This window comes from Equus caballus, chromosome 16 (genome assembly GCF_041296265.1).
Source record: "Equus caballus isolate H_3958 breed thoroughbred chromosome 16, TB-T2T, whole genome shotgun sequence".
Lineage (NCBI taxonomy): Eukaryota > Metazoa > Chordata > Mammalia > Perissodactyla > Equidae > Equus > Equus caballus.
The window spans coordinates 19,979,309-21,132,741 of record NC_091699.1 but is presented as its reverse complement, the minus strand read 5'-3'; the positions used below and the strand labels follow the sequence as shown (position 1 = coordinate 21,132,741).

At 38.5% G+C, this 1,153,433-nt stretch overlaps 1 protein-coding gene and 2 long non-coding RNA genes across 15 annotated transcripts; 2 read left to right on the top strand and 1 right to left on the bottom strand.

Annotated features, from left to right (window-relative positions):
- Window positions 1-186,966: 186,966 nt before the first annotated feature.
- LOC138918196 (uncharacterized) lies at window positions 186,967-190,517 on the bottom strand. The gene is made up of 2 exons (XR_011427217.1): window positions 190,377-190,517; window positions 186,967-190,231 (listed from the first exon to the last, which is right to left on the bottom strand). It is a non-coding gene; the product is annotated as an uncharacterized lncRNA (long non-coding RNA).
- Window positions 189,698-1,018,378, top strand: GRM7 (glutamate metabotropic receptor 7). 13 transcript variants are annotated; one of them, XR_011427208.1, is made up of 15 exons: window positions 190,035-190,553; window positions 454,146-454,362; window positions 601,867-602,008; window positions 609,090-609,244; window positions 709,165-709,305; window positions 743,936-744,136; window positions 753,002-753,141; window positions 845,541-846,476; window positions 959,883-960,129; window positions 965,952-966,043; window positions 970,361-970,408; window positions 970,507-970,592; window positions 970,701-970,821; window positions 972,809-972,868; window positions 973,532-973,631. XR_011427208.1 is itself a non-coding variant. In XM_023620046.2 (11 exons), exons 1-10 carry the CDS (start codon window positions 190,035-190,037, stop codon window positions 966,020-966,022), a joined length of 2,769 nt encoding a protein of 922 aa, XP_023475814.1. In that variant the 5' UTR covers window positions 189,729-190,034; the 3' UTR covers window positions 966,023-966,043; window positions 1,017,194-1,018,378. The 13 variants fall into 13 exon arrangements, 3 of the variants coding, with proteins under 3 accessions (XP_014586933.2, XP_023475814.1, XP_070094656.1); XR_011427210.1 differs by having other exon boundaries at window positions 959,859-960,129; XR_011427209.1 differs by lacking the exons at window positions 972,809-972,868; window positions 973,532-973,631 and adding an exon at window positions 1,017,194-1,018,378.
- LOC111768297 (uncharacterized) lies at window positions 638,375-642,926 on the top strand. Its single transcript, XR_011427216.1, has 3 exons — window positions 638,375-638,438; window positions 639,660-639,752; window positions 642,792-642,926. It is a non-coding gene; the product is annotated as an uncharacterized lncRNA (long non-coding RNA).
- Window positions 1,018,379-1,153,433: the final 135,055 nt, after the last annotated feature.

The following is a 1,153,433-nucleotide window of genomic DNA, read 5'->3' as shown; positions in this document are numbered from 1 at the left end:
CTATTGTAGGATTTTTGGCTTTTTTCTAGTCTTCTTACTCTGCCCTCTGCAATGCTGCAAAGATGAATTTACCCATATTTAATATTTTGTGCTCATTTTCAATTTTTCCTTAGAATAATATTCCTAGAGGCAGAATTTCTGGGTCAAAAGCCATATGCAGTTTTAAAAATAAACTCTTTTTAGAATAGTTATAAGTTTTTTAAAAAAATTGCTAAAGTACTACAGACAGTTCCTATATATCCCACACTAAGGGTCCCATATTATTAACATCTCACCATACTTTAGTACATTTGTCACAATTAATGGACAAATATCGAGACATTATTATTAACTAAGGTCCATACTTTGACCAGATTTCTTCAGTTTTTACCTAATGTCCTTTTCCTGTACCAGGATTCCATTCAGGGGACCACATTACACTTAGTTATCATGTTCCCTTGAGCTCTTCATAACTGTGATAGCTTCTCAGACTTTCCTTGTCTTTGATGACCTTGACAATTGTGAGGAATACTGGTCAGGCTTTCTGTGGACTACCTCTCAATTGGGGCAGTTCCTTTGTCTAATTTTTTTCTTTTTTTAATTGAGACATTATTGACTTAAACAGTGTATTGATTTTAGGTGTACAGCATAATGATTTGATATATGTATATATACTGACAGGGTTACCACAATAAGTTTAGTTAACATCCATCACCACACATAGTTACAAAGTTTTTTCTCTTGAGATGAGAGCTTTTAAGATCTACTTTCTTTTAGCAACTTTCAAATATACAATACAGTAATGTTAACTATAGCCACTATGCTGCGAATTACAGCCCCAGGACTTATTTATCTCATAACTGCAAGTTTGTACCTTTTGACTTCCTTCACTCATTTCCCTTCCCCACCCCCCAACTTCTGGAAACCATCAGTCTTTTCTCTGTATCTGTGAGTTCAGCATTTTTTTTTCTTTTAGATTCTACATATAAGTGAGATCATATAGTATTTATCTTTGTCTGACTTATTTAGCAATATGCCCTCAAGATACATCCATGTTGTTGTAAATGACAGGATTTCCTTCTTGTTTATGGCTGAATAATATTCATATGGATATATAGATATATAGATATATATCTCACATCTTCTTTATCCATCCATCTGTTGATGAGCCCTTAGGTTATTTCCATATCTTAACTATTGTGAATAATGCTACAATGAACATGGGAGTGCAGATACCTTTTCCACATCCTAGTTTCATTTCCTTTGGGTATATACCCAGAAGTGGAAGTGCTGGATCATACGGTAGTTCTATTTTTAATTTCTTGAGAATCCTCCATACTGTTTTCTATAGTGGCTGTGTAAATTTACAACTCCAAAAAGTGCACAAGGGGTCCTTTTTCTTCACATCCTCATCTATATTGCTTCTTGTCTTTCTTTGAATTCTATAACTTTTCTATTTAAGAATATAAGGTTTGGTTAACATGGCTTTGAAGATAATTTCCAAATCTTATATCATAAAATGTATTAATAGATATATTATGTGATGTGGGAAACAATTGTATTTCATAGGATTGACACCTATGATTCAAATTTTGAAATACCTGTGTCCACTAACTCAGATACATAAGTGCTCCATAGCAAGTCCTCAATTAGCGAGGTATTAAAGATACACTACTGAATAGACGGCCTCATCCAAATTCATTTAGCTTTTTCATGTTTTTTTTTTTTTTTTTTTTTTAAGATTGGCACCTGAGCTAACAACTGTGGCCAATCTTATTTTTTTTTTTCTGCTTTATCTCCCCAAATCCCCCCTGGTACATAGTTGTATATCTTAGTTGCAGGTCTTTCTAGTTGTGGCATGTGGGACACGGCCTCAACGTGGCCTGACAAGCGGTGCCATGTCCACGCCCAGGATCCGAAACAGCGAAGCCCTGAGTCACTGCAGTGGAGCGTGCGAACTTAACAACTCGGCCATGGGGCCGACTCCTCATATATTGTTTTCTGTTTTCTCTTGTATCTTAGGAATGACAAGATTCTATGTACCTTGTGAGGATGAGGTAATGAATATCTTTCCTTTTTTGAAAGCAGTATACTTTTGTTTCTAAGAAACTATATTTAAAATAAAATTTCACTGAGTAGGCCAGTTTTAATTATCAGGTGCTTAAGAGCAATGCTAGTTTAATAATTTCAAGTAAAAATTGATTGCAACTAATTTCTACAGATATTCATCATAGTTTAACTTATTGTAGACAATGGATCCTTAACTGAGTATTCATAGAATCTTAGGATGAGCTTTAAAATACTTAAACTCTAAAATGGTATACAAAACCTTGTGGTTGAGTATATATTGGGATGGTCCATATATTTGATCATGTGGATTAATCTAATTATTTTTTGAATTTGTCCTTTTTGCTAGATCCCTGCTACCACTGCCCTAATTAAAGACCTCAGCATCTCTTACTCAAACTGGTCTTTTGGATCATTGCTTGTCCTGCTAAGCCCATCTCTTATGTGTCCATTAGAGAGCTCTAGCAGCTATTGAAAATACAAGGTGGAGATGAATAGAAGCATTTGACTTGGTTATCTTGTCAATTCCTTGTAGTGGCTCACATCTGAACTCTTTAGCAGGTAAACAAGGTTCACTGTTGTCTGATCCAGCTGGCAAAAGTCATCTCTTGCCTCTCTTCACTTTGAACCCAGAGTGTCCATACTTGTTGGAATGTTCTTTCTTTTCATTTCCACTTAGAGAACTCTATTTGTATTATATAATTTGTTTAGTTATTCCCTTCACAGGATGGATATGTTACTTTCATTTATGCTTCTCTATTACCTGGGCATATCACTGCCGTTATAATTACCACAACGTACGTGTCTAACTTTAGGGGGTGTGTGTGTGTGTGCAAGATACATTTCACTTGACAGTGATCTTGAAAGTAGAGTATATGATATTAATTTTTTTATCCTTAGCATCAAACACAGGGTCTGGGATGCCAAAGCTACTCAATAAATATATGGCAAGTGAGTAAATGAATGAATGAAAAAAGAAAGATTTTCAGGTCTGGTGTTTAATTAAAAATAATTCATTTCAACTAGAACTTGTTTTCATATTTACGCACATTAAACACCTGATAATTTTAAGTAGGTTAATATAACTTCTGAAATTATAATAACTTTATTAACTTGCTTGGCAAACATTTTTATGTTAAGAACATGAAAACCATACAATTGTATCAGGCTGGACCACCGTCACCAATGTATTGACCACTCTTTCACCAGCAACTCTCTAACAATTTATTATATTTTAGACTAGCCATCTTGAAAGAGAGTGAAAACAGCCTCATCACCCTTCATACACTAGGTGGACCTTCTTCTTGCACTTCTGGGAAGTTTTTGAGAACTTGACTAGCTATTGATTCCCTCCTGAAGGGGATCCACCCAACTGTGTTGATATTTCTGATATCAGAGAGGGAAACAGCTGTTTTTGAAATGATGAAGCTAGTGGCTGAGACGGTTGCTCTTCGGGTATGACTCGTCTTCTTTGAGAACTCGAACAATGACAGTCAAATACAGTAGACAAGCTTATGTCTATGTGTAAACTGATATGTGATTATCTTTTTCGTACACTCAAAACCTTGTTTATTTTGACTGTATTTTACGGATGCTGCTATCCACAGGGTTCAGAGAAGATGCTATATAATGTATCAACCTTGCCACCTCGGTAAAAAGAACTCATTTGCTCATCATATTGTACATATTGGGCCACATTTTCCCAGAGTGTGAATTTCTCCCTTCCAGGAAATTTCCACCTTGGGAGAATCATTAACTCTTTCAGGGTACCAGCAAACCAGTTAGCAAGTCACCCCTTTAGTGAACTAAAATTCTAAATCCAGAAGGGAAAATGAGAATTCTGTATTCTATCTCCCTATCTTTGTATGGGGTCATCTCAATAAGGAACGACTAATGGTTTGATTTCTAGGGAGGAAATCCTGGATTCAAATCCTTTTTCCACAAGGTATAAATCTCCTCTGTGCCTCAGTTTCTTCATAGGTAAATAATATCTACCACATAGGTTTATTGTGAGTATTAAACGCATTTATACATATTAAGTGATTAGAACTTAAATACTAATAAGCCCTCAATAAGTCCTAGCTATTAGATTACTGGTGTTATTATTATTGTCATTATTAATTTCATGAGCTTCAGAAAAAATTACACATTTGTCTTCCATGCTGTTGAGACCTGAGTGTCCCTCTAAAACCTGGTATTCTCTGAAACAGTAACTAACCCTGGGAAAATCCTGTTAGTGGAGAACAATTATGGCCATTGTCTTTTTTTAAAGTTTAAAAAAAAAGAAGAGCAGTATAGATAATTCCACTTACACAGTTTTTTTCTTGTGTCATTCCATTCCACTTCTAAAACTTTATGTGTAAAGTTTTGTGTCTTTAGTCTCCTAGAGTAGTAAATTGTTTAAGCAAGAAAATAGCTGCATTGATAGGGTCCTGAATAGCTTATTGACATTTAGCTTTCTGGATGCAAATGCTGAGCTAAGACTTAGGGAAACTGTGTTCAAGATCAGCTCTGCCCCTTAGCAGGGCAACTCTGGACTACTCAGTGCCTCTACTTTTCAGATTCTTATCCATATCACTGGGTTTAGTAGTCTGTGAGATGCCCACAAGAGATCTAATATCCTGCTATCTATTCTGAAAGGAATAATGCTTTCAAGAATGGGGAATGGGTTCTGCTCTCAGTTCCTCAGGTAAACAAATTATTATGGTGTAATAAATTGTCAGTTTTACTTGCCACTGCAGAGATAAGCCATTGCAGCATTTCAGGCGGGGTATGGATTGTTTGGACAATACCACAGACCCACTGCTGGACTAGATCAAGTAGCCTATATAACAAACTAATAATACAAAATTTTATCAGAAGTGAGTTAGCCACATAGAGAATTGGCAGATGCAGCCAATATCAGCAAAGCTTAGCTTGGTAAACAGCGTTCCTAAAGGGATCACCTACTTGGCAATGCCATTGTCTCTACAAGGTTGGTCTCTAGCTTTGAGAAACTCATTTCAGTACAACCAAGCTCTTTTATATTCAATATGTCTACCATCATTTGAGAAGAGCTTACACTATAACCTGTCATGTTCATCTCTGTGACTTTATAATATTTGGCACTTTCTGGTTCTTAAAACAAACACAATGTCAACAAGGTCATTTCTTCATACAGGAGGAAAAGGTCAGACTGTTGCCCAGATGTTGTTGGTGAATAGTGCCTCTGCTTCTAGCTTTTTAGTTTCCTGATATGCCTGTGTTTACCTTGAGAACCAAGACATGCTGGTTTAACCTCAAAGATTACTCTTATCCCTGCATCTCTTGGTTTGTTGTTACTTATGAGTAGAGACAGTAGAGTTATCTGAACCTCTTTTTTAAAATGGAACAGTATTTTGATTGTCCATGGACAAATTGATTATAGTGGAGCCGTGTCTGACTCAGCAATTAGGGTTTAAAGTCAGCGTTTAGGGTGAAAACCATGTCGAGTGAAAATTGCCTTTAGAAATCCATTAAGTTGGACATAAAGTGCAGTATAAATAGATTTGTGTACAACTTTATGCAGTAAAATATATATATGAAAAATGCATACCTTTCAACTAGAATTGCACTCTGCATATACTGCAAGATAATCACAGTGAGAGAGGTTCCCGGGAACTGATACCCATTGTAGGCACAGATAATTCTTGTCTTCCTGTTCATGACCCTTGTGATAATATCAGTATATGGAAGGGCAGGCAGTGTTATTCAGACTACTTAAATTCTTATTTCTCTCCTCTCTGTCGCCCCAAATGCGTACACTTTGAATATTGTGCATTCATTGCACAAATGATGTTGTTCCTCTGTAATTAAGGTTAGCTCTGTATTCATAGAGGGACGAGATAAGTGGAAAGATGTTTCAGTGATAGGCTGCTGCAGAAAATCAGTTTAAATTACTTTTTGAGACATCAAGGATCATTTACTAAGTCCCTATGTTATGGACTGAATGTTTGTGCGTCCCTCCAAATTCACGCTTTGAAACTCTAGCCTCTAGCCTCTAATGTGACGGTATTTGGAAATAGAGCCTTAGGGAAGAAATTAGGTTTAAATGAAGTCATGAGGGTGGGGCCCTTATGATGAGATTAGTGCCCTGATAAGAAGAAGAAGAGAGAGGAAAGTTCTCTCTCCTCATAAGCACATACCAAGGAAAAGTCAATTGAACACACAGCTAGAACATGGCCATCTGCAAATCAGGGAACCACTCTCAACAAGCACTGAATCTGCTGGCACCTTGATCTTGGACTTCCCAGCCTTCAGAACTGTGAGAAATAAATGTCTATTGTTTAAGCCACACAGTCAATGACACTTTGTTAGGGCAGCCTGCGCTGACTAAAACAACATATCATCTGCTTGATGCCGACTTTTTTAAACCAGGAAAAGAGTGTTGTTGACTGCATGTGAATGTAAACATGATGCATTGTAGAGATGGCATTACAAATCAGTGAAGAAAAAAATAGACTGGTAAATAAATAATCTGGAGACACTCTGTTATCCATATAGACAAAAATTAAATCCATACCTTTCAGATATACAAAAATCAATTGCATGTAGGTTAAATACTTAATTATGTAAAGCAAACATTAAAATTTTAGAAATCAAATGTAGGATAATTTTTTATAAACTCAAAATAGTGAAGGATTTCTTTAATGAGATATGAAATTACAAACTTTGAGTAAAAAGAGTTGATATATTGGTCTACATTAAAATAAAAAAATGTCCCTTTCAACATAAAACAATACAGTCAAGTCATAAACTGGGAGTAGATATTTGCTACATATATAAACGACATAGGATCAGTATTTCAAATTTGTAAAGAATTCCTACAAATTAGCACAATAAAGGACAATGACTAACAAGAAAATGGACAAAGGATTCAAGCAGGCTGTTTTCAGAAGAGACCAGACTAGCCTGATGGATAAATAATTGACAAAATGCTCAACTTCACTAAAAATTGGTGAAATGTATATGAAATAATGAGATAACATTTCACACCTATGAGATTGGTAAACATTTTAAATTCTTACAATACTAAGTGTTGATAAAGATGTCTAGAATGGGAAATTGTTAGAATATATTGTCATCTGTGTAGCTTGTTAAACTCAATTTGCAGAACAATTGGATAGTATCTATTCAGTAAAATTGTAGACATTTTCAAACTAGTGGTTCTGCTACTAGTATGACCATGGGCACTCTGGGACCAGTTCAGCTGATCCCATCTCTTATCAACAGAGTGATTAGGAATTGCCTTTCAGAAAATGTGCAAAGTCACAAAGCCAGAGCATGCTCAGAAGAAGAAATCTTGACCTGATAGGACTGCAGAACCAAAAATCCTCCCCTCCAGCACAGAACCAAAGGACAAGGACACAACTGGAACTTGAAAGTCAGGCTCTTATCTGAAGTGAGCAGTCCCTCATTCAGGAAGATCTGGTGTTAAAATTCCTTCTCCACCTCATCATAAATGTTTAGAACCCTATCATGAAAGTTGAGAACCTCATCATAAATGCTTGAAGGCCATCAGTAAAAACCTATCCTGCCAGTATTTCCACGTGCCAACCTGTTCTCCCTAACTTCTTAAATTTTGCCCCAAATCCCGAATAAGGGAGACAGATCTGAGGGCACATGCCTCCTGTCTCCCAGTGGATCAATCTCACAGAATAAAGCTGATCTCTTTTCCCAAAGGCTGATGCCATAATTAATTGGCCATTTATGTGCATCAGGCAAGAGAACCCGAATTTTATGCAGTAACACTAGATGTGACTCAAGAAAAACTTCCTAATATATGAACAAAGAAACATATACAGACTTAATTATGGAGTTATTTATATTAAAAAAATTAAATATAGCACACATGTTTATTAGAAGGTCTTTCTCTTACTTGTTTTTTCATTTATTTACTTATTTATTTGGTTTACATAGTGTGCACATTTAATCACTTTAGGATCGCTAACATTATCTCATATCCGTTAAATAAAAACAACAATGTTGGTCCTATTTAAATTACAAGGAAAAAAACCACTCTACACCAAGCTAGTATTTTACAAAACCAATAAACAGGTCGCAAGAGGTGGTAGTGGGGAGTGCACCCCTGAGCTAGTGGCTGGATAACAGGAGGAGCTGGGAGAGAGAAAGAAAAAGCTCTATCAGACAGGAGTGGCTTGCGTGTGGCATCCTCATCCAATAGAGCCCAATAATAGAGCTAAAGTGAATTAATCAGAACTACATGTATCAACATGCTAAATCTCAGATGCTATGTCAAGAGAAAAGAACACATGTGATATGGTAAAAAAATAATGTTTATTGGGTGCTTATTCTGTGCTGGGAATATTGTAAATGTGATTTATATAATGTTTAAAGAAACAGGGAAAATTTTGCTACATGTTGTTTAGGGCAAAATATTTTTGTAAATAAACAAAATATACATGATAATGGTAAGCACAAAATTTAGGAGAGGGAGCACCCGGAAGAGGGATGGTGGGGGCTGGAGGAGAGGAAAGAGATTTAGCAGCAGTTCACAGGAAGCTTCAGCTGTATCTGTAAAGATCTAGTCCTTAAAAGAAAAAGCTTTTCAAGAAAATATGGCAAAGTGAAGCTATGATGTGGTGAGTATATGAATATACATTACTTCTTTCCCTAGATAACTTTTGGTATATTTGGAATCTTCCAAATGTGTAGAAATTTGAAAATTTCCATTGCAGTTATTTTTGTAACGTATTAACTCAGCAGCTCTATGAAATGTATGACAACAACAGGGTAAATTACCCTATACTTAATAACTCCAGTGATAACAATGTGTAATATAAAAATTTGAACCCAAATTCGCCTTCATAAACTCTGCAGTAGCCACATGGTTAAGTTCAGGACTTTTATATTGATCAACATGGCTTTGAATATAAGTCAAAGATTAATGCTAGAGGAAAACACATCTGTGGGAAGGCTTAGTAAATTAAAAGGACTCAGATCATTTATAGATTCATTGCATATTTACGTTTTTATTTGTTTATAGCAAAAAGAAATTAAGCTGCACAATAGAAGCATTAAGAAATATGCTTAGAACTTCCTTTTCAACAAAAAGAGCTATAAGCAAGCTAAGTCAAGTTGCATAGTGATTTTAAAATCAATAAAACTGAAACCATTCTCTCCATTTTCTTGAGTTTAGTTAGGACAGTTTGAGCTGCTTGATATGAATTTTCAGACTTAAACTGGAATACAGAGAATCAGTGGAGAATACATACAAAAAAATTAAGAGGTATCTTTTTAAAATTTTTCTGTTTTCTGTGGTTACATTTAGGTACCATCTTATGCAAAGAAAAAAGCAAATGCTTAGAATGGAAAACAAAGATTTTTCAAATGTGAGAACTCACAATTTTATTAATTAAATAAGTGTTAATTCAAGCAATAGTTCATGTATTGAGTACCTGCCCTATGCCACGTGTAGTTGGAAGTGCTGAGGAAAGAGCAGTGAAAAAAAGAGACCAGAAACCTTTGCCCTCATAGAGTTTATGTTCTGTGGGGGCAAGTGAGGAGTTTACTTTCTCATCGTCTAGTGCCCATGTCCTCAGGCAGCCTACTAAAAGGTAATTGGGAATATTTGTGGCTTTAAAAAGAAAACAGAGGTCCATTGAATAGACTGTCTTTGGTACCTTAATGTAAGTTAAGAATTACAGAAAGAAAACACAAATTGGCTTTTCATGTTATATAAATAAAAATGTTTATAGTAATTTTACTGAGAATGATAGCCTCAAATGTTTTAAAGCAGAAGAAAAATAAATGGTCAAGTCTGCTTTTCAACTGTGCTAAGACTGCTTGTTGAACTATTTTTCTTTGCCAAGTCAATTTAGCTTATTACATGATTGATAGATTTCCTTATTCTTTCTTTTTTTTTCTGAAAGAGAAAATTATTGTCTTCATTCAGTAAGGAATCCAAAAAAAATTTAAAGCACTGTTTTATTCAACTGACTTTACTTTTTTATTAAGACCTTCTACAGGTGTCAGGCATGGATGCAGGATCTGTGTGTTCAGAGATGCACAGCCCCTCCTCTGAAGAGTCTGTGGTCTAACAGAGCCAACTGCCAATTGTCATGTAATGGGATAGGTGGTCTTACAGAGGTATAGACACAGCTCTGAGTAAGCAATTCCTTTCTACCTGAGGTTAGAGAAGCTTTTTAGTCGGATGTTATATTTTGTTGGACCTTCAAAAATGAGTAATGAAGTGTAAGAGGGGCATGCCAAGCAGCTGTTAACAATCCATGATTCATATTAATCATCCAATGCACTCACTGCTTCCATGTTTCATAACTTTTGCATGCCATTCATTCATTTGGGCATTCATTTATTCATTAATTTATGCCATCAAAGTTAGCATATTTATTACATGCCCCTTGTGAGCCATTTGCTAAGCAATGGTGAAAAGTATAAGAAAGATAGATGCTATGCTTACCTTCATTTTAGATGTCAGCACCAGTGGCTAGAGTTACATTCACATAAGCATTCCAATCCAAAGGTTTTTGAATTGTAAAGTATTTGAGTTATTATAGTTGGATGGGTAACTGTAATAGTTACCCATATATGTAGTTGGATGAGTTGGTTTTAAACGAAGTTACTTTTCTAAAGTAAACAAGAGCATTTGGAGGTTATATAATGTTTTGGATCATGGTATAGATCCTGATCAGAAAAGCAAATAAATAAAACAAAATTCTTCTGGAGCTTGATTTATATACTTGTCTCCACACCATCCAAATAATTTCCATACTACAAGTTTGGGGAGAACACGACACTATACAAAGCACTTTTAGATACGGCGTCTCATTTAGTCCTGACAGCATCCCTATGAATCACCAATATAGATTCCATGACTCTTTCAAAAACATAGGAATGTATGTAGCAGAATTCTAACTAGAATCCAGCATTCATTCCACATGCTCTAGTGCAGTTTGAGAAAGCTCTGGAATTCCTGGATGCCTCCCAGACTTCTTTTTTTCCTCTCTGATATATCTTTTTATTATTGTAAGACAACTTCTTATTCAGCTTTCCTTTAACTAGAGGGCAAGGGTTTTCTTTTTCTCTTGTAAAATAAGTAAAACAGTAGGGTAATATAGCTACAAATATAAAGTTTATACTTCCAAAATGTGGTAGATTTGGGCAACTATGAATGTAGCCATTTGTTTGTGTGGAAATATAGTTTCAATAAATTAGATTTAGTCACAAATGCAAAATTATATTTTTAAATATATTGATATTTCACTTCATCATATGATATAACCAAGTGCTGGAAAGGAAAACAAATTTGGGATTTCAAAAACCCACAAAAATTAGAATCTATCAGTGGTCCTAATTCTTCCTTCTTGGTGAATGCCACCCCTTTAGGATATTTACTTTTTTAAAATGACTAGACTTAAGGTGTATCAATGCAAAACATAAGTGAAGATTTCAGACAAACTTATTTTCCCCAGTGGAACATATGGGGAGTGGAGATCAAGGAAGCAGGGAGCCATTGATAAACGTTAGGTGGAGTTAGAGAGGGCCTTAATGTAACTTAAGGGAGATGGGCTTTTAAGAAAGCTCTGAACTCTGGTGAGTGGAAACAAAGTAATAGAGAACTGTGAGGAAGAGTCAGCAATCATTTATTAAACTGTGTCTCTGTGAGAGCCAGGGCTTGGTGTTGTGTATCCAGTGCAGTTCTCAAGATTCTTGAGGTCTGGAAAAACATGATTTCATTGGATGAGGAGATAAGAAGAGCTAAAGAAGAGGTGGGAAAGAGAGCCTAAAAGGTGAAGTAGAAATTTGAAATTTAGAATATTATTGTTAATGCTAGACTATGGGCAACTTTTTGGAGAATGATTAGGACAAGAAAACACTTTTTGTTTCTTTAAGAAAAACTACTGTAAAGAAAAACATAACTGATAACAAACTCAGAGCTAAGCGTAACTCTTGGCATGCTATCCTCTTACCAGAAAAACCATAAATTGCAGGTAAGGGAGAGCAAAGATGCTAATCTTGTCAACTTCAAAATGCCACAGCCGCTGGCAAACACCAATAGTACCGTGTATCATTGCAAGCAAACCCATCTTGACTGTCTGACCAGAGTATTCAATTTACGTCAGTGTTAGTTCTTTGCCCTAAGGGAACACCACACAAAGTGTTTTGTTTCCTTGTGACTGAAGAACAGATTTATTTCAACTTGCTTTTGTTGAGCATCTACTGTATGAAGAAAACAATATCTAGTCCATAAATCCTAGAGTTCTCCACAACCACAGCCAAAACCACTAGAGACTGCTGATGTTTCAATTTGGGGGAGTTATGGGGAATCAAGGAACCCACTTACAACACACCAATTGAAACAATGAATCTTTAGAAGAAAAATAACCCAGGCAGTAAAGGATTTCTGGAGCTAAGTTACTTGTTTTATTGATATATAATTTATATCTAGTGAAACGTATAGTTGAGTACTCTCTTCTTTGTGATTTTTTTTTCTTGAATTCCACAAAACCAAATTGCCCTGATCTTTCTCCTATATCTCTATTCTTCCTCTGTCTTCATTGTGGATACCAATCACTTTACTAAATGTTGATATCCCTATGTCATCTGCAAAAATTTCTTTTTTCAGGTTACATATTCACCTTTTGCTATATTGCTTTCAGTAACCCTTTGTATGCTCATTAGCATCACATCTGCATATTTAGACTGCATCTCCCACTTGCCCCATTCTTACATGTCCAATAAGCAATGGGACTTAGTGTGCCAATAAGAACTTTAAATTTGTCTCGTGCAAACTGAACTCATTGCCTCGCTCTGTCTACAAATATGCTTTTAATTATGTTTTTTTTTAAAGATTTTATTTTTTTCCTTTTTCTCCCCAAAGCCCCCTGGTACATAGTTGTATATTCTTCGTTGTGGGTCCTTCTAGTTGTGGCATGTGGGACGCTGCCTCAGCGTGGTTTGATGAGCAGTGCCATGTCCGTGCCCAGGATTCAAACCAACGAAACACTGGGCCGCCTGCAGCGGAGCGCGCGAACTTAACCACTTGGCTACAGGGCCAGCCCCCTTTTAATTATGTTTTTATTGTTGGCAGTAGTACACGCTATTTAAAACAGTTCAAACAACTGAGCACCTTTGTGTGACAAAGGATGTGCCAAATATGACAGATTATGCTGTCCTGTTTTGGGGAAACTAATAGTTTAGCCATTTATAGAAGCCAAATGTGGCCATCCTTCTGTAGTTTTCCTTCTTCCTCAATGCACCCATGCAAAATCCCCCCAAATTCCATCTCCCCCTAAGCCATCATGGCCCCTCGATTCTTCCTCTGGAATCTCTCAAATCTGTCCTTTTCTTAAACCAGTATTGTCTGAACCCTCACTTTCCTTCCAGGATTCCCACACAGAAAGAAGAGTTGTAACAGATTCAAACTCTGTACCTTGGGCACAGAGGTAAGGGAGAGATGAATTCTGATTGGAGACTTTACTCATCAACCGTGTAACGAGTTTCTGTTAGGCATAAAACAAATCTATTAAAGTATCAGGGCATAAGTGTAATTGAACAATAAAGTGGATAATTCATTATGGGAAAATCTAAATAATATCTATTAAATTCATAAATTTTCCTTTTGTGAGTTAATTCTATACTAATCTTCTAAATAGACTGTTATTTGAATACTCATTTCTGATTCTCCTTGAATCCTGTCTTAGGCTTAGACTCCCCTGAGACTATTATTTTCCCGGTTTTAGGCTATTTTGGCAGAGACATTTTCCAGGCTGCGTTTTCCAGCTGCTGTTGTCTTATCTGTGTTTTTCTCTTGTTGATGCCCGCCTGCCCACAGGCCCAAATTGCAGTACTTGAAAATCTGTTCACCCTAGTTAGTATAAATTAAAGAGTTTGCTTTATTTGGCTTTTCAAGCCCACTGCATCACAAAAATCTGAGTTAACAGGAAGTTTGGAGGACATCTAGTTACATTTCCCAACTAACTCTGGGATTGCTCTGAGCCCTATCTTTCTGTTAGCTCACATGACAAAAGAGGCAAAAATAGCCGAATGATGCAGCTGGAAATGTGTTTAAATCACCTAACTCCTCAAGGGCACTTGAAATAAGCCTCTACTTTCTCTGATGTTCTATTTCCCTGTTTGTTCATTTCCAGAGTTTCTTGTCTCATACCATTGTGGAGAGTGGTAAACTTAGTACCTCCTTCTGCATGTTCTCATGGAAGGGACAGGATTTTCACTCTTTCCTATTGGATAGAAGGCATCTGATCCCTGCCTTCTACCCCTCACATGTTTTCACTATTAGAAGAGGAATAATACTGGTGAGAATCATTCAGTGGTCCCTCTAAAGTTACTTTCATTGGTGTCCTCAGTCTCTTCTTGTCTTTACTCTTCATGATATCAACATACCTATAGATAGGCTTGATTCAATCTCATGCCCTTTCCTTTCCTGCTGATAGAGTCAGGCCAAAGTCTTCCAGGAAACTTCACGTCCACTCCTCCAGAAAGAAATCCCAGGATTCTGGATTTGAGGGTAAAGAAAAAGCAGCAAGCCCAATTTTGGCCATGTTCCTAGGTGCATTCTCAAATACAGCTTTATAGGTAGTGAAGTTCCCATTTTGAAATAGGACACTATCTCCCTGTTACTCATTGTTTCATTTGAAGTGGGATTCCAGGGGAGTCTAAGCATCACTCCTCCCCTCCAGGTTCTGAACCAATGTGGCCTGTGGGAAGATAGGCAATGGGAGAAAGAGTGAGAGAGAGAAAGAGAAAGGGACAGAGAGAGAGAGAGAGAGGAGGCAATCAACCAAGGTAAAGATCCCTACATGCAACATTACATCAAACACATTAACCCATTTCAGGTTGGGACCCATGGATGCCATGTCCTCAATGGTTTATATTTATTTAATTGCACTTATCTGAACAATAACTCCATGACAAGCCTTGTGCCAGGCACCAGAGATTCAACAATGAACACAAGAATACATTTCCTATTTTCATGGGGCTTGTATATCTATAACCTAAAAGGAAAAATAAATAAGTAATGTAGAAAGAGCTTTACAGTCAGCCAGATCTGAAACCAAATTCTGATTCCATAAATTATTAACTATGGTAAAATATGTTTGGTTGGTTATTTTCTTAATTATTTAACGTGATAGGTAGCCATGGACATTTTATGAGTACCATCTCCTGCTATAGAGTCAGAGCAGAATAGTAGGAAGAGCACTGGATTAGAAGTCAAAAGACTTGAGTGCTAAGTGAGGACCATGAACTATTTATCTTTTGCCTCTGTGAAAGTAATTACTTTTTCTGAAGCTTTCTTTCCTTGTCTACATTTTGGAGAAATTCACAGTACTCTGGTAAAGATCACAGGAGATCGTGAGAATAAAAAACCAAGTCTTGGTGTACCCAGCTGTGTAGTAAACATCACTACCATCTTCCTTCTCTCCACCAGCCCATTGTAATATTTAGTCCTCACCCCTCTTACCACAACTGCCATTGGAATCCTCTGGACTTTTCAGGAAAAGGGATAGAGCAGAGAGATGTGATGCATAGAAGCCTCTAAGTGATTTTATATGGGTTGCTAATAGGGGGGCAAATAGAACCATTTTCCATAGGGAAAAGGTCTCGTGATGTCTTCTACTTCCATTCACATGCCTGATAATGTTTGTCTGTCCACAGCTTCTAAGATCAGAAAATATAAGCTTTGCTGAGATTGTTAAGATACTTTTCAAACAGTAACTCATATTTAAACTAAATTTACCCAGTCTTTGCAGAATGCAGGGAGTGTAATTTCATTACCAAACTATTTGATATTCTAAATAAAAGAAGATATTTCTAACACGTGAATTGCTGACATTTGCCAATATATTTGCAAAATGCCAGTGCACCCAGAGGGAATTTGTCTAAAAAGTTTCCACACAGTGTTCAAATAATGAATTCCTTGTGTGAGCAATTCTAAAACAGTTACTTTCAACTTGTAGGATCCCAAGGTTTTGCCTATCTGTTTTAACAAAAACTTCTTGATCCCCAATGTGGAGAGAGAAATATGTCTATTTCAACTGGAATTATTCATGATGCTCACCCAATTCATAATTCAAAAAGCCTATTGAGAAGCCTATACTTTCAGATATAATAGAACTTTATCTTAGGTATTTCATAATTAAGTTATAAAGATATATCCTTGTTCAGATCTTCCCTAGCACTCTTAAAATGATAGTTGTTGAGAATTTTTTATATTCCAGACCTTGTTCTAGGGTCTGTGACATAATTTACTCCTCCCAATAATCCTCATTTTGAAGCTGAGGGAATGCTCACGCAATGAGTTAAGTTGGGTGACCCAAGGTCGCATGCGTGTAAAATAGCAGAAAGAAGGTAAAAATCCTAAATGCTAAGCTTTTTTTGCCCACCGTATCATGTTGCTAAGTATAACAACGGACCCCTAAGGCAAGTCAGACCTAGAGGTCAGTTTAATTGTAAAAAATTCAATTCAACAAAACTATGTACAGCTTACAATAATCTCTTTCCTCCACTCTCTGGATGCTCATTGATTCATTCTAAGAATTCTATCAGTACCCGTAATGTGCCAGGGAGATAAAGGATGCACCTGAGACACAGGTAAACAAAACTATGTTTGATCTTCAGCATTCACCATTCTTGCCCCAATCACTGGATAAACAGATATGTTCCAAAATATGAATCACGTAGTATTAGTGAAAATAAGGAGGCTACCTCTTGCTCTTTTAAATCACATTTTTATTAACTTTAGAGGGGTACTTTAAGGAAGTTTATTTCTTGTGGTGAAGAATATTTACAGCTCAGCAATTGCTTCATCCTCTCTTCAATATCTTCTTTATCTGTCAAATTCAAGCAAAAGTAAATTTACTCTGAAACTCTGTGGAATGACCCCATTTTTATCTGTTTGACTCTCTTTGTGTCTCTATTTATTCACTACCAATTAATCCATTCACCACCTGCCCATCTAGAAATACATGCAATATATAAGTAGATATATTTATTTTCATATTTACATAAGCAAGATTTGAAATGTTGTAAACAATATTAATAATTTTTAAGTGGAGGGACTATTGTTTTTCTTACTTTTTCATATTTTTATGATTATGATTATTCTTTACTCAAGTATTTTTACAAAAAAGCTAGTTTTTCAAAAAATACATAAAAGCTATTTCTAAAAAATTCCTATAATATTTATTTTTAAAAAGTGTCATGGGTCCACACTACATGGATAAATACTTTAAAGATTAAAAAAATCAATTCAAAATTATTTTGAAATCTTTCTGAATTAATGACACATGTATAATGTACATTTCAGGTATAATACAAAAAATTCTTAAGATCTGAATGGACTATAAACTAGGTTAGATGTAGGTAGCATGTGCAAAACAAGACAAGTAAATAGAAAAAGTACAATCTAACACACCCCAAGTAGTACTATAGTTTTAAAATTTTTGTGTTGAGATATTTTTTGTTATAATGAGCAAATATGTTCCACCAGTGGATTGAAATGATGTTCTACTAAATTAAAAACTAGGCTAGTACTCTAGCCTCTACTGAGGCTTTTGCTTAAGAGAGAAATCTTAAATAATTTCAGAAACCTTTTTCTCCCACTCAGAGTAATGCTGATTGTATAGATGTCAAAATAGTTCTTGTCAAGTTGAAAGGAATATCTACATATTTGGTCTTAATAATCCCTCCTATTTATTCGAGCATTTGCTAAGTGCTAGGCACAATGCTTCACATTTTATTGTATTGTATTGTATTTATTTATTTATTTATTTATTTATTTATTTATTTATTGAGGAAGATTAGCCCTGAGCTAACATCTGCCGCCAATCCTCCTCTTTTTGCTGAGGAAGACTGGCCCTGAGCTAACATTTGTCATCCGTGCCCATATTCCTCTACTTTATATGTGGGACACCCACCACGGCATGGCTGACAAGGGGTGCCATGTCCACACCTGGGATCCATACAGGCGAACCCAGGCCACAGAAGAGGAACGGGCGAACTTAATGGCTGCGCCACTGGGCCAGCCCCCACAAGGCTTCACATTTTATAAGAACTCTCTCAATGTAATCTGGTCATCTACTCTACCATAGTGCATTCCCATTTTCAGATGAGAAAACAGATTTTAAGAGTTGTAAACTATTGATTTCGAATTATACAAACGTGAAAACTGAAGAGCAGTCTGAAGCCAGTGTTTGCCCTAGCTCTAATCTAATCTCCTTTCAAAACAATGATAACACTCTCCTAAGAGTCTATGATGGTTAAGTTTTGCGTCAACTTGGCTAGCCTATGGAACCCAGTTGTCTGGCCAAACAAGATTCTAGATGTTGCTGTCAAGGTTTTTGTAGATGTGATTAACATCTCTAATCAGTTGTTTTTAAGTAAAGCAGATTACCCTTTTTTAGTGTGGGTCGGCCTCATCCAATTAGTTGAAGCCTCTACAAACAAAAATTGAGGTTTCCCAGGGAAGAAGGAATTCTGCTTTAAGATTGAAGCAGAAATCTTCACCGAGTTTGCAGTCTGCTAACCGGCCCTACAAACTTTAAACTCAAGACTATGGTGTCAACTTCTGTCTGAGTTCCCTGCCTGCTGGCCCATCCTATGACCTTCAGACTTGCCATCTTCCACAACTGCATGAGCCAATTCCTTAAATTTCTTAGAATACACACACACACACACACATCCCTATTGGTTCTGTTTTTCTGGAGAACTTTAACTGTTACAGAGTTTATACTGTATATTTTATTAAGGTAGCTTTTTTAACTTCCTCAAGGTATCATTTTACTAATTGGTCAAAAATGGTTAATCCGATTTTATTTATAGATGTCATATTTGTACAAAGTGTTGTCTCATTTATTTCTGTAATAATCACATGTAGTCACTTTTAATGAATGGTTACGAATGGGAAAAGGTATAGGAAATATCACTCTCCCCCATTGAAAACATATATTTCGTGCAATTTGGTTATACACTTCAAGCTAGCCTCTGAACAATTTTCCCAACTATTTTATTACTAATTGAATTGTTACATATGTATTTAAGTTGTAATTTTTTTGAGCTTTGTAGTAATTTGTGCCAAATTATTGTAACAATAATTGATTGATACACTCTAAAATTTGGTTTTAAAATATGTGTGGGATATGTGATGACAAAAAAAGTGTTCACATTATCTTTCACTGTTTAAAAAAATGTTTGGAGGGGATATTGGCTTTTAACATTGTGTATTTTTCAAGCGTACATTATTATATTTCAGTTTCTGTATAGATTGCGCCTTGTTCACCAGCAATAGTCTGGTTTTTGTGTCACCATAGACATGTGACCCTTTACCCTTTTCTCCCTCCCTCCACCCCCTCTTCCTCTGGTAATCAGTAATCTATTCTCCTTACCCAAGTGATTTGTATCTTCCATATATGAATGAAATCATATGGTATCTTTTGTTCTCTATCTGACTTATTTCACTTGGCATAATACTTTCCAGGCCGATTCATGTCATCACAAATGGCACGGTTTTGTCTTTTTTATGGCTGAGTAGTATTCCTTTGTATATATATATAGCACATATTCTTTATCCATTCACACATTGATGGGCACTTGGGTTGCTTCCATGTCTTGGCTATTTTGACTAATGCTCAATGAACATAGGGTTCATAAATCTTTTTGAACTGTTGATTTCATATTCTATGTATAAATACCCAGAAGTGGAATAGCTTGATCATATGGTATTTCTATCTTTAGTTTATTAAGAAATCTCCATTCTGTTTTCTATAGTGGCTGTGCCAATTTGCATTCATATCAGCAGCTTATGAGGGTTCTTTTTTCTCCACGTCCACTCCAACACTTGTTATTTCTTGTGGTATTAATTATAGCCATTCTGATGGGTGTGAACTACTAATTGTAGTTTTGGTTTCCATTTTCCTAATAATTAGTGATGTTGAACATTTTTCCATGTGCCTGTTGCCTATCTGTATATCTTCTTTTGAAAAAATGTCTTTTTGCATCCTCTGCCCGTTTTTTGATCAGGTTGTTCATCTTTTTGAGTTTAGTTGTATGAGTTCTATATATATTTTTGAAATTAACTCTTTGTCGGATATATGATTTGCAAATATTTTCACCCAGTTGGTGGACTGTCTTTTTTCATTTTGTTGATGGTTTCCTTTGCTTTGAAGAAGCTCTTTAGTCTGATGGAGTCCCATTTCTTTATTTTTTCTTTTGTTTCCCTTGCCTGAGTATACATGGTATTTGAAAAGATACTGCTAAGCCCTATGTCAAAGAGCATACTGCCTATGTTTTGTTCTAGGAGTTTAATGGTTTCAGATCTTACATTCAAGTCTTTAATCCATTTTGAGTTAATTTTTGTGTATAGTGTAAGCTATTGGTATACTTTCATTCTTTTGCATGTGGCTGTCCAGTTTCCCCAACATCATTTATTGAATAGACTTTCCTTTCTCTATTATATGTTCTTGGCTCCTTTGTTAAAGATTAGCTGTCCATAGGTGTATGATTTTATTTCTTGCCTCTCAATTCTATTCCACTGATCTGTGTATCTGTTTTTGTGCCAGTACCATGCTGTTTTGATTACTATAGCTTTGTAGTATATTTTGAAATCAGGGAGTGTGATACTTCCAGCTTTGTTCTTTTTTCTCAGAATTGTTTTGGCTATTTGGAGTCTTTTGTTGTTTCATATAGATTTTAGGATTCTTTGTTCTATTTCCATGAAGAATGTCATTGGGATTCTGCTTGGGATTGCCTTGAATCTGTAGATTGCTTTAGGTAATATGGATATTTTAACTATGTTTATTCTTCTAATCCATGAGCATGGAATGCCTCTCCATTTCCTTATGTCTTCTTCTATTTCTTTCTATAATGTCTTATAGCTTTCAGTGTATATTAGTATATATTATATACTATACTATATAGTGTATATAGTGTATATTACTTGATTCCATTTATTCCTAAGTATTTCATTATTTTTGTTGCGATTATAAATGGGATTGGATTCCTGACTTCTCTTTCTGCTAGTTCATTATTAGTGTATAAAAATGCAACTGGTTTTCGTATGTTGATTTTGTATCCTGCAAACTTTACTGTAGAAAACTATTTCCAATATTTTTTTTTGGTGGATTCTTTATGGTTTTCTATCTATAGAATCACGTCATCCACAAATGGTTTCACTTCTTCCTTTCCAGTCTGGATTCCTTTTATTTCTTTTTCTTGTTTAATTTCTCTAGCTAAAACTTCCAGTACTATGTTGAATAAGAGTGGTGAGAGTGGACAGCCTTGTCTCGTTCCTGTTCTCAGAGGGATGGCTTTCAGTTTTTCCTCGTGAGTGTGATGTTGGCTGTGGGTTTGCCATATATGGCCTTTATTATGTTGAGGTACTTTGATTCTATACCCATTTTGTTTAGAGATTTTATCATAAATGGGTGTTGGATCTCATCAAATTCTTTCTCTGCATTTATTTAGATGATGATGTGATTTTTATTCTTCATTTTGTTAATGTGGTATATCACATTGATTGATTTGTGGTTGTTGAAACATCCCTGCATCCTTGAAATAAATCCCACTTGATCGTGGTGTATGATCCTTTTAGTGTATTGTTGTTTTCGATTTGCTAATATTTTGTTGAGGATTTTTGCATCTTTGTCCATCAGCAATATTGGCCTGTAATTTTCCTTTTTTGTGTGTTGTCCTTGTCTGGTCTTGGTATCAGGATATGTTGGTCTCATAAAATGAGTTGGGAAGCATCCTATCCTCTTCAATTTTTCAAAATAGTTTGAGAAGGATAGGAATTAAATCTTATTTGAATGTTGGGTAGAATTCACCAAGCTGTCTGGTCCTGGACTTTTGTTTTTTGGGAGGTTTTTGATTATTGTTTAAATCTCTTTACTTGTGATTTGTCTATTCAGATTCTCTATTTCTTATTGACTTAGTTTTGGAAGGTTGTATGAGTCTAAGAACTTATCCACTTCTTCTAGGTTATCATCCAGTTTGTTGGCTATATCTTTTCATAGTATTCTCTTATAATCCTTGGTATTTCTGTGGTGTCCATTGTAATTTCTCCTTTTTTATTTCTGATTTTATTTATTTGAATCTTCTCTTCTTTTTTCTTAGTGAGTCTGGTGAAGAGTTTGTCAGTTTTGTTTATCTTTTCAAAGAACCACCTCTTAGTTTCATTGATCCTTTCTATTGTTTTTTTAGTCTCTATTTTGTTTATTTCTTCTCTGATTTTTATTATTTCCTTCCTTCTACTGACTTTGGGCTTTGTTTTTCTTTTTCTAGTTCTTTTAGGTGTAGGGTGAGCTTGTTTATTTGAGATTTTTCTTTTTTGTTGAGGTAGACCTGTATTGCTATAGTTTCCCTCTTAGTACTGCTTTTGCTGCATCCTGTAAGTTTTGCTATGTTGTGTTTTTATTTTCATTTGTCTCTAGGTGCTTTTTGATTTTGTCTTGATTTCTTCATTGATACAACACTTGTTCAGTAATATGTTTCTTAATCTCCCCCTATTTGTCACTTTCTCTGCTTTTTGCTTATAGTTGATTTCTAGTTTCATAGCATTACAGTCAGAAAAGATGCTTAATATGATTTCAGTTTTCTTAAATTTATTTAGGCTTGCTTTGTTTCCCAACAGATGGTCTATTTTTGAGGATGTTCCATATGCACTTGAGAAGAACGTATATTCTGCTGTTTTTGGATGGAATGTTCTATATGTATCTATTAAGTCTAAGTCTGGTGTTTCACTTAAAGTTACTGTTTCTTGTTGACTTTCTCTCTGGATGATCTATCCCATGATGTAAATGGAGTGTTAAGGTCCCCTACTACTATTGTGTTGCTGTCAATTTCTCCCTTTAGGTCTGTTAGTAGTTGCTTTATATACTTTGGTGCTCCTGTGCTAGGTGCATATATATTAATAAGTGTTATGTCTTCTGGATGGAATATCCTTTTTTTCATTATGTAATGACCATCTTTGTCTCTCATTATCTTTTTTATCTTGAAGTCTGCTTTGTCTGATATAAGTATGACTACACTCATTTTCTTTCGCTTGTCATTTGCCAGAAGTATCATCTTCCATCCCTTCAGCCTGAGCCTGTCTTTGTCTTTAGAGCTGAGATATGTTTCCTGGAGGCAGCATATTGTTGGCTCTTGTTTTTTAATCCATCTAGCCACTCTGTATCTCTTGATTGGTGAATTCAATCCATCTATATTTAGAGTGATTATTGATATATGAGGGCTTAATACTGCCATTTTGTCTTTTGTTTTCTGGTTTTTCTGTATTTTCATTGTTTCTTTTCCCTTGTATTTCTGTCTTTAATTTCAGTTTGGTGTTTTTCTGTGCTGGTTTTCTAAGTTTTCTCTTTAACTTGTGAATTTTTAAAGGCTGGGAGTAATAGAAATATCGATCACTGCCTCCCCATACCTATAGCATAATTTACTTCACTTTGAGCTGTACAATTTCAAAAATAAGCTAATTCATTTATAATCTAGTTCAGCATTTCCCAAACTTCATTATATGAATACCGCTTTACATGTTTGGCCATAAATATTGCCACCTATACTCTCATTTACTTAATATTTTAAAATCATGTCACATTTTATGCAAATAAACTTATATAAAGAATAAACTTTATCTCACTCTCATAAACGAAAATTCATAAAGATTTGCTGTAAATAAAAGGTAAGGATGAAAAATGAATATGAATGTAACAAATCAATGTAATTATGTTCTCGTAAATTACAGTTATCCATTAAGCACTCATAAAAGAGCTTGTTTGTTCTTTAACACGTCCATCTTTTCTACCTTACACTTTCTCACATGCCATGGCACCCCTCTGTTTGTTGGATTCTTATGCACATGTACTGCAGCCTTCATAATGAATAGCCAAGAAGCTAAGAAGAGCAACTTCCTCAGCAAAGAGAAATTACTTTAGGAGATAAAAGTTAAAGTTAAAGAAGTTTTTTTTTGTTTTTCCCCTAGAAGAGACTCAATTTTTATTGCTTTGGTAGTGAGATTTTTAAGACTATTATTTTAAGAAGAAGCAAAATAATAAACACAAAAAGGTAAAAAAGTACTTATGATAGGAGGAGAAGTAACATGGGCTAGCAGGGGATATGATAATATTTGTTTCTCTGGAGTAGATACATCTTTGCTGTGGTGAGTGAATTTAGCAAGATTTAGTGCTCAGCTCTTGCCACATAGCCTAGTAAAGAAATGTGCAATAAACTGTTGTTGAGTGAACACATAAAGCCTAAAAGACTCATCAGATGAGTTCTATTTTTACTTAATGAAGAATTTTATAATTTCCTTGTGTGAAATACTCCTAAACAAAATTATCCTGTTGAACACAAACAGACAGCCTAAAGAAAACCAAATTTGGTACTAAATTGTTTGTATATATGTGTAGTATATATAAAATTTATATAAAATTTTAAAGACAGGATTTCTCATGGATGAAATAAAAAAAATTTAAGTTGGGGGTCATCATTAATTAAAAGTTCTTGTAGTCTTACAGGAAAGGAGGAAGAGAGGCAAGGAGCAAGGGAAGAAGCAAGGAAAGAGGAACAGAAGGAAGGATAGAAGAAAGGAAAAGATGGGAGTAAGAGAAGAGAAAAACTATTCTTGTTTGTTAGACAGGCACATCTATATATAAATTAGATTAAGAACACTAATTATAATTAAGGACATTCTTTCTCAAAACATGAAATATAAAGCTTGATATAGTGGATGCTGGGAAGTTGATACAGGTGAAGTTGCATGGCTATAAGAAGATAATTTCTGAGGTAAATCTCTAAGGAATGATTTGTTTATGGTTTTAAATACCCTCATTAATGTATGTAATTAAAAACATTGAGTTAGGGGCTGGCCTGGTGTCTCAGCGGTTAAGTTCACACGTTCCACTTGGTGGCCTGGGGTTCGCCCAGGATCCTGGGTGCAGACATGGTATCACTTGGCAAAAAGCCATGCTGTGGTAGTCATCCCATGTATAAAGTAGAGGAAGATAGGCGTGGATGTTAGCTCAGGGCCAGTCTTCCTCAGCAAAAAAGAGGAGGATATGCAGTAGTTAGCTCAGGGCTAATCTTCCTCAAAAAAAAAAAATTGAGTTCTGGTGATGACTTTTAGATACAACATCAATAGCACAATCCATGAAAGAAATTATTAATAAGCTGGACCTCATTAAAATTAAAAATTTATGCTCTGCAGAAGACAATGTCAAGAACATAAGAAGAAAACCAAAGATTGGGAGAAAATATTTGAAAAAGATATATCTGATAAAGCACTATTACCCAAAATATACAAAGAACACTTAAAACTCAACAATAAGAATACAAAAAAAACAATTAAAAATGGGCCAAAAACCTTAACAAACACCTCACCAAAGAAGATATACAGATGGCAAATAAGTATATGGAAAGATGGCCCACATCACATGTCATCAGGAAAATCCAAATTAAAACAACAAGATACTAATATACAGCTATTACAATAATCAAAATCCAGAACACTGACAATGCCAAATGCTGGTGAGGCTGTGGAGCATCAGGAACTTTCATTCATTGCTGATAGGAATGCAACATGGTAGTGGCCCTTTGGAAGACAGTTTGGCAGTTTCTTACAAAAGTAAACATAGTCTTACCATATGATATAACAGTCGGGCTTATTAGTATTTACCCAAAGAAGCTGAAAACTTATGTCCACACAAAACCTGCACACGGATGTTTACAGTGTCTTTATTCACAATTGCCAACACTTGGAAGTAATCAAGATGTCCTTCAGTAGTTGAATAGGTAAATAAACTGTAGTACACCCAGACGGAGGAATATTAGTCATCACTAAAGAGATGAGCTATCTATTAAGCCATGAAAAGATATGGAGGAGTCCTAAATAGATATTACTAAGTGAAAGAAGCCAATCTGAAAAGGCTAAATACTGTATGATTCTAACTTTATGATATTTCAGAAAAGACAAAACTATAGAGACAGTAAAAATATCAGTGGATGCCAGGGGTGGGAGTGGGGAGGAATGAATAGTTGGAGCACAGAGGATTCTTAAGGCAATGAAAATACTCTGTATAATACAGTAACGATATGCGTCATTATATATTTTTCCAAACCCACAAAATGTACAACACCCAGAGGGAATTGTAATGTAAACTATAAACTTTGGGTGATATAATGTGTCAGTGTGGGTTCATCAGTTGTAACAAGTGTACCACTGGTAGGGAATGTTGATAGTCGGGGAGGCTTTGCCTGTGTGGGGGTGAGGCAATATGGGCAATCTTTGTATCTTCCTCTCAATTTTGCTGTGAACCTAAAATTTCTCTAAGAAAATGCGGTCTAAAAAAAAATGAGAGCCTTATAATTTGAACCACAACCTAATTTTTCGGTCGTGTTTTTATTCTAATTATTTGGGCCAAACGAAAACTAGGTTTGTTGACCTATTTACTACTTGGTAAGTACATAAATACTGACTTGATGTGTAGCATTTTGTCACGGGATAGAGGATGATAATCACTCTGCCTTCCCTTTGGGTCCTAAGCAATTGTGATATCAACGTAAGGAGTCATGAAAAATGCAGCTGGTACCTGTGGCTCAAACAAGATTTCCTATACACGCCTTCTGTGTTGCAAATATCCAGAATTCTCCATAGGAACCTATACATTTGCAGGTAGAGAGACTACACAGGCTTTAGACACTCTCTAACACAGACCACTCTACTTCCCATAAGGCAGAGGGCTCTTCCATTTGGGGATGAGATCTGTTCTCTCGGTTTCAGTTAGTCACATTTTATATGTCATGACAGCCCTCTTGTTAAATTTCTATGCATGTGCACTATAGCCCTGGCTTAGGAGGGAAATGCAAATCCTGATCATAATCATTTTCTTAGTATTCGTCTGTGTTGCAGACATACTGAGGAAAAGTAGCATTCTTATTAAGCAAGGCTGGTTTCTACCAAGGATACAGATTTTCAAATCTGATTAAAGTCAAATATTTCTTCTCTTTGGATACCTTGAAAGAATCTTAGTAGGCCTTCAAAATGGGGAGATCAGTAGGGGATTTAGAGGGTTTTGCTGTCTAGGTTCAAGTAGCTTAAGGCAGTTGTTTCAAGGTGCGGAACTAATTAGAACAGGATAGAGTTCATAATATAGTAGATTACTGTTGGTGATCACAGCAAGATGAGAGTTTTGAAGTGAATTTGACAAATGAGCTGTTTGTCCACATGAACAATCTTATGTCCCAATAGGAGAACTATTTGCCCAGAAGAACAAAGTATTTGTTTAGTTATATTGGTTTGTAGCAATTTACCCTAGAAAATAGAGAAGATATCTATTGGTTTACAATCGTGTGTTTCTGGGCAACATTACCCTGGAAAAAATGGTTAAGTTAGGTCGACAGAAGTGTCCTCAGTTCTCAGTCCTGTTAGTTAAGCTTTGTGGATACAGGTGGCTCCAATTCTCATACCTCTGAAATTTCTTCTCTAACCCTTACTGCTCCCAATCCGACAAAACATTTCTTTTTCTGTTGAGAGATGACTCTTTCCTTTGTAACAAGTTTCTTATCTTCTTCTTTGTGGTTATACTCACTTTACTCATTTGTCAAGTATAATTAAACTTAGATCGTGTCTTCTTACAGGATGGGGATAATGATGAATTTTTCTTTTTATCTCTACCTTTTAGACCAAAGCTCAACCGACTTTCCTCAAAGTTTTTCTATTGCATTTAAGCTTGGTTACTTGTTTTGCTTCTCTGTGAGTCCCTTGTTTTGTAGTTATTTCATATTCCTAATCTGATCTTCCCTTAATACAACAAATGCTTCCTGAGCATCTATTTTATACCAAATATTATGTGAAGTCAGATGCTCTAAACTTGAATTCCGTTTGACTCACTTTGAGAGCTTTAAAAATAAAATACTAAGGAGCTTTAAAAAAGATACTGATAGCGAGGTCAGCACCCAGGGTTTCTGATTTAAGTGATCTGGGGGCATGGCCTCGTCGTCAGGTTTTTTACATCTCCCCAATTTATTTTACGTTTCATCCAAGATTGAGACCAGGTGCTAGCAGAGGAATCAGTGATGAAAAAGACACGTGGTTTCAGGGAGCTTAGTGGAGGAAGAAACACGTTAACAAATGCAATAATAATTGAATAAAGTTGTGATAAGTGCTATGAAGGAAAACTTCAGGGTGTGATGAGAGCTTCTAGCATAGTTACCTAAATTTCTTGTTAGGGATGTCAGAAGAAGATGCCCTGGGAAAGACACATTTAGGGTGAAACATGAAGGATGAATCAAAATTAACCAGATGATAAAGGAAAGAAAGAAGGAACATGCCTTGAGACTGAAAAGATCTTGATGATTTAAAGGATCAGAGAGAAGGCTAGTATGGGTGGAGTCTAGTGAATAAAGAACTGGTTGCAGTATAATGATCCTGGGTAAGTAAACAGGGGCTAAATCAGTCAGGGACTTGCAAGGCAGTGAATGATTTTTTACTTCATCCTAAGGTAATGGGAAGGCATTGAAGGTAGATACTTGATCTAAAAGTACTTTGGAAAGCTCCTACTAGCAGTAAAATCATAGAAAGGATCAGTTTGAGGTAGGGGAGGTGCGCAGGAGGGCCTGTGGGAGCTAGGATAAGAGGCTATTGCAGGCCAGGTGGCAAATCCCAAATTTAAACAAGAGCAGTAGAAATGGTGATGGAGACAAATGGAAAGATGTGAGATATTCTTTGGTGATGTAATCAACAGGACTTTTCAATGGCATGAATATGGCTATCTGTTAATAATTGAACAGATAGTGTCAACACCATTAATTCTATTAGCATTCCCATTCCATAATTATATCACTTTAGTTTTGTCTGTTCGTGATGGGATTAGTATCCTCTTAAGAAGAGACCAGAGAGCTAGCACTCTCTCCTCCAGGAGAAGACTCAACAAAAAGTGGCCATCTGCAAAGAGGAAGAGGGTTCTTACCAGGAATGAAATCCACCATCATATTGATCTTGGGCTTGTAGTCTTCAGAACTGTGAGAAATAAATGTCTGTTGTTTAAGCATCCCAGTTATGATGTTTTGTTATAATAAAAAAATGCTATGAGGATGAATTTTTTCAAACCTACATAAAATCACACCACTTTGCTGCTTAATATCCTTCAATCTTTGCTTGTCTTCTTCTAAACTCATTGCTGTGCCATAAAGGTTGTAAATGGTTATGGGAGAACAAGAATTTTCAGAGATTTACAAGGTAGACTCTGAAATGGCCAGTTTTTATCTAGGACCTGCCAATTCCTGCCTGTGGTATCTGTAATAAGCTTTCTCTGCCTCAGTTTCCTCATTTTTTAAATGAAAATAATAATACTCCCTAACATAGATGCCTGTTATGGTGGTTGAATGGATGAAATATATTGGTAGATTGAAAATTCTGAACACAGAGTTTGGCACAGGGTAAAGTCTCAAGAAATATTAGCTGCAGTGTCATTTTCATAATGTAGTAATGTAGTGTAATGTTATTTTCATAATGACCTTGCCCCTGCCTCCCCTCCCATCACATGACTGTTCTCCAAGTTCATATATCATCTTATCTCTCCATTCCTGGAAGAAGTACACTTCTGTTATGCCTCTCATCCTTTGCAAATGTTCTTCTCTCTGCCTGGCATGCCCTTTCTCCTAGAATGTACTTTTCCAAGCAGTTTAAATATAATTTCTTTGGAAAATCTGTCCTTAACCTTCCATGATTATGAGTCCCTGTCTAGAGCTGCACTGCCCAAAATGTCTTATTAACTGCTAAACTTATATATGAGAGAAATAATTTGTTAAATCCTTCCTCTAAAATGTTCATTCTGGCAAATTATCCACAGAGTATAGAGTCTTTCTTCATCTGAGTTCCTTAGAGGCAGAGCCTAAGGCAGAGATTTGGGTGCATTATGATTGCAGTCATGAGTCACTAACAACAGGGATATGTTCTGAGAAATGCGTCATTAGGCAATTTTATTGTTGTACAAACATCGTAGAGTGTACTTACGCACTAGATGGTATAGCCTACTATACATGTAGGCTCTATGGAATAGCCTATTACACCTGGGCTACAAACATGTACAACATGTTACTTTACAGAATAGTGTAGGCAATTGTAACACAATGGTATTTGTGTATCTAAACATATCTAAACATAAAAAAGTACAGTAAAAATATGGTATAAAAGATTAAAAATAGTATGCCTGTATAGGGCACTTACCATGAATGGAGCTTGCAGGATTGGGAAGTTGCTCTGGGTGAGTCAGTGAGTGAGTGGTGAGTGAATGTGAAGGCCTGGGACAGTACTGTCCACTATTGTGGACTATGAACACTGTCCACTTAGGCTGCACTAAATTTGTAAAAACGTTTTTCTTTATTCAATAATAAATTAACCTTAACTTACCATAGCTTTTCTACTTTATAAACTTTTAACCTTTTTTTAACATTTTGATTCTTGTAATAGCACTTAGCTTAAAACAAATATTGTACAGCTCTACAAAACCATTTTCTTTCTTTATATCCTTATTCTATAAGCTTTTTTCCTTTTAATATTTAAAAATTTTTACTTTTTAAACTTTTTTATTAAAAACTAAGACAGAAACACACACGTTAGCCTAGACCTACACAGAGTCAGGATCATCAATATCACTCTTTTTCCTCCCCATCTTGTCCCATTAGAAGGTCTTCAGGGGAAAAAACATTTATGGAACTGTCATCTCCTGTGATATAAGTGCCTTCTTCTAGAATACTTCCTGAAGGACCTGCCTGAGGCTCTTCTTGAGATGTCCCTCTTTTCAGAACTATGTCCATAGAGGTTTGTTGATTTATTTCTTTTTTTAATCATAAATTTGCTTGTAAGCAGATAATGCACCACGAATAGTTCTCTCTGTTAATGAAAATCTTTTGGTGTTGGGGTCCATGTTTTCAAACTTTTTAAGAAGCTTGTGGCGGTCTGAAAAGGCTTGTGCTAAACTTTCATTGTGAATTTCTTGGAGGTTTTTTTTTCTCCTGCAGTTTCCGTTTCTCTTGCCTCTTCTTCAGCTATGTGCTCCTGTTGCAGTTCCGACAACTCTTCATCAGTCAGTTCCTCAGGAACCATCTCTAATGGTCAATATCAGCCTCATCCACACCCAGGCTCAAGTTGTTTGCCACAGCCTTGCTGATGGGTACAACCTCCTCATCCTTGGAAAATCCTTTGAAGTCATGGATGAACCTCTTGAGTGTCTTCTTCAAAGGCCATTCTTACTTTCCTTGGTGACATCACCCTAAGCCCAAGCAATGTTCTCGATGCAGTCATAGATGTTGTAATCTTTCCAGAATTGCACCAGTGTCTTCCTCAATTGCAGCAATAGCCTGGGCAAAGCTCCTCCTCAGGTAGTAGGCCTTAAAAGCTGCTATAACTCCTTGATCCATTGGTTGGACCAAAGAGGTGATGTTTGGAGGGAGAAACACTGCTTTAATAAAAGATTAAGAGCACCCATAAAAAAAGGATGTTCAGGAGCATTATCAACAATAAGCACAATCTTGAAAGGTATGCTATTCTCTAAACAGTACTTCTCCATTTTGCTGGCATAGCAATTCAGGAGAGTGTCTTGGAAGAGAAACTGGGTCATCCATGACTGCTTATTGCTCCTATAATATATGGGCAGTGTGTGCTTATTGATATGCTTGAAGGCCCTGGATTCTCACTGTGCCAGATCACAAAGGGTTTCAAATTATAGCTGCAACATTGCCCACAAGCAAGACTGTTCTCCAATCCTTAAAAGCTGTAAAACCTGGCATTAACTTGGCCTGCTTATGGATGAAAGTCTTTTCAGGCAACCGTTTCCAGAATAGGGAGTTTTCATCCATATTGAATATTTGCTCTGGCAAGTAATTTTCATCTACAATCAGATTATCTAGAATTTCCAAAAATGCTTCAGCTGCCTTCACATCAGCACTTGTAGACTCACCACTCACTTTCACGTTATATAATGAATAACGTTCTTGAATTGTTTAAACCACCCAGGGCTAGCAGTAAATTCAACATTATAGTTAGCTCCAGCCTTTTCTTTCAACTTCAGAAGTAAACGTTTTGCTTTGGCTGTGATCATCATGGTGTCGAGAGGGATACACTTCTGTTTCTGGTCTTCAATCCAGGTCATCAGAAGTTTCTCCATATCTGATATAGGCTATTCTCAAACTTTTGTAAATCTTGTTGCTTTCAGTGAAGCTGATCCTTTAACAGCTTTCATCACTTTGTTCTTGTTCTTCAAAATTTTAGCTATTGTGGAATGGGAGGTGCCTGACCAGCGAGAAATAACTATCACTGATTTTCCATCTTCAGAGTCCTTAATCACTTTAATTTCATTTCCTGATCAGTCACCTGATGTGGCTTCTTGCTGGCAACATTAACAGTGGATTTTGTATGCTTAACTGCCATGATGAACAAAACAACACAAGATTAAATCAAGCACAAGAGAAAATGATGCAATCAAGAGACACAGTAAACACAAGATGTATGAGGCTGCTGGTAGCATAACCCAGCATACTGTTTTACAATAAACATTTTTTTTATAAGTAGATAGTACACTCTAAAATAATGATAAAAAGTATAGTATAGTAAATATGTAAGCCAGTAACATTCATTTTTACATTCTGAGTATTACTTGCAGGTCATCTGGAGAATGAATGCACTTGTCTGAAAAGAGCATCTGGACAGAGCGCCAGACATCTATTAGAGTCTTTTAACTGGGGAGCATCTAAGACCCTCCAATTTAATACCTTTATTTTACTGGCAAAGAAATGAACATCTAGAATGATTGAGTGATTTGTCCAGATCCAACTGTAAATTTATATCTGAGCTGGGACTAGAACCTAGTTCTTCTATTTTCTAAGCAGGAGCTCTTTCCGTTATGGAAAAGAGCATCTACGTCTATTGAATTCCTATCAATGGATGAGACTGCATATCCATTTATTGATTGCCATGACTTTGCCCAGACTCTGCATCCCTGAGGCATGCTGGCTGACCTAGTTGGAAGATACAGACTCTTATCATGACAAGGAAATGAACGACTTGATTTAAATGAGAGTTAAGCTCACAATGTGCTTGAAGGATAGTTTTAACTTTTTATTCCAAGGTTAACACTAACCAGGTTAATGAGGTCAAAACTGCATTTGTTGGGTCAGAGAATCAAGTGGTGTTTAGATGAAAAGAAAATTGTTTAAATTGACAAAAAGAGCTAATGATAATGAGGTGCTTAATGGTGTGATGGAGGAGAGAGACAGCAGTAACACTCTCTTAATGGAAGTTCAAATCATTTTTGCTGAACTTTCTCCTAACTCTTTTGCTCTTGTGTTATGTGTGATTTATCGCAGCTAAAAACTCTGAGCACAGTGGATAAACCTGGATTTTGAGATATACCTTCAGGCACTTTTTAATCAGTTTTGAGGTTTTGTTATGCACAAGATCCTTTTCCTTTTGGAAGTAAACATAAGTAGTGCTAATTAGGAAGTACAGAGGGAAATGATATTAGTGGAAGAAAATAGTGGAAATGACAAATCCTAATTGTTGAGCAAATTATTAGATCCATTGAAATAAAAATAATCACTTTCATAAATCATTGCATTGGTGGGAGAAAATATTCAAAACCAAACAATATAATATTTTTTAGAAGAGTCTTATTGTGTCTTTCTTCTTCATAAAATGGAACAACCTATTGCTCATTCTCATCACCACCACCCCACCCACATGAATTTTTTCTTCTGACGGTGTTTCTTTTAAGAAACCAGCATCCCGTGGTATTTAAGTACTCCAGAATCAGGGGTGGGTTGAACTCCTGTCTGTGCCACATGCTACATGTTAGCTGTATGACTCTGAAGAAGTCGCTTAATTTCTCTGACCCTCAATTTACCCTTTTATACATACATAGATCAAATCTGCATCTCAGTATTGTAATGAGGACTAAGTGGGTTAGTTCATGACAGTTCTTAGTACATAGAAAATTTCAACGGTTTTGAAAGAAAATAATTATTAATACTGATTTAAGTGTAAAGTGTAAAATAATACTGGTATTAGGAAAAATGGGTAAATTCTGCTTTAATCTTAGAGGGGGAAAAACTGTCTAATTATGAGTCAAAATCAAAAACAATAAAAGACTTAAGTTACACTTTAAAATAAAAGAAATAAACTTTGCTTGGCAAAAATCAACATAATCAAAATTAAAACAAACCAACAAATGAAAAACTGACAAACTAGAAAAAATAATTCTTGTCAGGGAATATGTCTAGCCACACTCTTCATTCCCCTTTACTCAGTGCTTCCTCCCACATGCTTCCCTCTTCCCTCTTCTGTTTCCCAGGAACAGTCCTGTGCATTGTATTTTTCTCTTTCTTGAAAAAGGTTTTTAAAAAACTACATTGGGAGCTATTTTATAAATAGGATACCTTTTTCCCTTGGCTCAATAAGTTTCCAGGAGTATGACCAATCTATGTCAGAACTCCTAGTCATCAGGGATTGTATATCTTTCCTCTGATCCTGACCCATCCTTGCATAGAAATAAGACCTTTTTAGAGATTTGACAAGCTTATATTGGTTAAGTTTTAAAAACTAAATTCTTCATCTTCTGCCGTCTTTGGTATTTGAGCAACCAAAATCTGACATGATGAGGTGAAGAGCAGGTGTTCGATTTTGGGGGCAAAGTCAGCATATGATTATTTCAAAGGACAGCCTTGCATTGCATAAAAATGGTTGGAGGAAAAGGGAGATAAATCTTAAATACTTTTCCTGGAAGCCACAAGAATCCATATCTCTCCAGAAATGGAATTTCCTCCAATGAGAACCTAGACCAAATAGCCCCCAGGTTGGGTTCTAACAACTGTTTCCTTGATCTTGGTTGCTCATCTGTCATCTTCCTGCCTCATGGGATAACATTAATTGGGGGGCTCAGCTTAAACACCAGTCAAATAACACTCGTATCCATCTCATTTTAACTTTCTTTTTTCAGTTTATCTTCCCATTTCAGACGTTCATTTACATTCATATTCCAGCATGACTGTCCCTTGAAATAATCATATGCTGCCTTTGACCCCAAGATCTAATGCTGCTCTTCACCTCATTATGTTGGATTTTGGTTGCCCAAATACCAAAGATGGTAAAAAATGAAGAATTTAGTTTTTGAAACATAACTAATATAAGCCTGTCAAATCTCTAAAAAGAACTTTGAGGGAGAATAGAGAGGAAAATAACATTTATTAACCATTTATTTGGTTAGGCAAATAAAAATATTATTTTAATGTGTAGAAAACCTTGTGAGAACATATTTTTCTATCCAATTTCCAGATTAAAAAACTCACAGGGGCCGACTCCATGGCCGATTGGTTAAGTTCGCACGCTCTGCTGTGGCGGCCCAGGGTTCGGATCCTGGGTGCGGACATGGCACTGCTCGTCAGGCCGCATTGAGGTGGCATCCCACATCCCACAACTAGAAGGACACGCAACTAAGATATACAACTGTGTGCAGGGGGGTTGGGGGAAATAAAGCAGAAAAAAAAAAAAGATTGACAACCGTTGTTAGCTCAGGTGCCAATCTTTGAAAAAAAAACTCACAGAGATTAATTTGCTTGATTATGTAAATCAAATATTTATTGAGTTCCTATGATGTGCTAGGCATTCGTCTAGTTGATAGGAAAATATCAGAGAACCAAGCAAATAAAACTATCCTACTTCTGTAGAGTTGTAACATAGTGGAGAGAGGCACAATAAACATAATATTTACATATTAATATTGTGTAGGGTGTAAATGTGGTATATGCTAAGAAAAAAAAAAGGAAAACTTAGAATAGAATAAGGGAGTGGGGTGGGACCAGGTTGCAGTATTTAAAATGGCGGTCAGGAGAGAACTCAATGAAAGGTGAGACTTAAGCTAACACTTGAAGAAGGTGAGGGAGTAAGTCCTGTGACTGTGGGGAAGATAATTACAGGCAGAATCCATTAGGAAAGAACAGGGTAGCACATTTGGGCATGGCTGGAGAGGCATGGGCAAGGAGGAGGATTTTGAGAATAGACTATGGAGTGAGGGCGAGAATAAAAGCATGAACAGAGGTTAGAAATCAATTAGGTAAATTCTCCATGGCACATGGCAAGAAGGTAGCAAAATTGGAATTCAAATCAAGGTTTTCCTGACTCTCAAACTCCAACTCTTTCGACAAGTTTGGATCATAAATTCCTTATTGCTCTTCTGTGCCAAGGATTTTTCAGACTCAAGGTTTGTAGTGTTTGAGGTTGGGAAAGGATGGAAATACTTTCCCACCAGACTGAACCTGCCTCCTGATTCCTTTTCTCTTATCTTCCTGCACTCTTCTCCTTGTCTGGTTTGATTTGAAGGCCGGACTATAGAAGTCTCTGAAGTTGCTTCTAAATGTATAAAAGATTATGCCACAAATAAGATCTTGAGTTCAATTATCTTAGTCCTTCCACTTCAATCTGTGCTTCAGATACCCGTCAAAAATGTCCCCACCTTGGAGCTGGCTTGTTTGCATAGCGATTAAGTTCATGCTCCACTTTGGTGGCACAGGGTTTGTGGGTTCAGACCCTGGGCACAGACCTACACACTGCTCATCAAGCCATGCTGTGGTGGTGTCCCACATACAAAATAGAGGAAGATTGGCACAGATGTTAGCTCAGCGACAATCTTCCTCAAGCAGAAAGAGGAAGATTGGCAACAGATGTTAGCTCAGGGCCAATCTTCCTCACCTCTCCCCCAAAAACAACCTCACTTGGCTCTATATAATTATGTTTTTATATTAAAGTGTTGAACTTTATTATCAATCCAATTGATTTTGTGAAGCCAAATCCAAAGATTTTTCCCAGTGAGAGAAAAATAATCTGACTGGTATCTGGATCACCTCTTTTATTTTCCTTTGTGTTATGAATTAATTTAAAGAGAGATATAGATGATGTTCAGAAAGAAAGCATGAAACAATTAACTTCAGCAGAACATCTTTAATTATGGCATTAATTGTAATGGAGTTATGACTGAATTCTAATATAGCTTAGATGTGAGAGTTTCCTAATAGGATATATTCAACAGAGGAATTCTTAGAGCTCATTCGTACTTATGATAGTAGGTGGTTCTTAACCTTTTTTGTATTTCATGGACCCATGGGCCACAGATGAAGAATCAACCCTAGGAGATAAGTTCTGGAGAGGCCACAAACGTCCTGTGCAGTTTGATGTGAGCTCCCTGAAATTATGTGAAAATTTCAAGTATGTATATACTCAGCATTTTGAGGGACAAAGTCCACAGATTTCATTAGTTTCTTGACCCCAAATAAGGAAAGAATCACAGACCAAATAGTTTCCTTCTGAGACTGGTTTGTGAAAAATAGTATTTTAGATTTTTGTAGTAGTTCATGGTTTACAAAAGATCAATAGGTATTTTTCCTCAGTGTTCAAAGAATCCTGTTCAGATATTACATGCTAAGTCTTTTGGAGTGGGGCAAATTATAAGTAATATAAGAAAAATTTGGCTACTTAGAAGTTTTTTTGACACCGAAACGTTTATGTCAGTATGATTGGATTTCCTGAAATAGAAAACTAGACTCAAACAAGTTTAAAAACTGAAGATAATTGGCTCATATAACTGAAAACTGCAGAGATAAGGTTGCATTTAGCTGTGGTTTGATTAGAACTTTATTATGTCATTAGGGCTGCAGCTCAGCAATTATTTTGGCTTTGCCACCTCTGTGGGTCAACTTTGTCCCCAAGCTGGCTGCTTTTATGGAAGCAAATGGCCATAGCAGTTCCGTACATCATGTTGTCTCAGCACAGTGAAGAGTAAGAGAACTTCTTGATTGAAGCATTGCAATCAAGGCTGACCTAGTCAGCCCTGAGATTCATTCTGTTGAGTTAGAATATTAGTTCACATGCCAACTAGTAAACTCAGTCATCTTGGCCAGAGGGCACGATGTGTGCTGATTGGGTTGGCTTAGTCACATATTCTTCTGGAGGAGCTGAGAGTAGAGTCATCTTCCCTGAGGCCCCACGGACACCAATATGGAGAACTAGTGGTCCTGGAAAGGGGAGAAAAGGTGTGAATGCTGGGAAAGCGGGAAGGTGATCACTACCCTGAGACTGAGGGCACATGGAAAAGACAGAGTGTCAACAGCAAGGACATGGGACAAAATCCAGTGACATAAGTAGTAGGTAATTTAAAATGAGGAAACAGAAACCAGAGAGTTGGAATAGCAGCCTAAATGCATACAACTAGTAAGTGGGAGAACTGGAGCTCAAACCCAGAACTTCTAAAGCCAAATCTATTGCTCTCTCTAGTATATCCTATTACTTTTACAGAGAACCAAGTGCTTAGTGGATAATCGGGTTTAGCATAGCAACTTTGGCTGTATCCCTGAGAGTAAACTTCAGGGTAATGTATGGCACAGACCAAAGACAGCTGCTAATTTTTGTTTGAGTTCCACATAGAAAGAGAGTTCAGTGAATGGTATAGCTTTCACTTGCAGGGTATAGTAATGCTTCGGACTGCTCAGATGCGTTTCAGCCAAGACTGTCAAAGGTCTCTGGAGAGATGAATCATCTCCTACTCAATAATTGAGGAGCCAAAGGCAAAGGGTGGCAAATTATCCAAGCCACCCCTTAAGCTACCCAGATGGCCTTGGATGCCAGTGAGTGGTTTATGGTTCTTTTCTACTATAAATAAGTATACATACAGGAGCCTGAGAGTCCAAAGACCAAGGGTGACCTAGAGAACCTGTGATTAACTTTTCTGTGGCCAGAGAGAGAAAATGGAAAATTTCAGCAGCAAAGTAAATTTTTACTAACATAATATTGTTGAAAAGTACCCATGACTCATACCAGCAGATTGAGTTCTGCACTAGTTCAGGAAGAATATGACCTTGGGCATATTACTATTCCTCTCACTTTAAGATGAGGTGTCTGGACTAGACCACCAGAGAGACCCGTTTCAGCTTTAACAGCTTGTGTTCTTTGTTTTGGATCTCTGCTCCTATCTTCGCAAGTGGGGTATGGAACAAATGATGATTCAAAGCCCAGTGAGCAGTTCAAGGGCATTAGATCCGTGCTTCTCATAGCTAATGTGCAAACAGATCACTCAGGAATCTTGTCAAAATGCAAGATTCATCGTCTGATTCATTGGGTTTGGGGGTGGGCTCAAGAGTCTGCATTCCTAACAAACTCCCTGTTGATACAGTGCTGTCCATTCCTAACTCATACTTTCACAATAGAAGTAGAAAGGATTTAGAGTTCAGTATGTTTCCAGCAAAATCCAACCGGAGAAGAGAACAGAAGATGAGGAAGGGGATGGAAAAAGTCATGACTCTGTCAATACAAAATCATAGCAGTTACAAGTCAAGTAAGAGTTGGGACCTATGGATTAAAAAACAAAACAAAACTGTACTTTGATTAAAGCATAAATCCAAACAAAAACATCTATAGGATTCAGTTACATGAATTATGAATGTCTTCATAGCTGCTGTAATTATAGTTTATGAGGAGAAACACATCTGGTTCTCCTTTAATTGGCACAAATGTTTGAGAAATAAGAGGCAGGTTTTAAAGGCTCCCGCCACTGGGCAGATGAGGGCACTGAGGGTCAGAGGTTTTCTTTCATGAGTGACTTAGGGTTGTACTGCCAGTTAGAGATGTATTGGAACTTCCACCAGGATCCCTAATTCCTGATGCAGGACTGTTTCTATTACATGACACTGCTCCTCAAACTAAGTCAATTCTTCCATGATCTACGTTTTTTCTTTTCTTTTTTTTTCTTTTTTGCTTTAATGGAATCGTTATATCCCTGCAATGAACTGCAAATCGTCTTCCTGTGAGTAATACCATGGTGATCTTGAAGCTCTTTGTGTTGGCACCCTTCATTTATCTTTCACCATAATTTCAGTAATGAGCATGAAAGGATCTGACAAAAAATCTTTGTGGAAATACCAACAGAAGATCTAGCAGTGACTCATTTCACAAGCCATATTTTATTTCCCCTATTCTTGTTCCCTAGGTCACTGGTTCACAATGAACCAAGCCACAACCCTTGCTTCCTATGTTCCCTCTTGTATGGGTCTTGATAATAATAATTAGAGCTTAAAATAAATGCATATCCTAGAAGAATGGTCTATCCTTTATTCACCAGACTGCAGTATGATTCAAGATTCTCAATTTCTTCATCACCATTTTTATTCTGCACATCCTCTTTGTTCTCTGCAATGCTTTATTGAACCCTGTCAGGGTGAAAAGAAGCAGATAAGACAGGCAGCCAGTCAGGAACTAGGAAGTATGTACTATGTGATGCCACCTGGCTCTGGAGGAGAAGTGGGCTGCAAGCCTGGGCATTGCTCTATCTCTTCTTTCAGTAGATTGCAAAAGTACATTTGGTTACTTGTTGACTTATAATAAAATCACCCTTACCCCTTTCGGAAATAGGAAAGTCATGCTAGTGGCCATCTTCAGGTATCCTGGTTACCTATTCCAAGTCTATTTGATTCCAGGGGAATAATTTTTTGGTCCTTAAAAGCCATTATCATTATAAGTCATAGGAAGATGGTTGGTGGTTCTCAAACAGCTAAACTCCTTAAGTACATGTGTATTATTTAGCCCAATCCCTAACAATAACAGTAATAATAATGGTAATGATAAAAGCTAACATTTATTGAGATTTTACAATACCAATTATGTAGTTAAAAGTATTGTCTCAGTCTTCTCAGTGAAACTATAAAGCAGTTATTATAATTCTTCTTCTTCATCATCATCATATTATTATTATCCCTTGTCTGTAGTTGAAAAATATCTCAGGGAGATTAAGTAACTTACCAAAAGTCAGATATTTATTAGATATGAAGCCAACATTGAAACACAGCTCCAGAAATCATGCTCTTAACTCCTATATTTTGGCTTCTTTGGTTTGAGCTTAGTATTGCTCATTGTATTAAATATCTTTCCTCATTCCAGGGACTCCCTGAGAACAAAGACCCTGACTGTCCTGTTCCCTGTAGTGGCACCAGCACTTAAAACAGTGCCTACCACATAGCAAAGAGTTAACATCTAACTGGAGACAGAGGGAGAGGTTCTAAGACAAAGGGAAAGGAAAGAACAGAGCAAGAAAGGAACCAAGAAAACATGTGAAGTCTTGAATGGCAGGTTAAATTGTTTTTTGCTAGATCTGAACATTCCAGGAAGCTACTGAAGGGAGGGAAGAAAGAGAATATGATAATGATAATATCTGAGGAAAATTAAAATCAATCTGGCAATACTGTGGGCAAAACTTAATGCAATAATAGATTTAATGCAAAATGACATTCAATGAATATTTATTTAAAATCTGTCACCTTAATTGGGAGGATATCTCAGAATGCTTTATGTGTGATTATTAAGTTATATATATTAATAACATCAAGACATTTTGATTGATTTATTTTTTAAGAGAGTAGACAAATGTATGTCTTCTGTAGTTGCAATTTTTGTTTTAAAATATAATTAGGATGAGAACTAAATAAAGCTATTTTATGCAACATAAAAGAAGTTTTATCATTTGATCAGAATAGTCTCTACAAATACTTTATCTTTTATTTTTCATTTCTCTTTTCCTTCTTTCTTTCTCTCTCTTTTTGTTTTTTTGGTAAATGCTTCTAGTGTCAATGTAAAAGATGCTGACAAAAATATTACTGAATATAGTATTTAACAATACACATTATATATCATTAAATTATAATTGCTTCTTACCTCTCTGTTTCTCTTCCTCCTCAACTCTGAAATTCTAAGAACTGTTCTAGGGAAAAAAGAATTGGATTTACCATGACCCAAAGCAAAGGACAGTGAGCCTGTCTATAATGATCCAGGAGCTTGGAGAGGGGAATGGGGATAAAGGATACACACTTAAGTATAAAACCGTTCTCTTTCTTATACCATTTAAATGTAATCTTTTATGTTAAATTCATCAGAGGGGGTAATATTAGCTTAGCTTCTCTCCATCTGGGAATGTGATTTCCAGCTGTGTTTTCATGACAAACTTTTATCACAGCCAACACTCCAGATGCCCTAAACGTTTAAATGTAATGGGATTTGATCTGTATCAATTTTTCATAGTGTATTCCATATTGAATATTTAATTCCCCCCTCCTAAAAAACATTGGAATGTACTTCACCTTATCTGACTTTTTTTCTAAGCCACTGTTTTGACACACTGATAGAGGAAATTACTCATCATGCTTTCATTAACATGGATCTATACTCTGTTTTGATTACCACAACCAAGTGAAAGTTTTCATCAGTAAGCCTTGCTAAATGAAAATTTTTAAAGGCCTCCAAAAACCGTATGCATTCGATTGTAATTCTGAGCTACAAGCCACATACAAAGTCAGACTAAGATAATGCAAAATAAAAAATGAAGAACTCGAGTTAGCTGGTGAGTTTGAGCTCGGAAGATACCTAGTTCTGCTAACTCAGGACAAATAGGACTTAATAGTTTGTATTTTGATTCAACTTAATCTTTCATAGTTCAACAAATTTTCATTGTTCTGAGTGCCAGGAACCCAGTAGTGAACGGAAATGAAAACCCTGCCTGCTTAGAGCTTATGTTAATAGTATATCTTATCTAAGTATAATAGTGTATATCCTATAGGTACTTATAATTATATATATGTACTTACATACTTAAATATATTTATAAACTTATATATGCTTGTAAGTATAATAATATAATTACATATACTTAATACATTCCTGTGTGTGTATGATCAGTAGAGAAAATTTGTACACACACGCACACAAATTCCTTTGATCTAAAAATCTTCTTTGTGTCTTCCGAGGATTTTTGAAATGCAATTCTTAGTAGAAATATGATTTCCAAAACTAACTGTTGGAAAACAGATATTTTTCCCTCTCATTTGTCAGTTAGACATAAGAGCTGTAGGGTTATGGGAAAGGGAAGGAAAGGAAGATTTGATGAAACTCTACAAGTGAACATAATTCGAGGAAACTCACTTGGAGGCTTTATTAGATTTTTATTGCTGCTGCAACAAATTACCACAAATTTATTGCTTGGCAACAAGAGGAATCTATTCTCTTACAGTTCTGTAGGTCAGAAGTTCTAAAATCAAGATGCTGCAAGGCTGTGTCCCCCCTAGAAACTCTAGGGGAGAATATATTTCCTTGCCTTTCCAGCTTCTGGAAGCCACCTGCTGTCCTTGGCTTGTGGCCCTTTCCTTATATTATACCAACCTGTGCTTCTGTGGTCAAATCTCCTGTGACGCTGACCTTCCTGCCTCCTTCTTATAAAGACCCTTGTGATTACATTGGGCCCACCCAGAGTATCCAGGATAATCTCTCAATCTCAAAATCCTTAACATAAGCACAAGTGCAAAGTCCCTGTTGTCATGTAAGGTGACATATTCACAGGTTTCGGGGTTAAGACATGAACATCTTCGGAGGCCCATTATTCAACTTAGCACAGTCTGATGCATTCTATGAAATATTGAGTTTCTGACTTGAATATTTGCTTGTTTGTGTGGTGCAAGTTTGTAGGGATCAGGGATGCCATCTCTGAAGTTTCAGGCTCCCTAGGGCCTATAAAAACCTTTTTCAAACTACCCTTTGCTTGCATTGTTGCAGATGGCATTATGATCAGGGAAGAACTTCCTTGTTTTAGCATGAGCAGGGAGGCCATACCATTCATCAGTTAAAATCAACAGATGGTGTAACTTCTTTACTTTTGCCATTAGGAGTCATATCTCTATTTATAAACACACACACACACACACATATATATTTTTTTTCTTAAAAATGTTTTCTATGTAGCCCTTACAGGTAGTGCTCCCAAATGAAATTTGTTAGGTTGCTTACATGTGGCCATCTTTTAGAATCAATTAGAATTGCCAGCATTATAGGAATTAATTGTAGTGTATTTTATATGGCACATTAACTTGTTACACAAGTTCTTGTGCTTTCTTCTTCTTATGTCAGAATTTATCGCCTTACTCGTCTGGGAGAATAAAATACATACAGAGTTATATTGTAACAAAGTTAGCTGATTTTTAAAAGAATTTTAAAGAATTTTAAGATTCTTCATTATGGATTTAATTACATGAATGCCTCTTTGTCTTGACAACCCTAAAATATGATGAAAGTGAGTGGGAAAAGCTGATGCTATATGGTTTCCCCTACCCCTACTTACATATCACGTTTACTGACATTCAATTTTAAATATTCAGAAAAAATTTAAGACTGTTTTCCAGTGTTTTCTTTTTCCTGAGGAAGATTCTCCCTGAGCTAACATCTATGCCAATCTTCCTACTTTTTAGTGTGTGGGCCACCAGCACAGCATGGCTGCTAACAGAGCAGCATAGCTCTGCACCTGGGAACCGAACCTGGGCCACCGAAGCAGAGCATACTGAACTTAACCATTAAGCCTCCAAGGCTGGCCCCAGAGTGTTTTTGAAGAACATATTATGGACTTGTTAAAGTCAGGGCAGGGTGGTATAGACCCATTTCTTCCTAAATTAAAATTGTAAGTATAAGTAAATACAATTATAACCCTGGAAATAGCACATGAGGCAACCAAAGGAGATCTCTGAAAAGAGGTAAGAAGGTGAACTGATTAGGGACCCCAGGACTGGAGGATAAACACAGCCACAGAGTATCTTACAACTCCCATCTGACAGAATAGAGGGACCTAGATTCAGCATTTTCTGACCCCCAACCTAGGAAGAGATGGCAGCCCAGGTAGGCCCATTCCCCATGCAGACTGAACCAGAGCTCCATGGAAAACACAGAACTGGCAGGACTAGCAAGAGGATCTATTTGGAGGTCCACTAACAATAAACAACAAGGAAAATACTCTCCTTCTTATCATACCTGAGACTCCTTCCTCTACAGAGAGATGCTAAAGCTGTTGATGGCATTTTCAAGAGAGACCACAATAAGCAGACCAGTTTGAGAAGCCTCCTTGTCACCATGGGCCTGAAATACCCTCTCCCAGTGACACCAGGGCAAGTGGGGGCACATCCCACCACCTGGTCCAGGAAGTACTCTCTATGTCTCCCAAGGTAGGGGTATCCTAATACAGCAAACTCCCAACAGGGATGCCTCCGGCAGGCCTGAGACTTCCTGTCTGCACTGGGAGATGCCAGTGCAGGGAGACAGAACTGGCAGGAGGGACCCAGCCATGGAAGGAATCCTGTCCCACAAGTCTCTTTTTCACTGTGGGCCTGAGATTTTCCTCTTCAACCCAGAGCAGAGACACTGGGGCACCTGGACGTGGAGGAGCACCAACAGAGGGATCTGAGCACAAAGGGGCATCTGGCCACGAACATCTTCTCTTCGTTGGACCTGGGAATCCTTTCCTTCCCCAGGAGATAACCAGTGGCCCCACCTGAGTAAGCCTCTTAGATTCCTCCTCAGGCACAAGCAAGAGCCAGTGGGTGCCCCAGGGGCAGCAGACCAAAATAACACTGCAACTGCTCTGAAAATTAAACTATTAAGGAACTCAGCCCATCAAGTAGACATGGACCAGTGTGTTACATCCAAACAGGGGAACTACTTGCTCAGATGAAAGATTTAAATAGGGTCTAGAGTCTGCTAACACAATAGACAGTATGTCCAGGATACAACTGAAAAGTACCCATCATACTGGGAACTAAGAAAATGACAACTTGAATGAGAAAAGACAATCAATTGACAGACATGAACACTGAGTTGAATCAGATGTTGGAATTATCTGATGAGGATTTTAAAGCAGCAGTCATAAAAATCCTCAACAATGAATTACAAAATCTCTGGAAACAAATGAAAAAAAATAGAAAATCTCACCATAAACATAGAATTTACTTTTTTAAAGAACCAAACGTAGATTATAAAAAGGAAAAATACAGTACTAGAAATAAAAAGCTCACTGGGTAGACTCGCTAGTGGAGAGGAGATGACAGAGGAAAGAATCAGTAAACATGAGGACAAATCAATAGAAATCACCTAATTTGAAAAACAAAGAGGATAGACATAAGGAAGCAGAAGCAGAGGAAGAGGAAGAAGAAGAAAAGAAGAAGGAGGAGAAGAATCAATCACTATAGTCCCTCATATCAATAAACTGAAAAGAAAAAAATCATATAATCCTATTAGTTGACAGAGAATAAGTATTTGACAAAATTCAACATCTACTCATATTAAAGACTCTCAGCAAGTTAGGAAAAGAGGGGAATTACCTCAACTTGATTAAGAGCAGCTAGCACCATACTTTTTTTTTTAAGTTAATTTTTACTGAGTTTATGATAGTTTACAATCTTGTGAAATTTCAGTTGTACATTATTGTTTGTCAGTCATGTGTAGGTGCACCCCTTCACCTTTTGTGCCCACCCTCCACCCCCTTTTCCCCGGGTAGCCACTAATCTGTTCTCTTTGTCTACATGTTGAAATTCCTCATATGAGTGGAGTCATACAGAGATTGTCCTTCTCTATCTGGCTTATTTCACTTAACATAATTCCCTCAAGGTCTTTCCATGTTGTTTTGAATGGGATGATTTTATTCTTTTTATGGCTGAGTAGTATTCTGTTGTACATATATACCATATCTTCTTTATCCAATCATCAGTTGATGGGCACGTAGGTTGCTTCTGCGTCTTGGCTATCTTAAATAATGCTGCAATGAACATTGGGGTGCATGGGACTTTTGGAATTGCTGACTTCAAGCTTTTTGGATAGATACCCAAACAAAAAGTAACAAATGTTGGAGGGGTTGTGGAGAAAAAGGATCCCTCATACACTGCTGGTGGGAATGCAAATTGGTGCAGCCACTACGGAAAACAGTATGGAGGTTTCTTAAAAAATTAAAAATAGAAATACCATATGACCCAGCCAGCTAACACCATACTTAATGGTGAAAGACTGAATACTTTTCCCCTAAGATTGAGAACAAGCCAAGGATGTCCATTCTTACCACTCTTTTTCTTTTTCTTGGTTAGAAAGAGGGTCCTGAGTTAACTTCTGTGGCCAATCTTTTTGCTTGGGAAAGACTGTCCCTGAGCTAAAACCTTGCCAGTTTTCCTCTATTTTGTATGTGGGGCGCCACCACAGCTTGACTTGATGAGCAGTGTGTAGGTCTGCACCCAGGATCCAAACCTGTGAACCCTGGGCCACTGAAGTAGAGCATGTGAACTTAACCACTACACTACCAGGCTGGCCCCCATTCTCACCACTCTTATTTAATATATTGCTGGAGGTTCTAGTCACTACAATAGGGCTTAGACATCAGAAAGGGAGATATAAAAATATCCCTGTTGGCAGATGATGTGATTTTCTATGTAGAAAATCCCAAATGAATTAATAAGGGAGTTCAGCATAAAAGATCAACACACCTAAATTAATGGAGAGACATTCTCTGTTCAAGGATTAGAAGACTCAACATAGTAAAGATGTCAGTTATCCCCAAGTTTTTCTATAAGCTTAATGCAATCATAACATGTTTTTTTATAGGCATAGTTAAGGTTATTCTAAAATGTATGTGGAAAGGTACAGGTCCTAGAATAGCTAAGACAATCTTAACAAAGAAGACGATAATGGAAGGAGTCACTCTCCCTGATATTTAGGACTATTATATAACTACAGTATTTAAGACAGTGTGGTGTTGGCAGAGGGACTGACACATAGATCAATAGAACAGAATACAGAATTTAAAAGTAGACCCACACAAATATGCCCAGCTGACTTTTGACATACATTCAAGAACAAATCATTGGAGATTGGATAGTCTTTTAAACAAATCTGGTTAGTGTAATTGGACAACCACAGAAAAAATAAACCCCAACCTAACTGTCACAACTTACACAGAAGTTAACAAAGAATGGATGGTGTACTTCAATGTAAAACACAAAATATAAATCTTTTTAGAAAAAAATAGGAGAAAATATTTATGACTAAGCAAAGAATTCATAGACTTGGCAAAAATCACAGTCAATCAAAGGAAAAATTCATAAATTGCACCTCACTAAAATAAAAAGCTTTTGCTCTGTCAAATTTCATATGATACACATGAAAAGACAAGCTATAGACAGGGCGAAAATATTTGCAAACCACATATCTAACACAGGACTAACATCTATAACATAAAAAAGAACCTTCAAAAGCTCAAAATTGAACCACAATGAAACAATCAAGTAGAAAAGAAGACATCAAGAGATGTTTCACTGAAGAGAACATGCAGATGGCAAGGAAGAAATGAAAAGATGGTCAACATCATTAGCCATCAGGGAAATGCAAATTAATACCACAATGAAATATCACTACACACCTAATGGAATGGTTAAAATAAAAAAGTGACAACAACAAATGTTGGCAAGAATGCAGAGAAACTTGATCATTCATATATTGCTGATGGGAATGCAAAATGATACAGCCATTTTGGAAAATAGTTTGTCAGTTTCTTATAAAACTAGACATGTAATTATACAATCCAACAATTACACTCTTGGTGTTTATCCTAGAAAAATGAAAATTTATGTTCACAAAAAAAGCCTGTACACAAATATTCATAGCAGCTTCATTTGTAATAGCCTCCAAACTGAAAATAGTCTAAAAGTCCTTCAGCAGGTGAGTGGTTCAAAAAAATCTGTGGTACGTACATTCCATAGAAAACTGCTTAGAATATGAAGGAAAGAGATCTTGCTCCAAATAACCAAATAACTTAGATGATTCTCTAGGGAATTATGCTGAATGAAAAAGGCCAATCCCAAAAGGTTATAAGATTACATACTATATGATTCTATTTATATAACATTTTTGAAATGACAGTAATTTTTAAATGGAAAAATATTAGTAGTTCCCAGGAGTTAGAAATGGAATGAGGAGAGGGACAGGAGGGAGAGAGGTGTAGTTATAAATGAGCAACACTAGGAATCCTTGTGGTAATGGAACCATTCTGTGTCTTGACTTTGGTGGTAGATACACAGATCTACATAAGTGATAAAATTATATAGAATTAAATATAAACATGAGTGGGGAAATCTGAACAGGATTGGTGAATTGCATTGCTGTCAATAACCTGTGATATTCTACTATAGTTTTACTAAATGTTATTGTTGAGGGAAACCAGGTGTATAGGCAGAAAAATGGCCCTTTAAAATTTCTATGTCCTAAATCCTGGAACCTCTGAATATGTTCCCTTACATGACAAAAGGGACTTTGCTTATGTGATTAAGTTAAGGATCTTGAGATGGGAAGGTTATGCTGGATTACTTGGGTGTGTCCAATGTAATCACAAGGGTCCTTATAAGGGAAAGAAGGAGCCCAAAGAGTCAGAGATCAGGATGGGATGATGGAAGCAGGGGTTGGAGAGATGCAATTACTGGCTTGGGCCATGAGCCAAGGAACGAGGGCAACCTCTAGAAGCTGGAAAAAAGAAGGAAGCAGATTCTTCCCTAGAGCCTCCAGAAGGAACACAATCATGCCATCACTTTGATTTTAGCTCAGTGAAATGCGTTTTGGACTTCTGCCCTCCAGAATGATCAGGTAATAAATTTATGTTTCTTTAGGTCACCAAGTATGTGGTGTTACAGAAGCAATAGAAAATTAATATACTGGGTAAAGTACATATGTTCCTGTATCAGTCCTCTGTATTATTCCTTAAAACTTCATGTCAATCTACAGTTATCTGAATAAAATTTTCAACTGAAAATATTATTGGGGCCCGCCCAGTGGTGCAGCAGTTAAGAGTGCATGTTCCGCTTCAGCAGCCCGGGGTTGGCCAGTTGGGATCCCCGGTGCGGACTTGGCACCCGCTTGGCACACCGTGCTGTGGTAGGCATCCCATGTATAAAGTAGAGGAAAAAGGGCACGTATGTTAGCTCAGGGCCAGTCTTCCTCAGCAAAAAGAGGAGGATTGGCAGTAGTTAGCTCAGGGCTAATCTTCCTCAAAAAAAAAAAAAAAAAAAAATTATGAAACTGATCCCTGATATGAGCAATGCTAATCTGAGTTGTCTCAAAGCACGAAATCAAGATGGAAAGATAATGAAGGGGAAGAAAAGAAATTTCTTCTCTTGTTTGATGACTTGATAATATCTAAGCTTTTTTTTTGGAAAAAATACTTATTAATGGCACTTTAACTTCCTTTCTATGGCACTTCCTATCTTCCTCCTTCTAGTACAGAACAGTGATAAAATGTGGGTTCTGGGGTTCCAATGCTTCAGTTAATATCTCAGGATCAGACAAGGGCTGTGAAATCTTGGTCAAATTCCAGGTTTTTCCATTGTAAATTGGAAATAATAAGAGTATCTTCTTCAGAGGGCAGTCGTAAAAAATTATTTCTGGAAATGTAATTGTGGTATATTGGTACGTAGTTTTGTGTATTTTCCTAAATTCTCCACCAAGATCCCCTCAACCATTCTTTTTTGTCTAGCCCGTGAGCCTCCAAAATTTATCTATCCCTGTAATAGAGGGCCTTTGAAACGGCTCTCAATGATCCTGCTTTCTGATATTCATGTCGTTTTGTAAACCCCACCCTAGGGTGTGTGCCAGAGTTAGTGACTTGCATTTATTGAATAGAATACGGCAAAATAATGAGATGCCACTTCAAGTATTAGGTCCCAAAAAACTAGTGGCTTAAATCTTGAGTGCCCTCTCTCTGGATCTGTTCACCTGCTTGCTCTGCTAAATCAAGCTGCCATGACATGAGCTGCCCTGTGGAGAGGCCATGAGGCATGGAACTGAGAGCAGTCTCCAGCCAGAAGCCAGAGACCACGTGAAGTCCTCAGTCGATAAGGCATAGGGAACTGAATCCTGCCAAAAATCCTGTAAGCGAGCTTGGAAGGAGATCCTTCGCCCCTGGAGCCTTAGGATGAGGCAAGAGCCATGGCCTACCCCTTGATTGCAGCCTTGTGAGAAATCCTGAGCCAAAAGACTCAGCTGAACCACAGTGAGACTGCCGACCTACACAAACTGTAAGATATTACATGTTGTAAAGAAACAATCTGAATGAGTCACCTTTTTTCCTGTCTAGAAGCTGGAAGTGTCAAAAGCCTAATGAAGTGGCATGAGTAGGTGAATAAACACCTGGTAAAACTGCCAGAGTATTTTTTTTAAGAAACTATTTATTAACCCAGATTGATCTATTTTTGGTGGAATTTTATTCAGAGTAACAAAATAAAATAAAATATTTTAGGCAAGGTCGATGATTCGGAGAGATGTGAGGAGTAAATAGAAAGATTGCTGTATATTTACAGGTCTGCCCAGGACAAGCCCCTTTAAGCCAGCTTTCTTCCCATTTTCTCCTTTTTTTTTTAGCTTCTGAAATAGATTTTTCAAGAGGATAAAGTACTTTTCCTTGTGTGTGGCAATAGTGTCTGTATTGGGCATGGGGTGTGGGATGTTCCTGAAGCAAGAGCGATGGCTGCTGTAATTTTACAATGCATACTGGAGTTACATTATTTTCTCAGTGATGTAAAAATGTGCATTCTTTCATGTCATTTGCTATATAACAAGACTTGCCATTGAAATACCCATTGGCATTTGCTATAGTTATGTCCTTCCTCAGCATCTTTGGGTACAGAATAAGGAGACATTTTTAGTTGTCTAAATTACTGTGATTCTGAATCCTGATAGACCACTCCTGCCTCTCCAGCAACCCAAAGACTTAAGTTTGAGAGCCACGCAGGGACCACTCCATTCAGTGGAGTTCATTTTGATATCTACTTCCTTCCTAAAAAATTTTACAAAAAATAAAATGATATTATTCCATCAAAGATCCTTCTTTCTTTTCTGGTGTGGTTGCTGTAGCACTGATACCACTCAGCAAGGTCTCCCTTGAAAATAATAATACCCACCAGTGCAGCAGAAGCCCCTGACTGCAAATACAGAGATGGAGATTCTGAAGAAGGCTAAAGCTAATCATAATTTGAGTTGCCATGTAAATGTGGCTCTGTGCCAGTGGTAAGAAATATGCAAGCAATCAAAGACAGCCAGTCATTGGTTGGTCCTGTTCCCTCGTCTATTCTCAGTGTTTCTCTACAGCCCAGGCAAGTCCCTAGCCTCTCACCTCTTCCCTTCTTGGAATAATGCATTTGTTGGCTTAAGTCACTGGATGCCATCATGAAATTTTGTGGGTGAAAGAAAAGAGTGTCTAAGGGGAAACAATCATTTCTTAGCATTTATACAATTATCCTAAGAAGATATATACAAACATCATAAACAGCAAAGTGGGTAATTGCTAAGGGAATTTAGTAATAAAACATCTCCATAAAATATCTCCTATGGCATAGGCTTGGAACTGACACACTATCTTTTATGCCCATGTACCATTGGCCAAAGCAGATCACAGGGAGAGAGCAATCTGAAAACTGAATCTGGAGAACACAAGCTAAAACTCACTTTTCCTCCATATTTGATGGTTGGATTTATGGGAGTCTGAAATATTTGTACCATTGTATCAACTATTCACTGCCTACTTGCAGGAACCATAGAGAAAGAAGAAAAAAATTGACAGTAGTGGCCAAAATGACATTTGAAATTATATACTAATTTTATTTATACCTTGTCACAGGTAAATGGGACTGCTTCCTCAAACTCCCAAATTTGATAGCAGCCTAAATGGGTAGAGAAAATTTTCTAAATTGCCTAATTTATTTTCGGTGCATAGTCCATAAACAAGAGGATCTGTGGTCTTGTTTGAACAGCATTTTCATTAAAGGTATTACATCACAAAAATAAAATGGTGTATCAATGATATTATGAAATTAACTGCAATTTAAAGCCAGTTAACTCTGTGAAGGCATTTTGTCAATGAAATTAATGAAAATGAAAACAGATCCAATGTAAGTTAATTAAAAATTATTCATAAAAACAGTAGTGCTATCTTCCTCTAATTTAATGTTATCATTACCATCATATTTACCTTAAAGATATAATCATACATAAATTGTTTGGAGAATCCTGTGCGCTCTTAGCAATGTGTATTATGAGGCAGTGGAAGATATTTATCCATTCAGACCAATGGACTGGTGAATCATATCCAACTTTATAGTCTCTACAAAATATTTTACAAATTGAATTTTGTCACCATCTTAATACCACATGAATGTGAAATGATTACCATTAATATAATAACAGCACATTAATATACAATGGATTAGAGACTGACTTACTGTTACAAATCTACAATTAATCTTAGAACCATTCATTTCTCCCCTTCTAGTCAGCCAGGGTATAATACAGATCCCATTGAAATGACACTGAATTTGAAAATCAATGTGGGAACTTAACTGCTCTGCCACCGGGCTGGCCCCTGCACTGATTATTTTATTTGCATGGTGCCTTCCATATGTTAGGCTCTCAGTACTTCAGAGGTATACAGGGGCCGGCCCAGTGGCGCAGCAAAGTTCGCACCTACCACTTCAGCAGCCCGGGGTTCGCCAGTTTTGATCCTGGGTGCAGAGCTATGCACTGCTTGTCAAACCACGCTGTGGTAGGCGTCCCATATATAAAGTAGAGGAAGATGGGCATGAATGTTAGTTCAGGGCCAGTCTTCCTCAGCAAAAAAAAAGAGGAGGATTGGCAGCAGAGGATTGGCTCAGGGCTAATCTTCCTTAAAAAAAAATTAAAAGTAGAAAACAAAGAGGTATACAGATCCACTGACTTTATTCCCTCCACACATTGCTAATTACACGTAAGCTATATGACCTGTTCTTTCTACAAAGGCAATAATGGAAGAAACTGAATTTTTGCATAGTGTTGTGTTGGTCTTCAACCTTACTTCACTACTGGGAATCATTGTCAGGGATTCAGCAGAATTAAAATGTGTGTCCCATAGTAATTATTTACTGTCTGAATTAATGAATTCACAGCACAGGGCCTGTGAATTTCTTTTTTTATTTAGTTATTATTAATGTCTACCTATGGTGTACAGTTTAACCCGTTTACTGTATGATTATGAATTTTGATGATGGAGAGTAGCAGGAAGATGCCAAAATAGAACTCATTTACAGTAACTGCCTCATGACTATACTCATGACTTTATTCTCATTAACACTAACCAATCTGACTTACAAAGCTAAAAGTAACTGTTTCCATTTGCATACACTTGACTTTTAGCTCTCTTTCCCCCTTGATTTGTTGGTTGTGGTTCCATGTCCACAATAATTTATAGTTAATTTACAGGTCTTGTAGAGAAGTACCCGGGTGAAATCTCCACTCACAGAGACTTCAACTAGTCTCCTATGTACTCATCCAACAAAAGAAGAAGAAGAGAAAGTACTTAGAGATGTTGAGGTCAGGATTCTCTTATTTGATTTTTTCCAAAAGTACTCCACGTTATCTTTCACTCATCCAATATCTTATTGTTGGCCCACTTATAAAGGTTGACAAATTTGAGTGACTATGCTGATGCATTGGAAAGCTTTAAAATGAAACAAAAAAGTAGATAGAACATTAAATTTTGAGGAGAAAATGGACAGTTCATTCTGTGTACTGGATGTTTTGAGGTAATTGGATAAATTTTTAAATTAGTAGGAGATTAACAATTAATTTTTGTCATTAAAGTGTTAGTCTAGTGGCCAAACAATTAGGATTTTTGGAGGCTCAATAAAACATCAACAACACAGAATATCCCAAAAATATCAATGACTTTTGATTCTTTTTTCAATTTTTCATAGTTGTCCGTACTTGTCAATTCAGACACGGATGTACAAGTGCTTGAGAAACTTTGTGTCCTACATGGTTCAAATTCTTTCCTTTCCCTCTCCTATAAACCTAATTCCAGAAAACGTATTACTTACCCTGGCTTAGCATGAGATTAGACCCAATATCATTAAGACAGCTGTTTGTTGAACTAAAATAAACTTTGTAGAAATTACAGGTATAGATCCTCCAATTAAATTCCACTGTCTACAAATACTATACCTAGCAAGTAATATGATCAAAGAGAGATTTCCACCTGGTTTTGCTTTCTTCCAAATCAAAAGTATATAATTTATACCCTAAATATTTTAGGACCAGAAAGATGGGTACAGTATGTAAAAGGTTGGCTTGCTGGGTAAGATAATCTTCTCAAATAGAGTTTTGTACTATTTGAGCAAATTCATTTCTGCGGAAAGTTGCTGTGGCATAATAATCTTGATAAATAAGCAGGTTGTGCTTGTACGACTTGATCTTCAGTCCCATCATTTTATTGCACGCTTCTCGTTCTAAACCGTGACAGGGACCGTGCCTTACTTATCTTTGTATCCTATGCATTCAACAGTTCCTGGTATATAAAAGGAATCTAAATAACTTCTGTCTAAGAGTAAGTCTAATAGTCTTGTGTTACTTTCTAACTTATTTGACTGCTTTGTACCTAAAACGTTTCCTTGCTCCCAACTTACCTTTTGGCAGAATCCTAATTTGGTTCATTTCTGCTAGATCATGTGACTGGGAAAGATGGTGGATCTTTATCAACTTTAAGTGAATCATAAGTGAAATTGATTCTCTTTACTGTTGATTGGTTTGGGAATAAGCGTTTGACTATGTCATGGCCAATGAGCAAGGAAACAAATTGAACATGAGCAGTGGGGGGAGTGTGTCTGCGGAAGAGTTTCTGTAAATAAAGGGAGACAGAAATGAACCAGGCCTCTTTTTCCACCGGCATGGTTATGTATACATGCTATGTCTGGAACCAAGTCGTCTGATGGCTACTCTCACATGTTGACGATGGCAGAGTAGAAATTTTGCAGAACTTGAATGTGTGCCATTTTTAAGCTATTTAAATAAACAATTACAGAACTGACCTATCTGCAATTTCTATAAAATTCCTTATGATTAAATTAAAGTTCTTCATTCTTCAATTTTCTATGACATTGAGTGTGCCCAGTCATTCTAATTCGTTAGTTTCTGCTTTCCTCTGTGTCTAATGGTTTGTTTGTAGACATTTCTCAAAGTTTTCCTCTTGGTCCCTTCTTTTCTGCAGGGGGTTCTTGGTGATTATATTTAGCTCACAGCTTTACTTACTAACTCTATTTTGATAACTACTAAATCTTTGCTAACGTTTTGACTTCTCAACTTAGCTTCAGGCTCAAATTTCTACTTCTTATAAGACACTTTTGCTTGGGGTTTTTATAGATTTCTTCATATAAGAACTCATGATCTTTCCAGCTTCATCTTCTTGTCTTGGAGAGCAGCCTCCTGAGGATGTTGGCTCAAAATTTTACAGTTGTCTTTGGTTCCTTCTTCTTTTTCTCTTCACTTTCTCCAGGTAAGGAGCCACCAAATTCCGTAATTTTACCTCAACTGTTTCCTGAATCTATTTCAATTTCATAACTGCTGGTGCCAGCAAATGGGAGTTGCAGATTTGCACAGTATCTGGGGTAGAGCTATGATATAGTCTGAGATGAGTTTAGTTTTCTCGCTTTTGAAATTCAACTCTATTTTCTCAGATGTTTTTGAGGTCCATGAGGTATTTGGAAGTTTCTCTATAATGCACCTAGATTTGAATTACTTTTTGTTGTTTATGCTTGGAATGTGTTTTACATCCGGAATCATAAAATACAGTAGTCCTCTCTTATCCACAGGGAATATATTCCAAGATTCCCAGTGGATGACTGAAACCGTGGATAGTATCAAACCCTGTATAGACTATGTTTTTTCCTATACACACATAATTGTGATCAATTTTAATTTATAAATTAGGCAGAGTAAGAGATTAACAACGATAACTAATAATAAAATAGAACAATTACAACAATATACTGAAATAAAAGTTACCATAGATCTTAGCATACAATTTTTTTTCTTTCCTCATTAAGTCAAGAATTTTCACCTTTTCACTTAAAGGAAGCACTTTATGGTTTCTCTTTGGCATATCACAATTGCCAGCATCACTACTCTTGTGCTTTGGGGCCATTATTAAGTATAATAAGGACTACTTGAACACACGCACTACAACACTGTGACAATCGATCTGATAACCAAGACAACTATAAAGTGACTTAGGGCGTAGATGGCATGGATTCGCTGGACAAAGGGATGATTCACTTCCCGGGTGGCAGGGAGTGGGACCTTATGAGATTTCATCATGCTACTCAGAATGGTGCACAATTTAAAACTTATGAATTGTTAATTTCTGGAATTTTCTTTTAATATTTTCAGACCTAAGTTGATTGGGGGTAACAAACTGTGGAGAGCGAAACCGCGGATAAGGGGGGACGACTGTACATATCTTTCATCGATTCCATAGCATTCTTGTAATATTTGCTCTTCAGATTCTTCTTCCCTTTCATTTTTTCTATTATTTTCTTTTTGAACAAGATGACATTTGACATTTTTTCCTTTCTACATACCACTGTTCGAGTATCAACTTAACATTTTTCTCACAGTAATTGCATTTTACTTAACTGAAGGAAATTTATAAAAACCTACCACAAATGGAAATGTGGTATCAGGAGCCAAAATAGCAATAGCTCTGCCAGGCACTGCTCTAAGTATTTACATATGTTGACGCATTTTATCCTCACAACAGCCCTGTGTGCCACTGTTGTTATTATCCCTGTTTTATAAATAAAGGAAATGCGGCACAGAGGGGTGAAATAACCTGTCTTTGGTCATCCAGCTCATAAATGGTAGAATCAGCATTTGATTCTGAAGCATAGGCTTCAGAATTTATTATTTTTAAATAGTACATTCAGTGGTTACACATCACACCATCCCAGTGTGTTCCTCCTTCAGGGTTCTCAGATATTTCTTTGTGAACTAAAAGAGATAATTTAGTACCAGAATTCAATCTTATTTAATTCAAAAAGTACAATTGAATGCGTAGCAGTGAGCTAATGAAGAGGTCTGAAGAGAAATTGGCTCAATAAAAATAATTAAAAATACTACTCAACCATAAAAAGGAATAAAATTGTCCCTTTCACAACAACATGGATGGACCTTGAGGGAATTATGTAAGTGAAATAAGCCAGATAGAAAAGGGCAATCTCTGTATGACTCCACTCATGTGAGGAATTTCAACATGTGGACATAGAGAACAGATTAGTGGCTACCAGGGGAAAGAGGGGGTGGGGGGTGGGCACAAAAGGTGAAGCCGTGCACCTACAACATGACTGACAGACAATAATGTACAACTGAAATTTCACAAGATTGTAACCTATCATTAACTCAATAAAAATTAACTTAAAAAATAAAAATTAATTAATTAAATAAATAAAATAAAAATCTACATCTAAAGTGAGGAAAAGAGATAACTCCAGTTAATATATAGTTGTTTCTTTTTATCAGTGTTTTAGGATGTTTTCTGCTTTGGTGTCATTAGCACCCAAGCACACAGAAAGAGCAGCATCTCCTGCCCCCCCAGTTGGATTGTCCAACTCAATCGAGTAAGGAATACATTTTAGCACCTTTATATCTAAAATGTAAACATCATTGTGAAGTACAATTGAAGTGTACTTTAAAGCTTATTAAAAGTCCTGCGGATTGCTGAATCTGATAAGCGATGTTAACATGATGCTATGTCCTTCTTTGAAAATGCAAAATCATTTTCCTCCTTGGAGAAGGTGGAATGGGAGCCCCGGTTCACCTTTATATAATTTTTAGAAGATCAGGCACTTCTGCTTCTTCTATTCATAAGAGAGGTGGTAAGCTGACAGAAACAATTGCTTTTTATTTACTGGCCATTACAGTTGTAAAATACTGCAGACATGAGCCTAAATAAATCAGCTCCCCTCAGATGAATGTGCCTGAAAAGAAGCTTTCTGACAAGGTTTCTTCACCTCGGTACTATCTCTCTGGAGTACTCTTGCTTTGTCTTTGGCAGCTCTTCTGAATTTCTTTTGCTTTTAATTCTGAGTAATCCTCAATGAGAAGACAAACGGAGGCTCAGAAATTTAGAGTGGAAAGCGAATTTGGCAGTTTTATCAGTTAGGTCATCTGTATCAGGATTCTTTCTGCTGCAAGTAACAGAAAACATGATTCAAACTCACTTAAGTGGAAAGGGAATTAATGCTCTCTATAAATTAGTAGGCAAGCTTCAGGAAGGGCTTGATCTAGTGGTTCAACTTCTCATTAAGGACTGCACCACTTTCCATTGCTCCACTCTTTGTTTACAATATGTGTTTCATTCTCAGGTTCTTTATGGTTCCCCTCACAAGGAGTTGGAATGCATTGATTTACTTTAGTCAACCAAAATGTATTCCTTCATTTCGCAGTACAGCCAACACCACCCAAACTACATGGCTTCTCTTCAAATGGAGAGTCACAATGCTGAAAGATGTGGGGAAAATAGATGCTGGGAAAGAAGCCAAAGAATATTTATATTATCAACCCCATTATTTTACAGATGAGAAAGAGACAACTCTGAACTACAAGATGGAGGAAAACCATCTATTCCACAAATAAATTTATGTGACCAGAAATAAATGTTAAATTTATTAAGCCAATGAGATGTCAAGGTTTATCCCTAACAGTAGGGAAATGCAGATTTTGTCCATTCAATCATCTTTTCAATATGCATTTTGAGTTTCAGTCATTGAGCTAGGTACTGGGGATGAACATACTCTCCAGCTCTCTCTCTTAGAGAATGCATGCTTTGACTCTTAATCTCTTTGATTTTTAGATTTCTGAGTGACTGACTGAGGTTTCTACTCAGCAAAATGGGAGCAATGAGGAATGTATGTGATGATGAAAGAAATCATTCACTGATTAGTTAGCTAGCCCATGCAGACATGGAGCTACAGCTCCATTTTCTCCTGGGCTGGGAACATTGCCACATTGCTTCTTACCCACTCCTTGAGGTAGTATAAAGAAGGCTTTTTTTTTTTTTTTTTATAAAGATCAAAGTAGAATGGCGTCTTTTCAGACTGCGGACTCACCCTCAGGAAGATGTTAACTAGTATCTAAAGCTGTCAGCCCTTTTGCATGGAGCTCATTTACTCTATAATCTTTATTGAGGGTCTGTTGCACGTCAGGTGGTCTTCTGGGTAACTGAAGATGTAGTTAACAAAACAGACATATATGCCTGCCCTCATTGTATTTACATTAGAATGGTACAGAAAGAAAATCAGCAAATAAATAAAATATATAGTAGATCAAATGGTACGAGTGCTATGGAGAAAAATAAAGCAGGAGGGGGGAGAAGGAGGGTGGTATATGATAGATTTGTGTTATGGTTAAGAAGCTAAGTGACATAAATTTTCAGATTAATGTCTGGTTCAGTTGTATGATTCTAATTCTGGGACATAGTCTTCCTTAGTATGGGAACATAGCCCAACGAAATGAGAGCTTAAGTGTTGGAATGTCTCTAGGTAACCTTGCTTCTTAAGAAGATACCTTCATGACTTCCTCCCTCTTCCTCTTCAAGTCTTTGTTAAGATGTCACTATTTCAAGCTGTGTGTGCTGACCAATTTATTTACAACAGTATTACCTGCTCACATACTCCTCAGTCCCCTTCCCTCCTCCAGTTTTATTCCATACTGCTTATTACCTCCCCACATACTACATGATGTATACGTTTATTATGTTTCATGGGTATTTTCTCTTTCTTCATATAAGTGTTAAAGTTTCACAAGACAGGGACTATTTGCCCCTTTTTATCATTGTATCCCCAGCATCTAGAACAAAGTAGGCACTCAATAAATATTTGTGGAAGAAAGAGAAGGGAGAGACAGAGAGGCAGTAGAGTAGAACGGTCAGAGCACACATTTTGGAGATTGACAGTCTTGGTTCAAGTATGACCGTAGTCAGTTGATACAAGCTCTTTGTGCTTTGGTTTATTAACACTATAAAATGAAACTCAGTAATAATGTTTTCCTGAAAAAAATCATTGTAGGAATGACACATAATAAGTATGTAAAGCTCCTACCCTATTTCGTAACCTAAAGAAATAATAGATGCAGCTGTTGCTGTTGATGGCATTCTGCTAATGCTGTTTCATTATTTGACAGATATTCATTGGATCCCTAATAATGTACTAGGCACAGTGCTAGGCTAATGCTGACATCGGCAAATTGCCAGACCCTTTCCTCTGGCCCTATAGTACTGGAGCTCCATTCCCTGTTCCAGAGTTTTATTTCCAGTGTGGAATCTTCTAAAGCAGCGAATCTCAAATCTGGTTTTGAATTGCACGATCTTAGAGGATTTGTTAAATACGAAGACCCAGTGGGCTGGAGAGGCCCACCAGCAATTCTTACGGATCAGGTCTGGAAGGGAGAAGTGTGAGGTGTACTTTCAACATTCAACAGTTTAGGGAAGATCTGTTTGTAAAAGTAGGTGCTTTTAAAGACAGAGTTTTAGGGAACGCTATCCTAAAATATATCTAACGATTGTCTTAAAATGGTCCCAGAAAGATACATTTTCACTCTGGCCTTGAATTTCTGAGATTCAACGCTTATCAGAAACAAGGAATCAATCTTTAAGCAGACAAGAAGTGGTAACAGGGGGAGGTTTTTAAGGAGGTTATAGAGCAGGGAGAAGCAAGATATAGCCAACTTTCTAAACCCCTCAAATAGTATTTGATAAAAGATCACCTTCTTCTGACATTTATCGTAGGTCTAGTCTATTAGTGGACACAATTACACAACTGATCGCATTATTCTGGCCATATGTGTAACCTATTAGTGGTGACTACATCAACTTAGGCAACACAAATGATAGTGGGGTTCTAGTCATTCTGTTCAGAGGTATGGTCAATATAATTTTTCTTAACTTCCAAAAAAAAAAAAAAGATCACCATCTTCTGTCTACCTGGGAGTTAACTATTGATGCTTTTCCCAATTTTTAGGGTTTTTTTTTCCCTCTCAATTAAAGGAAGGAATCTCTAGTCCCTGTGACATTGTGAAAAGAGTTTGGAAAATGCAAACCTTCCTGTTATCCCAAGTGGGAATGTTTCATGCTTAGGCAATTTGGCTCCAGGGCTGCAAAATACTTCCGGAAAGCCCTTCTGGAAAGCTCTTGAGTGCAATGGACCTGAAGGGTGTTGTCTTTACTTTTGATTTACTGGTCTTTGCACAAATCAGCCTTGGGGCAAAATGCATCATAGCCAACTTGGAGGTTTTGGCCTTAACTTTGGTCTCTGCTGAAATTCCACGTCAGAAGAGACTCAACAGGATATTTCTACTCAGTTAAGACTTTTATCTAGGAAAACTACCTTGTAGGAAATATTAGCTGAGAATTCTTTTTTTAATTTTTATTTTAAGAAGAAATTATTTATGTAGCTAGCTAGTTAGCTATCTGCCTACCTACCTATAGATATTGATATTAAAGTTGGTTATTACCTGATGGGGGAATGTGGTAGTTGTGCATTCAGCTTCCTCAGAGGCAGGAAAGAGGTAATTTATGGATGGGACAAGTACCCATGAGTAGAAAAAAATAAATGAATATGAGGATTCTCTCTCCACAAAAGAAAATGAGAACTTTAAAAAGAAAGATGAAGATGACCCAGGTGATGAGGAAGTTAGGGAAAGTGCCTTGTAACGAGATTACAGAACCAAGAGAAATCCCATAATTGAGAGAAAAAAGAATCTATGAAACAGAAATCTGGCTAACATTTAGAAGATAAAAGCAAAATGCCAGAAAGATAAAGAAAAATCTAATCATCGTCATCGTGTGTGAAGGATTTGCTGATGATAAACGTAATGCCAGTTTGGAAAATGGTACATACGCTGGGAGATTATTACACTGTGGAGCTCCAATAATAAAGTTGTGCTGTATATCCAGAGATGAAATTACAGACCTACCATCTGTTTTACTGGTGATCGGGATTCATTTGGACATTCCAGTTTATATTAATACTGCACATTTGCAAGACAAGAGCCAGTGGCTCCTGTCTGTTTCCACGGCCCACGCCAAGTTATACATGAGTACAGCTCAGTGCCCAGACAGAAAACTAGAAATGCTAACTTTGACATTTTATTTGTTGTGTAGGTTTAGACCAATGGTTCTCAACTAATGGGCATTTTTGTGCCACACAGGACATTTGGCAATGTACGGAGACATTTTGGTTTACACTACTTGGGGCGAGGGAGGTGCTACTGGCATATAGTATGTATGTGGCCAGGGGTGCTGCTAAACATCCTACAATGTTCAGGTCAGCTCCTCACAACAAAATATTATCTGGCCTAAAATATCAATAATGTCAAGGTTGAGAACCCTGATTCAGACTAGTGGTTTAATTTTTCTGAGTCTTTTTCTCCCATCCTTATATGAAAATAATTTCTTACAGGGTTAATGTAAAGAATTAATGAGATGACATATATACATTGCCTGAAAAGTGGTAGATGTTTACTGAATTTTGAATATGAACATTTAAAACTGTTTGTCTAGTTATAAAGTGATTCTAAAACCTGTGAAGTAGGATGGAATAGTTTTGAGTGTGACAAATTGACTTCATATTATAAGTGACACTGAACGGCACCATTTGGGGGAGGAGAACTGTATATTTATTTTATGTATTTTATATTATTATATATTTATTTCCTACTCTGTACCATGGGCCAGAGCTTTATATAAGAAGGGTACATCAGGGGCTGGCCCCGTGGCTGAGTGGTTAAGTTTGCACACTCCGCTTTGGTGGCCCGGAGTTTCGCTGGTTCAGACCCTGGGCGCGAACCTGGCACTGCTCATCAGGTCATGCTGAGGCGGCGTCCCACTTAGCACAACCAGAAGGACCCACAACTACAATACACAACACATGTACTGGTGGGCTCTGGGGAGAGGAAGAAGAAGAAGAAGAAGAAAAGAAAAAGATTGGCAACAGATGTTAAGTCAGGTGCCAATCTTTAAAAAAAAAGAGAAGTGTACATCCATCTCCCATCATCCCTCAAATTATCAAATATGTATCAGCAGTTTAACATAAGTAGATTTATATCATTGGAGAACATCACATTGTTTTTAATAAGCTAACATGTTCTACATATGTTGGAGAGAAGATGTATTTTCTAAAAGCTCTTTGGCCAAGGCAGCACTGTTTTTCAAAATCTGTTAAGATTCCATATTAAAGTAAGTTATTTGAAAATAGTTTGGGAAATGCTGAGGTGAAGGAAGGAAAGAAGGAGGACAGGAGAGAAAGTGAGAGAGAGAGAGAGAAAAAAATCTATATACCAATATATATATATTTGTATCTCCCCTAGGTGAAATGATCAGGATCAAATGAAACCTTGTAACAGTAATTGTTGAGGCATAAGTACCTGTCATCAAGAGGGTGGAGAGCCACGATCTGGAATAGGAAACAATGACAAGGTAGTGAGCAGATATTTGATCCAGAAGACCTAATGCAGACAGGTGCTTAAATTGCCCTCACCTTAACTATGTTGGCCTAATTGAATGAAACACTGAGAATTGGACTTGAAAATGCATTTATAGTCTGGAAAAGTTACTCATCACAGCTATAATATTCTTTTTTGTGACTCATATGCACATTCAGCCAAGCTGCTCTTTCTGGTCATATTCTGCAGTCTTGAAGTCTTTTCTCAAACTTGAGTCAGAGAAATCTGAAGGGATTGGAGTAGAGGAGGAAGTCTCCCACTCTGCTTAGTGCTTCTCAAACTTAGCTGCACATTGAAATCACTTGGGGATCAATAAACAGTACTGAAGCCAGTTTCTCTGCCCACTACCACCATCAGAGATTTTAATTTAATGACTCTGGGGGCAGACTCGGTACCAGAAGTTTTATATCACCCCAAGTAATTCTATGGGGCAACAACCTAGTTAATGCCTCGTCAAGAATGCATAAAAATTAAAAAGCAAAGAGAGAAGACTCATCTGTCTCTCTCCTTTTGTAAGGCATGCTAAGAAGCCATGGGGACATCATGAACAAACTGGATGGGAGTAACTCCTGAATAAAAGTAGTCATAACGAAAACAAGAGCTAACATTTACTAAATACCTACGCCTTTCCAACTTTGTCAGTGTGCTTTACCTTCGGTAATCTATTGAAGTCCTCCAGCAACTCTGAGGCAGGTTTTGCGACGCTCATTATGGAGATCTGTCACCTGAACAGACAGGTTAACTAACTTGGCAAAGTCACTCAGTAAGAAGCACACCAGTTTCTGAGCTCGAAAAAACTAAAACCAAGCTCTTGGGTACACCAGAATCCGGTCTTGTTAGAAAAGTCTAGTGGTTCTTTATTCTGGATGAACACTAGAATTTCCTAGTGAACTTTAAAAAAAACATGCTGTTTTTTAGGGTAGTGAAAACATTGTGTGATATTTTAGTGGTAGATACTTGACAATATGCATTTGCCAAAACCCACATAAGTTTACAACTCAAACACTGAACCTTAATGTATGCCAACTTAAAAAATCAATTAGGAGATCAGGGAATCCCTAGATGGAAGGTAGACTGAAGAAAGAATCTTTTATGAATGAGTACTTTCACTGAAGGAGGTGGAGGGAAAAGGGCTGCACTAAGTAACTTTGGGATTGAGTAGAGACTAAAGACTACAGGCAACAGGAACTGCACATAAGAACTGCGCTCTAGTTGAAGTTATTTTCTACAGAGGCACAGGGTAACAATTCTGAAACCACTATACGTGTAAACTGAAGTTGAACAATGAAGTAAGTAGGTGGTGAGTGGTTATAGCCAAAGTTCTCACTGCTGGAGGAGGAGGTTGTAGATAAGCAAGGGAAGAAGTCTAGAATGATCCATGGGGTAATGGATTAGAGTTGGAGACATCAGTGTAACTCGTGTTTAGTTTAATATAGATACATGTGTATTTATCGGTTAGTAATATACAGGTATATTTTCTAGCTCTGTCCTCTGAGAGGGCCTAGAACCAACAACACCTTGGAAGCAATGGGCACACTAAGTTCCCAGATATTGCCTTCTAATCCCATTCTCCAACAAAGGGAACAAGGGTGTCTTGGAGAAGTGGTTGATTCTAAGACTGGGGCAGGGAATACGCAAGATGAAGCTAGATCTCCAAAAACGAAATGATAGGGGTATGTAAAGAGAACACAGAAGCCAAATAAAAGAGCTCTCAATAGCCAATCTTGCAACAATTTGAACAGCAAAATAAATAATATTGGAGTATAACACAGAGTATAAAGTAAATATCCAAGAGTTCAGACTGATATAAATAAACAATTGAATAAATAAATACATAGTAGAAAATAAACAAATCTCTTGATAGAAGAATTTCAAATAATTTATGGAGTTATTCCTCCCTCGAGGAAATGGAATATAAGCACCTTCCCCATAAGTGTGGGCTGCACATAGTGACTTCCTTCTAAAATGTGTGGTAGCAAAGGAGGAAGAAATTGTACTTTTACAGTGGAGAGATCTGATAAACATTACCTTAGCCAAATGACCAAGGCCAATATCAACAGTAATGTCATGTTGATGGCATGTCCTCTTGATATGATATGATGACAATGGCACTTTACCCCTGCAGTTTTTCTCCCAAAAACCCATAACATCAGTTCAATCATGAAAAAAAATCAGACAAATCTCATTTGAGGGACATTCTACAAAACACCTGACCAGTCCTCCTCAAAACCGTCAAAGTCATCAAAAACAAGAAAGTTTGAGAAACTGTCACAGCCAAGAGGATCCTAAGGAGACATGATCTGTAAATGTAATGTGGTATCCTAGATGGGATCCTGGGACAGAAAAAGGAGATCAGATACAAACTAAGAAAATCTGAATCAGGTATGGGCTTTAGTTAATAATCATGTATCAATTTTGATACGCTAATTATAACAAATTATCATATTAACGTTAGACAATATTAGAGGAAATTGGGTCTGGGGCAGATGGACAGTCTCTAAATTACCTTTGATACTTCTTGTAAATGCATAGCTATTCTAAATTTAAAAGTTACGGAGACAAACAAACAAAACAAAACACCTATGTCTTGGGAATACCTTTAGCGCCTCTGATTTAATTTGTCTAAGGTGGATCTTGAGTGCATGTATGTTTCAAAAAAGCCCAGGTGATTCTAATAAGAATCAAATGAGGATTGAAATCCATTGAATTAGACACTTCCATGGTACAACTTTTTCTTTCCAACGGGTCCTAAAATTTGCCTCTTCAGACCAGAGATCTACACTCTTCCCCATAGGTTCTTTCCACAAGTGATCAGTAAAAGCATCTCTTTTTTGGATCAAAGTTTTTGAAAATACAAGCCTGAGTGCTTTGATAAAACTCAGACAATATTTCTAAATTTAGTAGTATGACCTGATGTCAATTAACAAAGAAATCATGTAATCTCTTAAATTAAAAAAAAATAAAATTTATTAACTGAGATTACAGTCTAGAAGGTTCATTCAATTCAAAGATTATGGTGCCTGAAAAGTGACAATTGAAATGACTGCCTGTTTAGTAACTTTAGCAAACTTCTTTTTTTCTGTGCACAAGTTTGGTTTTGAAATCACAGCAGATCAATATAAAAGACGGCAATTAAAAGGACAGAATCATAAACCTTTGAGATTATCCAGTCTAGTGATTTTCCTCTGTGCCACATATTTCTTGGGAGCCTTTCTTGGTTGTTTAGATGAGTTCTATAACTCCACTCTTCTTCAATCAGAGTAACTCCGATATAACCAATTTTATTTTTTCTGATGTTTCCACATAGTATTCTATTTAAGAAAAGACTTCTGTTGCTAAGAAAGAATTTAAAGCCACCAAACTAGTCCAGGTCCCTCAATTTGCAGATGAGGTATCTGAGGCCCAAAAGAGTCAAAGACGCTTGGTTCTGATGTCCAGTTCTGTCTATAGTATACATGCAATGATGTCTAACCTTGTCTCAACATGAACATCAATGATGGCAGCAAATCCAAACCTTGTAAGGTCTTGTGTCTGGGGCTGTTTGATAACCAGATGAGCTCAGTTTATAAGCTCAAAAATATTCAAATGTGAACACTAAATTCTGTTATTTATGTCCATCTCTCTTCCTTCTCAGTATCATATATGTTGGCATTCCTTTTATTTTTTTTTTTAATTTTATTGTTTTTGAGGAAGATTGGCCCTGAGCTAAAACCTGTTGCCAATCCTCCTCTTTTTGCTTGAGGAAGATTGTTGCTGAGCTGACATCTTTGCCAATCTTCCTCTATTTTATGTGGAACGCCACCACAACATGGCTTGACAAGTGGTGTTATGTCCATGCCTGGGATCAGAACCTGTGAACTCTGGGCCGCCAAAGCAGAGTGTGTGAACTTAATCACTATGCCTCTGGGCTGGCCCAGGCACTCCTTTTAAAGGGCAGGTTCCATTATGTTTCTTTGGCTTGACTTTCTGTTTCAATTGGATGTTGACCCTAATTGAAATAAGACACACCTATAAATATATGAATCCTGTATATCTGACTGTGCAGGTTCCCCCAGTAAAACACGGCCTAAAGTCTTTCTAGCATTGCCTGAGAATTGATAGGGAGTGCTGAGCTCAGCTTATATTCTTCTTCAATAAAGGAAAGTCTTTTTACTACCACTTTTTAAGATCTCTGACTAGACCTAAGCCATTTGGTTTCAAAGTTGCCAAAATATATTGCTGAAAACTCTGGGTAAATGGCTTCTTAGAAATATTACCTATTCAACACAATAAAGTTTGAAGCTAATCAACTCCAATGAAATGATTCAACTCCTTACACTCAAGAACCCCCTTAGCTTTTTTATTTTTTTAAGGAAGATTAGCCCTGAGCTAACAGCTGTGCCCATCTTTCTCTACTTTATATGTGGGACACCTGCCTAACAAGCAGCGTGTAGATCCACACCCAGGATCCGAACCAGCAAACCCTAGGCCTCCAGAACGGATTGCATGAACTTAGTCACTATGCCACTGGGCTGGCCCTGCCCTGAACTTAACTTTCAACAAACATACCAATGTACAAAGAGCTTTGGCCCGTCTGGTAGGTACACTTCTAAAAGCATTAGTGCTTGAAAAACGCTCAGCTACAAACACAGCCATGCTTTCGTTATTACCAGTTTCTGAATATGGCTGAGGAGAGGAAAACACCACTGTGTTTTTTTAAAAAGCCTATAATAAGACAGAAGTATCAAATAGGATATGGCCCTGAGGTGACTTAACTGTATAACTCTTTCAAAAGTTCTCAAGACTGAATTACCGTTAGTCTTTGACTCAGCATTTTACAAGCTAATGCTAGAACATCTACTTTGGCTTTATTAAAAACCCTTGAGAGAACTGTAATTCTATTTATGGAAGTTTTTTAAGGAATTTAAAATTTCTGGAAAGAAAAATACTGGGTACTGTAAGTACATTTTGCTGAAAATGTCATTTAATTGACTCAACTGAGTTGAATTTAACTTAGAGGTAAAAATTAGTGGGAGAGTGGAGAGAAACAGCAATGCTTCATTGATTAGAAAATGTATACCCACATGTGTGGGTTTCCTAGATAACTGAATCTTGCTCCGTTATGCATTTTTTAACGCCAATTATTTTGTAAGGACGTCTGCACACTTTCCTGCACAGAGGGCATTAATCATAATTATACCATTAATATGTTGAAGGCAGGCTCTCATCTCAGAATGTCTGGGTTCGAATTCTAGCTCTGTAACTTGCTAACTCTGTGACCGTGGGCATATTACCTTCTCTGAGCCTTAGAATTCTCATATATAAAATGGAAATAATAATAGTATACCTCTCTCACAGATTTGTTGTCAGGATTGGAATAAAATAATCCATGCAAATCACTTAGTGCCTGGTATATAGTATAAAAGAAATATGTAGTATTAGATGTTATTGCTCTTGCTATTTTTATGGTGATAATTTAATACACAGCCCAATTCTATCTTTACCTGCCTGTCAAACTGTCAGCTACTGCTTTTCTAGCATTTTCCACCACCCCCCTGCCACATATCCCTTCCCCAAACCCTTCTATTCTCTGCTCCTTATTTGCCATGGGTTGGAAAACTAGAGAAGTTCAATGATTATAATAAACTACTGAAGATTTAATAGACTCTAAGTAAGAGAGTTAAACCTTTAGCTTTAACATAGGAGTTTGGAGAAGGTCTTTTGGCTCTGCGTCACTTTTTATTTCAGATTTTGGGAATTGGTTATATGGAAGTTGCTGGAAATCTGATTTGTTGTTAAATGTGCATAAATTATACATATACAACTTAATTCTACATGCTTTCTCATTACATCATAGTCTGTACATTTTGTTTTAGCAATGTAAAACCAAGCCCCTCATTTTCTTTTAATATATAATAATTACTTATAGATTTATGACAACTGTCTTATACAGAATTAGCATATTTAGATTTTTGAGTAATATGACAAATAGAGGTAATTTTTCACATAAAATCAATATTCCAAAAACTCTTAAAATGACTTGACAAAAGAGAGGAATGACCTCGCACTAATTTCGCCGTTCTAATACATGGATTATTGCTAGCTTTGTACATTCTCTTCTAGTTCTTATGCATAAGCACACAAACTCATATAATTTTGATAAAAGAACATAAATTTATAAAAGCTAAAAATATCATGTTTTTCTCACCATATTTTTGTCTGAAAAACTTTCACGTGGACATTATAGATCTGAAAATAAAGGATTCTTCTCAATAATGAACTCAATACTTAGCCAACAAGGAAACCAAGATGTTCCCTTTCCAATGGATTTGTTAGTCAATTCCAGACAAAGAACAAAGCATAAGAAATATATATGTTAATTTATAGATGATAGTGGTAAATATTTCAAGTGAAAGCATTTTCAGAACCTTTTCTCTCCAATTATTCTCCTCTCTACTTATGTATATTTTAACCACATATTGACCCAAATTATTCGATGAAAGACCAGAAAATCATTTTTCTTGAAGGTTGTAAGCATCATACAGTATTTAATCAAACAGTGAAACAAGATTCTAGAAAGTGATTATAGTCGGTTAGCACATATACATATGTGGATTGGAACACTAGAAATTTAAATTGGGTCAAGAATTTTTTTTAATCTCATAGACTTCTTCCCTGGCCTGCTGAAAACTTTTTTTTCCCCAATGGTCATAGTTTATTGTCCCTGATTTGGGAATTGGTTTGGCTTGGGTAATTGTGTTCAATAACGTTCTCTCTGAAATACTGGATGTTCTAGACTGAGCTAGAAATTCTCATATGTGTATAAAATGGAAAGAAAATGGGCCATACTGGTATTTTAGTGTTAGAGGTATATGTTTTTAAGAACAGGAGAGGGAGGAAGTCTCATTTCTTTTCAAGTCTAGGGGCTTTCTTAAATAATTCATAGTTATTAAATGAAAATAATTTATATGAAAAATTATGAATGATTCAGAAGAGCTATTAGCCAAGGTTGCATCATATTATAATTAGCCATGTTTAAAATAAATAAATAAATAAGCAAGCTCTAAACATTTTTTAGACATGATATCAATTATATTTGGAATATCATTTGTTCTTGATTTAAATATGTTTGTGCCTTAACATTCAGTATAACAATAGGTGGGTAATACACATCATCAATATGATCTGTAATTCCACAAATTGCCAATGTCTCTGCCATGAGTGTTCAAGAGTTTAGTGCAAGCACGTTGAACAGTCATCACTATTCAAAGAGAAAAGCTGCAGCCCCTCCCTTTAGCGAATTTCTTCTTTAAATGGGCCATAAATCTGCTTTCTTCTTTCGATAATAAATGACATAAAGCCCACTTGTATCCCTGAAGCTCACATCAGTGATTCTCTAGTCCAGCTGAAAATGACTCTCTGGTTCACCATGATAAATCCATTAAGCAGGCATATTTCAGGTCACAACTTTCTGATAAAGTGAGTCCATGATGAAAATATAATTAGACTTGAATTGTTCGGACTCCTGAGCCATCCATAAATATAAAATAGCTCCTTTTCATAGCTCCCAGTCCCGTACCTTTCCATATTGGAATTAACAGCTGCCATACAACCTACAAATGAAATATCCAATTTTTGATAACACCTATTCTTTTGGGCTCTGACCAAAGAAAGACTCCATTAAGCATCACCATTGGCTTGGCACTTACAAAGGCTAATTTGATCCTTTCTTCCAGGTCACTCTGCATCATCTCATCTCAGTCTTGACTTGGAGGTTACCAGAGGAATTAAAGGAATCAAACTAAAGTTTCTCTCCTTCACATTTTATTGTAGAAATAGTGGTTGCCAGCAGTGATATCACACATCTATCTCATGATTTCTTTCCATCCCAGGGACTTAATGATGCAGATTTTAATGAACTTTACTCTGTTGTAGCATTTTGGCCATTGCTTTTATTTCCCGTCTAACTTCTCTGCCTACCACTTCTTGGCATTCTTTATGTCAAGACCATTTTACATTCATTTATTATACATACAGTTTAGCTAGTGCCAGGATAGGGGCTCATCCAGAGATGGCAATACAAGCCATGACTGAAGCCCAGAGAATAAATGAAGTTACTGTGTTGGAGAAGATCACTGACTCTGGTTCTCAGTCTTTGAGACCAGCTAGGTACATGGAGCACAGTTAGGGGAAAATGCAGCCGGGGGAAATAATCAGGTGAAAACCTGGCATCAGGTGTGGCATGAGTGGTAACAAGCAAATCACGGAGACTGGGTTTGGAGGACAGACTTTTTAATTTAGATTCAGCCATGACAACTTTGTAGGAGACTCTAGTCTCTCAGAACATAGTGTCAAGATAGGATGTTAGGCATGAAGTAAAATAAAAAAAAGAGTGCCATGTGGGAGACTGGTTATAAAAATGATCACAATTATTTCTGCCTCCATGCTGTCTGCAGTGTGACTCTTCTTCACTTTTCCTTTAAAGAAGTAGAGTCCAGGGGCCTGTCCGGTGGCGCAGGGGTTAAGTTCCCACATTCTGCTTCGGCTGTCAGGAGTTTGCTGGTTTGGATCCTGGGTGTGGACCTCGGTACCTCTTGTCAAGCCATGCTATGGCAGGCATCCCACATAAAATGTAGAGGAAGATGGGCACAGATGTTAGCTCAGGGCCAGTCCTCCTCAGCAAAAAGAGGAGGATTGGTGGCAGATGTTAGCTCAGGGCTAATCTTTCTCAAAAAGAGAAAAAAAAAAAAAAGAAGTAGAGTCCATTTCCCCATCTCTTGAATCTGGGCTGGCTTTGTGGCTTGGGACTTGATTTTGGAAACAGAATATGGCTGAAGTGACAGTGGGCCTGTTGTAAGCCTAAACATCAAAAGATCGTGCATCTTCCTGTTGCTTTCTTGGATCCCTGCGTGTTATGAGGTGAACAAGTCCAGCATATCTTGCTGGAGAGTGAGGGACGATGTGGAGAAAGGGAAGCTGTGCCTAGACCAAGGGGTCCTCAGCTGACCTGTAAGCTTATCCCGTAACCATCAGTAAATCTAACCAAAACTAGAAGAACCACCTATTCAAATTTCCACCTTGCACAATCATACGCTTAATAAATTACGCCTTTTCTTATGTTTAATTAGTGGTCACTAAATTCTCTAGATATGAAGATGGTATTATAAATCAGTAGCTAATTGTTACAACTCTATTTACTGAAACAGAGATTGTACAGAGTTTAGATTCCATGTTAGAAGGCAAGATCCATTCAATATCACTAGGAAATCAAATTAATATTGACCAACCAAGATATTAGTGCAGAAGTTCATTTCTTTTTCCAGAGTATGAGACTTGTTCTAATTTTAGAATGGGAGCCACAGTTTAAAAGACACAATTCTTGACTCTAGAGCATGGAATAAATCATAGAGATTGTTACTGGAAGAAGTATTTTGAGAAAACCAAGTCAGTTAAACTACCTGCACTTATTAAACACTATATGACAGATCTCATCAAGATGACGGTGTAGGGAGACTCTGAACTCATCTCCTCCCACGAACACAACCAGGATACAACTATTTTTGGAAAAACTATTAAACACTATGTTTAGGAGTTAAATGGTTGAAACTTTTTCTCTGAGATTTTAAATACGAGTTAAGGATTTTGCTCATCAAAAATTTTTATAGAACAAAAGATAGCAAGTGTTGGCAAGGATGTGGAGAAATTGGAATGCTTGTACACCATCCTCGGGAATGTAAAATAGTGCAGCCACTATGGAAAATAGAATGGGTATTTAAATTTTAAATTTTTGTTGTTGTTGTTGAGGAAGACAGGCCCCGAGCTAATCTTCCTCTTTTTGCTTTAGGAAGATTGTCGCTGAGCTAACATCTATGCCAATTTTCCTTTATTTTGTATATGGAATCCTGCCATAACATGGCTTGGTGAAAGGTTTGTACGTCCACACCCAGGATCCGAACCCACAAAACCTGGGCCACTGAAGCAGAATGTGCAAACTTAACCACTATGCCATGGGGCCAGCCCCTAGAATGGGGATTTTTTTTTTAATTAAAAATATAACTACTATATGATCCATCAATCCCACTTCTGGGTATATGCAAAAGAATTGATATCAAGATCTCGAAGAGATATCTGAACTCCTGTGTTCATTGCAGTATTATTCACAATAGCCAAGATATAGAAACAACCTAAATGTTGATTGACAGATGAATGGATAAACAAAATATGATATATGCATAAGGTATATACAAACCATGTGGAATATTATTCAGTCTTAAAAAAGAAGGAAAGGCTGCTGTATGCCCGGCATTGATGAACCTGGAGGACATTATGCTAAGTGAAATAAGCCAGTCAAAAAAAGACAAATATAGCATGATTTTACATATATTGGGCATCTAAAATCGTCAACCTCATACAAAGAGAGAGTAGAATGGTGTTTGTCAGCAGAAGGGGAGAGAGGAAAATGGGGAGCTGCTGTTCAATTGGTATAAAGTTTCAATTATGCAAGATAAGTTCTAGAGTTCTGCTCTACAATATTTTGCTTGTAGTTAACAATAGCGCATTGTGCACTTAGAAATTTGTCAAGAGGGTAGATCTTATGTTAAATGTTCTTACCATAATAAAAAAATTGCAAAAGAAGATCAATATGAACTAATATGATTTTCCGTTGACTTCTTTCCACATTAACTTAGATATATGAGATTTAACAATTTGAAATACTTTGCCATTAAATTTCAGAAGATAAAAGAATCATAGAGATTATGTAGTACTGTTCTGTCATTTTGTAAATGTGACAAAACATCCTGATTATGTCTTATAAATAGTAAATGGTAAAACTTACTGTAACATTCACTCATTTCTCCTCATCTGGTCCTTTGCCTATAAGTCTAATGAGTTCTTTCAAAAGTTAAATTAGTAGAGAATATTTATCTCCAGGCCAAAGTAAAAACAGATATGGATTTAATTTTACACAAATTGTCTACCTTGAAATTTCTTCCCATCTTTCTTAGCCACTGTTATTATTGCTATTCCAATAGCATACACTATTGCTAAGACATTTTTCCCCTACAATATTTTTAAGAGCCTCGAGATCTATTGTCTACTAATTGGTAAGAAAGCCACAACTTAGATTAGTCTTGGGAAGAAAGAACTGAGTGAAATGCTGTTACAATTTTCATTTTCAACATAAAGAAGAGAAGGCTGATGGAGTAATTTAATAATGTTTCTCCAGGTCATGAAGAGTTTATACATTAGAACTGGTGACCACAGTTTGCTCATTTAGCACAGTCTTAGGCACAAAGAGGGTAAGAAAGGAAGTATGAGACTTGCTTAATGCTCCCTGATAACTTGTAAGTCAGTTAGTTGTGGCATGAAGACATAAACACAGGAAATAAGTATGCTATTGTCTTAGTTTGGGCTTCCATTAAAAAAAATACCATAGACCTGGTGGCTTAAACAACAAACATTTATTTATCACTGTTCTGGAGGCTGGGAAGTCCAAGATCAAAGTGCCGGCAGATCGGTGTCTGGTGAAGTCTGCTTCCTGGTTGCAGACAGCCATTTTCTCCTTGTATCTTCACATGGCGGAGAACAGTGAGAGAGGAAGTCAGCTCTCATGTCTCTTTTTTTTAGGTCATTAATCCCACTCATGAGGGCTCCACTGTCAAGACCTAATTTACTTTCCAAAGGCCCCACCTCCTAACTGAGGGGGTAAGGGGGTGGGTAGGATTTCAACATGAATTTTGAGGAGGACAAAAGCATTCCATCAGTTACAGCTACTGCATATAGCTTTATATGTAGAAAATCTAAAATGCTTTATACGAACAAAAAATGCAATAAGACAACATAAGATTGATATGACCTAAAATGGCTTGGGAAATACTTTTTTAAAAAATGGGAGCTGAGCTTGAAGGAAAGTTGGAGAGGAATTGTAATTAAGGAATAAGTATCAGAATACAATTCCATTAGAAGGGAAAAGTAAATGCAAAAGTTTAGTTTGTCACTGCTGAATTTTCAGTGACATAATAGGGAGATCCACTTGATTAGAGCAGTATAAGGAGAAATAAAGTCAAATTAGCCAGAATGGATAAGGTTAACAGGACTATTTCTATGCCAGCATGACGAGTTAGAATATTATTCTATAAGCAAACATAATCTGACCAAATGGACACTGTAAACAAAATTAATGTAGTCATTGGCAGACTAACAGTTTCTCACCACCTCTAACATAGCCCCAACTTTACTGATATTTCAGTCATTAACTGTGGAAGACTGTGGCAGTTGTTTTTGCCACCTACCCTCATCAAACCAAATCAATCAAAGTATGTTAACCCAATAGAGAGTTATGGCTCCAAGGGTAACTGGCATATAGACTAGTCATACCATTTCCCACTGTGGACCATGATGCTTGCCATGACAGAAAAAATTCCCTCTTCTAAAAGGCCCCTGGTGAAATTCCCTTAATTTGGACAAGCTCTGGTCTTTGTCAGCCTAGGGAAGCAGCCATCTCATTTTAGACTCTCCAGATATTTCATTGGCACTTCCATATATTTCACTGACCTGTCAGTTCTTTTTTATTTTAAATGAGAGTTTTGCTTTTAACTCTAGCATTGCTTGTGATACAAAGGAGATACTCAAAGTGCTGAATAAATAAATAAGTGAATGAACTCTGTTGATGATGCTTTCATAAGAGGAGCTGCAAGTAGTAACAATGGGCTTAATGTAAGCTGCTTGAGGCTATTACTACTTCTGCATTTTCCTGGGCACTTAGGATATTGCTGCATAGATGGTAAGAGCTTATCTGATACTGGTTGAACTGAATAGGTTCAGTGACCATGGAATGTTAAAATGGAAGAAAATAAAATTCTGACCTTCTCCTTAAAGAGTTTTAAAAATAGTATTATGCTGAGGAGCATCATTATGTATTTGTCTGAACGAATTCCTATTATTAGGTAAGTGCTGAATAAATTATCTGAAGTATGTGAAGAAATATCATGGATATTTCTCTCCTGACTATCTTTGTCTTAACTCTTTGAAACTCTCTGCATTAATTCATAAAACTACAGGAACAACTTAGTGGAAAAATGCGGTTTTTGTTGAGATAAAGCCAAGCAAGCCCAGAGATTTGTTGATAGTTGGCCTTCCTTGAATAGTCTCTCCACTCTGTGCCCTGCACATCTTATTGCTCTCTCTAGACTCATGAGTCAAATGTTCTAGGTGATTTGGGGTAGCAAATGACTCTCAGTTTCTGAGACTACTCAGGCGCAGCTGAGCCACCTTCTCACATTATGTCTTCACATTATGTCCCACAAGCCATAAGCCCCAGCCTACAAGTAACAATACCAAGCTAGGTTCACTATGCACCTGGCAGTTAATATTCACTCTTGATCGGAGAAGAGCGGTCAAATGATGTAAACAAAGAACAAAGACTTCCCTGATAGCCCTGCGTGGCTTCTGCAATGATATATAATGATCACAACTGCCTGGTTTGTGTCAGACTTTTTGGAGGCCACGTTACAAGCATTATCTTATAGTTGGGAGTATTAGTGTCACAGTTAAAAATGGCAGCTCAAGAGTTAGACTGTCATTAAAACTGGATTCCAACATAGACCAGTTTTATGACCTTGGGCAAGTTATTTAAATCCTCAGTTTCTTTATCTCTATAATGAGTATAATAATAATACCAAGCAAATAGCATTGTTGTAGAGAAAGTGTCTGGCATATATTAAGCACACCATAAATACCAGCCAATCCTGTTTTTATAATTTAATCCCTAATTAAAATTAATAGGGCTTTAAAGGCAAAGAGGCTCAGGTTGCTGCTATTTTTGAAATTTGTGACCACTTTTTACAGTGATAAGCACAGGCAATGGTCAGTGCTAGTTGTTTTGCATACTGTTACCAGCTCTGAATTAGACATGTACATGTTGCATGGTGTTATTAGAGTGAATATTTTAGCCAGGCCACTGGATGTGCAAGTAGCGGATATTTACATTCAGCATGCATTCAAGTTGGTCATTGCCCATGTTGTACTGATTATTTTGTAGTTCGAATAAGACATTAGTATCAAAGTACTTTTTGTTGTTACTGTTGTCATATGAGTAGAAACAGAAAAATTCAACAAACTTCAAAGGAATAAAAAATTAGCGTGAAGGTAGTCATAGATAGGAAGCTTCAGAAACTGGCAATGCTAGGAATCAACTATTCTCTTCATTTGCTTCTCAGGACACACATAGATCCTTTCCATGGAGTTCTTTTATCTTCTTGACACTCTACCTGCTTAGCAGCGCTTCAGAATTTTTCTTTTTTTTTCTTTTCTGGCCAGGAGTATTTTGTGTTGTCTCTTCTTCCTTCATGGCTTTCTCTTATTATTAATTGTTCTGATTTCTTTGTGTTTTTTAGTTCAGTCCTGAGGAGGTGATCATATCAGCCCACCTCGTTTCTTTTAGATGATGGCTAATCTGTAGGTGGCTCATCTTTTGTTACCTGCTCACCTCAGCTCTGTAGCTGAGGCCAAGGAATGGGCTACATCACAAGGTGCAAAACATGGCTCCCAAATATGAGGAGGAAGGGCGGGGCAGTTTCACCTAAAGTCTGTCTGGCTGGAGCAAGCGTGATGACATCTGTAGGTCAGTGATGATGCCCAGGGATGCCATGACTTAATTTTTTAGTTGTTTGACATTTTAGTAGTTTACTTATTGTGGCAGTTCTATTGAAGAGAATGATTGCTGACTCTTCTTGAGGCTTGGATATTAGAATCTAGAAAACAAATTGAATCAAGCTCTGTATAAATGGTCCAGTCAGAGGAAACATCAAAAGAGAATTTGAGCCATTTTTTAAAAAACACTGTTACATTCAGTGGAAAGAAAATATTGCTCCAAGAAAGTGACTTTTAAGTCATAGTGGTACAGTGTCATTGCTATTTATGGTATGGTAAACAAAACAAAATAGACTGAACGCACAAAGAATTATTAGGATATGCCCTTAAATGCCACAATTTTCACCTGCATGTATATATTTCCTGATCATTAAAGAACGTTTTCAATTGTCCAGAAAGATTTAGCTGCAATCTTGTAGGGTGTCTAGAAGATGATTTTTCTTTGACCGTAGAAAAGAAATGCTGCTATAGTCATATGCTAAACACCATGCAATAATCAGTGGTTTGAAACATTAATAATGAACGCTAACGAAAGAAATATTGTTTAAACCATGGAAGAATGGGAACTGATTATTCCATTCCTGTATAGTTCCTTGGGCTATGCATAGCAATTTGTTAACAAATTTACTTCTTTATCTTTTTTTTAGCTTTAAATAAACTATAGTCATCAAAGTGAATGTTTGGAATTCATCAGAATACTAAACTCCCCTCTTCCACTTGCCAGAATTCAGCAAGGCACCAAGACAGCCTCATGTTGTGAAGTTAATAAATGAATAAATAGCTCTATATTTTTCAAATATGCGTAGTTAGAAACATGTAGATTCCTTGCATATTTAAATACTATAGCTAAGGCCTAATGCCCCTGAAGCAGATGGAAGAAAATTATATGTTCTATTCACTGTGTCAAATTCTATAGCTCTTGGCCATCACTGACCCTATAGTGATGATTTTTTTTTACCCTTTTAGAATTTAATTTTCAATTATTCTAATGATAGTACTTTATAACATCAATATTTAAGATGAGCTTCCTTAGCGTCAAGGACTGACTTGAGTTGTGTCAGACTCAACACACACCCTTGGAAACCAGCACAGTGAGTAGAATCATTTACCTATTCAGATCACAGCTGATTATAGGTAATACTCAGTTGTTTAGTAGTTTTTGTGCTCCACACAGATATACAAAAATATGAGTTTACTTACACATATTAATTTTGAGAAAAATTAAAATTAACAACAAAGAGGCTTCAAACTAGTCTGTTTTTATATCTTAACAACAAAGCTTTATGTACGTTTCACCTTTCATCATAAATACTACCTTATTTAACATACACTTAGCATTTTGTCTGTTTTATTTGACTTTTTGGAAATGTTATTTTAATTTTTTGTTACCTAAACAAAAAATATATTAAATTATTCTTAGTCTTTATACATCTGCTGGTTGAAATATGAAATATTTAAGGACTTCGAAATGTTTTAAGTAAAGAAAACATCTGGCCTGTGCCATAAGGATCACATGAGATCACTGTGTGGTTATAGTGCTGGAGCAGCAAGGGCAGGGTTAGTGGGGTTAGCAAAGGCTGGAAGCATGAAGTACAGTCAAGAGGCTTTTTTCAGACATGATGTAGTTGAGGTTCGTTAGGGTTTGAAATAGAGTGAAGACTCATGAATAGGGAAGAAGTGAGGATTCTAAGTGTGTGTACAGAAAATTTAGCATAATTTGCTGATAGTTTGCATAGCATGACTGAAGGGCAGATAAAGATTGCAGACATCTCCAAGATTTCGGTTTAGGGGAATCTCATGCATCTCCCAGTAGGCATTAACCCTTAAACATGCGATGTGTGTGTGTGTGTGTGCGTGTGTGTGTGTGTGTGTGTATTTTACAGTACATGACAAATGATGAAAAATATTACCATAGATAAATGCTTAGTTCTGTTAGTTGTTATGTTTAGACTCTGGTGCTTGGGGATCAAAGGAGAAGTGTGTGACTTGAGCTTGACTGAATTCAACAGGATATGCATAGTGTGGCCAATGCTCCATAAGGTGACCATTAATGAGTCACACTCTTGTGTGATCCTTTCTTTTGAGAGTGAGCAGAACCTGTGACATACTTGCTTCCAACTCTTAGGATATAGAGAAGGTGATGAGATGTCATTCCCATAGTAGTCACATATATAGGACCCTGAGCAGTGCAGACTAGAGTGAGATGTGAGATTACTGCCCTCCTTTGCTGGCTCTGAAAAAGGGAGCTGCCATGTTGTGAGAGGACCTGAGAGGGGGGTCACATGGCGAGGATCTGTGAGTGGCCTCTGGGAGCTGAGAACAGCACCCAGCTGACAGCCAGCAAGAAAAGGGAGATGTCAGTTCCACAACTGAAAGGAAATGAATTCTGCCAACAACCACATGAGCTTGGAAAAGGACCCTAAGCTCCAATAAGGAATGCAGTCTAGCTAACACCTTGATTATAACCTTGTGAGACACTGAGCAGAGGATTAGTCTAAGCCATCGTTGGACTTCTGACCCATGGAAACTGTGAGATAACGTGTGTTGCTGTGAGCGACTAAATATGTGGTAGTTTGTTAGGTAGCAATAGGAAACCAATATAGATGGATAGGAAAAAAGATGAGCATATTCTAGATGTGTGCAGCCACATGCACTAAGGTGCAGAGGTCAAAATAAAGTTGATTTATTCTCCATCTATTCCTATATTGAATAAGTATTTCCTGAGTGCCTACTGTAGGCTAGAGTCCTACCAGGAAACCAGTAGGGGAACTGAAGTTAAGACAGCTTAAGTAACTTGCCCAAGGTTACAAAGGAGAATTGTGTAAGAATACAAGAATTCTATGCAGCAAATGAAGCCATGCTTGTGTGACACCATGACCAGTAGGGTCTCTGAGTACTTGATCTGCCTCTGTGGGTACGTCTTGTTTTGAGTTGTTTCCTTCGCCTTATAGTTAGAATTTTGTATGAGGTTAGCCTGAAAGCACTTATTTTTCTCTAGTGTTCAGGGATGCACTAGAATAATTCAGGAATAAATAACTGGGATTATCTCTGGAAATATTTAGAGTTTTCTAAAGCAAAGTTATACCATTTCTCTGCTAAGTTTCCCAAAGTTTAGAAAAGAATGCTGAAAGTTGAAAAGAGAAATAGATCCTGAAGAAAAGTAGAAAGGGGAACTGAATCACCGTATTCACCTTACAACTGGAAAGTCTAAGTCCATAAAATATTAAGAACTTTGAACTTTGGTCTCACTAAATTTGAAGCTGTTAAATTATTACATCTTTCTGGGAATTCCTAGAAACATTTCTGAACTAGAACTGCTGCTCCTGCAGCTTTGTTCGTTTATAATTTTTATTTTATTTTATTTTTTTGCATATAGTGCAAGAATAGGAAAGGACATTTGTTCAACTCAATATTTTGAACAAATGAAGAAGTATTTGTAAATAAAATAAAACCCCTTTAAAGAGGATACTGCTGGTGCTCTGCCCAGATCTCCTGAGATCCCTTTTTCTCTTAGGGTGCTTCCCTTGCCTGCCTTGTGTTTGCTTTGCTTCTAGGTTGCACCTGCACTTCTCTTAAGAAGCCTGCCCAGGGGTGGCTGGACTCCCTTTCCCCACGTGCTGCAGAGTTCCTGGGAGTTTTCAGCCTGCCTTCGCTACCCCCTTCCTCCAGCAGTGACTCTTAGTCAATGAACAACTGAAAACCCAACCACCTTGCCTGGAGTTCGACAACTCTGAGTTTAGTTTATGCACCTGAGAGCACCTGCAGGAATAGACAGGGGAGCTCTGAAGAGGCATTCCCTGAAATCCTATCCTTGTTAGGCTTCCTTCCTTTTCCTGCTCTGCTTTCCTCCCATGGTTCCCTACGGGTCTCCATTGGGAGCACTTCTGTAATCAATCACTTTCACCTGAATCCTAATCTCAAGGTCTGCTTCTAGAGTACTTGACCTAAGACAACGTCTTTCCTGCTTCCTTAAACATAAACTTGGTTATCAATTCAGAATTACCAAAGTAATAGGTACAAAGAGAGATATTTAAAAATAGGTAGCTGACTTGTGTTTTTGTCACATTAATAATGTTTTTTCTAGATAACAAAAGTAGTGATATTAATTGTTGTTACAAATAAAATGAAGTAAATTAAATTATCCATAGCTGCTATTCATGTCTTTGTAAATTTGCCCCAAAACTTCCCCCACCCCCATCTCCAGCCAAGACTAAATCTTTGAGTTTTTCTTAAAATTGTGATTCTAATCAACATACAGAATTACATCCTGCTTTGTTGTACAAAGATGGTTTAGTTAGTTAATATATTTTAAAATAAAAGCAACAACTTTCATGTTTTAAATTTTAAAAAAAGAAAGAAAAACCAATCAAAGGAATGAACAAGGTCAAGAGGTTAAAATAGAAGTTTCTCCTTTCCATTTTCACCTCCCAAATGTAATTACTGTTAAAAGCTTGGTAAAGATCATTCTAGATTTTATATGCACATGCACATGTGTGTGTGTGTGTGTACAAATATAATGAGTTTTTACATTCTCATTTTTTAGGAAATTTGTTTATACTACATGTACATTTCCACAACTTGCTTCCTTTAATCTAGGAACACATTACTGAACTATTCACATTAAAGCATGGAGCTCTACTTCAATTTTTGTACAGAATAGGTGAATGCTATTTTTCCCGTTAAATAGTACTTCACTTCATAGCCTGGTGCATCTCTCTATGAGTATGTAGGAATATTTCTTCCTTATGATAAAATCCTAGTAATGAACCTACTGATTAGTGAGAAATATTTAAGTCAGTATGTAACCAATTGCATTTAGAAAAATTTAGCCTCTCTTGAATGCACATTCCTGGTTTCTCGCAAATATCTCTCTTAACATTTCTGCTTCTTTCTCAAAGTATTGTCTCTGTGTAATCGGATCGGGGTAGCTTATGCATCCTCAATTAAAATGCTGATTATTATAAACAAATTGCCCTATAACAAGTTGCACTAATATATATTCCAACTAACAGTTTATATCACTGGGTACATCAGCTTTTATATGTGTAAATAATACACCAGTTTGCCTTCAATTTTAAAGTTGTTTATCGTGTTATTTGCCATATAGGAGTTTAACTTGGTTCCTAAAAAATTCTGGATTTTAACTGAATTGAATTTTAATATTATTTAATTTTATTTAATTCCTTTATCACCTGGTTTTCATTTCATTCTTGAAGAAGTACGCTTTCTCCAAATATATTTTGGATGTTTTCTTCCAGTATTTTAATTTTTATTTTTGTTAAGTATCTTTTCTTGTAGTATTTTAAGTTTTATTTTCTACCTTTCGATCCTGAATTCATCTGGAATTTGTATACATCGGGGAGAGGGTTACAAGGTGGGCATCTAACATTTTTTCCCCACAAAATGGTAACCTATTGCAGACATTCATTGTATTGAATGGTCCATTCTCTACCTATTGATTTTGAATTATGTATTTTTCACATAAGAATATATATGTGTGTGGAAAGTACATATATAATTGTGGAAATTCATATGTATGTGTGTGTGCGTGCATGTGTGTGTGCGTGTGTCTATTCTGGGACTCTATTCTGTTTCCCTGATGTCTCATTTCCGCTTCAGTGCTATACTGATGTAATTGCTGCAGCTTCATGACGTGTTTCTCTATGTTGTTGAGCAAGATTTCAGTCATTATTCTGCCATTTCAAACTTTTTATAAGCAATCTCACACATTTATCTTTCCTTCCTGCTTCACTGGCTTTATGAAGTCCCAGTCCTTTTGGCAAAATCCTCATGATTTCTAGCTTGATAATCTGATTCTAAAATAAAAATATATTTGGAGATGTTTTGCAAACTCTAGGAGACATGCAAATGTAAACAGTGCATACCTTACAGGTAGTTGCATTTCTCATATAATTCTTACTCATCTTAGGTACAGGAGGGAAAAATGCGATTTTTGTATATTGTCTGTAACTATTTGTATTTGCCTCCTCCAATCCAATCTGCAAGTTAATAATAAAAAATTATCCAATACATATGTAATCTAAGACATTTTAAAATTGTTTATATTGCTTGAATATAAATCCCTACTCTCTCTCAAAGACTACTCTACCTCAAGCATCCCGGCTTTTTTCCTATAGGTAGTATCTGGCTACAAGAGGAGCAGGTGTTCATGCTTCCTCTTGCCATCCTTCTCTTACCTTGGCCTCTACAACAATGCCCTTTGTTCATCTTGGAGCTGTCAGCCCTGCTGGCATTAGGGACTATCTTTTGATAGTCAGCATCTTTTCTCTCAGTAGACAGGGTCATGTGATGCTTTCTGGCTACCTCAGCATCACTTGAGCTCTTGTGTTATCCACCCCCTTGATGGTCTGACTGTGAATCCCATTTAGCCTGCAGCCCTGAGAGCAGATCCTCTAAAGCCAACTCTTCTGCCCAACATCCCAGCCAAATGTTGAGCCTCTCTGGATATGCCTTTGCCACATCAGACCCAAAGGCAACCCAGGAAATCAGCTGTCTGCAGCCTTCTGCTTTCATATCCCTGCCCTCCACTTGGATGTAGGAGCAACCTACAAGGCAGCCTCCTCTCAGATTAATAAATTGGTGACAAGGCAAGAATCCCCTCCCTCTGTGATTTCCCGAACTATGGAATGTGCTTTCTCAACTGGGACACCAACAACTGTTCAGGCACTCCATGCACTCTTCTTTCCTGGCCTTCTCTCCTTTGCACCACCTTAGTGGCAGTGAAAACTGTTTTCCTTGTACTTCCCTTCCATCTTTTGTTTCTTCTTCTGCAACTGACTTTAATGGGCTAGAAAAATATCTCCTTGACCGTTATTCAGATTGTATTCTGTGTAATGACATCCTTGGAGAAAACTATTGAATGCAGTGAGGATGGTGCTTCCTGGACTTGTGCTGCTTGGAGGCCTTGATCTCTACACAGTCAGGGAATTTGGCTATGAGTCCAGCTAGGTCAGTTGCATGAAGTTAAAAGAAGAGAGAAAATAATTTAGCAATCTCTTATGAGGACAATAGCCTGGTTTTCAAGGCTATTGTCCTATTGAATTTTAAAGTCAGTAGCATTGTTTTCCTTTTGGCATTTCTTCTGGAGTAACTTCCATTGGGCAGACAAATACCTAGAAAATATTGGAAATAAGAGGAAAGCCAGGTGCTGTAAAAAGCGTAAGAGTAAAAATTAAACAATTTTTAAGTGTTACCCTCGTTATTCATATAGAACATGTATGATGCAGTATTAGTATGAGAAGGAGAACATCTTTGTCAAAGTCATTGTCACCAGAGCCTCAGGTTTGGTATATAGAAAAGGGTATAATAATGCCTCTTCTGACTCTTCACAGGATTTCAAAATGAGCCTGAAAATCACTGTTTAAACTCTAAAGGGCCTGTACCATTAATCATATCTATAGTCACTTCCTCTTCCTTTTTGCATTTCATCTCAGAGACTGATTTTTAAACACAAATAAAGACAGCAATGGTGCAATTAAGATCAATTCATATTTCTGCAGCCAGTAGAGGTTAGAGAGTGGCAGGAAAAAAAGGAAATTTAACAGTTTTTGGAAAGTTGAATAACAGACATGGTACTTATAACTTTCCTCATATTACCTTGGTTAATATTCACAACACCCATCTCCATTTCACGGATGGGGAAACTGAGTCACAGAGGAGTCTGGAAATTGTTCCAGCTCACAAACTATCAAGCAGCAAAGATAGAATTGAAATGCAGCCATGACGAGCTGCAAAACTATTCCTATTTCTGAGGCACTTTGTTCTACCAAGAGAACAAGTTTCAAAAAATTTAAAAAGGCACCTCCTTGCTTGTAAAGGGTTATGTGAATAAGTCAGAGATGTGTGGGGATGAATGTCATGCTGCTCTGTGGTTCAGTGTCAGTGGTTTTTTTGCCATTTAAGTTCCTGTGGGTTTTGCCATAATAATTTCAAGGTGTTAGGTGTAAGAGTAACACAGTATGTTAGACTGTGTTTTACAAGAGTAAGATCTGCTGGTCTCTTAACTGTGTCTTACCGCTGCCAAACACCACATCTTCTAATCTTCCTGCCCTCATATATACACCAGACCACAGTTTAAATTTCATGATGCCCATGTTCTCACTTTATTTTTTATTTAACCTTGGCTTAGATCTTAGTTATTTCCAGGAAAAAAAGTGACACGCATTTTAGGAATACCTAGATAGATTTAGGAATGATTTATTGCACGCTCAGCCTCATTTAACATTCAATTTTACTTCCGATTTAATTCCGCTGTCACTTCCAAACACTTTGGGGTGACTAAGACTATGCAATTTGTGTGTTCATTTCACATTTTATATTGATCCTTCTGACCTTATGTATCATGCTTCATGTTTTTATTACATCTTATCAGACCCAATCTTATCATAGGATGTTTCATTTTCTTCTATAACTAAGATTTACTGTGCCCAAGGGTTCTCAAATTTTAGAGGCTATTTCATTTTAATTTTGTGTCATTTTTTGAAATGAGCTCCATAATATATACGTAGCTTTGCCTTGCCTCAAATTGAAGTTTGTCATTAATTTCCTTTCAAAACTGGGCCCAGCTTATCTGCCACCAGGTAAATGGTTACTTAAACAGTAAATTGGAATGTCTTATTTGTGTGCTAAAAGCAACACCTTTGTTGTCAAAAAAAAAAAAAAATTCTAAGTACCAAAGGAAATAATGCTTTGATGTTAGCTGGGGTCATGTTCTTTAAATGAAATAGAGATTTCATTTTTATTTTGAATTAATTATTATCAGGTTTTTTGGAGGACAAGCTTTTTCATTGGCTTCTGAACTCCTCTGAGCCAGAACATGGTTCTTCCAAAGTTTAGGAGTTGCTGAAATGAGGCTATTTATAGATTTAATAGATATATTTGTGGGTCTATTTTTAAGACCGTTGTGGAAATAATTTCCAGTGAAGGTGCTACTTTTGAGCTAGCATAAGGAGCCATAAGAGTCATCTGCTTTAAAAACAATGGAAGATTTTAAAAATAGATAAACCAGAAGGAGAAATAGTCTCGTTAACAACAAGCCTTTCCCCATTTGACCTCGAAATCCCATTCCTAGGAATTTGACCTAAAGAAATAATCAGAGACACAATGATGTATTAAGAAGAATGTTCATTGTGGACTTTTTTTATAATAGCAAAATCTTGAGAAAAAAATCAAAGTATCCAACAACAGGAAACTGAAAAAATATGGATTTTTCCATAATAAGCTCCACAGTCCTGAAAAATTATGAGTTTGATGATAAGAAATGACATAGGAAAACGTGCACAAAGTCAAGTTAAAAAATACAACATAAAACAACAAAAGTAAAATCTGAAAAAACAATTAAAACTATATTTAAGATGCCGATTAAAAAAACCTATTTATTCTTATACAGAGAACAAAAAGAGACAAAAACATCACCTCAAAATGATAGTAGTGGTGTAGAAAGGTTGGTAGAATTAGGGATTGTACTTTTTTGAATTTTTATAAAATTTTGGAAGAAATAATTTCTAATTTTTTAACAATGAGAAGTGTATAGTAGGCACGTCCAAAAATCAAGATGACTCCGTTCTCCAGAATAGGGTTAATTCTTGGTTTAAAGTAAAAAGGACAGAAAACAAAAGGCTAAGAGGACACCAAAAGGTTGTAATATCACACCTCTATTCTTTACTCAAAATAATACTTATTTCATCCGTTTATGAGATTTCCCTCCACCCCACCACACGCACACATTCGAACAGATCTGAATCTCTCTTTCCCTAAAGAGAATCAGATTGTGCCCACCATGGCACAGTCATTTGTGTCAGAGAGGGTAGGAATTTGGGAGTGTTAAACACTCATTCCATGGGTTAATAGATAAATAGTGGTGACATTCAATTGTTAGCTCATTTAAGGCTGCTCCAACAGGCAGGTCCTTCCCTGTACCTTGGCATCATTCATTGAACAGTGAAGTGGCATTGTTTGTGAACCCAGAGTTCTTACAAACCGTGAAAGTATTATTAATTGTATTTGCTGCATAAAGTGAAATTTAAGTATTTAAGAAAAGTATACACAACTCCTGATGCAAGTTCCTTGAGAAACTTTGTGAGTTCTAAGCCATTAACATTATTTTTCGGATCCAATCTTCCACCCCTCTCGGACCTCCCAGTCTCTTCCACTGCGCCTACTGGGACTCACTGTCCATCATCGGCAAACTTGCCTGTTGTGTCAACCACACTCACTCTAACTGCAATCTGCTGGCCCCTGAGCCTCTCTGCTTCCTCTGTAGCCCACTTCAGTGGTGGCTATTTTTCCTCCTACTTCTTTCAACTTCTGAAACTGGGATGAATATGCTCCTTGCCTCTAATTGACGCTAGACCATGTCGCCCTCTCTCAAAACTCCTGCTCCTCTTGTTTTTTTGTTTGTTTGGTGAAGGGAATGCAATCTGTCTACAACACCTGCTCCATTTCCACAATGTTTCATTGAAGACTTCAACAGTTGCTCTTCATGCTTTTTCTCTCTCCTTTTCCAGTGTAGATTTCATGGCCCATCAGAATAAGCATTTCTTTGCACACATCTGCAATTCTCTTGCACCTTTCTTTCTCTGTTGTGCTCTCCCAGCAAGATCCCAACCTTCATTACAGCTAAATTTATACTTACTTCATGTCTACATCTGAGCAGTGAACAACTTGGCTGACTGATGCCATTTAAATTTCTACCCACAGATCTCAAATGGGTCCTTAGCTGTCTTATCACATTTTTCTGATGATTTCCTGCTGTCTCAGAGGACAAATTTATATCTTCTCTCTCCTCCTTCTCTGACTCACTTTGAAAGAGAAGTAGTCATTTTATCCCAGATTCTATGTCACTTCCTCCACTTCTACCTCACTGTCTCTTTACCAAATCTGCCGATGCAGCTGCCTCCTCTTCTGTTATAATGGATGGCTTTCTCCTTGCCCCCAAGCAAAGCCAACATTAATACATTTCTCCTACCCCATTGTGCTTATTCACAGAAAGCCGTGGATTATCACTCTTGACAACTTTTCTACTCCCATCAACGTACAAACATAAAAAACTTGCTCTCATATTTAAAAATAGATACCATTTTAAGCCACACAACCCCTTCCAAATACTATCCCATTTCCCTGTGTTGTTTTATGATAAAGATCCTTAAAAATGTTGTCTTTACCTGCTATCTCTACCCAACTCTCCACTTCTTTGTTTCTCAGTCCCCTCCAGACAAGTTTTGGCCTTTCCCACTCTACTGAAACCACTTTTGATCAGGTTAACAAATGAGGGTTTGGTTGGTTTTTTAAAAAGAGAATAGGAAAAAGTGTGACATGGAAACTTTGTTTTTTAAATGGAGTCTGTCCAAAGGTCTCCTGAAACAATCCTTTCTTTTCCTTTTCCTATCATTGTGAAGAGAGAGTCAACATATTACAAAATTAATATTTTACTTGACCTTCTCAAGGCAAAGTAAATATGGGTGGCTGGTGCTCACTCATTTTACGCCTTCAGTTTGGTGGTAACAATCCAGAGAGGACCATAGTGTACAATGTAAAAATTACTAAAATTTAAAATTTCCTATCACATTGACAATTTTTAGGCAGGGATTTCTGAATTTCAATTTTATTAGTAATTTATCCAGATTAAGAGATTCTATCTGCTGAGAGATGTTTCTTCCATCAGAAAATGATTAGCATATACAGTCTTCAGACTTAGTATTATGATTTCTTAGTCTTTTCATTTTTCTCTAAATCCTACGACTATGATCTTAACATTTGATGGTTATTAGTGTATAATTTACTGTGTCAGTTGTTTTGACATGTTTTTTTTGTTAGGCAGCTAGGCTCAGTGAAACAACTAGATTTGGGCAGCTTGATTGTTTTCACTGGTTGATATGGTCGAATATGGCCTTTATCCAAACTTTAAATAACTGTACTATGAAAAGGCTTTAGGAACTAGCAGTACTGAGGCAATATCCTGAAGCGACGTGTATATTTATATTAATAACTTATTTCCCTATTGATTTGACATTTTTTCTTTATTCTTCGTATTGATGGTTGCCCACTAATTTTTAATCTTAGTTTTAAGATGGCTCCATTTGTAAATGTATAACAGACATATATACATTTTTATTTAAAATATCAAAGACTATGATATTTCAACAACACTTTTATATCACCATTCATAGTTTCTTTTTTGTTTTTAGGATTATTTCGTTTTTGGTTTAAACATCTGTAGTTGCCAACTTAAGTTTTGACAAAAAACCTGGGCATAGAACTCATTTAATTTTGTTGCAGTTTAAATGTGTGTGAATATTATTGGAAACTCATTTATGAGTTATATTTAACACCATTTTCTCCTCTTGTGTATTATCATGAAAGTTTTTTTACAGCTTTGAATTATTTCACTTGATTGTAATTATTATTTACTTATTTTTTTCATTGCTCATATTTGGAGAGTGAAAGCCCTTTTGAAATTAATTCCTTCATTCTTTTACCACTATTTCCATATATATTTTAAGTCACCTTTATTTAATTAATGACCACAAATTGTACCAGGTCCATTTTGAATTTTCATGCATCCTCAAAATTTCTCAGAGCTCTAGTTCTCACATTGGTTATTAGTATACAAATTTTGAACTGAATGATAAGTATGTACATTACATTGTTTCCTATGAGCATTGGGAGCAGACCGGGTGACACAGAGGCTTCTAACAAATTTAGTGACAGAACAGGACAGAAAAATCACCTTTTTGTTGTTTTTGACAGCATGAGCCACATACGCTTTTAATTTATCTAAACTTTACCAAGTCCTTTTATCTTTTTTCTCCTTTTTCTGAGCAAATTCTCTCTTTTCTCTTTTCTGTTATGTATGATCTGTATGTCTAGGCTGTACATTGTCACATGTATTATGCCACAAAAAGTCATATTGCAACAAAGTACATGCTACAAGATAAGCAATGAAGTCTTATAATTTTAGAAAAAATAATTTCCACGACACAATTGAATCTTACTTAAGCCAGATAAAATAATGTCATTAATAAATAACTCATATACTAGAACATTTTAAAGTTTAGAAAAAAGAATCATGTGTGTAAAACTCCACAAGCAGGATATACGTGGGAATTACCTAATAACTATGTAGTCTTTTAAACATTTTGTCTACCCTAATGACTAGGAATTATTTTTATGGTATATATATACCCAGATGATTGACTTTAAGCTATTAAAAGAAAAAAGTGAATAATGGCAGGGGTATGGTAAAACAGGACCTTCAAACTGGGTTTGTAGCAGTGTGAATTGGTAAAATACTTTTCATAAACAACTAAGAAAAATATATCAAATCTTTAAAATTTACAAACTCTTTCGTTACTTTTGACAAAAATACATATATTTTTATGTGGAAAAATTAAGCAATAATTTGTCCTCAAGTTTTGTGTTCATGGAGGATTGCAATTATAAAATTGTATCTCCCGGCCTCAAGAATAGCCAGGGGTCCAAGTTGTGTGAATTATACAACTTTACCTTGACTGGCTATGCTAATTTGTCCAGGGGATGGGAACATGACCCAAGACAAAGGCTGAAAGGTTTTTCATGCCGAAATAAGCACAGAACATTTATTTCTGTTCTGTGTAATGAGTTCTTAAAATGGGATCCTATAGTTCTTGCCACATGGAAATCATGAGAACAGGCAGCCTGAGGCAAAATCCAAAAGACAGCAAGAAACAGTGAGAAAAGAGAGCAGTCTGAGGGCAGGGAGACAATGAAATGGAGACAGAAAAGTCTGATGGTGTTTTGTTTCTGAATCCAGTTTCACTCTGTTCTTTCTGCAGTGCAGTACGTTAACCAATAAATTCTCATTTGCATAGAAGCCAGCTCAGGTTGGCTTCGTGTTCTCTTGAAACTGGAGTGTCCTGACTAATGCAGACTTATAAGGACTTACATGGTAATATTAAAACTACCCATAATAGAGAATTAAATATAAAAATCATGATGCAACATCTTAATAGAACATTATTACAGACAGCCTAAGAATACAATAAGAAAAATGTATACATATACTTGAAAAAGAAGGGAACATATTAAAAGATGAAAAATAGCTATCTTTGGGTGGTGAGATTAAAGGGAATTCATTTTTTGAAATTTTTCAGGTTTTCTATTTTGTTTCATATTTTAGAGAGCATATTAAATTTGTTTGAAAAATAAACTTAGTAGAAACAATATAAAACTTTTTAAATTATAATTTTTATTTTAATAAAGAGATTTCCTAAAGTAGTGACACAAAGGAGAATTCTCTGGAGGGAATAAATTCCTGGGCTCCACCCCCAGTCTACTGTGTCAGAAGCCCTGGAAATGGGGTCCACGGATTCGCATTCCTTCCAGGGCTCCAGAATGAGAATTTCTGGAACTAGACACAGAGGTGGTATAATATGATGGCTGAGAGTGTTGGGTTAGGTATTTGACAGGCATGGATTTTGAATTTCGGTTCTGCCTTTGGGAATTGTAACTGGATATTTGAAGAAGTTATTTGTTCCCTCTAAGCCTTGATTTTTTTGCCTCTAAAATGAGGCTAATCATTTCAATTGTGAGGCTGGATGAACCAGTGCTTGTGTGGTGCGTAGCACAGCAATTAGGCATACTGTACATGCTCAAAAATAATAAATTATTTAAAACAAAAAGAAAAAATAGAAGGTAAATAACAAGAACTAAAATAAAAAAATAATAAATGTCATCATTAGTATTATTAACCTTGCATGATGCTAATACAAATCAATAGAAAAAAGATTTAAAGCGCTCTAAGTCAATTTGTACACAATTTTAAGTTTCCTGCCATTGATGGGGAAAAATTCTCTATCATCTTCTACTCTTTAGGGCATACTTCCAAATGGCATGATTTTCTGTCAGAAATCACTTCCACTTTTTGTTTTTAATTTCGGTAGAAAGGGGATTGAATTTCAGAAGTCACCACGGCTGTACTGCTCTAGAAAACAAAAACAAATAAACAAGAATTACCTTGAGTGTTGTTTGAAGGGAAGAAGACAGACAGAGATGATTAAGGTTGAATTATCAGGAACATGTACTGTCAGCCCAGGTGCCTAGGTCAGGCTTGACCTCCATGAGAGGACAACAGCAAAACTTAGCACAGGGAACTACAAGGAAATTTCTAGAGGTAGACAGGTAGCTTAACAGACAATCTAAATTCCAGCCAGCCTTTTAACTGGCAGGAAAATAAAAACAATAACAGGCAAACAAACCCTTGTTAAACCATCATAGGGATTTCTAAACTAGGTTTTGTATTTATATCTGGTATGAAAAATTTAGAAGATACATATTGTAACTATTTAAAAACAGGATGATTGAATATATTTCTTCTTTTTCTAAAAGCATTATTTATTTGCTGCTCATCTCTTATTTTATGATTTTCCTCTCAGGAAGAAATAACACAATTTTCAAAATTCTTTGAAATTTACTTTTAAGTGGAGAATTGAGTCATGAGATTATATATTTATGGTTTTTATTTCAAAGATGGATTTTGAGGAGATGAAATTGGAGTCAGGGATATTAATTTGGAGGCTAGTATGGTGTTTTGGGCAGACTAGTCTTGGTATGGGTGTGTTTGTAAATTTTTCTTTATTGAAATTATATTTTATGCAGGCCAAGTCAAACATGTAGAGTGCAGAGGGCATAATGCATTTAAACTATTTTCTTATCAATGTTAATTAGTCATTCTCAGTTCATGGGGAGAGGGATATTGTTCAGTTTTTTTTTTATTTTTCTTTTTCCTACTGCTCTGCTAGCAGCAGCTAAAGTAGTGCCTGGCTTAGAGTAAGCTCTCAATAAATATGTCGGGCATTGGACCTAGGACTGCAATAAGATAATGTATACAATGGCAGAGCGAAGACACCTCCACCGTTTTCTTTCGGAAACAACTCAGACAACAAAAGATACTGAAAAGCAAACTAACAGACACCTGAACACCTCAAATCAAAATAATCACAAATTATTACTAGAGTGCCATGGGAAGAAAGCATCTGATGGGGTGCAAGAAGGCACTAAAAAGAATCATTGTTGCAGCAGAATGTAGCAAAAGCCAGCAAGGTACCAAGCTTCCAAATGCCAGCGCGTACCCAGAGGCCAAAGCACCAATATAGTGTTTGTAACAGATCAAGCTGACAGCTTGATACACAGCTCACTGCAAAGCTTCCTGGTTTGGCACCTTGATACCATAGAAGTGCAGAGATTGGAGGGTGGCTTGAGTTGAATTATGTTGCACAAGTCACTTTTTGCTATGAGTGGTCCCTGAGGTAAGGTCTAGAAGAAAGATTCAGAATTGTTAGGAGATGTGAAGCTGCAAATCTCTGAAAATTAGGGATAAACAAAGACTAACGTTCCTCTCTATATCTCTCTCTTTGTCTGTCTGTTTCTCTCTCTCACACACAGACACGTGTCATAAGGACATCCACTCTGAACCAGAGAGACATATTGCAGCTTAGGCTTCTCTCCACTATAAAGTCCAGAAAATAGCTGGCCCAGGAAGGACTCATCTAATTCAAAATAAACATTATTCCAAAAGGAACCAGCATATCTATGTAAAGATAAGGGGTGGGGTGGGGAAGAGGAGGAGGAATGGATCTAGAAAAGCAAAGAGCAAACAGAGGACACACATCAGAAAATTGTTGCCATGGACTGGATGAATATTGTGACCCAACTCATTGCCAAGGATCCAAATAATTTAAAGAAATAATGGTAAGTTAAAAAAAAATTGATGCAGAGATATGATTTCAAGTAAGAAATTATATTTATGCTCCAACAGAAACAGATGAAAACTGAGTTGACAGAGCTCAGTAAGGAAGCGGAAGAGAGAAACAAAACCATCATATAAACAAAGACCCTACCCATAAAAGCAAAACAAAACCAAGCAAACAGAAACCTCAGGGACTTTTTAAAACACAATAAAAATATGGAAGGCAAGACAGATTAAAGAAAGCGAGCACATAGACTGGAAATTGATAATGAATTAATTAGAGTCATGTATATGGATACTGAAAACAGATAAAGGAGTGTCAATATATGTTTAGCATCCTTGAATAAAAAAACTTCCCACCAAGATGGAAACTGAAAACATATTCTAAAGTTCCACTAAAGAATACATTCTAGAAATAAAAGATTTGAAACCACATCATGCCTCAAGAAAATTCAGTAAGGTATGGTTAAAAGTGAAACACAGTCTAGTAAAGTTATGAATTTTAAAGATAAGAATATAATTCTTTGGGCCTTCCAGCAAAAAGATCAAATAATTTGTAAGGGAGAAATATCAGGCTGGCCTTACAGTTTCCAACAATACACTCATTAGAAAACAGTGGAAGGATAAATGCACAATCCTCCAGGAAATAAAGTGTGAAAAAAATGTTATAACTAGACAAATTAAAATAGAAAGGCAACAGCAGATACTTTTGATCATGCAAGCAGTAGGAGAATATATTTCCTATAAATCCACCTTGAAGAAACCCTTAAAAGATAAACCGCAGTTGAACACTGGTTGAATAGAGGCACTGTAACGAAAGGACAGAGGTGAGCCTAAAATCCAATTGCCTTTAAGAAAGAAATAACTCTTAGACTTACAGTTTCAGTATGTAATGTGAATAGAATGACAACAAAGACAAGATATAACTAGCAAAAGTTCTGAGAAGAATTAGTTGTGTAAGAATATCAATTCATCTTTTATAATTAGAAGTCTAAATGTCTTGTTAATGGCTGATAATGAAAATGGTTGGGGTTTGAGTATAGTTGAAGGTGTAGCATAAGCATTAGAAGCACTAATAATTATAGCAGTACCTACTAAACTGGTGTTGGAGAAAAGGAATTGGAGATCTATCCATACATCATTGTTCCTAGCATTCACAAAATAGAAGATTAAGTATACGAAATAATGTTTCAAGTATAGAATAAATCATGAAAATGACACAAAACAGGAGAGTTTCCAAAGCATAGTAAGGTACTCAACCCACACACAACAAAGCCAAGAAATATACAGAACATAGAAAAAATAAAGCAATAAAAGAGAGAACATAGCATAAAATATGATGCAGAAATAAATATAAATCATATGTTTTTAATATAAATGAAATACACTTATTGAAAGAAAAGAGCCTCAGACTGTGTTACAAAGCAAAAGCCAAGCAGTGCTGTATATACGTGATAAATCTAGAGCAGAAAGATTAAAAATAAAAGGACTGTAACAACATACTGAGCCCACACATGTAAAAAACAAGGTTTATGCTCCTTATATAGACAAGGATAAATCAGGGCAAAAAACATTGAATATGATAGAGAAGGTGTTGTGGGTTGAATTGTGTCTCCCTAGTAGACATATTCAAGTCCGAACCCCTGGTACCTGTGAATGGGACCTTATCTGTAAATAGGGTCTTGCAGATGTAATCAAGTTAAGATGACATCATACTGAATTAGGGTGGGCTCTAATCCAATGACTGGTGTTGTTATGAGAGAGAAATTTGGGCAAAGACACAACAGAGGGAAAACTGATATGAAGATGGGGGCGGAGATTGGAGTTACGCTGTCACAAGCCGAGGAACACCAGAGATTGCCAGCAACTGCCCGAAGTTAGAAAGAGGCCAGAAGCATCCTCCACAGAGTCTTTAGAGAAAGCAGAGCCTCGTTGACACCTTGATTTTGGACTTCTAGACTCTCAAATCAAAAGACAATAAATTAATTTTGTTCTAAATGACAAAGTTTGAGGTACTTTGTTACAGAAGCTCTAAGCAACTAATACACTATGGAAACAAAATTCCAGTTAATGTACTTCATAAACAAAAAAGTACAGTGAATCAGTGGAAAATTAGACAAAACGCATTGGTCACAGGAGATAGTCATCTGCTTATCTCAGGCCATGAAAGATCAAGTATACCTTTTGTACACAGAAAACTGAATGGCAAATTGGTGAAGTAGATGTAATTTAAATACATCAACACCTATACCTTGAAAGAGAATGTACGTAATTTTCCCGTGCCAATTAAATATTTATTAAAAGAATAAATTTCAAATATAGTAATATTTTGGACAACCATATCTAATCCCAATGCAATGAAACTAGAAATTAAGATCAAAATTAGAAATCATGCCTGACCACTTGGTAAAATAAACTAGAGAGAGTAAGGGGGAGAGAGAATAGATAGCATAGATAGATATAGATGGGTGGAGAGAAAGAGAGAGATCAGGTAAGCACATTATCTTAAATTTGGATCAGCAAAGAAATCAAAGTAAAAATTTCAAGTTATATAAAAAATAATGATAAAGAAATGTTACATAATGGAACTTATGACACACAACTAAAAGAGTGCTCAGAGAAAAATATATAGGCTTAAACATTTACATTGAAAACAAGTGGAATGAAAATCAATGGTTTGAATATGCAATTCAAAAGATAGAAAATTAATATATCCATGTGAATATTCCACTAAAGTCTATCTTTGGCCTAATGGACAAATATTATAACTTTCCATCGAAGTTGGGAAGAAAACAAGGATGTTCCCTCTCACAAATATAAATGTGGCATTAATAATTGGAAAGAAGAGGATAATATTATCACTATTTGGAAAATATATGTCATAACAGAAAAATGCAAGAAAATCAGGTGGGAACTTACTGTACCAAATAAGAGAACTCAGTATGATGACTGGGAACAAAATTAATATACAAAAATCAATAGCCTTGCTGCATACAAACGACTATATTTTAAGTGACAGAAGATATTCCATTTTAATGGAAATGGAAAGACACAATGCCTGTGAATAAACTAAAAATATTGGAGACATATTTATTGAAAAAGCTGTAAAAAGTTTTAGAGGACAATTGAGTAGAGAGAAAGGCACATTGATTCTGGATAGATAGTCTCTATACAATGAAGATTTTAATTTGCCCTACATTAGTCTATAAGTTTAATGCAATTCCAATAAAAATGCCAACAGGATATTTTTCTCTCTGGAATTAGAGAATCAGACTCAAAATCACGTGGAAGACTATTCATGTGATAATAGGTATAGAAATTCTAAAAAGAAGAGTAGAAAGATATGGGAATCAGTTCTCCCAATCATACTACAGATATTATCAAATTAACTAAATGTCAAATGCATTATTGGAACATAATAGAGTTCAGTTATAGACCAAAATACATAGGGTACTTTTTTATATTTCAAAAATGGAGTGTCTATCAAGGAGGAAAGGATAGATTATTTGATAAATGCCATGGAGAAAACTGAGTGAAATATAAAAAAGATATGAGTGAAAACATGAATGTACATGATGAAAACATGGAAGCATTACAATTATTTTGGAGTGAGGTAGACTTTTCTTAGCATGCCTCAAGTCATAAAAACAATACCAAAAATTGGTAAAGTCAACTATGTAAACATCTTGCCTGGGGGGGAAAACATCATAAGCAGTATCATAAGACAAGAGAACAAACTAGGAAAAGATTTCCAATAAGTACCGTAATATAGCTAATAATCATTTTTAGTATATGAAGGGCTTTTTATGTATCAGAAAACAAACCAATAGGAAAAACTGGGCATAGGATAAAGAAAGTTTACAGAAAAATATAATAAAATAAAATATGGCTTTTAAATACTTGCAAAGATGCTAAGCTCTACTTATCACATAGAAATTTATATAAAAACTACATCAAGACACCATTTTTCACTTATCAATGGAGAGCATAGAGAAAGAAACATTCTATTTTATTGTTGTGAGAGTCAAATTGCGAAACTGCGGAGGTCAGCTTGACAATAAATTGGATAATATGTGTCAAAACTTAAGATGTAGCTAGGTTTTGATTTAGAAAATTTACTTCTAGCCATTTTTTTCTTCACGTATCCTAAAATTTAATAGGTATACACAAAGGCATACGTATGAGAATAGTCATTGAAACATTAGCTGCAATAGTCAGAAATACTCCAAATACTCAACGATAGAAAACGGAATTCAGTATTATGATGTAGCTTGATTATGTCACCATGTGTTTGCTGGTGCAGGTTTAGGCTCTATCTGGAAGAATTCACACGAAATGGGTAATAGTGCTTACCTATATGGAAGGAAATAGAAAAACAAACAAGTGGGGAAGAGAGTCTTACTTTCCCTATATGTGCATGTATAACTTTTGATGATATACCGGGTACGTGTACTACCCATTCAAAAAATAAGTAGAAAAAATGGTAATGTAGGTGAAAGGGTTGTAGGAGGCCCTTCATAAATATTGTTTATACTAACTTATCCTTAGTATGAAGTTTTTCTTCAAAACTTTAATGTTGCATTATTTTGCATATTAGAATAGTTCCATTTAATTTTTAGAGGTCAATATATATATTGAATTGTTTGATTACATGTGAGCTTCCAAACTATTTAGACTAAGTCAGAGCATAATCAGTTATTCCACCATTGACTCAGTGACCTCTTTATGCTTACTAAGATACGATGAATTCAAGATGAAATTTTTTCTAAACTGCAGTTATCAATCACATGTCCTGCAGGCTTCCCTATTTATATTTGAAACAGAACCGTTGAACTCTCTCCATTTGCATAAGTCAGTTAATAAATCCTCCAGATATTTAATTTGTATGCAAGATATATCTATCTCAGAGGTTCTGATCTATGTTGATTTAATTTGATACTCTATTTCTTTATTTTAGGACAGTCTGAATATTTACTACAAAGTTTGTAGTTTCCATTAAAATTCCATCATAGGCCTTTTTGTTCACTCAACAAATATTTACTTAAGCTTGGGTGTTTGTGATATGGGTGATATTTGCATAGAAGATAGTGGAAGAGAGAATTACATGTAAATGTCATGTTCTGAAGTGCCTTATAAGCTTCTGATATTTTGATGTAATGTAACCGTTATGTTCAACTTACACTTACTGAATGGCACACATTGGAATATAAAAATAAGTGAGCCGTGGTCACCAGTAATATAGTAGAGAGATATATGAATGATTATCTATAAAATAATGTGGCAAATGAATTTATAGAAAGATTTACAGGAGCAAAAATGAAGAACATATACCCCAAAGTGGAGAGTGGAAAAGAGGGAATCTTGCTGGAGATGGTGACTCTGACTCTGAAGAGATGAATCGAACTTAATTAGGGCAAATACAGAGAATATGGCCTAGCAGCGGGGCACAAGTTTTGAATCTCAGAATCTAAAACTTACTAGCTGCATGACCTTGGGCGAGTTATTTAGCCTCTTTGTTTAAAATGGTAGTTATAACAGTCCATGCCTGTCATCGTTGATTGAGGATTAAATGAAATGATTAGAACCGTACCTGGAGTGTACTAAGTGCAGTATAAATATAAGCTATTATTATTTTTATTATTAATTGGGGAAGAGGGGGAGGATAGGGAAAAGCCTCACAGACTAACAAGTAATATGAAGGAGGACACAGAGGCAGGAAAAGAAACATAGCTCTGTTACAAGGTAAAGTTCAAAGGATGAATGACAAGAGATGATGCCGGAGATGTAAGCAGGCACCAAATCACGTGGCCTGGAATGTCATCTTTAGGCACTTGGAAATCACGCGTATGTGGGGACATTCTTTGCAGGGGGAATGTTGTGGAGAGGTGGGGGAGCCACGGGTACATGGATTCCACTTGAAACTAGGTTTTTATGGTTATCAGCAAAGAAGAGAACATCCGTGGTAGGGAGAAGATGATAAGTGAGAGAGCAAGAGCTAAGTGACATTATTCACTACCCCATTCTCCATTTTTTGAAATCCAGAGTCTCTCTTTAAACAGCTAAGTCTTTCAACTTGCTAAAATGTCAGCCCAGTTGCGCATTATGGAGAATAAGGAAGTCTAAGAGTCTCCCCTGACACATTGTGCCTTCTCTCTGTTGATGTAAATGCTCCTTTAAATCACCCTTAAATTTCTCCTCCATTCCTGAGGAACTGGTTGGGAGCTGAAGCAGGCTATAATAATTTAATCTCTGCATAAATTCATAAAATGGAAGTGACAGGACAAAGTTTCACCCTACTATACTCTGAATGTTCACATCTCGTTTCTGGATACCACTGAATCTTTATCCTTTAAAAGAACATCAGATTCCTAAAAATCTAGTAATTTTCTTCTTATTTGATTGGTTGTGGCATTCTGAAGAGATTCAGGACATTTTCCATCTCTACTTTTACACATTTGAATTCTATATAGATGCTTTCAAGGTCTTAGTTGCTGAATCTGCATTGTTGAGATGAAATCATGAGCCTTTTGATTTAATGTGAGAGCTTCATTACTCTCAGCTGTGTCGTTTGGTGCCTGTATCCCTGCTGCCTGAAAATGCCATCAGGATTCATCAAAACAAACAAAATTCTCTTAAAATTTACTTTGTGTCTGAGAACAATAGGAAAAGTAACTGGAAGGGTACAAAGAACTCTTAAGAAGATACACAATGTAAGTGGGGATTAAATGAGAATAAACTATGTACATATGTTTCCTTTCAAAACTTTGTCTCATGCCAACATTTTGAACATTTTTGGTAAATTCAGAGAACAAACCCCCATTTCCTTCCCATAGAAGAAGAATTCAGATTAAAGATGCTTGCGTAGTTTTTTTTTTCTTTTAGTTTGTGTTTACTTTGTATTTCACAAAGTTGAAAGAGATACTTATTCCTATGACATTCATATCTTTATTCTTATGTGCTCTCTACAGACAGATCAAATTTCGTATATCAGAGAAGATGGAACAAGCATCACTGTACTTCCGAAATCAGGCTTTGAAATACAAAAATACTGTCTTACCCATAGCAAGATCTTACTGTTAAAGTACCTCAATGTAAAAAAAATACGTATTTTTTGAGAGAGCCTGAGAGATCACTTAAGTCTTATATTTTCCAAAGTGGGGATATATACCACTGGTGCTAGAGTAATACGATTAAATTATGTGGAAGCATAAGATAAGTTTCCTGTTTCAATTCCCTTTTGGTATGGATTACTTCATGGCAGTGGCATGTTGAAGCCGACTTGTAGGTGTCACAAGAGTTGATAGTGTGCATCTCCCTCATTCATGTTCATAACACCATCTTGGGAGCTTGGGGCCTTGTAGGAGTATCTACACCTCAGAAATGATGAAAGGAGTCACTCTTCTCCCTTGGGCCATTGTGAAGCATCAACCCAGCCCTCACCAGTGAAAAGGTAGGACTAAGTCCTCTTTGAGGACTGGGAGCTGAGGTGCTGAGCCTTCTGTACATGGGCAGACTCTCTGAACAGCATTTCCCTTTCATTGTCTTTAATTTTAGAGTTGTCTTTATCTTACGCCAGGTGATACTGGTTTTGTCTTTACAGTAATGATATGAAGTGTCTTTCTGTAAATATGTTTATTTAAATCAATTCAATAAGAAGAATGAGCCCAGCTAAAACAATGGTAATAATATAGATGGTATATAAATAAAGCAAAATCAGGAAAGTGGTACTGGTAACTCTAAACTTGGGGGCACACTGCTGTGGATAATTTTCTAGTATTTATTACTGTGCAGTCAATGGGTCTTAATTCCCAGTCACAATTTCTACCTGACAAACTGGCCTGGAAGAGTCAGGTCAGGGTATTAAAGAAATTTGCCTGCTTTCTCTCTCTCTCTCTCTTTCATTTTCTCTCTTTCTTTGCTCTGGTGCAAGTTTCTCTGAAAACTAAAGTGGAGATTTCTCTTTTGTTGAGGCTGGCCCTCTCTTGAACGGTTCCGTTTCATCATTTGTGTTGATTCTGTAGTTGTCTACTTAGACATAAAACTCTTTCCTTCTGGTTCCTTGGTTAGATTCTGGATGTCTTCCCAGTGCTCGTGCTGTGAGGGCTGCGGGAAGGATTGATGGATGGGGAAGGGAGATATGTAAGAAACTTTGTAGCTTGAGAGGCTTTATCTGTGGCTTGTTTTCCTATTTGTTTGTGTGGAAAGGCAAGCAGATGGCACGGGGGTTGGAGACTAGACTGTGGCAAGTATACTGTCTCTATAATGTTGACTGTGATTGCCTCCTTTTGGCCATTTTATCGATCTCCAAGATATATAAACAAGACTAACTTCTTTCCATAACTCAAATCAACAGCTGATTTATATTGCACTATATAGTCTCTTACTGACATGAGCATCAGCAGCCTGAAGGAAATGTGCTATTTAATCCCTTTTCTGACTGTCGTTCTCTTCAAAGACAGTATTTCTGGGACGATATAGAGGTGAAATATAAGAAGATGTGGAAAATAGCTTTAAAGTTTGTCAATGTTCAATATTTAGAACTCAGGAATTAGTTCTTTCTCCTTTCTGAAGACTTTTCTTCTTTGGTGTTTAGTCTCCTAGACAAGCCCAGAATGGAGACAAAATAATTTTAGAAGGACTGAAATAGAGGATAAGATCAAACCATTGTTGGACAGATTTTTAGAAAGCAGTAAATTGTGCTCAAACATTTCACCTTGATTTCCGTTTTCTCTTTATATAAAAATAAATCTAGGTAGATAGGAGCTGAGTCACCATGCAGACATAAGACATTTTACATTATCTTTCAAAACCAGTCTCTATTGTACTGACAATTATGCATGTAGAAAATGCTCATGTTGCCTTTTGTCCTTGTTTAGCAGACAGCTGTTGTGTGTGTGTATGTGCATGTGTGTGTATATGTGACTGTGTGTGTATTACAGATACCATTTGCTTTTCCATTGTTCCATTCCCTACAATCCTCTGTCTTTAACAAGAAAAACTTCTATTTCAAAATAAATATTTTATGATCAAAGTTTTTTAAAAATATGAATGTGGAGAAATCATAAGTAGTCATAATTTTCAGAGACCCAATATTTTTTCTGAAGCATTATACAAAATTCATATGCTTGGATAAGATTTTTATTTAGGAAAGAAGGAATGGAGACAAAGCAAGAGGGAAAGAAAAAGGAAGGAATTAATACTTTATTGCTAGGATCATTAGATGTTACAACTTATTTCTGATCTTGTCCTGCATAACAACATATTGCTGAAAGGATATTAGGAAGTCATAGATTCCTCCTTTTACCGAAGAGGATACTGGCATCCAGAGCAGGAAGTGACTTGCCCAAGGCCACACAGCTCTGTATGGGCCTTGGACTGGAATCCAGTTTTCTCATGTTCTTTCCCTTTGGGCATTTTGCAACTCCTACATGTAAAACAAAAATTTAATGTGACCATAACAAACATCAGGTTGTGTTTGTTACTTAGTCATCAACAAAATGTATTCACTGTGAATATTTATCTACTAAGGCAGAAATTCTTTTTTACTTTACAAACTTTTGCATAAATGAATGCCAGTCAGAACATATTTGTTAAAAGCTGCTTGCACTGACTCAGACACATATTAGATGTTTAAAGGAATTCATGCACTAGGGTTGCCTGTTGGCCCTTTAATTTACGGAGGAGTCATAGCAAGTGTGGACTTGAAGGGGCATTTCCAAACTGTGCTGGTGTGAGCCCATGTTCTCCATCTGTACATCTTTGAGAAGTGGACAAAAAGGAACTGAAGATGAGGTAGGTCTGAACAACATCTTTTCCCAGCCACTCACCACTTCTTCATGTAGCTACTTCTTTCCCAAGCGCAATTGTAATTCCCTTGGGACACCTTTTCTGACCAAACTAACACTTTCCTGTGCCTAAATCTGATGTATTGCAGTGAACTAGACTATAAATTCCTTGAGAATGCCCCATACCCACTACAGTTCCTGACACAAGGTGAAGCTCAGGTAAGTGTTGACAAAATGATTATATCCAGACAACTCTCCCCAATATAAAACATTCCCATTTTCTGCCATCTTTTTGTCATTGCCAAAGAGAGAGTGACATGCACTTCCAAGCTTGATTGCTCAGTATCCATTGTTTAATTAAATGATATAATTTTAAGGTACCTAAGATTCAAATCTTTGTTTGAATTATTATGCTGAATTTTTGCTTGTGCCTGACTGCATCGAGTAGAATTCAAAGCCCCAAGCTAACAGAAACACAGGTTCTAGTGCCACAAAAGCCTGTTTTGTTATTTAGGATCAGCTGCTTGTTCTCCCTGAGCTTCAGTTCCTTTACACGTATAACAGGAAAATTTGTTCTTTGCCTCATAACATTGGAGTGAAATACAACATGAGAATTTTATTAATAGCAACTAGTATGCATCAAGCTGTTACTCTCTACCAGTCACTGTTAGTTTCTTTACACATATCATCTCATTAATCCTCAAAACAAAACATATTCCCAGGTTAAACAGAGCCAGGACTAAAACTGGAGCATTTTGAATCTAGATCTCACACTTCTAAACTACTGTCCAATACTGTTTGCCCTCAAATGGGATAAAATATGTAAGCATTTTGAAATATAGCAAAATGACACAAATATGAGGCCATGATGGTGCAGATACTTCATGTTGCTGAAACAGATGCATAGCCTGAATCTTTAATTAAGCAAGAAAAGAGCTGAAATGGGGAAATCCAAAGAAATTCAGGAAATATATTCTCCCCACGGAAGGAGGAAGAAAAGTGATCCAGAGACATATGTGAAGCAAGTGGCGTTGGGAGGTGCGATCGGCTCACAGAATTACATCCTCTGTTACTTACCTTGCTTTACTTAAGCTGGTTTCCTCAACCTAGAATTCCAGTCTCAAGCCCCCATTCTTCTGCTCTCCCGACATCCACCTTTCACTGCCTTCTCTAATCTGTTAGAAATCTTCTTGTCCTGGAAGGTTCAGTCCAAGAACCACCTCCCCCTGATTTCTCCTTAGGTTTCTGAATTACTGCCTTACAAACTAATAATTTCTTCTTCTCTGTTCCCACAACCCCCTTGCCTGTACCTCTATTTCAAGGTTTACTAGCTTTGGCATTCTTGACAATTTGGACTAGACAATTCTTTGTAGTTGGGGACTGTTCTGCATTATAAGATGTTTAGCAGCATCTCTGGCTTCTAATCCTCGGATGCAATAGCACTCCCTTCCCTGGTAGTGACAATCAAAAATGTCTCCAGACATTGTTAAATATCCACTGGGGAGCGAAATTTCCTCTAGTTCAAAGATACTGGTCTTTTAGCTATCTAACTCAGTTTTTAAGGGGAGCCCCATACCTGAGCAAATTGTGCCAGTTTTTACTTTGGAAAATATTCTTAACTATAACAGTGTTTCTCAAATTTTATGAGCATTAGAGTCACCTCCGGGGTGGGGGGGAGGTTGTTAAAACACAAATCGCTGGCCCCTTCCCCATTCTTCCCCAAATTTCTGATTCAGTAAGTTTGGATTGGGTCCCAAGATATTGCCTTTCTAACACGTTTCAAATGATGTTCATGCTGTTGGTCTGGGGACCACATTTTGAGAATCACTGTCAATACCACTACTCAGCATTTCTGCCTCAGCTTTTGCTGCTTAGATGCCCATTAGGCGGGACCATACTTTCTTTGTTCTTTCTCCTCACCCCTACTCTGTGCTTTGCACGTAGTAAGCCTTCATTGATTTGAACAAATAAATCAATGAATCAGAAAGTGCTTTGCAAAAGTTAAAGGGATTCACAGACATAGAGTGTCATTAGTAAGGTAATGGGATATGTGGGGTTTTGGGGTCAGGTGGAGAGGGTTCTGTTTCCAGAAGCATTTTGACAAGAGCACTAAATGGAATGCCTCCAGTGAATTTGAATTCTTTGTAAGTCAGACAAAGGGTTGCTGTAAATTATTCTGTTGTCATGGCATATCAAGGAAGTTGATGGATAAAAGGACATACTAATGAGACTCTAAGTGACAATATGAAATGGAATCAACGGTCTCTAAGAGACGTCTCTTGAATGCTGGGAAGGCATCTATTCTCATCATTGCCGATTATCAGGATCACTAAGCTTTTTAGGAGGTGCATTAACTTGAAAAAATCTTGTCCTTCTAGACCATAGCTGCCTGGATATTGGGAAGAAGAGCGGTGAGAGACCATTTGGGGAGTGTAAAAACTGAGAAGAATTATTATTTTTCATGTTAGATTTTACTGTTATGCATTCTCTAGCCAGGTTTATATTTTCTAAGCACTTTCATACCTCTTACCTTCTACAATCCCCATATAACTCCTTGAGGGTAAGTATGACAATGATTTTCCCCATGTTTTAAGTGAAAAAGAGAAACTGAGGCACAGTCTTTAATTAAGGGTAAAAGCAAACATAAATGAAACATAGCTATTTAAAAATAGATCTAAGGTGAGAAAATACATGTCTTGATTCTTAAAGAGGCATCTTTCTAAAAAGGCCACAGCATGAACATCGAGTGCATCTTCATTTCTCAGTGAAATCACCCCTTCTTCGTTTGTTCCTCCTGTCTATTCATCAGGAACGTCCCTTCTAAAGAGGCTGGGCTCCTCTCGCCTGACTTCTACAGGACTGCTTCCTTCCTCTTCAGGTCTTTGCTCAGATGTCATCTCTCCCAAAGGGCCATTTCCGAGGCCTCTCTTTTAAGTTACACCCAATCCTCTCAGATATATCACCCTGTTTATTTCATTCATAGAGTTAAACACATTTGATATTGGCTTCTGAATTTTTCTCTTTATTGTTGGTCTTCTTTCACTGGAATGGAAGCTCCTCAAGGGCAGGGGCATCCTTCGGCTTATCTACCCTACTGACGGCATCTTAGTGCAATGCTTCAACGTAACAGGCACTTAGTACACATTTGTTAAATGAATGGATTCATCCTCCTTTAATTAAGTTCCTGCCATAGGTCAGGCACCAATAATAATATTAAACACATTTGTTGTCTCTAAGAAGCTAATCCTTGATGCCTTGAGATCGTTTTCCAAGCGGGCCAATCTCTATTTTCCCCTTTCTGCACATTAGTCTTTTATTGGTCCTGCATTAATAATCTCGCAGCAGCTAAGAGATACCAATGACCAATAAGATCAGTTAATTTAATAAGAAGCAATAGAGCAAAATGATTAAGAGAATGGATGATGGAGCCAGAGTGCCTGGGTCATTTCCTGGTTTTGCCATTTAATAACTGTGTGGCTTTGGATAAGTTACTTAACCTCTCTGATCCTCAGCTTCCTGATCTGAAATGGAGATAATATCATCCATGTTTGTTCTAAGGACTTACTAACTTGATATATGTAAAGTGCTTAAATAGTGTCTCCTCTATACTAAGGATAATATGAATGTAAGTTATAATTTTTATATATGGCCACAGATGAGAGTTCCACTCAAAATCAGATTCCATATAAATCAGATTACTGAAATTCAGGAGATAACCCAAAAAAATTGTGACTGCCATTGAGAAATATAAGGGATACAGGATGAGGATGTCTTAGACATATAAATGTTAAGCTAATATATTTTGCCTTTACTTTACCCTCAGACCCATTTAGATTACCTATTAAGAACATATTTCAATTCAAGGTAAACAGAATGAACTTAGGGAAATTAATAGCTTTTATAAGATGTCGTGTAATAAAGCATAAAGCCACTTTAATAAGTCTGTGCTGAAAAGGGTGATGTATGGTCCCATACATGCCAAGCATACCTTCATTTAAAGATAATGTTTCAGCACAGCTCCAACAGCCGAGGGAGGAATAAACAAAGAGAATATCAAAAGCACTGCCTTAGCCGCAATAGCATTTGGCTCAAAGGATTACACTGGAATCACTCAGTCACAACTGAACAGAGATGAAATCGAGTTAGAAATTCAGCATCTGAGGAGAAAGCAATTGAAAAGTTTAGGGAAAATGCACAGCAAGAAGACTGGTCAGTGTAAACCCTAATAATCCATACAAGCAAGAAATGATTCCATGTGAACAACCCCGTTTAAAAAAATAGCAAAAATTGTTTTGTATTTCCTTATTTTGTTAATGCATCACTTCTGTCATGTCAAAATGTTTGACATCTCTAACTAAAAATTAAGGATCCTGGAAAAAGATGATAATGCAATAATAATTTAGGTTACACAATACAATAAACATTGCATTTGAAATATATATCTTCACATTAACCAGAAAATAAGTTTTCTAACCTTAATTTTACACACAAAGTATCTGTCTTTGGTTAAATGTTCCTCAAAACCTTTTCCAGCTTGTTAAAGAAGCCATCACACAATAACTTGAGCTATTTAATCTCGTTTATTTTCTCTTTATATAGCAGCCACTAACTGTTCCCACTATCTAATTTCCAGACCTTTCACAATTATTGCCACGAAGCATATCCATTCCACTACTCTGTTGTAATTTCGCCGCTTCTTCTTTCATTATACCGCTTGATCTCATTCCAAATCCTGTGCAATCCAGACTGTTAATCTGCATCTTTCAGGTGCTCTATTAACCTACAGATGACATTTTTCTCTCAGCTTCTTCTAGACTTCACCATCTACCCATTCAGGCTCTCAAATGTCATCTTCTCTTGCTCACTAAAAATCCCATACTTGCCACTTCTCCAGTAATTTAATCTAAAAGTATCCTAATTAATGGCTCTTCTGTATTTCCTTGTTTATTTTTTAATGGCAAAAATCTCTAATTATAAGTTCTTTGCATGGAAAGATATCAAAGACCTAGTGTTAAAAAAAAAAAAGGCAAGGCCAGCCCAGTGGCACAGCAGTTAAGCTCACATGTTCCACTTCAGTGACCCCGGGGTTTGCAGGTTTGGATCCTGGGTGCAGACTATGCACTGCTTGTCAAGCCATGCTGTGGCAGGCGTCCCATATGTAAAGTAGAGGAAGATGGGCATGGATGTTAGCTCAGGGCCAGGCTTCCTCAGCAAAAATGAGGAGGATTGGCAGCAGATGTTAGCTCAGGGCTAATCGTCCTCAAAAAAACAAAAAAGGCAAAGTGTTAAGACATTATGGAGAGTGTGATCCCATTTTCTTTAAAATAAAAAAGATATACTTTGTGCATAGAAAAACACTAAAGACTATATCAACCTACTCATTGATTATCTCTTAGGACTAAGATTTTAGGGAATTCTCAGTTTCTATATACTTTATTCCTATACTTTTTCTTTAATTATCAATATACACTGGTTTTATTATCAGAAGAAAAAAATACGTTTTTCTATTGCCAAAAAAATGTATCTATTTTACTGAAAGAAAGGAGATAACTGTGAGATATGTTATATGGGTTTAATGGTGATAACCATTTACCAATTATGTGTAAGATATAAGAGTAACAGAGTAGAAGGAAATGAGATAAGACTCAAACTTTAAGGTGCTTGACATTAACCTAGACAATGCAATAAAAAGTCATAAAACCCTATTTATTTATTTACTCAAAAAATACTGGCGCTCTTTCTAGTCCATGTCAGGAACACTTCTTTGCATGGAGATGTCCTCTGAACTATCAAATCCTCATAATTTTGCAGTAACATTCTAGAGACAGCCTACCAACAAATGAATATACTATCTGGCAAAAATAAATGTTATGGAGAAATATAATTCAGGGTAAGAGGAGAGAGGGTAATAGAGTAGTGATGTTCAGATAGGGCATTAGAGAGGGCCTTCTCTGAGGAGGAGACATTTTAGCACAGATGTATGTGACATGTCTCTCTCAGAGAACAGCAAGGAAAGCACCAGTGCAAAGGCCCTGAGGCAGAACACATGAAGAGCCTTTGAAGTGCCCCGAGAACTAGTGTGGCTGCAGAGTGAAACTCAAGAGGCAGATGATGGGGAATGAAATCAGAGACATGGGGCAAGGTGGGAGATGAGTCATATAGGATCTTACAGATCAAGGTAAAAATTTTGAATTTTATAACAATTGTTACAGGAAGCTATGGAAAAGTTGAGGGAAATGGAGTGAAATAATCTTATTTACATTATAAAAGAATTACCTGGCTCTCATGAGGAGAACAGAGTTGGAGGTCAAGAAGGATGAAAAATGACCTGTTTGTTGAGAGATGATGGTTTAGGCCAGCAGTGGGCAAACTATGGCCTACAACCAAATCTAGCCCACTGACTGCTTTTGTTGTTTAGCTGAGAGCTAAGAATGGCTTTTACATTTTTAAATGGTTGCATTTTAAATGGCTAAATAGGTGTCTCCATAATATCCTCGATTTTGCCTCTTGACCTACAAAGCTTAAGATATTTACCATCTAGCCCTTTGAGGAACAGTTTGCCAACTTCTGGATTAGACAACAATGCTAAGCCTTAGGTTCATGCAATTTAATAATTTATTATTTCTCTATATGAGTTTTATTCTGGAAAGGAGACGGAGAGAAATTATAATTGACAGATGGAATGAAGGGCAGAATGTGGGGAAGAGAGAAGTAGTTGGATTCAGGATGTATTTTAAAAGCCAAGTGACAAGACTCACTTATAGATGGAATGTGATGTGTGAGAGGAGTCAAAGATGGCTCCAGGAGTTTCGATTTGAGTAAACTGGGTGGGTAATGGTGCCAATTTCTGAGCTAGTAATGACGGGGAAGAACGAAGTTGGGCCAGGGTAGGGCGAATTGAGAGTATGTTGTTTTGGACATGTTAATTTTGGGATTCCTACTAGATATCCTTATGGAGATGTCTTCTGAATGCCAAGAATGTGATGCAAACAATATGTGCTATGGAATTTCAGAAGAGGGCTTGGGAAATGAGGGCTGCTGCATAGTGTAGTTGGTATATGAGTAAGACTGGTAATTATAAAGAAGATGGTAATAATAATGAATAATAATAAAACTTTAATCTATTTGAAGCATTATGCAAAGTACATGGCAGCCATGAGCGTGCACCTGACAGACCTCCAATTACAAGGAGCATAACTGATCAAGGGCCCCAGCTGAAATCCATTGCTGTGGTTCCACTGAAGCCACACTCCCATGGATGACCCCCGGTGAAGCATGGAGCATGGCAGGGATTCTAAAGCAGATGGGACTTCTTTAATGGCTGACTGTGGCTCCAGGACACTCCCTCAGTCTTGCTGAAACTTTGTTAGACTGTTAAGGGCACTTGCACCCAACCTTCCTTCCAGAGTCAGACATGCATCAGGGTCCAATGATTCCACTTTCCCAGGTCCCATCCCTTTATCTCTTACACAAGCATTTCCCCTAATTAAATCCTTGCAAGTTTAATCCCATCTGATTTCTGCTTCTGACACCCAAACTAAATCCAGTAACTGAAATCTATTATCTCATTTTAATCCATTAAAGACATTCAAACAACTCTTTAAAATGATTTCTTTGTTATTCTCATAGTAGAGATCAGGAAGCTAAGGATTGAAGAGGTGAAAAGACTTTTATAGTTTTCAGCCTTTATTTTCACAAGTTATTATTGAATGCCTGCTATTGTCAAAAACGAGATAGAGCTGAATTTCTAACTCTGAAGCATATGGTTGACCATTATGTTACAGTCGTGATTCTCAGTTGGGGGCAATTTTCCCAGGAGATATTTAAAAATGCCTGGAGACATTGAAAATTGTCACAAGCGGGTGGGGGTGCTGCTGGCATCTGGTGGGTAGAGGCCAAGGATGCTACTAACCATCCTACAATGCACAAGACGGTCTCGTCAACAAAGGATTATTCAGCATCAAACAGCAACAGTACTGAGGCTGAAACACCATGCATGACACCAGTAGAATCTTATAGAGATAGAAAAGGAGGTAGATTCCCAATATTTATATGAGTAATAGGAGAAAGAGGACAGTGCCAATAGGAAAGTAAAAATAAATAAGTAAATAAGTTCTGTGTCTAAATAAGGAAGGAGTAGAAAAAATAATTTTAGTAAATTAAACGTTAAATGTCTGAAAAATCACACACTCTGCATGGACAAGGAGAGTTGAAGCCAGAAAAAATAATTGGTTTGGCCTAATTTTTAAATCGGTAGACTTTTGCTGAGCAAATACCATTTGAACACTGCCTGGAAAAACAAAAATAGTTTACATATGTACATATTTGTATGCTTAGTTATGCGCCAGGAATTTATGCTAAGCATTTTACAAGATATATGCTATTATTGACCTCACTTTAAAGATTAGAAAACTGAGACTTTGATCTACAAAGTAGTTGAACCAGAGTGGAACCTAGAGGCTTGTGCTCTAAAACTTTATTCTAAAAAGCCTGTAAGAGATGGAAATAAGTCACTTGTTAGTAAGAACATTCTTCAGATTTTAAGAGAGTTGTTGTTAATAATCCACAAGCAGATATTTAGCTGATAACTATGCATTACTTTGATTTGTCTTTATACCACCATTTTCTTTCACTTATTTTTGTACACAATCACAGATACCTCTTGTCCTTGAATGTAGAGTTATATTAAAAACAAAAAAGCGATAAGAAACAAATCCCAGTAGTTTTCTTTATTTTGGCATTCATGTGTGTTGTATTTATTACATATGAATAATAATATACTACGGGTTAAGATGGTACTAAGTGTGGTAAAACCACACTATGCTCATTAAATTTACTTTTTTGTGAAAAGATTTTGTACCACATGGACAATATGGATTGACAATTATTCTCATTTTCATTTGCAGATATCAATTTGTTAATAACAACCTCACATTTAATTTATTACTTTTGTAGAGATATGCGTGTTATTGATTGAATCTGTGCTTAAGAGTTTCATGAAACCATCATTTTCTGCAGGAAACAGTTTTCCTAAAGGGTTCTAAAATTCTACTTTTCAGAAAAATAAACAGTGGTTTTGTCATTTCTTGTTATAGTGTTTATATAGTATTTCCATTGTATAGGGAACTTAATGATCATTAATAGAGATATTTGCCAGGACTTTCCTGGAGAACTCAGGAGCCATTTGATAAAAATCAATATCAAGCAGTGAGGGAAATATTTTGGTCATTTTCTTTCTGGATACATTTACCCCATTATGTTGGTGCTTAATTCTCTTTCATGAGTTTTATTGGATGTTGTGCAATTAAATCCTCATGCACATTTCTTGGAAAATACACACTGTTTATGTCTTTATATGTTTAGGCCCATGCAATTTATACATGTAATGTTTTTTTCAGACTATTTTTTTTCATTTTGGAGAAGAAATGGAAAGAAATGAAGACTGGCAAATTATACAAAGGGCAGAAAATGTTTTTTGGAAATTTCTACTATAGGCTATTTATTTATTTAGAAGTAGGCTAGATTGAAAATGAATATACGAATAACAATGGCTAAAATTTATTGAGCACTCTCTATGCTAAGCGTTTTGTCTTTACTGAGTCCTCACATTACATACCATAAGAAGTTGGTTCTAAATTTCCCATTTTGCAGATAAGGAAAAAGATACATAATTAGGTTAAGTAACTTGTCCAGCTAGTAAGTGGCAGAGCTATGTTACAAATTCAGGTGATTCAATTCCAGATGAGAAGATCTTGACCAAAAGAACTGCAAACAAGTTCATCCTTTGTGTACTGCATCTCTCATTGAACCTCATACAGTGACCTTCAGTTAGTAAACAAGTGGGCAGAATGACACACACCACATTAACTATGTGTAGCAAAGGATTCAGTTGACTGGGTTCTAGCCTAGAGGATTAGAAATTTTGGAGGACAATTAAGTCTGCCTCTTTGGGTCTAAGGAACTTCAACTGTAAAACTGAATGGGCTATATTATGTAATCTCTGAAGTCCTTCCTCACAAACCTAAAGATACTCCAAAGGAAAATGTCATAGGGTTCAGTCATTCTTCATGTCTCTTTTAGGTACATTCTGAATGCATAGATCTAAAGTTGGCCTTTGAAACAAAAGTGAAAAAAACGTGATGTATGAAGAGCTTCTCTTATAGATGGGGTGCTCTTCTGTGCCATCTTTTTAGAAGCACAGGAATAAAATTAGATATCTGCTCTGTTTGGGTCTCACATGGTTGACCTGATGCCAAAAGGATAAATTAAATGTCAGTTAACAGAGGCAAGGCCAATAAATTTAATTTATTCTCAAATAAACTATTTCTATTTCTTCATGATGTGTGTAAGGAGATTAGTGTCACAGAACATGAATTAGGATGGCTACGGCAAAAAGTCAGATTTGTCACGTGAGAGAATCTTCATGTGCTGGATACATCGATCTGTATTATGGTGCAGCCACATTTTTACATAATCTTACTTTATGTATACATTTGAATAAGCAAAATTCCCCCAAATGAAAAGTAATTAGAATCTTGTCATTCAAAAATTGGTGATTCAAGTACACTGGAAAGTGACCATACCTTCCACATGGTGAAGCTAGTTTAGCTGGTAAAAACAAATACCCTTACTGCCTCACAATTAGCCTTGATTTATTTGCCATCATCTGGACCACATCCCTCTCTCATAAGGTGATAGTCTTGTCTCTCCTTCACTCACAACATGAGCCCCTGATTCTATGTCTAGGGCTCTTTTATGAATATAACATGTTATTTTTTTTCATCTAACAAAGTACTAGTGTCCATCTATAAAGGAAATGCCTTTGGATTCATGTATGTGAGCATGAAGCTTATGTGTGTAGGATTTAAATCAAACACCTGGCATAGTCCAAACTGACAACTTGCAATTTCTTTCGAGGCTGGTACAAGACATTACTTAAACTTGCAAATGATTATCTTAAAAGCCAAAATCTTACAGGTGAAAACTGAACTACAATGTGGATTCCTTTTTAGGCGTAATGGTGGATAAGCATGTTTCAAAATCACATAAAATTGTTTAGTAAGAAAGGAATCCCACAGGAAAATTCTTAGACAGTTCAACCTATCAGAAACTTTTATTTGAGGGATGTGCATTTATCAAAGTATAGATGCTTCTATAGAAACTACATTTGCCTTCAAATGTAACTAATTAAAAAGAAAGTAGAGATTTAACTTGCTATTTTTTTCCATCTTCGATATTATTGGCATCAAAAAAATCATTCAGAATGCTCATGAAAGTCGCTTTCCATGTTTCTTATGACTAAAAATAGTTTTTCAGCAATTGGATTAATCTCCGTTCTCTGAAACATTTGCCAGAACTCTGAGATGAAAAGAGAAACATTCTTATTATGCGCCCATCCTGAGAGAGCAGCAGAGGCAAGATCTGAATCCAAAATTATTCATTTCAGCTTCAAACCTTTCTTGAAACCTTTTCCATGGCTGTGATGTGCAAGAAATAGCTAGAGAATTTTTATCTCCACCCCCTCAAGTAACAGAAATCATCTGTTGTCCCCCTTTTTTTTTTACAAACATGAAAAAGGGAAACTGTCCATGATGATTTGTGGAGAGTAGGTGTGTGTGAGATCTGCTATTTCCGTGCTTAGTTCAGAAGCTGATGTCACGATTGCTTCCTACACAACAATATGGGAAACCACATTAGCAGGAGGAATCCCAGTTGGCAAAATTGTTGGTTGTACCTGTTAAATAGACAGTGATTTGGAGGAGGAATTCTCAGGACACCTTAGAGAAATCAGTCAATGTTTTATTTAGAAATTAGAAGCTCCTAAAATGGGATTATATATTTCAAAAAGTCTTTAGGAAGTACAGTGTGTCACAACAGTGCGTTGTTATGCTATACTATTTTTTGTTATTACAGTCTTTTAACTGTATATAAGTGTTTGAACAGATACAAATACATTTATCAGGAAGTAAGAGCTTTATTGAATAGGAATGAATCTCAATTTAAAAATTAAATTCAACATTTCAGAAGTTGCCTTGAAAAAAATTTGGGGTAGAAAATGGTGACTTTGAAGCTAGATTAGAAAATGATCACCTGAGATTCTGAGGGGATCCAAGATGACTGTGAGCATTACTTAGGTAGGAGGTTGTTTTATCATTATTGTATCAAGACTGAAATACCCACCTCCAACACCTGGTAATATACAGACTGAACTATTTGTATTAGTATGAAAGCATCAGTGTCACTAGTTTGAACAACTCCAGGAGCACTATTCATCTATTCATTTATTCCATAAAGTACCATGGAATAAAGATGCTAGAAAGAAACAGCAATTTGGAAAGACCATCTTGAGAGATTCTTCATTGATCAAAGATGTTGTCTACAAGGTGTGCATTGAGATCAGTGTCATTTTGTCCTTGCTCTCATAACGCTTCTGTGTAGATGTCTTTTCTCCTTTTTTCTACTGTATTAAGACATCAAAATGGACCTTCCAAGGTGTCACACTCCCCATCACTGTTCTTGATTGTCTCTTCTGAGAAAATTGGCATGTTGTTCTGACCCAGCCAGTTTACCTGTTGTAACAATAAGTTATCACTAAATTCAACTTCCAGGTTATTAGTCAGGTATTTCAAGTGTTGCCCAGTGGTTCCCTTGGAGGCCTTCCCTAGAAATGAACTTGGCCTGAATGTGGGAACTATTCACATTCCAAATATAGTGGTTTTCAAACTTTTTCTTGACTGAACAATCCTTTGTGCAAAGAAATATTTACAAAGATGCCCAGTAAATAAAATAAAGAAGAGCTGTTATTGCTGAGTTTGGGAGCCTGTCTTTTCCTTGCCTACATCCACTTGTTGCCTTTGCTTGTTCCATAGTAGTCACTGAGGGAATTTCATTGATCATCTAGGGGTCTGCCATATCCGGTGGTAAAAACACTACTCAGACAAAATTTATTTCATTGTCTTTAACTGAGTTTCTGGAGGTCTATTTTCAGTGTTGTTTGAAAATATTCCCTTCCCCACTCTAAAAATAATCTTTGATTCTAACTCATAATCTAAAACTAGCCCTATAATATTGATTTATACCTGTAGAACTGTATTATTCAAGAGTCTTTGGGTTGCAAGTGGTAGGAAACCCAACTCAATCTTACCTAATGGGGTTCTATTAGCTGACATAATTGAAAGGCTTAGGGGTAGCACCAAATTCAAGCACAACCGGCCTCCAAAATGCTAAGAAGATAGGCAATTCTATCTCTCTTTTCCTGTCATTATTTCACTTTACTGATACTGGCTTTATTTACAGGCATGCTTTCTTCATGTGATAGCCCCAAAATAGTCTTTAATATGCTTTTCTTTTCCAGTAATTCTAACACAGTTTTTGGAATTGTGATTCATTGAACCAGTTGTTTTTAATTGATTGACTTTATTTTTTTTTAGAGCAGTTTTAGGTTTACAGATAAATTGAGCAGAAAGTACAAAGTGTTCTCATATACTCTCCCTCCACACTGTTTCCCCCTATTAACATCTTGCATTAATGTGGTACATGTATTCTAATTGATGAACTAGTATTGATGTATCATTATTAGCTATTGTCCCTAGTTTACATTAGGGTTCACTCTTTCTGTTATACAGTTGTATGGGTTTTCACAAAAGCACAGTGTCATGTATCCATCATTACAGTATCATACAGAATAGTTTAACCACCCCAAAATAGCCCTATGCTCCACTTATTCATCCTCCCCTCCCTCCTGCTGAAAGTGGTAACAGGTGATTGCTTTGCTTTTCTCAGAATGGCGTATAGTTGGAATCATAGAGTATTTAATCTTTTCAGACGGCTTGCTTTTACTTAGCAGTATGTATTTAAGCTTCCTCCATGTCTTTTTGTGGCTTGATAGCTCATTTCTTTTTCTTTTTTAATTTTTTTTGCTGAATAATATTCTGCTGTATGAATATACCACAGTTTGTTTACATTCAACTAGTGAAGGACATCTTGAATGATTCCAAGGTTTTAATAAGGTTACTATAAATGTTTCTGTTCAGGTTCTGTGTAGACACAAGTTTTCAAACTGGATAAATACCAAGGAGCATAATTGCTGGATCATATTATAAAGCTATTTTTAACTTTGTAAGGATCTGCAAGATTGTTTTTCAAAGTGGCCATACCATTTTGCATTCCCACCAACAATGAATGAGATTTCCTATTGATCCACATCCTGGCCAGCATTTGTTGTTTTAGTGTTTGAGATTTTAGCCATTCTAAATGCATGTAGTGGTGTCTCATTGTTGTTTTAATTTGCAATGCCCTAATGAGATTGGGCTAGTTTTCATTAGAGTGCATCCTTGAACCAATCTCTGTAGTTAAAGGGATGGAATATGTTGGCTAGTCAGGTCTGCGCCTCAGGCCTATCACTCAAGCAGGGACCACAAAGAAAGGTAGTGATTTGCCATTACCAAATTCACAGAGGAGAAATGATTTGCAGTTATCGAAGAAAGAGAATTGGATGTATACTGATAAACACATCAGATATCCACAAAAAATTTATAAAACTTCCTGACAAAAATATCATAATTTTAGAAAGAGTGTTCATATTTAAATCATTCTCAGATGAAAAACATGTGGTATATTTCAAAGGTCAGAAAAAGGGTGGTATACATATGAATTAGAGATTGGAATAAGTGGCAGTGGGAATAGTGAGCTCAATTTCTACAATTTAAAGAAAAGTAGAATAAAATAAATTTACTTTCAATATTAATTCTTTGTTGTGCATATTGATTCATGAGTATGTAAAGATCCTTCCTGTGTGAAACATATCACATAGTGGAGATGAAATAAACAATCCACTAGAGGTCTTTTACAATTTAAATTAAGCTATTATTCAATGTAATTACTAGTCTGAATGTTTTAAAGTTTCTCTAAATAAGAACTATGGAGGTTGTTTACTCTACAAGATGGTTTATTGCACAATTATGAATAATCAGCAATGACTGTACGTTGATGATTATAGCATATGTTTTAGTTGAGAACATATTTTTGGCAATGAATATACAATGCCTATTAATTCAATCAAAGAGCTTTTTATATATCTTGATTCAATGAGTGTTGTTTGAAAATGAATGTATTGGTCAAGTAATAGGTCACCACTCTAAATCTAATTGATGAGTTTGAAGCTTGCAGTAGGAAGGAGTGAGCATGCATTAAATGTAAATAAATATTGGCACAAGTTAGTGATGTGACTTCTGGAGAAAATAAGGGAGTTAGTGTAAACATTTCACAGTTTTATAATGATATTTGCCCATGATTGATTCAATCTTGGGATTGATCATTAGCAAAAGTATAAGCCATATGGCAATTGACATTTACAAATGTGCTTTTATCAGTCAGTTTTATCCATTGAGGACAACAATTTAAAAATTCAACATTCTGCAAGTTTTTTAATGCAGTGTTTGGAAGAATTCATTTGGTAATAAACATAGTATTGAAAGATTCTACTGTGTAGAATCTTTGTAGTATGGAATAATAGTGTTGGAAAAGAATTTAAGTTGATGATAGACCATTTATTCCAAAGACCTGTGTTTATTTCATCCAGAGTTCTGATAATATCAGCAGTTGGTGTTTTCTGGAAATGCACTGGGAAAAAATAGAAAATAAGAATATATTTACATGGAAGATACAGATTTTTATACACCATGTCACACTGTTTTTACAACCTAAGTCAAATGGCCAAGGAATGATGGAGTTTGCTAAAAAGAGAAAATCCTATATATTTATACAAATTTAATCGATATCAGTCTTTTTAAAAAATATATTGAGATGATAGTATTTGAGAAGGAAAGTGACCAATTTAGCTACCCATTCCACTAAAACCTGTCACGGTAGCTATAGGCCTAGTCAGCCTGCCTTTGTATTTGACAGGAGACAAGCTATTTTTGCTTCTATAACCCAGATATAAGACAAAGGATCATATTTCTTGACTATGAATTGAAGAACTAAGTTTATTCATTCATTCAAGTGATTTAAGATTTAATCTAACTATGATTTAAGATACTTAACTATCAACTTCCAATAACGTTAGAATTTATCATAACATTCATTTCATTATCATTTTCATTATCATAACTATTGCTGTTGTCATCGTTATCATCATTTCATTTCCATAGCACTTTATAACAGTAAAGTGGCACACTGACCGAGATAATCAAATCAAACATGGTGCCATATTTTGGTCAAAAAATGTTTTTGGTTCTGAACTTACAGGAGGAGAGATTGAAATGAATGGATTGAAATAAATGGATTCAAAGATGGAATCTATCAGAGATATATAAAACTGCCAGAATAGTTCATTTGGATCACTGCGTTTTACTGTAGGTAGAACACTGGACTGAAGGTAGAAAAGTATGGCTTGATTACTAAATTATTTTCCAAAACGCACTTAGTCATTCTGAGTTTTTATTTCCTCAGCTTCAAACTCAGACAGCAAAGTAGAACTTTAAGTCAATACAAATACTTCGCTTATGTAGCCACTGTCTTTCAAAAAATAATTGAACCGTCTCAGTGGAATGTCACTTCACTTCTTCCTAATATCTTTATCACCTCTTCAGTTTCTGAAAGAGTTGCTAAGTCTCTACCCAGCTCTTTTCACTTTACTCTGGGTTATGCTTCTCTGTCCAGAGCAAGATCAAAGTTTCTTCTTGGGTATTTTATTTTATAAGATTCCAGCTATGGAAAAAGAAAAACAAATATAAAAAGACTAATGAGATATTATCAGAATATTTTGTTAAAAATGTCTTCAATCAGAAATGTTTCTAGAAAAGAGTGCTCTTAAAACTTGCTGCTGGTATTTGCCCAAATTCATTTATTCAGCTTGGTCCAGAAAGGAGGGAGGTTGTTATTTTAAGAGCAAATATAGGGCTCAATATTTCATTTATTCAGAAGGGGGCACACTTGTGCTTTTAATAGCAGATGTATTCAGATTTGCTAGTACATGAAATTCATACATAACTTTTAGGAAATGACAGAACTATTCCTTTTTATCAGGGATTCTTAGAATATGTAAATATATACACCAATTTGATACTTCTTAATAGAGAATGACAGAACTCAACATGCAGATTTCTTTTGGCGGAGGGGCTTCTTTTTCTTTAGTTCAGTGTCTTATTAAGTTGAAACCTTTCTAATTTGGTCGCATTATTTTAAATGATCAGCTTTGCTGTTCATGAAGACTTCTATGACCATGAAAATAGCACACTTTTGACAACCTCTGATAAATTTTAGTTCAGTTTCTGAATTTTGGCAACCTTATGGCCTTAAAAAATGTTTTCCCCACTAATCTTCATTAATAGTCTGTCAACTTTTGTATGCCAAGATGACACTGGCCCACATGGAGGAAGAAGACTTATGCAGTGAGGAATCTTTCCACTAGTTGGCTTAATTGTCCTGATTCATAGTTGTCTTTTTCTGGGAACACAAGGTGGACTTTGGTATGGTGTTTGCCTAAGATTAGGAGTTCACGCCGAAGCTTTTACAAGTCATGCCTAACCCCCACAACTTTGACCTCAGTATTGGTATGCTCTATGTAATTTAAGTATTTGGTCAATAATGATAAAGCCCAAACAGTTTAAATCGTACAGGGATATCTGAAATAAATACAGAAAACATGAGACAATAGAATATAATTAACTTTTGCTTTCAAGTTTTCTTAAAAATTACCTTTGTTGTAAGCTATAAGACAAAGGGGAATGTCTTTTATATATAAAGAGCTTTTAAAAATGATGAAGAATATTTAAAATAATTCAGTGGAAAAATGGAGAAAAGTAAAAGATGGTCATTTGGCAATTTACAGTAAGAAGGATGATGGAAAATTATTATTATATATTTAATGTCTATAGGAGAATACACTTATTTTATATTGTCATCTGAAAAACTGCATGTTATACAACGAGATTGAGTTTTGGATCTGTGTGAATCACTAGGATTATTTTACTACTAATAAGTAATGTTGATTTACATGTGAATAAAAGAGTATATGTGTAAATGTCTATATACATATACATAAACACATATTATAAAGTAAAAACATATATCTTTCATTTTTGTTGCGATCAAGACTTTTTAATTAAATATATCAAAAAAAAGAGAGAGTGAGATTTCTTAGCTTTGGGTTCCTCACTGAATATGAGCCATACTTAAGTAATCTCTCCCTCCTTTTCATTTCCCTGGGCTGGTATTTATCACCTCTCTCCTTCCTTCAACATATTCTCAATCTTCTGCCTTCACAAACTTTTCTGTCTAAGATGGATTATGTTGATGCAGGTACAAATTAGAACTATCTCTCTAGATGATAATCTGGCAGTATATATCACCAATTTCAATGACTATAAACACTTAACTAGTCACTCAACATCTCTCTTAAGGAAGTAATTGGAGATTTTAAAGAGATAACTGTACAAAGATGTTTATTTTCACTAAAAGTAGTGAGCAGTTGGTAACCACATAAGTGCCCATCAAAGCAAATTAGTTAAGCAAATTGTGGTGAAATCCTTCAAACAAATATTTTGTAACCATTAATACTGTAAGAAGGATCTATACATGTTGATTAAAAAATTGTCCAAATCTTTTGGTAAATTGAAAAAGTAGATTAAAACAGAGATTATGGAGTGAATCTAATTATATAAGGGAGAAACATGTGATTATGCACATATAAAATAAATACCTGAACTACATACTTCAAAATTCTATTAGTAGTGATTTTCTTGACATGGCAGGATTACGTATGCTCTTTATAATCTATTTTATAACATCTGATATTTAAAAAAATATGTCCCTAACTTATATTCAGAAAATATAACAAAATTATTGCTAAAAAACAACTAATCTTAAACTGAAATTGCTTAAAGTTTAATGTTGAGAAAAACAGACTAAAAAATTTAACTTTGTGGTGACAGGAGAGATGAAGAGAATAGCAGCAAGAGAGATGAGAGCAAACAAGGAGGTAAGAATTTAAAGACACAGACTCTGGACAGTTTTCCACCATATGGTCCCAAATTTCCTCTAAACTCCTATAAAATGAGAATGTTGGATTACATGATGTCTAGGTTCCTTTCCAGTTTTGACTTTTGATAATTCGATGTATAGACATTAGTTTAGATCATGCATCTTGATCATCTGGATGTTGTCTTTTATCTTTGAGAGAAGGAACTAAAGATTCCCTGTAGATGAGAACTGACATGTTTGATAGCCATAAAATATAAGGCATTCATCTAAATCTTTTAAGTTACCTTATTAATGCATTAGAGGTTTCAAATATTTTCTCTTTTCCTATATGAAGGCATGAGGAGCAACCTCAGCTGAGGTTAAGGGAAAAGAGAAAAATTGTTGATAGGGGACATCATAGACTGAATCTTCCAGGATGCTTTCTGAAGGAGTTTGTCCATTAATGGGAAAAATTTGAAAGTCTTAGGGCACAAGCAAGGTGGTACATATGATCTAGATCAGTAACATTCCAGCTATTGGCTTATTTTGTCTTTTCCAACCAGGCTACAAGGTCCTTAAGGGAATGACAGTGTCATATGCATCATTGTCTCTCTCACCCTCAGCCTCCAGTACTTAGCACACTGTGGACTAAGTAAGTATTCAGTGACTGCTTATTGAAATAATAAATAAGTGAAAGATTGAATGCACAAGTTAGTGAATGATTCATTGGATGGGTGGTTAGATGGATAAGAAGATGTATGAGGTTGTTGTATACTAAATGTATCTAGTCACTAGTTAAGGCATTATCTTCATGTGTGTTGCAAAGTCACTTTCTGCTCCAGAACTTCAGCTTCTTCACATGCAATATAAAAATACATAAATTCTAAGCTGTCTTTCAGTTTTATGATGAGAAGATTCTATAAATATATGTGTATAAGGCACTTTTTCTTATATATTTTCTTTCCTCTCATCACCCACAGCCAGCCCACTAGCCATTTCTTATGTATATATTGGATCAGAATACTTCCCACCACTGCCACCATCCCAGTCTACACCACCATCACCTTTCACCCGAACCCCAGCAGTGCACCTAATTGGTTTCTCTGCAGTGTTACATTTGCTCCTACAGAGTCCATTCTTTACATACATATTCCACAGAGTAGCATGTTTTTGAAAACAGCTTAGAGCATGTTACTCCCATGTTCAAAACCTTCCAAATTACTGATCATGACAATTTGAATAAAATGTGAATTTCTTAACCTGGGCTGTAAAGTCCTATATGATCCGGCTATTGTCTAACTCTCTCTTCTCATATTGTTAACCTCATTGTTTACAGTAGATCTTCCTGATAACTGGATATAGTAAACTAACTCCCACCTTGGGGTTTTGTGGTTGCTCTTTCCTCTGTCTGGAAGTCTCCTGTCTTAGGACTGTGCATCCCTCCTACTTCCAATCATTCAGGATAAAGAGTAAATATTACCTAAGAAAATCTTTTCCTTTTCATCTTAGCTGTAGTATCTACAAGACACCCCCATTCCTTTATGTCCCATGACCCTGTTTTATTATCTTTATGGTGCCATTGCCATCTCTGAACCACCTTGTTTATCTGGTTTCCTAGTTTGTGGTCTTTGTCCACTGTCACTCACATATAAGCTTGCAAGAGCAGGGGCGTGTTTTATCGTGTTAATTGCTCTATCCTTATTGGGTAGAGAACAGTGATAGACACATGGTACGTACTCAGGAAATATTTGTTGCATGTTAACAAGTAATTTTCCCTTCAGACATAACCAGTCTTAAATGAGAGTTTTTGACTGGGGCAATAATTCATATTTACCTCTGTGGATTTGTGTAATATCATTATGAAATGCTGCCAGATGTGTTATCTGCCTCACAGGGATATAAGAATGTTATAAGGATTAAATGAAATAATGTGTGTGAAATTTACTTTGTTAGAGAAAAAAAACTATAGTAGTATTTATTATCACTATCTTGATTTCACAGATGAGGAACCTGGAGCCCCACTGGGGACATAACCACCCAGGTCACACATGTGAGCTCTTCTGTCTTCTGGAGAACATCACAAAGGTGCTTCTACATAATTGTTTTTTTTTTTCTTTTTCTTTTGGGCTGAACATCCTTTGCTAAGAGGTCATAAGAATCACAAGGATGTCTCCTGAAAATTAGGAAGGAGGAAATAATGCCACTCTTTAATGAGAAAGGGCATAGAGATCAGTAAACACAGCCAAAGGGAATATAAGAATGAAAAATTCAGGGCAGAATTTGGCCTACTGGCCCACATGATAAGGGAATAAACTACTTGTGATGTTTATTGTGAAGCTATAGAAAAGTTAATAGGTTTGTGAACAAATGTCCCAAACTCTCAGCTCAGCGTATGATTTCCCAATTCAAGAAACTTTTCTTCCCTGAGGGTAACAATTTTTACTCAGCTTTTGTGCAAAGAAACTGCCACTGTTTCATATTTTCTTTTCTTTTCCTGTTTCCTTAATAAAAACATTCAGTATTACTTGGCAGAATCAAACCCTATTGTTTGATATCACGACACTTTCTTCCAGGCAGTGCAATATCTTGTCATTGGGAGTCATTGGTGCTAACCAGAGCAGTGTACGATACCAGGGAGTACGCTAGTCTATTGAGTTGTATCTCATATTCTTGTATAATTCACAAACCAGCTATTTAAAAGAATTCACTTTCAGAGCGATGTGATTTCATTTGCAGTAGACTTAAGTCATATTTCATTTTTAATTTGATATGTGCTCATTAAAAGCATAGATTCTCTTACTTGCTTTAAGGTCGTACAACGAGTAAGTGGAGGAACTAATTTCCCAGACTTCATCATTTGAATTTTTAAATCCTTCAGCATTTATAAGAGGACAAACATTATTTTTGCAGCTACATCATCAATTTTTGCCCAAATGAATATACCAATGTATTCTGAAGTTGTGTAGTTTTGATTTGCCATGATGTAGCAATGTAGCAACACCTTGAATTGGATTTAGGATTGGTTATTATGAATCCCCACAACTTGATCAAGTTCTAAGAGAGCTGTCCGGAGGTGAACTTCCACATGGATGGTCACTGAGAGGGGAGGCATGAGAACAGACTCCTAGGCTCTGGATATTTGATTTTATGCATATGCAGTCCAAGCTTCTAATTGAAGAGTCCTAATTGTAGTTTCCTGGGAGAATTTGCTTTCCAGATTCCAAATACAAAGGTTCAAAGGGATCTGGCTCCATTTAAAAAGCCTGCATGAAAAAATAAGTAAAGTGCCTTGAAATTGCCAGTGAAGAGGTCACCCCAAAGTCTATACAGTAAAAAGGATAAGCTTTAGAGGAAGAAAATGTGTTTTCTAATAAGGAAATATCCATTGTAGCTTCTTAAATACCGTTCATTCAGAGAAGGTAAATCAATAGGAATGAAAGACCTTGAACAAGACTCTGTTTCATGTCCAGTTAAATAAGAATTTTATTCAATTTGTGGTAATATTAAATAAATTAAAATTTGTAGTGGTATTTCTTGTACCCAAATATGTGAAAATAAATTTTTATGTAATTTGTTATGGTTCATACTGAGGTGGCTCTGAAATTGTGAATACTCTCTAATACTTTTCTCTAAAATATTAGTATATTTATACTTATTTATTCTTAAACATTCAAATATTGTATTAAAATAATGTCCATATTATCATCTAGAAATTTAGAATATAATTTTCCAAGCTTGATTTTAATTCCAATTATATGAAAACTAAGAATATAAGATTATAATGCTTCTTTTAGATTTTGGGTTATTTTAAAAAAAAGCCATTCACCTGTTGAATCATTCAATAGATAAATATTGACACATTCTAAGTTTTGGTCACTTGGTTCCAGCCTCCATTAAATCTATAGTGTAGTGGAGGTAAAGTTAAGTAAACTGAGACTTAAAGTGCAGTCTAATAAGTGCTATGATCGGGTCAATGCAGCGTATAATAATCACACATTGCAGGATCCTCTTATTTGAACTCAGGGGGGTCAGAGAGTTTCCAGGGAAAGTGACTTGGAAGTTGATACCTGATGTATTAGTAGAAGTCAGTCAAGCAAAAAGATGGAGAAAAATCCCTCAGTCACATCATATGTGATGGCATAGAGGCAAAAGAGGATTTCATGTTCTTGAAGAAGAAAGAGAAGTACGATGTGACTAAAAGTTGGAAATCTTGAAAGATGAAATAGTGATTGGGAATAATAAATAAGACTGAGGTGGTAAGACAGGATTGCATCATAGAAGTCCTTTTCATCATATTAAGCAATTTGACCTTCTTTCTAAGATCATTGGGATTCTTTGTCAGGTTTCAAATAAGGAAGCAGTCTGATCAGGTTCACATTTTAGAAAAGTCATTTCAGTGTGAAAAAAAGATCATGGACATATGAGTGCAGCAAAACTAGAAGCTGAGGGACTCATCTGGAGTCTCCTATAGTGGTTCCCAGCCAAAGATGCTGGTGGCCTCCACTAGGATAGCACTAAGTGGGGATGGAGAGAAGTAACTGGAATCATCAGATTTTTAGAAGATTAAATGGACAGGGCTTCAGAGATGTTTGGAAGTAGAGGAGAGTGAGGGTGAGGGGTGAAGGAAGCTAACTAGATTTCTGGGATCTCAAACAGTGTTGACTGCTTCCACTCCCAAAGGTAGAAAACACAGAATTTTGCAAGTGAAGGTAATGCGATCATATGGGGACATAGAACATTTTATGTTTCTGTAGGACTCCCGATGAGACGACTAGCAGAAATTTGGACCTATGAATTTTCAAACTCAGGAATGTGATCTGAGCTAGAGATGTAAATTTTGGAGTTTTCAGCAGGTAGATGATAATTGAACATATGGGAGTGGATAATAATGCCCAGAGAAGATATCTAAGAGAGCAATTCTCAAACTTGGGAGTCAGATGAATTGCCCAGGAGACCTATAAAACTCAGAATCTTGGGTCCTAACTCCAGACTGTCTTATTGAGTAGGTGTAGGGTGTAGCTCAAATCTACATTTTTGACAAGTAGAGTCCCATCCTGTGGTTTTGGTATTGATGATCCTCTGATCACACTTTGAAGTAAAAGGAGAAGATCTTGCATAGAAGGCTCAGTAGTGTCAGCACATAAGAGATGGGCCAAGGAAAAGGAACCCAGAAAGAAGGCTGTGAAGAAGTAACCAGAGATATTGAAGGAAAACCAGGAGAATCAAGTATCACAGATTCTATGGGAAGAGAGCGGGTACAAGAGAAGGAATGGTTGACAGGTCAAAAGTGTTGAGAGAGAAAGTAAAGAGGAAGGCTGAAATACACCCACTAGATGTAACAAAAAGGAGGTCATAACAAAGTTGGCAAGAACAGTTTCAGTAGAAAAATGTGGGCTGAAGCCAGATTGCAGTGGGCTGAGGGTTGAATATGAGATGAGGATGAAGAGACATGAAGCAGAGAGGAAAATTTTTTAAAATAAGTGAGGCTTAGAAGGGAAGGAGGTTGCTCCAGCAGAATGTAGGGCGGAGTGTGAATGTTTCAGGAAGGAAACAACTTGAGTAAAAGTCTAATTCCCACACCTGACATGCTCCACTTCTAATATTTTTGAAGTTTTTTTTAAACAGATTCATTGAAGTATAACTTACATATAAAATTCATCCATTTAAAGTATGCATTTCAATGGCTTTTAATGAAATTACAAAGTTGTGCAAACATCCACACCACAACCCAGTATTAAATAATTCCATTGCCCCAAAGATATCCCTCACACCAATTTACGGTTAACCCCCAGTCTCCCAGGCAAACACTAATGTACTTTCTGTCTCTATAGGTTTGCCTATTCTATATAACTCACATAATACATGGCTTTTTGTGTCTGGCTTGTTTGACTTATATTGTTGCTGAGGTTCACCCATGTTGTAGCATGCATTAGTATTTCATTCCTTTTTGTTGTTGAATTGTATTCCATTTATGGATATACCACCTATTGTATATCAATTCATAAGTTGACGGATATCTGGATCATTTCTACTTTTTGACTATCATTCATGAATGGTATTGCTGCAAACATTCACATACAAATATTTATGTTAATGTATGTTTTCGGTTCTCTAGCATACTTATCTAGGAGTAGGATTGCTGGATTATGTGTTGTTTATGTTGAAATTTCTAAGAAACTACCAAACACTTTTCCAAAGTGGCTGCACTGTTTTATATTCCCACTCTCCCACCCCAGTCCTAATAAAGCTGATACTTTATTTACATTTATAACCGCATTCATTAGTTATCCTAGAAGGAAAAATAAGCTGTGCTCCCTTCGGGTAGTGGGGAGCAAAGTAAGGTGCTGCCTTGTGTTTTGTGCCTTACGGTTACACCACAAACTATTGAAATATGTCTGAGTATCAGCCTGCCCCCTAGTGGTGGTCTAGATCCATGGGGCCACACTTGGAAATGAGTTTTTTCTAACCTTCCCATCACATGCTCTGCCACTCCACCTCTATCCTTTTTTTTTTTTGAAGCATAATTGACATGCAATATCCTATTAGTTCCAGGTGTACATCATAGCGATTTGATATTTATATAGATTATGAAATGATCACCACAAGTCTAGCTACCATCTGTAACCATACAAAGTTATTACAATATTATTGACTATATTCCCTCTGCTGTACGTTTCATCCTCATGACTTATTTGTCTTATAACTGGAAGTTTGTGCCTCTTAATGCCCTTCACCTAATTTCATCCACCCCTCAACTTCCCTCCTTTGCAGCAACCACCAGTTTTTATTCTGTATCTATGAGTCTGTTTGTGTTTCGTTTTCTTTGTTCATTTGTTTTGTTTATTAGATTCCACATATAAGTGAAGATATACAGTAATTGTCTTTCCCTGACTTATTTCACTTAGCATAATACCCTCTAGGTCCATCCATATTGTTGAAAATGGCAAGATTTCATTCTTTTTTATGATGCAAAGCAATGAAGCTTCTCCTTTATCCTTTCATTTTCTTTTTTTAAAGATTGACACCTGAGCTAACAACAGTTGCCAGTCTTTTTTTTTTTTTTCTGCTTTATCTCCCCAAATCCCCTGGTACATAGTTATATATCTTAGTTGCCGGTCCTTCTAGTTGTGGGAGGTGGGATACCACCTCAACCTGGCCTGACGAGCGGTGCCATGTCCACGTCCAGGATCCAAACGAGCAAAACTCTGGGCCACTACAGCGGAATGCGCGAACTTAACCACTCAGCCACGGGGCCGGCCTCTATCCTTTCTTGCAAATACGTAAGAGTAGACAACTGGTTTAAATGCGCCCGAACACATTTAGATGGTGCACTGTGGGTCCCAGTGGGGCAGGAGGATGGAAGTCTCCACATGCTGCTATTTGAGATTTCAACGTCTGCTTTCTTATCTCAAGAATCACCAGCTGGAGGATTTGGGAAAAATATTGAACTTCATTTAAGCTCAGATTCCTCATCTTTACAATGAAGATTATAAAGACCTACTTTAGAGGGATGGTGTGATGATTAAATGAGATCGTATATGTAAAGCAGCTAACAGTTCAGCTCAGAGTTAGCATTCAAGAAACAGCAGGTGTTCATATTTTATAATGATAAAATGATCAAGAGTGCGGTCAAATACTACGATGCAGTTTTACTCATGAAATTTGTTTCATCTGGTTCTTCCCATTTGCTCATATCCCATGTTAATGTTCTCTATTTCAGATCGAAACCTCTTTAAATTTAGAACTAGATGGTTTTTATTTGATGTGGATAAAAATCACAAATAGTAACAACAATAATGTCCTCCATCATTTTAGAGTAACAATATATCAGGACATTTTCTAAAATCTTCCTTATGAAAAATTTAACAGTGATAAAGTTTTCTGAGGTAGGCAAAGATCTCAGATGGTCTGTGTTGGAGAAAAGATTTTCAGCTGTCTCTTTCCCACTCCGGCCCCACATCTTGACTGTTGTGCTAGCCCTGCTGATGGGAATGACAATGTCAGTTACAGCTGGTTGATATTGAGAAGTACAAAAACTAGAAGAGTTCATGAAATGTGGCTCAGACTCGGTATCTCATGAACTTTTGTCGCTCTGGCAAAGAGAAGAGACAAGACCAGGAATGCCCTATATCTGATGATTATTACAATCAGCTATTCGGCAATTCTGGACAGTTGCAGTCTCCTCCCACCTCACCCCAACACACACATACTACCCTTTTCACTTTAATAGCTAAATTTTGCCCTGAAATAGCCAAAGATTACTTTCAACATTTTGTCCATGTGGATTAAATGCATAGGCTTTCTCCATTTGTCTCTTAAAAATACTACAAACTATATTTGTTTGGGATTTATTCTCTGATGGCAGTTAAGTTGCTCATTTTACTGGGGTATTTTGTAATTTGAAAGAGAAGGTTCTGCCCTAAGCAGAAAGCAAGTCTCTAATATGGAAATTAGGTGCTGAGAGAGAACTGTTCACAAAACACATTGGACAGCGCATCATAGTGTTCAGACACACAATTCCTGCATGGAAAATAAGAAAGCATCTTCTTGACCAAATGTGATTAGCACTATCCAGGCTTACACCTCACATGCCTCACGAGGCCTGAATTCTCTTCAGTATTCAGTTATTTTGTGAGGGAAATGTGTAAATTAAAGTGGCAACAATCATGTTAACATATATGTTAGGCAACGAAATAGATGGCACTGATGCACGCAGTGTTACAAGTTGTATTTTCAACTTGGGTCCACATTTAGAAAATATTTCTACTATTTCCTTCAATGTCATCAATTTTAATGGCTTCCATTCCATCTAACTTTCAAGCTGTAAATATATTCTAGTATTTGAAAAGAAAATCAAAGTGATCCTTAAGGCCGGAGGCTGAAACTAGTTTGGTATGACAGCAAAATTAGTCTTCAGCTTATATGGTTCTAAATGCTCGATTCTAGGTCCCCAAATCCACACATAATTTAGCCGGAATTCTTTAATTAATAGAAACCAATGTGAGAATGTTGATGTGTCTCATACGAGACAATTTTTTTAAAAAGAATCTGTAAGCAAGCATTTAAATATCAGGAGATGTCATATAAAAATCTTCATTTGGGCTTCTGATAAGTCAAGGATTTTGAAATGCTTTCTTAGACCCGAGTGGGACTGTGAACGGGCGATACACACTTATACTCTCCTATTTGTCTGAGTGCCTCTGGACACTTCTGGCTTTTGCTTGATGTCAATGGTTATTTAATCTACTGAAACATTTTAATCCATCCTTCCCTGTAGAAAATTAAACCTAAATTTAGAGGGGCTTTTCTAATGCAATCCAAGGCAAAAGGTATAATTCATTTTAAAGGTAATTTTGGGACTAGCTTAGAAGTGTGTAGACAGTATGACAAACATTTATGTAATTTCCTATGCTACTGTAGAAATGATAATACATAAGAAATATTAATTACTCTATGTCAGATGCTGTGGTTTACATATATTATCTCATTTAATTCTCACAAAACACCATAAAGTAGGTGCTAAATGCTATTATAGTTTAACAACCTGAACCTTAGCGAACTATGTAGATTGCCCAAGGTCACAAAGCTTTCAAGGGGTTGATCTGAGAAAATTCTTTTTCTAAAACCCACATTATTAACCACTTACTCTCTTACTCTGACACATGTATTTTAAACTACTTTTTAATGTATCTTTAAATGTTTTAACATTGTAAATATAGACACTTAAAATGTATAACTATTGGGGCTGGCCCCGTGGCCGAGTGGTTAAGTTCGCGCGCTCTGCTGCAGGCGGCCCAGTGTTTCGTTGGTTCGAATCCTGGGCGCGGACATGGCACTGCTCATCAGACCACGCTTAGGCAGCGTCCCACATGCCACAACTAGAAGGACCCACAACGAAATATACAACTATGTACCGGGGGGCTTTGGGGAGAAAAAGGAGAAAAATAAAATCTTAAAAAAAATAAATAAATAAATAAATAAAATGTATAACTATATACATATGTATATTTATATAAATAAGTATTTGTCCTCATACTGAATAAAGCGCTCCAGATAATCTCTGTCCCCCATGTCCCCTTTTAGGTCACAGAGGATCCTCTTTTTATGAATTGCCCATCAAAGGGGTCAGGGGTTGGGTAGCATTCTTCCCAGTATTTCTTCTTCCCTATTGTAAATGAATTATGTATACACCCTGAAGTAATTAGCAAAGACGCTGTTGTTCAGCTGAATTTTAAACTAATTAATCTGACCTAATTCCTGTCAAAAATAATTAGGATAAAATATGTCCTCCCTAAGCAACTCTTTCAAGCTAAGATGCTAAAGTGCGGTATCTCCTGTGTGTGCACTGTTCTAAAATTCAGAGGGCTATTTATTTAAGGATTTTAGAGGAATTGCTAAAACGCTGCCTCATGAATTGCCACCTAGACATCACCTCTTCAGTTTTTACATCTGAATAAAAACGAGAAGCTGAACTAACCACAGAGATTCTGACAAGAGCAATATCAGTGACCCCTTAACCTATTGTGGTTTGCAATTAAAACTTAAAAACTAGTCTCGGCCTCTTTCAAAAGCCTTTCAAATGAAGATATGTGTCCCATTTCTCAGCCCATTCAATTTTCTTTTCTTTTTCTTTTTTTTTTCTTTTTAAAGATTGGCACCTGAACTAACAACTGTTGCCAATCTTCCTTTTTCTTTTTCCTTCTTCTCCCTGAAGACCCCAGTACACAGTTGTATATTCTAGTTGTAGAGCGCCGCCTCCACACGGCCTGACGAGCGGTGCCATGTCCATGCTCAGGATCCGAACCAGCGAAACCCTGGGCCACCGAAGCGGAAGGCATGAACTCAACCACTCAACCACAGGGTCGGCCCCTCAATTTTCTTAATATAAAAGCTATTCAACTATCTTCTAACTTTCTCCCTCACTCCCTACCTGTCCCTTTCTAAGTTTTACATTTTAACGTCCTGAGGGACCTAATGAATTGGGGAAATATCTCATGTAATAACCAAATCCTAAGCTGTATGTTTCTAGGAAGATAATTTAGGAAAAGTAAATGAGCAAGCTTTACCCACAGATGCAGTTTGTCAACAAGTTGAGAAGATCTCTGCTTACAATGACTGTGGGTTGGAACACAATGGTGTTTGCTATCAGTGGTTGCCTGGAGCCTTAACCCTGCCCTGTCATTCTACAACAGCCAATTCTGCATGTCCTCTAACCTTGCTCTCTGGTATATTAAGGAGTTCTGGGGAGAGGAGAGCCCTGTAGCACATATAGATCACAGCGCCAAGCAGTTCAGAGTGAATAATTTCCTTATTAAACCTATGAACCCTTCATGTTTCATAGTCCCCTCCCTCCCCAACCCCTTTCCAAGTTAGTTTCTAGGCAACCAATAAGCACTGAATCACATTAAGCTCTTTATTTCAAGGCTGCAGTTCAGGATTTTGCTGCATATTTGTTGGCTCATTTATGGAGACTGCAGCATAAAATTCATTAATTCTGTTTAATCTTCAGTACTTCAGTGATTTGGTTCTAAACCACATTACCTGTATCTGTTTTTTGTGTTTAAATGTCCCCGGTGCTGTGGTGCTATTTTATATGTTGATTATGCCAAAGGTTCTGTGAGCTCTAATTGGGAATCACAGAAGGAGAATTTCCACAATTAAGTTCTTGGTGATCATTCAGCACTTTGAGGTAGCCTATTAGGAAATTAAAAATTTCAAAATCTCCCCTCTTGAATGGCTAACATGTCTATGGCTGACTTTTAATAAGAAAGAACGTCCAGTTTAGGAATAGTCTGAAAATGTAACAAGCATTTGCCAAAGGTAGGATACTGTTTGCTTTAACAAATTAAGGTTTTGATGTGAAAGAGAGGCTTTTATTCCTTTATTGGTGTGAATTAAGGAATAGAGTTTGTAATTTCAAATTTTACCCAACACTATGTGAGAAGGAAGATTAATCTTTCAGCAGAACTATTCTCCGTTTTGAGTGTTGAATGTTTTGAGACATTCTCTCAAAAACTCTGAGCAACCCCTCGTGCTCTCTCTTTCTTCTCTTTCTCTCTCTCTCCCTCTCTCTCTTCTCTCTGTGTGTGCACATACATTTAGGTCCTCACAACAGAGCAAAACATAAATCAAATAATTTGTTCACTCTCTAGTTTCTTAAAACAACGTAGTCATCGACATCATCTGACATGACGTCCGTGTGGTCTCCCACGTGTCTTTCTTCCCCCTCTGCCAATTGGATGTCAGTAACCACCAAACCTGGGGCCAAATTAGATGTCTCTGCAGAGCCTCCATCACCAGTGACCGCATGAGAGCACTACCTCTTCAGACCTTGCAAGTGAAACTGCTATTAGTCTCTGAGAATTTGGGTGTTTGTGTTCCAACAGCTGATATTACTTTAACTTATAAAAAGTTAAATCCCTTAGAAAGCCGCAATCCCTGTGATAGCATGACTTCAGTCAGTAGAACCACAAACACTCTCGAGTGCTGGCTACGCATCGTACACAGCAGTTTCCAAGGATTCAATGGTAATCAGGACAAGAGTGGGCGCTAACCCGATTCAGTTGTTAGTTGCAGGAAAAGTAGACATAATTCAAACTATTGCAATGAATCCATTAATTATATGAATGTAAAGAAATGCAAAATAGAAATGGAGTGGCTATGGAGCACATAATACAGTAAGATCGAAACTACTCTAGTATTGACAAATATTATTTGTTTATTAATTATTATTTCCAAATGTTAGTTTGGACACAAATGAGCCTGGATTTCATCTTACACTCAGGGAACTGAGTCCAGAGCAGACTGGTAGACTCAGTAGGTTAAACTGTTTCTTGAAATAGTTTGGTGTTTTTTTCCTATGAGCTATAAGGACACTTCGAAAACATTTCACTTAATCCTTCCTTCCCCACATGAGGGGAAATGTCTTTTCCAAGCTAATAATACCATCTGCTTTAATAAATGGGATATTTAGTGTGTGCCAGGAACCATGCTATTCTCTATTTTGGACCAATATTTTTATTGTGAAATTTAGCATCCATAGAGATAAGTCTGCCATAGAAGATATATGGGTCAGTGAGTTATCACAAAAAGAACATCCATGTAATGCCTCTCAGGTCAAGAAATTAATAATTGCCTGCTCCCTACAGTTGCTAAACAGCTCACTCTAGTTCCTGCTGTTTTCCTCACTACCTCCTTACCCCTTAGAATCACGACTATTACCTCACTTTTCTTTTTTTTTTTCTGCTTTATCTCCCCAAATCCCCCTATACACAGTTGCATAGCTTAGGTGCAGGTCCTTCTAGTTGTGGGATGCGGGACGCCGCCTCAACGTGGCCTGAAGTGCACGAACCCTGGGCCTCCGCAGCGGAGCGCACAAACTTAACCACCAGCCATGGGGCCGACCCCTCTCACTTTTCTTTATAGTTTTAGTATATTCACATGCATCCAAAGATGATGTTTTTTAAGTCTATTTTTAAGTTCAAATAAACGAAATCATAATAGTATGTATGCTTTTGTGTCTATCTTCTTTCACTCACCTCTGTATTTGTGATATTCATTCATGTTCTTGTTTGTAGCATTACTTGGGTCATTTTTGTTCTATTCTAGAAATATGTTACACTTTACTCTACTGTATAAATATCCTAAATTGTACCCATTTTAGAATGAATGCATTTTGTTGTTTGACTGTTGTGGATAGTGCAGCTCTAAATTGTCTTGTACCTGTTTCTTGGCACAAGAGCATATGTTTCTATCTCCTAATTCTAAACTTTGTTTGGTGTTATGTTATATCAGGTACTCATGCTTCTGTAGAATTAAAGATATTTTCTTTTGAAGAAAAAAGTTGGGGAGGACGGGCCAAGACAATGTAATAGAACCAGATATACTGAATTGGTTACGTGAATGCAGTCTCACAGATTTTTAGCTCAATATTTAATGGATTAAGCTGAGTTCCATCATGCATCATTGAAACAAATGAATAGAGAAAATAGATTATTACTGTCTTCTTTTAGGAATGTCATTATTCATTCTTTGCTTAACCTTTGGTAACATGGGTGAGATGCAGTGCCGCCTTCTTGCTCTAAAGTTTGGTTTTACCATTTTTATTGCATTATTTCTGTCCTTTTGTCGAGACAAGTTTTTCCCACATCATGGCATATGCTTTCCCTTTGACTGCAATGTTCTTATTGCAAAGCTTTGTGTGGCTGGCTCCTTTTCTTGTCATGATAGTTTCAACTCAAATCAGAAGTCTTCTCTGACCATCCTACCTGCCTCCAGTCACTCTCCATTACATTACCCTTTATAATTGCTTTTAGGGAATTCATCACTATCAATGGTTATCCTGTTTATGCTTTATTCTTATTTTTCTTTTCTGGTCCTTTCTTTCCCTGCCTTCCTGAAATATAAACACGAGAAATCTCATCTATTTTGTTGAGCAAGCTATCTTCAGTGTCTGGAACAATACCCGGTTCATAATAGCTGTTCAATAAACATCTAATGAATAAATGAAAGGAAGGATGGAGGGAGGAAGGACAAGGAATAAAGAGGCTATCCACATGATGCAAAAATTCTGTTATTCTGCATGACAGGGGTAAATGAGAGGAGGTTTGTGGACTCCGATCTCATAAGGAGTCTGCAAGCAATCCAAAATGTACCAAACCATTAAAGGTTGGAAAGAATCTGGGAGCCCAACATTTCCACACAGTGAGGCAGACTGAAAGCAACAAGAGAAACCAAAAGCTCAGGACAATGTGTGACCGTCATTCCAATTTTCTATATATATCTGTGCCAAGCTGTACTTGGGTTCCTAACTCTCTGACTAATGTTCATCTCAAAGCAAGAATCTGAATCAAAAGTGACCTCAGGGTTACCGGCCATGGAAACAGAGGAGGGAGAGTGTGGTCATTAGATGCTGTTGTCAAAGAACAAATGAGGGACAAAAAGAAGAAACCCAATAAGCAACAGTTTGGTATTCTCCCACATTCATTTGGAGGAAATTGGCTGACAGCCAAAGTTTAATGTGAGCAAAGCAATTGGGTAACCCTGGGAGAATGAATCGTCTCGGCAGGCTCTGCAAACTTGCTTGTGTCTATCACTATTGTAGTAACAGACACAAAGGGTCAATATTTACAAGGGTCCATAAGGAAGTGTGGTAAGGAGTGGTCCTCAGGAAATTACAGGGCAGTAAGGCTCACAGTAGAGGTATAAATTCCAGGAGTTGACCAAACTGTTAGCAAAAAAATAAATGTATATTTGACACATAAAGAGAAGAGAGGCAAGTACTACTGTAGGTAGAGTCAATAGCAATAGCGTGTAATACTTGTGGTTATAGACAGGGAAAATGTTTAAATATCTGTAATGTCAAACTGCCATATGTTAACACTTAATAAAAAATGGTTTCTACTCATTTAAGCTGTTTCCCTTCCCCTCTAAGATGGCAACTTCAATTTTACCGTGTTAGTGAGCATGGGGAATGACTCATTTTGCAGACAAGTTGGCAAGAATATAAAGTAAGAAAAGGAGGGCATGAACTGTGTCCTATAGATAACAAATTCCTTTCCTAAAGTCATTGCTAAGGAAATAGTAAAATAGAACAACCCAGGAAGCCCAGGAAAATTATATGGGGGACTAGTCAATAGATTGCAGAGGGGAAAAAATGTGAGCATTTCTGAGCCAAAAAAAAAAAAATGACTTTGATGTGATGACTATGACACCTAAATAGAGCAGAGAATCTGGGACAGCAATGCACGCCTCTCGTTTGTGAGAGCTCAAAGAGGGAGAGTTGCGCTGAGTAATTTTGCTTGGCAATGAACTTAATACTGTCCTCCTCTTCCCCCAAGTAAAACAAAATGCAAAATTAGTCTAGGTAACAGAGCTAGATTGTCTCCCTCCTAAAGCCGACTCAGCATTCCACAGCATTTCTATATCAAATTCCAAGAACTCTGATATAAAAAATGGAGTTCATTTTTCTTTCTTTTTTTTTTTTTTTTAAGAAGATTAGCCTTGAGCTAACTACTGCCAGTCCTCCTCTTTTTGCTGAGGAACCCTGAGGTAACATCCAAGCCCATCTTCCTCTACTTTCTATGTGGGATGCCTACCACAGCATGGCGTGCCAAGCAGTGCCATGTCCGCACCCGGCATCCGAACCAGCGAACCCCGGGCCAGTGAGAAGCAGAACGTTCGAACTTTGCTGAGCCACTGGGCCAGCCCCCTGGAGTTCATTTTTCTACCTTGCCAGAAGAGCTGCAGCTTCCCATTTCTCTTACCTTGTGGTTCACTTGGTGAGGAGGTCCTGGATAGGTTGTCCCTGAGGCCCTAAACAACCCAAAAGAGTGATAATGGCATCCCAACCTCTGTCTGTCCTAAAAACTGCCAAGCCCAGTGGGCCTTGAGGACTTTTCTATTTCCCCATCAATTGCTAGGAACAAACGTGTGATTCTTTCACCTGAGTGTCTCTCAAGGATCCCAAGTGTATGGTTTATTTCACTAAAGTAGCACAGGAAATCCTCAACGCTAAGAGAAGGAGAAGCCAGTCTTAGCACAACCCTATGAAACATTTATTATTTTCTAGTCTGGGGATAGGCAACATTGAATGAAAATTCAGAGTTCCGGCTTCACTTAGAGGTAGTTCAGGTCAGAGAATGATAGAATTTCAGAGTCAAAAGGAATATTCCTGACTCTCTACCGTAACCTCCTCATCTTCCCACTGAAGATATTATGGCCCAGGGAGGAGAAGTAACTTATGTAATTTATTCCTTCATGCATTTGTGTAACATCTATTTACTGAGCGCCAACCACACATGTGCCAGGCACTTCATTGGTGGGTATACAGAAAAAGTAGTGACTAAGACTTGATTCTGGCCCTCAGGAACTTGCCGTCAGTTGAGTAGTTAAGATGAGTAAACTGAGAACGGTAAGTATTGCCATAGCACAAAAGAGAACCGTACACAGTGGTTAAAAGTGCAGATTTTAGATTGAGGCTAATTCAAACACAACACCACTACTCACATATTGTATGGCCTTAGGCAATGAGTTCACTTCACTATACTTCAGCTTTGTTTTCTAGGAAATGTTGATAACGTTAGCATTTATCCTATAGAGTTGCTTGATGATTAAATGAGAAAATATGCATACAGTGTTTAGCAAAATATTTAGTAATTAGTAACTGATCAATACATGTATTAGTAGTAGTAGTTGTAGTAGAGTAGTAGTATCATTGTCATTATTGTTTGTATTATTGTATTATTATTGGAATCCAGACCTAGAAGTTTAAAAGAAAGCTTCCCAGCAGTGGGATGGATGAGTAGGTCATGACTGTATTAAAGTTTAGGAAGAGTGTTCTGGCAAAAGGAATTAAATTATTTTCTGGGATTCTGGTTCTGGTTTCCTGGACTTTATCTCTGACTTTTTTGGGGCTTTCTGAATGCCAGCTTTTGGCCTGGGCCATAACTGCACTACACACACAACTCTAGGGGTACCTCTCATGCTCATGATGATCCTAGAGTTCTCTCTCACGTGTTCCAGTAAATGGCAGTGAAGTTCATGAGGAAGGTGCAGCTCTTTCTAATTCACACAAAGGTGTTGTTTCAATTGATAGTGTGGCTTTCTGGGGTATTTGTTCTTACCAACTAACCCAAACATGATGACTGTGTGAAAACATTGTGTATATCACAATATGTAATATAAATGTAAGTGGAAAATTTTGTATCTTCCACTATAGGCTGTAAGTGCTATGAAGTCTGGGATGTCTGAGTTATCTATTGCTGAACAACAAATCACTCCAAAACTTAGCGATTAGAACAATGGTAATTATTGAATCTGCAGTTTGTGCAGGGCTCAGTGGGGATGACTTGCTCTGCTCCATATAGCACCAGCCGGGGAGTCTTGACTTGATGTTGGGGATCCACTTTCAAGATGGCTCACTCACATGGCTGGCAAGTTGGTGACAGCTGTTGATAGTGAACTCAGCCAAAACTGAGGGCCTCATTTCCTGCTGACTGCTTATTTGGGCTTCCTTACAGCATGGCTGCCTCAGGGCAGTCAGACTCTTTACACAGTAGCTTAGGGCTCCTATGTGAGTGTCACAACAGAACCAGGTAGAAACTGTGTGGCTTTTTTGATCTAGCTTCATAAGTAAAATAACATTAGTTCTGGTATAGTTGCAAGCCCATGTAGATTCATGGAGACAGAAAATAGACCCTTACCTCTCTGTTGGGGAAATGTCAAAGTTACCTGATGAGAAGAGCTTGTGGGTGTGACCATAGTGAAACATACAATTTGCCAAAAATGCCATTCCTGTTTTGCCCACCACAGTGTCCAGCATAGTATCTGAAACAACATTGGCACTTAATAAATATTTGCTCATTGAATGAATAAATTCAGTGAATGAAAATAAATGAATAAATCGATATTATTGCCCTAGCTCCTGCCCCTTTCCAAATTACACTCATTTTTAGTATAAAACTTGGCTCCTAGCTTGAAATTTACTCTTTAATCTGGGCATTTACATTTGTATGTCTACACTTGATATTGGAGCCTTCAACTCCTTTGGGAAATAAGGAAATGATTACAAAGAAAGATCAGTAGGGCCTTTGAAGAGTAGTAATTTGAATAAATGAGGTGGAATTTGATGGTAAAGATTTATCAAGTCATCAAAGAATATTATAAGAGAGGAAAATAGTTCTGAAGGAGGAAAATAATTGATGATGAACCAGTGTGGTTGCGATGAAGGACACCATGTGATGACAAGGGATCCGGCAGCTTCTGGAGGAACAGCAGCCAAAAGAAGCATCAGTGGAACTATGTTTAATTAATGAACAGTAGCAGAAGAGGGTGCTCTAAAAAGATTAGAGATAGCAATTGAGGCTGCGCCTCCTGGGAATTATAGGATGACTGAAGTACTTCTGTGTGTGATGTGATTAAAATAATCAACGAGAATGTTGAACATCGAATCATGAATTTAAAAGATTTACTGTTCCTATCTAAAGCTGTAGCAAGCATCAAACAGTAATTTCTGATTAATCTTGGAGTATGGGGAAGAGCACCAATCTAATGTCTGTTTTCAGAAGTCATAGTGGAAATGTCTTATCCTTTGTCCCTAGCAATCTGATATATTATTGTCCATCAAGATTTTAGCTCTGTGCCCTTCTTGTAAAACTTATTCAGAGCTGAAAATTGCAACTTGAATTGCGTAACTTAGCATAAATTACAGATTGTAAATTTCTCCTCAGTACCGTCTATAGTTATCATTTTTAATGAAAATAAAGAAAAGACTTTGTCCAATCCTGTTAGTAAATGGAAAACCTTCAAAATTCAGAATAGAAAAAAATAGAATGCTGCTGATTATGTCACTCTTGATCATTTCACCAATTTCAAGTGTTTCTTGGATTCTTCCAGAATGGCTGACATTTTCCCAACTTTGAGTGAAGTTAAGGGAAAAGGAATTTGCTTTCTTTATTTCCTTCTGACCATCCTTTTCTAAATTTTTGTTATAGGAGAAGAGTCACACAGAGATTTAGCTATTAGGCTTCTAAGTGTCACGAATTTAAGAGAAAAGTATCATCTCCATATCTTTGGACTGGACCAATCTGCCTACTGTCATGGTGGAAATAACTGATAATTATATTATTGATTTTTTGTCCTTAGTTCACTTACTACAATAAATACATGATGTAGCTGAATGAGTTTGATGGAAAACATGCTTAAGTATGTGATGAAATTTCTATTTAGTTATGTATTAATTGTATAGGATTTGGACGTTGTAATGATATCACTGGCTTTAAATAATACTTACAGGGGCCAGCCTGTGGTATAGCAGTTGAGTCACACGCTCACCTTCAGTGGCCCGGGGTCCACTGGTTAGGCTCCCGGGCTTTCCCTATGCAGTGCTTGTCAAGCCATGCTGTGGTAGGCATCCCACATATAAAATAGAGGAAGATGGGCACAGATGTTAGATCAGGGCCAATCTTCCTCAGCAAAAAGAGGAGGATTGGTGGCAGATGTTACTTCAGAGCTAATCTTCCTCAAAAAAAAAAAAAGATACTTAGAATATTCTTCATTAGCTTCAGATTTGCTATGAGAGATTTAAAATATAATATGTTCTAAATTCAAGGGCTGAGTAGTCAAAGAATTATTTAAAAGTTTTCTCATATACTTTAAATCATGCTTGAATTGATGTTCTTGCTAAGTAGAAAGTTAATTCGTGTTTGTTGTGTATAAAGAAATTGGAATTCAAAAGTAAATGTATGTTTTCATTGGCATAATTCAGACTCTTGCATTAAGGTATTTGAAGCTGGCTGGGTCATGAGTTTAGTGGCGGAGATTCCAGATATGGTAAATATGGTAGACCCTTACAACATATCGAAACACTGCATACAAATACCCCTACTATCTCTTCAGAATGACACCAAACATTACCACATAGTTTGTGAAGGTGATCATATAAGAGGGACACAAAAATTCAGATGCAGCTGTGGCTACACAGTGAGACACTGACCCACCAATGTAAAGTTTCTCTTCTTTAGTCTCACTAGCTCCTCACTTCCCACCACCACCATTGATTATAATCCTAATCATCACCTGTAACTAGATGTTTACTTGTGCATTAATGTGCTTACCATCTTTCTCCCTCACACGTATGGGAGTTCACTGATGGAAGACTGTGGGTAATTTGTGTCTCTCTCTCAATTCCCTGTGCTTAGTCCAGGACATTGCATATAGTAGGCACTTCAGTTAATTTTTATTAAAGGACTAAAGCTGCCATTTTGGGAAAAGGATTTCTCATTTAACCATAATCAGAGAAGCACCAGGATCAGTCCCAAGCATAGATTTCAAGGCCTCAATTTGTACTCAAATGTATGTGAAGTCACCAGCCCTGCCTTCTCTCTGGCGACAGTCATATGAGTTTAATTTAGGATCTGTTCTCTTCATACCTGTCCCACAGAGATGTTGCTTCTTTAGGTAGGCTTCATATCTCAAGGTGACGCCCATGCTGAAAAGTCCTTGATAGAGTCTTGAGGCATCTGGTGGAAAAGTATGACTAAAATCTAGCAAGAAAATAAAACCTAGCAAACCATCTCATCTTTCAGGTAGTGGCACATAAAGAGTAAAGAAAGAACATTTGGTTCTACCAGGCTGTCAGTCAAAAAGAAGGAAAATCGCTTTCTCTGTTCACTATTTTTCTTTCTTTAGAGACTTCTGACTAAGGTAAGACTAGCTGCACCATTGCTTGATTGTGAGTTACTTTTCATGCCCCTGTGCATGTCCCACAGCATCTGGTGTGGCACGTTGTCCATTGAAGGCCTTCAGTAATGTCTGTTGACTTGATTCAGCAACTCTTTTTAGTCATTTGATGGCAGGTGGTGGTGGAGATGGAGGAAAACAGGAGTAATGGAGTTAGAGTTTCCGCTGTGCAACCTTGAGGATTTCGTGCTGACAGTAGCACTTTTGAGCTCTGTAATCTTGGTTGAGTTGCTTGAACTCTCAAAATCTTAGTTTCTTCATTTACAATACAAGATTGTTGTGTTCGACAACATGATGGAATCTTTGCAAAACTCTTAGAACAGTGCCAGCATAGTGTATGAGCATGTATACTCACCCTCCCACAAATAATAAATGCATATTTATTAGCAAATGCAAAATAAAATTTAACCCTCCAAAATAATCTCCTAAAACTTCACAAACTGTCAAAACCAATATGATCATAGTACACTAAACTGCCCCATGACTTTAACATAAAAAGGCCAAATATCAGATCTGGTTTGATCCGAGTCACAAGAAGGTTTACCAATGACATTAAGAGAAAGATCCAAATCCTTGTTTCCTGTGATGCAGTCTTACTTATCCTGAATAGCACTGTGGAAAGACACTAGCCTATTTGGCAGCGCTCAGGACTTTGTCTTAAAAGGGTGCTTTAAAAATGTCTTTTTAGCAATACCCATAACACGAGAGAAGGTGAGACTTTCACAAGCTTAGCAGGAGAAATAGATCAGAAAGTTTTTTTTCTAAATAAAGATCTTATTTTCATGGCGCCTGGTCTCTCTGACCTAAATTGCAGTAATTCAGTGTGTGTGAAATTACCTTTTCTAGGACGGGAAGATCATAGCAAAAAAAGAGGGAAAAAAAATGATGAGAGAAAGAGAAAAGAATATACACTACAGGCAAAAGAACAGGCTGCCTGACAAAGAGGTTGGGACTAATAAGAAATGAAATAGTTATAACAAGGAGAACTTAGACAGGTAGCTACTAATAAGAAGGATGAGCAGTTATCTCCACTGGCAGCCACGTTTAGGGGGTCAGGAGGTCTTCTAAGAACCAAAATAAAATGATGTTGAGGCCAAAGAATGGCATCTAATTGAGTCCTCTATTTCTGGGGTTTGTTTTATTAAACATTTTTATCACTCTCAAGTTCATGGTGATGGCAAAGCAGATTTATTTCTGTAATTAAATGGATTGTTATTTACCAGCAGAAATAAAGCTGGCATAAAAAACACGCAATCAGTAACATGTTTCAGACTTTATGAATTATTACTTAGGGTTGATGAATGGGATCATTATTTCTTTCAGTACAGGTTGGCGAATTGTGTCTCAGGTCTGAATGCTGGAGGCAGATCAGTAAAGGCCAGTTACCAGTAATTCATGACCATTCATAGTTCTTGTTTTTCTCCCCCACCCCTTGGCTTTAGAATAAGTCATAAAAATATCACAAAATATAATCTTTTCATAGTGCTGTGGTCAGCACTTGAACAATGTGAGCTACAGTCATAATATTATCACTGGCAGGTGTTATATTGTGGGTTGGATTTTGTAAACCAGGATTTGATGTGTGGGAGCTTCCAGCTTGGTGTTAGAGCTCCACATGTTAAGGGTGGGTGGTATATGAACAGACAGGTTCTAGATGAGTCAGCCTGATACAAGCCTGGCATTTGTGTATGGTTGAGGAAACTTGTCGAAGAAAATAATGACTTGAAAACTCTAGTGCTCAAGGATATCAGGATTACTACATCTAGAAGGATCTCTAATTGAGCTGAAAAGTATTATGAAAGGGACTGCGGTCTTCATGGCAGGAAAGGGTGATCAAACAGAAGTGCTGGGTCCAGCAGCCACAATAAATCCCTGCTGAGGTTTTACAGTTCATGTACATCTTTGGAGGATATGTTTAAATGATACTGCTCATGAAATCTACCCAGATTGACCAAATTCAGCTTAAGGATGAAGGATGAAAAAACATTCAGTTTTCAGTTGGAAAAGTTTACTAAGCCTCTAGCAAATTGTGGGTAGAATAAGATCAAATATCTCTCTTCCTTTTTTGTAAGAGCTGTAAACCAGTGGGAGTAAACCTTTTGAGCTTTATATACAAAGAAGAGTGAAGATAAGAACAGACTTGTTGCTAATACAGTAAATTTGCCAATATAATCTCCATATCAGTCAAGGTGGGTATGTATGATTGTGCTGTGTTAAAAAACATCCTCCAAATCTCAGAGGCACAAAACAACAAATGTCTTTCTCAGGTTATATATCTGTCTTGGGTCAGTGGGAGTGTCTCCTTCTCATTGTCTTCACTAAGGGACAAAAGTTGATGGACCCTCCGCTATTTGCAATATCATTTGTCACCTTCTCAGGTGCAAGGAAAGGTGAAGAATTGTGTGCCACCTCAAAAAAACTCCTGCTCATCTGTTTTAAGTGCAAGCAAGTCACCTGCAGGCCCAACTTCAAGTACAATATGACGGTAAATCCAGAGTGAAGAAAAGTGGAAATACTTGGCAAACAGCCATAGTGACTACCACAGCTTGAGATTCATCTTTCCTTGACTAACAATGTTCCTCTGGAAATATATTTTACTATTGCCCATTCTTCCCCTTTTTCTCCCTTACTATTTGAAGTTATCCCAGAAAGCATCCCTCGATTGGATGAAAGCTATGGTTTCAGAAGCATTGAGTTTTGGTGTTAGAGAGATCTTAGAGAATATGAATATTTGATCCATCCTCTCATTATATAGATAAAATCAATGAAGACAATGTTACCTAGCTATGTTAAATTACTAACCTAACTGCACAAACTGAGTTAATGTCAAAGGCGAGTTCTGATTCTCAGTTGGCCTCTTTTTACCAATAACTGAGTAACTGAAGTTTTTGAAGAATTTCAACAGGGATTTCAATATTTTACATAAAAAGTAATGCATTTTCATTTTTTGTTTTTGCTAATGCGTCCCATATGTCTATATTCTAGCACTTACAAACCCTCTTTGGCATAAGATCATGAGAGCGGGACATTTGTATTTCATTAGCTATTACATTCCCAGTACGTAGAATAGTGTCTGGCACATAGAAGGTTGAATTAATATTTGTCAATTTTTCATTTGTTTGTTCTTTGCATATCCATTTACCCTGCTATCTAGTGAGGTTAAGAGGTGAAAATTGTTTTATTCGTTCGTGTAGGACTGGTGCTTAGCAAAATGCCTGAGGAACAGCATGTAGTTAAATTTTGTGATGAATGAATAAATGAAAGGAATAGTAAGATATTAGTTTGAGCTAATTATGAAGACTAGAGGACAAATCTCAATTACTGGAAAGGCTGAACTAAAATATATTTTTCAAAGAAATTTGATTTTATTTAAGTTCACATAAATGATAACAAAGCTAACAGTATCACCCAAAGTATTTCATTTCCTGAAATTTATAGCTTACATGCAGAAATTTACTGCCTATCTGTGAAATGGAGTGACGTTCTTTTAGATTATCTAATAAATCTGCATTTAAAAAGTTTTTATCCTTAGCTCAGTTCTGAATTAGTTACCATAAGCGTCATTTTAGATGTTTTTAAAGAATTTGTAATGTTTAACCAGATTGACCATCAGCTTGCAAATGTGCAGGTGGACGTGATTTGAATTTATTGGAGTTATCATATCAACACTTGTCTTTAAGCTGCTGATTCATACCTGCGTTGTATTCTTAAATATTTACTACAATTCCCTTTTCAGTATTCATTTTAGTTTCCAAGCATATTAACTGCTCATCCCTTCTTCAGCAAAACATTCAGACTCTTAAGTCAAACAGCTCAAGTATTGGGTTGACATGTACACAAAAGATTAAAATATAAGTGCAAATCTCAAAGCAAAAACTCCCTTTGGATGAGTCTTCCCCACCCCTACCTCATTTTATTTACAATTTCTTTGATATCCAGCGGATTTTATGTGAAAACTCTGATTGTGTTCCCTGACCAGCCTGGTCCCTCTAGGGACATGTTGGTTTAGTGTTATGGTGTACTGAGATTTGTGTGTGTGTGGTAGGATGGAGGGGGTGTGAGGAGGCAGGGTGATTTAGTACTTTTTATTTCCCAGTTGAGGAACATTAAAAATCAAAAGAGCTGATATAAAAGGCGCATGAGCTTGGCTTCCACGGGACTGCCTGGAGCAAATAGTGCTGTTAGCATCTATAACTAGAATGTGACAAGCTCCTCTCTCACCACCTTCGGAGAAGCAAACCTCAGCACTTTGACATATCCTAGGAGCAACCAACTCAACATTATATTATAGAGGCATGGATTTTTTTTTTTTTTACTGATGGTTTCATGAAGACCACGAAAGACCATCTATATCAGACACTCATAGTCAAACTTCATAAAAGCATCCAAATTTCCTTCCGATTTCCTCACTCTCTTACCTCACCTCTACACAAACAGTCCTTTTTTTCCCTTTCTCTGCAGCCTTTGTAGTCAGCCAAACTTGTTTCAGATTTCTTTACCCTCCCTTCTCTCTCCTCCTCCAACACACACACACACACACACACACACACACACACACACACACTGCCTGTTCTTATCTCAAACAAATTATTTCTGTCTTCTTCAGTAAGGATTCTTATCCTCACTCAACTCAGAAATATGAAAGATAGGTTCTTTCAGGAAGCAAGAGACACAGTCTATAACAAAGAAGGATTTTTTTTTCCCTCTCACTCATATGGGAATTGGTAATCTGTTCTGTGTCCAACTTTGTCCCGCACTTGAATTAACATATTCATTCATTTAGTCAACAAATATTTATTGAGTGGCTACAAGGGCCAGACATGTTTCAAAAGATGAGCTCAATATTTAACAACGATTTTCAAATTCATGATTTGTTTGACCAAAAATCATTCATGTCTTTCTCGGTAAATATTTACTGTGTGGTGATGGTCTCGGAGCGTTATCATAGGTGGTATCGGGAGGAGGAAAGAATGTTTATGATGCTAAGGAAAGGCAGCCAGTTGTCTTGGACCTATGCAATTGATAGGAGGAACTTTAGCGTAATAAAAAATAAAGCCTAAATGGCCACTTTTGCCATTGGATACTTATTTCTGGCCTGAAAGCAAAATTTTACAGTTTCAAGGGTGTCAAAGAGTAAATGAATGAAAGCATCAGACTAAATAGGAATAACAGGAGGTCAGAGTTGGAATGGACCTAGAAGTTATATACTGTCCAAAGTGTTTATTTGAAGTTTGAGAAAACTAAAGAGCACACAGAAAGAAGGCAATATTCCAAATCTTGATAAGACTTTCCACTTTTGGAACATGCAATCATGGCTTCTCTTTGGTTATTTAAAAATCTATTAGCAATATTATCAATCACTTTTCCAGGTTGAGCACAAATGTCAACTTTTTTTTTCAATAAAGCCTTCGCTCATCTTTCCCCACTGTCACAAAGCATTTTGAATATGATGGTACTTCAATTGTTATATTATATTATATATTATATATTTTGTCAGCCTAGAACAAAAATATATGTTGCTGTTTGGCTTTATTCTTTTAAGCTGCCAAACGTTGAACACTTTATGTACTAGGTATTGGAACATTGTAATTTTATCCTTATAACTATCTTTTGATGTATGCATTTACATCTCCATTTTGGAGATGAGGAAACTGAGTCTTGAGTAATCTGGTAATTTGAACAAGATCATACAGCAAGTGGAGGCATCAGTAGTTAAACCTAACTTTTTCTAATGCCAAAATTTGTATGCTTTGTCATAATCTATACTTGTTTATACAATGACTGAGAAATGACTTGGAATTAGTATTTCATATATATGTCTATATACATACATACACAGAAATAATCATATGCATACATATAAGTAACTATATATAATTGACATTAAATATTTATATGTAGAACGATAGTTTATTAATATAAATACCTTGTATTAATTTGTTTAATCTTCACATATACTCTTCAGTTTCAAACGGGATGTTTGGTGGTCTTATCATTCTTTTTGGACATCCAGTAAATCTTCTTCCTAGACTTAGGGACACCACCTACCCTCTGAGGTGGAGCCTGCCTTCCACTCTTGCAGCCAGAACGTCCAAACACAAGCTTTCCCGGCTTACTTTTCAGCCAGGGGTTGGGCAGCTTGACTTTAGGTGTCATTCCTAGTGTTACAGTCACTGGCCTGGATTGCCAACATCCTAGAAGTTATGGAAGGCTCCTAACATTCTCTTAATAAGTCATGTTCTACTTAAATTAACCAGAAAAGTTTTCTGTGGTATGGACTTCGGAACCCCAAGCACATGGTATAGTGGAAGGAGCATAGACTTTGGTGTCAGAAAATCCTCTTACTTTCCTAAATCTCAGCGTTTAAAATTATGGAAATTGAGATAATAATAATTACCTCATAAGGCAAGAGTCAGAATTAAATGGTGTGACAACTGTAAAGTTTGAAGTGCTATATCCGGCAACAGAAATAGAGCTACATACAACCCCTACAACCCAAGGAATTCGTGAAAAAAAATTAAAATAAGAGATTCTTTACAAATTTCCAGAGAAAATAAAAATTAAACACTGACTTTATTTGGAAAGCAATGGATTACAAATCTCTTTCTTTCTGACAAAATCTGCTTTCAGGAGAAGGTCTACCTTAGAACGCTATCCAGCACCTCCCAAGTAATTTTCTGTACTTCTAAAAGGTCATTTCTTAGTCAATAGAATCATAGGGTAGAAATCAAGAATTAGGAGCATTTATTGAACATGAGGGCTGTACCGTAAGTTTTACATATGTTATTTCAATCAATCCCTAAATCTGGTATAAACTCGCTTAAAACCCCCATTTATGAGACTCCAAGAAGTAAAATTGTCTTGCTGAAGTTTGTAAATCTGGAAAACAAGGCTGTTCAAGGCACTATCTTCTGATTTAGGTCCAGAATCCTTTCTACCTTTGCCTATGATAATGAAATAGATATTTTGCTCCCACGTCTTTCCGTTGTTTGGTGAAGATATCAGCCTTGTCAAATTCCTGATAAGTCGAAAACAAGAAGCGGGTGCTATTTCACTGTGAAATACTGTACAGGTTCATCAGACTATTTACTAGTGCAGTAAACTCAATATAAGCCAAAGAGGAAAGGATCTTTCCTGTACATTTCAATTAAAAGTGAACCTTAAGTAGAAATGTTTTTGATACATGGAGTTTCCCTCTTTCACTATAGCTTCTTGTATTTTACTGACACTTTATTAGGCCCATATAAACACCATTTTACTCCTAACAGATAAGCAGATTAGCTTAAATCTCAACTCCTCCAATGTCTAGCTGTGTAACCCTGGGCAACTCATTTAAACTTTTTGTGCGTTGGTGTCCTCATCTGTAAAATGGGGATAATGTCAGCAGAGACCTCATACGGCCGTTGTAAGAATTAAATACTACAAACACTTCTATATAGTACAAAATATCCACAAAGCACATAGTACTCAGATCATGTTAACTTGTATTCCTAGAAAGACAGTATTACCTGCTTTCACAAATCATAATATAAATGTTAAATACGTTTAATATATTTAATCATATTTATTTACATAAATTTATATTTTTATATATTTGATATATTTAATCATATTCATTATATATAATACATAGATCTTACAAAAGGAAAAAAAAACCCTGTGGTATAAACCATATAGGGCATCCATGGCATCCTTCTAGGGTCCACAATAAATTTGCTTCTCTGATTCATAAACTACGACTCTGATGGTAGGATCATTTGTCTCTCAGAGTACATGCGGTCTGTAGTCCGTCACCATCCAAAACAAATGGATCTTGTTAAAAAGCAGATTCCTAGGCCCCAACAAGACCTATCAAATTGGAATCCCTGGGATAAGGCTTAGCAATTTGCATTTTTCACCAGAACTCAGTGATTATTACGTACACAAGTCTGAAATCTAAAGATTTTTTCCTTGTTCTTGCTCTACCAATTGCCTTGGGCAAGTCATATAGCCTTTCTGAGTCTTATGATTTGTTGAAAAAAAACTTTGGTCTTGGAGATGGAGACCCATAGTCTCTGCACATGGACAAATTTAGCCTCATTTTTATCATATGTAAAATGGAAATATTAACACCTGGTCAGCCTAACATACTGGTGTTATCAAGATAAAATTAGATAATAGAAGTGAGCAAAATTTGCAAACTCTAAGGCCTACAGAGATGAGAATATTTTTCTTTTCTGTAAAACAGAAGATAAAGATTTCACAAGTGTAACGTGAGGACAAATAAGATTATTTAGAAAGTGTTTTGAATGTTTTTCAAAGTTGGGTGTTTCCAAAAGGAGCATGTAACTTGGGTGAATTACTTCTAATCCTTTTAGGTTGTATTATTTTACGTGGGACGATGGCAATAATTCACTAAGTGGTTCAGAATTCTCAAATGAAGAATATTATAAATATCCTTATGTTTCCCTTATAATTATATCCATAATTACTAAATGCATAATAAACGGTATTTTTTGGTATAATTGCCTGTTAATGGCACTGCAATTTTTATGCAGACTGAATAAAGGACAACCTAAATGTTATTATAATTAATAATAGCTTGAGCTGATGAAATGATAAATTCTATTTGCACATTATTCTGCCCTCTTCCTGCCTGAGCTTGGCACAGGGCTGGAAGATTGTGGGTTCATTTATCAAAATGAGATCCAACTCAGCAACTAATTCTAAAGTTCTCTAGAGCTAAAAACTATTTTCTCTTCTATTGTTCTGGAGATTTATCCAGATTACATAAATAATCCTCTAATTCTATTATTTATACCAGGAACTTGACTCTTGATTCACAGAAGTCTTTTCTCTCAAAGTTACTGTTTGTGCGATGGAATCACAAAAAGGCACTGAGATGCTCAGAAAATAGGAGCTGATGTCCTTACTACCTTGATATTATCAGCTTGGCCTCTAATTCCATACCCTTTGCTAATGCAAATGGTGAAGGATCCCAGGGCAACAAGGAAATTTAGGGTAAGAAAATCTCAGTTCACCCACCAGAATTCATCTGAGATACTAACTGTTGTTGGGGAACTAAATAGCACTAGGACATGAGAGTTAATAGCACCACACTTGTCACTAAAATTCATGCTCACAAAAAATTATTTTATTTTTCTTTCCTTGAATTCGCTTTTCCCTCCCCTCCTCACCCTATTCCTTCTTTCTTTCCACTTCCTTTTTACATTCCACTCCTTCTTTTCCTCATTAGCAAGACAAATTCTAAATTGCATTCTCAGTACAAGTATGTATTCCCTTGGCTGAAAAGACATAATGACTTCAATTCACTACATGGTATAAATGATTGCTAGCAAATTCTTTTCAGAGGGAAGAATTTTTCAGGATATTTAGCAGGTGAAGGGGAAGTACAACTTGATTAGAAAGGCAACTTTAGAAGAAACACAAATAAATTCTTCCAGACACTTTTCTTGCAAGAAGAGAATATTTTTTAAGTTGATGAGTGATTATAAGGTCTGTAACTCAAATACACCTGGATTTATACTTTTTGATCCAAATTGTCATTACCTTTGGATCACCCTGGGAAGAAGTTCCAATGATATTTTCCAAATTAATTTATCGTATAAAAAAATTTAGGATGGCTGCCCATTTCTGGTGAATAGTGAGTTTTCCAGTTCTTAGTGGAAAACTACGCACAAAGACCTGGCTATGCCTTTCAATAAATGAAGGGAACACACTAATTTCTTAGCTCATCTCAGGATACTTGTCAGAACCATGAATGAAAGATCAGAGTTTTGCTCCATTCAGACACCAAATGTCACTTTATCCTCAGTGTCATATAGCCATGACACCTCGATATCCACCTGCCTATCTTGACTTCAGCCAACAGATAATTGCTTATATTCAAGCCTAGGCATACAGTACACACTGGCATCCTGTTGGGAACCATACTCAGAGAGAGAGTGTTAACAACTGCAACCTCTGGTTCCAATGTCGCTTTTTGTGTTTGTGTAATTCTTGACACCCATAATTGTAATTTTCGGAGTTAAGAATCCACAGCATAATTTATTAGGAGCCTTCTGTAGAGACACCTATAGATTGTGGGACAGACAAAAATAATGCATGTAAAGGAGAAGCATACTTGCAGGGCTCAACGTGCTGTTTGCTCTGTTTGTATTTAATTTATTGCTACTGGAAATTTCAAGAATATATTCTTCATGGCATATTTGAAATAAAATTATCTTAGCTGAATTCACCTTAACTAAAGCTTTGAAAATAGTTTAAACAAAACACTTGAAGGAAAAGTGGGGATGGGGCGCAGAATGTCTTCAAAAACTAAATGTCTCCATTAGAAGTTATAGCTACCTCACTCATCTTTTAGTATGCTGTAATCTGACCTAACAAAATGAAAAATAAATAATCTAATGAAATATTACTAAACTTCTGTGGTTGTTAAATATAAATATGATTAATGAATACAAAGGACTTTCAAAGCACATTACATTTCACAATTATTTATAATGGTAATAAAATAAAGATAATGAAAACATTGGATGATTGAATTTTTATTAATTGTAAGATTTTATAGTGTTTGCAGTTACTGTGTTTTGTTTTGTTTTTCTCAGAAACAGGTTCAAACCTCTAATTTATTTCATTAAATGCCAAATTTTGCAAAAGAATCTATGAACTCATCAGGATTTGCCTTCCATTAGAATTTTGTATATTTCTCAGAAATGAATTCCACTTAAAACTTTCTGATTAACACAATTATTTCTGAGTGTTCTTGGAAATAGTCTAATTTAATAATCTCTGCTTTAGAAAAGTGCGATTTGGAAAAATGAAAAAACGTAAAAAATGATTAACAGAGTTTAAAATAGGTTTGTTAGTTTATCTCAAAAGGGGTGGGAGATTGGACCATAGACTCAGAGTATGTAATAGAGGAAGAAGAGAAATATGGGAGTAGGCATTATAACTATAAGAGTAAAACAGTTGTTAAAACCCATGGCCTGTGACTATTTTGGACCATAAGAAGGAGAATGGCAAAGTAGATCCGGGAGATGGGCCAGTTATATGTCCCAAATAAATCTGTTAAGCTGTATGTGCCCAGACTCTTACACCTCAGAACATTCTCATTCTTATTGGAGAAAATTATATTATTGGTTGGAAAAAAAATACATTTTACAGTGCTTGTACTATGGGCATCTTTGCATTATTAGGAGTTGATGGTAGGGGTGGCATCAAAGCTAGACAGAGCAGAGAAGTGTTTGTGATAGGAAGGATGCTACCAGTTTAAAAGGCAATTGCCATGATAGAATTCTTAAATCATAACAAAGAACTCATTACTTTTTCCCTGTTGGACATTTGGTATTTCAAAAATGAACAGTTCTTACGTTTTTGCAATTACAGCAAGGTCTTCTCACGACTATCATGTCCTGGCTACTGACCAGTGCTCCAATGTCATCTGTTGTCTCTTTCTGCCTTGCTTACTGCACTGCAGCTACAGTGTTCTTATATTAGTTTTTCTATGCTCCAATCTCTTTCCCAACACCTAGTTTCACATTTTACCTCAGATAGAAGCATCATTCTTCCTTCCTTCCTTCCTTCCTTTCTTCCTTCCTTCCTTCCTCCCTCACTGTCTCCTTCCTTTCTTTTCCCTTCCTTCCTTTCTCCTTCCTTCTTTTCTTTTTTTCCTCTTTCCCTTTGGTAATTAGTCCCCTTCTCACTTTCAGGTCCCTCCTGACATGTCACTTACTTAGAGATGCCTTCCTCATCTAAAATAGGTTTCCCACCTCATCTAAAATAGATTTCTCCATCTCACCCTCAGGTATTATCTCCCTAAATATCTCATTTTCATCTGAGATCTATTAAAATGAGAAATTATTTCTATTTATTGTGTACTTCTTTTTTCTCTCTCCTCTATTATAATGCAATTTCTGTGAGAACCAGAAAAGTTTCCATTTAATTCAAAGAGGAATTACCACTACATAGTAGACATTGAATATATAACTACTTGAAAAAAGAAAGTCACTGGATTAACAGCTAACATGGGAACCAAATCAATACAACATGCCATAGTTCTGTACTACTATAGTGACATCATGAGAGATCACAAGAAAATGTAGTATTAGTGAAAGAGTAAACCTTTATTTCCACATTAGTTCAGGGAATAAAATGTCTCTGGAAAGAAAATCAAACTTAACAAGAGAATGCTGTATCTATTGTTGTCTAGAAAGATTGATGAGAATGTAAAAGAGAAAAAACAATTACTTCTAGCAAAATTAACTTTGTTGGAAGAACTTTACTCCTTTTGGATTTTTCTGGAATTTCCACTTATGCCTAATGCGTATAACTGACTCAAGGTTACGTATCTTCTAGAAAATAGCCAAGCACTATTAAAATGAAAGATTTGAGGAGAAAGTGATCATAGCCAACATATTCTTCTTAAAGAAGAGCATATCTCTATAGTTTCTGAATTTGTTTCAAATTCACTGCTACATTTCTCTTACAGTATTATATGGGGACTTTTTTTGGAAAACAATGGGTAATTTAAGAAAAAAAGAAAGGAAAGTTGGGAACTTGAACATGGAAGATTCTACTCTTCTGACACTAAAATAAAATTTGCCACTTTCACTTTCAGATAATAAAGGAAAAAACGGGAGGAATAAAAAATCGGATAGGTTATTTTGTACCATGATGATAAAGTTGTTATTTGCTAAATATTTGGTTCTTTAAAATGTATGTTAGTGCTCTCATGAACACAGTCTGATTCGTTAGGAACATGTTATACGTTTCATCAAAAACAGAACTTTTCAATAAAATGCCTCCCTATAACATAGTATTATTCTTTTATTCTTATTAAATGTATTGACCTGATTCATCAGCTATGAGCTTTAAAAAATGATAATATGAGACCAAAATTAATCTCATACATAAAATAATTCTCCACAGCTCTAGTATTGCCATATGTTTTTAGGCTATTGATATTTACATATATCAGAATAATTAACTCAGAGACATGAATTCTTATGACTGTCTAAAAACTTTTTGAGGGTGTATACTAAAGAGTTTCTATTTTTTTGAACTGCTCATGAAATCATTTTAGTAAGTAAAACAAAAACGTAAACTACACATTTTCATTTGTTGCAATTTCCATAGAATCAATGGAACAAATACAGCTTTCTCTGTGAAGAGATCAACATGGTTTTCCTCCCAGATACTTCATTTTCTATTCTTAGATTTATATGTTTATATGTTTGAGTGTGTGTATGTGTATATGTAAATAAAAAGCATATACTCCCACTCAAATGTGGAAAGAATAAAATAGAGCTTCCTTATTTCTCCATAAATGAACGTCAGAAAAACTTCAACTTCCTAAGGGAAAGTAAATCATTATGAGGTGAATATTCAGTCAAGTTACTATCAAGATTGTTGATCCCTTCTCAAAGGGTGTTCTATCAATCCCCTTCCCAATGTGTGTCTACTCTAGGTGCACAGAGATACCTGTCTATATTCATAGATCTGGGAAAGTGGCCACTGGTCCGCATACTTTTTTCTTTCTGGCTTCAAATAAATTCTAGATGACCCATAACGCATCTTAACTCTAGACTCTGAGTCTTGGCTTCACACTTTGCTTGACATGCTGTTGAAGCGTCTTGAGGGTGGTATAACTCATGATATGTTCAGAACACAGTGGTTCCCTTTCCCAGTAACTTGACTCCATCTTAGTTCTCAATGTTCTCAGCTTCAGATCTTCTGAGTCTCAGAAATGCCTGCCATCTAGCCTCTAGCTTAGACTACTCATGTCAAGGCATCTATCCCAGAGAGGTGTCAAGATGGCAGTGTAGGCAGACTCTGAACTCATCTCCTCCCACCACCACAACCAAGTTACAGCTATTTTTGCAAAAATTACTCCTAAGAGAGAACTGAAAACTGGATAAAAAGAACCCCTCCTACAAGGGATAGTCGTTACTGAGGTGGAAGAGGCAGAAATTCTTTTCTGGAGAGAAAAAAGCTACCTTCACAAGCCCTGGTGCTTCATGGCTGGCCAGGAGCAATCCTAAGGTGCACAGCCTTTCCTGGAGGAGTGGGTCACCTGAACAGGAGAGTGTTACCACTATAAGTATCCTTTGGACTCATGACAACCTAGATGAGTCTCACAATGTCTGCCTTTGCTGGCTACTAACAACAAAGGGGAACAACACCAGAAAAGCTATTGGATGTAAGGGAAAAACAGCCAGCTTTTAAAGGGCCCACGCACAAATTCACCTGATTCAGAAAGCAACCTAAAATCACCAGAAAGAAAGGTGCAGAGTTCTTTGGTGAAAAGGGACTCACCTGATAGGCTCTGGGTGCATCTCAGTGAGAGGTGAGACCTCTCCAGGGACTGAGACATTTGCAGTAGTCATTATCGTGACATAGTACAGGCATGCTCACACAGACACTAGCATACACTATTGGAGTTCTTCCCCTGGCCTGTTAGCTCAAGGTCTACCCCACCCACTAGAGCACTAATTTAATTCAGCTCAGCCAGGACAGGCAGCCTGCACTAGAGACTGCCCCCACACAACAGCAAACCCTTGGGCAACTCGTAGTCCTGCATAGGCTGAGTGCCTGGATCCTCTGCGTTCCGGCAAGTGAGTCCACCTCTGCAAGGCAGGGAATATGAGAGTAGTAGGTGGAGTGTGGGGGGCCTCTGCAGGGGGACGACTCAGTCCACTTCAGTGGGTCAGGATTGCATGTGGGGATACATGATGGTGCATGTGGCCCTGTGAGCAGTAGGACTTGTCAGCTGCAAAGACTTGTGCTTCTCAAACAGTGAAATAGGGGATCAGCCCCACCTTCCAAAGCCTGAAACAATTGGATGCTCCCATGCCTGGGACCAGCCTTTCTCAGCTACAGTCCTGAGAGAGATGACAACAGCCTTGCAGGCCTGAGGCCTACAACAATTGTAAGCCCCTGAGCCTAGCGACCAGTCATGCTGGGGGCCAACTCACTTAACAGAAAAACTGAAATGGGAATGTGCTATTAGACCTTGCAGCTAACTGTGCTGTGGATCGCCATACCTGATAAAGTGGCTGAAGGCTCCATAGCAGTCACTCACAGCTCAGAATTACAAGCAGCTGGCCAAGAGGACACCCTAGACTCCCTGGGCACCTGCAGCAAGAGCAACCCTGCCTCAACAGAAGGACACACATAGTCCACACAGGGATCACTCCTGGAAAATTTGGAACTGATGATGAGAGAGAAGCACACTGCTGGGCCTCATAAGTCATCTCTTACATAAGGCCTCTCTCCAAGATCAGAAAGTGTAGCTGATCCACCTCATACATAGATACAAGCACAGAGAAAGAAGCAAAATGAGGAGGCAAAGGAATATGTTCCAAATAAGGGAACAGGACAAAACCCCAGTAAAAGAGCTACATGAAACAGAAATAAACAATCTACTTGACAAAGACTTCAAACCAAAGGTCATAAGGATGCTCACTGATCTTGGGAGAAGAATGGATGAACTCAGTGAGAACATCAACAAAGAATTGGAAAATATAAAAAAGAATCAATCAGAAATGAAGAACACAGGGACAGCCCCATGGCCAAATGGTTAAGTTCATGCACTCCACTTTAGCGGCCCAGGGTTTCACTGGTTTGGGTCCTGGGTGTGGGCATGGCACTGCACATCAAGCCATGCTGAAGTGGCATTCTGCATAGTACAACCAGAAGGATATATAACTAGAATATACAACTATGTACTGGGTGGCTCTGGGGAGAAGAAGAAGAAGAAGAAAAGATTGGCAGATGTTATCTCAGGTGCCAATCTTAATAAAAAAAAGAAATGAAGGATACAATACTGGAAATGAAAAATTCACTAGAGAGATTCAATAACAGAGTAGATGATGCAGAAGAATGGATCAGTGAGCTGGATGAAAGACTAGAGGAAATCACCCAAGCTGAACGGATAAAAAAAATAAAAAGAATGAGAACAGTCTAAGGTACCTCTGGGACAACATCAAGCACACTAACGTTCATATTATAGGTGTCCCAGATGGAGAAGAGAGAGACAAAGGGGCAGAAAATCTATTTGAAGAAATAATAGCTGAAAACTTTCCTAACCTAAGGAAGGAAACAGGTCAAAGTACAGGAAGCACAGAGAGCACCAAATATGATAAACCTAAAGAGGCCCAAACCAAAACACATTATAATTAAAATATCAAAAAGTAAAAATAAAGAGAGAATCCTAAAAGCTGCAAGAGAAAGGTAACAAGTGACAAACAAAGGAAACCCCATCAGTCTATCAGCTGAGTTCTCCACAGAAACCTTACAAGCTAGAAGGGAGTGGAATGACATTCTTAAAGTGCCAAAAGAAAAAAACCTACAGCCAAGAATATTCTACCCAGCAAGGTAATCATTCAGAATGGAACGAGAGAGAAATAGTTTACCAGATAAGCAAAAATTAAAAGAGTTTATCAGCAAGAAACCAGTTTTATAGGAATTCTAAAGGGATATATTTAAGTGGGAAAGAGAAGACCACAAATAGGAATAGGAAAATTATCAAAAAAAGAAAAAGCAATAACATCACTGGTAAATGAAAAAATACAGTAAAGATAGCAGATCAACTACCTACAAAGATAATATGAAGGTCAAAATACAAAAATACTAAAATTACTTGTTTCAATGATAAGAGGGTAATGGATACTCACACACACAAATAGGTTATATATGATATAAAAAACCATAAAATATGGGAGGAGTAGAGCTTTTAGAAAGAGGTCAAACAATCAGATAATCAACTTAATATAGATTGCTATATATATAGGTTATTATATATGAACTTCATGGTAATCACCAACAGAAACCCATAATAAATACAAAAAAATTAAGCAAAAGGAAGCCAAACATAATATTAAAGAAAGACATCAAACTACAAGGGAAGAGAGCAAGAGAAGAAGAAAGAAACAGAGAAAAATTACTAAAACACTCAGAAAAAAGTAACAAAGTGGCAATAAGCACATACTTATCAATAGCAATTTCAAAAGTCAATGAACTAAATGCTCCAATCAAAATGCATAGGGTGGCCAATTGGATAAAAATCCAAGACCCATATATATGCTACATACAACAGATTTCAGACCTAAAGAAACAGAAACTGAAAGTGAGGGGATGGAAAAAGATACTCCATGGAAATGGCAATAAAAAGAAAGCTGGGGTAGCAATACTTATATAAGACAAAATGGACTTTAAAACAAAAACTGTAACAAGAGACAAAGAAGGGCACTACATAATGATAAAAGGAACAATCCAATAAGAGGATGTAACACTTGTAAATATCTATGCACTCAACATAGGAGCACCTAAATATATAAAGCAATTATTAGCAGACATCAAAGGAGAAATAGACAGTAACATAATAATAGGAGGGGACTTTAACACTCCACTTACACCAATGCATAGATTATCCAAACGGAAGATCAATAAGGAAACATGGGCCTTAAATGACACATTAGACTAGATGGACTTAGTAGATATATACCAAACATTCTATCTCAAAACTGCAGAATACACATTCTTTTCAAGTGCACATGGAACATTCTCCAGAACTGATTACATATTAGGCTACAAAATAAACCCAATGAATTTAAGAAGATAGAAATCATACCAAGCATCTTTTCTGACCACAAATGTATGAAACTAGAAATCAACTACAGGAAGAAAATCAGAAAACCAGAAATATGTGGAGATTAAACAAAATACTACTGAACAATGATTGGGTCAATGAAGAAATCAAAGGAGAAATAAAAAAGTACACAGAGACAAATGAAAATGAAAATATGCCATGCCAAAATTTATGGGATACAACAAAAGTGGTTCTAATGGAGAATTTTATAGCAATACAGGCCTACCTCAACAAACAAGAAAAATCCCAAACAATCTAACAGTGTACCTAAAGGAACTGGAAAAAGAAGAACAAACAAAGCCCAAAATCAGTCTGAAGGTAGGAAATAATAAATATCAGAGTAGAAATAAATGAAATACAGACTTAAAAAACAATAGAAAAAGTCAACGAAACCAAGAGCTGGTTCTTTGACAAAATAAACAAAATTGACAAACCTTTAGCTACACTTACCAAGTAAAAAAGAGAGAAGCCTCAAATAAATAAAATCAGAAATGAAAGAAGAGAAATTATAACAGACATCTCAAAAATATAAAAGATTATGAAAGAATACTATGAAAAAAGCTATATACTAACAAATTGGATAATCTAGAAGAAATGGATAAAGTTTTGGAATCATACAACCTTCCAAAACTGAATCAAGAAGAAATAGAGCATTTGAATAGATCAATCACCAGTAAAGAGATTGAAACAGTAATCAAAAACCTCCCAAAAAATGAAAGTCCAGGACTAGACAGTTTCCCTGGTGAATTCCACCAAACATTCAAAGAAGACAATACCTGTCCTTCTTAAACTCTTCCAAAAAGTGGAAGAGGAAGGGAAGCTCCCTAACTCATTCTATGAAGCCAAAATTACCCTTATAAGAAAAATTAGACAAAGACAACACAAAAAAAGAAAATTACAGGCCAATATCATTGATGAAACTTCATGCAAAAATCCTCAACAATCATACACCATGATCAAGTGGGATTTATTCCAGGAATGCAGGGATGGTTCAACATCTGGAAATCAGTCAACATGATACACCACATTAACAAAATGAAGAATAAAAATCACATGATCATCTCAATAGATGCAGAGAAATCACTTGACAAGATAGAGCATCTATTTATGATAAATGCTCTGAATAAAATGGGTATAGAAGGAAAGTAACTCAACATAATAAATGCCATATTTGACCAACCCACAGCTCATATCATTCTCAAGGGAGAAAAACTGAAAGCTATCCCTCTATTAACAGGAACAAGACAAGGAGGCCCACTTTCACCACTCTTATTTAACATAGGATTAGAGTCTTAGCCAGAGAAATCAGTCAAGGAAAAGAAATAAAAGGGATCCAAATTGGAAAAGAAGAAATGAAACTGTCACTACTTGCAGATGACATGATTTTATATGTAGAAAACTCTAAAGAATCCACCAAAAAACTTTATAAATAATAAATGAATACTAAAGTTGCAGGATACAAAATCAACATACAAAAATCCTTGCATTTCTATACACTAACAATGAAGAAACAGAAAGAGAAGTTAAGAATACGATCCTATTTACAATTGCAGTAAAAAGAATAGAATACCTAGGAATAAACTTAACCAAACAAGTGAAAGATCTGTACACTGAAAACTATAAAACATTATATAGAAAGAAACTGAAGAAGACACAAAGAAATACAAAAATATTCTGTGCTCTAGGATCGGAAGAATTAACATAGTTAAAATGTCCATACTTCCTAAAGCAATCTACAGATTCAATACAATTGCTATCAAAGTTCCTACAACATTGTTCACAGAAATAGAAAAACAATCCTAAAATTTACATGGAACAACAAAAGACCTCAAATAGCCAAAGGAATACTGAGAAAAAAGAGCAAAGCTGGAGGTTACACACCCTGATTTCAAAATATACTACAAAGTTATAGTAAACAAAACAGCATGGTACTAGCACAAAAACAGATACACAGAACAATGGAACAGAATTGAGAGCCCAGAAATAAACCCACTCATCTTTGGACAGCTAATTTTCCACAAGGGAGCCAAAAACGTATAATGGAGAAAGGAAATTCTCTTCAATAAATGGTGTTGGGAAAGCGTACAGCCACATGCAAAAGAATGAAAGTAGACCATTATCTTACACCATACACAAAAATTAGCTTAAAAGAGATTAAAGACCTAAATATAAGGCCTGAAACCATGAAACTTCAAGAAGAAAACATAGGCAGTATGCTCTTCGACTTTGGTCTTAGCAGCATATTTTCAAGTACCACATCTGACCAGGCAAGACAAACAACAGAAAAAAATAAACAAATGGGACTACATAAAACTTAAAACCTTCTGCACAGCAAAGGAAACCATCAACAAAACAAAAAGACAACCTAATAATTGGGAGACGATGTTTGAAAATCATACAACTCATAAGGGGTTAATAGCCAAAATACATAAAGAACACATACATTTCAACAATGAAAAAACTAACAACCCAATTAAAAAATGGGCAAAAGATCTGAACAGACATTTCTCCAAAGAAGATAAAAGATGGCGAACAGGCTCATGAAAGGATGTTCAACATCATTTATTATCAGGGAAATGCAAATCAAAAGTACAATGAGATATCCACCTCACTCCCAACAGAAAGGCTATAATTACCAAGACAAAAAATAACAAACGTTGGAGAGGAACTCTCCTACGCTGCTGATAGGTGTGCAAACTGGTACCACCACCATGTAAAGCAGCATGGAAACCAGAACTACCATGCCATCCAGCTATTCCACTGCTGGGTATTTATCCAAAGAACATGAACACATGAATGTGTAAAGAAACATGCACCTCTATATTCATTACAGCATTATTCACAATAGCCAAGACTTGGAATCAACCTAGGTGCCCATCAGAGGACAAATGGATAAAGATGTGGTGTATATACACAATGGAATACTACTTAGCCATAAGAAATGATGAAACCCGGCCATTTATGACATTGATTCACCTTAAGGGTATTATGCTAAGTGAAATAAATCAGAAGGAGAAAGTCAAATACTGTATGATCTCACTCATAAGTAGAAGATAACAATTACAGAGACAGAGATTGGATTGGTGGTTACCAAAGGGAATGAGGGGAGAGAGGGAGGAGGGCAAAAGGGGTGATTAGGCACATGTGTGTAGTGATGAGTTGTAATTAGTCTTTGGGTGGTGAATATGATGTAATCTACACAGGAATCAAAATATAATGATGCACACCTGAAATTTATATAATGTTATAATCCAATATTACTGCAATAAACAAGAAATATGTAGCATATTTTACCTATGTGATTTTTTATGATTATTTTTCCTGTCAGAAATTAACATTTTTCTTCAATAAATATTTTTTTTCCTTTTTTTTTTTAATGGCATCCATCCAAAGGCTACCTCTTCCCTTACCGCAGTGGTCCCAGCCTCATGGCAAGCTTAGCTTTCAGTTCTCAGCTCTTCCACTGGAGGCATACCAGAACTTCCAGATCCTTCTCCCATCCTGTGCAGACCTGACACTATTTTACGGCTACTGCCTTCTTAGACATAGCAAGCCACTCTCTCTCCTTGGCTACAAATGACTGCTAGCAAATCTTTTTTAGAGGGAGGAACTTTCAGTGTGTTTAGCAAGTGAAGGGGCATCATTACATGATTGAAAAATCAGGCCTCCAAAGCAAGAGAATTTTGTGCGCACCTCTCTTCAAGAGAGAATTTTTTAAAGGTTATCTATAAGTGACTACGAGGCTGCTAACTAAAATACACCTAGTTCTTATATTTTTTAGTCTAACGCTGGCTTCTACCTTGTTGGTTACAAGATCCATTGGAATTTTGAAATTCTGATGTTGCTGACATAGTCAGGGCGTAAAGATAATTTTCCCTATGGGAAAAAAGTAAGTCAACATTGAGACTTGAAGCCAAACAGTGACTGTGTTATTCCGGGCAGAACTTGACCTATTTTTACTTGAGATAATAAACTCCATGGCCAAACGTTTATGATAGAATGGATACAAAGAAAGAATTTGGCTTACCAGTAAGAAGAGGCACTGGGGAAGTGTTTTAAAAATAGACATATGGTATCACGTATTGTGCTCGGTTTGGATAGAACAGGGGTCTTCTATTTACCATGGTTGGTCTGATTGGTCAATCAATGATAAAAATAATTTAAAGAGGGGAGTCATTTGAAAATGTTTAATATAGATGCACTATTTTAATTGTCATTCATTTTCCATTATTTTGAAGTAGGGCAATATTTTGTTGTCGTTGTTTATTGTTTTTGTTTTATTTTCAGCATGAGTTTGCTGACGAAAGGGCTATGTTCCTTATCTTGTATAAACTATATCCATAATGAATTGTCTTTTAAACCCAAGTTGTTTGTCTTTTTTAAGTGAGATGAGAATTCAATCACAGTTGCGAAACAATCCAAGAGTAGAAAGAATCCTCATAGATTTTACATTCCCCTGCCCAATCTTTTTTATTTCTGTTTTTCTATCCATAATTCAAAAACTTTTTTGCAACTTGCTTAAGTATTTTGAAACCACTAGGCATAGTTTTCAAAAGGACTGCTCTCTTTCCATGCTCATATTCCATTAGGTTGTATAAATAACGAAAGAAGTAATAAAAAGTACACCTGGAAAAAAAGGCAGATTTGGGAAAAAACACAAATTTTTCTTGGTAAGCATGCAACTTATTTGGTGGTAGCAGAAATGAGAAAATATGAGACCATAATTTAGTAGCCTTTAGTAGTCCTTGGGTGATGAATATAAGTTATAAGTTTTGCAAAGGAAATTGGGATTCTTAATTAATCCAATAGGTTAGTTAAGTGGAGACTAGTTAAAAGGGCTTCTACCATATTTACACACTTTTTCTTGGTATAGTAGTATCAATCATGCTTATATTATGTGTTTCTTTCCTCTTTTCTTTCAGCTTAGTCAAATTCAACAGCCTTCTGGAGCACCTGCTCATGGACACATACTCAACTGTGTATTGGGAATACCAAGGTGAATGAAGACTTGACTGCATGCAATGAGGGTCTAAACGGGGGATAACAAACACTCATGCATATTTTATGTGTTAAATCCCACCGAGCACAAAAATTAGAAGTACACGGCTTCACCTGCTAGAAATAGGCTCCCATCTCATTTATTTTTATGTCAGTTGTTCTTCCAATACTTTATGTAATTTATTACTGCATAATTTAGATCAAGATTTGAAGACATAAAAAAAGCTGGATAAAAGTGTGTGTCCTCATCGCTAGTTAGTTACTGGTTTTTAAAATGTTCTTCCTCCAGTGTGAGGAGGGTTAAATTGAAATCCTTCTCAATCTCCTGAGATATGATTCATATATGTATCTCTGAAGTACCGTGAGAAGGATGGTGTCCAGTGCTTTTGCAGGTGGTTTTTGACTCATGAACTGCTATATAACATATGCCCCGTTCATAACTTCTCAACTCTGGTAATGAGTAGATGTCATTATTTGACCTTCCAGAACTTCTGATCAATATTAGGCCAATATTATTTTCTCTCTGGTTTCCCTTTATCTTTTTTTAATTTAATTTTATTTATTTGGGGCTTTTTTGAGGACAATTAGCCCTAAGCTAACATCTGCCGCCAATCCTCCTCTTTTTTTGCTGAGGAGGATTGGCCCTGAGCAAACATCTGTGCCCATCTTCCTGTATTTTATGTGTAGGATGCCTGCCACAGCATGGCTTGATAAGCAGTGCGAAGATCCGTGTCCAGATCCGAACCCGCCAACCCTGGGCTGCCAAACCTGAGCATGCGAGCTTAACCACTATACCACCAGGCTGGCGCTCCCTTAATTTTTAAAAAATGTATAGCAAACACAAAATAAATAATTACTTACTTGTTAACACAGTACAAATTATTTTTAAGGAAGACTACCTTCTAAGTCTTTGCAAGTAGGATCAATTTTATTATAAGTTTCAAAATTATGAAAATATTGCAGCATAAAACATTTCTTTCTACTGGTTCCTTTAATGATGAATTTATGTGGTTTTCAGGTCACTTTCCAAGCTCTTTCTGGTTTCAATTAAGATCTCATGGAATATATACATTTTAAAAACATATATAAATGAATAGAAGACTTTAAATGGAAATTCAAATAACATTTTTTAGAATTATTTTTCTGCTTATACCCAGTATTTTTTATTCATCTTAATAAAATTGCTAGCCTGGTGCCTGCCACATGTTTAGCACTCAGAAAAGTTTATTGAGTGAATGCATTTGAACTGAAATAACATAACTGCTTAGTTATGACTTCTCTTGTTTTGTGTTTTTTTTACAAGATGTTTTCCATTTTTAAAGAGAGATTATAGAGAATTTTAGAAAGAGAAAGGTAACGCTAATAGGAGCCACAGCAATTATCTAGTCCACCTTCTCCAGTTTTCACATGAAACTGACACCCAAAGAAATTAAGTGATTTGACCAATGGCAAGTTAACTGACTTGAAACTTTTAGATGTATTACTGAGTCACGTAGTTTATTTGGTTCAAAGATTTGATTTAACAACACGTATTAAGTATGTGTAATGATGAAGGAATTCTAATAAGTGCTGAGCTTTAAAACAAATGAGAAGTGAAACACAAAATTCCTACCCACCAAAAGTTTGTAAACTGGTATTTTGGAACTATTGAAATTTGATTCTCAGGGTCAGGATTGCAGTCTGAGCTGGAGATTGATTTGAGAGTCATTAGCATCCAATTGTTATAACTGAAGGCATGTAGTGAATGAGATCACACAAGAAAAAGAAATAAAAGAAAAGAAAGAATAGAACTAAGGCCAGAGTCCTGGTGGAGACATTTATAAGATGATACAAAGAAAGACAATGGGGAAAAAAAGACATAGGAGGAGAATCAGAAGATAATATTCTTAGAAATCAGGAGACACAGAGAATCTTGTAGTGAGGGATGGGTGTATTCACATACATTGCAGAAAACCCAATTAGGATGAATACTTAAAAGGCTCCATTGAAATCAGAAATTCGGAATCACTGGAGATTCTTGCAAAAGTGCTTTTGCTACTAAGGGAGTAGCACATTAAGGGCCACAATGCAGATGGCAAAGGATTTTGAAAGGAAGAAAAGAGAAGGGAGGGAAGATATAAATCAAAGACCAACATTTTCCAGGATATGTTCTGCTAGCTTCATGGATTTTAATAGCTATTACTTGAAAAATATAAAGGAGAAGGTTGGGGCAGAGGTCAGTTTTGAAATATCTTGGGGAAACAATTTGAAAAGTTAATTTTGCTACAGGACTTCTCAGAAAATTTATTTGGCAAATGAGAATCGAGAATATCCACAAGAGAGTATGTTTGGTCATCTACTTTCTAAGAAAGAAAAAACACTTTTGGGGACTAATATTATACATTAGTCACTTGGGAGATTTTGTATTGGAATAAAAAGAAAAAGCCAAGATATTTAACACTAACAGAAAAAGGGAGAAGGAAAGGAAAGAGCAGGAAATTTAAAAAAATTTTCCCCACCTTTATTGAGATATAATTGACATACAACGTTGATAAGTTTAAGATGCCCAATGTGGTGATTTGATCCATTTATAGGTTGTAAGTGGCTGCCACTATAGTATTAGCTAATGCCTCCATCACTTAACTATCATTTCTTTTTTGTGGTGAGAACATTAATATACTTTCTTAGCAATTTTAAAATATATTAAACAGTTTTATTAACTATAATCACCATGCTGTACATTAGATCCCCTGAACTTATTCATCTTGAAACTACAAGTTTGTATTCTTTGAACAACATCTCCCATTGCCACCACTCCACTGCCCCTGGTTATCACCATTCTAGTCTCTGTTTCTATGAATTTGGCTTATTTAGATTTCACGTATAAGTGATATCATACCGTATTTGTCTTTCTCTGACTTATTTCACTTAACGTAATGCCCTCAATGTCCATCCATGTGATAGACTGAAAGAAACCTTGTTTGAGTTGAGGCCTGAACCCCTTCTACTCCAGGATAAGTTTGATCAAATTTGAAAGCCAAAGTATTGAAACTTCAACACATTTAAAAGTTCAGTGTGAATAAAGCAATTCTGAAGTCAAGCACACACTCAAATACTGACAGAGCCAGGCAATAGAATTTCTATTCACTTTCATTTTCTTCACAAAGACATCAAGAAAAGATGCAACAGAAAATCTTAAACCAAGTATAACTGCTAAGGTTGATTACAAGAAGAGAAAGCATGAAGAAAAGAAACATAGTAAGTAGTTTTTATCCAGCTTCATCGAGATATAACTGACATATAACATTGCATAAATTTAAGGTGTATAACATGTTGATACATGTATATATTGTGAAATGATTACCACCACAGCATTAGCTGACTCCTGAATCATGTCACATAATTTCCATTATTTTGTGTGTGTGGTGAGAACATAAAGATACACTCTCTTAGCAACTTTCAAGGATATAATATAGTATTATTAACTATAATCCCTATGCTGTACGTTAGATCCTCAGAACTCATTCATCTTAGAACTGGAAGTTTGTACTTTTTGACTTACATCTCTCTTCCCCCTACCCCCTAAGCACTGGTAACCACCATTTGACTTTCTGTTTCTACAAGTTTGATTTTTTTATATTCAACATACAAATGAGATCATACAGTATTTGTCTTTCTGTGTCTGACTTATTTCATTTAGCATAATGCTCTCAAGGTCCATCCATGTTGTCACAAATAGCAGGCTGTTCTTCTTTCTCACGGGTAAATAATACATATACACCCCCATCTTCTTTATCCATTCACCTACTGGGGACACTTAGGTTTTTTTCCATATTTTGGCTATTGTGAATAATACTGGAATGAACATGAGAGTGCAGATATTTCTTCAAGATCCTGTTTTCATTTCCTTTGGAAATATACCCAGAAGTAGGGTCGCTGGACCATATGGTAGTTCTGTTTTTAATTTTTCAAGGAACTTCCATACAATTTTCGTTAGTGGCTGCACCAATTTACATTCCCACCAACAGTGCACAAGGGTTCCCTTTTCTCTACATCTTTGCCAACACTTGTTATCTCTTGTCTTTTTGATGATAGCCATTCTGACAGGTGTGAGGTTATATCTTGCTGTGTTCATTTGCATTTCCTTGATGATCAGTGATGTTGAGCACGTTTTCATGTACCTGTTGGTCATGTGTATGTCTTCTTTGGAAAAATTTAAGAAGATTGAAATTACATCAAGCATCTTTTCTGACCACAGTGGTATAAAATTAAATTAATTACAAGGAGAAAATTGGAAAATTCACAAATATGTGGAAATTAAACAACATACTACCGAACAACCAATAACTCAAAGAAGAAATCAAAAGAGAAATCAAAAAATATTTTAAAACAAATGAAAATGAAAATACGACATACCCAAACTTACAGAATGCAGCAAAAGTAGTTTTAAGAGGGAAGTTTACAGTGATGAACGCCTACACTAAGAAAAATGATATCAAATAAACAACTTAACTTTACACCTCAAGGAATTAGAAAAAGAAGAACAAACTATGCCCAAAGTTAGTAGAAGGAAAGAAATAAAGATTAGAGCAGAAAAAAATGAAGTAGAGACTAAAAAGACAAAAGATGAAACTAAGAGCTAGTTTTTTGAAAAGATAAATAAAACAGACAAACACTTAGCTAGAATTATCAGGAAAAAAGAGAGAAGATTCAAATAAATAAAATTGTAAATGAAAGAGTTGACATTACAACTGATATCATACAAATGTAAAGGAACATAAGAAACTACTATGAAAGAATTATACACTAACAAATTGGACAAATTAGAAGAGATGAATAAATTCTCAGTAAGTACTTTTGCTAGTCTTATATTTCTGCTCATTTTCTGGCATTCTAAAATCTTATTTGCAAATTTTAATGTAAACTTTGTTAGAAAAATCTACTGCTTAACAAAGAAAATTTTGTTTTGTAGGTTTTTTTTTTTTAATTCAGAAGGATTTTTCTGTTCGTGAGGCTATTTTTACTTATATCAATTGAACGCTGAAGGGAGTGATCTTCCATCACTTGTCCCCGTCTCTGGAACATGGTTTGCTCTGTGGCTTGGCATTTTAGAGCTGTCCTTTTTAGGCAAGTCTTGAATAAGCCATCTTCTCACATAATTTGACAGAAGCAAAATGGTACCCTCACCTAAAATGTCACCTGCACTAAATTGACGTTATGCTTGAAATTATAAGTATTACAATAATTCCCAAAGATCGCTCTCTATGTTTATGTCAGAAATGTTACTACATGATGGTATCTAATAGGATAAATTTATTTTATTAGGTTGGAATTTAATCCTTGATAGAGAACAGCAAAGTATTATGAAAATTGGGCATAGGAAAGATAAATTTTGCTACAGTCCTTAAACATTAGAGCTAGAAAGGAAAATAGAGCTCATTGAATTCAGTGGTCAGTACAATGAATTTAGAAGAATCTCCATTCCAGTACCATTGTGAAGGAAGGTAGTGAGCTAAATTAGTAGGATTCCTCGTTCTTCTATTTTCTTTCCCTCTATAATTTTTTCAGATTTCTTTTTACATTGTGGTCTTCCTTATTAGATGAAAAATTTATTTTAAAACTGATTTAATCTAAATATTTCATATTGAAAAGGTGGAAATTTAGTTTCTAAGGGATTAAATGATTTTTCCAAGGCCTAACTTTAGTAAAAGTTGTAATTGGAACTAGGACCATGGTTTTTTGAGTTTTAGTGCATTGTGATTTTTATTTCACTTTTCTATCCTATTAAAGATCTAAGAACCCAATTGGAATACTATAATAGGACATAATGGCTTGAAAAAAAAATAGAAAGAATGAAAGAAACATGTCATAAAGAGGCTTGAAATCATCAATAATTATCCTTGCCTACTGACTTTTGCCTTCACATAATTCTTTCCCCAAATGTATGAGTATATTATGGATATTGGAAGTGATAAAGAATATAAATAATAAAATAAAATTTTTTCCACAATCCATGGGGTTATTAATTGATCAAAGTTTCTCAACCTTAGCACTATTGACATTTTGGGCTGAAATTCTTTGTTGTTTGCTTTCCTGGCCGTTGTAGTATGTTTAGCAGCATCCCTGGTCTCAACCCACTAGATATCAAGAGAGAGCTCTGAGTCAGGACAATCAAAAATGTCTCCAGATAATCCCAAGTATACACTGCGGTGCAATATCACCCCTGGTTGAGAACCACTGATCTAGATAATGTAGAATCCATACCAAAATTGAGACATCTAACTGAAGATATCTTACCATATGTTAGTTATTGTGTGTGGACATTTGTTCCAAAATTTTAAGCAGTACAATGAGATATTTTAGAAATTCTAGGGAAAATAATTGGTACCGTAGGAAGTGAGGCAGGAGTGGGAGTCAAGGCTTAATGTAAAGTGGGCCACATGTGAGTTGACTATATGCTTGGTGGGTGTGGTGAGTCAACAAAAATATTTAATATTATAATCTAATAGAACTCAGTTCTTGCTAACTCCTTTATGTGGCTCCACAAGTAATGGACAGTAAAGAGTTAAATTTTTGTCTTTAATGTCTGGGCAAGAGGTCAAACTCTAGAGTTAAGCATGGTGATGGTGATGGGGTTCCTTAAACTTGCCACTTTCAGGACCAATGTCTTGACTGCCAATGCAAAGAGCCTGGTAACAACAGGAGAGAAGAAAGCCAACAAGCAAAGAGATAAAGGACAAATGCACTCTAAAAGACAAAAAGCCCCAAGACTTCTTTAAGCACCTAGTTCCAGCTATATCTGAAGCTCTTCTTTCCCCTTGGACATCCAGCAACATAAGTCAACAAAATTATTATATTTTGCTTCATCTAGTTTGCGTTAGGTTTCCATCACTTACAATTGAAAGAGGTCTGCTGAGTACAGTGAATGTTTCCATTGAGAAAACACGGGCTAGGAATTGTAAATGCAAAGAGATAGCAAAGTGACAGCTAAAGATATGAAAGACCAGCAGTGTAACAACAAAAAGCCCCTTGAACTTTAATGCAGCAATAATGAACAAATTATGAGTGAGTGTGTGAATTATCTTGCAAGCCTGTTCCTCAAGGACAAACAAGGCATCAGAGAAAAATGACCTCATAACAGATTGAAATAGAGACGATAATGGAGGAGGAAAATGTCCAGAATCAAACCAGAGTCTTTGTCCTTCTATTCACTTACTGTTTGCAACTTACAATAATGGAAGACCAATAATTCCACTCAGCTGTTTAAGAACTGTATAATACATTTATTCAACCAACATTTACAAATCATCATCCTAGAGGAAGGGGTTCTAACTAGATAAAGACCAAATCTCTGGACTTCAGTCTTTATCAGAAATTTCAGTCTAGGGAAGAAAGAAGCAGTTCAAGAAATCAAGCACAGTATAATAGCTATTGCAGTGTAGGCAAGCACAAAATGAAATGAGAAATTCATTATATTACTTGTGGCTTCTTCAACTGTAACTGACAGAAAAAAACAATTCAACTAGCTTAAGTAGGGAAAAAAAACCTGCATGGGGGACACATTCAGGAACAGCTGGACCCAGGAGTCCAAACCATGCTACCAGAACTCTATCTCCTTCTTTACCTCTTAGTTTTGTTTGCTTGTTAGTTTGCTTATTCTCAGAGAATGTCTTCCCACATTGTGGCAAAGAAGTCTCTTGAGAGCTCTGGGTTAACGTTTTTAGAGGTCATGAGTACAAAGGTAAAAGTTACCTCTTTCCCAAATGACACTGATTGACTCTGCTTTAGTCTTCGGTCCATTTCTGGACCAATCTCTGTATCTAAGAGGATGTGCTTCAGCCTTGTCCATGTTCCACTTCTGCAGCTGGGTTCTGGGGCCATGAGACTGACAGGGGGTTGTATGACCACCACCGGGTTAGGATGAAAAACAAGACGATGCATTAGTGTAGAGGATTCGGTGTAATGACATAGGCGTGTTGAGGCAGAATTCACTAATGTTTATATATGCACAAATACTATCTACCACTTATTGAGTATTGATTATGTACCAGGCATTTACTAAGCAAGCTCTTGAATTTGATCTTCTCGTTTAATTTTCTCAAATTTTATGAGGTAAATATTACTCTCTGAAATTGCAAACAATGCTCAGTGAGGTTAAATAATTTACCCAACTAGCAAGTGGCAGAGATTGGACTGAAACACAGGAAGAGTGCAACAAGAACTTGAATATTTAATATGACTTTGTACTTAGGATGACCATACATCTCATTTTATGCCCCTTGTCCTGATATAATCATTAGTAGCATACCTGTCTACTTTAAAATATGTCCAGATTTAGACAATAAATTATATAATCACCATAACACTGCCTCCCTTGTGGATGTGTATGAACTCCCATATATTTTGTATACATGTCTTTCATTCAAAATGATTTTAATAAACTTTTTATTTTAGGAGAAGACTTTCATATTTAAAGAGAAGTTGCAAATATATTACAGAGAGTTCTGATATACTGCACACCCAGTTTCTCTTATTATTAGCATCATAAATTAATTTGTCACAGGTAATGACCAATATTGATACCTTATTAACTAAAGTCCATACTTTATTCATATTTCTTTAGTTTTTGCCTAATGTCATTTTTGTGTCCCAGGACCCCACCCAGGATGCCACATTCTGTTTAATCATCATGTCTCCTTAGTCTTCTCTTGGCTCTGACAGTTTCTCAGGTTTTCCTTGTTTTTGATGACATTGTGACAGCTTTGAGACATACCGGTCAGATGTTTTGTAGAATGTCTCTCAATTGGGATTTCTCTGATGTTTTTCTCACAATTAGAATGGGGTTATGGTTTTTTTGGGAGGAAGACCACAGAGGTAACGTGCCAAATTTATCACATCATATCAAGGGTATACACTGTCAACATGGTTTATCACTACTGATGTTAAACTTGATCACCTGGTTGCGGTAGTGTTTGACATGTTCCTCCACTGTAAAGTTACTCTTTCAAAACGGTTATTAACCTCTTCAAGGTATGTTAATGTAGAGAAAATGCACACTTTTTAAGTGTATGAGCCCATTACTTTTGATAGATATATTAACCCATCTAATCACTATCCCAATCAAAATGTAGAACATTTCCATTGTTTTTTAACTTCTCTGAATTCAATCTTTTGATTTCATAGAATCCCTAAAGAATCCTTTCAGTTATCATTGGGTTGAAAGTGCCTCAGTTCTAACAGATATATCACATAATTTTTAAATTGCTCTGGAAATAAATAGCCAGGTTGTTCACTATACCTCTCCCCATACATCTTTCCTGAATGGAGTAACTAGGAAATGCAGCCTTACTCTCCCATGGACTTGAAACTTTCTCCCATAAGTAGAAACACGACAATGAACTTTGTCCCATAAGCAGAAACATGAGGGTAAACAAATTTCCTAAGAAAGGAAGATTTACCAAAAAAATCACAAGGAACCAGCAGCTTCCTTTGTACTACTGAGTCTGTAACAAGATGTGAAGAAGCCTGACATGACTTTGACAAATCTGGCATAGAGAAGACTATTTTGGATAAAATCATTTGGATAAAACCATCTTCTAAAGAGCAACGAGGTAAAGGAAGAGAATCAAATGGTACTTTATATTCAAAGATTTCTAAGAAAATAGTGGACCTGAAGTAGGAGTGAGACAGGAGTGATCTTAACATCTTAAGTAAGACTTCATCAACGTTGGAAAGAGACATTTCTAAAGTGCTTTTATCAATATCTTTTTGAAAGTGTTAGTTATAACATTAACCATAGTTAGATTTATGGGAAAATAGTGTTTTACAATAAGCAACACAAATATAAATGTAAAAGTTCATGAAGAGACATTATGCAAGTTTATATTTTATCAAAATTATAAAAATCATGGCATGTAATTAGAGCTGAAAGAAATGTCAAGACTCAGAGAGTCTTGAGCTTATAGATTATAAAAATGGATAAGAGAAGTGTTGAATAATTTGCCCAGATCATGGGATTTTTTTAATCTTTTATATCAACTTTATCAAGGAATAATTTAGATTAACAAAAATGCACACATATTAAATATATAGATTGATGAATTTATAAATATATAAACTAGGCATAAAACTTTACATAATAAAAACCACCACAATCAAGATGTAGAACATTTCCATCGCCCCAAAAAGTTCCCTTACATCCCAGACCCAGGCTGATCCGCTGTCACTATACATTAGTTTTGGCTTTTCCAGAAGTTCATATAAAAGGTGTCACATGGCACACATTCTTTTTTGTCTTTCTTTTACTTAGTATACTTAGTATAACATTTATGAGATTTATCAGTGTTACATTTATCAGTAGTTTGTTCTTTTTTATAGCTGAGTAGTCTTGCATTGTATGGATATACCACCATGTATTTGTCCTTTTGATGAGCATTTGGGTTGTTTTCATTTTACAGTTATTTTGCATAACACCACTATAAACATTTATACAGAAATCTCTGTGGACATACATTTTTATTTTCTTGGGTAGAAGTGGAAATGTTGTATGGCAAGCTTATGTTTAATTTCATAAGAAACTGAGAAAGAGCTTTGTCAAGTGGTTACAACATTTCACGTTCTGCTAGCAGTGTATGAAAGTTCTAGTTCCTTTGCATCCTTGCTAACACTCGAAATGGTCAGTCTTTTTTATTTTAACCATTCTAATAGGTAGCGGGATCTCACTGTGGTTTTAATTTGCTTCTCTCTGATAACTAGTGGTGTTGAGCATCTTTTCATGTGCTTACTGCCTTCTGTATATCTTCTTTGCTAAACATATATATTCTTTATTCTCTGCGTGTGTATATTATATAATCTTATATACAATTTTTTATCAAATATGTTTTGTGCAATTTTTTCCACTTCTGCTCCCTTCTCTTCTATTTTTTGAAAGAATCTGTTAAGATTGATATTTTTCCTTAAATTATTGATCAAATTCACCAGAGAAGCCATCTGGACACAGAATTTTCTTTGTAGGAAGGATTTTTAATATATTATTTTATTTATCTTATTACAACAGCTTAATTCAGATATATTTTACTTATAAATTCCACCACTTTCAAGTGTACAATTTAATCATTTTTAGTAACTTTACCAAGTTGTGCTACCATTAACATAAATCAGTTTTAGAACATTGTCATTCCCCTAATGAGATTTCTCATGCCCATTTCCAGGTAATCCCCACTTCCACCACCAGCCCCAGGAAATCATGGGAAGGTTTTTAATCACAAAGGATATTTAACAGACATAAACCTTTTCAGATTTTCTCTTTCTTTTTGAGTCAGTCTTGATAAGTTGTGTCTTTCAATGAATTTATTTTTATTTAGTTGTCAATTTTTTTGATGTAATGTTTTTCATGACATTTCCTTACTATCCTTTTCATGAGTCTAGGATCTAGAGTGATGTTTTTTTTTTTTTTGTATTCATCATTTCTCTCTCGTTTCTTTTTCCTTAATCTGTCCAGCTAGACAGTTTCACTTTTACTGATCTTGACAAAGAACAGCTTTTGGTATTATTGATTTTTCTCTCTTTTTGCTCTGTTCTATTTCATTGATTTATGTGCTTTATTCTTTCTTTCTGCTTACTGTGCATTTAATTTATTTTATTTTTCCAGTTTCCAATGCAAAGTTTAGATGATTGAATTAAATTTTTTTTCTAATATAAGAATTGAAGCTATAAATATCTCCCTAAGATCTGCTTTAGCTAGACGCCACAAATTTTGACAGGCTGTTTTTCTTATCAGTCATTCAAAAATATTTTCTAATTTATCTGGATTTTTATTTTTTTATTGCAGTAACAATAGTTTATAACATTATATAAATTTCAGATGTACATCTTTATATTTCAACTTCTGTGCAGACTACATTGTGTTCACTACCCAAATTCTAGTTGCCATCTGTCACCCTACATATGTGCCCCTTTACCCTTTTCACCCTACCCCCATCCTCCTTCCCCTCTGGTAACCACCACTCTATTCTCTGTATCTATTTGTTTGTTTATCTTCCACATATGAGAGAAATCATAAAGTATTTGTCTTGCTCCATCTGATTTATTTTGCTTAGCATAATACCCTCAAGGTCCATCCACGTTGTTGCAAATGGCAAGATGTCCTCTTTTTTATGGCTGAGTAGTATTCCATGATATATATATACACCACATCTTTATCCATTCATCTGTTGGTGGGTATTTAGGTTGTTTCCAAGTCTTGCCTATAGTGAATAATGCTTCAATGAACACAGAGGTGCATATATCTTTTTAGATTAGTGTTTTCATGTTCCTTGGATAAATACCCAGAAATGGAATAGCTGGATCCTATGGTAGTTCTATTTTTAACTTTTTGAGGAATCTCCATACTGTTTTCCATAGTGGCTGCACCAATTTACATTCCCATCAGCAGTGTTTGAGGGTTCTCTTTTCTCTACATCCTCACCAATGCTTGTTACTTCTTGTCCTTTTAACAATAGCCATTCTGAAGGGCATGAGGCAAAACCACAATCTCATTGTGATTGTTTTATTTGAATTGTGAGTTATTTGGAAGTGTGTTGCTTAATTTTCAAATATTAGGGGATTTTCCACATAGAATTTTGTTATTGATCTTTAATGCCATTGTTAACAGAATGAGTTCAATACTTTTGAATAGTATTGAGACTTGTTTATGGAACAATAGATGGTCTGTCTCGATCAATGTTTCATATTTCTTCAAGTTCATTGAACTTTTCTTTTGCAGTGTACAACTGCTGTTACACACATGCCACGAATTTCAGATAATGTATTTTTCAGCTCTAGACACTCCATTTGGTTCTTTTTATATTTGCCACTTCTCTCTTCATTGTGTTCGTGTTTCACTCAAATTCTTGAACATATTTACGCTAGCTGTTTATATTCATTTTCCATTGCTGTGTCACGAACTACCACAGATTTAGTGGCTTAAAACAACATTTTTATCTCACAGTTCTGTAAATACTCAGAAGTGTGGGCGGGCTTGGCTGGATTCTCTCCTGAGGCTCTCACAATGCTGAAGTCAAAGTATCAGCTAGGCTGGGCTGTTATCTGGAGTCTCTGGGCAAGAATCCACCTCCAGATTTATTCAGGTTATTAGTAAAATTCAGTTCCTTGCAACTGTATGGCCGATGTCCCTGTTCTCTTTCTGCCTGTCATCCAGGGGCAAGCCAGCTGCTAGGGGCCACTCGTAGACCATTCCATATGTCTTCCTCCCTCAGCAACAGAGAATGTCCTTCACGTAGAATCTCCCTCACACTTCGAAACTCTCTGACTTACTCTTTTTTTGCAAAGAAAAGTCACTGCATTTCAAGGACTTACGTGATTAGGTTATGCTCACCAGAACAACCTCTCTCAAAGCCAACTGATTAATAACCCTAATTACATCTGCAAAATCCCTTTCACCACGTAATGTAATATGATCATGGGGTTATTTTAGAATTCTATCACACTGTTTTTTTGTGTTTGTCTGCTGATTCCAAAATCTGTCATTTCTGTATCTGTTTTTGTTGACTAGTTTTTCTCCTGCCTTTTCACATGTCTTATAATTTTTATTGGATTCTGTACAGCATAAATGTGACATGATTAAGTGTCTGCATTTCACTATCTTCCTCTAAAAAGTGTGGAATTTTGTGATGGCAGACATTAAGTTACTTGAAGGTCAGCTTGATCCTTTCAAGGTTTGTTTTTAAGACTTTTTAGGGTGAATGTTTACCCCTGCTATTAAAGTGTAACCTTTCTGGGTTTCTGCTAAATCCTCTGATGTTTCAACAAGATCTCTCCCCTCTGGAAAGTCAGAACTCCAAAGTCTCCCCACCCTGTGAGCTCTGTTACAGTTCCCCAATAGCTGTTATTTTCCTGCAGTCCCAGCTCCTCATCCTATGTTTTCACAGTTTGGTATTGAGCCAAAACTCAAGGGACCACCTTAATGATTTCTGGTCCTCTTTCTTTGTGTAGCTTCCTTCTTTCTTGTACTCTTCTTTGAAAATTACAGCCTCCTTAGCCTCCCTAAATTCTCATCTCTGTCTCCTCAAATTAGCCAATTTGCCACACTCAGCTTGGGTCTGAAAAGTGGCACCAGTGGGAGAAAGTCAGGACATTCATTGGGCTCTCCTCATTTGTTCTCTTTCATTGGGGATCACAGTCCAGAGCTGATAGTTGCCCAATGTCTTAAAAGAGTTGTTTAATATATTCTGTCTAATTTTCTAATGGTTGGCAGTGAGAGGGAAAGCCTGGGGCCAATTATTCTATCATGGCTAGAAGCAGAAGTCCTCAATCAAGGTAGATTGGCTGAATGAATGTCTACAAGAGCCTACCTCCTAACTTCTTCCTACAGAAAAGAAACTTGATCCAAGTTCTTATGCTGTTGCTTTTTTATTGGTGGCGGAGAGTTTCTGAGGGACTGAAGAATCAAAATCTTTATAGGATAAACAACTTGTATGGCTAAGATACTAGCATCAACTTGTGTTACATAATTTCAAAGCAGATATGACCATGAGAAATGGACCCACATCACGAAGAATCAAGGCCTGAAAAGAACATGAGCAATTACCCTAAGGAATATTGTTTGAATATTAAATGAAGTGTGGATGTCAAACAACATGGTAGATAGTCTCAGAAGACATACTTAGACATTCCCAAAGGAGAACCATCCAATATTTTGAACTCTTTAAAAATAAATCTATAATATCTCTGTTGACTGTGTTGAAAGACACAAAAGATCATTTGAATGGCCATGTTCAGGTACTGTGAAAATAGAGGAATTATAAAATAATCAAATCATACCTGAGTAGTTGGGCTAAAGGATATACTAAGTCATGCGCTCTTTAACGATGGGGATGTGGTCTGAGAAATGTGTTGTTAGGTGATTTCATCGTTGTGTGAACATCATAGAGCATAGTTACACAAACCTAGATGGTATAGCCTACTACACACCTAGGCTATATGGTACTTATCTTATGGGACCACTGTCGTATATGTGATCTGTCATTGACCAACATGTCATTATGCAGCATGTGACTGTACCATAGCGAAAGGGATACTTGGGAACCAGGAAGGAAAATATACCCTTGGCTCACTCCAAATGAGGTGTTGAACTTGAACTAGATTTGAGCAGCTGGTATACTTGGAAGTTTTAGGGTTTAAGGGTAGGGATCCATCTGGTTGCGAGTAGCAGCTCAGTAAACTATAACATGACAGGACACAGAGAAAGAGTCCTGACAAAGACAAGACAGCTTGTCCAGGGCTGTTAGGTATAGTAGATTTGTCCATAGCCACATGTAGCCCCAGATGGCTGATTGAGAACAGACACATCCTACCTCTTGTATGGAGTGTACACACGAGTGTGGGAAGGGACAGAAAGCAGGTCTTAGACAAATGAGTCCCTGTGATTCACTGGACCTGCCCTGAACATGCTTCATCCAGGAGGAATAATTCTGGAAACACTCTGATGACAGTGATCAGTGTCTAATAAATGGACAGGCAATAGAGTGTAGTAGTTAAAAGCATGGTTACTGAACTTAGACATGGGTATGAGCTCTGCTTCTGTATCAGCTAGATGGCAGAGTGGTTGAAACATAAACCTTGGAGATAGATTTCCTGGCTTCACATCTGAGCTCTGTTGCTGCCTAGCTTTATGTCCTTGGCAAGTCTTCTAAAAACTCTGTGCCTCAATTTCTTCATGTGAAAAATAGGGGTGATAATAATAACACGTACCTTATATGTGTTGTGGATTAAATGGATCCTCAGTTTATGATGAGGATTAAATAAATCAACATGTGTAAACCATTAGAGCAGTACCTGGGATATAGTGTCAGATAAGCGTAGCTATTATGATTATTTCTTGTGTAAAATTAGGGTAATAACAATAATAGGAACTCTTTTATAGGGTTGACACAGAGAATAAATGAGTCACTGCATATAAACAGCCCATTCTAGTGCCTAATAGACAGTAGGCACTCAATAAAACAGAATAAACCTCACACATTTGTCATGGTTGATTCAAGAAATCCATGAGGCTCAACTGGCAGGTTCAAATGCCTCTATTGCCCAGAGATAAGCAGGTCTGTAGAATACAAGGATATGATTCTTCCAAATAATAAAGCAAACTCTACTGCTTTGGAATTACTACTAGCTTTAAATAGATACACACTCTATATATCTAACACACATATACAAAAACCTATACTATTGCTACATTTCTTATCATTAGATGAACATATAAATTTTTTTTTAAAGATTTTATTTTTTTCCTTTTTCTCCCCAAAGCCCCCCAGTACATAGTTGTATATTCTTTACTGTGGGTCATTCTAGTTGTGGCATGTGGGACACTGTCTCAGTGTGGTTTGATGATCCATGCCATGTCCACACCTAGGATTTGAACCAACGAAACACTGGGCCGCCTGCAGCGGAGCGTGCGAACTTAACCACTTGGCCATGGGGCCAACCCCTGAACATATAAGTTTTTAAAAACAATTTAAAAATCTATCATTCATACTTAAGCCTTCTTAAGTTTTAATTTTAATTCCCACACAACTGGTCATTTGAAGTCACTGTCATTTGGAGTTTGATATCACGCGCTCAAGGTGTGGATTCCTGTCAAGAGCTAACTCTAAGACTACTGCATTCTATGCCGTAGAGTTCTAAACTTTCTATAGTACATTCTCACGGGAATCTAAGAATCTTTAGCTATTTTGCTTTTAATTATCTGCTTATCTTTAAGCAGGAACAATCTAAATTAGCATTCTCAATTTTGAGAGCCCCTACTCAAATGAATTACTTGCTTAAGCAAAGGATGAAATATGTTGGGAGACAAAATGGAATGTTCAGAAACAAATGCTTCAGGCCTTGCTGGATCCAGGGTCTCAGATGACCTCACCAGGGCTCTAATTTTCTCTCTATGTCTTTGTTCTGCTTCCCTGTGTGGGTTGCTTTTATTCTCAGACAGGCTTTATTCATGTGGTGGAAAGACAGCTACCAGAAGCCCCTGTTTCTATCTTTATAGATAAGAAGTCAAGAAGAATAGATTTGTCTTTTTTAGGTATCAATATATCAAACCTAAGGCCCTTTACCTACCGTTGAACTCTTTAGCCTCAGCAGGGGAAGGGAGAGCTCAGTTCTGCCAACCCTGATGCATGCCCACACCTGAGTTTGGATGTGTGAGACATCAAGATTGACAGCTCTGTCTCAACTCATGGAGATTGAGAGGGGTTCTTTACCAAAGGAAAGGCTTATGATGTTACCGAAGGAACAGCAGGAACATTCCATCCCTTACCAGCTTAGGATGTGTACAAAATCAGAGTTTCTTAACGATGAGATCAGGAAATAGATGCTGAATAAGTGACACAAGATGTCTGCTACAAATAAATATGACAGGAAAGTATAACAGATAGAATAAAATATCTTTTTACTTTCCCTCTCTCTCCAAGAAAAAGTTGACCTCCTCCACTCAGTAGTGCAATACAAATGTAAAATTGCGTAAAAAAGAAAAGCTATGGAGGAGGACCTCCATGAAGGATGGAAGAACAGCCAGAGTATGTTAGCAGCAGTAGCAGGAGTAGCAGCAGGTAGCTGGACAACTTTGTAAGTTACAAATTGGATTTAAACAGAGAGGGAGTTGGAAGAGGAGACATTATTTTCTGCAGAAGATGATGGGCGGAGGAAAACAACAAAGAAAATAAATAAAATTGAGATGATTAACAAAACACAATGCTAAGAATGTAAATTAGGACTGAGCCCTTAACTTAAGTTACGCATTTTTTATTAATCTCTGGGTGAGAAAAGATTAATGACTACACAGAACCAAGCCTGTGAACACATTTTATAATGTATGATCTTTGTGCCTAAAACTAGATTCTTCTTTAATTAAATATGACACTAGAACAATAACTGGCCTAGTTTTAGATTAACCATTCTCAACACAAAGATTTTCCATTCAAATAATCTCAAAAAAGCAAATACTCTGTCATCTATTAAGTTGCAGATCCTATGCACTGTGGCTAAAGATTTAAAGATAAATTAAGTACTATTTGTACTGGGTGTCTGTAGATTTTGCAAGCTCAGCATCACTTTCCTGTTTCTCTAATAACAGATCATGCATTTCATTCGGTTTAGGTGGTGTTAATGCCTAGCTTCTGACTTTCCTCAACCAGACTATGGCAGTAGCCCCAGTTATTGATCCAGGAATGAACACTTGACTCAGGAAGAACCAATTAAAGCCTTCCTTTAGAGTTGATCAAGACCTTTGAGGTTCGAGTATTTCAATCTGATGCAATTTTTGTAAAACAAAATTATTTCAAAATCTACTAATTATCCTTTAAGTTCTAGAAACCGCATACTATTACTAAGAGGACAGCAATTTATCTGCCATTGTTTCTGCTCTGCCCACTTTATGTTTCAGTCACTGTCAAATAAACGCAGTGGGGAATGGCAAAACCACTTCTGATTCATTCAACACATGAGTGCTTCTTGGGTACAAAACACCATTCTAAACATTGTCCAGCAGAAAAAGATAAATAATACCCAGCCCTTACCCTCAAGGATCTTACAACTTGGCATGGGAATTAAGACACACACACAGATGACTGCAGTAAAAAGAAGATAATGATTGCTGCCAGATGTTTGGGGAGAATGAGCAGAGCAAAGAGAGAACACAGAATAACGCAACAATCAATAGTGAGCCAAGAAATATTTATTGAGCAATCACAAGTTGTGAAATGGAAATGGGAGAGTAGAAAATGGAGTGAGACATGGGCAGGCAAAAATCAAGTGACATTACTTGTTACCCAACTCTCCAAATAGTCTTTTTGTCATCAAGTTGCTAATAAATAGCCTTAAATTAAAAACTAAATAAGGATATAGCCTCTGTCCAATAGAGCCCAAGATCCTGATGCTTAAATGCTAGGATCATAGTACTTATGTGAAGGATGCCTTCCTATTGCTTTGTCTCTTTTTCCCTTTCCAAATGAACTGATGCATCTTTAACAAGATATCTATTTCAGCTGCCCCACCCTTTTTGCACCAGTGTATTAGAACAGGTGAATTAGAAGAGGATCCTTTTGCCTTCAAACAACAGATAGAAAATACTATGTAATTGAAAAACTCCAGAGGCAATCTTTCAGGCATGACTGGATCCAGGAGTTCAAATGTTTTAATCAGGCCCTTATCTAGCTCTTCCCCCACCCTTCTGTCTCTTTTCCTTTTCCCCTCTCTTGTATCTCTTGTTCTGAGATTTAAATAGTTCCCTGTTCATGTGGAAGCTCCTGGTGCAGCTATAGGCTTATATCCTCATAGTTCCAGGATTGGCAGGAAGGATCGGGGTCCACCACAGTATAAGGTTATTCAAGGTGTGCACTTACGTAGCAGGGCATCACATCTAAGAGAGATTGATAATCACACTGTATACAAGGTAGATTAGTATATTAATTACAGCACTGTTTTCTTGAAGATGGCAGCAAAATGTTCTGTTCTTACAAAATCAGAACAGTATAATGTTTTCCAAAAGATATACATAAAGCATTTTGAGGAAGGGGACCCTCTTTTTTGTTTCCAATTCACGCACAGATTGTCTATTGAATAGCGTTGACTCTGTGTTACTACCCTAGTTACCGCTGTGAAAGTCTAGGGTTAGCCCTGGATGCCTCTGCTAAGTTCCATCTTTGAACTTATCACTATAGGCAGAAGGATCCCATGCTCTGACTATCCGGGCCTGAATTATAGAAAGTGTGATCTGTTCTCCCTAAGCCATAGTATTGAAACATGGAGCAGGGATACATCCAAAAAGAAATTGATGGACTAGGCTGTCCCTAGAAGGAAGAGGAACAGACGGTGAGCAAGGAAAAAAAAAAACTCCTCTCTACTAAGAAGTGTTTGTAATGCTCTTTGCATATCAAGAAACTGGTCTCCTACATACAAAGCAACAGAGGATATTGGCCTAAAAAGAGCGCCATGGCCAAAGGGATGTGGCCTATTTTTACAGAGGATTTGAGAGTTAATAGATAACTTGGCGAGCATCCAATTCCATCTCATCATTTTACAGATGGGGAAACTAAAACACAGACAGGGGAACAGAGGTGCCAAGCACACAGAGGAAGTTGGTAGCAGAGACAACCAATTGCCTGTCTTCTGACTTTTTGGGTTTTGTGTGTTTTGTTTGTTTGTTTGTTTTTTGTACAAAGACTTGTTTAGTACATTAACAACAACAACAAAAATTACAGTCTTGTTTCAGATTTCTCTCCACCCTCAAATCCGTATAATAGAGTTTGCTGCACTCCAAGAGAAAGCCTCAGCAAGAGTTGAGTTCGCCCTCTGAGTCCACTGTGGTGCCAAGGACAGTGACATTACCCTTTCTAATACAGAAATTAGGGCCACTTGTTGCTTTAATGGGCCAAATTTGGGCTGGGCCTGCAACAGGGGACACCTTTGAAAACCACCTTCTTGATTGCACTGAAACCTGCTCTGGCATCCTGATTTTGCCCCCAAATATCCAGCCACAAAAAGAGAGAAAGGCGTCCTGGATCAATGCGGAGACTTCTACCTGCCCCTCTTCCTCCTACTATCACCTCTTTCCTGCTGTTTCCTCCCTGCGAAAACCTGTCACCAGCCCAGAAGCCTCTCTGAAAACGGGTAGGAGGGAGCCTTACACCTGTCAGCACCAGAGAAGAAAGTGCGCTCTGCAGAGTTCTCAGTTGTTCCATCTCTTGAGAGGAAAGGAAGAAAAGGGTGTAGTCTGAGGTTTCCGCCACAGACTTGCTGGAGAACCCAGTTAGTTCATCCGGCTCTGGCCCCGGTAACCCCTGAAGACCAAGGAAGCTCCTCCATGCCTAACGTTTCTTTTTGGGCGTGTTTCCCTACAGGCTAGCCCAGCGCCTGGCCCAGGAGAAGTCTCTGGGTAAAGATATTGTAAGTCATAAATCAGGCTCCTGTGTGTATGTGTGTTTTTCTTAGGAAAAACTGGCTCAGATGGATCAGCAGTGGAGACTGAGGTCTCCCTGCTCCCGTTCATCACTGGCTCCTTCACCTTGCTACTCCCTCGCATTCTCCCGAGGTGACAGTCGGGGCTCCGGACCTCAGGGTCGGGAGTAGTCGGCACCAGACATCCCCGCCCCATCCCGGGGCTGATGGCACCCTTGCCTAGACTGTGTGTGTGGATGCAGGCGGGAGAGCAAGAGGCTGCTACGGTGAGGAGCAAGAGCTCAGCCTTCGCCTGCGTCCTGCAATCCCTAGATCCCTGGGGACCGCGAAATTCCCAGTCAGAGGCACTCCCCCCAAGCAGCCCACCCACGCCCCCCCCCCCCCTTTACCTCAGCACGCAGCCCCTCCCTGCGTGATGATGCAAACCGGTGGGGAGGGCGGGCGCTGGGAAGGGTGGGGAGAGACAAGAGCTAGCGAGGGAGGGAGGGAGTGGGAGGAGGAGGAGAGGGAGCCGAACGACCATTTAAAGCGATAGCAATCCGTGCCCTCTCCCCAGTGCTGGGCTGTTGGAGAGCTCGAGCGGCAAGCCAGGGAGAGCGAGCGTGGCACGCCGGCTAGCGAACCCGAGAGCGCACGGCTCCCCAAGCTGGCAGGCGCCGCGGGACCCCCCACCCTCTCTGGCCGCCCCTCCCCGGGCTCCCCCACGCTCCGTGCCTGCAGGAGCCCCAGGACTTCCCCGGAGGAGCTCACCCCAAGGGGCCCGGACCCCGGCGAGCCCGCCACCGTCCCCTCCAGCGCCTCCGCCACCACCGCAGCAGCCGGAGCAGCATGGTCCAGCTGGGGAAGCTGCTCCGCGTCCTGACTTTGATGAAGTTCCCCTGCTGCGTGCTGGAGGTGCTCCTGTGTGCGCTGGCGGCGGCGGCGCGCGGCCAGGAGATGTACGCCCCGCACTCTATCCGGATCGAGGGGGACGTCACCCTCGGGGGGCTGTTCCCCGTGCACGCCAAGGGTCCCAGCGGAGTGCCCTGCGGCGACATCAAGAGGGAGAACGGGATCCACAGGCTGGAAGCGATGCTCTACGCCCTGGACCAGATCAACAGCGATCCCAACCTGCTGCCCAACGTGACGCTGGGCGCGCGGATCCTAGATACTTGTTCCAGGGACACTTACGCGCTCGAACAGTCGCTCACTTTCGTTCAGGCGCTTATCCAGAAGGACACCTCCGACGTGCGCTGCACCAACGGCGAGCCTCCGGTTTTCGTCAAGCCGGAGAAAGTAGTTGGAGTGATTGGGGCTTCCGGGAGTTCGGTCTCCATCATGGTAGCCAACATCCTGAGGCTTTTCCAGGTAGGGGGTCGCTCCCTCCGGGGCAGAGCGCGCCTTAGCTCCCCGCGCTCTTAATCCTAATGCTGGCTTGGCCTCTAGGGGTGCGGGGTCAGGTCAGCCTTAGCACATTTCCACCCTGGAGATCCTACCGAATCCCCCCTCCACCCGACCCGAGGAGGTATCTTCCCTGCTTGGTTCATTTCCCTTCCATCTCTCCCCTGTCCGCGCTCCACTCCATCCGGCTTGACATCCTGGATTTATGGCCCCATTTACAAGAAGCAATCTGCGAAAAACAAGGCGATGATTTAAATGAGTTTGCATTAGAGTGAAATATGGTCCGAAAACAGGCTTATAAAAGTGCCGGGGCTCCTGTGAAAGCCAGTTAGGCTCATGGAATACGAAAGATGAGAAGACTCCTCGAAACTCGGCATTTCCCAACTCCCCAGCTTCCCAGCCCCAAGGCACCCGGCAAGCCGCAGCTCCCTTGGAAAATTTCGGGAAGAGTTTAGGGAGGCACTTCTTAAACCGAAGGCTAGGTCTTCACCTGCATGTGGATGTTAATTGCCCATCTCTCTTGGGTTGGATTTCCCGACCTGTAGCCTGTCTCCGAGAGGGCATGGGTCGGAAAGGCACGGGGACGCTCCCCAAGTGGGGAGATGCCATCCGCAGACGTGCCCCCCAGGCGATTTGCTCTAGGCAATTGTTTGCACCATTTAAATCGCATTTGCAGTCCGGCCACTGGCAGGAGCTGGGCGATCAGTTTTCTACTCCTGCCACTTCAGAGCCCAGAGATGAGCTCATGCTAACTGCGAAACAAAATCGCTTTCGCTGCCTTCTCCTTTCGCCTGTTCTTTCCCACGACCTCCCTAACGCAGCCCGCCAACCCCGGTCCTCGGCTCCGAGGACGATTCCCGAAGCCAGGCAAGAAGAAGCCTGGAAGGAGGCAGTGGGGTGCGCTGAGCAAGGCCGGGCGATCCTCCTGCTCCAGGCGCCGAAGGGCGATGAGGGAAATGGGAGGAAGGCGGGTCCGGGGCAGTTGAGCGGTGGGTTCTACCGCAGTGCTCTCTTGCCGCCTGCCCCCGCAGCCTCTGCCCGGTGGCTCTTGTGCTGCATTGGGTATAAATGGGTGGCTTTTGGGTCAAGAAATTGAGTTTCAGGGTCTGTGTGACTGTGGGTGGTTCCCTTCTCCTGGATTCTCCGTGTTTCTCTCTGTATGGCTCTTTCTCTCCTTCTGTCTTTCTCCCTACTCTCCTTTTTTTTTTTTTTTTTCTATTTTTTTCTCCCCTTTTAATTTCTGCCTCTCTTCTCCCTCTCCACGTCCACCCCCAAGTTTTTTGTTCGTCTCTATCTTGAGATGATCCTTTCCTCATGCACAGCTCTCTCCCTGCCTGGTGGTGCCCAAACCCAACCAATCCTTCCTCCAGATGTTAGGGCTGACTCTGGTGCCGTTATGCTCCCCATCTAAAGAATCGGCTCTGCGCAGGGGCTTTCCCTAAAGGTGTTGGGTTTCTGGAGGGGACTCCTTGTGGAATTCAAGCTGTCACCACATCAGCTAGCAGGAGTGTGAAGTTTGTGTTTGCACCAGAAGGAGGGGTGCCTGTTCAAGGCTGCAGTTTGGTATGGCCTCTCTGATCATCTGAGGATCCCTGACACCTCCTGAGAATGCCATCATGGAGATCCCTAGATGTTTGCAAACCCAAAAATGCTTTGGGGGCAGCCTTCACTCTGAGCTGATGCTTTCAGGAAGAGCCTGGGTTATCCTAAGCAAAGCCCAGAAGTGCTTCTTTCATCTCTGAGCTTAAAGGTAGACAACCTGAGGGGGCAGTGCTGCAGGAGAGGGTGAGGTCAGAGATCACCTGAGAACCACTGGAGCGACTCTTAGCATTTTCCGGGAGCCCTGGGGGTTGAAGGCACATTTGGTGTTTCACATTTTTAAATTATTTTGCTGCCTGTTTCTCTCTTCACTCAAAGCATGGGTCGTGCTGCAGTTGGGCCTGTCTATCTGCAAAAGAGCGAAATGTTAAAGTCAAGAGAGGGATTGCAGACTAGGCTGAAGGACTTGTGTTTGCTGAAAAAGATACCAAAGGGAGCTGATTCTTCCTCTGATGTGTGAAACCAAGCACTCGGGGAGGGAAGAAAACGGCTTGCCTTAAGCTTAGTTCCCCCCATTCCCTGGCTGGGAAGGAAGGGAACCGAATGCCAGTGATAGCAGTGTGGGCTGAGACCAAAACCATTCAGAGAAAACACTGTCATTTTCCTCTAATTTGCAAATTGAAGCTATTCATGTTGGTTTGAACAGCTGAGGGAAGAAGAGCCCCCAGTTTTCACCTGCATTTATTGAGAAGAGGCTGGTAGTAGAAGGAGTGCACCAACTTGTAGCTTGTGCTGCAAGCTGGATATAACCATTGGTATGGGCATCCTGGGTAACCATTGCCCTTGTGGGAATATATGGATATAGAGAGAGAGAGAAAGAAAGAGAGAGAGAGAGAGAGGGATCTGTATATTCCAACAATCTCTTCCAGAAGGCTTTTTTTTTTGCATGTGAATTTAGATGCTCCTGGCAGGCAAGTCCAGTCCCTCATCTCCCAGCCTCTGTAAGCCTGCAGAATGAATAGAGAGAATAGTGGTACACAGACTCATTGTTCAAAAGCACAAGCAATTTAGGGAGAAAGGAAAAGAACGGTAGGTGCATCTTCTCTGGGATTGCAGTATTCAGCTCAATTAAGATTGTCCTATATAAAAAGAAACTCCTCTAGATGATCGAATTCTTAGCTCTCCAGAGATCTGAGTTTTCTTTTCCCTGGTCCCTGTGGGTTGCTGTGGGGACCCTGCCAAACCTATCATTTGAGATAAAAATTTATGGTGAGATAAGCTTCTAAGCTGGGGGAAAGAATACTCCCGGACTTAAGTAGGGGGTGCCAAGCACTGGGGGGCAGGAAAGAGTAATGAGATAGTACTAGATGTAAGAAATGCTGCTGCCGCCAGCAAAGCCTAGAATGAAGTTCCTTCCTGAAAATTAGGACTTAGGCAAGAAGGAGTACTCAGATGTAAATTGTGTCTATGACTTTGAATTTTCATTTGCCTGCTGGTGTACCAGAACAAAGATATGAGCTGAGCAAGTCCCTTCTCTCTCTCCTGTACATGCACGCTGAACTGGTTAGTAAGTAACATGTCAGAGGACAGGAATCGTATCCAGTGGGTCTTTCAAATCCAGGAATTTGAGGCTAATGAAATTAGCATGTGGCCAGGGCTCTGCCAACTGGAATTAAGTCATTGCAACTGCCCTGCATTGCATTTTCAGCCTCAAAGAAGCATCAGGGAGGAATTTCTGGAGATTTGTTTCTGAGCCTATACGAAATAATACTCTCCTAATGCTAAGAAAGATTAAATGTAAATTAATATTGACTATGAGTAACATATTTAAAAAATAATCACCGAGTGGGGATGGCTTAAAGTAGAGAGCTTATATAATATGGTATCCAAGGGATAAATCTCCCCTCATCACTGTTTTATGGGCTATAAGTAAGATATATTATAGTGGGAAGTAATGGGAATGTTTTTATTCAAGGATTCTCTGTTATTGACTTGAGAGCAAACACTCAGAGTATAAATTACTCTTGCTACGTCCTGACATTGAATGAACAATATTTCATGTGCAGTGACATGATCTAAGCTGTAGACTTGGAATGGAATGGCATCTTTTCCAGTTGTTTTGTTCCCTCAAAAGCAGCTAGATGGAAAAAGTGGTCAACCTGACCCATGTTGGAGCATATTGCAAATCTAAACCTGTGGATTTTGTACCATAAGGGAAATACATTGGTAAACTTGTGAGTGTTTTCCTTCTGTTATTGAAGCTTGAATATAATCTCCAACTTTGGGGGCAACATTTTATATACAAGTACTTAGTTTTCCTCCTTCTCTTTCTCTCTCCCCACCCCGCCATCTTACATTATTGCATAGAACTGGGCACCTAGGATGGTATGGTTTTACTATCATGGGAAGTTTTTTAAAAAAACAACTCTAACCTACTCTTCTTAAAATTTCATAGTATAGGTGTTAGTGCCATTGGAATAGTCTCTATAACAATCTCTGCCTCCACATTTACTGTGTTTCGGGAAATTTACCTAACAGATGGTGAGTGGGCATTATTTAAAGGGGCAGTTTTTAACAGAGCAGAGAGGGAGGAATTGAGCCAGGCACATTCTCTATTTGAAGATGCCTCCACGTGTATTTTTTGTAGACATACCCATACAATTAGGATGTCTTTGGGCATCTTTCTCTTCAAGGATAATTGAAACAATGAGTGCCTTTTCTTCAGTTTCACAAACATTTAACAAATCATAAATGCTCCATTTCTTATGCATCTAAGTTGTGTCATAGATTTAAAAGACCAAAGCTGGATTACATAAAGTGCACTCTAGTCTCAATCCTACCATTAATTAGCTGTTACCCTAAATAAATAAGTCACTTAATTTTTCTAGGCCTCATTTTCCTCATCTGATTTTTTCATTTTAAAAAATGTAGTTTCCAGAATTCTCTAATCTCTTTGTGTCAGTTTAGCTCGGAGAAAACCTGCTCTTATCAAAACTCTGTGACATTTTATTTCCAGCTCCCACTTTGAACTTTGAATGAGTTTGGGGAACTTTTTAAGGACATTCTCACAGAGCTATCTTAGTCAATCCAGCTGATTTCCCATATTCAGACTTTTTTCCTCATTCTTTACCAGTGTGCTCCATAGTCATATATATCACGGCTGGTGGTAAGGAAAGTGACCTCCTTGGTCAGCTTACCACGTGGTCATCGGACGCAAGGCAAGGAGTGAGAACTGTGGAGTTCACCGTAGCAGATATAACTTTCATTATCCAGTGTCTTGTTCCCTTTCATCTTGCAAAAACACCAGGCTTTTCTTTTGAAAAACTGCCAGAGAATGACATCCTGTCTCCTCCCAGGCCCCATGGGTGAGTCACCTAACTGAGCTCAGGCAAAGCAGGTGATTGGCTCAGGTAGAGGCATCTGACAAGGGCTGGTCCTATCAGAATCCTCCCCAAGACTTTTCTGGGGGCGAAAATTATCTCTTCCTTCTGAAATTTCTACAATGGAGAGATATCTCTCTCTGGGACTCCCAGTGGCCATCCAACACAAGAAGAGACTTTCCATAGAATTCAGTCATGCAGAAATAAGCAGGGCTGAGTGAAGGAGAGAGAGCCAGAGCCCTGTTGATATTCTGGAGCTTCCAAATGAACTATATCTGAATCTAGCTGCATTCCTGAATTTCCAGCACTTGTTATTTTTGTAAAAAAAAATTCCTTTCACTCTTTTGAGCTTGTTTTCAGCCACGTGCAATTGAAAGCATCATGGCTAAAACAGCTGATTTCCAACATTAATGTAAGGTTTGCAGCATTCAATAAGTGGAAAATAATATATGATATCTTCTTTGCTATACTTATTTTATATGTGTGTATATATATATATACTTACTATTATATTTAAATATAATCCTTCCAGCCTAGGTTTAGGATATGCAAAACTTAACATCCTTCCCCACCGTTCCCAACATTTACTGTATTAGCTTTAAGCATTTGTGACCACATCTTTCTCATCTTGATGCAGTTGAGAGAGGGCAAAACAGCCTATAGGCCTCCTGTCTGGAAGCTTTAGAACCATGCTTGGTTCCTTTCATTAAAGCAAATCTTTTGTTGATGTCCCCAGGGCAAAGATGCATTTTCATGGCATAATGGAGTACAAAGTACATTAAACTCCCGGGTCACTCTACAGTGAGCATGAAGCCCAGCTCTACTTCTCACCCCTCTTTACTTTCAGTTGACAAAAAAGAACAGTCACAAACACGTTTCCCCAACAACTGAAAAGCATACATGATTACTATTTAGAGGATGTTTGTGCAACACATAGTCAGACTGATTAATTAATGGACCTTTTGCCAGTTGGTACAGTAAGTATATATGTTTTATGCACTTAATAAGAAACGAACAGTAAAATCTTTTTTACAGATAAATGTTTAGCTGAGAAGAGTATTTTGCCAGCACACTTAATATTATTGTATTTCCACGTTTGTCAAGTAACCTCCTTTCAATTATATTTACTGGTAAATATTTCTGGAATCAAGTTATAATGTCAAAAATAAAATAAAGTTACAATGATATAGGACACATGTCTCATTTTATGAGAACAGAAATTCTAATTTATTTTCAATAACAGTAGTGACCACAATAATAATTTGAGTCCTTACTCTGAGGCACTCTATTATGTACTATAAATATTTCATATCATTTAGTTCTTACAATACAATACAAAGGGCATATTATCACCCCCACTGTACAGCTGAAGGAAGTGATTCTCATAGCCCAAAGTCACATATTTGGTAAGTGACAAAGTCTAGATTAAACTTAGATTTGTCTGGCAATAACCAGGTTGTTAACTACTATGCATATTGCCCAATTCTTGCACAAATGCAGAAATGCTTAAAATAATTATGTTTTCCTACCCTAAAATTGTAGTGGTTTAAAGATGTCAAAGTTGCTGATTGCTTTTACAGAAAAAAAAAATATTTTATTTTAGTTCTAAAACAAGATTAATTCTGTAGGTCCATAGAAATTTAAGCAGATAAATCCTTATCTCCAAATGAAGATGCTTGTTCCCCAGTATTCAACAGGTAGCCCTGTACACAGGCAATAAATATACAGTAGACTTTTCATTCAAATAAATGAGAAAAGATGTTTCTTCTTGTGCTCATTCAGTGCCCATCATTATGGATTATGGCTCTTCCTAAATTTTATTTGACTCACTCCACTCTTTCTACAAACCTCAAGTGGGGAAATCCATCACTCAGCTATATGTGCAAGGTGAGAGGACTCTATTAATACAATTGCTGAAAGTCAAGTTGACAGAGCACAGGAAATACATCCTAATAAATGCAACTTTAATGTTTGTGTGGACTGTGGAGTGAGGGGTAGGAGAATTTTCAGTTTAATGGATTATTTTGCCTCTTGCTATAAAAGTGCTGCAGCTTAATAGTTTTATAATTGGTCATTTACAGAATTCTCTCTCTGGGTGTTTTGCTTTCTCCATTCTGCGGCTGCTGATTCTATCTCTTGTTCTTGATGGAAGGTAGCAACAAAGTCACTTCAAAGGAGTCAGCCTGCTTTTCTGCATTATTGTTTAGATGAAAATATTTCCATTTGTTAAAGTACCATTTAAACATTTTTGTCATGTTTTAGTTTTTCTGTTTTGCTGAGGAAAATTAGCCCTGAGCTAACATCTGTGCCCATCTTCCTCTACCTTATATGTGGGACGCCTGCCACAGCATGGCTTGATAGGTGGTGTGTAGGGTTGCACCTGGGATCCAAACCGATGAACCCTGAGCTGCCAAAGAAGAGCACACGAACTTAACCACTATGCTACCAGGCCGGCCCCATAATCATGTTTTAGATTTGACTATGTTCTGAACATATTAGCACAGGCAGACATAACGGTCAATGTTTTCTGAGAGAAAACATACTTTTATCAAAAGACCTATCAGAATTTTCATGTAGGGGTTAAGAATCAAATTCTGGAGTTAGACAGACCTGAATTTAATTCATACTCACCACTTACTATGTCTCGCCTTGATCAAACAGGTACCACACTTCACATCAATTTCCTTATCTTTGAAATGGAAATAATAACAGTATACCTGTCTGATAGAGTAATTCTAAGTATTGCATAAAATATGCATGAAAATATTTTAGCATCACGTTTAGCATGTGATGAGTGTTCAATACACTTAAAAGCTATTTTATTATTATTATGCTATCGTTAAATATGACTATTGCTTAAATGTCACTATTACTAAATTTGCTGTAAAATGACCATGATAATCCATGTTGGATTCCACTCTTCTTTGTTTCTTTTGTTTAAATGGAAAATACATATACAGAGAAAGAGAACAAACACTTTAGTGTTACTCTTCAGTGGGATGAGATTTTCCATGGCACCAATTAAAGTGAATCATGAATTCCGTGCACTTAAGATAACAGAGAGGCTAAGAGCAGAGGGCTTTGAAGCTAACCAGCTCCAAGTTTGAATTCCATTGTACCTTTCTCTAGCTGCAGAAACTTTCAGAAGTTACTTAAACTTTCTGAGCTTTACTACTAGTTTATTCATCCATATGTTTTTCCAGAAATATTTATTATGCATCCACCTTGTGTACTGTTCTATGTGCTTGGACATACCATGAATAAAATAGGCAAGAGCTTTCCCTTTCTCTCTCTGTCTCTCCTGTGTCTTTCTTCCTTTCTCCTCTCTCCACTCTCTCTCTCTCTTTAGCTAACATTCTCTTGTGGAAACAGATGGATGTTTTAAATAAATCCTGCGGCATGTTGAAGTTGATGAGTGCTATGGGATAGAGAAGAATGTGAAGCACGTTGAAGGGTGTTGGATAGGGAGCAGTGGAGGGGTGTACAGGTGGGTTCTATTTTTAAATAGGATAGTCAAGGTGGATTTCATAAGGTGACATTTGAACAAAAACTTGAAGTGGGGGAGTTGTCAGAATGGATTAGGGGGAGACCACTCCTTGGGAGCAGGAATGACCAGTGCCGAAGGCAGAAACATGACTGGCAGGTTGGAGGAATATCGAGGAGGGCACTATGGCTGAGTAAGTCAGTGGGGAGGAAGGCGCAGCAGGAAGGCTTGAGGTCAGAGATATGATGGGATAGATTGGGCAAGCCCTTGGAGGCCGTCACACACATGTTGTCTTTTGCTCTGAATATAGGCAGCCAGTGGTAGGATTTTAGCAGAGATGTGACATGATCGGTCTCTTGTTTTAAAAGAATATCTCTGTGGTACTGAGGATAGAGAGAAAGCGTGGAGTCGGGGAGGATCTCAGGAGGCCAGCACAGGTGTCTACAAGATGGATGTTGTGGCCTGTGCCAGGATGTTAGCTGCAGATGTTCCGAGAAGTGAGTCGTCTGGAAGATTGTGACAGTGTTTCCCGGGGGGACTGAAGGTGAAATGTGGAAGAAAGAAAGGGGACAAGAGTGAATCTGGGATTTGGGGCCTGGGCAAGTGGAAAGGTGAGGTTACTATCACCTGAGATGCAAAAGGCTTGGGGTGGAGCATGTTTGGGGGATTAAAGATCAGTTTTGGAGATACAAGGTTTGAGATGTTTTCTTGACATCCTAGTAGAGATGTTGAATACACAATTGGATATACAGCAGTTCTGAAGAAAGGTCTAGACTAGAGATATATTTTAATAAAATGGGGGTATTAAAAATAATTACATGGTAGTGCTATTTTAAAGATTAAATGATGTAATGTGATTAACATTGTGTGTTATCAAAATGTGTAATAACTATTAGCTAAAAATAATTATCTGAAATAAAAAAGAATCCTATAGTTTGTTTTTGCAGTAGAGGTGAACAAAATGATTTCACCACTTTTTTTTTGCTGAGGAAGGTTTGCCCTGAGCTAACATCCATGCCAATCTTCTACTTTTTAGTATGTGGGCTGCCAGCACAGCATAGCCTCTGAAAAGCAGTTTAGGTCTGCTTTGCACCCGGGGACCGAACCCGGGCCGCTGAAGCAGAGGGCACTGAATTTAACCACCAGGCCATGAGGGCTGGGCCATACAATTATTTTAATAGCACTTGTGACACCGTTATTTTAGTCAAGACACCATAACTACAAATATTTAAAATAAACATTTCAATCTCCTGCCTTTCAGTCTATTGTAGTTGTAACCGTATTTTGTAAGGTTTAAGTTAGTTGTGATAGGGTACTTCTTTAATTAGAAGTAATTCTGAACTATCTAGTTCAGTTCAATTTTATATATGTATATGTATATATATGCAAGTATTATTTTGTGGCTCATCAAACTCATTTGGGAATTTGCATCATTGATAGACATGAGAGTTTAAGCAGTTACCCCGGTAACAATGCACTTGTCTTATCATATCCTTATAGATACCTACTTTGAATGGTTTCACCAGACATTTCACATCTTCCGTTCGCTTTCCAATTGAAAACATGGCTGGGGAAATTTGATCTTACTGATTTTGAGCTCCCTTTAGGTATTTGCAAATCCTTAAACAGCCTGTGCAGCTTAACTAAAATTCTGTTCCTTATTCATTCAGCTACCAGATATTGGTCTAAGCGTGTACTTACACTAAAAATGCATGACGACGTTGTCTCTACACATCTATAATTTTATTTTAACACTATCATCATGTAAGCTATATTTTAATTGTAATTATAACAAATTTTATATCAACACATATCCATTTCTAGTGTTCAGGGGGAAAGCAGCATGTAGTAAATTTTATCAAAATATAGCATCTGAAGAACAGAACAGAGGGTAATTGTGTAATTCTGTATTTACTATAATTAAGTTCAGTGGAGTTGGAATAATAGAATTAAGATAAAAAAAAAAACATTGAGGTACCATGGCTTCTCTCATAACACGCCCTTCTCACATCAGAGAGACCAGACTTAAGAGCTTTCTGTACAGAAATGGAGGAAAGAAGAGGCCAGAAGATGAATGACAGGCATGAGAAGGGTGGAACTCTGAGAAGTGACTTGAAAATGAAATATTGCTTTGGGTTTGATAGGTGGGAAAAATCTACTAGTGTATATTCCTAGTAAGACCACATATTCAGGAGCAGTTAAGCCTAATGTCAAAAATGCTGTCCACCTTCCTTATAAATAGGGACATACTTCTACTCAAGTCTTTGCTTTCTGTTTCTTGATAATTGATTGAGATTATCACAAGAACTGTATCTATGAGCAAAGTACATTATTTTGAAATGATGGCCATTCTTCAACCTTACTCTCTCTTTCTCTCAGACTTATTTAAGTTTGGAGTGCAGGAGTGGGTCATGGGGAACAATTGTTGGAAATTTTTATTTTCAAGAGGCAGTATAGCATAATGGTTAAGAATGTAGGCCCTGGACATAGTTCAAATCCCTGCTTTTCACTTGCTAACCATATGAGCTTGGGCAATTTACCCGATTACCTGGGCCTCAGCATTCCTGTCTAAAAAAATGATGATAATAATATTCCATCCTCATAGAACTGTTTTCAAGGTTAAATGAGGTTTACCAATACCAAGTGCTTAATACAGTATCTAGAGCACAGTAAGGTCTATTTATTATTATTATTATTATTATTACTACCACCATCCAGGTGCTCTCTTTCCTATGCTTTGTTGTATTGTCCCATGCCCCCCATTCCCATATGTTTCTGTACAAGGATAGTGTTGTCAGGGAGCATTTGCTTCTGCTGGTATCTGACCCCTAGTCAGCAAGGTGGCTGGGCCAGGACACAGCATTCATTGCTGCTCATTGAAACAATCTCTGCTTTAAGAAGGAAAATTAGATGTTGAGGACAAGCAGGGTCAAGGAGAGGGAATTTTCTCTCTTCTTCACTCAGTGGAGTAAGTGAAACATTCAAGCCTCAGAAGGAAAATCAGATAGAGCAAAATGCTTAATTTCATACTTTAGTTATTAAGAACAACTCAGAAAGACTAAATTTGAACTCACTTCGATCACATACTGAAAATGGGATCTTAGGTGCTTATTGTAACTGTAAGCTTGAGTCTATACCTGAAAGAAAAGAATAATAATATTAGGACTTACCGCATAATATTGTTGTGAGTAGTAAATGGATAAATCCTTTTAAAACATTCAGCATGTTGTTTGACATATAGTAAGCACTTAATAAATTTCAGTTTCCATGACTACTATCACTACTAATATTATTAAGTAGTTGAGCAAATCTGAGACCCTTCCCTTTCTTAAATTGCACATAATCATTTGGGCAACCAGCTTACATTTATCAAGCATCACTTGTACGTAAAGCCTCATGAACCCAGAGATCCTTCAACTCTACGCCCCATCAGAGCCACTTCTGGGGGGTGGAATCAATACCATCACCACCACTGTCATCATTGCTGTCACTGTCACTCAACTAACCATACTGAGCACTTTCTCTGTGCCAGACACCAAACTTAGCTCTGGATATGCATCATATCGTTTTGTTTGCACACTCAGGAAGGAGACATTATTAGCATCCCCAATATACACATAAAGATACTGAGGTGTTACAAAGATAAACAACTTGACCTACAGCAAGAGATGGAACCAGAAGAGTCAAACCCATGTCTCTCTGACCTCAAAAGCCCTTAAATATTATATACTACATCCTAGTGAGAATGTCTGCTTCCAGCCACTCTGGTAAGAGTGGAGAAGATTCTCAGGCCCCATATCCCTTTATTCCCTGTGTGTCCCTAGCATTAATACTAGAGGAAGAGAAGGGCCTTCTTCAAAGACCAGTCAAAGGGAACCTACTCTCTTCAGCCTTTCCTGAATCAATCAACCAATATTTTCTTTCTTTCTTAAGAATGCCCACATGTTCCTTCTGTTACTCACCTTGACCTTTTAGTATGCTTACATTCTGTACATGACTCATCCACTCTGTTTAATGTTAATTTATTTGAGGTCAAGTATAGGGTCTTACTCATCCTGAAGCATAATTATCCCCTGTGGCATCTAACTCTACACTTTTCTTTTTGTAGGACTTGCAGATATTTATTTGTGTTTTATTCAGTTGTGCTCATAAATTGTACATTAAGAGTTACACAGAAAATTCTTTCTTACAAGGAAAACCTTCTAAATAAATTTTTAGCTGGTTATTTTTTATAGAATTATTGTGGAGGTTATGGATCTTCAGGCAATTTTTTAAAATTAAGTACTTCATATTATTGTACTTTAACATATAATGATAAACCTGAATTTTCTCTATCAAAGCTATGAGGCTTCACTGGCTTTTAATTTAGCTCGTTGATTGTGTGTTGTTGAATTTTCCATTTATACTGATATTATTTGATCATGGCGGGGGTGAGGCTGTGTGGGAAGTTGCATCTTAGAGCCATAAATTGGTTTTCTAGAAAGCTAACATAAATAACTAGAGTCCTTTCATATTTCTGCAGAACTCAACAATTGTTTTATTTTTATAATTCCATTCATTTAGGAAGTATAAACTATTTTTCAAAGTATTTATCCTAATTTGTTCATCTTCTTCCCCTTGGCCTTAATGGGAAGAGGGTAAGCTGTAAGAAAGAAAGTCATCCCTGAGTTTTGATTTTGTCTCTTCCCTATTAATATTAGCTAATGTCTTGAGTGCTTACTAGGTGTAAGGCACTTTGCTGATGATTGCAAATGGATTGTGCCATTCAACCCTCTGATAATCATACAGTAAAAATATGTATTATTATGATCCCCCATAATACACACTTGGAACAGAGCCTCAGAAATAGTTATTTGCTTGTTACAATACGGTAGAGGTAGGGCTCGAACTCAGGTCTGTTTGACTCCCAAATCAGTGATTTTTACCACTAAATGAAAGTTGTATAACCCTGTGAGAGTGGACTAGATAGTTTCTATAATTTCCTCTGCCCTAACTTTTATAATTGTTTATCTGATCGCAAGCTTAGAGGGGGTGAGGAAGGGTAGGGAGGAATTCAAGTCTATTGAATGGTAATTTCCTCAGATAAGTATGAGGTCTGTTTTACAATACCAATTCATTCATTCACTCAACATATATCGAATATCTACTATGTGCAAGGCATTTTAGGGCACATACATCATAGTAGAGTGAACACTCCATTCATACTCTCCCACAGCAGTCAGAGAGGCCTTGGACTGGCTTGCCTAGTATAGGGAGGGGTTTGGTGCTGAGAGCCTAGCTTGTCCCACACTGACAAAACCAAGACATACTCGTATTAGTTTACAGGTATCTTCATGCTTGGTATAGTGGCACACGTGGGTCTTATTGTTTTTGTCTGGGGTTAATGATATAAAGGCTTTGGGTTTAGATTTGGAAAGTAGGCGCAATCATGGGCTTGCTGGTCCTACATATATGTGGACATCATGTATCATCAGCCTGTAGCTACTTGCCATCCCCCACTACTCCTGGCTTTTACCAATGAAACAAGTACCTTCTTATCTCTCCTATAAATAAGCTCTTGACAAAGGCACCAGGACCTAGCATCCCCAGTAAGGATGTTATTGGCTAAACCAATGGTTTTACAAATATGCTCACTAAATGACCCTTGAGGTAGATTGACATTCCACTGCCAAGAGTAGAAAATGGTGTTCCTTTGCAATTCAAGGGAAAAAAGATCTTCACAGACCTTCTTTGAAAGGAAGGAAAGTCCACTGGGAAAACAGACAAGCGAACCACACACTAAAAATGTCAATGATTCTCAAACATTAATGTGCTGAAGAATCATACGGCAGGCATGCTACCCAGGCCAATCCCTGGACCCCTTTTCCAGTTGGACAGATGTAAGGTCCTGGAAACTCTATTTTTGGTGAACACCTCCAGGAGAGTCTGAGATGGATGTTCTTGGTCGTCATCAACCTTTAGTGTGCGTCAGATTTGCCTGGGAGTCTTATTACAACACAAATTGCTGGGCTCCACCCCCAGAGTTTCTGGATTGATAGGTTTACAGTCGTAACCAGTCTCCAGGTGTTGCTGACATTGCTGGCCCAGGGACCAGACTTTGAGAACCACTTGTTTACAGAAGACACCTTCTGAAACTCTGCAGTGTGAGACAGTATGTGTCATGAACATGACATGAACAGAGAACTGTAGGAGAGCAAAGGGGCTCTACCCTAAACTGGCCAAAAGTAACAATAGTAGCTAGAATTGATTGACCCAAGCAAGATTATAAGAACTTGTCCTGCCTTCACTGATTTGATCCTTTCAATAAGTTATATAGGTGTTATTTAGTGTCCCCATTTTAGAGGGGAGTCCAGACAAGTTAATTAATTAGCCCAAGCCCTAAACCGGTAAGCAGAGTTAAGAATTCATATCTAGGTAGTCTGGTCCAGAACCCACACTCTATTCTGCTTGTAGAGAGGAGTAAAATGTTTTCAGTGAAGGCTTCCCAGAAGGACTGGCTTCTGAGTATAGACAGAAGGATGAGTGGACATCAATATATTATCCATTTTTTAATTTTTGGGAAGAGTAACAGGGCTTCCAGAGGGACCAGCCCTCCCCACACATCTACCCTAAGCAAGTCTGATTATCAGGGGTCTAGAACAGGAGTGTGGCTATGGGATACTGGGAAGGGCTCTAGAAACCTGAGGTTAGAATTCCGTATCTCTTAATAATGAGTTTGGCTGAACTAATTGAAGGTTAATAAGGGTGCCTCACCTTACTTTTCATATGTAACAAGAAGTTTGGAGATAGTTTCGTCGAGTTAATTCAGCTGCTGAAGATGTCAATGAGGGCCTAGGTTCCTTCTGTCTTCCAGCTCCCACATCTCTAGCATTTTGCTGTGATTCCCATAGTTGCAAGCTGACTGCTAAATCTCTAACAGTGTTCTAACTATTCAGGCAGGAAGGAAGAAAAGAAAAGGAAAAAAAGTAATAAAAAACAAAAACAGTGTCTAAATCAGGGAGCAAATTATTTTCCACAAAATGTCAGCAGACTTCCACTTAGATCTCAACAGCTGGGGCCATCTACCTGCCGCCTTAGCCTCAGGATGTTGGAGTCTCCTAAACCAGGGCTCTCTGGTCATAAGGAGTAAGGAGAGAGTGGTTATGGATTAAGCAACTAGCAGTGCCTGCACAGATTTCCTCCCCTCTGTCCCAAACAAATACTCCCAAACTCCATTTCATTTCATATGTTTTACTTTAAAGAATGGTAGGGAAACATTACTTATCTGTAAATAGTCTCTCAGAAAGGGTACAATTATATAATTATACAACCCTCTAGAGAGCTTCTTTCTTCTAAAAACTCTTTGAAAACTGTTCAAGGTTGAGGACATTTTGATCTTAATTTAGTAACTTGCAGTTGATTATCCTGGAATGACATCCTCTCTCTGCAGGCTTTAGAAAATTCTGGAAGAAGTGGGCAGGGAAGTTGTACGGTACATATCTAAGCAATATGAATCTCTTTGAAATAAAATCCATTTAGGGACCAAAAGGCATTTCAAGTCATTGCTATGTTTTCCTTCTCTCTACATTTTCACAAAATTTCCTTTCCAAAATACCTTTGAACAAATCTGTTAGATATCAGCCATCCACTTCTCCTGTCTGAATTCTTTATTACTAAACATCCTTCAGCATACTGTCTCTTACTCCTCTTTGTCAAAAGCGTTTCTCTGGGTCCTCACCCCCCTATTCTCACCTCATATTTGGAAACATCTCAAACTGAAGGAACAGTCTGCTATGACTTCTCCATAACTTGAAGAACCTACCTTTGTGCAAAAAAAGTAGAGTTACTGATTCACTTAAAAGGCAAGCAATACATGGAATGTTTCTGAGAATTAGAAAATAAGATAAAAAAAAATAGAAGCACTGGAAGAAACTTGAGAGTTGATGCCATTCAAATATGTCATTTAAAATACAAGGCAACTGAGACCTAAAGAAAACATGAGTTAGTTAAAGAAATACTGGGCGATAAAACTTAAGCGTCAATAGTGTGACACATTGGAAGTTCATTTCTCACTCACAGTAGTTCAGTGTGGACTGGTGGTTTAGAGGTCGGTTTTCTGCTCAGTGGTTCAGGAACCCATCACGTTCATCATGTGGCTCTATATTTGTCTCAAAAGGGAAAGGAGGGAGGAAGTTGCAAACTCAATTATCAACTCATTATGCTTCAAAGAGAAACTCTTCATGTCACTTCTGGTCACATTCTTTGGGAAAGAGCCAACCGGTAATGGGGCCACACCCAGATGCAAGTGGAGATGGAGAATGTTGTCCCTGGCTGGGTTCTAGTTATGCCTCTACAACCCGGAGGAGCTAGCTAAAAAGTCTTTAGTCAATACTGGTCCTTTCTGCCAAAATGAGTGATTAGCTTAAGGACATGAAACGTGTGTGTGTGTGTGTGTATGTGTATATATAGAGAGAGAGAGAATATATGTGTATCTTTCAAGACTTTTAAATGTGAGAGAGGTGCACACAAACACGGTGCAAGCATAAAATATCTTTAATTGTTAGATCAAACTGTAAAATGATTTTGTAACATTCTACTCAGCAATATAATAGCAGGATTCCTTATCACCTGATAAAAATCTGTCATAACTTTTAGTGGTTGAACAGCATTCCATTATTTATTTAACCAGTCCCCTACTGGTCAATATTTAGATTATCCTTTTCCTCTGTTTTGCTACTCTAAACAATAAGAGAAACATCCTTTTTCCCACGTCTTTGACCATTTATTCATTTATTTCCTTAGGATGGAGTTCTACAACTCAAATAGCTGCTTGTCAATTTGGATACATACTGACGTATTGTCTTCCAGAAAGGTTTTACTGCTCTGCTTTTCTACCCCCAATTTAGCATCCTGTGTTGTTCCTTACACTCTCGCCAATGCCAGTATTATCTTTTGTTTTAGTCTTTATCATTCTGATAAGTAAAATATGAAAAATTCTTTTAATTGTATTTCTTTGATTAGTATTAAGGATGTTGAACATGTTTTCATATATTTATTGGCCATTGACAGTTCTTCTTCTTCTTGTTTTTTTTTTAAAGATTTTTTTATCCCTTTTTCTCCCCAAAGCCCTCCGGTACATAGTTGTATATTCTTCGTTGTGGGTCCTTCTAGTTGTGGCATCTGGGACACTGCCTCAGCGTGGTTTGATGAGCAGTGCCATGTCCGTGCCTAGGATTCGAACCAACGAAACCCTGGGCCGCCTGCAGCGGAGCGCGCGAACTTAATCACTCGGCCGTGGGGCCGGCCCTGACAGTTCTTCTTTTTGACTTTAAGACCCTTACTCATTTTTCCTCATTGATTTATAACAACTTTTTAGGTATTAATGTGTTTATTTTGTCATATTGTTACAAGTGCAGTTTCTTTTAATTTACTAATTTTTATTTTATGTGTGTAGAACTTCTTTAACATTGTCAAGTCTATTCAAAAACCCTTAATGAACCCAGACATGAGGAAAGTCATCAGTCACTGTCTTAGATTTTATAATCAATTTATTCTCTTTTGGGCAGTCTGGAAATGTAAATCCTTATTTCATGTTATGGTTGGAAAGAATCTATCCTCTCTGAAAGGGATCATAGCCTCCATGATGCAGGAAAGGGAGAGTTTATAGGGTAGATGGGGTGTACAGAAGAAAAAGCCATAAGTCACATTCCATTGATGGTTGCCTTATTCATAAAAATGACATTTGAGGTTGTATGCTTGCCATCAGATAAGCAAAAGTAATTTTAGTACAAAATGCTTATATTAGCAAGAACAGCCCAGGATAGCCTAGCAGCAAGAAGTGAGGTGTTATGGGCACGGGAGATAACCTCTGTTCCCTCCAAAACAGCTAGGACTTTAAACTCTGGGACTTCTACTTGGGATGGCTTGATCCAATCAGCCTAGCTAGTATGTGTTGTCAGGTACAGTGAGTAGACTGGGAAGTCCAAGAGTTCATCCTTGGTGCCCTCTGGAAATGAGCAGAGAGTACTGTGTCAAGCAAAGGTGAGCAATCCATGGTCTGGAGACTTAGAGCTCCCCCTATAGTCCTTAAAGTCAGTGTGAGACAAAATGCCAATACAAATTGTATAGATGGCAGTTATCAATGAGCTGACATTTAGTCCTTTAAATTACCCAACATGTTTTTGCAGTGCTCCATCCATTGGTAAATGGGCAAAGTCATTTGACAGATCTGTCTGGTACAATGAATGAACCTGACACTCACTTTTTGAAAAACTGAAATTGTATCCATTTGTCAAGAACAGTGGCTACTTGTTCTGCTTTATTCCCCCAGGTAGAACTAGATGACATTGCAGGCAGTAAGATGTTACCGCATTTCACCCCTGGAGCTGTCTGAAAATTGAAGAGGCTGCCTCATCAGGTAGTGAGCTCCTTGTCACCGAGAATATTAAAGTAGATTTGTGTGATCAGCAAATTAGACTATTTATAATTTCTACAACTATTATCTTCACTAGGGTGTCCAAGTTATTCCGAAGAAATCCTAACAATATATTAGGATATTTTTCAATATTTTTGTTTGATTAGCCATCATCTTCTAGTTATAGCATCCATCACCATTTTGACCATTAAGATGTGTCCTTATTCTCTCTTGTAGCCTAGGTGGGTGGTCTTGGGCAAGTCTCTAACCTGCTTGGATACAATTTTCGTTTATATAAAATGGGAACAATGTTATATGCTTTGAAGGACTGCAGAAAGATAAGTGGTAATGTTTATAAAGTGTCTAGTGTATGGCCCTGCCTGTCATAGCTACTTGGATAATTGTAGATGTTGTTGATTTTATTTCTAATTTTATTTCCAAACATTATTCTTTATATCTGGAACTCTAAAATTTGTTCTGACAGTGGAGCACTTTCGTAACTCAGAAAGCTATTTGGAATCCTCCAATACTGTACATATATACACCATTTCTATTCCTAGGTCATTTATATTAATGGAATAAATGATGCTTGATATGATGATTCCCAATTGATGAGAAACTATGAAGGTTGACTATACACCAGGAAATATGGGTGGATTTCCATGCCCAGTGCACATGTGGGAAAGGCATTATTTGCACATCATAAAGGAGATGATATGAAGCCCTAGTATCTTGAGGAGACTGGGTTGGGAGATGAGAGCACTCATCTCCTGTCATGTTTACCCCAGAACCCCCACAGGGGCTTTTAAGTTATGTAGCAGGAATTCCCACCTTATACCCTTGTAGTTAGGAGTAAATTATGCCATATAACTAATATCTAGTGATAGTTAAAAAAAATATCATTTATTTAATGTTTCCTTTGTGTTAAGCATTTTACTATCATAGCATATTGAGGGGTACTATATTGGAATGGTTAAGAGTATGTTTTCTTGAGCTAGGTAATCCTGGGTTGGAATCTTCAGGTAATCCTGGGTTGGGATCTTGCCTCCATTACCTCTTTTTAAATATTTTTCAGTTATATTGAGGTATAATTGACAAACAAAACTGTAAGATATTTAAAGTGTACATTGTGATTATTTGATACATATACATTGTGAAAGGATTCCCCACATCGAGTTAATTAACACTTCACGTTTCCCTTTTTTCTTTTTGGTGAGAACAGTTAAGTTCTACTCTCTTAGTGAATTTCAGTTATACGATACAGTGTCATCAACTACAGTCACCATGGTATACATGAGATTCTCAGACCTTGTTCATCTTACAGCTGAAAGTTTGTACCCTTTTACTAACCTCTCCCTATTTCCCCCACCTCTCACCTCCTAGCAACCACTTTTCTACTCTCTGTTTCTATGAGTTCAACTTGTTTTTTCTTCCAGATTCTACTTATAAATGATACCATGCAGTTTTTATCTTTATCCATCTGACCTGTTTACTTAGCGTAATGCCGCACAGGTTCATCTATGTTGCAAATGACAGAATTTCCTTCTATTTTTCTTTTGTTGAGGAAGATTAGCCCTAAGCTAACATCTGTCCTCAATCTTCCTCTTTGTACTGAGGAAGACTGTCCCTGAGCTAACATCAGTGCCCGTCTTCCTCTACTTTATATGTGGGACACCTGCCACAGCATGTTTTGACAAGCAATGCATCAGTCTGCACCCGGGATCCAAACCAGTGAATCCCGGGCCACTGAAGTGGAACCTGTGAACTTAACTGCTGTACCACCCAGCTGGCCCCGAGAATTTCCTTCTTTTTGAAGGCTGAATAATGCTCCATTACCTCTTAACTGAGTGACTTTTGGTATGTTGTTTGCACTTTCTACGCCACAGAAGGCTTTTTCCTTCTCTAAAAAAAATATACTAACAGATTATTTTCTGATATGTGGGGTATTTGTTGAATCAACAAATGCTTAGTTGTGATAATAAATGTGACACTTTGCACTGTATTAACATTTACAGCATACCTCATTTTATTGCACTTTGCTTAAATGTACTTCACAGATACTGTGTTTTTCACAAGACCCTCCACCAGCAAAAAGATTACAACTCACTGAAGACACAGATGATGGTTAGCATTTTTTAGCAATAAAGTATTTTTTACTTAAGGTATGCACATTGTGTTTTTAGACATAATGCTATTGCACACCTAATGGACTTCAGTATAGTGTAAAACAGAACCTTTATATACACTGAGAAACCAAAAAATTTGTGCGACTCACTTTGTTGTGATATTTGCTTTGTTGCAGTGATCCAGAACTGAACCTGCAGTGTCTTCAAGGTGTGCATGTATTTTTACATTCCCTGTTAATTTTTACAATAAATTATGCAACCAGTAATAATAATACTAATAGTAATTTTGTAAAATGCTTAGTATGTGCCAGGCACTTTTCGTGTATTGTGTCGCTTGATCTGTAACACAAATGTTGACAGATGTCATCTTCCACATTTTTTTCCTTTAGAGGAAATTGAAGCTCAGCAAGATTGAGTAGTTTGCTCATGATATGAAGTCAGGTCTCCATCACTCCAAATATATCTTCTTAACCACTCCCTGCTTATAATTCCACATCTGAATTTGGTTGTTGTTGTTTTTACTTCCAAGCATCTGATCTGAAATTCCTTTCTTTATTTGGGGAATTTTCCACTTTGGGAATCTTGGTGAGAAACAGAGACTTCCTCCCACTATACAAGCTGAAAATACCGGATATGTTGTTTACACCCTTTCTCAGTCTCCATTACAGCTGGAAGACAATCAGGCGACCTAGGGTTGGCCAATTACGCCCATGTCCTAGATTTTGAATTAGAAATAAATAACGTAAGAAGCAAGGACAGCACTGCCTGGATCAGCCTCCTGTATCCTGTTCCTGCTGGGTCGGCAAGGCAAGCTGGGACATATAACATCACTTTGGCACAGTTCTATAATTTCAATAGCATACCCTTGGTTTCTGGTTGTTTAGTATGCTTGTAGTTACTGAGACCTAAGCAATAACCTCTCAAAAATTTTATTTTCTGCTCAAATCAGCCATATCTGGTTTGTGTTGCTTGCAAATAAGAACTTTTGTGATATACAATGGTAACCTACTTATCTAGGCAGAGATAACATATTCTTGTCAGGAGCAGAGGTCAAGAAAGTTCCCCAAACATCTGAACGTGGAGAAAAAGATCTAAGAAGGAAGCATTGAAGCCAATTCTGTTTGTGTTATAATTTTATCTACAGCTGCCTCTGTTTCACAGATCACATGCAAGTCCCTTCACCTATTACAGACAGGCGAGGTAAACCCAGGGCTGCCAACTCAGAGGCCCACTGAGATATACCATGGACAGTCTAGGATATGAAAGACTTCACTCAGTGTTTTGTCACTTGACGGTACATTGCTTCTCTCTTTGGGGAGCAGCTTCTTCTGTATGTGACAAGAGTATGCTTAAGTAAGACATAAAAGGACACAGGTGAAAAATGCCAAAATTAACTACAGAAAAAAAGCACAAGGATTTATATTTTCTCTTGTTTGACAGTGTAAGGACCCCATCATATAATATGAGTCATGGAAAGGAAAAGTGTGTATGACCCAGGGAATATTGAATTTCCATGTGGCAATATGTCCTTAATCTGTCATAATGGTGGTGAGGATGAAGATGATGATCATAGTATGAGTAATGTTTATTGATAGTTCCTAGGTGAAACACGATCATCCTAATTAACTGCTATCCCCACTACAACCCTGTGAGGTAGGCAATATTATTATTCCAGTATCTTCAAGGTTCAAAAAATTAAGAAACTTACCCTCGATAACAACTGGGTGGTAAAACCGGGACTAGATACCAGCCAGCTCTGCCTGAGTTCCTAGCCTGTGATCTTAGCAATTGTATTGCATGATGCAGAGTCATTTAAGTGTTGCCAAAGCAATGAAATATGTACCTACTTCTGACAGATTCTACCTCAGAAGCACTGGGGTTATGTGCAGAGCCATTGAGTGGTGGAACTAAGATGTCTTTATAGACAATAGATAACATAAAGGAAGTTGTTTTAAACTATATTGGCATATGGCACTACATTGTCATATCCATGGTTGGTTACCTACCAGTAACTCACTAGAATCCTAATCTGATCTCTAATCTCACTCATCTCTTATATAATATTTGACATAAGTGAGGCAATTATCTTTGTTCTTTCCCACACACACAAACTGAATATCCAGAACATGCTGACTATCTTGTGAATATGTTCCCTTAGTTATTCAAGTGCTGAGTAAGAGTGAGAGAGAAAAAAGACACAGGAATAAATATGTCAGCATATGAAATACAGTCATCATCTTTGATACTCTTTATATTGTTAATCTCTCTTAGCATTTACTCGCATCACTAATTTGTTTTTTTTTTTTTGTATAGCAATTTCATTCACAAAGCATTTTTACATATGGCTTATTATTTATATTCTGTTATTATAATAACACTAATAATTATGGACCATTGACAAACATTTCACTTTCATTCACTTTCATTCTTAAATCACAAAAATAAGGTGAAAAGTGGAAAATCTACATATATCTTTTCATTGGTGGAATGAGGAGCTAACCTTAATATCATTCTTTTAGCATTTCCTATTAAATTGTGCACTCTTTTCTTGGTGCATATGAGTGACTTCTGTTAGGGGAAGTAACAGTTTTGAAGGCAAACCTAGAAGAGAAAAAATTGAAAACTTTTTGGTAATGGTAAAAAATTGACTTTACTTGACTGAAAAAAATTTTTCAAAAACTTCAACCACCATTTCCATGGTGAAAATCTTTCCACATATAGATATAACTTCCCACAACATTCTGGGAAATTTTATTAATAGAGAGTGCCGAATACACCTATTTCATTTTTCTCTGCATTTCCCACCCCCTTGCTACATTGACATTAAAGTCTGTAGTGGAATCACATAGTAAGCAGTCTAGGAAATTGATATGACATTTGATCTACATCTCCAAAGTAAATTTTAGATGAGGATGGCATGAAAGTCACATGAGGGAAAAAAGAAAATCTAGAAATGTTCTTATGCTATCAAGCTACTAAAATAACAAAAGCAAATTTTATTTCTAGCTAATGAAATATCATTCCTTAGGTGATGTTATATTATGGCAGGAAAGAAATTTTTGCATCTACTCTCTCTATCCTAAAAATACTCATGAGTGAGGACAAATGAACTGAATTAATTATTTTGGATACAAGTTGTAGTTTTTAGTAGCCATCCCTCTTAGTGAGTTTTCTGAAGTAAATGTAGGTTGCTTATCACCACTAAATATGCTATTGTATAGATTTACAATGAATACAGTCTAATATATGTATTTAAAATGATTTTTATAAATGTATCTATTCATCTAACTATTCTGCCTGAATAAATCAAAATGTATTATACACTATGTTCATCCTCTATGGCTTAAAAAGGAAATAGATGTTCAAATTCATTCAAATATTTATTAAGTGTATATATAAGTGCCAAGTATTGTACCAGGTAGTAGAGATTTTTGTATCAGAGAAGGAAAATGCCCTTTCCTCCAGAACTGATATTACTGTAAGAGAAATACTGGGTCAAACTAAGTCAAATTATTTCCTTGCTACAGAGCTTCTTAAAGAGTCTTGTGAATTATGAGTCTCTGAGAAGGAGATGTGGTGGACAGCAGGTCCCAAATTTGTCTGAAATGGATTCTTTCCTTCATGGACTTTTTCATAAGATTTCTGATCCATTGAACATGCTTTGAGAGATGCTAGTATTCTGTAATGGCTAGTTAATTATACTCTGTTAAGCAACTATGTACTGAATCAATGATATTATTACGGATTTTTTGGAGGATACAATGATGTATAAAAGCACTGCAATTATAAGGGAGTCCAGTTTAGTTAGGAAGAGAAAACACAGAGTTATAATTTGATGTACAAAGAAATACTCACACATATACCTATGTTTATACATAAAATACAATTTGTATGGTACACAATGTCTTCTAAAGAAAGTAAAGTTGTTTTCAGCTTGGGTGCTTCCAGTATGTCTCACAGAGAAGGTAGGATGTGAGTGGGTGAGATTTCAGTAAGTTTATTTGGCTTTGATTGTAGGATGAGATCAGTCATTTCAACCGGTCAGTTTGACCTTGATGGAACAACATTCTCTCTGGAGGGAATAGTATGATCAAACATACTGTGGTGGAGATTGCCAGATTGTAATATTCCAGTAGCTGGAAGGCTTTGAAACATCTGCTTTCTTCATGGTCTGGAAAGGCCAATCTCAAGAGAAATGCAAGTATAACAAACAGAGCCAATGCTCTTTGCTTTGCACACTGCTTTGATTCTGTAACATGCAAAAACATAGTCATCTGTTTAAGATTGTCTTTATCCAAGAGGGTTCTTAATAACAGGAGTGGAAAAGAAAGGCCTGTCTTTCTGTGTTTCTGCCCTCTGCTCATGAGTCAGACAAGATGCCGACATCACCCACCTTGTCACAGGTACCTAGAGGGGGATGTCAACACTCATTCTAGCGAAAGGTAATTAAAAGTCCAAAGAAGGACCCCAAAGATATGCTACAAGTTCTGTGTACTTTTATACCCGGTACAATAAAGATGTCACTTCAGTGGGCCCTTTCCCTAGAAATGCCAGTCTGGTTTTTCAGTGTGTGGCGGAACTTTAGAAATAAAACTGGGATAAGGGTGGAGAACAGTCTTAAAATTCTAGCTCCTCGAACAGGACCTAAGAAACAACAAATTTTCAATAATATTAACAACCATACTCTTAATAACAACCATCAGAATATCTGCTCTTTTGTGCCAAAATACATTGCCACATTTATTTCTTCAGCTTCACAACTTGGACTCTATTATTATTTCCGTTTACATATTAGGAAAGTGAGGCTCAGAGATGGTAAGTCACTTGGCCAAGGTCACACAGCTAGTAAGAGATAAATCTGCATTCTTTCTGTCAGATCCTACAGACCACAATTCAATTCTTTCAAAATATACTTCAGAACATTTGAATGAGTTTAAATAAATCCTCATAGTCAGACTGACCAGATCATTACATTAGGTTCAGCAAAGTGGAGAAATGGCATAATGATAGTTGGATAGTTAATACATGGATTTACTTCCATTGAATTATCTAAGTGATGTTTAGCTGATGGCTTCATGATTACAACCATTAACTAGAAATGGGCATATTTTGGTATTTGGAATAAAATCTCACATTGAGTAAAATATGTATTTATTCCCAGACCAATATGATATGAGGAACAGATGACATTGAGATGCCATCTAAAAGTGCTCCTGTGTAGTTCATCATGTCAGTCCAGCTAATAATTTTTAAATGTTCAGAGTTGATAATATATGCAGCCATAAAGAATATTTCTAATCAATGCAAATAATATTTTTCCTATGCTAAACCCGGAGTTAAATTATAACACACAGCATAAGATTAATGGGCCATTTTTTCATTGTCACTTTGTTAAATTACTTAGTTTGGAAACCACTCAGAAGGATGTGAATTGGAGCTGTGCTGAGCAGTTGGAATGAGATTTTGCCTTTGATGAAAGTAGTCCCCCCCTGACCCCTACTTCTAGCTTCCTAGGAAAGAAGGATAAATTTCTTCTTTAAAAAGTCAAATATTTTTAAGCTGGCTCATGTAATATGTATGTAGGAATATTATGTCTTCTAAGCAAAGCCTATCTTGGCATATAAAATAACTTTACCTACTATTTAATAAAATGAACACCTATTCAGAGGTGAGGTCTTTTGCTGTTTGACTCCTGGATGACTTTTGTGCATATATTTTGCTTGAGACTAAGTTTGAACCCAATATATTATCCGTAATGCCATGTATCTAGCTGATATGCATATTCTAAAATGCAAGCTCCTTGAGGGTAGCACTGTATCTACATCATTGGTGTAACCTGATGCTGAGCTAAGTGTCTAGTGTTTAGGAGATGTTCAATATGCTCATATGGTGAGCAAAGGTTGGCTTCCCCCTTTAAAGAGGCAGAGTATGCACACTTGTGTTCTGTGAACTGGGATTCTGGAATCTTGCTACCTCTCCTCTTGTTTTCCTGGAGAATAACTCTTCTTCTTTAAATACTTAATACCACTGTTGACTCCTTGAGATGGAATTTATTACCTCCCCACAAAGAGAACTTATGTGTCCCTCTGCTGTGCTCCACTGTTATATATATGTGTGTATAGACTCTATTCCAACTGCTATCATATTGCATCATACTTATTTGTTTACTTAAGGTTTGCTTGATCAGAATGAACTCTTACTCTACACAAATTACTCTAACACCTACTAAGTGCTTACAAAATGCTTGCTGAATTGGATCACATTGTATTGATGATACATAGACAATAATATCCCTTTGTTCTTCTGACTTCTAGCTAAGAATTCAGCAGGAAACCAGCCCTAAAATTTTTGTACTTCACTCTGTTGAACAACTTCTTAAGTCATTGTGTATAAGAAGCAGTATTGCCTGGCCTAGTGGCTCCCAAAGGGTGGTACCCAGACCAACACATCAGCATCATCTGGGAATTTGTCAGGAATGCAAATCCTTGGGCCCTACTCCAGACATACAGAATCAGACACTCTAGGGGTGGAGCCCAGTATCCGTGTTTTAACAAGCCCTTCGTGCAATACTGATACATGGCTCAAGTTTGAGAACCACTGGCTTAGACCTACAGCTTAAGTTTTAGGCTTTGGAGTCTAAAGCTCAACTAAACCACTAGAGTGACCATGAGCAAGCTACTTCTGGTACCTACTTACCAGCTTTGTGCCTTGCTTAGCTCATTGTGATAATTAAGTTAGATTAATGTATACAATGCATTCAGGAGAGTGACCAAAACATAGTATGTGTTCAATAAATTCTAGCCATTACCATTATCACCATTCAGAGATTATGGACTTATCCTGAAGACACTCTTCTAATAAACGCAATAATGTGGATTGTAACATCAGTGGCTTAGAAGAAGCATATCAAGAAGTTCATCAGACAGTGTCTCAGCAGGAAATCAGGGGTACACCAAAAAGGATAATTTGAGCAGAACATAGGGAAATAAAACACAGTGCAGCACCCTGGGTTTATGAAAAGCTTGGCTACCTTATCACTCTAGGCCTAGGATGGGAAGGAGAAGGGGGACATTGCTGGAGAGAGAAGGCCTCCCCATAGAAACTGTGACCCCCCTCATAGAAGCTGTACATTAGTTGAGCAGTCCAGCCAATCCTCAGCAACTTGGCAGAGAGGGAGCCAGAGGAATAAACATGCTGACTTCACTCTCCTCCTTCATTCCCTAACATCTCCTATTGGTCCTCTCCATTGGTGAAGCCAAAGAGAAGCCAGAGTAAGGAATCCTTAAGGCAGGCCATGCAAGCCATTCATAGCACAGAGTTGCATGGATAAAGGACCTGCAAGGGCAAATAGGATATATTTGCTACATGTAGTGAGCAAGCTGTAAAGTCACTCATCATTCTAACATAATTACCACTGTCGAAGCGTGGAGGAACAAGTGGTTAGTTCTGACTTGGCAGATCCAAGAGGCTTCAGGGCAGAACTGGTATTTGAGTTGGACTTTAAAAGAAGACTTGAATTTTAATGGAGAGTATGGAGTAAGAACTGGTGAAGAATCAAGAAAAAGGGAGAGATTCATTCCAAAAGAAGAAAAAACAATGGCATAAAGACAAGAAAAGCCAAGACGTGGTAGAAACAGCAAATATTCTGTGTGCGAATAGAGCAGAGAATAAGTAAGTGAAGGCTGGAAGTTAAGAGGTCAATATTTGAATAATATTAGAGTTCCCTCCTTTAACTTCAATTTGCACTTTCTACTCCAATCACCAAGGCTGGGAGAGTAAAAGGGAACTTGACAGGAGTGAGGGCAATGGCAGTATGAAGAAAACAGAGGAGAATAAGATTAGAAAAATTAGTAATACTTTCGGGAAGCTTTGGTGTGATCACAGAAAAGAGTGGGCAAGTGGTTGTGACAGGCATACAGGCTCAGCTCTTGACCATATGGCTTGTATTGACTGCATGACTCAAGGTATTTAAACTCTCCAGTCTTCAGTCTACCAATCTGTGAAATGGGGATAAAATGTAGCTCCTCAAGGGTTGCTGTGAGTATCCAATGAGAAATGGAAGTAAAAGTTGAGTCCAGTAATGAGTTCTTAAAACACAAATAAGTAAAATAAAATAAACAAATGTGATGACAATGATGGTAAGAATAACAGCTAACATCTACTGAACACTTGTAATGTTCCCAATTCTGTGCTAGTTCTTTTGCTTATCTTTTCTCACTTAGCTTTATCTCTGTCTATAGGCAAGAAACAATTGATGACGCAGTCATGAGGAAATTATCAGAGGGAACATGTACCAGAAAGTTAATTCTTAATGAACCTGTCAGCCTCATAACACAGGGCATCTAAAATGTGTGACAAAGACATTGGGCATAAAATACTCAATCAGACAACTTTTGATAAAGTGTTAACTTATGAAGAGGCAAAAACAGGTTGGGGATATGGGCAGGGTACCTGGTAATATTAGTATTGGTGTGGCGTGATGTCTCTTGAAAGTTCTATGGTCTCTGGAGGTCAAAAAAAAAAAAAAAAAAAAACAGGAAAGGGTGCAAAGCTCTCTCTGAAAGCTCTTGGGGAAGCCAAGTTGCTAAGACCCCAAAAGGCGAAATCAGTGAGAGGCAAAGTTACTCATAGGCCTTTTAGAATGAGTTCATGAGAAATATTTACAATAATTCGATGCCAGAAAAAAGGAAAACACTGGCTTCATAAATGGTCATTTATTCTAGACAAACTGACTGATGATAGAAATAATGACAGTATGATGGACTTTTGAGAGTTTCATTGACTAAACTGAGACTAAGGAGCATAAAGAGCAAGATGCTCATGCTTTCAATCAACTCACTTGGAATTGAGCAAAGAGAGCACCTTAAATGTTACAGGACTTTAATGCAAGATCACACAGTTGTTTAGTGATGTATTCGGGACATAAACCCATTCCTAAGATTCTCAGGCCAGTATTCTCTTAGAAGTCAAAGATTTGCTTGTTGAAAATAGCATGAACTTACTTCCAGGAAAGATGGCTGAGAACAAAACAATATGAGCAATAAGGGATACTGACGTAACAGCTAATTTAAGGATCCAAAAATAGAGGTAAGAAGTAAAGCAATTATTGGTTAAAAGAAGGTGCGAATTCAGCTGGAAGCGGGGGGATATGGTCAAACATGGCAATTTGAAAACAGTGAGTCATCAAAAGTAAAAGTTAAGGTTACCAACAGTTTGAGGGCCTGCAAGGGGGATTGTTTAGATTGAACAACAGCACCAGTTAAGAAGAAAATATGAGGCTGACGTGTGGACAGCAGCCTAGAAAGACAGGATCACAGAGAAGCCACATTAGTCTAAACTTATATTTCTGTACGTTTGAACTTACTGGAGAGCACTAAAGCGGTTGTTTTAAAAGCAAGTGACTTAATTTAACCAGCTGGTGAAAGAATACGAGGTAATTTTGCGTTTACCTTAATTTATGTCCATAAATCCTACTGCAAGGATGAACAAAGTCCGTAATCCTGATACTACTGTAAAGAATAGAGGGGCCGGCTCTGTGGCCGAGTGGTTAAGTCCGCACGCTCTGCTTCGGTGGTCCAGGGTTCGGATCCTGGGCGCGGACATGGAACTGCTCATTAGGCCATGTTGAGGCGGCGTCCCACGTGCCACAACTAGAAGGACCCACAACTAAAATATACAACTATGTACTGGGGGAATTTGGGGAGAAAAAAGCAGGGAAAAAGAAAAAAGAAGATTGGCAACAGTTGTTAGCTCAGGTGCCAATCTTTAAAAAAAAAAGAATAGAAAGATAACCTTTGCCTTGTGAAGGCAAGATAAAGATGAGGACACAGAAATTCACGGAGATAACAGTTTTGGAAATGTTATATTAACATTTATTAGCTGCTACAGTTTTGAAATATGATTATTTAAAGAAGGAGAAGTAGACCATTGATTTTTAAAAGGTAATGTGTTGGCTGAAAGAGAAGAGAATCTTGTAGAGACGTAAAGTGTTCTTTTAAGGGTATATTTCAATGTCATTTCAAAAAATAAACACATTTCCCATAACAATGCAGTGAGGTTAATGGAATAATGCAGGTGAAAGCTTTTTGGTCCAAAAGAGTTCCATCAGGGCAAGGTATTCTTGTTTAACACACCATGACCCAGACCTGTGAGTGCCAGAACGGTGGCTATTTTTATACAGTACAGTGCAACGTTCACAGCATTTCTGGCCTTAGCACCAAGCAAAGCTGGTTCTGCTCGCATCCTCATGATCGCCTCCTCTGCTGGAACTGGATAACTTCCTCAGCTCCTAAACGGGGAAGTCATTTTCTCCATTCAATACAACTAACATTTATTCTCCAGACTGAGCCTTTCCAACTCTTAAAGCTCTAAAATAAATTATATGGAACATACTATATTTGTGTTTACTTTTGTTTAGGAGTTAGGTAAGGTGATTGATGTAATTAAACTTGAGTTGCATGAGAGATGCCAAAATAACTAAATAATCAGCAAACAATTTTTCTTTTAAAATCATACATATTATTAAGAAGATCCACCTAAGAGTCAAAAATATAAATAGGTATAAAATTCAATTGTTTGAGGAGAATTTTTCTTCCTACTACTTCAGCAATAAGCAGTTAGTAGGACAATTTGGCGGGGGAGGGTTTCAGCTTTTAACAAAACTTTTGTTTTAATTTGTCATTTTATGACACCTTTTGTGAAGCCTTTGGTAATGCGGCAAAATTAATGGATTTTTAACTTTGCATTGACTTGTACTTTCATTGTTTTTAATTTTTTTCTTCCAGCCTTAATCTTTAAAATATCCATTTACTTTTTCATTTAGAAATAATTTGATTTTTCAGGATTACAATCTCGCTGAAATCCTCTTAAGTTTCTATTTGTTGGGCTTTTCCTTAGACTACCTCTACATTTTTGTCTAGTTAGTACATTTCTAATTTTCTATACATTTGATAAGAACTTTTCCGTCTAAAGGACTCTTTATATTTTCCCCTTGGAGACAAGATTTATGGGGATTTCCTTGAGCTTAACTAGAAATAAAAACTAATTCTTTTTTTTAATTTCAGTAACATTGGGTTATAACATTATATAGCTTTTGGATGTACATCATAATGTATTTCGAATTCTGTGTAGATTACATCATGTTCACCACCCAAAAACTAATTATAGCCCATCCCCTCACATGTGAACCTAATCACCCCTTTTTCCCTCCCCACCACTTCCCCCATGGTAACCACCAATCCATTCTCTGTTGCTATGTGTTTCTTTGTCGTTTTTATCTTCTACTTATGAGTGAAATCATATGGTATTTGACTTTCTCCCTCTGACTTATTTCACTCAGCATAATACCCTCAAGGTCCATCCATGTTATCACAAATGGCCAGATTTCATCATTTCTTATGACTGAGTAGTAGTCCATCGTGTATAAATACCACATCTTCTTTATCCATTCATCCCTTGATGGGCACCTAGGTTGCTTCCACGTCTTGGCTATTGTATATAATGCCACAGTGAACATAGGGGTGCAGGTATCTTTATGTTTTCAAGTTCTTTGGATAAATACCCAGCAGTGAAATAGCTGGATCATATGGTAGATCTATCCTTAATTTTCTGAGGATACTCCAAACTGCTTTCCATAGTGACTGTACCGGTTTGCACTGCCACCAGCAGTGAACAAGGGTTCCCTTCTCTCCACACCCTCTCCAACATTTGTTGTTTCCTGTCTTGTTAATTATAGCCATTCTGACCGGAGTGAGGTGATAGCTCATTGTAGTTTTGATTTGCATTTCCCCGATAGCTAATGATGTTGAGCATCTTTTCATATGCCTCTAGGCCATCCGTATATCTTCTTTGGAGAAATCTCTGTTCAGATCTTTTTATATGAAAAGGTAAAGGCTTGATTACAAAGTGAGTTAACATTATATGTAGGTTTGAAATAACTTATGCACTTCAGCCAGACCACCCAGCTCTTAACCTCCAGAGTAGCATCTACCACAAGGCACATACTTTCAGTATATAGCATTGCCTTGCATTACTGCATACCCAAGGGAAATTGTTTTGTCTTCTAGCAAAAGGAATTAGCTTTTGCACATTTTCTTTTTAATGGCAGCTATCAAAAATGCAAGCTGAACGCTTGTATATAAGGACAGAAAAGGAAAATTTTTAGGCAGGTACAACGTCTGGTTATACGTTTTGGTCACTTAGAGAGAAAGCTTTGACTCCAAAGGCCAAACTCGTAGTTTTTTGGGCTATTGTAGTATGTCCTTCTAGTTTATAGATAAAAAGTTGAGTTTTAGAAATCCCAAGTTAAATTAGCTCAAAATCTAGAACTGAAATTTCACGGCCCCAAAGTCTTGGGCAATCTTGTTTTGTAAACTCTTGGTTACAGCTGTGATATGCATTCTACTAGTTGCAAAATGCTCCAGTTAGTCTTTCAATGCTACTAAGAAAATATAAATTTATTGTGTCTAAAAGCATAACATGATTGACAACAAGATCTGCAAATTACCTAAGAGTTTGGAAAGCCACCGAAGAGGCATCTACCTGTTTCCTTCTGACCTTCTCGTTGACTTCCTCAAGAATTATTATAATATAATAAGGTACACAGAATGTACTCTTGAGTTTATTGAACATAGACACACACACACACACACAAACACAGACACCAGTACACAGCTACTCTAGAGCCTAGAATTTTAAGTTAGAACTTTTTATGTGCTTCTGGACTAAGATGGACATGTATTTACTCGGCATGCTAATTAGAAACTCTATAAACAATTTAAAACCAGTTTCTTAAAATTCTGTTTTAAAGAAATGCTGTTAAATATTATCCTGAAGGGGTTCTACTCTGACTTTTCAAATTGATTTTTCTCCCTTTGCAGGTATAAACAGTTGGGGTCTTCTGTTTGTTTTTTATCTCTCACTGTAAAAATTTCTATCTTAAAAGCTGATTGCTTGCTGTGTCCTTAGCATGGATGACATGGTGACAATGATGATATTTCATCAATCTTGTTTTTGTTTAAGTTGAAAGGTTATACGATTCTACTATGTCTTGCAAGAGTGCTAGATATTTTTATAATGCTTATAAATCTTCTGATTTTTTTTAGGTTTTTTAAGGCACTTAGACAAAATGGACTATATGCCTCAATTCATGTCACTTTATCATCAGTGTGTATAGTCCCTTTACTTTCTAATATTTTATGATTTTTTTAGTCCTGACAGTCCTCTGCCAGATTTCCTTTCTTCCTCTCTATGTAGCACCGCTTGAGTCATTTAATATGCAGTCTCCTAATTCATCTTTCATTCTTATTTTAAACATATATTTTTGAAAGACTGATTGGATTGTTTTGTGTTTACTAATTTTTGCAAAGATAGTATTGACTACAAATCACATCCTATGTCCTAACTTTTCCCCTACAGAATTATAGTTTTAAAATTTATCTATGTTGCTCCATGTAAATTTATTTATTGCTTCTAGCCACTGTCTAATATTTCACCACATGTTAATACCATGTTTTGTTATCCACTGGTGATGAGTTCTTAGGTTGTTGTCAACACTTTACATCCATGATAAAGCATCGATAAATTCATCCAATGTGACCCCTTGAGGAACAGGGCAGAGTTTCTTTAAGGTTTACACTCAGAAATGGAACGGTTTAGGTAGAACTTGTATACATACATTATTTTGCAGATTACTCCACAGAATAGCTGAACCATTTACTTCTCATCAGCAGGACTTGAAATTTTTCTCTCACCATATCCTAAGCCACTGCATGATATTAATTTGCGTTTTAACTTTTGGAAATCTGACATGTGTGGATTCATACGTAATATTTGTTTCAATTCTTCACTTTCCTGATTCTAGTAGGATTGAGTCTTCATATACTTTTTTGCTCTTCATGTTTCCCATTCTGTGACTTGCCTACTCATGACCTTGACGCATTTTTCTATTTTGCCCTATGTCTTTATTTAGATTTTTATGAGTTCTTTTGTATTCAGATATGACTCCATTATTGATTTTTACATATTTTATATGTCTTCTGTCCATCATTTGTTTTTAACTCTGGTGTCCTGTATTGTACATAAATCTCTCATTTTAATGTATTCAAATTCATCAGTTTTGTTTTATACAATACATGCTTCTGGTTTTTCTCCAAAGATCTATTTCATTCCTACCCTGAAATCACAAAGATATTCTCTTGTAGTTTTTTCTCATTCTCTCTAGATTTTACCCTTCAACTTTAGTCCTTAAACTATTGAATTTTAGTTTTGTATATAGGGGATTACATAATATACTGGTTAGCAGAATGAGCTCTGAGGACAGGTTGTATGGGTTTAAGTTCCAGCTCTGCCACGTACTTTCTAGGCTACTCACTTTATTGTTTGTGCCTCGGTTTCTCACCTGTAATGTGAGGATGATAGTTTACGCCTCATAGGATTTTTTGTGAGGATTAAGTGAGCTATATAGAACTGAGCACAACATAAGTGATATCATTAGGTCAGTATCCAATCTTTTATCTCTTTATGTAATGAGGCTGTTTCCCCAAAAGTTATAATTCAACTTTCTCCCCAGGACTATGATGCCAGTTTTTTGATGTGCCAACTTCCCACCTGTATATGGCTCTATTTCTGTGCTGCCTGTTTGGTTGTATTTTCTTATTTGCCATTTCTTCTAACAGCATTACACTGTATTTATCCATCATGACTTCTCAATATATCTTAATGTCTCATAGGGTAACTTCTCTATCTTGGTCTTATTTTCCAAAACTGCCTTGGCTGTGTGGAGAACTTTATTCTTCCAGATAAAGTTTAGAATCACTTTTTAATGCTTTTCCTCAAAAAAAAGGCTTAGATTTTTGTTGGAAGTGTATTTAATTTACAGGTGAATATAAGGGTATTGATACTATTAGAATATTAAGTCATCTAGTCAGTAGCTGTGGTGTGTATTTCTTTTACTCATGGGTCCTCTACTAGAGAGCTGAAGTTTTCACTGTGACGATTTTCTGCATTATTTATTAGGTGAAGCAGTATATTCTCTATATGTTTTGTTGCTATTGCAAGTGTATCTTATATTCTATCTGGTTATCGATGCTATTGGGGAATACAATTGATTTTGGTGTATTAGTTTTTTTATAGACACTTTGTTGAGTTCTTTTCTTAAATTTAATAGCTCATTGGTTTTCCTGGATTTCCAAATAAATAAATAATCAAAACAATCTATAAGTATGACATTTTGTCTATATTCTTCTAAACCTTCTCTCTCTCCATCTCTCTCAATACACATTGTTTTATTTTGGCCAGTTCCAATAGATCGTGTTAAGTGGAAGCAATAATATTGGAAATCTTGAACTTGCTTCTCTCCTTAAAGGAAAATGCTAATGTTTTTTAAAAAATTACTGATACGATCATTTTCATTAGTGTATACGTGTGCCATGTATTTTTGGTATATAGTTTTTCAAGGAAAGATAGTTCTTTTTAATTTTTATTTATTTATTTATTTATTATTTATTTATTTATTTATTTATTGAGGAAGATTAGCCCTGAGCTAACATCTACTGCCAATCCTCCTCTTTTTTCTGAGGAAAGCTTGCCCTGAGCTAACATCTGTGCCCATCTTCCTCTACTTTGTATGTGGGACGCCTACCACAGCATGGCTTGCCAAGCGGTGCCATGTCCGCCCCCGGGATCTGAGCTGGCATACCCCGGGCCACCGAAGCGAAACGTGCTAACTTAACCACTGCGCCAGCAGGCTGGCCTGCAAAGATAATTCTTATCTGGGCCAATTTCATAAAATTTACTTCACCCATTCGGTTTTGAACTTCATCAGGTCCTTTTTATACCCTACATTTAATAAAATGATCATACAATTTTCTTTATTTAATATAGTGAATCACATTGATTGATTTTCTGATATTTAACTAATCTTGTATTCTCTGGGATAAACCCACTTGACCACATTATATTATTATGTAAGTTAGCTTTTACTGCATTACAAACCACTTTGAAACTGAGTGACTTAAAATAGCAATCACTTGGCAATTTGGGACTAAATTCATCTAGGCAACTTTTTCCTTCTGGTTTCAACTGGGCTCATTCATACAGTTTCAGTCAGCTGGTTTATCAGCTGAGTGAGAGCTGGTCAAAAAAGGCCTCACTCACATGTTTAATGGTTGGCTTGGGCAATGGGAATGGCTCTTCCACTAGTCTTCGGAACCTAGTAGCCTAGTCCATGGCAACTGAGAGATTAAACTCTTTTGCAGTTGTCTCATTATCTAGAGCAAATTGTGTGCCAAAGTTCAGAGTCAGTGATGAAGTGGGTGACCTAGGAACAAGGATGCAAGAAGGGAATTATGCCATCATTTTTATAACATCCTATCACAATATTTTTAATACAGTTTAAAATTCTATAGAATAATATATTCAGTTTTTGGCTTCTATTTTATAAGGGAGACTTGACTGTAATTTTTTTATATTGCTCCTATTTAGTATGATGCTTTTCTTCCACTCCAACCCTATCATTCTAGCTTGGGGTACTTACATGGATTGAGAGGAATAGAAATGAATGCTGAGTCTAAAAGCTCATATTCTTGGACAAGTGGTTCTCACCATGCCCTGAGGATGTTCTGAAGGCTCTGCTCTCACAGTGGACTCTTGAACCCATACATACACCAAGCCTTTTCAAGGGATGTAATACACAGTACATCTGATTTATTTCTTGCTAGCATTTTTCCCTCTGTTTTCAGGTACTGTACAAGAAACTGAAATTCACTGAACAGTATCGTTAGGGTTAAAAAAAAGGTTTCTCCTAATGTGTATTAGGTTTTTACTTTGATTTATTTTTTATAATCAATAGCTACTAAAAGTGGACTAAAGATGTGCATACTTCTTGTATTGTGTACTTTTTTGTTTAATTAAAAAGTAGTATGTGCTTGAAAAAATAAAAATGCAGACAAAATAAGAAGAGAAAACTCCATCACCTCAGTCTCCCACCCCCACAAAGAAAACTACTATAAAGTTAAGAGATCAATTTTAAAATATTTACAAGATGAAAATGATTCTAAAAGTCCTTGGGGACATTTGACCGTTGAAGGGTTATCTTGAAGAAGGTGAGTAAGTTTGATCTCCAATCCAAAAGTTATTGGCAAGAAGTAGAAGTGGTGCTCTAACAATATGGTCTCAAATCAAAAGCTATAGTTAGAACTAAAGAAAAAGTTAGAATCATTGAGTTCAATTTCACATTTTTCGTCTGAGAAACCTGAAAATCATGAATCATTGAAGGATCTCTAATTACTTCTAGGTAATTCCAGAATCTATTTTCCCCTTGTTTGATGATGATGAGGAATGGAGTTAGAGAGAGGAGTGAGAAAGAATAAGGCCATTTTCTAATAAGGAATCGTGGAGAGATGAAGGTTATTCCTTTTATAATTTCCTGGAAGATAGAGTTCTTCTGGAATGGGTGTCTCAGAGGGAAATAGAGGGCATTATATAGAAAGTAACATCAATCCACTTCCAGTTAATCTCTTCTGGGCAAACCGATCTTTAACTTCATTTGCATTAAAGAGTATTTGAAATTATGAAATGATTTTGTCTTCTCAGGTCAGTTTCTTTTAGCTGTGTGGGTTTGTTCTCTTTCTATCCCTCCCTCCTCCTGCATCTTCCTCTCTCCTTCCTCTCTCCTTTGACCCCTTTCTATTAGTGAATTGGAAAGAGAATTACTTTACATATGCTAAACTGTGCCACATATTCCTTATAGATGCTAAACTATGCAACAGCAAATCCCCAAAATATGAATAATATTTTCTAAAGAATACAATAACTAAGAACATTACAGCCGCAGAATCTTGGGAAAGTGGAAGGAACTTTTGGGTACTTTCTGTCTTAAAAGTAAATTCTAAGCTCTCTTTTCTAATTCAGGGATGCTAGTGGAGCATTTATTTTGTTTCCAAAAGAACGTCAGCTTACACGGTTCTTTTACAAGGTTATCTTCATCTTTGGAAATTAGTGATGATGAACAGAATATGATATACTTAGGTGGTGTCTTCTTTTTTACTCACAGGTTCAATGCACTTCAGTTTACAGCCTTGACCTGTTTAATTCTTCAACAATCCTGAGAGGGAACAAAGGGGCAGATGTTCTTTCTCTCATTTCACAGATGAGGAAACTGAGGTTCAAAGAGGTTAAATGATTCAGCCAAGGTCATTGTTTAAGGTGATGCTAAAGCCAGGAATAGCACCCCTATCCTCTTGTCCTCTCTCATGTGATTCTCTACCCACTGGTCTGCTCTGACTTCAAAAATGCACTGCACCTGTCCTCACACAGTCCCTGAAATATCCTTTTATTAGGACACTAAGACAATGACAAGACTGACCAGACACAAAGAATGCTGTAAAAAAGGACCAGTTTTGGGGCTGGCCCCGTGGCCGAGCAGTTAAGTTTGCGTGCTCCGCTGCAGGCGGCCCAGTGTTTCGTTGGTTCGAATCCTGGGCGCGGACATGACACTGCTCATCAAACCACGCTGAGGCGGCGTCCCAGATGCCACAACTAGAAGGACCCACAACAAAGAATATACAACTGTGTACCAGGGGGCTTTGGGGAGAAAAAGGAAAAAATAAAATCTTTAGAAAAAAGGACCAGTTTTTTTTGTTGACTCTGTCCCATAAAATTCCATAGTCATACTGCATGAGAAACATGAGACATCCATTAAGATCATGTTCCCATTAGTTCTAGCTAGAACTAGATTTTGCAGAAATTAAAGATACATCTTGTGCCCTGACGGCTAAAATGAGTGCCTCGGGAGTCAGAGATGCATTGCTGCTCAGGTAAGTCAAGAATGCCCTTTGCTAATTGTTTCTCCTCCATTTCTTAGAGAATTTAAATGCATGATCGGCACCATATATTATACTTTCATACTATTCATCATCCATCTTGCACATATTTGCAGGAAAGGAAGTTGCCCAAGTCATTAAATCCTCCTATGATTCAAAATCTTATGACCTTCGGTGGCAGCCTAGCAAGTAGCTTACTAGATGCATTAAATCATCCTTGTTACAGACATCCAAGAACATGACCTCTGACTTACCAAGCTGGCTCTTCATGAAATGAAAATGGAACTGAGAGATTAGGGAAAATTTTTGAAAGCATCTGGCTCTTATAGTCATCTAATGAGGGTCCTCATTTCTAGTTGCTAAACCTGCCCTTTGATTGGTGGTTACTCCCAAATCAGTGATAATAAAACTGTCCAACTCTTTGGAGATATTTTTCTCTCTGTTTCCTATCCCTCAAGTACTGGGTAAAGCAAACCACCCATTTGGCCTATTATTTTATGTCAGTTACTATTCAGGGATAAGTTAAATCTTCTTCTATGAGCTCCTTCAGGAAAAAACTGAGGTCTTGTTTTCACTGACTTTCAGGCAGATAGCACAGCCCTTGGCACACATTAAGTACTCAAGAATGTGAGTTAGATGGGTGGATGGATTGTGTCTTGCAACACGTGAACAACTAAACTAATATGGTGATTTTTTTCCATATACAAAGAGGAAATGACCTCGGTCAAGGAAATAAATGCCTAGCACATATGCCACCACTTTTCCCTTCTATGTGCATTTCAGTACTTGCTAATCCATCATGACATTCTTTTCCTTTGGGTCTATTCATGACCTCAGGATCCTTGTGTACAGGATAAACCATCCTTTGCTTTTTATTTGAGTTGGGACACAGGAAGAATCCTATTTTCCACTCATGAAAACAGCTTATTTTTATCTAAAAGTATAAATTTGTAGAATAGGAAAAATAGTTTTCAAGAAGTGACCTGGTATAGACTTCAGGAAGAAAATATATGTCTAATTTATTATAGAAATTTGGTTTAGTCACTCTGCTTCCTCCCTCAAAAGTCATTATTAATTTTAAATAGCATATGGGGCCAAGATATAGCTAAACAAACTATAAAACTTGCAGAACAGAGTGCTTCTAGTTATGATCTCTTCATGGCCTGATCCTCCAGGATTGTATGTACATAGAGAGATAATATCACCTTCCTTATAGGGAAATTGGGCTGGAGGAAGAGATAGACAGAGAGGTACAATGGATAATTCTAGGCTGGCATACTCATCAAGAAGCAGTACATGAAAAAAAAATAATTTCTGGTAAGTAGGGTAAATGGACAATGAGAAGTGGAGAGGGTTGGTATTGAGTAGACTTATCACTGGTCCATGGTTATTCCAATGTACCAATTTAGCAATAAATTAGTCAGAGTGATCAATGCTAGATGCTATAACAAACACTCCTTAGATCCAAGTGTCTTAACTCATTAAATGTTTATTTCTGATGTCAGAGACTAATGTGGATCAAGTAGTTCTTTCTTAGCAGACTGCCTTGAAGTAGTGAATCGTGAACCCAAGCCCCTTCCATCTTGTGATGTTGTCTTAAATAAATGACCTCCTAAATTACAGAAGAAGGGAACATGGGCAATAATGTATAAGGTCTCCTGGCTAGGCCTGGAAGTGGTGGACCCATATCCTTTTGGTCAGAATGAAAAAATATGACCTCTACCTAGCCACACGGAAGCCTGGAAAAGGTTAACTGGTCTGTGTGTCTAGCAAGAGAAAAATAAAATGCATCTCACTGTCTCAGGCACAGTTGAAGATTGGTGATCTGTGACAGAGGACAACGTTTGCAGGTGGTGATGTGGGGAAGATTGAGGAAGACTGATTTCTTAATCATTGAGGAGCACTGTCCCATCTAACTGAGTTCTGAATGGTGATAAAATACATCATCCACTGAAAACTAACAATCTAGTTTGCATGCTAGATAGCAGGAATTATAGTCTTATCATTTATTTAATAAACCAACAAATATTTACATCTACCAAGCACTGTGCTGGCAACTGTACCCTACCATGCTTCCTTCCTGGGCCCTGGATGATTTCCAGTATTTGGTATCAGGATCTGAGCAATTTCCTTGATGTGACCTTAGCCATCTTGTAGCCCTCTTGCAGGAGCCGCTAATCATCCTTGACCAAAAGCAAAGGAAAGGGGGAAGATTTACTGCCAAGCTTATCAGAAAGCGCCTCCTAAAATCTGGCATTTTTCTGGCTACTTTCTAATAATTCCTTCTTTCTTCACATTTCTTAGCCTACTGAACACTATAATCAAATTCTCCTTCTGCTTTCTTTTTGCCAAAATATACAACTACATTTTCTTCAGCCTTTTCCTTAAATAATAATTCTTTTATCTATAATAAGGCCACATATTCAAAAATCACATAATCTAAAAAGATAAATGATGCATATTCCTTCTGGGATTTTTGTCCCCTCATCCAACTAATTTTAGAATGTTACACTCTTTCTTAACAACTTTTATTAATCTCTTATGTGTCCATCAGAAGTTTTTTTGTGGACATAGGCAAATGCACATATGTATGTTTCAAAGGTTATTGTATCATGAATTCAAAGAAGCAAGAAACTGGAAAAAGTTATTAGGGGGTCCTGAACACCCTAATTCCAATGGGAGTGTGTGGGGGTTTCCTCATACTGTCGCTGACTAGTTACCCAGAGGAACACGAGTATGGGTTTGGATATTTTTAATTGTTTTTCCAAATTGTTCTTTTTCCTTTTGTTCTGTTAAGGAGAGGTAATCACCAACTACCCTAAACCAGACCAAGCCTTACCATGAGAGCTACACCTATGCCTTTTGCCTGATTTTTAATGCTAAGATGTCTCCAGGAGGAGCTTAGGCCTTATGACCGTAACCTACAGTGTATGTGAAAGCATGATTTCCAACTGAGCCTGCACAAGCGAATACCCACCTCTCCCTTTTGAATGTTCATTCCCCATCCAAAATAAATGTCTCTGCTTCCCTTTGTTTGGCTGTGCTATGACTCTGGGAATGATTCCTCATGGCCTTCTATTTGCTGCAAGTATACCTTAGTGTGAGACAACTTCCTTTCGGTGGACAGTCTGATTTAACTCGCCAGGAGGGAACCCACTTTGGTTTCAGTAACACCACCACCAAGCAATTCACCAATACCACCTGCATGTTCTACAATTCAACTCAGTTCTGACACTGTCTACCTGGAGGCAGCATCAGATTCTATGTTGAAGGCTTAGTCCCACAAGACTGCACTCCCGCCTACTTTGGAGGTCAGTCACCAAATCCAGATTGTCACTGTGCTTCTGACCCACAGGCTATAAATCAAAAGTTCCAAGATCCCCTATATGGGTTTGATTAATTTGCTAAAGAAGATTGCAGAACTCACAGAGACATTTTACTTGCTAGATTAACTGGTTTATTGTAAAAGGATGTAACTCAGGAGTAAGCAGATGGAAGAGATGTATAGGGCAAGGTATGAAGAAAAGGCATAGAGCATCCATGCCCTCTCCAGGTGCCAGCTCTCCCTGGATCTCCAGATGTTCACCAACCTGAATGCTCTCTGAACCTTGTCCTTTTGAGGTTTTATGGAAGCTTCATTACAAAGACACGATTGATTAAATCATTCACCATCGGTGATGGAATTCAACCTTCAGGCCCTCTCGTCTCCCCTGAGGTCAGGGGGTAGAACTGAAAATTCTAACCCTCTAATCACATGGTTCTCTCCACTGGCAACCAGCCCCCATTCTTAGGTTCAGTCCAAAGGTCACCTTGTTACTGTAACAAAAGACACCATTATTGCTGTCCTCACTTAGGAAATCTCAAATTGTTTTTTTACAGTGAGGTAACATGGGTTTATAGGGTTTTAGAAGCTGTGTGCCATAAATGGGGATGAAGGCCAAATATGTATTTCCTATTATAAATTACAATATCTCAGTTATCTTAGCAAATGTTTGTACCACCCTAAACAGGTGGTAGTCACCAGGGAAAATAACCTAATAACCAATCTTTGCTATTTACTTTTTAAGTCAGATTTAAGAAGGGATTTTTTTTTATGGCTAATGAAAACTTCTGCTTTAGCTCTTGCCTATTTCTACTCCTTATTTCTTTTTTAAATTTAAGTTAGTTTTGAAAATTGTTTTTAAGTTTTTTAAGGTTAGAACAAAACCTTCCAAGGTTTAGAAAAAAAAATACCTTTCCTAAAAGCAAGATTATTTCAGACTTAGTGAAATGGGTATGATGCTAGGGAACATGTGACAGTCATGCATACAAATTTTTTGAAATGGTTTACATTATGTCAGCTATGTTTAAGTCCAGCAATGAGCAAAAAACCAAAATCTAATAATGAAGGCAACTTTGTAGATTGATGGCACTAGATTATTAAATAGGATGCCAGTTTAAACCAATTTTTGCCCTAAATAATCCGAAGAATACTGGTTTCTTGGTCATTCTAATTAGTCAGACAGCCATCTGAGTATTTAGTGCCTTCACCCTACCATGTTACAATTTTTGAATATCACTTATGCTTCCATGGGGCATTAGTTGATGCTAAGTGAAAGAAAAACAAAAGGTTTTTGGAATAAAATAAATTTGAGAAATGCTTGATTTGATAAAATTAAGCATGTTTCTTGACCAGAGGACTTCTAGGATGTGGAGTAAGCTATACTGTGCCCTGTGAATCTCCATGTTAAGTAGAGTTTGGTGTGAAGTGTTTTTAAACTTCATTTGGCTATACAAACCTTTGTTGGTGGGACATTTTGAAGGACTTTAGTTTCCTACAACTTTGGAAAATGCTATTCTAGTCTCAGTTATGCTGTTGAAATCTGAGCATTTGGAAGGAGGCCCATAGACAACCTCATCCAATTTCCAACACACAAATCTACACTCTAGCTGTGCTATAAGCTTACTTGGCTGTGGATGAATATTTTGATAACAAAATGCTCACTACCCATAAATCAGCTGATTCTATAGTTGGAATGCCCTTCTGTTAGGAAGTTTTAACTTTTTAAGTGCCTTTTACTATTAGAAAATGTTAACTTGTAAAATTTTGTCTATCAGACCTAGATCTGACCTCTGCATTAAGATAAATCCTACTCAAGTAAAAGAATCTTTACTTTTCAAGGGCAAGTTGTACCTAAAATCAAAACCAAAAACACTTAAACTAACCTATAAATAGTAACCAATTATATATCAATTAAGTCTCAATAAAACTGGAAAATAGCTAATGACCAAAGATTAGTTGGAAATAATTTAAATACTAGTTTCGATTTGAAAATTACATTGAAATGTTGTCCTTAAATAAATATAACTAGTAAATTTTCTCTTGTGTCTAATAAAATTTAAGCTAAATTTTAATTATGCTTAATTGCTAGAATGAAAAACAGAATTATCTGTGGTTTTGAGTGATTATTCCAACAAAACTGGATTATAGCACAGTACCGTACCATGCCCTTCATTGCACATTCAATATTAGCAGCTCAATCAACAGGATAATTCTGGTAAAACTTCCTCCAAGGAGTTCATCAATTTTCCTGAGACCTTATTTTAATTATTTGATAGCCAAATAAATATCTTTCAAAGCCCTTAGTGTCCCTTTCTCTCCTCAGTTAGCTATAAATTATTGCCAGATCTCTGATATTATTTGTAATGGCTTTATGATATTCTATCTGCAAGATTTAGGATCTTACTTTGCAGTTTATTTGAATTTTATTTCTATTATATATATGGTTTACATGGCATTATGTTTATATCATGCATCCATCAGTGAGTAATTGAAGGAAACAAGACAGGTAGGTTATCAACTTAGAGGGGATGGCGTCTATGGGCAACTTAAAATCATGAGGATGAAGATAATGTATACTTGGATGACAAGAAACCCGTGTTATATGAAAATAGGTATAATAAACTCTCCAAATCTTATCTTCTCTATTCCTACCTTCCTCCAGTCCTTAAGTCTTGAGTCTTTAGTTCTTGAGTCGTTAGTTCTCTAGTCAATACTGAATTCTTAACTATTTGCAGGCCACCTCACCACCTCCCTATTTCTAGGTCCAAGTTTGATGAACCTTTATTTGTGAAGTGGTGATTCTAGTCAAGTAGGAAGGTGGTTCCATTCAAGGGTTAAAGTTTCAGTGGTTTCAGTAGTCAGGGTAGGGATGGGGTGTTCTCAATCAGTACAATCTTCTGCCTAACACTTCTTCTTATCGACTTCTTGCAATAGAAAGATAGATAACCAGACTGAATGAGTGAGTCCACAACTATGACTAACAATTGACTTCTCAATCTGGGCTTCCTGGGCATGCCACCCTGCTTCTCAAAAGTAGTCTCAATTACTTAGCTTGGCATTCAAGATACTGCATATTCTAAACCCCCCAAATCTATGTCTAGTCCTACTCCTCACTTCTTTCTTTCACACACTGAATATCCATTCACCTGAACTACATTCAGTTATCTGGAGCACAACTTCTGTTTCTTCTTTTATGTTCCAATGTATCATTGTTTCCTCTGCCTAGAAAGTGCCTTCAAGTTCTTCATGGTCCTAAATCCCACCTGGCCTTTACTTTACTACCTTTACTACATGGCCTTAAGAAAATGTTATCCCTTCCAGGATTAATAAGTCAATCAATCAAGAAACCATTAATAGGTTCATAGGTTGCTTCAGTGAAGTTCTCCCTCTCAATCCAAACAAAGTCAACTTTATTAATAGGAGCTATAGTGCTCTCTTAGAAATGTATTTTAACTCACTTATTTGACTTAGTGCTATCTAAAATGATAGTATAATATTCTTCATTGTGTTGTTTTTTTTTCATGTTTTAATGTCCCTATGACAGTATCAGCTCCTTAAAGCCTTAAAGTATATGTTATCCACTTTTTCAACCCCCTAGTATCCTGCCTCATTTTACACTTAGTGGGTTTTCGATAAATTTGACTTTGACATTTCAGAGAATGAAGGAAACTTCCCCTACTTCTACCCATCTTTATTCAAGACAAGTGTGGGCACGTTTTCTTTGTACAACATTATTCCTTTGTAGCAGCTCAGCAGATGTATTTGACAGAAATGCAAGAAAAAATTCTACATGTTTCAAGACCTAAGCCAGTATGCACAGTGATATGCAGTACTTATTCAGCATCGTGAATATATTCTTAAACATATACAAGGGAGAACTGCAATTTTATGATTTTGTGATGAATCACATGCAAAATAGTTATCAATATTTTTAAATAACTTTTCAGAGCGCAATTCTTTTCAAAGTTTTATTTTTTATTCCCCTGAATATAACAATTATTTCACAATTAAGAGGAACCAAATTTTAAAGTTTTTGTTTGTTTGTTTATTTGTTTTATTCCATATTGTATCTTAATCATGTCGGCGCTGCTTTTACTTATATTCTGTAGCAGTCTATATGCACGTTTTAAAAATCTCATATATAAAAACTGAATTTTACTGTCACCTGGATGGAAGATATGAAGAAATGTGATTCATGAAAATGTTTCTAATTTCCTGATTTTAAAATAGGAAGCACTTTCTCAATGTTCATCTCCTCACACAGTCATCAAGTTTCCTACTTTAACAAAAGTCACTTGGTTCTTTGCATGCCAATGAACTTGAATGTTAAATTTACAAGTTCATGCTAATGTATTCTCTGCTAAATTTGGGAAATTTCTTTCTGTGTATCCATTGATATTTCATCATTCATCAAGGTGGTATAAGTGCTTGGGTGAGCTTGACCTAAAGGCATCCAAATTCATGGAAATGAATGTGAAAATGGGACAATAGAATTAAATATCACAACTAATGGGCTTGATGTTCCTATTTCATTCTTCACCCAAACGTATTAAAAGTAGATTTTTTACCTAAGTTTCAGTTCTATAAATAGTTCAGCCAGCAGCAGAATTATTCCTGAAACAGCCTGTCTTTCAACCCAGCCCATCAGCTTCAGCCTATATGTATAAAGGCAAAGTCAGACCTTGATTTAGTTTTTCTCTGTTCCAGTCAGCAGTGTAGACAGCAAACAGGAACCCAGTTTCAGAAGAGTTCTGGGTATAGACCCAGAGTAAATTTTTAGTGTGGCAATGTTGTTTATGTTAGGATCAACAAAATTTATTGATCCAGTCATTCATTTATTCGTTCATACAAAGTCCTGTTTTCATTCGCTCAGCACATTTCCTGAATACTTACCATGTACCAAATACTGAAGCTACAATGTTGAGCAAAACAGACATAGCCAATGCAGTCATGGATCTTGGATTTTAGAACGCACAACAGGACCTGAAGTGCCCATTGGAAGAAGAGATTCATGCATTAATTAAATAATCACACAAATATATGTGAAATGAATAATAAACATATGATGTATGAGAGTGGGTAAAAAAAGACCAATATTTTCAGGAGTTCCAAGAAAGACTTCCCTGTGGCAGTGCCATTTGAACTGAGGTCCGAGGGATGCATTAACCAAACAATGGCAGTGATGAGGGGGTCAGAGAAATGAGCAATGCAGGGAGATGAAACTTTGTTAATTAATTAATTTATTCATTCAGAACTTACTATGTGTCTATACTATTCCGAGCCCTAAGATGTAAGAGGAAAAGAATGATTCCAAAAAGCTGGGGTGGTGGCTGGGTAGAGATAGGGAATTTTGCAACGTGAGGCTGATTCAAGGTAACCGCTGTAAGTAACCCTTAGAATTTTTCCCAATTCAGACATAGTTGTCTCCTTTTGACTGAGCAGGTGGCATTGCGGATACTCTTAATGACTCTATTCAGGAGAATCCCAGCTATGCCAATGATTAGTTATGTCACCTCAGGCAGATTACTTAACAATTTATGCCTCAGTTTTCACATCTGTTAAATGGTAAGGTTAAGTACCTACCATTTGGGGTTTGGTAAGGAATTGATACGCGTTTAGGACTATGTCCAGCCCACGGTCTCTACATAAATATTATCTATTGTAGTTATAGGGTATTTTTGCCCATAGTTTGCAAAATTAGAAGTAAATTGAAGACAGTAAATGTAAGTAAATAATGGTGAATGTTGACATCGGACTTATTCAATGTAAATTGCAAGTGATAAATAAAAATTTCCATACAAGGTTAAAATTCAGATAGGGATACAAGGAAAATGTTGAAAGATGCAAAACTGACAATACAAATGGATTAAAATAGATACATTATAAAGTGACACCTAGGAAAACTGGAAATCAATGAAGTTTTGTTAATTGCTATATTTTGGAAAGGGGTGATGGATGTTTGCAATAAACTTAAATGAAAAGATTTTTAAAAATGATTCCCTGGCAACACACAGGCACAAACAAATGCTCATGGTTTCGTGGCTTGGGCTGAAGCATTTCTCAAACGTCCTTGAAAGTTCCCAAGGACAGTCTTTCCTCAGGAAAGTATTTCTTCTGTGAGTAAATAATGTTCTTGCCTAGAAATGAAATGCAGTAATATATTACATTGCAACGGAACTGATAGCTAGACTGGCAGCAGAAGTTCAGGGAAAAAATGTCACATTGCAACCTAGAGTTTGAGGCTCTGTATCCAAACTTCCATAACTTCTTAAGGGATGCCCTTCATATTAAGTCAAAATAGTCCAGAAAAGAATTTTGACTATTCTTTGCTTAGCCATTAGAGGGATTTATTCGGAATTATTATTGTATCCTGAAAGTCCTGCCTTAAATGTTTTATGGTTTAGCTGCACAATTGATAAGCTATGGTTTCTCTTCACTATAAAAAGACTACTGTTAAGGAGTCCTATAGCAATGACATTTAAAACATATGCTTGCTTTTGAAGAAAGCTTCACACCTTCCAAGGTGCTTTATATATGGATCCCTATGAGGCAGATAGAACAAGTCCTGTCAACGGTATTTTACAGAGGAGGAAATGGAGGCTGTAATGGAAAGCTGCTGGCTCAAGGTCATTCAGTGAGTTACAGCAGGACTGCATCACAGGTATACTCCAAGTTCAGCAGGGAAGCCAGCAGGGAAAGTGTAAGCCTTCAGTTCATCTTTACACAACTATCTTTTTGTGTAAATTTGTCATTTATGCAAAATGAAGTGCATTGGGTACCTAGTACCGCCCTCATATTACTTGGAGTATAGTGAGGGATTTAGGCTGGACGTATACGACCCCGATGAAAATAACTCAAACTGTTCTCAGGGCTGATCACATTGGCTTTAGAATCTGAATTCCTGCTCCATCCCTTACTTGAAACAAGTTACTTAACTTCTTGGAGCCTGTTTCTTCTTTCATCAAATGGCATTTTTAATAGCTTATATGTTTATTCATTCATTCATTCACTCAACAAAGCACCTACTACATGTCAAGCACTCTGCTAAGAGTGGTTAAACTTCTCTAGAAAGCCAGAAGGCATCTTTCAGTGGACAGCCGAGGTCAGGACAGGTTAGAGTTGAGACTTCAGTTGACCTTAGGAGAAGATGAAAGACTCAGATGACAGGAAAAAGAGAAAGCACTATTCCACAGGTCATTGAGGTAGGCCTGGAGACATTTGAAGTGACGATATGTTGTGACTTTTGACGCACCACACTTCCAGTCTCAGTTTTCACATCTTGAAAATGGGAATAATTATCAAACATGCCTCACAGAGTTCGCTTGGTGAGGATTCAATGAGGATTAAATAAGCGTGGAAAGTGGCATAGAAATTTAACTTATTATATATGAGTGTGTGTATAAATAAAATCAATCTCCATAACCTCTCTCTATACCATGATTACAGCACTTTAATTTTTTAACTGAGTCTGGACATGGTCTCGGAACTTTATTCAGCCAATGTGTCAGGCATCCCTTACCCTTTCAATTTGTTGGAAATTCTTGCTCCTCTGCTATAATATAATCTAATTTTAATTTTGGTTCTTTAGGTATGTGGGCATAAACAGAGAGAAGCTTAAAGAAATCTATTTCCAACTTTTAATTCAAAAATATAGAAAACCATTCTTTTATTGTCATTTTACCTTTGAATACATTGATGAACTACTTTTTCCTCTGCGCTCAGGCAAAAGAGATTCTGAAGAAAACATTTTAAAAATTTAATTTCATATATAATATAATAAGAGTCTCTCCCTCCTGGATTTAAATGTATGCTAACTCTCATCTTTGGGGGAATATTATAGATAAAGGTAATTTTTAGAAGATTCCAAATTATTTAATTCCTGATATTATATTTCGCCATAATAAGAAATAAAGCTTTTACTAAAACGTCCATCTTTTCTCTTCTTGTACCTTAACTTATTCATAGAGGACTTGTGGCTGTTCCACTTTGAGTTTCTCAACCAGTTGAGTTGCTAAAATCAGAAGTGAATCTTAGTTTCTGCAGATCTCGTCTAGCCAAATGAAATTGTGATTATTCATCAAATGTTTACCATGCCTTTTTAAAAAAATATTTTTAAAAATATATGATCTTATTTGCTCACGTTGCTGGGAATTTTTACATAAATATGTGTTTATTTACTTAAAACAGTTTTAGGTCCACAGTAAAATTGAGCAGAAGGTACAGAGATTTCCCATACACCTGCTGCCCCCACACACACATAGCCTCATCCATCATCAACATGCCCCACCAGAGCAGTACATTTGTTACAATCGATAAACTTACACTGTTACATCATTATCACCCAGAATCCCTAGTTTACGTTAGGGTTCACTCTTGCTGTTGTGCATTCTATGGGTTTGGACAAACTTATAATGACATGTATCCAACATTCTAGTATCATACAGACTAGTTTCACTGCCCTAAGAATCCTTTATGTTCTGCCTATTCTTCCCTCCGCCCCCACTAACCCCTGTTACCACTGATCTTTTTACTATCTCCATGATTTTGCCTTTTCCATGATGTTATATAGTAGGAATTATACAGTATGTAGCTTTTTCAGATTGGCTGCTTTCACTTACTAATATGCATTTAAGTTCCCTCCATGCCTTTTCATATCACACACTTTTCTTGTTTGTTTTATTTTAAATGTATTCATACTCTTCATTATTTACAGAAGATATTTGAAATTGCTAAACTATACTTAGTGAAATAGCAATAATAAATTTTTATCAATCCTCAAATCAAGAAAAATAGAGAGGATGACTTTCCTCATTAATTTGTAGGATAACGTCTCTACAGATCAAATCAAAGTAGTTTACTACAGCCTTTCATGAGTTGCCAAGTTTAATGGCCAATTTATTTCATTCACTCTAGTACTCACGATTCCCATCACTTGAGGCTGGGCCTACTTCTCCCTTTGGGTTCCCAGTCTTTCCCACGCTGCTGATATGCATTGCCCTATTTCTGAGAAGTGGCTTCTGTAAAAGCTTGTTACATTTCATTTTTCATTTCATTTTGCCTGATTGGATCCAGACATGGTCTCAGAATCATACATTCTCAAGAATATCATCAGCATGTTTCTAGCCAATAGGAAGAGCATAATCTAAAGATACTTCTTAGCTGATGGAAGCTTTAGAAAAGTCTGAAGAGGCAGATAATTTTAAAATAGCAGCATATAACTTCAGGAGAGTGGCTGACATTTCCATGTGAACCAGCATGAAAATTACTTCCAAAGGCATCCATCACCTTAGCGTGGAGGAGTCTGTTCCTTCAGCAAGTGTGTTAGCCCATGCTGCACCCTTACTTGGGCTTATCTGTGTGGTTCAGTTCTAGCTCCCAGCAGGAACAAGCTGCTGAGAGGCAACTTGTTGGCTTGGGATCCTGCCCAATGTGAAAAGTTTGCAGGTGGAATCAGAAAGAGCAGCTGCAGGAGGAAAGATGGGGGTAGATGACAGCTAATGATTCAGAAAGCAATTTGCATGAGAGCCTTCTGCTTAACAGGAGGCAGCCTGTGCCTGGGCAATGGTTTACCATCCACTGCCAAGCTGGTTTATACGCCCTGAGTCCTCATTCAGTCAATACCTGTGTCCTGAGGGAATGCCCAACCAACAGCTTCTCCTTACCTGAATTAGCATGACCTGCCCTCTAGAATTTCAAATAGCTTTGCATTTATTAGAACACATGTATTTATTTTATTCTGAGGCTCAGGATGCCCAGTCCCTCACAAACTGGTGTAACAACAAATGTTTAAGTACAAATCCAATGCCATCTAATATTTGTTGACAGCTTACTGTGTACCAGGCTTTGCACTGTGTGCTTTGCATACTGTATCTTATTTAATAACAGACCTCCGAAGTGTGTGTTTAAGTTTCCTGCCAAAGACTCTGTATGCAAGGAACGACAGCCAGAGAAGACCAAAGTCTTATTTATTAATAGTGAGCCAGACCTTGTTACCTCCTTTTAGAATTCTAAATGAGGCCCTTTGCCTTCTCTCCCTCCCTTGCCCCCAAATCGCAGATGCCTAGATCACAGGACAAGCCTAAGCTAACATGCTTTATTCTCTAAATCAAAGGCTGAGATACTGGAACACACTGAGTGACATATTTGTCACTTTCCAATGCAATAACTCTACTCACTGCTCAACAGATGTTTTGATTATTGACCAAGAACATTAGTAATTCTTCTTCCAGGAATAGGAGGGAGGGGTAAGGCATCACATCTCCTGTTCCCTCCCAAACAAGAGAAGGTGAAGCATATTGGGAGAGAAGTGTATCTCTTTATACCATGTTTTATTCCCTGTTTTATAGATGTGCAAACAGAAGATTGGAGAGGCTGAGTAACTTGTCCATGTCACCTAGCTTCTGCTTTTAACTTTTCTATTATTTGCTTCTCCTTCCTCACCTGCCAATTTGCCTTTTATACTGATGTCCTGAGAAACGGACCACAGTTCAAGATAGAAACTAACCACCGTAAATAAGATTGAAATGAACTTAGATTTCCATTAGCTAAGATAGTCACTTGTGTCTTTTAAGAGAAGTCTTCCACATTTTTAGCAGCCATGAGTAACCAATGATGTCCTTCAATTGATAAAATAGATAAGAATTCTCCAAGTGTACTACTCCATAGAAGAATCATATATTTCTTTAAGCCCTGTGTATGCTTCTGAAGTCTAGATTCTGAATTAAATAGGTTTCTGTTTTTCATAAAGGAAATGAATATGGGATTTCACTTTGTAAATTTATCAACCTTTTTTTTTTTCCCTAGCTACAAACAGTGACTATTGTTTAGTTGTCGGACATGGTAGAAACATCCGTATCCTGCAGAAAATGATAAATTTTAGGACCTCTAGCATGCATGTAGCTCAGAACTATAACAAGAGACTGAGGAAGACTAACATTCTAGAAAGTAAGTTACAAATCAATACTGAAATAGAGCTTAACTCATAATTCATTTGGAAAGAAGCTCAGAACATGATTGCCACTTATTTAATATTCTGCTCAAAGATGATGGAAACACTGTTGAAGCATGGTATTCTGACTGCCATTGGAATGGTCGAATTTCAAACAGCAGTGCATTAGATGTGCTCAAATGGGTAAAGAATGCTGAATAATTAAGTGAAGAGGAAATAGGAGACATGCATTCTAATCTTCTCTTGGCAACTGACAGGAATAATGTTGATTTTAAGCCCATCACACAATCATTTACTGCCTTGGTTTTCTCACCTACAAAATGAGGGAATGACTGTAGTTCTCTAACAATCCTTGCTGATCTTTAGTTCTATGATTCTAGAAGTATCTTGATTTAATACAATCTGAGGATTTATGCCTAAACTCTAGCAAGAAGAAAAATGTTCTTTTATTTCTAAAATGGACTTGACATTGCATTAATATAGCAAATGAAATCTTTTGAGAATTGTTCAAAGAATCACCAATTTAGAATTCATCTCCACTGTTGGTTTTTATTGTCTTTTTAAGTTTTACTGGATCTATAATAGGTTTTCCCCCCTGCACCTGGACTGGCAGACTGGGTGTTTGGAGAAATACATCAACATTTATTTTAGATACTGTGTTATCAGAGCCAACTCTGTGATCTTTGCTCTGTCTATAAATTATTTATTTAATTTGATGTGTTTTTCCTGGATTCATAGAATTTCCTTTTGTCATGATGTTTCTTCCCATTTATAGGTCTGTAAATACAGCTGATTAAACTGCTCTAATGACTGAACACATTGTCAGCTCTTTTGTGAGAAGGACGCTAGCCGTCTTCCTGTTCGTAGGCCTACTATATTTTCATTCATTTGCTTTTTTTCTGTTCACCCATCACAGTAGTGACTGTGGAGTAAATGATGATACTTAATGCTTATTTAAATTGGAGTCAGAAAACTTGAACTTTTCCTGACTTTTTAAATTTACTCGCTTCAAGGCAATGTACAACTCTCTTCCTTTCTCTGAATCTGGTTTCACCTTCTATATGGGAGTAATTATGCATACCACACAACATGGTAAACATGGAATAAATTCTTCCCATCTGCTACCATGATGGGGAAAATACTTGGACTGATTTTTACCTGATTTGGAGGTGCATGTTTGTAGTGGTCTATTTGCAAATATTGACTACATGCTATACAGTGGGACACTCTGAAGGCATCTCAAAGAAGTAGACAAGTATCTCCCAGAGCATTGACAAATAAAATAAAGTGAGAAGCATTTTGACTTTTCATCAGGAGAGAAATGATCTATGATATTAGTGTTTCTCAACTTCGACTATACATTAAAATCTCCTGGGGAGCTTTTAAAAATCTTGAAGTCTAGGCTGTAATTTATGCCACTTAAACATAAATTTCTGGGAGTTGGACTGAGGCATTGGTATATTTTAAGGTTTGCAGAATCTGATGGTCAATTTTATGTGTCAACTTGACTGCATCATGGGGTTCCCAGATGTTTGGCTAAACATTATTTCTGGGTGGGTCTGTGAGGGTGTTTCTGGGTAAGATTCCCATTTGAATCTGTAGATGGAATAAAGCAGATTGCCCTCCCCAAAATAGGTGGGCCTCATTTAATCTGTTAAGGGCCTGAATAGAAGAAAAAGGCAGAGGAAGGGAGAGTTCGCTCTCTGTGCCTGAGTGCTTGAGCTGGGACATCGGTGTTCTCCCGCTCTTAGACTGTGACTCACACCATCCGTCCTCTCCTTCTCAGAGCTACGCCACCAGCCTTCCTGGGTCGGCAGCTTATATTTTATATATATATTTACTTTATAATATATATTTAATATTAATTGCATATATTAAAGTAATTGCATATATTACCTGTTATACATATATATATATATATATAAAATTATACATATCTCCTATTGGTTCTGTTTCTCTGGACACTCCTGACTAATATTCAGGATGATTCCAATACTCAGTAAAGATTAAGAACTGCTGTCTATGTTAAAATACTGTGCCTGAAGTATCACAAAAGTGGATGCTCTGACAGGGTAGGTCTGCCGCTTACATGGGCAACTCTATGAGAATGAGTAGCAATGTGGATCTTTTTCTTTTTAAATAGTGGCCAATCATATATATGAAAACACTCTGGGAGGCTACAAGACACTAATTAAAGGACCTTCTAGTATGTTAGCATTAAAACTCACTTCCAACACATTACTCAGTAGAAGGGATTCTGAGCCTGTAATATGGAAACCTCCACACCTGGATCATCTAGGGGTATGTAGGGAAGACCCCAAAACTGTTGAGATTTTCAGAGAACCCTTGTAACCCTTTTGGGGGTCGTGATATCAGGACTCATTGGTCCTTGGGTCTAGTTTTGTAATCTTAGGAGGGACTCACAGTTATACAGGAAGTTTGACATCTGAGACTTCTTTTCAGCTAGAAGTGGAAAAGACAAATGTCTTTCACTGAAGCAAGAAATAGAGGTGTAAATGGGAAAGACTGAGTCAGGAAAGAGAAAAGCAAAAGTAATCCATTTATAGCAGACTTGCTCTTGGGGCAAGCCCTAGACATATAATCATCTATATTTCCTATTTCAGGTTACATTGTATGCTTTGCTATATGGAAATATTTAACAATTTGCCTTCCACACATTTTAAATTCCATTAAAGAGATTCACGTCTGCTCATCTTTTGTTCCGTGAGAGCCCAGTCACTTAACACAGTCCCAACCCCGGTATTTGTTGAATGAATGAATGAGTCAATGAATACCATGACCTCCAACTCATTACCCTTCTCAAATCAATTACCTGCTTTATACCATAAGTGAGAAGATTATGCTGTCATCTTGTTAGGTCTCAAAGCGAAATATGATCTTGATTTTAGAATTTGATGTCATCTCTTCTTTCAACTCACCCAATGTAAGAATTTGCTCTATAAACCCAGGTTCTGGTCATCTAGGCTCAGTCTGATCACTTCCAATGACATGAATGCTCTACTGGTGAGTGAAGTCATCCTGTATGTGAACAGCTGTTATCTCTATAAGGGGCTTCCTTGTGTCTGCCTCCCTGAAGTATCCCACCCATTAGTCTTAGCTTGACCTGATGGAACTACAGAGAAAAATATTTCAATTTTAAATATGCATCTTAGCACTTTAGGTAGTTGTAGCCATTATCACACCACTGAAGTCTTCTTTCCTTCGGGACAAACATCCAATATTTTTTCCTATTAATCCTTGAAAGTGTATCTAGGCCCTTCACCATCTTAAACTGCCAGTGTTTGCACTTGCTTTTGTTTTAAAACATTGCTCCAAAAATGGTAGTGCTCAGAAGTGGATCTAGTGCTCCTGACCTGGATCACAATAGGACAACACACACACACAAAAGGGAAACTATATTTCTATTAGGTGTAATTCTTATATCATAAAATCTACACATGCTCATTTCAAATACATATGGAATAGTATAAAAATATAAATATTTTATGTTAGAATATAGATGTAGAGTAGTATAAAAAAAGAACACCAAAATCATTTAAAATAACCCTTTACCCAAAGAAAAGCCCTTTCAGATTCTTTCAGATCCGTTCATCTGTTTGCTTTTTTCTCTCCCTATATTGTGTCTGTGTTCATTTGTGTAAACATCACACAAACACATATGCATACGTGGTTTTACCTAAATAAAGATAGAGTATTTTAAACCTGTGTTTTAAAATATAAGTACTGCACATTATTATATGGCTATAAATTTAGTTCTACATTAAAGTTTGCAAACTTTTGGCTAATGGGTAAATTCAGCCCATACACATTTTACTTCCCCCCTGGGCCTGCACAACATTTGGAAAGCCTGCATCTTTTGCAGCTTCTCTGGGACAATCTTGTAACATGGGTGCACAGCCATACATTGATGTGGTGGAAGCTGAATGGCATGGGTTTCCTTTACACTGGGCCTTTGCTCCTCAATGGGCTTAGTCATCAGTGTTGCCTGTTTTTTACGAAAAACCTATAAGAACAGCCCCTCTAGGGTTGAGTTTGCATTTCCTGAACATCATCATTTTAACAGCTATAGAACTATATGGAATGGATGTACTATAATTCATTTCATAAATCCCCTTTTGGTGAACTTAATGTTGGTTCTATGTTTCTCCTGTTGTAAATAGTGTAGCAAAAATCTTTGTGGAGTGTGATCACCCTCTTGCTTGATGATCTTATGACAAACTTCTGTTCTAGATGTGGAATCACTGGGCCAAAATAGACTTAGAGCTTTTATAACCTGGGGTAATCTTTGAAACATCATCAGGCCCACAAAAACAGCCAGTGTTTTTCATTTGCACTGTGTTAAGCAATAACTTGACCAGTTCATTTGTAAAAACAAATTAAAAAGATAGAATTGTTCAAAAAATATAGTAATTAAATCAATATTTTATTGTAGAAAAATGGTAAATACAGAAAAATGTGAAGGAAAAAATAAACATACATGTATTTCCAGAACTTTGAGATATTATCTTTTCAATTTTTGCATTTTTCCCATTTATATATGCATATATATTTATATACACATATATATTTATACGCACTGATATTTTATGCACACGTGTAATAACGTTAAGATAGACTATTCATCTAATTTGTATTACATTATCACCTAACATTATGTCATGATATTTCTTGTATGATTTAATATTTTTCACTTGGATAATTTACATGTTCCTTAATATTCCAACATATGGGATCACTTATTTAAATAAACCCCTATTGTTGGACACACAAATTGTTTCTAAGTTTTTCTTTTTACAAATAATGTTCCACTTAATGCCATTGAACATAGATTTCTGTGATTTCTTCTAGTTACATCCTTAGAACAAATTTCTAATATGTAATCACTAGGTCAAAAATCCAGCTTGTACTCATTCAGACAATTTTTTAAAAAGTCTAAATTCGGACTTTCACATTGACAATTGTATCAATTATGTTTGTTTTACTTGTTTTGCTCTTTTATTTTTACCCTGTTGATAGATAGATATTTATTTTAATTTCATACATCCCTCATTGATCTTGTTGTCTCCCGTCTCTGCCTCTGCTAAACGCTTTTGCACAGTTTTGGCATTAACTGGGAATTTTGCCAAAGAGTCAATTCCAATTTCCTCAGATTGTTGCTCAGCACTGCCCCCTCCTCAGGTACTGAAAGATGCAATTCTAATGATTTGTTAACATTTGTTAGTATAGGTAAGATTAAGCCCCACAATTTTCCTGTGAGAACTTACTATTTGGGGTTGATTTCACTGGAATATCACAACACTACTTGCACAGTGAAGCTGTATCGCTATTCCATATGTGCATCACAGCATATGAAGAAGCAAAATCTGTGAAAGGATTTAAATATGAAAATAATTATGTAAATGATAAATATTATTTATTATTAAGTATAATTAATAGTTGTCAAGCAGATCCTTTTCTGCCAAATTGCCACATACCTTTCAGAGTGAATGCTTGTAATTAGTGATATTTCGATGGGGAAAAATGAGATTTTCTGAACTTTTCCATCATAGCCCAGATATTGGCAGGCAAACAACTTGATAGAATCAATGAAAGCTTGGTTAAGCAGGTGACAATCTCTTTTTGCCCTCCAATCTTTCACTAAATGGCTTTTCCATGGATTGCAATCATTGAAAGGTTGTAATTGTAGCCTTCTGGTATATTTACCATTAGAAAATTTCCTTTAAAATGGAGCATGCTGCGCTAATAAGTAGGGGGTTTGTTGGCACTTGTTTGTCATTCACAATGATTAGTTTCCCCCATATTAGAACTGGTGCATAAAATGCCAGTTATAGTATTTTAAAGTAATTTTTCTATCTGCCTTTCCTGTTAGAAGCCTTGTTTAGGTGTTTGGTTAATGTCTTGCACCACCTAGCCTCTGCTAGAAACTGAAAGAGCTGCATAGGACACCCACAGCCCACTGAGAAAGCTAGGAAAACATTGGAAAGAGATACTGTTATTGGCAGCACTATCAATCTGTTCTATTCAGTGTGATATTGTTATTATAGCACATGCTGAGTTGTCAATAAAAATCAGAGTCAAAGCATTCAGTGTAGTTTAAGGAGGTGTGGTAAAGGGGTCATTTCAGTTATATGAAGATGGCGCATCTGGTTGGCAAGACGGCCCATCGTCATCTTTAATAAAGCACAGAGCTTCCGTTCTCCTTCCTTGTCCCCATTACTAATCTGTTTAGGTCTCCATGCCTTCCTGACCACCTCCCCCATCTTACCAGCTGCTCGTCTCTGTACTTGTTTTGGAATATCTGCTGGAGATGGCAGTGAGAGCACAGGGCCTGATCTCTGAAAAAGTGAATCAGTCTCTTAGGACCTACACAGAATAAAATGAGAATCAGGAAACTAGTGAAAGGGAATATGAGCTAAAATTGAATAATTATACCATGGTATCCTGTTTATAAAGATGATACATCAGACTTCCTGCCACATTATCACCAGCAGGTGTGCCGTTTTTTTTCCAGGGAAGAGAGAATAGATTTATGTCAATCTATTCATGCTTGGGATTCACAATGCACATTGTCCATAATTGTGAGCTAGAACCAGGGGAGGATACCAGTGGAGTATTTGGCATCAGCAAGGTGGATTGGAACAGAAAATGCACTCCATACCTGGCTGTGTTTACAAAGAGAGACTTGTTAAAATGAGCATCTACAAGAAGATAAATATTGATTCGAATCGTAAGTGACCATAGGGAAGGTGGAAGGTGCTGTTAGGGTGACTGGGGGGCTGTTGGAGGGTATTTGAGTCCTAGATCATTCTAGCTTCAGCTGGGAACAATTCTCTCCCCTAAAGATAATCCACTCTTACTCAACCTTTTTAAAAGGCAGGCCCCTACAAATATGGTGTCTGGAGTAATCTCATTTTCTCCAACCCCTGTGTGGCTGTGGAATGAAATAAAGCTAATGTGCAGGCAAACAAAGGGTAGTGAAAATGACGAGCTCTGGAGTGAGACAGAACTGCATTAAAATCCCAACCCTACCATTTACTTAGTTATGTAAATTGAACAAGTTCCTTAAATTCTCTGAACTGCAGTTGTCTTGTCTGTAAGGTAGAAATACAGTCACTCCTTGCTGAGTTATTCTATGCATTATAAATAATATATGCCAAAGCCCTAGCATAGCACTGACATAAAACAGATACTCAAAGTGATGACTATTACTATAACTAAGGAAAAATACTCTATCCAATGTAGGCAGTCCTAAAGTAAAACAATATATAATAAAAACTTATTCAAAAGAACTTATAAGTAGGCAAGGGTTCCACTGATTACATGACTATATCCTGTGGCTAGGTCTCAGTACATCAGTTCATGTCCGAGGAGATTCTCAAAGCGTAGTATAGACAACTCATCTCCAATTAATGTCATCATAAGAACTAAACCTTTGTAATTCTTTGGTTTCGAAGTGTTTTATTTTTCAACCTTAATGATGCGTTAGAGTACTTCTTAGTTTAGCTTTTACTGAATTATGAATGCTATCGTTTTATGTCTAAGATACATAGTCACTCAATGCAGGTGGGGAAAAAATAAACACTTTAGACTGGCTGACTCTGGCTTGCTGGGGTTTTGGTCTCAGTACACAGATTAAGTGGTGGAGTCAGTAAAGCTGATGGGTTGGTCATTTCTAAATATACTAGGATTAGATCAAGGTGCTAATGTCCAACTGCATATACCCCTTCAGACGGTCTTTTTGGCTTGAATGTAAGGACATTTCTTCATCTGTATTCTAGAGAATATATTAGCTTGGCTGTCACAAGTGAAAACTGTGAAGTTGTTAAAGGGCACTCAGCATTTCCCTCTTGGTCACTTCTCTCACCCTCAGGAGTAGCCTCAAATGCTAACTCCCATCAGTTATCGGGATGCTCCCTATTTTCCCACCATCATTATCTTCATCACCATCATCAGTATAATCCCTCCTATCAGTTCAGCACCTATAATGATCCAGGCTTCATATCCACGTACAATGCTCACTGCTTTATATATATATATATAAACTCAATTTTCTAGCTCTTCTCTCCTTCAAACAGCTATCAGATCCTTTCTGCATTAGGTAAAAACGATATTAACCACTTCAATCAGGAAGGGCAAAACAGCATCATCTTGAGTGTCCGTTTTGAATGATTGGTAGTGGCTGCCCAAGTACTGAGTTAAGAAAAATTTCAAGGCTCTGTCTAGCCTTGGTGGGGAAGAATGCCATGATTGATTAGCAATGTCTGCCTTGGGTGAAAGAAGAAAGAAGAGAAATAGGATGAGTGACATGGGACTGAAAGGATGGTGATTCTAAGGCTCACTTAATTTCCTTGCTCTTTATAACTTTCTTGGAGACAAGGATAATGTTTCCACCTTCCATCATGTTGCTGCCCTGTTCATTTCCAAATCATTCATTTATTCCTTCAATCCTCCATTTGTTCCTTCTGAGTGCTCCCTGACTCAGAAACTTCACACCCTCTGTTTCCTCAGCCTGGATGCTCTGCTGAGCTTCTCATACTCCAAAGTGGCCTCTGCAGGGTGGCCTCCTGTTTATTCTAATTCCCCCAGATTATGGCATGTTGCAACATCCTTCTCTTTTATGCTATCGAATCTATATGAATTTGTAATTATTCATTGGAATGTTTACTTGTGTGTTTATCATTTCCCTCACTGAACTCTGAACTCTGTGTACTCAAGAATCATCTCTCTCTTTTGACCAGCCATCCTGTACCCAGCACATACATCTTGGAGAGAGTAGACATTTAATACATATTTGTTGAAACAATGAATGCACTAAACTTTGGAGATTCAAAGTTAATAAAACAAGGATCCTGCCTTCAAAGAACTCATATTCTAGTGAAGTGGAAAGTTGATTAAGTAAATGATTATCACGCAGTTGATAAAAGAAATACAGGTATAAGGGATTATCACTGCTGAGTGAGGGAACAGGTGTTGGGGAAGCATCCCACAGGTGATGTTAAGATTGGGTTTTGAAGAATAAGAGCAAAAGTGGACCTCAATAAAATTACTAATTAAGAAAAATCAAATCATGTAACTGTGCCATCTTTTTTAATGATATATTCCACCGTTAAAGTTTTTTTTAAATCAAATCCCAGATATATTGACATATACCTGTAGTATTGCCCTAAAACATTTTAAAAGAAATATAATGGATATCTTGCCTACAGAGGGCACAATTAGGCTTTTCTCTCAAGGATATTCTTGGCCTTAACCCTTTATCCTGCTTTCTACTTGATATATCTGCTAATTGTTCTGACTCAGTGGCCTTGATGGAAGCTCTCTGTCCATTTGCAAAAGAGTCAGTGGGGATTATGTGAGCAGGAGTTTTCTGGAATTTTAATCATAAAATGGCTCAAGCATCTCCAACAGTTAGGGGACGTGTGGTAATAGTGGAATAATTTTGAGGAGTGAGATTGCATTTGTCTTTTTAGATTTTAATATACGACTTGGGGATAATAAAGGAAAAATCGTTACTAGTACAGCAAGGGATATTTAAAATAAAAGATGGTTTTAGATACACCACTAACTTTCTTACAGCTTCAGTGATAAATTGTTAGGTATTATACAGATGGTAGCAGGAGCTAACATGCCCCTTTGCAATTGAAGAGTTTCTAGAAATAAGCTGGAGTTTTTTGGCTTGGTCTTTTTTTTAATAAGTGAAGAGGAAAGAAGGAAGCAACGGATAAATTCAGTTCATGAGTTGAGGTGAATTAAACTCCGCCTCAACTTATAAGGTGGAGTTTAATAAAATATAGGAAAGAAGGCTGAAAGGCAGCAGTCATTAAAGGAAAAAAGAATGGCTTTTATAATTATATTATAGCACCTTAGAGAGCTGTAGTGCCTTGCGTAGGGCTCAGAAATTTCTCCAAAACATGTTCCTTCACCTTGACTCAACCATGTGCAGAGAAGAGCTTCCTTGCTGTGTTGGTAAAGCAGGATCATATCTGGGCTTTAATTAGATCCAAACACCATTGCAGTTCTGTGTGAACTAGTATGTCATATATAGATAGAAGCAGAAACAGTGTTTAAATCAAATCAGTGCTGCTTAATTTAAGATGAAAGCTATCCAATAAATCTTAAATTAAAGTGGAAGAATTTATGCAAATCAATGCCATCTTCAGCCCCTATTTTCTTTGGAGTACAGGAGGCTGCTGGTGTAAAATGTGGCTTGCAACTTGCTTAAGTTCAAACTAAAATAGGAGCAAGGGGAAACAAAGTAACTGCAAGATCAAACCGGAAGTGTTAGTTCTCTTCTCAAAAGAATGAAGATCAAGTCTGTGTCTGAAACCTGTTTTGTAATCAAACAGGCCTCATTTTACCAACTTTGTCTTTTTAGGAAAAAATGGCAATAAACAAAAGTTTTGTCAGTCATTCTCAAACTCAGGTATCAAATTGTGCCAAAGTCATACTCAAGAAAGATTAAGCCAGAATAGTCACTATTTTATTAGTCAATATAAATGGCAAGAAACATTGACTTACAAACTTTTTTAACTAAGTGATTATATAGAGAAAGAGCTGATAGGATTAGGGTGAAAAGTTAAATAAGCCCAAGATCAGGGCTAAATGGGGCAAGCTAAGGAGTTTTCAGAGCTAAGGCAGGACAAATGAGTGGCTGGCAAACTCACTCTCTGTGTATGGGAAGGAACATTCTTCTTCTTCTTCTTTTTTTTAAAGATTAGCACCTGAGCTAACAACTGTGGCCAGTCTTTTTTTTTATTCTTAAAGATTGGCACCTGAGCTAACAACTGTTGCCAAACTTTTTTTTTGTTTTTTCTGCTTTATCTCGCCAAATCCCTCCTGGTACATAGTTGTATATCTTAGTTGCAGGTCCTTCTAGTTGTGGCATGTGGGATGCTTCCTCAACGTGACCTGATGAGCGGTGCCATGTCCACGTCCAGGATCTGAACCAGCGAAACCGTGGGCCGCCGCAGCAGAGCACACAAACTTAACCACTAGGCCACAGGGCCGGCCCCGGAACATTCTTCTTGTCTGTCATTAGGCACGATGGGCCATTCTATCAAAGCCAGGATGGGCTTGACCACTGATACGTCCTAGCTTGACTTTAATGTATTACTCTTTCATTCACTAGGATGCAAGATCTTAAAGCTTCTAGAATGGTGTCTAGGACATAAGAAACACTCAAATATCTGTTGAATGAATGAATGAATGGACCATAAGAAGGTTTATTTGCTAAGAGACATGCAGTGATATTTGTTCATTCCTTTCTTTTTCATTTATCATTCAACAAGTATTTTTTGACTATCTGTTCCATGTCAGGACTGTGCTGGGCAGGGATACAATAGTAAGCTACAACAGCAACTGCCCCCTGCCCTCTTGGAATTTAATTGAATTGGGAGAAACCAATACTGAAAAAGAAAACTAACCAGTGATTATGTGATTACAGTCTGAGTTTGGTCCATATTAAAGATTGTGGTACTTATCTTAAAATTAATATGAAGATGTGGAAGGATTTTAAGTATATATGAGTACTTGTAGGTCTCTGCAGGGAGGCCTGACTGGATATGTCTTTGGAAGAGATTTGACTGACTGTAGTTGTGAAGAACAGATTTGGAGGAGGAAAGAGTAGATGTAGACATCACTAGGTTGTTGCAATGCAGGTGAGACATAATGTAGTCTAGATGAGGGTGGTGAAAACAAAAGTGAGAGATACACAGATTAGAGATAAATTTAGAAGGGAGAGATCAATAGTACTCAGTGAAGTTTGGATTTAGTGGCAGGTTTTCAAAGGCTCCTGGATTTCTGCCTCACACGATGTTTACATCATGATCTGAGAAAAAGGAATATTGAAAGATGACCAACTTTTTTAGGGTAGAAGGGTTGATATCATTGGTTTTATCTTACATGTGTTGAGTTTGGTGATTGTTTGAGATGCCTCAAACTTTGAAGATATTGAGTAGGTAATTGGATATATTATGGGTATAGATCTGAGATTGCTCTGAAGATAAAAATTGAGTCTTTGATATAGAGATGAAACTAAAGTTGTGGTCATGGATAAGATTACTAAGGAAAAAGCAAAAGGGCCAAGGGCTGTAATTTGATGGGCTCCAACAATTAATAGCTGAACTACAGAAGTTAAGCTTGCAAATGAATCTTAGAGAGAGTAATTGAGAAATAGGAAAAAAAATAGAAAACTGGAAGAATGTGGTGTGAAAGATACCAAGAGGAAAGTGTGTTTCTTGAAAGAGGGAGATGTCAGCAATATCATAAACATATAAGAGGTCAAGAAGATGAAGTAAAATTCCTATTGGATTTGGGGTGTCATTTAAGACCTTAGTGATAGCTATTTGGTTCAGTAATAAGTCTAGAAACCAGATAGAGTGAATGGGAAGTAAGTAAAGGGAGTCAGTAAACAGAGAGGAGGAAGGTTCTTTATATTAGTCAGGATTCTCATTATTTTACCTTGGATCAAAAGAGAAATTAAAATATAAGGATACAGAAGGTATCTCAAAAACCCAAGGGCAAGGCTGCAACCACATCTCAGGAACTTACAGGATCCAGGGAGAGGGGCATACTTAGAGACCAGGAAATCCTGTCTCCATTTCCTTAATACTCTCTCTGCATATCTGCCTCACTCCTACACTGAATTTCGTTGCCTCTTTGTGCACAAGTTAGAAAGTAGAAACTACTGTCACTTACGAGTTTACTCCTCCTTTCAGAATAACAACCAGACTGACACTGGAAACTCTCAGCCCTACTCCCAAGTTCCCCAGGGCTCATTATCATTGGCTCAGCTGGGTCACACCCGATTATCTGCAGCTAGAGGGCATGGCACAAGTACTGCTGTGCACACCGTAACCATGCAGATAGAGGACAGGGAGAGTCAGGTCCAATGAAAGGTTATCAGGAAGACATGTCTATATTTGCCTGCTGTGGTGAAGAACTTTTCAGAATTTGTTCCAAAGGCCCCTTGCATCAGAATTGCTGGGTGTGCTTTCTAAAAATGACAGCTATCAGAATCTTATTCCAGATCTACTCCAACAGAACCTCTCCAAGTGAAGCCCTGGCATCTTCACTTCTAACAGGTCCCTTGGATGGCTGTTAATTCACACTAAAGTTTAGGAATCAGTGCTCTGGAAGAAAAATCTTGGTTTTAGTGATTATCCACCACCTTCAGATATCACACTTTCTTAAAACCTCCACTTGTGTCACATCTGTTTCAAACCTGTGGCACTAATCTGGAATTGGAACTCTGAATTACCTTTTTCCCATGTGTGGAAAAGCTCCAAGCTGAATCTATTAGGAATGTGGAAGACGTATCTATAGTCAAACTTTCTGAAAATAGTTTGAACTGTTCATACCTGAATGTGATATTGAGCATAGAGGCTTTATATCCCTTGTATAATTTTTTCTATGCCATATGTAATATTAATAGACAGACTTCCCTTCACAAAGTTGGCAATACTGTAAGCAAGTTTCTTTTCTATGTTCTTGTCCATCTACTAGGCCTTAAAAGTTTGCCCACTTCCATCTCTTTCATATGTCCTTACTCAGCCTCTTTGAATATGTCGTACCAAAGAATCCATACCCACCCTTTCTGCATACTTTCTATTTGAAATATAGCTAAAAGAATAGTTTCAACTAATTTAGGCCAATTACACTGCTTTGTGGCAGTTTCCTTTATGTTTCCTCCACTGATTTAGAGTGTCATTCCTTAAAAAACACTTAACCTTGACGTTCTTGCCCCTGAGTAGAATTAATTGAATATGTCAATAGACTAATCACCCTTCTTCAAGGTTCTCAGCGCACATTAGCATTTTAAAAATTCTGAGAATCTCAGTAATATGCAAACCTGTCCCCCTTTGGTTCACTGATCATCCCATAAACTTATTTAACCTTGCATCAAATCCCCCCCGTCAAAGCACTAACTAACACTCCTAGAAAATACATTAAACATAGCTGATTTGGAGAAGTAGAACTTGATCCACATCATTCTTCCAGTTAGAGGGAATGTTTTTGGTAGTAGAATGAAAGAGAAATTGGTAGAGACAATTGAATGATCCCTTTTTCTTGATTCCACAAAATGAGTAAGACCGATTATGTCCTTAAACGTGCAGCATCCACATCGCACGGTGCTTACACTTTATGCTGTAATTAAATATAAAGTAAAAGTTATAGAGTGAATATTAAGTTTATTGAGTAGCTGAGTGATAGTTTTATCTGTTTTTTACAAAGAGAATCTATTTATTTACATTTACATTGCAGAAATATGGCAATGATCCAAGAAAAATGTGAAATTAAACTTGTAATCTCCCACCTGAAGAGATCCATTATTAACATTTTAATATATATTCTCTGTGCCAGGTTTTTATTTATTGCCTCTCAGCTCTGGATTCATCCCTTTTACCTGCTTTGTGAAAATAGATATGAGTCCTTGGCCCGCTGATGCTAGTGTGATATTGGGCTTTACTAATAGATGGCGCTGGATGGACATTACAGAAGGAAAGGTTTTTCTTCCTGGTTCAGGTGTGCCTGCTTGAAAGGCTCCTGCAGCACCTGTGACATTCCTAGTACCCAGACTGGCAATGCATGCAATTTCTCTAGCAGTTAGGGTTTCTCCAGCACCCAGCTCCTGCAGCCCTGAGGGCTTCCTCAATGTCCTCCTGCTCCCACAGTGCACATGACTTCTCGCCTAGCTGGGTTCCACGGTACAAGGCAGCCAACAGCTTCCCCTACCATCTCCTACCAAGAACTTTTTGTAGTGAAGTGCCTCCAGTAAGAAACCTCCCATGAATAGCTTTCCCTGGAACCCTAAAAAGTGGATTTCCAGCAAGTTGCAGAGGGCATATTTCCAAAAAGTTCTACCATGAGGCACCCCAGCAACTTCTCTACCAACCAGTGAGCCATGGTCCTGCTCTCTCCAACTAGGTTTGGACCTCAGCCCTGTGGGAGGGGACGGGGGCTTCTTTCTCAGCTGGATGGTTGGTGGCTATTCCTTAGTTCTTCTATTTCTATATATTTTAGGGTTCCCTTTACTTGTCACTAACCACTCCCTCACTTTTCCAATGCCCTGTCATAGATAATAGTTTTTTCCTTAAACTTTTCATACTCAAATTACTATGTGGTTTTTTCCTCCTGGTTGGGCACACAATAATAACTAATAAGTTCCCTAATTTAGTATTGGTTCATGCATTATTGCTTTAATTTTAAAAAGAATCATGAACCACTTTGTTTTACAACATTCTATGAGTTTCTACGTCATTATTTTAGTGTTGCATAGTAGTCCATATGGTAGCAGATACTTCATTTCTTTCTACTATCCCCTATTGTTAGATGTATATACTGTTTTCACTTTTCAAAATTGTACACAATGCTCTGATGAACATCTTTCTTCGCATCCTCTACTCACATCCATGATTATTTCCTAGCAATTAACTCTTAGTCACTTAGACATTTTACTCAGCGGCAACTGATGAATACAACACATAAAGTGCTTTATATATTTCCAGGGGGGGTATTGAACAGATCATTTAGTGGTATAATGAAACATCAGAAAAAAAGTGAGTCTCTGCAAAACTTTCATAGCAGGATTCTGAGAAATCCTTCATGTAACATAAGAACTAAAACTAGATATGAGATTGAGCCATTAAATATCAATTATCATAAATCATTTCTAGCTGCTTCTCTGATTAAATGTTTTCCTTGTGTTTTACAATTGGGGAATGCACCTCATCCAATGAGTGGTAAGTGGGAAAGGAGTAAATTATTCAGAACATCTTGGTTGTTCTCAGAAGGGAGAGCTTTGAGAAAGCAAGGTGTTAACCTAAATATCTTAAACAGGTTAGGCTTGGCTGATTTCTTGCACTTACAGAAAAGAATCTCTGTAGCTTCAGCTGGAAACCCTGGCTCAGTGGTTGTTTTCCTGACCTGACTGCATCCCTGGTATAAACAGTCTCAGATATTGAGCTAAATGTACTTGAACTGCTGAGGATCTTTCAGGTTTTTTGAACCAACAAGGGAATGATCATTGAAAATTCTCTCCCACCGGGAAGTACACGGGGACAGTCCCTTCGAGAACCAGGCATGCTTCAGAGACCATTCCTGAAAGTGGTCGTCGTAATTCAGTGTTTGCTCTGATTTGCTCAGATATTTTCTGAATGAACTGGTGGAAATACTAGTATTTGGTGAGCCATTTGGTGGTTTGCAAGTGAAGCTGTGCAAATTTCAGAATGAGGAGATAATCACAGTATAATTATAAAAATAGACATACACATGGCATCGTTGTCATGGTCATTATCATCAACAAAGCAATCACTATCACTTATTGAACACCTACTGTGTAGACAACAAGCCTCTTATTCAGGGATTAGTTTAGTTAATCTTCACAAAGCTCTTAAGAAGTAAGTACCAGCAATATCCCCATTTTACAGAAAAGGACACTGAGGAAGAGAAAAGTTAAGAATTTGCCTGTGATTACACAGTTATCCATCTGTTCAGCCAGTGCACAAATTGGGCCATCTGACTCCAAGATCAGGTGAGTACAGTGGCCTGAGTATTATGCTTTACTGTTCCCCCATATTTAGGAGCTAGAAGAAATTGAATAGCGGAACTTAAAGAGACTCTTCCTCCACCTCATTCAACTTGTTTCATCTTTCATTTCAGTGAAGTCTCTGAGAGACTTAATGTATCATGTAGTATTATCAAGTAACTGCATTTTCCCTTAATTGACCATTTTGAACTGAATTGCTTGGATTTATCAGATGTTTTATAGTGCAATGTGGTCTATAGAGGCTAGCTAATATCAACCACTTTTCCACCATCACCACACCTGACAAGTAAAGTTCATATGTATGACATTCTATCACGTGCTTATCCAGAATTAATATGTGAAGCTGCCTAAGTAAAAATCTGTAGTTTTTGCACAGTTTCTTCCAGGCCAGCTGTAACTCCATTCCTTTGTGTCCCACTTACCCCACGGTCTGCAGTTAAGGACCTACAGTCTAGAGAAATTGAGAAAGATGCATTGGTTTGACAGATCTATCTTGAGCACCAGTTAAGTGCAAAGAGCTGGATCACTGTGGTAGGCTTGTAGGGGATTTAAAAATAATAAGACAGCCTAGGAGAGACAGGCATCAGCACCATTGACAAAAATCACTTCAATCACAAGGGAGTGAAGAAAGGAGGGAGGCGGGCAGAGGAACATGTCAGCAGGGAGGGCTGAGTGTGGCCCATCTCAAGTTTCTTAGTTGGAATTCTGCTGTTTGAATTTAGGCCACTACTGGGAAATTCTGTACTGTGGAAGTTTTGCTTAGTGTTAAAAAATCTGACAAAAAATGAAGGGAGCTCTAAGCGATAGGAGATAGAACAAGTAGCAAATCATAAAGTTGCGTCTAATCAATAGGGGAGGCCAATGCAACCTCCCAATCCCCAAATCTATTGGTATCCCATAATATTATAGAATCCCAATCAGGCCACTTGCTGTTTACTTATTAATAGGCAGCTTGGCATAAAATCACAATAACTCAGTGTGTAAACTAAACTTTCCCACCTCGTGTTTGAATTTATAACTAAAATAATTACTGCTAGGATTCTATACATTTTGTTATTTTTTTGCTGAAATGTTATACAGGATCACAAAATCACATGATGCTCAAGGGAACTCAATAAATATTTAACGCACCACTTGATTCTAGAGATGAGGAAACTCTAGCTCAAATAAGAAGTGACTTGATCCGTACTCAGCCAAAAAATCTATAAAGGAGTTATAATCAAAATAATGCACTTGTCCTACCTCCTAATTTGCGATCCGTCCACCTCACCATCAATAAATAAATCTTATTCTTCAAACACAGAATATTTTGGTTTGACTTCATAGGGTAATATTTAAAAAAAAAAACTGAGTGATGGAACAAATAGTAGTAAAAATTAAGTAAATCTGGGATTTTTTTTTAACCATAGTTATTCAATTGTTATTTTGGGCTTGGAGCAATAAATTGATAGCACATTTAAATGGAAAGGATATCTTTTCCTTTACAAATCTTTAGATTCTGCATGTGTCATGAAAAATGTAAGTAAGTCTTACAATAGTGAGCTGTATGCAATTAATTTCTATTATGTGTCAAAAAGTTCCATGATAGGCAATTAATGCATAAAACACCAGCAATTGCTCCCCAAAGGGCTGCATTGCCAGATGAAATTACAGATCTCAAATTCCATCATTATCCTAGTATTTATTTTTCGTTTATGTGGTCTAGAGAATATATAATCTTAAATTGAATATTTACCTAACAGGCTAAGAATGTCTTCTGGTTTCTGCCCCTTTCAAATCTATAACAAAATATTTAGTTGTGAACATTAATGTGTTACTCATGTCCTGGGGGTACTCCTGCTTACTATTTTGGCAACATGGGACACTTACAAAATGATATTTATATGCCACACGGGGTAAACTGGAGGGGATCTAAATGGAGCTTGGTAAAAATTGTATATCCTTTTTTGTATTGTTAATAAAAATAAAACAACTATGATATAAATAAAAATAAACATAAACAACTATAATAAAAATATAAAGTATTTGGGAAGATATTAAATACTTAACTTACATAAAATTTTCAAACAACTTTTTCATATTTTTTAATGAGAAATTTGTGCTTGCTTCCACAAATGTAAGTTTTTCTATCAGATCTTATACTCTAAGTGGTAACTACAATTCTAATTAAGATGTTTTAATAGTATTATCTTCCAATTTTTGATAATCACATTCGACAAGAAAGTTTTAATCATTTCCCAACCATTCAAAAATTTATGAGTTGATCTTTTTCAAAGAATCCAGTTTCTCTTTTCTTTTCTTCTCATGCAAAAAAGTCATTAAAATACCTTCTGACAATATGAATGAGACTGAATTCAATCCAAGTTTGTTGCTGCTTTTACAAGGATGTCACAATAGTGATGGTAGAAGGCACTAGCTGTTAGAGCCCCCACATCCTCTCACATTCATCTCATCTCTACATGAAGACAGAAACATGGAGCAACTACCTAAAACCATGCTGACCCATTCTTCCTGAACTTCCACTCCTGACCTGCTGTACCTATGCCCTGGAACATGAGTTCTTCCAGTAATCCTAGCAATCTCTGTTCGCTCTGAGAATTGGCATACTCTGTAGCTGGCTGTTGCAGAAATCGATGCCCACTTGGTTAAGTGGTGAGCAAACTGTCATGGACCTATTGGTGCAGCGTTTTTCATTGTGCCAGCCACCCGTGACCACTTTTGACCCTCTATCAAACTCTGTCTCTCTTGAGTCACCTTCCTGAAAGACCCCAAAGAGGCTCCTCATGGCTGAATGTGAATGGCTCCAGGGTTATTGTAACCCAGGCTTCACCTGGCAGCCCCAAAGTTTGAGTGGATCATTATCTCATGTCCCACTTATAAACATTAGATTCACAACTCTGTATCTAAGCAGACTGGTTGGAACCCTCTGCTTTAGGTATATGACTTAAAATAGCCTGGAAGAACTTTGAAAGTAATACCAAAAATGATAAACTTCTCTATTTCATCTTTTCTTTATCTAGACTAAACCTGCAGCCTCACAGGAGCTGAAAACATAGACTTTTCATACTGAAAACATGCATTTATTCTTTGTCTTTCATTTAAGACAGTCAGCATGAAGGTAACACACTTTGAACAAAATAGAGCAATACGAGTTAGCTTGGTGCTTGCCTCAGTCAGAATTGTTTATGGAGAGATATTGATGTTGATAAGCAAAATAGACAAACTTTTTTTTAACCTCTAATTTCTTGACTTAATTCTATTATTTGAATGATTTTGAGTTGATTTAGACACACCAACATTTAAATAAGTTCCAAAATGCAATCTAAAGTCAAATAGAGAGTTTTTCAAGTGGTCCTGATGTGGAAATAATGGTTTCATTCCCGGTAGACTGCGGTCTCTCCAGTCATTCATTCATACCTATATTCATGTATTCACTCATTTACACATATATCATTATTCATGAAGTATTTGTTAATGTGGGCTCTATACCTGGTATCAATCTAGGTGCTTGGTGCTCATGAGGGATACTAATCTGTATTTATCTTTTTATGGAGTCCCTTTTTTTCCCCTGATTTTGATATCAGCATAATACTGGTTTCATAGAATGAGTTAGGAGGTATTTCCTCCTCTTCCATTTTCTGGACTTTGTGTAGAATTGGTATTAATTCTGTCTTAAATAGTTAGTAGAATTTACCAATGAAGTCTTCTGGCTTAGAGTTTTTATTGTGAAAAGATTTTCACCACAAACTTGATTTCTTTAATAGATATAGGTCCATTCAGGTTTCCTATTTCTTTAGTGAGCTTGGCAACTTGTGTCTTTCATCTAAGGTGTCAATTTATTGGTGAAAATGTATTCATAATATTCCTTTATTATCCTTTTAATATCTGTAGAATCTGTGGTTGTATACCTCTCTCATTTCTATTATTGTTAATTTGTGTCTTTTTTTCCTGATCAGTGTGACTAGAAGTTTATCAATTTTATTGATGTTTTCAAAAAATCAATATTTAATCTGATGGATTTTATGTATTTTTGTTTTCTTTATTATCGATTTCAGTCTGATCTTTATTATTCTCTTTCTTCAGCTGATTTTGGGTATAATTTTCTCTTTTTGTTTTCTATCCTCTTAATGTGGAAACTGAGGTCATTGATTTGAGATCTTTCTTCTTTTTCCAATATAGGCATTTACTGCTAGAAATTTCTTCTTAAGCACTGCATTAATGGCATTCCACAAATACTGATGGGTTGTGTTTCCTTGACATTTAGTTCAAAATAGATTTTAATTTCCCTTTTGATTTCTTCTTTGAGCCATAGATTATTTAGAAGTATGTTAAAGTTTACAAATATTTGGAGATTTTTTTTTGCAGAGAACTTTCTGTTATTGATATCTAATTTGTGCAACCTGAATGCTTTTAAATATCTTTAGGCTTGTTTTATGGCCCAGAATATGACCTCTATTGATAAATGTTCCAAGTGCACTTCATTATGTGTACATGTGTGTGCATGTGTAATTCCACTACTGTCGGATAGAGAGCTCTATAAATGTCAACTAAGTCAAGTTAGTTAATAGTGTTGTAACAATCTAATATATCCTTACTGATTTTTCTATCTACTTATTCTTTCAGTTATTTTCCTTCATGGTTTTTGTAGCTCTTTGTTGTTGTTGTTTTGCGTAGACATTTAGGCCTTTATGTCCTCTTGATAAATTGATTGCTTTATCACTATACAATGATCTTTTTTATCCCTGGTAATACTGTGTGCTCTGAAGTCCATTTTGGCTGGTCTTAATACAACACCTCAGCTCTCTTTTACCCGTGATTATTGATATCATTAGGTTTACAACTATCATCTCGCTATGTGTTTTCTATTGCTTAACTCTATTCTTTATCTTAGATTTCCAATACTCTTGAATTTTGTTCTGAGATGAAGTTATGTTACATGAAATAGTTTCATTCTTTCTGGTCTCACTTTTAGGTGTTGTTAGGAAGGACCTGAGTCGTATTTAGTGTAGGGCTAATTATTCCACTCAACCACGACAAGACCCTTCTGAGCCCTCTACCCCATGTCCTGTGAATTATGAGGTTTTCTTGTCGGGGTTGTGGGCATTGGCACTATTCGAGGCCCTGTGTGCACCAGGCTCTGGTACCTCTAATCTTTTTGAACTGTTCTCTTCTTGCTTTCTGGTGGTTTCTTCACATGCATGCACTAATCATTACTCTGCTAAATGCTTGAGGAGGCCCCTTGCAGATCTCTGGAGTTCTTTCTGGATGCAGCTCTCTCCTTTCTGATTTTCTGTCCTAACACCTCTAGCAGCCTGGATCTCTCCCCCAGGCTCCGTCTCCTCAACTCAAGGAGGCTGCCAGGCTCTGCCTTCTTTCCCTCCCTGCATTGTGGCCAGCACTCTATCAATGCTGTAAGTGTGGGCAATCGTAGGGCCCACCTCATTTGTTTCCTATCTCTTAGGATCACTGACCTTCATTGCCTCATACCCAGTTTCTTGAAAATTTGCTTCATACGTTTTGTCTTTTTGGTTCTTTTTAGTGTTTCAGGTAGGAGGGTAAATCTAGTTCTCATTATTCTATTTTAGCTCGAATCACGAGTATGTGAGCATACAAAATTGGATTAATGGTACCATATGACTTTCCTTCCTACATTACTCTATTACCAACATCCTCATGGTTAAAATGAAGTTTCACAGTCCCTGTGGATTTCCTCAATGTAGTCATGATGCGAAATTCCAATGGCAATGGATAGTTGACTGCACAATACAACATCTGTTTTAATGAAATAAAGAAGATTCCATTTCTGCATTGTATTAGTGAGAGTAACGTGAGCTGCTATAACAACAAATCTCTATTTGTTAGTGACTTAACATATGTTAGTGACTTACCATAAAAAACAAAGGTTTCTTTCTTGTTCACATAATAATCTAACATGGTGTTTCTGATTTCCTGAGGGCTTTTCTTCATGAAATGAACCAGGGATCCGGCTTCTTCTATGTCCCAACTCTACCATTTCCTAAGGCCTCAAAGCCTTTGGTCTATAGCTGGAAGACAGAGAAGAGGCTATGGAAGGCGCTGTTCTTAATCACCTCAACCCGGAAGTGACATTCATTACCTCCATTGGCAAGATCTGGATGCAGGAGGTGTTGGGACACACAGCCCTGGCAAGCTGACATCTGACAACTTTACTCAAAGGAAGGCAAGCAAACTCCTTGGTGAATTCCTCGCCATCTCTTGACAAACATAAGGATATTTGCGGCCTTTGCCCTCCTTCTAAAATGTATGTTTCATTATTTTCCCCATCCCTCCATCTCTGATCATGGACAGCAGTGTAAACATTTCTTTAGTGTTGCATCCACTCAGGCTGTCAAGGGAGACCTCTTCTTTTGCACAACAAGAGCAGCCCACTAGCTGTCTTTTTATAGCACATTTCTCACATTTGGATCAAAACCGTACGTTGCATCTTGCCAGGTGACTGCTGAATAATCTCAAAACTGTGGTGTTCCTTTGAAAGGAACAGATGATTAGCTTCCGAGGCATTTGTGGGACAGGATTGCTCTGCTCCCTTTAACCAGGTGGGTTATAGTACCTACTGGAGTTTTTCAGGCTTTGTAGACTGCTCCCTCGATTCGCATGAAGAAACCATAGACTGAATAGGTTGGTTGTGAGGATTAAATGAGATATTTTATGTAAAGCACTAAGCATGGTCTCAGGCACATATAAAAAGCAATTCATAATTGAGGCTTTTGTAATTATTAATTAAAGATAGGATATTAAGCAAAAATTTAAGTATCCTTTTTGTGGAGGGAAATAATATATTGAAAAATTAAAACGTATTATTTTCTGCAACTAACTTCCAATAAAGTTTCAATGGGTGCTTGCTGTCTGATTAATTAAGAGAATAGATTTTCCCCTCACTTGACCGCGTAGATAACATCTGAATAAGGTCTGAATACCTGTACGTGAATCCACTCTTAGGATTTTACCACACCATAAGAGACAGGAAAGTATATTAATAAAGAGCTTTCATTCTAAACTCAGAGCTCAAAGCCCAGCTCCATTACTTACCAACTGAGTGAACGTGAGCAGCCTCTTTTTTTGAATCTGTGCAATTGAGCTTGTAATATTCCTTCACAGTGACATTATGGTGGGAATGAGATACTATATATAAAGCACCTAGCAGAAGACAAGGCATATAGTAAGTGCCTAATAAATGTTATCATAATCAATGAAATCATAAAGAAGAGGCAGTATAAATTAGTAGACAGAATATTGGGATTAGAGTTAGATGACATTTACATGCATGTTTTGTTACTTTTAATCTTGCTGAGTTTCAGTCTCCTCATCTATTCAATGGGGCTAATAATAATCTCTTCACAGAGTTGACATAGTGATTATAAGGTCTGTGAAAGTATATCGAACCTTACCTAGAATCTTTAAAATGCTAAATACATGTTAAAATTCTATCCTCTCATTTGCGGTATCTGTGGCCCTAGGCAAGTTGATCTTCCTGCCACATCCATATGCCTTCTACTTGGCTTGTTATAGTTAATATTAAAAAGAATAGCTTCAAGGGGCCAGCCCAGTGGCACAGCGGTTAAGTGCGCCCGTTCCACTTCTCAGCGGCCCGGGGTTCGCTGGTTCAGATCCCGGGTGCGGACATGGCACTGCTTGGCACACCATGCTGTGGTGGGCAGCCCACATATAAAGTAGAGGAAGATGGGCACGGATGTTAGCTCAGGGCCAGGCTTTCTCAGCAAAAAAGAGGAGGACTGGCAGTAGTTCGCTCAGGGCTAATCTTCCTCAAAATAAATAAATAAATAACTTCAAGCAACTGTAAAGAATAGTACTATATATAACATTATTATTTAAGAGCAGAATGACATCTTTTTCATGAAAGATTTGACCACTGGAATTATGAAGGAAGACCATCACTGGATTTGTGTGGCGACATTTCAGAAACACATGGTATGGCATGGATTGCTTTCATCACAAAGTAGGAACATATTAATATCTATGATTTTATAAGCCCTACCCCAGGTTAATTTTAAGATCATTTGTAAAGACTAATTCCATTTGGAAATGTAGTACCCTGCTAGAAGATCTTTTATGACAAAAATTTTAAAAAGCATAAAAATAAATTCAGAAACAGTTAAAACTAGCCTATGCCATTGAGGACCTTATTCCCAGGCAGGCCAGGTCTGAGGTCCACAGTCAAAAGGATTTTAGTTGGTAAATAATGCTGCGGTGAGTATTGGTGGGAGTACTCCCTGTTTACCCTCTTCTGGGAAAGTGCTGATGGGCACTCTGCCCTGACGTGGTTTCTAATTCACATTAGACAATTATATCATTATAGAGAAGCACTGCTACTCTCAGATGCTTCTCTCTGAGGCCTTGGATAAACTCAGGCACTGTAAGGTTTTATTTTTTTACACAAGGAGGAAAATCTGAGAGCTTTCTATGGCATCTTGTGCTCTTTCTCATGTTCTCCTATGTGGATGCCCTTCCTCTGTCTTATGTCACTTCCTTAATTCTAAGAATTCTTCAAAGGTAACCTCCAAGTCCATCTCTTCTGTGGAAAATGCCCTGCTCAGTACTGCTTACACAGATCTCTCTTCTTTCTGAACCCCTTGAAATATGATTCATATCTTTCAGTTGACCATTAAATTGCAGAATTTCTTTCATGCTATTTAGATATGTTATTATGTCTTATTCAAGCAGCCCAGGAGCCAAGGAACCCTATTTGAAGGGAAAGGCTAATACTGGAAGGCAGGCATTGATTATATCTTAAATTACAATTTACAACCCTGTGGTACTGAACACATTGGCTAAGCGAGTATAAATTCAATTAAAATGACATGCAATGATGGCTTTACAAAGATACTGTTAAGAATAACATCAAACTGAATATCTAAAAATAGCCAGATGACTATTTATACACATAGATATAGTGCAAGGGTTTGCCCGCTAGGATTGCATTTTCCGTGGGAGGTCATTTCAGATTCCTTAAGTGACCCTACGAGCATCTTTTTAAGATTTCCTTTGGACCCTAGTGTTATATCTTGGAACTGCCACCATGTGAAATCCTAAAATTTTCCATAAAGGTTCATTCTTGCTTTTATTTCACAAGCTGTTTCCATTTAGTTAAAATTAATCTCTTGGCTACAGGAATATCTCTCAGGACTCAGAGCTTTCCATTCTCGATTAAGGTGTCTAACCTGCCAGCTTGCTGAGGGCATTGAGCTCAGAACATAGCTGGATGTGAGCGGAAGCCCAATGTGATGCGTGACATTGCTTCATTTCAAAATGGGTGTTCCCTGAGGGCTGCATCTAACATATGCACAAAAGTCTCCCTTTGTACTTGCATTTCCAACTGTAAGCGCTGTTCTTTGGTGTCCCATAGGCAGCTCATCCTCCAGAGGATATTTTTAAATTGCAATGCACCTCCGCGTAGATTATTTTTACTGGTTTCTGTGTGTGTCTCAAGTTAAAGCATTGTTTCTGGCCTATCTCTTGTCCACTCCTGTTTACTTGCGTACCAGAGCACAGTAGGCAGACATATTTCCTTGTACCCTATTGCCCTGTCCTCAGAGGACCCGATTTAACAGAAAAGAAGATTCATTTCCAGATATTTACCACACAAGTGAGGCCATCAGTGTTTCATCCACTCATTCAATGTACTAGGCATTGAGGAAAGACAATGAACTAGAGGGGTGTAATCTCTGTCTGCATGCAGCTTACCATCCAGAGAGGAAGAATTAAGCAAATAGGTATGCCACTAATTATAGAAGACAACTGGATGCGTTTTACAAAGGCCAAGGGTAGGTTGTTATGATAAGACATAGAACGGAGAATGAGAGCTCACTTTGTTTAGAAGCAGGTTGTCAGGGGGCAACGGGCAGACTTTTTCTTATAACTTTATTGATATAGAATTTATATACAATGCATTATACATATTTAAAGTATACAAAATAGTATGAATTTTGCCATACGTATACACCCACAAAGCTGTTATCACAATCAAAACACTGAATATGTTATCACCCCCGATGTTTTCTCTTGCCCCTTTGCAATCCTTCCTTCTCTCTCTGTCTCACTCACTACCTATTAGTTTACATTTTCCAGAATTTTATAAAAATGGCATCACTCTCTTTTTGTTGGTCTGACTTATTTTACTCGGCATGATGATTTTGAAATCCACCCATGTTGTTTCATCTATCAATTGTTTCCTCCATTTATTTACTTATTTATTTATTGCTGAATAGTATTCCACTGTAAGAACATACCATAATTTATTTATTTGTTTACGTACTGATGGGAATTTGGGTTGTTTCCAGTCTTGTCTATTAGAAATAAAGCTGCTATGGGGGCCGGCTCTGTGGCCAAGTGGTTAAGTTCGCACGCTCCGCTGCGGCGGCCCAGGGTTCGGATCCTGGGTGCGGACATGGCACTGCTCATCAGGCTATGTTGAGGCGGCGTCCCGCATCCCACAACTAGAAGGACCTGCAACTAAGATATACAGCTGTGTACAGGGCGGGTTTGGGGAGAAAAAGCAGAAAAAAAAAAAAGATTGGCAACAGTTGTTAGCCCAGGTGCCAATCTAAAAAAAAAAAAAAAAAAAAAAAAAGCTGCTATGAATACTTATCTACAGGTCTGTGTGGACATTATACTTCCATTTTTCCTCAGTAAGTATCTAGGAGTGGAATTGCAAGGACATCATATCAGGACTTTTGATTGATGCGCGAAGTTGAAGCATGCATAGAAATGGATCTTTGAAGAAGGAAAGTTGGGACATCTGGTGGTCCCTTCCCAACTGGATAGCTATATAGAGCTCAACAAGATACCTCAACTTTAGCAAGCTTTGAGTCTCAGTTCTTGATCTTCTCTTTCAAATGTAGTCCCTAGTCAGTATTCTTTAGTTCAGTGAACAGTACCACCATCTGCATGGTTGGGCAACACCTAAAGCTGGCCTTGACACCTGCCCCTTTTTCACTCCCTTTATTTTATTTGTCTTTGTGTCCTACAGTTTTCCCTCATGCAAATCTCTACCTTTGCACTGCCAGTGCCCTAGTATAGGCTACTGTGATCTGCCCCTTGGACCACTGGGTCAGATCCTCACTGGGTCCCCTGTCCCTTAATCTGCACTTGTCATCCATTATCTGCCGTTAAGACAAAATGACCTTCAAAACTGTAAATCTGAGTATATCACTCCACAGATTATACCTTTTCATGCCCCCCCCCCATAATATTTGAATAAAGCCCAAAATCTTTACCATGGTGTACACAATCTGCACATCCATGTGCCTGTTTAATGTGCACTCTAGCACTGTGACTCAATTTTATTTTATTCTCCTGTTCCATTTTAAGTTTCACCTGTAATGAGCTTTATTCAGGTCATCAAGTTTTCCAAGTTCTTTCTTAGCTCTGGAACTTTGCACTGTCAATGTCCTTGTCTTTCTTCCCATTTATTTGTCTAACTCTAACTTTCTTGCTTAGTTGTTAGTGCTGTCAAGTCAATTCGAACTCCTGGAGACCCTGGTGTGGCAGAGTGGAACCCTGCCCAGTCTTTTTGGGCCATCCTCTCACCTTCCAGCTACAGACAATGCTCCACTGCTTTTCAGAGGGTTTTCATGGCCAATTTTTTTGAAAGTGGGTAGCCACTTCTTTCTTTGTCTGTCTTAGTCTGGAAGCTCTGTTGAAACCTGTTCACCATGGGTGACCCTGCCGGATTTGACATACGGGTGGCATAGCTTTCAGCATCACAGCAGCACGTTGCTGCCACAGTATGACAACTGAAAGACAGGAGGTGTGGTTCCTTGACAGGGAAACGTACCTGGGCCATGGTAGTGAGAGCACGGAATCTTAACCACTAAACCACCAAGGCTGGCTAACTCTTACTTAACCAACATAAATATCATTTTCCCTGGTAAGCTCACATCTAGGTAAAATAACTTTTTCAGCCCAGTACTCTATACCAGTCTTAAGCTATTACGATGGCCAAGATTCTGGTTGGCCTCCCTAATTAAAGCAGTGCCTAACTCATTACTGTTGCATCCCTAATACTTAGCACAGCAGCACATCTTGAACGTATTAAGTCCTCTAACACATTTGATCACTGAATAAATGGCTATGACAGGGATCTAGACCTTATATGACAGATGCTTTACAAATATTTCGCAAGGGAACCTGAGATAAATTAAATTCGAGAAAGGTTTCCCAATAACCAATATGGATGTCACCAATTTCATACACTAAGATTCATAATTTTGCTTATAAGAGAGGCCCTCCAGCTCTCATTCAAGATCTATTTTATACTTACTTTATACAGCTCTAGTAAATTCAGTTGCCAGGTTTCTTATACAAGAGTCTATTAGAAACAGAAAATCCAAGGGTAGAAGAAAATTAATGTAGATGAGTGTAGGCACACACAGAGCAACAAAGAGTGCAGATATTGAAAATATGAAATTATAATTCAAAACCTCAGTAGTCTAGGGCAATTTTGTCCAGGGTCATATGTACTAATGGCATCATTTGTTTAAAGTAGAGGCAAATTTTGATGTTACTAATTAAAATGCTGATCTGATCAGGCCACTGATAATGATAGGAGCTTGATTGTGTTCTGTGTGCCAAAATCAAAGCTAAGCTCTTTCTATGCATTATCTCATTAATTCTTCTAATGACTCTACAAAATAGGTGTTGATATATTATAGAGAGGAGGAAAGGAAAGCTAGGAGAGGTTAAATATCTTGGCCTTGGTTACATAACTTTTAGTCATGACTCTAGGTGGCTTAGTCTAAGTAATCAAGAAAAGATTAAACTATGTCCTTTTTACTTTGTTTAAAGAAACAGTAAATTTTAAAAGAATTTAATCAAAAATAGAGTTTTTTCTTTAAATTTTGGATTCTCTATCGGGGTGTGTGACTTGTCTAAAATAGTACTTAAGGTAAAAGCATTTATTTTTCAATCATGTCAAATAAATGAAGTTTTTCTGTAAATGCTTTCCAATGTTCACATTACATTTCATGATTATCTGTGAGACTATGAAAAGACTAGCAAACAATGTTTCCTAAAAGTGGCAAGAGCATGATGCTAATACTAGACAATGTATTACCCCATATGGGCTCATTAAGGGGCCCAGTTATCATCTTTTGTGGCAAAGAACATATATCCTTCAAATGAATCCGTAGTCTTTTTTAATAAGAAGTATCAGAAGTGTAAATAGAATCTATCACCAGATCCATTTAGACTCAATTTATCTTTATGACTATATGTGTTATGGATCATCAGCGCATGATTGTACAGACCCCATCAACGCTCATTTTCCTTATGGCAAGTTTAAAATGTGATGTCTCTGCTAGGAGATTAATTATTTTTCACACTTGAGAGTGATTGACTCTTACATTCCTAAACACGTTTTGCTCAAAGTAATTAACTCTAGTACTACATTAGGCAAACATCTACTCCCAAGATCTCTCTTTTAAGGAGTGCTTAGCTCCAGGCAGTGACTCAAGGTCAGCCTACCCCTAATCCATTCCTCTGCTCTCTCCAGCCTCTTCATGCTGGCTAACTCTCAACCTCCCCTCTTTTTGATATCTTTCATTCTCCTGGATTTAAGAAAGGCTCAAAGAATTCTCTATGGTCCAGATATAGGCTTACCCTCTGAAGCCATGACCTCCCCTTGAGCTCTTTGGAAGCCCACTGAGCATGGTGTGTAACCAACACTCCTCACCAGTGCAAAGCAGCATCTCTCAACATTTCCTGTGTTCTCACTGTTGATTCATCTTCCCCCAGAAAACCAGCAGGATTAATATCCTCATGCTTTTATTCCCATTTTAATTTGTAATTACCAAAAGTACTAGCATCCAGGATCTTTAAATATTCAGGTTTTATCCCCCAAACCTCTTACATCTCTTACTCTGACATTCTCTATCATCTCTTTCCAATCCCTCACTCCTCAAATAGTTTCTGTGTATCCTTTGGAGTATATAGTTTGGCATTACCAAAATTCCCAATCTTCAATATTTTCTCTTAACGTTTCCTTCATCTTCTGGCTTGAATAATAAACTGACTTCTCCTGATGACGCAGCTTCCCTTATAGTCCCCTAAGTAAAGGACACCTTTTCCTCCTCCCTGCTACTGATTGCAGAGCTTAGAGACTAGATTGACATTCTCATTCTCCCTCATTGCTGATTCCAAGACATTTATCCTAATTAAAAAAAAAAAAAAAAAAACTCGTCTTGTTTGAAGTAAATGTCAACAAACTGTACTTTCCTGGTTGTCATAATCATCTATTAAATCTCATTCATGTCTCCTCATTTCCTGAATATTTTGCTTGCAGCCTTCTGTCTTTCTGTCACTATTCTTCTCATTATTTCTGGAGATTTCAAAAGTCATTGGATCATCTGCCCCAAATCCCCTTCTCTCAGTTCCTCAGCCTCTGCACACTTGGTGATCTTCTCTTCCACCCTACTTCAGCCACTCATTCCTTTGGACATATCCTAGAACTTGTCATTATCAATAAGAATGCTATTTTCAAAATCTTAGTTGCTAGCATTTCATATTCTCACAGCTACCTCCCATCTTTCCATATCACACAAATAATCTCACTCTTACAATTTTCTCAATCCCTTTCAGATCTCCAATAAACCCCATTCAAGTCAATTCCCCCTTACCCAGTTTAATTACTACAATCCTTGTCATAATCACTTCTTTCCTCATACTTTCAACTCCTTTGCCCCTTTCCCATCTGGTCCACTCACCTGGCAACCCCATTCTAACTCTCCTCCTATTAAACTCCTGAACCTCAACACTAGAATATGGCTTGAGAAAAATGCACACGTGTTCTGACTGGTCTCACACTAGTGTCTCAATGGACCTCCACATTGAACGGAAGTCCTTCTCCATATTGTACATCAATCCTACCTTCTCCTTTCAACTTAAATGTCCAGCCCACCCATCCTTTTTTTTTTTTTTTTTAACTCTCAGTGACTCTACTTCATTCTTCACTGAAAAATAATGTGGACACAACCAGAAAAGAACTGCCTTATCTTCCCACTGCTAAATCTCCTAACCCACTTGCATCTTGCCATAGCTGGTGTCTCCTTGTTTCTAAATAGGGCCAACCATCCACTGTGTTCTGTGTTCTTCCCCTCTGTCCCACTTCAGCACTTTGCTTGTGCAGTTATTTCCCATTTCTCACTGTCAGTCTACTGCTAAATGAGTCATCCCAGCTCAACCTTCATTCTCTACTGGATTGTCCCCATTGGAATACAAACATGCTGTATGATATATCCCATCCATAAAAAAAGAAACAGAAACCTAACTACAAACTTCATATAGGTATGGTCCCATATCTCTTTGTCTCTTTATAGCAAAACTCCTCAAAAAATGTGTCCAAACTCCTTCAACTCCCAGTCTTTCCTCACTTCATTCCAAACGAGCATTCACCTCCACATCTTCAACTTGCCAACATTTCGTAGTCAATTGTCATTCACCATCTGATGCATCTTCTTAAAATTCTCTGAGCTAAATCTCCCTTAGCACTTATTTTGCTGTATTATTATTATTTGTCAACTCCCACAGAACTTTGGGGACATTAAGACTGCATCATATTTGTTTCTGTGTCTGCATAGTCTTGCACAATCTCAGTATGTAGTAAATGCTGAACAAATTTTCACTGCATAAATGCATGACAATATAAAATAAGTTCTCCTGTTGTTAGTGATATCTGTAAAAATGATGTTTATAAACACCTGATCCAAGAATTAAGGAATAAGAGTACATGAGAAAGTGAAGAGAGCAGTATGTTAGAAGTGGTCAAAAAGATGGAAAAATAGGCTCAAATAGATGATGAAAGGGAAAAAATATCTAGAACTATAAAGATAAAACCTGAAGAATGTGAATATATTAAAACATCCCTCACTAGTCACTGAGGACAAAAATAATACTAAAATGACTAGTAATAATAACATATATTTATACCCATCCTGTTGGCACATTTATTGCAGATGAGAAGAGGTTAAACATGATAAGGTTCAATTAGTACAAGTAATTTGAGTAGGGTCACATGACTAGTAATGTCAAGTCTGGGATTCAAACCCAGAACTGACTAGAATTTTTGCTCTTAACCACAGTCCCATACTGCAGCATGAATTATATTCCCAAAGCAGTGCAGGGGGATAGTTCCAGGTTTCATCAAAAAGACTAACAACCCCATAAAAGGACAAACTGGAGAGGATTTCTTCCTTGGGGGGAAAAAAAAGAACGAATGCTGTAATCATTTTACTTTTTAAATTTTAGCTGCTTACTTGTCTCCAGCTATTATCAATCATGAAGCAATTGTCTGGAAGTATACTTCAAGGTTAAATGCAGGGGGAAAACAGGCTTCCTCTCTGGAAAACTGCCAAAGGACTCACGTTCATTTCGTTCCCCTGCAGTATGTAATTGCAGCTTTTATAAATAAGATTTAAAAGAGCCTTCATAGTCTATGGGAGCCCTTATTTTCTTTGGGGATGGTTTTCAGGTGGCCAGTGTTCTGCAAAGTGGGTATAGCTGCTGCTTCAGCATAAACATAAAGCCTTGCAATTTTGCCAGGAGAGAAGTAAGTTATTTGCCAAAATAGGGCCATGTAGAAAACTCCGAAGTTGAAAGCTGTTAAGAACTTTTATTGACTTATATTCCCACTTTCTTGAGCTCAGCAATACCTAATACCTACTTTATGATTTAAAACAACATCTGTGTAATAGTACTGATGGAATCCAGATGTTTCTGGAGCTATATTGTGCACAAATGAAATATATCCCTCCTAATGATTTACAACAACATAAAGTGGAGAATAAGAGTGGTACTCCTAATATTAAATTTCATCCACATACACATTGTAGCATTTCTGAAATCAGGGTATAGCTTTACAACTGATGTGGTTCATGTTTAATTGGTAGCATTTTTTCCTTTCCGATGTAAAAGAATGGGTGGGGTCCTAATTTCAATAAAATAAACAGTAATATTAGGAATATTCTTGGTATGAATAACAAAACATAAGCTTATTTTTTAAAATCCATTGTGCACATCAGATTTGTCAAATTGAATTTCTACTGAAGTTTTCTCTCCTTTACAAATGTTTGTTTTTGACATGTCAGTGCCTTCAAGCATCCACCTTCATTCTACCACTTAATTTCTGTACAAGCCCATCTACGTTTGCCGCCTCCATGTTCTCACCGCTGACTCCCCAGCCCCACCTGCACTTCCTCATATAGTACTTAAGTGAAGCTGCTCTTTTTAAGGGCAGTAGTAGCTTTTTAGTCACCAAATGTAAAAGCCTCTTGGTAGCTTTTGACACTACTGAGTATCCTCTCCTCTTCAAACTTTCTCTTGCCTCTCATGGTGATTTGCCGAACTTTCCCAACATATCTGGTCCATTCTTCGCTGACTCTACATCCTCCAAGCGCCTCCATAGTATAGACGTGTCGTAAGATTCAGTCTTCAACTCTCTGCTCTTCACCCGAAAATCAACAAACATCCCATGTTCATATGTATTGTCTATGCAAACAATCCTGAAAGATTTGTTTCTATCACTTGTCTCTCTTGAGCCCTGGTCTCTAATGACCATTTTCACATGCTTTTTTTTGCTTTATATGAGCTAAAAATCAAACTCGTTATGCCTTTTTTACACCAGCTGCTCTTCCAGACTTCTTGGTATCAAACAGTAACACTATCATCAATCTTCTTGTCTCGTAGCTATGTTCAATAACTCATTGTCAATTTTGATTGTCTTTTTTCCCTTTCTTTTGATCTTATGTCAGACTATCCATTTGGTGTCATGGATGCTTTCTTCCAAATGTCTATTTTATCTGCCTTTCATTTTCTGTTTTCATTGGTAACACTCTGGCCCAAATCCATGCTTCTGACCAATTCATCATTGAGGGATATTTGAGTAACAGAGAAGCAACATGGAGCTCCCCATGCTTGACCATTACTAGCCAGCCTGTGCACTCCTTGAGGTCAGAGCCGAAGCTCCATGTTTAGCATGAGTCACTTGATACCATTTGTCTAATTGAATTGAATTGTGTCCTGAAAACCCACAAAGAGTGAGGATAACTGGGAGACAGGGAGAATGATGTTGGTATTGCAGTCAGATACCAAGAAGTCTGGAGGGTGAGGTGATGTGAAAGAATCAGAATGAGTTTGACTTTAGGTTCAGATGAAAGCAGGAAAAACGTTGTCATCAGACAATGGTCTTGAGTCAGAGAAGAATTGGACCCTAAACTCTGCAAGAAATTCACCCCTTGCTCTTGTTTTCTCAGCCCTGCTAAAACCATTTCCTTTTTAATTTCTAGGTGCCAAATGTGATTGTTTAAAATATCAGTGTGTTTCTGCTCCAAGCCCTTTCAGGCTTTCAGACAACTTTAAAGATATTTTGAGACAAGTTTATGAAAAAAGCTCTATATTTGTAGTAAAAGACGTGAGGTTTCACTGTCAGTCACAAGCTAAATATTTAATGTTATTTCAGCTGAGCCTCTTTTAATGTTTTTCCAGCTTTATTGAGATATAATTGACAAATAAAAATTGTATATATTTAAGGGGTACAACATGATGTTTTGATATACATAAATATTGTGAAATGATTACTACAATCAAGCTAATTAACACATCCATCACCTCACATACTGATCTTTTTTTAATGGTGAGTATGCTTAAGATCTACTCTCAGCAAATTTCAAGTATACAATAGCATTATTATTAGCTATAGTCACCATGCTGTACATTAAGTACATCCTAACTGAAACTTATTCATCTTATAACTGAAAGTTTGTACCCTTTGACCAATGTCTTCCCAATTCTCCCATCCCTCAGCATCTGGTAACCACCATTCTGTCCTATGTTGTTATGAATTTGACTAATTTAGATTCCAAAAATAAGTGAGATCACACAGTATTTGTCTTTCTGTGCTTTCCTTATTTCACTTAGTATGACGTCCTCCACATTCATCCATGTTGTTGCAAGTGGCAGGATTTTATTCTTTTTTAAGGCTAAATAATATTCCATTGTATGTATGTATATATATATATATATATATACACCACATTTTGTCAACTTCATTTAATTTATCTTTAAAATGGAGATGATAAAGCACACCATATCTACTTTGTAAGGTTGCTGTAAAGATCTCAGTTAATATATGTAAAAATATTAATTTGATTTCTAATTTCACTTTTTCTACTTCAGAACCCTATCCCATGAGAACTGTCAAGCAGAGAAATTATTTATTGTTTATTGAACAATTTGTTCTTCATTTTTTTACCTCTTCTTCAAGACCCACATGAAAACACACAATGCTGACATGTTTTCTTTAAATTAGCATCCAAGCCAATGATTATTAACCTCTCCCCTCCTTTCTTCCACAGATATTTCCGATGTCCCTCTACCCTTGGCTTCATAAATACCCCAATTCAGTTATGAACGAACTCTTATCTAGGTGGCATTGGGTGAAGTGAGCTGATAAATTAGTTCATATTAAACATCAGTGGATGACTGCCAAAATGATCCCCCAAGAGATATATTCGCACGAACATTTCTTTTTGTTTAAAGGCAATATATTAAAGAGAATGACTGATAAATTTACGAATCTAAATGTCAAAAATTGGGCCATTTCAAAAAAATTTTAAAAATGACATTTCTAATTGTAGCATAATATTCCATTATATGGAATTAATTCCATTTTATAAAACCTAATAGTCAGAAAGATGGGGACATTTCTGACTTTTACATAGTATTTCATTGTATGAAGTTATTTCCAATTTATAAAACTTGAGTTCAGAAAGGGGGATTGGTTAAATGAATTCCTTATAATGGAATACTATTTAGTCAGTAGAAATTATGATGCATATCTACGTTGACTTGGAAAGATGTTTGTGAATATTATTAAATCCATAAATTGTTTATATAATATGATCTTTGTGTTGTCTATGTATATGTGCTTGTGTTTATCTAAAAATATATGCATAAACATTTTAATAATTGTTATATAAAGTGATCAAATTAGTTTTAATTATTGTTTTTTCTCTGAATTTTCAGATTTTCACGTAATACTCAAAGTCATAATATTTAAATTAAGTTAAACATCATGTAAATGCCATAGGAATGTTTTGCTAATGAGGGAAGAGATTTCATACATGATGACAGGAGGGCATAGGAAATATTTAGAGGGAGTGATTTTACCTATTTTAACATATCCCAATGATTTATTTATTCAGTCATCTGGTATTTTTTGAGCATCTGCTATATACTGGGAACTGTGCTAGGAAATGGAGAAATAAATGAGCAAACAGTTGCTTTTCCTACTTTTGTGCATCCCATTGTTTAATCGAGGAGACCAATATAAATCAAATTATTATACAATGTACAAGCACAGATAGTAAGAGTTATAAGAGAAACGTAAGAGAGCTTCTATCTCCTATTTATAGCTCTCAAAAACAAGGATGGGATGTGTGTTTAAAGAAGGCCTCATTAACAAAGGGGTATTTTGGCTGAGATCAGAGGGATATGAGTAGGCATTGACTGATGGAGAGAAAGAAGAAGACTCTTCCCAATGGTGAGAGCCCCCTGTAAAAGACCCTGGGTTGGGAAGGAGCATGCCACTTGTCACTTGAGAGGAACTGATTGAAAGCCGATGTGGTTGAAGCACAGAGAGGACAGGAGAAAGCTGCTGGAGAACGACCCTGGTTGTCTTTGTCGTGATGCCTTTGGCTTATAGACAGCATCTTCTTGCCTTTAATTTCTTTAGCAGCACCTTTTACTTTCACTTCCTACCTGCACCTGATAGCTCACATACGTGCTCTAAGGAGATTCCTTTTAAACTTAAAATCCTAGGCTCTTCTTAATTTTCCTCAATCCAATTTCTCCGTGTGAACAAGCACTTTTCAGTGCTTTCTGGGGAAGAAGTGAGCACTGTTCTACTTGCATCAGTCAAAGTGTCTACTCATAATGGACAGGTGGGGGAAGGAAGTTAAGCAACTCTTCAGCATATCCACAAATAGGTCACCCTCAAGTTGAGAAACACTGTCCATACTGAATAGAAATAGTGTTTTGATTATCCACGTCACTGCACCCTACCATTTGCACCAAGGTGATCTGAAAGATTTTCAAACCCGAGAGGAGAATTATTTTGTGGGAATGTTTTAGACAGAATGCAAATATCATTGGTGGATATATTAAATATTCTTTAGGTTCTCCTCCAGCCCAGGTTCTTGTGATAGTAAGAAGAATCTACTGCGATTCTACCAGTACATACCAGATTCAGGGAATTGTTTATATTTCTAGAATTTATTTCATATATTTTGATGGCATCATTTTAATCTCCTCCCCTTTCAGACCACATAATTAGAGGAGGTAGGAGGTGAAAGAGTTGTGACAATATAATCCTCTTTCATAATTGGTTGTCCTCTTTAGCAGATCAAAATAGGATAAGCTTAAATAGGAAGAGAAAGGTGTAAGGATGCAAGGTTGGACCAGTAACATGGAGACCTCCTAAGCTGGGGCTTTTCTGGGGGCTCCAGCTATAAGGCGTCATAGTTTTTGCAGTTTGCCTTTTGTGCAATGAATACATATTCTTAGAGAGCAGAGATGGATTTTACTAACTGGTAAACTTTCCAAAGATCGATCATTAGCTTTGATTCAATCAAGAGTTCATACAACTCTTTCCCTATCTTCTTATCCTCACCCTGCAGAGACACTTCTAATATCGAAACCCCGTTTAAGTTCAATATATGTGAGAAATCAGTGCATCTATTAGAAAGTTCCAAACTTTGGCATAATGAAAAATGGATCAAAGAGAAGGGTGACATTCTTAAAGTCAGATACAGAAACTGTGGCAGTAACAGATCAATGAGGCACGACAGTTTCTGTAATTGCTAATAAACAAAATAGATGGAGCCCAGATATTGTGGTGAGAGTAGGAGTTTTGGAGTAGAGGTGGGGGGTGTAAATTTTGGCCTTGCCATTTATAATTTATGTCACTCTTGGCCATGAGGCTTAATCTCTTTCATCTTCAGGTGTCTCACCCATAAGGAGGAATAATAATAACTTACAAAATTATGAGGAGGATTAGAGATGATTAAATGATATCGAGTATGTGGTTTCTTGTAGCAAAGCGGCTGAGGGAATTTACTTGCTCTCAACCAGTATTAGTAACCACGATAGGCATTGCTTTCACTTGCTAAACTTTAATAAGACCTTGATAAGCTCTCCCTGATTTCCTGTAATTAAGCGACTCTATTGTTACACACAAATGTTATCTCACTTCATTTACAGAAGTCGAAATGAGTTTGTGTAACTATACATTATAAATTATCATTTTTATCAGTCTTCATTGAAAGGAATATAGTTTTTTGGAGTATCTTCATAATCAATTAAGACGGACAGTGTTAGATACTGAAGTAGAACAAACGTAAAAGAAAAACTCTTATGTCCTATGTAAAGTGTGGGATGTCAGTGCGTTACCTCAGTGCCAGGCTTGGGGCCAGGCAGACATGGGTTGGGATCCCCATTCTGCCACTTCACACAGTGGTTCTCCAACCTGGCTGCACATCAGAAGCCCCCACGAGTGTCCCACCCCAGGCCAGTTAAATCAGTACCTGAGCAGGGAAGTGGGGAGGGTAAGGAGATTTGGGCATTGATGCTTGTTAAAAAACAAAAACAAAAACAAACTCATAGCAGCCAAGTTGAGAATTTAATAACTATTTGAGTTAGAGCATTTATTTACCCTCTCTGAGACCTAGTGTAATAAAGCTCTACAGACTGGGTAGATCAAATACCAGAAATTGATTGTCTCCCATTCTGGAAGCTAGAACTCTGAACCCAAGGTGTTGGCAGGCAGGACCAGACTCCTTTGAAGAGGGAAGAATCCATTCCATGCTTTTCTCGTGACTTCTGGTAGCCTTAGGCATTCCTTAGCTTTTAGAAGGCCATTGTCTTTTCCCTGTATCTCTTCAATCTTCCTCCTTCTGCGCGTGTCTGTCTCTGTGTCCAAATTTCCCTGTCTTATAAGCATGCCAGTCGTATTGGATTAGCCCACCTTAATGACCTCATTTTATCTTGGTTACCTCTGTATAAACCCTGTTTCTAAATAAGGTCACATTCTGGTGTATTGGGAGTCAGGACTTCAAATATCTTTTTGAGGGTATACAATTCAAGTCATAACACTTAACACTTAGTATATATGTTTGGAAAATGGAGATAATAACCACATCTCTTTCATTTGCGTTGTTCAGAGAATGAAGTGGTATCATTAGAATGCTTGATGCAATATCCAGCTAAAAATAAGCAATTTGTATGTATGATCCTGTATATCAAGATCATTTATTGTGATATTTTGTTCTCATTGCTATTTATTTTGTCCTCCTTTATTTTTCTCTTCTCTATTTAAAGAAATAGGCAAGAATTTGGGATTTCTCTGGCTCAGGGGAGGTTTTTATTGCAAGGACAGAAATAGAAACTGACTGAAGACAATTCTCCTCCCTATCTTTTGAGGCATCGAGAAAAGTGTCCCAGAGCAGAAAGCCCAATCCTGCTACACAGTCTGCACATTCACCAAGAAACAACTGCTGTTAGGTGGGATAAGGGCCCACGTTGCCAAATTTTCTCCAGTACACCAGAAATCCACTTTGCAGTGAAATCTACCAAAAATTAAATATTGGCAACTAATCCTGTCTCTTTTCAACTCAAATGTCAATGACGTCATGTTGGTAGCTTGAAATTGGCCTGGGTGGAGGTATTTATACCAGTGAAATCAGCAAAAACTACAAATCAGAGGTTTTGGTTTTTGTTTTGCTTTTGGTTTCTGGTGAGCCAATAGTTAAAGCTTCAAGCATACTCCTTTTTTGGTGTTATTGTTTTTGTTGTTTAATTTCTGAAATTTGTAGTTTTAAAAGTTGACCCCATCAGCACAGGCTACATAGTATGTCATAAGAATTCTATACCTCCTCCTGACTAAAGTAGATCATTTTATATAAGTGTGGCCCCTTGGCAGTTCAGAGAAATATTTGTACTATACAATCTGTTTTTGTCCTCAAAATAGCCATGGGTGGTAGTCACTTATCTTCATTGTATAGATGAAGACACTAACTACTCAGAGAGGTTTTTAAACTTCCTGAGGTCAAACATTTAGTGAATGGTGAGTGAATTTGTGAATATAGACTTGAATCCAAGACTTCTAAAAACTCTCCGTCCAGTGTTCTGCCCGCTGTGGCTCATTTCACATTTAGGAGATTTTAAAGAGCAATGGGAATGTCATAGATTGTGAGACCTGTATTTCTGACCTGGCACAGTAGGTCATGAAAGAATGAATGAATGGGTTGGGGAAAGGCACGTTCATCCATTCTTGAGAGCTCGTGGAAGTCTCCGCAGCATCATCATGGTTTCATCCTGACCACTCCATCTCAGAAAGCTGACAATTTCAACCCATACCCAGGGCTGAGCCCTACAAAGACAGAGGGTAGCGGTGGTTGGTTGGGGACACAGCAGGTCTCCATCACCAAACAGACTTGACACATTGTGTTTTTCTAGAGCGTAAAGGACTTACCAGGAAATAGCTAAGGATTTGGGGTTCTTTTGACTCAGAGGAGGTTTTTATTGCAGGGACAAGAAGTAGAAGCTGACTGAAGACAGTTCTCCTCTCTGCCTTTTGAGGCATCATGAAACGTGTCCCAGAACAGAAAGCCTAATCCTGCTACACATCCTGCACACTCACTAGGAAACAACTGCTGTTACTTTGAGTACTGGATGTGACTGGAATTGTCAACTCTTGTTTCCTCAGTGCCACCTTCAGAACTCGTGAAGGAGAAATCCTTGTGTCCTTTCCTAAGAAGTGGAAGCAAGTTTCTCCTGCCTGAGGTGTGAAGGAGCACAACAGACACAACAGACGCCCCCCTTGCATCCCCCGAGCCTCAGAAGAGAACTAGGCTAGAAGTACCTTCTTTTGTAAAGTTACAACTCTAGATAGATCTTCCAAAGAGAAATTTCCTCTGTTCCACCTAGTTCCTGGCCAAAATGACTCACGACGTCTCCAAGCTCAGAAAGCCAGCCTCCTCCTCTGAAACCAGCTCCAAGACTTTCCCTTCTGATCTACGGTTGGAACTAATGTCTCAATGACCATAGTAACCCATCAAACCAGAGTTCGCTAGTCCTCCTAGCTACATCACTGTGTTCAAACTCACTATTTTGTCTTCAGAGTTAATTGCTTGGAACTAAAAAAAAACAAACATCAAAAATAGCAATAAAATGCTTTGCTAATTGGTCCTATTAAATTGTATATATAAAACACATTAGCTTAAAAACTATAAGTATCAACAAAAGCAAAGTCAAAAATTTGGTTGACTTTTTAGCTTTTTCATTATTTTGAAACAATTATGAACTTACAGAAGTTTAGAAGAACTTTTCCTGAACCATTTGAGAACGAATTTGCCTACCTAATGCCCATCATCCCTGAATAGTTTAGCGTGCATTTCTTACAGCTAAGACATTCCCCCTAAAAACCTCAATACAACCATCAAAACCAACAGATTGACATCGCTGCATTACTGCTGTCTAATCCTCAGACCCAATTCAAATTTTACCATTGTTCCAAAGGGGTCCTTTATAGGAAAAATCTCTATGTCAGGATCACGCATTACAAAATGTTTAACTTTGGTACACTTTAGCCAGCAGCTATTGTACATGTTTACATGAGTGTATGTTTAGCCCCAAATTCTACGTTTTTTCTTGGTACACATTTCAATTTATCCATTCATTCCTTCACTTCATTGATATAAAGTAGGTTAAGAAACCCTGTAAAGCAATGAAAGGAAAATGTTACATTGAATAAAATAAAAGTAGCAGCACATACATCAAATTCTACAGCATTCGTCACAGGTATTTTACTAAAACTAAAAGTAAAACATAGAAGTATGGATAATTTTTAAAGGATAGTTTTTTATTGTATTTATTTTAATGTACAAATAATAATACCAACTAATATTTATTGAGCATTGTTCTAAGCTCTTTGCAATGTATTACCTCATTTAATCCTCACACAACCTAACTGGTAGGCGTTATTGTTATTATCTCTGTTTTACAGCTGAGATATCTGAGTGTCTATCTGTCATCATCTCCAGCTAAATTTGTAAAAGGGAGATCTGTCGCATCAGCACAAACTTCAGAGAGATGTGCGACTTCTAATAAATGGTGTTTTTTCACCTCACTGATGTCAGAACACGCAGTGTCATCTCTTTTGAAGTGTCTGGCATCCCGGGGCAGAAAGACACTCCATTTATAAAAAGCCTTCTTTGACTTTTCTCTGAACTAGACTTTGAATACACAGACCCTTCCTCAAATTTCTGCAGTCCTGGCATTTTCCATATTGAGAGACTTCTGATTTTCCATGTCCTTAAGTCTGATAGAAAGCAGAAGATGCAGGTGAGGAAGGGAAAAAAAGTGTCCTTCTTGCAGGGTCGACCAGAAATATATTATAAAGCATACCTTGTGAGGTCCCTCACCTCCACTTGCTTTCGGTCCAGCGCCATCCCTAGCATGCCCTAGGTATCATCGGTTGGTATGTGCTGGTTTGAATTTTCTGGGAGGTGGATGCTGAGATGACGATAGTAGTGCAAAAGGTTTAGTGTAGAGGAATGTGTAGGAGGAAAAGTGAGGAAGCAAGACTGGGCAGAGGGAGACGTTAAACCATAGTTTAGATCTAAGGAACCCCCTGCTAGCCCAACAGGCAGCTCTGGAGTGCAGGCGGTCCCCTAGAAGCATCTTGTGTCCCGCAGAAATGGTTAGGCCCTTGTACCACAACCTTGCTCAGTGATTGGCCTCAAAATAGCTTGACCTCAACTCAAAAGCTGACGGGGATCCTGAGGAAGCTAACAGCAAGGCTATTAGCAAATCATACTCCTTGCAGCTAGGCAGCAAGTCACTTCTTGAGGGGAAATCTCAGTGTCAGGTTTCTGTATCTGCAACAGGGTGATGTATTTATGGGACATTTCAGGGGGAACTAGAACTGGAAGTATAGCCAAGTAATACGGGAGTTAGTTTGATTTCTCTGTATAGTGGCTATGGCACTTTCAGCCTTATTTTCTGCTGTAAAATGGGAACATAATGTGTATCAACTCTAAAGAGGACTGGTAAGAAAAAAATGAGGTAATTAATCTGCAGGTGCTATTCTGGGATATACAAATGCTTTGAATTTTTATGATCATTGTTTTATTATTATTTCAAAACTGCATTCATTCATTCATTAAACAACTCTTAATTGTGGACCTACTATACAATATGTTCCTTTTTAGTGCAGAAATTATGGAAGTGAAATAATAGGGCAAAGTCCTATTCACAAGGAGTAAGCTTCCCAATGGGAAAAAAATAGTCCATAAAAATTATAAATATATAACATATCAGGTGATGGTAAGTGCCAGGGCAGAAATAAAGCAAGGTAAGGGGGAAAGAATAAGAGTTTCATATTATATATGATAGTCAAGGCAGAGCTTACAGATTCAGTGATATTTGAGCCCCATAGGAAGAAAGTGAACGTGGGTCATGAGACTATTTGGGAAAGGAACTGTTATACAGAGAGAATAGCAGATGCAAAGACCCTGAGGTGGGAATGTGCCTAGAATATTCAAGGAACAGCAAGGATTCAAATGTGGTTGGAATGAACGAGCAGAGGGAGTGTGGAGGAGATGAAGTCAGAGAGGTGGTGAAGGTGCAGATAAGATGGAGCCTTAGCAACCAGAGTAAGGACTTGGGTTTTGATTGACAAGAAGGGGAGCCAGTGTAGGAATCTGACCGGAGTTGGGCATGATTCAAAAGGCTGATGTGCTAAGAATAGATTGTATGAGAGGAGGAACTAAAGAGCGAGACCAATTACGTGACCCCTACAATTCAGGAGAGATGATGGTAGCTCAGACCAGAGCACAAACTTTAAATTTTAAAAGAAGTGATTGGATTCTGGCCATGTGTTTAATGTAAAGTCAACAATGTTTACTGATGGAGAAGATGTAAACCATGAATGTAAAAGAGGGGCAAGGACAACTCCATAAAGTTTTAACCCTGCACAACAGAAAGAATAGCCATTTGCAGAGATAGAAAAGATGATATGAATAGCATATTTGAAGGACCATTGAGGAAGGATCAAGAGCTCAGTTTGGGACAAAATTGGAGATGCTCTATTAGTCATTCTAGTAGAAATGTTGAATAAGCAATTGAGTGAAAGGGCTCTGCAGATCAATTTGGGAGCTGCCAGGCTAAAGATAGTATTTAATGCCTGGAGAATGCAACTGTTGAGGTTATCAAGGGAGTGAGCCTGGGTTGAAAATAGAAGTAATCCAACGACTGAGCCTTGGACCTCAGCATTTAGCAGTCTGTAAGATAAGGAGGAATCTGGCATATTGAAGGATGCTGAAAAAGAGCCTCCTCTGAAGTAGGAATAGAACAAGAGAAAGTGGTGTCCTGGAAATCAACTAAAAGTGGTATTTGAAGGAAGAGGGAGTAATCAACTGTGTTAAGAGCTGCTGCTGCACCAAGTAAGACTGGGACTGAGAATGGCTCATCAGCTGTATCATAGTGAGGTTATTTTGTGACCATCACAGAACTCACAAAAGTGGAAGATAGGGGGAGAAACCTGATTGAAAGGTGTTTTTTTAGAAAAGAAGAATTAGGAATCATGTAGAGAAGTTATTCAAGGAGTTATACTGGAAAGGGGAAAGGGAAAAGAGGAGTTTTACATTCATTGAAATGTGAATGCTTGGAGATGAGTAGGCGCAATGAGAAAATATGTGGTGAATCTCTGATTTCTTCTGTTTTTCTCAAGCAAAAAATCATGAGCAGAGAATGGGGGGTGGATGAGGTACTTGAGATTTGAGAAGAAAAGAGAAATGGTCCAAATAAAATCTCACAGAAGATCTGAAATCCTAGCCTGAAAGATCTCAAGGCAACAGCTTTAATTATAGTTCCTCTTTGAAAGAAGATTCTACCAAGAGAATTTCAAGGAGTAGAACGTCAATTTCAACTTGATTTCCAATTCTCTCACTTTCTAGCTGTGTCAGATTTGGAAAATGACCTCACCTCTTTAGGCCTCTGTTTCCTTGTGTATAACATGTAGGAATTAGACAAAATCAGGGCTTTCACATTTCTTTGACCACAACTCTCCATAAGACATTTTTTATCATGACCCACTAAAGACACACGCTGATGTACACACCTGTATTTGCAAAACCAAAGTTTAAAAAGCAGTGTTTAGCTTTCCTATATATGATGCTTTCTTATATTTTCTATTCTGTGCTAATCTATTTTGTCCTATGTGTTTTAGTTTAGTTTTTTGTTTGTTCGTTTGTTTATTCTTAAGCCTGGCTAATCTGACAGTGAAATAGGTTTCACAACCCACTAATGGGTCATAATCCACAGTTTGAAAAGTACGGTTTTTAAAGATACTCCCTTGGGTGCCTCCTAATCTGTAATTATGACATTGTGTGAGCTTTTAGAGAGAATATGAGGGATAAAGTAATCTGGATCACAGCAAGCATATTAAGACTATGTGGTCAGAAACTGGAACTGGACTATAGGCTGATTTTGTTTAAAAAAAATTAGTTACCAAGATTTTAAAATGGAGTAATTCTACAATTTAGATTTATAACTCTAAATTAGAAACACCAGAAGAATTGGCATGCCTTTCCTTAGTCCCTCCTTGAGTTCTCTCCCTAAGCTTGACTTACTTACCCTTCATTCAGGGCACTACCCTTAACACACAGGCATGTGAGTTTGCAACCCCTGCCGTAGTTTAAGAACAATATTGGAGCTGGTCCAGTGGCGTAGTTGTTAAGTTCGCCCAATCCACTTCAGAATCCCAGGGTTCGTGGGTTCAGGTATCAGGTGGGGACCTATGCATCGCTCATCAAGCCATGCTGTGGTGGCATCCCACATACAAAATAGAGGAAAATTGGCACAGATATTAGCTCAGTGACAATCCTCCTCAAGCAGAAACAGGACTATTGGCAACAGATGGTATGTCAGGGCCAGTCTTCCTCACCAAAAAAAGAAAGAACAATACCAATTCAGGCATCTCCTTAACTAAATTTCAGTAAGTACACACTAAGCACTAAAATATGCCCAGGAAATTATGCTAGAAGTTGTATAGGAAAGAGGAACTTTTAAGTGAATTCCTTCAGAGAGATTACAGCCATGCTATGACAAGCATCCCACATATAAAGTAGAAGAGGATGGGCACAGATGTTAGCTAAAGGCCAGTCTTCCTCAGCAAAAAGAGGAGGATTGGCAGCAGATGTTAGTTCAGGGCTGATCTTTCTCAAAAAAAAAAAAAATTTTCAATAAAAGCATAGACTTCCTATAGATAAACTAGAAATAAGGCACCTACCTGAAAGTTAGATGCCAGAAAAATAAAACTGACTCTAAGTAGGGAGGCCACACATCTCACTTTTCCGAGGACCTTCTCAGTTTGTACCTACTGTTCAAGTGTAATTGCTAGTAATAACACCCTTTTCCCTCTTAAAAGTCCTGGTTTAGGCAACAATTTATATGGTCATTGTAACTACAGATTAATATTTTTATTTATTTTTGTTTTCTTTTGGGGGCACTAACTCTGAAATCAGTAGTTGCGGATTTGGTCTCTCTTTTGAGCAGTTGGCCAAAGGAACTTTCCTTATGATCACCATCAGTTCTCCATTTATGTCCCATCTTCTAAAAATTTGAGGTCCTAAGTTTATTAATTTACCGACATTCTCATCCTCATGTCCCTTGGGTTAACTCTTCCTCTTATAAGTGTGTTGAAACAAAATCTACTATCCCCACCACCATAGACATAGTGAGCTGAGTTATAATACTATTTAAAAGGATACTGGTAACAGCAGGAGTCAGTTCGAGCATGAGATCGCCTTAGCCTTTCAGGGATCAGTCCTTTTACCTTATGCGTCCTCTTTGTCCCTTTCAAAGGTAGATAATCTAGCCCCTAGAATGCTGTGCAGAAGCTGGGGCTATGATGTGGAGGGACTATGACCGAATTTACAGTGCCTGGCTGGGCAATGGCTACTCAGAATGACTCCTGGCCATTTATTCATTGATCTATCCAAGCAGCAGGATACATTTCCTCCTCCCATTGTTGACAAGCCAGGAAGCAGTAGTGAAACCAACTGTTGGCTGAACAGGAGGCTACAGGGAAGGTCGGAAGTTAGTTTCTGTTGTTTGCTGCTTTAGCTAGCATCATAGCAAGCAAGGGAGATTAGAGTTAAGTTTACCAAAAACAAGTGTGCTTTTAGTCTACAATTTACCCTTCTTCCTTACCTTGTGTTGAGATACTTCTCCCATACCTATAGCATCAGAGGCTAAGCAGGTGTGTGTGTGTGTGTGTGTGTGTGTGTGTGTGCATGTGTGTGTGCGCATGCGTATGTTTTCTTATGGGATGAATGATTGAAATAGATCTTTAAGATAATTCTATTCTATGATGCATTACTATACCCTCCTAATATGTTCTCCTCTCCAATGTCAGGGGTCGCAGAAAGATGAGGCATCTGAATTTAAATTCAGCAATACCAACCCACCATTAAGTGGAGAGAAGCAACCAACCCACAAACAAAAGCAAAGTCAAGCAAAGGAAGCAACAAACCAATCCATAAATATGATTAAAAGAAAATTCAATGTTTATTTTCTATATTGTGGGTGAGTACCTTGGTAGATTTTACTAGAATGAACCAAGGTAATAGACTGACAGAGGAGATATTAACTTCACTGAAATATGTGGACATTGCCAAATTCTGGGCTCAAGTACAATTTCGGTGAGTCAAAGAGTTATTATGAATTCTTGGAAAAGTGTCTTTTAATGTAGTCCTACCTGATAGCATTTTGGCCAATGATTGAGTGATTCCAGGAAGATAAAATACTTTTGTCTAAAAATAAACTGAGAAAATAAAGTTCTTCTCTCATCCTATGTTACTAAACTTATTAGGTTTTAGTTTAAATGCCCCAGGGGAGCAAGAATTGAAGTGGGTTGATGGTGGCTTCCCAAGGTATGTCCATGTCCTAACCCCCAGAACCTGTGAATGTGACGTTATTTGGAGAAAGGATCTTTACAGACATAATTAAGCTCTCAAGATGAAATCATCTTAGGTTACCTAGATGGGCCCTAAATCCAATGACAACTATATTTATAAGAGAAAGGCAGAGGGAGGTTTGACATCACCAGCAGAAGAGACACACAGAGAATAGGAGGCCAGGTAAAGATGGAGGCAGAGATGGAGTGATGTAGCCACAAGCCAAGGAACTCCTGGAACCACGAGAAGTGGGAGGAGTCAAGGAAGTATTCTGCCTCAGAGGCACTTGAAAAAATGTGGCCCTGTCAACACCTTGATTTTGGACTTCTGGTCTTCAGAACTGTGAGAGAATAAATCTCTATTGTCTTAAGGCACCAAGTTTTCGGTATTTTTTTATGGCTGCAAGAGTCGGAAACTACTACAGCAAGGGCAATGAGAATTATTGTTTTGGTCCTTTTCTCCCCTATTTGATCCAACAATTAAATTGCTATTGGGTACTGATCTCCATTGTTTTCCAGAATAATTTTCTGCAAGCAGAGACATTATTTAGTCAGATGAATGCTGAGTTAGGTAAAACTGCAACAAAAGGCTGTTTTATCTACCTCTTTCCCTGATAGGAGTGATTTGGGGAGAGGATGACTTATCTGCTTGGTTTCCATTAGAGAACAACAGAGTAGGATGGCAGGAAATGAAAAGACCTCTTAGAACATTTTTCCTTATTAAAAATAATGGGAAAGACACTGTTAACAAGTGGAAACTTATTAACCTAGAGTTCATGCGTCTGTAATGCATTCATTTAGTGTTGTTCTTGCAAGTTGGGAAGGTAGGCTTCCAAATACTTCCAGAATAATTATTCATCCTTTATAGTGGCTTAAAATAAAGGAGGCCCTAGAGAGAAGACGTACGGATGTTCACACAGCTCTTTTTTCTTCTACCCAGGTTCTCATAGGAAGAGGTTGCTGGGAGAGTGTGTTCATGCTTCAGAGTAGCCTCTCAGCCAAGTAGTAAGTGAGGAGATAAAAACGGATTATTTCAACATACCTACTACATTCTTGAAAAACATTTTCAATTGATTAGTAAGTATCTGCACTAAAATATCTCCCAGTAAAATCAACCAAAAAGATTCGCCGTATGACATAAAATTTCCTAACAGCAAATTTCCTAATGTTTCCTATTAATGATAATAAGGAAAGGAATCTAAACATTAGCAAGGGAGTACTTTCTACAGTGGTACATGTCAGTAGTCATGATCTCAAGTCACACTATGTTCAATAGACATTCAAGGCAAGAAGAACTGCCTGGACCGTCCAGAGAGCTAAGGTTTTCCTGCCAATGAGTGGAGGAGGACACCTGATGTCTCTGATGTTCACCAGGTGCCTCAGAAACTTAGCAGCAAATGTATCAACAGCCATATTCTTTGCAAACTTTCTGATCCAACAAAAACATTTCCCAGACTAATGGTTATCATGGTGATGAATGCAGATTTGTCTACAAGGATGTTCATATCAGTGATATTTATTAATAGCTAAAAAGTCAAATAATTTAATGTCCCAATATAGAAATTAAATAATTGCCCACCAAGATCACAGAATACTCAACAGCAATTGTAAAGGATTACAAGGATCTATACTTATTGAGATATTGAAAGGGAAAATTGCAAAGCATTATTTACTGCATCATCTCATTAATGTTTAAAAATATGCAAGTGCAGAAAGTAGACTAGAAAGTTAGATTCTAGATTATGTATGATTATGAGTCTGGCCAATTTTGAGTGATTGCCACCTTTTTCTTTTTGTCCAGTATATATTGATGTGCATGTGGCTCTGGGAGTGGTAGCATGTTCCACTTCAAAAAGACATGAGAATGAAACACACAATTATTCATTCTTGTTGAAACAACCCTGAATCTCAGCAAGGCTTCTTTTGTTTGGCATTCAGCTTCTAGCATTTCAGAATTAATGCTTTGTCAGGCCAAATGTTGAAAAGGAATATATTTTGCTAACTTCAACTCATAATAGGTTATTTATTTCTCTGAGTTCTAATGAAGAAGAAGCCTTGGGAAGGAAAAGCAAATACAACTCTTACCTGAATAATCAGATCACAGTATTAATGGTTTATTCAATTATACTTAATACTTTTGCGGTCACAGACCCTTAGAGAATCTGATGAAATCTAACGATCTTTTCTCTAGCAAAATGCACATACACAAAATTTTGTATACAATTTTGAGGAGAAGGTGATGTTCATGAACTGTTTGAAGCCCACCACAAATGATCTCCTGAGTTCAGGTCAGGAACTCCTAAACTAAATAATCTTTAAGATCCTTTCTAGTTTTGTTCTTCCAAACCAAGAAAAGTCTCAGTCTTGTATCTCTACCTGTCTATGGCACTAATCACTTCTTCTTTGTCTTCCCACCAAATCCTTATAGTATAAGAAAAAACTGAATGGAAGTTCTTCTTACTTATTTCACACTCAGGAAACTTGGATCTGTAGCTCCACCTGAGTGGGATCCAGCTAACTAACTTACGAACGAGACCGATTCTCCACATGTGAGAGCTTCTATGTTTGTTTATAAGTATGTATTATATGTGTGGCATATATATATATATATATATATATATGTATGGCATATGTATATATATATAAACATGCATATGTGACTAAATACTTTAAATACCATGCAGGGCAAGCAAACACATACCCAACATTTAATAACATGTTCAAAATTTTCTTAGGCACTCATATACAAGTTTCTATTAGAGAGACAAGTTAGGAAAACTCACCCACCAGGCCCTCAGTGAGCTTCCCTGCTGGAGAAAGAAAAGAGAACTTGTTTATTACTCCAAGGAAATAAGAGAACAGGGAAAGAAAAGTGTGAAGCTGGAGAGATAGGGAAGGTCTGTAGATTGGGGGAGATGACCCCTCTCCAGTGTAAACTGGTGAAATTATTGAAGTTACAAAATGCTAAATTAGGAGGGGATTTTTCCCTGATGCAAAGCCTTGAAGGAGTTAGTCTTTATCTTTAGCCTACCTTGGGGCAGAACTAAGTTAGAGAGAATGGATACAGAGGTGAAAAGAGGGAGTCCTAGCAAGAATTTTCAGAAATGTGTGGAGGCTGTGGAATGGAATTCATTTAAAGTTTCACCAAAACTCTGAAGGATCTTGAGAGCTGACTGACTTCTGTATTGTATATTTTTAATATTTAAATTATAAATGTTTGATTCATTTATAATTCAGATGTGTTCTTTAAGAGAAAAATATCTTGGCTTTAAGAACTCAAATATAGTTATATGCACAGTCTAAATTTAGGCATATTATGTAATTCACCACAACTTCTGGGCTTTCTTTGCTGTGGGTGTTTTTCTCCAGGAGTTGAAGGTGAAGAAGGGACTTGAAAGAAAACAATGGAATCTCCCCACCCCTGCTCAAAATTATTTAAACGAAGCTGCAGAAGTGTCCTTGGTTCTTCTTGTAAATAATTGTCAATATCTAGAGGCTGGTGTTGGCTCAGGCCTGTCCACATTAAGTGTAAAAATTGCCCTGCAGGGTAATTGAGTAGTATCCTACCATATCCCTTCACTGGGGGACGTCATCTCCCTCACAGGGGATTCTCTGGCCGCTCAGTCACTCTCAAATTGATAGCCCCTGATTCTGGTTGTTCTAGCTTGCAGGAGAGGACCGCTCAGTTTCTATTGAAATCACATTTTGGTCTGTCAGCATGGATGGCACAAGAAAGTCAGTGGGGAGAAAATAGGATATAGAATACCAAAAATAACTGTAAGACATGTAGAACTTTTTTCTCTAATTTTACTTTTTTTTTTGAGGAAGATTATCCCTGAGTTAACATCTGCTGCCAATTCTCCCCTTTTTGCTGAGGAAGATTGGTCCTGAGCTAACATCTGTACCTGTCTTCCTCCATTTTATATGTGGGACATCTCCACAGAATGGCTTGATAAGCAGTGTGCAGGTCTGTGCCCAGGATCCAAACTGGAGAACCCCAGGCCGCTGAAGCGGAGTGCGTGAACCCAACTGCTGTGACACTGGGCTGGCCCCTTTAATTGTACTTTTTAAATTATCACGTAATAAAACTGACTTTGTTGTATGATTCTATGAATTTTAACACAAGTGTAGATTCATGGAAACATCACCACAATCAGGATACAGAACAGTTCTGTTCTATCCCCGCCCAAAAGAACTCCCTCGTGTTATTCCTGTTATAGTCAGATTTTCACCCAGCTGAGAACCTCTGGCAACCATTGATCTATTCTCCATCACTATAGTCTTGTCCTTTGGAGAATGTTATATACATGGAACCATACAGTAAGAAACTGGCATGTTTCCCTCAGCATGCTCTTGACATTGATCCACATTGTTGTGTGTATTTATAGCTCATTCTCTAGTATTGCTGAGTAGTATTCTACTGTAAGGATATACCACAGTTTGTTTCTTCATTCACTGAATAAAGGACATTTGGGTGGCTTCCAATTTTGGAATGTTACAGGTGAAACTATTAGGAACATTCACATACAGGATTCTGTGTGAATGTACATTTTCATTTTTCTAGAGTAAATACCCAGCAATGGAATTGTTCGCCTTGACTTTTTTGGGGAAAAAAATGTAATGGGTAAAGATATTGTCTGAGTATCTCGAAGTATTCAATCCTCTCCACTTTCCCTTTAGAAATCCTATTTTTATTAACTTTTACCTTTGTACTCAATATGCAAAAAATGAAGGATTGCAACAAGATAGACCATAAAATTCAGGCACAATCACAAAACAATAAAAAGTCACACATATCTCTGACTATCCAAGAATGTTTGGGGAGAAAATGTGCCAAGCTAATTATTGCAGGGGGGATCAGTAAAAAAGGAATAATTTTAATGAATAGTAAATAGTTCAGTTTCAAAAAAATGGTAAATAGTTTTATTTTCAAGAAAAAATTAGGCCTGATATTTTCAACCTGGAGGAGAGAAGGAACTCTCATAAACCCACTGAGGAGAATTTCTAGGGTTTCTGGATTAGGAATCCTTATGCTGGGCAGCAGGAAGGCTTACTTTACTTAGGAAGTTGATTTTTTTAAGAGTAATAAAGGGAAGCATCAATGACACTTGTGAATTAGATGTTTACTGAGGGTCTCTTTATTATTTATCATAGATTTCATACATAAAATGAACTCAAGCTTTATTAAGAAGACAAATTTCATGTTTTGCTAGAGCATGACAAACTTGTCAATTATTGTGGGATATTTCTGTTTTCTGGCTTGACATTGAACAATGCAGTTCACCTACAAGCTAAACATTGAAGAGCCCTACTTTTACAAAATTCCTACTTATAGACTTAAGGGCATTACACGTTTTTATACAATCCTACCCTCAAGTGACATCTTATTTCCTTTTTTATTTACTTTTTAGTTTTCTGAGTGCCAAAAAGTTGATAGATTTCACTAAAGAGGTCATCCCATTTCGTTCATAAAACAACTAAAATAACCCTTGCTTGGTTTGTTTTCTTCTGTCTTCCTCAGACAAAGAGCTTAGACCAGGCATAGGACACTGACAGGTGGCCACTTCCGTGGAATAACCTGAAGGCAAAATCAAAGCTCACCTGCTGAAGAGTATTTCTCCCACTGCTCTACCACATTTGGTAGTTGGGGACTTTTAGGCATTCTTTGAATTAAGACACTGTGTCCTGTTAGCCCCTGTTAAAATATACGTAGATTCCTTGGCACATCATCGTGGAGACAGTAGAGCCTCATGGTTAAGAAGGTGAACTGTAAAGTCAAGAGCTAAATGGATGTAACTATATTATTATTATTATTACCCTTATCATTTCACCAATTAACATCTATCTCATGACAAAAAGCAGAGCACAAAAGAGTTGGGGAGAAAAAATAATTCATCAGTGAAGCTGAAGCGTCTTTCATTGATAATCCTGCTGTCTAATATGTATCCCCCAACACTTTTGAAAGCTGATGCATTATAATGATAGTCCTTACTCAGGATTACATAGATTTCATTCCATCAACATTTGTTAGACTCATTAGCAATCTAGTTTTTCATTAGTTATTGATTGCCAGGTATTTCATAGTAATCCCAGCAAAAGGTGCCATATCTATACTGCAGAAATTAATTTGCTTTTTCTTCATGAATCTTTTATTCCCCTCCCCCGCCCCACCACACACACACCTGCTGTGAACAATGTAGAAGAATTTGTCTTAACATGATTTATATCTGCTTCTGTCTTTTGGTGAAACAAATCTTCTGGATATCACAGTCACCCTGAATGGATTTTTTCAGCCTTTCTGAAGGGAAATTGTCAGGCCACCCTTCAGGCACATTGTCACATCTTAATGATGGTTATGAGGTCAGAGCTAGCCCGAAAAGGAAGTCCAGCAAAAGTGAGGTCTTAGACTGTTGAGAAGCTGTTACTGGAGTAGAATTAAAACTTTTCCCATTGGGACATAGTAAGTAGGCTGCTGACTTAATGTATATCATTACGATGGGTATGCATGTGCCAAAATAGTTTGTGTATATGGTTAGAGTGGAAAAGCAGTCCATTTCAGTTCCTCACCTTTTTTCCTCAGCTATAGACAGCTCACGGAGGTTGAAGCCACTGCTGTAGGAAAGGCTCACACCTCTCTGTATTTCTGTCATTCGTCATATTTTCAATGTATCATTTCCAACCATTTTCACAAGCATTATGTTATTTAATCTCCACAACACACTTGTAGGCATGCTTTATAGATCCCGTGTTATGGATAAAGAAGCTGAGGCTCCAAGGGGTTGAATGACTTTCCCGATGTCACATGGCTAATATGAGGGAGACCCTGGATGTGAATCTGTTTTCTGACTGAACTCCATTTCTCTTTTCACTATTGCATAGCTGCTGGTGCTGAAGTGGTGAGAAAGGGATGCAGGCAGAAGTAATTTGGTCTATAGGTACCAAGGGCATGTTGCTAACTCTGGGAATGGGCTTGACTACAAAGGAGATAAATTATGAAGATATGTATGGTACCTTAATATTTTCCTAGAATAATGTGTAAGAAGACCTTGCCCAACAACGTTAGTGAGACTCCAATTCACCGTTTGAAGGCTGTCAAAGCTCCAAGCAACTCCGCCATATGCATTAACTTAGTTCTGAAATGTATTCGTTTTTTCCCTAACTTATTATGATCACCCTCTTGAGGTTCATACCTGGCTTCTGCCTCGTATCCTGACTTGTTATTTCATGATCTTGGAATTAAACCATGGTGATTTTCTAAACTCTCTCTGCCTCTTCCCCTCTGAGCCCTCTCTCTGGAATAGACTCTTGCTGTTTTTCACTTGGCTAATTTCTGCTTGTTCATTAAAATGCCATTTTTCCTGGAAATCTTCCCTGGCTTCACCTACGTTTGAGAGTACTGGCTCCTCTTCTGAGTTCCACAGCCATTCCTTGCATATTTCCATCTTAGCATTCATCAGCCCTCTGTCATTCACTCTTTCTTCTCTCCCATGAGTGAATGAGTTGCCGGATGGGAAGTACTATGCCCTTCTATCTCCATACCTTCAATTCTCAGCATAGTTCCTGTTACTTAGTAAGCACTTAATGTTAAATGAATGAACGAATAAATTACGTGTTTTTCCAAAATTTGATCCTGGCCTCTGTTATTCAATTCAATCTTCACCCATTCAACAATTGTTCTGAATCCTGCCCTTCTCTCTTAAACTTTTTCTCTTCTAGTTCATTTTCCCATCTGTTTCTTCTCTTCCTTTCCTTTCAATTCTCTTCCCTTTTATCTCTCTCCCCATTTTCCCTCCTCCCTTCTAGACTTTTATTTTGCTTTACAGACAAGTGTTTCCTGGGCACTCACTATGAGGCAGGAACAGATATGACTTCCAAGAGAAAAATGATGAAAACTGCAGACAATTTCCACACATTCAGGATGCTAACATTCTAGTGGTGGGGGAGGCAGACAACAAACAAGCAGTAAATAAATATAGTTTTAGAACTTGTTTGTGCTGCAAAAAAAAAAGTGATACATTCATGGAAAGTAGCTGACACTACTTTAAACAAGGTAGTCAAAGAAGACTCCTCTAAGACAGGGCCATTTGAGTTGAGACATGAATGAGTTGAGTCAGGAGTGAGATTGAGGTGTTCAAGGAGCCGACAGGAAGGGAGCAGAAGTCTATTGAGGTGAAGTTTGAGAGCTCTTCTAGGCTAGATCATTCTAGATACTTGTAGCCACTATGTTCTAAATGCAATGGGAAGCCTGTAGAGAGATTTGACAAAAAAGTAGCACAATCAGATTATCATATTTAAAAGATCACAGTGGCTGCTCTAGGAAGAATGGAGTATTAAGACCCAATGCTGGAAGATTCTGGAGGCAAGGAAACGGAGGGTGGCTATGGACATGGTCCAGGGGAGACCTGACAGTGGTTTGGGCCAGGTTGGTAGCGACGTAGGTGGAGATCATCTCTTTGACACCGTTGCTCCTTTCCAAAAGAACAATGTATCCTTACAGGAGAAACTCAGGCCCACAGACCTAGACTCTTTTCCTGCATGAATTGTCCCTCAGAACCAGTCTGGCACTTAGGGAAGCTGCAACTCCAGCTTTCTCAGGTCATCATGGACCACTCAAGAATTAACAACTGGAGTTGTCGGGTGGCCATCAGGAGTTCCAGCAGGCACCAGATGGACCCAATGTTCTCCAAGAATGCTGTTCAATCACTAAGGGAATTATTTTTCTTAAAGCACTACATTTATTTTCCTACTGACTGAGTCTCATAATGACAGGTCTTAATGTTATCTTTGTAATTATTAACTCTAAAAGCTTAGAAAATCAACACTTCTCAACTCCAGCTTAGGCATACACTGGAAAATGTGCTTACCAGTTTTTCCATACCAGAACTTCATGATATTTCATATCTTTTTTTTTTTCCAATTTCACATGACAGCACTAGAGATTAAGGTCTTGAAATTTAATTTTTATTTGTAAATCTTCCAAACAGCATGTACTCATCCTGTGCCAAATTTTCATTTGGACTGTAAGTTCCAAATCATTTATATTTTCTGTCTTTGAATTGCAAACCACCGTGAAAGTTGGAATTTATTCACTCCATATACACCAAAGATAAGATTATTCTTAGGACATGTAAATAAATGTTCCTAAAGCAATGTTTCCCAAAGGCTCAAGTGGATTCTTGAGATATGAATAGGTATTGTCAAATAAAGCTCCTGATTTCCTACCACATTTTAATAGTAGTTTAAACAAAATATTTTCTGTAGGATGGAATTTTTTAAATCTTTCAGAATGCAAATGTGTTCCCTAAGTGGACAGGGGTGGGTAGAATGTACCACATTTCTCAGAGTAAATTGACAAGAGATTTTTCTTTTACACAAAGCTTCTAGAAGTAGTGGTCTGTAGAATACACATCAAGAGATCCCATTTGAGGGCATTTCTATGTTCAAAAAATAGTGTGAAAGGTTATTCTTTGATCCAAAAGAAATAATATTCCTTTATTCTTTCATATACTGCACGTATTTTAACACATTGGCTAATGCTGTTAGCACTACTTAGATCAACATAGGACAGTAAATCTATGAAATCTGGAATTTTTAAAGGCTACTCGCAGCTTGCAAGTGAGAAAACTCAGAGCCAATTAGAGTTAGGTGAATGGCCTACGGTGACATTGCTGGTTAGGGGAGGGACCCAGTATTCTATTTCTGATTCTGTACTTTTAATTGCTATGTTCATGGCTACCATAGATGAATGGAAAATCTACTCCTATCCCAGACTTCTTTCCTCTTCTCAGAACCCCTCTTCCTTTTTCCAAATTCTCATTATGGACCATAGAACTATGAACAGCCATGATGACAAGTACATAAGATATCTGAATCTAGGACCAAGAAGTGTTGACAGAGAAATTGACCAAGCCTAAGAAGCCAAGAATGAATGTGGGTAAAGGAAAGTTCCAACTTTTTGGTTTGAACAGTCGATAGCTCATATGACGTGAAGAGTGTTATTGGTTAGAAGGATGTAGGAGTCTTAATTGATCACTCACTCAACATGAATCATCAGTGTAACAGAGCTGTGAAAAGAGCTAATGTCTTCTTGGAATCCATGAACAGAAATATTGTTTCCAGAGTAAAAGAGGAAGACTCATACATGCTAACAAGTCTTCTCCTGGAACATTGGCTAAACATTCAGAAATGTCAAGAGTAATTGCTTCCATTTGTCTTCAGAACTCCTCTTCCCTAAGTTGCTCTGATTCTGTGAGTTCCAAGAGCACACCATGCCAGCTGACTCTATTTCCTCTCAGAATTGCCTATACCCCTCCATTTGTAAAAGGCTATTTCTAACAGAGCTGTTTGTACCAATTATTTATGCAAATAGGGGCTTCCTGTGGACTTTCCTGGATGCTAGATATAAGAAGTCTTCCCAGCTTCCCCTTTTACCTTGAATTCCATGAAAACTGAAGGTGGGTGGTAGGATTCTAGATATGATAGTTATTTTGCCAAAATCTCTGAATGATGCTGGTCCTCTAGTCAAATATTTTAGTCCATTGCTTCATTAATACTTAAAAGTTCCATGAAAAGAAAATAAAAAATTAAAAGCAAACAAGCAAACAAACAAATCTAATGGTACAACTTCATGGACTCTTTCAGGGGGCCCAGAAGATGAGTATCATTTTACTTTTCAAGGACCATAAATTCTGGATTGGAAAACTGTAATTAAGAATTATATATAAATAAAAAAGAAACCTTTTTGTTCATTTTTTTCCTTAGTGAAACACCAGCATCCAAGGCATTTAAAAGATACTACTATTATCTCTGTTTTCAAAGTTACTAGTGGGGAACATAGACATGTTAATAAACATTTGGTTTCCATTATTTTGCCACTTATGGGGAAACTGGAAGAGGGTTCCAAGATAAGGGAACAGAAAGATAGAAAGGAGGTATCGTTGCAGAACCAGAAGTTGTGGGAGAAGAGGAGTGTAGCCACAGACTGAGAGGTACGATGGTTTTGAAAATGGGCGTTTGTCAAGAAAAATTGCTCTTAGTGTTCCTCCTCTGCCTGTCTGTTGTGCTGTGTACTCTTTGACAGGATTTACTACTATTAGATAACTCAATTCAACAAGTATTTATTGAGTCTCTACATACGCCAGACCATGCATTGATTATCTGGAGTCTGCAAAGATAAATATTTAAACTGGAACCACTTACAGTCAAGTGGAAGAGATGCAATATATATACAAATAACTGAAATGCCTTGTAGAAATGGACATGGTTCACAAAAATAGGAACAAATTGCCTTTGGGGGCTCATAAGTAATGTCACCTTTCATATCAATAAAGCTGCCAACAGGGAACAGAATCCAATTTGGATGATTAAAAAAACTTTAATGAAGGAACTATTTATAGAGGTGTGGATAGGTTCAAAGGAACTAACAAGGGATGCTGAGGTTGCAGAGGCTAGCTCACGGGAAGCTGTTAGCCCTAGATGGGCCAGGAGAGAAAATAGTTTACTGAAGCCCAGTAAGGGACTGAAGCATGGAGGAGAGCTGCCCCACAGGAGCTGTAATCATCAAGAAAAGCAACCACTGCCAGAAAACACGGCATCCAACAAGGAGAAAGTGAGGAAGAAATACCTCCAACTCGCTCTCTTCCCACCCTCTTATTTCTTGCTGCTACATCCCATTGGCCAATCCAAACTCAAGGTCAGCTGATGTGGGAGGCAGGATAATGCAGTCAATGGGGTCAGCCTCCCGGAATACAGATCAGGGCAGGTAAAGATAGAAGAGAGATCTAAGAATGAGGGAGCAAATAAAATCTCCTTGTCAGAGGTATCAAAAAGGAGCAGGGCACATAACGATACAAGCCTTGGAGCATAGATGACATGGTTAATATCAGGGGGTGCATTCTGAGGGGTCTGAACAGACTGAGAAGAAGCAAGGAAGTGGAAAATCAAAGACGAAAACTCAGATTTGACTAATACATGGCTAATGCATGCCATAAAATATATGGCATGTGTTAAGAAAGCGGTCTTGAGGGGGACATGGAAGAAAACCTTAGATGCCTAGCTGGGTGGTTTGTACTGTGGTTGGTAGTCAAATGGTTTTGACTCAAAAAGAATAGCATGTAGGAACAAGTAATCTAATGTCAGAAAGGACTTTGGAGGTGTAGAGACTCTAAGCAAAGTAACCAGTCAGGAGCACATTGCAGTGTTCAAAGTAAGCAATTATTTGTTCCTAAAAGAATGTTGGCAGTGGGGAGGAAGCAGGAAATTATGGTTCTAGACGCTATAGGGTTTAGCAATGGATTAGACATGGAAGGAAATATAAAAATAAAGACTTTGAACCTGGGTAATCTGTGTTATACTGTAGCACAAGAAAGGAAGTCAGCAATAAGGAGAACTGAAAGAGGAAGTGATGAATTCATTTTCAGCTGCTTGTGCTGGGAGGAGAAGATTTGGGAGTGGATTATGGACGAAAGTTGTAGATTTGAGAGTCAACTGCATGGAGATGATGGCTGCCTGCTTGGGAACAGGGCTGCCAAGAATAGAAAATAATAATAGGTTTATTAGCGGAAATTCAATGAATAACACCTTAGATGTGATTATATAAAGAGTTTAGTACAAGATGTAGAAAGGGATATTTTGAGGTAAGGGAAGAAACGGAGAACATACTGCACCATTAGAATCATGGAAAGAAGCATTTTTGAGGTAAAATATTTCAAAAGAGAATTAGGACTGAGAAAAGACTGTTGGATTCTAATTACATAAATTAGTCTTCCGCAGACTTTGATGGCCAAGGAGCAGCATGAATGGAGACCATATGCAGAGAGGCAGCAGGGGAAGAATGTGCGCTTTTTTTTTCTCTGATAGAGGAAATCTGAGCATGTTTGCGGGGAAAGGGGAATTAATTCTCTTATTCTCGTATGTTCTGTCTGGTTTTCTATAAATGAAACAGTATTTGTTGTCCTTAAAAAACTTTAGTAAAAATATGCTAAGAGTCCACGGGATGGAGACGCTACTTTCTAAAGTGACCCAATGAGTAATTTAGGCAGAAAGATATAGCACTTTTTTTCTGTTAAAATTTTTCAAAGGAACATTTCAAAGAATATTAGTAGGACATTCATCCTGGACATGTTAATTTTTTCCTTTAATCTAAAATATCACAGTTTTTTGGTTCTTTTTTAAGATAATTTTCTCTTGCTATTACGATTTCTAGTTTTGTGGACCTTAGCCAGTGATAGTAACATAAAATAGTTTTGCTATCTTTTAAATAGTCATATCCCCTAGTCATATGATGGGTGCTTAAAAATAATTTTTAGTGTTTTTTTCTGAAGTCATCTATGGTGAAATTGTATATTCAGATAGCTGGGTTAAGTTGGGTTTTGTATTTCTGTGTTTAAAAGGAGATTTTATTTAAGGATGTGCCACTGCTATTTCTGATTCTCCTCACCCAGAGCACACAGGTTACACGCCCCCTCATCGTGACATTAAAGACGGTCACAGCAGTTGCTTTGGCTAATAAAAAGTAAGTAGAAGTAATATACTTAACAGTTAGTAGACAGTTCACCATGCTGTCTTCTCCTCCTTTGGTAAATCCTGGTTGGCATTACAAAAGGACAGAGATTCGCTTATCCTGGAATCCTGCATGGTCCCAAAGAGCACAGTCTCTCTCAGCCAACCTCATGTTCTTCATGAGATATATGTGCAAATAAAATTTGTTGGTATAAGCAGACATCATCAACCTTTTTCTGAAAAGGACAGGATAATAAATATTTTTGGCCTTCCGAGTCATATGGTCTCTGTCACAACTACTCAACTCTGCCATTGTAGTGCAAAAGCAGTCATAGACAATAAGTAAATAAACAAGAATGACCCCTATGTTCATCGCAGCACTATTCACAATAGCCAAGACTTGGAAGCAACCTAGGTGCTCATCAAGGGATGAATGGATAAAGAAGATGTGGTGTATATACACAATGGAATACTACTTAGCCGTAAGAAATGATAAATCCAACTATATGTGACAACATGGATGGACATTGAGGGTATCATGCTAAGTGAAATAAGTCAGAGGGAGAATGTCAAATACTATATGCTCTCACTCATAAGTAGAAGATAAAAACAACAACAAACAAACACAAAGCAACAAAGATTGGATTGGTGGTTACCAGAGGGCCCCTGGGGGAAAAGGGAGATTAGGCATATGTGTGTGGGGATGGATTGTAATTAGTCTTTGGGTGGTGAACATGATATAATCTACACAGAAATTGAAATATAAACGAATGTTATTGCAAGAAAAATAAAATAAAATAAATGAGCATGGTTGTGTTCCAATAGAATTTTACTTATAAAAGCAAGTAGCAGCCAGTTTCAGCCCATGGGCCATGCGTTATTGCTTTAAGCCACTGAGTGGTTGGGGTTGTTATGGGAGCATAACCTAGCCTACACTGTCTGATATAACCACTACTACACTTTGCAAAGGGAGTTGGTTTGAGAGCTGAAGAGATGTAATGGCAATTTGTGCTCCTCTATGAGAATGTTTGTGAAAATTGGACCATGTAAAATTGATTTGGGTTCAAATCTTTATCTAATCTCATGGAATCATATCAGGAATCAAAGGAATAAGGACATAAAATCTACTTAGGACAGCTATTTAAGAAAAAGTGGGCCAAACATTTAGAGATTTTCCTCAAAATTGAGGATGAAGGGAAAATCACTGAAAGAAAGCCTCTTTGAGAGAGAAATAGTACCCAGAGAGGAGGTTATGTCTAAGCAAAAATCCGTGGGAAGAGGTTTCTGACTTCTTCCATATCACTTAAACCCTAATACAAATGAAAATTGAGTTGAATTATAATTATTGAGGTTTAGAAATTGGCAAAAGTAGGCTTCTGGGACATTAGTAACTTTCTATTTCTTTAGTTCAGTGCCACTGGCATAGATGTGCTCACTTTGTAAAAATGCATCCAGCTGTGTATCTGCAACATGTGTCCTTTCCTGTGTGTGTTTTGTATTTCAACAAATTTTTTTGTAACTAATTATTTAAAGAATTGTCAGAGAGGAGAAAATTTCCCCCTACCCTTCTTGGTTCTTTTGGGTGGCCTAATAATTAAATTGACACAAGACAGATTATCAAGAGAAAAAAACAAATTTAATTTGTGGATACGGAGGTCCCATTAGATATGAGACCCAAAGTAGGCAGCTTTTATACTTTTTAAACAAATAAAACATAAATCTGTAAGGAATTGATAAGACAAAGAAACTTAGACTTAGGTACTAACTGGTGAAGACACTAAGCAGAGTTTGGAGATCAGGATGTCTCTGTACCTCTGGGTTCAGGGAGGGTACCTTTCATATGAAGGATTTATTTCCTACTTTCAGGGAACCAAAGGATGGTTAGAGTGTCCTTTTGTACCAGCTGTTTCTTAGGTAACTTTAATGCAAAATAACCAGTGTGCCAAAGTGGCATATTTTGGGGTGGCCTGCCCTGAGCCCCAACAGAACTAGAGTGAGGGAAACCATTTCTGAAATGTTACATAATCAATGCACAATCTGGTTTTAAGGGTGATTTGTAAAGCGTGATTGTCACGTCAGTTAACTTCAGCTTTCCATAAAACAGTCAACGGCTCTCTGGGCAAGGCTGTATTTGTGAGTAGGCTCCTGAACTCCCTCATTGTCTAAGAAAGTGCTTCTCTTAGTAAACTTCACAACTATGAGAAATCTCTTTGGTGAGAAAAGGCACTAAATTTTCTTCTCCCATTAGCGGTGAGGGCCATCTCAGCCAAATTTATTACATCCCTCACATTTTCTGTCTCAAAGGCAGAGGGTATCTTCCTTCCTCCAGCCTTTATGTCTTATCTCCTGTCTGTCATTCATGTGGCTGATTTCCTGTGCAAATAGAAGCTTGAGCCAAGGATTCCTTGTGGGAGCTGAGAGGGTCTTATTCACCAGAATCAAATCTCTGGCAAACAAATCCAGGGAAGAGGAGAGCACAGAGGCAGTCTGGAAGGAAAACTCTCCACCCAGTTCCCTGACCTAAGATCTAAATCCAGATGAAACGCTTCAGAATGAAAAATCATCATGTGCCTGCAACATAATAAGAACTTGTGGTTAAAAAACAAAAACAAATTTGTTAATAATTTTAGAATCTTGTTTTTAATTATTATTCTTTTTAGCTCATTATGTGACAGTAAAAATTGAATAGGCGTATGCTTAATTCATTATTCTACGGATCTTTTGTTCTCCTGCTTCATTTTTTTTTCACTTTAAGCTGATTTTATTAGCTATATTGGACAATTAATATTTTCTTGGTTAGGTGCTATGACTGAGGTTGCCTTTCTATAGGGATAATTTATTTTATGTTCTTTTAATAGAAACTTAGGCTTAATATTTTCATATTTTAAGTGAATATGATTACTATATTTAAAATAAAAGGTATATTAATTTTGTTTTCAAATTAAACTTCAGAACACAATATGGCTTGTTCTACACTGGTTTCATTACATGCCACATGAACATAGTAGAGTGGCTTACATGATGCTTTTCAAGGTTTGTTCTCTCTTATGTTAAAGTTTTTATAAGAATTTTTTCATCAACATGAATGCAGCTGCAACAATAATGATATAGGGTTTAACATTTTGTAAAGCATATTCTGAGCTTCCCAAGTGTATTAGGAAAAGCATGGACAAGAAATGGAGTCCATTAGAATTACATGTAATTTCCATCTCTACCACTTGTTTGCTCTGTGATTTGGAATAACTTAATTTCTATGAACCTCAGTTTCCTTATCTGTATAATGGGTACAAATTCCTACCTCACATAGTATTGTCTGAATTAAATGGGATAATAGACAATCAATAAATGGTCATGTTTCTTGTGTTTCAAAAATTTTATCTCATTTGGGTTGCACAACAGCTCCATCGGGAGGTGATTGTTTCAGTCCAAATCTTTAACAGCAATCCTCAAATCTTAGTGGATTACAACTACAGACATATGCCAAATATATCAGCAGATGTGGACTGAATGATGCATTTCCATATCTTTTCTCTTTCTGGCACTTAGGCTCAAGAGTTGACCACTGTTTGGGACAGCATTCTCACAGAGTGGGAAAAGCAAGAGACAGACCAAACTTCTACTTGAACATGGCCTATGGCACCCCTAGTCACATTCTGTTGGCCAGAGTGGGACACATGGTAGAGCCTAACAGTGGTGCAGGAAGGTGTACCCTGACTACACAGTCCTTCAACACAGGCTTCAATATGTCAATGGAGAGGAAAAGGGGAAACGATGATTGGAGATAATGTAATATACCTCAATGGTATTGCCGATCAGAGGACACTCAGTGAAGTAACGGCTTTTTTCAGAAAGTTCTAGTCAGGTGATGGGGGTAACTGACACCCTAGCCTTCCAACATCACCCAAAATGAAGTAAAAAGTTAAAGTAATAAAAGTTTTTTTAAAAAACTATTAGGGAATTTATATTCATGCAAAAGCTTTCTAAAGGCTGTTTCTGTATGTTGGTGAATATGGTATAGTTTGGGGGGCATACATATATTAATTTTATGTATGTCTAATTTATAAATGAGCTAGTTAATTATGAACTTATTTGTATATCAAGACCAAATGAAAAACATATCTATTCGTAAACTGGAAAATAGGTTCTTCCTACATATAAAAAACAACGTTTTTCAGAGTTTAAAATATATTAAGGTTAACTTTTAAATTGAGTTGAAAAAAGAGTAAGTTACAGATAAATTGAGTTACTAGAATGGTTTCACTTTTTAAAACTGAATTAAGGGCTTTGAAATTAATTTATTTTTGAACAAAATGCGCTCTGTGTAAGTTTTGTTTATTAATTTGTCTTTGGACTGACTCTTTTGAATGAAAAACAAAGTTATTTTAAAACCTTACTTTCACATGTATAGCCCTGCATCAAACTTTTTTCTCTGTAATAAACATGAATTATACACCACCTGCAGCTGGAAGCTCCACCTGCCCATTGATTCACATTGCATGGAATTAAGATATTTAGTTTATTTTAATCTTTAATTACATACTTTTGATTAATGGTAGACATAATCTTAAGTTATAGCCTCGATATTCCACTTTAATTAATGGGAAACCTTCTGGACAATTTGAGAGACTTCCTTACATGTCTATTGTTTTATGTAAAAAGAAATCAGAACTATGAAGACAAACAATTCTATTTGAAGACTGAATCATTAAGAATTATGAAAGAAGGCTAATACCTTGAGATTGTAGTGGTTAGGAACACAGGCCCTGAATCAGACAGACCTGCCTCATTTCTAACCTCACCCCACAAATTTCTGTATTTTTATTTGAGGAAGTTCGCATAGGATTTATTAGACTCACGTTCCTCATCTGAAAAATAAGATAATGATAGGGTTGCTCTGATAATTAAATTAGGACTAATGTGCCTAGCAGATAGTGTTACTCATTAAAGCATAGCTTATATGTTATGCACCATTTAACAGATTACATGATATTCAAACATACAGATTACTGACAAAGAATCACTAATATACACATGTAAGATAGTTAAATATATTTTGAATGCATAAATGAAAGCATTATTGAATACCTACTTTATCCCAAGCACTCTGCTAGCCACTGGGAATATAGAGATGTGCAAAAACTGGAACAGTCCCTAGCCTAATGGTAGAGTTATCAAGAATTACAGTGCTCTGCAATGAACGTATGCCATAGACCACTGCAGCACAATGATTTAACATTTTTGGGTGGTCCTCAGAGGATCATACTACATAAAACTCTGAGAGATTGCTAGGAAACTACTATGAATTTTACTCACTCTAAGACTCATACGTGGCAATGAGTCACTGAGCTAGTGAGTGAGTCTAGGTCTATGTCAAGCACATGTTTCAGTTTTGCTTTATTTTGCAATTTTAGCTAAGTGCTGAGTGATTGTTACTACAGTAGTAATTAATGCAATGTAGTACTGTAATAGTGATATAATGCAATGATACATCTATCCCTGTTAATAATTTTCCCCTTAAATGTAGCACCTTAAAGCAACAATAAACCTTTATTATTAATATTATTTCATCCAGTTTCTATGAGTCAGGACTAATGAGAGCTGTTTAACTGACTCAAGGTCTCTCATGAGGTTTTGTCAACATGACAACCTGGGCTGAAGGCTCAGCTGGAACTGGAAGATCCACTTCTTAGATGGCGCGTTCACATGTCTAGCAAGTTAGCACCGGTGATAGGAGACAGGCCTGAATTCCTTGTTATGTGGACCACCCCGTGGGGAAGCTTGACTGTCTTTACATCACGGCATTCCCCCAGGATGAATGATCCCAAAGGGTTCAATGCAGAAGCCACATACACTTTTATGACCTAACCTTAAAAGTCACTCTCCATCATTTATGCAATACCTCATGGTTATAAAGGTCAAGCCGTATGCAGTGAAGGAAGTGACTAAATAGGAGAATTGATAACAGAAGGTGAGAATAATTGGGCCCATTTTACAGACTCGCTATGATAGTAAAAATAAAAATAAGAATTACATGTATATAGTGCACTGAGATGAACTGGAAGGATGTGAAACTATACAGATGAGGTTTGGTGAAAATATTTATTTTTTTATATTTTATATAACTTCGGCTAGAATTATAAAAGTAACAAGACAAATATGAAACATTGAATTAGATAAAACTTTTAAATAAAATCTGTTTAAGTCATTATTAATGAGAAACTTGAACTTTCCTTTGAGAACAAAACTATTTGTAGGAACTAGTTCTATACTTTGAAATGGTCATATGAAATTTCTGATCAAGACTTTTTTATTTTGATACCTTTAAATTCTTGATAAGCATCTTTAACAAGAAATTTCCTTTACCTAAGTAGATAATGAAAGAACTAAAATAATTTTATACCCATTTAAAAATTATATCGTTATGTTTAAAGATTTTAACAGCTTTCTTTTCAACTTATTGTGATAATGTGAATGGACTTAAAATCCAATCAAATATTTTCCATGTCAAGTGCTTCCAAATAACGATGAAATTCTAATTCACAAAATGCACTGCGTTGTTGGATTAGGGATCCTACAGCAACCTCAAATGCCCATAAAAAACAATCAGATAAATGCCTCTAAAAAACACATCAGACAGTGGACAGATGAATCAATATGTAAGGGGACTTAGAGTTCAGGCTTCTGGCTGGGGTTGTGGACACCAAGAGCCCCTGATTACAATCCCCATGCACAGTGCCCTCTACAGATTGCACTTTGGCTGTGTGCCAGGCTCTGTGAGACGCTTGATAGTGCACCATGCCCATATGATGAAGCCCACATTCTGCAGCCAGCCTGCTGTTGAGATAGAGGTCTGGATGGTAGCTCATGTCAAGTCAACACATGATGGAACAGCAGATGCTAGATATTTTTCACCATTTTCACTGCCAGTAAGGACTGTGGGCTTTACAGTTTCACTCAGTAGTTTCTCTCAGGACTACCTTCTGCAGAAGCCTGAAGACCTCTACATACAAATGGAGGTGACTATCCCAGTGGCTCTGTCCAACTAGACGTTGGTTGACTCCACTTCCACCCTCAAGCACACGAGATCTCTATTTCTTGCCAAACCTACAACTCATTCATAGCACGTGAGTAACATATTTTAAGAATCTGATAAATGAATTTCATCCTGTAATCTAACCCCGGCATCTTCAAAGTTCAGAAAGCATCTCAAAGTTTTCAGCAATACTTATTGCATTTTATGACTGAACTTATGTTTAATAGTAATGTATGCAAATTTGGATATTTGCTGATGTATTAAGATGTGCTTCTTGAGAACATTTTATGCAGTGTTGTTCTAACTTGGCTGATCGTGAAACTCATCTAGGAAGATTTGTTTGTATGATTTAAAAATACTGATGATTAAATAGGCATTGTTAGTTATGACTCTTAATAGCAAGTATCAATAATTCAATTTAAGTTAAAATTCCAGGATTACTTCAGATATAGAAAATCCAGGGGCACCAAAAATGACATCAGCATATTCACTGGCACTCCGCGTTTCTCTCTGCTGGCTCTATTTGTTGGCAGCAGCAGGCTTATTTCCTGTCTTCATACTAGGCTTAGCATATAGAGAGTGCCTCTTTCCTAACAGCTTCATCAAAAGGCTCAGTATCGAATCTCATTGCCCTGTTGCTGAGCCAAGCAAGGTGATCAGTGGAGAGGAATGCTTTGACTGGCCAGAACTGCACCACGTGCCTACTCATGTAGCAAAGGGTATAGAGCCAATTCCATTCAAACAATGTCACTGAGATACTGGAGAGGCATGACTCCTCAAAGGAAAAATGGGATGCTATAATCAGAAGGGGAAATTGGCAACCCTCCTACCCTCCCCACCCCCAAATCCGTTATAATTGTTAACCTGAATTTCAAAGGAGTGGGGCTTTGAAATGTATTTATTTATTTATTTTTGTGTGAGAAAGATTGGCCCTGAGCTAACATCTGTGCCAATGTTCCTCTATTTTTTTATGTGGGATGCTGCCACAGTGTGGCTTGACGAGCAGTAGTAGGTCTGCCCCCAGGATCTGAACCTGTGAACCCTTCACCACCGAAGCAGAGTGTGCAAACTTAATCACTACACCACTGGCTGGCCCCCTTAAATCCTTATTTTGAAAGAGTTCCCCAGGAGTTTAGGAATCCTGGTCTACTGTATGTCATAGTCTTTATCATTGCTACATAGATAGGATAACAGATAGAAAACTAATTGGATTGTTAATCCTTAATGAAACAGTATATATCCTGAGCTTCAAATTCACACCAATTAGATCACCAGAAAGTGTGTGAAGAACATGTCTCCGTTTGCCATGAACTGTAGTCTAAGAAATCCAAAGTGTCATTCAGCGTGAATGTCCACTGGAAAAATTCCTGTTAATATCATTGCTTGATGACTTGATGTGCTTCTTTCCATGAGATCATGGAGATTGTTTATCCGATTATCTTTGCCTTTTTACTCTGGATGCAAGGAGGTGCAAAGGAAAAGCTATTGTTTTGCCATGGTAATAATAGTAGTCTTTGTGGCTATTATATCTTTTCTCTCCTTCATGACTTTGTTATTCAGTGTCTAATTTTACAATAATAATGTGAGCCACACTAGATCGTATTGGGAGGAGAAATTAGAAAATTTTTATTAAATTAATTTTCATAATTAGAAACAATTCATAAAAATGTAACATTACATATACTCATCCATGTGTGTATGAGTAAATAAGTAAATATATATATATACTTGTTGTTAGTGCCTTGGGCTCAATTCCAACTCCTGAAACCCTGTGTACAGAAGAAGGGAAGCCTGACTGGTCTTCTTGGGCCATCCTTTCACTTTCTGGTGCTATATCAGACAACACTCCGCTGCTAATCATAGTGTTTTCATGGCCAATCTTTTCAGCAGTGGGTGCTCACGTCCTTCTTCCTAGTCTGTGTTAGTCTGGAAGCTACACTGAAACCTATCCACCATGAGTGACCCTGCTCATATTTGGAATACTGGTGGCATAGCTTTCAGTACCACAGCAACACACACCTGCCACAGTATGACAATTCACAGAAGGACAGACAGGTGGTGTGGTTCGCTCACCGGAAAATGAAACCGGGCCACGGTAGTAAGAGTGCTGAATCTTAACCACTAGACCACCAGGGCTGGGATATATATATAAATATAAGAGGTGGCTGTCTTTCAAAATAGTTGACGAATAATACTTATAATAAGATAAATGTAAATAACTTGGAACAATACAGAATATTTCAAGGAGTATAAAAGTGTCTGTTTATTAAGAATAATAGCAAAACGTGACAGGCAACTTAGAATTAATTTGGCTATTATTTTTGGATAGATTGAATATACTGATCAGAGGTATTTCTACTTGGGTCTCTAGCTTAAACCATATGTTTTTTTTTTTTTTTTATTAATGTTATGATAGATTACAACCTTGTGAGATTTCAGTTGTACATTTTTGTTAGTCATGTTGTGGGTACACCACTTCCCCCTCCGTACCCTCCCCCCACCCCCCCTTTTCCCTGGTAACCACCAATCAGATCTCCTTCTCAATATACTAATTTCCACCTATGAGTGGAGTCATATAGAGTTCGTCTTTCTCTGACTGACTTATTTCGCTTAACATAATACCCTCGAGGTCCATCCACATTGTTGTGAATGGGCCAATTTCGTCTTTTTTTTATGGCTGAGTAGTATTCCATTGTGTATATATACCACATCTTCTTTATCCAATCATTAGTTTCTGGGCATGTAGGCTGGTTCCACGTCTTGGCTATTGTAAATAATGCTGCAATGAACATAGGGGTGCAACGGACTCTTGAGATATCTGATATCAGGTTCTTAGGATAGATACCCAGTAATGGGATGGCTGGGTCATAGGGTATTTCTATTTTTAACTTTTTGAGAAATCTCCATACTGTTTTCCATAGTGGCTGTACCAGTTTGCATTCCCACCAACAGTGTATGAGGGTTCCTCTTTCTCCACAACCTCTCCAACATTTGTCGTTCTTGGTTTTGGATGTTTTTGCCAATCTAACGGGGGTAAGGTGATATCTTAGTGTAGTTTTGATTTGCATTTCCCTGATGATTAGCGATGATGAACATCTTTTCATGTGTCTATTGGCCATATTCATATCTTCTTTTGAGAAATGTCTGTTCATGTCCTCTGCCCATTTTTTGATCGGGTTGTTTGTTTTTTTGTTGTTAAGTAGTGTGAGTTCTTTGTATATTATGGAGATTAACCCTTTGTCGGATAAGTGGCTTGTAAATATTTTTTCCCAATTAGTGAGCTGTTTTTTTGTTTCAATCCTGTTTTCCCTTGCCTTGAAGAAGCTCTTTAGTCTGATGAAGTCCCATTTGTTTATTCTTTCTATTGTTTCCCTCAACTGAGGAGTTACAGTGTCCGAAAAGATTCTTTTGAAACTGATGTCAAAGAGTGTACTGCCTATATTCTCTTCCAAAAGACTTATTGTCTCAGGCCTAATCTTTAGGTCTTTGATCCATTTTGAGTTTATTTTGGTGTGTGGTGAAAAAGAATGGTCAATTTTCAATCTTTTGCATGTGGCTGTCCAGTTTTCCCAGCACGATTTGTTGAAGAGACTTTCTTTTCTCCATTGTAGGCCCTCTGCTCCTTTGTGGAAGACTAGCTGTCCATAGATGTGTGGTTTTATCTCTGGGCTTTCAATTCTGTTCCATTGATCTGTGGACCTGTTTTTGTACCAGTACCATGCTGTTTTGATCACTGTAGCTTTGTAGTATGTTTTGAAATCGGGGATTGTGATTCCGCCGGCTTTGTTTTTCTTGCTCAGGATTGCTTTAGCAATTCGCGGTCTTTTGTTGCCCCATATGAATTTTAGGATTGTTTGTTCAATTTCTGTGAAGAATGTTCTTGGGATTCTGATTGGGATAGCATTGAATCTGTATATTGCTTTAGGTAGTATGGACATTTTAACTATGTTTATTCTTCCAATCCATGTGCAAGGGATGTCTTTCCATCTCTTTATGTCATCGCCTATTTCTTTCAAGAGAGTCTTGTAGTTTTCATTGTATAGATCCTTCACTTCCTTGGTTAAGTTTATCCCAAGGTATTTTATTCTTTTCGTTGCGATTGTGAATGGGATAGAGTGCTTGAGTTCTTTTTCTGTTAGTTTATTGTTAGTGTATAGAAATGCTACTGATTTATGCACGTTAATTTTATACCCTGCTACTTTGCTGTAGTTGTTGATTATTTCTAATAGTTTTTCTGTGGATTCTTTGGGGTTTTCTATGTATAAGATCATGTCGTCTGCAAACAACGAGAGTTTTACTTCTTCGTTACCTATTTGGATTCCTTTTATTTCTTTTTCCTGCCGAATTGCTCTGGCCAGCACCTCCAGAACTATGTTGAATAGGAGTGGTGAAAGTGGGCACCCTTGTCTTGTTCCTGTCCTCAGAGGGATGGCTTTCAGCTTTTGTCCATTGAGTATGATGTTGGCTGTGGGTCTATCATATATGGCCTTTATTATGTTGAGGTACTTTCCATCTATACCCATTTTACTGAGGGTTTTTATCATAAATGGGTGTTGGATCTTGTCGAATGCTTTCTCTGCATCTATTGAGATGATCATGTGGTTTTTGGTTTTCATTTTGTTAATGTAGTGTATCACGTTGATTGACTTGCGGATGTTGAACCATCCCTGTGTCCCTGGTATAAATCCCACTTGATCATGGTGTATAATCTTTTTGATGTATTGCTGTAATCGGTTTGCCAAAATTTTGTTGAGGATTTTTGCATCTATGTTCATCAGTGATATCGGCCTGTAGTTCTCCTTCTTTGTGTTGTCCTTGTCAGGTTTGGGGATCAGAGTGATGTTGGCTTCATAGAATGTGTTAGGGAGTTCTCCATCTTTCTCAATTTTCTGGAACAGTTTGAGGAGAATAGGTATTAAGTCTTCTTTGAATGTTTGGTAGAATTCTCCAGAGAAGCCGTCTGGTCCTGGACTCTTGTTTTTGGGGAGGTTTTTGATTACCGTTTCTATTTCCTTACTTGTGATTGGTCTATTCAGATTCTCCATTTCTTCCTGATTCAGTTTGGGGAGATTGTAGGAGTCTAGGAATTTGTCCATTTCTTCCAGGTTGTTCAATTTGTTGGCATATAGTTTTTCATAGTATTCTCTTATGATCTCTTGTATTTCATTGGTATCTGTTGTGATTTCTCCTCTGTCATTCCTGATTTTATTAATTTGCGATTTCTCTCTTCTTTTCTTGGTGAGTCTGGCTAGGGGTTTGTCAATTTTGTTAATTCTTTCGAAGAACCAACTCTTTGTTTCATTGATCCTTTCTATTGTCTTTTTTGTTTCAATATCGTTTATTTCTGCTCTTATTTTTATTATTTCCCTCCTTCTACTGACTCTGGGCCTTGTTTGTTCTTCTTTTTCTAGTTCTGTTAGGTGTCGTTTGAGGTTGCTTACGTGAGCTTTTTCTTGTTTAGTGAGGTGAGCCTGTATTGCGATGAATTTCCCTCTTAGGACTGCTTTTGCTGCATCCCAAATGATTTGGTATGTCGTGTTCTCATTTTCATTTGTCTCCAGATAATATTTGATTTCTTCTTTAATTTCTTCAATGATCCATTGTTTGTTGAGAAGCGTGTTGTTTAGTCTCCACATTTTTGCACCTTTCTCTGCTTTTTTCTTGTAGTTGATTTCTAGTTTAATAGCGTTATGATCAGAAAAGATGCTTGATATTATTTCAACTCTCTTGTATTTATTGATGTTTGCTTTGGTTCCCAAAATATGGTCAATCCTTGAGAATGTTCCATGTGCACTTGAGAAGAATGTGTAACCTGCTGTTTTTGGATGAAGTGTTCTATATATATCTATTAAGTCCATCTGGTCTAATTTTTCATTTAATTCTATTATTTCCTTGTTGATTTTCTGTCTGGATGTTCTGTCCATTGGTGTTAATGGTGTGTTGAGGTCCCCTACTATTATTGTATTGTTGTTGATGTCTTCTTTTAGTTCTATTAAGAGTTGCTTTACAAATTTTGGTGCTCCTGTGTTGGGTGCGTATATATTTATAAGTGTTATGTCTTCTTGGTGGAGAGTCCCTTTTATCATTATATACTGTCCCTCTTTGTCTTTCTTTATCTGTTTTGCTTTGAAATCTACCTTGTCTGATATTAGTATAGCGACACCTGCTTTCTTTTGTTCATTATTAGCTTGGAGTATTGTTCTCCATCCCTTCACTCTGAGTCTGTGTTTGTCTTTGGGGCTGAGGTGTGTTTCCTGGAGGCAGCATATTGTTGGATCTTGTTCTTTGATCCATCCTGCCACTCTGTGTCTTTTGATTGGGGAGTTCAATCCGTTTACATTTAGAGTGATTATTGAGACGTGGGGGCCTACCACTACCATTTTGTGTCTTGTTTTCCGGTTTTCTTCAGTTTCCTTTGTTTCTCGTCCCATGGTTTAATCTGTTCTGATGTAGAGCTGCTACTCTCTGTTGTTGTCCTTCTACTTATCTCCTCTGCTCTTGGTTTTGTAGCCCCTTTCCTTTTTTGGATTTTTCAGGAATGAGGGTTTTCCTGAGGATTTCCTGAAGAGGAGGTTTTGTGGCAATGAACTCCCTTAATTTTTGTTTATCTGGGAAAGTTTTTATTTCTCCATCGTATTTGAAGGATATTTTCGCTGGGTAGAGAATTCTCGGCTGTAGGTTTTTGTCCTTCAGATTTTTGAATATATCATTCCACTCTCTTCTAGCCTGTAAAGTTTCTGCTGAGAAATCTGCTGATAGCCTGATGGGGGTTCCTTTGTAGGTTAGTTTCTTTTGCCTGGCTGTCCTTAATATTTTCTCCTTGTCGTTGACTTTTGCTAGCTTCACTACTATATGCCGTGGAGTTGGTCTTCTTGCATTGATAAAGTTTGGAGATCTATTGGCTTCTGTCACCTGAAGATCCATCTCCCTCACCAGATTTGGGAAGTTCTCAGCCATTATTTCTTTGAATAGGTTTTCTGCCCCTTTCTCCTTCTCTTCTCCCTCTGGTATACCTATAATCCTTACGTTGCATCTCCTAATTGTGTCTGATAATTCTCGGAGAGTTTCTTCATTTCTTTTAAGTCTTGCTTCTCTCTCCTCCTCTGCCTGCAACAATTCTATATTGCCATCTTCCAAATTGCTAATTCTTTCCTCCATATTATCGGCCCTACTGTTCAGAGCATCTAGATTTTTCTTAATCTCCTCTATTGTGTTCTTCATTTCCAGTATTTCTGTTTGGTTCTTCTTTATCGTATCAAACTCTTTTGTGACATAGCTCCTGAACTCGTTGAGTTGTCGGTCAGAATTCTCTCTTAACTCAGTGAGTATTTTAATGATGGCTGTTTTGAAGTCATCATCATTTAGGTTATATATCTCATTTTCTTTGGGATTGTTTTCTGTGTATTTGTTACTTTCTTTCTGTTCTGGAGATTTAATGTATTTTTTCATATTGCTTGATGATGTTGATTTGTGCCTCCGCATGGAGATAGAGTTTAGTTGCTCCTTTCACTTGTTTCAGCTGCTGCGGTGGGGGGAGCAGCTGTTTATACTTCACCAACCAGGAACCCTGTCCGTAGTTGCTAACTGGGCCTGGGCCCCTCTTCGTAGCCACAGTGGCCCTTTGGATTCCCTCCTCTGCCGTGGGGGCCGTCACGGGGGGCTTCAGGCTGCAGGTGCCTACTGTTGTTGCCCACCTAGATGCGCTCTCTCCTTGGGGTCTGCAACGGTGTTATGGGCTTTTCCAGCGGCCAGGGGTGGGATCACTTTTATTTGTCGCTCGGTTGCTGTCGGCACCCACCAAATCTCACTTGTCCTCTATGGGTCGCAGGAGAGCTATTGGCATCTTCTACAGTCTGTGGTTAGTACACCTAGCTATGCTGCTTTTGCCCTGGGGTCTTCCAGCCTTGTGGCTGGCGGCTGGGTGCCTTCTACTGGTGCTGTGCAGAGGCTTTCCCTAAGGCTTCTGTGAGCCTGTAGGGTTTCCCCCTAGGCTACTAAGCTGGGTCTCTGGAACTCTCTCCAGCCCCAGTCCTCTCCGAGATCTCCGGCAATCCCTAGCCTCACCGGGTGGGCAACGGCAGCTGGGGGTCGCCCCGCCCTCTGGGCTTCTCTCCGGGCCTCTGCTGGGAGCTCTGAATGCTCAGTGTGGCCCCTCTGCCACCGGCAGACAGAGAGTTTTGTCTGCTGCCTGGCGGAGCTCCGGCGCTTCCCCTCCGGGTCGCCGGACCCGCCTTTGAAAGTTCCCCCGCCCCGGTCCTCTCCGAGATCTCCGGCAATCCCTAGTCCCACGGGGCGGGCAACGGCAGCTGGGGGACGCCCCGCCCTCTGGGCTTCTGTCCGAGCCTCTGCCGGGAGCCCTGAATGCTGGGCGTGGCCCCTCTGCTAATGGCAGACAGAGAGTTTTGTCTGCTGCCCGGGCGGAGCTCTGGCGCTTCTCCACCGGGTCGCCGGACCCGCCTTTGAAAGTTCCCCCGCCCCGGTCCTCTCCGAGATCTCCGGCAATCCCTAGTCCCACGGGGCAGGCAACGGCAGCTGGGGGTCGCCCCGCCCTCTGGGCTTCTCTCCGGGCCTCTGCCGGGAGCCCTGAGTGCTCAGCGTGGCCCCTCTGCTACCGGCAGACAGAGAGTTTTGTCTGCTGCCTGGGGGAGCTCCGGCACTTCCCCTCCGGGTCGCCGATCCGGCCTTTGAAAGTTCCCCCGCCCCGGTCCTCTCCGAGATCTCCGGCAATCCCTAGTCCCACGGGGCGGGCAACGGCAGCTGGGGGTCGCCCCGCCCTCTGGGCTTCTGTCCGGGCCTCTGCCGGGAGCCCTGAGTGCTCAGCGTGGCCCCTCTGCTACCGGCAGACAGAGAGTTTTGTCTGCTGCCTGGCGGAGCTCCGGCGCTTCCCCACCGGGTCGCCGGACCCGCCTTTGAAAGTTCCCCCGCCCCGGTCCTCTCCGAGATCTCCGGCAATCCCTAGTCCCACGGGGCGGGCAATGGCAGCTGGGAGACCTCCGTGCCCTCCGTGTCTCTCTCTGGGACCCTCCGGGCGCCCCGAGCACCAGGCCGGGTCTCCCTGCCAATGGCGGGGAGAGACTCTCCCCGCGGGCTCAGGTGTGCAACTCCAAAGTTTCCCTCTGCGTTTAGGAGTAATTGCGGGGGGTTTAAGTAGGGTTCTGGTCACCTGTTTCCACCGTCGCTCCTCTGTTGTGTTCTCGCTCCTGCCCTAGATGTGTGTGGATCCTCTGGGGGCGTCCGTTGGAAGAAAGCCGCTTGCGGGTACTAGGCTGCCCGTCGGGGTCGGAGAGTTTTCACCTATTTCCACATCCTCCCGGAGGAAAGTCCGTCCGCCTTCCGATGTATAGTCGCGTGGGTGTCTCAGACGTCCTGAGATGCTGTCTGGATATCCTTTGTCAAGCGATAAGTGTCCAAATAATTGTAGACTCGAAGGGCGAGAGACAAAGAGGACTACTCACGGCGCCATCTTGGAATTCCTCCCTTAAACCATATTTTTTAAATGATTAGCGACAGTGCGGCTAATGAAGAGAAAGCTAAGAACTGGGGTTGGTGACCTTCTCTTGACTTTTGACCCTGCCATTTAATAGTTCCTGTGTGTCCCTCAGCAAGTTCCTTTGGCCCTTTGAGCTTCTGTTTCCCCATCAATCAAATGGAAATGATAGCTACACCTAATCTGTAGGGTGGTTGTAAAGATTAAGTAGAAGAATTTATCTAAAACGATGGAAGTATCAATGCAAATATTAGTTATTGATATTATTGGCCTTGGAGGTCCTCCTTGTACCACTAACTCTTCCACAGTACATATTATATCCCCAAAATAGAGATAATACTTGTTATCTTGCTAACTCCCAGAGATTCAGAGAAGGCTACTGGCAAAAATCTCTCAATATTTGGAACTGTTCAAAGTCTCTAAGCACAAATTATCTCACACTCTCTTTATTTTCCCAATTCCCGGCTGCTGCACCTGGGCCTGGAAGCAGCCTCATGGCCTAAAATGAAAAGTTCTGAATTACAAACTCCTGTTTGAGTTTGCTGTGCCCTGGAAAATATGGCTTGTATTTTCCTTTTATTATTATATGTTATTTACGAAAGAATTTTATGTTATCTGATGCCACAGGAAAAGTTCAAGTTCACCCGTAGATGTTACTTTCTTGAGGCAGAAAACACTAAGTATGCGACTTACAGTAGTTAGCAGCAGCTTCAAATTAAATCCAACCTGAAACTGCACACAGGTTTGACAGACTTCAGTGTTGAAAAATAGGCCATTCACCCATTAACTGACTGTTGTCACCAAGGACATTCGGTCCTTGGCCCAACTGTCCCTGCAGAACTAGGAACACAAGAAATGTTCAAAATACTCCCTCTTTTCCTGTCCTGCATTGAAATTAATGTAAATAATAATCTTTTCAAAGCCAAAAGTCCCAACATCTGACAAAGAAATGAAAGATCGTACAGACGTGCCTTCTGTTGTAGCAAGATGGAACATTGTTCATTTGGATGGTATCTATAAACAACAATGAGAATGCAAGTGTTTTAAAATAAGCTATACTTCTGCCTTTTTATCAGGGTCACTTACAATGGATGGATTCTCTTCTTGTGACAAGGTATCTCTTTGATCCAGGAGTTATAGAGCTAATTGGCTCTGAAGCATCTAGGAAATATCTTGGTGCACCAGTGGAAGCTGTCTTTCCAATAGTCTATTGTTTTTGTCGAGAATGGCCTTCTTAAACTGTTGTTGATTCAAGTTCATCTTTTGTTTAGGGCCTGGTCCTTAAGGAATCACTTGGTATTCAAAGCAAACACTCTTAACTGATGGGGACTCTGACAACAACTTGCATCATCATGGGAGGCCTTTAGACACTTACTACAATGGCTTGCCAAATGTGTTTACATTTAATTAAGCAAATTCTCCTCCACCAGGAGAAAGTTGCTGAATAAGAAACTCAATTGTTTGGAAATCTGCATCCCTTCCAACAGACAAACAAAAAGAAACAAAAATGAAATACCGTTTTGTTAGAGGGAAATGGTTTGCAAAGAAAGAAAAAACCTTCTGGATGATGATTTGTGTTTCCCTCAAATGCAAGTTTATGTCTACAATTTTAAATGAAGTACTCAGTTGTTTTCCCCTCATTTTAGGGCTAGTAGTGGCCTTCAGAGCTTGAGTAGATGTACCCTCTGGTCGCCTCGATGATCCTAGTCTGCTCTTCCTCTCCTCTTCCTCCCACCCTTACTTCCCCCTTTCCTTACCCCCTTTCTTCCTTCCTTCTTTCCTTTCTTGGAATGAGCTTAGAACAAATGAATAGGATTCAAATTCTGTCTGTGCCACTTATTAATAGCTTGAATTTAAACAAAACACCTGACTTCTTTCAAACTCAAGTTTTCTTATCTGAAATGTGCAGGTGACAATAACAACTAACTCAAAAAACTTACGTGCAAATTGGGTGAAATAATGAATATGAAAAGACCTTCTCCAAGACTGTGTCTTTGTTATTAGAGTCTAGTGACTTCTTTAAAGAAATAATTTCAATATTCACTTATTCTTGCTGTCATGAAGACCTTTATTTATCCCAAGGCAAATAGATTCTGCTTTATTCAGTTAAGCCAGTTTCCTACCATTCTATCCTCAGAAATAAAGCAACTGGTGCCTAAACTCCTCCTCATCCTTTTCCCTCAGTTTTATTAGGGTTTGTCATGTCATAGTGATAATAATATCTGTGTCGCCGTATCTTTGCCATTTTGATAACCGATATTGAGCATTTACTGTGTAGTAAGCATTGAACTACATAATATAATTAATTCCTCCAACAACTGTGACACAGGAACAATAGATAAAACCACTTTAGAAATGAGGGAATTGGAGTTTGAGGAAGAACTTGCCCAAGGTCATACAGCTGGTAAGTGGTAGAGCCAGGTTCAAACCCAGTTTTGTTTGCCTGATGCTGTGCACACTGCCTGCCTGCACTTGTTAGAAATGGTTGTCCTCTTTTGGACACTGTACACAGGTTACTCATAAGAGAAAGAGTTCTTAACTGAGGGTCCATGGGTTTCTAGGACATCCTTTGCATGGGCTTTGGGAATCTGAGAAATCTCTGGAATTGAATACAACATGTTGTAGTAGGTGAGAAGCTTACAGATTCTCAAATTGGACTCCAAAATGCTAGGACTCAAGAAGATACTCTAAATGACATCTGGCAACTGTGATTTTTATCAAAGGGAATCCTTTCCCTAGACTCAGCTTTGAAAACAGCTGTCTTTCCAACTACACCTGCAAACCCAGACCTGCAGCGTGGGGTGGAGAGCGGGAAAGCAGCAATAAGGCTCATTCTCCTTTGCAAGGGACTTACTGGGCAAGATTATGGATATTTGAGAACATGGAACTGCCAGAAAAAGAAAAAAAATTTCCCTGTGACATTGAACAGTCAGGAAAATGATTGCAGATTGCAGAAGTAGAGCCAGGGGAGCAGGGTCTTCCAGACCCCTCAAATCACATGGTTGATACCAGATTAAAGAAAAAAAAGTGGAGTGGATACAGGTCAGGACTTTAGAGGCATAATGCTTCAGTTGGTGTCCTGTTTCCCCTTCTAGTTAACTCTACAATTGATGAAAGTGGTAACCTATCGCCTTGGTTCTCCAAGCTGACACAATGTTGAACAAGAGAGGGTAATAACCATAACTAATTTGTAGGATTGTTTTGTGAATTAAATGAGATGATTTATACATATGCCTAGAACGCTACCTGGTACATATATTAATGTTAGCAATAATAATTATTATTATTAATGTGGACATAATTGAAACCCTGTATATAAAAGAACTATCCATAAATACAGAAAAAAAACTTTATTACCATTAGTTATTTGTAAATCTCTACTCTGACATTCTTAGTGCCATGTTTTCTTGTTAAAAGCATTTGTAAGTTGTTCCATTAAATATATTAATTTTTATTTTTATTTGCTTATTTTTTGGTGAAAAAGGTTGGTCCTCAGCTAACACCTGCGCCAATCTTCCTCTACTTTGTATGTGGGATGCCGCCACAGCATGGCTTGAGGAGCAGTGTGTAGGACCACTCGTGGGATCCAAACCCATGAACCCCAGGCCACCAAAGCAGAGCATGCAAACCTAACCACTACACCACTGGGCTGACCCTAAATACCTTGATTTTTAAATGAGTGTTTTATATTTCTTCGGTGGCATATCTCCACCGTGAGGTGGGTTTTTTGGCCATTTTTAGTCTTTGTTTGCATTTTCCCCCAGTTTAATGCAGAGAATAGAGCCAGGGTAATCTCTTGTTTTTCATTTACATAGCTATCACTCAATGCTAGTGGTTTTAGCAGTGCAAAATCTGTTTTATCTAAAATGGAATCCATTTAATAACACCGTGAACTTATTCCCATAATTGACTAACAATTGAAAGCAAACCTAGAAACAGAGAAGACAGAGTTCCCTATACTGAGAGCCAGGTGTATGATAATGGGAGTCTCTTTTCTTAAGTCTTGAAGGATTAAAAAGAGATTTTAATGTAAAGTGAATTTGTAATAGAAACAGTAGGAAAGGTATCATTTTATATTTGAGCTTCTACAAAAGCTTTAGGAAAGAGCAGATCAGCCATTTGGGTGTACCTGGCTCATTTTTATTGTGTCTTTTGTCTGGCAAAGGAGAGTTCCTAGAAGAGAGCTTTCTTCCAAACTAAAGCTTTTGAATTAATCGCACAAAGAGGTTAAATGGCTGAAGCAGATTAACCCTGCCTCTGAGTTTTTTCGTGGACTGCATTTTCTTTCCCTGCCACTAGAGTACTTTAGCACCCTCTTCGTTTCCAAATGGGGCTGCAGAAAACTCTACTTTCCCTAGAGGTCAAATGCATTGAGTGCCCAGGAAAATAAATGTACATGATTGAAGCTGGTCAAGCAACTACAATAGGAAGCAGTGAGAGCCATGGTCAACTTGAGACAGCATGGTCTATCTAAAGGGGAGGTCTCAGCTCTCAGCTCCAATTCTTTGTTGTCTGATGCTTGGATTTTTTTTTTTTTTTTTTTTTTAGGAAGGTTGGCCCTGAGCTAACATCTGATGCCAATCCTCCTCTGTTATTTTTTTGCTGAGGAAGATTGGCCCTGAGCTAACATCTGTGCCCATCTTCCTATACTTCATATGTGGGATGCCTGCCACAGCATGGCTTGCTAAGCTGTGTGTAGGTCCGGACCCATGATCCAAACCGGCGGGCTGCTGAAGCAGAACGTGCAAGCTTAACCACTGCGCAACTGGGCTGGCCCCCTGATGCTTGGATTTTAAGAGGATGTGAGAACCAGGAGTTTTATCTGAAATCTCATCATTAGAAAAAACAGTCCTTTATTATTCCAAACACATATAAAAGGAGAAGATAGTATTTAATGAAATTACATATACATATCACTGAGCTTCAGAATTTATCAGTTTGAGGCCTTTCTTCTCTCTCTCCCCCTTGCCTTGACTGTTTGGATGCAAGCTCTAGATATCGTATTACTTCATCTGTAATAATTTCAGTAGATTTCTCTAAATGCCGGGGACTTTTTTTAAAAAACATAATCAAAACATCATAATCCCTAACATCATCAAGCATGTAGTCAGTGTTCAAATTTTCCCAGTATTTTCATAATTTTCTCTAATGTTTTAAATACGTATCTATTTTTATTTTTTCCCTCTCTTTTAAGAGTTTGTTTTAGCTGAGAGCTAAATAAAAGCAATACGTTGCAATTGGTTGCTATCACTTTTAAGTAAGTCTTTTATTTTTTAACCTATTAATACACGCTTCCTTTTCTTATTTATTATTTTACTTGCAATGAATTTGTAGAAGAAACTGCATTGTTTTTCCTGAGTATTTTCTCACTCTTTGGGTTTTGCTCCTTGTGGTGTTAATGTATTTGTCTCTTCTTTGAATTTTCAGTATATTGATAATTATATATAAAAGTTTAATCAAATTCTGGTAGTTTCCCCCGCCCCCCAAGAATATGTGTTCAACCATCGTGATTTTGTATACTTCTGTTTGGATCCATATGAGGTCTGGATGCCTGTCCTTCAGTGATATTACATCCCTGATAATCACTGCCTAAATCTATTAATTTCCTAGGGGATTAAAACAAGCAAACAAAAAATACCTCGGGGTGCGATCATCCCAAGCTAATGGCTCTGCTGTAGACTTTCTTGCTTGCCTTGAACTTGGAGAGGGAGTAGACACAGTTTGCCTCCGTGTGATTAAACTGGAGAAATTAGCATATCTTTGAAACACTTAATATTAGCTAAGATTTTACTTTATTTACTGTGTTCTACCTCAAGTCACTTATCAGATATTTACTGAATACTTATCTTTATCCTCGCCTTTACTGTAAGCTCCTTAAGGAGAGGATCTGTATCACTTTCAACCATTGTATCCCCAACATCTAGAAGTAACATCTGAAACGTTAGAGTAGATTCTCAATAAATATTTGATAGGTAGGTGGATGGATTTGAGAGTGAATGTGTGATTCAATGAATAAATGGATTAATGCATGCTATTCCAATCTATGATAGTCCAATACTATGCTTTCAGTCTATTAGAGAACGCAGATAAGTAAACAATGTATCAGTTATCTCTTTCTGCACAACAAATTAACAGAAAAATTTAGCAGCTTAAAGCAACAAAAAATTATCTTATAGTTTCTATGGGCAAGGAATTCAGGAGAAGCTTAACTCGGTGGTTCTGGCTTAGGGTCTCTCCGGATGTGGTAATTAAGGTGGTGGCTGGGGCTGTAGTCATCTAAAGGCTTGACTGGAGCTGGAGGATACACTTCCAACATGGCTCCGTCCTGTAGCTGTTGGCAGAAAGCCTCATTTCCCCACCAGCTATGGGGAGAAGCCGTCGATTCCTTGATGTATGGACAGCTCCATACAGCTGCTTGAGTATCCTTCCAACATGGCTACTGACTTCTCCCAGAGCGATCTAAGAGCAAGAAGGAGGCCACAGTACCTTTTCTGATTTAGTCTCAGATGTCACACACTGTCACTTCTGCCTTAATCTATTCATTAGCAATGAGTCACTAATTCCAGCCCACACATGATGATTAGGCTATACCTTTTAAAGAAAGTGTGATAGGATTTTTGGACATATTTTAAACTACCACAAGTAGTAATCACCATGAAGTGATTATAATCATTGCAACAGGAATTGAGGATAATGTCATAGCCTTAGAGGCCCAAAAGTAACTATATGGGAGGTAACGACACACCCAAGGTCTGTCTTTAATAGTCATATTTCCCCTAATTGACGTGGATAAGATGTGCTATTTAGACAGGCTTTGCTAGTGATTTTCTACCTGTTGTGCATTACAATCACATGGGAAATTCCTAAAAATACTGATGCCTGGGCCTGTCCTCCAGAGATCCCGACTTATTTGGTTTTCAGTGAGGCTCCATTACGAGAATTTTTTAAAAAGCTGCCCATTTGGTCTAGTTTGCAACCCGAGTTGAGAACCATTGACCTAGAGAAGTACTATGAGCTATGATTTGTCTTTGTTCTTCCTGACTGCTTAGTTAATGCTGGTTGAACAAGCATGAGTGGAGATAAAATGAAAAGTTACACGGTCACCTCTTATCTATTATCCTAGTAGATTTGCTCATTAGGTCCCTTGGTTCCAAGCACCCAAGCCGCAGGAAAGTTAAACAAAAGGAGGGACGATTTTCTGGAAGGATGAGGGATAGCCCACAAAGTTGACGACGTGCTATCCAACCTACATGCGAACCACCTAATTTTAAATTTCTAGTAGCCATGTTTTAAAAAAAGGGAAAACAAACAGGTAAGATTTTAATAATATATGTTGTTTAACTGATGAAAGTAAATAGTCTTCTTTTTCTGTATTCTCCTCAATATTTCTGATATTTGATGTGTGCGGGTCTTTCCCACACCAAGCAATTCTCCAACACATTAACCGTTTGGAATTAGCATAGACCCCACAGTTTAAGGGGTCAGTCCCACAAGACTGCTGTATCCCCCTCTCCCCGACTTTAGACATCAATTTCAAGTCTACTTGTCACCTGTGCTTCTAACTAAAAGTCTAAATCAGAGATTTCCAGAACCCTCTCCTCAGATTTGATAATTTGCTAAAGTGGCTCACCGAACTCAGGAAAACAGTTTGCTAAATTACCATACCAGTTTTTTATAAAGGCATACAACTCAGCAACAGCCAGATGGAAGAGATGTGTAGGCATGGGTGGGTAAGAGGTATGGAACTTCCATGCACTCACCAGATTTGCCACCTTCCCAGCACCATCCTGTGTTCAGCAATCCAGAAGTTCTCCAAACCCTGTGGTTCAGGGATTTCCATGAAGGCTTCATCTCATAGGCATGATTGACTAAACCATTGGGTGTTAGTGATTGAACTCACTCTGTAGTCCCTCTCCCCTGCCAGGGGATGAAGACAGTGGGACACTGAAAGTTCCAACCCTCTAATTACATGGTTGGTTCCTCTGGCAACCAGCCCCCATGGGAAGTTATCCAGGAGTCCCCTCCTTAACTTAAATGAGGTGTGGTTGAAAGGGGCTTATTGTAAATAACAAATGACTGGCTTTTCACCTTTATCACTCTTATCACTTAGGAAATTCCAAGGGTTTTAGGAGTTCTCTCCCAGGAATGGAGATGAAAACCAAATATATATTTCTTTTTATAAATCATAATATCAAAATCAAATATTTCCAAAGTATTATTTCAACATGTAATCAATATAATAAATTGTTAAGAAGATATTTACTTTTTTTTGTATACAAAGTCCTTTAAATCAAGAGTATATTTTATATTTACAGAACAACTAAATTCATACCAGCCACATTTCATGCCAGTTTATTTGGGAAGTGATTCCAGAAAGTCGGAATAAGTGAAAGGGTAGAATTACAGAGAAAGTGGCAAAGACGCATTACCAAGTTGGCCATCCCTACAGGTCTCTGGTGTTTGACCTTCTGAGGAAACATTTAAATATGTCTGAGAACTGTGTACCTGGGGATGAAAGGAGAAAAGTTTTATCATCACTGTTAGGACAAGGGTGGCCTGGTTGCATTCTGGGTTGCTCATGCCTGCCAGCCAAGCAGGTTCCACTGGGGTCCGTTACAGCAATATCTTGAGCCTGCACCACATGCTTTGGGCAGGAAGTGAGTGGGGATGTGGTGCAGGCCCAAGGCTAGGTGAGGGCAGCTAGTCAGAGCCGAGAGGAAGTAGTTGCTGCAGCAGTGGTGGAGTAGGGGTAGGACTGAGATGCTCTGAGTGGCACAGGAGATGTCCCGTAGTAGGTAATGCCAATTCTATGAGAGGTTAATGTGTTGTTTAAAAAATAAATTTTGTGGGGGCCAGCCCAGTGGTACAGGGATTAAGTTTACACATTCCACTTCGGCGGCCCAGTGTTCTCCAGTTCAGATCCCAGATGCAGACCTACGCACTGCTTGTCAAGCCATGCTGTGGCAGGTGTCCCACATATAAAGAAGAGGAAGATGGACACAGATGTTAGCTCAGGGCCAGTCTTCCTCAGCAAAAAAGAGGAGGATTAGTGACAGATGTTAGCTCAGGGCTAATCTTCTTCAATAAATAAGTAAATAAATAAATAAATTTTGTGAATTTAAAATTGTGGCAATGTGTTTCTTGACTTGCCACAACTTCTAATATAGCATACTACAGTGTATTGTGAGATTTTCAACAGTGAACTATAGCATGCAGCATTGAAAATGTTTACTTGTCCAAGAAACACTTTTGGTGAGGTGTATCTTGTAAGACTAGAGTATCATGTATCACATTTTAGGAAGAAATGCTATACATCTTTGCTACTCAAAGTGTGTTCCATGGAGCAGCAGGTGCAGCAGGCATTTATATAGTTTCCTAAATGCCACTGGGAACATACAATGGAGATAGAGAATTCATCAATGTAAGGGTCATACCTGGAGCTTTTTAGAAAGCAGAATCTCAGGCCCACCTGAGACCCACTAAGTGAGAATGTGTATTTTAACAAGATCCCCAGTGATTTATCTGCACGCTAAAGTTGCAAAAGCACTGCACTGCACCATGATTTACTCCATTAAATGGTTTGTTTAAGATGCTGTCGTGATCATTAGTTCACTGTATAAAATAGATATATTTCTAAAAAGTGAATCATAACCAAGATGTTCAATCAAATGCACCATGGGAGATCTCACTACTTGGAACACTATTTCTCAAATTATGTATCAGACATTGGACTTTAATTTTCAAATGCACACTCCTGGGTCCCACCTCATACTTACCAAAATCTTAATTTCTGAGGCTAGATTCCAGAAGCCTAAATTTTAAAAAACTACCTACATAATTATTATACTCATTGAAGTTTGAGAACCACAATTCAAAAGGAATTGTGAAATCTATTGTATAAAGCTTCCTTTTATAGGCTGAATACAACACAATAAATATCGTCCTGATGATCTTGTATGTAAATGTGGAATTTTAGTTTTTTTTACAAACAAATGTGTGACCCTTAAGTTGATGAATTTTGTTTCCCTTATATATTCTCAGTGGCATTTACACAATGTATATAAATGCAGGTGTTGTCCAACTGACTCAAGAATATGTTCCTATAATATGCAGTTGAGCACTTCTGTCTTAATGGAGGAGAAGCCATTGATTTGACCTGATTCTTTCTTTTTTTTCCCTGGGGTGGGAATAGGTGTAGCCTGCTCATAATTGTTCACTTAGTGCGTCAAAAAAGAAATTTAAATGAATGAACTTTAAGTTACGCTAGACTTTGAGTGATGGAAGTGCCTTTTTTACCAAGAAAAGGTCAGTGATGTGGTAATTGCTAGAGAATCGAGAAGCTCAACATCCAGAAACACTGTGGGGCATCATTTTCACATCTCGGTTCTGCACGGTGTCAGTCAGGAGGAAGAATATGTCTGATGAATGAATTAACAGGGTAAACCTTGTCTAGGAAGTCTTAGAGCAAACCTTGGCTTAAAAGATGTTAAGACAAAGTATGTTTCAATGTCTTAACTTTTCTTTTCCTTTTTACATGTTAATGTGATCAGTGAACATGTGTGGAATGTCTACCATTCACCATATATTGTATTGGTAGCATTTAGCACTGCTTGGCACTAGGTATGACCTCACGACTGCCAAAGGTATTGCCACACAAGGGACTTTCATATAGAAATAAATTACACACCATACTGATTACATAGTCAATCAAATGTACTAAGATCTAAAAGAAAACTATAAAAAGGATATACGAAATATATGTATTATATGGAGATGTCATTGACCACTGTCCCAGCTCAAATAGCTTCAGTCTTGTTGGGCTCTGCAGCAGCCAGGACGGACTTATTCAACAGATAGGATAGACACTATGCCTCAGGTCCACAGTATTTCTAGGGACCCAAGAGCTTGTTTTAATTTCTTTTAAAAACAGAAGGAAAAACTGAACTTTTAGGTTGAAGAAAGTGTTTGAATATATAATATTAATACATTAATCTTTATTCCAATGCAGTTATAATTTTTAATATTTTGTATGGAAGAAGAGGCCCATGAAAGCAAAAATGCCTTGAGCCCATGAAGGTCATCATGCAGCCTTGGCAGCAGAAACAGGAGGCTTCCCCACCGCTACCCAACTAGGTGTCCAAGGCTCTCTTCTTCTTTTCTTGGCTTAAGACTGCCTCTGAAGGATTGTGTGTTAGGGTCCTAGGGCTGCTGGAACAAAGTACCACAAACTAAGTGGCTCAAAGCAACAGAAACTTGTTCTCTCACAGCTCTGCAGGGTAGAAGTCTGACATCAAGGTGTCGGGAGAGCTGGTTCCTTCTGAGAGCCAATCTGTTCACTGACTCTCTCCTAGCTTCTGGTGATGACCCACAATCCTTGGTGTTCCTCGGCTTGCAGCTGCATCACTTCAATCTCTGTCTCTGTTATCACATGGCATTCTCCTTCTGCGTCTCTGCCCAAATTTCCTCCTTATATAAGGGAACCAGTCATATTGGATTAGAGCCCACCTTAATGACCTCATCCTAACTTGATTAAATCTGCAAAGATCCCATTTCCAAATAAGGTCATGTTCGCAGCTACTGGGAGTTAAGACTTCAGTGTATTTTTTGGAGGGACACACACATCATTTACATGGGGTAATTAGCAGGGGACCAAACAAAATGGGTGGTATCACTCCTGAGGGCAGACAGGCCAGAGGCTGATTATAGAGTCTTCATGGGGTTGTTGATGACAGAGGCCTAGCATGTTCTCTTCTGGAAGGTTCTGTGATCTTCCAGCAATGGAGGCTCCAGACTAGGACTTTTTCCCAGGGCAGCTGGCCCGCTCCCTGCTGAACAATTTGTTCAAATAACCCTGATAACCTCTCTCCTCCAGTCTCTGTTTAGTTCTGGGGAAATTTTACTGCCTCCTCTTATTTTTTTCAGGGGTGATCTCTCCTCGAATCTCTCTTTTGTCCCCCTTACAACAGATCTATTTAACTCAAAGGCTGCAACTTTAGTAATGGAAAAAATGGTTCCCTCTTATCTAGGTCAGGGAAGGCTTACTGTTTAAACCTTCCCCAGGAGGGAGGGTTAATATACACCATCCTACTATGCAGCAAAGGTAAAGAAACTGACCCAAACCAACCAAACCGAATGCAATCACTGTGTTTCCAAAGCAAAGCAAACCAATCACATACCCCCTGACATCAGCATCATGCCACATAGGAGGGAAAAGTTAATTTTTCCTAAGAGGGAAGATGGTGAACATAGATGGCCTCATAGATGAGGTGGTGTTTGAAATGAGCCTTCATGGACAAATAAGAGATTACTGGACACAGAGAGAGAACTGTTGGGGAAAGTGGGTGGGGAGAGCATTCCAGGCAGGGACTACAGCATGAATAAAGACCCAGAATGTGACGTGTTCACAAATAGCAGTTCAATGTGGCTACAGGTCTAGAGTGTGTGTGTGGGGAGAACAAGAGTTGAGCCTGGAAAAGGCTAACTATTTTTTAGGAGTAATTTTATTGTGAATCTAAATGGAGGATTATCGAAAGTCTCTCCTTAGAACTACATCTGCCACAGGAAACTCACAATATGAGATTGACATTATAATGCAGAAGCTCATAAGTAAAAGTAGGAGTGTGTTAGTTTTCCATGACTGCTGTAACTAATTACCACAAACTTATTGGCTTCGAACAGCATAAATTTCATTTTATGGTTCTGGAGGTCAGAAGTCGAATTAATCCCATTTAGCTAAATCAGGATGTTGGCAGAGCTGTGTTCCTTTCTGGAGCCTCAAGAGAAGAATCAGTTTTCTTGCCTTTTCCAACTTCTAGAGACTGCCCCCATTCCTTGGATCATGCTCCCCCTTCTGTCTTCAAAGCAATCAATAGCCACTCCAGACATCCTCACGTTGCATCACTCTTTTTTTTTTTTTTTAAGAGCTCAAGGGGCTTTTATTGACCTATCCAACCAAATATTAGCATAATTAGATATTTCTTGCATTGCCCCCAGCCTTCCCTTTGGAGGAATTGCCTTTTTTCTTTTTTAATTGCGGTAACATTGGTTTATAACATTAAATAATTTTCAGATGTACATCATTATGTTTTTTATTTCTGCGTAGATTACATCATGTTCATCACCCAAAGACTAATTACAGTCCATCACCACACACATGTGCCCAGTCACTCCTTCCACCCTCCTCCCTCTCCCTTTCCTCTCTGGTAACCACCAATTCAATCTTTGCCTCTATGTGTTTATTTGTTGTTGTTTCTATTTTCTATTTATTAATGAGATCCTAGGCATTTGACTTTCTCCCTCTGACTTATGTCACTTAACATAATACCCACAAGGTCCATTCATGCTGTGGCAAAGGGCAAGATTTCATCCTATTTTATGGCTGAGTAGTATTCCATTGTTTATATATACCACATCTTCTTTATCCATTCATCCCTTGATAGGCAGCTAGGTTGCTTCCAAGTCTTGGCTATTGTGAATAATGCTGCAATGAACATAGGAGTACATATATATATATACATATGAATAAATTTAACCAAAGAGGTGAAAGACCTGTACACTGAAATGTACAAAACATCATTGAGAGAAACTGAAGAAGACACAAAGAAATGGAAAGATATTCTGTGCTCTTGGATTGGAAGAATTAACATAGTTAAAATGTTCATACTTCATAAAGCAATCTACAGATTCAATGTAATCCCTATCAAAGTTCCAATGATGTTTTTCACAGAAATAGGACAAAGAATCCTAAAATTTATGTGGAACAGCAAAAGACCCTGAATAGCCAAAGGAATCCTGTGGAAAAAGAACAAAGCTGGAGGTATCACACTCCCTGATTTCAAAATATACTACAAAGCTATAGTAACCAAAACAGCATGGTACTGGCACAAAAACAGACACACAGATCGGTGGAACAGAATCGAGAGCCCAGAAACAAACCTATATATCTATGGACAGCTAATTTTTGACAAGGGAGCCAAGAACATGCAATGGAGAAAGGAAAGTCTCTTCAATAAATGGTGTTGGGAAAATTGGATATCCACGTGTGAAAGAATGAAAGTAGGCCATTATCTTACACCATACACAAAAATTAACTCAAAATGTATTAAAGACGTGAATTTAAGACCTGATACCATGAAACTTCAAGAAGAAAAAATAGGCAATAGGCTCTTCAACATCGGTCTTAGCAGCAGATTTTCAAGTACCATGTCTGACCGGGTAATGGAAACAATAGAAAAAATAAACATATGGGACTACACCAAACTAAAAAGCTTCTGCACAGCAAAGGAAACCATCAACAAAACAAAAAGACAACCTAACCATTGGGAGAAGATAGTTGCTAACCACGTATGTGAGAAGGGGCTAATATCCAAAATATATAAAGAACTCATTCGTCTCAATGACAAAATAACTAACAACCCAACTAAAAATTGGGCAAAAGATCTGAACAGATTTTTCTCCAAAGAAGATATACAGATGGCCAACAGGCACATGAAAAGATGTTCAACGTCACTAATTATTAGGGAAATGCAAATCAAAGCTACAAAGAGATATACCTCATGCTCATCAGAATGACTGTAATTAACAAGACAGAAACAATAAGTGTTGGAGAGTATGTAGAGAGAAGGGAACTCTCATACATTTCTAGTGGGAGTGCAAACTAGTGCAGCCTCTATGGAAAAAAGCATGGCAATTCCTCAAAAAATTAAGAATAGAACTACCATATGATCCAGCTGTTCCACTCCTGGGTATTTATCCAAAGAATGTGAAAACACGAATGTGTAAAGATATATGTATTACTCTCAACACTCTCTCTCTTCTGCCTCCTTTTCCACTTAGGAGGGCCCTTGTGATTACATTGGGCCCACCAGAACCATTTAGGATAATCTCCTCATTTCAAAGTCATCTGATTAGCAACCTTAATCCCATATTAATTCCCCCTTGCCATGTAATAGACATAGCCACAGTTTCCAGATATTAGGGCCTGAACACCTGTGGGAGAGGGGCATTACTGTGCCTACCACAAGGAGGTAGTAAAATAGAGACTTAAGGCCAACACATCTCTTCCATGCGAAGAAGTTAAAGGATAGTTCATTTTAGGATTTAATATATAGCAGGAGTGGGTGACAATAGAAGTTCCCTATTTATACAGAGCTGGAGGTAGATGTTGAGAAGTGTCTTAAAATATGACATCCCCAGGACTCCTCTCAATCATCTCTGTAAAGGCTGGGACACCTACTCCCTGAGTCCTGCATTTGAGCACATGCGTACATTTTAAGAATTGGATTACTGGTACACTCCTCTGCCCTCCCTTTCTCTCTCTTGTATCTTCCCTGGTTTTTCCACTTGTGGCCTTCTTACATGTGTGGTTTGCTCAGCCTACATCTTATTTTAACATCAGCCTCTTGTGCTCCTTTAGAAGCCTCATTACCCAAACATCTAGTTAGAAAAGATTAGCAAGTGACCATGACTGAGAGGATGGCATTTGCAACATCTTCATTTAAAAAGCAAATCCCACTCTGCACCAGGGACCTACCATTTAGTTACAAGTAGTAGGAGTCTCCAGAATCAGAATTAATGCACTGATTTATTTATATCCCTTATATCTCATGACACCTACCTTGCAAAGCCTTACATGGCTAAGAGAATGCAGCTAGGTGACTACCTGTGACTATTTATCATCCCCCAACCCCCTGCTAATGACTAAATGTCAGCTTCTCGGGGCAGATCACCTACTTTATACCATAAGCAAAAGGAGGTGGAAGCAGATGAAATGGATATGGCACTGTCATATCAGTCATATCAGAGAGCATGATGGGACTTGACATAACCCGGTAATTTGGGGAACATGACTCATGCAGCCTCACTGAGACAAGCTGAGTTCTACGATAGGCAGCAGCTGAGGTTGTTACCTATCAGGACCACCTCCAAGTTTTCCAGCACCTTCTGGCCAGTAGTAGGACCAGGAGTGATGACTCAGTACTTGACAGATCTATACTGTTTAGAAGAAATACCATCACATAGATGGCTTTAGTCTTCACAGTCAAAGGAGGATGACTGAATCCTGAATAACATGCCTATATATTAGGTCCCTATCCCTTACTCCTGCTTATAAATTCTACTGAGACAAGAGGATTCATGACATTGAAAGTTCAGGGCTTTTCTAACCCTGGGACTTTTCTTTGCTTTTGAAAAGGAAGTTTTTGAAAAGGAGATTAAATTTGCCTTTAATAAAGCACTTTGGAATATTTATCACCATGGCACCTATGTAAAAAAGAAACATCCTCTTGGCACTCAGGAGAGGGGAGAAAAAAAATGCTCCTTTGTGAAAATGCATGCCCAGAAATTATGCTTACACAAGAATAATCGCTGATGATACCAACTTGCCCTTCATTCAGCGAAACAACTAATGCAATGGCTGCTAATAAGGCACAATTGTTGAGTCACTACTCCTTGACTGTATCTCACCAGAAAATATGGGATTTGATTGCAACGTTTCTGGATTGAATTCCAAAGCTGCCCAAGTTAATGTATTTGACCCCAATTTACCTTTCCAGCTTGATTTACTTCTGCTCCATTACCAAACTCCTGGTATTTGCAAGTTGACTCATCTTCCCCCAGCACGTCTTGGGCTTTCAAAACTCCCTGCCTTGGCTCATACTGTGCCTTCTCTCTAAATGCCCTCCCCATTTTGTTCTGACCCCTTAGAACACATAGCCTTCCAGGATCAGCACAAATCCCACCTCTTCTGTGAAGCCATTCCTGATCCCCATCATCTATCTCGTGGGAGAGCTTTTAATCTGTGGGAATCACAGCACTTAACATTCACTCTTTTCCCAGGTACGCACATCCCGCCTTTATCAGTTGATGTCAGGGACTACAAACTGTTGGTCCACAGTATTAACCTATCCCTCAGACATTTCGTGACATCCATACAGTATTTTAGAATTAGGATATCTTAAAAATCTAGATGTCTGGACCCTCAAAAAATTATAACACCTGGCAACTTGAGCCTGTCTTTAAAGTGGCAGCAGTTGGCTCAACTGACTGGCAGCCATTGTCTATACATAGGAATATATTCTTCAATTTGCTGAAGATCACACTATTCCCTCTTAATGATATCAAGGCAGCTTTACTTATTTATGTTCTGTTGTTATTATCTCTCTGAAGACTTTACAGTAGCCCACACACTTGCCTTTAACCTTTTTGCATTTCTTTTATTTATTGTTTTGTCTCCCTACCATTCGCTCTCCACATAGAAGCTGAAATGATATTTTAAAAAGGAAAAAACAGAATGACAAAAAGCACATAAGAGGTTATCATCACTCCATTAATTAGCCCCCCGCCCCCGATGACTTTCCACTGAATTTAGAGAAATTGCATATTCCTCTGATAGCCCTCCCCACCTGAGACCCCGTTCTCCGTTGCTCATTACATGTCACCCACGTTGTCCTTCCTCCTTGTCCTTGAACATGCCGAGTTGTTCACTCCATACACATTTGCTTTTCTTCCAAATCTTTTTCTTTCAATTTTATTGAGATACAATTGACATACAGCACTGTATAAGTTTAAGATGTACAGCATAGTGACTTGACTTACATATATTGTGAAATGATTACCACAAGTTTAGTTGACCTCCATCATCTCATATAAACACAAAAAATAGATATATTTTTCCCTTGTGATGAGAACCTTTAGGATCTACTCTCTTAGTAACTTTCAAATACACCATATGGCAGTGTTAACTATAGTCATCGTGTTGTACATGACATCCCAAGTCCTTATATATCTTATAACTGGAAGTGTGTACCCTTTGATCACCTTCATCCAATTCCCTCAGCCCATTCCCCACCTCTGCTCCGGTAACCACAAATCCGATCTCTTTTTCTATTTTGTTTGTTTGCTTGCTTGTTTGTTTGTTTTTAGATTCCACAAATCAGTGAGATCACACAGTATTTTATTTTCTAGGTCTGACTTATTTCACTTAACATAAGGCCCTCTGGGTCCATCCATATTGTTGCAAATGGCAGGATTTTCTTCTTCTTTATGGCTGAATTCCATTTTCTTTATGCTGCATTTTCTTTATCCACTCATTTGTCTGTTGATGGACACTTAGGTTGTTTCCATGTCTTGGCTATTGTAAACAATGCTGCAATGAAGATGGGGGTGCATATATCTTTTTGAATAGTTATTTCATTTCCTTTAGATATATACCCAAAAGTGGTTGCTGGATCATATGGTAATTCAATTTTTAATCTTTTGAGGAATCTCCACATTGTTTTCCATAGTGGCTGCGTCAATTTACATTCCCAGCAGTGCATGAGGGTTCACTTTTCTCCACAACCTTGACAGCATTTGTTATCACTTGTCATTTTGATGTTGGCCATTCTAACAGGCATGAGATAATATCTCATTATGGTTTTGATTTGCTTTTTCTTAATGATTAGTGATGTTGAAGCTTTTCTTCCAAATCTTTGCATGGCTCATTCCTTCCCATTGTTTAGGTCTTAGGACTTATTTGACTACCTCATTATAAAGTCACTCTCATTCTTGCTCCCAGATCATATTTGCCCCATTATCCTATCTTATTTTCTTCTACTGTTTATCTAACACAATCCTATTTATGTATTTGAATACTTGCTTTCCCTATTCCTTCTACTAAAACGTAAACGCCAGGAGGGCAGAAACTGCATTTGTCTCATTCACTGCTGTTTTCCTGGTGTCTAGCATAGAGCAGAGCAAACATGGGTGGACGACAATTACAAAGTCAGCTTACTAAACGTTTGTGCCTGCCTAACTCCTGGCTTATAATGTCACATAATAGATATTTGTGCTTCTTCTGCCCAATGAGTTTGTGAGTATCTGCTAAGTGGACAACCGTATTTACTAGTTTTTTGAAAACACTAAAAGTACAAAGCAGTTAGCTCTTCATGGACATTTAGTAGATATTTGACATAATGTTTATAGATTGATTCAAGAGTGGATTTAAAAGGCCAGGATGAGGAAATGCGTCAATTATGTTAGTTTTAAAACTTTCAGATAATAACCGCTTTAGCTCAAAAATAGTAAATTCAGACTTCCACCTCTGGCCAAGATAAAATAATAGGTCCCAGATTTAACCTCTTGCCTGAAACAACCATTTTTTTAAAAACAGACAAAATATATGAAATAATGCTTTTTAAGACACTGAAAATCAGGTGACTAAGGACAGAGATTCCTGAGGGATGTTAACCAAGCAAGGTGTGATTGTGTCAGCTTACTGCACAAATAAATGAGTGGAAAGATGCTCAAAGAATTAGTCATTAGGGAAATGCAAATTGAAACCACCATGAAATACCACTACACACCAATTACAGTTGTTAAAATGAATAAGACTGACTATACCAAGTGTTTGCTTTGATACAGAGAAACAGGAAGTGCTAGGCAGAGGTATAATAATACAGTCATTTCAGAAAACTGTTTGGTAGTTTCTCAAAAAGTAGTCACTCAGGAAAAAATGAAATTCTTATACACTGCTGGTGGGAATGTAAAATTACAACCTCTATGGAGAACAGTATGGTGGTTCCTCCAAACATTGAAGACAGAATTACTACATGATTCATCAGTTCCACTTCTGGGTATAAATGCCAAAGAATTGAAAGCCATAACTCACGTATTTGTACACCAATGTCGATAGAAGCACTATTCACAATAGCCGAAAGTGGAAACAATTCAAATATCCATTGACAGATGAGTGAATAAACAAAATGTGGTGGGTGAAATTCTGACGTGTGCTGCAGCATGGATGAACTTTGAAGCATTATGTTAAGTGAAATAAACCAGACACAAAAGAACAAATATTGTATGATTCTAGTTATATAAGGTCCCTGGAGTAGTCAAATTTATAGAGAAAGCAAGCAGAATGGTGGTTTCCAGGGCCTGGGGTGAAGGAATGGGAGGTATTTTTAATGGGTGCAGAGTTTCAGTTTGAGAAGATGAAAAAGTTCTCGAGATAGATGGTGGTGGGTTGCAAAACAACAGTGTACTTAATACCCCTGAACGATACACTTAAAAATGGTTAAAATGGTAAATTTTATGTTATGTATATTTCATCACAGTAAAAATAGGTTAGATATTCACTTACAATATGATCCAGCCATTCCATTCCTACATTTTTACTCAAGAGAAAAGACAGCAGACATCTACACAAAGACTTGTACATGAATGTTCATAGCAGTTTTACTTGTAATAGGCAAATACTAGGGATAATCCAAATATCCATCAACAGGTAAATGGATCAGCCAATTGTGGTATGTTTATACAACAAAATAATGGTTAGCAATAAAAATGAACAAACTATGAAGGCACACACCAACACTAATGAATATTAAAGTAATTATGGTGAGTGAAAGAAGTCAGGTGTACACTATGATGCCTTTTATATAAAACTTTAGAAAATGCAATCTAATCTAAAGTGACAGAAAGCAGATCAATGATGGTCTACAGAGTTTTGTGTGTGGTGTGTGTGTGTTGCTGGGAGGTGAGAGCGACAGCAAGATAAGGTGGGGTAGAGGGATTCCAAAGAGCCATTAGGAAACTTTTGGAGGTGATGGATATGTTCATTATCTTGATTCTTCTGGTGATTTTTTAATAGATATAGACATGTCAAAGTTCATCAAATTGAATACTTTAAATATGTGAAGTTTATTGTATGTCAATTACACCTAAATAAAGAGTGTTAAAAATAGTAAGTCTGAAGCCGGCCCTGTGGCCAAGTGGTTAAGTTTGCAAGCTCCACTTTGGCGGCCCAAGGTTCTCCAATTTGGATCCTGAGCGCAGACCTACACACCACTCATCAAGCCAGACTGTGGCAGCATCCCACATAGAAGAACTGGTATGACTTACAACTAGGATATACAGCTACATACTGGGGCTTGGGGAGAAAAAAAAAGAGAAAGATTGGCAACAGATGTTAGCTCAGGACCAATCTTCCTCACCAAAAAACGAAACAAAACAAAACAAAAAAACACCACACAAAACAATAAGTCTAACACAATAGTAATTTAACAATATCGGCATGTATAGGCTGGCCTTCTGATCCAAAAGCCATTGTTATTTACCAAGGGCACAAGCCAAGACATGGCTCATATTCACAGTAATTTGATCAAATGGATCCTGGAAATCATTGACTTTAAGAGATGTAATGTATTTGGTGTCCATGCATCTTAATGAAAATTAATGGTAATGATTTGGAATTTAACAGATTCCTTGCAGTCTTATTGAAATTTAATAGAAAATGATATAGTGTAATTTGAAATCAATTTAAATTATCCAAATGAATAATTAATATGTCTGACATAAAATTGTCTAGCATCTATTATTTAAAAGCAAATGATTCAGAATCAGACTTACCAAAATCTCTAGCTCTCTTGAAGAGTAATATTAAAGCATCCTCTGCCTCTCTTGGCCCTCCTGACAATTCTTGAAATAGTAGAAAGCATAGACTTTGTTATACTTATTGAAAACATATGCGTGTAGTAAGAAAGCCCTTATGTTGTATGACACTTGTATAAGGCATATTCATAAACACTATCACATTATTCCCTAGGTAGAAAATATATATAGTTTATTTATGAAATATATACCAATGTCCTCATTTTAAAGATTCAAAAATTTCAGTATTTGACCATTAAACTCAGGATAAAAAAATCAATCCCTGCATCCATCGCGTCTCTTCTCATTTTTTGCACTCTGGCATGCTCGCCTTCTTTAGCTTCCTTCAAAATGCTACATTTCCTCCCACCTAAGACTCCCTGGATACTTTTCCCTGGACTTAGTTTGCATGTACTTTCATGTCCTTAGAGTGAACTTCCTCAAATTCCCCTGAAATCTGGACCCTCATTTAGAATGTTACTCCAAACCCTTTTTCTTGATAGATCGCTAATACTGTGTTAACCATGCATTAATGTGTTAATATTAACATGTTAATATATGACTTTATTTAATTTCTGTCTTCCCAGTAGACCGTATGCTCTGTTTCCATTTTGCTCACTAATTTATCCCTACTGTATAGCAAATGGCCTAGCACACATAGGCATTTAGTAAATTTATAATGAAAATAAACAAATCAATCAACAGAGAAGTCAGTGACATGGCCAAGGAAGCACAGCTGACAACACTAACACAATCTTCTGACCTGTGCCCTCTCCATTAACCCACCTAGCCTCTAGCATTGACCAGGCATTGAGGGAAATGATAATCAATGCTTCTATGTCTCAGGGAAGGATTTGCAAATGAATATTACATTTGAAGCATCTGATCTCCTAAAATATGTAAAAGACATCTCACATAGATGTCAGCCGATATGGGAGTTAATTTGGTAAGCCAGCTTGCGGAACAATATGTTCTTATAATTTAAATGATGATTTTGCTTTCTAAAATGTTATGTAGGCCTTCTGCTAGAGAGGAATGTGGAATGTATACTTCATTCTCAAATGCATGACTGATTAAGTAGCTGTGGAAAAATGTGGCTTTCAGCCCAAACTGTGCTTATGTGCTCTGGAATTTATCCTGTGAGTTTCCAGTTAGATATGAGTAGTACAGGTAGGCAACTGTATAATAATTCCTTTCAATTTCATAAGGTTGTATGAGGAAAGGAGACAACAGACACAAAGCACTTAAGAGAGTAAAACCTAGTAAGTGCTCAATTAATGGTCATTATTATTATTACTCTCATGCGTAGGAGAAAGCTAGAAATAAACTGTGGCCATGCCTAGGCACCATTCAAAGGGCTTGTGGTTTGAACCTTTCATATAATAGTCATGTTCAATTTGACTGTTCACATCTTGTTCTCCCTTAAACTGAAGAACCGTACAACAAGATATAGGAACTGGCCCAGAGTAGGCTAAGGGGAAGATTTTCTCCTGGGTAAGATTCTACCAGGTTCCTTGAATGATCCCATTCTATCATTGCCCATTTGTTCCTAAATTAGGCTCATTATCCAATCACTTGCGGAACATTTTGGAAAAAAAAGATTTTCTGACCCCATCTCCAGAAGTTTGATAGGTCTCTGATGGGGATTAGAAATCTGTGTTTATCAAAAGCTACCCCAGGTGATTCTGATAATCAACCAATTTGGGGGAGAACAATTAAGCCACTGAAATATTTGGCTTATATTTGAATGATCAGAAAAGAACCATCCCCAAAGCATCGACTGGGCAAATAACTCTCACCAGTAGAAGCATCACTATGGATTTACAGGTCTTCTAGAATAAAGCATAATAATAATAACAAAACTTGAATATTATGGCTTCCTTTCAGACTTTAGTAGACATGTAATTTGAGGACTGTGAGTCCATTACAAATTATGCTCTTTCCTTAGCTGCAGCAAGTATAAACTCAGGGACCGGGAACAGATGTTTGCGATGAAGGGCAGTAGGGAGTCAAATGATGTGTGCACAGTGACCAAAGCAGTTACAGGTTGACCGGCTAAACCCATTTCAGCTGGACACAGTTGGGGTCTGTATGGATTCCCTATTCTCTCCTAGCTCAGGAGGGAAAGTGTTGTGATGGTGGCTGGGGGACAGTGTGGCAGTGCGGAGGGAGATCTCAGACTTCCAGAAAAGATAAGCCCCTGGAGAAAAGGAAAGGAGCCAGAGGATACAGGCCTGGACGAGTTCAGCTTGTACAGAGAACATGACTTCGCCGGGGTTGATCTTTGCTGGGTTCTTGGTGAGGCCTGTGGGTATGGGGTTGGCCAGGACTGGAAGAGCAGGCAGAGGTGTGGGTCTTAGCAGGGACTCCCTCTTTGAGACTGAGCAGCTGCACCCTCTGTGGGACCGTGGGTATGCCATGTGGCAGGAGGGCAAGGGCTTCTTGTGGATAGAAGATTCCTTTTTGATAACAGAAATGGGTAGTTCCTGAGACCCCAGAGCTGGGAACTACTGAAATGGCTGAGGAAAGAAATGGAGGCGGAAAAGCCACATTAGGGTTTCTTACTCAGTTAGGAAAGAGGGCATTTCAGGTACTTTAGCCAGTAACATAGAAATAATCCCAGTTGAAATAAAATGTAGTCACATTAAGGTAGGGAAAGTGTGAAAGGCACAGAGGGAAATAGAGAACAGAAAATGTTATTTCCAGGCCTGTACGAAGAGCTGCGTAAGGAGGCTGCTGCCTGCAGGAAACAACCTGAATGGCGTTTTCCCTTTTAGATATAATTTAAAAGGAGATATCAGACCGTAACAAGGATCCACCTTCCTCTGAGCCCATAGAATGCGAAAGTGAGGAGGTCTCAAGGATGCGGGGACATTCGAGAGACCAGTCCCACAGCCACCTTCTCAGCCCCTTTGTCCTGGAAATATTCACAAATTCTTTCAGCCCACCTAAGACACAGATGTAGCTTAAGTGTGCATTTGTATTTTCTTTTCTTAATTATTTATTTATTTACTTATTTTTTTCTTGAGGACGATTGTCCCTGAGCTAACATCTGTGCCCATCTTCCTCTATTTTGTATGTGGGGATGCCACCACGGTGTGGCTTGATGAGTGGTCTGTAGGTCCATGCTGGGATCCAAACCCACAAACCCTGGGCCACCAAAGCGGGGTGTCTGAACTTAAACACTACGCTACCAGGCCGGCTTCTGCATTAGTCTTTTCTGTTTGCTAACATTTTATTGAGCATATACTATGTGTTGGGCTCTGTTGCTAAAGTTACGACTTTCCAGGGGAGGAAAAATAATTTTTCCCTCTACCCTTCTGAGTTATTAGCTGAGACCTCTGTAATAAAAAACAGATTAACAAGAAAAAAAAACCAGAAGTTTGTTAACATGCACACTTCATGTAGATGTGTGAAATACCCAAGAAAGGTGAGTAACTCTCAAAGAAGTGGCTTTAGAATTCAGGATTAAACGCCATCATAATAGGGAAAGGGGAGAAGGGATGTATCTCTCTTGGGGACAGTAAATGATCCTTAGGGAAGATGAAAGAGTGCTTAGAAGAAGAGATGGGAGGTGTGACAGTTTGTGACAAAGTTTGTGTGTGATCTTCACTTCTAGTCTCTTCTTCTGTGATAAGAGTCAATCCTCCCTGGTTGATGAAACCCCTGGAGAGAGGATTTATGACGACTGAGCTCCTTTTGGAGGATTTATCTTTAGGTGGTTAAGGGGAATTCAAAGAAAGCTTTCCCTGCTTTTGCTGTTTTTCAAGTGCCTACAGGTCAAAATAATCTATACACCAAAGTGACATATTTTGGGGTGGTGTGTCCTGAACTCCTACAGTCGTATTTTGGGGTAGCATGTTCTTCTACTCTTCAACTTGCATCGTTTTGCTTATTCTTACAACTAATGATAGTGTTTTTATTCTTCCCATTTTACAAATGAGGAGACTGAGACTAAGAGATGAATGAAGGTCAGGGAGCCAGAGAAGAACAGAACCAGGACGTCAGTCTAGATCTATCAAACTCCAAACCAGTTGATTGGATAGCCTATGCAATAGAGGGTATTGTACTATGATTTATGAGACGTGTAATAAATATCCCTGAAAAGGGGAGATAAAGAAGAGGCTGAAAACTGAGTTGTGGCCATTGACTTGGAGTAGGGTTGAGAAGAAAAGGAAAGAGTAAGAAACACACTACAGCACAATTACATTAAACTGTAATTTCCATGGCTAATTTTATATGTGGGTCTGAATTTACTTTACTTGTTTTGTGGGGTGAGAATGTGTCTCATGTTACTTGACCATGGCCTGAATGATAATTTTGAAAATGAGAAGAGCTCTGGAGGTCATAATCTTCAGAATAGCATCCAGACAACCAAGCTCAGAGAGGTTTATGGAATCTCTAACTTGTACATCTAATTCATTAAAAATGTCTTTTGGGAGAGGGGAGAAGATGGAGTATAATCCAATTAGAGTACAATGAAAAGCTAATTGAACTCTAAAATAGACATTTTATTTGGGTGATTTTTTTTTGCTTTAAAATCTTATATACTTTAATTTCACTGAATGACTAAAAAGGGTTTCTTATTTAATACAGAAATTACACTAAACTTCATTTTCTTTGTTAGTGCCCCATAATTTTGCAGTTTAAATCACTGTTCTTCTAAAGACTTGGGAAAATCTTTATGGCTTTATGGCTTTTTAGCACACTAAATAGCAGTTATACACTCAGTCACAAATTGTGAATAAGATTCAGGCAAATCATGAACTATTCTGTGTTTCAAATTGCTCCATCTACAAATGGATCTGGCCACAGTGGTTCCTGGAATTTATGAAATGGATAGGGCATGACAGAAGAGTAGTCTGCCTTGAGTCTCAGATTTCTCCATCTATGACTACTCTAAGCACCATGACCCCTGAATTATCTGAAATAAAAGATGGCAGGGCAGCATGGATAATCAGTAGAAGAATGGCTTAGGGTGTTGGAATGTTTATTAGTGTTTCTAATGATGCTTCACCAAGTACCTAGGAGTACAATTGGCCTTGGGTGAATTCCTAGAAATACTTCAATGGCTGTATGAGTTTGTCCCAAACCAGAAGGAAAGATATCAATGTTTTCCTTGTCGTTTACTAGCTGACTCAGTTGATGGGCTGCTCATGGGCTTTCCATTGCCTTCATTTAGAACATTCTGCTTATCAGGTTGGAAGAAACATATCCTATACATTGTAAAGTTATGAAGGAGTCAGGGTACCAGATTGCATGGGTTTAGAACCTGGTTTCGTCACTCACTGGCAGCGTATCTTTGGCCAAATTACTTAAACTGCTTGTGTCTCAGTTTCCTCATCTTAAAAACAGGAATAATGACACTACATCCTGGGCTTGTTTTAAGAATTAAGAAAATTTAATGTACATAAAAGTTTTAGAATAGTACCTGGCACACAGGAAGTACTAGATAATCATTAGCTGTTTTACTTTTCACAGCTTAATTGGAATTGAGATGCCTTTCTATAGAGATAAAATATTTTTCCACACCTCTTGAAGAACTGAAAAGAACTTTAAACATACCATGTCTGATTGAATGAAGGAACCAACAAGCATGCGATGTATTTGATATTGTGCTAAATGCCTGTAGGAACAGGGAAAATATATTTGGTACAGATATTTTAATTTCCTCAAGAAATAGAACCTGTTACTGCAACAACAGCTGCACATCTGACTACAATGAGTCATAAAATAAAGGGAGAATCGTCATAGAAACCACAAAGGGGAACTTATACAGTAAGCAGATTTCCAAGTTTCTAGTTATTAAATAATAAACTGAGACCTCATAAACATGGAAATATATTCTAAACATAAAGTACTCAAACTCTACTATACTAATTTAACTAGTTTAATTGCTTTCCATATTAAAGGGATAGCCACTTTTTTTCAGCTTGCCACTCCTTTCTTCTATGATGAATTATAGTAAATAGTATCATTTCAGTCAATAAAAAAGGCATTCAAACTAATAAAAGTTTTCTTTTCATGTATGGAAATGCCTCTGTTGATTAAATCTGGGTTAATCCCCTGCAGCTTCACCATAGTTGATGCCTAGTGCCCCTACAACATTGTTGAGAATATATTATTTGTTTTAAATCTTAAACTCTCTGGAATCATATTTAGGAAAGATCTTTGCTTAAACCGCTTCCACTCTATAACCAGCCAAGAAATGAGACTGCAAGGTACTCATTAGCACACAGCCTTACTGGTCAGTCTTTTTAAGAATCTGGACCCTGGGGCCGGCCCCATGGCCTATTAAAGTTCAGTTTGTTCCACTTCAGCTGCCCAGGTTCAGTTCCTAGGCACAGACCTACACCACTCCTCAGTGGCCATGCTGTGGCAGTGACTCACATACAAAACAGAGGATGATTGGCACAGATGTTAGCTCAGAGCAAATCTTCCTCAGTCAAAAAAAGAAAAAAAATGCAATCTGGATCCTCCCTGTACCCCCAAATCCTTGTTATCCTGCAAACTATTGACAGATTTGCCCAATTCTCCTTTCCTTTTCTTTTGGCACTGAACTCAAAACAGATTTTATCAACAGATGAGCGAAAACAGAAGCAAAGCTTGTGGACTGAGCTGCTGCCCAAGAAAATCCTAAGCTTTGAGGGCCAGAGCCCACATACGGAGGGGAGAAGCTTTATAGAGTGAGGAGCTAGGAAAATACTCACCTGGTTACAGGACCTAGGATACCCTTCCCAAAAGGCTACCTAAGTCTATAATTAACTACTATTAATGATAATGACTTGGCTAATGTTTGTTTAAGCCTAGAGCCTACCATGCAATGATAAATTTGTTACAAGCACAATATTCTACACAATTTTCTCATCAGTAAAAAAACATTGATACAGTTATTATTTCTTACTGATGAGGAAGCTGAGGCTTAGGGAATTTTAATAACTGGCTCAAGGGGGTTGTTGACAGATCATAAGGTGATTAATAAAGATGCAAACCCTTTTTTTTCTCATACCAACACCCATGTTCTTAACCTTTATGCCAGTGGTTCTCAAAATGGGGTCCCCAGTGGGCTGCAACAGCATTTCCTGGGAATTAGAAATGCAAATTCTCAGGCTCCATTCCCAGCCTGCTGAATTAGAAACTCTGGGGCTGGGCCCCAGCCTTCTGTGTCTCAACAAGTTCTCCAGGTGATTCTGATGCATGCTAAAGTTTGAGAACCACTACTTTATGCCACACTGCCTCGTGCTAAAAGGTTTTCTTTTCCCTTAGTTCAAGTATTAGAAAAATGACCTCATAAAACCAGCTAAGTTTTGCTGGGTTTCTTATAAGCCTGTGATTGTGGAATTTGCATGGTTACTTTGAAGAAAGAACAAGTTGTCAAGAAAAACTTGTGGAAAACCCAGGACTTTTGAATTTTACAAGTTCCTGTCATGCTGTAGCATGATACTTAGATCTTAACCACACAGGAAGGCAGATGATGTGGAGAAAATTGGCTTAGTCTTAAACAAGAAAGTGTTTTTTATGTTTTGTGACAAGTATTATTTGGATTAGGAAATTCCATTTATGTCTTTATTTCTCTAATGAAGTGCACTGAAGTAAAAAGTAACCTTCTTTATCCTGAGCATTTGTGACAGTTTCTTCCCTTTCAAGGGATTAGAGCAATGCATATGGTAATAAATCTATAGCAGCATCATTTCGCCTGCAAAGATGACAATACAGAAAATGCAGGTTGCATGTATAATATTGGATGTGCCATGATAGGAGAAAGCAAGACACACAGTTTCCACCCAGGAACTGTCAATCAATACAAAGTTGAAATTCAGTTCAGGGGAAATGTCATTCTTGAATTATTCTGGCAGAGTAACAGAAAAAACACTTTGAGAATTCCTGGATAAACTAGAGTCTGTTCTACTGACCATGGATTCGATCTGTTGTTGCTAATCTATCTTTCATGGCTAAAAATGGCTGTCGTGAATAAGTAAACTGGTTATTTCTTATGTTATTCAATGTTTTGGAATGTTTATGAGAAGAAAAGCATATTCGTCTTGTCTGGTCCTGTTTGTGACATTTTTAAAACAATGATTTTACCAAGTTCAGGAATGCCAGTCTTGTTTGTTTACTGCATCTCCTGTACCAGGCACATAGCAATTGCTTAATAAATGTCTGTTGGATGAGGGGATGATGCTTCTCTCACTAGCGCAGCTTTTCTCTAGCTCACTGCCCTTGTGTTCTCATGAGACCAGTATACCCTTTCCATGGCCACATTCCAAGACTGTTAGTTTATAAAGCTTATTTATTTGAACTTCAAGTTTAGAGAATCATCTAATTTTAGCATTGGGAGAAAGCTCAGAAATATTCTAGTTCCAGCCTCTCTACATCATGGCTGAATACTGATGACTCTTTCAACGCTTCTTCTAATAGAAACCTCACTGTTCCTGCGTGAAGTGTGTTTCATGATTTGACTTTCTTTTCTGCCTCCCTAAAATCTTAACCTTATTGCTTAGTGATATTGTCTGGGTCCCAAGTATCACTGTGGTCCCTTGCTACTTAAAGGATTGTCCTGGGACCAGCAGCATGGTTCTCACCTGGCGGTATGTTAGAAATCCAGACAATCAGGAACATTCCAAACCACTAACTCAGAATCATCATATCAAAAATCATCAATTTCATGAAATAATCTCTTCTGCACTCTTTAATATACTCTTAATTCTATCCAGAGTATTTTTCATCTTGGATATTATGGTTTTCCTTTCTAGAATTTCTATTTACATCTTTTTTTTTCAATCTTCCAAGTCTCTAATTAACATGTACAATCTTTCTTCCAGGTTCTTAAACGTATGAAATACAGTTTATTGTAATTATATAATTATACACCTCTCTTCATTAGAGAAATAAAGACATAAATGGCATTTCTTAATCCAAATAATACCTGTGACAAAACAAATAATACTTGTCACAAATTAAAATAACTGTTTAATGTTCTGCTGTATTAATTCTGTTATTTATGTCATTCCTTGTTTGATTTCAATTGATTGATTTTCCTCCTCAATCACTATAGGTCATATTTTCCTTATTTTTGCATGCATGGTAATTTTTGTCCCACTTGTTTATTTGTGATTTTGTTGCCTTTGCTTTGGTGTCAAATCCAAAAGATCACCCCCAAGACTGATGTCAAGGAGCTTACCCCCGTGTTTTCTTCTAGGAGTTTTGTGGTTTCAGGTCTTATGTTCAAGTCTTTAATCCATTTTGAGTGGATTTTTCTGTGTATTGTAAGAGAGTGGTCCAGTTTCACTCTTTTGCACGTGGCTGTCATTTCCCCAACACCATTTATGGAAGAGACTATTCTTTCCCCGTTGTATATTCTTGGCTCCTTTGTCCTAAATTAATTGACCAGATATGTGTGGGTTTGTTTCTGGGCTCTCTACTCTGTTCCATTAATCTGTGCATCTATGTTTATGTCAATATCATACTATTTTAATTACTATAGCTTTGTAATACAGGTTGAAATCAGGAAATCTGATGCCTCCATGCATGTTCTTCTTTCTCAAGATTGCTTTGGCTGTTTGGGGTCTTTTGTGGTTCCATGCAAATTTTAGAAGTGTTTGTTCTATTCTGTGAAAAATGCCATCAGCATTTTGATAGAGACTGCATTGGATCTTTAGATAGCTTTGGTAGTATGGACATTTTAACAATATTAATTTTCCAATCTACGGGCATGGAATATCTTTCAATTTATTTATGTCTTCTTCAATTTCTGTCTTCAATGTCTTGTAGTTTTCAGTGTATAGGTCTTCCACCTCCTGGTTAACTTTATTCCTAGGGTTTTTTTTGTTTTTTGATGCAATTGTAAATGGGACTGTTTTCTTAATTTCTCTTTCTGATAGTTCATTTTTAGTGTATAAAAACTCAATTGATTTTTGTATACTGACTTTGTATCCAGCAACTTTACTGAAATTATTTATTAGTTCTAACAATTTTTTGGTAGAGTCTAGAGTTTTCTATATATAATATAATGTCATCTACAAATAGAGACAGTTTTACTCCTGCTTTCCAATTTGGATGCCTTTTATTTCTTTCTCTTGCCTAATTGCTCTGCTTAGGGCTTCCAGAACTATGTTAAATAAAAGAGGTGAGAACGGACATCTTTATCTTCTTCCTGATCTTAGAGGAAAGACTTTCAGCTTTTCAATGTTGAGTTTAATGTTAGCTTTGGGATTGTCATGTATACCCTTTACCTGGTAATTTTTGATTGACTATCAAAAATTGTGAATTCATCTTGTTAGGTGCTGGATATTTTTATATTTTTCAAAATATTCTTGTGCTTTGTTCTAGGATGTACTTAAGTTACTCGAAGCCAGTTTGATCCTTTCTCATCTTTCTTTTAAGTTTTGACAGGTGTCACCAGATTGGTGTTAAGGAAAGAGTTAATTTTTGCTCCACTGCTGAGGAAACCCTCTTCTGAATACTCTGTCTGATGCCCACGAATTGTGAGCTTTTCCAATTTGGCTAGTGGGGACAGGAACTAGCTGTGAGAGCTGCTATTATCCTCTCAAATACTTTCAAGTGGTTCTTTTTTTGGCTTCAGGGAGTGATCTCACACTGGGGAACGCTGAGAAGATCTTCAGACTTCTCTTTCTTCAATGGTACTCTGTCCCAGGAACACTAGAAGCCTTTGTCCCCCTGACTATCAGCCCCATCTCCTCACTTCATTTAGTCTTGTGGGCTCTGTTTACATTTGCCCTCTGTGTCACAGCTTAGAAGCTCTTTCCATCCAGTAATCTGGGACAATCACAGGACTCCCCTCATTTACTTCCTATCTCTCCAAGTTCACTGTCTTTCATTGCCTGATGTCCAAAGTCCTAGAAAAAAGTCCTTTTCAGATATTTTTTTCTAGCTTTCAATTGCTTCAGGTGAAAGTGTAACTGGCACAATCCAGTGTCTGTTACTCTATCTTGACCAGAAGCAGAAATTCTGCATTTTAAAATTAGAAGCACTGCTCTTCCAGGTGACATCTCTCCTGCCTTCCCCGGACCTTTTCTTCTTTAGCCTGAACATCCCCAGATGATGCATTGGTGTTCTTCTGGCATGATCCCTAGGCCTTTGTGCATCTTTTCTTTCAAATTAAAGAATGCTCAGCCACATCACCTCTTTCAGTGTCCTACAGTTGTTTTTCAGAATCCAAGTGTAAACTTTTGCATTTATGTATTGATTAGTTGTCATCTCATTTGCTTTAGTTCATTATTCAAAGCAGTCAATACCTTTTGAATAAATATGCCATTATCTTATTTTAGAAATTATTTCCAATTCCATTATGTCTGAAAATACAATAGGTAGCTGACTCCTATCATCATCCAAGTCACTGATAAAAATATTGAGCAGAGTCATGCAGGGGACATTCCTCTGAGTTCTTCTTCCATACTGACATTGACCCATTAATCAATATTTTGCATATAGTCATTTAACCAAATCACCAATCCACCATTTCTGTTTGTTTATAGAGATTTCTTGAATCTTTACCAAAAACCTTAACTGTATTCAGAAATACTTTGTGGTTCAGTGCATAAATATGTGGATTGAATGAAATTGCTGATGGTAATTGTCTCCTGAAAGTGGGATGAGAGATGATCTGTATTTTTTAATATTTATTGTCATTGAGTATTTTTTCCATGAGAATATATTTTTATAATATGAGAAAAAATATATATATAATACTTCAGTTTCACTAACTGAGACTGGCCAATTTCTATTGTAAGATCTCAAAAATTCCCAGAGTGGATATCACCTGGTAAAGGTCATTCATGCTCATGAAAATCCTGATTTCTTCCCTGAACATGCATTGATATTTATTTTGCTCAGTCCACTTTTTAGGTTGTTAATTATTATTATCATTATTATTACTATTATTTTTTGACAAAAGTTTTTGAGATGAAATCCGTTGAAGCATTTTATTTCCATTCTGTTGATATTTATTATTGAGTCGCTGTCACAAAGGCCTATTTTTCTTTCTCTTTCTTGTTTTTAGTGTAGAAGCTCACCTTCATACAAAGAGGGGAAATTTCTTAAAAGCTATTCGCAAGTGTGATTGTGATCACTAATGCTATGTGTTAGTGTGGGAAAAGGTGGTGTGCTTTTGATGTGTAGCCTGCCCTTATTCATGACTGTGAAATGTTGTTAGGGTGAGTTTTATAAGTTGTTATGACTGTTAATACCAGCTGTAATAAATTGCATAAAATCTCCATTATATAATATCAAAACATATACAGTCTCATCAGACATTTGACAGACAGCCTTCCATGTGAAGTTCCTTCTACCTTGTGGTCTTGGCATCTTATAGGACTTCTTGCTGAATCCTCTGCATTTGCGTGAGCAATAAGCAAAGACAGAATACAAGGAGTGTCAAATTTCCATCTTACATGGAAGAGAGACTGGAACTCCCTTCTTTAAGGCCATGAGGAAGAAAGAAGAACCAATATAATATCTGGCCAGATTTGATGACAGGAGAGCAGCCTTTTGTGGTTGGCCTTACTGTTTTGAACATGTTCAAGCACACTGCTAAGAGTTTCTAACAAGTTTATATTCATTGGTTATACTTGCCTGCCTCCATCCATTACTGTTTCTAGAAGTTGATAAAGAAGGCTTACATTATGAATGTATAAGTGGTCCCTTTTGTTTGGTATTTGACATGAATCCCTTACAGTTGGAGAGCTGTTGCATGGTGGAGTGCTGTGTTCACAGCTCTGGAATTCTACTCAAAGGTGGTTTAATCCTTAGTAATAACAGACCTCACTATATGGCAGACCCATTGTTTAAAGAACATCCTTGCAGGGACTTTTGGGTCAGCATTATCACAAACTTGAGTGATCTTTCAGAGTATCTTTATTGATTCCAGGGATGATTTTGCTCTCAAAAGTCTCTATCTTTATTCTGGAAATTTCTATGAGACCTCAAATTCCCAATTCTACTAATATAATTCAGATCCTTGGTGCTTAATTATATTTCTTTTAACTGCGCTTTCTTGATGATAAGTATTGGCAGTGTGAAGATCTGATGTTAAATAACTTCCTCGGATGTGAACATAATTAATGCTCCTTATTCTGAGTTCAACACCACCATGAAGTGGAACACAGTGAAATTTGTGCATCGAGTTCTTGGAATATTAAAGTTCTCTAAAAAGTTTGATTTCCTATATTTTTAATTATCGCTGACTTACATTGTCAAGCATAAGAGATAAGTAAAGTAACAAAATATAGTGAGAGTTTTCCCCTCCAGGTCCAAGCATAACTGAGTGATTGCCTTTTTATATGTCAGCACACATAACTCAGAGTGAGGGTAGCATCTGACATGAGAGAACTGAATAGATTTTTCACTCTTGTTAGTTGTGATTTTGTCTATACTGAGGTGTACACACAAAATCAATACTTTGTCATTAAAATCAATGTCTGAAATGTTCACATTAAATAATAGTTAATTGAAATTTATGATAAATTGATGTTTATATTTTTATTTTCATGACAAAAGGAGGTACAGGGTATCATGTTTTTTTTAAAAAAAAAGAAGCATTGGGGTATATTAGCTTAATTGTAAGCAAGTGAGTTTTACAGGTTTAGAAAAACAACCTTTACTTCCCCTCCATGCTTTGTGTACAATTTTTTTCCCTTAAGAATTCTATTCCTCAGATAGATAAAGGAATGTGCATTTCTGGAAGTGAAAGAAGTGAAATGTCATAGTGTTATTACTCAGGGATTAAATAAACATTAAAATCTTGAAATGAAGAATCACACTCATCCATCTCGATTCGTTCTTCCCACACTTATTCATTAAACAGGGATTTGTTGGGAGTTCGCTATGTTCCTGGCCTCTTGAATAAGGCCACCACTTGAAATAAATGGTGAGCCAAACCACACAATATCATTGTTCTCTTGTAGCATGTAATAAAAACAATGAGAGAGGCAGCTATTAATAAAATAATACCCCAAAAGAAATGTAGAATTGCATCCTGAAAAATGTATTATGGAGGAAACGATCATGGTTCTATAGTTCTGTGAAAAATCATGCAAAAGAAATCTGACATAGGCTGGGGATTTAAGGTCTCTTCCCGTTTTCAGAGTTTATTTGAGCTGAGAGCCAAGTAATAAGTAAAGAGTTAAATAAGGGTATGTGGAAGACAGGTTGAGGGAGTGCCCCATGAGATGCCTGTACAGAAATTCTGTCAGGGAGGGACCATGGCTTCTTCAACAAATGAACATGAACCTAGTTCAGTATATGAGGAAGTAGACACAGAAAATAGAGATCACACCATACAGAAGAGTTTGGTCTTTACCCTGGAGCACAGCCATTGAAGAGTGTAATTAGCGAAATAGCATAGCTCTATTTGAGATTTGATAATACATCTCCTGTTGCTGGGTGGTAATGAATTGGAGCAGGAGTAAGATTGGAAGGATTCAAGGCTATGAGGAGATCCATGTTAAGTGATATGTACAATGGGAAGTCTCTTCACGCTCCACACTTTCATAACTAGGAAGTTTTCCACGGACTTTACCTCTGTGACCTTTTGTGAAATGTAAGACTCCTCTGTTTTAATGAAGGAGAAAGAAAACTAATACGAAAATCTGCTCTAAACCAAAAGTCTTTTGTGCATCAAACTGTTCAATGTCAACCTTGCAAATGTATCATGAGGGAATCCCATTCTACTCATGAAGAAATCAAGCTGTACAAAGCTTCAGTGACTCTCAAAGTCACACAGCTTCTCAGCATGGGAACAAAATTTCAATCCATGATAGTTTACCTTTCCTCCCTTGTTTTATCCAAATAGTCATCTCAGAATCCTCTGTTCATGTAAATATTTCAATAGAGATCAATGACCTAGTAGATTATTTAATAAAATCTAATGAGGTTCTGGAAAATAAATCCATGTATTTCTTTTCAGAGGTACAGTTAAGAACCTCAGAGGCAAATTAAATGATGAGCTATACAACTGCAGGGGGGAAAAGCAACAAAAGTTCATTCCAGTTTATTATCCAGGTGATTTGTACAGCAATGTTTTGTATTAAATATTGCTTGTGTAATGCGGTCATCTGCCAGAATTGGGAATTGCATATATAGTCACGCACTGCATAATAATGTTTCAGTCAATGATGGACTGCATATACAATGGAGGTCCCATAAGATTAGTACCATCTAGCTAGATGTGTAGTAGGCTATACCATCCAAGTTTGTATAAGTCTATGATGTTCTGACAATGACAAAATTGCCTAATGATGCATTTCTCAGAATGTATCCCTGTCATTAAGTGACGCTGTATTGAGAAGCACCCATAGTGTCTTGTTGTGACAGTAGGATTCAACTTATAAATGCCTCCTCCTTTCCCCATAGTATTTGATTCATCACCAATTAGATGCCAGTTAAAAGAAACTTTCAGTTGCTTTGAAATTAGAATTTTATTTGTCTTATATATGGCTAAATGTGCTCACATGTGAAAGCTCCCTGGGAAAGTGTGGGTAAAAGTATTAGAACTTTATTTTGCCTTATTTTTAAAAGTTCATATAAATGTATAAAATACATACATTCATACATACATACACCCACACACACGATTTCTTAGAGTTTGGAGATCACTGCATTAATTTAAGGTAAAAATCTGATGGGTATTTGGAATTGAGGAAACATGCGGTTTACAATACAAGGTGTGCAGAATCAAAGAATTCATCTTGTAGAGGAAAGTTGGTTATAAAACATCCTTTAAACTTTACAAAAATACTCAAACTCTTTACTCATTCGATCTTCACCCCAGCCCTGTGAGATTGATCAGTTAATAGAAATTAATAGTTGGCTTGAATTTGCAGGTGGTTCATCTCCAATAAGTAGAAGAATATCAATTCCTGCTCAACTGGACAGGATAGTGGACTTCCCAATGAATTGTAAGGGCAAATAATTATGATCCTGAATCCAAATGGAAACCTATGAGAACCTCACTCCCTTTTCTGTCCCTCTGGTAGCATTTCTCCAGTCTGAAGAGAATTTAGCTGCTGAATATATAAGCAATTGAGTTTTGGATGAGTTTTTCCTTTTAACTGAAACTACTGCTGAAGGAAATCCTTTGAAAAATTGGTCCAACCCCACTTGACTGTAAAGTGTCCAAAGGAATTAGGCAACCATGAAGCTTTCTCCTTTTCTCCCACCTCCCACGCCCGTAATTTAAAAGATTGGTTTCAGTCTTTTTAGAGATTCAAATGAAGTCAGCAACTCAAAATGCCTTTTAAGGTGCAAGAGCATTTCTTGTATTCTGCAATAGTTCCTATCGATTTCAACCAGAACAACAGTTTTAGAAGGATTCAGCACAGGAAGGCTGATCCTGAAAACAGGAGGAGAGGCTTATCTGCCAGATCAACCTGTAATCTCTACATCAGTGGGAAACTTTATCTAATAGTTTAGAAACTAAACAAATCTAATCTAATGAACTTGTTTAGCTGTAAAAGATATTTATGCGAATTAATTTTTAATTCTTTGTGCTGGAAGGCGAGATGATGCTTCCCTCTCTTTCACAGAAGCGCAGTCAGAGTCTTAACCTAGTAAATTAATAAATCATGTTAGGGAAAAGTCATCTCATTGCTTTAGAAATTCTCTTCTTTTCTTATACTTTGCTCCAGGGGTCTAATTTTGGAGTTTCCAAGTTACAGAGAAATTACATATTTGGACTAAGAACGTATTTATGAATGAAGGCTTATTTGCCTTTGAGTTTGATTGCCTTGATTTTTAATCTGGGAAATTCATTACCTAAGGGATATCACGTGGTCAAAACTATTTATCCATCCTGTTCAGTCCTCTGCTTAACCCCACCTCCCCACAAAAGTTTCATGTAATAGTTTATTCATTTGAATCTTTGAGAATTGTCCAATCATAGGCATTTAAAAACAATTAATTTTATATATTGATTTTTTCTTCTATTTTTATTAGTTTAATTGATGTATAATTTGCATAAAAAATCACCAACTTAAGTGTACAATTCTGTAAAGTTTGAAAATCTAAATTACCACTAGAATCAAAATATAGAAATTTGACATCATTCCCCAAAATTTCTTTGTGTTGTTCTCCCTTTAAATTCAGTCCGCTCTCCCACCCACAGATCCTAGCAACCACTGGTCGCTTTCTATTGCTACAGTTTCGCCTTCTCCATAAATGAAATCAAATAGTATACAATCTTTGTGTCTGGTTTCTTTCATTCGTTTTAATGCTTTGGATATCCATCCATGTTACTGCAAGTATCAGAAGATTGTTTCTCTGTATCACTGAGTAATGTTACATTGTTTAGATATACCATGGTTTGTGTATTCCCTAGTTGATGGGCATTTGGATTCTTTCCAGTTTGGGGCTATTAAGAATAAAGCCGTTACAAACACTTTTGGACAAGTCTTTCAGTGGACATATGTCATATTTTCTCTTGGGTAAATACCCACTAGTGTATTGCTGGATTTTATGAGAAGTGTATGTTTTAGTTTATAAGAAACTGCTAAACTGTTTTCCAAAGGGGCTGTATCATTTTGTATTCCAACCAGCATTATGTAAGTATACCGATTTGCTCCATATGCTCAACAATGCTTGCTTTTTTTCTTTCTAATTTTAGTCATTCTAGTCGGTGTCTAGTGGTATTTCATTGTGTTTTTAACTCATATTTTCCTAAGGTTTAATTATGTTGAGAATGTTTTCATGTGCTTATTTGCCATTCAGATACAGTAGTCCCCTCTTACTAGTGGGGGACACATTCTGAGACTTCCAGTGAATGTGTGAAACTGTGGATAGTACCAAACCCTGTATACTATGTTTTTTTGTATACATATATATTTGAGGTGCAACAGCAAAACTCAGATGGATTTCTTTTTCCTTCTTCACTATTTCATGGATATAAGATTCGTTCTCACTGTAGATCTTAGCACCTCAGCATATGATTATTTTTTCTTTATTAAGTTGAGAACCTTCACCTTTCACTTAAAAGGAAGCACTTTATGGCTTCTCTTTGGCATATCCAAATTGCAGCGTCACTTCTCTTGTGCTTTGGGGCCATTACTAACTAAAATAAGGGTCATTTGAACACAAGCACTGTGATATTCTGACAGTCAATCTGATAACTGAGATGGCTACTAAGTGCCAAAAAGGTGGGTAGCATATACAGCATGGACACGCTGGACAAAGGGGTGATTCATATCCTGGACGGGATGAAGCAGGATGGCACAAGATTTCATCGTGCTACTTAGAATGACCTGCAATTTAATATTTATGAATTGCTTATTTCTAGAATTTTCCGTAATATTTTCAGACCATGGTTGACTGCACATAACTGAAACCACGGAAAGTGAAACCACTGGTAAGGGGAGACGACGTATCTTTTTACTGTCTCCGTTGTTTAACCTTCTCCAGAATCATTTAGTTGGAATTATACAGTATGTAGCCTTTTCAGATTGGCTTATTTCATCTAGTAATATTCAATTAAGTTTCCCCCATATCTTATCATGACTTGATCGCTCATTTCTTTCTGGCCTTGAATAATATTCTATTGTCTGGGTGTACCATAATTTATTTATCCATTCACCTACTGAAGGACATCTTGGTTGTTTCCGAGTTTTGGCAGTTATGGATAAAGCTGCTATAAACATTCCTGTGCTGGTTTTATGTGTGCATAAATTTTCAACTTTTTTGGGTAAATAGCAAGGAGTGTAACTGCTGGATCATATGGTAAGAGTATGTTTAGTTTTGTAAGAAACTGCCAAACTCCTTCTGAAGTGCCCCTAGCATTTTGTATTCCCATTAGCAATGAATGAGTGTTTCCATTGCTCCACCTCTTGCCAGCATTGGGTGTTGTCAGTTTCCCAGATTTTGGTCACACACCAGTAGATGTGTAGTGATATCTCATTCACATCTTCTTTATCCATTCATCTATTGATGAACATAAATTGTTTCCATATCTTGGTTATTGTGAATAATGCTGCAATGAACATAGGAGTGCAGATATCTCTTCAATATCCTGTTTTAATTTCCTTTGGATATACACCCAGAAGTGGCTGATTATATGGTAGTTCTAATGGTAGTTCTATTTTTAATTTTTTGAGGAACCTTTGTACTATTATCCATGGTAGCTGCACCAATTTACCTTCCCACCAAAAGTTCACAAGCATTCCCTTTTCTCCACTTCCTCAACACTTATCTCTTGTCTTTTTGATGATAGTGGTTCTAACAATTGTGAGTGATATCACATTGTGGTTTCGATTTGCATTTCCCTGATGATTAGTGATGCTGGAACCTTTACATGTAGCTGATGGCCATTTAGACATCTTTGGAAATATGTCTATTCAGTTCCTCTGTCCATTTTTTATTTGGATTGTTTGGGGTTTTTTTGTTATTGAGCTGTATGAGTTCTTTACATATTTTTCATATTAACCCCTAATCAGATATATGATCTACAAATATTTTCTCCCATTCTCTAGGTTATCTTTTTATTTTGTGGATGGTTTCCTTTGCTGTGCTGAAGCTTTTTAGTTTGATGTAGTCCCACTAGTTTATTTTTGGTTTTGTTGCCTTTGCTTTTGGTGTCAAGTCCAAAAATATTTGCAAAGACTGATGTCAGGGAGTTTACCACTCATGCTTTCCTCTAGGAGTTTTAGGTTTTCAAGTCTTACATTTAAGACTTTAATCTGTTTTGAGTTGATTTTTGTGTTTAGGGTAAGATAGTGGTCCAGTTTCATTCTTTTGCATGTGACTATCCAATTTTCCCAACACCATTTATTGAAGAGACCATCCTTTACCCATAACAATTGACCATAGATGTGTGGGTTTATTTCTGGGCTCTCTATTCTGTTCCATTGATCAATGTCTGTTTTTATGCTAATTTTATACAGTTTTGATTACTCTAGCCTTGTAACACTGTTTGGAATCAGGAAAAGTGATGTCTTCAGGTTTGTTCTTCTTTCTCAAGATTGCTTTGGCTGTTAGCGATTTTTTTGTGGATCATACAAATTTTAGGATTGTTCTATTTCTGTGAAAAGTACATTGGAATTTTGATAGGGATTGCAATGCATCTTCAGATTGCTTTGGGTAGTATGGCCATTTTAATTATATTATTTCTTCCAATCTATGAGCATGGAATATCTTCCCATTTATTTGTGTCTTCTTCGATCTCTTTCATCAATGTCTTACAGTTTTCAGTGTACAGATCACTCTCATCCTTGACTAAATTTATTCCTAGGTATTTTCTTCTTCTTCTTCTTTTTTTTTTTTTTTGAGGAAGATTAGCCCTGAATTAACATCTGCTGCCAATCCTCCTCTTTTTGCTGAGGAAGACTGGCCCTGAGCTAACATCCGTGCCCATCTTCCTCTACTTTATATGTGGGATGCCTACCACAGCATGGCTTGCCAAGCCGTGCTGTGTCTGCACCCAGGTTCTGAACCGGCAAACCCCAGGCCACCGAAGCAGAATGTGCACACTTAACCACTGTGCCACTGGGCTGGCCCCTTTTATTCTTTTTGATCTAATTGTAAATGAGATTATTTTCTTAGTATCTCTTTCTAGTTCATTATTATTGCATAGAAACACAACTGATTTTTTGTACTGATACTGTATACTGCAAATTTTCTGAATTTCCGTATTAGTTCTATCAGTTTTTTAGTGGAGTCATTAGGGCTTTCTATATATAGTATCATGTCATCTGCAAAGAGAGAGAGTTTTATTTCTTCCTTTATGATTTGAATGCCTTTTATTTCTTTTTCTTGCCTAATTGCTCTGGCTAGGACATTCAGTACTATGTTGAATAAAAGTGGCAAAAGTGGGCATCCTTGTCTTGTTCCTGATCTGAGAGGAAAAGCTTTCAGCTTTTCACCATTGAGTATGACGTTAGCTGTGGGGTTGTCATATATGGCCTTTATTATGTTGAGGTTTGTTTGGAGTTTTTAATCATGAACAGATGTTGAATTTTGTCAAATGCTTTTTCTGTATCTATTGAGAGAGTCATGTGATTTTTATCCTTCTTTTTGGTACTGTGGTATATGGCATTGATTGATTTGTGGATGTTAAACCATTCTTCCATTCCTGGAATAAATCCTACTTGGTCATGGTATGTAATCCTTTTAATATAATGTTGAATTCAATTTGCTAATATTTTGCTGGGGATTTTTCCATCCGTGTTCATCAGGGATATGGGCCTGTAATTTTTTTTTTTCTTGTGGCATCCTTGTCTGGTTTTGGTATCAGGGTAATGTTGGCCCAGTTTGTTTGTTTTCTTACTTTCGAGTTTTAACAGTTCATTCTATAGTTTGGATAACAGTCCTTTATCAGATTTTTTTTTTTTTTTTGCGAGTATTTTTTTCCCTGCCTATGGCTTATTGTCTCATTCTCTTGACATAATCTTTCACAAAGCAGAAGTTTTTTTAACTTTAATGAAGTCCAGCTGGTCAATTATTTCTTTCATAGATCATGCCTTTGGTACTGAATCTAAAAAATGATCACCATACTCATTCATCTAGTTTTTCTCCTATGTTGCCTTCTAAGAATTTTATAGTTTTGCACTTTACATTTAGGTCTGTGATCAACTTTGATTAAATTTTTGTGACATTGTAAAGACTTTGTCTAGATTCCTTTTTTTTTTCTTTTTCTTTTTTGCATTTGGATGCCTAGTTGTTCCAGTACCATTTCTTGAAAAGACTATCTTTGCCTCATTGTGTTGCCTATGCTCCTTTGTTAACGATAGGTTTACTATACTTAAGTGGTCTATTTCTGGGCCTTCTTGGCCCTCTGTTCTGTTCCATTTATCTGTTTCTCCTTTCACCATTCCATGCTGTGTTGATTGCTGTCACTTTATAGTGTGTCTTCAACTCAAGTAGCATTAGTCCTCCAACTTTGTTCTTCTCCTTCAATATAGTGTTGGCTCTGCTGGGTCTTTTGCCTCTCCACAGAAACGTCAGAATCAGTTTGTCAATATCCCAAAATAACTTGCTGAGATTTTGATTAGAATTGCATTGAATCTATAGATCAATGTGGAAAGAACTGACATCTTGACAATATTGAGTCTTCCTATCTATGAACATGGATTATCTCTCCATTTATTTAGTTCTTCGATTTCCTTCAACAGAGTTTCATGGTTTTCCTCATATAGATTTTGTACATATTTTATTAGATTAATACCTATTTTATTTTTTGGGGTGCTAGTATAAACGATATTGTGTTTTTAATTTCAAATTCCACTTGTTCATTGCTAGCATATGGGAAAGCGATTGACTTTTGTATATTAACCTTGGATCCTACAAACATTCTATAATTGCTTATTCGTTTCATGAGGGTTTTTTTTTTATCATTTCTCTTGGATTTCTACCCAGATACTATGGCATCTGTGAACAGAGACCATTTTATTTCTTCCTTCCCAATCTGTATAATTTTTACTTCCTTTTCTTCTCTTATCGCATTACCCAGAAATTCCAGCATGATGTTAAAAAGGAGTGGTGATAGGGGACATCCTTGCCTTGTACCTGATCTTAATAAGAATGCTTCAAATTTCTCGTGATTAAGTGTAATATTAGTTATAGGGTTTTTGTGGGTATTCCTCATCAAGTCGAAGAAGTTCTCCTCTATTCCTAGTTTACTGAAAGTTTTTATAATGAATGGGTGTTGGATTTTGTTGAATGCTTTTTCTGCGTCTATTGACATGTTCATGTGATTTTTCTTTTTTAGCGTATTTACTTGGTGGATTATGTTAATTGACTTTTAAATGTTCAACCAGCCTTGCATACCTGAGGTAAATTCCACTTGTCATGATGTATAATTGTTGAATTTGATTTGCTAATGTTTTGTCGAGGATTTTGCATCTGTATTCATGACAGCCCTTAGTGTATTAATTATGGTTGTTTTAAATTCCTTGTCTGATCATTCCAATATCACTGCCATGTCTGGTTCTGATGCTTGCTCTCTCTCTTCAAATTGTGTTTTCTGCGTTTTGGTATGACCTGTAGTTTTTTTCTTGATTGTTGGACATGATGTAGTGGGTAGGAACTACCGTAAATAAGTTGTTAGTAATGTGGCAGTGAGGTGAGGGGGGAGAGGAAGCATTCTATAGTCCTATGACTAGATCTCATTATTTTAGGTTTATTTATTTTATTTTTTTTTTAGTTGTAGGGATCTTCAGGGTGTCTATTCTTGAGTGAGTTTGGTAGTTTGTCCATTTAATCTGTTTTCTGAGCTGTTGGCATAAAGGTGTTCATATTTCCTTCTTATACTTATTTTATTGAGATATAATTCATAAAGCATGAAATTCACTCTTTTAAAGTTTGTAATTCAGTGGATTTTTTGTATGTCTCATTACTCTTGTAATGTCTGTAGAAGCTATACTGACCATTTATTAAGGTAAAATATTGGCTATTTCTGTCTTCTTTATTTTTTCCCTGTTCAGTCTGGCTTGAGGTATATCAATTTTATTGATCTTCTCAAAGAACAAGCTTTACTTTCATTAATTTTCTCTATTTAAATTCATTGATTTCTGATCTTTTTTACTATTTTCTTCCTACTTTTTTTGAGGGGGAAGGGTGACTGTTTCTTTTTTTTTCTTTCTAATTTCCTCAGGTGGAAACTTAGATCTGTATTTAATACTTTTTTTCTTTTCTAATATAAGTGTTTAATGCTATAACAATTTTCCCTCTAAGCATTCATTTATCTGCACGTATCCCACAAATTTGCAAATACTGTGTTTTTATTTTCATTTAATTTAAGGGATTTTTTAATTCCTCTTGCGAGATCTTGGTTGACCTTAATATCTTTTTAGAAGTGCGCTGTTTAATTTCCAAATAGTTGAGTGTTTTCTAATTATCTCTTTCTTTTTTGTTCTAATTTAATTCTTATGTTTTCAGAGTACATACTTTGTTTGACTTCAATCTTTTCAAATATACTGAGATCATTTTGTGTTAAACATTCAGTTACCTTTTGAAGAAGTTTAAACAACAAAAAACAAATCTTTTAAATTTCCTCTCACATTTACCATTTCTAACACTCTTTATTCCTTAGTGTATATCCAAATTTCCATATGGTATCTTTTTATTCTGTCTGGAGGACTGACTGTAATGTTTTTTGAAGTTCAGCCCTGGAGAATGAAATCTCTCAAATTTAATATGTCTAAAAAAGTCTTTGTTTTGCCATTAGTTTAGAAAGATATTTTTACTGGGTGTAAAATCTGCCTTGTCTCTCCAATTTATGCGTTTTAAAGATTTCACTCAGTAACCACCTCGTTTGCATTGTTTCTGAAGAGAAATCTACTGTCAGTATTATTTTTGTTTTTCTGCACATAATGTACTTTTTTCTTATTGCTGCTTTAACAATTTTCTTTTTATCAACAGTTTTCAGCAATTTCCTGATGATATACCCTTTTTTCCTCTTTGTTTATTCTGCTTTGCATTCATTCAGTTTCTTGGATCTCTATTTTATAGTTTAGATCAAACAAAAAATATTTGATTTTTTTCAATTTTTTTTCTTGCCCCCACTTCCATCTCCACTTATGAACCTCCAATTACCAACATCTAGGCTGCTTGATATTTTCCCACCGCTCACTAATACTCTGTTTACTTTTTTCAAACCCTTTTTTCTCTTGCCATTTAATTTTGGATAGTTTCTATTACTATGTGTTCATTTTCATTAATCTCCTCGTGTGCTTTTAATTCCATCCAGCATATTTTTCATTTTAGATATTGTAATTTTTACGTGTAGAAGTTTCAGCTGGATGTTTTTCTTATTACTTCATTTCTTTCAAGGCATGGGCGTGCTTTCCTCTACCATCTTGAATATATGGAGAATACTTATAATAGGTCTTTCCTTGTATTTATAACAGGTCCTTACCTGTCTTCTAGATCCGTCATTTCTGAATTTGTTTCAGTTGATGTTTTCCTCCTAGTTTTGGGTCAAGGCTTTCCTTGTTTTTTTATTTTTATTTTTTAAAATTTTCGTTCGATGTTGGACACTGTGTATTTTATGTTGTTGGTTGCTGAATTTGTTGTCGTTTTCATTTGTGGAGGATTTTGTTCTGCTGCACAATAAAGTTACTTGAAAGCAGTTTGACTCTTCTGAGGTTTGCTTTTAAGCTTTATTAGATCAAGTCCCATGTAGCCTTAGTTTAGAGCTCATCTGGCTTCTCTGCTAAAGCAATACCTTTCTGAGGATGCTACTTGATGCCCTGTGCAGGCGGGAACACAAGTTGTCCTCGGTTCTATTATAGGCTTTGAATATTTTCCCGTCTACTCCTTCCCTGTACTTTCCACAGCCTTGCTAACTTCCCCACATACATAGACAGATCACTATGTGGCGAAAGACTCTAAGAGACTCCTTTGTGGTTTTCAAATCTTTCTCTCTGTGTAGCTCTCTCCTCTTCATGCCAACTTCTCTCTTTTCTTTCCTTAAATTGCTAGCCATCTCGGGTTCCTTAAAGCCCAAATTCTGATTCTTCAACTCAGAAAGCCCACTGGCCTCTGGTTAGGTTTCTCCTCCCTGTGCTATGTCCTAGAATCTCTCTCTAGGCAATGACATGGGGTGATTACAGCACTCATCTAATTTCTTTTTTATCTCTCAGGGATCACTGTTCTCTTCCTGCCTGTTATCCAATGTAGCTATATGAATACAGATGTACATATGTGTTATATATATGCATGTGCATATTCAGGTACAGTAATGTGCTGCATAATAACATTTGGGTCAATGATGGACTGCTTATAGGACAGTGGTCCCATAAGATTAGTATCATATATGATAGGTGTGCAGTAGGCTATCCCATCTAGATTTGTGTAAGTACACTCTGTGATGTTTGCACAATGACAAAATCGCCTAATAATGCATTTCTATGAATGTGTATCTGTCGCTAAGCAACGCATGGCCATATATTCACACATATTTATGCAAATTATATAAATATATACTAGTTTTCCTGTTGTTTAAGGTGGGCATATAAAGTATAAATCTGGTCTCTTTTATCTCATCACAATCCAAAAGTAGAAGTTCAGTTATTGGTTTTGTATTAATCATTTGTTTTTGCCTTTTGTGGTTTTTTATTTGTTTGTTTTTTGCTTAGACCAAATACAAATCTTCTATAGTCTTTGAGTGATGTTTTAATTCATTCTCTAGGGTTCTAGTTAATGTACCAAGCAATATATTGGGATTTCCTTCCTTCCCTCCTTCCTTCCATCTTCCCTTTCTGCCTTCCCTCCCTCTCCTCCTTCCTTCCTTCCTTCTAGGGAGGGTCATTGCTTGTCATTAGCTATTTCTCAAAACTGTTTTTAATACCAATAACTACTCTTAGGTTGCCAACCAAGCTGGGTGCATCCTTATTCAAATCATTTCTTTTATAGGTGAAGCGCCATTTTTTTGAATTTGTGCTAATGATCTCTTTTATGCGTTAAAATCAAGAACTTATATGTATTCTGCATTTGCACACACTCCACACCCATGGTCCTCTCATTATTGATCAGGAGAATCATTAGACTTTGTTAAATAAAGCCCCACTGCTACTCATCTTGGAGTAAATATGTCCAGTTGTTCAAGTGAGAAGCAGCTCAGGAGTAGATCTGCTTTTGAAGGGAAATAGGAAGATGACTGCTTGTTTCTTTGAGGTCTATTTACCACTTCAACTCAATAATTATGGAGTCTCCAAAGAAAACTTTGTGTGTACAACATTACCTATATTTATTAGGTATACCATCCTCATTTACTTAAAATCCTGCACTTCTTTTCAAATAGTGGGATAACAGAGAAAAGTTTTAATTATTTTCCTATGCAAATTAGTATAATATTTTATCACATCATTAATTTGATATATTACATTCATTGTTATATTACATTAATATTATAATTTAGTCCTTGATTTTCCTATAGCCCTCATAGATGTTCTTATTAGTTATAAGATTCTGAAAATGTCATTTCATTTTTCTTATCTGATTTAATTTTCTAAATCATTCTGAAGTACAATTAAACATACCAATTTGGACTTTGTAGGGGAAGTCTGTATAAATGTGGTGTGAATTAATGAAAATATTAAAGGAAATTCAATTAGGTTAATTTTAAGAGCATTTGGTGTGAAAAGCTAGGCTGACTATGTAAGTGTTGTCTGTGATAGATCCCTAGGAACTTGTTTGAATTAGTAGATTGGAATGATTTTCAATTAACATATGGGTTGTTTCTATGCAAATAAAGGTTTCTCAAGTGCTTAAGGGGATGTTTGAAAAGATCATTTAATTATAAGAGTTGTGAGATTACCTCTGAAATGTGCTTACCCCTGTATTTATACATATCTTTGGTTTTATAGATGACCCTTCATTTCAAGTAACCTATTCTAAATTAGTATAGTACGAAGTAATGCAGAAGTTATCTCTAGGTGGTAGGAATATGGATGATCTAAATTTTCTTCTTTAGATGCTACTTTACTCTTATTTTTATATGTTTAATAACCTTTTCCCCAAAGAATTAATCTCATCCACATTGCAGATAAAAATGCCCAAGAGCTTCCTTCCTTCCTTTCTTTCTTATTCTATTTTTTTTTGGTAAGGAAGATTGGCCCTGAGCTAACATCTGTTGCCAATCTTCTTCTTTTTTTTTTTCTCCCCAAAGCCCCAGTGCACAGTTGTATATCCTAGTTGTAGATCATTCTAGTTCTTCTATGTGAGATGCTGCCATGGCATGACGTGATGAGTGGTGTGTAGGTCCGCGCCTAGGATCTGAACTGGAGAACCCCAGGCCGCCAAAGCGGAGCATGCAAACTTAATCACTCAGCCACAGGGCCAGCCCCAAGAGCTTCCTTTCTAACAAACCAAATATTTTCTTTTTCATAATTGAATTGTGGTAAGTGATAGCATTTGCAAAGAAAAAAAATATTGTGATATTTCTAGAGAATGTATGACCTGCAACATACGTGGTTTAGATTACTAGAATGTTTGAGTTAGATGAAGTGACCTCTAAAATCTTTTCCAATGTGAATTTTCCAGTTGGAGAAATTGAGGTTCAAGATTTTAGGATGAGCAATGTAGTTTAATGCTTCACTGTGCCATGATTTAGCACCTCCTCATATGTTAGGATGACCTCCATCTCTACTGCACACTCTCTCTCTATTGCTTAATTCCTTATTATTTGATTGACCTGCTCATGCAAGTGAATAATACATAGTAAGGCCATGGATTCATCAAGTATCTAGATATGATGTGTTTTGTATAATATGTACCTTTCAGTTCCTAGATATTCTATTAGTATTTGGCCAGTTCCCCCTCTGTGACTTAAATTTCCTGAGGATATTTTCATAGCCTCATTTGAATCAGTGTGAATCACTCAGACTTTAACTTTTATGAGCATAAACATGAAGCATTCTACATTTTGTAAATTCAGATGCCCTTTTATTGAAATCTAAAAGCCAAGTTTTATGGCCTTTGTGAGGTGATTGACCAGATCAAATTTTCTTTCTTTAGGCTACCTATAGTTGTGGGTAGCTGGCTATACAAAAATATATAAACTAATTCTAGAAAGTGTCAACTAAACAATTTTCTATTTACATATTTATATACTATGCATTTTACAACTGAAAATGTTCAACACAAACATTGTATTAAAGCTTTCTCTTCCATATTAACTAGTTAATTTGGAAGATCACATTGATTAATATTAAATTTTTAGGTTTGGGAACAGTTAGTTTAATTTTCTTCCACTGAGTTTTTTATTTTTTGTGTCTTTATGCTTCTGGGTGGTGAGGGCACTGAAGTTTTGATTGTTGGCAATGTCACCATTTATTGGTTGGAGTTTATCTTAATTTATTAGTATTTCAGTAATAAATATATTTAAGTAGAAAAATGTGAATCCATACAGGACTAAGAGACTGAGATTTTGATTTTGAACATTCCAAAGCACAAGTTTCCGTAGCAATGAGCCAGATCTAAAAAGCACTATAGTCTACCTCTTTTTACACTATCCCTCCTTCTCCTTCATTCCCCACCGTTGTTTAATTCACAGATTAGTATAACTGGGAAGATCTTTAGAAAGCTTTCTGTTCAATCTTTTCACTACAAGATAAGAAAAAGGACATCTCTAAAGATTCAGAGATTTGCCTATATTAGCTCTGTTGATCATTACTACTACTGTATCTTCCACAGAAGATGGTAAGAGTTCTTGAAAGGTAACTTAAAACTTCCTAAAATGGTTATGTTTCCATTCTTACAAAGGGCTAGAGGGGACACGCGCTTGGAGAAATCCAACCACAATTCCTTCCCTGTGTGCTGTAATTGTCTGAGGGGAAAAGAAGGAGGAAAGGCAGCTTCGAAGAAGATGGATCAAAGCTGCTTAGGGGGTCCTTCCCACTTGGACTTTATTTCTGTCCTTTAGAGTTAATACCTTTAAATGATTGGCCGGACCTTTAGGTTCATAGTTACAAGTGTATCTCCTTTAGCGTATTTAGCTGATGTACCTGTGGCAGAAAGAAATCAGTGTCTAGCAAAATTCAGGCTCCCTCTGCTGTAGTTTGCTATAAAGCCATTGGAAAAGGCTGTGCAGCAGGGTCCTGTCTTTACAGGTGCCACCACTGCCATCATCCTTGCATTTGGGTGGAGTTATATGACTAGTTTTCACCAACTGAGTAAGAAGAGAAAGGATATATCATTGTGGGGGAAAAATGGTGAGAAACACATATACCTTCTCTATCTTTCTCTACCTTCACTTTCTCTCTTTATTGACTGGGATGCAGAGGAATCTGTGGCCACAGGAGTCACCAATCTACACAACTGAAGGCATTTTGGAGAATAGAGCTGCCCATGAATCAGGAACATCCTTGATGAATTATTACAAGAATGATAAATAAACCTTTGTTATGTTAAGCTACTCCAGTTTTGGTGTTTATTTAATATAGCCACCAACATTACAGTGACTCAAATGACTTTTCATATTAATCATGTCAAATAAAAATAATATGCTTATTCGTTTTACGGCGTGGATATGTTTCCCTATGTCTATAAATGAAGAAATAGCCTTATTTTGGTTGTGAAGAGTAAGAAAGAAAAAAATGTTACGGGGAAAGATAAAGGTGGTGTCTTTGAAGCATATGTTTATCTTTATAAGGTATATCATTGTTTATCTCTCACGCAATTTTCCCATCCCACATGAAATGTATCATCCCTTTTCACAGTGCCTACTGTCACACTGGGTGACTGATTTATAGAACACATTGCCATTGAATCCATAAGTCTTCTCCCAAGCTATTTCCATGACTGTAATATAATGCCCTTTAAGCTTTATTTGGAATTCACTGTCGTGTTAGTACAGATATTTTGTGATATGCTTTCATCAAAATAATAAGATTTATATGTGAGGCAGACTCCTGAAAATAGTGTCCCTCATGTTAGGACTTGGGGTGTGTAAGATAAATCTCATAAGGCTGTGTATGAAAATTCAACATAATATGGATGCATTCCTTTTATACTGGTTGAATTGTTCTTAGGTACTTGCAGGGTGGCTGTTGGTTAGAAAAAATGGCAAAAATAATATTCCTAACTAACAATAATAATAGCCAGCATTTTATGAGCCTTTCCTATGTGTCAGATACATTCAAAGTTTGTCACATATATTAACTCCTTTAATCCTTATAGAAAATATATGAGATAGGTTACTAACATTACCCTCATTTGCAGATGAATACAGAAAGGACAGAGATTTTAGGTAGCTTGTCTAAGTTTCCACAGAAAGCAAGCTGGTGTTCAAACTTGGAGTTGATCGTTGTCATCCACTGCACTACTATACCTCCCAATTAAGACCTGGGAATTGTGTAGGAAAGAGTGAAAGTTTTAGATCTCATTCTTTACTGGAATAACTAGGTGTACACATGAACTAGACACTTCAATATGGAAAATGATAAAGCATATATTTAATGGGAAATAGTGACATTTGATCTGGGTGGTAGATGGGCTAAACAAGATTTGACAGAGAAACAGAGGAACAGGAATTAACATATGCAATCTCAATACTCTCTCCTCCCCAAAAAGCATTCAGCAAAATTGTTTTTCTCGTTGAGTTTTAAAGCAAGGCAGCTGAAACTCAAGGAAGTTAAGTAACTTTCTCGTCAAACTAAGAGTAAATGTAAGAGCTGGGATTTGAACTTGGCTCTTTGAATACAAAATAGCAGCCTCCCCCCATTATTGTCTATTAAGCATGCTCAAAGGATCTTCCAGGAAGGAGAATGGTAAGGAAACTCTTATGGAAATTAACATGGTGAGAATCAAGTATCTTGGATTGTTCAGAGTACAAGAATCTTAGAAGATGAGGGAGAAACGGCATGGAAATCAGGAGGTGGGTAGTTAATGGACAGGAGAAAGTATTATATTAATAGCAGTTAACATATTGTTTATGTTCAGTGGACATGAAGGAAACATTGTACTGCTCTAGGCCGAGAGTAGAGCTGCAATTGAATTTGAAAGCCCTCATCTACAAATGAAGGAAGAAATGAAGAGCCAAGAAAAAAGAGGAATTTCATTCTAAAAAAAGAGAGTCAGAATAAAATAACCAAGAAATATAGTACCTACAATATGTGCAACATTAAGCTAAGGTTTAGAATAAGTACAAAGAAATATAAATTGTAGTTTCTGCAATTCAGTACCTTTAATTGTGCCAATGAAATCTAGAGTGTTTGCCATTTTGAAGAAATGTGGCCCAGATAATGGGTCAACCCAAGGCATAATTTGATAATGACAACGAGCAATAGAGAATTTCACGTAAAATGTTGACTTTTAACATACTTGCCTAATCCTGTCTTCTCACATCTAAATTCAATTAAATTACTAATCTATGCAAAAATGGAGATAATCTATATCAATATTAGATGGTTGTCATCAACGAACTTAAAAATTTGGGTAATTTCTTTCAGACATAGTGCATAAAAGGTTGAATTTCACCAAGTGTTTATTTCATCTATGCCTCTTCATAGAAGAATAGCTTTATCAGAGGAATAGCTTATGCTTGGCAATGTCCCTAGAAGAACTATACCAAAACTTCTAATTGAAAGAAGTAATGATTGTCCGAGGGACCATCTGATTCCTACTGGTGTTTTGGGGAGCCAGGATAAACACCAGAAAGCCACACTGAGCAAAGAACACTTAGAAGCATTTGTTTCCTGTCTCCCCTTCACAAAGTAGCACAAACAGCCCAGCTGGCTGCCATTTTGTTCTAAACATACCCACTATTGCCTGTCTTAAACATACTCCCTGACGCATGAGTATGTATGTGGCCCAGCCCTCTCCAGCCAAGACTCATTGGTCTAGAGAGTAACACATCACTAATCCAAGGGCAATGAAGACCTAATTAAAGCTTAGTATACAAGGTTTACTGAATCAAGGATTACTTTAATTTATCAGATCCATTCATATCCATTCATTTTTCTTCTGTCAAGAAATTGATCTCAGAGATTGTTGTTCCATCTTGGTGAACGTTGGGTTGGTGGCCATGCTGGACCATAAGCCTAATGAGCAAGCAGGTGAAGCTGGTGGTTAGAGAAAGGATGGGATCGACATGCAGGAACAGCAAGAATAAAACACCAGCTGCACCTCAGAGGCAGTAGATTCTTCAGTTCCTGACATATCCTAATTCCTTCCCACAAAGTTCATTCTCCAAGAATTCTGTAAGATTCCATATACCTTAAAATAATTCCTTTTCTGTGTGAGATAGTTTGGGTAGCCTTATGATCCTTGCAACCAAAAGTGCGTTGGTTAAAACACGTCAACTGAGCAAAGAAACTGGTTGGCATGTAGGTGAACCTTCCTGCTTCGACAGCCCCCAGATTGTTCTTATTCACTTAAGTGCTGGATTACTTGCAAAAAAACACAAGAATTTTAAAAATTACCTTTTATTCCTCATCTGGGTCTGCAGTTTTTGAATAAGAACCTAGATGACATCTATCAGAAGCTCTACCTATTAGGTAAGACAACAAAAGCTGCTATAATAGGTGAATCTGGAAGACTCTGTGACTTGACACAATGGAAGTTTGTTTCTTATTCTTGTAGAGTAAAAAGCGGTGGATGTGTAGAGTGGGAGCCTCCGACCCACCCAGTCATTCAGGGGCCTAAGTTGGCAGAGGACCTGCCATTTTAATGCATGACTCCCGAAAATACTCTGATCGTTGGCAGGCAGCCAAGAGACAAGGGGAAGAGAGAAGTGGGAGACTAGAAAGAAGCCTCCATGGTTCAAGTCTGGAAAGGTCATATATTACTTGAGTCCAGAGCTCATTGGCCAGAATTTAATTGTAAGGTCATACCTGATTGGAAATAAGCCTGAGGAATATAGTCCAGTTGTGTGCCTGGAAGGAAAGGAAAAAAGTTTGGTGAACAACCAACCAGTTTGTGCCATGATATCTCAACTCCTAGTATTAGATTACCTTAAAATACCCCCTCTGTTAAATGGAAATATAATACTGATCATATAAATATATTATGAATATACTATCTTTCAGTTAAAATAAAGGTGCAACTTAACCCACACCCCAGCATATTCAGAACAGCTGCCACCCTATGGTGTAGTTATTACAAGAAATAGGAGAACATTTTAGATATCTTTTAATGCGTGGTGTATAAAGATACTGCATCTATGATGCTGAAGCAAGAAGTCTTTATGACAAACCTTCTGAGACTAGGAGATTCCATGGAAATGAAAAACAGATTCAGACGTGTTTTTAAAATACTTAGAGGTAATTACTGATAAAATAAATGCAAAACGTGCATCTTTCTAAATCACGGTGGAATAACTGAGCAAAGAAAAAAGATAGCTGTATAGGCCTGCGGTCTATTCTGGTACAACACATGCTTCTACAGTGTGAATTAACCCATATGTTATTTGTAAACAGGATAATGATGTCAGCATAATATGGAAGTCTCATTGACTTATACACTTTTTTCCCCAACCCATTAAGTTTTTTTGCCACGAAGTAATAGGAGTTAAACACAAAGTACACTAACCCAGCTTACTGCAGTGAATTATGGAGGAGTATTCTAATGTCCAAGATACCCATACACTCCACCATCTTCTATGAGGACCAGTTTTGACTATTTGCTCTACCAATAGTGTTTTGTGCCGTATTGCTCACTGTGGTTTATTTATATTGGAAATGTGTCTTTTTTTAAAAAAAAATGAGGTGGTATTTTTATGAAGATTATCTTTGTGAGTGAGATACAGAGTTGTAGTTGTACAGGTTTTGAATGCTCTGCCCTCAAACCTATTTTTCTCATAAACCCTATTATTTTTATTGATGTTGCAGAATGCGAAATTCTCAGAACTGCATATATTACATTACAGAAGATATACCTCTCTATTCAGTTCTAGGTGTCAAAAACCCAATCGAAACTACCTCAAAGAAAATGAAAATGTATTAAATCATATAACATTTAACGCTCAGGGGTTTTGCTGGCTTCAAGCACACCTGAAGCCATGACGAAGAAATAGTTTTTAGATATTCATCTTTTTCTTCATCTCTTAGTTCGCCTTTTCTCAATGGGTTTTCGTTTGAATGCAGGCTTTCTCTACAGGGCAATTAAGAGGGTATTTTCAGACTAAGGCTCATTCTCACGGTGTCATGATATTTATCAGTCTGGAATACTTTGCAGGAAAGAAATGGTATAGTCAAATGGGTTGATTAAAGAGACTTTGAAAAGGAAGCTATTTGAGAGTTTCAGGCAGGTTAAGAGACAGTTAGAAGGGATAATGAGGCACTCCGTGCTGGCATGGAGAATGGCTGCACTCCTAGGCTGAAGGAATAGGTGGAAGGACAGGTTACTAAGCCAGAGACTACCGCAGCTATAAGAGAGGGACACTGCACTGGAACTGAGGCCTTCAGTAGAAAAACACAGCCACTGGCAAACTGCAGCCCAGAAGGAGAGAACTGGGAGAACAGATGCTCCAACCTCTCTTCCTTCTTTCTCTTTCATCTACTAGTGCCCCCACTGGCCAAACCCAACTGAGTGTAAAAGAATCCAGTTAATGCATGCCCTGGCGGTCAGCTCCCAAGGGTACGGAGCGAGCTGGGAGTTAAGTATTAAGGGAAAAATGGAGAATATCCAACATGCCCAATTTAACTACTTGAGTAAAAAGGTAGTTTTTCTTCCTGCTATTACATGTGATTTTTAGGGAAATTTCTCATTGGCCCTACGTGGACCATTCATCCACACACGGTGGCCAGGGACATTTGGTGTTCTGCTTGTATAATTCCGTCAGTGTGGGTGTCTGGATAGAGTGATTAACAACCCAGCCAAGAGTGCATAAATGGGGGAGAAGTTTTAAAAAAAACGCTTTCATGGATTCAAGAAGCTGCAAAAGTATGAGAACAACATGGTGGACCCTGTGTCTGGTTTTGAGACACAAACTTTCCCCTACTGGTGACTTAGCCCAGTAGATTCCAAGTACTTTGCACTCACACCAATCAGATGATTCCCTTTTCCACATAGAAGGAGGAGGAATAAGTACCGACGCTGAAACAGCACATATTAAACACAGTATTTTCCTTTGGGAAGATGAGCTAAGTTTCCTTTCGGGAAATGCATGAAACCATGATCAAGGAAGAGAATACCTCCTCACACTTCAGAACATATTTATAACCTCAAAGTTATTATTATATCCACAAAATACATGACCATTTTATAAATGTTTTATAACCATTTCCACTTTGGACTAGAGTATTTCAGTCTTATAAAGAGCCAAAAAAGAGTTGATGGAAATGAAATAGGTGGCATTTTTCTGGCACTGTTGGGATAACTTTTAACACCTCTCAAAGGAACATTTAAGACTAAGAGATCCAACTGGTTTCATCCAGACAAAACTTCCAGGTTCTGCCTCTCTCATTAAGGAGGAAAAATACTCTAGCCATTCCAGAGGTGAGGAAACACTTTGTTCTACTTTCTAAACATTCTTACTGAGCTTTCTTTGTGTTTTCTCATCAACTAGTGGGATAGTCTAATGACTTACTATCTTTGCATTAGAGTGAACAATGCCTAAGAGAGAAATTAAAAACTGTTGTTCCTCACACTGAGAGTAGAGAGAAGTGTCACAAAAGGAACCATAAAACAGGAAAGAATCTTCTAGTAATGCTAGGTCCTTTGTAATAAGTATGTAAAATATTTACTGAGTCAGAGTCACATCAAATTTACTTTCTTGACAATTATTGCATTATCTTTTACATCAATCAGTGACTGAAGAAAATGCTACTACAAATAAGCTGATTTGTGAAGCTATTGTCGAATTCCTGTGGGAGTAAATTCTATTTGGTTATGTTAAACCTATAGTAGCATTACTAATGATTTATGATAATACTTAATATTTATTCAATATCCTTAATCTCAGAGAACTGTCTACCCAAAAAAAAGATACTTGAGTAAAGTGTTAAATTCAGTCCCATTGTTACCATGACAGCTACAAGGCATGGAAGAAGTCTGTCTTCCCCTTTCATGGATAAATTCACATTTTGTCTCAGTATTTCCTTCTCCTGGTAGTCCTAGATCACTCTAAATGACAGTAAGATGCTCAGTTCCTATATCACGGAGAGATTTTTCCATGGGAATAACCTGCCGCATCTCTTGCATGTGGGTAGGGTGTACACGTATGATCCCTTCCCCTCATACTCCATTAACGATCCCAAGCTCTCACAGTAGAACTGGAAAGGACAGCTGTCATAGACAGGGTTCTGTGAGCCCAAGAACCCTTCACAATTTTTGGTAAGTTATTGTCTGTATGTTCATTTAGCTGCTGATTTATGTCATATCTAAACTCTTCCCCTCAAGTTACTGAAGTTGTAAGATGTCCCCAGCACTCTGTGTCTAGAAGCTCTGTGAAAGGATATTGATGCTCTTAAGATTCTAAAATCTGTTTCTTTATTTGAGGGATTGCTATTTTCCTGAATCATTCCTCCCTGGCTAAAGTCTAAATTTAGATCATGATACTGCACACTCCTCAATGTTCATGCTGTCCTATTGCTTTTGTAGAGGACCTGTAAGAAGGATTTAAGGGTCAGAAGTGGGGATCGATGCCCCTCTATTAAGTAAACTTTCAGGTAGTTTATTTAGTGAGAATGAGATATATTTTCATCTGATACTAGGGACTACAGAAAATCTTTTCATTTTATATTTTTTTTGTTTCCATGTTAACAGATGGTCAAGTGCAACTATTTTTATATTAATGACAAATATTCAAAATACATGACAATGAGATAAGGATCCTGGCAGATTGATACGGTGATAACATGGTTAAATGAATCCAAGGTATGAAGAATACACTTTGAAAACTTTACCTCTTATATCTCAGAATGATTCCTCTTTGTGGCACCCCGTTTCCTTATCAAAATGGGTGGTAATTAGCTAATGGTAATACAGTTTGAAAACAATGGTTCATGTACTCGATTAAATCCTTGGAGATGGAAGGAATTCATAAAGAGAGTCTGATTAATCCCCTTGTTTCAAGGCAGCACTGTGCTTTAGTATTACAGTCAAGTAGGATGTCTTCTTTTTTATTTGAAGGAAAAAAACAGTTGTAATCTTCCTTTAATAGTTGATTTCAAGAAATCTTTGATTCCCGAATGACGTTTGGGTAGACTAAGCATTTATTGGAGTAAAAGAAACAACGCTATGTTTATCCAACATAAAACACTTATTTCTGTTGATGAGTTCTGTCAACTTATGTTAGTCCATTATAAACAGTTCATGTGGAGATGTCCAGGTTTGACAGGTTATTGGGACTTTCCTTTTGTAAGCATTATTGAGCTTTTACTAGGTTTAGGATGTATTAGGTAATTCTAATTAAGGCGAAGAAGATGCGCTCATGGTTTCCTGGCCCTCAGGTACAAAGGACTGGAGAATTAGATGTGTCCTGCCTTAGACAAGTGCTATGGGAGTGTCTTGAGGGGGGTGGAAAGGAAATGTCATTGAGATTAAACACTTCATAAATGTTCGTTCCCTTTTTTGAAATTGTTTTTTATCACAAAGATGTAAATAAGAATACAAATTGTGGATGTTTAAAGATCACTAGACAGTGTTGACATGTAAAAGCACTGAAAGACTTTCAGGCAGCACATATGGTAAGAGCAGAATGATAAGGATAAAGATATTTTTGGTGTCGTATTTATTATTAAGAGTAGCAACAGGGCTGGCCCCATGGCCAAATGGTTAAGTTCAGTGTGCTCTGCTTCGGTGGCCCAAATTCATGGGTTCAGATCCCAGGCACAGACTTACACCACTCATCAGCCATGCTGTGGTGGCAACCCACAGTAAAAAATAGAAGAAGATTGGCACAGATGTTAGCTCAGGGCTAATCATCTTCAGCCAAAAAAACTGATTTATTAAAAAAAAGGAGTAGCAGCAACACAAATCTGAGAGTTTCCAATGTACTAAAATGAATTCTAAGCATTTTACATGCATTGACTCATTCAGTCCTCAATATAACACCGTGGAGTTGGTTCTGTCATTATCCCAATTTTGTAGCCAAAGGAAAATGAGGCTTAGAAGTTGAAACACTTGCCTAAAGTTGCACTAGTGGTGAGTGGTAGAGCTCACATTCAGATCCAGTAAATCCTGTAAACATTAGCATAGAGTTAAATTAATTTTGCTACAATCATAAGAAAGGGAGAGGTTACCAATAGGAGCTGAGTGGAAATATTCTTCGTGGGCTGTGGTGTGTAAAACACTGCTCTCAGATCTGTGTGATGTAGAGAGCACTAGTCAAAGTGTGATCCATAGACTTCTGCCAATTGTGTTTGTTACTATTATGTGGCAATATAAATACAAAATTTAAGAATCAGCACTTCAAAACTTTCATGACAATGTGACAGTGATTTTATGTCTGTTGAATCTAATAACTGAAAAAATCAGGCTTGTATTTTACTCTTTTTTTCTTTTCATATTTCTAGGACTTTATTTTTAGTGTGTTCTATAATTAATGATCAATAACAGATTGGAAAATTTAAAACGAAGACAAAAGACCCTGATATTTTACTGTAGATAGTTTGAGAACCACCAATGTTGAAGAAAGAACATCCGGTTTCTATTTATTTCAATTATCTCTTCAATGGGTTTAGTATCTATTTCGTAAGATTGTTGCCAAATTTAAAAGCAGGAGCACATTAGCTGGCATCTAGCACTGTGGTTAGCACGTGGTCGATTTTCAAAGCCAGCTAAACGTGTGACCCTAAGAATAAAAACCCAGCGTTGCTTAACAGCGTTTACATTGCCTCTCTCTCCAGTGAGCATTTTGATCTGAGGAAGGGGACTGAAGCAGAACCTCTTTTTCTGGCAGGTCCTCCTTCAGCTAGTCTGCTTTTGTAGTTTGATCCTAGGGGAAAGAGGCAAATGAGATGAAAAAGGCTCACATCAAGGGATTTATGCAAAAAAGAATTTGCAAAGAATTTGGAGTCTGGGTGGACTCAGATCAATCCTCTGCAGTAGTTTACAGTGGAAACTGATGCTTTAGAATGATGACTTGGGCACTCAGAGAGTTACAACTGTTCAAGGTAAGGCCCTGGTGCTCAGTGCCCAGAACCTCCCCACCAAAGGCAGTCAGGGAAGGACGTTGAGCAACAAGGAGGCAGCGTTAGCTGCTCCCTTCAGGGATTTCCACCTGCTGTGCTGTTTTGCCATGTTCATCTTTGAAGCCTTCTTCTCCATAACTTCTGTGCCTCTGAGGCCCCTTCTCTATCCTCCTTCAACTCCACTTGGATAGTTTCCTCTTGTTCGCTTTTCCCTCTACAAAACTTCCTGCTTCTAAGACCTGAATTTCCACATTTTTCATAGAATATTCTAGAAAGGGTCATAGAGTATTCTGGGCCAAATGCCAACGTATTTCAACAATCCTCTGTGCCACATGCAGGGAAGGTAAAATTTTCCCTTCCCTGTTTCAATGACTTTTTATTTTCTGGCCATATCCGTCCATCCCAGAGTCTGAAACCTTGATGAAAGTAATCACATCTAGGCTTTTAAAGTAAAAACAAACGAACAAACAAAAAAAAACTTTACTAAATGAGTGAGTGCTTTGCAAAGATTTACTGTGTACATGCTATATACAAGCCACTCTGCTGGCTACAGGGAGAGTACAAATATGTGTCACTTAGTTAATATTTATTGGGAATGTCACTGTAATACACATTAGGAATAATCCTAAAGCATATACAAATATACAAATTTACACAGAGTAAGACAAAACACAAATAGAAGTTCTGTTGTTTTCTTCTTGCACTCCAGTGGGCCATCTGGAACCCTCTTTAGGTAATTGTATGCCACTCTAACGACTAATGGTCAAAGGTGAGATCATGCAGGTATTAGGTAAATACATCACAAAGCAGAAAATTATGCATCATAAAACTTTCAGATGAAATGACATGGAGTGATAGACGGGAGCTGTTATTTCAAACTGAATGGATTCTAAGCATTTGTTTCACAGCACTCTCTATACATCCAGCTCTGGGCATTAAAAAAACAAGTTAACATGACAATATAGTGCAACAATTAACAGCACAGGTCAGCAAACTTTTTCTAGAAAGGACCTGATAGTAAATATTTTAGGCTTTGCAGGCCATATTGTCTTGGTCACAACCATCTCAACTCTGCTATCAGAAGCGAGAAAGAATGCAGCCACAGGCAATACTTACACAACTGGGCCTGGCTGTGTACCAGGACTGCCAGTGGGCTGTAGCTTGCTAAGCCCTGATTAAGAGTCTAGGCCTTGGAATCACACTGGGTGATGAATTCTGGTATCTATGCCAGGTGTGTGGTAATGTGCCAGTGATGTAAACTCTGAGCGTTGGTTTCCTCAGTGAAATCCCAGTGGGCATCACCAAGGAACTAGTTAGAAATGCAGAATGCCAGGCCCTCCCCATGATCTGTAGATTTAGAATCTGCATTTTAACAAGCCCCTCAAGGTATTTGTTTCCACATTCTAGCTGGAGAAGCACTGGGGTGGATAATGGTGATGGCGACAGTGCCTATTACATAGGCTTGTTCTGTTGTGTGGTTAATTGAGATGATATTCTTAAAGTACTGACTGTAAGGCTAGGACTAAGATAATCACTCTCTCAATTTTTTCTCACCCATGCCTGTGTTAGGATTTCTCAGAGAGCTCAGAGTCTGGTGAGATTTAGGTAGACTAATTTGATGAAATTGACCTTGAATGATGAGTAGGATTTTGTCATGGAGTGAGAAGGGCTGTAGCGTACTAGGCTCACTGCAGATGGTTTAAGCAGTAAGTCATAGCTGTACTCTCAATCATGAATTAGTCAATGGTTTTGTGAAATCAAGTAGTAGGAGAAATAGAGACTTACCTCCTGTTGGCGTTTTCTTAATCCTTTTGGAATCCTGAGGATTTTCTTCATTGTTCGGCTGTGGTAATTAGAGTTAGTAGACATTATCAGAATGGGATAACGGCCATCTCTGAAGTGAAAAAGTTATAGAGATGTATTATCCTGTTTGAGAAACTTTTGCTTTAAAGACTTAAACCAACAAAAGTATTCTTAGTTAATCAGAATTTAAGTAAAGGTAAATGTTGCATTCTTTTAATATTTGTTATATGATTTCTAATAGTAGTAATAAAGTGAATTATGTTTTCTATATTAATTTAACCTTCTGATTTATGTTAAAGTAACAGTGCAAACCATCACTTAAATAACTCTTTTTCCTAGAGGTACACATTTTATAAAGACTTTTACATTCTTAGTTTACTGCTACGCAAGTGTGTGAGGGAACGTAATGTGAGAGAGTCACTTTACCTTCTGTGCCTGTTTTGTCAGCTGTTAAATGAGAATAATGCCTGTTCTACAGATTTGCGAGGACAGATGATAAAGGTCACCAGGCTCTTTGAGAGAATGGCACTGTATAAATCCAATATAGCATTAAAATTGAAATATCTTATTTCAACCTTCTAAGCAGGCAGCAGTGACTATTAGAAGCAAAAATGGAGAAGTGTCTAAATGACTGGTGAGTTTGAAACAGTTCACATTTTTTCTTTAAAAAGTTAATCCAAGTTGACTCGCGATGTCTGGGTAGATGATTAAACATTACACCTAGTAGGCATTTAGTCAATGTTTGAGTGAAAGTACCAAGGAAATTGCTGTGAGTGGGCAGGAGGAGAATTTAACTGGCCTAGAGAGCTGGATTAGGATAAATCAGCATGTGACTGTGGGGTAGTTTAGCGGGATGCTAGAACAGGAGTTTGGAAATACATGTTGAATAGAGACTCTGGAAAGTTTAACTTACAAAAAAGTCATGACAATTATGTTATTGTTACTTAATGGTTTTGATGACTCTACCCATGTTGGGACGTTGTCAGAATTTCAGGTGGTCATATACATGAGAGAACATTGCATAATTCCTGATACCGAGCAAGTGCTCAAAACATGTTTATTCATTTGTTCTTACGGCTGGCAAGTCTGATGCCAGAGTTCATTTAATGAATGGCGTGTATGTGAAACAGAGTTACAAATCTCCTTAATATGGCCACCCTCATTCCTTCTACCCATTACAGGCAAGCTTGTAAAAACAATAGCTCAGCCACATCTCTAAACAGTCCTGTTATCATCTGTTTTATGTTGTCTCTATTTCTTCCCCTCCCTCTCATTCCACAAATTTCTTCAAACTGCGTTTTTCTCCATAAAACTTCAAAAAATGTGGTCACCAATGACTCTTGTGTTTTTAAGGTCAAAAGACACTTTTTTGGGAGCCTAATTGTATTGTCACTCAGCGTTTTTGACACTGCTAAATATTTTTCTCTTCACAAAATACTTTTGCTTTGGACTCTGTTAAACCTCTGTCACATTTGGTCCTCTGTCTCTTCACTATGTACACTTTGCCTTGGAAATATTCACAGTCATAAAGTTATTGACCAACTATCCTATGACAAGTCCAAAATGTAGACCTTTCAGTCAGGTTTTCATTCTGAGCTTCACACTGATAGGCAATACTACTTACTTGGCATCTTTTCTTAGCTATTTCATAGGCAACTGAAATTAACAAGTACAATCTAAATTCCTGAATATAGCACGATACTCTTTGTTATATTCCACACTCTCCTAGGACTATAATATTCCATTTTAGCTGATAAGGTATCATTTGAGCATGCTGAGGGAATGTATCATGCCAAAATCTGGAGGGTGAGTATTGCAGGCAGAACCATCAGCAAACCAAGCAGTATTGAGTTGGGAATGTGTTTGGATGTTCGTGGAGCATCCTCCAGTACAACTGGAGAAGAATTAGTGATTTTAGAGAGGGAGGAGGTGATGTCAATGCCATAAGTTTTTTCAGATCATCATAGGGAATCCAGATTCTTCTCTGGGTGAGATGGGAGCCGTGGGTGGGTTTTAAGCAGAGGAGTGACATAATTTTGCTGAGATTTAAAGCAGATCCTTTGGCCTACCTGGAGTAAAACCCCAGGGGAACAAGGGCTGAAAAAGGGAAACCAGAAAGGAGTATATGAAACAGTCTAGGCAAGATGTAATGGCAACTTAGTATAGGATGGTCATTCTCAAGGTTGGATCCTGGAGCAACACCGACATGACCTGGGTCCCACCCCAGACTTTCTGAATTAGAGACTCTAGAGGTAGGTGGGGCCCAAAAATCTGTATTGTATCACGCCTTCCAGGTAGGCTGCTGATGCTCACCACGTTTCAGAACCACTACTCTTAGAGGCTAATAGCTTTGCAAGCTGTGAAGAGTGGTCAGATTCCTGTATGTCGAAGCTAAAGCTAATTGGGTTGACTGATGGTTTTACAGGAGGTATGCATGAGAAAAGGGTAATAGTGAGGGTTTTGAATTAAGAGACTGGTGGAATCAAGTCACTACATGCTGAGAGAAGATCCTGGGAGGAGCAGTTGGAACGGGGATCACTTTAGTGCTCGATATATTCGTTTCCATGTGTTTATTAGGCTTGCAAGTGGAGACGTTGAGCAGGCAATTGGATATTCAGGTCCGGAGTGCTGTTCCTCTTCAACAAATCTAAGTTGTTATGTGGAGACTGATAGATTGCTATTCTGAATTTTTTTTATTCAGTAAGTGAAACTAGAGGAGGACCCATAGAGATTAAAGATCTATCTAAGGCAGCGTTTTTAAAATTAGCTCAAAAAGAAAAGTGACTTCTCAAATTTTTCCCAAGACTCATTTCTTCAACTTGTCATATGCTGTGGATCACCTAATAGAATCTCTTAAATGACTAAGTACATTTTAATGAGCCCAGAAATTAAAATTATTCCCTTATTACTTTGAAAGACAAAGGTGTCATGAGCATTTCATATCCTCAGGTAGTACTCTATATATGATTTAACAGCTTGCTGAGGGGCTGGGTTGCTTTAGAAGTTCATAGAGTGGCACTTTTATGGAGGCACTACCAAGGATCCTAATAGCCTGTGAAATCTGTTTTACATAGGACCTTTTCAGAATCTGCTAAGCCTAATTTGCACCAATCAATTTAATTTTGAACTGCCCAGGCTCAAAGTTATATTCGCTGCTGATACATCATTTCTTCTTTTATAAAATTCAGATACCTGGGGCTGGCCCCACGGCCAAGTGGTTAAGTTTGTGCGCTTCACTTTGGCGGTCCAGGGTTTCGCTGGTACAGGTCCTGGTTGCGGACATGGCACTGCTCATCAGACCATGCTGAGGCAGCGTCCCACATAGCAGAACCAGAGGGATCTACAACTAGAGTATATGACTATGTACTTGGGGGCTTTGGGGAGAAGAAGAAGAAGCAAAAAAAAAAAAAAAAGATTGGTAACAGATGTTAGCTTAGGTGCCAATCTTTAAAAAAAAAAATTCAGATGCCTGAATTGTATATTATGTTATCCAATTTCGCTTTGTTTGAAGTATAATACATTTTCCTTCTATTTAAAGAATCAAATGTTTATTATTTTTCAACTAACAACGTGCCTGCATTTATAATGGCATAATTAGGTTTATCTAGACCTGTTATAGAATTAAGAATCTAAAGTAATGGCATTATTCTCCACCTAGTTGCAAGCAAGAGTAGTGGCATAGTTCTGTCCTGAATTATGGTTTTGCAATATTTTGACGCTCCAGAGTTCAGTAGGGGCAAACTTAGGGGAAAGTGTTGGACACTAGAATAAACTATAGGGCTCCTTGTTCTAGGAGTCTTGGAAAGTGAACAAAGATTTGTTCAGTTCAACTAACTTTTTTGCCGAGTACCTAAGTAGGAGTTGAGTGGTTGGCATCGTAGGTGGTAACCATTAAGTTAAAATCCTTGGAGGGCTTCAGCAGCTCCTTACTGAGGACATATGTACTAGCCGAAACATCTACCTCCTCATCTGAATGTGGAACCTACTGAATACCCTGAAACATGGATCTTGTTCAGCTGTTTGAAGTCATTAAAGACTATTCAAACCCAACAGAAATGTAGCATACTTTAAAAATGGAAATGTTTAAATCAGCTATAAAAACAATATGTGATATGCATAATTAATAAAATAAAGCACATGCTAAAAATTGTTAGGACAAACTCTGAGCTATAATGACTTGACTTTGCATGGGTAAGGATAAATTTCCTTCCTGGTTGAAGATTTGTTAAAATTGTTGCTTTGACAAAAGACCTGCTGATCCTAACGTGTTTAATAATTGTCAGTGGCGTGTGCTGATGGATGTTCATGGTACCTGGTTATCCTCATGTGTTCTGAAACTGTGTTTCAATGTGTCCTATAATATTTTCATTCACATTCAGCTTAGCTCAGAGCTGCTTCAACTTGACATTAGCTGCTTGGACATGCAGGTGGCATTCTGGTTCATGTGTTGCAGAGAAGATCGCTTCCATGCTGCTGGGCTGGCTCTGTTCGCTGACTCTGTCCTGTCACTCAGTGTGCTGTGAGACTCAGAAGTGGCGTTTGTGAAAACGCGTCAGGTGATGGATGTGTTTTCCACGCCTCCTCCAGTCTCCTCTGCTTCTCGGGACATGCAAAGGCTCAGTTTCAAGTTTAGGTGGAAATGTGAACAAGGGCTATAGAAGGAGTGTTTTGTTTCAAAGTGAGATATCAAGATGCTAATCTCTGCTGCTTTAGGTGGAAGGTGTGGTTGAGCACCGACAATGGGCTGTGGAAATTTTCTGCTGTTTGATAAACATCAAAATACCCAAATGTCAGATGAGTTTTAAAATAGTGATATACTATTAATAATAAATCTTCAAAAACAGAGAGTGGTATCTTATATTGGATTCCTTACAAACTCTCCCACAATGCAAGACTCTCTCTTGATTTATTTATTTAAAGAAACAAAGCACTGTTTAGAGAATACACTGCAGCCTGAAATTACTTGAGTCAATGTTCATTTTGGATGCTTATGGAGATTATATACCAAAAACAAAAGTTAGAAAGAAAAATTAAAATAGATTTGGTATATACTCATGAAAATATTACCCCCAATTACAGGTATTTGGTATCATTCTAAGCATATCTTCAAATTCACTTTACAAAGTAGTAAATTGTTATCCTGTAGAAATCATGATTATACATTTATGGGGCAAATATAAAAAATGATGCATTCTAACATTATGGAGTTTTGGGTTTCAGTGTGAGATAAAATTTTCAGGAATAGTATTATACTCAAATTGAATAAAGATCATATTTCAATAAAATGGAGGAAAGATAATTTACTTCAGAAAAATGTATTACAGCACATGCTGTAGTGAAGATAAAGTGGCTAATGTTGAAAGCATAAATAAATATTTAATGTAAAGTAAAATTGTTTCATGAATCTTGGGCAGGGAAGTAGTAAGTGTATAAATAAATCTATAGATAGACATACAATAAAAAATATATATTTACGTATATTTTTGTATGATATATATTTCAAAACACAACTTTAGCTAAATAAATATTATAAATAAGAATCTGACTACTTCATATATAGTGTACATGTGCATGCATGTGTGTCCGTAGTGTATATAGTTGACGTGGCTAAACATATTTTGTTTTATTTTATTAAATTTGAGCTCAAAAGGAAAAGAGAATACCAGTTTAAAGTTTGGGTGATTTCTTTTTTGGCACAGATGGTGTTTCCTTATGCTCTCCACATTTCATCTATCAGTATATGTAGTTTACACTGCTGTGTTCCTTTTTGAAAATACACGTGTCCCTTGGGAGGACAAACATAGACCAGGTTATCCTTAAAAGCAGTGTGTTTTCTTCACTGTTCAACATTCAATTGAACAGTGAATATGTTAGTTTTGGCTGGTCTAGTTAGTAAGGGGATACATGATATTTTTGGAGAAAAATAAGGAATTGAAACTAAGTATTAGCTTGGCCACTGTAGAGTTTGGGTCCATCAATATTGCTGTTATACTCTCTTCAAGTGTTAAATGAGAATGAAAATCCAAGCTCTAATTACCACTGTTATTAGGAAAATTCAAATAGATATACAATTATAGAATCTTAGAAATGTAAGAAACCCTACCAGACCATCTAGACCAATCCTGTCCAAACATCTTCAACATTCCTGACATGTAGTTGGCAAGACATCTTCCTTACTATTTTCAGTGTTGAGGAACCTACCTCCTGAGCATCCTGTTTATTAGACAAACCTTTATATTGAGTGAATGCATCCTTCTTTTTAACTTCAAGTAATTGGTTCTAATTATGCTCACTAGAGCCATGCTAAGTCTGCAGAATCAATGTCTCACATTTTGCAGCTGCTTGCATTTTGAATTTACCTCAAATGACCATCCCAAGTGGCTCTATATCAGGATAAATAAATAAATATGTGTGTGTATAAATCTACATGTGTTTATAAATGTATATCTTTAAAACACAAGTTAATATTCTTCTTTTTAACCACAAGTCAGTCACACTAGGTTGGATTTTAGCATTCAGGAGTTTTGTTAAAGTAGAGGAATACAGGAGAACATTGCATTTCAAGAAGGCAAAGCGAGGGCCATATAAAAGGAAGGAAAATATTTCCTGAGGAATATTTCACACACTTTGTCTTGGTTTTCTAATACCCTGGTGACTTCTGTGCAGATAGCTGTTGATATGAAGGTCTAGCGGTTGGGGCCTGGATGTTATTCTGCTCTTCAGCACTTTGTTCATTTTCCAAAAGAAGAAGCTCCCAAGAATTCTAGCCAGCCAGAACAGAAAGTGCAAGTCTTTACCACATAAAGTAAAAGTATATGTAATGGGTACATATGTACTTATATGATACATATTTTAAATATACAACTTTAGTTAAATGAATATTATAAACAGAAATCTAACTGTTTCACATATACGTATATATATATACACACAGTGTACATGTGCATGTGTGTGTGCATAGTGTATATAGTTGAGGCGGCTAAACACGTTTTGTTTTATTTTTTGTTTGTTTGTTCATTTCTGTCAGTGAACCGAAGGAAATAGAAGGTTTGTCTTGTTTTCGTCCTTTCTTATCATACTTGTGTAAGAAAAAGATAAAATAATAGGAACAGCAAAGGTCCGGGCTCAAGAACTCAAAAGTGTAGCTTTGCTTCACGCAGAAGCCACTCTCTGGCTGTTGACTGCGGTCAAACGAAGGAGCCCATGCTACTATTTCTGCAGCTAAGCAGGATTTCAGGCAGTGTAGCTGCCGTTTTGGCGCGTCCTTCTGAAAGTAAATAAGGACATGAAACAGACACATTTCCTGGAAAAGGCGATGAGTGCTAAATAAAGGAAGACATTACAGGAGACCAAAATGAAAGTACATAGAAAAAAGTGGAAAACTCTCACTTTTAAGTTTAGGAACCATTAAAAAATATAACTCCAAAATATCTGATTGATAGTCATGCCTTTTCTTATGATTAAGAGATCTGTTTAATGATTAAGTGATTTAGTTTATCAAGAGAGCTATTCTAAGTTTGCTAGATGAAATAACCTTCCTGAGAGATTAACCTCTGTGGAACATATCCTTCCCCTCCTCCAAGTAAACAGTTCTCTTAATTTCATTAAGCTTTTGGATACAACTAATGATTATATCTGATGTATGCCAAGCTCTCTGCTAAGTGATTGTATATTTCTATTCTGGAATAGACTCAATTTTCTCACCCTAACTAAAAAATGATTTATAGCTATCATGACCTTGATAAGTTGATTTACAGAATCAAAATTTTAAACACTATTATAAGGCAATACTCTATTCCAAAGCCCTGAGTATGGAGATGGAAAAGATTAAAAGAGTGAATGAATGATCTCAGAGCTAAAAGCTCCCGAGGGAAGATGTTTTATAGAGGCAATACAAGGACTCTGTAGCATTAGGGTTTCTAAATTAATCTCTTTTTCTTTAACATACAAATGATACTTTGCCTACCTATTTCAAAGGTTGTGGAAATTAAATGATTATATAAATGTGAAATGACTATTAGTATTGGTATGAAAACACTCTACTATTTGGCCAACATTGGCTAATACTTATAAGAGAGACAACATGGGTTAGTGGGCAAAACACTGGAATAAACTGTTAGTTTTGCAGTCAGTCAAGTCTGGGTTCTCTACTGCTTAATAGCTATACATCCTTGAGCAAAGTAATTAGCATCTCTGACCCTCACTTTTCATATCTATTAAAAGAATGGCAACCCCTAGTTAACAGTCATACTAGGAAAATTACCGTGGAGCATCTAGCAATAAACCTGCGGGTGATCCATAAAGCTTAACTGTTATTGCCATTGCTCAGTCCCGTCGCCAAGGGTTCAGCACCCTTTCCCTGTTGCTGGGGCATAGACTGGGCTACCCTACCAAGGGGACTGCTGCTGGAGGAAACAGTCAGTCTTTCCTTTCTTCATGATCGCCAAAATCTATAAAGTGTGTGGCACTGATTGCCAAGAGGGATCTTGACTCAAATATACCTTGAAGGAGAAGCTAAGAAAATTTTCAAAACATCTGTAACTAGGAATCTAACGTGGATTATGACATCAAGAATTTGAGATTTATATGGAATTAAAAATTGGCAAAAATGGTGCATTGATTGTAAATGGATATTTACCTAGAATAAGTTTCTTGTGCTTTGTGTAAATGACTACAGTTGTGCCAGTGATAATAGAGACAGCGATCCTCTAGAAGTGTCGCCTCAGAAAATTCATGGCTACAGTCTGCATATTTAAAAATTAAATGTAGGTTATTGAATGAATCCCTTTGTTCATTTTTTCCACCTCTGAAAATCACCAAATCCACGGTGGATCCCACAGGTTTACTGATTTCTCATTCCATAGGAACACCACTGGTGCCAGTAGGCATGCTAAAAACAGGTGGTTCATGTGACAAACCCCTCCATTGCCCCATTCTTCTGATCCAAAGATTGAAGGATTGGAAATTACTTCTTAAAGCAACGTGTAGAGCATGGAGCAGTGGTTTTAAAAAGAACTTAAGACTTTTCTAAAAGCTCTAAACTTATTATTTGGTGAAGAGGACATCCTGAGAAGATATATTTCAGTGTGCACATATACCTGCCCTTTCTCTTAAAAGCAACAACCTATACAGTGGCTAATTTCTTATTGCTCTAGCTCAGAAAGAAAAGGCCAGCTTTCCCCTAACCAAAAGCAAATGTCAATTACAAAAATTGTGTGTGCTCTTTTCATTACTTTTGGTTTAACCTCCCAGTTTTCTAATGGTTTTAGTAAAAAGTGTATCTTTTGGGAAATTCTAACTTCCCTTGCTAGAGTTACTTTATTTCAAAGTATTCACCCAGTGCCTCACAGAATTCAATAGAGCTAGGGATAGCATAAAATCTATAGGAGAGAAAATAGGATAAAGAAATATTATAAATAAAACGTCAAATCCTAAAATCAATGAGAAAGGTATATAAAAGTATAGACTTACGATATTATGTAATTTTCTTTCAGTATGTACAAATTAATTGATGCAAATTCTTTAGCTCTGCAGAAGGGTAGAGGAATTTTACAGGTTTATAGGTATCCAAAGGATTTATTTGTGGGTCCAGCAGTGACCTGAACAAAAGACCTATGATGAAGCAACCAATGAATTTGTTAAATGTTGACAACTAAAGGCACTTTCTTGGGACTTAAATATCCTGTAAGTTTTTCCAGTGACATAAAGAGATACCACAGCAGGTAGCGGGAGCACAAGACATCATTTCTACCATTTCATAAAAGAGGTTTATTATTTTCATCAAACACAACAAATAAAATACCTTATGAATGACTACAGAGCACATTATGAAGTGCCTCCTGGTGCGATTACACTCGTCCATTTTGAACATTTCCCTTTGCTACAGGCATCAAGAAATGACCTTTTTGGCAGCATCTGCTCCCTTTTGGATTTGCGCTCTCATCCAGAATCCCATTATCTCATTAAATCATTTATGTGCAAGAGGGAATATGTGGTAGTGAACAGCAAAATCTCACAGTTTGTTTTTTATATGTTCTGCCTTTTTAACAAACACGTTTGGAGTAAAACTTGTATAAAGAACAATTAAAGTCAAGCATTTAATGTCAGGAATGAGTCTTTTTGACAGAATTGTACAGACTGAGTTTAAAAATGCAGAATAGTTTTGGAAACTCTGAATGGTGTAGTAGCTGCTTAGTACTTTATGTGAATCTTTTGCTTTAGCACATTGTTAGCAAACACTTTCCTTGATAAAACTGATAATATTGCAATTATCAAACTCTAAGGAGTCACACCGTGTCACTTTGCTACCTGGAACTGCATTTTTCTCATTTGTAAAATGGAAGAATGTGTTGAATAAAAAAAGTTTCTTTTAAGCTATAAAATAAAGGAATTGATAATATGTTAGATCAGATCAGAATATAGCTCCAAGTTCCTGAATCAACTTTTTCCATGGCTAATTAGCCACCTTTAGGGCCGACCTTCTGAGTAAATATAGTTACTTATTTGATCTTAAATTAGACACATTTGTTGTTCTACTCACAATGTTAAGAGCAAAGGTTTTAGTTATAATACCTTGGTTTAATCTGGGATCCACTACTACCTGGTTTCGTGTTTTTGGACAATTGACAATTACTTTGTACCTCTGTTTGTTTTTCCATAAAATGGTTCATTGGAAGATTTACGTAAGATAATCTATGTTATCTGACCTTTAGTGAGCATTCAAACACTAGGTCCTATTGTTTACTCTTTGTGTTGATGTCTTTGGTTGCAACAATCTTCTTCAAATATGGGCTCATAAATCACTTGGGATCCCAAAGTATCTTCAAGGGATCTGATAACTACTGTGCCTGAGTCAAAGGGCTGTTAACATTTGTAACAAAGGTGGCAGTCATGGTTACAAAAGCCCTACTAGAATATTTGGAGCTGACCAAAAGGTGGGCCCTCTCCTACTGTCTCCCAATATTAAGCTTCAAAGAAATTACTTAAATTTTAAACTCTGGTTTAGGAGGGATGCATAGAATATGGCCAGTCACTCTCCTTCCCTTGGAGACTTCATGCAATTAAAATATTTTAAATTTTCTAGTGAGGCAACTAAAGCCCTGTTTGGTTAATTGACTTTCCAAAGTTACACAGACAGACAATAACAGAGAAGGTAAATATTACTGGGTTGATGGCATGGGCCTATGTGCGCCTAATTGTTTCTGTGTGTGTGTGTGTGTTGGGAAAAAAGAGGAAACTCTTACACTCTTTGTTAAAGTTTTGCTTTTTAAAATTTAAGATATTAGAACTAGGTAGAGAATTTTATGTGAAGTTTCAAGGAACCCCTATGGAGTACCTACTGTTGTTGTAGATGTTATCACCTATGTTATCCCATTTAAAGCAATTAGTGACTAGCAACCAGAGAACAAGCTGTTAGCCAAAATGTAAGAGTTAGAAAACTATATTTGCGGGATAAAATTGTGCTGTATACTAATTAGACAGTTTATTTTACCACCTTTCTGTCTTGTTATTGAATTCTTTAACCATTATTTTTCATTCATTTATTCATTCAACAATTTATTGAATGTGCACTGAGCACTATTCTAGATGCCAGAGATACAGCAGGAAATAGTTTAAATAAGTTTGTTGCCCTCAAAGAACTTTCATTCCAGTGGAAGAGACAGCTTAAATAAATACTAGATGACTAATTTAATGTCAGATAGTAAAAGATAGCTCTGAAGACAAGTAAAACAGGCTAAGAAAAGCACAATTCTTAAAACAAAGAACAAGAGTGGCAGGTTATCCTGTTCAATTCTCTACATCCAACCTAGATAATTGACCATACAAACTATTTCATGCATGCCAGGATTATGTCAGATTGTGGCATAATATATTTTCACATAGGAAATGGCTTTTGCTCAAGAAGGATGACCCCAGAACAAGGAGACACTTAGGAAATCTTCCAGGCCATTCTTTTTTCTTTTTGTTTTTTTTGGTGAGGAAGATTAGCCCTGAGCTAACATCTGCCACCAATCCTCCTCTTTTTGCTGAGAAAGATCGTCCCTGAGGTAACATCTGTGCCCATCTTCCTCTATTTTATATGTGGGACGCCTGCCACACCGTGGCTTGACAAGCAGTGCATAGATCCACACCTGGGATCCAAACCTGCGAACCCTGGGCCACCAAAGAGGAGCACACAAACTTTAACCGCTACGCCACCAGGTCAGCCACTTCCAGGCTATTCTTAATTTAGGGATAGAAAGCTAATAATTAATTTGATCAAGACCAAAGAGGTAGGTAATGGCAGAACTGGGCTTAAAATATGTCACCTATCTCCCAGATATAATATTCTTTTCCCCACACCAGATGGACTCCCATCTGGGCTATACTTTTGCCTAAGCTTAATTATCACATGGAAATACTTTAAATAGATTTTGTAGGCAATATAATTAAAAATTTAGGCTACAGAGTTTACATTTTGGCTCTGCTACTTCTTAGCTGTGTAAATTGGGGCAAAACAATTAACCTTGCTGAGCTTCCATTTCCTAATTTGCAAAATGGGAATAATAAAATATATTAGACATACTATAAATTTTGGAAATTAAATGAGTTCGTACATGTAAATCACTTTGTGCAAAACCTAGTATAGAATAAATGTTAAAAAATTATTAGACCTTTATTTAATCAAGGGCCTCTAATTAATAAATACATTAGAGTATTTAGCATATAGGGGACATTTGTTTATGTTTGATGAATAAAATAGAAAAGTGGTACTTCAGTGGGGACCTGAAAAAAATATATATTTATGTTTTAAATCTGGAGAGTCTGCCCCATCTCTGTTGCTTTGATTTCTTGTCCATCCCCTGTGATATGTTCTTGAGTTGCTGTAGCAGAATCTTTTTCTCTAGCGTTCATTTACAGTAATGCTTAACCTAGTAAATGTAAGGGAGTGATTTGCTGAAAGTACACGGGGTTTTCCCTCTCAATGTACTTCAAGAAATTAATTGATTGTCCCTAAACCTCTCCAAAGAAGGTACATAACTTTAATTATCTGACAGATGGAGAAATGGAAGAAATGAGTCCCCAGATTCTGTTCTTTTGCTCAGATTACTAAGTGGAATCACTTCATCTATAAACTCATTAATTTGATACATCCTACTTTCTCTTTCAATGCACCCATCAGTGAGGAATTTATCATCAAGTTGATGACCTTCCTTTAATAAACTTTCAAGTTTAATGTCTATCCTTTTGCTCTTTCTCTCATTGCTTTGAATATGTTTTTTTGTTTGTTTTTTTTTTGCACAATAAGAACTCATTCACACCGAGTGCACACATCCTGGGGAGCCTGGGACTTTGGGAGATGCAAGACAACACTCTTTTCTGCTGATTGCTGGAAAATTAGTTAATATTTTCTACTTTATCTGTGATAAACATTTTTCACATTTTATATAGAATATATTCTATATTATATACATGAAATACAGAGATGAGATAAAAATGCAAAATGTCGTAAAGAATGGGACCAACATTTTGATTTCAAAAGGACTCTTTTGTATCCAGTTAGCTATATTTCTTTTTGGCTGTTGGTGAAATTTCTTGACCAACTTTTCTTTTGATCCTCTAAGTTGCTCAATTTCTCAAGGAAAAGTAGCAGACATTAAAAATTCAAATTACTAGTAAAAGAAGGCTTACCTAAAAGAATAAATAGTGTATAATTCCTTTTATACAAAGCTCTGGAATAAGCAAAACTGGAAAAAAATCAGAATAATGACATTCTGGGGCTTTAGGTGGAGGATTATTAATGTTGGTGTGATTGTAATGTTATATATCTCTTGGATCACATGAGTGTATGCATTTGTCAAAACTCAATGTCACTTAAGATTTGTGCTTTCCAATGTATATGAATTTTACTTAAATTTTTAAAATATTGAACACTAATTATATACAGTTTGAAATATTTAAAAGAAAATGTACTGATGTTTATAGGTTGCTCTGACATGCATTAAAGTAACTTAGATTGATATATGGATAGACGGATCAGTTTGTGATAAGCAATCTAATAAAATGCTAATAGTAGAATCTAGATAGTGGATATACAGGTGTTTACTGTGAAATTTTTTAAACTTTGCTGTATGTTTGAAAATGTCCATCATAAAATGTTGGGGATGTGTGGAATAAAACTGGAGAATAAGGGACTTACAAGGGGTTGGATTTCAAGAGGACTTTGGATTCATAAGCTATCTATTCCAATTGTTCATTGAACTTAAAAAATTGCTTGATAACGGAAATGGAGATTTTTAGATTTTTGACTGCTTGGCAAAAAACCCACTCATTTATGTTTAGGGACTTCTAAGCCATGTGAGTCTTCCTTGAAGGCAAAGCCAAACTTCTGTTAACGAAGCCCAAAGAGCTTCCCTTGCAGTTTGGTTGAAGACCCTTGCAGTTTGACGACATGAGCTCAAGGCTCAGCCAATCAGACTCATTCAATTCTAGGCTTTGAATTGCGAGTTCACGACTCAAAAACACAGTGCTGAGAACTCATTTTTAGCAGCAACAACCAGTTTCCAAGGATAGTTGTGGCCATAGTGATAGGCAGCTGTGTCCTACCTATGCTGGTGTAAGATGTTGTTTACAGGTATCGTTAGCATTCCTCATGGGATAGATCTATGCAATAATTTTGACATAGTTCTGACTGTTCATTTTCTAAACTCTGCTTACTGGCTTTCCTGGCATTCCTGAAACTGCTTAATATCCTATGCCCTTTGAGAACATATGTGTGTGCTACATGTAGGGGTGTGTGAATGTATGGGTGTATATATGTGTGTGCATATATATAATACACATTTTATACACATGTATATACATATGTAATATATATAGTAAAAATATAGATATACTATATGTACTTTATAGATATAAAGTCTTTGTGTGTATATACATGCAAACACACAAATATATGCTGTATTGCTTCTATTACTTGAAACTAAGAATCTTGAAAATAATATATTAAATGTACAGTTACATAATCAGTTGTCTTTTTGGATCTATTACAAGTATCTTCTCTATAAACTTCTTCTATCATAACTACAAAAATATTCTGGTCTTTCCTGTCCTAAGGGTCCTTCAAGCCAGCTGGCTCCTTAAGGTTCTATTGTGTACCAACCCCACTGGCCAACGTCAATTGGATGTACTATAGTGCAACTCTGATGCTAACCACCTGGAGATAGGACAGATGCCATAAGTTAAAAGCTCAGTTTTCCACAAGACTGCCTTTGCTTCACATGTCAACAGCACCTGAAGGGCCTCAAGATCACTCATGCTTCTGATGTACTTGCTATAAATTTGAGGGTTCCCATACACCCTTTAGGTATGATAATTTTCTAGGATGCTTACAGAAATCCAAACAGTGCTATATTAAAATTACAGTTTTATTATAAAGGATACAGATAGGGTGAGGTCTTAGAAGGGAACCCAGAACTTCTATGCTCTCTTCCATAGAGTCAGGGTGCATCACCCTCCAGGCACATCTACATGTTCACCAACTAGGAAGCTCCGCTGAGGCTTGATGTCCAGAATTTTTATTGGGATTTCATTGCATACGCAGGATTAACTAAATCATTGGCCACGTGACTAACTCAATCTTAGTCTCCACCAGGAGATTGGAATGGTCCAGAGTTCCAATGCTCTCATCACATGCTTGGGACTTTCTGTTGTCCAACCTCCATTAGGAAGCTGTCTAGGGCCTGCCATGAGTGATTTCATTAGCATAACAAATATACTCTTATCATTTAAGGAATGTCAACGATTTTAATGCTTTTGCTAGGGACCAGGGACAAAGATGAGATATATTCTTTACTATACTACAGATACCTTCTAGCATGTAGTTGGGAAATGAAGGTAAAAATAAGTGAATATTAATAGTGGAATTATCGTGTACCCTCCTTTCACCTCTCCTTCCCTCTGAATTGTAACTGGTGAATAAGAAACACAGAAGGCCTAAATGTGGAGCAAGTGAGGATACAATATGAATCTGGGGCTGAATTTAGTATTCTCACACCTTCTCCCTTGTTTTGAAGCTACCCATGCTTGCAGGGCAAAACCAACTCTATCATTTACCCAGTAACAGGTAAAGAAGATGGAAAATGGTAGACAGATATGCCCTAGATGTTCAGAACCCTATCCCCCTCACCACTTAGTTTGGTAATGGTGGTAAACATTATGCCTACACCTACACATGCCTAAGAGGATGTGAAACAACCAGAAGTAGGCTACTGCTGTGTTTTTCAATGTAATAACAAACTACCCTGGCAAAAAGTATGAATCTTTGGATGCTAGTCTCTTTTTGCAATCAGATTCACTGCTCCTATAACCTCGGCCTGAAAGAAGTATTATATGGAGGACTATAAATAGTCCCTAAAACATCTCTTTATTCTATGAAGTGGTGTCCAAGTGTCCTCCACTCAATGAAACCTTGAGAACAGCAATGAACTCATCCACTAATAATTAAGTGTCAGTAGAGTGGTTGGTATGAAATATAAAAGAATTAGGATTGTTAAAAATGGATAATGGACTAAAGAATCTCCCATCCACATTATTAGATATTACGAATAAATAGAATACTCTCCCCTGCTTCCCTTCTTTCAACATGGAGCTTGATCTCTATATTCTTGACACTGCTAAAAATTTCTTTGAGAGGTCATCAGAACTTCCCAACTGGAAAATTCCATAGCCTGATCTCACACGTCAAAATCCTTGACTCCTCTGCCACATTTAACATTCACAACCACCCCTTCCTTATTGGAACTTTTTCTCTTTTAATTATTACTCGGCATTGTTTGAATTTGCCATACCTATGACTTGTAGAAGTTGATAGGGAGCCATTGAATCTCTTTGAGGGATAGATAACTGATGAAAACTCCATATATTCTATATTCTCAGCTATTATACACCAAAGACAAACATTAAAATGGCAAAGGGACAAAAAGCGAAATAAAGACTGAAGCGTATGGATTCTTTGTTTTCAAAGCAGTTGTTAATTTACAAAATTGAAACTGATTACCCAGAATGGTTTTTAAATTCTTTACAGAATTCCCTTATTTCCCCAGTAGCAGCTGTTTCTGTCTTCTAGTGATTCAACTTTGTGTGTCATGAATGTTGAAATGATATGCCAGGGAATGTACTCCATAGCACTTTGAATGACTTGACAAATGAATTAACTATTTCAAATCTAGTATACAGTTATTTGTTGGGTCCTTTTCATGTTATAATAATAACAGGAAAACCTACATCTGTAAATCCAGAAGGATAGGTTAGACTACCTTGAAAATCTATCTCACTGTTCATAACACATAACACAATTTCTTGGATTAGCTAGTAGTTTCCAGGGTCACTTTTAAGCTACCAAACAAATGAAGATGACGTCATTAAGAAATGTCTACCAACCCTAAAATTTAGAATCATATATGAAGTTTTTTCTCATCTATGAATTAATTTCCAACATGATATGTCCCATATATCTATGTAAACAGAAAGGAAGACATTAGCTAAAGGAGAACTTCAAGGTGAAATGATATGTCCTTAAGTTTTGGTTTTACTCTTCAGTAAGACTATAATTATACCTCTGGTGGAGAAAGCTGTTAGGAAATGTTTTTAGGAGTCATTAAAAAAAAATCTAAGATGAGTAACAACCATAAGATGGATTTCATTTGTTTGTACTCCAAGAAGGTGCCACAATCTGTTTGGGCTCCTTAGGGTGATGAGCTATGCATATGACGCATTTTCCATTTAAGGAAGAGATGAGACTTGGTATGCATACATGTTAGATGAACAATGCTTTATTTCTCCCATTGATAAATAGTATACAGGCACAAGCATACTTAAATAGCTGTGAAATATACTTCTTGATGCTCATGGGCCTTTTTTTATTCCAGTTCTTATTACCAAGTCTAGTATTATCTTTTTAATTATCCTTAACTGCTATTAGACTATGAATTTCTTAAGGCCAGCACCTGATCTTATTTGTGCTTGAACTTGTTTTATACCTAATGTTCTTTTATAGTAATAGTTCAGTAACTCTTATGGTTGAATGAATGAATGAATGCATGCACATGGAGTGAAGAAACACATTGGGTGCAGGGAAGTTTACAGATTTCAAGTTTACAATTGCAAAAGAAAAAATATTCTTACTTTCTCTGCAGAAGGTCATAGCCACTGACTCAAATCTTCAGTGTAGAATAAAAATGCAACAGAAAAATGAGACAGAGTTAAAGAACCTAAACTTTTATAACATGCTGACTTCATGAACTTTCATATTTTTGTGTACTTCTTGTTTCTTTTAGATGACTGTTGAAATATCAGCAACATCGTGTATCGGCGACAATGTACTTGGTAATATGGGAATGTCTCTCTGGGATTTAAGTTCAGGCACTTCCTGAAACTGTGTTAATTGGTACTCCTGAAGTTTTAAAGAGCTTGATGCAGCTTCCCAAGGGGATCACTGCTTTTTTCTCCCATGGAAAGAAAACTGTACGAAGGGAAGATGTTGCTATTCAAAATAAACAAAAATAAGATAGTTTTTCATAAGCAGAAACCACCAACCTAAACCATAGTCTAACATCCCTGGCACAGTTTAATGTTAATGAGTGCAGTGTGGAATAGTGAAAAAAGCATGAGACTTGAATTTAGATGAGCTTTAAAATTCCAGCTTTATCATTATTTGGAAATGTGATTTCTCTCATTGAAGAAAAATTTACATACAGAGAAATTCTCAGATCTTAAAAGTACAATTGCATGAGTTTTGATAAATGTCTATAGCCACATAACCATTTTTCCTATCAAAGTAGAGAACCACTACTCCCATCAAGATAGGAACATCTCCATCAACTCAAAAAACTTCTTTGTGTCCTCTTCTGACCAATCCCTACCCCAAATGCAAATCATGTTTGGTTTTCTTTTTTACAATAATTTTGTTTTGCCTGTTCTTGAAATATATATAAAGGTAATAATATACTAGGTACCCTTTTGTATCTGGCTTATTTTGCTTAACATATGTTTTGGAGACTTATCTGTATTGTTATGTGCATTAGTAGTTTGTTCCTTTCCATTACTGAGTCATAACCCATCTCACATATATACCACTACTTGTTTACCCATTCTGCGGTTGATGGACGTTTATGCTATTTCTAGCTTTGGGTTATTGTGAAAAAAGCCATTGTGAACATTCCTGGACAAGTCTTTTTGTGGACAATGTTTTCATTTCTTTTGGGTAGATACAAGTGGAATTACTAGACCATAGGGTTAGCTTTATATTTAACTTTATAAAAAAAATCATCCATCACTCTTGTCCAAAGTAGTTGTACTATTTTTTATTGTGATAAACAATGAATGAGAGTCCCAATTGCTCCATAGCTTCTGCAACATTTGATGTTACCAGTCTTTTTAATTTTAGCTTTGTTAGTGGGTATGTATTTGTATTTCTTTCGGTTTTAATTTGCATTTCTCTGTTTGAAGACTTCTGGATATTAATGTAGCCTACCAGCTTTCTTATGTTTACTATTTGCATGATTTATCTGTTTCTATTTCTTACTGTACCTTTAGATTTAAAGTTCATGTCTTGTAGACAGCATATACTTGCCTTATTATTTTGTACTTAGTTCAGTTGAGCATTAAGTAGAGTTATATGTAATATAATCATGGATATGGCTGACTCTACCATCTTCTTATTAGTCTATTTATTCTATATATTTTTTTAATTTCCACTTTCCTCCACCTTCTTGTGAGTCAATTAAACATTTGTTGGATTGTTTTCATGGCATTTGGCTACAACTTTTTGTGGGTGTTATATGTAATATAATCACGGATATGGCTGACTCTACCATCTTCTTATTAGTCTATTTATTCTATATATTTTTTTAATTTCCACTTTCCTCCACCTTCTTGTGGGTCAATTAAACATTTGTTGGATTGTTTTCATGGCATTTGACTACAACTTTTTGTGGGTGTTTTTTCGTGATTTTTCTATGAACAGCAATCTGCATCCTTAATTTATCACAGTCCATTCAGAGACAGTATTGTATGAACTCACATAAAATGTAAGAGACTTATAAAATTATAAATTCATTTAACTTGTCCCATCCTTTGTGATATTTTTTGTCAACTATTTTACATCTACATATATTACATATCCCATACACCAATGATAACAGTTTTGCATTAAACATTCAGTTATCTTTACAAACAACTAAGTAAAAATAAACTTTATTTACTCACATATTTACCATTCCTGTTTCTGTCCACTCCTTGTTGCTTTCAGTCTGAAAAAACTTGTTTTGGCATTTCTCGTATGCAGTTCTGCTGCCAACCAACTGTCTTAGCTTTCATTTGATAATGTTTTGTTTTGGTTGTTGTTGCTGTTGTTTGTGTGTTTGTTTTGTCTTCCTGTGGAGTTCTTTTTTCTGAATGTGGAATTTCAGATAAAAGCTTTTGTTCAGCACTTTAACAATGTTGTTCCATTGTCCTCTGGCTGCCATTGTTTCAGATGAAAAGTCAATGTGCCTTCAACTCTGTTCATTTGTATATAATGTGCTATTTTTCTCTAGCTGCTTTCAAGATTTTCTTTTTATTTTTTATTTTCAGAATTTTAAATATGATGTGCCCAGGTGCGATTTCCTTTATATTTATCTTGCTTGTCATTTGTTGAGCTTCCTGGATCTGTAAGTTAAAGTGTTTTCCTTAAATTGGAGAATATTTAGCTAGTATTTCTTCCAATATATTTTTCTATGCCATTCTCTCTCTCCTTTCTTTCTGAAACTCTAATTTTGTACGTGCTTGACTGTTTTTCGTCTGGTTGCTATAGGCTTTTGAGTTACAACATTGGGTTCTTGTGTTTGCTAACTTCTCCTTCTCTTCTCTTCTCTTCACTTCCATAGTCTAGTGTCTTTCCCCTTTTCTTATGTTTATAATATTATGCAGACTGGTGGCTTCTTCAACTGTTATTTATTCCCTTCCTTCCAAGAGTCCTCCCTCTCTATTTTCTAGGCATTCTGGTAGCCTTAACTTCCATTTTCCGACATCTCTAGCTGTTCTTCAGTGTAAATTGGGTAGTATCATTAGATGATAAAATGTATCAACAAATGGTCTCAACCAGTGTAGTTCTTTTCTTTCAGTGGTGTAACATTCTCCAGTTTCTATCTGGTTTGGGTCATTCTCTAGTATAGTCAAATAGTTTTTTCCTTAATATTGTGACCAGATGTTATAATTGTTATCTATGGAGGCTTTAGTCCAACACAAGCTACTCTGCCACTGCTGGAATAGTATTTTTGAAAAATCAAAATCTCTGTGCCTCAGCTTTGTTGTCTGACAAATCCTTAACAACGCTCAATGGTTAAATTATATAATTCTGTTGCAATTAATGTTATTATGCATGTCTTTCCTGAGATGACTTGTTAACCTAGAGACTGAACTTTTCAATTGCTGTACCTCCTTAACTAACCTCACTTTAATTCAGCCTTTTGAGATCTCCTAGGGCTTTTTCTCTTCATGTCCTTGCCATTATCATGGATACTTTAAACCTTGTAGGCATATCCCTTTTAATGAAAGGAAATGGATTCTTGAACATCCCATTGCAGCTGAACCAACCTTATAAGAGTCATTATGACTTAGTCCTTCTGGAGATTAGTTGCTGACTACTCTAATTACTAACATGTGCTGTGCAATTAGCCTATTAGCCCATATCTTTATTCTCTTAACTTTCTGAAAGTGCTTTTGTGGGGGAAATGGTTAAACTCAGAGCATAATTCTCCTATACTTGATGCCTGCCAGCTCAAGCTTCATTCAGCTTTACACTTTCACAAGTAAAATAATCCCATGTTTACTTATCCTTTGAAAGAAAATCAAATCACTTGTTGAGAATGAAAAGACCTTCAGCCAGGAAAAAAAAAAAGACATTAATAAATCAAAGAGAAGTCAAGACCAAGTTTAGGAATTTTTTTTAAAAAAACCAAAAACCAAAAAACAGATTAGAGAGACAAAGTTTTAAATAGCGGCAAGTCCATTATTGCTTGTAAGCATTCAGGGCCTTGGAGCACCAATGGCCTATCTCTCTTGAGTCCGTGATGAGCAGTCCTATAACAAACCATTTCTCTAGGGGGCAAGCATAAACTAGGTAAGCCTTTCTCTTCACATTCAGCTTTCTATTCTGTGCCTCCTTAACCAAATATGTACGAACATTTAATTGTCTAGCTTTTTCACACCATGCCTATGTGATGATCCTTAGTTTTGGATTTTTTTTTTATTTTCTTTTTTTCTGAGAGGTGGCTATCATTATAATTAGGTCTGAGAATCCAGAGCTCACCAAATCCAAATTGTTTGTGGCTGGTGTTTTCAATATGTCCAATCATTGAACCCTTGTGATTTCTGAATTCCAACATTGGTTCTTATCTTTGTCTAACTCACAGATTCTTCTGTCTCCATGCTATGGACTGAATTGTGTCCCCTCAGAATTCATATGTTGAAGCTCCAACCCCAAGGTGATAGCATTTGGAGATGGGGCCTTTGGAAGGTAATTCATGTTAGATGAGGACATGTGTGTAGGGCCTTCATGATGGGATTAGTGTTCTCATAAGAAGAGACACCAGAGAGCTTGTTCTCTCTCTCTCTCTGCCAAGGAAGGACATAGTGAGGTTACTGTCTGCAAGCCAGATAGAGAACTCTCACCAGAACTAAAATATGTTGGCATCTGATCTGGGACTTCTAGCCTCCAGAACTGTGAGAAAATAAATTTCTGTTGCTTAAGCCACCCAGTCTATGGTGTTTTGTTATGGTAGCCTGAGCTGACTAATACACTCCATTTTCATAATCTGGTTGCTTATCAAATTTATTCCTTTTATAAAATGTTATTCTGTCAATCAGGTTCCATTGATCAGTACTATAGAAACAACTTCCAAATCTTGGTGACTTAACATCACGATGCTACAGGATTTATTTCTTGCCCATCCAATGCATGTAAACTGGAATGAAAGGCATTTAGAAGGGATTAATATAGACAGAATATTTTACCATCGTTTAGGTTCTAAGAAGGTTGGTTGCCGATTACCAAGTAATTGGTCATTTTTCTGATGACTGGTTATGCCAGCATTATTTTCTAGATAATGTAAAATATAATAACAGGGAGATACACAGACACAGGGCAAAGACAAACTCAGGCTGTATTTCTGCAAAACCTACTCCCTAAATCATTATATTGACTCATTTAACACTTGCTTGCATGTAGTTGCTTATTGTTAGCAAAATATTTTGTGTTTTATTTTTATAATAAATAATAATTGCTAGACTTTTTTTTTTGCTAAACATTTTTGGATTATGTCTTGTTTCATCCCTGACATTCAGCAACCAACCATATTGTTGTTATCTGCCATGAGCATCAATATATTCATTATGAGTCATCATGCCCAGTGAAAAACATTAATTCATTTAAGCCTTACAACAACCCTATGAAATAGGAACTGTTGTATTCACTACTTTACAGATGGAGCATCTGGACTCACAAAATGAAGCAATTTTTACAAAGTTAAACAGGTGAAAATTGGTATATCTAAGATTCAAAGCTATGTCTGGTCCAGAGTCCAGAACTTTAATCAATGTAATATAATATATGATACGATTGATATAATGTAATATAATATAATATAAATTTATATGACATTATTCATGTTCAATACATTCTTGTAAGTGCGTAACATGTTTTCATTTAATAATGTATGGTTTCACAGTCTGTTCCCTGAACATGAGGACATTACCTTATTCTCCTCGAATAATAGACACAAAAAAGTCCAGTAAATACATATATATTTCATTTTACTCAGGGCCAAATTTCTGAAATATCCAGATGTGAGATCCTAACATATTGTTTGTCACCTTAATATTCTTCATCATAACGTAGCAATGAAAATAAAATGCCTAACATGTATAAAAAGTGAAGACTCTTCTTAGTTTAGGATACTCAAGAAATGAACTGTTGGCCTAGAATAAGTTACCAAATTTGTCCTAGGGCTTTGGTTTTCTAGAATGAATGGAAATCACTGACATCCTACATCTGTAACCATCTATCCAGCTGCAAAGTTTAAAGACTTGGTGGCAGCCTTGCCTACTCTGAAGTCTGACTACTGGCTCTTAACCCTCTTCCACATCTTGCAGCACAATTGGTTGCAACGTGACCAAGTCATATTTTAGCAAGTTTCCTATGTCCCTTTCATAGAAGTTTTGTTGATTTGTTTTAGAAGTGCTAGATCTTTCTCCATGGTTTTCAGTGGTTTTCCTGCCTAGTTTAAGAGACTAAGTTAATCAGACATCTACAGTGGTAGGGACCAATAATCTCTGTCTTAAATTTTTCCAAGATTTCTATTGTGAAAATTAGTTTCTTCCTTATTTATTTAAATTTTTTGTGAGATCTTGGAAATGTTGATAATTCTCATTCATTGATTCTCTCAGCTACCACATCTACTTTACCTTCACTTTCTTTGTTGGCTTTGAATTCCTTCAAGTATTTTGTGCAATGAGTGGAATTGTAAAGTTAGGATAAAAATTTAGAATGGAGTGTGGGGAATAAACTTAAATGATTTTCTTTATACAGTATTTGAAACGTTTTTAAATAGAAGATTTGGTTAATATTAAGTGTGCTTAGTAATATTTAAAAACCATTATTATAAATATTATTCTATTCAATAATAATATTGGAATAACTTGAATTTGCTTTCAATTGTCCCCAATTGCAATTTATATTGGTATTTATTGGTATTTTTTTCTCATAATTCAAATTATATAGTACAATTCTGCCTGGAAAATCATTAACTTCTCAAAAAGTCTATTTGGAAAATGTGCATAGGCTTTCTGTTGCCCACTCAGCTAATTCCTACTTAATTCAGTTCATTTGCTTCTTTGTTTATTCATTCATTCTACTAATGTTCACCAAGTGACATGCCTTTATATGAAAAATGGCAATTTATATCTAAAATAAAAGTATTAGGTGTTTTCTTGAAAATTCCAATTTCCGAGAAAATTAAATTAGAAGAGAAATTGGAGAAGGTCAGTAACAACTTTAATAAAGTAATTAAGACTTTTTTCTTCTTTTTGTTCTTTATTGGAACCATTCTGCTTCCTTATTGACCCCACTCATGGTCCAATTCTTTTTTCATCAAATGCCTGAGTTTTCAAACTTCTTGGACATTGCTATGTTAGGCAGCTACCAAAAAAAATCCGAATGTGGGTGATAATTTTCAAGAAAACAAAGCTCTAAATGAATGGGATGCCTGTGCATTTCCAAGAATGGGGCAGCAATCAACAAATGAATAATGGCAACAGCTGAGTTGGAACAAACACGGGATGCTCCAGCTGAAGCAAAGGCTACAATTGGATTAATTTGGCACTAGGTCCATTTTAGTTCTGGCATTTGGACCACATTTGATTTCTGCTAGTGACCTAGTTCCACCTGCATTTGTCACTGTTGTTTTCAGATGCTTGACAAACTATTTGTGGGGTGAAGTTGGAATGGTGATCTGGACTAAAGCAAACACATATTGTGTTTTCTATTTACCCGTGTACTAAATGGCTTTGAGGAGACAGATTGTGTATGCCTGACAGGTGAGTAAGTTGCCCAGTATTGCCTGCCCAAGACAACATCCAACAAATGACAAGAGAAAATCACTCCATTCACTGAACAAATGATTTGATGTCTGGTGCAATGTCAGGTGGTATGCTAGGGATATAATGCTGACCAAAACAAACCATCAGTAAGGCACCGAGCTAGAAAAGAGGTACCCTTTGAAACTCACGTAGGGCCCGTGGGGCTATGACATACAGAGTAAGGGACAGGATAGCATGAGTTGAGACTGGTGGGATAGGACAGGCTTAGATCATGCAGCATTTGTTTTCTTTTGTTAAACAAATTATTACTGGGCACCCGTTAGAATAGAGATACTCTCCCAGGCACTGAGCAGACAGTGGAGAATATAACATACATACGTGGTTCCTATTCATTCTGGAGTATATAATCTAGTTCTTGTACCAGTTAGATAGATGCCTGGTGCCTAACAGGAGTTTGATAAATATTTGCTGAGTGAATATTTATGTAATGGATTCTATAGAAAAGTCTCTACCAGTTTTCTCAAGTGGTCCTGTCCCATAAATCTATTATATGGTTGAACATTCTTTATTTTTTTATTTCTTATTTTTTTGAGGAAGATTAGCCCTGAGCTAACTACTGCCAATCCTCCTCTTTTTGCTGAGGAAGACTGGCCCTGAGCTTACAACCATGCCCATCTTCCTGTACTTTATATGTGGGATGCCTACCACAGCATGGCTTTTGCCAAGCGGTGCCATGTCTGTACCCAAGATCCGAACCTGTGAACCCCAGACCACCAAGAAGCAGAACATGTGAACTTAACCGCCTCACCACCGGGCCAGCCCTGGATGAACATTCTTTAAAGAAGCTTGAGAAGGGAGCTTCTCAAGGATAACAAGCATGACAATTACCATGTACTTTATCATGAGTGATGTAACAAAGATGTGTACCGGACAGGACATTTGCCACAGCAGAGTCCAACCCTGGAAAAACATCCTGTGAAATAACACTGATCATACATAAATATGATGAAACAGATGCTGAGTTCAAAGTTCCAGTAGAGCCAGTGGCTTTGAGGTTTTACGTTTTAAGAAGAGATTCCTGTGAAATCAGTTGTCAGTGAAGTTTAGTTCGTAATACACTTAATTGCAAATAGATTGGCAAGAATTGTTTGCAAAAAGTTAACAGTTCTTTGGAGGGTTTCAAATGAGAAAGGGTAGTCATTTTTACTATGCTACATAAAGGTCAGCAAAGATGGGAACTAAAGACATAAAAACTAGATTTGGTAAATTAGGAATGACTTGGCCTTTTACTATGCTAGTTGAAGTGGTGAGATATCGCCAAAGACTCAATTTCAGAGAATTGCGATAAAAGACAAAGAAGGAAACAGGACAGGTGTATAAGTCACTGTCACAAGATGTTTGACAGTGAAAGCAAGGTGGGCAGAGAGAACAACAGTTTGAGTACAGGTAGAAAAGGGATACATGTGGGCCTTTAGGGGAAAGCAAATTTTCCAATTGTTATTCATGGTACTAAACAGTAGGGTTGTGCCATTTTCAGTGGAGGTGGTATTTGTGCTATGATTGGAGCTGGTTTAACTTTATAAGTGCTGCTTGAGATGGTGTTCAGCAAACCATGCAACCTAGAGTCTTCTACAATCCGTGTTTCAGAGTAAAAATAGACTGTCAGCAGCCATGTAAGGGAAATGTATTAAGCTCTGTCTGATTGCAGGAAGCGATATGGTCAGGTGGCCTTAGGTAATGGGGGTTACAAAGGAGTCAGGCTCATGTATGGTCAGGCTCTGCAGAGAACTGGAATGTTACTGATTCGTTATGGAGTAGAGACCCACTACTGTGGCTCTGAGGAACCAATGATTTTGTATTCCATTGGAAGCAGGTGTTTGCTTGTACTGTGACTTTCCTGCCCCTTGGACACAGCCATCCTTTTTTCTTTTTGCAAGGAAAGATTGGCCCTGATCTAATGTCTGTTGCCAATCTTCTTGTTTTTTTCCTCCCCAAAACCCCAGTGGGTGGTTGTATATCCTAGTTGTAAGTCCTTCTAGTTCTCCTATGTGAGCTGCTGCCACAGCATGGCAACTGACAGACAGTTGATGTGGTTCTGCAACCGGGAAGTTAATCCTGGCTAATGAAGTGGTGAAAGAGCCCAACTTTAACCATGAGGCCATCAGACGAACACAATCACTCTTATTTTCTGCTTTTTTCTTCGCCTCTTGTCCCTTTGAGATCTCTGCTTATCATTGTACTCTTTTACTCTGTGTCTAGAGTTCAACATAATACGTGAGGAAAGGTTGGTGCTGTCAGTCCCTATCCATTATGAACTAGCCCCATTTAATTTATTATGTCAGGCAGATTAGAGGCGACTGCACTCTTATAGCTACTTTGGACAAGGAGGTGGCTTCCTGGTCCCATCCAGTATGACCAAAAAACTAGAATCACATGCCACCAAAAAAGGCCACTTCTGTGGAGGGAACATCCAGGATTGTTTTTCTCAGAAGAAGGTCTCAAACATGTCCGGTACTTTGTTTCAATGCAGATAGTTTCCCAAGTTTCTACAATGTGATAAGATTCAACATAGCAGCAGAATTCATAAGCAGATTTGTCTCAGAGGTTGCATGCTATTGGAGATTTCATAATGTATTTTTGTCCCAAGAGTAAAGTTAAGTTTTTTTTTTAATTTAGAAAATTCTCTCAGGGACTAAGTGATGAAGGTCTGGGTAGAAGGAGCCCTCAGGCAAATGTCAATGGCCAAGCACTGGACACAAGAGAGGCTAATACGGAATGAGAAGGAAGCTACGCTCTTCTTTTCCTTTCCCATCTTACCTTTTCCTTTTGCCGAGACACAGATGCGTTCACCTTTGCTTGACCATAATGTCTAATTTGAACCAGAACTCAGCAGAAAGGTTGAATTCAAGGAAGTGGTGACTCTGAAATTTCATCAGCAAGAAAAGCTCTGGGGAAAAATAAATGTAAGAAACATCAGAGGCCAAATATTATTCTTTCTTTTAACTTTGTACTATTTATGTGGTGTTAATGTTGTTATAAAGCTATTGATTTCACCAAATCCTCTGCCATCTCTGATGCATGTCTTGTGTTTCTCCCTCCACTCTACCAAACTGTGGTCCACAATGTGAGTTTAAATTAAATCTCAAAAGTTTTTGGTTATTTTGTTAGCTAATTTCTTGATTTTCCATAGGAAAAAGAATCATTGCTAATAAACCTTCTGACCAGGAATGGGCAAACAATGGCCCAAATATGGTGCTGCTTAGCAGGAAGATTCTCTAACATTCTCATCTGCTGTTCCAGTTCAGCATGCAGGAGTTGAACTCTTTTCCATTTCATCTGCTGTATTCAATTTTACATGCTAAAAATAAAGGCTTGATATACAAATGAGTCAATTCACTTGCCAGTAAAAGGAAACTTCCATCTGTATATTTCTTTGATTTTTTTTGAAATAGTAAGCAGGTAATACGAATTTAGAGAAAAGCAATACCATTGAAGGCAATTATTACATTTTCCCCATTCTACCCACCGTTGTGAAGAGCATGTCTGTGATTCCATTATAAACGCAATCTTCTCATCTAGAATTGATTCTTGTTTTTTTATGTTTTTATCTCCCACTTTTAAATTAAATCTGTTTAGCTTTCCTTAAATTAGATGAGCAAAAATCAAAGCCAAATTGTTCTATCTACAAATATACTTCAATGCTTCTCTGACTGTAAATAGCAATATTTTAGAAAAAAATTGCATGGGACATGAGGTTTTTCCACCCTGGAGACTAAATCTGATTATTTATTTTAAACATTAAAGCTATAAAACTTCAATTCATTCACTGTGGAAAATCATTTAGTGGCCAAGTACTTTAACATATTACTTAAATCTCCAACAGGTTTTGATTATGGTGAAAACTTTTTAAAGACTTTAACGCCAGATGTTCAACCAGTTCATATTATATGAGTATTGATTATGTATTATTCCTTAGAGGAAACTATAATGTAAAATATAACACTGATTTGCATAAATGAATAAGAAACATGCCAAAAATCTCACAAATGCGTAAAGTGAAGTTAATTATATTAGCTTACGTGGCTTCAGGTTAACCACTGCAATTAGATTCTTGCTAAAGGCACCCTCCCATTTCACTGAGTCCTTTGGCATTCATTTCAGTTCATAAAATATTAACAGATCACCTACTAAGTGCCAGATGCTAGGTTGAAAGTGCTAGAATGAATAAGATATATAGAAATATTTGTTGAATAGTCTGGAGGAGACAAGGACATGTAAATAAGCAGCAACATGGTATGACAAAATCTACAGGAGAAGTGTTTACACGGTGAAAGTGAACACAGATGAGGTACATTCAACACAGCATGAGTCGGGGGAGTCCTGGAAAGACTCTTCCAGAAGACGACATCTGAGATCCATGTTGCAGTACAAATAGTGAGCCTGGAGAAGAAAGGATGGGAGGATGAGTGGGGGTTGGGATGAGGAGAAGAACTTATTTCAAGTCGGTGCAGTAGCTTGAGTAGAGGCATGGGATGGAGAAACGGCCTGGTATAGAGGGAACCACATGCATCAGAGGTTAAAGTAAAGGCAGGGAGTGACATGGAGATAGACTGCAGTGGTTGATCATAGCCCCCTCATGGAGGGCCTTGTTCCTCCTGCTTACGTGCTGAGCCTACCCAGGGATGGGTCACAAAAATATGGTTTTAAAGTAGAGAAGATACATAGTCTGACATGCATTTCAGTTGGTTACTTCAGGATATGAGGTGATGAAATGGATAGAAAGTAGGCAAGACTGGAAGCTGGAGTTGCTCTAAACGTTATGTTGCAGAAATCCAGGCAGGAAGTTATGAGGGCGTGGTGATACCAGGAATAGATCAAAGGGGACCACATCAAGATGATTTACAAAGTAAGATCAGCAAGACTTAGTATTTGATTCAAGATAGGGAGGGGAGGGAGAACGGAAGAAAGTATCAGGCGCTCATTTCTAACATGAGCGGTTCAGAGATGGCTTTGTCTCTAACTGATAGATTTGGAGGAGCAGAGGTTCAGTTTAAAGAATCAGTTAGTTATGACTGTATCTGTGATTAATGTTGGATAATAAGGTAAACTCAGTATTGAATTATTGCCATATATTTTCACCTGTATTTTTCTTCAGAGTATTTCCAGGCCTTTTTGCTTATTTTTGATTTATTTTTAACTTTTGATTACAATACGCATGCAGAAAAGGGCACATGTCATAGCAACATCATTGTTTTTACTTTGTGAAAAACTTACAGGGCTGTAAACTTAAGATTGGTACACAGCTCCAATTTTTTCTTCTCAAGTGAACACACGTATGTAAACAGCACCTTGGATCAGGAAGCAGAATATATTACCAGCCATCCAGAAAGCCCCATTTGAGGATCTTTTAAAGTTAAGCCTAAGATTGAACTTTGGTAAAAATTATATTTCTCAGCCTACTCAGCATTTTTGGCAAGGGGCGAAACTGATGAAGTTGAAATTTAAGTTGACAGGAGCGCAAAAGGCAGGAGATTTATCAATGCTGTGAGTACTGTGTGTGACAAAGATCAGATCTCAAAGAAAGCAAGAGTTACGCAATTAGTCCACGAAGTGACAATAGTAAGGACCTGGTTAGCCATTTCTGTGAAGAGGATGTGCTACTCCTTAATAGTTTTCCAGTTGAGATTTCATATTTTATCATTTTTAAAATGCACTTTTTTCATATTTTTATGTCTCTGACATTGAGATGTAGCGTAAACTGATGCTGAATTATAGCCACCATCAGCCTGCTGTGTGGCAGCTCTCACTCAGTCGTCTTTGCTCCCAAGATCTTGTACCTGGTCTCAGCTATGGCTCTCATCACCTCGGCTGAGTTATGTGCGTTGCTGGTGCTGCACATGTTGCCTTATACTAAGCAGTGCCACCAAAGGCAGAGGAAATTGTCCCATCCCTCAGAATAAAAGAAAGAGATGTCAAAGTCTCAAGTGACTGTGTGACTGATTCAGCAGGACTGCTGGTCACACATCAAACAATAGGAATACAACTTCCTGCTGACTTTGAACAGACGCTCCTTCACTTCCAGTGGCCTGCGACTCAGTAGAGGAGGAGACAAACCCCAGCTTGGTCAGGAAGACAGTGCTCGCATCAAAACTTACAAATGAGCTTGGATGAAAATTCTGTAGAAAATAATGGAGCACAGACATTGATGGTTCCCAGGGGGAAAAGTGATCGAGAGAAGCTGGATCCTGAAGGTGAAGTTTTAGGAATACTGTAACCACTTCATTTTTTTTAATACTATAGAGCACACATAAAAAATTACATGATTAAAATGTTTGTCTCAATAAATATAAAAGAATTCTTTATATGAATGCAAGAGAATTCTAAATAAGAACACCATGTGGGATAGTTTAAATTGTAGTGTTTTAAGTTGTTTTATTGTTTTTATTTTGGTGGTATGTTCAATAATTGTACATCTTACAATGGACAGTGTCAGTATCTTCACCTCCAACTCATGAGGCATCACCAGAATCCTACGCAAGCCATCAATAGTATGTTGGTCCACGATGATGGCAAAAGGCAAAATAGCAATTGACATTTGAGGACTTACTATTCATCTGGTATTCTAATAAATGATTTGCATGTATCTTTTAATGCTAACATCTCTATAAATTATCTTATTATCCTCATTTTACACGTCAAGTAACTTGCCAAATATTTGACAAATCTTCAGTGTCACACTTGGATTTCGAACCCTCATCTGTCTTGTTCCAAATGCCCTGAATTTAGTTACTATGCATGTTGCCACTTAGACAGTAAATACCAGAATCTTTTCTAATCAGCTGTGTCGTAGCAAATGTGAGAGTCCAACCTAGTGGAAAGAAAAGCTTAAAACTTCGGGGAAAAATTCAGAAATTCAAAGAATTTTATAGCACTTGGGCTGCTCTAGCTCAGATGTGAACGTCTCACTGGAGGGGGAACTCACCTCCGGCTGCCTAACATTCTGATGGTTTAATGAGCAACGAGGTCATCACACAAAAGCTGCTCATTCTGAAGATGCCCAGTTCCTTCACATACTTCACTCCAAAGCCTACTTTGTTGATAATAATAGTTAATAATAATAAAGACAACATTCTACTAAAACCTATTCCCCAGTGTGCGGCTAGGGTTTCTATGCTCTGGTTTATACGTTCACATTTAGTGGTCCCAGGTAAACTTCGGAGCTTTGTTCTAAAACTCAGCATAATAAAGTTTTTATATAAAATATTATATAAATAAAATTTATCAATTTATTTTATATAAATAAAATAAAATCTAATGTGCATACCTAGAAAATGCAGTCTCCTTCTGCAAAGGAGCAGAAAGATTTCTCCTCTTTCCTCTAAGAAGTCCAAAAAGAGGATCAGTTAAGCTAATTAATCTGTTGTTTTGGTATCAGCAAAAAAGGTCAATTGATAAAACTCCCCAACCTCCACCGCAAATTACCTAGTTCTGTGGTTGGAATCATCACAGAACTGGTGTCCTTGGCAATGTTTAAACTCTGCAGTTTTGGGAATCACAGAGTGTATTGCTAATTGAAACCAGTTGTGAGTATAAGACCAAGGGTCTGGGGAAAAAGTCAGAATCAGGCTTGGAGGAAGTCCTATCAGTTTCCAAGGACTGTCTCCGGATGGTGTCTTTTCCTGGCTAATCTCAGGTCCAGTTGGAAACAATGCCTCCCTCAAGCCCGTGTTTCGCCCTCTCCCGGTGGTGGCACGCTGTCTCCTCTTGCTTCTCTGTAAGTGGCTGTTCGTGAGGAGGTTGGATGAGGTGTGAAAGCCAGCATTTTGTGAGCACTTGCTGTGTACCAAGCACTGAAAGAAGGTGATTTGAGCGCATCATCTTTGTTATTCTGTGATTTAGTATCATCATCCCAATCTACAAGTGTGGATTCTAAGTCACAGAGACGCTATGTCATTTATCCCAAGTCATAGAGCAAGGACATGGCCCAAGGGTGCCTTGAACCTAACTCTTTCAGGCTCCCAAGCACTTAATTTTAACCACTATATTGTATTTGATGAAGTGTGGACTTCAGGACAGTCCTGGTTCATAGCCTGCTTCAGCTTCTCACTATGCTTCTTTGTGCAAAGTTCTTAACTGTTCTATGCTACAATTTCCATGTCTGTAAAACTAGCAACAACAGCCTTACAGAAGTTTTATAAGGAATGTTCAAGACCACACACGCCAGGCAACTGAACCAGTGTCTGAAACATCCTAGGTGTGCAGGACATGTTAACTTCTCTCCCAAGGCCCATTTCTCCTGTGTAGTTCCCCAAAGAAACTTATCATCTTCAGAGCTAAGACATTTTGGCACCTCATGCCAACAACGAGTTTATAGATGGTTGATAAGAATATTTCCAAGTCTTTTTCTCATGTTAGGGTCTCTGAAAGGCTAATGGACGATAAGCCTATGTCTGTTTTCCAACCCTAGGGAAGGGCTAATCTGTGACAAATGTCATTCTTTCCTGGAGATTGCTATGGAATATTGTTCAAGACAGGTAGCCAAAACATTGTCATTCAGGTCACCTAATTAAATGATGTCTGCCCTGACTATTCCTGGGGACAGCTCAGAAGGGAATGCAAAATGCCTATCCCATCCCAGATAAATTCCTGATTATTCTGAATGAATGGAAGGTTGGTAAGAGAGAACTTTAATCAATAAATGTACGTGTGTCAGAGGGTTGAAATGAACCTTTCAACTTCCTAGAACCATCTAGCTCTTGCAAATTAATAACCTGGTGTTACTTCATTTAGGTACAAAACAGGGACCAAGAAATTATCTCATTTGTACATTGTCTTTCCATTGTCTCATCATAGCCACTGTGAATACTTAGGTTCTTCCAGAGAACTGTTATGCAATGCTTCTGGCAACAAAACTGCAGACTTTACAAGTAAGGATTAAAAGATGTTATAAGTCGTGAGGTTTGTTCTTCTAGATTTATCAGCATATTCTAAGGGTACATGCTTCTTTGTTTGATAGGGATGCTCAAAGACTGTACTGAGAGAGTGTGGTGATGGTGGCAAAAACCATTCCTCCCTTTCAGAACTGGTAGCTGTTCTCTTGGTGACCACTGGAACAATTGTCTAATTGGTCACTTTACTCTAGGGGCTGCCAGTTTTGCCATAAGCTGAAAATCTAAATCACAACAACATCTGAGGTGCGACTAACATTGATGCAAGACTTTATGATGTGCCTGGCACCATTCTAGATGCTTGACTTTTATATCTGCTCACTGAATACATACAACATGTCATCATGCCCTCATGTAGATGAGGAAACTGAGGCACAGAGAGACTCAGCTGATAAGTGGAAAAGCCATAACTCGGCATCCAGGTGGTCTGGCTCAGCAGCTAAAATCCTTAACGACTGTCTCTTATTATCCTGTTTATACCCTTATTTAAAAAGTGGTCTGCCATTGTATTTGTAAAGCAGTGATATGGTTACTTTGCCACTAAAAGAAGACAACAGCTTTTGAAGCAAATAGTAAAGGGTTGACTTGGAATAATTCAACTACAGTTATTGTCCTTTGCAGACTTTGGTCATTGGGAGCAAAATCTAAACCTTCTCTTTTAAGATGAGCCTCTATTTTATTTCTTCCCTTTAAAAAATGTCAAGGTTTATTTTGCTGTAAAATAACTTCATCAATACAACATAATACTCATAGTTTGAGTAACTTTTGAAAAAGAAATTGGGCAATAAATGAGTGTTCAAAATTCCATTGCTTGTCATTGTGGAAATAGATAATTCGCTTATCCAGCAATATTTGACCACTTGCTATATAACTTTAGGCCTTGAACCCAAGTTGGAGAATAAAGCTTTGGCTCAGGCATTTTATTTTTTGCATGTGAGGGAGTAAGAAGGAATTAGGAGTAGATGGGATAGCAGTGAAGATGACCACTGCCTTTATCACATACCAGGCAACCTGATCAACTCTGGAGATACAGAGAGAAGCAAATCCCTGGCCTGAAAGAGCTTGCAGTCCGGTTGAGGAGGTGGAAGAACACCACAACAGGCCTGTAAGGAAAAGAATCATAGTGTTCAATTTGGTGCTGTGTTGAGCATTTCCACTGGGATCTCCACCATCATCTGGAATCTTCCACACTCAGATGTGGAAGAAACAAGTTTAAGTCAACATGCCTGATCTTTTCCCTTTCCCTTTCGTTTCTAACAGTATCTGAAAAGAGGAAATAACGACACAGTTCTCGTTCCAAGAGGCCCTTGGAATCAGCAAAATTCTAAACCAAGTCTTTTACCTTCTGTTCTTTTCTTTAAAATCATGTAATAACCCACTTGTATCTATGACTCTAGGGACCACTTAAGAAAACGCCATTTCCCTGTGTAACTGGCTCTAGGTGAAGGTGACATTTGATTTCTTCTTCAGTGGCTTAAGCTATACCCTAAAGATATAGTCCTTCCAGTTATTAGAAGACCTTAAATTGAGTCCAATGCCCACCACCAATTGTCCTCATTTTCCCCCAATCAGTTCTTCAATCATTTCAGATCACAAAGAAGAAAAGATACAGTATTTCAAACAAGAAATCCTAGTTTAAAAACCCAAATTACACCCTTCCAACTGTGTGAAGTTGGGCAAATACTTGGTCTCTCTAAGCCTCAGGGATGTCATTGTAAACTAGAACATCAGAAACCACTTACATGTTTGCACTAAAGAGTACATGAGTTTTCTTGAAAAACCAGGCTCATAGAACTTACCCAGGAAATAGTCCTTTCCTTCTGTTCCTCCTAAAGTTAAAACCCTGTTTCCTGCCATCTGCTAACCTGTAGGACCATGCTGATGCATCTTCAGTCAGATCCCAGAAGGACTTGGGCCTCATAAAAAACATTAATATGTATAGGAAAGACACTTAACTATCACCATGGATGACAAAAATAGAAGAAAAATTTCTGTCAAAGTGAAAAATATTTTCTTCCTGCTTAATTATCTATAAAAACTCAGAGAGGACTTCATCACCATTAAACCTTTTTGAAATAAAGAATACACTTTAATCTAGTCCATCTTTTTGCCCTCTCCCACAAAAAATAAATTACAGGAAACAAGAGGGTTTTTTTTGTTTTGTTTTGTTTTTTTAGGCAAAGTATCCCTGAGCTAACATCAGCTGCCAATCCTCCTCTTTTTGCTGAGGAAGACTGGCCCTGAGATAACATCTGTGCCCATCTTCCTCTACTTTATACGTGGGACGCCTACCACAGCATGGCGTGCCAAGCAGTGCCATGTCCGCACCTGGGATCTGGACAAGCAAACCATGGGCCACCGAAGCAGAACGTGGGCACTTAACTGCTGTGCCACCGGGAAGCCCCACAAGAGGGTTTTTGTGAGATAGCATCAAATGATATTGTAGTGGTTAATTTGGGTATTGGACCAAGTCAATCCTTCCAATTTTTGTAAAAAAATAAACAAGAGGATGAAGAAAAACTGATTCCTCCTTTCTAACAGTGAGGTAAAAAAATCCCATCTTTCCAAGTGGTTTCTGTGATGCACTACTTGATGATAACAAGCCAGTGCCTTTGGAAACTTCCGAGAGATAGTTTCCGGCTTTTTAAATCCTAAAACACTGAAAATAAAACAGTAAATGAGTTTTTTTTTTAAATCACAAGAACGTCAATATACCCGCCTCCCCAAATCTTTGCACATCTACACTGCATCCTACCTAGGAGATTACACTTACGTCTTGGAAGTTTAACATTTATAATCATATTTTGGCTTGCCTTAAAACAATAATTAATCTCTCTTTTCTCCTCTTTTAAATAACTAGGAGCATTCCAATTTCTCTGCTTTAATACCTAGCAACAACTTTCCTACAGAATCTCATTTAAAAAATTTAGTTGAATTTCCCAGCTCTTCTCTGTCATTTATCCCTTATTAGAAATTCTGTGTGTGTGTGTGTGTGTGTGTGTGTGTGTGTAAAATGTTTGGCCAATTGGATCATTCTGGCATTCCAATGCTATATATCCTTTTGTTTAACATCCTCCCAGATTTTCTGTAAAATTCCCTAGTATTGTTTTCCCATATGATACGTTCACATTTTAAGGGATGGGTTTTGTCCATAATTTCTTTTTACTTCCCCAGAACCTTTCAAAACTAGTCTCTTTAGAAGCATCACATGATGACTTTACTGAACACGTTCTACTTGAAATCGTATACCTGCTAGGTATCAATAAGCTATTCTTGCCTGGCAACAGCAGTCTATGGTGCCTTCCTGAGATTTCACACACATGATTAGACTAGTGGTGCATGTGCCTTGGAAACCTCTCAAAGGGTTGGCTAAAAGGAAACAGTTAACTCTCAAATATACACTTTGCAGTTTTTACCATTATTAGATATTTGAGGTACAAAGTGAATGTTTTGGATGGATCATTTGAAATGTGCTTTAACAAAATCTGGGACTGAATATTTCCTTGTAGTCTCTCATGTTACGCCAAATCCTGTATATTAAGGGATTAGCCTAATTGCTTCCCTGAGCTTCTCTTCTGTTCCTGTTAGAATCAGGAATTAGGTGTCTAAACACAAACACAGTTTCATTATTTTATAGATGAATTCAGATTAGATTTATTCCAAGTAGAACAAAATCAGGTCAATATCTTAGAAGATGACTTCAGCTCACATTTCAAAATTATGGATGCTTCTGATTTACATAGCTCATTTCCTCCCATTGTAAAATGTGTTTACATGACATTTGTCTTGCTTTGATTTAATACGTTTTTTCCTTGTAAGGCTTTCTGGAAAGGACAATCTTTCATTAAGGTAGCAAATGGAAAGATTTTTTCCCCCCAGTCCTGCAAATAAATCCCAGGAGATTGAGAGGTAAAATAAGCAAGCACAAAAAGTCTCTGATAATATTGAAGAACACTGAAGACTGAGATATTTGGCTCTGGAGGAAAATCGGAAGAAAAGGGTAACCAAATCACTCGGGCTGCAAAAAGCTGATATACACAGTGACTGAAAGAAATATTCATATACCAGAAAGCCTAAAACAAAAACAAAACCCCTGAGTCAAGAATGGAAAAGTCGAGATTTTGTATAGGTGACTAAATTCTGCATATCTAAGATCTCAAGCTCCCAAATCCACACTTGAATGTAGTTGTCAAACTCCACCTTAATTTACATTACATGATTAGGAAGTAAAAAGCTGGAACGATTTGTGGTGTTCATAAATATAATCATATATTTAAATATATAAATATAAATATATCATAAATATAGTCAATATTAATTTTAATCTTTCCCAGAGTATTGCACAACTTACTTCTCTTGCTATAGAAGTGGCTAATACCCTTAGGTACCAAACATTTTCTATCAGGCATTTAAAGTTTTGTGGGAACCTGGTAAGATCTGTGCAATAATCAACCCCATGAGCAAATTATACAAGTTTATACTAGCATTCTACCGCACGTATTTAGATGTATTGCAAAAAAAGTTATACTTCACATTAAATACACAAACATTTTCAACAACACGCTTGGACTAAAGGTCATTTCTCATGTCTAACACCAACCAAAATCTCAAATCCATAAACTACTTGGATCAAAAGTATTTGGTCCATAACATTAAAAACTCTCATAACATTGAACATGACTGCAGCCAGTTTTACACTTAGGCCACAATATGGTTACATTTATACATTTCTAGAGTAATAGTTTTTATTTGTTAGGACGGTTGGAATTATAAAAGTCAAGTAAAATAGAATCTTAAATTGTCACCAAGCTCTGTCATAGCTTATGTGCCATCTACCACGCCCCCATTAACAGTCTGCAATTACTGAATCGTAACACTCATCACACTTTGTTACTGTGACTTTTTTCCTTCTCTGTCCATATCCAGAGATTAAGCCCCTTAGCCATCCCATGTTCCAAGCCCTAGCAAGGTTCCTGACACATACCGATCTCAATAAATATTTATTGAGTTAAACTATAGGTAAAAAAATTTTATCATAATGCCCTTCTTCTACTAACGGTAACATTCATTTGAACGTTTGAATGTGGCTCAAGAGCTCAATATAACCTATAGCTGTTTTCATTAAAAGGAAGTGACTAAATGACCACGAATCCCAGCCACACTTATAGAAAGCAGGACTATTTGACTTTTGCTATAATTTTAGATTTTCTGCGTGGTTTTTCCATCCATTCATCCATTCATCCATCCTCCCATCCATTTTAAACAATTATTTTTATGGTATTTTGCCTGTCAGAGAGTATATTTCTTCATGAATGTGTGAATACCTTCTTAAAGCCATTATGATTTACTCTTTCTCAAACCTATGCCCCATTCTAGTGTACTTAAGTGCTGTCTTAGTCCATTCAAGCTGCTATAACAAAAATGCCATAGACTAGATTGTTTCTTTATTTATATTTTTTCATCTTTTTTATTTCTCAGTTTTGGGAGCTGAGAATTCTAAGATCGCAGTGCTGGCAGATTTGGTGTGTGGTGAGGGCTGCTTGCTTGTTCATGGACAGCCGTCTTCTCGCTGTGTCCTCACGTGGTGGAAGGGTCAAGCGAGCTCTGTACGGTCTCTTTTATAAGAGCACTAATAACATTCATCATGGCTCTGCCTTCATGGCCTAATCATCTCCCAAAGGCCTGAACTCCTAATACTATCACATTGGGGTTTTGATTTCAACATATGACTTTTGGTAAGGGACACAAACATTCATTCTACAGAAAGTATCGAATTCAGGCATGGATTCAACTTCCCAGAGATTCTTACAACAAAGACTCCAAAGTGATCCACTCTTCTTCCTGCTTCTGATTCTTTTCTATCTCCCACCTGGTCTCAATGAAAGAATAATTCATCCCAAATAGCGACTGAGCATGCACTGAATATCTAAGGGCACCTACAGCTACCATTATGTGAAGACTCATGAGGGAGCAGAGGTGGAATTTATGGCTAATGCTGAAGACAAGACCGATACGTAGTAACCAAACCTAAGCTTGTGTCATGAGTGTCGTGAGTGGCTGTGGGTGTACATGGCTGGGAGGTGAGGTTTGGCATCCCATTTGCAAACATCTTGGCAGATGTTTCTGCAGTATGATCTTATATTTACTAAATTTTGCCCAAACATATAGTTCCTTATTGTGACTAAAGTAGTAAAAATCTATAAAGAACAAATTACAGAAATTTTGAAGACTAACTAATGATTTAAAATGCACTGCATACTTTATGTAATAAATACATAAGTTGTCAAAACAGATTTAAAAAAAGAAACTCTTATTCTGAAAGATAAAAATGACTAGTAAGACATATATAAGAATTAATCAAAATATTAGTATCTGTGTTTTAATATGATTAGCTCTTCAACCTGTAGAAACTTATTTTATAAAACTACATTTTTCACCTCGATGACTTTTACAGAAATTGGTGATAAAATGCTTTGAAAACTGTGGCTAACTGACCTATATAGTAATTATCTAATTTATATTCTAGTTTGAAAATACTTGTGAGCAAAAGCTATTTCAGTGCTAAAACTTTAATTAGTGAAAATAGTGAGAACATTTCCTGCATCTAACACATGACACTCAGCAAACATCTGTCAGGGTAGATACCTGCCATTAGGTATAAATTACTTTTCAATAATACTAGTTAGCTTTTAATTCTAAGATAAATCAAATAGCGAAATCAACTAATAAGCTCTCAGCAAGGATTTTATCGTGGGAAAGGGCATCTGCTTAACCTCGAATATCAGCAGTGGAAACAACTTGGTAGCTATAAACAAAACATTCCTGGGAATTTTGGAAAAGTTTCCATTGTCGCTGTTGACACACAAATGGAAATTACACACCCATGCTCAAAGTGAAATTGGTAAATCAGAATCACTATAATCAGAAACATCTCATCCAGGGCCCGCCCGGTGGCGCAGCGGTTAAGTGCGCATGTTTCCCTTTGGCAGCCTGGGGTTCTCTGGTTCAGATCCTGGGTGCGGACATGGCACCACTTGGCACGCCACGCTGTGGTAGGCATCCAACATATGAAGTGGAGGAAGATGGGTATGGATGTTAGCTCAGGGTCAGCCTTCCTCAGCAAAAAGAGGCAGATTGGCAGCAGTTAGCTCAGGGATAATCTTCCTCAAAGAAAAAAAAAAAAGAAAGAAAGAAAGAGCTCATCCTTGAATATGTCAGTAATGAGAGCACGATTCCCACAAATGATTTGCCCGTCATTGTGTTCATCTCCTTCTTCTTCCTCTTCTATTAAAAATTTACTTCATTTATCATTACAATAATTTTTAAACATGTTCTTCTGTTCTCTTTTCTGACTGTTCAGATGAGGATGACCAACGACTTAGGGAAGCTGGCATATTTGAATGGTGGTGCCAATCAATTACTCTAACTGAATGGCTGTCTTGTGCTCTTCTTAAGGAAGTGGGATGCTTTGTTGTTCTGGAATATACAACATTAGGGATAATCTTTCTGATTAACTCACTACCCACTCCAATGGGGGCTTCTCAATAATTCTATCATCAACTTTGGGGGTCAATGATTCCTTAGTATTGACTGACGTCTCCCTTTGCTTCATCAATAAAACCTTTCTTGGCCACTCAAATCTTGTCTGGTGGTTGGTCCTTTGGTCTAGTCATCAGTTCCTTCAGATCAGTTTGCTATCTTGCCCCACTGCCCCTGAGTTTGAGGTCTCTATTTTACTCAATTCTATTTTGAGTATATTCCTGGTCCATTTGTTATGGAAAGTTTGGTCTCTGAACACAGTGCCAATCTGAATAACAAGAAGAGAGTCTTGGATGATAAGGAAAAAACAGCATTACTTGCTTTGCCAGGAAGAGGGAGTGAGCAAGGGCTAGTGTCTTAAGAATTGCTGGCTCCCCATTAAGAGGTGGGTAAAGGATTTTAAAGGTTTGCTGCTTGTAGTGACAGGGGGAGCCTGTTAGCTTGCTCGTCAGCATTTTCCCCCAGGCTGCATTTGGCCTTGTGAGGCTGTTAGCAGGGAGGAGGGTGACAAGATAAGGAATTCCACAGGTGGATGTCTCTGGTCGTCTGTCTCCATGGTAGATTCTAGCACCAGGAAGGTGAGGAGTTGGGGCCTGGGAAGCTTTACTTTCTTCGTATTCTCTGTACATCAGTTTTCCTGTAATAAACTTCAAGGACCTATGATTAACCAAAACTTGAGTGTAAGCCCAGCGTGAGACCACCTGGGCTTTAACAATTTGTAACTTTTATTTGATTGTAAAGCTCAGGGAGTCAAAGGTTAAAGGAATAGATATTTACATATGAGCCTAACTAAAGAAGCAGGGGAAGGGGATGAGTGCTTTTGCTGTTAACCCCATATATGCTAAGTTTAATGTAGGTGAACCAACATCAGGGCCAGTATTAAGTAAAAGCCTATAACACATTCAAAATGGATTGTATCCTGGACCCAATCCTATTCTCGAATGTCTTGCCCTTATCTTGACCTGTCGCCTATTCTTATCTAGCAATTTTGCGTCTGTTTTTCCCCTTTCTCCACCCCCTCAATCTGGTACTGCTTATCCCCTGGTGGAATACGTAAACACTTCTGATGGAGCTGCCATGGATATGATTGTTTTTATGGTGTTTGAAGGGGGTAATTGAAACAAAAGATATTATTAAATCAGACGTTATAAACTCTGATCAGTAACAGTACTCACTAATTCTGGCAATATTGTGATTGAAGAAGCATCCTAATTTCAGGAAAGTTAAAATGTGAAGTATAGAATGCTTAGATTTGAAGAAATATGCTAGTGCAGGGCCTTTTACTTCTAAGGACACAGTAGATAACCTAGAAATATATGGAAAAATCAAGACTTGGGGTGGGGTTGGAAACAAGATTTGGAACCTGTTTAATCCAGAATAATTTTGATTAAAATTATCTAATAATTGATAATATATTCATTACTTTGCCAAGGTAGATACAAACAAAATTTAGCTCTTTTTCAGTTTCTCGGATCGCCAACTACTCTTTTCCTTAAAAACAGAGAGGTGATTCAGTTATTTATTAATAGACCCACTTCTTTCCAGGGTTCTTCCCCCAAAATGAACAACTTTTGTGAAGAGAAAGAAAATAGGTCCAAAAGAAAGATAACATTTTAAGATAATAATTAAATATACCCAGATTACAGCCCCACAGACTAATCTAATGATGCCTTTTGTATCTGAAACATACTGTGCTAGCCTAAAATTAATATTCTTTCTTACTTCTAACATGTCCTTTACTTTTGGTTTCATCTCACTCCTTGCAAATGTGTTTTGTTCCCTCGGGTTTTCATAGAGCATGTGTAGAATAAAGATTGCCCATTGTGGGAAAAATTAATCTGAGATTTGAAAAAAAAAATCTCTTCGGTTAACAGATTTTTAGAGCTTGCATACAAATGACTAAAGATAAGAAGGTTATAACATCTCCATAATCTATTATGAGCTAAAGTCCCCTACTGAGTCTGGGCTGTATAAATATTCCCACCACCAGCTACACATTTGCTTATTTTCTGCCTTTTGAACACTGGCACTCATTTATCTCTGAGTGCCCTGTTGGGCTGCATTCAACGTGCTGACATGACAGCTTTTAGTTAGCCTTATAAAGAGTGTTCTGCAAAACGGCTGTTTCGCATCTCTCCATACCATATTAGAGACACGTTGGCAGTGAAAATATTTTTTCAGTGAGAGGGCTCTCTTCTTTTTTTTTTTTGTTCACATTTTCTGTTGCTGTTTTAGTTGCCCTCATCTTCGTGATTGCTTCCTTCTCAGGGCAGTGGAGCAGCTAACAACGGAATCCCTTACACATCTGTTTTGAGGGTGAGAGGCTTGCCTTGCTTATGTTGATAGAAATGGGATTTATCCATGAAAATTGACAACTGAATTGTCACCTTACCCTCAGGTGGTTTCCTAACTATAATTTGTTCTGTGCAGTGTCAGGAAATAGAATAATAGAAAAACGGAATCACTTTTACTGCTCCAAAGCAAACAGGATCAGGACAGCCTGGGAGCCAAGGAAAGTCACACTGGAAATAGCTGAAAGGTGCCGGCCGGTTGTGAAGATGCGCTGTTTGGGAAGGTTACTCAGGTGGTTCAAATTGCTTCTAGCCTTAAGTGAACTTGACTAATGATGGATTCAGTGATTTCTATCCCCAAATAGGCTGCTGCTCTGGTACTTTGTTAAGATTTGAAATTACCTTTCTGAAAGTGTCATCTATTATCGTAACTGTACTCAAACTCCCATTTTTAAGTAGTCAATGGAGGTCAAATATTCAACATTCAGACAGAGGGCAATGAATTGAAAATCACCCCGAATGTTTTAATTGCCATGCTCTAACCAGCATAGTTTATTTTAAATGGCTGTGGTTAACCACTGGTCACATATGAAACCCTGATAGTTTGTTGACTTTGACAGGGGTATGGTTTGGTGGTTGAAACAATGATTAGGCTTGGAAATGCCTGGGCATCTTGCTTGTCAGTGTTCTGTTTCAGATGTAATCTTTTACTGTTTCTGGGACCATGTGGAATTTGGAGGGGAACTGAGCTAATTAAAAGAATCTTTAATTCACAAAAAGTTAAGCATCCCAAGATAAAAGGCATTGTCTTTTAAAAGATCATTTGGGCTACCCCCGCCACCATTGTCTCTCTTTCTCCCTCTTCTGTCTTTCTTTCCCTCTGTCCTTCTTTCACTTTATCCTCTGTTCATCTTTTCATTTTCCACTGTCAGCATATCTCTGTCTCTTTCTCACCTCTATGACCTTCCTCCGTGTTTTCATAGGGCCAGGAAACTTGTAGTTTGTTTAAAAAAATGCACTTGGACATCATCTCTATGAGATATTGGGAGCAAGACGCACAAAGATGCCTTTAAACAGGTTGAGTAAAGTTCATCTTAAAAGGAGTTCCTCACTTCACTAAAAAGTGATGTCAGTTGTGAAATTATCCAACAATCTGGCATTCTACTGGGAAGGTGTAAGGAGGTATTTGGAGAGATAGTGTTCTATTTGCATTTCTAGAGAGCAGTCACGTTTACTACGTATTTACAAGGTCACATCCTTCTGTCCCTTAAATGCCTGAAGAGCCATCACATCTCTTTGTGTCCCTGACATCTTCAGCAGGATGGCTCCAGCAAAATGCTCAGTGAACGGAACTGATCAAAAGAGGATCAGACCAGTCAATGTGGGTAGATACACCATCGCTACAAGGAAAATAGATCAGTGCATCTAAGTCCAATGACAGTGCCGTATCTTCTCTTACAAAGTAGACAATGTTTCAGCATCCCTCTTCCCTATCACCAGTAACTGTTACATTCAAGGAAGCTGTCATCTACTCCAATGTTAGCAATCTTGAGAAAAGCTTCCAGTTAGATTATTCCTTAGGATGTATAAAGGTTTTTAGTTTTATTTTTCTTAATACTAACTAGGAAGATATATCCTTTAGTTATATATGCTATATATAGTATTTATGATTAGTAATATATACAGTATAGTAATAGTAAATGTTACTGATACTACACATACATGCACACATACATAAATGGGATATGTATAAATAGTATATTTCAAAACCTAAGAGAAACTAGCTTGGAATTTTCTCACATTTTTGTTACTTCCAATATTGTTTACCTAACCCAAATGACTAGTTTTCAAATTTGGAAAGATTTAGGTGAATTCTCTATTAGCAGTGGAGAAGTCAAAGCTCCTTAATATGCTTATTGATTTTACTGTGGTAATAGATTAAGATCAGAATGAGAAGTGAACTCTTTTCTCTGAGACATCATAGCGCCAGGCTGGGTAAATAGGATTCTTTTAAGTAGGAAGCACACACAATATAATTTTAGAGAGATAAAGGTGAAAAATGGCTAAGAGAAGACTAGAAGAGTTCAAAAGTAAATATATGTGTGGAGTCCTTTGCTTTAAAAACATCTGGTGGATGTAAAATGAAATGACAGCTATTAGATAGAAATTAGAAGAAGTTCTTTACCTGGCATAATAGTTCTTCCACTTTCCAGAAAATAATTAAACTATTGATCTCCTTGAGTCCATTTAAAATCCGATTGTGACTTTTTTTTCAGAGTATATTCTTTCAATGTAAGAAATGAAATGCATCTTTATAGCTTTACTTGACATTTTAGCTGGGAAAGTATCTTTCATTCTTTCTACTTTATTTTCTATGTATGAATATAAACATGACTTATGTCTGACTGATGGAAACCAGACACCTAACACCCATAGCTCGCTGCTCCAGGATGCATGGACTGATCATCGTCACATCTGGAACTCTCATGGGTTCTTCATCTGGGATGACGGTCTGTAACTATAGGTGTTTTCTTGTCCTTGGCAGCAGAGAAATCAAGAATTGTAACTTAATTGATCAAAGTGGAGTAGGTTAAGGGAGCTATCTTTCCAACCCGTGGAGGAACATTATTGCTAAAAAGAACCCAGGAACCTGAATAAACTATCACAAAGTTACCTTTATGCTGAGGTTGTGAGAACAACTTTTTCGAATGAATATTAAACTTGCCCACATTAAAAACATTTAAAAAGAGTCTTAGATGACAGAAAGTTGAATAGTTTTAATGAAATTTCATTGATGATCATAGCAGAAGAATTGGAAAGTTATAAAGGTCGTGCAGTTAGAAGCACATCAATTTAGTGCCAGGAATGTTTTCATGTAAATAGGAGTACTGTTTGGGGGTCATTATAGATAATCCTAATGGAAGCGTACTCCCAACATCATTTATCACCTGTGGTTAATATATTGGCTAATATCCTTTTAGCAAATTCTAGGCCATTGACTTTGTCTTCTTTGGCTTGCACACAATTGTTTTAAAGGTTGATTTAATCAGATCTAACTTATCAGTTGTATCCGCTTACTGGTTCCCTGGCCTAGAGATGTACATGGCCAACTCTCGTCCATCCTTCAAGATTGTGGCAGTGATGGCTGCTCTTTCTCTATTCCTTCTTCTTTAGTAGCAGACTTCAGTTTTATTGGGGCAACAATGTACATGGCTAAAAGACTACATTTTTCAAAAATCTTTTCTTGCAACTAGGTGTGACCATGTGACTATTTTGGATAATTATATTTAGGTGGATATGATGTGTGCAAAGCTTGGAAGGTACTTTGGAAGGACTTCACTCACTTGAAAATGTGTCCCTTTCTTGTTTCTACATCTTCCATCTTGCTGCTTGGAATGAATCCATTATTGCTGGACCTCCAGCAGCATCTGGCACTCTAAGTGACATTGAGGATGGACTTGACATGGTAGGATGGTAAAGCAGAGAAATACAAAGAACCTGAGTCCCTGGGGACCATGAGACTGCTCTGCCAGCTCTGGAATGTTTACCTATTATTTTAAGCAAAGGAGAAGTAAACATATTTAAGCAACTGCTATTTTGAGTTGTCTATTTTTACAACCAAACCAATTCATGATTGGTATTGCTTAAAAATCAAAATGAGTATTTCTTATTTTGAAATGTAATATACAGATGAACTGAACACTTTGAACAGTATAGAATTTTGGAAAGATCACCATAGGACCTAGTCAAAATATGTGACTCTAGTCATTTCTCATAACGCTATGGCAACGAGACTTTTGGTAAATTGTTTTTCCTAAGTATTGTTTTCCTTCTGTAAAAGTAGAATATGACTCCATAGCACCAATATCCCATCCTTGACCATTTGAGATACCTTGTCCTTGCAATCTGGCATCTAAAGCATAAGATCAGGAAGAGGACAAAATTCCCAAATCCAGCCAATACTTGCCGCCAATAGGAATCCATGCATTATGGAGGGGATTAGCAACTCCATCTCAAAATCTTTCCTGAGGCAACCTTGTTAAAATACAGCTAGTGGTGCTGCCACTGATGACATTCTCTCTCCTCCTCAATCTCCACAGGAAGCAGACAACCTAAAATGTAATTACATTTGAAAAAATATGCAATCATGGTAATTGGAAGATGATATGGTGGCAGGTGATGTGATAGCAGAAGTTGCAAGATATAGGGAAGGAATATTAAAAATGGTAAATTCTAAAACAAATCAATATTTCCAACAATGTTCAATAAAGAGAACCCACCAGGCTACTTCAGTCTAAAAAGCATCTTGGAAACTTTGCAGGAGGTAATTTCTCACACGCATATGTAACCAAGGAACGATCTCCTGAGTCCAGGTCCCAAACTCTGCAACTAAAATAGAGATGGATGTGTCCTGGCCGTTGAAAGACATGAGTGCAGAAACCAGTACAACCTCTACTGGCTTACAGTTTACAGTTCTGTTTAACATAAATTCAAATATTTCACAACAATCATATCAAGACCTATTAACCCTGGAACTTACCCAACATTTTGGACATCTGGCTAAGACTTTATTCTTACAAAAGCTTTCCCATTTGTTTTTCCTTTTCTATTCTTCTATGTCCCCCCAGGAACTCGGATGAAAGACTGAGAGAGAAAAATAGACAAATGTTCAGCTTTGCTTCCTCCAGCAATCCCTGTGATCTGCAGGCAGGGAGATCCTCATTAACAAAGTGAGGACATTCCTTATTCCCCCTGCCAATAGGGAATAGCCTCCTTCAGACACCAAATGAAACTATGAAAACCTTTTGCCGCGGAGATCTTATTGAAGAATCAATGACACTTTCTCTAATTGAATCATTGTTGAGTGATGTTGGTATTCCGGTAAAGGAGCCTCTTCACTAGTTATTACATTGGAGATTTTTGAGACTTAGTAACTCTTACGATTTCTGTTTCTGTTTATGTATCACCTAACTATTCCTCCAAGAGTGCAATAACGGGTGTTAGAATGATTTTGTATTTTTTATTAGTCTCTAAGAGTAATCATTATAATAGGAGAAGAAACAAAATAAATTTAGATAGGTATTAATTCTACTTTATCATCTTGCCCTATCCTTTTCTCTAGCTGTAAATCAAGTGGAATTGTAGATTCTACCCACAAGCCATACAAGTTTCTCTATTTTCTTCTAAATAACCCCATGTCTTAGCTACTCTACACATTTGTTTTTACCATTCTCTTCCCTGGGAAAGGCTTTCTTTTGCTCCTTTACTGAGGATATCTGCCTCCTGTCTTCTGATGAGCTTAAACAACAACTCTTGGTCATATCTTCTCCAAACTTCCAGTTTTAAATAGTTGTTTTATCCTCAATGACCTTTCAGTATTTGATTGAGACCAGTTTCCCCCACCAAAGTGGTTTCTGGGGAACAATAATCATATAAAACTAAAATAAATATACTGGGGGCAAAAGGATTGTGAACCAAATACACTTTGTAAAAGCCGCATATTATGTCCCTACTTTTGGTGATAACAATGCATGAATGCACCCATGGAGTTATTTATGCATTTTTTAAATAATTATTCGATGCCCACAAGCATATCAAACTCATATTAATTGGAAATGGTGACTACATAGTTGCCATGGAACGGACATATTTACTTGTCTGCCAAATAATCATTTACTTACCTGTCTTCTTCCCTGCCAAGAGAATCCAGATTTTTTTTCTGGTAATAAGAAACCCATCCTCAAAGGTTGAAGCATAAGCCAATCATGGCAATCTTGTTTATTCTTGCTAGTGTTTAGAGTAGGGTGATAATGTGACGCAGTTCCGGCCAACGAGATGTAAGGAAAATATGGTGAGGAATGGAACATTTCACAAAGAAAAAAAATTTCCTCTTTGATCAAAAGCCATGTGGATAATAAGAGAAAGCCTTTGTCTACCAGACCCCTTCCTTCCTCTTTTTAATGATGTCATGTGAAGCATGATGCATAGAGCACCAGTACCCACTTTATGAAGCCAAGCCAAAGGCTAAGAGCACTTCAGAGAAACAAACTACATCCACACTTATTTTGTGATTTTATTCTCTCAGTCACTATTAACTGAATAACATGTTACTTACAGCCAAAAGTATCCTCAATATGATTTTTCAAGTACTAATAAAACTCCAACATTTGTATAAGCTTACAAGATACATGGTGTGATCTGATAAGATACATAACAGAAAACTTAGACATAGTTTCTTTTCTCAAGGAGTCTGGTAGCATACAAACAATAGAAATATAAGAAGGAGAAGAAAGCTGAATAACAAGCAGCAGAGTGATGAGGAGCAAGAAGCGATGACCCGTTGCTTAGCTGGAGAGAATCAGGGCAAAATTCCCAAAGCAGTTTGCATATAATCAATCTGGATAGTGAAGAAGTCCTAGGATTTAAATAAGCAAAGATATGAAGCAGGTACTTGAGGCCTATAGAAAAACAAGACAAGGCCACAGAGAGGTAAATATGTTTGTCCTATAGAATGAAGGCTGGTGACAGCTTGGTGGCACAGTGGTTAATTTGGCACGTTGTGCTTCGGTGGCCCAGGGTTCGCCAGTTCAGATCCCAGGTGTGGACATGGCACTGCTTGTCAAGCCATGCTGTGGTAGGCGTCCCAAATATAAAGTAGAGGAAGATGGGCACGGATGGTAGATCAGGGCCAGTCTTCCTCAGCAAAACGAGGAGGATTGGCTTCAGATCCTAGTTCAGGGCTAATCTTCAACCAAAAAAATTAAATAAATAAAAGAATGAAGGCTGGTCTTATAAATTTGGTTACAGATATACTTTGGAGTAACGGAAATGGTTTTTGTGTGTGCCTTAGGGATTTTTGAAGACTTTAAAATGCTAATTTATACTTAGTTCAAATTTTACCTTCTGCCTTATCTATAGTACCACCCTAAGTCATTCTCTCATTAAACTATTTTGTTTTCTTCATGGTATCTGTCTATCAGTATTTATGTGTGTGTATGCATGTGCATGTATGTATATATTTATATATTAGATGGTCATGTGCTCTAAAACTGGTCTATCTCATTAATTACTATATCTGCATTTCCTGAATTTTACAGATTAAAAATTGCTAGACGTACATTACTGGTATAGTATTAAATTATCTGAATTAAATAATAAATAATTATTTACTGTGCAGAAATTTTAGGAATCATTCTTTTTGTATTAATAAATAGCCTCTAAATGCTTATTTACTTAGAATATAAAATAAACAGCAGAGCTTTCCTTTTTGTTATAAGGGAGAAAAAGTAAATAAGGAGTTTTCGTTAAGTAAGCCTCTTTCAGGGAATCAAAGGATCAGCACAGATTTCACTTCACCTTCTGGAACATCTACATCTGTAGTCTTATACAATGAGAATTAACATGCCTGCAGCCCTGCCAGACCCCAAAAGTGGATTCTGAATCATGAAATGAGGATTGCATCATGTTCAGTAACATTCCTGTTAAGTGCACTTTACTGTGCTCTTTTTGAAAACTGGAATTCACATAGAGCATAATGCGTAGTTTGCTACCCTATTCAATTAACTATAACACTCCATTTTCAACCATCCTGAATAATCAAGATTTTTTGACTGTAGCACACTTACAAAGGTGGCAATGGTCCTCAGAGGGAAAATAAGTTTGGATTTAATTTCGTCCTCTCCTGAAAAAGTCTTTCTTCACTGTAAAAATTTCCTGGCTGTGTCCCTGTAAAGCACTGAGCATGTCAGCAGCATTGTCATTGCACAGTCTACTGGGAGACCAGCTGACTGAAGGGCTCTGCGAAACACATCAAGCTTTGATAACTGGGAAAGACAGGCAAGTGGAAAGGAAAATACATAAAGTGTTGCAAATATGTAAAATATGTAAAGTATAAAGAGAGTCTACAAGATATTAAAAAATCTCCTTTCATTTTCACTTTGTGACCATGGTGTTATGACTGCAATTGTCCTTTTGCACAGACAAACCTCTAGCCCAGTGGTTCTCAACAGCGGCAATTTTGCACAGCCTCCCCACTCTCTGGCACACACATACAAGGGGATAAGAGGATACTTTGCATTGTCTGCAGTCATTTTTGACTGTGATAACTGTGGAATTGCTACTGGCATCTAGTGACAGAGGTCAGGAATGCCATTAAACATCCTACACTGCACAGGATGGCCCGTCTCCCCAACACCACAAAGAATTTTCTGACCCCAGATGTCAACAGTACCAAGGTAGAGAAAACCTGCTCTACAGAGATTTGACATTAATATTACTAATGGAACACCTCAGAATGTCAGCCTTTAGTGTTTGGCAAACCAAACCTCTAGGCATGAGACTCTGGCCATTGGGGCCTGAAAGAGACCTAAGATCATTTCTAACAAATACGAGAAATGTTAAAAGAAATACTAGGGCCAGCCCCATGGCCCAGTGATTAAGTTCCCTCACTCCGCTTTGGTGGCCTAGGTTTTCGCTGCTTCAGATCCTGGGTGTAGACCTAGCACCTCTCATCATGCCATGCTGAGGTGGCATCCTGCATAGCATAACTGAAAAAAAGAGCCTACAACTAAAATATACAACTTTGTACTGGGGGGCTTTGGGGAGAAGAAGAGAAAAAAAGAAGTACTTTGGTTACTTTTTATTTCTTAATATGTGATTAGAGAGATACTAGGCAGAGATAATTCACAGACATGTAGGATTAAGCAGGACTGTGAAAGGTCATAAAAGTCATTTGCTCCTTTTTCTTCTCCCTATTCCTCTAGTAAAGTGTATGCCAATGATTTTGGTGGTGCCATGTTGGGAGGGAAATTGTACTTTGTATTTAGTCATTTTCTTCCGTGGAGACATGGTGGAAGCATTTCTCCAATCTACAGAAAGCCTCACAGAGACTATTTACAAGCTACACACACATGACAACCCCTCTCACACTTTTAACTAGGATGTCTGTCTAAGCAAATAGCTCTGGACAGCACAGCACTGCACGTGAGCGTGGCACGTAAGATTTTCATTTTGTAGATGTCCCACCTTTGCCCTGTGATGTAGCTTGGGCTCACATGACTAACCTCATTTTGTGGATAGAGAAGTAATCCTGGAGAGTTTGTCTAGCTTGATGGGAGCTACGTGTATTGTTGCTGTTTTGGCTGCTATTAACCACCTAAAAGTCTCAGCTTTCTCCTGATTTTCTGTTTCATAAGAAATGAGGCGAGACAAGTTCTGTGTGACATTTTATCTCCAGCTCTGCTCCTAACATTTGCCAACTATGAGATGGGTGAGATATTTAGGTTGCCCCACCTTCGCCTGGAAAAATCATTGCCGTCATCTTCATCATCATCAGTAACCACAGACTTATATTGTTTCCTCTCAGACATTTCAGTAAGAAAAATATTTCTTTTGTCTATGAATTTGGACATTACCTTCATCTTGCATCTCCCTTGTTCATGTTGGTCTAGATCAGGTCACGTGATTCCCTTTAAGTCAATCCTGTGGCAAAAGGAATCTTGTGTTTGTTCTGAAAGGAATCTTGTGTTTGTTCTGACTGGCCAACTCACAATACATGTGCCAACATTTAGATCCTTAAGTACAATCATCTCTACCTAGACCATAGGAACTCAGAGATGAGGAAGGCAAAACAGTGAATATTTATGACAATAATTTTTGTACCTATTACAGGTTGTCAGAAAAATTCATGTGATTATATGTAAACTACTGCATATCCCTAAACCCAGTATATAGAGATTGAATAAAACAATAATAAGAAAAATAACAAATAGCATTCTTTGAACTAGGTATTATACGAATTTGAATTGCAATTCATGCACAAAACTACTTGGTTCTGAAGAAAATGGTTATTACCACTCACGGAATATTGAAGGTATTTTGTATTATGCAATTCAAGAAATGAAAGGCAAAGAGAAAAAGAGTTGCAATACTTGATGATAATCTCTGTTATGAGTAATTTAAAGTTGAGTGAAACTCCAGGTTTTAAACTAATTCAAAATTATTAGTCATTCCTCAGTACTTTGAAACAAATAAATACCAGCAAAAATCAGAATTGAAGCCCAACAATCCTAATATGAGCAGAGATGTTATCTGAGCAAGAGATAAGTACAAATCGAAGTGAGTGATGCTTCAAAGAGTGAGCCTGAAAGTGTTATTCAATCATTTTCCCTTTTTTGGGATTCATATCAATAAAACTTAATAAGAACTATGAGTGAAACTACTGCTAACTGTGAACTTAATAATGCCCCACTGGGAGTTCATTAATATCTCAACAGGTACACCGACGCATTATCTTAATTGCATGTGATACTTCCAAAAATTGCCTTTTACAAGTTTTGTGGAAATTGCCCTCTGGAACAAGTGTTAGTACATTTTGTATTGCCTTTCCTAGCTGTGAAAATTCCCCAGGAACATGGGACTTTGCAACTCATTCACCTTTTCAAAAATAAGAAGATCCCAGGTGACTGATTTTGTCATAGGCGCAAAGGGGAAGAAGCTCAAAATGCAGGAAACCAATTTCAGATCTTTCATTTTTTCCTGAATAAGTGTTCCTGAATTTTATAAATTTTTAGGAATTTACTTTGATGAAAACCAAGTGTGTGTTGGAGTAGTGGTGGCAATTTGGATTTTTTAAATATTTACATTAATGTGGCCCACATCTGGACTTTGATCTTCATTGTGTCTGATGTTGACACTAAGATGATGCCTAAAGAAATGTGTTTCCAAGCCCATGGAATCCCTTTGCCTAGTAGCATTCGACTTTGTAGTGATTATGGGATAAAGTTAAATCTAGAATTCAATCTTGTCAACACTTGGAAAGTGAAAATGCATCACACTTTCATAATATTTTATTTTTTTGGTATTAGAAATAGAATTATTTTCTCTAGATTTTAAAAATATATTCCTTCTTTTCCTTTATTTTTTTCCTATTTTTATTTGATAATGGCAATGTTAACATGAAATAAAGGAATTTAATGAGAACTAAAGGCCCAGGACCCTAAGCACTGTATCCTCCTTGCATCTAACTGCCAAGCCTGGTTCCGGAGGGCAGAAAAGCTGAGGAGACAGCAGGGCAGAATCACTCTGTTTAAAATGATAAATCCAAGTGTGTCCTGCAGGGTTAGACTGAACTCTGGGCGCTGTGGTATATGTTGCCTGGAGTTGTTGGGTCTAAGAAAAAACAGAGTGGGCAGTCTCCCTAATGATTCCCTGGGTCCCTTTACCTTTGAACTGCCATCCAGTGTCAGCTTGTCCAACATTCCAATGGTGAGGAAGAAACTCCCAGGGAAAAATGTGCCAAGGAAAAGAAAGGGAGAAGAAAAAGTGTTTGTTCCCCTGCCTAAACCTACCCATCACAGCCCCACGCGGGACAGGGATAACGTGCAAGTTCTGTGGGGCTCTCTGGCATCACCAACCATGCGATGGGGAACTTTGTTCTCTTAGGATTACTCCATTCGTTCATTTACTGGCTTATCATTCCTTCAAAAAATACTTTCCGGTTCTTAACCTATTCCCAGTGCAGGCTATCCAATGGAGATGAAATGATGAGCAAAGTCCTTGCCCTCCATGAGGGTAAGTACTCTCCAGAAAAGGAGAGAACGATAAACAGACAATTATACAGATAATGTTCAATGAGAGTTGTGACATTTGTTACCAAAGAAAACTACCATGTTCCAGAAGAACTCATCAATTGACCTTTGTATAAACTAGTGCTTGTAGGGCAAACGTTGGAGAGGTTAGGAGAGGGCCTTGTGCGCCTCCTACTGATTAGTGTGTGCCACTAATTAGATATAATTTAATTTTTGATTACTTTTTCAGTCCACCGGAAGAATTGTCTCCACAATCACTTGTATTAGTGAGGTATGAATATTGATGACTTGAATGTTTTTACAAGGTGTAGAGAACGTTATTTAAATGTCCATTTTAATTACTCTTGAAATTAATTTCCCCCCAGCTTTGTTTCTCTTAGATTTATGGGAATTCTTAGAACCTTAAATGTGCATAAATATTTTAAAGGTTAAATTAGGGACTAAATGAATTGGGCTTATTTTTATATTTTAAGAATAAGATATGGGTTTGGGAAATATTACATCTGATGACCTGAAGAATGATGGTTTTTATTCTGTTTGCTTTTCAATATTTAAAAAGGGTCAGGAAAGTTGACTTCTACATAAATTTTAAATGATGACTTTGAGATGTGGAAACTGCTCTGTCACAAAGACTTAATTACATATACTTAAAATTCATTTTCCATCTTGTGATCATTGTCACCTGATTCATACCTGGGGAGAAATAATTGGAAAAACTGAGGACATATTTTTTAAAATTTTATTGAGGTCGTAATAGTTTATAACATTGTGAAATTTCAGTTGTACATGATTATTTGCGAGTCACCATGTATATGTGCCCCTTTACCTCTTATGCCCACCCTCTAACCTGCTTCCCCTCTGGTGATCACTGACCTGTTCTCTTTGTCCATATGTTTATCTTCCACGTATGAGTGAAATCATATGGTGTTTATCTTTCTCTGCCTGGCTTGTCTCACTTAACATAATACCCTCAAGTTCCATCCATGTTGTTGCAAATGGGACGATTTTGTCTTTTTTATGGCTGAGTAGAGTTCAAATATATATATACACACCATATCTTCTTTATCCATTCATCAGTTGATGAGCACTGGGGTTGCTTCCACATCTTGGCTCTTGTGGATAATGCTGCAATGAACATAGGGGTGCATAAGTCTCTTAGAATTTTTGATTTCAAGTTCTTTGGAAAATACCCAGTAGTGGAATAGCTGGGTCATATGGTATTTCTATTTTTAATTTTTTGAGAGATCTTCATACTGTTTTCTGTAGTGGCTACAACAGTTTGCATTCCCACCAGCAGTGTATGAGGGTTCCCTTTTCTCCACATCCTCTCCAACATTTTTTGGGTTTTTTTTTTTTGGTAATTATAGGCAATATAACAGGTGTATGGTGATATCTCATTGTAGCTTTTTTTTTTTTGCTTTTTTCTCCCCAAATCCCCCCAGTACATAGTTGTATGTTTGTAGTTGTGGGTCCTTCTAGTTGTGGCATGTGGGATGCCGCCTCAACATGGCCTGATGAGTGGTGCCATGTCCATGCCCAGGAGCCAAACTGGTGAAACCCCGGGCCACTGAAACAGAGCTCCCAAATGTAACCGCTCAGCCACGGGGCCGGCCTCTCTTTGTAGCTTTGATTTGCATTTCCCTGATGAGTGGTAATGTTATGCATCTTTTCATGTGCTATTGGCCATCTATATATCTTCTTTGAAAACAGTGTCTTCATATCCTCTGACCATTTTTTGATCAAATTGTTTTGTTGTTGTTGTTGAGTTGTACGAGTTCTTCATATATTTTGGAGATTAATTCCTTCTTGGTTACATGGTTTGTAAATATTTTCTCCCAGTTGCTGGGTTGTCTTTTCATTTTGTTCACGGTTTCCTTTGCCTTGCAGAAGTTCTTCAGTCTAATGAAGTCACATTTGTTTATCTTTTCTTTTGTTTCCCTTGCCTGAGTAGACGTAGTGTTCTACAAGATCCTTCTAAGACTGATGTCAAAGAGTGTACTGTCTATATTTTCTTCTAGGAGATTTATGGTTTCACGCCTTACCTTCAAGTCTTTAATCCATTTTGAGTGTAAGCTACTGGTATATTTTCATTCATTTGCATGTGGCTGTCCAATTTCCCCAACATCATTTATTGAAAAGACTTTCCTTTCTTCATTGTATGTTCTTGGCTCCTTTGTTAAAGATTAGCTGTCCATAGGTGTGTGATTTTATTTCTGAGCTCTCAATTCTGTTCCATTGATCTGTGTGTCTGTTTTTGTTCCAGCACCATGCTGTTTTGATTACTATAGCTTTGTGGAATACTTTTAAGTCACGGATTATGAGGCCTCCAGCTTTGTCCTTTTTTCTCAGGATTGCTTTAGCTATTTGGGGTCTTTCGTTGCCCCACATGAATTTTATGATTCTTTGTTCTGTTTCCGTGAAGAATGTCATTGGGATTCTGATTGGAATTGTATTGAATCTGTAGATTACTTTAGGTAGTATGGACATTTTAACTATGTTTATTCTTCCAATCCATGAGCATAGAATACCTTTTCTTTACTTTATGTCGTCAAAAATTTCTCTCAATAGTGTCTTATAGTTTTCATTGTATAGGTCTTTCACCTCCTTGGTTAAATTTTCTCCTAGATGTTTTGTTCTTTTTGCCCATTGTAAATGGGATTGTATTCTTGAGTTCTCTTTTTGTTACTATGTTATTACAGTATAGAAGTGCAACTTACTTTTGTAAGTTGATTTTGTACCCTGCAACTTTGCTGTAGTTGTTACTTATTTCTAATAGTTTCCCAATGGATTCTTTATGGCTTTCTATATATAAAATCATGCTGTCTGCAAATAATGAGTGTTTCACTTCTTCATTGTCCATTTGGGTATGTTTTATTTCTTTTTCTTGCCTGATTGCTCTGGTCAAAACCTCCAGTATTATGTTGAATAGGAGCAGTGAGAGTGGACACCCTCGTCTTGTTTTTGTCCCCAGAGGTATGGCTGTCCGTTTTTCCCCATGAGTATGACGTTGGCTGTGTGTTTGTCATATATGGCCTTTATTATGTTGAGGTACTTTCCTTCTGTACTCATTTTATTGAGAGTTTTTATCATAAATTGATGTTGGATCTTGTAAAATGCTTTCTCTGCATCTATTGAGATGATAGTTTGGTTTTTATTCCCCATTTTGTTAATGTGGTGTATCACCTTTATTGATTTACAGATGTTGAACCCTCCTTGCATTTCTGGTGTAAATCCCACTTGATCATGGAGTATGAGCCTTTTGACGTATTGCTGTATTTGATTTGATTTGCCAATATTTTGTTGAGGATTTTTGCATCTGTGTTTATCAGTGATGTTGGCCTGTAATTTTCCTACTTTGTGTTGTACTTGTCTGGCTTTGGTATTAGGGTGATGTTGGCCTTGTAAAATGTGTTAGGAAGTGTTCCATCTTCTTCAATTTTTTGGAATAGTTTGAGAAGGATAGGTATTAAATCTTTGAATATTTGTTAGAATTCTCCAGAGAAGCCATCTGGTCCTTGACTTCTATTTCGGGGGAGGTTTTTGATTACTGTTTCAGTTTCTTTACTTGTGATTGGTCTATTCAGATTCTCTCTTTCTTCCTGCTTTAGTTTTGGGAGGTTGTATGAGTCTAAGAATTTATCCATTTCTTCTAGATTGTCCAATTTGTTGGCATATAGTTTTTCATAGTATTCTCTTATAATCCTTTGTATTTCTGCGATATCCACTGTAATTTCTGCTCTCTCATTTCTAATTTTATTTATTTGAGACTTCTCTCTTTTTTTCTTAGTGAGTCTGGCTAAGAGTTTGTCAGTTTTGTTTATCTTCTCAAAGAACTGGCTCTTAGTTTCATTGATCCTTTCTGCTGTTTTCTCGGTTTCAGTTTTATTTATTTCTGCTCTTATTTTCATTATCTCCCTCCTCTTGCTGACTTTGGGCTTTGTTTATTCTTCTCTTTCTAGTTATGTTAGGTGTAGCTTAAGGTTGCTTATTTGAGATTTTTCTTGTTTGTTAAAGTAGGCCTGAATTGCTATGAATTTCCCTATTATGACCACTTTTGCTACATCTCATATGGGTTGGTATGATATATTTTCATTTTTATTCATCTCCAGATATTTTTTGATTTCTGCTTTAATTTCTTCAATGATCCATTGGTTGTTCAGTAGCGTGTTGCTTAGGCTCCACATTTGTCCCTTTCCCAGCTTTTTTCTTGTAGTTGATTTCTAGTTTCACAGCATTATGGTCAGAAAAGATGCTTAGTATGATTTTAATCTTCTTAAATTTGTGGAGGCTTGCCTTGTTTCCCAACATATTGTCTATCTTTGAGAATTTTCCATGTGCACTTAGGAAGAATGTGTATTCTCCTGATTTTGGATGGAGTGTTCTATATATATCTATTAAGTCCATCTGGTCTAGTTTTTCATTTAGTTCCGCTATTTCTTTGTTGACTTTCTGTCTGGTTGATCTATCCATTGATGACAGTGTGGTGTTACGATCCCCTGCTATTATTGTATTGCTGTTATTATCTCCTTTATGTCAATTAATATTTGCTTTATGTACTTGGGTGCTCCTGTGTTGGGTACATATATATTTATAAGTGTTACGTCCTCTTGGTGGAGTTTCCCTTTTATCATTACATACTGCCCCTCTTTGTCTCTTATTGTCTTGTTTATCTTGAAGTCTACTTTGTCTGATATAAATATGTCAACATCTGCTTTCTTTTGTTTGTCATTACCTTGGAGTATTGTCTTCCATCCCTTCAGTCTGAGCCTGTGTTTATCTTTAGAGCTGAGATGTGTTTCCTGGAGGCAGCATATCATTGGTTCTTGTTTTTTAATCCATCCAGCCACTCTGTCTCGTTTGAATGGGGAATTCAATACATTTCCGTTTAGAGTGACTATTGATATATAAGGGCTTAATGCTACTATTTTATCATTTATTTTCTGGTTGTTCTGTATTTCCCTTGTTTCTCATCCCATGTATTTTAGACTGCCAGTTCAGGTTGATGGCTCTTTATGCTGGTTTGCTCAGCTTTCTATTTATTTATCATTTGTGTCTCTGTTCTGATTTCTTGTTTAGTGTTTAGTGTCTCATAGATGAGATATCCCATTTTCTTATAGCTTCTTATTCCCTTAGTTTAAGGTTCCATCCTTCTCCTCTTCCCCTTCTAAGTTATTATCATCACAACTTGTTCTGTTTTGTGTTGTGAATTTGTGGTTAAAATGAAGTTATTACATTTATTCTTGGTGTTTTCCTTCCCTTTATCGTTAATATTATAATTGTTTGCTAATCTGTTCTGATAGAGAGTTGCAATTTTCTGATTTTGTCTGCCTATTTATCTCCTTCCTCAAGGCTTTGTAAATCTTTTTTTTTTTTTTCAGGTATGAAGAACTTCTTGGTCATATCTTGTAGGGGCATTCTTCTAGTGATGAACTCCCTCAACTTTTGTTTATTTGGGAATGTTTTTACTTCTCCATTGTATCTGAAAGATATTTTCACTGGATAGAGTATTCCTGGCTGAAAGTTTTTGTCTTTCAGAATTTTGAGCACATCATTTCATTCTCTCCTGGCCTGTAAGGTTTCTGCTGAGAAATCCCCTGAAAGCCTGATAGAGATTCCTTTATAGGTTATTTTCTTCTGCCTCGCTGCCCTTAATATTTTGTCTTTGTCATTGACGTTTGCTAGTTTTACTAATATGTGCCTTGTAGAAGGTCTTACATTGATGTAGTTAGGAGTTCTATTAGCTTCTTTTACTTGTAATTCCAGCTCCTTCCACAGGTTTGTGAAGTTCTCAGCCATTATTTCTTTGAAGAACTGCCCTGTTCCTTTCTCTCTCCCTTCTCCCTCTGAAATACCTATAATCCTTATGTTGCATTTCCTAATTGAGTCAGCTACTTCTCTCAGAATTTCTTCTTCATTTCTTTTTTGTCTTAGTTCTCTCTCCTCCACCTGAAACATTTCTATATTCCTGTCTTCTAAATTGCTAATTCTATCCTCCATAATATCAGCTCTGTTATGTAAGGACTCCAGATTTTTCTTTGTCTTTATCTCATTCGTTGTTTTCCACCTCCAACATTTCTGATTTGTTTTTCTTTATAGTTTCAATCTCTTTCATGAAGAATTCTCTCTGTTCATTAATTTCATTCTTGATTTCATTGAACTGTCTTTCTGAGTTCTCTTGTAACTCTTTGAGTTTTTTATGGTAGCTATTTTGAATTCTGTTATTTAGATTATAGATTTCTGTGCCTTCCAGATTGATTTCTGGGTGTTTGTCTTTTCCCTTCTGGTATAGAGTATTAATAGACTTCTTCATACTATTTGACGGGATGGATTTGTGCCTTAACATAGTAATAGTTCCAGTTGCAGATTCTACCTCCCACTACTGGGTGGGGGGGGAGGGACAGGAGCTGTGTATTCTGAACTGGCCACAATCCCTGTCAGCTGTGCCTGTCTGAGCCTTGGCCACTCCTTTGGACTACAGTGGCAGTGTGGGCTCTCCCACTGAATGGGAAAGCAATCACATGGGGGTTCAGGGCTGCCACTGTCTGTTCTCACAGTCCCACCAGGATATATTTCTCCGTTTGGGGCTGCAGCAATTCTCTCAGCATTACTGGCAGCCAGGGACTCATTTGCCCAGGTGTGCAGATTGACCACCATCTTCTCCTAGGTTGCACCAGCTGTTGTGCTTGGTGGGTGGAAACTTGAGGAGACTTTGCGAGAAAGAAACTTGGTGGAAGGAGATGCTCTTCCAACTACTTGAAGACATTCATAATATTATGAATTCTAGCTAAGACTGTATTTTGGCAAAATTAAATTTTAACTGATAATCTTAAATCTTCATTTGATTATATATTTCTCAAGATAAGACATTAGAATAAATAGTAATGCATTTTAAATGCTGACTGTTGAGAAATAGGAAAAAGGAAAACTATTTTCACCACTATCTTTCTTGTTTCCCTGGAAATTCTAGCTGATGTTAATTAGAAAAGAAAACTAAATAAATCCTTATATTATGACTTGCTTACCTGCATATTCCAAGAAAATAAACTGAAAGTTATTAGAACTAATAAGAATTTTTAGAAGGATGTAAGCCCAAAGTAAATATACAAAAATTAATAGATTCCTATATACTAGCAATAAATAGAAAATAAAATGAAAAATTTATATCATTCATAATGCAATAAAAGTAATAATTATCCAGAAATAAGGTTAATAACAGGTATCTAGAAATAAAGTTAATAATGTGCAAGTCCTATATGGAGACAATTGTAAAATTTTACTAAGAGAAAAGAAAGAACAACAAAATGGATGAAAATAGATATTTTCTCCTAGAGAAAAAGAAAATATTGTAAATAGATCAATTATTCGCAAATTAATTTACAAATATAATGTAATCCTCATCAAATCATAATGGAACTTTATTGTGAACTTGAAATTATGCTAAAGTTAAGCTGGAAAATTAAACACATGTGATTACACAAGGTCATTTTTAAAGTAATAGTTATGAAGAGAGAATATGTTCCAACTAATATAACCCTAAAATACTCTAAGTTTATAAGGACTAAAATAGTAAAACAGTGGCCCAAGACTTGGAAGACAGAGAAGTGGAATAGTAGAAAATACACCCCAAAGACCCAAGGGTATTTAAGAATTTAGTATATTACAAAGAATGGTCTTCCTATCAGCAAAGAATGAGTATTTAATATACGGTGCTGGGGCAAGTAGTTAACCATTTGGAAGAAAAAAAAATATTGATTGTTGGTCCACCTTATATAACAACCCCAAGTAATTTCTGCATATGGAAATATTTAGATGTAAACCTCATATATTTCTGTCAATTTGGTGGGAAGAGGTGCTTGAACAGTATTCTAAGAAAATACTCCTGGATGTCTACAAAGGGTTGAATTAGCTCTGAGAAATTTTGTTTAACTTTTAATGATAGTGAAAACTTGAAAAATCTGTAAGCATTTAACAACGAAGATTAGATTTAGGTTAGATATAGCTCAGCAGAGTATTATGCAACCAGAGAAAGAGAGAAAGAGAAATGAAAGGGGAAGAAGGGGAGGGGAGGGAGGGTGAGATTAAGACTCATATTTTCATAATTAATAATAGATATGTGCATATCCACATGCACACACAAATATGATAGAGATATAACAAAATCTTAACAGGGATCAAGGCATTAAAGTTGTTTTCTTGTTTTTGTTTCTCTATTTTTCATAAAAACTATAAAAGTACAAACTCATTATCAACAAATAGAGTAGGGTATAGATATTTTTAATCTTATTTGATTATCATCAACAAAACCATGTTTGTGTGATAGGCAAATTTTTTGTGAGTAAAATTTACTAAAATATAATTTTTACAGTAAAATATAATTTAAAAATTAAGATGAAATGTATTCCTATGATAAAGATTAAAAGTGTTTTAGTTTCTTAAATTGGAGACAGGACGGCTCAAAGAGAGATGGAATATCTATTTTTATATAGCTGAAGTGTTATTACACTAAATCATCTTCATCAAAGGATCAGTTCTGGGGCCAGCCTGGTGGTGCAGCAGTTAAGTTCACATGTTCCACTTCAGCAGCCCAGAGTTTGTCAGTTCAGGTCCTGGGTGCAGACCTATGCACCACTTGTCAAGCCATGCTGTGGTAGGCGTCCCATATATAAAGTAGAGGAAGATGGGCACAGATGTTACCTCAGGGCCAGTCTTCCTCAGCAAAAAGAGGAGGATTAGTGGCAGATGTTAGCTGAGGGCTAAACCTCCTCAAACAAACAAACAAAAAAGATCAGTTCTGTATTTCCATAGAAGACTGGCAAGAGGGGAGGATTTCAAAAGCAGAAAGAGAAAGTATAGCTAGATATCAAGGAGAGTGTGGAAGGTAATCAGCAAAAATGACCAATAATAATTTAGTCAGTTATAGGTACCAGTCATAACACACACTTCAAAATAATTACTATGAAGACTTACACATCAGTTTAAAAACAAGTAACTAAATATACAGCATAATAGCTAAATAAGTATGTGGCATCATAATTCATAGGTTACATAAATTCTTGCAGTTGTTCATCTCCCATTGCTAGGAAGGATATCCTTATGTAGCCATATCTTTATCTCAGAAATAATATCCGTTTGGTCTTTCATTCCTTATGCTAGAATCATTATATGCATAGTGTAGAAATAAGTACCATTGAACATAGGTTGTGTGCATGATCCTAAAGGGACATATGAGTCTTAAGCCAGAAGATATTTCTTATTTATGATGGAAGGGATAGACCACAGATAGCAACCATTTTTAAAGGGTGCATAGTAGCTAGGAAAGAAATCTGCTTCAACTGGATTTTCATTATTCAAGTTTAGGACACAGTTTAAAACATGCATTTGCATTGGGGGCACTTCACAATTCTCATGTTCTACAGCAACTGTGTAAATGCGAATTCAACTGGAGGGCTGGATGTATCTTTATTAGCACTATTCAAAAGTAGAAAGGGATTTTGGCAGTGAAGATATCTGTGCAACAGCACAAGGCTTTTACATTTCCACAAGTTGCAATTGATGGAAATGTATTGACGTGGTTGGCTTCTTTCCTTTATATTTCTTTTAAGAAAATTCTCTCTCTCTCTCTTTCCCCTCCCTATCCCCCCCACTTTATTTTTCTGCCCAAAGCTTTTATTCAGTTGCTGTTTTCTTTACCTAAAATTTATAACCTCAGAACTATAAATGAAACATAGGGAGCTCATTGTTTTAAGATATTTGTATGAGCTTTAACAAGGCATTTAAATAAAAATGTTTGAATAACAGTCTGAGAGTGATCAAAAAATAACTGGCTCTACAGTCAGTGCTGTGGACAGAAATTGGCCTGGACTCCAATAATCTGCCCTTCCTTGTTTTATGCTTATTATTAAAATATCTTAGCAACAATTCAGCAAAGTATCACAGTTAGGACTTCAGAAGTTCACACTCGGCAGCTTCAGGTTTGAGTACTGCTATCTTGCAACTTTGTGAATTGAAGCAAGGTCTTATTCTACTTCCAAGCCTCAATTTTCTCTTTTGTAAAATGAATTAATAATGGTATGGTATAGTATAGTGAAGAATGTTTACTAATGGTTAGATAAGGTAATGTATATGAAACTTTTAGAACATGACTGGCACGTAATAAGGAGTTGGATAAATAGTAGGTATTATTTCTAAAGCAATAATGATAAGAATATGCAAAAATATTTTCATGCCTTAGGACAAGAGGAGAATGTCTGTGATAATGTATCACAGAGAACTTGGGAAGTCAAACGTAGAGAATAGGTAAGCTTAGTAAGGAAACATGTGGTGTTCTCTATTTGGATTATCATTACTCCCATGTATTAAGAAACCACTCTGTCACAGGTATCATGCTAAGTAATGCACATTTGTTATTCTTACCCCTCAAAACCACCTTTTAATAATGATGCAACCAACTCATTGAGATGAAATAACTTCACCAAAGTAAACACTAGTGAAAAGAAACATTAGGCTTTGATTCCATATCTTGTCAATACCAAATCCCATTTTATTTCCACTACACCTCACTCCCCCTGTAATGGAGGAGTTGCTCAAGTAAAGACCCATGAGGAGACTGAGGCTTTCTCACAATGGCTTTGGGCTTTGAGTCAGGGACAGAAATCCCACCCCCAGTGTTCACAGAGCAGAACTGTGTCAGGGATGGGCTGCATGGAAGATGGGGGGCCATCGACTGTCAGGGCTACATGACTTGATTCTAATGCTCACCTGGAAAGGTTGGTGGAGAAATGAGCTTTACAGAGGTGGTAACCAGCTTCAAAAGATGGTAAATGGGTATACTTTAGGCAAACTGCACTGGAAGGAGAGAAATAGGTTAATATCAAATAGAATTTTCAGGGCTCAAAGAGTCAACTCGCTGTTAGGCTTGGTCTGAGCAAAGATCAAAACTGGCCTTGAGATACTTGAGAAATCCTTATGATAAAGGAGGAGTAAGTCCTGGGAGAGTGTGCAAGCATAATTTTGTAGGAATTAATCATTCTTGTAGGTAGACTAATTGCACCAATCACAGCCTACTGCATGCTAGTGTTAGGAGAAAGAACTAGGGGGTAGTACGTTGTAAAAGCGACTAGCATAGAGGTCCTGAAGTTACGCCATAAGCCAGATCCTCATTTATGGCTATTTCAGGACTTCCCTAGGGTATTTAGGACCCTAGGCAAACATTGTTTGCAGGGCCTCTTTCTGTATACATAATTTGATTTAGCTAAAATATGTATCTCAGGACTACTCTGGCAGCCTAAACTCATATGATCCTAAGAAATGAATACTGTGCCAGCCAAGGGGTACAACCTTCTTGTTAGGCTGCCCTCCCGGAACCAGGGTCCCGCTATGGGGCCCTAGGATGATTCCTTTAGGCAGAAGTTCTAGGGCTCCTTGGGACATCTGATTGATCCCATGTGAAGTAGAGGGTCGGAGAGTTCTCTAAAGGGGAAAAATGGGAATCAGAGGCGGAGAGCTCCACCCAGACAGGACTGCCAGCCCTCTCCCACCTCCCAAAGGGGAACTGAGAAAAGTTTGAAGAAGGCCCTCCAAAGTGCAAGGACTTTGGGGTGAGGTGAAAACACAAACAAAACATAAACCCCTTTGCCTGGGTCTAAAGGTGTTACTGAGCTACCTCCTAACATTCTCGTGAAGAATAAGTGAAACAATGTATGAAGCTTGCTTAGATATTCCCCAAATCACAGATGATCATCTCTCAATAAATTTTAGATGGCTAATGACATCCACCAACATTCACGAGCTGCATCAACTAAACCAATCTCTATATACACTCCAGTTAGGCTGTTGTGTTTTCGTTTCTATTAGTTTGTGAGAAGTAAAGCCTGTTTCAAAAAGTTAGCCAGAATGGTTATGAATTCTTTTCTCCTAATCATGATGACCCATGTAATTTCCATGCCATCCTCATTCCCTCTCCCAAGAGGAGAACATAAAAAGGCCGAAGCACAAAAGTGGGTGCTTCTGTGCTGTCAAGAAGTGGTTGGTTGCCTTTAGGATCTATAGTTACGTAGTGGTGTTTGGCAAAACATGTATCCTCTTTGGAGCTCAAGCCCTGTATCTTGAGTAAACTGTCGTAAGTGTAAATGAGTCTCTCACATCTTGATGGTGTGCTCTCATGTGGTACTTTCTTGTCTTTTCAGATCCCCCAGATTAGTTATGCATCAACGGCACCTGAGTTAAGTGACGACCGGCGCTATGACTTCTTCTCTCGAGTGGTCCCACCCGATTCCTTCCAAGCCCAGGCTATGGTAGACATTGTAAAGGCCCTAGGCTGGAATTATGTGTCTACTCTCGCATCTGAAGGAAGTTATGGAGAGAAAGGTGTGGAATCCTTCACGCAGATTTCCAAAGAGGCAGGTAGGAAGAGACTGCACTGGTCAAGATGACTCTCTTCAAACGTCGGTGGCTTGTAGGGTTCTTTTCAATCTTTATTAAACCAACGCTATAGATAATCACTGTTACTCTACTCTCACATTCCGCATTGCCTGTGAAGTAAATCTGGAAAGTCTTCATTTATAACACTTTGTTATTTTTGAAGAGAATATTTTCAAAAGTGTGAAACTGAAGTCCCTAAAAGGACTAGTGGAAGAAACGGAGAGAAGAAAATATGTACTCAAATTTATATCTTACTTCTGTGTAATGGATGATAGTGTAGATTACAGCCTGTGTGTGAAAATCTGAGAAAATGTGGCTAAATGTGCATGCAGGCTCTTCCTCTCTGCCCCTCTCCAAAATGGAGAGAATTGTTTAAAATTATGAGAACCCAATCACAGTGGCACTTTGCTTTCAAGAGGAATGGCAGTGGTAGTTCTGAATAACTTGGCCAAAACAAATAAATTATCCAGGCAGTAGAATGTGTATAGACAAATATTCTTTGAAATTTTAGATTATTTTTAGAAAGACAGTTCTATTAAGTAGCACGTGGAGAACATTCTTTTATGTTTGTTTGTTTAGCTCAAAATGGAAGTAATGGGTTCAAATATTCAGCCAGCTGGCTTTCGTTGGGCAGATTTTGAAAAATGAGACAAAATCTTCACACTTAGAAATCCTGACAATAATATTCAGTCTTCTCCATGTGGAAATGCTGGATATAGTAAACTTATGTTTAAAAAAATTCATGCTTGGATATTCCTGTAAAGTTCTTATGCTGAAGTCATGTCCTCAGTTTTCGTTGTAAGAATTTCATCTAATCCAAATTGTTATTGACCAGAAAAGCTAACCATCTGTAAAGGCAAATACACAAGCAGAGCAGTAGAAACAGAGGTCCATTTCATAAGGAGAGATGTCATAAATCCTGAAGACATGGCTTTAAGTATTTGGCTGTCAGACTATGGATATACTCAGACATATAATGCTTCATTATATAGATGGTATGTCTGCACCTGGCCACTGAAAGAAGGGAGACAAGACTTGCTTGTCAATCCCACGATTTTAACTCGGTGCCTCATCATTAGCTCTAATTTCAAAAACTCACTGGAGAGCTATGTCCTTTTTATACTCTTCCTTCTGACTGAAATACTCTTACTCTTAACACCTTTGACTAGATAGCTCCTAATCACTGACAGATCTTATCCTATGTTCAACCAAATATAAACACAATACTTTCTTGGCTCTGTTGACTTGGCTTGTGTTTCTAGTATCTTCTCCCACAGCACTTATCACATGTTTGTATGATTTGTTGCTGTTTTCTCTCTTGTCCCCTAGACTCTAAGAGCAGATCATGTGTCTCATTCACTACTGTAGTCCCAGCTGCTATGTTTCTAAGCGAAACTTTTCTAGTATAATTCAGTTAGCAACTTGCCGTTTAGGAAAGAAATCTTAACTTTGGGCTTGTGTCATGCATGCTGTGATTTATAGGACTCATTAACAATTGACTTCATGAATCTCCAAAGAAATACCTAACATTTTTGATAACTGTGTTTTTATTTCTTTCTTTGTTTCTTTGTCGCCTTCTTTGACCAAAATAATGCTAGAGGCTGACTTAGAGAGATATCTAAAATATGACCATGGAAACCAATGCATAAGGCAAGACGAAGAGAAAATATGGGTAAAATAGTAAGCTAAATCTCAGAGATACAGTTCAGATACCAGCTTGCTCTACATAGTGGCTCCAAGCAGGTCTCAAATTTAATGCTGGACTTTGTACTGGACAAAGCAAAGGACACTACCCATTTTGATACAAAATTTGCAGTGCTCATAGGTCAAAATCATAGTGATTGTTTAGTAAAAGACAGGATCAAGGCAAATGTTTTCTTTAGGTCTTTTGTACAAGACTATATTCTATAGACAGATTGGTAGTTTTATATGGTTGTGTATTCCTGGTATCACTTGATGAAAAATTAAAATATATTATCAGAGTTGGGGCCAGCCTCGTGGCACAGCAGTTAAGTTCACACGATCCACTTCTTGGCAGCCTGGGTTCGCCCGTTCGGATCCCGGGTGCAGACATGGCACCACTTGGCAAAAGCCATGCTGTGGTAGGCGTCCCATGTATAAAGTAGAGGAAGATGGGCATGGATGTTAGCTCAGGGCCAGTTTTTCTCAGCACAAAGAGAAAGATTGGCAGTAGTTAGCTCAGGGCTAATCTTACTCAAAAAAAAAAAAAAAATATATATATATATATTATCAGAGTCTACTATATAATGAATCTGCAAAAAGGAAACATCCTTGTAATATGGTCTGAACTCCCCAGCTCATAATTTTAGCTAATCATACATTGAAATAACTTTGCTCAAAAGTAAAGATTGTATCATTGACAGCCATTTTGGATGAAATCTTTTGATCTAAGACCCTTTGAATTTGGGGATGACAATAATTAAAAAGCCAGCTGCAGAAATGCCAGAAAACATTGAGGGTTCAAGTAATGTCTCATCGATCAGTTCTTCTTCTTCTATAAATATTGTGATATTTGACATGCATTTATAATAAGTTTCATTGGATCCATAGCATATGTGCAACTAATTTAAGTGAATTCACTTATGTGCTTAGCAAACACCCATATCCCCAACCCTCTAAAAAAAAAGGAAACAAAAGGAAGCAGGTAAAATTACAATTTAAATGGTAGGTAGTATGTCTACTCGCTCAGTGTGTATATTACTTATAGAAAACCTGAGATGGGAAACATGATTCTGTTGTTTCTTCAATCCGTTTCACTTTTGTGAGCCTCTCATAATGTGAGCATCCTGCTCCCCCAAAGGTAAGTCCAGTACATAGAGATACATATTCATATGCTACCACCTCTAAGAAGAAGTCAACTGCTTTCTCTGATGTTCAATCAAAGAAACAGCAATGTGTTCTAATTCAGAAACATAGAAAAGAAAACAAAAATTTGCTTTATTTGAATTTCCCGGAAGTACATATCTTAGGGAATTTTTAAGGGTAATTTTAAATGTTCACTTGTTTCCCTTGCCTGATCACTCTAGAACCTGATCCTCAAGAAAGAGACAAGTCCATGTGTATGTGTAGTAGAGGGGGTGTGACACAGAGATAAGTAAGCACTATGGTGTCAGAAAGATGTGGATTTGATAACAGACTCTATTACTTCCATGCTGTAACACTTTTAACACATGATTTAACTTTTCAAGCCTCAGATTCCTCACGTAGAGAATGAGATTAATGATGCCTGCTTCCTCAGGTTGGTAAAACAAATAAGATCATGTATAGGCAAGTGCTTAAAACCCAACAGTACCCGGCTATTAGTGCATCACACCAGTTCCCTATAAATCAGCAGAGTTATTGTTTGAGTTTGAAAATAACCCGAGTGATAGATGACATTTACTTTTAGTTATAACTACAAGGTTATTTAAATATAAATATAAATATAATTATATAAAGTATATAATATAATCATGTGCCACATGACAATGTTTTGGTCAATGATGAACCGCATATATGATGGTGCGCCCATGAGATCATAATGGAGCTGAAAATTCCTACCACCTAGTAGCAGTAGCCATCATAATGTCATAGCACAATGCATCAGTCACGTGTTTGCAGTAAGGCTGGTGTAAACAAACCTACTATGCTATCAGACATATAAAACTATAGCACATACAATTACGTACAGCACATAATACTTGATGATAGACAGCTATGTTTTTACTATGAATTTACGATACTATAAGGCTAGACCATCTAGGATTGTGTAACTACACTCTATGATGTTCACACAACAATGAAATCTCCTAACAACAACTTTACCAGAACGTAACCCCACTGTTAAATGACACATGACTGTGTATATAATTATATATTATATACATATATATAACAGCTAAGTTGCTATTCTTGCTAATATGCTTTCACCATATAAAAAGAACAGGAAGTGAGCTATTCATGTTGTCCTATGTATGTGGTGTGTGTGAGTGAGAGAGAGAGGCTGAGAGAGTTTTAGAGAGAGCACAAGCTCAATGATGTTATTTCCATGCACTGCTGGCAGGCTTGAAAGAGTTATTTCCATTCTTGCTGACCAGTTTGACTTGGAAGATTATGATTCCTCTCCTTTTTAAATGTCTATAAGAGTTTCACCCTTTTAGAATACTTTAGTCCCCAAATTTACGTTAGACTCAAGTCCTCAGGCAGAGGCTACTTGTAAAAACAGAGCCTTAAGTATCTCTACCAGGCACATAGTCATAGAACATGCATGAGCTCTCCTTTATCGTACTCTGATAGAACAAATCAAGGCAGCGATGTCAGAGGAAAGAAGCCACCCTTCAACAGGGGGCCATGTCATTTGTCTGCAACATGGAAGCCTAGACACAGTCTCTCTAAGCTCTCAAAGAAAACCTCAGTAATTCTTCTCATGTAAAGTCATGGGACATTGAAATATGCATGGATGCTGCTCCTTGTTGAACTTGCAGAGAGGACTGTAACATGATTTTCTCAGATGATTAGATTTTTGTGAAATAGTTATATTTGCATAAATTTCCCTGTTTATTTGAATGGATGCACACGCAATATCAACAAAAGCAATTTATTGCTTAATATCGCAGAGTATGAGAGAATATTCACTCCCAACATGCTTTAAAATTCAGGTCAACATAATAAGCTAAATAGCCTAAATGAGACATACAGACTCGTCTTTCTAAGTGAGGGTAAAAGTAAATACTTATGATAGCATCTGGCGCTAGTATATTCCAGATCTTTTGAACCAAATTTGATTCAAAAACTGTAAAAGTAAGGACATCATATATGACTCATAGTTTGCAGGACAATTTTCGGGAGAATCCCATGAGTATGGCTTCACAATATGACACAGATAAGGAATGATTTGTTGCTGCCATGGTATCCTGATACATGTCAACTTTTTAAAATCTAAAAGAACATTTCAGTTATCATTTTTGTATTTCATGTGAATCACTTAATACAGTTATTTCAATTGGTCTTATAAAGTAATTATCATTAATATTCAGATAAACTCTAGAATTTCTGTGTATTTAATACTTTATCTTGGCCTAGATATTCTTTCTTAGAGTAATTCGGTGAAGAATTAATTGACTATTATTAACTATCATTCAGCCTTTAGTTTTTTAGACCTTGGGAACTAGTTGGATTTGCTCATTATGGGATTCTATAGCACCGTGCCCCTCTCTCCTTCAAAGATGCAATGTTCCCTTTCATTGTATGCGTTGATCGTCAATCTTCTTCACCTTATTGTAAGCTTTAAGAGGTTAAGGACTTTGTCTTGTGGCTCTATAATCAAGCATAATTTTTGGCATGTAGCAGGCATTCAATGAATATTAAGGGGAGAGAATATTAAGGGAAGGAGAGAAAGAAGGGAGAACTGTATTTTCTTTTCCTTTTAGAAAAAAGAAAATATGTAAAAGAAGCATATGTGATATTTAATTTTGCTTGTGGGCCACAAAAAATTATATCCTAGATCTGTTTGGTGTGGTTTATTACAGTTGTCCTCTCTCTGAATCTACCCCATTCTTCCCTCTTACCATCCCCGCACAAACTTACAGCAGTATGATGCAACAAGGCTGTAATTTCCAACACAGTCGTCTATGTTGAATTTGAGGATTTTCCCATTTTTTTGTCTCTGTCTCTCTCATGGTGAAAATGGAAAACTCTGAGACATTTTAATAATTAGCTAAAGTGTTTCCTTTATGAAATATTCAGTGGTCCCAATTTACATACAGATATTAAACATTCAAGGATGTGACGTCAAAACAGAGTCACAAGAATGCTCATGATATCATTTATCTATAATTGTGCTTAAAACTAAATTGTAAGTTCCTCAAGAAGAGGCTTTATATTTTATTTTGTTTTTTGAAACCTCAGTGGTCAGTGCAAAATTTTAGGTTTTAACCCATACTCGATTTGTTAGCAATTCTTGAGTACATCCCTTATCCTCATCATCATTATAGTTACTTTAGTTCTGTGACCCATTTTATTCACCTTGATTCATAGCTACAGTCATCTATGCCTCCAGATTAGCCTCTTCAATATAGTATCCATTCAGCTATGATGATAGTCTTTCTAAAATACAAATAAAACTATTTTATTTGTTGTCCCTGGCTTCGCTTTCTCCAGAGGATTAAGTAAAAGATGTCTAGCATAGAAGAAAATGTCCCTTCTGATCTGGTGTCTGCTTTAATCATGAGTCTCACTCCCATGCTATCCCTATCCTCTAATTCCCACCTCAGGCCCTCATATACACACTCTTTGCGCCATCACATTCAATCTTCTGTGGGTATCAGAATGTCCTGTGTTTTTGCAAATGCTTTGCTTTCTGCCTGGACTGACAGCTAACTCCAATTTATTTTTTCAAAACTTAACACCTTGGAAAAACCTATCCCTCACTTTGTGTTCCTTCGTGGTCCTATTTTGGATTCCAGTTTGTCTGTGTGTTTGTCCTTTTTACCAGCACAACATTTTTAAGTCCATCTCCACGAATCAATTCGTAGATAATGACCAATTGCACAAGTCTGGATGAGAGAACAAGCCTGCATATCACTGTAGAGCTGAAAAAGTGATGTGTTCACTTCCCAACCTCCATTAAGGCTAGGACACAGTCATATAACCCAATATCTTGGCTAATCAGATGTACCCACCAAAGACAAATCAAGAGCTAGAGACACAAAGAAGCAGGAGCAATTGAAATCCATCTTGTTGACAGAGCAACAGTAATATCCATTTTCCAGGGGGAGGTGTGGTATCCTGCAGGTGTTGGCTCACTGGTACAATCTCCTAGTTCCTGTTTCCAGGAGTAACAGCAGCAGGACCTCAGCTAGCTTGGGTCTGTGGCTTTTTTGGGCATGGGCTTTAATTCTGACAGCCTAGTCACTCGTTGTTTCAGCTCATTTTCTGATTTTGGTTCCCTGGCCTCCCAGTGATTCTGTGAATTATTCAGCATAATTTAAATAAATTATTTTCCTGATTAATCTCGATAGACTTTAGTTAGATTGTTTGGCTTCAGCCTCCATTAGTGTAATTGAGAATGTTCTTCTATGATTCCATAAACCCTTGTGTATAACTCTATCATAGAATTTGTTGCATATCATTGTAATCTGTCTAATTATCTTCTCCACTAGAATGTAAGTTTATTGAGGACAGGCACTGTGTTGTATTTAACCTTCAACATTCTATTCCCAAGATAATCTCCAACTAGATTAGGCTCATTAAATGCATGTTAACTTTTAAAATGGTTTATTAATGATATAAGTGATGATGACCCCAAGGTGTAGTTGATACAGTGAAACTGTTGGAGGTTTTTCCGCTTCTGACTTTCTAAAGTAATCATTGATCTGTTGTAATAAACAGACTTTTTAGAAGAAAAAAATGAGATAAGAAATCTGGTGATATGCCTTACACTCATGTGATGTATGTCTAAGTACTTTTTTTGTGTCAGATACTGTTCCAGATATGATAAATAATAATTATAGTAGTAACAACAACAAGACAAAAATAATCTCTGCTTTCTAAGAGTAGAAATACGTAAGTAGAGCAGTGAGCACAGCCTCATTGGGGCATGCTGCAAGGGAGGACTCTGGAAGAAAGTAGATACCTAACTAAGCCCCAAAGGTAAGTAGGAGTTAGCTAGACAAGGCTGATCTAAATGGGGTGGTGAATAATATTTTAGGGAGAGAAAATCACGTTAAAAACCCAAAATAAGGGGCCAGCCAAGTGGCACAGCAGCTAAGTTCGCATGTTCTGCTTCGGTGGCCTGGGGTTCCCTGGTTCGGATCCCAGGTGTAGACCTACACACCACTTGTCAAGCCATGCCATGGTAGGCATCCCACATACAAAGTTGAGGAAGATGGACATGGATGTTAACTCAGGGCCAGTCTTCCTCAGCAAAAAGAGGAGGATTGGCAGTATTCGTTACCTCTGGGGTAATCTCCCTAAAAAACAAATTAAAAAAACAAACAAATAAAATTGGTTAATGGTAATTTTTTTTTTTTTAGATTGGCCCAAAGTTAACACCTCTTGCCAATCTTCCTCTTTTTTTCCCCCAAAGCTCCAGTAGATATTTGCATATCCTTGTTATAAGTTCTTCTAGTTCTTCTATGTGAGATGCTGCCATAGCATGGCTTGATGAGCTATGCGTAGGTCCACGCCCAGGATCCAAACTGCAGAACCCTGTGCCACCGAAGCAGAGTGTGCGAACTTAACCACGCAGTCATGGGGCTGGCCCCAGTTATCTGAATTTTTAAATGGCATAAAAGAAATAGCATTGCTTTGAGAAATTTTATGACTCTTGAATTACTGTGGTGTAAAGTGCTCTTCCACACAACATGAGAGCTATTGCAGAAAATGCTCTGGTTTTTGAGCCAAGAGCTTCTGGTTCTGGGCTTAACTCCTGCAGTAACTTGGGAGCCAGCATAATGCTTCTTTGGGTTGCAAAGTCATCACATATTTATTGAGAAAATTAGTCTCTCTTGGTTCAGACAATTCTCAGATGCATATCATCCTGATTGCAAAGGATGGGATTCTCCCAGGCAATAGACTGTCGTTGTTGATATGGGACTAGAAATAGATGATGACAGAGTGTTTTTGCTGCATGAAGAAATAGAAGTGGTAAAGGATATCTCAGCAATTCCTTCTCATCTCTTCCACTTGCCTTCATTTCAGCTAAGCAACATGGAAGAATCTGAAAAGATCTAAAGATAAAGTGAATTACTCCCTTACTCTCCTACTTGGGTGTGACTACCAAACGTCTCATGTGCTAAGGAGAGAAAGGACATGTGATTCTAGCATTGAGGTTTAAGATGTAGTAAAAAGGAACATAGATCATTTTTAAATATAGGGATAGAGACTCAAATATAGAGAATTCTATTGAATAATAGAATTTCTTGGTGAGTTTGGAGGGAGGAAGAACATCGTTGTTCTGAGATAGCTTACTTTGGAAAGTAACCATGCTTTTGTAATAATATCACTACAACTACTAAACTTTAGAGGTAGAAGTTTTGATTTACTTTCTCTATTTAATGACACTGCATTCAGGCTTCAAGTGAAGCTATCTTTTCCAAGTCTTTACAAAAATGTTCACTGAAAGATACTCCTAGTTTTGAATCTCATAGGTTTTCATGGATGTCAGCAAGAGAGAGAAAATTTCAGTAGAAAAAAATTGGAAAGAATATTAATTAGCTTATAAAACTGGAGGGAAGTATAGAGAACTAAGTTCAAGTGTTATGGGGCATGCCTATGTTTTGGTTGTGGGACAGTGGGACGCTTTGATTTTGAGTCCTGCTAAGGCTGGCCCAGTGAGGAAGAGGTATTTCCCAATGTAATTTTGGTGCCCTAACCAAAAATTGGGGTAGTCACAGTTTGAAACTTGCCATCTTTTTGATTGCCATTGTCAGATGCTTCCCAGTGTTCCACTCCACTGGAATGGGCAAGTAAAGGGAAGGGGGTCTGAACTATGCCCACACAGGAAAATGCAATATTCATCAAAACAGAGGCAAGGAGGTAGGCATTGGAATCAGTCAAAGGGACAATTCTGAAAAAAAGGCAAATACTCCAATCCAAGAAACATTAATATTTAGTTGCTTGCAAAATATCTATTTACTGAACTTCAAATGCTTTCTAAATTGTTTTGTAGTTTGAACAACTTGATGAGTCTAAGTGTAGCCTCTTTGTGAGACTTGTACAAAGAGATCTGTTTTCCTTTTATCTGGCAAATGGATCCCTGCTGTTAAATCTTTCAAGAGATTATAGGAAATTCTACAAAGCCCCACATCAATTGCATTATCACTTTCAGGCAAACTGAAGGACAGATGATCAAGATCTCTGACAGTAAGGTAGTAATAGTAGCCATCCTAAACACATACAGCATTGACTGACTTTGCAAGACTTTGACCTTGTGTATCGCCAAATTTGCCTAGTTCCAATTTTCACATTTCTTCTTACTCTTTTAGCTGTATGTCTTAAATAGCAAGCCCTTAATACATATTTCCAATAGTCATTAGATATTATTCCATTGCATTAATATTTTAGAGTTGACATTTGGCTTTTTAGGTGGGTATTACTGGAATGTCACTATATTCTATAAGACATAGTATATGGATGTCCCTTCAGAAACTAGTATATAGGTTACAACATAGGCTTTTACATACAAGGAAAAATATTAAATTTGAAGTCGTCATAAGAATGCTAAAGGTCTTAAGAGAAAAATTAGAGGCATATTAGAAGGGTTTAAAAATCAAAGAATACTTACTAAAAATGTCTGTGTACAAAAAAGCTTTATTTTTCCTAGGGTGTTAGTGACACTTTGGATTTAACTAAATTTTAAAAATCAACAATACAGCCACATACCTTGTATATTTCTTATCAAAGATGATAAAGTCTCCTGGGAAAGATGAAGTTGTCAGAACTACAACTACAGAAATTTTGATGAACAATTATTAGTTATATACAAGTATGCTGTTTTCAAAGTCTTAATGCCAGGGGGTACAAAATCTGTAGGGTACGGAAATTATAGACTCTTCTGCTCAAATATTTTTTGGCATAAAGGTGCTTAATACTTGGTTCTATATCAGGATCATGAGTGTTATTTTCTAAAAACCTGCGTATAGTGATGCACTTAGTACCTATTCCACTCTTCATACTTTTGATTAACTAATGTAAATTTTATTTTCAGTTTCTTCTTATCAGTGCTTTGTTCAACAGTAACCAGAGAGTAATTGACATAGGAAGTATAAGTTAGAATAGTTTACATTAGACTCTCAGATTGCATCCTGCCCTAGGGTTTATATCACTTGTCTGTTAGGATCCTACTAAATTTTTTCCCAGCTTTATTGAGATATAACTGGCATATAATATTATGTAAGTTTAAGGTGTACAATGTGATAATTTGATATACATATATTTAAAAATAATTACCATGGTAGGATTAGTTATCATGTACCTGACATAATTACCATTTCTTTCTTGTGATGAGAACATTTAAGATCTACTCTATTAGCAACTTTCAAGTATGCAATACAGTATTGTTAACTAGAATCACCATGCTGTATCTTAGAGCCCCAGAATTTATTCATGTTATAACTGAAAGTTTGTACCTTTGACAAGCATCTCCTCTTTACCCAAAACCCCCAGCCCCTGGCAAATACCATTCTACTCTGTTTATTTGAATTTGGCTTTTTTAGATTCTACATATAAGTGAGATCATACAGTATTTGTCTTTGTCTGACATTTCACTTAGCATAATTCCCTCAACATTCATTCATGTTGTTGCAAATGGCAGGATTTTCTTCTTTCTCATGGTTGAATAATAGTCCATTGTGTGTGTGTGTATATATATATTTATCACACATGATAACACCTATATATCTCATTTTCTTTATCTGTCCATCCGTAGATGGACAGTTAGGGTGTTTTCTTATTTTAGCTATTGTGAATGAACCTGGAAATCTCTTCAAGATTTTATTTTCTTTGAATATATACCCAGAAGTGTAATTGCTGGATCCTATGGTAGTTCTACTTTTAATTTTTAATAACCTCCATAGTATTTTCCATAGTGGTTGTACCAATTTACTTTCCCACCAACAGTGCACAAGGGTTCCTTTTTCACATCCTTGCCAACATTTGTTATCTCTGTCTTCTTGATAATAGCCATTCTAACAAGTGTGACATATCTCACTATAGTTTTGATGTGCACTTCCCTGATGGTTATTAGTGATATTGAGCACCTTTTCATGTACCCGTTGTCCATTTGTATGTCTTCTTTGGAAAAAATCTCCTATCAGTTCCTCTGCCTATTTTTCAATCAGACTATTTGTTTTTTTGCTATTGAGTTGTATGAGTTGCTTATATATTTTGGATATTAACCTCTTATTGATATATGATTTACAAATATTTTCTCCCATTCTTTAGGTTGCATTTTCATTTTGTTGATTGTTTCTTTGCTGTGCTGAAATTTTTTACTTGATGTTGCCCCACATTTATTTTTGCTTTTGTGGCTTGTGTTTTTGATGTCATATCCAAAAAAATCATTGCCAAGACCAATGTCAAGGAGTATTTTTCCTATGTTTTCTTCTGGGAATTTTCAGTTCAGGTCTTATGTTTCATCTATTAGTCTTTAATCTATTTTGAGTTAATTTTTGTGAGTAGTGTAAGACAGGGGTCCAATGTCATTAATCTGCACTGATTATTCAATTTCCCCAACAGCATTTATTGAAGAGATTTTCCCTTCTGCATTGAGTATTCTTGGCTCACTTGTCAAATATTAGTTGACTGTTTAGGTAAGGGTTTATTTCTGGGCTCTCAATTCTGTTCCATAGGTCTATTTTATGCCAGTACCGTATTGTTTTAGTAACTACACTTCATAATATAGTTTGAAATCAGAAAGTGTGAAGTCTCCAGCTTTATGCTTTTTTCTCGGGATTGCTTAGGCTACTCAGGGTCTCTGTGATTCCAGAGGAATTTTAGAATTTTTTTTACATTTCTGTGAAAAATGCCATTGGAATTTTATTAGGGATTGCATTGACTCTATACACGTGTTTGGGTAGTATGGACATTTTAACAATATTAATTCTTTTGGTCCATGAACATGGGGTATGTTTCATTTTTGTGTGTTTTCTTCAGTTTCTTTCATCAATGTCTTATAGTTTTCAGTATATAGACTTTCACCTTGATTAAATTTATCCCTAAATATTTTATCATTTTGGATTCTATTATGAACGGGATTGTGTTCTTTCTTTCTTTTTCAGATATTTTGTTTGTGTAGAAAAACACAGCCAATTTCTGTATATTCATTTTGTACCTTACAACCTGACTGAATTTGTTTATTAGTTCTCTCGGTTTTTCTGGTAGAGTCTTGAGGATTTTCTATATATAATATCATAACATCTATACACATAGACATTTTACTTTTCCTGTCCTGACTTGGACATCTTTTGTTTCTTTTTATTACCTGATTGCTCTGGCCAGGATTTCCAATACTATGTTGAATAGGAGTGGTGAGAATGGGCACACTTGTCTTGTTCCTGATCTTAGAGGAAAGGCTTTCAATCTTTCACCATTGAGTATGATGTTAGCTGTGGGTTTGTCATATGTGGCCTTTGTCATGTTGAGGTTATGTTCCTTCTATACCCAATTTTTTTAGAGGTTTTTTTTTTTTTTTCATTGTGAAAGGGTACTATAATTTTTTCAGATGGTTTCTTTACATTTGTTGAGGTGATTACGTGATTTTTTTTATTGCAGTAACATTGGATTATAAAAATATATAGCTTTCAGATGTACATCGTAATATATTTCGAATTCTGTGTAGTTACATCATGTTCACCACCCGGGAACTAATTATAGTCCATCATCACACACGTGAGCCAAATTACCCCTTCCCTACTTCCCCTTCCCCTTGGTAACCACCAATCCAATCTTTGTTGCTATATGTTTGTTTCTCATTGTTATCTTCTACTTATGAGTGAGATCATATGGTATTTGACTTTCTCCCTCTGACATTTCATTTAGCATAATACCCTCTAGGTCCATCCATGTTGTCGCAAATGGCCAGATTTCATAATTGCTTTTGGCTGAGTACTATTCCATTGTGTATATATACCACATCTTCTTTACCATTCATCCCTTGATGGGCACCTAGGTTTCTTCCAAGTCTTGGCTATCATGTATAATGCTGCAATGAACATAGGGATGCATGTATCTTTGAGCATTTGTGTTTTCAAGTTCTTTGGACAAATATCTAGCAGTGGAATAGCTGGATCATATGGTAGATCTATTCTTAATTTTCTGAGGATACTCCACACTGCTTTCCATAGAGGCTGCACAAGTTTGCACTCCCACCAGCAGTGTATGAGGGTCCCTTCTCTCTACATCCTCTCCAACACTTGTTGTTTGCTGTCTTGTTAATTATAGCCATTCTGACCGGAGTGAGGTGATATCTCATTGTAGTTTTGATTTGCATTTCCCTGATAGCTAATGATGTTGAGCATCTTTTCATGTGCCTGTTGGCCATTGGTATATCATCTTCGGAGAAATCTCTGTTCAGATCTTTTGCTAGTTTTTAACTGGGTTGTTGGTTTTTTTGGTGTTGAGATATATGAGGTATTTGTATATTTTGGATATTAACCCTTTATCCAATATACGGTTTGAAAATATCTTCTCTCAATTGTTAGGTTGTCTTTTCGTTTTGTTGATGGTTTCCTTTGCTATGCAGAAGCTTTTTAGTTTGATGTAGTCCCATGTGTTCATTTTTTCTTTTGTTTCCCTTGCCCAGTCAGACATGGTACTTGAAAACATGCTGCTCAGACCGATGTCAAAGAGGGTACTGCCTATGTTTTCTTCTAGAGGTTTCAGGGTTTCGGGTCTTACATTTAAGTCTTTAATCCATTTTGAGTTGATTTTTGTGCATGGTGTAAGGGAATGGTCTACTTTCACTCTTTTGCATGTGGCTGTCCAGTTTTCCCAACAGCATTTACTGAAGAGATTCTGCTCTCTCCATTGTATGCTTTTGGCTCCTTCGTCGAATATTAGCTCTCCATAAATGTGTGGGTTTATTTCTGGGCTCTCGACTCTGTTTCATTGATCTATGTGTCTGTTTTTGTGGCAGTACCATGCTGTTTTGGTTACTATGGTTTTGTAGTATACTTTGAAATCAGGGCGTCTGATACCTCCAGCTTTTTTCTTTTTACTCAGGAATCCTTTGGCTATTCGGGGTAATTTGTTGTTCCATGTAAATTTTAGGATTCTTTGTTCTATTTCCGTGAAAAATGTTGTTAGAAATTTGATAAGGATTGTGTTCAGTCTGTAGAAACACAACCGATTTTTGTATGTTGATTTTTTATCCTGCGATTTGACTGTATTCATTTATTATTTCTAAAAGATTTTTTACTGGATTCTTTAGGGTTTTCTGTATATAAAATCATGTCATCTGCAAAGAGTGGCAGTTTCCCTTCTTCTTTTCTAATACGGATCCATTTTATTTTTTTTCTTGCCTGATTGCTCTGGCTAGGATTCCAATACTATGTTAAATAAGAGTAGTGTCAGTGGGCATCCTTTTCTGGTTCCTGTTCTTAGAGGGATAGCTTTCAGGTTTTCTCCATTGAGAATGATATTTGATGTGGGTTTGTCATATATGGCCTTTATTATGTTGAGGTATTTTCCTTTGATACCCATTTTATTTAGAGTTTTTATCATAAATGGATGCGGTATCTTGTCAAATGCTTTCTCTGCATCTATTGAGATGATCATGTGATTTTTATTCTTCATTTTGTTAATGTGGTGTATCACGTTGATAGATTTGTGGATGTTGAATCATCCCTGAATTCGTGGAATGAAACCCACTTGATCATGATGCATGATCTTTTTAATGTATTGTTGTATTCGATTTGCTAGTATTTTGTTGAGGATTTTTGCATTGATGTTCATCAATGATATTGGCCTGTAATTTTCTTTTTTTGTGTTGTCCTTGTCTGGTTTTGGTATCAGGATAATGTTGGCTTCATAGAATGAGTTAGGAAGCCTCCCCTCCTCTTCAATTTTTTGGAAGAGTTTGAGTAGGATAGGTAGTAAGTCTTCTTTGAATGTTTGGTAGAATTCACCAGGGAAGCCATCTGATCCTGGACTTTTATTTTTTGGGAGGTTTTTGATTGCTGTTTTGATCTCCTTACTGATGATTGATCTATTCAAATTCTCTGCTTCTTCTTGGCCCAGTTTTGGAAGGTTGTATGTTTCTAAGAATTTATCCAGTTCTTCTAGATTATCCAATTTGTTGGCGTATAGCTTTTCATAGTATTCTCTTATTATCTTTTGTATTTCTGACGTTTCTCTTATAATCTCTCCTCTTCCATTTCTGATTTTATTTATTTGAGCCTTCTCTCTTTTTTTCTTGGTGAGTCTAGCTAAGGGTTTGTCAATTTTGTTTATCTCTTCAAAGAACCCGCTCTTGGTTTCATTAATTTTTTGTATTTTTTTTTCAGTCTCTATTTCTGCTCTGATTTTTATTATTTCCTTCCTTCTGCTGATTTTGGGCTTTGTTTGTTGTTCTTTTTACAGTACCTTTAGATGCACTTTTAGATTGTCTATTTAGGATTTTTCTTCTTTGTTGAGGTAGGCCTGAATTGCTATAAACTTCCCTCTTAGAACCACTTTTGCTGTATCCCACAGATTTTGGCATGTCGCATTTTCATTTTCATTTGTCTCTAGGAATTTTTTTATTTCTTCTTTGATTTCTTCACTGACCCAATCGTTGTTCAGTAGCATTTTATTTAATCTCCACATTTTTGTGGCTTTTCTGGTTTTCTTCCTGTAGTTGATTTCTAGTTTCATACCTTTGTGGTCAGAAAAGATGCATGGTATTATTCATTCTTCTTAAATTTATTAAGACTTGTTTTGTGGCTTAATATGTGACCAATCCTGGAGAATGTTCCATGTGCATTTCAAAAGAATGTGTATTCTGTGGTTTTTGGATGGAATGTTCTATATATATCTACTAAGTCCATCTGATCTAATGTGTCCTTTAAGGCCAGTGTTTCCTTATTGATCTTCTGTTTGAATGATCTATCCATTGGTGTAAGTGGAATGTTAAAGTCTCCTACTATTATTATGTTACTGTCTATTTCTCCTTTTATGTCTGTTAATAATTGCTTCGTATATTTATGTGCTTCTTTGTTAGGTGTATAGATATTTACAAGTCTTATATTTTCTTGTTGGCTTGTTTCCTTTATCATTATGTAGTGCCCGTCTTTGTCTCTTGTTACAGTTTTGGTTTTAAACTCTATTTTGTCTGATATAAGTATTGCTACCTCCACTTTCTTTTCTTTGCCATTTACATGGAATATCTTTTTCCATCCTTTCACTTTCAGTTTGTGAGTGTCTTTAGGTCCGAAGTGTGGCTCTTGTATGCAGCATATACATGGGTCTTGTTTTTTTATCCAATTGGCCACTCTATGGCATTTGATTGGAGCATTCAGTCCATTGACGTTTAAAGTAGCTATTGATAAATATGTATTTATTGCCATTTTGTTACTTTTTTTTTCTGAGTGTTTTAGTAGTTCTTCTCTGTTCCTGTCTTTTTCTCTTGCTCTCTTCCCTTGTGGTTTGATGGCTGTCTTTAGTAATATGTTTGATTTCTTTTGTCTTACATTTTTGCTTACTTATTATAGGTTTCTGATTTGTGATTAACATTAGGATCCTATTTAATATTCTATGTATATTACAGTCTATATCGAGTTGATAGACTCTTTAGCTTGACCTCTTTCTGAAAGCTCTACTTTTTCACTCCCTCCCTCCCACATTTTATGTTTTTCAAATCATAGTCTCTTATTTAGTGTGTGTCTGTCCATTACCCTCTTATCATTGAGAGGTGATTTTAGTACATTTGTCTTTTACCCTTCATATTATCTTCACAGGTGGTTGATCTGCTCCCTTTATTATATTTTTACCTTTACAAGTGATTTTATTGCCTGTTTTTTTTTTTGATAATTTTTTTATCTCTATTTGTGGTCAGCGCTTTCCTAATTAAATAAGTCCCTTCAGCATTTCTTGTAGAATTGGTTTCTTGGTGATAAACTCCTTTAATTTTTGCTTATCTGGGAAGCTGATTATCTCTCCTTATATTCTAAATGACAACCTTGATGGATAGCGTATCCTTAGCTCTAGGTTTTTTCCTTTTAGCACTTTAAATATGTCATGCCATTCTCTGCTTGCCTGTAGGGTCTCAGCTGAGAAGTCTGCTGATAGCCTTATGGGGCTTTCCTTTGTATGTCACTTGTGGCCTTTCTCTTGCTGCTTTTACGATTCTCTGTTTATCTTTAATTTTTGACATTTTAATTAATATGTCTTGGCATTCACTGTATTCTTAAGCTCCATAATTTCTGTTTGATTATTTCTTGATTTATATCTTTTTGTTAAACTTTTCGTTTGGATAATGTATTGTTTTCTTGATTTCCTGCATTGTCTTTTTGAGGTTCCTCAAAACAGCCATTTTGAATTCTTTATTGGGTAAATGTCAGATCTCCATGTCTTTGGGATTGCTGGTAGTCTCCCTTGTGCTTTCCCAAGAGTGGAGTTAAGCTCAAGTTTGTGGTTTCTCCCTGGCCCATAGACTCATGTTGACTTTCTGTGCATGTTCACTAGATGCGTGCCAAAGCTCATGCTCGCCACTGTCAGGAGTTTGCATACAAAGCCAGCTTTGGAGCAGTGTATGGGTGAGGTACATGGAGCACTGGGGGAGTCTGTGAGCCATTTAAGGTGATCTGTGGACAAAGTGTCCCCAGGGTCTCTTGAGTGGGCTTCTAGATGGAGTCTGTGACACAATTGGGATCTATATCCCTCTAATGCCCTCTGAGAGTCCTGTCTACCTCTCTCCCAGCCTCTTCCTACCCCCCATCAGGAACCTCATGACTTAGTACTCTGGATGAGATGAGATAGAAATTGGTCTCTTTGGCAATGTCCCACACAGATGGGGAAGATGAGTACACATTCTCATGCTCTCATTTTCCCCCTGTAAGAAATCTCGGGTAGAGAAGGTCTTACTTGGTACTGAATTGTGCCTACCCTCTTCGATGCATCAAAACTAATATTTTTTTTTGCTTCACTGGTGTACTGGAACTTTTGTACTGAAAACCCAAACTTCCACAAGGGCATCTTGTCTATGGGTGATTGTCTAAGACAGTGTTCTCCAGGGTCTTGTGGACCATAGCCAAGAGGGGTGGGAGCCAATTCATGTGCCACTGCAGGGTCCATGTCTGAGTGCTGTATACCTATTACCCAATATATTGTGTGGGTGACACACAACCTGGGTCCCTTGACCTATATTGCTAGATGTCACACCTCCCACAAAGACACTTTTATCTGTGGATGGATGACAAATTATTGTTATTAATGAGGGCTACAATGAGGGAGGTTTTATTCAGCCATGTCGCTGAGGTCACTCTTCCCACTATATATATATATTTTTAAAGATTTTATTTTTTCCTTTTTCTTCCCAAAGCCCCCTGGTGCATAGTTGTATATTCTTCGTTGTGGGTCCTTCTAGTTGTGGCATGTGGGATGCTGCCTCAGTGTAGTTTGATGAGCAGTGCCATGTCCGCGCCCAGGGTTGGAACCAACAAAACACCGGGCCGCCTGCAGTGGAGTGCGCGAACTTAACCACTCAGCCACTGGGCCAGCCCCTTCCCACTATATTTTTAAAGAATAGAATATGAGTTATACTTGGGAATACTAAATCTAAATTAGAAGGGAAAATATAGAACAACCACATTTGGTAATGAAAATAAATATGTTAACCAAGTAATTGCCTTTTTAAAGAATTGGACTGGTTCAACTTCAACATATTTCACTGATGTTCTATATATTTCGCTAAATCAATATAAGGCACTCACCCAAATGGTAATAGTCTATCCCAAACATTTCTAAACTACTAAATAAAATCTCTTTCTGAGAAGTCAGACAGAAGAGCAGATGGAATATGCTTGTTGGAGACTAAGCATTAATGGTGAAGATTACTGAGTCAAGATCACAGGATGGTAAGAATGAGGAGGAAGGCCCAGGGGCATAGCATAATCAGGAGATGATGGTCCCTTGTTAGAGACTTTTCTCTACAAGTTTTTTTTGGATTACAGTATTTTCCAAGGTGCTCCCTTAATACTATTGAGCAAATATAGTTTCCATTTTCCTATACAGGGTGGACTAAGGTTTGACTGTAGCTTATTTTCTCTGAACAAATTCACTCAAACTTAGATTACTGCATTCATATTAGAGTAATGGCTTTGGCTGGCAATCTGGATCAATAGCATAAGACACTTCTACCCAGCTGTCTGATTCACTGTTGGACTGGCTTTTGGCTGCTAATTATTATTTGCTACTTGGCTTGTGTCCACTCCTTATACAGAGGGATCTCATTTTCATATCTATTATGTGAAAACATAAAAACTTCTTTACAGTTGTGTGTACAGAAAACAATTTGAGAATTGAAGTCAGTCTCTTAAGTATAAAATGCATGACTTAGTTCATAGTGAAATAATGAGTACATACATTTTTTTTATCATGATCTTGTCTTATGCCCTAGAAGGGCAAAACTGGTATCAGGAGTTGGGATAGTGGAATTTATAATTATTTTGGAAGATATTCTTAGTCAATGTGGTTTTATTGTTGTTTTATTCAATTGTTTAACCTTTATTAGACGTTTAAATCATTTGATCAAAAAATTTTGAGAATTACCAGAAAAGAAAAGAAAAAAAAGAGTTTAAGGAATATAAACCAACTCTGGGTACTTAAGGAAAAAAAAAAAGGAATTCTTTAGAAGATTATGAGGCAGCTAAAGGAATTAGAAGACAGACCAAATAATTAAGCTTGGAATAGACAAGAAAAAACGCTACTCTAATAACCCAAGCAGCAGGAAATGAAAAACTGTCTCTTCAGGGACACAAATAAGATGAATCATCTCCAACTCCATTTAGACTTTTAACTCTGTCCTCCAACTCAGAATCCAGAGAGAAAGCATGCCATTGCTCTGCCATTGATCATGTGCCCATCCCTTGACAGTTGATTAACAATTCTACCAAACTGCTTTTTGGAACTATTATAGACATCTAAGATAAACATCAGATCCTAACATCCAAACAGTAAGGGGTAAGTGGCGCTGGTGACAAATGTATACTGCCAAATGTGATACAGTAGATTTTCTTCTCAATCCGTGTCCTGTCTTTCCATGCATATTTGAAGGAAAAGGAAGAATTAATAGCAATGTAAACTGTTCCAGCTGAACATTTAACAGAACAGTTGCAGTTCTGTTAAATTTCTGAAATAAAAGTATTTTTCTTTTTATTCTTTTTTCTCTTTAAACAAGTCCTCAAAAGAAAGCATCATGACTCTCAACACTTGTAGAAGTTTCTCCAAACTACGAGCTTTCTAAAGAGAAAGGGAATGCAATTTTTGAAGATTTATTTCTACGACCGGATTTAGTAAGGGCTAGATTTCACTCATCGAGTGATCCAATTAGGTCTATTTTACCTCATAAATTAAGATATAAAAATGAGAGTAGAGGGGAAATTTATCACCACTTACTGGAAAATTCTATGGTATCTGAGTACTCATTCTAACGACAGAGGGTCAAGAGGAGCAATTTTACATGATGAGAATGGCTTTTGCTCCTTTGTTCTGAGCAGTTTAGAAAAAGAAATGCTATTTCATTTTTTAACAATCCCAGAATTTCTCTAAGCCAACATCTGTGGCTATGAGTTTTTGATTATAGGAGTAAACAGGCCTTCCTTGAAATGTGGAAGTGGCAGTACACAGGCCTTGTTCCTGCAATCTTCCCTGCAGGGGCACGAGTTTAATAAGGTGGCTGAACAGTCTGTGTTGAAGCCCAGGAGAAATGAGACTTCTTGAGAAAGGAAATGACAGGAACCCATTGCCTGCTGAACAGGGATGAGGAGCTTCTGGTTGTGTTTGTCATGGCACCTAATGAAACACTTCACAAACTGTGCAGGAGACAATTGTGACAGAAAAGTTTTTAGTAGAACTAGCTTTATAGAGCCTGCCATTAGTTGTTCAGTTGGGAAAATGTTAACTCTGTGAAAGAGGAGTATTTAACACATCTATCCACTTTTCCAAGATATGAATAATCACAAGGATGTTAAGTATAGAACTGAAAGGCAATTACTTAGGTGTAGGTTGTTATTCTAAACAATGTTATTATTCGAAACAAAGTTCAATGAATAGGCTAAAACAGAGAAAGAGGATTGAAGACACTTCATTCTGCTTTAAATCCATTTTCCCTTCTCTCAGCTTATGTTTGACCATTTGGTTAGTTTCCCTTGTCCTTTATTTTCCTTGAACAAGCCAGTCACCAAACACCAAACATTGTCTCCTTCTAGGTTTTTATTCAACTAGTTTCCTCTGCCTGGAAATCCCAAGTTAAGTTGCCTGGTAGACCCCTCCCTTAGCGAAGTTTCTTCAATATGTTCTTTTCTCCTGATCTCCACTGCTGTGTATTGTTCCTAGAACTTAGACATATATATCTGTGGCAATACTTATTTTATTTTGTCACTCTTATGACATGAAAGATTATGAACTCAAGGGCAGCTACGGATATTAAAATGGTAAAGGGGAGCTGACAATTCTTGGACAGTTCCCCCAGTCCAGGTGCTAGCCAGAGCTTATAACACAGTCCTATGGAAATATTAAATATTGAATATTAAATAAACACTTGTTTATGTAGTAAAATTCTGGTATCTAAAATCCATAAATCTACTTGCCCTTTTCATTCAAGTCTTTCTATGAATCTCACCTCTCCAGACAGCCTTCCATGCCACTATGTATACTACTAGTGACAAGCTGCTATGGGAATCTGGTGGAGAAACACATATTCTTTAATTTCGTAAGATTGATTTAGCTGTGAGTTTATGATGGATTAGAAAACTAATACAATGTTAACACTAGATTTAAGATTGTAACATTAGTGATTTTCTTTTTCTCAGTAATGTTGAGTTTTTTAAATAAGACAATCTAATTATGTTTTAAAAATGAAGCTTAAGCTACTTCTACCCATAGATTAAAAGATTTGTTTTATGCATTTAATTCATGAAGGAGATTGTCATAGATTTGTGTGTGTGTGTGAGAGAGAAAGATTAGTTTTAAAATAGAGAGACAACTAATATATGGTTAGAACCAGAAAATAGTTGGTTCTATTGAGTTGGGAGATCAAAAATGAGTATTTTTCCTAAATTAAGAAGAGCTATGTTAACGTGAGAAACAATAAACCACTAAGTTTCAGGTGAAATACATATTCCATAGGGCAGAACTACTACCTGGTTCAAAATAAATTTGCTTTAGCTTTTGCAGGATTTGAGGTCCGTGTAGATTCATCAGAGAAGGGAACGAGAGTGCTAATACTAACTTTCTTTTTCTTATATTCTTTCAAATTGGATGGGATCAATCTCGGAGAAAGACCAAACTTCATTCTAGGTTTTTGGAGGAAGACAAAGATTACCACCAGAAGATGGGCGAATACTCAGTACTGGCATTCATTCTTGCCTCCTTCCCCCTCTTCCTTCTTCTTTCCATTTTTTCATCCTCTTCCCAAACATCGATAGAACACCTGAATATTCCTGTTTCACAATGGTGAAGAGCATAATTGGAAGTCAGACATATCTACGTTTAAAAGTTCCCTCTACCCTTTATAGAACTGTGTGAGTCACTTATCCTCATAAAGCTTCCATTTCCTTGTTTATAAAACAGAAATAAATTTCCTTAATGCCTTTTGTGTGAAACAAATGAGATAATCCAATGCATAAAATTGTTTACCACGGTACCCATTGTAAATACTCTATAAACATTAGCTGCTGTAATGATTATTACTCTAATGATAATCATCATCATCATCCTTCTTTTCTTACTATTTCTATTTTTGATTTATTCAACAAATGTTTATTGAGTGTCACTGGTTGTCAAGCACAATTCTTGATGCCAGAGGTGAACAAGATAGATCTAGACCTTTCCTGTATGTTCTAGAGAGACAAGTGGATAGTAAACAAATAGCCATATAATATTGGGTATATGTCAGTGAAAAGCCAAGACAAAGTCCTTTCATTTTTTTTTCTCATGCATAATTATTTTTATGAATCTCAAATTGAAATTCACGACTTCATTATTGCAAATGTGGAAAATGAACCACAGTAGTAAGAGCAGTTCTGGTGACTTTGTAACCGATAAAAGTCACAGATACTTTCATTTCACAGTACAGCTATTGCAGATACTGCAAAATATCATTTACATGGACATCACTACTTTTAAATGATGAGAGTTATTTGATACAAAAATTAACGTTGTTAAAGTCCTTTCATTTTTTATACTGACATTATGGTAGGGAACTAGATGGTTTGAAACAGGATGGATGGCGATGAAATGGTGACAAATGCTTGGTTGTGTTTTCAAGGGGGAGCCAGGAGAATTTGTGAATTACTTAGCTATGGCATGTGAGTGACATTCAGTATGACTCAGAGGTTTTTGTTGCGAACAACTAATTGGATGGTGATTATTTTTACTGAAGTGTGGGGAGCAGGTTTGGGGAGTGGAGTGGAAATTAAGAACCTTATTTTGTTCACACAAAATTTGAAATACCTACAATATACCCAAGTGGAAAGGCTGAGTGGGCATGTAGATGTAAAAATCTAGAACTAAGAGGAGAGGTCCATGATGGAGATTAATTTTGAGGATTCGCAAGTGTATAAATGGTACATAATGCGATGAGATGGGATGTAATCACTTTAACAGAGAAGATGTCAGAGGATTGAGCCAACAGAATATTTAGAAGTCTAGATTCAGAGACGGATCCAGCAAAATGAACTAAGAAGTGCCTGAATAGGTGGCAAGAAAACCAGGAAGCATTGTGTCCCAGAGATGAAGTTTAAAAAGTGTTTCAAGAATCAGGGATGATGAACTGAAGATCAAGTAAGATGAGGTCTAAGAATAGATCATTAGATTGAGCAACACGGAGGCATCAATGGCTTTGAAAGAGACATTTTGGTGGGATGGTGAGGCCAAAACCTGAGTAGAGTGAGTTCAAGAAAGAATTGGAGGAGAGGAATTGGACCAAATGAGTAGAAAACTGAATGGGGGGATCCTAACAGAGATGAGAGGGGCAGCTGTCAGAGCTGTGAGGGGTCTGGGAAGGCATTCTCAGGAAATTTTTTCTTACATTAACCCACCATTCTCTTACTCCCATTTTTCTTCTTCCCCCTCTTCTAATTCTTCCCTCTCTTTTCACCCCTATTCTTCTTCTTTTTTCTCATCTTCCTCTTCCTCCAATTTGCTGCTGCTCTGCACTATATTGGATTAAGGATACAAATATGAAACTACCCAGGCCTGTCTCTCAAAAAGCTCATTATCTAGGTCCAGATTATGTGAATGGTGTAACAGAGTTTATTGCTCTGGGACAGGCTCACAGAGGTGTCAGCAGAGGTGGCTAGACAGGGTCCCCAAATGTTGCAGCCAGGGCATTTGTTTCAATATTGAGGAATGCTTGCTTCCTGAGTTCTAGTTAAATGGGAATGTAAAAGAATCTTGCTCAGAGAGTGTAACCAGCAGCTCTTCCTTTCTCTTGAAGAAAGCAAGTACAGAACTCAAAAAAGAGAGACAGATTTTCATTTCATTTACTCATTCACCAAATATTTTTGAGTAATCAGTGGTAAATAGTCGTTGTCCTCATGGAGTTTACACTAGTAAGCGAAGACAATAAACAATAATCAAATAAAGCAAAGGAAGGGGAGATAGTGAAGGAAGTGTCTGTTGGATGTTATTTTACATAGGATGATTGAGAAGGAGATATTTTCACAGAGAGATGAATGAACTGAGGGACTGAGCAGGTGAAGATTTGGGAAAAATTGTTCTGGGCAGAAGGAACAGCGATGTCCAAAAAGCTTGAGGTAGGAATGTCTTATTACCTTCAAAGGAAGACTCTCATAGTGTGGAATGATTTCGTTGAAATCATGCCTATGTCATTGTTTAAAAAGTTCTTTTTATCCCTTTTTAAGATGTTTATAGAATCTTTGAAACAAGAGTCTAATTCTTGGGGCTCTCATATAACATTCCTTCCAATGCACAAGTCATCTTGACAGATATCAAATGGCTTCCTTATAGCTGCTGTGGTAAGAATTCAACCGGCCACCTCTCAGATCATCCACTTTCTTGTTTATCAGAAATTAAAATCCCAACCTAGACTCAAAATTAGCCTCCTTATAGCTCTGGATGCTGGTAGTGATGATGAAACAAAAAATGCCAAAGTTTTCCTCAAAGCTGTACTTCTACAGTCAAAGACAGCACCTACATCCCAAGCCATCTCATGCGACATCCCTAATTCTGTCTCCAGTCACCAATGGAGTCACATTTTCATCTCCCCCTTCCAAGTCCCATTAGTTGCTAGACCACATCCTCTTCCGTTGATGTTGCCACAAGAATCAGATAGAATTTTTTCATTGCAAGCAACAAAAAACAACTATCACTAATTTGAATATAAAGAAAAGTATTAGACTCAACAGGAGTGAAGTAGCTGATAAGAACCTGAAAGTGTTAGTAAAAGTCTTCCACTTTTTACTGGCCCTGCTATCAGAATGAACAAATTCAAACCTATCTTCAGTCCTTGTAACACTTGACTCTGAGGCAAAATCTAGGAGAGAGTGTCCAGTTGGGCCCACTGGGTCCCATGCCCGTCACCAGGAGATAGCAATGTAATATGAGACCAAACTGAAAAAAGAAAAGAAAAGCAAAGAAAGAAAAAGGAATTTTTAGGAGTTGTATCATTCCCATAGAGGGAAGATAGACATCTGTATTTATTGCCCCACCAACACTATACATTGTCCCATAGAGATATCAAGATGCTTTTAGAGATGGGGAGTGAATCAAGCAGACAAACATTACTTACGTCCACTTTAGATTTTCTTTATTCCCCACTGGCGATACTGAGGTAGCATTTCCAGGTTTCTGTTTCCATTCTTCCCACCTTCCTCACCATCCCCAACTCTGTTGTCTGATGAACCACCCACCCCATGGCACGTCCCAGCAACTGCATTTCTTGCTTAGATATCTTCAATGTTTCCAGAATTAAGTGTACTATGCAGGGCAATCGTAAGCTGGATTTGTTTCTAGAGGGTCAATCTCTGGTTCCCTAGTGGTACTATGTATGACCAGGGAAGAAAAATTAGAGAGAAAACAACTGAAACTATCAGAGTAATTTAGAATCAAGTGTTTTATTTCCTACGGTCCATTCACTTTACTGTTTGAGAATACAAATATATTTTAATGTATATTTTTAATTGGACCATGCTTGGTTTACATTTTTGATTCAAAATTCTACAATATTTTCCATAATGGATTTATGATACACCAGAGGGGAAGAAAATCTTCCACTAACATAGGTAACATTGAAATTGCAGTGTATACTGAATAATTTCAATATAGTTTGCTTAGTAAATTCAATGCCCACAAAGCTTTTCAAAATACAAGGACTTAAATACTTGCTATCATGACATCAGGGAAAAAATTATTGGTTACCACAATTCTCCTTAGGAAATTTTACTTAACATATATTAGTGATAAACTCTTTTAAAGTTCTATTTAAATGTTTAAAACTTCAGTTGAGCTACCTGGCTTTCCATATTTACATTCTAATACCAACGCTTGTATTATTTATTTGGCATTGCCAATTAATTTTTCATTCTCGATGAACTTTCTCAGTAATTACAAATTGTATTTTCTTTTAAAGTAGTTTTAAATTCTCAAATATTTGGAAATATATTCTTACTATGTCAAAGAGGAAAACTTGACAATCAATATGAATGTTAACTTTTCTTTATGTTACTATTATTTATAATATGTTATCTGGAAAGTTCATTGATTTGGCTAAGGGTTATCATTATCCATTCCAGAATTAGAGACACCGGGGCAGAGACATTTTGTATAATTTTATACCTAGCATTCTCTCCACACTCAGAGCAAAGTACCAGAGTTGTTATTTAAACTGTGAACTTATTTCCTGTAAGAAAAGGAGCTATCCTTGTGTTTAAATAGGGAAATATTTTTCTTGTATTTCTAATAGTGGCATAGGTGAATTCTTGTCCCTATTTTTATGCCGGTAACATTGTAATATTTTTCAGGACAGGGGAATTATGTACCTAATAGCCTAAACAAGCATTTTGGATAATAACCATTGATGCACGTCAGTTGCTAGAATTGTCCTCCACATTAGCTGATGAATGAATAATCCAGTAGTTAACAGGAGATGTCTTCTCTAGGATGAAAAATTGGTGTGACCCCTCCCTTGCCCCACCCCAGCCTCTGCCTCCACCCAAATTAGGAAATTGTTTTAGTGTCATGTGCCCTGAGTTTCATTCCAAGGCAGCCTGAAGCCACAGTAAGAGACCTGGGACTCTAGCCCAGAAACACAGACTCTTAGCCTTCTATTCTAACCACTAAACCATGCACACTGAATCCCTGCATTTTCTAAACCAATTCCAGGGCAGCTGCTTATTAACAAACAGATGTCACTCGATGGCACTGACATCCATCAGAGAAAATGATTCTGCTTGAGTCAGTCCCTGGGCAGTGCAAAAGTCACTACTGTAATCATTGTCCCAGGATTCCTGCTTACTGCTTTATTAATAATAAATGCCCATGTTGCCTTGGCATTTATCTGGCTTTAGGAAGTGAATAAAATTGTACTATTTGTGTTTAAATGAAATGTCTTGTAAATCATGACAACCTTTGTATTTTATTATATTTCAGTTATTATGAAATAAGGTAAGCTTTGCCCAGCTGGATGGGATGGAAGCTCATTATACCTTGAATAAAATGATAAAAGGTAGAATAGTATTTTAATAACACAGACAACATGGCTTTTTGCATTTAAATATTCACTAATCTATTGGTAATGGAGCCTTACGAATGTGATTATGTTTTCAATCAATCAAATATTTCCTTATCAGCACTCTAAGCAAAAATACTGTAGCAGCTGCTCTTTTATTAGTCCCCAAATAAGAAACACCATCCCTAATAAGTGTAATTTGCATTAGCCAAGCACAGTAAGCATTCAGTTTTGAAACTGTTTGGTTTCTTATGCAGCCTGTGACATGCTATTTCTAATCAGTATACCATGACGATAGCTTCCCTTTTCCTAGCCCAATGTAGATTGAAGATCAACATAGTTTTGTGCACATCCCTACATGTGCCTTTGCAGAGTGCCATTTTGTGGTGAGTTGAGTCTTTTGGTTGCATGGAACAGGTTGATTCTTACTAGCTTAAGGGAAATGTTGAATGTATTGAAAGGATATCTGCCTATGTCACAGCATTCAGGGCAGACTAGAATAAGCAGCATCTGAAAAGATAAGATCGAAATATATCAGACCCATTAGTAATGGGTTCTCAAGAATCTTCTTTCTAGACTCCTACCATTTTATTCCATTGACACTAACAGTGTCTCTATCTCATTTTTTTTTTTTTTTTTTTAAAGCAAGCTCCTGAGAGAATCTGGCCCAATTAAAGTCTGATACTCACTCTTAGCTCAGGCTCCTGGTGGCAGTTCTGAGGGAAGGGGAGATCATTGTGAGCTAAGCAGTCAAACCAAGGATGCCTCTTGTAATCTGCCCCTTTAGTTTCTCGGCATATATGCACACTTCCTTTTCATATAAAAACACTTAGCACAGTGCCTGGTACTTTGTAAATGTGCCATTGTTTCCATTAATATTTTAGTAATTTTTATATAATTTTCATTGTTGTCATTATTCACTCCATTCAAATATATTCCTGTTAATGTGATCCAAATATCCCAAACAACACTAAACATTTATTTGCCTTTTTTCCAGTGTGAGAAAATATATGGTTATTTGCAGACATTGCATTCAGAAGTGATGACATGGAATAACTACCTGGGGGTAATGGCCAACTTCTTCATGGTAGGATTTCACCTTGTCCTGATATTCAGCATACAGTGAAAAATCTCCAATCTAATCACCTCTACATTACCCATATAAAATAAAAGATGAAAAGAGTGAGAATAGAAAAGGGAAAGTGTCTGCGTTCTTATATGTGCATGGGAATGCACACGTACTTTTTTTTTTTGCCTAGAGATGTACATGTATTCAGAGGCTTTATAAACCACCCATACAGCCATGTCTTGTATTCAGGACTTCACCCTCATCCCACCTCTGCCAGGACACATTCTACTTTCCCTTTGATTGACGTTTCACCTAGTTCTATTTCTTTGCCTAGAGTTTAATTCAATCAAAGCTTTCCTTCTTTAGAGAGTCTTACCTATATAGGGATGGGATTATTTTCTGGAGGCCTTTCTCTCTGGGAATGGAAGTACACAAGCACCATAGAGTTTTCCCTGGTTTCCATCCTATACCACAGGGCATCCATTTTGTAGAAGTACCTTTGTCTCTGTTAATAAAGATTGCTCATTTCAATAAACACTATGACTAGCTCTTTGCCCACCTAATCACCTGGTGTTATGAAGACCCAAGGCAGCCAGTTGGCATTCTCAGCTTCAATTCAGTGGTTCTATCCTGGGGCTCCTTAGTGGAAGCATTATTCACATGAATCCTTAAACTTTCAGACCAATAAAAAAAAAAAGCACAGAAACTTGGATGTGGGATAGTGTCGAGTACTGTGAAAGTTATATCATCACATGAGCTATAGAGCAACGTTATCTGAACTTTGACAGTTGAATAAGGCAGTAGCAGATAGCAATGAAGGTCGGTAGAATCTCAGCTGCAGGTTAGCTTCATCTTACATAACAGTTTTGATTCCTGCACTATTGTTACGTGTGTATTGTCCTTCGGAAGAGAGTCCACTGTTGTTCATCCCCTTATGACACAAATGTGGTAGACAGCGTTCTTGGGGCAGTGATTAGCCCATTTTGACAACTAAATAGGAGAATAGAGATGTTTCTTCTCCAATCATTAAACTATTGTGCCAGTCCAATCTAAATACTAAGGATCTAAATACGAATGGGATGGTGGTTCCCCCAAGGAGCTCAGAGTCTGATAGGAACGAATACACTTTTAACACCTGGTAAAATATTAAAAATAGAGGGATATAACAGACAATGGTTTTCAACCTGTAGTCTGCATCAGAATCACCTAAATGACTTGTTAAAACGCATATTACTAGGCCCCATCCCTAAAGTTTCTGATTCAGTAGGTTTGGGGTAGAGCCTGAGAATCTGTATTTCTACTGAGGACTAAACTTTGGGAACCAGTGACACAAGACCCTGTGAAGGAATGATGGAGATCTGTTCTCTCAAACCCTGGCAGTGATTAGAGAAGCAAATCAGTTGTTAGGTTTCTTAAATATAAAAGGCGGATTTTAGCTATTTAAGTAGAAACAGGATATTAAGTGGATATTGAGTGGTTCATGGGGAATCACCTTGGAGGTCAATTTTCCAGGAACGGGGACCAAACCACACCATGCAAGTAGCCTGGTGACTAACTAGCTAACAAGACCTGAACAAGGGATACTTGTACAGGTTCAGAACTGCCAGGGACATCACTTTGCTGCAGTGGTGACTGTGCCAACATCAATGCTGCTTCTTAAAACTGCTCTCATCCCTGAAGGCCAGATTGTTTTCCCCACTCTCGGATTCCGCATGGAGGCTTCTTCCTCAACTTGTTTAATTTTGAAGCAAATTGTCACAGAATTGAATCTGATGGGTGGATCCTTGTCACATACTTAAACATTAAATGCTAAGGAAGCTGGGGAAGTGACACTGACATTGACATATCTTCATACATAGTAAGGTTATTCAAAAGAGACTGAGAATACAGGAAACATGTCCACTGCAGGGAGTTTTTACAGACATTTGGCTGCTTCCACTCAGAAGAAAAGGATAAGTGTAGTCTGTCTTATGGACTGGGAGAAGATGTGAGAAAAAGATTGAGCTACAAAGAAGAGCCTTAATGAGACCTACACGGCCCTTTATGATTTGGCTTCAACGTGCATTTCTAGCCTCCTCTTGCCTTTCCTTTTCTCCTGGTTGTTAAGCTCCAGACGTGCTAGCTGTCCTTCAGAGTTTCGTATATTCTGAAGCATGTCTTGTATAATGTTGTGCCCTGCTCCTGGAGCATTTGTCCTCTATTTTTGCCTGGTTAATGCTCAGCTCTCAGCTCAATTTTCACATCCTTTTGGAGACCCTCCCTGACCTGCCTCATGCCATAACAAAGTCCCACAGACTGGGTGCTTAAACAACAGAAATATATTGCCTCACCATTCTGGAGGCTGGAAGTCTGAAATCAAGGTGTTGGCAGGGGTGGTTCCTTCTAAGGGCTGTGAGGGAAGGCTTTGTTCCAGGCCTCTCTCTGTGGGTTTTCCCTGCTTCTCTTCACACTGTCTTCCCTCTGTGGGTGTCTGTCTCTGTGTCCAGATTTCTCTTTGTTGTAAGGTTACCAGTCGTATTGGATTAGCACCCACCCTAATGATGCCATTTTAACTTGATTACCTCTACAAAGATCCTATCTCCAAATAATGTGACATTCTGAGAGACTAGGGGTTAGGACTCCAAGATATCTTTATTTGGGGGACACTATTCAACCTGTAACAATAGGTTTCACAGCACCATAGATTTCTAATTTTAGAATATATTACACTTATAACGTTACTGTTAATCTATGCAGTGATGTGCTTGTCTATCCCCGCAACTCCATCACACTCCCTAAGGAAACAGGGTCAGCACCTCGGAGGTGCCAGTGTCTATGTGTTAAACAAACAAAATGCAAGAGCCCCGCATACCAGTCTAAGTCAGTTGGTCTTGGTTATGTGGGCCACAAGATACAGGGGCATGACGTTGAGAGCTCTGATTTAGAAAATGGGAACACCACCCCCTCCCTAAACACCAACACCAAGTAAATGCCAAGTGCATCACATGTTGATGGGCGAGGGTTATGTGCAGTCAGGAAAGCTTCACAGTTTAAAGCACTTTCTCTACAGCTTCCCTTAGGAAAATAATACATCAGCAAGGAAGTGAAAACAGCATGCAGTGTTCCCAGTGCACTTACACCCTGGCTGCAGAAGCAGGTTTAGAATACATTCTCACTAGATATATGTGTGTATTTCAGCACTTATGTGAGTAAAGGACTTCCTTGCTGGTATTTGAAATTGTCAGTGTGTTCCATTTCTACATACATTCTTTTAGCACAGGATTTTCAAAATAATACAATGTCAGTAAGAGAGAAGTTGTTAAATTTCCCAAAGGGACATATGAGATGCTTTCTGGGCCTTGAAAGTGTAGGTCTCTACTTTCTTCTTTTTATTAACTTATAAAATTGAGAACTAAATCTTGGGGGGGTTGGGAATTAGCAAAGTGATGTGATAGATACCTAAAATTATCAAATAAAATAGCTGTATTCACATTCCCCTATCATTTAAACATTAGCTACAGTCTTTCTAAAGATAAAGAAATGAACTAGATGATTTTCCAGTCATGTTTCTGTGATTCTGTGGCCCTAACTCAGACAACAGCAATTTCAATAATTTTTGCTGATTTTCAAGAGCTGAGCTAGTCTATTTCTTCTTGCTAGAAGCTTTCAAAACAATGCTCACATCTTCTGCAGCTCACAATCCCCAAGACATCCGTGAAAGTCAATACATAGTCTTCTACCACACATTATGTGATATAATGTTACGTATTTATCCCAAAATTGCATCATTGGCCTATAAACTTAATTTCTGATGTTATATTTTGGGAAAGAGTGAGTTCTGGGTATTTGGTAACATAATAATAAACATTTGGAGTTCTACTTGAAAACTGAAACTTCTTTTGAAGGATTACACCCAATGGTACCATCAGACTGAATTTTAAATAACTGAGGTATGTGGTAAACTATGAATTTTTAATAGACATACATTGATTCTCTAATAGATGCAGATACCATGCTCTATGTCAGTCCCACCCTTAAGAAAATAATTATTTGCTAGGGATAAATATATACATATCTATGCTATAATAGTAATAATAATAATAAATACACACATATACATATGTATGTATGTATATATACAGATATATATATATAATGTTATCATCAGAACAGTCTTATAAGCTAGATACTATTAATTTCCCCATCTTCTGGATGAAGCTACTGAGGTATAGTAACTTGTCCAAGTTCACAGAGCTAGGAAGTGACAGAGCCAATATTTGAACACTATCAGCTGGTTTGGCTTCCTATCTCCTGTCTTAATCACTATGCCTCCCAAAAGTGTGACTAAATACCTCAGGACTAAAGCCAACTACATTTAAATTATCATCAAATTCTTTTTCCCTTATTACTCAGAATCTTCTTGGATTCAACAACTTCTTTCCTTTTCTGCTGCCACTACCCTGGTCCAGATTAATGTAATGTCTCACATTACATTGGACCACAGCTGCTTTCTCCATCTCCTTGCTGACTCCTATCTATCTTCCATATGGCAGCCATAAAGGTCTTGTACAGTGCATTGCATACATCATTCTTCCGTAAGTCTCTCCAGTGGTCTACCATTTCTTATTAGATGAGGACCAAAATCCTCAACATGTTTTCAAGGTTCTAAATTATCTGGCTACTGCCTAGCTTAACACAGTGTCTTGTCCCCCTGTCTATGTTGCTTTTTTTGTTGTCCCAGCCATACTGGCCTTTTCTGTTGCTCAAACATGCTAAGATGCTCTAGATTTGTGATTAAACACATCCCATTCCCTTTGTCTAAGTTACTCTCTCCATCTTCCCCCAGTACACTCTCCCTGGCGTTTGCCAAGAAATTCCTACCTATTCCTCATAGCTTGACTTAAATTTCACTACCCTATGGATGTCTGACTTCTTCTCCCAAACTGAGACACATCTCCCTTTAACCAGTTCACATAGAAATCTCTATTCCTCTGTTTGTCTTTATCCCCATTGCTATTAAACCTTTTAGTTTTTGGTCTTTGATTGTCTTTTTCCTCTAAAATATAAACTCATGAGAATAAGAATATTTTTCTGTTTATTTCCTGCTGTTTATTTCCTTTGTGCCCAGCAAAAAAATTTGTGTCATTGAATTTCTGTTGAATGACCAGAGTAAGAGAAATATTTCTATTGAGGCAGAAAGGGAAGCAGCATTGAGAAGGTGGCATTTAATCTCTACCTTGAAGAGAGACTAGGATCTAAATAAGATTAGGGGTGGGAGTCGAGGAGAAGTCTTTCCAGGTGGCAGAAATCACATGCAAATCTTAATGATGGGAACATAGTGTTTTTTAGGTGGTGAATAGTGTAGATTTATTCAAACACAGGATGAAAAATGTGGAGCATCAGAAGATGATTTTGAAAAGTTAGGCTCGGTTAAAATTGGCGAGCCAAGACTCGTACATTTATTCTCTAAATAATGAGAAATCACTAAATATATGAAGAATGGGAGTGATAATACAGTGGTTTAGGAGGAATTATTGGGCAAGAGTGTACTTACCATTTAGTGTTTTAGAATCAAACGTGTTAGGTTTCAAGCCCAGCTCTCATCATTATGTGCTGTTTGACCTTGGAAATTATACTTAAGCCCTGTATTAGTTAGGGAAATGCTTTTTATATCAAACAAATCTTGAAGTTTCAGTAGCTCAATGCAATGAAAGTCTATTTCTAGCTGTTGTTCAATATGGAAGCCTTGGTCGTAGTCTTTAAGCTTTGTTCCTTGTATCTTGTGGTTCTACAATGCCCCTAAATCTTTGGAATTTTCTCTGTTCGGTTGGTAAATAGGGAATGAAGTAGGGGAGAAGATCTATGTTCTTCTTAAAAGCTCTAGCCTTACCTTCTGTGGGTGAATACTTGCCACATGGCCATGCATGGATGCAAAGGGTTCTGGGAAATATAATTTTTGGCTGGATATCTGCCTCTCAGGACAGCTTTACTCTATGGAAAGAGGAGTCTGAAATTTGTATAGACAGTCAGCCAATTTGTTACATATTCTAAGTCACAACTTCCTTTTCAGTAAAATGAGAATGGCAACAGTAGCTTACATATAGATATATAAGGAGGAATAATGATATGAGAAATGTGCCCGCATAGTGTCAAGAACATAAGTGATCCACTTCTTTGGATTAAGAAAAGAGAAAATTAGGGACTAAACACCAATGAAGAAAGTAAAAAAGGAAAGGGATGGAAAGAAACCAAGAAAAGTGTGTGTTAAACTTGGTTCTAAATTGATGTTTTCAGCTTTGCTTTTGGAACATGTGTTTAAACTCTGGAGAACTTGAATGAAAATGACAACTTTCCCACATTCAGCTAGAGACAGCTCTGCCAGGCAGCCAACAGCTGCTCCCAGCAGTCCTATTCTATGCAAATGTTGTAGTCCTTCATCTATCAAGCTAGCACAGTACACTATTCAAAGATTGCCGTGATTTTATAATCTTTAATAATTTTACATTCTGAGTTATTTATTTTTTGAGATTGGCTGACACTGCTGTAGTGTCTCAATGAAACAAACATTATTGGATTTTGCTTGTAGTGTGGAAGAGTTTATTATATCACTTCTTAATTTAGTGCTTAACACAGTGTACTGAACAAATATGAAAACAATTTAATGGTGGTTAACAACTTGAAATTTCATATTTTACCAATAAATGTCAGCAAAAGTAAAACAAAAATCCTGCCAGTGAAGTCAGCACAAAACCGTTGAAAGTAAAAGTGATATCTTCATTGCTGGCTAATCTTTGTTTATCTTTATCTATCTATTTATCCATCCACATTCATACATTTGGAAGAGCTTATACTTGAATTATTAGATAGATTCTTTTCTATATAATTTCTGATTTTGACTTTGGCTTGACTAAAATAATACCATGTACTATGGAAAACTTAAAGAGAGATGGATTTGTATTTGCAGATCAGGTCAAAAAAATCAAATAAATCCACAAAATGTGATACTTCATATACAATTTTCTCATCCTTTCATCTTTATCCTTTCAGAGAAGAAAATAAATGCAAATTGACCTGCTAAATTTACCTGCAAACACTGAATAATACCCTCTTCTTTTAAAGAGTTATTAAATATTAACGTTTTAAGGACTCCTAGAAAAATAAGATAAATAATAAAAATGACCCTCTCAGGAGCCTAAACTGGAAACCTTACAGTTGTTTTCCATTCATGTCTCTTCCTTGTTTCTTTGAGCTATTTTAATGATCAAGGCTTTAAGTTAATTGTATCTTGGTCACACCCCATCCTTCTGTCCTCACACTCCATCTTTATTGGTGTCCTTACCTCAACTATTATAATAGCCAATTTGCCCAAACAGTGTTCCCATTTACACTTGTGACTGAATGAATCATCTTCATTCATGCCACTCAAAGTTCTGTGACTCACTGTTACCTACAGAAGCTAACCTTGTGAACAATCTTTACTCTTGTCCCTAACTTTTCAACCAGGCCATTCAGAGAAATAAAAGTTTTAGCCAGAGTGAGATTGTCACTCCTCTCCACAGGGACCCAAAGTTTTCCTGAACTCCTTTGTTTGCTTATTCTGTTCTCATGCTCCTTGACTTCTAATCCCTACAAGTCAGAATCCAACCACTTCTTCAAGTACTGGGGAATCAGTATTGGAAAAAGAATATAGATTCTTAAACTGGATCCCCAGAATTATGATCTCAAAGTTGCTTTTTTTTAAACAAAACATTGAATAGACTGTTTAAAATTGTGCAGCCTTGGCTTTCTCATTGTTAAAATAGGCCCCTAAATGCATAGCCTTCAGGGCTCTTTGAGGTTGAAATATTAAGGTGGAAGTAACATCTCTTCCCTCTGAACAATCATGGCACTTTCTATGTTTTCCTAAAACGGCAGGTACCACTTTATATTTACTTTACTTTTACACACTGGTCTTATCTCTACTACCTGAACATGACCTGTTTGAAGATATAGTAATTATGTTTAAGTTATCTTGGTATCTCTTTCACTCCCACATTTAATGACAGAAAGACCAGTATCTGATTCATCTAGATTTCCAGTTTATGTGAGTTTATATCCAAGATTGTGCTTATTAGCTAAAATAAATAGAAGGAAGGAGAGAAGGAAGGAAGGAAAGAAGGAAGGAATGAAGGAAGGAAGGAAGTGTAGGGGAGGAAGACATTTCCTCTTCCCAAATGTGGGTTCGTCTGGCTGGAGAACGAATTAAATTCACATGAGACAGAATAGCAAGAGAAAATTAAACAAAGCTTTATGAGGAACCATGGCCCGGGGCCTTTCTTCCCGAAGGAAGAAAGGGCACCGAAGAAGTGGGGTGCACAGAGCGGTTATATACCCCCAAACAGGGTGTTTCACATATGATTGAAATGTCCCTCCCACAATAGTCACAAGATTGCACTGTCGGCACAGAGTTTGATGGACACAGCAGGTAGTGGGTCTGCTATCTCAGAGGGCGTAGCAGGAGGCAAGTCTATTGTCTTATGCTGGGTGGTCACAGGTGAGCTAAGCAATCAGTTCCTAGCCTAAGGAAAGATGCTTAATCCTTAAAGAAATGCCACTGTTGGGAGGGGGAGGGAAGTTAGTTACAGGAGGTTACCAGACAAGCACAATAAAATGCAGATTTAAGTCCTTGCCTTTGGCATTGATTAAGAGTTTCTGGAGAGAAGGTCATCTCCTTTCTTCTTCCTGGTACAGAGAGGGAGGCACCTTTTACAGACAGAGATTTACCTTACAAATGTAAATGTGTCCTAACAAAGGGCAAGTTCCATTCCTCAGAGCCTCCTTCCCTGTCCCAGTTTATCAAAAGCAATCAGCCTCAAATAATCCTGATGCCAAAGAGACATATCTTGGGGTGGCCAATTTCAGGTCCCTACAGAAGAAAAGAAGGAAGGAAGGAAGAAAATAATGCTGTTTTTGTTTTTAAGTCTTGAGAAATGTGGACATTTAATGTTTTTAATACTGCTACTTATTAAACCACTTGTCTTAATGTATGCTCTTAGGACCCCAGAGTGATACTTTTCTTATCATTGCTTATAATTCTCTATTACTTAATTAAGTCCTCAAGTTCAATTAAATCCTATCACAAATGAAAATACCTTTAAAATAGAATTCTTCATTCCAATAGTAATGTCCTTTGCCTCCCAGAAATAACTCCTTTTACATCTTGTTCAAAATATACAGTCCTGTGTTAAATGTTAAAGTAGCTTGCTTTTTTGCTTAATTTCTTTCTTGCTTCTGTTCAGGGTTGCTCATTAATTACCTTCCTTATTAGCAGATGACTCTTTAATGAATTTAACATTTTGATTAAGCATATCTTTCAGCTGATGGGAAAGCAAGGCTTCTTAGAGAATAATTTCTCTGTGTTTTATTGAAACCAAAGTTACATCATGGCATCAGAAAGTCTAGACAGAATGTCTGAGAACGCTTACAGTTAATTGAAATTACTCTAAAGACAACACCTCTGATCTGCTGCGCGAAAACCAAGATAAAAATTGATTTAGAAACCTTCTTCTTTTTAGTCTTCTTCAATGCCTTATTTCCACCATTCTCTTCCTGACTTGTTACACATTATTTATTTTACATTGTATCACTACATTTTGCCTTCTTTTCTGCACTTTGAATGGCCCAATGATCTTGCTCTTCTGTTAGGTACATCACATTCATGTGGATCACTGTCTACATGTGAGCTGTATAATGAGAATAGCTCAGTGCTTAGCCCTTATGCTCACCCTAGTGCCAGCTCTGATTCCTCTCTTCTAAGCCTTTAGTTCTGTACAGGCATATAAGCCAAATATAATGGCTAGGTTCAAGAATCAGCCCATGAGGCAGGAATTGCACATTGCTGAAATCATCCCTGAGAATTCCATACAAAAAGACGAAATTTGTAGATGGACATATCTTTCAATTGGTCTAACACAGTTGGGTCTTTCCCTTCACTTTGAAACAGGTTATCCGTTTCTTCAATTGAACACCAAATAACTGTGTTAAGTTTTTTTCAGGGATGTTATGTAAAAAACATAGTGTCTTTATACTCTAGAATCTATCTTAGTATAGTTCAAACTCACTGTGCACAGAAGAAGTTGGTATCTCAAGTCTACAAAGGGCATGTCATATTCATGTCTCCCTCAATACCCAAGCCCCATCAACAGTCACACAAAACATTAACCACAGGGGATGAGCAAGTGGAAGTGTTACCGAGCAAGTGCTCTCCATCTGATGGGCACAGAAGCCAACTCTGTGGTACACCAGTCTTTGAGAGAAGAAGCAGTTTATTACACAATTGATTGGTAAGGAGACAGAAGGAAAGGCTCTCAACTCTGTCTTCCTGATCCAAGGTATAGGGTAAGGTTTTAAGGGATCAGGGAGGGCAGGCAGAATGAGTTTCCATTGGCAGATCAAAATTTTCTCTTCTGTGCATGCTTCTGTCTGGCTCTCCATCCCTGAAAAATAGCCTTAACATTCTGTTGTTAAGATTAGGTCAGCACAGTAAGCAAGGGTAAAGTTGTTATGTAGATTTAAGTCATTGCCTTCTCTACTGATGAAAGTTTCTAGAGATTTAGTCACCCTCTGGAACAGAGAGGAAAGCACTCTTACAAATGGAGATTTTTCTTATAAATGTAAATTTCGCTTACAAATGGATAACTTCCACTAGGTTTTCAGATCTTTCCCTATATCTGCTGTTTCTTAAAAATCATCAACCTCAAATAATTCTTTTACCAAAGAGGCATATTTTGGGGTGGCAGATTCTTTTCCTGGTCCTGTGGTTAAAGAAGTATCAGCAATATTTAATTTTCACCCTCTCCCAATCATTTTTGTTTTTTTCTAAGAATACACCTTTAATTTATGCAAGCAACTCTCCTGTATCTGAAAAGTAATGACTAGATCCAGGTTTGCTACTTGGACAGTCACAGCTTGCCTATGTATTGTTTTTTTCTGAGATTGCCGCTTTTAGAGTACAGAGATCAACCACTGGTTCACTTTTCTACTCTATAATTTAGACTCAAAATAGCCACTTCAGTTGAAGAAGACTTGTGTTCCTCGAAAAATGTTGTTGGTTTTATGTACTTGTTTAACTGAAGTGGTAACAATACAATAGTTGGTAACAATTGTTGGTGGAACTGTTCTTCCCTACAGACACCATGTCACTTGCCTCTGCCTGGCTTAGCTGGTGACTTTGGGGTTATAATAAATCTAGTACTGAATAAGAACTCTAAGGCTCATCTTAAACTTTATACATGGCTGTGTCATATTTAAGGGGAAACAGGTTTATCTAGGGATTAGGTTCCCTTTGTGCAGAAAGAACCAAGTAATAGAGGAAAATACACCATTTACCTTGCTTTTTTTCTTTACACAAAAAAATGAAAGTTGAAGAAATCTTCTGAACCTTATTCCCTACTCAGAGTTTCCCTACACATTAGCATATTAATGGCTCTGAGAAGTCCTGAATAGAAACTCTTTAAGTTGGTTAACAAGGCAATTTCCAAACTTAATTGACTTTGGAATTCCTTTCCTCCTAGTTTTATTTTTTTTTGTCTTTTTTTAACCTCCTATAAATTAACATCTTCTGACTCTCATAGAACACAGTTTGAGAAATGATGGTCTAGAAACAACGAAAAAATTAATCAATATTTTAAATTTTTATTGTGGTGAAAAATGCATAACATAAGATTTACCATCTTAATCCTTTCTAAGTGTACAGTTCAGCATTGTTAAGTATATTTACATTGTTGTGCAAACGATCTCCAGAACTTTTTGACCTCACAAAATTGAAAGTCTATACCCATTCAACAATTCCCCATATCCCCTTCCCCCAGCCCCTGGCAATCACCATTCTACTCTTTGTTTATATGCATTTGATTAACCTAGGTATCTCATATAAGTAGAATCACACAATATTTGTCTTTTTGTAATTGACTTATTTCACTTAGCATAATGTACTCAAAGTTCATTCATGTTGTAATCTGTATCAGAAATTCCTTCTTTTTTTAAGGACGGATAATATTCCACTGTATGTGTAGACTACATTTGGTTTATCCATTCATTCCTCGATGGACACTTGGATTGGTTGCTTCCATCTCTTGGCTGTTGTGAATAGTGCTGCTATGAACAATGTTGTGCAAATCTCTCTTCAAGATCCTGCTTTCAGTCTTTTTGGAATTTAAATTCAGAAGTGAGGTTGCTGGATCATATTGTTGTTCTATTTTTAATTTTTTGAGGAATTGCCATACTGTTTTCTATAGTAGCTGCACCATTGTACAATCCCACCAATATTGCACAAGGACTCTAATTTCTCCTCATCCTTATCAACACTTGGTACTTTCTGGTTGTTTTGCTGTTGTTGTTTTTTAATTTTTTCATAGTAACTATACTAGTGGGTGTAAGGGGATATCTTATGATGTTTTTGATTTACACTTCCCTAATGATTAGTGATGTTTAGCATCTTTTCACAAGCTTGTTGGTCATTTGTATTGATATACAAATGTCAATTTGTTGGAGAAATGTCTATTCAAGTCCTTTGCCCATTTTAAAAATTGAGTTCTTTTCTCGGTCTTGTTGTTGAGTTGTGGGACTTCTTTACATATTCTGGATGTTAACCCCTTATCAGATATGTGATTTGCAAATATTTTCTCCCATTCTGTAGGCTATATTTTCACTCTGTTGGTTGTGCTCTGTGACACACAGAGGTTTTAAATTTTGATGAAGTCCAATTTGTCTATTTTCACTTTTTTCCCCAGCTTTGGCATCATATCTAGGAAATCCTTGTCAAATCAAATGTCATGAACCTTTCCACCTAGATTTTCTTCTAAGAGTTTTATAATTTTGGGTCTTGTGTTTAGGACTTGATACATTTTGAGTTAATTATATGTGTGTTATAAGGTAAAGATCAAATTTCCTTCTTTTGCATGTGGATATCCAGTTTTCTCAACACCACTTTTTGGACATAACCAATTGATTTTAAAGCAAATTGTCATAGAAATTAGTTTGCAACAACTTACTGGTAGTAAACCAGACCGGAATCTGGTGACCACCTCTTTTCTTTCAAAATGTTTATAAATTCTCTACTTGTTAATTTGTACTAGAATCTTGGACAGAATTGACATTTAACAGCTTCTGTGTCACTTTCTGCAAAGAAAATAATGCAATCACCATGCATTATGTTCTTACTGTGTGTAAGAGGCTTATATCTCTTATGTCTTTTACTTTTCATAATAACCTAGTGCTTCCCAGACAATGGTCTGTGGCTCTGCACTACACTGGGTACGTAAGAGTACAGGCTAGGTCAGTGTACCACAGGACAAGTTTAAACTGACCCCATTTTATCAACAGAATCTTAAAGTTTCCTTGCAGAGGCAGCAAGCCAGAAACTGCAAGTCATGTCATTGGAGCATGTGCAGAGGAGAAAATTTTAACCTGAAATAATATCCAGAACCAAAGATTCTCCCTCCATGGAACCAAAGGACCAGGACAAGACTGGAACTCGAAAGCCAGACTCTTCAGAAACGAGTGGTCTATTCTCTAGGAAGATCCTTTCCATAAATGTTTAAAGACTTCCAACTGAAACCTGCCCCACCAGCACTTCTGTGTATTAGTCTGTTCCCCCTAACCTCTTAAATTTCACTCAAACTCTGGATCCAGGAGATAACTTTGAGAAACTTCCCCCTGTCTCTTTGCCAAATGACCTTGCAATAAAACTTTTTCTTGTCTCAAAAGCTGGTGCCATAGTTTTGACTTTCTATGCTCATCAGGCAATGGGCCTTCTTACTTGGTAACAGTGGCACTCAGGATGACCTATTTTTTAATGTCCTCCAGCAACTGAAATGTAGTTCAGACACATGACAGAGTCACCTCTAGCAGGTGTAATTCTCTCTCATCACAGCTTCTAATTTGAAGAGTTGGAGTTCAAATCCAGAGCCCCAAATTCCGACCTGAAAGTTCATGCTCTTTTTCTAATAGACTCCAAAGCAAGTTAAGGATTTTCCAGATACTTCTTTTAGCAAAAAAACGCTTTAGCGATAGTTGACAAACTTACATCTTGCATTACCCTTAAGTTTGTCTTCTATGCCAGTCATAGAATAAAAAAATGTTCAATATGACTGGGAATCTGCAGCTAACACCTTTTGGCTCTTACCACTTTTATTGAACTTTTCCATCATATTTGTTACCCCTGAGTTTTGAAATTTTAAGCCAGTTCATTTTATCCTTAATGCAACTACTACTTGTCCTCCGTTTCTACAAGTCATTTTTTTTGAATAGGACAAAACATTCCATGATCATTTTTTAAAAATGAGTTCCATTCAGCAAAGTCTTGATGATTGCTGGGATTATTTTCTCCTCTGTTACTGTCTCAGTCTCTACTTATTATCTGTGTTTTGGGTATGGATATACAATCATAGAAGATCTTAAATCTTATTTCAAAATTTATTTTCAATCTTCCATTATAAATTACCATAAAGCTCTTAAACTAATACTCTTTCCTTCTTGCCACTCCTGGTGGCCTCCATAATGATTGGACATGCATCCTGCATTTATCATGCTATGGTCCTTCCATACTTTTTTTCAGGTTTAATTTAGAGGCCGTTCAATTGCATTTGTCTCTCTTCTGTATAGATCCATTCTTCCCAGTCTTTAAGTGCTCTCTTTTCCTATCTGAGAACCCATAGTTTTGGAATCTTAGCCAAGATTTAGAAATCCAGATGCCATTTTTTTTTTATCTTAACTGCCTGGACAATTGTTAATTTCCTCTATTCTCATGTTTCTTAAAAAGTGTTGAAAGTAGCAATGAAAGCAAAACTCTATGTTTAATAAGCTGGGCCCTGCCATTTCTTAAAGAGGAAATATGTTTCACCCCAGCTTTAAAAATAATATTGAATTACACAAAACGAGAAAATATGTAGGAATTTAGTCTAATACGTATATGTGTATATAAATTCAGTTAGCAATGGCCTTGGTACAATGTCAGTCTGTTATTTTCTTTTCCAAGTTCATGGCTAAAGAGTAGCACAGGTCAAAATTAGTGTGGTCTTGTTCCACTTATAACTGTTTTCTCCTTTGACATCATTTTTTTGCACATACTCCATTGTCCTTGTTCTTACAAACCTTCAGCATTCAAGTTCGGAGAATTATGTAGGTAATAAAAAAAAGCTCCTCTCAGAATTTACTGATAATGCAAAAAATAACTATTTAAGTAAAAGAACATCCTAATATCTTTTAACCTTTAGATAGCCTCAAGCTTTTCACTATTTAATGTGCCATTATCCAAGCATTTTATAAAATTGACTACCCTATAATTAGCTGTTTTGTGTAGTTTGCAGATTCTCCTCTGTTTGGTATTTTTTCTGATACCTCTTAAACGTTATTGCTTCAATAGAAATCTTTTGGAAAGGATTTCTTTGTTTTTGTGTGTTTTATTTATTTATTTATTTATTTCATTTTTTACCTTTTGTTCCCCAATAATAAAGGAAGAGAGACCTCAGGGAAGAAAAAAAAGAAGATGAAGTTATAACACAATAAACCCAGCAGTTTATGTTCTGCTCTTAGCTCTTGTTAAACATCAGGTTGAGAAACAGCACCAACTCCTTCAAAGTGACTTTGTATGTTTCAGTTCATCCCCCTAAATCCTCAAGTAGGAAAGTTTCAATTAATTTTAACAAGCATTTCTTTTGAAGAAAAACCTTCCCTATTCTCACCAATAGTAAAAAGCCATGTCAAGGGTAAAAGTCGATGGGAATTCTTTCATTGAAAATATCTTCCATAATTGAAGTCAACAGGGAAATGGACTATTTTATGCAATAAGATATGATTTTCTGTAGCAGATTTTGTTGTGACTCTACTATGTGCTAGGTATTAAGTATGGGGTGAAGGAGAAAATGTTAAAAAGATGAAATAGATAGAGATATTGAACTTTTAGTGGTTTACAAGCAGAATATAGTAAACTTATCACGTTAGGGTGAGTATAGCAGAATACAATAGTGGGGGTGACTCTCAAACAGGCTGGGTGTCAAAACAAATTATAAAATTAAAAAAAATATGTTCTTGTGGGAAAGAGGAATGAGTAAGTGGAATACTGAGGATTTTTAAGACAGCGAAAATGCTCTGTATACCATAGTGATGGATACACGTCACTATATATTTGGCCAAATCCAGAGAACGTACAACACCAAGAATGAACCCTAAGGTAAATGATGGACTTTGAATGATTATGATGTGTCAGTGTAAATTCATCAGTTGTAAGAAATGTAGCACTCGGATGGGGGATGTTGGTAATAGGGGAGATTACGCATGTGTCGGAACCGGGTGTATAAGGGAAATCTTTGTACCTTCTCCTCAATTTTGCTGCCAGCCTAAACCTACTCTAACAAAGTAGGCTTAATTAAAAAAAAAAGGATCAATAAAAATGATAGGCTTAGCTCAAAGGGGAAAGTATGGGTAATACAATTCATCTGAATCTTGGTAAATTCTAACCAGTCAAATAGAGCTATTAAAATGTTTCAATAACTTCACATATATACGTGTGTGAGTGTGTGTGTGTATTCATATTCTTGCCCTTGCCTTGTTCCAAGAGATTCTGATTCACTAATTCTAGATTGTTCCTGAGTATCCATATATTTGAAAGTTCCACACTTATATCCAATGAGCATTCTAGGATAAGTGTCAATGTCATCGTCAGTAATATCAAGGACTCCACATGAAAGAAGAACCCATAATTAAGTCCTATCTATTATACTACCTAGTTGTGTAGCAGAAAGAAAAATATTTCATGCCTTTAACTCTTGATGCCTTGTCTTTTAATAAGAATAGGGAAAGCAGTGATACATGGAAAACTCTTGTCAGTGGTATGGCACAAAATAAGTGCCCACTAAATATTAATTTCTGTTTTTACCATTGTTTTAGTTGTGGTTGCTGTAGGTGTTGTTAACAAAACAGACTATCATAAATGGTACTCCAGATGTGTGGACACACACACAGTGTCGTAAAAACTCAAAGAAACAAAACAATTCAGGTTGGAGACATTAAAGAAGTCTTTAAAGAAGAAAAATTTAAGTTGAAACTTAAGAGATTGCATTAAGACGAACAGACAGAAAAATAATGCTTTGAAGGCAAAGTATATTTAGTCCTGAATGCCATGTTCAGAAATGTGGCCCTGATGGAAGATACCACTTAAAGAAAGGGACATCTGTCAATGGATGAATGAAGAAAGAAGATGTGCTATATCTATACAATGGAATATTATTCAGCCATGAGAAAGAATGAAATCCTGACATTTTGACAGCATAGATGACCTTGAGGACATTACACTAAGTGAGAAAAGTAAGACAAAGAGAGATGAATACTGCATGCTATCACTTATACTAGGAGTCTAAAGAGATCTTGTAAAACAGAGAGTAAAGTGATGGTTATAAGGGGTGGGGGATGGGGGAGTGGAGACAGGTTGTTTAAGGGTAAAAACATCCAACTAGCTGATAAATTAATCCTGGAGATCTGCTACAAAATATGGTGAATATAGATAACAATTTTTCCTACCGCATAATTATGTGAAGTGATAGAGGTGCTAAGAATGGCAATCATATCATAATATATAAATGTAACAAATCAACATGTTCTAGAACTCAAATTTACACAATGTTATATGTCAAATATATTTCAATAAAAAAATAATTTCACACACATACAAAAGAAATAAAATAAACATATATGGCAAAAAATATGACATCGAATTTGTGTTTTGGAGTGATTGATCTTATGACAGTGGGTTTGATGATTCAAGAGGAGAGAGAGAGCATATGAGAGACCAGAGACAGAAAGAACCATTTTGTTAGGTACATAATGTACAATATAGCGCACTTTTCTAGCAGAAAGTACAGCCTTATATGGAAAATAATCTATTCCCTTCTCTGAAAAAGTACAAAACTTGTGAGTATAATCTCCATATATCCTGTGCTAGAGAACTACCCCTACTGTGATCTCTGTCTGTTTGTAGAGCTCCTTGTAATAGCTATATTAATCAATTTTACGTACCAGTTTCCAAGATAGAACTGGTTTTATTGTCTTTCTAAATAAAAAGCAGTATATTTCAATTGTAATATATATATTATGACAGATATATATTTATATTTTTATAACAGAAAAATATATACTAGAGAAAGTAAAATATATTAATTATTCTACTGCTCAATGATAAATACTATTAACATTGTGGTATATAGATACATTCTGGTATAGTTTTTTTTCTGTTTTCTCTCTTCCTATGTGCATCTTTTTCTGTATTTTTTAACTATTTTCTGTTATTTTTTCCACTCAATGCTTCATGGTACCTTTCTGTATAAATAAATTAGAACTACATCATTATTTTTAATGACTGTATGGTATTCTATCACATGAACTCTAATATATTTAAGCAAACTGTTATTCATGAATATTTATATATTCAAATACTTTTGCCTTTACAAACCATGTTGTGATGTATACCTCTTACATTATTCATTTGAGAGTCTTATTCTGTCTTGGTGTCTCTGTTGTTTATCCATTTCAATTTTACTCTCATGTTTATGATTTTTGATAACCTATGCTTTCCCAATTGTCAGTAATAGTAATAACAATCTGAAGAATAAGAATATTGAACATTTACTGTGTATTGGTCACTATACTGAGTATTTTACACATTCTGTAATTTTTTTTTAAATTAAGAGAAATTTTTTACAGTCACTTTAGATTCACAGCAAAATTGAGAGGAAGGTATAAAGATTTCCTATATACCCCCTCTCCCACACACGCATAGCCTCCCCACCCAATTATCAACGTCCTGCACCAGGATGGTACATTTGTTACAACTGATGAAACTACATTGACACATCATAATCACCCAAAGTCCATAGTTTACATTAGGCTTCACTTTTGGTGGTGTACATCCTGTGGGTTTGGACAAATGTGTAATGATATATATCCATCATTAAGGTATTATACAGAGTATTTTTCTGCCTTAAAAATACTGTGTGTTTCACCTCATCATCCCTACCCCCAACCCCAACTCCTCAACCACTGATCTGCTTATTGTCTCTACAGTTTTGCTTTCTCTAGAATGTCGTATGGTTGGAAACGTACTGTATGTAGCCCTTTCATATTGGCTTCTTTCACCTAGTAATATACATTTAAGTTTCCTCCATGTCTTTTCATGGCCTGATAGCTCACTTCTTCTCATCACTGAATAATATCCCATTATCTAGATGTACCATAGTTTATTTATGCATTCATCTATTGAGAGGAATCTTGATTGCTTCCAAGTTTGGCAGTTATGAATAAAGCTTCTGTGAACATCTGTGTACAGGATTTAGTGTGAACATAAGTTTTCAACTCCTTTGGGTAAATACCAAGGAGCACAATAGCAGGATCAGATTGTAAGGATTTTTTTTAGTTTTGTAAGAAACCACCAAAACATCTTCCAAAGTGGTTGTACCATTTTGAATTCCCATCAGCAATGAATGAGTGTTCCTTTTGCTCTGCATTTGGTGTTTTCAGTGTTAGGAATTTGGCCATTCTAGTAGGTGCATAGCGGTATCTCATTGTTGTTTTAATTTGCATTTCCCTGATGACAAGTGATGAGGAGCATCATTTTAGAAGTTTATTTTCCATTACCATATCTTATTTGATGAAATGCCTGTTCAGGTCTTTGGCCCATTTTTTGATCAGATTGTTTGTTTTCTTATTGTTGACTTTTAAGAATTCTTTGTATAATTTGGATAATAGTCCTTTATCAGATGTGTCTTTTGCAAATATTTTACGCCAGTCTGTGGCTTGTCTTCTCATTCTCTTGAACACATTATGTAATTTCATCACCCAAGAGTGATATGAGTTAAGTGGCATTAACAGCATTTTACTGGTGGGGAAACAGAGGCTTTGAAAGTCAAAATAACTTGCCCAAGATGATATATTTAGTAAGTGCTGACATCAATACCTACACCCCACAGTCTCCAGCCTTAATTACTAAGTCATGCTATAAACAAGGCAAAGAAAGCGGCTTGTACTTTTCTCCTCTGATATTTACTTCTTCCAAAATAGACCTCAACACCTTCACAGAGAGTTTGGAAGAACTAGTTTTATGCCACAATGCCACTGCATGTAGGAAGTTGAGAAATGATTTTCGTTTTTTGGCCTTGCTTGTATTATTTATTATTGTGTCCAGAAGTTCATGTGAGCCCACTAGCTGATTAAAAACCTCAGGGAAGAGCATGACATCTATGCCCAAAAGAATATGATCATTTTGGCCAGCTTTCCTCAATTTTCAGATGAATGCTACTATATAACTGTATTTGGACATAAGACATAGATTTCTGTGACTATTTTGCAGCTAACCAATGCGGGTGAGTTGATTAGAAAGCAGTGATGTTCAATATGAGATGCTGTCTAGGTTCCATTATTCAAGGAGCTCTCAAGGTGTGGTCCCCAGAGCAACAACATCGCCTGATGTTCTGTGAGAAATGCAAATTCCTGGGCTTCACATCTTACCTAGTAACTCAGAAACTCTGGGGATGGGGTTTAACAATCTGTTTCAACAAACTCTCTAGGAGATTCTGATACATGCGAACATGTGAGATCCAGTGGATTATGGTTTATGTAGCCAACTGGCAACATCTGCTCTTAAAAATGCCAAATCATGTCAGTGCTTACATTTCTGGGGCCAGATCCAAATACTTTACCAGGAAATTGAGCAAATTGTGTTTGTGTGTTCAATTTTGGCCTGCCCTTTGCCATTCATCTTCAGGTGGAAGTGACATGGACTTCTGTCTAAGCAAAAATATGAGGCAAGATCTTAATTTTCCTAACAAAATGTCAGTTTTGCCACGGGCATGTCTGGTTGTTCTAGCAGATGTGTGTCTTCCATCAAGAGGAGACAAAGCTTGTTCTAGTCATCCTGCAGTGGGCTGGCTCTTGAAACAACTGCTACTCAGAACATGCTAGAAACCTTCCTACATCTATTCGAAAGAAACAGTGTAATGAACTAATAATCATCCGTATTTCAAATTTTGTTTTGCTTTTGGCTTTTTGCTCTAACCCTCTATCAATTTAAATCAACAAAAAGTTGAGTGCTTGGCACACGTGCATAGCTATTTTTTTCCTTAAGAATTTCAAGTACAGACCTGTATGCTTTTCTTCTAGAATTGATTAAAAAGTGTTACATATGAACATTAATTTTCCTTAGGTAAGTATCCAGGCAATAAATCTTGTTTAAAGTTTACTGCCAGGAAAATATTGTATTGATTACCTTGGTGTCAATCCCAGTTGTTCATTAGACAAACTATTCCGTGTGTGCTTTCCATGCTGCTCTCTGATTCCCTTTGGTACACTTATTATCTTGTATTGTCATTACCTGCTTATCTTTCTAGTCCTCCATAAATTTCTCCAGGGAAGGGCTGTGACGTAGGCCTTGTTGTAGTTTCAAGGCCTGGTACAATAACTGGCACAGAGTTGATTATAATATATAATTAAGTGCTATACAGTGTGAGGCAGATTCCTCTTTCAGGAGTTCAGAAGAAAGGCAAACCCAGGAGGATTAGAGTTTTCTGGGGAAGGTTTATAGAGAAGGAAAGACATGGCACCGGCATTGACTGACTGCTTTTGCAGGAGCATAGAGAAGGACTGTACAGGAGATGTCTGCAACGGGCCAAAGGATGCGTGTGGAATAGGGAATGAGGAAAGGGACTTGTTTTGGTAGTAAGATGGAAGGTCAGCATTACCAGCGTGAGAAAGAGCCGAAAATGTAGGAGAAAACTTTATGGCTGATAAAATAGCAAGTGTGGATCCAGAGAGCTCTGTGAGAGAGCATGTGATATAATTTGTAATTAAAATTTCAGTCTGACAATAATACTCTAGGTCAAGTGTTGGCAAACTATGGTCTGCAGGCCAAATCCAGCTTGCAGTGTGCGTTTGTATGGCCCTTAAGGGAAGAAGTTTTTATGTTTTTACATTTTTAAAGAGTTAGGAAAAATATAGTACAACAGTGTGAACTTTTATGCCCTTCAAAGCCTAAAATATTTACTATCTGGCTATTTACATTTCCTGGTCCCTGAAGGTGAAAAAGATGAAGATTAATGAGTAAAGATAGTGGAATAAAGGGTTTACCTGAGTGTGGAAGGGTAGGAAAGACTGGGGGGTGGGCAGTCGTTTCTGCCTCGCCCATGTAATGGTCTCACGGTTTTCTTTGGTGGGCACATTTCTCTCACGTGATGATTTTGGGACTCAGGCTCCTTTCTTCCTGTGGCCCTGACCTTCTATAGAATCTCATCATCATTGCATCCCAATAGCGAAAAGAGAAATACAGGGACAGAGAGACACATTTGCTTCTTTAAAAACTTTTGTTTTTAAGTCACCAGCATCTCTTTTCATTTGCTTGCTATTGACAATAGATGGCCGTGCAGCCTCATCTAGAAATGGATGTTTTGGAGTCATACTTCCTGGCTGAGCAGCCCCTTCCCAGTCATAGCTCTATGCTATGGCCACTAACTCTGTGCTGGCCATTTCCGCCAGAGGGAGCGGGGAGTGGGGCAATTACCTTGGCTGGGAGATGATTGTTTCTCGTAACAGCAAAACCAGAAGCCACATAGATCAACTCTCTATATATTTGAATATATTTTTTAAAGATATGTATATGTATGAAGAAATATATTTTTGAAAATATATACATAAAAATTTTAAAAATATAGGGCCAGCCCAGTGGCGCAGCAGTTAATTTTGCATGTTCTGCTTCAGCGGCCCTGGGTTTGCTGGTTTGGATCCCAGGTGCGGACCTACACACAGCTTATCAAGCCATGCTGTGGCAGGCATCCCACATATAAAATAGAGGAAAATGGGTATGTTGTTAGCTTAGGGCCAGTCTTCCTCAGCAAAAAGAGGGGGATTGGTGGCAGAAGTTAGCTTAGGGCTAATCTTCCTCAAAAAAAAAATAAAAATACATATATGGATATATATACATATATACATATGTACCTATGTTCACACACACATATGTACACACATATATATGAGAAGACAATGAATCACGGGGTTTGGAGACGAAGAGCCTGGATCTCTCCTGCTTTCTACTTTCTGGGTTTCCCTACTTTCTTCTACAACTGGCTCTCCTAGATTCCAGTTGTAATATTGAGCAAAGTGTTATCCTTTATAATGTACTTTTATTTTCTCATCTATCAAATGAGAGTTATCTGGCTGTTGGCTTTGTAGTGAGAATTAATGCTGTGAAGTTCTTAGCTCATCACTTGGCATATAGTAAATGCTCAGTAAAATCTGTCTGCTGTTGCTGCTGCTATCACTGTTAGTGCTGTTATACGCCTAAAATATTCCAAAAAATGTTTATGGGGTTTCACAACAGTCGACGATGGTTAGATGGAAGAAAGACACGAAGCATGAAGACCTCAACCTTTTGTCTTATATGATGAGATAAGGGACCCATGGAAGATGGGAAGAGTTAGTTGCAGGGTAAATTTAAAATATGTGCCCATTAGCAAGGCAAAGACAGTAATAAAAATAATTCTTGTCACCTATATTCTTCTCAGGGATTCTGGAATTTAATGGTCACAAATCAAACATAAAGCATCATAGAAATGTCACATTGCAGAACTAAGGGATAAAAAGTGATTGCTCCAGCACTCTATTGGAATAACTAAACATTACCTCTTTTGCTAAGACTATTGCATTGCATATCACACACACACGCATACATACACAGACACACATTCCCCAAACATACAAACAACTTTCATAGTAAGAAAATTGTTCTTTTCTGACAGGTTGTCGAACACTGCAGAGTCCTCATGTCTGCATTGGTTCTGTCTCATTGCCTAAGCTGGGAGTCATGGTCATGATGTGATTATATTCTTGTCAAGTAACACCTCCATTGCCGCTATTTGCAAATATCTACTCTGTGTGCTTTCTTTCTTTTTCTTTTTATTTTTTTGCTGAGGAAGATTGGCCCTGAGCTAACATCTGTGCCAATCTTCCTCTATTTTGTATGTGGGACGCCGCCACAGACTGGCTTGACGAGCAGTGTGTATGTCCACACCCAGGATCCGAACCGGCAACACCCAGGCTGCTGAAGGGGAGTGTTTGAACTTAACCACTATACCACTGGGCTGGCCCTTCTGTGTGCTTTCTTAATAGTCTTGTGTAGTATGCACAGTTTTAGAAGCATGTTGATTGACCAGAGTAGAGCAGGCATTTTGAGCTTATTTCACATTAGTGAGCCTGGTTATTCCTTGACCAACTTAAGACCATCAGTTATTTATTCTGCACATACAGCGTCTCTTCTGGTAACGTTCCCAAACAGATGTTTAGTTAAAAATAAAGACTCAGAAGCATATTTCAAAATAAATATGTGCTGGTTTTAGACACATAGGTTTCCTGGGCCTATTTTTAAAGCCAAGGGAGATTCTAAAGTGTCTTGTTTGCTCCGACTTGGAAGCAACATCTGACAGCCCTTGATCCCGTCCCTCTTCCTTCCTGAACAACTTGCTTTACTCTATTAAGTTGTTCATAGAGAGCTCAACGAACATGAACACAGTGCTTAGTTTCTGCTAGTTCTTCCGATTTCTGATGTGGGACAAGGACCATCATTTTGCAAGTTCCTTACTGTTCTGTTGCTGCCTCTCCCGAAAGCAGTTTACTGCTGGGTTTTTTTTCACCATGGGATCCCCTAGGCGGAGCACATGGGCATAGCTGAGTCCTCAGTCAACACATGCCATTGACTTGAGTATTCTGTTAGACTTGGGGAAGGCCAGGAACAGCCACTGGCTCACCCCAGCCAGAGCTAAGGCAGGCATCCTACACAAGCTGCACCAGTGTATGAGAAATCTATTTCCCATCATCCCCAAACCATGATTTCACCACATAAAAAATGATTTAAATGCTTCTGAACTCATCTCCTACAGCTCTAACAACTTGCACTATTACCCACTCACCTCCTCTGAAATAGCCATACCCTCTGGCCCTCAACATACACACATATACATGACCCTTCCTTTATTTCTTTACCAAGCAGTCATTGACTGCATACTATATGTTAATCTTTTGCTGTTGTGGTGAACAAAAATATCCATGCAATATTTTTTTACTTGATTTAGATGAGTTATTGCTTTAGAGGCCATGGGGTTCTATAATATTAGCCACGGCAATGAGAGGAGAAAGCAGTCCTTCCATATAATCATACCAACTTTGAAGTGGAGTATGTTGATATTCAACCCACAGTCAACACTTGCCCTGTGAGCCCCTGCCCCTTGTCCCATCCTTCACTCCTTTGTAGTAAGTGTGTACATGTCCATATCTTTACTTTGTGTTGAAGGGCATTCTGGATCTTATTCAACTTTGTGAGAATCCTTCTACATCTAGTTAAAACTTCATCTTATACATAACTCTGCTCAATAGCTATTTGTTAATGAGTTAAGAAATCATCCTTGTAGAAATTTCACTCCTAGCTGTTTGCACTAAAGAAATGAAGGCTTATGTTAACACAAAAATCTTCACATGTGTTCACTGCAGCATTTTTCATAATCATAAAAACTGGAAATAACTCAAATGTCCATCAATGGGTAAATAAATAAACAAATTGTGGTACAACTATATATTGGAATACTAGCCAGCCATAAAAAGGAACAAAATATTGGTAAAAGGCACAACTTGGATGAATCTGAATGGCATTATGCTGGGTGAAACAAGTCAATCTCAAAAGGTTACCCACTGTTTGATACTGTTTATATGACATTCTTGAAAGGACAAGACTATAGTGATGGAGAACAGGTCAGTTGTTGCCAGAGGTTAGCAATGAGGGTAGAATTTGACCTTAAAGCACAAAGAAGATTTTTTTGGGGGGTGATAAAGCTGTTCTAATGGTGGTCGTGATTATACAAATTTGTAAATGGGCTAAAATTCATTTAATGGGACATTAAAAATGTCAATTTCACCATATATTGATTTAAAAAATAAAATTTAAAAAGTCACCTCTTGTGAACTCATACACCACGTTAATCTTCCTTACCGGGTTCCATCACATCTAAACTTTAGATCAGCGTTCTGAAATCTGACTGATTATCCAAAACATCCAGCCTCTCGTTAACAGTACAGACCCTCAGAACCCGCTGTTGAGGAGATGGATTCGATAGATCTGGCTGAAGGCTAAGAATCTGTACTATAACAACAGCCTAGGTGATTCTGGGGATTAAGAAAATTTGAGAAACTGCTCTTGGTCAGTGGTTCCAAACTTCAGTGAACACCAGAATCAATTGAGAAGACCTAGTAAGGTCTGGAATGGGGTCCACAAATTGGAATTATTAGCAAGGACCCCAGGAGAATTTAATTCAAGTGATCCATGGGACAGACTTTGAGAAATGCTACTCTAAACTAGCTAAACACTATCAAATAAGTGTTCAACTCAACTGACTCTTTTGTGTCCACTCAGTAATTCCGGACGTCCTTGATTAGCCTCTTCTCCCAGTCTCTAGCATAAGTATTTTGTACGGTACCAGCCCCCACAAATTCTCTATCCCACTCAGTAGTTAGTTGAACTTTGCCTTAGTCACCTAGAAAAACAGTATTTTTAGATGAGCTCCCCTTCAGCTTTCTGTTCTTATACTTAACAAAAATGGAATTGCATCTAATTCCATCCCTTTTCCAGGGCCTGAGGAAGGGGTGTGTCTTATCTTCTATGTATCTCTGCCTCTGTGCTCTTGATCTGAGTGTCTCTGGACCCTCTGTTTTCTCTCTCCCGCATTTCCAATTTCTCCCCTCTGGACCAGCTCCTTCCGTACAACTCGTGAATATGCACGTCACCTCCATCTTATATTATCAATTCTCTTTGACCCAGAATATCCTTTTATTGCTCATCCTTTCCATTCTTCTTCACAGCCAGACTCCTCAAGTAGATAATCTCTGATTACAGTTTCTACTCAGTGCCTGCCTTTCACCTTCCAACCCATGGTAATCAGGCTTTTATCTCCGACCTAGCACTGAGATGTCACAGGTAAAACTTGCCAATAACCTCGTGGGTACCTAACCCTCTGCACCCATCCAGTCTTCATCTCACTGGATCTTGCTGAGTCCTCCTTTCTTATTAAAAAGTTATATCTTTTCTGTTCTTCTCCTAATTTTCTGACCATTTATTCTAGGTTTCCTTTCCCAGCTCGTAATTATTTATGCTTCAATGTTTGCATTATCCAGGGGTCTGTTCTGGGCGCTCATTTCCTTTTCACTGAATTATTTTTTTTTCTCTGGGAAATCTCTTCCATGCCCGTGACTTCAACTACCACCTATAGGCTCATGAGACCTGTAAACTGTGCCTCTCATTAAGATTCTAGGCCTGGAATTAATAGGTGCTCAGTAAATGTTTGATTAGAGGATAAATGGGTGACTGCATGGATGGAGAAATAATGGAATTAATAGCTAAGAACTAGAGAAATACCACAGCAAAAGAAAGTAGGTCACTGATGTCTGATGTGTGGGTTTGTTTATAGGCAGAGATAGACATTAAGTAGTTTATTCGCTCTTGATAGTCCTTTTGTCAGCACTTAGGGATAATCAGAGTATCAAATTGTGTTTTGCTTAGAAGTTCCTTCATGGAACATGGAGCCACTTTGAGAAGGCCAAGGATTCAGTGGATGTCTCATTGCCTGTTTCTTCTGAGGATCTGATTTCTACTGTGCAAATTAAATAAGCAAAGCTCTGAATTAATGGAGTAATGAAAGGAAATACATGGGCACCATGTCTTTGAAGCATCCATGATGGCTAAGATGTTTTGTGACATACTTATTCCTATCCATTCTATGTATGTCTCGCTCTCTCTCTCACTCTTTCTTATCCTCACTCCCTCTTGATCTCATTCTCTCTTTCTTGCTCTCTCTTTCTCATTCACTCACGTAGATCTAAGGACAGAGGTTAGGGTAATTTACCCAACTGAGTGGCAATATTTTCAGAAGGATCTTAAAATATAACTCAAGCTACTACAAAACCATAGGAATGTTGCACACAAATAAACAACCAGATATCAGACAGCTGAGAACTGGAAGAAATTTCAGCACCAAGGTCACTGAGACATCAACTGTTAGTATGGATCCAAACTCAGGACCTTGGGCTGCCAGCAGGTATCTTGATTACTTCAGGTTTAAAAATTATAACCCACTGGCTCCAGAAAGCACTGAACACAGTGCCTAATACAAAATAGACACTCAAATATGTCAGTTATGTTCTCCTCCATTCATTTTCAACAAGAGATGCTCTCTCTGCTTTAGACGTCCTCCAGGAAGCCAAATATTTCATTTCTATCAATTAACAGAAAAATAAATTTTTTGTATAAAATATATTTTCTGTCCATTTATGTCACTTTTCCCCTTCCAATCCACGGTTTCTAGTTTACTCATCTATACAATCACCAAACTTTTCCAGAGTCTGTACACAGGACCACCCCTTGTCTTTTGCTGACTCCTGACAGGCTACCATTTCTGAGTCTCTGTTTCCTCCACTTTGAAATAGGGATGTGTGACTATCCCATCGAAAGAAGACCCCTAGTGCCTTCCTCTTACACCACCAACATGGCATGGGAGTGAAGAGCATACACTGGAGTCAGAAGGCCTGGAGGCAAATCCTGGCTCTACCTAATTTCAGCCAAATTACTTACCCTCTGGATGACTCAAGGTCGGGCTCTATTAAACCTCTCATAGGGTTGTTGTGAGGGTAAAAAGAGCTCATATGAGTAAAGTGCTTAGTACAGTTTCTGGCAGAAAATATATGTTAAGTGTTTGTTCTTTTTATGGTTATAGTCACAGCACTTATTACTTTCTGAAATTATCTTGCTCAATTATCATATTATAGTCTATCTCACCCTTCTAGAATAAAAGAGGATCCAATGGAAGGGGGAAAGATCCATGTTCCATCTTTCCTTGTTCACTGCCAGATCCCCAGAGGCTTGAACAGGGCTTAGCATTCTTCATGTTTTTTTGTTGAATGAATGAATGAGTGATGTATGCAATTAGTCATTCAATCCTCAATACTTGGCCTAGCACATTGTACACTGTATGTTATCAAAATAGGTTTGATGGTGATAAAACGCAAATATCATTCACGGTTTTTTAAAAACAAAAGTCATGCAGGCATTGCATAGTCAGAAAATTGAGAACTATAATTGCTCTCTGAATTGCGTGAATTGCTCGAGAAGAATTCTGACCTCCCCCCATGCTTTAGTGAGCCAGTGCAGCTGACTCTGTCTTACTTGCTTTACTTTGGTGGCTTCCTTTGGATGGGAGCTATGAAAATAAATTACAAGAAAATCCCCTACCATGTACCCCAATTCAAAGAAAGTTCTTCACAGGTTTATTTCTAGACAGGAAAATAAATTGATGTTTGTCTTAACTTCAGGATCTGGGCTGAATTTTTCTTGTCATTTAACTACGCTGCATGCAAGTTGTAGAAAAAGAGAAAATTGGGATTTTGGAATTATATGCAGTCGGTGTGCTGAGGGCCATGGGGTTAAGTTGGCTCAAAAGCTGCTTTGTTTTAGTGAGTTATCCAGGAAAATCTTTAAAGCAGGGAGATGTGGAACTTTTGAGATTGGATTTTATTAAATAACGGGGGGAAAAGAAAAGGTATAAAATACATGACAGCAAATATTAAAGAGTTAAAGGGGCTATGGGGAGACTGTGAATCTGGTAGTCCATTCTAGAAGTCTGTACTGAGATACTAGGATAAAAAGTATCTATAAAAGCTAAATATGTAGTGACCAAAATTTGCTAAAGTTACTTTTATGCAATGGCTTCCCATTCTAACATTGGGCAAAATAAAATGTCTAAGATTTTCAAGGCTTGTTGCATTAGTCAGTGTTCTCCAGAGAAACAGAACCAGTAGAATGTGCATATATATACAGAAGTCTGGCAAGCCAAAAATTTATGGAGTAAGTCAGCAGACTGGAGACCCAGAGAAGGGCCAATGTTGCAATTCAAGTCCAAAGCCATCTGGCAGAGTTTCCTCTTGCTTTGAAGAAGTAGTCTTTTGCTGTTTTCAGATCTTCGACTGACTGAATGAGGCCCACTCACATTATGGAAGGCAATCTACTTAACGCAAAGATGACCTATTAAATGTTAATTTCACCCAAAAACACCCTCACAGAAGCATCCAGAATAATGTTTCACCACATATCTGGGAACCACGGCCTAGACAAGTTGACACATAAAATTAACCATCACACTTAACCATCACACACATAAATGCTGTTCCCTCTGCTTGTAATGCCCTTCCACTCACACATGGCCTGGAAAATCTCTTCCCATATTTTCAGTCACAGTTTAAGTGGCATTTCCTTAGTGGAGATGTTCCTGACCTCTAGTTTCAATGAGGCCTACTTATTAGCACCCTTGCCTCAAGCTCCCTGATTTCTTTCATTATACTTGTTGCAATTACATAGTTTGGCATATTTGTAATTACAAATTTGTTTTCTGTATTCATTAGTTTAATGTCTCTTTTCCCTTTTAATTTGGATATTGCATGAGTTGAGGGACCTGACTCATTGTGTTTACTCTGTGTCAGTACACATGGTAGCTTCCCAATGAATATTGAATAAATAAACAAACAAATGAATGGAGCTTCTGATAATTGAAAAAAACGTTCATTTTCCATATTAAGCTTAGAAATCCAAAGCATTCTTTGAATCAGGGACAATTTGAAACACTTTAATACACTTTTTGCTATCAAAGGTAGACATTTCTTGAGTTAACAGAGGTCTTAGATCTTGACTAGACACTTGCTCAAAAATGCATATTCTTAGCCACCATGTCCCATGTGATTCAGTAGGTTAAACTGTGAAGCTAGAGGATTTTGTTTTGTAAATGTGCCCCAGTGACTCTGATGCTTCTGGTTGACAAATCAGCAACTGGGAGCTCCATATGTTAGACCAAACTTTGACCTAAGTCAGGACTCCCACCTCTGGTGATGAGAGCTCATCGTCTGCTGATGTTGTTTGCGCCTCATTGACACTCAGTTCTAGACTAACTGCTGACTCAAATAACATTCTTTCAAATAATTAAAGACATCTTTCTTCTCCACTGTTCCTTCAGGTTCAAAATAAAAATGCATAATTCTGTCAATGATAATTACTCCTTTCTAGACACTTGGCCTTCTCCGATGCCTTTAGTCCTTTCAGATGTGGTAACTCCAAGGCTGGGATTATTAAATTCAAACAATACTCTTTTCCCCGGTATATTCCTAGTGCAGAAAGATGATTAATTCTTCAAGATAATGTAGTCACATTCATGCAGACCTCTGTTCAATTGTTTTTCTGAATTTCTTCTATTTTACTCATTCATAATCAATTTGTGTTTTTGAAACCTCAATCAAGTTTTAAATTTTGAGAATTCTTGCTTCTAACTGAGTTACTATCTCAAGGAGCAAATACTTCCCACCTCAAGATCTTTTCCAGTTTAGCCAGAAACAGCTTCAACTTTCTTGTGTTATGATATCTCTTATTGACCAGTTGATGGAATGTATAGTTAATACAGTATGTAAAAAGCCAAACCAACTCAAGTAAGCAAGAAAAAATCAAAAATAAAACAGGACCGTGGGATGAGGTCCATTTCTCCTTTCTGGAACCCCAGTAAGGTTGAATGAAAATATGGTAAAAGTTAAGGATTAAGTGGGACCAGTTGGGTAGTCTAGTCAGTGATTAACATAAGATTGGAAAAATAGATAGATATCAGGTGGTGGAAGCTGGATATTTAAATTTTATCTTGGAAGTAGTGGAGATCCAAGAGCTGTTGATAAATTTTCATCAGAAGATCTGCAGAATCAGCTTTTAAAGAAGACTAACGTAGCTGAGGAATAAAAGATGAAATGGAAGAAAAAAGATGAAATGGAAGGAAAAAGATGGAAGACAGATACACCAGTTAAAAGGAGGTAGAAAGGGTCAGACTATACACAGAACGACACAGATGAATCTTCCAGATATGATGTTGAGCAAAAGAAGCCAAACACAAAGGGGTAATAATACTCTATGATTCCTTTTATATGAAATCAAAAATTAGGCAAAACTAATTTATAGTGATAGAATTCAGTAGTTACTTTTGGATGGAGGTAATGACTGAGAGGCTTCTGGGTGCTGATGGCCTTCTGTGTCCTGATCCAGGATGTAAAAACTCATATAGATCTACAATTTAGTTATGTATACTTTACAATATGTATGTTGTACCTCAAAAGAAACCCAAAAGTGGGGTAGGGTAGAAAGGAGGCAACGGAACTGGGACGCCAGAAAAAATTCTCTCCACAATGCATCTTTCAGAAAAAAATAAGTCTAGTAGAATGCATAACAGGGTATGACCTCTCTGTTGTTTAAGTGCACTGTATATGCAAGACTCATTGTGGTAAACAGTCTCCAAAGACGGCTGCCATCAACCCCTCCCCTCCTGTAAGTTTGTAGGGTCTGTGTGCCTCCCCTTGAATCTGGGCTGCCCTTGTGACTTGCTTTCCTCCATAAAATGTGTAGGAAATGGCACCGTGACAATTCCAGGACTAGCCACAAGATGCCTGGGAGCCTCCGCTTTCTTTTCTGGAAATCCAGCCATCATGCTGTAAAAAAGCTTGAGTTAGACTGCCGAAGGCTGAGACATCGTGTGGACAGAGAGAGCTCTGAATGACCAGATGTGTGAGTGAGGTATTCATGGATCTTCCAGTTCAGCTGCTAATGGAAGGCAACTGAGGGAGTGTCATGGGCTGATGCCACATGGAGCAGAAGAACCACTGAACCAATCTTCCCCTGAATTCTTGACCCATGAGAGAAAGTACGTTTGTTGTTTTAAGCTCCTAAGCTTTCGAGTAGCGTGTTACGCAGCAATAGATAACTGCAACAGTTGCCTTCTCCTGTACACCCTCTGTCTCAACAGAGGATGGAAGGATTTTGCCTCCCAGGGGACGTTTGTCAATGTCTGGAGATATTTTTAATTGTCACAACTGGAGAGGCTGCTACTGACTTCTAGTGGGGAGAGACCAGGGACATTGTCGAACATCCTCACTGCACAGAATAGCCCCCACAACAAAGAATTATCCTGCCCCAAATGTTTATATTGCCAATGTTGAGAAACCCTGATATAGAACAATGACTCCTAACTTAGGTAGTGCCCAGGAATTCTTCTCCAAAGCCGTATTTCCTAAACTTTCCTGATAATATTTATTACAAGATTCATGCTATACATATGAAATCTTAAAATCACCCCAGACTTTCAGAATCAGAATCTCCAGAGAAGAAGCTTGGGAAGTTATATTTTTACTTTCATGGAAGTTTGAAAAACACTGCCTTAGCCCAGAGTTTCTCAAATTTTAATGTGCATAGAAATAATCTGGGCATCTTATTAAGTTGTAAATTCTGATTCACCTCGACTGGAGTGAAGCTCAAACTTCTGATTTCTAACAAGCTCCCAGGTGATGCCCAAGCATTGCTTCTTGGACCACACTTTGCATAGCAAGACTCTAGCGCAATGATTCTCAAACTTTAGCATGCATCAGAATCACCTAGAAGGCACAGATGTGCTGTGGCTCACCCCCAGAGTGTGACTCTCCAGGTATGGAATGGGGCTCGAGAATTTGTATTTCCGGTAAGTTCCTACATTATGTTAATGCTACTAGTCCGGGAATCACACTTTGAGAACCAATGTCCTAGATTATTGTTTTGCACAGCTAAACGTACATAAAAATTTATCTCAGGTGACTGCAAAAGCTGGAGGTTCTCAGACCTTTCCTCACCATATTTCTTCCTTCAGTCTGCGTTGGAAACCAAGTAATTTGCATTTTAATAAATTTCCTCACCTAGGGTGATTCCAACATTAATGGGTTAGGATCACACTTTATCAAACACTGTCCTGGGGGACCGTGTAGACTATCTAGAGTTTGAGGGAAGGGCGTGGGTAGTTTGGAAAAACACATTTAAGTTTATAATTGCTTTAATTTGCTACTAATTGTCATCTTGAATTTATTTTGAAATATCAAATAACATTAAAAGAGTAGAGGAGATTTTATGCTTCTCAAAGTTGGCCATAGGTCATATACTAGAACCAGAGTAACGCTCTCTTCCTGGGTCAGTCACTCAGTTCTTTGCAAGTCCATACGTTTACATCCTTTGTAGCAGCTATAGGTTGGAGGCTGCTGCCAATTTAGAGACAAGACATTAATAGCAGTGACCACAGTTAAACTTTCTAGAACTTTTGCTCTGGAGGCATTATGTAAATACTTCCCAAATGTTATCTAACGTAATACACTATATAAACCCTTCATAAGCAGGACCTATTGTCCCCAGTGCAGAGATGGGGAAATTAAGGCATACCAAGTTTAAAATGCTTGCCTAAGATCGTATAGCTAGTTAATATCAAAGTCAGAATTTTCACCTTGTCTGACGGATAATTGATAGATGGATAAGAGATAAAATAAGGGCATCTGTATTTAAATATGACTTTTTTTAAAAAAACAAGAAGAATTCTTATTTAAGGCAATGGTTCAGACGCAGTAAAGGAAATATTTGGGAATGAGATTTAATATATCTCCTCAACAGGATGTGGCAATCACTGAAGTTTTTACTATTTTCTACTATTAGTTACATTGCCTTTTTTTAACCTTATTATAACTTTAATATATTTTTCTTACCCTTCTGTTGGGATCTGCGGCTTTTGGTACTATACATTCTCTACTAGTGTTTTTTGACTTGTTGACATGGTTAGTTAAGAACTTTTACAGGCATCTTGCCTCAAATCAAATGTAATTTTCAGGGTTATCTTGTTCTCCACTCTATCATCTAGGTGGGAGATTTATGTTTTCCCTGTCATCTGTTATCTTCTTTCAGTCAATACCTGCATTCCCGTAAAGCTTCAAGCAGCCTTTTGCTTTCGCTGTTCCTCAATTTCCTGCTCTCAGGTCAAACATACAGAATATTTTAAAACAACAGCACACATACTAAGTTTCTTTTGCTGCTTTTAAAATGTCACTCCTGATTCTCAACTCACTTGAAGATAGAATCACCTGTCTTAAACACAGCCCAGACCTAGTGAGTGAAAAGTCTCCAGAGAGGAAGTTTAGAAACCTGCTTTTTACCTTATGGAAATTTGAGCTTCTGTATTAACCTCTATTTTCACAATCTGGACTTTGAGCTACAGCTGTTTAGAGGGCCACTGGCATTTTAGAAACTGATTCTTATTGAAGTCTTCTTTCAAAATGTGTTTGTTTTCTGGGGTCCATACTTTTTTTTAAAAAAAGCTTATGAACATTCTGAGTATATTAGACATCATATCATGTACAAAAATATTTTGTACTCATATACACAGGAAATAGATGCTCACGTGTGTCCATGTCCTTACCACTGTACATTTGGATATTCGATGTGAGATTGAGTCCCAGCTGAGCAGGAAAGACCTGCTGGGAAAGATGAAATTAAACTGTGGTAAGAGAACATAGGTAATTGTGAGAGGACAGGCGTTTGGTTTTTTTTGTGTGTGTGAGGAAGATTGTCACTGAGCTAACACCTCTGCCCGTCTTCCTCTATTTTGTATGTGGGATGCTGCCACAGCATGGCTTGACAAGCAGTGCTAGGTCCACACCTGGGATCTCAACCTGCAAACCCTGGGTCATAGAAGTGGTGTGCATGAACTTAACCACTACCCCTTGAGGCCCCTCTGGGGCAGGCTTTTTAACATTTAGAGGAAGCTGGATTATAATATTTGCGAATGGAGAGTATTTCAAACTGTTTGGGTTGTGAATAATAAGAAAGAGGAAAATTCAAACTCATTTATGCAATATAGGAAACGTATTGCTTCAGTGAAAGGAGAAGTTCAGATGTGCGACACAGGTCAGGCCTCGTTTGCTCAGGACTCTTGCCCTGTTTCCCTGGCTCACCATTCCGCCACATGGCAACCTCATCCTCAGACCGGAGAACATGGTTCTGGCATGTCTAGGCCTCATGTCAGTATTTGAAGTTCAGAGGAGGAGAGATGATCTCTTCCAATGGTTCTCTCTTAGGAGCAAGGAAATCCCTTTTTCAATGACCTAAGCCTGAACCCATTAAATTTTATTGCCAATATTGGGTCACCTGATAATTGTTTAACCAATCCTTTCAGTAGGGAAAATTTCATGAAATCTATTGGTTTAACACTGCATCCCTGAGTCCATCCTTAGCCTAATCAGGTCTGGATGTTAGGTCAGCTCTCTCTGGTGGATAGAGACTACCTCGTAAGAAAGGATGGACACACATGAAAACGCTGGGGAAATGTGTGCTGGGCGGGTAAATAACCACTGTAGGGATAGGAAGAACGACCTGGCCGAGTGTTAGAAGTGTTCTTCACTACACCAAATGTCACATTCTGACTTCTCCATTCTGAATACTGGAAAATCTGTTGCTTTTTAACAAAAATGAAAAAATACTGGACCCAATGTTGTGCTAATTGTAGAGTAGTATTTTTTGTTTTTTTCCACTTGGAAATGTGTGCATTAATAATTACTCATATTAAAAATAGCTTTGCAAGAGGAAAAAGATGTGACATTTATATTCTGGGTCAATATTTTGGGGATTTCTGAGCTGTTTTTCATTGGTAAGTAAGTAATTCAGTGAAAACTAAAAAGTTTGGCTCCAGATAAGTAAATAATTAATAATCTTGCTTTCTGGGTGATTTATTTAAGTATTATTTCTAAAAATAAGGAAAGAAAGAGGATAGCAATGTGGAAGGGTCACTAAGTATGTTCTGTACATTTAGATTGAATCATGAGAATATGAAGACTAGGGTTTTAGACTCCCAACAATGTCAGTTTATCTCTGCTTTTTCATGATGTAAGATACGTGTTCCCAAACATCATGTATTATCTTTATAAATTGATGTCAATGTTCATATAAACTGAGTGAATTGGTCTTGGTTTTCATAATATATTAATAATAATTTAGAAGAGGCTGAAGATCTGGAGACTTTTGGGTTATGGATGTGCATTAGATTTAGTGTCATCACTTTCTTGTGCACGTTATAATTTCAAGTTAATAATTTGGGAAAGATCTTTGGGTAGGACCATAAAATTGTTCACTTCAACTCCATAGCTAGGTCAACCAAGTAACATACACTCCTGGTGGCATCAGGGAATGGAAAGTCTGCCTTCAAGGGCTATCCTTAGTTCAGAGGCACATAATTCATCCAGAAACATACACAAAGTGGGATTGTTAAGCTGTGTTATTTTTGTTTAATACTCTTACATCATGTTTCCTTTTGAAATTGCTTTCCAATATCAAGACTCATTGACTTTAATATTCTCTCAGATGCTAAATCTCTATTTGAGGATGGATTCAATATTTGAAAATACAACAAAGCCGTTCCGTGTAGTGTGTGGTCAGTTACGTGAACGTGGTGACCCACTGTGGGGAGGTAGAGAAGGCAAAATCAAGATATGAATACAGAGTAACAATCATAATTTTCACGTACGGCTGATAAACTTGTTGTGAAGATGATTTTAAAAAAAGGATATACATTGATAATCTTCTCATTTTAACCACATCAGAGAAAGACTCATTTGAAGGGCTTAAATTTTTATGTTTATTTAAACACGCTGGTTAAAATAGAAATGAATAGAATTGTGTTATGTGTCCTTAAGTCATTCTTAAATTTCCCCCGGGTACCTCAGTGTATTAGACGTGATTGTCTTTGTTCATGACATTGTATCAGTACTCTAGTTCTAACTCAAATGTACGCTGAAGTCTTATAATAGAGAAAGGAGCCTCTGACATGGTGGTTATTGGCATGACATGGTGAATAGGGATGGAAATGCACTTGATTCTATGTTTCTTAGTCTTTTTGCTTCTACTTTTTCTTTTGCACTGCCTCTTCCTGGCCACTTCTTTGCTCATTAGATCTCTCATTAGAAGGCAAATAGGGAAATGAAAAGGTAATGAAACTTAAATCTGCTAATTTTGCAACTTGTTAGCAGTTCCTATTAAACGTTCAGTGGGAGAAGACGCTATCATTATTAGCTGAAAGGAAGCTTAGGGAAAATCTATGGAATTTATTTATCTGTTACTAATTCATTAATAATTGATCATTAAATTAAGCCAACCAATTTATTGCACAACTAAATTATATCAAATGTGCTTTTCCTTTGCTCATGGTTAAAAAATCTGCTGGAAAAGAAATCAAGTATTGTATATTTAATAAAACAAATTTAATAAAGCAAGGTCCATGACCTCACAAAGTCAACCTCCTTTATTTTCTGGGGTGTGTCACAGTGCTAATAATGGCTACATTGAATCATTCTGGACAAGGAAAAAAATAATCCTGTTGTTTCGAGGTGCAAGACAGGAGAGTCTATCTATATATCTGCTAAACCTTTGCAAGAAAAGCAAAAAGAGAGATAGTATCTGAGAAAATTCAGAGGTGTGGGTAGATTTCAGGACCCAGCTTGTGACAGAGCGACTATAATTGGTTTAAAGAAACAAGGCTATGTAAAGGAAATTGGAAGCCCTTTCAGCCTCCTTTTATCATTTGATGTGCTCTAATGGATGCTTGCTTCCAACAGCTGGCTTTGTAATAGAATCAGAATCCCCTGGTTCTGAGGGATGCTTAAGTGGAGGGGATGCCAGAGAAGGTTTTTGATTGAAAATAAGGACAAGATATCCATGTAAAATGAAGTAAGAGTTTTGGTTAAAGATAATTTGCATATGGACTGTTTGGATGGAGAGAAGGTCATAGCAATGAAGAAAGCTGACCTAAGAAATTAAATGTAACTTGAAAGAGAAATAGAAGAAAATAAAAGGGAACAAAAGCTTCACTAGGGAGCATGCCGAGGAGGAAGGAACACATTTATCACTGCTCAAGTGAACTGCTCTGACCCCGCTTTCTAACAGCTGTCTGCATTAGAGACATGGAACGGTGGTTCTCAACCTTGGCTGAACTTTGGAACTACCTGAGGAGTTTGAATATATACTAATGCCTAGTTCCCACTCCTAGAGATGCTGAGTTCATCGATCTAGGGCAGGGCTTGTGCGTCAGGAGTTTCTAAAGTGGCCCAGGAGATTTTAATATATAGCAAAGCTTGCCAACTACTGCTCTGGAGTATGAAGAAGTCATTTAATGCTTTCCTTTCCATCTACAGGCTCACTTTTTATATCCTGTCCATCACCCTACCCCCTCCATATACATCATTTCAGTTACAACAGAAACATAAATAAAATGATAAAATATCCCAACATCCAAGCCGTGTAAGCAAATTCTTTTTTTTTATTGAGGTCATAATAGTTTATAACATTGTGAATTTCACTTGTGCATCATTATTTGTCAGTACCATATACATGTGCCCCTTCACCCCTTGTGCCCATCCGCCAACCTCCTTCTCCTCTGGTAACCACTAATCTGTTCTCTTTGTCCTTGTGTTAATCTTCCATATAGTGAAATCACACGTTAGTTGTCTTTCTCTGTCTGGCTTATTTTGCTTAACATAATACCTTCAAGGTCCACCCATGTTGTTGCAAATGGGACGATTTTGTCTTTCTTTATGACTGAGTAGTATTCTGATGTATATATATATATCACGTCTTCTTTATCCAATCATCTGTTGATGGGCACTTGGGTTGCTTCCACATCTTCGCTGTTGTAAATAATGCTGCAATGAACATAGGCGTGCACACGTGTCTTGGAATTGTTCATTTCAAATTCTTTGGATAAATACCCAGTAGTGGGATAGCTGGGTCATATCGTATTTCCATTTTTAATTTTTTGATAAATCTCCATACTGTTTTCCATAGTGGCTGCGCTGGTTTGCATCCCCACAAGCAGTGTATGAGGGTTCCCTTTGCTCCACATCCTCTCCAAAATTTGTTATTTTTTGTCTTGGTGATTATAGCCATTCTAACAGGTGTGACATTCAACATCACTAATCATCAGGGAAACGCAAATCAAAGCAAAGTCTTTATAACAGCATTTCCATCCTTTCTCCTTGACTTCAGCTTTGGACACTGAATGTGTAGGACGTTAAACTCTGTAATAGGAAACAGGAGAATTACAGTAGATATTTAACATTTTTAAGACACTCACAGCATAAATTTCAGAATATGTTGCCATCTTTCCAAATCATACTGGCTTTGCTATATTGTTCGAAACATGATGAAAATGGCACATATTATCTTTCAGATGCCTCTGCAATTATAATCACAAAAATGGGATTTATTTACTCAAAGCTGTTTCTTTTTAAAAGAAATATCTGAAGCACAAAGGAGAAATGTTATTAAATAAGTCATTTAGGTATACTGAGGCTTCTACATTTAGTACAGCTGCCTTAAAGTCAAATGTGGCAAGCTAAGTTGAGAAGGGCTTAGGAAAAGGCATTGGTACTTTTGACAACAGCACATTCAGCCACAATTACTCCTCAGAATCAGAGAGGATAAACATATCCCGCCCCCCCCCCCCCAATTTGATCTCTCTACAAAGATTCATTCATTTGTGTATTCATTCATTCACTCACTTATTTACTCAATGTTTTCTCAAATGTCAGTGATACTAGAAGAAAGAACAAAATAGACACGGCCCTGGCCTTCACTAGACTTAACATCTTCCTAAATGGTGGCTGGTGATAAGGAGACACAAAGAATGTGAATTCAGTGCAGTAGCCTGGAGGCTGGAGTGGTCTAGAGCTACAGTTCTCAAGTTGGCATTGCTAGCTTGCACTTGCTTGTGTGCGACCTTGGGCAAATTATTGAGCTTCTCTCAGCCTCAGTTTTCTCATCTGTCAGGTACATATTTATTTACCAATTCATTTATTCGGGCACCGTACCAAGTGATGAAGTGCAGAAGGGTGCAAGACAGGAGGGAGCCTTGCTCACGGGAAATATTTTTTACACAGCACCTACTGCAATAAATGCTGTCATTATTTTATCATCACAGCACTATATTGGGTTCTGTGGGGGATTCAGCACATCAAGGATGATTACTGTTACATCTGATGATAGTTCTACAAATCAAGTTGTTTTATTTTATTTTACTTAACCAAATTGTGGCATCACTCCATACAGAAGAGCATGTGTGTCTTTTCTAGCGGCACTCAGGATCTGGATGTAAGAGCAAAGATAAGGAACATTTGGCATGATCCTGGATGGAAATTTTCTAGATAGATATATAAGCGATCAAGTGATTCAAGGATTCAGCACGAGCGTGTAATTTCCGTTAAGTGTACTTTCCACAAGTCCAGGTATCTTGTCTAAACTATTTAGTGTATTCCCAGGGAAAAGCAATACTCAGCAAACACTAAGAAGTCTAGAATTAATTGAGTGAATGAATGAATCAATAAAGGATCTAAGCTGGATAGATAAAGGAATAAGGACATGAGAAAAGGGGACCCACAGAGTGAGTGAAAATAGAGAGGTCAAAAATCCTGAATCAGTGTGCTCTGGGTGAGGGAATGTGAGAGCTGGAAGTAAAGGAGGTCACTGCCAGAGGGCCAGGCATTTGTTTAAAGCTTTAAAGGATGGCACAATTCAGAGAGTGTCAAGAGCCAGGCAGAGATGGCACTACAGCAGGTATAGCTAATGTAGAATGTACAGAAAAAACATATGTAACTAAGGAGCTTCCTGTTGACTAGGTAGCTCAAAGGCATGTGGAAGTTATCCAGGGGTGAGGGCTTAAGGTTGCAGAGGAAGAGTATGAACCAGATGTAAGGTGTTCAAGGAATGTAGAGCTGACCAGGTTAGCCAAGAACCACAATACAGGGCAGAAGATGAGGTGGGTGAAAGCAGAGGAAGGTATAGCTGGTTGGCATGAGCCTCAAAGGATAATTTTTGGTTTTGTTTTTTACCTGAGGGTAGAGGAGCAATAGTTTGCATCTGGCAGGAGAGATGCTCATCTAAACTCTCAGGGACAAGGGGTGAGAGGAGTGAAGATGAGGAATGAAAAGACCCTGACACAAAATCTTTTAAGCAAGATAGACTCACAACACGTACTAACTCATTACCATCCTTGCAGAGAGGATGTTTAAAGCATAATTAAATGTTTCCTTTTAATCTACTTAGGAGCCTAATCTTCATCAGCTGTTCACAGTCAGATCACAATAAATTACCTCTTTGCATTCAACTATTGCCACGTTCTTCAAGGTAATTGGAAGTGGCTTGGGTACTGAGTCAAGGAATCCCAGCTAAGGAACTTCACACAGAGCTGGCAAAAGTATTATCAGCTTAAACAAATGGAGGATTTACTCAGTTCTCATCTATTAGCTGCAGTGGCTTCACAGCCATTAGAAATGTACGTGAAGAAGCCTTCTCATCACTTTCTTATGAAACCATAGTGTGCCATTCAGCATACAAATGAGGCTTGGGGTATCTTTGCAGGATTTATTATCTTGAAAGTAGAGCCTTAATATATATTTTTTAAACTGATAAGCTTTAGGGAGTGCTAGGATGTGGAAGCATAGGACCAAGTATTACAGAAGGAATGTGTTTTTAAGAATCAAGTCAAGAACAGAAATGCTGGAAGCACCACGGATGGGATTTTAATGGCATTTTACTTCTAATTTAAGATCAAACTCTCTCCAGAAATATAGAAAATATTCATGAAATGTCCTATGAAAGAAAATATCTCGAAATCTCAGCATCAAAATGGAAACTAAAGACAATACTCACCATGAAAGCCTTCTGTGATCATTCTGCCCTCTGCTCACGTGCTCCAGGCATATGATGTGACAAAACGAAATGATACAGCCATAGGGACAATTAGGCATATGTTGTGTATTGGGTTTTTTAGGAATTATAATGTTCTGTTTTGTGCCTTTTAAAGTTGAAACTGATGTTGCATTGCTGGAAGCCTGGTGTGATGAATAATTGAATAAATAAGAAATAAAATAGGGGCTACACAATATTAGAAATGAAAACCACTCTATTATTAAATGGAGAAGCATCTACCTCTAAATCATGGAAAGTAATGTTATCCACCAGTTTTATTCCCAAGTGAAAAGACAACTCCTCAAATAAATGAATGAATAAGCCACTAGGTGTTTATTATTGTGTTTATTACTGAGGTGTTCAGACTTTTTCACAGTATAGTATTGAGCCTGAATAAGAAAAAATACTTTTCTTCTTCATGTTTGGTTAAAATACCTCACTTTTGATTAAAATATATGTACGATTTGACCAAGTTTTCTAAAAGGCAAATGCAAAAGGGTGAATTCTGGACAAATTCCAATGTTGTTTTGCAAACCATGGCATGCAACGAGAATATCTGAGGTGCTTTGTCACATCTGAAGAAGCTCCGGTTGGACTTCCAAATTAGATTCCTTACAGGTAAGGCCCCGTCCCTCTCAGATTCTGACGTAGGTGGGAAGAGAACCATTGAGAGAAATTGGATTTGGTGATGGTCATCTTGGGTTCCTAAGTGGGAGTTCTGGAGCCTTGAACCCTTAATTGGTAAAGCTTTGCTTTGGTTCATACCAGGTAGAATGAGATAAACCCATCACCTATTGAGTTTCAGCGAATAGGATCTATTTTGAGGATTGAATTTTACATATACCTATAAAAAGGGCCCAAAAATTCCCAGTATTCCAAATTAGCCTCTGTACTCTCAGAAAAAGAAAAGCCACCCCAAAGAAGAAAAGCCTTCATTGTGCATGTCAACCTAGGAATAGCTATAAAAGGCAAGGATGAGCAAGAATTCATTTCGAATTTCAGACTTCACATTGGATTTAATAGCACAAATTATTAATGAGGAGTGCAAGAGAGCCAGCTCTTTTCCATAACCACTCTGCTGCATTTCACATCACTAATCATGGCTACTTTCATTAAAAATTTCCCAGTCTTGACTTCCTTGATTCAGTGTTCTTCAATCCCTCTGGCTCTATAACCATTTTTTGGCTGGCTGTTTTGTTTTGTTTTGGTTTTGGCTGGCACCTCTTCTTTCCCATTTAACAAATGTCATTCCCTTAGGCTCAACTCTTTCTTTAAATAGGATCCACTATTACAGTCATGCGCATCCCCTCCTAAAGTACTTCCCTAGTCCTAACTTCAGCGAGTCCCAAATTCTACGCAATTTCCAGTTGAAGAATCATGTTTGTATGTCAAACAACGGAATTAATCAACCCTTTCTAAATGAAGCGTAGTTTTCTAAACTCCTCTTTAGCATCTGTCATTCTCTTGGATCTTTGTTGTTTTTTTGCACTGAAATTTAGATTCTCTTCTGCTTTTTCATTTCCACTCAATGCTAGGAAAACTGAAATATCTACCTGGTTTCCCTGATTCTTCTCCCTTCTGTTCTGTTCTGTTCTGTTTTCTCTTCTCTTCTCTTTTCTTTCTCTCTCGTCTTTCTTTCCGTCTCTCCATTCATTCACTCAGTATTTATGCATCCATTCATTCATCCATCCATCCACCTATTCCATAGATACTTATTAAGTGCCAGCTATGTTTCAGACATGCTAATTTTCAGAAAAATAATGAAGAACAAAACAAAACAAAAAGAAGAGAGAAAGAGTCCAGCCTGTACGGAACTTTAAAGACTAAAGATTAGTGAAATAATCACACAAATATATAATGTCAAACTTTGATGAGCACTGGGAAAGAAACCTCCATAATACTGTGTAATCTATAACTGGATAATCAGATCTCCTAAGAGTGCAGGAAGGGATGAAGGAAGATATTTCTGAAAAAGATACCTCCCAGCTGAAAGAAAAGGAGAACTTAGCAAAAGCTGAGTACAAACAAGAAAAGAACACTGTAAAGTTTTATTTACAATTTTATTCATCCATTCATCTACCAACTAATAACCAATTATTTGAGTGAATATTTTGTGTCTGGTGCTGACTAAAAACTAGAGATTTAATGGTAAGCAATACTTTCAACAATTCAACAGATATTTATCACATATCCATTATTGCCTGGCATTGACAAGATACTGCATGTTGAGGTTCCATTCCTCAAGCACACATTTGTACATACCCCTGCAAAGACACTCACCTTTCCTCTGATGAAGATCTTACAGAGTCTTCATTGTATATCCAAACCAAATTTTCCAGAAGAGCCTTCTTGGGCTACCCTAATCATATCATATTTGATTACTCAAATCCAAATTTTTTTTTCAGTTAAGTGAATCAGTTTATGATCCTTCATGATACACATTAACTCAGTCTTTGTGCTTTTTCTCTTGGTGTATTTCCTTGCCCTGGAAACTCTGCCCTCCAAGAGACAGTGTAGCTGAGTGGAAGGAGCAAGAGCAGTGGAAGCAGATGCAACTTAAATCCTAGCTCAAGCAGTAAGTGATATTGAATCTGCAGTGAATTCTCTCACCCTTTGTGCAGCAAGCCAATCTCTGACACCAGGTGTGGTGGAAGAAAGCAGGCATTTTATTATCAACAGCACTGAGCAAGGAGAGAGGGCAGCTAACGCTGAAATCCCAAACTCCCTGAAAAGCTAAAAGTAAAGGTTTTTATTTGAGGTTTTAGGTGGAGGTGGGGAAACATATGACCTTGTTGATCAGAGCTTTCCCACCAACCTGTGTTTGGCCTTGAGACTACTTGCAGAGAGGAGGGAGCCCATGACCTTGCTGGTCAGCAGCTTTCCCACCAGCCTGTAGCTCCTTGGTGGGGAGGAAGAGGAGATAATTAATCCAGGTGGTTATCCTTGGCCATTTCTCTCTAGGGAGGATAGTGGATTCTGGAGCCAGGAAGCCAGGGAGTAAGCGGGGAATGAGTGTTTTTGGTTTTAACCCCATATATGCTGGGTTTAATGTAGGGAAACTGATATCAGGGCTGGTATCATAAGTAGTCGTGAAACATCAACTTAGTGACATAAGCTCTCTGATTCCATTTTTATCATCTCCAAAAATGGAGAAGATAATAAGCTTGCCAAGTTATTGTTCATGTTATCTAGGACTAAGTACAAAGACTGGCACATAGTACATGTCCAGTGAATGGAGTTGGGGGGTGAGGAGGCTGTTAGTAGCATCATTGCAGCTATGACTACTGTGGCATTACAAAACTTCACTCAAACCTTTTAACTATTTGGAGGCCCTTTCAGGTTTTCACCATCCTGATCCTGCTCCATTTTTATAGGCTTACTTCCCAATGCTGTCACTATGCTCCAAGTGAGATATTTACTGGCTAGTTCTGTCAATTCCTGCTCAAGGCAACAAAGACTCCTTTAGATACCAGCTAAACAAGTCAGAAGCAAAATTCTGAGAGCATTCTGTTCTAGAAGACAAAGAAAGAAGATATTTTTCTGTCATCTTGATAGGAAAATTGATTTTGAACAGTTTTATCCAAATATTCCTCTACAAGATTGGTGTTAGTCATGCTTTTCTTTCTTTTAAACATTTATGGAACTTATCATTCATTTATCTCATGATAACAGTATTGAATAGTAGAATCATACAACTTTGGGGGTAGAAAGGCCCTTGGAAATCATCTACTTCAATCTCTTAATGTTACAGGTAGAATAAAAACGAAGGCCATGGATGTTAAGTGACTTGATCATAGTTATGCAACTACTATATGTGCCTTAATATAAAGTTGGATTCTCTGGGACATAGGTTATGAAACAGAGATGTGTGTGCAGGAGGTTTATTGGGGAGAACTCTTGGGAACACCTGTGAGGGGGTGGATGGATCAGGAGGGCAGAGGAAGAGATTGAACACCCATGCAGTCACAACAAAGACCTTAAATGATCCCACAGTGGACTCTGGGCTGGGCTGGTCCTTCAGAGTTGTCCTGCCTTGAGGCACAAGGACAAGTCACCAGATGAGCTGCACCTGGGAAGAGGGCTTGATCTTGGACAAGGGTAATTCTAGGAGAGACATCAGCTGCCAACACTCCTAGCAGCTGGTGGAATGAGGGTCTTGATCCTGAGGGGGATCTAGGCAGCTCACTACAGCATCCACCACACAGGATGAGGCTAATTTCATAAAAATTATCTCCCCATAAAGAGGGGCAAAGAGCCTGGTATTTGATTCCTTACTAATTGTCTCATTTCTGAGTGGTATTTAGAATACTTTATTTTAAACAAAAAGTACTATTTGAAGAAGGTACACTTGCCTGAAAACCTAATTCAACGTTAGTTTTGGATGCTCATAGAGGTCATCTGAACTGATCAGCAAAAAAGGAGGAAAAGAAACTTAATTAAGTGATGATTCTTGGGGACAGGACCCCACAATTAAAGCATCACATACCTTTAAACCGAGTTTTTGAAAAGTCATCTACAAGGCAATACAATGAATGTACATGTTGCAAATATTCACCTACAGGAAAGTGAGAAAATGGTTCATCATTTCTAATAACAGACTGATAATTGGATTAAAAAAACATTGTTTCTCAAATTCTTAATTCAACAAATATTTATTGAGCCCCTGTCTGTCCCAGGTGATATTCCAGGTGATTGAGATTCAGCAGCAAACCAAATCAAGTCCCTGCCCTGAGGATCTCACCTCTTACAAATCATTCTATTGTCTTCTCACGTCTTTCCCCGGGTTGTAGATTTCTGGAGGATGGAGCTACGTTCCATTTTTATTTATATCTCTCATGCCTAGCTTTGTGCCTGGCATATCAATATTTGCTGAATGAAACAAGTAACAAACTCTTCTACACATGTAAACAAGCACTTGAACTTCAAACTTCACACCTCTAAATATTTAACTGCCCAACAAATATTTCATCTCAAGCCAGATTTCAGAGATCTCATAAATCTTCCTGAGGTGGACTAGAAGGAAAGGCAACTCTGACAGGTCTGAAAAATACACACAGAAGAAAAGAGTATGATTTTCTAGTCACTGGAAAAATAATCTTGGCTTTGAGTTTTTTGTTCTCATTTTCTTGGCATAGTTACTCAGACACCTACAGACTTTTCCTGAGAAGGTTGCAGGGTTGTAACATTGGTTCTTTATACACTCTGGGATTTTTCTGACATTGGTGTTCAGAAAGAACTAGAAGCCTCATTTGAAAATAACAATATGACCCCATTTAAACCTCTTTCAAAGTGAGAAAATACATTTTCTATGTTTCATGAAATTATATATTTTTTTATTTTAAAAAGTGACCTTCACAAAAATTGTCAAATAATTTAACAAGGTGGTAACATATTTCGTCACATAAGAACATGACTTAGGCAGTTTCCTAAAAAATACTGTTCCCTCAAGATTTATCCCCTGAAACTCTGGTTTAGAAAATCTGGGGCAAGACCTTATATTCTGGCTTATCTGAGCATATAAATGGTTTAATATCTTGGAAAGAATAGAGATTTTGGAGTCAAAAGTGAAGTCTGTGTGTCCTGACTCTGACACTTACTTCATGCCTCTGGGCAAAACCTTCTGCTTCTCTGTGCCTCAGTTTCCTCATATGTTTGAAGTTATATTAAAAATAAATCTTCTTTCTACCCTCAGAGGTTCGTTAATGTGTATTTAAAATGAGTATGCATAACAGTGTCTTATAAACCTTAAAGGCTAGGCAGATGTCCTTGTGAATGAAATTTTTAAGAATTAGACATTTTGTCCCTCTCTTAGTCACTACCTTCAACACAGCCTTTGGAAAATTAGGCAAAGCTCAACTTTCCACCATGTGAATGCTTGGTGTCTCCTGGGGCATTCCAATCCAGTTGGCTCTCTTTGGAAAACCCTCCTGGCAAAGACATCTCATGTCAGAGGACAAGAATAAGAATTATCATATATTCACCATTGGAAAAAAACACTATAGCTTTATCTCTAGGTAAAAGTTTTTAAATCCCCTGATCTTTTAAAACTAATAAAGTCAATGTTTTCCAAGCTCTGTTTTTATTTCCAAGGCATTTTGGAAATGCCTTGGAAATTACCTCTTTTCCCTAATCCTTTCACTTCGCAGGAACATACGTGATTGAACAGGTGGTTTTACGCCTAAACTTTTGTGATTTACAAGCTAGGGAAAGCAAAGGGTGTGAATTTTCATATAAAACATCTTTGCATTGTTATCCTATGTTAGCATAATTATGTAAACAATGAGAGTGCTCTACTGTTAATTGGTAGGGAGCGTGTATGTGTTTGTGTGTGTGCATGTGCTAATGTGCATGTGCGCGCACTTGTGTCTATGATAGGCTTTGAGTGGAGAATTTTTAATAGAGTTCGTAATTTTTATTTCCTCAAAAAAATAAAAACACACCTAAACTCATGACAGAATATTTTAATGCTATCTGTCAGCACTCTGAAGAGATGAGATTGTCTTAGTTCTACATAACACATAAAAATTGGAGATTGCTATAGAGGCTTATTTAAAATTGCAAACTAACACATCTTTTGCGGCCACGTCCTTATACATGCAGGTTGCTAATAACACTGCTCTCATTCTCCCTGAGGATACCTCAATTAATGCTTCTCTATTAATGCAGACATTTATCAGGAAATGTTTCTGTTACTCAAGTTGAAAGTGCACATCTGAGGAATGTTTAGGGTTTTTTTTAGTGTGTGTGTATGTTTTGTCCTCCTTGCTGGTGTTGCTTTCATTGGAAACACAAGTAACCCAGCTGACAGCTTTATGGATGATGTTGCATGTGCCAATGTTAAATTCTGCTACATCAATGCATTTTAGGGTATTTGTGTAAGTGCGGGCATTCCTGTAACCAGCTAAACGGAAAGTTTCCTTGGAATTTATGTAAGCACATCATTTAGTTTTGCATCTTGAGGAAATGGATTCCTTTCTTCAGGCTGAGCTGGTAAACTTCTAAGGTCATTTGTCTACTTAACTGTTGCTGAAATTGAAAGAAAGGGAAAAAGAAACAAAAAGGCAAAATGCCTTTCTTAAGAGAAGAGAACTAATTTGAAAGAGGAGTAAGGGATTATGATGTTCAGATTGAGAAAGGAAGTGGTGGGTACCATAGGATTGCAAATGGGCCACCAGGGAGCCTGCCAATGCGACTCAGGCAAATTCTAATTTTGCTCCACTAGAGTATTGACTTAAAGGTGTGCTGACTGACCTAATTCCCACTCATCTAGCAGGGTATGGAGTTGTCATTGTTTCCTTGTGGCTTCCCGGCTGTCCTCTTCAGCTTTATTACCTACAACTGATTTTTCCATTCTGGTTCAGGTTCTTACTATAGACTTTTTAAATGGAAATGATTATCCAAACCTAAAATCTGAAGAAAAAATTTACAAATCATTAAGGCTATTATGCTCTTTATTTCATTTAAGAGACATTTCAATAATGGTGAAGAAAATTTTGAGAAGAGCTGTCACCCATAGTCCTTGATTCATGCTTTACTAAGTTTTTCTTGCCTGCACATACATATATATCCTAGTTGCAAAAGCAGTATGTGCACACTGTGAAATCTTTAAAATTCCTATAAGAAAGTACCTATAAGATATAAATATTTTATAATATAAAAGTCATATTTAATATGTTAGAATTTCTAAACTCAGAAATAACCACTGTTGATATGTACACAGGGATATATATGTATGTGTATACGTATGTATGTATGTATGTTCTCTCTTAAAAATAAAACTCTACATCTTGTAATTTTGTGATTTTCTTTTATCACTTCCGGTACTATGTTCACCCTCCCGTATCTTTATTGATGCGGGCTCAGTGAGCCGAGGAGTCGAAAGAAAGATTTCTTGGACTCTCAATGTCTAGTAGTGCTCTTTTATTCAGATAATGGCATGGGGACGGGAGCCATGGGCAGTGAAGGGCGGCAATGTTTTGAGGGTAGGGTTAAATTTATAAGGCATAGGTATGTGAGTTATTTTTGCAAGACAAAAGAAGGATCATGTAAAAAGGTCATTAAAATGGTATCAGTACAGGTGGGGTCTGGTTATCAGGTGGTTGAATAGCTTTGGAAACTTTGGATAGGAATCAGGCCAGGACATCCTATACTTCCCTGAGGATGATATAGATGGGCATGTAGGCCAGGATGCCTTCGGCGTCTCTCCCTGGGGCAGGCTTGATCCACATCACTTATTATTCAGGATTTTGATTCTTTTAAGATTGGGATTTTAGTACACTATAGTATTATATTTATTATATGGCTTTATCAAGATATATTTAGCCAACCCTTGTTGAATGACAAGGTTCTATCCTACTGTGAGCATGTAGTGACTGGAATATGACTAACACTGTGGCAATCAATCTTACAGCTAAACTTCTAAAAATCCCTGATTATTTCCTTAGTACAAATTCCCAGAAGTTCAATTGTTGGTTAAAAAGCATGTATAATTTAAATATTTGATATATATTTTCAGATTCCTACAGAACGCTCTTACTCACAGTCAAAATAGTACAGGTCATACAGTTTTGTTGATCATTATCAATATTTTCCAGGACTAAAAATGTCTTAGGCAATACAAGATATTGCCTTAATTAACATTACTTTGATTTCTAGAGAAATTAAAAATGCTTCATATATTTATTTTCCATTTGCATTTTTTCTTTTGTGAATTGTCCATGCCTATATTTTACTTTTATTTCTAATTTTTAAAATAAAAGTAACTTTGCTTTTCTGATTATGTAAATAATATGTATTCGCTGTGGAAGAGGATCAGATGGTATATGAAATTTTAAGGGAAAAAAGGTAACTGTATCAATTTTCAGTTTCTATCCATTCATTGGTATAAAGTGACGCAGAATTTTTAGTGCATTTCCTGATTACTTGGGAAGGTTGAGCATCTTTTCAGATGTTTTTTAGCTATTTGAATTTGCTCTTCTGTTAATTGCCTATTCATACTCTCTATCTACATTTCTATTGTGGTGTTTGTCTTTTCATGTCAATTTGTGAGCTTCCCTTTAAAATTATAGATATTGATTGTGCCATATGCTTTGCAAATATTTTTCAAAATTACCTTTTGGCTCTTAACATTGTATTTTCTATTTTTACCATTAAAAGAAATTAGTGGTGTTTGTGCTAATGATTATATGATATTTTTCCATTAGTGGTGTGACTCATATTGTATTTTGACTATTAAACGTATGTATATGGTCACATGGGGCTTTTTTTCCCATTTAAACTCTTTAATCCTTCTGAAGTTAATTATTGCATACAGATTGAGAGGAAACATTATATTTTTCCAGCTCTTGGATTTCTCTAAATCTAGTTTGTTCATATAATGTCTCATGGTTTCTTCTTTGATTTATGTTATTCTTTCATTCACTCATCCATTTATTCATTAATTTATTGAACACTGAAACTTGGGGATCTTTTCCAATCAGAATATATAGAAACGATATAATATCTGCATATGGAATAAATTTATTTACTTGGTCACCTATTAATGGTTATTTTCATATTTTGACTTTGTAACAGTGCTACAGTGAATGTATTTGTTCATATGTAATTTTATACATGTACGAATTGGTCTGCATAATTGAAACTGTTGAATGTGCATTTTTTATTTAAAAGATATTTTCTTCACAGCTGGAGGAGGAGGTTACAGATAAGCAATGGGAGGAGGCTGAATTACATATAGAAATGTTTATAGATGTTGGTATGTACATGAGTTAGCGGACATACATATTTTCGTGCTCCGTTAGTGTCAGCTGAGAGGATCTAGAAGCAACTACATCTCAGTAGCAACAAGCACAGTTGGCACCCAGGTCTTGGTTTCGATACTATTCTCCAATAAATGGAACCAGGACTCCTTGGAGAGATGGCCAACTTTATGATTAAGGCAGGAAATATGCAAAATGAGCCTGGGATATCTTATAGTTTCAGAAAGTAAAGAACTGTTCAAAGAGGAAAAAAGCCATAGTGATTGAAGTACATCAAAAGAGCACAGGAACCAACTGAAAGAGTTCTCAATGGCCAAGGCTGGAAACATTTGAGCAAGAAAATAAATACAGTAAAAATAAATATCCAGGAGTTCATACTGATATAAATAAATGACTTAATAAATAAAGAAATGGGAGAGAATAGGTGAATTTCCCATACTAAAGAATTCCAAATAATTTCTGTAGATATTTAGTCTTCAAGGAGTTAGAGTATTATTCTTCATTCCTCAAATGTGAACGCACATAGTGACATCCTTTGAAAGAGTACAGCATGGAAAGTGGCAGGGTAACTTTATAGTGGAGAAATCCAACAAACACTGCCCCTATCAGGTGATCCAAGTGAACATCCATAGTGACAGTCATGTTGATAGTACATACTCCGGATATGCCATCATGAGAATGGCACTTTAGTTCTGTTGTCTTTCTCCCAAAAACACATACTGAGGATAATCATGAGAAATACGCTGGACAAATCCCAATTAAAGAACACTCTACAGAATGCCTGACCAGTACTGTGAAAAACTGCCACAGTCATCAAAAGCAAGGAAGGTTTGAGAAACTGTCATAGCCAAGAGGAGCCCTAGGCAGCAGGACAACTACCTGTAAAAGTGTTACCTGGATGCATCTGGAACAGAAAAAAGACATTAGGCAAAAAAAGGAAATCTTAATAATGTATGGACTTTCATTAATAATAATGTATTAATATTGGTTCATGGTTTGTGACAAATGTGCCATGCTAATGTTACATATTAATAATGGGGGAAACTGGCTGTGAGACCTCTGCAATTGTCTTCACAATTTTTCTGTTAATCTAAAACTCTAAAATAAAGATTCTTTAAAGAAAATAGACATTGTGCAATCACCCTCCATTGAGGTTACATGTGTTTTAACCAGGAGTGTAAGAGATGTTTCCTTTACAAAATACTTAGCAGATATTTTGTATTTTGCTACTCTGATAGGTTAAAGATAGAATCTCAGCATAATTTTGTTTTTTATTTTTCTTCTTATAAGTGAAGTTGAATAGCTGTTCAGATCTTTAAAAAATATTTATATCGTTTTCTGTCAACTCTCAATCATATCCTTTGCTTATTTTTCCATTGGTTTGTTTTTTTCTTTGATTTGTAGGGCCATGCAGCAAATAATTTTCCACTCTATTACTTATTTTTTGACTTTGTTGTTTCCTGATATGTAGAAATATTTGATTTCTGTTTAGTTGGTTTAGTCAATCTATTCTTAGTGGTTTCTGCGTTTTATATCGTAAGGGCTTCCTATTCTGAGGTTATTTAAACAATTTTCCACATTTTCGTCTAATACTTTTATAGTGTCTTGCGCTTATTTTTGCTTACTCTTTCTACTGATATTATTCATTTTATTTTTCTTTATTTTTTTCTGTTTAACATGTTTCCTTCCTTCTATTTTCCTTTGCTTTATATATTTTCCTACATAGGTTGAGTTCTCTTTTTTCTCAAGTGATTTGGAGAAGATGCATCCTATTTTCAAATTTCTTATTAATTACCTATAAGATTAAAAACAAAATCTTTCTTTAAAAGCAGTCTTCCCTAGGGCCATCCTGGTGGCGTAGTGCTTAAATTCGCACGCTCTGCCTCAGCCACCTGGGATTCGAAGGTTTGGATCCCGGGTGCAGACCTAGCACTGCTGGTCAAGCCACACTGTGGTGGCATCCCACATAAAATAGAGGAAGATTGGCACAGATGTAAGCTGAGCGACAGTCTTCCTCACAAACAAAACAAAACAATGAAGATAAAAAGAAGTATTCCTTGAAGTTATATTTATGAATCATTACCAAAACATGACGTTATTTCTGAATGCCTCTTTTTCCAAGGGTGGGAGGCAGAATTTCAAGCTGTTTCTCCCTAAGATTTCTGTCCCCAGACTATTTAATCAAACAATAATCTAGGTAGTGCTGTTGAAGAGATTTTCCAGATGTCATGAGATGATATTAAAATAGGGAGATTATCCTAGATTATCTGAGTAGGTCCTGTGTAATCGCAGGAGCCCTTAAAAGTAGAAGAGGAAAGCAGAAGAGTTAGTTAGAGAGATGTATTTGGAAGAAGAGGGAAGATGAGGCAAAAGGAAAGGTTAGAGAGATTTGAAGAATGAGAAGGACTCAACCTGCCATAGCTGGTTTTGAAGAAAGAGGAACGGGTTCATAAGCTAAGAAATGAATGTAGCTCAAGATGCTGAGAATGATCCACAGCTGACACCAGCAAGGAAACAGGACCTGAGTCCTACAACCATATAGAACTTAATTCTGCCAACAGGCTGAGTGACTTGAAGCAGATTCATCTTCAGAGCCCACAGAAAGGAACCCTGCTGACAACTTAATTTCAGCCTGTGAGACTCGAAATGGAGAAACTAGATGAGCCTACCAGTCTTCTAACCTACAGAACTGAGAGATAATAAACACATACTGTTTTGAGCCATTAAATTTTTGATAGTTTCCTGTGGCAGCAGTGGAAAACTAATACAGCGGGCAATGACATTAGCTCATCCTCAATTTCCCCTTACACACCATCCTATCCTAGATTTGTTGGTGTGATCTTGAGATTTGCGTTACATTTCACGTGTTAATTAGCATTAATTTTATTTTTAAATTATTTCTTTATTCAATTCCAGTGTTTCAGTAATTTTATGCAGTTTTCTCAGTACTTGAATTTGTAAGAATATTTATCTCTTGCCATCAACATAAATGACAGCATATCTGGATAGTGAATTCGTAATCACACATTTTCTTTCTCATATTTTTATTCACATTACTAAACTAATGTTGGAGAGGAGACAACGTATTTTGTTTCTTTTACCTATGCTATTTTTCTATTTAGATATTTGTTCTCAAAATTCACATGTTGACTGAATTGTATGTAAGTGACTTTTTTTTGCTGTTGATCTTGCCAATTAATTGATGAGATCTTTGCATTTGTACTCAGAAGATTTTTCTATATTAGACTTTAAACATTGTTTGATTTCTTTCCATTCTTATCTTTGAGGATTGATAGTTATTTCAGTTGTTGTTTTGTTCTATTATCTATATTACAATTTCATAACTCTTATTTTATTTACCTTTTCTTCCCTCCTCCCCCTGAGCACTAGAACAGTTCTTAAGCTTTTATGCCTTAACATTACCACATTGTTTTTTTTTTTTTTCTCACTGTTTCTGGGGCTACTTTTAGTTCTGCAATGGCATCAGTAGATTTTGTCTTCTAGTTCCTCCTTCTTTTCATTTCTGTTTTACATCTAATTTTATTGCAATCATGCAGCATATTTTCTCTAATATTCTTTTTTTTCCCCTCAAGAAATTTTTTTCAAAAATAAGCTGTCTTTCTCCCTTTTGAGTTGTATGTTCTCTTCATTTAATAGAAACTTTTCATGTTTTACTTTGGATATTTTCTGTTTATTCATCTGTACATGAGGAAGTCTACTCTGGCTTGATCTTTTCTACAAACATGGTGAGAAAATTCCCTTAGCCTATCATTGTCCATAAGGAGATTCTTGAAATTTTCTTGTTGAACCTTAATCTGGCTTGCTGGATAATAGAAATATATATGGCCATTCTCAGAATTTTCCAGGTAGAAGGCTGTGAGGAGGAAGCTACAGCTGCAGGCTGCTGTGCAGAGGAATTTGATTTCTTCATGGTTTCTTCTTTGTGTTGTTGAAGTGGCTGTATCATCTAAGCTTTTTACCTTTTCGACCTGGTCCCCATTTCTTTTATGCAATATTTCTACTCATGATCTCTTTCCTATTGCTTTTATCTGTTATCTCAGGGATTATCCCAAATATTTATTGGATGTCTCTTTGCTATCTTTTCTGCCTTTGATCATCCTAGGGAAGCTACATTCAAAAGCTGTTGTTCTAGAATAGGAAACTTATTTCCAAGGCAGTGGTCCTTGTAGATTTCATAGCTAACCTTGGTTTCCTGTATTTTATTTCCTATTTAAGAAATATAAAAGTAGGAGAGAGCATAGTGGAGGGTATTCACTGAGAAAATTATATTTCTTCAAATTAGTTCTCCAAACCACTACTCCTAGCAAAATTTCCAAACTTTGAGGATAAACTTGGCACATACTTTCATTTCCAGCATTTATGGAGGATCTTTTCTCTCTTTACATTTCTTTGATCATGTTTATAAAGTTTTGATAGGATGATAGTTATGTGTTTTGTCGAGTATGTGTATAGCGGTGGTGGGGCAGGTCAGACAAAGAGTTAGACACACATCACTAAGTTACCATCCATTCCCAAATACCAAACATTTCATAAATCCCATATTCAGTAGTTTTGCTCATTGTGTGTGTGGCTTTGTGTTGTGCCTCATATATTTCATATGTATACTAAAAATTATTAATGTTTTTCTTTAGTTTTGATAATTATGTTATAGCTATTTAATATAAAATTCAGTTATCTTGTGTACCATAATATACTAAACTATTTCCTGGCTGACACATTTTGGTGGTTTACTCTTTGCTGTCATAGAAATTATTGGAATGAATGTTTTAATTTTAATGTTTCTTTTGACTTTTTTATTATTATATATTTCTAGGAAGAGTAGGATTAATGTGTTGCAGAGTATGGACTTTATCTTCAAATTCTTCACTCATAGTTTTCAAATTGCTTTTCTAAAGGTTTGTACCAATTTACAACATTTTCAGTAATGTGTGACTATATCATTTTCTACTCAAACTTAGCAGCATTGAGTATAATTTCTTCTATATTATAAATGAATTAATTAACTAGAAATAGACACATCCAAGTTGCCAAAGTGGTTATTTTCTTGGTGTATTATGACTCTGCTTGTACATTAAGTGCATATAGAATAATTTTAAAGAATTAATACACATATTTACTTTTCTCATTTACAAGAGAGTTATGTCCCATAAACTATTTTAAGGAAGACTCTGAATTCCTGGAACTCAAACACTAGTCTGCTTATGGTACCTGGAATATCAGTCTCATCTGATAATCTGCTTGTAATGATTGTTTATGTGGGTCTTTATGAGAATAAAAAAATCAGTTGCCAGCAGTTTAGAAGGTTGATATCATGCCCTCAGATTTTCATGGACTTTTGTGAAATAAAGAGCATCAGTGCCTTCCATTGGTAAGGTATTATTCTCAATTCTGGCTTCAAAAAAATGGCTTTCACTTAATTAGTCAGTAAATATTTACTGTATACCTATTATATGATGGGTCCTAAGAGTCATCAAATATATAAAGAACATGAATTTCAGAGCAAAAATTGTATTGGTTTTCTACCACTCTGTCACAAGTCACTGTAAATTTAGCAACGTAAAACAACACACATTTATTATCTCATGGTCATTATAGGTCAGAAGCTGCAACTTGGCAGTCATGGTTTCAGCCTGGCTCGAGTCTCATCTGAGGCTTGACTGTGGAAGAGTCCACTTCTAAGCTCATTTAGGTTGCTGGCAGAATTCATTTCCTTGTGATTGTGTGACTGAGTGCCCTGGCTTTTAACTTGCTGTCGACTGAAGTCCCCCCTAGGTCCTAGAGGCCTCCCACAGTTCCCTGCCATGTTGCCTTCTCTGTGGTTGTAGCTTCTTCAGGGTCAACAGAAGAGTCTCTCTCACTCCGGTCTGCTAAGATGGAGTCTTATGTAATATAACATAATCACAGGAGTGATATCTCATTAACTTTGCCATATTCAATTGGTTAAAAGCAAGTCACAAGGTCTACCTGCACTCAAGGGGAGGGGATTATGTAAGAATATGGATCATTGAATCACCTTAGGGCATATCTACAGCAGAAAGCAATCAGAAAAGTCTGAATTTTCTATTTGAAATTGTATAAAACAAGCATCCTGCCCTGTTCTTCATTATGTTCAATTGATTTCCTCATTTATCTACTTTGCTGTTGTGAAAGTCTTCGTGCTGTGTTACACTCTATAGCCTGCTCCTAGGGAATTTGCATGATAATAAAACTCTGTTTCAAGGGTTTTCATTATTTCACTGCAAACATTTGTTTCAGGATCAAATCATACAAAGCCTAAGAGTGGCATTGCTTTAATTTGTTCCCAAAAATAAATTTCACTTACCATTAAACATATTCAAAAGTCATTCTCAAGGGCATTCTGATTTAGTTAATGCTTGCTGGAGGTTAAGGAGTTACCCAGAGAACAGAAGAAAATAGATTTCAACTGGAATATCTGGTATGATTTTTATTTAAATTATTTTAATATTAATTAAGGTATCTCTTGCAATCTTCAGCCTGTTTAACTATAAAAGTCTTACTTAGTCATGTATTAATCATTTTCTATACTAGATATAATTTATTCTTGGATTATTTTTTACATTTGTAATTTTACCACTTATATGAATCCATGGGAAATCACAAGGATTCAGTTCATGTTGAATGATTGTTCATAGGTCAGCATTTAGAAAATAAAGGGCAATCATTTATTCTAGAACATTTGGGCAACTGTTACAACATGGTTATTAGAGTTCTAGCAGATAATAGAGTAATTGTTGCCTCTGGAATGCCTACTCTACTGTATTTGACGTCCCTTTTTAAATTAATTCACTGCGTTGTCCCATAGAAGGCGGAAGCATTGAGTTCACTGAGACCTAGAATTGTGTCCTATGCCCTCCTCTTTCACTACAACTTTGGGTAAAATACTTAAACTTTCTCTCCTTTGATTTTCTCATCTGCGAAATAGGAATAATACACTACCTTCCTCGTGTGGCTGGTATTTCTCTTAAAATAAAATCACAAACATAAAATACCTATCATAGTAAAAAAACACACAGTAAGAACTCAACAAATGGGAGATACTTTTTAAATTACAGTTATCCCTAAAAGGCATAGAGGGGCAGCATTACTGCCATGTATTGGTTAGCATCAGAACCAAATTGTGAGAGGAATTTTTCTGGCTTCATATTGGATAAGATACTTTTGGTTGCAAGTGACAGAAATATAGCTCATAAAAAGAGAGAAATAGGCGACATAATGGCTCAGGTGATTCAAAAGTCCAAGATGGTTCCTAGCTTTAGGGATAGGTGGACCTTTGGGTTCAAGCGCTTTGTCAGAATTAAGTCTCTTCCACTGTCTTGTGTCTACTTGAATATAAAAATCATTCAGTCACCGCCTCTCTCAAAGTGAGCAGAAAGGTATCCCTTCCCAATTTGTTTCAACAAAATATCTGTGATTAGCTCTAATGTTACCACCTTATGTCTTGAACACTTAACTGAGCCTATAAATGTGACGAGGTGAATTTAATGCTAGGATTGCCCAACCCCAGCACGTGTGCACGAGGCCAACCCAAAGTGAGGCAAATGGACTGAGAATGGATGAAGGCAAGTGCTGGTATCATGAGGTGGGGAGGATAAATGCTAGATATTATATCAATAAAACAGCAGATGTTCGATAATGCTGTATGTAAGGTAAAGGCCCATGTATGTATAAGTTATAGCTTTTTGGTAGTAAGAAATAGATGCTGATTTTGGCTAACACTAACAAAACACAAATTCATCTGATGGATGGAAGATCAGAAATAAAATCCAAGAAAATAAATGAGGGAACAGGATTCAGGAATTTCAGGACACAGCATCTTCAGGAATTCAATCTTGGGCCCTTGCTTAGGAAACATCTGAGAATTTTCTCCAAATTTGTTTGAAAGAAGAATTAAATTTTAGGGCAAGAGGGAATGATTTGCCTAGTTTAGTTATGTCTCCACCCTTTGCACAGGAGTGGGGAGAATTGTGAGGGTACCTTGTACAGCAGTCCTACTAATAATGTGTCCAGTAGGAGAGTGGTAGCTTCCCAAATCAAAATCTGAGGAGCTGTTACCAATAGAAGTGGAAGTGGATGTTTAACAGGCAAGAATAACAGGGCTCTGAAACCATGTTCTCCATTCTCATGGTACAGTCCCTTCCAAAAGAAGTTTAGCAAATTTGCAATCAAATGTTCCGGGTTTTAACCATGGCTCTACTTTCAAGTATGTGATATTGAACATATAACTCAATATTTCCATTCCTTGCCTTTCTCAATGTGAATAATACTGGTACCTACATTTTAGGTGTCTAGAGTGGGAAAGGATAGTAGCTTTGATAATGATATGATGAAGATGTGGTCACCCACCAGCTGAATGGATGAGGTGTACATAGTTTTATCAATAATTTGACAAATATTGACATAGTAATGAATATGTATTTTTACACAAAAGGGTAAATCCAGCTTTTTTTTAAAGATTTCATGGCATCATGCAGTGGAAACAATCACGGAGTAAGAATAGGTAGATTTGAGTACTTTTCCTCATGTCCACTGTGATTGACTGTATGACCATTTAAAAGAAGTCACTTCATCTTCCTGACCTTAGTTAAGGAGTAGTATGGATCTTGAGTTTACCTTCCAATATCAACATTCATGAGGAGAAAACAGACAAAAGAGAGAGACAAGAAATGTTACTCTACAGAAATATTTTTATCTTTGGATAGCTTTTTGAGCATTTACTATGTAGCAGGCACTGATTTAAGCATTTGCATGTATTAATTCATCTAAGCCTCACAATGACTCTATAATGAAGGTAAAAAGGTAATGAAGAGGTATGCTCTTTCATTATTTCCTTGTTATAGCTGGGGAAACCGAGGCATAGAGAGTTAAGAAACTTGTCCAAGATCGTACATCTAGGAGTGGCAGAGTTAGGATTCAAACCCAAGTGCTGCAGGAGTATTTTGTTAAAGTACCTCTCATCTACATATGAAGATACTAGTCGTTTATCCATTATCCTGTTTAGTAGACTCAATAGGAGTTTGAAAAATGCTGAGACAGTTTGAATATTGTGCAAAAAAAATTGAAGAGTAGCTGGATTTTAATGGGAAGTATGCTTCTGAAGAAGAAAAATGACAGTCAGAGAGACAGAAAACAAATGAGCTTCCCATCCCAACTCAGCTCACCCTAGACAATTTTTTTCTGGTTGACAGATATTTAATGCTTTTTATGTTTATAGACTTTATGGATCAGCAATTTCTCATCTTCTACTTGAACCCTTATGTAGGGAAAAACTAACTTATGCAAGTAGATTAGATTAATAGTGAGATAAATATATGTTCACAAATGTTTTAGAATAGAAACAAATAGAATGTTATACACAACACTTGGAAGGAATTAAAAACCAAAATAGCAAAGACACCATGGAGATGCTTATCACTTTGAAGGAATATGTATTTTAAGAGTAAGAAAGATCATATAGTGCTGGCTTTCATACCATCTGTCAAGGGTCAAGGGTAAAAGTTACTTGAATTCTAGTCATCTGATTATGTACCAGCAACGGTTCCTTAGTGTTCAGCTCTGAGTGGAAGTTCAATTTTTCTTTTAGTAGGAAAGGCATTTGGTGTAACTTTGATTCTTTTCTTGGAAATGTCCAGGATTCCTCTGAAGTCAATGAGAGCAGAGTGGAAGGTATGGAGAACCTCAGACATGGATTAGAGGTTGGATATGGGCCAGCAACTTGAAGAAGATTTCAAAGAGATTTCATTTGTATAAGAACAAATTTTTTTTCTGAACAGCATTTGTGAGTTGACAACAATCTGGAAAGGCTTAAAATCTGATGTGTTAAGAAATTTTTGCAAATAGCATTAAGCATGCCTCAGGGAAGAAATAATGGAGCGAATCAGGGCTGTGAATGTGAGAGTATTTCTGGGAAGCAGCTATTGCACATGACCCTTTTCGTATATTTATGAATCTCGTAGAGGAGGAATAGTGATATAAGCCATTACCACTTCAATTGGACTGCAAGAAACAGCATTCACACCCACCCATCCATTCACTTATTCACAGAAGCACTGAAAAACTGCTCACCCAAAAGGCTTAAACTCTTAAACTTGGAGCTATTACAAATAGTGTGTGTGTGTGTGTGTGTGTGTGTGTTACGGGGAGGAAGCTGGGGGGTAGGAAGACAGCAGAGGAATAAAAGAGGGCCCTGTTGGGCAACTCTATTTGGTGCAGATGTCACCCCCCCCCCCCCACCCCGCCGCCTTGAGAGGCTCTGAGAGCGAGCCCTGGGCACTGAATTAGGCATTTGCCATGTGAGTTGGTGATTCCTAGACTCTAGTCAGTTTTCTTTTTGCACACATAATCCATCCAAAGGACATGTGCCCCACAAAGATTATTTTAGTAAACTCAATACCCAATCAAAAGATGTCTGATAGTACGATGTCAGCACTTAAATGTGTTTCTTTAGGATTTTATCAAATTGGCCATCTCCAACATATGAACAGATGGCATTCTAAAATATTTTTATCTGAAATCTTTTTTTTTTAATTGAAAGTGTGTATATGCATATCTCTTTATTTTTTTCCCCAGAACACTTTCTATATTGGTCAAGTTCCAAGCTAACCAATATAAACATCTTTGCTGGGATGTTCCTGGGCAGGATGTGATGGACCTGTAGAGACAGATTGCTATAACAATGATAACGACAACCATCATAACACCTGACATTGGCCTAATACTTACTATGTGGGAGGCACTGATATGAGGACTTTCCGTGCACTGATTTTTTTAATCCTCGCAACATCTCTATGAGATAGATTTGTTGTTGTTAGTGCCATCAAGGTGATTCTGACTCCTAACGACCCTAAGTACAGCAGAACAGAACCCTGCCCCATCTTTTTGCACCATCCTCTCACCTTCCGGTGCTGTATCAGACAATGCTCCACTGCTATTCATAGGGTTTTCATGGCCACTTTTTTTGGGAAGTGGGTGGCCAAGTTCTTGTTCCTAGTCTGTCTGAGTCTGGAAGCTCCTCTGAAAACCCTACCATGAAAGTTTTCAGAGATCCCCACCATGGGTGACCCTGCTGGTATTTGAAATACTGGTGGCATAGCTTTCATGATCACATCAACACAAAGCCACCACACTATGACAACTGAGGTGGGTGGTGTGGTTCCCTGACATCTGGGCCGCAGCAATGAGAGTGCCGAATCTTAACCGCTAGACCACCAGAGCTGGCCATGAGACAGATATGGTTATCTATTTTCAGATGAGGAAACTAAGGCATTCAGTGTTTGAGTAACTGCCCAAGGACCCCAGTTAGGAAGAGGCAGTTCTCGATGTAACCAGGCAGTCCAACTCTAAATATGCCTCCTTGACTACTGCCTTTCAGGGGCACAGTGCTGCAGTTCAACAATTATTAAGACCCAGTTCATGCTGGGCACTGGACTAGGTGCACATGATACAAAGGAATTCCGGCTCGTGGGAGCTGCTGGACGAGAGGGATGGGAAGAAATAAGTAGACACAGTGTGCTAAACAGATGTATATCAAAGATAATCAAGTAGGACAGAGAAATAAGTGATTAACTCATTGAAAGGAAGCATGAAAGGATAGGTTCTACAGATGCTGTAACATCTGAGATGCCTTCTGATGCATGAGTAGCAGCTTTGACAAACGACGGGAAGGGATGGCACAGAAGGGAGAAATAGCACATGTGCACTGTACAGGGGCAGGAAACAGCTCTCTCCTGTGTATGGGAAGACTCTCTTCCAGCATCTCTTCTCACTTAGATCTTGTAAAAAAATCAAATTCACAGTGTTCGCTCTGGATTGACTCAAAACGTAAATCAATTTTTCCCAAAACATAGGTCAAATTTTCAAAGTCAGACTGAGCTTTTCTTTCTTTTTTTTTTCTTGTTTTATGAATCCTTAATTTTTTAAAGGCTTCTTTTTTTTGGAGCAGTTTAAGGAAGGTACAGAGATTGAGAGAAAACTACGGAGATCTCCCATTTACCCCCTGCCTCCACACATGCATAGCCTTCCCCATTATCAACATCCCCCACCAGAGTGGTACATTTGTTGATAATTATCACCCAGAGTCCATAGTTTACTTTAGGGTTCACTCTTGGTCTTGTATGTTCTATGTGTTTGGACAAATATGTAACGACGTGTATCTTTCATTACAGACTGAGTTGGGACAGAGAGATAATACAAAACAGGAGGATAGACTGAGCATCTGAGACGCTATATGGAAGTAGGAGAAAATGAACTGAAGTATCCGATGATAGGCGGAGAAATGTTAAAAGGGGAAAATTTTTCTTGGGGTCAGATTGTATGGCAGAGATATAAAGTCAATCAACATCCTTTCGAACTTCTTGCAATTCTTGAGAGATAGATGAAGGGCTCTTGCAGTAAACAATGAAAGACTGTTTAATATTTGGGGCATTGTGCTTTGTAAACTTTAGTTAAATTAGCTGCACAACAACCTGATTGCAGTAGCTACTTTTATTAGCAACATTTTGCAGATGAAGTTTACACAATTGCTAAAAAGCAGAGCTAAATCCTAACTCAGGTCTGATAGACTCAATTTTGCGTTGCTTAAGATGAATTTTCAGGTCCCCTGACAGTCTTATTATGCTCCCTTCTCGGTGGCTTCCTTCTGTGGATCTGCAGATGATAGTGAAGAATGGATCTTTTTGGACACTTATGAGTACCCTAACGGGAATGCCCAGTAAATCAAGAGCCTGTCTGAATAAGGATTCTTTTTTATTTCATGACTAGAAAGAGAGAGATTTTAAAATAGTTCTTTGTGTTGAATGAATTTAAAGCTGTTACCAAGTTTTGGTTTGGACTTTTTTTTGCTTCAAAAGCTGATTATATGTTCTTAAAATAAAGAATAGAAAATATATGTCCTAGTTTAGAATTCTGAAAAACTTTATAATTGAAGTTACAGAATCACATTTTGAATCAAGAAAGCCCAATTTACTTAATCTGCTTACTGCAGCTTTCCAAGATAAGATTTATCAGAAGGCCAAAGTCTTCCTGACTACTGGCAAGTTCTTCTAAATGGGCACTTTGATTCATTAGGATCCTTTCACCGATTAAACATCAGTGACTAATCCTCTAATATAGTGGGAAGTAACCCCTGCTCTAATTGTTGGAAAATGCAGGACTAAGAGTGCAGCGAATAATATGAAGTTATGATTATGATATTAGATTGTACCAGCTGTTGTAACTGAGGTTTCTTAAAGCCTTGCAGTTTCTTTAATCTGAGCAGGAAAAATGAAAATCTGTAATAGCTATTTTGCAAGACTATATTTGCACCCACTATGAGCAATATAGCAATAGGCATTTATTGACTGTCCACTATGTCTGAGACTCTGTGCTGGAGGAACCAGTGTCGGATGACTGCGACTTTTCTATTTAGTTTTTGCACAGACCATGACTTTTGAACAGGAAAGAACCCTTCTTTTAAAAATGGCTCTAAACTCCAGTGAGTAAACCCAATTACTGAATCCCCATGGAGTTTCTAGGTTGGAAGGGAGGCCATCCAATCCATCTGCTCCCCAACGATTGTTGAATACCTTCTCATCTGCAGCATTCCTTCTGAGTGGCTGCCTCGTCTTTTCTTGAAAGCAGCTCATAGCATTTTGAAGTAGTTTGGAAAACTAAGTTTTCTTTCCACAACTTCTACCCATTGGTCCTAATTTTAATTACCCCATACTTTAATGCCTTTAACACAGTTTTAGATGTTTAAAATATAAACTTTTATAAAAGTCAAAGAAAAGGAATTCTTAAGCAAATTGTAATAGGGTTTCAGAAGATGAAATTATGTCCCGTATTTACCTAGAAACAACGCTTCAATAAAATACTGAAAAATATGGTAACTTTCAAAAATGAAAACAAAACTAGATCTTTTAACTTAGATTCTGAGGTTCACTAGAAAATCTGTACCCGCCCTTAATTGTTACCTTCACTTGGGGAAAGGATAGTGGTTAATGTGGATTCCAACTTCATGGTTTGAATTTCCATCTCTACCACTTACCAGCAGCAGCACTTTTGGCAAGTTCCTTACCTGTCTGGTCCTCAATTTCCTAACCAGTAATAGTACCCACATAATAGGATTGTTGTGTGGTAGTGATAAGATAATGTTCATAAATACTTAGCAATGGGCCTGGCCCATAAAAACACATAAAATCTTCATTCAACACATGTCCATTGATGGCACATGTATCAGGTATCTAAGGAGTGATTCTACATATAACACTGGGTAATAAACCTTTCTAGAAAAATATAAGATTACACTTTCCATGTATTTTTTTCTGGCAACACCAAAAGAAAATAGTTTCTTTATGTTTTGGGGGAGCAGTCATTAGTTTACAAAATGCTAGTTGCAAAACACTTTCATTGAGGGGTAATTTGTTAACATAACACTAAAGATAAGGGAAAGATTTGTGACATTTTTCCAGCATCTACTCTCCATTAGAGATGATGCTTTGCTTTCTTACTTAGTATTCCTCACTGGTGCCAGATCAAAGATTCCTTCATTAAACTCATTAAAGTTGTTTTCTTTGACCCATTTTAGGACTGGCCTCTGCAATCTGACCTTCATCTATCTTTTTTATTGTCTGTAATGAGACTGAGCCCTTTATAATATTTATTTATGTCACCTCTCGGTAGATCCATTTTGATACCTAATTATTATCTAAGCACCTCCCTCGTTAAAATAAAGTTTCCGATCTTGAAGTTGGAAAACCAGGTTGTAAAGATCTTCTCTTTAAATCTATATTACCTTGCTAGTTAACACTAATCAACAAGACAATAAACAGCAGGAACAGCCAGTGCTTTCCTTCCTTTCTATTTACGTGTGGATGTCCTGAGTATTTCTACATAGTCCTTCATGCATTGTGCCTCTGCAATTTTCTGCTCCTGTAAATAGCATTTTTCAGCTCTTGGTACATAAGCCAAGTTGCTCATTGTATCTGGTACAGCATTTTCCGTGCATGAGTGGGTGCAAAGTCTTTTGCTTCTTAAGCTTCTCTGAAGAGATCTATTTAGCCTAGCAACTTGGCCAACACCTATATAGATGAGGAACTGATGAGCACCTTTGCACTTCCCATCATGCTCAAATATTGACTGGGCTTTGTCTCCAACCCTTAAGGACTGTGATGCAGAGTTACACCAACACCTGCAGCCATTTGACCTAAGCCACCAAGCAGCTCTTTCACGGTGAGTGTTTTGGGGGAGCAGTCATTAGTTTACAAAATGCTTTCTTCATCATGCATTTCTGTCTTGCTTCTCTATTTAACACATCGCAGAAAAGATGCAAATGCATTCAACTCACAACGAAAAACATCCTATTTTTGAGCTGCCTACACAGATAATATTCATCATTTCTAAACTAGATGCAAAGTATATAACATACACATAATTTGTTCTTCACCCATAATTAAGTCTATCTTGAGTTTACTTTTTCTTTGAAAGAAAAAATACAACCTGTGAAGAAAATGTTTGATAGAATTATAATGCATAAATTGGATCGATACAGCAAAGGCATGATTTACTGGGTGCCTAGGATGTACCAAACAGTGTTCTAGATCTTTTAAGTGTTTGTCTCATTTTATCTTTACCACAGATGTGGACAAATATAGTGTTTTCTCTTTTTGCAAAAGAAGGAGGTGTGATAGATTGACTGTGTTCTTAATTTTTCACGCCTTCCTATATCCATGGCCTGTGCAATGTGACTTGAAGCAATTCTTATCAAGAGATAGAGTTTTTTCCCACTGCTCGAATATGGGCTGCCCTTGTGATTTGCTCTGACTATCAGAATGTGGTGGAAATAGACAATATGCCAGTTTCTAATGTGGCTATCAAAAGGCCTTGCCTCCTTTTGCTTTCTGTCTTTGAACTCTGCCCAGATGTCATGACAACAAGCCTTGGTTGGCTTTGTGGATGATAAGATATCCAAGAGCCAGACAACCAACAGGCACATGAGTGATACCTTTCCTAGAACACTCAGCTCCAGCCTCTGACCCAGCTGACTACTGACCTATGATCCAGCCCTAAAAGATCAGCTGAACCTGACCCAGATCAGAAAAACCACCTGTAGATTCCTGAGCAACAATAAATCCATGCTCTTTCCAACTGCTGTCTAATAGCTGTCCCATATGGGGGGACTCTTCCTTTTATTTACTCTTCCTTCTTCGGTCACTGATGCTGTTAATAAATAAAGGAAAGAAATTATTAAATGTTTCTTGATATTCAGTTCCATGAGGACCAACATGAATTCATTTAATCCTCAACGAATTTCAGAGGAAAGTATCTGATCTCCATTCACAGATGAGGAAACTGAAGGTCGGAAGAGGCACCTTGCACCGTCACTCAGACATCAAGTGGCAGTGCCATAATTTGAGCATAAGACTAAAACTGATGCTCTTCCCTTTTTGATATGTCTCTTGTCCCCCATCCCTTTCTGTTGTTGATGTTTAGCAGTTGTGTCAAAAAACCCTCAACTTCAAGCATCCTCACTATTAGATGCTCTGGGAATCCTACAAAATGTCTGGTGGATGTTACTCTTTTTTCTTTCCCTTGCATTTGAGCCTACCCCAGGTGGAAGAAAAAACACAAAACCCCATTTCTTCCCTTCAAAATCAAACCCTACAGCATTAAGGGATATATTGCACACACTGTAGGAATGGATCAAAATGTTATCAGTAACAGCACTCCTCAAATTATGTGAACATAATTCTGAATAGCCCTTCTCATTGCAGCACAAGTCTTATCCAACTCCTTTGCCATCCTCCCTTATCTCAACTCCCACTCTTCACCCTCTTGCTCACCATGCCCTGGCCACACTTACTTCCTTGTATTTCCTCAGTTGTGCTGCTTTACGTTCATCAATTTGCCGTTCCCTCTGCCTGGGAATAAAGCCAATCTTTGTGGGGCTGATGCTTCTTGTCACTCAAGTCAAAGTCCAAACCACCTTCTCAAGGAAGCCTTCCCTGTTTAAAATTGACCCTCCAAAACTACTCTCTACCACTTTACATTGTTTTATTTTCTTCAGATAAGTTGTCACCATCTGACATTATCGAATGAACTTAATTTTTATCTTCGGCCTAATAACTCCATTAGGGCAGGGTTCTTTTCTGCTTTATTCACTGCTTCATCTTCATTGCTTACAGTCAGGCTTGGCACAAAGGGGAAACTCACTCAAATTAGTTGAAGGAATTGTCTAAAGCATTTTGAGTTATTCAATGGCAACGTAGGAATTTGCTGAATATTACCCGTGTTTCTAATGAGATACGGTAAAAACACCTTGGGCTTTGAAGAAAGATCTGACCTGTCGGTTACTATCTAGGAGGCTGTGGAAAGTTGCTTCTTATTGAGGCCATAGTTTGCTCATCTATAAAGTATAACTAACTCTACCTACCTTATGGAGTGATTGTCAGTATGAAATGAGGACCTTATATCAGGTATGTAGCACAGTTACCCAGAATATAACAGGCTCTCAATAAAATAAGTTTTCTCCTATCACTTTCTCTTCTCCTTCCTGTCCAAATTCAAGCCAAACAACTACCTGAATAAAGGTTTGTGTGGACAAACTTTTTCTAAAAAGGGCCATAGAACTTCTGTTACAGCTACTCAAGTCTGCTGTTGTAATACAAAAACAGCCATAGTCTATACCTAAATGGATGGACATGGCTGTTTCAATAAAACTTTATTTATAAAAACAGGCAACTGCCCTGTGGGCCATAGTTTGCTGAACCCCTGATCTAGAGTCTGACTACGTTACTGGCTGTCAAATCAATTTTGCCATTATTCTAGCTTCCTACTTCTTTGGCTTGATTTCCAAATTCTGTGGAGCTCAACTGGGCTGAGCCTTCCGGAGATTTAACCTTCTATTTCAACTCAGCTCTCCTCTCCATTCCTACCCCTTACAGTTCCTACAGACGCTCCTAACCGTCCATAACGCACCACTGTCTCTTAAGAACAAAATTTCAGGGGCTGAGCATTATGGTGGAGGGAGACAGTTTTGTTTGGGGAAATTTTCCTGAAGACTATCAAAGGATACTGCTCATTTCACTGGATTTCTGAAAGTGAAGGTCTGGGAACAAGAAACATAGGGCTTAAGGCTTTGTGCTACTTCTTTCAGCATCAGGGTTTTCTCTCAAGGCTTTAATTCACAAGTTAGTTCTGCCCTTCTTCTGAAATCAGGGCACCACGTGCTGTACCAAGTAGTCTGGCTGTAAGTCTTGATCACATTTTCAATTATTTTTGGCTGCAAGCAATCCCCCTATTTTAACAAGCATGCTAAGAGTAAAGGCACTCTATCATTTTATCAATTAATTCTCCATCCCCTGCTAGACATAATATCCAACAATAGCAGATAGCCACTCTCCCTAGTGGATTTCCATCGAATATCCAGGGTTTAGGAGTGCCAGCAATCTTTTAGTCTGTGTGTTTTTTGTTTTTGTTTTTGTTTTTTTCTAGTGGTTTGATTTCATTCTGGTTTGGCAATCTATTAGAGACAGTGGAGTCAGATCTAGGTGGTGTGGGATTGAAATTGATTCAATGTGGTGGTGGGAGGCCTCTTTAAATGTATATATATATATAATTAGGTACAAGACATTGCAAGGACTTGAATCAGTGAGAGTCCCTGAACTAAAGCTTCATTAACTTTGCACTGCATCATACTCATCTAGGGATACATTAGAAATCTGTGGATGTAGGGCAGAGGTCACATCATCCAATACCTGGAGGGGCTGAGCCAGTAATGTGAGGACACCATATACGTTAAGTGCATACACACTCAAGGAGTGAGTGGAGGGACACTGTCACTCAGAGAAGGCAAAGCTTTTCTAAAGAAGGCAGCTGCTCTTCCTCTCCAGCTTACTGTGGTCATGCAGCAATGAGCTCCCCAATGGCACAGCTTGCAATTTTTTAAAGCATCTAGACATATGGTATTTTTTAAACCTGAAAGCTCCCAATTTTAATATGCACCCAATAAACATGTCTATTGGGAGTAAATTCAGCTCACTGAAATAGTTCGTGACCTCTAAAATAGTTTTTATGTTTGCAAGAAGATATTTAAAGTAGTTTGAAATATGAATGAGGGAATTATGTAGCTACTAACATATAGTTACATTATATTGTTGGCATATATTGAAGGTCCAGCTTGTGAGAAGAACCATGTATTTCACTCAGCCCTCAAATATGAAATGTGCATCAGCAACCCAAATCTCCCAGTGTTTACAATGATAGAGGGTTTTAAAATTCTGTTTGGTTTCTTCACTGCTTTTCAGGAAAATTTCCATCTTTCTCCTGACTACTTCGTTCTTTACTCGCTCCCTTGGCTTGTCCCTCACTTGGCTCTTAGCACAGTGCTTAGCACATAAATAAGCAACCAGTATGTGGTCGTTGAAGTAATTGAGTAAGTAAAATGTAATTTAGCCAAAGTTTGCTGTAACATGGACCTTCCTTGCTTGATCTCAAATTTAGGAGAGCCTTAGTCAAAGGTCAATATAGCACATGACTTCATTTGATCAAAAATGCTTGATTTTGATTTCTATGTGGATTGTGAATGCATGGTCTACATGGATTACAAACATCTAAATAGTAATAACAGTGGTACTAGTAGTCATAATAATAATAATAGTTAATGCTTATATATGCTCTATGCACTGTTTTGTGTTTTATATATGTTAATTCATTTAATACTCATAATTGGCATTGTTATCTACAGAAGAACTTAATTTTTAAAGTTTAAATTAGGAATTTTTAAAAATTGTGAAATAATTGAATAAGAGCATCCCACAAACCTGAGGTCAAGCAAGGAAAAGGAAAACTTACAGGAAAGACGACTTACTTTTGTGTTAAATAAATTTAATCAAGATACATCGGTTTCCCACTATGAGCTAGCCGCCCAGCTAAACGCCAGCCTACATACTTGAGTGAGCTAGTGAGTGAAGGCGGGAACAGATGAGAATCTGGTCCTGAATTTCCAAAACCATTCCCATCTTCTATCAGCATGAAAAATGGGAGACTGAGGAAGCTGGTTGTCCTTCAGTTTTGCCAACTAAGTCACATGGTTCATCCAAACAGCTTTCCAGGGCACCTCTCCAGATTTCTATTCATGCACAGATGTGTGTTGGTTGTTAGGACGTTTCAGAGATCTGCCAGCTTTTGAGGGTCCCAGCTCTGTCATCACACCCAAGGAGGAAGTTTCTCAGCAGTACTGGCATACAGTGACAATAGCTACACCTGTTTTTCCTGTATCCCCTGCTGAAATTCTTGGTTTTCACCTGTGGAAGTTTTTTATAGCATCAATAAAATGGGATGGAAACAACATCTTTATCTCTGAGAAAACTGAACAGGCACTGGTACCACCAACCGAGCCGTTAACTTATAACCCCTTTTTGTGCTCGATCTTTTTATCTGATTCCCTGCAGGATATATCTTAGCATCAGGAGAAGATTAAACAAAGATGTCAACTTAAATAATGATTCTCTGACTGGCTAGAGCTAAATGGTCCAGAGAAATAGCGCATGCTGTTTACTCCCCAGGGAGCCCAGGGGCTCACAAGATGGGATCTCTTACAGGGTGTGCACCTCAAATTAGATGACTGTGGTTGAGTACAATGTGGCAAAAGAACCTATTTAGTTCATTAGGAAATGATCAGATTTAGAATGGCCTTTCTCATCTTTAAAATGACAGAGTTGGACTAGAGGATGAGCAAGATCTCTTCCAGCATAATGCAGTGTATCTTTCTTTGTGAAATTTGAAGTGCTCACATTCGAATTATGCCTTGCCTTATGCAACAGACTGTTTGAATGTTGCTGCCATTTTTTTTTTTTTTTTGCAATTTCAGCTAATTGTGTTGCACATGTGAATGTGATAGCAAGTTAGTGGGTATTGTTCAAGTGATGGAAATGTTAATGTTAATGTTGCTAGGGCCTTTAGACTCAAAATCTATATTTTGGAATTTTTCGAGTTTGGGATGTAAGATTTTCTTAGAACTGGGTGCTACCACATACCATCTAGGTTTCAGATGCAGGGGACCTGATCCATTTTGGAATTGTTTTTGTGCGAACTCATCTCTCGTACCTCTTTGTATTCCAGGTTTGTGTGTTAAGTGTCTCTCCATTTGTTAATTGTGCCTTTCTATTTATTTCTTTCAGTGTTGACATAACTCATTTTCCCTTATGGCTGTACAATATAGTTTTGGACTTTGCTATTGGAATTTGCAGCCAAAAAAGAAATGTGGAGTCCTAAAATGGTATAGATTAAAAATCCGTTAAAGACACCCTGTTACAGCTTTCTCACTTGTCAAATGATAAAAATTTAGTTCAGAAATATTAATTGGTTTTCTTAAGGCAATGTTTTCCAAATATTTTCATAGCAACACACAAATGGAAGATAATATTATGTGTATGACAAACTGGGGTAAGCTTTTGAGGCTGTTAGTGGCTACAGCTGACCAGCCCATGGGCGCCAGTGACTATCGAACTTTTCTGGCCTTCCTGAAGGCTGAGAGAGTAAGATCTAAGCACATTTTTCACTCATTATGGCACATCCCATAATATGCCATTTGCAAAGTTCTGGCCTAAATTCAACTGGCATCAGAACTGCCAGTAGCCTAGTCTCCATTGGCTTAAGGTAAAATGGCATTTATTGCTTCGTGCAACATAGGTAAAGTTGAGGATTGATGCAATAAGTGAAATTTCACTTGAAATATCTCCATTCCTTTGTTTAAATTGTCTCCAGTCTCCCTCTGCTTTGACTCCATTTTCAGGAGGTTGATAATCTCATGATGGCAAAATGGTTTCAGCAATTCCAGATTTTTCAGACTCCTGGGCTAAAATCCTACAAGAATGAGAAACTCCTTCCCAGGATTCCAATAGAAACTCTTCTGACATCTCATTGGTTCTGAAAGGAACATGAACCCATCCTAAACCTGTCAAGGTCCTCAGGAGAATGTAATTCACTGATTGCCTCAAGCTAAAGTCATGCGCTTTACTTTTGAGTCAGTGTGAGGCTAAATAAAACAGGAAAAAGGCAACTCCCCAAAGTAAAACTACAGTTACCAAAAGAAGGGAGAACGGATAGCTGGTAAAAATACCAGATGTTCTCTATATTCTAAAATCTACGTTTTCTGATCTCTGTATCACTATGATTTTTTTATTATGTTGTAATCAGGAAGATATGAAAACACACAAAAAAATGACTAAGTGGAAGTCCAGAACTGAAAAATGCAAAATTTAAAGTCACAAATTTATTAGACGGAATTAACAGCATGTTGCACATAGCAAATCCTTTGATCAGTGAGCTTGAGGAAAGGTAAATAGGAATCATCTAACTGAAGCTCAGATTGATTAAAAAAACTGAACAAAACCTCAATAACCTGTGGGATAGCATCAAGCAGCGTAACATATTCTACTTGGAGATCCAAAAGGGGAGGAGAGATAAACAAACACAGAAAATATATTAGAATAAATAATGGCAAAAATGTATTAAAAATGGTGAAAAACAATAACTTTGAGATCAAAGAAGCTTACTGAATAATAATAAAATAATAAAAAGAAAACCATATCTAGGCATATCATAATCACGTTGATGAAAACCAAAGAAAATGAGGCTTTTTGAAAGTAGACAGAGAGAATAGAGATATTAGAAAAACAAAAAGAGGGAAAAATGATAAGCAATGCCTGACTTATTGCGAGAAAAAACGAAACATCCTTAAAATGCTGAATTGGAAAAGAAGAAAAGAAAAAAGATTCTATATTCAGTGAAAATATCTGTGATGGTTAATTTTTTGCGTCAGCTTGACTGGGCTAAGCTGGTAGCTTGTGAAACATTATTTCTAGGTGTGTCTGTGAGGGTGTTTCTGGAAGAGATTAGCATTTGAATCAGTAAGCTGGGTGAAGAATATCCTTCTCACTAATGTGGATGGGCATCATACAATCCATTGAGGACCTAAATAGAACAAAAAAGTCAGAGGAAGGGAGAATTTGCTTTCTCCTTGAGCCGAGACATCCATCCATCTTCTCCTGTCCTTGAGCAGTAGTGCTCCTGGTCCTCAGGCCTCTGTACTTGGACTGAGGCTTGCGGTCCCTTGGTTCCCAGGCCTTCAGGTTTGGACTGGAACTACAACACTAGCTTTCCTGGATCTCCAGTGTGCTGGTAGCACATCATGGCACTTCTCAGTCTCCGTGAGTGTGTGAGCCAATCCCTCAAAATAAATCTCTTTCTATATACCTATATCTATAGATATGTAGACATCCTGTTTGTTCTGTTTCTCTAGAGTACCCAGGCTAATACAATAGCCTTCAAAATTAAGATGAAATAAACACTTTCTCAAATATGAAAGTTGAGAGATTAATCTCAACAAAACTGCACTAGAGGAAATGATAAAGGAAATTCTATAAGCATAAGGAGAATGATAACTAATGGAAATTTGGATGTTTGGAAAGGAATGAAGAACACTAGAAGTGTAAATACATGGGTAAATTTAAATCATTATTTTTTTCTGATATTAAATTCTTTAAATTACAATTACCTATTCAAGGAAAAAAATCCCCAATATATTTGGGGGCTTATAATGTATAAGGAAATAAAAATTGTAGTGTTAGTAAATGGAATTGTTGTATATTTCTTAAGTTGAAAACGCCTTTTGAAATAGCATCAAAATAATTAATAGTAAACTGAACAAAATATGTATGTGATCTTACCCTAAAATTTTTAAGACTTTGCTGAGAGAGATTAAAGAAAATATTAAGCAAATGGAGAAATAGAACTTGTTCATAGTTAGAAAGACTTAATATTACTAATTTGTCTTTGAGTGTATCTTTAACAAAGATACATGAGATTCCTCATGAGAACTGAACTTGATCTCAAAACAGAGTATATGATCCAAGATTAGCATATTGCATCTGCCTGGGAAGTAGCATAAATTCCTGGTGACCCGGATTAGCATATTGCATCTGCCTGGGAAATAGTATAAATTCCTGGTGGGAACCCTTAACTTTGGGCTTCCCTTTGTGAGTTGAATCCTATATGTTGACATAGTTCTTGCAGGAGCCCTAGAAACTATCATCTATGAAGTTGTTACAAGAGATATTGGCCCCTGTGTGCATACGGCTTCTAAGGAAGGTGGACCTCAACTCCATAGTGGGGATCATGTCTCCTCTCACCTCAGCTGTCATCACTTGGTAGATCAAAGACAATAATTCCTGGATGGCTATTTAGACAGGTAAAGTACTACTTCAATTCAGCAGGAATATCTGACTCTACCTAACTGCCTAGTTCTTATTAAATCCTTCTGGGTAGACTGATACCAGGTATGGCCTATTTGGGCTTTACAAGTCTGAGTAAGACATGAATAGAAGGCTCCCTCATAGACATCTCTCTGTCAATTCTCCAATTGATCTATAGATTCAATGCAATCCCAATCAAACTACCCACAGGATTTTCATGTGTAGAGATTTTAAATCTAATTCTAAAATTTATACAACAAGTGATGTAGAACAGCCAATAGCCAAACAATCTTAAAAAAGAATATGATGGAAGGATTTACAACACCAGATTTCAAAACCTACAGTAATAGCTACAGTAATCAAGACAATATCGCACTGGCATAAGAATAGAGAAATAAATCAGTGCAATATAATAGAGAATCCAGAAATAGATCCACACATGTAAACTGATTTTCTACAATGGCACCAAGGTAATTCAATAGAGTTAGGAAAGTTTTTTCAACCTACGTTGCTTGAGCAACTGTATATATTTTTAAAGAAATGGACCTCAACCTTTACCTCTTAATATATGTAATCAGAATTGTAAATATAATTGTAAAAGTTAGACTATCAAGCTTTTAGAAAAAGAACACATAAGAGTATATATGTATGATCTTAGGGTAAGCAAGGATTTCCTAGGACATAAAAAGCACTAATTATAAAAGAAAAAATTGGTAAATTGGACTTTGTCAAGACTAAAACTTCTGCTCACCAGAAAGGTAAGTCACAAACTAGGAGGACAAACATAAATATATATATTCATTTGTGTATATATAAAACCTCATATAGGTGGCGTTTTATATACAAAGAATGCCTACAAATTAGTAATAAAAAGACAAATAATCCAATGAGAAAAGGTCATAGACTTAATGAAAACTTCACAAAAGAAAATAGGCAAAAAGGAAATAAGCATTTGAAAAAGGACTCAATGTCATTTATCGTCAAGGAAATTCCAAATAAAACTGTAATGAGATGCCACCTTATAGCCACTAGAACGACTAAAATGAAAACAAAAAGTAAAAAAAACAAAAAAGCTCATCCATAAAACTGACAATATCAATGTTATCCAAAAACTAGAGCTCTCGTATATTACTGATTGAAGTGTAAAATGGTGCAGCCATTTCAGAAATATGTTTAGTAGTTTCTTCTAAAATTAAACACACACTTGAGATGTAACCCAGCATTTCACTCATAGTTTTTATTTAAAAAAAAAATGAAAGCATATGTCCACTTAAAGAGTCACTAGAAGTGACTCACATATTCATTAAGAGCAAAAAGGATAATAAGAATTGTGCTATATTCATACAATGGAATACTATTCAGCAATAGAACGGAATGAATTACCAACACATACCAGTGTGGATGGATCTTGAAAACACGTCGGATAAAGGAAGACACACACAAAAGAGAGCATACTGAAAAATTTCATTTCTATGACGTTCTTGAGTAGTCAAAGCTAATATGTGGTGATGAAAATGAGAACAGTGCTTGCCTTTGGAGGAGATAGGTTAACCGGAAAAGGAATGTTTTGGAGTGATAAAAATCCTCTTTGTCTTTTGTTGGTGGTTACACATTTGTCAAAGCTTCTTGAACCTTACACTTGAAATATGTACAATTTATGACATGTAAATGATTCCTCAATTAAAAAAGAAGTTATTGGGTATGAAATTAACCTGTATGGGTTAATTTTATCCAGCATAATAAGGTGGTTTTGAGTTTTGGCTCCATGTTAAATGTTTAACTTCAAATAATAAATCTATCACTTTCTCTAGGAGACCTCGAAAGAGTGATACAAACTCTTTATGCTTCAGATATGCCATTTGTAAATCACTTATAGAAGAGATTTATTTTGAAGATTAAATGAGACAAAAAGTGCTTAGTACCTGAGGCATAGGAGGTCATCAATACAGGTAGTTGCTTCTCTTATTGTTTTTATTATCACCTTTACCATCATTCATAAGTGGATATCAGATGGAGAACACAGTAGTTTATTAAACACTAAACGTATTAAAAATCCAGGAGAAAAAAATAGATAGTCATAGCTACAGATATTTATATCAATCTCAAGCATAGGTGTTTACTCTGGAATTCACATATAGTCTTGTAGAAGTCTGTGATGTGACTTCACGGAGCTATATGTTAAATGCATATGTATATTTATATGTACATTGTTGGGGATGGAAGTTCCATAGCTTTCTTGAGATTCTCAAAGAAATTTGTGACCTCCCCAAAGAGATTAATTATATGTATTGATGAAATTATCTTTCATGACGTACTTTTGTTCCAAGCAGTTGCCTAGCTCTTGAAAGTGAAAGCAATAGAATTCCAGAGCGCATATGTAAAAGTTAGTCTGCCATCTGTAGATCTCCTTGTATTCTTTTCTTGGGCTTTGTTTAGCTTTCATAATTTCCCCTTATTTCTTGGAGGGAAGGTAAATGAGGACAGAGAAGGGACTATTTCTCAATATTATTTCAGACAGGATAATTTTGTGTGTTATCAGCCAGATACCTAGAGACAATTAGGAAATGTAGATAGGAAGCATTTTGAAAGCTTATCTTCGAAACCATACTGTTGTGTGATTTTAAAAATTAAATATGGGTTAATAACATAGAAACTGACTCTGACAAGGGAAATAAAATTAGATTTAGAGGTAAAAAAGAGCATGACTAAACAAATCAGTTTTTAATCACCAAAATGAAACATGTTGGCATAGACAAGTCACCACATTAGAATAGGGTTGTTTCCTGAATCTGCCGTGTGGAAAATCTGTGGAAATATACAAGGATTGATGTTTCTGTATTTTTAATACTATAGTTATAGCCGTGCGTGAGAGAGATCAAAAATGACATAAACAAAAGAGAGACGTGTATCTCTGTCTCACTAATGTCTGGGTGGCTCTGTCTGCAAGTAACCAGGGGCCCAAACTAATTCTATCTTCTCTATCATGCCAAAGGCATTAATCTCACCTGCAAGAATCAAGATGGCACACTACCATGTCTGCATTCCAACAAGAAAAGAGGAAATGGGGAGGAAAGAGAACACTTCCTATCAGGCATGGCAGGAAGTTGTAGACATCCTTATGCTCGTATCTCATGGCCAGACGTTAGTTGCATTATTCTTTTTGACTAAGTGCTTAACTAAATATTACATAGAAAGAGGGAACAGTAGATATTGATGGAACAACATATCTAAAAGTAGATATCCTAAAGAATCAAAGCTACAAAGAACAAAAACAAAATGAAACTTGGAAGAGTCCTTTTCCTTCATGTAATTTCTTTCAAAGGATTATATGATTCCTTGTAATTGGTAATGACCCTTATTGGGAGCCAGAGCATATATTTTTTTTCTTTTCTATTTTGGTAGGAAGCACTTAGAAGTAGGTAAAAGAGTAAACTTATTTTATAATATCAGTTAACTGCTAATGAATAAATTAAACAAACAAACAAACAAACAAACATTCCTGTAAAAAACTTAACACTCACCAATCTTTAAATATTTAAAAATAATTGGCAGACTAGAAAAAAACTTTCAAACCCTTGCATGATAGGCATTTGAGAAGTTTTGAGTAATTCTAGTTCATTTATGAATGCATTAGATAATGTACTTGATTACAAAGGAGAGCAAGCAGCTTAAGGGAAGCTTAAGAGAAAGAGGGATGGAGAGAGAACAGAAGTACGGAGTAAAGGTGGAAGATGACAATGGTGGACAGGTTGAATTGGGTTAGATTAAGTCCCTTCTAAAGCTGAGTAAACAGTTTGGATTTTATTCTGTAGGCGTTCGGGAGACATAAGGTGAATGTTATGTAATTAGGTCTTCACTAATGATGTATTGAAAACAATGTAGCCATAGTTGATGTGGTTCAACAAGGGGCTACTAAAAGTGTGAAGAACCAGGAAAAACTCTAATGCTTTCAAAGCAGGAGAAAGGGGAGTGGTTCATTTACTGAGAAAAGTGTACTGGGCTAGGAGTCAAGAGAATGAAGTTATTCTCTCAGACGCCTGACCTTAAATCCATTATTTTATAGGGTTTCAGTGTTACTCTGAGGGTATTGTTATCTTCACAGAGATAGCATGGGAATGTAATGAAAATGCATGAAAAAAATACCAAACGCCATTCAAATCCCATTCTTGAATAATGTGAATCAATGCTATGATATCACTATTATAGAGCAATAGTAGATAATAACACTAAAGTACTGTGCTTGGCTATTAGGATCCTTGTATTTTAATTGTGATACTGGTGAGACACAGAATCTTTATAGGCCACTATTTGGTTCAGATGGTGGCAGTGTAAAAATATCCAAAGCACAATGGCCACTATGCAGTTTGGCTGCAAGACATTCAATCCTTTCAGTGAACTCAACCTGTATGTCCAATCCTGTAAAATGTCCTGCAAATATAGTGACTCCCTCAAAATATCCCCTGGCTACTAGAATTTACGGGCTTTAAGTCTCTTATATGCATTAAAACTCGTATGGATAACCTGTCATTGAGAACAAATTATCAAAGAAAGTTATTACTATTCCATTTCTGCTGCTAGAAGTGAGAGGCCCAAAATGGATGAATAAACTCCATTAGCTAGAGGACAAAGCCTTTTTTCCCATTATCAGAAGTAATATATTTCAGCTGGGGGTGGGGATATAGGGAATCCACTCTCTACCCTCCCCTTCCAAAGAAAATCCATGAGAAATGGAAGATATCTGACTTAATTTCATATTAAATTATAACTCTTTCCTGTGTTGGCCTGTGATAGTGAAAGAGGGAAGAGCAGATTCCAGACAAGAAACCAAAAAGAAATAGAATTCTTCATACAGAGGCAAGTGCATTAACTCCAAGCTCCCCTGTGCTATAAGGCTAGTTTAAGATGGTTCTGATGTTGGCAGTAGAAATGGCTGCCTTGAAGAGGACAAGTTTTATTTCTCTGCTCACCTCTTACCCCCAATGCCCTTGAGTCCTTTTGGATGGTGAACTCTACAACTTCTCAGGAGACGTTCCAAAATAGAATGGTCTGCCCTGGACTGAGAAACATTGATGGTCCATTGATTGTCTAGTGTGGGAATTCTTATCCTTTTGGGGGGCTTACACTCCTTGAGAATCTGATAGATGCTACATAACATAGTTTGCAAAATGTTTGGCTAAAGGATAAGGTTAGATATTGTTTGACCTACCCACGTTATTTAAATGAAATTGAATTCTTTGTCAACATTGAACACTTGGGAGATTTCCTGCAAATATCGAGATTTCTGATTTTCCCTGAAAAAAAGAGAAAGTCATCTCCACTGGAATAGTACAGGCATGGCCACAACTGGCTAAAGCTGAGTGGTAGATTGCCATTTGATAAGGCATGCATTCCTCATTTCAGATACTGCCCACCACTCTTTATTTTAAAATACCAACTTAATTCATTTATATAAATCCCTTGTTAACTTACGCTGACCTAGGTAGATATTTTAGTTTATGATCTCTTGCTTATAGCTCCATCCACAGTAAATAACAATAACAATGATGATATTCAAACTTACATAGTATTCAGCATTTGCCAGTTGTTGTTCTAAGCATTTTACACATTTAAGTTCATTAATCTTCATGGCATCCCTACGAGTAAGTGCTATTTCTATTCCCACTTTACAGCTGAGGAAACTCAGGCACAGAGAAGTCAACGGACCCACCCAAGGTTGCAGTGCTAGGTTGTGGTGGAGTAAGGATTCAGGCGTGGGCATTTACACTCCAGAGGTGGTGCTGTAAACTATCCTCAATGAGCTCTCAAGCTTATGTCCGTGGACTTTGCTCACCATTTCAGACTATATCGAGGAAACTTTCCTCTTCAAGGGACCCACAAAGATTTCCTGGTCACTGGGTTAAAGTCCTCTCAGAGAATGCTTTAGAAATGCTCACTTCAAGTTCATCATGAAATAGATATTCATGGCAACTGAAAATTGAGTTGTTTCATCATCCTATTGTGTGATGATTGATTAAATCAGAATGTAAAAGCTGAAATTATTTAACATTTATGTAATTCAACAAATGATGGCTGCATAAGTATTGCTTAGAAAGGATGACGAACAGTGAGTTAGTGCTGCCGGGCGCAAGGAACACAGCTCTGCACACTGTGAACCTCTGTGGGATGCGATCCATGTGGATGGCTGCACAGCCTTCTCTCCTGTCCCAGGAAGCCACCTAGGTCTGGGAGTGCAAGGAGTAGAGTGTCCCTTCCTTATGCATCAGGATTACGGTGTCAGGCTCTTGGGCACCATTGTTTCACAGCCTGTGTCAGCAAGGCTATATAAGGAGCAGGGCCAGCTTCATGGGCATGCCACCCGTGCAGTCCCACAGGGCCCCATGCTTAGAAAAGGCCCTTTGCTTGGTTTAACGCTCTGCTGATGCCATCTGGAAAGTATTTCTTTTTTGATGAAGGGCCCCCATTATGATTTTGCATTGGGCCTCACAAATTACATAGGCCTTCTTGATCACGAGGGAGCATACCTTAGGGTGGAGCTCCTTGAGGGCAGGGAACTTTTTCTGTTCTATTTCCTGGGCCTCCCACACCCAGAACTGTGTGCCCCACATTGTAAGCCCTCAGTAAGCATTTCTTAAAGACTGTTAAGAGTACAGGCTCTAGGGCAGCAAACTTTTTCTGTAAAGGGCCAGATAGTAAATACTTTTGGCTTTTCCAGCCATATGGTCTCTTTTGCAATTACTCAACTCTGCCATTCTAATGCAGAAGCAGCTATGACAATAGAGGAAGGCATGAGCTTGGCTGTGTCCCAATAAAACTTTTTCTAGATACATAGGGAGTGGGCTGGATTTGGCCAACAGGCAGTAGTTTTCTGATCCTTTCTCTAATGTCAGACTGCACAGATTCAAGCTCTGACTATACCATTTACTCTGTGACTTTGGGCAGGTTGCTTAACTTCTCTGAGCTTCAGTTTATTTTTCTGTAAAACTGAGATAATAGAAGTACTTCCTCATGGGGTGGTTTGTGAGGATTAAATGAGATAGTGCATAAAAGACACCTAGTACAGCTTAACATAAGGTAACTCCTTGCAATACTGTAGATATTCTATAATCATTACTGTCAACTGCTTGACTTTCAGAGCTTTACACATTGTGCAGATGATAAACACATACGAGACAATTTCATCAAATCCTTTCCTGGATCAGTCTTGAGGGAGGAGCAGATATTCTGGTAAATATCCCAAGTAAACAACCCTTCTCCACTTTCCTTTGCAAATCTTCAGGATAAGGAAGTAATGGCTTTGGTGTTCATAGAGGATCCATGTTCACTGGAACTAGTCAACCAGGAGGCAAAAGACCCCACTTATTCTCTTTAAAGGATCTTTGAAGAGATCTGTCTTTGAACTTCAGTTTCTCATCCATAAAATGAAGGAGTTGCACTAGAATAATGTCCAAGGTTCTTTTTAAATTAGAGAAGTCCCAAAATGTAGATATTAAATGCTTAGACTCTGGAACTATGTCTGGTTTTAAATTCTGCATTTGCTTGTCTCTAGCTTGTGATGTTCAGTTGAGTCTCAGAGGGGCCACTTCCTTTCCAGCTCCTAGAGTAAATGGTCTACCCACTTCCTTCTCAGCTGTTGGCTTCCTCATGCATAAAATTAGGAATCAACACAGTACTTTGACAATCCAAACTTTTGACGACTTTGAATTAGAACTGATGTGTTACAAAAGGGCACCCAGAAATATTCCCATTTTAATTATATGCTTTAGCAACACTGTTTATTTGCTTCAATATTTTCAGATAAGAACAAAAATCAATTTTGGCCTAAAAACGATCATTCAACTCATTCAAGGTATTTAAACCATATACCTTTTTTAAAAATAAAGGATGGTGGAGAGAAATTGGTTGGGTGAAATTTCTAGCAGTAATAGCTTCCTTTCTGCCTCGTAGACAATGTTGATGAGAGCTGTGTAACTTTCATATAGTTAACAAAGGCTTTATCTGGATTCCACAAGGCACACCAACCAGCCATAGAAAGTCATCCCCAACTGGATTACTGTGAGAGCCTCCTAAGGGCTTTCTGTGTTTCCTCTCTTGCTTCCCTACAGTCTGCTTCTCCAGGGAGCTGCACAAGTCATCGTATAAAACTGTAAATCAAACCATGCCACTGCCCTGAGTAAATTGCTCCATTAGCGCTTAGATAGAATGCACATCTCTCACCAGGTCCTAGGCCTGATACAGATGTTCTTGCCTGCTCCCCTCTGCCCTCATTCAGTGACTGGCCTGTTCTCTATTCTTCCAATGCACCCTGCTTACCCCCTTCCTGAGCCACTACCTGGCTAGTTTCTCTATTTACAGCATTTGCCCAGAGTTTTGCATGCCTGTCTCCTTGTTACTCTTTAGGGATCAGCTCAAACTTCAGATAACACGTATTACTCTAGGAAATTCTCTATTGTATTCATTAGTGTATGGTTTCCCCTGTTCGAAGGAAATCACTATTAACTAGGAGATTGTCTTATTCAGTCCAGTTCCTAGAACACTGCCTGATGCATGTTAGGTATTCAATAAATACATATTTATTGAGTTAATAGATGAATAAGAATGATTTCTTTTTGTAGTTGGTATGAAGGAACATGTTTAAAAAGAGGAATTGCTTGCCTGCTCACCATTTTTTCCTTCTAGTATCAGAGAAAATGCTGGATGGTGACTGCAGTGCTCTGCGGTTTTCTGTAGTTATGCTCTGGTAAGAAACTCTGGGAGTTTGTATAGTGAGGTGACCCCTTTGAGGTAGTACGGTGGTTATTTTATCTGTGAAACTGTAGACTTCCCATACACCCACACTCAAATAAAATAAGGGACATTCAGTCCCTGAAAAAGGATGTTCAGTCACCATTTACTAAACACCCACTATATCTCAAGGAATATTCTAGGCCTTGGAAATGGAAAGATGAATACGCATGGCACTTCTCTTTGAGGAATTTATCATCTAGTAGAAGAGAGAGGCAGTTCAAGAAATAAGTTGCAATTTGATAAACTTTACTGTGGAGACTACAAAAAATTTCTGAGAGGACCTAAGAGCAATTAAGTTTCCCAAGGGTCTTTGAGAAGCCTTGACTAGGTAGCTAGGTCTCCAAAGGTGAGTAGAGTTTGCCAGGCAGAAAAGAGGAGAATGCCATTTCAGACAGAAGGATCTGCTTAAGCAAAGGCTCAGAAGTGTGAATGTGGGTTATACGTGGAATTCTCTCTCCCATTTGGAGTAAAGAAGGGCACCCCTCAATTAATCCTCAGATTCTTTCTTTTTTGGGATCCCAATCAAGGGAGGCTTGTGAGGTAGGGGCAGATTTGCTTGAGAGACCTTATAAGATTTTCGATGGAGGGCCTCTCTGCTATCAAGTATGTGTTTCTAGAAGACCATATCCCTTTTATTACATCTTTGTCTGCACGTTGGCCATTGTATCCCGCAATCTCACTCATAAAGGCATTCTCTGGGGATAATTGGAACGCTCAGGATCAAAAAATTATTTCTGATAAAGAGCAACCTAATGTTTTAAGTAGCAGAGGTAATCTCTCTGAGTGCCCAGTAATATCTGCTTACCCTGTGCCAAAGAACTGTGGAAGCTTGATACCTTACAAAGATGGAGCTACCTAGAGAGCAAAGCTGATTTTGATGTAATTTAACTTCTGCTCCTTTGTCTTTCTCCCACAAGCATATTATAAGGATTGGGTCACGAGTATAGTTTTCTCACATCTATTATATGAATTTATTTATTCACATCCAACTGACCGTGGGTAGAAACCTAGCAATAGCAAGTAAATTTTATTCCTAACTCATAATTACCTAGGGTAATCACTGCTTTTGCAAAACTGTTCCTATTTATGGCTCAGGCCTTCAGCATCTCACGTGTTCCCCTGTAGCCTCTTCCATAAATCCCATCACCATCATGTGGACTTTTATTTAAGTTTTATTCATTGGCCCTCATAAGAAATTCCAATAGTGAATGGTTCATGTCTGTAAAATTTGTATTCTCTGTCTCCACTTCTTTTCCTAATTGAGTGACAGGCCATAAGAAATTTCAGGGGATATTTTCCGGGCAACTTCTTCTCACTCTTTCATACTTATGAGTTTCCAGCGATTGAGTCATCCATAAGCACTTTATTTAATTCTTAAACTCCAACCCTAAAAGTGATGTAGTATTTGCATCATATTTTTTCCAGTTCAGGCAACTCATGCCCAGGGAAATACAATAGTTCACAAATCACGTCCAATGGGTGCCTTAGTTGCCTGAATCCAAATTGCATTATTACTCACTATGCTCCATGTTTCCTTGCCAGCTTCCTTCTCTAAGCTTAAAACTTATTCTCTTTCTCTGTCTTCTCATTGCCCTATTTCTTAGCTAGCTCTCTTTCTTCTCACTCCATTTGTATCATATCTTCTAGGGTTATTGGAGATTGGACAGAAGCATGCTTAAAAGTAGAGTATAGCGACAAGGAAAGGGTGATCAGGTTGAGAAAGTCGACTTTATGCCGAAATTAAAAAACCTGAAGCACTTTGATCTAAGTAGGTAATATTACCAAAAAAAGCAGACAGGGTATGAGAACAGTAAGAGCAAGGGCAGCTGGAGGGTACACATCCTTGTTAAAAAGGAAGCTGCTATTTAGCCCTGGACAAATGCGACTGCTGTGGCTAAATCCTCTGATTGTCCAAGGAAAGCCAGAAATCCAGATTCTTATGAGAAAGTTCCATTTTTTTTATATGGTGGCCACTAATTTAAATATTTTAAAACAAGGTGTAAAGAAAAGGTTTTTGCAGGCTAAGTTTGAACCAGGGGCCACTAGTTTACCGCCTGAGTTTAAACTGTAGGCCTAGGGATGTTTGCCACGATCCATCATATCCTTATATCCTTTTGATTTATTTCAAGGAAATCTGTGTTGTAAACTCTAAGTGCATTCTTACCACCCTAATAGCTTGTAAAGAATCAGAAGGAAAGGAAGATGACAAAGGTAGTTGGAGGAAGGTGGTTGTGGTGATCATGTACACAGGTGCTGGAAGAACAGAAAGGAAAGGATATGTAAATGTGGCAATCCAAGCTGAGTGTGGGAAAACCCAAGGGTTTTATAAAACTACTTTATGAGAGTCATTTAAGGTATGTGTGAAAAGTGTGTGCACCCTGCAGTAAGTTCCAAATGAATGCACTGGCCTTGGTCTACTGCTGGGTTGGAGCCAAATGGAGCAGTCAGAGCTGACAGTGTAAATGATCTGTTTGTGGTCACAGCCTTTCATACACTCGTTTGGAATCTTCTATCTCTTTTCTGCTAGAGCATTTGGCCGGAAAGCCAGCGCTGGTTCATCAGAATTCTAAAGCTCACATTCACTGCTTGATGGTCATTTTTAAGGAATGTTACTTAATTTGTGAAGTATAGGTCTTGAAAATAAGCCATATAGAGGAGCCGTATGCCTCATATGATGGTTGTAAACAAAGTGGATATGATAGAGAAAGGTTGTGGGCCAGAAATCTGCGGGGAAGTTGTTGGGGGGCGGTGTTCGATAGCACTGTTCCTTCATAGCTTTACATGGAAAATGTTCTGGTCAGTGATTTTGATTCCCAGCAGTCACAGAACATTAGCTCCCACAAAGGCCTCTTGAGATCCTCTGGTGTGTTCATCTCATTTTGCTGGTGAAGAGCTGAGACTCAAAGAGATTAAATGAGTTGCGGAGAATCTGGTTCTCTGCATTCCCAAGGCTGTGGTCAAGTGTATGCTCTGGTTATAAATACTGTAAGCACTGGAGACATGGAGACTAAAATTCAGACTCAACCAGTTACTAGTTAAGTGACTTCTTGGAGTTAAAAATGCACTCTTCTATGACCTGAGGATCTCTCTGAAAACTGTGTGAATAAATGAAAAGCACTTAACATCAAGTATGTGTCAAAAACATATTAAGGGGTCGACCCATGGCCAAGAGGTTAAATTTGCATGCTCCACTGCAGCGGCCCAGGGTTTCGCCGGTTCAGATCCTGGGTGCAGACATGGCACTGCTCAGTCAGGCCACGCTGAGGCGGAGTCCCACATGCCACAACTAGAATATACAACTATGTACTGGGTGGATTTGGGGAGAAAAAGCAGAAAAAAAAATAAGAAGATTGGCAACAGTTGTTAGCTCAGGTGCCGATCTTAAAAAAAAAAAATTAAGCCCATCCCTTTGGGTTCAGTGTCCTCACCTGTGAAATGATGGTAGCTCAAATGAGCAAATGTATTTAAAGCAGCTTGCATTAAACCTACGACTGAGTTGATAGGCAATGAATGTTTAGTTGATTATTAGTTAATCTTTAATAAGTTTGTTTATTTTCATTGGATCTGTAAGCATCTTTTGCAATGGGGATATGCGTTTAGTGGTTGGTGGAGAGGCAAATATTTAAACTTAACTTTCAAATCACTAGAACACTTCTTAGCAGGCACCTTTTCTGGGTGAGTGGGCAACTGGATATTTGTGAATTCTTTCCCAAAAACTAGGGCCACATTCAAATTTATCCAATGGTAGAAAAGAAGTCAGAAACAACACAGCCCAACTCCCTCCCTACCAGCCTCTAATGTTCTAACTCTGGACATATTTTGAATGGAAACCTTTTCAGTACAGGTTTTTTGTCTGATTTGACTTTAAATTAAGGGCAAAAATTTGAAGAAAATATCCATTTATGTAATTTACTTATTTAAAAAACAGACACAACACTTACTATGTGCCAGGCCCTTTTTCTAACAGCTTTACAGATCATAGCTCATAACAATCCTATGAGATGGATATTATTAGTATTCATATTTTACCATCAGTGGCAAAGAAAGGTTACTAACTTTGTTTTTCTGTCATGAAGGAAAGCAATTTCATGACCTTAAGAGAGGGCTATGGGAGACGTCATGATTCCCCCATCTAAAGCTATTTGGTCCAAGAGAAAGGGACAAGATTTAAAGTTACACGCACAAGAATGCAAATAAAGGCACTGGAGAGAGAGAACATTTCCAGCACAGGTTCTACCAAGTCTGGCGCTGTGCAAAATGCTTTCTGGACGTGTGGAGGACAGGCAGAGTTTAAGGAGGCTGAGCGGAGAGTGTCCTCTCATTTCCTGTTCTGTTAGAGCTGTGCTTTGCTTTCTGTCTGCCTCGGTACAAAGCGTGCCAGGCTACCTCTCTTTCTTCCTTTCTAAGCTTGCTGAACTCTCTTCTTTTCCATTTTCCAAAGATGGCCCTGCTGAGCGAGTGCAAATCTTTTGACGGCATTATCTCCTAATCCTCCTAAATGCTCTGGGAGGCCAGGTGGGGTTGCAGGAAAGGGTATCTGGCCATCTGATGCTTCTTCGAGACTGTTCATGTTCAGCAAGACAGTGGTCCGTGCTGGGCATGGGGCTATGTCTTCCTCCTGACTCCGGGGGAGCTGTGTGATTCCCTGAGCCCACAGTGCCTCCATCTCCAGAACAGTGAAGTCAAAAAATAGTTTAAAAAAAAGTGAGAAAAAAGCTCTGATATTCCTCACCATGAGGAAATGACCAAATGAAGGTATGATAGGCATAATAATACACTAGAAGAAAAAGAAATACTATTTTGTTGTTCACCGGAAAAAAGTCTAAAGTACAGGTTAAAGCTAGTGCTATTAAAACTCACTTTTTCTAGCTAGAAATTGAAGCATTCAGTATAGCAAAGTATTACTTTTCAAAAGAAAGCATTTAGTTTGAACACACCATGCTTCACAATCACCTAAATTACTGCATGAAATTACAAGGACTGGTCCTGAAAAATAAAATCATGTCACGGAATGTGGAATTTCTCAGTGTAGGTAGAGGTGGCTGGAAATTGCTTTTTTCAAGGCAGCCTAAGTGACATCAGAAAGGATTGTTTGTGTGTGACCAGAGCTGTACCCAGAAATTACATGCAACAAACAAATTCCTGTGAATTAGCAATGCTTGAACACAGTTGTTACTCACCCTTGAAACCTTATATAGGGAAAACAACGCACCTCTTTACTTATTTATTTTATAACCAAACAAAATGAGTTCTATTTTATTTTTCAACACAGCAAAAAATATTCAGCTTGGGATTTTTGGTATAAATTCCATGTAACAGAAATATGTGTTTGTTTTATGACAAGCTAAACAGAAACTATGCATTGTATCACATTTCAAGTTGTGGAACGTACTTGAACCTATAATCATAGAAGCATATTTGTGTTTTAAACTTGGATGCCTCATTTTTTCAATATAGGTAACTAAACAAGTATTCTAACATAACTTTTCATTTTATAGTTAAATGTAACTTTAATTTATTTTACATCCACTGGACTGGCCCTTTGACTTTGGGATTAACAGGAGGCCCCTGCAGTATTTTGAAAGGCAATTTATTTAATTTTGTAATAGGTGTTGGTAGTTTTCCATAGAGAGTGGGGGTGTTTGCTGATATTGTTCTCTGGTGTGTATATCTGTTGTTTCAGGAAACTCATCGTAACAGTTACTGTGCATTTGGAATTTGTGGTTAACTGTCTTTTCTTTGAGCCAAAAAATCAAAAAGAAGTTGGAAATTACTTCTTTGTGAAAAATTGAAATGCGCTGATTGATACTGATTATGGGAAGTTTTAAAAGCTCCAAGGTGAAGTTGTTATATATTTTGATAACTATTGATTAGGCCCAATTCACTATCTTTGGTTGGCAAGGAGAAAAGAAACCTAAAGCTTTTTTTTCTCTATTAGCCAAAAAATCGGATAAGAGGAAGAGTATTCTATCTCCCTTTGTAAAATCATGCTGTTACCACAACACCTTCTTGAAATATTGTTGATCTACTGGAATGGATTAATGAGAAAATTGTATCAATTGGCATTCTAAAGAGGAGCTGGAGGCAGGGTGTTAGGATTGTTCTTTTGTGATAGTTTAGTTTTGCAGACACAGGGAAAGATGGGAGTAGACACCCACTTAGATACTGTTATACACTCCCTTGCTGCTTGTCATTAGTCCCAACAGAGAGACCCGATAATGACTCCATATCTCTTAAATGTCTCCAGCACTAATTCAGAATCAAGGTAGTGTTAAAATATAATTTTTCAAGAAAGGTAAAATCACGATTCTCATACAGATAAAAAATGAACCCATTAAAATTTTTATTTAACTAATTATTAATAAAGGAACTGGGGAGATGTTATAACAGGTTCAGAAGAGAATCCAAAGAACAGACACATTTATAGACCAGGAATATTGAACTATACTTGCAAATGGATTGAAAATTGGCTCACGGTGGGGGTGGGGGAGTGTAGTCAATTGAACCTCCACCAGTCAGAATATATTTGCATGTCTTTAGACAAGAATTATCTCCCATTGCTATCAGTTATCTACAACTCACAGAGCTATAAAATAGCTCAAAGTCAACGAAAGGACAGAGCCCCCAAAGAATCAGAATCAGATAAGCTAGAAGGAAGGGTGTTCTCTAAACAAGGCGTACTGTTCCATGGAAGCACACGGTTTGCACTACCTTGTTGGTACAGACTCATCATTCATGCTGCTCATGAAAATGAATCCTACAATTTAAAACAAAAGTTTTCCAACGTGAACAGAAGGGACTTGAACAAGAAAACCAAAATGGACACTCCCATGTTCTTTCCTGCCTCAAGCGTCATCAGAGAAATTCCAGAACCATGACTTTGCTGACTTGTTTTTCAAACTTTGGGTGCTCAATCAACCCTTGCTGTGAGTTAGAACCAGCTGGGGAGCTTTAAAAAGTCTGACGCCTAGACCCAACCCCCGAGATCTAGTTTAATTGTTCTGGGTTTACCTCCTGCATCTTATATTGTTAGAGCTCCTTTGGTAATTCGAATATGAGTGCTGAGAACTACTGCACTAAAGAGCTAGGTATGCTTCTCAGCCACTTCTGTGATGACTTAGCCAAGGCTGCAAAACCAAAGGCCTTTGTGGGCCAGGCTGATGGATGTAAATACATGAAGACCCTGCTCCTCCCGCTCATTCAAATTAAAGCTGATTTTTCTACTGGCTAAGGCAGATAGGGGTGTGAGCAAATTCAGTCTCTGAACTGCCATTTCATGATCCAAGATCTCTTCCTGTCTCTTTAACTAGGGACACCTTCTCACCTCTCTCATTCTAACCCTTTCTCCCCCCCAATCTTTTACTTATTAACTCCTATACCTCCTTTACATTAATATTTCTCAAACTTCACCAAGCATCAGAATCACATGGAGGGCTTTCAGAAATGCACCTACTGCTGGGTCCCACCCCCAGACTTCCGAATCCAGGAGGTGCAGGGTAAGACCAGAGAATTTACATTTCTAACAAGTTCCCAAGTGATGCTGATGTTGCTCATCTGGGACCACAACTTTGAGAACTACTGACTTAAACCTTAGCTTGTTGTCATTTCTTCTTTGATGGTTTTGATAACAGATTAGCTCTCCACTAGAGTCTACCTAGATTGGACCTCATTGAAGACAAAGATGGACTTTTATGTGCCATAGTATCTTTAGCATTTATATTGAATGATGGACAGATAAGTATTGAATCTTGTATAAACTTTTTTCTTATTAAGCATTCAGCTTAAAATGTAAATTTTTTTGGCACCTCCCCATTTTCTTCGAATTAATTTTTCTTAATTCACAATGTATTATGTTGCCTCCTAGCCACCCAGAGATCTTCTATGTGACATCTCAGCTTGACTTAAGAATGGATCCCTCTCCAAATTCTTTGTCTTCAAGTGAGGTTCGAGAACCAGCAGCTTCAGCATAACCTGGAGCTTGTTAGAAATGCAGATTCTCGGGCTCCACCCTGGACTCAATGAATCAGAATCATATGTTAACAAGGTCCCTTGCTGATTCCTCTGCACTTTAAAGTTCAAGACTCACTCTTCTTTCCACCAGGCTGAATGCATCTTCAGTCTATCCCATCTTTGTATTAAGAAAAAAAAATCACTTGAGATAGATGCTTCCCGTTTTCTCAGGGCCTTCTTGAGCTGAGTGCCTATAGAGTCTTATCAACACATTTGTGTTGCACTCTTGACAGCTGATAACTGCTTCCTGTACCCTTCCTGGGAGATCAGCGTTTCTGTTTTAACAAGGTCTTTTCAAGTCCCATTGGAAAGAATTAAGGAAACAAAAATGTTAGATTTTGTGACAGATTGATGGAGGAGAAAGACCTATCAGGGAGTTTTAAATCATACACATATTTTATTGAAGAAATCCATTTCTGTGTGGTTAGGATACAATCACTTATTCTTACATTCCGTCTTCATCTTAATTGTCAGTTGTCATCATTTTGGTCTTTCTTCCCCTTCTCTTTCCTCTCTCGCCTCTATGACCCTTCTGCCTCTTGCTCTCATATTCTTAGGCATTTGTACAACGTTATTTTGAAATGTATACCATCTTATTTTGATTCTCAACTTCCATATGATGCAAGTCAAAGAACGTGAACGCTCATTTTCCAAATGAGTAACTGAGACTAGAGTAAAGCAGGCTTCTGAAGCCCAATCCAGTGATCTTTCCTCTATTAATGGTTTGATCTAAGCTCCCTATGAGTCACTGCTGAGCGTGTGTCCTCATGAAATAGGACTGTATAGGAATGCGTCTTTTAAGTGATGACAGAAGACTATATACTGCCACAAATCTTTCTCATTTTAACTAATACTTCTTAAAAGAAGTACATGTATAAAATTGTCCCTTTATTGTAAAAACATTATCTTGATCTAAGAGAAAATGAATAACCTCTAAATTTTAGTATCGCCCTTCCAAAATTGTGACTTCCAACCCCAACCCAGTTAATTGCAAAAGGCTAATTTTTTAAATTCTCCCTTGATACCCCACCTAGATACACAGCGGCTGCTCAAAAAAGCATTGCGTGACAGTCTCCTCTATACAGGAGCCTCTTTAAGATACAGGCAGGACTTAGTCTTTCGTGTACTCTCTATGCCTGACCCAGCCTAGTACTTAGTACTAGTGCATGCTCCAAACTATATTAAATAAATATCGTTGCAGGATCAATGGCTAATATAGAGGACTAGAATACACTCTTAGAATTCTAATTGTGAGGTTCTTTATGGCGTAATTTTTAGACTATCCCAAACCAAGAGTGATGCCAGATGACCACTAACTCATCTTTTCAATCGAGTGAAATACACCCCTAGTTAGGGATCAGTCACACCTAAGTTTACTTCACCCCTTTTTGTTTGTTTGTTTGTTTATCTGTTGTACTGTGAGAAACATATGCACAGTATCATGTATAGAAAAATGCTTTGTTGGCACAGTGCTATAACAGATTAGTTGTTATTGTTGTTATCATTATGCTCAATGACAGTTGGTTTATTGTGAGAGCCCAACCATTTCCCAATTTAGAGTTAGGTTTTGTTACACAGGTTGGTTATCTTGAACTTGAACCAATTAAAAGCAATGTCATAATTGGTAGTTAATCCAGTCAAAGAAAGGATGCTTAATATACCATATGACCAAACTCATTATAGATGCTTTGTTATCTGCTTTATCCTTGTGTTTGGGTTCTCCAGAGAAACAGAACCAATTTGATTTAATAGATAATTCATAAATGTATAAATTATATAAATGTTATAATATATATAAATCTTTTTGTATATATAAAAAGAAATTTATTATAAGAAATTTCCTCACATGATTACGGAGGCTGAGAAGTCCCATGATCTCCCTTGCAAGCTGGAGGCTCAGAAAAGCTGGCGGTATAGTTTCAGTCCAAGTCCAAAGGCCTGAGAAGGAGGGGAGCAGATGGTCTAAGTCCCAGTCTGAGTCTGAGGGAGGAGAAGAACAGTGTCCCAGCTAAAGGAGTCCGGCTTCTTCTGCTGTTTTTTTCTATTCAGACCCTCAATGGATTGGATGAGGCCCATCTACACAGGGCTTGCTGGGGAGGGCAATCTGCTGTATGGAGTCCACTGATTCAAATGTTAATCTCATCCAGAGGCATTCTCACAGACACACCCAGAAATAATGTTTACTCTGGGCACCCCATAGTCCAGTCAACTTGGCGCATAAAGGTAACCATCACAATGCTAGAGTCCAGTTTTAACCTCAAATTTTCTTTCTCACAAAGAATTTATCCCTCCATAATAAGTGATTTCAAATTTCCTTTCTCACAAAGAATTTATCCCTCCATAATAAGTGATTTCTACAATGTTGGATTTCATGGACCAGATGGTTTTTTAAGAAAACAAAAATGTGTGAGCCAACATAAGATTGCCGATGCTTTATTTTGCCAAGTAAGACCATTAAAAAAAATCCTTTTCTATGTTCTATCCACGTAATTTAATAAAAGAGGGAGTGTCTCTTATTGGCCATATTTGATCAGGATGGCCATTCTAAACCAATCAATGGTGGCCTGCGGTAGAGGCTCATATGGCATGGATCTGGCTGTCTTGACCTACATCTATACATTAAGAAGAAATGATTGTTCCTGTACATTACGAATATTTTCATTGCATTGTCTGTGTTGTTACAGTTTCCTTTTAATAAGATATGTTATAAAGGAAGAGGATGATAGAGAATCAGATGAAAACTAAAGAAAATGGACAGGAAGGTGTACTATTGGCATGTTTTACATTTTCAAAGGCATTAGCTAAGAAAGATGGTTGTGGCACCCATTTGTTATATTTTGAATGTATTCCTTCCTTGGGTCATTATGAGACTAAGTAATAATTGATGAGTTTTCAAGATATTAAGAATTTTAAGTCATATATTATTGCTGAGGACAAATACTTCTTGCTTTAATATCTTGTCTTTTCAATATTTGCCTTTCAATTGCTGTTGAATATCATTTTGATTCTTAAATTACATTTACAGTAGCATTTCTATATTATGGGGAGTTTGATTTAGCTAGCATAAAAAATTCTTAGCAGTGATAAAGTGCATAAAAGCTCTATTTAATATACACTTAAAACTATAAAGCTGTATTTAATAGAAGATGCCTTCAAGCAATTTCTGAACACAAAATCTTAATTTATTAAGCATTAATATTGAGTCCTCAGTTTTATTTTGTCTTTGACTTTACTTTTATCATGAGTAAACTAATATAAACTAAAAATAAAAATTCAATAAAGTCCAAACTCTATGATTTGTCTTATTTGAGCAAATCAGTGCTCAGATAAATGAAAATGTATATTTAATTAACAACTGAATAGTAGGCTCATATTTTAAAAATGATGTCATTGTTTTATTCATCTTGTTAAGCTACTTGAGAGAAAAGACCATCTTGTGTCTTCTACTGTTCTTTCTACCTATTCATTGATTATTTAATGTGTCAATTTTTTGATTCATTTATTCATTGAGCTGATGAACATTCATTGAGCACCTATTTACACTAGGTATTTACTTGGTGTTAAGGACATACTGATGAGTAAGATGTGATTCCTGCTATCAGGCACTCACTATCCAGTTGGTAAGACAAGTACATAAGCAAGTTCAGAAAGTATGGCAAAAGCTATGATAAAGTATAGGATTGAAAAGCCTGAGGTATAACACTGTGCTTGGGATACAGGGAATCTTCAGGTCTTTGCTGATTGGATTAGATAAAAACTGAGTCATTTCAAAGCAAATAAGAAACATCAAACACAATTATCACTTAGTTTTTCAGTAGGCCTGAGATTAGAAATTTCAATATTATCGAAGCCTCATTGTTTTGGTCTCAGGGGAAAAGATGTCAGGTACGATATAGATGATTTCTGTAGTTCCTTTTCAAACTAAGAATTTATGATTCTAATATCCACTTTGGTGTAAATATTAAATATTGTATGATAATGCTTTAGTTTTTAAATATAGGTAAGAAAACATTATAGTATAGATTTCCTTATAACTGAGTTGAAATCAGGGATGTGTTGAGGTTCATCAAATATTGGAGTGATTTGTCAAGGTAAAGGTATAAAATCATATTATCTGCAAGCCTTAAATCCTAAGCAAATCTCCATTTATTCTAAATATTATGGATGTGGGCATACCTGGATCACTTTCAGTGTAATTGGAGTAAGCAAATTTTGGCATGACCACATTACCCACATCTCCTCTTACTTCAGCCATCATCCCTACTGGAGGAAGTCTGGATAAAAATATCTGTTGCAAAGGGTGCTCCTCCTTTCCCTCTCTGCACTACTGATTGCATAAGGAGTGGACATTTGACCAAACGATATGATATAGTACGAGAGACAGAGCCAGTTAGCCTTGGTGTTGGCTCTAAGAATTGGCACCAAGCCACCAGTGTACGTGTACAAACTAAAGTTATGAGGGAGCAGAAACCATGAGGAAGCAGAGAAAACTCTCTGTGAAGAGTAGAGTACAACAGATGAGTGGAGGTAAGAAAGTAAGAGATCAAGCAGCCCTAATGTGAAAGTGTAGGTAAGGAGTAGCTGCCTGAGGCCTTCATGCCTTTTCAGCTCCATTTCCATAAAACCCAGCCAAACGCTGTTTCCAGGGTATGCATGCTTCTGAAGGACACCATACATATCTGGTGTGTGTGTTTGTGTGTGTGTGTGAAAAAGAAAGCTTGAGTTGGTTTATGTTAATTGAAACCAAGAGAACCCTTATTCTGAAATACTGGTTGAGTCTTGGTTACAATTTTTCCTGCTAGGAGCCAGCTTTACCAAGCATGTGGCTATATTTGGACTGTTCCTGCTGGTTCTGAAAACAGTGGCCCAGGCCCTTCTCTATAAACTCTCACCATGGGCTGGGTGTGAGGAAGGGAGATTGGTGACTGCAGGGGAACACTGCCAGCCTGAGGTTCTTCCAAGATCTGGGACATGTTCTCATCAAAAATGGACATGCTTGCTTTGTTAAAATAAAAGCTAAATTATTGTTTAATTGGAAAGGCAGAAATATTTAGCATTTTATATCCTCATTAATCATAAAAGGGCTTACCTATTCTTTATTCTTAGGGGCAAAGTTGAGTCTATCTATACTAGCAAAAGTCAGTAAAAGGTAGCATGTTGAGTTAGTACATCAGGACCAGTTGGAAAGTCCTTGGTACTGTCTGAGGATGGCATAGCAGCATTCAAATAAGACTTTTTGTCATACTTTCTGTGCAACATTTGGCATATAATGCTCCCTGGGTATCAGTTTCATCATTTGGTAAGTGCAATTTCTACTTGGAATTGTAACAATAATTGCATTGTATAATTGTTAAATGAGTGAACTCTGGAACCAGTCTCCTAGCTTCAAATCCTGGCTCCTCTACTGATTAGCTGAGTGACCATAGGCTACATACATGATGTATGCGACAAATTTATGCTTCAGCTTATGTATCTGCAAAATTGAAATAACAGGGGTACATATTTATAGGCTGTCATGAGAAGTAAATATGATAGAACATATAATCTACTGATACAAAGCCTGTTATATAGTACGAGGCACATAGGCACATAGTAAGAGTCAGAGGAGTGTTTACAGTAAGTGTTTACTATTATGAAGTGCTTTGTAAATTCTACAGCACTGTACATACGTGGTGATGTTCAAACAAAGGTTTCAGGAGGAACAAAATGATGTATTTTGAGTTAATCTTCAAAGCACCTATAATTGACAGCTTGCTAATGGTTTAGTCTGCAATATCTATCTCCTTATATAAAGACCAGTTAAGTAGAAATGGTCTAGAAATGAGCTCTCCTGTGGGACTGAGCAGGTGTATGGAAAAGCTTTTATCGCCATTGTCGACTTACAGGTAAGGAGAATGTGGTCGCTTCTGGGGAGTTTCACTTGGCACCTCTCACGGACACTAAATTTACTCTGAAAAGAAAAAAGAAAAAGCATCTGTTCTTTTTGTGCCAGCAGAGGAGACAATGGTTCTTTTTGGCACCCTCAAATTTGCTTATGCTCTTTTTCCTCCCCCAGGCAGGTAAGGGGTAAGATAATTGATGAGGCTGTCTGCTTCCGAGCACTCGGGTGTTTCCAGAACAAGTGTGAAACACTGGGAAAAACATTTGTTTGAAAATGTAGTTTTTAAAAGAAAACAAGGCAGAAATCTCCAGATTCTTTTTTTAATTTATCATTTTATTCTATGTAAATCTAATTCTTTTTGCATTTCTAAAACAAGTATTTCATATGACTTTGTGATCAAATCAAGAATATTTGATATAACCTCCTTCCACGCTTCCTGCCTTTTCTGTCTCACTAGTGAGGCAGGTTGTTTCTATATTGTTAAGTATGAGAGACCTCAATGCATTGTGATTTTTCTCCTGTATCCCCTTTTCTTAGAAATGTTTCTGTGTCATAAGTCCTGATGGATGGAGCAATACTTGCAAATCTATTTCCATGATCATTTATCTGTAGCCAGACATTTTCTTTTTGGAACTTCATGAGATTCCTTATACTGAAGTTTTCCTAAGAAAGTTGGAGATTTTTTTTTAGGTATTCTTTCAACTTTGCCACTCTAAATGTGAATATCTGACCAGCAGCATCAGAATCAGCATCACCTGGTTTATAGAAATGTAGAATTTTGGGCACCGCCCCAAACCTACTGAATCAGAATCTGCATTTTTAAAACAAACCTATGCAATTCCTATGACCATTAAAATTTGAGAAGAGCTACATTAAAACATCAGAATTCCATCTTCCCTCTGCTTTCAAGACGTGTCTCTTTAAGCCAGAATGATGGACTAGATCAATATTTCCAAAATTAAATTTCACAATGTGTTACAAGAAAAATGGTGTATTAGTTTCATATTTGCTGCTATAACAAATTACCTTAAAATTAGTGGCTTGAAACAATACAAAACAAAACGTATTGTCCTATAGAACTGGAGGCCCAAAGTCCAAAATAGGTCTCATTGGTCTAAAATCAAGGTGTCTATAAGGCTTTATTCCTTCTAGAGTCTTGAGAAGAATTCATTCCTTTTATTTTCCAGGTTCTAGAGGCTGACCTCATTTCTTGGCTTGTGGCCATCTTACATTTTCAAAGCAAGTAGTGTAGCATCATTGAATCTCTCTCAGACTCTGACTCTTCTGCTTCCCTCTTTCACTTATAATGACCCATGTGATTACTATGGGCGTGCTGGATAATCGAGGATAATCTCCCCATCTCAAGGTCGGCTGATTAGCAAACTTAATTTCGTCTGCAGCCTTAATTTTCTCTTGCTGTAAAGCGTAACATGATCAGCATTTCTGAAGATTAAGGATTGGGCATCTTTGGGGTATCATTGTTCTGCCTACACAAATAGGATCTGTGACCTAATAGACTTGGGTAACATTGATTAGAAATAATTAAGAAGGTGACTTTTCTGCAGAACTTCTTAAGTCTTTCATATATTAAAGTCACATTATGAAACACTGAGAATGAGAAATACTGTGCACAAGTCTCCATATGTATTTGGCCACAGTACTCTTTTATTAACATCTCCCAGAAGAGGGGATTTCATTTGGGAAATGTGGACCAGAAGAATTTACATTCTTCCTTTCCATTGTATCCAAGGATTAAGCAACACACAATGGAGCCCTGGGCTTGGAGATTTAGGGCTGGGTTTTCATCATTGCACCTAATCTTAAATTACTTTAAATTGTAGGCAGATTGCTTTACTCTTCTGTTTCTATTCTGATTGGTTTATTGGGAAACCGATATTCTTATCTTGAACCTACCACTTACTGATTATGTGGCCTTGATTTTACTCTCTCTAATTCCAAGTTCTGAGTTGTGGGAAAAGTTGAGAACATGGGTCCTAGACTCAGAGGCCTGGGTTATAAGGCTAACACTGCAGCCGTGTAACCCAGAAAAGGATATTTAACCTCTTTGTGCTTCGGTTTTCACATCTGTTAAATGAAGGCAAGAACTGTCGACCTCATAAAATTGTGAATTTAAATTAGATAATGCACATAAAATACTTGATGCAAAGCCTGGTGCACACTAAGTACTCAGTACAAGTTTGGAGGGGTTTCTTTTTTGGATATTATTATTATTATTTATAGAAAATAAGTATAAACACCAAAGATCTGTGCAAACAAATAAACAGTGTGAGAAGGGTAAACCTCGTTCCTCATGGGGATGTTGATTTAATGGATATGAAAGAGTACTTTTGACTCTAAAAATTTGAACAAATTCTAAGTTAAGATTTACTGTTAAATGCAAACCAGGGAGAAGAGTTTGCAGAGGCATTTGGTTGGATAAATAGAAGTTGAGTTTCAAGACTTGGAGGCATTCTATGGCAGAAGTACTTTGATCAAGAGTATCATTTCAGATGAAGAACTACACAAATGTAGCCCGCTGGAGCCAAATCACTGAGAGAGTCTTCAAAGTTCTACACATGGACTTTTACTGGTAGTTAAAAAGTTCACAAAGAAGACTTATTGACACATAAAAATCTTCAGAAAGTTTCCTTAAAGAAATAAATGGGGTTCCTGACCTGATATTTTATTTTAAAATGCTAATAAAACCAATTTTATATGAAAGCTGATTCCAGCAACATATTAATCAAACCAATTCAGGAGATTAGGACTTGTAATTAAAAGTGCTGTCTATACCTTTGTAAAGTGACAATTCAGATATAAGTGGAACTGCAGTGTCATATCGTTCCTGAGAGAGAAAAACATAATCGAGAATCTTAATTTGTCTCTATTGCAGCCTAATAACTCAATTAAGTTGTGATAGAAAAATGAGCTTTGAAGGAAATTGAGAGAAACACACTAATTTCCTCAGGTTTAATTAGCTAAGTAGAAATCACAATACTCATAATCACTGATACATATAGCTACAAAATGCTGATTGCCAAAGTACTAGAGTGTTTGGCTTCATGAGTGAGAGGTGTGTGGAGTATGGTGTGTGTGTGATGTGTGTGTGTGATACATATGTGTGTGGTATGTGTAGGGGGTGTGTGTGCGTATGGTATGTGTGTGTGGTGCATTTGTGGTGTGTGTGGCCTGTGATGTGTGTGGTGTGGTGTGTGTGTGTGGAGCATGTGTGTGTGTGTGTGGAGCCTGTATGTGTGACGTGTGTGGTATGTGTAATGGTGTGTTTGTGAAATGTGTGTGTTGTATGTGCAGTTTCTCTTGGATCTGCACACTAGTCAGAGGACAGATACTAACAGTCAAAATGGACAGATAAATTAAAAAACATCAGCGCTACGTCACGTAATTAATAGGATGGAATATGTCACCTGTTTTGAAAAGGGACATCTAGTTTGGGAAAGCTTGGACCTGGTGAATTACAATTTGTGACCCCGTCTGCCTCTTTTTTCCAATCTAGGTGTAATCAGCTCTCAGTAGAGCACCGTTAGCTTTTCATGTTCTAACTCAGGTTTACTGCAAGTCATGGCCATTTTTAAATTCTGTTTATCATGACATCATAAGATATTTGCGCTATATAATTAAACGTAGTTTTGAAATCAGGCTTCATTTACCTCCTGGCTCATCTTGGGCAAATCACTTTCACACTTTTTCCTCCATTTATGAAACAAAACTATTATTTACCACGGGGGCACACTTCACCCATTTGACTCTCACAGTAAATCAGTTTCAACAACTGCTTCCTCTACGGGACGAAATTATTTTCAATAATAATCATGAAATGAATTAATAATAACAATGTGAAAAAAGAAATGCAAGTGTAAAAATCTTATTTTATTGCATTTCATATGTACATTCATATTTATAATAAAATTATAAATAAATAGAAATGGAAATTACAGTATTGGATAGGAAAATGGTAAGAGATAAATTTTAGATATGTTATTTTTTTTTAAAAAGAGGAAAAATATATGCTTCCATATTGATTGGCCTGTTGCAGTAACAAATAATAACATCACAGTTTCTATTTGGAGGCTTTTACTTCTGTAAATTTGTCAATTATTTTGTAAAAGTCAATCTTTGTATATGCATGTTTAATAGACAACTTGGCCTTAATTGCCAATCTGTATTTGTTCAAAGTTGATTAAAGAACACATACTAATTTTATTTCAAAAAGTTTTTTTCACAAGATGCAATAGATATGCAAATAGGAAAACTCTTAAAGATAAGCGTAAGTTTGGCCAAAATTTGTGAAAATCTTATTTCATCATAAATTCCACAAATTGCCATAACACCCATGTCTTTATTTCTTTGGGATTGAATTTTGACATGTCTCCGCATTGGGAAATTTCCTAAAATATCTTTGTCAAAATATTGTTCTTAAAAATCTATCATATTTTGTAACACCTTCTGAAGTTTCCTTTTTTCTGCAAAATTAAATAAAACGGTGATTGATACTGATCATTGACATTAATCCATTGTTTTAGAATAATTAACTGAACTGAAGTATTTAGGGTTATGTTTTTCCATCCTTACAATCACTGTGCTATCCTTGATTATTGTAAATGTACTATTTACATGAAAGAATATGCAGTACTACAGGAGTTGGAGGCGTGAAATATGCCTGACGTGAGCCAGAATGACTCATAACTGTTATGAACTTACTCTTGAAATGAGTGTGTGTAACTAAATCTGCATTTTCAGAGGCCCACTATGTAATTTGGGATTCTCTGAGTTCACTTCCATGTAGAATATAAAGTTTGTTAAAGGATAAGCAATAAAAATGGTGCTGATTTGAAGGTTATGTATTTATTATTAAGACTCAGCAATAACCATAGCAATTGTCTAGAACTTGGACCAGGGGGTCAATGAATTGACCTTCAGGCAGAATTTGTCCAACTGCCTATTTTAATAATTTTTTTTGAAATGACGATTTTTTTACGTATCGTCTAAGGAAGTTGGCTGCTCTCATGCTACAACAAAGTTGAGTAGCTGCAGCAGAGACTGTGTGGCTTGTAAAGTCTAAAATATTTACTATCTGGCCCTTTACAGAAAAACTTTGCTCACTCCTGACTTAGATCAATACAAGATTTTTGAGAGAAGAATATTTTTTACCTGTTGTTCTTTAGAATTGCCACCCTATGGTTCTAATAAAAAGCAGATAACTTTCAGTTTGTTTTTTTTAATTCCCTACAATGCACTTTATTTTGCCTGGCCATTCCCGCTCCCCTCCGCCATATGCCTCTGATTCCATTTATAGTGTTATCGCATGATCTTATAGAATGGAGATCATGCATGAGTACCAAATAGGGTCTAATGCACAGTACATCTTCCATGATTATCAGTGTGCTTTCTCTTCCAAGAACACAGAACCATAGATTATAAGAGGAGGTGGTCCAAAAACATTCAGATGTTAGAACTGGGGGTAAAATCTTGTACGGCGTGGTGTGCAGACCCTCACAACATCCGTGTATTCCCCAGAGGGCCGGCTGGACTGGGTGTATATTCCAGGGCCTACTGAAATTTCAGATGCCTCTACTTTCCAGATAGTACTTTGCCTTTTTTGATTGCAGTGTGCTGTCAATCCCCTACTGATGAGACAGCTCTAACTTTGGTCTGAGAGGAAAAGAGTGTTGTTGATTCTTTATGAACGCTCACCTTTCTAGTTGCCATCTGTCCTTAAGGGATTTTCTTCTTCCAAGGTATCTCCTAGAGTGATCCCTGAAGTCCAAGGGTGATTTTAGTGTGGATAAAGCTTTTAAAGCATAAGTCCATATGGTGTCTTTAGTATGTAACATGGGTTGAGTCCATACCATGTATGAATATAGCAAATCACTTTAGATGTTGGTGAACATGTGTGTTCTTTTGATTCCTTTAACTCACAACATTGCCAAAAAGGTAGTAATCCAGATCTGATCCTAATCTCTAATTAAGGTATTTGAATGAGACAAAATGTGTACCTTACCCTCTAGGGAAGGAAATTTGCCAGAGCTAGCTTGATGCTCAGAGCTCACATAATCACAAAGGTGATTGCTTAGTTCAACCTAAATTAAAACTCATATTCATTGTTACAAGATTATGTGTGTTTTCTTAATATTTTGCATTAAATATTTAACATCTGGTTGATTAGACTGTATTTTGTGTAATCACATTTCAAGATGTAATTTGGCATTTGTCGGGCCAAACGGTAAACCTCAGGTTCATGTCATTGCTGACTTATTATACTCTGGATAGAAATCATGTGATGTCTACACATATTCATTCTATCACATTCTTTCCTTGTGGATGGTGCTCTGAGACTAGCCTGGAACTCAGTTTTTCAGAAGCAATAGATTTGCAGGCCCAGCAGTTTTGAAAGCATTGGTTTTATTTTTAAGCATGGTACATAGCCTTCTAATTAATTTTTATTTCATTTACTCAATTTCAATAACTCTTTGAAAATGCAAAGAAAATGATGCCCTATCCTCTCTTATTCTTTTTGTGTGTGTGGCTCAAAATATAAAGCCTTAAAAACTGGTCTTGTTTTATTTAATCACTCATGTCTCTTTCTAGGATTTGAGGATATTTGCATGCATGTCTCTTCCTCTCTTCTTTCAAGACTTGCAAATGGTTGATCAAATTTACAGTGAGGGCATTAAAGGGGTGATTTTATTTATTTCTCTTTTGAAAATACTCTGAGAACAAAAACTCTTTCATTTCTATTATCAAATCACACTAAAAATGAATATGTCACAAAAGACAAGTATGTTTGCAAAAATGGTGAGAAAAAATGTCATCTTGGTTTAATACTAACAGTTAGCATCTTCTTAGAACAGGACTTCAGCTTTATCAGGTGGAGCTTTGGGTAAATCAATTGGGAGAAGATTGTAGGAGCATCTGTTTCCTGATTCCCAGACAGAGGGCTTGCACCCTCTCCAGAATCAGCATGGCTGATGCTGTGGAAGGAGTTGAATAAGGCTGATTTTCAGACTAATCCTGTCAGTAAGCCCATGTCTAATTTGCAAATGATACACTAACCTGTCTGGAGACATTTACTGCAATAAACTCTTCAAACTCTTAAGTGACCTAAGAAGTCAGAAAGTGTTGAATTCCCAAACTTGATGATCCATATTATGACTTGACTTGTGGGAATTCTCTAACAGAAAGAGGGTGAGCAAGACTTCTCCAAGGGCAGACCAGTAAATCGAAAGATGGGGGGATCTACTCCAAAGGTCGTATTCAATCCAATACTCTTGGAAAACTCAATGAACACTTTGCTTCTTACTGTTAACCATTCATTCAATCTCCTGGGACCTGGGATGCATTTACAAAATGCCACCTGCTTTAGTCACATAGATGAGGACTTTGATGTTAACCAGCATTTTTGTTTTCCTACTGTGCTTAAAGAAGCATCAGCTGGCAGAAAGCCTTAAACACTACACTTCTCAGTGAGCAAGGGGAAGAATTTCTCTGAGCTTGTTAAAAATGGTGAGGGTATCATATTTGCAAAGCCACTAAATGTGGGATTCAGTCATTTCTACTTTTTTGGTTTGGGACATTGACACTGATAAATAGCAAAGTTTCTTTAACAATAATAAAGGCCCAAATTTTTTAAAAATGGCTTTTATTGATATGTGTACTCTTTTAAGTCTTAAGAGAATAATAGTTTGCGGCAGTACTGACATATCTTGGCAGAGACACTAAAGGGAAGAAGGAAGAGAGCTGCAGAAAAAGACTGAAAAATAGCACAATTCTTAAAGTTAAATTTAATTTATCTTTTAGCATGCAGAGGTCACTATTTCAATGACAACTATTTATATTATATAATTCTAATTTTGATATCCAGTATGGCAACCTGTTATCCAAATTGGTAGTGTTAATTGTATGAAAGTGGTGCTTTCTTTATATTTCTTTACTAAGTTGAATTCTATGTATTTAAACATTCCATTAACCATGCAGAAGAAGCCTAGAGATCAGAGTACGAATTATCCCCTTCCTATTGACGGATGAAGACAGAATCATTTTTGTCCTCTAAGGCAAGAAATATATGCTTGTTTTTTGGAGAGGTTGAGTTAAAATATCTAGCACTGATTCATTAAATTAAAAAATACTATTACAAAAGAGTTAACAAAAATGTTGACTTCACCATAACCTAGAAGTTCACAGGGTTACAAGCATTCCATTGATTCTGTTTTATTGATTCATTGAGAGAAATGTGATGGAGGAGAGAGTACGGAGTGGGAGGTGGGGGAAATCTCATCAGAATTCCTGAGTGCTGGTAGCGAAATAGCTCTGGTTTGAGGGTCAGGGGTTCTCAAGTTTTGTCTTTAGCTGTGTAGTGTTTGAAAAATCAACTTTAGCTATGTAGTGTTGGGCAAATCAGCTGAATTTCCAAGCTTCTGTCCCCTCATCTATAAAATGGACCAGTACCTCCACCTCTCCCCAACTGTGGTAGTACTTGGTGGTGTTCCAATAAGAAAGAAGGAATTAAAAAAGCTTTGGAATACTGCTTTTATGAAAGAACCAATGAAGCAGGACATAAATAACTTATTAATTTATTCAGGGAAAATAATAGTATGGAGGTGATTTTTAAAATTACTCTAGTATAGTACTGCAAGAAGTGCACACGCAAATTACTAGAGAATTCAGAATGGTAAGAGTATATCTTTAGAACCACTGCCCCAGAAATGTAATAAAACAGTTTTTCTATATATATGTATTCCTACCCTACACTCCCATTGAATTTAAATTCTCTGAATGAATTCCCACACAGACATGATATCCTATTATCCCCTAATTTTCAAGATTTAAAATGAATCATAAAATAGGCCTGCTCCATTTCCCCCACACAAATCCAAGTGCGAATTGACTAAATGCAAACAGTAGTCTGGAAATATCCATTTTAGACTCCGGAGTTGACCTCCTTTTTATTGTCCAGGGATGCATAGTGGAACATCCTCACAGAGTTGCTGCTTGGAGACAAGTGACAACTGATTCAGACTGCCGAGGCTACTCAAGCCACAGGGAAAACCAGTGGCCGTGAAAAATCAGCCAATTTCTTAGTCTCATTCAGGGAAAAAAACATCTTGCCTTCCAAAGGCTTCCTGAATCAGAGCACATTCTTGATTAACCCACTCACGACCTGCCAAGATACCAGCTGTTGAGAATAACTTGATGTTCTGTGTTGGGATTTTGGTTGTAAGCTAAACTTGGAGCATTCACAGAGGCCATCACAGTTTTGAAAGGAAATTAAAAAGGAAAGTTGTCTTATTAGTATGGATCACCATGTGAGTGAGTAGGATGTTTGTCATTTATGTTGATTTCTATATCCCCAGCAACTAAGAGAGTGCTTGAGACATGGCAGATGCTTAGTAAATATTTTTTTGAATGAAATGAATGTAAGGATGTAAAAATAACCAAGAAAGTAACTTGCAGCGCAACATCACCAGCTGAAAGAATATCAAACCAGAAATTTAAAGAAACCCAACAATTTCGGTGCAACAGCTCTGAAGCTGAGTTAGTCAGTCACTTTCCATTCTAGACCATGTGCACGATCTTTAAAATGGGAGGGTTGTAAGAAGTGGTATTTCAGTGCTTAGGTTCTAAGATCAAGTCAGCTAGAATAAACATGGCACTGTTAAGGTTGCTTTAGCCTCAACATCTCCCAAAGTATGATGCAAATTCTTCTCAAGCAGAAGGATGCCCCTGAAATTCCTGAACACTGAAATTCCTGAACACGCTTAACTGAGATTCGTTGTCCAACATTTCTTGACTGAAAGATATGATGGATTAACCTTTTATTAGCATGTGCAGATAGCGCATGAGCTTTGTTCTCAGTGAGAGTCATGGTTCACACTGGCAGGGACACATCAGAAAGTTTTTCACCCAAGTATACAGTTTCTTTTGGTTTGTCTTACAAAGTCTTGTACAATTCAATCCCAACCCCACCTGTCTAACTACTGCTCTTTCTTATACTTTGCTGCAGGCAAGCTCATCTCTCCATGCTCCTCCAAATGCTATTTACATTCTGGCTGCTGAGTATTTTCTTGAGGTGTTTATCTGTCCTTGCTTCCCGCCTTTCTCCTGTCCTTTCTCTTCCCTCTCAATCCAGAAGGGAATATGGATATGTCAAAGATTATGCAGAGAGTTAGTGGCTAAGAAAAATCAAGAACCCTGAACTCCAAACTTCCAACAAATGTGCCTCCATCACCAAAATCTTTGTTCACCCCTCCTCCAACCCTGGGTACTGTTTCTAATTTCCATGTGACTACTTTACTCTCTTCCACTTTGTCTCCCTCTCCCACACAACTGTCTTGCCCAGAAATCCATGCAGGTGCCAATCAGTCCCTTCTCCCAGCATCCCCTACTACAGTCATGATTCCTGGGCTCTCTTCTGCTTTGTACATTTCCTGAAGTGTTTTACATTCTCAGGAATTTTCTCTCCCTTCTATATGGAGCTGTAAATTCTTTAAAGGCAAAGATAAATTAAGATTGTGTTCAACTGCAAATAAGAGAAAACTGACTGCTGTTAGTTAGATAAAAAGGTGGTTTGTTTTCTTGCATATCAGGAAGTCCATAGGTAAGTGGTCGCTGGCACTATTTCTTCTGCTCATTCATGTGTGACATCAGGGACTCTTGATCTTTCTATCTTTCTGGTTTACCATTTTCAGTGTATTGATTTTCATCATTTTGCTTGTGGCCCAATGGTGCCAAGAAGACAGTAGGAGCTCTATACATAGCATCCACAAGGCTGGAGGAAGTGAGGTGCCAGCCTCTTTCTTTCTCTCTCTCTCCTGAAAAGAGCAAGTTTTTCCATAACTGTCTCCAGCAAACCCCTATATGTTTCATGGACAACATGGTCATTCCTACCGTGAAAAAAGGCTGGGAGATTGGAGAGCAGAATTGACCCCTTCGTCTGTGATCAGTGACAGGCTCTTGCTTGGGACTGGACTTCTCATCACCCTGAGCAAAACCAGGAATCTATTAGCAAAGCAGGAAGGGAGAACGGAGGGTTGGACAATCTTATGCAAAATGACTTTTCCAGTCTGACCTCTCTCTTTTCTGCATTAAGTATCTTTCTACTCACTCCCTACACAGATGTGAAATGTCCCATCTGACACTGAATTTCTTCCATAAAGCCTTTGGTGATTCCTCTAACAAGACGTATGTCCATCTTTTTCTGCTTATATAATATTTGTCCTCCTCTCCCCTTGATTTGTGAGGTACATGAGCACAAGAGTGCTATCTTGTTGTTTAGCATGAAGAATGGGAAGGATGAAAACCCTAGTACTCCTCTGACATTAAATTCGTGACTTGGGGTGAGTTTCTGAACTTCAGAATGCCTCCATTTTCTCCTGTCCAAATGGAAATGTTAGCAACCCTGCCTCAGGGTTGTATGACCATTGAATATGTCAATAGATAATAAAGCACTTAGAGGGGTATCTGACACACACATGGAACTTAGTGATTGCCAGTCCTTCTACTATGATTAACATGATCTCTGTTACACTCTCTGGACCGCAGCTTCCTATTCATAACAGAGAATTGGAAAAGGTCATTTCTAAGGCTCTTTCTACTGTTTTCATATATTATTCCTTTAAAAAAATCTTAGCTTTTACATAATAGAATCTTGATAAATATTTGCTAAATTGAATTGGCATGTCTAAATAATAGACCAAATCATCAGTAGAACTGAATTGTGTATAAGCTGTGACAGGATTGAGTTGCAAACTCTAAGTGCTTTCCTACTGCAACTGCTTATTAGATGGAAAAGAATCTATAATCACTTGAGGGAGAAAAGTATTTTTAATGGAAACAATCTGCGGTCTGACTCCTGAAGCTCCTCTTGCTGTTATAGATTGCCAGCTACACAGGCAGATAGAAAACTGACCAGTTTTCAGCTCCAAATAGAGAAGCAGATTGATTTCTGGGACTCTGAAATTCTTTCCATTACCTCAGTGGCTTGTATCTCCTCAAGCTGCTGACAGTGGGCTTTCTCAGTCAAAGCTGAGATGTCATGAAAGGAGTTGTCCTGTCTGTGACATGCCTCTTCATCTGCAACGTTTATGATGGTACTGTCTAATTTTTCCTACCTGTTTGCTCCCCATAGAGCTTTGAATTAATTGATAGTTGCAATGCCGACTGGCACTGTCAAACTCGAATTAGTTTTCACACACAAATGAAATGCCCCTCAAAAGTTAGATTCTTAAGCTCTTGATGTTGAACCAATATTTTCTCAAATATAAGTTGCTCATGTACTGTAGTGACCAAATAATACCAGAGATGTAACAGGTAAGCTGAATCCACTGTGAGGGAGTCAGCTGGAACACAAACCATAGAAAGTTTGCATTCAATAGGGCAGTAGCTTGGCGTAATAAATGGCTATGTGTCAGAAGAGAATATAGTTTGCTGAGTTATCACCATTATTGAGAAATAAGTTAACTGGTAACTGAACACCAGGGGTGTGTGTGTGTGCATGTATGTGTATGTGTGTGTGTGTGTGTGTGGACCACTCCATTCCTTGCTGGCAGACACATGAGACCCACATTATTTTCTCACAATGACATATTTCTGGCATGACATGCTTAGTCTGAATTGAATGCTCAAGTTGAAGTCATCTGTGTACACTCTATGTAAATGTTTAAACCTGTTGCATTCTTTTATGGATCTAAGGCAAAAGAAGTGACTATCTTTCCAGCAGTTACCACTCAAGACTTCCAAGAGCAGAAGATGAAAACAACATGTTTATCTCTTATTCTTTGTTTTCCAATCTTCTTTTCTTTTTATATTTTAACTTTATGAACATGTTTATTCCCATTACCACGTTAATAGCCCATTTGTCTCTTCTCTTGAGTTGTTGATTTTGCTCACCTGTGGGCAGTTCTCTACAAGAGGGAGTGAATATCTCAATTCTGCAATCCTGAAACTCCACGCGTTGGTTCCCCTAGTAAGCACTGGGTGAGCCCTAAATCTGTGAGGGCAGAGCGCCCCTCCGCTAATCACATCGCCAAATGAGTTTGCTCTCATTTGCTTAACTACTCAGCTGTAATTGAATCCTGATGGGAAACTGGGTTCCCATCTAGAATTATTCCCTTTCTTCTGCCGAGAAGGTGGTGAAGTAGCCATTTCTTCTCTCGAGCAGCCCCAGGATGGTTTACAGATGGTCTCATCCCTCCAGACTCCGTGATGTTTTCCAGACTCGGAGGAATTATGGCCTTGAGACTGTAGTCGCCTTTACCCAGGGATGTTTTTCCTGTTACTCTCTCTTTGCATCATTGTAAACTTTATAACAAAGCATAATGGCCCATCCCTTCCTTCCTTCTCCCTATCTCACCATCCTAAGAGCCCCCTAAAAAGTTTGGCTAGAATATGTATGCATGAATCCTACTTCCACCTGAGCTGGCTGCACCAATTTGGGGAGCCCAAGTGAGTATTTCTCAAAATATGCTCCCCTGGCCTCACAGCATGGTCCCCCGACCGGATGTCCCTCACTCTGGATTTTTCTGACACCTTCCTGTGATTTAGATGAAGGTTATGGATTTTGAGGAAGAATAAAACACAAATGAGGTTCCCTTATCATCATATTATCAGAGGGCGCATGAAATCAACATGACTTATCAACAGTGATGTTAACTTAGTGATCCAGTTAAAGTCATGTCTGCAAGGTTTCTCTGCTGTTAAGTTACTCGTTTTCCTTTCACAATTCTTCAGAAGCAAGTCACTAAGTCCAGCCTACACTTAAGGGTAAAGGAATTAATCTCCACTTCTTCAAAGAAAGTATCAAAGGAATTGTAGGCATATGTTAAAACTGCCAGAATAACAAGTAAATATTTTGGGGGAGATACTTTTAAGCCATACAAATGTTCAGTGTCTCCTTATAGTTTGCCACACTAAGTTTAGCCTACATCAGTGGATCTCACGTGAAGCAATCATTACTACGATGTTCTGTTGGGGAGATTCCATTTCTCTCATTCCTTGCACGTTTATTATTTGTAATTCTCCTGAGGGAAGATTCCTCCTTTCTCTTTTATTTATTTAGTGGTTTATTTCTATCAGTATGGATTCATAAGTGTGCATTGTATTCTTTGGATAATCATTCCATATCATCACTATTTATTTTATCATTCATGTTGTTCTAGTTTTGTTCATTGGACTCTCTTTCAGGTGGCTCCTGTGTTGTTTAGACATACCTCCATAGTTCTGTTCTTTTCCTGTGTGTACTTCTTACTTTCTGACACTGTGGGCTCATCTTGTATACGCACTGCCCCAGCCTTAGAATAAGCCATTTTTCCAAAGAGATTTGTTTTCTTTTTTCTTCTGAAAAATGGTATTTTAAAACCAACATCTGGGCACTAGGTGTGCTGGTTCTGTGAGGTGTCATTGCTTCTAGGCTCTCTCTGTGGAGAAAGCTAGGATATATATGTATGTGTACTAACCCATGGATGCAAGCATATCTCTCTCTCTCTAAAGCATGAGTTTACACCGAGATTTCTGACTCCATCTAGCACCACACAGTTCATTCTAGCTTTTCTCTTTTGCTTACGTATAAATTCTTTCTCTGACAGTGAGACACCTGGCTCCCATTATCTACAATTTATTTACTGTTTTGTTCAACTCAAGTATGGAAAGCAGTTCCAGAATTGCTAACTCACATCCCCGTGGAACATCTACAAATCAGAGTACCATTTTATGTACAGTTCTTTTTTCTTTAGACTTAGCATTTCCAGTCAAAGCGCTATGTTTTAAGTTACTTAGGTCAACTTCTTTTCTACTCATCTTCTTCAGTGAAATTTCCTTATATGGTTTGTAATACAGTTCGGTTCATTTGTCACAGTATGTATTCCATTTTAGGATCCTCTGATATCCTGGTTTATTTTTTAAAATTTGCATACAGTAAAGTCCAATTGTGTGGTGTGTTGTGAAAGGTTTCAACAAGTGTATGGAGCACTGTGTCTACCACTATGGTACCATGCAGAGCATTTCCGTTACCCCAAATTCCCTCCGTAGTCACCCCTCCTCCATCTCTCAACCGCTGCTATCCACCAATCTATTTTACAGTTCTATGGTTTTGCTTTTTCAAGAATATCATATGAATAGAATTATAGAATATGTAGTCTTTTTGGTTTGGCTCTTTTTACTAAACAAAATGAATTTAAGATTTATTAGTGTTCTTCCGTGAATCAGTAGTTCCTTTTTGCTGCTGAGTAGTATTCTATTGTATGGATGTACCACAGTTGGTTTATCCATTGGCCTGTTGACAGTTGTCTTAGCTGTTTTCAGTTTTAATGATTATGAATAAAGTTGCTATAAACACTTGTGCTCACATTCATGTGAACGTAAGTTTTCAATTCACTGGGATGAATATGTAGGGTTTGAACTCCTGGTTGATATGTTAACTCTATGTTTAGCATTAGTGCCAAACTGTTTTCCAAAGTGGCTGTACCATTGTGCATTCCCACCGGCAATGAAGGAGAATTCTTATTGCCCTGCATCTTCTCGAGCATTTGGTATTGTTAGTTTTTTTGTTTTTTGAGGGTTTTTTTGGGTAACCTATTTTAATAGGTATGTAGTGATATATTGCTGTGGCTTTAATTAGCATTTCCCTAATGACTGCTGTTGAGCATCTTTTCATGTGCTTATTTGCCATCTCTACATCTTTTTTGTAGGTGTTTATTAGATGTTTTGCCTAGTTCGAGTTGTGTTTTTTTTAATCACTGAGTTTAAGAGTTCTTTATATATTCTGGGTACAAGTCATTTTTTAGATATATGATTTTCTCTAAGTCTCTGACTTAAGTTTTCATTTTCTTAATAGTATCTTTCATAAAACAGAAGTTTTAAATTTTAATAAAATCTAATTAATCAGTTTTTTCTTTATGGATTGTGCTTTTGATGTCATATCCAAAAACTCATTGCCAAACCTAAGGTCACATAGATTACCCCTTTGTTTTCTTATAAAACTTTTCTGGTTTCATATTTTGCGCTTGGGTCTATCATCCATTTGTCATTACTTTTTGTATACCTCATGAGGTATTTGTTAAGATTCATTATTTCTGTGTATGTATATTAGATATCCAATTGTTTCAGCCTCATTTGTTGAAAAGACCATCGTTTTTCCATTCATTGCTTCTGCATCCTTGCCAACCATCAGTTGATTATGCTCGTGTCAGTCTGTTCCTGGACCTCCTTTCTCTTCCATTGATCTAAGAGTCTATCCTTTTACCAGTCCCACACTGTCTTGATTACTGTAGCTTGGACTTGGGTAGTGAGTTCTCCAGTTTTGTTCTCCTTTTTCCAAGGTGTTTTGACTATTCTACTTCCTTTGGCTCTCTGTATAAATATTAGAATTAGCTGCTGAGATATACAAAAAAAAAAAAAATCTTGCTGAGATTTTGATTGAGATTGCATTGAATCTATAGATAAAATTGGCAAGAATTTATTTAAAAGTTTTCTGATTTCTTTCAGCCATGTTTTATAGTTTTCAGCTTATGGATTCTATACATATTTTGGTAGATATATAAGCACCACATTTTTGGGTGATACTGTTAATGGCACTGTTTTTAGTTTAAAATTCCAATTGTTCACTGCTGATATATAGGTATATGATTGACTTTTTTATTTTTTGGATAAAAATCCTATATAAAATCCTGCAAGCTTGCATAACTCACTCTTTAGTTCTAGGAGATTTTTGATAGTTTTTTGGGGGCATTTCTATGTAGAGACAATCCTGTCATCTGCAAATAGAGACACTTTTACTTTTTTCCTTTGCAATTTGTATGCCTTTTGTTTCTTTTTCTTTCCTCATTCCTCTGAGAAGGATGTCCAGTACAATGTTGAATAGGAGTGGTAAGAGAGTAGAAGCTTGCCTTGTCATTTCTTAATATTAAGTGTGATGCTTATTGTAGGTTTTTAGTAGATGCCTCTTTTAGGCTAAGGAAATTCTTCTCTAATCCTACTTTATAGTTTCTATCATGAATATATATTGAATTTTGTTAAGTGCCTTTTCTGCGTGTATGGAGATGATCATATTTTTTTTTTCTTATTTAGTCTGCTAATATGTGAATTGTAATGATTGATTTTCAAATAATGAATCAGCCTTGCATTCCTTTCATGAAATCCACTTGGTTAATATGTATTATCCTTTGTTTGTATTGCTGTGTTTATTTAGTTATTTATTTATTTTTTTTAGGATTTTTGCAAGTATGTTCATGAATGGTATTGGTCTTTCTTTTTCCTTTTCTTAATATCTTTGCCTGATTTGGGTATTAGGGTAATACTGACTTTATGAAATGAGTGATTTTCTCTGCTCTTCTATTTTCTGGAAGAGATTGCACAGATTATATTTTATTTCTTCATTAACTGGTAGAATTTATTGGTGAAGCCATCTGAGCCTAGATCTTTCTTTTTGGAAGTTTTTTTAAAACTGTGATTTGGTATCTTTGTATATATAGGACTATTCAGGTTATAGAGTCTTCATTCAGTTTTGGTAATTTGTGTCTTTCAAGGAATTCTTCCACTTCATTTAAATTTCTGAATTTATTGGCATGAAGTTGTTTATAGTATTCTCTTCTTTCTCTTATTTCTTAAAATAGAAGCTTAAGCTGCTGATTTTGGATATTTCTAATTTTCGAATATAAGCACTTAATGATATGTAATGCCCTCTAAGCACCACTTTAACTGTAATCTATACATTTTGATACGTTGCATTTCCACTTTCATGTAGCTAGAAATATTTTTAAATTTTCCTTGACACTTCTTCTTTGACCCATATGTTATTTAGAATACTAATTCAGGAGCTACTCTTCAGTAACACGTGGAATAGTGGGGAGTATATCGGTTGCTTAGTAAACTGCTGAATATTTCCCTATCTTGAAATTCATAATGTCAATTAATATCATAACAGCTTTGAGAGGTCTTTAGTAAATGAGTCTATTTATCTCTTTAATCCCCTTCTTTTCTAACATAAAACGGGTAATACTAATTATCTTGCAAGGTTTTTAAGGTGAGATAACACACAAGAAACACACCTGTGGCTTGGGCACATAGTACATGGTCAATAAAAATTTGTTACTCTGATTTATAATAGTTGTTGTTGTTGTTGTTGTTCTTTTATTTTTAGATTTATCCCATTGGCTCTGAGTTTTAAAAGTTGGGAAGGGTATGAAAGGGAAATAAAGTCCTGGGAATACAAACTCTAGAAAACTCTCAGAGTTAAACATGAGCTTTACCTGTTCCAGTTTTGGGTTTTTTATTGTAGTTTATTTATCGTAGTTTTCTTGTAGTATATTACATTCATTTTAAAAACCTTCTCTCACCTACTTGGTCAAACTAAACCTACCTACCCAGAATCAATATCTTTTGTCTCCCTGGGCATAATTAACATAATTAGCAAGTGCATTACAAAGAGAATGAGGCTATGCAATACCATGGAAGGTGCACCACGTATGAACAACTGCTCAAGACTCAGCATAACATCTTAAGCCTTCCTCATTCAGCAACATCACCAAGGAAGTGCTGTGCCCTGAGAATTCAAAATTTCCTCCTCCCCAATTACTTTCCTTGGTTCCTTTGGTATCTTTGCAGGAACTTTATTGACACTCTGCTTTCTTTTCTTAAACAGGTGGGCTCTGCATTGCCCAGTCCGTGAGAATCCCCCAAGAGCGCAAAGACAGGACCATTGACTTTGATAGAATTATCAAACAGCTCCTGGACACCCCCAACTCCAGGGCCGTCGTGATTTTTGCCAACGATGAGGATATAAAGTAAGGATGACTGATGAAATTCATTAATGTGCATGTTGCAGCAGAAAGATCAGGATACTGGCAGAGAAAGGGGAAAAGATAGAGAAGAATCAAATCTATAATTATATAGTGACAAATCATGTACAAGCTTTCTACCCCACATACGTGGGTAGAGAGAACCACGGAAGCCACAGCATTTTGCTGGCATGTATTTCCCCTCTATTAGCAAAATAAATGTATTCAACTACTTATAAAAAGAGAAAACCACTAGACCTTTTAAAGATTCTTTTATTAAAAATGTATCCAAATGTAATAGACTTTTATCCAGAGAATTGTTCCTCTTAATGTAAAAGAAAAATGTCTTATAATTCTGTCTGTATTGCTGGTGCTTTAGACTCAATATGTTCAAAACCAAGCTCGTCATACCTTTACATTCTCCAATTCACTTTCTCCTCTCTCTTTGCTTACCTTGATCCTCCTTGGAGTCAAAAATCTGATTGTAAGCTTGAATTCCCTTTTTGCCTCATTCTTTACATTCTTGGCTAAGCCATGTAGAGCTAACCTTCGAAATGTTTCTAGAACACAAATAGGCTCTGCTTTCTTTTCTGACCACTACTACCCCTGTCCAGAATCTTTATTTATTATTATATTTTAGAATAAATCGTTATTGCACCTAATTAAAAACTCAAAAACTATAAAAAGATCTAGGTGAAAAAATAGTTCCATCCATCCCGTCCCCTAGCTGAGAGTTCTCCTTTCCAGATGCAGTGGCTAATTACGAGTTTCTTGTATGTGCTTCTAGAGACAATTTGTAAATTTTGGCACAAATGGTAGCATACTATGTGCCCATCTTGTTCTGCTCCGTTTGCCTCTACTTACCATTTTGTCATGGAGGTCTCTGAGTTCAATACCTACAGATTTACTCAGTCTTTTTAATAGCCGAGCAGAATTTCATTTTATATCTGTACTGTAAATTACCCAACTGCTTCTTTATTGATTGACATTTGTTTGATTTTAGCCTTTCACAATTATAAATAATGTTGCAGTAAACTTTCTTTTCCACAAATCTGTGCCTAAATATAAATATGCAAATATATAATATTAATACATAATTTGTGGATATATAACATTAATATAATCCAAATATAGAATATTATACAAGTATATAATTTTAGATATTTATTTTGTGAGTATTTATAGCAAATTCCTAGAAAAGAAGTTTCCAAGACAAAGAAGTGTCCTTTCTTAAAAAAAGACGGAAACTGTCTTTCAAAGAGATTGTGTTAGTTTATGCCTTCACTGATGTGAAAAAGCTGTGTGGGTTTTTAAAATCGTTGTCTTATACTTCAAAATAATATGTCATTTAACTTGAAGGTGACTATCTTTTATTAGGGTAACGTTGAAGGGTCCAGGCCATTATTATATCCTGCTTGGATATTGCACTGTCACCATCACCAGCTTCCCTGTGCTGTCTCTCCCCTCTGCACATATCCTATATGCTGACTCTGAATCCCCCATCTTCCCAGTATTAAGATCTGATCATGCGTGCCAGAACTGTTAAATTCAATGCTATTAAACCTGAAGTTGGGATACTTGTGGCTTTTTTGCTACTTAAATGAGCACTGTTTCACCTTGGGCAAGCCACTCCCCACCCCATCCCACTTCCTAACTTCTTAAGGCCTCAATTCTCCCATCAACATAATGAAACCCTTCCGAGGTCTTGATGATCTGGCCTTGTCCTACCTTTCTAGTCTTACTTCAGTCCATGCTTCCTCACGTTTTGTGTACTACACCACCGGGGCCATTTGTATTTCCTCCCTCCTAGGTCTTTGGAAGTTCTTTTCCATCTAGCTGGAATGCTTCTCCTCCTCTACTTCATAATCCCAAACCGTCTCTGGAGTTGCTCTCCGAGGGAAGATTTCTCTAAGCAAAGTAGCTTTGGCAAGCTCTCCATGATAACTCAATTTCATAGTTTACGTCACTGCTGTAATTTTACATCGTTTGATCATTTAATTAGTGTCCGTATTCTCCATTAGACTGTATGCTTCAATAGGACAGAGATGATGCCTCTTTTGATTTTCTTTTATATTCTCAATCCCTACCACAGTGCTCAGTACATAGTAGATGCTCAACGAATGGCAGTGAATGAATGAATGAGTGAAATGTCTAGTCTAATGCTCACTATTTAATAATTTAAGTACAGGCTTCTCTCTCTGAACTTCATCGTGCTTTAAAATGTGATCCTAGTTTAGCCTTTAGACCACCCCTCCCCTCACCCAGTTCTCCACCTGAAATGCATGACTCTGGTCCTCCGACGTGTCCTAATCCCTCCTCCATCACGGCCTTCGCTCGTGGTTTTCTTGTCTTCTCTACTGTTGAAGTTGTGTCTGTTCTTCAAGGTCTATTTCAAACGTGCCCTTCTCCTTGAAACTGTTCTGATCACCCCTGTAAATGTCTTATTTCTCTCCTGGCAAAATGAAGCTAATCTTAGGGCAGTTTTCTCCTACATTCTGGGTTTTAGTATTTTAAGAGATTTTGTTTTCGAAATATTACTCGACTTTTTGCTCCAGTTGTTTTTCAACTCTAATACCCTTTTTAACCATCCCACAAATCTTTTCCATATTTTCTGAACATGTAATACATTATAAGGTGTGGCTTTGTGCTTATTTTTGGATACATTGTACATGGCACTTAAAAGATTTATTGCAAATAGCTATGGTGACTAATCAGTTATCATTCTCTTGACTTGCAGGTAGTGTGAAGTTTCATTTGGGATGTGAAAGTGTATATAATCTGATCAATAGCTATGCTCGTTCTTTTTGCATTGAGGTTTGTTTGTGTGTTGGATATTATTGTATTCTGTGATTCATGGAAGTGACAGCAGTAATAGAGCACAGAAATAAAAGTCAAGTGCATATATAAATTTCTTCCAAAGCATGATCTTAAACACACTGATGTCTGAAGAGTACTGATAATCTATGATGTTCTATTTCTTTTTTCAGAAGATTTACACTGTAGATGAGAAATTTTGAGATTTCTTAGAACGTTAACTTCAAATACTTTGTCAGAGAAAAGCAGTGAGAAGACAGTAATATCTAGATTTTGAAGCTAAGTGCTAAATCTGTCATGGACACTGGTAATTTGGATTTTAGACGAGTGGATTTTTTTCTGAGATACTTTATTCTGACTATAGAGGTAATACATGGCTATTGTAAACCCATTGGAAAATATGGAAAAGATTTTGTTGTTTCTTTTTAATAAAAGGAACCCTTAAGTTTACTCTGCACCCTGATTATATAGAAAAATTAAACGTAGAGAGAATAATCAGAAACAACAATTTTAAATAATTTCTGATAAAACTTGTAATATCAAGACTCAGAGATAAACAAAAACACAAGGAAAGTTTTTGTTTAATGTTCAAAATCATTTTTTTCTAAACATACATAAGTTTTCCCTAAAAGAATCAGGATTACATAGAGTTTTATATCCTACTTTTTGCAATTCACATTTTACTTTTCATACCACAAGCATTTATAAATGGTTTAATCTTATATATCTTACTAAATACATTCATACTTTGACACAGACATATTAAAGTGAGCATTTACTTTTTGCATTTATGTCAGTTTTGCCTTTCTTTCCTCGTTTTACTTGGCTTCTCCCCACCTTTTTCATCCTTTTGATACCTCATCAGCACTTTCTCAAGAAACTGTTATTGTGAACAATGAATTGCATATTATCCTTATTTTTCTGTGTTCTCATATGACTTTATACTTTCAACTTTATATATCTCATGTAACTTTATAAAGTATATATATACTTTTATACATATACTTTATATGTATGTGTATATATACATATATTCAGGCAATTTTTGGCCATCTTTCATTGTATAAGAATTAAATAATCTTGTGAAGTGTTTTTTTTTTCATTTTGACTCTTCTTTTTTAACAATACCTTGTGGAAATCAAACTAAGTCTGCTTTAATTGCTCTCTAATCCATCCTTTGGATGCACTGTTGTTTCAATAACCAGCTCCCTATTGCTCTGCATTGAGGTCATCTCCAGGAATGAATAGACGTTTTTGACAGCGTGTTTGATCATTTCCTTTGGGTAGGTTAGTACAAGTGGTATCTCTAAGTCAAGAGCATAAATAATTGACTGTGTTCGTTTTTATGAAAACAATAAACGTACATATTTAAAAAAACAAAATATAACTAAAACACTGTCAATGCAAAACATTAGTCTCCTGTCCCATCCCCCATGCTCTCTGGTCCTGTTCTCTTTGAGCACTTAGCTTAATTCCTTAAGGTATTTCTTCTGGTCTTATCTGCACAATGTGCCTTTACTGCAACTTGGTAATGATTAATTTTAAATATTATCTATTAATTCATCTTAGGTAAAATTTGGCTCATTTACACGTCCCCTGTCTTCCCTACATCGTTCTGTCAGATTTTTATTTAATAAAAATCAGAGTTTACATTATTATTATTATATAAATATTATACACTACAGCTTCAAGTATTTCTTCTATGATATGATATGATTTTGGGAGGAAAACTTTTTCTTTTTCATTGAGTTAATATGACAAATTATTTACTGGCATAGTTATCTTTAATATTTCTATTATTAATGTCATAGGTCTATCACTTTTTCCCATATGCTCATAGAGAAAATAATCTGTGAATTCCATTATTTTCCTGGGCACTTGCCTCCTGAAATCTCCATCTTTCTACTTTATAGACTAGTCTCTATCATTTTAAGAAATTTTTTCTTTCTGTTCTGTCTCTTTCATTTTTATTCCTGGTGTATTTTCCTCATTTTGCTGGAGCACACCCTCCAATACTTTTCAAAAAAAAGGTTAAATTAAAGGAAAACATTTTTGTGTTCCATGACTAAAAATACTCTTATTCTGCCTCTACACTTAATTAGTAGTTGGGAATGTACGGTGTGGCCTCATATTTATTTTTAAATACCTCACACTTGGCACATCGATGATTTACAGCAAATAGCTATGGTGACTAATGAGTTACAGGAGTCCTAGCTTGCAGCGAGTTTGAAGTTCTAATTTTGGATGGAAAATTTTGTAAGATCCACTGGACATATATGCTAATTCTATTTGTATCAAGATTCTTTGTGTGTTGAATATTAGAATTCTAGATTATAAATAATTTTTCTTCACAATTTTGGAGGCATCGCTCCATCATCCATCATCTCTGTTTTTTGCTCTAGAGAGGTTGGTGATATTCTGCTTCTTACTTCTCTCCATGTGTCCAGATTGTCTCTCAGAAGCTTTTAGGATATTGTCATTTTTTCCAAAAGTCTTAAATTTTGTGACTTGCTTGATTTTTCGCTATTATTTTGCTAAGTCAGCCTCTTCAATCTGGAAACTCACACTTTCAATTTCTTGGATTTTTCTTCATTAAAAAATATTATGTAAACAATTATTTTCCCTGTAGACTTGGCCTGGAAATGCTATTAGTTCGATGTAGGCATTCTTGGATTTATTCCTTAAGATACTTAATCTTTTTCTGTGTATGTTCTACCTTTTTGTTGTTTTGCTTTCTGGAGAATTTTCTTCACTTTCTTCATTATCTCTCCTTACATAATTTTAATTTCATATTTTTCATAACTAAAAGCTATTTCTTGTTGGTTTCTATCATGTTCTTGATCGTAGAGATGATAATTATCATTTAATTGTAGTGGTTTTTTTTGTTTTTTTTGTGTATTTTCTCTGCCCCACCCCATACCAGTTTCCTTTTCCTTGTTAATTTATGTAGTTTCTATTTTACTTTGGAAATTTTCTGCAATTATGAGTGATTTCTGGCAGTTCTTATTTGAGAAAGACACTACAGTGTTCTATGTACATGGGCAGAGCTTGTCAACTGATAGGGCTCTCAGTGGACTGGTCAGGCATCCAATTGGCCATTCCATTAGAGGATCTCTCTATGTTAATATGTAGGATCTTTTTCCTGGGGTGGTTCAGATTTTTCCAGAAAAGCTGTTTTCTGCTTGGAGCAACACACCCTTCGTCTCCAGCATTCCATAAGCAGAAGCGTAAATTTCCTAGAGGGTCTTCTTACCATTTCAACTCTTACGGTAACTTTAACTTCTTCCTGCACCCCAACCCTTACCAGCACCCTCATATTTAATTCACCATCTCTAATCCACAACCTTCTGCTGTTTGGGTGTTCACAATATCAGAACTTATTTCTTAAAATTTTATTAGAAAATTACCATTCTATTTCTTGCCTGGAAGAAAGAGAAGGAAATCTGGGGTATTGCCATGTCATATACAATCTTTCAACCAATCCTCCTATGTTTACCCATGCACCTCGGTGCTACCTGCCACCTCCAAGTCCTGAGAGGCAAACAAATCACTTCTCCTGTGGTATTACCACCAAAGGAGTTTTAATTGTAGCTTTCTCTGTTCTTTAGATGCAATTACCTCTTATCTATCCCCTGTCCTTCCCAAAATATTATTGTAGTAACTTTTCCATGAGTAACTAGCTTCTCTTTTTCTTTCTTTTATTTGCCCTTCTTATTAATATACTATTTTTATTTATAAATACAGGTTGTATACTTTTCAAGCTTAATATGGAGTTCTGTTCATTTTAATAAATAATTTAAGGACTTTCATTTAGACTGAGATATTGCTTTCCAGAAACGATACATACCACCAGCAGTGAATGAACAGTGCTCATTTCTCCGGCCCCCTGCCAAAACTCACAACACAAAATAAAGCAAAATAAACATTTTGGCCAATACAAGAAGGGAATATGACATCTTGCTCTAATTTGCATTTTCCTCCTTTCTAATGTATGTGAATGACTAGCTTATTGGTCATTTATATTTCTCCTTTTATCTTTGACTTTTAATAATTCTTTGCCTGTTGTCTTCAAGCTAATTTGATGATTTTTAATACTAGTTTACAAAATTTCTTTATATATTAAGGATACAAATCCTTTGGCTTACTTTTTTGCCATCGATTATTTATATTTTGAGAAATAGTAGTTTGCTTTTCTTCTGCTTGATTCCTAATATGTAAGTGTTCAACAGCTGCTCTTTATCATTAATATACCTTTTCTTGTTCCTTTCCACAGGCAGATCCTTGCAGCAGCCAAAAGAGCTGACCAAGTGGGTCATTTTCTTTGGGTGGGATCAGACAGCTGGGGATCCAAAATAAATCCACTGCACCAGCATGAAGATATTGCAGAAGGAGCCATCACCATTCAGCCCAAGCGAGCAACTGTGGAAGGTATGAGTTTTGTCAGTAGTGTGACATGCTAAGACAGTGATTGGTACTATGTAGGGTGGCTAAAGCATGTGTCTCTTTGAGGGTTTGTTGTTTTTACGTAATTTATGTGGGATAGCTTTAAACTTGTGGCCGTGCAATGCACATATCTGGTCTGTTCGTTTAGTTGCTATTCCTCTTTTGAAGAGATCATGTTATTTTCATAATAATATCAGGATTTGCATATATTCTTTTTTCATTATGCCACAGGAGCTTTCTGAGAGAAGAGCGTTACCATTAGTAAGAAGTGAAATAATAATACAATCCAAGCGTATGTAAGTGAGCTGCAGTTTCTGAGAGATTATTTGCCTTTGTAACTTATCCATTATTTCCCCAGCAGGGTAACTACGGGGATTGTTTCCCCCATTGTCTCTTGGAGTCTCTTTCAGCCCAGGGAAGCCAAGATCACACAGCACACTGCCTCTCTCAGGCACCCCTTCACCTTGGCTTTCTGGGTCTCGTTTGTTCTTGCTCTCCTTCTCTTTCTCCTGCCTTCCTAAATTGACACTCCTTCCTTTCACGTTGCCTTTCTTGCTGCTACAAAGACTCTTTGCGAAGTAGAAGGAGGAGAGGGCGTTTATTGGCATCCTTCTGATCTAACAAAAGTTGCTGATTATAATTTATGTTCTCCTTTAATTTGAAAAGAAAAGTCATTTCTAAAAGAAGCCACCGGAAAGGAAAGGAACTCCTCCACTGGTGTCCTGTTTTGTATTCCTTTTCTGATGGGCTGGTTCTCCAAAGATTTCCTAAAACACGCTTTGAACATTAAACAGAACTCTATCCTCTCACTCAAAAAAAGATCAAATATTTGCATTTCTTTCCATTCTGTCTCCACTACTGTCTAATTAATTATTCTCCCCAGAAGGCTGCCTGGCCCATGTAAGCCTTTTTAAACAAGCCAAGTTGCGGTTTGTCCCTTTCTATGTTATCTGGGGGAGATAAGATCCCACAAGTCACCCATGTGTTCAGTGGGAGGCTTTGAATTAATTTCATTCCCCAATACATGTCTGGAGAAGATTCCTATTTTACAATGCAGATCAATACATTTGCGGATGGGTTGTAAAAATGAAAGGCAGCGTTTTAACTATCTCTACTTGTTTCACTCAAAAATTTGAGTATGTACTGTGTGCCTGCTCTGTGCTGAGTTGAAAAAACAAGATGAGGACAAAATCCTTGCCCTCAAACTGCGCAGAACTGAGTGAAAGTGTTAGAAAATGGCCAATGACTTTGTAACTTAAGAATCAGCATAAGCGCTGTATGGAATACATGCCACGGGGCACCAAGGAGATGCTGTGGATGGTGGTGGTGATGTTGTGACTGGGGAAGACTCCCTAGAGGAGGGGAAACATGAAGTGATGACTTGGAGCTCATCAGGCAGACAGGGAGAAGAAGAGCCCTCCTCCCAACATAGGAGATGGGAACAGAAGAGTCAAGGAGAAGGGCACATGGGCCAATTGCAAATAGTTTGTTGTGCAGCACAGTCCTTCATTGTAGCCATCTTAAAGTTCTTCCAGTTCTTTGAGAATGTTCCCATTTACAGGACATTGGGAAAGCGCATCTTTCTCCCAGGGTACCATTCACTACACTATTTGCCTCCCTGACCCCTTTCTATCCTTTGGGTCTCTGCTTAGATATTAATTTTCCTTGGGAGCCATGTGACCATTCTACCCCAGCCAAGTCTGAGATAGGAGCCTTTTCTATTGTGTCTACAGCATCCTATATATCCCCTACCGTGTAAAACTCTGTACATGTTGCTATCTGGAAATGTATCTGTTATGCACCATTGTACCCGCAGCACCTACAACTTGGCCTGGATATGGCAGGTGCTCAAACATATTTTTAAATGGTTGGATGTTTGAATGGATGGGGGAAACACAGATCACATAAGGGCCTGGCACAAAATATGGCTGAGAAGTGGGCCAGAGTTAGATTGTGAAGTTTCTTGGAAACTACACTAAGGAATTTGTACTTTATTCTGAAAGTCTAAATAGCATCTGATGATGCAAGTGGGATGTGATTAGAGGGGTTCAGAAAGTTCACTCAGGTGACTCTATGGAGAGGTGAAGTGTAAGAGTTGGGTGAGAATCAAAGCAAAGCAACACATGACGGGATCTACTAAGGTCCTCTCTTCTTAAGCTGCAGACGCCATAAAGACATGAAAGCCCATACTCCATGGTTACTAGCCCCAGTTTCAAGATATTTTAGGAAATTACTCAGTATCTCAAAAATTTTATAAATTCTGGAAACAAAAAATACTTTTTTCATGTGTATTTAGGGATTCACAGAGTTATTCAATCAGACACAAAACCACATCCTGATTGTACTGGAAAAACACATGGTCCCCAACAATGAAATGGGGGAGAAATGTTCTTATCAATAAAAATATTACTGGAATGTGATGGAACAGCAACTCTTCATGTAAAATTCTTCATTTCTGCCCAGATAAAAAATTAGGATTTTCTTTTGGCTTTTCAGAAATGTTGTGACTTCTCTCTAGCTATATTGCTTTCTATATTACTATAAAGAGCATCCAAGAATTATTCACTAACATAGAAGATGGAACATCAAGATTGTGGGTATGCATTTACAGTGTCACACTCATAAGAAAGTGAAAAAAGAAATGCGTTCAATTGCACCAAGTTTTCTGAACAAAGCTATAAAATATATCAAGTGAAACTATAAATGGAGCATATTCTATATGAGCAAGTAAGTTTTCCTCTCTTGTCTAAATTTTTTCTTTTTCCTTTTTGGTGGATGTTCCATATGGACTCTACTGGGGTGGAACATCCTCTAAATATTCATAATACTGCTACATCCCTGTATCTTTGACTGTGTTGTAAAATGTTGTGCCTACAAATGTAAACAGGAAAAAAAATCAATAATCAATATTTTTTCTTTAGATCTGTATTTTGAACATGTTCAGCAAACATCTGAATTTTTGGCTGGTCTTCTCTGTATCTACATGAACAATTAACAATAAATTATTTTAGGTCAAAGTGCTAGCGAGTACACATAAAAGTAGTATTCATCTTCTTTTATCTTGTATCTGTATTTATTCTCCATTTATAGAAAACAGGACCTGAGTATTTTCTAGCTAAGAGTGTCATTTTCTTCCCTCTTTCAATTTGATGATGATAGGAACTGTGCCCGGGAAAGGTCAACAGTGGACTGTGGGCCCGCTGGCTGCCCAGTGTTCACGGGAGATCTCAGAATGTCTCCAGAACTTGGCAGCACTCCTCTGGCTCCTGAGCCAAAACACTTCTGTAATTTTTAGTTTCTCTGCATTGTCTGATGAGCCAAGGGATCCCTGGCATTTTCCTCTCTGCTGTTGCCCCAGTAACTAGGATTCTCAATCATCCTCTCCAGCCCCCAACAAGTCCACAGAGCAAAAAATGCCCAACTCGTCTCCCACTCTTTGCTCTCCAAAGTGCTCTGCTTCTGTGAGAGTGGGGTGTCCTGTGCATCCTCTAATTATAGCCAACAAGGATCATGGACCAGCATCTTTTCATCTCTGCCATAATCATTAACACTAAGGAGTTAGTGTAATGAAGGGTGGATTTTCAAAGCTAACTATAATGACTCTGACTATTGGCGACGATTTTCAAATGGGTCTATAGAACAGCTTGGTTCCTGAATTAAATCTGTGATATATGTAGGAAAAGACAAAAAGTGTTCTGAACATGGCATTAAAAAGTTGGTTATTTCATACTTTTTTTACTCAAGATTAAAATGAATTCTTTCTTTATTTTTCCTAAAACCAGAAAGATCAAAGCTATGAAAAGCTGAACTAAAATGTTTATGGCTCCAAGTTAGATATGCCCTACTTTTCCCTTCCTTGATAACCTGGAATGTTCCACACATGTCACAAGGTTTTGCGAGGTGAACGGGAGAAAAGGCCAAGAAAGAAATATTGCCTTGAACCACTATGGTATTACTAAGCAATATATATGCCTTTCAGACCTATAACCTTGTTTAAGAAGAGAACAGTTAGAATGTTGCATGTTCAATATCATGTCAATTTCTTTCATGAGTCTTTCATAAATGTTTATAAACTCTGGCAGGGTATCAGGCACTGATTTAAACATTGAGAGATATATCAGGTAACAATCTAAACCAGGTCCCTGCTCTCATGGAGTTGCTATCTTAATGTGAAAGTGACAGGTGATAAAGTAGAGTACACAAAAGAAAATATGATATTAAGATAATTACTATAAAGCACATTTCCTTAAAGACCAGCTTGTAAATTATGGAGATGCATCGGAAGAAGAAGAGAGATCAGGCAGCCAGGATATAATGCAGATCAAAATAAAGATTGGGAGGATGAAGATGCAGGCCAGTAGCTCAAGCTTCAATAGCATTTTCTAGATTCCTAGCACATATTCATATTAGATATTTTCACTGCCTAAAATCCACCAAAGTCTCCCATTTCCCTATTTATTACTGATCTGGAAAATAATTATTTTTCAAGGTAGATCAAATCATTAATATTTTTAAAAGACTTCCTGCTTTTCCCAGGAAGAGTTAGTCTACCCTGCAAAACCAAACTCATTGCTCCCCTGGTCCAAAATGTGCCACGTGCCCGCTTGAGAGTGAACACCAATCATACTCAACATGTTCACATGCAGCACCCACACTAGAACCTGAACCTCGAGGGCGGTGCCCACAGCCTGTGGGGTCCCTGTGGTTGTCCATCTTTATTTCTGCACCCTTGGCATTTACTAGAGGACCTAGCACATAGTAAGTTCTAAAAAAGATGAATTTATCTTTTCTGTCTATTATATCTGAATGTATCTATAATACCTGAATATACAAAGGATTGCATATTTACGTGAATTTGAAGTTTTTCTCAGGATAAGGAAATATTCATTCAAAATAGTTTAGAAGCCAGCCCTGTGGTGCAGCAGTTGAGTTGCGCGCTCCACTTTGGTGACCCAGGGTTCACCAGTTCGGATCCTGGGTGAGGACCTATGCATTGCTCATCAAGCCATGCTGTGGCAGGTGTCCCACATATAAAATAGAGGAAGGTGGGCACAGATGTTACCTCAGGGTCAATCTTCCTCAGCAAAAGTAAGGATTGGCGGTGGATGTTAGGTCAGGGTTAATCTTCCTAAAAGAAAAACAAAAGGAAAATGAAAGAACATGATATCAAAAAGGTTTATCTCTTTGACTTTTTATTCTAAGACATTTAGTAGAAAGATGCACATAACTCTCCAATTCAGGATCTCACCAAAAATGTCAAAAGTGGGTTTGCACAATTTTCCTTTTACTTTCCTTTGGAATACCTCTGACCTTCTTTGTTCATCTTGTCTTTCTTTTCAAATCTGGAGAGACTTCCTGTGGAGGCCTGGCATGCTGGCTCAATTAGGTGATTTGTTGAGATGTTACAAACATGCAAGGCAAGCTCAGCTCTGACTCCACAGAAAATAGAAAGTGCAGACAAGGCTGCCTCTATTTGTCTCAGACATTCCAGGGTGAACTTCCTTTCCAGCCTGTACTGCTTCTGCTAATAGGATGGACTGAGGAAGGGAGGGCGAGCAGATCGCAGGGTGAGAAGAATATCTGTGTGAAGAATAACACCATCTTATTTTTAATTTTGTGATGTTTAAACTGGAGATTATTGGCCTTGAGCAATGGGTAAGAAATGAAAACAGAAAAATTTGCTACCTAGATACCTAAGGAGATCTGAGAACAATTAACTTTGAGTTGCTTTGTATATATAAAGTCCCAAATTTTGAGCCATTCTCTCTCCTGTCTTACAGGATAGATGCTCTCTTAACTGACTTCACTTAACTGGTCACCAACCATTTCCTAAACAGCAAATACATAAACCAACAAGAAAATATCCATTTTGTTTGCAAGATATACTGTCTGATGCCCCTGGGCACTGAACACTCACAGCTAATAATCTGGTCTCTACTGTGTCCCACTGATTGAATTTTTGGCTACCAAGAACTAGCTATTCTAAATCTATTTACTCCAGTAATATATGTTACCATAATTATTTAACGAAATCAAAAATTATATAAACTAGTGAAGTAAATAGAGAGAGAGAGAGTAAAAGAGAGAGAGAGAGGCTATTTCAAAGAAAATAAATTTGAATTCTTTGGAGAGATTTGGTAAAAGTTTGTCACAGTTAGTCGTGGGTAGCACAATAGTAAATTTTGCAAAGAAATCATAAACTCTAGAAAAATAGTGCACTTAGATTAACTTACTTTGAGTTTCCATTTCACTTTAAAGACCACAAAACTGAATTTTATTATAGTTGATTTCTTTTCAGGATTATGAGAGAGGGGCCAATCGGACAAGGCATATTTACAAAAAAATACCTTGATCCCACATCAGAAAATTGACAAGTCACTCTCTCCTTCTCTCTCTATATGTGTGTATGCATGTGTGTGTGGCTTTTGAGTCAAAAGATTTAATGCATTTATGTATTTTTAATGATTCGTTGCTAAGATAGAAATTTTTGATTAACTGACCAATTTTGGGTCCCAATCATATTTAATTATAAAGTTTCCAATATACTTTCATTCCGGCTTTCCCTTTCTAGGGCTTCATTTTCTCACCTGTAGATGAAAGGTTTCAACTAGATTACCCCTAAGGTCTCTTCTAGGAGGAACATGCTAGGAAGGATTATCTGTTATGTCGGCCTACCCAGCATCCATTCCCTCCTCTTATTACAGCCCCCACATTTTCACCTGGGGAACCCCACAATCTACTGTCAAAAACTGTGGTTCAGGTGAGGCTCATTCAAACCCTTTGCTCTGGGAGCAGGCAAAGAGCTCATATCACACTCCTGGCCAGAATGAAGATTGTTTCAGAGCTAGGACATGACCCAAGGCACACCATGGTTGTGTTATCTAATCCCTAAAGCTTTACTACAACATTCAAGAAAGACACACTCTCTCTCTCGAAGTTACTAAGTTGAAAGAGTATAAACTCAGAGCTTCTGGAGTCCACCTTCATAAAGAGAGTCTGCATGAAAACATCAGAGACCTGAATGCTGAAGAGGAAAACATCAAATCCAAAGACAGCGCTGACCTTCCTGAGCCCTCCTGAAGCTGAAGTCTGGATCTGGACTTCTCATCTCTACAAACTTACAGACTCGTGTTTCTGCCACTTGTAACAAATAACTTAATAAATATGGTTGAAAATTAGGATCGCCTTCTTCTAGGCATTTCTTTCAACCTTTCGTCTTTTCTGCATTACATCATTTCCATGTGCTATTTACCTCACAGAGACGTCCCTCTCTTGCTTTTTCTCTCTTCTTTCTCCCTCTCCCATGAAATGTATACATCCTTCAGGCCCCACCATAAGGCTCACGTACCCTTTGAAGCATTCCTGCCCTCATCACCTCAGCCTCGTTCCTAATCTCATCCTCTCAGGCATACAGAGTCTAGTCTGCTTATGAAGTAGTTTCACATATAATCACTTATTCTATTTATACATCAGGGGAATACTAACTAGAATCGAAGTGACAGATTTAGATATACCTAGGAAATGCAAATGAACTGTCAGATCACCCTCCAGAAAGGTAATTGTTTGAGAATTGACAAAACCTTAAGAGAGAACTCCTTCTAAAGAAAGGATGACAATATGAGCCTGAATTCATACACGAATTCCATAGGGTACTGGCAGATTATTCATAAAAATGGATCTTAGTCAAAACAGACTAAGCTACACTGTGATAACAAATAAACTCTCAACAGACTAACACAACAAACAAATGTTGCTTGTCCATGTAAAATCTGCAGTGGCTCCAGAGACATTCCAGGACAGTTGGCCTCTATATACTTGTTCAGCTTTCTAGGCTGTTTCTGTTTTATGGTGCCTGGATATCAATGCATTCTGTGTGACATTCCCAAAAAGAGAGTGGCAGATTCACATACAGTTCTTAAATGCTTTTATCTGGAAAGGATGCACATTATTTCTACTTCCATTTCATTGGCCAAAGCAAATCAAAGCAAGTTTTCTCTTCAAGGGAGCTTGTGCATGGCAAAAAAGGTGAGCTGAATATTGGTGAACCTAATTCATGTCTACCTTAAGCTCCAATTGACTAAAGACTTTGTCAGCTATTAGGACACTGACAGCAATGCTTTGGAACTTTCTAACAGTGCAACATGTGAAGAGAGAGATACTCTCCCCTACTTTGCCCTAGACATCTGAACAGCTTTGACACCAGGAGTAGTGCCTTGGTAGCAATGCAAAAGCTGGGGATTTCAGTGTCAGTAAAAAACATGGTGTTTGGCAGAGCCCTGGCAGTGCCACTGTGCCCAGAAGATGCCCAGAGGTAAACAGTGATTCCTAGAAAATAGGAAGTTACTCAGTAGGCTTGCTCATGAGAACAAATGCGTATGACACCCTTAAGTAGATTCTCTGCATGAGCCATGTGGAAAGTGTCTGTGAGGCTTTGGAGGACGTAGACAACATGACGCCACTTAGTCCTGCAAGCAACTTTCGACTGTTCACCTAACAGCCATTCTTTCACACTTCTTTTTGGTCAGCAGAAGCCGCCTCCTGCTATGAAGTTTGAAAATGTCAAATTCTCAGTTAGCATAACTTCCCTGGAGTTAAGGATGAGCAGGTGACTTAATCCCAACCGCTGGGACCCATGAGGACATTTTCTGAAGGAGCTTCTTGGAAATATTTTCCTCCCTTGGAAAAAAAGAGTCATGTTACTGAAGCATCTACATGACTTGTTAGCCAATCCAGGACACCAGAAGTAAAAGATGGAGTAAAATGAGATTGTCCCAGGCAAACCACGGTATGTGGCCACCTTTCCCACCAGAAGGAAAACCTCTGCCTTCCTCTTTTCCTGTCTGTGTCATGTTATCTTGTGAGGACAGGACACTTGGAGCTATTGCAGTCATCTTAGCAATTAAGGGAGAGAAGGCCAACGACAGAGGAAAGCAGAGAAGACATATGGAAAAGCCTGGGCCCATAATGATTTGCTTAAATTGTTGAACCAATCCTGGAACCATCTACCTCAGAATTTCCTCTTATGTGAGAAAGATTACCATTTATCTTTAAGCCACTCTCAACCTAGATATTTTGTTACATGTAGCCTAAGATATCCTTAATGATATATCCATCTTATTCACGTCTGTATACCCAGCACTTAAATAATGCCTGTAAAATTATAGGCTCTCAAAAAATATTTGTTGAATGAATGGAATTTACAAAATAATGCTATTTTTAAGACTTCTTTTTTAGAAGTTTAGATTTTGAGTTTACAACAAAATTGAGAGAGAGAGATAGAGATTTCCCACATACCCCTTAACCCACACATGAATAGCATGTCCTATTATTAACGTCACTCACCAGAGTGGTACATTTTTTTTTTTACCAAGGATGAGCCTACATTGACACATCATAGTCACCCAAAGTCCATAGTTTACGTTAGGATTCACTCTTGGTATTCTACATTCTAGGGGTTTGGGCAAATGTATAATGAAATGTATTCATCATTAAAAGATAATACAGAGTATATTCACTGCCATAAAAATCCTCTGTGCTATGTGTGTATTCATCTCCACCACCACCCAGGGCTTTGAGAGAAAATCTGTTTCATGTCTCTTGTCTAGACTTTGATGATTTTCTGGAAATCTTCGGTGTTCCTTGGCTTGCCTTCGTCTTCACATGATGTTCTCCCTATGCATTCTCCCTGTCTCTCTGGCCCAATTTTCCCTTTGTATAAGAATAATAGTTATATTGGATTAGGGCCCACCCTATAAACCTCAACTTAACTAAGTACATCTGTAATGGCCCTATTTCCAAATAAGGTCACATTTGAGGTACTAGAGGTTAGGACTTCAACATACAAATTTTGATGGGGACTCAGTTCAATACATAACACTCAGTCTTTGTGGATTGTCTCTATTCTAGTGCACTCCTTCAACACTTAACCAGGCTCTTTACAATTCTGCCTTAGCCTTCACTTACTGCTTATGCTGAGCCTAGAGATTAGCCAAAGAAGAGAGGTTATGAGCTCCTCAGGTCTTTTCTGAGCATCCATCCTGCCCTAGGTATGTGTTGGCAGAGTTGAATGTCCTAATTTCCCAAAGAAACTCTCTTTTCAGATTTTCCTCCTAGACTTTAGGCTGTCTATTGTGTGTTTCAATCATAATCTTTTGCTCCAGGTGGTTTGTGTTTTTCATTCACCTTTCACCTTATAATGTTTGTCAACAGTGCTTGCCTCTTTTCCACTCTGAATGAGTTCCAACTTAGGCAAAACAGAGACAAATATGTCGATCTGTTTTTTGTTGTTGTTGTTTTTGGTGAGGAATACTTGCCCTGAACTAACAGCTATTGCCAATCTTCCTCTTTTTGCTTGAAGAAGATTGTCTCTGAGCTAAGATCTGTGCCAATATTCCTCTATCTTCTATGCGGGATGACACTACAGCATGGCTTGATCAACAATGTGTAGGTCTGCACCAGGGATCCAAACCTGTGAATCCCAGGCTGCTGAAGTAAAGCGTGTAAACCTAACCACTACACCACTGTGTCAGCACCGCAAGTATGTTGTTTTAATCCTCAGGTCATCTCAGGAAGGTTAGAATACGGAAACGTAACACTTTTCTAATGAAGTCTGCTCTGCTATCTCCCAAGAAGCAAGTACTAGGGTCTCACCCTTGGAACATGGGCTGTAGTCTTCAGGTTTTCTCATTGAGATAGAGAGGTGGTGGGATAAAAGCAAATAAAAATGCCACAAAGCTTTCCTACCGTTTTCAAGTTGCTTTTATCTTGATTCAGCATTCACTTGGTTACTGTAAATCTTTTACTGTTTTCCAGAGTTCTAACAAAATTTGTTTTGACATTTTCTGATTGCTTTTTTAATATTTCTGTGGAGGGAAAGACTTTGGAGCTGCAATTTTGATGACATCACTCTTGGCAAGTGCTATAAAGTAAGAAAAAGTAGAGCAAATAAGAGTGATCATCAATGGTGATTGGGGTGTTGCAGTTTTAAATAGAATGGCCAGAGTAGGCTTCATTGAGAAGGTGACTTTTGACAAATAATTTAAAGAAGTGAAGGGACTATCCAAGTATATATCTGGAGAAGAATGTTAGGAGCATAGAAAGCAGTGTAAAGGTCCTGGGGCAAGAGCATGCCTGGGGTATGTGAGGAACAAGGAATCTGATTGGGCTGGAACAGGGTGAGAAATAAAGAGATTAAGCCAAGAGGTAATGGGAGAGTCAGATCACAAAGGACCTTGCAGGCCATTGTAAAGACTTCGTAATTTATTATAAGCAATGTAGAAGGCCTTTGCAGAGTTTGAGCACAGGAATAACACAATCACTTCTACATATTAAAGGACAATATTGGCTGTTAGGTTGAATATAGAGGAACAAGGATGAAGTCTAGGAGACTGGATGTGATGCTATTACAATAATCTAGGTGAGAGATGAGAGTAGAGTGAATCAGAGTGGTAGTAGTGAAGATAATGAGAAGTGTTTGGATTTAAAATATAATTTGAAAATAAAGCCAATAGGATTTAGGACAGAAAAAAAGAAAAGTCAAGAATTATTGCAAAGTTCTTTACTTGAGTGTTATCAGCTGAAATGGGGAAAGCTGTCAGTAAAGCAGGTTTTAGGAGAACAAACAACAATGTCAACATGGGATGTACGGAAATGGAGATATTATTAGACATTCCAAGTAGAGATATGAAGTAGGCAATTAGGAATATGAATCACGAATTTTAGAGAGGCTTCTAGAAACAAAATTTAATTTCATGGAGTCATTGAAATATATGTGGTATTTAAAGAAGTATTATGGAGAATAATAGAGACCAAAGGGTGATTGATAGAACATTCTGACATTGAGAGGCTGGGAAGAGAAGAAATTAGATTGACCAGTGAGGTAGGATAAAAATGACATGATTTCTTGGAACCTAGGTCAAGAAAATGTTTCAGAGTGGAGGGATTTCATCAAAATACTGCTGCTTAGTCAGGTAGAAGTACTGAGAATTGACCATTGAGTTTGCCAATGTGGAGTTCATTGGTGGGTTTTGACAAGTTGTTACATTTGAGTGGTGTTTTTCAAAAGCCTGCTTGAAGTAAGTTTAAGAGTATTGCAGAAGTGTGTCTATAGTTAATAAATATCATCCCCTAGAACTCCCACAAAACTCTCCCCCATTGTTATACCACAGACCTTGAGGAAGGAGGATGTGGTCACCTATATCTTTTGAGTACCTTCAAAAGATGTGCCGTTGGAAATGGCAAAAGGACATAAACATATAGGACAGATAATAATCCTGTTTCCAGAATATCGAGCTAATTTTGCATATAAAGTCATGTCACAACATATAGACAGAGGAAAACCCTGGGAGGAACTTAACAAGGCAGGTATTTACTGTCTTAACGACATGATGAGTTTAGTTGTAGGCATTTGTTTCATATAGTTGTGCTTATTTGTATTTTGCCATACAGAAAATGTGTGTGTGTGTGTGTGTGTGTATGTATGATATAATCCCCACCAACTGTATTGCTAGATACAGAGACAGGGGATTTGGATAGGGAGCTAATCAACATCAGTTCTTGTGTTGTGTCACCAACTAGCTAGGGTGCTAAGTAGGTATGGGAAAATATGTTTTCTGCCACTCCAGTTTTCTTATATAGAAAATTGAGTGGGTAGGATTAAAGGATTATTGAGAATGTTTATAATCCTAGTGTTCTCTGGTTATCTATTGCCAAAAAAAGTGTGTGTGTGTTTGTGTGTGTGTGATGTAGACAAAAAGAACTAGAAACACTGCTCTCAAGAAGAACAGGTAAGAGAATAAAGAGATGAAATCAAAATTATAGTGAAGCCTGGGAACAGGAGTAAAATAGATTGCAAAAATTTTTGAAGATACCCATCTTGTTTTTTTTCAAGTAGAGGGCACATAGAAAACAATGAAATTGTTAGAGGAGAGGTTGAAGAAGAAGAAAAACAAGAAAGGGAACCAGGGAGAGGTGAAGTCTAAAATTGGAAGCTGAAAGAAAGGAAAAAATACACAAATTAAATAAGAAGGGAGGGAAAACTCACAAAGATCTCACCACGTTGAAAAGCCCTATCCTTGAAATGGACCTGTCCAAAGCTACTTTTCTTCTCTTTTCAGAACAATGGCTATTTATTTCCTTACCACAAGGAAAAGGAAACAGTTTTTATCTGTTTTCCCCGTTTAGGAGAGTGTTGACTTGGTCCACTGCCCGGAAGAAGGCAGTTAAATAGAGACTGAGACAGAGGCTTCCCTTCTTTGCCAGCAGTAGGTCCTCAAACAGGATGACCACGAACTTACCTATGGGCTGTGAAGAGCTGCACCTAGGGCAGTTCAAAAGTGTAATTAGCTTGGACTGAGTGTGAACAGTAAGAAGCCCTTGAAACTATTAAATGCAGGGCTGACTATGAAAGCAAAGCAGTAGTGAGAATTTAAAGGGCCATTAAGTTAACCAAATGGATGTCTGGAAGAAAAATCGTTTATAAAAATGGAGAGGTTGAAGGGGCTTCGTTAATGTTCTTTAGCAAAAATTAGATGCTTGTTAATCTCTCCTCATTTGGATAAGAGGGGAAAAAAAACCCTCTGGATCAGAAATGGGGTTTTTCAGGCTCAGTATGCTCATGATATTAGGTGTGTGCTATTAGGTTAATTGGAATTTTAAAGTTAAAAGATCTTCTTCTAATTTTAAACGGAATTTTTTCCTCAGTCAATTGTAAAAGAGGATATTTTGCACACTGTTTCCTGAGCCCTCAGTCTACTGTGCTATTTATAATTTGACTCAGAAAATTACCTACCTAACCCCTAATGCTCCATCCTCTTTAATGTTGCAAAAAGAGCTGATGGCTTTTTCTTAAAATTCACAATTCAGATAAAAAAGTATCAGTTTGTCTTGTTGGATTTTAGGAGGTTTTGGCACAAGACATTGGGTGTTCCCAACTTGTGTGAGTTTTTGAAGTCCCTTCATTTAACATATCTTCAACAAACTCTAGTTGAGTACAGCCCACAAATTCTGATAGGTTCTAGGAATAAGAGATAAGATACCATCCCTATATTAAAGGAACTCATGGTGTATTTGAGGAATAAGACAAAAAATATCAGACCATAATAATGTCAGAGGATGAATTATGATAATAGAGATAAGCCCAGGGCGTTGTGTGAAAACTGATAAGTAGAGGCATTAACTGACAATAGTAGGTGAGAGTAGAGTTAATCCTTAAAAACCTAATAGTAGTTGATTATTAAATAAGGAGTGGAGGGGTTCCATTTAGTGAGGACAGCATTAAGAAAGGGCCAAAAGTAGCAAACGGTATGTCAATATGTGAGAACAAACTAGGGTGTGTGGAGGACTTGAGATGAGTGATAGAGAGATTGGCAGAGACCAAATCAAAAACAGCATCCCTGGGGCTGGCCCAGTAGTGCAGCCATTAAGTTCACACATTCAGCTTCGGTGGCTTGGGGTTCACTGCTTCAGATCCAGGGTGCTGACCTACCCATCTCTTAGCAAGCCATGCTGTGGCAGCATCCCACATATTAAGTGGAGGAGGATGGGCACAGATGTCAGCTCAGGGCCACTCTTCCTCAGCAAAAAGAGGAAGATGGGCACAGATGTTAGCTCAGGGCTAATCTTCCTCAAAAAACATGAAAAGAAACAGAAACAGCCCCCTTGACATGATATCTTGAAGACCTGTGGCAAAATGGACCGATCTGAACCTTTGGAATATTGATTCTAGGATTTGATATCAATGAAGAGCAGAGATTAGTTTTTCTTAGATTTCTAATGGACACCAGAATTTATCCTAAGAAAACCAGAATGCCTATGGTGGAGCAAAAGTGTCCAAAACTGACTTGCTATTTAAAAGGATTTAGGCCCAGCCTGCTTGAAGCTGCTAGTAAATTTTACAAAAAGACAACAAACTTCCTTAACTTATCCTGGCTACAGAAAAAATTGAACTATAATACACCATTCTTGTTTTCTTACTGTTCTTTAGATGCATTTCCTGATTTAAAAACTGATTTAGTTCTCATATTCTGTTTCCTTGTTTTTTATTTTAATTTCATTTTTTAAACCTTTTTATTGGAGCATAATTTGCATAGATTAGAATATGTAAATCTTAAATACACTACTCAGTGACTTTTTACATATTTGTACACTGAAGTAACCACTACACAATTCAAGACATAAGATAGTTCCATCACACTAGACAAATTCTCTTGCTTCCATTTCCTGTCACCAATCCTCTCATCCTCAAGGAGGTTAATGCCGTCTTCTCTTTGACTTCATACAAGTAGAATTATTTGTTTTTCTCACAGTTGATCAGTTTTGTCTATTTTTGAACTTCCTAGAATTGTACGTGAGGTATGGAATCATGCAGAGTGTGTGTGTGCATGTGAGTGTGTGTCTGATTTCTTTCACTTGATGTAATGTTTTAGAGGTGGATCCTTACTATTCCATACAACAGTAGTTTCTTCTTTTCATTGATATGTAATATTCCATTGTGTGAATACACCACAATGTGTTTATTCATTGATACATCATAAGCATTTGTTTTATGGTGCTCTGCCCATGTAATTTCTGACACTTTGGATTCCAAGCTGAAAGACTGTCTAAGACACAAATATCCCTGTTATCTTTTATTACTTCTTGAATAACATGTCTTACTGGGTAAACTCATATTCTTATAGATTTTTCAGCTACCGTACCATTTTAACAAAGTTTCCTGGTGTTTTTTTCAATCATCTTATGTCTCACTGCCATTGAGCCCTCTTAATGAGCTTCAGATGCAGTCATAAAGAAAAATCACAAAGAAAAGCAATATATATATAAGGATGGAAGGCAGTGGGGAAGTCAGAGAATGCAGAACAATATGGCTATATAATGCAGGGAGTGTTAGAAGAGAATTATTTATGATCTAAACCTGAGTTGTCACACAAATATTATAGAGTTCATGAGGTTCTGAGATTAATGATGATACCAACAGTTTTTAAATTTGGACGAGATTTCTATTTGTAGTTCTGCCCATAGACTTAATTACCTCATGACCTGTGTGTATACATAGCAATATATGTTAAGTAGTGAGTTCAATTATTTGGTCAGTTTGATGAATATAGAAACCAACCTCTGACCAGTCCCCAAAACTAGAATGATTAATCATACAATTTTCTTTCTTAGGAAACAAATAACATTTTTGTGATTTACAATCTCTCTGCTATATTTTTCTTCTGTTTTTACACAACAAATCATAGTGGGATAGAATTTCTCTTTTCCTATTTTGGTACATAGTTTAACACTCTTGGGTTTGTAGCAGTTGTTTTTCTAAATCAAATACCAGTTTGCGAAAAGCCAATCACTCTGACACTGACATTTAGAGCACTAATTTATTCCAACCTCAGGGAATTTGCTTTTTAGGAATAAATTGAGCATTAAAAATTTCTGTCTGATGTTTTTAAAAGGTTTTATGGAATTTCTTGTATATAAGCCAAGTGATGCACAGGATGTTGACACTTATTCAATACTTTTGGGTAGCATGGGATTCCCAAAAATGTTCTTGTCTTGAATTGATTGTTTCAACTATTAACATCATTCTGCCAAAAATGTTCTTGTCTTGAATTGATTGTTTCAACTATTAACATCATTCTGCAGATGCTGGTGACTTATGCTATGGTTAGGTTATATCTGGCCTCCATCTGTCAATGTCAATGTGAATTGCCTCCAGCAAATTAGTGTTTGATTCCAAGAAATACCCAAGAATATTAAGGGCATAGTCAATAGTGAAATAAAAACAGTATTCCCTTGAAATTAGCTGTGTAAGTAATAAAGAAAAGGAGTATATGGAGGTTTCGGGGTTTTTTCCCCTCTATGGATAGGACGATTAGATAATTATTTGGAACCATTTGCCATAATGATGATGATGGTGATGATGATGATTATAACAAGAATGATGTTACTGGTGAACTTCTGTTAAAAACTTGTGATATGCCAGGTATGATGAAATGCAATCTTGAAAGTAAGAACTGTTTTCATCCACATCTTGTAGAAGAAAAAATGTTTGCTTAGATTAGATAGCTTGCCCAAGGTTACACCATATAGTATCTGATGAAACTGGGATTTTCCCACAAGACCCAACTTTTTCCTAACACTTTTTTCTTAACCACTATTTTATACTCTATTTAGTGAAGGGGGGATTTACCAGTTGGTGTATAAAATTTATCATTGTATTTGAAAATAGGAGCTTTGGAAAGTGCTGAAAGTGTCCTTTGGATGTTAGGAATGTGCCCATTTTAATGGCTTCATCGTCTTAGACTGAGTTCTTTAGAAACAGAGCTTAAGTCAGGGATTCTGATACTTACTTTTCCTGAGGGAGTGTTCACAGGAGAAAGGAGTGAGGAAAGCAGGGTAGGACAGGGGAAGGCACTAAGTAAGGACATGGCCACCACTGGAATCTAGATTCAGTCTGATCTCATGGAAATCTCTGGAGCATGAATTAGCCCAGAGAACTGGTCCCACTACAAAGCAAGAGGGATGGACATTTGCATTCCAGGATCAATCATTTACTAGCTTCAGGCTGCCCCTAAAAAGGAGGTATAAATAACTTCATGGACGCAGCTTCTGTTTAGCAAAGGAGAAGGGAATGAGCTGTGGATTATTAGCAACCTATCACGTATCTTAGTCCATTTGAGCTGCTATAGCAGAATACCATCGATTGGCTGGCTTATGAACAACAGACATTTATTTCTTAGAGTTTTGGATCCTGGAAGTCCAAGACCAAGGCACTGGCAAGTTTGGCGTCTGGTGAGGGCCCACTTCCTCACAGTTGGCCATCTTTTTGCTATGTCCTCACATGGAGGAAGGGGTGAGGGAGTTCTCTGGGTTTTTTTTTAATAAAGGAGCTAATCTCATCCCTCCCCAAGGCCCCACCTAGAAATACCATCACATTGTGCATTAGGATTTAATATATGAAAATTTGAGGGGACACAAATATTCAGTCTACAGCATGATACATTGTGAATCCTTTATAGGAGTAAGAGAGGGCAAGACACAATAGCTGTTTTCTTACTTTGAAGAGTTAGTCTTGACTATCCCAAACTACTAAATTCCCCTAACACTTTACTGACGTAGCAGGACTGTCAATCTTTGTAATGTGTGTTTCTCACGATCTGGTGCACGTCTTCTTACTAAGTCATCTGGAGTACTTGCCGCTTATTGCTCAACATGTCTGATTAACATATCATTAGTATAGTGACCTCATTTTATTTTAGATAGAATGTTGACAATGTTGAAATATACTGTGGCTGAGGGTCAGAAAATTATCATAACCCTGGGCAATATTAATGTATACTGTTGTCCCTCACATGTGAAAGCAGACTGCTTCTGACACTCTTTCCTTTTAGGTGTTAGGGGATTAAAAAACAAACGAATTTCCCAGATCAGTAGCCACATACCATGTACCAGTTTTACTAATCTGCTCTAATATGACAGTCACATCAGAGGCAACAGCTGCAATTTGAACTACAACTTGGTTTAGTTTTTGTAGCAGTCAACTGTCATCTGCCCTGATTATGCTGGTTTTGCAAGGGCCAAACAAGTAAAACGAAAGGAGATATGATGGGTATTGTCACCTTTGCATCCTTTAAATCTTTAAGGGTGGCATTAATCTCTCATGCCCCTCCCCAGAGGCAGGACAGTTCATTCCACTTGTATATTAGGAACCACCACTACCACGTGGGTTTACAGACCACACGTGAGACAAACCTGGGCCAAGACTCCATTTATTACCTGATCCATAGCTCCTATTTTCATGTATTTCAGGAGAACGGTCATCACGGCGGCGCTTTCCCTCCCTTCCTGGGTATGAGCTTCAACTCAAACCCTGTATAAAAAGAGCCCTTGAGAAATCTAGTTACTCCCCTTTCCCTTCTTTTTGAAGTAAGTAGCATCGGTTCCTTTAAGGAAGAAGTAGGAGAATCACTTCTCTATTCATTTATAATATTGCAGGGTCCTACCCACGGGAAATTGGCGTTTCCTTCAGTCAGTGAGTTCTGAGTCTAGAAACTGGGCAAAAGATCATGACGTTTTGTTGGGACAGCTGACTCGAGCCCGGTTTTCTGTAACAATGGCTGCTGCTATCAGTCGCAATTCATGAAGAACACCCTCTGTTGACCTTCTCAGTGAGTATAGATTCCTCTCAGCAGCATATTCCTTGTCACCAGGGTAAAGGGAGTGTCCTCCAGGCTCCCTTGAGGAACATGGTCAGTCACTGGGTTTCCTGGTCTTAGCAGACACATTCTAGCAAGTCTTTTTTTCTCTGAGGATCTTTCTCTCTCCTTCCACTCTCTGCTACTGCATTTTGGCGTCTCGACTTCCAAGAGCCATGCCAACACTGTAAGCATCAATCCCTAGAATCTTTGTCAAGGTGTTAAATATGGAGTCCTAGGTGAGTGCCCCATGTCAGCAAATTCTCTCTGGCCCAGCTTTATATTCTAGCCCCTTCTCCCTTGACCCAGCCAGCACCCTGAGGATGTGCTTCCAAATATACTCTCCTAGCTCCTAATAGTATATATCAGCTGGGTCTTGCTCTTCCAACATACAATTCCTCTCCTCACTTAGCAGACCAGAATTTCCCCCGTCAGGCTACCTAGTTATTTTCCCAGTGACCAGGAAGGGAGGAGAAGAGGATTCAATGCTTGAAGGAAACCAAGTATTGTCTTGTAGGCCATCTGCCTCATTCTATGCCTTTCCAGAATCCTCCAGAATTCTGTATATTCAATACTATGAATCTACATAGTATTGAAATAACCATTCTAATCAAATGTGATTTATTTCAGAAGAGCATTTCTACAAGAATCTCCACATATTGAATCATTTAAATATTTGTAGCATTAAAAAAAGTAATAGAGATACTTTTATTCCTCCAAATAATATAGCAATGAAAACTTTGGGGGTTTCTGGGCTTTCTCTCTACTTCATTAGTCTAGAAAATAAACTACCCCTTCTATTCTCCCAAAAGCATGAGCGCCACCTGATTCTTAGTAAAGTGAAAAGAGCTTTGAACTTAGATTTAAGTGACAACTACAGTAATTAAGGGTGCCGCAACTGTTGAACAACAATAGGCAAAAAAAAAAAGGTCACTTTTTTTGAATAGAAAACAACAGCTAATAAAGTGATTTCATACAAGGAAGGCTACTTAAAAATTCAGATGGTAATTATTGGATAGGAGTCTCCTTTCTGTCAGTGTTGGTCTAATTTTGTCTTGAGAACTTATTAGATGTAACTGCAAGTAAGTTATTATTATATACACATCATAGTAAGTGACTAGCATTTTTCCTTTAAAGAGCTTAAAGTTAAAGGTGTTTCCGGGTGAACTTTTTTTTAGTTAATGTCCATATCATTAGATAATGAGGTTTGACTGAGCACTGTGTATCAAGGAAGAAAGGAAGAGATGTTGAGGAGAAGTAAAGACATTTAGGGGCAGAGACTGACACTGAGTTCTGGAAGATAGGGTGACTGATGGAGGTTGAGAGAGCAAGGTCAGGGGCCAGGAGGCATGGAGGATAGCTACTGATGGGCAGATGGAGAGAGATACTGAGAGAGAGAGAGAGATGCATGAAGGAAGAAAGAGAGAGAGAAAGAGAAAGACAGAAAATAAAGAGACATGGAGACAGACAGATGGAAAAGTAAAGACAAGCTCCAGGACTGTGCTCAAAGTGGTGTGAGGTGGGAATTGGAGGTAGAGGAAAGATGGGTGTGTGTATGTACGCATTGAAAGAAGGAGGAACTTTTCTAGGTGAATATACCTTATACACCCAGTCACAGACCAATATAATCAACAAAGGCAAACCACTAGCATGGAGAAACAATGCAATTTATTTTTATCGTTAATGTCAAACCCAGTCCTTCCTGGCTAATGTGAAACAATTGGGGAGGCTGAGATAGTATGAATCTTCCCTCTCGTGCAGTTGCCTTGCTGTATGAGACGCTCCTTTAGCTTGGTCCTGCTGCTTCACAGTGGTCTTCAGAGGGGGCACTGCTGCTGTTTCCCAGGCAAGAGGGATCCAGTCCCCCATTAGGCAGAGAGATGGGTTCCTCCAGGCAGCTTTACAGGAACAATACTCCTGTGATCACCTGTATTTGTGGAGGGAGGGGAATTGGAAAGTATTAGGTTAGTAGTTTTTCTTACCCTCCTTATGGTAAAAACCTGCTTGTTGGAGTTTTTTAGTTTAATGTTCATAGATGGAAAGCGCCTGGCACATAGTAAATACTCAGATGGTATTTTTATTGTTGCAGGTACCACCACTATCACCATTATTACACCATGTTTATCCCTGCAACTACTTGCCTCCACCCACGCATTCACCCATCCTTCTAACCTAACCATCCTTTATCTCTCTGCACGTTTGCACATCTTTCTGAGCATTCTTCCTTTGTCTCTCTCTTCTCTGTCTCTCTGGCTGGTGTGCTAGCATGTATCTTTGTACACACACTCAGAAAATAGTATTTGAAATACACTTTACACATTCCATATTGGGAAATTTTTGCCATTTCTTTCACTTTCTCTGAAAGGGAAATATTTTTCCTTCTTTTCTATAATCTGTATTATGTTTGATTTGGGACATGAAAGTCTCTGAGAAGAAAGGTATCAGATTTTGGCTCCTTCTCACCTGAGGTCAAAAGAGCCCCCTGCCTGACTTGACCTGCTTCCTCTCCGGCCCAAATATAGCCTCTCTCTCTCTGGATTACTGAACTCTAGACACGCTGGCCATCCCCAAAGATTGCAGCTATTTCCTGGTTCCAGTAGAGCTTGTCTTCATAGTTACACATTTGTTTTTTAGCATTGGTTTACAGTGTTCCCTTTGACTTCAATGTTTCTCTCAGCTCTTTTGCCCACCCCTCCTTGTTATAATTTCTTAAAGGGATCTATATGTTTTCTTCACCACAATTATTACAGTTGCACTTAAATATCTGTTTGCATAAATATTTGTTAGATGTCTGTCTGTGTCCCTAGAATTTAAGCTTCATGAAAGCACATATGGCATTTCACTTGTTCACTCTTGGCATGGTGCCTGGCTCATAATAGTGCTTAAAAAACTGTCGAAGAAATTATTTGGTAATTAACTAAAATGCTTTTCTTTACCAGCCAATATCTCTGGACCTAGGACTAATCCTGAGCATGCCTATGAATACATTGCTGTTTTTTTAAAAAAAATTTATTTATTTTTTATTTTTTTTATTGTGGTAACATTGGTTTATAACATTATATGAATTTCGGATGTACATCGTTATATTTCGCTTCCTGTGTAGATTGCATCATGTTCACAACCCAAAGATTAATTACAATACATCACCATATACATGCACCTCATCACCCCTTTTGCCCTCTTCCCTCCCTCCTTCAACTCTAAGCACCAATCCCATCTATCTCTCTATTTGTTGTTGTTTTTATCTTCTGTTTATGAGTGAGATCATATGGTATTTGAATTTCTCCCTCTGACTTATTTCGCATAATACCCTCAAGGTCCATCTATGCTGTCACAAATAGCCAGATTTCATCTATTTTTTTTATGGCTGAGTAGTATTCTATTGTGCATATATACCATATTGTCTTTATCCGTTCGTCCCTTGACGGGCACCTAGGTTGCTTCCAAGTCTTGACTACTGTGAATAATGCTGCAATGAACTTAGGGGAGCATATATCTTTAAGCATTCGTGTTTTCATGTTCTTTGGTATATACCCAGCAGTGGAATAGCTGGATCGTATGGTAATTCTATTCTTAATTTTTTGAGGAACCTGCATGTTGTTTTCCATAGTGGCTAAACCAGTTTGCACTCCCACCAGCTGTGTATGAGAGTTCCCTTCTCTCTACATCCTCTCCAACACTTCTTTCCTTTCTTTTTAATTATAGTCATTCTGATGTGCATGAGGTGATATCTCATTGTAGTTTTGCTTTGCATTTCCCTGATAATTAGTGATATTGAACATCTTTTCACGTGCCTGTTGGTCATCTGTATATGCTCTTTGGAGAAATGTCTGTTTAGATCTTTTGCCCATTTTTTAATTGGGTTGTTAGTTTTTTTGGTGTTGAGATGTATGAGTGCTTTATATATTTTGGATATTAACCCCTTATCAGATACGTGGTTTGAAAATATCTTCCCCCAATTGTTACTTGTCTTTTTGTTTTGTTGATGGTTTCCTCTGCTGTGCAGAAGATTTTTAGTTTGAAGTAGTCCTATTCGTTTATATTTTCTATTGTTTCCCTTGCCTGGTCAGACGTGGTACTTGAAAATATGCTGCTCAGACCGATGTCAAAGAGTGTACTGCCTATGTTGTCTTCTAGAAGTTTCATGGTTTCAGGTCTTATATTCAGGTCTTTAATCCATTTTGAGTTAATTTTTGTATATGGTGTCTACTTTCATTCTTTTTGCATGTGGCTGTCCAGTTTTCCCAACACCATTTATTGAAAAGACTCTCCTTTCTCCATTGTGTGTGCTTGGCTCCCTTGTGGAAAATTGATTGTTCATAGATGTGTGGGTTTATTTCTGGGCTCTCAGTTCTGTTCCATTGATCTGTGTGTCTGTTTTTGTCCCATTACCATGCTGTTTTGATTACGATATCTTTGTAGTATGTTTTGAAATCAGAGAGTGCGATGCCTCCAGCTTTGTTCTTTTCTCTCAGGATTCCTTTGGCTATTAGTGATCTTTCATTGTTACATATAAATTTTAGGATTCTTGTTCTATTTCTGTGAAAAATGTCATTGGAACTTTGACAGGGATGGTATTGAATCTGTAGGCTGCTTTAGGAAGTATGGACATTTTAGCCATGCTAGTTCTTCCAATCCAAGAGCACGGAATATCTTTCCATTTCTTTGTGTCTTCTTTAATTTTTTTCAAAAATGTTTTGCAGTTGTTTTTTTTTTTTTTTTTTTTTGAGAAAGATTAGCCCTGATCTAACTACTGCCAATCCTCCTCATTTTTCTGAGGAAGACTGGCCCTGAGTTAATATCCATGCCCATCTTCCTCTACTTTACACGTGGGATGCCAACCACAGCATGGCTTTTGCCAAGCAGTGCCATGTCCACAGCTGGGATCCGAACAAGCAAACCCCGGGCTGCCAAGAAGCAGAACTGCAAACTTAACCGCTGCACCACCCAGGCCAGCCCCTGTTTTACAGTTTTCAGTGTACAGGTCTTTCACCTCTTTGGTTTAGATTATTCCTAGTCATTTTATTCTTTTTGTTGCAATTATAAATGGGATTGCATTCTTAATTTCTCTTTCTGATACTTTGTTGTTAATGTATAGAACCACAACTGATTTTTATATGTTGATTTTGTATCCTGCAACTTTACTGTATTCATTTATTAATTCTAAAATTTTTTTGGTGGATTCTTTAGGATTTTCTATATATGAAATCATGTCATCCGCAGTGACAGTTTCACTTCTTCCTTTCCAGTTTGGATCTGTTTTACTACTTTTTCTTGCCTGATTTTTCTGGCTAGGACTTCCAATTCTATGTTAAATAAGAGTGGTGAAAGTGGGCATCCTTGTCTCTTTCCAGTTCTTAGAAGGATAGCTTTCAGTTTCTCTCCATCGACAATGATATCAACTGTGGGTTTGTCATATATGGCCTTTGTTACATTGAGGTGCTTTCCTTCTATACCCATTATAGTCAGAGTTTTTATCATAAATGGATTCTACATCTTGTCAAATGCTTTCTCTGCATCTATCGAGATGATCATGTGATTTTTATTCTTTGTTTTGTTAATGTGGTGTATCACATTGATTGATTTGTGGATGTTGAACCATCCCTGCATCCCTGGAATAAATCCCACTTGATCATTGTGTATGATTTTTTATTTATTTGTTTATTTTTGGTGAGGATAATCGGCCCTGTGCTAACAGCTGTTGCCAATCTTCCTCTTTGTGCTTGAGGAAGATTATCCCTGAGCTAACATCTTCCTCTTATTTTTGTGTGGGACAACACCACAAGCGTGGCTTGATGAGCAATGCATAGGTCTGCACCCAGCATCTGAACCCAAGAACCCTGGGCCATCAAAGTGGCATACACAAACTTATCTACTATGCTACTGGGCTGAGCCCTGTATGATCTTTTTAATGTATTGTTGTATTTGACTTGCAGTATTTTATTGAGGATTTTTGCATCAATGTTCATCAATGCTATTGGCCTGTAATTTTCTTTTATTGTGTTGTCCTTGTCTGGTTTTGTTATCAGGGTAATGTTGGCATCATAGAATGAGTTAGGAAGCTTCCTCCTGTCTTCAATTTTTGGAAGATTTTGAGAAGGATAAGTATTAAGTCTTGTTTCAATGTTTGTTAGAATTCACCAGGGAAGCTGTCTGGTCCTGGACTTTTATTTTTGGGGGAGGTTTTTGATTACTGTTTTGATCTCCTTACTGGTGATTGGTCTATTCAAATTCTCTATTTCTTCTTGATTCAGTTTGGGAAGGTTTTATGATTCTTAGAATTTATCCTTTTCTTCTAGATTATCCAATTTGTTTCCGTATAGGTTTTCATAGTATTCTGTTATAATCATTTATATTTCTGAGGTGTCCATTGTAATTTCTCCTCTTCCATTTCTGACTTTATGTATTTGAACATTCTGTCTTTTTTTCTTGGTGAGTCTAGCTAAAGGTTTGTCAATCTTGTTTATCTTTTCAAAGAATGAGCTCTTGGTTTCACTGATTTTTTTCTATTGTTTTATTAGTCTCTATTTCATTTATTTCTGCTCTGATTTTTATTATTTCCATCCTTCTGCTGATTGTGGGCTTTGCTTGTTCTTTTTCCAGTTCCTTTAGGTGCACTGTTGGATTGTTTATTTGAGATTTTTCTTGTTTGTTGAAGTAGGCCTGTATTGCTATAAACTTACCTCTTAGAACCACATCTGCTGTACCCAATAAATTTTGGCATTTTGTATTTTCATTTTCATTTGTCTCCAGGTATTTTTGATTTTTCCCTTGATTTCTTCATTGACCCAATCGTTCAGTAGCATTTTGTTTAATGTCCACATCTTTGTGGCTTTTCTGATTTTCTTCCTGTAGTTGATTTCTAGTTTCACATTGCTGTTGTCAGAAAAGATTCTTGGTATTATTTCAGTCTTCTTAAATTTACTGAGATTTCTTTTGTGACCTAATATGTAGTCTATCCTGTAGAATATTCCATATGCATTTAAAAAGAAAGTGTCTTCTGTGATTTTTGTATGGAATGTTCTGTATGTATGTACTAAGTCCATCTGGTCTAATGTGTCATTTAAGGCCAATGTTTCCTTCTTGATCTTCTGTTTGGGTGATCTCTCCATTGGTGTAAGTGGAATGTTAAAGTCTCCTACTATTATTGTGTTGCTGTCTATTTCTCCTTTTATGTCTGCTAATAATCTCCTTACATGTTTAGGTGCTCCTAACTTGGGTCCATAGATATTTACAAGTGTTATATCCTCTTGTTGCATTGTTCCCTTTGTCATTATGTAGTGCCCTGTGTCTCTTGTTACAGTTTTTGTTTCGAATTCTGTTTTCTCTGATATAGGTTTTGCTACTCCAGCTTTCTTTTCATTGCCATTTGCATGGAGTATCTTTTTCTATCCCTTTACTTTCAGTTTATGAGTGTCTTTAGGTCTGAAGTGTGTCTCTTTTTGCAGCATATATATGGGTCTTTTTTATCCAATAAGCCACCCTATGCCTTTTGATTGGAGCATTTAGTTCATTGACATTTAAACTAGCTTTTTGTAAGAATGTACTTATTGCCATTTTGTCCCTTTTTTTCTGGGTGTTTTAGTAGTTCTTCTCTGTTGCTTTCTTCTTCTCTTGCTCTCTTCCCTTGTGGTTTGATGGCTTTCTTTAGTATTATGTTTGGGTTCCTTTCTCTTAATTTCTTGTGTATTTATTATAGGTTTCTGGGTTTTGATTACCATGAGGTTCATATATAATAACCTACATATATAGGAATCTATATTAAGTTGATGGTCTTTTTAGTTTGACCTCTTGCTAAAGTCTCTTCTCTTTTACTCTCCTCCTCCCACATTTTATGTTTTTGATATCACATATAACCTCTTTTTTTGTGCATATGCATCCATTACCCTTTTATCATGGATACAGATAATGTTAGAGCTTTTGTCTTTTGACCTTCGCATTAGCTTCATACGTGGTGGATCTGCTACTTTACTGTATATTTGCCTTTACTAGTGATTTTCTTGTTTTGTTTTGAGATAATTTTCTTATTCCTATTTGTGATCTTCTCTTTTCCACTTAAATAAATCCATTTAGCATTTCTGTTAGGGCTGTTTTCTTGGCGATAAACCCCTTTAGATTTTGCTTCTCTGGAAAACTCTTTATCTCTCCTTCTATTCTGAATGACAACCTTGAAGGATAGAGTATTCTTAGCTGTAGATTTTTTCCTTTCAGCACTTTAATTATACTGTTCCACTCCCTTCTAGCCTATAAGGTTTCTGCTGAGAAGTCACCTTACAGCCTTATGGAGTTTCCTTTGCATGTAACTTGTTGCCTTTCTCTTGTGACTTTCAGGATTCTCTCTTTATCTTTAATTCTTGACATTTTAATTATAATGTGTCTTGGTGTGGGCTGCTTTGGCTTTATCTTGCTCGATGCTCTCTCTTCTTCCTGTACCTAGACGTCTGTTTCCTTCCTTTGGTTAGGAAATTTGTCAGCTATTATTTCTTCAAATAGATTCTATGTCCCTTTATCTCTCTCTCCTCCTTCTGGGTCACCTATAATATGGATGTTAGTGTGCTTGATGTTATTGCAGAGGTCCCTTAGACTGTCCTCATTCTTTTTAATTCTTCTTTCTTTTATCTGTTCAGCTTGGGCAATTTCCTCTAGTCTTTTGTCCAGCTCACTGGTCTGTTCTTCTATATCATCTACTCTGCTATTGAGCCCCTCTAGTGAATTTTTCATTTCCAGTATTGTATTCTTCATTTCTGATGGGTTCTTTTTTATATTTTCAATTCTTTGTTGAAGTTCCCACTGAGTTCATCCATTCTTCTCCCAAGATCAGTGAGCACACTTGTGACTATTAGTTTGTACTCTTTGTCAGGTAGATTGTTTATCTCTGTTTCATTTAGTTCCTTTTCTGAAGTTTTGTCCTGTTCCCTTACTTGGAACATATTCTTTTGTCTCCTCATTTTGCCTCTTTCTCTGTGCTAATATCTATGTATTAGTTAGGTCATCTACATCTCCTGATCTTTGAAATGCCTTATGAGGTCAAGCAGTGTGCTTCCCTCTTGTCACCAGGTCCAAATGTTCCAGGAGTGTCCCCTGTGTGAGCTACATGTGTCCTTCCATTGTGGTGGGGTTGCTCTTGCTGCGGGTACATGGGGAGGCTGGGCTGTACCTCTGCTGGGCTGGTTGTAATGCTCAGCTGTGTGTTGCTGCTATGGTCCCTTCAGTCACTTTATCGTATGTGGGGACCCCCAACATAGTTGGCATCAAGATCTAATAGCACATTCCTATTGCAGGTTTTCTATTAAGTGAGTAGGCCCCAACAGTGGCTGGTTGCTAGGCTCAGGGACTTACAATTGCTGTAGGCCTCCAGCCTACAAGGCTGTTGTCAGCTCTCTCAGGATTGCAACTGTGTGGGACCAGCCCCAGGCCCAGGAGCACCCAATTGTTTCAGGTTTGGAAGATGGGGCTGATCCCCTATGTGGCTGTTTGACAAGCACAGGTCTGCTGCAGCTGACAAGCCCCACTTCCCACAGGACCACACACCTGGTCAACACAACCTGGCCCCATGCACATGCCCTGACCCACGGAAGCAGAGCCAGTTTCCCCACTGCAGAGGCCCAACACACTGCACCAATGCAGACCTGGCCCTCATGCATGCCCTGCCCTACAGAGGTGGATCCATTCACCCAGCTGCAGATGTTCCAGGCACCCCACCTATGTGGGCCCACAAGTTGCCTGAGGCCTTGCTGTTGAGTGAGGCCAGTCCCTAGGGAGGGTTGCCTGCCCTGGCTGAGCTGGATTGAATCAGTGCTCTAGTGGGTGGGGCAGACCTCTGAGCTCACAGACCAGGGAAAGAACTCCAAAGGCATCTGCCAGTGTCTGTGTCACCACACCTGTACTAGGTCACAATAATGGCTGAAGACAATGTCTCACTCCCTGGGGAGGTAGTCCCTGCCTGGCAGAGAGGTCTCACCTCTCACCAAGATGTGCCCAGAGCCTATGAAGTGAGTCTCTTTTCACCAAAGGACTGTGTACCTTTCTTTCTGGTGATTTTAGGTTACTTTCCAAAATGGGTGAATTTGTGCATGGGCCCTTTAAGAACACAAGGTTTTCCCCTTATGTCTGATAGCTTTTTGGGGAGTATTCCTCGTTGTAGTTAATAGCCAACAAAGACACATATTATGACACTTGTCTCATTTGTGCTAAGTCCAAAAGCTGCTTGAAGTGGTAACACTTCCCTGCTTAGATTCCCCACTCCTCCATGGACGGCTTCATACCTTAGGATTATTCCTGGCCAGCCATGAAGCACCACAGCTAGAAGGTGGCTTTTTCTCTCCAGAAAGGAATTTCTGCCTCTTCCACCTCAGTCCGTAGTGTCCATTGTTGTGGGAGTTCTTTTCTTCCAGTTTCCTGTTCTCTCTCAGGAGTAATTGTTCCCAGAGTAGTTGTAAGTTTGTTGTGTCCATGGGAGGAGGTGAGTTCAAAGTCCACCTACAGCACCATCTTGACACTATCAATCTGAATTCAAAGTTAGTTGCTCAAATTGTATATTTCAAAATAAGAATAAACTCATCAAGGAAAAGAATCCTTCTATTGAGTATTTTAAAGATTGGCTCAGAGTTAATACCCATGAATTTACTTCTTCATTGACAGACCTCTAGTGTACACTTCCTCAATATTACTTTACCAGTAGAAAATTCTGGTAGTTCCCCCCTGCTTCCTATGAGAAAAAAAGAGAGGGAGGGAGGGAAGGAAAGAGAGAGGGGAAGAAAGAAAGAGAGCGAGAGACAGAAAGAAAGAAAGAGAGAGAGAGAGAGAGAGAAAGAAAAGACAACAGTATTGTAGATCTTTTTTCTCAGTTTGAACATGATTCAATAATGCAAAATTCTCTTGGGTCTACAAGGAAAAATTTATTATAAACTTCAAGATAACATATTCATATTTATATTTATTTATATATTTAAAATATAACCTCAAAAATCTTCTTGCTATTCCTTGTAGAAAATATTCCTACAATCAAAATATAGTTGGACTTCTCTATTTTTCACACCAAGCTTTAATCTCCATTGAAACTTATTAAAAATATAAAGATGCCCAAGCCCTATAACCTGAGATTCTGATTGGCCATATCTAATGGGATGTCACAGTATTTGCATTTGTAACAAATCCCTCAGGTGACCCTGATGTGTAACCCACACTGACACTAAACTCACATCTAATTCCAGAAGCAACCATTTACTGAGCATCTGCTTTGAGCTGAACATTATTCTAAATAATATGTAAGAACTTTTTAAATCCTACAAGAAACTTAGGAAAAGGTAAGTGATGTCTTCTCCATTTTGTAGATGGGGAAAGCAAGGCTTTAAGGGGTTGTGGTTTCCATCGGGGCTATTAGCTACCAGGCACCAAAGACAGGATTTGAACTTGGGTCTCTCAAGTGCTAACACCGATGCCATGCTGACAGCCCTTTTCACCTTGACCCCTCTCTGTGCCCTACGTGTAGACGTGATGCCTGGAGCTGCCGTCTTTCATCTGTTAGTCAATAAATCAACATGGTAAAGATAACTGAGCAGAAATTTAATATAAACCTGGGTCTCTAATGACATTGTTGAACCTCAACACTGGCCCTAGACTTCATGCTATCAGAATACTTATTAGGAAAGAAAAATACACCCTATCTGTTTATGTTCCTGTTAGTCATTAATTCTATTAGTTTTAGCTAAACGCATTCCTCTCTGACATGAATTTTGCTAGGTGTAGCAAACTACATGGTAAATCTCTCACAGATCAGGTTTATCGTTTATTCCTACAGCACCTAGAACTGAGCTTTTCATATGATAGAAACACAGGGAAGTTTTTGTGGGGATGCATATGTGTGATGTCTGTTTTGATGTTTCAGCATGTCTACCTGCTCTTCTACTGGGCCTGTTAGTCTCTTTGCAGATGCTCTTCCTTCTGAACATAAATTAAAGTTCTCTGAGAGTTAGCTTTGATAAAGAACCTGAAATAAAACCAGATCCCAGGCCCCCTTATATTTATAACCTGGCCTGTGTTAAGGATGTTGGCTCTGTGACATTACTATTAATCATAACCTTCCTTCTGTCACAAAAGACATCATCAAAGTATCCAAACCAAGGCCACGAGTCACTCGAGGAACATTCTGATGACAAATTCTCTCCTAGACGTTGCTACTTTGCTACACTTCCACTAGGATAGAAACAGGTTCCCAAGGCATTCATTCTAACTGGGACAGCTAGACTGAAAACTGCTCCATCCATCATTCAACAAGCAGGCCCCTTCAACCATGCCTCACCGTAAGTTGCTTTACTCTGCCACCCACTTGCATTGGATCTTGGTGAAGTAGCTTGACCCATGATGGGGAAGACTGCATCACCAGTAATTGAGAAATTGCAGCTTGATTTATTCTTTCTGACTGAGTGTGTGCAGCCACCTACCACTTGGCTGCTCTTCTCCTTGCCTTGCTTTGATCAATTGAGACAGGATTTTCAGAATAAAGCTAGGTGAATCAATTAGACCATAGTTTTTGAAAGGGTGATATGGACATCATCAACGAAGTGATTTTAGGTGTACACAAATGAACATTTAAGATTTTTAATAGTCACGAATTTTAATATAGTTTAAAAATATATCTAGCATATCACATCTATGATTTCGTGGATACTCAGTAGTCTTGTGTGGGTACATACATGTGTGTTTATGTTTCTCTTGAACATATGTTTACATATGTGTAAGAATGCGTATGTATACATGCATGTACAGTCATCTGTTGCTTAACGACAGGGATACTTTCTGAAAATTGTGTCATTAGGCAATTTCATCATTGTGCGAACATCACAGAGTGTACTTACACAAACCTAGATGGTATAGCTTACTACATACCTAGGCTATATGGTACCAATCTTATGGGACCACTGTCATTTACATGGTCCATTATTGACTGAAATGTTTTTATGTGGTATATGACTGTTTACACACATGTAAATGTATGTAACCATTTCTCTTTAAAATATGCTTAAGTAAAAAGTGTTTTGTTTTAGAGAAATAAATTATTTATTCAATGGTACAGATGACATATGGATTTAGCAAAAATTTTGAAGGCGATGCATGAATGACTAGTGTTTGGGAAACACTGTAAAGTACCAATTACTGAACTCTAAGAACGTCACTAGGAGAAAGAAATGTAATTATGCAATGCAGAAGATAATGCTAACATTACCCAATCACAGAGGTCAAGACATGGAGAATCCACTTCCGATAGCTGGAATCCTTCCTAAATGAATTCAAAAGGTCTCATAAATTTTACTTCAGAATCAGCTTGGCAACTGTATATTGAATTCCTACTATTTGTAAGACTTTGTCTTAGTTTTTTAGAGGTACAAAAATGTCTAAGATACACGATGTTTTCAATGCTTCTATAAGGGTATAAGGAAGGACCTTGCACAAAACCCGCCGATGACTTCTCTCCAACTTGAAAGAAAACCTAAGTTTCTGCCCTCTTTATAAGTGCTAGAAGCTGACCTTCAGCCTCATCTCCTAGCCTTCTGCAATCTGTCCTTTGTACTAGCCATGCTGGCTTCCTTTTCTTTCCTCCATTATTCCATGTTTGTTCCCACCTTAGAATCTGGAGACAAGATGGTCCTTCTACCTGGAATATTCTTTCTTTTATTTCCATAGGGCTGACCAGGAAAAGGTCATTTATCTCTTACCTAAATGACCTCTTCAGAGAGGGCCTTCCTGAATACTTCATCTGAAGAGTCTCCTTCTACCCCAGGCCCCGGAAAAAGCTTACTCTCTATCTTATTTATTTTGTTGATCTTCATCACAACTCTTACCACTATCAGAAAATTACCTTATATATTCACTTGCTTATTATCTGTCTTCCCCAGAAGAAAATAAATTGAACAAGATCAGGGACCATGTCTCTCTAAGTTAACACCGTCTTCTCTCTGAACTACAATGTAAAAAACAAGATCTGGCACACATTAGATACTCAATGAATATTTTTAAAGGAATGAATACAAAGCAGCCATGATGTTTCATGGCAAAACTACAAAAACTTTATGTAGTGAAGTGAGCATGGCTGATGAGAAAATATTTTATGATGGAGAAGGAACTTGGCAGAATTTTGACAGGAAGAGATGGAAGAATGGGGAATTTTCTTGAAAAGGAGAATCACATGATCAAAAGTGTGGGTGAAAGAATGAGACAAATTGGGGGAGATTCTGAAAATGCAGCAGGAGCAGGGACTCCGAGTGAACACTCCATCGGTTAAGTTAATGTGTTAAGAGCCAAAATATCACCCTCTGAAAGCAAGATACATTTTTTTCCTTCTGTAGATATCCAACCAATCTCTACGAGACAGCAGCATGGATTCTATAGCCAGAAGTCCCAGAAGACCTCCAGCTTGAATTGTACATGTGTTGACCTCATTATTCCACATCCTTCCAGGTGCTTTTGCTGTGTTACAGAGCAAGGTCCCTCATGTTGTAGTCCAGTGTTATGCCTCGTAATTGTTGTATGGCATAGAGAGGTCTCTTGTCTCACTGAGCCTCAGTTTCCCCATATGTAAAAAGTACAGAGTTAGCTCTCTAAGGTCTCCATTAGCTCTGGCATTCAAGAACTAAGGAAGAATCAAGGAATTAAATGTTAGGAATGTTTTGTGAATGTTCTCCTGCAGTACAACACTGACAAGCAGACCAACACAAAGCAATCTCATTGGGTGTGTCTGGAAAAGGATGTTAAAACTTAAAGGAGGTAAGAAATGATGGTGCCTCAGACTAGGGTGGTAGTGGAGGTAATGGCGAAAAGTGGTCAGATTGTAGATATAGTTCAAAGGGTATCCAATAGTAATTTTCCTTTTGACTAGCGTAGACTTCAAATCCTTGCAGCACTAAGTAAAATAACGGTGACGCAATGACACGATCAAAGTGAAGGTCAACCCAGTTGTCCCATGTGTTACTGCTGCTGAGTTTACACATTTGTTTGGAGCTCACATAGCCCCTTCCCACTCATTATATAATTTGGTCTTCCCAACAACTTTGTGTGGGGGGAGGAGATGAAGAGGATACACAGTTCATCTAATTTATAGGGAAAGAAATAGAACTGAGATCACCTGTGGTTAATAGTGAGGATTGGACTTGAATTGCAGCCTCCTGTTTCCATACAGCCTCTTGGGACAGAGGGGGCTAAGCTATGGTCAGACAATCCCTCTTGAGACAGACGATAAACTATCTTCACTGTATCAAATAGTCTGTCTAAGTAGCATAAGTAAGCTTTGAAATCATAGATTTATTTCTTTGTCTAATTCCCCTCGGGGTCATATATGAATCTATAAGCCAATCAATAACAACCAAGTCTTGAAAGCTCTTTTTCTCCAATTAAGAAGATATTTCCCTCATACAAATCTTACGTGGTAAGCAGCTATGGATGCTACTTAAGGAGTCTGAACAGCATTTCATGACTACATGGAGAACATTTGCCTTTTGAATTACACAATCATGGATGCTTTATGAAAATGTCTGCATTACCTGGGATCACAGGTCCACAGGTATTAAAACTAGCAAACTCTCTCCATTTGATATCATGATTGTAGAAATAACAATTAGTCATTGTCAACTGAACAAATCTATTGAAATCAGCAAATTCTCTCAGTTTGATTTCATGATCATAGAAATAAATTTGGCCTATAAGCTTGTCCTTCTACCAGCTGAACCCTGCACTTGCCCTTATTTCATAAAGGGATATTCCTCTCCAGGCCAGAAAAGCTCCTAACTTATTCCATCACCCTATAATATTATCTTTTCACATCTATCTCTTTCAAAAAAACATCAGAATTTACAAAATAACATTTTAAAAATAAAAAAACCCTCAAGCCACAGAAAATGGTATTTGATAATTTGATAATACAAATTACATCATAAGGGTCATATCTCAAACATGTACTGGTCAGGGATGTGTTAAATAGTTGAAATCTCTCTAAAGAAAAGCTCTGGAGAAATCTATTTCATCTTTTATGAATTGCCAAAGTGACAGTGTTTGTTCAAAGGCCACTTGGGTAACATGGAGACCTTTAATGGATTAGAAAGCAATCAAAAGGACAAAGATCAAGGCAGTTAGTAGGTGCCAGCTCTCATGCTCCGTTTCTAGCTTGCCACCTTTTTCCTTTCTCAAGCAGGCTTGAGTCATGTGGGGAATACATCTTTTCAGGAAGTATAGTAATTGACCACAGGGTCTAAGCTTTCAGATGAAATGAGCATTTCCGTAAATACAGTGTCTTAAAAAGTTTGCTGGTCTCTGATAGAATCTATAACACCCCCCGTTGAGTTAGGAGAATGTTAGTTTCCAAAAGACACTCTCAGAATTTCAGTGGCCTCCTGGAGCCTCTAAGCTCCAGCCCTTTTAGGCTTTTAGAATCATCTGGAACAATAGTTAAGCAGACAATGCCTAGAAAATTACCATGCCTGAGGCACAGCGTCCATGTTTTAAAGGAATTGACTTAAAAGAGAAATGAGCTACTTCACGGCAAAGAGAAGTCAGCCGTATCTCAGTAAGGATGGGCTAGGTGAATTGATGAATTTTGCTGAATACTCCCTAGGTATTTGGAAGAATGAACTGTAGGGCTCTTTTTCCTAAACAACTGGGTAGTTCAAGTTGGCTCAGCTACCTCAAAGAACATATTCTACCAAGAATGAAATGACTCCAGTGACTGCTGACTGTTTGTGTCCATTTGCACAGCAGCAGAGGAAAAATATAAGCCAGAAAGCAAGACATTTTTAGCTCTAAAGATCATTAACCAAGAGTCTGGATCCTTGTGAAGCTGAGAAATAACTTTCCGAAAGATAATTTTAAATATTCAGGGAAAAGGTAATATGATTATATTTCTTCTAACATTCAAACATTTAAGACACTTTTATGTTGAATAAGTGGCCTCAAGTTACAGGCACTAGGACAGTTTTTTATCTTTCTTCTATAAAATAAGAAGCTCCTTCTCAGTAAGAATGGTGTCATATTCATCTCTTTTGAATGCCTTACAGTGTGCAGAGTCAGTGCCTTCATGAATATACTACATTTTTCATAAAAGTCTGTTAATGAACTTTCATATTTCCTCCTAGTTAGAAGGAGGGCATTTCCAGAAGTGAGACCTCTTGCCTTCAACCATGATAATATCTCAGCTTTAGGTCAATCACTTATGCTGTATTATTCAGGAACAAGGGAAAAATAAACATCCATGATGATCAACAGAACTACTAACTGCCAATCTCTGATCAAGAGTTTTAGCGAAATCAAAATTCTGTTGTAAAATCCAACCTGAATTGTCTTTGCAATGAGCTCTGACAGCTCAAGGATGGGAGTTGTGCACCTGTATCAAGACTCACAGGGTGGTGAGAGCTGATATTTACTGCCTCCTCTGTGTGTCCCTGGTACCAGCAGAGGCAGACTGAAGCTCCCACAGCTTTCTAAGCTAAGAAAAAACATAACCGCAACTAAAGGTTGGAAATGGAGGAAGATCACAAAGACAGGTGCTTCTCTTTGTTCTTAAGCATTGTTAACTTTGGCACAACTTCTGGCTTGGGGAAGAGAGTTTTAGAGAAGAATGACTTGCTTAAAAGATACGTTATATCTCTGAGTGAAAGCCAAAGGCCATAGTCAACGGATGGTACAGGAGAGAACATTTCCTCAGATTTGAGAACACTTCCAGAGATTCCATTAGGGGGTGAAAATTCAGCGGATCTAGTTTCAAGCAACGATGGACTGTCACTTAAACGAGACTGTGTGTCTGTGCATGGGTTGTGGAGATAATATTACAAATGATGGTAAAATTCAGGTCATTTTTTTCCTTGTTTATTTAGCAAATGTTTATTCAACACTTCCTATGGGCTAGGCCATTGCAAAGGCTCCTAAAATAGTGTCTCTTTCTTACAGGAGCTTACAATCTAGTAGATAGGGGTAAACTTTTGTAAGCAGTGTGGTCTGCATATTGATTAGATCAGCATAACTGCTTTAGCCAAAAGTTTGGGTCTTTTTGGCTCCATTCCACTCAAAGAGCACTTGGCAGAGGCCAAAAGATTTGTCTCTCCCAGCAATGAACTAATTGTCTAATTTAGAAGGCCAACATTTGTTGAGTGTTTACTATGAATTTGACAAGGCTTTTGGATAGGACCTCATATGGAGGGAACTAAAACTTAGAGGAAGTTTAGTAACCTGCTCAAGTTTGCATAGCAAGTTACAAAAAGAGCTGGGATTCAAACCCAGGCTTTCGGAGTCGAGAACCAATGCTCTGAACCATTAATCTCTTTCCTCTGTTATTGATGAGTCAAAGCTATATACACAGAATGTAAATTTAAAATTATAGATTGTATTGACAGGAGGATCATTCAGGAAAAGTAGATCATAAAAAGAAGCAGGCACCATGCTTTCCTAAGCAATAAACAGATGTGAATATGGGATGTAAGAGAAACAGCATTCCTTTATTACACCCCATTGTCCTGAATTCATAGCCCCGCAACTCAGTTTCCTGCAGAGCCTGTGTCCTACCTCCCTGAGGGGCACAGGAATCAATTGTTTGGTTTAAGTGGCATTGCAATGACTCAGTGACCAAGAGATGATATTTTCTCTGACTCCCTTGCATGGTGATTTTCAAAACAAACTATGAGTTTTATTCACTCTAACTTCTGTTGCTTTTCTTAGATGGGCCCTCAATCCAGACCTCTACATTTGCCAACAAACAACGAAAGTGTCTAGGTCCTAGATTCTTTACTATCTCCACAGGGTGTAAAGGATGCAGTCTGCATACTGCTCATCCATCCGTCCAAGTCCGAGTCTGTGGTAGACATCATCACAACTTTTACATTTGGCATGAGAGATGTAATTTTGTTTTCTACCTCAAGAGTTTATTGAGGGCAGAACCTGTCTGCTTGAGTCTGTCCGCCCTATACTAGTGATTCCCAACCTTTATCCCACCACAAAATTACCTGCAACAATGTTAAGTTAAAGCAGATTCCTGGGCTCCACTCCCTAGTACCCAACTCAGTATGTCTGAGCTGGGACCAAAGAATTTCTATTTCTAACAAGTTCCCAGGTGATGGTGATGCTACTGGGCCAGGTACCACACTTTGAGACCCATTGCTGTTTAATTGGTAATGCTGTGGTGAGAGCATGGGCTCCAGAGCCAAATTGCCGGCTTAAATGCCAGCCCCGCCACTTATGAGGTCTGTGGCTTTAGAAAAGTTATTAAACTTCTGGGTGCCTGCAATTCCTCATATGCAAAATGTGATGAGAGTAATGTCCCCCATGGGGTTATTGTAAGGATTAAGTGAGTTCAAGTATATTAAGTTCTTAAAACAGAACTAGAACTTAGTAGGTTGATTAAAATGTGTTGGCTAATATTATTTATTCATTGTGGTTCTTGTAATTGCAGGTACTCAAATGCTCAGTTTATTGAAATTAACACCCAGAATTATAATAATGTATCTGACAGGTGGCCTCTTTAAGCAGCAGGCGGCACTAAGATGTAAGAGGTTACAGCAGTTTACAGCTCTTTTAGGAGGCCATTTTTAGTTGCAATATTTCTTCATAGACTGTATTACCAACTGTTTGGGTTTTTTGATTATCAAATTGATGCATGTACAGAGGTAGACTATTGCAGAGTTATCAATGCTCAGAAGAAAAACCTAACACTTGTCATACAAAAGACAGAAAGAAAGACTGAATCTTCTTCAGCATTGCCTCTCGTTAAAGGTAGAGCAGGATGCTTCTTTTCCGAAACACTGGGAGAGCTTTGAAACAATTGTGTTGTCACTAGACCATGGCTTGGTTTTATGACTGGCATTTCTCATGAGGATGATTGAAGTCTGTCATCCGAATTACTTGGCTCTTTTCATTATTCATTCATGTGTCCACAGTCATGCAGTTGCCGTGATACTCCTTCTGAGCCCCTCAGCTACAAATTGCATACAGCACACAGGGAATGAGAGACTTAGGAATTTGGCGCTCTGATGCAAAGGCCACACCTAAAGTGTTAACTATTTGTCTGAACCTAAAATCAGACCACTCAAATCATCAAAGCTTTCTTTGCTCTGACTTTTCAGGTCATTCATTTATACACACACACACACACACACATATATATATACACATAAGTTTAGCTGTATATTTACCAAATCATGTTTATTGATCAGAAATATGCATAAAATGGGGAGAGATGAAAAATCCAATGAAAAACACAATAATGTGTAATTATTGTGGAGAGAAATCGATCTACTATAAAAATAGCATTTAAATTTTCCATTATAAATCTTCCAGTCTGAACTTGATCTGAACTCATACTGTATGGGGTTTCCTATAAAGTAATGATAATGTTTTCCACTTTTGACTTGTGGAATATGTCTCAGGTCTTCACGATTATTCTGACTTTCTGATGACCAACAGAATTTTTTTGCAACCTATTTTATGCAGAGTGTCTCACACATAATAAGTGCTTGAATAAATGTCAGCAGTTCGATCATAGCATAGGGCTAGCCACTCTGCCGGATGAAGATCAACGCTGCTTTCAGCTCTTAGCAATTTTTCGTTCCTGTAGTCATTGAGTGAAGTTGACACTGGCAGGAGGCTGGGGTAAGATATGTTCATCCACAGAGCATCTCAAAAAGTAAATCAAGTTCAATTTGGACTAAGATGTTTTTAAATCTTAAAAATGTTGCTGTATTAATGTAAGGTATAGTTGCAGCTTTCAGGCAGAGTGTAAAGACATTGTGATTAGCAATATCCTTTCAGAGAAGTAATTATAAACTATGAATCAAACCATACAGCTCTCCCCCAAATAGATTGACCACATATTGCAGGAGCTACAAATTAATAGTTAGCCACTAATCTAGCCATTTATGTACCTAGCAGACATGCAGCAGACTCTCATTATGTTTTATTTGAATTACATGATGGTGACAATAGTTGAGAGAGAACATGCTTATAATACCATTTTTGTCATCCATGGTCTGTGTGCCTGGGTGATTTCAATACTGTGGAAGCACCAATTTCAGATTTTAAGAACATGTTTGTCTGCAACTCGTCTATACCCTATTAACTCTGATGTGTTCCAGTATGACCTGTAGCAATTCTAATAACCTATCTTTGTTTTCTGAATGGTGGATTTTGTGAATTTCAAGAGCCATCAGAAGGTCTTTATGTTTTCAGTCTGTGTGGAAGCTAGATGACATGACTCTCTTCTTTAGAACTAAGCCAACAGTTGAAATACTAACAAAAAGCCCATGAATTTCATTGAGATTGCTTGTTTGATTTCTCCAGTGAATCATTTCCTTGTGAGAAAAATCATATTCTGTGGGGATTCTAGGAAAACAATTACTCTCAGGAATGTCTAGATACAACTGCAATGGTGTGGGAGAAAATTTCTCCTCTGGAAATGCGTAACCATAAGATTCATATTTTCCTTCTTCTCCCTATTCTTGTCCTATTAGTAAGTGAGCAATAAAAGCAGCCCCTGGTAAATGTATTACCAAGGAGCTCAGGGCACAGTAAATATTCCCTTTTAAAAAATATCCTTTCCAATTCTTTGTGATTTCATTAGCTAAGCAGCATCCTTTATATCTAGTCTGATGCTTTCTACTAAGATGGGAATTCTAAGTGAGGTCTGGCACCAGAAAGACCGTAAGTCTAAAACATGAAATCTTAAACCTGTATGACAACGCCTAACACCTACCTTGAGACTTTCGACTTCAGCTCAGATCTAGCGAGATGTCATGCTATACCTAGACTCTCTCAGAGAAACCAGACAGATAAAATGGTCAGGCAGATGGCTTACGGAGGAAAAACACTGTATTAAAAATAAACAGGACATCCATCAGAGAAAAATGCCCTTGAGGAACTTTTAGTGTTTTAAGCTTCTCCAAGTTTTCAATCAATCCAGGTCACTTAGTGAAATCAATAAAATGTCATCCCAGTTCCAAAGAAGCCTTCGAGTGTGTTTGGAGAGAAGGATGGCTCTGAAATTTAAATGGAGTGTTGTTGCTACAGTGAGATCACAACACTTTTAAAAATATTTCAAGGCTGCTTCTTACAATGCTTTTGAATTTAAGATAACTTGCCTATATTAAGTTGATTGTCTCTTGAGTTTGAACTCTTTCTAAAAGCTCTACTCTTTTATTCTTCTCCTCTCACATTTTCTGTTTTTGATATCATATCTAACTTCTGTATGTCTGTTACCCTCTTACCATGGAAATGGATAATTTTAATAATTTTGTCTTTTGACCTTCATATTATCTTTGTAGGTGGTTGATCTACTAACTTTACTGTATTTTTGGCTTTACCAGTGATTTTATTGCTTTTTTAAAAAATAATTTTCATACTCCCATTTGTAGTCTTCTCTTTCCCATTTAAATGAATACTACTCAGCCATAAGAAATGATGAAATTGGGCCATTTGTGACAACATGGATGAACCTTGAGGGTATTATGCTGAATGAAATAAGTCAGAGGGAGAAAGTCAAATACCATATGATCTCGTTCATATGTAGAAGATAAAAACAATAACAGACAATCACATAGAGACAGAGATTGGATCGGTGTTTACCAGAGGGGAAGCGGGGAGGGAGGAGGACAAAGAGGTGATTAGGCACATGTGTGGTGAGGGATTGTAATTAGACTTTGCCTGGTGAACATGATGTAATCTCCACAGTAATCAAGATACAATGCTGTACACCTGAAATTTATATAATATTCTAAACCTATGTCACTACAATAAAAAATAAAAGAAAATAATAACAACAACAAAAAAGATGACATGACTATATCTCTGTCGCACCTTCCATTTTCTTGTGTAAATGGGTACTTGTCATTTACTGTACAGCCATAGATTAATCCAAAGGTGGATCCTTCCACTTTTGGAACCATTCTTTGGTCACCTGCCACATTTGCAGATACGCCAACAATATTTGCTTGGTAATGAATCATTTTAACTCGGGAAATATTCTTTCCAATGCCACAAATTAAATTCGGTGTAAATCTTCCTATTATTGACCCATCCAGATTGTCACACAATGAGTTCTTCTTCTAAGTAAGTATGCCAATTACAGCATTTTTTTGCCATGGTCTTTTGGAGATCTGTAGTATCCAAGCATCCCCACAGCTCATTTTGTTCAAGGATTTCCACAAATCTACCTTTGACCAAATGTGAACCAAACATAGAGGAAAAAAACAAAAACACAACACTTCTTCCTATCTTCACCATTTCTATCTCCAATCCCACTCTTTTCAGGCATCCTAAGGTATAAATCTTTTTTTTTTTTTACTTATTTTATTGAGTTCAGATTGGTTTATAGCATCGTATAATTTCAGGTGTACATTATTATATTTCAGTTTCTGTGTAGACTGCATCGTATTCGCCACCAACAGTCCAATCTTTATCCGTCAGCATATACATGTGCCCCTTTACCCCTTTTGCCCTCCCCTCACCTCTTTCCCTGCTGGTAACCACCAGTTTGTCCTCCTTATCACTGTGTTTGTTTGTTTATCTTCCACATATGAGTGAAATCATATAGCATTTTTCTTTCTCTGTCTGACTTATTTCACTTAGCATAATACCCTCAAGGTCCAGCCATGTTGTAGCAAATGGCATAATTTTACCTTTTTTACAGCTCAGTAGTATGCCATTGTATGTATAGACCACATCTTTTTTATCCATTATCTATTCATGGTCACTTGGGTTGCTTCCACATCTTGGCTGTTGTGAATAATGCTGCGATGAACATAGGGGTAGGTTAGAAATCTTAATCTGAGTCTTATTTACCCCTTCTCCAATACGTTACTGGTTACAAAGTCCTCAAAGTGCTTCTTTGATATTGTGCCTTGGATTTATTCTTTCCTCTCCTTTTCTTCTATGTTAATCCTAATATTATAGCCAATAATTATTGTGGGTTTATAGAAAAGCATTGTGCTGAATGCTATTCATGCACATTTGCATTTAATCTTTATAGGCCATTATTCTTATTTTACAGAGGAGGAAATTGAGGATCTGATTGATCAAGTGACCTTGTCATAAGATCACCTTGATAGTAAATCTGTACAAGTCTGAGTGATGGTAACAGGCTTCTACCTGGCCTCCTGGGCTCCCGTCCTCAGCCTCTAATCTAACCTTCAGGCAGTCAGTCTTTCAAGCAGTGACTTCTATCAGCCTGATTAATCTCTTGCTTAAGAACTTACTTTTTTTCTTCTGTTTCAGTTAAACACCTACTCCATCTGGCATTCTAGGCCATATTACCAGGGACTCCATTTTATATGTGGAGACTTAGATCCCCATTATTTGCTATTGCTAATCCTTTTCTCCAACTGAATCAGTCTTCTTATCGACATGTCCCAACCAAACAAGGATCGCCATTTTCACTCTCACCTCTAGTTTATCCCTTCTTTTTCTTTCCTACAGCTAATGTCTTCCTTATATTTGTTCTTCCACAAATTTGGAGGACCAAATTATATTTGTTCACATATTCCTGAAATATCTTTTCTTCCATATTTTCCTCAAGTCCCTGTTAAATGCTCATACCATCCTTGAACATTCCTTATTCAGTTAGTCTCTCTGTTAATTAGTGTAATGATAGCTTCTCAAACAAATGTATAAAGTTGCAAATATAATAAAAGCACATATCCATGATTAGCAGGTGGCTTTCATCCACACAGTGATTCTAGAACCCAGACTCCTGTTATCACATTGCTCCTCTATCCTCAGAAGGTGGTCTTCATATAACAGCAACATCAGCATTACTTGGGAACTTATTAGAGATGCAAATTATAAGGCTGTATCCCCGACGTACTGAATCAGAAACTATGGGGACAGGGCCCAGAAATCTGTGTTTGTACAAGCCCTCCAGGTAATTCTAATGCACACTAAAGTCTGCGAATCACTACCCTACAGCCTCATAGTCATCTACATCCAGCCCGTGGAAATTCAGAGAATGTGGACGAGATCCACGCGCTTCTTAAAAGCATTGTCCCCAAAGTGATGCACATCACTTCCATTCATATCTTACTGGCGAGTGCTAATTAAATGATCATGCCTAATGCAAGGGAGATGTGAAATGAGGTCCCTGTAGTCCTCATTTCAGTAATATATAGATAGACAAATGTGAGCACGGTCCTTTTAGGAAACCGTCTTCCATCCCCTGGTTTTCATAAAGTATGCTTTAGAATGCAGTCTGACAGGTTCTTAAAGTCAATTTCAATGCTTCTGTCAGCTCAGTTTCTCAGAATGAACATTTTTATTCCTTTTTCCTCTTCGTTGTAGTTCGATTTTCTTCGTCATTTTACTTGGTTACAGCTTGACGTAAATGTCTTTCTCTATTCATTAAGCGACTGGCCACTGCAAACCTTCAGTTGCAGGTTGCTGTAACATGTCAGCTTATTTTCTGTTAGTGTAAAGTGGCCCAGCCGATGGGCTTGTCATGCAGAACTCAGGACACAATGGCTAGCTGTTCCTCAAGCACAGTGTGAATGTTTCTAATTTTGAATTTGTCTTCTCCGCATGTATTCTGCACTGACATTCTTTGGCACTCAAGTCATGAAAGTATTCACGAACAGGAGGGGATATTTTTTAGCTCAAGGTATCAAAGTTGATGAAGTGCAATGTCCCTGTGTGCCCTAGTTCTGTGCAACTTAGCAAGTCAAGTTCACTACCTTGACTGCACCCAGACCCTATGGAACACTTGACAGTATAGGGAGTGACCAAATCATTATGGAACCAGATACATTACTTATCCCTCAATATAAAGCAATGTTTCATTTTCCCTATAGTAAGATTCAAAAATGTTTATTTTTGGCCAATGGTATATATAATTGTTAAGGATGTAGATGAAATAGTCGAATATCTATTTATACACTTTACTAATTTCATTCTATACACATTTTTAATTCATATAAAAATGGCATAGTTTAGAATTATCCTTCTTTTTCTTTTTGTAAAATAATTATGTTGAAATATTTCATAAGAATCCTCAAGTCCAATTCCTTTGTCATCTCTAGAGCTACTTTTTGAATTATCTTGTAGTTTTCCCGAGCATATTATCTTGACTTCCACTTATCTTCTTGGAAATACAGCCCTTATTCAATCTGCGTAAGAGGCCATAGCTGAAATTGTTGATCCTAGTACAAGTACCCAATCACAAAACAGAAGGGCAATGTTGTTTTGTATTGTCTAAAGTTTACTTCATTCTTTAAATGTTCATGGTGTTCCTCTACAGTGTAGCTGGGTACTGTATTGTTTTCTAAAAAGACTTAGAAGAGGTTACTTTTAAGTAACCTCTTACTTGCTAATAACCTCTTGCTAATACTTAGCACTTTTAGCTCATATCGCTAAATAATCCATAACTATGTGTTACATTTCTTTACCCCAAACTAGCATTGGTTGAGATTGTTACAGGTTAAAGACTTCCCTGACGGTGTTCTCATATTCCAAACAAAGTAGACCAGAAAATGCCTAGTGATATGAACAATTTTGTATGGATTCAATTATAAGCAAACTCTCTCTGGTAAAAGGCATAAAAGTAAAAGAGAATCCATGATCAAATGATAAAGTTTGAGGGGTAATTTCTGAGCTCTGTAGGACATCAGATTAAATTCTCATCATTGAAGACACATGATTGTATTTATTCTTGTATCAACCCTGTGAGATGGGCATTTGTCTTCCTGTTTGTCATGAGGAGACTGAAACTCTGAAACTTAAGTGATTTTCACAGAATTCCCAGTCAGTAAAGAATGAAACCAGGATTCAAACCCAGGTTGGTCTCTCTCTAAGACCCATGCTATCTTCTCATAGAAAGGAGATCTTAATGCAAACAGACTCCTTGTTTCTGGCAGAGAAAAGTGATGTTTCCCCCAAACGTTATTGGACATCAGAGCAGATAGAGGACATTCGTCTTGTGTCACAGAAAGCTCAAAACATGCCGGGGACTACAGGATGTCTTCTCACTACCTGTAGGTTCCTTTTCCCCAACATTCACTTGGTGCCTTATAAAATGACCCAGCCCCCCACCATCATAAATATAATATCTTTATATTCTTGCAACCCTACTGAAGCTGTGACTCACACGGTCCAACTAGGCAAAAATAAATAACAAGGAATTTTATTCTTTTTACACATTGTCCTTAAAGAAGACACAGAGATGCAGTTTATGAAGTTCTATGGCACTACTGCCAGGCCGGGTGTTCTAGTGGTTAAGATTTAGTGCTCTCACTGCCACAGTCCAGATTCCTTTGCAGGTCAGGAAACCACACGGCTGTCTGTCGGTTGTCATACTTATGGCAGCCATGTGTTGCTGTGATTCTGAAAGCTATGCCACCTGTATTTCAAATACCAGCAGGGTCACCGATGGTGGACAGGTTTCAGTGGAGCCTCCAGACTAAGATAGACTAGGAAGAAGTGGCTACCCACTTCTGAAGAAACTGACCATGACATCCTATGACCAGCAGTGGAGCATTGTCTGAGATAGCCCTAGAAGGTGAGAGAATGGTGCAAAAAGAATGGGCAGGGTTCCCATGTACACAGGGTCACTAGGAGTCGCAATAGACTTGATGGCACTAACAGCAATGCCACTACCCTCTCTCCATTCTTGCCAGTATTTTTTCACCCCAAACACTTTAGAACTTCTTAAATACAAAAATTTTTCCAAGATTCCCCTTCCTACCGGGCACCATAAGACTTTCATTTCTCCTCTGACATTTTCAACCTGAAGTCTCCATCTTACAGTCCCTGTAGACATGTTCTCTTTTCCAAGGTGCTACAAAAATATTGAGACAATATTTAAAAGCTAGAGATTTCCCATAATATCTGAATATCTGGCATCTTTTAAAATAAAATCAGAAAGTCTTGCTACGCTGCCTGTTTTCTTGGCTAGTGACTGTTACAGCCGAATAGCTTCCTGCAGCAGAGAATACCATCTTCGGTCAGGGCATGCATCCTCCCCACCCCCAGTGCATCACAGTCCTTGTCTTTTACGGTCCTTCTGATGTTCAAGTGCACTGGTCACCATGTATCCTAGCTTTTGCACGCTCATTTTTCCCCATAGTAAGGAAACCTTTCTCTGTGTTCATGTCTTTACCAAAAGGGCGAAATTGAAAGACTGACCAAGAGGATTGCAGGTAATAAGAAAATTGGTTATTCGTGGCTATAAAAAATTATTGCTTTGAATCCAATAAGGCAATACTCAGACTGGTTAACTCATGTCAGTTACCTGCCGGGCCCCTGTAGGCATGTGAAATTATGACCGCAATATAGATCTACATAATGTTTTCTACATCCCTCCCCGCTCTCTCCTTCTCCTTTACTCAAGTCCTCCTCCCATCTATTGTAAAGTTACATATTACGACAACTCTTCTCAGAGGGTTGGAAGTTGAAAATCAGATTAGCCATTTAGGGATGCTATTTGGAGAGCTAGGGGAAAGGGACAAATCTCTCAAGACCCCCAGGAGTAAAAGGGAGAGAACTTTCAGATGTGGGGGATTATGATTCTAGAGCCCAAGTGATGGTAAGGCAAGAAAGGACAGACTTCAGGTTATTACCAGAAGTCTAGTTAATTAGGTTCACAAGCAAGAATGCACAGATTGAGTCCCAAGAGGTTGCTACCTACAGTCATTTGACTAGTAACAAATATTCTTAAAAGTTGAAGGAATTTAATGATCATGGACCAGAGTTTCCTAAGTATCTTTCATAGACCACCACTGTTGAAAAACTCTGCTGAAAGGACTCCATGGCCAACCAACTTTGGAAAATTATTTGTGTATGTTACTATCTTTTTCTGGAAGACTCACAAGGTATTTTCATACTACAAAGGCTCTGAGAGGTCCTGCAATAAAGAAACCAATTTAACTTTAACCCAACGCTTCCAAAATTTATTTCACTACGAAACTCTTCTTTGCAAATAACAATTTTTAACTTCCTATGGAATTAATGTTGCACTTATGCCTTTCATGATAAGCTTCTCTACTGAATACAGATTATTTTTATAGGTGCCGCCTCTTTTATCATATCTTTTTATTTATGAGCCTGTCCTTTCCTATATTGTGCAAGTGCTTTATAAACTTGAACTTAGATAATTTCCTTAGGTCTGTATATTTTATTTTAAAGTGACTTTGCCTTTACCATTTTACAGGGTGTGTGTGCATGTGCGTGTGGCAGTTTTATACTAAAGTATTCCTTTCTACTAGACACTCCCTAAAAATAACTGAATGTCTCTATCTAGGGAATGTACATTTCTGTTCTTTGACTTTCTTTTTTGTAAACCAGTTTCCTTAAGTTGACTTTGCATCCTCATAAATCACTTTAGCACATGGCACATGATGGGCATGAAGAAAATGTGGAACTATACTGAGCAGATTGTAAATTTCGTAATAAGCAAGGCACTTACTCTCGTGGTTCTTGTTATTTTCCCATTATTTGTCATTTCTTCTTTTTTCAGAATTCAGTCTCGAACAGGGATTCTCCTTGAGGTTTCTTCTAACCACTGAGAAGTGAGTTAGTCAGGAAGGCAAGTAAAGTCGTTATTAGTTGCCGAGCTTTGGGGCAGACATGAATTGCCAGCAGAAATGTGATGGTTGATAGGAAACTGTTTTACCATGATTAATGTTCCACTCTGATACTGGGGAAAACTCATTTTTATCCTGAAATTTCAATTGCCCAATGCTGGCAAGCATGAGGATGCCTTTGTATTTGTTTGCATTCGCGTGCGCGTGTGTGTGTGTGTGTGTCGAGAGAGAGAGAGAGAGAGAGAGAGAGAGAGAGAGAGAGAGAGAGAGAGAGAGAGAGAGAGAGACAATAGATTAATGAATGAATGTTAAGTCTTTGGCTCAACTTGCATGTGTTTATTCACAAGTCATTTTTATCAGGGAAGAGAGTGATATCAGCAAATATTCAGAAAATAAGACCTGAAATCTACATTTAAAAAGTCTTCATGTACTTAGAGTATTTGGAAAAAAAAGGAAATTAAAATTAGTAAAAACTCATAAAAATATACAAATATATTCTCTAGGGAAATAAGACAGAGTGGATGTTGTGAACCGCGCTTTAATACATACGGTAAAAAAATATTCGAGATTCCCATCAAAATTATAATTTTGTCAATTGCTTCCAAAGTTCTACAAAGCAGTATTTTTTGTCATACATACTAAATATTTCACTACCATTGCTTCTCGCTGACATCTTTATTATTCAGTTCCTTTGTTTAGCTCAACTGTAGGAATTCCAGTCCATTCATGACAAATAATATTCTAGCCAAACGGGGTTGGATAAACCATTTCTCCACATAAATGAGTAAAGGTGTGACTGCATTGCAGGCTATGCAGGCTATTTTAACCAATCTGTGAAGTTTCCTGGTGGGATAAAATGTCATGGGATGTCATGATGACTTGCATACCTAGAAGTATGTAGGCTGATTATGGGTAAATCATCATCAAAATGTGATAAAATTCATTCATAACGCACTGGATGGAACTAAATCACTAGTCCCCAGAGATTTTCTTTTCTTGTTTTTTTGAATTTTCCTTTCTCATAAGATCCTGTATTTTGAAATATCAGACAGTCTCTGCATTCACGTTTAAAGACGGCCTCATCCTGGGCATCCCAGGAGAAAATGGGACAGCTCCCAGGTCTAGGAACTAATGGATATTTTCTCCTGGCTGCTGATACATACCTTCCCTGAAATGGGTTCTCAAAAACTTATGTTCATGGAAGGAGAAAATATTTGGATAGATATTACTTATATAGAGCCCTAGGGTCCAGAGTTAATTTAAATTCAGAACCATAGAATTGGAGAAGATTTAAGGAGGATTTCTGTTGGCTCTAAGGCTTAAGGAGGCTCTGGTCAATGTTCCTGCATCAGGCACACATCAGACCAGTGCTGGACAACTAGGTTATTCAAGCCTAAAGTCTCAGCTTTGATGGTCGTATTATATTGCAACACTTTCGTAGTTCATACTGATCTGGGAGCTGAAAGGGTAAAGCTAGAATTGGAAAGTGGTATCATGCCACTGTATTTGAAATATCTTTTTAAAACAATACTTTTTTTTGAGTCATTTGTAACAGCATTATTAATGTGATGGGGACACGGATGAGTGAAAGTTGAAACTGTATCTGATCAGCAGTCCAGTAGGAGGCGAGGAACAAAGTAATGATAATTATTTTGGACAATTTTTAAACACAGCATAGCAGGTTCCCATCATTAACGATATGTTCTAATTTTTAACAGTCTACTGTCAGAAATTAAAGAGTTTAAATATATGTGTAACTTTTGTCAAAAAACAACATGGGGCAAAATGACCATGTTTGAAAATAACTGTTCTTTAGTCATTATCTCAGCAGAATTTGAAAGTAATATTGAAGTGAGATGTAAAATTTTTAAGAAAAATTGGGAAAATATTTCTTTTTTTCCACAACCAGTTATTTTAAATTCAATGTAATTCCTACATGGACTGCCTCTCATGTGCTCGGTTACACATCTGGTCTAATTAATAGACATTGGTGATAGTCACAGCTATTGATCTATCACAACTCCTCTTTAGGTGTCAAATTCATGAAAAAATAACTAATTAGTGTTTCTTTAAAACTTCTTTGTCGGTAATATGAATAATAACCCTAAACATATACTTCCAAGTTTAAGTGTGGTGTAACAGAAAGATGTGTTAGTTCAGATATCAAGTCTACTGTTTGCTACTTGTGTAACATTAGTCAAGTCACTTCATTCGGAGCTTCTGTTTCCTATATTTGAACATAGTGGTAGTGATACAGTATGTCTCGCAGAGTCATTGTGATATTTAAATAACTTGTACCCAAAGGTGAAAAAGCACATCTGCTATGTGACCGTAATTCCATGAAGTGTTCTGCGCTAACTCTTGAGGAGGTTATGACATCACAGGAGGCCACCAGAGAAGATGGAGATCAAGATAAACAAAGGTAGAGAAAAATGTACTTTATTTGCCACTTGGACCAGCATGACAAAAAGAGCAAGGTGTTCAGTGCAATGAACACTATTAAATAACCAAAATGGTGGGAGACCTTAGGAAATCCAACCACCCTCTAAACTTTCTCCTTGTTTGTATAGTAAACTTTCCTCATAATCCCCTCAAACCAGAAGACCAACTACATCTCCTGATGTTAACTTACAAGGCCTATTTTTCTCTACATTAAATTAACAGAGGGAGTATAATGAGCATCTCCTTCTCCCCTCTACATCCATTTCCTCTTTCTCTGTAACAACACCTCTGTTTTTCTCTGGAAAACCATCCCTGAAAAGTAATCAATAGCACTAAGTGGTGTCTGGCCTGCTCCTCTGTATCTTTACACTTAAACATATAGTAAAATCTAACATAGATTTAGATTCTATGTATATTTTTGAACTACGTATATCATTTGTGCGTGTTTTTTCTCATTCAACATTATTTATCAGGGATACATTATGTTCCAGAGATTTAGTTTATCTTAATTCGCTTAGTTTCAGTTTATTTATTTTAATTATTGCTTATGATTATACCTCCCCTTATCGGAAGGACATTTATTATTATTTATGCCTCCCCTTATTAGAAAGACATTTAGTATATTCTCAAATTTTTCTTCTTACCACTTAAAAAGATGATACACATTTTTGTGTACACATGTGAGAGTTTCTCTAGAGTAATTCACATAAAAGGGAGTAACTGGGGCTCACCCAACATGGGCACCCTCCACCTAATTGATGTCAAGTGAACTGTCAACTGATTCATCCCACCAAAAGCCAACGAAAGTTCCGCTTATTCTGTATGTTCACCAACACTTGACACTATTAGATTTTTACATTTTCATGAATATGATGGACAAAATTATTACTATCTTGCATTGCCCTGATTATTAGCATACTTTTCATGTTTATTTGTCATTCTAATTTTCTCTTCTGCAAACTGACAGTTCATATTCTTTGCTGATTTTTCTGTTGATGGATTTCCCACTCATGATTGGAAAGAGTTATTCTCCGATCGTTAAATGTTGGGTTCTACATGTCTTGAGGATAAAGCTTGTTAATTGTATCACTCAAACTTTTTTTACCCTTAAAAGATATCAATCTGTTTAATCTGTATGTTTCTGAGAAAAGTGTATTAAAATATCCTACCATGATTATCTGTGTATGTGTGTGTGTGATCCGATCACTTTTACCAGAGAGAGAGATTGATTTCCTTGTTCTCTGTGGTGAGTTTTTCCTTTCATAATATTTTAATGCCTTCTTTACTCTTGTTAAGGATTTTTGCTTTACATTCTTTTTTGTCTCATATGTAGGCTTTTTCAGTTTTATTGATCCATCTCTCAATATTTTTGTTTGTTATTGTGTTTAAGGTAGGTCTCCTGTAGGCAATGGCTATCTAGATTTCTAAAAATTCATTGCAGGACCTCTGTCCTTTTAGTAGTGAGTTTGTGTTCTCTTTATTGTGATTATTTGGATTTATTTCTACTACCGTCTTTTGTGTTTTCTATACTATACAATTTTTATTTGCCTTTTTCTCCCTTTCTCCTCCTACTGAATTAAACTTTTTTTTTCATTCCTTTTTCTTCCCTCTATTAGGAAGCTATACAATTTATTTCTCCTTCTTCACTGGTTCTGCTGAATTTATAACATTCACTTTTGACTGAAAAACTTAAAATTGGTTGGTGTATCATTTCTTCTCTCAAAGAATACTAAATTTTTTGAAGGCTGTAAACTTGCTTACCTAATGCCACACTCCATGGTTATGTCCACTTTTGTTAAATCCAGTGCTTATAAACCCCTTAATACTTGAGTTATGCAGAGGCGATGTGTTATTTGTATTAACCCACATGAGAACAAATTTCCTTGCTCGTCATTTCTTTTTGCATCCTATTTGCTCATCTACTTCCCTCTCCTTTCTTCTGGAATTAGCTTTCAGAATTTATTTCTATAAAGGTAGATGAGCAGTAATCTTTGTCCAAACTTTCCCTTATTTTGCCCATACTCTTGATGAACAGTTTAGTTAGGTGTGGAAATACGAAATAACAGTTGATATTTTTTCCTCTCAGCACCTTTGAAGGTATTATTCCACAGTTTTCTGGCTTTTCTATTGCTGGTGATTGGTTTGCTGCCCAATTCTTTTTCGTTTTAAAGTAATCTGCTGTTCTTTCTGATTGTTTTCAAGGCACCCTCTACCCCCACTTTTTTCCTGGAGTGATTTCTCTATGATAAAGATGTATGTCGTTTGTATGTATGAACTGGTGTTTTCTTTTAAATGTAAATTGATATATTACATAAAGTCAAATCAAATCTCAACCATTTTGTCTTTGCATATTGACTCTCCACTCTTCTCTAATTTTTTATTTTGGAAGTCCTCCACAATTTCTCCATCTCCATGCTTGGTAACATCCCTTTCATTTTCTCCTCTGTTCATCTCTTTGTGCTAAATTCTGTGAAATTTTCTCAACCTGTCTTCTAGTTCACTTATCATCTGTTGGTCTGTACCTAATCTGATATTTAAACCTTGATTATGGGTTACTTTATTCAAATAAATTTTATTTTCTATACTTGCCATTTCAGATAACTTGATTTTCCCCCTTTAATCTATCTGTCTTGGTCCCCTGTAGTGCTCTGAATTTTTGTGATAGTGTCTATATTTTCTTCTACCTCCTTAGTAGTTTAAACACAGTATATTATAGCCTCTTTTACATGGCTTTCTTACCTGATTCATAGGGGACACTAGCAGAGTGAATTTAGACTACAAAATAGAGTATCGTGCAAGCTTGAGATGTTTTTCTTTTGTTATTTTCTGGACTGGAGAGGCCTAATTGCTTTGTTTTACTGTAACAAAGGGGACTACCTTTCCTGAGGACTAGCTTTATGCTGAGGTCTTGTTGCTTTCTATGGGCCCAAAGTCATACTTCCATTCCCAAGAGGACTTTAACAGCCAATAGCCCATACTCATTATGGCCTATATCTGGGCACTGCTACCTTCTCTGCCTCTGTCCTCTGGCCTCTGTGGCATTATAGTTCTGTCTTGAATTTTCCTCTGTATTCTTGACTCCTGGGCTCTTTCTTTCGACTCTCTCAAATTCATCTCTGTGTCTAAAAAATGTTAAATTTTGTGTCATCCACACTCTCTAAGTGTCTATTTTTAATGACCATTGGAAAGTTAGTATTTCCTTAATCTATCATAAAATAGAAGTATAGTTCTTTCCACTGTCTTTATAATTTTTGATTAAAGATCGTCCTTAATTAAGATTTAAGAAATAAATTTGGGAAATAGTATTTTCTTAACCATTTTTGGTGTTAACTATGATTGACAATTATCTAAAATTGCTCCCCTTATTTTTCTATAAGTGCACACCATTCAATAACCCTAAATCTTTATTTGGTATTGAATGTACCTAAATCTTTATTTGGTATTATTTGGTATTGAAGGTTTTCGCAGTGTCTCAGATCTTCCATTTGCAACATCATTTCTCACTCTATAAAAAGGACGAGAAGATTGAGAAAGCTATGTGAGAGATGGCTGCATGGGTTCTGAATCACAATAACTAGAAATTTCTGTATAATATATAGCATCACTCAACTCTTTTATCATTTGAGTCTTTCTCCTAAAAATAATATATTAGCAAAAGCCATGGATAATTGAGATTTCTATTTAATCAAAATAAATTTTAATAGAAAGTGGTCAGATAAGTTGTAATGTTTGGTTATGTTATACTTCTTAGTAAGTTGTTTTAATTAATCTTACAATTATCTTGGAAGTACATTTTCTTCCTCTTACTATGAATCTTCCTAAAGATTCTTATAGGAATATAATAAAAGCATGTTCTAAGTGGCTTACAGGTTTCTTCTGCAATTGTGCTGCTTAAGGTTTCCCTGGGGTTGGTCTATCTTTTTTGTATTGTGTGCCTCTATTCTTACTCCAAGGGTATCGATGTTTTTCTTCTATATACTTTCTAGACAAGAATCCTAAAATCCTGTTGAAGAAGGGTCAGGAATATAATGTATTATTCTTTTCCCCGTCATAGTGCTGTTTTTTTCTATTTTTTCAGCATGTACAAAATCATTACTATATATCCAATGATATTTGTTGCCCATAGTTCATCTTGAAAATGGATTTTAGTATCACTGGGTTCTTTTTTGGAGGGCATTTTTATTTGTAAGAACGGTAATGGCCTAAAAATTGAATGCAACAAAATGAACTTACTTTATATTCTAATTTCATTGCTGAAATGTATTAGGAATTCCTGACAAGATGCTAGAAAGATGTTTTTAGTAGAATATGAATATTATTTACCCTCACTCTTTTTCTCTTGTGTTTTCTTTATACCAAGTTGAACTCCTGCAGGAGAACAGGGGTGGGATGGGGAGAAGACCCTGAATAATAACCATATCTGACTCCCAAAAAAAAACAACTCCAGTATCTTCTCACAAGACCCAAGTATATTTTAACAATGCAGTGTGGAATGGTTGCACTAAAAGAGAGGAAAAAGGAAAATGGTAGTGCTCACAGTTGAAAAAATTCTGAAAAGAGTCTGGATAGTAAAATCCCCTTGTCATCTTTGTCAACCATCTAGATGGGGCCCTGTGGAGAGTTAATCCAAACAGTCGTCCAAAACCTCACATTCTACATTATTCCCTCTGCCATAATTATTCTCCAAACTTGACCATTAAGGGAAAAGGAATGTCAATCCTCAAAACAAAACACAAACACAAAAACTCCCAGAGATTTAAACAATGAATAATATAAGAATCATAAAAAGGCTTAAAAGAATCCAAGAAATAATGTCTACTTGGAGAAAAGAGAAGTGTAAGAGACGTACATAACGTACAAGACCATCACATCTTTAGAAAATACCTGGGTGGTCTTATCTTCCTGGAGATTGGCTTAGAAAGACTAAGAAGACATTGCTGGGAGTTTTGCTCCCTGGGATATAACAGTAAAATTGCCAGGCTACAACTTATAATTATGCCACCAATTTAAAAAATGGGGGCTGGCCTGGTGGCGTAGCGGTCAAGTTCTGTGCTCCACTTCAGCAACCCGGGGTTTGCTGGCTTGGATCCCCGGTGTGGACCTATGCACCACTTATCAAGCTATCTGTGACAGCCGTCCCACATATAAAATAGAGGAAGATGAGCATAGATGTTAGCTCAGGGCCACTTTTCTTCAACAAAAAGAGGATTGACGGCATATGTTAGCTCAGGGCTAATCTTCCTCAAAAAAAAAAAAAATGGAGCGATTTGCAAAGCTCCAATGATATGTGATTATATTTTCTTAACACCTCACAAACTGAGCCACAATTTTTCTTTATATAGAACTTATTTTTTATGTTTTTTTTTAATTTCAGTAGTTAATTTCCTAGAGATTGTGAGTTGGCAACATGTAAAATGGGATCCATATAATAGTTTTGTTGGTAGTAATGGATAATTTACTTTACATAATTCTTTTCTTTTCTATTCAAAATGTAACTCATTCCTTTGATTGCTTTAGCACTTTCTGTTGAAAATAGGGGATTACCTATTTCCCACTTTGTTTTATGGTATTCCTCAGGGAGTTGAACAATTTAGTTGAGAGAACGTGGGCCTTAACAGCAAACAAGCCAGATTTAGATCAAATGACTAAAAAATTCTCTGAGCCTGGTGCTCCTAATTTGTAACTGTGTGATGATAATAAGCACCACAATTTGGATATAGAAGGATCAGATGGGCAGTGCACAGGCCAGAACTGCTCTTGGTGTAGAAGTCCCTTAACTTGCCAGCCTCATGCTGTCAGGGACTGTATTTATTCTCTATCCCCATTTTATCGCCAACATCAAACACAATGCTTAGCACAGAATAGCAGTCTGGTAAAAATGTGTTGAATGAAAACATGAATGATAACAATCAGTGTTTTCCATACTCATTCCAAATTCATCTATCTGATCTCACTACTTTTGAAAAATTCTGCTAAGTTCCAATCATCTTTAATTCTCACTTATTTTGACTTATCTGTCCTAGCGTTCCCCCTCCATGTTGCACAGTGCCACTGGAAAGATCTTTCTAAAGAACATACATAAGCAAGTTACACATTGATCTTAAGGGAAAGTCCACATTTCTCACCTAGCTTCAGGATCCGATCTGGCACAGCTCTCATATCATAGTCCAATCTCCTCTTTCACCATAAGCTTCTGCAAGCTCTATTTTCCACTACGCTGAAAGTACCCAGAACCTGGTAAAATGCCCCAAGCTATGTTATATTAGTTAAGGTATATCCTAAGCTGCTGTAACAAATAGACTCCAGAATGAGGTGGCTTAAACAAGGTAGGCATTTATTACTCTGTGTAGCAGGGTAGAGGTAAGTAGCTTAGGCCTGGTGGGATGGGTGACTCTGATGTAGTCAGCCTGTGTCTTCCATGTCTGGGTGGTTCTCATGCTCAGTCAGGAAGAAGGAGGAAAGAGGTCCAGGCCAGGCAGACATGCATGCGCTCCTTTCCAGAGTGGCGGTCTTCACTTCACATTCTCTAGGCCAGAACTTTGTCATATGGCCACAGCCAAGTAGGGGAAGCTGGGAAATGTAATTTTTAGTAGGCAGTCATGTCTATAGTTAAAACGTGGGAATTTTGTTATTAAAGTAGGGGGAATGAATGTCAGAGTACAATTAGCAGTTATTGTCCTATGAGTTTTCATAATTCCCTCTGACATCTTTGTTTTCTCTGAATAACGTTGTCGATTCATTTTGTTGTTTTTTCCACTGAAGTCTAGAGTTTTTGAGGACAGGAAATATGTTTCATTCATTATTATATCACTAATGCTGATCATAGTCCCTGATAAATAGTAGACACTCAATTAATATTTGTTCAATGAATCAACAACCCCAGGATTAAGACAGATCTCTTAGAGTTATGTGTTAAAATAGCATATTTTTTTAAATAGCAAAACTGTGCTCTAGTTTACAGTTTGTTTCCTCCCGTTCTCTCTGTCTTCACTCTGAATGAACCGAGGGCCCTATAGGTAAAGGAAATAGCTGAGAAGGTATGAGCATTCCTCATAGGAAGTTTCTCTGGGAAAAATAAGAGGAAGGCAAGTTTTGGTTATAGCCACTCTGCCTGGCATAGTCTATGGGATGACTGCATAATGTATGAGATGAATTCCGTCAAAACCCCTACTTTCCTGGGTTAAAAAAAAATTTCCAATTAGCTGTCTCAGATAACTAAAAGATTTTTTGGCATCTGAAGCCAAAACTTAAATACCTGATGCTGAGAGAATTTTTTTCTCCAAATTAGTTAATTAAAAGTCCTTTAATAAGTATCCCAATGTCCATCAGCGTCAAATGTGGATGTAACATCTCCCTAGACCTATTCCTCATATCCATAAACCCTTGAGGCTTGGGTGATTTGGGTCCAGGTTGAAGGAATGGAAAGGGTTAGGGATGTCTCCAGAAAGATCCAGAAACTGAAGGACAAACAGAATGTCTGCAAATATGACCAGAAACAATTCCCCTTGCTCTGTTCCTTCATCCCATACCTTTCCTCATAGAAGGAATCGTGTGCATCAGCATTAGGGTTGGCGCTTGAGCTAATATGTTTGGTCTCAGAAAAATTGAAACCAGAGCTCACATTTCCTCTTCCATTCCTCAGGCAGTGGTGAGGTAGTATGCCTTACATGTGTTAGAAGATGTTCTAAAATTAATTTTTAAAAAGAGTTTCTGAAATTCAGGACTCAATAAACTAACCTACGCTTAAATAGCCCCAAGTCTGGAATTTGATTTCAGAAGCCTGATTCATTGGCTATCGGTATATGCTCCTGACCCGAACAAGAGCAGAATTTCTAAGTAAAACACCATTTTGAATATTTTTTCTTCATTCAGCGCCCCTTAAATATTCAGTGAGCATCTACTGTAGGTCACTTTGTGGGCTACAATTCTAGGACAATGCAACTCAAAATCTGTAGTAAAGGACTATTTTAAAAATAATAATTTAATCTATTGCAGACCAAAACTTCTGTAAAATTGGATAAAAATGTAACCATGGCACATTGCTATGAAAGCTTTTAAAAACTGACAATTTCTGAAGCCATCTCACTGTGGCCCCCAGTACCAAGCATTCTGCAGACCACACTTTGTGACCACTGATCTAGAAGACATAAAAAGAAATGCTCTCAAGTTGCTTACGACTTGGTCAGATACTTAGGCCTACTTAATTCATAACTAAAGTAGGTGATAATTGTAATAAATGGTTTATAACACTTGACCTAAGATGAAAGAAGACATCAAAATAGAGACTGGTTATGCTAGATGTGATCAGTAGTAATAGCTAATAATTCTTGATTGCTTATGATGTACTAGGGGCTATACTAAGTACTTTTTGCATGTATCAAGTCATTTCATTGTCAGCAATGCGCAAGGGGGTAGATGCTATTGGTAACCCAATATCATAGAAAGGAGACAGACATCTCTCCATCTCTGTCTCTCTATGAACTTCTCTGTTTCTCTCTCTGTCTGTACCTGTCCCACACTACCCCCTTTCTCTGTCTCTCTCTCTCTCTGTTCCTGTCCCACACTGCCCCCATTCTCTGTCTCTCTCTCTCTCCCTCTCTCTCTCTCTCCCTTCTTCTCTCTCTCTGTCTCCCTCTCCTTCTCTCTCTCTCTCATAAACACACATACACATACTGATAATTAGCAGATCTGGGATTTGCACCCAGGTCGATCTGTCTGACTCAAACAAACAGCCTATGGGCTTAACCTCTCTGCTATAATGCTTTGAAGGAATAACTGAATTTCAAAAAGGGAAGAAGCGTCTAACAGACTTAGTAAACAGAATGAGCCAAGGTATGATCAGTGAGTTAGTGGCCTTGGTTGGTGTAGATCAGTGTTCTGGAACAGAGGACCCTGAGCGTATACTTGGAGATAATCTCAAAGAAGTAGGAGATGCTCCAGAGGGAGGGAGAAGTGTTTGAATCCGCTAGAGGAGGGGCAGATGTGGGGAGATGTCAGAGTTTGAAGGAAGAGTTATCCAGTTAGATATCCTGTGGCTGTAGCTAAGGGCCTCCTCGCTATAGAAGCTATGGAAGTACAGGAAAGGTGGGCAGGAGTGTGGGCACTGTTGGAGGAAGGAGCTACTGCTAACTAGGTAAGGGATAACTAGGCAAAGAGGAGTGGTTTTGGGGAGAAGGCAGTGCTCCCATTAGGGTTTGCTGGGTTTCAAATGTTAAGTAAGGGAATCATGCAAAGGTGTACTCATGGATTTGCTCAAACTCCTAATACATGTAGGACACTCCTGGGTGCTGGAAATATTCGTCTTGTGTCCTCAGGTTGCATACAAGCTAATGACATGCAGGAAACATTGGGAAATTCAGATGTGGAGTCCGAAGCAAAGTTTGATCTTTACAGCTAACCAGGCTTTAGAACCAGAATTGTAGAAAGTGGCCTGCATGCATAAAACAGGTCCCCAACTAGCCTTGGGGCTACAAGCGTACAGAACACTTTGTAGTCCTTAATTGTGTGCATTCACTTTGCACACCGTTTAGACTCTAATATTTCAACAATTAATCACCCTTCGCACATGTAGCAGGATGACTCAGAATAAAAGCTCCCAAGAGGTAGCAGGTATTTTCAAATTCTGCACTTTGGGACAAAACAGGTAACTGTTGATATCTGTAATTTTCATCAGGGAGAATGAATATTCCTTCATTTTATTTTAGGTCATGTTATATCTTACCACAGCAATGTTGACCTGCAGCCAATTTTGTATACTGTGTGTATGAGAGGAATGTGATGAGGGAGCACACAGAAGGGAGGAAAGGAAACAGCCAGCAGAAAACATTTTTTTCTTTTTTTAATTTTCACAGGAAACGTGTCCTTGGCAGCGGAGGACAGTTAGGAGATATTTTCTCTTTTTATTTAATATATTTTTCTTGCAAAAAGAAAATGCTTGTATAATGTACCACTAAGCCAACATAATTCAAATTGCGTTTGGAAAGCATAATTAGAGCATCATATTTGAAATCTTTCTGGAATTTGGAATTATGACCCAGCCATTTTAGAAATGTGAAGGCACTCAAACTGTTTTATTCTCTCTCAAGGACACTCCGCATAAAGTCTCATAGGTCAAAGCTGCCACTATCTGCTTAATACTTTAATTATTTGTGGTCCCTTATCTTGGTTACCACTGATACCTGGCTTCCTAAATCCTGTTTGCCAAGTTTTTCTTTCAGAATCACAAGTTGCTTTTATGCTTGGTACACAGAAGTTGGATAGTTAATTTTTCAGAACTGCCTAATTTGGTTAGCCCGAGATTATTTGTGATATTATCCCAAATGATATTAGTTTGGCTAATTTTATTTCTGTACACATGAGCATAAAAAGAAATCAGAGTATGTGGATGCTTAGACTAAGCTTTAATCCCCCATATAGTGTCTGCTAGGTCGACCTTCTTTATCAGTCTTCTTCAGTTAATCTCCAGTTTCTGTTAAACTACATTAATAAACATAGCACCAGGAAGCCAGTCCTTTACAAGAAAAGTCCAGAGCATCTTTGCTTAAGCTCTTCTTTATTATTCACACTCTGATTTCTCCTTGTTTTAAGGTAGAATTCTTGTGTGCACAAATGGGTCTCTGTTATGGAGGGATGAAGAGAAAGAAAACAAAATGGCAGCTCTCCCCCCTTGTCTTTGAGTTTGTGACACAAAACGTCTGCTCTGAGTTTTCTACTTTAACAGTTTTGGAATGTGGCACATGTCTTTGGGATATTATATTCTGAAGCAGCCCCACTGTTTAGTAGAACTTTCTGCCATGATGAAATGGTCTCTCTCTGTGCTGTGCCATATGGTAGCCACCAGCCATGTGTGACTACAGAACACTTGAAATGCCGCTTATGTGACTGAGGAACTGAATTTTTTATTTTAAGTAACTTAAAGTGAAATAGCCGCATGTGAGCAGTGGCTATGATGTCAGGGGAGTGCAGTTCTGAAGAATGGTCATCTCAGTGGTGTGTTCTTTGGGAGAGGTAGCATGGTATAGTGGGAATCTAGCCTCTTTCATTTTTATCTCTGGGTCCTTGGGCATGTCACATACACCTCTGAACCTCAGTTTCTCCACTAGAAAATGTCTAAGTAAAAACACTTCCTTGCATGAGGCATTAGTAAGATATAACATGGGTGAAACAGGCTTTCTTAAGTCCAGCACTTGTACACTCTCTGTAAATCTTAGCTAAAAAAGGAGGCCAGCCTCAGTGGCCTAGTGGTTAAGCTTGGGATGCTCCACTTTGGTGGCCTGGGTTTGGTTCCTGGGTTCAGACCTATACAACTTGTCTCTCGGTGGCCATGCTGTGGTGGTGGCTCACATATGAAAAAAGGAAGATTTGCAGTGGATGTTAGCTCAGGGCAAATCTTCCTCAGCAGAAAAATAACATAAAATGAAATAAAAAGGACACCATGAGATAGAGGACTTGAGTTAAACTTGAACAGCTGTATTTGCTATAGTGAACTAATGAGTTAAGATTTCTGTGTTTGTTACCTCATTTGTAAAGTGAGATGATAATTCCTGCCCTGGCTATTTGAGGGGATGTCCAAGTTCTAAAATTGTTACCTCTTAAGTGTTTCTTGAGTCTGTTTCTTTTCCTCCTTCCTGCTACCACTGCCTCATCTCTCTGTGGATGGCAGAGCAGCCTCCTCTGAGCTCCTCCTCTGCACTCTCCTCAGATATGGACTGTCTATCATGACTTGAGTTTTGAAATTTCACCACTGTATTCTTCATGATCTAAAGTATTAAGTTCATACCCTTCCAAATGGCAACCAAGAACAAACCATGAACTGGCTCACACTTAAACATCCATTCATTTACGCCTCCTTCTCCAAGTTTAATCTCAGGCTTCCCCTCAGATTCTTGTCATTCCCCTATCACACGTCATGTGTCCTGCTGTTTCTCACCTCCACGGCTTTGCTCTCCCTGTGCCTGCAATGTCCTCTTTCTCTCCACCTCCTCTCGAGCCCACTCCTGGGTTGACTAATTCTTCATATGCCCCCTGCTTCCTCCCCTCCCTCCCCACCCCTAGTTTTAGATTGACTTCTTCTTATTTTAGCACTCAACTCAAGCAAGACAATTTAGCAAAAAACCCCTGACCACACCTTCTCTTAGCCTCACCCCCAATTCAGGCTGTGTCACTATAGTCTTCCAGAAGACGATCTCCTTCACTGAACACGTCAATGTTCTGTTTCTCTCTCCGTTTTCCCCACTGGACCAAAATCTGCTGGAAAGAAATGCTCGAGTCTCACTTGTCTATGTAACACAAATATCTGTTAATTATAGCTCAGAAAGGTTTACTGACGAGATGAGATTGTCCCAGAGATCCCGTGAAATAACGTGAAATAAAACGTTTTCAAAATGGCAAAGCACTCCAAAGATATAAGGTGGTACTCTTTTAATTAAACTGTCCTGCTGACTTGGTGTCTGTATCATGCTGACCAGCAAAGAGCTCACAGCCCCTGGTTCTAGGTGTTGGGATGTTTCTCACCATGTGGGCCAGACAATTCCATTTCAAACAAGATGTTTCCTCTCCCCTCTGATTCCCACTTGCTAGTTCATGGACCATTGCTGCAGGCACTCTGCTGACGGTCCACTCTTATAAACACTGTAATCCTCAGACCAGGTTGTTCTCCTAACAAATGCCATGCACATATTTCCCCCCTCCTATGCAAAATGGCTTTGAGTTCCTTAAGGAAAACATAAGGAAGCATTTCAAATGAGCCAGGAATTCCCGATACCCTGAGATGGGATGGTTGCCAATCTAAATAGATTCTTCCTGAGAATACATGCAATGAAGCCTTCAGCCACCTTTGGGCTGAGGTTAGGCAGTTTCAGGGACACTCGAGTCCAGAGGTTCGTAATGTATGGCTCTCAGAACAAATCTGACCCAATTCTCTATATACTTACATTTATGTAAATAAAGTTTCTTTGGGTTTTTTTTTACTTATTTATTTTGTTTTTGGTGAGGAGGATTGGCCCTGAGCTAATATTTCTGCCAATATTCCTTTATTTTGTATGTGGGATGCTGCCACAGCATGACTTGATGAGCGGTGTGTAGGTCCACAGCTGGGATCTGAACCTGTGAACCCCCGGCTGCCAAAGTGGAGCACGTGAACTTAACTACTACACCACTGGGCCAGCCTCTGTAAATAAAGTTTTATTGGAACACAGCCACATCCATTTGCTAATGGATTGCCTCTGGTTGCTTTCACCCTACAATAGTCGTTAATAATAGTTAACTAGTTAATAGGAGACTACCTGGCCTGGACGGCCTAAATCTTTACTATGTGGCCCTTTACAGAAAAAATTTTCTGACCTCTGTATAAAGCAGAGTTTATTTTTTTTTCCTTAAGTTTAATTTTCCAGTTTTATTGAGATATAATTGACATGCAGATCTTTATAAGTTTAAGGCATACACATAATGATTTAACTTACACTTATTGTGAAATGATTACCATAATAAGATTAAGTAACATCTATAGTCTCATATAGATCCAAAAAAAAGGGAAAAGTGGAAACTTTATTTTTCATTGTGATGAAAACTTAGGATTTGCTGTCTTAACAGCCTTCACACACACCATAAGGGGTGTTAACTATTGTCATCATGCTGTACATTTCATCCCTAGTACTTGTTTATCTTATAACTGGAAGTTTGTACCTTTTGACCACCTTCATCTTATTCTCCCTACCCCCAAAATTTGGTAACCACAAACCTAATCTCTTTTGCCATGAGTACTTTCTTTTTCTTTCTTTCTTTTTTCTTTCTTTTTCTTTCTCTATCTCCTTCTTTCTTCTTTTATTATTCTAAATATAAGTGCGAATACATGGTATTTGTCTGACTTATTTTACTTAGCATAATGCCCTCAATGTCTATCTATATAGTTACAAATGGCAGGATTTCCTTCTTTTTCATGGCTGAATAATAGTCCATTATATATATATATATATATGTTGTGAGATATATATATATATATATATACCACAACTTCACAACTTCTTTATCCATTCATCTATCCATGGACACTTAGGTTGTTTCCATGTCTTGGCTACTATAAATAATGCTGCTATGAACATAGTGATACAGATATCTCTTTGACACAGTGTTTTCATTTCCTTTGGATATATTTTCAGAAGTGTTTTTGCTGGATCATATGGTAGTTCAGTTTTTAATTTTTTGGTGAAACTCCATATTGTTTTCCACAGTGGCTGTACCACCTTACAATCCCACCAACAGTGCACAAGTGTTCTCTTTTCTCCATATCCTTGCCAGCATTGGTTATCTCTTGTCTTTTTGATAACATCTATTCTAACAGGTGTGAGGTGCTATCTCATCGTAGGTTTTGACTTGCATTTCCCTTATGATTAGTGATGTCAAGTACCTTTTCATGTGCCTGTTGGCTATTCGTATATCTTCTTTGGAAAAATGTCTATTCGGGTCCTTTGCCCATTTTTTAGTCTGATTATTTGTCTTTCTGCTATTGAGTTCTTTATGTATTTTAGATATTAATTCTTTACTGAATATATCATTTGCAAATTATTTTTCCCATCTGTAGGTTGTTTTTCATTTTGTTGATCATTTCTTTTGCCAGACAGAAGCGTTTTAGTTTGATGTAGCCTCACTTGTTTATTTTTTATTTTGTTGCTTGTGCTTTAGGTGCAATATCCAAAAAAGTCATTGCCAAGATCCATGTCAAAAAGCTTTTTTCCTGTGTTTTCTTCTAGGAATTTTATGGTTTCTGGTCTTAAATTTAAGTCTTTAATCCATTTTGAGTTAATTTTTGTGGGTGATGTAAGATAGGGGTCTCATTTCATTCTTTTACAAGTAAATATCCAATTTTCCCCCCACCATTTATTGAAGAGACTGTCTTTTCTTGACGGAGTATTTTTGGCTCCCTTGTTAAATATTAGCTGACCGTATATGCATGGGTTTGTTTCTGGGTTTTTGATTCTGTTCCATTGGTCTATGTGTCTGGTTTTATGCCAGTATCATACTGTTTTGATTATTATAGCTTTATAATATACCTTGAAATCAGGAAGTGTAATGCCCTACACTTTGTTCTTCTTTCTCAGGATTGCTTTAGCTATTCAGGATCTTTGCAATTCCAGATAAATTTTAGGATTTTTCCTACTTCTGTAAAAAGTGCCATTGGATTCTTGATATGGATTGCATTGACTCTATAGATGCCTTTGGATAGTATGGATATTTTAACAAGGTTAACTATTCCAATCCATGAGCATGGGGTACTTTTCCATTTCTTTTTGTCTTCTTCAATTTATTTCATCCATGTCTTGTAGTTTTCAGTGTAGAGATCTGTAAACTCCTTGGTTAAATTTATTCCTAAGTATTTTATTGTTTTTGATTCTATTATAAATGGGATCACTTTCTTTATTCCCTTTTCAGATAATTCATTGTTAGTATATAGAAACTAAAGCAGTGTTTCTTAACCTCAGAACTATTGCCAATTTGTGGCAGGATAATTCTTTGACGTCAGCGGTTGGACCTGTACAATGTGGGATATTTAGCAGCATCCCTGGCCTCCACTCACTAGAGGCCCGTGGCACCCCTCCCCATTTGTGACAAGGAAAAATGTCTCTAATCATTGCCAAATGCCCCCTGGGGGACAAAATCACTCCCAGTTGAGAACCACTGCTCTAGACAAAGTAGAGCCAACTGCATTTTAGAAGACTGAGAGCAAATCAACTATTGAAAAATGTGTAGATGTCAGATGATGTACCACTATTTTCTTTCCTTTGACAAATTCATTATATAAACTTAACTAACCTAAGGGCAATACCTTTCTATCTGTGTTGGCAGGAAGGAAAAATATTGAGATTTTTCTAGTCAGTTTCCTATTTTTATCCTTTGACTGAAAGTTCGGGTTAAGTAGTATATGTGGACTGGCAGCATGGCCATAAAGTGTTGAGCACAGCCTGTGGCATCTGTAAGAACTGAGTTCAAATTTGAACCTTTTCAACGTACTAGCTCTATGCATTTGGGCAAATTCCTTTGTTTCTCTGAACCCGAATTTTCTTATTTGTAAAATGTTGTTAGGATTAAATAAGATCACATTTTTATAAAGCACTTAGGACAGTGCCTGGCATCTAGAGACCACTCCAAGGGTGGCAATGATGAGAATGGTGGTGGAGAAGGTGGCACAGAAGGAGTAGGAGGAGAACTGGGAGGAGGGGGAGGAAGAAACTGGTATGTGCAAAACACCACTTGGGGTGATAGAAAGAAATACTAAAACCAGAATGTGCTGGGGTTGAAAAAACATTAAAAGGACCTCAGATGTTGGAATCCCTGCTACGCTTGTGTGTTTGAAGACAGTGCTCACATCCCCTGCAAGATGTGAACTAGGTCTTTTGATGAAAGATATGGTCCAATTCTTTAAGCAGCTACTCTAAGAGACCAAATAGAAATACTTACATAACAAGAAATTATATAAGAAGAGTTAAAAATACTGAATAGTAGTTGTGTTAATAGAGCACAAAAATCTTGCATTTAGAGTCTCAAAGACATCAGAAGTTGCTACTTAAGTTAACTAACAGTGCTAAAATTTCTTTGCAAAACATCTCTGATCTTTCTGTATATCTGTGGAGGCTAAAATGGTGGTTCTTAGTTACATGGAATGACGATTGCTTTCATTTCCCACCTATTTTTATCTAGAAGCTCTATTTTTATCTAGAAGTCACCTATTTTTATCTAGGAGCCCTCCTCCCCCATTGCAATCCGTGTAGTTTTAGTGGAGCTAACTGTAATCTCAATTCAAGGCAAAAGCACATGATGTCAAGACTAAGCATTGCACACAGCCTCCTGGTGACTGGGTGTGGAATGGCTACACGACCCAGATACAGCCAATAGACATAGATTTCTAGAGAAAGAGATTCTCCCTTATATCTTCTAGTCCTGAAACTTGAAAGGTTGGAGAGGTTGGAGTTGTCATCACCGTCTTGCTACCATGTGAAGTTCAAATCTGAGACTTCAGAATAAAAGTTAAAGATGAAAAATAGAGAGAAATTGATCCGTTTTGATATTTTGTGCTCTGAATCCCCCAAGCCTGGAAGTAACTGGCCACTGGGACATGTAAGCTTACATAAAGCAAAATTTTTTGTTTGCTTAAGTCAGACCAGGATAGATTCTCTACTCCTCGAAGAAAGAAGTCCCAAGTATCACATCAGTCACTGGAGTTAAGGGGTCCTCTGCCACCCAGATGGATCAACTGCTAAAAGCCTCTCTCTCCTGTGCTTCTTTTTATAGATAATGTCATGTTAGAATCCATTCTATGTTAGAATCCTGTTTGTGATGAAAACGACAGCTAACATTTTAAAGGCATTTAACAGCAGGTTGTATATTTGAATAATATTATATTAGCTGATGTTAACTAAATATTAATGTAATAAAATATAACATATTGTAATGATTCTAGCACCATTCCACTGTGTGGAATTTTTCCCGTACCACCAAGCAATTCTCGGACATTAGCAAGGTGTACTACAATTTAACTCAATTGTGACGCTATCTACATGGAGATAGCATCAGATCTCACAGCTTACAGGGCGAGTCCCACAAGACTGCCCCTCATTCCAGATGCCAATCTGAAGTCCACCTTGCCAACCTGAGCTTCTGACTGATCGGAGGTTTCAATGACCCCCTCCTTGGGTTCGACTAATTTGCTAGAGCGGCTCACAGAACTCAGAGAAATATTTTACTTACTATATTTCTAGTTTATTATAAGAAGACAAAACTCAGGAACAACTAGATGGAAGATATGCACGGGGCAAGGTATGGGGAAAGGGCACACAGCATGTATGCTCTGTGGGCATGCCACTCTCTCCAAATATCCACATGTTCTCTAACCCAGAAGCTCTCTGAACCCCATCCTTTGAGTTTTTATGGAAGCTTCATTACTTAGTCATGATAGATTAAATCATTGGACATTGGCTATCAATTCAACTTCTAGCCCTTCTCCCCTCCGTGGAGGTCAGGGGTGGTGGTACTGGAAGTTCCAAGCTTCTAATCACATGATTGATTCTCCTGGCAACCAGCTGGCATCTTTAGGTGTTTTCCAAAAGTCACCTCATTAACATAAGAAGACACTTTTACTTCTTCCATCACTAAGGAAATTCCAGTGGTTTTAGGAGCTCTATGACAGGGAAAGGAATGAAGACCAAATATGTACTTCTTATTATAAATCACAATATCACATATTGCAATATAACACAATGTAATATATTAACTAATAATAACTAAACTTCTAGTTTTATTGTGAAAATTATACAAAGTCAAAAATGGAGAGAAGAGTGCAATAAGTTCCCATATATAAATCACCAGCTCTCAACAATTATCAGGCTTTTGCCATATTTGATTCATCTGTCTTCTTTCTTCCTTACTTAATCATTTCAAAGAAATTTGAAACATCACACCTTTTCTATCTTAAATGTTTCACTATGCTCCTCTAAGAAGTACAAATGTTCTCTAACATAACTGCAATGTTATTCTTACATCTAACAGAAATAATACCCAGTTCATTATCGAATTTCACTGATTGGCTAAAAATTATTTTTGTAACCTGGCTTTTGAATAAATTATATTTATGAAACACATATTATGTGTGAGTCATCTTCTGGGCATTTTACATGTGTTTTCATAACAACCTCTGAAGATTAGAGATGTTTGATCACTTGCCTAAGAACTGTGAAACTAAATATCCTAAGCCATAGACATCTAACAATACCAACTCCTTTGTTTTCCTGAACCTTTATTAGTAAATTTCTTCTTTTTAAATTTCTAAAAAATTACAAGAATGAGATTATTTTGTTTCTCTTATGTGGGATACCACGAAAGCATGGCTTGATGAGTAGTGTGTAGGTCCACGCCCAGGATTCAAACCAGTGAACCCTGGACCATGGAAGTAGAATGCACGAACTTAACCACTACACCACTGGGTCAGCCCCCCTCTTCCATATTTCCACTTCTCCTTTTGGTGTGAAATTGACCAAATGTTTTATAAATCTGCAAAATATACAAGGATGCTAATTTTCAGGAGGAAAGCTACCCTTGTTGGAGATTTAAAATTTAAAGCAAACCATTTTGGGGAATATATTTTACATATGTTCCTTTTGCACCTAGGAATGTAAGGTCTCCCTACATCCTTGTTTGGCATCTCATGGTTGGCCCCTTCTTGCTTTCTGTATCTTTAGTCGCACAGGGCACAGTATTTCCATAAAGTCTGAATTTTTCCTTACCTGCTTCCTAACTGCAACCTCAGACACTACTGCTTTCCCTTCTGTCATCTCCCTGGGTCTCCAATACTCCAAACCTTCTTGCCCTTGTTTCTTTTCCACCGACAGAAGACGCTGTGCAAAGGCAGCTTGCACCTAATTTTTGTTCCCACTCTTGCTCTAAATAATATTTCAAAACTAATCAAAGCGATTTGAGAAACAAGCAGGGAAAGTTGGCATGACTCGGAATGTGGGAGCCCACATTGATCTTTTAAAAAACATGAATGCTGGTAATACTTTAAGAGAAATAAAGAATTGTTCAGAGAAGTCTTGGATGTGTCCCACGTGAATGCAGGCAATGGTTTGAATGACCTAGTTTGGACGCATCCTTAAGAAGTTTTAACATTCCTCTGTGGAAGACCTGTGCTGCTGAGGTTAGGAGGTTAGTTTGGAACAAGATCAAAAGAGAAAATGTGTAAGCTGTACATTATGTTCTGTTCAGAACACATTATATTCTGTTCAGAAGATATTTCATGTCACATAGGCATAAACTAGAGTTGAAATATTGATGGATTAATTTCCTGATCGAGTATGAATTAGTACATCATCAGGTTGATTCTGTGCATATTTGTTCTCTCCCAACCTCTCTGTTCCTTCTTCTCTGGCTTGGGATGCAGCCCACATTGACAGCATGAACACCTGCTTTATAAATCAGTGAATTATTAACTGTTTGACTCTGACGTGTTGCACCACAGTGAGGAAGAAGGAGGGGGTAAGGACCACAGACCCAGTCTAGCCTACCTAGGTGGTGATATTCAATCTTTCAAGGCCTGCTCAACCTTGAACATACCAACTTACCTGAAGGTAGCAGAGATGAACATAGCTAAAGGAGTGTGTCCTCTGCCCTGTTCCAGCTTAGGAAGATTCAGCACTGAGGGTCAGAATTTCACTATGCCCCACTGGAACTACTCAGCCAGATCCATTTCTGCTTATTCTGTTTATGTTATCCTTTCCAGTACATAACACTGGGGAACTGGTGTTATCCCATTGTAAAGTCCAAAGTCTCTGTGAAAGCTTTCTGTTAAGGTGGAGAATGTGAAAGGAAGAATGTGTTTTCTGAGGTCATAACATAAGGTGTGCAAAAATGGTAAATTATAATAGAGGAGGTATAAGGTAATAGAAAAACTCAAATATGAAAGCAGAAGTAATTCATCATTTCTCTCCCTTAGCTCTGGCCAATGGAAAGCGCAGAGCCAATTTTACTTTCCCCACATACATTTCTGTGTTGTGTCTATTGACTTCACTGGCTTCATTCTATTATTTAATATATAGATATAGATGCTCAATTTTATTACTCAAAATATTATATCTTTCATTTTTTATATGTTTTATCACTTCATTTACAGTATGTGGGGCTCTGGGAGCATGCAGATCTGGACAGGAATCCAGGTTTTTCTACGCAAAAGCTACACAAATTTGGACAGATTCATTCCTAATTCATTCCTTCTTTTACCTGTTCATGACTTATTCTGCCAATGTTTATTGAGTGATAACTAAGTCCTACATAATGTACAAATAATGGGGTTACAGTGGTGAACAAAACTAATTAAGGTCTTCGTTCTTGGAGTTTATGGTCCATTGGGGGAGGCATTAATCCAACAATCATACACAGGGGTTTATAAAGATAAACTGAGATAGGGGCCTGCCCGGTGGCGCAGCGGTTAAGTTCGCACGTTCCGCTTCTCGGCGGCCCGGGGTTCGCTGGTTCGGATCCCGGGTGCGGACATGGCACTGCTTGGCAGCCATGCTGTGGTAGGCGTCCCACGTATAAACTAGAGGAAGATGGGCACGGATGTTAGCTCAGAGCCAGGCTTCCTCAGCAAAAAGGAGGAGGACTGGCAGTAGTTAGCTGAGGGCTAATCTTCCTCCAAAAAAAAAAAAAAAGATAAACTGAGATAAGTTCTCTAGAAAAAAGAAAAAGAAGTGATAAACCACTTGGTTTTGTGAGAAGATATATCCAAAGAACCTGACCACATTGAAGTATTGGACAACTTGATCTCTTTGAGCATTCATTTCTTTATCCACAAAATAGAAATAATAATAGTAAATACAAAATAGGTTTGTCTTGAGGATTAAATGTGAAATCATAGATAAAGTGCTTAGAATAGTGCCTGGAAAAGACTAGGGTCTCATTAATTTAAATGTTCACTGCTATTGTGTTTTATTACATTCTGTTAATATCATCCTAAAACAATAATAATGAGATAGACAGATCATTTGAGAGTTGGAGGAAACTTTAAGATTATCCTGTTGAGAATAAGTGGACTTCAGAGGTTGGCAAACATTCAAACACTGCAGTGTTTTATGAATGTTCATTTATTTCTAGGATGATAATCCATAGGTTATATCAAAATCTTTTAAGTCTATAACTCAAAAAATAAGTTAAAAATCATTAAACATAATATTCTTCACCAGATGGATAAGAAAACCAAGAGTTGTTCTTCAATAACGTTTTATGAACTTCTCCATAATGAACCTTCATCTCGCTTTCTCTTTTCAAAGCATTTTTTTCTGGTTATCTTAAGGCTTCTTTTGCTGTTGTAAACTGGATTTTTATTGGGATTTCTATAGTGTTTTTACTGATATACGTGAAAGTTGTTATTTCTGTACCAAGTTGTCGATATTTACCAAGTGCTCGTGTGACCCCTTATTGCCTCTAGATTATCACGGGCTTTCTATGCATATAGATATATTGGAGACAAAACATGATTTTGTCTCATCCTTTCTAATCCATATGTCTCATTTCTTTTCCTTCTTTTGTTGTGTTAGAGAAGCTCTCCATCGTGGTGCAGAAGAGGGCAGTGATGGTGTGTATCTTTACCTTATTCCTGAACTTTACTGGAAACCTTCCTCCAACCATCGGGATTTTATTATTACAAGCTACAAAAACCATTTCTGGCTTCTTAAGGAGAATGTAAACTCCACAGGGCAGAGATTTTCATCTGTTTTGTTCACTAATGTTTGAGTTAACTCTGAACAATGAGTGGCACATAGAAGACACTCAATAAAGGTTGTTTAGTGAAAATGGGAACAAAAAGCAAGAGCAGAGGTTGATATCAAAAAATAAGTTAATCTGAGAGTGGGTGTTTGTGTGTCGTTCTTCGTTAGTTTGGAAGTGAGCAACCTAAAATGACATGTGATGAAAGTTGCAGACCCCCTCAGTTATATTAAAAAAGCCCTTGAAGAGGGTGGGATTTCGTTAAGCCTAAGTAACTAAACTACAATGCACAATCTCTATTCACCCAAGAACTTGGGAGAGGGACATTCACTCTTCACTTCACACATATTCCATGTTAACACACCGATTGCCCTGCCCTTACCACCCACAGACCGTGACTTCAAGGGAAGGAACTTGACTGGGATTTCTAACCATGCCGAGTCAGCAATGTGTTTGCATTGACTTTTCTTGTGCTACTCATGAGTAGTCTTGAATATCAGAACCACCCGGATCCAGTAGCAAGACACCTGCCCCCCACACCCACCAATTTCAGAGTGAAGCTATTGGTTACCAACACGTTGATTCTGAAGAAAATATCATATCCTCCTTTTTCAGGGCTTTCCATGAAAAATGGTTTAAGGCGTTTCTTTTAGATATATTAAAAAGCTGAGTGCTTACAACTGCTGGCACATTTCCTGACACCTAAGAGGTGCTCAAACTGATGAATAAGTGGCTGTGTTTCTTCTTCTATCTGGCTTTTTGGTTGGTTTGTAGAACTGTGGTAGTTGAGGGGACATAGGGAAAATAGAAATGGGTGTGAAGATGATTTATAGAGGAGTGGAAACTACAAACCATGTGATCTAAACAGATAAAAAAGAAAATGAACTTTTATACCGTTCTCATGTTATTAGGAAATAATATCTTGTGTATATAATCATACAAAAAGGGGCACAAATTCAGTTACTGTTTATATAGGTACTTTTCTATTAAATTTTTTGCAGAGTAGTATTTACCTATCAAACAAGATGCTCTGAATCCCAAGAAACTTAGTAGATAATTTGAGATACACCATCAAGAAGCAGTTCAGTGTGAAATATCATAGATTCCTCCAGAGACCACTTCAACTAATCTTTTAGTTTTCTTCACTACATTGAAGAGCAAAGATATACAAACAGAAACATATTTGCGTTTAAGTCATCCAAATATTAACCCAATGAAATATACATATGTATGCCCATACCACAGTGGGAATAGACGAAGTCTACTTCAAGATTCATTTTAATTAACCTTAATGTTTATCTTTGTAAGTGGAAATTTAATTTCCCTAGTCTCTCTTTAGCCATGTGAAGTTTATTTTTTATGTCTAAGCATATTAATAATTCTCACTAGGAATAAACTAAAATCTAGAGATTTTAATCTAAGCGTAAAAATGAGCTTTTTATGACATTATAGGCCAAAACACTAATTATACATTTATATCCATTTGAGGATATTATGAAGTAAACATATGAATCTAAAAAAAATCCATGAACTTTCGGAATATTTTATTTTGTTGAAGATCTAAGCTAGTGCTGTCTGATAAAAATACAGTGCAAACATATACATAATTTTATATTTTCTAGTACTAATAAAAATAAAATGAAATAGGTGAAAATAACTTTAATTATATATTTTATTTAACCCAATATATCTAAAATAGTTTCATCTCAACATGCAATCAATATAAGAAATTATTAATGAACTATTTTACTTTCTTTTTTCTCGTAGTAAGTATTCAAAGTCCTGGATGTATTTCCCATTTAGAGCACATCTAAGTTGGCTCAGCCACATTTCCTTTGCTCAGTAGCCACATGTGCCTGGTGACGACCAAGGTGGGCAGTGCGGGTGTATGCCTAGTCAAGGAACAGCTAAACTGGAGCTGCCCTGCAGGTCAGCAGCAGCATTTAGGAGGGTGGCACCTTGGCTCATCAAAACTTTTGATTGCCCCTCCCTTCTTTCTCTCTTTCATCCAGTAAGTGTCAGAAACTTAAGTAATGTGCTATGGAGATCAAATTTCTTACAAATATATTTTGAACAATACATCTAACTAATAATAATAACAATAAAAAGGCCTTTCCCTTTCCTGTGTAAACTTCTTTTGAATGGAACCTATTTCATCTGTAAAACCTCCAAATAATATTCAGCGCTCACATTTCCCCTTGGGGCTAAAGGAAGAAGTTAAAGCCTCCCTTTAAAAAATGCAAACAATACCTTAAAAATCCTTTCACCTCAAAATAAAGGAAAACGCATTTCCAGGAAACTAAATTATGTTCTATTTGACTATATAGAATATGACTTTTATTTATTTAAAAACAGATTTTTTTTTGAAAGGAATGTGTTAGACATGTTGATAAAAAAGCACTTATTTGTGGTCAAGGTATACTGCTGCTCCTTGATTCATACAAAATATGTTCAGCTATTATTATTAAGGTTTCTTGAATCTTATTTCTACCTATATGTTTATATACAGAAGTGTCAAGGAGTAGATTTAACTGGCATGAATTAAATTACATGTGCTTGGCAATGGAAACTAGAAAAATAATTTAAAGTAAGTTCAATATATTTTTCATGAATACTCTTCCACATGCACACAAATGCACTGCAGACATGAACAAATTATTCATAGCATCTTTGTTGCCAAAATCCAGACATTGGAAGCATCTTAATTATCCATCAGTAATAGAAAGAATAAAGATGCTGAGACACATTCATATCCTGGAAACCATAAAACAATGAGAATGAATGAACTGTAATGGGATGCATCAATAGGATTGACTGTTCATATTGAAACAAAATGTTAACCAAAAGATGCAAAGCACAAAGTATATCCAGTATGATTTCATTTATATTAAGTTCAAAATATTAGACTATACTGTTTAGTGGTGTGTACTTGTGATAAACTATGGAGAAAAATGTGGAACTGATTATCCTAAAAACCAGGAAATTGATTACCTAGTGAGAGGCAGGAAATGTGATGGTAAAGGGATAGCTTCTGGGGGCTAGCAGTGTTCTCTTTCTTGACCTGGTTCTTGGTTACATGGATCCTTGCTTTATAATTATTCATTCTACTATGCAACTAGGTTTTGCATACTTTTCTTTATGTGTATTATACAGTTAAAATGGTTTTGTGTGTATGCATATTTGCTCCCCTAAATTTCATTTCATTTATTTCAGACTACTGTGTCTCCTATCACACTATTAGCTTTCTTCTACATTTCGGGTTGTATAGGGATTTGGTAAATGTATCAACTAAGTCTTCCTTCAACAAGTTGTTGATTAAAACCATGAAAAGAAAAGGACTGGGTTGAAGTCTCTATAGCACACTACTTAGATACCTCTCATTAGATTGTAGAAATAGTAGTAATATTAGTATCAGTAATGGTCATTATAACAATAATCAGATGGTAAAATTTCCTCAGCTTGGACACTCTATGTATATTTTACATATGTGATTTTATATAATGTTACAGATCATTATTATTGTAACTCCTTTCCAAGTCATTATTGTTATCCCCATCTTGGAGGTAAATAAACCCAGCCTCAGAAAATTTAAATAACATGCCCAAGATCACACAGCTATGAAGGAATAGAACCAGAATGTAAACCCAGATTTGTCCGATTCCAAAAACTGTGCTCCTTTCTCTCTCCTGTCTTGCCTTCTTGCTGTGTTTTGAAGCATTATTCAACAACGATCTTTAGTTCAGTCAGCTGTAAATCCACCTGCTCAAGGCTCTCCAAATGGTAGGCTCCCACAGCACTTCTCTGGTTTCTTCACAGCATCTGTAAAAGACAGTAATGAAATAAACAGGTCCAGTGAGGCCATGAAAAGTGTTCCAGATTCTTTTGTTTGCTCATCTAGCCTGGTCACAGAAAGAGTAACTTGATGTCACCTTGTTTTTAAGACATGTTACCTCTTTCTCAGTGATAAATAAATTCTTTCATTAAATATGTTCACCTACCATTTGTTATATAAGTACATAGAAAATTCCCAGAGAATAGCATCAAGGTTTCCTATAGTTCATCTTCCTTTGCCGTCTCCTTTTTAAAATAGAGAAAAAATTTTTCTGTCTGAGATCTTATGGTACCACTCTAATTCTTGCAATTCTCACTGATTTCTGTCTTCCTTCAGTCCTACCAGCAAGGTCATTCTATAACTTGTTTGGGCCCGAATTTGAACTCGTTAAAAGTGACAAGATGCCCTCTTGCTCTATCCTCATCTAGTTGGAGATTTAGTTCTCATTTTATATTTTTTCTTCTTTTTTCCACTTTAAGTATAATTTTCTTTGAAAATAGGGTAGTCATTTGTTTTCACAATAAACATAGGGTAGTCATTTGTTTTCATAATAAATTTAAAATAACTTTTCTTGCTTGTCTTTCTTCTCTTCCAAGTCTAGTATAGAATTTAACTTCAGATAACATCTCTTCTCCACGTTTTTCCACCCCCCCCCCCAAATTAAACCCAAAGTATCATGGTTCCTTTTGATTTATGATTCTCATCTCTGAGAGGGCCCATCTTGTCAAAATTATATAAAAGTCCTCAGTGAGACTCAAGTAATCTTGGGGGGAATTTTTTGATAAAAAGAAGAATTTCCCAGTAATAACTTTAAAAAAAATCCTTATAACCATGTATTGGGTTTAATATAATCTACATTTACAAGCTGTCATGGAATGAAAGTGCAACCACACAAACTAAAAAGATGAATCTGAGGAGAGATGTATGGGGTAGTGAAAGAAACCTATCTCTTTAACTTACTTGCTATTTTGTTTTTACTTTCTTTAAAAAATATATTTTACAAACTGAAAAGGACAACTGTTGAATCCTTACCAGTTAACCTATCCTAAAATTCAATACATTTTCATCTTTTGCATTTTGATTAACAAATTGGAGACTTTCTGATTTATCTACATTTTACTATATTTATTGTTATTATTTTGGCATGAATGTCTATATGAAGCTTTTGGAAATGCATGAATAGTGTTTCATGCTATATATTTGTTTTGGTATCAAGACCAAAAATTACTAGTTGTTTAAGAAACATGTTTTGGACGGATGAGTGGATAGATGTACAAAAAGAAGTCAGATTATGGGGCCGGCCCGGTGGCGCAGCGGTTAAGTTCGCACGTTCCGCTTCTCGGCGGCCCGGGGTTCGCTGGTTCGGATCCCGGGTGCGGACATGGCACTGCTTGGCAGCCATGCTGTGGTAGGTGTCCCACGTATAAACTAGAGGAAGATGGGCACGGATGTTAGCTCAGGGCCAGGCTTCCTCAGCAAAAAGGAGGAGGACTGGCAGTAGTTAGCTGAGGGCTAATCTTCCTCAAAAAAAAAAAAAAAAAAAGAACTCAGTTTAGTGGTCTATTTCATGAGAAATACCCAAGTCGCTTTGTGTGTGTCATCTGACACCAGTGGTACCACTTTTCCTTTCTAGGAGCTACTGTGCTTAACATAGCTACTTCTTCATTTTAAAGCACTACTCCTAGTTTATTGTGTCATCTTGTTTTTCCTGTATATATAAAAAATAGTTTGGGGTCACAAAGTAGAAGAACTTCATGGACTCTAAATTATTCCCATTCCCTATAAACTATAGGATATGGGTTCTTAGAAAACAAAGGGGGAAAACACAGAATCCCCATGAGTTTGTCTCATGAATCTTCCTAGAATGTGTCTATACCCACAGGCTTCATTTCCTTACCACCCACATATTCATCATTTGATTTCAAAATTAAAACACCATTTTTCTCTGATTATAAAAACTGTTCATTCTTATTGTTAACAATTTAAAGAGTCTTGAAACTGTGAAGAAGTAACTAAACCAAAAAAAGAGGTATAAAGAGGAAACTAAAGCCCATCCCCCAGGGAAGTTTACCATATTGAAATTTTGGTTACTCTCCTTCCAGGCACCCTAATATCCGTACATAACTTAAGGAACACTGTGTCATACCCTACACACTATTTCTATATTTATTTTTCAATATGATTAAAAGAAAACCCTATAATTCAGTGAAGCAAATACCATACATCCACTTAAAGCCATCATGAAGAGCTGTTTCACTTTATATCACTGGTTCTCACCCAACAGTGATTTCACCCCACGGTAGACATTTGGCAACGTCTGGAGACATTTATTTGTCACAATTTGGCATGGGGGAGGGGAATCCTACTGGCATCCAGTGAGTAGAAACCAAGGATGCTGCTATACAATACACAGGACGGCCCCCCACAACAAAGAATTATCTGGCGACAGTATCAATAGTGCTGAGGTTGAGAAAACCTACTTTAAAGTGACTCAAAACTTCTGGAACATACCCAAGTTACAGTTGACCCAGGTGATGAGGAAACTTCCTACCTTTAACTTTAGAGAAAGTTAAAGAAAATGAGAAGATTCTGTGAAGCATGACCATTGCCTTCTAAAAATGTTCAGGATTACCATGTGGGAATCAATTTAAATTTAAAATGACTACATATTCAGAAATCTTAAATTGGGTGGTTCAGCCCATAAGTACATTTTAATATCTTTTCTGAAAGTGAGAAACAGCCTAGGATATAAGGTCCAGAATCATTTCAATTCATTAATATTTACTGAGTGCCTACTATGTGCTAACAACATTCTTGGCAATTGGCAATGAAGAGTTTATGGGTTTTATAGGACAAAGTGTTCGAAATCAGGCAAATCATGAAAGTTAGAGGTAACATGGCAGCACAGTTATATTTATACTTTGTTTTCTTTAAGAGTAGAACCAAGATGAATAGAAATTATAGAACAACAGACTTTAGCTTACTAAAATAAGCTTATAGGAACGAGCTCTTATAGGAAGAGCTTCCCAAAGCTTATATATCTGTCTGAGAACACAACAGCCTAACCCCAAAATATGCCAAGTTTCTTTTGATTGTATATATTTATGGAGAAATTTGATAGTCTATGGGTGGGAAAATTTGAAAGGAAATTTTATCGTCGAGTGGAGAATTGGAAAAGGTGACCCCTGAGATCTTTCTAGGACTGGCTGTGTATTTTTGTGGGGCCCAATGCAAAATAAAATTGTGAAGACCCTGTTCAAAAATGATTAAGAATTTCAAGACGGTGACATAAGAGCATTAAATCAAAGCATAGGGGACTTCTAAACTTAAAGTCCTCTGTGTGTCTCAGGTTGCACGCCAACCAAGATGACCCTGGATCTTACTGAGTGATGGCATTCTGCAAGTCTACTTTGATCTCTTTCTATTTTCCTAACAATTCTCCCTCTATCTCCATTGATGGCTCCTTTGTTTCTCTTGACATCCTTAAATACGGGTATTTTTCGTGGCTCATCTCTTTATGTACCATTCTTGTTTCTTTATATATTTTTCTCTCTTTTTAAAAATTTATCCTTTTTCTCAGTTCCAAGCATTTCATGCATTTGTTTGGCTTCTGAATCTATAGCTTTACACTTCATAGCATTTTCCTTCATGGTTCAACCATCACCTAAAGCTCGGTGATTTGGAAATCGCACCATTTTTCTATTTTAAAAAATGAAAATAAAAATAAAAAAATCATTTCCTCAAGCCGTTCTTGAATCCACCCTCAACTTTCTTTCTCAAACTCTAGATCCAATGACCAAGTTTCTTTTTTTCTCCCTTGAGATCCTTGTTTTCAATCTACCCTTGACTCTAGTCCTCATGCTGTTTATTAGTGAACCGCTGCTGTAATTGAGAAGCTCATAGCCAAACCATGAGCACAGGGTCTAGAGCCCGAGAATCTGGATGAAATCTCATGTCCTCCAGTAATTATAGAATGCTTTGTCCATCTCCACGGGCAAATGGCCCATGCTATCTCTGCTTCGCTTTTCTCATCTGAAAAAATGAGGGTAGTGTACTTCCATTTCAGGTATGTGGAAGGTTAAAATAGGTTTTTCATTTTAACCACTTAGAACATAGAAATAGTAAATGTTAAATAATGTTAATTTTTGTTTTTTCGTGGGTTTTTTTTGTGAGGAAGATTGGCCCTGAGCTAACATCTGTTGCCAATCTTCCTCCTTTTGCTTGAGGAGGCTTGTCATCGAGCTAACATCTGTGCAAATCTTCCTCTATTTTGTATGTGGGGTGCCGCCACAGCATGGCTTAATGAACGGTGTGTAGGTCCATGCCCAGGATCTGAACCCATGAACCCCAGGCCATCAAAATGGAGCATGCAAGCTTAACCATTACACCACCAGGCCAGCCCCAATTGTTAGAATTTTTATTATAGCTTTGCAATGTCTCTTTGTTTAGTGCTTTTCAGGTTGAATTGTTAAGAGTACGAGATTTCAAGTAAACAGACTAGGACAAAAAATAGTGTGTCTACCTTTTCCATTGGGTAACCTTGAAAGAGGCATCTTCTGTGACATTATGTATGGACATGTTAGTTGCTGCATTTCAAGGTTTTATAAAAATTATGGTAGACCACATACATGAATGCTTCTATCACAGTGTCACTCAACAGATAGGAACACTGCTCCCAGTCTTGCTAGTATGTTCTTCCTCAAGTACTTCTGTTATCATGGTATCTATTCTTAAGAACCAACCCTCAATGACTTCACAATGCCCATAAGATAATATCCAAACTCCTTGTACTTAAGACCCTCCACAAGCTGGCTCCATCATACCTTTACATAAGGTCTCCTTTGCGTAAAGCATCTATTGTACTCAAATTGGTCTATTCATTACCTAGAAACACACATAATACAACCACCTCACCCCTCTATTCTTTCTATTATCCTCCTCTCTCTTTAGTCCTTCCCATCTATATGAGCTCTACATTTTCAAAGCTGAACTCAGATCACAGCTCCACCATGGTATAAATGCACATAACTCCAGCCTAGAATTCTTCTCCATCCCCTAAAATCCTGTAACATCTATAGAGTGCCTTTGAAATTCTTATATGGCTTTGCTGTCTTATTTCTTCGTGCATTGTGGTTAAGAGCTTACCCTTTAGAATCAGGCAGATTGTGTTCAGGTTACACTCATTAGGCATGAGCCTTTGGGAAAGTTATTTACACTATATAACTTTCAGTTTACTCATTCACCAAATGCGGATAATAATGATGGTTAGCTCATAGGATGCTTGTGAGGATTGAAATAACATATTCTTAGCTCAGTATAATGATTAAATTTTTTCAATAAATATTTTTCGGCATTGCTGTTATCATTATTGTTTGTATTTTCTTATCTAACCCCAAAGACTGAAAGTGCCTTGCGGGCAGGGGTTGTGTATCATATATTTTCATAATCTCCCTACCAAGGGACCACTTGCTTTAATTAATTTCTGCTGTGATTAATTGCTCTATCATGCCATTTTCTGATTTCATCCAAGACACTTGAAATTTAGATGACAAAGAAGCAATTCCTGGTGACTAAAATGAGATTCTTTCTTTGGATAATGTCACTGACCTAGGTAGCAAGCATAGGCTCTGCCAATAACTGTCACAAAATTCTCCTCTGGCACTCAGTTTGCTGCCTGTTCCTTGGAGGAAGAAAACTTTGTCAGTAGGGCTACTGGTGCAAACAGCGCTGACCACATTTTCTTGTTGGAAACATCATGTTCAAGACAAGACCGTATTCATTATGTGGCTGTATGGTTTGAATACCAAATCCATCCTATTGCTCAAGCTGAAATTCAGAGCATGAAGCTCTCCCACCAACAGTGTTCCACGTTGAGAGGAAAAACAAGGATTTCTGTGTCTGAACCAAATGGCAACAAATTGAATTTGTATTCTTGTAACACAAATTACCTACAAAAAATTGAAAGAAAAAAACAAAACATTGGTCATCATTCTGGACATTTTCATATACATTGATTATAATATCACTGCTCTGAAAATCTTTTCTGATCTCCCTTCTCCAGAGCCAGGAATGTTTGCTTCTTCCTGTGAAAATGTCTATCTTCTCATCTCTATAACTTCTGAGACTCTCTCCCTTTTGTTAAAATTATCTGTGCGCATCCTACTTCTTGTCAATCTCCTCGAGCAAGATCTATATCTGACTTATCCCCACATCAATATTAGTTACAACCCTTATGGTTGCCAATCAATGGCAGACAAACCCATTGGGATTTGTCTAAGCATAAAAGAGGGGGGATGATTTATTGCAAATAAAGAGATGTCTTATAGAACCCAATGGAAAGTAACATATCCAGGTCTTAGAAACTGCTTGGAACCAGGTACTTGAGCCCTGTAGAAAATGTAAGACACTTTTTTTTTTTTTCCATGTCTCTTCTCTCTTGGGTCAACTCATTCTTCTTTCCCAATGCAAACCAAATTTTTCTCTTCTGAGTCTACATTGCTACTATCAGCAACTCCTGAGTTTACAACTCTGCTATTAAAGTGAGCAGTCTGGGTTGAGAGTGAAGTTTCATTACAGTCATGAGCTGCATAATGATGTTTTGGTGAATGATGGACTGAGTATACAGATAATCCTATGAGATTATAAGGGAGCTAAAAAATTCCTATTGCCTGGTGACACTATCCTAGCCATTGTAATGGTGTAGCACAATGCATTACTCATATGTTTGTGGTGATGTTAGTGTAAACAAACCTACTGCACTGCCAGTTGTATAAAAGTATAGCACATACAATTATGTAGAGTACATAATACTTGATAATGATAAATTACTATCTTACTGGTTTATGTTATATTCATTATACTATACTTTTTATTGTTATTTTAGAGAATATCTTTTCTACCTGTAAAAAAGGTTTACTGTAAAGCAGTATGCCATGTTATGCTGGCAGCAGCCTCATAGATCTTTTGTTTACTGCCTCTCTTGGTCGCATCATTTTCTCTTGTGCTTGATTTAATCTCATATTGTTTTGTTCATCATGGCTCCTAAGCATACAAAATCCACTAATAATGTTACCAGTAAGATGCCATGTCGAGTGATTGAGCTGGAAAGAAATTAAAAGTGATGAAGGACTACAAAGGTGGAAAATCAGTGACAGTTATTTGTCACCAGTCAGGCATGTCTCATTCCACCATAGTTACGATCTTGAAGAACAAGAACAAAGTGATGGAAGCTGTTAAAGGATCTGCTTCATTGACAGCAATGAGACTAACAAAAATTCAAGAAGGGCCTATATTAGACATGGAGAAACTTCTAATGACCTGGATTGAAGACCAGACACAGACGCGTATCCCTCTCAGCACGACAATAAGCAGAACCAAAGCAAAAAATTTGTTTGCGATGTTTAAAGAAAAGACTGGATGCAACTATGATGTTGAATGCACACCTAGCTCTGGGTTGTTCAAATGATGCAAGAATCGTTATTCATTACATAATATGAAAGCGAGTGGTGAGTCTTCGAGTGCTGATGTGAAGGCAGCTAAAGAATTTTTGTAAACTCTAGATAAGCTCATTGTGGAGGAAAATTACTTGCCAGAGCAAATATACAATATGGATGAAAATTCCCTATTCTGGAAACCAATGCCTGAAAGGACTTTCATCCATAAGGAGGCCAAGTCAATGTCAAGTTTCAAGGCTTTTAAGGACAGGATAACATTCTTGCTTAGGGACAGTGTTCAGGCTACAAATTAAAATTCTTTGGAATCTGGCACAGTGAGAACCTCAGGGCCTTCAAGCATATCAATAAGCACACGCCACCAGTGTACTGCAGGAGAATTAAGAAGTCATGGATGACCCAGCTTCTCTTCCAAGATGCCCTCCTGAATTTCTATGCCAGCAAAATGGAGAAGTACTGTTTGGAGAATAGCATACCTTTCAAGATTGTTCTTATTGTTAATAATACTCCCAGACATCTTCCTTTCATTGGTGATCTTCATTCCAATACCAAAGTGGTGTTTCTCCCTCCAGACACCACCTCTTTGATCCAACCAATGGATCAGGGACTTATAGTGGCTTTCAAGGCCTACTGCATAAGGAGGACCTTTGCCCAGGTTATTGCTGCAACTGAGGAAGACACTGAGAAGACACTGATGCAATTCTGGAAGGATTACAACATCCATGGCTGCATCAAGAGCCTTGCTTGGGCTTGGGGTGATGTCACCAAGGAGTGTATGAATGGCGTCTGGAAGAAGACACTCAAGAGGTTCATCCATGAATTCAAAGGATTTGCTGTGGATGAGGAGGTTACAAAAGTCAACAAGGCTGTGGATGAGATGGCAAACAACTTTGACCTGGGTGTGGATGAGGATGACATTGAGGAGCTCCTAGAGATGGTTCCTGAGGAAGTGACTAATGAGGAGATGTTGGAACTGGAACAGGAATTCACAGCTAATGAAAAGACAAGAGAAAACGCAACAGTAGGAGAAGAAAAAGAAGAATCGCCCCACCCCCTCCGAGAAAATTACAGTGAGGGATTTGCAGAAGCTTTTGCAGACCTCAACAAACTCCTCAAAAAGTTTGAAAACATGGATCCCAACACCAAAAGGTTTTCATCAATAGAGAGGAATGTTCATAATGCATTATCAGTTTACGAGCAAATCTATGATGAAAAAAAGGAACAAACCAAGCAAACCACCATGGACATATTTCTGAAAAGAGCGATGCTTCCTCAAGAATTTCTTCAGTAAGTACTGCAGAAGATGGCATTTGTTATCACAAGAGAAGATATTTCCATGTGTGTTATTGCTCCTGAAGAACTTCCAGTGGGACAAGATGTGAAAATAGAAGACGATGATATTGATGATGACCTGACCCTGTGTAGGCCTAGGCTACTGTATGTTTTCATCTTAGTTTGCAACAAAAAAATTTGAAAATTGGTAAAAGAAATTTAATAGAAAACAAAGCTTATAGAAAAAATATTTTTACACAGCTGTACAACGTGTTGGTGTTTTAAGCTAAGCGTTAGTACAAAAGAGTCAAAAAGTTAAAAAAATTAAAAGTTTATAAAGTTAAATGTTACAGTAAGCTAAGTTTAATTTATTATTGAAGAAAGAAAAATGTATTTTTATAAATTTGGTGCAACCTAAGCATGGTGTTTATAAAGTGTACAGTAATGTCCTAGAACTTCACATTCTCTCACCACTCACTCACTCACTCACCCAGAGCAAATTCCAGTCCTGCAAGCTGCATTCATGGTAAATGCCCTACACAGGTGCACCATTTTTTATCTTTCACATCATATTTTTACTGTACCTTTTCTATGTTTAGATGTGTTTAGATACACGAATACTTACTATTGTGTTACAATTGCCTGTAATATTCAGTACAATAACTTGCTATACAGGTTTGTAGTCTAGGAGCAATAGGCTACACCATAAAGCCTATGTGTGTAGTAGGTTAAACCAACTAGGTTTGTGTGGGAACACTCTATGATGTTCACACAATGACAAATCACCTAACAATGCATTTCTCAGACTGTATTCCTACCATTAAATGATTCATAACTGTATTTCTGATTTCAGGGTCCCCAGGAAGGAGATTTGATTGACTTAGATTGGGTTAGGTGCTCTCCTCCAACTCAGCCAGTCAACATCTAGCACAACCGTACTAATGTGTAATTGGATTCCTAGAAAATAGGATATAGTTGCTCAAAAACAGAAGAGAGAAGAGTTCAGAACAAATAGTCTTTCCTATTACAGCACCTCACACAATGTCTCCACCTCAGAAATATCATGGTAACTTGGGTGGTAAAAGAAATGATCTGAATTTGCTTCTTGATCTTGTTCCTTAGATGAAGACATTTATTTACATGAGACATCTATTCTCAGCTTGTTTTTACACTTCTGAATGTATGATGTCTTCATTAATATGTCAAATAATACAAGAAGAAATGATATACATGAAAATAACATGCTTTAGTATTTGCTGGAATAGGGATCGAAAAGCCGGGATGTTAGTTCTAGTCAAACCTGAAAATATCCCAAAATGAAAGCGACTTTTGTCATGAAATTATTAGATGATATTTTAAATATTAATTTAAGCTTTTTTCAGTCCCCCAAAGTTTGTCTTCTTTTGATTTATATTTCCATGGGGATTGAAATAGTAAATGGTCACACACTTAGAACACTGGCATTATTCTTTTTCAAGGTTTTCGTTGCCCTTTTTCCCCTGAACTTTTATTTTTCTCTCAGATCTGCATAACTAACGTCCTTCCTTCAAAACGTTAGTTAATATTTTTCACTCAGTCTTTAGGCAGCGGCTGAATCTGTGATTAGGAAGAAAATGAAATGTCATTTTGGTAAAATTCCTTCTGGATTGTTATAGATGTTTGATTATATAAGTTTAGGTGTTGAGCTCACTGAAAACTTCTGGCTGCTGAGACATTTTTAGATCAGAGTACAAAATGAAGACGGTAACCAGGCAACGTGGTTCTTCTACGGTTATTAAAAATAAAACGTGAAGCTTCCACGATGCAGAATAATTCTCTGACAAGTTTGTCTGGCTTTCACTTGTTCTTGTCTAGAAAAATAGGTAAGTTCCATTTGTTGAACTGTCAATACTTTCTATGGGTTAAATTCATTATTTTGTAATATTCAATTGTTGGAAAATTATATACACAAATGAATATAATCATGATAATTTAGTATGATTCAAAATTCTCAAACATTTCTGCACAAAAAATTATATATTACAAACGCTCGTAAAATTCACTATGGAAACATAAGTCTGACCCTACATTCATTAGGATAATATCAAGCTTGAGTAAATATGTGTATCCTCTATACATAGCAAAATATTATTAATTAAAATTTTTGAAAGCTTTCATATAGTGAATAACAATTTTCAAAGAATGGCACTGAGATGCAGTCAATTGTGGGCAACATACTTCCATCCTTATTTGATGTTTCAGAAGACATTGGAGCTTGTGATATTATCTGAGTAATCATGATACACACAGCAAGAATAGATATGTTCAAGTTAAGGGACCTTAACTTAGCATCATGATTTTTATATTCATTGTTACTGGGGAGGAAAGAAAGATACGGAAATTTGGGATATCTTAGAAAAATGACAGTATAGATGGAGGAAAGGGAAGGTGAGGAAGGCACGAGGGCAGGAAGCAAGAAATTATAGTAATGACAGTAAAAGACCCAGCCCAAGAGTAATACCATAACCTGTGTGAAGGATGGGTGCTCCTGAGGCAGGCCCTATACCAGAGTTCTACACAGTACACTTAACCAGCTAAGGCAGGGTTCAAGTTGGGCATCATAATGAAGGCGAGGTAGAAGCAAGGAGAGCAGGAGCCTTCCACCACACCCTGATCCATCACCTTTTCCACACTCTGCAGAAGCAGCCTGAGGCCTCCAGGTAGATAGCTCCTTCAAGTCTCACCTCCAAAAGCATCCACTAGAGGGATGGCATCTTATCTTCCATCTCTACTGACCTGTGCATCCTGAGCTGCCCCAAAGCAACATATATTCAGTCTATTAAGCTCACATGGCTGCACATGGCATAGGATAACAATAAAGGGCTTTCAAGGATGGAAGGTGGTTACTTTATAGGGTCTCAAACTGATATTAAAACTGCATACATTAACAAGAGGAAAGGAACCTGCATTTACTCAGCAACTTTAAGATATTAGTTGGTTTAGCCTTAAAATTTTAAATCTTAACATTCATCTGTTAGGTAGATCCTACTACCCTCCTTATACAAATGAGGAAACAGAGGGGCCATTTTAAATATCTTTTGGAATAAGTGAATGAATAAACAAAAAGATCAATAAGCAAACAAATACACAGTTCAACAACAAAACACAAACAACAGAAACCTAAGTGATCACCTTAACATAAGATAAGTTACATAAAATAGCTAGGGCCACCAATTGACCAAGTGGTTAAGTTTGCACACTCTGCTTCAGTGGCCCAGGGTTTCACCGGTTCAGATGCTGGGCACAGACCTAGCACCGCTCATCAAGCCATGCTGAGGTGGTGTCCCACGTAGCAGAGCCAGAAGGACCTACAGCTAGAATATACAACTATGTACTTGGGGCACTTTGGGAGAAGAAGAAGAAGCAATAAAAGAAGATTGGCAACAGATGTTAGCTCAGGTGCCTGTCCACACAAATAATCCACAAGCAATCTATAAATGAAAATTTGGGTGAGTTTATTCTGAGCCAAAATGTGAGGACCATGGCCCAGGGCCTTCCTTCCCTGAGGAAGGAAGGGCACCAAAGAGGTGGGGTGGACAGAGTGGTTATATACCCTCAAAGAGCATGTTTCACATATGATTGAAATGTCCCTTTTACAGTAGTCATGAGACTGCTTAGTCAGTACAGCAACTGATGGACACAGCAGGTAGTAGGTCTGCTGTCTTGGTGGATACAGCAGGGTGGCAGCCCTGTTGTCTCAGACTGGGTGGTCACAGGTGAGCTCAACAATCAGTTCCCAGCCTAGGGAAAGATGCTTATCCTTAAGGAAATGCCAGTGTGGGGGGAAGATGCACCTTTATCTTAAGGGCATTTGTTCTTACCATAGGAAATGCTTAAAGAGGATATGGCTTTGTCATGTACTGCAATATATCCTATTGCTTGCCATTTCTATTTGTCATGCCAATCTTTAAAAATAAAATAAAACTAAATTAAATTGAAATAAACTAGCTAGTTTGTTGGCAGAGCCAGGATTCAAACTCAGGTCCCTCTGACTCCAAAGCCAGGATCTTGATAGCTGAATATTTCATGCATTGCCCCTAATGTTAAAGTGCAATTTCCTAAAATTCCTCTTGTCTCTTTCTCACCTTACACGTGTGTCTGTGTTCATTTTCTTTTAATTTAGTTAATATTTATACTCTTACTATGTGCTATACATTGTTCTAAACACTGCATATGTTCTCACATGGAAGCCTCACAACAATCCTGTTGAGAAGATATTATCATCACCCCATTATACAGATTGAGAAACTTAAACTGGTTAGGTCATTTGCTCAAGGTCATCTAGCTAGCAAGTCACAAAGCTAGGAAGTGAACCCTAGACTTCTAGTTTCAGAGTCTGCTTTTAACCATTTTAACAAACTATCAGTTTAACATGTAGTTTTTATACCCATATTCATTCCAATCTAAGTATATTCAGATTTCATAAAATGCCCTTCTGTTTCCTAGGCAGTTTAAAGGAATGACAAATGGCAGGCATTCTAGCATTATATAGTATGCAACGGCCCTTTGGAGGCATTTTGTGGAATAACATTGCAATCATTATTCCCTCTACCTCATTCATAAACACTTCCCATGAGATTTTTGTTCTTTGTGGAATAATTTCCATTGCAATAATTCTTATTTGTTTTCTCAAAAATAATGGCTGGTTTCCACCACTCTCATCAGTAGATACAGCCAGCAAATTTGTGGGTGCTTCTGCAAGCCTAGATTTGTCCCACTAGATCAGTAATGATCTTCGTGCCAAACTGATTTACATCTCCAACTTCAATAAATGTTTACAGGAACTTGAATTGGGAAGGCGGAGACAAGTAGAACAGTCTTTGTCCATGAGGAACTTAAAGTTTTGAGAGAGAGGCAGACAAGGGACTGACCATCCACAGAACGGCACAAGTGCAGGCAGGGCCACTGCAGAGAGTATCAGGGACCACCACGCACAGCACTGGAACCCACTGCAGACATCCTGCAGCAGGTGGCCTCAAACTAAGGGTGAGGGATCCCCAGTTCCTACAACTGTGCAGAATTCATCCTATCGTGGAAACTGGAGACCCCAAATTCACTTACTATGGTTAAATCCATGCAATGCTTCTCATTAGTTCTTGTGGGTTAATACAATGTTAAATTTCTTACCTGGATGCAATTTGATCACTATCCAGTTATATTGGAGGAGGTCATCAAGAGGACATGACCTCCTCCGATTGACCCTCAAGCTGGACTCACAATCAGAGGCTCCTCATTCACTCCCCTGTCTTTGGAATGTGGGCTCTGCCCGCAGTTCCCACAGTGAGGGCCGTTTTCAAAGTAGCTTTAAGAGGGTAAGGTGGTGTTGAGGACATCTAGATGGTATACGTGACTGAACTCTCTTAAGGCATCTATATAAACTTTTAAGTTTCTGGTGAGTGGGCCCAGTGATCTACTCCTCTTGCACACGCCTGAGACAAGCCTCATAAGTTCCCTCGCTTATTTAACCTGTCACCTGCCAATCTGAGTGGTCTGCACCTTTCTTCCTTCTCTCCTTGCCTTCTGTATTCGGGGGGGCAGTTTCAGACTTTACCCAGGAAATTCTCAAGTTTGCAAACCAACAATTATCCAACCAGTGGCTGTTATTTGCTTATTATTAAAAGGGCAGTATGTCCCTAGTGACTTGAAATGCTACCTTTATTCTCTATTATATGAAATTCCCATGTGCAATGGGGTCTGTTTCTGGACTTTCTGTTCTATTCCAGTGGGCCATCAATCTCCTTATTCTTGTGTCAGGACTACTTTTTTGAATCATAGAGAATTCACAATCTGTTGTTCCAATCTCTCACCTGGTAGGATTTGCCCTCCTCTTCCTCACTCTCCTGCCTCAACACCCCCAAACACTCAGGCACACATGCTCTTCTTTTTCAAAGTTCTCCTCATTCTTGTATTTTTCCATATGAACTTTAAAAGCAGCTAGTCTTGCTCTAGGAAAAGAAAATGTTAATATTTTTAATAGGATGACATAAAATTTAAAAATTAGCCTCAAGGCAACAGACATAAGGGAATGTTTAAAATTCTACTGAAAGACAAAAGTCAACCTGATTAAATGGGAAGATACACTTGTTCTTGGATAGGTTTTTTTTTTTCTTTTGTAGCTATTTTAATTGTGGTCTTCTCTCCCACTACACCTTTTCAGTGATTGAGTTTGTGTGTATGAAGAGAGATGATTTCTCTGCATCAGTTTTATACCCTGCTGTTTTCCCAGCTTCCCCATGCTTTTAGTAGCTTTTTCAAGGATATATTCCTCAGGGCCTAAGATAGTATTTCTCATTTCAGTGGAGTTTGTGTATCACTCAAGTTGCAGCAAAGGTGTTAAAGGAAGAGAGATGCATGTCTCGGTGGTGGCACTGAGCCCAGTGTCTGCCATGACAACCACGCACATCTCACAAATGAGAAAAGAGGCCCAGGTTGAAACTGTCAGAGATGGTGGGGACATACTCGGAGCAGATGAGCTCAGGCCTACCTGAGAGGAATCCACTTGGGAATGGACGCTGTGTTCTCAGATTTTTCTAACTTTACAAGTGAAGCCAGAAATCTGGACTTACAAGTGAAATCTCCTGATGTTTAAAATAGTTTTAAAAATACTCTGGGGCGAAATAGCGGGGACAAGTCCATAGGTTAAATGTATTCCACAAGTCCTCAGTTTGCAACATCTGAGCAACAAATGTTATTCTTCAGAGAAGCTGCAGAAAGGTACACTCAAGTATAGGGTTTTTGCTTATTATGAGTGTATTTGTTTCCTGGGGTGCCATAACAAATAGCCACAAACTTGTGGCTTAAAACAACAGAAACGTATTCTCTTACAGCTCTGGAATCCACAATTAAGGTGTTGACAGGACCATGCTTCCTCTGGAGGCTCAAGAGAAGGGTCCTTCATTCCTCCTCCAGCTTCTGGTGGCTCCAAGTCATTCCTTGGCTTGTGGCTGCATCACTTCAGTCTCTGCCTCCATCTTCACATGACTTTCTCCATAGCCTCTTCTCCTTGTGTGTCTCTCCTCTGTGAGTCCCTTATAAAGATACTTGTCATTTGGATTTAGGGACCATGCAGCTAATCCAGGATGATATCATCTCAAGATCCTCAACTAGGTTTGCAATGTACTTTCTTCCCCTCCCCCCCCCCGCCCTCTTTCTCTCATTGCCTCTCTCTCTGTCCCCATCTGTCTTTTCTCCTCTTCTTTTTATTCATCAGTTCCTTCATCTATTCTGTTAGAATCGCATCCTTATTATGTACCAGGAGCTGTGTGTTTCTGAATCATGAGCACATCCTTCCTGAGTCAGAGGCAGACCAGGAAGAGCTAAGAGCCTCTCCTTTACTGGCCATGGAATGAAGCCTCAGGTGCTCCCTGCCATTTAGGCTGACAGAGATGTTCTAACTTGCAATACATGACCTATGTGAATAAGGCAGCAATCAGGGCTACTGGTCACTTTCTGAGGCCGTGTGAAGCTCCGTTAGTATCTATCAGCCTGCCTTCACCCCAGCAGAGCAGGCAGCTGTGTCCTCTGACCCCCTCTTAACACTGATAGCTTTCCTTTCATATCACACACTTGTGAGAGCTTTCTTCCTTCTCAGCTGGAAAGGTCACCTCCCAAACATACCTCCCGGGATGAATTATGTGTCTATTGATTTGCACACGCTTGTCTCAACCACAAATTTCAGTAGGCGTTTGAGCATCACCCCAGATAAAAGAGGAGAGAACCAGAGAAGTGTAGTCTAATGCCAGCTGAAACTCTGTTCATTATTTTGATTTTTTTCTAAATTTACTTCCAAGATTATAGGAATATTGTTCAACATGTACTCAGTGGGAATTTGCTTTAGAATCACTTGTGGATTAATTTCTGAAATTAAAATCATCTGTCCAACAAAAGGAATAATTAACACTAGGAATTTCATCAGCTCCACATAAAAGAATGACCTTTCTCCTTAAGGTAATTCTTATTCTGTTTTCTGTGAACTGAAAGCCTAGTCTTGGTGTCTTGGGTTACATTTAAAAATTGTTAATTTAACTAATAATAAAGTGATATGTGTTTAGATCACTTTTCTTCTGAGCTCTAGGAGGAATGAGAAGAAAATCTCAATTCTGTGACACACACAGACACACACATACCCCTATGTACATATATTATTAGATTAGATTATTAGAGTTATTCTAATTTTGGCTTCTATTCCTGACTCTGTTGCACCTTGGTGACTGTACATCTTATATTAAATACCCTGTTCCTTAAAAAAAGATAGCAATAACCACTAAGCTGCATAAACAGTAATGACAGGCCAAGCATGAGGGGTCAGTCACTGCGGCCAGAGGGGAAGCTTTGGACCACCTCGTATCAGAAGCTCCTTGTCTGTCAATAAAGCAGAGCTGGGGTGTGTGCCTAACCCAAAGGACTGCGGAGTACATTCCAAGGCATTGTGAGTACATGGCTACAGCAAGGTCTCTTCTAAAAACTTGAGTATCTCACGGACAATTTCAATCTTTGTGAATGAGAATGGATAGAGGGAATCAGTAAGACAGTTTATCTTTTGCCACAGCCCAGCTAAAGAGAAATACACCAATTGTTAGTTCCTAAGAGAAATCTGACTCAGCTAAGGTGAAGTAAATCAGCAAGGATTCACTAAATCGAATGACATCTATTTGACCTCTGCTTCTGCTTCTTTGATTTGTCTGAGAGGAGCTCTGTTTTCTGAAAATGGCTTTTGCCCCAGCACTGTCAGCCTCTGTTGCCAGTTTTATACCATTTTGATTGACTCACCCATTCCAACACCTAACCAGGTAATTGTTTTGCTCTTCCACGTGTTGAAACACCGAATTGCCTAGTGGAATTGATGGCTGATGTAGTAATTTGGTGATGGGGCCTCTAGTTGAGAGAGAGGAGAGCTGGTGTGGTAAGTGGGCTGCAGCAATGCTCCATAGCTGTGGTTCTCAATCTTTGGTGGATACGAGAATCTCCTGGGGAACTTAGGAAAAAACAAAATCCAGGGCTGACTTACCTCACTGAGCTACGTCTCTATTTTTTCAATCATCTGTCCAGATTATTGCGATATCCACCAAAATGTTTGAATCACTGCTTTATGGTATGAAAGGCAAAAATAAGGGTCTAGAATCAGGCTCATGTGGGTCCAAATTCCTCTCTGAGCCTTGTTTCTACTTGTAAAGTGAGGATGTGATTAGTACCTGCTTCCTAAGATTTATGTTACGCAATGAGACAATGGATACAAAATGCTTATTATTTTTCTAATTGTAACTATTAGTGCAACTTTTTATTGGACCAAGTAGAAATCTGCCTGACATCAGGATTTTTGACAACTACTTGGAAGACTAACTTATTCATATTGATCTATTCATTCATTGGATAAATGTTTATGCCACTGGTTTATTAGAATTTTAGTAGCAATATGAGATTACATGTACATAGAAGATGGTCCATTCATATTTGTTGATTTTGAAGACTAGTGGTCCTGGGATATTTGGTAATGCTGGAAGGACTTCACTATTCCTGAGGCCCAGCACATGCTGTTCCATCTGGAAAAATGTCCAACTTCTGCCCCTCCCCCACTCCCCGTTAAAACCTATTTTTCCCTTTTCTCATCCATGTATCTACTCCCTCCAGGAAGCCCTCTGATTCCGAGACAGTTCTCTCCCCCTCTGTGCTCCCCAAGCACCACGTACCCTTCCTGCACGGAAACCATCATTGCGGTAATTTTATACTTATTTAAATGATACTTTTTAAGTCTACCTTTCCCACCAGCCTGGCTATAAATCCCACGAGGGGCCACATGGGTTTTAATCCCAAGATTTGCGAGCGCAGAGAATAGTGCCTGTCACAGAGTAAATGCTCAGTAAATATTTAATGGATGAACATGTTTATTGAACAACCAACTGTTAATATTTTACTTGATCAGACACAATGCTGAGGACTTTACAAATAATAACTCGCTTAACCCTCACAACAACTCTATTAGGTAGGTAATAAGATTAACCCTATGCTATAGGTGAGGAAACTGAGACACAGAATAGCTGAGTAACCTGCTCAAGGTCATACAGGTAGAAAGTGGCAAAGCTGGGTTCAAGCCCACGCATTGGAACTCATGTCTATGTTCACCACTACACTCTGTGGCTTCCCTAATGACAGGAAGAGAGTGCGGATCTCATACAGGCTGGCAGTTCAAGTCTCTAGGAAACCACTCAAAAGCAAGTATATGCTATCTTAGTACCTGGCCTAGGGCTCCGGGTTTGCCCTTCAGGGTGTGTGGAGCTTCAGAGGAGGTAGAGAAGACACAGAGCTGTTTCAGGTTAGCTTCATAGAAACACTGAGTCACAGCACCAGCGTTGAAGTTCTGAGGTAGGGAGCCCAGAGTGATAACAGGAGACGCAGGTGAGGACTTCAGTCTTTGGAAGCTGCAAAGGGGCCAGTGCAACGATGCTCAGGGCTGCATAGATAGAGTGAGCACACCAGGAAAATTCATGGATAGATTAATAGAGCATGCTCTGCCTGCCCCGGGCTATCTGCAGGCTATGGGATGGCAAGGCAGGGCTCCTGTCATACCCAGCAGGGTACTAAGCAAGTCTCAACTACAGAAGCAAAGTGAAAACCCTCTCATCTGACCAAGGCAAAAATTGGAGGATGAGAGAGTGACAATACTGAGACCTAGCAAGTTGGGCTGGAACGGCTGAAATCCCACCTGTCGAAGTTCAGGATTTGCTCTGGAGTCCCGCTTTGCAGAGTATGGCCACCAGGAGTATCCTCTGGGGCTTGTTAAAAATGCAGGATTTGCCTTAGAACCCTGCTTCTTAAGGGCTGGGCGGCATGAACACCACCTGGGGCTTGTTAAAAATGCAGCATCTTTGGTTCCACCCCCGACCTCCTGAATCGAAATCTGCATTATATGAGATCTCTAGGAAAGTCATATATAAATGCATTTGGGAAGCGAGAACAGCGCTCAGTCTATAGGTGAGGGTGGCCAGCAGCCCCACTGTAAGAAGGAGGAAGCTGGGAAGCAGCCAGATATGTTAGTGAAAAGGTCAGAGGATTTGCTAGGAAAGTCCATGCCTCGTCCACTTCCTGGCACAGTGCACGAAGACAGCCTCTGTAGTGCTTACATTCTTTCCACAAATCTGTTGGTTCTCACTTAGAAGAGAGGGGAGAGGAAGTGGCTGCTGCTTTCCCTTCCTTTTCTTCTCTTCCAAATGTTCCACAGTCACCTACCTTCACGTTCTCCAGCTGCAAACTAGTCCTTCCTTCATCAACATGCTTTTGCCTTCCCGGCAGACACAGGTTGAAGAGAGAGGCTTTTGGAAGCAACAGACTTTCTCAGTGATGAAGTTTCCTCTAAATATATTTTCTTCTGAGCTGCGGAGTGTATTTATCTGTGTTACAAATTGAGCCATTTGAGTAGTTTCTACTATGAGTTTGGCTCTGGGTTCAGACCTGTGGCATGTGGCTGAAGAATTTGTTTCTGAAGCCCTTTGTGTTCTGTTGAGGATGCTACTTCCTTAAGAGGGCCTTGTCGTTTGGCTGTTGCACAGAGAAGGGCTCAGGGTGCTGCAATAATGAATGAGTGTTTCAGTTGTCTGTGGCTTCATAGCAGACCACCTCAAATGTAGCAGCATAAAAGAAAAATCAGGGGCCAGACCTGTGGCATAGTGATGAACTTCAATGTGCTCCGCTTTGGTGGCCTGGGTTTGTGGGTTCAGATCCCAGGCGTGGACCCACACCACTCGTCAGCCATGCTGTTGCAGCTACCCACATGTAAAGTGGAGGAAGACTGGCAATAGATGTTAGCTCAGGGCTAATCTTCCTCAGCAAAAATAAAAAGACAAATCACCACACTTCTGCAATTGGGGCTGGTATCAGCTAAGTGATTCTACTGCAATCAGCTGAGGGGCTCGAATGAGCAAAAAGAGTTTGCTGAGAGGCCTGGGTCTGGCTGGGCTCCTCTTTCCACATGACCTCAGATCCCTCAGTCAAACCTCTTAGAACATGGCAGCTGGATTCCAAGAATAAGAATTCCACAAGGACGAGCCACAGTGGCACGGGGTTTCCCAGCCTCTGCTTGCCCTGTACCTGCCACTGTCCTATGGATAAAGACGCAATATGTAAAAGGGGACTATGCGAGGGTTTGAAGCCCAGGAAGCATGGTCCATCACAGGCCACCAATGTCACAATCCACCACTGTTGATCTGGCTTTTTTTTTTTGCGGGCAAAGATAGAGAGAAAAGTGAAAGATCGCTAGTCAACATGTGTGAATGGCTATGTGTGTACTTAACCAAGTGTGTACAGGTAGTGATCTTAAAAACATGGAGGACTCATCTCTCTTTCCCCCAAAGTTTCCCCTTTATTTAGGAATATTATATTATTCTACTGAACAGTCATCTGGAGGCAGGGATGTGGGAGAACAGTGAGGCAGGAGGAGGACTTGCAGCCAGACAGATTAATCAGTCAATATTGATACCAGAATGAGATCAGATGCTACAGCCAGGATACTCTCCAGTCAGTTAAGGCAGTGGCTAGAAAAGGGTAGTTGGCTGGGTACCTGGTCAAGACTATCATGTTCTGACAACAGCCTGGAAAATGACCTAAGAGATGAAGAATATTATTTTTATTTTCCCTAAAATGCTTTGTAGTCTCCTTTGCTTTATAGCTTTCTTTTTCCTTCTTTTTTTTTTTCACTCTGTCTTGTTATTTCCAAATTTCTATTTATAGTAGGCTCACTCTATGTCCACAATGTCAGACTATGAATTCCATGCTGGGAATGTAGTGGTGAATAAAATTAACCCGACATGCTCTTCTCACACAGTTTATGGTCTGAAGCTAATTTTTTTTTTAATGGCCTTAAAGTTAAGGAAAAACTTTGAATAATTTAATGTGAAAGCAAGTCCATCTTTTTCTATGATTCTTGACTTTAAAGTTTGTAAGTTTATAAAGTCTTCCCACTGCCACAAACAAGACACTGTGAGGGAAGGAGGTGGTGTCATCTTTGCTTTTACAGATAGATGAAAGGAAGACTAGAAAGGTTAAGTGTGTACTTGCTCCTGTTTCCACGACATAGTGACATTAGTGGAGCTGGTATGATTCAAGCCCAGGTCTTGTGATACTGCGTCCACCTTGATTCTGATTCTCACAAGACCTTATGGCTTCATTGGAACAATGCTGCACCATGCTAATGAGGTAGCTAGACATTTCCTGGGGACCTGGCCTCTTGGATCTCTGTTCATCTCACACTGTTTGTGAACAGCATTGAGTTTATGTTCAGCTCGGTTTACCTATGGCTCTTCGAAAACTTCCATTTTGACTAGAAAGCCAATTCCATAATGGAACATTACTAAATGAAAGAGGTCTTAAAATGATATTCACAGGTCAGTAGCTCATGGTTAGGGGATGCAGAATATGACGTAACGATTGACCTTGGGCACATTATTATTTCATCTAAGCCTCTATTTCTCACTGGCAAAATGGGAATGATAATAACTACCACATAAGTAGTTGAGATGAGTAAAAGAATCTATGTAAAGCACACAGTCTGGTCCATAGTAAGCACCGGAATTATCAATTATTATCTTGATCATGATGATGGTGATGCTTTGTCCCTGATCTGGCTTACTGGAGATGCAAGACATATTGTGATCATCGTGTCATCCCTAAGGTCTCTAATGCAGATTTCATTGTGAAAATGTCATTTATAGGCCACACATCTGTCTGACAGATTGAACTAGAGATTTAGCCATATGTCAGCATTAAAATATTTTTTTCTGTTGATAATTTTTTTAATTGTTTGATTGACACAAAAGAGCATGCAGTCTGCTGAAACAAAGAAAAACCATCACTGGTGTTTTATTTCCAAATGTTCCAGCAGTGCCGACAAGCCATGACCTTTTCACTTAACTCTCTTTAGGGTTTGATGCCTACTTTACATCCCGCACACTTGAAAACAACAGAAGAAACGTGTGGTTTGCCGAATACTGGGAAGAAAACTTCAACTGCAAGCTGACGATTAGTGGGTCAAAGAAAGAAGACACAGATCGCAAATGCACAGGTAATTTCACTCTTGTTGTCCTTCTCCTGTCACTCTGCATGACCAGCATTGAAATGTCTGTGTAGCTGACAGAAGGAAGCTTGGCTGGAGACAAATTGAAAAAGTAAATTGGATTTTACTAGATTGCTCGGAAAATGGAACAGGAGCATAAGTCTTGCAGGACAAGAGAAGTACAGACAAGATTATATTCTTTTCTGCCCGTCCATCTAGCAGTAATTGACATTTTCATTGATTCTTTGAATCCAAAAGGTTTCATGTTGCTTTGAATGCTCTCCCTGGTAAATATTAGTTCACGTTGTAGCCAGGAGTATGAAGTCATTTTCACATGGACAGAAATTCTGACAAATTCCATCTCAGTACTGGATTTAACTGTTACCGTGGACAACATTTTTGATTAAGGAAATAAAGTATTGGGTTTAGAGTAATGAGAATTCCAATTAATTTTCATAATGTCCAAGTTAATGAGTCAACTGCTATTTAAAATATGCTTAAAAATACTCACTTAGCCTCATCTGTGACTTTGCACAAGTGTTCCAAATGAAAAACACTTGTGTGTATGACATGTATATGTATTTATAAATATATGAAGTAGTCAGAAGGCAAAAATCACATATTTATTCATTGATTCATTCACAAATATTTCCTGAACAACTCCTTTCTGCTAAGCACTGTGCTAGACATTCGCAATCTGGTGGTGAAGAAATCAGGTAAGGACTCTGCTTTCATGCTGACTCAAGTATAATGGAGGAATATCAACATTATTCTTGTGCTCTCTCTATGAATGCACAATTGTAAACTTCAATAACTATTCTGAGGGCTATAAAGACACATATCCAAGGAATTTTACTGATGTGGGAGGCAGAAGCTATCTCAAAAGACCTCCTTGAAGGATAAGTAGGCATTGACCGGTTAGGGCAGGAGAAGGACAGATTGAAGAATTTCTGATAGAATAATGTGGTGAAGGGCTTGTAGCAGGAGGAATTATGGTGCCTTTTAAGATGTGAAAATCAGGAAAATGTGACTGAATTACAGAGAATAGGACAAATGTGTGAGCTGAGGCTGCAAGTGTAAGATATGGACCAGGAATAAACCACGTTGGGACATATGTGGAATGTGGTCTTTATCCAAGAGTCCTGGAAATCATGGGAAGGTGTTATACAAGAGTGTGACATGATTTACCATCTGATCACCTAGCCCTCTATTTAACAGGATTCCCCAATTCTATACTTCGGTAGCTTTCAATTTTTGTAATGATGACCTTGAAGTACCACAAAACCTAAAATATCTTCTGTATAATCAAGAAAAGCACGTTCATGTTGGACACAATTCCTGTGTTTATCTTTGCAGTATAGCTCTTTGAATATTGGTCATCCAGGTATTAAATCTGGACGATCAGATACACCCATTCGAAAAGCATCTATCAATTAGCAATAACGCATGTAAACCATGATACTAAAAACACCGTGAATGGTGAGGATGCTTCAGTATAGGCCTTTTCCTCAAGGAGTTTTCTGTGAAGGAGAGAGAAGATATAAACAGAGATGTGAGGAAAAACAATGAGACAAAATCAATATGATGCATAATTGAATATATAACTCAGTTAACTAGAATATCAGATTAACCACATTCTCCAGACCATGGTGTGTAGCAACAGAGTTTTCAGAAATGTGATCCTTCTAATGTTGGGGGAAAAGGAAAGAATTAATTCAATGTTGACTAGACCTATATGACACAAAGCTTTCAACTGGAAACTGAAAAAATTAGTTTGACATCTGGATAATTTGTCTATATGACAAGGAACATCCAAGTGTACTAGAAGCATCTAAATGATTGATGACAGTTTTTTCTGACGTTTGATGTTCCATAGTGTGTCTAGGAGGTGGAATGGATTGTCTGATGGCCATTAGGATTGTTCTGTCTAAGGCCAGCCTCCAGTCTTTTTCTATGCTCCAACACAGGCTGTTTTATCCGTAGTCACATGATAGTGCTGATCATCGAGAATTTGGGGTTAAAAAAACAAGTAAGCTCCTTATCCAAACTACCACATTTCAGAAATGGAAATAGAAGTGTTTGTGTTTTCATATCATGCTCCTTCCATGTAAAACAAAAATCTATGATCATATTTATTAAATTGTCTGTGGCTCCAAATTATTTGTATGTTTTCTCCTCTTTCTTTCCTTCCTTACCATTTCTACTGTAGCAAGATGTGCCATATTGAGTGGAGGTAAATATGGTACCCCCATCGTTGTGTCTCTTGCTCTTACCATCACTGTTTGTGAGAACATGTGTGGTCATGTGTTTGTTTTTCTTTCTTTTACTTCCTTTTCCAAATCTAACTAAACTTGTATTTTGCTTTGCAAGTATTCCCAATATACTCTTTAAAATATCTTGACATTTAAGTACATCTCAACTTGGAAGTGGAGAAATGGGAGAAAAGTCATGCTGAGATTTGCTGGACTGGAGGGAAAGAAGTGATAAAGAAACGTGACAGATTGAGTTGTATTAATGAGAGTTCTTGAAACTGTGGTGAGAAATTAACTTTTAATGAGGGAAAAGAAAGCATGGGAGAGGGAAGCATTGATGGGCTTAAGGATATGGATGATATAAGGGAAATCTGCGTTGGTAACCAGAATTTGAAATGTTAAAAGAATGGGCACATTAGGAAGAAGCGACGAGAAAGGAGGCAGGCTGAGTAGTGTGGCATCGCAGATAGTGCAGACAGTGGATATGTTGATCTGAGGACTGAAGAAAGCAGCCCACTTCACAGATCTCTCGCTCTCTGACTGAGCTCTGCTAAAGAGTAAGAACGTCTTTAAATATTTATTCCTAGGATTCAGGTACAAGTTAAAAGGAAAACTTTGTTTCTGGGCAGTATAGCCTCTTAAGTCATAATGAGCTACTTATTATATATATTAGCTCCAAGTAGATCATCATTGAATCAATTACCTGGCCAGACAAGTTCTGAAGATGAGGTATGGGACTCATACCATTTGGAGAGAGCAAACTTCTGCAGTCAGGGGATAATAGTGAGTTCTAAAAACCCAAGACGGTAAAAAGTCATGGAAGGAAGAGTAATTGTTAAAGAAAAAATATTTATTATTAAACATGAAATAAACTGTGTAGACTTCATAATTTAACTTGGGGCCATATGTGCACGGATTCTTATAGAAACTTACCTGAACAACCATGTAATTCTTATTTCTATAAGTTATCCATGTGCATTAAAAATCACCTTCAAACAGAAAATGCTATTACATTCTTCAGTATTTAAAGAACATTTCAATTTTCCAAGGTCTCTCAACCCTGAGAGCTAGACACTCTTCATCCCACCTTCCCTGGTTGTTGTCTATATTGATATAGATTAAGGCTTGCCAGAGACCCATCCTGCTCATGGATTATCTTGCTGCCATCCCACAAGAGGACACGGAGTTGAGCCAGTTTATTGGTGGTGTAAGCTTTCACAGAAAACACAAACTCTACTTGACAGGTACTCATGCCATTCATGCTACTTCACAGTAGAGCTACATTTTCTCATGGAGACAGTGCTAGCTGCATAGACAATAAAGTAAGCCCTTCTAGCCAGTTCACCATAGACTGCTTGGGTTTGTGGGCAGAAAGATCAGATGTGATTTTCTCAGGTTATGTTTATGCTCCCTCACCCCCACCCCACCGGCTGAGTGTGTTCACCCTTAACACTTGCCAGTATATCACTAACACAAAGACCAGTTTACAATATGATCTCTTTGGGAATATCATGTTCTTGTGGAGATACCCAGGTCAAGGAAAGAAGGGAAGTACACAGGGGAAGTGATGTCTCTGAAAAAGAGATTGAGGCCTTCTTAGAGTCAGGAAAATCATTCTACCAAAGTGGTTAAGAAACCAGCAGTTTTGGCATGAAAGAGACCTGAGTTTGTGTTCAGGGCTATCCCTGAAGACGCCTGTAGGAGATTGGGCAACATTATTTAACCTCTCAAAGCCTTTCCTCATCTTTGAAATGGGGATAATAAACTTTATTTACATCTAAAGTGGTGGGCATTAAATTAGATGATTCATGTTATCTAAAGAAGATCTGAAACGATACTGATATCTAGTAAGAGCTCAGTAATGGCGATGGTTATCTGGTGTTCTGGGCTGAATGCAGTTGCCTGTGAGGGTTTCATGAAGATCATATTGTCTTATGTCAGTCCTGTGGAAAATCAAGATATATATAAAATTCTAACAGGAAAATAAAGCCAGAGATTTGAATAGGAACCTAAGTGTAGAGAGGAGATTTTCACTGGGATGCTCACTACACAGTGAATTATTGAGGTATCAAAAAGATTGCAGACAGATGTAACTTTATACTATGAATGGAATATGAAGCTCAAGGCTTGAGGAATGTCAGCACCATAATGCAGAGTGTGTGTCCAAGCATCATCGGGCCTTGGACTTGCCAAACACTCCATGTCCCAACTTTTGTACCATTTTATCCCCGCTGTTCCGTATCCTCATGTGGTTAGTAGCATCCCCAAGGTCTTTGCTCCTAAACCCATTCTTTAAACTCAGAAGGAAGTTCTGCGAATCTGAATGTGCTTGCCTATGGCAGCCCATAAAAATTATCACTCTGTCATATCTTATGGCTTACACAGAACATTTGTCTAACCACATTCCTGTTCTGCCAAATGCCACTTTGTGAACACTGACTCATCAGAGTTACCTCTTTGAGGCAAAGAAGGAACTCGGCATTTAGAAATCCATCATCCCGTGAAGGGGCAATTTGACTTTCAGAGATTTGTTTTCCTTTTGAGATGACAGAGAATGAATAAATTTGTGACAGTTTCTTTAGTAAAAAGCCATTGTATTCCATTACTACTGCTTTCAAGTCACACCATAAGCAAATTCAGTTTTGACTTGAGCCCCTAATCAACCAGTGTTGACTGTGGAAAGATATCAGGGCCTAAAAAGCATACTCTGGTGAATGTGCACATTTGGGGAGGTCAGAATCCTTAAACTTTGTTTTTCTTTACACGTCACTTCTCAAAGCTAATAGTTTAAGTAAAGGTCACTTTCTTGGTAGGGCCAAAAAAGCTGTTGAGAAATGCCGTTAGTGAATAAACCATGTATTTCCCAAGTCTTTTATTCTCACCTGGCACCCAGGCCCATCAGAGCGTATATAATTTGTTAACAAGAATATCAAGACAAAGGACTGACACTTAAGTAAGTCAAATGCTTTGACAATATATGTGCAGAAAGAATTTATGACTATACTAATTGGTTTTCCTTGTCATTTTATTACTCTATCCTGAATTGACCTTTAATTGTTATATAGATGTTGTATTGCGGCACCTAATTTATCCAGCATGATTGAGAAATCCACTTCATAATGTTATGGATAAATAATGTCTAACCCTTTGGTGCTGTAAGACTTTTTGAAGCCATTTTGGTGAGAAGCAATGTAAAATGCATTTTTACACCTTTGTGCTCTCTAAACAGAGGTTTGATGCAGATTAATTATGATTGAATCTACCTGGAGCATCCATTATGGGATCATGTGCTAATACGGTTCTTTGTTAAATTTTTGATTTTCTGACTCATCTCTAGAGATTAAAATCTTGATTGACATTTCTCTTGCTACCTTCACTCTTAAATCTTCTTGTGCCTCCCTCCTCAGTGGCTGGTTTCTATCTGTGCAGGAGCTGGAAGCATATGAGCTAAATTATTAAGCATCTTCATTTGTTCATTCATTCATTCATTTAAAAACAAATGTTGAACAAGTATTAAATGTCTCAGAATGTTCACAGCAAAGCTAAGGTATATAACTTGGTGGATCTAGCACAGCATTTTATAGCAACTATTTGGGTGAATTTACTAATAGAATTTAGCTAGATGAAATACTAATTAATATAATAATTATACTATATATATAATTATAGTATTAATTATGCTAATTAACATCGTATCCCCAAATTAAAATTATCTGTATGTCATATCTGAAGCCCTCACTGTTCTTAGAAAACTTCTTTAAATTCTTTTCAGAACAAGACTATTGAATAAAAATCCTATGTCCTTAAAAGATGATTGTTTTTAGACACTGGGTTCCCAAATATAATAGTCAAAAAAGAGGCTTTAGTGTAACATTAAATCATTAAATGTCATACTAATTCCATGGTTTTGCTTTTAATTCCCTTATATATGAACATTTGTCTTCTTGTATTATTTTAAAATCAATAGTTATCTTTTTAAAGGAATTTAAAACCAAAAAAATAGCTTCCGTTCAATGGGCAGGGTATCTCCAGCTATGTCAGTTATTCCACTCGATAAATTTGAGAGAAAGTAAGCAAGATGATGACAGTGCTTGATTCTGAGAGCAATAATTAGTGTAGTCTTTCCCATGGTTATCTATTGTAACAGGTACAACTCTGGTGCCACAAAACCACTAGTGCAAAAAATATAACTTGCGATATTTTTCTATAACTTTGCATTATTTTCAAGACTCCATTCCAGTGGTTTGTAAAAATTTAACTGGTCTTTTTAGAGTCCTTCATTCCACCTCATCAATGGAGTTGAACTTTAGCTACAGAGGGCTTTTCTAAGATCCGGATATTGGAGTTATTTGTGAGGTCCCTTTGCTCCGGGCTTTTGGCATCTGTCTCTGAGTTCTTAATGTCCACGAATCTATCTCCAGGCATCTCCCTTGTCTATGCCAGCACTTTGTAGTGGAGGTGTGAAGGTGACTGGAGCTTGGCCTCAGGGCTCCTCCAGGTTCAGCTCTGATTTTGATACCTCCATGGCCCTCCTGTGACCCTAGTTGGGGAGGTGGCAGTCTCAGACCCTTTCTAGGGGCATACACCAGGATTTAACTTTCACACATCCCCTCAGCCTCTCCTTTCTCATCTTCCATTCCTGGATGTCTCTAGTAGAGGCTGGGGGAGGAGACTAACTTAGATCCAATGACATTCTTCCAATTCTTTTGTCTGTGGCATACACTGTAAGTCCTGAATCCGTCAGGACTCCGACTTTGAAACTCAAAGCCTGGTACTAACCACATGATACTGATTTAAAACTCAAAAGTTAACCTTTTTTTTCCCCCCCTCTGTTTTCCTGTGCTCCGTTATAAACTTCCTAAAAGCAATGAATAAGAACACTGTACCTTCCAAGGCTGAGGGATAGAGCCCCAAGATTATATACATATATACATTCACGGAGGTTTTCTATATATATAAGCAGAGGTTTTTTGTATATATAAAAAATGAATGACACATTCATTCATGTAACATATTAATATACAAGAATGTTACCATCCAACACTATATTAGCACAACTAAAGTAGAAGAGTCATGGACGGCAGGCCAGGTCCTTATCTTTACTAAGTAGTGCAAACCACCTCTAAAATCATAAAGCTCATTTTCCCAAATCTTGACCAGATACCCAAGGCAGGGGCTGGCTGTATTTAGCCTTCTGAAATAGATGTTTATAGATGGACCTTGCAATAGATGAATTCTTCTTTCTGCCACCAACTCTACAAAGCATAAAAATTAGCCTCTACTGCATACCAGTTTTCTTCAGGCCACGTTCCCTCAAATTCCTCTTGCCATACAGCACACCAAGGCATCTGCAGGGACTGTGTTTAATTTTGTGCAGAATCAAGCCAGGCAGTGGAACACTAAGTTGAAAGCCCAGGGGTATCCAGGCAAAACTGGTTCCATAAATGCTAAAAGCCATAATTATTTGAGCTATGTGTCATTTCTTTCTCGTTAACTCCAACAGGCAATGGCTTTAAAAATGAGAGTTATGGCCTTTCCATATTTGGAAAGTCTGTCAGGCTCGGCAGTTAATGAGAAGGAATTCCCGAACTAGGGGAATTAATGCATATGTGTCTTCTCAGCAACAGTCCTTGTAAACAAATTGCCTCTTATAAGCAATATAAGTATCATAAATTGGATGCTTAGTCATTTTAGTAGGCATAAGGAAGGGCCATTGAATGACTTATCAAGTATCATCAAGCAAGTTCGAATGGAATATAGCTTTCCTTCTAGCAAAGAAGGTTTTCTTTTCTTCTTCTTCTTTTCTCTCTTCCAAAGAGAAATATGGATACTAAAGGCATTTTAGGTTTTTACAGCATGTGCAGTGTCATATTCATTTTTCTACAGAATAAAAATGTGCTCACATATACAAACCCAGATAAAAACTGTCTGGAGCTACTCCTGACTTTGTCTCACTGTTTCCAGCAACAGTAGATCCAGGTATGTGGATGAACACATGAGGAGGCTTCCCATTTCCTCCTTCCCAAATAGCAGACAGCTTTCTGGGTGCAGACAGCTCTGTGCTGGCGTTAAGCATGGCCTCTACTATGTAGAAACACGGTGGTCAAGCTTCCCGCTGAAATCACACTAGTTGACTCAGGAAAGAATTAAGATTTGAGGAGTCAAGTTGCCTAGGTTTGAACCCCAGCTCCTCCACTTACTGTATCATCGTGGGCAAGTTACTTAAGCATTCTCAGCTGCTTCTTTCCTCGTCTGTACAATGGGGAAAGCAATAGTCCCTACCATGTGGGATGTTCACAAGCATTAGATAGAAGAGTACCCAGTGGGTGTAGTGACTGCTCAATGGGTTTAGGTGCCATCATTGTGATGGTGGTTGGAAGTGACTGACGCGGCCTTTGGTCTTCGTAAAGAACAACAAAAATAAAACTCATCCAGGGCTTAAATCACCTGCCCTTCCTTTACTTTCATCCAGCCTTGTTCTTCCTTTACCCGATTTGTCCTTTACATTTTATAGTGCTATGTACGTACATATCAATACACTCTTATGTGTTCATATCATCTAATTTGATCATATCAACTTTGTGAAATAGACAAGGCAGATGTCATTCCTCTTTTACAGATTGAAATGACGCAAGACTGAACTTTGGAAAAATTCTGTAACTTATCTGAGAGCATGCTTGCTAATGAGAAAAATATAATAATCCCAACAACAAATGACATACATTAATTTTCTCATACATTCTGTCCCTCATTTATTCACTTAACAAATGTGTGTTGAGCAGCAGCCCTGGGCCAGTGCTTATGCTGGACGTGAGAACACAGGCATGGTTTTTGTTTTCAGGGAACTTAAGTTCCAGTATGGGAAGCAGTCAGAAAGCCACAAGCAGATAAATAATTACAAATTGTGGTTAGAGCTGTGAGAGACAATTAAGAAGCGAGACTAGAAAACAACAGGCGGGGCCGGCCCGGTGGTGCAGCAGTTAAATTCACACGTTTCGCTTCGGCAGCCTGGGGTTCGCTGGTTTGGATCCCGGGTGCGGACATGGCACCACTTGGCAAGCCATGCTGTGGTAGGTGTCCCACATATAAAGTAGAGGAAGATGGGCACGGATGTTAGCTCAAGGCCAGTCTTCTTCAGCAAAAAGAGGAGGATTGGCAGCAATTAGCTCAGGGCTAATCTTCCTCAAGGAAAAAAACAGAAAACAACAGGAAAGAATTGTTCTAGGAAAATAGAATCAGCAGAAATGATGACCACAGCCCTGATTGTCTGTGAGGGGTTATTATTCCCATTGTACAGATGAGGAATCGTGGCTCAGATGGATCAACCAAATGAGAAATGCAGCTTATTTCTCCCTATGCTCTCTCTCCTCTGATGCCTAGTTGCCATCCAAGAGCAATGTAAATAGGCCCTTTCTCCTTTTGGGGTAACTTCATGATTTTGTTTATATAGCAGTTTCCTCACTCTGTGACACCCAGCCACATAAGGGCTCTTAGGAGAACATATTTGATAATGATCCTGGATTGATCCCTTTGGTCCCTACTTAGAAACAGCTGCAGTGGTGAAGCGAGTTGACCTCATTTCTTCTCTCCTCTCCTGAACTCAAAATAGGGCAGTATTTTCTAGTTTAGGCTGGAACTTTGTTATATTCATGAAAAGCTAGTAGCTTGTAGGAAAGAGAAAAGTCATAGGACTCAAACTCCTTTTCTCATAGGCAGCATAATTAGACAACAGGGAATTGCAGCCAGCACTCTAAAATTCTGAGTGCATCTCATTCCCATGGGACACCCTGTCCTTTTAGGGTGGGGCAAAGAGGCCAGCAGCCTTATGGAAGCAGATGGTGGAGACTGAAGTAATGAGAAACCGAGGCAGCACAAAGCCGTACCTGCAGGAAAAGCACACTATGTTGGAGGGGCGGTTATAAATGGAGCTCCCAAAGTGGTCTGATGCTCGGGCAGAAGTGGGCAATTTACTATGGAAGGAAAATGTTGAATCACAAGATGCTGTTGCTTTTTCATTTGAGAAAAATGCAACTGTCACAAGCAGGTTTCAGGCAAATTTGTAACAAATGGCTACATTTTCAAAATAAATTTTTTGAAAAACACACAAAAAAAATAATAAAAAGAAAACTCAGCCAAGAGCCAAGCTAAAGCAGTTCCCCTTCTTGGATACAAGTGCACGAAAATCTTGAGGACAAATAGTTATTGGACTTCAGATGTCTGACAGCCTGGCTGTTAACATGACTACATAAATCATGCCTCCAGCACAGACTAGACTTCAATAGATTCTCTCTTTCCTTGGACAAGTTTTGATATTGCAGAAGCGTTATTGAATTTCAAGAAGTGCTCAAAACCTAAATTGATGGTATTTTTAGCATGCGAAACTAATTCTGTTCCCCTCGCTATTTAAGACATTTCAGTGACCATACACTGTTAATAGGAAGAAGGCTGAAAATCTCAGTGTGGTCTCTAGAGCCCCTGTGGCAGGACCTCATCTCACACTGCTGTGGCTCTGACTTTCTTTTAGTTCTGTAAGGCACCTGGATTCTCCCTACCACAGGGCCGTTGTACATGCTGTTCTCGCTGCCTGGAATTCTCTTTCCTCAATACAACTTTTGATTAGTTAACACTCAATCACCTTTTGCATCTCAGTGTCACCTCTTTTGGAAAGCCTCTACTCGTGCTCCCACCATGATCTAGGTCAGGTTCTTTGCTCTCTGTTCCCCCTCCTTCCTTCCTTCTGAACTGCATTTGCCTTTGTTTGTGATGCTGTCCTCACCAGTGTGAGCATGTGGTGAATGTTTCTTTCCTGTACTCAGCTGCAAGCTAGGTGAAACCAGGCACTCGCTTCTCTGTCGTTGCCTTTCTTCACAACCCCAGCCCCAGCTCAGGTTGGGCATAGAGTAGGAGTTTAACAAATAATTGTTGAGGAGTTAATTTTATTCTCCACACTTAAGACAAAAATCTGCTTTGCATAAAACATTTCAGTGCAATTGATCAAATTGGGAGAGAGGGGGCAGGTGCTGTGCACCTGTGTTGGCCTGAAGGCGCCCAACTTGCTGTGTTTCCAAGTGCCAAAGCAGAGTCTCATTTGGAGAATCAGCCTGGGCAAATGGATGGAATCAAGGCTTGGGAGGATTTATTGGGCTGCATATGTTAAATGTTTCATAAGCCCGTTATGTTGTTTTTTGGAAGACACAGAAAGAAAATAGCAAGATCTGCATTTATTTGAGTTGCCAAGTGTGCCATTTTAAGTAAAAAGGTGAAAACACCCAAATCGAATAAACTATAATATATAAGCCATTCCTTTCTTAAGGAAAAAAACAGGAACAGAGGACTAAGGAACACGTCAGCCTCCCAGCTTTGACCATATCCTTCCCTCTATTGATTATGTTATTTTCATAACTGAAGAATTGCTGCATTTTTTATGTTATGAGGAAGAAATTAGATCCAGGGCTAAAACCACAGTAATAAAAATAATAAAATAGCCAATGCTTATTACGTACTTTCTTAAGTGACAGTCTCTCGTCTTACAAACAAGTAGGTAAATACAAATCTAAATGAACAAAAACTTTAGTTTTCTTCAAGTCTTACACTTACGATTAATCAGAGCATCTTTTAAAAGATGATTACAAGTAATATTTATTGTATGTTTGCCATGTGCCAGCCTCTAGCTTAAGCACTTTACAGAGATGGTAATGACCCTCATAATGGGTATTACAGTTTTATCCTCAGTTTTTAGTTGAGGAAAATGAAACACATTTTAACTCTTTTAATCCTCACAACAACCCTCTGAGGTAGCTGTTATTTTCACTGTTGTGTGAATGAAGAAAACGGAAGCACAGGAAGGCACAGTGACTTGCCCAAGCTCATGTGGTCCACAGAGGCAGCTAAAGCTCAGGGAGCTTGTTACACCACGTGCTCATGGTCACTCAGTCAGAAAGTGGCAGAGCCAGAATGCAAAGGCAGGACTGGCCAACTCCAAAGCTTGCGTGGCTATTAGTTTGTTTTTTCTGTTCTAAGCTGTCCTCCTAGGGAGAGACACGTCATAGTGAAAATGGGGCAATGCTGGAACATGTATGATCCAGCCCCAGCCCCTACTATGGCACTTAAGAAAAGCAATGGAGAGTCATGTGTGACCACAAGCTCCTGCTCTTTTGGACATCTGCCTTAAACTCAGGTGTTTGAGAGGAGCTCTGTACCATAGGTTTGTCTGCTATTGAGTTGACCCACCAAGGGATGTCTCTGCCGTTCAGTGATTGAGTTTCTCTTCTACCCATAGGTAGGGAAAGGTCATGGCCGGAAGAAAAGTCCTTGAAAGAGGGGTAATAATGTAATAAATTTGGACATGTGTTCCCCTAGGACTTTACTTCCCTTCCCATGGGGAAGCCTATCGCTTATTCATCTGTGTCTAACACTCTTCTGATTTTAACACCAGAGTGTGTGTTCTTTTATTAAAATAATGAATCACATCTCATTGGCTCCGTTGTTCGGTAGCACTCATGGGAAGGAAGAATTCCTGGTGACATCCCTGGGATTTGTGATGTTCTTGTCATTCATAGGAAGGAGATCTTTGCATACCACTTTATAGTCCTCGAGAAAACTTACAATGCTAGTGTGGGCAGAACCCCAAATTCTGCAAATCCTCTAACCCTAGCATGGTGGTATAAGAAATTCAGATACCTTTTAATATTTTTTTTAATTTTATAGGTTGTAAGCACTGTACTTAATGTTCATTTTCTTGATGATTTTAAGTGTTATATGATACTCCAGTGATTGGCTATGCCATCACTTGCTGAATCTTTACTTACATTGCTCCCAATGTTTGCGGATGTGTACAACACGCATTAGGAAATATCCTAAGACTTCTTGGTTTTTCCTTCTTCTAGATTTCTTTCTTAAGATGAATTCTAGAAGTCACTAAACGGAGTAGGAAAGAATGAGGACTTTGAAGCCAAGTCGCCTTAAATTAGTTTCCATTCCTGCCCCCTACTAGCTATGAAGCCTAGCATAAATGATGCTGCATCTTTGTGTCCTGTTTTCTCCTTTGTAAAATGTAGACCATACTCATAACCTGATAGAGTTTTGGTTTGTTTTATGTTTTAAGAAGCAGCACTAAATGAGTTAACACAGGTAAAGTTAATACATATTGCATGATCCTATTTATATGAAATTCTAGAATAGGCAAAACTAACATGATGTTGGATTTCAGATAAAGTTGTGATGTGCTTCGTACAATGCCTACACATAGGAAGCATTTGGTAAAAACAGTAAGATACACATTACCTGTTTTTATCATCACAGACTCAGAGTGTAAATATTTTTGGACAATTGAAATGTATGGCCAAATTGTTTTCTGAAAGGACTTACACTAATTTATTCAGCTACTGGCAAAACTACCCAAATGTTACCTCTGGTTTGATTTGCATGCCTTGGAAAACTTGCAAGATTGAATATTTTTTTCCATATGTTTGTGTATTGATTCATCTTTTTTTATGAGATGTACTTTAGAGTCTTTAAATTGTTTTAATATCCCCTGTGTCATTTGATCATCCCTACAACTCAGCAGAATTGGCAGAGCTGATAATATTTATAGTCTATTGAAGAGAAAGATAAAAGCAAAGTTCTTAAAGCTTTGTTAAATGGCTTGCCCAAAAGAGTCTAGCGGAGCTGGCATTTCAACGGAAGCATTTTGCTTTACTCTTGTAAACCATGATCCATAAAAGTGGTACCTCCTGGCCACTTTAAAAAAGGGTTAACACTACATTTAAAAAATGAAACATAGACAATGCCTGCCTAACTTTTCACTATAAAAAGTGTAAGCGCTTAGGAGAATATGATTTAAATATCTTATAATCTGCTTCCTTTAGCTCATTTGGAAACCACTAAAGAGACTTTATGTTCTGACTCCTTGAAAGATGTGTTAAATGACAAGAATGAACTGCGATTTAGAACTTGGAGGTAGTTGTTGTCTTGTAAAGTATAATTTAACGGCTGCAGGCAATATGATAATTTTAAAATAAATAAGATAATTTCTCTGTCATTCAGGCATTGACCCTGTGGTATATTGGACTGTTATGCCAGTTCTCTGGTAGAGAATTTGCATAGCCTGGGATGCTCAGCTTCTAGGATGCTTGGCAATGGAGGCTACTAGATACAAATGGCCAACAGGCACGTGAAAAAATGCACACCCTCAGAGAAATGAAAATTAACACCACAGTGAGACTCTACTACACACAGATAACCTTGAAAAACATTGATAACGTCAAACGTTGGAGAAGATATGGAGAATTCTGTACTTTTATACATTGCTGTCAGAATGTAAAATTGTACAACTGCTTTGCAACTTTTTTAAAAATTATACTTACATGAGCCTATGATACAATAATTCTTACTCCTAAGTATTTACCCAAGAGAAATGAAAACATACATCCATAAAAACCTTGTGCAGAAACGTTCTGGGGGCCGGCCCGTGGACGAGTGGTTAAGTTCGCACGTTCCGCTTCAGCAGCCCAGGGTTTTGCCAGTTCGAATCCTAGGGGCCAGACATGGCACTGCTCATCAAACCATGCTGAGGTGGCGTCCCACATGCCACAACTAGAAGGACTCACAACTAGAAATACACAACTATGTACCTGGGCTCGTGGGGAGAAAAAGGAAAAGTAAAATCTTTAAAAAAAATAAATAAATGTTCATAGCAGCTTTATTCATAATTGTACTCTTACGGGACAATCCTCTACTGTCCTAGTCCTAGTGTCTGTCTACAGTCCTAGGATCTTTGGTTTCTGCTTATCTTGAGAGTGGAGGCACTGGTTATCTTTTCAACATGTTTTTATAGCAAATAACCTTGGAAGATCCAGCTAGTATATCCCCACAGAGCATAGATAAGATGTGTTTACTGGTTACTGTAATAAAGACAAAATCTCCCTCTGATGAGATATGTTTGCTTGAAGCCCTTTACAAAAGATTCCGGTTCCCTAAGCTCAGAGTTTGAAAACTGTAAGGTAAACCCACTGCATGTGCAGCAGCCACATAGACTGCTCTGTGTCACCCCCATGAGGTTGGGAGAGCGGTAGGGAGGAGAGCCTGAGCAAACATGATGATTGTGCTGCCTGTTGTACCTGGCTCTGACCCAGTGGTCTCACGTCTTCAGCCGGTATCTATGAAACTGTGGTGGCCTAACCTGTCACATGCAGGGTAAGATCTTAGACCCTTCATAGGTGTTGACAAGCCCCAAACTGGACATAGGCCAGATGTCCATAAAAGGAAAAATGGATAATCGAACTCAAATATATCCATTCAATGGAATAATACTTAGCAATAAAAAAGGAATGAATTGTGGATACATGCGATAAAATTGATAAGCCTAAAAAATATTATTCTGAGTGAAAGAAGTCAGATACAAAAAAGTACATATTGCATGATCCTATTTATATGAAATTCTAGAATAGGCAAAACTAACATATGATGTTGGATTTCAGATGAATAGTTGCTTCTTAGTGGAGGAAGGAGGGTTGCTTGTGAAGGAGTACAGGAAAACTTTCTGGGATAATGAAAATGTCCTGTGTGTTGCTATGTATTTGTCAAAACTTATTGACCGGATCACTTCTGATCTAGCCTTTCCCTATATGCAGAACACACTCCATTAGAAATATTCAGTCTTGAATATTGTCTTGGGAGTCAAACAGCTGGGATTCAACTCTTGACTAGCCACCTGCTATCTGTGTAACTTTGGTTAAGTTATTTAAATTAAACCTTCGTTTCCTGACCTCTAAAATGGCACTAGTAATATCAGTATCTTCCTCATAGAGTGATTATGAGGATTAAATGAGATAATGCATGTAAAGTGTTGACAGTGGTTTTGGAGCATGGAAAATACTGAATGAGTGTTAGCTGTTGTTTGTTCGTTACAGTACTCTCTATGAATACCGGACTATTCAATACTTGAACTAGTATTGTGAGAAATAAAAGATGTATTTGAACCAATGTAGAAATAAACCCTCCATTGCAGAGAAGGAATAAGCATTCAAATGCAAACAACAAAGGCTTAAATCTCTGACACAACGTTTGTATTCTTCCCATCCTGAGAAGAAGCCTCATGGGCCGTGAAGCTGGGGTTAGAGGGCTGACTTTGCTTCGAGTAGCATGGCCTCCCAGATACTCCAAAGGGCCCTGAACAAGCCTCAAAGCAGAACTGCTAAACCTGAGACTCATGCATTAAGCCAGAACTGATTTTAGGGTAATAAAGTGGTACCAGGTGGATTACACCTTCTGGTTTCCCGTAGAAACCATTCTAAAGAAAAGCGCGTCCTCTTTAGGCCTCAGGATGCCAAAAGATTTAAATTAAAATCACCCAATATTAGCTCTTAATTGGAGCTAATAAAACACGAACAAAAATCTCACCATGAAAGAAAGCCAACAGAAACAAAGATAATATACATAATCCACCAACAACTCTGGTTTTTAAAAATAATTAAAAGCAATGTATTTAGAGCAAAACTATAAAATAAAATAGAAGAATACTAATATTTTATTTGTGGGATTCTAAAAAAAATATGTGCAATCAACAAAAGGCCATCAAGAATGACAAAACGTTTAATGGATGGGTTGAAAAACAGATTATATACAGCCAAAGAGAGAACGTGTGAACTAGAACATGGATCTGAAAGAAAATGCAGCACAGGATGATAAAAAGATAGTAAATATTGAAGAATATGGAGGATAAAGAGAGAAAATGTAACATTCATCAGCAGAGTCCCAGGGCTAAATAGTGAGAATGGAGAGAAGGGAGTTTAGAGAGAAAATCTCTGAGAATTTTCCAGAAGTGAAGAAAGACGACAATCCATAGATGAGGAAACACGAAATATGTCAAACAGGATAAAACATCAAGAAGGAAAGGGGAGAAGAGGAGAAGAGAGGGGGAAAGAAAGAAATGTCCTTCTGCACACAATTGTGGTGAAAATGCATAATACCAAAGACAGAGAATATCTTACAATGGCCAGGTGACAGTCTCAACTTCCAGTTCACTGGGCCCATCTTTGAGTGCTTCGGTGTAAACATTCCTGCCTTGGCAATGGAGACCTCTAAACAAGCAGAAATCAAGTGTGCGACCATGGAAAACATTATGTTTACAAGGGAGTCATTGGTGTAATAGAGATAGGCGCCTATTCCTGGTTCCACTCCTTCCTCCCAGACCTCAGTATTCTGAGGGAGAGACAGCATGACACACTGGTTCTTGGTTGAGAGAACATACTTCCTCTTGTGGGATATTACAATGTGCTGTCTACCAGCTGGCATGCTGAGTCTTTAATAAACTACTAGGTCATTTTCTTATACCACAGCTTTTAGATGGATGGGTATTTGGTAAGACTAGTGAATCCTGTCATATTGCCTTGTTATGTTGCTGTAAAAGGAGTTTTTTGGTGAAAAATGGGTGATGTTATAAAATGAGACATAAGTAGGCCCATGGGTGATGGGTCCAAGTATGTTTTCGAATCTCTTCTGATGAGCAGTTTTATTCCAGGTCTATTGTAGATAAAAGATACTTATACCAAATTTATTGAAATAACTGAGAGAGATTCCTAAAGCATGTTAAGCATCTACCTAAGGCTTACATGAAATAGTATTGGAAATAGAATTTTGTCTGTATCGAAGAAACTTCTCTCATCCTATCACATCTGTGCGTTTTGAGGTATATCTTCGAGTGAGAGAAGCAGCAGAATTCCATTGCAATTACATTTATTCTATAGATCAATTTGAAGAAAATGGACGTTTTAGTAATATTGAGGCTTTCACTCAATCCGTGTACATAGTGTGCCTCTCTATTTATTTAAATCTTTCATTTCTTTCAATAATTTTTATTGTATAGGTTTTGTATATATTTTTGTTGAATTTAACCCTAAGTATTCTGTATTTTTATACTGCTGTGAGATAGTGTCTTTACAATTTTTTTCCAGATTTTAATGCTGGCATATTGAAATAAAATTGACCTTTGTATATAGACCTTGGATGCTCCAGACTTGCTATGCTCACTCATTAGTTATAGTAGGTTATAGTGGTTATACAGTTCCTTAGGATTTTCTATATAGATGATCATGATATCTATGACTTGGTACTTTCTAATCTCAGCGCATTTTGTTTATTTTTCTTGTTTTATTGCATTGATTAGGACTTCCAATATAATGTTAAGTAGAAGTAACAACGAAAGTACCTTATGTTATTCCCAGTTTTAGAGTAAAACAGTCTTGTTCCAGTGAATATGATCACAGCTGTAGGTTTTTGCAAATGTTGTAGATGTTCTTTATAAGGTTGAAGGAGTTCCTTTCTATTCTTAGTTTGCTGAGCTTTGTTATCCTGAATGGACGAATTCTGTCAAGAGCTATTTCTGCATCTATTGAAATGATCATACGATTTTTAGTTTTAAGTTAATATTATGAATTATATTGACCTTTTTTCAAATATTAAATCAAGCTTGCAATACTAGGATAAATCTTGCTTGATCATGATGTAATATCTTTTTGATATATGAATACATTAATTTGCTAATATTTTTAAGGAATTTTACAACTATTTTTATTACAAATATTGGTTTGTTGTAGTGTCTTTTTTTGGTATTGGTATCAGATTAATGTTGGCATCAAAAAATGAGTTGGCAAATATACCCACCTATTCTACTCTCTGGAGGACGTTGTTCAGAGTCATGTTATTGCATCTTCTTGAAATGTTTAGTAGAATTCACAAGTGAAGTCATCTCAGACGAGATCTTTTGAGGAGGGTTTTTATAAGTATGTTTAGTTTATTAACATATACAGGACTATTAAAATTTATGTATTTGTTCTTGAATGAGCCTTGGTAGTTTGTCTTTCAAAAAATTTGACTGTTTCATGTAAATTATTTAATTTATTGGCAAAAAGTTGCTCATGATATCACCTTGTTATTTGTTTAGTATCTATAGCATCTGTAGTGATGTCTCCTGCTTCAATCCTGTATCTTCTTTCTTTCTTGATTAGCTTATCTAAAGATTTATCAATTTAATTAATCTTATAAAAATACCTTTTAGTTTCCTTGATTTTCTTTATTATTTTCTCTGTCATTGATTATACTCTTACCTTTATTTCCCTCTTTCTGGTTACTTTGGGTTTCGTTTCTTCTCTTTTTCTCTAGTTTCCTAAGAAAAAGGCTTAAATCAGAGTTCAGCAATGTTTTTCTGCAAAAGGACTAGATAGTAAATATTTTATGCTTTGTGGTCACATACAACCTCTATTTTATATTCTTTGCTTTTTGTTTTGTTTTTTTTTAAATGTTTTTAAAATTTGAAAAAGCATTTACAGTTTGTAGGCCATACAAAAACATGCCATGGGCTGTAGTTTGCCTACCCCTGGCTTAGGTCATTGATTTGAGGCCTTCCTTCATTTTTTAGATATATAAGCATCTAATGCTATAAATTTCCCTGTTTTTATTATCAAAATTTCTGCAATGCAACTAAAGCAACTCTGAATTCTGTGATGTTCTTCTGAAGATTATTATGTTTTCTAGACCCTGTAGGGAGCAGACAATCCTCACTATGAACACTGCTGTCCAAACCATCCTCACCATGTACCTAGATTTTCTAACATCCTTAAATAGAGAATTTGATCCCATTTTAGAGCATCAATTAATAGATGATACCAGTTTTATTGTCTTCTACATCTCTAAACTCATAATTTTTATTGCCTATATCATTTATTTCTCTCTAAAATTGTATCTTACTTGGCCTTATGTTTTTACTTATAGATGATTCATTTCTATCTGTCTGCTTGCCTGCCTCCCCTCCTTCCACTCTTCCTTCCTTTCACAGTGACCATGATATTCTAATTAAATTCTTTGTGTCTTTGCATAGCCAACCCTGGGCTAGGAACAATTAGGGAAACTTTGCAGGGAGATGGGAATCAGTGAAGACCTCTGTAATGAAATAACATTTAAGCTAAACTTGGAAGTAGCAGTTAGCCAGAGCAAGAGTGTTCCCAGTAGAAGAGATAGGAAATTTAGAAAATACTTGGAATCTATTTTTAAAAAAAACTGTCATTGAGTGTGGGATATAATGAGAAAGGAAAGTGGGTTCTAAGATGTGACTGAAGGGAGCCAGATCTTGCTGGGCCTTACAGACCATTTTAAGGTCCTAGATTTCAACCTAAGTGAAACAGGCAACTGGTGAAGAGTTTTAATCAGGGGAGCAACATGATCTGGCCTGCAATCTGAAATGCAATTTGAATATGATAATCTGGCCGTTGTATGACAATTGTATTGGAGGGGTGCTAGAACGAATACTGTAAGATCAATGAGGAGCCCATGCATTAGTCCAGGCGACACACGATGATGACTTGGCATAGGACAATGGCTGTGGAGGTGGAGGGAAGGATACAAATTTAGTTGGTATGTTAGAATCAAAATCTTGTACTTTGGTCATTGGTTGAATATGAGGAATGAAGGCAGTCACTCCCCCATTCTGGTTTACGTAGCTGGATGTACCAGTCAGAGTTCAAAAGGAAATGATAGCTTATTCAAACTAGATTATTTAAAGAGAATTTCATAAAGAGACTATGTACAAAGCTGTCAGAAGAGGGTTGTGTTTTTTGTTTTTTGTTTTTTTTTTTGGTGAAGAACGTTGTCCCTGATCTAACATCTGGGCCGATCTTCCTCTATTTTGTATGTGGAACACCGCCATAGCATGGCTTGATGAGTACTGTGTAGGTCCCCACCTGGGATCTGAACCCATGAACCCTGGGCTACCAAAGTGGAGCACACGAACTTAACCACTATGCCACTGGGCCAGCCCCCAGAAGAGTTTTTCAACAAGCCAACAAAGGATAGTGCAGTGCATCTGGTCTGGTAACATAGAGAACCATTATCAGTCCTGGCCTGAAAGGGTAAGCAGATGGAGTGGTTACCAGAAACCTGAGAGAATAAATGTTAGGAGAGGCTAATTGACAGGGAGGGTACCAGACCAATAACTTACAGAACCAAACCATCCCCTTGCCCTCAGTCTCCTGCCTGTGCCTCCCATTGGCCAAACCAACTGGATGTCAAAAGGCAGGAGAGCTGTTTGATTCTGTTCATCAAAGTGAGCTTCTCAGGGCACAGTGGTTGGTGCTGAGTGCATCTGGGGATACAAACAACATATCCAGTGTGGAAGTTCCAAGGTGTTCAAATGGGCAAGATCTGGAAGGTGGGGAGGACAAGAGTTTATTTAGTTTTAAACATATTTAGTTCAATATACTAGCAAAACATCCAACTAGAAGGGTTAAGAAGGTAATTTTATGTATATGTCTAGAACTCTGAAGTCTGTGCTGGAGGTACAAAGTACGTATATGTCAATAGGTGATAATTATGGTCATTGGAATAAATATGACTGTCAGGAAAGAGTGAGTGGGAGTAGAAAGGAAACGTGGACCTCAAACCTGAGACTGATATTATAATGAGAAGAGTGAATACTGTTGGAATTTCTCCACGGGTCTCTAATGTTTCTGCATGTCTTCAAGCAGAGACACTGACTGCCTTTGTTCTAGACTATCTTTTCATGGAAATTTGAAGCAACATATATATGCTGATGCTCTGGCTACTGCTATCTCTGTGAATAATAAAGCCCTTTGTCTCTAACCTGGGAGTCTCATGTCTTCTGCCAACATCCATGTAACTGTCAGGCCAACTTGTAGGCTTGAAGATATGGTAAAACCTCAGATCCTTCACAGTTTCTTGACAAATGAGTCAAGACCTACAGGAGGTGAGGAGTTTTTTACAGTGGGAGAAATAAATTAGAGGATGTCAGTCATACTGGGGAGTAAGAAGGGTACTGAGATACATGGGTCCTTAAGGAAAAAAATTTATCTCCACTTAGACCCACAGGACTTTATTGTTCTCAGTGAACACTCAGTTCCAGGGTGTTCTCAGGAACTATCCAGGTTTTCGTTAGGGAAGTTTTTGAAAACTGGGATCCAGTTGTATTGAGGGTTGATCAATGTGAATTAGGAGTTCCAGAGAGCACAAAGGATGTGTGAAGATGGGAGTAGCTGGTGGTTGAACAAGGGAGAAGAAGGCATATGGAGGTGAGAGCTTGGCAAATAAAGGATCATCAGAGAGAGCTTTCCAGCGGGCAGTGTCCAAGAAAGCTTAGATGGGAAGCATGAAGGATTTAGTTCTAAGAATGTTCTGGAAGAGGGTGATCACTTGAGCCTATGAAGATTCAGCTGAGCTTTGGAACTGAGCTAAACAACGAATCCTAGAAGTTGTAAGGTCAATTTTGACCTTTATTTTGGTAGTCTATTTCTGACTGGGGGCTCAGAGGCATTGGAATTGATACAAGGTTCCTCACAGTATCTAGGCGCACGAAAAATATTATCAGTTCCTCTTTCATAGTGACTACCTTTTTATAGATGAAGAAATAAGCTTAGAGAGGTTATATAACTTTACAAATAGAATACATGCAGAGGCAGAATTTCAACTCAGGTTTGTCTAATACCAGCCTCCATGCTCCTAACTCTTATACGGTAGTTAGGATGAATACAGGAGAGATGGAAATGTCATCACATGTTGGCTTCAAAATGTTGAGATTTTGAAGGACTTTTTCCCAATTAAATCATACCGCCAACATATGTTTTACTCTAAGCCTGGATTTCAAGACTTTGAGTCAAGAACCTCCCCAGCACCGCTCTACAGAGGAAGTTCTGCTCCAGCTCCACCTCATTACATCACCTTCCACCACTAGCATGGATTTGGCTAGTTGCTTCTCAGACAAATTATCAAGTGTGTTCTGACTAGTGAACTATCAGTTTCAACCTTCTAGTTAGCAGATGTTTAGGATTTTTTTCCTGGCTAGGTTATCTGTTCTGTTTTTCTTAACACAGGTGGAACGTGACATTCCTAAGAAGTACAGTACATTCAGAACCTCTGAGTTGAGAATCATATCGACTTTATTTCTTATCACTTATGAATATTGTCAGGGCTCAATATGAAGAAACCTATCTATTTTATTTTTGAATAATCATAACTAAACGGCCAAAAGTGTATGTTAAGAGGTTTGTGTACATATATGTGTTTTTGTTTGGCATAAAATTAATCTTGACCACAAAATAAGCCAACAGGATATTTTTATCATCTTTATTTGAATAACTTAATTGAAACCATTGAAAGCAGTAATAAGTAGAGTCTTCAGCTACATAGGAACCCAGTTTGAGAAAAAGATCCCTAATGTCAGGGTTTGGTGTGCTGCTATTTTCTCTCTGCCTGCAATCATCTGGTCACCTGAATTAAATTCTGCGTTTCAGCCAGCAGCTATCCAGGGTGAAAGATTGTAACCTTTCCTTTCTACCCTTTTACAGAAGCTACTTGCTCGTCATTTTATTCCCTTTCCAGGATATTCATTCATCCTTCATCCTTCATTAAACACACATTTACTGGTGTTCTCTGCATTCCAGGCCCTGCTTAGGGTTCTGGGCATATAACAATGTATAAGACTCAAACTTGCCTCTGGAGAGTTCAGAGTACATGTACATGTATTTTTCCTTTTTATTTACAGTCACTATAACTGGATACAGAGCTCAAATGGAGTTAAACAATGGCTTTTTCTTTGTATGTAACTTTTCATTGGACTGATGATTCTGAGAAGTCCTTTCAAACCCTCCAGTGGGATGAATGCCCTTATGCCTTTTCTCTGTGTCTCAGAGGCAAAGAGTCACGATGCCAGTGAGATGAATCATTCCTCCCCCACAATATGCCTACCTTGCTTCAAGTAAGTGACATTAGACCATGGGAATCTGATGACACGCCCATATGCCATAGCATCTGCAACATGTGTGCCCTTGGTAAATACCTGGGAAGGAGAATCATTCTATAAGACCTGAGATGAGAGATGACAGCTCTGCATTTCAACAGCAGCATTTGAGTGGCATTGTGGAAAGTAACAGCATGAAAGGGTTTTGTGTTTATATCTGCATGCCTTGTCTCTAGTAGGGTGTCTGGCACATAGTAGGTGTCACTTAAATGCAACTCACTTCATCTCCTCTGCTGCCTTCCTGCCTATTCCCTTTTTTCTTCATCCCAATATTCTTCTTTTGGTTCTTTTGCCTGTTTTTCTTGCTCCTCTTCTCCCTTCTTCACCTTCTCCCTTTCTACTCTTACTTTTCTTTTCCCTTCTCTTCATGCTCTTTCTTTTTTTGTTTTTTTTTTTTGTTTTTTTGTTTTTTCAAAGATTGGTACCTGGGCTAACAACTGCTGCCAATCTTTTTTTTTTTTTTTTCCTGCTGTATCTCCCCAACCCCCCCCCACCCCCGTACACAGTTGTATATCTTAGTTGCACGTCCTTCTAGCTGTGGGATGTGGGACGCCGCCTCAACGTGGCCTGACGAGCGGTGCCATGTCTGCGCCCAGGATCCGAACCCTGGGCTGCCGCAGCAGAGTGCACAAACTTAACCTCTCGGCACCGGAGCTGGCCCCTTCATGCTCTTTCTTTTTTGTCTCCTTCTTTGACTTTTGTTTTCGTAAACATCATGTGATCTATCAAACAAACCCAAAAGCAGAGAGAATAGTATAATGAATACCCAGGTATCCATCACCAAACCTCAACAGTAGTCAATACATGGCCAATTTATTTTCACATATACCCCACAGGTTTTTCTCTTGCCACTGACCAATTTAAAGTAAACCCCAACATTTAATTTTTTTAAATACTTCAGTACACATCTCTAAGAGATAAGTGCTCTTAAAAATATATAACATACACACACATGAAAAAACCACAATAGTTTCTTATCCAATAGTCTCTCACTTCTCTCATGAATGTCTGTACTGTTGGTTTGTTCACATGTGGATCTGAAAGCCCACACACCACATCTTTTGATATATCTAAGTCTTTTTTTTAAGTTAAAAATGTTCCTCTCAATTCTTTCTACTTCTTGCCATTTTTTTGATGAAGAAAACAACTTATTACTATTTCTGTAGAATTTCTCACATTTGGATTTTGCTCTTTGCGTCTCTGCAACATTGATTTACATGTTTCTCTATTTTCTGTATTTCTTGTAAATTAGTCAATAGGTCCAGAAGCTTGATCAGGTTTAGGTTGGTCTCTCTCTTCCTCCTTTTCTCGTCTGTCTCTTTGTCTCTCTCTTTTTCTTTCTTTGTCTGTGTGTCCGTCTGTTTATTTGACAGAATATTTACACAGTGGTACTGTACATTTACTATTGCATCATATCAGAAGACAGATAAAATCTATTTTTTATTTTGTGTTATGTTAAGATCACTAGTGAGAACGGATAGGGGGCTGGCCCTGTGGCGGAGTGGTTAAGTTCACGTGCTCTGCTTTGGTGACCCAGGATTTGCTGGTTTGGATACTGGGCACCGCTCATCAAGCCATGCTGTGGCAGCATCCCACATAGAAGAACTAGAATGACTTGCAACTAGGGTACACAACCATGTACTGGGGCTTTGGGGAGAAAATAAAAAAAAGAAGAGAAAAAGAAGAACATTGGCAACAAATGTTAGCTCAGGGCCAATCTTCCTCACCAAAAAGAAGTGAGAATGGATATATTGCAAAATAGAATATATTGGGGGCAAAGGAGCTAAGTTGACATTTTTATTTTTCCTCTGAAAATTTGTGTTTTTTGTGAAGATTTTAGTTTTACATGCCCTCTCTGTCTCACCCACACATATACAATGTGATTTTCTAAATTTAAAAAAAATTGCTAATGTCTAGAGCAAAAGGAGGAGGAGGAAAACGAAAAAGATTAAGCAGGTGTCCTGGTATTGTCACCCTGATCTGTTGACTATAAAATTCCCATCACCCGTTTCACCTCATGGTTTAGCAGCTGTTGATGGTGATTACACAGGTCATGATTTCCTCTGGTATCTACATGCATTTTTTAATAAATTCATTAATTAATATTCTGAAAGTTCAACCTGAATACAATTCCTGGAATGGCATAAACAGAATTTCAGAGGGCAGAACCCCATTACTGAAGGAGCTCTGGCTGAAGAATGGGTTAAGGGGATAGATGTCTACAGCAGTATTTTTCTTGGTTTTTTTTTGCTGAGGAAGATCTGCCCTGAGCTAACATCTGCTGCCAATCTTCCTCTTTTTTGTATGTGGGTCACTGTCACAGCATGACTGACAAGTGATGTAGGTCCGTGCCTGGGGTTCCGAACCTGTAAACCTGGGCAGCCGAAGCAGAGCACATCAAACTTAACCACTACAGCATGGGGCCAGCCCCCAGTCTTTTGTTTATTTTTTTTAATCTTTAAGTTGTTTCTGGAAAGAATGCTTCATCAATGGTTTTACAGTTTACAAAGAAAAAGCAACCAAAACTATATAAAGAGAAATTTAGCTTAAGAAATCAAAGGGAAGAAAATCCATGTGAGGAATTGAAATTGAATGTTTACACTTTAAGAAATCACATCTTTGCTTGTTTGCTGTAGCAGGTTTTCTCGTTTCTTGTGAGTTTCAGGAGCAGTGTTCTTACCTTTGCTGAATTGGCTGGTGTTACCTACAACAGATTGTTGTTGGAAGTGAAGTCCTTGGTTGAGTCTCTCGGAAGATTTCCCATCCATTTGGGGTGTGCGAGCCTTAGGGCTGAAACACTCCTCCCCTTCAATCCAGTGCTGTATGTGCATTGTACAAAAACTACCCCCTCCTCGCCCTGCCCTACCACACTCACCTTGGCTTCCTGCATATAGCTTTATTTGCACTTACCTGGAAATTGAAAATGCAATTGCAGAAGAAAACTCAGCTTTAAGTGACAACTAAGTAGCTCTCCAGCATGGAAAATGGTTAGAAATGAGGGTTTATGGCTAACCACTGTTTTTCTCCCTTGCTAGATCTCGTCTTAAATCAATGACAGAGTACTCAATGTGTATCCGCCACAGAACCTTAGGATGTTACTGATTTAATTTCAATCAAATTTTGGTCATCTAAGGTTGGGAACTTCTCTGGCATTTTTGCTTTGTGTTCTTTGCTCTTCTGCCAGCATTTCGGTGATTTCTCTGGACATTAACTTTGCCACTCGAGGAGAGGTCAAGAAGAATATAATGGTGGTTGTCAAAACCTCCTATTTCTTCCTTGCAGGAAACTCACTGAAACATTCAATGGGGACAAGAGGGTGTCAAAAAGATGGCTAGCGTGAACTTAGGGATTATTTGTGACTGTAAACTAAAGTGGTAAACGACAAGAATTAAAGGGGAAAAATCCCAGTGCATCTCTTCCCATGTGTAGATGTGGAAGGAACCATTTTGCTAATTGTTTATAATGGATAGTAAAGTAACAGAGGCAGGAAATAGACGGCAAATGGAAAAGACAATAGTACTAACCCAGGAGAGTGTTGTGAGGGTTAAAAATTAAACCATGGAAAGTGCTTAACACAGAGCCTGGTGCACAGAAAGTATGCGAGAAACACACACACGCTGCCTGTGGCACTATGACCTTGAACCCATCATTCTTTTCAGGAGTTGCTCATCCCATTCAATTCTCAGCCTCATCTAAAAATAGAGGCACAACAACACTGAAGACTTTTTGGCTCAGTCCAGACCTTCTGACTTTCCTTCTGCTGATCTTTCTTGCAAGCCATGGGTTTTTACAATAAGGGTCTATAAATGGGGTCACCATAAAAGGGCAACATAGATTCTATAAACATAGAATCTTACCTTCCCATTAACATTCTTCTTACAAAGAGAAATGGATACCCATGAGGGAAAACAAAAATTATCCAGTAAACTGAGTTGTTTATTTATTTTTAAATTATAGAAGAAACTGCAGTAGCATCTTAATGAGGCTTGCTGGGTAACTGTCGCATTTTTCAGAACCCTGTAACATTTTCTAGCACTCCAGGATATCTACTCTGCTGTCCCCGCATCCTCTTTACCCAGAATCTAGCAGTTTTGTCACCACCAAAATATGCCCTGATGCTATTTTCAAAGTTCCTGTGACGTATTCTTTTCCTGTTTATTAGGGTATTTGTCATTTGCAGTAAGTCCAAGCTTTATTATTTTGGTTAATTACATACCAGACTACGCTAGACTTCAGCCTCAAGAAATACTTTAGTTTGAGGCTTTACATTCAATCAAATGAATTTGTGTAAGGCAAGGTTTAAAAGCATGGTCAGCACAAGCATGCAGAACTTCAGAGAGGTCTTCCCAAAGCAAATAACTTCAATTAATATTTAAAGTCAAAATAAAATCACAATTTTTTTACTTAGAAACATATGGTAAGCATTGAGGCAATTGTTCCCACGTGCTGAAGCTTTCTGCTGTGTTTTTCAGTCTGCGTTAGCAAACCTCTGTTTTTTTTCCTGCCTACTCCCCACTTCATCTCTTTCGTTTAGTTTCCCCCATTCAAATAGGATTGTTTATATCAATAATTTGAAATCCATATTTTTTTTGCATTTTCTATGTCTTCTGTTCCACTAATAGTTTGTTTACGCATATTAACCAAGGCACATATTCTGAGAGAGCAGTGTATTAAAACAGGCAAGCTAAGCATGTCTTTCAAAGAGAAGCCCTTCCCAGCAGAATGAACACTAGAAATTCTGGTAGTGAAAGAGTTTATGGATTATTCTGGCATACTGCTGCTGAAAGTGTATTCAACAGAAAGTTGAAAGAGTGTGCATTTTGGAGATAAATACTGGACTCCTTGTATAAAAATGACAATGGAGCAGAAAATCAGGAGAATTTAAAAGGTAAGCTTCTTTGCATGCTGGAGAAGAAAAGATAATCTTAGGAGTTTTCCTCATTTTATCTAAACATCAGACCTATTCTGGGAAACATGATGAAAAAGATGAACTTCATCCAAGAAAAGAATATAACAAAATCTCAGTTAATCAGAAAGATTGAAAGAATGTGCTGAGAATTAGTTAAAAAAGGATGTTTTTTACTTCAATCTATGTTGTTAAAAATGTTTCTTAAAACTGCATTTCACGTTTTTGGGGAGGGAGAGCATGCCTAACGCCAGTGCCTTAGGATGTTGTAAAGTGGTACATGAATAAGAAGTCTAGTGTTGGCGCCAGCCTGGTGGTGCAATGGTTAAGTTCACGCACTCTACTTTGGCAGCCCGGGGCTCACAGGCCCGATTCCTGAGTGTGGACCTAGCACTGCTCATCAAGCTACGCTGTGGTGGCATCCCACATAAAATAGAGGAAGGTCAGCACTGGTGTTAGCTCAGCGACTATCTTCCTCAAGCAAAAAGAGGAAGATTGACTGCAGATGTTAGCTCAGGGCCAATCTTCTTCACAAAAGAAGAAGAAACAGAAGAAGAAGTGTAGTGTTCAAATAAACCTGGAAAATATTGAGTATCAAGTTTTAGTTAAGCTGATAAACCATTTAATGTGTCACATGGAAATAAAAAGCCAATGTGGAGTGATTTCAGGCTTGGTTAACTCACACCGCAATTGCATTTTCACATCCCTACCACATTTTTATTCTGCTGTCATGTGTATGCTGTGTAATTTCCTCAGGACCAGAAAATGACTAGAGTAATTGCAGGGTGTGTATGAGGGGTGCTTTTGATACAAATACATACATCTCTTTTTAAGAGCAAATAAACTTTCTCAGGCATTCCCCAGCAAAGTCTTTTCTTACATCTCATGGCTAGAATTGTGTCCCATGCGTGTTCCTAAATCTGCCCTTGCAGAGGAAATTGAATTGGCTTAGGGAAGTCAGGATGACTCAGCGAGGCTCAAGGGAGGTCCAGACACTCTCACTTCCGCCTATGGCCACCAACATCTGAAGAGAACTGGGTTTCAGTTAGAGGAGGAGGGGAGCGGTAGTCAATGAGTAACCAGAGACTCTGAAGTTGGCAAAAAGTTGTGTCAGCCACACTAGGGAAAACAAAGGTAAACTTTTTTTTTTTTTTGAGGAAGATTAGCCCTGAACTAACATCCACCACCAATCCTCCTCTTTTTGCTGAGGAAGATTGGCCCTGAGCTAGCATCCGTGCCTATCGTCCTCTTCTTTATATGTGGGATGCCTGCCCCAGGATGGCTTGATAAGTGGTACATAGGTCTGCACCCAGGATCCGAAGTGGCGAACCCTGGGCCACTGACGCAGAGCGTGCGAACTTAACTGCTGCACAACCGGGCTTCCGCCCCGGTTTTTTTTTAATGAATTTACCACTCCTCATTTTCTTGATATAAGGCTACATTTTTCAAGTTCTGATAGTCTCAAAGGTAGATTTGTGCCTTAAGAGCATTTAATGTGCCAATGTATCTCAGAGCCTTCAATGTACTAACGTACCTGGTGACTTTTCAAGAAAAGGATAAAGCCACAATGTTCCACAAATAATGAAGTATTTCCTTATTTAAAATGTTGCAATTATTTTTCAGGGCATTCTTCCTAGGATGAATGTCTTTATGGATGCAATTTAGAAACTGCTCTCCTGAATTATTAGTGAGAACCTGTTTCATAGTACATATTTTATAATGGTCATAAGGCCCTCAAGATTGCCTTTTTTAAGTACTATAAAAAATAAGAGAAACGTGTAAAGTAACAGGTTATAAAACTAATATTAGAAAATGAATTGCCTTATAAATAAGTATAGTAAAATGTTGATGTAAGAATCTAGTTGGTAGGTTCACTGTAAAGCTCTTTCAAGCTTGTACTATGTTTAAAGTTTTTCATGATAGAAAGTTAAAAAATAATAAAACAACCACAACAAAACAAAGAATAGCTTTTATGTAGGCAACCAAAAGCCAGTGAGAAATATATAGAAAAGATAACTGTATTCATAATAGCAAAAATAAGCAAAATAACTAGTTTAACTTTCCAAGAAACACTCAAAACCTGTGTGAGAAGAACTTTAAAACACGATTTAAGGAAGCAAAGTAGACTCGGGGAAATGGAAAGACACAGAGAGGAAGACGACTTTGCAAAAATTTCTGTCCTAGTTTATTTATCAACACAACATAATCCTAATAAAGGTACCATCAAGTTGTGTATTTTTCCTTTTCTCAAGCTAGATAAGTGGTTAATAAAGTTCATTTCAGTAAATAAACAAAAATAACCAGGAGAATTTGAAAAAAATGAATAATATGGTGGGAGAGGGGCTAATTCGAGCAGTTATTAAAGTATGCTACAAAGCCTTTAGAATTGAAACTCTAGTGTTGGTACAATAGACAAACCAAAGAATGAAACAGATTTTGAGAATCCAGAAATAGACTTAATTACATATGGGAATTCAGGATATCATAAAGGCAGCACCTCAAATCAGTGAGAGAAGGTGAACTGTTGTGTGTAATGATAACGGGATAGCTATATGGAGAAAGATAAAATTTTGATTCATTTCCCACACTGCACACCAGAATACATTCGAAGCGGATCAAATATCTAACTTTAAAAAATAAAATTATACAAGTACTAGAGGAAAATGTAAATGGAATCTTCTGTACTCTGGGAGTGGGGACATTTTTGCCAACCATAATTGAAAATCTAGAAGCAATAAGAAAAAATGAAATTGATAAATTTTTTTAAACAAACAACTTTTTTAAATCAAATATAATTTTATTTGGAAATAGATACCCCCAAAAAAGTGAAAAAAAATGGCAAACTGGGAAAAATATTTGCAACTTAATCTGAAAGTGTTAATATGTTTAATTAATTAAAAAACTTTTAAAGGTAGAGAAGAAAAGGACCAACATTTTATAAAAATTGGCTAGATTATAAACGGTTTGCAGGAAAACCAATACAATGGCTTTTTACCATATGAAACATGTTCAACCTCCCTTATAATGAGAAAGATGCAGGGGCTGGCCTGGTGGTGCAGCAGTTAATTTCGCACGTTCTGCTTCAGCGGCCCGGGGTTCACTGGTATCCGGATCCAGGGTGTGGACATGGCACCTCTTGGCAAGCCATGCTGTGGTAGGCATCCCACATATAAAGTGGAGGAAGATGGGCACGGATGTTAGCTCAGGGCCAGTCTTCCTCAGCAAAAAGAGGAGGATTGGCAGCAAATGTTAGCTCAGGGCTAATCTTCCTCAAAACAAAAAAAAAAGGAAAAGAAAGAAAGAAAGATGCAAATAAAAATACACTCTGGTGGCATTATTCACATATCTGATTCATGAAAATCCAAATTTGACAATATACTAGATAGGTCAAGTTGTAAAGAAGCGAACACTCCCATCCTTTGCTAGTGAGACGGCAAAATAGTGCAACCCCACTAGGGGAATTCACTGACACATGGCAAAATGTCTATGAATTTACCCTTGAACAAAGCAATCTTGCTTCTCAGAATCTATCACCAAAATATTCAGACAATAATTGAAAAACACATATACGCACAAGACTATTCATTACACTACACTTTTTAGCCTGTTAGACGTGATTCCTATTGTCAGAATGCTATCTGTACATTATGGAATAAAGCAAACAAATAATCATAATGGTATCATTAAGAACCAGGATTTTCCTCATGAGAGAAAGGAGGTAGAGATTAAGAGTGTGGAAGTTAAGTAAAAATCCTATACTCCTGAATTTGAATTGGAGGTAGAATGTAAATTCATGATGAATTTTATCTTTTTCCAAAAATAAAAGAGAAAATCTTGCTCTGAAAAGGCCTTGATTCAATGACAAGCAGTGAGCATAAGGTTGATTGTGTTTAAATTAGATACACATAAAACACAGAAGTAGCTGCCATAGGAGATGTTAATGTGTGCTCTGAAAAGGAAAAATACAAATTCAAGTAAACTTGAGAAATTCCAAATTTCCTTCTTGGAGATTATACTTTATGTTATAATGTGAAATGCTCTGAAAAAGTCTCAGTAAAGAAATCTAAAAATATTTAATGCAGTGGTTGTCAAGAACCCTTTGTTTTGCTGTGAAAGTGAAATTTAATCTGTGGAGAATTATTTGTCGTAAAGGGACAAGAGGTCTAAAGAGAGCTCCTGGTATCATGTACTTAATGACTGCATAGTTTAATACAAGTATTATTTAGGATCTACTGGACACTAAATGCTGTGTTTAGCGTTGGGGATATAAGGGGAATAAAAGAAAAGAAAAAAGGCTGGGAAATCAACTGGTAGAGCATTAAAATATAGTGCTATTGTTGATTTTATGATAAAGATTTGAAAGTTCTATAAAAATCTTTGTGATTGTGGAGCTAAAGGTAGGCAACCATTGGATTGTGCCATAGAGAGAGAATTAAGCTGTCATTGGGGAAAAGCAAGGAGGAAAGACATTTCTGGCAAAATAAAGAGCATGAGCAAAGATAGCTTAACATTAGAATTGATGGTGTAGTCAGGAAAAAATAGCCATACCTGTCTGGAACAAAAACATTATAGGAAAGAGGTGTCACAGGGTCAATGTAGTGAGAGGAATGTGGGCTTTAGCATCTGACAAGCCTGAGCTCTCATCATTGCTCTACCTATAAATGATCTTGGGAAGCTTATTTAATCTCTATAAGGCTCAGCTTTCCCATCTGTATAATGAGGATAAATAGCACTTAGCTCACAAAGTGAGGATGAAATAAAAATAATGTATGCAAAGCTTTCACCACAGTGGAGGGCACTTCATCAATGTCAGTTCTTATTGTTATCAGGAAGATGAGGGCAAAATGATGAACACTCTCAGTTGTCAGGGGAAAGGATTTGTATTTTATTTTGTAGACAATGGAGAGTCATTGAAGAATTCTGAGCATGAGGGTGAGGCATTCAGCTCTGCAGTTTGGAAAGATGCATATGGAGGAATGACTAGATAGAAGGAGACCTCCAGTATTGCATCCTGATGGAAGATGGGAAGGGCACAAATAGGATGTTGGTAGTGTGGCCAAAACTGTTCCATGTTTCAGGGGTAGAATTGATAGAATTTAGCTATTCATTAGATATATGTATGTGAGAGTGGGGAGTGAGACAGAGGAAAGAATCAAAAATGATACCCAGCCTGAGCATCTGAGTTGCCAGTAATACCAGCAATCGAGCCAGGCAACACAGGAGACGGAGTAGGTAAGTAGAAGTACTGATGAGTTCAGGCACGGAATTTAGTTTGTTTTCCATCATTTTCCTTTTGGCTCACCACCTTTCTAGAGTAAGGGAGTTTTGAAGATTTGAATATGGCAGCCCAGCTTCTAATCCCAGCCGTCCCTTGATTCTATGGGACCACTATATTTTGAATAGTATGTTGACTTCTTGCAAAAGCTATCATTGTGATTCATAGATTATGGCTTCTATAGTTTGTCTAATATATTGAAAGTTTAGTGTAATGTGCTTCAAAGTCAAATACCAAAAACTATCAAAACAACCTAACGTGATAGCCAATTGTGGATATGTGGTTTGCACCATTCAACTCCTCAAAGCCTTGCTTCTTTAAGGATAGTTGAAGCTAAATGGAAATTTAGACATTCTACTCAACACCAATCTTTGTGTGTGTGTGTTTCTTGTTTTAATGTGCAGGACAGGAGAGAATTGGGAAAGATTCCAACTATGAACAGGAGGGTAAAGTTCAGTTTGTGATTGACGCAGTCTATGCTATGGCCCATGCCCTTCATCACATGAACAAGGATCTCTGTGCTGACTACCGGGGTGTCTGTCCAGAGATGGAGCAGGCTGGGGGCAAGAAGTTGTTGAAGTACATCCGCAACGTTAATTTCAACGGTGAGTCTCCGAAAACCTGTGCTTTTTGGAATCCTAAGTATTGACATTCTTTATTTCATAAGTTATGTATTTGGATTATTATTTAGTCTTGAGTATGTGTCAAAACCTGGTTGATTATATAATTTTAAATGACTGAATCAATATATGAATGAGTAGTGAGTGAGTGAACAATTGAATAAATTAATATTTGGGGGTTATAATTTGTCTTATTTTTCTTAAAATAGAGGAGTATTTGCACAAAGGCAATTCTCCCTCAGCAAATCTAAGTAGTAATAGGAGGGGCTAAGGGGAAAGGGAGGAGACGGTTGCTCTAGGTACCCAAGTTAATTGAAGTAATGATCGTAATTTGCCATACCACCCATATTTCAGATTGCAAACATTTCTCAAAGTATAAAACTCGGTTAGACATTAATTAGTTACCTAAAAGAGGTGGGCATAGATAGGTGGGAAAATGAGTAAGTAGGGTAGAAGGCAGGAGGGAGGAGTACCACTTCTCTGATAACAACTTTTGTATGGTCTTGACTCTTACAACAGTTTCATGCTTCACATACCAAAAACTAAACAAACAATTAAAATAAACCTGAATAAGGGTTGTGTTAGGGTTCACTGGAGAGACAGAACCAATAGGGTATATACAGATATAAAGAAGAGGAGATTTATTATAGGAATTGGCTCACATGATTATGGAGGCAGGGAAGTCCCACCGTCTTCTGTCTGAAGAACCAGAAAGTCAGTGTTGTAATTCAGTCCAAGCGCCAAGGCCTAAGAATCAGAATCAGAGGGCTCCTGGTCTAAGTCCTGATAGGAGTCCAAAATCCCAACAACCAAGAGCGCTAATGTCTGAGGGCAGGAGAAGATGGATGTCTCAGCTCAAGCAGAGCGAATTCACCCTTTCTCAGCTTTTTGGTTCTAGTCAGGCCCTCAAGAGACTGGATTATGCCCACCCACACTGGGGAAAGACTATCTGCTTTATTCAGTTCCATAGTTCAAATGCCAGTCTCTTCCAGGAACACCCTCACAGACACACCCAGAAATAAGGTTTTACAGCTATCCCCAGTCAAGACGATACATAAAATTAACCATCACGTGGGTGTAACACAAAATTCATGCAGAAAATAATAAATAAACCTATTTTACAAATGAATACCATAACCACACTGAAGGGGTTGAGGGATAAAAAAAAATGAATGCAAGTAATTTTGGAAGATAGTATTTGATTATATATTATAAGACTAAAGACAAAAATAACTGTACACAGATATTGTACAATAGCTAGTAAATTTGTGGGACTCTTTACAATTATGAAAATAATTTATGTACATAAGAGGACTGAGAGAATAATCAAACATATTGTGGGTGATGAAAGCCAGGTTTCTCACTGTCAAATAAGAACAGGAGAAAACTAGAATGAACCTTGTTATGTTGTGTTAGAAGTTATCAGCATAAACTCATGGCTTTTAATATACACGCAGATGGTAGACACAGAAATAAATATGTGTATGTTATATATGTATACTTATCTTTACTGCCTAGTTCTGTCCACTGAGAGGGCCTAGGAGCAATGACACCCGGGTAGAAATGACTATACCTAGCGCCCACATCTTATTTATAAATCCCATTGAACTAGGGCTCCCTAGAGAAACTACTGATTCAAGGGCCAGGCAGGGCAGGGAAAGTATAAGATGAGTCTGAAACTTCACGTTGTGCTAGAAAGGAAGAAAGTGCTCAAAAACTGATGGGGTCATGTTGAAAGCGCACAGGAACCAACTTGAAGGAGATCCCACTGGCCAATTCTGGGACAATAATGGATTAAACTCGTAAAATAAAACAAACATCACTAAGTTCATACTGATATAAATAAATAATTGAATTGAATACATAAATGTAGGAGAACGGGCAGCAGAATGAAATGACGGAAAGATGGAAGTATGAAATCACCATTTTTCAAAGACCTCAGTAATAATTGTCTTAGGCAAGCATCATCAATGGATGCTAAAATTATTGGTCTAAAGTGTAATGAGAAGCAAGATATTTGCATAGTCTCAAAGTATCTTCTGTCAAGAAACATTAATTACAAAGGGGAAAAGAGTAGTTTTGAAGTGTAAAAACCTGGAAGATAACACCTTAGCCAAAGGATCAAGGTTAACATCACCAGTAATAAGACTAATTGACATCAAGCATCTCTTGATAAGATACCCTGGGAAGGTTACAACTCACTTCTGAGGTCTTATTGCCAACAATATATAACCTCAACCTAATCACAATGAAACGTGAGACAAATCCAAATCAAAGGACATTTTACAAAATAACTGGCTAGTACTCTTCAAAAGTGCCAAGTCATGAGAAAAGACAGACTGTGGAATTGTCCCAGACTGGAAGAAACTAAGGAGATATTACTATTAAAGGCAATGTGAGAACATTGATTGAGCCTGTATCAGAAAAAGGACCTTAATGGGACAATGGAGGAATTTTAATAAAATTTTCAGATTAGCATTAAAGAGTATTATATCAATTTTAATTTCCTGGTTTAGATAATTATATTATGCTTTAAAAAGTCTTGTCTGCTTGAAAATAATAATCCATTTAAACATACACTATTGTACAAGTCATTCAGGAGTTACCCAGTACGTGGATGAAGATGAACCACATCCAGTTTTGAAATCTACAGTTTCCTAGTTAAAGTGGAGGCAAAAATGACTGTCTATAAAAGGAGAAAATAGTTCAACTACGAATTATCTTTTTTTATAGTTTCTTTCTGATCTTACAGAATCTCCTAAAACATGTAACTAATTTTCCCGGAACCAACACATATAGATTTCATTTACCCAACACTAAATCACACATGCTGGGATCAGTTTTTAGGCTGTGTATTCTAGTCCATGGATACGCATGACCATTCTTACACTAGTCACAAAAAAATTCATCTTGAGAATGTTCTTCGTGATTCTCCCCTAAGACTTATTCTAGGTAATGTTTGAAGATTCATTTTGTTAAGATGGCTCGTCACCAATGAGCCAGAGTTGCTGAACTTCTGACTGTACACTGTGCTTATGTTTATCAAATGATTACTATGTGCTAGAAACTATGCTAAGTACTTTATGCGTGTTGACTTAATATGTAAAACACCAAATAGTTTAGATACTATTACCGTCCCTGTTCTTTATAGGTAAGGAAACTGATTCACAGAGAAATTAAGAATCATGATGTTCAAAGCCACACAGCTCGGTAGTCATGATGGTATACTTGGTACCTAGGGCACCTAACTCCATGAATGTTCCCTTTACTGTTATTCTTTAAGAATCTGCGAGAAAGGACTGACTGCATCATTCTACTGTTCCACCTTAGAACGGAGGCTCTGTGGAAGTTCACAGGCATGGCCAATTGTTTCTCTCTCTTTGTCATCATTGCAATCATGCTCTGTGGTGTCCATAGTCTTCTTTTCTCTGAGGACATTTTTTCTGCCGTATGGACAGACTTCTGTCATAAGGAGACTTCTGGCTCCTGGGACACTGTGATAGTGGTTGATGGTAGGCTCAATAGTTTTATAAAGCAGAGAACCTGTACTAGATTTTTTTTTTAAGACATTCTTTTTCTTTGAGGAAGATTAGCCCTGAGCTAACATCTACAGCCAATCCTCCTCTTTTTTGCTGAGGAAGACTGGCCCTGAGATAACACCTGTGCCCATCTTCCTCTACTTTATATGTGGGATGCATATCACAGCACGGCTCAACAAGCAGTGCATAGGTCTGCACCTGGGATCCAAACTGGCGAACCCCAGGCCACCAAAGTGGAACGTGCAAACTTAACCACTTCGCCACCAGGCCGGCCCCAAGCCTGTACTAGATTTAATTAGTAGATTCCGTGTCACTTACAGTGAGCAACTATTAGAGTGAAAAGAAAGTTGACATTTTTTACTCAATTTCCTGATTTTTTGATACAGAAATCAAATCCTAGAGAGAAGAAAATATTTGTCTTAAGACTTCGCAGCTAGCAATTGATGAAGACAGATCTAGAAGCCAAGTTTCTTTCTAGTCCATTGTGAAAAATTTAGCCTTTCTTTTGCATGCTTTAGGAGGATTTTGATTTTTCTTTGTCTCAATAACCTTAATTGTGCTCTTCTGTTACTTTAGTACAAACTTTTCTGTACCCGTGGGAGTTTTGTTCCAGACCAGTAGAGTACAATTTAATAACTCTGACCTTCACATTTACCAAAGCATCAATTTAGAAAATAGTAATAGAATGCCCTAAACGTATTGCTACAGCTTCACCAAGTACTTAACCTCCTCCTAAGCACCAAGAGAAAAAATGGCTGATTTTGTCTTCATCACTTCTGGTCATTTTATCCTGCATCCCAAATGAATGCAATGACCTCAGCTGAAATTTGTTTCGGTTATCTCTGTGTTGGCCCATCCAACCAGATGTCAATACTTATAGAAGTAAATTTAACAAATTTGTTGTCTTGGATACAAAATCTGAGAGACTTGCTGTATAATGAAATATTTACTCTGAAGTCTGTCTGTACCTAGATTTACTAGCTTCCAGAAAAAAAGATGGGTTCATGTTTGTTTTGTAAAGATGGCACATAGCATGTGCTTTCCTTGAAACATGAAGTTGGCTTTCCTTCATCGAAAGATGAGATCTATTCCCTCTCCTTGAATCTGAACGAGCCTGTGACCAATGTGGAAGTGATACTATGTGACTTTTAAGGTATAAAAAGTAATAAGGCTTCTGCCCGGTTCTTGTGGGACATTTGTATGATGAACACAGCCACCGTGTTGGGAGGAAGCCAAGAAGCCTAACAGACAGGCCACACGTGGATCTTGCAGCCACAGCCCCAGCTGAGGCCCCAGCCGATAGTCAGCATCAACTGTCAGACAACTGAGCTGCGAGCTGCCCTGGCTGACATGAGAGGACCAGAGAGGTGCTGTCCTTGCCGAGTCCTGCTCAAAACACAACATACAGGTTGTCATTGTTTTGTGCACTAAGTTTTAGGGTGATTTGTTGAGTAGCCATAGGTAACTGGAACACAAATCAATGCAGCATTTCTGGAATCTGTGCATGGGGTGCCAAAATGGGAGAGAAAACTTGTAAATACTTTGATGCAGAGGATGGTTTTGTCATCTGGGCAATCTAGATCCCAAATCCTTCTCTGTTCAGGAAGAAAGGAATATCATTAAGATACTCTCACCCGGTACGGATTTCAGACTCAGGAACATTCTGTCATCCCTCCTCCACGCTCAGTGTCCCGTCTTGCTGTTTCCTTTGCCTTAGCGTCCTTGCGCCCTGGCCTTGAAACCTCGTGGACATCTCTGCTGGGGATGGCTTCTCCTTTGATAACTTCCGTCTCTACTCCTCACTTCTTTGACTTTTTTTTTTTAAATATAGAGTTCATTGAATACAATCTCTCTTTTCCTCTTTCAAGAAGTTCAGGGGTTCTGTTAAAAAGGAGTGTTGAAAAAAATTGGAAATAATAAGCCTGTTGCATTATAGAATCCATCGAAAAGGTCAAAGCCACACAATACACTATTACAAGTCATCACTTAGATAAAGTATTCAACTCTTCTGCCTTAATTTTTTTTTAAGCATGAACTTTAATGAGAATGGAAAGGGCATGACAAGAATCATTTCTCCTAACAAAGATTGTAAAAAGGGACAAAGATTAGGCAGTGTGTCCCATTCTGATGAATATTTAGCTCGTGAGCTTGAGATCCTTTGTAGCCCCAGGCCTCCAATATTATTCCTCTCAAAGACTATGAAAAACTCAAGTCATATTATTTAATAACTAGAAGCTGTAGAATTATAGCAAAGCACAACATGAATCCTAGTATCCAATATGAAAGAAAAGAAAGGTGAGTATCTGAATATTAATGTCTTCCTGCAAAATGATAGGATTCTTATTTTCTTGCTAATAACATGTAAAATCCAGATTCATTTCTTTTCCTTATATACTTGGAAAGCTTGCTGAAAGCGGAAAGCCAATATTAAAAACCTTTTGTTATTATTGATGTTGGGTTTTTTCTCTCCCTATTTGGGAAGGCTTGTGTCGATTTCCATGCAGAGAAAGCTTACGAGATTCCTATTGTTACAGAGTGAGTGCCTTTGTGGGCTGTGGGGATGGTGTCTAGGTAAAGCATAAGAGAAACAAATTGAAATGGTGCCCTTGGCCACACACAGATTTAGGCACTGACTCAAGTTGGTGGGACCAAAGCAACATTGCTCATAGATCAGTGCTCATTCCAGAGTGGGTTGTAGCCTGCTGTTTGGAAAATAAAAACTCTTTACACTGATGGAGAAATTTAAATTAGATACCAGTTAGGAGAGACAACTTTCATGCAGGAGAAAAGATTGGAGATCTGAAGGCATACGTTCTGGTTCTGATATATCAGCAAATAAAACAATGATAAAAATAGAAACTATAAAAAATCCATACCACCTATTGAGCATTTATTATATAAAAGGCAAGGAACTAAGTGCTTTATGTACATTTTTACATTTGATCCTCACTCAAAGTCTATGAGATAGGTATTATTAGTGACAATCAGAAGTAGAGGGAAATTGAATGATTTGATAAAAGTCACACATATAGTAAGTGGTAAACCTGCAATTTAAACCCATTCTAGGAGATTCCAAAGCGAGTTACTAAGCACTATTCTAGTTTAATCAGCTGAGTGGCCCTGGGGCAGTGACTTCCCTACTCTGAACCTAAGTATACTTCCTCACCTGTAAAATCAGGAAGTTTGATGTTCTGTGTCTCCCCCAAATATTACCTATATTTAGTGGCTTAAACAACACAAATTTACTATTTTATAGTTCTGTAGTCTGGAAGTCTGACACAGGTCACACTGAGATTTAGTTAAGGTGAAGGCAGGGCTGGTTCCTTCTGGAGGTTCTGGGGAAATACTTTTCCTTGCCTTTTCTAGCTTCTGAAGGCTGCCTGCACTCCTTGGCTGGTGGCCTCTTCCTCACGTCAGTCCAACTTCTTGTTTTCATCATCACATCTCCTCCTTCCTCCTATGACTCCTGCTGCCTCTCACTTCTAAGGACCGTTATGATCAGGGTGGGCCCACCCAGCTTCTCCAGGAGAATCTTCCCCATCTCATGTCATTAATCACATACACAAAATCTCGTTTGCCATGGATGGTGGCATTCACAGGTTCTGGAGATTCGGGCATGGACACGTTTGGGGAGCTATTATTCAGCCTGCCACAAACTCTGATTTTTTTCATTTTTAATACCAGAAGTGTCACAAAATCCTGCACCCAACAGTTGTAGGATGGTGTGGAGTTCTTTAGCTGCCCTATATCCTGTCTATAATGTTGGACCATCTCTTGCACCAGAGGTAACTTTCAGCACAAGATCGCAACTCTGTATGCCTCTTGTGAGCCAAAATATTGTCTCTCTTTCTAGACTTTTTTCCTAACTTCATTCTTGTGTTGAGTGATCATTTGTGTGGGGCCACTCTCAGCATCACACCTGCTTTCTTAAGTGTATCTATCCTTTTTTTACTGTTTTTGGCATACTCTTTCCTGTCCAGTTAGCACGCCATATTTTTTCCTTCATCCATGTCATTATTGCAAATATCATGTTGCCCCAATTCAGTAGAAGCTAATGACTTTGCTAACCAAATGCAGAGCTCTGCCACCACTGGTGTCTTAATTTTTAATGAGAATTCTCAAAAATGCTTCACGCTCTTTACCTAGGACTAACCCTGCCCCTCCCCCGAAAATAGCAAACTTCTGTCCTCAGTGATTCTATTTCAGCTGGTAAGTGATCTGTCAACTTCCTCGTAAAATACAGGAAATTGAGCATTGTTTTCTGCTGGGAATATTGACCTGGTATTAACCTTTAGGCAGAGCACATACCATCACATATCCTGAGACCAATGGTATTTTTCCTGTTTTCAAGCCATCATGAGAAAAATAGCACTCAGTTACCAAACTTTTGGTAATTCTTTTGCAACTGTTACTGAAAATAACCAAAGCTCACATCTTCCATTCTCTGAATATGGTTTACCAATTATTCCATGTGGTTAATAGTAAGGAAATTTTCACTCATATTCAACTTTCAACTTACTTATATGTATATCAGAAGTATATATACACAGAGAGAGAGAGAGAGAATATATACGTTCCCCCAAAATGCATTAGTCTTTTTAAATTGACTTCAATGTCTAATTGTCCCCCAAAATTGGTTTCATCTTAAGATGGATATTTTAAATAAGAACCAAGAGGGAGATTGAGAAAGAAACCAGTATTTATTAAACATTTACCAGGCACACTGCTAAGCATTTTAGACTGGTTATTATATAAAGTAAATTAGAATTAATCAGCAAAAAAAATTTCTCGATGCAGTCAATATCCAAGTCCATATTTAAGTGAATTTTTGTGCTTGTTTGCTCGTTTGTTTTTTTTAATTCTGTTGCATTCCCCTTTTAAAACTTATTTGTTTATTTATTGTTTATTATTTTTGAAATGATTCTCTACTGACCAAAATTTAGTGTTAGGTAGAAACTAAAATAATAATAATAATAATAATAAAACATAAGGCTGTTCCTGGAAAATAATGAATTTAATTTTTATTCCTCACAAGGGGGGAAAGAGTAGGATAACATATTAAGAAATAGCAAGCAATTGAACTTTTCAAAGGAAGAGGCAGCTTGTCTTCTACCTTCTATAATTAGCATCTGCAGGCCATACAAGGACTTGCCCCATTAGTTTCAGGGACCATTTTGGGGGAACCTATTAAACAATGGGGTTATCTACTAGCTACCTTGCTCATCGCAGGTTTCCAGACTGTCACCCATGCATAAGAGATAGATGGAATCTTTTTTAACTCTAAAATCTGTCATTTTCTTGTTTTCCTCAGGTAGCGCTGGCACCCCAGTAATGTTTAATAAGAATGGGGATGCACCTGGGCGTTATGACATCTTTCAGTACCAGATGACAAACACCACCAACCCTGGTTACCGTCTGATTGGACAGTGGACAGATGAACTTCAGCTCAACGTGAGTTCTAATTGTTCCTCTTCCTTTGCTTGTGTGGTGAATGAACAAACTTTTAGTTTGCTCAATTAGGCAAATGTTTCTTGTCTATATGTTTGTGTGTGTACACAAGTGAACATGCAACTTGCTGCAGGCGTGAGCAAGGACTGATAATCAATAATATAGCAGTGATAGTGATGATGATGATGATGTTAGGAAATGTATTCTGAGTTTATGCCAGACATTGTACTCAGCACCTATGTGGATGATCTCATTTAATCTGATGCTCAAATTGCTTAACAAACAAGGTACCAGCTAATACTTTAATAATTTCACAAGATCCTTCTCTTGGTCAGACTTTTCTTCCTTCCGTCATTCTTTATCTGGTGGTGTGTTTTGTTATTTTTTTTTTTAAGTGCATTTTAGTGCATCACTTAAGTTAAACTGAGATTCTGTAAAACGTGACCTTGAGTAAGCAGCAGCTTCCTTGTGCAAGGGGATGTAAAAGTTCACCAGCCAGAGACCATCGGGGGCTCCTCTGTAGTCGGATATACTTAGGTTTATTTAACTTGCTGTTTGAAAGACAACCTCCTGCCAGCAAACCTCCTTCAGGATGAAGGAGTTTGGATGGGATTTATCATAGACTTTGGGCTGAGCTGGGTGATTCTAGGCAGGTTTAGGGAAGCAAGGGCCAGTTTGGGGTTGGGCCCTCTTAGGAAGTGGTAGCAATTTGATGAGTGTATGTCTTGAAGATTTTTATCTGGGACATGGGAGGATAAAAGCTAAGCAAGAGGTGTCACTAACAAAGAAAACAGTAGGCACTTATGTGAACTGGAAAAGAGAGATGTTTAGCAATTTTTGAGGTTGCAGAATATTCTTGTTTCTGTCTAGTTTCAGATATGGTAGCAGAGTGGCCTTACTTTTGTCTTGTTCCACCACAGTCATGGAGTGCCCTTGTCTGATAATTATTTTTGTTATGCAGAAGTTATTTACGTTCTGTTGGGAACTTACCTGCCTAGATATTAGCTGACAGCTGTAGGGACATTTTTTGTTCTTTTTTTCTTTTCTTAATATTTCAGGTTCAACATTCAATAGTGTGCTTCTAGTAATGCTTACAATTTGGAATTGTTTGGAATTATTGTTAGTTAGTGAGTATACTAGTCTTCCCAGGGAGTGAAGAACATGGGCCAGGACACCTCCACCCTGTCTGGCCCAGCACAGCTGGAGCTCAGCACACCATGGCTGCCCTGCTTTTCCTCTCCTCCGGGTGGGGTGGGGGTGCTTAAATAAGCCAGGGCCAGCCTGGTACATGGGGTCCTGAAGCCTGGGGAGACAAGTTGGAGAAGTAGGGTTACTGCTGGGCCTCTTCTGCGGAGATGTGCTGGATGGGGTTACATTCCAACAGGATCTGCAGCAGGTCCCTCCCTGTGGCATTGAGCTTAGGTACAATGTTCGCCAGAGATACTGTGGCTGGGCATATTGGGTAGGGCTGATAAATTGGGTAGAGCTTCCCAGGACCACAAATATAACTTGAATTTATAGCATATACAAACACGATTATCTTTTATCCAGCAGGTCCCACCATCACTCTGGATTCCCCAGAGAAACAGAACCAATAAGATAGAAAAATAGACAGATAATAAAAAATTAGCTCATGGGGTTATGAATGCTGAGAAGTGCAACTGGCAAACCGGAAACCTACGAGAGCCAATGGTGTAAGTTCCAGCCTGAGGCTGAAGGCAGAAAAAGACTGATGTCCCAGTTCAAAGATAGACAGAGAGAGAGGGTTCTCTCTCACTCAGCCTCTTTGTTCTATTCAGGCCTTCAATGGATTAGTTGAGGCCCACCCACGTTGTGGAGATCAATCTGCTTTACTCAGTTTACCAATTCAAACGTTCATCTCATCCAGAGACACCCTCGCAGACACACCCAGAATAATGTTTAACCAAATATATGGGCACCCCATGGCCCAGTCAAGTTGATGTATAAAATGAACCATCACAGGCTCTATCCCAGAAAATTTCTTCTAATGTTTATTCCAAAGGTGAAAATTATGCCATTGGCTTTTATCAGCTTATGCCTTATGATACACTTTGGAAATCATTGAGAGCAAGGCTTCTTGAGAGTGAAATAGAGAATTGATGTCTTGGGAGTAGTGGGGTATAGGTCATGGTTTCTAAGAAGAGACAATTATGCAAAAAGCAGGGGGTGGTGAAGCCACCATTGGCCAATTACCTCATTTCACATTGCCCTCCCTGCCTCTGCTTCTACCTGTCCAGTTCTCCTTCTCCTGAGGTCCACCATCCAAGTGAGCTGACAAAAAGATTGGGCCCAATGGATTGTGATCTGGCATCCAAGAATGGATGGAGCCGGACAGCAAGGGCCAGGCTTGGCTGAGATGAAGACTGAGTGGTAAAACCAAAGAAGCAGCTAAAATTACCCTGAACTTAAGGCACAATAAACTTGCAAGCAAACAGAGAAAATGAAAGCAAAATGAACAAAACCCAATAGGTAAACCCAAGGGGTAGTAATCTAAAGCAAAATCAAAGCAGCATAACCTTGCTAACATACCCAAAGTATGCCTTTTTTTGGATGTTGTTTCTGTGACACGAAGAAGGGTCAGCCAGAAGTAACGGTAGAGAGTCAAGGTCTGTGGTATACATGTGAAGTGCTCAGGGCCTATTGTAAGACCCAGGAGATTGTATTGATGTATTCATCTGTTGTAGCATAACCCCTGCACCAATGTTAAATTTCTGGCATGCGTAATTTGTCCATGTACACAAGAACTCCCAACCAACCTTTACCAACTTTAGATATTACTTGGGAGTTCTTAAGTCTACTATTTTTAAGAACCAACATCAACACGGATTTTATTTTTCTTTCTTTGGTTTGTAATTATCCTTCATAAGAATTGTATTTGATTAGCCATTTGACGAGAGTTTTCTTTTAAGTATCTCTCATGTGATAAGCATCGAGCTCAGGAGTTGTGTGGACGTTAGCAACACAAGATTAGGAAGACTGCTTGGTGTGGGAGGGGTAAACCTGAGAACCTCTATTTACTGTTCTTAAATATATGAGAACCAAAATGAAATGGATATCAGTCTGAAACTCAGAAAAGAGTTTTGGTCTATAGCTCTAAAAAGAAGGAAGCTGTTAACCTATAAATGGCCTTTACATCCATTAAAGAGAGAGAAAAGAGAAAAGCAGAGAACCCAAAGCCTTGAAAACCTCATAGAAAATGATATGATTCCATTCCAACTACTCCAAATAGCTCCCAATTAAAAATATTCTTTGCCTGGAAAGTTGGCATTTATGGTTAAATGCCAACCAAATCATGTGGAGTTTTGTTTGTGGAAGGTAGATCAGGGGTTGCATGCTTGACTTGGTGTTAAGTGGGAACATATTTGATTCTACTTTTTCATGCTGAGAATGGTGTGTTAGGAAGAGCAGACAGGACACCTGAGTTCTCAGGTGGATCCAGTAGTTTATGCTTGGTGTTGCATGCAACCAAAAGTCTGAATGACTGATCCGGGAACAGGGCCATTTTCAGAATGGTGAGAGGCTGGGTTAATTCAGTTTAGGGTGGCAGCTGAGATAACTGGCCTCGATAGGAGGTTACCCTGTTGATGCTTTTTATGGGCTCCTAAGGATATTGTTAAATTGAATTTGAATCAAAAGAAAAGAGAAAAGAGCAGGTAAATGCAGTACCCAGAGGCACTCCAGCCCCTCACCCGGAGATCCAGGGCCACAGCGCAGGTAGCCTGTCCAGTGGTTGGTATCCTATCCAAGGTTACCCTGTTCATGATGTTCCTTTTGCTCTAATCATTCTGATTCAGTTAAAATTTCTGTGAGAGTGGAATTTGGGCAAACTTAGTTTTGTAGATTTGCTTTCTTCTAGTCAAGGGAACAAAACAAAGCATTACAAGTGACAAGTATACTTCTCCTCATTTACAAAGACTCGGGAGTACGCTTTCAATCCCCAGTCAGATCATCTCTAGCAAATGAAATTTTCAGGAGAGCTTTCTCTGTGGTCAGTAATTGCAAATGAGTTTCTGAGCCGTGAAATCAGACCTTTCGGTTCTCAGAATCCCAGTGCTGTAGACGAGACTGCTTTGCCGTTCTATATCTAAGCCTCCAGAATTTAGGTGTCTAGGAGTGCTCTGTCTGTTACGGAATGTCATCTTGTCCCCTTACAACCAGAGTACTAGCGCTGGGCTCTGTCTCCTTTGTGGGCTAAGAGATGATTTGCCATTAGGATATTTCCACACAAACAGGAGTTAATCGAAAGGTAATCATAAAAAGCACAGCCATTTACCCTCCCAATTGCAACCCCAATGGAAATAACCCTGACTTATTTTCTCAGGTTTGTATTCTACTATGCGGAGATTCCATAAGACATTATTCCTGGTGGAGAAGCAGGAGATGGGATAATGCAACAAATATACATTGATTATCTGCAGTGTGTCAGGCAGGATGGTAGCTAATGGAGATGCTAGGATAACGAGGTCAGGTTCCTGCAATCGCAGTTCACAGACTAGGATAAGGGTCTATAATAGACACGATGCATTTAAAGGGCTTAGGCACTGACTTATATTTGAACTGGATTTTGAAGGATAAATAGTGGTTCCCAAGATGGAGAAGAGAAAAAAAAAATGCTTTAGAATGAATAACGCAGTACTATTTGAAAATTGAGATAGGAGAATGTGTCAGAAAAAAGGCGAGAAATGAAATGTAGATGAGTTAAAAAATTCTAAATTTCTGATGTGAAGTAAATGCTATATATGTAATGTGTGTTAGCAACAAAGGTGATTTTTGTCATCTTTCATTTATTTGCAATTAGTAGGAGATTTAGATATGCCTAAATGTTAATGTTTCAAATAACTGAAATTCCTTAAAATACCAAAATGTTAATGAAAGTGAAAAAAAAAAGGAACTATTCTTAATAGGCAGCTTCCTACAGTGACTCACACACTCTTAAATAGAAGACTCTGAAGGAATATTACTTAACCTTTTCTGGAGCCTCAATCATCTGCCGTTCTGTAGGATAGCCCAATTTTGTGACTTTCTGAGGTATGTGGGGATTGTTAGCTTTTTAAGTGATTTGTTCCCTGTTGAACTTACCTTCTAACTAGAGACGGAAAGCTCCTGGAAGGTAGAATCCATGTTTTCGTCATTATTTTATATACCTATCTAGCACAGTATCTGGCACACAGTAGGCATTTAGGTTTTTTTCATTAGTATATAAAACCATGTAAAATGAACACGAACTCTATTTAAAGGTGGACATCATCTGAAGCAAGCAGCCACACTTCCTCCTTCTGAGAAGAAGGCCCAAGTTTCCTTTAAATTGTGTGGTTTGCCCTGGATAGTTCCCAAGTCCAGGGGCGGGGCCTGATTCAGCCTAGGCCAATCACTATGGCCGTGGTGATGAGGCTGGGTGCCAAACTACGCCTGTCCAATCAGAACGATTCACGGACCATCTGATGGCTTATCTGGGACAGTAACACACTCTTCTTGGAAGTGAGTGTGGCCTCAGGAGCCACAGGAGGCGTCTGGAGGCCACTGTGGAGGAATTCTGGCGAAGAAGAGTTAAAACTCGGAGAGACACGCTAAGTCTAGGTCATATTGTTTGAGGTGTAGGAAACCTTTATTGGAAACCATTTATAATTTTGTCTGGATTGTTCAGTTATCAATAAATTGAGGCAATTTAAGTATGATACTTTTTACTTACAATCTTATTCACTGTTGCAATCAAAAAGGAAAAAACGAAATTTGTTTTTGTTTTAATATGCCTAGATCGGAAAAGAAAAAATATCCGCCCACCTTCAATAAGATTTTTTTCACATTTCATTAAACTGAAGTGATTAAAAATTAATTTAAAAAGTTATGATTTTGTTAAATATTGAATCTTTCACACTGGTTGGAATTTTGGCTTTCACAGGCATTGAAAGACAGAAAAAGTGTGGTGGATTGCCAAAATCACTGTTTAATCAAATTATATATCCCAAAATCAATACTTATTCTTGCCTGTAAAACTACTAATCACTCTATTGTTTCATAATTGCAACAGTAAAAATGTTTTAAAAGTCTATTCACACACATAATTGGCAATGTATTATATAAGAATGGGGTAATGGATAGCCATAATCAAAGCAATGTTGACAAGGAGAAAAATACATAAGTTGTCAAAATCTAGTACTTCTTCAGCTTCAAGTTGAAGGCTTCTTTTATGGAATCACCTTCCTGCTCATCATAATTAATGGCTCTTCTCTTATAATTTATAGCTTTGTTGTCGATGATGGGGACTACAGGCTTTGAAGCTGACTTGATTAAATGGATCTGAGTCTCGGCTCCACCACTTGCTAGCTATAAAGCAGAATTACAATAGTACCAATTTCATAAGGTTACTGTTAGAATTAAACGTAGTAATATATGTAACACACTTAAAACAGTGCCTGGCACATAGTAAATATTCAATAAATGTTGGCCACAACAGCAAGAACCTTAATAATAATTTAATATCCTTAGCTCAGTAGATCATCTATAACTGCTAAAAATGTCAGTTTCTAGTGCTTAACTAGATTATTTTTCTTTATACCCCAGCACCCAGCATAATGCTTAGCATATAAAAATGGCTTGTTCTGTATTAATTAGATGAATAGATGAGCAGACAAGCAGTTGAATTATATTCTAAATTTCTTAGGGACAGGGCTTGTCATTTTTGATTTAGAATTCCCAGTGCCTGTTGGATGAACGGATGCGAGGAATTATCCAGAATCTACTGCAGTCAGCAATTCCATATGATTCAAGGATTCGTTCAGGATCTCTCTTTACCAGACAGGTTCCCCAAGAATTTTATAAGTGGTCTGTAGGCTGGTTCAAATTGCAAAGATAGACTGTTTTAGTCCCTGATTGACAGGGCAAGTCAGGAAAAAAGGAGGAGCAGGTTTTAGTATTGTTCCAGTTGATGTGTAGTTTTAGAAACCTACCAGTCTGCTTGCGAACATGGAGTGGGGTTACTATTCTTGAGAGATCCGGTGGGGGTCATTGGCTACTTTTGTGTTAGTGAAAGTGGATTAATAAGCAAACCTTTGAAGCTGGTTCCATCTGCCACCTGCCTCTCTACTCTTTAATGCCGCATTAGGGGAAGAGTCAAAACAGCGAAAGATTTAAGATTAGGTGGATCTGGATTATAACCATGGCCCTGCGCAGTTACTAGATCTGTGAACGAGGACAAGGAAGGCGTCTCTGGCAAGACGGCATTTAACCTGAGACCAGAGGGACAAGAGTTATTTCCACTTGTCAGTGTCTCTGAATATGTGATATTTTACAAAGCTTCTTTACAAATCCAAAACAGTAAGTACTGCTTTCCAATTTTCAGCCAAACTGAGATGAGAGATCCCAAACTGAATACAGACTGCAAATGTGTTTAAAAAGTTAATCATTTGCCAGTATTTTAAGAATTGAGAAATTTCATAAAAATAACTACATCTCTGGCTTCTCCTTTAAAAATCAGAAGATCTTGCAATAATGTTCTCTTATCCCATACAGCAACAGCTAGGTGGATCTAAATGGCAGCTTCCCATTTCAGACAGGGTGTGTGTTCTCCAAGTGACCACAGACTCCACTGTTCCCCACTGTCTCACACCCAGGAACTCCACTCACTTGGCTAATCGCCCTTACACCCATAGGCAGTACATTTCATTTACCTAATCTAGATTTAGAGTAGATTCTAATTTATTTCCACTAATTTGGTTTGAGGATATGCTTGGCTTTTTATTTATGATCTCTGGAAATTGGTTTTTAAAAAGTAAACAATAACATCTCAATAGCATTAATGACCCAAAACAACCATTAAGTATGTAATAATGGTTTCTTTAAAGGGTCAATAAATGCAGCCTGCAAGAGAGAGCTGCCTTAGTACAGACAATGCCTTTGTTTGGAAATATGTATTTGTACATATTCTGAAATGTATTGAAAGTGAAAGAAACAGAGTCACCCTTGTATTGTCAGCATTTCTTCTAGTAATCAATGATGTATAACCGTGTTCTGTCTATGAATGTCTGGAAGATTAATAGAATTTATAATTATCAATATGTCTCCACAAACATGGACATTAAAGAAGACTAAAGCTTCATAATTTCTTGTTTGCATCGTAGGCATTCAAGCAAATCACTTCATGTTTATTAATATACAACTACATTCTGTGTGGAAATTGTGTAGTTTCATTACTAGCTGCGTTTTGGGCTCAAGCAAAATACATATGACAGAAGAAATAATAATAAGGATGAGTTTAGACATCTCAACTATTATAACAGGGACTCTCACCAGGTGTTGCTGATCCAAAATTATAAAAGGAAAGAGATGTGTTTATGTATACTCTGCCTTACTTTTTTCCCTGGGAAGCCATAACTTCTAGAATGACCTGATTATGTTAAAATTAAAATATAGCAATTAGATTTGAAGTGTTTTCAGACTCCTGGGGGATAGCCTTATAAAGTACAACGGCGTCAGAAGGCCTGATTGAGTCCTGCCTTTGCCACTTGTTGCTTGAGCAAATCATTTAGCAACCCTGAACCATGGATCCCTTATGTATTTAAAATAAAGTCAAGTCAAGCAAAATAGCTTCTTCACAAAGACACTTGGAGAGTGAATTGAGACAATTTCCCTGATATAAGAAAGCATATGAGATTTCTGGTCATGTTTCTCGTGTTAGTTTCCTATGCTGCTGTAAATAATTAACAGAAATTTAGCGACTTAAAGCAATAAATTTATTATCTTCCAGTTCTGGAGGTCACATATCCAACACAGATCTCACTGGGCTAAAATTAAGTATCACCAGGGCTGTGTTTCTTGGTGGAGGCTCTGGGAGAGAGTCTGTTTCCTGCTCATTCAGGTTGTTGCCAGCATTGTTCCTTGTAGCTATGGGACTGAGGTCTCCATTTCTTTGCTAACTAGCAGCTGTGGGTTGATCCCACCTTGATGCACTGGCTCGTGTCTCCCTTCCTCCATCCTCAAAACCATCAATGGCAGGTCGAGTCCCTCTCATGCTTCCAACCTCTCCTGCCTCCTCTTCCAGTCACATCTCTCTCATTGACTCTTCTGCCTTTCTCTTTCACTTTGAAGGGCCAATGTGATTATATTGGGCCCAACCTGAGTAATCTAGTATAATCTTCCTGTTTTAAAATCTGTAACATTATTCTGTCTGTGAAGTTCCTTTTGCCATATAATGTAATATTTTCACAGGTTCAAGAAATTAGGAAATGGAAATCTTTGTGGGGCGGATGGGGAGAGAGAGGGTAGAGAAGATTATTTTGCCTAACCACAGTTCTTTACTGCATAACTCTGTTTTTCTATGAAGTCTATAACATCCATGTTACATTATTCTTTTGTGTGTGTGTGTGAGGAAGATTGTCACTGAGCTAACATCTGTGCCAATCTCCTTCCGTTTTATGTGGGATGCTGCCACAGCGTGGCTTGAGGAGAGGCTCTAGGTCCATATCTGGGATCGGGATCCGAACTTGTGAACCGTGGGCCACCAAAGCAGAGCGTGCAAAACTAGCCTCTATGCCACCAGGCTGGCCCCTCTATTATTCTTAAATAGAGTAAGTAGAGTTGTGTAAACAGAAAGGAGTTTTATGCAGTTCTGTATACTTAATCACCTTTGGTATCAAATTGAGCTAATCTGTTTGATTGATAAATGTTCTAATCACATTTCTGGAAAAGTATGGGGAAGAACCCTGAATTAATGATAAGCAAACAGAATCCCCCTCAAGTGAAGAAACAGGATTAAGGATGAACAAGAAGAGTAAGTGATGCCAACATCACAGGAGAAGTAGATGAGGTCCCAGAGAGAGCTCTGTTGACCTCCAACTTTTTCTTAGGCTCCTGCAGATAACCTGACCCCACCTGCTGAAATTAAATGAAACTCCCATGGGGCTAGTGAGAGATGAGGCTCCACCTTATCTTAACCCATATTTCTTTTTTTCATTTGTAGTGGGATAATATTTTAATCATGCTAACTGATGTTTCTCAATCACCCTACCCCCAACGAATTAATTTTTTAATTCCCATTAATTCTTAATCTAAAAGATTAATTATTTTAATCTTTTATTCCAATTTTAGCCCCTAAAATTCCTGACCATTTTGTTCTGATTGCATTAGTTCTCTTTAAATGACAAAGCAGATATGCAGTGAAAGACAATAGATTGGCAGTTCTTCAAAAAGCTAAACGTAAAGTGGCCGTATAAACTAGCAATTCCCTTCCTAGGTATATACCTAACTCTGATACTCTCTGGTCTGTGAAAGGCCACGAAGCAGTAGAATATAGTAGTTAATAGCTTGGAATTTGGGGTGTTGACTGCCAACTCCCTGACAAACCTGCCAACATAGTTCTTTATCCTTTCCTGCAATGTTGATCCTTTACTGCAATAAGGGAGACCACCACCTTGAAAGAGTCTTAGTAGCCTGAGGTCAAGGGCAGATATTTTTATGATTTGGGGCTCTGTATTAAGGTACTTCTTTCAGTGGGGGAGGCTTTATCAGAATTCGGCAAAGTCTGTGATATTATGGTTTTGGATTCGTGGGCCCAGCAAGGAGGGTTACTTTTTGAGTAAATCATCATTTGATTAGAGGGTTTGGGCCAATTGAGTGATAAGTGATCCTGCAAAAGGACTATTTACCCTTATGGGAATTTATTTTCCTGAGACTAGAGTGATCTGTTGTTCAAGTAGATGAATTTTTAGGAAGTTCCTAAAATAAACATGAAAATATTTGTAACTTTACCTTTCTGAGCAACAGTTTCTCAAATTACAAAATCATTATCAAGGTAGACAGTTTTAGTTTGCTTCATCCTATTAAGCTGGGTGGCTGGCGAGTTGTTCTGAGGAGATGAACCAGGCTAGAATCTTTTAGTCTATAATAAACTGCCTGTGTGCAGAGTCATCCTAAATGGAGTTCTTTGATACCCAGTAAGAGACTGTTTGGTGGCATCACTTCTAGCCACATTCAGGGATAATTCTTGCTTGAATGTCATAGGCCACAGTGAAAGGTCAAACTTACGTGCTGTTTCTGCTCTCCCTATCCTTCAGAACCAAAATAACACAAGCACCGAGCTGTATGTCATCCCAACCTACTCCAATTGCTTAAGTAAGCCAGCCCCATAATTGATGCTATTAAAGTCTTCCTCTGTTTACATTACAGTGTCTGTGTCCTAAGTAGGAGCCTTAGTCTGAGAAAGTTCATTTACCTGGTTGCTGTGCCTGAAAGCCCCCTCCCTCAGTTTTCTCAGGTAATCTCTTCCATTCCTAGGGAGGTTTGGCTTGTGCCATATTTCTCTCTAGCGTTTGATGTGGCATCATGTCTACAAATGTTACCGGCTAGGTAACGTGGGTTCTTTACCTGCCACACAAGAGGGGCCAAATAAAAACTGGAACACAAGGCTTATGACAAGGAAAGAGTTTTTATTTCGGGTGATGTCAGCAGCGAGATGAGAATGAGCCCTCAAATTTGTCTCATCTCATCTCAAAAAGATAGGACCCCAGGGGCTTTACAGGTTGCAAGGAATGTGGCTGCTTGTAGGGAGAGGGGAGTCTGTGACTTTACAGGTCAGTGCTTTCCCACTAGCCTGTATTCAACCCTATAAGGCTTCCTACAGGGAGGAGGATGATAAGGGAGTCTGCAGGTTGCTGTCCTTGGTTGTCTGCCTCCGTGGGGGATGATGGATTCTGGTGTCAGAAAGCCAAGAAGTAAGCAGGGAAAGGAGATGAGTGTTTTGATTTTAACCCCGTATATGCTGGGTTTAATGTAGGGGAACTGACATCAGGGCCAGTATCACAAACAGCTTCTCCAAAAAATCAACAGTTTGTAGTAGTAAACCCTCCTACCCAAAATCTAAATGAGCAAAGTCCCTTTCCAGCCCTCAGTTGTGCGTATTCATAAATGTGTTTCCCATGCCTGGGAACAGGTTCTGGCTGGTCTTTCCACAGCTGCACAGCTGATTTCCCATTGTTAAGAATAAAAGTGGCTTCAATGAGCTTTTGACCCTAAAGCTTATCTTCTGTCATTTGATTGATTATGAAGCCCAATGAGAAATCTCTGTCCTTCTTGGAAAATGGCATGAAAAGAGTATAGGAGTGGTGGCCTTCCAGCAATACCCTTTGTCTTACATCTTGGAATTACCTCACCTGCCTTCCAAACACAGCTCTCTGGACAACCTCCTCAACACACACTCAACTATTCAGATGTAGGGGACATTTTAAATTGCCTTACTTAACAGTCCTCCCAAATATGACAGTGAGAAAGAGGTAACAAGCTCAGAACAAGGAAGACAGAAAAGATGTGGTGAGAAAATACAAAGAAGTCAAAATTTCTCATAAATAACAAAGCCATTCATGATTTATTGTGTGGTGATGTTGTAACAGAGCCTTCACAATGACTGAATAGGACAGGAGGGCCTTTATCTTAGCAGGGAACATGACGCCTGCCATTTGAAATCAGACTCAGAAAGTCAGCTTTAACACATTGATGGATATGCATTAGAAAGGTAAGTGGCTTTTTGAAATTACCCTGAAATCGTTTATGCTTCAATAAGAAGCTAGCATTGAAGTTTGTAAATAGTCGGTTACATGATTTGTGCGCATATTTCCTGATAGCTAAATTTTTTCCATTAAAGGTATAGATCACTTTGGTCATAAATGCCAGTTTACAGGATTCAATCAAGAGTGCCAGATTAGAATGTCAGGAGTCTGGCAAGAAGGGGTGGAACCACAGCTCTTCTCTCTCATTATTGTTATTGTTACACAAATGAGTGTCATGGCCACTTGAGGTGATTGCCTATAATGAAAGGAGGTTTGAGAAGAAGACTAACTGATTTGCCTTGTAGTCATTACCTTACAACATTGTGGCAAAACAGTTGGAGGCAAAACTATCCTGGATACCTTTCAAATTTCACTGTCAAGCATCTTATTAGGCACATCCAGTATTGTGAGCAATTTATAGTGCAGTATTCAGGATTTAGGGACTCCTGTTGAAATGCCTTTTCTTACTTGTCTTGCCTCTATATTTAAATTTGTTTTTAGAAATATCTGGAGCTAAAATGGCTGATTAGATTATTTTAAGAAAGAATATATTATTGATTCTTCTGTGTCAATTTTTCTGAGTCAAATCTGCTTTTTTCTACCTTAATTTTCCTTTCTGAAAAATGGAGAGGCATTAGTATGTCAATGTTAACAGGTGTATGCTGACAAAGGTCATTTATGAGAGGCAACGTGGCCTCATGTCGAAAAGCATGGGCTGTGGAGGCAGGCTGCCTTGTATTAAATCTTGAGCTTCACCACTTACTAGCACTACCACTGAGCTTCCTTCACCTCACTTAACTTGCCTCACTTGCCTTATCTGTGAAACGGGACTAATAATGGTACCTACCCCATAAGATTGCTGTGAGGTTTAACTACATGAAAAGTGATTAGGACGATGCCTGGTACAATAAGTATTTACAAGGACTACTGTTATAGTTATTGCAGCTTTTCTTAAAACATAAATTGAGCTTGTCATTCTTCTGTGCCAGACCTTCCCACTGTTTTCCCCTTCCTCCTGGATCAGGGTGGGCACTCCTCCTAGTTCTTGCCTTCTCCCCTGGTAGCCTGTGCCCCACACCTCACTCCTGTGCTCCTGTCACACAGGCCTGCCTGAAGTGTCTTGTTCTCTTGGACATTTCTATGTCCTGTCACATCACTTGAAACACCATAGTCCACCACTGAACCGAACACTCTCCCCTGAACATATTCCAACTTCTTTGGGAAGACCCTACATCCAGCATTTCATCTTCCTTTTCCTTCCAAGTGGGACTATCCCTCTCCCTGTGGCAACTTCATTTCTCTAACCATCTCCATGAAGTTCGCAGTGGCACTGGACCTCCCAGGGCCCAGTACAGTATTAGGCACCAAAATGATACTTAAGAATGAAATTGTGAGGTGGTAAAATATTGAAAACTTGGCTCTCCTCTCTGGTACCAAATTCCTTTTGTTCAGAGAGCTCTGTAATTGCAATGTAGAGAGAAGGGTCGTTATTTGAGCTGACAGAAGCACCTCTGGCCTAAGTGCAGAGAATGCACTGAACAGAGCAAGATGCCCAGCTGCCCAGAGCCGTGCATCCCTCCGAGCTTCAGAGCTCAAGCTCACCTCTGGGGAGTGCTGAGAGGGGACAGGAAGTCTCTGGAGACAGGACTAAGGAAGCATTAACCACCCCTCTCCCAGCCCTCCCAGCTCTGATGTATATATCAAACATCTTACATTTTTAACTCCCTAATGGCAGCTGGCTTCCAGAATGAATAGGTGGAGACCAATTACTATCCAAGATGGTTATTTTCAAAAAGACATCATGGGGCATGTGGCCGGAGGGAACTGATTTAGCTGTGTTAGCTAACTTCTTTAAGAATGAACCCTCCAACGAGGACATGGCTTTGGGGCTATTGTTAGCCTGTCTCTCATTTTGATCGTTTCTTTCTAAGATGTGTATCTTCATTACTTCTGTTTTCTTCCTCTTCTTTGTGATCAACACAAAGAAAAATCATCATATATTCCTTTTTAAAATATGCCTTTTGAAATCTACTTTGAATGTTTTTGAATCCCTTGTTCTAGCCATTTCTCATGGGATTGCTAATTTCCCTCTCTCCTTGCAAAGCCTGTATCTTCCAATTAGAAAGTAAAATCACATACAAATATATTCAGCAGACCTTGGTACATATCAATTTCTCATCTAGAGCATGGCATAAAAGGGACTCTGATGTCCACTTGTTAAGTTGCAGTCTTTGTCTTTAATCACGACCCCTTGTTCCTTCCCCTGGAAGAGCAAGTTAGAAGGGTCAGAATAGTTAGTTGCCTTCATTAATGTGAAAATACAGCTTTCCAACTTGAAACGTGAACTTGGCCGTCCTTGTTTATCTGTTGTGTTTGAACTTCCCTTGCAGTTGTTTTCCTCTGTGCAGCTCACCGACCCTCACACTGACAGCACTTTTCAGTAACCATGAATTTGCAAGCTTGGTCTTTCCCAAGCCAACTGGAGAGAAATCTGGGGAATTACTGGCCTGTTGAAAGAGCAGATGTTTCTGCTGCCATAGGTGGAAGTATTCACAGATAAGCACTGAGCTCTGTTTCATCAGCTTTCATGCTATGGCAAGGTACTGACTGGGTAATTGCTTATGGCATTAAAAGTTTATGTTGGCCAACCTACCAAGTAGACATTTATTTTTCAGCTGTGAGATGAATGGGGCATTTGAAAAGAAAATGGAGAGAAAGAACATGGGAATTACCCGTAAATATCTTTGCTAGTGCTCTTCCTTTTGCCAGGAGGGTTTATTACAAGTATTTACTAACCAGTAAAGTCTGGGGACCAGCCAATCAGTATAGTCACCAGCCCTTGCTGGACTAGAGTCCCGAGAGCCCCCTACTGTGTTAACCCATAAGTTGCTGTATCACAGGCCGGCCCAGGGTATCCCAGGGGAAGGTTGGGGATGCAGAGCAGTGGGAGCACTGAAGGGAGGGGGGCAGTCCTACTCACCATCTTGTAGGAGGGCATTTTACTATTTTAACAATTCACAGGGTCATTCCTGTGTATATGACTGCTTACTAGCGCTGTTTCTGCCCACCTCCCCTAGGCATGCAATTGTCTACACATCTTTGCAGGGGTAGATTAACTGTCACTCTCTCTGCAGAATCTCCCCTAATCCCCAACTGATTCCTATTCAATGTCCCCATAACACTGTAACTATGGCTTTATGATACTTAAAGTCATATGTTAAGGACCAGAAGACAGTTACATCATGGAGGAGAAACGAATATGGCCTCTGGTGTGCAGTTAACCTCATTGGGCCTCAGTGTACCCATGTGTAAAGTGGAGACAAGTGTACTGTCCTAGTCTACATTTCCCCAAAGGCAGATTGTGAGACAAAGTCTGGAGGCAAGCATTTGGGAGATGATCCCAGCAAACACGTAAGGGGGTAGGCGAGTGAGACAAGAAAGGGAAAGGGCCCAGTTTGGAGTGTGTTGACAAACAAGTTATCATTGTGGGTGCCTGGAGCTAAATTCCACTGGAGACTCTGAGCAGTGTCTAGAACAGTCTCAGAATTGTGACAAGAATGCTGAAGGTCTTATCTACAACTCCAATGTCTCACAGGTTGAGGGCTGCTCCTTGGGTGTTACCTCCTCAGCTCTTCCACTTAAAAATGGCCAGAAAACAGCCTAAGGCAGGGTGACACAGAATGCCATGCCATCGTGTTGGGGAGTAATCAGCATGTACTGAAACAACCCATAAGGGGACCTCTGACATGGGCCAAGGAGATATGAGTGGAGCATGGGCAACACTGGCTACAAATACCTCGTTCTCAGTTTCTGAGATAATGTAAGCTCCATGTCTATCCATAGGACCTTCTCAATAGAGATTGGATTAATAATAAGCAATACTAGGTAACATTTTTGATTACCTACTACATGCCACTTACTAGGCTATGTGCTGACTTGTTTAACTCTCACAGCTAACTTACTAGGTAGTGCTACTTTTATTTCTACTTTATAGATGAGGAACTCAAGGTCTCCAATAATGTTATTGGCCAAGGTTACGTAGGTCATAGATGGGAGTGATAAATAAACCCAGGCAGTCTGGCTCCATAGTCCCCACTCATGACCACTATGTATAATGCCTCTCTATGAGTAAAAAGAAAAAAAAATTGACTGAAAAGATCTTTAGATTCACATGAACATTAACTAACTCTAGCCCTTATTTTTACTTTGCCACTCAGGCAATTTATATGACCCCAGGAACAGGCCTTCAGGATGAAGGACTTGACACTTTTCTTGCTTTAGAACTGGCCCATACATTTGCAGGACACAATGGATACTGTGCTTGTCAGACACAGATGCCACCATTAGTCAAGAGCATTTACTGAAGGTTTCCTGTGTAAAGAGCTTTGTTCTCAGAGCTGTTGGGAGTCGCAGAGGAAGTGGGAGAGACAGTCTCATCCATCACCAAGTCTAGCCGGATAGTACAAATGCCCAGAATTACCTACCTAAGTGGCAGAAATGAAATTAAGCATGCAAAACTCAGCCAGGCCCCTCAAGGTAACCGAGTCTGATTCTTCTTCCTCCCCTGCAATGTGTTTCCAGGTTCCAGCTGGTGAAAATTCAGATTTAGAATAACATAATAAAAAAAAATGTCACAAGGGGAGTGGTGTGTAGAAATGGAAGAGACCAAACTCCCCATTTATGACAGGAAAAGTGGGTTATATACAAACACACCTCAGAGTAACTGGAATCAAATTGGGCTTTGGGTTTAGAGCTGTGTTGACGATGGCTTGACCATTCTGAGATTAAACTCCAAAATATGAAACTGGCCCCGTAATATCCTCCTCACCGATAAGTTGCAAGGTTAACTCAAAAGCAAACTGGCAGAATGACGGTCCATAGATGTTATTTTTTTCTTTCCTTGCTTGCACTTTGGGGTTGAAATTTCTTGTGAGCATTGCAGACTTGTTGCTAGTAGGAGATAGGGGATGTTAACGTACAACTTAGAATTGTGAGTTTCAAACTTTGCCATATATTCAGATCGCTGACACAAATGTTGCAAGGGAGATAACCAGGGGCCACCAGCACCTCCAAAATTCTAATTCAGATGAAACAACATTGTTTGGTGCTAGAGGTAATTCTGATGTAGATGACATGCAGGCCATGCTTTGGAAAAACTGGTCCACAGTCCATACTTACGGAGGGATCATGATTGAGTTGCATACAATTAATATAATGATCAAATAAGTGCTTCCCGTGGAAATACAAAATGCGTTGGAAAGGATACAAAATGTATTTGAAAATGGGAGTATACCAGGGTCCAGAATGGTTACCTAGATGGGAATAATGTAAGAGTGTGTGAGTGAGTTGAGTGGACAGGAGTGGGAGCATCAGGATACAAGATGCATCAGTCTTCATATTTTCCAAAGCAAGTTCAAATTCATCCTTTAACTTGATGCAAATGGTAGGAAGCTAGTAAGATAGACTTGGAGTTGAATCCCAGATTTGTCAAACAATGGCTATAAGGCCTTGAACAACTTATATGGCCTCTCTGGGCCTCAGTTTTCTCAGTTGAGAAAGGTGGAATAATACGAGGTAGTAGGGTTGTTTTAAGTATTAATGCTACTTCTTACCACTATGTGACTGAGCCCTCAATACATTTTAGAATGATTTGGTACAGGGAACCTGTCTCAGGGAGGGAAAAGGACTCATGTTTATTACTGTGCAGATACTGAATCTGCACAATGCCTGTGCAAGGTTCTTAGAGAACATGGAGGAAGTATTCTTAACGTGGCTGCCCTGAGTATCTGTCTGCAGCCATGCAAACTGCCCCGCTGTGAGCTAGAGAAAGAACTGAAGGTGTGAATGCACTTCAGAGGTCAAAGCATTTTGCTAATTAGAAATCAGGATTTCACAACATGGCAGGCAAGTCGGGTTCTATAAACCCAGGGAGTTTGACTAAATGTGTCTTAATCTCATAGACACTGCTCTAGACAGAGAATCTGTCACTTGATTGCTTCCAGGTGAACTCACATGACCTGAAGAAAAGTAGCAACCTTGGCTAACTGCAAATGAGGGAAGAAATTGACAGGTAGGTAAACAGTTCCCATTAAAGTGCCAGCAATTTCACTCTACCTGGGAGAACTGGGGAAGGTCATGACAAGTCAATATGTGAATTAGGTTCTGAAAGAAGACAGTGCCAGGAGGTACCAACATGTCAAAGCTTCGTGAAGTGCCCCATGATTTGGGAGAAAGGCAGTGATATTAGATGCTGGAGGATGCAAAGGAGGTAATGCTATGTATAGCCTGACTCTGGGGTCCAACTGTAAAAGACCCTCTATTCCAAATTAGGGCAACTGGATTCTTTTCTGAGAGAAAGTTGATCATAAGAGGTTTTTGTAGAAGTTTAAGTGAGAAAATGAGCAGCCTCTACTAGTGAGAAGTTAAGCAAGGAGCTCTCAGAACTGTTCTCAGAAAAACTTAAGGATGTAGTTCCTCTGATTCTGAGGATTCATGTGCTCTGTTGTGTCATGTGATGATTTTTTAAGTAAGTGACATTAAGAGAATATTGAGGAGAGAGGGGAAGTACTAACATTTATTTTATGCCTGCTATGTGTCAGACTTCCTGTTGAGAATTTACTTATATCATCTCATTCAAAGTTCCTAAAAACTTGAGTAGGTAATTCTTGAATTCCAATTTTTCAAAAAGAGAATGAAAAAGAAGAAAATGAATAACATGACTCTCTTCCCAGAATATTCATTGATTCATCTATTCATCCAATCGATGTGTGTTGAATGCCTATTATGTGCCAAGCAGTATTCTAAATACTGAGGATTCAACCTTGAACAAGAAGGAATATAGAAATATAGATTTCTGCTCAGATGGAGCATAACATTCAAGTGCAGAAGATGGCAATAAATTGGTAAATAAATAAAGAGATAGCCGTAGGTGCTATATGGAAAATAAAATAGGGTGGTGTGATACAGAGGGCTACTTTGGATTGGATGGCAAAGCCTCTTTGTGGAGGTAACTGTTGAGCTGACGTGGGAGTAACAAGAAGCCATGCATACTGATCTGTTGACAGAATGGACTTGGTAGAAGGAACAGAAAGCAATAGAGGAACAGAGCCTTCAAGGAGAGAGGACCCTCATGTGTCCTGGGAACTGAAAAGAGCCACTGGTTTGGTGGAAGGTGAACAATAGTTAGAGGGACAGGTGACCAAGTCAGTGGTAGGCAAGGGCCAATGAATCTTGGGCCTTGGGAAGAGTTTGGATTTTCTTCAGAGTCCAATGGGAAGCCATTCAAGGATTGTAATTAGAGAAGCGATATGATCTGAGTTATATCTATGGTTTTGGAACTGAGCTTGAGTTGTAGGGGGCAAGAGCAGACAGGAAGCGAGTTAGGCCAGTTGGTTTTATTATTCTAGGTGAGAGGGATGGTTTCTAAAGTCTTCAACTGGAAATCCTGAAGAGCAGAAGGATCTTTTAGCATTCTCTCTCTCTGTAGATAGATAAATATAAATATATTAGTGTATGCTTATATGTATACATATATATTTATGTATGTGTGTATATATAAATTATATGTGGACTACTGTACTGCTATTTAGGAATGTTATAAAACACACAACGTAGATGTAAAAATTTGCTAAAGAGGAAAGATACATTTTAAATAATTTATTGCATTAAAAGAAAAAAATTGCTCTCACTAAAATCTTACTAGTCAAAGCATCATTAATATTTTAGTGAGGGTACTATAATTGACTGAGCTTTGCTATTTTTTAAGAAAGCAAATGTTTGGTTTAACACCTTCTGATACAAAAATTCAAAGATATGGCTCTAAAATCAGTTTATTTCCAGAATGTGTTTGAATAGTTGTTACAACTGAGACAGCACCTCATGAAGGAGTAATGTGTAAACATAAATTAAAGGCTTATGATACGATGCATTACTAACACGAGTGAGCAATCTTTATTTCCAATTATCTTCCTGATATATTTGATTTATTTTTTTTTGGTGGACTTTGTCAGATCTAATTGGATCAGGATATTTTATACCCTTTAATGGCTCTGAAGAAGGAATAAGAGAACTGACAGTTCTGCCATTTTCTTAATGTCACTTGGGCCAGTGGTAATATTCTTTTCTTCAATCCAAGATTCCATACAATCCATTTGTCCATACAGTGAGGATTACTTTACACTGGATAATATCAATACACTGTAAGTGAAATACGTGAGTACATGGCAGTCCCCATAATGTGGGAAAATATGTCTCTTCCAGGGCCCAGAGCTGGAAGGATCATAGAGTGAAGATTGCATACTCCAAACCTCTGGTTATCAAGACAAGTAAAGGGAGGCTCAGAGAGGCGACATGTCGTACATGTTGTACATTGTCCACGCATTCCTTCCTTCAGTTATGTACCAGTCACTGTTCTCAGAATGGGAATGCATTAGAAACAAAACAGAAAAAAAAAATTCCCAATATTAGTATGTTTGTACAATTTCTCTATAACTCTGCTTTTCTGATTTCTAATGTTGGGAAATTTAGGATTATAGAACCTTCTAACTTCTTGAGATGGTGCCTCTAAAATGGCTCTGAGTTCTCCTCGCCTCCTGGATTCGTGCTCTTGTGTGCTCTTCCCTGCCTGTGTCAGCCAAAGCTAGTGATTGACTTCTAACAGACAAAATAGACAAAGGTGGGGGAATGTTCATTTCTGAGCTGAGGTTACATAAAGACTGTGGCGTCTGTCTTGGGTGCTCTCTTTCACTCTCTCACTTGCTCTGAGAGAAGTTAGCTGCTAGGTTGTGAGTTGCACTATGAAGAGACCCACATAGCAAGGAACTGAGGCCTCCCACTGACAGGGGAGAACTGAGGCCCTGAGACCAACAACAGTGGGAAACTGTATCCTGCCAACAACTACATAGTGAACTTGTAAATGGCCCATCCCCCATTTGAGCCTTGAGATGAGACTCAGTCCCAGTCGACACCTTGGCCGTAGTAATATAAGAGACCCTGAGCCACTGGACCCAATTAAGCTGTGTCTGGATTTCTACCCCACAGCATATGTGAGAAAATAAATGTTTGTTCTTTTAAGTCAAGAAGTATTGGGGTAATTTGTTATGTCGCAGTAGATAACTAATACTCCTTCTTTTCCTTATGTTCAACATTTTTTTAAATGCACATACTATCAGGAGAGTTAGAATTTATCAATGAAATGTTTCTTAATGAGAGTCTCAACTTACCCACTGAGAGTGCTCTAGGCGTATCAATTAGATATATCTAGCTCAGGAAGTAGGTAGGATAGCATGATAGGGGAGCCTGGTTCTAAAATTGTAAGTCCTTAAGTTTTTGGGAGATAGATCTGCTCATAATGCTTGATGTGTCTTTTAGATTGTGCCTACCTGCTCCTGTTTGAATAAGTTGGAAAAAATAATTTCAAGGGATTTAAAAACAAAAGATTTTAAACTTGAACTCAAAGCAAGGGTAAACATCAAATTATTCCAAAGTATCAGAAAGTACTTAAGGAAGTTTGGAAATTGTTGGTTCATTTAATAGATGTGACAGCAGCCTTTGTTTTCCCAGAGAAACTTATTGCTGTCTTAATTTTCGCTTTTTCAGAGATTACAGAAAATATGTCTTTTTAGTAGTAATTTCGTATAACTTGTCTCTTGGCACAATACCGAGAGAATTTTTGATGCCACTGTATAGGAGGTTAGTGGCATGGATTATTAACCTGTATTCACAAACTCTGCTTACATGTAAAAGTGAAACTGACAATCGGAAGTACTTAAATATTTATTTTTTCCAGCAATTCACAGGTAAGCGATAGTAGAAGCTGTAAGTTGAGGCACCTTTAATGTGTTAAGACATGAGCGGATGTATAAGTAAGTTCATATATATATAAACAGATATGGGTATGTGATCAAATCCTCCAGAAATAGACACCAAATCTCATAGAAGTTGAGCATATACTGTAAAGTTTTGGAGTCCAGGGACTAGGCAAGAATATGGCTTTTAAATGCTGCTTCTTGAACTGACTCTGACCTAAAAATTTGTTTCACTCTGTTCTAAGGAAGTGCAAGTAAAATATCGTAAGATTTTTCGTAATTTTAAATTTATCTGATTAACTTTATTCTGGGATTTCTTTTTCCTGTTTTGTTTTTGAGTGTTTTAGTTTTCTTGCTTTTTAAAGGATGGCGGTGATGGTGGTGCTGGTGGTGGTGGTGGTGATAGAAATTAGGAGGATGATTTTGTTTGTTTTTATGTCCTTGGCAAAATAAAAGGTTGGTTGTCTTGTTTCAGACTCCTCTCCCCACTGTTTGTTGTTGTTCCACATTCTGGAAACCACTGATCTGGAAAAGTCTTTATTTTTCTTTTAGAAGAAAGCACTACGTAGTAGACAAATGGAGTTAGAGTGCGTATCACATAACACTGCTCAGATGCATGGAGACAGCGACAATATCGCCAATACCAACCTTAACTGCCATGACTAGTAGGAATTGTTAACCCTTACCAATTGTTTACCTTGTGCAGGTGCTTCAAGTCCTTGACCTGCTTAAACTCATTTAACAACTCTGTGAAGTGGGTACTAATACCATCCTCACTGTGTGAAAGTATCTCCACAGATACATTTTTTAAAACTTACTTGACTCTGGTCCATAGCAAGAAAGACATTTCACATCTAAACCCAAATGCACACACACAAACACACACAAAGAGAAATATTTTCTATTCGATTTTATTTTTTTGAAAGACTTAGTTGTGAACTAATAAATGCCATCTGGTTCCTTCTGTCATTTTCCCTCCTCCTCCGCCACTACCATCATCTGTGGAATATCTCGATATAACATAACTTGCTTTACTTTACATAGTTTAACATCCACAACAAACTTTTAATGTACACGTTGTTATTTCTGTTTTACAAATGGAGCTCTACAAATGGAGACAATTAATTTAAATCCTCTCCTAGTACTTTGCAGCTAACAGGAGGCAGAATGAGGATTTGAACCCAGATATGTCAGTTACAAAATACTAGCTCTCCCCATTCTGCATTATAAAGCCGTGGCAAACATGACATCCATCCATAAGGCTGATTCTTTGGGTGACTGTGTAGATTGCTGTGTATCGTTCCTGTGATTTATCCAGCTATTTAGGTAGAATGCACAGTAGCTCCAGAATTGTCTGATTGTATGTGTGTGTGTGTATGTTATTATTATTATTAATGTGATATATAATAATATATATTATTCCCTATAATATTATAAATGAATTCTATATGTACACACATACATATATCTTCCCTATAATATTAATGGGGCAAAATATGATGAAAAATATGCTGAAATCCATCCCAACCAAAGATTCTCAAATGATTGTAACAGAAAAAGATATCAGTTGAACAATAAAAACAAGTTTAGATAACTAAACACCTAAATAAAACTAAATAAACAGATCTAAAAAAATTTAGATTAAATAAAACTGAATAAATTCAATATATGGAGTTTATACATAAAACATAATGAAAAATATAATGAAAATTCATTGTATTCATTTTTTTCTTTTTTCTGAACCATTTTCTTTCCCAGTGTTTTTACCTTGGGGTCACATAGTTATCTTGCACTTAAACTTCACTTAAAAATAAAGTTATAGCATAGAAAATACATGCTTCAGGGAAAAATACAGGCTACACACAAGAGCACTCTGAAACATGGGAGTAGAGTAAGTGTTGCAGGTGCTGAAGATTCAGAAGATTCTCTCTCTTTAAACCTCCCCCTTGGAATACATAAGCCAAGCTACATTTTGGGTCCATCCTAACGTGGCATGCACTTCAAATTTTCTCTCTGTGATATTCTCCAACTAGAAACTGAATTGTTGAAGAAATGGTTGTATTCATCTTAGCCTCAAACTATAATTTAAAATATCACTTGTAGCACATTCATTTAGTGGGTTTTGGGTGGAAAAAAAATATTACCGTCTCCCAACCCCACTCTAATCAAAGAAATAGTTTGAAAAGTGGCATTAATAATTTTTGAAAGTAAGTGTTTTATACATGAGGGTCATTGGACTCTCTCTATTTTGTTTGTTTGAAAAGTCTCATTAAAAATGTTTTTAAAAATCACAAAAGGGGGCTGGACAGGTGGCCCAGCGGTTAAGTGCGCACATTCCGCTTCGGCGGCCCGGGGTTTGCCAGTTCGGATCCCAGGTGCGGACATGGCACCACTTGGCAAGCCATGCTGTGGCAGGCGTCCCACATGTAAAGTGGAGGAAGATGGGCACGGATGTTAGCTCAGGGCCAGTATTCCTCAGCAAAAAGAGAAGGATTGCTAGCAGATGTTAGCTCAGGGCTAATCTTCCTCAAAAAAAAAAAAAAAAAAAAATCACAAACGGGTCCAGCCCCCGTGGCCTAGTGGTTAAGTTCAGTATGTTCCACTTTGGGGGTCAGGGTTCCAGGGTTTGGATGCCTGGCATGGATCTATACCACTCGTCAGCCATGCTGTGGCAGGTGTCCCACATAGAGGAAGATGGGCACAGATGTTAGCTCAGGGCTAATCTTTCCCGGTAAAAAAAAAAACAATCACAATACCCAAAGTTGCTACACATATGGTACTCAATGTATCTTCCTGGTAGCTGTGTAAAGTATGGACAGCTATTTCAGAAATAAATTTGACAATATGTTTAAACACCATAAAGATACACATACTCTTGTAACCGCACAGCCTCACTCCTTGAAGTCTAAAGTAAAGAAATAATCTAGAACAAAAGAAAAACAAACAAAAAATCATATTATTATTTTATTTATTTATTTTAATTAATTAATTTATTTATTTTCGGATGTACATCATATTTCGAATTCTGTGTACATTACACCATGTTCACCACCCGAAAACTAATTATAGTCCATCTCCTCACAAGTGAACTAATCGCCCCTTTTGCCCTCCCCCGCCCCTTCCCCTATGGTAACCACCAGTCCAATCTCCAATGCTATGTGTTTTTTTTGTCATTGTTTGTATCTTCTACTTGTGAGTGAGATCATATAGTATTTGACTTTCTCCCTCTGACTTATTTCACTCAGTATAATACCCTCAAGGTCCATCCATGTTGTCACAAATGGCCGGATTTCGTCATTTCTTATGGCTGAGTAGTAGTCCATTGTGTATAAATACCACATCTTCTTTATCCATTCGTCCCTTGATGGGCACCTAGGTTGCTTCCAAGACTCAGCTATTGTGTATAATGCTGCAATGAACATAGGGGTGCAGGTATCTTTATGCATTTGTGTTTTCAAGTTCTTTGGATAAATACCCAGCAGTGGAATAGCTGGATCATATGGTAGATCTATTCTTAATTTTCTGAGGATACTCCATACTGCTTTCCATAGTGGCTGCACCAGTTTGCACTGCCACCAGCAGTGAACAAGGGTTCCCTTCTCTCCACATCCTCTCCAACATTTGTTGTTTCCTGTCTTGTTAATTATAGCCATTCTGACTGGAGTGAAGTGATACCTCATTATTTAAAATAAGAAAAATCTGGAAACAAAACACTCTACTTTAAAAATAAGTAAGCAAATTACATTTTACCTGAATGGAATATGTTTTGATGGCTTAAAATGTAAGTATGTAGACATGTAAGATCACTCTGATGTAAATAATAAAAATCGCCTCCTCACTATCTAAACTTCCTAAGGATAGAGCCTGTCTATTTTTGGTTTTCATTATATATGCAAAGTCAACCAAATGTCTTAGCTTATACTAGGTGCCCAATTAAAATGTATCAGATGACTGAGTGAATAATTGTGTAACAATGATGTATGCAGGTAAACAAGGACTGGAGAAAAATATGGAAAGATGCCAAGAGATGATTTGTTAGGGATTTGTTAGGGTCTTGGAATGCTGGATGAATGAATTATTTTACATATTTTGATTTCTTTTGCTTTTATAGTTGCATTTGTGCAATAAAACATTACAATATAGCAAAATTAATAGACCTTTGGCCTTTAAAATTTAGTTTCTCTGGTTTATCTTTTGCATAAAATGTTTGTTGACTGTGCATATGGCATTGCCCTGGGTTCCCAGGAAGAAAGCTGTGGGACTGTCGTCCCTCCACCTCTCACTGATAAGGTGAAGGAGCTGAACTTCTAAGCCCCACATTTCTTTCCAGCTTTCAAAATGACCGATGCTGCTGTGAGAGCCTGCTTCCAGTCACCAGCAGAAAGCATAATGAGCACAGGTCCTGGGGTTGGACACCAGCTCTTCTACATAATAGCTGTACGACTTTGGGCAAATCATTTTCTCCTCTTTGAATCTGTTTCCTCATTTGACAAGAAAGACAATAATAAGGATTAAATATGATAAAGCATGGAAACACAAAATATACTACTTAGTACCTTGTGGGTATTCACTAAATGCCTGAATGATAAGCAGTCTTTCATAAAGATTAATATTTAAAGGAAGATGCCCCTTTTCCAGAAAACCTCTTGAGGTTCCCTGGGCCACCTGGCTAGGATCCTGGCACTAAGACAGCAACAGTGGGGAACATAGACATAGATCATATGATCTTTCTTCTTTAGCTTGTTGATATGGTGGATTACACTGATTGATTTCCTAATGTTGAACTAGCCTTGCATATCTAGAATAAATCCCACTTAGTTATGATGTATAATTCTTTTTATGTATTGTTATATTTAATTTGCTAATATTTTGTTGAGGATTTTGCATTAAGTTAAAGAGATATCAGCGGGGCTGGCCCGGTGGCGCAGCAGTTAAGTTCGCATGTTCCACTTCTTGGTGGCCTGGGGTTTCCTGGTTTGAATCCCGGGTGCGGACATGGCACCACTTGGCACACTATGCTGTGGCAGGCGTCCCACATATAAAGTAGAGGAAGATAGGCACTGATGTTAGCTCAGGGCCAGTCTTCCTGAGCAAAAAGAGGAGGATTGGTGGCAGTAGTTAGCTCAGGGCTAATCTTCCTCAAAAAAAAAAAAAAAAAAAGACAGATTGGTCTGTGGTTTTTGTTTTATGCACTGTCTTTGCTGGGTTTTGGTATCAGAATAATATTAAATTTATAAAATGAGTTGGGAAGTGTTTCCTTCTCTTCTGTTTTCTAGAAGAGATTGGATAAAGTTAGTGTTAATTCTTACTTAGATGTCTGATAGAATTGTTCAGTGAAGCCATCTGGGCATGGAGATTTCTTTTTCAGAGGATTTTAATCTACAGATTCAATTTATTTGATGGTTATAGGACTATCCAGATTGTCTATTTCATCTTGATTGAGTTTAGGTTGTTTACAGTTTTCAAGGAATCAGTCTGTTTCTTTTAAGTTGCTGAATTTAGGAATATAAAGTTGTTGGTTGTATTCAAACAAATTATTGTTCTAATGATCACAACATCTGTAGTAATAAATGTTATTTATTTCCTGACGTTGGTGACTTGTGTCTTGTCTTTATTTTCATCAGCTTACTAGAAGTTTATCAATTTTATTGATTTTTTGAAGTTATCTTTCTGTTTCATCAATTTTTTTTTCTGTAGATTCCCTATTTTCAGTTTCATTGATGTCTGCTCTTATTATTTCCTTCCTTCTGCTTGCTTTGGGTTTATTTTGTTCTTTTTTCAGGTTTTTTGAGGTAGGAATTTAGGTCATTGATTTGAGAACTTCCCTCATTTCTAAAGTAATCATTCAGTGTTATGAATCTCCTTCTCAACAGCACCTTAGCTCTGTCCCACAGATTTTGTATGTCATGTTCATGTCCATTTGCTTCTATATTTCAAAACTTTCTTTGAGATTTCCGCTTTAACCTATGAATTATTTAGACATGTATTGGTTAATTATTTTTTTTTAAGGTTTTTTATTTTTTTCCTTTTTCTCCCCAAAGCCCCCTGTTACATAGTTGTATATTCTTCGTTGTGGGTCCACCTAGTTGTGGCATGTGGGATGCTGCCTCAGCGTGGTTTGGTTTGGTGAGCAGTGCCATGTCCGCGCCCAGGATTCGAACCAATGAAACACTGGGCTGCCTGCAGCGGAGCCCGCGAACTTAACCACTCAGCCACGGGGCCAGCCCCTTGTGTTGGTTAATTTTTACATATTCAGAGATTTTCCTGTTGTCTTTCTGTTATTGATTTCTAATTTGATTCCACTGGTGTTCTAGAACACTGTGTGATTTCAATTCTTTTAAATGTTTTGAGATTTGTTTATGGTCTATCTTGGTGAATATTCTGTGGACACTTAAAAAAAGGTGTGTTTTTCTCTTGTTGGGTAGAGTGTTCTATTCATGTCGATTAAATCCTACTAGTTGACTACATTGTTCATATCTTAAATATCCTTGCTGATTTTTGGTCTAGTTTCTTAACCAGTTGACAGAGAAGAGTTAACGTCCCCAGCTATAATTTTAGATTTGTCTATAACACTCTTCAGCTTTATCAGTTTTTGTTTGATGTATTTCGAGGCTCTGTTTTTTGATGAGTACGTGTTTAAGATCATTATGTCTTCCTGGTGGATTGATCCTTTTATCATTATTATAACATTCTTCTTTGTCTCCAGTAATTGTCTTTACTCTGAAGTCTACTTTATCAGATATGAATATAGCCATTCTTGCTTTTTAAAAAGTTGCTGTTTGTGTGGTATATCATTTTCCATGCTTTTCTTCCAATCTACCTATATAGTTGAATTTGGACTTTCTTTTAAGCAGCTTATATTTTATCATATTTTTTTATATCCATTCTGTCAATTTCTGTCTTTTGATTGGCATATTTAGACCATTTACATTTGGGATAATTACTGATATATTAGTGCTGCACTTTGCCATTTTATTACTTGTTTTCAGTTTGTTTTCTCTAGTTCTTGTTCTTTCATTTCTCTTTTCTTATCTCCCTTTGGGTTACTTAAGCATTTTTGAGAATTCCATCTTGATTTAGTTGTAGTGTTTTTGAGTGTATCTCTTTGTATATTTTTCATAGTGGTTGTTCAGGGTGTTAAAATACACATACCCGACATAACATTTTTCTGGAATAAACAGTTAACCACTTTAAGTGAAGTTTGGAAACCTCACTTCCATTTATGTCCCTTTACCTTCCCAACTTGTAAATATCATTGTATTTAGTATTAGGCAGTGTTAGAATTTTTGTTTTAATATCAAATATTATTTAGGAGATTTATACGGAAAACTAAAGACTTCGTATATACCCATAATTCTGCCCTATCTGTTGTTACTTTTTTCCCGATGCTCCAAGATTCCTTCTTTTATCATTTCCTTTCTGTTTGCAGAACTTCCTTTCAAGTAGATCTAATAGAAACAAATTATTTTTGTTTCTTTGTTATTTATTTTCTTCACCTGAGAAAGTTTCTCTTTCTCCTTCATTCTTAAGGGTAGTTTCACTGGATATAGAATTCACCTTTGACAGTTTTCCCCTTTCAGCACTTGAAAAGTATCATCCTTCTGACCTTCATGGTTTCCAGGAGAAATCTACTGTCATTCACATTGGTATTCTCTGATAGGTAAGGCTGCTTTCAAGATTTTTTCTTTGTCTTTAGTTTTCAGAAGTTTAATTAGGATATGTCTTGGCACGCGTTTCTTTGGGTTTGTTCTGTCTGGAGTTAGTTCAACTTCTGGAGTCTGTACATTTGTGACTTTTATCGAAATTGGAAAGTTTTCATCCACTATTTATTCTAATGCTCTTTAGCCTCATTCTATTTCTCCTCTCCTTCTGGGACTCAGATAAAAATATTGGCTCTTTTATTATTATCCCACCAGTGACTGAGGCCTTGTTCATTTTTTTTTGCAGTCTATTGTTTATCTGTTGCTTGTCAAATTAGGTAAATTCTTGTACTATGTCCTCAAGTTTAGTGAGTCTATCTTCTGTCATCTCCATTCTTCTGAGCTCATCCAGTGAGCAATTTTTTATTATTATTATTGTAACTTTAAGTTCTATCATGTCCATTTGTTTTTCTTTTTTTTGTAATTTTCTATTTTCCTTGATGAGATTTTTTTCATTTGTTTCAAGAGAATCTGTAGTTGATTATTGAATCATTTTTGTGATGGCGACTTTAAAATCTTTGTCAGATAATTCCAACATCTGGTTCATCTCAGTGTTGGCATTAGTTGGTAGTCTTTTCTCATTCAAGTTATTATTTTCTTGGGTTTTTGGCATAATGGGTGATTTTCACTTGTATCCTGGACACTTTGTTTGCTGTATCAGGAGACTGTAGGTCCTGCTTGAATCTCTTTTGGCAGGCAGGCAGTCACTGTGTTAAGGTTTAGCATGTGGATCTTGGCCTACTTCTGTGAACTGCGGTTCCAATGCCAATTTAATTTTTGCAGTCTTTGCAATGTTATTTTGGTCTGTGTGGTTTGTCAGGTGCTACTTGGGCTCCCATTGGTCCCTGACGCTGCTGCCTGAGGGAGTACAAGAGCTTTCTCCAGGCCAGGTGCCAGGTGTCTTGGTGGAGGAGGCGTATGGTCAGATCCCCCTACTGCTCCACCCGCCTGCTGGTTTCTCTGGCTCTGGGAGGAAGGAGGAGAGTCTTGGATCTGCAGGGAGAAAAAGCCTCCTCAAACCAGGCTGCTTGCTGTGTCTGGGTCCCTCCTTCACCCACCCCCGTGTCTCTGGATGGGGAAAAATTGTCTCGGGCCTGTAGGGACAAAGAGGCTTCCCTGACCAAACCCTTGCTACAGCTGGGTCCCCCTTCCTGGTTCAGGCTGCCCTGCCTCCCTCAGTATCTCTCCAGGAGAGAGGAGAAGCTCAACCCCAGCAAGGACGGAGAATGTTTCCCCTGGCTGCCTATTTCTGGTGGGACTCCCAATAGATCTTCTTTGCCAGTGGGATCAGATTCCCCTGATGTTGTCAGAGGCACTCCCGTTTTCCCTGGAGGAGGACTAAGCCTGTTTGAAGTGTCTTCTATTGCTGGGTTGTGAGTCAAGAAGCACCGGGTCTGGGTCACATTCTGTTAGACGAGGGATGCAGGACGCCCTGCCTCTGTGCTGCTCTTCCAGCCCTGGGCTCGAAACCTCATCGCCTCCCTCTCGCCACCTTTCAGAGTTCTCCTTTGGTTGTTTCTTGTGCCATTTCCAGATTTGATAGTTGTGCTTAGTGGGGGAGAGCAAGGAAAAATGGATCTATGTCAGCTTGTCTGGAGAGGAAGTATAAAGTACATTTTTTATTGCCATCTTTTCTTATATGAAGTAATGCCCAAATGTTTATTGTGAAGCTTATCTTGCATCCCTCTTATCAGTAGGGGAATGTGGAAGCTTCTGGGGAGGACTTATAGGTAGGTTTGCCACTATGACGCTTAACCCTGGAATCAAAGTTTAGTACAACGAAAATATCTCCCCACAGATCATTTATTAATTGCAGAAAAACAGTAAGAGCAAAAACAATATCTATGCAGTGGAGAAACCCAACAACATCTTGACTGAGTGGTCGTTAATACCATCAACAAAGGCGGGTGGGTACCATGCGCCTCTGGAGATGACACATTGAGAAGGAATATGTCATCCCCTGTGTGGTATTCTGGTCAGGAATGCTTAACCAGAATCTCACCATGAGGACACATCAGAAATACTCAAAATGAGGGACATCTATTTAAAAAGAAAACCGGCCTACATTCTTCAAAAATGACAATGTTATGAAAGACGTCAGTGTTGAATTTCTTGATTTAGTAACTTTCCTGTGGTTATGTAAGAGAATGTCCTCGTGCTTAGGAAATAGGCAACTGAAGTATAAAGGGATACACAGAGAGAGAGAAAGAGTAAGAGAGAAAGGCTGTGATTTAAAAAAACTGTAGCAGAATGTTACAAATTGAGGAAAGAGTATATGAAGTTTTCTGGATTATTCTTGCAACCTTTACATAAGTTTGACAGTGTGGTGCGGGCTAGTTTCAGTCATATGTGGAATTTATATCACCTCAATAGATAAACAGTGAGGTGCATCAGAGGGGTCCAGACACATGAGGCCAAAAGTAAAAATATTGGCCAGGTTCTCACACTCTGTTGGAAACCACACATAGGCCTCTCATGGCGCATAAACCCCCACGTGAGGTTCTGGCATGCCTCGTGAATCCCTCGCTCTTCCCAGGTGGTTTTGATCTTAGATTTCTCTCCATGTAGCCACTATCTATACAATGTTATCTATTTCAGGGTTTGGCTAGATTTATCTTTTTCTCTCGAGTCATGTTTTCTTGCAGATTACACGGTAGCGCTTTCAGTTTACAGAATGTGGCTACATGTTTCATCTCATGTCATTTTCTTTTGTGTCCTTTTAAAGAAGAGATGGAAGACTCGGGTTGGGTATATATTTGAGCCTTCTGTGTATAATTAAAGGAAGATAATATCACCCCCACGGTAGCTCTTATGTCTCTAAGGAAAGAGCACGGATTTGAAGTCGGTCATTGAATCCTGGATTTAAATTCTATCTCTTCCATTTATTAGCTCTGTGGCCTGGGCAAGTGTTTAACCTGGCTGAGCCGCAGTTTCCTCGTGTGCATAAGGCAAGTACTAATGCCCACAACATAGAGCGATTGTCCTAGCTAAATATAATATACCTAAAATTATTGCATATGTTAGGAACTCATTACTTGTTGTTAATACTATTTATTAGTAGTAGTAGTATTGTTCTAATTAGAAGCGTGGGCTCTGAGATCTGAATGTCTGGGTTTGAATCTTGCCTCTGCTGTTTCACCTGGTTGACCTTGGGCTGGTGGGCATGATGAGCAGTTCATGACTCAGTGTACTCAGAACACTTTGCACGGTGTGTGTAGCTTGCGGTACATACTCAAGGATTGCTGTTATCTAATGGGAACTCCATTTATGAAAGTGTAGATCTAGAAGGCATTTGAGACAGCTAGCTCAACAGTTTTCAAACTTTTCATTTTAGCAGTAGAAGCCTTTTTCCTTTCCAAATAGAAAAATGATACAGAATTCCACCGTATGAAGGAGACCTGCTCTGATTGACATAGATAGGGTGAGGCCAGAGCCCCACCCTCTCTGGCAACCTTGGCTGTATCCTTCCACTGAGGGGGCAGGGGCTGCAGGACCACTATGCTCTGCGTACCTACCGGTGCATGACAAATGTGACCAAAAACAATAACAATCATTGATTTTGCCCCTGAGTCTGGGGTTGACTAGGCTCAGCGAGACAGTTCTGACTCAGATTCTGCCAGGCAGCTGCAGTAGGTGGTGGCTGGGGCTGAGGGATCTTGATGGCATCTTTGCCCCTTATTTGGGTCTGGGCTGGAAGATCTGGGGCGCCCGGGGCATCTTTCACTCTTTGTGAGGTCTCAGGATGTGATCCGTCCACGTGGCAGCCTCAAGATCTCTGGGCTTCTTATGTGGCCCCGAAGGCTCCCAGAGAGAGTGTCCCACCAGACACTAGAAGAAGCTGCTGGCCTTGTCCATGCTAGCTTTAGGAGTCACCTGGACCTTCCACAATGTTCTATTCCCTCCAAGTCACAAAGACACACCGAGTTTCAAAGGAAGGTGGCACAGACACTGCCTCTTGATGGTCCATGAATTTGCAAATCTGTTATAAACCCCTCCGCCTTGTAATCGAGAGATCCTGTTTTGGAGATCACTGAGAGAGTAAATGACTTTATACTCTCGTTATGTACATGATGATGCTAATACTGCTGACATCAGAAAAGCTGATAGGTAACAAGAGATTCTCTCTAGCAGGCGCTACCTTAAACACTTGACATATTAAGTCTTACGAAAGCCTATGAGAGTAGGTACTTATTTTCAAAGGAGGAAACTGAGTCAGAGAGCAAGAATGCCCAAGATTACACAGATAGTAAAGGTAGAGTTAGGAATTGAAGCTCAATCTTGACCACTCCTAAGATAAAGCTGTTAAGGCTGAGAAAGCAGCCATTCAGTCAAAATCAGACAGTGTATTGTAGAGTTGGGCCTAGACGCCATGCTTTCCCACTTCCCCACACCACACACTCTTTCATCTCTACCTCTCACATTATTCTTTATAAGCTATTTTTACAAACCTGTTTTGACAAACTCAGGTAAGATGTCCCCTTAAATTCAATATGAAGCTCATAGGAGCTCTTGTCTGTTTGGTTTTAAGCCTCCTTTCAGTCCACAGTATATTAAATATTCTATTGCATCAAATGCACAGTATTCATATATCAGCCGTCATCCGAGTTGGAAGGAAATCACTTTTCTTTTGAGACAGATTGAAGGTGTCATCCCCTTCGATGGTAATAAGAGTTTGGAGTTGGCATTCGCTTCCCTCTGCAATGCCATAAGCTCTCGCTTTCCTTATTTGGAATTCCAAATGCAGCCTTGCTGCCAGAAGGCCAGTTTTCTCCAGCTTGGTCTGCAGGAAAAGATCTTGAGGGAGAATTGAACCTGCCCTTATCCAATCACCCAAATCCTAAGGGCTTGGCTGTCCAGAGGCCTGAAGGGAATTCCGTTTGATACTGGATGATGTTCATTAAATTGGTCTAACTCATGAAGACTAGGAATCCAACTGTGGTGGATTTGATTATTACTGTTCAAATCTTCATTCCCATCCCTTACCCCTTTGGGCAGATATACTTCCCTTTCCCACTGACAGGTTGGGCACGTGACTTGCTTTGGTCAGGGACCGCTAAGTGTAATGGAGCAGAGGCATGGTTTGGCTTATGCCTCCACGCCTGAAATTCACAATAAGAAAAACATGCCTTGAGGATCCCCTGGTACAAAGAGAATGAGGAAAACATGGATCAGTCTGAGACTCAACCCGCATCCAAGTCCAGCCATCCTGCGTCATGAAGTGGCGTTGCCCAGCTAAGCCCAACCTACCTCAGCCAAATCAGTCAGCCTGCAGAGCTGGAAGAGAGAAAAGTTTGTCCTTGTAAGCCACTGAGGATTTTCGGCCTTTTGTTTTACAGCATTAATGAAGCAAAAGATACCTAAGGTAACAACTATTATTTATTGACTATATAGTTGTGATATTGTGATTTATAGTAAGAAATATATACTTGGTCTTCCCCCCTTTTCTGGCACAGAGTTCCCAAAGCCCTTGGAATTTCCTAAGCAAGGAGAGCAATAATGATGTCTTTTGTTATGTTAATTAGGTGACTTTTCAGTCCCATCCCACAACCTCCAGAGAAGGGGGAGGAGAGAGGCGCTGGAGAGCAAATCCAATCACTGGATCTAATCAATGGCCAATGATTTAATCACTTGTGCCTATGTAATGGAATCTCCATAACTTGCAGGTTGGTGAACACATGGAGGTGCTGTGAGAGTGGCCTTCTTGGAGGACATGGAAGCTCCATGTCCTTTCCCCGTACCTTGCCCTATGTACCTCTTCCATCTGGCTGTTCCTGAGTTAATCTTGTTATAATAAATAGGTAATACAGCCAGTAAAATGTTTCTCTGAGTTCTGTGAGCCATTCTAGCAAATTAATCACACGTGAGGAAGTCTTGGGAGCCTCAGATCTATAGCCTTTTGGTCAGACAGAAGTCCAGGTAATGACCTGGACTTGTGATTGGCACCCGAAGCGGGTGGGAGGTGGAGTTTTTTTGGACTGAGTCCTTCAGCTGTGGAGCTCTCTCCCGGTAGATAATATCAGAAGTGAATTGAATTGTAGGACACACGAGTGGTGTCACAGAATTGCTTGGTGGTATGGGGAAACCCCTCCTCACGTTGGAACTAGTGTGTCAGAATTTTAATAGTGTTGACTATTTTTTAATTATTGTTATTAAGTACCTAAGATGTGGTGTCACCCACTGAGTACATTTTATGCACTAACTCTCTTAATTCTAAAACAAGCCTATAAAGTAGATAATATCATTATCTCCATTTTTAGAGTCTTAGAGAGGCCTTTGCCTTTGATGAAAATGATTAGAATAATTCATCAGAACTTACCCTTTTGAACCAGGCACCAAAATGGATTTTGGAAATCCTTATTAAGATCAGAAAAGCCACATGCTTCTGAAATTCTTGGGGAATACTGACAGCTTCTGCTTTTTAAGAATAGATCTTGGCAAAGTCGGGCTGGAAACCACTATCATTGGCGTAGCTGGTAAGAGCAGTGACCAAGGCTGCCAATTATTGACTACTTGTGTCAGATTTTGTGTTCTGATCATATCAGTTAATCCAAAATAGCCATCTAAGGTTGCTACTAGTTTGATTCCCCCATATTACAGACAAGTGAAGTTCAGAGAGGTTGAGTAATGTGCTTAAAGTCACACAGCTTGTAGGTGAGTAAATTAGAATTCAAATAAAGTACCTCACTTCTTATCTATTATGTTAAGCTACTTATACCTATTTCTTTGCTGCATCATTTACCACCTTGTTCACAACCATTTTCTTTGTAGAAATATTATATTTCATATTTGAATGATTTTAACAATTTTTTGGAATTTTTCCTTGAACAAATATTTACGAAGACTATAATATGTGCCAGTCACAGTGCAATGGAATGGAATTCCATTGGAAAGAACTTGGGACCAGATCTCAGAAAACCTAGGTTCAATTGCCATAGGATCATAGAATATCAGGGTAGAATGGGCTTTATATGGAACCTTCAGTTGAGCTTTCTGTCCTGTGAAACTTGTCATTTGATGGGTAATGCAGCATTACATGGTGATAAAGAGCACTTGACTTTGGAGTCAAACAAAATTGGGCATAAGTTCTGGCTCTGCTGCCTGCTACAGATGAGCTTGGGCAAGTGATGTCACCCTCACTATCTTTATCTATACCATCTTAAGAGTAGAGTTTACTTCCCTCTGTTGCAGAAAGAATCAAGAGTGAAAATATATTAAAGCCCTTAGGTCAACGAATGCCCTCAATAAACTATCAATAAATCATATAACAACAATCACTATTATAAGAAATTATGTCCAGTCCGCCCACCATCTTGTTCATTCTCATTTGGATAGATTCTCCTTTGAAGACGTTACTTTTAAAAACGTCACAGAATTGAACACCTTCTAGCTGACTTTCAACCCTAGGTGGCTATATGCAGGCCCCTAATCAAGTCTCTTCCTCTCCCTGGGCCTCAGTTCCTTGACATTAAAATGAGACATTTCAATTAGATCAACTTTTGGTTCCTTCTAGAAATAAGACAAAACCAACTAACAAACCAAAAGGCATGACTCAAGGATGAATAATCTGAGTAAATGTTAATTCTCATGTTTGTATATATATGTCTGCACAGCTGAATTCTCCTAATTGGCCCTATGTGACAAGTTCACCATTATCTCTGTCCCATGGATTGTCCCATGTCCTGAGAGGTACAGAGGAAATATATGGTATGTTGGCATTTTTCCAGGAAAATACTTCTCTCCTGGTCAGTAAATAGCTATTGCTACCAAGTAGGTGAACATATTGGTTGTAATAAAACTAAAACAAAACACAAGATCTTTTGGTTTGTTTTGTGGTCGTTGTCTTTGTTGTTTGAATATTCATCAACATCCATTTTAGTTCTAAGGAAACCCTTTAAGCGTGATAAATCTCATTTTACGAATGAAGGAACTCTGAAAGTCTACGTAACTAGATGATTCCCATTCAGTATTAGAGTAAATTGTGACTTGTGATTCTCAGTTTAAACTCCGGACTCACTTCCATGCCCATACAATAGACTTACTAATAACTAATATATGTAATTTGTTCTGTAGGCTGTCACTGTTCCTGTCACAATGCTGTGTCTAATTAGCATCAGAGGGAGTGTCTAGAAAGGAGGGCAGGAGAAAACCCTGCAGAGTGATAGTCTTGCTTCTCCAGGGACGAGCAAATGCCTCATATCAGTATTTTTGACAAAATCAAACAGACTAAAGAATTCTGAAATTTATCAGCAAATGAACAATGCCCAAGAAAAGACAGAGACCAGAGAATGTTTATCTACCTTACTTGCCTCTACCATGGGCCCCCTACCTAGCTTCTCAGTGCCATAGGAACAAATAGAAGGTATGGCTCTTTCTTCCGTGACAGTCACCTGCCCACCAAGAGAAAAAAAATTATTTCCCAGGATGTGCTCGAGACATCCCTGCATGCCACATCAAATGTGATTTATTTCAGTTCTTTTGACTTCCAGAATTATTCCAGACAAATCACTTCCCCACCATTTGGCACATCTCTGGTTATTATTCCTTTTCCTTTTTTTTAAAATAAACTGTGCTGGAAATATCTTTTAATCATCCACTACAGTGTGGATCCCCCACTTGGTGGAACATCGCATACAACCTCTGTATATGGTGCTCACACAGTGTATTCAAGACGGTTGTTTCTGTGTGTTAGAAGGGATTGGAAATGTTGGCCTGTTTGTCATTGTTTGCTCAATCCTCTGAAGTCAATTGCTAATTATAAGAGCTTGTAACTTTAGGGACTTAGCCAATGAATCCAATTGAACTGTCAGCTTTTTCAGGCTAGACTGGATATATAAAGAATCTCCATCCTAATTGCTTTAATTAATGAATGCAGAGATAAGGCAACCCATAGAGAGAAATGCTGCAACATCTTTGCAGCACTATTGCCACACATGGTAAACAGACTAGCAGTAATCTGTTCTTGATGGGCACTTGGAATATCAATTCCGCACTTCTCTGGTACACCCACCATGTACGTAATGTGTGGGACTATAAACAAAGTGTCTGACGTGTCTTCAACTCTGAAAGGGCTTAGAATTTCATTGAGAAACAAGTCTCAAATGTATGAAACAAGTTGAGAATAAATAAAAATTTTGCGTTAAAATAATTCTAGAGAAAGGAGGTACCATTTTTGGAGCAGGGTTGCATCACAGGGACTTTACAGCCACAGGCAAGTGGAAGGGCACATAAGGAGAGACCAGGGCCCCCTGAACGGACCAGATGGTTCAACCACTCTCCTTGAAATTGCCAAGCTCTCCCTTCCTTCTGTCTTTGTGCTTGCTCTTCCCTTTGTGTAGAATGTTCTTGCCTCTGCTCTTCAAATGGCTGCCTCCTTCTCTTTAGTTAGATCTGAGCTCTAAAATTTCCCCGTAGGGTCATCTCTCCATCGCTGTATCCAAAGGGACACACCCTCCCTCTCATACCTCCTATCTTTTATCAGGCAGCCCTCATTGCCATGTTTATAATCACCTCTCCTAGGATGTGAGCTCCTATGACCCGAGACCTGATGTTTGCCCATCATTGAGTCACAAATGCCTGACAGATTGTGGGCATTTAAAAAACATTAGTTGAATAAATAATTTTTCAGATAGGGATATCTTATTGTAAGCAGCAGAAATTAACTCGGGTTAATTTAAGCAAAGGGGAATTAAATGTAATTTTCTCTGGTGAGGTTGGAGAACCAAGCTTGGAAACAGGCAGGAAACAGTCCAGGCTAGAGGACTGGGAAGCAGGAAGCACAGTGGGGGGCTTACAACAGGGAGCATCTGGGCAGGACACAGCTGTTGGGATCAGTAAACACCAACCGCATCTCATGTCTTTGGACACTCACAGAATTTTCATTTCCATATAGAGAAAGATGAGCAAATTAGAATCAAACTAAGTCCTCAGAGGAAGCAGCTACAACATTGCGTATCTGTCTTATAGGGAAAGCCACTTCCGGGAAAGTGCTTGCTATACATACTCCAAAGATCAGTCAGGCGAAAGGGACCCCCATGGTTCTGAGAAGGTGTGTGAGTTAACTGAGGCCAATTCACCTCTCAGCAGATAAAAGCTGAGGCCGAGTGCTCTCTTAATGCGTAGTCCAGTTGGAGAACTGCTGTGGCTCCACCAACTTGAGTTACTCCGGACAGAGGGAGTTAACTTGCATCGATTATTCCTTGATAGTTCGTTTCAATTGAGAAAGCACTAGACTGTTCTAGTTGTTTTGATTCTTCAAAATATTGCCCACTTTCAGACTTCAGCATATTTTATTTCTCTTTTAAAGAATTCATAGTGTAGAATGTGGGGTTTGGTTTTTATTTCAAACAAGGTGGAATTCTTAATGCATTTATGTCTCAATTTGGTCTGAAAAGGTATACAATTCCTGGTTAGCACCTGCTTGCTCAACACTTATTTCTGTTCTTCAGGTAACAGCATCTTGATTTTTTTCTTTGGGCGATCACTCCAGTTCCCATATCATTCCAAGAATAGATTTGTATCTGACAGCGGGAAAAGACCATGTGTATTATTTTCTTACCTAGAGGACTAAAAACCATAGCAATATTTTGAATATCTAGGCACTGAAACTGCAGTCTGGGTTTTTTCCTTTTCAGACACTTGTCAAGTAATTAATCCTGGTAATCCAGTGAATAGAAGTGGTAAGGGCTGTGGCTGTGAGAGGCCATCAAACCGGAATATGTGGGCCAGCCTAGAGTCATAAAATAGCATTACAAGTGGAAACCGCATTTGTAATTAGCCCTGTGGGATAAATGTGAAGGAAGTGAGAATTAAACTAGAGAGTGAGAAAGAACAGTTGAGATATTTGGAGAGAAGGAAGCGATCTCTGCCATGAGTTATATTTCTTTTAATGTTACTTCAAGTGATATTTGATCCTTATATTTAAATGTGGACACAAATAATTACAAATATTTATATGCTATTTATCCATTGAAGAATATTAGTATATAATTTTATATGTCTATACATATGTACACATGGATACACACATGCATGTGTATGTGTATGCATATTCTGTAACATATATAATTAAATATGTATGTGTAAATATTTATAAATATATTTTGTTACATATTTAATTATAAAAAGGGGTTAATTGCTGGTATGGTACACTAAATACTCAAATAATTTTCTTACGGCTGTTTATTTTTGTTAATGAGTGTAATCATGGTGAGGCTGGAGTGTATTTCTAGGGATATTCTTAGCCATCTATGTTTGGCCAGTTTATATTTTAGCAGACTGTAAAGTTGTTTTTGGAAAAGTGGTTCACATGGCATTTCCTCTGAGAGAATTAAAGGATAGAAAAATGAAACAAGAAGTTCAGAATTTAGAAAAACCTTGGAAAGGCGTCAATAATGTGAAATTAGAGTCAGCTCAGAGTATTTTCACATGTTCACCATGCATTTATGGAGCTCTTGCGCAGGCCCGGCCCCATCCCACTTGGCAGTGTGTCTGGATTGGCATGCCACGCCTGTACCAGGCGGTCCTTTGGACCTTTCTGTTCCACATTAGGGGCATCCAACCTGTGCTCTGATAAGCCACTTCTTGTTGGCCTTTGGCTCTAATCCCTCTGGGAAGAAGTGTATTCACTCACGTTAATTAAGCCCAGAAAATGATGGTCGTAAGGTCAACCTAGTAGCAATCTTTCTTTAATAGCACTTCAGAAAGCCTTGACAGAGAAGGCAACCACAATTCATTTCCTCTGAGAACAAGGCTTACATTTCGGCTGGAGAGATTTTCTTTAATATTAAGAAGGACATTCCAAACCTAAGCATCAGAGGATAAAAACGAACAGGGGAGAGGAAGGATATGGAATCACCAATGAGGACTTGAAAAGCCAGAACCCTGGTTCTACCTGTTTAGTTCCGTATTGTCTCGGGAGAGGAGAGATAGACTAGACCTCTTTTTGTATATGAGTCCATCCGCACCTGCAAACTCTGAAAGTAAGCCAGTGTCACCTGTAATATAATATTTATTGTTTCTTTTTTTAACCAATAAATATGTCTTAAATCAAATACTTCTTGTTTACATTGATTTTTGAGATTTTGATTGCTTTTTCCTCTTCTTTCTCTATGAATTAGAGCTCTAAATTCTCCTTTTGGTAGCCCTTACCCTTTTCCCTCTAGAAGGATAATTTACGAGCTCCGTCATCCTGGCCATCTCGTACCATCTTGGACTTTATAATTTTTTTTCCCTCTGAACATACAGTTTGAACATCCAAGCTCCCCAGACAGTGTCCTGTGCAGCCACAGGTGACTCTTTAAATCCTTGCCTTTGTTTCTCATCAGGATTGTCTCTGCCTGTTACACAGAGAGCTCCCTCAGGAAGGCAGGATGGTGTTGGCCTAAATTACAGCTGTATTCTCGATGCCTGTTACAGTCTCGGGAGCATAAAAGGTGCTCACAGCAGATTGAATGCATGGATGAACAAATAAGGAACTGAATAATGTTTGCTGGGGACCCTTGTAGCCAATGTCCTTTAGAAACAAATGAATTCAATGCACATATAGTCAGACTTCTCCCCTTGCAGGCAACAAAAAATGAGTCCTGGTAGATACGGTAAAATAAAGGATGTTATCGAAGGAAATGGGTTAGCTCAGGGATAGTTAAGGATAGTCAGGTCAAATTGGTCCTGCTGCCTGTTTTTATACAGCCCACAAGCTAAGAATAATTTTTACATTTACAAATAGTGGAAAGAATCAAAATAAGAACAATATTTTATGATGTGAAAATTATATGAAATTCAAATTTCAGGATCCCTAAATAAAAGTTTTATTGCAACCCGTCATGCTCACTTGTTTACGTATTTTCTGTGGCTACGTTTGCTCTGCAGAAGCAGAGTGGGATAGCTGTGACTAAGACCGTATGGCCTGCAAAGCCCAAAATATTTACTACTGGACCCTTTACAGAAAAATGCTGCCGATCCCCAAGTTAGCTCATGGAATCCAAGTTGGGCAACCAGAACTTAGAGAATTCAGAAACCAGGTTACGTGCCCACCCCTTGACTGCAGGGATGAGGATGGAGGGAACCTTGATTAATGTCCCCATCTTACAGAAACTTAGCACAAAGAGCAGATGTCCACTATAGAACTTGAACAGCGATGCCAACAAAAAGTCTTAGCGGAGCCTGTTCCCTTCTCCTTCCAAAGAGAAACAGAAGCTGTTTGCTACCTGTTTACATTCAGAGGCTGCTGAGCGGTGGTGGGTACGCACTGGACGCTGTGACCTCTTATCATTAAGATTGAGTGGACTCTTCATTCCCGAGTGCATTCTTTTTCATCAGAAGTGTCAACTTCCATTTCTTCAGCTGCATTTCGCCCCAGATGATCGCACTAGTGATGCACCATCTCATGCTAAAGTAGCTGAGCACAAGGACGTCTTTTTAAGATTTATTTTGACGTTTCCCGTCTAGTTTCAGAGCTGTTGTAAATCACCTTTTAAGGAAGCTAAACTAGAGATGTCTAAATGAGACTACAGAGGACTTAGTGCTTGTCTGAAGAGGTGAAAGAAGGTGGCATTGGGAAAAATGGGGCTTCTTGGCATCATATCTTCAGTGTGTGTCCAGCCTCCACTCTTAGGAGTAATTGCCATGAAATTAAAAAGCACTAGTCAGCAACCATGGGCAACAGTTTTCTGTGCAAAAACCATTTTACTTTTGTTGTTATGGGAGGCTCATGTTAAGCGGAATAAGAAGATATAGGTAATTCCCAAACCCCAAAAATTTGAAATTCAGTTTTATTTGAAAAAGTTCGATGTTGATAGAAAGACAAGAGGTTGGTAAATTCCCTTCCAGTGTGAGGGTCAGTTTCTCTGAAACAAATGCAACTTCTGTAGAGCCCGTGAGGCGTAGTTACAGAGAATGAGCCTGTGTGTGTGTCTGCGGGGGTGTGTGGGTTTGTGCGTCTTCTATATAATGATGTAAAATTTTTGGCGTTTTCCCACTGCCTTGATGTGAACTTGCTTTGACTCAACTTTTATTTCCCCTGTTTCCAAGTTCTAGAGGAAGGGAAAGAGTTTAAGAATCTTTTTCGGGAGAAAGTGGATATGGGGGCGGGGCAAGGGAGTTGTTGATTTTGTGTTTTTGTTTTGTCTTGTGAGCTGAGGAGAGCCTTCTGGGAGTTTGAGGAATTGGTGCAAGGGTGTTGTGGGTGTTCTTCCTTCAAGACAAGGAGATAAAATGCAGTCAATTTCTCTTAAAAAGCCCTCAGCTGATTCTGAGGAAAACATTTTTACCCATCCTGGAGCATAGTTGGGAGAGGCCCCGGCAGCTGCTGCTTTGAGACGAAGCTAAGGCAGACATTCTTGAGGAGGGTGGTGAAGAAGTGGGAGGGGGTGGCATGTGATGGGCCAGTCTGCACTCTGAGGATGCCCTTCTGCCTCCCAAACACTAGATGTGGTCGCCGTGTTTAAAAACTTCATCAATGTGGCAAAGGCAGGGATGCTAATTAAGTGTTTTTAGCATAATCGAAAATCAATTTTAATTGTCCCAAATGGAACTATTGTTTACAGTTACAGATGGCTGCCAGGCAGTACCTGGAGAAAATAAATGAGTCCAGGGAGTAGGGAATTGCTTTCAATTCCTAGGAGTATTGCAGGGAAGGCATTAGAGAATTCAGTCGAGGAAGGTTGTTGCACAGAAAACAGATTACCCATAAGTCTGCAAAATGCTGTTTTTCCATTAGGACTGTGCAGTCCGTGGTGTCATCAGTTTCCACATTCTCACCACCCTCCTGGTGTTTCCATAGGAGGAATGAGCCCGCAGAATAGCCGCTACCACATGGATTAAAAGCAACACCAGAAACAGCCACCACAACCTCCCCAAGCACCATCCAGTTAAAATCGCTTGTATGTGTATACCCAGGGCTTTCTCTCCTCTAAGCCAACTTCTAGTATCTCCTGGGCTGCGTCTTCCTTTAGAAGAGTGAGAAGGATGCTCATGTACCCTGCACCTGGGTTCACAAATTGTTAACCCTTCCTTCTGTTACTGAGCTGGTGAAGACCACACTCAATCTTCAGGGCGTACCTCAAGGACCAACTCGCACCTGATCCCATTGCTGGGTGTTCCCTTTTGCTTCTCTGAATTTCCAGGGCAAAACAGATCTTTCTTTTACTGCTCTTCGTCTTTCCTACCTATAGTTATTTGCATATTAATCTTATCTTGCAAGTAGTCTAAAATTCTTCGAGAGTAATGCTTCATTTTAGTAAAGAGCGAAGCCCAGCTCTTCACTTTTGATGGTGCCGCTTGAGTGACTGACTTAATCCATCTCCACAGCTGTAAGATGGGGGTAATGATAGTGTCTGGGGTAAGTGATAATGATTTACTGCAAATGAAGCTTCTAGCAAAAGCTTTGGGATATAGTTTGAACTCAAAGATGACAGCTGCTAATACTATTTTTTATTATCTTCCTGTCTCTTTTCTTGGAAGAAATAATCAGAGCACATCGCATACAAAAAGTATGTAATTCTCCTATTGAAAAATCCCAGGGAGGGACAGAAATGAGAAGCTGGAGGGGGCCGGCCCTGTGGCTGAGTGATTAAGTTCATATGCTCCGGCAGCCTGGGGTTTCACTGGTTCGGATCCTGGGCGCAGACATGGCGCCATTCATCAGGCCACATTGAGTCACATCCCACACGCCACAACTAAAAGGACCCACAACTAAAATATACAACTATGTACTGGGGGGATTTGGGGAGAAAAAGCAGAAAAAATAAAAGATTGGCAACAGCTGTTAGCTCAGGTGCAAATCTTAAAAAAAAAAATGAGAGGTTGGAGATAGAACCACCCTCTAGGTAACTCTGTATGGGTTGGCTTAAGGCAGTAATTATAAGGATCCCTGGCAACAGAACTACCTGAAGTGCTTGTTAATATCATAGATTCCTATTGAGTCAGAATCCCTGCAATAGGATCCCAAAATATCTGCATCTTTAATAAGCTTCCCAGGTGATTCTGATGAAAGCTAAATTTTGAGAGTTTTGGTCAAAGGAAAATGGTCAACCCCAGATTTGCTAAGTGGTGAAACCCAGATGCAGGCTCTGATATGCCAATAAGGGTGTTTCACTTACTTTCTCATCAAAGAGGCCTTGGCTGAGATGGGTGCAACCAGTGAGCATCCCACTCCCGCTGCTCTCCACTCCGGTGAGGATAAACGATTTCTCAGACAGTCTCTTGAAGCTCTAGGGCACTGCTCCTGGGATTCCCTGTAAGAACTAGAAGGCCATATCATTTGCAGAATTTCATAATTAACATAAATTATTGCACGGTGCAATCTAAGTCCAGGGGGAGCCTGACTTTGGTCTAAGCATGTCCAATGATTGCAGGAGCCACCTTGACCCTTCGCCCACTGTGCTGTTCAGTGGGATACTTTCTCTAAGACACAGCACTTGATTTTATTCTCCAGAGTGCTTTTCAATGAGACTTTGATGGATTTTAATATCTCCAGAACTTAATTGGTATTTGGGAGTTAGCTAGATTCTTTTTTTTTCTGAATTCAAATTAGGAATCTTCAATCACAGAGGATATAGTGTATCAAACACACCTGGGTTTGAATTTTGTGTTTGCGTGACCTTAGGCAAGTTATTCAACCTTTTTGACCCTCAGTTTCCCCATGTGTAAAATGAGGGTACTGATGAATACCTCAAAGGGTGTTGGGAGAATTAAAAATACATGAGAAGCACCTATTACACTTGCAAAGTGCTCCAGAGATGTTAGTTTCTGTTACTTTGAAACACAAGTGCAGGGGGCCAGCCCCGTGGCGGAGTGGTTAAGTTCGCTTGCTCTGCTTCCACAGCCCAGGGTTTCGTTGGTTCGGATCCTGAGTACGGACATAGCACCACCTATCAGGCCACGCTGAGGCGGCATCCCACATAGCAGAGCCAGAAGGACCACAACTACAATATACAACTATGTACCGGGGGCCTCTGGGGAGAAGAAGGGAAAAAAAGATCTTTGGCGACAGATGTTAGCTCAGGTGCCAATCTTGAAAAAAAAGAAAAAAAGAAACGTGTGCAGCATTGGATGGAGAGGAAAAAGGAAACACATTTTCTCTTAACTAAGGATTTCTCAACTTCAGGACTATTGACATTTTTGAGTCGGATAATTCTTTGTGTGTGTGTTGGGAGGTGAGGGCAACCGGGAGCTCTCCTGTGCATTGTAGGAGGTTTATCAGCATCCCTGGCCGCTACCCACTAGATACCAGTGGTACCCTCTCCCTCAATTGTGACAATGAAAATGTCTCCAGACTTTGTCAAATGTCCCCTGGGGGGCAAAAATCATCCCACTGAGAACCACCGTCCTAGCTCTTTGCTTGTAATTTTTTAAGGCATTAAATGGTAAAATAAAACTATGAAATCAAAGCTTGCCAATATTTTAACAAACTAGCATCAAAAGGGAAACTAAAGCAATCCCTAGCAATGATGGTTATCCTTTGTGAAAATTCCCTAGCCTTGTGAAGCGGAAGTCTCACGGGCTATTAGGATGTAGCAGAGGAATGCCGACCTGTCACCTGTAGCTCTCACAGGTGACGGATGATTTAGCCACAGCAGAGGGTTAGATTGTCGGCCTTGAAAGTCCATAACCTCAGACTTGCTTATGTTCTGGATCTTACTGAACTAGGGCTGGATGTCTCTTGTTGCATCAACTAGGGGGTGATGACTCTTGCATTAGGCAGATATAAAAATTAGATAGTTAGTTCCAGTTCCTTCATATGTAAAGAGAAATGGAATGGTGAAGAGTACCTTCATTCAAGTTGGTCTGACCAGCACAGTTGATTCCTAAAACAATTGCAGGAGAAGACGTTATGGAATTGACACAGTGAGCAAGCAATGGGAAGAGAGGCGGGGCTGAAGCACTGGGGGGGCGGCTACATAGGCTCTGAGAGCCTGATGTCTCCCCAACCATAGGAATGTGTACCAGGGAGGCACTTGCGAGTTCTGTGATGGAGATTGGCGACATTTACCTCAGCTATCTCACTCTTTCTTTGCTTCCATTGGTGACCAAGCCTCCTCCTTAGTAATATAGCATTTCAACATTTTTTCACTGAGGTTTAATTACTATCTGCATTGAGATGACTTTAGGAATCTCTCTAGGAGTCTAACAGATGTTGTTTTTATAGGAGAACCTAAATTCCAGATCCTGGGAGGCACATCTCTGTAGACACCATCCACCACCCACCACCTAGAATATCATTCTCTCTGTTATGGAGCACACTGATCCTGACCAACATTCCTTTCATTAGTGGGGCCATGGCAGCTTTCTTACACTGTAACTCTCTTGGCATCATGGTCACAGGACATGACAAGACAGGAGACAGTACACAAGTCATCTTGTTTTCAGTGCCATGGAGTCAACTCAGACTCATGTGACCCTGTGTACAGCAGACGGGTACCCTCTCCATTCTTTCTGTGCCATCCTCTCACATTCTGGCGCTATAGCAGACACTGCTCCACTGGTGTTGTTAGGGTTTTCATGACCAATTTTTCTGGAAGTGGGTGGCCAGGTCCTTCTTCCTAATCCGTCTTAGTCTGGAAGCCCCTCTGAAACCCGTCCACCATGGTGACCCTGCTGGTATTTGAAATACTGGTGGCATAGCTTTCAGCATCACAGCAACATGCAGCCACCACAGTATGACAACTGACAGACAGTGGTGTGGTTCCCTGACAAGGAACAAACCTGGGCCACAGTAGTGAGAGCACCAAATCTTAACCACTAGACTGCCAGGACTGGCGAATGGCTAAGTTAGGGCTGCATAAATCACTCTGAGACCCCAACTGTCCCGTTTCCTTTCCTGTTGGTTAAATTGAGACGGAAGCTCAGAGTATTTTATTGTTTGTTTGTATTTTAATTTCACAGAAGTTGCTTTGTCCTTGCTTTACACATAGTTAGTAAATATTAATAAACATTTATTGAGTGGAGAATAAATGTTATTTGTATAAATAAGTGAATGCTTGATATTATTGTTATAACAGTAGTTATTATGTATTGCTACTAGCTGCTGGTTATTTTTAGGGTTTATATGAGCCAGGCATTAACACTTTGCATGGATTATCCTAATTCATCCCCGTCATGGTTCAATAAAGTCAGAATTTCTTTTTTCCGCAGATTTTAAAGTACATAGTTGTCCCAAGCATACCCAGCTGACGTGTGACAGAGATGGGATCTGAACTGCTACCCAAAGTGCCTATTTAGGGAGGCTCATGACCCCAGCAGCTAAGCCCCACGAGAGCACAGCTGTCGTGTGATCCTTTCCTCAGCAAGATGTTCAATGTCTTGAACCCAGATGGCCTTGTCAGCATTTCCAAGGTGTCAGGGAATTCTTACTCTGCCAATGAAGTTCTGCAAACTCACACCCAGGATGCAGGCAGCTCCAAGTTAATGCCATTTGATGGCTCCTGTGTAAATTGCATCAGAAGGCATCGCAGAGAAAGCTTCCTCCCTCTGCCTGGCAGGGCTAGAGTGCTCCCTGTCACCTTATGTAATTCAGGCACCATGGGCTTGAAACAAGAATGTAAAAAGGTGCCAGCCACAGTGCTCCTTCCTCGCTTCCTGGGAAAAGGTTGCACGTCTAAGATTTCTCTTTCTGATTTTACCTTGTTCCTGTCACTAAGCCATTAACTCATTGATAAGAAAATGGGAAGAAAAATACCTCTGAACTGGCTGGATGTTTCGAACGTCAAAATTATAATACCACAGCTGCCTGCTCTGGTTTCCTGTAGCTTATGTTTTGGTTAAAAGCCCAACACCAGCCAATCAAACTCTGAGGAGCCAGGCGAATTTAAAGTCATGGCTGCCCAAGTAGAAATTAGTAAGATGATTATAAGTAAATGGAAAATAAGTTTCATTTTCCATCTCTAAACATAGGTTAATGAAATAAGTCCTTAATTTTCCTTTGTGAAAATTAGGCATCTGATTATTGTAAGATTTAGCTGGCTATTTTTTAGCATTAGCCCTTTTAAAAAAAATCCTTTAAGGAACTCATTCATAACTCTCATTCATCTAGTGATTTTGAGCCCTTTTCCATCTATTAATCCATTTAATTAAATCTTCACAGGAACTTTGCTAAGGAGATATTATTCTCAACCCAATTTTGCATTTGAGGAAACTGAGGAGGTCTGGAGAGATGAAGTGACCTGCTCAGCTAGAAAATGATAGTGTGAAAATTTCAACCCAGTTTCCTCTCACCGTATATTTACTACTCTGGACTCAACCAAGCCACTTCTCAGTAGAGCTTAAAAATGTTTACCTACGCTAGTAAAGCTAATATTTAGCCACTATACGTCCCTTCCTTCTGAAAATCTACATGTTCATTATAATATAGGCTGAGTCTGATGTTAACTTTAATATATCCAATTCAGATAACAGCTTTCATTTATTCTTGGTCGGAGGTCAGAGAGGTCATAGATAACTCCAAATAACCAGTGAAGCAAAATTATGATGACTTCTTGATTATCTAGGAATGAATTTACTGTTTTGTGTCTGAGTAATGTTAGGTATCTGTATTTGCTGGTCAAGCTACCATAATGAAATGCCATAGGATGAGTAGCTTAAACAACGGAAATTTGTTTCTCAAAGTTCCGGAAGCTCGGAAGTCCAGGATCACTGTGCTTGCCCATTCGCTTCCTGGTGAGAGCGCTCTTCCTGCTTTGCCCAGTCATCTCTGTGCTGTGTCCTCGCATGGCAGAGAGAGCTCCTGTGCCTCTACTTCTTTTTATAAGATCACTAATCCCATCACAAGGGCCCCACCCTCATTGAAACCTAATTACCTCCTAAAGGCCCCATCCCCAAATATCATCACATTGAGGGTTGGGGCTTCAACATAGAAATTTTAGGGGAACACCATTCAGTCCATAGCAGCACCTGAGATCTATTCATCAGTAATGGTTATCTCTAGCAGTTAGAAAATTATCCTGAAACTTAGCGGCTCAAAATAAGATAAACTTATCTTGCTCATGAATCTGTAATTTGGGCAGGGTTTGGTGGAGATAGCTCATCTCTGCTCTGCTTTTCACCAGTTGGGGCAGTTCAAGGCTCACAGTAGAATCATCTGAAGCCTCCTTTACTCACTTGGCTGGTAGTTGATTCTGGCTGTTGGCTGGGGGCCTCAATTCTACTCTGTGTGGGCCTTTTCATGTGATCTATCTGTGGGCTAGGTTGTGATTCCTAACAGTATGGTTGTTGGTTGCTAAAAGGAAGCATTCTAAGAATGAGAGCAAGAGAAACAGGTGGAAGCTCTTGTCCAAGGACTCAGCCTTGGAAAAAAGCCTAGCTTCATTTCCACCATACTCTATTGGCTGGAGCAGTCCCAACCCTCCCCAGCTCCAGATCCAAGAAGAAAGAACATAGATCTCACCTCTTGATGGAGGAGATGTTAGTCATTTCATAAGAGGAACGTGTGAGATGGGTCATGTTTGGAACACATCTTCCTGTAAGAACTTGGTAATCTGATTGTCCATGGTTGCTAGAACCCTGGAGAAAGGGCAAGAACACAAGGAGGAGGCAGGCAAGTTCTTGTTGAATTAACAGTTTTAAGAGCCACGTTTGTGGTCGGCTAGGTAGGCGTGTGGTTTAGGCACACCAGAGCCCATTTTTCCTTTATTAATCCTCCAACTTCTTGTCTTCCCTTCATCACAGAGTTCTTCTAAGTTCTGTCTTCTTTATATCCCAAATTCAAATGACTCTCTGGATGTGAAAAAACACCACCATGGGACTCTCAAAATTTGTCCATCAAAATAAAACACATCTAGAGCCCAGAATTAATGGAGACTGACCCCAAGGCAAGTTCATGTTCCACGGATTATTTCCCTTTTATTTCTCAAGGGAGTTCATGGTGTGGAAAACACATCTCCTGGGACCCATTTCATATCCTGCCCTTGTCTGAGCCTCATGCTGCTGTTACATAGACAATTGAGCTGTAATTGTAGCATTCAGATTCCCATTTAAAATAGATTCCATTCCCTGGGGGAAATCATCCAAATGGCCTACTTTCCTGAGTGGGACATCAGAAATGCTCCTGTCAGCTCATAGTATTATGCGTAATTGTGACGGAAGGTCTAGTTTTCACATATTTCCTCCGCTTGCCTGCAATATGTTTAAAACTTGGGGATTTCCCTTCCTAGTATATCCCAGATTCTCTCTATTTTCCTTTGATAGCTATACCCCTCCCAATTCTGAGTAGTGGGTGGATTCTGATCCAGGTTTCATTTTTCCTAATGAGAAGAATGGGATGTGAGGGAGTCAAATTGATAACAGGATGATTATCCAATTGTTGTGGATGAAAGTATGAGGCCATAGACGCAGATGTGTAAGAAATTATTTTTGAATGAGTAAACTTACATACTTAGAGTTGGAGTGCCCATTCCACTGGGTGGTGGGACCTGATGTCCACAGTTGCTGTCATATTAGCCGGTGGGTAGATTGGGCAAATATTGGGGAATAAAGACTTAGACAAATAGAGTGATAGAAGGAGGAATGATTCCGGGAAATATATCCTGACTTTGAGAAAAATAAGGATAACTATTGGCGGTATCTCAGCGTAGGGTTCTGGGATTGGGCAATGATGCTATTCCGAGGCAATAAGCTGCATGTGTCTCTGGAAAAGCACTTCTTCTTCCATCTTGCTCCCACAGAGGTTGCCAAGACTCCAGTGGGCTAGATGGAGTTCAGCTTGGTCCCTAAGTGAATTCAGATGATGCTCTAAATCACTGTCCACTATTTCTCAAAGGTAGTCCATGGGCCCTATGTATCACAGTCCTCTGGTGTTATTATTCAAAATGTAGTTTGTTGGTCCCAGTCACAATGAACTGAATCAAAATCTTTGGCAATGGGAAACTGAATTTTTAAGAAGAGTCTTGGAAAATTCTTCTGCATTAAAGTTTGAGAGCCCTTTTTTCTTGGAATTCCAGAGTCTAGTCAGAGCCTGGCTCATAGTAGTCACAAAATAATTATTGCAATGAATAAATTAGATCTCCAGTGTTTAGCCTAGTTCCTGACACAGGGGTAATGTTCAGTTAATGTTTGTTGAGTGAATGTTTAAGACATCTTCTGGTTCATAAGAGGCACTTTTGAATGAAAGAATCCATCTATGCAGTCAACTAGCTAGCCGTCCACTCACACATCCATCTAACTTTTGGGTTTTCACATGGCAGTGAGGCACTGAAAAAAGAGTCAGTGACATGAATTGGAACTGGAGAACAAGGACCTAGGTTACTAGAACCGGGATGCAAAGCAGGGAGGGAGCAGAGGAATTGGGTAGAAACTCGACCTCAACTAGGGCCCTGCGTGTCCATTGCCTAAACAGCCAGGGCAGTCACTGAATCAGCAGAATGTGTCTTTATAGATTTGCATTTGCACTGAGGTGGGGGTGGGAAGAAATGCTGGAGCTGCTGGGGTTGGTGCTGGGTTGGAGTGACATCAAGGTAGGAAAATGGGCCGGATGTCAAGGTCACCCAGAATGTTCACGGTAGGGGCAGTAGGTGAGGTGGAATGAGCAGTGGGAGTAGGTCCTAGAATAGACTTCTTTTCTGTGAAAGTTCATCTGACCCACTGCCGTCATCCAGCTTTCCAAGGGTCTCTCCAAAAGCCTCTGGTAATGTGCTACCGCATGGATTCAAGTTTAATGATACAAGAAAAAAGGGTGGGGCAATGGCAGCCAAGAGGATAAAGAACAACCTCATGAGAAGGGAGGAAAAAAGCCTTTCCCTATGTAGCTCGAGATTGAGTGTGCATATAGGGGATACAGAAGGAGATCTCCGTCCTGCTGTGAGTCACATGTCCATTTGCTATGGCCAGTTACGTGACTGGCTGGGCATGTGTCATGTGTCATGGCCCAGCACCTCAAGGGGTAGCAGAAAGCTGTGATTGGCTCCTTCTTCCACGGATGAAATGGTACAACCCAAGCCAATAAACCTAAGGATTATTTCCTTAGGATAGAGTCTCAAGAATGGAATTATTGGATCAGGGTCATTAACATTATAGAGACTCTGGTCATATACATGTTGCCCAATTTTCTTGCTCATGATATTTTCACCAACTTCCCATGGTTCCCATGGCTTGGTTTCTAGCCCACTGTTGATATGGTGCCTGGCCCTCCAAACGCCTCTGCCTGTTGCTGAGGATTGACCTGCCTAGCTTAACATGTTGCTCCTACTCTCCATCTTCAGTGTCTAATCAAATTCTTGATCCTGGTACTCTACCCAGCCCTGTCCTTGATGTGTCAAATTCCAGCATTACAAGAAAAATTATGGAAAAATTCTCAAAAGCCTTAACCTAAGGAATAAATAGGCTGCTTTTTAAAATCAGGAGACCACAATGATGTGAGGTCCTTGAGGGCAACTATCATAGCTGATTCACCCTTATGCCCACGGTCCTGAGGAGCAAGCCAGGCTCCCAGCAAGCCATGCGGCCTCACAAAAGGGCTCTCACAATCTGGAGGAAGGCCCAGTCCTGATGGAAGAGCAAACTTTCCTGATATTTATCGAGTGTCTGTTTAGTGATTGACTGCCATCTTCCACTCTGGCTGGTTGAAATCAATAGGAGACTTAATGAAGTGAAAATGAAATCAATATTTAATTCCCACAGGTAAGAGATACTTCCATGGCCTACGCTCAACTGCCAACTTTCCCCAATTCCAAAGGGTAATGAGAGCTGGGCCATCTCAGCCTCACAGTCAAGACTTATACCTGTAATTTCTTCTCTAGCCATTCACCGTATTCCCACTATGTGTCAGGTGTTATGAGTACATTTTTACCACATCCACACAATGACCCAAACAAGTGATTTATCAACTGACTATTAAATATATGGCATATAAGGTGCTAAATACCTTAAATATACTATCTCATTTAAGCCTCACTACCACACTTTGAGATATATGTTATTGTCTGATTCTACAGATGAGGAAACAAAGGCACACAGACATGAAGAAACACACCCTGTTAGAATATTGCAGAGCCACAATTTGAACCCAAGTCTGGCTAATTCCACATCTTGGGTGTTTAACCACTGTACTTCATGTCCTCACATTTTACAGATGAAGAAACCAAGGCTCAGAAATGACACTGCACATCACACATAGCTAGGAAATGGATCCCTGTGCTTCACTTCACCTTCAAAATTTCCTTTGAAGAACAAATTAAATATCAGTTGTCCCCTCTGTCCTGATTATTTAGAAGCTACAATGAGCAAGGCACTGTACTCGATCCTGAAGAGAGTATAAAGTTGAAGACATTCCTTACAGAATTTACATTCTAGTTGGTATCAATATGACAAGCAAAAACAAAACACAGTATGTGGGAGTCCAGACGTGGCTGGGGTGATGAAGTCCTTAAGCTACCTTTGGCTTCAAGCAGCAGAAATGCCTGACTCAGATGGACTTAAACTGTAGGAAATGAATTTCCTTATAAATGGATGTAAAGACCATTGGCAGGGTGGTTTGGGGGTCAGTTCATTCAGCATCTCAACATTGTAAGGATGCAGATACAGGTTCTTTCCCTCTTTCCACTCTTTCATCCTTTTGTCGTTTGTCCTCAAGTTAACCTCCTTCATTGTTACGGGTTAATTGTGGGAGTATCAGATGTTACATTCAGAAATGACCGTGAGCTGAGGACCAAATACAATCTCTTCCTATGTGTCTATTTTTTAATAGTGAGAAAACCTTTTCCAGACGTTCTCTGCAGACCCCAGGGTGTCTTTGATCAGAAGTGCATAATAGCCATCCCCCAAACTATTAGTGTCTCAAGAAATGGGTCAACCATCAATGACTTAGGGGACCCATGGCACAGGGCAGAGGCAACTGGAGGAGGATGGATAGCTGAAAAAAAGCAGGATTCCATTTGAAAAAAGGCAGGGGAAAGTTTAAAGAGCACTGTGAAAGTTATGAAGAGTATTGCTTTGGTAATAAATCTGAGACAGTCACAAAGTAGTTCTGAGATGACCACTACTGGGTATGGGAGTGGCTTAGAAGTCATAGGAAGCCCAAGGGAAGCTCAGGGCCATAAGGACAAGAAGTACTTCTATGTCTTTTGGGACTCAGCTGGACTCACTTGGACTTTTGGGACTTAGTTGGACTCACCTGAACCTTGAGGACTTACCTGGAATACTTCAAATGAGAACTCTACCATTTACTGCCTGTGTCATATTGGGAAAAATCACTTAACTTCCATGCATTCTTATTTTCTTGCCTACATATTAAGAGTCTCTGTAGGCATTGAAGATTTGTACTCTCCACTCTCCACGCCCAGGGAGACCAACACTAAATATCCCTCTAAGCATCCAAGAGGGCAGGAGACATCTACTGGGAAGTTTTTCTCAATAAAGATATTGTATAAGGTTGTCCAAACTACAGGGGGCTAAAAGGGATTTAAATCCAGCCCATTTTTCACTTGCCAGGCTATGAAACTTGGCAGATGCCTGTGTCACCCTGAGGAAGGTACCATCTACAAGGACATCATGCACTGGCCAAGCCACAAGTTCTGGGATCTGCATCTGCACAGGGCAGTGATATCTTGTAAAAATCTGCACCAGGTTAGCAGCATCCCTGGTCCTCAAGATGCTCAAGGCGACGAACTGGTGCTTCTCTGCTGGGGCTTCTTGGGAGACAGTGTGTAGACCTGGTAGGCACGTGTTTCTAATTCTTCTTTCAGCCCAGAACTTAGTACTAAAAGGGCATGGTGGCTAAGAGCATGGGCTGAGGAAGCAGAATTCCTGGGCTTGTTTCCCCACGTCTGCTTCTTTGTTGTTGTCTTACTTTGTGCTTCTGAGCCAAGGGTTTGAGTACAGGTAGCTTTTTGGTAGATGATCCTGGGAAGCATGGTGAGGTGGTAGGGAACAAAGGAAAGTCAGTAATAGTTACCACTGTTGGCAACTGGGGCTTCATCCTACCAGGGACTGTCTGAAGGGCTTTGTAGGACACAGCCCAGAATTGTCTTACCAACAAACAAAATCAGATATATTATCCAATCACTCCTATTTCTCATTAGATAAAGGTTGATCCTAGGGACCTGTGGTAGCCAGCCAAAAAGATAACTCAAATTATCCTTGTCCTTTGGTATTTGTGCTCTTGGGTAGTCTTCCCACATGTATCAGGACTGATCTGTGTGACCAATAGAATATAGCAGAGTGATGAGATATCACTTTGAGGCTAGATTATTAAAGACATTATGTCCTCTGCCTTGTTTCCTGTCTTGCATCACTCACTTGGGGAAAGCCAGCTGCCACTGAGGAAGCCCAGTGCAGAGGCTCTTGTGGCTTCTGCTGGTTTCCTGCCCACAGCCATGTCAGTCAGTGATCTTGGAAGTGGATCCTCCAGCCGCAGTCAAACCGCCAGATGACCGTAGCCCTGACCAACACCTAGATGCAGTCTCATGAAAGAATCTGAGACCATCCTTCTAAGCTTCTTCCAGATTCCTGACCCTCAGAAATTGGGCGGGATAATAAGTGTTTGTTGTTTTAGATTGCTAAGCGTAGGCTAGTTTGCTATGAACAATGGATAACTCATGCATGGTTAACTTCTCACTACTGCTGAGCAGTCTCTTGCATGGGCCTGGCAAGTTCCTGTGGCCAGAAAAAGCAAGAGGCGCACAGGTGGCTAAGGAGGGAATTTTATAGCGTACAGTGCAACTATTCCTCAAAGCTGCAGGTGACCCCTGGTGGAGGTATAAGGGAGGACCTGGCCGTGCCAGCTGTGCTAACTTGAGCATGAAGGGTCACGTCTCTGAGCTTCAGTTTTCTCTCCTTTTTGCCCACTCCCCTTCTCCACTTCCCTATTTCTCTCTCCTCTTCTTTCCTGCCCTCTGTTTATTTCTTGATGGATTGATTTTTGAAAGCATCTACCTTCTTGACTGAAACTAGGGTTCTTGACTTTCAGCTCAGGCTAACTCTGAAGGAACATATGCAGACTGGCAATGAATCTTTGACCCTGATAGACACTGTCTTAGGAATTGAGTGTCTGATTCTGTGGCTTGAGGCAAACATCAGGCTCTACCATAGCAGATTCATGAGACTTGAGAAGATGAATACCTCTCCAAAAAAATTAGATAAATAAATAAATGAAAGGCAAATGGGTTGGTTTAATTTTAACCACAGTCTCAATGCAAAAGTCCACAGGCACTTGTTTTTCATGTTGCGTTTCCCAAAATAGTTGTCATATGACTCAGACTTCAGGTCGGTTCCAGAAAATTTGTTGGAGGCCTGATATGCACGGGCCCTGTGCTAGCAGAGGTGATGCCATGAAGACAGAAAGTGTAAGCTTACTCCCCTCTGGAATGCAGGCTGGTGGGGAAGAGGGCCCATGGATGGAGAATGTTCATGGAAATGCTTCAACCAAGCATGTAGATGTCCATCTTTAGGAGAAAAAGTCTATTGCTTGTGACAGAATCTTAGAGGCCCCCAAAAGTATAAGAACGATTAATCTAGGCTGGTATGTCTGCAGTTTGGATCAACATGGTAGAAAACAGAGCTTCAGAGAAGTTTATTTCCAGAATAGTCTTGGCAAGATGAAAACAGTATTTTCTGCCCAGTAGCAATATCTAAAATTTAACTGGGTTTAAGCTTATCATCTATTTGTTTCTGCTGGTTCCATGACTAAAACAGGAGTTTCTGCATATATTTTAAGGCATTTTGATTTACAGGCTTTTTCTGTGGCCCACTTTGGCTCTTCCTGCCCCTGGGCTAGGAGCAACCATGCCAGGCTGGAGAAACGGTATCAGCAAATGCTTTCTCTCTCCCCAGGCTGAAAAACATCGAGGTTTAATTTAATCAGCTCTGTTGGTTGGTAAAAGCATATAAGCATGTTGGCATTTTTGAAGTATTAGTGAAATTATATTCAAATCAGTAAATATTACTGGGTGCCAGCTACACATCAGATTCAAAGCTGATATACCAATACACTGGTCCACAGCAACCAAAAAAACCACATAATGCAAACAACGTACAATTAAAGAGCAGAGGGTTTTGAGGATTCAGAAGGAATATCGGCTGTCGCAGGAGCATTACTTATGAGGGATCTTGCTTTTCTTTTGTTTTTGTTCTTTTTCTAAAACAATCAAATGAATAAATGCCAGATCAACCTGAGTTACTAAGCGGGTTATCAGAACAAGGACTTGGCAGATCGGATGCGATCTTATGCTTGACTGCAGCTAGTAAAAGAAAAACGGAATTTCTGCTGCACTGTGCCTTTGTGTTTCAGAGAGGAACTCATACAGCCTCCACCCCTGAATTAACCGTCCCCTCGCCAAATGATGCAAAATGTGGTTCCTCTTCGTGGACCTCTAAAATTAACTTTCAGATGGTTGGTTCTTGTAGATGAGATCTGGGATTCTGAATACCCAGAGGCCATAGAACATGTCTGTTGAGGTGATTGATTGAGCCCAGATCAGCAGAGAACAGGGGGCACAATAGCTGGGTAGACCACACCCATCTCCACCAAGCCCTCATCCCAACATTTATTCCTCGGTCTCTGGCAGGGTTTTATGTAAGTTTCTGAAAAAATTGTCCCTAGAGCAGACAGTAGGCATAATTCCATGATAAAGAAAATGTGCTTTTCACCTTAGAATCAGGAAGTTCTTCTAAATGCCTTGCTGAAGTTCTCCTTGCTTTCTTTAAAGCCAGTCCCTCATCTCATCAGTCACTGACAACCTGGTAAAGGCAGACCACGGAATGTAGAAAGAGAGCTTAAATGCTTCACATACTGGGGTTCCTTCAGCTTTAAGAGTTTATTAGAATTGTAAATGACATTGGCAATGAGTTGAATTTCAAAGATGGCTCATCTTACTTAGTCTTTGAAATATCTTGTGTGTCTCTGTGGCACTCTAAAGAAATACTCTGTGTGTTCTTTCCTTTCCTGGCTTTCATCAATGTGATAAGGACAACTAGCAATTTAGACAGTATTCTCATATCTTATCAGATTTGCTTTTCTTAATAACTTGGCAAAATGGATTTTCTTATTATAGCCCTATTTTTAAAAGGGAACTATCTGTAGTCAAAAGACAAACAAAACAGGTGATAGCAAAGATGTGGAGAAATTGGAACCCACATACATTGCTGGTGGGAACGTAAACTAGAGCAACTGCTTTAGAAAATAGTTTGGCATTTTCTCAAAAGGTTAAAAATGGGGTTACCAGATGACCTAGCAACTCCACTCCTAAGTACGTCCTCAAGAGAATTAAAAATATATGTTTACACAAAAGCTTGTACATGAATGTTCATAGTTCCATTGCTCATAATAGCCAAAACGTGGAAACAACTCAATTGTCATCAACTGATGAGTGGATAAATATGTGTGGTATATCCATTCAATGGAATATCATTTGACAATAAAAAAAGGAATGAAGTACTGATGTATGCTACAATTATGATGAAAATTGAAAGCATTATGCTTTCAATAAGTAGAAGAAGCTAGACATGCCCATACACAAAAAACACATATTGCATGATTCCATTCATATGAAATGTTCAGAATAGGCAAATCCATAGAGACAGAAAGTAGAATAATGATCACCAGGAAGGAGGTGAAAAGAGAATGGGGAGTGACTGCTAATGGATATGGGGTTTCCTTGGGGTGATGAAAATGTTCTAGAATTAGTTAGTAGTTATGGTGGATACAAATTTGTGAGTATTATTAAAAGCCACTGAGTTGTATACTTGAAAATGGTGAATTTTATGACAGGTGACATGTGAGTTACAAAAAAAGTATGAGAAAAAAATGAAGAAATAAGATCACTGAGAAATCATTTAACTTATCCAGCAAGTGATGCTCATTGGCAGAAGAGTGGATTATTAAAAATTTGCAGCATATTCACACAGTAGAAAATTATATAGCAGTGAAAATGAAACAACTATGGCTACAGGCAAGGACGTGGATGAATCATAGAAATGTAATATTCAGATGGAAAGAAAAAACAAATTGAAGAAAAAATACAGAGATTGTCCAATATGTTAATAAAGCTTGAAAATAAATTCACTGATACGTTTGTAAGAAAAAAATACATACTTAAAATGAAATCAAGGTTTAGTCCTTACAGTGATGTGGGGTCAGGGAAAGATAGGCGTCTGGCAATATTCTGGTTCTTAAGTGGCAAGTATGCTAGAGGTCAAGATTTATCATGCTTCATGGTATATTGTACATATTCTTTTGTATGCAAATATTATATGATATTCGGTCGAACCATATGAAATTACAATTTTTCTTGGTCAAAAATAATCAAATAGCAGCAATTTTATACTATTCAAACTTTTTAATAAAAGTCCATAGGAGAATGAGGATTTGGACTCAAACTTTCTGACACTAAATTTAACTCGGTGCATAGTTTTTGAGGCCAAATTTTGTACCAGGCTCTGTTAGCCTCTGATGTAGTAATATTGACATTAGCAAGAGCAGTTACCTTTTATTAGATGTTTATGATATTCCAGGCACTGTGTAAATCTTCACAGCATCTATGATTCATACTTTAAGGAGAAAATTATGAGTTAGTTTTAAGAACTTACCCGAACTGACTTACAGAGTGCTAGTTCCTGTGTCTTTTCCACTGTCCCACATAGAAATACTGGCTCCAATTTCAAAAAGATTTCTCTTCATTTTTACTGTGACCACCTTAGTCCAAGCCACCGCCATTTTTTCTCTGGGCTGCTGCAAGTCTCCGGTGTTCCCTGGCTGCCCCTTTGTCCTGCCTTCAATCATCTAGCATGAAATCTGGCTTCCTTACTTATATCTACAAGGTTGCGTTAGCTCCCTAGGCCTGCCACAGCAAAGGACCACCTACTGAGGGTCTTAAAATAACAGCAGAAATTGATTCTCTCCCAGGTCTAGGGGCTAGAAGTCCTAAGTCAAGGTGTTGGAGGGCTGTGCTCCCTCTGAGCCTCTGGTTAGAGGGCTTCCTTGCCTCTTCTTAACTTCTATTGGTAGCTGGAAATCCTGAGCATTCCTTGGCTTGCGGCTGCATCATTCCAATCTCTGCCTCTCTGTCATCACATGACATTCTCCCTGTGTATCTGTCTCTGTGTCTGTTTTCTTTTCTTATAAGGATACCAGTCATGTTGGAACAGGCCTCACCCTAATGGAGTATGACCTCATGCTACGTTGATTACCTTTGCAAAGACCTTATTTCCAAATAAGGTCACATTCTGGGGTACTGGAGGTTAGGACTTCAACATATCTTTATGGAAGACAAAACTCAACCCATAACAAAGGTCTTTCAGAACCTGTCAAGCTGTCTATCACCCAGTGCCTGTCTCCCACTATGCTACTGCACCAATCTTTCAGTTCCTGGAGCATCCAAGTTCATTTCTACCACAGGGTCTTTGCACATGCTGCTTTCAGCTTGGAATATACTCCATTGACCTTCCTACAATATGCTCCTTCTTTGTCTTTAGGTCTTAGCTTTAAATAACATCTCCTGTAAGATGTGTTTCCTATCCAATCCTCTCTTAACCAGGCCCTTATCCCTCTTTATTCTTCTCTTTCTCTTTATTCTCTGATAGTTTCCTTCAGAGCAATTTGTAGATAGTCACAATTAAGTTATAAATTTAAAAAATTTGTAAATATTTCACTATTCGCTTGCTTATTTTCTGCTCCTCATCTTCCTCCCCCTAAATATAAACTCTGCAAAGGGGAGGAATCTTGATTGTCTGGTTCTCAATTGCAGCACAGTGCTAGGCACACAGTAAGTGTCCTGAGGTTTTGTTTGAATGAATAAATGAACAAATGGTTGAAGGAGTAAACCAGAAGAAAATATGGCGGGTCTTCTCTGAAACACACATCTCTATCAGGAAGTCAGTTTTCCATAAAGGGTTCAGAGCACAGAGGTTAAAATGAGACAGACCTGTCAATTCTACCACTTACCATATGACCTTGACTTGACTTCTCTAAGTCTCTGTTATGTTGTCTAGAAAACTGGGCTGCTCATAGTCCCTACTTGGCTCAATAAATGGGGAGGAGGGCACGTGGGTGGTAGTGGAGGCGACAGTGGAAGGATAGTTTGGGAATTTAGCGAAAAGCAGGGATGGAAATTGGGGCCGGCCAGGAAGTTCCCAAAGGAGCAATCCTGTCTCCCTCAGCTCATTTGCCTGCTCTGAAATAACCTAGAGGGTGACATTATCCTGAGGCCACTTCCTGTGTGCTTTTCACTTTCCCCAGCACATTCAACTAATTGCTTTGGCCACAATTTTGCCACCAGGCTGCAGGCCTGGGAACCTGCCCATTTCAGATAATAGTTCAGATCCTTGAAGCAAGAAGACAGCAGTGCCGGAATTGGGAAAGACCTGAACTTTTGATTTCGTGGAGGAAAATTTTAGTAAGAGGCTGTGAAGGGAGAATTGGCCATATTTGATAGAAAAAGAGAATTCTGTGGATGAACCTTTAGGAAGCAATAAAACAACACCCAAATCCATAGCCATGGTGAACACTTTCCTCAAGGGACGGGGGACAAAATACAGGCCTGGGGATTGCGCTGCACTTGAGTTGGCTTGAAATGACAGGCACGGATTCATCCCGGGGCTTATGCTGAGCCAGGAAAAGCTGAGTCCCAGTGTGCTCTTTGGCGAGACATTAGATTTTCCTTAAATCAGAGCTTTTCACTATTAAAAACCAATTGTAGGAATTCTACACTTATATCCAGAAGAGATCTAGACATGACGGTCTTAGTTGATTACGGCCAGGTCGGAGCAGATTCAGTGTTTGATGTCCAGAGAAGAAAGACTTGAGATAGACTCCCACTTCTGTCACTTGTAAAACCAGAGAGCACGTGTACGTGCTTGGGCATAAATCAAACGCAAAGGGCCCTGGATTTGAAATCAGACCTGCCTCTCACTTATCGGGTGGGACATCCTGGACAGTTACCAACCTAACTGAGCCCCATGTTTCTTCTGTAAATCAAAGATTATAATTGCTCCAAGAATCTCTGCAGGTGGCAACCTCAGACACCTTCCAAGTCTTAACTCATGGTTCCCTGTTCCTCTAGGTCTCTGTATGTCTCCTATTCTAATACGCATGATTTGTTGTTATTGTTCTTTCCTCTAGACAGAGTTTCTCTCTGTGTTTCATGACTGCCCCTTAAGAGTATTTCTGACCATTTTTTCCTAATTGTGCTCTCCCTTCGCCATGATTTTTTTTTTTGAGGAAGATTAGCCCTGAGTTAACATCTGCCACCAATCCTCCTCTTTTTTGCTGAGGAAAATTAGCCCTGAGCTAACATCTGTGCCCATCTTCCTCTACTTTATATGTGGGACACCTGCCACAGCATGGCTTGCTAAGCAATGCATAGGTCCACTCCCAGGATCCAAATCAGCTAACTCCAGGCCACCGAGACGGAGCACATGAACTTAACCCCTACATCACCGGGCCAGCCCCTCCATGATATTTTAATACCACAGATATTCTGTATATCAGTTTATGTACTATGGTCCTTTGGAGGACCATAAAACATTGTAAGATATAATAATTTTTTGTCTCCCAGAACCTGTTCTTACCCCCTTGGGGACAATATTGCTCCTGTTGAGAATGCATGCCCTAGATTATAAGTTATAGGTTAGCAAAAGGTACAGTATCCTTAGCACATACCACAGGAGAAATACCGGATGATATGTACTGGATAGGCAGACAGGTGAATCAATTGTTGGATGAGGATTAACTGAGAACAATATAAAGAAATTGCCTAGTCTTATGCCTGCTACATAGTAAGAAGGAAATTGCATATTTGCTCCCACTGCTGAAAACCGATCTGAACCTTCCAACAGCATTGATCAAAAATCACGTCAGCTCTTTATTTCTATGTTTTGATCTCTAACCCTACGGTCGACACATTGAGGGCGTATGTTAATTGCCTACTGCTGTGTATCACCTACATGGCTGTAAACTGTTTAATGCATGAACACAGGAAAGGAAGAATTAAAATGTAGAGCTCAACTCATCCTTGGCTGGAGCAACTCCAAGAGTCTAATGATCTCTCCACTAGTGAGGGAGTGGAGCGTGCACGATAGGTTTGCTCACAAGCACCATTTCCATCTCACCAGAGTGATTTCTTTCCGCTCCCTGGAAGCCCTCTGCAGGCAGAGGAGAAAGCAATCTGACGCATTAAAGTAACAGTATATTCAACTCACTCTGTAACCAGAAAGTTTTGGGGACCAGAATGCTATTGCTTTGCTAAAAGAGAACTTTGCCCATGGATTTGGACATAAGAATGAGGACCAGCACCTTGAATCTATGGTATTAGAAGTCAGGAGCAGAGATAATTTGAGGTGGAGGGGCAGTGTTTGGGAGTGAGAACCAGGGAGCTTGGACTATTCTGTTTCCTAATCTGGGTGCTAATTATACGGATGTGCTTACCTTGTGATCATTCACAGCTGTACATTTACAATTTGTGTATTTTTCTACATGTGCACTATAATTCAATTAAAAGACAGAACAATGAAGCCAAGGAGTGAAGTCGGAGCCTTCTGAGGGTCAGTCGCTTAGGCAAGTCACTTTTCTTCTCTGGGCTTCAGCTTCCTTCTTTGTAAAACAGAGAGAATACTAGCAGTGAGCTCACAGGTTTGGTGTGAGGATTGAATGAAATATAGTGTCCAAATCACTTAGCGTGACGTCTGGTTCATGGATTATTAGTTATTATTAATTAGTTCTTATTCATTATCATTATTCAGTTAGCTCAAATTTGTTAAGACCATACCAAAAGTGTCAACCACTGTTAATTCATGTCTAAATGCAGAAACAGGGTAAGATGAGGACTTTGTCTGCCCCAACATTTCAACAAGGAAATTTTCAAAAGCACAGAAAAACTGAAAGAGTGATACAGTGGACTCTCATAGACTTACCATGCAACGTTTTACTAGGTTTCCTTTATCATGTGTCCATCCACCTATCTATCCCTCAGACCAGAGCTGGGCCTTTCGTTCCAGAGACCTGACCATGGCCCCGGGATGGAGACTGCTAAGGGAAACTTAGTAAGAAAAACAAGAGCACAGGACCAGGAAGACGTCCCCACTGAATAGACCTGAATGGTGCTGCCTCCTGTTGAATATTTCAAGTTTTCAAATTCACACCTCTCGCAGTCCATAGACAAAAGATCTTGCTTCGGGAAATGGAGGTAGTATAGCTTCAGGGCTACTGTGTCCTACACGAAAGCAAGTGAAAAAGCCTTCCGGTGACCTTGGCTTGGCCAAGAGCACTTGCAGCAGGAGATGTAAATTCTTCCCAAGAGCTTCTGAATTCATGAATTAACACTGACCTTGAATTAGTCATATTTTCCACTGAATGGATACTGAAAAGACTAGAGTTATTTTTCTCTTATGGACATACTGAGTTTCTATATTCTAATTTTTCTGTAATGACTATGGATCATTTGTACCACAACAGCATTTGTTTGGGTTCCTACTTTAATAAATTGTGGTTCTGCTCTAATGAACAAAAACAAATAATTTGTAATTGGCCCATTAATTATTTGCATGTAAATGCCTCTGTTAGAGTAACTTAATGAGCCATTGAAAAACATTACTCTATTTACTAAGCAACTCTTTGGGTGGGTCCAGTGAGAGGTTTTGTTTTGTTTGAAAGCAAGGAGGCACTGGGAAACAAAAACAGATTGAATCTCAGGAATCTGACTTCTCCTGAATCCACAAGCTTAAGGCAGAAAGGGAGGGCTCAATAACAATTTGATTAATTGAAGCGTTAATTAATGAACCTGTCCTATACCAAGTGGATGAGAAAGCCCCTGGGAGAGTGGCCTTCCTCAGCATGGCCACCCACAGGGTGAATTTTTAATAACTCAGACAGCGTTTGCCAAACTTTGTTGCACATAATAATCAACAAGGGTACTTCAAAAAGTTTCAGTAACCAGGCCTCATCTCTTAAATTAATTAATTAAATCAGAAATTCTAAGGGAGGACCCCCGGTATCAGTATTTTTTTTTGTGAGATATAATTGACATATGACATTATATTAGTTTCAGGTGTACAATAGGATTTGGTATTTGTGTATATTACAAAATGACCAACACAATAAGTCATTTGTCAACATACAGAGTTACAAAAAACTTTTTTTTCTTGTGATGAGAACTTTTAAGTTTTATTCTCTTAGCAACTTTCAATACAGTGTTGTTATCTATAATCACCATGCTGTGCATCACATGGCTGGGACTTATTTATTTCATAACTGGAAGTTTCTACCTTTTGACCCCCTTCACCCATTTCCTCCAGCCCCCAGCCCCTGTCCCTGGCAACTACAAATCTGTTCTCTAAGTTTTAGGGTTTTTTTGTGTTTTTTTCAGATTCTACACATAAGTGAGATCATACACTATTTGTCTTTCTCTCTCTGATTTATTTCACTTAGTATAATGCCCTTAAGGTCCGTCCATGGTGTCAGGCATTAGTATTTTTTAAAGACCCCTAGATGGTTCTGATGTGTAGCAAAGTTTGTCAAACACTGGCCTAGGAAATGATCCTCCTGCTCTGTCCGCTCCCCCATGTACCCAAAGAAAAAAATAACCAAATGAAATAACAAAAACAAATAAACAAATACAGGCATAAACTCCCCTCTGGCCACATGTAAATTGCAAGAAGTGTCATTCCTTTGGCTTTTGAAAATACAATTGACTTGCACTAAGGTGAGTCATGTGGCTAACTGGAGATCCTTTCCCAAAGGGCTAGTTTGGAAAAGAGAAAGGTCAGACTGTAGATTCCAGAAGGAAGCCTGAGGAAGGCAGAATGGTGGAGCTGGGTGGGGGAAAGAGGGATGGGTGGGGAATGTGGTGGGAGGGTGGCAAGGACAAGTGAATAAAGCAGAATTAAAGATGTGTGTCAAGTTTGGATCCTAAATGATTCCAGCCAGCATGGCCAGAACTCTAGTGCATGTCTGAGAAAAATATTCTGAGAGAAATCCAGCCTATATTTAAATGGAAAACCTAAGGCAAAAAACCACTTCCAGAAATAGGAAAAATGTGTTTTCTGGGGAGAGCAGGAAGCAAGGCCATCTGTTACTCAATTTAAGAGAACTGTTTGGTTCTTCTCTCAACCTTGACTACTCAGAATTACCTCTCATTTCTCCAGCTCAATTTAAATCACCTCTGGACACTACATCAAAGAAGGAAAGCTGCAGAGGTCAAGACCAGGCGGGCATCTGGCTTGGCTTGCAGTTCTCAGTGTGTCACCTTTCTGGGGACCACGAACCTCACCCTTCTGGTTTTGGAATGGAAACCAATATTTGAACCTTTGTAAAGTTAAAGTGAAGCTTAAACGAAATCATGGCTGCAAGCACGTCTCAGTGTCTGGAACTTTGTAGGGCTCAACACATTAAGGCGATTGTTACTATCCAGTCAACTTCTGTGGGATGTCTTTCTCAGTTTCTCCAAAGTTTGCTTTGTGAGCAGAGTGGAGAGAGAGTATGTACGCATCCTTTGACAGAGCTTTGGGGTATGGCAGTGGCATGCTGGACCTCACCCTTACCATCTCATGCCACCTCATGAGAGCTCATACATTTTTAGGGGATTTTCAAGTTAGTTTTTAAAGAACCATTATTAAAATTCAATGACATAAGCTTACAATTAAGTAAATTAAATTAAAATCAAAAGCAATAAATACTCAGAGCTCAACTTCCTAATTATTTGACTATATTTTACTATTATCTCTGTACTTGAGGTTATTTACATCTATTGCATCTGCGTAGTGAAAATACTATGTAATTGTATGCTATGCCACCTCATCCATCACCTTGGCAACTTGATATCCGCTATGGTGAGTATTTATAGCATGGAAATCATCAAATACTACAAATCAAGGCTTTTATTTCCCTCAGAGTGCTGGCTGTAAACACTTACAGCACACCTGCAGGGTAGGGCTGCTGTATGGGGAGAGAAGGACACAATGGGTGCAGTTGAAGCACCATAATTATTATTATTAGGAAGGACAGCTATGAGTGAGAACTTGGAAGAAGAGTTTCCCAAAAGTTGCTCAGAATGCCAAGTGGGGAGAAAAAACTTCTCTCAGTTTCTTATTCAAAAAAGGCAAGACTCTGGGAAAAGAAAGCCAACAACTAACTGTGAAATCCATGCTCTACTTTCAAATGGCAAAATCGGTTCTGTTTTTGCGAGCGACAATGATGCCAGGATTTTGAAATTGCATGGGGAAATCCAAGAAGACCGACTTTCCCAATCCTGAGACTTGATCTTGCAGAAGAGAGAATTCTTGATCATAAATTTTTAGTGTTCGCATTTTTAAATTTAATTTCTAAAGGAAATGTCTTCAAATGGGCCAAACAACCAGAAGGTATTGAAAATTCTGAAGTGAACATATCTGCCATCTGTCTAATACCCCACACCACCAGTATCACAACTGCTCTTTTTATACATCCTTTGTTTCTTTTTTGCATATCCAAGTAAATATAAATATGTTTCATTGTTGTTTTTTACCACTATCCCTCTCTCCCATACTATACAAAATAATACATCATACACTCACTGGCTTTTTTCCCCATTAATAATAGATTTTGGTTATCTTCCCATATGAATGCATAGAGAGCTCCTCCATTTTTTGAAAATAATAGCTGAAGAGTGTTCCATTCTATGAATGGGCTCTAATTTATTTAATCAGTCATTTAGTCAGTGGACCCCCAGGTTTGTCCAATCTTTTGCTATTTCACAGTGCTGCTATGAGTAACTTTTTATAATGTTAGCCACATGAGTGCCTGCTTGCCCGCAGCCCAGCAAACTGAATGAGTGATCAAAGTTTTGGATTTTGCTAATCTGACAGCTGAACAATGGGATTTAATTTGTATTTCACTTCCCCTGAGTGACACTGAGCTTTTATCATGTGTTTAGAAGTCATTCCCATTTCTTTCCTTTTTTTTTTTTAATGAGCTGTCTGTTTATATCCTTTGCTCATTTTCCTATGTGGAGGTTGTTTCATTTCATTTTAAAGCCTGCAAACATCATCTCAGAAGCCTCCTAGGATGGAACCATGACTAGGGGCCAGCCCAGTGGCACAGCGGTTAAGTTCGTGTGCTCCACTTCGGCAGCCCAGGATTCACTAGTTTGGATCCCAGGTGTGGACCTACCTACTGCTTATCAAACCACACCGTGGCAGGCATCCCACATATAAAGTAGAGGAAGATTGGCCCTGAGCTAACATCTGTGCCAATCTTCTTCAGCAAAAAGAAGAGGATTGGCAGTAGATGTTAGCTCATGGCTAATCTTCCACAAAAGGAAAAAAAAAACAAAAAGAAAGCCCACAACTGGTGAGAGCTACTTCTTGTTGCCATCCAGTCATTACTAAGCTCTCAAGTAGCTGGGGGCAATCATAATGTGATGTGATGTGATGCAAACAAGTGAGCTAATGGGAAAATGAGAGGCAGGTCCATCCCTGAAATGTTTGTCCACCAAACACAACACCCAAACCTCCATTTGAATCAAATTACTGCCCAGAGCCAAAGACTACAAGGTAAAAACCAACCTCCAAACTCAGGTCTGGTCCCTCCTTCTTGCCTCCTCTCTCTCTTTCTCTCGCTCTCTCTCTCTCTCTCTCACTGCTTTCACCATGATGGGGCCTCCCCATCTTGCCTGAGCAAACTGCTTTCTCTCTCTCCACTCTTTTCTTTGCTTCCTTTACTTTGCCAGGAATGATCTGGGTCTCTCAGCAAACTCCTGCACTCTGGTGCTTGGTCGATACCTGTGGTATGCTGGTGAGACCACCAGGTCTGGAGTTGGGTGGTACCGACTCAAATCCTAGCTCCCTCACTTACAACCTCCTTCAGCCTAATCAACTTCATCCTTAACTCCTCTAAGCCCTGGGCCCCTGCTCAAGAAAATGCGGAAGCAGTGTTGCCTAGTGGCTAAGAAAGTGGCTTTTAGAGTTAGTTAGATCAGGATTAGAATCCCTGCTCATCTTCTTCCTAGCTACGGTTAGTTAACTGGGTAAATTACTTAATGACTCTGGATCTGTTATCGCATTTGTAAAATGGGAAACAATTCATGAGTCTCTCATATTTCTGCATGTTTTGAGAACAACTGAATTCAGCTTTTGTTCCAGAATATTTTGCTTCAGAATAATTTTTTCAAGGATATTTATATAGTGGACGCTGTGGAGAATAGAGATAAGTTTCTCCTTATAAAGCGGAGGACAGATTTACTTTCTCTCCAGGATGATAAAAATAACGTCTCTGTCCATGTCAAAGCTTGGATAGGTTTGGATGCAGGCCCTATGAGATACTGGGGTTCCCTTTACTCAAGCTGCTTCACTTGTAATGCGGTCCACAGCATGTACAGGATGCATCTGGCCCTGTGGGAATTCCCACATCTGCCTATGCTAAGTGAGGCTTGGGAAATCAGCACAAGTGGTGTCACTCTGGCTATTGCTATTAAATGTGAGTAGTAAACTGTCCTTTTTCTCTGACCCAGGGGTTGCACATCTCCTGCCAGCATCCATGAGGCCGTGGTAGGCTAACTCCTTAGAATATAAGTGGAGTTAGATCCCAGAAGCTTTACACTTCTTGACATTGACTTGATAGATTTTTTGTAATCATTAAATGTAATTATGTGTAAAGCACATATGACAATGCCTATGCCTAGTCTATAATAGTTACACAGTAAGTGGGAGCTAGAATTAGTTTAGTTTTGCTTTGTTTTTTTGGTGAAGAAGATTGGCTCTGACCTAACATCTGTTGCCCATCTTCCTCTTTTTTTGCTTGAGGATTGTCACTGAGCTAACATCTGTGGCAATCGTCCCATATTTTGTATGTGGGACACCACCACAACATGGTCTTATGAGTGGTGTGTAGGTCCATGTCCAGGATCCAAACCTGTGAACCCTGGGCCACTGAAGCAGAGCACATGAGCCCAACCACCACGCCACCAGGCTGGCCTCTAGAATTAATATCTTTCTTCTTCTTCTTTTTATTTTTAATTCATTTTTTGGTGAGGAAGATTGGCCCTGAACTAACATCTGTGTCCAATCTTGCTCTTCTTTTTTTCTCCCCAAAGCCCCAGTACATAATTGTACATCCTAGTTGTAAGTCATTCCAGTTCTCCTATGTGGGATGCCACCGTAGCATGGCTTGATGAGCAGTGTGAGCAGTGTGTACGTCTGTGCTCAGGATCCAAACTGGCAAACCCCGGGCTGCCAAAGCAGAGCACACGAACTTACCCACTCAGCCACGGAGCAGGTCCCCCTCTTCTTTTGATTATTTTATTGCCTCCCTCAGAGGATTGATGTGGGCTTAAGGTGAATGACATTAGCACAGTGTGTGGCCCATGGAAGGCTCTCAGGCAGGAGGTGATTTCTTTTCATACATTTATCATATTTTGCAGAGACTATGAAAACAAGAAGGGACCACAGACCCGCTTCTAAGGTAAATTAACTTCTCAAGCTATTTTCCAGAACTTGGCTAAAGGAGGGTGACCCCACGGGGTGGGGACAAGGGCTTCATACTTCAGTGCAGCTTTCTAGGACCTTACCTTCCACCCAAAGCTACTGTGAACCGCGCAAGGTAGAGTCTTGCCATATCCAGGGACAGACTTTGGTCCTGTGTTCTAATTCTATACTAGTGCTTCTCTTGGGGAAGAATATATATAATCTTTGAACCTAAAGCTTTCATTGAAGAATAGCTGATAGATATTGGTCTTCCTGGTTCTTGAACTAAATTTCATTCAACAAAATCATGTCTTAATGGGGGAGGAAGCACTTTGTGGCCAGGCATCCCTGATCACTTAGTTGCATTCACTCCCCAATATTCTTTTGAAAAATATTACCATGTGTTTGCTGCAGGACGGGCTTTTGCTACGCACTAGCTATGGCGGTGAATGAAATAGACTTGGTCACTATCCTTAGGGAGCTTACAATCGAGCAAAGAAGACAGCAATAAATGAGTAACATACAAATAAATCACAGTGCTATTAATTGGGCTAATTAATCGGGCTAAATAACCCACTCCCAAACCTCAGCAGCCTAGCATAATAAAAGTTTATTTCTCTCTTATGTCACAGTGAGGTGTGGCTGGACAGTGGGGACTGGGGTTGGTGTGGGGATGGGAGGGTGTCTTGGGCTCCATTCTGTCTTTCAAGGGCCTAGACTCTTTCCATCAGTCAGTACTGCCATTTTTAGGGCCTCTTCCCTTCTTTGTATTCAGCAGGCAGCGAAAAGGCAGGACAGTGGAGGGGAAGATTTTATGGGCAGTTTGCCAGCGGTGCACACAACTTCTGCTTGTAGGGTAAATACGAGGGAGGCTTGGACAGGTGGTCAGCTGGGTGCCTAGAAGAGCCTTTAGTTGTTTAGTTGTCTTCTGCCACAAGGGAGACGGTGGTGAACAACAGGATGGTTAGGGGCAGCACCACTCAGGAAGTGACTTTGGTTAGGAATGTAGGTTCTGGGGTCGGACTGCCTGGGTCTCCTGCTGGCTCCGCCACTTGCCAGCTGGGGGCCTCAGGTGTAGTGACCCAGTCTCTCTATGCTCACTCTTCTCAGCTATAAAATGTGGATGACGGTAATAGAGTGGTTGTGAGAAATCAAATGGAATAACCAATGCATTCCATAAATAACCTTTAGTGCAGGGTCTGACTGATTTATTCTAAGTACATCAGCACAGTTAAGTTATTATCATGGTTGTCATTAGTAATGATAAGGCAAGACCTCAAAGAATTAGAATTTTAAACCAGTGTGGCAGAAGACACTATGGTCTCTTTGTTACCACACCCTCCACGCCCGCCTCAGTGTGTCATTTCACCCGGACCTTTGCTCACCGGCGTTGGAGTAGCCGGCACTTTCTTACCTTCCTGGTTATATCAGGTCCCCCATGCCTGCCTCCTAACCAGGACTCTGACGGAGTAGACGCATGGTTTTAACTTGAACTCAAATTTTGCGAATAGCCGTGTTGCCTTTGTCTCTTATCAATTGATGTGTTCAACTAGCTTTTCTCCGGAGTTCCTTTTAGTCTTAACACTCTAGATAGCTTTTAATGGAAGATTAAAACATTATTATGACTGCCTGGATTCCATATCTCGCATTTGGCAGTAGGAATCTTGAATTGGCAGATATTTTCACTTACAGGCACTTATATTCAAGGCAGACACTTACAGTTAGGGAGCAGAACCATTACTCGTCGCAGTGGAGCAAGTAGCAGCCCCTAAAGGCGTTAGTCTGCTAACTTTTCCCTTCTGTGCTTTTCCCATCCCTACGCTGTGTAGCTGTCCTACTATGGAGTCAGAAGCCCACCCTACCCACCTACTTAAAAGACACACTTTGCATGATGGGCCAGGGCATTGTTAAACTTAAAAAAAATTAATTTCTAAGTGAAAAGTGTGAATGAAAATCAGCATTTTAGATGATTAACGTAGATTAAACTCTATGTTTGAATTATTTTCGCCTCTAGTAAGTAGGGTTCAAGAGGCATAATATTTGTTACAAACACCTGTTGCAATACTTCATGGGAAGTGCCTAACAGAGTGCCTGGCGTATAGTGAGCACCGAGTCGATGCTACTGTAATTAGTTATGGTTTTGGTATTCGTTTGACTGATCTTCATGGATTGTCTATTTTATGCCAGCCATTGTTCAAGCTGATAAGGACGCAATGGTGAACACTGTCTCTGCGCTCACTGAACTTGCCACTGGTAGAGGGAACAGATGATAACCAAATGCTCTCTCGCATACAATATCAAACTGCATCTGTGATAATGACTGTTGCTCTCAGTCCACTGTGCTATCAGTCTCATTTCACTGAAATGGGAGATTAGGAATGGCTTCCTTGAAGAAGTGACCTGGGAGCTGAGGACTGAAGGATGGAACAGGAGCTAGCCTGGGCAAGGGGAAGAAAAGCAATCCATCAGAGGGAGCAGAATTTGCTCGAAGGTCTCAGATAAGCGTCAGCCTTTGAAGAAGGCTAAGGGGATCGTGACGTGGGATGAGGCCAAAGAGCAGGTCTTGAAGGCAACAGTGAGAGTTATGGTCTTTCACTTCAGAGCAATGAAAACCCATTTAAGGGTTTTAAGCAGAGAAGAGTAGGGATGATATGACTAGAATAGATTTGACTTTTGAGAAGATCACTGTATCTGGAGGGTGGAGATGAGCGGATGTGTGTTGACCAGAGTGAAGGTTCTTCTAAGGCTCTAGGGTTTCATGAGAAATGAAGAGAGCTCAATCTCTGCGGGATAAAAGTAAAGAATGAGAAATGTAGGTGACTATGTACCACCTGCATGATAGGCTCTTCGAAGTTAAAATGGACGGGACTTGGTGATGGATTACAGAAGATGAGAAGGAAGGAGGAAGTGTTGAGAGAGACTCTCCAAGGATTCTGATTTCCTAAACTGCGGATAGTCATGCCATTCCCAAAGACAGTGCCGGATCTTAGGACAAAGATGATGAAGTAGTTTCGAAGTTTGAGGTTATATTTTGTAATTAATATTAATTTAAAATTATAGTTAGAATGGCAATATTTGTCATTTAAAAAATGTAATAAGGAAGAAAGAAAAGGAAAATAAATTACCATGTATTCATCACCTCCTATGTATTCGGTACTTTCAATTTATCTTGGTTCATTTTTCTAGTAACCTTCTAAGGCACACATGTCCACACTGATCGAATTGGCAAAAGGTTCTGAAAGATTTAGTGACTGGCCTGAGAACACACAACTAATGATTAGCAAAATATGTGTTTGGTCTCAGTTTCTATCAAAACCAAATCAACTGGAAGCTTTTCAACACAAAATATTTTCTCTGTACCCACTTTATGTTGGTTTTGTGAGGGACAGCATGGGACTCCAGCCCTCAGGAAATTTCTTTTGGGGAGATACTGGTTATAATTCCACAGTGGAGGTTTAAATGAGATGCCCTGGGCCTATAGAGGATGAGCCTTGAGATTGCTCTGTGCCTTCTGGAGATGAGAAACTCTGAACTGAGTCAGAGAAAGAGATTCACTTTGGCCAGCGTCAAGGATACGCAGAGGGACAGATGTGGCCTGGCCTCTATGGGATGATAGAGTCATCAAATGGAGTTGGAGGAAAAGGAGAGAGGGTGAAGCAAGAGGGTGTGTAAAGACATATTACAGCTACTGGAACTCTTTGATGTCTTTAGAAACCTAAGTTTGCCCATGAAACAGTAACTGAAAATCAAATTAAATGTACTTGGTAATAGTAAAAGACTTACGTTCATTAACAATCTTAAAATAATTTACAGTTAGAATTATAAAAAAGAATTCTGAGCCAGTCCTGATGGCCTACTGGTTAAAGTTCAGCATGCTCCACTTTGGTGACCCAGATTGGGTTCCCAGGCATGGAACCACACCACTCATCTGTCAGTAGCCACACTGTGGCAGCAGCTCACACAGAAGAACTAGAAGGACTTACAACTAGAATACACAACTATGTACTGGGGCTTTGGGGGGTAAAAAAAGAGGAAGATTGACAACAGATGTTAGCTCAGTGAATCTTTCCTAGCAAAAAAAAAAAAAAAAAAAAAACTGAACAAGGGCATACATAGGCAAAGCTCCTTTTTGTTCCCTTAAGTCTGTCATTTCCAAATAAAACAGCTCTTTTTTATATCTGAGCATAACCTCAGAGGGTCATAGAGTTGGAGGAGGAGGGGACCAATCTGTAGAAATAAACAGGATAAAAATTTAATGATTGACGTTTTGAACCCCTTGGAGCTTTTTTTTTTTTTTCATCTTGTCTCTTCTGGAAAACACACAAACACACACACAGACACGTGACAATTAATATAAGCTATGCAGTTAGTGAAGATGTTTTCACAAATCCATTAAAACATGCTTTAGAAACTGGTAATGGCATTTGCCTCCACGGAAGTTATCGGCAAGAATCAAAACAAAGCTAACTTTTCATGGGATGTGATTATGCACTTCTTGAATTTTCAGAAGATACTTTGAAGTCCGTTGTTTTTGTGGCCTGAAAGCCCCAAGATGTAAATAGAAAGATTATAGACTCAAACACTTAATACCTGAGCCTGAGTTCCCTCGTTCACGAAGAGCACGCACTAATTCTTACCTTGTGCGGTTTTTAACAAGGATTAGTGACAGTATGTCTTAATACCTGGCACAGAGTGGCTGCTCAATGATAATAATTCTCCTATTGAAGAGGAAAAGCCTTTTTTTATTGGTTGTAGCTAAATAAAGCATTTTGTGGCTAAGTTTTAGGTCTGAAGAGGTTTTGTTAGTAAAAATACTGACCTGGTATTCAAGAAGGAAAAAAAACGAAAGACCCCCAGCATTGATGTAGTGCTTCTGGGCCTTCAGAGAATTCCACAATTCCTGCACAATTATCCCTGTGAGAGGGAAGAGAACAAAATAATAATAACGATAATAGTAATAATAGTAAATATGCGTTATTATGCTAGGAAAGGCTTATTTTTGTGACCCAGGCCTAAGCTAATTTCATTTTCATCTCTTATATGTAATAAGAAAATTAGGGGTTGATATTTTTCTCTGGATTGTGTTGCCTAAATGTTATTGACACAGTCCTGGCATTAAACTATTATCATTTTCAAGCCCTGGATTAAGAAACTAATTACAAGGCTTTAATAGTTGAATCCTAGCTGCTAAGTCTTATGAATATTGTAGTACTGTCTACAAGGCTGAATAATTATTTGATCTGTTGACATGGTAACTGTTTTGCAAAAGCAATCTGTAAGGTTGTATTCTATCTTCAGAGCAGTCCTCAAGAATTGTGTTCAACTATGGCCATTGCAAGCTGGGAAGCTTGTTATTAAAAGCGTGCCCAGAAAACTGGTTAATTTTCCTGGGAGAGGATGTCAGTTAACCGTAATAGAATGATTTTGGTGCTGATTTTGTTTAATCAAACATCATGAAATAATTGAGCTCTGAACAAATGGCTTATTATAGAAATGTGCAGGTTGGCAAGAAAGGCTGGAGAGTGCGTTTCGATAAAGCATATATGCGAACGGTTACTTTTTTCATTAAAATGGGCAATTGCTGCGGGGCCTGGGGCTCAGGCCATGGTTTAGCTGTGGGGCCCTTACAGAGCTGCTTGATTTCTCATCCGAGATCAAGTCAGAAGCTCCGATGGGGGAGCACTTTCAGGTTTGAAGGAAAAGGGGCCTTTGCTTCTTATTTGTCACCTCTCAGGGCTGGAGAAGGACAAAACCCAAAGTTTGTGCCCAGCATTTGTTCACAGACGTCTTACACACTATCCCGGCTTCCACGGTCCCCAGAAGCATCTTTCAAAACATAATTTAACAAACTGTTCCAAACCTCTGGCTGCACGTAAGAATCATATGGGGAGTTTTTACAATATACTGATGTCTGGGCCCCATCTCTGGCCAATTAAACCAGAGCCCCTCTGGGTGGGCCCTCAAATTAAATATATTTCAAAAGCTCCCAGCGTATCCTGGCCAGAGGACCCAACTTTAAGCCATCAGCCACTCCACTGGATTAGTTCGCTCTCCTCTGCAAAGGTGAGTGAACACAAAGGATTACATTGTCAAATCTGATTTGCACAAGTTGGTGACCTGATCCAATGTTTTAGTTAGCCCAGGCTGACTAACGGAACACCACAGATGGGGTAGCATCAACAATAGACATTTATTTCCTCACAGCTATGGAGGCTGGCAGTCTAACATCAAGATGCCATCAGGGTTGGTTTCTGGTGAGGCCTCACCTCCTGGCTTGTAGATGGCTGCCTTCTTGCTGTGTCCTCACGTGGCCTCTCCTCTGTGTGTGCACACTCCTGGTGACTCCTCACTCTCATAAGGACACCTGTCCTATCGGATTAGGGCCTTGCCCTTATGAGCTCATTTAATCTTAAAAATCTCCTTTAAGGCCCTATCACCAAATACAGTCACATTGATGGGTCAGGCCTTCAATATATGAATTTGGGGAGGACACTATTTAGGCCATAACACCCAGTGGCAAACTTTACTCCTGTTTCCAGAGTTACAAATAATTGTGAGACACAGACAAAGCAGGGAACGGTCTGGAAGTATCAATACCACTCCCCGGGGCCTGCCTGCCTCAGGTCACACTTTGGCCCAGGGTAATAAATTAGGTCTGTGAGCAATGTCTGTGTCTACATACAAAAAAGAGAGTTGTTTTGGTCATGAAACATCATTATTTTAAACGTAGATAGATAGACAGCTTACATGATGTTTTCCAGGGAATCATACCCTGTAAATTGATACACTCCAGGTTTGTTGACCATAACAATCCCAGACAAACAAATTGTATCCTGCTAAAAACATTCCACTTCCACAGATAAGAAGCCTCAAGCTAGCATATACCATTTGGTTGCCAGGAGGTCTGTTGCTAGTAAAAGGAAATTGGACCAAGCAACTGTTCTTCTTTGTTTCTGGAAGATGCTCCCACATTCACCCTCCCCTTCCCGCACCCCATAAAGGAAGAGAATGAATTGAAAACCTGCTTCTAACCATATCCTTCACAACGGGCCATGTGACAGTCCTGAGGTGAGCTCGTTCTTCCTCTTCACTGTCATGTAGAGTGGTGTTACCCTCACCACTAAACTCTGGACACACTCTCTGACTTTTCTTCCTCTAACACTTTGCTGTTAAAGTGTGATCTCCAGACCTGCACCATCCCCTGGGAGCTTGTTAAAAATGAAGACTCTCAAGCTCCCCCAAAGCTGACTGAATCAGAATCTATCTTTTCACAAGATTCCCCGGGGGATTTGTTTGCACATTCAAGTTTGAGAAGCACTGTTCTAAGACTTCCCTGCCAAATCTTCCCTGCCTCAGGGCCTTTGCACCTGCCCTGTTACTTCCCATGCTATGTCCTCACTTTTCAGATCACAGCTTAAAAATCACCTCTTCAGCCTCTCTTGCCTTCTATTTAAAAGAGTTGCCCCCATGTTATTTTGCATTCACACATTATTTATTTCCTACTTAATACTTCTTACAATATGTACTTTATTCATTTGTTGTATTGTTGTTGCTTTGGCTGCCTCGCCAACTCTAAGCTCCTTGAGGTTGGAAGTCATATCCAACTTGTTTAGCAGTTGTCTCCTAATGAACATCACTTGGTGCATACTGAGTGGCCTGGAAATAGTTGTTGAACCAAAGTGAGCCAACTGAATTTCCATGGTCCGGTGCCTCACTGTGTCTCTAACATTATCCTCTTTCTTCCTTGCTTGCGCTTGACTTAAACTGCTTACATCCCCTCATCTTCATCACCATCCCTGAAGGCAGTGCTTTCATGCTTTCTTATGTTTTCTCAAACTGCTCGCTCTTCGTGACTGCTTTTTCCCCACCTGCCCCACTAAAGAACTTATATTTATCTTCAGAGTCTCTGCTCCAATATCCTAGCAAAGGCAGCTTAAGGACCAATGGGCCACAACTGTATTTTGAATTATATTGGATTTTAGTGAGATTTACATGCAAATTTCTACCATGACACCAAAATCCCATAGAGGGAGAGGAAATTGTGGTTTCTCCCATCTTATTGTCGTTGCTTAATGTAGTGCATGGAACACAGGAACTGCTCAGTAAATGGCCTTTGAATTATGAGACAAGAGAAATACAAGAGGATGTCAGGAGGATGGTATAGGGACCACCTGCGTCTACTTCAAAATCTTGGCAGGAAAGATTCTTCCTGGACAGCATAGTCTCTATTTTCATGTGCGCACTTCTCGTGATGAAAAAGTACTTTCATACCCGTTGAGTCTTCCAGCAGTCCTGAAAAGATAAGCTGAATCAAAGAAACACTTCATTTGTCTCACTTTCCTTAGATAACCCAGCTTCTCGATATAAAAATAAGCAAGTATGCTGTCTCAGTCCATTCAGGCTGTTAGAACCAAATACCAGAGACCGGGTGGCCCACAACAACAGAAACTGATTTCTCACAGTTCTGGAGGCGCCTAAGTCCGAAGTCAAGGAGCTGACAGATTGGGCGTCCGGTGAGGCCTGCAGCCTGGTTCACAGAGGGCCATTTTCTCACTGTGTCCTAACTGGTAAGGGAACTCTCGGGGATCCCTGTATAAGGGCGTTAACCCCATTCACGAGGGCTCCACTCTTATGACCGAATCCCTTCCCAAAGGCCCCACCTCCTAATTCCATCACAATTGGCATTAGGCTTCAACATAGGAATTTGGGAGGGGGACACAAACTTTCAGTCCCCCCTAGCACGTGCTGTCTAGTTTAGAGGCCGCTTCTCTCTTAGCTCTGTGGACGTATAAATTTGTGAGACAGTAGACTCCATTTCTTAAGCAGTCTAACTGAATGTTTTTATATATACATGTGGGGATAAACATCAGTGCACATACATCTCTACAGCCTTCTGCAGACCTCCTTAGACATGGGACAGAATTCAGTGACAGTAAGTGGCTACTTACTTAGATGCGGTATGAAGGCTATCAAAAGGCCACTTGCCAAATACGTCACTCCCATATCCCCTGAGCTGGCAATGGAGCCTGAAATCCCAACTATTTGCGTTGTTTCCCCAGATTAACGTGGAGATGTCTCTTAAAGAGATGATTGTCCAATTCATCGTTGGACAGGACGTGCTTTAACAACAATATTATTGGCATGCTCAGTTTGTAGCGAGCAGTAACCCACTTCCCCATAATATGCAGGTTGGCTTTTTAGTTTGACTGGCCATGTGTTCACAAGGAGGACGCATTTGGCTCAGTCTTGCTAACCTGAGTCAGGGAGACGATGTGACAGTCAGCAGGGGCTGCACAGACAAAGGCGTGGAGGCAGTGAGCAAGAGAAAACTAAAAGCTGCATGAAACAATAGTTTGTTCTTCTTATCATGAAAACATTAGAAGACAGAAATAAAAATACTTATTTTAATTAAATATTAAAATACTTTCTTTAAAACACTCTTGTATGTACAATCATATTTGATTCTCCTATAACTCCATTTTGCTGGTGAGGAAATCAAGCCCCACAGAAGACCAAGATGATCCAGCTAGTCTTCTGAGAGTTGACAACCCAGTTCATGTTCTGGGACTTTCCATGACCCCACAGGTTACACTAGCCCTAACAGGGACAAGATCTGAAAGGCAGTGCTAGAATCCTAATCAGAGTATTAGTTAACCCATCATGACACTGTTTTCCACAGTGTTATTGGAGGGATACATATTCTGCAGGATGTTGAGGTAACAGATGTTACAGGAGGGGAAAGAATGATTCGTTCTGTACTCCACTGAATTGGAAAGCACTGGCTTAAATCAAGGCACAGTCTCTTCTAAATAGCAAAACTTCTCAGGATCTTCAATCAACAAATATGCATCATGGCTCCCCTGCATGGCGATACTGAATAGTGTGGTTTCCTACATTCCAAAGACCATATTGCAGGGCTAGTATTCATCAGAATGAAATGTGGGTAACTATCCTAAATGATCTGTATACAAACAGTTTCTACCCTTTAGTTCAGAAAAGGGAAGCAAGAGATTCAGAAGCTTAAAAAAATGGAAAGGAGGGAAAAGAGGGGAAAAAAACCAGAAATAAAATCAAAAGCCCTTTTGTCTCGTCGTAACCTGACTGATCGGCATTCTTCCTCGCTTACCTGGCAGAGAGCGCCACTGACCCGAGGTGAGTGGGAGAAAAGCAATTTGCAGGTTGTCTGAGTGTGAAAACCTGCGATGAATGGCTGAGCTGCTTAGAAAAGGAGATTTAGTAGCAGTCATCTGAGGACTTGCATTGTTCTTGCTTGTATAGTTTGTCATATTTAAAGCAGGTCAGCCTTGGGAGGCTCACACAAAAAGGAGGAATGAAGGGCGTTCAGGGGCACTAAAAGAAGACATTTTTCTCCTAAGGATTTTATCCCTTTACCTCCTGATCCCAGGAGTTCTTTCTTGGGATAGAATCCGCTCAGGTTCCATTCCATCTTTTAGGCTCTGAGGGGTTTAAAAAAATACATAGTGGCCCCAGTTTTCAAAGGATAAGTAGAAGAGGTAGGAGAATCGTACAGATAAAATGCTAAGAGATTTCAACAGAGGGCAAGGGCATTTATGCCTTGGAGGCATTGGGGAAGATTTGGGGCTGTTGAGCTAGTTGTTGAAGAATTAGGGGAAAAGCACGACAGCTAAAAGGACAAGGGTAAAGGAAATAATGCAAATAGGGGATTGCAGACTATTAAGGGGAAGCATAAACAGGGCCATTAGCTAGAAGAGCGAAGGGTATTTGGGGTGTGGAGGTAGATGAGGCTGGAGTCTGCTTTGGAGTGACTTCAATGCTAAAATGAGGTATCTGCACTGTGTCAAGTAGGCAGTGGATTTTAAGCCAGAGTAAAGTAGAGCCACACTCGCCAGCAAGGCACTCTGTCAACTCCAAGACATTGGCCACTGTGAGTGAATCTTCCAAGCATAGGGGTGAACAGAAGGAAACAAAGTGGATGTGATCTCCCGAAGTGGAGGAAGATGATGGATCAAGAAGCAAACATCCAGATGTTTAATTTCAGATAGTAACCACGACGAAGAGAAATAAAACAGTAAAAGGATAAGAAATGAAAGGGAAGACCTAAAATCAGAGACAGCTATCAAGAAGACACAGGAATGATAACTTTAATAGATCAATGTCTTTGGGGACAAAGAGAAAAGGGGTTTATGGAAGAAGATTGGGACAAACTTTGTTATTTTTGGAGGGGAGCAAAGTGGAGAGGGGTGTCAGAGATGACACTGTAGTGACTAATAGTAATTTCAGTAGACGTAACTCATTAAGCTTTGACTATGTGCCAGCAATGTGCTTCCCATGCACTGATTATCTCAGTAAGTCTAGGAGGTAGTCATTACTGTCTTCACTGCATAGATTAAAAAATTAAGCTTCAGAGAGCTTAGATGATTTGGCCAAGGTCACTCTGCTAAGATTTGTGTCCGTATCCACCGGAGCCCAATGCTGATGTTATTTTCTTTTTTAAAGATTTTCTTTTTTTTCCTTTTTCTCCTCAAAGCCCCCCAGTACATAGCTGTATATTCTTAGTTGTGAGTCCTTCTAGTTGTGGCATGTGGGATATCCCGCCTCAGCACGGCTTGATGAGCGGTACCATGTCCTCACCCAGGATTCAAACCAACAAAACACTGGGCCACCTGCAGCAGAGGATGAGAACTTAACCACTCAGCCATCAGGCGGGCCACCCAATGCTGATGTTATCAACTCCTTTGGTATGTGAGGGTGTGTAGGGAGGTCTAGAGAAAAGGACGGAAGGTGACACGTTCAGTTTTAGATGATAGAGTCTAAAATGCCACTATGGAATTGATTGCTGGTGATATTTGGCTGGAAGAATCAGACCTCAAGAGAGACAGAAGGACCAAGAATGGCCGTCTTAAAGTTCTTTGCATAGATTAAGTTGATCTTTGGAACCATAAAATATTCTAATAAAAACTAATAATTATGGGGCTGGCCTAGTGCACAGCGGTTAAGTTCACACGTTCTGCTTCGGCGGCCCAGGGTTTGCCAGTTGGGATCCCGGGAGTGGACATGGCACCGCTTGGCAAGCCATGCTGTGGTAGGCGTCCCGCATATAAAGTAGAGGAAGATGGCACAGATGTTAACTCAGGGCCAGTCTTCCTCAGCAAAAAGAGGAGGATTGGCAGCAGATGTTAGCTCAGGGCTAATCTTCCTCAAAAAAAAACCCAAACCTAATAATTATTAGGGAGCTACGATGTCTCAGGCACCATGCTAGTTCCTGACACATGTTATTTCATTTAGTCTTCATAACAAATAAGCTTAGGAAGCTGGCACTTGGATTGTCTACTTGCTTTTGGTCATGTGGTCTGGAGGTGATGAAGCCAGTCTGTAAATCCAGGAAAGTCTCAGTTCCTAGCTCATGCTCTATTTAGCACTGTAACTAAGCTGACCAATGGAAAAAGTAGAGTGTTCAGAGAATAGTCAGGGACCTATTGAAATCAACTTTTGTCCCTGGATACAGATTGCACATGACTTGTTTTTCTCCCTCTCCATGGTGTGTTAATTGTGTTCATTTTCCCTCTACCTGGCAATTCAGTGCTTCATATTTAATTCCCTTTCTCCTCTCAAGAAAATGCCAAGGACATTTCAGGGGTTAACTTTTATTCTATAGATATGTATTAAATGACTGGAAAACAGATGAGACACGTAAGTCATTATGGATTCTTTCATCAAGTGTAATTATTGTTAAGCTGAAATTTTGGCTGGGGAAAAGACACTTCTAGAGGAGGGGTCAGGTTTTTCTTTTCTTCATGCTGTTGTTCACCTATTCAATCTGACAATGCTCTCGAGCCCCCTCCCAGATAATAAGTTTGCAACCGTGAATGAAGCAGACCGAAGCTCTGGTCTCATGGAGCTTACACGTCAGTTAGGAGACAGACTTCAATGAAATCATATATTCGCATAATTACAAATTGTGTTAAGTTTTTTATAGAGGGCTCTTTGAGATTTTCTAAAATGATGACCTAATCCATTGGGATAGGGACTTCCTGAGCAAGGGGCTAGTGAACTGAAGAGCTGTTGGGCAGCATAGTGTAGTACAAAAGCCACTGAGGGACAGGAAGCTTCATGGAACTCGAAGCCAGGAGAGTGAAGCCAGTTGATGTGCATTCCTGCAGACGATGCAGGAGCATCTGGGAGGTCTAAGAGCAAGCAGAAGTCATCAGAGAGATTAAGCAAAAAGGTGACAAAATTAGATCTCCATGCTAAAGGGTCTGTCTGGCTATGGTGCAGATAATGGGATTAGGAAAAGGCCAGTAGGAAAGGGAGGTGAAGACACTTGATAGGAAGCACTTGCAGAGCAGGTGTGGTCTCAAAGTTGAGAAAAGAGGCTTCCTCTCTCTAAGACACTCATCTTTTGTTCCTGGCAATTAAAATAGAGTCTATTACACAGTAAGCTTACTTAGTAAATATACTTTGTGGGATGAAATAATTAACCTACCTGATTGCAAGAGATAGGAGTTGTTGATAACTTAGATGTGGGGGGCAAAGGGAAAGGAATGTGTCAAAGATGACACAACTTCTGGTTTATGGAGAGAGAAGCCTGCCATGCACTAGAGCTTTGTCCTTCTCTTTTCTTTGCACCTGAGTTGGTCAAGATTTTCTGTAAAGTGCTGGATAGTAAATAGTTTAGGCTTTGTGGGCCCTGCATTCACAACTACTCAGTTCTGCCATTGTAGCCTAAGATTGGCCATAGATGACATGTAGTTGAATGAGCAATGTTCCAATAAAACTTTATTTATTGACAAAACCATTCGGTGGGCAGGATTTGGCTCACGGGCCATAGTTTGCCAATCCCTGGTGCGGATCATGAATTCAGTTTTGGACAAGTTTAATTTGACGTTATTTTGAGACATCCTTGTGAATATGTTTACATTATAAATTATTCTTAAATCCAGGCTTTAAAAAACTACTTTCAAATGCATTTAGTATTTAGAACAAGATTAAATATCTAATCTTTGACTGTAAAGCTTTTAGGGAACTGTGTCCCCAGAGGGGGAATAAATAAGAGATTTTTTTGTAGTTAGCATGCTAATTGTGAGGAGATGGCTCCTCTAGTGGCAGCATTGTTTCAGAAAGAGACAGCTAACTAGTGTCAGCACTTGTGCATAGTATGGCCACCTGAGTATATGGTACTTTTCAAAAGGCATCAACATTGTAAAAAATTGGAGATTCCACAGAGGACTTTTTTCTGATTCATCTGGAAAAATAAATTGAAGTTCTAAAACTGAGTAAAGGCAACCCTTTAGTTAGAAGTGTAGACAAGTTTCATAAAGAAAGAGAAACCTAGATTTACTCTAGAGGCAAACTGTTCAGTTAGTCTGGGAACTTTTCATTAGGTAAATTTAAAACGAGAACCCTCCTATTGGCCCTTATGTTTGAGGGAAATGCAAGCACTGAAACAGTAAATGCAGGTCATTTAGGCAGTGCTCTTATGAAATCTGTTGTCGATGTACAAGTTAACATATGTGGATGTATAATTTAATGTGCTCCTTTAGACTTGGTTGTTTTGGGGGCGGAGATGGTTCTTACTCCCACCCACTTCATCCGTTTACTTCCTACGCTTGGCCTCTGTCGGCATTTTCTGTTATTTGGTCAATGACGTTATGAAACAAATCCAGAGAGCTTCCTGATTTGTAATTCTACTACAGCTTCATGCTTTCCCATTAAAGCATAAGAGACTATAACTGAGCCTTTGATTCAGACTTTTAATGAGAGGCAGTGCCTCACAAGGTCAAGAATAGAAGCCCAGAGAAGGAAATCTGGAGTCACTGGGTTCTCTAAACAGCACACAGATCTTCTAGGTCCCAGCCCTTCAGAGAGCTTAGTTCAATGGTTCCCAAACTCGTCTGTAAGGCATCTGGGGAGCTGTCAACACACTGATGTCTACTTGGAATTTTTAGAAGATGCTCAAGTGATTCAAACGTGCAGACAAGTTGGGAACCACTGGCTTAATTCAAAACAAAGTCTCAGTAACTGTGCAAAGTTGTCCACATGTTGGACCTCCGGAGGCTTTGTAGTGAGATGAAGCTCTGAACCCCTCCACGAACGCCCAGGACCTACCTTAGTTAAAAGCCAATCCTAATAGTTCTGTGTATGACACTTTTTTCCTAGAGTACATAAAAAAGGATGATTTCTATAATTACAAATTTTGAATAAGTAGAATCTGAATTAATGTGTGTTTTTATTGTAATATAGCAGTCCCCAAATTCTGTTTCATAGTCTAATCATGCTGCCTCAGCTTTAAAAATAGGAGCTAGTCTTTTTTAAGCATAGAGATGGTACAGAATTCCACGTGAGGCTCTTGCTAGCCACTCCACCTTACCCCCACACACACACCAGAACCGAAACCTGGCTCTTTTCTAGGACTAAAAATTCAATATTCCTGTGTATTTTTCCTAAAAAGCTTTTTCCATAAATCAGACAGGACAAACGTATTTTAATGAACAAATGGTGTTTTAATTAGAAAGTTCTTTTTAAATTAGCTCATTCTATTAAGATTTTAATAAGTAAAAATAGTATTGCAGAGAATTATGCAATGAAAGCACCAGCCAGCTTGGTTTACAGAGTAAGCTTTGGAAATATGCAAATAGAATTTCACCAAAGAAATTATCCCTGGAGTGACAAAATTCTCTTTCAGATAGCAAATTTCCGTGTGGAGCAAGAACAGATCTAGATAAAAATGGATGCACCAGTGTTTATAAAAATTCTATCTCTGTTTGATGTCTGCATTTGGCAGTAGGTCAGCAACTAATTTGGTTTTATTTTAAAATTCTAGTAATTATAAGGTCTGCACATTCCCTGTGGAGTAGTTCTCTCTGCTGCTGGAACCAGACCCCAAGTTTTCTTTGCCAGACACTTGTGCTAGAGAACTGTGGCTGACAGGTGCTTTTTCATTGTTTTTTCTGAGCCAGAGGCAATGGAGTCACAGCTGACTTTCTGAGTTCAGGACTTTACCACCCTTTTTCCTGAGCATTTTCAGGAGACAAAGCCAAGTGTTTCTGATCATGCGTGATTTGAAAGTCCCCTTTCCTTCAGAGCAAACTACTGTCCATGTAAGAAATTGAATTACTGGCTAATTGTCTAACAGACTCAGAAGGTCTGCACACACCAGATGCAGAAGCAAGAAAGAATGTGCTAGTCAGATGTTTGACTGCAAGTAGTAGACTACCCACAAAGACCTGGTTAACCAGTAAGGAGAGTTTATCTTCTTTTTTTGAAATTCAGGGGTAAAGTGGTACTAGTGTTGGTTAATTTGGTGACATAATTATGCCATTAAAGAAACAAATTATTTTTATCTGTCTTTTTTTTTTTTGCTATCCTCAGCATACTGGCTTTGTTCCTTAGGCTTGTCTCTTTATGGTTGCAAAATGACTGTTGCAACTCCATACATTGTGTTTGCATACATCAAATTTCGAAGACTGAAGAGAACATATCCCTTCTTTGTGTCTCTTTTTTTGAGAATGAAGAACACTTTCCTAGGACTCGACCACGGGCTTATTTTTGCTTTCATTGGCCATGACTGCATAATTTTCTCTTTCCTGAAACGTTGGTTCGCCTATCCACATAATCTGTGTGCCATGCGTGGTATTAATTGATGGTACTAGCTATAAATTCTGTTCTCTTCCCAAGAGCAGGGGTCTCAATCGCCCTTCCCCACGACCCTGCTACTGAGCAGATCCTGTATCCAGTAACCATAAACTTTGGGCATCCAGGAGGAAAATGCATCCCTGGCAGGGAATTTAGAACTATATCTTCTAAAGAAGATGATGTTAACATCCTGGCCTTGTCCCTAATCTTTCTGTACCTCAACTTTGGCTTTCTAGCTAACTGAAATACAGATTTATTGCAGAGTTCAGAATAAACTTGAAATTTGCCTTCCTACTAGCCTTCTGGCAAAGTAAATTAACATTACTGTTGATTTTTCATAGCCCTCAATTATTATTCTCTTGTAAATGTGTGCCCATGGGCATTTGCAGCTGTTTCTTCTTATGAAACAAGGCACTAAGTTTACCTCGATGGATATAGATATACACAAATCATATGTGTCACTTTAACAAACTTGTCACTTATTAGAGCTTTTAAAAGGCAGTTGGTAGCTTCATAGAACACAGATTATATTTTCAATAATGATTTTTGTTGGCAAAGCAAGTAAATTAGACTTTTGTTCATTTGGACCAAGAGGCGACTTTGTTGGTCTAATATATACAATTAAATTGAGTTGAAATCTACGTTAAATGAAAATTGAAAACAAATTAAGTAATCAGTCAAGGTAATGTTTGTAGTTACGGCTCTTGTACATACTTGGATAAGCTGAGGAAAAGAAGCTCTTCAGCATTGCTGGGCATTTTGTTTTATTCCAAGGGAAAAAAAATAGTGAGCTGGCAACATTTGAAGTTGGCTATAAAATATTACATATAATAATAATTTTATTTTATATTTGTGTGAGCCCTACATTTATAGATCAAGTTTAATCATATGGCATGTTAGTATCCACTAGTGTTGGAATCAGGTAATCACAAGTTTGGCTAATGAAATTTATTTATGGTTTTTGTTGTTGTTGTTAATCTTTCTTACTAACCATGAGTAGGACCTTTTAATTGGACATTTGGAAACATTTGTATTAACAATGGCAATTTTTTAGGTTCCTACTTCTGGAAATTTGACATTTATAAAGTTAATGCATATCTTTTTCTCTCTTGTTACAAATTATTTCCTTAATTTTATGGCTTTGGGATGGCTGCCAGTGACTTAACTGCCACAAAAACGATGATGTTGAGAAAGAAATGATCATATTTCATATTTAGTTAGATTTATTGGTGCTGACTTGGGTTTCGTGCTCAGGCAAGTGAGTTCACAAGAGTCGTCTTAAGATTCTTGGGTCTTGGGTTAAAGTTTAAATTAAACTATTAGAAGGTTGGGATATTTTATGAAGTTTAATCCCTGAGCCAATCTTTTTTCAGAGTCAACTACATTTGATTTAGATATTGAATGTAGTACTCGTTCGAGTTTTGATGGAAGTATCACACCCTGCTGTACATTGCATCCTGTTTTAACACAGCACTGACATTTCAATGAGCAATAAATTAGTTTTATTTCCACTATCTCTTAAAATTATACATATGAAAAAGTATTGGACTGTCTAGTATCTTTCTGACTTATTTTTTAATTCAAGTGTATTAAAAATTCAACTAACTAGGTATGGGGAATATCAGCCAAATTTGATCACTGGAATTTATTTTGTAAATTAATTTGCTAAGTATATCTTTTGCATCGCGTAGATCCTGAAATTATTCATTTAGGACATATATTTTTCAGGACTCTTGGTTGCAAGTAGTAGAAATACAATTCAAAGTATTTCAGCATAGCAGAATTTACTGGTTTACATAATAGCACAGCCTAGGGAATTCTTGCTTCAGGCATAGCCATATCTAGGAGCTCAAACAGGCTCATCAGTAATCTTTCTCTTCAATACTCCTCTTTGCTTTCCTTTATGTTGGCTTCTTTCTCTGATAAACTCCTTCCTTTTAGTGGCCGTGAGCACCAGCGTCCTTACATCTGGAAACTGCAAATCCAACAAAAACAAAGATTTTTATTCTGTGTAAACTCAATAAAAGTCATGAAATTAAATTCCATACTATTTCATAATGATCCCACCCATGACCCAATCTCTGTGGCTAGGAGGTTGGAATGTACCAGTGGTTGACAAAGTGTGGTGCCTAGAGAATCCCCAGCAATATTACCTGAGATTGTGTTAGAAATACAGTACATATTTTCAGGTCCCATCCCAGACCCGGTGAATCAGAAAATCTGAGAGTAGGGCCCAGCGTACTGGGTAGTACAAGCCTTCCAAGTGACTCTGATGCACACTCAAGCTTGAGAACGACTGCAATATGCTGATTGACCAAGCCTGGGTCATGTGTGCAACCCCCGGAGCTTCAGTGTAAGTTCTATCCCACAGAAAGAACACAGAAAAAAAGTCTGAGGACCCAATACCCAGAAAGAGGAAGAATAGATGCTGTGCCAGCAAAGATGAGAGAGATTCACTACCACGAGATTTCAGCCCAATAATAAAGTTTTTCTTTGTTTCTAATACCAGGATTTCTCACAACACTGTTAATTATGAATTCACCTCCACAAAACCAATATTCTAATTAAGCAAAAACACTTTCATCCTTCTCTAGGATATAGTGTTTTAGCTTAAATGTCATCACCAGATAGGTAATGGCCCATCTTTAGAGGTTTCCAGACCATCTTATTTTCTTATCAAATGCTTGCTGATCTCTTAGGATGTACACTACAACAATTGAAGCCTTCAGTAATGAACCTTATTGCGCCTCTGTGATAAATAGTAGAATAGTTCACTTTGCTTCAAAATTTCTCAATAAACATGGCAGTGACAACTACAGAATTTCAGGGAAGATGGTCAGCACTGCAATATCATCCAAAATAACTTTAAAACAATTTTTCAAAAAATGCCTAATAAAGGAGATGAATGGAGCTTTTCATATACTTAAGATTTTTCTTTGTTTTTAACTTGACTTGGTACATTTGCACTTATTATCCAGGAGAAGGTAGTAGAGAGCATGTCAGTATTTCGTAATTTAGCTAATCTTAAGAGTCCTCTGGGCACTTGTTAAAAATATGGAACCAAAGGCTCTTTTTCAAGGTATTCTTGTCTAGGGTCTAGGGTGGGAATAGAGAATCTGTATTTTGAGGAGTTGCCACAGGGAATTCTTAGAATCAGGCATGTGGGGAATACAGTCTACAGTGATGAGGAGGAAAGACGCCACAGTGAAATGGTGGGGAGTCAGATCTTGGTTGTAGCTCCTACTAGCTGGGGGTAAGTTACTTAACCTGGTCCAATGTCAAACACTGCTATGATTACTGTTTGTTGTTATTGTTCTTTTTCTTTTCTCTTGAGTAATCTTCTTGTTTGTACCTTCTTATTTCTTATGCTGCAGATAGAGGACATGCAGTGGGGTAAAGGACTCCGGGAGATCCCGGCCTCAGTGTGTACACTGCCATGCAAGCCTGGCCAAAGAAAGAAGACGCAAAAGGGAACTCCTTGCTGCTGGACCTGTGAGCCTTGCGATGGCTACCAGTACCAGTTTGATGAGATGACGTGCCAGCATTGTCCCTATGATCAGCGGCCCAATGAAAACCGAACTGGCTGCCAGGATATCCCCATCATCAAACTGGAGTGGCATTCCCCCTGGGCAGTTATCCCTGTCTTCCTAGCAATGTTGGGGATCATTGCCACCATCTTTGTTATGGCGACTTTCATCCGCTACAACGACACACCCATCGTCCGGGCATCGGGGCGGGAACTGAGTTATGTTTTATTGACAGGCATCTTTCTTTGCTACATCATCACTTTCCTGATGATAGCCAAACCTGATGTGGCAGTGTGTTCTTTCCGGAGAGTTTTCTTGGGCTTGGGCATGTGCATCAGTTATGCAGCCCTCTTGACAAAAACCAATCGGATTTATCGCATATTTGAACAGGGCAAGAAATCAGTAACAGCTCCCAGACTCATAAGTCCAACATCACAGCTGGCAATCACCTCCAGTTTAATATCAGTTCAGCTTCTAGGTGTTTTCATTTGGTTTGGTGTCGATCCACCCAACATCATCATAGACTATGATGAACATAAGACAATGAACCCTGAGCAGGCCAGGGGTGTTCTCAAATGTGACATTACAGATCTCCAAATCATTTGCTCCTTGGGATATAGCATTCTTCTCATGGTCACATGTACTGTGTATGCCATCAAGACTCGGGGTGTCCCAGAGAATTTTAATGAAGCTAAGCCCATTGGATTCACTATGTACACAACATGTATAGTATGGCTTGCCTTCATTCCAATTTTTTTTGGCACTGCGCAGTCAGCGGAAAAGGTAAGTGAAAATTCACACCACACCACGTTTCAAAAATGTGTTCATTTTTGTAAATATTGAAACCAACTTGATTGTGTAGAGTGAGAAGTTCTATATATGCAGAATGGTATTCCCAAGAGTAGAGAAATCCTGGATTAATAGGCATCCATGCTATAGAAGTCTAAAAGCAGCAGTGAACTGTGCTACATTTATTCCAGTGGAAGCCAACCAAAGTTAGCCTTCTGAAGTTAATTTATCATAGAATTATTCAATGTAGTAAGAGCTTTTCCAGTATAAAATTATCTAATCTACCTAAATTAAACTTTCATGTTCATTCATTTCCCACTCTCTGTATTTACACACGTATTTCTTTGAGATAGGAAAAGAGGGCCACAGTTCCTTATCCTCCAGGACAAGGATGGTCGTTACTAGCTCTCTCTCTCTTCTTAGTGGCTATGTAGGCTGTGTCTGTGGACTGGATCTAGTATATGAGCTATACAGCATATTAGAGTTGCCCAATTGCACATATGTGTGTGTGTGTGTGTGTGTATGTATATATATATATATATATATATATATATATATATATATATAAAGAAAGAAAGAAAGGAAACCAGATGGGTGACTTCAAGAGAGATTTAGTTATCATTCCACCCCAGGCTCCCTACAGCTAGATGTACATTAATCACGTCAAGTGATGCAGAGTGATCCCCGAGACTCAACTTTCCAGCAGAAGGAGGAACAGTAGGTAGGAAAGCACGTGTCAGCAAGCTGTGAAAGTTCAGTTTTCAAACTTAGTGGGCCCTAATATGTTAATCCTAGATATGGTTAGTGTACATGCTCCCCCAATATAGTTATAAGTTTTTATGACTCTGTAAATTAGTCAGCCCTAATGCGTTGATTCTTAATGAAGTTAATATATGTCTAGCTGTAGGTCTGACATGCATGCAAATTAGGCAATGCTAAGGTGTTGTTCTAGACATGATTCGTATACATCTGACTTCCATACTCACCCCATCTGGCTATCGTTTTGTGTATATGCAAATTGGGGAATCCTGATACGTTGATCTTAATAAGATGTGGTTTCTTTCACTTGATGAAGGCGGCTCTGACATGTTGGGACAGCTCAAACCAGAACTGGGACCTAGAGTCCTAAGTGGAACACTCTACAGGACAGAACACAGCTGTAGCTTGATGAGAAGTTAAGACATTGGGGGTCCAGCCTAATGCCATGTTACTTTGGAGAAGTCTCAAATATTCAGGGACTTCGTGCCCTAAATGGGGAAAACAAGGATTGAAACAGGAATGTCTACAAATCTACAAATTTATGTTTCTAGAAATTAGTTGAATCTGATTTTTTTATTGTAACTTCTGTTCTTTGTATAATAATATAAAGGATTTGGCTGGTTTCCTAACTAAAAATGTGTCTTTTACCTAAATTGTTTGACTCAGAAGCTATAAGTTTGGACTGTGTTTAAAAAAAAAAAAAGTGAATATCTCATGAAAGCACGAAGAATTCTAAAACCAAGCACAAGTGAACAGTTCCAGATTATGGTGTTAGTCATAAAATGTCTTAGAGGAAGTTCTTCTAAAATATATGCTCAATGAGCATAGTATGTTTCCATCTGTATGTTTCAAATTCATAATTCATATTTACTGTCTGTGAAACCAACTTGATTTTCATTTTATTGCTTCTATCTATCCCTGGGCCAAGGGAATGGTAAAATATGAGTTAGGGTAGTGAAATGCAATAGAGAGAAGAAGAAAAACAGTTCTCCAAATGTATGCTGGTAAGTTGATAATCATTGAACTTTTTATGGGGAATGATGTGCGTCCTCCAAACCTATGGAGGTAATAGTTATTTTGTTCTTAAAACAAACACAGTTCCCCATACAACAGGTTAAAACATTAAGTTCCTATAAATTTATTCTTGAGGACTATAAAAGGCGGGAATAATTGCTGTTGTTTTATAGATGAACCTTGTTGTAATGCATATTTGACAATATATGTCTCTCTTATTTCATTTGTCATTTCTAGCCATTTCTAGTCGTGACTGTGAATCTTTTCAATAAAGTCAGGGGTATAATTTACTCGTCGAAAAACCTAAAAGTGATGCAAGCTTTCAGGAATTGAATTCACTGATTCTAGTTGTTCTGGAAGACATTGTGCCGGTAGGAGTGAACTGTAGGGAAACTTCAGATGTCTTCAAACAGGGTGCTTTGTAGCTCGGAGTTTAGAAGACACATGTTACTCTTTGTAGACTCTCAATGGGTTATGATGTTTTACGTGGTTGATAGGCACAATTAAAGATACTGAATTGCCAAATGGGAACAGTGAATTGTCATATGAAAGTGCACACACCCTAATGATAGACATATGGCTAGAGAAGCATGAGTGATCAATTAAAAATATTTTACGTACGTGAAACCATGGAACTTAAATTGCGGAAGGCGGCAAATTGCCAAACGCACCAGAAAAATCTCAACAAGAGGCATTATTGCCAAGATAGCAACATATAGAATCATAGCCCTTCCATTTTTGTTTAGATTTAACAGCTTAAATGTTTCAAGTGTAAGAATTCCATTGTAACAGAAAACATACAACAAAAAGATTAGGCAGTGAGTTCAGTAATAACTATTTACTGTTTCAGGAAATTGAATTCATTTTGATTACACGGGGATATCTGTGAAGTTTCTCATCAGCTGACTTCATTAGCACAGCATAAAATATGAGAAATGTTTCTTATTTTCCTGCAAAACGTCAAACCCCATGAAGTTTGCTTTTGTTAGGGAGGGTGCAGGAGATTCTCGCTATCTTGTTTTATCACTGTTAACCCTGTGACTTCCAGAGTGAAGATCTTGCAATGTGGTCAGGATGGAAGAGGTAAACTTTAGCCATAAGAGAATGATTCTAGGTTTTAGGAATGATATTTAGGCGACTGTAATGATTCAAGGAAACACTGCAAATGGGAAAGCAATAGCACAGTAGGCGCTAGCTGGCCTAATGAAGTGTGGTAACATCCCGCTGTCATCCACTGGCACTGTGTGGTAGAGGACTAGATTGTTTTCCATGAAAAACAAAGACTTGACTTGTGGCTGCATCTATACAGGGAGTTGTGCATGAAGCTGGGAAAGAAGCATACTCCAGGTGGGGAAGATAAAGGTTACCCCATCAGAATCTGAGAAACCCCATAGATGCTATGTTCATCCAGAATTTTTTCAGCCAGTTCTTGTCTGGAGAACTTTCTAAATAAGCCAGCATATTTATTTCTTATACATGTAGCTTTGTACCCCTTGGCTCTGCAAATGGAAAGTAGACTTTAGTATAAAAGCAATGGGATCAGTGGGCCTCAGAGGTCTTCCCCTCTGTGCATCTGTATTTGTTTGGTTAGGAGGATGGCGAGAGAGGAGAAAGAAAAGGATTGAGGCATTTGCTGGTCAGAGAAAAATGCTGGAAAAAGAATAATGGCTTGAAGAAATGACTATGTCTTCTACAATGGCACCCATGGGTCACTCTTCTCACATATCAGAACAGAACGAGGGTGAGTTACAACACTTAAAAACAGGGATGATTTGGTTTTGATTGAAGCATTATTCCACTGAATAATTAGGGCTACAGAACTAGGACTACTGTTGGCAATCTCTGAACCAGCTCAGGGTCCTTAACTCAGTGGTTCTCAAAGTTGTGTCTATGAAAATGCCCACAGGAATTTGTTTTAAGAAATATTGCATTTTTGCCCTTCCCAACTGGTTCAGTAGGGCTGGAATGGGGCCTAGAGCTCTAGATTTTTTAACAAGCATGCTGGAAAAATGTCAGTGGAAACCAAGCATGATTCTTAAAACTGCCTACACATTTTCTTTCTGATCCGCAGAAGACGTCCTATAAATATTTCCTCAATTTCTAATTTCAGAGCCTTTGGGAATAAATTAATTCTCATCCCAAGCATATTGGAGGTCCCAAGATCAAGGAACCAGGAGATCAGAAAGACACTACCCAGGATCAAAGACAAAGTCTAAAATCAGAAGGTCTGAATGGAATGCCAACTCCAAGGTTCTGGGCCAGAGAACTTAAAAGCCAGGACAAAGGCACTGGCCCTGGGACCAGAGATAGCAAGAGGACAGGCTGATAGCATTGTTTCCCAGAAGTATTTCTTGAAGGGCTAGGACTATAGGCCATGACCTTTTGATCTTCCCCATGTAGCAGATAGCTCCCCAGAATCTGAACACAAAGCAAAACCAGCCTAGGACCAATAGGAGGATCAGAAATATTTAGCAGGTGGGTAGATATTCTCCGATCCATGCCCAAGGCAGACATCACTAATCAATCATGGCATGCTTCCCCTGAACACAAGAATGGTCTTGAAATTCTTATCAACACAGTTTTCAGGCAATCCCTACCAATAAATCAGAACTGGAATGAATTTGAAACCCATGTGCTGCTTCTGATTTGGGCTTCCACAAATGACCATTGATATCTCTTCTCATCCAGCTGTTTCTGGTTGTTGCGTGAAAGCCAATGAATAGCTTTCATTAAGATTAATCCACTTAAAGGTAAAGAATAGTCAGGGAAATGGGGGTGTGCTTTCATTAGTCTTTATTTGGTCTCTGATTACACATCTTTGTTTTTTAATTACCAAATGCTGTACAGAAAGGCACAGTCCTAGTTCTCTTAGGGCCTAATATATTAGTTTATGCTTCTGTGCTGTTTGATTTGATTAAAATTTTCTCATGGTCTTTCAGTAGTTGAACTAACAATGGAGAGGCACCTGCTATGCCTCTAGTACTCTGTGAAGGACTATGATGCAGAGTCCTTGTCTGTCAGGAACTCACAAGCCAATAGGTTGACCAATAGGTTGACCAATAGGTCAACACGGAACTTCAAAGAAACAATGAAAGGGTGAGGCATGCTACAATCGTCACACAAAGAATGAAGGTTGGGCACACAGAGAAAGGAACAACACTGAAGCTTCAGAGAAAATGTGACAAGTATATTGAAGTTACTGAGCAGAGAAAGTGATACGACAATCCAGTAAGAAATGATATCATGTGTAAAAACGTAGAGAGGCGGTATTTTCAACACATGGCACATGGAGTGAGGAGACAGATTACACTTACGTGACTATGACTCTTGCAAAAATGAGAGCGTGTAATAATAAAATTCAATAAAACCTCATTCTATGAGCAAGTTTTGAAACAAAGTGATTCCAATGTTACATTCTCAAATTAAACTTTTGGCAGGAATCGCATCTTTTCAAAGTGGTAAGCCAAGTTAATTTTAAATAGTATAGCTTGTACGATGAAATACCTGCTATCCTTTCTCAGGGTGAATATTCCCTTATGCCCATGTTGAATTATGCATGGTCTTCCCTTGATGAGATTCCACTCCGCTCTGGTTTCGTGGGCCTGGACTCTGCAGCAGACGTAATGATGCAGTGAGGAGTAGCGAAGCCAAACTGTGCAGGACAGCGTTTGGACTTTCTCTTTGAAGCTATGGAGATCCAACAAAAGTTCATGAATGTGGGAGGAATGTGAGAACAGGCTATTTTGAATGGGAATTCCAGGGATGTTCTTGAGGATGAGCAAATGTGAAGCAGCTAGATGTAAAAAAAACTGGTTAAGTAGTGATTGCAATAGATTGACAAAAGATGGCACTGGTTTTGAAGAAAGCCTGAGGGACTAGAAAAGATAGAGCAGGTTTGAAAGCTGTTTTGAACGTTGTGAACATTAAAAGAATAAGTGAGTAGACTATGCCTTATTTTTCCTTTTGTGTTTGTTGCTTTATTACTGAAATAGATACTTACAGAATATTTTCTCTTTTGGATTTTACAAGTAGCATTGTCCACTGTTAAATCTTTTTTCAAATAGCAACTAAATGAGGAAAGAAAGAGGTCTCCTGTTATTGCATCCTCTAGAGGCAATCATTGTCAACAGTATGACAACCCTACTTCTAGATCTATAAATACACACAAATTCACACACAGACACAAACATATTTTAAAACAAAACCCCATATTTTCCCTTCTGGAATGCTTAATAAGAACTTTCACCTTGCATCTAAACACAGTGGACAGAAATGTCCCCATGTACAATTTATGCCGAGGCCGTATGTGCACCCATGCTGAGCTGGGCATGCTCACCTAGAGTTGAGGGCTTGCTTCTGTTGTTTAGTTTTGTCTGTTTGAATTAACACCAGAAGCAAATGAAACCATCTCCTTTTTGCTTCCTACTGTGACCTTGGTGATAACTGAGCTTCTTTCCGAACAGCCCTCTAAAACCTGCTGTTTGCGCGCCTGGCATTAGCCAACGGCCTGGGTAGCATAGTCCTGTGTTGCCCCCTCATGATGCATCGGCTAATTTCTGCTGCAGTCACCTACGATAATTTGAGCCTTTACTGTCTTAGTCCCTTCCTTTAGCCAGAATAGCTAGTTCAGCAGGTAAAAGCCAAGAGCCTGTGTAAAACTGAGCTGAGCTAGAACTAAGAAGGAAATCCTCACTATGCTAAAACAAAGGCCCCAACCATTCAAGATTTGAACAGAGAGGCACTCGAGAAAAAATTCCTGCTAAAAGGGAAGACTCAACAAGAGATCTTGAATCTGTCCCCCAGGGAGTGCTCCCTGAAGTCTGCTGTTCTCATTAGGTGTCTTCCACTTTGCGACCTCAGCCACCAAAAGACCCAGCCACAGAACAAGGCCTTACCTTTCTAACTGGTACCAGGATAATAAGGCAAATCTCTGTTCCTTAGCATTTCTAGAGCATCAGAGACCACTTAATTTTAGAAAGAACTTCTCTCAAAGCACAAGAAAGTATAACAGAACATAGTCTGATGTGAGCATTCAAGCGTCTGCCAAATCCACCTTCGAGGTCTTGAGCTCCCCATACTATAGGTCATTATACTGGCCCAACTAGGATTTCTTTTCCATCCCAGTTGCCCCCTGGTCCTAGAAGCTGGTCTGTTGGCCATTCTCCCTGCCCCATCATCCTATAGTATCAGAAACCTCATCATTGTACATCTTGGATGTGATGTTTAACCTCTTTGGTTCTAAGTTCTTTCATCTCCACAATGGGTGTAATTATTACTACACCTGGGTTTTAAGAGAAAATGAGATCTTTAACTTGCTGAGCACAACATTTAAAAGACATGCTATCAGGTGCTGATAACTGTGTGGAACAATTGGAACTCTCCTACACTGCTGGTGGGAATGTAAAAATTGGTGCAATCACTTTGGAAAACAGTTTAGCAGTATTGGTTCACAAATTGGCCCCCGTACATGGAGGGCAAGGAGAGACCGAAGAAAGATGCAGACCACTCCAGATTGGTAGATGGCAAGGAACTTACTTACAAGGCTTGTCTTGGATGGCCACAAGACAGGTAGATCTTTGAACCCACCTGCCAGAATTTTAAAAGCTTGTAGAGAGGCCTTAACTCACATATACCATCCAGATGGTCTCAACACCACCTTACCCTCTCGAGACTATTCCTTTAAAATGGCTCCCACTGTGGGAATGGTGAGCAGAATGCATATTCCAAGGACAGGAGACGGGGTGAGGAGCCTCTGGTTGCCTAGGTCTAGCTCTGGGGTCAACTGATAGTCACATCCTCTCTATGACCTCCTCCAACAAACAGGCTCTTAACAAGTTAAGTATGCGCCTACCATACTACTCTAGCCATTCTTCTTATGTCTTCACCCAAGAGAAATGAAAAAATATGTCCATACAAAGACTTGCACATTTCTTTTCCTGTAGCTTTATTTTTAATAGTCCAAAACTGGGAACAGCCTAATGCCCATCAACAGGGGCATGGATAAACAAATTGGTGTCCATCCATAAAATGGAATACTACTCTGCAATAAAAAAGCAATGAACTATTGATATATCCAATAGCAAGGATAAAAAAGAGTGTATACTGTATAATTCCATTTATAGCAAATTCTTTTAAAAATTCAAATTAATCTATAGTGATAGGAAGCAGATCAGTTGTTGGCTAGGGATGGGAGGATGAAGATTTACCAAGGAGCACAAGGTAATTTGAAGGGTAATGTATGTGTTCACTCTCTTGATTACAGTGTTGGATACAGAAGTATCCTTATATCAAAACTGATCAAATTGTATACTTCAAATATCTGCAATTTATTGTCTATCAATTATACGTCAATAAAGCCATAAAATATCTCATTGCATCCAAACTCTTCCTCTCCTTTTCCTCCTCTTTCTTGAGACTTCATCAATTGCTCTTCTACCTGTTGACCTATCTGCACAGTATTGAAACTGGAAATTGCATCCATAATGAAACTAGAATTGTATAAATGAATTAGAGTATAGAGAGAGCTTCAGACACTCTCTGCATGTGGTAAATACTCAGTAAGAGAACTATATCCTTCTACCCTAGGTTCTCCTTAGCAAAAATTTCTGTGTAGGTCAAGGCAGGCAGCTCAGCCGAAGGTAAAATAGTCATGTATTTGGGGAAACCATAAGTAGAGGCTATAGTATAGATTAGGGGATGACAAGAGCTAACTCTGGAGAGGTGGGTATAGAGGAGAAATCTTGGAGAACCATGTATGCTTTTTAGGCAAGTAGAGTGGTTGTGCTTCAAGGACCTTTAGGACAGAGGTATGACGTGTTGAATACATTTTAGAAATATTATTCCTTGCTTATCAGTGATGGTTTGCAGGATAGTTGTGATATTGTGATTTATAATAAACAAATATTTGGTTTCATCAGGCACAGAGCTCCTAAAACCCTTGGAATTTCCTAAGTGATGAGAGCAATAGAGGTATCTTTTGTTATGTTAATGAGGTGACTTTTGGACTGCATCTAAGAATGGAAGCTTGTTGCCAGGAGAACCACCCATGTGATTAGAGGGTAGGAAATTTCAGTCTCACCCCCTTGGTCTCTGGGCAGGGGAGAGGAGGTGGAGGTTGAATCAACTGCCAATGGCCAATGATTTAATCAATCACTCCCATGTAATGAAGCCTCCATACAAAACACAAAAGGATGAAGTTCAGAGAGCTTCTGGTTGGTGAACATATGGAGATTTGGGGAGAGTGGTAGGCTCAGAGAGTATGGAAGCTCTGCACCCTTTCCTCATATCTTACCCTGTGCATCTTTTCCATCTGGCTGTGCCTGAGATACAGTCTTTTATAGTAAACCAATAATCTCGTAGGTAAAATGTTTCTTCCATAGCTGGTAGGTCAGAAGCTCAGATGACAACCTGGGCCTGCAACTGGCATCTGAAGACAGGGAGGGGGACAGCCTTGTGAGACTGAGTTCTTAACCTATGGAATCTGGTGCTATCTCGCAGGGTAGATAGTGTCGGAATTGAGTTGAACTGTAGGACACCCAGCAGGTGTCAGGACATTGCTTGGCAGTGTGGGGAAAAACCCTCACACATCATAATTGGATGCAGAACGTTTTGAAGTTAAGATGTGAAACTCTACCCTGAGGAGACAGACTGTGGTTACCGCTGATGATTTAATTGGACTTTCCTTATATGCAAATTTTAGATAGTATACAACCTGAGGGAGGAGGAAGAATGAGAACAGTGTCTTGGGGGAAAAGCTTAGATGAGAGCCAGTAGCCAATTGTGAACCCCACCCTCTTCCCTATCAGCAAAGGGGCCAGCAAACCTCCCATATCAAAGAACTTTAGATGTGACCTAGGGATTACAATTCTGCTCTCTTCCCTGCTCTGTAGGATGATTGGTGGGGAAGAGACTTTGGAACACTGGCTCCAGTCTACATCTTCCTTCCCCAAGTTAAGAGAAAGGCCTACAGGTGAGACTGCAGCACAATAGTAGTTGATATATATCATGAATATCAGTAAGAGTTGGTTTTGAACAGTGTCCATATACTGTACTAGAAATACTGTGTTTACACAGTCTCCTTTGTTTTGGGCGTTCTCAGTGTGTTGCCACCAGTCTGGTTTCTTCCAAGGATAATGGATTGCTGACTCTTGAACTGCAAGAAGTTCCTAATGAGTACAGCTGTCTTCAGCTGATTGGCATGTGGGTCTTGAGAATCAGAGTGTATGCCATCTGCTGTGGAGCTATGCACCCTCAGATGGCCCAGCTTGTTAACCCATGCCTTTAGTACCTCTCTGCCCCAGCTCAGCACTGGATTTAGCTCTGCAAGTCTGACTGGGTTTGGCACTAAAGCCACTAGGGAGTCAGTGTATTGGGAAGTGAGCAGCATCAAATAAATAATAATCCAATTACAGACTTCAAGGAGGGCTCATGTGGAATTTGTCAACTCTGAACAAAAGTCACATTTTCCCATTTCAGTCTCATGTACATGAAAATGTTAGGGAAGGGGAGAGGAGACAAATAGTCAATAGAGGAATTGTAGGGGATGGTTGAGAGTACGCTGTGGCAAGAAATGTAAAGGACAAGTGAATGCCACTCAATTAGTGACTCCTTGAGATTCTCGAAAGTCTCTGTACATCATCTGTACATAGACCTGAAGGAGGAACCTCAGGCACAGTGGATCATCACTAAATATCTGTTGGTGGACAACTGAAGGACTGAAACAAAAAGTCCCAGGGCCAGCCCAATGGCCTAATCATTTAGTTTGGCATGCTCTGCTTCAGCAGCCCAGGTTCAGTTACCAGGTGCAGACCTACACTACTTGTCAGCAACCATGCTGTGGCAATGACTTACATACAAAATAGAGGAAAATTGGCACAGATGTGAACTCAGGGAGAATCTTCCTCAAGCAAAAAGAGGAAGATTGGCAACAGATGTTAGCTCAGGATGAATCTTGCAAGTGCCATTTTCTTTTTTGTATTGTAGGCTCCCTAATCTTCACTTTGAACTTTGATGTGATCTTCCTTTTCTGATTTATCACTTGCAAGAAGCTAGTAATCTTTCCAAAGAGGCTTGATTTATATATAAGAAGTCTGTTGTTCACATCTGGGAGATTCTGGCTAACAGACTCAAAGTCCCAGATCAGTTTGTAATGACTGGGTTTTAGTGTCCAAGACCACATATTTAGGTTGGCTAAATCTGCCTTCCAATTCTATCAATTCCATTGTGTTTCTCTGGTAACCTTCTCAGTGCTATGTCAAAGTGACCGGGTTGGGATGCGATGGCCAAATTGCATTGTTGATGAGGCAAGGGCTGCTGCCTGGTGCTGGACCAAACACCAGAAGAATGGGGTGCTTACTTTTAACCCAGCAATCAGATCATTTTCTCTTTGTTTAATGTCCTAGACCTTGAGGTGTAGAAGTATCTTGGACATTTTTTCTTTTTTAAGAAACTTAACTGAGAGGCAAGGAACCACGGAGATGTTTCTAATTTGTATAGTGAAATTTAATTTAATTTTAATCCCTTTTTCCCAGAATCCTTGCTAGGTAGACAGGGGAAGGGGTGTTTTATAAGACCTTCGCACTTTTGTGTTAGTTTCTGAGTTCGCACACTGCCTAGTTAGATCATAATGGGGAATGGGCTCCGAATCTTCAGGTTTTCCACTGTTGTTGAAAACGTGGCACCAAAGCTACTAAACAACAAACAGAGGCAAACTACTGACAGAGGAATTGAACTGAAAACTCTAGGAATGCCTGTGTCAGATAAGGAGACTTCACCCTGTGATTGCAGGGTTGAGAGCTATGTGGATGATGAGTAAGCGAGCTCATTAAATTTTAGATCCTAATAAAAGCCTTCGGGAAATGGAAGGGACTATCATTTCATTTTGTCATAGAGATCCAGTTTCCCACCACAGCCATTAGGAAAACAAAATGTGAAGAAATGATTCCTTAATGGTGATGCTGGCGATCAGTCTGCCCAATAGAGAGGCACTGGTGTCTGTAAGGGGTCCTCAGGTGCCTAAAATTGAAAATTGTCCCTCTAACGCCCCATTCAGCTTTATGTTCCAATTGATTGCTTGGCTTATAACCAAGCAACCAGATGGTATTTTGATCCATTGCTCCCATCGCACAGGTCTAAAAAAAAACGGGTTAGTAGATGTCCTGAAATAGCACATATATAAGGTTTTCGTTCCCCATAATGACACTATCTTTTTTCCTCCAGTGCCTACCCACCCTGAGCTAGCTATTGTAGAAGAGAGTGTTTTAAAATAGTTTCCTTTTCTTTTAGAATGGCACTGTTATATAACAATTGATTTTTAAGCGCCTGTAACATGTCAGACCCTGAGACCCCCAACATCTGGGGATCATATCACTCTCTTTTTAAAAAATTCCTCCAGTAGTTTTCCGTTGATATTATTATTATTACTATTCCCTCCCTGCCGTCATCAGAATTAGAATAGTATTTAAATTGTTCCTTAGAGTCTATGAGACTTAGTTCAAGGGTCACAAACTATGGCTCATGGGTCAAATCAACCAGCTGCTTGTTTTTATAAATAAAGTTTTATTGGAATAGTCAGATTCATTCATTTACATACTGCCTATGTCTGCTTTCATGCTACATGGGCAGAGTTGAGTAGCCGTGGCAGAGTTGTATGGCCTGAAAAGCCAAAAATATTTATAATCTGGATCTTTATCAAAAACGCTTGCTGTCACTGCCTTAGATGGTCTGGTACCTTCCTATCTTTTTGACCCTCGTTGCCTATGTTTCCCATGCTCCTTGTCTTCCCTTCAGTCTTGCTAATAAGATATTTGCCCTTGAACACACTGAGACTGATTCCTTCCCAGGACCTTTGCACAGGATGTGCTGTTTCTCTAGGATGCTGTCACCCAGAACTTCTCATGCTGACTCTTTCTCATCATTCAGATCTCAGCTTACAGACTCATATCAGAGGGTCTTTTAACTCTCCTCCATTCAAGCTGAAGTTATCTTCATGCTAGTTACATTCTGTCTCTTCCTAGCATTCATTAGTAACTGATGAATTAGTTATTATTTTGAACGGTTATTATTTAGTTCATGTACTTTTTGCCTGCATTGCCTCATGAATATAAGTACCCGAAATGCAAGCACTTGGTTCCTCTGGATCTTCTCTGGATCCCTGAGGCCCTGAACTGTGATTGGCACATTGTAAGTGCTCAATAAATCTCTGGGGGTTGAACGGATGGATGAATGAATGAATGAATCTGTTTTGGAGTAAGATACAGCCCTTGCTCTCAATAAACAGTTTAGAAGTGGAGAAATCCATGGAAACTAATACCTGTGAAAAGTGCTAACATATAAAATCATAGGAAAGTAAAAAGAAATGAGAAAGATTGGTCTTGCTGGAGGAGTATGTCCATGAAGACTGCACAGACAAGACAAATCTTCAAGGATGACCAGATGTTGTTAGACAGATAACGTCTTTCTAAACTGAAGGAATTGATTGTGAAAGTTATTTACTGAAATTGATTACCAATGAGTATACAAAAATATGCAATCTCACAAGTGGTTTTCAATTTTTAGGATAGCAAAGATGAAGAAAAAATCCAATAATATATATGATGGTGAGGGCATGGGAAAGTGGATATTCTTTTGAACTACAAATGGATGTCTAAACTGACCAAATCTTAACGAAGTTAATTTTACACTGTGTGACAAAAGCCTCTAGAATGCCTTTTGACCCAGTATTTCCATTTTTCGGAGTTAGGGATAACAAAGAAACTGGAAACATTCCCAAAGTTAGAGGTACCAGAATATTCATCACAATCTAAATGTCTAGCCAAAGGGAAGTAGTTAAATGCATTATAGAACTTTCATACAATGTACTACCTGAGATTATTAAAAATGATGGTGCAAGTTACAGAGCTTGAAATACCAATCACTAAACATTCTCTATGTATCAATCACTAGGTTGAATAGTTTACTTTTATTATTTCAAAAGCTTCAAATCAAACACTAAATAGGTACTAATGTCCATGCATTCACAGATGAGGAAACAGAGATTTATAGAGGGTAAGTGACTTTCCCAAGGTCCCAGAGCCAGGAAGGGACAAAGAAAGTTGCTGCTCAAACCCTGTCTCACATAATCACCACACTCTGGAATACAGACTGTAGCAATAGAAATGGTCATTTCAGTTACCCTGGAAAAATTACTTGACCTTGCTGTGCCTTGATTTCCTTAGTTGTAAAATGAGAGTGATAATAGTATTTATCTCATAAGAGTTTCATGAGGATAAATGAGTTAATTCATTATTTCTATGTGTACGTATACATATACGCATTCCATATATATGAAATACACACACACACATACATACCCCGCACTGTTGTGTATGCTGAGGAAGCAGCAGGAAGCAAAAGAGATAAATTTCTCAGTCTACATTGCAATGGAGGGAAAGTAGATTTTAAATAAGCAGATGGAAAATATAGAAAATGTCAGACTGTGGCAAGTAATATGGAAAAAAGTAACAGGGAGAGGAAATGCCAGGATGGGGGAGAAAGTGTTTGCAATTTTGAATGGGTGCTCAGAGAAGACCTCACTGAGAAGATGACCTTCGAGCAAAGATGTAAAGAAGCAAACCGTGAGGAGATGTGAGAGAAGAGCATTCCAGGTAGAGGTAACAGCAGGTGCAAAGGCCCCAAGGCAGAAGCATGCCAGAAATGTTTGAGAAATAACAAAGAGGGCAGGATAAGTAAGGAGGCACACAGTAGGAGGTGAGCATGGAAGGACAGGGAACAGGGCATCAGTTCACGTGGAACCAGCTTGGATAAGACGGGAAGCCTTTGGAGGGCTTTGAGTGCAGGCAAAATTATCTGACTTAGATATAGAAAGGATCAATCTGACATGCATTTATTTCATGTAAAGTACTCAAAGCAGTGCCTGGTACATATTAAGTGCTCAATAAAATTTAGATATTTTCATTTGTGTATTAGCACCGTCATCTTCTAGCTCAAGTATATTTTCCAAAATTTCTTCAGGGCTAGTATGTATTTTAAAAGAATAAGACAAACTACATCTTTTCTCATCCCCTTATACACTAGTGTATATGCCATTTCCCCACTGCTGGACTGAAGACAGTTTGTGCTAGAAAATACAAGGAAACTGAATTCTTGCACCACCCTGTCCTGGGACTCAGCCTAGGAACAGCTGAACCCAAGTAGACCTGAGCAGGCTGGTGACTTCATTCCTGGGACCAGGCACTGGGGCTGCCACCGGTAATGATGCAATAATGTAAATGCAGCATCTAGAAAGAAGATGGAAGGCCTTTTAATACACACGCATCTCTGAGGCTGATTCAACAATAGCAATTTTGCATTTAAAATACTATTTTGATGAGATCATTGCTTCTGGCAGGATTTCTCCTTTGGTATTTTTAAAGTACAGCTTAATCAGGTAGCAGGTAGTGAAAGAAAGGTCACATATTCATAGCCTTATTCCCTTATAATTCCTGTGATTTTCTGTATTTATCCAGTGTGCTGTTTTTGACAGTATCCAATATCAAATATTCATTCATTCATCCCACAAATATTTATTGAAAGCCTTCTATGTGCCAGGTATTTTTCCGGGTCTTAGGCATAGAACAGAGAACCAGACAAATCCCTGCTCTCATGGAGATAATATTCTGGTAGAAAATGAGACAACACATAAATAAACAAATAGATAATGATAGGAAGAAATGGGGGAAATAAGCGAGGGTCTGGAACAGACCTTGCAGGGGCTCTTGTTCTAGATGGGGGTGATCAGGGAAGGCTGGTCACGCAGGGGGTGATCAAGCAGAAAACTGCATGAAATGAGATAGCAGAGGGAATAGCATGGGCAAAGGCGCTCAGAGGAGAGTATGATTGGCTTGAGAAATAGAAGCTGGAGTGTAGAGGATGGAGGTAGACAACGGAATCAGGGAGAGAAGCAGAGGATGTTCATCTATGGCTTTAGAACCCATTCTAAGCCAGATGGGGGACAATGGGAGGCATTAGAGCCCGTCTGATGTTTTAGAAAGACCACTTGGACTGCTTGTAAGGAGAAAACTAGATGGGCAAGAGAAGAGCCGGAGAGGCCAGATGGAAGTTTCATAAGCACGTACATACTTGACAAAGCTTTTGAAAATATATCCTTGATACAATCCATGGGAAAAAAAGTGATTTACTCACAAAACAAGCATCCCACATTCCTACCTTTAGAGAACCCGTTTTATTAGTTCAGTTAGGTACGCAAGGTTCGACAACTTCTCTGAAGTAGGCAAATCCTATGGGCAAGGTCCCAGGGCTACGGACCCAATTTTTTTTCTCCTTTCTTCTGAAAAGATGTGGGTATTTCAGGTCCCACCCACCTGCCCAGTGGCCATCTGAGATAGTTCCCAGACAGCAAATGAGCCTCCCAGGTTTTCCTTCTCCCTAATTCTTTTAGCTCATTTTGCATAGCATCTTGATGCATCACATGCCATGAATCAGGACCACAAAGTAGGGCTACGTGGATTGTATCCTGCACAATGCCAGGGGCTGCTATTTACATAGACTGTGATGAGAATGCCACTCCATGGAGCTTGTACAGTGTGTTGCCTGCACAACTGTACCCCGTAGCCTGCCACTGTGCTAGGCACTTAGAATAGAGATGACCAAGACGTGATCTTTTCGGTTCATTGAGAGCCTAGGTTATAGTGATTACCCTTGTCTTGGCTTTCAAATGAGTCATTTGTCTATCAACAGATTTTACGTAAATACAGAAGTGGCTAGGCTGTCAGCAGGGTGCATTTCCAAAAAGGCAAAACCTCCAAACCTGTCTCCTAGACAGCCCTCTGGCCGTATTCATTCTGGAAACCCATCAGAAGCAGTTCAGATCAAAGCAGGTAACTGAGGTGAGCTGCAGCAAGAGCTAATTTGAGATTCCAGACGCATCCCTGAGCACCATCTGGGCCTTTGCTGAAACATCTGCAGGCTCTCTGCAAGGCTCAGGGCCCCCTCACCGGGAGTAAGATGAGATATGTGGTCTAGGAGAAACCAGCAGATGGCGAGTTGCCTGAGCTCTTACGGGGTTAAAAGTGTCAACGCAACATCATTGTAGAAAGAGGGGTAAAGTCGCCTTCTCTTCCCTGACCTTCCCTTCCGTGCGTGTGTGTGTGTGTGTGTGTGTGTGTGTGTGTGTTTCTGATGTGGTCCACATTTTCTCATCTTATGTCCTCTGACACCTTCTGTTGCAAAGAAATGATCTATTCAATCAATCAGTTGATTGATGGATTGAAGCATTGATTCATTCCGTCAATATGTATTTAGGAATATCGACTTTGTGCCTGGTACTGTCTAGGCCATGGGGACAGTGAAGAAAATTGACAAGATTAGTGCTTTCATGAAACTTACATTCTAGTGAGAGAAAACAATCAACAAATAATTCCAGATGGTCCTCTGTGCTCTGAAGAAACTACAACAGGTAAATGGGAATAGAGAGTGGCTGGAGAGAGTGATGCTACTTCAGATTTGTTAGCCATGGAAGGCTTCCTTGAGGAGGTGATATTTAATCTAAATCATGATGATAGGATCCTGAGGGCAAAGCTAATCTGTCAAACTCATTCACACTAAGGTACCAGATACTTCCGTCTCTCCTTCCTCTCCCTGTTCCTTCTTTTGTTCTTTTTTTTGGTCAAATGCTTGCTGAGCATCTACTTTCTGGGATAAAAGAGTTAAGGAATCAAATTTTCTGTTCTCATGGAACTTTCATTGTAGTGCAGGAGACAGATATCAAATTAATTAGCAAACGAGCATGTAATATATTAATTGCTTAAACGCTGCTGTGATATGATGGATGCAGAGAGGGAGGGTGGTCAGGGAAGGCCTCTGAGGGGGGTGACATTTGAGCAGAGAATAAAGCAGGGGAAGGAGCTATGAATATCTAGGGGTGGAGGGTGGGGAGGAGTGCCCCAGGCTGAACGACAAGCAGATGCAAGGAGGGGCACTGACGCAGGGGCATGGCTGTCAAGAGGAAAAGCAGAGCAAGGAGGCTCGTGTGTCTGCAGTGGAGACAGCAGGAAGGAGTCCAAGAGGGGGCAAGAACCAGATCATTGAATGCAGAATGAGCCATGATGAGGGATTTCAATTTTACTACGCATTTTATGGGAAGTCATTGGAAGATTTAGAGCAAGGGACTAACATGATTTGACTTCCATTTTAAAAAGACAAGCTGGCTATTGTGTGGAGAACAGACTCCAGGGGTAAAGGTGGAAGCAGGAAGACAAATTAGGGCACAATTGTTGTAATCTAGGCAAGAGATGATGGTAGGTTGGGCTGGAGGAATACTGCTAGAGGTGTTGAAAAGTGATTTAACCAGAGAGATGAGAAAATTAGCTAGACAGATTTGATGATTGACTTTATATGTTGCATGAACAAAACAGAGAAATCCACATGACTCCACGGTTGTTGGTATAAACAGCTGGGTGGAGGGCAATGCCATTTACTAAAATGGAAGTGACTAAGGGAAGGGCAGGTTTGATCAGGGGAGGGGCAATTTTTGACATTAGCTTTGAGATGCCTATGAAAGATGGTGAAGATGTTAGCTAGGAATTGGATATATAATTCTGGAATTCAGGAAAGATGCTGGGAGTTACCAGGTTACCAATGAGACTTTAAACTTTGAGACTCAATGAGAACATTTGGCATGATTGTAGACAGAAAAGTCAGAGAAATGATCTTGGGGATGCTCTAATATTTAGAACTCAGCAAGACGAGGAGGAGGTAGTAAAGAAGCTTCACAAGAAATCCAGGTAGAAAGGAAGAGAACCATCTCCCAAAGACTGAGGGAAGAAGGTTTGGGAGGAGGAAAGAATGATCAAATGCTCCTGAGAAGTTGAGTAAGATGCAGACCAAGCCTTGACCATCAGATTCAGCAATGGGGTCATCACTGGAGACTTTGGAGAGTGGTTTGATGGAGTGGCAGGGTGGGAAGCTTGATTAGAGTAGATCTAGGAGAGAATGAGAGGAGAGAAAGTTTCATCCGTGAGCACAGTAAAGCCTTTCAAGGAGTTTTGTTGTAATGATTCCATAAAAAATTCAAGTATGGGGCCAGTCCAGTGATATAGTGATTAATTTTGGCGTGCTCTGCTTTGCCATCTGGGTTTGGTTCCTGGGAGCGGACCTACACCACTCTTTGGCAGCCATGCTGTGGCAGTGACCCACATACGAAATAGGGGAAGATTGGTCACAGATGTTAACTCAGGGTGAATCTTCCTCCAAAACAAAAATCGAAGTGTAGCTGTAAAGACTCAAGTGGCAGGTGGAGGAGGCTACAGGTTCGAGAGAGGGTGTCATTAAATATTTGCATGATGAAGACAATGATCTTGTAGAGAGAGGAAACAAATGCAGAAGAGTGAGGGGACTATTATCAGAGTGATGTGCTTGTTGTTTTCTTATTTGTTTTTTACAATGTTTTAAAAATATAAAAACCATTCTTGGCTTGCAGGCCATACAAAAACAAGCTACATGTACAGAGCAGATTGGGCCCATGGACCGCAGTTTGCTGACCCCCACAGTCCAGTGCACTGTTAAATTCTCTCCCTTGACTAGAATTGGATATACCTGTTTTCACACATCAATTTCTGGGACTGCTGTGTATGTGGAGGGTATGATGACTCCATCCATTAGGTGGTATAGACAATAAAGCTTCTGGTCCAGGATCCCTTTTATTCTTGGTGTGGCTCAGTTTTTGTTGTTGTGGTTTGTTTCCATGAAGATGAGATTTTAAAGTAACTTATTTATTGGAACCATGGATGACATTAGAAGTTATAATTGCAACTTTCAACAAATAGATCCTATAGCGATGGCAGATACCAGGAAGGGAGGAAAGCTGGGACAGGAAGCAACATAGTCCCCAGTTGACCAGGACACATAACAGAAGAGGGAAAGGGGAAGTGTTGGGATGAACAACAGTTTCCTTATTTTATCTCAGACAGCAAGTCTCTCCCTTCCTTATCCACCTCTGACTCCCCATAACAGACAGACAGGGAAGGAGAGCTTCATTCTCAGCAAGACCAGAGAACAAACTCCCCTTGACTATAGGATGCAGGTATTTGAGCCTTGTTAAGCCATGAAATTTGCATGCAGAGCAGAACCTTCTCTGGATCTCAGGATTCTGTTCTTTCGTTAGCAATATCTAACATATTGCCAATGAGGAACACAGAGCAGGGGAACTTAATGAGAAGGAGCAGTGACCGCAAAATGCTTGTGTTGATGTTGGTGTCGAGACTTGTATTAGTCAGTATAGGCCAGGATATGATGCAGTAAGAGACAACTCCTCATATCCCAGCGGCTGGTGACAAAGTAAAGTTTGGTGAAGTTTAGGCAGCTTTTCTCTATCTTTCAGCTATGCTATCTGGAACACACACTTCAAAGGCTGTAGTAGCAGGGGAGGGGTGAGAGAATGTCTGGGTGATGTAGGGGAATACATGGATGTTTGATAAGCATTATCTCTGCCACAGCATATGCTGTCACCAACAGCCTGTCCTTTAATAACACAGGTTCACTCAGCTTACCTAACCCACCATTGATCCAACATTCTTTCCAGTAAAGACACAATGTCCTAAACCCCTACAATAGAGGAAAGAAATTTTCTTTAAAATGTTTTTATCGGTTGCCATAAAAGGGGTCTCTTGCTCTTGAACTTTGATGACAAGAGTCTTAAAGTTGTCCTTCATAAAACATTAACTCACCTAGGACTTTTTAATCCTTGGAACAATTGCAAAATTAATTTCAAAAATTGTGACCTTTGCTCAATAGGCTGAAAATCCTATTGGCAATTCTGCATTTAATGAGGTACACTTCAAAGTGGGCTAGAGACAGATGCTTCTTGACAGGGCAGAGGGTATCTTCATGATGAAAAAATAAGCGTTTGCATCAATAGTGAAATAGTCAATAATTGACTTTGGTGGATTAAAAATGGAGCAGTGATGACTTGAAAAATGAATTTGTCTTTCCAGAAGGACTCTAGGCTTGAATATAACGAAGATATCTAGAGTTAATGAGAGTGAAGGGCAAGGATGCAGGGACTTCATTTGTTTCTTCTAAGTCTTCATATATGCCTCTTGGAAGAGAATCCCCTCTCACATGATATTTGAACTGAAAGAACTGTGTATGTAATCAGACTCGGTCCTTTTATTCTACAGATCTGAGAAAAGAGACTCAGATTTGAAGGGACCTGCCTAGGGGCCCATCATCAATGGAAGCATCAATTTCATTTAATGGGATACATGTAAATTATGTCTCCCACAATGCACTGAGTGTACCTCGATATCTTTACATGTGGGCTTTTTAATTATTTTTAGAAGTCTTTCTTGAATTTTTTTATTATAAAATTAATGTTTTCCGTACAAAATTAAACACTGGGAATTTTAAATATTCTTTTGTTCTTTTTTTTTTTAATGTGAAACTGAAAAGTGTTTACTTCATACTGGTTATTGTATGAGAAGAATAAGTTCAGAGCATCACTTGATGATATATTATGGACATCTGTTTGAACTTTAGTTCTGGTGTCCTGGGTGAATGATGAGAAATCCTGGACCTCAAAACGTTAGCATTCCGTTTCTGCATTAACACCTCATGTGAGAGTTTTAGTTGTGAGAGCTTGTCTCTGTTCTTATATCCAGAAGTTGACATAGGGACATCTGTGCCTGCTTCAGTATCAAAAGAAAGATGCAGGCTCAGTGACCAGCAAAGCATTGCATAACAAAGCAGTCTTTATGTGACTGTGAAAGTGTTTTACAGGCTCAGGAAGGATGGACTGTCAGAAGGACAGATAAGAACAACTGACACAGAATCTTGGTCTCCCAAGGATCAGATGGATTAGGTGGCAACTTGAACCTATGCAGCCCTAGGTAAGGTTGTCACGTACCTACTGGTGTTTCAGGAGCGCACAGTTGGGCGCTGGGTTTTCAGATTCTGACGTACTTGGTGTGGGGATTTCTAGTGAGGATATAAAGGTTGTTGAGACCTTTTGAAAGTCACTCTGTTTTCACTGATAGAGTGGAATATTCCATTAGCTATCATCACCTTAGCAACAATTTAAGTAAACAGGTCATTTAGCATCGTTCATGCAAAATATCTGGAAAACTGAAGTTTTTACTGAAGCTACTGAACTGCCCAGAAGTATTGCCATCATAGTGATACAAAATTGCTGTCGCCAGGAAAGGAATCCACTTTCACAGCTAAATTGTTCAAAAGGCCCACAATGGTACCATGATTTTTATGCTTCTTATTGTTTTTTTTTTTTTTCCAGTGGATACTTAAAAATCAATTTATTTTTATTCTGGTGTGTACCGAGGGTATAGTGTTTGTTAGGATGAAAAAGCAATTTTAATTTAGTGGGAAATGGATTTTCTTTATCACAGAGAAATGTAGAATAGATGAGAGACACACTAAATAAAATTCTCATTCTCGATCCCAGGGGTTGAGGTGGCGAGATGGAGCTGGCAGAAGGACAAGTTTAGATTTTGATAATTCGGTTTGAATTTCTCCTTGGAGCTCTTAGCTGTCAATAAAAGCTCTTGGTAAGCAATACGAGTGACCTAGTTTTGCCTGTCCTGTTGAACTGGGTGTTCCAAAGCAACAGAGCACAGTGATTAGAGTTGAAGGACCAGGGTTCAGGTCTCTCTCTGCCACCGTCTACCTGTGTGGCCTAAGCAATCATTTTCTCTTCTCTGGGCATCAGTTTCCCCATCCATAAAATGGATTTCATATCATCTTAAGTCTATGATTCTTAAGTTAGCTGTGAAAATGTCTTAGAATTTGCCCATATCATCTCAACCAAAGTTTTTGTTTACAATTGACTATAGATTATAGTGTCTCTGGGAAAATTCATGTTTTTAAACTAAATTATGAATAGATCCATTCATTTCAAAAGCTATATCTGAAATTTCTTGTCTATAGTTATTTCATTGCCATTTCATGTACTATTTCAGCCAATTCATGTGCTATTTCCTTATTACAGTTATTTTTGGGTGTGTGTGTGTGTGGGGGGGTGTGTATGAGAGAGAGAGAAGCAACCCATCTTCACCAAAGCAACCTCATTCATATCCCTCTTTGCCATCTTTCTGTGATCCAGCCACACTGACTGTAATCCCCAATACTTGCCATGTTTTGAGCTGCCACAGGGTCTTTGCACATGTTAAAAATCATAGACACATTCAAATTACATTATACTTGTTGCAGCTACCTCAAAATATCATTTATCCTCATCATTACTTTGAAGTTATGCTGGCTATTAAACCCACTGCCGTGATCTTATTATTTAAGACATTAGTAGAGAAGTGTGTGTATATATATTTAACGTCACACTTTTTAAAAGCATTTTAATAACTGTATTTTAATGTATCTGTCTTCATTTGTAATGCTATGTCTTATTCTATGCATCTAAAGGCAATATTCTAAGAAGATTATTTCCCCAGACTGTGAAAAGTTTCCCCAGACTTCCACAGGTTTTCCCGGTCTGCCAAAGAGAAACTTGGTACCCAAAAGCTTAAGAACATCTATATTAGACCATATGTTTAGGAGAGCAAGGGCTGTATCTGGCTTTGTATATCAAACTTCTTAGCAGACTATAGGTGCTGAATAAATATACGTTGAGTGAATAAATGCAAAACTAGAAGGCTAAAGAAGATGTCTTCATTCAGGGATCTAGTTACTTAATATAATCTGCAGAAGTTTGTCTTGGAGAAAAGGTACATCAAGTCTTGTAGCTAATTAAAATGATTTAGGCTGCAAAGAACAGAAATCTGACTCACGTTGGCATGAATACCAAGGAGATGTGTGCTTATGAAGTCCATAGCTGGCCAGGCTTCAGGTACTGTGCGGTCAGTGTCTCCCTGACTCACTAAGAACCTGAACTCAGGTTCTTTCCACGTCTTGCTTCTGCTGTCTGCAGTCAGGCTCACAAGATGCTGCCAGTAGCAACTGGGGCCATGTGCTTCTTTGTTTCTGTCCAGCAAGAAAGAGAGAGACCTTCATTCTCAGTCATGGGAAATATACTCTTCCCTTCAGTATTGTGGAATCAAATTGGAATTAATGCCATTGCCTGGGCCAATAGTAGCTGCCAAGGTAAAACCACATGTTGATTGGTTAAGACTGATCAGCATCCATCTCAGCAGTTGAGGTGGCGCAGATTAAAAAATAAACAAACAATAATCCATACTAGCAATAGGAAGGGAGAAATGTTGGGCAGGCAACCAGCAGAGTGAACAACACACATCTCTTCAGGGAGGCTCATCAGAGCACACATATTAACCAGAAGAAAATGTCATTCTATCTTTGTTCAACACTTACCTTTGGAAGAGAAGATAAGGGTGGAGCAAATGTATAAAAGGATAATGTTTATAAGCAGCCCTGCTTCTGATGCCTTGAGAGAGGAATTTCACACAAGAACATGCAGAGGAAGTGGGAGCATCCGCCTCTCCTGAATAACTGCCCACTTCTCCCCGAGGGATCAAGTGGCACACTGTGACTCAGGCTTTACACACTGCAGAAGAAAGGATACAAAATGAACACCAAAATTTAACACAATTCTTTTCTGTTTTGTCATATTTTATTCTTCATATTCATTCAGTATCCATCTCTCCGATTACCATCTACAGAAGAGATGAAAAAGAAAGAAGTGAAAAGTCAGAATGGTCTCCCTGTAATTACTTACAGATTCGTATGCCTCTCAGCAGAAGGAGAGATGCTATCTCACAGAGGTAACAATTCACGACTCCAGCACTGTCCCTTGTGTCCCCGCTTTCCGCATCAGGGACTACTCATGCGTAATTAGCCTTCCATTGATTTCCTGAAATTTTAGCTCTTGAAATAGAAATCTTTATGAAGATGCAATTGTGGTTAATTTGCCCACTACTGTTTCATAATAAAGAAAGTTATTTCAGAAGAAATTACTTCTTTATAAGTTAGAATTCTCGAAAGTAGGCTGGTAGTCAATGTGGAATTCCTTGAAGCTTGCAAGTTTTGTTCTTTGATGTTTCTGGTAGAAAATCAGGGTATTCTACCATCACTATCATCTCTGAGTAATTATTCTAGCCACCGTACTATTCCCAGAGGCTTCCTGGCATTTGGATGTGAGTTGTTAAGTTTTAAAAGTTGTGGGTCACTCTGATAAGCTGAAAGAAATTCTGTCTAGTTAGAAGCATCATTGAATATTGCACTAAAGCCCGATACGTGCCTTCCAATCAAACTTGTTTGTCTTCAGTTGGTTCAACAGAGCTTAGGTTTCTTTCCCAAAGACCTGGACATACACATGGTCAAGTGCAAATCTTTATTCATGTAATGAGAAAAAATCGATCTGTCAAGTCAGCACTCTAATATACATGCCTGAGGCTGCCTTTTGAAACTGAGACAAAGGAAGGTTAGCACTGGTTGACATGGGGTGTTACTTATTGGAAGTCGTTGTTCTTCTTTGTTTGTTTGTTTTCCTAAGTGCCCTCAGACCCAAAATTTCTACTACTTTATGATATATGTCATAGAAGTGGAGACCCCTAATAGGCCAGAAATGGCACTAGAATTCCAAAAGCTATCCTTCTAGGTTTTGTTACCTCCTAGAGAAAAATTATGCAAGTGAGTTAAATTTCCAGAATAGCAGATTATAGAGCTGCTATTATTCTCATGGCACTGTCACCTACAAATGCACTATATAACTTATATACTTATTTTATTAATTGTTTGTCTTCTCCTTTAGAGTTGAAGGTCTAGAATGGTAGAATTTTTGTCTGTTTTCCCAATACTATTGTCTTTGTCATTGGTGTCAATCAAGTAGGAAGATGGGAAGCAAGTTAATTTGATACTATTGAAAAAAAATCCAACTTTGCAAGTAATTTTAAAGAAATGTCAATGAACTCATGTTAACAATTTTATTATGTAACTCATAACATTGTTAATGTGGGCACCAGGCAGATGCTAAAACCAAATCAAAGGAGAAATCAAAGAATCACAAATTTATGTGGAATACAGAAAAGTTGAAATGAATGTACAAGTAGACACAAAATTGGCTTTTGCCTTGGCGTGAGGGTAGAGAGTCAATTAGACTCTTGGACATGCTGGACAAGATTTATCTATTTGTCAACAGTCAAGAAGTATTTTGCATTACTATGGGTTAACTACAAGTTACACAGTTGTAAAATAGCTCAAAGGCAATGAAAGTCCAGATCAGATAACATAGAAGGGATTGTTCTAAAAAATGCATAGTTTTCCATTGGAGACATCAATAATCATTTCACTTATTCCCAGTTTTCTTACAATCTTTCCCTCTTTTGACCAAAAATAATCTCAAAAAAGATTATTCTTGATTATAAAATGACTGGTCTCATTAAGCTTGGCCTGGTAATTTACATAGGTACAACATGTTAATTTACTACGTAAGAAAACTTAAATTTGCCTTGCTGGAAATTTTCATAAAGAATCTCAAATTGGACTTTAAAAAATCTATCATTTGCCATTCTGAGGCTAGGAGGCCAAGTCTAAGAAATTTTACCAGATTTCCCCTGCAGTATCTGTAAATTTGGGTAAGTGTCTCTTTTTCTCAAGTTTCCTAACTTATTCCAATATTCTTGGCCTGCCAGAAAGTGACATTCCTTACTGCCTGTAATGCTGAGACCCCATAAAGCCAGGTACCATGCCAGTTTTCTTGTGAGGGCTCCAGAGAAGTCAATCTTACTTCCTTAAATGTGGCTTGCCATCCCTGATTAAATGAACGTCATCCTCAAATATGATATACAAGACAAGACTTTGGTTGCATAGCCATTTCCCAATATATTTCGGTAAAAAAAGGGGATAGACTCTTATTGAATCTATGCAAAGAACTGTGCAGTCATATAAAGTAAGGAGATTCAATAAAAGTTTCTAAATTGGGGGTGGGAGAGTCAGTGAAAAAGTGAAAATCAGACATAATTCGCAAATGCTTCATTTCCGTTTACAAAAGCAGAGCCTGCCACATTGTTATGAGTTACAGATAGCTTAAGAAGAAAGAAAAGAGCCTCCTTATCTATTCAAAGAATAGGACATTAGGCCAACATCAACAATCTTGCAAACAAATAACAAATACAGTTTCTCTCATTAGTTCATTCAGTACTAGGTAATTAATTCTTGTTTCATTTGGACTTTTGGGTAGCTGTCCCATGACGCCTCCTGCTTTTTGATTTAAAAGAGTTCTGGAAATCCCGGGATGGTTTTAAAGTTGTCCAAATGATGCCATCCAAGTCTGATACAGTCCTTTTCCTTAGGGCTCGGAGAGGATCTTCAGCAAAGAGTCAGAGGAAAACAAAAGCTATCTGTGGATGACAGCAACTTACAATGGCTGTGGTTAATTTATTACTGGCCATTTTCAAATGTGAAAGGTCTGATGAGAGTTCATATCAAGAATAATGCAACTGACAAGGAAATTTGGTTGTTTCTGTGGCATGCAAAAACAAGATAATGTAAGGGAGCAAAACAATTCCTCTACCCTCTAGGTCTTTCTGGCTGATCTACAAATTAAACTGACATGAGATGGAATAACAAGAGAAAAGCAAACAAAGCTTTATAACCTGTATACAGGGGAGAAACTCAGGAAAACTGAGCAACTTCCCAGAATGGCTGAGGTCACCACCTTAAAAACCATCTTCAGTTAAAGACAAAGGAGGATGTTGGGGACGGGAGAGTCAGTTATGGGAGATTACCAGAAAAAGCCCAGTAAACAAGAGTAAGGTTATTATGTAGATAAAAGTCCTTGCCTTCTGCATTGATAAGAGTTTCTAGAGATAAGGTCATCCCCCTTCTTGCTGCTACAGAGAGGGAGATATCTTTACAGATGGAGATTTCCCTTACAAATGTACATGTCTCTTACAAAGGCTAACTTCTACTTGGTTTTCAATGCTTCTCTCCATGTCTGCAGTTTCTTAAAAATAACAAGCCCACAATAATTCTCATGCCAAAGAGACACATCTTGAGGTGGCAAATTCTGCTCCCTACAAAAACAAAGCCAACTGAAAAACGTTTTAGACAAAATGTCTCTAAAAATAATGACTAAGGTTATCTGAAGAAGAGAGTGGATGCTACATATCATTTGAATGAATGAACATAATTTTTACAGAGGGAAAAAATGTTGATATATGACATAATAATTCTGAGACACAATATACATAGGACACAAATGGCATACTAAGCATATGGCCAGAATGTCAAGTAAAGAGATTAAGTAAGCCTGGAACAGGCCCTAGATAATTGCGCTTTATAAAACTCCATTGGTAAGGCTGATGTGCATCCCTAATTGAAATCCATTATCGTAGAAATGATAGATTTAAATAAAAGAAGGGAGATTGTGGCCAAGTAAGCATTTTAAATAGTGACTGAAATTACAGATGATAACACTATACCAGGCATTGGCAAACTTTTTCTGTAAAAGGTCAGTTAGTAAATCTTTTAGGCTGATGGGGTACGAGGTCTCTGTCACAACTACTCAGCTCTGCTGTTGTAGGACAAAAGCAACCATAAACCAGATGTCAACTAGTGGGCTTATTTGTCGTCCAGTAAAACTTTCTGTACAGAAACAGGCAGTGGGCCATAAGAGGCCTTGAGCCATTGTTGACCCATGCCAGCTTATACTGTTGTTGCCTCCCACCATCAGAGAAAGCACAACCAGGATCTCAGAAATAGAACATATGCACAGAGAGAACACTGACAGGTCTCTAGGAACTTCCCATAAATGATATAATTTCTGAATATTTATAGTAATAGCATTTACTTTACATAAATTTAATCTAAGGAAGGCTCAGCAACTGTTTCAATCTGGCTTTTCCCAGGCAACTCATAAATAGTAACATAGGAAATAAACCTAATTATTTCTAGTTCCTCTCTTTTTATAAGGTGAAAGAACAAATCTTTGTGATTCCAGGTGCCCTCTGTGAAATCTCAGATAGTTTTAGGTGCAAAAGATATCCTGAAAGTTTTATTATTTTTTCCTACATTAGAATCTCATTTGGGGGAAGTGAAAAAAAAAAATGTCACAGGTGATTTGGATTCTTGATAAAGGTGTGACAATAAAACACAAGAATAAGCATTAAAGGCAATACAATTGTAAAGAAACTTAACTTTTATATAAATGAGGAATCTTTGCTTGTTTTCTTTTTAAAAATCAAGGGCATAATAAAGTCAACATGAAGCATAGGAGGTTATCTGGTAAAATGACATCTTTTTTAGCCTGACAGATGGCACAGAAAAAAAGAATAACCCTTCATATTGCAGCTGAAGTCATTAATCAGTAAATGAAGAAAATAAGCCCATCAAAACTGAAGAAGCTTTGCTAATATTTTAACACATTTGATAGCTTTTCAGATTCAGGTAATATAAACCAAGGCAAATAAATTGAACTCTCCAAGTTGTGTCCATCATTATCCTCTTTCATATTCTGGAACAAACTGAGACTTTATTTTAGGACAGATCTCAGGGGGTCTGCAAGGTCAGAACAAAGTTTATACTTTTACTAAGATGTTATTAATTAGCAATGTTTTCATCTTTGTTATCTTCACATATCTTCAAATCTTTATATAAGCATAGTGCAAATGGCTCTTTTTAAATTTCCAACATAGTAAATTTTGATGGTTAGAACCTACAAATAAAAAACCTCCTTGGAGTCCTCAGTAAGTTTTAAGAATGTAAGAGTGTAAGGTTTGTAAAGAGCATAAAGTTTAGCGTGTAAAGGAGACAAAAACAGCACCAAAAAAATTCTGACTGCCCGCAGCCTTAGGACAAACTACTCTTTTCCTTGAACAGCACAGAAGAAGATAAACAGTTTTATCCCACCGAAACTTTTGGTTCTAAGCATAGAACCAAAACTCAATACTTGTATTGAGATATAACACTTATATCTCAAACACATGTATTAATTATAACTTTTAAGCAAAGTAAATAGCCATTATTTCACAGAAAGCTGGAGGGGTGGATAATTGAGGACTGCTTGTAACACACCAGCATTTCAACAAACACACGGAGTTCAGAAGCACACAACTTTTACTGCCCTACATGCCTTTCATACAACTTCTCCAGGTGGCAAAAATGAACAGGTCCATTGTCCAATGTCTAAGTAAGAAGCAAAAGTACAAGTTAACAATACACTGGTGTCTCTTAGTTCAGAATGATCTAGATACCCAAAACTACGGGGAAGCAGGGAAATGGCAATTGAGCTGGTGAGGGAAGCAGGGTCCGTAAATGAAACAACGCGGGAAGAAGTAACAGCACACCTGTAGGTAGATGGAGATGATCTAGCAGACAGGGAGGAATTGATGCTGCAGGGCAGGAGGCGGAGATTACTGCAACCATATTCTTCAGTAGGTGAGAGTAGACAAGCCCTTGATAGAGCATGAGAGGAAGAGTTGATTGAACTGAGGACAGACAGATGGCGCATCCATGTCACTAGGAGAGAAGCAGAGTACATGGGCGCAGGCATGGGTAGGTGGGCAAATGTGGGGTTTGAAGCTGGTGGAAGTCTCTTTCTGATGGCTTTTATTACTTGAAATAGAAAGCAAGGTCATCAAATGAGTATGAAGGCCAGGGGGGAGGTGTTGACATTTTAGGGAGAGGGGACAATGTATGGAATAGTTACCTAGAGTTGGAACATCTGGAGCAGAGTTGGGTAACAGCAGGAGCCCACATGCCGTTAGTAGTGGTGAATGTGAAGTGAAACCAGCCAACCCGGGGGATCCACCTGGAGAAACACTCCTTCAACAAGGGGAAACTAAAACAAGTGATCCCAGGAAGGGATTATGTTCTGAGTGTGGCTGTCCTGTATATACCTGGGGCTCATCCCAAAGAGATCCCCAGTCCTTTAATGCTGGTTCCTGGTTGACTTGGATTTACTTAAATAAAACTTAAAAGATTCAATTATTGCTGTCCTATGCTTGATGTTTATGTTTTATCTTTTTGGAAAGAGGGGTGGATATTTAGCAAGTAAGTCTGAGCAGCTATTTTATTGGATGTGAGGCGCTTGGAAGAATCCTTGGCTAACTGCTTTGCGCTAAAAGTAGCTGGGATTTTAGATCTAAAATAGTGTAGGATTTTAATCCCTAGTGATGGCAGTTATATCCAGGAATGCTTTCTTTAAAAATGTGCAAAGCTATTCATGAATTGTCTACTGAACAAAGAATTAGCCATAATAGAGATGCTTTACAAAGTAATTTGGACCCCCCAACACCAGTGTACATGACAGTCCATTACTAGAAATTTCCAACAGCCCTGCTGACATTGGTTTCGGTCTAATCAAATGAAGCAATTACCCTGCAGATGAAAAAACCAGAGTGTATTGTCTTAATCTCTCCAATGTCATAAGGAATTTCATTTATGTTCTCATTTCTATTAAAATGAGTGGCTATGGCCGTGAAACTACTACTTAGAATTAAATGACCTGCTATGTATTTGGGGGAGATTTTTAGTTTTCAGTGGGTAATTGGCCTAGGAAAAAGAAGTACACCAGAAAAGTGCAAGTCAGCTGTCGCAAAGGTGGCAGGTGGATTAGGTACAAGACACGTACCAAAAGAAGCATCTTGGGATTTTGTTTCTTATTTTCATGATTCAGGCCATTGCACTGGCCTGTTTCCATTGTCCCTGTAGAAATCTAAATTCTATTGTTCCGCAGCCTTCAGATAATCCCCAAGGCCACATGTTCTTAGAGGTGAAAGATTTTTGTTTTTGTTTTTCAGTTTTTCCTGTAGTCATCATGCTATGCACTGGAGGGGAAGATTATAAACAACAGGATATAGTTAGCTGAAATGGTACTTGGACCATCCTGGTCTGACCAACTCAAAAACAAATATCAATAAAAAAGATATTTAATGTATAGTAATAGTTTTTTATTCCCTAGGCACTGCTGAGTCACTGGAGTACTATCAACCCTCAAATATTTAGACAACATTTGTTTGCAAAGCAATATTAGAGCATATGTGGAAAGGACTTGTGCGTTTCCTCACGGATAATTTTCATGTTAATTCTACAAATGTGCATGAGTATTTCGAACCTTGCGCATGGTACTTAAGCCTGACGAGCCTCATATTCCTCATCTATTAAGTGGAGATGCTAGTAGTACTTGCCTTCTTGGGTTGTCGTGAGGATTAAATGAATTAATCCACCCAAATTCCTTGGAACAGTGCCTGGCCAATAGTGAGTGCTATTAATCCCTATAGAAAACTGTTGCCTTATTGTGTCCAGGGGCCTATAATTTGGTAGAGAGGGTGGATGTGAGAACAGTGAGCTATCACACGTAGATGAATGAGCTACGTGTGGTGAGGAGGAAATAGGGAATTTAGGAAGGAAACGTGAGGGTGCAGAAAGCCCTTTAGGGAAGAGGAAATGGCCTTTGATTAAGTCCTTCTGACAAAATGTATCTCCGATCCCTCTGCTTTTCTTGTCTCCACTGCTGCCAGCTGAATCCAAACCGCCACCCTTCCTCGCCCCTGCGACAACCTCTGAACTGGGTTCTCTACTTCCATCCTTAATCTCATCCTCTCTTCTCCACAAAAGAGTGAGTGTGATCTTCTTTTAATGCAGAAGATTAAGTTTTTACACAATTAAGATTTTTCGGTGGCTTCTCTTTGAACCCAATACTCTATGTCGAAAATCTAGAATTTTAAAGACTGCAAGGACCCACATGTTATGGTCCTGACCTCTTTTCTAACCAAATTCACCCAGTGTCTTGTCACATACTCTACACTCCTCCTCTCCAAGCTTTCTCTTTCTGTTCTTGAAACACGTGGTGTTCATTCTCTATTATACTTTAACTACTTCTGTACTACTTCCTGATGAGCACAGAACACTCTTTCTTCAGTACTGCTCACACCTCTGGTCTGAACACAAAGACCACCTCCTTAGAGAAGCCCTCCATGACTGTGCTATGGAGAGTGGCTCTTCTTCCACAGTCATTGCCTCCCAGGTCACTGTAGATCCCATTGTTCTGTTTAGTCAGCTCCATAGTACTCATCAATGAATGAAATTGGGGTTGCTTATGTGAACTCTGTGACCACCTGATTCAATTAGCACCTCTATAACAGGCCCACTCGAATTATCCTTGCTCAGGAGACCGATGTATCAAACTGGAACAGCAGAGCATTAGTTTGCAAATGTCAAACTAGATATACACAATCCTCATGAAGAATTTTGGTGGAAGAGCTTTGGACGAAAAGGCAGTAGCCCAGAATTTTAATCCTAACTTTTGTTTCCTTAAAGTCCCTTGACCTCTCTTAGATTCACTCCATTATCTGTATGGCTTTGCTAGATGCTTTTTTATACTGTTTTGAAGGTCTTGGGTTGTAATTCTGTACTTGTGGTATTAGTGACACAGCTTGGTACAACGGTTAGAGAGTAGCCTTGCAGTTAAGAGCATGGACTTCACAACCAGACTTCAAAGATCCCAGCACTAGCTCACCACTGTTGGGTTATATGCCCTTAGTTAGGTTTCTCTAACCTCTCTGTGTGTCAATTTCTTCATCTGTAAAGTGGGCATGAAAACAATAGTAACTACTTTCTTGAGTTTTTTTTCAGAATTAAATTGACATGATATTTATAAAGCACTTAAAACCATAGAACAATATGCATTTCACATGCCAGGCCCTGAGCTAAGATGTGCAGAAGTCAAGACGTGTCTCTGATTCTGAGAAGACACTCTAGGCTGAAACTCCTGGGAGCTGTTGAAATAAGTGTAGTTCTGGATATAGAGCAACTGGCTAAGTTCAAGAGGATCACGGGAAAACTAAGCTCTAACTCAGAGAGGAAATGGGATCCATTTAACTCGGTGAAGATAAGACCGCTGAAGAGACATAATAGCTGTCTGAAAATATACAGTGGGCTGTCATGGAGTAGAAGCTCAAACTTGTGTGTGTGACATCAAAGGGCAGAATTAAAATGAAGGGTAGAAGGGATTTTGGATGGATGACTACTACAGATTTGTGGAATAGCCATTTAGATTGGTTAATATCTGAGAAGACTTAGATTTAGAGGAGAGAAAGTCATTTATTTGGGCGCCAAGGAAGAATTCTTAAAGGCAACTTCAGTAAAACAGCGTGAATTTGAATTAGTTTGTGGAGAGGGCCAATTAGATTCAGGAAAAGATCCATTGCTTATCTTTAAGGAGGCAGAATTTCATTTCTTTCAAATATGCACAGTAACTTGAACCAATTACTCTTTCAGAGTAAATTAATGAGCTGCTTTAATGAACAGATAATATGAACATATAATTATCAGCAACATGAATATATAATTAGTGTTTCTAAGTCTTTTTTAACATATTTATGCGATGTAAAGACCTTAAAAACAATCTCCCAATGTATTTACCCTTTCAGTTTGCCTAGGAAACACTTTTTATGAGCCGAGTTAAATTTTGCCCATTTCGCTTAGTATGAATGAATGTGGATTTGGAATTGGTGACTGCACGTTATTACTGTTTCACTAAGGTAGTAAAGGTATATATAATATAAGTGTCTGGTTTATTTTATCAATAAAAGATTTGTTCCACTATTGTCCTCAAACTGCTAGATAGGACTTAGTCTATGCATTCAACCTTCCAACCATAACATACATATGTCATGAATATTTCAACAAAATTAAATTATAGCTGACAAAACGTTTGTAAAGGCAGCTAGATTTTAGCTCAGATGGTGACTGGGCATTTGATGAACACTCTAAATAAGTGGCATTATTCATCCCTGATACTCAGAAAATACACATAAGGCAGCCACTTCTTCCAGGGCAGGGAAGTCGAGAAGAAAATGTCCGCCTTTTCTCAATGTACAAACAGAGTTTCTGTTTTTCTCCAGAAGTTGCAGAATGTTTACTTTTTCCTTTAACAAGGGAAAACATCTTTCAGCATTCTTCCAAACACATATGACCTGTGAGAGGGAAAGTAGATGATCCGGGCCTGAGTTTCCTCTCTAAGGCACCTTCTAACGAGCATCTTGGGATAACAGGAGCTAAACTAGTTCAGAGACAATGATGTTCAGACTCAGTTTACGACATCACGCTTCATGTTTTGATATTTTGACTGATCTGCATACTATCCTAACAAGCCCTGGTGTAGGGAAAGTGTGGGAAAACTTACTTTGCTATTAGAAGTTCTGATAATATGGATGTTTCACTTGTGGAAAACCTTCATTAAAAAATGAACTAGTTGATCAATTAATTTAAATAAAGTGCCTGAATCATAGAAGTACATCTCAGTGAATTTTTACAAGATGAACACGCTGACGTAACCAGCACCCAAATTAATAATCAGAGCATTGCTAGGATCCCAGAAGTCCTCATTGCTCCTCCTTTCTGTCACTGACTCCTTGTAGGTTTGGAGTGACGGCAGAAATTGAAAAAGCCAGTTGAAACTAAGCTAAGTATCTACAGTCCTGGACCACAACTCAGACTGAGAATAAATGACCAAGTTCAAGAGGAATATCTCTTTCTGTCCCTTTACTTCCAACTTTCCGTGCCCTTGCATTTAAAGGATATAGTTGAGCTTTATTTTATAATGTGATGGGGCCAGCGTAATCTTTTATTTTGAGTTCACTTTGAGTTTGTCATTTTTGATCAATCCGAAGGAAAGCAAGAAAGAAACAGAAAACAAATATATATTTTTTTCACTTCCCTCTCTTGCATTAACCTGTTATACATGCTTTTAGTTACCCCATCAATTATAACAGGCTTTGTTGAATTAAAATCTGATAGGAATTCTTACTTTTACCATTTTTCTGATAATTCCAGTGTCTCGGAATAGAAATTTCATGAACTCTCTTCCTTATTTATATGCCTCTGTTGTCATGTATCTTATACCCTAGAAGTCAGTACTATTGTATAATAGATTTAAGATTCATTTACGTGTACCCTCTTATTCATTCTTTGATCCTTCATTTCTTCTTGACTCTCTTAATTGTGATCTGAACTTGATTTCTTTCTGCCTGTGTCACACCCATCCGACAGTTCATTTTTTGTTGGGAAATTTAGTTCCACTCTAAAGAAAACATTTTATGGTCTTTGACTTACATTTTTCCCTTTGGAAGTAATGTGTCTTTTTTTTTCCATCTGACTATTTTCAAGATTTCATTTTTTGTTTTCATCAGGTTTTGTTTTTTTTTTTTTGGGGGGGGGGAAGACTGGCCCTGAGCTAACATCAGTGCCATCTTCCTCTATTTTATATGTGGGATGCCTGCCACAGCATGGCTTGACAAGAGGTGTGTGTGTCCACAACTGGGATCAGAAGCAGTGAACCCTGGGCTGCCGAAGCAGAAAGTGGGAACTTAACCGCTGCGCCACTGGGCCAGCCCCTGTTTTCATCAGCTTTTTGTATGTATGTGTGTGTGCATATGTGTCTATCCATCCTGCCATAGGGGTTTGTAGCACTTTTTAAATCTGTGTCAATCTTTCACTATCTTTTATCAGTTTTGGAATTTCTCAGCCGTTATCTACGTATATATTACTTCTTCCCATTCTCACCTTCAATCTATACTGAGACTCTAAGTTTAAGTAACTTGGAATGTCTTAATGCATCCCTTATTTTCCATAATTTTCTTTTTCATTATTTTCTTCTAACGAATCCAATTCATCCCTCCTGTCTTGAGCACTGTCCTAATCTGCCATTAAACCTATGCAGTCAATTCTGAATTTATTGCCATCTTTTTCAATCCTGTTACCTTGAATACCCAATATTTATTGCCTGCTGAATATTATATAGGAGAAATTGTACAGATAATTTGAGATAGTAGATAACATGTTTTCCCCAGAGAAGACTGACTTTTGCTTCTAAGCAAGGCTGAGCTGATCCCTATGGGGCTGGTTTCTTTCCAGATAGTCCTTATTCCTACCTTGCGGCCCTGTGAAGTCTCAAACCAAAGCCTGGGTGTATCTGAGGTTTTCCAGAATAAGCACACAGCTCTTGGGAAAATACAAAATAGAAAAGGAGGAAAAAGCAAAGAAACTTCCCAGAATACCAGGATTACTTCTGATTTTTTTCCTTCTTGCTTAGAATCTTCTCCCTATGATTCTTCTCTGCCTTTCAACTTTCCAATGCCTTCAAGCAGATTAGATAGATAGATAGATGATAGACAGAGAGAGAGAGAGATGATGGATAAATATATTTTTATTTTTTTCAGTTTTTCTAGTTGTCCTCAGTGTAAGGGTGGATCTGAAGTACCTAGTATGCCGTTAGCAGAAGTGGCTTGAAAGGCAATGTTTAACGATGCTTTATTTAGATACTGCTTTAAGTTCAAACAAAAAAGTTTACTTTCTAAGTAGAAAATGCAGCATCTCATGCTAACAGACTTTATTGCTGGCAACATTTTGCACAAATTTTTGAAACTTCTAAAATGAAAGCATACAGCTCTTTCACTAAATGCTCCCATACACCAAAAGAAAAGTTTTCTTTACAGCTAAGAATATTTTCAAGTACATAAATTTATGGTTTGTGTGCTTGTTACACCTAAAATAGAGTATCCTTGAAACTTTAAATCTCAAGATGCTAACTCAGAATGTATGTTGCATCTGATTAAGCTAATACGTTGATGATTTCATTCGCTGCTGAAAACTTTCAATAAATCTATCAGGACCCAGCTGTTTTGCCCATCCTCCACACAGATATCCTCATGACTCCAGCCACACTGAGCTTTTCTGCTATAACCACCTAGCCCTCATCAGGACCCCGTGTTTATTTTCTGTATGTTTTTCTTTCTTTATTAAATGTGTATATTGTGGTTTCTCCTGTGTATTTATAATAAACTTAAGGAGTAGGTAAGACATATAAAAGGACCTCAGAATTCTTTTGATCAGAACAGTGGAAACCCCTAAAGTTACTAATTAAAAGCACTGATTAATTTAGAAACCCTGCCTTAGTCAATAGGTTTTCTTCAGTTTTATTGTCATAATTAACAACTTCAGGAAGAAAAACCTAAAGGATGTCTTAATGAATTGAGAGATTGGCTTTTGGAGGGGAAGATTATCAGTTCCAAATTAATATATAGATTCAATGTAATTCTGATGAGTTACAATGGAACCAGATAAACTGATTCTAAAGGTAATCTGGGAGAAAAAATAAATAATGAAAACAAGTCTGGAGAAGGAGTTTTCGTGACTTACCATATCACCTGGCAAGATATATATGCAAGCTAACATAATCAAAATGCTGTGGTATTGTTGTAAGTTTGGATAAATAGCTCAATGGAACATAATAGAGTACAGAAAAAGGCTTATAAACCGGGGAAATTTGGTTTATAGTAAAAGTGTCATTGCAAATCAGGAAGTTAAGATGTTCTGCTCAGTGCATAACGTGAGGTGAGCTGGCCATCCATTAAAGAAGGAAAATATATTGCAACCCATACTTCATGTTTTGCATAAAAAGGAAACTGTAGCTGGATAAAACAACTAAAATAAAAAGAAAAAATCTGTAAATAAAATGTATGTTTGAAAAATATTGGAACGAGAAAAACTTTCTAAGAAAAACAATAACCCCAAAACGCTAAAGCAAAAGATTGACAGAAAGGACAAAAATATTGTTAGCAAACAAAAGAAACAAAAAAATATAAAGAATTCCTGCAAGTAAGGAAAACAACATAAATCAAGGGGAGGAAATAAATGGAATAGAAAATAATGCCGTGACAGAGTGGAAAAGGTTGATAAAGTCTTATGAACAAAGTGACAGCAAAAGCAGCAAAACACTCAGCATCTTCCCCGCGATAGGGACGAGTCTCGGGGAGTCTCTGCAACAAACTCCAACTGTTGACTCTTTATTAAAGAATAAGGATTTGTTTTTACGTAAAGCAAAACCATTTCAATTCAGTAATCAACAGCTCAGGACAGTGGGGCAGAGGTGGGGAGGCAGGGTCCAAATGTTGTATTAAGAGCACTAGTCCTGGACTGTCGTGCCTGCGTGAATCTTTAGACCCACGCAAGATCTTTTAACCCCTCTTGTGCCTTGGCGTCCTCATATGCAAAGTGGGACGGAGGGGTGAGAATATCTACAGCACACAGTTGTTGAAATGAAGAAGAGATAATGCTTATTAGCTCAGTGGCAAGCAGACAGCAACGGCATAACAACTGCTGGCCCATATAATTATTACTTTCATTCTGTCTTTCATTTTATTTAGAGCCAAGAATCAAAGCTCATCTCTGCATGAAGGAGCTGGGGGTAATTTTGAGTAAATCACTTAACCTTTCCAGCCTCACTTTCTTCACTTGTAAAATGGAGAAATAATAGTATCTACATAGGAGGTTTGCGTGATCATTAAATGACTTGATATTTAGGCAACGCTTTCACCTTTGGAACTTGTATGGCATATATTAAGTCCAATTTAACTATTTGTTAAAAGAAAAATGCTGGGTCTAGCCAGCCAAAAATACCTATATGAATCAAGACTGTGTACTTACACGGCGAAAGGAACATTTACGAAATGTGACCACTTTCAAAGTGGTCAGAGAAAAGATTGGAGAGAGGAGCAATTTTTTTCCCTTTAATTAATGTAGGTCCAAGTAGTTTATTTTCTGTTGCCAACTGTGACTTTAAAGAACCCAAATATATATCACAAATAGAGTAAGAGCAGACTCTATTGCATTGTGTCTGGAAGAGCATTCTTCTAAAAAGTCTGTTTTGACTGTAACCCGGAGTCTCCTGCATGACTAGCCAATGCAAAGCTACATCTCTTTCCAGGAGCTGTCAGGGAACGCTCACTCCACTCCCTCATTGAGGAGAGCATACCTTGAAAGGTGCCAATTACAGTGGGCTGGACATGTCAACAGCCACTTCCTGATAATAACGCAGAAAAGCCATTTTAAGGTCCAATTCTCTTGACCATGGGCACTGATCTGCAAGCAAAATTGCCACTTATGGTCCCTGAGGAGAATGCAAATCTGTATTGGATATTGCTTTATCATTAGAGGTCCAGGGATCAAAAAAAAGGAACAATAAAATGGTCATATATTTTTCTTTTGATCATAAGGCTAGAGAGCACAATGATAGACACAGACAGGACAGAGGCAGGAGGAAACCCGGATGTACAGGAAATGAGACACGCTTATTTTAGTCTGCCCACTTTGCAAATATGTGTCACGGAATGCTGTCGTCCTTAATGAAGGTAATTAAATGTAATCTGAAGACAAGTTTCTCCTCTCTAGTGGTGACACAGCCCCTGCTAACAATTTAGGTTATCAACATAATGTGAAGACTAAATTGGCCCTAATTGATAAAATTGAGGAATTGGGACATTACTCAAATGTCAGGTGTCAATAAAAGTCTAAATTGGACATGCAATGGCTCTGAGTCAGCTCGCAGGCACGTACGAAGAAGGCGTAAATGGGTGGATTTCAGAAAATTGTCAGCTTTTGCATAGAAAGATTTTCCTGGTCTCAGGAGGTTGAGTAAAGATCAAAGCAAGATATCAAGGGCCTATGTACTACACAGTCTGACTTAGGGGAGATAGATTATTTTTGGAACAAGTTGAAAGTTTTAGAGGTGACTTCAAAAGCTACTGTAAAAGGGTCCGTCCTGCAAGGATCATTGTCAACTGCTGTGTGGTCCATGTCTTCTGAGCAAGAGCGCTAAAACATGGAAGTCATCCATGGATTTATTATCCAGGAGGCAACTCTGTCTATGGAACATGTGCCTACTTATGGCCGATTCGGTGTATAGAGCAGTTATTCGAAGCAGATTTAAATAACACAATTTCTTACCTGAAAGTACTTCCTCAGAACAAATGGCCTGGAGTCCTAGACTAATGCTTGCCAAAGTCTGGCGTTTTGTAGTCTCTCGGCATTTTAGGCCTTATATTCTAAGTTCACCTTCCTCGGCGTTCATCAGATCTAGCCTTGGTTGTCCACGATGAGTGAGACAGATGTTGGCAAAATGTTTCAGCAGTCCAGCGCCATTTTTCTTAAAATTCTGCCTTTGCCTTCTTTTAGAAATGGCAGCCAACTGAATACAGACCACAAAGACCCCACTACTTCTCAGACTTTCTTCATCCAAGCCTCATTGCCCATCGCCATTCCATGCCTGGCTTCCAGGGGGAGCTGAGAATTCACCACCAGTATGAAGAAGTGGAAAAGGAGAGAGAACTTTAACTCTCATTAATAGTGTTTCAGGACTGAAAAAAAAAATATCTCTACAAAAATTTTGCTTCTAGAGTGCCAGATTTGGCAAGTAAAAATACAGGAAACCTAGTTAAATTTGAATATTAGATCAACTATGAATCATTTTTAGCATAAAATATGCAGTATTTTGGATGTACTCATATTAAAAATGCATCTGTCATTTATCTGGAATGTAAATTTAACTAGGTGCCCTCTATTTCATCTGGCAACTCTATTTGGTCAGCTAACACAACGCCTTTTGGGGAAAGAAGGTTATGTTTCCGGATTTTAGATAAAGTATTAAGTGACTGTCTCGACAAACCATTATAACTTAAAACCATGGTTTATTTTCAGAAACAGAGCTGCAGGAAATGAGTAGAATGGCAGTACTCTCGGTTTATAGTCACAGCATACCAGGCTGTATGCCTGTATTGGGCCCATCACCAACATTATATATGTGGTACACATAAATATACATATGTGGCTTTATTTCTGAAATATCTTTTATATGCTGGTGGAAAAATGCAGCGTGTTACTTTTCTCTTCATTTTTATATCGGTTATAGAGTACAGAAATTGCTTTAAAATGACCCAAATTGTAAACTACCATTTAGCAACTCTTATTCGAGAAAAGCGGATTCCATCTCCTTGCCTGTTATGTTACAGCAGCCTTGTGCAGAATTTCAATAGCGTACCTCTGTTTTCTTTCCAGTGGTGGAGCAGACCTTGTCATAAAATTACCAAAACTAATATTCATGCCTCAAGAGAGTGGGGAGAACAAGCCATCTTAAACGAGGAGGTGAATAATTAATTTCAAGATTGTCACAGTTCTAACCCAACACAGATTTTTATCTTCTCTTTATACCGTGGAAAAGAGGGATGCATTTTCCCACCCCCATGGTGAATTCATATCTATTTTTATGGACTGTAATGTCTCCCTAATTGAACATAAATATGAGGGATCTGGGAATGACTGGAACTTGGCAAACATAAGTGAAATGACAGACTCCTTATAATGACATTCGTTTGAAATGAGGAGCGACACGTTACATTCCAAAGTGACCAAATCCCCATTTAGCAATAACCATAAATGCATGCTGTGGAGAGTCGCGGATTTAATGGGCTCAAAAGTAAAGCCATCCTGTTTTAGGAATTATGAAGGAGCCAATGGTTTCCATGGCTACCGTTTGCTCTAATTGTGATACATTAGTAGCAACAAGAATTGGATGGCTCAAGTCATTTAGTTAATTAAACACAAGCTTGGACTCTGCCAAAAGAAATATAGATGAAATTAGCATCCTCCGGAATGCACCTGTGAAATGTGTGTTGTATTAATCCTGTCAGCTGAGGGTGAGGGGAAGCTGTAGTGCTTGTATATCCTAAACATGTCTTTCTTACCTATATCCCGTTACAGGACTCTCTTTATAATTTATTTTTAAAATGCGTTCTCAAATGAAATATAACAGCGCTGATCAATGAAACATGGTTTTTTGTTGCTGTTCAGACCAGGAAAATATGTGAAATTTCACATGGAGGGAGGTGGTAGCTCACAGCAATTACAGAAAATGATGAAACCACAGAGTCTCCGCTAACACGCTGAGCTCCTGAAAATAGAAGTTTATAATGGAAAAGCTGACACAGGCATAACCATGGCAGCCCAGCTATGCTTTGACATCATTGAAAGCCTGGTGGGCTTTTCCCCAAGAGAAGCAAGAACGTGGTAGATTGATTGAAATAAAATAGGAAGGGCTTGTTAAATTCTGCTTATGAATCTGGGGAAATCCTGGAAGAACGGCTCTTTCTTCATCACACTTTTTAAGCGTATCTCTACATCCGTTATCTCTCTTAATGTTCTCTTTCCTGGAAAGAAGGCATTGTGTCTTGCATTTTTCAGATCAGAGAACTAAGGCTTGGAGAAGTACAATGGTTCACCCTAAATCACCAAGCCAGGGCCATTCTTTTCCTGAAGACTGTAGAGCAGAGCTTCATAAATAGCTCAGGGATGGATTTTAGGGTGTCAGGTTGTTCAGTCATTCAACAAACATATTTATTAACCATCTGTGCTGTGGTAGCCATGTGAGATAAAAAGATGAGCAAAATCTAGCCATGAAACTTCCTTTCCTATATTGTCCTGGCTATGCCGTGTTGCCCTTTCTTTCAAAATGAAGCAGACCATCTTTGAACAAATCTACTGCATGCATGTACATTCCACAAATATATCAATTGAATGGATACAGTGAGTGAGGGGTACAACAATAAGTGAAATAGACATGGCCCTTGTTTTCAAGAACTGTATTCAGGTAGAGAAGGCAGCTATTCTTCATGTAATCCCACAAATAAGTGGGATATTGCAACGATGATAAGTGCTATGCAGAGGGAAGCAGTGCTAAGGGGCATAGAATAGGGCGAAGTTGATCTAGTTTCAAGCAAGGATGGAGCTGAAATCTGAAAGAAGACATAGCCAGGGTTCAGTAAGAGAGGCAGAGCCACTAGGCAGTTGTGGGAGTTGGCAAAGCAGTGTCTGTAAGACTGTTATCGCGGCATTTGGTGCTGGAACTTGAATCCCACAGGGCAGGCGGTTGAGAAGGGAAGAAGGATTTAAAATTGGGGAGAACAAAGACAAGCTGGAGCCTATTAGGGCTGACTGAAACCTGTGTCAATGTTTGCTGCCTCTGACCTTGATGGTGTGTCATGGAGCTAAACACATACCCACACATCTGCCCGTGAGTCAAAGAAGCTGAAGGAGGATCCAGGAGAAAGCGGGGCAGTTGCAGCCTCAGGAGACAAGAACTAAGAAATAGCAGTGCTTCGCTTCCGTCCCCCAGATCTCATGCAAGAAGCTCTCTTGTGACCTACCTTACCTTCGCTGGAAACATCCAGGGAGGGCAAATCTGGGAAATGCAGGTCAGCCTAGCCAAGCCGACACCTTAAAAAGTCATGACATTAGAAGAAGAGGTAATGACTTGCTCAAGGCCCTGGTGTGGAGGATGACATGTGACTATTGAAGAACTGAAAGAGACAAGTGTGAAGAATCCAAGAGGGACCCAGGACCATTTGCTCTGAAAAGTGATTTCGTTTATCAATCTGCTATTTTCATTGAAGCTTTAGGAGAACGAGCCCTGCTTCAGATACCTTACTTTCTGCTGCTACAAATAAAATACTACAATTATTAAAGTGCTGTCTTGGAATCCTTTCAGCACAGTTTTCGTAAAGCTGGGACAAGGTGGAATGGAATCAAAACTCATTCATGCTGAATGATACCAAATTCATGTTCACCAAATGCGCATACTGAAAGAATGAAGTTTGACTTTTGTTCCAGTGAGTTTGGCTGATGAGCTCCACCTGCTCTCTTGCTAACGACAGAGCAAGCCGACCATCTGTCTTGAAGCATCTCCTACACCCAGGGCATGCTCAGGAGGGGAAACAAGCATGATATAGGGGCTCAGCCCTCAAGGCATTATCATCTTACCAGCTTGATCAGATGTGCGTGAGTGAAATTATTCAACAGGAAGCGTACAGCATGTATGACAGAAGCAGCTACATGATCTGCAAGTCCAGAGGAAGGCAAGAGGGCCCTACCTGATGGGCAGGAGATGATTCTATAGAGAAAACAAGTGAAAGCCAAATTACCTGGAAGAGCAATGTACAAAATTTCCTAGGTAGGAAGGTTCAGCTTCAATCAAGAACCTGGTTTGGCTAGAGTTCCGGGGAGCAGAGGAGGTTGACTTTGCCAAACTGTCTTATGGGACCATAGAAGGAGCATCCACAGGCCTGATTTATCAGATCGGAATTAGAATCTTGACACAAGTCACTAAAGCCCTTTGAGCTTCAGCCCTTTATAATATAGAGGTAATAATGTCTATCTGATAAAGTTGTTGTAAGAATTAGATATAACAATGAGCCAAACAAAGTCTATAGTCTGAGAGGTTACATTCAACAAAGATGTAGAAAGTGAGCAGATGACGAGTGCTATGAAGAAAAAGAATTTTCTTCATAATAGCATTATGAAGAGGGTTGAGGGATCAGAGTGGGGTTGTAGCTATTTCGTATATGGGATGAGGAAGCCCTCTCTGAGAAGAAGCCATCTTAGCGTGAGGCAAACCACGTGGACATCAGGGATTAAGGATCTGAAGTAGGACTCTACAGAGGAAATCATAATTATACCTACTTAATACGCTCAAACTGCGAAACTACAGATCATTTACGTTGTCTTTGGAATAAATAAAGCAATTACACTTGGGTGTGAGCACTCTAGTAGCTGATAATGTAGGAATTTCTAATAACCCTTTCTAACAAAACCTGTACATTAAGTTCAGTGTACATAATGTTTCCCAGACACTACAAAACTTTAATGTATGGAAAGTGCTAGAGCAGTTTATGGGCTCTACAAATTTAGCTATTAATATAATTACCTGTACTAACTGTGATATAATCTCCCGTTGGAGTTGTTATAAGGATTTAATGAGATAATGTATGGAACTGCCTCAGTCAGTGTCTGAATAGTTGTAGGGGCTCAGCAAACATTAACGTATCTTAGAAATCTTGTTGTAGATGAGGCTAGTGAAATCTTCTGGCTGTTCCACTTTGTCTTTTCCAAGTTTGAACTTCACCTGGCTGGCAATCTTAGAGAGATTTGAGCAGGAAAGGAAAGCAAAGCTTTTGGAAAGCCAATTTATATGTATCAATGCATACAGTGGACAATGGGAGCAAGTCCAGGACAGAGAAACTCTTTAGAAACCTCTAGGAGCTGTCATATTGCAATGAGGCTCCGCTCTGAGATGGTGCCTTTGGAATGTTGAGTCAAATGCATGTGAGGAGGCTTTCAAAGAAATAATAAACAAGATTTGCTAGAGAAAGCAAGAATGAGAAGAAAACCAAAGTTCTAATTCTGGAGAGCAAGAGAAAATGAGGAAATTCTAGCAAAAAGTAGGACAACTAGTAGAGGGGCTAGAATTTTTTTAAAAATCGCTAAATTTTGCAGCTGAACAAGCCCTTATAAATCATTTGCTTCTTTATAGAAGGGGAACTGAGGCTCAGAAATGACCAGCTAAGGGTTACACAACTCACGGGGTAAAGAACTAAGAACAGGAAGATGTCCTCTGCCGGCTTTTGCTCTGACTTCCATCCGGGTTGCCTTTATCAGTTTGGCTTGAAGTGAAGATGGGACATAAGTGGAAATGTGCCATAGACAGTTCAGATGCTAGGACTTCCAAAGACAGGCTGAAGCTGGAGAATGGCCTTTACATCGGGGCATTTTGCTGACCATATCAGCAATAGAAAGTAGAGAAAAGGAGTGGGGGCAAAGACACAGAATCAAAAGAGAACAAGAAGTGGCCAAGAAGGAAGAAGGTACGCAGGTTACACATTGTCCTTACAGCTGAGGAAAAGATGGGTCCAAGAACATGAGAAGCATGGTGGGAGGCATCATTGAACTATTTTCTAGGGTGAAGGGGAGCTGTTTTAGGACGGTAGTAGGTACAGAGGCCAGACAGCAAGAGGTAAAAGGTAAAGGTATCAGGGGATGGTTTCTCTGGGCAGCAACCCCTAGTGGGAGGCTCCTCCAATCTGAGCCCTGGTCCCTTCCTCCCAGGGCCTTATTTTGACAGTGTGGCTCACTCCGTGGTACTTGGTGGAAACTCGCCATTCTACTTGGTAGGAAATATCAGTTCTACGGGGTAAGCCAATAAAATGGATCCTCTAGAATGAAATGTCCAGAAGGTAACTGGAGTTACTGGGCCAGATGCTGGCAGGTCCTCTGTCAGCTCTAAAATCATCATAGGGGCAGCCTTGGTCAGAGGACTGTATTAGTTTGCTAGGGCTACTGTGACAGAGGATCACAGACGGGGTAGCTTAAACAACAGAAATGTATTGCCTCACAGTTCTAGAGGCTGGAATTCTGAAATCCAGGTGTTATCAGGGTTGGTTCCTTCTGAGGGCTGTGAGGAAGAACCTGTTCCAGGCCTCTCCCCTAGCTTCTGGTGGTTTGCTGAGAATCTTTGACATTCCTCACAGTAGCAATACTCCAACCACTGCTTCCATCTTCACGTGGTATTCCCTTTGTATGCAGGCCTGTGTCCAAATCACCCCTTCTTATAAGGGCAGTGGTTACATTGGATTAGAGGCCTACCCTGCTCCAGTGTGACCTCAACTTAACCAATTACATCTGCAATGACCCTATTTCTAAATAAGGTCACATTTGCGGGAGTGGTGTTTGAACACATGCATTTTGAGGGGGAAGACACAATTCAACCCATTAGAAGGACCAAATGTCCTGTCCTGTCAGGAACTAACATTACCATGGTCTTACAGTAGCCCTGCTCCAAAAGCCTACGCAAGCACCTCCTTTCATTTTTCACTTTCTAGAAACCCTGAAATAATGACTATGTTGCCTTCATTTGACTGGCTTGAAAGGGTCGGTAGTCAGGGAGGGGAGAAGGATCATTGGACTGCACACCCACCTCGACTATTATCAGGCTGTTCAGCTTTGAGTAAGTCTTGGACCCCTCTGCCTCCTCGTGTATAAATTAGAAATTCATGCTTCCAAGTCAGAATATGATGGTTCAAATCAAAAAAATGCAGAAAGAGATTGGAAAAGTTATGAAGCACACTCAGTGTTATTTTTATCACTTAGAGTTTATAAATACAAAACCAAGAAGAAACTCAGTCCTTTTTCTTCTTTCTCTTATTGATCAGCATATGTTTGAAATCAAGCACATGCCTTAGGTGGCAAATTAGTCTCAAAAATGTTACCTGAAGTACAAATTAACACTCCAGCTTTCTGGGCTTGTAGAACAGAGATCATGTCCTCTGTTTCAAATGTTCTTGTTAGCTTATTAAAGTTAGATATCTTAGGAAATAATTATTCTCTATTGGAAGAGTAGCATCTCATATTCATAAGGACAAAATGAAATTTTCCTTTTTAGGTATAGAAAGGTCAGCGTGACAGATATTTGCATAGTGTTAAACCACAAAATCACTGCTAGTCAGAGTTGCAAGCTTGCTGCTGTAGCTTGCTGGAAAATGCTTAAATTTATATCTCAAAGTCTGTGTTCCCTACAGGATGAGTTTTCTAGGGCTGCCATAACAAAGTACCACAGCCTTGGGAGCAGAAACAACAGAATTTTATTTTCTGATAGTTCTGGGGGCTGCAAGTTGAAGATCACGGTGCTGGATTGGTTTCCTCTGAGGCCTCCCTTCCTGGCTTACAGATGGCTGTCTTCTCCCTCTGTCTTCATGGGGTCTTCCCTCTGCATGTGCACATGTCTATCTCCAAATGTTCTCTTCTTATAAGGACACTAGTCATCATATTGGATGAAAGCTCACCCTCATGACCTCATTTTAACTTAAGTACCTCTTTAAAGACCTTATCTCCAGATGCAGTCATGTTCTGAGGTACTAAGTGTTAGGACTTCAACATATGAATTTTAGGGGACACAGTTCAGCTCATAACGCTTCGTTCTCTGACCACTCCAAATGCATGTCCTTCTCACATGCAAAGCTATCTACCATTTTACTTTTGAACCCCAAAGCAGAGCTCCCAAGGTTTTCATTAAAATGCAGGCAATTTTTCCCTGAAATATCAAGATATTTAGGGTCATCTTTCTTCCTCTTAAAATAGGTGGCGTACATTATAGATATTAGCTAGTTTATTCAACACACATTTCCTGAGGGCTTACTGTCTTCCCAGCCTGGGGACTGCACCAGCATTTTCATTGTTCTAATAGCCTCCAGTATATTGCACAGTGTGTCCAGGCCATGACTTCAGAAAGATCTGGAACATTTCTCCTTCACCTCTGCATCTTTAGTGCCTGGCATTTAGCATTCATTACAGACTGGTCCCCTTCCTTCTTTCAGTTACCTATTAAAAATTATTTTGGATATCAATATTTCAACGTGTTGAGGTAAAGAAAGTGTTGGTCTAGGAGTCCTGGTCCTATTCTGCATTACCAACAACCCCACTTTACTTAGTTTCTTCATTTTAAAATAATGTGATTTGGACCAGAAATCTTCAAGGGCACTTCCAAGTCAATAATTCTGTGTCTAACTCAGGCTTGGGGAGTCAGAGAGGCCTTCTTGGAGGAGGAGGCATTTGAGATTCATCGCCAAGTGTGAGTGAGAGTTGGTTGAGGGGCATTTTGGGCAGTAGAAGGATCAGAAGTGACAGCAATCCTAGTTTGCTCCCAGAATTTGACCCGAGTCCCAGGTGCCATGTTGGTATTTGAACCCAAGCATGCTCACCTCCAGGAACATGCAGAGGCATAGTCAGACTACACAGTGACTGCCTAGTTGTGTGTGACCACTGACACCTTAGACTACTGGCCTTTAGGTAATGGTGCTCTTTTATTTTGCTCACCCCCTACTGCTAACCTGTTCAGAGTAGGCATAAGGATAAATATTCCACAACTCTATCTACCCTATCCCTCAAAGTTGCAATAAAAAAAAAACGACAGGGTGATTCTAGTACGCTAGTAGATAATATTATTTATATAAAGGCTCTACTAAGGAAGGAAGTAACTTGACTATCACAGCTTAAAATGCATGAGCTTTGGGATAGCTGTTTTTATTATTTAACATCAGGTTTACCAGATCGATGAAATTGTCTAAGAAACTGATCTTGAAGTGAGATTTTACTGAAATCCACAGTACTATATGACCAAAGCAGAGAGCTAGGTAGACTTGTATATAAGCTTGGGTTGCCATAACAAAATACCATACACTAGGTGACTTAGCAAATATTTATTTTCTCACAGTTCTGGAGGTTGGAATTCTAAGATCAAGGTGCCGACAGGGATGGTTTCTGGTAAGATCTCTCTTCCTGGCTTGCAGATACCATCTTCTTGCTGTGTCCTTATGTGGCCTTTCCTCTGTGTGCACATGGAGAGAGAGAGCTGTCTGGCATCTCTTCCTTTTCTTATAAAGACACCAGTCCTATTTGATTAGGGTCCACCCTTAAGACTTTATTTAACCTTAATTACTTCCTTAAAGGCCCTCTCTCCAAATATAGTCACACTGGGGGGTAGAGTTTCAACATGTGAATTTGGAGGGGGACACAATTCAGTCCATAACAAGTTCACACAGAGCTTTAAGCATTGCTTTATTATACTAAGTATCACATGGACCAGGTAACCAAAGCTTGCCACCTGAACTCTAAAATTGTATCTCAAAAGCTAGCACAATTCTGAAAAGATAACAAAGTTCCTTAATTATGTCTCAAAGATGTGAAAATTATTCTACATTTCTTTTTTTTTTTCCCCCTCTCAGCCTAGTGCATTTTAAAATAGATTTGAAACCCAGGAAATTAGCACCTTCAATTTATTCCCAGAACAGACAGCTAATAAGTAGAGAAAATTAAAAATTTTCAGCCAGCTCACTTTCGTGTTTTGTAACACATACCACTTTGGTTTTGGAGTAGTTTAATTTGAATTAATCATTAGGCTCTCTTCAGAGTTAGAAATGAGGTGGTATTTAAAGAAAGTTATACTGTTAGTATAATCCGAAGCTGAAAATTTAGCCTGAGGTGCACAGTCAGTCATACATAAGCTTGAATCTCTGCATAGTTTTGGCTTCAAAATTTCAGATGACAAGGATGATTTCCGAGCTCAAGGTTAAATAATTTGAGGGTCAGGGGAGACTCATGAAAACGAGCCCCTTTAAGAACACAGATTAAAGGACGAGAGAATAAGACCTTCCACCTGCTCTGTGAAGCTAAGACATCTTCCCTGAGATGTTTGATCAGACACAAAGAAGTGTGACAATAGGATCCGCTGAGCTGCCTTAATATTTTTCGCACATGGCCAATGTTGTACAAATTTACAAAAGACTGTTCATTGTCAAATCAGGGTTTCAGGGGTGACCTGCGTCTCTGTGGAGCTCACCCACCACACTGACAGCGCTGACAGATGTGCGTGCTTCTGATCAGACACAGGAAAGATAATGAGAGGAAAGGGACTGCAACTATCACAAAACTCACCCTCTCTCATTTCGCTGAAGGCTTTAGAAATCTCTTGAAGCTGGAAGGCGACTTTGGCTTACGATTCATTAGAAGATGCCCTCATCCTGCCTCTCTGCTTTGGTAAGCTGACCTCTGTTTCCACTAGGAACATTTGACATTATCAGCAAAGCCAAGTAATCTCTTTATAGGAGGAAAGTACAACACTTTATCAAGAATGGTTAAGCACATGTCACATTTCTGAATTCATAGACATACAGGTTTGGGAGAAAACTATTGACCCTCAGGGAGTAGCTGCCTATTCAACATTATTTGATGTATGTTACATAGTTCTGAATCTCTGTCCGATCATCTTTGCTGCTGCCAAATGTCCAGTACAATAGGTAAAAGAGGAATTCTTTATTTAATGGTGATGTGACTTCTCCATAAATGCCAAATATAATCATCACTGCGACCCTTGGATGTTATAAAACGGGAAATGACCGTGAAGCCTTCATTTCAGTGCCCTCTGGATCCAGGGTTGGTTTCATAGCCGACTGCTTGCCAAGCGTTCTGGCCACGGGTCTGAGACCATTAGTCTTTTCAGCTATGGAGACCAGACAGCAGGGATACAGCTGGCCCCTCCAGTGACACACTGCAGCATAGAAGGTGGGTGTGCTCTTCTGCACCTGTCACCAGTGGGCAGTCGGCCGGCTGGGACCCATTTGTGCCCTGTGATCCTCACCTGTGGGGAAAGTCTGTTTCTGCCACAAGTCTCTGGCTTTGTACACGACAAAGATTCCAACAGAGGAATGCTTGGTGCCTCAGGTAGAAGTACCCTGCATTGGGGAGAATGGAGAATCCCCGCTGAGAATGGTTGTTTCAATGGAACCATCCCAACAGAATGGGACTCCTGGTGGAATCTGAGGTCTCTGCATTTGGATAGACTCTAGATGTTAGGAATTTCACCTACTTTTTCTCCCTCTTCCATGTTATTCACACATTCATCCAATAGGATATTCACTAGTTTCTGGGACCACAATGATGAATAAGCCAGAGAGGCAACTGCCTTCATGAAGCTTTCAGTATAATGATAGAATTAGACAGGGTTTCTCAACTTTGGCACTATTGACATTTTGTGGTAGATAATTCTTTGTTAGGGGTGGGGAGGGGTAGAATTGTCTTGAGAATTTTAGGATATTTAGCAACATCCCTGGCCTCTACCCACTAGATGCCAGTGGCAACCCCCTTCCCGGTTGTGACAACCAAAAATGTCTCCAGACTTTGCCAAATACCCCCCAGGTGGGGGTAGGAGCAAGATTGCCTCTGGTTGAACTAGTCTAAATCATAAGGAAACTAACAAATACAATACATATGTGTGTGTTTCTTTAAATCATAAGTATCACAAAAGAAACAAATGTGGCAATAGCTGAGAGAGAAATTCATAGAATGAGATTTAATTTAGATTAGAAGGTTAGGGACAGTGTCTTTAAGGAGGTGATATTTAATTTGAGACCTAAAGAGAGATAACAGTGAATACAGGAGTGTTCCAGAAAGAGCAACGAGCAGTGCACAGACCTTGCAGGGGGAAGAGCTTGATCCATTCATGGAACTAAAGCAGGCCAGTGTGAGTGGAGGGTCTAGAGGCAGCCAAAGGTCACATCATGGAAGGCCTTGGGGACTGTGATGGGCATATGGATTTTATTATAAGTGTGGTGGGAAGGCTTTGGAGAATCTGAAGCAAGGAAGAGATATGACTTGACTCAACATTTTAAAAGATTTCCCCCAATGGTGTAGAAAATATATTTGGCAGGGATGGGATGGGATAGAGGATAAGTCAGCATTGTTTTTCTCTTTCTATTGTGTGAAGTTCCTCTGCATGTTTGACTTATGGTAGGTGCTTAAAGGAGGTACAAAGTAAAGGAACAGAGGACCAAGGACAACAGAAAGAATCTCATCAACATGGGAAAATTAATTTGCAGCAAAACTTGATTTTATATTCCATTATTTAGAAAGAAATGATGGCGGTGCAAAATCAAAATGGCTAAGTGATGAGATCCATGTGAATATTGCTTTGGGGGCTATTTTCCAAAGTGTACAATGGGTTCAAAATAGAATGTATTAAACATGTATTAAGACAGCAAAACCTTATGCCAATGACAGAAAAAATTCTCTCAAGTGGTAGTTATGGACAAAATTGTTTTAATTATTGTTATCAAGAACAATAATATTAACTTTGTTAAAAAAAATTCAACGGAGTAAATTTTAAAGATCTTATTGGCTTTATTCAACAATTCGTGAATCAGGCAGCCTCCAGTCTAGCAGATGGAAAGGAGCTCCAAGGATCTGCACAAAATGAAAGACTTTTCTAGGCAGAAGGCAGCGGGAACAAGGAAGTCATAATGGCAAAACAGCAGGTTGGTTATTGCTCAGTTAATTTCCTTCAGTGGAGGGCAGGGGTCTGTCAGGCAGATTCCCTAATTGACTGGTTTGACTGGGGTAAGACTCATTTTTGGGAGAGCCAAAACTGTGATTAAATTAAGCCTCAGAATGGTGGTGTGAAGTTTAACATAAGCAACTCCATTTGGGGCCTGCTTTATGGTTTTTAGCAATTTCTTCCTTTTGATCAGATTCCCAGCCTCACTGAGACAGGTGATCAAAATTTAAGGCATTGGCGCTACTCCTAGCTGCCACTCTGGAATTTTTCTCAGTTTTTTTGCTGAGTCTCTATGGTATTCACATGCCATGATATCATTTTGCCGAATCTCTTTGTAGTATTCATAGGTTACAGGATCAGGTTCACATTCTTTTTATCCTGTTTTTGATGTTCTAGTCTTAGTGAGATAATTTGCTTGATGGTTAGTGTCTGAGAACGTGTATTTAAAAGTTTTTGAAGAATACAGTGCGCCAGGGAGATTACTATGGTTATTATAAGCAGAATAGTGCACGTCAGAGCTATGGTCCCCAAGACCCAAACCAATCAGAATCAAGTACATCAAATAAAGACCCCACTGAAGGAGTCACTTCCTTTAGCCAATAGCCCTGAAGTGCCCATCCAAGTGCAGCAAGTGGGGTTGGCCACAGCACAAATGCTTCTTAGCTCAGCTAAAAGCTAATCAAGGGCTATCCTATTATCAAGAACAGCTTTGGCCAGGGATTCTGAGGATTTTCGTCGGGCAGCTATTGCTTTAGCAGCAGATTCTGCAATATCGTCAAGACTTGAGAGATTCCTCATCATAGCCTCCTTTGCACTTACTTCTAGGCAGCAGAGTAGGGATCTGCTGGCAGAAGCAAATTTTGGATCACAAATGCCTCCTAGTAGTTCCTGTTATGTGGTTCAAAAATGGAAGGGTGAAAGCCGTAGAGGCCAGTAAAATTTGAGGGTCTGTAGACTGCACAGGCAGTTTTATTCTGATTACCCTTACCTTGTGTCCCTTTCCTTGTACAGAGTCTGGATGCGAGGTTCCCTGGGTTTGCTGTCATTAACCAGAGACAGGCAAATGGTCCCCCAGAGTTAGAGAGCCTGACATGATAGAGCAGGCTGAGTCTGTTCCAGAGAAACTGAGGTATTGGAAATCAGGGAGAACTTTGTGACAAGTAGAACTATAAAATCACCAGCATCGTGGCAAATCCAATAGTCATTAAGAGGTTAGAGGTTAGATTACCCTCCTTTGCAAAGGCCTAAGGTGTCTGAACAACAGCATGATCTTTCCAGGCCAGAGCAAGGCAAAAGGTGAACAAAAGAATCATGAAGACCTTCATGGTGTACCAAGTAGGAAAAGGATGGTCAGAGAGGGAAGGAGGAATGAGAAGAAATGTTTTTGATTTGACATCCTCAGAGGAAGCCATCTTCCTCAATGTTGGTTTCTTCTCTTCCTAGTCAATATGATTTTGAGATCTCCAGCATTTACACAGGACCAGACATCAGGCAGAGCCTTCTTCAGTTGAACCAAAGGTTCAACACCTTGTAATTTGGCAGTAGTGTCAGTGGTCAAGAGTACTTGGTAGGGTCCTTCCCATGAATCTCATTTTAGGAAAAGCATCAAAGTAAAATAATAACTGCCTTAAAGGGCAAAAGATTTACAAATGCCCATGGTTAAAGATCTGATGAGAGTACCTTATAATGGAATTTACAAGCAAATTTTGTTATTTCCATGATATACAACATTTTAAGATAATAACTGGAAATATGACTGATAATATTATACAAGGACATACCAGATTTCTAGGTATTTCATACAATTTTAAAATGCTTATATTAATAGTATGCATCCATACACATATAACCTAAGAAGGTTTAGCATTACTTTTTATTTCATAATGCTACCTATATAATTTAAAATATCCAATAAACCTAATTATTTTAACATTTTACAAGGTGAAAGAAAAACCCTTTGACATTTTCTAATAATGCTCCAGAAAATCTCAAAGTCAGTTTGAGGTCAAAAAGACTCTATTTAGAATTTGATTTGGGGAAAACATCAAATGGTTTGAACATTTGACTAAATAGTGTTACAGATTATCATGAAGTAATACTTCAATATCTATTTAACCGAAATGACAAAAGGAAATGTTAAAGGCAAATACAGAAGGTTACATAGCTGTGAACAAAGTTTCTCTCTTTTAATATTGAGAAGACTGGGTTTTCTTAAGTAATCAAAGACCTGATAAAGACAACAGGAAGCACATTATTTTGGTAAGATACAAAATCTTTGCTGTCCAGGCAGATTACTTAAAAGGTAGGAAACATTCACAATCTCTTACCAAAAGCAGACCCAAAGGCCAAGAAAACTTTGTCCTTTTAACAGAGAGAAAACTAAATTCTAATTTTGTACCAGTGTTTTTTGATATTAAAACTCAATTTTTAAAAACTTAAATCCATTCCAGTCTTAGCCAGCTTGACCATGCATAACATTCCTTTCCCAGGACTTGTTTTCCACAAACTTACAACTTTTTTATATCCATTCAGATTTTGTTGTATTTGTTTTTTCAGTGTGGAATTAACTTTCCTTATTTACTTTTAATACACAGTTTTCTTTCATTCTTATTATTTATAAGTAGTTTTAACTACATATATTGATCAGAATTCTAAACACTTAGAGTCTTTCATTCCTAGTGTATACTAATAAGTAAGCAATTGCAAACTGTCTCTTACACTAGCATTCTGTGTACTGACAAATTTATAAATACATTTTATAATTTCTAGAAGTATATTGTTCATAGTAAATGTTTCACTGGAACACAAAACATTTTTACTAATTGAGCCAAATATCTATGGTTCTTCAGTAAAAGAAAGCCAAAAGTAGATAAACCTATGTTCAGTAATTAATGTTTTAGTATTTTATCTTATTTGGAAATAATCTAGATATTCAATGGATATCAATTCTTCAGTTTATCTCAGTATAACTTTAAGGTTTCAAGTTACCAAAAAGATTTTGGAAACTATTTTTTAACATACCATAAAGCAAAATTATTGTTGGAAAGTTCATTTATGAATTTTTATCATACTTCATCTATTTAATTTACTTGTTCCTAACAATTATGTTTAGATTACTCAAGAAAATTTCATGAGACATTAAAGAGCTAACCATTGTCTTAGTTCTTTCTTGCTGAAAAATTCTGTAACAGAGATAACATGAGCTTATTTGATTTTTATTTAACTTAGTCAAACAAAAGTATTATATTTAATGCTGATAACTCTAAAGACATTCCTACTTTATTTAAACCAACAAATTTAAACTAGCTTTGGTTTACCAAAGATTATCCTAGATCACAGGGAATTGAAAAGCATTTGGGTTAGTTTTTATATTTCGGAGAGTATACTTAATGTGTATTGTGCTTGTTTGTCTTTAATCCAATTAAATAGAGCTCTTTACAAATTAATTTTGGAAATACTATCAGGAAGTAGAAAAATATCACACATCGATAACATATATATACATACAGACAGATGCAAACAGAGATCTTACAGCTTTTATTTTAAAATTCTAGCCATGAGATGAGTCTAATAATGCAAAACTTACTAGCTTATTAAAAAAACACAACACTTGGAGCCAAATTGTGCATCTGGCAGATGGAATAAGTTAAGGTTACCTACTTAGACGGCTTAAATTTTTCACTAATATTTCTGGTGAAGATTTTTTAGATTCTTCTTTTGTTTCTTGTAAAAATTATCTTGGTTCCTAGAGGAAACCAGGTAGATCATTTGCATCTCTAAAGGCACAGAGAAAGAATGTAAATTCCACCAAGAAGGATTTTTGTTCCCTAGGGCCAGATCTTTTACAATATCTACAAGCCTTTTGGGATAAATAGGGGAGGTTTTGGGATTGATAAAAAGGATAGGTGGGCTTTGAATTGCTTCTACAACTGCATTTTTGTTCTTGAAAAGACTCATTTATAAGACAAGAAGAGTTATTTTTTTTATTGAGTTATTGATAGGTTACAATCTTGTGAAATTTCAGTTGTACATTAATGTTTGTCAGTCATGTTGTAGGTGCACCACTTCACCCTTTGTGCCCACCCCCCACCCCACCTTACCCGTGGTAGCCACTAAACTGTTCTTAGTCCATAATTTTAAATTCCTCATATGAGTGGAGTCATACACAGATTATCTTTCTCTCGCTGGCTTATTTCACTTAACATAATTCTCTCAAGGTCCATCCATGTTATTGCAAATGGAATGATTTTGTTCTGTTTTGCAGCTGAGTAGTATTCCATTGTATATATGTACCACATCTTCTTTATCCATTCGTCTGTTCCTGGACACTTAGGTTGCTTCCGTGTCTTGGCTGTTGTAAACAGTGCTGCAATAAACATTGGGGTGCATAGGACTTTTGGGATTGCTGACTTCAAGCTCTTTGGATAAATACCCAGTAGTGGGATGGCTGGATCGTATGGTAGTTCTATTTTTAATTTTTTGAGGAATCTCCATACTGTTTTCCATAGTGGCTGCACCAGATTGCATTCCCACCAGCAGTGTATGAGGGTTCCTTTTTCTCCGCAATCTCTCCAACATTTGTTGCTATTAGTTTTAGATATTTTTGTCATTCTAACGGGTGTAAGGTGATATCTTAGTGTAGTTTTGATTTGCATTTCCCTGATGATCAGCGATGATGAGCATCTTTTCATGTGCCTATTGGCCATCAGTATATCTTCTTTGGAGAAATGTCTGTTCATGTCTCCTGCCCATTTTTTGATTGGGTTGTTTGATGTTTTGTTGTTGAGTTGTGAGAATTCTTTATATATTATGGACATTAAGCCTTTGTCAGATATATGACTTGCAAATATTTTTTCCCAGTTAGTGGGTTGTTTTTTTGTTTCAATCCTGTTTTCATTTGCCATGAAGAAGCTCTTTAATCTGATGAAGTCCCATTTGTTTATTCTTTCTATTGTTTCCCTTCTCCGAGAAGGCATGGTGTCCAAAAACATCCTTTTAATACTGATGTCGAAGAGTGTACTGCCTATGTTTTCTTCCAGAAGCTTTATGGTTTCAGGTCTCACCTTTAGGTCTTTAATCCATTTTGAGTTTATTTTGGTGAATGGTGAAAAAGAATGGTCAATTTTCATTCTTTTACATGTGGCTTTCCAGTTTTCACAGCACCATTTGTTGAAAAGACTTTCTTTTCTCCATTGTATGCCCTCAGCTCCTTTGTCAAAGATAAGCTGTCCACAGATGTGTGGTTTTATTTCTGGGCTTTCAATTCTGTTCCATTGATCTGTGCCCCTGTTTTTGTACCAGTACCATGCTGTTTTGATTACTGTAGCTTTGTAGTATGTTTTGAAGCCAGGGATTGTGATGCCTCCCATTTTGTTCTTTTTTCTCAGGATTGCTTTAGAAATTCGGGGTCTTTTGCTGCCCCATATGAATTTTAGGATTCTTTGTTCTAATTCTGTAAAGAATGTCATTGGGATTCTGATTGGGATGGCGTTGAATCTGTAGATTGCTTTAGGTAGAATGGACATTTTAACTATGTTTATTCTTCCAATCCATGTACATGGAATGTCTTTCCATCTCCTTATGTCGTCATCCAATTCTCTTAGACAGGCCTTGTTATTTTCATTATATAGGTTCTTCACTTCCTTAGTTAAATTTACTCCAAGGTATTTTATTCTTTTTGTTGCGATTGTGAATGGTATTGTATTCTTGAGTTCTTCTGTTGGTTCATTACTTGAGTATAGAAATGCTACTGATTTATGCAAATTGATTTTATACCTTGCAACTTTGCTGTAGTTGTTGATTACTTCTAACAGTTTTCCAATGGATTCTTTGGGGTTTTCTATATATAAGATCATGTCGTCTGCAAACAGCGAGAGTTTCACTTCTTCCCTCCCTATTTGGATTCCTTTTATTCTTTTTTCTTGCCTGATTGCTCTGGCCAGGACCTCCAGTACTATGTTAAATAAGAGTGGTGATAGAGGGCATCCTTGTCTTGTTCCTGTTTTCAGGGGGATGGGGTTCAGTTTTTGCCTATTGAGTATGATGTTGGCTAAGGGTCTGTCGTATATGGCCTTTATTATGTTGAGGTAGTTTCCTTCTATGCCCATTTTGTTCAGAGTTTTTATCATAAATGGCTGTTGGATCTTGTCAAATGCCTTCTCTGCATCTATTGAGATGATCATGTGGTTTTTATTCCTCAGTTTGTTGATGTGGTGTATCACGTTGATTGATTTGCAGATGTTGAACCAAGGAAGAGTTATTTTTAATTTTGCAGATAATTGGGTTGCAATCTGAATGACATCAAGGATCTGACCCACCCAATGAACTACATTATCTTCAGTTTGTTTCTTTTTATAAGGGTGAGAATCTTCAACAAAGATGGAAATCAAGTGATTCTTATGTTATAGATTGAGAGCTGCCTGTCTTTGGAATGTTTTTCTTTCCCTCTGGATATGTAGTTTTATTTTAGCTTAGGGGAGAAGGCCTAAATAAATCCTTTCAAATATCTTGTCATGTTTCAGCTGGGACAAATAGTAAATATTCCTGGCAATACTGAACAACCCCTTGAACACAAGAGATGTCCCCAAAGAGACGCAAAAGATACTGCTCTCCCAAAGATAGCTCAAAGAAAGAAAGACTTAGATGGTTCCTTTGAGAGCTGGCAACAGTTGGTAGGACCTCAGCTGCAAATGAGATGCAACTCACATTTCTGTCTGGCTAACCTGATAATTGCCAAATAAAGTTCTCAGGAATACAAAAAAGGACAAACAAGAAGGCAATATCTGTCCCTAGGAGAGAAAGTATCATAATCAAGGAGTCTGGATTTTTTTTGTTTTTCATGTTACTCAAATTTTAGGGGTCTGGATTTAGAAAGGAAAGGACAATGTGAAATTTTACCTTCCTCTCTCAACTGGGCACCCTGGTAGGGATTCTTAACCTTTGCAGGCTTCTGCCAGTTTTCACAAAATCCCATCTCAGGCTCTGGAGTAAGTGGGGTTTAAAGTAGAGAGTGTAGCCCAGGTATCTGCCAGAATTTGGCAAGGTTTTCCATTAATTTTAATTTTACTTTCCCCTTGGCCATTTAAGGGAATAACTGTCAACAGTTTATAGGAGAATCCCCCAGAGTCCCACCAACCCTGGGAGGGGTTGCTTAAGGGGGCTTTCCTTAGAGGGTAGATATGGGGGCATCTATAAGGCCACTAATTTGGCCAAGTTTTGTGTATGACCTTGTAGTCTCTTCAGAGTGGAAAGACGATTCAGATAGAGGATTAGTAGGTTGTGAGTACTTGCATAAAGAAGGATAGAGAGGAGTAGTAGGAGTTGTGTCAATCTTATAGTCTTTTGTTTTAGGTACCTCTTGTGTCTTTAACTTTTCATCAGCCTTTTGGAGGCTTTGGCATGCCAATTGAAATAGGATCCCATTCTGTTTGTTTGATTTGGGAGCCCTTGCTTTTAAGTGCACTTCTTAAATGAATGATGTTGTCTAATCGAAGCGCTCCCCATAATGGCCGTTGTAATTCTAAATTGTCTTAGTAAGATTTTTGCCGTTTTTGTAGATAGCTATAGCTTCTAGGACCACAGTTCTTAGATATGAAATAAGCAGTTAGGCCAAAAGGGAGCATGCTCAGTTCTTTGGAACTTGCGGATCTCATTTCTTCGGCTAAGCCTTGGGTCTCTAAGGGCCACATTAATACCTAAGAGACTTGTGCTGCTTGATTGGGGATTGTGTGTTGGTTTGCAGTGTACCTTGATGCATAAAACATTTCTTTTAGGTTGATGGGTGACCTAGTGTGAATCTAACCCATTCCGTGACCAACTAATCCTAGCATGGGAGTCTTAGAGTTAGGTGGCAAGTGCTCTAACACCTTTTAAGAGCCAACCTTTGCAGCTTTGGCTTTTGGGATTCCCATTAACAGTAGATCTATTATTGCTTTACCTCACATGCACATTAACAGAAGCCAACAGTAACCAGGAAAATAGAACTATAGACACCAACAGTAACCAAAGAGATGGTACTATGGAATGACCAAGAGAAGGCCTTAGGTGCACACCACCAGTGGTTCCCTAAGTGGAACTGTGGCCTGAACCAGCAGACTCCAAGAAAAGGGGACTGCGAACTAACCAAGGTCTAAGCACTGGAGCTCTATTAGAGCCTCTTGTCTTTCTAGACTGACCTATTAACCCTGGTATGGAAAGCCAATTATATTGGGAGTTCAATGTAGAGAGAGTGGAGCTCAGATCTGAGAGAAACTTCCCACAGACCTTGGAAAGGGTGAGAAAGACAGAGAATTCAGAGGGTTTCCAGGTACCAACACCTATGTTTCTCATTGCTCCCAAAGTGGTCAGAAGTCTCCTTCAGACTCCATCACTGAAAAAATTCAACTGAGTAAATTTTAAAGATCTTACTGGCTTTATTCAACAATTTATGGATCAGGCAGCATCCAAAATAGCAGACAGAAAGGAGTTCCAAGGAGCTGTACAAAAATGAAAGACTTTTACAGGCAGAAGGGAACAAGAACAAGGAAGTCATACTAGGGCAAAAAGCAGGTTGGTTATTGCAAGGTTAATTCCCTTCAGGGGAGAGCAGGGGTCTGTCAGGCAGATGACCTACTTGTGCTGATAGGCAATTCCTGATTGACTGGTTTAAGATTCATTCTTGGGAAGGCCGAAATTGTAATTAAGTCTCAGTTTGGTGATGTTAACCTTAGCATAAGCAACTCCATTTTCAGCCTGTTTTCTTGTTTTTAACAGCTTCTGACATGTAAATATCATGTTTTACCTCCTACATATCTCTCAAATTTATCTATTCTTTTTGAGCACCATCAGTCTACAGTCTATTCCCCATCCTTGACTTAGTAACGAAAGTTTGCATTAAAATAATTTAAACATTTTTTAAAGAAAAGTTAGTGAATCTTTTAAAAATTAGTGATAGAGCAAGAAAGTCCTGCGATGGAACAATTTTACTTCTTAATATCACGTATAGCATTGATATACTTCTTGGGAAGGCCGAAATTGTAATTAAGTCTCAGTTTGGTGATGTTAACCTTAGCATAAGCAACTCCATTTTCAGCCTGTTTTCTTGTTTTTAACAGCTTCTGACATGTAAATATCATGTTTTACCTCCTACATATCTCTCAAATTTATCTATTCTTTTCGAGCACCATCAGTCTACAGTCTATTCCCCATCCTTGACTTAGTAACGAAAGTTTGCATTAAAATAATGTAAACATTTTTTAAAGAAAAGTTAGTGAATCTTTTAAAAATTAGTGATAGAGCAAGAAAGTCCTGCGATGGAACAATTTTACTTCTTAATATCACGTATAGCATTGATATACAGTCTTGAGTTTTACAGAATGACCCTAAGAATCATAAACAGAAAATAGGATTATCCTTTGACTGAAACAGAATCAAAATGGAACAGCATCCTGATTGATCACCCAGAAAGATGGATTCAAGCAGAAATTCATCCACAAACATGGACTGATGCCTACCATGAGGAAGTTACATAGGTTCTAGGATACGATGGGATCAAAATTTAGAATGGTCCAGGCAAATGCAAGAGCAGGGGAGACATGCATTCATGTAATGATCACACGACTAAAATGTGAATTTGAGGACAAGTGCTGCAAAGCTTTCCCGGAGACAGGACATTTTGCTAACGATGACGTACACTAATATGGCACTTACTTTGAGCCAGGAACTATTCATAATTACTCTATTACTCACTTAATACTCATAACAACCTGACGATGTAGGTATTATTATTATCCTCATTTTATAGATGAGGCAAGTGAGGACTTAGAGAGGTTTAGTAACTTGTCCAAAGATACATAGCTAACAAGCGTTGGAGCTAGGATTTGAAATCAGGCACGTTTGTACCAGAGTCTATATATTGAGTGTGTGTGTGTGTGTGTGTGTGTGTGTGTGTAAGGAAGATTGTCCCTGAGCTAACATCTGTGTCAATCTTCCTCTATTTTGTATATGGGATGCTGCCACAGCATGGCTTGATGAGTGGTGTGTGGGTCCACACCCGGGATCCAAACCCGCGAACCCAGGGCTGCCAAAGTGGAGTAAGTGAACTTAACAACTATGCTACCAGGCTGGCCCCCAGGGTCTATATCTTAACCATTAAAATATACTGTTGCAAATTGAGAGAACAGGACAGAAGGGAAGAAACTGCGACTGAAAGACCAGTGAGGCTGGTTTGCAGAACAGAGTGTGTGTGGGAAGGAGGGAGGAACAGAACTGGGATTACTGCAGTTCTAAGTACTGAAGCCCCTTCTGATCCTCCACTACTCCTGACAGCTTCTAGCAACCAGACCAAACAAGTTTCATCTAGTCTGCTATGCACAATAGCCTACGAGAAGATGTGAACATCAATGATTATTTTGGAATTTTTTGTTCTTTTCCTACGAGGCATTCCTATCACTTTATTCTTTGTATGTACCACGTTATTTATCAATAAGACCCTTTCAAGCTAACTTTTTCTTCTTAATTATTTTTTTGTTTCTTTTGTTGCAGCTCCTTCTCATCAACTTAATTACATTCCAGTAAATAGGGCTGTTTCTTAATTAGTAATGTCCTACTCCTTGACCTTGGAGTGTATGTATAACAATAGACATCATCAGCAGCCTAGGAGAAATATCCCAATTTGTCTTGTTATGCTTACTTTTTGTTCACCAAGATGCTGTTATCAATTTAGTATTCAAAATGCATTGTAGTGTTCATTTCGTCTGGAATAAAATCAGATATGAGAAAACTTCAACTTTGTGCTTAGCACATGGTATCATACCCAAACGTCCATTTCCTGTTTTGCTTCCTTCCATTTGTAGAGTGACATTTGAGTGACTTGGTTGATCATGTCATAGTCATCTAAAAGAAGCAGTAGTTTCAGCTTGCAACTATGTAACTGCCCTTATTCTATACCAAGCAGTCTGCCAAAACTTCACAACTATCTACCACCAACAACTGCTTGTACTCAACCAAATTGTCACATATCATCTTATTCTTGTCTGGGTCAATGAGGAACCTACTTTCTAAATAAGCAGCATCAAAAACATCAATTCTTGGAGCTAGCCCAGCGGCATAATGGTTAAGTTCACATGTTCTGCTTCAGTGGCCCGAGGTTCACTGGTTCGGATCCCAGGTGCGAACCTATGCATGGCTCATCAAGACATGCTACGGTGGCGTCCCACATATAAAGTAGAGGAAGATGAGCACAGATGTTAGCTCAGGGCCAATCATCCTCAGCAAAAAGAGGAGGATTGGCAGCAGATGTTAGCTCAGGGCTAATCTTCCTCAAAAAAAAATAAAGTCTTCTTCCCATTGCAAAATGAAAGAAGATGCTATTAAACACATTGTCAAATTTTCACTAAGGGTGAGAATGGTTGGGATTCAATTTTGCACCTTTTTTCTTCAAAAAGATCTTCATATCTTTCAGGGTTACTGGTAAATTGTCCAGATTTTGAATATTCTACCTACAAAAATAAATAGTTTATAAAAATACAAAAAATATCTTCAAGAGCATAATCTAATACGCTTATAATATGGGTAGGTGGGACTAATCACGGGTGTTCATTGATCAGCACCACCCAATAGAATTTTCTGTGGTGATGGAAATATCCACATTGACGAATATGGTAGCCATAGCCTCATGTGGTGATTGAGCACTTGAAATGTGATTATTGGAAGTTAGGAATGAAATACTTAATTTTAATTAAATTTAATTAAATTTAAATAGTGCATCTGGCTAGTTCTACCATATAGAACAGCACAGCTACAGATAAGTTTCCTGGAATAAAAGTGAGAGTAAAAAGGCAGGACTTTGTAACTCGTTGAAAAACTGGCAGTTAAGTAGAAGGGACTTGAAAATCCTGAAAAGTGAACTCAGCATATGTACGTGGAGTAAATCTCTGCAATGACTAAAGAAAACTTTGACTGAAGTCAAGCAGAACTTGAAGGATGTTAAACACCGTGTCAATTTCATCAAGAACTTTGAGACATGGGGCTGTCACATCGGCCTAACTCTTTAATGAAATGGCATCTTTAATTAACTTTTCTAGATGATATCGTCACTAGTGTTTAAGATGAAATTCATTATTTCTTAACTGAAAGCTATAGCCTGCCCTGCTGCCTTTACGTGTAGCATCTTCAGTAGATAATTATTTTGATCCTTGTTGGAAGTTGTTCATACTGACCTAAGGCCCAAAGTCCTCTGTGTAACAGCATCCTGATCCAAAGCCAGACTTTCTGTATGAGCTAATTCTTTCTGTTACCAAAAGGACATCTGACTTGTTCATTATTCCAAAAATATGCTATGTTATCACAATCAGTAAATTTTAGAATAGGGACTTCTTCAAAATCGGTTTATGGCAAGTTTTAACTCTAGGTTGTTCATCTTGATGCACGCTTAATTTTTGCCTGAAATACCCTTTCTTATCTTGTCCACTTGGCTACTTCTATGCACCCTTCAAGATTTAACTTGAGCCTCGCTTATGTCATAACATCTTTTTTCGTCCCCCTTCCCAGGTCCTAGACTTTCCCTCAATTGGGATAAGATAGTAGAAATGCAGGGGTGACTGTTCTTGTCTCTCTCCATCACTGCACTTCAGCTAAATGAAGATAGGGACTCTGTCCTAATCATCCTTGTTTTCCTGAGAGTTTAATGGTGCCCGGACATAGTAAACACTGTAAATATTGGTAAATTAATACATCTTCATTATAGAAGTTATGAGAACAGTGGGCTAAGAACATTTCCCTGAGACCATGGTAGAACAATTCCAATTTTCAGGTGTCATTGAAGGCAATAAGCAGACATCTGCTTCTTTATACCAGGACAGCAACTGGAGGGATAGACCACACAGTTCTTATAAATATTCTTCAGGAGTTCTATCTTTAAAAAATATGCACTAGATCTTTGGCATTCAAGATAAAGATGTCGAGATGCTTGAGAGAATCCCTTAATCACAGATACCCCGTTAGCATAGAGTATGTCCTCACACAGTAGATGTGTGTAGATGCAGAAAGAACCCCAGGTTCATGGTGATATGAGTACTAGGTCATCGGCTCAGCTCATGCACTTACTGACCAACTGACGGATTGTGTACAAACATCTCAGTGCCCAGGGTTCACCACTGATCCAAGGCAGAATGCCAAGCCCCACTCCAGATTGCAGACCTTGCAGGGTTTCTGGCAAATCATGAAAACATTAAGCATCCTACGTATTAAAACCAATGGTTTCTATAAGATATAATAATTTCCTCAAAGAGCATACTTGAGTATGGAAAAAGCTCTGAACTTAGTGGTCATGGTGTGACAGACAATATTCCAGATGAACTGAGGCATCCTAAGCTTTTAGTTCATTTTTCTCAGATGGTCTCAAAAGAGTGGTTAGCAGAAATGCACGTGTCAGGAGGATGCAGAGATTAGGAAGAGGAATATTTGCAAGTGTGCCCTCTCCAAACGAGAAAATCTAAACTGTTAAAAGAGATGTCTTAGAAGGTGTCTTGAACAGGATATGTCCCCTTAGAAAAAATTGATCACCTTCAGTCAGCCATTTAGTCAAGGAATATGTGGCTTTCCATTGTTGAGTAGCTGTCCATTCTGAAGTGCTAAGCACCACCGCCTACTAAAACTCAGTCAGACCTGAAGCCCATCTAAAGTTCTAAAGGAAACTAATGGAAAAATAGAACTTGGTTTACAGAAAGTCTCTTGGGCATGGCTTTGCAGGAGCATGCCACCTGCAAAGAGTTAAAGAGGAGGAACACCTGGATTTTGAAATGTTTTTAGTGCCATCGAGTCGATTCCAACTCCTAGCAACCCTGTGTACAGGAGAGCAGAACCCTGCCTGGTCTTTTTGCACCATCCTCTTTCCTCCTGGCGCTATGGCAGACAGTGCTTTGCTGCTGTTCATAGGGCTTTCATGGCCAATTTTGTTTGGAAGTGGGTGGCCAAGTCCTTCTTCCTAGTCTGTCTTAGTCTGGAAGCTCCACTGAAACCTGCCCACCATGGCTGACCCTGTTGGTACTTCAAATACTGATGGCATAGCTTTCAGCATCATAGCAACATGCAGCCACCACAGTATGACAACTGACAGATGGGTGGCGTGGTTCCCTGATGGGGAAATGAATCAGGGCCGTGGTGGTGAGGGCGCCAAATCTTAACCACTAGACCACCAGGGCTGACTTGAACATAACTTGAAGTGATCTGACACAAATGTACCTAACTGGGGATGCCCTCGTGGCAGACCACTTGCTGTGGTGACAAGGTTGGTCAACCTGAACAACAGAGTTGCCCTGTCACCACAGCATGTGGACCTGATACAGAAGTGACAGCAACAGCGAGTACAACATTAGCCATGAAACTCAAAAGCACAGACTGACAGGTTGTGTTTCTGCACAGCCTGTCCCATAGGAGCCCTCACGGTACTTTTTAGTCACGGGTAGCAGTCACAGATCCTGATCTGTCAATTCTGACATTGACCTCAGCAGACTTGAAAAGCTACGTTTGCCCACTACAGGCACTGCAGTGTCCAGGTACGGAGTGTCCCCTTGAGCAAATCTCGATAAACTCTCTGGCACGTCCAAGAGAACTGAGACACAGAGTAAGAAACCAAGACAAAGAAACTCCCCCTGAAAGAGTATTCATTTCTGAGTTCAACAATTATCTTCCTCCTTCATTTCCAAGCTTCCTCACTCTAATAGGCCCACACCCTTTTGGCAAAAGGTAAAGTCAAGTTCCAGAATCATGATTTAATCTTTGCATAGATTAGTCTGCCTTTGAAGTGTCTGGGAACTCATTCAATGATGGAGGAATAGAGGCTCCACAAAATGCAGGGACTTCACCATTACGAAATGGAATAGCAACTGCTCAATTTTCTTCAATTATTTTCAGGTCATAATGCATTTTGACACCAATTAATTTAATCGATACTCAGAATAGCTCTCTAAGGTAGACATCATTATCTTTTTCCGAAGAGGAAGCTAAAGCTCAGACTAAAAGATTTGCCTGAGATCACAACTTGAAGATAATAGAGGTGGGACACATTCTAAGAACTCCAGTGGGTGCCTGAAACTGTGGCTAGTACGAAACTCTATGTTTTTCCTATACAAACACATTTGAGGTGCGATAGCAAAACTAGCATGAATTTATTTTTCCTTCTTCACAATTTTATGGAGAGAAGATTCGTTGTTACCATAGATCTTAGCAACCTCAGCATATGATTTTTTTCTGTTGTAAGTCAAGAATTTTCACCTTTTCACTTAAAGGAAGCACTTTACATCTTCTCTTTGGCTTATCTGAATTGTCAGCATCATCACTACTCTTGTACTTTGGGGCCATTATTAAGTAAAATAAGGGTTACTTGAAGACAAGCACTGTGATGCCACTACAATTGATCTGACAACCAAGATGGCTACTACGTGAATAATGGGTGGGTAGCACACATAGCACGGACATGCTAGACGAAGGGATGATTCTTGTCCAAGGCAGGAAGGCACAAGATTTCATCATTCTCCTCAGAATGATGCGTAATTTAAAACTTCTGAATTGTTTATTTCTGGAATTTTTCGTTTAATATTTTTGCATTGCAGGTAAATGAAACTGCACATAAAGTGGGTCTACTGTATTTTTTTTTTGTGAGGAAGATTAGTCCTGAGCTTAGTGCTGCCAATCCTCCTCTTTTTGCTGAGGAAGACTGGCCCTGAGCTAACATCCATGCCCATCTTCCTCTACTTTTTCTTATATGTGGGATGCCTACCACAGCATGGCTTGCCAAACGGTGCCATGTCCACACCGGGGATCCGAATCGGCGAACCTGGGCCGCCGAAGCAGAACGTGAGCACTTAACCTCTGTGTCACTGGGCCTTCCCCGAGACTACTATATTTTAAATTTGTTCCTTCTCGCCATCCCTTTAGCTCTCTTTAAATAGGTCTAGCACCAGTTTTTGCTTGTTTAGAAACTCTAGAAGCCTGCTAATTCATTTCTGTCAATCTCCTCTCTCTACTCCCACCCATGGGTCACACTGTGGCCAGACTCATCTTGCCCAAGCTGCCCTTCAGTCTTTCCTACAACTCTATTGCAAGAATTACTTTTACAACTGCCCTGTGAGCACAAGGCTCACTGAACTGCTGATCAGTTCAGTGAATACTCTCTATAGTTTGTGTTCTTCTTCCTTCCCAAAGAAGTGTTCTTTGTTAAGTGCTATCATCCTTCAAGGCGCAGCTCAATGCCACCACCTTCTTTAAGCCTAAGCAAGTTTACTTGACTACTTCTCCTTCCTTTAAACTAATACAGCACTATATTTTCTTTAACGATGATGACGATATATATAAAACAAAGAGAAATACCCTAGTCTTTACTGTATTTGGGATTAATTTTGACAAATGTGGCCACTTGTGTAACCATCGTCTACATCAAGATATAGACTTCCATCATCCAGAAAATTCCCTTTTCTCCTTTCCAGTTAGTACTCATTTTCAGGTAACTATTATTCTGACTCCATCATCACGGATTAGTTCTACCTGCTCTTGAACATCATATAAATGAAATTATACAGTGCATACTCTTTTGCGTCTAGGTTATTTTACTCAAAATTGTTTTGAGATTCAATCTTGTCATTGTGTATATATCTATAGCTATATATAGATATAGATATAGATATATAGATAGATAGATCTGAACTTCTAGAACACTTTGTTACCACATCTTATAAGAAATCCTTGCCTTCCTTTACTGTTTTTGTCCAGCTCCTAACAAATAACCTCTTACGGACAGAGTTTGCAACCAATTTATCTTCTGTCTCCCACAACGTCTACCCAGGGTTTTACATATAGTTAACGCACAGTACATATCTATTGGATTTGATTGAACAAATGCTCGATTCCTTTCTTGGGTCGCCAGATGACTTGAGAGGGAAAGATCAAATGTAAGCAGGACAGCGTGTCCTGTGTGAAATTCCATGCCACTAGGAGAGGTATTTTATAGAGCTGATGGATTTATTGTTGATGAGTAAATGAAAAGCAGTAGGATATATTGCAGTACATGAGGAAGCCATTGGTTTAAAAGTAATTTGGTCTGACCTTGTTTTTCCAGAAAGGCCTGACGTGGCCTGTCGAGCATGCATTGTACATCTGCTCTACACATTTACAGTATCCCAAAGCCAAGAATGATACCCTTGAAGATAGGGATGTTGCCTCCCCCATATCAGCATTTCTTTCAGGATAAGCATTTTTTCCTGGAAACTAAGGATTAATTACTGACCTGCTTTAACTGATCCTGTGACCACTGACCTACTGCCCACCAACTTGCTGTGCTCACCTGTGCGCGTCGACCTGCTGTGCTAGCAAAGCATCTCGTGACAGCAGTAAAGAGATATTCCTATCATATATGATGTATATTCTGTGTTCTAAGATGGTATATAACCACTCTGCACACCCCACTTCTTTGGCATACTTCCTTCATTGGGGAAAGAAGCCCCCACACTAAATCCTCAGACCTGGCTCATATAATAAATTCACCCCAATTTCGATTTATAGACTGATTATGGATTATTTGTGGTAACATCACATTATGTAAAGAAGAAGGCAAAATAATGTCTAGAGAATCTTATTATATTTGTGAGAATTAATGGCAAAGACTCAATCCCTTGTGTAGTGAAATTCTGCATTTTGACATGACCACAGGCCTAGAATAGGTTACCATGCCCTGGATTCTGTGAATTTTATGACTATAGATTCTGAACTAAAATGTCAAAAATTCTACTTGTTCTTGAATAATGGAATGTGATGAAGTTAAAGAATTCAGTCTGAATGCCAGTCAAGCAAATATTTAGAAGGAAAACATATTCTGTTTGCCCTTTTTTAGTTTATGTATAAAGTGAATCTGAAGGGAGGCTGAGAGATTATTTATAGCACTAGCTAGAGCCTGGTACTTCAAGCTTCTAAAGTCTTAGAACTGGGTGCCAATCTAAAGGGTCACAGAAAACTGGAGAAATTACACAAAAGCTGCAAAGCTTTCTGAAGTAATGTCATGTATTTTTATGAAGAAAGGCTATAATACTTTGTCTCCAAGCTGAAGTTAGCACAATATAATGCAATGTCAAGACATCTGCCTTTCAACTATGTCACAACAACGACTACCACAAGATGTGTCTGCCTCTGATAGCCTCTTTTTCTATTCACAAACCACCTTAGACTCAGCAGAGGAATCATAGTTATAGAGCAACTGTTCAAAAGCAGAGTTTTAGAGACTCCGGAATGACAGAGAAGGAAGTTTCTGCTGAGTCTTTCTAGTGATTGTTGTCAAGACTGCGGTTGAGTCTACATAAGATGAATAATTTACTCAGTTAATCATTGACCAATTTAGTCAGTGAAAAGGTAAGTTACCAACAGTGACTGTTTGCAAACGAAGCAGTAAACCCAATTCCTTCCTGCTTCTTCCTAAAACTCTTGTAGATCAGAACATTCTTGCACTAATTACTTCTGTGGTATTACTTCCTGACCCTTTACCACGGCGGTAATAGGTTGTCTGGAATTTGATTGTGAGACCAATTATCTGTTGGAACTAGAAGGAAAAGATAGAAGAGGAATTATAGACAGAAAAGAGAACTGAGAATATTAATCAAAGAGTTCAAATATGTCCTGGGTTGAGCCCGAAGTCTTATCATATAATAAACTAAAGAGAGAAACAGGTAAAGAATTAAAACCATGAAACAACTAGAAGCACTTACAGCTGAGTGTTATCTGATCTTGCTAGAGGGAAGGGCTTCCCAGGGCAGTGGTTCTCAACCCTGACTGCGGGCTAAAATCATCTGGGGAGCTTTTGAGACATCTTGATGTCCAGGTAGGACGCCAGACTCATCAAATCAGGACACCTGGGGGAAAGGGATCCAAGCATCAGTAGTTTTCAGAGCTCCCAGGCGATTCCAATATGTAAACAAAGTTGAGGATCACTGCTCTCAATGTAATAAAAATAGTAAAAAAAATAACGTTCAATGATTTGACTACGTAAAAACATGAAAATTCTGATAACACTACAAACAAAAACAAATAATAAAAACAGGGAAAATATCAGCAACATGTATAAAACACAAGGTGTTCATGTCAATACATAAAGAACCTTTATAAATTTATAAGAAAATATTTTTGGCACTGTCCTTTTCTTCACTTTCTGTGTGCCCGCACTCTCCTACCGTGAAATCAAGATGGGGAAAAAAGTCATTAAAAAATCAACATCTTCCAGAACAGGTCAGCATGTAGATACCTCTAACTCTTTCTATTTCCTACTGCCTGGCTCTTCTACATCTAAAGGTTCTTATAATATACATCTACAAACCAAAACAGCCATATCTTGGAAACTATTTTTCCCCACCTTTACGGAGATATAATTGACATATAATATTGTGTAAGTTTAAGGTGTATAATATGACAATTTGCTACACATATTTATGGGGAAATGATTACCCCAATAGGGTTAGTTGGAACTGTTAACAAGGAACCTAACTAACTCAGGGCTTTTCAGACTTTAATGTGCATAGGAATAACCTGGAGATCCTCTTAAATGTAGGTTTGGGCCTAAGAAACCTCATTCCAAGCAAACTCCCGGAAAATACTGACACAACTGGTCCTGGGACCACATTTGGAGGAGCTAGTACTTGGTCAACTTTCAAAATTTTAGAGAAGGTTAGAGCTAATTTTCGCCTTTTGTCTCCCTAAGGATCTCAAAAAACTGGATGGGGGAGATATGTAAGACGTAACTTAGGTCTGAGTACCTATATATCTCATAGACAAGGGCAAGCTTTGCAGCTATTCTCAATCTCATGCAAACAAATGAAATATTTAGGGTTAAAATCAGTGTTTGAGTAGTTGCCTACTTTCATAACGCATTGTCTGGAAAATGAAAAGTTCAAGTTGCTTTTGTAGAAGAAGATCTTTAGTCGAGTGAATCTGAATATTTGATGGCCGCCATGAAAGGTACAGGACTGTGGGCCTACATTAACCATGTGAGTTCCACGTGGACCCTGAATAGGACTGTGCTTACCAACATAAGTAAATATTGAAGTACTTTTTGGGGGTAATTGAGGCCTGCAGCTCAATCTCATTTAGATTCAATAGTTGGACAGCTCAACTGAATAATCACTTCTTAACTATCATATTGATTCCCCACAGCCAAGCATAGCGCATATTACAAGGTAGGCATTCAATAAATATTTGATGAATAAATGAGTGGGAGAAATCTCACAATACCCAAGTGGCATAAGGAAGGCAATGATTATCAACCTATTTTACAGATGATGAATGAAGCTGAGGTCCCAAAAAAGTTACTCTATCCAGAGTCAGAGAGCACAGCACTCTGTGTGTGCCCAAAGACTTGATAATTCAGTGACAGAAAAGCAGACTGCTTTAGTCAAAGGGCCAATGGGACCCCAAAGTCTCCAGACCCCTTAGTAGGGTTCTCCTTGACTTTTATCAGTCTAGTGTTTCACTCACATCACGTCCTGGGTGATTGTTCAAAATTCAGATTCTTGGACTCCCTACCCGGGATTCTAAGATCTGAATCGAGTCATTCTGTTTGGCAGTCACTCCACAGAGACAGCAGCAGAGATGGACTAGATACCAGAGCTCTGGTTTCAATTTCAGCTTCTATCATTTATTGCCCATTTGATCTTAAGCACATTTTTTATCCTTCTGGAGAACTGGTTGCAAACTCTAGTGTCCACAGGGACTGGGCAGAGAGCATGATGAAGAAAACAGGGCAGTAATGGGAGATAGGGCACAGCAGGACTGTGACAAACTGAAGTACTCATGTCCTGCTTAAGGAGAGTCATCCCCACCTAACTCTAGAAAATAATATCCAGGCCTTGAGATTTTTAGGGAGAAATTAGAAATTCAGAGTTTTACATGAGCATTTGGGACTTTTAAATGTTAGTAATTCATTCAGAATCTTTTAACCACTCTGTATGCTGCTCTTTGGGTCAAGAGCTATCCACTGGCTACCAGTTTATGGACTTTCTCTTGAAGCCTTGCTTTTTTTCTTTCTTTTTAACTGTCAAATGAGGCTAATAACACTTCCCATGCAGGATTGTGTGGCAGGGGTCAGAGATAATGTAAGTGAAAAGCACTTTATAAATCATAAAGCATGCAAGTAAGAGGTTGTTAATATCATTATCTTCAACATAATCATTGTATCCCAGTATCTAAGGGTTCTACATGTTGAGGAGGAGAGAAAGGGCTATTTCTTTTTAAAGTCCATGTGTCCACTGACAGTAGGGGCAGTATGTGTCTTCCCCTATCTTCTCTTTCCTGTGTAAGAAGTAACTGGACAATCATCTAAAGGACAGGGCCATTCCATGGTCATGTTTTTCTACATCTGGCCTTGAAGAGAAAATTTTCAGACTGTATATACATCAATTATAACCACTGTCATGGTTCTAAAGTTCACTTAAGTACGTGTGATTGCTGAGATACCAACAGAGCACAAGAGAGAAGAGAGAGGAAGCTACAGACGTGCATGAACATGTTTCTATGACTACAGATCGTCCACTAACATAATTTGCAGAAACAGTTCGTTTTAATAGCACAGACCTAATCCTTCAGTCATCTCCTGGTCGCCACTTGATATATATTATGTCAGAGAGTAACACAATTTTTCTTTATTCCTTCTGTCAAGTTATCTAAATAATTCAATTGCCTTCCAGACCATTTCCCAGAATATTAAAAGATACAGAATCTGAGGGACAATTGTTTGTTCCTCCTTATTCCTAAGTCTCTATTCCTCACCACACTCAATATTGTAACATGGTATCTGACTTCACAATCTTTGAAGGGATAGCTCCTGGAACGCCAGCGGGGCAAAATGAGACAGCGACCATTTATCCTGGTAATTGACTATGGAAACTTCTTTGGTCTCAACTATCTGGACTTTTCCAGTTCACTCTTTTAGGCCCATGTTATTTGGAAAATTGCCCCCACTTTGCCAATCTCTAAATAGCCTATTTAATTTTGTTGGTTCACAGGGAAAATTGTTTCTTTTTTCCAGAGGAATTCACATTGGCCTCTTTCTTCTTTCTGGGTCAGGTCCAGAGGGTAGAAACCTCTGCTTGGTCCTTGCTGAGTTCCCCACCATCAACTTCCCGCCTGAATTTCCATTCAGACTCACAGGGCTGCCTTCCTAGCCTCATTCTCACAGGCACACCTTTCTGCAGAAACCCTGTTCAGCTTGTGGATTCAACCTGGAAGTGGGAGATGAAAGGGAGCAAGGTTCCACATGCCTAAGGCTGAGTCCTCCCTAGCTCTGGCCTTCCCTGCTCATTCTGCGCAAAGGAGCCTGCATCACATTAGGCAGAAGTAATAACTCAGGCCTTGCCTGGAGATTCACTGACTTCCCTGTACCTCACAACTTCCTGAACTGAGATAGATGGATCAAAGAAACTATACAAAGTTAACTCCAAAGAAATTGAATTCCCCACTGCCAACCCCTGGAAAAAGGACATAAAAATTTAAAAGTCTACATTCTCTATCTTCTAGACCCATGAAACCTAATTGACAAGCTGAATCTCTATAACAGAGTCGTTAAGACATGAAATCTTAACTTGGCTCCCAGAGTGCAATGTTGAAGAAGCAGCAGTGGTTCTGCGCGCTGCTGGGATGGAGAATTGAAAATGAGCCCTTGTGGACCTGTTTATGACTGAGCTATCAGCCCTTGCATTTAGCCTCTGCAGGTGGTAATCTTCCCCAATCTGACCCCAATTTTCTTTTCGGTGTCCAAAACCTCCTGCTATTTAGGAGTGCATTGAGACAGAATTTATCATACCCAGTGTCTGCATAAATAAGCTATTTTATTTTGTCATTGCCTGGGGAGCATCTTGTTTTAAATCGCAGGGTCTTTTTGCTAACACCTCATAAACGTGTTTAAAGATTTTTATGAATATCACATCTCTTTATTTTTATTTCTCTCTTGGTTTTGGACTTAAATCTAATGAGCAGGTTCCCAATCTAACGAAAAAAGAAAAGACTTTGTGTCACTGCAGGGTCCATGTGCCAGAGCTGTCACAATGGTTGCTTTTTCCTTCTTCAGATGTGTTTGCTTGGGTGGGCCACAGTCGATTTTCAAGTCATCACAGGGCAGTTAATCCTGTCAGATTCAATATCCAACTTCTTGATGGGCCCTGTTGGTGTCATGCAGTGCATGTGGGGCCAAAGACATGCTTGTAATTTTTTGTCAATAGCCTTATCCTGGTTTCCCATGCCTGACAAAGCCAGTCACATATGTTTCTTTCTATTTCCTGATTTCTTTTGGCTGGGGTGAAGGAAGAGTATGTATATGTGTGTATATATCAGAAGTGGAAGGGTGGGCTTAGAATTTCTGATGATAGTGAATGGTTCTGGATTGAATACTCTTTTCTGGTCAAAAAAGTCACTTCCTAGTCTAAAGCAGCATAATTCCACAGGTGAGCTGCTCAATTAATCATGGTGGCATTTCCTCAGGGAGTCATATGAAGTCTCTGTTCTTGAATTCATTCTCAAAGGCTGGGATAGGGCCTAAGTCCCAGTACTGCATTACTAGCATATGGTTTTAGAGGTGATCTGAGTCAACGCCAAAGTGCTGTCCATTTGCATCCCTCTTTTTTCTTAATGTTTCCTTGACATTTCATTTTCTTTACCCATAGTTAGTGCTCAGTGAGATTTGCTAAATGGATGGATGGATGATTACATAGATGGAGGTGAAGAAGAACCCAAGTAAGTGTGATGAAGTGAATGTGATACACTACATTAACAAAGAGGAATGAAAACCACATGATCATCTCAATAGATGCGGAGAAAGCATTTGACAAGATCCAACATCCATTTATGATAAAAACTTGCAATAAAATGTGTATAGAAGGAAAGTACCTCAACATAATAAAGGCCATATATGACAAACCCACAGCCACCAATATACTCAATGGGAAAAAACTGAAAGCCATCCCTCTGAGAACAGGAACAAGATAAGGGTGCCCACTCTCACCACTCTTATTCAACATAGTACTGGAGGTTTGGGCCAGAGCAATTAGGCAAGAGAAAGGAACAAAATGTATCCAAACTGGAAGGGAAGAAATGAAACTCTCACTGTTTGCAGATGACATGATTCTATATATAGAAAAGAATGTGAAGAATCCACCAGAAAACTATTAGAAATAATCAACAACTACAGCAAAGTTGCAGGGTACAAAATCAACTTACAAAAATCAGTTGCATTTTTATACTCTAACAACAACCTAGCAGAAAGAGAACTCAAGAATACAATCCCATTTACAATTGCAACGAAAAGATTAAAATATCTAGGAATAAATTTAATCAAGGAGGCGAAAGAGCTATACACTGAAAACAGTAAGACATTGTTGAAATAAATCAACGATGGCATAAAGAAATGGAAAGATATTCCTTCTGCATGGATTGGAGGAAAAAACATAGTTAAAATGTCCATTTTTACCTAAAGCAATCTACAGATTCAATGCAATCCCAATCAGAATCCCAATGACATTCTTCACAGAAATAGAACAAAGAACCCTAAAATTTATGTGGAATAACAAAAGACCCCAAATAGCAAAGGAAATCCTGAGAAAAAAGAACAAAGCTGGAGGCATCACTATCCCCAGCTTCAAAATATGCTAAAAAGCTATAGTGATCAAAACAGCATGGTACTGACACAAAAAAACAGATACACAGATCACTGGAACAGAATTGAAAGCCCAGAAATAAAACCACACATCTATGGATGGCTAATCTTCGACAAAGGAACTGCGGGTATACAATGGAGAAAGGAAAGTCTCTTCAATAAATGGTGTTGGGAAAACTGGACAGCCACATGCAAAAGAATGAAAGTAGACCATTATCTTACACCATAGATAAAACTTAACTCAAAATGGATTGATTGAAAACTTGAAGGTGAGACCTGAAACCACAAAACTCCCTGAAGAAAGTATAGGCAGCACACTCTTTGATATCAGTCTTAGAAGGATCTTTTCAAATACCATGTCTACTCAGGCAAGAGAAACAAAAGAAAAAGTAAACAAATCTGACTTCATCAGACTAAACAACTTCTTCAAGGCAAAGGAAACCATGAGCAAAACAAAAAGACATCCCACCAACTGGGAGAAAATATTTGCAAATCATATATCTGACAAGGGGTGAATCTCCAAAATATACAAAGAACTTATACAACTCAACAACAAAAAAAGTAAACCCTTTGGGGGCTGGCCCCGTGGCCGAGTGGTTGAGTTCGCGCGCTCCGCTGCAGGCGGCCCAGTGTTTTCTTGGTTCGAATCCTGGGCGCGGACATGGCGCTGCTCATCGGACCACGCTGGGGCAGCATCCCACATGCCACAACTAGAAGAACCCACAACGAAGAATACACAACTATGTACCGGGGGGCTTTGGGGAGAAAAAGGAAAAAATAAAATCTTTAAAAAAAAAAAAAAAAAGTAAACCCTTTGATCAAAAAATGGGTAGAGGATAGTAACAGATATTTTTCCAATGAAGATATACAGATGGCCAACAGGCACATGAAAAGATGTTCAATGTCACTAATCATCAGGGAAATGCAAATCAAAACGACAATGAGATATCATCTTATTCCTGTTAGAATGGCTATAATTACCCAGACAAAAAAACAACAAATGTTGGAGATGATGTGGAGAAAAGAGCACATTATACATTGCTGGTGGGAATGTAAACTGGTGCAGCCACTATGGAAAACAGTATGGAGATTTCTCAAAGAAATTAAAAATAGAAATACCATACAACCCAGTTATCTCACTACTGGGTATTTATCCAAAGAACTCGAGATTAACAATTCAAAGAGGCTTATGAGCCCTTATGATCATTGCATCATTATTCACAATAGCCAAGAAGGGGAAGCAACCCAAGTGCCCAACAACTGAGGAGTGGATAAAGAAGATGTGGTATGTATACACATTGTGTATGCATACACAATGGAATACTATTCAGCCATAAAAAAGACAAAATCGTCCCATTTGCAACAACATGGATAAAACTTGAGGATATTATGTTAAGTGAAATAAGCTAGACTGAGAAAGACAAACACTATATGATTTCACTCATATGTAGAAGATAGATACATGGACAAAGAGAACATATTAGTGGTTACCAGAGAGGGAGGGTGTTAGGGGGTGACCATAAGGAGTAAAGGGGCACATATATATAGTGACTGACAAATAATAATGTACAACTGAAATTTCACAATGTTATAAACTATTATGACCTCAATAAAATAACTTTAAAAAAATCACTCTCTGCATTGTAGAAGGAGCTACAGTGAAAATGGACACTACTTAGGAGTCTTTGAGATGAGAAATGATGATGGCAGTTGAGATGGAATTAAGTAGGCAGAAGTGGATTTGGAATCAATAGACATGACATAGTATGGGATGAAGGTGGAGAGGGGAAAGGGAAGATGGCAAGACCATCATTGGGTTGAACAGATGAACTTGCTATTGAAGGAGTTGGGGTAGACCAATGAAGAAATGGGTTTGGGAGGTAGCAGGAAGGGGGACAAATCAAAAGTATCCAACTGTAGTTTGAGACTTGACCCATGTCCATGATTAATATTATATGTATTGCTTTTCATTATTTATAATTAAAAATCATACATCTCAGGAGATACAGGAAAAAAGCATTTGACAAAATTCAAAATCCATTTGTGATTAAACTTCTCAACAAAGTGGGTGTAGAGGGAATGTACCTCAACAAAATAAAGGCCATATGTGACAAGTCCACAGATTACATCATGCTCAATGATGAAAAGCTGAAGCTTTTCCTCTAAGATCAGGAACAAGACAAGAATGCCCACTTTCACCACATTTACGCAAAATAGTGTTGGAAGTCATAGCCAGAGCAATTAGGCTTGGACAAAAATAAAGGGCATCCAAATTGGAAAGGAAGAAGGAAAACAGTGGCTTTTTGTAGATGACATGATATTATATATAGAAAACCTAATGACTCCAACAGAAACTACTAGAACTAATAAAAGTCAATTTTACCAAAGGAGGCTAAAGACCTGTATCCTGAAAACTACAAGACATTAATGAAAGAAATCGAAGAAGTCACAAATAAATGGGAAGATATTCCATGCTTGTGAATTGGAAGAATTAAGATTGTTAAATGTCCACACTACCCAAAATGATCTACATATTCAATGCAATCACTGTCAAGATTCCAATGACATTTTTCACAGAAATAGAGAAAACAACCTTAAAATTTGCATGGAACTGCAAAAGACCGCTAATAGTCAAAGCAATCTTGAGAAAGAAGAAAAAAGCTGGAGGCATCAAGTGTCCTGATTTCCAACTATATTACAATGCTATAGAAATCAAAATAGTATGCTATTGGCATAAAAACAGACACACAGATCAGTGGAATAGAATACATGCCAGAAATAAACCCACCCATATAGAATCACTTAAGATACGACGAAGGAGCCAATAATACACAGTGGGGAAATGACAGTCTCTTCAAGAAATGGTGTTGGGAAAACTGGACAGCCACATGCAAAAGAACGAAACTGGACTACTATCTTACACCACACACAAAAATTAACTCAAAATAGATTAAAGACTTGAACATAAAACCTGAAATCATAAAACTTCTAGAAGAAAACATGGGCAGTAATCTTCTTTACATAGGTCTTGGTGATGATTTTTTTAATCTGACACGAAAAGCAAGGGCAATAAAAGAAAAAACAAACAAGTTGGTCTACAAACTAAAAAGATTCTGCACAGAAAAGGAAACCCTCAACAAAATGAAAAGGCAACCTACCAAATGGAAGAAAATATTTGCAAATCATATATCTGATAAGGAGTTAATATCCAAAATATATAAAGAAATCATACAACTCAATAGCAAGAAAACGGTCTGATTAAAAAATGGGCAGAATATCTGAACAGATATTTTTCCAAAGAAGACATACAGGTGACCAACAGTTACGGGAAAAGGTCCTCACCATCACTAATCATCAGGGAAATGCAAATCAAAACTATAATATAATATCACATCACACCTGTTAGAATGGGTATTATCAAAAAGGCAAGTAATAACAAGAGTTGTTGAGGACATAAAGAAAAGGGATCCCTAGTGCATTGTTGGTGAGAACGTAAATTGATGCGGCCACTATGGAAAACAGTATGGAGGTTCTTCATATGATCCCGAAATTCCGCTTCTGGGTATTTGCCCAAAGAAAATGAAAACACCAACTGGAAAAGATATATAGACTCCCATGTTCATAGCATCATTGTTTACAATAGCCAAGATATGGAAACAAACGAAGTGTCCATCGATGGATGAATAGAAAAAGAAAATATGGGGGATATATATATGCAATACTATTAGCCATAAAAAATATGAAATCTTACCATCTGCAATGACATGGATGGATCTTGTGGGTATTATGCTCAGTGAAATAAGTCAGAAAGACAAGTACTGTATGATCTCACTTATGTGTTGAATCTAAAAAAAATAAATAAATTAGCTCATAGATACAGAGAATAGTTTGGTGTTTACCAGAGGTGGGGGTTGGGAAGGGGATCAAAAGTTACAACCTTCTAGTTATAAAATAAATCCGTCATGGGGGTGTAATATGCAGCATGGTGACTATAGTTAATAATACTGTATTGCATATTCGAAAATTGCTAAGAGAATAGATCTTAAAAGTTCTCATCACAAGAAACAAATATTTTTTGTAGCTATGTCAGGTGATAGATGTTAACTAGACTTATTGTGGTGATCATTTCACAATATATACCAATATTGAATCATTATGTTGTATACCTGAAACTAATAATGTTATATGTTAATTATACCTCAATTTAAAAAAAAAAGATAAAATAAAAATAGAAATATGCCAAAAATGTCATATGTGTTGCTTTTTATTTATTTAGACCTACAAATAGAGAATTTCAGCAAGAGGAGAGTCATTCGGCTTTAGCAGCCCTCTTGGCCTCACCACCATTTTATGACAATGCCCCAATTGCTCAATAGCCAGCCAGAAATAACGAAGACAAAGCTTATTTGTATGGCAGGATCTCCAAAGCAAAGAGTAATCTTTCTCTATCCTTTGAGTCCAAGTGTTTTTGGAGCTCTCAAAGGAAGTTCTGAGAAAGAAAGAAGTGAGAGACTCCTTTAACATTTTGTTTTCATGTGGCCATGATTTTAAATTATTAACTATGTGTAACTTTCATTTCTGATCTTTTTGGTAGGAAAAATAGTTGTTTTGTCACAGTTGGGGGTAGAAAGGGGGAAAAACTTAATTGTCTCAGAAAAGAAGCACTTAGAGATGTGGGACACAGTAAGGATGGAGAAGAGGTTGATTGCTTGCAGTAGCTGGGGCGGAGGTTTCTGTGAAGCTATCAAAAGGTCTTCAGATTCAGCTCAACTAAGCTTTCTATAAAGTGTGCTTTCTCCCAAGGGGACAGGCTTAGTGACACTGAAAAAATAGGTCTCCTGGGAGTTGGTGAAAGCCACTGTGTGATGTTCACAGACAACTAGATTCAATCCAGCGGGGCTTGCCCAGACTCATACCAGCGTCCCCTACAATTCAAAGTCCGAGTGGCCTGGGCCTTTGGTTGGGGGCACAAACTGAAGCAGGCACTTATTCTTTTCATTCCGGCCACTTGGTGATGTGTGTCTGCCTCATAGTGCCGAGTGCACTCCACAAGGAAAATGACTGCCATGGATGGAATGGATCCTCTTCAAGTTACTACGTGTTTCATTTGACTAAGGTGGTAAAACAAACCTTTTTGTTTAAGTTTTCAAAAAAGACCAATTTCCTGCCTTCATGTGGATGGTGGGGGTTCGTTTTGTTTTGCTAAGTGGTTCAAGGCAGCAGAAATATATGAACAAAGTGGATGTAAAGACATTGCAGTATCAACCCCCTCCTCCCTGGCGAGCTTGCTTACTTGCATGAAATGACTATTTTTACACTATCACATTTTTAGCAGAGTCAATTTATCTTTCTTTGGGGGAGGTGAAGAGAATTGCCATTTAGGTAAAAAATGCTTGTTGACTGAATCCGACTGTCCACCATCCTCCCAAAACTATCCTTAATTATATAATAGGGCCTATGTAATTTTCCACACAAATGTAATTCTACTACTGGTGAAAAAAAAATGGAGAATGGGGGGGGATACTCCAACAAGGAGAGATGTTCTAAGCCAATATGAATTCTGTAATAATTGTTAATTTCATAGTGGTGGTAATAGATTGTTATTTTTATAATAATTATAGCACATCATTATCTAGGCTTCAAATGGAAAATTTGAGGACTTAATTACAGGGTGAGTTATTTGTTTTTGTGTACTTTCCTACATTATTTTGATTTGAATGCTTATGTCTGCATATCCAGCTTATTCAGTAAAGAGAGGACACCTTTTATCCTGCATAAGGAAAATATGGTAATTTGAAAAATGTTTTAATGGCATTCTGAAGCCAATGACATTAAGTAACATTAGTGTTTCTCAAGACCTTGCTTGCTCTAAGCACATGAGCTATGAAATAAAGACACTCCCAGATGAGGATTCTGGCTCTGCCATCCTCGGCTCTATGCCCTTGAATAAGGATGCGCCTTCTCAGCCTCCCTCTCTTATCTGACCTCTTGTGCTAATAATGGTACCCATTTGCACATCTCTTAAGGTGTACAGGAATTAAGCGGGACACGTGTATAAAGCACTGAGCAAAGAGCCTACTATTGTTGCTATACTGAAAAGGTGACAGTTCTTCACATCAGGCCATATGGAACTTTCTAAGTAATTCCTTCTACTAGTAAAAATAGTCTCTCTTTCACCTTGCAGGAGGCATTCTCTTTGTCACCTGTTGAGACTCTGACTCTAATTCGGTTTCAGATGTGTAAAATTATTAATTACTATAGCACTGTCTGTGCAGTGTGGGATTTATTTCTGTCTCACAGAGAGTCAGCAGAGGTCATTTTCTAAGAATAAATTGAGAAAATTCAAAGTCAATGGTAATATTTATCCTCATCAGAAAAAGAGAGTCAGGGCCTGGCCCGGTGGCACAGCAATTAAGTTTGCACATTCCACTTTGGCGGCCCTGGGTTTGCCGGTTCAGATCCCGGGTGCGGACCTATGCACAGCTTGACAAGCCACTCTGTGGCAGGTGTCCTACATATAAAGTAGAGGAAGATGGGCACAGATGTGAGCTCAGGGCCAGTCTTCCTCAGCAAAAAGAGGAGGGTTGGTGGAAGATGTTAGCTCAGGGCTAATCTTCCTAAAAAAAAAAAAGAGAGAGTCAGAGGATCCTTAAAACATTATAACAAGGATGCTAATGAAAATAGTCTTCTGATCCCACCTCAGCTCACCACTCTGGCTGTAGTTCCTATTTTTTGAAAGAAAATGGAGGAGAGAAAGCAGCTTCTTTCTCATTCAACACATGAAACTTAAAAAGCACAGGATGTTCATACAGCTCGAGTCTGCTCCTGATAAATGACAGGATACCACAGTTCCGGGACCCCAAGGGTTTCTTTTTCCTTCTTAGAATTTAGCTTCAGCATCTGAAAAAGAGAAACCTAGTCATGGGCCTTGTGCTGGGAAAGCAATTAAAGCCACAGCTTAAACGGGGAGTGAGAGAAGGAAGGGTGGCTGTCTTTTGGTCCTCCCAAAAACAATCCTACTGCTTTGACTTCCAAATGCATCCTGCAAGCTTGTTCGTGTTCATTTGCATTGTCTATGAATTGCCAATTTATTTGTTTGCAGCATCAGCCTATCTGCTCTTGCAGCGAGGTGAAAATACGATGATTATTTATAGGCTTCTTAATGCCTGTTTTGCTGGACCCGAGAGGTGAATTTTGTGAAGGCGGGTGACCTGGCAGAGCTCCGGTTCTGGAATTGAGGAGGCTGGTGGAGGGGAGAGCTATTTACATACATCTCGTTAGATGTCCTCAGGAAAGAATCCCCAGTCCTGGCCCTGTGCAAAGAATTGCTGTTTGGGTCCATGGAGAGAATTTCAACCGAGGACATTTGGTCCAACGAGGTGCTCACTCTGTGTGCCTGCAACTGGGAATATGCTGGGCCAGGGGGTTTTGAGATAACAGTCCAACCCTTTATTTTACAGAAGCAGCAGCAATTGAGAGACAGGAGGAGGCTAAACAGTAAGTGGTCAGATGGCAAGTTCATAGCAGAAGCAAAGCTCCTGCCAGTAGAAGAGTAGAGGTGGGGAGGAGAATTGCCTTCCTCTGACCAAGCACACCTGCATGGCATGTGGCACAACCTACGGGACCCTGCCTATGATGGTCAGTATTTGGAATATCATGTCTGCCTTCTCCTGCCTCACATCCCTATGGAATTGGACAAGATCCTAATAGGACATGTTGACCAACATTTGGGGAAAAAATAGAATGTAAAATCCTGATGTGATGTACATTTTCCAGAGCCAGGAGAGGTCTAGGCCAGGGTATCAACTCAGTGAATGGCAGCTGACTTGTTCTGAATATATATAAATAGAGAAAGAAACAGAAAAAAAATAACTCATCTACAAGGTAGGGCCAGGGCTCTAAGACCAGTGCTGCTTCCATGTGCTGGTGGCTCTAACACTGTCCCCGCCCCCTTCCTTAAATCATCCTGAAGCGACATTGCCTCTGTCTTCCCTCATTCTCTGCCAGGAAACTCAGAATCATCTCTAATGCTCGTAGCTAGTAGCTGTCCTACCTCTTCAAACCATCTCCTCCCTTCCTCTATTTCACTGTCGTCTGCTCTTTTTCTCCGAGCTCATATATTTATGGGAAGCCCCTTGAAAATATCTTTGAAAAAAACCTTTGTGGAGATAGAGGGGACACATAAATAAGTTACAGGGTAATTAATACTGTCAGGATGCCGCACAACTTGCACTTCAGTCTGTCCTTTCAACAAACTTGCCTGCTCAACATAATACTGATAAAGCAAGTGTAACTAGCTTCCTCTATCGCTCTCACATCTTTTGGGTGACACCTTTAGCCCTCACGCGATCTCTACAGTTAAAGCATCACCAGCTGCAATCAGTGTTTCTACCTTAATCTGTCTTTTCCTTATGAATGAATGGGCTTAGAAACTTTTTTTCCCCTTAAATTAATAAGATCTCCAACAGAGGGAATCAGAAGCCGTCTTTCTTGGATTCGTTACAGGTGTGGCACAGTTTTGTAAAGAACACTTCTATTTCATTATTTTGGCTTGTTTCCAGTCCAGCGAAGAGGTTGAGACCTGGGCTTTGGAAGTAGGAAGCCCTGGGTTTGAATCTGGGCTCCTCCATCAATCAGCTATGTGAGCTTGGCCGCACCTTCTGAGTCTAGAGGTCTCACCTGAGGAAAAGTGAATAGCCTGAGATTGATAGTGTGGCGCTGAAATGAGCTAATGTATAAATCACATTACACAGAGCACAGTGCCTGGCTCATAGTAAATGCTCAAACCTTCCAGCCATGAATTATTTATTGTTCCTATGAAATATTGTCCATTACTTTACTCCCGGTTCTATATTAGAAAGTAATCCTGCAAGGTGGCCCACACATTTGCTCTATTTCTGGTAATCTCTTCTATTCAAGAAGACTGGAAATTGACCTCCTTTTCCTACCTTTATGTCTCCCCTTTCCTCTTCAGTGTAATAGGAAGTCAAGGGACTTACCTAAGGACCCTCTTACCAATTACCTCCATTGTCCCTCATTGCAATTCTGTCAATTGACCCATTTAAACAAAATAGTTTGGGTAAAGTCAAGCCCAGCTCGTGACCATTCATCCACAAAGACATCCACAGTAAGTTATTTCAAAATAAAGTAGAAAAAATTGTAGATTGATGCTAAAATTTCACAAAAAATAAAGTAGTTTTGCTTCGCCTCGTTGGCAAAAAGACTTACATGAGACATATAGCTAAATTTGATGCAAAAGAGCAGGAAATCTTATGCAAAATCCCCAAAGCTGGGAAGACCAAGGCTATTCCTTCAGCTTCTCTAATGACTCACCCTCATATTTGCTGGAAGTTTCTTTCCCAATGTTCCAAAGAGTAAATCTCACAGACCCACATCTGCAGCGTCACCAGTGAAGCCCTAGCCACTTTCACTTCCTTCCCTTTTGAATGCTCAAAGCTTTGGCCTCTGCAGACTAAATTGGGTCATCTCTTCTCTGTTTGTAATCCTTGCAGCAGGGCATGAGCAGTGGGGACGCCAGCTTTAATAGGTAAGAGGAGGGAGAGATTGTGATTCCCCCTGAATGATAATAATAATAACAATAGCTTTTACTTACTGACCATTTTCTAAATGCCAAGTGCTGAATTCAGCCTTTCATCTGTATTATTTCAGTTATTTCACAACCAACAATCCTATGATGGTTATCCTCACACCTATTTACAATGAGGAAACAGGTTCAAAGAAATTAAGTCAATTGACCACGGCCCAACAGCAATAGAGTCTAGAGCAGGGTGAAAGGTAGCAGGGCATACTTAATGGAAATCAGAGAGCTGGCTGAAAAAGAATAGTGGCCTCACTTTTCTGGACACCTTGGGGGTGGTTTGCTGGGTATGGCTGTTCCAAATCAAGGGAAGGATGGTTTGATTACTTAAATTGATTTTCCATCAATGATTTCTATCAGCCTTTATTTATTACGCACCTATTATTTACAAGGTAGTTTCTTCATAAAATTGGAGAATGGCCTGAGTAACAGATCAAGATCATCTAATATTCTTCACAGAATATCAGAGTTAGAAGAAACCTGACATCATCTCGGTCAGCTATTTTCAAAATATAGTCAAAGGGCCATCAGTCTAGAAATTATAGACACTGTTTATAAATGCAAAATTCCAGGTCTCATTCCAGACCTGCTGAGCAAAAGAGGCTAGAAGGGAGTCTTCATTTTTATTTTAGCTCCTGAATAACTTGTATGCATGAAGATTTAACAACCACCATTGTGGACCAACCCTTTCACATTACAGATAGGGACACTAAGTCTAGTAAGGAGAAAGATATGTCACCCAGCATTCCCCATTCATGACAATCAGAAGCATACTTTAAGATTAAATTGAACAAATATGATGGAATTGTTCTCAGGATGACTGTGTGGGCAAGTGCTAATGATAAGCCCATGGACATTATGTGCAATGCTTTGTACATCCATTTTCCTACATCGTATTGGCTCAAAGGTCCAAAGCTATTAACTCTTAACCTAAGAATAAGATGAAGAATGCAGCTCTATCCTTTGGAGTGACTGGAGGGAGAATCGGTGTAGGATTAAAAGTATGAAATCAGCCCAAAAAATACAAATTAAAACCATCGTGAGATACCACTACACACCCACTAGAATGGCTAAAATTTAAGACTGACAATCTCAAATATTGGCAAGAACATGGAGCAAGTAGAACACTCATGCATTGCTATGGGGTATGCAGAATTGTTCAGCCGCTTTAGTAAACAGTTTGGCAGTTTCTTATAAAATTAAATAATATCAATGAGCAATTCCACACCTACGTATTTACTCATGGGGAATGAAAACATGTCCACACAAAGTTGTACATAGATGTTCACAGCCTCCTTATGCATGATCACCAAAAACAGTAAACAGCCCAAATGTTCATCAACTAGTGAATGGATAAACAAACTGGTATTATGTCCATACAATGGAATTCTAATCTGCAATAAAAAGAACAAGCTACTGATACATACAAGAACATGCATGAATCTCAAAAGCATTATGCTTAATAAAAGAAGCCAGACACCGAAACAGCATAATGCTTTATTCCATTTATATGAAATTATAGAAAAGGAAAAACTGTAGTGATAAAAAAGCAAATCAGTGTTTGCCAAGGTGTAGGGAGAGAGAATGACTGCAAAGAGGCACGGAGGAACTTTCTTAGGATGATGGAAATATTCTATATCATGACTGTAGTGGTAGTTACATGACCATATACATTCACCCAAACTCATCCAATTGTGCACTTGAAATTAGTGAATTTTATTGTGTGTAATTATACCTCAATGGAGTTGACCGAAAGGAGAAGGAGGAGGAAGAGAAGCAAAAGGAAGGAGGGAAAGGAGGGAGGGAAGGTTCTGGACTGAATGTTTGTGCCCTTCCCCAAATTCATATGTTGAAGTGCTAACCCCTCGTGTGTTGATATTTGAAGATGGGCCCTTTGGGAGGAAATCAGGGATAGATGAGTTCATGAGGGTTGGGCCTTCATGACGAGATTAGTGCCCTAAATGTAGAGACGCCAGAAATCTTGCTGTGTCTGCATGCACACAAACAAGAGGACATGTGTGCACACAGTGAGATGGCAGCCACCTGCAAGGCAAGAGACGAGGTCTAAGAATGAAACCTACATGCCAGCACCTTGACTTTGGACTTCCAGCCTCAAGAACTGTGGGAAATAAACTTTTGTTGTTTATGCCACCCAAGCTATGGTATTTTGTTATGGCATTCCAAGCTGAAAAAGAAAGAAGGAAGGAAAGGGAGGAGAGCAGATAGGAAAGAATAGGGAAGGAATGAAGGGGAGGAGAGAGGTGAGGAGGGAAGAGAAATCAATCCTAGCGATGCCATGTTCATGAAGACCCAATGGTTTGCGTTAGCCCCTAGACTGACTGTATTAGTTTCCTAGAGTTGCCAAATTATCCAAAACTTGGTGGCTTAAAACAACAATAATGTATTCTCTCACAGTTCTGGAAGCCAGAAGTCCTAAATCAAGATGTTGACAGGATTGGCTCCTTCTAGAGGCTCTGGGGAGTGTCTGTTCCATGCCTCCCCTCTAGCTTCCGGTGACTGCCAGCAATCTTTGACTTCCTTGGCTTGTGGATATATCACTTCAACCTCTGCTTTCACATTCACGGCATGTTCTCCTCTGTGTCTTCTCTTCTTCTCTTCTAAGGACACTTGTCATTTGATTTAGAACTACCGCTAATCTAAGATATTCTCATCTTGAGATCTTTAATGTTAACATTGGCAAAGACCCTTTTTCCATATAGGGTCACTTTCAAAGTTTTCTAATGTATATTTATTTGGGGCTGGAACACAGTTCAATCCACTGCACTGGCCAACTTCCAAATGGCTTTTTGGTTGGTTTGAGAATGCACCTTTATGCCTTGGGGCCTCATCGAAAACGGCAGTGCCCACTTGGTGGGATGTAGGAGTGAACCTTCTCCCTTATTATCATCCCAATTTAAGCTTGCCAGTTGTCATGGCTGTTACATACTGAGGGTTTCATAACAGGAAATAGACTAGGAAGAAACTTCTGCTTCCCAGAGCACCATATGGGTTCTAACTGGAGGAACAACTTCTCACCCTGACTAGAAATCTGCTAATCCTTGCCCTCTTCAGAAGGTTTGGGCATGTGGAAAAGTCTAAAAATAAATGCATTTGTTTTCCTGGTTTCTCTATAAGACAGATCTGGGTTCTACCACTTACATGCTATGCAACTATATGCATGTTGCATAAAGAACCTTGACTTACAATCCATACTATGAGAATGATAACAATATTTCAGAAGATTACAAGTGACAACAATGTAAAAGTTATTAGCACCATGCTTGGCATAGGATAGCAACTCAAAGAAAGATTATTTGATGGTTCTCCAGTACACAGGTATGTGTCTTTACTTTAGATTCTGTTTTGATCCTGCCCATAAATTAAAATGTGTGTGTGTATAATTAAATGTGCATGTCCTAGGAAATACAAAATGACACGTACAAAGTATGTGCTGGCAGACAGAGAAAAAGCAGTGTTTTATGTGCCCCGTGGCAGGCAGGTTATACTCCATCTCTCTGAACATCAGCGTTCATTTATATTTGAGTCAAGCTACTTGATGCTTCCACTTAAAAATGCGAAAATCACCGCCTACTTCAGGAATGTCATTTGAAAAGTGAGGCATAAAAAAAAATGGTCAAGAAGAGGTCCTAGAAAAACAAATGAAATAATTGGGGCTTTCAGATTGTGCCTTAAAATATCAGGATATCCTTATCAACGGAAGTAGTATTAGATTACCTAAAATGGGCATAATTCTCCAGCAATTGAGCTGGTAAGTGTCTACAATGACTAATGCCTCTTGAACACTCATGCTATGCAAACGTAAGTATTTACTTTGAGTGAAGTACAAAGATACTTTGAAATAGAGGAAAATCTACAGTGTTTTATACAAACCAATGTGGCTAACCAAGTAATGATTGCCAAAGGAGAGCAAGGTTGTGTTTGGAAAGTAAAGCCTGTGTCCACGCTTTCCACATACAGAGACAATGACCAGAATACTCTACTGTAGAATCTATAACTCCCTTACAGAGGTAGTGTTATTCTGGAGTTCTCCCATTCTAATATCACTGCAGTTCCCCAAATGAGAAAAATGTTAAGAAAGGAGCAAAGAAAATAGCTATAATTGGGGAAAAGTAAGGTATTCAAGGAATAGTGATTATTTGGGTCGTGTCTTTGTGGTGTCAGAACACTTTGGGTAGAAAATCATGGAAATTACACATGTATTTTCAGACATAAACCCAAATATAACCATCTGGGCAAGATTCATTTGGATGTGTGTATGTTGCTGTTTACCTAGTCCTCAGAAGAAGAAAAGTACCAAAGCAGCTACAACATGCTTTTAGAAGAGGAGAAAGGGTTTCACTTGATGTCAATCTCCATAGAGGAAGGGCAAAGCTGTGAAATATCAAGGCAAAGAAAAAAAGATAAGAATTTTATTCCATTCTTTTTCAAATAGACTTTTAGTGAATGTCCAGCACTTTGCTAGTCTTTAATGTAAGAGGATGGACTTTTGGAATGAATAACATATGCTTCAGAAAGCCATAAAGTCCAGTGTCATGCTGGCTGGGAGGGGAGAGGAGACAGATACATAAACTATTAATTGTACTAATTATAGTAGAGGGAACACCTTACTCCACCTAGGAAAGCAGGAAAACTTGGCGTTAGCTGGTCCTTGAAGGCCATCCCTGATCAGTGAGAGCAGGAGCACTGGGCTTAGTATACAGACCAGGCGGTTACAACAAACACTCATTTCTTCAGGCATCTTTCCAAGTAAACCGATGCATGAGAAACCATTCTGCTCCGAGGTCTGTGTCTCCATGCCTGCTAGACCATCAGAGATTTGAACCAGAGAATAATGACTGAGCCAGTGTTGCTAAGGATGAAAAACACTATTTCTGATATGTTTCTCTATCATTCCCAAGTTCATGTGTATCAAAAGATATTCCTTATGACTGCATGAGGGAAGAATGGGTGTATACATACACACACACACACACACACATATATATATATATCCATCCATCCATATAAACACATCCTAAAATTTAAATGAATCTCTGAAATGTTAAGCCTTACCAGGTCTCATGGTGAATTTTATAAACATAGTTCCATAAATTCCTAATGAATTTAGACAATACAGTATTAAGACCCTCAATAAATGCTCACTACATGTCTTTCACAAGAGAATATTCTAAAAAGTAGGGGAGGGAAAACATTTGATTGTCTGAGACTTGAACTGTTTGGTTTTGGGAAATGAAGCTTGGCTCCGTTGCCATGATTTGGTATCCTTTTGCTTAGAGCGAAGTTAGCAACAATTTTGGCTTACTTCGTCTTATCTTGTCAAGTCATTCAATCTGCGACATTCAATAAAAGCTAGCCACAGCAAGAGTTTCCAGCAGCAGGAATGTATGAAATACAGTGAAACTGACTCACAGTCAATTTTTAGAGAGTCAGCTGATGTAAGGGAAGTTAATGATGCCCTCTGTGATAAATGCTGCATAGACAGTTTAAGGGGAATATTTTTGGGGGAAAAAGGATTCTATAAACAGTATTAACATATCTTAGGAAAATCCATATCATTGTTTATAATACAGTCCACAGAATGGCAAACACCAAATAAAATGAAATCATCAGTTTCTACTCAATTTGTCTTTGAATTCTTCCAGGAATTTCCCATTCATTTTTTGTTTACATGCATTTCAGCTTTTTCCTTTTGTTGTTTTTTTAATCTATGAAAATATAATTAGGTATGAAAGTTTTTAAAAGGTTAACACTAACACTTTATGTAAATATAATATCGGGGATATTTGCCGTCAAACATTTCTTTGCATTTTAGCAAAGATTTTTAAATGTCTGAAAATCAAAATTTTTAAAATAGTCCAAGTAATTTCTGTTCTTCCACCAGTAAGTGAATACTCCTTTGTCTAAATTGCTCACATTTCTGTCTAGCTGTCTCCATTCAAGACCTGCTCTGATTCAAACCAAACGAGGTGAACATTTACCATAACTTGCTGAATCTTGGCAATTTTCCCCATGAGCAAAAATAAGTATTTTGCTTCCCCATCATTTTCAGTATACTCGTTTACCCAGGTTTTCATGGATGCAAACAAATGAGAAAACATTGCAATTTGGAGGACATATTATTTTACAGAAATATACGTTATAGCTATGGGATCCTAGGAGGGAGAAAGAGGGATCCATTGAATTAAAATAGAGGGCCCAACATTCATTTAAAGGCATCTTTTGTGACTCCAATATTGCCAGTTTGTAACTATTGTAAAGCAATCGCATATGTAATGTCCCATAGCACCAAGCCTGGTGCAAAGTAGAATATCAGTAGACAGGAATTCTCCTCACAGAGTATAAAATACATCCTGTCTGGAAAGAAAGTGATCATCTATTGGAAGCCCCATCTGTTTACACATGATGCACACCATTATGTAAGTGAGACACTTGTTTTGTTTAATGTTGATAGAGGGCCTATAAACAGATTGGTTCATTGCTTATAAACCTATAAAATTGATCAAAACCTGTTTGGATCCATAGTGATAAGATCTCACTGAGACAGGAACCAAGTGTATATTGTCAACATTTTGAGAGGTGTTTTCAAACAGAGTAAGTATTTCCTTTTTCCAAATCCTGCCTTGAAGGCTTCCATTTCGTAATCCATCACTGGGTGTTTGGTACTGGGGTCATAGAAATATTTCCTAGTGGCATATTATTCCTAGTGGCAAGTTATTTCAAGGAATGAGGGTAAGAGAAGTATTAGCATCTTCTTTCTAATCTAGAGAGAAAATTGCAATTTTGATCACCTAAAAGGAATATAGATAAAAACAATCACATGTCACAGCAGAAGTATTAAATAAAACCTTATGGTTTAATTTTTGACAAAAAGATTTTGTGTCAGTGTATCACTCCTAGATAATTTTCCAATTACAAAGGTAAACTGTACTTTTATAATGATGAGATCTAGTGGTCACCCCCTTAACCATGTGATCAAGCAGCATCACCAGTAGCAGGACAGCCTGACAGGATGCACTCAGGTGCCTACAACATCACCTTGAAGTTCCTGACAAATACATTTAACCTGAATTTATTCACGAGAAAACAGACAAATCAGAATATGGGTCATTTTATGAGATACTGGCATAGGCCTAGGATCTTCCAAAAAGTCAATGTCTTAAAAAGCAATAAAATGTGACAGATCTGTATGTTGAAAACTACAAAATATCGCTGAAAGAAATTAAGGTAGACCTAAATAAGTGGAGGGTAGACACTGTTGATGGATTGGAATACTCAAATACTCAATATTGTTAAGATGTCAATTCTCATCAAATTATCCTATAAGTTCAATCCAATGCCAATCAAATTCTAAAAAAGTTTTTTACAGAAATTAGTGAGTTGATTCTAAAATTCATATGGAAATGCAAAGAACATAGAACAGCTAAAACAACTCTGAAAAAGAACAAAGTTGGGGGGATAACACCATCTGATTTAAAAAATTATTGGAGAGGGGATGTCATCATCATGACAGCATGAGAGGATCCCTTGTCTCTCCTCTTCGATCTATAGAACATAGCATCCATAACCCAACAAATGCTACACTGCCCAACACATCAGGACTCTGGAGAAATCCACACTCTGGTACATAAGAAGGTGGGTGGATTGGACCACATAGAAGAAGGTAAATGGAGGATCAGCAGAGGCAGAGCCCAGGACCCTGGATCCCTGGCTGCAGTGACTGAGCAGCCACCCCCATCCCCAGAGAACTTGGTGGGGAGCAGTGGAGGCACATATGCAACTCCGGCCAGCCAGCCAGCCACCCATGGCAGCATATGTGACCATGGGAAGTGGAGCAGACTCCATAATCCTGGGCCCCTGGCAGTAGCTCAGAGCCTGTTAGTAGGGACAGTGGTATGCACCAGAACCCTACGTTCCAACTTCAGCAGTGCCTATGGCCACCAGGTAACAAACAACACCTGAGATGGCACCACATGAACCCAGTTCCCTCCCCCCCCAACCCCTGCCATGGTGGCAGAGCTGACTCAGGTGATCCTGGATGCCACTGAGCTGTCAGCCATCCTTTTGCCCCTGGCAGCAAAGCCAGTGATCACAGCAATGCCATCAACAGCAAGGCATCAGTGACCCCCAGAGGCACAGGCAGCAATGACAAAAGTACTGGCAACACTCCAAAGGGAGGCCATGGAAGGTGGAACATGCAGGTCCTCAAATATAGCCAGAGGCAGCTCAGGTAGGAAAACCCCGAAACTGGCAATATGGCACCACCTACTGAAAAGTGAAAGAAAGACTTCTAATCTCCAAGCCATTGAAAACTTGGAATGAAAACAAATAAAACTATACCCAAATAAGAAATGTCTTTTCTATGAAAAACTCACTGGCAGAGGAATAAATCAGCACGTACCACAAAAGGCCCTTGTAACATGGCATCAGAAGAAGAAAAGAACAATTCTCCACAAATCAAACAGAAAGTCGGGGAAGATTGTGATCTTCACTTATGTGGTGAAACTTGGCAATTTCTTAAAAAGTTAATCATGTACCTACTATAGGGCCAGGCCTTTCCTCTCCTAGGTATTTACTCAAAATAAAAAGACAAAATGCGGTCATACAAAGTATTGTATATGATGCTTGTAACAGACTTATTTGTAACAGTCAAAACTGGAATCAACTCAAATGTCCATTGACAGATGAATGGTTAAATAAATGTGGTACATCCATCCAATGGAATACTACTCAGCAATAAAAAGGAATTTACTATTGATAAATTCAACAATATGGTTGAATTTCAAATAATTATGCTGAATTAAAGAAGCTTGACAGAAAAGGGTACATATTGTATGATCCTATTTATATAAAACTTTAGAAAATAGAAATTAACTTAAAGTGACAAAAAGCAAATCGGTGGTTGCTGGGGATGGGGTGGGGAGCAGTAAAGGGGAAGGATTAGAAAGGGGCAAGAGGGAACTTTTGGAAGGGATGCACAAGTTCACTATTTTGATTGTAGTGATGATTTCCCTGGTGTAGTATACATGTGTCACAATGTCAAATTTTACTCTTTAAATGTGTGCTGTTTATTGTTTGTATCAACAACGCTATTTAAAAAACAAAGGCACAGAGATTGCTGTAGTTTATAAAAATCTAAATAGACATAACCAAATGCAATGCATGAACCTTGACTGAATTTTGGATTGGAGAAAAATCATATGAGACTTTTCTGAGAAAAATGGGGGAACTTGACCTTGTCTTATACATTAGATGATATTATGGAATTATTGTTAAATTTCTTAGATGTGATAACAGTATGGTGATTATGGAGTAAAATGTCCATTTCCTTAAGTGATGCACACAGAAATAAAAAAGAATGAAATATCATAATGTATTTGACTTTAAAATTGTTTCGCAAAAAGACAAAGAGAAAACAATTGAGGTGGGATATTAATAAGTGGTGGATCTCAATGAGAACCGTACAGACGTTCTTTGCCCTGCTTCAAAGTTTCTGAAAACTTGAAGGTTTTTAAGATAAAATTTTGGCGAAAATGTATCTGGATGTGAAAAAGGGGGAAGTTTCATTTCATAGATAGTCAGTAGAAGTGGAGAAACCAGTTCTGGGGAGAGGAGAGGATACGTTTTGTGTGAAACATGCTGACTTTTCTCAGCACATGCTGTTCATATTGTAGAGTTCTCTGTCCGTCTTTGAGGGATATGCTACAAAAGGAGTTAGAGAACGAATTGTGTTAAGAAAGTTCTTGATTTTCATTGGACCTGAGATGCCCCTGAGAGTTCTAAGAGATATGCCAGGTCTCAGGTTGCCTTCCGGGAAGCCCAAGTGCACGTTTATTAGGGAGTGCCCCGATTATCAGTACCAACGAGTAGAAGAGAAAGAAGTAGGATGGGGCCAAGGGAGACACTGGGCCATGATGCAGCCCCAGCAAGGTCTCAGCTGATGCCCTTCAGAGCTGTCCCCTCCTGGGGCAAAGGACTGAGCCTTCATACCCCAGCATCTCCCAGGGATTGTTTGCAGGCTGCCCCAAGGAACAGGGAGGAACCTTAAGCAATGTGAGTCTCTTTAGCCAAGGTGGTTGGCAATGAGGGCCACCAGCTGAGAGCTGTGGGCTTCTGACCTCACCAGCATCTGGGGGAATAAATCCCTCAGTCCTGGGGGGAATCCTGCTGGGTGGTGCAGCAGGACAATAACATTCTGCTTTTTGTGGTTCTTTTACACGTTTTTAAAACTTTTTGTACAAGTCGTGCATGACTAATTGCTTATAATGCTTATAAAATAATTGGCATGTAATCATCATCACTTTTATATGTTGTGAGCAAACTAATTATTTCAAAACTCTAATTTTCTTCAGATCATGGCTTAACATTCTTCAATTCATGGCATGCTATGGCGACTATCCGTTTTATAAAAAATACGTACATATATTGTTAGCTTGAGAAGGTGATAGACACGTGTTTCTGAGGTTCAAAGGTGAGGACAACAATACATTGTCACAAATATATTTAAAAATGGCCTCGTCCAAATTACGCGCTATTGAGTGGAAGATGGGAAACTAGAATTCACGTTTTCTGACACCTGAGTCCAATGACCTCGTCCCTACACCATTAATGTATCTGTTAGCCCTCAGTTGTAAGACAAATGGCCTCCCTCTTCTGACCACAAGGACAAGGAACTGTCCTGAAACATCTCTAATGAATGTAAAGCCTGCACTACAGCTTCATAGTGGAAGTTGCATGGGATAGTTCATTATTAAACACCCTATAATCAGCCAGCCAAGCCTCCCAGAAAGATGAGTAAATGGTCACTTTCTTCACATTTCCCAACCCAAGCAGAGTCTCCTCTCCTCTACTCAACTCATACCCTCAAGGCCTTGACAGGTGGGGTTCTTTCCTTTCAGGCCACTCCCAAGACAGCCTCTCTTCTGTGGTCATTGAAGAAAAAGTCCCCTTTTGTCCTCTTCCTAATATCCTTGGTTCACTTTCCCCAGGGTGCCAGGTCTTGGTCTCTGTTCTCTGGTACCAGTAGTCCAAGTTTCAGATCCATTCCATAGGCCCATAATGGGATCAGACCTTTCCCAGTGCGGGGCTCGGTCTTTCAATGTATCTTTTCGTGCATTCTCAGGCACCAAGAATCTCTGCCCAGAGAGGCATTGCCAAATGCCCTTTATGTATTCCATCTTACGTATGAGCTAAAGAGCTGGAAAGTGGATGGAGAGAGAATGAGTCCTGTCCTACCATACAAAGAAAAAACAAAGATACGGGGACGTTCAGTGTTTACTTGAAAATCAAAGAATTCCAATTTACCTTCCTGAGGAGGTTAAATGGCACCTCCTCCTCTATGCCTTGTTTCCTTGGTCTACTCTTGACCTTCTCAAATTGGTCAGTCACCGTATCATAAACACATGTCAGCAGAACCACCAGACATGGCAGCCTGTTTATTCTTCAGACAATATTTACATTCCATTTGTGTATTCCTTAATTTTCATCCTTTTTTTCCTACCTGCTTAAGCACCCCTTTTATCATTTAGGGCATCTGCCTGGGGGTAAGTGTGTGCACTGTTGGGGCAAGGTAGCCACGCTGCGTGCTCTTGACAAGAAGCTGGATTTGGCAAGTGTCGATCACATGCACAGGGTGTTTGCTCATTATTCGTAGTAAGGAATATGGACTTCACTATGAAACACACTTGCACAAATATGCAATCTCTGATAAAGAATGGGAATTTTCTGTCAGTTCCCTTTAGAAATACTTAGAGCTGTTTCTTTTTCTAAGCACTGGCAATTAAAGTGTTAGAGAATGAAAAATTAAACAGTTCTATGGTCTGCTCTTTTATTAAATACACTTCTTAGTTAAATCTGAATATCAATGTAGTAGAATGAGCTTTGAGTCAAAAGACCTCAACCTCTTAGCTTTGTCCCTGATTACTATGACCCAGCACAATTCACGTGACTTCTCTGAAAATTCAGGATTCTGACTTAATATTCTCTAAGTGTATTCACTCTAAGAACCAACATCTACCACAAATGTGTTTACAGCTCAAAAAGAGAGTCAGTTTTATTCACTAGGATGCTTATATTTGTACCTTACTTTAGAATTATTTTTTAACTGCTATCTTTCTTCCTTAATTCAAAAATATTTTTTGAATTCCTCATTTGTAACAAGTATACACCTGCCATCATAAAACTTAAATTCTAGTGGAAGACTAAGAGTTGAGGTAAATGAGTCTGTGATTATGTTGGGCATTGCTGACTATAATATGCACTCAGAATAAAAAGATCAGGCTGCTATGAGAGAGCACCATGGAAGGAGCAAATTCAAGTTGGTGGAGCAGTGGGTGGTCTGAAAAATTTTATCAGAGAAAGCGCATGAGAGTTGAACCTCAAAGATGAGTTAGGAGTTAGCTGGGTGAAGAACATAGGCAAAAAACCATCCTGGGCAGAGTGAATGGTGTGTGCCAAGTCCCTTTGACAGAAATGTTGGAGCACTCAAGAATGCCAGTGTAGATGAATCATATTCTAGAGAGGTTACTGAGGAAGTTGGAAATATAGCCAGGCCAGAAACTGTAAGACAATGGGAAGTCTCTGAAAGAAGTTTTACAGGGGACCAAGTGATCTGATTTGCTTTTTTTATGAAGATCATTCTGGTTACTCTTGCTTAGAGGCAGACAAAAACGGATGAAGTGAAACCACTTAGGATGATTCTAGAGCACCCCAGGAACAATGTGCCGGTGCACATCATCATCATAGCTACCACTTGACAACCTCCAAATGATAACCACTGCTCTCTGTACTTAGGTAGGTGTATTAACAGGTTAAACATATTTAAGACTAGGGCAGGGGCCGTGGAAAGAAAAGGGAATGGCTTCCAGAAATATTTTACAGATAATACTAGCCAACTGGGTAACAGACTGGATATGAAGAGTAAAGCGTGAGGGAACTGAAAGTATTAAAGAATAAACTCCTAAAGTTCCAATTTCCTCAACCAGGTAGAGGGAAGTAACAGTTCCTGAGGAAGAAAATTAGTACAGAGACAGGTTTTACAGGGAAAGCTCCATTTTCAACTTTATTTGAGATAGCTGTTTGTCTCAGCAGCCCTCTGAGGCTGGCGAAGACCATGATCTCTCCGTTAAAGAGGATAAACATCTACTTGCATATAAATGAGAATAACTTTCGCAGAACCTTTTTCCACAGGGCACTCTGATGTGTGGGCCTGAAATCTTTGTAGACATCACTGAGTACACTATGGGGAAGACCTTTCATGTCTTATCTACCTTTCCATAAATAATGTATGGTGATTCCATAAACCAAGACTGAACAGAGAATTTGTCTTTGAAATTATTTTTTAAGACTCATTCATCCATTTTTCTTAGAATTATATCAAAGTTAGACATGGTTTTATTTCAAGAGTCAGATGAAACAATAGAATTTTGTTTAAGAATTTTTTCTTAAATTATAAGGACTCTATACATGTCAGGAGACAGCAGTGCACTCACATGCTTCTTACTTAACCATTTTATGGATCTCTTTTGCAATTTCTAAAGAAAGTAGTTTTTTTTTTTTTTTTTTTTTTTTTTTTGCTAAGGATGGGTTAGGAATTCCAAATAGGAATAAATGCAAGGTAGAGGCTTGGAGAGAAAATCTTAATCATAAAAGTAAATGATGGCGAAGGACTGGCTTTGGGTGGTTCTGGCTGGCTTAGGATCAGAGCTCATTAGGGTTGGGGGAGCTGAAGCTGGTGTAAATACGTGTGTTCTAGCAGTCCAGTAGAGGGCCCGGGATCCAACTGTGCTGATACCAATTCAAATCCCTTGCAAAGTGTTTTAGCCAATCTACCCTTGCTTGGGGAGGGGCAGAAACAGTTTTTTGGGAGAGCTTAAACCCATTTTGCGGTGTGTACAGTGTTGAAGTGATTTAAGACAATACTACCCTGGGGTTTGCATGAAAGGAGGTAGAATGTAAAAAATGATCCCTTGGTTTCTCTCTTACTTCTTCCCACCCAATCCATCCGCACATCCTTTCATTCTTCCTGGTGTCTCTCTCATCTGTCCCCTTCTGCTCTCTTCATTGCTATCACCCTAGTCTGAGCCATTGAACTTCCTAAAGAAGGTGAATTTTTTAAGTGATATTTATTGACGATTCTGAAAAACTCCAGGAGGGATCAGAATTGCAAAAACAAAGTGCATATATGGTCTCAGTTAAGTCAAAGTCAGCAGCTTTTTGTCAAAAAAAAATTCAAAGCCTGAACTCCTCACTGAGTTGTCATGGCAACCATTTCATTTTCTATTGTGAGGAGACAATTAGGTGCTAACCCCGGTGTTAGCCCAAGCCTTTGAAAGAAAAGCTCTCATCCTTCCAAAAAAGGGCAGGGTTGTTGACTTTCATTGTTGCTTCAGGCTCTAAAGGAGTCATTATTGATAATTATGCTTTATTGTTTGGTGAACACGTGAAAGAAGGGTTAGGAAATATAGGTGGCAGCCCCCAGGACAACACAGTCCATTCCCCCTTTGGGCCAGTTCAGGAAGTACTCTGTACGAGGAAGGCAAATCCACAAGAGCATCACACTCGTTTTCCTTCCCGTCAGGTACCCTTCTGACTATTTTCTGGGATAACACCAAAGGCTTCAAATGCCATCTCTCTCTTTGTGTGCCCAAGATTTCCTTCCTTAACATTATCAGTTAAGTCCCTGGTATTTGCCACTCTATGAACAGCAGTGGAGCATCGTCTGAATCAGCGCCAGAAGGTGAGAGAATGGTGCAAAATGACCAGGCAAGGTTCTACTCTGCTGTGCACATGGGTGCTAGGAGTTGGAAACGACGTGACGGCACTAACAACATTTGCCACCCACAGTGCTAGGCACTGGGGATAGAACAGTGAGCTAAATAGACATGCTTCCTGGTGGGGGAGACAGATACTAATCACACATGCACAAATGTTAAAATATGAATCATTATCATTGCTTTGAGAGCTCATAACAGGATGATATTACCTAGTCTCGGTTAGAAAAGTCTTGGCTAAGGAAGTGGAGACCTGAGGAATTAATAAAACAAGATAGATAGGGTGGGGGGAACACTACAGAGAAAGGGGAAAGCACATGCAAAGGTCCTGTGGCAGAAAAGAGCTTGGCAGACAAAGGACGTGAAGGAGGCCAGTGAGGCCGGGGGGAACGTCATGAGCTATGAGATGGAGATAAGTAAGTGGCTTCCAATTTTCCTTAGATTTATCAAATGAGTGAAAAGCATTTGATTCATCAAACATATATTGAACTTGTTCCCTGTACCAAGCACGAGGCTCAACGATAAATTAAAGATGGACTCTGCCTTTGATTTGCTTACCTCTAAATACTCTCTCCCTCCCTGACTCCTACAAAATATTTTGGTTCTGTCCCTATTATGTGAGACAACTCGTCTGCATATTTTATCGTCTCTGTTTATTAGCTCTGAGTGCCATGGCTGGGCCAGAGGAGTGCCCAGTTCAGGGCTGGAAAAGAAGGGAAGACAACAAAATTGCTAGAGGAAAAAGTATCTGGAAAAATGGGAAGAAATTATCATTGTTCAGAGCCAAAGACCCGCTGGCCATGGTTACGTTATTTGGTGCTACGCAGACATAAATGTCACCAGCACAGCCCTTCGGCCAGACTGTCCAGTTTAACAAGTATGACCACTTACAAGTCATCGCCCTCTTGCCACTGCTCTGTGAGGTGGATGCCACCATCTGCCTCATCTTGTAAGTATCTGTATCCAGGCGCAGACAGGCTAAGTGAGGTGCTCAAGATCCCACCATCGCTAGCCAGCGGCAGAGCCTGCGTCCGAATCCAGGACTCCTGACTCCAACTCTAGGGCCTGTCAGACATTTGATTGCACTTGGCTGAACAATATATATTTACTAGGTTGTATTTATTAATTTGTTCAGCTGCTGTGAATTGAGCGCACACTGTGTTCCAGGAGCTATCTACAGAAAGTCAAAAGCTATGTCCCCGCCCTTATAGGGAGGGTCCAGTGAGGGGATACTTACTAAATAAACGCTCGAGTGATTAGTCACAAACTGAGATTAATGTAATAAAGGGAAATAATATGTTCTATGAGCAAGCAAGAGGAAGGGCGTAATTTATATTTGAGAGTCAGAGAAGCTCTCCCTGAGGAAACGAGACTGATGCTTGAAAGACAGGTAGGTAACCAGGTGAAGAAGAGTGGGAAGAGCATCTAAGGCAGAGGAACAGCATGTGCAAAATCCTTGAGGATGCATGGAGTATTGTGCATTTGAAGGACTTGGAGAAGGTGAGGGAAGCCAGAAGGGGAACTCTGGAGAGTTCCTTGGTCCATATTAAGGATTTTATCTTCAACCAAAGTGTGATGAGAAGTTGAACATTAAATGTAGCCGGACAGCTGGAGCCCCCAATACTATTGTCCTCAGTATTAAGTTTTGAAGAGAAATGAGACTGGAAAAAACCTCTCAGGTCTGACAAGGAGTCTAGAAAGGTTTAGAGGGCAGACCCAGAGGAGAGGATGGTGGAGGCCAGCCCCCAGGCTCTCGAGAGTGAATGGGTAGGAAATAGCACTTTTTAGATCCTGGATCCAAGACCTTGGAAAGAAAAGTAATGGAAAATGGATCTCATGATGGCAAGATCAAAACCATGAGCCGCTCAGCCCTTGCTCCTGGGCCACGCTCCCTCTCTCATTTTCTCTCTCTTGGCAGGGCAGGTGGTATTTCCCAGCCAATCTCAGAGCCCTCACTGTTCCATCTAGAGGCGCGGGCTGAGCAACTATTTGTCTACAATTTTCTATGCAGTCTCATTGCAGTTGCTTTCTCCTTCTGAACTTAAACCATGGCACAGCTGAAGGCCTTGTGACAAGTCAGTGCACTGTCATCCCTGGATGGACAATGCAGCCAGCCTAGATCCCAGCTGTTGACATGATTTTTCCATCTGCCAGCGGCATTGCTTGGCACATTGACTCACGAGGGGCCACAGCACACTACGCAGTCAGGACAGAGGGTAGGCGGCCTGCCACCGTCCACATACACATCGCACACTGGTGGCCGTGGGAAGGCAGGGAAGCAACGACGAGACAGGGAAGAATGTGAGCTAACGCAAGGAGAAGGGGAGAATTTGAAGGGCAGGCAGGGAGCTATCATAGCTCAGCAGCAAGATGGGAAAGATACGGTACAAAAGGACCGGAGGAAGACCGACAAAAGTAACGTCCAGGACTAATAAAAGGAAAGCAAACACTGGATGATTACAATGATCGAAAACTGTCAAAGTTCATCACAAAGCCATTGTCGATGGCTCTGAAAACTGAGATAAGAACACAGCTTCTTTTTGTAAGAGTCTGACATTGTCTTCTTGTCACTGACACTCTTGGATCCAGTTTCAATGACCACTTTACAAGTCCAACTTAAAACATGTTGAATGTGTTCAAGCACTGCAAAGATTCTCTCTTTCTTTTCGCCATTAATTTGACATCAATATTTTTATTTGATTCCTGTCTTTTTCTGCTCACTAGTACTATAAAGATGACTTTAAAAGTTGGCAAGATTAGACAGCTTTGCACTTATATAAATGGAATATTTCAAATGACAACTTCAGAAACGAACACTTTAAGTGAAGCCTTTTTTTTTTTAATGCCCTGGTTGACTTGCGAAGTAATACAGAACTTCATCGTATATTATCTGCTGTATTCCCCAGTGAGTACAAGCCAGCATTTTCACATTATAAGACAGAATCTAACATTGCCTCCTACTAAAGGCTGTTAGGTTCAGTCTGGATGAATGTGGCTGAGGATTCAAAGGGAGCCAATGGCATCTGGCAGAAGAGAGTCTCCCCAGGCTGCCTGGGGGAAAGTGCTTTCCTTTTGTATGTAAACTCGCTGCAAGGCAGAGACCTAACATTCATGGGGCTCTCAAACCAGCAGGAATGGGAAATAACCTTTTAGATAACACAACAGAGCAAATAGTGCCAGTGCTGGCTATATAAAAGAGGAAAGCTTCTACCTTGCAGGCAGAGGGGGAAAAATCTTGAAATCACAATTGAGGGATCAGAGGGCTGGGAGAGGAAACAAATTCTGCGTTTCAGTGTGTTTAGGCTGTGCTTGTATACGCCCAGCAAAATCAGAAGGGACTTGCCTGGAAGAATCGGCTTCAAGATGGCCTACAGCTTGTTAGGATGGCGTGGGAAGTGAAACACTGAACTTCCCAGGGACGTGGTCAATTGGAATAGACACAGCATCTCTCTGATTACACTATTCGGGAATAGACGCAGCATCAGGCTTCCAGGCAGGGGAGCGAAGAACTGAGATGTGAGTGATTTCAAGCATGACGTAATCACTTATCTCATGCTCCAGAAGCTGATTCGCATTCACCTGGAGTGCTTGTCTTATGTCCATCCAAACAAATAATGTGATTGTGTGTGGACTTAATATCATGTCTGCCTGCGGATACTAAATGAGGAAAACAAAACACGGTAAAACTAGGTCTTGTCCAGTAGTCATCCAGTTGCCTCCATTATTTATAATTCTATGCCAGATGCCTGTCCACAGAGGTTGCCCCATACTATTTGGTGTGTGTATGCATTTATGTGCATGTATATCATCTATCTATCTATCTATCTATTTATATATCAGCTATTCAAGGATAGCAGGTCTAAGTAGAATAGCATGAAAATCATCTGCGGAAGATGGAGCAGTCTGCTCTAAGAAAGACACTTGCATTTCCTGAGCACCCTCTCATATCCAGACACTATGCTACTTGTCACACATAATTTCCTTTAATTTTCGAAACAGTGAGAAGGCCTCTGTAGTAGTGGTAGAGTGAGGTAGGGTTTTGTATCAGACACTCTGGTAACAAATTGCTGGGATTTGAATTTTCACTCAATCACTTGCCCGAAGTCTTCAACCAACAATCCCAGGTCAGGATTTGAAATGAGTTCTAACTACAAAGATCTCGTTCTTTCCACGCTTCTAGAAGACGAGAGTCGCCTCCCCCCCAAAAAGAAATGTTTTTCCCCCTTCATTATATTGAATCCTTTTATCATCATGTATTATTTTCTAACTAAGCAAAAGCCCTCAGTATGGTGACCCTCTGGATGATGGAGGACGTCCTAGTTGCAAACATACTGTCCGGTTCCCAGTCATGTGTCGTTAATTATTTCTCAAAAATATGCTTACTCTAATTAGGAAGCCAGGGGTGCAGGCGGTAAGGACAGAAAACATTTGTCTTGATGGCCAGGAACTTTCATTTCAATTTAGTCATAGGACTGTCCCAAACATTTGTCAGATAATAACATACGCTTCCTCTTTATTGTGACTACTGCAGACACATTTTTCATTTTTATTACACAGACGTTGGGATGTCATGAGAATTATGAAACTTCTCCCACCCCACCTTAAGACTCCATGGAAGCCTTCCTGTCTCAATTCTCAACTGTCACTTTGAAAGGCACAAAATTGGTTATTTCTCATAAAAGTCAATGACAGATAAAATAGGGATATGAGTATACTTTCAAACCAAATAGAAGGAAACGTAATGAGATGTCTTTCCCTAAAAGAGAGTGTTATTCAGTGGATTCCACAAAAAAGATCATCATTTCAAAATGTATTAAGATTATATGGAAAAGAACATAGACAACAAGCTATTTTATGTTATAGCCAATAAATAAATCACTGATACTAACGCCCCGAGTGAGCTCTTGCTACAGGCTGGGTGCCCTCCTGCGTATTTTACAGTGGTCAACTCTTTGACTCCAACAACCTTATAAGAGAGGTATTATTATTATTTCCGCTCTAGAAATGAGGAAACAGGTACACAAATAATAGCAAAAAGATAATAACAATATTAATAAATTATAAATAATAGCCTTTCTTAAAACAACGTTGAATGACAAGGATATTTATTGTACGTTATACTTTCATCAAGTGTAGAACTTTTTGTTCAACCAGAATTTAATAAATATACACTGTGTCAGACATCACATTAATTATCCAGTCGGTTCTGCTAATGTAACATATGTGTTCTTAAAAATCATCATACTATGCAAAATTATGCAATAAAAAACACAAGACTTACGGAAAAAATTTAGTTAGGGAAACAGCAATCAAAAACATCATCGGTGGGGCCGACCTGGTTGTGCAGTGGCTAAGTTCGTGCACATTGCTTCAGCGGCCCAGGGTTGATGGGTTCTGATCTTAGGTGCAGGCCTACACACTGCTCATCAAGCCATGCCGTGGCTGCACCCTGCATACAAAATAGAGGAAGATTGGCACAGATGTTAGCTCAGGGACAATCTTCTCACCACACACACACACACACAAAAATGAGTGACATTTAAAAAAAGAAGATAAGAATCTAATAAAGATGGTAGCATGGTTTTACACATGTTAAATGGCTAAGAAATGCATAAATATTACAATAAATATTGCTCTTTACCTTAAACTAAAAGACCTTAAGTTTGCTTGTGAAAGCAGGTGCCAGAAGTGTCATTGCTTGTGATTTGTCATAAAATTGTGGAAGGGGGAAGCAGGCAGATATCTAACGCATTGGCATGTGTGGGCATATTCCCACATGGCTCAGTTCAGCTGGGTGTGGTTCACTGTGCTCATCTAGTGTTTGTTGCCGAAGAAATCACACATTTGCAATCGTGAACTTTGTGTTATACTCAAATTGTTCCCTAATATATCAATCTTTTATTTGGATGAATTTGCATTTTCAAAGCATTCGTTGTAGCACAAGTGACTGTACTCTCCTAAGACTTGGTTAAATGCTATTTGCAGCTGCTTCTTGTGAAAGGGCCAACAGGGGAACTATCTCGCCTGTGGAGATGGGGAATGCTTTATGTAGAAGGGGCCACTGGATTGAGCATCGAACATAAACAGGGTAGCAGAGGCACAGCAGGTGAGCAAAGGACATGCCAAGAGGAGGGGAAAGCAGAGCACAGTATACCCTGTGAGATAAAGGGTGTGGTGAGTGGTTAACGCATTACGTATGAGTTGATTCTTGATTGTCTTCCTCTTGCTACTAGAATGTAGCTCCCTGATGACAGCCTATCATCTTCACAATGGTGTGCCCAGTGCCTGGGTCACTGCAGTGTAGTATCTCAGGGAAAGGAGTGAATGGATAAGTGGATGAATGCACAAATAGTGGAAAAGTAGGTATCTCTCACATAGCCTATCTACAAAATATAACTAACGATGAATTTACAATATGTGGTCATGAGTTATTATGTCTTACATCAGTGGTTGGACATGACCGCTAAATAGCCCCAGAACATTTTTTCTAATTGAATTTTTATATAGATAAAGGTGGCAATTCATTAGTATAAATATATTCTTAGTTCATTTTTATAGTATTTACTTACTATTAAAGACATCATTAGTAATGATGAGACTATTTTGATGAACCCAAAACTCTGAAATTAGATTTTTCCTGATTGTTCTAGTTTTATATCTATGTACCCTGTGAACTTTTCTTTTTATTCTTTGGACAGTACTGCGACTACTCAGACTTTCAAAGTTTAAAACTTGTCGCTATTATAACTATTAGCAGCTTGCCTTGAAATCTCTCAAAACAGTCTTCAATTAAACCGATTCTGCAACTTACATAGAAGAGTTGGAAAATTTCAAAGTTTGCTCATGAGCACTATCTAGCAACTTTTCAAATTTCTTAGTATCCTAGTAACTGAAAGTTAGACTAGGGGAACTCAACTAACCTAAGCGCTACACCAACTTACAAAGCAAAAATGGCACGTCATGATATGCATTCACATTTTAGCTGATGATGGACTTTTAGGCCAAGATGAGAAAATATATGGAGCAGATTTAGCTGGGCTTTGCATGGCATTGAATTACATATACACCTGTGTACTCTAATAGTGTACATGTTGGTACGTTTCAATCAGACAAGATATGAAGAGGCCTGTTTTTTTAGACACTACAACTTAGTTAATAAGATATATGTAAAAAGTTTAAAATATATGAAAGTGGTTACAGAGGAAGCCGTATCTTAACATCCACACCCCAACAATCTAACCTGGCAGAATACAAGTATTAGCAGCTAACATGTCATAGGTACTTATTTCCCAGGCATTCTGCTAAGCACTTTTCATATATTAATTAATCAGTCATTAAAAGCTACCATACGAGGTAGGAACTATTATAACTTTATTTTGCAAACAGAGAGACAGAGAGGCAGAGAGAATAGCTATATTCAAGGATTTCATACATCAGATGTTAAGAAAACTACTGTTCTAGAAAGTGCTACAAAGCTCTTTGCCGGCTTGACTCTGAATTCCTTGCCTAAATACTCTTTAGTTATATAAACTGAGTTATACATAGTGGGTATTAGAAAAGCCATATTCAAGCAAAAAGCAGAAACTGGATTCTGGAAATTCATTTAGGTTGATGATAAAATTAAGGCTTAATTATCAAAATACATGGAAATTCCAAGGCGGTCTGTATCCTTCCCACAGGCCTGGGCTATGGAAGATGGACCACGGTGGGGAGACTTCTCTCCCTGGAGATGATCCTCAGATGGCTAGAATGGGAGGATGGTCCGTTTAAGGCCAGCCCCAGGGAGAGGCTTGATCTCAGTAAAACTATGTGTGCAAGGACCCCTGTGCTTGGATGAAAGGGACCAATAACGATCACCTATGCCTTTACGTCTCTACAGAAACTGTAAGAAAGATAAGATAAAATGGCGTGAAATACCCAAGATTAAATGGAGTAATCTATTTTACAATCAGCATCGGGTAAAACAGGAACAGCCACAAGACTGAAAATAAATACGTTTCAATGTGCTAAAAGAATGTACTAAGGGAGTTGCTAGGATGAAAACTGCGAGCCGAAAGGTGAGCCTCCTACCCAGGGTCAAAGAGACAGTAACTTAGTTCCCCTCCTGGAAGTTGGTGGGGTTGGAGCCCTGTGGACCAATACCTTTGGGATTCCTGTAGACTGGAGCCTTCATATCTTTATACCTATAGATTTATTTAAAAATACTTTTGTAGTATTGCTAGGTCCTATCCTAAGCTCTTTACAAATATTAACACATTTAATTGTCAAGACAACCTTATGAAGTAGGTACTGATACTATCATCTCTATTTACAAATGCAGAAGCTGAGGCACAGAAAGGAAAAGCAATTTGCCCAAGGTCACAGAACTAGTAAATGAGAATTGAAGTCAGATAGACTAGCCCTAAATGCCTCATTCTTAAGCACTATGCTCTATGTAAAGGGGATTTGGGGGAGTAGGAGTCTGGTCAGTGACATTCATGTTGGTTTCACATATTTCTGATGTGTCACCAGAGACCGCAAAGTTTTCAAAATAAAATATCAAAGTCTTAATGGGCTCTAGTTTAAGAACAATGAAATTAAACACTCCATAAAATGAACATCATAGCTTTTGGAGTCTTCAATTGCTAAGTAGTCTTTGTTAGAGAAAAATATATATGTATACACACACACATCTGCATATATACATATATACGCATATACACATATATAATTTACAGTTATATGTAAATAATAAACAAAACCAAAAACTATGAATGGTTTCTTTAACTGCAAAATTTACTCATGAGCAGAAAAGCAGAAACAAAACCTTAGATCCCGTGGATCAGCTTATACCCCTTTCTTTCTTGGTCTGGCTAAACCACGGTTTTCAAAGCCCTCATTAGTAGGATGACAGCAGTGACCAGGAGTGAAGGAAGCAACATTGCCTGGGTGCATAAAGCCCTGTGACCATGGTAAGCCTTTCCCGAGCAGTATGGGTTAGCAGGGTAGAATGGAGTTGAAAGTCTAAAGGTATTCTAGTAGGAAAAGTTGAACTTTAAAAATATGGTCTAATTTGCAACCAAGAGAATCATTAATTCAATATTGTTTTGTCTTTCTATCTTACCTTCATTATATATTTTACAGTTAGCAGTTGGCAGCTGCTTTAAACCACTCAGAGACATACACATTCAAATTAATGTTTGCTGGAAAGCTGTGTTCTTTCCAGATGAGATGACCAAGTCTCTTTTAATTTCTTCACCGGGGCCTCAGAATTATCCAGGCAGCCAATAGGTCTGATGGGAATTCTTATATATTTAGAGAAAGGCTGCTTGACCACTGAGTCATAGGTAGGAAAAAGGTCTCCGTTGTACAAACACAAGAGCTCAACCATCGTGTTTATTAAGTGCCTACTGTTTGCTAGCATTCCGACACAATGATGCACCACGGTCACATGTTCCTGCCTTTCTTGAACTTTCTGCCCAGTCAAGGAGACAGATGGTCAGATGATCAGGATAGTGGGTGTCTAATTACAAATGGAGACAATTGGTCTAAAGAAAATAGTTTTTCGCAAGTGTGTAAGTAAAGAAGCTGGCCCAGACTTGAATCTGTGGGTGAGGACAGCCTGGGATGGATGGTCTAAGAAGCAGAAGAGGAACATTCCATACAAGGAAAACAAGAATAAAGGAAAAATCGCCTGTGTGCACATATAAAGTTTTTGTGGTTGAAAGAGCACAGCATCTTCAAGACCTGAGGGAGTGCCCATATGGATGGCATCCTGGGGAGCCGTGGGGGGGAAGTGGTGGAAAATTAGTCTGAAAAAGTACGCAGGGGGCAGGCCACATGGGGCCTTGTAGAATTCATTAAAAATGGGGATTTTGTCCTGAGTCAATGGGAAGGAATCGTTTGTGGAAAACCATGATCAAATACGTTCAAGGAACTTGGGTTTCCACTGACATAAAAGGCCATGGCAGCTAGTCACTCGGGTGGTTTTTTTTGAATGTAATTGAAATTTATTTGTCTATCTACCTACCTATTTATTTATTTATTCATTTATTCCCAGCTTTATCGAGGTATGATTGCATATATTTAGTTTTATATACGTGATTTTTTTAAGGTGTAAAACATGATGATTTAGTATATGTATGCATTGTGAAATGATTACCACAATCAAGTTAATTAAGACATCTATCATCTCACATTTAATCCAGCCTTTAGAGCACAAGCAAAACCCAATATACCTAAATGTATGGTGGCTCTAGATCATGACAGGGCACTTCATAAATGCCACTGGACCAAGGCCAGTTGTCTGATCTTACTGATCTTACAATTCCCCACACCCTTCAACCTTCATCTTTTCAGTTTAGGCAAGGCAATGATTTAACACACGAACAGTAAGTGAGTGGTTGCTCTACTGATTTCTCAAGGAAGCAAAAGGAGACAAGGACAGCAAGGAGGGCACCATCCAAACTACAAATAACACACTGTCAGAATGAAGTTTTGCATCCTATTAGTAATTTGTTGATGTTAAGAGACTGGACAAGGCGACATCACTAGATCTTGGTCCCTTGCCATTGGTGTTTTGTAAATCAAAATTAAGCAAGAACTTACTTTCTAGGGAAACTCAATGCACTACTTTGTAGGTATGGTGAGGGTGAACCCTTTAAAACAACAATGCAAAAAGAGACATATATTGATATAATGACTTCTCAAATAAGGTCCCACAGTAACTGTGTAGCAAGAGATCATGTAGTGTTAATTGTTTTGTGTATGTATGGGGGAGAAAAAATAACTACCCTTTACTCAAGATTACACATTTCTATGATCTTCGTGTCTTTACATTCAGTTGCCATTCTGACTAAAGGGCCTTCAGATCTGATTAAAGGTCCACCCTGAACTTCTATGTGGGAGACTTTTCCAGGGCAAGCACGCACAGGGATTCACCCAATGGCATTCAGTCAATAAATATACACATCAGCTCGCCAATAAATCTGCACAGTCATTGTGTCTTCCTTTTTTTATCAGAAGGATCTGGAGATTGCTATGCTTTCTTCCCTACCCATAGTCCTTCTTGACATTGCATTAAGTGTTCAGACTCCCTCTGCAGTCATTTTATTTGTAATAGTGTCTTGTGTGTTGTGTCTCCTAGCTCTACATACAAACCACCACGCTTACAATCTCCATGAACCTAAGTGCATCAGTGGCGCTGGGGATGCTGTACATGCCGAAAGTGTACATCATCATTTTCCACCCTGAACTCAATGTGCAGAAACGGAAGCGAAGCTTCAAGGCGGTAGTCACAGCAGCCACCATGTCATCGCGGCTGTCACACAAACCCAGTGACAGACCCAACGGTGAAGCAAAGACAGAACTCTGTGAAAACGTAGACCCAAACAGTAAGTAACTCTCCTTTCCTTTCATCTTCCCATCTTGCATCAGTAAGCTCCGCGAGATATGGTGTGAGCTTGCCTTTCTTTGAAAAAGTACCATGACTATGATTGTCTTGGATAATGGGTTGCCTTGGTGAATGCTAACCTTTGCTCTTAAGAGTTTGCCTCATTCTTGCCACCATTTTCTTTTTGCTGTCTGTCAGAAAGAAGCTTTTAGAGGTTCTGCTTCAGAATTGTGAAGTCTCCCCCTTGCCTCGCTTCTTGTCCTTTTGTATCAACCCCTCCAATTGGCATAAACACAGCTGTCAGGTTGTGAGGTAACTTTCATGACCCCTTCCTGTTAGGGGAACAACTTCCTGTTAGGGGAACAACTTCCTGTTAGGGAAACTTCAACACTTGATTGATTGTAGCAGTAGGAATGAAATTGGGATATTTAAAAACCTTGGAAACACAACTTTTTTCCACTGCAACACGAAAGTGGAAAAAGTTATGATTCTTTACTAAGCAAGGCTTCTAGAAACCAAAACATAAAATATTGAATAAAGCTGGCAAACTTTCATCCAAGTATACCGGCCCAGACACTTCTATGCTAATGGCATCCCCACCTGGGAAAAACATGTACCACACCACTGCAGAGGAGTGAAAGACATTCCATGAAAGACATACGCGTAGGGGCGGGATTCAGGATGCTATGTCAGACTTGATACGCTACATGGCATATCTGCAACCCGTGGTTTGCCTTGAGTCACCCCTGCAAAGACCCCAAAGAAGATGGGCATACAGACACCACTTTTTTTAAAAAGTAAAAGACATTTAATCAGAGGCTAAATGCATAGAATTCCCAATTGCTGATTTTACTAACACTATTGTGGTAAGAGTGAATTTCAGACTAAAAATGTGACTTCTAGGATTTATTTTCCAGGAATATTTTGACGAGTTCCATATAGAATGAGGCATATTGAAGGGTTCCTGATGCTTCCTGTTTTTAAAGTAAAGGAGGATTCAGGTTGTCCGTTAAGTCATTCAAGACACATTATTTTTCAATTATGAGCTGAATTTGCTGTAGCCAAAGGCTTATTGCCAAGCAGAAAGTCCCTATTCTAAATACTCTGAGGTAATCCTTTATGCTTTGCAAGTAAGAGAGAGATCTTCAAAAACCAGGAGGCAACTGAGTTTGATCCTGACAAATATTGTGCAAAGATCCATGGTCTTAGCCCTTCTCCACATTTCTAAGTAGTTAGTTGAGTGAATATTGTGAAACACTTTGAGAATATGTAGACAAGTTAACAGAGACTTATTAACAACATCACGGGCTTCACTTTGACTTTTCAATAGAAGAGATTCTCGGACAAGTTGAGAGGCAGGAGAAGGAGCTCACGGAGAGAAGGGAGAAACAGAATGGATACACAGGATCTGTTCTTGTGTCTTCAGAACAGATGGTCACTGAGAGGAGGGGAAGTGAACGGTGAATTGCTATGGTATTCATTGTGATGTAGGAAGAGACTTTGGGTTGAGACAGACCTGGGTTCAAATCCAAGCCACTCCTCTTACCAGCTGTATGGCTTTGAGAGTCATGGAGCTTTTCTAAATCTCAGCGTTTTGATGTAAAAAATGGAGATAATAATATCCATGTCATAAGATAAGTGTGTCATAAATTATCATGCATGTAGAAAATAGTGTCAATTAAATTTTAATTTCCTTCTATTCCTGAAAAGGCAAAAAGATTTGCCTAAATGTTATATAGATATGATGGTATGTTTAAAAGCGTACTAAACACGATGAGGTAGATGGAACTGATTCACAAAAAGAAATATTTCCATGAACATACTTATGCGTCTATTTATATGTATATCTGTATTGATAAATATACGTACATAGTTATACTTCCATAGAATTTTATTCTAGGGCCCCTTGTCATATTTGCAGTTCACAAAACCCTTATCCTGGAGACATTCTAGTAGCAGTTTAACATTTATATCTAAACACAAACACATACACACGCAAATTTCACTAGCTATGCCCCAAATCAACAACCAGGAAATAAGATCAAAAGTCTGTATGTATTTTAAAAAAAAGACCAAATTAGAAGTTTTGAATTTGGACAATTAATTCAATACTATGCTAATTATTAAGAATAATTAGCTTTCAAACAACATTTCACTGTTATTAACTTTTAGTGATTAGGGTCTATCCTTGTTGAGGCTGTATGGGGTATGATAATGGCTGTTAAATTGCTAATACCAACACTAACACTAATACTAATACACAGCCTCCTTTTCAAATAGCCATTATGCAGAATGCTTTGTGTGGACGCTCTCTCTTACTCCTCACAGTAACTCTGTAGAATGGGAAGTATTATTCTCATTTTAATGAAGAAACCTAAGCTTAGCGAGATTAAGTGATATTACCAAAGTCACACATTTAGTTAGCAGCAGAGGTTGGACTGAAACCCAGGTCTGACTCCCAGATCCCTGCTTGTTTCTCTTTGCTGCTGTGTTTCTTAGAACATGAGTGGCACGTTACAATGCCAATGCAGAAATTGGTCTTTGGGCTTGCTCATTTGCTAATGCAGCTTGCATTTAAAGAATATAATGATGTATGGTGCTTTGAAATGTGTTATTGCTTGCTTTGTTGTCTACAAAGACAGGAATAAACTGAACTCAAAGAAGGCTGCCCAGGTAGAGGCCTCATCTTACTAACTCAAAAATCCAAGTGTCTTATTACCTGTGTCAATCACAATTATTCCATTTGGAATGCATTTGGTGCCTTTCCCTTGAAAAAGTTTTACTGGGTTTTGTCATTGTTGTTTTGGGGTCTACACAGAGCAAAGATAAACAGTTCCGGAAAAAATAAAACCAAATATAGCCTTTGCGTCACAGACAGTCCAAAAACTTTTAAAAAATTGTTTGTTCTTTTGGTTTTGTGTAGACACTTCCTAAAACACCATACATAATTTGAGTGGATATTTGCTGAACCATAGGAGGAGATTCATGTACCTCCAAACATTGGGGTTTCTGATGGCCCAGCTCTCAAAGATCCCGAAGAGGAATCAAAAGACCTTATCTGCACAAAATCTGTCCAATAGAACTTTCTGCAATGATGGAAATGTTCTCTACCTGTGCTGTGCAGTACAGTAACCACTAGCCACATATGGCTATTGGGAGCTTGAAATATGGCTGCTTAGCTGAGGAAATATGCTTACCATTTTCCTCCATTTTAAATAATTTAAATTTAAATGGCCATCTGTAACTGTGGCTACTATATTGGACGGCAGAGCTCTAGAAATTAATATATTTTAATAGCAACGATGTCATATTAGGACACTCAGGCTGAGCCCATATTGGAAATGCTTCCCAAAGTTTTAGCAATGATGCTGATCTGGGATAAAGTCAACCCAAAGGAAGGAAACATTTAAGATGAGACAAAAATGCAAACAAGTAGCTGTTTAAAATGATCTAATGAAGTCACTAATATGGAAATAATGGTATTATAGATAACAATTATATTTGGAAAACCAGTCTGTAACAATGCAAAAATGTATGAATGTAGGAAAGAGCAGTAATAAAAAATTCAATTAATGAAAAGTGACAGAAAGACTATTCCGATGGGAGGAAACATTATTATTATATTCTATTTAATACCAAATATAGCTCAAATCATCTCAAATTTCTGAACTTTGGTAACAGACAAATTGTTTGCTAAAATTAAGCTATGTGGTTAAAAAGAAACAAACAGAAGCACAGACCATGCACTTGGGAAAGGAATGTGTCTTTCCAAAAGGGAAATTCCATGCGCTATCCTCTGAGGGAGGGTATCGGGGAGGAAACCGAGTATATAGTATGAGCTACAAAGTAAATAATGAAACAGAAATGTCCCCTTATTCATTGTTGCTCTAAACACTCAGTCTCAATGTATTTCAATCCTCAGTGTTTTCGTTTTTAACAGCTCTGCTCCATCACTGCAGTTTGCCATCTGGTGCATGCACGCTTCTACTCATCCAGCTGCACACTGCAACGACATGTCCACATAAAACGAATTTGCTTGTTGGCTTCATAAGGGCAGAAATTAAAACTGCCCAAGCATTGCCTGATTTTTCCCCAAGAAGTTCAATTTTCCTCTTAGGTTGCTTCTCCAGTTAAGATGCCATTGTTTGAAAGGAAAACCTCTTTCTGTATGGAACAAATGAAAAGCAAATCTCAAAATTTTAATGTATCTGTGCACTACAAAACATGTTGGATGTTCAGAGTTGAGCCAATGCTTGTTCATTTCTGAACTCAGATTGGAAAACAGCAGCGGGTATAGAGGTATAGCTCAGCCACTTAATGAAGGGTTTTTTTTATACAAACAAAATTTCTGTTGCTAGAGGATTGGAAGACCCTGACCTAATTTGGATAGCTTTAGATCTGGCCACGATGATGCCTTCTCAACAATTTTTTCTGCAAAGGGCACCTCAAGCTTTGGTTCTTGAATGTGTGTCCTGAATTTGGCATGTTTTCCTGAGCTTTCTATTACTGATTTTGCAGATATATGTTCATGGCAAAGATGTAGATGCCAGATAAACAGGAGGATTGTGTGTGCTTGGGGACTGACTTACTGATGGCCACCAGGCCCCTTTTCCAGTTGGATGGATAATGGTACCTGAGGCAGCATGGCTTTTGGGGGATGTGTGGGTAAGAACCGCTGCCTTCCTCACTTGGACTGGTCAGAACCAGAAGATGCTCTGTGAATTATCCTCTGGTCAGATGCTCTCCTTATAGAGGATCATGATGAATAATGATGAGCATCCCTAAGCTACCTTTGTCCTAAACTACCATCCATTTTCTAAACCAATGCCCCCAGACAGTGCAGAGAAACTCCCCCAAAATCTGGACTGGTTACAGAAAGTTTGTTCTGGAAGGCCAGTAGCAACTAGAGATGTCAGGCATGTGGACAGCTTGGGAAAGACCCGTTTTGCAGGTGGGAATGCATAAGTGATAAATGACCCTGAAATAGAGGCTGGACTTACACTACGTGAAAGACTAGTTTAAGCCAATGAGCACACTGTATGGTGAAGCACACTTTAGAAGAACAATAACTTGCACCTAAAACAGACAATCTAAAATAAGATATTTTAAATATAAGTGTACATTCTGATGCTATTTTTCTTTTACTACCATTTTTGCATCTACTGTAAGGAAAATATATAAATAAAAACTTGGTCTGTTCTCAAAGAAGGCAAGTATTACATAAAATAGTAGAACTGCCAAGATAAAGAAGTATTTTATTAAAAAAAAAAAAAACTCCAAGACTCAAACTGCTAGAAAATGGATGTGGGTGTCAAATTCTATACAAGTAACAATGCCTAGAAAATTCTGGAACACCCTCCCATGCTGTGTTAATTTGCCGTGGTTTTTTGTTTTGTTTTGCTTTTTCATTTGTTTGGATCCCTAACATTCTGAACATTACGTTGTTTGTTTCATCCTTCTGGACTAACCTCGCAGGCTGGTCACCATAACTGTACTAGGCTGAGAAAAAAGGGATGGCAACAGGAAGAAAAGGATGCTCTGATCAGATAGACACCTTACTTTGGGGCTGGTTCCCTCAACTACTCCAGCTCAAACGAGTAAACCCATCTGCCTAAAACCAAGAGGCGCCAGTACTCCCATGTTCAGAGGTACCTGAATTGTGGTGAACTGGTCTACCAAAAGACTATCAAACCCACTGAAAGAGTGGGAATAAAGTCTATGGTCTCTATCGCAGCCTCTTCTCCAAAAGGAAAAAAAAGAATAAAAAGGAATATTGTGTGCACATTTATTTTATCCGTACCTATATATTTACTTTTCCTGTAGACTGCATACCACCAGTAAGAAAGAGTGTACAAAAGTCTGTTACTTGGTACACTATTCCACCAACAGTATAGCTTTTGCCTGCTTTCCAAAAGGTAAGAAACAATCTAATTTTTATTTATTTGTGTGTTGTCTCCACTGAGAATTAAAAATGTTTTCATGAAAACTCTGCATGATTACCTGTAAATCTATTCACATGAAGAAACGTGTTTTCAAAGATGAGCTGTTTGTTAAGCGTAGTGCAGACAGCTGTTAAGGGTCACGTGCCTGGTTTATTCTCTGGAGAACATGTGTATAGCGTGTGCACGTTTGTCTTTCAGGAACAAGTAGTCAATGGTGGCAGAATTGGTGCTGGCCATTCTGGTACATAGTTTACTTTAAAAATACCAGTGATGAGAGATTATTTTTAAATGGATGTTTTCACATTCTGGTTTTAGAAGGCAATGTGGAAAACTTATAAGGAGAGAAGGGGGACGTTTTACAAGCCTAGTAAAAATGTTTTTTCTGGTTCATTTATTAAATATTTCTAATAAATAATATCATTTTTTTATTAAATGTCATTCCAAGAAATGTGTTCATTCAAAAAACAATGAATGGCCTTCCCATCTTAAACCCAAAATGACCTTGGATCCTTCTTTTCAGCAAAGAAAGAGAAAGTGTTTGCTGGCTCTGCTTGATAATGTGTTGAAGATGGTTTTTGGCTCATAGTTCTGCCTTAGAGAAACACTGAACCAAGTTCAGTCATTTCACAGAACAGGGAACAGTTCAATGAAAGGCCACAAGAGTCAGAGATGAGTTTCAACATTATTCAAACCCAAGAATTACCAATAAATACCAAGAGTATTCAAACTAATAGCTTAGAAGAAATAGTGGATTGGGAGGAGTGTGAACTAGACACAAGAATGGACTGGCATAAGAATTCTAATTGATTTGCCATTGATGCCTACAGATTATCTGGGGCTCTCACTAAACGATATAAAGTTATGAAAGAATAATAGTAATATTATTATTATCATCTCCCTGTTTCAGCCTAAGAAATATAATATAGTGGAAAACAACACTTGCTTTGGCAAACATCTTTGTCCAGCTGGGAACAGGGCATTCCAAACTGTGGGAAAATAAACAGTAGAAAACATGGAGGGGAGTTATTAAAATCATGCAGTTGCTTTGAATAAAAGATTCCCTTTGGTTTCCTCCGGACCTCTTATTGTGCTTATAAAGTAGATAAAAAAAACCTATCTCTAGAGTGACTCCAAGAGAGAGAAAGCAGAGAGGTCACATTGGGTTTGGGGGTGGGGGTGGAAATATTGCTTCACAATGTGGGCTAGTCTCACTTTCCTATGTTGCTAACATGGATCTTTTTATCACATCTTTGCTGTGTTTCTTTGCATCTTTGTTTTTGTAATAGTATTCTGAGTACAAATAATATCTCGCTCTTTCCATATCCATTTAGCACTGTAACACAGGACAAGAGTACTTTCAAGGAGTAATTACGTTTCCTGTTGATTTTAGACGGATGCCAGCAACAGAGTCTTTAATTTCGGATGTATTGTTCACATGGTTATTTCCTTTCCCATATCAACACGATCTGTCCTAGTTTCTAAATAGGCCATTCTTTTCTCCCCATGAATATATAACTGTATTCCAGTGACATCTCAAGTTTTTGCAGTACAGTGCTTGTCAAAACACTGCAGCTCATCATTGTAATAGTCCTTTTACATGCAACTGCCTGAGAATAAATGAGAAGGAATTTTCCCTGGGTAAAAACGATAGATTTAATCTCAACCCATTAAATATTCTCTTTAGCTCCATTCTAAGTTGATACCTCTTGGTTTAAAGGGTGTAAAAATAATATGTAAGTCAATCTTTCAGTTAAAAAATTACTTTCAGGATGTGCTGTTTAGAAATAAACTTAAACTTTTTGCTAGGATTGTCTTGTTTCAAAGATTTTGATTAGGTGCTTTCCCTTTCTGCCAGTGTTAAGGTGTCTTGACAACTTAATGAGAAACATCTCATACAGCTCCTTGAAAAATAATAAGAATAGAAGTTGGTCTAAGTCACATGTATTCAAAGAAGGAAGGGGTTTACCTTGTTCAGGTTACGATGAGACTGGAAAGCTTGGACGAGCAGTGAAAGAAGGTGCTAAATGTATGTTCGAATCCACTTCTATGTGGTTGTTTTCAAGAGACGAAACAGTAAAGAAAAACCTATAGATTCAAGAGTGAATGTTTGTACTACTCAAGTAAAACTTCGATTTCAGCCACCGTGCCCCAATGGTGGCACACTATATAGAGCAAATCATTCTGCTTGTGGGGGTTGAAGAGGCGGGTTCAAATTCAAACAAAACAGAATGCAACCTGCTTTGAAAATGCCTTCCATATACTGCCTGCCGTTAAGAGCATTCTCCTTTGACAAACATGACAGGCCGGACATTGGCTGAGTCAACACTGCCTACAACTTTTGTTTGAATGTTGAGAAATTTTAAAACTCCGCAGAGTGTTATCAATTTAATGACGTGCACTTTAAAATGCAATTAAGCAACAAAAGTGCAATTAATCTGGCATTGTCATCAGGTCAGGAAAACAAGTTGTTTTGTTAGGAGGTAAATTTTCACACCACAGGATGGAGTTCTCATTAAAAAACTTTAAGAGTCTAACTCAGCCTTGCAAATATGGACATTTAACAGTGGAGTCATTTTTTTACAAGATATCTGCTTCTGAGAAAGTACATTGGTTGTAATATTGTTGCCATTTCACTAATGTATTAAATGATGTTGTAAAAAAATTGGTAATCTCTTGTTTGTTAAAATTACTATAATGAGGTTATTTCACATTTTCAAGCTTTCTAGAACTGTGCGATCCAAGGTTTTCTGTCATTTTGAGACTCTCCCTCCTCTGTAACATTCAATGTGATGTCTCGGAGTTAACTGGAGACTCCCTCAATGTAAAAACTATTTTGAAGCACTCTATAAGTATAGCATAGCAAAGAATATATGTTATCTGACCTTTGACATGAATCGCCTTAGAAATAACTGCAGCTATAAATCTTTTTGGCATATTTCTTTCTGCCTAAAAGATCTGCGAAATACCATCATTTCTCTTATCAGGGGTTGATATCTCAGCATCCTCAGAAACCAATTAATATTTGCCATCTCAGTTCTGCAACTTCAGTTCAACTTAAAGAAGGGGATAAAAGTTCCCGTGGCAGGATTTCTACTATTTCTTAGCATAAAAGAAACATACACATCATGCCCCAAAGTCATGAAAACCATGCCAAGGTTTACATTTAAGCATGTCACCACCACATCTGGGTAGGATTTATGAACTGCAAGAGTATTCTGAAGTTGGGTCAATCAAAGAAACATTTATCAAGCACCTCTCCTATGGGCCAGCCCTGAACTTACTAGGAATGAGGGACAGAAGTGGACAGAAGTGGACAATATCATCAGGGAGCCCAGATCTGATGGAAGGCTTGAAGGTAAGCAATTATAATTCAGAGTGACAGGGGCTCTTAGAAGAGATCTGTACCAAGTGCTACCAAGCTACATGTGGAGAACATCACCCAGGAGGTTGTGTCTGAGTTGGTCTTAGCAGATGAAGGAGTCTAGGCAGCCACAAAGACAAGACACTCAAGGCAGGAAACAAGTATGCACAAAGAACCTGGAGTACAGAAGAATGTGGTATGTCTTGGGACTAGAAAGCAGTTCGGTGAAGCTGAAGTGTTGTGTTTTGAGGCAAACGGTTTCAGGAGATGACACATAGGAAGCAGCCAGGGCGTAAAGGGAACTAGTTGCCTTTATCTCTGTGCCTTTAGCAGAGGGCCTGACTAATACTAGGTTCTCAGAGACTACACACGGGATGACTGCAGTGCACTACCTCACAGACCAAAGGCACCTAGCCTTCCCTAGAACGTAGTACCTACACAGTGAATATCAAATAAGTAATTATTTATTAATAATAAAAAAAATCAAGTCTACAGCCTCAGCAAGTGGAATTATATTCTCCCAGATAAAACTTCCAGGGTCACAAAGACTGCCCCGAAAAGGCAATTTTTGACCCTGATGTCACAGATTTCAAAACTACGATGTAGTTTTTATGTACAACCTTAAAACTGACAGCCAGTGCCACATCCGCACTTGCGTAATGTCTCTTTTGATGAGCTAAACCCATGTGTAAAACCAAGACAATGTTATGCTGATCTCTCTTTTCATGGACCAAGAGCATCTATACTGCTTTTCTTTCAAAGGGCATGTGAACTTCAAAGTTACCATTGGAAAGAGATCCTACGCACTTGCTTTAAATGGTTATATAGCTTCTAATTTGATAAAAACATAAACAACCACTTCGGTGGTTTTCTGATTGTTAAGTGCATTTTCTTAGAGACTGGCATTCAAGACAGATTTTGTCTTTTAGGCCCCAAGTTTGCATTTGAAAAGAAAACAGCGTGTGCCCTAAAACAAGGTCAGTTAATCTCTACAATCTTTCTTCCTCCCAATTACTGTGAATGAGCATCTTCTCAGAACTCAAGTGACCATGACTCTCCTTTCTGCCTACTAAAGACCTGTCTCAGCTTCGCAGATTTTTTTTTTCGGCTGTACAATGGAACTTGGATGCATTTTAAATTAACTTTCTCTAGGAATCAAAGGTAATCATTATTTCTCTTTATGATCCCCATGAATATTCTCATTATTTTTTTTTCTTTTCAAGTTTAAGATTAGTTTTGAATTCTCTTTACATCTCTGCCCTCTTTCAGAGTAACCTCTGAGGACCCAAGCTTGTGCAAAGAGGATGGAGGAAAGCCTCCAAAGTCTGTTCTTACTGAGCTGGCCCAAACACTTAGAAGAATATGACCGGAATCAGCAATCCCACTTTCTGTAAGTGTTGGTCCGAGTATCGGTTATGACCTTGTGTGTGCTGTTGCTTTTCTCTGGCAAGAATAAGGAAAACTAGGCCAGGGTCCTAACCTTGGCTCTGATACTTGAGGTAGAATAAGCCTAAACACCTCATGGACCTCTGTGATAGTGGATAAGTTGTGTCCTATTTGATCTTCACTTTCTTCTTATGAAAGACCAAGGCAGCTTTCTTTGATGGAACACCATGGAGATGGCATGCAATCATATAAAGAAAGACCCTCCTTTATAAAGGGCTGTGCATATATAAGGTAGCATTGTTAGTCCCTGCTCATCTCTCTGTTTTATCTGGCTTTCCTTTCTCCTCTTTTTTTGTGGTTACATTTTTTGTCTACGATAAACCATCAGAGTTGGAAGGGATGATATCTAGACTGCCAGTGAAGTCAGGCAACCTTTTCTTTAGGTACAGCAAGCTCTGTTTTGGAGATGGGTCACTGTGGTCTTTTGATGGTTCATTAATAGTCTTCTGGCTTCGCAAAATTGACAGAGAAGGCTATCAGTCACTCGGCAAGGCTGCTGTGAGACACATAGTCTCATACCACCTGATATATGAACCACTCCATGTGATTAACTTCGACAGGTAACTCCAGGCCAGCTGGCAAGCTGAAGAGCATTTTAAGTACAAATACTAGTTCCGGGGTATGTCTTGAGTGATAGAATAATGACTGAGTGGAACAGAGTCCCTTAATCTTTGCTTGTGAAAACACTTTGGTTTCCTTTCAAGGCCGGGATACTTTAACAAAACCTCCCAGAGATATTTGTTGATGCTTTGGAGTTTGGTATTTACTAAGCTTATACCAAATATAGAACTGCCTGGGAGGGCCAGGCTCATGCATCTCAGTCATCGAAGGACCTAGCATAGCGCTTTACAACAGTTTAATAATAATAACAACAATAATATCAGTGATGATGATAATAATGGCATCATATCATCTCTATTGCTACAGACATACAAAGTGCTCAACCATCCACTGAGACAGATCTTATTGTCCCCACTTGACATGATAAAACTGAAACTCAGAGCAGTGAATTAACTTCCCAGTGACACCCACCAATGAGTGGCATGTGGGTCTCCTGTCCAGAGTCCTTTCTAATAAGCTTTTCCGAAATTGAATGGAATAGGACAAAACATTTCAGTATACGTAGTCTATCTAATCATCATTTATTATTTTCCTCAGTTGATTCTAGAGGCCCTCAATGTCCTGAAGATGAGATAGGCCCTCCAGGGCTTCAAGGCAGAAATTATAGACTGATTTCAGGGCTATTTTGGAATGAGATGTGCCCTCTTTTTTTTCCTTTATGGTACTGCAAATAATAAGACTCCTTGTGTAATTTCACCTCCGCTTGGATTCTTTTGGTGGTCTGAAAAATTGAAGACTGTAGGTCCTGCCTCAAAGAACATGGCCTTCTAGAGCTGGAAATGTTTAACTTTTAAGACTTCATTGCAATTCATAGTATAATGTACTCAAGGCCTACTGGTCAGCCTGGGCTAAGTGTAGCCTGTTCAGAATTACAATCACAAGTCATCACATATTGACAGCTACGAGCAGATTCCACCTCTGCATCAGGTGATCGAGTTTGGCATGGGAACCTAAGTGGAGTAAATTAAACTCAAAAGAGTATTTACTAGCATTAAAAGTGGCACTTCCCTGGCACACAGATGTGAAAAGCTAATTCCCACCACAGCTTCATCACCTGCTCCGTCTCTCTCTGCTTTTGCCGTAGCAAAGCTCTGTAAAGAAACTGGCCACCAGGGTCATTATCATCTGTGTTAGCTGAAAATTTGATTAAGCTGGCCTCCTAGGGCTAGCATGGAAAATGCTCGATTTTCGTTCTGAGAACTTAATTCCTCTTTCCCTCTTTTCGTCATGTTTGCAAATTTCATTTGCATTTTAATTTCCTGTGGTTTGCCAAAGTCCAGACTGAGACTTGAGCTGTTGTTTCCATTCAGGTGAAAAGTGCAAACACACCTGACCACCTGCACTGGCGTACAGTCCAGCGATTGGCCAAGGCAAGTGTCTTTTTGCATCCTTCTAAGCATCCTGAGGAAGCTTTGCTACCTAGCCCACCAATGAATTTAATGAACGGAGGAGGCCTTGTCCAGGTTCCAGGACGAGCTTAGTCCTGGTGGTGCTCATCGAATACCAGCAATGTCCTCTCAATATTCCAAAATAAGGAGAAATTACACTAAAAAAGTCTTGAGGCTTTGGCCCATTAGAGCATTTTCCAGGGGCTTCATTTACGAAAGACATCAATGCCACCAAATGAGGGAGAGGTCCCTACTGTGATCTACTGGGATACAACCTTAAGAAAGCCAGTCTCTTTTTGGGTATTGGATTTTCAGTGTGTTCTGAGTCAAGTTGCCGGTTCAGTAACATCAATGGGGGCTCCTATCCGACTCCCATCTAAAGGAAAATAAAGTGAAATAGGGGATCAACGGGTGAGACTCTATCATTCCTGCCAAGCAGGCAAAATGCTGACTCTTTAGAAAAGATCACCTCTCTGTGCCTCAGTTCCCTCGTCTGTAACATACAACCTCACATGGTGGTTGTGAGGACTAAAGAGTAAAGCCCTTAGAATAGAGTTTGTCACAGTAGCTGTTCAAATGCTAGCCATCAGTGTTGCTGTTACGTCACCTAAAGTTAATATATTTTTCTGTTTGTCTTTCCTCTAGGAAAGAATGTGGAGATTCCAATCTGATCCTCTTCCATGTGATCTCTTGTACCCATTCTCTTTCTGTACCATACACAATAAAGTTTGAGAATTTCAAGTAATCTGTCTGCCTCTGACTTTTGTCTGGAAAAACCTGCAGAGTCTTCAGATCGAAATATCAATATATCGCTTGTCTTGTCTTCAACCTATTTAGTATTGATCATTTTTGCAGCAATGATGCCTTAAAGCCAAAATTTCACTGCGCTATCAAAGGAGCCACCTGGGAAAGCACATTTAAACACACTTAGCTTTCCTTTCATTTCATAACACGGCACATTTTTCCTGACTTTAGGCATAAAAGACATTCAACATGGTCACCATCGTGGCGATGTTTACATTAAATTATGACTAGCTTTTAGTACCCAGCTATTTAAGGTAATAACTAGAATCAATTTTAAAATCCTATTTATGGAAGAAAATTTGCCTAGAAGAACTCTTCTGATATTCATTTCAGCTTACACTTCAGTTTAATTCAAAGGCTTTGTTCCCTACCGTGGTGCTCATCAAGGTGTCACCTGCATTTAACCACCTTCCCCACGGATTCTGATGTACATCCAGGTTTGGGAACTGTTTTTTAAACCTGTCTGATAATCAACACATGCAATATGGTGTTGATGTGATGGAGATCACTTACACAGCAGAGTGTTTTCCAGGATATTAAAAAGACTGTTTTAAAAAAAACATTCAGATTTATCTCACCAGTGGCATCCACCATGTTCCCAGGAAGTCATCTTTAGCTGTCTGCTGGCGCTGTGAGAAGCTATTTCAAGGTCTCCTCTCAAGAGACTCTTCCAGACTGGTGTTGCAGACTAATAAAGAGGAAGCTAATTGCTGAGATCTATTATTGGAGTGGAAAACATAGCACCGTCTTTGTTTAAGGCTGAATCTCCATGACAACATCAGATAAAAAGCTGGGTTAATGTTTCTGTTCCCTGCACTCAGTGGGCCACAGGTCATGGCCTTCTGTAAGTAAAGTGTGCCGATACATTCTTATGCAATCATTCCAAGCTACTCAGTAGGGCAACTCTGAATTTATTTAGCCCTGAAGTCTTCAAAGAGACTCCTATTTTCAAATCTTCATCGATGCCTTTCTGCCCAATCAGGTAGTGAAAATTGTCAGGATAACCATTGCTTCAATTACCATTGCTGTTAAAAATTGGCTGTGATCTGATGGCGAGGCAGCCTGCTCCTGAGGGTGCTGGAGTGTGCACTCCTAGGTGCTAAATTCAGCTTTGCCCCGCTCTAGACTGTGATGTGGGTGCACTGCTTACTCTCTGTGTGTTAGGGTTGTTATTAGGATTAAATTAGTTAGTGCTTACCATATGTTTAACTACAATGCTTGATATACAGTATAATGCTCAATAATTAGCTGTTACTCTTACTACGAATCTCACCAACTGAGCTATAGCTGCTCAGTTCATATGGTAGCCACCAGCCACATATGGCTCTTTAAATTTAAGTTTAATTAGAATGAAATAAAATTAAAAATTTTGTTCCTCAGTTGCACTAGCCACGTTCCTAATGCTCCATGGGTACATATAGCTAGTGACTGCCATATTGGACTGCAAAGCTATATAATATTGCCATCATCACAAAATGTTCTACCAGATAATGCAGAGCCATTGCCTAGAGAAAGTCAACAGGAGGATAAGAACTTCCTTACACAAGGGACAACTTTCGTTCTTAGCACTCTCCATTGATGGTGAGAATAGTCTGCAGGTTCTCTCCGAGAGTGTGGGGGCCCATTTCCTGCGTGGCACCTAGCAAAAGATGGAAAGATGGTTTACATTGTGGAGTGTGCAGTGAATTTTGTGACCTAAAAAAAATTGTTTTCCAGAAATGCTTTTCTCTCAGCTTGGAAGATTCCTCTCATTTCTTTCATACATTATTTGCAATGCTCTATATTTATTAATTCAATGGTTGCACGTAAAAGCAGGTAAGGCGGCAACTTTGTAGTCATTACATGTCTTGTAGATCCCTGTAGCTGGCAGAGAGGACAATTTATTAATCACCACCCAAATTGAAGCAATGTACGTATTCATTTGGCAAACCGGTGTTGTTCCACAGCAGAAAAGCCAAGTTAAATATTCGAGGATGTGAACACAGTCTTCACCCGGTCTCCAGCAGCACAGTTCCAGGCACTTTTCACCCGTGATCGGCCAATTTTGGAATTCTGATGTTGGCTGGAAAGTGCTTGGTCCTTTTCCTCAAATTGATGTGTCTCATCTGTCCTCTGTGTGGTTAGACCCTGACGCGATTGCCTGGCAGGTGCTTTGTGAATGTTTGAGGGTGAGGGAAAAATACAGGCGAAAAGCAGAAGATGTCTACCATTTTCAACCAGCAGAAGTTTTATGTGAATCCTAAACAGTCAGTGATGCTGTGCATTGTCTGGCGGAGCCTCTGCTATCAATTTACATTTTGGGAGAACTTTTACTGTAAAGCTCGCACGGAAGGCTGGGAACAAGGACCAGTGTAAGATACTTCATCCCATACCAGCTCTGCCAAGCCGGCTGAGGACACTACAGCTGAAGGGAAGTCTCTCCCCGCATCTCGGATGCTCGTTCCTGAACTCAAGCCGTAAAATGGTCGGAGGAGGGAGGGGAAGGGAAGAACTGTCTCAATTTGTAAACTTGCATACAAGCCACACATTTTTTTTTTAAGGACAAAACCAATTGATTATATTGATCACTAAATGTTGTCTATAAAACACTATCAATGAATCTATATGCTGGAAGTGCAGAAAAAGATCAAAAGAAAAATCCACACAATTTTTTTAAAACTACATCGTCATCAATTAACTGTGACATCAGCCTGCCCTTCTATAACATGTTATAGTTTTGTTTTATCATGTGCTTGCACATATGGCACCTCCCGTCTTCTTCGGGGCATCACGCTGAGGTAGCTGGTGTCATCCTCACCTATAGAGGGACAAACGACAACTCAGGGGGTTATGAAAATCGTCCAAGGTGCTAGTGACAGAAGTAGCTTTAGAAACCCTTCTGATCCCATTATACACCAATGACTCTTCATGAAGGAGCCACAAGATTTATAGACTAACAAGTTCATTTTTAAGCCAAGGACAAAAAAAAATCCCTCATTATAAAAGATTCAGATTTATAACGCAGTCTGGAAGAAACATTTTTTTCCTTCTATCTGTAGATGATCACCAGCAATGAGGAGCCACTGATCACCTTCTCTACGGGAAGGAAAACAGCTCAAGCCAGATTGGAGAACAAAGATAGATGGCTATAGATGAAGGAGTGAATTCTTAATAGCAGATGATGACTTATGCTGTGTATCTCTCCAGGCCAGGAGGCTGGCATGGCTGAGGGGAGGGCCCAGGAGTCTGCCTGGCACTGCTTTTAGCCCTCCCCTTTCAAGGCAGTTACCACGCGGGTTATAAAGGCATTGCATACGCTCAATTTAAATCCAGGCTTCTTCTTTTTAAGCAGATAACCTTGTGAGGATTACTAAAGAGGTTAAATCAAGTCTGAAAAGAGAAAAGTTTATTTCCTTTGTCTACTAGTCTTCTTTTTAATGGAGCCTGACCCCAAACGAACTAACATGATTTGTGGAGTGCTTACTCTTGTTAGAGACTGGGCATATAAAGCTGAGACACAAGAAGCTCCAGCTCCTCCAGAAGTTTACATCCAAAGGAGAAGACAACTCCTTGTCAGACACGTTGCATGGATGCATAATACGAGTTTGTGTGGAGGGCTGAAAGTAGGCATTTCCTCCCATGAGGTGGCAGGGGACGTTCCAGTGACTTGAAGAATGAGGCAATATGAGGGAGGGTGTTCCAGACAGAGGGATCATTGTAAGTCAAGTCAAAGTGAATGAAATGGTGGCAACATTATGAGCAGCAGTGCTGGGTAGCAGATTGAGTACTTCCTACACACCAGCCACTATTCCAAGTACTTAACATGTATTAATCTATTTAACCATAATCACCTTATCAGATATGCATCATTAAACCCATTTTACAGATGAGGAAAGTGAGGCACAGAGATTTTAAGTCATATTTCCAAAGTCACACAGCTAATAAGTAGAGGATCTTGCCTGCAAGCTCAGCTATCTGGCCCCAGTGGCCATGCTTCTAACGGCTGTAGTGCCTTCCAGTGATACGTACATGGTGCGTTTGAGGAAGATCCATTTTCTAGTGGAGTTGCACCATGGGACTTCTCAATCATAGTACTACTGACATTTGGGGCTGGACAATTCTTTGTTTCAGAGGGCTGTCCTGTGCATTGTAGAATGTTTAGCAGCATCCTTGCCCTCTACCCACTAGATGCCAGTAGCACCACTATCCTGCAATTGTGCACATGAAAATGTCTCTAGATATCGCCAAATGCTCTCAGGAGGCGCAATTGCCCCAGTGGAAAACCACTGGACAAGCATATGACACGTGAGGCTGGAGAAAAGCAGAGAAATACATTAGAACTCAACTGTGAATATCCTCACATTCCATTCTGAAGGCTGTGGGAATGTAGGCAGTAGAAAGCAAGGTGCCACTTGGGGTTTAGTAACTGAGGAGCAGCAGAAAAGCTGTTGCAGAAGCATTAGGACGGGAGGTGCTAATGAGAGACACACACACTTCTGAGCTCTCAGGAACAGGATGTATTCTCAGACTTTCTAAACGGTATGTTCAAAAGCCCTAAAGCTATAGGTAGCAAAGGATAATCTATAAGAACAGTGCAAAAGTTCAGGCAACCGTTTCACCCATTTGTCCCTGGAATGCAGCCAATCCCTGACTTGAAAGCTCAAAACTCAGAATTGCATTTCGGGTAAAAAAGCTTCTGGATCTGGGAAAAAACTGACCACCTAGTTTTCTTAAGAAGATCTAAGAAGAATCTAATTCATGTCATGTCATTGTGTAAGTGTGTAGGTGTGGAGATAGTTCTGTCAACTTTGGAAAGGCCATTCCTGCAGAAATATTTACTGGACACTTGGCAACCATGGAAAAAAATGGAAGTATTCTCCCCGTAAGTTTCTAAATGGACAAAATTTCAAGCCAAGGGGATATGTGTTCAGAGCAGCTCTTTTGTAAACAGGAAAAAAGGTCTGTGTACTTTCTAAATATTCAACAGTAAACATGTTACTTTTGTAAAACAAAAGGTGGTTTTAAGATGACCTAATTCAGAACTGTACCTCAGATGGCAAAGAAACACCGACCTAATTGTACAATTCCATCCATTCTTCAAACACCAGCTTTCTTCTTTTCTATTACCTGTTTTGGCTTCTAGTGAGTTCTTTACCATGTCATTGGGAAGGATCAGAAAGGAATATTTTCTTAGCCTTCTTTATAAGATTTCCATGACCTTTTTGAATCTAGTGCAGCTGCAAGCTTCTAACCAACTTCATAGTTTCAAAGATGGAATTCTCTTAAGAAGAATAGCTTGATTGCTTACAAAGTTATCTGATCCCAGAAGAAGCAAGCAATGCTTTGCTGACAGAAAGCCAGCCTAGGGTCAGAGTCAAGACCTTTGGAATCAGACGTGGCATCACTCTGAGACAAACATCTCCCCATCTCAGCTGCCACATCTGGCAACACAGGGATTTGAATACCCTCATTAACCAGGTTCTTTCAAGACTGGGTGAGGTGGCACAAGCTAAGGTCCCGGGATGTGGTCTGATGCGTGGCTGTCATTCCGTAATTGATATCCCTTCCCATCCGGCATTGAAGAGAGTCATTCAGGACTTTTGGGAGATCAGACCTACCTTGGAACCCCTTGGGGACTCTTCTTGTGTTCAGAGAAGGAAATGATCTGCCTTCAACAAGAACACACCCTGGCCACTTGGTGAACCTCCCTCAACTCAAGGCAGAATCCTGCCCTCTCAACCCATCTCACAGTGTTCTCAGTGACACTGGGGGGCCTGGGGGGCTGGAATTGTAGGAGGCAAGCCTCTCGGCATCAGCAGCTCTCCTGGGAATAACATCAGGCCCTCAGCTTGCATTGTAGTGGGAAAAATACGTGCTAGAGAACATTGTCTGCAACACTTTGTTTTAGAAAAGATCCTCAAACAGAAGGCTTAAGTCTAGATCAGGCATTCGACTAATGATTTGAAATTTTAAACAGCTGGAGGTTTTTCAAGCTTCACGGTTTGTATTTGAAGATTGCTAAGCTTTTAGATTCTTCACAAATAGTAAATAGATTTAGTCATAAATATCCCATAATATATGCTTTGTTCCTTTTATTCAGAGGCAAGTTGCAATTTCTGATCAAACATGATAAATCGTTATACAGCAGCCATTGGATACAGCAGCCAAGAAATGCGGTTTCCGCACTGATGAAAGGCATGTAAAGACATCGAACCCCAAACATCTGCCAAGCGTTGTTGGAAAAGAGGGCATTGAGCAATGTCTTGTGGCATTTCACGGACAGCAAACAGCTGGCGTGAATGTAAGCAGTTTTAAGATGTCAGGAAGAAGTTCAGATCGTAGGATTAGGTGACCAGCCTCGTCTCATAGGTGGCTCCTTCTTTCCTTTCAGCAGTAAAAACGCTCTCTTCTTCTCCAAGACAGACGGTAGCAGAACAGAAAGCAAGCAGTCAGAAGTGCAATCGACAAAATCCTAAGAGGGCAACCAAAAGGAAGCATTTTCTCCTCTTTCTTCCGGGGAACAGGAACATGAAATTATTTGGACTGTTTGGGGACTGCTGTTACCGGGCATGGTGTTGGCACCAGCAGCAGCCCACAATGCGCTTGGGTCTGTGCAATAGTAGGAGCTTTGGCAGAACAACAGATGGGACCTTTGCTGGCATGCTGCCCAGCCTCTCCCAGAAGGTGCTTTTTGTTCTCAGTGCCGTTGATTCTCCTTGGCCGTGGGAGGCCTGGGTTCGGGAGCTCATACAGAAGATGCATGTGGTTGACTATGTTTCATGCCATCCCTCTGGCCTCAATAAGAGGTGGAGGAGGAGTGTAATTAAACTGGTGGCAGGAGCTTCATTCAGAAAACACCCTCTTAGCCTAAAGAATGGATGATTAGTTAACAGGGATTCCTAACAGAAGAATTAGGAAGAAGAATTCGCTAGAATTATTTGGAAACCAAACACCGAGTTGAACAGAACCCAGTATTATTTATGCGATTCAGCCCTGCTAATTGTCATCTCCAATTAGGCATTTTCAGATGCTAAGCTCCCGATGATGAGAGCTGTTTTTTCCTTCTTGCCATTGTATCTTCACCACTTCGCACCGTCCCCGGCCCATGGTAGATGGACAATCCACTTTGTGAGCTAACATATAAAATACAATGGGAGTTGCCATGCATCTATTTTCCACTAACGTTATTTTACCCACATGGATTCGATAGAAGAAAAGGATATGATGAGAGGAGGAAGAGAAAGAAAGACAAATTATTCTTCTTACTTTGCCTGTTCAATCTAGAGCCAGGCCTCCACTCCTAGGGGAAAGTGAAGCCTCAGCAAAAATGCATAGAGAATCCGAGTAAGTGATTCTGCATTCTTCAGCTTCTGCAGTCCTGGGCCTTAGCAATTAATGAATAGTTTAAGGCAGTGCTTCTCAAATTTTTATCCATATGGTCACCCAAGGATCTTGTTAAAATGCAGGCACGGATTCAGTAGATTGCTTAGACTCTGCATTTCTAACAAGCTCCTGGGTGCTGACCATGGTGCTGGTCTTTGACCACACTCTGGATAATGTAAGGGATTTTGAATTTGACCATGCCCAATTTTTGCCATGCAAGCTGACTTTAAAACCTAACCCCTCTGAAAGATGTGAGTCCACTAGACTCCAGCATTTTAATCTAACCTCACAGAGTCACTGTATAATTAAATAGTGAATGTGAAAACTTGGCATAATTCAATTGGCTATTGTTATCTGTGTTTCTGTCTGAGTAGAACACATAAAAGTATGGCAAGTTGTAATTTCACTTACAAGGTGTTTTAGGTTATTTTTGCAAGTAAGATGGTTTAAAGCACCTAGAATAATAAAAATATAAATAATAAAATATTCAAGCCCCATTTGCACTGTCATATATACTGATCTTAATTATGGACTGCAGATTTTCATCTAATTGCTAACAGTAAGTCAGCACTTGAACAATTAGGAGGAGGAAGGGGTGCGACTTATCATCGTTGGAAGTACAAAAACACTTTTGTTTTTCAAATGTCACTATGACATTTCAAAAAAAAATTCAAAAGAAAGATAGTAATAACAAAACTAATGCAAATATTAGTCCAATATTGAAGTCTAGTAAATGAGGCCTAGATGATCACCGACTGGAATACAGATGCTCTGATTCTGTGGTTCTCAGCGCCGGCTGCCCATCGAATCATCTGGAGCCCTTTTAACCTGCACCCACGCCTGGGCCCCACCACCCAGGCTTCTATGTCATTACATTAGGATGGGGTCCAGGCAACTGTAGTTTAAATACCTCCCTGGGTGAATCTAATGGCAGCCAAGGCTGAGAACCCTTGCTCTAATGCAGATTCTCAACTCTGGTTCCACAGCAGCAGCAGCAGCATCACCTGGGAACTTATTAAAAATATAGAGTCTTTGGGCACCCCACAGACCTGCTGAGTCAGAAACTCTGGGGTTGGGGCCTATCAATCTCTGCTTTCAGAAGACCTCCAGGTGAGTCTGATGCATGCTACTGGAAGTTCTTTCTTGGAAAGGATGAGGGTCCTTGTCAATGTTTTAACCCAGAGACTCTTTTGAGGGGCCATCAAAAGATCTCATGTTGAGACTTTGCGGTTGGATAGCCTACAACCTAAGCTGTGGTGTTAATTCTAGAATTGGCTCTGCTACCTCCACGCTGGAAGTCTCAGCAATGGAAGGAATCTTAAGGTCATTTTGTTGAAGATGTAATTGTCACTATGCCATCCCAAAAATGTGATCATGTTTAATGCACCTGAATACCTCTACTGATAGGGTACTTAGTACCATCTGATTTAATCCTTTCCATCTTCAGACGCTGACTAGGGACAGACTCCTTACTAAGTGTTTTACAAAGATGACTCATTTATGCTTGACAATGACCCCTGAGGTAGACGTCATAATTTGCGTTTGATCCCTACAGAAACTGAGGTTTAGAGAGTTTTGACAACTTGCCAAGTTGTGTGGTTTCTTATAAAGTTTACACCAGGTTCTTTGTCTTGAGGCCATATACAGAATTCATTTTCAGAAATAGTAACCTGTAAGCTGTTGTTAAGAAAACAGACTGTCACTTTACATTCTTTTGTCTCCAAAATAAATACCCCTTGTTCCTCACAGCCACTATCCAGCCCCTTCATCATCCCTGCTGGGTCCTATTGATCAGCATCCCAAATAGCAAGAATATTGAAGGTCGTTTATGCGTTCCACCTATCAGAAGAGTGTTTTTTCATGTCTTGGCACATGTAAAAAATGATAATACTGGTAAGGCACACTTAGTAGACTGGAGAGGATTTTGGGGGAATCTCTGTAAGGCTTGCAGAAGACAATGTTTTTTATAAGTACATTACCAAATAATCAAAAGTTTTAGAGACACGACTGAATATTGAATTTGTATCAAACTTCACAACCTAATATTTTGAGTTCTTTTCCTGAAAACTTGGGCTTGCTTCCATGAACAGATATGTCAATTCACTTACATGCATGAAATGCTACAAACAATTCTTGGTCAAGAGATTTCGATGATGATCTCTTCAAATTATTGATAGAGAACATGGAAGAAAAACTATGAGTAAATGATAAAAAGTTTAAAAGTATTTTTATAATAATTCAGAAATGTATAACAGTCGAATTTATATTTAAAGAAACCAATAGATTCTCCTTTATTGAAAAACATAATAATAAAATATGTTGTGATCATGTAAATGGATTTTGAATCCAATTCAAGTTTTTTTTTTCTCTCAAGTGTTTTAAATAATGAAGATGCTTTAATTTAGTAACATGCATGTGCTGTTAGAGCAGTTACTATGCGGCTAGATAGGTTGCCACTAAAAGGGTGCATCAGCCACAAATGGACAAGTTTCCAATATATATGTGAACACAAATGTAGAGGTCACCATCTGGATGTGGACCTGCTAGGAGGCCCACCCAGCCATCTTGCCCTGCCATCCCCAACTGCCTGGCTTTCTGGACACATCAAGAGTGAAACATACTTTGTGCTCTATGGGGCTCTTGTCCACCATGGGCAGTGGTACACACTACACTGAGCCTCACATCTAGGCGGGAAAGCATCTCATTGGTCATGCTCCAAGGGTTAGGTCTCATTTCATCATACCCTTCACCTACAGGAACACTGAGACAAGTCACCAGCTCCTTCTCTGTTCAAGAAGACTTCAAGGGAGCTCTAGACCCAAAACAACGTTCCTGGTGGCTAGATATGATTGACCTCAAGCTTTGACTAGCTGGCCTAAGGTCTAAAGAGATAAGTATCTCAACACTCTGCATTACTGAAGCCCAAGATGGCAGCACATTAGCCAACAGTCCTACCTATGTCATCCTTAAACATCAAGAATGCTTTTCTTAAAGTGGCTCAGGAGAAATCCACCGGGGAAAAACATCTGAACGTACCTCCTAGATGCAAATGATGATGCTGAGTGGTTTATTCTATGGTCACTCATTTCAACTATCTTCAGTCCTAAAAGGACAGCTACTAATGTCCTGTCCCACAATTGGTATCTGAACAAAGAACTGTCTGAATCCCACCTGCACCAAAATGACCTGAGCCTTTTGTGAAAAGTCCAGAACCATGGATCCACTCAAATTCAAAAAACTGAGTCCAACTGGGGACACAGATGATCAAACAATAGCTAATAGATAGGAAACTGAAACTTGAAAAAACTGTGAACAAGAAATACAGGAAACTATGAAATTTATCTATGGAGATCAAGAGCAGGTTTCCTAAGACAGATCTGCTTGAAGGACGTGTGGGCATTGGTGAAGACAAAGTGGTGGGAAAGCCAACTAGGCAAAGAGAAGAACATGTCAAAGGCCTTGTTGTAGAAGCACAGACAATATGAAAGACTGAATGAAGGCGAGTGTAACTAGATGGAAATGAACCAGGGGAAGTGTGGGTCAAGATAAAACCCGGGAAATAAATGTCAAGCCACACAGATATTTGTAGAACAAATTAGAAAATTTTGCCTTTATTCTAGAAGCAATGGGGAATCATTGAAGACTGGTAATCAAAGGAGATGAAAAAATAAAAAACATGACTTGATTTACATTTTTTAAAAGAAATTTACTCCAGCAGGTGTGTGAAGCAACAACCATATGTAAACATGAGGAATTCAGCTTGGAGACATTTCATTAGTTGAGGTGATGATGTTGGCTTTGACTACAGAGGTGGTAGTGGAGGTGCGGAGAAATGAGCAGAGACAAACAATATTTCAAAGGCAAAACCAACCTGAATTGGCAATGGATTGGCTTTCAACTCCATCTGTCCACCCATGAGAAATCTCGCTGCCTTGGGCTGCAGTGCTCACCTACAATCATTGACTTCTGGGGCCTCAGACATGGAAACACAAAGCAGATGCTTCCATCTTTACAGAGCTGTAGTTGATTTTCTTCAGCTGACTTTGTTCTTGATCATTTATCTGTACTATGGAGTGGAGGGCAATTTCTCTAGTGCACAAAGCCAACTATTTTGAGATCTTTATGAACATATGTCTATGTCTATCTGTATATATTATAGGTATGACCCTACACGGAAAGTCAAAAGTAGTATGTGAGGGATTTAAATCAGCTACAAAATTTAGAGGGAACAGTCCTCAAAATTTCTCCCAGTTTTGATACCAATTGCAAGTTTGGGGGATTAGCAAAACCACCCTCAGATTTGATAATTTGCTAGAAAGACTCACAGAACTCACCGTTGGACTCATAGTAACTTATTATGGGTATAGACTTGGCCTTGTCTAGATGTGAGAGCACTCAGCTTGGGGAAGGACATTGCTTTCCTATGTTCCTATCCCACCTTTTGTATTATTATTTGTATTATTGTAGATTAAAATCAGCCAAGAGAGGAAGCGCATAGGACAGAGTACAGGAGAAGTGCCAAACATGGAGCTTTGTCATCTTCTCCCGTGGAGTCAGGAGGCATTAATTTCCCAACACTGATGTATGACAATACACGCAGAGTATTGCCAACTAAGGAAGCTCACTCCAGCCTCACTGCTCAGAGTTTTTATTGGGGCTCCATTGTATCTGCCTGATTGATGGATGGATGGATTGCCCATGTGATTGAACTCAGTCTCCAGGTCCACTGACACTGCATGACCCAAAGCCCCACCCTCCATCACCTTGCTACCCTCTGGCTAGCCCGAGGTGCCCAGGCAAGCAGAGCAGACAAAACTTCATCCCAGGAGCCAAGAGCAAAAGGCCAGATCTCTTTTTGCATAAGGTTAAATTCATTACTACATAACAGGCCAATAACATCAAACATTGATGATTTATGTGACTAGCAGTAGAAATGGAATTAAAGTCAATATTGCACTGAAACGGCAGTACAGGCTTGTAGAAATATGCTATTTTTCTTATAAAAATGAATCGAGGTTAGATTCCACCTTGCCCAGAACTAATTTTGTACGTCTTAGAAAGCTTCTTCTAAAAATATCTCTATCTGTTCTCCCTTGCTGGCCTCAAAATCCTACTTCCTATGGTCAACTTAGGGAAAAAATGTGGTTTTTGAAATTGCCTAAAAGGCAAGTTGGTCTCCATTTTCGCATTTTGATCTTTCTCCAAATTCTGAGTTTCTTCGTTTAGTTATTTCTCACCAATTGAATCAGTTAATGGACCAGATTCGAAGGTCTTCCCTTCGTATATCTAAGGAAAAACCACAAGGAAACTGAGAGGCTGGACAGTTTCCTGTGGAGCACAACTACTGCATATATTTTGCCATTCAATAAAATTGAGTGGTTTCCATGGCGACTGACACTTGACATAATGTGTAGGTGAGGGTGTGATAATCAAGAACAACATGTTAAGTTGGCGTTGTCGCTGATTTGCCATCTATTATTTTTTTTTAATTGAAGATGTTTATTTTAAAGGAAGATAAAAACATTATTTACAAGACACCAGCAGATGGTAGAGCCACTATGGTCACCAGAAATTTCCAAAATCACTTAGGCCAAATGCCTCTATAGAATTCCCACGAGTTGATTTGACACTTTCAGTCTCTGCCACAGAAATTCTGTCTTTTTTATCTTTTCTGTTCCTTACAGGCTGTCTGTCTGAGACAGAACCATTGTGCGTGGCTTCTGCCTGTGGTCTCGGGGCCCTACCCTCCTGGTCCGCCTCTCCTCCGTTTAACTTCCTCCTTTCTGGAGTTCAGTCTCTGTAGCACCACACTGGAACTTCTCACTGTGAAGATTTCAATTTTTGTTATTTTCCACGCTCCATAAAGCTAGCTTTTTATTGACTTCCAAATTCAGAAAATGGAAATTTGGGGTGTTTACAAAAATGGGAATCTCATGGAGCACTCGTCTTGGTTAATTTGACACAATGATAGGATTTTACAGGACAGAGCCAGTTTCTTCTCTGTCATTTTATTTGCCTCACCAAATCTCTGATTTTTTTAAATTTCAAATCCAACAACACATATCTAGTTTCTGTTGCAGTGGTTTTTTTGTTTCTTTCTTTGTTTTTTAATTTTAAGAATATGCATTCATGTATATCATTGTCAAGAATGAGACTTTTTTTAAGTAAATTGATTTAAGGTTGATATGCAGAAAGCAGTGAATAAATAACAGTACAGATAGTAAGCAAATATGGCAAAAAATCAAAAAGGTGGTAGAATGGCTGATTATATAGAAAGCCTAGAGTGCAATAGGGGCAAAGAAGGGAAAGGACTTAATTCTGCCTGGGGAAATCAGGGGATGCTTCCGGGGAGAGGTGACACCAGATTTGTATCTCAAAGACCGACTAGAAGTTGACAGGGTGGAAGGGCACAGTCTGTTGGAAAAGACAGAGGGAAAGGAGCTAAGAACAGTTCATTGAAGTTCATAGATACAGGGATAGGAAGTTGAGAGAGTTTGGAGAGCTACCCCAAACTTCATTCATGGGGGAAAGGAAATTGTCTGGAAGGACAGACATATCTGAGATGGAAACTGAGGTCGGCAGTGGAGGCTGGAAAACATTCACCTGTGATGGCATCCTGTGGTTGGCTAATATCCACCCCCAGCAACATGGCATGGACCCAAGAAAGTCCCTGGGGTGAGACGTGGGTTAGTTTGGGGTTAGGTGTGAGTTAGATGTGTCTTTATTTCTCATTAAAAAATTACATATAATTTATATATCAATATAAAGAATATAAACATATAAATATTATATATAAAATACATGTCATATCTAATTTTCAAATTGTGTGTGTGTGTATCCAGCTTACAAACCATGTTGTAAAAGTGGCACAGGGTTCCCAGGAAGTGGCCCAAGGAGGGAGGGGGTGAGGGCAGCTCCCCTCTGGATCAACCAGAGCCCCTTCTCCTTCATTGTCGTGAATTTGGGGTTCCCAAGTAGGATTCATTCGCGTTAGGATTCCAAATAATTTTGAAAACTTCTGCTTTCTATAAGCGGCTCAATGTTTTTCAAACTCCCTGCATTGGTTTAAGCAACTTCAGTCGGAAGGTTCTCCCCTTGATTTCTGAGCCCTCTTTCTCCATAGCAGGCAGCTGGCATCCACAGAGGACAGTCAGTGTGGCAGTGCAGATGGATCATCAGGCTTCCCTGGGTCCCACTTCCACTCCCCATCTTCCAGCCTTGGGAAGCCTATTAGCTGCCCCCTCAGCCTGAGCCACACTCCCTTTCTCCTGTGACCTGTGGGTGTTCTAAGATTTCAGGCAGGCCCTGGAATGGCACCTCTGGAATCTACGTGCTGACCCCCCCATACTGCAGTGTAAGAATCATACAATTGCATTCATTCTAAGTTGGGTTTATATTTTTAAAGAGGCTCAGTGCATCTCCTCATAAAGTACATTAAGTATATCCATAATCGTCCTCATTATCTGGGCAAAAGAATGCATGATGTGAAAGACCTGAAGCTATTTTTTGTTTAAAAAATAACTGTCAAACTTGAAAACCCCACAGGATCCATTTTTGCTGCCTCAAAAGGTTTTGCACAAAGTGCAGCCCTGTCACTTACAAACACAGTAATCGCTGGAGATTACCAGTCATTTTCATTACAGGTAATTTCAGGGTGCCTTGTTTTGCCTCATCACTCACGCTCCTGGGCCCTTGCCAGACGGTGCCACAAGGAGTAGATCAGGAAGCCAAGCAGAACCCCAGACTCACAGGATAAAACTGAGGCTTAACTGAAAAATCTGGGCCAGACAGTGTCCAGCTAAGTAACGACAGGATGGAGGAAGGGTGGGGTTTTGGTCTTGCCTAAATAAGTGACATATACCAGAAGATTCTCGGCTCTTCCTTCCCTTGGCTCAGGCTTTTGTTCGACTGTGTAGGATATATTGGTCCAGACTCATCAGCATAGGGGACAGAACCCTTAAAAAATTTTGCCCTGGTCTCATATCTCCCAATCCCCAATGTCATAATTTGCACCCGTTCATACTGAACAATATCGAGCCCCTCACATGTACCCCTCTCTCCGCCAAGAACCTTCCCCTTCTCGTCTCAACCTCAGCCTTCTGTTGGCCTCAGTCCTCTACTTATCATCACCTTTTCTGAGCATTTCTCTGACTGGAACTCCCCTTCCACTCACCCCCTTACCCTTGTACCTGCCTCTCTCACACTTTTTTGTGGCTGCTCAGTTTCATTTACTCACACAATCCACCTTCAGTGAGTGGTTCCCAAGTGTCAGGTGCAGCGGTATCCACGATAAAGCCTCACCCATGTGGAGCTTATGTTTTAGTGGAAAAGAAAGGCAAATAAAGGATACATTTGCAGAAAATCATTAGGCATTGTGCCGAGATAGAGTGTGGCTGGGGGTTGTTATTTTAGATAAAATGTCCCTGAGGAGGTGACATTTGAGATGAGACTGGATGATGAGAAAGCACAAACCACACGAAGGTCTCTGGGGAGCCCTTGAAGGCAGCAAGTGGAGAGTGAGCATATAGCAAGTGCAAAGGCCCTGAAGTAGGTGTAAATTTGGCATACATGAGAATGACAAAAAGGCTAGTGTGATGAATGAGCAGGAGAGTAGAAGGGAATGAGGTCAGAGTTGCAGGTAGGAGTAGAGCATGTGGCAGTCTGGTCTCTATTCTAAGGGTGTCATCAAGAGTGTAATGTGACCTGAACGACCTCTGACTCTCTGTCTAGAACAAGATTTCTCAGAGACAAAATGCCTCAGAGACACAGAAGGCACTCAGGAAGCATTCTGTTCAGTCACTGAATGGACCACTGATGGGCCAAGATTCCCTTTCTGAGTTCTCTTGCAGCCTCACCTGTGTGTTACACACCTGGGGCCATCATCGCCCTCACTGGTGACTATGAAATCTCAGTGCCTCTCAAAGATCAATCCCATCTAAATGGATATATCTGTGAAGAGCAGAAACTGACAAGTCATTTAAAAACTTTAATATGTTATTAAAACGGCAAGAACAAAAACAGCCCATGCACTTCCTGGTCTTTCGGCACCTCCTTGAGCTGCATAATGACTAACTAACCCAACAGGATCATGAGAATGTTGCAAGCCTTTGGCAGTTAGTGACTTTCTTAAAATGAGCATTTCTGTCATTATGACCAAGCCCCAGGAGACTGCACTGTCCCCGCAGCTCCTCTGCCTTCACATACGGGTTATCTAGGACAGGCCCAGTCTCCCCAAGCCATGCAGGCCTTTCTGCCCACTATGCTAGGGACGGGAGACAGGAGCACCGGACCCATGGGGCCCTGGGTGCCCCCTTTTACTACCTGGATGAGGCATTGGGCAAGTTAACCTCTCCAGGCCTCAATTTTCACATCTATAAAATGAAACAAATGAAAGACATCTTTCTCACAGAGTGCGTGTGTGTGTGCACGTGTGGTGTGCGTATTATATGAAACAATACTTATGGAGTGTTTAGACTTGATACCATTGATTAGGTACACTGTGCTGGAGCCCCAAACTGGTGACCCCCTGGGCTGCATAAAGGCCTGTTTTGTTGTGACAAGACCCCCCCCACCCACCTTGTTCTCTCTCCCTCCCGCTCACCCTTCCTCTCTCCTTGTCCCTCCCTCTCACTCTACTTTTCTTTCCCTTCCTCTCCCTTCTTGCATGCCAGTAGGAACAAGTATCCTTTCACTTAATAACACACCCCACTGACCCCCATTTTCTTAAATCTAGCCAGAGTTTAGTATTCATTACCTTCCTGGTTGCTGGAAGAGAGAACCATAAACCAGGTACCTTAACACAACAGAAATGTATTCTCTCAGGGTTGTGTAGGCCGGAAGTCTGAAGCCTAGGTGTCTGCAGGGCCGTGCTCCCTCCAGAGCCCCCAGAGGAGGAGGCTTCCTTGCATCTTCCAGCCTCTGGTGGCCTCAGGCATCTCTCGGCTGTGGAACCATAAGTTCAGTCTCTGCCTCCATCTTCACGAGGCCTTCCCTCTGTGTGTCTGCCTGTGTCCACATTTTCCTCTTCTCCTAAGGACATCAGTCACATTGGATTAGGGCCCATCCTAATGACCCAACTAACCTTGATTATATCTGTGAAGACCCTGTTTCTAATAAGCTCACATTCATAGGCATTGGGAGTTAGGACTTCAATATCTTTGTGGGGGGACACAATTCAACCCATAACAGTCTCCTGTGGAACCCCAAATGGTTATTAAGAGTCTAGAGGTCTGGAACAGTTACAAGTGTGAATTCCGGCTCGACCTCTGATCTCTATGGTGGCCTTGAACAGCTTACCTGATATGAATGTAGTTTTCTCGTATGTAAAATAGGAAAAATAGTACATGACTCAGAGAATAGCTCAGACATTAGTGCCAAATAAAGTTCTTAGAATAATGCGTGTTAAGGGCATACTGATTATTAAAACTTAGATAAAGAAAGCTATCAAAATGTACTCTATCCTCTGGCCATGTGGGTAGCACAGGCCACAGATGCTGTTTCCTTGGCAGTGGTTTCGAGTTTGCCTTGAGCCATCACCCCCACCAGTGCATGGGCCCTGGGAAGTAAATGTATGCACTCAGTAAAAAAGCTGATCTGGATAAAAAGAGGGGTATTTCTAAAAACCATCCCCAACGTCTCTTTTTTTCCTGGAATTAAGCAGAGGTAGTCTCTGCTTTCAGTCTTATGAGGCCGAACTGCAAGGCAGGTGAAACCCATCTCAGCTACGCGTGCATTTCCATGTTTCTGAATCCCATTTCAATGAGCATGTATTGCCAAGGTTGTCTAGTGAATACGCCAGGATGCAAAACACAACACCACTGATCGGTGCCATCCAGAAGGCCTGGAATTATTCTGAACGCTTCGTTAAACATCAGACTGGAGAGATGCCTGCCCAGGATTTCTTTAAACATGTGTAGCAAAGAATAGAGAACTGAGGAAACAATTTTGGTATCTCAAACCAAAGTAGTTTTAATTGTGTGCACCAACAAGGCCAGGAGTGATAAACAGAACTTGACAGTGATGTAAACTTCTAGAAATTTCTGTAACGCCTAGCTATATTCGATGTTGAGTCTGCGGGCCAGCAGCAGTAGCATCATCTGGGGCTTGTTAGAAATGCATTAACTTAGGCTCCATCCCGGATTAACTGAGTCAGAATCTACATTCTAACAAGATCTCCAGGTGACTCCCAGGCACATTATAGCTGGAAAAGTGCTCTTTGGCACCAATCTGCTCTCCCAACCTGCCTCGTGCTGACTTGTGTGTGCATGTGTCTACACAGCAGCCTGGTTGTACCCGACAAGGGCCACTGATACATAATTCCCTCTCTGCAGAAACTCCTCTGCTGAAGAGCTGGTTGGATCCTGACAGGCTATGACTAAGTCCATTTATTCCTAAGTCCAAAGAGACACCATCACAAGCCACAGCTAAGATCACCCACTGGTGGCAATGGTATTGAGGAGCTTCTGAACTGAAACCTGGCTATGTTCCCACCTACGAAGATTTGCAGGTGGAAAATGCTAAATCAGTCTTGTTCCCGGGCCAATGGCAAATGAACAACCACCCAGCTGGTGGCCTCTCCTCCCAGCCAAAGTGGCGGCTGAACCTAGGCTTCACCTTGCCAAAAACATGGCATCCATGGTTCTCCAAGGACCACAGACATGCCTTTCGATTTCAGAGAGAAATGGCCCGTTTCTCTCACCTTCTGCTTCTGTGGATTTTAAAGGGGTTCTCACTGAGTGGCGACACAGGGAATTTTGCAACCCTAGCTCCCAATATCTGAGTCGAGGTTGAGCTGGTTAGTGAAAAGTCAAAGCTCTTCACATCTAATCTGTTGAGACTGGATGCTTTTTCCATTGATTAAGCTGATACTCTCACTGTTGTAGAGCTTTAAATAAATGCCCCTACAAACATGGGCCACCTAAAAATTAGAGGTAGTCTGATTTCCAACATGCTGCTCCCTTGCTCCACTCCATTGGGAAAATAATTTGCTTTCATCAAACCCAGTTTATGGTAAGTAAATGGATGTCAAATATTACCCCCGTCCCAACTGTAGTCTTTCTCAGGATTGTATCAGTATAACAGGTACATTTAGAATTTAAACCCCAATAGCCAGCTGAGTCATCTCTTTCTCCCCCACCATACTCACTATCCATCGATCCCCGTGCCTTTAAATGAATCTACTTTTTACTTGTTTGTTCTGTTTCATTGTCAGTCCCACAGTTTCCATTCTGCATTTTTCTTACTGATTTATACAATGTTTTTGAAGGAAAAGTTAGCAAATTTAAAACATGTTTATAAGGAGATCGTTTCTTTAAAAAGTTTCTTGTAAGCTGAAAGAAAGAGTGCATTTAGGGGAGAGAAGTTATACAACAAATCTCTGCCTAAGGGAATTAGCAAAATATTGCACACTCTTCCTTTGAAATCCTTTGGGGGAGTGTCTGAGAAATTCTGAATATAAATAAATTGCTTCAGCTGTAAGTATCACTTATGACCCAACTGCTTTTTGCGGCAGTAAATACTTTCTTAGATATAGGAGTCTCGTGGAAAGCCATTATATAATTTACTGAAGTAGTTAAGCGGCTGTATCTGTTGAGTGATTACAGCACATTAAATATCATCAATATCCATTTCCAAGGAGCCCTCCTCGGGTTCTGAGAGCCTGATGCACCACGTATTCAACATCAGTATGACCTGCACTCAGAGACGGTCTTGCACGCTATTCAACTTAAGGGACTGTCACAAGAAAATACCATATTCTCTGTAGGGATAATGACTTAGTTGACCAAGATTAAATCAGAATGATTAAAAGTCACTGCCAGGCCATAAAATCTTTCAGAGCAAGGAGAATATTTGCTTTATCTCTGAATTAAAATGGGGTGATGGCTGGTGAGAAAGATGGAGGCAACGTGATGATCAACTGGACTCCCTGCGAGGTCCCCAGGGGAAGTATGTTTGCAAAGACTTCTAAAACTGCAAGGGAACAGGATTATTTACTCTTAGCTGGGTCTTTATCACGAGCCCTATGTTAAAACTGAGGTTAAAGCACATGGAAAGTTCCTTTTGTCAAAGCTAGAGGTGAGGGAAGCACAAAAGAGTGAGGTTTTTCTTCTACGACCTGTGATGGAACTGTCCACCCTGTGCAGTAGCCCCTGGTCCAGTTTCTCTAGTCCACATGGAGGAAACAAGAGAAGCCAAAGAGAGGGGAAGATGGCTCTGGGCTTCTGTGTCTAGGTTCTGGGGAAGAGGAAAATCGGAACTGCTGCACTCCCAGAGCATCGTGATCTTTCTAATAACCTCTGGAAGCTCCACCCTTTGAGTCTGTGGTTCTGTGCAATGTCCAGAAATGGTCCCAATCTTCTTTGGGAGCTGGAGAACATTGAGATGGGGTGAAGAGGAGCCTAGGGATGCTCACAGAGGTCAAACCAATAGCTAGGTGCTCAATAAATGCTTCCTGTCAATCTGAATAAAATCCAAGTAGCTCCAACACCACACGACCCTCAGAGCACCTGTTTCTGTAGGAAGGAGGCTGAAGAGGTGCCTTCACCTGCCTGAGGCAGAACAGCCAATACCACGTTGTGACTTCACTTGCAAAGTGAAACACCGCACATGCCAAAGGTGGGGAATGCAGGTGAAGAACAGCCCAGAACAGAGAGATGCAGTCCCTTAGGAAGCAAACCTGAACTCAGGAATCCCTTCTGGCTCCAAAAGGAGTTTACAAAGGAATGTATCACACAATTCCTATTAAATGGGTAGCACTTCTCTTGTCATTAAAATGATTTAGTCTTAAACCATGTCTCCAACTGTGTCTCTGACAAAGACAAAGCAATGGAGGAGACAGCAGGGGACAAACGAATGCTTCTCAGGGTCTGATATCATCTCAATGGCAGCTGTGCAGTAAATGTTCACTAAGTGCCGGGGTCCACTAAGTGCTTTACTTATAGCTTCCTCAGAACCACTGAGTGAGTAGGTGCTATCATTTATTCCCGTTGAACAGTTAAGTAAACTGAAGCACAGAGAAGTTAACCAGGCTGCCCAAGGTCACACTGTAAGTGGCAGAGGAGGGATTCAGACTCCCATAGTCGGTCTCCAGAGTCTCATTCATTAACACTCCATTCATATACATTACACATATACAGAGAGAAGTCAGACATAACTAAAAGTTTGCAAATTCAACCTTCTTTTACTTTTTATAATCATTTGTTTCTCTCCGATGCCCTCTTCCCCTCTCACTGTATTTTGTCTCTGTGTGTGTATGTCCTTTCTTCTTTTGCTCATTTCCTCCTTCTCCTACAAAGAGCTTACAGGAACTCAACAGCCCTCCCCTGGCCAGATCCCCCTCCACAGTGTCATTCCTCCCCCAGTGATTCCTGACTGGTGTCCTCCCTTGCACCACCCAGGCCCTCCCCTTCCAAGGAACTCATCACGTGTCCTGGATACAGGAGTACCTGAGAAAACCCAACATCTAGTTCAAAGGTCTGGAGCTTTGGCCAATCGAGAGCTTTCTAATAGGCTGTGGCAGATGTTTTCCTAGTTCACAGACACATGGGATGGACATGTCCACACCTGTTTGCATCCTGCTAATGGTACCCAAGCTGTCACCTTCTTATGACCCATTCTAAAATGCCTGCTCCTTCAGCCAGCAGCTCCCCACCTCCTTCCATAACTCCCTGAGGGCTAGGGTACTTTTATTGCCTTCATTCCATTTTTTCTGCCCACAGGAAAAATAATAGTTTTCAGAATGTGGATGAGGGTCTCTAAATTGACCATTATCCTATATGATTTCCAGCAAAAGTGGCACCAATGTTTAGCACTTTACATGTCAACATCTCAAAGCCTGGGACATATATTAAGAAGTGGAAAGCATCCGTAGGCTTTTAGGAAAAGGAAATATATGGCACGGACAGAGCAGTGATTGCCTGAGTTTGCTCACAGAGTGCCACAGAGGACGCAGAAATGGAATAATATAAACAGTGCCGGTTCAACCTGAATACATAGTATAGTTCATTTGGACATCCCAAACCCATGGGTTGAATGACGCTGCTGATTGATTTTATTTTTGTGGGTGGTTCTGTTCAGAAATTGATATTTGGGCTGAAAAGTAAGTGGATTCATTGAAACTGATTCTAGTAACACTCTGATTAAGTAGTGAGCAAAGAAAGTCGGGTGCTTGAAGTTTATTGAATTTTCTGGTTGACTCGGGGGTTACCTGATAACCTCGCTTTGTTACATTTCTTGCAGTGGAAATTCTTATCTTCAAAAATATATCACTCTCTCTGTTTACTTGGCGAAGCGTGCCAAGCATCATTTAATCTGTTCTTGTTCTGAAAGGGCCTCAAGTTCATTTTTCTGACCATTGGTGCTAACTATAGAAAGACTGTAGGTGTGGAAGGCTAGAATACTGAATGTCTTCCTGGGATTCTCTTTATTTCCTGAAAATGAATTATTCCCTTTTTCCATCGTCTTTTTCCAAATGGTGATTGGTGACCCATTTCTTCCTCCCCATCTAAAAAGTGGATGAATTATAGATGGGTCAATTTTTGTTTTCATTTTGAAATCAAATAATGGATAGAAAATACTTCCAAAATTTTGACCTCAAAAAAAATAATTGAAATCAAACCAATTTCTTTGCCAGTAGACAGAATCACAGCACGACCCTCTTGCTGACTGCAGTTTTGGAAAGGTGAAGTCAGGTTGATTGGAAAATTCTACATGTGGTCATAGAAGGTCTGGAAACTACTAGTGCATTTTTTTCCCCCTCGGAGACCAAAAAGAGTGAGCCATTCAGCCATAGGGTTTTTATATTACAGATGTCTCAATCCATCACTTGACGGAATTGGTCTTTAGAGAAGCAATGAATATATTGTTCAAATGCAGAAATTATAACAAGCTAAATGGAAACCTGGACTGAAATACAAAGGCTCAAGAAAAATCAATTCCTGTCCCATTGAAAACGGATATGTCCTTATTTCTGTAGCTTGCCAGGTACAATGGCCCATCAGCAACAGGAAGGGAGAGGCTTCAGTGCTGGGCAGAAATGAGATTCTATTTCCAGGTGTGAGCTTTTCCAGAGGCTGGGAGGAAGGAGAAGAGTATTCAGGACATCAGATTCAACCCAGAATGCTTACTATGGCCAGAACTCTGCTCTCCGCTTTCCAAACCCATTACTACATTTTCTCAGTTCTCACTCACTGTGGCATCAGAGGTATGCTAGAGAAAGCCAGCAGAAAGGACTTCATGTGTTGTCAAGCCCTGCTCACTCATTTTCTCTACTCTCCTGTTTTACAATATTTCCATTTTCTAAGATGAACTGAATAAACAAGAGCAAAGTCTCCTATTAAAATAAGAGGTTCATAGTTGTTCAGACTTGGGCTCTGGAGTTAGATGGCCTGACTCGGTTAGCTCTGTGGTCTTGGGAGTTATACCTCACCTCTCTGTGCCTCTCGTTTCCCAGCTGCAAAATAGGGAGAATGAAAGCATCTTCACAGATCATTGATCTGTCTATAACGCTTGGTGCCCTGTCTGAGCATAGGAACAGCCCTTTAAATGTTAACGATTGCTATTATTAAGCAAACTATCTTTAATCAGCCATTTCAAGTTATCCCCTCTCTTTCCAATTTCTAAAGAACCATGAGACTTGCCCAACTTCATCTCATACTTCCTTCCTGTCCCACCACAAGCGCAGCTGGGCTAGGGCAGAGGGATATTGTGCTGAGAGACCAAAGAAATGATCCGGGGACTGCAAATGAGACATAGAGGTTTATTGGGCCTTCCATACAGGGAGCATGTCCAGTGGCGGCCACCTGGACGGAAGTGTGCACCTGCAACTGCACCCCAAGAGGATCTTGCTTAAGTAGGCAGAGGAACAAATGCTGCTTGCTTGCCAAAGGGCTGTCTTTGGTATGACCAGCATTCCCAGGAACAGTAACTCACATGGAGGGGCTCCGTGTCCTTCTAAGACGTGATGTTCTTCACATGAGATAAGGGAGGATCTGGGCCTGCCAGGCCCAGATCGTTTACAAATCTGAGTAGCTGGGTTGCCTGCCCAGAAGGGAGCCAGAAAGACACATGGTTGCAATGGGCCTGGGGGTTTCTGCTGAGCAAGCAAGGCCCAGGCCCTACACCTCCTCTGTCGATTTTTCTCGCAATAGACAAAAAAATCTTAATAACTAATTGACTGATCATCATAAGGGGGAGGGAGTTAGCAAAAGAGAAGGCCTTGGAATGAGGCAACACTGAAAAGAGAGGAGGAATTCTCTCAAGCCTCCGGGAGAGTTCAGACCTGAGAACGTGGCATTAACGGAATGTAGCCAACAAAGAGAAAATGATTAACTTAGCCATCAGGGAGTTGGAAATTGAGACAGCGTACCAAGAATGTGGTTGGGAATAAAAACAGCTAGAAGTCACCCTGACACAAGACCAGGGGAGGATGCTTGAAGAAGGACCTTCTGCCAAGTCAACAGTCTGGACTTCCTAGTTGGGAGCTGATTGACTGATTGGCATCTATAGCTGTTCCAGGAAACAACTCCCCAAGCAGAAAGAAGGTCATGTGGGACTGACTAATCCCAAGTGACTGTCTTTAGAGCAGCAGAGTCTTGGTGACAATTTTGCTAAGTTGGCGACCTTGGCATGTATGTAAGTGGCTGAGGTTTTCTAACAGGTTAGAAGTTCTTGGAGGTCTGGGGTGACACCTTATATATTTGTGCGCCCATCACAGCCCTAGAACCTGGAGTGGAATATGGCTCGTGTTGGGAATTTGGTCAACATTTATTGACTGATTACTATTTCACTCCTCTCTCCCAATGAGACCAGTAGTTGTGCTGGGAATGGTGTGACTATTATGATGGTTTGAAGTGACATATCCCAGGGAACAGTAACGATCTCAGGGAATAGTAACTGTTTGGAAGTACTTGTCAGAAAAAAGAGTACAATTCTCCTTAGCAACACAATAATCCAGATTTTTTCCAAGACAGCCATGATATTAAGAATCTTCCATGTTGTTGTCACCAAAAATAATGGAAGTTTCCCAGAAATTAAAATATTTCTTTAGCCCAACTATCATCTGAAGACCCACTCTGATTCTCTGAAGTGATACGAAAAATCTACCTTCTAGTACTCTTGTATTTTCTTTGCAAAAATATAGTCCCCTTACATACAATAACATAGACTCAGAAAGCTCCTCCCCAAGGAGCTAAGGGTTTGCACTGGAGATTGAGTTTAGAGTTTAAAACTCTCTAGTACATAGTAGAAAAACTGAGATTTTGAAGTCACATCAATTTCATGTTTAAATGATATCCTGTGAAAGGAATTCATCCTATGAAACAGAGGTCACCAGCTGAGCTTAGATATGATCATTCTTGTGAATTCCATCATCTTGTGCAGATGACTAGCTTTCAGTGATGATAATTATGATGGTCGAGAAGTAATGGAGATGGAGGTGTTGGTGGTAGTAGTGGTGGTGGTGAGGGTGATGACAGTTGTATCTTCTCAAGTGTCTAGCCTTGTGCCAAACACATTACATACATTATCACACTGAATCCTCCCAATATCACTATTATCACCATCCTGATTTTTGTAAATAATTTAAAGGCAAGGAAATTGAGGCTTAGACATCTCTCACAAGATCACAGCTTATAGAGCAAAGCTGGTATGTAAATCCAGAGTCTGACATGAGAGGCCTCTCCTTCACTGCAGCTCATATCACCTCCCACATCAGTGACTTAGGTGATACCATCTTTCCCTTCCTTTGGGGAATGCAAAGCCTGGACAATCTTCACCTTTTTTTTTATAACCTTTTCTCTGAATGTAAAGAGCAGACGGTTATCACATTGTCTGTTTCAGATCTCCCCTCCAAGCCTAAACACTGCCTTACTTTTTCAAAGTGTCTGTCCTGCACAGGTTTCCTTGGGGCAAAGGAGGACAATGCTGAAAACTGGAACATCACCTGCCGAGCTTTGCTGTCAGGGCATATGGCTGCCTATAGGAGCGTTTCTCAGCCTCTTAGAATCCAAGTATCCATGATGCCAATTCAGTCGCTGAGACATCCTGAGCACTTCACTGGATTCACTGCCTCCTGCAACAAGCTGAACATTCACAAAATTGGAGGATGGAATTCCAAGAAGGAAATTAAGGATGATAGGTGCTGAAAATAAAAGGAAGTATAGCAATAGAGATTTGGGAACAAGAAGTTCCTGACTTCTTGGAACTTACTGTCCAGCCCTGCCTGGCACATAGTATACACTTAGAAAACATTTGTTGAATAAGAAATATCTGTCAACCGTGACATTAGCGCCACCTCTCTTAGCCCCTGCTTTATCAAAAAGCATAGTCTGAAAAAGGTGGGGCTATCTGAGATGACATTGGGTGTATTCCTTAGTCCCTCTAAGCCTCAGATATCCTTTGGTAAAGTAGGGATAATATTGGTACCCGCCTCATAAGCTTGCTGGAAGGATTGAAAGGGTTTGTGAATATAAAGTGCTTAGCAGAGTTTCTAGCACATTTTAAATGTTCAACAAATGCTACTACATTCAGAGTACAAGTACTCTTTTATGCCTCACCAGGATCCATATGTTTCTTAACTTCTGGGAAAGAAGAATTAGCAAGAGAAAAAAAATTTTAATGTGCCATCATCTCAGCAATTTTGATTGCTTCCTAAGGATTCACCTCACACAGTTTTTTTTTTTTTTTAAAGATTTTATTTTTTCCTTTTTCTCCCCAAAGCCCCCCGGTACATAGTTGTGTATTCTTTGTTGTGGGTTCTTCTAGTTGTGGCATGTGGGACGCTGCCTCAGCGTGGTCTGATGAGCAGTGCCATGTCCGCGCCCAGGATTCGAACTAACGAAACACTGGGCCGCCTGCAGCAGAGCGCGCGAACTTAACCACTCGGCCACGGGGCCAGCCCCTCACCTCACACAGTTTTTGAACAAATTGTGTAAATTAGACAACGCTTTGGGATGCAACACGTTCTTTGGGGTGTTGGGTACATGAATGCTTCCTGGAAAACATGGAATTGGGAGTGATCACTGCTAAGTCTGTTTGATAACCAACCTGGGTAGTGTGGACCCAATGTGCATACACATTCGTACGTCACAGCTGTGCATGGAGAGCTCAGGTATCAGTATTTTTGATAGAGTCAACTCGGTAGTTGCCCTAGTCTTCACTTTGCTTTGTCAATGCAGACACAGCTCAGTTCTTAACTCAAAAAATGAGTAGTGAATAAATAGAGAATAAACAGCTTCCGCTAATCTAACTGACATTCTTATGAAACTCAGCAGTAGATATCCAATTTATTAAATCAAAATGGATAAAAGCAATATATAAATAAATGTACATTTACAATCTCCAGTAATTGATTTTGCAAATAATATAACAGTGCCACAGCGAGGGTTCCCTGAATCAGTGGTGACCAGTTCCAGTATTGCACAAAGATGACATGGATTGTCTGTAGGAGTAGCAGCAGCCATTGATTATATGCACAAGTCTGTCTGTACAATAAAAAACTGTCATTTTTGCTATAATAGAAACTGCCAAACCCCTACATCCCCCTTTGGCTCCAGGTGAATAATACAACCTCTCAAATCACAAGATTTCAATATCACACTTTGCAGAGATGAAACCGCAGCTAATGATGGCAGTGTGACGGGGTGGAAGTGGAAGCATGTTGACAATGACTTGACAGATTCCTTTTTCAATGAACAGATAAAATACACCAGCTGCTCTGGCAACTCCTTAATTCTCCTCAAGGAAAGTTGGCACTCTAACAGTGTCTAAAGCCAAACAACTAATTTAGTTTAGTTTTACAGGCAGCCTGACCTTCGGCTCTGGAAGGACCTCTTTCTTCCAAAAGAAGAGCTTATGCACACATAATGAGTCAATGTTATGTGCACGAGTGAAGTTTCCAAATGCATCCAGAAGGAAGGATGCTAAACCATGCTGAGTTAAATTATACCAAACCCCATTCTAAGTGTCTTACATACATTAACTCCTTCAATCCTCATAACAACCCTAGAGATTGGTGCTATTGTGTCCATTTTTCAGATGAGGAAACTGAGGCACAGAGAGACAGAGTAACCTGCCCAAGGTCATACAGCTGAGTGGTGGCTATCCTTGTGTTTCTGTCTGTCTATCTTTTCCCCCTGCTCTGCCTTTTACTCTGGTGACTATTTTGATAATCACTCTTGAATTAGGACCATTAGGGTCTTACACCAGGCCACAGAAAGTATCGCAATTCATTTTCATCTCTTCTCGGAGATACCAGACTGCTTGAGGATATTGCTTCTTGGTGGCAGATGTCATGAGACTAAGGTACGGCTAGTTATCAGCAAAGTTTGAAGTATAAATTTTGCTTTGGAGATGAGGGGTTTCAAACTTTGTATCATGAAGCTTTTCACACATTCAGAAAAATAGAAAGAGTAGCAACAATTGTGACCATGTTGCCAATATTTGTTTAATCTGCATCTATGTATTTTTGCCTTGAACCATTTTAAAGTTAACTACAATCATCAAGAGACTTTACTCCGAAATATTTTAGCTTATCACAAAATGCAGACGTTCTCCAATATTATCATCAGTCTCATATCTGACCAAGTTCACAGTAATTCTCTAATATCATTTAACACCCAGTCCGCTGTCTCGTATCTTCAGAGTGTCTTTATCTCTCCTGAGAGAAGGCAATGCTTCTGCTTCCTCAATCCAGTTTCTCCAGACCCAGTGCCCTTAATCCAGCTAAATTCTCCCTTCCACAAGACCCTGCTGAATTCTAGCGATAGCAATTCCAGTCTCCTGTCAGAATCTCTCAAGGTACACGGCAAGTGGTCTGACCCTGAGTACAGAGAGGAACAGGCAGTGCGGACAAGTCCATTAGACATCACCACGGCAAACAGCTTACATTTAAGGAAAGATTGTAAGCCATCAATTTGAAATTAGGAATTTGATAAATATCCCTAGGGATTGTTAAGTAGTCTTAAACTCCTCGAACCTAAAATATGCACGGAAGGGCTGATATCAATCCATCCTATTCAAAGTAGCAGATTGGTGATGTGTGTGAGAAAAGGAGAGGAGAGAAAGCACCTCTATAGAGAATACTGAAGGTGGAAAATATGGAACCGTTATGAGCCTAGTGTGGTTGATCACAGACTGTGTTGTTCTGAGTGGTCATGGGAGCCTGGAGTTGCAGAACAAGGCTTGCTTATATTAGACCCCGGCCGTAGCCAATTTCCAGTGTACTCCTCCAGTTCCTCCAATAGAAGCCGCTGTCTCTGCTCAGGCGTGGAATGGGTAGGGGTCTGTTGCATCCATCTTTTATCTGAATACAAAGTTTCTTTTCTCTTCCATCAGCTAATAGTTATGATTACTCCTGATCATTCTCTGTGATAAACAAGAAGCTTTTCTGCTTCCTCTGACTGGGTGACGAGAAGAATTGTCCAATAGTGGTGAAGATCAGAGGACTTTCCCACTGCAGGAAACAGATGGGCGCAGGGCCACCAGCTCCCTCACCGCTTTGCATCTATCTCAGAAAGGAGGAGAAAAATTCTTGGCAGAAAGCAGAGTCCAAGGCAGAGGTTTTAAGGGATATCAGATGGAGAAGTGAGCGGGATCCTTGTCATCAGCTCCAACTAGTCCCACACCAGGGACCTGTCTTTCACCCATTACGTCATTTATTTATTCATGTTAATGTCAGGCAGCGCTGTAAGTCCTGTGGATGCCATGGTGATCAAGACAGGATGTGTAGAGTTTACATTCCCAATGAGAGGTGAGTTAATAAATTGAAATATAAATAAATTTTAAAGCTTTAGGGAGTGATAGTGATATGTGATAAAAATAAAAAGCTGCAATGGGGTAGAGTGCATTGGGACTTGGCGAGTGCTATTTTACACACAGGGTCAAGGAAGGCCTCTCCAAGAGATGACAAGTAAATTGAAACCTGAAGAGGGAGAAGAACTCCCCTTCAGAATCCTCTGAGGAGAGAACATTCCAGAACCCAGGTTATCTCTAGTCAGAGGGCAGTTCTGCCACCACAGCATTTTTCCTCTCCTGTCTACACTTCTGACATGGGTTTTATGGAGAAGTAACTCTCTCTAGATGACCTTTGGAGTCTGACTCAGAATTCTTCCCTGCTCCCTTCTTTCATTTCTGCATTTTCACACTCTTTAGCAGTGTTCCTTTGAATAAATCAATGTCTAAAACGTCACACACACGTGCGTGCATGCACACACACACACACACACACAGAAGAACTTGAGTTAGAACAGACAGAAAAGGTAGCAAGTATTGATTATCCTTCCCATCCAGGGCACGGCATTTATATTTTCACTTCTACCCACCACTGCACATAAGTGATCATTCTTTGTTTGAGGGAAACTGAACCTCTGTAGACGGCGCGCCCAGCTGGCTTCCATCCAGGGATTGCAGGCTGTTCAGAGGACAAGACCAAGCGTGTTGACAGAACCATAACAGACCAGGTCAGACAGTTACCTGGCAGGCACTATCTACTTCCTACTCTTCACAGACATCACCAGTCCACCTGCGGCTGTCCCCCTCTGGGGCCTGACATGATGATTTATCTACTTTAAAAGCCAAACTCATAAAACAGATAATTAGACGTATTTAATTTTTAAAGCTACTTCCACTCTAATGTTAGAAAAAATTTCTCCTCGGCTTCCAGTGGTGCTGTCAACATATAAATGCTTCAGGAGACATTTTAGGAGGCTGTTTATTACATGTCATAGGTATACCTGGTGAGGGAAGAAATGAAGGACTCAATGAAATTCTCGGGGCCTTTTTCCAGGGAAAGTCTGGAAGAAATGATCATCTTATAAGGAATAATGTGTCAGAATCTATAATAGCGTTTTTATTCAGTTTGGGGCCATTCTAACAACAACAAAGTGACACAGACAAATGAGAGGAGTGCGTGGTCTGAGTCGCGCCTTAGAAGCCTCTTCAGGAGCCAAAGTCACGTGGCTACTCAGGTCTGAAAAATCTATATTGGCATCTGCTTATATTTTCTCAAGCAGTTTGTTGCTAAATTTTTTTAAAGATTGGCACCTGGGCTAACAACTGTTGCCAATCTTTTCTTTTTTTTCTTCTTTATCTCCCGAAATCCCCCCCTGTGCATAGTTGTATATCTTAGTTGCAGGTCCTTCTAGTTGTGGGATGTGGGACCCCGCCTCAACATGGCCTGACGAGCGGTGCCATGTCCGCACCCAGGATCCGAACCCTGGGCCGCCGCAGCGGAGTGCGCGAACTTAACCACTCGGCCACGGAGCCGGCCCCTAAAATTTTTTTAAGTTAATTTCCTCTCAATATAAAAATATGGGAACATTATAGAAAATTTAGTTAAAATAGAGTAAAATGAGTATAATTCCACCACCCTAATAAAAGTTCATGAATCATTTCTCCCAACTCTTTATTTTGAAGAGTTTAAAATCTGCCAATATGTTGAAATGAGTAGTATCCACTCACGTAAAACACCACTCATGACATTTTGCTACATTCACTTTCTCTCTACATATATGTGCTTTTTCCCCACGAACTGTTTAAAAACAAGTTGCAGACATTATGACACTACTATCTCTAAATACTTCGGTGTGCATCTCCCAAGAACAATGACCCTGTCCTACAAAACTTCGATATCGTTTCACACCCAATAAATTTAATATTGATGACTATACAATCAAAATTCGGATGTTCTCAATTTCCCCAAATAGTGGTTGTCTTTTTGAAAATCTATGGTCCAATCAAGAATCACACATTCATTTAGTGTTTTTATCTATTTAGTCTCCTTTAATCTAAAACAATCCCCAAACTTATTTTTGTCCTTTATGATAATTGATAAATTTGAAAAGTCCACCAGCTTTCTTGGAGGTTTTAATAATTTAATCAATTTTCTTTCAGAGTTTTCAGTGCATAGGTTTAATTACAGAGTAATTACAATTTTGTAACCTGTTTTTTGTACTAAACATTATTAATCCTATAGCATAAGAATTTCCCATCTTTATCCATAGTCATAGCAACAGTTACCCTTGATAGATTTAAAACGTCCCATCAAAAAAATGCTTTCGAATTTATTTAATCACCTTCTAATGTTGGACATTTAGGTTCTTTTCTTTAAAATTATAAATAATATTGTCCATCTTCAGGAACCTCTTTATGCATACAACTTTGTCCTTTTTATTTTTTTAACATTCCTAATATATTTTTTCCAAATATAAATTGTTTTCTTAATATTAATTCATAGGATTTACCATTTTATTTTTTTAAGTTGCTTATGCATTTTAAAAAACAAAAAAAACCTTGAAATTAATTGTTGTTTAATTTTAATTTCTTTGCTTATAAAGATTTGCTATTGTTAAATAAATGAACAAATTAACATACAAAATTAATAAGAAGAAAAAAGGAACTTTCCATCACCACAAAGTTCTAATGTTGAGATTGACATATCAGGTTCCGATCTGAGTGTGAGCTGGTCAGCTTCATACACACAGAAACCTATGTATGAGATGAGACTGCTATATTCTCAAGCTTTACGCTCAATGCCCAATTCAGCCACAGGGTAATCTGGTCTATTAGACTGAGAACTTCTTTATGACAGGGACATGTCTTATTTCATCTGTATCCCCAGCAACCAGTGTTTGACACTTGTACACACTTGCTCTGCATTTGCTTTAAAGTGACACTTTAGCTGACTTCTATTATCTGTAGTAGATTTCAATCCTTCCATCTTCCAAAGCCAGAATCCCAAAATATATAGTCCATGGGATGCTCCAGCCATCTTTATTCCCGGACAGAGCTTCAGTTCTCAAGCCCTGTCTTTTGCCTACCAGCTTAAGCTGAGTTGGATTCCAAGAAAGGAAGGCAAGTTAAGATTCCTTCATCTCTTTTCTTTGCCTAAGCCAGAAGTCTTCTCTGGTTTCCTCTCCTTTGAGCCCATTGGGTTGTTTGAGATCTGCAGCCACAATAAGAGTCAACTGAACTGAACTGAACAGAACTTGACTGTCATGTCATACACACCCCCTCCCAAATTAAAAAATACACAACAGGCTCTGGCCACAAAGATCCTTCTCCATGACAGTGGCCCGAAAGGCTCTTGCCCATGTACTCATCCCCAAGAGAGCACTGTGTTAGTGAGAGCAATGAAGACTCTATGAGATGCTTCCTCATCTAGAACCCCACTGTAGTACTGTCTTGGACTTCCACTTACCACAAACACCATCCTAACCATTCCATCAACTCCTAGCTGATCTCCTTTCCTGCAAGCTCTGTCCTACCTCCACCCCATTTCCAATTCCATCCTCCAGGCTACTGTTGGAACACTCTCTTCTTCTTTCAAATATTGGTGAAATTCTCACAGTTCATCCTAACATCCAGAACCCCATATGTAGCATAAAATTCCCTTGGCAATCTGAGATTAACCTCCCAAGCTATCTCTTCCAGCAATCTTTCTTGTCTGCATGAACTCTTATTCACCAAACTCTTCAAACTTTTTCTTATTCTCTCCAAGCCCCCAGCCTTTCCACGGAATATGCCTTTCCCAATGCGGCACCCTCCACTTGCAATGTTCTTCGGTGCCTGTGCCCCCAATACCTGGGTGCCCAGGCAGGGAAATGTCTATAATTCACTGCTCAAAACAAAGTTCCATGTTCCTTCCAGTTAGAAATCTTTTCTGAGTTCCTCAGGCAAGATTTTTCATCCCTTCCTCCAAGCACAGTTTGTGATGGCACCTCCTGCCAGTGTTGGAATTCTTCATGCCTACTGTCCTTTCTGCTCCCTCTCTCTGTTCCAGCCATCCTGGCTTTGCGGGTGCCAGCCTTAGGGCTTTGCAGCTGCTATTCACTCTATGATCCAAGTATTTGCATGGCTTCGCTCTCATCTCTTTCAAGTCTCTACTCAGATGTCATCCTCTCTGAACCTTAACTGCCACCCTTCCTAGGACAACAACCTCATCCTAATCCCTCTCTTGCCCCTTGGTCAGCATTTTTCATAGTGTTTGGGATCACCTGACATCATCACAGAGTTTACCCGTGTTATTTGCAGGTTCCCTATTTGCAAACTCACCCACTCACTAAAATTGATTCAGATACTCCAAAACCAGGATTTGTGGCATTTTTGCAGTCATTTTCAGATCTATGCAGAGCAGTGAAATACTTGAGTCACTCGATGCACAGATTTTCAGCTGAAGTCAAATAAGGCGATGCTCTGCCTTCTTGTCTCAGCTCTCATAGGTAAACAAACATGCTTTTTGAAGTCTATTTCATACCTGTTTTGCATTTCTGTGCCTTTTGTTGGTGATTTTGCTGTTTAAAATAGCCCTCACACAGGCTGCTGCAGTCCTGTCTGGTGTTCTTAAGTTCAGGAAGGCTGGGACGTGCCTTACAGAAAAAAATGCATGTGTTCGAAAAGCTTCGTTCAGGCATGAGTTATAGTGCTGTTGGCCATGAGTACAGTGGTAACCATCGACAATATATATTAAATAAGGTGTCTTTAAAAAGAGACATACATAACTCACACGGTTATGTCTTGATTGGTTGATGAAAATGTTGTGGCCAGAGACTTACAGGAACCTAGCCCTGCATTTCCCCTAGGAGCCATGTCTCAGTGTTCACTAAGTCAGTGTTTGTAGCAACTTTACTGAAGATAACAACAATGAATAACAAGAATTGGCTGTGTTCACTCTTTTAAAAATGATCTCTCTCCCCTCAGTAGCGTGTGAACTCCATAAAAGCAAGGACTATATTGCACTGTAGCATGGCTATATCTCTCCTGCCTCAAACAGTGTCTGACACATAGCAGGTGCTCAATAAATGTGTCAGATTGCACAAACCAGGAGCTGTTCAAGGATAGAGACTATTTCCCCTACCTTTGTGCCACTAGTTTTTAAGCAAGCTACTAGCACACTGTGAACTCTTAGTAAGAGTTGAAGAAATGAATGACGGAGTGAATGAATGGACTGTGCATCTTCTACCCCAAAATAGCAAGGCCTGGATGTTAGCTAGGGCTTTTTATCCAGGAACACTAAGAACTACTCTGCGACTATTTTATCACTCTTGCCTTATGTGTACCGTTATCCTTAAGATAGACTTTGATGCACAGCTTCAATCTTGGATGCATCATTGCTCTGAATCCATAATATGCTTCAGAATGCTCGCATCCATAATATATTGAAATTGCAAAATACACAAAGGCTTTTCAATGCCCAGGCAAAGTGCATAACAAGAAAAAGTAGAAGTCTTTGATGCAGTAATTTAGAGCATCTTTTTTTCCCCACGGCAAAACATATACAGCCTCAATCAAATTACCCAGATTTAACTTGGCCAAGCTTAAAGATGTTTCAAAACAGAGACTTTGTCTATTTGCTTCAAATACATCTTCTAAGAATCATATAAACCTCTGCTTGATGCTTTACATCTTAAAGTACAAATTAGATTTTTTAAAGAAACACGAGAATGTTTACTGACTGTTTTCATGGCAGAATTAAAAATTGATTTCTCAATTTTAGCCAGGTTGTTTTGGATCTCCTTTGATGCAGATGGGGAGAAAAGAATGCTGTGGTTTAAAAGTTACAAACGAAATCTAAGGAGTTTTATAACAACAGTTAGCTTTATATACAATAGCACCAAGGGGGACACCGAGAAAAAAAATTTTTTTTAAAAGATTTGCACCTGAGCTAACAATTGTTGCCAATCTTCTTTTTTTTTCTTTCTGCTTTTTCTCCCCAAATCCCCCCAATACATAATTGTATATTTTAGTTGTGGGTCCTTCTAGTTGTGGCATGTGGGACGCCACCTCAACATGGCCTGATGAGTGGTGCCATGTCCGTGCCCAAGATCTGAACCAGCGAAACCCTGGGCTGCCATAGCAGAGCGCGCAAACTTAACCACGCAGCCACGGGGCCGGCCCCTCGAGAAAAGTTTTTTTAAAAGAGAGGATAAAGCCTAGAGTTCCCATGTATTTTTTGTGCTCTATTTTTCTCCTGAGATCCTCCTAGAGCTGACAATGACTTCAGAGAAAAGTCCCTTTATAATAAGTAATCCCTTTGATACATATTGAACACTCACTATGTATTACACACTTCCTAGGCACTAGGAAAAAATGGTTTCTTCCATCCTGACACTTTCAGTGTTAACTTTGCAGACACACATGAGAAATAAATGATTCACCCTGGTTGTGTTAAGTATGGCAAAAGGAAAGGAGAGAGGCCAGGAGAGAGCAGAGCAGGGACGCCTAACTTTTGAGAAGTGGGATCAGGAAAGGCCCTGGAGAAAGTGACTTTGGGAAGCTACAAAGGGAGCAAAGAGCTGGAGGTAACCAGTTAAGAATAAAAGGTAGCGGGTGGTGCAGCAGTTAAGTGCGCACGTTCTGTTTCTTGGCTGCCTGGGGTTCACTGGTTCGTATCCCAGGTGCGGACATGGCACCACTTGGCATGCCATGCTGTGGCAGGCGTCCCACATATAAAGTAGAGGAAGATGGGCATGGATGTTAGCTCAGGGCCAGTCTTCCTCAGCGAAAAGAGGAGGATTGGCAGCACTTAGCTCAGGGCTAATCTTCCGAAAAAGAAAAGAATAAAAGGTAGTTAACATTGTAGGGGGGAACAGCAGGTGTGAAGATTCAGCTTCAAAAGCATCGATGCTCCCCTGTGGCCTCTCAAATACCATTTCCTTAAGTTAGCGTTCAAGGCCTTTTACAAGAGCCTTCATTGGGAAGCTAAATACTGTAGGAATTATGTCCTGTTCAACACTCTGTTTCCAGTATCTTGAATTGAGTATGGCAGCATGCATATTTATTAAAGTGATTATCTCACCCCTCCTGCCCTGCCATCCTTGAGTTCCAGCACCTTCTGGCTCCCCTCCCTATGCACCTGGTTGGAAACAGTATGCTTTTATATTTCCCTGCCCTCTTCCTACAGCTTCTTGTTCTTCATCCAGATCAAATGCCCATTTCACTGAGAAGGCTTCCCAGGTGTAGTACAGTACATCGCTGTCCAAGACAAAGTTAATCAGCCCTTGTAAGATCTCTTTAAGCACTTATCACAGGTGCTGTAACCATGTCCCCCACTATAACAAGGACTACATTGGACTCATTTCTTTGTCCCTGGTAAGAATGAGACAAGCCCTTCACACGTTTTTTCTAGGGTTTCCTAGGCCGCTACTTCCCCATTCTCTTGAATTGGATTACCATTGTCTGCAAATATGGTAGACTGGTCCACAGAGTTGATACCCGACGATCCACTGAACTATCTCCTTCATCCAGTGTTGGTGAAGGAGGCCAATTTTCTTTGGGGTTTCCTCTCAATGTGAGTCTGGCCTATGATTTCATGCTTTATCCTTATCATGTCAAGTAGAGAAAAACCAAAGAAAGCCAACCCCTTGCTGATGGTACTTGGCAGCCCTATATAAATGTTAAATTACCTGAATATGCAATGAATGGGAAGTGAACAACGTGCAGACTTCCCATCCTGTTTTGCATGGTTGGCATGTGTTAGAGTGACCGGCATTTAATAGGTGTTAAACAATATTGTCTTAGATGGATGGTTGGATAAATGGACAGAGATTCAGATTTTGGAGTTTTTGCGACTGGATTAGTATTAATGGTGATTTGGAATCCTGACTGGTTTGACTGATTGATTGTCTTTTTCACTCTGGCCAAGTTCTTTGTGTCCAGAAGTCCAGTTAACTAACACAAGGGCAAATAGTCTAATGTTCTTCTGTTAGATTGTTATGGCGGGGAGGGGAGAGGGTGAGCGAGATGTGGAAAAGTCTGAATTGCTTTAGTTCGGAGTTGAACCTGCATAAGTGTGAATGCCTCACGTTTTGGTAATCACGTTCTTCATTCTTGTCTGGTTTTGCATCTTTTTGGCTGAGCAATATGCTACTCTTGGATGCAAGTCAATTAAAAAAAAGATTTAGGAGAAATCATTACAAAATAATTTTTTTTGTTTTACAAAATATAGGAAGTTTACTGGCATTTTTGAAATCCTGAATGAGAACTGACAGATGAAAGTGACATCTATTCTTTTGCCATAAAGTGATGGGTTAATGGCAATTTACCAATGAAACGAACAGGCAGGAAACAGGTCATTCACCACAGAAGTAATTACTAAAAGTATGTCCTTTTGTTTTAGTAACTGCAAACCATAATAGGAAGAATCCCTCCCACTGAAATACTTATAACTAAACAACAACTGTGAATGGTGGTCGGCAGGACAGCAGTGGTCAGTGGGGAGGGGGAAGCACAGATCACACTTGCAATGGGTTCACAGAAAAGTTCGTTTGGACAAAGTTTCATCAGGGAATAAACGAGTTATTCCAGAGTTTGGTAAGCTTTACAAATGAAAAAATTAACAGGCAGGATCAAGATGGAAGAAATAACCAAATATATTTCCAAAAGTATCTTCTTGTATAGTGCAAAGCCATCCACCAAAAAAAGGGAGGATGCTATATAATCAAACAAACTTGGAAAACAGTGCAAACAGTAGCACAGAGGTGCAAACCGACAGCCTCGAGACTGTCTGGCCTCTGATCTCTTTCCTTTGACTTGTTAAATGTTTTAATATGATTTTGAACCTTTTACTAAAAACAGGTATTCCTAATGCCTAGAATAGAGTCCAACACAAAATATGTCTCAATAAATAAAAAGGGAATTTTGAAATGAAACTTCAAATGAATGAAAAATTAAATTTTACATAAAAATACAGAAGTCCAACTCCTCTTCCAAAAAGTTTACTATCTCACAAAATTGAGGTACCAGCCCACAGTGATGATGCTGTTTAGATGGGGCAGGTGGTGTCTTATCCACCATGGTCCATACGGTTCCATAACATCTTACCCTTGACCCACGTCGCTTATTTATATTACATGCCCAGACCCTGAGGAAAATTCCCTCTTAAAGAATAACAAAGCACATAGTTATATTAAAGGCCTTGAGGAGTCCTACGCATGTCCACGTGCACATGTGAAAAAGGGTCTCAGGTACCTATCTAGAAATGAAATTTCTGAATCGATGATACGCATATTTTCAGCTTTTCTAGATATTTCTAAATGGCTCTCCCATGTGATTGTACCCATTTACATTCCTATCAGGGTGAGCTAAGAAATCCCATTTCTTCACAGCCTCACCAACACGTGGTATCAGTACACTTTTTATTGAGTAATGGTATGGGCATGAAATGCTATCTTATGCTTATTTTATTTTTTGCATTTTTCTAATTGATGAGGTTGAACTTTTTTCACTTGTTTGCTGTTCTTCATCTACAAATTACCTTTCAATATCTTTAATCTGTTTTTTAAAAGATTAGATTGTGTTTTATTCATTAATTTGTATAAGTTAAATATTTTTCAGATATCATTCCTTTGTCAGTTAAGTATATTGCAAATAATGTCTCCTAATCTATATCTTTGTCATTTAACTTTATAAGTGATGTTGTTTTTCAGATACCATTTACTCTAGCATTGTTTGTTATTGAAAACAGTTAGAAAGTTGGGTCCATCAATAAGAAAAGAGTTACAGAAATTTTCTGTTTATACAAGCAACTATGGTATAAAGTTTACTATGACATAGTAACTATGATTACCAAATCAACATAAAGAAATCTTAAATCCACAATGTTATATAAAAACAGGTTGCAAATGGATATGCACAGAATGATACCATTTTTGGATAATTTAAAAAACACAAAGCAATACTATCTGTAGTTTATGGGCAACATCACGTGCAGTGGCAGCACGAAATCATGCTGGGAAGGGCGCATCCCAGCATCAGAACGGTAGCTTCAGTGGGATGAGGTGGAGGGATGCAGGCGGGATGGGGAAGTGGGGAAGGCCTTCACTGGGTGGGTGGATGGAGGGGAGCTGAAGCAAAGACGTCAGTAGATTGACATGTGTTCTACTCCGGGCTGGGATATATTATTGTTTTTACCTTATGTGGCTGCTTGAATCACTTCATTTACACACTCATACATATATCCAGCTGTACACACACACATTTAATTTTTTCTAAAATAGCTCAGGAAAACACATGGCATAACGTCAATGAACTATTCCTGATTTTTTAAAAAATAAAGACATTTAATATGGGGTAAGGAAGACTCCTATTTTATTTATTCAGTATTTCCTATAATTCAATGTATCTTATCATATTCATGAGTTTTTTTTCTTTTCCATTTTTTTCCTCTTTTCTTAACTTCCTGTAATCTGGGTTGCAGGTGTTCCACAGAAAACGCTTTGAGAAATGAAATTTTTGTGGGACAAAAATTCTCAGAGAAAATTAAAGAGAAAACAACTAGTTGACTGAAGTTGACATCAAATAGAGTTTGATTTTGACAAAACACAAAGAATCAGTTAGAATGTCTGACCGCTTTTAAGAAGCGAAGGCACTTTAGTAATTCAGTGCCCGCAACACTGCCGCGTTGTAAACATCAGTTCTTCAAGGTCCCTTACTTTGGGAACTACTGACAAAGATAACTTTAAAAATCCAAGAGGGACCGTGCGTATAATCCTAGTATTCCTAAAACTTACAACTTTAAAGGGAAAAATTTTTTAGCTATTTTAAAATAAAAGTATATTTCCTTAGCAAGCATTTCACTGCACAACTATTTTGAACTAAGCAATTTTCTTTACTAGGCTATACACTACATTTCTATTCAAATAAATAGAATTATCAGACACGATAGGCACTTATTTTATTTACTCATAAGGCTGGAATGGTTTAAAAATAAACATAATATATCGGACATTGCTCTGAAAAATACCTAAATTGCCATTCTAGGACCTGCACAACTCCATGATCATTTTGCTGCAATGTCCTTAAGCTATTCTGCAGAGTAAGCATGCACTGAGGCTAATCATTTTTACAGAACTTTGTAATTTACAAAACATTTATGCATTAGGTTACCAGATGAGAAATTGGGATATTTCATACATTCACGCCATTAACAGCCCACAGGGTGACAATTATTCTACCCATTTTACAAAGGCCCAGAGAAGTTCCGTGTCATGGGACTGGTCTGGGTCACACTTCAAGTAAGCGATAGAGCTGAATCAGAATCTGAGTCAGGTGAGTTCAAATGCAGCATGATCTTCCCAGCATGAGATGGAGAGGAAGTATAGAGTCAAACGTCAGCCTAACTGAGGACCACTGGGCCCGCTGAGCCCCAGTGGGATCATAAACAGCATCTCAAGGCTATTCGAGAACTTAAGAAGATAAACCAGGTCAAGCATCAGTGAATTTTCATTATTATTATCATTTCTATTTTTAAAAACATAACTCCATTTTGCTTATAGTTTAATGCAAACCAATGCTCCGCTTTATAATTCAAGAATATTTTCAAACTGACATATTCTTTTGGCAAAGACTCTTCCTGTGTAATTGGGGTTTTAAAGAAACCTGTTTGGGGAATTTCAAATATGTTTTGCTTTTTTTCACAAGACAGTTATGCTTGTATAGAAAACAATTTTAATTAATCACACAATAGAGATAGTCTCAGATATTTAGGTGAGTATAAGCCTGCGAGTTTTTTGTTTGTTTATTCCTCCCTTTGTCCTGAGGATAATTAATATGTTGGTACTTGACAGGGCATGCTGTAACTATTTCTTGCAACTGTCAGCCAGGGTTTTCTAGCTATGACACTATAAATAGACTTCAGAGTAAAAAAACCATCTTAGAAAGTTTTCCTCCTTGTTCTCAAACCAAGCATATCATTGAAGACAATAAAGGCTGTGATAACAATGGGAACCTTCTTAGAAACCTCGGGCATTACTGAAGCCCTGCATTTACTGAGTGAGAATGCATCAAGACCAGTAGCATGGTCAGATTTGCCATGAGACCCTCAATTTCATGTAATTCTGTTTTTCCTCTAATTTTAGTTAATATATGCAATATGATTTAATTGAGGAATGAGTCTTCATATCAGAATTTGCTGAAGGAGAGTTCAAATTTTTAACCCAGACAAGAAGAGCAATCCTTCTGTATAGTGTACGTGTGCATATATGCATCTGTAACACGCTGGCTGCATTACTCAAAGTTCAGATACCAACTCTTTCTCTGTATATTATTGTGGCTTCTCCGTTCCTCTAAATTCACACATAAATCCCTACATAAGAGTTCTGGAAGAATTCTTGCTACTGGTTCCTGTTAAATGAACAATACTATTTAGAATCTAAGAACAGTAAGTAAAATAAGCCATTGGTAAATGCTACATGACAGTTACTTTTTGTCTAACAGAAGCTGATGCAAAACTACTAAGATTTAATGAGTAAAGAACATGTCACATGACAGCAATTGCACTGCTTGGTATTGAGAACTAGAACATAGAGTAGAGTTATACCCAGGGATCTTGGCACTTTTGTTTCCAGCATGAGGACAGAAAAGGGTCTGATTTGTTCATCAGCTGCTCATCGGTGCCTAGCCTTGTGTCTAGCATGTGGTAGGCAATTGACACGTGTACTGAATGAGTGAGTGTATGAGTGAGTGAAGGCGAGTCCTGAAATCACTGTACCAAATAGAAAAATAGTGTATTCTATATTTAAGGAAAAAAACACAAGTAGGTTGTGCTTGCTGAGACTCCTGGCAGATTGAAGTGAGCTTCAAACCTTGATGGAAATAGATCTGCAAATCACCATTTACAACTTACTGATGACAACAATATAAAAGTCAATCTACAGCAATTTGATTGTGTAAATCAGAACTGAAGAAGGCATGCTGGTTGACCTAATCTGTAGTCAACCTAAATTAATTCCAATGACCTAGGACAGACTTTTCCCAAGCAAAGGCCATTTATTATTAGAATGTCTTGGAGAAGATCACACAATGAAATAAACTGCAACATGGGGAGCCCTTTAAGCTTAGAGTTGGCTAATTAGGAAGCGTGCCATCCACTGATAAATTTACTAAGATTACAACCCATAAAGAGGGAGGCTGGAGACATTTCGGAATAGGGAACCCAGATGGTTTGAGAATTGCCAGGCACTGCAGATTTTAGGAGACAAAACCTTACAAACAGTCAGAGGACTCCAAGTGATTTGCATATCCCTCGGCAGAGTATTGGAGCATCGTCCCATCTTGACTTTGTACCCAGGTCATCTCAGATCTAATTCTGCTTCTACCTTTGCAAATAGGGTCATTGCCATAACTGACTCTTTCACGTTTTTCTTTCAGGCCCTGCTGCAAAAAAGAAGTATGTCAGTTATAATAACCTGGTTATCTAACGTGTTCCATTCCGTGGAACCACGGAGGAAGAAGACCCTCAGTTATCTCGTCACCTAACCTGGCATAGGACTCTTTTGGTCCTGCCCGCTATCCATCACTGGAGGAGCATCCCCAGCCAGGAGACCAATGTTAGAGGATCCAAGTGTCCTACACAGCTGCTTTATGAAATATTCTTACTTTATCTTGGCTTAATAAGTCACTGGCATCAGCACTGCCAACTCGGCTGCAATTTTGGACCTTCCCTTCCAAAGGGAGTGTTGAGACTCAAGTCCCACCCCGGCTCTTTGGAATGAACCGCTGAGAGCCTCAGTGAGCGTTTTGGGGCTGACCTGTCTTTCTACGTACGTACTTCCAGGCTGCAAGGTTTTGACATTTTCTGTACAGTTTGTGAGGACTTTTGCACTTTGCCATCCGATGTTGTACCTCGGTTCACTGTTTGCTTTTGAATGCCCTGTTTTCATAGAGCCCTATTCTCTCAGACAGTGGAATATTTGGGAACATTTTAAAACAATTCAAATTTTAAAAAGATTTTGGCAATCTAAAAAAAAAATTAAAACCACATATGTACATGACTGTATAATTATGATTATAATACCACTGCAAATCATGTTTTTTTTTAAGACAAAAAAGATGTTTAAAGACCAAAAACTGTGCTGAGAAAGTATGCCCTACCTATCGTCCATATATGATAGGTCACACGGAAGGATGGTATTGGCCGAACTGAATAGAGGTCTTGATTTTTGGAATGCATGCCAGTAATGTATTTTACAGTATATGTTAATAATTTATGTTCAATATTTGTATTTGTGTTCTCTTTTGTTATTTTAATTAGGGTATATGGATATTTTGCAATAATTTTAATAACGATTAAGCTATTTGAAGAAAAGAATATGGATTTTTCATGTCTTGAGGTTTTGTTCACGCCCCCCTATGACTGACCAGTGTGATAAGGACTTTAAAACAAAGCATGTATGTTTTTTACTGTTTGTAATAAGTACTTTCGTTAATCTTGCTGCTTATGTGCCAATTTAGTGGAAAAACACCCTTGCTGAAAAATTCCCCCTTTCCCTTCTCTTTCAACTCTGTGATATTGTCCAAGAATGTATCAATAAAATACTTTGGTTAACTTTTTTATTTCCTGTAATATTTTCAGTTGTTTATCCCCTTTTAGTTAAAGTTTATTTTATAAAATCTTAAGTGAGGGAACAATGCAGATAACCAAACTTGTGAAAGGAACAAGGCTTAGAGCACAACTAAGGCAGTATCTGAAATGCGTGTTATAAACCCAGGGGTGCTAAATTCTCTCGTAGAACAGGAGCCATCACAAAGCCCATGCATTTTGTTTCTTCACAAGTGAAGTTGAAACCCAACAACCCTCAACATTTACTCAGCAATGTATCTATCAAAAATAGCAAAAGTGCCAGAGGCAAGAGAAAATAAGGAAGAAACACTAGATTCAATAAGCAGCTGTATGGGAGCTAGTTAGTCAAAAGATTAACATCTCTGCACAGCTCAGCCAAATGACTTAAGTAAAGATAACTACTGTAAAGCATTTGTCTATATATGCCAACAAATATGGTGGCCATGCTGTTGGCAAGGTTAAGACTTGGGTTCCCCAAATTCAAAAGTAGGAAATACCCTCATGGATCAACTCACAGTAACTTGAGTGTCAAGAGCATGAAAGAGTGTCTATTTGCAGAGGGTGACATTGGGTCTTAGCACTCAGGACTGGACTTAAAATCCATTTAAATGGATTTGAATGACCCACTGATCTAATTGTGACTAATCTTCTGCTGTGAGTAATAAAACCCACCCCTGAAGAATCAAACCCTTTGGCGTCCACTAGCCTGTTCCTGCTCTCCCTCAGTCCCTTGGCCCAGGCAATGGGTGTGCAAAGACCAGAAAACTTATTTCTATATCAGACTGAGAAAAACTAATGCATCTCCTACTTTTGCCTATCCCTTAAACACTCTTTAAATAATAGATCATGGGGGAAAAATGAAGATTACAGCAGAAATGAGTTTTGGATTATCCACATTTTCAAATTGTGGAACCAAACAAGCTAGTATAAAACCTGGTCCCTCCTTTCCAGCTGTCTTTGGGGAAGTTACAGAAACATTCTGAATCCTCCATTTCCTCAACTGGTACCCATCTCATAGAATTAGGAGTACTCAGGGAGAAAATCCATGCAAAGGTCTTAGAATAGTGCTTGGCACTTGGTTAACCTGCCATATGTATTAGCTATCACAACCACCACTACTACTACTAGTGGCATCAGCACCATCATGATTGTTACATTGCATCTTAAAATAAAGTGTGCATGGGGCCAGCCCCGTGGCCGAGTGGTTAAGCTCCACACGCTCTGTTTTGGCGGCCCAGGTTCACAGGTTTGGATCCTGGGCACAGACCTACTCCACTCACCAGCCATGCTGTGGTGACACCCCACATACAAAATAGAGGAAGACTGGCACAGATGGTAGCTTAGGGCGAAGCTTCCTTACGAAAAAAAAAAAAAACATAAAAAATAAAGTGTGCAGTGCTTTCTCGTTCCAGACGTGGAAACAGAATCTGTAAAACAGCACATGGGCAAGCCGGGCTGCCTCTGGCCATGTAGTATAAATCATTTCTTTCACAAGAAGTTCCATAAGAGCTGTCCCAATTATTCAAATGTATAACCAAGGGTGCAGGGGAAACAACAAAAGCAATGCCATTTAGGATTGGAAAGAGCTACTGCCAAAGACCTTTGCTCTGCCGTTGGATCCTCGGGATAGAATTGGCATAACAGTGATCAGGATAATGACAAGGATAAAAGCTAAAGCTTCTATAGCACTACATACAAGGCACTATCATTTATATACATTACATACCATATATACCTTATGCATATTATATGCACTACAATGTATATATTATATACATGAACTTATTTAATCCTCAAAATGCAGTTCTAACCATTTTCCACAACCCCCATCACCAACGCAGTAGGTGAGTTAAAGTGGGTCTGTAGCCATAGGGCACACATATATGAAAGCATTACGCATAGCAGGCAGCATAATGAATGCCCCTCCCCTCCAACCACTCAGGTCTCCTTTCTCTTCCTCAAGTACCCCAAGCACATCCCCCTCTATTCTCTTGCCTCCCACTCTTTCCCCAAATATCTGCATGACTCCACTTCCTCCCACATTTCCAGTTTCTTCTTAACCATCATGATATCAGAGGTCTTTTGGGACCATGTCTGACAGGGCAGTCTCCTACCCCACAACACAGTGAACCCATTACCCTACTTTAGTTTTCCTTATAACAGTTATCATTATCTGACACTATGCATTTGGTTCCTTGTTTTTCAGTCCTTTCTGTAATAAAATCTAGGAGATAAGATATTCTCCATTTTTCTCACTGTAATATCCCAGCACTTGAACAGTGCCTGATGAGGAATAGGTACCCCATAAACATGTGTAGAGTAATCAGTGAAAGACAGAATGAATGAATGAAGTTCTAGAGAGACAAATATGGAAGGAGGGCTGGAGGAGCCTGTGCCAGTGGTTCTAGCAGGCTCTCTGTCAACAGGGACTGGAGCTGTTTCTTTAAGGACAGATAAGACTCAGGTAATGAAGAGGAAGAGAAATGAGAGATGTGAACACTTACACTCAGCCTCAGCAGTAAAGGAGAGAGCTACTTCTCTTGGATGGAGTTTCTTTTCATCAGATGGTGAAGCAGTCTTCTCAGGAAGTGAAGTGGGAACTTGATATGGATAGTTGTATATTCTAGATCAGAAACTCTCATCCGAAGGAAGAAGGGAGGAGACAAGAAGATGCTGTAGCAGGAAGGCACCAGATTCACACTCAGAGTGCTGAGCTCCACCACTTATCAGCTGTGGAGTCTCAGGCAATCTGGGCACCCCTGGGATCCTTCAGGGGTCATCTTTCCAGTGGGAACAGGACATGGATTCCAGTCTTTTCATGTATCAGGCCACACTGTGTGAACTTGTTCCAAAATATGAACTTGTTCCAGAATATTAATTTCATGATCAAAATATGTTAAGCAAGAGTGAACACAATAACCTAAAACAGTGTTGGAGGTGGGGCTGGGGCCCGAGTCAGGAAGGGGAATCACTTCTTCGCTGCCAACGTGACCAGCTCAGCCTAAGGCCTCCAGCAGTGCTTTTGGCAGCGTCTGTCTCACATGGACAAATCAATAGGCTCCGATAGCCTAAAGTCTCTCAATCCTTCTGCCAGTTGCTGCTGCTATATTATTTCTGATTTTACGTTTTTCCTCTATAAATTCCTTTTGTAAAATTTACTTGATCATGTCCTCTCTTGACAGTGTGTTTAGATCCTGATATTCACATCTATCCTCTACCCTTCCGACAGCCATGGTGGTGATAGGCCTTCTTTACCAGTCCTTAGCCATGGGAGTGATAACATTCTGGAAGATGATAGAGCCTAGGGGAGCGCCGCGGAGGATTCTGCCAGAGACCCATGGCTAGGCTGACTTTGGTGCGTTAATCAGCATCAGGTAGACATAGGTGGTCATTACTCTAGTTAGAAACCCCCAAAACCACAGACACACTCATCCTGTGTTATTTTTTCTTGCCCAATAAAAAAGAAGAAATGAGCCAAAGCAAAGAACATCAGTCATGCCTTGTCAAAATCAAAAATCATGCCTCTCCGCGGTGCTTCTCTGACTCTCCATCACATAGAGAAGTCAGACCAATGATGCTCTCAGTTCACAAACCGTGAATGGCTTCTGAGGCTGGCTTTTCTTCTTCTCTCTAAGTGTTGATAAGACATTGGCCTGATAGCCTTCACTGGAATCCTACCAGGGAACCAAATCAAGTTCATAAATTACTCCTAAGGTCCTCCCCCTTTGAAGTTCTGGCCATGTTGTGTGACCTCCAGACTCTGACATGCTCCCATTCTGCAGGACTCCTCAAAGGGAGAGGGGGAGGACAGGGCATGTCTCGGAACTACAGGATAGCCCTGGTATCGTCACAACCCAAACTCATCAACAAGGCCTGGGATCACGCATTGGTTGCTGACCCTGACTTTGACTTCATGGATTTATTTGGATTGGCCAATGCATAAGGTTAGTAACGGTCAAAGAGGTATGGCAAGTCAAGCACCTAAGTTGTTCAGAACACCTGTGCCTCTCATTCACATGGCCTGCCTTGCGTCTGCCTTCCCTTGACCTCAAACATTCACTGCTTCATGTTTCACATGCCCATGTGTTATTCTGCCTTTTCCTGCTCCAAGCTTTTCTGTTTTGAGAGAAGCACATAAATCAATCAATAGAGAGAAGGTGGAGGCAAGATGCAAATTCTGATTTCTTTCCAATAACTTTTTGCTTATACAAATACTAATCAAACTTTAATGCGCCTAAGAATCACCTGGGGATTTTGTACAGATTCTGACTCAGCAGGGAAAACCCAAGGTTCTGCGCATCTCATAAACTCCCTGGGGATGATCACGCTGCTGGTGCCTGAACTGGAGTTTGGTTCTTGACCCTGATTATACTACATTAGGTTCACCAAGGGCTTTAAAATATACCCAGAGCCAGACCCCACTCCAGAGACTCCATTTAATCAGGTAAAGCCCGGGTAACTTTTTTTTTCCACAAGCTTCCCAGGTGATTTTCACCCGTAGGATGGAAGATTAATGTTCTAATCTAATGGGTCTCAAGACTTAGTGAGTATCAGAATTTCCTGGAGGGCTTATCAACACACAAAATGCTGAGCACCACCTTTGCGTTTAATTCAATAGGTCCAGGGTGGGGGCTGAGGATTTGCATTCTAACAATTTCCCCATTGGTGCTGATGCACTTGGTCCAGGGACCACACTTAGACCAGAGAACCACTGGTCTAATCCAAAGAACCAAATTATTCTTCCTACATTCCGCCTTTGCACAAGACAAAGGTTAAAACAAACAAGCAAAAGACACTTTTATCAGCTCTAACCCATTTTGCAAACCTCTACTCATTCTGGACTTTAGGCTTCAGACACTATTCTTGTACGTCCCTGTCACTATTTTGCACTGGTCTGCATTTGCCCTTCCTTCCAGCTTTTGCATGAGTTGGTTGAAACCTAACTCACTGGAAAGTTTGCTAAGTACCTATATTTGTCTCTAAATCATTTTTCTTTTTTTCCTGGGTCATGACCAGTGATTCAGAATTCTACTCCTAAGTGCCTTCCCTGGCACTTGAGTCTGCCATCTTCCTATTTCTGGTCTTTGGTTCATTACTATATTTTGACTTTTTGAAATCTGTCTTTCCAAAGCATCATCTGTCCACTTGGCTATGTGCAGGCTGTTACCTGCCGGCTCAAGAGTTCAGATGACATTGGTGCTTCCTCCCAAGCTTCCTCCTCCCCAGGTCTTCCTGCTGGTCTGAATTGGATTCAGAAAAGCAATTCTTTTCTTTCCATTGGCCCTTGGGCGTTGTAACAGGCAGAGGTAGGGCATTCAATCCACAAATGATTCGAGCCGTTACCGTACACCAGGCACTGTTCTGAGTTCCTGGGGACACACCAGTTAGGTAAGAAGCCGAATCCCTTGCCCTTGAAAAGCTTGCATGCTAGAGGATGTGCCAAGCATTTCTCAGATGCTGCACTTTCATCCAGAGGGGATTTCTTCAGGATGCACAAGGATGCACAGCCAGATTCACTGCGGGACACTCCAACCCAAAGCTACACTTTCTTCACTGCACTCCTTCTCTCCCTCCACTGCCCCCTCATTTCTACTTGGAAAATTTGGCATCCCAACTCTTTATTTTGCTTGCTGTTGCTTTAGGTTTTACTGTCCTGTGTGTTCCAAGAGGACACGGAGATCTAAGCAGGCAGATCCTCACCCATGCACACACCTGGTTCCTTAGTTGAGAAATTGCGTTTGCCTCTCAACTGCAGGAAACTTTCCACTACAAGAAAAGGAAATCCTAGGGAGCAATTATTCTAACTTTGAGTCAGCCAGCCAGCTAGCAACATCCATTGTTAGAGTAATTGGCACATTTTTTACCTTCTCCTTCAGACAAACAGGGCTCTCCAGCAAGTTCTGCATCTGGCTGCTGAGCTGGACAATGATGGAGTCCATCTTGGTAACTGTCATCCTCTCAGGAACATTTACCACTAGAGAAACTGGGTCAGGCAGATCTCCCTGGTCCTTGAGCCAAGGCGACAGCACTGCCCTTGCTGCTACCCAGACACTCTGTGCCCAGAGCTGGCAAATTCTTCAGGCACTTGACATGGCTCAGCACTGTGTTACGCAAATCATGTTCATCTCATTTAATCTTGAAGAAAACTCTGTGTGGGAGGGATTAATATTGTCCTCATTTTAAAGAGTAGTAAAAGGAAAAGACAGCGCAGCAGAATAATTTCCCTACTGTCTTGCAATTGATAAGTGACAAAGCTGGAATCTAAACCCAGATCTCATTGACTCTAGACCCAATAGTATTAAATGCTAAATTATAATGCCCAGAACACGATTTCTTGTTCATCTAAGAATAGCATTACAATCACCGTAAATGAAATAATAAATCCCTAACCAGAGTGAAATAAGATTTTTGCAAGATAAGTGGGCAATACATAATAATAATTATAATAAGAAAGACTATTAAACAGTATTAAAAGTGATTCAGAAAAACGAATGTTATAGAAAAATGCTCATATGATTATTTTCAAGATGATTCCAGCACACGCACAGCTACACGTATGCATGCCAAGATAAAGCTTGAAAGAAATATACAAAATGAGTTATGCACTTATGAATTATTTTTACTCAATTTTTTTCCTGTTCTTTTCGTTTCCTTTGTAAAGAGCCTGCACTGTATTTATAAACAGAAAGTTAGTTTTAAAATCATGCTATGGATTTCTGCTAAGATGGTCAACTAGCACAGCATGATTCTGGCTCCCTGCTTGAAATCATCTCTGGATACAAACTCTCCAACAGCTCTTTTGGGCCCTACATTAGAATCTCCTAGGGGGCTTTTGAAAAATACTGACCCACAGGCTCCACCCCAGACTGATTAAAACAGAAATTTTGGCGGTAGACCTAGACATTGATGTATTTTTAAATCTCCCCACAACATGGTTTTGAGAGAAAAATGGATACCAAGGATTAGGACTTGCATGGATACTAACAGTTAGGGATGACAAACCACGCCCACCCACCACAGCACTCACCTCCCGCCCATCCCCAGCACACACTACTGAACAGAGAAGCCAATATCCCAATGGGCCAGAGTAAGGCCCCAGAAATAGAGTTATGCATATGGATCTCTGTCATTGACAGAGTGAAAAAAGCACTATTCATGTGAAAAAATTTTGGAACACTTGTTCATATTAAATACAAAATAATCAATTCCAGATGGATTAAGGAGATAAATGTCAAAAGGAGAAAAGACATTTAAAAGAAAATACAGAGGAATATCTTTCTGACCTTAGGTATAGGGAATGGTTTCTTAAAGAAGACAGAAAGAAGGCTAACCATCAAAGGAATAATAATTTTGATTTCATTAAAATTAAGACTACTGTTCATCAAGAGATACTTTAAAGAAAGTGGAAGTAAAACTACAATCTGTAAGAAGATATTGGCAATACGTACACATTAATTAATACACAAGAATTAATAGTAGAAATATATATGAGGAATAAATGTACATATGTACATCGAATATATATTAGGAATATGTATATATGGAATAGACACATATGTAAATAAAATGTTATATATATATCCTATAAGTCAGTAAGATAAAGACAAACAACTCAACACTAAAAAGAACAGACAAACAGACATTTCACAGAAGAGGAAATTGTATGACTAGTAAACGTGAAGAGATGCTCAATTTCATTAATAATCAGAGAAAAGCAAATCGAGACAAAATGAGAGAGCATTTCACTCTCCAGCCCATTCAATTGGCAATGTCGGAAAAATGTGAGTAAAAGCACTCTCACATATTGCTGATTTGAGTATTAATTGTCACTACCACTTGGGCAAACAATCTCCACGTCATAAAGTTGAACATCCGTATTTCTCGTGAGCCAGCAGCTCTACAGCTCGGTGTTGACCCAAGAAGCATGTTTTCACAGGTGCCCCAGGAGACACGTAGAGGATGGTTACAGTAGCTCTGTTCACAATTATAAAAACCGGGAAATACCCCGAATACCCCAACAAATACCCATTGATGGAAAAATGGACAAATAAATCACAATCTGGTCACACAATGGAATATTGTGCAGCAGTGAAATCGATAAAATCCCTTAGACAAATCTTAACAACATAACATTGGGTGAAAAAAGCAAGTCCTAGAAGATTATCTAAAAATTCAGAATCGTGTTACCTCTAGGGGGACTCAGGGGAATGAGATGCGGAAGAAAGACACAGGTAGAAGTGAATTACTGGTAATGTTGAGTTCTTGGGCTGTGTGCAGATTAGCAAGTGCTCACTGTATTATGTTATTCAACACAAAGAAGGGCATGCATGGGCCAATAATGATGGCGCTTCATGTATCAAGGATGATGACTGCCTCAAGTGCCTTTATGGCTACACACAAAATATGTATGCAATAATCTCAACTAAGATCCCAATCTCCTACTACCCATTTAGAAATGGCGTGATTATTGTGCTTCTTCGATTATTTGCTGAGCCACACTCTTACAAGCGACTTCAGCGTTAGCAAAGCTCCATCTTATTCACTGTCTCGTATCATGAAGTCTGCAGCTCTGTTAGATGGGTAGTTCTATTCCCACTTGACAGAAGAGGAAACTGATGAGTAACAAAGCTAATTAAGACAATTGCGCTAGTCTTACTGCTAGCAAGGATTAGAGCCAAAGCTGGAATCTAGACCTTGCAAGTCAAAATGAAGCTCTTTTTTTGGGGTTGGCCTGGTGGCATAGCAGTTGAGTTCACAGGCTCTCTGCAGCCCAGGGGTTCACTGGTTCAGATCCTGGGTGCAGACCTATGCACCGCTTATCAAGCCACACTGCAGCAGACGTCCCACATGCAAAGTAGAGGAAGATGGGACAGATGTTGGCTCACAGCCAATCTTCCTCAGCAAAGAAGAGGAGGATTGGTGGCAGATGTTAGCTCAGGGCTAACTGTCCTCAAAATAAATAAATAAATAAAGCTCTCTTTCTATGGCGCCCTAGAAGCTCTGTAGGCAGGGCTGGAAGGAATCTGTGTTCAGTTATGAAAGAGACACAGAGCCAGCAGGTCAACGATGTGCAGACTACCAGGATCCCTTTTGCCTCTAGTGTTATTTCCACTCTCATGGTCAAGAATCCATGAGCAGTGAAAGCCATAGCCTTTCTCCATGGAAGAGAGAAAGTTATGCCCCTTTCTAAGCCTCTGACCTTGGTTTCACTAGCCTAATGTTCTGCTAGGTCCCACTTAGAAACATGAACCTGTGCTTTTATCTGGAAATGCCTAAAAAATTATCACACATCTGGCTGCTGAAGGTACCTCATGTCCACAGGAACAACCCATCATAGACAAATAAAAGATCTAGGAACCACCCATTTTTATGAAGATCAAACTTCTCAGTTGACAATGACAAGGGTGACCAGCCATCCCAGTTTTGCCTGGGACTTTCCTCGTTTTAGCAGTGAAAGTCCAGCTTATTCGGAAACCCCTCAATCCCAGGACTGAGATGGCTTGTCCCACCATGCTGACCCACTCAGTCATCTCATTCTGACATTATTGGCCTCCTACTTCTTCTCTCTTGAATGGAAAAAACATCTAGAATATAGGTCAAAATAAAGCCCCAGGGTTTCACATCAGGACACATCTGGACATGTCTGTCTCTGTGGAAGGAACTTGGCAGAGCTGTGTATAAATCTTTCTCAAAGTTTCCTTAACGCTTCTCATGTTCCTACTCTCATTTATGGTTTCTCCAGCTAAAGGCTCTCATTCCACGTTAAGAATGACATGTATGACTCACCGGGATGTACATACACTTATTTTCAACAAAATCTTCTAGACCAAAGTTCTGACATTTGAAGAACCGGAATGTCAATATTACTGAACCCTAGAATTACAAATGGCTCATTTCCTCACTCTCTTTGGGTAGAGACTCAAAAGTGAGAAAGACAAATGATAAGTGAGTAAGAATTCCCCCACGTTGTCACATCAGGAGAGGAAGGCCACACCAGCCCCAGCTCATCAGCAATGTAGAGGGAGTAGTTTAAATATTAATTTGCCAAGTCTGTTGCTTTGCATTTTATCTAGACAAGCAGATCAATTACACTAATGGAGGTAATCGACATCCAGGAAGACCTGACAGTTGAGGTGAACTTGGTCTAAAACAGATTCAAGTGGCCCCAATAGGATTTAATTTTTTTTTATATCACGGTCACAAACTGTTCCTTGTGATGGTGTTTTTAGAGGGAGAAAACTGTATGTGGTATATCTCAAAGAAGATGAATTACAAGAAGGAAGGTGTAATACCAGCCCTCAGCCTCCACCAGGCACTGTGCAGTCGATTTCTCTAGTGTACAGGTTCTCAAACTTGAACGAGCATCAGAACCCCCTTGGAAGGCTTGTTTAAAGGCATATTGGTGAGCACACTTTCAGGGGCTTTGATTTAGAAGCAATGGAATGAAACCTGAGAATCTGTGTTTCCAGCCATTTCCCATTGGTGATGCTGCTCAGAAAGGATCATTCATTGAGAACAGTGCTCTAGAAGGCCCCCAGATAAAAGGTGGGGGAGGAACGTAGGAAAGCAATGTCCCTCACCAAGCTCGCCAGTCTCACATCCAGACAAGCCCAAGTCTATACCTCTGAAGGGAAATTGAGAGAGCTGCACATAAGTCTTTCTCAAAGATTCCTTAATACTTACTAACACGGGTTTCTACCCATCTATTGGAAGTGGTACCCGGAAGATGCTCTCAGCTCCCAAGCTGTGATAGTCAGAGTTATGTGATAAAGCAAATACAACAAAACATAGATTATTGAATTTAGGTAGCAGTATATGGAAGTTCACTGTATAATTTTTCCACTTTTGTATTCTTCAAAATTTAATACTAAATTTTTTTTAAAAATCTAACATCCAATATGCTGTTTTTCAGTTGGATTTGAGATTACACTAAACTCCTTAATTTTAAATGTATTGTACTTCCCCCTAGTATTTTTAAAGGGATTACGTAAATTAAATAATGTATGCCTGACACACATAAAAATGTATAAAATTTTTTAAATTTTTGTGTGTGTGACTTTCCTCCTCACATTCACAAAATGGCTGCTGCACCTCCAGGCATTACACCATGCTCTAGGCAGTAAAAATGAAAAAGCTACAGACCACTTCCTGAGGCTCTGTGTTTTCATTCAGGAACTGAAACCCTTCTCCAAGAGTTTTTACCATTTTTTGGCCACAAACATGTCACTCAGTCCCCTCTGAAAGGTGGCCTCTTCATCATATAGAGGAGAGGAGAGGAGTATGTTACTGAGAATGCATCTTGACTGAGAAAACAGTTCTTTCAAACTAATGTTCCAGGAGATGTCATATAAACTCTTCCTACTTCTAACAACTTCGTTCACCTGGAAGGTTATAACTATTTAGGACATAAAATCACTACCATCAATAAGACAAATCTCCAAATAATATCAAGTTCTGGAAAACCTGCTCTAAACCTTACAAGGAAGGGTAACGAGAGACTCGTGTGCTGATTCTGAGGGAAATCGCCTCGTTGAGAATGCCACACAGCTGTCTTTGAAGGCTATTCAATGTATGCAGTCCTGAGAGGTGCTTAACTGAAGCTCAACATGGGAAAATAGCAAGGCTGGCGAGGGCTACCCCGATCCATGTCTCATAGATCATTAGGCTGTTCCAGAAGGCTGTTGGCTCTCTGGGTAACAGCCACTGTCCTCACAGTCACTCCCATTCTGGATTGTATTTTAAGGCAAATTGTCTATTCAGCCTCTGTGGCTAACACACGAGGAATCACAATGAGACGCTCCATTTCAGGCTGCAATTTCTGTGCCAGACTGTTTTGGAGTAGAACCGAGCACAGCTCTAATTCTGCCCCTCCTTGCTTTATTCCATTCTAATCTGCTTTATATCAAAATTAAAATTTGGTGTAATTTCAAATTGTGGCGATATGTTTCCATCCAAAATGGAGGCAGAACTAATCAAAGATACACTAAAGGAAGTGTACCATCATCCTCGTCAAATCAGATGCCTATAGGTTTCACCAGGCTTTGCCCAGATCACCTACTGATGGAAAAGATTTTTAAGTTTCTTTTACTGATTTGTGTTCTCTATTCCCCTTTATTAACTACCTAGCTAGACTTTCTGACAGCCCTTCAAAATCAAAACAGAAGCCATGGAATCGCTTCCCCAGTTCAGCCCACTCGGCAAACCACTGAAGTAGAAAAACACGAAGGTACCACGATGCTTCTGTTTCTCTATTGCCAAGCTCAATGCCCAGGCTCACATCCAGGCATCCCCTCCAAGCTGCACGTTCCATCCTGGAAAGCCCGCGAATGCAGAGGGACTCCAGCTGCATAATGATCATCAGGAAAAGTGGAAAAAGTGTTGGCACTGTTAACCCACTAGGTGTGACAGATACTGCAGAATTCTTCTCTCAAATCCCTTCCGTACTTCTTCTAAATGGAGGAGTGGAAAAGCTGAAAGACACGTTTCCCAGATGCCTTTGCAACTAAGATTCGGGATGCAAATTAGTTTTCACTATTTAAACGTGCACACACAAGATTTAAAAGTACAGTGGGTAATAAAAACTAATCAGCTAGAAGAAGGCAAGAAAAGAGGGAAAAAATGGTTAGACAAATAGAAAACAACTAGTAAGATAGTTGGTTTAAACCTAACTAAACAGGGAATGGTGTTAAATGTAAACAAGTTAAGTATGCCAATTCAAAGACAAAGACTGTCACTTGTTGCTTTTTGTCATTAAGAAAAACTTTAAATTCCTTACAGGAGACATTATTTGAAGACAGGGCACAGAAAGCCTGTAAATGAAAGAAGAGTGTAGCATAATAGTAGCCACAAAGCTATTGCGTCCTAACTTCTGAATCTATAAATGTGACCTTCCTTGGAAAAAGAGTCTTTGCAGATGTGAGTAAACTAAGGAGTTTGAGATGGAGAGATTATCCTGGATTATCTGAGCGAGCCCTAAATGCCATCACATGTATCCTTATAAGAGGGAGGCTGAGGGACGTTTGATACACGCAGACAAGGAGAGAGCCATGTGATCGAGGGGACAGCTACTGGAGCAGTGCAGCCACAAGCCGAGGAATGCTGGCAACCACCAGGAGCCAGGAGGCAAGGAAGGGATTCCCCCCAGAGCCTCGGAAGGGAGCGCAGCCCTGCTGACACCCTGTGATTTCAGACTTCGGGGCTTGAGAACTATGAGACAATAAATTTTGTTGTTTTAAGCCACCAAATATGTAGTAATTTGTTACAGCTGCTCCAGGAAACAAATACAAATGGAGACGGAGAACGATATACCTTGCAAAACCAACCCAAAATAAAGCTGGTATAACCATACTGATATCTCCAGTATTGCTTCTTGCTTTAGAGGGGATATTTCATAGCAGGAAAAGGAAAAGAAAATGCAGCTAACTTTCTGCCCCATTTGCCCTTTCTCCTGGAAAGAAAGGTCATGAAACCATGGAACTGTGAAATTTTCTTTAAGCAGCTTTCCAGCATCCATTTTTCTTCCTGGGTGCCAAGGGCCAGGCTTCATAGTAGCAGAGGACACTCACCATTCTGATGACTTTCTTCCTGCATCCTAGTGATAATGAGGGAGAGATCTTATGCTCCTAACTCCAGTGGTGACCCCAGAGGGAGGAGCAAGATCACTGGCTCTTTATTCTCACAGAACAGAACCATCCTCATTTTGCTGGGCTGATGCTTACTTTTATTACGAGGAGGGCTCTTTAAGAAGAGGAATATGCACTTTCAATATAAAATTGCTGGGTCTCCTCCCCTAGCCTAGGAAGAAGTCATGGAAGTGAGGGCCCCTCGCCTGCAGTTTGTTAGCTCACCTCGAGAGAACCATTCTTGGGGCACAGTCCAGAACCACAACTCCAGCCCAGCTGACAAGTCTGTGAGCCCTAAACCCCTGGATTAAATCCCTTTCTGCCAAAATACCTAGAGGGATTTCTGCACTGAAGCCTGGCTGACACATCCTTAAAAACCACGCCCCCTCCCCAAGCCCCAGCCTCTCTTTCTGCCAATCAAAGAACACTGCCATTTTTACCATTCTAGGCACCCCAAGATAAACTATTTGATTGTACTTTGCTTACCTGAGGCAAACAGGCTAGTTTCCATTCTGTCCGTCATTTCACTGCACCAGGCACCTTTAATCCAAAGTTCTTCAAACACCTTCCCCTGAGAGTTGGGTTATCGAGAGGAACCTATGTCGTGCTTCTAAAGCGGATGATGGGAGCTTCTCCCCAAGGAATTCTATCATTTTCTACCCCATTAATACATTCACAGAATCTGCACCAGGAAAACCCCAGAGATGATGTTGTCAACTGTATCAGACTGCAGGCTCTGTGCACGTGAATAGTACTGATAATGATACAACTTGAGTGCATAATCACTAAATAGCCACAGAGTGGAGTCCAAGCAGGACAGCAGACACTGAAATACATGAGCCAGTGTGGACTTAATCTCACTTCCCACCAGGGAAGAGGAGGGGAGTCTAGACACACACATCTTTTTTTTCTTTCTTTTCTTTCTTTTTTTTTTGGTGAGGAAGATTGGCCCTGAGCTAGCTCTGTTTAACGTCTGGTGTCAATTTCCCACTTTTTGCTTAAGGAAGATTGTTGCTGATCTAACATCTGCAAATCCTCCTCTATTTTGTAAGTGGCATGCTGCCACAGGATGGCTTGATGAGCGTGGCTTAATGTAGGTGCATGTCTGGGATCTGAACCCACAAATCCCAGACCACCGAAGCAGAGCACAGGAACTTAACCACTATGCCACCGGGCTGGCCCCCTGGACACGCATATCTTTAATGAACAATATCTAAAGTCATGTAAGCCTGGATCCTTCCATGGAATAAGTCGAGGTATGTACTATGTTTCTTTCCCATCAAATATGTGCCAGGGATCTTTCTGAAAGACACACATGAACCCCTCCTTTGCAATATGTGTTTGTCTCAGTCTGTTTGGGCTGCTATAACCAAAATCCCATAGACTAGGTAGGCTACAAGGAATGCAAGTGTATTTTTCACAGCGCTGGAGGCTGGAAAGTCCAAGATCAAGGCGCCGGTGGTTTTGGTGTCTGGTGGGGGCCCGCTTCGTGGTTCATAGATGGTCATCGTCTTGCTATGTCCTCACAGGCAAAAGGGGCAAGGGAGCTCTCTGGGGTCTCTTTTATAAGACACTAATCCCATTCATGAGGACTCCACCCTCAGGACCTAATCACTTCCCAAAGGCCCCACCTCTAAATACCATCACATTGGGAGTTAGAATTTCACACATGAATTCTGGGGAGACAGAGACATTCAGTCTATAGCAGTGTCATTGTTATTTCCCTGAGGACAGTGTGTCATCTTATTTTGCCCGGTCATGAAATCATGATTCCTAGCACCATAAAAAGTGCATGAGAAGGCTCAACACATACCTATTGAATGAATAATTCAAATCAACATAACAGTGGTCCCCCACCAAGTGGCTTTATAGTCCACGCCTAGCAATTATCAGCCATTCACAACTTAGTGCTAATTAGAGAATAATAGTCTGTCAGAATTTATGGTCCTTTTGGAGACCACTCAGGTCCCTGCAGTGGAAACTTGAAACAGGACCCCATGATTTCAGATGGGTGGTCACCCAGAGAGTATACAGGCACTTCCGGCCCGGGCCTGAAGGAGTGGGTACTTCCTGAGTCAGCTTGTTTCATTCTCACAGGATTCAACTTGTAAAGGCAGTGGGGTAAAACAACGGATAATTTAACAGCTGGCACCAGAGACTTTGATAGGGATGTAACCGTGTCTGTTCACGCAAATTTTGGTACTGTGGATTGAATGCTTGTGCCTCCCCCAAATTCATACTTGAAATCGAATCCCCAGGGTGATGGTATTATGAGATGGGACCTTGGGGAGAGGATTAGATCATGAGGGTGGATCCCTCGTGAATGAGATTAGTATCCTTATAAAAGAGACCCCACAGAGACCCCTCTCCCCTTCCAACATGTGAGCATACAGCAAGAAAATGGCTGTCTATGAACCAGGAAGCGGGTTCTCATCAGACACCAAATCAACCAACACCTTGATCTTGGACTTCCCAGCCTCCAGAACTGTAAGAAACAAATGTTTGTTGTTTATGGTTTACCCAGACTGTGGTATCCTTGTTACAGCAGCCCAAAGGGACTAAGACACTTGGTAAGTCCCTTATGTGAGGAAGGTGAGATTCTGTGAAGAGGAGCTGGTGGGAACAGAGACAGAAAAAGACACAGCTAGACAGTTCCATGTGGAAGAGAAAAAGGAGAGAGAAAGGGGGAATAGGAAAGAAAAGAATGCTTGCTGAGCAACTGGGTGGGGTATTGGATCCTGAGTTGTGGAAGTGACTGAGGAACAGTTAAAAATAGGAATATATTTAACGTTAAACTTTAAGTATTTTTTAAGTGCTGTGGCTTAATTCTCTTCGTAGTTCCAAATCTTCAGTCAAGTCCTTTATGAATACAAAAGCCCCGTAAGTGAGTTGTCTGGGACCATATAAGAGGCAGCACACAAATTTGAGGAGAACATTGTTTCCACAGGCAGAGGAACAGGCTTTCAACAACCTGAATTGTCAGGAAAATTTTAGTTGCTGTATGGGTCACATTTAAAAGTTACATTCTAAACTAAAATCTACCTTATTATAACATCTCCTGCTGGTCCCGGTTCTTCCCTCGGGGCACACACTGGTCAGACTACACTCTCTGACCTGTGGTTGCCCGGCAAATGATCTTCTCTCTCCAGGCCAAGCCGTCCTCTCTCAGCAGAGACTCAGCTTGGTCTCTGCCACTCAGAGTGCTCTCCAGCAAGCCAGCTCCAGTTTGTCAATTTTCCTCTTAAAGCACAACAAAGAGAACCAAAGAAAACACTGCAGAAGTAGCTGATCAGGTCTGTGAGTACCGAGGACATCTCAGATAATATTTACATTTGAGCTGCCACCACACTGATGCACGAACATTAGTGGACCAACAGTGACTTGAAACCCCCCTTTTCCTGCTCAGTGGGCTGCTTCTAAATGACGCCCTCCACTCGCATTCCTGGACTTGGTGGTCGGAGTTTTCTTTGGACCTATACTCACGAAATTGCACTCATCCCTCTTAAATTTAACCTTTCTAGACTAGACCCATTCTTCCCGCCAGTTGAAATTATTTTAGAATCTAATTCTTGCATCTATATTTTTACAATTCCTTCCAAATTTATCTAAAAATTTGTGGCTCATGAAATCTCTGACTTTACTCAGGACCCTGTGACACATAAAGAACATCCCGTAAAGTTAAACAGTGAATCGTGGACAGAATGATGCAGCTGACTTCCATATTTGCCTCTATTTCCTGTCGCTCTGAGCTGCCTCTGAGGGCCCGCACCCCTAGAAGACTCTGGAAACCCACAGTGCATTCAGGCCTCAGACTTGCCAGCAGTGTGCCAGTGTGGAAAGTATCTGAAGCTCCCCAGGGATTAGCACAGTGCTTGCATGGAAAGAATACTCAAACAGCCACCAAACTGATGCTCCATATATGCCTCTATTTCCAGCCTCCTGGACAATTAGCAGGACTGGTGCATGAATCAAGTTTAACATTATCTCCACCCCAAGATGATTCCCTATCGTGCGTGAAGAGACAAAGTAAGCACGATTATTCCCAACAAGTCCTTTCCTTCTGCTCACTCAGAAGCCTCGTGGATTTTGCCCCATTGGTTTCTTGGCATCCAGAACTTTAACTCAGCATTCTGCCATTGTCAGGTAGGGTCTTTGGGAATTTGTGATACAGAATCTGAAAAATCAAAAGAAAGTGACAGAACTGGAAAGGCAGGGAGAAGAGGACAGGAGGCATCAGGGCAGCCCCTGGAGAGGAGATTATGGGGTTTGGAAAGAAAGGAGCAGAGGGATTTGGGGTGTGAGGGAAACACATGGAAAATTAAGGGAAATTCTAAGAACTAATGCAATGGACTGCTTCCTTCCTTCGTGGTAATTTAGAAACTCAGGTGAAAAATTTAAATGATTTTGGAATAATCTTCTGATTCTTGGACCATACTTTCTTGACCAAGGGAGTCCTCTTGAACTATACCACGTGAGTCCCTAGCTTTTTTATCTCCCTCTTTCGGAATGCCTACATTTCCATCTCAACATATGATAGAAGAAAAGTGTTCACATCTTTGCTGTTCCATTTGTTAATCTGACCAAGAAAATTGCTAAAGAAGACAGGAGAAATGGGTTTGCAGTTGAACAGTTGCAGTGTCTCAAACTAATTGAATGAAAGAGAAAACCAAACAGGCCACTGCCTTCTTGGTGTAATTGCATTTTAAGGGGATCTAAAAGATTCCATGTCCAAAAAAATGTTACCTCAATGGCCAGCCACCTGTCTCCAATTCCCTCCTTTTGAATATATAATTTGGATTAAGGCATCATCCTAAAGTAACCTTATTGGGAAAATGAGCATTTCCAGGGATCTACCACGTGCCCAACACTTTACATTTGTTACGTCATTTCTTCCTCATGACAATCCTGCAGGCATTTGTTTGAACACTATACTGACTGTTACTGGTGGAGTTACGTCCTCCAAAAGATCTATTGGCATCCTGACCTCCAGTACTTCAGAATGAGACCCTATTTTGAAATATCATTGCTGAAGATGTAATTAGTTAAGATGAGGTCATACTGGAGTAGGACGGGCCCTGATCCAATAAGACTGGTGTCCCTGTAAGAAGAGGGAAATTGGGGCACAGACACAGAGGAAGAAGATGGACATGTGATGAGGACGTCAGAGACTGGAGTGACGCCTCTACCAGCCAAGGAACACCGAACCCCAGCCAACCCCACAACCTAGAAGGGACAAGGAAGGATTTCCCCCTACAGGTCCCAGAAGGAGCACAGCCCTGCTGAAATCTTGAGTTCAGACTTCCGGGCCCTAGAACCCAGAGGGGATAAGTGTCCATTGTTTTAAGCCACCGAGTTTGTGGTTCCTTGTGACATACAGCAGCCAGAGGGAAATAACACGATTACTGAGAGCTCAGGTTCTAAACCCACCAGAGCTGGGCTTCCACCCCAGCTTTGCCACTACTGGTGTGACCTTGGGTACATTACTTCAAGCTTAGTAACCCTCAAGTTTCCTCATCTGTAAGATGCAGATAATGGTGTCTTCCACCACATAGGTGTATTTAAATGAATTAAATGGAAATCTCTGTGCTCTGCTTATCCTAAATCCTTGCATCTAGTGAGCAATTTAATAAATTTAATAAATGCCATTTAATAAATGGCATCTTTGGTTGTGATCATCCTAACGATCAGCATTTCTTCCCCCTGTGAATGAAGAAACTAAGGAAGAGGCTAAACATCATGTCTGGGGCAGAGCTGGAGTTCAAAATGAGGTCTGCCTGACTTCAAAGAGCGTGTCAGATTCTGACACAACCTTTAGCGGAGAGATTACCTTTGCTCAAGAATGTGGCGTGCTCTGAGGAGCTGTACAGTGAGAGGCAAAGCGTTGAACGTGAGGGACGAGGAGACATGGACTTACACCCAGGGTGCCTGCTGGTTGGAAGCCTCTCTAAGGCGGTCGGGGAAACCAGGAATGCTAAGATCACAGCTTTGTTCTGTCCACGAAAATAATCCATAACCAATATATAAATGAAAATTTGGGTGAGTTTATTCTGAGCTGAAATCTGAGGACCATGGCCCAGGGCCTTTCTTCCCAAAGGAAGAAAGGGCACCAAAGAAGTGAGGTGTACAGAGTGGTTATATACCCCCAAGCAGGACGTTTCACACATGATTGAAATGTCCCTCCCACAATAGTCACAAGATTGCCCTGTCGGCACAGCGCTTGATGGACACAGCAGATAGTGGGTCTGCTGTCTCAGAGGGCGTAGCAGGAAGCAAGTCTATTGTCTCGAGCTGGGCGGCCACAGGTGAGCGCAGCAATCAGTTCCTAGCCTAAGGGAAGATGCTTAATCCTTAAGGGAATGCCAACGTTGGGAGGGAGAGGGAAGTTGCACCTTTATCTCAAGGTCCTTTGTTTTTGCCATAGGGAATATCTAAAGCAGATGTACAATGAATGCTCAACAGCCACGGTCAGGCCCTTTTGGAAAGACAAGGTCAGGCCGAATTAGGTTTATACCAAATGGCTTCCTCATATTCTCCAATATATCCTATTGCTTGCCATTTTTATTTGTCAGTACTCTCAACTCCACAGCGCGGGTCCTTGGCTGTTCCCCACCGCCAGCCCGGAGCTCATGTTAACACTGTCACTTCTTTCCAGAGACCATATTTCACCCTTTCAACATGACCGAGTTCCTTGAAGGGATCCACTGCCACAAAAGCCTTCTTGTTCCTTGGCAAGTCCAGTGGGCTGGCTTCCTTTCACTCCTGTGCACAGAGTTGCTGCCTGTGGCCGTGCCCCAGGCAAAGAGAGGAGACTCTTAGGGCCAGTGAGAAATCGCGGACCAGACACACTCTCCCAGACTGTGGTTACCTTGGCTTCACACGCAAAAGCCATCTCGGTCCCTGAGCAGGAGCGCCAGTAATGACACTCAGGCAATGATAAAAGTTAGATACAATCTCACAATATCTTAAAAAGCTAGATAATTGAGTTTCATAAATATCATCACATAGATTCTGGATGTATCATATTTAATTTGAAGCAGGGATGAGTTAAAAGGAGAAGAGACTAAGGACAGGGAAATAAAAGTTTTCTACAATAAATATTCAAGACCTCTGTCTGGTCCAACCCCCACATTATATGCATTTTCCGTAGAAGAAAAGTCAGGCTCAGACAGAAACTAGTTCTGGCTCTGTCACTAATAAATTGTGTGTCCCTAAACCCGGGCCCTACACAACTAGTTAATGACAAACCACATCCAAGAATCAGTCTCCTGCCTCCCCCGTCAGTGCATCTGTATCCTTCTAACAGCAGAGGATTGCACATAAAATGAACATATGCAGCAAAAAGAAAACAATTTAGAAATTGCATCGGTAAGCATCAGATTTTTAGACTCCCGGTCTCTGTTCTCTCCTTAATCCTAGTTTAGTCAATGGGATTTTGTGTTTACCTGGGAGGAGGTTTTGCTCTAATGAATACTGAATTCCTTTAGTTGCAATCCTTGCAAAGCTATCCACACAGGTTTTTAAAAAACAGAACAATTTAATCTCTCCCTTTTATGCCATAAATACCAGTTAATGCAATTTCCGAGGTAAATTTTAAATTTTACCTTCCACATGCTTTGACATGGGGAGTACCAGTAGGCTGGGAGAGTAGGCGATATCATATTAGGACATCCCCCAAAAAGGTAAAAGCAGGGAGCCCACAGATCACACAATTCCACAGAAATACAACAAGCTATTTACCGGATGACTAAATTTGCACCTAAGTTCAAGGACAGTTGAGCTAAATTAAAAGAAAAATAGCTTTAAAAACCTGACAACTTCTTACTAACATTAAAAAAGGAAAAAGAAGAAAACAACCTTCTCAAAGTTGCCTGTTACAGAAGAGGTTTAGAATTTAAACGCGAATAAATCTTTTATGACAGACCCGAGGCATGGCTCTCTCTCCAGACTCCACTGGAGCTTGCCGCCTAATATCTTAAGGCAAAATGTTCTCCCTTGTCTACTTTTGTTCTTTTCCTTTTTTCCCTCTCCCTTGGACACTTCTTTTCTGTGTACAGAATGCTGCGGGTCCTACGCAGGGCTCTCTGAAGAGACCTAGCAGGGCTCTGCGTGCATTGTATGCGTGCCTCTCACTTCTGGCACAGTCTACCCTAACAGCCGCGATTTCTCCTGTGTCTCACAGAACACAATGTGATGCACTGAGGTGCCGAAACCACCAAGTACCAGACATATCTGCAAGTCCCCGCTGGGATGGAGGCGGCGGAACCTGGATCAATGAATCCAGGAGTCATGAGGCACAGCAGTGGTAGGAAGACATCTTTGAACTTCACACTTGCCTGACACAGTGACAAACATGCCAGGAGGCACCTCTGTGGGGCCACTTTGAAAGCAAGGAGAATAATGTGAAAGTAATATGAGTTGAGGCAACGTGGATAGAAGAGCGAGGCGTGGACCCAGAATACTGGGCCCTAGATTCAGAGCACGCATTTCCCCACTTACTCAGTGATGAGGATCAAGCCTGCCCGAGGGAGAAGCCCAAGGTGCCCTGCCCTACATACTGATCTATATCATCCTCTAGGAAGCATGAGATGTCCTGACTTAATCTGATCTGATTCCTACCTAAAATTATAGGACCACTCAATAACCAGACCCCACCTGCACTGATACCATTTTAATGATTTCTTTCATGATTTTTCCTTTGTCTTGTAAAGAAATAACTCACATACGTATGCCTTATAAATTTAACCTGACCCTCAACACACAGCAGCTCTTACTGCCCATGGGCCTTGTCCCCGTGCCTGGAGCTCCTTACTGTCCATGGGTCCTGTCCCCATACCTGCAGCTCTTACTGCCCATGGGTCCTGTTCCCATGCTACTCCATGCTATTCTCTGAATAAAAGAGCACTACTGCCAGACCTTGAGAGTCCAAGAAATCTTTCTGTAGACTCCTCAACTCACCGAGCCCGCATCACTGAACATCATAGGAACTCAGGCAAGCTCCTTCCTCTCCATGATTCATTTAAAACGGGGGAAAGGCCATACCTAGCCCAAGAGGTTTCTGAAGAATTATATAAAATACTTCAAATGAGAAGACAGGCATAGCTTACTCAACAGGTGTTTGCTGATCCTGATTCTCTATCACTTGAATTCTGGCCAGTTAAGGATGGTATAAACCATTGAGCTAAATAATATCTCAGATGGAAACTCAATACTCTGATTCATTTCTTCTGTGAGTATGGACAAAGGCATTTTCACACTCCAAGGGGATTTGGAGTAGTGGGAAGAAGAGAGAAGGAAAAGATAGGGAGAGGTGGGAAGATGAAGAAGTAAGAGGTCATTGAAATTGGATATTCTAGAAGATGAACAGCAACAGCATGTTCAATCAAATGAACTGAGCACTTGCTGCATGCACCAGGTTTGAATTTAGCAATGGGGAGACACACATGAATAAATGATCATTTCTATCCTCAAAACATCTATAGCCTTGTGTTGGAAGCAAATGCACCAACAGTAATAATATAATGTGATGAAACTAAAAGCATGGTCAAAGGCTTGAGGAAACACAGACAGGGTGTAACGGATTCTTCCTGGAGGCAGGAACATAGTACAATGTGCAAAGAGGAGGTGATGTTTGAGCTGAAGTTTGAAGATTAAATAAGAGCACACCAGGGGAGAAAGAGGAAGAAAGGCATGCTGTATAGACAGAATAAACGGCCCCTCCCCAGATGTCCACATCCTAATCCTCAGAACCTGCAAATATGTTACTTTACTTGGAAAAGGGACTTGGCAAATTTAATTAAGGCTACAGACCTTAAAATAGAGAGATTACCTTGGATTATCTGGGTGGGCCCAATCTAATCACAATAGCCTTTAAAACCAGAGAATTTTTCTCTGGCTGGACTCCAAGAGATGGGAGAGAAGAGGAAGTTGGATGGACTCCAAAGTAGGGACTCAAGCCACCATTGCTGGAGGGGGCCCAGAGGGAAGCATAAGAAGGAAAGTGGGCAGCCTCTAGGAGCAAAGACTGGCCCCCTGCTGACAGCCAGCAAAGAAATGGAGACCTCAGTACTACAAATGCAAAGAAATGAGTTTGGCCAACAACTTGAAAGAGCTTGGAAGTGATTCACTCCCAGAGCTGCTGCAAAGGAACGCATCCCTTCCAACACCTTGATTTCAGCCTGGGAGGCCCTAAGCCTAGGACCCAGTTGTGGCGTACTATATCCAGGCTTCTAACCTACAGAACTGTGAGATGACAAATTTGCATAGTTTTAAGGCACTAAATTTATGATAATTTGTTACAGGAGCAACGCAAAAGTTAATATGCATGCTTAGCAAAAGATATAGAAGAATAAATGCACGGAGTCATGAGAAAGCAGGATACGGCTCTGTTTACAAGGGATGTTTGGGGAACTCCTGGGGATAAGGCAAGAACCACAAGCAGCAGCTTGGTGAAAGCTGTATCCAATGTAGCCAGACTGTAGGCAGAAGGGAGACTTGGGAGGCTTTGGAGCAGAGGAATGGCAGGTATGATGTGGAAAGGGTAGGTAGAAAGTTAATACATTCCTAAATTCAACAGAATTCATAAATAACAAAGGCCCTCTTATTTTTAAAACAATCTTCACAGTAGTTTGCATTTTGATTCAAATGAGGTTGGCATCGTCTGAATATCCAGGAAATTTCTCTTTGAGATCTTATTTTAGAGCCAATTTTGGAACTGCAGTCATTTACATACACAAACATAAAAGCTTGGGATTTTTCATTCACCTCCTAGGATGACCTCATTCAGCTTTCAAAGGCATCCATATAAACACGAAGGATATTCTTTAAGGCTCTGACCTGGCTTCTCAGCTACATTCGTCAATACTGACCACTCCTTTATTTTCAAAATACTCTTTTTCTCTTAGTTTCTGTGATATAGTAATCTCCTAGATTTCTTCCTACCTTTCTGTTGATCGTTCTGACTTTTTTCTATAAATTCATTTTCCTTTACCCAGCCCACAAATGTGAGATTTAATCAAGGCCTGGTCTGAGAGCCTCTGCTCTCCTCATTCAACTATACTATGTTCCTAAGTTATTATATCTATTATTACCTATCATTATCATCCAATTGAGACCCCTCCTCTAAGTTTCAGAACTAATATATCCAAATACATATGTCATATTTCTTTTTGGATCTCTCAAAGACATCTCAAACTCAACACGTCCAAAACCAAACTCATCAATAACAAACCTATGTGGTCTTCCTCCGATGTTCTCTCTCTGTGTGAATGCTTCCACCAACTACAAGCTAGAACCCCAGCATCATTCTTGGTAACTTCCTTTTCCTCACCCCCTCATCCAATTCCAGACTTTCTCTTCTGCCTGAAGTCCCACCAAAAGCTAACCTCAAGGCTTCCTTGCACACTAGCAAAAGAACAGCAAGCACTGCATAGCATAAAGACTGATGAATAAAGAAGTCATGAGTCATTTCAAATAGCCACCCCCTACTGTAGATACTAGAAAAACTGACCTAAATAAATTGGGGGAGGAGAGACTATGGCTTTAAGATCCATTTGTCACTGTAATCATTACCCCTTAAGTTTATTTCTTTGGGTGCGGTCAGATGCCAGACCTCAGGGGGCTCTACAGGGATGGCAAGACATTTGGGGAGCTCAACAAGAATCATGAGCACCATAAGCTTTGATCCTACTTTGATTGTGTATAATATGTTTTTAATTAAGAGTAATGAAATATTTAACTAAGTGGCATGTGGTTGAGAGGGCCATTTTTAGCCTCTATCCATCTCTGAGAAGCCAGACAGACAGAAGTTAAGACAAGGCCTTAGTGTTTTTGAATAGAGACCCCTTTTAGAACCACCAAATAAAAACCAATCCATTTTCTGAGTAGAGCCTCATCTTTACAGCAAAAGTGCTACTATCTACCTTACTAATTAGACTTAGTTCTGAACATCATCTGGTTGCTTCTAATAACTGATCCACCTCCACAAGACTCATAACTGCCAAATGGTAGACTTAGAGGCTCCCTGGAAAAGGCTATTGTATAATCAGTGCTGTAACAGCCAAGAGAGGTGCAGCAGCATCCAGATTGTAGCAGACTTCCACACTTCAATACCATTTCCAGACCACTGGATTGGTTAGTACCTTCCATCAATACTTGGAGACACACTTTAAGGTAAATTAAATATGGAGAGGTCTGTCTAGACGGATGCAATGAAAATGACTCACGAACAGATAACCAAATAGGATTCATAAGCAGGTCACCTGAATGAATAGCTGAAAAAATAATGGATGTATTTCTTGAAAAACAGAAGATTAAAGGGATTGTAGCTGAAGATTGGATCTGCTTTGAGTCTCCTTTTTTAGAGCTTTAAGTAGTAGAATTAGGATGGATGGATTGAAGCCATAGGAAAGCAGAAGGAAGATTTGCTGATTGGGATATGTGAGAATGGAGAAGACTGCCCTGGAAGGGAGCCATCTCTCAATTATGAGCCGTGTTCAAGCTTGTCAGAAAGCCACTTGATTAATTCAGATAGACACTCAGAAAATATTTACTGAGTGCCTACTGTATAACAGCACATCAGAGAGACATGAAGGTATGAGGTGGGTCTTTGGGCTAGAAGATCCTCAATGTCTCTCCTAAAACTGAGTTTCTATAATTCCATAGCCCTATCATTAGGTTCAAATATCAAAATGCAAGTTAAAGTTCTCAGGCACATGGTCTCAAAAAGATATTTGTTGTACGTTCCTTCTAGTATCATATGTACCTTAGAAATGACAAGGAGAGATTAAGAGAGACAGAAGAGGATGTAAAAACTCCAGGTTAGTTCTGAGCCTTCTTCATGTTAGAAAAGTAGTTCTCTGCCCCCATCTACTACAGGGTACGAAAAAGATCCAGGAGATTTCACAGGCTGAGGGCCAGATCCTGAGAAGGAAACTGTCTGCAAAACTCCTCCATTGGAGCCATTCCACACAGTTTCTAGCTTCACGATTGGGTTTACGTTGGGAATACTGGGACCCCCAGTGCAAGTCCCTGGATTTCCTCTCAAGGTTGGTATTCTACTCATGCCTTCTTTTCATAGGACCTCTCCACTCAATTTCTTTAGATCCTGGGCTCTCTTCCAAGACATATGGGCTCTTAAATGTAATTTTTCACTGATCATGTCTTATTTTTTTTCCCCTCAGCAGCAGATCCTGAGAAAATAATAAGAGGATTAATAGTTTATTTGGGAGGAAATCCACTAGTGGATGGAGAAGAACAGGTGGATAGCAGAGGACATGTCATCAAGAAAGTTACCCTGGAAGTATCTAGAACATAACCTCACCAGGAAACTCTGAGACCCAATATAGAATTGTGCCCCGAAATTATCCCAGCAGAGAGGCAAGGAAGTCACCATCATTTATTTGTTCGGGGCTGGTCTCAGAAGGCATTTATTTTCTGGTGCTTCTGTCTGCCATACACAAAAGCAGAATGGGCTTGACCACTAGAGAAAATTCCTTGCAGAGAGAAGCAGATGCTGGCAACTGAAGTCAGTCAGAGGATGCTACAATGACAGGGCCCAGAGAATATGGGCAGATCACCAGTACCTTCTGCTACAGGGTGCTACATTTAGAGGCAACACTCCATTCTGCCATCATCTTAGCTGGTTTACAGAGGTGAAGATGTGTTGCAACTATATATATGTTCTACTACCAGAAATAACTTCCTGCTTTATAATATAGACATTCGACAATCCGTACTGATAAACTTTCATAGGAATTGAAAGGAATACAATAGTTGTGGACTGTAAAAATAAAATAAAAAAGAAAGAAAATGGGAGAGAAGGCTTCAAAGATTGAGATTTCTTCTCCAAACCCATTCCTACTACACCCATCCTTTATGGTACCCTTTCAGGTATAAAATATTAAAATTCTTATTTTATTCATCTGTATATAGGCCATTTGGACTGATTTTTGGGATATGTGTTTACAGGATCAGAGGTGTTTCACTGACTTGCTTGCTTTGGGTTTATAGATACAAATGATGGAGTTCAACAACAAAAACGCATGTGGAGACAAGCAGGATGGTCCAATAAACGAGCCCAGGGTCTTTCTCTGGGTTGCTTGGCAACAAGCTCTCTGAGATGTTGCCTCTCCCACCTCACCTGGAGGGGCCACAGCCAAAGCTAATTTCCCACAGGACTGTGGCCCCACAGGATGGGCTTCCCTGCTACGGGATATTTTGACCTGGGTTTCCAGGTGCTGAGCAGCTGGTTCTCCTAGAACTTGCCTAAATATCTGGCACCTATGCTTCCGCTGCAGTCCAAGCAATTTGGTGGTCTTTGGCTCTACGAGACCACTCTCATTCTTGGTCCATTAAAGGAGACAGCAACAGGGAGTAGGATCTTTCTGCTTTTGCACAGCCATGTGGCATATCCAGCCGTACTCTGGCCCAACCATGCCTTTCTGGAGAATGTTGAGGGACCAGAGGCCCATGTAAACTACCAGCCTTCTGCCCACAAATCCAGCTTGTACCAAGTGACTCTCACTGGTGTCCACTCCAGTCGTTTCACAGGACGATGAAAAACAAAATATTATAAATAAAACCTCAGCTGAGTTCCCAATAAATTACAGTAAGAAAGAGGACATAGCCCTCCAAAATCAATTAGCAGAGAAGGTAAGAGCATCTCAATGAAACTGTATCTCAATCTCTTGTTTTAATCTACACCATGTGGGTGGGAGAGACACAGCAAGCACAGATAAATCAATGTGAAGATTCTTAAATTTGACACCTACAAGCAATGTGAGTTCGCTATGTCTTCACCATTCCCTTCATTGCAAAGAGGGCACTGAGTCATTTTAAGGAACAGCTGGGACTGTAAAAATAAAGTAAAAGAGAAAATGGGAGAGAGCCTTCAAAGAGTGAGATTTCTTCTCCAAACCCATCCCTACAACACCCACCCTGGCTTTCCTTGGCCTTCCACCAACAAAAGATAGCTTACAGCAGAAATGATCTTATGCACAGTCACCACCAATGGATGGACAAATGAGCACATCTGGCATGGTGTTTTCTGTACATTATAATGTTGCAGAACTTAAAGGAGGACTTTTGCAGCTGTATTTTCTTTCTATTTAAATATTTCCCTCCATGTGAGGCTAGCTATTCTAAACAAAAAATAGGAGCTAGTCAAGATAAGTAAGAAGACTAGAAAGAACAAGACATTCAACACTTACCTACCAAGCACCTGGTCTTTGCCGGGCACTATGGATAGGACCACAGCAGAGCCATATTGCCTGCCTGAGAGCAGCTCAGACTGTGATGGAGGAGGCAGGGGAAGAGAAAAGAGTCCTCCATAAACACATCAAAAGTGGAGACAGCAAAGATTTACAGAGTGCCTTTTCCTTAGCAGGTACTGGGTGCCTCCATATGCTACATCTTGTTTAGTCCTCAAAACAAGCTTGCAGGTAGGCAATCGTATTCCCATTTTACAGATGAAAAAACTAAGGCTTAGAAAAGCAAAACTAATCTCTAGAAGATAAATTGTAACCAAATGTGGTAAGAACTGTGACAGAGGTATAGGTGCCTAGACAGACAGAAGCCCTCCGGGGGAGTCCGGACGACACACCACAGGGACTGAATTAGAAGTTGGAGATGCCATGGTGAGAAGACATGCATTAGATGGAAAAGCAAGAACATGCATTCAGGGAAGAGAGAATAGCATGTACAAAGTCATGAGTTATGAGAGGATGTGGTGTGTTCTGGGAACAATGAAAAATTTGGTGATGTTAAATATCAGGCAGCAGGTGGGGAAATAAGCTAGGACTAGATTGTGGAGGGGCATACATCCACAGCTAAACACATGAGGTGTTCTGAAGACAGTGGGGATGCTAAAGACTTGTAATCAGGAGTGTGACGAGCTAAAACAAGCCATCAGAGTACCCCGCTGCTTACACAAGACTTATAGAGCGGAATCATTAACAACAGGGACAAAATATCAGCCACCTAGGAGTGAAGGAATGATGCCTTCCTGAATTTGAAATGAACATACACAAGATACTATCACTAAGCATCTATTACGTGCCGGGCTTTGGTGCATATGTAGAGATCTTTTTTCTTTTGATGTGATCCTGTGACTCCCTAAAGAGATTTTGCTACAACTAGATAGCAAAGGTTTACCTTTCTGAAATCTCCATTCCTAGACAGTAGTACAGGCTGCAAGATATAGTTGTAGATAGGAGATTAAGGGGCTCAGAGGTTTGGGCTACTATCTTATCTCAGCAGGTGCATCACGCCTGACAAAGTCCCCTGCATATGATGATATTTGATAAAATAACTTTACTAGGTTAAGCCTCACTAATTTACACCATTTGTGGAATGGTCTGTGTAAATCAACAAAGCACCAAATTATGAAGACAGAGTCACATTCTCAAAATCAGATTTTCTCCAGGTAAGTGTCATAGGGTGCCAGTCCTGGAGATTGTCTGCAAAACAACAATGCAGCAACAATGAGGATGAGCATGAGGCTTGTTCCAATCATCTATTCCTGTGTAACAAAAGACCCCCAAATTATTCCCAACTAGCTTAAAATATTAACTATTTTATTATCTCTCATGATCGTGTGGGTCTATTAAGACAGGGCTCAACTGGCCAACTATTCTGCTCCACATGGCATCAACTAGGGTCACTTGTTGATATTCCCTTGGCATCTGGGCTGGTCTGTAAGGTCTAGGCTGATTTCCCTAACACCTGATACCTTAATGGGGATGGCTGGAAGACTGGGCTCAGCCAAGTCACCCTCTGTCTTCAAGTAGTCTTAGGGCCTATTAATGGGATTTCTCCAGCAGGGGAGTTGAATTTGTTATATGGTGTCTCAGGATTTCAAGAGACCATGGTGGAAACTGCTGTTTGTTAATGATTATGTCCAAAACTGCCATAATGTCATTGACACCATATTCTATTGGTCAAAGAACTCCCAGGCCAGCCCAGATCCAAGGAGTAGGAGGGCAGACACCACCTTGTGATGGGAGATTCATCTCCATGTACAAGCAGAGAAGGAATTGACAATGCTTCTTAGAGACAAGCTACCATGATGGTGGCAATGATGGTTGCTGATCTTGGTGTCATTTGAAGGCAGCATTTTCCTGACAAACCTTTTCAATGAAAGGCCAGATAGCAAATATTTTAGGCTTTGTAAGCCATATACAATCTATGGCATATTCTTCTTTGTTTCTAAAAACCTATTCAAAACAACCCACAGACTGGCTTGGCCCTGGGGCAGTAGTTTGCCAACACCTGTTCTGGGGAGTTCTGTGGCCAAATGTACTTGTGTGCCTGCGTGCTCTATTTCTTTTCAGAGCTTCATAGCACACATTAACACAGTGAAGGCTCTGAAAAGTCCTAATTAAAGAAATATGTTTAATATCACATTTTACAAAGTTACATTAATTTTTTACACCTAAAACCTATTTAGAAAACATGCCTCTATGGCATATGAAATTAGACTGCGACCAAGAAGAAGATGTAGGATCTAAAGATTTTGTTTAATTAACAGATTTAAAAAATTGATTTCTATAAAATGTTAGTTGGAAATAAGCAACGAATTCTCCAAAGTATCCAAAAATATTTTGTTCTTCTGAGTAGCTTAAGCCTCCCCTTTCTAGTGCTATTTTAAGCCTATGTGCGTTTAAAGAATGTCTGTTGTCCTAAATTATAAAATTGTATTCCAGTACATGTCTAAAAGCTCACAGTTTGAAGGTTAGAGAAATTTAACTTAATAAGCCAACGCTAGTACGTCAGTAGAACATTGTCAAAAGAGTGTAGGACTTGGACTCGGGGCCTCTGAATTGTGTTAAAGTGCTGTCACTTAATAGCTGTGGAATTTAAAATAAGTGACTCAGTTTCTCCAACTTCCGGTTCCCCGTATGTTGGAAAAAAGGAGGCCATTTACCTCCCAAGATTGTCGTGAGGACTGCAGGGGACGAGAGGGCGCACGTGGGAATGTTTCACAAATTCCTCAGTCTTATGCAAAAGAAAGTTTCCACCATTCTACGGAAACAGCATCGTCAATAAGAGTGGTATCTTGTGTTAGGTGACATCTAACTTATTACATGTTTTTTTTCTCTTATGGGTGGTCAGAGGTAGAACTGGGTGGTATCCTGGATCAGCCTGCCTAGCTGATCCTGGCTTCCAGTCTGTGTGACACTGGGTGATATTCTTAACCTCTCTGAGCCTTGACTGTCTCTTCTGGCGAAGGACATCAAGCTACCTACTTCATGGGGTTGTGACAGGGATTCAGAAGGTAGGAATATAAAGTGTTTTAGTACCCAGTCTACTAGAAGATAAGTAGACACTAAGTGTAAGTATTATCACCATTAAAATTAGTAATTATTAATGACCCTACTATAGGAATCAACCAACTTTAGATTCTAAGACTGATTTTCATATTTTGTCCAAAATTATTTGATTGATAATAGATATCAATAATAATAATATCGCTAGTTAATACTTACATAGTGCTTACTATATTTCTAGGCTCTGGTCTGGGAGATTTATATACACTAGATCACTTATTCTTACAACGGCCCTGCAAGGTAGGTACTGTCATTACCCCACTGATGCACAGAAATGCTAAGTGATTTGCCTGTAGTCACACAGACGGTTAGCAGTGGACCTTGTATGCCAACTCTGGAAATCGGTTTCCAAAGTGAAGATTTTCAACCGCTATGCTACATCATTTCTGAAATAAGAAAGATTGGGAAGAGAAGGTGAGAGTTAGGTGCCCCAAAGAAGAGAGACACTGTCAGGAATGTTTAGCCAGCAGAAAAGAGCAGAATCCGTCCACAGCATTTCATGTTCTTGTGTAGGACAAGTCGTCACACCATGGGATTTCCTTCTCAATGCACAAGAAGCACATAACATTACCTGTAGACAGAGTGTCAGAGACAATGGATTCCCTGGAAAACATGAAGCCCTGTCTAAAAGATTTAACATCTTTAAAATATCTCCCCAACCTCTGAAGTTTTAACAAAATTCAATGCAGCAGAAAGAACCTGAGACTAAAACAAAATGTGACATGACCCACTTGGGATACTAGGTATATGGGTACATTGCAGTTATCATGACAGGCTTTGTGCACCCAGGGTAGCTTATTTACTCTCCCAAGCTTGCATTTTCCAGCAACCCATCACACGAACTAGATAAACCACATCCCAGTAGATCTCATTATAGACCCCCTGAGAGTAAATTTTAACTCTCTCCAATAATTGCCTTAGGAAAACAGAGTTAGGAAGCTAAATCTGTAAAGGATGGTCTATCTGAAATGCATTCGTTTATTTGATAAATATTTACTGAGTGTCTGCTATCAGTCAGGCATTGCTCCAGGCACTGGAGATACATTGGCAAACAAGACAGAAAGAGACTCTAACCTCAATGCATTTACATTCTTATGGAGAAGGTTGGGCAAAACCAAACAAGTTAATTCAGACAATGAGAAGGAAAAATAAGGCTATATACAAAACGGTGGTATAACGAAGTGAGGCCTTTTGAAAACATGGTTGCATCAGTTAGCTATTGCTGTGTAACAAAGCACCCCAAAATATACTGACTTAAAATAGCAAGTATTTATCTTCATATAGTGGCTTAAAATAGCAACTAATATTTCTCATGAATTGAGGGGTAAGTTAAGTAGTTCTGCTGATCTGAACTTGACGTGACTGATCTTGGTTTGGCTCACTCATGAATGAGTAGTCAGGTGGGAGATCAGCTTGTGACTAGCCAGCATAGAATGGCTTCAACTCATATGTCTGGACATTGGCTGTCAGCTTGGATGATGAGATGACTGGGTCATGTGCCTCTCATCATCCAGCAGGCTAACCTGGGCTTGTTTATATGGTGGGGACAGGATTCCAAAAGAGCAAGAGAAGCATGCAAGGCCACTAGAAGCCTGTAACTAATTCACTGGAACTTTGGTTGCATACTATTGGTCAAATAAGTTTACATGGCCAGCCCAGATTTAAAGTGAGGTTCAAGGTGAGACTCCACTTCTTGCAGAAAGAGGCTGCAAAGTCATATTGCAAAAGGCAGAGATACAAAGAGAACTGAAGACTAGGCACGTGTTTGCCATAAATCTACCACAATAATTAAAATAGGCCTTTCTGGGAGAGTGACATTTGAGCTGATGCTTGAATGATGAGAAGAGTCAGATGTACAAAGAGCTGTTCTAGCAGAGTGAGGTTGAGTGCAAATGTATGAGTGCACTTGTGGTTGGCCACGTGAAATATACTCATGCCTATGCATGTATGCATGTATAAGTAAACACATGCATGTACATAGCATGATAAATATGAATGGAACATTCTGCCAGTGAACATGCCTGTGTACCTCTTCCCCCACCTTCTCTCTTTCAACACAGGAGCATTCAAACATCAACAGAAACATATGACTTGATATACCCCATTCTCACAACTTCGTGTGCATAAGAACCACCTTTACAGCATTTAAAAAATATAGATCTCAGAGCCTCCTCCCTAGAAATTCTGATCCAGAGGATCTGGGGTAGGACCCAGAAATCTGCAATTTAGCAAGGACATCTAGTAATTCTGAAGCAGCTCTTCTGTATCTAATAAATTAAGAACCAATGTTTAACTTTTCTTGAGTTTTGGATTATCTACACTTTTCTCCCTCCTCAGATAACAGATGCCTGATTTTGTCTAATTTACGCTACCAATCTATACTGTCTGGTCCTTCCTTTTTCTAAAGATAATAAATTGAATGTGGACCAGCTGATAAGGAAAAATAGAAATGGATGTGTAGAGCAAGAAAGAAAAACCTCAAGATAACGCATGCAGTTCCCCATTGCTCATTGAAGTAAGAAATTTTTAACTCTTCCTGCCGCCAGGGTGTTCTGCCATATGCCCAGCTGGGTGAGCAGTGCAGGATAGATTGCCGAGAGACCGAAGAAAAGACCTGGAGACAGAGAATGAGACATATAGATTTATTGGGAGTCACTTACAGAGAAGGTCCAGTGGTGGCCGGCTGCACAGGCAATGTGCTCCCGCTGCCGCCCCATGAGAGAAGCTTGCTTAAGTAGCAGAGGAACAAAGGCTGCGTGCTTGCCCAGGTGGTTTCTTCCTATATGATCTGCATTCCAAGCATCAGAGGCCCCCTGAAGGGCCTCTGTGTTCCCTCAGACCGCGAGGGTCTCTGTGCCAACTCTCCCACAAGAAAAGAGCAAGGTTGGCCAAGCCCATAACTGTTATCATCATGAGTGCCGGTGTGTAGCCCAGACAAGGAGCTTCAAGGTCACATGATTTAAAGGGCAAATAGGCTAGTGCCCCTACACATGGAGACCATAACCCAGGGGTGTATGTCTTCAAATATCAAGTCATGAACTGTAAAATCATTCTTCAGAGAGTTTCTCAACACTGCCTACACACCAGAACAATCTTTAAAACAAAACAAAACGTAAATGAACAATTAGTTAATCTGGAGGCATGGAACCCAGGCTTAAGTCTTTGATTTTTAAAACTTCCATACAATTGTGATGTACCATAAAGACTGAGATCCACTGAGTTAAAGGATCAAACTGGAAATTTTAAAAGCAACACAAAACACCTGCTGGAGTGGAGTATTGGGGTAATTAGCACCATGTGCAAACATATAGGTACGTTTAAGGAGAGTCTAGACTCCTGGCTCAGGGCTCAAATTCCCACTGGGCAATCAATTCTTTCATTGCCTACCAGTCAAGTCTCAAAAAACATGTCCTGCAAAAAGCATGGGATAATAAATCCACTTAGCGGGTAGTGTAATCACTTCATTAACTTGGAAACTGCCATAAAACATAATTTACTTTTTAAAAGTAAATATGACACTGAGATGTGATTATCCTATAGGGACCAGTTCTTATTATTTGATTTTAAAATGTCACTTTATTTTGTTTAAGGGAGAAGAAAAATCACCCTATTAAAATCCACTATACTACTTCAAAAAGATATCCATACAATTAGCCAAATTCATCACAAATAGTACACAGTACAGGCAACATAAATTTGGGAGGCTGACAGACCTCAATTTGGATTCCATCTCAATGGTATGTATGATTTGGGGCACGTTTCTTTCTGAGCCACTCATCCCCCATCAGCAAAATGTCATCATAATGCTGACTCCACAGGCTGATGCAGGAATAGGTCAGAGAAGTCAGAAAACTTTTTCTGTAAAGGGCCAGACAGTAAATATTTTAGGCTTTGTGGATCAGATGATTTCTGTCACATCTATTTGACTCCGCCATTGTAACCCCAAACAGCCACAGACAATACACAACAAGCATGAGCTTGGCTGTTTCCCAATTAAACTTTACCAGGATGGGACGCAGGTCATTGTTTGTTGACCCTTGACCTAGAGAATATCAGTTAAGCACTTAGCGTAATTCTGGACAGACATAAGCTCAATAAATGGTAACCAGCACCATGGCTCACGAAACACCATTATCAGGAAGATGGTAACAATGGTAATAATGATAATACTGCTACTATTGTTACCACCAACATTGTCAGAGCTGACAATCAAGATGCATGGAATCCTGTTCTACTTCTGACACTAACCATCTGTGATTTGGAGTCAAGCTACTTCCCTCTCTGGACACTAACTTCAAAGGATGATGTCACCAGAGCACATCCAGCATTCCTTCCTGGACTATGAACATCGTCTATACATCAATCCGTTAGAATTCACTAACATTTCCAACACTTTCAACTTCATCTCTTGTCTTCCCTCTTCCTACGAGAAACAGCAAAGAACCTGGTTGGTTGAGGGGAAATTTCTCAGAGATAAGATGGAGGAACACCTTTTCTCCTGAGATGATAAGGCTCTGCCAAAACATTTTCAGGTACAAGCCTCCTCCAACCTCTGTAGTTATTTGGAATTTGACTGCAGCTGTCAAAATGGATAGGTTCCAACACACCTTAGGATTTGATTTTCATCATAGGTTTTAATAAGGACATTATAATTGGGTAAAGATAAGGCACTCCCTCAAGAAGACTGGGTAAGGTGTATTCACAGACAATTTAAAAGATGTCTCACTACCACATATCAATATCATTCACAAGTTAAAGCCAGAGTTAACAGCTACTGAGTTATGACAAAGAATGTAATGAGTTCAGTTTTTTCAGAGCAGAAGTATTGATGCAGTATTGCTAGAAAAAATTTCTAACCACAATCTACAAGAAGAATACCATTTATATAATACAATGAGTCTTAAAGTCTGGGTCCCAGACCAGCAGCATCAACAAAACCTTAGGTTTTGCAGAAATGCAGAAACTGAGGTCCTCATCCCAGAGCTACGGTGTCAGAAACTAGGCAAGGAGCCCAGCAGTCTGCATTGGAACAAGCTGTCCAGGTGATCCCGAGGCATACTAAAATTTGAGAACCACTGATTTAAGTGACACAGTGTTACTGAGTGTGGCCCCCATGCATCTAAGCAGAGTTTCATAACAGGCAATTGTTGTTTTCCTGTGGGTCCTCCCTCCTCCCCTTTTTTGGGGTAGTCATGCCATGATTTTCCTTTGGATATCCACCCATTCCCCCTTGCATATGGTCCTGAAGAGCTTGCCCACCAAAGTCCTCTGTTCTCTTGTAGCCAAGGAGTGAACACATAACCCACACTGGGCCAGAGTCTCTTTTCTCCTGGGAGCTTGGATTTTGAGTGAAGCAAGAGATTTAGAGTGGCTTCATCTCAACAGCTGGACCCCAAAGACCGTGTCCTCTCATTCCTGCTTACCAGCCCTGAGAGCTTCCAGGATCCTGTCCTCTACAAGTTCTGGTAATTCAGCATTTCCCTCCATCATATGAGCCACCTGTATCCTTCCATAATAAAGTCCTTTTTTTTCCTTTCCCAAAAACCTCCAGGCTTGGATGCTGCTCCTCACAACCACAGAATAATTAACAAAGATGTTTCAATTTCATAAAAGGACTAAGTGCCTGAACAGTGAAGGCTGTTGCTAAGCTGTCCAACAAGACCAATCTACAGGAAGAACATACACATATTGACCAGAACAAACCCCAGCATCGGAGATGCAGGGAGGTGGAGGCCAGCAGCAAATCTGAGCAGCATAAAGGGATGGAGGCCAAAGCAGATGGTAGGAGAGCTGAGCCCAGGAAAAGCACTGTGAGGATGGCTCCAGGTGGAGAAGCTGCCACAAGCTCCCTTGCTAGCCAGTGGCTAGGGGATGTGGCTCCCCCAGTCTCCTCACTTAGGGAAAGTGACAAGTACCTATGTTAGGACCAGTCACTTAGGACTCATTACGTTGCCTGTAGCCAAGTTCCCAGTTCCAACTGACTTAAATGACAAAGGGAACTATCTGTTCCCATAATCATAAAGCCCTGAGCCTGGGCAGGATTCAGGTCAATCGGAGGTTTACGATAGTTTGGGAATCATGGCTCAATCTTCCTAAAATTCTTTCAATATTTCCCTCCTTTCTCAGTCTGGGTTCTCTCAGCAGCTCCTGGGTTAAATCCTTCCACATTCATATATAAGGGAAGAAAGAATGTTCCTCTACTCTCCTCAAATGTTGAACTTCAATGAGCAAAGAGCTAATTCTAAATTAGTAACAGTGGCAGAGGACTTGGGTCAGTCCCACTCAAATGGGAAAAGGATGGGTAAATGCCGGAGGACAGCTGCTTGCTCCATGCATGCGGGTTGGGGGATTTAAGCTGCAAAGCACCTTAAAAAAGATTGCTAATGACTAAGAATGTGTTGGGCAAGAATGAACAGGTGGATATTGGGGTGTTAGTGGTGGAGGTGGTTGGTAGGGTTGTTGAAGACTTTTCAAGCTGCATCTGGTGTAGACATTGATGAACTTGGCTGGGGTCAGTTAATATTTTCTGCTGAGGGCCAGATAATAAATATTGTAGGTTTTGTGGCCCAGATGGTTTCTATTGCATCTAATCTACTCTGCTGTTATAGCCCAAAAGAAGCCACACATAGTATGTAAATGAACAGGTGAGGCAATGTTGCAGTAATACTTAATTTACCAAAACAGTGGTGGGTTGGATTTGGCCGCTGGCTGTAATTTGCCAACTGCTGAACTGGAGGACCAAACCTTCTATTTTGCCACAGTCAGTAATAGCAGGTGAGTAGAAGCACCATAAACCAGCACCCACTCTGTCTCTTGTCAGCATCCAAAGTTCCTGGGCATTTGCCTAAACACTTCTTCACTGAAGACCTACATTACAAATGATGGCCTCCGTTTTTATTTGCCTCAATATATGCCATCCTGGAACTGTTCAGAAGTGTGATAACAAAGGGTCATCCTTGTTTATCTTGGCGAGTCAGGAGTACTCTAGTTCATGGTATACTAGACCAACACTGAATACAAAGAGCAAACACGTGGCATTTAACCTGGGCACGTCCTGTTCTTGGCAGTTTTCCTGAGCCTATCCTTTGGCCACCACCCCACGCCTCCTCTATCCAGCTGCTGTGTGAATGGACACTTCAATTTGTCTCATCCACCACCACCTCCAACTAAACATGCCCCAAACCAAACTCTTCATCTTTCTGCCAAAACCGACTCCCCATCCTACCATCCTGTTTTCAGCCCCATTCTTACTGCTATTCCATGTCCTCTTGGCTCTTGGCCTCCTTCTCCGTGTCCCTCCACTTTTAATCAGCCACCTGGCCCTGTTGAGTTTTCCTTTATAACTTCACTATAATTACCCCCTTCTTTCTAGTCCCACTGCTATCACTCTAATTCTGGCCTATAATTACTCCACACCTTTACTATTATAATTAGCCTCCTCACAATTCTCTTCCTTTTCAGTTTTCCCTTTCCCAATCATCCTCCCTCTTAACAAGCCCGGTTAATAGAGTACTTTCGCCATGTCATGCCCCTCTTCTTGTTGATCTAGGGAAAGCTACAGGATCAACACTGCTGAGTACAGTTCAAATCCCCTAAAACACTTGTGTTGGCTTCTGGCTGTTGAGTCAGGGGCCACAATAGTGACATCCTGGTCCCTTTAATCCAATTCTAGACTTTGCTGGTCACAGGTGGACCTGTTTTCTCACTACTCTCCTCATCGATGAATCAAGCTCCACTGTCAACTCTAGAACCATTTTGACCATCACATTTCTCCAGCCTCCTCGGGTACTTGGGTCTCAAAAACTCTTTTCCCTCAGTCTCATTCCAATTAGTTACTAGGTCTTGCCAGTTATAAAACTTAAAAATTCATCCCCTCCGTCCTTTCTGTTTCGTAAGACCCACTACGACCATTCACTTTGATTACTGCCATAACCTCCTGTTTCCTTGTTTGTTCTCAGTCTTCATCCAATCTATTTTCTCACTAAAGCCAGAGTGATTTTAAGACAAAAATCTGATTGAGTCACGTCCCTAGTTAAAAACTTGCAGTGGCTTTCCATTGCCTTCTACATTGGTTCTCAACTCTGGATCAATATTAGAATGACCTGGGGTTTTAAAAAAATATGATGCCGGGTAAGAAAACCTGAACTGTAATTGAGGGATTGCTGGAGGCTCAGTGGAAAGTACGAAGAGCTGAAAAACCTCAGGGGACACATTCATATGAGCCCACACAATATTGTGAGATTTACCTTCAGGAACTTGGCCAGGTTCTCACAGTAAATATCGGAGACAAATCCCCTCAGTCTTCTGGCAGGAGGAGAGGAAAAGGAACCATTTTGAAATATGCCAGAGCACCTTGCTTTCTTAAAAAGTCTGTCCTCAGGGGAAGCTAATTACCCACAGTCTAACCTGTTGGGTATTATCAGAGCCTAGTTGATCTGGGGAGAGAAATACTGAACTCCAGCCCATTCTAACCAGGCTGTCCCACGTAAGGGGGAGAAAAAACAAATTCTCGTGAAGTTCATAGTCCAGAGGCAAAGGCTCACTAAAGACAGAGATCTAATCACAGAACTATAGGATGTGGCCCCTCCCCCACCTCTCAACACCACGCTACTATAGGCATAATTGCCGCAGTTCCTATTACCTGGTACATCATACCTGGCTATCAAGAAAACATTACAAGGCATACCCAAAGGCAAAAAACACAATTTGAAGAGACAGAGCAAGCAACAGAAGCAAAAATGGCAGGGATGTTGGAATTATCAGAACAGGAATATAAAACAACTATGCTGAATATGCTAAGGGCCATAATAGACAAAGTACACAGCCTGTAAGAACAGATGGTAATGTAAGCAAAGAGACGGAAATCCTAAGAAAGACTCAAAAAAGAATGCTAGAGATAAAAAACACTGTGATAGAAATGAAGAATGCCTTTGAGGGGTTTATTAGAGGACTGGACACAGCTGAGGAGAGAACCTCTGAGCTAGAGGACAGAGCAATAGGATACTTGAAAACTTTTGCTTTTTGGCAAAGACAACAAAGACTGAAAAAAACAACCAGAACAGAATATCCCAAGACTATAGGACAATTACAAAATGTGAAACATATGCATAATGGGAATACCAGAAGGAGAAAAAAAGAGAGAAAGGAACAGAAGAAATATTTGAAACAATAATGAGTGGGAATTTCCCCAAATTAATGTCAGACACCAACCATAGACCTAGGAAGCTTAGAGAACACTAAACAGGACAAAAGCAAAAAAAAAAAAAATGAAAAAAAAGGAAACCCTACAGCTAGGTAAATATCATCTTCAAACTGCGGAAAATGAAAGATGAAAACATTCTGAAAGAAGCCAGAGGGAAAAGAAACAACTTTACCTTTAGAAGAACAAAGAAGCACACTCGACTTCTCCTTAGAAGTCACGTGAGCAAGAAGAGAATGGAGTGAAATATTCAAAGTGTTGAAAGCCAAAAACACCAAGCTAGAACTCTGTGCCCTGGGAAATTATCCTTCAAAAGTGAAGGAAAAATAAAGACTTTCTTAGACAAACAAAAATTGAGGGACTTTGTTGCTAGTAGACCTATCTTGCAAGAAATGTTATAAGAAGTTCTTCAGAGAGAAGAAAAGTAACATAGGTCAGAAGTTCAGGTCTATATAAAGAGATAATGAGCCTCTAAGGAACAAGTAAAGGTAAAATAAAAACTTATTTTTCTTTTCTTAGTTCATCTAATAGGTACAGTTTGTTCAAAATAATAATATCAACCACTGTGTTTGACTATGCATGCTTATGTATGTATCTTATTACCTATATATCCTTTTGTATGCTTGTGTATAAGTGAAATGAACGACAGCAACAATCCAAGGGACAGGAGGGAGGAATTAGTATTATTTTTGTTATCAGAAGGTACTCACACTCGCTGTGAAGTGGTATAGTGTTATTTGAAAGTGGACTTTGATTAGCTGCAAAGGTACTTTGAAACTCTAGAGCAACCACTAAAAAAAGTAAAAAATGAAAGATGACCAATATGCTAAGAAGGGAGAGGAAATGGAATCATATAAGATGCTCAATTAAAACCAAAAGAGACAAAAAAAGAGTGGAAGACAAAAATAGGAACAAAGAATAGGGCAACAAATAGAAAACAGTAATGAATATGGTAGATATAATCCAGCTATAGCAGTAATAACTTTGAATGTCAATGGTCTAAATGCACCAATGAAAAGACAGAGATTGTCAGAGTGGATCAAAAAACACGATCCAACTATATGTTGTCTATAAGAAACCCATTTTCTTTTTCTCTTCTTTTCTTTTTCCAGTTTTATTGAGATATAATTGACATACATCACCATATAAGTTTAAAGTGTACAGCATAATGCTTTGAATTACATATATTGTGAAATGATTAACGCAATAAGTTTAGTTAGCATCGTCATCTCAGATAGATACAATAGAAAGAAAAACCAAAAAAAGAAAAAAAATTTGTGTCCTTGCGATAAGAACTCTTATAATTTATTCTCTTTACAACTTTCCTATATATCATACAGCAGTGTCAGTGACAGTCATCCTGGTGCACATTACATCCCTAGTACTTATTTATCTTATTAGTGCAGGTTTGCATCTTTTGACGTGCTTCTTCCATTTCCCCCTCCTCACCTCTGGTAACTGCAAGTCTGCTCTCTTTTTCTATGAGTTTGTTGTTTGTTTTTAAGATTCCACATATAAGTGAGACCATACAGTGTTTGTCTTTCTCTGCTGACATATCTCACTCAGCATAATGCCCTCAAGGTCCATCTATATTGTCACCAATGGCAGGATTTCCTCATTTTTATGGCTGAATAATATTCCATTGTATATAGATACCACAACGTCTTTATCCATTCATCCATCAATGGACACTTAGGTTATTTCCATGTCTTGGCTATTGTAAATAATGCTGCCACAAACATGGGGGTACAAATATCTTTTTGAGTTAGTGTTTTCATTTCCTTTTGATATATTCTCAGAAGTGGAATTGCTAGATCATATGGCAGTTCTATTTTCAATTTCTTGAGGATCCTTTACACTATTTTCTATGGTGGCGGCACCAATTTACAATCCTACCAAGGGTGCACAGGGTTCCCTTTTCTCCACATCCTCGCCAGCATTTGTTATCTCTAGTCCTTTTGATGATGGACTTTCTAACAGGCATCAGGTGACAGCTCATTGTGGAAACCCGCTTTAAATATAAAGACACCTATAGATTAAAAATAAGTCTTTTGTACACTTTGCCCAATTTTCCTCAATGGTAACAGTAATGTATAATATCACCAGAATATTGACATGCACCTTATTCAGATTTCCCGTTTTGCTTGTCCTTGTGTGTGTGTGTGTGTGTGTGTGTTCCATTCTATACTATTTTAGCCCCTCTGTAGGTTTGTGTACCCACCACCACAGCTGCGACACTGGTCAGTTGTAACACCACAAGGATCCAGTTGCCCTTTGAGATTAGTAGTTGGCAGGGATTAGGGACTGGGGTTGGGGACACAGGAGGGAGTCGGCATGTCTAAAAAGTGTTCCAGGTGATTCTGATACTACTCACCAAAGGTATAAAGACACCGACTTAGCTAACTCCCACTCATGCTCCAATACTCAGCTTACTCAGGTTCAACTCACTTCCAGATTCTGGGATTCATTCCCCGTAATGCGATCCCATAGCAACCTCACTTTTTAAAAACACTCTGTACACTTATAATTTTTGTCCAGTCTCTGTCTTTCCTGAATAAACTATCTACAAACAGTATCCTTAGTGCTAAACCTGCCCCGCCCCAAAAACTTTCCAGGGAAGAAGGCAGATGCAAACCCTGGGCTGTCTGAATCTAAAGCAGGCGTAGTAACTCTGATGCAACACCACACTGCCAGGCTCTGAGCAGACGTTGGCAATATTCCCCAAGTCATCTCTCAATTCATATTCTAGTCTGCTTTTTTCAATTTTGTCAGCACTCTTCATTCCATACCCTGAAGTCTTTGCTGGCTTGAGGAACTTATATCAACTGCTCATAACTCTTATAGTATATTCTACATGCTTTTCCCACACACACATATTTACATATACCATATATTTATATGAATGTGTATGTGCGTGTGTACGTTTAATCTGGGAAATGAATATACTGAGACCATGGAACTGTCCATAGTTCCATATCATTTTCCTTTTAAAATTTTCCTCAGTAAAATGTTCCTGAGTAAAATATTACTCAGCTTGTAAAAATACCTTTTCACGGCTCGCATCCTTCACAGCGTAAATAATCTGCCCTACTCTAACCATAGTCACACTCCTTCTTCCCTTCCCTTTGTAGTTCAAATAGCTGAAACGATAAGGAGTTTCATGAGTGTCCTGCAGCAAGCTGACTTAAAGGGCCTTTCAAGACACAAGTAGCAGAGGTGGGACCCAGACAAGTGGAAGTGCCACCAGACCAGCTCATCTTTCGCTAATTTGGGCTCCAAACCGGGTTTAAAGGAAGGATCTCTCTCTCTCACACAGCTCCATGTTTCCGCAGACTCATAGCTAAGGTGAATCTCGATGTTCTGATTACTGTTTTGTTTGTAATCTTCCATCGGTCCCCTCTGCCACTGTGGATGATCCACGCAATGGGAGAAAGAAGGAAAGGATAAAATACTCTAATCCAGTGGTTCTCAAACCTGCGTGTGCATCAGTGTCACCTGGAGCGTTGGTTACATTTACACACTGGGCCCCACTTTCAGAATGTCTGATGCAGTATGTCTGGGCCTGGGCCGGGGAATTTGCATTTCTAACAAGTTTTCATGTGATGCTGATGGTGCTGGTCCGTCTACCACACTTTGAGAACCACTAGTCTAATCTAATCAGGAGTCAATCAGGCACCACTGAACTCTCCGGCTTGATTCCAAACACACTGGGTTCAAAGTATCGGTCTGACATTGAGTTCCTAGGAGTCCATGTATTGTTTTAAAGTGGTTTGAGACAACTTTGAGTTAGGAAATGTCACACTGTAACTCCAACTTCCAGCTTCCTTTTTGAAAAACATGCATCTGATAATATTGGATCCTTCGTTCCTCATGACACCAATAGGATGAGGCTGATCGAAGTGGCTTTAGAGCTGTGCTTGTTTATCTTAGCTTCACATCTGGACTACCTGGGAAGCTTTTGAAAATTGCAATGCCCAGGCTGCATGTCAGCCCAATTATGTGAGAATGTCTGGGGTGTCACCTACCTCTTGTGTAAAATGGCAAGTGGAGAACTCTGCCTCCTAGAGTCACTGTGAGGAATAAATGAAATAGTAAGAGCAATAGACATCACTTCCATTATTTACTGAGGACTTACTCTGTGTCAAGCACTGTATTAAGTGATTTACAAACATTATTATATTTAAAGCTCACCTGAAAAATAGTGGGCCTTGACTAGGCATCAATGATCAGAAGAATTTATAGAGTGAATCTATGATATAGAAGAAAGGGAAAGTATTAGGGTTACTTATAACTACCCAACTCAAAATAGGTTGAATTAATTTAAAACCTGGCTCTCCCACTGACCAGCTGTGTCATGATAGGCAAAGAAACAATCTGCTTGCAGATGGTTTCGGTTTCCTTTGTTGAAAAATACAGATAATAATATCATCCGTCTCCTTGTGTTAGAGGATTAAATAATTTAATTTAATATATGAAGCCTTCCACTTTCAACTCCAACATGAAAAGGGCTTGGAAGTCATCATTTCCTTACAACAGGAAAAAGCTAGGTAAATTAAAAATCAGTAGTTTTTCTTGGACCTCTCAGAGAACTGAGGTTGCAGGGCAAACCACCATTCTGAAATCTGGGGAGTCATGTGCATTTTGAGGGTCACAGTTAAGATCTGCCTACACAGAGCAGAAGCGCTGAGGCCATAAACTGGTGGAAACACTCCAATGGTAATGTTGATGAATTACTGGAGGCCAAGCACATCCCGACAATACTGGCATCATAACAAGAGTTGGGAAGTATTCTCTCTCTTTTTTTTTCTGGAAGAGTTTGTGTAGGAGTGGTTTTATTTCTTCCTTAAATGGCTGATAGAATTCACCAGTGAAGTCATCTGGGCCTCGAGATTTATTTGTGAGAAGCTGTGTTTTTGTTTTGTTTTATTCCTTGGGGGAAGGCACACTTTCTTGGCTTTACTTCCAGGAACTCTATAAGGATCTGAAGGCAAAGGGCCAAGAAAGCACCTCTCCTGTCTCAGACAGAGGGAGGGGAGAGTCAGCATTGTGAGTCCACAACAAGGGCCTACTCTTCATGGGGAGATTTTACAGGCTTTATCTCAGATTGGAGAAGGGCATTTCTCTCACTCTGCAGCCAGGGAAGGGAGCAGGGAGAGGGCCTAAAACCGACATACCACTGAATAAACATTCGTGAGAGTCACAGCCCAGCGACACACGCCCACTAAAGGGCTGAGACTTAATCAGAAGCTTATAGAATGTCCCCCTTTCCCCACACCTTACCACCACACCAATAGGGCTCCAGTTTAACAATAGTGTGTTACAACTGAAAGAGCTTCAAGACACAGTCTTTCTCTGAGGTGGTGGATATATGGAAGCTCAAAGTCAAAAAGAAGACAAAAACAAGAACACAGGAGGAACTTCAAGTTTCCTGCACCTATAGGTGCAAAAAATATTAAACACAGCCCAACTTCTAGCCAGATTAACATAAATATCACAATAAAGCCCTATTGACCTCAATTTCTAGTACTCAATACAATGTGTCTGACTTTCAAGATAAAATTATAAGGCATGCCAAATGACAAGAAAAAACACAGTCGTAAGAGTTGAAGCAAGCATCAGAATCAGACTCGACTGTTTGAATTATCAGAGAATTTAAAATAACTGTGATTAATATGATAAGAGCTCTACTAGAAAAAGTAGACAACATGCAAGAACAGATGGGGAATGGAAATAGATGAAAACACTAAAAAAGAATCTAAGGAAAATGCTGGAATTCAAAACCACAGTAACCAAAATGATTTCACATATTGGAACATTTATCATGTTCAAAATTGTACCTAGATCACAATAAGAGCAGGATAAATGTTAGCTATTTAGGGAAATCTGATAAGCCATGAGGAGGAATAACAAGAGAAGGAGAAGCAGTCAAGGGTTTGTTTGATCAGAAAGAAGGAGAGTCAAGAATACAGTGGGAGTTTTACCAGAAACTTGTATCTTCAGTATAACAGACTGAATTGTTCATATGCCCCAAATTCATATGTTGAAGCCCAACACCCATTGTGACCGTATTTGGAGCTAGGGCCTTTAAAGAGGTAAATAACATCTAATGAGGTGATAAAAGTGGGATCTTAACCCAAGAGGACTGATGTCCTAATAAGAAGAGAAAGAAACACCAGGGATGCACATGCATAGAGAAAAAGACCATGTAGGGACACAGTGAGAAAGTAGCCATCTGTAAGCCAAGGAGAGACGCCTCAGGAGAAATCAATCTTGCTGACATCTTGATCTCGGACTTCCAGCCTCCAGAACCGTAAGAAAATAAATGTCTGTTGTTGAAGCCCCCTAGTCTGCAGTATTTATTGTGGCAGCCCTGGCAAACTAATGCATTCAGGAAAGGCTATAAATACCATCCTCAGTTGCCCTGGATCCCTTCTTTAGGATAGTCAATCAGAAATGAGAAAGAATATGCAAATGAAGTAAGGAGACATCAGAGGCTGGTCCACACACATTCTAGTCAACTCCATTTAGGAGGGATATGTGGGCAGGAGACTGAGGGTGTTTATGCTGAGAAAAAATATGATGATATGATGAAAAGTAAACAGTTAAATTGAGCCTGAAGAAGAAAATCCAGAAAACAAACAATGGAACAGGATGAATATTTAAGATGGTCATATAAGAAACCTTTCCAGAAATATAAGAAGATTTGAATTTACATATTAAAAGGTTCTACAGGATACCTGCTAAATTTAACCAAGAATGATCAGCTCCAAGACACACCCTGGTGAGAAATAGCCTGAAGGGATTTTGATTGTGATTGTATTCAATCTATTGATGAATTTGAGTATTGCCGTGTTAACAATATTGAGTATTAACAATATTGAGTATTTCAATCCATGGACATGGTATGTCTTTCTATTTATTTAGACCTTTAATTTCTTTCTGTGATGTTTTGTGGTTTTCAGTGTACGGTTCTTGCACATATTTTGTTAAACTTATTCCTATTGATTTTGTTTCCTTGATACTATTGTGAATTGAATTGTTAATTTCATTTTCAGATTGGATTTTTTTTGCTGACACACAGAAATACAATAAATTTTTGCTTATACGTCTTGAATCCTGCTACCTTGCTAAGGTGGCTTATTTATTGTAGTCTTTACTTTTTTGAAATACAAAATTGTGTCATCTGCAAATAACAATAGTTGTATTCCTTTCTTTCCAATCTGTATGGCTTTAATTTGTTTTTCTTGGTTTTGTGCTGATTAGATCCTTCAGTACGTTGTTTAGTAAAAGTAGTGAGAGTGGGGAGCCTTATTTGTTTCTGATCTTAGGGGAAGGATTCAGTTTTCTGTCATTAAAAAATCATAGTAGAGGGGGTGGCGCATTGGCATAATGGTTAAGTTTATGCACTCTGCTTTGGTGGCCTGGGGTTCACAGGTTCGGATCCCGGGCGCAGACCTAGCACCATTCATCAAGCCATGCTGTGGCAGCATCCCACATCAAGTAGAGGAAGATTGGCACAAATGTTAGCTCAGGGACAATCTTTAAAAAAAATCATGTTAACTGTGGTCTTTTCATAGGTACCATTTATCAGTTTGAAGAACTTCCCTTCTAAATTCATTGAGAATTTTTTCTCGTATCATTCATGGGTGTTAGAGTTCTTCAAGTGCTCCTTCTGCATGTATTGACGTGATTGTGCATTTTTTTTCTCTGTTCTACCAATAACGTATATTACGTTAATTGATTTTCAAATCTTAAAACAACCTGCATTCCTGAGATAAACTCATTTGGTCATGGTGTACAGTCCTTTTTATATATTTCTAGATTTGATTTACTAATTTTTTTAAGAATTTATGGTCTATGTTCATGAGGGATATTGGTCTATAGTTTTCTTTCCTTGTAATGTCTTTGGCTTTGGTATCATGGTAATATTGGCATCACGAAATGATTTGAGAAGTGTTCCCTCCTTCTCTTTTTTCTGGAAAAGTTTGTACAGGATTAGGATTCTTCCTCAAGAAAGAAAAAAATGTTTGATAAAGTTCAACAGGAAAGCCCTCTGGGCTTAGACTTTTAATTGTGAAAAGATTTTTTTTTTAAAAATTTAAGCAATATCTTTGTTATGGGTAAGTTCAGATTTTCTATTTTTTTCTTGAGACATTTTTGGTAATTAGTATCTTTCTAGGAATTTGTCTATTTTGTCTAAATTGTCTAATTTGTTAGTATCAACTTTTTCTTAACCTTTCCTTATCATCCTATTAATTTCTGTAGGGTTGAAAGTAATGTCCTGATTTCATTATAATTTTGATGATTGTGCTTTCTCTCCTTTTTCCTGAGAAGAACAGAGACTGTCGAGAAGTTGTAATAACCCAGATGAGAAAAGAAGTGATGCTGAAGTCAGCCAATGGAGAGGACATGGAGACCGATGGATATAAGAAAGACTTCAGGACAAGAATAGTCAGCACTTAGAGAGGACTCACACTGGAGGGGAGAGAGAGGGAAGGGGCAAAGGTGGTTCCCAAATTACTGGGTTGGCTCTCTGGGCAGATGGTGATGCCATTTCACTAACCTCTGGACCCTAAAAGAGGAAGTCAATTTGAGGGCAGATATCAAGTTGCTTTTGCATTCAAAATGCAAATATCTTATCAGAAAAAAGTAACAAATTAACACAAATTTGCAGAGTAAACCAGCATTTTTTCTTTGGGGAGCAAGTGATGATAACATTATAATAGATTAGTGTAGAGGACATCCTGGAGGGACAGCAAATCTCCAAGACACCTGTAGGTATCAAGGTGTGTGCCTGCCCCTAGCAGCCTTTCCTCCATCTCCATTGCTGACACTCAGTTTGCGGCATTTTACATTACTCCTTTGTGGGACAGCTTATTCTATCCTTCATAGAAGGGCACAAAGCGCTAAGACCAAGTCACACCCAGGTAATATTTATCACCATGGAAAACACCATCATATTAACCATGCCTTTAATTTTCTGTATTCGCATGCTTTGACTTCTGGGGTCTTGCTGACCCTGGAGAGACTGCCCCTCCCAGAGTTAGACAATTCCCAGAGACAGCAAACAACTGGCCTGCAAGCTTGCTTTCCATATGCACAGCAACCAGTCCAGAGCCCACACCCACCACTTCCTTTATCTGCCTCTCACACTCCAGGCCACTCTCCACCTGCCCTGACCCCCCAGGGCAGGAACCAGACAACTAGGGACAGCTCCTAGACTCTAGGCTCCACTGAAATTATTCAAACTAGCCCATCCTAATCCTGCTTACCCTGCCTCACCCATTCCTTCCCGCAAAAAAAACACAATAAAGGCTCTTGCACACATTTTTCCCCACTCCCTCTGCCTCCTGACTTATTCCTCCAGTACTCCCCCATGGCAGCATGATGTGCACCTCCACCCCTTGTGGGATCTGAGAGTAGCCAACTGCGTTTTCAATGGCTGTCATCTCCTGATCTATTTGCCTTGCCTTACCTCAATAAAAATAAAACCTGTATTTTACAACAATCAATGAGCAATCTCTCCCCCACTGTGAGAATAAATTAGGTCTCTGCGTGCCTGAGGCACAGAGGAATATGCCTGTCCATATTCAGGGCCATTTTTCCCTCCATTACTAACTCCCACCAAGGCTGCATCCTGGAGCTTCTAAATAAAATGGTCCTCACAACAGCAGAGTGAAAATGACCTTTAGAGAAGTGATTGGGACCTAATTATTCATGTCAAACCCCAGAGAGTATTAGGAGATTAATTACAGAAAAGGCACCCTCTGGCCATGTTTGCTGGATTGAGTCTCATCCTTCTCTCTCAGTGGGGCAGGACCAAGTGTGGACATAGGAGCTTATGCCCCTGTCACTGTGCTGCTCACCTGCCTCACCCAGGTATTGGTAACGTGTTCAGTGAGGTCACATCACAAAACACACAAGTACAAGTGTGTGTATTGGGGCCTGAGGGAGAGTGGGGGAGGCACTGTGAACAGTGCAGGTGATCCGATTCCTTCTGATCCAGTCAATGAGCATAAACGTCCCAATGTAAGGATGAGAGGAGAGCATTTATCTGCTAAATCCACCATCAGTTACGTGTCCTGCATGCCTCTCATGGTGCAAATACATGTATCTCACACGCTAAGTGAAATGTGTTTGAAAATTACAGTCTATATTTATCACATGAGGATCCCTCACCTTTATCTGTTGAGGAAGCAAAGACTCATTGATTAGGGGTAATGCTGCAGGAAAATATTGGCTAAGAGTAACTTCTTTAGAGATAGCATATTATGAGCAATTAAAAAAAATCAAGGGTAATTTTGGCTATCCTGCACGTGCACCTTTCAACTGACTTTAGACCTAATCTTGAAGCAAGACTAGACTTTGTTCTTGGCACTCACCCCGGGCAAGAGACTAGGCACAACAGAATACAAGCGAGTGTGTAGGCTGTGTGCCTGCTAAGCTTGTTACTCATTTGGGCAGAGACTTGAACAAGTAAAGCAAAACTAGTCAAAATCTAGAGTAAACGTCAAATGAGAGGACTATCCAATATATGTTATCCCAATTGAATCTTGATATACAGATTTCCACAAGAGAGGGAATAAAGGCAATTTATTATAAATAAAGTGAAAATTTATTATAATTTTTATATATTTATTATAAACTTATTAGAATTTATTATAAAAAAGTAATAACCGTAAAGGGAATCCCAGCCTTGTGAAATCTGAGGGAAGACAAAGAGAACATCTGAGAAGTAGGTCTCTCTGCCCACTTTCTTCAGGGCTGCAAACTAGAGAAAGGACAGGGAAATGCACCAGCTTCCATGAAAACTGGAAGTGTGCAGACACGACGGCCCTGCAAAAACCCTTCTGGGCGCTCTAGAGAAATACTTGCCAATGTGCGTGAAGAATCACCTCCATTGTCCCTACAGCTTTGCGAATATGTGAACACAGCCAAATCCCACCAGCGGGTGGATGGAGAAACACAACCTAGAGTGGGGAGTAGTCGGTAAGGACAATGAATTTGAATGACTTGGAACAACGTGGCAAGATATCAACAAATATGGTTGAGTGAAAAAAGCAAATTAGGGAATGATACACACCATACAATGCCATTTACGTGATCTAAAATAGACATAGAATAATGCCGTATATTATTCAGTTAATAATATGCAACAGAGGTTTATGTATTTTAAAAGACTGGAAGCAATATGACAATTACCAACAAAGGCTAATTTCAGATAGAACTATGAATGCTATCTTCTGTTTCATACTTTTCAGATTTCTTCTCCATCAATCAAAACTCTATCCTTCCCTAATGAAAAAATGTAATTAAATTTTGAAAGCACAAAGCATAGCTGGAGGCCAGTGGGGAGGACAATTTGACTGGAAGACCATGGAGAAGATACTAAAAGATGGGGTCAAAAAGATAAATTGGCGTTTGGCTGTGGAAGCCTTTAAATGCAAGGTTAAGAAGTTTAGACTTCATCCTCTGCCCACTGGGAAGCATCACTTGTTTCTGGACGGAGAACATCATGGATCAAAAGGACAAATCGATATCCCTTCTTCACCCCTACCTCTCAAAGGGTATCTTTTCGCCATCATCTCTAACTTCATAGAACTCTGAGGGGTTTAGATGCCAGGCAAGAACTTTATAGATATGTTCTCTCCTCTCCAAGGGAGTTACTGTTTAAGAAACAATTTAGATGCTTAAGACTTTGAAAGACACATTAAGAACTGACCCCTTCCTCTCGTGGCTCACCCTTACTCCGTAGCATGAACGCTCTTAAAAGGCACTTGGAGAAGATGATGCTTTTTCAAGTGTAAGTACCAGCATGTTTAGCCATCAGCAGGGAAAAGCGCGATCATATTTCTCTCATCTCTGTGGCCTCCCACATCCTGCCTTTCAAAGTGGAAGTGAGCAATGAACCCTGTGGTGAAAGGAACAAAACAATTATGAATAGGATGACTGGAAAAAAGAAAATCAGCTAGCATCCTTCCTAAAAGCCCAGGCTGCTGCTGAGTTCGGCTACACTGAGCGGTGAAAAGCTACGAGACAGACCCAGTTGGATTTCCAGGATTCGACATGTGCCATGTGCACACGACTTAGTCCCAAAGCACATTACAGAGAGAAATAAGTGGATGGTTTATAGGAAAGTGTTAAACCTGAAATGCCGTCAAGCAGAAGGAAGTGTCTGCTAAATATTTCCTCTTCTTTCAGAACTAAAACAGCCCCATCCTTGACTCTCTCTTCTTTGTGCCTCTTCAAACTTTTGCTCTAAATGGTCAAAGAAAGCATCATAAGAAAAGAGCCTAGAGAAAGAAGCCTAAGACAAAATAAAAAGCAAGCATTAAGAGTGAGAGAAGGAAGGAAAACATCCTGTAGTCGAGTACCTGCTAGTTGCCTGACCACATTCCAGGGATTCTCAAAACAGATGGTTTTCCATCTTCACCGTCATTATTGATCATTCATTCTTCTATCACTTGTATGAAGTGCCTACTACAAGGCAGGCCCTGTTGTGAGCACTGGGGACCAGCAGCAAGGCTGACAAGATCCCTGCCCTCACTGAGCTGGCGTTCCAGTGGGGGTAACAGAGAAGTGGATACGCACCATCCTGGGAAACACGCTTCAGAGGAGAGGAGGTGGTATCCCTAGTGTAAGTAACTTGCCTAAAGTTCCTAGCTATTAACCCCTCATGACGATTCCTCTTGCCGTCTGGAGAGGACCACATCAGCCCACAGTAAAGACACTTCACAGAGGCCACTGTTTTCTGCTCCTTTAGTAGAGTTGTTGCACAGCAGCCCTCCATCTTATAAAGAGAAGGTAGCGTTGTTGGAGGAGCCAGGAGGCAGCTTATTCTCTGAACCTGAGTGAAATACAAAATATTGTCACCAGAGGGCAAGTTGGCTTATGCCTTTTTTGAAAGGAAAGACAATTCTACATTCTTGGAAACAGAAAGGCCTTAAACGGGCCTATATTTACGATATAATTCTCTCATTTTTACTGAAACTACATGCAGAACTGTGACTGGTAACTGGTATCCTACCCATCTCTTACCAAGCCTTACGTAAAGCTCAGAAGTCAAGTGACAGCGTGCAGCCTCTTTCCATCAAAACCACAGGTGTGTTGGTTCCTCACACATAATTTTAATAATCAGGACGATAATGCATTAGGCTGAATGGAAATCCAATTATTGTCATTCATCTCCTTGTCTGCCTGAGGAATGCCCACTGTTCGTTCGGGGCTCAGCTCACGCTCCTCTCCACAGCCTTTCCTGTCTCCTCTTCCCTGAGGGTCTTGCTCTCTCTCACAAGCTGTGTGCACTGTGGGCAGCTGTCACTCACAGTGCAGTCAAGGCTTGAATAATCATGTCCAGAGATCGAGCATCCATCTGTGCCTGGCGTTTCTCACCTGCTGACTCTTCTATTCGTCACCACCACCCTGCAAATAGGGAATGAAGACTTCCCTTCTTGACACATGGAGTAAACTGGAGCCCAGAGTGGTGGGGAGGCTACAGCCCTGTCATCGAGCTACTAGGATGGTTGTCTGTTCACAGGTGTTTGTACTGGACTGTACACAGCTGGAGGGCAGGGATCACCAACACAACCCCAGGGCCCAGTATTCTGACTGGAATAAGTTGCGTGCTCTATAAATACAAGTGTGAACAAAAGCTCTAAGAATGCTCATAATACATCCTTTCAGGGTTGTGGTGAGGATGAAATGCCATGACGTATGGGAAGTGCCTGATTGAGGCCTGACACAGAGCAGATGCTTAAGAACTTCTAATTATTGTGATAAGTGTTGTGTTGGTCTCATGATAGCATGTTGGTCAGCTTTTAACCTAAAATTCAAGTTTCTCGGGGCTGGCCTGGTGGTGTAGTGGTTAAGTTTCTGTGCTCCACTTTGGCAACCTGGGGTTCAGATGCAGACCTACACACCACTCATCAAGCCATGCTGTGGTGGCATCCCACATACAAAATAGAGGAAGATTGGCACAGATGTTAGCTCAGAGTCAATCTTCCTCACCAAGAAAAATTCAAATTTCTCTGCAAGATCTGATCTCTGCCTAAATCTCCAGCTCTGTCTTTTTGCCTTACCCCAACTCCCAGGCCACACTAGTCACATTTCTGCTCCTCCAGTGTGCCATGCTGGTCCTGCTTCAGGAGCTTACTGCTTGCTCTTCCCATAGCCAGGGACACTATTTTCTAGCTCCCCATGGACATCACTTCTCATCCTTTCAGTCTCATTTTAGCTGTAACTTCCTCAGAGAAACCTTTTCTGGCAACCCTGGAGTGTCCGCTCCACGTCTCCTGCCCTGTCTCAACCCCCGTTTCCCTCCTTCATGATACTGAGTTGTTTGCGATTCTTTGGTCCATCTGTTGACTTTTTTTCCTCTCTCTCTCCTTCATCTAGAAGATTCACGAGGGATGGGTCCCTGTCTGCTTGCATGCACCATTGCAGGCCAATACTTTACACACAGTAGGCCATCATAAATGTTTTTTCAGTTGGAAGGATGGATGCATAGATAAAAGAACAAATAATTACAAACTTGGAAACTTGAAGCTTGGGAAATAAAAGGGAACCTGAGAAAAGAATGAATGGTGTTGTAGGTTGAATTGTGTTCCTCAAGATAGTATGTTGAAGTTGTAACCCCAGGGACCTTGAATGTGACCTTATTTGGAAACAGGGCCTTTGCAGATGTAATCAGGTTAAGATGAGTCATTAGGATGAGCACTAATCCAACAAGATTGCTGTCCCTATACTGAGACGGAAATCTGAACACAGACCCGTACGGGGAGGAGAACGCTGTGTGAAGGCGCAGACACAGAGGGAAGAGGGCCATGTGGAGCTCTGCTGCTGCAAGCCAAGAAACACCTGGGGCGACCAGAAGTCTGATCCTCCCCTGGAGCCTTCGCAGGGAGCACGGCCCTGCTAACACTTTGACTCCAGACTTCTAGTGTCCACTACTGTGAGAGAATACATTTCTTGTTTTAAGCCTCTCTGTCTGTGGTACTTTGCTACTGCAGCCCTAGGAAACTAGTACAGGTGGCCTGAATGTTGTAGGAAGATACACACACGTTTGGAATCAAACACACCAGGTTTGAGCTGGAGCTGTGATAGCGCATGATGGCTTCTGCTGTTATCAACGCACAATGACACCCTCTCTTAGAAAAAAAAATCTGACATTTTTTTCCCTGCCCCCAAACTCCAATTTAAGAAGCAACAGAGCTCTAAGAGCCAGGATAACAGAGAACTTTCCTTCTACAGCAATGATGACCTCTGCTGACATCCATCCTTGTGGCTGGGTGTGGTGGGGACTCAGGCAGGCTCCTCGCCCCTGTCTCTGACTCTGGGCTTCCCCAGCTCTCCAGCCAGCTCTGCTAAGACTGTGTGGGCTCCTCTCACCCCCTGAGTGCCACGCCAGGCCTCGGTGTTTCTTGGACCAGAGGGATCTAAGGAGCTCCAGTTTAACACTTAAAAGACTTAGCACTGAAGCCTGCTCTTTCACCAAAGTCCTGGTCCCGTCACCAGCAGCTAAGCCTGTTCCTCTGTGAAGTTGGCTCAGTTATCTTACCCATTAGTCCCCATTTGCCACATTAATAATTTATCTGGACTCTAATGAGTCACAGTACCCCATGAGCAGGAGGCAGTAGAACTTAGGGTCACATCTTGAAGACAGAGAGACCAACATTCAACCCCAAGCTCTGCTCAGTTAACTTCCCCGGACCACATTTGTCCTCCTCTGTAAATGGAAATAGGATTCACTTCAGAGAGCTGCTGTGAGAGAGTAAACAAGCCCTGAGTATGGCTCATGACCAAGACCTGACACTGCCATCCTGTTGTTCGCTTGCCAGGCTTCCTAACGCCTCTGAAATGTCAGCCCGAGAGCACAGAAATATTTATTTCCAGGTTCCATATAAGGAGACATCAAGTGCTGAGCATTGGGCATTAGCATAGCTCAGATTTGGCTGAATATAGAAGACAAGTACTCCTCTGATTTGTGAGATGAAAGGAGAGTCAGAACAGAATCTCCACTCAAGTACTGTTCTCGACTTTCCCAGATTCAAATATGAAACCTGCACTCTGCAAACCATCTTAAACCTTACAATGAAAAAAAGAACAAAGCTGTCAAATCTGAAAAAATATGACATTCTGCACAATGCACCATCTTTGGCAGAGGAGGCACAGTAGTTTTCAAGGCAAAGGATCTGGGTGCCATTTTTGGATCTGGTCTGTAATGGCTGACCACCAAGCAATGGAAACAACAATGCAGTATTTACTGAGCCAGTCCCTGTTCTCAGCACCTCCTACAAATCGACTCTTCAACTTCTCATAACACCTCTATGAGATTGATTTTATTTTGTCCCCATTATATGGATGAGGAAAGTGAGGCACAATCTACATGATTCCAGAGTCCTTGCTCTTAACCACCACCAACTCTGCTTCCCTAACAACAACTAGAAATTTTGGGGAACCTACCTTGTACCATGCTGGATACTTACCTCCTCAAGGTAAGCTATGAGAGGATACCACCAACCTGTCTGAGAAGTTCAAGGTGACGCTCAAAGGCATATATTTTACAGTGTTTTGCAAGCCATCAAGTTTTTTTACAAATACTATTACTGTAAGGACAATTGGAAATATTAACAAGAATTACTGGGGTCTCCAACAGACAACTCTGCAATGTTTTGAGCACACCCCCCTGAGTTATTTCATTGCCTTTCATTGCCCTTGAGCTACATTACAACGCTGTAAGTTTTAAATAAATGATGGTACTGCAAATCAAATTGGATCTGCAGACTTAAAAATAAATTCCTTGCTAGAGGTTCAGTTGACTTCACCCCTTTTCCTATGGGGGAAAAAAATCAGTTTGGTGTCCATTTGCACACTCATTTCAATCTTCTTTTATTCCACATAAATTTATACTTCTTAGCCTTCTCTTGTGAGCCTGTTATAACAACTGTCTGGTTCACTCGTTAGTAATGAATTAAGTAAAATCTTTAACAGTGCTCATTTTATATCTGTCTGAGCGTCACAATTCTACTTTTACATGTATATAAATTATCCTTTAACACGATTTTTTATTTCTATGAAAGAATTTTTAAAACTCACTTTTTTTGGCTTACTAATTTTGTACGCACATGAGTCATCAACAGCTCATGAGGACCCAAACTTCCCTTTGCATGACGTTCAACCACCTTTGTCTTAGTGAATGAAAACCAGTAGAATGCATCCCTTTATTTACTTTCACATGCTGCTGACATGCATTGTATAATATCACAGAGTTGTTGCACCCTGGGTTTAAAAAATGTGGGCCAATCTGCCGAGACATGGAGATTTCTGTGAGAATGCAGAAACATATTAACAGTAAACAGGCTTTATGCTACAAATCTAAACAAAAAGAAACTCAGTGTCACTGTCAGGATAGATGGCACAGGTTTCAGGCACCAACAGGTTTCAGGACTGTCATCAAGTGAATCTTCACTGACTGGCTGGAGAAAAACAATCTAAGAGAACAAACCCTCCACTCTGCTCACAAGATGGCCAGATGAGATATTGAAAACAAATCCTCTAATAAAACACAGCTTGAGATAGAAGAACGAGGAAAGTGAAATGGATGAGTCTGTGCTATCAGCAGATAGCTGATAAACCCAGAGAGAGAAGGGCAAAATTCAGAAGAGATATTCCACAAAAAATCAACTTGGAAATGGAAAAATAGAATTGAAAGCCAGAGTGGTAATAATCTGGCCTAGCAAGACAACAAATAGGAGGAAGAGAGGAGATGAACTTGGTTGAAAAAAAAATACAATCCAAGGAGATGGTTACATGATCTATTTTACTCGCAAGGGATATTCAAGACCAAAGATATTTTAGGAAGGCTTTAGAAAAGACACATGTTTTACCCCTTTCATTGCTTTAAAATGGGAGGCCCAATAAAGGAACTAAAAGTATGCATATCATCAAACAAATACACATTGTGGGCCTTTCTAAAAGACAACTAGCAAGATTATGTGGGGGACTGGCATTGGCCACCCCAAGATATGCCTCTTTGGCGTGAGGATTATTTGGGGCTGGTTACTTTTAATAAACTGCAGACAGGAAGGAGGCTCTGAGGAGTGGAACTTGCTTGCCCTTTGTTAGGAGACATTTACATTGTAAAGGAAATCTCCATCTATAAAGGTGTCTTCCTCTCTGTACAGGAAGAAGGGGGAATGACTTTATCTCTAGAAACTCTTAATCAATGGGGAAGGCAAGGACTTAAATCTGCATTTGTTTATTGTGCTTGTCTGGTGACCCCCTGTAACTGACTCCCCCCAATTCCAAGATCCTCCTTTGTCTTTAGCTGAATATGATAGTTAAGATGGGGGCTTCAGCCATTTTGGCGAGTTGCTCAGCTTGCCTGAGCCTCTCCCATGTATACATGTTATAAGGCTATGTTTAATTTTCTCCTGTTATTCTGTCTCATGTGAATTTAATTCATTCTCCAGCCAGACAAACCCAGAGAGGGTAGAGGAAATGTCTTCCTCCCCTACAGTCAAAATCAATGTCATTAAATAGAAGGGTTGGAGGGCAATTGAAGGTGAATATAAATTAAAGCAGGGGTCTTGAGTCTTGCCTGTGCAGTGGAAACAGTGGAGGAGCTTCCAAAATACTAATGCCTGAGTTTCACACCCAGAGATTTGAATTTCACTAGTCTGGCATACACTTGATGTTGGGTTTTCTTAAAAGATTTCTTTTTTTTTTAAGACCTTGCCCTCAGATGTTTTTTTTTCTTTCTGCTTTCTCCTCCCCAAATCCCCCCAGTATATAGTTGTATATTTTAGTTGTGGGAAAGATTTCCAGATGACTCTATTATGGAGCCAAGACGAGAGTCAAGACTGTTAAAGCAGTGGTTGTCAAAATTTAGCATGCATCAAAATCACTACCATAGATACTCGGTCACATCTCCAGAGTTTCTGATGCAGTAGATGTGGCGTTGGATTTCAGAGTTTGATTTCTAACAAGTTCTCAGGTGATGCTGATGCTGGTGGCCCAAAGGACTACATTTTGAGAACACTGGACTAAAAGAGGTAACAACCAAATACAATGTAGGAAATTTGATCTGATCCTGATTTTAAAACAAACACAAAAAAGGATTTCACAGGGACTATTGGGGAAATTTGAAGGTAAATTGGAAATTAAATATTATTATGGGATTTTTCATCTTCTTAGGTTGTGCTGATGGTATTGGGTGATGAAGAAGTATGCCCTTATTCTGAATGCTGGAGTAGGTAACTAGTGTTTCCCAAATTTTTAACTGCAGGACTAATTTTTAACTATTCTCTAGAACTCAACTGGGCAACACTACATTGCAATATAATTTAACACTTCTGTCATTTGACTTAGGGCTATCTGCTTTATACTTCCTCCAAGGACACTCCATTTCTCAAGTCTGAGATGTCTGTCAAGTTCACTTTTTAATTATGAATACCTACCACACATACATGATACTTATTGTTCTTGAGTATAACTCATCACCTATGCTCTTGAGTATATCTTATCACCTACCAGATGCCCCTGAGCAGAAGAGAAACTCAATTATTTAAAAAACTAGCATACAATTCTTTAACTCTGAAAACTGCAATTAATATAGAAAACAAATCTGTTCATACTTTAGTAGAAAGAGGACTTAATTGACATGAGATTTTTTTTCCCTGAAACCTGAAACCTCATATAAAATTTTTCCAATTTTGCATTATTAATGGGAGCATAAAGCTGTCTAAGCTTTCATAAATTCTGAAGCATGTCAGTAACAAAAGCTGTCATATCCTGGAAACAACAGACCAAAAACTAACCCTCCCAAAATGTACCCCTGAAAAGTCATGCTTTATTTTATTACTTGAGGACCCAAAAACCTGTCCAATATTAATGTCAGCTCTGCATATTTTGTCTATCCCTGTCAAGTCCTATCAATGCTACTTTCGTTTTCGATTTCCCATCCCTCTGCCCTAGTCTAAGCATTTATTAGCTTTCATTGAAATTTATTCCGCTTAAGTAGGCTACTGGTCTCCAATCTCACCTCCAGCCTTTCAATCCACCTACACACTACTGCCAGAGCGCTATTTCTAGACAAGGATTGGCAAACTATGGCCTGTGGGCCTAATCCAAAATTTAGTCTCTCATTTTTTTAAATAAAGTTTTATTGGAACACAGTCACATTCATTTATTTACATATTGTCAATGGCTGCTTTCATGCTCTACTGGCAGAGTTAAGTAGCAACAGAGCCCATAAGATCTACAACCTTGAAAATATTTACTATCTTGACCTTTATGGAAAAGTTTGCAGATCCCTGTTTTAAACCCTTGCTACACAAAGTGTGATTCAGGGACCGGTAGCTGATATCAGCATCATCCGAAAACTTGGTAGACTAGCAAATTATCAATCCCACCATAGGACTCCTGAATCAAATTACTTATTTTAATAAAACCCGTAGTAGATTTGCATGGGCAGTAATGTAGCACAAGCCTTATCTTAAAGTACGCATCTGGTCATATCACCCCTCTGTTCAAAAAGTCTTCTGGAACTTCCCTTAACTGATACCCGTAAAAAGTATGATACACATGTGTGTGCCAATTAGCTTTATTTTACACCTACAGACAAACTCAACATATGAAGAGCCTAATTAGGAAGTCACATTCCAGGGTTCACCACGGAAAGTGCTTCAAATGTCTTTATCTAAATTGGCAATAAAAGGTTTGCTAAGTGGCACAAGGGATGACAGCTTGAACTTTTCTTAGTGAAAGGAGCAGAGCCTGAATGCGTGGGTGGCTGGAAAGATGGACTTCTGCCCTCGATGAACAATATTTAGGGACCTGGGGAGCCTGGTGGCCTTACACTTCGGAGTAGTATCCTAGGTTAGGATGATCTATTTGGTCCTTTGTCCCTCCACTTTTACGGAGAATTCTTGTCACCTAATCCAACCACAAGGCCAGCGGATCAAGCCATGAAAGTATTGGTGCTACTGCTCAGAGTGCTTGACAAAGTGGCTACTTCATTGAGCTTGAGGAAATGGCTATTCCTTCTTGCATCTACCTACCGACATTGTGAAAGTGACATATTCTCTTGGGACTTGCTGTCACTAAACCATGCTCTCTGGCAGCAAAGTTGTGGGAGAGGAGACTAGCCACCCCCTGCATTTAATTATTGGGGACAATTAGATATTTATCAAAAGAAAATGACAATCGAGTGGCTCAAGTGGTTTAGGTAACCTTGCAACAGGTTCCCTGTGGGCTTCTGCCAAGACACACTAGATACACCATGTCCCCATCCTGTTGTTAAATGATAAATTTCATAAAAAATAGAATCAAGGCCAGCCCCAGTGGCCTAGTAGTTAAGTTCAGCACACTCTGCTTCGGGGGCCCAGCTTGGGTTCCCGAGCCCAGACCTACCCCACTCTGTTAGTGGCCATGCTGAACTGATGGCTCACATACTAAAAGTAGAGAAAGACTGGCACAAATGTTAGCTCACCGTAAATCTTCCTCAGCAAAAAGCAAGTAGAATCATGACTCTTCCTTTTAAGCAGATATAAGATGAAGATATGTTAAAGGTTATATTTAATCCATTATTAATGAGGGGATTGGTAAGATATTACAACACGTTTGAAATAGAAATGAAAGAAGCATACATTCACAGGGAGTAAGGAAATGTCGAAGCGAATTTACAAATAGATGCAAGGGGTGGGGAGAGAAGTCAATTAATCCCCCACTAGACAGAATTTATTTGCATGTACATAGACAAGAATTATTTTGCATTACTATTAGTTACAATTTACTGAGTTGCAAAATAGCTCAAAGGCAATGGAAAGCTTGAATTATCCAGCCTGGAAAGTTATATGCATAGTTTTCCATCGGATCCCCCTAGCACTCTTTTCTGCTTACTCCAAATTTCCTTTCCTGTGGAGACTTGTTCATCTCCCCAGGGCAACATCAGGGAGCAAGTCATGGGTCCCAATTCTTCACAGGCTCCACAGGGCCCTATTTTCTCTTTTCTCTAGGGGAATCTCTCATCTTAGCTTGGCAGCATCTCTCTTGGTCACGCATAATCTTTTCTAGAACTTGGCCTTAGCAAATTTAAAAAAGGTCCAAAGGGAAAAGACTGGCATGTGCATATGCTATTGTTTCAGTAACCTAAACTCTCTTGAAGCAAAAAGAATTGAACAAAAGGTCTGCAAAGAATGGGGTCTGCAGGGAAGGAAAACACAAACTAACGTCCCAATAAATTATCCAGCTGCACTGAGATGTCTGTGGAAGAAAGACAACTGGGAGCCGTTCTTACTAGAATCTACCTAACATCTTTACCCTTCAGCATCCTTCGTCCCTATTGACCAATATAATCAATAGTCAGAGAGGGATATAAGGAGACCTACTTCAATGGCTCAACATGATATATTCATTCTGACCTGACGACCCAAGAATAACTGAGCTTCTGCAATTTTCATAAACTCAAGTCTCACCTTGAACCTTAGATCCAGTCACAAGTCCCGGCTCTTTGTTTCCTACCTCATGCCCTACAAATTCCTTCAAAACTCAAATGTCACTATTGAATAGGGGTGGAAGTGTGCCTGCCTTCCTCCAGCTAGTAGGATTGTTCTCCATATACAGTGCATTCTTGTGAAGGGGTTCTGGGTCCTGTTGCAGCCTTACCTGATATTACTCTCCCAGTGAACCTGAACTATCCACTCCTTGCTGGCCCCCAATGGTCCCAAGTCGCTCCCTTTTTGCAGAGCTCCACTTTGCACACCATGCTAGATTACCCTCAGCCAGATACATGTTGAAGCTGCCATCCATGTCCATTCATGTGATGGCAGGATGTGGTGCTCTCTATCAAGTCCTATGTGGGACCACCTGCCACTTCTTTCCCTCTCTCCATCCCCTTCTACCTCTGCCACAGGGGCCTAATTCCTCAAGGTCAGCTCCTCATCAGTTAGCCTTTCCATTTTCAGCAATGCTGCTGAGAACTGACATAAGCTAAATTGTACATAATTCTGAGGTCCTTCTTCAGTGGTCAACATTACCAATGGAAGGTTTGAAGTAGGTGTTTGCCACTCACCTATAACCTCATTATGGAGGTGCAACAAAAATGAGTCTCAGGTAAAACTTTGCCATATCCACACACTTTAAGCAAGAGTTTATTAGCAAATAGGCCAAACTAATTCATACAGCTGTTCTATAAACTCCTGCAGCCCCAGCTCACTGTCCTTTTAGAGGCTTTGACTACTGGGTTTCCAGAAGTTCTACTAGAAGCAGATATGACAATCTCCAGGAGATAAGATGAGTGCACGTAAAGTCAGCATCAGCACCCAAAATCCCCTGAGCCTGGACCCAGGACATTCTTCACACGTTCCCTAAGGATTCAGATTGGAGGCCCCACTAGATGGTTTTTAAGGGAATTTAACAACATGTACAAATGTAGAAAGAATAGTTATCAGTCCCTATATACCCATTGCCAACAATCATTAGTATTTTGCCAATTTCATCTTATCTATCCTCCCAGGTAGTTTTTTGTTTTGTTTTTTATTTTTGCCATCTTTTTTTATTTTGTTTTTGGTGGAAGATGTGGCCAGAGTTTTCAAAAGCAAGTCCCAGATATAGTATCATTTTACCTGTAAGTACTTAAACACATAGCTCTAACAGATTATGGACTTAAAGAAAATCTAACCACAATACCATTCTTACACCTAACAAATAATATTTCTTTAATATAATCTAATTCCCAGGTTATGTTCAGATTGCCTTAAATGTCTCAAAGATATATTTTTATAGCTCATTTGTTTGAATGAGAATTCAAACAATCCTCACTTATATTCTTCCGCCCTGTCTTTGCAAGGTTGGGACTGCATATATATATGTGTATATGTATGTGTGTATATGTATGTGTGTGTATATATATATATATCTCCAAAATGTGTAATTTATTTAAGTTCTGTTATTTTCAGAAATGAGAGTTCATTTCTGTCAACTATTATGCTGATTAAGCAATTAATTTCCCCACTAAACTCATTTATTAGGCTAATCGGCAAAATGTCTGGGTTACTCGGCAATAAAGAGAGTTGCAGCCTTTGCAGTAGACACCTTTAGAGTTGAGCTCTTGTAGTACCGATGCTAGCTGACCATCCTAGAGTGTAAATCCCTAATTGGAATGCTGGCGATACCTACTATGTTCTTTACACTAACTTGCACACAGTGAATATCAAGGTTTCTCCAAAGTATTTCCAAGAAAATCACAGATGTCATAAGATGCATCATGGTGTATGTACTTTCCTTTGCCATCAACCCACCTGACTTTGTCTAGATGTGAAAGTCAATAGCCAGGAGATGGAAAGTGACCAGTGGCCAAGGTAGAACCCGCGTTCCTCTGCTGGGAGAGCGGAGAAGGAAGAGGCTCCTCCGAGCCGGCTGAGGGCCTCTGCAGAGGGTCCTCATTTCGATTCCCTCACCAGGTAAGGCAAGAACTAGCATCTCCATCATAGGCACAGGGAAACTCAGACTCGGGGAGGTTAAGAAACTTGCCCAGTGCCTGTAGCCACCAGTAAATCAAGTTCTGCCTGACTCGAAATTCCTTGCACTTAACTGTGGTGCGTGGAAAGGAGAAGGGAAGAAAGGTCGTTTCTGCGATGGCGAGGATGAGTAAGGCTGCACCACTTCACATCAGACAACCCACAGTGACCATGGTGCCTGTGCCTGCTCTTCATTTCATCCTGAACTACTGACCACATGTACAAGAACAGTGGAAAATCTCGTAGGTGAATGCTGAGGTGCAGAAACAATCATGTATCAGAAATACCCCAGCAACAGAGGCACAGCAGGCTGCTGGGAATTATCTGACTCCTCTAAAGACTGCCTGAAAAAAGCGAGTCCTTCCAAGAAAACTCTGAAACCACGAATTTTCTAGAAAATTGTTCACATCCCTGAAGTGTAAGGAACGTGACACGAGAAAGCTTGCAGATCAAAAAGGAGACTGCTGACATTTATGGAGCTCAGTGCCACACACTTTGTTGACCTTACACGTGCAGCTCGACTCAGGCCTCCCAACAGCCCTGTTGAGTAGATGCTATTTTCAAATAGGATTTCTTCTCCCATTTTACAGATGGGGAAAGGCATGTCAGGAGGTTAAATAGCCCCAAATCACTTAGCCAATGGGTGCTAGAACAGGGTTTTAGATTTATGAACATGAAAGTATTCGGCTCATTTATCTTTCCTGAACTTCAAAACAGATTGGACTTAAACTCACGAGCAGGGGAAGGGTGTTCCCCAAACCCTAACCCTCTGAGTCTCCGTGTGGCCTGCCCTATCTTGATTTCAGATCTGCTCTCCTTTTCTGCTGACTCCCTTCTCTCACACAGAAATTGTTGAGGGTCTGAACCTACATCAGGCCACCGATTCAATCTCATGCCTGGTTTAATCTTATTCAAACTGAAAACTCCTGTGTTTTTTTTCCCCTTCACTGCTTCTACTGACAGAGGCAGCGTTGTAGCTATTCCAACCAATAATTTGAAAGTCAAAAAAATATGTAACAACTGTTTCTCAACAGAGCAGTGTTCTTTTTGAGGACACCAAAATAGTCATCCAAAAAACAAGTTAATCCGTGGGAGTTTTCTTGATGTCTTAATAATTGGTGTTTTTTCCCTCTGCGAAAGTGTGTAATGAGCGTAAACTGTCAATAATTAATTACAAGAGAAAAAAGCTCAAATACCATTGTGCAGTCATTGTATAGAGCTGATTTCCCTCCATTAACATGGCACTGGCATTAGAAGAAGTAGTAAAAGATTTATGTACTTCATCTCCGTTATTGCAATTAGTTCTGTTCAACCACGCTGCACCTCTGTGAGGCACCAGAAGGCCAGTTGCTAAAAAGGTTGAATCTCCAGCCAAACACTGAGACAGTATGTTTAACTGAAGAGTTAAAAGCATAATCATTCTACCAACAAATTTTTATCAAGCCCTCGCTTAGTGCCAGTTTCTATGTTGGGAGCTCATTTATCCAAATATTTAAAGAGTGCCCACTATGAGCCAGGCACTGTTACAGGCCTTAGGGGTAGAGAGGTTCCTGTGTCATAAGGAAGCTGACTGGCCTTTGTTCCCAGTTCCTGGGAGGGAACCCCTCTGAACCCCTGGAATTTCCCAAGTCATAGAGGTATCCTTGTTATTCATGCTGAGCTCCTTAGGCGACACCTGACTTTATGATAATGAGGTGACTTGTGGTGGGCCCCTAGGTAGTTTAAGCCAGTAAGGTGACTCAGGGTCGGGGTGATTAGAGGATTAGGGCTTTGAGCCGTGTGATATCAGCCAACGTCTGGGAAGAAGAGAGGAGTTAGAGATTGAGTTCAATCTCGTAGCCAGTGATTCAATTCATCATGCCTACAGGAAAAAGCCCTAATAAAAACTCTAGATACTGAAGCTCGGTATTGTCACACATTGATGTGCTGGGAGGGTGATTTGTCCCTAAGGACGTGGACCTTCTCAGGTCACTAAGGGATGGAACCCTCTCAGACCTCACCTATGTGTCTCTTCTCGCTGGTTCTAATTTGTATCTGGTCACTCTAGTAAAACTGTAAGACTAAGTAAACCACTTTCCCGAGTTCTGTGAATCATTAGAGAATGCCTAAGGAGGTAGCAGGAACCCCCAAATTTGTAGCCAGCTGGTCAGAAGAGAGGGTGACCCTCTTAGGGACCTCCCAACTTGCAGCTGGTGTCTGAAATGGGGGCAGTTTTGAGAGGACTGCACCCTTAACCGGTGAATTTGGCCTAACTCAGGAAAGTTGGTGTCAGGAATCATTGGAGAAGTGAACCAGAAAAAGACCTTGTCTTTGTGGAACTTGTACTCTAGTGGACGAAGAAGGTAGACAATAAGCATGTAAAGAAGTAATCAGGACTCCAGCGAGGGAGAAGTGACATGAAGGTTAGACAGGCTGATGCGATGGAGAGGGACTGGCTGGAGGAAGAGAGACTGTGTGGTCAGGGAAGGCCTTACTCACTTCCGAGTTGAGACTCAAAGATGAAAGAGGAAAACCGGCAAGCGAGGAGACGCGGTCTCGCCCTTCTTTGATGATCACCAAGTAGGACAATCCAGAAAAAGCAAGTCAAAATCAGTTACAGAAAAATTCTGCTTTCTGAAAGAGCTACTCTTAAAAAGTTGACCATAAGGTGAATTTTATGCTACTAGAGTTCCATTTTTCCCATTGATTTCCATTATAAAATCATGGACAAGGTGTCATGGAAGATGTATGTGGACAATGATAGGCTAGACACGCCAAAGAAACTTGAAGTCAGAATCACATTGCAGATGAAAAAAGGGTATTAACAGCTCTCAAGAAGCCCTTTCCTAATCAATTCATTCTAGCTCGACTACAGTCTGGCCCAGCGATTCTCAAACTTTAATATGCATATGAATTAACTGAGACTCTTGTTAAAGAAAAGATTCTGATTCACTGGGCTGAGATTCTGCATTTCTAATACGCTCCCAGGGAATGCTGACGCCACTGGTCTGGAGTAATGAAACCCTAGCCTAGCCCTGTCCAGTAGAAAGAAAATGTGAATCACAAAACCAAGCCAAATATATCATTTTAAATTTTCTGGTAGCCATTAAAAATCAAAGTTAAAAGGATGTGTTGGAATATAATATTTTATTTATCCCAATATATCCAAAGTATTATTTCAAAATCAACATAAAAATAGTAATAAGGTATTTTCCGTCTTGTTTTTGTACTAAGTCTACAGAACCCAGTGTGCGTTTTACACTTATAGTATATCTCAATTTGAAGCAGCCACATTTCAAGTGCTCAGGAGCCATCTATGGCTAGTGGCTACCACATTGGTCAGTGTGGCTGTATTAGAGTACAACTCCAGCTAGCAGTGAGAAGTTTTAGAACTAAGAAATTACAATTGTAATCTAAGCCTCAGGCTACTATTGTCGAAGCAACTCAATTTTAGTGTTTTACTTCCTATAAGAAACCTTTAGGACTATGTAACAATTATGCTATCTCTCTAGCATCATTTGTAAACTGATTTCCACCTTATTTATTCATATGTATGTGAATTATATATGTGATATATATACGATAAGCGATATCTATCTATCCATCTATCTATCTATATCAGAACAGCAGCTGCTATTCAAAGGACTGTCATGGTAGTTTCTTGCCGGTACGAAGTAGGAATTTTCACAGATGTTTCCTCTAAGCAGGGTAGCTGGACACAGGAAATGGATTTTTTCCTCCACCTGAATTCTGCTGATTGCTAGCCTACATTAACAAAAGTCAGCAGGTGATCACTCAAATGACCTAGCTTCCCAGTAATGCTGTTAGCATCTTTCATCCAAGTCTCTCCAGCACATTAGGAGCACAGCTAAAGCTCTGAAATGCCTTGTAACTCAAATAGCCCCAATTTACAAACAAACTGATAAGCAGCCATTGGCCGAATGATTTGTTTCCAATCTCAAGACCCAGTCTAGCAGATTGGGAATCAGAAGCCATTGCTTTGGGCACCGTCCACCATTACTCTGCCCTCCTTTGGACACTGCATTTTCTCCCTTGAATTGATTTTTCTAAGTCACCTAAAGCAATGGTCTGCTGAAGAATGATGTTGGCAAAAAGGAAGAAAATGAGCTGTTATGATCATTAAAATGATTTTTTTCAGATAAATCATAGTTGGAAGTAGATATCTTTGCACACTGGGAATTATCGATTACTCCAACAAGGGAAAATAGGTTACAATCCATGGTAATTAGACCTGGGCCAAAATAGTAATAACATGTGTTTATAGATAGAGAGAAAACAGGTTTTTTACTGGATTGTCAGGGGCAATTATAACAGGGTGGGAGAAAATCTCCAATAGCATAGACAGGTGTCATTTACCCAGGAACCAGGTAGGTGCTGGTATTCTTTAGTGCCTGCTTTTTCACTGACAGTGTTGTTCACAGAGGCCATTGGTTGGTTTCAGGCACACAGATATTTTTATTATTAACTCTTAACCATTTTGAGCACTCACCTTGCTAGCCACTACAATGAGAATTTCCATACACGTTGTCATTGAATCCTCATAATAGTCCTAGAAAGTGCAAACTTTTATTAGTCCCATTTTCTAGCTGAGGGGGGATAATTAACTTGTCCATGATGACAGATACGAAGCATGAGAAACAGCATTTGAACCCGGGTCCATCTGACTCCAGATTTACTGTGCTGTTAACCACTAGTCAATACCTTTTTGGTTCTGAAAAGCCCTAATGGTTTAAAATAAATTTTTCCATATAATAAGCCATAACCTGACCCTTGAAATTTCCACCTCTTGGTACTAGCTCAGCATTTTGGGTCCAAATAAAACCAATTTACGCCTGATTTATGTCTGGGGACACCTGTGCTTTCTCTGAGGCCGTTCTTCCCTGAACTACCAAATCCTAGGTTCCTTTCACCACCCTTCACATCTCATGGGTCCCAATCCCTTTGCCATGTCAAGAACTCATCTTCTATCACTTTCTATAGGGTTCAAATTACTTTTGAATCACTTCTTTTATATACTCTGCTAGCCACTGTGGTGGGTTGGAGGAAGAAGTTGAAATTATGGTAGAATTATTTGTAGGTATTATGTAATCATAGACACCATTAGGTAGCAATGCATTATGGGTAGAGTTGCTCATTTGGGAAACTACAGTCTTTGTGTTCTTCAACCTCCCTCCTACCAAGAGAAAATCTCTGATAGTAGATTCTCTGGCTGAATAAATTCATGAATGGTACCAATAAGGAACAGAAAAAAAAGAATATCAACTCACAGGACAATGGAAAGTCTAGTGTAGTAGAGGGCAACAATGGCCATTGAGCTCCATCCCTCCCTGTATCCTTGTTCTTTGCAACCTATATTTGCAGCTCTTCCAATCAAAAGACGGTGTCTATTTACATTCACTTCAAATATGGGCTGGTATTGTGACTGCTTGTAGCCAAAACAATGAGGCAGAAATAACATTGTGCCAGTTCTGAGACTAAGCCTAAAGAAGCTTGAAAGCTTTTGCTCGGTCTATTAGAAACCTGCCCAGCTACCATGTGAAAACTTCAGGCTAACCTGCTAGAGTATGAGAGACTACTTGGAATAGAGATGAGCTGTCATCTTTGAGGGCATCTGAGATGAGTCAACCCCAGCCAACACAACCATTGACCACAGGCACATATGTGAGATCAACTAAGACCAGAATAACTACTCAGCTAAGGCCAGCCAAAATTGCCAATCTGCAGAGTCATGAACCAAATAAATAGATGTTCTTTTAAAGCCATTAAATTTTAGGCTGGTTTGTTACACATAAAAGCTAACCAATACACCATGACTGCAGCTAACGTATAATATCCTCAAAGAACTATATGCAGTATTAATAAATATATAATAAAAAATGAAGTAGAACAATAATTGGAAAATAAACATCACAAACATTCTTTTGTTTTAATAATATATGACTGGTGTTGTTACTTTTGTGTGCAAACATCTGAGAAAATGGAAACAACAAACCACAGGGACCAAGATGGAGAATAATTTTTTTTTAAAGACCATGAAAACGGCCATGGATCAAGGCATTATCTCAATAAATCATGCCAGTTAATATACATTCTTACATTTAAGAGGGTTCAAACAAGTGGACATTTCTCTAGTATTTATTGACACAAAGACATCCTATTCCGCCATATTCTCACTCTGCCCTCTTGTCTCGGTCAGTTATTTAAAGCCAAGAAGTTCTTAACAAAAAAGAAGTATCGAAGATCTTATGATAAACTGTAACCTTTCCTTTTGTCCTCATTAACAGATGTTAAGTTTTGACACCTATCACTCTTGGAAATTCTCTGGTGGGTCTTCAAGATTCGTGTTCCAACTGTTCTGAAGGCTGTTCTGAATCTCTTTTGTATGTAATATTCACTACATTGGTTTCCCAAACTGAAAAATCTAAATTAGGGAATGCCAATGGACTCAGTTATTATAAATTAATTACTGGTGTAGATAGAACTTTTATCATCACATTATGGATTCAGAGGAACTCAATTCCCAGTTGTATCTTCCAAGAGTCAATGTGTTTCAAGCACTTGTCAATCTTGCACAGTTGTAAGATGACATAGTGGCAGTATGAATGTAAGAATGGCAGGGGATATTAATCAGAAATTGAGCCAATTTAGTGTGTAATTGGCTAAGCTGTAATGATTTGGTAATAGGCATTGGAAAATTTTAATTTGTACGTTATTAACAGAATGTTTGTTGCAGGCACTGTAGTTGTATTGGTTAGATCAGGAACTCTCTAATTCGACCATCTGAGTGGGAATACTGATCTCACCACTTATTAGTAGTCTGCCGGTGGACGAGTTCATTGATATCTCTATGCCTGAGTTTCCACACCTCAACAGTGGTGATAATAATACTTCTCTAAGGATTAAGATGAGGATTAAATGATTTCTTTGACTCTAATATGCTAGAGGCACTACTATTGTATATACCAGTAGGGAAAAAAAATTGAGTTACCTACTGATTTTGTAGGAGTTAAGTGTGAGGGGGAAAGAAGGATATCTTAGAATTGATTACATTTAGTAATATTTGCAAAGTACATAGTAAGTGTTATAGAAGTGTTTGCTAAAACAAACAAACAAATATCTGCAGTGTTTCCTCTATTTGATCAATGTTCATACTCTGTTTAAAAAGAAAAGTCATGGAATTCTCCCAAGCCTGTGTTGGAAAGTTATTTTATATAAAGTGCCATAAATATGAACAAAGAGAAGATTTTAAAAAACTTCTTATGTTTCTAGAATTTATCCAACACTGAAATCAAAGTTATTAATAAGAATTGTAATAAAACTATAAAACCACTAAAACAACATTATTCCGTTGTTTTCCTGAAAACAACTTGAGGCCCTAAGTGACTGTGGTGCTTACTGCTGGAACGCAGGCTCGAGAGAGTGTGGCATCCTTTACAGTAGGGCCTGCTGACAGAGAGCATTTGCCCACCACTTTTCTCTACTCAAACAGTCCTGGGAAATCTCTTTTTGTAAGCTAATATATCATTTGTCCTTCAGCGGGAACAAAGACACAATTTTCTGATTAAATCCAGCTCTATTATTTTTTTTTTCATCTCATCACAAAAGTTAAAAAATCAGATTGGCATGTCTTGACACTAATACCATTTGAATACAACACAAACATGGACTCTGATGCATGTTGGTAGTCAGGAGATGGTCATCCAGGCAGCCAAGAATATGCTCATTTTTTAAAGAACATAATAACAATTAAAGCCAAAAGTTAAAATCTATATTATCTATCTATCTACCTACCTATCTATCTCTCTTGTACCTATCTATCATCTATTTATCTATCTTCTAGACCTCAAGCATATGTCCTTGGAGCCATGATACTTTAGCAGTTCATGAAAACCAATCTGAGAAGCACGATGACGTTGGAAAGAGAGAAGGCTTTGGAATCAAACCTTGGGATGACCACTTCCTACTAGAGATGGGGACAAGCCGCCTAACTGTCTCAGTTTTAGCTTTTCCTTTTTACAACACAGAGATAACAAAGATGAGTATTAGCAGTTCTTAGGTACAGTATTCAATATCCCTTAAGAACTTGGAAATAAATAAGTTGGCCTTTAAGTGATAAACTGAAAAATGGGTGCAACGTGGACGAAAGTAGATAAATTAAAAGTGATAGTAATTGCATACCTAACTAATCACAGTTCCTTTCTCAGCTTCCAGGGACAAAAGAGAAAAGGAGCAACTTCAGTAGTCATTGTGCAGTGATTCTCCACCCACCAACTCACTGAATGAGCACATGGCACTGAGTGAGAGTTAGGTGACAGGCTCGAAGTCGCCCGATCCCACAATTAGTGTCAGTTTCCGCTTGTTTTCATATTACCTGGCCCCAAAGGTGAACCAATAACTCTATCTGGTACTTGTATGCAGAAACATAATCGGTTCCAATATTCCTGGGAAAATGAGCTGTTGGACTAATAGAGAGATTCTATGTCAACCTCCAGCACTGTATATGTGTGTTATATTTTACAACCGACTTAAGGCATATCCAAGAGGATTTGACAATAGTGTTTCCTTTTAAATGGAAGAACTTAACCCTCACCTAAGATGTGCCTCTGGTGTAACTAACGAAAGGAAATGCCTGTTAGAAAAAGGTGGTCAGTTCTGGAACGGAGAGCCAGGAAGGCTCACAGAGCCTTACACTGTCTCAGGGACTCGACCTCAGCCTGACTGCCTGATGGTGGCCTCCCTCTCTTAAGGAGAGTCTGCATCAGGTACAGTCTTAGCCCAGAACCTTAGCCTTGTTCCGCCTACAGGTCTCAGCCTTCACTTTTGGAAGGAGGTGAAGCAGCCTTCCAAATAACTTGGTTTCACAGGTAGGCGTCTACAGGGAAAGATCTCTGGTTCCCTCTTGTGAGTTAATTTACATATCATTGTTGTGATCTTGTTTAAACTGAGATTATACCTTGAGAGATGGAGTCCCTCCAGGGGTAGAGGAAATCCACTTTTCAAGTTCGTGAGACTGAGTGCCCAATGCAGGGCGGTGAAAAAAGCAGCAAGACGATCTTTGAAGCATATTCAGGAGGCAGCTGGCTACAGGCTGTGGCGTCACAGGGAGCTAGATTCAAATCCTGGCTTCAAAATTATCCGCATGACATTGGGCAACTGTTTAACCTGTCTAGTGCTAGACCTCCTCATCTGTAAAACATGGGCGATAGTAAATAACCGGGTTGTAGTACATATTAAATGTAATAAAGCTTGTAAGGTGCTAATCACAACATATGTCGCATAGTGAGAACTCAAAAAATCTTAGCACGTGGTAGTGCTGGAATGACTAACCTCTCCCTGCCGCATTTTCACTGCGATAGTAAGTTCTTTTCTTTCTTATTTTAATTTCTACAAAACCACTGGGAGCAATAATTATAATCTAATAAAGTTCCTATCACAGTACCTGGCACATACCAGCTGCTCAATAAATTGTAACTCTTTTACAATGGTAATACAGTACTCAGATGATTAATCTTATCAACCAAAGATGCACGCATCCTCCTCCTACTCTCTCTGAGAATAAGCCTCAGTGAAATGAGGATAAATTTTATGCTAATTACCATAACGCACTTCTCACCTAAAGGCAGCAACATTCATTCTATCCAGGACCCTGGCCAGACTTGTTCTTTCCATTAGCATTGTAGATATTGGACTTGAATTCAATAAGGATTGGAAAGCAATAGTAGTTCCATAGACTCCTGGAGCAGAGGGAGGTGACTCCAAGGTAAGCATCTCCATGGAGGAAGGAATATCTGTTGAGTATTCCTCGCACGCCTGGGGCTGCGTCATCTCATCCATTCCTCCCAGCACAGACTGAAATAGATAATACGATTTTACCTGTTTCATGGATAAGGAAATTGAGGCTATGAGAGCTCAAGTAATCTGTTTAGAGTCACATGTAAAGGGTCAATACATGAACCCAAGGCTGTCTGTGTCAAAGGCCCACGCAATGGCGAGGGGACTGTCACGCCACATTGTCCTTTCCTTATAGAAATATTCCCATTTAGTTTGTTGAACTTAAGTTTCTTCTCTAACATTATGGGAATGGAAGAGACAAGAGCAGGGATCTTTTAGCCCCATGGTTCTATGAGGCTCTGAAAAGATATGATATGACTAATGTCAAATATTTCGTGCATTCCTCACTGCCATAGATCAAGCAATTTATAAGGACATGAAACAAACATTTCAGAAGCTAAATTGAAATCAAAAAGGCTTGGAGTCTGTCCTGTTAGGACAGGCTGAAAAGATTAAGGCTTTTATGGCTGAGGTCTACACAGTCATGAACCATTATGATTTTCTAAATTCTGGCATATCTATACACGCATGACAGGGGGCGTTTTAGAGAATAAAATGAAGACTTTGCACTGTGGAGAGTAAAGTTCACAATGCTATCTCACTTGGAAACACAGGGATAATCCTTCATGTACTAAATTCCCACTACATGCCAGGACACGCTAGGTGCTTTGTGTAGACAGCTTCGTTAGTTCTCATAACCTGAGAAGAAGACTTCATATGCATTTTATGGTTGGGAAAATTGAGGCTCATGACCAGTCAACATCTTGCCTAAGATTACAGAGCAAACAAATGGTAAAGTCTGGATTTGAGCCCAGGTTTCTAATATTCAGTTCTATACTGATACCGGCTGGAGGGGTTTAGATTAGCATTCTTCAGTGTGTTCCTATTAGTAGGGGTTAGATTTTTTTTTTAAAGTTTGGAAAAATCTGGCTTAAATGAAATAAGATAGGCTTTCTCCTTGTGGAATTTATCAGAAGTTTTGTTAAATTTGAGAAGAGGAACAGAGCATGTACCTCTTCCCAGATGGAATTTGTTTTTCAAGGGAAATTTCTTTGACTATTGTGAACTATAGAAGTTGGGAGAAGCACTGCCTAGATATAGTCCCAGATGAAATATTTACTATGGCTACATAGAGAAATTATACAATATCAGGGGGAATGAAAACCAGCAATGAATATCTAGCTTTTGGTCCAACACTGAGACATATGGTAGTGCTTTTCCAACCAGAGCATGTTCTTGATGGAATGAGTGGTCTTATCTTTCTTTTTTTTTTTTTTTGGTGAGGAAGACTGGCCCTGAACTAACATCTGTGCCAATCTCCCTCCATTTTGGATGTGGGTTGCCACCACAGCATGACTTGATGAGCGATGTGTAGGTCCACAACCGGGATCTGAACCCCAGAACCCAAGGCCACCAAAGCAGAGCATGTGGACTTAACCATCATGCTACTGGGCCAGCCCCAGGAGTGGTCTTTTCTTAACATGTAACATTTAAAGTGTATGATTTTGTTTTTCTTCAGTCCTTACGTATAAAAATATCATTTGTTTGGTGGTCATGATGGAGGGAGTCTTCAAAATTTTTTTTTAATCTTAGATAATGCCATGTGTTGATAAGTATGTGGGAAAATGAGAAATCACAGAGTGGTGTGAGTATTAATCTATACAACCATTTAGACAGCAAGTTGGTGATTTCTAATTGAATTCCACTTCTAGATAAACAGCCTAGAGAAGATCTTACAAATGTGCACAGGGAGATCTGTGCAAGTATTTTCATTACACAATGTTTGAAACAGTGAAAAAATTGGAAATAATCTAATTGTCCATAATGAGGAGAAAGTGAAACAAGATTATTCATAAATTTAATCTTATATGGCAACAAATTAATGAGGTACATGTATCCACATAAATTAATCTCAAAAATGCAATATTAACAAGAAAGAGCAAGTTGCATAAAGAACCATACCATTTATATAATCTTTAAATTACGTAAACTATTATGCAAAATAATAAATATATTATGCAAAATAATACTATATATTGTGAAAACATATTTGTATGTAGTAAAAGTATAAAAATGTACTCTATGTAATATATGAAACCTATAAAATTTGCATAATTTTATATATAATTGATAGTCACTAACCTTAAATAGGTTATACCTAGGGGGGAAAAGTGAAAAAGAATGGAAAGAATAAATTTTAGCTGCATTATACAGTTTTATTTCTTAAAGAAAAATAGCTCTAAAGAAAATATGATAAAATAGTGATATAACAGCTTAGGGGTGGGTGGTACATGTCTTCTTTGATTTACTCTTATGTATGTTTGAACTATTTTTTTTTTTTTTTGGTGGATAAGATTGGCCCTAAGCTAACATCTATTGCCAATTGTCTTCCTTTTGCTTGAGGAAGATTATCACTGAGCTAACATCTATGCCAATCTTCCCCTATTTTGTATGTGAGATGCTGCCACAGCATGGCTTGATGAGTGGTGTGTAGGTCCATGCCCACATCTGAACCCACCAACCCCAGGCCACCGAAGTGGAGCACATGAACTTAACCACTATTCTACCAGGCCAGCCCCGTGTGTTAATATTTTTAATACAAGCAAGGCAAAAAATATTTCTTGAACTTAAAAGTCCTACCATGATAATCAATGTGCTGGCTCATGAACAGAATTAAAATTATTTTTTAAAAAAATAATTAAAACCTTCTCTTTTATTCTCAGAAATTAATTTATTCCGTAGGTGAGGGAGGATTTATTTTCCATCCTTTATTTATGAAGAATTACAAAAGAGATACAGCTCAAGTACTGACTTAAGAGATGACAAAATGAAAAATGTATGGATCTTAGGATAGATAAAATATGGTAAATTTGGTATTTTTAAAGCTTTTTAAATAGTTATTAGGTGTAAGGAACCATTCAGAAATTGCCCCAAGATGATATTTTTGATTGACACAACTTATGACTTGATAATATAACCACATCATATATTGGCTGAGATTTTTCTTTTACATCCCAGGGTGCTGTAAAGTCTATTATAAATACCTAACATGACAAGATTGCCTCCAGAATGTATTCATTCCATCAGGGATGCGCTTTTTTATAGTTTTACATAGTCCGATAGTCACATTTTCTAACCTGTTGGCTCTGTGTTCTACTCTCATCTCAGCAATTTCACATTTATGTAAGTTTGGATTGAAGTTATGGTATGAGATACATCACCACTGGCTTTAAAAACAAAAGATCAATAACAGCTCAGCTGTCAGCCCCATTGTTAAAGCAGTCCCTATCTATCATTCTGCAGCATATAGCAGCAGACTGTGTAATTACAATTCTTCATAGCTCTACAAACTTCCTCTGACATCAACATGATTATTTCCTGGGAAGCTATAACTTTAAGCAATTCTCTGAACTTCAAACTGCACAAATCAGCAACTTGGATTCCAGATTCGAAGTGTCAGCAAATCATCTTTCAAAAATGGATATTTCCTGGAACACTTGATTTAAAAAAAGAAAGCCATGTGGTTCTCCAAAATCTTCACAGGCCTGTGTGATTTTTTTTTTTTAACACCAGGCTCTCTGCTTACTTAAAAAGATTTCTAAAATTTCAAATGGCACCGAGAAGAATAGCCAGAGAAATAACAGCTATGCTTTACTTAATGAAAATCTAAATTTTCAAGATTTATAAAAATAAGGAGATGCTCAAGTACAAAAGGAGATTTCACTTTATAAAGAGTTTTAATTACTTTTTTTAATGAGAAACGCTTGTAGTGAATTTAAATGCAATGTGACTTTTTGGGAAGTCTTCTAGCTGATCTTGGGATCCCCTCACAACCTAAATTTAGTCAGCCTAATGCTCTTTTCTAAAATGATAACATAGTGTGAATCAATGGGCTTAAAATCTTCCACACAAATATGGTACACAGTTCTTCCATCTTTAGCAGACTAGCCTGGAATAGACCAATTCTTCCACTGAAAACAAGTAGAAGTTCTGGAGAAAATATTTTTTTACATATATTTGAAGATATTGACAAGCAGCCAAGCCAGTGAGCACTTGAGGTGTCAAGATCTGAAGACAAGGGGAGTATGGAGGCGATCCTGACATTGGAGACAGCTTCTAGCCTCACGGCGTTTGCCAATTCAGTTTGGCAGCCTACAAATTGATAAAGAATGGAGTAGCAGATACCAGTAGGGGCATAGAGATACCAGATAACAATAACAGGCATAAACCAGTAGCCGAGAGGCTGAAACTGGACATTAGGTAATCTCAGAGGGCTGGAGAACAAAAATTGGGGTTTAGGGGCCACCAATAACAAGGGGTCTAGGTAAACATCTCCTGCTGTCAGTTGGTTGTCTGAAGGGGTACACCAAAGAAGTAAGGGCTAAACAGGAACAGAGTAACACTCACAGAGACTGAAACCCAGCTGAAATTAATTCAACTCCAAACTACGTTAAGGTCGTATGTCTCCAGCTCCACCAACTGCTAGAAGAAAAATTAAATGTCATCTCGAAGAGGACATCATCAGATCATTGAATTATCTCTGCAATTCTCCACACACAATATTTGATACTCAATGAAATTTTTGAAAAATTATATCACTCAACTTACCAGGAGTTGAGACTAAACATCCAAAAAAAAAAAACTAGGAAAGAAAAGCCAATGGCTAAAAATAAAATAAGACTCACAAGAGATTCAGATTTTGGAGCTGAGAGATTTTAAAATAACTGTTAGTCAGAAAAGTTAGAAGATATAAGAAATTTCAGGAAATAATTGGAACTTATTAAAAAGAATCAAATGGAAATCCTAAAGCTGAACAATACAATAACTGGAATTAGAAAGTTAACAAAGCTGAAGACAGAACCGTAAATTGGGAGATTCGTCAGTAGAAAATACTAAGATTAAAGCACAGAGAGATTCAAAAAAAGATGAAAAGATAATAAAAGACATATGGGATTCAGTGAAAAGGTATAATATATATGTAATTAGAGTTCCCAGAAAGAGGGGATTGAGTGAATGTGGCAGAAACAGTATTCAAAGAGATATTGACAGAGAATTTTCCAAAATGGAAGAAAGACATCAAGCCACAAATTCAAGAATCACTACAATCACCCAGCTAGTCAAAGATGTAGAAAACTACACCTTGGGACCTCATAGTAAAAATATTGAAAACAAAAGAAAAAAAGAAACATCTTAAGACTCCCATCCCTAGTACATTGTCTTCAAGGGAACAAAAAGAAAGACAATTGAATTCTCAACAGAAAGAATAGAAGCCAGAAGACAATGGAAAATGTTCAAAGCGGTGAAAGAAAATAACTGCCAAACTAGAATTTCATACCCCAGTAAACATCCTCCAAAAATAGAGGAAATAAAGATATTTTCAAACAGTGAAAAGGAGGGACTTTCTCACTAGCAAACCCACGCTAAGAGAAATACTTAACGAGTTTCTTCTAACGAGAAGGCAAGAAGAAATAAAAATATGCGGACAAATCTAAAAAGACTGACTATATAAAACTACTATAATATGTGGCATTTAATGTATATACAAAATCAAAATGTGTAACAATAACAGAAAAAGCAAGAGGTGATTAAATGACTTTAAAATACTATAAGGTCCTTACATTTTTCATGTAAATAGTAAACATACCAATTTATATACTTTAATGAGACAAGTATACATCTCATATTCTCTAGAGCTATTACTAAAAAAAAATAGCAAAAATGTATAATACGCTACTGAGGGAAATAGGTAAAATAATAAAAAACCTACTAGAGTAATACAAAAAAGAAAAAGGAATATAGAATATGTGGCAAACATTGAAAATAGATAGTAAAATTGTAGGTTTCCGTTAAATGTGTCAGTACTTAAATTAAATGTAGATAAATTAAATAGCTAAAAGACAAATATCGCCAGACTGAATAATGATATTGATTTGAAAAATCAAACAACTCTGAGTTTTTAGAATAGACATATGATAAACATAAGGATGTGGAAAGGTTGAAAACAAAAGTATGGAAATAATTTATTACACAAAACTAACTGCTATAGACTGAACTGTATCCCCACAAAATTCATATATTGACGTCCCAACCACCAGTGTGACTGTATTTGGAGACAGAGCTTTTAGGAAGCGATTAAGGTTAAATGAGGTCATAAGGGTGGAATACTAATCTGACAGTTTTGGTGGCCTCATGAGACGAGGAACACAGTGATCTCTCGCTCTTGCCACGTGCGCGCGCCAAGGAAAGCTCATGTGAGGACACAGTGAGAAGGCGGTCGTCCACAACAGAAGGAGAGCGTTCTCACCAAACACGAATTGTGATGGCACCTTGATCTTGGACTTCCAGTCTGCAGAGCTGTGAGAAAGTAAAATTGTGGTGTTTAAGCCACCCTGTCTGTCGTATTTTGTTATGGTGCCCTCAGCCGACTAAGATACTGACAAAAATAAGTCTGATGCATTTACTCTGATATCAGACAAATTAGACTTTAAGACAAGAAACAATCACTAGAGCAAATATGGAATAGTCTATAATGATAAAAGACTCAATCACTAGGAAGGTCAAACGGTTTTCTTTGCAGAGATGACATACCTCAAAATATGTAAAACAAAAATTGACAGAACTAAAACGAGAAAGGGACAAATCTCCGATCATAGAAGGACGTTTTGATATACCTCTCTGGGTAACTGATGGAATATAGAGAAAAATGTAAGATACATATTTGAGCAATACAATTAATAAAATTGACCTAGTTGACATGGAAAAATACTGTACTGAAAATTGCAGAACATATTTTTTTTTCAAGAACACAGAAAATATTTATTAAAATTGACCATACATTATGCCAAAAAGAAAATCACAACAAATTTTAAAGAATTGATGTCCTACAGAAAGGTTTCTTAGTTACCATAAAACTGAACTAGAAATCAATAATAAAAAGATAACCAGAATATCCCCAAATATGGAAATTAATCACTTCTAAAATGGTGAACTACCTGAGAAATCAAATGGAAATTAGAAAATATTTTTAATTCAATGACAAAAATGTGACTTACCAGAAGTCGTGTGATTCAACTAAGGCCATGGTCTAAGAAATATTTATAACCATAAATGAGTATATTAAAAAAACAAAAAGGAGTGACTGGGGCTGGTTTGCTGGCATGGTGGTTAAGTGCACACTTTCCACTTTGGCGGCCTGGGGTTCGCTGGTTTGGATCCCAGGTGCGGACCTATGCACCAATTATTAAACCGTGCTGTGGCAAGCATCCCACATATAAAAAATAGAGGAAGATGGGCATGGACGTTAGCTCAGGGCCAGTCTTCCTCAGCAAAAGGAGGAGGATTGGTGGCATGTTAGCTCAGAGCTAAATTTCCTCAAAAAAAAAAAAGAAAGAAAAGTGATTGAAAATTTGACAGCTGAGCATTCATTTCAAGAAATAACAAAGAAACAGCAAGTGAAAGTCAATAAATTAAAATGCAGGATATAATAGATTAAAAAGGAGTAATTGATGAAATAGAAAATGAAAGTACCATAGAGAGTATCAACAAAGTCAAAACTTTGTTCTTTGCAAAGACTTGTAAAACTGTTAACCATGGGAAGATTGATTGTGAAAAAGGATAAAAGCACGAAGTACCAATATCTTACATTAGAATGGAGAGATAACTATAGATCCTACAGATATTACAAAGATAATTACAAATAATTTTGAAAATTATGCATTTAGGATAAATTTGCACATTTGGATTAAAAGCCAAAATGTTAGAAAAAAATAAATTTACTAAAATTGACGCAAGAAAAAATAGACAATCTGAGTAGAATGAACCTAGAAAAGAACTTAAATCAGGAAATTAAAAAAAAAAATCTTGCCAGAAAGAAAGCTTCAGAGTCAAATGGCTGCTTCATTGGAAAAGTTACTTCATTGACCAAAATGTGGCTATCCACCACAAACCTGTAAGAAGCTTCATGGTTAATGAAGAAATATTTGCACCTTCCTTTGTAAGATTGGAAAAGAAATAGGGATATTTGATATCATCACTTTTAGTTAACATTGTTATTTGAAATATAGTACAGAAAATAAAATAAATAAATGGATTAAAAATGGGAAGGATAAAATGGCTATTACAGGAAATATTTTAAATATTAGACTTACAAATTTGGAAACAAGTGGCAGCTGCTTTATTTGGAAACTCTCTTATACTTTACCATAAAAGATGTTAAAATCAAGACTAGCACAAACCACACATGAGCTTTGTCTTCAATTTTCCTAGAAAACAGAGAGCTTAATTATTAGCATAATTACCTGTGAGTAGAGAAGAAAAGAAATCCAACAGAGTCACCCCTCTTCCTCGCCACTGCAAGGTTGTGGATGTAGAGAGCAATCGTACAGGACAGTGGGGAGCTTAGACAAAATTCAGGTTGAAGGTACTCCCACTGGCCGAATCTGGGATAATTTGAGCACCAAAATAATTAAAAACAGTAATAAATTACAATCAATGAAAGATTTGGAATCTTTAATCCATAATCATGCTACCTAGATAGATAAATGTATAAATAAAAAAGAAGTAGAAAGGATCGCTCTTTCATACACTGGAATGCTGAGCACCGACTGGTAAATAAGAGAATCTTAGAATTGAAAAATCATCAATTTGCAGCTTTTATAGAAAAGTCTGATTCAGGCAAGAGGCCTCAATGGGTTCTAAAACTAGTGGAAATTTCTGACAAGGAAAAGAATACTTGGATGGTCTTAAAGTGTCTCCCCAAAGAATGCTTAGTATTTGAAAGGGAAAAATAGAAACTGTCCAGTGGAGAAGGTGGATTCCTCGACAATGTGAGCAAATCGAACATCACCAGCAAGAGGCAGATGACACCACATGCCTCCAGATGTGACTCTCAGAGAACTCAACTTCTCTCATGTAATCTGAATCTAATCATGAGAAAACATCAGATTACCCAAAATGAGAAATCTCTATTACAGAAAATAGAAACTATATCCTTTAAAAAAAGTCAATATCATAAAAGACGAATGCTAAAAAAAAATATGCTCATTAGAAGAGACTAGAGACATGGATGCAAAACGTATTCCCGATATTAGACTGGATCTTGGGCTGGAGGAAGATAAGTGCTGTAAATAACCTGGTTGAGTTAATTGACAAAATTGGAATCATTTGGTAAAGTAAAATATTTTATCAATGTTCAATTGACTAAAGTTGATAATTATATTGTGGTTATGTAAGATAACAATTCCTACTCTTAGGAAACGCACACTGAAGTCTTCAGGGGAAAATGGCCATTATTTATGCAACTTATCCTCAATTTGACTAGAAAAAAAATACTGTATTCATATACCGAGAGAGAGAAATAGAGAAAATTTTCAAGCAAATAAGATAAAGTGTTAATAAGAGATGAATCCAAGTAAGGAGCATTATGGGTGTTCTTTGCATGCTTATTATTGCAAATCTGAAATTATTTCAACTAAAAAGTTTAAAAGGTCATTATCTGTAGACAATAGGCATGTAGACCTAGAAATTTTTATAGATTCTACAAATATTGATTTATTAATAATTGAATACATATGCTTACATACACAGAAATACACCTACAGATACAGATACATATATATATATATATATATATATATACACACACACACACACACCACACTACATAAACAGAAACCTAATGTTGAGGGAAAGAATACATATACACTCACACATCCCTTCATGACAGGGACACATTCTGAGAAACACGTCATTAGGCGATTTTGTCTTTGTACAAACATCGTAGAGTGTACTTACACAAACCTAGATGGCATAGCCTACTACACACCTAGACTTTATGGTACTAATCTTATGAGACTACTGTCATAGATGTGGTCCATTGTTGACCAAAACATTGTTACATGGCAAATGACTGTCCAGTAAATCAATAAAGTATCCTACACTCAATAGGAACGAATCTCGCAAACGGAACATTGAATGAAAGACTCCAAGCACAGCAGAGTTCATAACGTAAGTTTTACATTTACAAAGAGTTGACACTAATATATGGCATTAGAAATCAGGATAGTGGTTATCCTCAGGGAACAGGAGGTTAGTGAAAAGGTGAGGGTGTATGTAGAATTTCTGGACTGCTGGTTAGTTCTACTTCCTTATTAGGATGGACATCACATGAATACACTTCTTGTCTTACAATTCCTCAGTCTGTACATTCATGAATTCTATTTTTGCTATGCCTCAATAAAAGTATATATATATATATATATATATATATATATATATATATATACACACACACACTCACACACGTGCAAAAACTTCTGTATTTCCACCAAATACAGTCTAATATGACTGTTAGAGTCAGCTCCGATCAACTTTTGCTATATTAAATGAACCCACAAATCTCAGTGGCTTACAACAGCAAACCATCTTTCTCATTCATGTATATGCTGGTTGTGGGCTGCCTTTTGGTATGATACATGTCTGAAAAAGCAATGGCAGGATCATAGAATGGCTCTTAACATTCCACTCCGATTTGGAATATCTCACTTCTTGCTCATATTCCACTGGCCAAAACAATTCTTGTGGACAAGCCTGGTGTCAATGAAATGGGTCACACACAGGGAAGGACACCAGGAGCAACGTCTCACAGGGACCTCCTGTAGTCATCTTGCCCTGACTACAGCAGCAGCCTCATCTGCACCTAATGCTTTAAGCTCCATTAACAATGAGTTATTTATGATTCTCTATACTCACTCTATCTCTGAGCTCCAAACCTTTGCTCACTTCATCTCCTTGGTCTGGAATGCCCTACTACTCCACTTTCTAACCTGGCTAAATCCTACCTAGGGTTCTTTAAGTCTTAGTTCAGATAGTTCAATGCATGATATTCAAATTATTTAAAACCTGATGTGCCATGGAGAAAGATGCACCATCATGGATGTATCTGTAAACAACAGGTAAGCCTAATAAGGTGTAGTAAATAACATTTCTGGGCTTCCCCACCTCCATGAAACTTCCATTGACCACTTCAGGACAATTAGCTGCCCCTACTCCAGAAAGATTCTCTGTATATCTATCTCTATCACTGAACATGCCTGAATGTTCTGCAATTTCTGGTTACAACCTTGTCACTCCCACTAGACTATGGGCCATGTAAACATAAAGATACTGTTTCGCCATGCACTGTTTCTCCAGAACATAGTAGATGCCCAAAAAGTATTGATTGAATTACTGCCTGTTTCAGTTTACTGTTGATTTTGGGCAAAGCATGTGATATGTGGAAGGCAAAGGTGACAATTGTATCCCCAATACTAGCCTCTATGATTTCTAATTTATTAATTTCTCACTTTCCTAAAGCACCATTCTTTTAAAGTCATGCTATTTTCTACAATAGTCTGGGTCTAGCGGGCATATCAATCTGTGAAACAGCACAGAAGTTCACTGTGCACAAATTAATAGATTACAGATACTTTTGAAACGTAGAAGGTAGTTGCTCAGCAAACGTGGTTCTAAGATGCAGAGATGTCTCGTCTGGTAGCACCCACACCATACAGCTAGCTGCTAAGAAAAATTGTTCAGACAGGAATATTTAAAACAGATAACATAGTAAGTGTGGATATAGGAAGGCACTGAGTATTAAATGGATGATAAATGACCAATATAAATATTTATCTCAACTCTCCTTAGAGAGTTAGTGAATCATTTATGTTTTCCAATATATCTTCCTACTTTTGCCCCTTAAGATCACGGAGAAATGATCTTTGCAAAAATACCACTGCACACATCTTGATGAAGGCATTAAAAATTGTTTACCACAGCCACCCTAATTATGCAGTCTGACTTTTTCAAGTAGTTCTGATAAAACTAATGGATGGTGAAATGTCTTGGCTGCCCATGCTGACACTGCCTCCGGAAATGCCTCGCGGTACTCACTTCTGAGAAATGGAGACGCTCCTCACCTTCTTGTCCCACCTACCTCAGGAAATGCCCGTTACTTTTCTCACTCCATCCTCGTGACTTGACTACTTCTCTTTCTTCTGTGTGTGACACTTCATTTATGCAGTATCCCTGCTTACTTGTTTAGGCATCTAAAAGTAAGCATACTTACTGTGTTAAGACTTTTATGTTCCCTTCAACTTGTTTTTCTCAACTAATCTCCTTGAGTTCTGAGGGTGCCTTAGAGTCAAATGATCGACAACAATGTCAAAAACATTAATGCTTAATATTGAGAGCTTTCTATGTGCTACAGGCTGTGCTAAGTGCTTTAAACGTACGGAGACCCATTCACAGCTCGCAGTGACTCTGTACGGTTAGGGCTCCTACAAACCCCAATGGCGGATGAGGAGACAGACTTGGAGATGTTAAGTCATGGACCTGGAGTCATCCAGCTAGCAAATGAACATGCAAGGATTAGATTTTGGTTCTGAAATCAGAATTTGTCTTCTTATCTACAACTCAATAATGCCTTTCGATTCTTTTGAGAGAATTCCTGAGTAAAAATCTCTAGGGACTGACTTAAATAAATTAAGAACACGGATGTCTAACAGTGCTACCGCACGTCAATTTGCGCAAGAGAATGAGCTAGTGGCTGAGGATGGACGTGGCATTTATTGCAGGATCATTTACCCACCATTTATTGAAGCCCTTCATGAATAAGACTTTTTTGTCTTTTTTTCAGTCTTATAAATTCCCTGAAATCTAGGAAAGATACTTGTAAGTCAGAAATTGCTTGTGTTAAGTACATTTTTCCTATCCCTTCAACCTCCTCCAGCCAAGCTTCCTGCTCCTGGGTTTAGTACTTCCACTAGGAGGCCCAATTTTGCCTTTAGGTATTCTCTGAGCTTTGATCCTATCTCCAGTCAGCCTGGAAGATGAAAAAAACCTAGATCTTTCCGTGATCTAGGAAAGATCACATAACTTCCCCAGCTGGCAAATAATTTCTCATATGCAGATGGTTCTAGAAAATCGTAGGAAACAAATAGTTCCCTTGACAAGATTAATCATTCCCCCAGGAAAATTATTTCCACTATTAATTTAGTTTACAAAATATATTTTGAGAAGCAGCAAAAGAAGCTAGAGCCCAGTGCTTTGTAGATAAACAAATTTTAAATAAAAGGAGTAGGAATTAATAATCTTGGCTATTCTAACTGTGCACCAGGCACTTTCTAGAGATCTTTGCATGAGTCATCTCATTTAATCCTCGCCACAACCCCTCGCTAAAGTAGGAGCTTTTAATGTACTATATTTATTTATTACTGATTTCTTAAATTCAAGGTTCATACTTGTTTATTCCGAATGTTGCCTCCTTAAATGTATCCCATTGTTTTAGCTATTTGAGAACATTTTGGATTCTGACATCTTTCTCATTCTGAGCATTAAGTCAAAATTTTTGTCATTATCGTCTCTCTCTCTCTCATGCGTGTGTATAATTTTTAGGGGGCCTAACAAAGCCCTATTTGTTTTTAAAACAAAGATAAAGGGCATTCTGCTCCTATTATTGATGTAGTAAGTAGATTCTTGCCTTAAACACCGCTTTTATACAAAGCCATCCCAGAAGAACTTGGAATGCAAAGTAGTGGAAAACCAGAGCAGAGTTTTGAAAGTTTTAAAGGTATTCAATGTAAGACCACTGGGACTTCGCAAGAGACACATTCCTCAGAACATCCTAACAGTTGAAAAATGTTTTCACATTCTGTTTTTAAGCACATAGGCCGTTTCTGGTTTTCTTTCGGGGTCATTATGACTGATACCAAAAGGAATAACAATGTCAAAAAATCTATCTGTCCATTTCCAACTCACATTCTAACTCAGGATATAGCGGTCTGCATGGAATCAGAACATCAGCGCTGTCAAATATATGGCATTCAGCTAACCTTAAAGAAAACTGTCACTTTCTAGCACAGAGATTCTTACCCCTCAATGCATAGAGAGCCTTTGGAGGATATATGAAATATGGAATTCTGTGTCAAAGAATGTGCAGATGTGCATTTGAGGGGAGATAGTGTTCGCGATTTTTACTTAATTCTCGGGGAGTTGTGTGACACAAAAGAGATTATAAACCACTATTTTCTTTTTTACCCCAGCTTTATTCAGGTATAATCAACATATAACATTGTGTAACTTTAAGGTATACTCATGTTGATTTGATACACTTATGTATCACAAAATGATTGCCACCATAGCACGAGCTCACACCTCCATCACGTCACACAATTACCATTTCCTTTTTGTGGTGAGAACATTTAAGACCTACTCACTCACCAGCTTTCACGTATATAATGCAGTGTCATTAGCTATAACCACAATGCTGTACATTAGATCCCCACAGCTTTTCATCTTATAAGTGGAAATCTGTACCCTTCAAACAAGATCTTCCCATTTCCTCCACTCTCAGCCCTGGTACCCACCATTCTACTCTCTGTAAACTGCTATTTTTAAAGGAAAGGGTAGAGATCAGGATTCTCATAATGCCACCATTAATTAATTTTTCTTCTACTTCATATACATGCATAGGCAGAGAAAAGATCTCTGTCCATTTATTCCTATAAACTTGGATGATGTACTAAGTTATTAGAAAATACTGGATAATTGATAGATGGTCATCTGTACTGTCTTCAAACAGAAAAGTTAATGTGCTGTAATAGAAAATTCATCATGGGGGTAGGGAAATAACATACCCTGAGCACCCATTTTATGAAGGGCCTGGTCTCAGGCACACTAGCAACTGTCATCTAATTTTAGCATTACAATCACCAAGTGAGATTAGCTATATTCCCATTTTACAAAAAGGGGAATTGAGACTGCAGAGGTAAAACCTTGATTCTATGTCATAGAGCTGTGAGTTGCCAAAATGAGATTCGAATTACAGACTGCTTCTAAATAAGTGAAAGGAAACCTTCACTGCATATGAGTACTATCTGAACCACTTTTAAAGGAAACATGGACTAGGGGGAACATAGACTGCCATTCAGGAACAATCATTACATTGATTGACAGGGCCATTAACCTGTAAGTAGCAATTTGAAGAACATAAGGAGGAGCCTTTATCTCAAATCCCCTCTCTCAAAAGGTAAGCACTGATGAATATTTGAGAGAAAAAAAGGAAAATATTTATATCATTTAAAATTACAGATTGCCAGTAAAATAACTAAAAATAAAAAAATGAAAAAAAGATGAACTACCAAATCAGAAAAAAGCGGAGGTAGTACAAATGAGCTACATCCTCATTGAGTTAGTTAAGGTATGAGTAGCAAAAATCCCAAAGTTAAACTGGCTGGAAAAATTAATAGGCAAAAGAAAAGAAAAGCCTGTATCAGAAAGACCCAAAGTGGCATCATTAGAGATGCAGTAGGAATTCTAAGAAACAATTCTTATAAACAGTTCTATGCTAATTAATTTGAAAACACAAAATGAACATGCTTCTAGAAAACTTCAATTTAACAAACCTGAATCAGGAAGGAAAAAATGACCAGAACAGTCTTATATCTGTCACAAAAATTCAACAAATATTTAAACATTCTCACCAAAAGAAAAAAAAATAGCAGGCCCAGATATGTTCGTAAGCAAGTTTTGATGGAATTCTGGTCTGGTAATTTCAACGTATGTATGTTTTTTCAGAGAATAAAAAGAGGGAACACTATCAATTATTTTTCTTAGTATGATCTTTTTAAAAAAACCACTTTATTGTGGCATGATTGACATGTAAAACTCTGTACATATTTAGTGTATAGAACTTGATGAGTTTTGAGATTATACGCCCATGAAACCATCACCACAATCTGTCACAAACGTATCTATCATCCCAAAAATTTCCCCCCACCCTTTTTATTTATTATTATTGTTATTTTGTGATAAGAACACTTAACATAAGGTCTACCCTCTTAACAAAACTTAAGTATACAATATCGTACTGTAAGCTATATGTTCTATGCTATAGAGTAGACAGTACAGTAAATAGAATAAGTAGATCTCTATGACTCACTCATCTTGTATACTTGAACTTTGAAACTTTCAACTAATGTCTCCCCATTCTCCCCTTCTCTCGAGCCCTGGTAACCATCATTTTACTCTTTGCTTCTATGAGTTTGACTATTTTAGATTTCTCCCATAAGTAGTATCATGTAGCATTTGTCTTTCTGTGTCTGGCTTATTTCACTTAGCATAATCACCTCCACATTCATCCATGTTATCACAAATGGCAGGATTTCCTTCTTTTTAAGGTCTGAATAGCATTCTGTTGTATACACCACATTTTCTTCATTTGTTCATCCATTGATGGACATTTAGGTTACTTCCATGTTTGGGGTGTTATAAATAATGCTGCAGAGAACATGGGAGTGCAGGTATCTCTTTGAGATCTTGATTTCAGTTCCTCTGGATATATACACAGAAATGAGATAGCTGGATCATATGGTAGTTCTGTTTTTATTTTTTGAGGAAACGTCATAAAGTTTTCCATAGTGCCTGGACCAATTTGCATTCCCACTAACAATATACAAAAGTTCCCTTTTTCCTGTGTCCTCACCAACACTTGTTCCCTGTTTGTTTGGTTGGTTTTTTATAATAGCCATCTCAACAGGCGTGGGATGATATTTCATTGTGGTTTTGATTTGCGATCAGTAATAGAAAAGGAGACATTATAACTGATGCCATGAAAATAAAAAAGGTCATAAGGGACTATTTGAATTATTATACACCAATAAATTACATAACCTAGAAGAAATGGATAAATTTCTAGAAATGTACAACCTACCAAGACCAAATCAAGAAAAATTACAAAAGCATGAGGAGGCCAATAACAAATAAGAAGATTGAATTGGTAATAAAAAATTCCCAACGAAGAAAAGCCAAGACAAGATAGCTTCACAGATTAATTCTACCAAACATTTAAAGAGGAATTAACACCAATTCTTCTTCAAGTTTTTTCAAAACATAGAAGAAGAGAAAACACTTCCAAACTCAATTTATGAGGCCAGAATCACCTTCATACCAAAGCCAGATAAAGATGCCACAGAAAAGAAAACTACAGGCCTATATCCTTGATGAACATAGATGCAAAAATTCTTATCAAAATATTAGCAAACTGAATTCAACAGCACATAATCCAACACTATGATCAAGTATAATCTTGCTTATAAAACCAGTCCTGTGTAACAAGATGAAGGAATATTATAGGCCAACCTCGTTCATGAATATGTTACAAAAATCTGTTTTTTTTTAATTGGCAAGAATGAACCAAACATTGTCTATGAAAAGTTAATATAGCAGAACCAAGTGGGGCTTACCAAAGGGATGCAAGGTGAGTTTACTGTTAAAATATCTATTAATCAAATGTACCCTATCAACAAAATAAAGGAGAACACCCACATAAGGATCTCAATAGAAGAAAACAAAAGGCATTCAATAAAACTCAACATCTGTTTATGATAAAAAGGAAAAACAAATCAAAAATCTCTCATTACACCAAAAATAGAAGGGAACTTAATCTGCTAAAAGTTAACAACATTAAAAATAAGTCTACAGCAAAACTTAAATTTATTTCATTCTATGAAATCTAAGGTACCATTTATTATAAGATGCACTATAAAGAAAGAAAAAAATACTGCCAAACTATGATAATCCCTAATTGTAAGTCTTATGATACTTTCAGAGCTGTTGAAACATGAAGAATCATATGCTTTACAATCCACATCTATGGTAGCTGTGAAATATTAAAAGCATTCTCTTAAAAGTAGGACTATGATAAGGACGCCCACTACACCTCTTCTATTCTTCATCCTAGTGAAGGGCTTGGTAGTGGGTAGAATAGTGTCTCGCTAAAATTCATTTCCACTTGGAATCTCAGAATGGGATCTTATTTGGAAATAGGGTCTTTGGAGATGTAATTAATTAAGGATCTTGATAAGAAATCATGCCGGATTTAGAGTGCCGGTAAATCCAATGACTGGTGTCCCCATAAGGAGAGGAGAGAACACAGAGAGACACAGGAAAGCCAAGTGAAGACAGAGGCAAAGATTGGAGTTATGCCACCACCAGTCAAGGAGCACTGGGGCCACCAGATACTGCAAGAGGCAGGGAAGCGTTCTTCCAAAGAGTCTTCAGAGGCAGCAAGACCCTACTTACACACGACTGCGCGCCTCCAGACTGTGAGAAAATATGTTTCTATTGTTTTGAGCCACTCAGATTGTGGTGATTTGCTATGGCACCTATAGGAAACTAATACAGTCCTTTAATACATTTGCAATAAGACAAGAAAATACCTAAAAGATATAAAAATTGGAAAGAATCAGATTATTACTCACATATCATGACTATATGGGAAACAAACAAAATTATGAAAAAAATTTATTTGAAGAGTGAGTTTGGCAGGGTTGCTGGATATAAAATTAATATACCAAAATCAATTACATATTTATAAAATAGCCAAAAAATGTTTAAAAAGTGTATTATCTGACATTGTTTTTAAAGATACCATTCGTAATAGCAATAAAGTTATATAAACAATGTAGGGATAAATATAAACTATATTTTCTTGGAGAAAACTATAACACTTCATTCAAAGTTTAAATAAGTAGTAAGATGAATCATGCTTATAGACAAGAAGACATACTATTGGCAAGATCAAAACTCCCCCTAAACTGATAAGTGAATTAAATTAAATTCAAATGAAAATCATACCAGGGTTCTTTCCGAGACTTGACATGCTGATTCTAAAATTTATATGGAAGAGCAAAGGGCCGAGAATAGCCACGTTATTCCTGAAGAGGAAGGTTGGGTCAGAGAAGAAGGGGCTCGTCTTAATTGATGATAAACTCATTATAAAACCAGTGTAATTAAGACAGTGTAGAACCAGCCCAAGGATAGACAAATAGACCAGCACGATAGAAGTAGAGAGTCCACAAACAGGTCCATGCATATATTCAAACAGAAAAGGTGCAAAATTGAGAGCAAGCATTTAGAAAGATTTATAGCAATCTAAAACTGCCACAACATCCAAATACATGCTTTCATAAGTATAGGTCCATGATAGAATGGAAATTAAAGCAAAGCAAACGGAAAACTGGTCCTTCACTATTTTCTTAAGAATACTTAAGATAACAAAATTATAATTTAAAAGTAATCCTGAGTAATCAGGCAAGACACACCAAAATAGACTGAACATTGCAAATCAAAATGAGCAAAGCTGGATGACGACCAGACCGGTTCTGAATAACTGGGTCAGCTTAGAGAAGGATTCAGAGGTCAGAGTGGATTCCAAACAAACTGAAGCCTGATGTTCAGGATTGGATTTGTGCCCTTACAATCAGCTCACACTGTGAAACACGAACATGGAGTCACTTGACACTCTGAGACCCCACTGTGGAAAAGCCAGTTATCATGCTGTAACAATGCCCCAGACGTGCACCGTATGCTGCACAGCTCCAGGGAAATCAGTGCATATTCATAGATTCATAGAGTATTAAGGCTGGAAGGGATCCCACAAGCTATGGAGCTTTATTCTACCATTTTTACAGCAAAGAGACAAACACTGTGAAGTTGAACAACTAACCCCAAGAACATGGATGGCCTGGTGAGACTAGGTGAAACTGGGACCTCAGTTTCCTAAGACATAAGAAGCTTCTGTTGCAGTTTGAAGAAAACAGTCCCCAAAGCGGGCAGCCCCACATACCCAACATGAAACAAGACTGTCAACAGTCATAAAGGACCCAGAACCTTACTGTGCATAACCATCAAGTCTGAAGGGATTGTCTCTGCATCTGGGGAAAACATCACCAACCCCAGTCCATGCACAGAGTCCCCATCTTCAAATTCAGTGTGGGTTCTTGAGTCAGATTGTCTTGGCGGTGACGAACCAGGCTGCAGTGAACCTGCTCCTGCCCAGCAGATTAGATCAGCTTCTCTCATAAGATTTCACAACACGGTTGTAGTGGCCTATGCACTCAGGGCCTCAGGCCACTCCTTTGATCAATTATGGTCCTTTCTTATCTCTTTCCTGTGGTGGCAGTCAGAAGACAGACCAAGAGAACTAGGAAACCAAACCCAGCAAAGCCACACTGCTGAGAAAAGTCATTCTCTAAAATGTAAATAGCTAGTCTTAATAGCAAAGGTAAAGCATTTAACAGGTTGCAACATCTTTAAAATCCATTAGATATGTATTTTTTAAACCCATTTGATCTTCACACAAATAGTCTGAAATAAGGATTATCATTTCTATTTTACAGATGAGGAAACTAATGTTCATAGCTAGTAAGTACTGTAACTAGCATTTGAACTTAGAAATCTTATTCCAAATTGAGAGTACTTGCTACTATGACACATACCCCCCATTAGAAGATCCCAGAAGCAATTCACAGGAATACAAACCTGGAAGCCACCATATTTTAGTCACTGTGATGGGGGAACAATAGTTAGACAGACAACAGCTTACATTGCAGAATGTGCTTATAAGTAATGAGGGTTTCTGAGCCTTTGGGTGTGCCTAGACTCTCATGTCTTTGGTAAGATCAAAAAATACTGTAAGAAAAAAAGGCACAAATTCTTACTACAATTTTCTATAGTCCTAGAAGATACAGCTAATAGGCAAGGTCCAAAAGCCGATGTTGATGTGGACACTAGAAACTATGTGAGACCAAAAGAAATGTTATGGGGCAAGTAGATGGTAGAACAAGTAATTTGGTTGCGTTTTTGTCCTTTTAGCCACAACTTTTACCATGCAACTTGAGGCTCCTCCCAAAGGAGAGAGAATGTACCACCACCCCTTGAGTTGGAACTTGCTGTATGACTTGCTTTGGCCAATGGAACACTAGCAGATGTGACTCAAGCAGGAGCTTGATATGTGCACTGGGGAGGTGTAATGGCAGAAGCACAAGAGGACTTGAGAAGATCTTTCAACAGGTAGTAAATGCCCCTTCAGATCAATCTCCAGAAAGAACTCATGAGCAATTCTGAGCCCAATGCACAGGGAGGAGCAAATCCATTAGAACGGGCCCACCTGAGCCCAGCTTAGATTAGACAGTTTACAGTCCACCTATAGGCCCATGAAAACAATGTTCATTGTCGTATGCCACTGAGTTTCAGGATGGTATTTTATGCAGCATTATTGTGGCAAGACTTAACTGAAACAAGGAATAATAGTGTTCAATGATGAACTGTGGGGAGAAGGAAGTAAGCACATCATGTCCAGCTAGCTTAAGTAAAAATCAAAAAGTACACAGGTTTGTACATTGCTGGTAGAATATAAAATGCTGTAGACATTCTGGAAAACAATTTGATAATGTCTCTAAGAAATCAAATGTGCAACTACTATACAATCCAGAAACTGAACTCTTTTGCATTTATCCAGAGAAATGAAAACTTATGTTCACACAAAAACCCACATACAAATTTGTCCAGCAGCTTTATTCATAATAGCCAAAAACTGGAAATGGCCTGGATGCCCTTCAGCAGGTGACTGGTTAAACAAATGATGGTACAGTTGCATGGTGGAATACTATTCAGCAATGAAAAAGAGCAAGCTGTGGACATATACAAGTTGGATGAATTTTCATAAAATTATGCTGAGTAAAAAGAGACAATCTCAGAAAGGTTACAAACTATATGATCCCATTTATGTCATATTTTGAAAAGAGAAAACTAGAGAAATGAAGAACAGGTTAGAGGTTGCCAGGGTCAAGGACAGGTGGGGGAAAGGGCTAGAGAGGTAGGTGTGGCTGTAAAAGGACAATACAAGGGATCCTTGTGGTGATGAGACTGTTCTGTAACTTAACTGTATGAACACCAATATCCTGGTTGTGACATCCTACCGTAGTTTTACAACCATTGGGAGAAACTGGGTAAGGTTTAAACAGATCTTATAACTGCAAGTTGATCTACAATTATCCCAAAATATAAACTTTAATTTTAAAAAAGTCTATAAGTGTACCAACTTCAGACATAATAGAATCTAGAGATTCAATGAGTATAATTAAAATACCTTCTCTCTCCTTGGCCTTGCTTCCATTCTGAGGCATGGCCACTTGTCATCCAGGAACTTCACTTCTTCACCTGGAGGCAGATGGCACAGGGGCCAAGTGTAGACTCTGGAGTGAGAAAGACCTGGGTTAGAAGCCTGGTTTCACCATCTACCAACTGGGTGATTTCGGGCAATTGACTAAATGTCTCTGTGCCAAATTTCCTCAGCTGTAAAATGAGGGCAGAACTAGCACCAGGCCTCCAGGCTTTTATGGCAGAGGGAAGTAATAAATAAATAATTCCTGTTAAAAACATAGAACAGGGGCCAACCCCGTGGCCAAGTGGTTAAGTTCGTGCACTCTGCTTCAGAAGCCCAGAGTTCACCAGTTTGGATCTTGGGTGTGGACCTAGCACCATTCATCAAGCCACGCTGTGGCAGCATCCCACATAGAAGAACTAGAATGGCTTACAACTAGGATACACAACTATGTACTGAGGCTTTGGGGAGAAAAAAAAAAGGAAGATTGGCAACAGATGTTAGCTCAGGGCCAATCTACCTCACCAAAAAAAAAATGGGAAAAAGAAGAAACAGAACAGTTTCTGGCCCTTAGGAAGCTCTTTCGTGTTGTAATCTGTAATATGGAAGTACCACGTTATTTAGCCAAGTTGAGAGATCAATTGAGAGAGAAAAGTTTACCGTGCTCTGAGACCTACTCAATGCCACTTCCTTGTGCACACTGCCCACACAACAGCTATCATATTTTAATGTCATTTTCTTCATGTTTGCCTGACTTCTCAAATTCGTAGTGAGAAGCCGTAAGAAGGGTCGTCATTCTCTGTAGTCCAAGTACCGAGTATCATAGTAGATCAACATAGAGACTTAATGCATAATTGCTAAACATTCATTTGTAATGGCAGCAGCATCTCAACAAGACTTTTCTACCATCATCCAAACTAGGTATACTGTAAAAGACATTCTAGCATCTCTTTTCTTCTTTAAGTCTTACTAATCTTCTTCCTTAAAAACGTTTCATGATTTCTCTCAAACCAAGCAGAGTGAATGTTAACGTTCCTTGGCAGCACTTGATAACCTCCACAGTATTCCAAAAAGAAAAGGAAATTTTCGCTCTTAAATATCTTTTGACAGGTGACTTCACATACACCTCCACAGCGGTCCTTGCGACATCTTGTTCCTGCTCAAAGGGCAGTGCTGGGTCAGAGAGAGGCAAAGTAGCTGTCTGATTCACTGTGTCCCTTGTGGCCAGTTCACTGGTCCTGTGCAGGCATGCATTTCCGGATTGTCTTATTACTGTCACATTTGAAAGTTACTTTAAAAAATACATTTGTACTTTGTGACTATGAAAACAATCCTGTTTTTTGCAGACAAGTTGGACAATAAAATACAGAAAAAAAGTTTCAACTGCATAAACTCTCCTTGCTAACAGTTTGCTGTTTGTTCCCCTCTAGTCTAAAGGAATAGTTGTTTGTTTAACTTGAGCTTGTTTTTTAATTTTTTTTTAATTCATTTGCTGTTTGTGCATGAGGTAAGGGATTTTCTTTCCATGGCTGGGGATAAGATGTCTATTTTCAGTCTCTGGGCTGGGAAGTCACGGACCCACAGTCTTCCCAGAGATGTAAACTCTGGTTTATCCCCAGGTTCGAATCGAGAGAACGGTCTTGGGTACTACTGGTCAAGGCAAACCCACAGCTCTTGGGGGAAGCGCTCTTCTCCTAGTGGGTTTGGCTCCACTGACGTTTCCGACGGGGAGCAGCTGTAACTCAGCTACACTCCCGACGCACGCTCACTTCCGTTAGTGGCAAACGGGACTGAATCCAGATTCAGAACAATCCTGTGGCTGAGACTTTTTTAAAAGCAAGTATCATAGTGAGATTTTGCCCCTCTTGGGAAGAGGAAGCAGCTGATAATCATGTGTGTTTCAGCCATTTGAGCACCACACTTTTTCAAGGAAACCAGTCTTGCCCATTCTCTAAAATAAGTAGTGCCACAAATTCTGAAAAGGACAAACGGCCTTCAGACCTAAGAGGGTCTCATTTGCAGGAGCGTCGAGGCTGCTTATGGCTCAACTTGAGCCTCTGTTACGGTATTAAGAAATGAATTATTTTTTCTTAGGATTGTTTACGGGTCTATTAGTAGAGAGGTTTCAGCTTTCTCCAGGGAATGTTTTCAGTGACACAAACTCAAGCCCTGACCATCTTCTCAGCAACCCCTGAGTATGAACATGGCAGAGGCGAGCATCGTTGCTGATGTTGAATAATTAGGTGGTTTCCAGTGGGGCTGGGTGTAAACAATTTATACTGGACTAGGAAAGAGAATTAAGCTAGGGAGGCAAAGACATGGAAAGGTTACTCCTGTGTGTAAGAAGGGTTTACTCTTTTTTTTCCTTCTTTTTTTGAGGAAGCTTAGCCCTGACCTAACATGCCACCAATCCTCCTCTTTTTGCTGAGGAAGACTGGCCCTGAGCTAACATCAGTGCCCATCTTCCTCTATTTTGTATGTGGGACGCCTACAACAGCATGGCTTGACAGTGTATAGGTCTGAACCCAGGATCCAAACCGGTAAACCTCCAGCCACCAAAGCAGACCATGCGAACTTAAATTCTGTGCCACCGGGCTGGCCCCAAAGAAGGGTCTACTCTTGAAGCCTCATATTAACCCCTAGAAGTACACACTGGGTCAGAACTCGGCCATTATGCTGGAGATGGAAGGAAAGAGAAGTGAGCAAAAGAGAAGGATGGCAGCATTTACTCTACTCGTGCACACAAGGCACTGTGCTAGGATTTGTTGGTCACCTTAGCCCTCTGCCCCTTAAACAGTATGGAGGGAAGCGATAGAGAATGGCACTTCATAGCTTGAGATTTGAGGTTAGAAAGAGCTGGATTTGAGTCCAAATTCTGCCTTTGGCTACCCGTGTGGCCTTAGGCAATGACCTGACTAGTGTATGTTGCAGTTTCTTCATCTATAATGTAGGCATTCTATGAGTACCTCCCTCTCACAGAGCTTTTATGAAGATGGCTGAGACACGCCAGGCAGAGCACTTAGCACAGTGCTTAGGAGTCATAGGAGATCTTTCTAGATTTTAGTTATTATGACTATCCCTACTTTAGAAATGAAGACCGCAGTCTCGGAGAGATTAAATGACTTGATCTGGACACACCCCAGGTCCTTGATCTTATGTGCTCGCAAAAGTTAAGCCTTTTTATTGAAGCCAAATCATGCCGTAACCTTGCAGCCCACTTCTCCCCAGTCTCACTTGGATGCTTACTTACAGATACTGTTTGGAAGCTGAAGCCTTCCAATCTTGTTCCTACTTGTTTTACACCATAACAGAAGGCTTTCCATTGAAGGCTTTGCATTCAGAGGAAGAATTTACCTGTGTAAGGTAGCCTGTTATTCCAAACTGCTGCTGTCTTTTTGTCGTCTGCTCTTGTCATTCAAACATGGGCCAAAACTTCCAGCTCCACATCCTCTGTAATGGTGATTAGTTTTCCTTCCACATCCTCATGGCTCTTCAAAATGTTGGGCAGAAGGAGCTCCACAGTGCATCTCTAGAGACCAACTTCCTTCTGGTGCGACATCAAGTTTTATCACCTATTTTACAAGTGAGTAAACAGATTTGAGAGTTTAGGAGTCTATGTCGTATTCATGGAGAGTGAGTGAGCCAGTACCCTTTCGTTCAGACTTTATTAAAGGACTAGATTTTTTTTTTTTTAAGTAAAGGAGTAAAAGCACTAGTCAATATTCCTTTCTTGGGAATAACATCTAACAGAAAAAGACATCCGGTAGCTAGTGTTTGAGTAGGCACCATGCTACATGCTGAATGCTGAGACAGATACAAAGATGCACAAGAGATGGGCTCCTGACCTCAAAAAGGTGATCACACAGTCTGGGGAAATGGTGATTACTTGGTTTTGACGGCTCTTAACAAGCCAAGGTAATATATCTCGAATAGTTAAGGACTCCAGGTATTGTAAGAGTGAGAGAATGTCCCTTACAATGTCCTGCTGTCCCTTGCTCTCTTTCCAGAATGAAGCACTGTGGGGTGAAGGAGCCGTGGATTGATCAGCAGGTGCTTGTAAATTGTGTGAGTGAAGCCCAGCTCTCCCCTGGCCCTTTGTAGACACTTTTATGCCATGATCTCTGCAAGAAAAATATTTCAGGTGAGGAATGAATGGACACAGTCCATGGACATTTCCACTGTAGTCATCTGAGTTTTAGCGGTAAGGTTATATAACCTCACGTTTATTAGCTCCCCATCCTGGGCCTGCAGAAAGGGAACCTGGGGCAAAGCTGCCAAAGTCTCTGCTGAGGACCAGAGTGGTGCCTGTTAGGGGCAGCAGTGCAACTTAACGCTCAAATGTTTATGGCGGGCACATGTACTCCCCAGGTCTCACATAATTCACAATTCTCCATTCAAAATTAAATTTGGTTGTTGAATAATAACTTAACAACAATAATAATTAATAATTAAATAAAAGAGGAGAGAAATACATTTATCTTCCCAGAGCATAAATTTATAACCATTATATTGTTTTTTTTCTTCTTTTTTTTCTTTTTTGAGGAAGATTAGCCCTGAGCTAACTGCTGCCATCGTCCTCTTTTCGCTGAGGAAGACTGGCCCTGAGCTAACATCCATGCCCATCTTCCTCTACTTTATATGTGGGACGCCTACCACAGCATGGCGTGCCAAACGGTGCCATGTCTGCACCCGGGATCTGAACCAGCGAACCCTGGCTGCTGAGAAGCGGAACGTGCGCTCTTAACCGCTGCACCACTGGGCCAGCCCCTTATAGCTATATTTTCCACTGTTAAGATTAATACTCCCACATAGATGACATAGTTATTTCATATAAAGACTGTTTTATTTTAGCAGTCACTGCTGTTAAAACTTAAGCATTATATCACTTGCAGAATATTCTGTGCACATAAACCACAGTATGGTAAACAGAATTCTAGCAAAGGAGAATGAGTTCTTTTCATTTCAAGAGCTCAGGTGGTACACCCATGAGATAACATTAACATGGTTTACACTTTCTGTGGGTTGACAGCTTTGAAGTTTTGGAATTACATTTAAAAAAATAAATTTAGGGATATGTCTTATTTCAAATTTGGGGCATTAAGCTAATTTCAAACATGTATCATTCATATCTTCAAAAAAAGCCACCCCGCTGTAATGAGGATTTGGTTTGAAAGTGAGGTCACAAATTTGAGTATCCAGAGTGATCTTAAGAAAAACATAAAACGCGAATGCTCCTGGGTGCCACCTCGGGTGTGTGTGCAGGGGAGAGGGCCAACCATCTCCTCCAGAGTCCAAACCAGGGAGGCTGAAGACCGCGGTCACCCACCCATTGAAGACCCTAAATGACATGACCCCAGGTTGAATGGGCTCCTTTCTAGACTCTTGTCCCCAAGCTACTCTCTGCTCCAGATGGGTCAGTCTGATGTAACTGCCTCCCAAACGTTCCCTATTTGCTCACCACACTGCACCTGTGATGCCCTTTCTCCTCTCTAAATGTCTGCCACCTTTCAAGACCCTGGGTGCAAGTCCTGCTGAAGATTAACCATCCCCAGTTCACACCAATCTTACCCATTCCAGTCTTTTGGTACTGGAGCATACTTTGTCTCACCAGTATTTTGGCCTTTCTGGCATATTGAATAGGTAAGCAAATTAATAAATTTCCCTAATAAATCAAAGTAGTTGTATCTGGTTCTGTGCAGAGCTAATCAATATAGGATCACAAGAGCTCACTGATCAATTTTCAAGTGTACCATGAGGCAGTGATGTCACATAGATAGTTTGAAATCAGCCAGGTTGGGAATATTTATACACAGAAATAGGTAAGTGCTACAGATCAAGGATCCTTTCTCCTCCAAAATAGTGCTGGTTGAAAAATATATGAAAGCATGCCATCATTTACAGACAGTAAGTTTAAGGACTTTACAGTCTGACTCTCCATGTTTGAACCCCTCTTGACCACTAACTAGCTATATGACCGTATGCAAGTGAAATGGTTAAATCCCTCTATGCTTCAGTGTCCTTGTCTGTCAAATGGAGACATCAAGAGTCGGCATTACAGGATTGAAGAGAAGACAAAATCAAACATCCACGCGGTGTGGTTGCTGGGCGCCTGGCACAGTGTATATAATTCAACAAGTGTCAACTGTTATTATAACTGTTATTATCATTATTATGACTTTTTAGTGGGGAACAAGAGAGGAAGAAATATTTAAAACTACAGTCAGTGTGAACTGAATGTACTTTAGGCAGTTTTCATTGACATATATTTTAAAAAAGAAAATTCAGCAAACATCAATTCAATAAAACCCTGAGATATTTTTCAAGAGTAAAAGCTGGGTTTGCTATACAACACAATACACAATTTGCTATACAACACAACACACAATGTTGCTATACAACACAATACACAAAATACAATACATAAGAGGATGGGAAATAATATTGAAAACTTATATCTAGATACCAGTAGCACAATCCACCAGTTGTGTGACATTTGGCAAGGTTGCTTAATCTACGAGACTCAACTTTCTCATCTATAAGATGAGGATAAAAACACTTGCTTGTAGCATTATAGGGAGCATTCTGTGTATTATGTGGAAAAAGTGGTTGGCACAGTGCCTGGCTCATTGTGGGTGCCTGGTCATGGTTAATTTCCTTCCCTCCGTGTTCCTTCTGTAGGAAAATAAAGAAGGCCTACATGTCAGGTAAGCTGCTTTGTGAACTTTTCATAAATCTTTTCTCGTCATTATTTGTCCTTAGGTCCTGATTTCAACTAGATTTGTTTTTCAGCACCAAGAGGTAAAACGTGAAAGAAATAGGATCATTATTATTAACGACTAAGATCTCAAAGCAGAAGACTGATGTTACCAATAACAGAAAATTGGAAAGTCCGGAGGGTGAGCTGGCTTGGGGGGAATGATGATGAATTTGGCTTCAGACATACTAAGTTTGGGAGAAGAGGGCCCTCTGGTCCAGGCAACTGGAAACAGGGAGGGAATTTAGGAGAAGAGTGAGAGTTGAAAACGTAGATTTGCAAGGCACTGTCAAAGGATAGCTAATACCAGGCGGGTGGAGGAAGGTGGAAGATGAAACGCCAAAGGAGAATCAGAGAGGACAGGAAACTGTGGCCGCTGAAGCATACACATCCCCTTAGAAAGGGGAGGTAGGAGAGGAGAAACTGCTTAAGCAAGGATCAAAGGCAGGGTCGATGAAAATAATCTATAACCAATCTATAAATTAAAATTTGGGTGAGTTTATTCTGACCCAAAATGTGAGAACCATGGCCTGCGCCCTTTCTTCCCAAGGAAGAAAGGGCACAAAAGAAGTCGGGTGTACAGAATGGTTATATACCCTCCAAGAGGATGTTTCACATATGATTGAAATGTCCCTTTTACAATAGTATGAGACTGCTCTGTCAGCACAGTGGTTGATGGACACAGCAGGTAGTAGGTCTGCTATCTCAGTGGACACAGCAGGGTGGCAGGTCTGTTTTCTTGAGCTGGGTGGTCACAGGGTGGGTGCAGCACTCAGTTCCTAGCCTGGGGAGAGATGCTTATCCTTAAGTAAATGCCAATGTGGGGGAAGTTGCACCCTTATCTTAAGGGCATTTGTTCTTGCCATAGTAAATTTTTTAAGCAGATATATGATGCATGCTCAATGGCCATGTCAGGTCCTTTTAGAAAAACAAAGTCAGGCCGAATTAGGTTTACACCAAAGGGCTTCCTCATATACTCCAATATATGCTATTGCTTGCCATTTCTATTTGTCAGCCGATATGGAGAATTAAGAGAACCCCTGCCTGGGAGAGTGGGTGTAGCATGGATGTATGTCTGCACGTGCACAGGTCTGCACCTGAGGATCTACTAATTTAAAATACTTGGGGATGGGGCTCTGTACCTGGAATTTTAAAGGAGGAGTTGGCAAGCTTTTTCCATACAGTCAAACATTCTGTAAATATGTAAGACTTTGCAGGCTACCTGATTTCTGCCACAACAACTCAACTCTGCTGTTACAGGGCAAAAGCAGCTACAAAAAATACATAAATGAAAGGCTGTGGCCTTGTTCCAATAAAACTTTATTTAGCAAATCAGGCAGCCCTCTGGATTTGACCCCGGGGTTCTAATTTGCCAACCCCTCTTTTAAAGGATGGTGAGAGCCATGAAAATAGAAAAGTTCTATGACATCAGGGGCCACATCTGCTTGGTCCCTACATATCCCCAAGTGTCATGTCTAACAAGAAACTTGGCACAACTCACTATGTACTTTAAATTGAGGGTTTACTCACATGGAGAAGTGTTCTGAAGCACATTTACACTATGGTATAAAGGACCTGCAAATAGCTTTCTTTCAAAAGCTCAGGCACCCATTCGTTTTCACTGGCACCAAAACATCGAGCTGAAAGACTGAAGCCGAGAGAGTGGAATTACAGATGCAGCCAGAAGAGATCTAAGGAGGGGCAAAGGAAGTTTTCTGGCAACGCTGCACTAACACCAAGTACTCGATTGCCCATTTCAAGATACTTTATGGGGTCTCGGGCACGAAAACACATAAAAACCCAAGAGATATCACAGTCACAGTGCTGTCTGCAAGCCCCAAATCCTGGAGCCTGAGTTTCCTTCAGATAAAGAAATCTTTGGAACCACCCTCTCCCCAGCCACTCACTGTGCCTCAGAAGATGGCATTTCCATCACATCTCAGCAAGACACACGGAGGTGTTAAACACTCAGCAAGAACCAAACTCTTCTGAGAGAGCTAATTTGATTAATATACACAGCTCATGTTGTAGTGGCCTAATAGAAAATGTAATGACATCATGCACTGGATTCTAGAGGGAATGCATTGTCTTCATAGGGCAAGATGATCTTGGTCCACGATGGGTCCTGCTCTTCTCCCTGCAGAGGCAGAGAGGAGTAACTGCGTAAGCTCACTTACAGGGAACGTGAGGGAGCTCTTCTTTAGTCCCTAGGTTGGATTTAGATTCTGACCCTTTGGAAAGACCTCTACTTACTGATTTATTTAAGCTCTTAATCATGAAGTTTCATGTGTTTTGCAATTTGCAAGCCCCTAGTCCTCACTTTCAGGTTTATTGCTACTAAACTCTCAGCTTGAAAACATTCCATTTCAGGAGTCAATGTGCATGTCCTCTGCCAGGGGCTGTTGGCTGGAAGCTGAGTTTTCTGCTAGATCTGAGAATTCACTCCTCCATCACCCTTACATGCAGTTCTTGCTCACCTGGACGAGGTATGGGGTCACCACCTTTGTGCCGCTTATCTGACGAGCTCGAATAAATAATAGATGCTGAGAACTTGTGCCCTGAGTCTCTCTCTGGCTCGCTTTCACTTCCCTGCTGAGCTCAGCTGGCTGGGCACCAGACAGTCTCTGGGCTCTGTTAGTTGTTCAAAGGCTGTATCTTAGTCACCTTTCTACCCCAGGGCCTGGCACTCAAAGTGCTGACTGCAGCACCCCGGAGACTAGAGCCAACCCCCAGGCTCCTCTCCCCGGGGTCCACTTAGCTGCCCCTCAGTTCCATTTCAATAGTGCTTCTAGGAAGAAAGTATCTCCAATCTAAGTAAGAAAGAAAAAAAAGTTTTTAGTATTATCAAGAAACAAAATGTTCACATAAACAAACTTCCAAATTAGAAGTCCTGAAAAATCTCCAAGATGAGGCCAGATTTCTTTTACTTACAGCCTTAGATTCTCTTCTCTACCCCCACAATAAGTCATCGCAGCCCCTTGCCCAGGCAGTAATAGTAGTTTATTGCAGGAAAGAAGTTTGCTGGATGGATGGAGAGGCAAACAGGACAGGGAAAAGAAGGGAAAACAAATAAGGAAGTATACCATTCTCCTAGATCCTCTTTTCTTTGAGAGCCACCATTTACGTTAGCACGTTAAGAGTTCTTCTAGGTCCTGCAGTAAAGCTCTCTATTAAGCTAAGTGTAACCCAGCATTTCTCAAATTCACTTGCCCTTACAAACTATCCATCGTGTAACTTTTGGTTAACCCCTTGGAACTAGCGTTCACATGGTATATTTTAGAAATTGCTGATTTCCATATTTTTTTCCTCATTCATGACAACTTTCTCTCCATTATTCTACCAGGAAGAGATTCGGAGAGGGAAGGTGGTATAAAGAAGAATGTAATAAAAACAAACAAAAAAGTTTTGTGTTTCCCAAAGAAACACATGTAGTGCATTAACTAGACAGGCACGTGGTGAGAAGGAGGCAACAAGTGGCCGCAAAGTGTGGACTCGGGCCCTAGAGCTCTGGCTGAAATCAAGGCCCCATTCAGATTCTGTTTCTTCAGAATTTCAGGGCCAATTTTTTTGCCCTGGGGTGCTTGTTAGTCCTGGGAACACTTAGGTTTGGTTCTCACATTGCACTCTCATTTTGTCTTTCAAGCAAACTAAATACTAATTGGTTTTTCAAATGCTAATCAATAAACAACTTTATTTTTCCCCAACAATTCAAACCAAGTACAGTGTGAAAATTGCAGGCCAATTGCCTCTGTGAGACTGGGGAGAAATCAATTTCAGGCTCTTTCCGAAACAAGCTGGTGTTTATAGTCCTTGATTAGCATTAGTGTACCCTTTTCTAAATGTCTGCATTTGCTTCTGCATAACTACCTCTGCCTCCTCCAAAGTCAGGGACTAGAGTCTCAGTGTTCTCAAAGGATTTTTGACCTGCCAAAGGGATGTCATGCCCCCACTACAGATCATTCTCACTCAAATGCTAAATCAATTCACTTCATCCAAAAGACACCCGTGAGCAAGTTGAAAACCTGAAATTAGGTTGAGATTTCAAGGTACTAGATAGACAGTTCTAGAAAATGGTGTCTATAGGTATCCATGGAGCACAGGAATTAATTGGAAAGGCCAGTATATCAAGAGATAACTTTCAATGGCTTATGTTAATGATGTGGTGTCCTGTGAGATAAGTCAAAGCGGCAGTGATAAAATTTGCAAATCGTCTGTGTGTGTGTGTTTCAGTTTGAGAAGATATGACAGTCATTCCTGAATATTTTAAGTACTATACTTGGAATAGGTCACTTTTGTATTCATAAATCCTCAATGGGCAAAGTTTGCAAGGAAAATGCCTAGATTGTTTGCTATTCTGATTTTGCCACTTTTGAGTTAAATCCATGTTTTAGATTTCAGTCACCTGCCTTGCCCACCTCTTTAGTGTAGGGTTTTGAACAAAGAGCATATGTAGTTCCTTCATTCTGCAAAAATGGAGATTTATTTTTCCATCACACTCATGTCAGTTTTTGTTTTGTTTTCCTGTTAATCTCATTTAAACATAAATTAATTCAACAGCAATATTTCCAGGAAGATAAACCATAAAATCATATTGCTTTACCAATGCCAAATTAACACAGAACTCTGCCTTCTACTTGAGCATACACTTGAAATACAAAATCACAAATATTCATTTTATGCAAACATGCCTAAATTGTTGTGTATACAAATGGAAGTCATTGCTCAAGAACAAAAAGCAGTTATATTGACAGTTGTCAGATTTATCTGCTAATTTCAACCCCAGTGAAGGCCAAGAAAATGCCCTTAATGTTACCTTCTTTATTATTTCATTATATTAAAAACATTTATATTTATGATAGTCATTAAAAAATAAAGAAGCTCTGATGACTCTCACATAGCTCAAAACTCTCCAAAATGTGTTTCCAGCCAACCACTTCAGTCCTAATTACCACGACTCTTCCTTGCCTTTTCATTTTGTATTAGAAACACATTGTACCACATTTGCTTCCATCGCAACAAAGTACATACTCAATAAATATCAGAAAAGATCTCTCTATATATAGATATTAATATATATTGAACCACAAGTTCATACATTGGATAAAAGACAGTGGGCACTAGGATGGCAGCATAGCAGACTCCAGGTAGTGTCATTATCCGGGTTTAGACATATATCTGTGATGGTCATGAAATAGTCACAGTAAAGTGCTGCCACCAGACAGAATGATCATTAGTACATCGCATGTTTCCTGGTGCTCAGGCTTTTGCCCAGTGAGGGGGAACACATTTGTAGCTCAGATCCAATCTCAGCTTACCCTTTCCACCACAATAAATGGCCACGTAACCATTCCCTTGTAGTGGGTGTCTTGCACAACTCACAAATTGTCTTGAAAGAGAAGCCATTTCTGTGGAATATGTACCTAAGCAGAGGGTACTTTGCATTCAGCTGGAAAAAAGCAAACCCTGTCTAGCAATACAACTGAGTAGAGTACATGCTTATAATGAGTTATGAGCATGTATAAAACTGAGATTAAGAAAGGGAGCTTATGAGGATGGCCCCATGGCCTAGTGGTCCACTTTGGCAGCCCAGGTTCTCAGATTTAGATCCCAGGTACAGACTCACACCACTCATCAGCCATGCTGTGGGCGTGACCCATATACAAATAGAGGAAGATTGGCACAGATGTTAGCTCAGGGCGGATCTTCCTCAGTAAACAAAAACAAAAAAAAGAAAGGAGGTTTACAATTCAAGAATGTGACATTGGAATGCACACAATAGAGGGCAAGAATGGTGTGATGTGACAGCAGACTAATCGGAGAATGTCAACAATAGAAAATAAAGGGAAATCTAAATCCAATCAAGGTAGCTCCGATCAGTCTCTGATGAAGGTTTCCACCATCTCTTACTGAGGAGGAAATTGTAAATGTGTCATTTGGTGAAGGGATAAGTAATTGTCATATTGTATAACGACTCATACATAGTTGATTCTATAGCAAGAATTCAGCCATTTACAACTAGTCCTTTGATTATCTTCATAAAGTCTCAGGGTTAACGTGGTGAACCTCCAATATGATCATTAGAACTCAGATTCTGGTGGCTACACTGGGAACATTATTTTTACTTCTCACTAAAAGATGCCTTAACATGCTCATGAAGGAAAAGCAAAGTGTCATTATGACAAAAATGTACTGTTCTACGGGAAATGAATGTTTGGGCAGCAAAAAGAATTCTTTCAAGTGTCCAGAATACTGCCCACTGAAGAGAAAGCATGTGATTCATCTCAGGACTAGCACAGGGGCTTGCAAACTGCAAATGCTCACTCTATATCAGAATGAATACATATTTACACGTGCGACATATTTCAGGCACAAAGCACTAATAAAACTGAGCAACTGCCCCAGGGAAGATGGTAATTAATATTGCCTAATAAATGTCAGCTGGCATGTATAAAGCCAAATCAGTGTAAGAAAATTAAAAAGATATTTTGGAGTGTCCAGAATTATATGTTAAAGTGTAGATTGAAAGGCTATTATTAGAAAACTAAGGATGGCCCTCCCTTTTCCAGTGGAACATGTCTTTACCGTTCTGTTTCAGAGCTATCATTGAATTTCCATTATTGTGACACTTGATGGATGCAGGTGGACAAGTAACGAGGAGGCAGAACTACATCACCTGCTCAGAGAAAACATCTCTCAGTCACCTGGTGGTTAGCATCAGCTGGTGCACAGGACCAGCATTATCTTTGCAGGCTCTTTCATGCCGTAAGACAGAGCACACTGATTTATGGCCATTTCTAGGTGTTCACCCTTTTACACGTCCTGAAAAGAAAACCTACTTTCCCCTTTAAATTCATCTCTACTTGTAGTAGTCAGCTAGGGCTGCCATAACAGAATACCACAGATTGAGCGGCTTAAGCATCAGAAATTTATTTTCTCATAGTTCCGGAGACTGGAAGTCCAAGATCAGGCATCGGCCAGGCTGGCTTCTGGCGAGACCTCTCTCCTTGACTCGTAGACAACCCCCTTTTCCTCACATAGCTTTTTTCTCTGAGGCGCTCTTGGTGTCTCTTCCTCTTCTGATAAGGACGCCCTAAAAACTTCATCTTTATGACTTCATTTAACCTTAATTACCTACATAAAGACTCTTATCTTCAAATACAGTTACATCGGGGGCCGGCCCAGTGGCGCAGCAGTTAAGTGGGTGCATTCCGCTTCAGCGGCCCAGGGTTCACCAGTTCATATCCTGGGTATGGACATGGCACTGCTTGGCACGCCCTGCTGTGGCAGGCGTCCCACGTATAAAGTAGAGGAAGATGGGCATGGATTTTAGCTCAGGGCCAGTCTTCCTCAGCGAAAAGAGGAGGATTGGCAGCAGTTAGCTCAGGGCTAATCTTCCTCAAAAAAAAAAAAAATACAGTCACATTGGGGTAAAGGTTTCAATATACAAATTTTGGGGGGACAAAATTCAATTCATAACACTATTCTCAGTGCAAAACTAATAACATCAAGAAACCATGTAGAGATAAGGCTTCTATTATGTAATTATTATTTAACTCTGCTTTTTATAAAAATACTTACAGAGATGACATTCAAAATATTTAATAAGAAATACAGCCTGGGCCTTGATCAATCAGAATAGATGCTGGAGCAAGGTTTTGGAGGCCCCAGTGGTGCTGGATCATGGCGGAGAGGCAGGAGCATTGGAGGGAGGGCCTTTTGGGCTAGTTGTAACAGTATAGAAACATTTCAATATACTAAAGACCAGTGTGCTTCTTCTGGTCCAGAGGGCTTTGTTATCATCATTTACTTTAAAAGGGAAGATCTTTCCCTGTTTCTTTTATGTTCTTAGTGACATGATAATTTAACTCATAAAATAACCAAAGTATGATCATGTAGATGGGAGGACAGTTCTGGCATCCTTCAGTTCTTTAATATTTATACATGTATTTGTACTCCAGAGCTGCTGAACTTTTACTTTCCTTCTGCCACTTTCCTGTCATGATTAGAATGCAACAAAAAGGAGCCAGCTCTACAAATAACCCTGAAACATCAAATGGAAGCAACAGAAATAACGTGAGCAAGGTAGAGTGTTCCCCCTGTTACAGGGCTCCAGCATCTCTTAATTTTGAAATATTCATCTGTGTTCTGATCTACTTTGTGTTTTTATTGAGACCAACATTTTTCATGTCTCCTCAACTCTATTATATCCTTATGAATACATTTTATAAGGTTACATTTGCTTAAGTTGAATGCTTTGTAACGCAGAGAACTTCTGTATCTTCTCGCCAAGGCAACCATATCCTAACTAACCCTGCTTGGTTGACTTCATCATTGTTGATCTGATGTCCTCATACTCCATCCCTTAAGTGCCTCCTACAATGCCACATTTCTTCAGTATTGGCTACCTGAGATCCTTGGGAGGTGACTTGATAAATGGTAAGCTGAGAAGCTAAGTGGACTGCACCTGAATTGTCATTCTGCCATTTTCCGGGACTGTGATCTGGAACACCAAACAATGTGACAATTACTTCTAGTACCTATGTCCATGGGACACGGCATTAAGTAAGACAAGTAAGTTTCTTGCCCTTGTGGAATTGAAATTCTAGTAGCATTTCTAATCTTAGACACATTACTAAGCCCCATTGCACTTTAATTTCTGCAGCTGCAAAATGAGGTGAAGATTTGCAGGTCTTCTCACCAAGATTATGTATATAAATATTCTCTAACATTGTATTTTTATACTTACACTTTTGCATTTAGATCATTAATCTGATCATTTTTTTCCAGACCCACTTATAGGGTGTGAGAAATGGATCAAAGTTGTATTTAGTCAATGATTTCATGCCACACTAGAAAGGTCTGGAATTTGGATTGAGCATAATGGTTTTTCAAGTGATCAATAAAATGTTCAAAATCCCTCTTTTCCAAAACTCATGAGTTTGGAACTGTATTCATGAGTCCTGGCAGGAAAACAAAACACATACGGGTCACTCAGAGAGGATTGAATACAGGGAATTAGTTATAATGATCTTCAGAAGAGATGAAAAAACACACATGGACAGAGGTAGTGAGACAGAATAGGGACGGGACTCTGCCCCTCACCTTTAGTCACCAGGTCAGTACCTCCCAGCCCAGCTATTTTTGAAGTGAAGATAAGCAACCTTCCAACATCCAAACTGTCCCCAAGCAGTCAACCCTGACTCCTGCATGCGCACGAAGCCTCGAGATGACACTATACGACTTTCCTGGGGCACAGTAGTGAGCAACACCACCAAGTTGGACCTACTGGGCAGACGCAGGGACGGCAACCCCTACCAGGCAGGCGAAGAAGACACTGCCAGGAAGAGGAAAACAGAACACCTCCAGAGGAGGGGAATCATGACGCCAGTCTGCTCTCTTCACCGCATAAAAGACCCAGGGAGCCAGCCAGAAAGCCGCTTCTCCTATGCTATCTCCCTTGTGCTCGAGTATAAGCCCCAAGATACACTTGTCTGAGATTTTGGTAGGGCCTCTTGTCAATTTCTGTTACACAGCAAGCCTAAGAGCTTAGGGTGGGTATCAGTAACATGCCAGAGATCAGCATCTGGAGGAAGCCACTACTCCTTCTAGGACTGGAGGGAGAGGGGACAGTGTTAAAGATGCCCAGGAGAGGCTGCCTCCAGTGGAAACAGAAATTACACTAGAACTTTCTGGGAGGCACTGACCCACAAATGGAGCAGCAGGCTGGCAGGAGCTGGAAAGACGTGTCTGCAGCAGCTGTTGCTGGAAGAGCCACTCTAAGCAGTGAGAGAAGGAAAAACAGCCCAGCTTCTTTCTTCCTCCTTTCCTTCAATACCCTGCCCGTGTGGATCGTCGTTGAAGGCAAGTCAGCAATAAAGTTGGAAATGTGTTTTGAAGGATCAGGTCCCCTTTAATGAAGAGAGGGAGATGAGCAAGGAAAGGATCTGAGGAAAAACAAGCAAATGACCAGGTCAGAAACCAATTGAGGATTAAGACAAAGGAGAGTGACAGATGGAGATCAGAATGTTAAATTTATTACTAAGGAAGCTCCTGGGAGAATATGGCTCTAATCCGTGGGCAAATGTGTTCCCTGTTATTGCCCTGAATTAGATGGAGTCCCTTCCCTGTACCGGGCTGAGCTGGGCAGCCAAAGGCTGCCTCTCAGAGGTGAGCATCTTGTTTTGTTGATGAAATGTATATTAGTCAGAAGGAGATGGTTCATATAGCTCCTTTCTAATGAATGGAAATTAATTCACTCTCTTTGCCAATATCACAGGAATCACCTTTGGGAAATTGCAAGTATAAAATGACTAGACATTCAATCACAGGTTATGATGTCTGTCAAATCAAGGTAAAGTACAGCCAAAAGATTTTCCTTAGAAATAAGAGCAAATTATGCAATAATTTTTAAAAAGGCTTGTTTGACTTTGTGTTCCTATGGTGATTGGGGGGAGATGTTCAGACGCAACCATTTCTTGAGGCTGTACTAGAGAAGTGCATTTAATAGTGAAAGGAAAGAGGGCCTTTCCAGGGATTCGTATTATCAGCTTCAACTCCAGGTTATGGTCAATGGGAAGTGAAATGGTCAAAGCAGTACTTTCGAAAGAATAAGCTGGTGCAGGTGTGGAGAATGCATTGAACGGGGGGGGAAATGGGGGTCAAGGGGCTGGTCAGTGGATGAAGAGTAATGTGGACACGAAATGGTCAGGCTTGACAAGGGGGTGGCTCAAGGGAGCTTCAGTTCTTCTTGCTTCTCATGGAGCCATTTGTTCTTCATGGTTCTTGAATGCACCATTCATGTTGTCACTTTATTCTGGGATCACACATCATTCATACTGCTGTCCTCCACTCTCCAAACCCATGTTAATTAACCATACCGTTCCTTTCAGAGAGCAGGACACAGCCTCACCATGCAACTCCACAGAGTATTCCAGAAACTACTCTTACCCAGTCATATCAGCAACTATCTAGCAATATAAATTTTAGCACCCCACTGCCACCCAGGTGTGCTTTCTTTCTCAAGTGACACCTTTGACTCACCTTATTTAACACTCAGTTTCTTCTTAACAAAAGTTGGGTATGCTAATAGCTACCTAATAGTTGTTAAAGTCTTAAATGAGATAAAGGGTGTGATGTCCCCAGTGCCAGGCCAACTAAGTAGGAGACATTCAAAAAAAGGATGTCATCCTCATTATTAGGGTTGAAGCCTATTGACATGGGAAGTAGATAAGTGTCAGTGCCTTTGCTGTTCCCATCTTCTTCACCTGATCTACTTTCTCCTTTCTTTAAGGTCAAGTTCAAATTTGGTTCAAATTGCCCCCAAACTGTATCATGTTGGATCGGTTTACATGCATGTGTCTTGGACCAGCTGGGGAATCCCTGAGAGTTTGGTTTCATGACCTATCTCTGTATCCCACTTTATAGGCACACTGTACATGCTCAACAGGCTGTTTAAGTAGTGAAAGCCTGCATGTGGGTGGTGAGTGAACTCCCAGCATGGAATCTAGGAACTGCAGCCATGATTTATGTGTAAAGGTTTTACAAGATAACGTGTGCAGGGTGCTCACCACTGAGCATAGCGAACAGCAAGCATTCCAGAAGCAGTAGCTACGTAGGCTTAATTAGAAGTTGCCACCCTAGTGCTGCCACCATTGCAGGGGCCAACCTAACCCTTTTTCCCTACTAAATACAGATGAGCTGCTCCTATTCCCTCAGGTGGGTAAGCATTCTGAAAGCTTCAAGGAGACCAGAAGGAGGTCTAGACTGGGGCGCTCTTCCTTCCAGTCGTCCTCACCAAAGAGCCACCCAACCGGGGGCTTTCTACGGGGAGCTATGGCTGAAAGTTATAAATGTGCAGATCCTGGGAAGCAAGGCTCTTCTCACAAAATTTCCTTTACTCTATGTTCCAATGAGCATGTACATTTTTTTTTAAGTAAAGCAAACCCATTATATATCAAAGTTGCTGGGCTCTTTGTTGGTTTGTTTATTTGCTTGCTTATTTGCTTACTTAAACGTTCTGCCATACAGATGAGAGTTGCTGTAAGATGACCACATAGAGTAGCCCAAGACTGGATGGAATTCAGCCAATCAGGAAAGAAATTAGACAGTGGCATAAGAAAGTAGGTAAGTAGATAGATAGATAGATAGATAGATAGATAGATAGATCTCAAGGGTCTCAGTATGAGTCCCATACTTTGGAAAATGATGGTGCAGCAGAAAGAAGAGGCAAAGAAACTGGATAGTTACCCCAGTTCCACCAGTACTAATGCACAGTTCCACCTCACTCAGGAACTCTCTCTTTGGACCTCAGGTTCTCCAGCATAAAATAATGTATGGAGAGTTATTATGCAGGTTCCCATTAAGGACAGGTAAAAATCTATTGTATTCGTCATGTTTCAGTTCTCCAAGGCAGATAAGTAGAAATGCAACACCAGTCCCGAAAAATTTATTTCTCATATGCATGGAACACTAACGTCAGTAACAGTAGAAGATACAGTGCCATCTTTTATTTTAATTGCTCGGTCCCAGCCCTTCTGTAAGCAGTAGTGGACCCACCAGACTTTAAAAGGAACAATACCAGACCCAATACAAGATGGCAGTGAGGACTCTCTGTATCATTTGATCATCTGTGCTCAAGAATAAGTATGATCCTGCTAGGAAAACAGACTTATCTTGTAGACATTGGGCTAAATTGCAGGAGAAAAACTCTTCATTTATACTTTACCAATAATAATTAAATTCAGGTTTAAAATCCCAAAGGCAGCTCCCAAAGAAATGTGTTTGTTAGATGTTAGATTTCAGCAATACAAGATAATAGATGATGTTCATTTGGTCCCATGTCACAAGGGCCCAGATTTTAATTAAAAGTGATGTTTTCAATAGGTTTAACATACAATTTCTCCCTGATCACAAAGGTGGGCACAAACCAGTGGTCTCAAATCAGTGTGGTGCATTTCTCTAAGGCACAGTCGTTAAAGGCAATGCTTGTCACTGAAGCGAGATGGTCATAAATATGCGGATAACACACACTCCCTCCCCAGGTGGGTCCAGTCTCATGGCCTTCTCACAGTAAAGGCAGGTCTGGGACAGGGTACAAAGCAGGGTTATATTTATGCAGGTGAAGGGATGGATCCACAGGTCTATTTTGTTTGAGGCTGCAGCTTTAGCTTTGATCAAGCCTTCTGGGAACTAAATGGGTGAATGATGGGTCGTGCTTATAAAAGAAGATGAAACAGTCACTTAGTCTTTGATATAAATCAAAAGGTGAAGCACAGGATGGCTCTGGCCCCTGAAAGAGAGGTGGGAAATAAACTTTTGCCCTTTGAACACTGGACAGACCAACCCCAAACAAAATGATCTTTCTTTCTTCTTATATTCCCAGAAATCTTTTCAGGGACACTTGTTGATAATCTTCTGTGCACAGGTAGAAAGGAACTAACAACTCCAAAGGAGGTGTGCAATTTTCTGGAATTTTAAAGATGAGGAAGGAGGAAGTCCTAGTGGACACATGTTGTTGTTAGCAGCCTATGCTTCCTTTCATTTTGAGAACCATGCCACCCTCTCCCCATACAATAAAGTTCTGATGGTGCTAACAGAGCACTGCCCACATCCCACCCACAATCACCAAACCTTTCCTAATTGGTCAAAGAATTGTATGTGGACCTCCTGAACTGGCAAATCATATTTCTGCCTCCTCCAATGATGGCAATTGGTTCAAGGTCTGGACAGCACAGCCAACAGAGTTCTTCTTCCATAGGTTTAATATGCAAATGTTTGAAGAAAGAAGTTGTCTGTATCAGTCAGCTTAGGTTCAGTTATGCTGCTCTAACAAACCAAATTTCAATGACTTTCAACAACCAAAGTTTTTTTCTTGCTCCAAATTTGAAGTCAATGAAGTGAAGAAGTGTAATTCCCCCACAGAGAGAAGAGCTACAAATCATATGGCCAAACTTGGTATCAGTGGATCAGGAGGTATCTGATCCTCCCGCAACAAATGCTGTGAGTACGTGTTACATGTATTTTATTAACATCTGCTGGGGAAAATAAGCTACAAGGATATAAATACAGAACTATTAACAGCCATGTTACCCACTGGGAGAGAAACTGTCTATCAAATATGGTTTTAGTGGAGCAGTGAGTCACAAAATACTGCAGCTACCCATCCCCAGGAAAAACATGTGGTCCAGGCATAGCCAGGTACGGTTGGCCATCCCTTTGGTAACAGTGATTGGATCTGATGGGCAGATAATTCAAGTAGGGTCAATCAGCGCTTCCCCAGGACAGATTCACAGATAACAGAGAAGAGATTCCTTCCCTTTCCTATAGGATTTCTAGGCTGGAAGACATGATTTCTGGGATATTGGATGCCATCTAACCTGCCTTGTAAGGAAAACCTATCTTTAGAGTAAAGCCAAATAGGGACAAATGAGAGTGAGAGAGAAAGAGGTAGAGAGAGACAAGCAGAGAGAAAGAGATGGGAGTCCATGACCTGAGTATCTTCAATCTCAGCTCCAGTCTTACTTACTATTCCAGCTTGCCTGCTATTGTTCACTAAATTTCTTCCTTGCATCCTGTAAGCTCTCTTTCCCAGGCAACAAGTTATTAAACATTCTCTCCTCTCTCTCTCCCACCCCTCTGTTGTCGATTTTTTTAAGCTGGCTGGTTTGAGAGAGCTCTAACTAATATAAAAATTAGGTTTGGGGGAGGTTAAAAGGTTGATATAGGATACACTCCATAACCTGACATACAGGGTCCATGCTGAACTGGTCCTACTGCCTTTCCAGGCTCATCTCCTGACGTCCTAGCCCGTTGCTCAATACCCACATGGAGGCACTGGCTTTCCCCCAAACATTTTCTACTTCCTCTCAATATCAGGCCTCTGTATATACCATTTCCAGTCCTTTGGGACAGTTCTGTTTCCCAGGAGAGTGTTCTGGAGAGAGGAAATGGCACATATAAAAGCCACCTTTGCGTAATTCCTATACCACCTTGGCATCTGGGTTTCAGCTTAGATATAACTTGCAGCAGGACCAGGAAGTTGTCTCTGGCACCCAAGGACTGCCCAAGCTTTATCTCCTGTGCACTCGCGTGCCTTCATGCTTACCTCCTATTTTAACACGTATCACTCTTATCTGTAATTATGTGTTAACTTACTTTCTCCACCAATAAACAAGGACTGTGTTACATTCATCTGTATATATCTAACGATAGTGCCTGACAAAAGATCTCAAATGTTCGTTCAATAAATGAATGTCAAATATCCCTAGCAAGAAAATGACATATCTGGATCTAGAACCTGTGAGTTCTAAGAAGTGAATACTTTCCTTGATACCTTTTCATAGTAACATATTTACAAATGTCTCCAAAGTGTATTAAGTACCCTAAAGTTTAACATTGCCAAATTGCATCCTGTGCCCTGGACCCATTTTCTGATTTTCAAAAAGTGACCTGAAGATGCAGGAAGGTCTGAAAATAGGTAAACATCATGGTAAAGCTACTCACCGATGGCAGGTCTGCTCCTACAGCTCACACTCTAGCCCTTGCTGGCATGACTCCTGTCTATAGAGAACAACACTTCCAAGATGTCCTCGCCATGAGTTATGCAGGTGACCCAGGTTCAGCCAGGCCGACACACACCCCCGTGAGACTTGGAGCTAATTATGAGCAGTACAGGAGGAGGCCACATGCTGAGAGAGTGGAGCTTCTGCCGAGCATGATGGAAGGTCTATGGTGCTTCTGGGGGCAGCCCAGGAGAAAGTCCCCAACATTACTGGTACCAAGTGACATGAAGGGCAAGAGTAGGGTTTCATCCCTGCTATGACTGGGCATTTTTCCTGGCCACATGCTCTTGGTTATGTAGCTCTAAGCCTAGTTCCTGGTCCTTCTGGAAATTCTCTAAACTACCTAATGCTCTGTGATAATTTTCTTTCTGCTTAACCAGCATAAGTAGATTCTGTTACCTGCAGGAACCTTGATCTTCCTAATCACTTTTCACAAAATAGCCTTAACCTGACTACCCACAGAGTTTAACCATGAAGTGTTGTAATCTGTCCTGAAATAACAGTGTTTCTGGAGATGAGAAAATCAGGATTTGGGGAACTATACCAACCCACACGATGTCATGTTGAGTAAGGCAGAACTATTTTAATGAGGCACTAAGGTGACGGTTCCCATCACAAGTTATGCATCACCGAGAAAAAGATTTACAGGATGCATTATTTCTATTATGTTTTCTGCAAGGAAACGTTTTTTCCCCCTGAATTATTATATAGTATGCTCCCCTGAATATTTGCTTTTGAAGGAATGATTTGAAATCAACATTAGTGAATAAAATAAACAGATGGGGAGATTTATACTATGAGGGGCAGAGTATTAAATTACATCTGAGTTAACATGAATGAATAGAGAATGTCAACATTCTTGAGTCAGAGCTCGGAGGCATTCATCTCACTTCTCAGAGAATGTGGGCAAATGCATATTTATGGCTTCTCTGAGGATTCTAGATTATTTAAATTTGTCTAATTTGGAGCTTCCTTTTACCTCTTAACATATGCTATTCATTTCAGGACCCTGACAACAGCCCTTTGGTTAAGAATTAATGCCTTAAATAGCAGTCTTTACACTGGTTAAAATAAAAAATAGGCACTTACCTACTTAATTTAATTTTATGCTTCAACGAATTTCAAATACATCCTTTCGTATTTTTTACTGCATCATAGAGGCAGGATGCTTTTTTAAAAAAAAGTCTTGCTTGTTTTAATGTTAGATAGTTGATCAATCTTCACCTGAGTTTTACTCTAGCTGCGAAGGACTAATCGAAGAAACGAGCTGACTGTTGCACTATTTGGAAGTAAATATTTAAATTTAGCATAAATGACAAACATCTAGGATTTCTAGACCCTCCTGTTTCCGAATGGATGGGTTTTTATGCACAGTAAGCCCTTGCTCTTTTGTTACTTGGCAATGTGTCCACAGGTGTGACATGAGGAATTATAAAGGGGGAAACACCTTAGCGATCAACTGGGCTAAGCTGCTCTTTTCACAGATTAGAATCTCAATACCACAGAAGTGGGAAAAGTCATCTAACTAAAGTCACATATGGGCAGGCAGCAGGTTCTTGTCCCACTGTGCAACGAATTCCAAGGACAGACACTCAACGTCCTCATCTCTCCATCCCAGGCATTTTCTTTCCCTTCCAGAGTCATTATGACCACCTCGTCTCTTCACACTCCTTCCTATTGCCTCTAAAATTTTGCCGAGGAGAGTAAGGAAGCCAATGACCTCACCCATCGTGGAACTAGACATCATTGACAAAGCTGCACTCAGGTTTTGGGCCTGGTTTTTCTCATGAAGGCAGATATTTTCATCTGTTTTTTTCTCTGCTATTTTCCCAGCACCTAGAAGTGTGCTTATTACTGAATAAATACTGAATGAAGGACTGAATTATTGCATGAATTAGTGAATAAAGAATAAATGAATGAATGAATGGGTAGATGAATGAACAAAGCAGAACCAGATAGATTAAGGTAGGAATAAAGGATCCACATACAACCTGGTAAAGCCCTCCAGGCACTAAGCCCACCCACCTCTAATAGAAGGGAGATGGCCAAGGGCCGGGCCAGATCTGCCCCAAGAACAGACAGAAAGTTCAGCAGAGCAGGTTGAGAGTGGGGTCTAATTTCCCCAGTTAGCATCCTCTTCCCCTTATGGTTATCAATTTTCTCCCTTTGCAGAGAAAACAATCCGAACAACTCATTCAATTCACCTCCTTGTAGCAGACGCTGGTAAACTCTAGAAGCAAAAGGATGAGCCAGACATACTTCCTGGACTGGAGGAGCTTCCCACATGGGGAGGAGCTGAGATCCAGAGCAGAATACCTGCACTCTGATGTTATAAGGACGATGCCCTCAGTCCATTTAAGATATGGCAAGGAATAAATATATCTAGCCAGAAGTGCAAGGGGTGGGGAGGGGAAGGGAAAAGAGATGAAAATCAAAGTAGGGTTAGAGAAAAAGAAGCAATGTCCAATATGGACCTTGAGAGATGAGTAGAAGTTTATGAGATGGACAAGAAAAGGCAGACAGCCGTCCAGGCAGAGGGAACTGCTTGAACCAAGCCACAGACACATGCTCCACACACCTGGCCCTGGCCCTGGCCCTCTGTCAGTTCCTCTGCCCGGCACTAATCTCATGGAGTGGCATCATTCTCCAGCTAGCTGCCTAAAGCTGAAAGCCAGGATCTGTCACTATTACCCCTTTCCTGTCACTCTTTCTCTATCATCATGTCAGGTCAACTTTAATTTCTGAATCAATCTCTAAACATGTCACCTCTCTCCATGTCTCTCACCGTTCCGGGCCGGCCTTGCTACCCTGACCTCAAGTGGCTTTCTGCAGCGGTTTCGTTACTGCTCTCCCTCACCCACTCGGGCCTTCTTCCAATTCATACTGCAGTGAAATGATCTCTTTTAAAACCAACGATTAATCAATCATTTCCCAGTTTAAACATTTCAGTGATGTTATGGACTGAATCATGACCCTTCCAAATTGATAAGTTGAAGCCCTTCGCCTCAATGTGACTGTATGTGGAGATAGGGCCTTCAGGGAGGGAATTAAGGTTAAATGAGGTCATAAAGGTGGGTGTCCATATAATAAGAGGAATATGACTGGTATCCATATAGTGAAAGGAAAAGACCAAGAGTGCACACGCACAGAGGAAGGGCCATGTAAGGACACAGCGAGAACATGGCCATCTGCAAACCAAGGAGATTGGCCTCAGGAGAAACCAGCCCTGAAGGCACCTTGATCTTGGACTTCCAGACTCCAGAACTATAAGAAAATAAACGTCTGCTGTTTAAGCCCCCCAGTCTGTGATATCTGTTATGGCAGCCCTAGCAGACTAATACAAATAGCCTCTCACGTTTCTTGTCCAAACTTATGTGACGTCCAAACTCCTTAACGTGGCCAAGAGGGCCCTCGGTGCTCTGACACACAGCTGGGTCTCCTGCATCACCTCGTACCACAATCTCCTCCCTCTTTGCCCTCCAGAGATCGTAGCCCTTTCCATTCCCTTCTGCATTCCTGACTTTGCTGACTGGGTCAGCTCCCCCAGTTATAGATCGTCAGCACTATGTTCCATTGAACAGGGTGGCAATTTGATTATTGTCTGTTTCCTCCACTGGTGTGCAAACTTCATCACAGCAGGAACCACACCTGTTTCATGCCTTGGCATGAACTCGCTGCTCAAATATTTGCAGGATGAATAAATAAATAGGTATACATTAGTCCAGTTTAATCAATGGAGAATAGGTTGGTTGGCTAGAGCGTAGGACTAGGGAATGGCTGGAAATAATAATAGATGTCTATGGTTAAGTCGCCTGGCTAAAGACTATTGGCAAAAATTCAGAAGTATGACAATGCCAAGTGTCACAGAGAGTAAAGTGACATAGCATTTCTTTAACATTCCTGGTGAGAGTATCAGCTGGTATAACCACTTTGAAAAGATGTCTTGGCTTTATCTTCTAAAGTAAGTTTTCCAACCAGGGGTGATTTTGCCACCCCACCTTCAGGAATATTTGGCAATGTCTAAAATAATTTTTGGTTGTCACAACTGGGGTGTGGATTCTACTAACATCTAGTGGGTAGGGGCCAAGGAAGCTGCTAAATCTCCTACACTGCACAAGAGAGCCCCCACAAGAAAGAATTATCTGGATCAAAATTCCAATAGTGCCAAGTTTGAGAAACACTGTACTAAAGTAGAATAGTCATAAATCGTAGGACATAGCAATTTCACACCTATATAAATACCCAACACATGCTTAGACATTTATAGGAGGAGACATTACAAACTGTTTATAGCAGCACTGCTCACAAGAGAAAAAGCTAGAACTAGGTCAAATGCCCATCAACAGGAGAATAAACCATGGCATATTCACCCAACAGAATATTATACAGCACTCAAAATGAATGGACTAAAACGGTATATAACAAACTGGATGAAGCTTAGCAACATAATATTAAGTGAGAAAAATGTAATTATCCTTTTTTATAAAGTTAAAGCCAGTTAGAAGTATACTTTATACTTTTAGAAGCATATAAAAATATATTTTATAGAGGTGTATAGAGAGGCATTGAAACTATCAAAAAACAAAGCAAAGGATTGATGTACACAAGATTTAGGATGGTAGTTTTTCAGTTGGTAAATAACGAGTGGATGTGGTGGGGTGGGAAGTCTCGTCGGGTAGCGTAGGTTAAGGTGCTAGCTTTTTCTTGAGGTGGTAGGTTTGTAGGTGCTTACTATAGTATTAAAAATGATTAACCAATTAAATAAATAAAAAGCAGACCTTGAATAGATTAACGGTAAGAGTGTGTTGTGAGTCAAAGAATAAGATTAAATCAATTCCATGCAACTGAGGACCAATTTAAAAGGAGAAAATTTCCTCATATAGACTGGAGTTCTTATAGAATGCTCTGAAAGGCTGCCTTGCTAGAAGGAAGAGGCCTTTTATATGTTTTAAATTGGTCCTTTGCCCATGATGTTGTTGAGAAAGAGCATCTGCTTCTAAAATAACATAAATAAAAAGTTTGGAAACGTTGCAGTGAGAAGTCACTGAGTGTTTCAGAAAGGAGACTGCAATATCATAAGATCTCTGACATGAAAAATCACATACTATAGAAAGGAAGCTCCTCTTAGGGATGCTCACATTTCAAAGAAGAGGGCAATACTAGGCTGCAAAGAAGGGACTCACAAATGGCATAAATCCAAAACCCAATGACAAGAAGGAAAGGGGAAGAAGATACTTTAAGGTACCTCCACCCCACTCACAGCAAGGAAGTAAAAAAAGACTGGAAGAGCCAGTTATATTCATATAATCAATTCCCCAGGAGTGCAGTGCTTTAAAATATCAACACATACAGAAGTTAGAAGCCAGCCTACCTACTTGTCCCCTTTCTTTCCTTTCAAAAGTCATTATGGTTGAAGCCTGTGTGATGTAGCTGGCCACAGTGAGAAAGATGGTGTCCCAGAAGGTCTGAGAGACTGGTTCCAAGAAGGAAAATTGAGCAAATAAAACACAGAAGATAATGGCAGCAGGTTTCCCGCTGTTGGTGAAGGAGTTACAAACACAGAAAGGGCAAAAACTGAAATGAACACTCTGGAGTTAGATTGGAGTTGGAGTAATAATAATACATGGTTTGATAGATTAGATAGATGGATAGATTGATAGACAAACAGATAGGGCAATAAATATACATGTAAGTGTGGGTATACACTCATGTATACATGTATTTCTTAGCTCTGTCCACAATAAGAGCCTTGAAGCCCTAATTTGAAGGACCTTCTCCAAAATGACTGTCCTATACGCTAAAAAAAGCTTCAAGGAAAAATTGAGGAACTGTTCCAGACTGAAGGAGACTAAAAGAGCATGACAGCTATATGCAATACGTGACCCAGTATCGGAATCTTGGGCTACAAAGGACATTATTGAGATATTTGGCAATATTTGCATGAAATCTTTGGATTGTATTTTAGGAACGTAGCAATGTCCATTTCCTGATTTTGATGACTCTTCTATGATAGTTCCATAAGCAAGGAGAATATCTTTGTTTGTAGGAAATTTGTGTTGAAGTATTCGGGCATACAGGAGTATTACATATGTAGCTTATTCTCAATGGTTCAAAAGAAAAATATTTGTAGTTTTCTTTCCATTTTTCTCTTAGATTGAAATTATTTCCAAATAATAAAGATTCACAAATTCTAGTAAAAAAAAAATCACATGAAACTTGAAAGGAAACAATGTTTGAGCAGCAAAATTGTGATATTTGGGTGTTTAAGAACAGAATGGTTATAATGCAGACACACAGGAGGAAAAAACAAATAGGTTATTAGGGAAGTTTTTTCACAAAATAGGAACAGGAAATTAAATGAATTTTGGGTACAAGAAGGAAATTTTTGTTAGAAGCCTGGTGTCTCCCATCTTGTTTTAAGGAGATAGAGGAAAATGGTCATTGAATTGCCTTGGATTTGTTTATATAGAACAGAAATGGTGTGAACAGCAACCTATGGAAAAAGCCAGAACTGAGGACTGGATGTGGTTTGTTGAGGGATCTTGTAACCACAAACATCTTAGACTAATACTCCAAGACACCAAGACAATTTATCAGTTAATTGGGAAGAGTTCGACAGGAGACTTGGAAAATAGAAGCAAACTAGACCACCAACTGATATTTTTGCATCTAACTAATTGTTCTCTCTTCATAGAGTTTACCTAAAGAGAATCCATTAATAATGCTGAGAGCTGTTATTTCTTTCTATAATCAAGTTCCTAGGGGCAGATGATTCCTGTAAAATTAGGGAGGAAAAAGATGAAATTACATACTCTCTTCTTCCAAATGAACAATCAGAAAACTCCAGAAATGATTATCCCTTACAAATAACACTTAAAGACAAACATAACTCATATTTATCAAAAGTCTACTTTGGGGGCCGGCCCCAGGGCCTAGTGGTTTAAGTTCAGTGAGCTCCATCCACTTCGGTGGCCCAGGTTCAGTTCCTAGGCACAGACCTACACCACTCATTGGTGACCACACTGTGGTGGCAACCCACATACAAAATAGAGGACAGTTGGCACAGATGTTGGCTCAGGACAAATCTTCCCCAAGCAAAAAAAGAGGAAGATTGGCAACAGATGTTAACTCAGAGTGAATCTCCCTCAGCCAAAAAAAAGCCTACTTTATGGCAGACACATTCTATAAATCATCTTATTTAGTACTTTTGACAGTGATGAAAAGTGGGTATTATCCTCCTTCTTGTTAAAATGAAGGAAGGAGGCCCAGAGAGGCTCAGTGACTAGAGCCACACAGCTGAATGGGAGTAGAGATTTGTGGTCAGTCTTATCTTGAACCTCACTAATCCTTATATATAAACCTTGTAACCCAGATATCTCCAATCCTGTATTATAGATGAGAAAACTAGTTTTAATCCATGCATAGTTTAAAGTCTTGTATTCTTTTCACTTATTTAAATTTTTTATTTAGTAATATCTGAGGTTTCCAATATCATTTCCATCATATGATCAATAATAATAAGGTAGCTACAACATAAATATTTGAAAAGTAATTTACAGTTTATAAACACTTTCATGAACGCTTAATTTTCATCTTCTCAACAGCTGCAGAGAAAGATATTTTTTCTCTTAATTTTATAAGTGTGGACACTGAAGGCCCGTGTAGTTAAGGGAAAAGCTCACATCACATGGTGACAGTCATGACTGGAATCTGGACCAGAAGCGGTTGATGATGTTATGTAGGCAAAAATTTCAGTTTAATTTATTATTAAAGTAAGTCCTATGGCACAGGTCCATTGGAGTGGGCAAAAGACCAGGACAGTGATGCTGATAAGACGGGCATGAATAGTGATTGACTAGCGTTTTGGGATGTAGATGTTTAGTGGGTCTTCATTTGGGAGAGAAATGATGTATTAGAGATGTAAGGACATCCAGAAGATCAGTTGCCAAGGAATACACCTAAGAGGTTCCATGCTGGGCTCTCCAATGGCCATGGGCTTATTCTGTTGGTCCAATAAATCTGCCTCTGGGGCCGGCCAAGAAGTGAGCTTGCTTGCAAAGGATCATAAATGAAAGAAAACCACTTCTGAATCTCCTCCCTTCCCTCTGCATGCTCTGTTGGCGAGCTCTGGAAAACACTCTGCATTGACGGCCTGCTGCTTGGACAAGAACAGCACCACGTGCAAACATGCCAGGCAAATGCTCTGTGGCTGGCACACGCAGCCCAGGACCATCTGCTAAGATGGCTTCCAGCCTGCTGAGAAGAGAGTGAGCTAGTTCCCCAGAGGCAAAGAAGCTAAAAATGAGCTTGTGAAGTCTTTGTCAAACTAAATCTAATAACTCATCTCCCAATCTTCCTAAACAAAGAATAATGAATTGTACTTTGCTACATCAGTCTTTTGAATTTCAGACCCCTCTACACTCTGCTGAGAGAATTTTTGTGCTGTAATAAGCCAGTTTGACTTCTGATTGCTAGTGAGTGAATGGCCTATATAAGCACTATGAAAGCTGGGGGCACCATCTTTCCTTTCCATCACATGTGTAGGGTAGTATCCAGCACATAGTAGCTGTTTACTAAACCGTGATAGGTGAATGAATATCTTGTGATCACTTAATACAGCAGAAGATAACCTCACTCTGGATGATCAATACCTAGTCTGTTTCAAACTAAATATCTTAACTTCAAAAAGATACAGGTAAGAATTGGTAGCAGTGCTAAGATTTCTTTCAACTCAGTACTTTTTCCCTCAGCTTTAGAGAATGCAGTCTTTACCTAAGTATTTTTGGTAGGAATGAAGATGACTACCAGGCATCCAAATTATTTTTCTAAATTTGAAGAATCCCAAAATAGTGGAAGGTGGGAGTTGGGATATGGAAGGGATGGGCCAGTGCACGGTAAAGACACAAGAATTAAGGTAGCCAGTTAGATGTCCCTAAAAAGGAGTTTGAATATTAAAGGAGCAACACAAATACCCAGCTACAACAAAGATATCTTCAAGGTGATGGCAGCTGGCAGCAGGAGTTTCAAAAATCTTGTGATGACACAGCCATGAGTGTCTGGTGGTAGATAAAGATCAGTGGAGAGGATGCCAGCAATAGCACTGTGAGTGAATTAATGAAGACTGTTCGCTTAGAGAGACCACATGCATACCTGTTTTCCTAGCATATCTTGGTTCTGGCCTGTTTTGCAAAACTTCCCTCCCATTGATTCTGTATACTATCCAATAGCCTTCTAGGAGATGCCTTTTCAGAGTCATTCAATCAAAGCTGATTTCATTGATTTGCAAATTAGAACCTACTTTGGTGGAAGAAATATTGCCAACAGACAATTAGAGTTGCCTGGTTTCCTATGGGGTGAATGCTTTGGAGAGGAAAGCTGTGGTATTTAGGGCTGGAGAAAGCTTGACCTGACAGCCTGGCAGCATGAGAAAGAATCAGACATGGGATGCAGGAACTTCTTCACTTGTGCCTGAACTCTGATGACTTTGACACACTGCCCAAATACATCACTCATTTATTCTTTCCTCAACAACTATTAATTGAGTACCTGCTGTGTGCTGGGAGCTGTGCTAGATGCTGAAGATGTGATAACAAGGTAGATGAGGCCCAAGCCTTCATAGGTTAAAAATATGGGTCCTGAGATCCAGCTGCCTGGGGTTGAATACTGGTATTATCACTTCCAGCTATGAGATCGTAGGCCATTGTTTCATCTGTACAACAGTATTAATAGCATCTGCCACATACAGTTGTTTGTCTAAATACATTTAATCTTCACAGGTAAAGCCCTTAGAACAGTTTTTCATATGAAAGAAGCACTCAGTAACTGTTAGTAGTAGTTCCTGTTGTCAATTTTATTATTAGCAGAATGTTTGATGAATATTGGACACAGAAAAGGCAACAAAGAAATATCATGCATTTGAAAGTGTTGTAAGAAAGGATATGCAGAATAATGTCAAAAAGATGCACGTTGAAAAGAAAAACGTAGCAAAAAAACGTTGAAAAGGATATCCAGAAAACCACTGAAAAGAAAAATCTAGAAAATTCATCCCAAAACAAGCGATGTCTAAGCTAAGACCTGAAAGATGAATGGGAACCCCCTAGTTTGAGTGGCAATGGTCAAGGCAGGAGGGAACAGGATGTACAAAGGGCCAGCTGGTCAAAAGGGCACAGCAGATTGAAGAGAATGAACTATCTTCAAAATGGCTAAAGTAAAGGCAACATTGTGAGTGAGGTGGCGGGGTAGGGAGAGGGAACAGTGGGCGATGGAGCTGGCAGGCACACAGGAGCTAAAACATGAAGAGTCGTGCTGAAGATCATGCCCAAGAGCCATGACAGTCACTCAAGAATTTTAAGCAGAGGAGAGTTATAATCAGATTTGCATTTAAGCAAGAACATAGTGGACACAGTCTGGAGAATAGTTGGGAGGCCCTTGGAGACAGCAATTAAACTAGTGTTTTGGTAATAGAGTTGACATGTTGGTGTGGGGGAAATATTGGGGATTTCGTTGATGAGAAGTGATAGGTGTTTAAGATACATATGGGGAGTGGAGTAAAGAGAACTCAATGATCTATTCAAAGTGAGAAAAGAACGGGAAAAGGAGGAATCTCAAATAAGAGCCCAGATTCCCTCATCGACCATAAGGTAGGAAGTGGTGTCACTGGAATATGAAAGCAGAGGGAAGGAGTGGATTCTGGGTGAAGGAAAATAGGAGGTAAATTTATTTATTTGGTGACACATTGACCTTCAGTTGCCTCAGGAACATCTAGGTGGATATTTCCAGTAGGCTTTTGTGGGACTCAAGACAAGGAGAGAAATCTTTTTGAAGTGAATGCCAATAGCAGATAGAGAATTAAAGACTATATTCAAGGATAATGTGTTGATTGAGAAGACAGCCTAGAACAGAACCCAGAAGGGTAACCATCACTTAAGTGTTGGTCAGAGACTGTGTAAAAGAGAGGGAAGGAGCAGGCAGAGGATTAGGAGGGAGCCAAGAAAAAGCAGCAACATGGAATGCAAAAAGAAGAGATTTTAGAAAGAAGTCATCAAGGCTAGAGAATGCCATAGAACATTCAAACAAGTTTAGGGATGGAAATTATCAATTGATAGAGTAGTAGCCAGTTAGAAGACTAGTTGCGGTGATAACATAGCACACCAGTTTAAATGGTGTTTAGGCAAAAGCCAGATTAGTAATGGGTTGAGGAGGAGTAACTCCAAGATGAGGAAGTAAAACAAAGAATATTGACAATGCTTTCACGCATTTGGGCTGGAAAGAATGGGAAAGATACAATAGAACCTGAAGGAGAGATTGGGATGGAAGAAAGACAGCAGAGATGTGATTTGTCCCTCTTTTTCTGATGGCCTATTCTTTGATGAAAAATATACTTCTGGCCAAGTCCAGCTGTTGCTCAAAGACATTGTATAAGCTACGTTCAAACATAGTTTGAAGGCCACACGGAAAAATCAAATCTAGCTCTGGCCCACAGTGATCGTCTGGAATACATCATGATCTTGCAGACCCGGGAATTTTTGATTCATGTACATAACTAAATGTTTTTAAGGTCCTTAGGCACTTATTTTGTTAATTTTAGCACAAATGATCTATTGGAACAACCATCTACAAGTTTCCTGAGTTTATACTTCTTTTATATTTCTGTCATAATTTTGACAATGGGATGCCAAAGTATCTGATTATAAAATATCTATTTTGATGATTTTTGTGACATTTGACATATTAGTTATTTTTCCTCATGATCCCCATATTTGAATTTTGTTTTATTATTTGTGTGTGTGTGTTTCAATATTTTGAAACCAGATGTTTCATTTTATAGTTTGATTAACTCCAGGTTCTGGGAATAATTAGATATCTAATGATACAGGTGTAATAATACTGTAATTTAAAGTTATTTTTCATTGATTAAATACAGCAATGGTGATGCCTTTAAGAGAGATTAAATGAATGAAATCTGTTCAAACTTATTACAAAAAGGAGATTTCTAAGAAGTAAAAAAATAAGTTAAGACTTTACCGTCTGGGAGTTTACTTAAAAATTAACAACTTTTGGCATATTTATCAAGGTAATCAGCTAGACCAATTACTGTTTTTTTCAAAACGGCAGCAGATGACTTCTAAGTACATCTCATGAACAGATTTAACCTCAGACAGTGTAAATCTGAGAAGCCCTCTCTGTTAGTGAACATGACACTAGCTTAGAAGGCCCAGTGTTGGGACAATGAGTCCTTTTTGAGGTCACTGTAGAGAAAGGACCTTGGAAGTTTCCCTTTATAAATTCAATGAGGAAGGCACACTCTCGCTCACCACCCCTTTTGGGGTAGGGCTTTAAAAAGCTTGAATGCACTTTTTTAGTTACTGAAAATGTTTAAGCACAATTGCAAACAGTAACAAATAAGTTTTCAGAAAAGAACATCTTAATTGATAAACAAAATAGAATAAAAAGTTAATTGTCGACTGTAGGTAGAGAGTATATAGATATTCATTGTAAAATTCTTTCAATTGCACTGTATGTCTAAAAATTTTCAAAATAAAATGTTGGAAAAACGTATGAAGTTTGTAAAAAGTTTAAATATGATTGTTAAAATAGGAAGGTAACCAATGGCAAAATAGAAATATATCATTAAAATCCCAAATTAGCAGAGAATAAAAAGTATTTATCAATCTTATGAATGCAAAGTCACAGAAAAGAAAGACAAGAATAGTATGTAACAGAGATAGAATATGGAGGGAATAAGACAACATATCACAATAATGTTGAATGGCTACATCCTTTTATTAAAGACAAAATAATAGCTAGCTATATGATGCCTATAATAAATAAAACCAAAGCGTAAGGAAAAGTTTAATACAATAACGAAAAAGCAAAGAAAATGAAAAGAAGTATCTGCTATAATTCTACAAAAACAAGAAGTATTTAAATATGTGACTTTCCCTTGAATCCAGACCAAGAGGGAATGATTCCCTTTGCCTTTATGCGTGTTTCACTGTCACTTTTTTCTTTTTGAAGCAAGTTAGGAATCAAGTTGAGTAAGATGCCAAGCAGTAACTTAAAAGGCTGAAGTTAAAAGTGTTGATTTGCACTCTAGTGAATTTTATGTGCTTTGGTGTATTTCTCTCTGGAGTAGAGTTTCCTTTCTCTGCATCCTTTACTTCAAAGCATTGCACCAGAAGTCTCAAAGAAAACAATACACTTGATTTTCATTTCTTAAAGGACTTTTGACTCTGGATTTCAGATGTTAACAGCTTACATACCTACAGCACACTGATTTACCAAGTACTCAATCCTCCTAACAACCTAGAAGATTGGGATAATCCCAAATTATCAGACACCAAAACAACCAGATGGAAAGTGGAGGACCCAGCCAAGCAGTTCCTTTGCCTAGGTGATGTCATACAACTAAGAACTTGCGCTGCCACAGACACCCGCACCAACACTGAACAAAATAAGCATTCTGCATGTCTCTGTCCCTGACCACACCGCTCCAACGCTATAAGAGCTGTGTGGGATCAGGTTAGTTAACACCTAACCCTGTGAACAGAAAATAACTGAATATTGGCCACTGGTGTCTGCTAAATGTTTCACTCTGGAATAGGTGGGGCTGTTGAATGATAGAATACAGCTCAGACGAAATGTAATATACATCTGCTCACAAATCTTGATGATGCGCTAGTGGTGGGAAAAAACAGCACTAATTCATTTTCATTGGCTATCATGTGTTGCTCTTAAAAAAAAGACAATAGTCAATCATCTATTTAAGTAAGACAAGATGACTTCTTAAGAACTGTCAGAAGTGGAGTATTCAAATCCTAATAATTATTGTCTGTGCCAAGCACGAAACATTTATGGTGTGTTTATTTTATGCCAGACACCATGGTAGTGATTTAGGAAGATTGTTTTATTTGGTCTTTGTGACCTCCCCCACGAGTGAGTCCCACTATTATCTCTTTTTACAAAGAAGGGAACTCAAGCTCTGAGTCCCTCAAGAACTGACTTTTTTGGTGACCCTAGAAAGTATCGGAGCCAGGACTTGGGCTAGGTTCTATTTGACACCCAATCCAATGATTTTTTTCCACCAAGCTGTGTTGATTCCCCAAGAATGTCATGTTGGGTTATGGAAGTCACATATGAAGATGAGAAAAAGTTGTATCACAGGAGATTGGTAGATATTAAACTCTCTCCTTCTAAATCCTAAAACAGTTAAACAATTTCTAAAAAAAGAACCTTTGTAAAATATGGCATACTGCCCAAATTTCAGAACCTGGAAATTAGAGTTGAGAGCATGATGGGTGCCATATCTACTTCACAGCGCAATTTTTAAAAAACCTATGTTATTACATAATAATAATAATACCCCATTATTAAATTAGTGCTTCTTATATTATTTTTCTTACGTGTTAGATTTTCCTCCTCCCTGATGCCTTTTTCCCCAACAATTACATTTCCTTGGACACCCTAAAGATGGAGAGGAAGTGGATAATACATTAGCAAATAACAATGAATGCCAGGGGTTTTTTCCCTTCATTTTCTTTGTTACTTCTTATCCCCTTGATAATTTAAGAGAATAAGGGAAGCTTGGATCTTATTTCAAAGTTACATCAAAACCAATCATTTTAAAATGGCAAATCAATTTTATGATTTGGGAATTAATTCAAGATTTAAAAGAGTAAACAAAACCTAACTGAATGTATCTTAAAGTTCACACTCATAATTATGAAGATCAATATTCCATATATGGAAAATTCTGAAAAGTTAATATGAACACTTTATCCGGAAACAACTTATCTGGCAAACCCAGTCTATTCTTGAAGCAGCCAAGAAGTATAAATGAAGACATTTGAGCAACCAAAAAAGAGAATTCTGGAAGTCACAAACACACATGCCTACAGAAGCAAGGCAGATGCTATAACTGAATGAAGGAGGCTGATGTAAGACAATAGAACGTGGGAACCATGAGGATGCCACCTCTAAATGGGGAAACAGCTACTCAGCTCCAGGGGATTTTTACCACATAGGAATATGGGGTCAAGGTCATAGTATCTCCCAAGTTTCCAAAAAAAGCAAGACTTACAGATGTTTCATGTGAAATTTTCTCATACTTAAAAATTGTGTGGGCCAGAAAAAATCTCCACTATCCAAACCAGACCCAAGATAAATCAGTTGGTGACTCAACTCTGGGCTAGCTTTACTACCCAACATAAGCACTGAAGCCGGAACAATGCAATTAACTCAGCCAAAGTCAGACATTTGG

Bases quoted from the DNA above. Each gene is read 5' to 3' on its own strand.
- GRM7 (XM_023620046.2), top strand. From the start codon at position 190,035: ATGGTCCAGCTGGGGAAGCTGCTCCGCGTCCTGACTTTGATGAAGTTC. The intron at 454,363-601,866 runs GTAGGAAGAGAC...TTTCTTAAACAG, and splicing joins GCAGATTTCCAAAGAGGCAG to GTGGGCTCTGCATTGCCCAG. The intron at 609,245-709,164 runs GTATGAGTTTTG...AACTCTCTTTAG, and splicing joins CAAGCGAGCAACTGTGGAAG to GGTTTGATGCCTACTTTACA.